Here is a 1002986-nt window from a genome sequence, read left to right on the forward strand (position 1 = left end):
GACGCATGGTCCAAAGCGGCATCGTCATCATCTTCAGACTTATGGGCTCCGTTGACCTTATCATCGTGGTCCTCTGCAGGGACCTCGGTGGGAGCTTCAGGGACCTCAACATCGTCGTCGTGCTTGTTCTTGTCGAGAGCAGGTCGTTTGGCGTCGGGCTGATCACCAGCGCGTGAGGGCGAAGAAGCTTCTTCCAAAGGGCGTTTGGCCGACTGGGTTGGTTGTGTTGGGGAAGCAGACATATTGGAATCGTTATTGTTCACGCGAGTTTAATCTTTCTGACAATCGACAATTTGAAAACGTCTCGTTCTTTCTATTGTTCGTCTTATATACACTCAGGGGTTTTCGAAGGAAAACGTGCTGGTGTAGTGACTCTCGCTGGGTGTGCTTCGGTGAAATACTCGTGAAGTGACTTATGTCGCGTAAAGACGATGCGTGTTGCGGGCTGAATGGAAGGAAGAGGGATTCGAGATTCGGGCTCAAGGGCGGGTTCCAGAACTCTTTCAGCGGGCGTCGAGTAATTACCCGGGAAGATCTCCTAGATATAGGCGGGAGAGGAAGGGCGGAATGATTGTCTTGTGATGCAAATGTTGAATGGTGGTGAGGATAGGTGAAGCGATCGATACTGGGACGGACTTCTTAAAAAGCAAAAAGAGGCAGTGCTCAGCTCAAACCTTCTGACCCGGACTCGAGGTTTATTGATCGCAAAAGTCGCCAGAGTTCTGAGCTCAAGCGCAGAATCTGGAGCACGAAGTATCTCGTCGCGAAGCGTCGGAGGATGAGAAGCTGAGACGAGAGAAGCAGGTTCTCAAATGGATCGGCGCGCGGTGTTTTAGAACTTTCGCTGTCGCAATGGATCCCAATACCAGGGAAGGACCAATCCAAATCAATCAGAAGAAAGAAAAAGAAAAACAGAAAATCTCAGAAACGATTACGAGGAATCGCTGAGAATGGAAAAGCGAGGATCTCACGAGAGCAATGGCAGGTGAAAAAGGGGGAGAATGAATATGACACGACAAAAGGTCGATGGTTTGGGGTGAGGAGATGGGAGAAAGCCGGAGAAGTAGCCCTGCGAGAATCCATCCTGGGTAAGGTAGGTGCTAGGCATGGAGCGCTGTGAGATGTCACGTGCACCACCTCAATCTGGACTTGAAGCTTGGGCCACAAGAGCTCAGGCGCTCCACCCGCCTGGCGATGATACTACCTTAGTAAAGGTAGGTAGTAGACAATCACAACCCACGATATAACTAGTACCTACCTCTGGCACTGGAACCTTCTTTTTGATAGCCGAACAAATTTCAAATATCTCATAGATACAAGTGCGATGACTACGCTTGTCTCGCTATATTTGAAGACCTCCGATTAGTTGCATTTGAACAACAATCGCCTGTCTTGAACAGCTCCTTGGAAGGCGCGAAGTGACATATCTTGATCACCCAAATCCGTACATACGTTGGGTCCCTCCATCCTCACAATTCTCAATTCTCAATTCTGCCCATGCTCCAGCAAAGTCAAAACCCTTGCCCATTACTTGAGCCAGTTGCGTGAACTTTACGACAATGGACTACAGGTCGCAACCTACAGCAAAAGAGGAGTACACAGCCAATGTTGATCAGACATTAAGAGAACTTCAAGAGAGAGTCCAACAACATGAAAATGAGCTGGAGAAGGTATGCACGCGCCAAAAACCAACATTATACCAATGGCTAATTTCTTGCAGCTTCGTTCGGAGCAAAGCCAACCCCCAGAGTCAGCGGCTGGACAGGCGCGTCTCATACAGGTGGCTCTCAAAGAGGTGACAGAGTCGGATCCCTTTCTCCCCTCGCCAGGGTCGCTGTTACCGACGCTGTTGGCGTTCCGCAAGACTCACCAGACCATTCAAGAGTCCAAATCCTATCTTGCCTCTCAGCGTGTAAGCCATGAACAACTGTCGCGTCAGCTTGAGGCGGATGAAGCGCGTCTCAAAGATCAAAAGCTCCTTGGCGATGCTCTGACTGCACGTATCTTGTCGCTACGCGATGAAGTGGATGCGGGTACTCACGTCACCCCAGGAGAAGGGGCAGAGGAACTATTGCAAGAACTCAGAGCTAAGAAGAAGTCTTATGACAGAGAGACGTCGAAACTTATGAAGGTTCTCCTTCGATTCATCGATAATCATCTGGCGCCCATGCTTGCGGCAGAAGAGCTAGGAGGGCCTGTGGTTGGGGATCTTATAGGTATTGATGGAGACGATTTGGCCGCCGGATTTAATGCACAAGGGAAACTAAGGAAACCAAAGGACAGCGATGATAAAGAAGATAAACGGCAACGCAGAATCGATGAGATTTGGGGACAGGCTACTAATGGAGGCACGGGGCGCCAGGACGAGATTGCAGCTGCAGCTGCAGAGATGAAGCAACTCACAGAGGAGCTTCTCAACACGCTTGCTGAAGCACAAGGTAATAACTCAGCATCATATGTGCAATTGTCGCGTGAATCTGCGGCTGCACGGTTTTTGGTGAGATCTAAGGTTGCACAATTCCATCCTAGAGATGCAACAAGGCTCAGACTGGTGGATTTCGGACGAGATCTGGAACCCTGAGTAATAATAGATATAATGAAAGCCTCGAGAACAACCCCATATGTCTTATAGTTATGTTTCTGTAAAGTCACACAAGTGAATATTCCCACCATTGACAGAAGTTAATATCCCGATGGTGATTGTAGAGTTTGGAGTACATTATAATAATTCAGGATAGCTCATCATGAATTATAATTGTATACAAACATAGGCCTAAGACTTCCGCAATGATATCTGCGCGGAATAAGGTCCGGCGCAGCATACAAGCAACCTCTTAAAAATAGGTTCTGCTGATTGGTCAATTCTGTAAGTGATTAACGCGCTAGATATGGAACGCCAGAAACAGCAGAGATGCTGGATTATCTCTCTGATATACAAAAAAAGTAGGTGTCTTGACACTTGTAATGAATTATAATTATGATCTTAAGCTTAAGAATACCGTGGCAACATTGTTATTAGCTAAGGAAGACTACTACAAACCCCAGGCTATGTTAACATGATGGGAGAGAATCGATATTCCTCGTGTTCTTGAAGTCCAAGGAGCGTTACCCACCCAACCGCGTCGCGTCTGTCGTGGCCCAAGCTGGCTGGCCCTTAAACTCCAGCTTCGAATGCAGTATCCACGACAATTGCTTCTCCATTCTCCCTCCTCATATTCAACAATGACCTCTGAAACTCTCGTCCCTGATAACTCTGCCGTTTCTTCACCTCCCGCCAAACGTGCCAAGACCGCCGCTACAATGGAAGGTCCCCCACCACTGCAGATTAAGAAGCTTTCCGACAAGGGTCGTTTGCCCACTCGTGGGAGTGCCTTTGCTGCCGGCTACGATATCTACGCTGCTCGCGACACAACAATTCCCGCTCGTGGCAAGGCGCTAGTTGACACTGATATCAGCATGGCTGTGCCTGCCGGAACCTGTAAGTACATAGCCAGTTGAAGCCCTGATCAACCAGCTTAAGGCCAGCTACCTGACAAAATGATGAATACAGATGGACGCATTGCTCCTCGATCGGGTCTCGCTTCCAAGCATTTCATTGACACAGGCGCTGGTGTCATCGATGCCGATTACCGCGGCCAGGTCAAGGTCCTGCTCTTCAACCATAACGAATCCGACTTTGAGGTGAAGGAGGGCGACCGCATTGCTCAGCTTGTTCTGGAGCGCATCTACACTCCCGAGGTTGTCGAGGTCCAAGAACTCGAGGAGAGTGTCCGAGGCGCTGGTGGCTTCGGCAGCACTGGTTAGATCGTCGTGGAGGATATGCCGACTTCTCTTCTGCCGAGTTTCATGAATTAATGAATTGGGTTTTGGGCCAATGCAATAGACCTACTGTACACAGTTAAAGAAGGTTGATTATGGAAGAGAAGCTATCCGAGTGATTATTTAACCCTGGACGATAGATGTGAAAACCTTGAATGGATTCATGATCAGGCGTCTATTCCACAACCTTTCTACCCATTTCTATTTAATCTTTGCTGGTTTCTACTATAGTGGTCATTGTAACCTTGGACAATCCCCCTCCCCTTAGATCTAAATGGCCTTCGCAAGGTATTGCGTCGCGGGGGAGCGTAGGCAGTCCAGATTCCTCACAAGTTGAAGCTCTGCCGCCTTGCTCTTTACGAGGTGCGCCTTAGTTTGGTCAATTCGATCCTCATCTTTCATGTCGTCCGTTGTTCGTTCAACCACCCCCTTCATGCCCTCGCAGGTCTTGGATAGAACCTCATGCATACTGCCTAGGACCTTTTCTGCAGCGCGCGCAAGGGGTAGCTCAACAGCCGATACCGAATCGTCGCTAAGCCAGCTGGCGGTATGCCGCAGCCGCTCGTCAGCATTGAAGACAGCCTCACGCATGCGGATTACCATAAGAGCGCCAAACATGTCGCCTGTACCACTGAAATAACAATCGATTGATGGGAAGACAATCTTGAAAAAGCGAGCTTTGCCAGTAGATGTCATGGTTGAACCAACAACAGAGAGATGCGAAGGCGGATGGTCTGGCGCCTCAAGGTTGACTGAAGTAATGACGACATGAGGAATCTTGTACTTGTCGTGGAGCACTTGGATAGCCTTTCGGAGACTGTCCATGTCATGGATTTTGACTTCCGAAAGCAGCCTTTTCGTAAGAATTATTAGTTGGAATCTCTAAAATCTCGACAAATGCTCTTAAACATACTCGGCCTCGAATTGGTTTGGAAGAATCAGATCCGCGTCGTGGATGAGCCTCTTGTATGCTGGCACCACTTCCTCGGAGACGTAGATCTTTCCATTGTCACCCATGACGGGATCGAGAGCCCAGAAGAACTTGCCAGGTGCTTTAATTGACTTTTCCTTAAGTTCCCGGCCTATCTTACCGACCGTATCGACGGCTTCAGCGCCTGGGATATATCCAGAAAGCATAACATCAAAATCATCCAGGTACGACTGTTTCAGTCCTTCCCAGAGATCCATGATCTCCTGTGCTGAGACTCTCGTTCCCTTCCATTGCTTATATCCGGTATGGTTGCCTTTACAGGTGAAGTCCGCGAGTTAGAAACCTGGTTTATTATTGCACTCCATCGATCGAGATGACATGAATACTCACTGAACTGTACAGTGTTGAGAGCTGCGACATCACATCCCAAAGACTGTAGCACAAAGACGGCAATCTTGTTACCGACATACCTAGTGCATGTAAGTCACTGCGACCCCGAGGGGGAAAAGATAGTTACCCAGAGACAACCTACAGCAACGACCTATCAGCCTCGGCTCAAGATGTTTGAAAGTGACAGGATATTTGATGGCATACATACATGGCTTGCCACAGCGAGAACCCGCGTATCGGGTATTGTTGGGGTGATGGACATGTTACCAAAAGCACCAGTTCAATTCCTCGATCTCTTCTTGATGTTCTGCAAGCGTTCTGAATAGAAGTCTACGCAAGCCTAGGCAACCCAGGATTTTGCTTGTGTGAGAGACGTCACTGAACAAAACCTCTCAGTCGGCGTCAGCGGACGATTCTGCGGTAGAATCCTAAGACACCGGAGCTTAGATGAAATGGGAAGCCTGAGCGTTATTTGTGAAGATCGAAGGAACAGAAGAGAAAATCCGTCGCTGACTCAAGGAAGTAAATCAGTTCTAGAACTCGGTTGCAGCGTCTTTTGAGCTGTATATCGCTCGATATTAGTCACGAGTTAACTTGAAGAAATCGGGTTAAGCCTGGAGCATCAACAAGCTACCTGTATGTACAAATGTTGGAAACACAAACTTCAGAATACCTACCTACTTGCCCAATATCGGTCTGAATAATGAAACGAGCAATTGGCTCAATTGCAGCGAGGATAGACAGTATTTTCTCTACCCTTTTGAGCTGATAGCGAAAGGCTACCAGTGACTTCCATTTGGTCGTGTGCCCCGCCAGCCTCTGCTACGATCCATTGTAATCATTGCCCCGCAGCAGGCTTCTTTCCTAGACCAATTAATAACTCTGGGTAATGAGTAGTAAGGAATGGCTTCAGGTATACAGTTGTTGTCCCTCCAGGAGCAAGAAAACTTCTAATCTTGAGGTATAGTGCCAAAAATAATTAGTCTGAGTTTACCTAAGTCTTGCCACTGAGGATAGAGACCCTAAGTTCTCTTGCCTCCCTTTGGCTGTAAATAAGATAGCTTCAACTTGCAACTTGGACTTGCTTCGAATATACGATACAACACCGTGCGAACTGACTAGCAACGTGGAACAATCAGGTTGCTTAGTATCGGAATGTGACGCTAGGTAACCTGGCGAATGGCACAGTAGAATCATGCAGGCATAATTTGTGCCAAGTCAATATCAACTTTGATAAACACGATCTCATATTATCATTTATCGTCATGGTCAACAAGGGACTAAAGCTCCTGACTTGGCATCCTTGTATTCCCTATCTAACCTGTTCGTTTACATTCCTTTCCCTTCGCACACGCCTTTGATGCCTAAAGTAAGGCTTCCAAGAAGCAGGCAAACTTCTTGGTATCCGTATTTTTTGCATTGCCCTCTTTGACATGTGCTCCGTCGGAATCGCTGGATGGTATCATTGCAACCGCAAGCGCCGAGCTTCTGCCATGTAGCAGGATGGTGTCGTATTGCATCATGGCACTCTTCTACTCCTCATCACCAATCTTAGGCGCAAGATAGAAACGCAGATGGCTTTGACCCTGAAGATCGTATTCAACCAAGAGGGGCACTTCATTAGAGAGCTTGATCTTGACCTGCTCGGAGAGGCCAGCAGCCTTGCAGAAGTTGACCAGGTACTTAAGGGAGAAGGTGAGGGCGACAGGCTCGGTCAACTCAATCGAGACACTTTGTTTGGGTTTCTCGACATCCTCATGGCTTCGAAGAGTCACTGAGCCGTTACCAATATCGCCATTGCATGCGAACTTGACACCGTCCTTGGAGGCCTCGATCATCACTGCCGAGTCAAGTGTTAGATAACAATCCAGTAGCCGAACATGACGCGAGCCTTGCAAGAACTAACCTGATTCTGACATAGCCATCAAGTCGGTACAGATGCGACGAAACTCGCCAGAAGGCATCGCAATTGTAGCAGCATACTCGGTGTCGGGAATGCCCAGGTGCTCCTGGTCAATGTCCATGAGCTTGAGGTCATACTCGCTGATGCGGTCGTTCTCAGGGCTCTCGAATTGCATATTCAGCACATCAGGGCCATCCTCAGCCTTGAGCGTGAGCACGTCGTTACTCTGAGCAGCGCGTAGGACCTTGGTCAGGGATGTGAGGTTGACACCGAGGGAGATGTTGCGGTCGCAGCGGAATGGCTCGAAGGATTCAGCAGTAAGCATCATGGAAACCAAGGCAACATGGGAGTTGTCCATGGCCTGCAGCTGAATGCCACTGTCATTGCAGTCGAAGTTGCAATCTTGGACCAGATCCTTGATTGCATCGACGACTTTCTTCAGAAGATCAGCTTGAGCGAGTCGTGCTTCCAACATATCTGTTTATCGGTTAGCATACCACTGATACATCTCCTCACGAGACGTGAAGCTGCCACGCATATATAAAAAGGGCGGGGTGTTCGTTGCTCGGGGTGACTGACTGATTGAAAGGTTTGTTGGCAAATTGTGGCTAGATACGGACAGGGAATATGAGCAAAGGATAAGTGAGCGGAATAGCTCGCAAAGTAAGGTGTGTTATGGCTATGGAAGGAGTATGGGAGGTTGTCTGGTGGATGAAATGCAAGATGCAGATAGCAATGTGCTTTTGTCGCGAAATTGCTAGGCTGCTTTACGCTAGCTGGCAGGTGGGGAGCCACTTAACGCGCGACCATCAAACAACCGACGCGTCGCGTTTTAGGCGGACGCTTGTCATCGGTAGAAAATTGGAAAGCACCACTATTCACTAACTCTATATAGTCTCAGGGAGAAAGAAAACTGAAAAATTATCCTGAGTGATGAGCAGCTTTAGGTGAATTTAGTGTAGACTAAGCAAGTCTTTAGACTAGGTAGGTAGGTAGTTATTCTAATCACTTATTCTAGAGATCCTAAGTTCCAATACCGAGATTATGTTTTCTATATCTCGATACGTATATATAAGATCATAGCTTGAGAGGGATATGTTATTCCAAAATATGGATGGATGCCCACCTTAGTACCTAACTGAGAGGTCCTCGATCCTTTGGTCCTCGATCCTTTGGCCCTCTATCCGACAGGTGCGAGTCGCAGAAGTGTCTTTGTACCCAGGTAGACTCTCAGGCTCTTTCCAGTTCTTCAAGCCACTAGGTACTTACCTACTAGGTGAGTAGGTACCGGTACCTAATTATTGTTACCTCAAGGCACCAATGACCGATAGAGAGAAATGGTGCCAAAGTTGTCCATAAGGATTGTCCAATGACCTGTTATGTGTACGGTAATTAAGTACCTACTTAGGTAGCTATCATACATATGTTACCAAGAATAAGTTCTCCCTTCATCATTTACATTGAACGAAATAGATCGGTAAACAAGACCGAATGATTTCCCAGAAGACCGGCTTGTAGCGCATATGTCTTGCGGCTATCTTCCATAAGGGCACATTGGTGTGTGATTCTATGTCGTCCAAAACCTGATCGCCTAGAATGATGATAGTGGGCAAATAATACAAAACCAAGATCCCCAACCCTGAACCTGAAACGCCGCAGCCATCCATGGCTTGTCTATAGAATAGTGTCGTTTATAGAGAATTGTGCGTGTCGTCGTGACGCTACCTGTGCTTGACATATTTATCTGTCTGTGGAGCTCGAATGTGAATTTTTCATAAGTCGATAGCAAGAATAAAAAAACGGTTCGGTGTCGATTCAGACGATTGTTTTGTACTTGGTGAAGGCGGGAGAAGGCGATTGAAAAGTGTTGAAGATAATGATCGTGATGTTTGTTTCATAAAACCGATATCCCTACATTGACACAATCCGACCTGCTGGTGCGCTGGCACGAGTTCGAGGTCGTAGGTTAATAACTGTCTCTAGCTCCCGAAGCATACCCTTGGTTGCATCAACGTGCTGTCGGGCAAGAGCCTTTTGTTCTCGTTCCTCCCGAACCTTGACTATTCTTTCTTCTCGAGTGAGCATGCTTCGTGGTCGCGGGAGAGCAACGGCTTCAAAAACTTCGGGTGCCTCCTGTTCCGTGGAACCAGCATACTCAGAACTAGGCGGAGACTCGCCTGTCAATGCTTTGAGAGCTGCAGCAGCCCCACCGTTCTCGTCTACAGTAGTAAGTCCACTAAGAGAACTAACAGGCGACAGCAGAGTACTCATGGATGAAAGCCTCTTCTCGTTTCTATCGATGCCGAGTGCCAAAGCAGCCCTGCCCTCTTCCCACGCGGCCATCAGGTCTTTCAGATCCATGCCGATGGACTCATATTGCGCCATTAGATTCGGTCCGAGCTCCGAGATGTCGTTCGAGTCGTTCAGAGTTCTGTCAGATTCTTCACGAAGCAGTTGCAGCTTCGCCTGTAGGCCCCTGATTCCGCTCGATAGTGAGTTAAGTTTCCGAAGTTGAGCTCTCCAGCGCTCCCGTCCAGGCGTAAGGGCATTCTTTGGCGTAGGGGAAGATGGAAAAGCTAGGGAAGCGTGAGCATGTGACTAATCGATGAGAACTTGCATCATATTCTTACTATCTTGCTCGCTGAGAATGCTCTGTAGCCTAGCATGAGCAGTTTGAGTTGAGCTGTTGACGCTCAAAAGAGACTCTACGGCCGTTGTCCAACGAAGCAAATCATTTGCATCACTGTTGGCATCCAGAGCAAGTAGGGCGCAAAGGAATAGTTTCCGTATGGTGGAGAATCGAGCAGCCAGAATTTTGAGGGTCCTCAAGGATTCAGGATCGTCCAAATCCTCATCGCTTAGTCCTTGACGGGCGTCTGACATGTCGAAGTCGGTAATGTCGTATATATCGTAATATTTTTCCAGGTCTGTTTGCTCCGCAAATCCGTTGACAACTGTACAAACCTGGTTGTAAGAATCAAGAACCTCTTGAAAAGAATGTCTCAGGGCTTTGCGCAGTCTGACACAACGCCGGGTTTGGGTACGGTCTTCTATACGGCTGATTGGTGGCAGGGGAGCGCTGCTGTAAATTGTTCAGTGCATGTGGTGGCAAGAAAATGAAAGACCTACAGTCTGTAACCTCGAGACACCAACTCGACTTCTTGTATGAGAGAGATAGCTGCACCTGACGCACTGTCAAAGTTGTGTGAGTTTTCGACGAAAGAAGTGATTTCAGACAGCGATTGCGATCTTCGATACCGGAGCCATTGTCGTTTCATGTAAACCTGGCCAAGCAGGACGGCCGCTGCGCAAAGCATGAGAAGAAAGACCAGCCTCTTCTTGGTAACACCACTGCCAAGAACCCAACTCAGAACAACCGCAACCGCAAGAGCGGCAAGAACTGATGCCAGAATTCCTTCCGTGGACAATAGGGATTCATCTTCGTTCATTGGCGGGCTAGGTCCCCTGTTATCTAGCTGCGACTGCCCCAGGCCCGAATGGCCACTTAAAAGCTGAGACGCAATGATGGTATATCGGAATTGTTCGAGAAATTTGGCGTTGTCAGCTCGGTCGATACTCGCTGCGACCGCGGCCTATGGCAAGTGGTTTTAGCAATCGTTGATAGGCTACACCAGTTCGAGGTGACGTACTGAATATTTCCTGCTAGCAGATCGCAATGAGGAGGGCTTCGGAACTTGTAAATGAAGCCCATTCGGAGCCTTATTCCGGAATCTTGGTTTAACCAAAGGTCGACCAGTGGGTGCGAAAGGGGATGGACTGGATGGTGGTGATGGGCTTGATCGACCAGCGGATGAATCGAGTTCGGGCGTTACTGCACCGGGCGCCCAGTCAGCCTGGGGCTCATCTCCCCCATCTTGGAGTATGTTAGTCCACATAAGGGAAGAGCGATATCGCGCGCAAGGGAGAATGATGCTCGCTCACCTCTGAGGTAGTCGGCGAACGGAGTCTCCTCATACACCACGGGCTCCATCTAGCTTCTCTGTGACGTCGTCGGGGTCGATAAGCAGTCACACAGAGCCATCGAGCGGTGCTGATCGATGCAGAGTGAAAGTGTCGTATGTGATATCTTGTTGCGATGTTGATTAAACCAGTACGAGTGTCGTGTTCAGGAGAAGGCGACAAACAGTATGGACGGATTACGGAGTATTAGACGAGCGCGAGCAGGGACAGGCTGGTTCGTTGATGTTGCCAATTTAGGGGAGCTCCACGCTCACCGTAGTGGCCAGCCGGAGCCGCGGCAGGGATCGTGTGGCTATCAAGGGCCTGTCAAAAGCGCCGCAACCTTGACGGAAAGTATACAGACCCCGGAAGCTTGAAGTTTAGCCTTGTTAGGTGTAATTTCGAGCCGAACTGATACTATTTATGCAGTCAACCGTGGAAGACGTAATAAGGTGCAGGGAGACGCAGGGACGAACCAAGACACAGCGTATCAGCATACAGCAAAAGGGGGCTCTGGAGCTTTTGAACACATGTTAGCCCCTAGAGGAAGTGAGAAAACCCCAAGGACCCAAGCCCTGAAGTGACAAAATTAGTTGGGTAAGTCGAAGATGAACTCTAGGTGCCTTTATCAGTTTATTTTTAGACGTCCCTGAGAGCAAGAAAACTTCAAACATTAAGCTAGAATCAAATATTCTGAAGGCCTGCTAAGATATGCTAAACTTATTTAAGTCTTTTTGTAACCTGCCTTAGAATAGAGATCCTTAGTTTTCTTGCCTCCTCTAGGCACCCTATTCAAAGTCTCGAGTCTTGTTGCTCCCCTCCCCTCGAGACTTTATGACAGAGGCAGGAGACGCTAGATGCCGCCAGGGACTCGTTTGTGGAGCATGGTAGATTATGATTGATAACGCCTGAGGCATTCACTTAGTTACCTTAGCTTATGGAACTCAAAGAACCTGGGGTAATATCATTTTTCTCATTGGCCACTTGTGTGTGGGCCAAATGCTCCAAATTGAAAGTTCTCTCACCCACCACCTTTTCCTACCAGTACCTAGGTGCCTTACCTTCCAAGAAACCAGCTCTAACGTGAATTTCGCGCAGAGCATAAGGTACCCACGATGCTGACATGAACCGAATTCCGATATTGTGTCCCGCGATTCGAGGAATTCCAATGCTTCGACGATGCACTATCCCTCACTGTACCGGCGCTCGGGTGTGTGCCCTGCCGCAAGCTCACCAAGTGGCATCTGGATCGCCAATACCCTATTAGCCCGAGCCATTCAGCGATTCCAACGCTTCGATCCGATTCCTAGCCGATGCTTGAGCTCATATGCCGGGCCTCTCGAGAGCCGACGTCGTTTGGGCAAGCGACATATGGTTGTCGTTGTTCCCAATTCTCATGCTTCACCCTTTCCTTGGAGGATCGAAGTGCCCGTTAATCTCGGCGAGTGGACCTGGGAGGCTCCTGTTGCACCGAATGACCGTCATAAAAAAAGGATTGGTCTGTTCGAGCGCTTTCTCAGGAACCTCGAGGACATGGGACACGAAAAAAATACCAACCTTGCAGCTGCTACACCACCACCGGTGGAGGCGGATCTGGTGCCCGCGGCAGTAACTCTCACATCAATAGAACAGGCCCGGGGTGATATGAACGAGCGACTCGCCAAATTTTACAAGTTCGAAGACGAAAAAGCACTGAAGAAGATATGCGAGCCTTATGTTCTTCAAATCTTGAAGATGGTCGAGGAAAGGACGATTTCCAACGACGACCTTATCCGGGCTCTCGATCCATTCGACGACCATCTCAGGCAACGAGCGCCGGCCAAAGTCCTTGATAATAGGGTTGCCAAACAATGGGTCTACATAATCCACGCTATGTATCGTACCCGGACCACCTCAACTGGAGATTTGTATGGGAGCCATATTTGGCACCAGTGCCTCAAAACAATATTGCAAATGGCACCCCAGCCCTCTACGTTCCATTGCCTTGAGGAGCTACTGAGATTGATTGCCCTATACGAAAAAATACAACTAGATACATGTGACTACCTCGACCTAATGCATAACCATAACCGACTGGAAATGGCACAGGGCGAACAATATCCTACACGACCTATATCATTCCGCCTCTTGCGCCGCAGTATGCAATTGACTCGATTAATTTCTGCCCGAGGTCTGACGCGAATGGAGACATTTGAAGCTTTGACCAAACATTGCTTCCAGTTCGTCGATGAGACCACAGACCAACGTACGTTAGCTTTTCAGCTATTGTTGAAATTGGCGGCAGTTCCAGGTCTCAAGGCAGATGAATTCTCTACCCTCGCAGGCAATGTTCACAACATGCAAGATTGGGCAGAATCAGAAGTTTGGCAATTCATGGCTATTCGTCTTATGAGCACGACGCAGGGAGGAATACGGCCTGAGCAATTATACAAATGGATTACCGGGCCTACACAGTTACACTGCTGGGCAGCAATGCTTCAGGACTCTCGTCATAGAGAAACCAAGAAACGCATAGCGAACTTGAGGGCGCTTACACATACCAGTGAAACCTTTGGACGCCTTGATACATTGATCAAGTCGATTCGACTGGTGAGCGATCATCATGGGATTATAAAAGATATGATGAAGATGGAGAAAGACCCGTATTGTGCCGTCATGCTTTGGGAATCATATAACGCAGGAGCGTCAGTTAAGCATAAATTCCCTTGGTACATGTGGGCACGACATGCAGAAGCCATAGTAACGCATCCGGACCTACCACCGGACCTCATCTGGCAGATCGCTGAATTTTGCTCATCAAAGACTGCTACCCGGCTGAAAGCCCCCATCGTACGGAATCTTGTGTTTATGATGGACTTCCTGGAAGAGATATGTCAGTTCTACATGAAGAAACCCGGCCTGACAACCCGACAGCGCCTAAGATATATCGAGACCGCAATCAATTGGGGCAAAAGGACTGGACAGCACATGTCACAGCCCGCGATACAAATTCTAGCTGAGATTCTGCTTCAAGATCTCGAGGAGGGTAAGATGGGCCGCAAGACACGGCTTCGATATTTGGTCAAAAAGATTAGGCATTTCTATGGAAAAGAGCAGGCAGCAAAGGTTGCCGTCTCACTTGATGGGTGGAGATGGACCAACAGGCGTAGAAGAGGGGAGATGCCACGAATGCCAGCGCCAACGAGGAAGGCGCATTTCAAATCAGAAGAACCGACCAAGGAGCTCCTAGAAGATTCAATGCAACTAACTCTGGAAGAGAGCCTGAAAAGACCCCTTCGACAAGCATGGGAGCAGACCCTGCCACCCATCGGACGAGTTAGGTACGACATCGAGAGCAAGGAAACACGAGAAGACGAGGACAACAGGGTGGAAGATGACCGTACTTTGGAATCTATCATGAAGGCTCAACGACGAAAGGCAGAGGCCAACTCCGCGATAGGTTCAAGCTTTTAGGTAATGCATGATGTGGTTCTTGTTAACATATAATACCCCAAGGAGAGAAGAAGAAAGAGTATTCCATCAATTTTGATGAGAAAAGTTTAAAAACGCTGAGCGCCTCGTGAACATAGGTCCATGTGGAACTTGGCAGAACCCATAGGCCCGAAGAATAAAGGAACGAATACGAACATAGAATCGCCTATGCGGCAGTAGACAGCTTTTGATACGCATGCCTGACAATCTTTTTAGGGATAATAGATAATTTGGATTGATGTGATGCAAGGCAACTTGCAAGAACAAATCAAAAGACGTATCAGACTATTGACGAAGAAATCATGAGACCGTGTCATTATCAAATCTAATTTACAGCTGGAATTCAATAGATACTGCAAATCTCCGGCGTCCATACATTAAATGTCATTACAGACACAAATAAATAGCACAAGAAAAGCAAGAAAATATCATAAGACGTGTGAAATCGAAGAAGATTGAACCGCCCTTGATCAACCCATACATGACGTGAAAAGGAGATAGGGAGAGCAAAACATAAAACATAAAACTGAGAACGTGAGACCCTTTCCCCTTTCATGCCCAGACCAGAAACAAACAAAGAAAATCCTCGCTAGTATTGCGTTTGTCCCCAGAATTCCAAAGCCCAAAACACCGCCTATATCCTTTTCCCAAGTGGTATCTTCCCATATCCTGTATCCCTTAATCTACATAATCTACCTCAGTTTGACCCATTGTCTCAGTCACAAGACTAATATGACTCCGAGCGCCGATAGAAGTGCTCCCACCATCACTTGCGCCACCGAACAGACCCTTGGAGCGGGGCACAAGAACCTGTGCAGGGCATACCACTATCTCTTCGTCGCCCTTGCCATTATCATCTCCCTTTTTGACGACAAGTGGGAAAAGCACAACCCGAACAATGGCACCTTGTGCCTCAAGGTCTTCATTTGAGGTTGTAATGCTGCCGCTTCGTTCGTTCATCATTGATGCGTTGAATTGAACTGTCGCGGTAAGTTCACCGTCCGCGTCGTATTCAGGGCGCAAAGGCGGCAGCATCATATATTCAGCTTTTTGCGTCCGCATCTCGATCGAGAGACCAACGGCCTCTCTCATGACACGTCGTAGCTGAGATTGAATTTGATCTTCCAAGTTCGACGGTGGTGGGAGGATCTTACACAGTGTTTGGAAGATGGCCTGAACAACAGCCTCTGTATCCAGATCACGTTGACGCTTGAAACTTTCGCGCTTCGCCAGTAAAGTCAAGGTAACGGCGCGCCATTGGCGTACCGCTTCGATAGGGCCGACTTCGGTCAGCAGCTTCTCCAGTGACTTAAGCTTCTGTCTCTGCTCTCTGTCCATGCCAAAAAGATAGCGAGTAAAGACAAATTCCCAAACCATGTTCATGGTCATGGACATGAAGATATCGCGTCTCTTCACACGGTCCCGGAGATAAACGTCGACGTCGGATCCATCAAGTACGGCGTTGTCGAGTCGATCAATTGTCTTCTCATCATTTATCTCGCTTGTTAAGCGGCAGGCGCGCATATCAGAGAATTTGGAGAACCGAAGCACCCATTGCTGAACATGGGAACAAAGTTGCTGGCAACGATGGTCGAAATGATCCTCATCGCGGATGTTGAGAAAATGGTCGTCGCCAGCCTTGGCTTCTAAAATCTGGCGCTGAAGGTCACGGATTTTCTCTTTGGCAGAATCAAGTTTGGCGCGAAGCTCGGCAATTTCTGCGTCCTTTGCTTCAAGAGACTGTTCAGTGTTGCCTTTCTCGCGTCGAGCTTCTTCTAGCTCACGCGCGACAGCGGCATTGCGACTCTCAAGATCAGTTACACGGCCATTGTCTTTGCTTGCAAGCTCGGCGTTGGCGCTTGCAAGACCGTCGTTAACTTCTGTAAGTCTAGAGACTTCGTTCTGAAGAAATTGTAATGACTGCTTGAGATTGTCGATTTCGACATCGCGATCGGCTAAACTGCTGGCAGCTCGTTGACTAAGGCTCGTCTCAGCCATAGCGCGGGCTTCTGTGAGCATTCGGTTCTCGGCCATTAGCTGCTCGACCTTATTCTCGAGTTCGAGAACCTGCATGCTTTGTCGGCGGCGCATGCTGTGTGGCCGGGTTGGTGATCGGGGTGAGCCGATGCGACCCTCACCGAAGCCATCCTTTGTTATTGTTAGTGCCATATTACATTAAGATAAAAATTGGTGATAGACTTACATAGACGTCGGCCATGTCCTTGGCACGGGCGCGACCCTCATTTGCGACAGGCGTGGAACTGATGGGTGCGGCGGCGGTGGTGTTTTGTTGACGTAGAGCCCGCAAATCACTGCTCATTCGCTTGTCAACACGGCGGAGCGGTGGTGTGGGGGTGCCTGACGAGCGGTTGATGCCTGGGCTATCAGGCCTCAACTTAAGCGGCTCCGGGGTCCGACGCCGAGAGAGGCTGGTGTTAGAGACAGTTCGACGTCCGGAACCCTCGAGACGAGGTGTTGACCGACGAGAAGGAGTGGCATTGTCTGAAGCGCTTCTCTGACCAGAAACTGATGATGAAATCGGGTTGGAATTCGTAGTCGGAATTGGAATTGGTGTTGAAGGCTCACGTCCTCGTAGGGCTGCCGCTAAGCCCGCACCCGCTGCAGCGGCGGCGACTGCCGTGCCAGCTGGAGTTAGAGCCCCATATTGTTTCTTCTTTTCTGGCTCCGGTGTTGGTCCAGGTACTGCAGGCTCTCGCAACACCGGTGTGCCTCGCGGAGATCGACGAAGTCTTCGCTCGCTCGGTGGATCGGGAGTTTGCAAGACCGCGCGGTCTGCAACTGGCTGTATCTGACTTTCCCTTTCAGCCCAGTCTTCGGTATGCACTCCACTGTCGCGTGAAGCCTCTTGACTAGCAGGTTTGCTTCGCCTTAGAGTTGCTACCTCCCCTCCAAATCCGCTGTCACGATGTGCCTCTTCACTCAAGCGTCTACTTCGTCTCTGGAAGCTCAATGCTTCACCAACAGGAGCGCTGTCGCGTTTGGCTTTTGGTGTTGAGAATGCATCCTTGGCTGGCTCAACTTCGGCCTCGGGAACCTCTGGGACTGGCTCCAAGAGTCTGCTTGGTGATCGTCGTAGATCACTAATGTCCGATTCCGATCCCACCTGTGGTGTAAATGTCTTGCTGTCCTCTCGTAACAGACCGCTTTTAGGCTCCTCAACGTCAGATCCACGACGAAGAAGAGGCTGGGGGGAGCTTCTCAACAGCTCCAACTCTCCTTTGCCAAGCACCGGACTTTCCATCGTGTCTGACGTTTCTGCATATAACTGCCGCGAAGTTGATTTGCGCTCTTTCTTCGGGTTTGTTGAAGAACCTTCAGATGTGCCACGAACTTCCGATGTTCCCCCGTAGCTCTCCGAGCGCCTACTCTTTCCTGGCGCATCGAACAACATCTCATGAACAGACGATGTGGCATTGTTTGTCTTTCTTGAAGCTTTTGGTTTTCTCTCTGCCAGTTCGCTTTTGTCTTTAGCATCTGTAACAGTGTCACGATGCCTTTCCTTGTGGTCAGCACTACCACTAGCGAAGTTTCTTTCTGGTTTCTTCCTCCTCGCATCCTGGACTTCTCGGTGCGTCGGGGTTTCTCCCTGTGTCCTTTTGTCAATATCTTTCGCAGTTAATTTGGTGTCATTTGAGCCTTTTGTTGCTGCTTCCACATCATTTTGCGGTTCCTTGTTCCTTTCTTCCACTGTCTCATCCCTGCTTTTGGGTTTCTTTTCTTCTTGTCTTGCGCCTTTACTCTTGTCGCCTTCTGTCCAGTCCCCGAACATGGCAGAGCTGAACGTTGCGGCAGTGGCTGCAATCATTCCAGCAAATGTCGATGTACTGGGCTTGCTGGATTTATGCAGGTCTGGTTCATCTTTCGAAACGTCCGAGGTGGCGACTGTAGCCTCTGGAGGCTGACCCGTAGGTTCTTTTACGGCTTGTGGGCTCGCATCAGGAGATCCTTTCGGAAATATGGAAGTCGACTCGGATTCTCTTAGGGTCCTCTTTCCCTCTTTTGCATCGAAGTTTTGTTGTGGTGATGATCTGTCAGTCTCTTTCAGCTGTGTTGCCTCATTTGCAAGTGAAAACTGAGCATCTCGATCAATGGCAGATGCATGTTCCGATGAGACTGATGGTCCAGAGGATCTCGCTTCCAAGCCTAACTTCCGGGCTTTCTTCATTTGTTTCTTCGACAACTTGTCAATAGATTTGATGTCACGCAGCTCTGTCGCTGTCGCAGTCAAACTTGATGGCCCATTGGAGTGACTGCTTCTCTCTTCAGAGGTCATGTCTCTAGAGCGTACATCTCCACTCGATTTTATCTCCTCCGACCAAGCCGTAATGGAATGACTCGTGGAAGCTGGCGTCATCTCCGTATCCTCGTCCACTGTATCATGTACAAGTGTAGTTGCGGGGATATGTCGCAGGGTGGGAGTTGCCACAGGGGATTCTGGGGCTATGTGACCATCTTTTGTCGGAGCGGGAGCGATATCACTTGTTCCAGGACCTGATGCAACTTGAACGGCTGTATCTGGCTGACTTTCGATTACCAATTCGGGCTGAAAAGGCTTGGCATGGATTAGGTCACCGTCCTGTGGCGGCTTGTCTGTTTCTTCTTTATTCCCAGGTTCCGTCTTGACCAGTATTGGCTGTAAATCATCTAACACTTCCGTTGTCGCAAGCTCTTTGGAAACTGGGGCATTCGGTTCTGAGAGAAGGTAGTTATTGACAGGATCGCCAGAAACAACTTGATTAGATAGCATTCCTTGATTCCTTTCTCTTGCTGCTTCGATAGATCCATGATCCGTTTGCTTCTGCTTCTTTTTCTTTTGGGCCAACTTTACGAGCGGATCTTCTGCGGCAGCAGGTGAAGGTTCAGTGAGCTGTCTTGGCGAGGGCCCAACAGATGCATTTGCCTCAACCTGCGCCAGCGACGGCCCGCCTTTGCTAAAAGCAGATGATTCGCCTGTCGATGTTGGGGGACTTTGTGCAGTTTTGACAGTGGAGTTTCCAGTACCAAAATCTTGAAGGAGGACATCCGCTTCTTCCTTCTCGGCGACAGTTAAATCAACAACAGGGTTGTCCCTGTACTTGTTTTCAAGGTGTTGCTTTCCTTCTGTGGCCTGATGCGGTGCCTGATCGGTCCCCGGGACCTCGGGCACAAGTGAGAGGTTTGGCATAACTTCCTGGGCCCTATCAAGTTTTGAATCATCCAGAGTCGACTTGCTGTCAGAAGCTCGGGGGAACTCGGTGCGCGTCCGGCTTGCTAGCTCTGGGGAAGCTTTCTCTTCTGTGGTTAACGTCTCAGAAGCGTAGCCCGTCTTTATGTTCTTGTCATTCTGGAAATGCGGTGTGGTTGAGTCTTCCATCTGAGCAGCTTCCTCAACTTGGTTTGATGGTACATTTGATTCGTCAGGCACAGCGGGGTGACAGTTACTCTCGATCTCAGTTGCGGCTGTCATAGGCTTTACCCCGTATGGTGGTTCTGGCTCCGGGAAGGCATCGCCCGACTTGGCTAGTGCTGCTCTGTTATCAATCCCAACCTGGTCAGTGGTTGGAAGTCCGGTTCCTGGCTGGGTTTCATGAGGATCGTTCAACATTGCATCAGCAGGCGTTGGCTGGTTTTGAATTTCCTGTTGTGTTTGGGCATCGTCCAAGACTGCACAGTTTTTGTTGACATCGCTTAGTACGAGAGGAGCAGTGTTTGAATTCGGCTTCGGCTGCTTCTTCTGTTCTTCCTTCTCTGGGAGTATGGCATTCTCATCGCCTGGCCTGATACCGACAAGATCTTCCTGGAACAGCTCAGCTTGTGCATCAAATGGAGAAACATCTAAGGTGTCGTTTCTTGAATCAGGGATATCTGTCGCTGATCGCGTTGTGGCATCGTGCCGAGGTTCTGTTGACTCAAACTCCAGGTCCTTCAAGGTTGTGAGTGTGCCTGTGTGCATAGATTCATCAGACTCTTTGACAGAAACGACTCGTAGGCCAGAGTTTCCTTCTGTGTCCAGATGGGACCTGGAAACCTCAACTGAGTTATCAGCGTTACTAAGTTCAGCCAAATCAAAGCTCATTGCTTGTTTGGGGGGTTCTTGTGGAACGTCAGGTGCTGGATGGTCGATCATGGTTGGGGAGTGATCTGTTGATGGAGCGAATGTAACCGCACTATACTTGTCCCAGGACCTGCCGTCTATTCGATGCTTTTGAACAAGCTCAGCAGAAAGAAGGCAAGCTTCGTGGTCCGTCTCAGCCCTAGTAGAATTGGCTGGCTCATCGCTGTAGACGAAACTCTCTGCTGGAACAAGGGCAGGCTCATCGTGTTCCCTGGTTTCCTTGGTCTCCTCTGGCAAAAAGTCAGATGCTAGAACTGGTGCCACTTCATCACTGGCTTCACGTGTTTCCTGTTGTGACAGCGTCTCTACGGCACATCTAGCGCTGACAAGACCCGCATCGATCTCTGGAATATCTTTGGACGAGTGCTCCAAATCTGGAGGTGTTTGGCTAGTGAGCTGCTCTGTTTTCACTTCTTGATTCGGCTTGCTCTGCGGCGGTGATTCCCATTTTGACGCGATAGTTGATGGAATTGGCACGCCATCGCTTCCCGGCTCCTGTTTGTTTGCATTCTCAGTCAGCAGAGAGCCATGAACGTCTTCCTGCATATTAGACGCGTGTTGATCCTTTCCAGAAAACACGGGTGTCTCTGCTATGATTTGTGTCTCGGTCAAAGCCTGAACTTCGTCGTCCGTCTTTGTGTCGCTGCTCGGTTCCCTCTTGGTTTGTTGCATCGGAGAAGGTCTAGTATCACCATCCAGCGGCTTTTGTTGATCTAGCTCAGTCTCGCGGATTGATCGTGTCTCAGGTGCAGGTGCTGCGTCTGCGAGAAAGCCCTTGTGGATGCCATCATTGCGAACCTCGAAGGTCGTTTTCTTCCCAACATTGTCTTTACTAGTAGATGTCCTTGGCGCCTCCAGATCTTGCGCAAGTTGTCCACCACTATTGTCACTAACTGATTCGATTTGAGATATAGGAGGGCTAGTTTCGGACACAAGTTCGGGCAGAGGTTTGCTAATTGAGTGAGTCGGTTCAAAAGAAGGCTGAATGATTGGGTCGAGACCCATCTTTCTTAACTTCTTTTTCATCTTCTTCCTGTCCTTAGAAGGAATGGCTGCCCACTCCTCGGCGGTAAACTCATTCTCAGCTTGCCGAGGGCCTGAGGAATGAGGATGCTCATCACCTGTAGTGTCCATCCGCTGGTTTGGAGAATCAGGCGAAATCGACCCTGGTATTTGTCGAGACCGTGGATTCGCCGTCGCGAGACCCTCGGCCACTTGGTTCTCATCGGCCTCATTGACTGGTTCGGAATCTTGGACGCCTACACTATCCAATGATTTGAGTTTGCGATGAGAAATAGCAAGCTCATGAGATGGTGCAGAAGAAGATTCTTCATGTTGAGATTCGGAAGAGGGTTTTGTTGTCCTCTCCTTCGTAAATTGATCTTGTTCCTCATTTTCTATGTCGACAGCAATCTGAAGAGGGATCATTGATTTGGATTCTGCGGCAGATACAGGGGAATCAGAGGCTCCCAAGCCTGCCCTTGGGTCAGACGTGGATGCAGCAGTAATTACGGAGTTTGCTGGAGGATTTGCAGGTGTCATCAATTCATGAACGACTGCGAGGTTTGGAGCGATGTCGACGTCAGCGGGTTTGCTTGGCTCCTCCACCTGATCGACATTTTCATTGAGAGCCTCCTGCTTGTTCTTATTCTTTTTCTTTTTCTTCAACTTCTTTTTCTCTGCTGGAGACAAACTTTCAAAGGCCTCAGTCATGCCGTGGTCAGGGTCTGCTGAATTCTCTAAAAAGAAAGAAGTAGCTGTAGGTGCTCTCTCTGGACTGGAAGCATCGGTAACCTTTTGAACGGTGAGCGGGATAGGTGGAGTATGCGACTGTTCATGAGCCTGTTGAGAGGTTGAGTTCGGCAACTTGGGCTGGGCGGGAATATCTGACGCTTGTTCAGTGGTGTCTGGCGGTGAAGGGTGGTCCTCGAAAGACTCTATGCCCAGGGGGGGTTGTTCAACTGCCTTCGTTGCAATCTGCTGTGGTGAGGAGGTGAAGACATCATAGGCAACGGTATCAGAAGCAGCTGTGTTTGTGACACTGGGTTCCCGGTTATGATCTGGTTTGCCTTCTTTGAGACCATGTAGAACATCAGTGTTTCCACTGACGGAGTCGAGCTCCGAATAGGGGTTTGCAGAAGCTCCAGAAAGCTGCGGAATAGACTCAATATTATCATCAGTCGCTTGTCCAGGGGCAATTTCATCCGCAGATCCGAGAGGTGCGCCTGTCGATATATTCTCATTTAACAAAGAAGACTCGAGCACCGTGGAAGCAGCAGCTTCCTCAGATAGGCTGACATATGTGCTGTCTGTCGTATCATTCTTTATTCCGAAAGAGAGCGAGGGATCTTGAATGAGCTCTTCCGTGAGATTTGGCTTGGCTGCGACATCGGCCTCTTTTCCCGCCTCAAATTTTGAGCCACAGACCTCAATCGTTTCAACATGTTCTTTGAGTGTCTGTCTTGGTAGAGCCCAAGATTCTAATGAAGCATCAATTTCCACCACGCTCTTCTGCTCAATTGCACTATTAGTAATTGGGCCTTTACCAAAATTAGCGACTTGATCCTCAGTATCAACCTCCGGCGCAGGAACAATGATATCCTGTCCAGGGGCTGTCTGTTGCTTAGACTCAAGGTGTGATCCCTGAATGCCGGCATCAGCTTCAGGCTTGGCAATAGCTTGTCCAGTCGGAGAGTGAATATTGGTGTTGTCCAGAGATTGAGTCTCATTTTTGGACTCAGATTCAGCTTCAATGACGGGCTCAATTATAGGTACAATCTCCTCAATCTCCGGGAGTCCTTCTTTCTCATTCTTAAAGTCAGGCTCTGGATCTGCCTCGGTAGAGCTTTGTGCAACAGGTTCGGATTGAACCTGGGGCTTTGGTTCAGATTCCAATCCAGTTTCAGCCGATGGTTCCGATGGTACCTCTTCAGAGGCTCCGGTTTCCTTGGGCGTCTGTGGTTTGGATGAGGAGTCCAAGGCAGCCAGAGCCTTGACTTTCTTCAACTTCTTGATCTGTTTTTTTGACAAGCCTGCAAATTCCTTATTGTCTTCTAGTTCCTGTCCCGGTTCCGATTCCGGCTCCAGCTTCGTCCCGGACCCGACAGAGGCTTCAAGATCGCCAGCTATGCTCGTGTCCTCCTTCCGTTTTGTACCCTCTGTAGATCCTTTGCTCTGGGCCTTATCCACGGCGGCGGCGGCGACGTCCTGCTTTTCCGGATCCGGAATCGTCTCCGGCTCCGTTGGACGGTTGGTCTCGGGGTCCTGCAGGATTTCAAAATCGTTGTCTTTAGCCTTCTTCTTTTGGTCGGTCTGGGATTGACTGAGGCTAAACCCACCCCGCTCGTCTTCAGGACCAGCTGGTTCTTCGCTTGGAAGCTCTCCGGAATTACCGGTATCTGGTACATTGATATGATCGGCTGAAGGAGTTATTTTATCCTCCAAAGGAACCGCTGTGTCAGATGTCTCGTTTTCATCGGTCTGCTTAGGGGTCTCATCGTGCGCGGCTTGAGGATTTTCGGCTGGGGCATTGATTCCAGTATCGACCGAAACGTCAGCATCCTGAGAAGAGGCAGCAAGGCCAGGCTCAGTTTCAGTTTCCTGGGTTTCTTCAAGAGCAGCCTTCTTCTTTTCGGCCTTCTTCTTCTTCTTCTTGTCCTTCTTTGACAGTTTCGCCGGTGAATCGGGTTCCTCGACTTTGGGAGGATTTTCGGAGGGAGGTTCATCGAGTGCTACAATATCAGGCCTGTCGGTGGCTGGTGTTGGTTCCTGGACAGAAGGGGTTTCTACGGTGGTCTTGGCATCAGCTGGCTGTGTCTGCTCATCATCTAATGGGGTAGTCTCGACAGTGTTTATCACTTTCGATTCCATGGGAGGCGACAGCTCATCTTGATGGACAGGCGTTTCTGTAGGCTCAATGCCACTTGACTCTGCAGTCTGGGCAACGTCGGACTCTGCTTCTTGCGAGGCAGAGTTCTTGGCTGTATCAGACTCAGGAGGTTCTTGGAGTGTGGATTCGGCTTCAGGCTGCTTCTCTGGCTCGTCAGAAGAGGCATTCTTCTTCTTTTTCTTCTTTTTCTTGCTCTTCTTATCGGATGAGGTCTCTGGCTCGGCCTCTTCCACAATAGCAGCCGAATTTGCTTCAGGGTGGCTTTCAATGGCCGTTCTCTCGTTTGCAGGCTCCAAGGGATGGCTCACAGCAGGGATGTCAGGCTGTTCGGCATCCTTTGGTGGCACTTCAATTGACGCCTCCTTGGCAACTGGTTCCGCAACCGGTACTTCGTTGACGCTGGCTGTAGACTCATCGAGACGCACGGGCTCGGATACTATAACAGGCGGTTCGCTGTTCTGTGTTGCTGCACCTTGAACTTCCTCGTTCTCAACAAGAGATACCGATTTCTTCTTCTTTTTCTTTGACTTCTTGCTGCTCGCCAGCTCTGAAGTTTCGCCTTCAGGAGCTTCTATAGCATCTTGAGGCTCGGCAGTCACAACCGTGTCAATAACATCAATGTTTTCCTCGGTCCCTTCTACAACCGGCAGGGACATTGCCGCCTCGGTGGTCTCGGTCGGTTGTCCAACATCATGAGTCTCACTTTCAGTCGAAACTTCATTGGCGCGGACTTCACTGACATCCGGAGGCCTGGCGGTAGGCACTTCCTCACTTGGGTGATGTTTGTCATTGTCTAGAGTGCCCTCGGCCTTCTTTGATGTGTCGATTGTTTCAGACTCCTGGGCGGGTCCTTCAGTATTGCTGAGGTCCATCGGTTTCTCAGAAACTTGCTCTTCGACTTCAGGGACAACTGGTGCCGCTAATCTTCGAGCGGCACTCTCTTCAAGGGCAGCAAGACGTATTTGATCCTTCTTCAAAAGACGCCCTTTTCTCCTCTCTCTCTTCTCCAGGAGAGCTTCGATCTCTGCCTTCTCGCTCTCTGCCTCAAAGCTCCCAACTGCGAGTGAGGGTTCTTCCTTGGCGGCTTCCACCTCTAGAGGATCAGCATCTGGTCTCTCTGGAGGCAGGGCTTCATCAAGAGCAAGTTGAGGGGAAACATCATCTGCGGCCGGTGGTAGCTCATCTAGTGAATGTTCGTTCACTGGCTTTTCGCTCTGTGCCTCGCCTCTTATTTCAGGCCCAGCTGACACGTCTGCTGTTTGTGATTCATCCCTGATATCAGGGACAGTTGAGTTGCCAAATGTGGGTGCCTGTTCTTCGGTATCGGGCCCCATTAGGAGATAGGTCTGCGAGCGTTCCTTAGACACAGCCTCGGACGATTCATCACCCATTTGGGGCTGTTCTTCAGCTCCAGGCTGAGATGACTGGCCATCGGCTTGAAGCTGTTCCTTCAGCTCAGATTTAGGTGGTTCGTCATTGATGTGCGCCAGTTCTTCGACCTTAGGCTTCACTGGCTCTTTTCCGATCCCAGATTGATCCGGAACGTGATGCTCCGCTGAGTGGTCATCAATCTGTGATCGTTCTTTGATTTCAGGTTCAGTCGGCTCAGCGTCACTCGGCAGCCGTTCCTTATGCCCATGCTCAGACACCTGATCATCAGTCTGCAACCGTTCACTGGTTTGCGGTGCCACTGAAGCAGTATCCAACGGTGACTGCTCTTGAGGTTCGTTCTCAACTGGCCTATCATCAGACGGTGGTTGGTCCTTGGCTTCTGGTTCGTCTAGTACGCCATGTGTCGACTCGTCATCAGGCTTCTGGTCGAGGAGAGCATTCTCAACAACAGAGTCAGAAGATTCAACCATGGGATCTGGCACCAGAATGTCAAGATTATTTCTGCCAGGCACTACTGCTGTTTCGGCACCTGATACGTCCTGGCTGATTTCAACGTGCGTAGTAGTATCTTTGGTCTCCTCCTCGGGAGCCTCATCCTGGCTAGGTTGGTTCTTCTTTTTCTTCTTGTTCTTCTTGGCCTTCTTCTTCAATCCCGTTGCGTCGGCTTCGTTATTTTCGCCAGTTGCTTCCACACTGGACTTCGCACTGTCTCCTCCAGTTGTCTTGCTGGCATCTTCTTTGGACACTTCTTCAGTGCTGGCTTCGACAGGCTTTGTGCTCAATTCTGAGCCTGCTTCAACAAGTCTCACGTCCTCATCCTCAACTGGATTAATAGGCTCTTCTTTGACAAGCTGGCCAAGATCAGCCTGAGCTGGTATTGTTGAGTCCTTGTACGTAGCCTCAGTGGATTCATGTGCCGGGGACTTATCATCAGCCGTAGTTATTGTCGAGGAGTCTTCTTGTTTGATTTCGTCGGACTTGACTTCAGTAGCCCCTGTTGCCTCCACCACGCTTGTTGCCGGATGACTTATGCCATTATCTTTTAACCTTTCGGCGGATTCCTCCTCAACAACCGAGATCGGGGCTGTCTCGGTGAGCTGTCTGTCCATGGTGGTAGTCACTTCATCCTCAGCAAGAATGTCGCGGTTAGCATCCCCTGTGGCTTTGACTGATTCGTCAACTTGAGAAGGTTCCAGTCCAAAAGAAGTTCCTTGAGATTCGTCTGCCGGCGCATCTCCTTGAGAGAAGAGTGGTTCCGAAATCTGGGCTTCTAATGTGGTGTGAGCCGCTTTGTTGGCATGCGTATCGGGAGCGGTCTCAGCAGCGGGAATGTCTGGCTCGATGTCGGCAACTTCTGGGTTTTCAGCGCTTACGCTAGTAGTCTCTTTATCCCTGGGAGCGTCACGATCGAGTTTCGGTGTAATAATATCAGACCTAGTGTCTGTTGCCGCTGACTTATCAGCACTTACTGCATCAGGCTGGGTCTGAGCATCAGGTTCAGGTTCGCCCGATTTATTTTGTGTCTGCGCTTGGTCCCGGAATCCCCACATCCTCTTGAAAGCGGAAATTCCAGCCGTGGCGGGGAGTGCACGAAGAGCAGATGGGAAGTATCCTTGGCTTTGTCTATCTTTTCGTGCATCTTTGGCGGAAGTGTGGGAATCACGAGCGGTCGGATGATAGTCGACATCATCTTTGGACTCAGGATCGTCAGGCTCGGGAGCCTCAACTGGAGAAGCCTTTTCACGATCAAGAACTTGATCATTATTTTTGGATAACAAAACAGGCTGTGAGTCCGGAGCCTCATCGTCTTGAGTAACATCGGCGGGCTCAGCTACCAGAACGGGCGGCTCTTCTATCAAGCTTTTGTTGGTATCCTTAATCGCTTCATTGTCTCCAGTGTCCTCAACTTGAAGAGGTTCCCCTATTTGAGGCATGTCTTGTTTCTCCACCACTGGCTCATCATCGGCTCTGGCGCCCTTCTTCTTCTTTTTCTTCTTCTTCGACTTGGGCGTAGCGGCGCTGTCACCCTGTGTTGATACAATCGGAGTTTCGGAAGCCGGGTCAGAAGTTTTCGTAGATTTATCCAGTGTCTTCTCTAGAGCATCTACGCTTTCAGCCATGGTATCTGGTTGGGCCCAGGCATCGAATGCATCTGCATCGACAGGCTCAACAGGGAACTCTGAGAGTGGTTCCACCATAGAACCTGAGTCACCATGAGCAACTGTTTCAGATGATTCAGCAGAAGGTTCAGTGGGCGCGACTGGCTCCGTCCAAGCATCAAACGCATCTTTTTCAGCTTTAGAAATTTCAGCTGGACCTGCGCCTTCAACCTCGGTGACTGTTGGCTCTACAGAAGTTGCTTCCTCTTCGGATGGCTGCTGCATCTTGCTCTTCTTCTTTTTCTTCTTACTCTTGGATGGAGACACCAGTTGCTCTTCAAGGGCCGTTTCTGCAATAGGCGAAGCAGTGATGGAGGTCGATTCCGCGGTAGCTTGAGCATTGACAGAAGATTCGATTACGGGTTCAGGCTCTATTAGTGGTACCACAGATTCGATGGCGTTGTCTAGCCCTCTTGGTGGCTCTTCCGCTTCCCGGTCCGCCAATAAGTTTGAATCAACTGGTTTGTTTTGCTCAACGACTTCCTGGGCCTCTTCAGACTGTGCGATCGTATGCTGTTCCTCATGCGAAGCCTCAGGCTCTTGGGGTTTCACGGCTTCAGTGGCGCATGGGTCGGTAGAAGGATCCTGAGAGGGTTGAGGTGTAGATTCGTGGGTGGGCTCGAGTTCAACCATAGCCGGCTTTGTTTCAGACGCTTCATTCACTGCGGCAGCCTCGTCGCCTGGGACGGCATGGTCATCCTTGCTAGCAGTGGGGACTAGAATGTTGAATGAGTCTTGAATGATCGGTTCAAGTCCCTTTTTCTTAAGCTTCTTCTTCATGTTTTTCCTATCCTTTGCGTTCATGGTTGACCACTCTTCGGTGGTAATCTCATTTTCTGCACGCTGGGCAACGGTGTCCTCAGGCTTTACGAACGGTGTTTGCGAGTCTTCAGTGGCAGGCTCAGTATGGGCAACAACAGCTGGTACGGATTGAGGCTTGGTAATAGGGCTGGTCATCCCGGTGTTGATGTCGCGAGCAGTATCGGTAGTTCGCTTTTCGTCCATAGGCTGGGCGGTGGACTTCGTCGTGGAATCGCTTACTGAAACTGCTTCAACAATGGGATCTGTGACAAATATGCTGTCCGGCGCGCTGGTGAATTCGGGATTTTCATAAGTAGTGTCGATAGCAGTTTTGGTGTTCTGGACATTGGAAGGCTCAACTATCTCAGAGCCTGTTTCCTCAACTGCTTGTGACGAAAGTTCTGGGGACAGTGCTGTGACATCCTCAACTGCGGACCCAACTGCGAGTCCTCGGGTGCTATCCTCTACCAAAAAGTCTGCAAGAATAGGCTCGAGGACTTCGTCAGTAGCACCAACAGCTTCATCTTCTTCGGAAGTTAAGGATTGCTTGAATGTGGTAACCTCTGCAGAAATTGTAGAAGAATTAGGTGCGGTCTCACTCGTGGCTTCGGTGACAGGCTCAACAGCGGGCTCAACAGCGGGCTCAGCAACGGGCTCAGTGGCAGGCTCAGTGGCAGGCTCAGTGGCAGGCTCAACAGCGGGCTCAACAGCGGATTCAGCAACGGGCTCAACAGCGGGCTCAGCAGTGGACTCAGTGACAGGCTCAGCAGTGGACTCAGTAACAGGCTCAGTGACAGACTTGAAAACAGCTTCTCCTGGTGACATCTGCTCTGAGTGACCCTCGAGAGCGTCCGAGAAATGCTCATCAGCAGATGTAAGGTCATCCGTTTTGTCTGCGGGTGAGTGAGTTCGTTGCTGGCCTTCCAAAAAAGCATGAGAAGCCAAGGCCACAGGAGCAGCCACAGCAGAAGCGTCAAAGGGCAACGGTGCAGCAGAGACGTCAGTTTCCATGTCCTTGCTGATGGCTTCCGCAGGTATCGGGAGAGAAGTTATCGGTTCCTTCTCATGCTCTCCGGCAGCGTCAGAGGGGAGAGGGCCTGGGAGCATGGGCATGAACTCCGCGCGAGGCGTTGTTTCCTGAGATCCTGCGACAGAGTCCTTAGGATGCTGCTCCGATAATTCGGTATCAACACGAAGATCAAGCCCGGTAAAGTCAAGTCCAGAGCCGAAATAATCGTCATTATGCTTGAGGAACTCGGATTCGGGTGAGTTCCTTGCAGAAGTCTCGCTAGGCTCACTAGGTGGGAGCGCAGGTAGCACTGAGCCAGTAGTTGGTTGTTGGTGTCGTGAGTGTTCAAGAAGATACAAAGGCATGATTTCTCGACTGTTGTCCCAGGATGTTGGTCGAGCTGCTCGCCTTGACATGACCACGGCATCCGAATGAGACGTTATAGGGGAACTAGCAGGGGACGCCTTGAAGCTAACAGGAGAGGCGGGGTTTGACCTATTACCCAAACGAAGGGCGATAGGAACAGCAGTTCGACTGGGTGATTTTGTGGGCGTGTCAAAAACGCTACGGCGTCGCTGATGAGTACGCGAATCTCGTCGAATAATACGCTCCTCTGGGGGTGTGTCAGGCCTGCTATCGGGAAGAGGGGGTAGTTCCTCCGGACCAGAAGAAGGGCTAGTTGGTTCGCTGGGAGGTAGCGGAAGGAGATCACCATATTGAGGGTCAATCGCTGGTTTGATAACACGGGGCACGACTTCGGGGTCAACCAGTTCGAAGCTGCGCGCACGAGGCCGGCCATCACGAGAGACAGAATTCTCGTGATCTGATGAGGTATCAGCGGCGTTGGAACGAGCAGCATCAGACGCGACAATGGCCGCTGCACTCGCTAAGCCGACACCCGCGCCAAGGGTGCCGGCATTATCTAAAAAAGAATCCTTCTTATCCTTACGCGATTTGAAGAGGCTAGAAAGAACACTACTGCTTGGTCGCTTCTCAGGGGTTCTGCGTTCTTTGTACTCCTTGTCCCGGCGAGATGAGCCAGGCATGGATGCAACTGATTTCACGTCGTCATCATCGTAACGCGAAGACTTGCGTCTATGTCCGCTCTCGCGCCGACGGTCATCTCCACGTGACTCAGATACGACAGAGCTAACATCTCGGTCGTCGATGAAGTCACGTCTTCGATCCGATGGGCTCTCTCTGTTGTCGTCGACATCTTCTTCGGCTCCACTCCTTCGTTTCGACCTCTTGCTTCTCTTGCTGCTTGAACTACCAACAGAGATTTCGGAGGCTGCTAATGACCGGGTTGGTGAGTCATTGCCGTAGGAGTGACGCTTCGATCTTTTTGGCCGCTCATCATCATCAGACCTTCTGTGATGAGATCGATCTCGGGATCGATCTCTTGTTCTATCCCGTGACCTGTCTCTGGACCTCTCTCTAGACCTATGATCTCTTGAACGATCTCTTGAACGATCTCGAGATGCTCCTCGTCTTGCAGACCGTCGATCAGTGGGGTCCAGTGTAGAAGAACCTCGGTATCTGGCATCATCGCGGGGATCGCGGTCCTTCCTATGCTTGCTTGAATGCCTGTGATCTTCTCGCTCATCGTCTGATCGAACGTCTCGGGAGGATATGTCTCGAGATGAATGGCGATGGTGCGAAGGCTTCACAGGGGCGGAGACGTGAGACCTGTCGTCGTCATAGTAGTAATCGTCGTCATTCCAATGCCTGTGCGACTTCCTGGGAACGTCTTGCTCGTCTTCAGAGCGAACGTCGCGAGAGGGTGTGTTTCTTGAACTTGAAGCGGCAAGCGCACCCAAAGCGAGGGCTGGCACAGCCACCTTGGCGATATCCGCGGTGTTGAAGCTCTGGCTGCGATCGTATTCTGCAAGGGTATTCTTCGATTCAAGATCATGATCAGATCTGGTGTCTCTGACTGGTGCGTCGCTTGCGTAGTGATCGGTAGAAGAGGTTCTCGGGCTCATGTCATCGGAATCGCGGCCCTTGCGATCCTTCTTCCCTCTCTTGCGAGTGGTATCTTCCCATACCTCTTCGCCGACCTCCCTTGAAGGTGACGGCTCCGCTTTGGTGTTCTCAATCTTTCCATCATCCTGAACAACGACAACGTTAGACTTGTCTCGCTTGCGCTGTTCTCGCTTGCTCAACTTTGTAGTGTCAGAACTGTCTTGGGGAAGTGGCACGTCTTCAGGCTTTGGCGAGTCGGGCTTGATGTCGCGTTCGCCTTCGTGGCGAATAGAGGGCGTTTCCTGAGGGGTCTCAACTTCTCCGAGAACAAACCCTTGCTCGGGAAGAAGTTTTGGAATGTTATCATTTCTAGGCTCGGGAATGACCTCGGCGTAAGGTCGCTTGTACCAGGAATTGCCATTTGTGCTGCCATGAGAGTCACCGTTTGCCTCTTGGACACCTGGAGGAGAGTCACGCCGACTGTAGGAGGGGTCATCAATGACAATGTCGGGGTTGAAGCCAGTATCCTTCAGGCCCGCAGCAAGAGTAGCAGCAAACTCAAAGTCATCTGCAAAGCCGCCAGGCATCTGTTGAGGATGTGGGCTTGGAGGTTTAGGCCCAGGAATTGGAGGTTCGTGCATCGTATCGTCACCGGAAACGTCTTCAACCCTATGAACAGAGATGTCCCTGCTTGCTTCTTCCGGAAAGCTTCTGGGGATATTTGAGTTTTTGGATGACACTACAAACTCAGGTTCGTTGTGTGGCTCGGCGCTGCTACCAGCCAGTGCCGCGGCAAGAATACCCCAGCGACTGGCCTTGTTTAGCTTCGGCCTAGGCTTGTCGGACGATTTATCAGTAGGAAAGTAATTGTCGGAATCGCTTCGGTTCTCTGGTGTGTCTACTTCAAAGCTCTTCGTCTCGTTCTCGCCCCAGCTGACAGATTTGGCAACAGACACGGGTTCGCTAGCAGAGATGATCTCACCCTTAGGTCCAATGCTGACATCGTCAGGCGTGGGTACTTCATCAACCGCCTGTCTTGCACCTTGTGCTTGAGGAGCTGGCGTGTGTTGGCGACTCGTGGCAGGAGTAGGATATATCAGATTGAGGACAGGACGCTCTCGCGAAGGCTCTCTTGACCTCAAGACAAGAGCAGAAGAATTGTCACCCAGGTTTCGGAAATGGCGTTCTTCCCGGGGGTATATCTTGTTATCAATCTTCACATCTGCATCTGGTCCATCAAACATGTTATTATCCGGGTGCTTGTCTTCCATGATCGGTGGTGTGACAATCGTGAATTGATCATTCTTATCTTCTTGCCACTTGTCGACGACAGATCGCTCAGGGGATGCACTTCGAGATCGTAGTTCGTCAGAAGCAATTTTTCGAGCGATGCAGGCCTCACGATAGAACCTGTCAGCTTCCTCCTGCACAGTATCCTTGCGACCTCTTGAGCTATCTTGAGATCTATTATTCGGGTAGCGACGGTGTCCATGCTCTTGAGAGTGCTCATGTTCGACTGCGACGGCGGATGCTATTGCGGCAGCTGCAACAGGAATTGTAGCATGTTTGGCCTCATCAAGAATAGATTTGGCCTTTCGCTCGTCCTCTTCGAACTCATGACCAGCTTGAGTATCGCGACGTTGTGATGAATCGTGAGTCTCCCGACGGTACTCGTCGACCATACGCTCAATCTCAAACGAGTCTCGTCGGCTTAACCGAGCGTCGGCTGCTGAAGAACTTGGCGGCGAGTCGTCGAAATTAGGCTCGCGCTCAATGGTGACAACATTAGGTGTAAGGGGGCGCCCAGGTGTGGTTCTTTGAGACACTGTGAACGCATCGTCCGCAACTTGGTACTGGAAGGGATCGATGGTCTCATGTGCAGATTGAGTTGAATCGCTTAGAGCGCGATGACCAGCACCGACAGGTAGAGGAAGGTCACGGCCATCTTGAGTCGCATCACGCTCGTTGTTGTCAGCTTGGACAACAGGTTCACGCAACACTTTGAACTCCGGTCCCGATTCAATACGGAATGCTTCAACTTCGCCCTGATCCCTTTGAGACACATCTACAACATCAACATTCTTCTTCTCCGTTCTATCCGTAGGGGTATCGTCATGATCATCATGTCGTCGTGAAGATTTTCGCTCGTCATTATACTTGGGAAAGATAGGCTCGGGATCCGATCCACGGTAGTCACGCTCCCATTTCACATTTCGTTCACGCTCGTCCTCCAATGTTTCCTGTCGCTGGGTGTGGTGGGCCAGGCGTCGTTCCCAGTCGAGCCTCTGACGTTCCGGATCTTGGGCTTTTTGCCGTTCTAACTCTTGGGCTTTTTGATGCTCGAGCTCTTTGAGTTTTTGCTCCTCTGCTTCTAGGGCTTTCTGGCGCTCTAGGTCGATGCGCTTTTTCTCACGGTGGTCTCGATCATCACGGTCATGCTTTCTCCCATCATGATTCTCGCGATTATCCTTTCGCGAGGATGCTGAAGATGCCATAACCGTACCGACCGCTGCTGCTGCGAGACCAGCCGTCGCAACTCCTGCCCAGCCCTTTTCATCGGGCTGTTCGGATTTGCGCTGCCGAGATCCCCTGCGGTTTATGTCATCAAGTTTTTCGGCATTATAAACTTTTGATGAAACCGCCTGCTTGGGAACCGGCTGTTGCAGGGGAACCGGCGCGGGTCGAGTCGACGAATCCTGGCGCCTGTCAGACATTGGGAATCGGCCTCTGTCAAATCGGTTGGGATCAGAGATGGGAACGGGATACACCTCTCGCATCTGAATTGGTCCACCAGTTTCTAGGCTAGCAGAATCGCGACGGTATGCGGCAGCCTGTTCTTCATCCCGGAAGCCACATGGAGTATTAATTGAGCCTCGAAGAGAGTTGTAGGGGCCAAAGAGGCGAGGGTCAACGATAGAACCCCGGTCTCCATATCGCCGAGAGTCAAACGCTGGGCTTTGACCTGAGGGTCTTCTGGAGCCAGCCATAGCGGTTGTGGCTACTGCAGTTCCTGCAGCCGCTGCAGCACTGGCTGCGGGCTTGATAGATTCGCCGACGATGCCATATGCAAGCTCTGAGTCGGCAGCTGAGCCAGCGTCATCACTACTAGAGGACTCATCATCAGAGGCATCCTCCCAGTCTGAGTCATCATCCGAAGTGTCGACGCGCTGCTTTGAGCTACCCAATCCCCGTGAGCCGTGTTTCTGCCGGCCATAACCAGATGCCATAGCTGCGCCGGCTGCAAGTCCCAGAGCAGCCGTCTTGCCCTTGCCTGATCCTCGGCTGGATAGGCGTTGCTCGTCTTCCTTGGACCGCCGCGCTAAGTCAGAGAGTTGCTGGCCAAGGGCCATTATCTCTTCATCGGCGGTCTTCTTCCGAGGCGTCGGTCGCGATGCGCGATCAGACCCCCCTGAGCTGCGCCGCCGATGTCCTTGACTCGGACCATGACCTGGAGAAAAGGCATAGCCTTGACCAGAGGCACGGCTTTGACTTCGGGGGCTCAGGGTACGGCTTTTTGGTTGCCGGACGTATCCCTGTCCGTAGGCTAGGTCAGAGTTCACAGAAGATGATGATGAGTTACCAAAGTAAAGCACGCGGCGCTTCTGCTTCTTCTTTCTGTGGAGACGCTGTTTGACACGGTCTGAAGGCGCCTTGAAAAATGTGCCAAAAACACCACCAAACTGTTTCGTGTCCTTGTATCGCGAGATATCTAATAGTGATGTCGATGTGTCACTTGAGGACGAGAAAACACTTGAAGGTGTCTGTGGTCGTTGTGAATTATGCTGCGGTTGATAAGGGTTATTATATCCCGGCACCGACTGAGGCGGCGCGCTGGAGTAGCGTTGCGATTGTTGATAATGCTGGGGAGGTGGTGGAAATTGCGGATACTGCGGTGACTGTTGATACATTGGGGACTGTTCATAACGTTGAGGGTCATATGCTCGTTGCTGAGAGTGCTGTTGATACATTTGCGGGACTGTTTGTTGGGGATATTGTGATTGTTGTTGTGATGGCAGCGATGATTGCTGACGCGAATCTCCCTGATCTCTCGGATCGCGGTCGCGAGACTCGTACCACCGGCGGCGAGAGCCCTCAGGGTCCCGAGAGCGATTGTCTCGCTGCATTGCGCCGGTTTACGGTCTACCAGCGTTGCGGAATTCGTCGAGGGGGGTTCTTGAGTGTGATGTTTTGATGGTGTTTTGTTTTCGGGAGCTCGTTGCCAGCTTTCATGGGGCCCGTCCGCCGCGGCCCGCAAAACAGGCGGTGGCTGGGGTCGCACGTCGTTGGTCAAGCTGAAATAGAATGGGGATCGTTGCGGGTCTTAGATTTGATCTGGCCTTCTGGGCTGGGCGATGAGCCATTTGCTATGGGAGGAGGCCTGGGCGCTAATTCTCAAATCTTGACTTGTACATACACTTGATGGTTAGGCGAGTGTTACCGTAGATCTAAATGGGCACGTTGTAAGAGACAACTTCTAGGTTTGTCAAGCTTGGCCTGATATCGTGGGCGTTTGGCTTTAATTAAAGTGCTACGACAGTCTGAATACCTCATTCAGGCCGCCACACATTGGCTAGCGCCGTCGTAATATCCACATCGAAGATCCATTGCCAGCTGGCAGTCATATGCAGTCACACATGCAGACGGTGTCGGTTCTTACAGGCTACGAGGTGGAGCCTACCCTGTACAGTATCGAAAAGTGAGGGTCTCTTTTGTCGATTGTCTCACAGTGCCGGCCTCGTTTTGCAACTCTACCTCATTGGATAAGAATGCCTATGTATGAGCAGGGTCTCATTTCTCATGAGCTGGGCAGAACTGATAAGAATTGTTAGGAATGTTCGTGGAATAGACCGGCGAGCCGTTCCATCATTACCCGTTAGCTAAGACAAGCTCCAACGTGAATGAACGGCTCGATAATTGCATCCACACACCCACCTCGCGAATCTTCCGACTTACACACACCATCTCACGCAATATCGCCTATGTAACATAATATCGTGTAAATGTAAATCAAGCTTTGTACTGCACACTGAATTTCTGACCCATAATCGCCAAACAAATAGACCCGTATTATATCAGTAGCCGCTCACTGTTTTGATATTGACATGCATACCTTTCGCGGGCCGGGCCGTTATACCGCCCCGAATTTCCACTTTCTTCTCATCCATCTCCTCAGGGTTCGCAAGGGTGAACTCAAAGCGACCAATCCATGCCGCTAGCAAACATGCGAACTCTGCTTTTGCGAAACTGGATCCAATGCAACTCCGTGGGCCATGCAAGAAAGTCAGGAACGCGTAGTTACTGCTCGCTCCACCACTCGCTGCTTTGCGGTCAGCGGAACCACTCTCTCCACCCGATGGGAGCCACCGCTCTGGCTTGAATTGACCCGCATCCTGGCCCCAGAGCTCAGTATCAAAATGAGTAGCCCACGGTACAATGACAACGCGTGTGCCGCGGGGGATTGAATGGCCGAGAATGGTGGTATCGTAGGCGGCATCGCGCATTGTTAATGGGACAGGGGCATAATATCGCAGAACCTCGCTGCACACTGCATTCAAGTATGGCATGCGGTCTATGTCGAGACTGGTGATATCGACGTCCGAATCCACAGACGGAAGATGTTCGCGTACTTCGTCCCGCAGCCTGCTCTGAATATCGGAATGTTTCGAGAGCATATATATTGCCCAGGTCATCGCTGATGCTGTTGTCTCATGCCCTGCAGCGAGGAATGTCATGAGCTGGTCAACCAAGTTTTCGTCAGTGAAACCACCGCTTTCAAGAGCGACCGATAGTATGTCAACATCGGCTTGCTCCTTATTGGCAATTTTTGCCTTCTTCTCACGGATGAGATCTCGACAGACTGCCCGGATATCGGTGGCTGCCTTAGCAATATCCTCGTTTCGACGGAAAGGTAGCTTGGTGATGAATTGCATGGGAATAATCATGCCAATAAAAGCGAGGACCTGAGCCTGGCGTGAAGGCTTGAATATCTGCTTGTATGTTTGAGCGAGAGTGTTTTGAGGGTCTTGAATGGCGCCAAAGTCCCGACCCATCCCAGCGAGACCAATAATATCGAGTGTGGCTCGTGATGCCCAACTAGATATTTCGACATGGACCTCTTCCTTCCCACCGAACTCTGCCATCATGGTGCGTGTCACTTCCCTAGCCTTGCTCCAGAAGACCGGGTATAAATTCTTTATGTGACGAAAGGCGAATGCAGGTGTCAAGCTGCGGCGCTGCATCTTGTGCTCCTCCCCCTCCGCAAGTAAGATGCCAATTCCAAGAATGCGACCAATGGACCATCGAAAATGAGAGGGCTTCGGGAAAGCATAACTGTTGGTACTAAGTACCTCAGCCAAGGCTTTCGGTGAGCAGACCATCACTCTCTCTTGATTGAAGAACCCGCGATAGCAGAGTAGGCCATCGTTGGGAATCGTAGAAGCCCTAAACGCAATTTGCGGATTAGTGGGTTTTCCATCATCTCGAATTCGACACAAGAAATACGCCCACGAACCATTCTCGCATTGGAACACCTGAGGGTTCGGCCATAATTTTCTTTGCCTGACCCATGAACCAATGGTTCCCGGAAGGCCCAGGAAGATGTCTCAGGGGAGACACAAATAAAGGATATATCCATACTGTCCAGACGCCCCAGATAGCGAGACTCGCAATCCAAAGCTCTGTAAAGTGTCCCAAGAGCTGTAGTCTTGCCCAATTGTTCTGTGCCCATGCGAGCGATAAGGTACCTATAGCAGCAGTGGCTGTGATACGCTCCCATCGTAGTCCCATGATATTCGAGTTAAGATAAAAATGCAGAGAGAGAGAGAAATTTCAAAAGGCCAGGTTATGAACCTTAGGTTGAACGTAGGAAAACACATGCAATGGCGACAGTTGCGCGTCTCAAGGGGTACAGCGACAGGGAATGGTCTTATAAGCGATTCGTCTATCTTCAGTGTAGTGGGGAGGCCTAGACATCCAAGGCTCTATGAGATACTCGAATCGTCAGAGATATAAACGGACGCACCACATGGTCCGAGTCGGTCATCAACATTGCACCGTTCCAACGGCATCATCGATGCAACAAAAGCTCCGACCGACCAACTCTTGATGCGGAGACATCAAGACGCTAGTTCCATTCTAGTATAAGTTGCGGAGCTGGACGCTTCAATGGAAATCCGATCGAGGAGATCAGCAGGTATTCTTGGCTCCATAAACTGAGCAAGGGTCTTTGGGAGTGTCAACCCTTACTATGTAAAGTATTTCATTCAATATTATCGCTAATTCCGCTACAGCGATAGGTCGCCTACCTATTGATTGCTGGATACGGAGTAGTGAACAATTCAGTCTCTTTGCATGTGCCCCTTCAAAACACTTCCCTTCCAATCATTGGTGGTATCAACCAGAAATATACCAAAAATCCCTTGATCTGGTGCGTTTTCAACCATGACCATACCATCATACTCAACGCCAACCCGTGCCAAAAGGCCTCTGACCTCATGTATTTTGCGAGTCCCGAATTCCCATGTCAAAGTCCACCTATCATGTTGCGACTGCGATCCCGTACCCCAAGGAGCCAGTAGCCTTTGCGCGGCTGACTAGGTTATCGCAAACGCATCTGTTCTCCGTCGTTCTTTGTTCCGCCACCTTTTCTTCCAATTCTTTCGGGAGATAAAGTCAAGATTGTGTCACAAAATGGCACATCACCAATTGCGGTTGCCGTGATATGTCATATCCGGCGCAGCTTCGTTGTTCCCCAAACCCTCAAATGGGGAACCCGTCTGTGTTTGCAATGGGTTCCGAAGAGTTCTGAAATTTGAGTGTTGAGCTTCATCCTCTTGTGCTGCATATAAAGGTGAGACTGGCAAGACTACTGGCGTCGCTCCAGTTGATGATTCTGTTTCAGCGTTGCGATCCCGGACCGTCATCGATCCGTCGTTTGCATTCTGCGTGGGTACACCCGTCCACTCTTGTATCTGTCTTTCCGTAAGGGGACGTTCCGTTTGCTGCGGTATGGCTGATAGACTAGAACCAGTCGTCACAGGCTGTGAAGATGTCGACGCTGCCTGGCTGCGATTTTCGGGCAAGGCAAAGTTGTCACGCGTGGATGAGCTGCCGTACCGCGTTCGAAGTCGACGGTGCTGGTGTTCAACACCTTCTCTAGGTGGTGGCCTTCCATCTCCAGGTACTTGTGCAGAATATCGAGGCGAGCCATTGTTCCGTGGATCTGCGGCTCCATACGTGGCCATAATTGCCCGTGCCAGAGCCTCATCATGTGGACCACTTGCTGCCATCCTATTGCCTACGTCAGTTGATTGATCAAGCGGACAAGGTATTCGTGTTCCTCCTTCTTTCATTTTTGACTCACACTGGATGGATGCTCGCGCCTCTATTTCTCATCAAGCTTAGGAATGCGGCGGCGGACGAATTTGTCTGTGCCTTAGGTTCTGAATGTAGTCTGTCTCGACAGTAAGGGCAACTATCCGAATCCTCCAACCACTTCTTGATGCAGTGGTTGCCAAAAACATGTCCACATTTTGGTAGACGAAGAGGAGCCTCTTTAATACCTTCTGGAGTATCAACGCCGTATTCGTTATAGCAAATTACACAACCTGAAACACGTTAGCTTCAATCAGTTTCGATGGGGAGGAAGTTCTTACTTCGGTCTGTCTCAGCTAAGTCCTCAAGCTTGACGCTCATGAGTGACTGGAGCGTTAGCTGGGAAGCCACCATCTTGGTCGTCAAAGAGCCTCTGACAAATTGCATCTGTCGGATTAAGGCCTCCTCCACCTCTGGTGATGACTCGGAACCATTCGGACTGTGGAGAACATGCTCATGATGGCCATGATACCCGTCATCCTCATTGTCGTCGTGTCCGGACTCTGTCGACATTATGCGCCTGCGTTGTCTGGGGTGAGATCGACGAAATCCAGATGACGAAGGAGGAGGTCCTAGAGTATGTAAGCATTGGCTTTTGGAAAGCTGCTCAGTCAACAATATCGCACGAAACAACAAATGATTCACAAATCCACTAGCCTGCGAGACTGGAAGGGTATGTCGAGAAGGGCGGCGCTAATAGGATAGACTTACTGTTAGGAGAGGGAAGATTACCGAATGACCTGGATGATGACGATGCAGCAGTGAAGTGGCTTCTTCTTGTCGATGTCGGGATGAAAGTTTGAGGGGGTAGCGGGGCTGGGAGAAACTGTGGAAAGTAACCAGTGTTGCTATGATTCATACCATTGGCGCTTGAGTCGCCATGGACATATGCCGAACGGTGTAGTGAATTAACTTCCTGGTGGCCGGCTCCGAGGGGAGGCATGCCTAGACCGAGTCCCTGTGGCTGAAAATCTGAAGGTCTGTTGGCAGGAATTTGGTTTGCGAACGCTGCATCGTGACTGTAGCTACCAGTGCCAGAAGGTATTGGAGCAACGGCAACCGGCATACTGTTGCGATAAGCATGAGCACGGCCATTTGGCCGTGGCGATGCTGGCCCAGGCATGCTACCTGCAAACGGGCCCGGAGACGGCATGCCTAACATTGGTGGTAACATAGCTGCATGATGCCCATACGGATCTGGAACAGAGCTGTGTGGCGGCATGGCATAGTGATGTGAGTAGAGGTGAGGTAAGCTTGGGTTTTGGGCGTGCCATGGATACGCAGGTGAGTTCTGTGTCTGAGAATGTGGTGCCCAATGGTTTGAGGCAGAATGCACAGGGTCATAATGGCCGGAAGCCCGGTGGTGGTGGTTGCTTGATAGCACGAAATCCATAGGATCCATTATGAGCAAATGGCTTGAAAATGGTATTGGCCCAATCTGGCTCACAAACCAACGGAGCTGCGCAGACGCAAGTCCAGCTGCAGCTCACTGGAACTCGATAAAGGCGAGCGCAATCGTGAAGGCAGCTCTAGGATTTCGAATAGCACGAAGCGGGTGGGAGGAACGTTGACGGATGCTGATTGCACGAGGGCTCCACGTAGAAGATGAGTGAATATGTGTATTCGTATTATATGTGCTGGACTAGGACTATCGGTAGCACGCTGCAGTCACAAACCGGTAATCGGGGAACGCAGATAGGTTGTGGTCATGGGTTCAAAGCTCTCCTGGCCCCGAGGCAGATGGGAGATGGAGAGCAGAGTAGAGCGTCAGAAGGGCAGACAAGCAGTCGTGGGGAGGTAGAGAGAGCAGCCACGGGCGAATATGAATAAGTATGATGATGAGGGGGAGTCGTTCGTTATCGGATATTTGCGATAACGCCGATGACGACGTAGTTTCAGCTCTAGCGGCGGCGTTCTGCGACGAGGATGAGGCGGGGTGTGAGCGGACGGCGTTGCGTCTACGAGAAGTCGATAGGAAGAGGGAGATGCAGAGAGAGGAATGGAAGAAAGAAGACTGAAGTGAAGGAGGGAGAGAGAGGAGGAGGACAAAACGGTGTGGGGGACAGAGACCAAGTGAGAGACAAGAGAAAGAAATGCAAAGAATAAAACGAATGCCACGGCTTGTACGAATGAGACCAGACCAGACTCCCTGGGACCAGGCGGCAGGCGGGTGGTGATGATGTTGTGGGTTGCAGGGACAGGCTGGCTGGGAGTGAAATCAACAGGTCGCAGAGCTACCTAGGCAAGCTACTAAATGGAAGGTACAATACGGAAGGGCGACAGTTAACGTTAAGTTGGAGTCTTTGTCGTCTCTTGCACGATCTGACTCCCACTGTCTGAGCTAGGCTCTCGCTCGTCTCGGTTCAAAGACTGGGCTGTTGGCTGGGCCTGTTTAGGACATGGGGTAGAGTCTTACGTTCGCGGTTAGATATGATAGTTTCATTGACATAAGAAAAGACCCTTCTCTCGTTTGTCTACCGCCTTGCTTGTAGAAGGGGCGCCGGTCGCGAAATCACCGGTGGATGTCGTGGATAGTGCAATGCAAGTTGGGCAATGTAAGTAAGATATTGGAAGTGAATGCTGACCTGAGGCTTGGCCTGGGTGAGCGCCAGTGGTCGCGGACTCCAATGGTGGAAGCGTACGAGGCGTTTGGGTAGTGTACCAGCGAATAAAATGAAGACGAACTATGCATAGGTCAGATCTAGATGACGGGGGGCGTGGAATGAAATGGTGGCCAAAGACCTTCAGAAGGGTCTGCAAGAGTGCCTTCTTTGTGTTGAACCAAGTCAATTGAGTTAAGCCAAGCTAGATGATACGGTGGACAAACAAAAGCGAGAATGGGCTGCTTGGGCGTGTTGTGTTCCTCTAACTCTGAGCAGGGGGAAACACCCTAGCGGATGGTCTGTACGAAATGTGTCATTCGAGTCAGAGTCGTTGCTACAGTCGCAGTCGCAATTGCATTTCATCAAGGACGGATATGATACTTGAATCCATCAATGAATGTGCCGGCCGGCCGTCCGTGTTCGGCAGCGGGTGGAGAGCAAGGTTGACCGTGACCATCAAGGAAGCTTCCGACCAGCGGACGCCCTTGGTCGTAGTGAGGTTATCAATACGGGACTGATTGACAGGTGGGTGAATGGCGGAATTTGCGTGGTTTATGATACGCGCACCGGGCGAAGAATGGATCATCGAGAGCCTCTTATCGACGATGCCAAAAGCGACAACAAAATTGGAGGTTTAGCACGGAAATGATATCGCAGTGCAAGAAGACAACGCTTCAACAGAGCACCAGACGTGGAAAACCAGCTCCTCATGCGGTCCTGGACAAACAAAGTCACACTCTGCGGCGTGCCAAACCACCCGACCATTGGTGCCTCCACTTCTAAAAACACAGTTCGCCAAAAGAGTCATGGTCATGGTCGTGGCCATGGTCATGCGTAGAGAAAGTCTAGTCATCAGCTGCATGCGCAGGGTAGGGAAGAATTCAAGCCCATCCATCAACAGCCAGCCAGCCCGCCCAAGCCCAAGCGGGCACAACCCATCATCGATCGGCCAGGGCACGGAAACTCTGATCAGGGAATTGCTAACATTTCATGGCCTTTTGGTTCGAGGGAAATGACATGTTGAAAGTGCGTATGATGCAGCGCATAGAATATATGAGACTTACATGAAAGACCTTCCTCCATGTTGGACTATTGACGAGGCCTGATATGCATGTTCACTGTCAACTTGATTAGGTTGGGGGCCACCACCTTGATTGCATGGGGTTATCAGGCCAGCTCCACCGTGAGCGACAAGTCCTGTAAATTCTTACATACCTAGGTAGGTAGTACTTACTACTCCGTAAGACAGAACCGACCCCTCCACTTGTATCCGATTCATCAACAGACTCAACCCATACATCACTTCATGCAACAGCGGAAACAACCAGTTTCAGCTGATCAGGGCCAAGTTATGGCTAGCAGAGGCGCCCTCTCCGAAGTAAAATAAACAAAAGTCCTGACAAGGGATTCGATCAGGCCTGTCTAAAATAACCACGTTTAGATAGCCAATGCACCTAGTAAGCTTCTCCTCTTGGGAAACCAATCATCTTGTATACTCTTAAAACTTTTGAGACTCGACATAAATCAGAAGACGATTCTTAATAAGGTGCATAATGGGAAGTGAGCAAACTCAACATGATTGAGCTATGACCGGTTACAAAGTATTAGCCAATGCATAATTGACTTGGTTTATCAGGTTCTGGTGATACACTATGAACGTCTTTGGTTGGTGCTGTGATGATTCAAGGCGTAAACATGATCCATCATGTGAGCCGTCGCCTCGCGTGCCTCGAGCCATTCATGATTCACAACACGGGCCCACGTCCATTTAGCCAAGACAAACAGGCGTTCGTTCATCAGCTAGAGAGACAGGGGCCTTTGAGCGAGGAGGGCCAAAAGCCCAAAACTCCCTCCATCATAGAGAGGGCCACTACTAGCCAGACTTGCCCCGGCGTCAACCTTGCGTTCATCTGACGTTGGCAGCGCTCGAGCAAAAGCCAAAACCTCCTACCTGAACTATTCAAGTCCGGCGACCGGATTCGTCACTTGGCGAACGAACGAGAACAAGGAAAGCTGCATAAGCATACGCGAATCTGCTAAAAGGGATTTGTCTGAATACAGACACGTCTTTCATGACATGGTCAGTATCGTTGCGTATGAGGATACTCACCATTATTCGGGTGCCGTTTGTCCTTCATAACCATTAAAGTTATTTCCTCTTGCGACTTCTCCTGCATCAACCACAAATATTGCCAGCCCAGCAGACTCGTCATCAACCAAAATGTACCAAAGGATACCGTTTCCCGACGGCACAGCCGAGCGGATACCTACTGTAATCACAAACACAACATAACATAATAAAAGTCGCACCACCTTATGCCGAGGCCTCTATAGTAATTCAGCCCATCGTTTACGTGAAGTGGTCATGTTTCAAACCGCCACTGTGTAAATCATCACAGCCAAGAGATCCCATCCACCGGAGACTTGCTTGTTGCACATTGCTCTTACCTACACATGTCTTACACGACTGTGTCATAAAGTCAAGGAAGCGAACATTTTCTATGGAAAATCGGATACGGCCACGGAAAGGGATTTCGAGGATGGGCTGGACCAAATACCGATATTCAATCTTTGTGGTGCATTGAAATCGCCGTGACTGAAATATGACATGGATCCATCATGCACTTTCCTTCCTGCCCATTGGAGCCGTTGACCGAGCTGTTAAGCACTTAAGGAAACCTTAAAAGCACTGCAAGATGCCCTTCAGCCTCACGTGTCTACACATCACCCTCATCGAAATTCTGAGGAGCCAATAGCTGCAACCACTTTAGCCCACGAAACGAAACGAAACATCAGCTGGTCCCTCGGTGTTTGGGAACCCGTAGGATCTACCCAGAACGTTGTTGGTGCCCTTGCCATTCCAGATCTGCACTAAGTCAACTCTGAAGATGGCAAAGAACACTCCCCGGTGTCCTTCAAAAGCAAACGCCTTATTCGCTATGTAAACTTCTTAAACCCTGGTGAAGATCACAAACACTCGGAGGGTCCGCTCATTTGAGGCAGCTTGATTCATATTTCCTATTCTGGCTGTTTGCCCGGCCTCGGCTGGAAGCTTGGAGCAACGCACAACAAAGTACATAAATAAATCCCCCCCAGGCACGACATAGGAGCAAGGATGATGTATCAAGGCTGTTGAGCTGAGCCGGTTATACATGTGACCCCTAGGCTCCGTCTTCTTGCTGCCACGTTTCGATGCAAAGCGAGGCCTCATTCATATACAAAACAACAGGAGGATGGAACAAGAATATATCCCTCTCCCTTCCGATACGGCAGCGGCAACCACGACATATTCGCCATCGAACAGTCGTCTCGGCTCGTCAATCTCTTGCTCGGTCCCGAGTGTTTGTGCTGTGGTGCAAGCATGCGCTGACGGGCTCCAGCGCCGTGTTGGTTTGTCGAGAGGGTGACACTGCAGCCAGTACTCACTTCGCTCGAACCCCATGATGCAGACATTCGACCCTCAACAACGCTCATGTTCGAGTAGCCTATTCTCATTTCTTCGGCAAGCGATACTTGCCGCCGGCTAGCTCTAATTTATTCTCCGCCACCTTTTCGGCCAAAAACTCCTGCAACTCCTCATTAGTCCAGGAACAGCCATCGGGAATCAGCATTTTCATCATCATTAGCATCTGTCCAAGTGGCATAGTTGGTGCTGAGTTTGTCAGCATGCCTACAATGAACTGCCAGTATACAGTTCGGCGCTCCTGCTCCTTGGGATCGATTTTAGGCTTGCGAGGAGACGAGCGGCTGTCATTGCCAAGTTCTTGAGCTTCACCAGGATCACCTGATTCACCTGCTTGTTCACCCTCATTCAAACGCTCCAAGACAACATAGGTTCGGCTGCCAACATCACGGAGCACTCTCCTGGAGATCCAGAATTTTAGAGCCAGGTCGAGAAGATCCTCGTCTATCATGAGCTGTTGCCATATCTCGTCGAAAGTTCGTTCTGTGGGGCCGGATTTGCCTTCAGTGCTGTCGTCCCGGAACGCGTATATCACAGCAGCCTCGTAAGTCTTGCATTCAAGCTCGACAGTGCGGTCCTCGAAGTCAAGTTTGACAGTTGCAGTACCTAACTGATCCAACCAAGTGAGTTTCCGAGAGGTCTTGAGTCGCTCAAACCCTTGTTCGTATCTGGCCCGCATCGCGGCAACGGGTGGCGGAACTGTGAAAGGGTCTTTAGGTAAGGTTGGCCAGAAGAGTCGGGAGAGGATCTTGGAGTGATATGCCAGTGCTCCTGAATCAAGCGACGGTTGACAAACATTCTTTCCGAGAACTGCATCGACTCTTTTTGAGTCTTGAATATCCTTCATCATGACATCGCAATTTTGTAAAGCATTGTCGCCGAACCGCTTTTTAAGCAGGCTCAGTACTTTGGTCTCTTGTATAAAGTTTCCCTGGTTAGAAAGCAATCGCTCCGCGATGATAAGTTGGAACTCCTTGATAAAAATCTCTTGAGAGCCAAGCGCGTTGATCAGAGTTCCGATGACGTCCTCGTTCTTAGGTCTCTTGTAGTTGACACCTGCGTCCACAGGATCGGGCACCCAGGTCATGTCGTTCCAGTCCAGATCCTCGTCGTCGACCTGGCGCCGTTGCTGTTGAGAAGCTGAGTTGAGCAACACTGCCAACTCCGCAAGCTTTGCCTTTCCCTCCTCCGTACTAGCCTCACTCGGGTTAGAGAGCAAGCCTGTGACCACGATCCTAATGGCATCGTCCCGCTGGCACAGGTACAGCTGTAGTGCGTGAACGACACGATCAAGGAGAACCTTTGAATGATCCAGGGCATGAAATGTCCTTATCATAGAAATGTACGTCTGAAGGATATCGGAGGTGGATCGTCCAGGGTGAAGGAGTCGCTTCTGAAGAGCGAGTGAGAATGTGTCGGTCAATTGAAGGCGACGTTGTGGCGTAGAAACGGCCAGACGAAGATCCTCGAGTCCGCCTCGGCTTTCGGGCCAGTTCAAGGCGATATCAAATAGTTCTTGGATTCGCAGAGTAGCAAGGCGACCTACCGCGATCTCCTTCCAGCATTCAACGTCGCTCCAAGCGATACGAGTTTCAAGACGACTGAAAACCTCAACAGCGAGGCGACCGTACTGGTTTTCAACCCAATCTGAAAGATGACCAAGGCACCCAGTCAAGGTACTTGAGCCTGGCGTTGACGACTGTTCAGACGCTTTCCAGAATCCTGAATAGGAGGTCTTGATAAATTCCTCCATGCTGGCATCCATGATTTCGGCGAAGAGCACTTGAAATCTCTCCCCTACAAGTCCAACATTCTTAAGTGACTCAAGAAGTCCCAGAAGCTCTTCCCGAACCGCCGAATCGCCACAGTTGTCTTGTGATTCTAATATTCCATCATAGCGTCTCCCTATACCAAGGCTAGAACGGATGAGCCGCTGTAAGACACTTGTCAGGGCATTCGTCAAGCCTTGGTTGAGAGAGTTACCAATGATGGTATGTAAATCACGACGAAACTTTGAAAAAGATGCGTTAGCAGAAGCGTCGTCCTCGTAGCCTTGGACTATGAGTGTCAAGCCCCAAAGATATTGCCTGTGAGCTGCTTCGAGAGTCGAGACACTTGAGGCCAAGACCTGTGTGTGATCACCCTGACTGGAACACGCAGACAACAGTGGCATAACATGGTGAATAAAGTGCTGGCGAACTTGGTGTGTGTGCCAAAGGAGGATATCTTCTGTATGGGCTGCCTGGGGCAAAGAGCGGCCAGGGTAGAGAAGTAGAGCTAGGGAATCACGGAAATCCAAGTCAACGTCTTGTGACTCTGGAGGCAAAGTGCCAAAGGAATCTTCAACCGCAACTGAAGTTGGTAGTTGGATCTTGGATGTGACAGCATGCCATGCTCGATCCCACCTCACCTGGTCATCGGCATGTTGGAGAGTCTCGTGAAAGAGAGGCGGTGGTGGTGGTGGTGGGGGAGCATGCTGAGGTGACGCGTGGGGACCTCCAAAGGCAGCACCTTGATCGGTGAAGGCTGCAACGGGAGTTGAACGGGGCGTGGGCGATGAGACATCCGTCTGGAAAACGGACCAGAAGACCTTTTGCTTGCGTGCCCGGTATCGCGACGCTGTTAGGACCATTGTGGCATTGTAGTGTGGTTTGAAATGGGGTGTGAGAATGTCAACAAAAGAGATGTTTTGGTTGTTGTTGGTACGTGCGGATACAGTTACTGGCAAGTGGATACTTTGAACATGCACAAGGTTTCTACCGTTTATGTCACAGTGGGGCGCAGGACGGGCCGCGCTCCTTCAACGGCACGTTGGACCCCCGTCGGAGGGCGGCCGACACTCAACATGGTAAGTCGTGTAAGTGATCATCGGGGGGTTTACAAAGACACAGGAAAGAGGTTCTTCTTTTTCGTAGCACGATTCTTGGAACCTAGTGTATCGCAGAATGAAGTAAGAAAAAAGGTCTGTAGACCCGGTGAGCGACTTGCAAACGAACTATATGGAGCCCTTGTAAATTGACTGTTTACTGATACCTACCACAGTTCATTTGGTAAGAAGACTCGTGTAAATCGACTATTTGGGCACGATGGGTAACAACTACGGAGTCAATTTGTTGATTTGACTCGGAGGGTTTTGTTGCACACACCCCTAACGACCCAGTAAACCTTAGACGAAAGCACGGATGCCATATGTACATACGTCTACTCCAGATGTTTACGGCGTTTCAGATAAGGTATGAGGCTCAATTTTGTTTTTCTGTAAGATGTTGTTTCGCCAGCAGACGTTTGGACCATCCCATCGCCATCTCCCGGAAACTCAGCCCAGCGGCCGGCTTGTCCAGCTTGGAGGATCGATTTGTTCGCAAACTAAGCTTACTATAGGGCGAGGCGAGGCGCACTGCACTAGCTAGATGTCAGATCTTGATGCCTGGCCCGTGGTGATTCGAGAAAGATTTTAAAATTGAACTGGGTGAGAAGGGGGTGGCAGAGTATCGCTTCGTTGCGAGTCAGCCAGCCAGGGTGACAGAGTTGGAACAGAGTCGGTGACGGCGTGCTATAGGGGAGTAAAAAATACGACGGACTCCGTAGCATGGAAAGAATCCTGGAGGATCACGATTTGAGTGAACTGTGAATTATCGCTAGGAGGAAAAGCATGAGCTAGGTAATAAACGAGACCATCAGGGGGCAGATTTTTGGGGCCAGCGAAGATCATCTCCGACTCGGCCGATACGCTACAAGTTCGGCTCCGGGGGCGGTATTTTGGTCAGTGGATCTTCAGTGGACGAAGAGCTCCCTTTGAAAGGTTGAACCGCCAAATAATTAGATTCAGGATACCGCATAGGAAGTAGGCACGACTCTTGTGCGTTTGCTCCATTGATACGTAGCTGCTCTCGACTCTATTTGCTTGGCGACGGCCAAAATTCTTAACTCCGATGCAGAAACCCGCCAAGGCACGGCTCAATCATCTCCGAAAACTAAAGCTCGACCTTGATCATCCTCTAATTAGAAGTAAGGTAGTCTAGTTGAAGGCGAGGCCTTTCGTCCAGGTTCAGGCCCGAGGAAAGGGTTAAATGTTACCCTACTCTGGTGTTGCTGTAGGTTTTGACGGTCGAGGCGTTTATCGGCCAATGATGCACCACAGTTCGCCGAATTGACTTCCAGCGTTCTTTAGATGCTTGTTTGTTTCGGTCGGCAGCCCCGGTTGATCGGGGAGGTAAAAAAAAAACCCCCAAAAAAACGAAAAGACAAGAAAGGTAGCGAAGAGTCTTATTGAAGGGTGCTATCGTCCAGTCTGCGATATGACATCCATTAGTCCCCAGAACTTGGAAAGCCCTTATGCTGGCACATTGTCATTTTGCAGCCTACCATCGACCTTGTGCCCTGCGAACCTGTGTTTCGGGTACCTTGCAGTTGCTGTAGAAGAAAACGGTAACAACTCCCTTCTTTCTTAGGTCAATTCAATCTTTTTCCCCACCTCCACGTTTATTTCGCCTTAACTGGACATAACATCCCGCTTTTCCCAGCCCTATCCAGAGTGCTTGTGCCTTACCATTGATCAACGTCGTATTGCGCAACGACCTCTTGTCTGGCCTCGAGATCCTTGATTCTCATGTTATGCTATGGATCGCTGGGGTGGCAGGGCTATTAATCAGTGAGCCTCAGCCTAGGAAAACTGGGTTCTCTTATGACAGCGCCTCCCGGGTGGCCAGGGTTCCTCCTTAATGCATCCGCGCCTTTCGTGAGCTATCCGAATAAGGAAGGAAAGCTGACACACAAAGGTCTCTCTTTTCACAAGTGAAAAGGCGACGATCTGATCCATTGTGACACTTGGCACTGGACCTCGCCATTCTCATGTCTAGGGGTTGATCTATCGCCGTGATGGATTTCGCTTGTCGAATCAATTACTATAAAGGAAAGACGGTCCCGTCGTTGTGGTCCATGGCGTCATGAACAGACAAGCATTTAAGATTTTCTTCCGGTTTTCCGGCTGTCAAAAGGTTATCTTAGGCTACAGTTGTACAGTACAGTACGCCTGTGCCGTATAGGTTTATGCTACCCTACCAGCTGCCTACCCAGGTTCCGTCACAGTCGATAAAATCTGATTCGCTAGCTCACATAAACGTAATTAGCTACGTAGCCCAGTAGACACGAATGCCGGTATCCAACGACTTACTGCAAGGACAACAGGAGTAAGTGACCCTTACACTCTAGCAAAAGAACCGGGAACCTGCCCGCTCGCGTCAGTTATCTCCACTCAGCAACCATCCCTCCGTCAGGATTGGCCAAGGTCAAGTCAGCAGATTCATACATATGTATACATACATTGATGCATTACTTTGGCCATGATATTCGTTTGTCAATACCCTATACTTCAGACTGTTGCTGGTTCAGCTTTCTGACAGAATCAGGCTTGATTGTTCCAGAAACCATGTGGCTGGCCCCCGTTTCATTAAACAAGATCAAATGCAATGCACATGCCATGTCGGTGAATTGGGGTGCATTTTCGATGACATCCTCTAGGTGTGAGCGTATCAGTCCTGACAGCATCCCCACGCAAGACTCAGGGGGTGATGAATGCAGCCCAGACCAGGGGGGTTCCAGTTCCTTTCACTTTGCGCCGCCTTGCTGGGCGTGGTGGTTACGCCGGCCGGCCGTTGGGACGACCACGATCCGACCGTCCATTCGCCAGCGATACCCCCGGACAAGTTGTCAATCTTCGGCCTTTTCGTCCAAGTCTGTTCTCCGGGGTGCCTTTGTTTTCGGGGCCGAGACGGGTTCGGACACGGATACGGAGTCGGGTAGCAGTTTAATGTCTCAGCCGGCGCACGAGGTTAAGGTTTGCTTATCATCTTGTCACGGTTTAAACCTTCAAAGTTAACGATCGATTTACTGCCGTAACCAATGTTTCCATTTGAACCACAAATCCTTCTCAGACTATGGAGCTATGCGTCCGCGTAAGGTGGCACTAAAACTCATCTAGAACTACTTATCCTCCTAATTATTATCCCTCATAAGCCAGGCACACCCGTTGAAGCCAACTTGTGTTCTTGGCCTGGTCCATGCTATTTGCGGCGCGGCTGTGTCCCCTGAACCTGGTCACTCAGCCAAGGGTGGGCTTGAGTGCCGCGACGATCATTTGCTTCGGACTCACATCCCCTTCCCAGTAGTCTGGGGCATCCCGTCCTCCCTGCACAGTTGGCTTGTTTCAAATCCGATGCCTCGTTCGATTCTTGCATACTACACTCCTCCATTTGCTCACTTCTGTCATCCATTCCAGCTTAGCCTGTACCAGTATACCTAAGTACCGCGCTTTTTGGCAGCCCCATCCAGTTTTGGCAGTGAGTTGCTAAGCTGCCAAATGCCTGAAACGGCATACACCAAATATTGCTGACTGTAGGTTCGTTTTCCAAAGCTTTGATATAACGTGTTGTACCTATATATCTATGGTGACCAGGCTTCAACCATCTCCATCATGAATCTGTGTTTAAAAACAAAGCGTTGTTATAGGCCTGCTTCCAAATGAAGGAGAATAGATACAGTATAGAAGTAAAAAGATAGTACGACTCCATCCATACCAGCCTCTTATACGGGGGTATTGGTGAAAAGAAAGAATACCAAGAATGGCTAAAAGTAGACTCCAATCCCAATATGCTCCGGAGGCAATCCAATAACAGTATGTCCTTGCCTCTTCAGACACCCCAAGTTATTTCATGATGCGAACCATATCTGATCGCTAATGACATATAAACAACGCCAGCCGACCCTTTAGCTTTAACAATTCAGACTGCAGGACCCGATCTTTTCGAGTTCTTGTAACTGCCAAAAATACGCCGTCTTTAAAAGCAAAACACCAATAATTGTGATGTTGGTAGACCGTAAGCCACTAACGCCAGATCCGTTTCAGTTCGAGGCTGAGCCACGAACGTTGCAGCAAGAATCGTATCCGACCTGCATACTCGTGTTGCTGATTTTATACAATTCGTTCATCTAAACGTATTCGTCTCATGAGTTTCGTCGACCCTTACACTTGTCGTGAAGTAGGTGTCCGTTTCGTGCAGTAGTTCTCGTAAACTCGGCTCCGCAGTTAGGGCAGGAAGCCTTTGCGGCTTGGCCAGATTTTTCGCGCTGATGTCGCAACAAATTACTGAAAGTTGAGAATTGTCGCCCGTTGCACCCGTGTTCCCAGCATCGCGGCTTTGGCCGACTTTGCACGACTCTGACATGTCCCGCTTCTTGTGTGTTTGCGCTTCCAGGGCCTAGGACAGTAGGTACCTGATACATAAAACCAGCGTCCTGGCCAACAGGTACAGGTGGTGATCGAGTACTGTCACGAACAGTTAGCGTTGCTCGCGAAAGATATGCACGCTGGCAAAATACCTATACTGACTGGATCCTGCATAAACTGCTGCATAATCCACGGGCATATTATAGTTTGCTTGTCTGATGGTTAGAGATTAGCATGGTCCGGGCGCCACCCTATATATGCAGGGGTCTTACAAGCTTTGTGGGTATGAGGTAGGATAAACGGGTGCGGATTGCGGTTGGTGGTCTTCGAGGGACGGGCTGTAAGATTGAAGATACGTCGAACTGCTCATTGTAGTCGGAGTATCGCTCATGAGAGTCACGGGAGCAGGCGCAGCTGTATAAGCTGAGATGTTCATAGCAGTTGTGGTAGCGGCAAGCCCCAAAGCCGAAGGCGAAGAATCGACGTAAGAGTTACTGTTGGCGCGGCGCATTCTGTTCACCAGCCTCGAGTCTCGACGTGCCCTATCTGACTGTCGTTTGACTTCTCGCTGGTCTGCCGAAAGAGACAGTCGTGGGGGGCTCGATGTCACGGATCTCGACTGTGGTGGGGGTGTGAGGCTACTTCCAGAAACATGTCCCATTGAAGGCAGTCCAGGACTTAGCAAGCTGCTTCCAGAGTTACTTGACTCAAGGGGGCCTGTAAAGATGTCAATTTAGACTGACATGGAGTAGGAGACATTGCAACATACCTGGCCATGTGAAGGCTGATCGAGGTCCCATAGTAAAGGCTGGATCAAATTGAATAGCAACAGTGCTTGAATGGCAACATTAGTACTTCGTGTAGAGTTCAAGACAAGAAGAAATAATACCTCATGCTGGTCGATCGTCCCGCCTGACGAGAGTTTGGTGCCAATTGATGCCTGTCCTCTTGTGGAAAGGAAATCAATGATCTTGTTCCTTCCTGAGCTTGATCTGGTTGACTCCAGGTTGAATCAATGCCTACTGAAGCCAAAGTTGGAAACTGAGAATATGATTGAGAGGCAGGCGTGGAGAGGTAAGTAGACTCGGGGGTTGGCGTGTTCAAGTAGGGTGTGGATGAGTAATGGTTTGGCGAGGGAACTGGAGGCTGAGGGGATATTTCGAGCGTATGAGTTTGCGGCGAGACACTTATGTTTGAGCCAAGTACGAACTCCCCACTAACAGAGACTTGACTACCAACAGTTGATCTGGTGGGAGGTGAGCTCGGGTTGTCACAGGTTCCATCTGTTGTGTTCGAGTCCATCTTGACTGAGGATGGAGGGGACAAGGGAAGGTATAGAGACTCGGATTGAGACATACGGAAAGTCAAAGAGCTATGAAGCCGATGATAGAGTGGTCTTGTTGTTGCGAGGTGCGATTAATAAGTAAGGGGATGAGGCTTATAATAATGCCTTATGAAGCTGGTTAGAGATGAAGACTCGAAAAGCTTGGTTTTAAAGCGGTGATCTATCTATGGACCATCTGAGCCCCAAACACGGCCAGGGACAGGATGCCGACTTATATGAAGAGGGCAGTACACAATCCCGTTGGACATGCATGACGAAGTAAAGGAACACTGACAGGAAACCTTCCTCGAAGAAGGCTTGAGTGACATGGAACCATGAGTACAGGGCAGTACCCGACAAGGGTCTGAATTGCAATGCTGTGTAGAATGCCCCATATAGCGTACGCTGAGCAATGAGAAAACATGCCGGTAACAAGGGTGAGTAATGATTGCGGGAGTGGCACCATTGGAAGGGAAACGGGGAAAAGAGCTTGGGTAATGAAGGGCTGGGGGGCGTGTTCAGAGAAAGAGATCCAGTAGCTATGGCCCAAGGGACCAGAAGTCATGGTGTTGGTATGTGGCGTAGCGGGGAAAGGACAAGCACCCATCGATTTGAAGTTGACCGGCAGCGTGTTTAGCACCCATGTCGATTGCCTTACCAGGCCAGCGAGGTACCCATGCGACGGCTAGAGCTGACATGGGGTCATGAGTGCGCGCGCACCCACCTTGTAAGGCTCCATCAAATGGGGGGGGCTCTCCTCCCACGTCGAAATCAAGCGGGTCATGGTAGCAGACCCCATCGCTCTACCCATAGTACCCAAGATGGACCGGCACAATGAGACGACAGCCGAAACGTTCTGAGATTGGACTGGGGCCGCAGCTGGCGGGTATTTGAAATACCAGACCAGTTTTGTCAAGCGATGAAAGGGTAGAGAGGCGCAACATGATCCATATGCCAGTTATATGCTGTGCTTCAGGCTGATTCACGGTTGCCAATGATCGCTTGTGCTGCGTATGCGTCTCGCGGTTCAAAGGCCGAAACCCTGCTGGCGTCGAGATTTGACGCCTGGCGCTAACGCGTCAATGCTGAACCTTGGACCTTGCTTGTGATGTTGGTTTGCATATTGGATATGGCACGCGATGGAACACGCGCAAACTGGGTGCTATGCTTTGCAGGCGGCAGTTGGCTGGCAACTACGAATCGATGTCTTTCGAATGTTTCCTTGGAAGGAGAGCTATGCTCAGAGGCGACAGAAGCGACAGAGACGGGAAGAGTCCAAAGAAAGCCGTGGGATTCGAATCCTTGCACTCGCTTCTCTCTGGGCTCAACGAGTGAGCGGTCGATGCAAACGAGAAGGAGCCGTCTCCTTGGCTGTGCAGAAACCGCAACTTGGTACTCGTGCCCTTCTGAGGCCCAATCCAATGGCATAATGTTCCAAGCGCGTCAATCCAATAGCACGAGTCAAAATGAGCGGGATACATAGCATGTTTTCCGTGCCGCCAAGAGCACGAGCGCAGATGCTAGGCGAGCTCATCGTTAGGGGCCACGCAGTCTCGTCAATCCTCGACCTAAACGGTACAGTCTAATTAGGCCCATCACTCTGGTCGTGGAGATAGGACGGTCTTAACGCATCTCGACAAAGGTTCAGCGATTTGATTTTTGCCAAGAGGGGTTCGTCGCGTAAATGCTAGCCGTCCAGGACAAGCACCCTGGAACAGGCAGCCAGTCCAATAGGCTTGTACACAGTAGACAGCGGGTCGACAGCAATCGAATCCAGGGCCAAGGTCGCGGGCTCATCGTTGAAAGGGCGGTCCACGGCGATCCATGGATCAGAAAAGACAGGACAATGGGTATAGGGATGGACAGAGGGGGAGGGTGTTAGGAAGCATCCCCATCCAATGCTACTGTACTATTCCCATCTACTGGGGGGTTCAAAGGCGCGCGGCGCCCGCTTGACATGCCGCTGAATTGACTGAGTGCCGGGCCGTGGAATAAGTCGGAATGGCTCCCTACTGCCGCAGACAGGTCGATTACAAAAGCACAACCGTTTCTCCCAGACCCAGGAAGCGGGTGCGAGCGAATGGTGACTAGTAGACGCCTTCCGCTTTTGGCGCGTGGTTGGTCTGAACAAGCGAAGCGGGAGGAGTTGGTGAGGTAGGGGTAAGTTAGGTAGGCGCCATTGACAGGCGCAACAAACTACGCTAGAAGGATGAATAATGCTTGCGACCATCCATTCTATTCCCCCGCTACCGCGCAAGTCGCTATCAACCCATTTCCCTCCCAGTTATGTTCCCTGTCAATTCGCTTCCACGAGCGGCCGACTCTTGGCTTTTAACGTTAATAACACCAGGTCAAGTTAGGTTGGTAAGGGCAGCTAGCCTAGCCCGGCAGTTTCCCACTTCACGGACTTTTTCTGACTGTCAGACCGCTGGGGGCACTCTCTTCCACACTCTCAGTGCATGCTCTATTTATCATCGTTGACTTCGAATCTCCCCCTCTCCCTATTGACAAGGTATCATCTATCATCGAAGATGCAACACAACATCCTGGATCATCAACGTGGCATGGGTGACTGACTATCATTGTCACGCACAGCCCCGTGATCGCTCCATTCCCTTATCCTCAGACCCCCAGGTTCGATTGCTCACTCATCCGCCCCCCATTGGTACCTTACCCTCCATTTCTCACATTCCAGACAGGCAGCAGGAATAGCCATGCACGAAAGCAACCACAAAGCTCTCATAGGTCGCTAAGCGCGAAATCTGCTTCGTATCGAGTCTATTTCCGTTTTAGGTAATCACCGGGAAACTGTATACCCCCCCTCCCCTCGCGTCGCTTGGTCGCTTGGTCAGAATAAGTTGTGCGTCATCATTCTCACAGTCCACCTGCACCATCACTGAGACCTTCATTAACCCTTTCAGCCAGTTACGCCTCAGACGAATTATAGGACAATGAACCCGAGTAGGTGTTTGGCGAGAATGACAGATCCAAAAAATCGGACTCTGGCTTGCATCGGTCCGATGCATCATGACAGCCTTGACCGATTGCAACACTGAACTCCACTTTATGGTGGCTTGGCCATGCTTGCAGCAGCTCGTAAAGACCCCAGGGCAAAACGGCTGCAGCGCTGACGGCGTCTAATAGAGCCAATCGATATGACGCTCCTATTCCACAGGCGCGCAATGAGCCAATGTCTAAGAGAGCGGGGATCGTCTAAGCCAAATGGCGCAGTGCGACAAAAGGACATTGACGTGGATCAGCAGCCTTAGCGTTTGGCCCCCGACTCCTAGGAAGCCAATCGGAAGAATTGGCAGGGTCATAGCTTAACCAAAAACAACACTAGATGTTTTCGCGATCCCAGTGCACAAACTTCAAGGTCTATGCTGGCAATCTTCATCACGCTGTGCTTGGCTTGCGGGCCAGCCCCTACGACTATAGAAACGCTGGAACACAACTCTCTGGCTCAAGCCTTATTACCGATGAATGGACCCAGAGCTTGAGCAGCCTAGCCCTTGTCTGTTGAGCTTATAAGAGTCATCCCTCAAGTACCACAGACACTTAAAATTTCATGATCTTATGTCCATTTGAAACATAGCACAGCCTCTTGTTATCACCCTATGTATGAAACAAAGCAGAGAATAACTCCACACCCAGATCCTTAGATGGTGCCTTACGCCTTGACAAAGGAATCTTACTTCACTGGTATAGTCCATACTTAGCGTTGTGAGCCGTCGTGTTGTTCGATAAGCTAGGTACGTGAGATTCTGATATGGACCACCCTCAGCACTCGGACGGTTTGAGGATACAAGATCAGTCAAAGACCAGAGTAACGTCGGGCTGGTACTGTAATTCAATGTCAGGCATTCTTGGCAATGTCGCTTCAAGGCTGCTTCTAGTCGATTTCGATTTTTGAGAATTTTCGATTGATTAGTTGACTCATTTGTTCTTTCGTGACATTTCCTTGAGTATTACTTTCGAAGGCTGCTTTTCTTGAATCGTCTACATCTTCCAGGTGCTTGAGCTGCTTTCAATTCGGAAGCGCTGAATACAAGATATTATTTAACTCACTAGAACAGCGCTTGAAATATAACTTCACCGTTTCGATCAATACTCGGGATGGCATGTTGGTCTGCAAATGGGTATCAGAATATGCCAGGCGCTTGCTGCATACTACCTAGACTGGACAGCACTAGCCATTTCAAGAGAGCTCAGCCCGTTGATATGCAAGTATGCGGCACTACTTTTAATCTATTACAGCAGGGTAATTGCAGCAAATCAAGTGGGAAATGGCATTGTGGTTCTGAACTTGAAGCCATTTGATCATCGGCATGAAGAAACAGTGTTCTCAAGGCAAGAACTGGGTCTCAGCTTTTGTGAAGCTATCTGGTAGTCACTCAAGCTAATTTACGCGCGCGGTATCCCCACCCTTCAGTTGAACACACTAAGTCCATTTGCAGGAAAGCTGAAAAAGCCAAGCCAACTCAAAGAGCCATCAAACATCAAAACACGCACGATTCATGGGCGCCACGCATGTTTCAGACACGCCACGGTTCCGTCCTCTTAAGAAGATCCCCAGAAATGACCCTAGGGATCAACGAAACGGCCATGATCCCTCCCTCTAGAGCACTGGAGATCACGCCGCGAAATGCTCCGGTCAAACCAGATTGCCTCCTAGTGATGAAACCACCTCCAGCTCGAGGGGCTCAGCTTCGATCGGCCTAGACTACTGCAATCCTCAGATTGGTTTATGTCGCTGCCTGGAGAGACGATCGATGCCATTTCGGTATTAAGGGCTTGTGCATGTTTGAGGGGTGTATTGGTCAAGCAGACACCAATTAAGCAGTGGGCAAGGCAGACTGGCAAGACTGGTCACTCATCGTCTAACTAAGCTGCGAGAAAGCCTGCAAGAATATGGTCACGGCATAGCGCCACTGCCGTCGTCATGCCCTGATCCAGTATTCGGTACCATCTCGAGCAAGTTTCAGCAGTCCATCCTCTAATACTAAGCAATAACGGAACCATTAGGATTGGCATAACAACACAGGCACATTCGCCTGGCCTGGCTCGGTGGGTTCTGTGCATCAAGCCTTGGCGAGCTTGCCTTGCTACAGTCGTCTCGGTAATAAAGGCTCAAGTCTCAAGCCGTGTGTTGAAGATCGACAAGCTCCATTAGTTAACATGACGTCCAGAACCTCTACCCGATCACTGGACGACAAGGGTCCCAGCCTGGTTCCATAGCCGATACAGTATCCATGTTATAGTGTACCTGAAGATACAAACCTCAGCAGCTGGTCGCTACATTTCCGACTCTCCTGGGAAGACTAGTGCCAGCGTATTTGTTTAAAAGAGAAACCTTCCGAGTAAGTAGCGTTCTCTGATCGGAAGCTATCATGAAATGTTCGTCACCGCCCGAGCACCGACTGCTAGCACAATCACCGTCACCGAGCGTGATGCAGATACAAAGATTTCATGTTTTACGATCGTAACCCAATGGGCTTTACCGCATTCTTCGGTCCCGAACTGTGCGATCTTTTAATCCCTGAATGTTGTGTTGCAGACTCATTATGACATGTAAAATATGGTGCTCAAGAGAACGATGGGGTCCGTCTACCTCTCATGATCTGACACATGAGGCAGTGTTGTTTAGTGAAACATTTTATGTATGAAACTTTTCCTGCACTTCCATGTAATTTGATTGATAGGAAGTTTAGCATCGAATGGATCTTCTAACTTCAAGATACTATGCGCCTTGCAGACCAAAGTCTATGAGATCCTCAAGGTATGCGAAGCTACGAAGTTGCAATACCCATAGCGACACAACATGTGTATCTCTTGACTTCCTTCGGGACTCGCCTCAATAGGACTGCAGCAGGGTAGTTCCCATTTGTACTATGATCTTGTTCAAACCTCTCTATATAGGCGTATATCCGTGTTCCACTATCAGTCAATACCCGCGGGAGCGTTCAGTGCCTCATGTACCCTGGACAACTAGCCTCCTTTTCACGGCCCAGATATCCGTGTAGCGTCAACTTGCACATACGGAACTGCACAACAACTTGCTCAACAAGCTCCGTCATCCCAAGAAATCGAAGGACCGGTTAAAAGGGTTGTTTTCACCTGTGCCGAAGGCGGTATCAGAGCTTCTGCTGTTGAGAATCCTGAACGATATCGAACAATTCTATTGCTTGCAAGGGCAGCTATGCAAACAAGTTGGATGGGGGCCATATCTCATGGAACTCTGGTGGTCAGGTCATAGTCAAAGAAACTGGTTGAAGTCTAATCAAGGAAGACAAGGTGGATCTGAAGAGTGGTAAATCAGATTGAACATGTGAAAAATGCCCAAGCTAGCCTACGTTCGGAGTTCGAAGGACCAAGGACAACTGGCACCAGAAATATTTTCCTTTCTTTGTAGGATTCCTTCACAGGGCTTCGCAGAGGAATATCAAGGTTTACTCTACGCCATGTTTTTTCTTTTCCCCCGAGTCTTGCGAGATGATATGCATGGACGGCGTCAAGGGTCATATGATCAACTGTGGCAGGCATCATACTAATGGCGGGATGAGGAGGAGGGAGTCTACATAGGTTCATCTGTTCGCTAGTTGTTGGGGATGCGGTACCTGAGCCCATCACTGCCGTACGAACCAAGGGGTGGGCCGAAAAGAACAACGAACCGAATCCTTCGGGTGAGATTTCTTCTAGCGGCCGCAACCTTCTTTCCAAGAGGCGCAAATACAGGGTCTTGATTCCCAACGGTCTCTCTTTTGTGACCGACAATGCATGAGTTGAGTGAAGTTGGAGATGATAGATGAAAGCTATGTAGTATCCGGAATAGGGTGAATACTGACCCGAGGATGCAGCTGAAGACCCTGGGCATGTGTCAACTCGTCTGGTGGAATCCTGGATGCTGATGAGACTACTAGCCAGGGGCACAGTTATATCACGGGGGTGGCTGTGGACTGTCCTGAGTCGCCTGTCCTCATGCCTCATGGCGCCCCTGGGGGGTCTTTGCCTTTCGAGGCTGTGCATGGGATCAGGGTTAGAAGTAAGATAGGATGGAGAATGTTGTCCATGCTCATATCAATCAAGTGGAGTAATCGGTTTTATTTTCTTTCCGCTTACATTAAAGTTTCTTGCTAGAATCGGTCATATGCGCTTCGGTCAGACTGTGTCGTGATTGGCTACGTCTCTTTACCTTGGCGTTGGTGATCTCTTCTAATCTCACTTCAAGCGGCAACGTCGGGCACTGCGGCTTTTCAGTGCGGCAAACTGTTGCATAGCTCTTACTTTGACATATAAACATCGCCGTTCATATAGGTTCTCCTTGAGAATAGGATGTGTTTGTGAAAACTACGTTTAGTTGTGTTATGTGAGTTGGCATGTTCTTGGCACTGACATAGAATAAATCCTGGCGAAACATATAAGTCGAAGGGATTGGATCATATTCTGTTCCAACTTGTTTCGATTTGATTATCCTTACATTTCAAGCTTAAGGGTTGGGTGCTAACATAACTGTCAGAGTTGGCAATTATGGTTCTATCAAACGGCGTGGTATAGGGTAGTCTACGTTATTGTTTGTCATTGGAACCTTGCATCGGTTATGTTAAGGAGGATAATGGAAAGTAATGAACTTTTGTGGTATTCCTATGGACTATCGCGTTTTCCCATCCTATCGTAATGATGGCATTGTTTATGTGTTGTTTATGGTAGCGGAGCTTAGCCTCATGTCGTAAAATCGTTAATGGTTTAAGAGACTAATGATATGAAGAAACAAACTACGAGGGATGCGGTTCTACACCCTAGGATCCATAAACCAAGAGAACATTCAAGGGAAAAAAGCCATCGAACTCAACTTACAACTAGAATAAGAATAAGCAACACAGACATGTTTGTATTGTTATTCTCATCACGGGGTCATGCTGAAAACAGTCTCAAAGGCGATGGCCCTTATGTAATCCAATAGAAGCCCAGCACGCGATCTGGGTCATTCACGGTCTAGGAACCAACCACCTGTCGTCATTGTAGGTACACTCTCTAGTAAGACACATCAGCCCGATATCCAACGAACAATCACAGTACTGCTTCAATACGGGCTATCCTCTTCTATTCACGGATAGATTCGCTTAACTGGGCCACAAAGAACACTCGTACAAAGCCGGTTGGTACAAGTTGCGCTATTAGCGAAATAGAGTGGTCGCCAGGCAGCGACCGCCTCTATCCTCGAGAAGAAGAAAACCTGCAACAACGAACTAAAATTACACCAGAAAGGCCTTTGTCTTCCCTCGTTATATACCGAATAGAGTCGCAACATCAACGCGATCAAGATATCAGCATACTCCCTCTCATAGCCCATTACTTCGAGCAACAAAACCCCCGCCAACAACGACCCCGCGATAGAGCATCAACCATGTCATCCTTCATCGTTAAGCTTTGGGAGGACATTTTTACCCCAGGCCCGACGCCCACCATCCTCAAGGCCGCGAATGCCTCCTTTGCCGCTCTCCAGACCGTCTTATTCTGTCTCCTGCTCGCTACATACAATATCCACTGCGTCATTCTTTCCATCCTCTGTGGTGGCTTGTGGTGGAGCGTCAACTGGTTTGCCGCCGAGCTTGCCATCGCCCAGCGAGAGCAGCGTGAAAAGGAGGAGAAAGAGAAGCAACAACAGAAAGAGGCGTCGGGCAACGATGGTGAAGACAGTGAGACGGAGGTCGAGACGACTGTCCCGAGCAAGCCGTCTCCCGTCGTCGCTACAACCTCTGACGTTGCTGTAGCTGCTGCCGGAGTCGAGCCTCTTCAGACAAAGGGGGAAGTGAAGCAACGTTCTGGGGCTGCGGGTACACAGTCAAGTGTCAGTACGGAGGACGAGTGGGAGAAGGTATCTGAAGCTGAGAATGAGAAAGACAAATAGAATCACTGTATACACGGGTCAGGGGACACGAATTCAGACCATGAGGTAGGATGGTATGGATGCGTTAGTGATTGCAGAGAAAGAGACGACTCTGGAGGAGGATACCCCTTGCGACATCTGTGATTTCTGGCGTGTATGTGGTTAGCGTAGTCACATCTTTCTATCTTAGATATCAATTAGAGCCGAACTATGGTGATGAACTCCACGTCACGTATGTCATGATCGTTGGCACGCTCTGCACTCAAACCATACTCCAAATACAGCTACGACTCACCACATGAGTCTTAAGCCTACGCTGGCAATGACCTCTGCGCCAATATATCGAAACAATATCCAACCCCAAGTCAGATGAGTCATAAACGAGAATTGCAACACCATAAGTAGCAAGAACACAAGTAGTACACGATAACTCCACAGAATTGTCCATCTTACATGACTTTTAGCTTCCGGGTCACATATGCTGCAACCAAACTGCTCATGGCTCCGATGAATAGGCACACCGCAATGGCGTTCGGACCATCTGGATCTGGTTGCTTCTTTTCATCACCCGCGAGCTCGGGACTCTTTCCAGGCTCGAGGACAGCGAACACGATGGTAGATATGAACGTACCAACAAACTGTGGCAACGTCGTATAAATGTTGAGGATGCCGAAGTAGATACCCGATAACTCGCCTGTAGAAGCTGTAGAAGGCAAGTCAACCTCTGAACCGTGATCAAGCTGCAAAGGTGCATCATCGTGACTGATCTCGGAGAGCTCAATGTCGGGCTCGTCCGAAATGCGACGATATGTGCCATCTGATCCGGCGCCACCGCCGAGCTTATTGACCTCGACGCCGAGGAAAGCACTCGGAGCCCACATAGCGAGAGTCCAAGGTCTAAACACCCATTAGCATCATACTTAGGGCGGAGAGCTGCTGTAAGACTTACATGCCGCATAGACACACCAGAACAGTCGCAAATCGAAAGCTGGTTGCAAATGGCGCCAAGGACATGGATGCAGCAAACATTATGTGCCCAAGCATCCAAGCTGTCAATAGATCAGGCTTCACCTTGTTAAACCGTGTCAAGAAGCCTGCGATTGCCTGAGGAGGCCGATGGGTAAAGGAGTTATCCTCAGGAGACTGGACAAACATGGGCAAAATCCAGGCACCTGCAAATGTGATTACGGAGTACATAACAAGCGCAGTGCTTCCTATGCGCCCAATGGCACCGAGGGTATCCTTGGATTTCCTCGCATCGGCGGGCACGTCGTAACGAAAGTATGTTTCACCAACCCATGTGGTACTATAGAAAAGAAAAGGGAACCAGCCGATCCAAGCCCAGAACTGTGCCCAGCAGATGGCTTGGATTCGAGGAGGTAGGTTTAGGAGTGTCGACCAAATTTGGCGAAAGACTTTGAAGCGACCTTCATGCTGGGTTGGTTTGGAGGCTACCAGTACCCGCTCTGTAACGGCCCAGCAAGTGAGTGACGTTGAACTCAGAAGAGCAATGGTTGAGATGACCGTGAGCTGTTTGAACTGAGTATCGCCAAGCGTGGTTCCAAAAAGCTTCAATAAATCTACAGCCCCGGCACCATACGCAATCATATGACCAATTGCAGACATACGGCTTGCTACAAAGAACGTTAATTCGACTCACATTAAAGCAACATATGTAAACTTACACCAAGCCGCCCCCGTCTGCTGTTTGTCGATTGGTAATGTATCAACAATGAGACTCTTAGAACATGACATAACTGAAAAACTCGTTAGTTTTGGGGGAGCTAAAGAGACGTTCGTGGCACCACACCAGCATTAATAGCGAAATCAACAACATAGATGGCCAATACAGCCAATACTATCGTAGGTCGCTTGGCAGCCTCATCATCGGTTACCACGAAACCGACAATCTCACGGGTAAAGCCTAACACTAGGAGGCTTATAGCAACAACAATAGAGCCAACGACCATCAACGGTCGCCGACGTCCCCATTTGGACTTACTCTCATCTGCAATGACGCCGACAACAGGCTGAACTATAAGACCGGACAACGGACCAGCAATCCATACCAGAGATGTGTTGCTTTTGGTTAAACCAAGATTAAGCAGATATGGCGTGCAGTCTAAACACTCTTCAGCAAGGTACACCATGAGATGATGAAATTGTAGACTTACATGTCATTTCGATACCCCATGTGAAACTAGATGAACCAATGTTAGGAAGCCAGCTCAAATTGGATTACTGTTGCTGCAGGTCGCAGGCTAAGTAAACGTACGTTATGCCAATGGTGACGAAACTCAATAAAATCATGCGCACAGCCTCAGAGTTGCCTCTGATAGCGGGCTGTCCCGACCAGCTGGCCATGTTGGCCGGATTGCGCCCTTGAGATTCAAAGTTAACGTTATCCTGGCTGTGTCTACCCGAGCTATTGCGATCGTATGAGTCTCGTTGTGGATGGCTGCCGTAAGCCTCGGTACCGATCGAAGAGGGAGTTGGTACTGGCGGCGAACAATCTCGAGGTGAATACAGAGCGTCGATAGATATGGCAGAAGCTGGGGGAGATATCGACGGTGTTGGAATAGGAGAAATTGAAGACGAGCGGGATGTTGAGCCGGCAGCACTCGGGATAGTGAGGTGAGTATTAGACTGAGGATACGAATGACGTAAATTTTGTTGAGAAGTTTGATGCTGCAAAGTTGACCGTGAGCTTTGATTCTGTTGACAATGAAGCCGAGACTGGAATTCAGCCACGTTGTGGTTATGCTGCAACGGTCCAAGTTCCTGATGAGGATGATGACGATGCCGCTGCGGGTACTCGCGATCGATCGCCTGCTCTTCCGACGAGCTTGTCGCGGGCATGTTGTGTAGTGTGGGTCATGAAACGGGGGAACCTTGAAAGAGTTAACAGTACCTTTTCGCGAAGCTTCTTGCTCTGCCAGGGGTTAAATTGAAGCGAAAGACTTGGCAAAGCTGTCGAGTAATGTAGGAAGGGCAAAGAAGAGATGCCAGACTTGCAGCTGATGGATCGTAGCAACAGAGCAGCTAAGATTGATTAAGGTAGTACTGCTCAAGGTACTGAAGTAGGTGCCTAGTAGGTACAGAGTACAGGTACACACAATACCTTACCTTAGTGCTCTAGCGCTGTGATTGGTAGTACGTTAACCCCCTTTCTCCTGCAAGGGCGGGGATTCGTATGTTTACCGCAGTTCCACTTTAGGATCTTTCTACAGGAAGTCTGGGGTTATTAGTTCCAAGTCACATGTCAGACAGAGTCATCATCTACATACGGCAGACGAGTATGATACATATCAAATGTTAACCATGTGTTAGTCGGTAGCCAGCCAACTAATGATTCTCAAGCTCAATAAGAGTGCCAAAAGACGCCATACAAAGATCTTGTCACCAAGATAACCATACAAGACCGCACATAATGATCCACGTAACCAAGTTTAACAATTCAAGTTTCATCATGCTTGGGCCACTGGAATCTCATTCCATAGTCAATACGATTCTTTACATTTCCTCCACTGCCACTTGATGCAACCGAACTTCATGGCCACGCAAGCACTACCCGCCTAAGTTGGTTCGGGTTCATCCCTCGTTATTCACACCTGAAATCTTACATACGTTGGTATTTTGCTCTGAACGCCTGGCTCCCCTGCTTTAAAAGTCAAGGCCCCAACCACGCCTCTCTTTCATCCCATGTTTTCTGCTTTCGCGTAGAGGACACTGAAGGCTTTTACCCAAATACAAGCCCAAACAAACAAATGAAAACTGAATCAAACGACACATTGTCGAACAGTGAGTTCAGCATAAATAGGAGCCGAAGGGCGAAAAAAAGGCAAGGATGAACTCATAAAAGACAAATGTTAGAAATGCCGATCAACATGGATGCGTCTTAGGACCGGGTAAATCTCTTGCTGCAGTTCCAAATCGTAATGTCCATGTAATAAACGCCCAAGCTCCTTCCTTGAATCCTAGTACAAATCTTGGATGTGTTGCGTAGTTGATAAGATAGCAGTTTGGCTTGACCTTGCCTGCTGAAGTTTCAGTCAGTCATGGGCCGTGGTCATGAATCAGCGAGCCTGGCAAAATGTTTTGACCAAATCCACCCAACGCGATCGTCTGGATCATCCTGGTTCTTTGCCAACCAGAGCTCTCCTTTTTCACCAAGGACGTCGAAGATCTAGACTAGCAGTTAGCACCCAAATCCAAGGTCATTTGTGGAGTGAGTCAACTTACTTCGCCGGCCTGATACACCAAGTACGGATAACCGGCTTCGTGTTTTGTCGTTGCGATATTGAACTCAAAGAGGGAAGCCGCTAGCCAAAGCACATTGTACCCGTCGTCTGTAGGTCCTCGCTCCCTTGAAGATGCCCGAGACGATCGAGCACTATCCTCAGGTCCGTCAGCTGGTGGTAGAGCTGAGTGGAAAAGCCCCGAAAACCGTCGACCCTCTTGAGATTGGTTCTGGGAACTGTAGGTCGTATGGGAGTCTCGGAGCTGTTGTGTAGCTGAGTCTGAGCTCTGTCGTGGAAGTCCCCCAGAGTCAAAACTTCTTCCTGTACTGGGTCTCGTAGAGGCGGCGAATGATCGCGTGCTACCAGGAAGGTCTGGAGAGAGAGGAGATGCCGTGCCCTGCTGGTGGTTACCGATACCCGAATAATAGTCACGATAATAATACTGATGCGGACTAGGGATGTTCCCTGCTGTGACACCTGTAGGTGACGCAGTATACGAACCGCTGTGGCGTTTTGTGAATTCGGGTGTAGGAACGCTTGGGGTCTGTTCACCGCTGATTGAGTGGCCCCGACCCCGCGAATCACTCTCAGACGGACGTGATCGCATCCTCAGGGATGATGATTCTTCGGTACTCCGTGTGGTTGACTGAGAAACTCGACCCCGATACATGGGATTGAGGATACCAATACTGGCTAGCTGCTCCTGTTGATAGGGGAAGTCGCGTTGGAAGGTTGCCACGACCTCCTTAAGATCTGGCATATCAGGACAGTCGCCCAAAACTAGTTTCATCTTGTCCTTCCATATCCCATACCATCTCGTTTGGATGTTGACAAAGTTACCCAGACAGATGTTGCCCACCTTTTCAGTTAAAGCAGACAGCTTGGGGAGCTCTTTCTTCAGCGTATCGTTCAGAGCATCGTACTGCTCAACAAGCTCGTTGAGTTTGGAGTCAATACTTTTGCCCGCACGCTTTAGCTGTTCGTATCGCTCGTAATCTACACGGCGCTTTTGGCGTTTTTTCATTGCCAAAGACGGGTTACCGTAGGCCTTGATAACATGTTCGAACGGCTCAATGACATGTTTTCGGACCTGCGATAACTGGTATCCGTCAGTACTCTTTTCCACAAGGGTCACTCAAGCAATCAACGTACATGCTCCTCAAGCGCAACCTTTTCAAGATCTCGCATCGAGATATTGAACTGAACCCACTTGCTTTCAAGCTCAGGATGGTTTCCTGGTTGTAGCCTCATCACCAACTCGATAGAAGACAGATACTGCAAAAATTCGTGTACATAGGCAGATACCTGCCTTGTATAGAATTCGACATCTCGGAGAACAACTTGTAGTCGCAGATAATCGTCGCCAAATTTCTCGTTCAATTTAGCATATTCGGAATCTTCACTCGTTCGGGTACCTGACGCTTGGAGCTTGTCGACTCTTTTGCCGAATGCGCGCGCGAATCCTGCCTTAACATCGGATTCCTTTCGCTTTCTGCCGACGATCTGGCCGACAAGTTCGAAATTCTTCTTGGTTTTGTTGATCTCGATGATGGCCGTCTCGAGGATCTCTTTAGCCTCGATTAGACCTTCTCGATCGGGATGATCCTGTGGGGTGTGCTGCAACAGCGTTATAATGAGATTGGGATACTTAGTGATGCGCTGCATTGGTTTAATTAAGAGTGAGTCCAGGTCCCATGCTGCAGTCAGGTCCTTCGCAACTTCGTTACATTCATTGAGCCAGACTTTCACCGTGGGATCCTGTTGTATCTGGATGAGCCGCTTGGCTGCCCCGTCACTGTTCCTCAAGAAGCCTTCATGAGCGAGCTTCATCTTCTCCATATTGGCTTTGAAAACAGGGCCGATCAAGACGGAACGATCTTTGGTATCATCAATGTCAGCAGGATTAAACTGCGAGGGCTCCGATATCAATGTGCCTTCCCTAGCAAGCGCAGACCGCCGGCTCTGCATCGTGTAAACAGCAAGAACTGCCTCTTTGATCTGCGCGAAGAAAGAGGTGTGGAATGCAATAATTTCATCAGTGTTCCGGAAGATGAGCTTGACAGTGTTGCCGTCAAGTTTTGGACAAGCCTCTGCTGTCCCTTTGTAGATCTCTTCAACAATATTCATGTCGCGCACGAACACAGCTTCAGTATCAACAAGCTCTTTTATAACGTTGCGTCGTTGAACAAGTCGTTGCTTTTCCTTTCCCGTTGGACCCTGTTTATCATATGTTTCGGAGTTTGCATCTCCGTTCAAAGTGGTTGCATCCGCAAAATACTGATTATGGGTTGACAGGGATGCGTTGTCCATCGATTGAGGCGTTGTCATCATGGGGATGTAATCTTGCGACCCTCTTTCAGAATTGACAAATGTGCTTCCACTTTGGGACTGCTCATAATAAACACCTGATGCTCGTTGCGAATTGCAAGCGGAGCCGGATGTTGAAGCGGGTATGGGAGGAGGTTCGTGATTAGGGGATGGGAAATACGAGAAGCTCTTGCTGGCTCTGTTGGAAAGATAAGGAATGGAAAACCCATCTCCAGTGTCTAGCTCTGGGAGTTGATGACTTAGATACGGCGATTGGGTCAAGTCTGTAGAAGGTCGGATCTCCGGTTGACTATTGCGAATTTCCAAAGGTCGCTCAACAGGTCGGCTATTTCGATGGATAGATGTTGTTTCAAAAATCGTGACATGGCCATGATCTCCAGTTTCGTTTTCGTCATCATCGGGAAACACTGGTGAGCGCCCCGCTGGAGACATGTCGCCACTGTTGATCGAAAAGTCAGTCCACGCTGACTGCTGACTTGTTCTATTAGTCGCAGACAAAGTCGGTACCATGAGATTTGTTGAAATCTCCGGCTGCTGCTGTTCAGAAGCATAATGAGGCTCGTTGTTAGTGTCTAGAGATTCACAAGTCGAGGCACGATGTGACGAGACTTGGTCGTCGGACGGCACCTCTGATCTACAGTCGTTTCTGCCGGCCTCTTCCACGTCCTCGGTACAGCTGTCAGTAATAGCACCATCGTCATGAGAGCGGCGATACTGCCTCGCTACTTCATCGTATTCCGAATCAGAATGACACTCTGATTCATAGTCGGGCTCAATTCGTGGAAATGGGACCGTTTCTTCAAGGCTCTCAGCCGCTCTTGGTTCGTCACTGGGTGGCAGAATGGTGATTGTAGTTTTGTAGGACTCAACACCGGGTTGGGGCTCGTCTGCTTTGGCCTCAATATCGAATGCACCAGGGATGAAAGGCAGAGTAACCTCATCGTGCTTCGACAATGCATGTTCAGCTACACCAACGGTATTGGATGCGGATTTTGGTCGAACTGGTGAATCAGGATCATCCTCGAATGGGTAATGATACTCAGCCTTCAGAGGAGATGCGGACTTCTGAGTCTGTGGACTGGGTGGCTTGATAATCGTGATGGGAACTTCAAGCGGCGTCTGTGAGGACCTTGGAGGGGTCATTTGAGGTTCGTTGTCGAACTCTGTTGTTTCTGATGTTACCGAAACGGCAGTTGGTGGTCGCTCTGATTCACCAACAGGAGGACTGAGGGCTGGAAAGCTGCCAGGAACACCCAAGGTGGGTGAATCAAAGTCTTGAGCTGATGGCTCGTCGGTAAGCGTTGCCTGCGAGGTCGCAGCTAGCATCAATGAAGCGGGTGGTAGTGCCATTGCGATATCAACCGGACTCATTGTTGGGTCATCCAGAAATGGTGAAGGCTGGTCTCGGCGTGGCTCTCCATCAGGCTGATCGTAAGACACCTCATGGCTACCTGGGAATGCAAGAGTATCTGAAAGGTCAACCACATTCAAGGTATTTTGCACTTCTGTGGCATTTGAAACCTCCGGGCTCAAACTTGGCCCACTACCAATCCTGAAATCTGACGATACTAAATGGCCATCTGGAAGGGGCGGAACTGGTGGAATATCGGCGAGGGTTGGCGACTCTGTGATACTTGGCTCTGGCGTAACGGATGGCGAATTCGAGTTTGAAGAAGCAGCGGCAGTAGCCTTCGCCCTGGCAGCAGCCTCCATTTCCCTCCGCCTTCTGTCTGCTGCCTTCTGCCGTGCCTCGAGCGCTTGGCTTTCTCGAATGGACTTCGTATAAGCTAGTCGGATATGTTCTCGTCGCTGTTCAAAATCAATCGGTCCTACAGAGATCTTCCGCCGGCGTGATGATGGTTCGGCGATCCTAGACTGTGGAATGGATGTAGGATTTGGTGATCTAGCCCTTTCCATTGCCCTCATCCGAGAGCTTGCCGTTGTAGCCACGGAAACGGGTTGACGAGGCCGAGAACTTCGGAGAGGAGGGGAGAGCTTCGGGGGAGGCGCTATGATATTTGCCTGAAGGCGATTATTGTTCGTTGGTGTGACCAGAGTTCGGGGTGCCGCTTTTCGAGTAGCGCCGCTCTGGGTTGGTGTCTTGGCCCTCGTTGGAGTTTTTGCCCTTGTCGTCGGAGTCCCTGCCCTTGATGTTCGGCCATTCACTTGCGGTCGTTTGAGAGTAGGCGAGTTCGAACGCGTCGAAGGTGTTGAATCACTGGGGCTATTCACTTTTCTCACAGAGCGTGGCAGTTTGGATGTAGATCCAGCACCCGAGGTATTAGTCGTCGGTGGCTTTCGAGAAGGGGTTTTACGAGAGACCGGAGGTACTGAAGGGGATTTCGGGATGTCGCTATGTGACCGTGTGTGGCCTTTTTGAGGGGCCTGGGTAGGTTGCCCGTTGTTATCGTCGCCGTTGAGGCTACGATACCAGATACTCGGGGACGAAGGCTCGGCGACATCTGGTGGATCAGATAGACTTCTTTGATGGCTAAAAGGATGGTGTAAGCTGGATTCAGATGTCCTTCTTGGGCGAACGCCCTCAATGCCATAACCAGCAGTGGGAAAACTGTGTTGCTCGGGAAGAATCTCGCCGAAAAGCAAGCCTTGGGAACGCGAAGGTGTGGGGGAGATAGAAGAAGTCGGTTGTTGTGGTGGAGACTCTGGTGCCAAGTTGGACGTGGGTTTGGAGGCATTTGAGTTTCCGCTAGTAGTACTTCGCGGTTTCCCTATACGACTTGCAAAAGACTGAGAATTATTCGAGACCTGGTCCTCGGCAACATATCTTGATCTCTGGGAGCGGGCTGACGAGGACACTGTTTGATTGCTGAACGAATTTGAACCATCACGTAATGTCGAGTAAGACGTTGCACCATTTCGCGGTTGTGGACTGACACCAACATCTTGCCTAATCTTAGCTGCAGCTCCCGTATGCGCCGGGGCACGGGGAATTGATGAAGGTGCAGCACCATTCTGGTCGAAGCGCCTTTTGAGATCCCTCACACTGGGGTGAGTTCCAGTGGGTTTATAGCCAGGAAGAGCAGGCCTGTTGTCGACAGGATTTGACGTGGAACGCATATTGATCTCTGTTTGCGATGTAATATGATGTTTTGGCGTTGAGCCATCACCGTTGGAGCGCAATGACGGACGCAATGCTGAGGCACCGATAAAAAGGGACTCTTGATTATTGTGGTATGTTCCCCGATAGCTTTTGTAGAAGTCGTCGGGGTTTACGGGGGCGAAGGCATGGTGGGCGCCCGTAGAAATCGAATCGTACTCGTCGGCGTGAGGCACAGAAGGATGGGAATAGGTGCTACGTTGGTCGAGATGAGATGCAGGAACGGCGGAAGGCGAAGAATCGGGGAGGTAATGGCGGCGGTCGTGAGATAGCTGATCGTTGAGATAGTCTTGTCTGAGGTCAGTGGTGTGGTCGATGCGACGATTGTGGTCGTTATCGTGATCGTAAGGGCGCTGATTCTTATTATGCTGGGAGAGGTGATGAAGGTCGTGGTGAGGCTCGAGATTGGGGTTTCGAAAGCCCGAGTCTACATCCTGTACGTCCGCTTGGAGGCCCGCGTGAAGGGCCATATCCATGTCGTAATCCATGGTGGCCTGAGCATCGGTCAGGCTCGTCGAGCGGAGCGACTGGTTGGGGGACTATAGACCCATGCAGAGAGCATCGATGCGTTGGCGTTTAAGCGTTGTGCGGGCGTTGGTGTGAGGCGCACTTGATAGGTGTGAGCATAAGTACTGTACTGTAGGTGCTGTAAAGGACAGTGGAACAGAGTTAACTGCAAATGGGCCTGAAGAGTGTAGCGACCAGGGGTATGAGAAAATCAATGGCCCTCACAAGCTCACAACTGCAGGATCCAGCTGTGGACAAGTGAACAGGAACAACAAGATGGGGGTACCAGTCCCTGGAAGTTGAACGACGTTAGGGATGGGAGAGTCGAAAATCGAAGTGGACACTCTTGGTGGATGCTGGTGCTGGAATCAGCCGTTCCAACTCGTCGTATGCAGGCCAACTTTCTGCTAGGGGCTTCGACGGTGGACGGGGATGCTGCCAGTCAAGCGCTTTATTGATGCATGTTAGCCTGAAGAGTGCTGTGGACGAAGTTGCGTGTGCGTGCATACGGCAATCACCTGTATCCAGGCCAGAGAGCTGAGGGTACGAACAGCACAGAGCAAGCGGGTCGTATGAGGCTCGAAGGTGGATGATCCCTGGGAAAGGGAGAAATAGGGGTCTAATAGGCGGGATCACTTCCTGAGATGGCCAAACAACACAATAAATGAGGAGGGCGAAAGCTCGGTAGAAGAGAGGCACGGAGACAAAACAACACCAAGATATTTTACGTGGAAGCAGTGGGATGGAAGACGCGATCTTATGAAGGGCAGGCGAATCTGAACGGAAAACTTACTATTATCCTTGTCGTCGGGTATGATATCAAGTAAAGTCAAGTGAAAGCACAGTTACAGTATCAACACCTAAACAGCGTTCAATTGGGATTTGGACTGGGGAGTGCCCGCAGATGGGGCAGTACCTTCCTCAGTGGAGCACATCCGTTGAAGCTACATAGAGAGCAAACAACGGCGACGCTTTTGGTTGGATGTTGAAACACATCAATCACATCAAGAGAATACTTCATAAACCGTGCACAACGGCAATCAACCTTAAGCAGCGTAGACAACACCTCCACATTTCATGAGCATGCATTTGGCATTTCCGTATCTACAGCCGCAGAACAGGTAGCTTCGAACAATGGACCGTCGACGGAGGGCCGCCTGTTGTGGCCAGCCTAAAAAAACTTTGTTAGGTCTACTGCAGGGCGAGGCACCAATAAAGGAACACAGGACACTTGAAGAACCTCATGGTCATCCATTCGACATATGGAAGCGAACAACATGCCCTGGAGACTACAGAGTAGAGCCTACTATCGCAGTCGAGTTACGTCTGTTAGACCAAGCTAAGACTCGGAGGTATCCCCTTACCTAGCATGGAAGGTAAAAATATGGTGCTTGGTTGACTTATGACGCCCCTAAGGTCCAGTGTTTCTTCCCCTGCATCAATTCCCGAGTCCTGCGATATCCTTACCCATGTCCCAAATTAGAGCTTTGGAACCATCTGTTTCCAGCGGATAGTTGCGACATTGGTCCTAGAACACGAGAATGACTAGCGAAGCATTTTAGAGTTTCTGCAACCATCAACATATCTCGAGAAAATCAAAGGCCCTGCCTGTCTTCCCCTTGAAGCGTCAGGGGTTCATTGCGATCCAATCCATGGCATTGTGACTGGTCTCGTAACCCACGAACCGTTTCGTGTGGCAGCCGATTCAGCAGCCTCAATTCCACCCGCTTGGACAAAGTCACCAAGTCAGTTCGTCAATGAATTCAGGCTTACCACCCCATTCATTTTTACATGAGCTGTGATGACCGTCGAAGCGTCGAAACTAGAAACATAGCAAGTTAAGCTTTCACACTGTAGCACATCGGGCGTATGTCTCATAGATCTATTGCACTTATTGCCATTCGTCTATGTCAAACCAGGGAACCCCGCTCGATCTGGTCGCGTTGACTCGATTATTACTGCGTTGGAGGAACAAATGGCGATTGCCTATTCACCCCAGGACTACTCAATTCCCCATCCAGTCTTTCGTCCCCTGACGTTATGCATTCCCTTTCTCGCCTCTGCCTCTCTTTCATTCCCTCCTGCATCTTAGTTGCACCTCGGATCCTCGTACCCAAGAGTTAGGTACCTAGATTGACCGTCCACAGGTGGAACTTTAGTCTTAGGTGGCTATTGGGTCGCTCTGTCCTAGGGACTGCCTTTTGAAGAACAAACATACTAAGAATGCGCGCTCCTACGCACAGTTGGCCTTGAGAAACACATGATAAGTCAAGCCACTTACATCTCATGCCATTTTCATTGCCTAATCTCGTTGTTGATGTAGTTGTTCTGTGCCAGCAACTTTCTGCCCTTGGCTTATTCATGCTTCTTGGACATTGAGTTCAAAGTGGCGTGGCTGTGGTTTTAATATGTGTTATGTTTAATAGCTTGTCCTAAGTACTTTCAAGGGATTGATGAGTCTACGATAACAATAAATCCTCTTCCTGGTCTCGTTGACCCCTGAGCTTGTGTTCTAGGGTCTTCGACTGATCGGGAGACATCGGTGCAACGCTTTGATATGGCTCTTGTGGGTTCTGCCAGTTCTTTGTCAGTGGAGGCTGAGAAAGAAAAGCATTTTATACATCGCCAGGAGTACACTTTGTTTGAAGTCACTTTCTATTTCCGAAGTCGTAATCCGAGACTACGATTCACCAAATCGTCTCCTTTTTCGTCTATTTGATTCCCAATATTCATCCTAGTGGCAGATCCGGGGCTCCATATCCATCAATTATCCGAGCTGACCACTTTTCAAGCCAGGTTATAGCCTTCTGGGTTACACAAAGAAGATTGCACAGACGCACAGGTTTCCTCCGTGCTCGCCGTTCCTGCGTTGTGATACTGTGTGTGATGGTATGCAGGACTGCTTACAACGCTTCTTTAGCGATCATGTCAATTTCATCTAGAATCCCAGCTTCCCCCCCCCCCCCCCCAAGGCACACCCCATCTACCACATCGAAAACACTATCTCCTGCAGCAAGTATAATTCTGTGCTGTGGTCGCTTCCGCGAATGTGTAAGCCTCGCGTTTCTTGCCTTCCTTGAGAAGCAGCAGATTGCTTTCATGTTACCTAACCCTCGCTGTGTCTGATGCTAACCACACTTCCTAGCCGAGATAAAAGCAAGCCCATAATCACAAGGCTCTAATAAGTAGTAGAATATGGGCTTTTCCTACGATTGCATCGAACAAAGTTCATCAACTGAATCTTTGTTAATGATCAGTGGCTAATTCTGTGATAACGCTCGGTTAAGCGGCTGGTTGCTTACCCCTGGAACCGGCCTCACACTAAATCCGCGCTAATCCTTCTAGGGATAAGCTCCCTCTCCCACGTCGGGTAAGGATCAGCCACATTGCATCAAATCAATGTCCGAAACTCTGTGGCTCATGGAATTCTACTCTAGCTCGAATAAATTACACAAGTGATCATCGGAAAACACAGCGGCTTGACAACCGTTAAATGGGAAAAGGATACAGAACAATTATGGAAAACCAGAGAAAGCGAAAGTCGGAGACTATTGTCGCGTCGGAACACCAAAAGCGAGCCAAACCACTCGGGGGAATATCCGTGAGGCGCGACCTCCTGGAACGTCATTACGGCAGGGTCACCTCGTTAAGAGAATATGTCCTCTCTCAGCTACCTCATGGATCTCGACTCCGACGGAAGAAAGTGGCATCCATCGGCGATGCAAATGATGCCGGAGAGATTGAGAAGACTTTATCACGACTCCTAGATACATCACTTGTTTGTTTTGTCCATCAGGAGGCCGACAACGATGACACGAGATGGGAGCAATGGCTAGCATTCTCACAGAGAGAGGACGAGTCTTATGTCAGTCTTTCCGATGGGATTGCCGGATCAATATTCTCCCAAAATGAGGTTAGTACAGCATCTTTATTTGTATGGAAAGCCGCTTATAATCATATAGATTGTAGATTTTGTTGTATGGCGTCTCTTCTCCAGAGATGCGCAAGTCGGACGACGACCCAAGCACCTATTGTGTGACGGGTTTAGAAAATCAGCCGGACCAGATGACCAAGGAACTACCACTATTCCTGGACTCTTCAGCCTCTTTCCGAACTCTAACGTTGAGGCGCTGAGGGAAAACCCTTGGCCACAATTATTGGCCCTTCTTGGCAGAGCTGGAGAGAAAATCATGATCAATCTCCTTGTCGACGCCTCTATATATCTAGAGGTTGAAGCAGGTTTCAACAATTATTATCAACTGACAGGTAAGACAGCAAAACACTAAAGTACAAATCTGACCATTCTAGGTGTACCACTTGCAGAGCTTGACCTTCATGGAGGTGGTCTGTCAATGACTAAAGGATCTAAAAGCGAAGCACGCAAGCCTATAGACATAACTCTAGTGAGAAGCAGAATATTCTATGCTAAGCCATCCCTCACGGCACAAGGACTTGTTCAGCCCGGCTATAAACACATTCGTAAGTATAGAAAGTACATACAATCAAACATATTATTAATATTTTTTTCAGACGTGTTGAATCGGTACACGAACGCTCCCATGTCTAACGACTTAGAGATCCAGCGCCAAGGTACGATCAATGTGATGATGTACATATTTCCTCGGCAATTCGGACTTCACAACGTCTTTACTTCTCAGGTCGATCCTACTATAACCTCGCAGAAGTTTCAAGACTATACGTTGAGAGAAGAAGAGATTGCTCCCTATTTTCGAACAAAAGCAGGAGATACCGGGTCGCGAATGCCAAAAATACCCAAGCGGCTTCGTGGATATACTGAGGAACTTGTGAAACGCCTGCAAGTTCTCCACGGCCGATGTTCATATATCGAGCTCTTGAAGCACCACTGCCCCTGCACTTTTGACAGGCCATCGCGAACTAGGAAGCCGAGGACCAAGAAGAGTCTCATATCGTCTCGAAAGCTTAGACCATCACAACACCCGAAGACGGTTTCCTACTATAAGTGTGCTCCATCCCAGAAGCATTCCGAGTTAGGGCTCTCGAGCACGCAAGCGCCAGCACTCCCATATCATAAATCCCTGGTAGAGCTAGCCACCCCATCATCTCAGGTCTCATCGTTCTGCCAAGCCGTCTTGTCCAAGATTATCCCCAGAGACTTCTGGGGGGATGATACCGTACAGAAACGCAACAAATCCACTATCATGCGAAGTGTCGATAGTTTCATCAGGCTCAGGCGTTTTGAAACCATGTCGCTACATGAAATAACACAAAATATGAAGGTTAGTGTCCGATAGTGCCAAAGCTTGACCATGGCTAATCATTTACCAGATCGCAAAAATCTCTTGGCTTCAGTCTCCAGTTCTGGGCGACCGAAAACCAAGCAAAACTGATACTGCAAAGCGCCTGGAGATTTTTAATGAATTTATTTATTTCGTTTTTGATTCTCTCTTGATGCCCCTGATCCGCAACACATTTTATGTTACCGAGTCTAACACCCATCGATACCAAGTTTTTTACTTTCGCCATGAAGTTTGGAGACAAATAGCAGAGCCAGCCATGATGGAACTTAGGGCAGACATGTTTGAGGAGGTCAAGTTGGATGACGCGCTGCAGGTACTGCGTTCTCGGAAGCTGGGCTTTAGCCAAGTTCGACTCCTTCCAAAAGGCAACAAACTTCGCCCCATCATGAATCTCCGGCGCAGGGCTATGACCAGGGGGCCTTCAAGCAAGCTTGGGCGTAGTATAAATACTATCTTAGGTCCCGTGCATTCGTTGCTGAAGCTAGAGAAGGTATGTGAGGCGACAAACATTCGGGGGCTGAAGCTGACTCGAAATTCAGAGGATCAACCCGTCCAAATTGGGTTCCACTATGTTCTCCGTCAGCGATATTTATACCCGACTGAAGCTATTCAAGCAATCTCTGGGCCCTGAATATGGTAAATTGTACTTTGTCAAGGCTGATGTCAAGGCTGCTTTCGATACCATCCCACAAGAGGCAGTTGTCAATCTGATGAAGTCCGTGCCAAGTCAGTCGAAATATACCATCATGAAACACGCAGAAGTGAAGCCTGGGGAACGGGCAGCGGTAGCTGACGACAAGACCTCGTCCAAAGCTATCCGTCGATGGCATGCAACAGCCTTGAGCGAGAAGGAAAACCCAGATTTCATCATACGGCTTGAGCAAAACCTGGCTCACAAGAAGAAAAATACTGTCTTTGTGGGCAGCGCTTTACGCAATACTCAAAACGTTGGAGAACTGATGCATCTTCTCAGGCAACATGTCGAGTATAATCTTGTCAAGATTGGAAAGAAATACTACAGACAGAAAACCGGAATCCCTCAAGGCTCTGTGTTGTCCTCATTCTTATGCAATTATTTCTATGCTGACCTTGAAGTTAAACATTTGGACTTCCTTCGTTCGCCAGACTGCCTACTCTTACGCCTCATTGACGATTTTCTTCTAATCACTCTAGACCAGGAAAAGGCGATCAAGTTTGTCAATGCTATGCATGTTGGGTTTCCTGGGTATGGCGTTGCGGTCAACCCGACCAAGACCATGGTCAACTTTGACATGCTATATGATGGTGAGCCCTTGCAGAAGTCTAATCATGAGAAAGGCTTCCCCTACTGCGGAACCACTATAAACTGCAAGACACTGGATATCACCAAGGATAGAGATAGAGATGCAAATATTGGTACGCTCAAGAGTCTTGCTTCTATTCCAATTCAAGACCAGTACTTACACCTAGAAAGATGTATCTGCTTCTCTCACCGTCGACTTCGGCCGCACACCTGGTCAGAACTTTCAACGAAAAGTTCTAAGTCAGTCCCCCGTACCGCATGAACCCAAAGAGTTGCTAACTAAGGCTCCTATGACCATTCAGACGCTTTCAAGATTCAATCTCATCTGATGTTTTATGACACGTCCCATAATGCAAACCGAACCGTTCTCAACTCGCTTCGAAGTACCTTTGTTGAGACTGCGAGCAAAATGTACGCTTACCTGCGTTGCCTCGGAAAGACACAGCAACCGAGTAGTGAAATGATACTCCGTAAGTCGCTCAAACTCATGATGTGGCTGATTTAATGTCTGATCTTCTCAAGGAACTATTGCTAAAGTGATCGACGTTGCCTTCCTGCTCTTGACTAGCAAATCTCGGGTGATGAGATATCCCCAATACATCTGTGACGTGCGAAAATCGCAAGTTGCTCTGTAAGTATTTCTCGCCGCGCCGTTCCTTGGCAGTATTCTAATAGTGATAGAAATGCGTGCCTTGCCTTTGAGAAGGTATTGGCAGCGAAGCAGAGCAACTATCAGCCTGTTGTGAAGTGGCTCCGTAATGAAGCTGATAGGCTTGCCTCGGGCCAAAAATACGAGCTTCTGCGAGTTTCATGAGCTAGGCGAATAGTAACTTCAGTTGAAATGGCTAAACAATTTATCTCTAGTAACTTTGTCTCTTCTATGCACGAGGACTAGTCTAGGATAAATATTATAATCGACTTACCCCTTGCTTTCCCAAACATGGCGCGTGTCCGATAAACATATTTTCTTTACATCTAGATGTTCCAGCCTCAAAGCTGTATACCACTTTTCCACCAGTACTTATCTGAATGCCAGATTGGGAACATATATCTCCTCCATCGCCACCAATGATCGTTTGGGTAACCGAAACCAAGCCAGCGCAGGGGGGAAATCGGCACAGGTTCCAGAAGCCAAATACCCGAAGATGAAATATCATCGGTAAAGAAAAATGCGGTCAGACAGAGCCAGCCCAGAGTGAATACCATATTGAATGCCTGCCGGAGTCTTTGAGGGAAGTCGGGGAAATGCTTGTCCAAAGTCTGCAGCAAAAGAAGCTGTAAGATAATGCCAGGAGGCTGCAGGGCAAAGAAGAGCGGACTTCTCCAGGGTTTTGTGGTTGGCATAGACGATAAACTTCCACCAGCGTGAAGTAAACCGGACTGTATGAAGGATAAGCACATGGTAACAATTTGAGCACGTAGTGTTCCTCTTCGAAGATAGCCATGGTCAACGAGGAACTTTGCGGGCGCAACAAACTGAAGACGAAAGGTTTGATGCCAGAACGCCCCCCACCAACCAGCAAGACCTCTATCAAGCACCTGCGAGATAGGACCGAAGATGTTGGTGTACTGCCATAACTCTCTTCGCATGGGGTAAAAGTAGGAGAAAACGTAGAACTGAAAAAGGTCATGCAAGCTAAAAATGGCATCGATGGCAGCATAGATACCAACAAGACAAAGGAGCTCGCGATAGATGAAGCGCAGCCACGGAGGAAACCGCCGGAGGAATAAAGGGAGCTCAAGTCCCTGATCGGGCCCATAGGCACAGTAGGGATCCTTGACCATCGCAACAGAGCAAAAGTCCAAAAGAAAAGTGAGGAGGAGGACTCTGCGAATACGGCTCCATACAAACTCCCTCTCGGTCAAGTTACGATAGTAGCCGCTCCTAGACACAATGAGCATGTTGTCGAAGGATACAGGATCCCCATCGCGAATATTGCTTGGGATATCTGGCCTTGGTACGGAAGAGATAGAACAGTTCCAGCCTGAAGAAAAAGCTTAGCCAGGAACCTCCTTGTAAGTGCTAGATAATCGTTCCAAACCTACCGATTTCCCTAAAGTTTGTAGCAAGGTCAAGTGTCCAGTTAAGCCGTTCACCGAACGATCCGTTTTCAGGAAATTTCTGCCAGGCGTAAACCACATCTTTGGAGCTCCCATTCTTGGCATGGGTTTCGGCGTCCCCTGAAAGTGCAATGGCTTCGTGGTAAGCCTTTCGCTGTCGAATTACGCTTTCTTGGTTTGATCCATTGACAACATCTATGGGCAGTTGTTTTGAAGATGCTTGCGACTTGTTGCCCTTGGGAATCTTGACAACTCTGGCATAGTCGAGTTGCGGATCGGACCAAACCAAAAGATTCAGAGTCGTCAAGATACCCCATCCGCCCATGAGACCTGACGCATATGCTGGAGCGACGTTGTAGCTAGACATATACTGAATCATATAAGCATCGAACGCAACGACAAAAGCGACGACAAGCCATCGTGCGTGGTAAAGCCATGGCCGATTTCGATGTGGGATTGCCAAATAGACAATAGGCAAAATGAAAGGACCGAAAAGGCAGAAAGGAAGAACAAGGGGTTCTCTAATCCCTTTGGCAACTTCTGTATCGAATAGCGCCTTGTACTCGGCGCGGGCGATATTGCCAAGATTGGCCACAGGAGTGACTGTCATTGCGCCGACAACTTCGGAGGGTTATGCAGGGGCAAATCTGATTGCTCTCAGTTGCAGAACTTTTCGGCAAGCTCGCTTCTCGTAGGGTTGTATTGGCGTCTACGACTCTATCATGAGGCAAGCTGGTTGACAATTTCTACGAGGCGGGAACAAAGTAGCAACAGGCAATAAATGCAGCAAAGAATTCGTGCTGAAAAAGTTCCTGGATGGGAAGAAAGAAACGAAGCCTGGCTTGTAATTGTACCTCGGTAGTTATGGCTTCTTCATGGTACAGAAACAGGTAACACAGATCAAAGGTTCATGGATTGTACCCAAATAGTATTTTGGCGGTGATGAAGCTGTGGGGAAGTCTTTTTTCTGGACCAAGTAAGAACTATCTCCATAGACCCGTGAACGGAGCCTCAAAAACTAGGTCATACTGTAGTAGTCGAGGAGCGCATGAGGATACAGAAGCCTGATGTGTGCAGCCACGTCTCTTTCAGCGGGCGAAGGAATTGCTTTTTGCTGAGTCGACGTGTCCTTGCTGACGTTAGACAGAGGCTCATGTTGCGACAGTCTCGAGAATCCCATGCCGAGAACACAAGAGACACTATAATCACTTACTTAAGCAGTAGCTTCTTAGGTATTATTGGTGATAGGGCTGAGTCGCTAATTGCTGTCATTATACCTAAGGTATGTTAACGTGCACTCACTAGTGGTGGTCATGGAGAGTCATCTGGTCACTAAGGTCTAGGGGGGTACTGAAGTGATCAATGATTAGAATCCAATTAGATATTCATTTATCAGCTCCAATGCTATGATACAACTGCTATTGAGATTTCGAGTATTATCTGGACTTGGCCCATATTCCATAGGCAACTATTTTTAAATCCAATAGAATTGTAAACGGTATTAGTTATGGATGTTTTCTGCAAGCTAAGGCCAGTACTTTCGTAAGTATAGGGACTCAAATTCCACGATAACCCACTTAACCACATGCATTGTCGATCTCTGGAGTGGGAGATCAAATTGGCGGATTGGGTAGTTTGTAGCTACCTAATGAGGGTGGTGTCTCAACATTAGTCAGATTCGTGGTATTGAGCCAAGACTCATGCTGACTGCGACATCTGAATGTTGTTCCATATCACAATCTGTTGCTGTATCATTTATTGTTGCATACAGTGAGACTCCGCTTAAATACGATATCCAAAATTGACCTTGGAAAGAAGAATGGCTCCAACTGCAGCTGCCGATGGGGTTACAAAGCATAGAGCGTGCGACGAATGCCGTGAGTGCCTCATCATGTGTCCGAATCGGAGACTTATCGGTTATTAGGATCCCGAAAACTCGCATGCTCCAAAGAACCCGAGGGCTGTTCTCGGTGTAAAAAGGAGGGAATAATATGCTACTATTCTCCGCAGAAGCAAATGGGCCGTCCCCGAAAGAGGCGGCATGTGGATGTGGGTGATGAGGCCATTCTGCCAGCACCGACCATTTCCCAGCCGCCAGAGGAAGCTCTACTTTTTCTCCAGCCAGATGATAATATCTCCTATGAGCACCTGAATCAAACGCAAACAACCGGAGATTATCTTCTGGATCTCAACTTCCTGGACGAGCCAGCTAATGCAAACGCCGATACATGGGGCTTGCAATCTAGTCATGCCACGTTTTCTTTCAACCCGCAGATCGTGGAACCCCAAGGCTTGCTCGTTGACAATGCTACATTACCTACATTGGATCTGAGTGGTGTCGACCTCCTTGGCAGTATCAATTTTGGCGAGACAGACGCTCCGCAAGAAACAATTTCGAAGGATCTCAGTAACACACTGCAGCAATACCTAGTAGATCAGATTGAATCCCCAAACCCAGGACTAAAACAGAACTCGGACACACCGACACCACCTGACTCCAGCGAAAATGGTGCCTCTGTTGAATCCACTGAGAATGTGATTAGAACACCGACTCCCTCTATGCGACCTGTACCTACAGTGTCTTGCGGCTGTTTGTCATCACTTTATTTAGCTCTCGAGTCTCTTGGAAATCTGCCAGCTGAGGTCATACCGGCCATGAAAGTCGCACGGAATGCATCCAAGGTCGCTCACGATGTTATCAGATGTACTGTCTGTTCTGCATCTTTGCTTGACGAACCCACTAAGCCTCCTCCCATACAATCCTTCCAGAACCTCATGCTTCTTGGCGCTCTGGTTCCATCTGCATGCAACGCCTACGCAAGAATTCTAGAAATGGTAGATGAAGAGACTACCCTCGCCAAGCTGCAAGGACGCACCTTTTGGTTCTCGTTCAAAGAAATTGGTGGCCTCTGGGGTTGCATTGGGGGTACGCCTAAGGGCTGTACGACTTATCAAAGCTACAACAACAAGAACATGCCTCCCGATATGTGGAGAATGACAATCAGGGGGCTTCTTCGCCTCGATGTCTACGGGTTGGATGAGAAGGACCAGGAGATCCCAGGCGCGATGACCTATCGACAACTTGGGCTCAAAGATGTGGTTGGGCAGCTTGAGGAGAGAAGCAAAAAGCGACATGATGCTCTTGACGCACTTCATGCTGCTGGGCACGCACATGAAGCGGCCCGTGGAGTTATTTACCCGACTAAGGCTTGTTCTCCAGCAGAGCGCAATTGTACCAAAGTCCTCGAGACAGCACGCATTGCACTGGAAAATCTAGTTATCGCGTAGGTAGAACATACGTAGAAAGGTTCAGAAGTTTGATTAGGGGCTGAGCTAGCCAAAAAAAAAAAGGTCCGGGAGGGGGGACTTATGAAAGACCTGGAAGATGAAGTTTTTGTAAGTTCAAGTGAGGGCTGGTGATTCGGAAGCTTATATCTGAGTTGTCAGCACGACCTAATGCAGCGTTTTCCCTGTTTGCGGAAACTTACTATTTTAATCGACGAACTGTTTCGGCATATGTTGACAATACGATCATGCCCTGTTCAGATCAAAGACCGTATATTATCGTGACATGCCTCGGGAGTGGCATATACGACGAACCGGGGGCTGTCGAGCTTATAAGGTGAACAGTCATCACCGACATCATCGCTATGCACAACAGACTTGGCCAGTTGGACCTTTCGCATTGAACCATTTACCATTCTCTCATAAGATACTGTCCAACCTATCCTCTATGTCCAAGTTCCGTCCAAGTTAAGTAAGAAGGCTGAAGGCCTTGTCAATGCTCAAGCTGCCGTCCAAATGCCCAACAACCAACGCCTTACATGCATGTTAAAAATACTGGGTAGAAAAAGATGCAAGACCCCGCCTGAAAAGGCTTTCCAATTTCTTTATGCGGAAATATGAAAATTTGTGGTGAAAAGGTGTTCCAGATCAGACTTGTTCTTGGGCCTCAACCATGCCAAGAATATCGAGCTCGGCACGAACAAGGCTCTCAAACTCCTGGCGATCAATACCTGAAGCACGCGAAAGCATGAACAGGCTTCGAATACTGCGCGATACATGCTGCTTGACACCAAACTCATTTTGTGTTTGTTTGCCGGCAGATGCCTCAAGCTTAGCAACTGTTTCCGAGCCGTTGGAACTGGCGCTTGAGGCTGGGCGTGGATGAAGGAGAGCGGCGTGGCGCTCGGTATCATCTCCGTTTTGTGTCGGGCTTGAATCACTCTTCTCGATCTCGGCCAATGTCCACGCGCCCTGTGTCTCATTAAACTCTGTGGCTTCGGCAGATTCTTGGGTACGTCCGAGTCCCAGTGGTGGAGCAATTTGCGCAGCAGCCTCTTCCTCATCCGGATCATGATTATCCATAGCAGGCTGAACACTGTCATATTGAGCAAAATATGCGTCCTCTGCCGAAGATGCACGAACACCACCGATTTGAGAAGTAGATTTCGAAGGAGGTGCAGGTGACTGTTTCTGCGCTGGTGTCCGGGATGGAGTTGCATCGTACCGTGCCCAGTAATCATCGTCGTCTTCTTCGTCTTCGTCGTGGCCACTATGAGGAATATGCAAGCTATTGCCATGGCCGTGGCCGTGGCCGTTGGCGTCCTTGGCTTGGTTGGTCACCTTCTTTGCCTGTGTTTCTCTGAATTGTCTCTCGGCCTCTGCGATGCTGGATGCTCCCCCAAATTGCAAGAAAGGTGAGGGTTTGTCTGCTATAGTGACCTCGCCAACCCTCCAGCCATCACCTCCGCCCTCAATATCCCCAACACAGTAGATCAACTGGAAGGCCAAACCCAGGGTGGAGAGCGCAACGAGAGCCTGCAGAGTCTCTTCATCGACCCGACGAAAACGTACCTCTGCATCATAATCCCAGTCGACCTCGACCTCACCCGATACCGGATGTGGCTCAAGACTACCGCCTTGGGCGATCTGAATCAGCTCAGGTATTTTTGCCTTGTCGTAACACAGAAGTCGAATCCATGGCTCGGTACTTGATGTAGATAGAAGCTTGACTCGCTGGCGAAGTATGGGGGACAAAAGTGGTAGAATACCGATCGCAGGTTCGGTAGAGATAGCAGATGGTGGGAGAGCAGGCAGAAACGGCGCAAGAAGCTGTGTTGTGTCTGGCGAAGGAAGCTGTGTGGTGGCCATTGTCAACGTCAGATTGAGCGCCGCGGGGCCGGACGAGGTGTCGTTATTGTGGTCGCGTTCTGCACAGTGACAGACGTATGCGAAATCGACCGAGTTGAGGGTATCGTGGGAGGACTGTGTAAAGGATGTAATTTTATGTATGACTGGAGTAGTCTCGTTGGTCGAAATCGAGGGCCCAGAGGGTGGATTGTCAAGACGGAAAGATGGAGAACAGGATTAAGCGCTATGAGACGAAGTATATTAAGAGAGTGTCTCTGAAAATCTGGTAGCACGGGAAGAAGTGAGATTAAAGTGGGAGGGTTGGTGAAATATAAGAGCCGGAGGAGCATGTGCATCCGGCAAGAGTTGTCGGCGGTGCGGCACGAGGTATCAAAGAGGCAAGTGACGTGCCATACCCATGCGTGCTTCCCTCCGAGAGAGGTCTCGGATGTCTCCAAGCTTTGTTCTGGTTGCAGTTTCAAATGGCCTTAGCCAATGACGGCATCGGAGTAGTAGCTTGAGGAGCAGGTTCTCGGCCGGAGCAATGGAGACTAGGCGCCCGGGATTCCTCGAGAGGCTCTTTTTGCCTGGGTAGCAGTTCGTGGTGTGGAGACGGAAACCCCACGTTTTACTCCGAGCTTAGTAGAATTAACGTTGTTGCAGTCATGATTGGTATTGACCTACTGGTCCTTGCAGCTCGTCTATGAACAACTTTGCGATTTCTTCAATGCTTATATCTCATCAAGTTAATGCTTTATGCGCTTTATATGGCCTGGAGCCTTATACATATATACCAGTATCAACACACGGAACTTCAGGGTGACATTGTTGAACTTCTGTTTGGTTGGTTCCAGCGGCCTGAGCTGTGGAACCTGGCCGAGACCCTTGAGGCTATCGTTCATTGTTCCGGGCAGATCGCCATCGGTTCGGTTGATAAATTCCTCGTCCATCGGTGTAAGAGACCCCGAGGCTGGTTGGTACTATTGTATAGTTTACTCACACAACCTCAGATTTATCTTCCACAAGGGGAATATCTCGTATCTCCCTCATCAGTGTCAGGAGCCATTGATCCAAGGATAGAATCCCGAGCAAAACGATGGCGTTGTCTCTACCGTTAACAACCGTCGCAAACCGCTGTCGACATTAGGAAATCATGCCGTCACACAAAAAATTCCATCGTGAGCTTGAAGGTGACCAAGGGTAAATTTTAGCCAATCTGAGCACGGATTTCATTTCCCATGATACCTAGAATGACCACTTGACCAATACGCTCCTCGAAGAAAGCTCTAGAGCACTTTCGATCCAAACAAGTTCCATTAGAATCTTCAAATGACACAATTGGCGACAATTTGCAAAAGCGCAGCCCATATTCATTTACTAATCCTGCCACGGGCATCTATCTCCGCCAACGTTGCATTATTTTACCTTATCAGCAAGTTGGCTCATCAACCTTGAACGACTTCGCTTTGCGCTCAACCGACACATCATTAACATCGTCGATTTCCGCATTCTCGACCAACAATCTCTTGGTTAGACTGTAGCAAAGTCCGTTCGAGATACAAAGCATCTCTTCTGCCCGTGGTCCTTCAGGGCTGTAGTTGAATGCATGTCGCACAAAGAAGGGCACCTCAAGGATGAGGTAAGGTGCTAATTCTCAAATACTTGGGAGCTGGCTGACAATGGGAACTAGGGCTCGAGGGTCCAAGTCGTAGCTGCGGGAGCAATAGCAGGTTTGGTTTCTAGGTAAGTTTCTTATCGCCAGCCCTCTTTGAACAATGGTAGTGAGTACTGATACTATCCGATCTCTAGATTCGTTGTTGCTCCCCTCGATGTCGTCAAGATCCGTCTCCAACTCCAGCCTCATTCTCTGTCCGATCCTGTAGCAGCTTTGCGCAACGCACCTGCTTATCGAGGGGCATTCGAGACCCTGAAACACATCCTCAAGCATGAAGGTTTGACAGGCCTGTGGAAGGGCAATGTTCCTGCAGAGCTTATGTATGTATGCTATGGTGCCGTACAGTTCACAACATACCGCTCGGCGACCCTTTTCCTCCGAACGGCATTTCCCACAAGGTTGCCCGATGCTGCCGAAAGTTTTATTGCTGGTGCTGCCTCTGGTGCTGCTGCCACCACCATCACATATCCTCTCGATTTATTAAGAACACGATTCGCAGCTCAGGGTCGACACCGTGTTTACCAGTCACTCCGCAGTGCCGTCTGGGATATAAAACGCGATGAGGGTTGGCGAGGCTTTTTTAGAGGCATTGGGCCTGGACTTGGCCAAATCATACCCTTTATGGGCATCTTTTTCGTCACTTATGAGTCCCTTAGAACGTCTCTAGAGGGATTACACATGCCATGGGGCAGCGGAGACGCTACTGCTGGCATGTGTGCCAGCATTTTATCCAAAACAGCTGTATTCCCTCTCGATCTTGTGCGAAAGCGTATTCAGGTGCAGGGACCAGCGCGACGGCAATACGTCTACCAAAACATTCCCGAGTACGCCACGGCACGGAGCGCACTTTTATCGATATTACGCACAGAAGGCTTCCGTGGTTTGTACAAGGGCCTGACTATCAGTCTTCTCAAATCGGCCCCTGCGAGCGCTGTCACTCTCTGGACATATGAACAGAGCTTGAATTTGATGCTTGATTGGGATTCGGGCAGTAAGGAGACCATCCCCGATGAAATATAGACTATAACAAGACTTGATAGATTCGTCATGACGCAGTATGTCGTCCAATTATCTAATCCTACATGCGCAGTTTTTATTCTACTATAGCCCCTTGACTCTTCCCTGAAAACTACTTCGCAAGCGCAAGCGCAGCATTTTTTGCGTCTGCTCGCTCAATGCACTCTTCGATAACCTGCCAGAATTTGGCAGTGTCGACTCCCCGAGGAATTCTAACACCTTGTTGACCTGGCGGAAGCAACTTGGCCAATGTGCGACCGGTCTGCTTGCCCTCCTTAGCCTCTTCGAATGTGCCCTCAGTTATGACTGTGACTTCGAAGCGTTCGTTATGCTCAGGGGGCTGGCTGTGCTTGGCGTCCCACTCGAAGAATGGAATCTCACTTTCGGTGCCGATAAGTACAGCAGCAACGGCAATAGGATCATGCAGAGGAGGACCAGCGGTAATACCGAAGGTATCACTAAATTGTTAGTCGAGAGGGCGCATGCCATTGTTTGTGTTGACTTACGCATATGTTTGAGCAAAGAAGTAGAGGAGCTCAACAAGCATGGTACGGAGGGTTGTCTTCCCCGGACCTGTTCGCTCAGCATCGGGGCCGTACAACAGCATCTCTCTCACCTCCGATGTCGCTAACACCTGATGGCTGAGATCGAGGGGCACAATCGTAGTTTTGGCAGCAATCTCTTTGGTATGGAACACCGTAGCAGCAGCTTCTGGGTCAACGAGGATGTTGAACTCAGCCCAAGGCGTGTAGTTTCCGATTCTGGGGCGACCATCAACTTCGCCGAGCGGTGCATCTGAGAAATTGTCGCCAATAGAGCCTCCCATAAGACTGACACCCTTTATGTGACTGACAAGCTCTGGATACGCACGGAGCAGGGCTCCAACGTTCGTCAGCGCACCCGTTGCAACAATCCACGCTGTACCAGGGGGTTGAGCACGCAGGGCCTCCGCCATCGCCTCAACAGCCGGGATGGTAGAGGGGGTTACAAGTGGCTCAGGAAGAAGGTCGGTGCCATCTAATCCAGAAACACCGTGGATATCCGTTGGTGCATGAAGGGCAGGACGTTCAAGAGCTTTACCCAGGCCGATATACAGAGGAATATCATGCATACCAATGGCGGTGAGGATGGAGGCAGCATTATGCGTAGTGTTTCTGAACAAATGTTAACAAACTGTTCTCGATGACATTGTCGTAAAGTCAAGATTGTTTTAAATAACATACTCAAGAGATGCATTGCCAAAGACCGTTGAGACACCGAGCAATCTGATCTGGGGATGATAAGCAGCCAGAAGAATGGCGAAAGCGTCCTATCAAGAAATTTAGTACTGCTGAGCGCTATTACGAGACGCGAAGAGGAAAGAAAACAACCAAATCATAAACATCACTCGAGTCCCGTAACAGAACTAAGAAGTTGTATGAGATCAAGGCTATAAGCACCGTTTTTGTTTATACGTACATCATGACCTGGATCACAGTCCAGCCAAACAGGAACCTGAGCTTCAGACATAATGGAACAGAAAGACAAAAGGCACGGTGTAAAGAAAAGACCAGGTTTCAGCCTCAATGCAAGGAAGGATAGAGTGACAGAATAGGGTGGGATGGGGATAATGTTCACTTGACCAACTGCGGGAAATACGATACTGTAGGTGAGTTGTTGAAGTTTTGACGTTTCCACAAACCGAGAGACTCTTTTACCAAGGTGGACGCTGAAACAGTTTGGCTTACCTTCGGTCCATTGTAGTGGGGTGTTTTCCCCTCACTTTGCTGGTTTAGATCGTTACCGAGCAAACCTGACCTAACTAACAACTTGGCGCGAGCTAACAATGTCAAGCAGCTTCCTCTTAAAGCAGGTGGTTATGACCCAGGAGGCAATTGATAGATCTTTTGCTTCCACGGTAAGTGTGACTTGAAAGGTTGAATAAGCATTATGTTAAGGTATACAATCCTAACTACAGCATGGGGTATCAAGCCTCGGCTTTGTGCCGAATTAAGATATGTTTCATGATAGGTATACTAACGGAGAACCTCCTGCCGCCCATCATGACTTCTTGCGCGCTTCCATAACCCGCAATACATCCGCAGCATTATTAGCATCACCCTTTCTCTTCTTTGGGCCTCGCTTTCGTTTTGATTGCCCTCCTTTTGATTGCCCCTCGCCATCGTCATCCTTGTCTCCCCAGGTTGAAAGCTTGACCCTACTGTCGTCAAAATCTTCTTCGTCGGCAAACCGACTAGTACCGAAGCCCATATCGAGATCTTCATCATCGCGATCCGCCATCTGTAGAAGCCTCCTTCTTTTTTCCTCCATCGCTTCCTTCTTCATTTCATCAGCTTGACCGTCGTCATCGTCGTCATCTTCTTCAGCATGATCCCTGGCCTTCTTGATAGGGTTGAGAGCCGCTGCTCGCTTGATCGCTGCCATGATGGCTGGATCTGACATGGAAGGCGCTTTGCTATGCTCCTCTGACACTAGACCCGTCTTCGCTCCCTGGAAGTAATTTCGAGGCGCTTGTGGTTTCGGCGGCGGTTGCATCGATGGGTCAGCAATATTCCCTTCATCCATTTTCTCTTGTTCCATCTTCTTCGAATCTTCATTCACACCAGAGTCTGAACCAGAGTCTGAACCTGAATCGTCTATCCCAGCCAGTGGATCGTAATTATCACCCACGCCGTCAAAGATGTCGATGTCTTCGTCCTCCTCGGGCTCCTCCTTTTTCCTATATTGTTCTGGAACCTCCATGCCAAGTGGCTTTGAATTCTTGTCCGGCATGAGAAGCCCGATCCGATCACCTTCATCAATTTCCTTAGCGCCAGGCTGAACTTTCCGAACCTTCCTCTTTTCATGTCCATCTTCATCCACAACGATTAAAACCTCTCGTCCTTTGCTGTCTCTCTCTATTCGCGATCCTGCCTTCTGTTTGACACCAACCTTCTTGAAACGGTCGCCAAGCACATTCCCTTGCTGTGCTTTGGCAGCTTCTCTTGCCGCCTTTAATTCTGCAAGAATTTGATCGCGTGTTCGTTTTTTTCCAGGTGCCAGTGACACTGTAGATAGTTGGCCTTTTTTTTTTGTCTCGGTCTTTTCTTTGGGCACTACCTGGACTTCCTGTTCTGCCAGCTGTTCAAATTCATCATCGACGTCAATCTCGGCGGCGGGCTCATCTGTGGGTTGTTGCTCGGCTCCGTCTTTCTTTTCTCCATATATATCTTCTCCACGCCGGATTCGTTGGAGGAGCTTAAAGTCAAGTCCTTTAACTAGATGCGTGCTACTTAAATCGCCTCCTGCAATCTCGAATCGACGGTTCTCAAATGTCTCCTGGTCGATCTCCTCGTTCTTGAGCTGTTCTTCGAGGTCTTTGAGTTGTTGTTCCCGATCATCCTTTATTTTCTCGTCACGTTCTTTCGATCGGTCGATGTAGCCCGACGCGAGTTTGACGCCTTTTGGATCGTAAGATTTGAACTTCTTTTGAGGTCGAACCGCGTTGTTTCGCTCAACCAGTTGTCGTGCAAAGTCCGCTTGAGCACCCCCTAGAGCGCGTCTGTATTGGTTTATTAGAGATTTCGTCCTTAGTAGTGCAGAAGTGCTTACGGTGTCATTGGGATGCTCGATCGTTGCCTCGAACCGAGCGCATTCCCGGTGCCTGTGGACGATGAGCCTGCAGGTGCACCATTTTGACTATCGGAGTTCTTCTTTGCATTCGCAGCCAACAGTTTGCGGAACTGTTCGTTATTCATCGCAGCGGCAATCACCCACAGAAGGACATAATCCGTAGATGAAAACTTAAATGGTATTGATCTGAGGATTCAGATGGAACTCCAGGACCCTGCTCGAGGTGGCTAGTGCATGTGGCTGTGCGCGCCTTATCACGGGTTATCGTGTTTATTCGCGTTTCGGCGCTCCACTTTACGCGCTCTTGACATCATTCAGGCTTCTTGATATTTGTGACAACTTCATCGCCACAACGCCAGTGTTGAAGCATTAGCGTTTCCAACAGTTGTGGTGAACCCTGCACTGCATGATGCTGTCCTCCCTTATCAAATTTCCGTCCGAGGCTGAATTGTGATGATCGAACTCTGTTAACTGGCGCATCACAACCGCCACTACCATTATCGTTAAGATTATCACATCGACGAGTTGATCGGGAAAACAACCAGAATGGGGAGTGTTCTCGAGAAAAACTCCTCGCAAGTGAGAAAGCGTATCGAAACGCACAAATTTGAAGACGAAGGAGGGGAGGAATACGAGGGTAGTGAATTCAATGGGTTCAACGACTATTTCAGGCGCAAGAAGATCAAGCTTCAAAACCTCGATGCTGAAATACGAGCCAACTCAGATAAACCTCAAATATTCAAAGGGATCGTTGCTCACGTTACTGGATATACCCAACCACCATTACATGTGTAGGCTTTTTTTTGTTCCTGGATAGGATTCTCTTGCTGACAAAACTTAGTCTTCATCGTGAGATTGTGCAGCATGGTGGTGGGTTTCTTCAATACCTAGATTCAAAAACAATGGCGACTCACATCGTTGCCTCGACGCTCCCCCCTAAGAAATCTGTCGACTTCAGCCGGTACCGGATCGTTAAACCGGCATGGATCATAGATTCTATCAAGGCCGGGCAAATTCTCCCGTGGTCTAACTATCGGGTTCTGGACGAAGGACCAAGGCAAAAAGTTCTCAAGTTCGACGGTGGTAGCGGTCTGTCGCCGTCAACCCCTCGTTCGAAACAAGGCTACCGTGAACAAACAGAGAACAGTTTCTACGCGAACCAGTTTAAGGCATCTTCTTTGCCTAGCCAGTCTCTGAGTCAAGTTGTTGAGAAGGCTCGGACCCCTGTTCGTCCTACAAATGGTGCAGACACGACACCTCTAATGGCAGATGTCAATAGTCTCTGCTTTAAGAAGCCAGCAACTCCCCCAGGTGTCTCTCCAAAGGATCAACTAGTTGTGGCTTCACTGGATTTAGAGGCAACTGATGGCGAAATGCTTGGACCTGAAACAGGAATTCTTCCTGTGCCTGTAGCACAATTCACACACCCAGACACCTCCAAACCAATGACATCCGAGGAGCATAATGCAATGCTATTGTCCGATCCCAGGCTAAGGAAGTCCTCAACGGCCAACCCGGATTTCCTTAGACAGTTTTATTCTGAAAGTCGACTACATCATCTCTCAACATGGAAAGCCGAGCTGAAATCGAAGATGCAACGGCTTGCTGCAGAAAAGGGTCAATCTTGTCAAAAAGCCAAGAAGCGACTTGGCGCGAGACGATACGTCATGCATGTTGACTTTGACAGCTTCTTCTGTGCGGTTTCATTGAAGAAAAACCCCGAGTATATCGATAAGCCAGCTGTTGTCGCGCACAGCACAGGGTCAGGGTCGGAAATTGCAAGCTGCAACTATCCTGCACGAGAATTTGGCGTCAAGAATGGGATGTGGATGAAATCGGCACTTGAAATGTGTCCCGAACTGAAGGTACTGCCCTATGATTTTCCTGCATACGAAGAAGCGAGCCGTCTATTTTATGAATCAATCCTAGACATTGGCGGCCTGGTGCAGAGTGTGAGTATTGATGAGGCTCTAGTCGACATAACGCCAATCGTTTTGACAAATTCCAACTCGGAGGGCACGGGCTCTGATGCCGAAAACACGGCTCGGGAGCATGACATGGCAGACAAGCTTGCAAAGGATCTTCGCGACAAGGTCAAATCTCTGACAGGTTGCCATGTTTCGGTCGGCATTGGAGCAAACATTTTACAAGCCAAAGTGGCGCTTCGGAAAGCGAAACCTGCAGGTCAATATCAACTGAAATCTGAAAATGTCTTGCACATAATGGGGGATCTCAAAGTTGATCAGCTTCCTGGAGTTGCCCGGAGTATCGGTGGGAAGCTTGAGGACATTGGTGTTACTCACGTTAAAGACCTGCGAGAAGTTTCGAAAGAGCGTCTCACGTCAATTCTTGGACCTAAAACAGGCGAGAAACTCCGGGAATATGCTCGTGGTATTGATCGCTCAGAAGTTGGAGAGCAACCACCTCGAAAATCCGTCTCGGCGGAAGTTAACTGGGGCATCCGATTCATCAGCCAGCCGGAAGCAGAAGAATTCGTCTGTAATTTGTGCAAGGAACTTGAGAAAAGACTCTCGAATGAAAATGTCAAAGGACGTCAGTTAACGATGAAGATCATGAGAAGAGCGATAGACGCTCCTCTGGACCCTCCAAAATCATTAGGACACGGCAAATGCGACACGTTCAACAAGAGCATTACCTTCGGGGTGGCCACCAATGATGGGCAAGCAATCAGCAAGGAGGCCGTCAATATACTACGGTCTTATAAATTCAGCCCTGGTGATTTGCGTGGGCTGGGAGTACAAATGACGAAGCTGGAACCTGTCAAAATCAACTTTGCGACCCCTGATGGTAGCCAGAAAAAGTTGGCTTTCGGGACTTTTACAAAACCGTCACCAGCCAGGGAAGCTTCCTCAACGGAGCAAATTGACGAAATCGGGAGCCCTGGAAAACAGAGGCAGACACCGAGCCGTGAAATTTGTCAGGATCCTATCGCTGATGATCCATTGACACCTCGAAAGCAAAAGATCCATCCTGCTATGGCATTGACCAAGGCCAGCGACGATGACGTGAGAGCAAAGACGCATCTCAATATTTCTGGAACCCAGTTCATCATTCCTAGTAACGCGGACGCCACCATCCTTGCAGAGCTTCCCAACACCATTCGCCGTAAACTGATGGCTCAGGGGTCACGAATGTCAGATATCCACGTCGAGTCTCCTATAACCGAATCAAGATCCCAGAGCCCCATGCCATCTGACGCATGCCCAACTCAAGTTGATCCGGAGGTCTTCAATGCGTTACCGGATGAAATGAAGACCGAGATCCTGGCCACTTATGGACGAAAAACCAGGCAAACGACACCTCTCAAGTCCCCACATAAGGATAGTGCAATGGAATCGAGGAAACCCCCTACTCCATCGAAACGCGGTCGACCACGGGGGTTGTTTGGCAAAGCTCAGCGGCAACGGGATGCCCAAGCTGGTCTTTTACAAACCAACTTCCGTTCGCTGAATCAAGTTGGCGACGCCTTCGAGGATGAAGATATCGAAGAGCTGGATCCAGAATTTCTCGCCGAGCTACCTGAAGAAATGCGAAAAGAGGTCATTGAGCAACATAGAAAGCGTCAAAGAGCCAGAGAGACAAGCCTGGAGACACCTTTGCGTAGGAACAGCACGCCCAATCCTGAAGGGTTATTGCCAGGTGGCCAGTGTAGAATCCAATTTCCTGTAGTGCCACGCAAGATCTCATTTTCTACCTCAGGAGTTACCTCAACGCGGGAGATTAAAGATATGATAGATGCTTGGCATTCAGAAACAAGAAGGTTGGGCCCGCACCGCCGGGACTTAGCGGTTCTGGAAGATTTTCTAGTGAAGGTCATCCAGGAAGAACGCGATTTGGAAAAAGCAACCAAGTTGGTCAAGTGGTTGGATGTGATAGTTGAGCAGGATGGTAGAAAAGGGCGAGGACAGGAGGTTTGGCGACGATCGGTGGAAGCTATTAAAGTGATTGTGCAAGATGCTGTAAAGCAACTAGGCATGGCTCCATTGAAACTCTGAAAACGTTGGTTGCACACAGGGAAACTATGACACCATAGATTATAATTATATACCCCCTTTTCATGATTTTCCATATTTTGCTCCTGGATTCTACTCAGTGTCAACATGTTTATATATCAGACCGATAAGAGAGACATTCCAGATATAATAGTCAACACAAACAAGCCCCTAGGTATTTGGTGGATGGCAACTCCATCGGGCGCATCCCCTCCCTTTGCAAGTTCGTACACGCTCAACCTCAACGGCCCGCCACAAACCTGAGACGAATTGCCTTCACACGAGTTCTCACAGTCTCCGTCGCCGAGCCGGACTGAAAGACTCGACAAATACGGCGCACACCAGCATTCCCTGTCCGTGAAATCTATTAGAAAGTTTCCGGAAAGCAGAACACTCAAAACATACCTTGACCATTCGAGCCCAGCGTACTGATATTGTGTACCATTCGAGGCACAGAACTCGAGACAAATGGGCACTGTCATCTTGCCTGCCATTACAAGGTGGGAGCCGCCGGTCAGAGCCCGCTCCTGCGCCGAATCCTGTATCTGCATGGTTTCATTGTAGCAGCCATGGTATTTGTACTGTCCAGACTCTCTATATATGCCCGGGACTGTTCCATTAGACGCAAGCATTTCTTGTGACTTGCAGAACGTGACAGTCGTCAGCAGTATCGCAGCTGTTCTGGAGACCTTGACCATATCTGACAATCAAGTTGTGCTTCATGAATCTCGGGTCCAGGTTGAGCTAAGACAGCAAGGAAGGGAAAATGACACGGTAAAACAGAATTCAAAGAATTCAAGGAGCAACCAAAAACCACTTCATTTAAAAACCACTTCCCATTTATGAGGAACGGTGGGGGGCGTCTTTGCGTGGTAATGCAACCACTGGAATGCACAGAGAAATTGACGGATTCCTCAACTCAGCGATAAGCACGGTCTAGCCCGGAGAGTACCGGCTTCATTCAAGTTATGCAAGTCTCTTACAGATGGCTAGTCGAGAAATTTCGGTGGCCATTAGCTAACACCATGGTTGCGTTCAGAGATGGTGGTAGGACCTTATATACCTACGAGATAGGTAGCTCAATCTACAATTGCCAAACCCATATTGTGAGAGACTTTCGGTTACGAAGCCGAGTAAGATATGAAGCACCCAAGACTGCATAGTTCTTGGGGCTACAGTGATCTTAATGAAGACAATGGGTAATGCGCTGCCTTAGGACTCCTGTTCCTTGGGTTAGCTCTGCCAGCAAAGAAGACACTCTGAGAGTGAAAGTATGACTTCAAAATAAAATTGTTTACTGTGCCATTTTAGAGCTTCCAGTTGTCTGATCCAGCATAAATGCTGAGTTACTGATACGGATATCTCTTAATTGTTTTCGGGACGCCATCTTCATGTGGAAAAAGAGATGAGTTCCGAGCATTGTATTTCATGGATAAGCTATGCAAATATTGAGAAGCAGTCTGATGATAAAACTGTTCGACTTAAAAGGAAGTCTATATATCGGATAGGATAAAACATTTGTTAGGCTTTAACTTACCTACCTATTTAGCAGCATCGACATATTGGAGCTTTGTAGGGGTGTCTTTAAGCAGCCTCCAGATTTCATTTAGCTTATCAATGTTAAGACTGCTTGGTCTATATAGAGAGCCCCGCCATAAGTATTAACAAACGCACAAAAGACCTCTATACTCTATCGGAGGTTTCATCAGAATGCGGGGAAAACACATTGAATCTGGGGTAGTTTTCGTTCATCGGAATCGGTATGTGGAGGAAATGCCGAACCGAAGCCTGGACCCTCAGTTATACCTTCAAGATTCTGCAAATCATCTCGGTGCATCTTCTGCCGACAACTAGTTCGATATGGAATGGCCATTGCTTCCCATGCATTACAAAAGGAGACGGTGAGAACGAGCACTTGAGGAGGAAGAGAAATGATGAACCAGCCACTTGTACTTCACCATCATGCTTGCTTTCAAGGCTATCCTTGTGGCGCTCTTACAAATTTCTTCTGCCTCGCTAGGTACATCAAGATCAACATCAAAACCATGTCGAAGCGTGGCTCCGTCATTTTGGCCAGATGGAATTGCTGTAGACACAAGTTACAAAGCCAAGACATCCAAGCTCAGCAGGTTCACCCTCAACTCAAGATCCCGCGTTGCCACAGTCGACTACGGGACTGAACGTGCTGGGTTACCCTTCTTTGAGGTCGTCGAGCTGGAGAAGCCAGTCCAAGTGGAGCTGAGGTTCAGTGAGGCTTTCATTTACCTCAAAGAGCCGTGGTCAGATGGGCCCTATCTTTTTAACACGGGTCAGGCAAACAGCTTTCGAGTCGAAACATTCAACATCACACAACCAGGTTGTTACAAATCAAGATTCGTTCAGGGAGGGCAACGATGGCAAGCCCTTCGACTCTTGACTGACAGTTCTGTAACTATGAGAAACGTGGGGCTTGAGTCGACCATCAACACAGTTGAAGTTCGAGACCTTCCCGGTGCCTTCTCCTGCAGTGATAACATTTTGAATGACATCTGGAAGCTTGGTGCTCGGGCAACGATTGATTCGTGTTTAGGAAAGTCCACGCAACCAGCAGTATGGCAGATTGATCCCAACAACGGTGCATATGTTGCCAATCAACGCCCAGCAATGACCATTGAAGGCCATTCTTTCACTAACTATACACTGGAGTTCGATGCTTTCATCGACCGAGGTGGATTCTGGTGGGCAGTGGTATGATACACAACTCTTGTCTCAATGCGATATTTCTGACTAACAAATCCCCAGGCGCAACCGTTGGCATTAGATGGCCTCCACATTCAGTTAACGGGAGAAATGCCTTCCAGGTCGTCCTTCGCCAACACCAACAACACTGTGACGCCCCCAAACACTCTGCTCCTAGCAAGTGGGTTTGGATTTGTCAACCAGACCACTTTGCCATCTTATATCTTGGCTTCGACCAAGATTCCATTCTCGGTGAAGGAAAAGACCTGGTACCGCATCAAGACAGTGCTTGGTGGAGAAGGAAAGCTAGAGATTTCAGTTGATGGACGAGAAGTTCTAAAAGTCAACTTGACAAATTATGCCCCTGGAGGAAAACCTGTATCTACAACTGGGCCTTTCGGCTTTGGTGCTTGGCAAGACCAAGCAGCATATTTCCGGAATGCCATTGCCTACGACACTGCGAACAAATCTGTGATATACAGGAACCCGTTGACCAGCCCAGAAACACTAGTTGAATATGGGACGCAAGAAAACCTGGGTACTGTTTGTCTTGATGGCCCGAAAAGAGATCGCCTTGTTTGGTTGGGCGATTTCTACCATACGTCTCGCATCATCGGGGCCAGTACGGGTGGATTCAATTATACCAGAGGTACTTTCGACTTTTTGCTGCAAACTCAAATCCGGAGTGGGCAAATAGCAATAGCCCCCTATCTTGGGTACGACCCTACCAAAACTGGGACTCTTTCGCTAGAAAGAGTCTACGGTCTGGACGATTATCAGCTTTTGGGCTTCCTTGCATTCGCCCACTACATCCGGCAGACGAACGACCTCCAATACGCGAGGAAGACTTGGTCCCAATGGGAAAAGCAGCTGTCGTGGCTCGCCAGCAACATCAATTCCACAAGCGGCCTTGCTGACTTCGGCTTTACCTTCCTCGGTGCTGCCCAGGGAGGGTCCTTGGGCTCTTGTGCCACAGTCGAGACCCTCAATGCTGCTGCAGACATCGCCGAAGCAATTGGCAAGAAAACGTCTCCAAAGTACCGTAAGTTGGCGACTGACTTGGCACGATCGGTTAACCAGAAACTATGGAACAAAGCCCTGGGGACCTATGGTTATGCTTTGGGAGACCTAAATACCTCCTCAGTAGCTGGTACTGCTTTCTGCCTCTCATCCGATGTTGCGTCAAAGGAACGAGCAGTGTCTGCTGTTGCAGCCCTTGACGAGTTACAGCTTGGCCTGGGGTACAAAGATCGTTCGACTCTCGATGATCACGGTATCGACACTAAGATCTCTCCTAACACTAACGGGCTTCTCCTCCAGGCCATTCTCGCCGGCGAGGACTGGGACAGGGCCGCCAAGCTGATATACAACGTCTGGGGTGCGATGTTGAAAAACCCTGAGACAAGGAGTGGCGCAAGTTGGGAGTATCTCACGCCTGCCGGTCAGCCAGGCCTGGGTGCTTTCACTAGCCTGGGTCACCCGTGGGGAGGCGCCGCAACCTACATCCTTACTGAATGGGTCGCTGGTTTGCGAAGTGCTGATGGTATTCAGGGCTTCGGGTACAAGAACTGGGTAGTGAACCCAGAGCTTGGAGCTCACATGGGTCTTTCTCATGCGAGTGCAAAGGTTCCTCTATATCCATCAGGAGAACTCGAAGTCAAGTGGTCTATTAAGTCAAAGAAAATGACCGTTCAGATAAAGGCACCTCCTGAGACAAAGGGTGTTTTCCGGATTGGCAAGACGAAGAAAACGTTGGAAAACGACTCAAGCTATCAATTCACCATTCAATTGTAGATGTTTGATTGTGGCGTTGATGGGGATACTAGCCTCCAAAGATCCTGAGTCTTCTATTCTAACATCTATCCTGGGGATTCGTCGGCAAGGGGAGGCACGCATTACATTAATAAGACGATTCTCTTTCGCTGGCCTCGAGTTTCTAGTGGCCAAGAGACAGGTCAGAACCTTGATATTATGGAAGTCAGAATGAGAACAATTATCCAAACTATAAGTACCTTGAATATGTAAAATGGACGATGTTTGCGGATTTGTTATCAAACATCAGTTGTGGCTCCGCACGCTACTCCGCAAATCTCCAGTCTACCACCGATTTGGAAGGTAGGTGACCTGCTAGCCTAGCTTGGTGGTACCCTTACTTTCGTCCCACCACCTCTCCTCTTCAGTTCTCTCCTCTCCTCCTCCACATCTATCTAACACGTCCATCGTCACTATCACCGAGTTTGATCTCGAGCGCACTGCGATATTGCTTATCTGGCTCAATTCTCGCGCATTGTCGTTGTCCAGCTATCACGGGACACCTCCTACGCAACTCCGCATTGTGCGACAAACCTTTTGCGCCTACTACAAAACCCCTCCAAATCAATCATCATGACCTCCTTCATCGATTATTCAAAGAACACCAGGTCGAAGAATTACCATGGATCCGGCTCATTTGCCACCTTTATGATCATCGCTCGTAAGTGGACCGTACGCGACCAATTTATCGCACTCGCGCTGATCCATGTCTCTAGCTGTGTGCTTCTTCCTGGGCATCCTTTTTGCCTCATTCCCTTACGACTTCCCTCTTCTATGGACCAAGGCTCCTGTGCCCGATAACTTCTTTGATCACCTCGAAACACATCTGAAGTTTGTACACCAGTCTCCGGCGCTCATTAGCCGTATCCTCCACATTGTCATCTCTATCGGCTTCATCGGTTTCTTTATTAAGCTCTTCCGCCCCAGTGAGGCCAACTTCCTGTTTGACGGCGCGTCCCTCATTCTCTACCTGATTGGTTTCGGTGTCTACGTCGCCAACATTGTCAAGGCTCTCCGAAGTGTTAGTGCCGAGATCTGGACCAACGACGGCTTCGATGGCAAGACTCACGAGGGTGAGAGCGGCGAGCTTATTCTTGGTCGTGAGGACAGCTTGAAGGTTCTTTCGGCCAGCAATACCATTCTTGCCCTTGTTCTTGTTGGCATTCTCGTTCTGCAAGTCGGCGAGTGGTATGCCGAGAAGAAGGAGGCTGATGACGCCGCCGCTGTCGATGCCAAGGAGGCCTCTGAAAAGAAGGAGGGTTCCCCTAGCAAGGCCTCCACCAAGAAGAAGCAGTAAAATGCTCTTTCAGTGTAGCATCGCAATGTCAGGGTTAACGACTTCTGGGTTCGGGTGGTTATCTGGATAAGTGCGTTGATTGCACACAAATGCACTAGTCACTGTATAACTTGTAAATTATTTAATCGACATCCCGTGCGCTTCCCCAGTTGTCACTCTGTTCTTCATTCCGATTTAACCCAACATCACCACCTTATAGAATGATAAGAAGCGATGGACTCTATCATTATGAGCTCTCGTACCAATCACTTCAGGAGGCATATACGAATATACAGATCCAGGAAGCAGTGTGCATGACAGTCGGGTTTCTGTACGAAGCAATATTCAATCTCAATAAGCATAAATGCACACGCGGGAGCCAACACGGCCCCTCGTTACTTAACTCTAACAACGCAGTCTATTTCGAGCTTTCGATGAATTATAGCACACCACATTATTACACGAATCATACAGACATTTTCATCGCAATTGTCTTATGAGGGTCGTAGCCCTTAATGGTGAAATCTTCCGCTCTCCATCCGTCAATACTTCCGCCCTTTTCTCGTGAAATTTCCAACTCGGGGAAGTTTCGTGGCTCACGCTCTAATTGAGTGTTGAGGGCGTCAACGTGGTCGAGGTACACATGAGCGTCACCCATGACATGAGTAAGGCTTCCAGGAACTAGTTCACAAACATGGGCAAGCATGTGAGTTAACAGCGCGTAGCTGGCAATGTTGAAGGGAACTCCCAAACCCATATCGCAAGACCTTTGATACAGCTGACAATGAAGATGGCCCTGAGGCTTAGCTTCTGAGTCGTCATCCTTGCTCCGAGGATAGGAGACGTAGAACTGCGCGAACATGTGGCAAGGTGGCAGAACCATCTTCTTCATATCGGCAGGGTTCCAGGCAGAAAGAACCAGGCGGCGGTCATAAGGGTTAGTTCGTAGTTTGTGGATGATCTCGGCAAGCTGGTCTACACCCTGACCTGTGTAATCCGTCTTGGCATCAATATATTCGGCACCAAAGTGTCGCCATTGGAAGCCATACACGGGGCCGAGATCGCCGATCTCACGATGATTGAGGCCGAGGTTGTCAAGAAATTCGCGAGATCCATTGCCATCCCAGATCTTGATGCCAGCTTCACTGAGGCTGTTAGAGGAAGTGTTGCCTTCGATGAACCACAAGAGCTCGGCAATGACTGCTCGGGTGAAGACACGCTTTGTAGTAAGGAGAGGAAGAATGGGAATTCCGTTCTTGTTCAGTGAGAATTTCAGGGGCCGAGGAGCGAAGATGGAGTATGTACCAGTGCCGGTGCTATGTGGATGATTAGAGTGTTGCCTGGTAATAGATGCTACCTTCTCTTACCGGTCCGGTCGACGCTCGCCGTTTTCAAGGATTTCTCGGACAAGATCAAGATATTGATGCTCTTCGTGGTTGATCGACTTTGAGCCGTTCGAAGGCTTTGAATCCACGATATTCTGTGTCATGGTCATACTGAGAGTGAGTATTGTTGGCTGCTGCTTGGGAATGATTGGGTCCAGATGTATTGAAATCCTAGGTAACCAGATTCCCGAGAGCGGATGAAATCAATTAAACTTGCAGTCGCGTCGTGTCGCGTAAACGCGACCACCCCGCTGCCCCACCATCGTTCTGGAGTTGGTGGAGAATACTTAAACCGAACCGAATATCAGGGTCCAAGGATGGGATACCTAAGGTAGGTACCTAGGGAACGTAAGTACGTACCTTATCCAGCTCATGAGAGGTGCTTTCTCAGGTACGAGGTCATACATGGCAAACCAACATACTAGAGCATTTACTGAGATTCAAATTGGCTTGAAATTTCTCTGGACTTCCGATACAATGATTGGGAGCGAGAAACGGCCCAAATTCTAGCATGGAAGTTGGAGAATACTGGACGTTTCTTGACCGAGCGACTTGGTGTTGTTTTCGACGCGGGTTAATATGGAAATAGTGCCTAAGATGGTTCTTTAGCAGACTGCAAAGGTTCTTGTTAAGGAGGGTTTCCACCTACGCAGAATTTTATCCTTGACTAGGTGCAACTGGGTTATGGTTGGCCTACACATCTCCTGGTCTTTGGTTGATGCACCGGTGTCGGAGTGGGTAATCTTATCAATCAGCGATCAAGGTGCAGGACGCTAGTCAGGAAACTTCCCCAAGGGGTCAAGGTCCGTTCCATATTGCAGGGGAATTCCAAGTGATCAGGGAGATCAACTTTGCAAATGGATCCGTTTGACCCGGAACACTACTCAGACAATATTGAGAAAAACCCCTCGTCCCCTGTTGAACCACAATTATACGAGACGAACGTAAAGGAACCCTTGAAACATCCAGCTCCAAGGTGTGCACGTTCGATCTGATAAAGAAAACTATAGTCTGATTGGTTGAATCTTTGTGAAAAGCGGGCGATCTGATGTCACATGCTGAAATGTAAAGAGAATTTTCTCTTTGGGGCCTGATGCCCGAAAACGACTCTCACAGCAAGCATCTCTCTGCGTGACGGTTCACCTTGCAAATTCGCAGCACAGGGCAGCGATTATATGTCACAGGCATTGCCCACAAAGTTGCGTTGCACCTTGACAGATCAGCTTGCCCTGTAGCTGCGAGGACATCATATCCTTCTAATCCTCGTTTACCGACTTTCGGCGGTTGTTCCACTGACTGCGACTGCGCTTCAGCGACACATAGCACAGCTATATCCGATGCATCCCGCACCCTAAACATCTCAAATTTGTCTACTTGTCAACCACCTGGGTAGCTTCTGGATACTGCTCGGCGATACATCGAATTTAAAGGCACCAAGTACCCCGAAACTGCAGCCTTAGTCTGTGTATCTACCTTGCCTTACCTTAACTACCTTACTGGACCCATCCTCCGATCGCTTATAATATCACTGGAGTGCCCCTCCTTCGAAGCTTTTTGACAATACTTACTAGGTAGCCACGACACCGCTTTCCAACACTTGCTGTCAACCCTAAATACGGTGCTCAACATTATACGTCGTTTCTCTTCGCCCGTACATTCTTCTCTCGAGATCGCATTTGATTAGCGCCATCGTTTCCATGGAGCCTAGCCCTGTATCTGTGGAGGTTGCTGGCCATGCGCCCAACTTCTCCCTCAAGGAAAAGACGGCGCTTGTGGAGGCATTTGAAGACGTACTATGCGGATCGGTATGTGTCTTCGTTTGAGCCAGTTCTTTGAATACTGACTTTTATCAGTTTGCTGGAGCTGTGGGCAAATACATCGAGTATCCGTTCGATACGGTCAAAGTGCGGTTACAGAGTCAGCCCGATCATCTCCCCTTAAGATATTCTGGTCCATTGGATTGCTTCCGGCAGTCTATCAAAAGTGATGGAGTTCTGGGGCTCTATCGTGGCATTACAGCTCCCCTAGTGGGTGCTGCAGCAGAAACAAGCAGTCTATTTCTATTCGAGAGTCTTGGTCGTGAATTACTGTTCACGAGCAGCCTAGTTTCCCGAGAACAAGGACTCTCACTGCCATATCTCTGGCTGACAGGTGCATTTTCTGGAGCTTTCACTTCGTTTGTCCTCACTCCAATTGAGCTTGTCAAGTGTAGGATTCAGGCTCCCATGTCGGCTGATGGATCTGCCAGCCCTCCTCTCCGCCCTATACCTGTCATCAAGCAGGTTTTCCGCCATGAAGGCCTTCGGGGCTTTTGGCATGGTCAGCTTGGTACACTGATTCGAGAGGCTGGTGGTGGTTCTGCTTGGTTTGGTGCCAAGGAGACAGTAACAAGCATGTTCTACCAGCTCAAGACGAAGACCGCGACATCAGCAACAGAGAAGCAGATGATTCTTGATACACCCTTACCGTTCTGGCAGCAAGCGATTGCTGGCGCATCAGCGGGTGTGTCATACAACTTCCTCTTCTTTCCTGCAGATACCATCAAATCACGCATGCAAACCTCGACTGTCAGCGACCTACGCCAACGACGAACATTCTGGAAAGAGGGAGCGATACTTTGGGAACAACATGGGATACGAGGCATGTACCGTGGCTGTGGTATTACATGCCTCCGGTCTGCGCCAAGCTCTGCCTTCATATTCATGGTTTATGATGGGATGAAGCGGCACTTTCCTTTTTGATGATAACGGAAAAGAAAACTGGTCGAGATGATGTGTGTGATAGATCGAGTTTCAATATCACTTGGAAAGGAAATTTTATCTACGGATAGCAGCGACTGGTCAAAGCATCTATGGCGTTCAAATTTTGGTTTGACATAATGTCGATTATTGAATTGGAGCATCAATAGAGGGTATCTCTCTGGGGTCGAAAGAAGATAGCAAGGACGATGCTTTTGATATTAAGGGGATAGAGCGAGTTTGGCTTTGAAATAACACAAGCGCAACAACATATAACAGTCCTTGTTGTAGACCAATACTCATGACTTATGCAGAGCTGCATTCATCATAAGATGGGCTTACTCGTCCTTTACCTCCTTGGTCTTCAAGTCCCAGTTGTTCAGATGACCAATGGTAGTGCATAGGTAGGTCGCAAAGCTGAGCCAGCCGAGGTAGGGAACTTGACTCCACGCAGCAACAGAATCAATGGAACTGTAGAGGTAAGTAAGGTAGCCGTTGACGCCGAGCAGGGTCACGATGTCAACCGACGCCTCGATTGGTCGATACAAGCCGAAGAAGAGGGGGGTCCAAATAAGGTTGAGGCCGAGTTGAATTGAGTAGAGCGTCATTGCACGTCGAGTGTTCACGATAGTCTCAGGGCTTGAGAAGGGAGAAAGACCAATGTCAGCAACTCGGTAGGCGGCATAACCCATGAGACTGAGAAGGGTTAGTTATGAACGTCAATGACTTAGCCTGGCGATCCTCACCCGTAGAGGACGGTCCAGACAGGGCCAAACAGCCATGGCGGAGGTTGAACCGAAGGTTTCTTGAGAGCAAGATAGGTCTTCTGAGTCTCTAGAGCCAGGGAATGAATTAGTCAATGGTGATCGATTGATATGGACGTGAAGGTCAACTCACGAGTGGCACTGAAGCCAACGGCTGTCCCAAGGCCAATGGGCAGCAAGACGGATAGGGCGGGCTTCAGGAAGACCGCGTCAGGCAGTGTGAGCGCGGGAATATATGTAGTCATGATGAGCACTTTACTGTCGGCGATCTTGTTGGCAGTAGATGAGGGATGAGCAGAGAAATTAATTTTAGAGGTATCACAGCTGCATAATAATATCCAACGACTGAAGGACAATGACGTAATCCATTTTTGGGGGAAGGTATCCAATGCCGAGGCCCGGAGTTGTCAGATCATTAATTAGGTGTAGAGTGGGCTGACAGATTCAAAACTCAGATGCAGAGCATAAAATGGCTCCATCACGATCGAATTAAATGCCATGAATCTATGCAGAGTAGACCTGTCAATGCTTCTCGGTAGCGAACTGGCTACTCAAATAAGACAAGGGGAAATTTCTTGTGACTCGGTCTCTAAGCAACGAATACGTACTCCTGTACTCTGTAGTACCCTCTCCACCGCAAATTGATATCCAATCCAATTATCACATTAGCGGACCAATGACCAGCCGCGATTCTCAGGGGTCTGGGGCTTGATTTACGCGTTAGAGTGGTGAATTGTGGCTGACTTAACCGCGTCTCAGTGCACTGACCACATGTTTAATTGATCGTGGCCCGCAGGTCGCGTTTCTACGCGACTTCAACACGTCTTATGCCATATCGTGGCGCGAAGCGCCCTGAGTAATGGGGCTCCATTCTTAATATTCGACGCAGGACATAACCTGCAGTTGCTTTCGGCAAGCACCCCTCTTGCAACTTCCAGACCTTCACAACCCTATACCACTGATTGTTGGAAAGTGCTCTCGGCTTACAACTCTGCATATCTACACAAGTTGGAAGGAACCATTATAGCCATGGCTCGAGCAACACTAGGAAAGAGAGCCCGCGGTATTGATGAAACTGGTGAGTCTCTTCTGGCGGAAGGAACAAGAGCCTTGCTTTACTAATATTATGATTTAAAGACATGCCCTGCCCAGTGGCTACTCCTACGAAACGAAGTCGCCGCCTTGCAAAGGCTGTTTCATACAACGACGAGAACCAAGATCCTGCATGCTCCCCGTTCGATGATGATGAAGAAAACGACATATTGGCCGAGCTACCTGCCCGGAACCGAAAGTCTCCCTCACAAGCGTCCACAAAGCAGAATCCTGTTACACCCTCGACACCTCGGCATCGAGATGCACTTTCAGTACCTCCTACTACGCCTCGGCATGCTGTCATGTCGGCAGGCAAACTCTTCAAGCGACTCACACCACAAACACCACTTTCACCAAGCACCATCCAAACCATTTACCATTCAGCACGACAATTGTTTGCCCGTGGAGCTGAGCCTGGCCAACTTATCGGCCGAGATGCAGAACGAAACCAGTTGATGGAATTCCTCGGACGATGCTCTTCGCCTACCCCTAACGGTTGCCTTTATGTGAGCGGTCCACCAGGCACGGGCAAAAGTGCCATGATTACCGAGATAACTCGACAGTTTGCCAACCGCAAAGGTGTCATGTCTGCATATGTCAACTGCATGAGTGTCAAGTCTTCTAAAGATCTCTACACCACACTTCTCGGCGCGCTTGGCCAAGGTTTCGACTCTTCCGAGGCAGATGCGATTTCGAGCTTGCAGGCTATGTTCGTGCCCAAGACACAGTCGGCAACCGTCTATCTTGTTACCCTGGACGAGATCGACCACATTTTGACGATGGGTCTGGAAAGTCTGTATCGCGTGTTTGAGTGGTCGCTACAAAAGAACTCATGCCTGGTTCTTGTCGGTATTGCCAACGCCCTGGACTTAACTGATCGTTTCCTTCCTCGACTCAAGGCCAAGAACCTGAAGCCTGATCTTCTGCCATTCCTGCCCTATACCGCAGCCCAGGTCAAGAACATTATCACCATGCGACTCAAGTCCCTGATGCCTGCTGATGGAAAGGAGGGTCACGTGCCATTCATTCACCCTGCTGCTATTGAACTCTGCTCCCGCAAGGTTTCGAGTCAGACTGGGGACCTTCGCAAAGCCTTCGAGATCTGTCGCCGTGCACTTGACTTGATTGAGACCGAAACGCGTCAGAAGTACGAGGAAGAAGCGAGGGAAGAACTTCTACAGATGACCCCTTCGAAACGACCTCTTGGGGAAAACATCAACGGCGCGTCCGGTGGTTCAAAGACCGTGTTTCAACTAATGGCGAATTCTTTGAAGGCTCTCACAGCAGAAACTGCACCCCGGGCATCGATCGGACATCTGAACAAAATCACAGCAGCAGCTTTCAGCAACGGAACGACACAACGACTCAAGGCACTTAACCTCCAGCAGAAGGCAGCACTCTGTGCCTTGATAGCTTATGAGAAACGAACTCGGGCTGCCGCTAAGATGGCCAACAACGGCGCCACACCTTCCAAAAAGAAGTTTTTGGCACCAACTATCAAGACTTTATTCGATGCTTACTGTCAGCTCTGTACTCGCGATTCGGTTTTGCACCCTTTATCGAGCTCTGAATTCCGCGAGGTTGCCGGCAGTCTCGAAACATTGGGGTTAGTCAACGCATCCGATGGAAAGACGGGAAGCCTTGCCGCACCACAAACACCCAGCAAGCGAGGTCGCAAGACTCTTGCCGCAAGTGGAGATGAGCGGAGAATCACGAGCTGTGTTGTAGAAAAAGAGATCGAATCTGTAGCCGACGGCGTTGGCGCAGGCATCCTAAAAAGTATTTTGAGTGGAGAAGCATTGGATTAGACTGCAAAAAGCATTCAACGGAAAGGTATCATGGCATAGCACTGTATGGCGTTTTGGCTTGAGTTATTAACGATGGGTTCTTTTCATTACTTTTCATCATTGTCTTGTATCATACTGCGCCAGGCGGTAGCATGGGTCTGGGCGGGATTCCAGAACTCTTTGCATGGATAATGATACCATGTACCTATGTAATTGTAGTTTGAGATTTGTTTGAGCCGCAGCATAGAATTGGTTGGGGGTGACGAACAGACTAGAAAGTTAAAAAGGCATGATAACATAGAACAAAAGAATACATTGGAAACCACCTCATTGAAATGGTTGAGTGCCATGGCTCCTTGTCGAATAGACCTTTCGTTACCTCATAGCTTTTTACACTCGCGGAAATTTCATAGAGTCTAGCAGAGTCGATAACAGTCGAGAACCCTGTCAGCCTACCTAGCCAGATGCAATGTGCCCTTGCATTATTTTGACGATATCAAAAGCATCTCTACATATATTGCAACCCAGGATTCGTCGGCCTCACCCCACGACAAGGTTCCACTAAGGAACGTGTCTGTCGCGTCATGGCCAGCAGTGGCGTCTGCACCGGATCCATCCGCGCCGCATGTTAGACTAATCCTATGGATGTGGTTGGCAAGGAACACTGCATCAGGTAGAGAATGCTGTGTTTCGCGTCCGTTCTGTATGATGGCGTTAAAGCTGACAGCCCGGAAACAGTCAGATACTCGGAGGAAGTAAAAGCACAGGGCAACGGTAGTCCAGCTGTGATTCTGGCAGCCTCGACGACAGAATGCACTCAGCTGGCCGTTTCCGCTAGTCGCCAGACCTGTCACTTTTTACCATCCATGACCCAGGCATTTGGCAGGAAATGTGAGCCAAGCTCGTCGAGACTTTAACCAAGCTTTTCTTGGCGGTGCGATGTTCTACAAAGCCTTGGCATCTGCAGGCTGACAATCTGGGTAGGGCAGATTCGAGATGCCGTACATGACTGTACTAATATGAGAGATCAAGTCATATGCCCAATTGACAGAAATTTCATCTTCAATCGGGGGATGTGCTTTGCATTGAGGATTTCATAGTCATGCCCACTTCGCATATTTTCGCCGCGCCTGAAAATGGTTGCTCTTATCCCAACAAGCTCCAACCGTTTCTCCATCTTGCTCGACACCGTTCGGGAGGCGCTAGGGACCACTACGGGGACCTCTGCAGCCGCTAGGAAGGTACCTTTCCAATTGGCTCTTTCACCCCCTCCCGTCCATCCCGCGATTGCAAACCTTCTATCATGCTGGCTTACAGGTACTAAGGCAGTGTGCTAGTTAGTGCCCAGTAGGTACTGAGTATCGTCCGTCACTTCTACTTGCTGCCGCTACCGCCGCCATCCATCTCCGCCTCCACGACCCAATATTCGTCATTCGCTCACTCAGGTCACATTTTCTGCCTCAACTCATCTATAGTGTATAGTATTTGTATTTCTGATTGGGCTTATTGTTTTTCATATTCTCGGCCGATTTCTTGGATGTCGATCTCGCACCCTCTCGTACCCCTCCTGCAGGCTTAGAACACGCAGCCGCAACCGCCGCCGACGCGCCCACAGATTGAAACGCCTCTGCTTCAACGTTCGTACCCGCCGCATACATATAATTCAACGGCTTCCCGATAAGACTTAAAAAATAATCCAGAGCAAGAGGCTGCGAGCTCTCGCTCCAAGGATTGCGACGTCGGTTTTCTGAGCTCGACGTCGCTCTCGACCTCGGATCCTGGTCCTTCTTATGCCTTTGGCACCACGTCTGGGAATGGGCCGCCGGTCGAGATCTTCTCCCTCGCTCTCCAATCCCACAGGAGCTCCTGGTCCTGCGAACCCTAACGTTCCAAATACGCCTACGAACCTCGAGATATCTTCTCCTGCTGAGTCTGCTGGCTCAGCGACCTCTCCCGCCCCGCGGGCTACCTCCCCCACCGCATCTACCACCTCTTCTACGCGCCCAAGATTTCTTTCGCGCCTGAGCCTCCCTCTCTCGCTCCCTTTGCGCAATCGGAATCGCAATATCACCGACTTTCATATTCGTGCTGAGGAACCACACCGTCGATACAGTGCTGGCGACAATGTCCGTGGTGCTGTCGTCATAGTCGTCGTAAAACCTGTTCGCATTACTCATTTAACCGTATCGTTACACGGATATGTCCGTGTCTTAAAAGATCCGACTTCGGTCGCAAAAGCGCAAGGAAGTATCGTACTACCGCAGAATGGGGACTCGGCGCGCCCACGATATCACGGCAATGGTCTCGCAAGCCTTTTCCAAGACGAGCAGGTATTAAGCGGCGAGGGGAGGCTGGAACCTGGCAGATACGAGTTTGGGTTCGACCTACTGTTTCCTGACAAAGGGCTTCCAAGCAGTATTGACGTAGGTTTACTGCTTTCCTCAATTATTCTCTCGTCACTAATTTACCGTGCAGTTCGAGCGAGGGACCGTTTCATATATGGTAACAGCCACGCTAACTCGACCAACATCGATTGCCCCAACATCATCATGCGAGCGAAAAGTTATGTTAGTAGAGGATGTGGATGTTGGACTGCTGCCTGTCCCTCGGCCGCGCACTATCTTCTTGGAACCGATATCGAAACGAAATCGTAGGAGAAAGTCTATGGTGATGGACAAATCAACTGCAGCTCCCTCCGAGATCAACGAATTCAATTCGGAGCAAGATCCTTTGGAAACACCAACGGAAGACCTTCGTGAGCAGGTGACGAATCCGAGAAGTCCAATACAGAGCGATATGCGAAGCGAAATCAGCGGCGAAAGTGGCGTCAGCAACAGCACAAGCTTGAGTAGGCCGGAAGCCGCGCTGTCCCAGGTCGGGACACTCACATCGGCTAAGCAACAGGCAGTTGATAAAAAGACGATTACCGCGACAGTTGAGCTGCTGAAGGGCGGTTGCTTGCCGGGTGATGCCGTCTCCGTGCGGGTCACGGTTCAACATACCAAAAGGGTGAAGAGCATGACTGGTGTGATTGTAACACTCCTCAGACAAGGCAAAATCGACAGCAACCCACCGAGTGCTCTGTTTGACGAGACTTTAAGTCGTGACGATGTGGCTCGCATTGATAAGGAGGATGTGTTTCCACGATCTCGGACCGGTTTGGGTGGTCTTTCGTTGACATCTTCGAGTTCTACAAGCATATTCCGTAAGGACCTTGACCAGAACATAGCACCACTAATCATCGACCCTAACACCATGCAAACGTCGGTCACCGTGACCGTTAAGCTACCTGACGACTCCTTTCCGACAATTAAAGGTGTGCCTGGAGAGATGATCAGCTTCAAGTATGTGGTTGAAGTAGTTGTTGACCTTGGTGGGAGACTGTCAAATCAAATGCAAACTGGCCCAGCCAGATTCGGTCCTTATGGCCATGGAAGTGCAGACAATCATACATACGGGCCAAGAAGAGGCGCTAATATTGCAGACACTTCTCAGATGCGCCATGAAAAGGGCGTTATCGCGGTATCGATGGAAACAGTCGTTGGCACAACTGATTCATCTCGCGGTAAGAAAAAGTCGAGAGCTTCGCCCACTTCGCGAAGCGTACAGATTCTTGAAAGCGACGAAGAAGAGGTCCTAGGCCAAGAACCAAATTACGCCGACGATCCTCCCCTTGAGCCATACTCGAACAGCACGCCACTCTCGCCTGGTGGTTATTTTCCATCACAGGCCAATGGGAGCCGACTTCCAACGATCCCTTCTCATCCTCCGCAGCCATATTCACAACTGGTTCCGGTGCAACACCCGTCGCTCCGGCCTCAAGACGTTGCTGGGTCAAATTTAAGCGGCCCTGTTCATTCTCCTGCCGCGCCTTCATACATCCCACCTCCGGAGATACTTAATCAGAACAATCTTTCCGAGAAGGAGAGGATTAGGCAAGCAGAAACACGACTTTTACCAAGCCAACCGCCGGAAGCGGGCCCATCAACAAGTCATGATGACGAAGATATATATGATGCAGAGGATACGCCCCGTGTTCCTGGTCTTGGTGGGGGCTTTGTTCCAAGTGCTCCCAACGCTCCAAGTGCCCCCGATGCGGGACCTTCGGCTCCTTCAGAAGACGATGTTGACTTGCCAACAGTGCTTCTCCCAGGGGTTGTTGAAGACAAGCAGGAACTCGAACGTCGAAGGCTTTTGAACGAAGCCAGTGCGCCGCCAGATGTTCCTGAGGACATGCAACGACGAGCGGACGAAGGCCCATCGAGGGAGGCGGAAGCTGATGCGGAAGCAAGCGCTCCAAGTGCCCCAGTGGTGGATGATTATGATGATTTTCCAGGTTACGGATCTAGTGCGGGACCTTCTGGGACTTCGAGGCATGTCGATGGAGAGCAGCTGCCAGCCTACCAAAGATAAGCTGGTGTACGTAGAGGCGTGTGTATTGCATAGGCGTATGAGTGTATGGGATATGATGGGTATGCTATATAATTTGCTGGCGCATAGGTGGGAACCCTAGCGTTTGGATATATGATGAAAGTCAAATCATGATAAAGTTGTTACTGCCTGTACCAACAAATAACAATAATTACTATTGAGGATGAAGATTAGCTTTGAGCTGAAGTTATTTCTTGTACGAAGTTCCCAGCCATTGATTTCAGTAGGAAATCAGGATCTACTATCTAACTCTGGAGATATTCATACAATGATATACAAAGAGGGTCACCAGTACCGTGAAGTCAGTGCCAGGCACCTCGTCTTCGAGGTCATCGGTCATCTCGAGGTTGCAGGACAAAGAAAAGTCCCAAACCCCTGCAACATGTTGCATATCTTCGATCTAAGATTGATGAACAGCAATCCACTCCCTAGTCGAATGCGAAAAACTTGCTTGACACATCACTCCAAGAGGAAGCTCCAGGCCTGAATCCACTCCCATTATAAGATGCTGTCGTCAATTAAAACCATGCGAGTATCTTCAAAGCAGCGCTCATGATACATCGGTCAAGTCTGGTCGCATATTTATCTTATCTATCATGTCAAGAGAACCTGGGTGGTACCCAAGCAATGCCACCAGGACTTTTTCGTTTCTGTCTATTTAATGCTGCAGCACAACATGATGGCCCCTCTCCCAGTTATCCAAACTTTCCTTGATATTGACCCAATAGCGCAGACGCACAGCCTCATGTTTCGCAGCCTCGATATCATCATGCTGAAACGCGCGCTCGAGTACCTGTTCACTCTCCGCAATGCGTGCATCGTTCGCGGCACGAGGTTCGTCTAGATCCTCCTCGTGCTCGGCATCCTCAATCTCCTCGCGCGCCTCAAGCACAAGCATTAATAGTTCTGGCTCTTCCACCTTGAGGGTCTCATCGTTGGCGACGTCGACACCTCGAAGAGAGAGTAGATATTGTGCTCGCAGAAGAGGGTTAGAAAGCGTCTTATAAGCCTCATTTATGAGCGCTGACATGGCCTCGGCACGAGCTTTGTCCTGAGCAGGATGCATATCCGGATGAGCCCGGGCTTGCAGACGGAGAAACTCACGGCGCAAAGCGCGAGTATCGATGGGAAAGTGTCCTGCCGGAGGAGGACCATCGGGAAGCGTCTCAGGGAAGAGGTCATAATGTGTCGAGGGTGGTGCACCGGACGAGGCCGGTTCTTGCTCGGCCTGCGCGGCACTAGATACGGCGCGGGCATGAGCTCTGTTCGTTGCTGGGCCCCGAACCGCCACTGCGAGAGCTACATGATGTCGTGTGGGCGTCGCTGCTACAGACGGTCGATGCGATGGCACAAGAGTTGAAGCTCGGCGAACTCGGAGTTGACACCGGACACAAAGCCGAGAAAGGTCGCGCACGGCGGGAGAAGTAATAGAGTGTCGCATGCTTTCAGGGCACTGAAGAACAAAGGTCCGGAGAAAGAAGGTATGTAGGAGTGCACTGAAATGAATGAATCCGAGACAGGAAATTTTACTGATAAAAAATAGATGGTCGTTCCTGGCAAGTATAGCTTTGGAAGGCATTTTCCCGATGGATGTCGTAATAAATCGTTAGCGCAAATTTGACCTCATCGGTTGTGGCGCGCAAACGGCTTGATTTGTGGCGTTGGGTTGTCATGATGGGCTCTGTACCTTTACCTCTAGCGGGGCTCTTACCAGTGAAACCAATGTGTTGGGCGCCCTATCATAAGTACCTGTACAGACTCAACACGCTGCTCCATGTTTTTTCGGCCAAGGTCGCCGGTCATGATCGGGATCCAGTCCGACCCAATGGCGGGCAGCGTAATTGTACACAGCCTTGTATTTCGTGCCATGATGAGACTGAACAATGGATATCTCCATGTAAATTGTATGAATCCTTGCTCATGAGAGCGTCCTTGTGATTCGAAGCCGCCTCATCAACTTCTCTTGGGCATTTAGCCACATTTCCGTATCAATTACATTCTCATAACATCTGCGTCCCACAAACCACCCCCAAGGAAACCCCCAATTCTGAGAACCCAATTGGAGGCGGGACAGTATCTGCCGAGTCTGTAGATCAGTCAAACTGGTCTTGACATCTTTAATAGACCATTTCGCGCCACATCTTTCCTCTTGCAACTCAATTGACTCGACTCTGCACATACACAGCATGGCCAAGGTTTTCGACGCGGCTGAAGGTATGAACAACGCTGATTGGAACTCAACAATGTTAACAGAGGGCGCAATAACTGACACACTCGCGATAGTGGCCAAACACAACACCCCGGAGAGCTGCTGGGTCATTCTCTATGGCAAAGTCTACGATGTGACTGAGTTTCTTCCATCGCACCCCGGTGGTAAGAAGATCATCCTGAAGCTGGCGGGAAAGGATGCCACCGATGAATATGATCCCGTTCACCCACCGGGAACCCTCGAGGAGAACCTCAAGCCCGAGAATATCCTCGGTGAAGTGAATCCCGAAACACTCACTGACTCCCAATCGACCGGCGAAAACACCACCACACAGTCCCGAGATAACCAGCCACCACCAATGGCATCACTCATGAATCTTGATGAGATCGAGGAGGAGGCTACCAAGCGCATTTCGAAAAAGGCTTGGGCATACTACTTTTCAGCCGCCGACGATCTATTTTCAAAAACGTACAACAACCATGTCTATAAAAATATACTTCTTAGGCCACGCGTATTTGTTGATTGTACAGCTTGCGATCTTTCAACCACATTGATTGGCAACAGAGTCGGGCTACCAATCTTTGTCGCCCCTGCTGCTATGGCCCGTCTAGCTCATCCCGATGGAGAACAAGGCATCGCCAAGGCATGCTCTCGATTCGGTGCCATGCAGATTGTGTCGAACAACGCGTCGATGACTCCTGAGCAAATCATCGAGGGCGCAAAGCCAGGCCAGACTTTCGGTTGGCAGCTCTACGTCCAGAACCAGCGAGAGAAAAGCGAGGCTATGCTCAAGCGCATCAACTCTATGCGAGAGTACTACAAATTTATCTGCCTGACCCTTGATGCGCCTGTTCCTGGTAAACGCGAGCTGGATGAGAAGCAAAACTTTGATTACTCTGAACCCAGTCCTGCCAGTGGTGAGAGCAAGCCCGGTGCTGGAGGTGTTGGTCAACAGCTGTTTTTCGGCACAGCGGCCGACTTGACTTGGAAGACAACTCTTCCCTGGCTAGCTGCTCACACAGATCTACCCATCGTTCTCAAGGGTCTGCAGACTCATGAGGATGCTTATCTCGCAGCCAAGTATGCTCCTCAAGTAAAGGCCATCATCTTATCGAACCACGGCGGTCGTGCTGCCGACACAGCCCCTCCAGCTATACACACACTTCTCGAAATCCGCAAATACTGCCCTGAGGTTCTGAGCAAGGTCCAAATATGGGTTGATGGAGGCATCAAGCGAGGAACAGATGTTGTAAAAGCATTGTGTCTGGGAGCCAGCGGAGTCGGTATTGGACGAGGTGCTCTCTTTGGACTTGGCGCTGGTGGCCAAGCCGGCGTTGAGAGAACACTCGAGAGTAAGTTGAGCCTGTGATTTTGAGAATGCCCGAACCCCGGCTAACACATGCAAAACAGTCCTCGAGGCAGAAACAGCAACATGTATGCGACTACTCGGAGCCAAGAGTATCTCGGAGCTCGGACCTAAATTCGTAAGATTTCCCCATCTTTTCCCCAGACTCTGCTCCCCGTGGTTGGCGATCTCGACTAACTCGCTTGGCAGGTCAATGCTCGACAGGTGGAACGAGATATCTACGATGGAGATTCAGGGCTGGACCGTCAGGGCTTGTGGACAAAGTCTAAGCTGTAAAGTATGAAGCAGCAGGCGGCGATATCTTCATATGCCAGATGCAGCCTCGGCTTGGATACTAGATCTCCTTCAGTCTCCACTGCAATTACCAGGGAGCCCTGTTTCCCTAATCGAAGCGGCAACAGCGGGAGCTCTCGGGGAAGACGGCTTTGGTAATATGGTGGGCTGGCCAACACCGTTGCCTCTGGGTAACATCGCGGGGATGGGGAAAAGTGAGGCATAAGAATCTCTCTGATGAAATCCTTCAACTTTTCCACCGTACTAATACATTTCGAAAACATTATTCCAAAGAATGAGTTTCTCTAAGAAATTGGGATGTTCTCACTGCAAGTAAAAAATTTACAATAGTAGTTCAGGATTAAAAAGCCAAACTTTTGATTTCACCACTATCTAACCTTGCAGGGGGAATCGTGGCCCGCTTCGGAGGCAAAAGCAATAAGATCTGAAAGCTGAAATTGAGTAATCGGGGAGGGGGAATAAGGAGAATGATACGATACTGTACGAAGGGCTGGCCGTAAATGTTAGCTGTGCCGAGGAGGCATCATGCGGCGCAGTTGGAATTGGTTTCTAGGGTTGCCTGGCGATGTGTGAACTAATGAAGTTTGGGTGTTTCAGGAAGAACACGTCATGAAAAAAAGACACGGAATTCTCTGTAGAGACAAGTACCGATCAGTTCTCTGTCAATCAATTTATCTTGCCCTGCCGTCATGGCGGAAATAATAAATAGATTCCACAAAGCCAAACTATGTAGTAGTGATTTGTGGTGACAATGCAGGGACAAGGGTTATCAAATCAAATCACACCCTGGGCTTAGAAAACTTGGAAACCAACCATACCATGTGAGGATGCCCGACCGAGATGGTGTGTCACAGCCGGCCCTCCCAGAGGGCACATGGATAACTGAGCTGAACCCTTCTGCGCCGCTTGCTTCTCTTGGAGCCACTCCGAAGCTCAGGTGCCGCTTTCTAACGTGGCGTGTCGTGTCATTCATGCCAATCAGAATAAATTGGTTGGTTGTCATGACAAGCCACTGAACAACTTTAAATATTTGGTGCAATGTAGGAAGAGGGGTGTTACGACTCATCAACGATATATGACAGACAATCCCAACCGTCAATGACGATGCATTTCCGTTGGACGAACATTCCAACTTCTGTTCGACCCGGTTGGGCTTAGTCTGCTTGCTGCTTGATGTTGATCGTCGAATTGAGAAAGGAGGGCGCAGGCTTCTGTGTTGGCCTAGCTGAAGGATGTTTCGTGATTCGTCGGTTTTAATTAGCAACCTCAATTCTATGCCTGTCGCGTGCAAAGTTCTCTTCTCTCCGTTCGGCACATTCTTTTCGTGGATATTTTGACTCTATGAGCTCATCTTTCAGTTGGCATGGTGTCTCAAAAAGACGACTCCGTTTGATGATTCCTCAACGTCAACAACCTCTGCCACGTAAATTTGCTTAGCCAATTAGGGACGGCTCAGGAACACTTGCTAATCAAAAGTATCCTATATAGACCTTGCCACCAGACAATTCAAAAATGCACTGTTTAAAGCGGCGGCAGGGTTCAAGGAGGCTTCGATTTGTATCCAATGTGTTGTATCATGTGCCATGTCAAATCGGCCCAGTTTATGCCCATGCTTTGCCCTCAATCTGAGGGGTCCTTTCACAAACAAGCTTTGTTAAACTAGGGAAAGAGAGCAAGGTTGTCTGAGCGATCCGCGATCCTGCGTGTATGCAGCAGAAGATGGAGGGCGTGCCGGGCATCGTCCGGGTTAATCAGCGCGGTTTGGCGACGTCGGACAATAGACATAGAGACTGCAAGAAGATACCCCATGTACATGTGGTGCTTCCAGGAGATTCACAAGCTGCCGAGGAACAATGGATATAACGGACCAGGAGCCTAAGAAGCAGGAGGGCTTGACCAGGGGCTTTCAATCGAAGGAAGCATCCCCTCTCCACCCCCAACCCATGCGGGGCAAACCTGGGGAATAGCGCCGTGTCGCTCATCGGACACTTGCCTGATTGGGCAGTCAATGCCCGGGTACAGATGCAAAGGGACTCGGATCATGGCGATCTAGTCCCGCCAAGGTTGAAGGCTGCATAGATTATTTGTGGGTGTCGTTACTTCCTTCTTGCTTCGCCGCAAGGTTTGCAGATTGCCAGTTCGACCGAGTAGGTGAACCCTGGTGGAAATACTTAAGTTCGGCCATTGTTCCCTCTTCATCGCCATTTGGTGTATGTTGAAGATTGGCTTGTTCTTCTTCACTTCCACGACGTCGGACCTGTCCTGTCTTGTTACAATACCCCTTTCACACCCCTAATTATCCTTTCTTTCCTATTATCAGGTCAACATGTCGGAAAAGAACGAGGTCACCCAGACCGAGAATGGGACTGTCCCCAGGTCCAAGAAGCGAACTTGCGCGAGACACTGCAAACGCTTCTGGTGGGTTTATCTCATTATTCTCTGCGTCATTGTTGTCATCGTGGTTCCTGTGATGTGAGTTGCAAGCCGCTGTTCTTTCAAGCGTCCATTGCAGAACTGACTTAACCCCTTAGAATTCTTGTCGCTGTCCCGAAGATTGCACAAAGTAAGATCAACGAAGCCAAGTTGGAAATCCAATCCGTTCGAATTCTTGACACCGAGAGTGACGCCTATCTCATGGAAATCGATTCTTCTATCACAACCGATGGCAAGATCCATGCCAAGGTTGATCCTTTTGAGGCTGATATGTATCTCGAGGATTGGCCAGCACATGTGGCGTTTGCTACCGTGAAGATGCCAGAGACCAACAGCAACAAACACCAGGTCGTCAATGTGAGCCAGCAGGTCACAATCACCGACATGGAGGAGTTCACTCGTTTCAACGTCTGGTTCCACAACAATGAGACAGTCCGTGTCACCGTATACGGAAAGACGAAAGTGAAGCCAAGCGGTCTATCGCGCAAGTACGGCGTCACCTTCAAGAAGACATTGGAACTCAAGGGTCTTAACCATTTCGCTGGCACTGAAGTCAACGACGGCCACATCGGCTTTGGTAGTGGTAAAGACGGGCCCAACTTCAACGGCACCACCACGATTCCAAACGCTTCCGTGTTCACACTGGATAATGTAAGCTATCGTTCACAGTCGATGCATTTGCCAAACTAATCGTGAATTCAGGGCAACGTCACCTTCACAAATTTTGTTGGAGATATTGAAGTCGGCACCCTGACGATTCCAAACTTGGTGCTCAAGCCAGGTGACAACGTCGTCAACATCACCGCCAGCATGAACCAGAGTATTATACTCAACGCCGTCCAGCAAGAGCCCTACTGCAAAACAGGCATCCTCCCCTTCAAGTTACTGGGCAAGTCGGTCATCAACCATGGTGAAAATCTTACCTATTTCGCCGCAGCACTGGCGAGTTCAAATCAAACAGTTGAAATCGACATTGGTGCCATTTTGAAGAAGGACCTCGACTATGAGGTCAAGTGCCAGAGCAAGAATGATTAATTGCAGGATTCATTGGGATTATGGGCTGCATGCCCTGTGTGCATGGAAGCAACAGAAAGGTCATGAATTATGCAATTCTGGTGGCGATGGATGATGTACGCCGTCGGGTCGATTAATGTAAAGCTATGAGGAGGTGGTGGTTTGACCAAAGGCGCGGGCGGTTATAATGATACCTTTGATGCGAGTCACCCTGTGTCCAACAGGTCTCTGAATAAAAACTTCCGGCTCTCCATCTCGTGAGTGTGATGTCTGCTGGTCATTTTCCTCGGCAAAGTGCTATCGCTGCGATCATATGTTGTGACCTGGCGCCTTCATTCTTAATTCCAACTACTTTTCCGTTTCTCGCCTCTTAAGAGTCCACTTCTCGCTGTTGTATCCTGGCCTGCCGATGTTGACGATGGGACAAATTCAACGGTCGTCCTGGTACCAGTGGTCTTCTCTGCTTCTTTCTCCTTCAGCACTTTGTCGTGGCTCTTCCGTAGCTTCTCCTTGAACGCCCATTCTGGAAACGCTGCAGGATTCCACAAATCCGTAGCTAATGTAGTTGAATACTGACTGTGCTCATCGACTTCGACAAATCTCATCAGTTTATCCATCAAACTGGGATTTTTGAGTGCAGTTGATTGCTCCAGTTTGGCATTGAAGTGTGTTCCCTTCTTCTTGAGCTCAAGGAATTTCTCAAATTTCTTGTTTGTGCCGGGCGGTGGTGATCCTGGGGGCGATGGGGGAATGTTTAGGTTAGGTGCTGATGGTAACGTCAGGTCACGAAGAAGAGCACGATTGCTCGAGTATGGTGAAGCAGATCTAGATGCTGGATCTTGATCATCTAGAACAGCTCCTTCCATGGGTGGTAGGAAAGGTCCCAAGGGCGCAGCATTTTGTTGAACTGGTCCGATGGGAACATCTTCCAGACTCTTATACTCAGACGCTACATAGTAGCAAGGTCAGAGATGGCTTGAAACGGAATCAGGTATGTGGAGAGTGCGAATGAGGAGGTCCTTACCCAATGTATTGGTCTTCTCCTTTACTTCTCGATCTTGCTGTTTGTCATCTGTAGTGTTCACTCTTTGCTGATGATAATTAGACAAAGTTGTTGCTATATGGTGGGGAACAGTCATGGGAAATTTCTTACCTTATTCTGAGATAGAGGAGGTTCGACCTCTTGTATTTCTTCCTCATCATCGCTGCTTGCATATCCGACGAGGCCGGCCATACTGTCACCTTGAACTTTGAGATGTTGGAGATGAGACTGACGCAGTCAATCAACATGAAACCGAGGTAGCTTGACCTAGAATCCGTTTGGGACTAGCGCGGCTCCTGTGTGTGGGTCTTTTTGTTGGATAAAGCCCGGATAATGAACCCCAGACTTTCAGCCCATCAGCCTTCCAATGAAGCTAAAGTTTCATTCTCACATCAACACAACGGCCTTCCCTATATTCATCCAGAGACAAACTGCGGCGCCTGATTACTCGGACAAGGCGCTTGAGGGAAGCTTACGGGCCTGTAAATTTGCGCCGCGAATATACGATCACGCGCTTGTGGCGCATTGCCTAGGCTTCGGCCTTCCGTTTCAAAGTACTACTCACCAACGAAGTGTCCTGCTGAGCCTGCGAGACCACCAATAATGGCTCGGCCGAGAGACTCGCGCTCACCAAGTCCTGCAGGCAGCACCCACAGCTCTCGCCGTCACCGCAATGATGATCGTCGAGCTAGGGATCGGCGTAACGATGGACGGGACCATCGGCGACGTAGCAGATCACGCAGTCCAGATGTGAGAAGGCAACCACCTAACTGTGGCCGGTTTTATTCTGACGATCTTATCCATGAACAGCCCAGAAACCGCGACCGCGAAAGAGATAGAGACCATGGGCGAGATCGAGATTATTATCGACGGAGAGACCGCTCTATAGACCGGCGCGACGACAATTATTACCGAGGTGGACGACGAGACCACCGCGAAAGAGATCGCAGGAGATCCCGAGAACGCTACGATGATCGCAATCGATCACCCGATAGGCGACACAACCGCAGCCGAGAAGGTGATCGGGATGTGAGAAGGCGAGACGACTCCCGCAACCGCACCCCTGGGCGCCGTGAGGGTACGGCTGACTCCCTTACTCGCAGCATTCGTGAAGATGGTAGAACACAGAAGATCTCACTTGGCGACAGTGGTAATCCCGATACTGAGGAGGTTCGATTGCAGTCTCTCTTTCATGAAAGTATTGCTAATGGATGTCGATTGCAGAAACCCAAGGCTGATTCTGGACAGCCGGAGGTCAACAAGAAGGCTGAACGATTAGCCAAACTTGAAGCGTGGAAGAAGAAGAAGGAGAATGCGAGCCAGAAACAAAAAGAAGTAAACCCTAGCCAGACAAGGAACCTCTTGGCTGAAATGGACAAGAAAGCGAGTGGGGCGTCCTCAAAAACAGTTTCTCCATCAGTTTCTGCGACTGCTTCGCCGGCTGCAACACCGACTGTTGCTTCACCTGTCGTCCCATACTCTGGCAAGTTTGACCCTAAGGCCATCGCAAAGAAATCGGCAGCTTCCCGGACACATGAAGGCGTAAAACCAGCCTTGGGCTCTCTGGGGGGGCAGCCCGAAAAGCTCCCGGTCCCTGCCAAGCCCCCAGTGCCTGTAAAACCGTCTACCAGCGGTAGGTTCTCATCCTCGGTTCTCCCTTCAAGCTCAACTGACAAACCTATCTTAGCATCGGCTCTCCCTGCGAATCGAACAAAAGCTAGTGGGTTTGGATTCGTGAAGAATAATGCAGAAACTGACAAGCTCCCCACTAAACGGAAGCTTGACTTGGATGAAGAAGACACTACTAAACGAAAACTTACTAAGCTTCCTGCCCTGCCCATCGAGGCTGACGACACTCCATATGCCGATCAGGATGATGATGAATCCGATGGGGACAACTTCGCGGAGACTGAAGAGGAGGCCGCCGCTGCTGCTCGTGCAGCTCACGAGAGACGGTTGCAGGCAGAGAATCAAATGGATACGGGTGAGGAAGAGTCAAAGACGACCGAAATCCAGATCAATGGAGATACCATGTCGAACAACAACGCCGCTCAACCCGACATCACCACACAGATGGAAGTTGACGAGGAGGAGGATGACGTCGACCCACTGGATGCATTCATGGCTGATCTCAGGCAGACAGACGTGAAACAACCGGCTAGGACATCCAAAGCACAAAAGATCCAGGAGCCGGAGGCTTACTTCAGCGACGATGAATATGATTTCAATAAGAAGGACACGGGTGACGCAAACGCCTTGCTAGCGATGACTGCGAAGCGAAAGAAGAAAGACATTCCGGCGATTGATTACAGCAAGATCGAAATTGAACCTATCCGCAAAAACTTCTGGGTCGAGCCAGCTGAACTCAGCCTACTCACAGAGGCCGAGGTAGCTGATCTTCGCCTAGAACTCGACGGCATCAAAGTCAACGGAAAGGATGTTCCCAAGCCTGTTCAGAAATGGGCGCAATGTGGTCTGACGCGACAAACACTCGACGTCATTGATAACTTAGGCTTTGAGAAACCTACTCCCATCCAGATGCAGGCTCTTCCTGCTCTCATGTCTGGCCGCGATGTCATCGGAGTGGCGAAGACTGGTTCAGGAAAGACAATGGCTTTCTTGCTTCCCATGTTCCGACACATCAAGGACCAGCCTCCATTGAAGGATACAGATGGGCCTATCGGATTGATTATGACTCCAACACGAGAACTTGCAGTCCAGATTCATCGAGACTGTAAACCTTTTCTCAAGATGATGGGTCTTCGATCTGTCTGTGCTTACGGTGGAGCGCCCATCCGAGATCAGATTGCTGAACTTAAGCGTGGCGCGGAGATCATTGTGTGTACACCTGGTCGAATGATCGATCTGCTAGCTGCGAACCAAGGGCGGGTTACTAATCTCAAGCGAGTTACATATGTTGTTCTTGATGAAGCTGATCGAATGTTCGATATGGGTTTCGAGCCTCAGGTCATGAAGATCTTCGCAAACATGCGACCTGACAGGCAGACTATCCTCTTCTCGGCTACGATGCCTCGCATCATCGACTCGCTGACCAAGAAGGTACTCAAGAATCCTATCGAGGTTACAGTGGGCGGTCGTAGTGTTGTGGCAAAGGAGATTGATCAGATCGTTGAAGTTCGAGATGAGCCATCCAAGTTCCTGCGTGTTCTCGAGCTGCTTGGAGAGCTCTACGACCGTGATGAAGATGCCCGCACCCTCATTTTCGTGGAACGTCAAGAAAAGGCCGACGATTTATTGAAAGAGCTTATGATCAAGGGTTACCCCTGCATGTCCATTCATGGAGGTAAAGATCAGATTGATCGTGATTCTACCATCTCAGACTTCAAGAAGGGTGTAGTGCCTATCTTGATCGCTACTTCGGTGGCAGCTCGTGGTCTTGATGTCAAGCAACTCAAGCTCGTTATTAACTACGATGCACCGAACCACTTGGAGGATTATGTTCATCGTGCTGGCCGAACTGGTCGTGCTGGCAATACTGGTGTCGCTGTCACATTCGTCACGCCAGAGCAGGAGAACTGCTCTGTCGGCATTGCCAAGGCTCTTGAACAGAGTGGGCAGCCGGTACCAGAAAGGCTCGACGAGATGAGGAAAGCTCATCGTGAAAAGGTCAAATCAGGCAAGGCCAAGGACACATCTGGCTTTGGCGGCAAGGGTCTCGATCGTCTTGATCAGGAACGTGAGGCTGCCCGTCTCCGCGAGCGCAAGACCCACAAGGCCGAGGGCGAGGAGGAGGAGGTCAAGGAAGATAAGAAGGAAGAGGAGGACGATAAGGCAGAGAAGGCTCTCAGTGCGATCCGCGCGGCAGCATCAGGCGTTCAAGCCCGCGAGTCAGCAAAGGCTGAAGGCGCAGAAGTGAAGCCTACCCAACAGGCAAACATTGCTGGGGGAGTAAAAGACAAGTCCAAAGACCCGCTCGACAAGGTCAGTTCAGCCGTCTCCGCCATCAACAGCCGCCTCGGAAAGGCTGGCCAACTTCGTGCTGGTCAGCCCATCGACAACAAGGGCCCAGATGCTGGTGCGTTCCATGCCACATTGGAAATCAACGATTTCCCTCAAAAGGCCAGATGGGCTGTCACCAACCGAACCAACGTAGCCAAGATCCTAGAGGCTACAGGTACATCGATCACAACGAAGGGCAACTTTTACCCACCGGGCAAAGAGGTTCCCGCAGGAGCCGAACCAAAACTGTATATTCTCATCGAAGGCGATACCGAGGTTGTTGTTGGATCCGCTCTCAGCGAACTCACACGCCTATTAAGAGAGGGAACAATAGCTGCTGCAGATGCCGACAGTCGAGCACCAGCCAGTGGACGATATACAATTACCTAGCCATATGAGGTCTTTCGCTGGAAGACGTCGGCCCGCTGCTTTCATTACACTTATATGGACTGGTTCGTTGATGGACGGCGTTGCAGAGGCTACGTGGAAGTTTGAAGAAGAAGAAAATGTATACAAATAGGAGTTAATCATGGCGTCGCATGCCTACTTCGGTGGAAAGCCCTGAGGGAACATTGGTTAACGCTGAGCCCACCGAGTTTTTGAACTTGTAACGTTTTCGAAATAAAACATCTATAATCTTGTTTGAAAATACTCTGAAATAAGAATCCAACTGAACATGGACGAAAATCTCGGAACTGCTAGGCGCCATTGGATGATCACAATGTGTAAACGCTGCATTCCAATCCGCATTCTCGTGGACCAGCTACTCTGCGCCATCTTCTGACGTGTCTGCTCTTGAGAAGTCAACACTGAATCATCATGCCCAATTTCGTGCTTCAGCTGCTTGATCGGCCTCACGCGCTCGCAGCTGCTCTTGGCTAGCGTCCTTGAGGGTTTCTGAACGTGTCTGTTTCTTCTGTGCTGCTAGTTGTGTCTGCAACTTTCCGCCTGGCTTTGAGGATGCTTTTGCGCGCGCCTGCAATGTTCAGTCAGTCGAGATAACAATAATGTTGAGATTCGGAACACCATGACAGTCACGCGGTAGGGGGCGATTTCACCTCTGCAGCTTCCGCGGCTTTCCTCCGGGCGTCATCCGTCTCTCCTGAAGCTTCCGCAGCTGGACCACTTCCCAAAGTCCTTGGCGGGCCTCCGACCTTTTTTGGAACCGGCGCTGTGCCAGCGGCTGGAGCGGGAGCGGAGCCCAAGACTCTGCCCGGCTGCGAAAAAGCCTCTGGCTCTGTCTTTCCGCAGATGTTGCCCATGGCTGCCGATGGTGTGGTGCGGTGGGTTTAATGTTTTCTGTTGGGCTACAATACAGGGGATAAGGCAAAGAAAAGACTGGGCGTGTGCTGAGATTACCAGATTGAAATTTGATGGATTGAATTAGAGCGTTGTGTGGCAGCGAGAGACGTGAGGCTGGAGTTTCTTTATGCCAAGATCCGAGGTCAGGAGGGGTTTCCATATAGGGAAACAGGGTCGGAAGCGTTAAGCTTTGTTTGCGATACCCCCAATCGAGTGTCGGTAAATGTCAGTGTATAAAGATATCTAGTGACGATCACTCAGTCGTGGTGAAGTCAGTTACTCCTTGTAGTCAACTCTGCGGTCATATAGAACTTGCAAAGGATGATCGTGATGGGCTGAGGGATGGAGCGCTGCGCCTCAGGAGGCATGTGAGCAACGTCGAGGTAAGGCGGGCGATGCAAACATCAGCTGTCAGGCCTATTAACTCAAAGAAACACTCTCAAAAACACACCTCAAGCAGTATACCAACTACCTATATAATAGCCTAAGATAAGCCTTTTAGCTTATTCTCTGATTACGTACCGTTAATCTAGCTGCATAGTGCGAGTCGCAACAGCAGGCAAATACAACTACTTCAATTTCATCGACCACATATCTTTGACAGATAATGATAGTAATCGCATTGGGTTTCGAGTGGCTTGCATTGGTATATCTCTCTCTATCTAAGAGGTCTTCATACCTAAGTTTTGAGTGACGAAGACGGAGAGCATTACGGAGTCAAGTGGGTCTACATCTGCCGTACCCGGAGCGGGGAGTTGCGGTACCGGGAAGACTGGACGGAGGTCGCTGCGAACATGGAATCAGCCATTCGTAAAGGCAAATTCTGAAGTTGTTCACAGTCTACATGTTACATATGGGCGTCAACTACATCCGTATGCGACTGTATCTAAAGTGGCTATCCATTATCTGTATCAATTCGAAGCCTATCTATCTAATGCAAGCTAGACGCCAGTCAAACATACAGCAGCCTCGACAAGTTTTATTTTACTTTCAGTACAGAAATTTCATAGCAGGTCTGAGTGGCTGGTGTCGTTGTCAATAGATAAGGTAAGGTAGATAGATAATACAATAAGATGCACAAGCATAGGGTAACCACCTAAAAACTTGAATTTATCACCTCAACTCTCTTTTCAATTAGCACATGTGGTTCACATGGTGGTAGGCTAGTCATTAGAAATATGTAATCTTTATTCCAGCTATACCTACCACTTGTTGGTAGAAAATCGTACGGGTTGGATATGATTACGTTGTCATGGGCATAGACGTGCATCAACACAAGCTGATACTGAATAATCGGAACAAATAGTCACAATAGCTATAACAGTGAACAACGAACAAACCAACTGAAAAAGAGACCCAATAACAAAGGCAAGACCAGAGCTTTAGCCATCCGGGGGTATCGATCCGCTGCAAGTCCCTGAGCCAGTTGTATGGGCCATATCGTCAGTGCTCTAGTCGGAAAAGTTACCGAGAAACATGCTGGAGCAATGAAGTGGATTAACTGCACACAAAGTACTATACAGAGACTATGAGATTCCATCGATGCAGAAATTGGGATGCCATAGTCATTGGCCATATCCATACATGCAGGCGATCAAGAGACATGAACCCCACGCGGAAGATGGAGCGATCGACTCGACTTTGAGGTATTGAACCAGTTCGGCTATGGATTTACAACAAACGAAGCATAAATATTGACCGAGATTGGCATCCCACGTCCTCAAACCCGCCCAGTTCCCCAGCTCAACTTTGGTGACTTGTCTTCCAGCTGACGGGACTGGCTCTTCACGGGTAAAGCAGGGTTGGAAGAAATCGTAAGCCCTCCACTTGCTGACTTATTCCCTCAGGTACATTATTACTTAGTGTTAAAAACTATCCGTTAGTTCAGGAAAGATGGAAGCGAACGAATGCCTACTGCCTCTGCGACCTGGTAGGTACTCAGCAACCATAGATTGCTCTTGTCTTGCTCTCCCAATCCCTCCATCCTCATTGGCCGAGCATAATTATTCCAGGAAAGCTGGTCCCACTAAAACGCACCATGACCCACTGGAGTTCACAAAGTGCCTTAGTGTCATACCCTGCCCCTCCACCTTCAACCCTTTGAGCCGCCTGGCCATCCGGGTTCTCACTCTCATCGATTCTCTTGGGCCGTTCGCAACATCCCACTAGGGCCGCCCAGGCCTTCGCATTATCATACTAATGCCGTCGATGAACACCTCAATCATAAATTTAACTCAGAAACATTCGCGCGCGAAAGGATAAAAAAAAGAGAGAAGCAATCGCCGTTATCAAACCGAGCGATTGCTGTTGTGATTCCATATATGAAATCATGGACCACTCAGCGCCTTTCGCTCATCATCACCAGCAGCAAAACCAGCCAACTTCTTTCGAATCCGAAAAAGTCGACTATGGATTTGACAGTTTGCTCGGTCACGATACCTGCCTGACACACGGTCTCGATTCTCTCGGTACCTGCAACAACACTGAGAACGCTTGTCTCGATCAACGCTGTTTTGACCACTATGGTAAAACTGCTGCCACCAAGAACGCTCTTGACATCGGCCTCGATCTTAAGCACGGTACTGATACGGTCTCCCAGCGTCATGACCAGGCCAACAACACCCGTTCCACGAGGGCAAAAAGCCGTACCCAATCAAACATATCCAGTTCTCCTGCAAGAACATTGTCCACTGCGGCAATGAGAGTCTCAGCGCACCGACAAAAGCGAAGGAGACAGTCTGAGCAGACGCATCAATATCATCACCAACTAGACTACCAGCAGTCGTCGCATGTGCACCAAATGCACTCTCCTCATAGCATTCAACAAGATCAGAATCTCCAGCATATCGACCCCACAGCCGTTCTTCAGACCGTCAACGAGAATTTGCAGCACAACTTCAACATGCCACTGTTAGACAGCCAACATACATCGTTTGGCGAATTCCAACACCAGAACCATGCGTTTTCAATGCCCAGTCTCTATGATCGTTGGCCACAAGCCGTTGCTCCCTCCTGGGCCAACATGATGGGCCAGGCCAACGTCGCTAATTGCATGCCAATGTCGTGGACACAACATATGGGATGCAACAACGCCGCCTCTGTTGACTGCACTTCTGCATGCGGCGATGCCAAATGCTGGAGTCAATGTGGCGATGGAGATCATGCGGACTGCTGCTTCGATGCTTCTTGTGACGAGTTTGACTTCTCCCATGCTGCCTGTTGTTTCGAACCCACTTGTGCTGCCCTCGAGCCATGCCTTGATGCCTCTTGCCAGGAGGCAGCAATCCCCTGCAACGATTCGCATTGCGTGAGCACCACCGTTTCCACTACTCCGGCATCTGTGTCTGTTACAACGCCCTCGGCAGAACCTGAACCCGTGGTCAATACCCTAATGAGCCCAGTCGAACCAGGCCAGGGTGTTCCTCTGGATATTGACTCCGCGATCGGTCATGACTTTGGCGATTTCTCTCATGAAATCGGACCTAGTTTTACTGAGGATCTCAACCAACACGTCGGGAATCTTGCAAGTCGTCCCAGTGGCCCAGGGCTGAGCCATAATGGCGCCTTTTCTATGCCTTCACAATCCCCCACACCGAAAACCGAGTTGGCTGAGAAGCAAGCCATAAAAGGAGAAGCCGATTTCACCTGCCAATGGCTTTGTGAAGGAGATGGCGTCCTCTGTTCCAAAAGGTTTGGAAGTAATAAAGAACTCCAGGACCACTGTAAGAATGAGCATGTCAAGACTCTGCAGAAGGGCGAAAATGGGTTCTGTTGCACATGGTACGCTTGTATAAGACCCGGTCCATTCTCGCAAAAGAGCAAATTGGAACGACATATGCAGACGCATACCGGATGTGAGTTGTACCATATGGTTGAATATCAGGCTCAATTTCGAAGAACGCACTAATTGGTCTGATAGACAAACCAGTTAAATGCGAGATTTGCGGCATAATGCTTTCAGCAAAGCAATCCCTGGAGCAGCACATGCGTACCCACTCAGGAGAGAAACCATGGAAGTGCGAACATCCGGGGTGTGAAGCGCGTTTCAAGCAACAGAGTGCTCTTAGTAAATATGTCAACTCCTGGCTCCATACCAAATGCTAACTCGCTCTTTAGCCATGCACATGCGCACGCATACAGGAGAAAAGCCTTTGCAGTGCGAAATCTGTGGGAAGCGGTTTGGTGAATCTTCCAATCTATCCAAGCACCGTCGCACGCACAATGTTCGTGGTAACCACGTTTGTGAGCACTGCGGCAAAGACTTTCATCGGCTGGATCAACTTCGTCGGCATCTGCAAACTCATCTGCAAGATGGCGGCCGCAAGAGTAGCAAAAGCTCATGAGATGAAGCTCTGAAACTTCCCAGAGTTGGGGATATCTCATTTTGAAAGCAAAAAAAAGGAAAGTGCTGTCGTTTTGGGATTTTGAGGTTGGTACTGGCGTTGAAGGTTCTCCTAATTAAGCTGTCTTGAAATTTGTGATGAAAACTGGCGTTCCTGGACCATGCTGCTCCGGACGAGCCACATGATATTTACGAAGTGAGCGGAAGACTTAGATAAAGGTAGATAGATACCCGATTCCATAATGGACACGAAAAAGATCAAGCTCTCGAGTTGATTGACCATGATCCAGAATGTTCGGCCGAGCGCGACAGGTACTGGTAGTTTAGAATTGGAGCATACTGTGTCCGATGTCGTGTAATGATATCGTTTTGGCAATGGGGGGAGGCCGGGAGGGGTATTTGAATCTTCATTGTCGCCTTCTGATAGTTGTTCATTCGTCCCGCATACCGTCCATTGAAAGTCCCGACTGAAGGCGTGAATCTCAGAAAACTGTACAACCAACTCTGCACTTGAGAATAGTTGGATGCCTATCATTGAGACCACCCCTTTCTTCCATTGAGACATAAGCGATGCACAATATATTGGTTAATCCGCGATCCTCTCGAATTCGATTCTTTAGCAGATCAAATTATCATTCACTGCCTTTGCGGGGTCCTCTTTTAAACGCTGATGCATTTGATACATTCGAGGGCCCAATTAATAAAAGCAATTTCAATGACTCATATATGAGATCAGTGAGGCAAAACGACCAACAGGTGTGTCCGGTTTGGTGAAGATGAAGGGAAATGAGGTGAAAATGAGAAGCTGGGTTTCCTCTATGTCTTTTACTTGTTGATGGAAAGATGTCGTTGGGGTTATGGTGGGGTGACGCGGGTTGGAGCGATCCGAGGCGCCTCAGAGACCAACCGAATGTGGCCGACCCGTACGAAAGAATTTTATCATATTATAGGTCCAAGAGAACCAGGTCAGTTTGAATCGAATTGATGAATTAACGTAAACTAACGCAAGATCTGGGGTATAGTCTCAGACGAAATATGGTAAATTGTCTATCTTTCAGGTTTCTGCCAAAGTCATAGGTCTTGATTGTCCAAGAGTCGATTGTCCAAGGCATACGACCTCCTCCTACATGGACGCAACCATCTTGTCACAACTATCACAAGGATGCACTCAGAACTTCTTGATCATGACCTCATTTTTGTTTTTAAAGACTGCCTGTCCAGGCAGTCCATTGTGGACATGCCGTCCCGAATCGAGGCCCCAAGCCGGGAAATAAGTACAAGTCAGACCGAGATTCCCTGAGCCATGCGATGCAAATTTCGAAGCCTTTAGTTCAAAGAAAAAGCACGCCACGCCCTCCATACCCCGTTTCCTTTCTACCCGTTGTCCTTGTCACGCCAGAAACTACAAGCATTTTAACTTAAGCCTGCAATTTGTCGTTAGTATTTTGGTTCTCTGAACAAGTGTCTTGCCATATATAGAGTTCTGAATCCTCCAAAGGCGTCGAATCATCGTACCTTGATGGCGAACTTGCGCTGAGGGAAGTGAACAGTGCGCTTCTTGGTCTTCTCGAGGACGCGAGACTTCTCCTCAGGTGATAGTCGGCGACGGATGGCACGAGTCTGCTTGGGTCGGAGGTCGAGAGGGGCGTACTTCTTGTTCTTGTAGAACAGGCGAAGCTGAGCCCTTTGCTTGGCGTTGATAACGGTCAGGACACGGGCGATCGACTTGCGGATGTCATGGCTGTTTGAAACGCATTAGCGATACGCCACTTTTGATTTTACGATCTCCTTCAACACCAATGTTGCAGAGAGAGAAATGCTCACATCCTGTTCAGCTTGGAGCCAGAAGAGGCGACCTTCTGGATGCGGAGTTGACCAAGCTCGGTCTTGAGCTCAGCGAGCTGCTTTGTCAAATCATCCTTGTTCTTGCCCCAGAGCGCACCAGCCTTGACCTTGCCCGACGACTGCAACCTGTCAGCGATTTGTCCTTCCCATATTCATGTTTTGTGTGTTGCTATATCGAAACAATGGCCGAGGCTCGAGGGTGGAAAAACGATCGTGAATGTGTTTTGTGTGTTTTGGTCGATGAAAAGTTCGAAGGATTTGACAGCCGCACAAAACGCCGACAAAACAAGCCGACAACTACCGTGACAGAGGGCGAGGATTATTCGTACTCACCATCTTGAATAGCTTCGAAGTGGTATGCGAAGTGGTGTCGACGAGGTGTTGGGAAGATATCTGCCTCAAGCTTTCAGTGTCGCGATATCGTTGCCGTGCGCAGGTTAGAAATTTAGGGCTTTGAGGCAGGCAGTGGGGCAGCCTCCTGCACAAAGAATTTTGATTTCGGAGTGGCACGTGATATTACACGTGACTGAATCCCGACGCTAGCGTAAGGCGGTGTGAGTACCGATTCTGCCATCCCTCGAACATGGGTCGTCAGGGTGTTGATGGGTGAGGTGGAAGGCTAGTTCAGGTTGACGATTATACGAATACATCACCATATTGTCACGAAGCCAGAATTTTAATATACAGAATGTCGACAACGAATGGAGTCGCCGGATGGGCCCAGCTTCGACAACAAGCTCGACAGTTGGAGACCCAGGTACATCAAACAATACCATGCGCCAGACTATTAGCTGACGTCGTCGTAACTTAGACGGAGACCTTGTTCCACACATATTCGCAGTTCTCGACAGCCTCTAACGTACCACCAAAGCCTACAGAAGAAGAGCGCGAAACAGAAAGAAAGTTGGAAGAATTGCTAGAGAAGGTATGCGCTGATTTTGTTCGCTGGCAAACTGCTATACGACATACTAACATCGCATCAGCGCGAAACAGTCAACGACCAGCTCACTCGACTTCTTGATTCCGAACCCAATCTCGCATCCTCCGCTTCAAAACAGAACAACCTGTCCCTCCTTCGAAGGAAGCTTACTGGCCATCAGAGAGATCTGGCGCGCCTGCGTTCAACGCTACAACAAGCGCGCGATCGGGCGAACCTTCTGACCAATGTCCGCTCGGATATCGATGAATACCGCCAGAACAACCCTGAAGCTGCCGAGGCTGATTACATGCTGGAAGAGCGCAATCGTATCGACAATAGCAACAATATGGCGGACAGTGTTCTCAGCCAAGCGTACGCAGTTAATGACAACTTTAATCTGCAGCGTGAAACCTTGGCGAGTATCAATCGGAGGATTACGCACGCGGCAAGCCAAGTACCTGGGATCAATACGCTGATCGGAAGGATATCGGCAAAGAAGAGGAGGGACGGGATTATTATGGGAAGCTTTGTTGCGTTCTGTTTTATTGTTTTCTTCCTCTTCTCGTAAAACTGACGAGCTTGCCTTTGTATAATGCACAGGTGTTCAGGGGTATCAGCGTGTTTGATATTGTACAATCATGGTGGGACCATGGATGTCTAGGATGTCTAAAGTTACAATCGTCTTCCTCTACTAGAAGGCGTCTAATTACAGCATTTTTGGAACCTCAAGATGGTGTTTGCCTGGATGTTGCTCCTTTGCAGTGGCGGGCAAGGTCGCTTCGTTCCTCATCTCATCGACTATTCGTGAGAGGCCCTTTGCCAAGCCCTCTGCTTCAACGGGATGAGCGGTTCCGCTGCCCGCCCACCGAACCCGGCAATACTGATCGACAAGAAAGACGTATCCGACCTTGCTGTTGAGTATACCGATGGATTCGCGAATGTCGTCGGTAACGCCTCGTCGCACAAGGAAGTATTTGTCCCAATCCTTCTCTGGGAACTGCTTTCGCAATGAACCCATGAAGAAACGCACCAACCATGCCTTGCCGGCATTATCTTCATAGTTGATGTGGACAATCTGTGTCGTACCCGGGTGTTTGTTTAGTACTTCATGAAGCCCGGGGTTTTCCACCTTAGATGTAAAGGTCGCAGCTTGCTGCTCGGCCCAGCGGCTGCTGAAGAAAGAGACGACTGTTGCCTTGCCAGTAAGGAGTGGTGTAGTATCGCGTGGGTTCTTATCCGTCTTCAATAGAGTTTCGCCGTAAAAGTTGGGGAAGAATAGTGACAACTCGGCCTTAAATAGGCGTGGGGGCGCGATGAAGGATTTACCCTCATGGTATTGAAGGTTGCCCCAATCTCGAAAGTACGGCCGTGAAATCTTTGCAGTTCTGTGTACAAAGAAGCGTTAGTGTGTGTGTTACCAGCCGGCCTTGATGGTCTTACAGCTCCTTGCGCCGTTGCAAGTGCTTGTCATAATTAACAAAATCCTCACGTCGCTGTCGCAGCGATCGACTATCAATTCCAGTGTTCTCTCCAGCTTTAGGCGGTAGGGGCATTCCGATCGGACGAGGAAGAGGTTTCGGTACGAAGTGCCCTTCTTGTCGCTTTCCATAACTTCGTGGAGCCTCAATTGGCTTAGCAACATTTTCTTGGGGATTTAACGATGCGCCAGATCCAGGCTTTTCAGTCCTCGCTAGTCGGATGGTCGAAGTGGTGAATGAGCGACGAGCCTCGCAAAGGAAACATGTTAGAGGTCGGCGAGCGAGGCCGGAGAGGCTCAGCTCGAGTCGTCGTGATGCCATCATGGCTGGCAGGGGAGGGGAGGGGACGGACTTTGCGGCTCTCCAAACCTGAGACCCGACGTTGGAAAATTCACTTGAGTTTCCATAGAGTCCCCACGTTTGACGGGAGCAGTGGAGCACAGGGCCATTGCCTGTATCGGCAGTGTGGGGGTGAGATAGAGCCGAAGATGCGGTTCGATCGGGCTTAGTATTCGTCAGTGCCGTCATTCCCCCGGATTGGCGGTTATCCACGGACGGGGCCGATGGAAGCCAGCCCTTCGGCTTAAACTGCCATGGATATTTACCATCTCCTCTCTCTTATGAGGATGACTCGGGCTCTTCTATTGACAATCTCTGAACATTCTTCTCCTCCTTACAGGCCCAATTGCTAGCAATCATGTTTCTTCAACGAGGATCCCGTGTGCTACAGAAGCAATGGCATGTTGCCAGAGGCATGGGCAGCATGGCAATGGGCTCTCGAGCTCCTATGATGGCCAAGACTCAAAGATGGTTCAGTGAATCCAGAAGATTAATGGCTATCAAACCTGTTGTTCTGGCTGACATTGGTGAAGGTAAGCCTGTGAACGCAAATTACCCCATGTCATCCGGTCTGACTAACACAAGCCAGGCATCGTTGAATGTGAAGTCATTCAATGGTTCGTGGAACCCGGTGCCCGCGTCGAAGAGTTCTCTCCGCTATGCGAAGTCCAAAGTGATAAGGCGTCTGTGGAGATTACAAGCCGCTTCTCAGGCGTGGTCAAGAAGCTGCACTACGAAGCCGGCGAAATGGCCAAAGTCGGCAAGCCCTTTGTTGACATCGATATTGAAGGCGAGGCAAAGGCCGAGGACGTTGACGCACTATCAAATCAACAAGCCGACAAGGAGGATGTCCCTCCGCCACCACCTACAGAAACCCAGGCCGGAACAGAGCAGCAAGCGAATCTTGAAGCGCCTGCCGAGACACCAGTCAAGGAGAAGGGCAAATGCGCCAGCATCGCTACTCCAGCTGTGCGACATCTTTCCAAGGAGCTCAATGTGAATATCGCAGATGTTGATGGCACTGGAAGAGATGGCAGGGTTCTCAAGGAAGATATCTACAGATTTATCAAGGATAGAGATGCCAAGGATAGTGCCCAGCAAGTATCACCAACTGCTGCGTCTTCCAAGCCCCAAGACACCTCGGTACAAGCCGAAACAGTTGTGCCTCTTTCTAACACACAACTGCAAATGTTCAAGACTATGACAAGGTCCTTGACTATCCCACACTTTCTCTACGCGGACGAGGTTGACTTCTCGAGTCTCGTGGAGCTTCGGAAGCGACTGAACCGCGTTATTGCTAAGGGTCCTACAGTCGAGGGACAACCTAGCAAGCTATCATATCTACCCTTTATAATTAAGGCTGTCTCATTAGCGTTGAACCAGTACCCAATGCTCAATGCCAGGGTGGATGTTGACCCCAAGACTAACAAGCCATGCCTCGTCCATCGATCACAACACAACATTGGTATCGCTATGGACACCACCGGGGGGCTTGTCGTGCCCGTGATCAAGAACGTCGCTTCTCTCAACATCCTATCCATTGCGGCAGAGCTCTCACGGCTTCAGGCATTGGCCAGCCAGGGTAAGCTTAAGCCAGCTGATTTCCAAGGGGGCACCATTACAGTGTCCAATATTGGAAACGTGGGTGGTACATACGTCAGTCCTGTCATTGTGGAACGTGAAGTGGCCATTCTGGGCATTGGACGCATGCGCACAGTACCTGCGTTTGACGAGAACGACAATGTTGTCAAGAAGCAGGTCACCAACTTCAGCTGGAGTGCTGATCACCGAGTTATTGATGGCGCTACCATGGCGCGAGCCGCTGAGGTAGTAAGACAAATAGTGGAAGAGCCGGATCTTATGGTAATGCATCTGAAATAGATAAGAGGGGCGTTAATGTATATAACCTAGATTACCAAAAAATTCATAAATTACGAACCCGAAACGGGATATACAAAGCTGGTGAGACGCTGCTGAGCCGTGATATTGCATTGTTCCTCGGCAATGGCTCCCGGTTTGGCTAAATCTTGAGGTCTCATTTTTGTTAATGGCCAAGCGAAGGGAGTGAGTGGCCGGAGAATCCAGACAATCTGAATCTGCATGAAGAATGATGATGATGTTGGCCCAAGCTATAAACCCTGATTCCGTTGCATTGATAACCTCGTGATGCAAATCGCTCAGGCCCCAAGATGCCGAATGGGTGTTACTGTGCATGATGACAACACACCGACCCGAAGCTTCCAATTACATTTCAAGTATTTGTATGAGCTATCACTCGTTCGCTTGTCGGTCAGAGGCATTTTCAATCAGACGCGCTGAGCCGCGGTCAAGTGTGTTGAGTTGTCATGATGCAGGAGACTTAATGTTCGTCGGAATAGCTGGAAGCCGATGCCGTGACGGATGTCTCCTCACAAGCAAAATTACAAGAAACCTCATAGGCTCATGGCAACGGACGGCATACATCGCATAGTACTGATGGGTTTAGTGCAAGAACATTTGTGTGTATTTCTGCCCTAATAAGTGAAGCAGATCATGGATCTTCTAAGATGAGTTGATAATATAGCAACCCTCAAAACTGACTTCGCATCTCGCTCAAATTTGGCTCTCATGCGCGCGTGGCGTAAAATCAGAACCCTGGGGATGAGGGAGTACCTTTCCTTCCCTTCTTTTTAGCCTATCCGTGTAAGCAAGCAGCCCCAGTTGTGCTCATGCGGTACAACGACTGCAACTCTGACACTTTGCGGGGGACTGCACCAAGCTAGCTAGTCTCCTTTTCCCTGGTCGCGCCTCATCGGAGAGCTGTCCGAGTGCGTAGGTGCTGGGCAATGACGAGACTTCTTGGTTCCAAACGCCTTTTAAATCTTGAACTCCAGAATCCTGAATGCATATATAACCATAACGCTGTGACTCCCTGCTTGATAATAAGACCTCGCCTAAAATTGTCCATAATGACTGTGTATGGCGGGTCGGCAGTGTATGATGAAGCCGGTAAATATGTACCAAATGATGTAAAGCGTATATAACGATGTTTTCCAACGCCGTCTAATGCTCATGGCTTGTCTTGAGATTTGGTGATTGTTTCCAACACGTTACTGAGCGCTTCTCGCTCCACCTCTTCTATGGGCCGGCTGACGTCGATGGTGATAACATCCTTTTCATCGGCCAAAGGCCGCTCAAGGGTCTCGAATTGGCTATGGACCATGTTGGCACCCATGTAATGGTTTTGTCGTTGGGCGACACGAGCGAGAAGAAGCTCCTCAGAAGCGTCGAGGAAAACGAAGTGGATCTGAATGCGGTGATCGTAGTATCCAGCAACGCGGATGACATCGCGATACTTGCGCTTGAGAGCCGAGCAAGTAAGGACGACTCCATTGGATCCGGAATTCAGTCTCTTGATGGATTCTTCCCGTAAAGCTGTGAGCCAATCCCATCGGTCGGCATCAGTTAGGGGAATACCATTTCGCATCTTATCAATATTGGCTGGAGGGTGGAACTAATGAGAAAACCGTGTTAGTGGTGACGCCGGGGCATTTTCATAACGTGGGGCGTTCTGCAAAAAGTTCTACATACCGAATCGCCCTCGATATAGGGCAGGCCTAATGATTGAGCCAAATATCCAGCGACTGTTGTCTTTCCACAGCCGGCAGGGCCCGTAACCAGCCAGATGTGTTGTTGTCCCTGGGCTTTGTGGCCATTGATGGAGGCAGAGTTGACGGATGGGGGCGCTACCGTCATTGGTGACGATGTGGTGGGCGGCAAAGTAATGGTAGTTGGTTTTGTGGGAGTCTTGATTGACATTGGTGTGGGTTCGTAGGAAAGCATTTTCGTATGAAGTAATTGAGAGAGCCGAAGCCGATCTTTTAGGAATATTTATAATGTTAAAGAAGCCCTTTCGCAAGATTGTTGTTGCCCCTAATGACGCCTGCCGCTTGGTGTATAACTGAAGGTCGAGGTGAGATTGGCAGTGATAATGGGAATGACAATGATAATGATAATGACGTAGTAACGGGACGGTCAAATGTCTATGAATCGGTTGAGTAAATCAAGATGTGAATAGGAAAAAGCCAAGAATTGCAAATCGGTGAAGCAGATTGACAGAGAGACACGGGGGCCAGAGGGATCTATATAAGGTTGATGACGGTACAAGTCATAGCTGATGTACCTAATTCAGGCTCAAGGAAAAGGGCCCGGAGAGAAGCCCGGGGTAGGCACGAAACTTCCAACATCCACTATTTCGCACAGCCCGACCTACATTTGCTTCCACAGGTGGCGTGGGGGCAGGGTGTAGTGAAATGGGCCCGGGGGTGACTGTCACCCGCTGGAAGGGATCCAACTCCACAACCCAGGCCAGGCTTTGGAGCCCGGTGCCAGCAGGGCATGCCGTCCGGGGGTGACTAGGGCTCTAGACCAATTGGTTGAGGACGGAAAAAGGTCACCAGAATCTGCTGTACCCAGGCATCTTTCTGTCTAGACTAGGCTGTCCAGTTACAATGGATCACATCCATTTGTGCTATGTATCTACGTAGCTGTGTGTTGGAGAGTAAAAGCATGGCAGTGGATATGTTACGGTGGAGCAGAATTTCGAGATGGACTGGCAATGTCGTTCAATCTGAGACTATCAGGGGAAAGGGAAAAAGATTGGTGAGGATCTGGCCCATGACGCTCTCTGTGGGACATGATGGTTCCTTGAACCCCAAATTCCATCCAACTCACATTACCCAGAACCAGCCCCTGTCACTCTCCCGCTCATATGTACATGGTATGTGAGGTCACGAGCCCACCGCACGTTTCTTTTCGTGTTCCAGTTCGGTTTATAAAACCACAACTCCGGCGGATTCTTATTTAAATTGTGTATCTCACTTGGCGCTATGCAACGATACATATATGGAGCGCAAACTATGAGCTTCGCATTGCCTGGATAGGAGGAGCTTGAATATAGCAGAACAGGGGCGAATCTATCATGCTCCCCGGAAAAAATCCTTGCGCGGAGTTTCCGCAGTTGGGTAATTCTGGAAACTCTGGCCGCCGAACCGAATGTGTGCCAGCTCGCACGATCAACGATACCAACGATATGCAACGTCACTTAATCTATATCATCTATGTCGTGGATTCTATTTGTCGCTCTGTTCCTTTCGAGTTCGATAATAATGTTGAACAAGCTAATTTATCCGGCAAAAGTCGAGTGTTGCTGAGGACCAGTCTCAAACACTTATCCGGCTGACATGAGCCGAAACTTGGCACATGGTTTCATGGTAAATCTTAACAGCAAATTCCAGTGACAGAGAAAGGAAGGATTTAAAACTTGATTGATGATCGGGCGTACCGATGTGCTGGTCCGAATTTCCCGACCAGAAAATTGGACACCCTCCCATGTCATTGTTCGTTGATAACACTCGTCCGTTGAGAGCCTCATTCTCAACATTCCCACTCCATGTATCATACTTTGAACATCCTCTTTCCTGAGTGGTCCAGGGGAGGCGAGAACACTTGAGACCTTTATCCTAAGCGACAAAAAGACTTAGGTAAGTTCATAATAGTTTAGTACGCCCATAGACCAGTTGATTTTGGCACTCTGGTTCAAAGTCAGGAGTGTTCTTGCTCCCTAGGGGTGGTTTACGAGTAACCTAACGGCCCCTATTATTACAAACATATTTGACCGAGGTCACTAAACTGAGTGCGCGGTCGTCGCTCATGCTATCCATAAATGCTGGTTTTAGACACCCTAGCTTTACCTAGGTATTGGTGGATAACTGGTCGCTCACCTCACCCACTGAAGGCCCGAGCAGAGCCTCCCAGTTGAATTCAAGATCCAACCAAAACCGAATCATAGCTTTTCTTCTACATGGGAATTCCCGCACGGCTTTGCTTTCTTTCGGCTGAGTATCACTTTTCAAGACCTCGACTCCTGATCCAATCACAAGTCACGGCTCGGGTGAGATTTACCCAAAACAGGGCAGGGCAAAGGGGAACGGAAAAGGCACAAGGAGAGAAACGCCAGTAGCGTTGAGTGTGGAGTAATAGCGTGGGGGTAGAAGGTCAGCTGGTGAACGTCAATTCAAAGCACATAGCCTTGAGCACTGTAACCAGAATCTTCCAGCTAGCAATTTTATTATTCGGTCACGAACAAAATGACAGAATATGAAACGTTCTTCCGATCGAGTATAGGAACACTATGCAAAACATCGGTTAGAGGTCATATCGCCCAATGAGCAAGACAGAGGATATATGCGAATGCCCTCATCGATCAACATATCTGTGAACACCACGAATGGGAACTCGGCATGATCAATCCTTCCCCATTTCCGCCGGCAAACATTGGCAATCAGTCACACATCAGTTGTTTGCTCCGGGAATCACATTGGCATCGTTCCAATTCGGGGGAACCACAAAAGCTTCCCCGGCTGGAGTTATTGTCGTAGACAGCCATCCATGTCACCCCAACCCTGGTGTCCCGCCCAGCTGGTCTGCTAGATTCCGAAGGGTTGGCTCGGTTGACAACGCCGGCTGATGTCGTTGATCGTACTAACGCTTGCTTGCAGGATGAGGCTTGGCCTAGCTTCACATCTCAATCCTCTGCCGAGTTGCGACCCTGTAACGCCACACCGCTTAAAATAGCTGAATGCTTAAATCCTCAGATAATTTTGGTATTATGCAACTGTTTGGCGGCACATGATATTTTATTGGCCCTTTGTTGGATGTATTTGGTGTGTTGTCATAGTCAGGCAGCCCGGGTTAATTGACCAGCATGGGGCAGCTCGCCCGATGGAAGCACCCCGGATTTGTTGACCATACAAGTCGGGACATTCATTAGTACATGCGCAACTTCGCTGTGTTGTGTGTCCTCCCATCAGTATCTCTGCAATAGTTAGACCAGAAGTAATAGATAGTCAGTGGGTTTTTCTTGGCCACAACACGTATATGTACCTATTTGATCGCAGTCCATGTAAACGAATATTTGTCTTGCCTCGCCTGTGCAGTATTGCTACCAAGAGGGTATGCATTTGATTCGGTTTTCGGAAAGCACTGTGTCGTTAAATGTTAGTGAAGCCTTTCATGGCATTGGACATCCGAGGAAGGGATTCTGCATAAAAACACAAGTAGGGTTCTAGTGCCCGCCCGTCTGGGGTGGCTAAGGTGGTAGAACTGAAATGCTCCTCGGCTTGATGCTTCGGTTCGGTTCGCTTCATCTTTCTTCAAATGTGTCGGCTACTATCCTGCTTCGCTTGAGAGGAACTAATTATCATACGTGGTCGAAAGAAGTGACCAGCGTCCACATCCCGAAAAGCACTACGTAATGAGGATAATACCTTTCAATTTCAAACATATCAATGCAAGAAAGGCTGGGCTTCATACTTACCAGCAAGTTGCACATCAGGAAAATAGTTGTGATGTGAGTTCATTGAACGGATCAACAAGTGCTTACTTACCCTAGGCCTCAGCACATTTCACGGTTTCTCGCTGGTTCCAATTTGTGGATGAATTGCGATATTTAGAATGGCAACCATATATGATAGGAACCAAACACGAGCTGTTACTGATTTCACCAGCGGTGGCTCATCAATACAAGATATTCATGCATGACGAGGTTATTTTGAAGTTTTGGCACCTGTGACAGAACTGGAGCCAATTGAAGGTTGAGATGGCCCCAGGGGATAGGACGTGTTGGCAACAGGGTGGCGGCATTGGCACAACTGTTGTGTAGAGCCGTCCAGTGAAAGCAACACCTCGTTCCTCAGTAGCATGGTCAATTCATCTGTATGTCTTCAAATTTATCCAACATCATGATACTAAAATATTCGTCGCAGAGCCCTCATTGGCTCTTATGCTGGGGCTCTGTGCACCGCCTTACTAGCTGCTATAGGTAATAAGCTCTGGCCTTTCTGTTTGCCGCCTTGACACGTTTAGGAAGCTGCGTTTGTCCCCAGATTAACAAAGATTCATTGGCCGACGTGACCTGAAAACGTCAGTCACAGCCATCGGGCATGCCTTCTCCCAACTTAATCTCACCGTCTCTCGTATTTCAGAGACTGCCTTCACTAAGAACAACAGCCTTAAAGTCAAACCTCCTGACGCGACGACCCGTTCCTCGCTTTACGAAGTCTTTCAACCACCAGAGCCTTCACAGGTTTTCAACCTCTGCCATCGTCATGAACCCAAACGAGCTGGTCCACTACCTCGCCGACAAGCCCCCTTCGGTGGTTAGGCTCGAGATTGAGAAGCACTTTGATGCCCTGAATGACAAGCAGAAGCGTTACGCTCACTTTATCAGCAAGTAAGTTTTGTTACCGATTGTGTATAAGTTGTTGTGAAGCTCGATCAAATTGGAATGAGGGGTAACAATGCTTATGAGGGAGGGGTCGTGTGGCTTATGTTAACACACCATCATAGAGCTGCTTTCGCTGGTACCAGAATTGTCCTTCGACAGATCTCCCCCGAGTCTGAGCCAATATTTGACTTGATTTTGACTCTCCACAAGTCTGCCAACGGCGATTGGACTGCCCTAGCAAAGAAGGCTGGCGTCGAAGAAGATGAGGTTACCCGCTTCCTCGAGTACGCTGCCATGTTCCTTGGCAACAATGGCAACTACAAGAGCTTCGGCGACTCCAAGTTCATTCCCCGGTGCTCGGAGAAGACCGTGGCTGCTCTCGCCTCCACTTCACCTGAGGCCAACAAGTTTTACGAGGCGACAAAGGGAGGCATCTTCAGCTCTAGTAACCCCGCCATGATGCACCTTGGCTATCCCGACGATGGCCACATGACTACTTACTACCCCGAATCTTCGCACATTACGAAGGGCGAAATCAAGGCTGTTTCTGACTGGATGGAGTCCAAGGGTCTTTTGCCCGAGAACAACCGACTTCGCAAGACCTCAGAGGGTAACTACGAGATCCTAATCGCTTCAGCTGTCAAAGAAATCCCCAGTGAAGGAGGTGACGTTGGCAAGCAGACCGAGTTTACCGTGGAGGATGGACCTCTCAAGAGCAAGACAATCAAGTTGGTCTACGGCGACTATGCTGAGGAGATGAAGAACATCACAGCTTTCATCAACGGTGCTGCCGAGAATGCGGAGAACGATACCCAGAAGAAGATGCATGAGGCTTACAGCAAGTCCTTTGAGTCCGGCTCACTGGAGGCCTTCAAGGATAGTCAAAGATACTGGATCAAGGACAAGGGTCCTATGGTTGAGTCCAACATTGGCTTCATCGAGACCTATCGAGACCCTGCTGGTATTCGTGGAGAATGGGAAGGCTTTGCCTCTAGTAAGCTTCTTATCAATATACGCCCTGGGCGGGGAATTACTGACTTTTTATATAGTGGTCAACCGTAAGATTTATTTAAGCCAAAGATTTGACCAATCACTGACCGTTGCCCAGTTGAGCGAACTCGCGCATTTGGAGAGCTTGTGAAGAACGCCCCCAAGCTCATTCCTCTGTTGCCTTGGGGCTCGGAGTTTGAGAAGGACAAGTTCCTGTCTCCCGACTTCACATCCCTCGAGGTTCTCACCTTTGCTGGTCAGTGACCTAGTGATACTAGATTCATCAAATCCAGACATGCTAACATTGAGTCTAGGTTCTGGTATTCCTGCTGGTATAAACATGTAGGTTCCCAGAACAAAACCGATATCAAGCGGAAAGTGGATTGTTGACATTGTTCGTAGCCCCAACTATGATGATATCCGCCAGACTGAGGGTTTCAAGAATGTGTCACTTGGAAATGTTCTCAGTGCCAAGGCACCTGATGAGAAGATTCCTTTCATTCGAGACGAAGATCTTGAGGTTTACAAGAAGCAGAGAGATGCTTCCTTTGAAGTTCAAGTTGGCCTCCACGAACTTACTGGTATGTAAACCTACCTCGAGTCTCTTGAATCTACTGCTCATATTCGTCAGGTCATGGTTGCGGTAAACTTCTCCAAGAGACATCCCCAGGCACCTACAACTTCGATAAGGAGAAACCTCCCGTCAGTCCTGTGGATAACAAGCCTATCACAACCTGGTACAAGCCCGGTCAGACTTGGGGTTCTGTCTTTGGTAGCATTGCTGCCTCGTACGAGGAGTGCCGTGCCGAGCTTGTTGCTATGCACCTAAGCTGCGAGTTCCCTGTTCTCAAGATTTTCGGATTTGGTGATGGTTCCGAGGATATCAATGGCGAAGCTGGTGATGTCCTTTTCGCCTCCTACCTATCCATGGCCCGAGCTGGACTTGCTTCCCTTGAGATGTGGGATCCTAAGAGCCAGAAATGGGGCCAGGCTCATAGCCAAGCTCGCTTCTCCATCCTCAAGTGCTTCCTTGAGGCCGAGGACGATTTCTGCAAGCTTGATTACAAAGAGGATGATCTTTCCGATTTGACCATCAAGTTGGATCGCTCCAAGATCCTTACGGCTGGTCGAGATGGTAAGATTTATCTCCAACGACTTGACATGAGCTAACAAATCCGCCAGCTGTTGCCAAGTATCTCCAGAAGCTGCACATCTACAAATCGACCGCCGATGTTAAGACTGGTACTGACTTTTACGTCCACATGACAACTGTTGACACTGAATTCTGGGGCAAGAAGGTCCGTGACATTGTTCTCAAAAACAAGCAGCCTCGCAAGGTCTTCGTTCAGGCCAATACGTCTCTGGATGAGTCATCTGGAAAGGTTTCGATCAAGCACTACGAAGCCTCGTTGACTGGCATGATTGAGAGCTGGGTAGAGCGCAACTTGTAAAATCAAAAATGGAACATCATGGCTGCGTTAACTGGATGGCAATCTTAGGATAAGTGAAGAGAAGAGATAGTACTCATATTGATGCTATGAATCTGAGTCTCAGTCACCCTTTGCCCCCCCGAGAGGATTGACATACCAGCAGACCGATGAACGCACGTAAAATTTGAAATCTTGTTAATCATTCATAAATCAATGTCCATTTTTGACCAGATCAGATCTGAGAACTCTTAAGATCGCTCACACCAGTTGTTTTTATAACTCAGGAGATGGGATATCCGAGTGAAGTTCATCATCATCGGCCTCTGACCGGAAGCCTCTAGAATTTTGTATGCTCGTTTGTTTTTTTGACTGTAAAACCTGATTACAGACGCCAAAATAGGACCGATGCCGTCGACTTCCAAATGCAATTGGCCAAACCAGCCCATTTCGGAGACCCTTGCCGTTCTACAACCCGTTGTGTCGCAACCCCGGTACTCCCATCACCCCGGCACAAGATTGCACATTTACCAGGCCATCTCGTGGGGCTTGTCACCCTTCCTCAAGCTGAAAGAGCTGGAGAGGTAAGAAGCCAGCATGTCAACCTTCTTGATGTTGGCAATCAGAGCCTTGTCGATGGCCTTCTGGTCGGCGGCACGGCTGCTGTTGACCTCCTTCTTCTGTAAACAGCTGTCAGTGACCTGATACTTCGCGAGTACTGTTCTGGACTTGTTGTATCGTACCTGGGGCTTCTCTCCCTGCTTGAAGAAAGCCTCCTCACCAGCCTTCTCCTTGGCCTTCTCAGCGGTGAAGTACTTGGGCTGAGAAACCTCCTCGATCTTCTTCTCGTCGAGACCGGAGATGTCGACCTTGTAAGAGGTAGCGATGACGTATCGGGAGTTAACTCGTCGCAGAGGAACACCGTTGATCTTGAAGGGGCCGGTGACGAGGAGGACACCCTGGTCGAGGGACTTCAGGAGAATGACACGCTTGCCACGGAAGCGGCCAGCGAGGAGGATGAGGACAGTGCCGGGCTGGAGGGACTTGCGAGGGGCCCAAGATCGGACAGCCTTGCGGACCTGTGGTTTTCAGCTGTTAGCAGGCTGGCACTTGGTTAAGCTGAATATTGCTGCAGGCAGTTGCTATATGTAGAGAAGGTGCAGTCGTCAATCGATATTTGTCGCAGGCTTTGCAGATCTGTGCGTTCGATATATATATGGCATTGAAATTCGAAGCCTTTCGTCGTTAAAAGTGTGTCCTTCTTGCGATGGCAGTCGGATTGCCATGGACCAAACTCATTCTCTCAACTCCTCGGTTCCCATATCCCAACCGCGCACTCCGAAACATAACGCAACTGCCTGCAAATGCATCGCAATCATCACCAAAAGACTCACCTTCTTGTTCTCGGCATCGTCGTCAGCGGGGTACCACTTCTTAGCCTTCTCCGAAGAGGCAGGAACCTCTCGGGTCGACTTTCCGAATGTCTTGCTCGTGGGCTTCGCCGACATTGTGACTCTCCTGGCTGGTTGACTTGGGGTTGGGTGAAAAGAGGAAGTGAAGTCGGTGGTGTTGAGGTGGTGTAGGCCCAAAATGTAAATTGTCTTTGTGGGCGAAGCCTAGAAAGTGTGGCGAACTGCCCAATCAAAATCGAGCCAAAGTCCCCACCGACAGAGTCACGTGGTAGATCTTCTTAGGGCAGAATGAGCCAGTTGTGGTTGTGGTTGCCAAAATTTTCTAGCGTGCACTTAATAACGAGATAGCCTTAGAAGTTGGTTAAGACCAACAATGTACAAGCATCACATGATTTAATTATGCCTGAATGGCAGAAGCATGAGAAAGAAGAACATACCAGAAGATTTGCGTTTGCAAATAACCGTGTTCCTGGTCTCCTTACCTTGCTTCTCACTAGACAAGCTGCCTCTTAGGTGACAGAATATATGCGTGAGGCCATCACGTAAGTTTTCTGTCTTGCGCAGTCAGTCACATGATTATCGGATACAGGTTGGCGCTACTTATCTTATCAGCTCTAGCGTCTCTCAATGACGGATGATCGAACTTGCGAGAATATGCTCCATTCGCCTTGAAGCGTGTAGCCGAGTTTCGTGTCGTAGATAATAAAAGGTCTCCCGCATGTCGAAGAAATCCACGATCTTGTCCTCGTTTTCTTTCCTTTAGACGTTCTTTACATGCCTTCTATCACAGTGCCCAACATGCAAGCACGCAAGCAAATAATCACATCAACACAGCGCATGGCTGCTAGTGCCCGGACCCGATCCGTCCAACCACTTACACGGGTGCTTGCCACCCAACCTTTGAGACCAACTTCTCTACGATTGATTCCAAGTCTTGCTATCAGGTCATATGCCAATGGCCGTCCACATCCTCCTGGTGGCACTCACCGGATGAATATGGGTGGCGAAGAAGAGAAGCCTGCTCTAGAACAATTTGGTATCGACTTGACTGCCCGAGCCAAGGATGGAAAGCTGGATCCAGTTATTGGAAGAGACGCAGAGATTCAGCGAACCATTCAAATCTTGTCAAGGCGAACCAAGAATAATCCAGTCCTGATCGGTAACGCAGGTACTGGAAAGACAGCAATTCTTGAGGGTCTTGCCCTCCGTATCGTCCGAGGTGACGTCCCTGAGAGTATCAAGAACAAGAGGGTCATCAGCCTTGACCTTGGCTCTCTCATTGCCGGCGCTAAGTTCAGAGGAGACTTTGAAGAGAGGTTAAAGAAGGTCTTGACAGAGGTGGAACAAGCTCAAGGAGAAGTTATTCTTTTTATTGATGAATTGCACACACTCCTCGGACTTGGGAAGGCTGAAGGGTCTATTGATGCATCAAATCTCCTGAAGCCTGCTTTGGCCCGTGGCGAACTTCAATGCTGTGGTGCAACAACTCTCAACGAATATCGTCAAATCGAGAAGGACGTTGCGCTGGCTCGACGATTCCAACCTATCATTGTTAGCGAGCCCTCTGTGGAGGATACAATCAGTATTCTCCGAGGTATCAAAGACAAGTACGAAGTTCACCATGGTGTCCGCATTACAGATGGCGCTTTGGTGGCTGCTGCTACATTGTCCAACCGCTACATTACCGATCGATTTTTACCAGATAAGGCTATTGACCTCATGGATGAAGCAGCCAGCCATCTCAAGCTGCAGCATGAGTCCAAGCCTGAGGATATAATGCGCCTTGACCACAAGATCATGACCATCCAGATTGAACTTGAGAGTTTGAGGAAGGAGTCAGATATCGCTAGCAAGGAGCGGCGTGAGAAACTTGAAAGTGACCTCAAGAAACTCAACGAGGAAATTTCTGAGCTCAATGCGCGCTGGGAGAAGGAGCGTGCTGAGATCGAATCAGTCAAGAAGATCCAAGAAGACCTTGACAAAGCCAAGTTCGAGCTTGAGCAGGCACAGAGAGAAGGGAACTTTGGTCGTGCCTCTGAGCTCAGGTTTGGTGTTATTCCCAACCTCGAGAAGAAGTTGCCCAAGGAAGGAGAGGCCAAAGAAGCAAAGTCCAGCGATACTCTGATCCACGACTCTGTCAGTCCCGACGATATCGCCAATGTCGTCTCCCGCATCACAGGCATCCCTGTGTCGAAGCTGACTTCCGGACACATAGAGAAATTGGTTCATATGGAAGATTCCCTCCGCGAAGCAGTCAAGGGCCAAGATGAAGCCATCAAGGCAGTTTCTAATGCCGTCCGTCTCCAACGAGCTGGCTTGAGTGGCGAGAACAAACCACTGGCTTCCTTCTTCTTCCTGGGCCCTACTGGTGTGGGTAAGACAGAGCTGTGCAAGAAATTGGCGGGTTTTCTGTTCTCGACTGAATCTGCTGTTGTTCGCTTTGACATGTCAGAATTCCAAGAAAAGCACACCATTTCTCGACTTATTGGTGCACCGTCCGGTTACGTCGGCTATGAGGACGCTGGCCAACTGACCGAAGCTGTCCGCCGTAAGCCATATGCTGTGCTTCTCTTTGACGAGTTTGAAAAGGCACACCGCGATATCTCCGCTCTCCTCCTCCAGGTCCTTGATGAGGGCTACCTCACCGATGCCCAAGGTCACAAGGTTGATTTCAAGAACACCATTATCGTTCTGACATCGAACTTGGGCGCTGATATCCTTGTTGGCCAAAACCACCTTCACCCCTATACTGAGACACCCGATGGCGAGATGGACCCATCAGTCCGTAAGGCTGTCATGGATGTTGTCGCCTCGGCTTACCCACCCGAATTCCTTAACCGTATCGACTCTTTCATTATCTTCAAGCGTCTCGCCCGCAGCGCTATCCGTGATATTGTCGACATTCGCCTTAAGGAGCTCCAGCAGCGTCTTGACGACCGCCGCATTATCCTTTCGGTTCCCGGCGATGTCAGAGACTGGCTTGCGGAGCGTGGTTACGACCCGAAGTTCGGTGCTCGCCCCCTGAACCGACTCATTACCAATGAGATTGGCAACGGCCTTGCAGACCAGATCATCAAAGGGCAGCTGAAAATGGGCGAGACTGCTGAGGTTAAGATCCGTGACGACAAGGAGGGCTTAGATATCATCATCAAGTCCAAGGATGCTTAAATGACCTGACTATGAAGGACTATCCGGGATTCTTTTAATGACTTAATGTGTTTCATGTCTAATTTGTACCGTTTGTATAACAAAAGCGTATATAGCATCATAGAATGTAACTAAACACCAAATAATGCATAACCACTCAATTGAGACCAACCCATATCAAAACGCACTGAAGAATGTCATGTTTCATACTGCTGGTGGAATTAATTCTGCTTGGAACATTGTGGCTTAAATCTTTGATGCAAAGCAGACTTGTGCGATCCTCTAGGAGGCAGGGTCTTGACTCGGGTCGGTGTCTCATGGATCCGTTCCCCATACGTTTGCCCTTCTAAAAGGTCTTCCGTTCAAGATTAAAGTCAGCATTCGAGACACAAGCCTCTGGTCCTCTTAGCCAAAAAAAACTAGAGACCGTGTGTCACTCAAATCAACTAAGCCTCGCGGTTTCACTAAAGATTTGGAATAAAACAGAGAATCTCTACAACAGGCCAATCTCGCGGTGGCCCAAATTCATCCCTCGTTTATAACCCTCGTTACTTGAGTTGCTCATCATGGTCATGTTCCCTAAGTGACATGGGAAAGAAAGAAATTAACAAACGATAGATATACCAGTGCGCCACGGTTTGCGAGAGTATTGTAAAATCAGCGAGGATGCATTCTTTTCAAAGAGCAAACAACACCCGATTGATGACTGTACAAATATCCCGGGGATCCCCATAAGACGCCTCCCATCATCACCCGACTTTTCCTCCAAGAAGAAAAAAAGAGAAAGTACGTTCTGTGGTCCTCAGGAAGCGAGCTGACGCTAGCGATGGCAAGCAGATGTTGACCAGAAGGCTCACAGTGAAGCACCATTGAGAGAGGAAGGAAGCGTTAAAAGAGGTTGCTTAAACAGAAAACGTGAATAGACGCGACTTTGGTTCAAGGATTTATCTTCGATTGGTTGACCGATAACTTTGCAAATTACAACCGAAACCTCGAGTCGAGACAAAGAGCCATTTGAGAGTATATGGCAGAGCAGGAGAGAAAAAGCGAGTTTTTATGGAGAGGCCTCTCGACATCTTTCTACTGGTGACCCGCCTTTCGGAGGGTGTTGGCGAGCCACTCAAGACCCTCATAGAGACCGTCACCGGAGGTGGCACAGGTGGACTGGATGTACTATTGACGGAAAAAGGCAAGAGGTCAGCGTGTGAACAAAGAGACGACATCTGGGGTCTGATATTGATTGTCCATTACTTACCCAGGCGCGTTGTCGCAGGCTGTGGAGGCCAAGCTTGTCTGTGATCTCGGCGGCGTTCATGGCGTTCTAATGGTAGCGTAGCGTTAGTATATGGTACCGCGGGTAAATGACACATTGAGGGGAGATATGGGAGAAAGTGTCGAGGTGGGGTCGTGACGTACGGGAAGATCCTGCTTGTTGGCGAAGACAAGAAGGATAGCATCGCGAAGCTCGTCCTCGTTGAGCATGCGCTGGAGCTCCTCTCGTGCCTCAACAATACGATCGCGATCGTTGGAGTCAACGACGAAGATAATACCCTGAGTGTTCTGGAAGTAGTGTCTCCACAGAGGACGAATCTTGTCCTGACCACCGACATCCCACACGGTGAATTGAATGTTCTTGTACTCTACAGTCTCGACATTGAAGCCTGGTAAGATGAGAAGGAAATCCCAATGTTAGCGGCATGAAGGTTTTGTCAGGTTCGAGGGCGTCTCATACCGATAGTGGGAATGGTGGTGACAATCTCACCAAGCTTAAGCTTGTAGAGGATGGTGGTTTTACCGGCGGCATCAAGACCAACCATCAGAATTCGCATCTCCTTCTTCCCCCACAGTCGGTCGAAAAGCTTTGAGAAGGCGAGACCCATGATTGCGGTTTACGGCTTCGAGGCCTGCGTGTCTAGGTATAGAAAAAGAGGTCCTAAAGGCGAAGGCGCAAGGTCAGCGATGCTGTGGATGGATGTTGAAAGAAGACGAAATGGCGAGGGGTAAAAGGGGGATGAGATAAAGAGGGAAGAGACAAAGGCCGCAGAGGCAGGCTGAGACAATATATGGGAGACGTCTAGCCAAGGGAGGAGCAGGAGGTTGGATGTTTTGGTGATGGTGGAGGCGGGACGGCTTTATGGAGTATCGCGAAAGGACACCTAAGGGAATGATCAAGGCAACGATCAAGAGCCCATCCAGCAACACAACTCCGTCGTCACCATCATCGAAGTCCTGGATAGTCCTTCAAGCTTGCAAGCACCCCCGTTCCAGGCTACCGCTATCACCCGTTATGACCAACTATGCTATGCTGTACGTCGATAGTTGATTCAGAGCCGTCACGAGGCGGATCAACGGGGGAATAGCATGACGGCGAATTTGGTGATCGGGCGGCGACAGCGTGAGACGGGAGCTTCTTGAAGAGACCATCGAGAGGAGGATCGGGAATATACAAGCAACAAACAGCGGGATCTAGAAAGACTCGAGCGAGAGACAGGAAGACGCTGAACTTACTGGATCGTGGGGCGGTCCTTGGAGTGGTGGTGCAGAAAAAACGACGAGCGGCGATGGATGGATGGATATGGATGGATTGGGGGTGGGCGCTGTCGTGTGGTTTGACTTGTCGGTGTGAGAAGACAATCACTCGGGGAGGGGTGAGAGACATTATCGCTCTCTTTTTGGGCTCCAGCTGCTAGGTTCTTATTTTTTCTGGCCTCGGGCTGTTTGTTACTGGGGCCGGGCTGGTGAGCGTGCCGTTAGAGGGGAAATTACTGGTTGATCGCCAGAAAACACTGGAGCCAAGGCCTATTTTCGACGACATCTCAGGGGACAGACAGGGAGGGCTGAGGGGCAGACAACGCAATTGCACCGCCACATGTGGTCACCTTGATCTCGGGTACTTGTTTCTAGGCGATTCAGGTACTTTGATAAGAGAAGTTGTGAATGGCGACACTTGTTGTGTCAGTCTCGTGTCAAGATATGCCATTCACATATTTCTATGCTTGAAACTTCTGAGTGCTGCAGTGCCACCTGGGAATGTATGTCGTCTCCAAAATTGCTTCTCAACGTCAGATAACACGAATTCAACGCCGCGCAATCGGTCCCGCCATGGTCCATCTCATCCCTTTTTGAAGTCGCAAGGACAGATAAACGACAAACCAAGGTAATCTCTACTAAGCCCTTGCTTGATCAAGCCACAGCAAGACTCCACCCGCCCACTTCCCCCCTTTAGGCTTGGGGACATGGGATTGGCTTGTGAATTTTGGCAAGCAGGCAAAGGTGCAAGCTGGCAGGAACTCAGATACAGGCTCGGCAAAACCGTGGCTTCTCAGACGAGAGCCGCAACAGGAGCAACCCCCGGCTCCTCCAATTAGCTGCGAAAAGGTGTCAATTCGTCGCGATCCAAACTCCATACTTGACTTAGTGGACACTGGTCAATAGCTCCAACACGGGGATTCAATGTTCATGATCAGAGTACTCTAGCATCGCAAACAACCACGACACTCCTTTGAAGTTATAGCGATCGATCGGATCGATACATACCCGATAATGTACTTCGTCTCTGCGGCCAAGGCCCTCGTGGCCGCTGCTGTCTTCTCAGCTGTCACTGCTCACAACATCGTCCTGCCTGCTCACGGCCGAGAATGCTTTCACGAGTCCCTACACAAGGACGACACTATGACTGTCACTTTCCAGGTTGGCGATCGTGAATTCGGTAGCGCAGGCAACCTTGATATCGACTTCTGGGTACGTGGCTTTGGGAGCTAGGCAAACAATCAAGATATTAACTTATAGCCAGATCACCAACCCTGCTGGTCAATACGAGACAAACGAGAAGAGTATCTCCAACGGCGATTATTCGTTCACAGCTAAGCATGATGGCAAATACATATACTGCTTCGGAAATGAGAACTGGGGTGCCAACACCAAGGAGGTCTCCTTCAACGTCCACGGAATCGTCTACGTGAGCGAGCACGAGATGCCTGCCGACCCCCTCGACCGTGAAGGTAAATGAGCATTCTCCCGTCTGGGAATGACCAAGTTAGCTTACAACATTCTGCAGTTCGGAAGCTGTCCGATCTTCTTGCCCAGGTCAAGGACGAACAAGAATACATCGTGATCCGTGAGCGCACCCACCGAAACACCGCCGAGAGCACAAACAGCCGAGTCAAGTGGTGGAACATGTTCGTCATTGGTGTTGTCATTGGTGAATCTCTCTTCCAGGTCTGGTGGCTGCGACGTTTCTTCGAGGTCAAGCGGGTGGTTTAAGGGGTAGACTTAGGTGCATGACGGCTTGATAAAAGATCAACTCATTGAAATACTCGGAAATGTTGTTTGTTTGACGAACCGCAAATGTGAAGAACGGATTGGCGCAGTATTATATTGGGAGCACTTCAGGGAGGATGAAACGATGATACAAAAGAGCAATTGGAAACCTACGCAAATGTGATGATAGGGAGAGCATGTAATATAACATTTTACGTTGAGAAGAGCCCCATGTCGCTTGCATCTGGATCAAGACAGGGCCCCAGGAAGTCTACGTGACTGCTTTGATGTTATTTTACAAATCGTCTTCGGTAGATGCACACAGTTTTGAAATTTCAAATTCATTATTCAACCCGAGCAAGTCTATGACCAATTATCCTGGAAAACATGTCTTGTATACTACAATGCCTTGTAGCTCAAATCAAGGTCATTCATCTCGTTGGCGTATTTCATCACTGACATGACACGATATGAACCCGCAAGAAAACCCCAGAAAAGCAAAACCAACGCCTTGTTTTGACTCTCAGAGCCATTGCATGCAAAAGGTAAGGAGATCATTTAGGCTCCAGGATCAGACTCAGGGGCCTTACCCGCCTCAGCATCAGCATCAGCCTCAGGGGCTTCAACAGGCAGCTCGACATCTTTGACGGGATGAAGCAGCATAGGAGGCAGACACATTCTGCCCTCGCCACCACGCATGTTGCCAACTCCCTTACCTTTTTTGCTCTTATCCTCGGTGCCTTCAAATTCCTCGCCGCCGTCATTGTTCACTCGAAGACCTAGCCAGCGACGATACATATTTGGTGCAAAGCCCGAATTGTAGAACCAGGAAAGGCCGTGCATGTTGTGTTCGCGATCACCAAAGATGCTGGTTCGAGAGCCTCCACTTGCGCCGTCACGGCCGTTATTGTAAACCTGTGCCATGTACGCTGTAGGCCAATTTCGATCAACATAGACAGGATGGGGCACAGCGACGGCCTTGTAGCCATGCTGCAGAGCGACAGTGGCAGGCCACATCTCAGGGAAGGCGAATTGCTTCTTGAAAGCCGTCATTTTGTGCATAGTTGTCAGAAGTCGCCGCGACATACGCGAAGTGGTGATGATGTTGGCCCGGCGGGGAGGGAGTCCCTCGGATCGGTTGTAGCCTGTGATGTCCTCCTTGAGACCCCAAGTCGTACCATCAGGGTTAAAGATCGGGTTAAGCGCAATGTAATCGGCCTCTTCTCCAACGCCCCATTTGTAGTGATCCTTCTCGTAGGAGGTGGGAGCAACAGGATCGTTGCCAGGCTCAAACCAGTCATCATCGTCCTTAGGACGAAGGGGTCCCCATACAGTGCGGTGGCCTTTGGTGTCAGAGTCAGGGGACTTGCCCTCAAGACCAGGAACTCCCTTCCAGACATTGTCAGCGCCTACGACACCCATCTGACTCTGAACCCGAGCCATCTGTGAGAAGTCTTCCCAGCTACCGTGAATACTGGGGAAATAGAAGCGAGAGTTGCGCTCCCAGAGACCCTTGCGAGGCTGTGATTTAGACCAGTTCTCAAGCTTGGTAAAGAGATCGTAATAGTGACCTGTGTAGCGCACATCCATTTCCCATTGCCAGAAGTAGTCGTATTCAGGATGCTTGTGGGCAAAGTACTGCATGGCCATGGACAGACCGCGGTACACGCCGTGAACGGGGAGATCAGGACCACGAGTGAAGTGGTCGTAGATACCCTGGTAAAGAGCGAGCATCTGTGTCTCGGACCACAGCGTAACCAAGCCTCTGAACTCTTCAGGAATGGCCTCCTCAATGCGCTCGTGGTAGATTCTTTCGTCCGCCCACACCGGATGAGCAGCTTCATTCTTGACCTGAACTAGGAGATGGATATCATAGCGACCACCAGATGTCACAGCGAGCTCAGTAATGAGAGATCGAAGGTTGGCAATATCATCTTCGCGCCAGTTGTACTCGTCCCAGCAGCGCACAACAACAGCAGTTCGTGGCACCCCGCTCCCAGCAGCCTTGGGCGACGCATTATTGAAATTCCCAGGCTTTTCTTCCTGGTTTTTCTCGTCCTCCTTGCTATCCTTAGATTCGGTCTCGTGGGGCTTTCCAGATTGCGACTCTTCTGCTTTTAATTCCTGAGGCTTTGACTCACTTGTTTGAGACACAGAAGCCTCGGTAGGCTCAGTCTTTGAGTCATCAACCTTTGAGTATGCGACCTGTGATGCCTCGGACTTGAATTGTTGAGTAATTTTTGGTTTTGACGTCTCAACCTGAGAGACAGCGGTCTCTTTGTCAGCCTTGAGCTTATCCTCCTTAGCACCGCGGCGCTCCAGAGTTGAAGTAGGAAGTGGCTTAGGCTTGGGTTCGTGCGCAAAGAAGCCATGAGGAGTCTGGATTTTGGAGGGAAGCTCCTTGAAGCGAGCCTGGTTGGCCTTGAAGCAACGGCGCTGGACATCAGCCCAGTCAATCTGTCGATAGTCCACGCGAGGAGTCTTCTCCCAGACAGCATCCGACCCTTCCTTTTGTCCATGTTCACCAACGCTAAGACCACCATTTCTTGAGGAATAGCCAAACCCATAGGGGCCATAGCGGCCATAACGGTCGAAACAAATGTTCTCGGGCAGGTTCAGGGTCTCGTAGGATCCGATGGCATGCTCAGGGAATCCTTGGGGGCGACCATTATAGTATCGGAGCTGGGGAACCCGTATTGTGCCGTCAGCATCTAGAAAACATTCTTTGCTTCCGGTTTCCTCACTTCGGTTCGCATAATCGCTCCAGTCGTTGCTTTTAGGGAGCTTCTTCTTGTTGACCTTGGAATCATCCTGGGGCTTGTTCTCCTTTTCCTCCGCGGCACCACCTTTTGTCTCGGCCTTAACGTCGTCCTCTGGCTTGACTTCGTCCCTCGCTTCCTTCTTGGTAGGATTTGCGCCTTGAGCTTGGGCTTCAATTTCTTCGGTAGCGGCCCTGTCGGTTTCGTCGGTATCCTTGTCGCTCTTAATTTCGTTTTGCTTGCTCCAGTCATTGCCTTCACTTAGCATCTCAGGCTCATCCTTCACATGAGGCCATTCCGGCTTTAGCTCCTCGAAAGTGACCAGGCTCTTGAGACCACCATAGTATCTTTCCAAGAAGGGGAACTTCTCCCAAGCAGGTGGCGGTGGCGGTGGGCGGTTATCAACCTTACCGTTGGCAACTTTCCAGTTCTCAACTTGGCTGGCTCGCACAAGACTCAACACCATAACGATAATGAATGTGATCACAGTGCAAAATAAGTAGCGAGTGACCTTGTTTGGCATTCGGTAGGGGTACACTTTGGCAATCCTTCGTCTAAGAGGGAGAGGTTTCTTTTGGTGACTGGGCAACATCAAAAGCCCACTGCTCGCAGATCCAGATGTATGCCTTGAAGAGCCAGCTGAAGAGCTCTCAGGGGAGTATGGCTCGTCTTCGTAGTCATCTTCATCCTCGGTTGAATAGTCGTCGTCAGAATATCGTTCCTTCGTTGGAGAGTTGACTTTTTGATATAGTGGGAGCTGAGGCTCGCGCGGCCGCAGTGGATTTGGCAGCAACCCCATAATGGGACTATTATATATCTCTGGGAAGGAATGTTAGCGATTGACGGAGGAATCTTAGGTCTCAGAACTACCCAGAGGGTACTGACCTTTTCGACCAGAGGGAACAATTTCTCAGCACTTTGTGACTCAATTGTCGAAGTTAGAGTGACTTGTTGATGCTAAAATAGCAACTTGCTTGAATGATATGAGCTCCTGAGTATTTCGAAAAAAAAATTGGCATATAAAGCATGGAGAGCTGGGAAAAGTTGTTATCTCGCTGCGATTTAGACCGCTCTTAGCTGTGGTTGACCCATGATGGGAGCTCCGTCATTCGCTGGTCTGTTTTGTTACGGATCCGGCTGTTGCTGAGCAACGCTCAGCTTGGGCTTAGATGCGACGTCAGCCCTTGATACGGCTTGTATCGCCAAGCATGACAATCAAATAGCCGCTGACAAGCCAAAGACTGTTTGGATGCATGGATATGAGGCCTTCCATGGATTGAGTTTCCCAGGGTCTTTCAACACTTCGTCTTGCATGTTTCCCAATGCCCGTGTGATTGTGTTGATCAGTGCAAGCTGGCTGTGCCTCAACTTTAGTTTCGAATCAAGGATAAGGAATGAGATGAACAGGGAAACATCCGAGTTACTCTGCTTCTTTCTTGTCGAATGCCATGTAACTGCTTAAAAACCTGGTCGCTTGGCGTTTAGATAGCGCGAAGATATTATTCTGACCACCATCACAGCGCTTTGTCCAGGGTAGCTTTGACGATCTTGTACCCACACACAGTCAAGCTTCATAGAACACTCAATCAAATCATTCTATGCCGTCTTACCTTATTAGCCTTTCTCTTTACGATCCAATACGCCGCTCACTAGTGACATAATATTGTCCTATCCGTCGGAAATTCCAGAGCCACAAGACTGTGTAGCTTCAATTCAACGTCATGCCCCGCAGACGGCTGCAGCGCATATCAATTCACTACTGTTTAACCAAACAGATTGATCAAATCCAAGGCTTGCTTTGCAGCTCGCTATGGTGGCTGCCAACACGCCTGTCGGAACGTCGGGGTTGGGTTGGCTAGTTGCGACGCTGGCTGAGCATCATATGACGATCCCCTCTTGTCGCTTCTTTCACCGTCTCCAATTCTTGACTTGACCTTGCCCTGTAAGACTCGGCTGTTGTCTCAGGCGATTTATTTAAATACTGCAGTGGTTCACTCTCCGATTTTATTTGGAAGAGGTCGACCGTTGCAAATCGTTCTATAAGTTGAAACACAGCTCACTTCAATATCACATCACACTTACACGGCTCTCCAACACCCCGCTCTCCAACCACATAGTGGCATTGTGGTCGCCAATTTGTCCCAAACAGGCACTCTTCATCTTCAAAGAAAGAGACTACTCTGCCTTTTTATCTTAAAATGTCATCAATTGCAATCGCTTCAGCCGAGACCTTGTCTTCTCCCCCTCCCGATCTCCAAGGCGAAGCTGAATTGGAACATCTCAAGATCTCCTATGCGCTTCGACAGCAGCCCGTTTCCGTAACTCTTGATGGTAAAACCATCTTCTTGTCGTCCCTTATCTTAGTTCTGCTTATTCACTTCCTTGATTCATGTCACGCCGAGGTAGTCATTGCTTCATTCCCAATAGTGCTGCTCGTCCACAACGACTACCAGAACTTCCTCAACCTTGGCCCTGGTGGCACGCCCTCCACTTTCAGCGGCTACCTGCGTATATCATGGTTCCGTCTTTGGGCTCTCAGCGACCCGTTTGCGGCCCCAGAGCCTGACCTTATGCGTCTCCCAACATCAGGTATCCTCCGACGCCAGCGTCTCCCATACCGCGCAGGTCCTCGACCTGTTGTTGCTGGCATAGCACCCCAAAGACAACTTGATCAGCACGGATCTCGAGTATGCTACCGAGCTCTCCGTTGGTCCATGGCCAAGTTAGCGAATAGGAGCCCTAAAAAGTTTGGCACTGAGAAGTCGTGCATAGAGAAGCATGGGTTGGCACTGTTTGCCAGGCATCCAGTACAAACGAATTGCCAGGGCGAGATCTGTCATGTTCACGACTCGGACCACTCCATGCATATGTGTTTACACCCGGACGATATCAAGGAGGTGTTAGAAAAAGGCTGGGGTCAGAGGCATCCACTCGCTTGGAGAAGTCGGTTCCTCAAGAGCCCCGTCTCCCCAGACTTTGTCATGATCTATGCACCACGAGGTGAGACTTGCTTCTAGGCAACTGGCAAGAAGTTGCGAACATAAACAATGGGCTGACGAGACTTTCATTAGATGACGAAGAATTGCAGGTCATCTGCAATATTATCGAAGCTGCTATATGGTACACTGTCGCCGAAGAACTCGAAATGGGGATATGTCCAAAATCCATGTAAACCTACATTGAGTTAGGCATATGGATGCGAATAGGGAAATGCTCATATTGTGAAAATGAATCATTGCCTAGGATGTGGCTTCTAGTATCAGAGCTAATGGGTATCTTACAATGCAATAAAATCTTCTTCCAATGTCAACATTGGATGTAGACCTTCTAATCTGAGTCTCCCTGGTTCGTATCGTCCTTCGATTGCTTGAACTTCTCTTTCCCTGTCGCTAGGAAAGCTTCCACTGTTCGACCATCAAAACTCCTTCCATGCATGAGGTTGATACATGCACGGGCTGAATCCGCATCTTTGAACTTGACTGAGACTATGCCTTCCGGTTCTTGGTCAAACAGGACAACATTTGTCACTGTACCCAGCTTGGCACATTCCTCTCGGATGTCCTCCTTGATCTCCAGCAGGGCAGCAGGGTCCTCCTCAAGCTCTTCCAGCGTAAACATATGCCGAAGAATCACAAGCTTGTCCCACTTGGTCGCTGTCTCCGGCTGGCCCGGGTAGGGCACGTCGTCATCCCAGTCTGCCAGCTTCGCATCGAGTTTCTGAGTCTTCTTGATGATCTTTTGCCTGTCGCGATCCTTGTTCTGTGGTTTACGCTCAGCTGTGACATTCCCCCCTTCGCCACCTGCGCCACCTTCCTGGTCGTATTTAACTTTCTTGTAACTCGAGTCTGCGGCCTGAACACGTATTCGTCCTTCACGCGTGCCACTGGGAGTGATTCTGAAGTCTGTATCATCAAGAAGCATAATGGCCATCTCCACGCTCTGGGGCTTGAAGAAGACAATCAGCGCGTCACCCTTGAATTTGCCCTCTGAGTCGGTGTATAGTTTGATTCGTGGTGCTCCGCTGTCAATTTCCTCTGCGATAACGCCGCCCTTTCGAGAGAAGAGGTCGTGGACTTCCTCAACTGTTGCATCAGCAGGTAAACCTGTGACATAGATGGCTGTATTCTGTTTAGGCTGTTGAGGTGCCTTTTGCTTCTTGTTTTGTCGTGAAGGTTTACTAGGTTCGGGAGTCTACTCAATAGTTAGCTTCAATAACCTTTCGGCAAACACGCATCGAGACAGTTTCGACAGCGAAGCGATGTTTGGACCTACTTCAGAACCATGACTCGATTCATTCTTGCGTTTTTTTGCTCCGCCATCTACAGTATCATGCGATACAGATTCTGCAAAGTCATTGAGTGCGCCAGCCGCTGGTGGTTCTAGTGCATTCTCATCTGCAAGCACCCATCGCTTGGAATCGGCGTCGAACTCGTACTCGTTGCCGTCATCGTGAACTGCAATGAACTTCTGGTCAAGTTTGGAAAATGATATGCGATCATCGCTGTCGAATTCACGAGGGTCCGTAGGAAATGAGACGTCCATCGCGACAATACCAGAGCGTCCAAGCACGTCAGGGGGGGTTTTGAATGAAGTAGCGACTGAAAAGAGCTTGAGGTGTAGGTTGGATTTTGGTTGTTGGTGAGCTAGCTTGAAATGTTACCCTGAGGAATAGTGCAGTACGTCAGTATGCGTCTCTCTAGGTATGCTATCCTCGTGGGGGCCAACGACGGGATCTCAGGCCCCACCTTGAGTAAACACCTAGGTGCCTAAGCTACTACCTACTAAGTTAATAAGTTAATACTAGAAAAAATTAGGATTTTTTGCCAACCCTCCGTACTACATATACCTTGGCAGCTTTGGTACTAACCCAACGGCACTTACCTGTACCTTAATTATAACTCTGGTATCGATAGCCCAATAGTATGAGTATTAAATTTATATTTCAACCCATCTTAAAATCATGGATCTATTTTACTTCTGAAATCACAAACAGAGATTGGGACAAGTGGTCTAATCTCTAAAACCCATTTGATGCTGCACGTTGCCTACCAGGTATTGACCTTCATCAATATATCTCAAGTATTGCTTCTTTCTTCGTGTCATTAGAGAACGCAAGCCCACAGTCGAGAATATACCTCGCGAGAATGCATCGCTATTTCATTTCTTCTCGTCCTCGACTGTCTTCTTAACGCCATTCACGAATGCTTCAATAGCTTGGCCACCACCCAAAGGCATGCCGCTGCCTCTTAGGTATCCTCCATCTTGGACCTTTACACCAAGAGCATCCGCAATGCTTGGCAAACCACCATCCCGTATGGCCATTGTGAGACTTGCCAGGGCTTGGTTGAACTGGGGACTTCTCAGAACCTTCTTCAACAGCGTCCGCTTGTCGTCCAGGGATAATGAGGCTTTGGCATCCTCCACAGCCGAAGCTGACGGCTCCAATTTCCCATCAACAGAATCTGTTGAGCCACTTGCAAGGACAATAACAGTAGGAGGGAGAAGGCTGATCAATGTGTCTGTGAACTCTTCGGGAGCCGAGTCAACCATAGGTATTGTGATGGAAGTGGGAAGTAGGTGGTTGAGATGAGGGTATGCCTTGTCGGTGGTTTGCTGCTGCTGTCCACCAGAGAGCCCTGACGGGCCTCGAAGGCTGTCCAAAAAGCTCTTCACAGCGGCAGCAGCATCGGCATCAGGGGCAGATGAAGAGGCCCTGGAACAAGGTCAGCACAGTCACATTTTAGAGTTGATGCCACAGATCCAGCGCCAGGACACTAGTTCCCAATTCTCCTCTCGCAGTGAAGAAATCTAGTTTTACACGGTTGACCTGTTGTCCCAGATCTGTGATCTACAAGCCAAGACCATCGCTCGCTAGCATACCATCCAATTTAACCATGCAAAGGGAATCACCTACGCTCTAGCACCATCAGCTCCGCCCTCTCGTGAGCCCTCGCCCTCCTCTCGAACATCTCCACCCGTAGCGTCAGGTCCTGCACCTCCGCTGCCGCTTCCTCGAGGTGCACGGTGGGTATCGGCGTCTTCCATGGTCTCATCCTCGTCGTCGGGTTGGTTATCGTTGTTACGGAGAGCTGACAATTCCTCAGCGACATCCACCTCCTCACCCTGTAGTAGTTGATGGACTATTTCGCCAATCTTGCGATCACGGGGGCTGTAGTAGGCAGGATCTCCGTCTTCGCCCTGAGGCTTCGACTGAAGCCAGAAGAGATATCGTTGGGATGAAGAAGTAAACTTGAGGACGAAGATACGGCCGTTGGTCTTGGAGGTGGGCTCGGAAGACGATGTGTATTCGTGAGGAGTGAAGCTGCCATCGCCAGGGACCATGATCAGGTCAAGTTCGGGGTTGTCGAGGGGTTCGCTTCGCTTGCGCCAGCAGAAATGCACGAGATCTGTTCTGTCATTAGCCATGCAGCAATAACAAGGGCGACCTTGAAAACTCACCATCTTCAGAGTATAGGTAGATATAGCCCGGCTCAGGCTGCGGCTTCACCTTGTAAGGCTTGGAGGAGGCCTGGAGACAAGTGAAGTTAGTGTATGCTCCTACTAATTCCTGGGCACTGGATGAGACGTACATCAACCTCGCACTGGCCCGCTTTGAAGGTGATAATTGGTGAGATTGGCATGTTCGGAAATTTTGGATATGTGCCGGAAGAGAGAAAACTGTGGTGTGTTGGGAAAAGGTTATACAACGACTTGATTCACAAGGCGGCAGAAGCTCTTACGTCGTCCAGCTGTGATATATAGAATGGAGTTACCTAAGATAGGAAGCTCGGACCCACCTGCACCTTAGCTCAATGACGCTCGTAGACCGGCTAGCGGAGAGAATTAATCCGTCACTTTTTCCGCCCCTCACTTAGCATTTAGTAGTGAGCCCCAGTCAAAGCAGATTAGGTGAAAAATCTCATAAACCCCACCTGGACATCGACCAGACAACCCATTTTCCTTCTCACATCTCTCCCAGCTCTACAAATACCCGACCTTTCTCTTCTTTCCGACTTGACTTTTCACATCCTTCAAAATGGGCTTCACCGATCTCGTTTCCGATGCTGGGCTTACCGGTATGTCCCTGGCCTCATAGTTTTCTTGTGCCTCTCTTTTCCGCACCATGGACACTGACACCTGAAATCAGTGCTCAACAGCTGGTTGAGCACCCGCTCTTACATTGTTGGGTATGTATTGAACTGTTTTAAACCTCACCTACTCTTTCTCCCTTTTCAAACTTCTATGATGAGACAAATTGGTCCGTGTTTCGGAGGCGGACTCAAGACCCGCCGTTTGACGAAACAACAAGCACTTGTGCACCTCTGAGTAGTTTTCAAAACATCCGATGTTTTATTCTTGAATAACGAGTTGAGAATATGTGCTAATACATCCTCTCAGCCAATCAGCCTCTCAGGCTGATGTCGCTACCTTCAAGGCTCTCTCTAGCGCTCCTGACGCTGAGAAGTACCCCCACGCCGCTCGATGGTACAAGCACATTGCTAGCTACGAGAGCCAGTTCGCCACCCTCCCTGGTGATGCTGCTGCTCCCTACACCACCTACGGCCCTGAGACCGCGGAGGTGACCATCAACCCCGCCCAGGCTCCTGAGAAGGCCGAGGGAGGTGATGACGACGATGTCGACCTGTTCGGCAGCGACGACGAGGAGGAGGATGAGGAGGCTGCCCGCGTCCGTGAGGAGCGTCTTGCTGAGTACAAGAAGAAGAAGGAGGCCAAGCCTAAGACCATCGCCAAGTCCGTCGTCACTCTTGACGTCAAGCCTTGGGGTATGTTTTTCCCTTTCGTTCTTTCAAAAATTCCCATGCTAACGATGCTTAGATGATGAGACCGATATGGTTGCCCTCGAGGCTGCCGTCCGTGCTATTGAGAAGGACGGCCTCGTCTGGGGTGCTTCCAAGCTCGTCCCCGTTGGCTTCGGTGTCAAGAAGCTCCAGATCAACATGGTTGTTGAGGACGAGAAGATTTCCGTTGCCGACCTTGAGGAGGAGATCCAGGAGCTTGAGGATTACGTCCAGTCCACTGACGTCGCTGCCATGCAGAAGCTATAAAAAGCCTGCGGAAAACTACGTCAAACTTATGATGAGGCACGACGGCGAGGACTTATGACCAATGGGATCTTATGACTTCGAATGAGCTACGTACAGGTGGAAAAGTCATGAATCCTACCCCTTCGTACCGACCATAGATTATGAAAACAAAAATAAATATGACTGAGTATAATATTCGTTACCAGTAGCTTTCAGGATGTTTCACCCCGCAAGTTGGAGCCACTCGTATGTGATAAAGCATCCACGTTGATGGGAAAGAAAAAGAAAAAAAAGGTCCTACCCCACTATTATCACACCCCTCTGACTCAGGTCCCTATCTAATGGGAATGTGAGGGGTCTCAATGGAAGGTGCAACTACCTACCTAGGTACTGAATCGTATCGCTTTAAGCCATATTATGGCGGGGTAAAATTCGACTTGTCGCGCGTGTCCATGCAGTTCGCTAGTCGCGGTCAACTGTCCCTACGTTACCAACGCGACATAACATTTCTTCTATTCAAAACAAAAGTGAAGATGTCATTGCCTGGAACATAGTTCGGTCTGGCAGTCCTCGATCATCCTCCATCACTTCCCTTACTTGATTAATGCGAAGGACACGAGAACAGCTTAACAGGATACCCGACACGCTCATAGACCTGGACCAGCTGCATCATGTATGGAGATTTGGGCAACAAGCTGGTATTCTTTTTGTCAATATACTCCTGACATAGATCTGACATATAGACGACAGGTCCAACACGCCAAAAGAACCCAAAATCTGACCCATCTACCACCTTACCAGACCGAAATTGTCCGAGCGGTGGCACGAGAAGTGAGAGACCTGGACAAAGATGTAGCAGAACTTCTTGAGCCGTTTCAAGGCTCATTTGATCCAAGCGCCGACCAAGATGTTGCTTGCACTCTGCTAGTAAATCACCTTTCGATGCGAAGGAACAAGCGTTGCTTGCTCGCGTACCACCGGACACGGACAGACAAGCTTGAAGAATTGGTATGGAATGGATCAGACGTGGTAGATCTGTCTGGGCAACAAGTACGGGATCCTGCGAGTGCTTCCGGTGCGGGCGGTAGTGATGCATCAAAGAGTAGTCTAAGCCCCCAAGAGGAGGAATATGTCAGACAGTACAGCGACCTGTTGGCAGCCTACAAGGGGCAATGGACAGACATCGACCTTACGGGGAGCCTAGAGCCGCCACGAGACCTGTTCATTGATGTGCGAGTTCTCAAGGATGCAGGTGAAATCCAAACAGAGTACGGGTGAGTTGCGCAATATCACCATCACTTGCGCCTCATGCGATGAACTGACCATGGAATCAGGGCTATAACATTGACCAAGAACAGTCAGTTTTATGTACGCCAAGGGGACGTCGAGAGACTCATTGCACAGGGATATTTGTATAAGCTCGGATGAGAGAAAGCGGGGTCTGAACAAGTGATAGGGAGCTTGATGGTCGCATATTATTTCTAGTATTATACCCTGCGTCATGAATATTGATAAGATCGCATGTCAATTTATCGCGTTTATTCATGCTCTTTTCCCGTAAACATCAATTCGTTAACTCGTAGCTTAATGTAGTACGTAAGCTACAGAGGGCATCGACTTTCCAATGCATTGGTCCAGGCTAGTTCATCGCTTGTCAATGGATAATCTCTTCCGCAATGCTTGCCCCTCAAAGTTGTAGTGATGGTGGAACCTCAAGACATCATATGTTTGGTGAGGAGATACACACAACCTCAGGACAACCAAATGTGATACGTCCTAAGATCTACTTGATTCCATGGAAAAGAGGCAGTTGGCCCAATGCCTTAAGTTTCTTCTTGTTGATAATGCTCAAGCAAAGTATTGGTATTATAAAATAGATGCATGACATGACTTGGTGTCTCAGAACAACATGAGATGTAGATAACCCTGCAAACTCTTGATCATGACTAGATAATAGACAGACGCACAGATAGGAATAGATCCTCATTGACAAGAGGATACTCACGTAAACACGAAACCTGTTACCTAACCATTGGCGTCTTATCATTTCTCTCCTCAACATCCCCTTGCGCTAACCAACTCGGCCCGTCCGGCGAGTCTCGGCGGCCGTTACGACCAAGTTTGACATGTTTTTAGGCCGTGGCGATTGTTAGTGGGTTCTCGGTCAGTCTTAGCGGATCTTCCGCCCATGCAGAAAAAAAAAGCTGCAGGACATGCAGTTCATGGCTCATGACAAGGATTCCAGAACACATACTGCTGCTGTATGCGAAGATCAAGTCTGATCCTAGTAGTATCAGAGCATCACTATAATGAGAGATTAAGAAAAATCTGTCATATTTAAGCCGCTAATTTGTTGGCCGGTGACAGCAAAGCTGAGCTTTTACGTGTTTTTCATGTATTTGTTGCCCTCGGATAGCCCATAAACTGACTGGTTGTGAAAACTCAATGCGGGCGTATGAGCCTAGGTTTGATAGTGTCATGATACGACCCACATGGCTTTGATCGCCCTGGCCATTCAGTTGCGCTACGCTGCGTTGCGTCGGGTTGCAGTTGGCATTCGTCACTCCATTCCCTACCAAATCCTCGCCATCTCTCTTTATCGTGAAAGCTTCACCTGGAATGTTTATTGTCTCGCTCATTATTGCCTGAGTTTCCCTTGTTTTTGGACTCCGGAGGGGAAGCAGAAAAGAAAAGAAACATTGAAAGATAATCGACCGTCGACCTTGTGTATCGCTCATGCGACAGCGTTGAAGTGAGCTGCAACCCGCGCTCATAAGTGCCTTTGCGGCCGCCTAAAATCGATACGATGTCGTCGCCGCTCAATTTTACACCGTGGAGGAGAAGAGCTTTGAGTGCTGCTTCACAATCGGAAAGCGAGCAAGCTCAATTGCAACGCGACGAGCTTTCAACTTCTCCCGTTCAGCACGGCCATAGTCCCCATGTCCCAATTGCTGCAAGACCGTCCTCTAGCTCTGCAGCTCATAGAGAACCTATCAGATCTTTCATCCATGGTTCTGTGCGAGACGGCTTAGGTATGTGACATTCCATTCTTTCGTCTGCCCGCATTTTCGGCTGATTCCTCCATCTACAACAGCACCAATTGATAGTGTTCAGAACGCTTTATCTGTTCGGCAGGATACTGCAGAGCTTGCGAATTATTTGCTCTCCGACCCGAAGACACAGCAGAGCTCGACCGTTCTCCAACGTGCAAGGGTTTCTTACCAGGACTCAATTGACTCGGAGGCTATCGACGACTCATCTACGGCCGACAACACCCGCTCCTCCAAAACAATCCTTGAAGTTTCCGAGCCGCCGTCTCCAGATGATCGCGATGACGATACTGACGCGGATGCGGGACCGTCCGTACTGGCAAACCTCCTGAAGCGATCTCCTCCCCAGTCGATTGCGCCAAACCAACCACAAGTCGAGGATGAGGAGCCAAACGGTGACGCATGTCGACCGGAGGGGGAGCAACCTCGAGTTGCACACGCAGAGGATGCTACAGAGCAGACCCCTCTACTCACTCAGATAACATCCGCTGGCCGAAGGTCCTACTCTGACCTCGAGGGTCAAAAGCCTCAGACTAAACGACCATGGTTTAGTGGTCTTGTGGAAGTCGGCAATAAGATGGAAGAAAGGGTTTCCCAAGGAGTGGCCATCGCCATCAACCCCAAGAAGTGGGATCGTCATGCGCTTTGGAATAATGCGGTCCTGACGCCAACTTCATGTTTACCTGCCGTTGCTGTTGGTCTGCTGCTCAATATCCTGGATGCTCTATCATATGGTATGTTTTGTAGTTCGACGTCCACGCATGACATCTAACAAGCCTAGGAATGATCCTCTTCCCTTTAGGAAAGCCAATTTTTTCTCACCTGGGATCCGCTGGAATTTCTGTTTTCTATGTTAGCACTATTGTTTCGCAAATAACATTCTCATCTGGTAGTATCTTTAAGGGTGCCGTTGGTTCAGAGCTGGTCAGTCGCACCCCTAAGTCAACTAATGCCTGCTAACCATCCTAGATTGAAGTGGTTCCGTTCTTTCATAATATGGCTGCAAAGATCACTGATATTGTTGGGGAAGATAATCCTGATGCCGTGATCGCCACCACAATTGTGTCATTTTCCGCCAGCGCCATGATGACAGGTCTCGTCTTCTATTTGATGGGACGATTTAAAGTCGGTTACATGGTGGGATTTATTCCCAGGCATATTCTCATTGGCTGTATTGGAGGTGTCGGTTGGTTCCTGATCGCAACTGGGTTCGAGGTTTCTGCTCGACTAGATGGCAGCCTCCAGTACAACCTCGACACTCTCAAACAGCTCTCAGACCCGGCCACCGTCCCTCTCTGGGTTGTCCCCTTAGTTCTCGCCATTGTTCTCTTTTATGGCCAGTCTAAGATCACATCCAAATTCTTCCTCCCCCTATTTATTCTCGCGATCCCCCTCATCTTCTATTTCTTTGTCCTTGCCTTGGATTCTTTGGACGTTGATGTACTACGCGACCATGGCTGGATCTTTGAGGGACCTCCCTCTGGGGAGCCATGGTGGTACTTCTACACCCTTTACAGTGAGTCCAATGCCTCCTCCCCTGTTTTCACTACCAGGCTAACCATTTGTTTCAGAGTTCAAACTTGTACGCTGGGATGCAGTCATCGAATGTGTGCCTGCTATGCTTGCATTGACATTCTTTGGCATTTTGCATGTCCCGATCAACGTCCCTGCCTTAGCCCTAAACTGCGGCGAGGATCATGCTGATCTTGATAAGGAGTTAAGGTTGCATGGCTACTCCAACTTCTTGTCCGGTTGTTTTGGTAGTATTCAAAATTACTTGGTCTATGCAAACACAGTTTTCTTTATGCGGTCTGGAGGTAATAGCCGGCTTGCAGGTTATATGCTGGCCGCAGCAACGTTTGGTGTCATGGTCATTGGTCCATCACTCATTGGTTTCATCCCAGTTATGATGGTGGGCACTCTGATCTATGATCTAGGGTTCGAGCTGCTGCTTGAAGCTCTTTGGCTTCCACGAAAGAAACTCAAGCTGGCAGAGTATCTGACTGTTGTGGTAATTGTTCTTGTCATGGGCATTCATGACTTTGTCGTTGGCATCGGAGTTGGCATACTATTGGCATTTGTTTCCTTGGTCCTACAGACCTCTCGTGTGTCGGCCATTCGTGGAAACTACTCTGGAGATATTGTTTCCTCCACTGTGCGACGCAATCCTTCTCAGCATCATTACTTGCATGAGGTCGGCCGACAGATTTATATCATAAAGCTTACAGGCTATCTCTTCTTTGGGACCATCGTCAGCGTTGAGGCAAAGATTCGGGGCCTCTTGGAGGACAGCACATTCACTAAGCAGCCCATCAAGTTCCTGATTCTTGACATGTGGCACGTTACTGGACTCGACTATTCCGCCGGTGAGGCTTTCAACACCATCAGCCGCTTACTTGATAACAAGGATGTCGTCCTCGTTTTGAGTGGCGTGGACTCAGAAACTCAACTTGGTCGCAACCTACGAGCTGTCGGACTTGGAAACGATGGTATCGAGGTCATGATGTTGCCAAATCTGAACTCTGCTCTTGAGAGCTGCGAAAATGAACTCCTGAAAACTCTGTACGCCAGACAGGAAGAGATGAACTCCCTGAGACGTATATCGGCACACTCAGCGAAGAATCTGGACGTGCCTTCCAACAAATCATCTGGTTTCTCCTCCTTCGATCCACCTTTCAATTCACCGCGTCGTACTCACCTTGCTGAGGCCGCTCGCGATGCTTTGAGCAGCGTGGAAGTACAACGTCCGAAGAAGTGGCAAAGTTTCAAGGAGCCCCTCCGTCTTATGCTCCAGGTCTTCCAGGGCTTGAGCGACAAGAACGAGGACTTTTGGTTTCCAGCAGCCTCTTACTTCTCTCGGCGTGAGATAACTGCTGGAACTGTTCTGTTCCGACGTGGAGAGCCAGCCAATGGGTTCTACCTCGTGGAACGTGGTATTGTACGTGCTGAGTATGATCTTCCTCAGGGCTGGCTTTGCGAGAGTATCGTGGCTGGAACAACCCTCGGCGAGCTGCCTTTCTTCTCCGAAACAGATCGAACTGCAACTGCTGTCGTGGAGCGTGACTGTGTGGTTTGGCTGATGGATCGAGACCAGTGGGACAGAATCCAGAAGAAGGAACCAGAAATTGGAAGAGAGCTGCTAAAGATATCACTGAAGCTGACAAGCGAGAGGATGAGTGCTATCACTTCATACATACTGACAACAGCGGGTTGAGTTCAGGTGGCCCATAATATGTATAAATTAATAGCTATTGGTTTCTTGCATGAAGTCTGACAAAACGGGAGTGAAAAGATCACCATGCACGAAACTTGAAGCGTTAGTCAGCCACCTCGGTGTAGGGTATTTTTTTTATTTTTTGTTCAGCAGTTGGATAGGCATCAATTTGATTTGCACATTGAAACTCTCACAGTCTTTGAGTTTTCTTGTCTCATGACTGTCTAGAATTTTGTTTCGATGGGTCCCTGATCCTTCCTTTCAAATGAACCTTTCGCCAGAGTGCGAGAGTCGAGTCTTCAAGTTCTCCACCAATTCGCCACCCGAATCAAAGGGCGTATGACATTGAACAAGAATTACTTGTTCAGATATTATATTTGACAACATCTCTGCCATCAACACCTAGTCCACCAACATGCCACAAACCATAAGGTCTATACTCGGCAAGTCAGGTCGAATTACCAAACCTCTAAAGACATCACCGCCCTCTCGTAAACGTTCTGACACAACCCCGCGAAGACCGACCCTCAAGTCCAAGCATCAAGACGAAGATCTATTCCATGATAAACTCGACGACATAGGCCTGACAAAGGTTTTGGAGGAAGAACTTACATTACGAGATGTCGTCCAAGCGATGCGATACATCCGTGCTCGGATGTACAGTCCCGTGCCTCAAACAGGTTTCAGCTCAACACGAACTACTGAGATTCTTAACTACCGCGCGACCACGGCACCTCTCGTTACTGTAGGCCATCTCAATGCTATTCTTAGTTCACCAGGAAAAGTTGAACGGGAACTTGCAGAATTGGCGACAAATGGCATAGTGCGGAGAGTGAGAGTTGAGAGACGTGGTGGAGGAGGTGAAGCCTTGATAGAGATGACGGACTACAATGAGATGCTAGACAAAGCATCACTACATGAGGAGACGAGGAAATCATTCAGGGCATTTCTGAAAGAGAACCCAACTACGCAGATATTATATAAGGGTGCACTGGAAAACACACAGGCCGACGAACTTGTTCGTGCAGGCTTTCTTACAAGCTCAACACCTTCAACACCAGAAAGTACTCTCGATATTCGGCCAGAAAACCGAACGACGCTGACATCGATTCACCATGTCTCACGCTTTGCATCAGGCACAGCCTCTGCCGTGGGCGGCCATAATGCCATTCATCTTGCTGGCGGCGGTGGAGGCGCCCCAACACTTACACGCTCATCCTCAACACCATCTGGCCTCCGAATATCAGTCCCAGGTCATGGCCGACATTTGAAGCTGGCGACCGCTACCGTGGACTGGGTGCGAGACTCCCTACGGCGAACGCGTTGGGGGGAAGGGCCAGAGAGCTGGTTAAAGGAGCGCTTCGAAGGTGGTGGACTCTATGGACCGCGGTGGAAGGAGTTCTGGGGAGTTGAATGGTCCTGGGCCTTAGGAGAAGCCGTAGGGCTAGGCGTTGTGGAAGTCTTTGAGACGGGAAGCGTAGGAAGAGGAGTGAGAGCATTGGGAGGTTGACACGAAGCGTCAAAGAGTACACGGCATTGTTTTTCGATTTTCAGTTTGTTGGCGCATGAGACTATGGTGTTACTCGTGGAAAGCTTATTCTGAGACTCATTTGTACCTATGCTTCAAGCAAAGATGACAACGAACTTCTGTGATGCATCAAAGGGGGGAGACACACTCTGTTTTAATAGATCTAGACTCAAGTCATAAACATAGGCTTTCCAATCGAATCACCTACCAACAGCAACGAGGCCGACTGAATATGCACTGCAATGTGCGACCCGCAATAGTACATATAAGTCTTCTACAGTTGTTGCTGGCGCCTTAATATGAGCAGGGTACTTATACGACCATGCATGAAGCCCGCTCACATTGAGACATCCGATTGGAGTGGAAAGGCTTCCAAGTGTGACAGTTGTGATTGAATTGTGATCCGACTGTGATAGGGAACGCTTGACAGGCATTGAATCTAATACTGACACTCTGCCTAGGCGAGTGCAAGGGTAGGTGTTCGTCAAACAGTGTTCGGGGTTTTGGACTCTTCGTCTGCTCATACTTTATGATAGAATACATACTAAGAACGATTTCTGCTTTCGCGATGCGTCAAACAACATAAGCTCCTGCCGTCGTTCGAAGCGCAACTCCGTCGGATTTTCGGCTATTTTTATATATGTTTTCAAGGAAGGAGGATAAGAAAGCGACGAGTTCGCGATCAAGCCGGCCAGCATATGCATATTCATCTGAACCCCGGAATGTATACACACTTTGCTCTCCGTACCTGAGAGCTCGTTCGTTGGAAGAGAAAGCTTGGTGTCTTCATGTCTTTTCTAGGATTGATTCCAAAGCTTAAAGTCATCAGGCATGAGCTGCCCATTCGTTATCGAGCTTTGAACTGGGGTTGTCATATGGGAATATCGAGACAAGCGAGGGGATTTCACCTGATGTGGCTTAGGCATGAAAGACAAAAGCAAGACAATGTCAGATCAGACCAGGCCAGACTTTTAACGAGAAAGAAAAGGGAAGAGTCTGCATATGCAATGTTGATCTTGAGTGGACACGATCACTAGCGAGTCTGACGCAGTCATCCAGACTGGCATGTTCATGGAGTAGCAAGTTGTAGATGGGCTGGGTCTAGCCAATTCTGTCTCGACAACCATCTGAGGTGGTGGCATTAGGTATTAGCACATTATCATCGATGTTTACTTATTGTCCATTGGTAATAAATCATCATGCATATGCAGTTGATCAAAATCGCAGGAGCTCAGATGTCAGCTTTTAGAGAGCATATTGCGAAGTACTAGGAAATTATCTCCACAGAACAGACCAATGCGATGTTCAACCGGGGATTAAAGTGATAATCCACGTTCCATCGAGATTTTATGATAGGCGGAGAAGACCCTCGTGGTACCAGGAGCGAGATGAGCCTTAAGTGAGCGATTCGTTACAACGGGTGCAACGGCCGTCAAAGAACCGTTGATGGTGGAACCCTGAAAGCAAGTGGACGAGGCTGTCACATCGGAAGGATAGGTAAAGCGAGAATACCCTTGCAAGTGTGCATGTTTTTATCCTATGGACAGGCTTGACAACATGTTAGTCGGGCATATGTAGTAAGTCCGTGAGAATCGCATTTTCAGCTGATCGGCAGGACTATCACTATCCACCATTGATGTTCAAGCAACATGCTACCAATGTGACAAGTATGTGCAGCTAGAAATGGTTTGTAATTCTGTGATAAAGTTTAGTCCTATCTATAGGTCTACGACGATTTACCAAAAGCTTGTGGCTCAACCACAACCGCGCTATCAGTTATGGAGCATTGGGGCCCCGGTGAACCGTGAAAGGGGCACAGACAGGGTCCCTTGAAGCCTATTGATGAGCCATGCAAACTGGAAGACCACAGGCCAGGGGTTTATAAATTGCATTTCATGGTATCTGATATTCAGACCAATAATGGGTGAGCCCGTCGAAATGCCATAGAGTTTGCTTCCACAACATCGGGACAGGGCAAAAGCTGAAGACTGCTGACGGAATGCGCCATCCCAGTGAGAATGTTTCTTCACACCGTTATTTTGTTTGAGTATGATTTGGAACCCTCCCATCTGGTATCCGAGTTTGGGACTGTTGCGATCTGATGTAGCATCTAGTCTCGTGTTGTTCGATGAGACCTGCGCGCAAGGGGCTGTATTCATGATCAACGCTTTTGAGCTGTTAACCATTGACCAACACCCATAAGTTTCCTTGTCTATAGGATAGGTTATAAGCTGGGCAGTGGGGGCATTCTCGGCAAGGGTCTCATTATTGAGACACTCCGCTCCATGGAATTTGCAAATCTTGAATGAAGGGTCCCGCTGTGGGAGGCGTATGCAGGTACTCTGTACAGTACTACAGTATGTACTGTACTCCGCTGTACGTGAGGATCATTGGATCTCCTCGTGGACAATCCAAGACTGAACGGATCTCCCCAATGCATGCTTTGCATGAGTAATAATAAAACACTACAGGAGACGAGTCGAGAAAGACGACACTCATCACCGTCTGATGTGGGATCTGCCACATCCGAGGATGCCTTTCTTGGTAGGTGTCATTGTCGTTGATACGATCGAATTTCGAGGCAGCTGGTAATAGCGCTCCGCCAACAAGGAGCAAAAAATATTGCAAAGGGTCCAATCCTTACACGGAAAGGGGCGACCGGCTGTTATGACCAACTTGAGGCTAAGCTGCCGCGCTGGGTTGGGAGCAGGTCAATGATGCCCTTGAAGGTTGGCAGGGGAGCAAGTCGAGCTGCAAGGAGTCGACGCTCATTGAGAAGTTGAGACAACGACGCTTGGGCAATCTACTATGTACGCAGTACCTTAGATTAGTACTTAGATATCCATATAGTTACGGATACATATGCATATATATGCAAAGGAGGGAGCATTGCTGTGCGCCGTGTTAAGACAACACCAAGGAAAAGGCTTGGAATTCTAAGTGATGGAGAATTTTCAGCTCAAGAGCAAGGAGCTGGATATGAAACATGAAAGTTTACTGATCAACATCAGTGCTCGTGAGCCAAACACCCTTGGGCAAGATGCCAAGCTAGGTGCAATTGCTGCGTTCATTAGGCTATAAACTCGGTACCTAGTACCTAGCTCCACTACCTACTAACATAGAGTATGATGATGTTCGAAACAAACCTCCATTTCTGGGCCAAGTTTTGCTATTCTAACCAGGCACAAGCGGTAGTACCTGCGTTAGCTGTTTGAGGTTGCTCGGGTGCCGGGAGCTAAATCACAGGTGCCGTAGCTTCCTCGCAAGGACCCAATGGAGGGGGAAGTGGGTGATTTCAGAAGCTCCCTTCAGGCTACAGCTCGGTCGGTACATGACTGTCGGCGCGATCGACGACGCAGTTACCCGACGAACTTGTGGGTTGTTCTTTTGTTAATAAGGGCAACTTCCGGGCCGTCCTTTAGTATCTTACTTGGCGCATGCTATTGCATTAGTAGAAGTATCTTATGTGAGGGAAAAGGTTCAGATTCGAGTCCATGTATAACAATTGGATGGACCTTCTTTTGACGGGAAGAGGGGAGCCAGGGATATCAGTTCTGAGACTGAACCGTGTTCCCTGGATTTTTACAGTCTTCACAGCAGCATTATGATAGTCAGCCTGCTGGATGGTACAATGATATTTTCTTTTCTGTCTTCCAGTCTAACCACAATGGTCGTAGGTTACAAGACCAGCCGGGGAAGATATCCTCAAGCGTCCAGGCAAGACACTCTGGTTGGCTCGTCCCATAAAGTTGAGCTCATTATCTTGACTGGGGGACTTTTTAGACCGTGCACCCCGGGCCAATCGAGTTTTTAGCATGCAATGTTACTCGACGACGTGACCTGGGCTTGCATATCGTAATTACAGTCCTTGTTCTAGTATTGCAGCGGTATCCTCGAAGCCCTTGCGGTAACAGGATGCATGCTCACATCCAATCTTGATGCATTCAGAGGCCTCGGAAGACACCATGTCTGGGATCTCATCCGCGATAAACATTTACTGATTACAGAGTATTCAAACAAACATTGCTGGCCATAGATCCATAGGCTCTAAGGTTTACTGAACACCCCCATGCTAGTGCTGTCGGCGCTTCAGTTGGAACGCATCGGTCCTCAACTTAGTGCACCAGTCCTCTAAGATCCCAAGTGCTTCAGGTGCTTAAGCGGGCCGTTTTCAGCCCAGGCACATTGAGGTAGGCTTCTCATCAATCCACCTTTCTACCGCGTTCATCATTTTCTGGATCGGGCTCTCTTTCACTCTCTTCATTTCCATTCTGTGGGAGTTATATGTCTCTTTTCTTATTGCTCTTGTCTGATAACCTTTTCCCAAGACTCTCCCTTGTCTCTATTCTATACGTCACGCCACTCATACCCTCACTTTCTTGTGCTTGTGCCGCGCTTGTGGTGGGACTGCATTAGAACCTCCATCCCAGTTGTCTAGCCATTTACCTCCACCCCAAACTCGACTGACCTCGACGGCTTCTTTCCATTCTTTTCTCCCCACATCAACACTGGTCTGGGCAAGGCAAAGACGGCACCTCACGCGGTAATCTCAGCTGTATATGTGTCTGTGTCATGCATACACGATATCACTGAAACCGATCCTCCTTTTGCCCTTGTTCTTCTCAGCTGCGAACATCGACGCCAGACTCCATTTATCACTCGCTTCTGCGCCAATACTGTCTGCTAGCTCTTGAATCAAGACTCGGTCCACGATCTCCAGTTCGCAGTCGACTGCCCGCTTTGTCCCGGTCTTGGTCTGTGTCTTTTTCCGGTCTCGATTGTTGCAACCCAAGAGGTCAGAAGCTGGCATCGTCACCGTGCTCAACCAAGGCTACCCGCCGCGCTAGTCGAGGTACACTAACGTTAGCCTTGCTTGTCCTTGTTCTCTGTGGTTTGCTTTTTATCAAGGGTAAGGGTTCACTTCCTCTCCTGTTGCGTTGCTACTTCGAAGACAGCACCTGGAACACTCACTCATATGCCACCCCCCTTTCCATTTCAACCCTCCCCTCAAAGAACTCAACGGCCGAGTTCGTTGCTGGCGGTTTTATTCTACTTTGAAAATTGCTTCTTTCCAATATCGATCCCTTTCTTTCATTGTGCTGGCTAGAGCTAGAATCTCTACACTATTATGCACTATTGCGTCGTCCCTTCTCAGGTCACTGACAATACACAGCCAAGTCGATACCACTTTTGAGAGACATACATCCGATTCCGCGCAGCTTCCCGCGTTCCACCGATCTATTACTCCCTTGATCAACCAAACTAGACCATCCTTACGAAGGATTAGAATCCACACGTTTTGCGACATTCTTCTGATATTACATTCGACGCTCAAACCTTCGAGGGTGACATTAATCGAGCGAAGCCGTCCGACCTTGACTTCCAGTTTACTTTGTTAATGGACCGACCGGCCTTTCAGGACGCCTAAAAAGCCACTGCACCAGGCCTCCGATTTCGAGCCTGCGCGCATTCGAATCCTTGTATTGCTTTTTTTTTTTTTTGCACATTCGATTTCAAGTTACAATGACGACAACGTTGCCACGCCCGTCTCGGCCTTCAGTTGGGCCTCCCAATATGGCACTGCCGGCCCTACCAGTGAGCAAGACGCGCAAGAGTACAGGAAATATCCCTTCGCCTACAGCCTCGATCAGATCAGCCCCAGGCACCCCCAGATCCGGTCTTCGAACGCCATCGACAATGAGCCTGGCCCCCCCAGGCCCAGCACCGTCAGCCGCACTCCCACAGCCAAGGACTGGCTCAGGTGTTAATGGTCCCGGAAAGACTCTCCGCAAGAGTGTCAGCATCAACTCTTTCCCACAACCACCCAGAGGAGACACACGTTCAAGCAGCGGCGTTCCGCCTAGTCCAAGGGCCGTAGACAAACCCCGATCGACAAGGAAGCCCTCAAAAGCCGCGAAGGAATCCATGTACAGCACGATTAATTCGAGCACACCAAGCTTCCTTAATGGTAGCGGGGAAGGAAAGTCAATTACGAGTGTACGCATGTCAGACGGCTTGATCAGTGTTGCGTCACCACCTCAAAGCCGTAGTTCTTCAGCACAAGATTCATACTCGACATCAGCTACGACATATGATGACCCCGCGGAAGGATCGGGCCAGAAATCCGATGCCTCAACTGACAAGCGAGCATCCAAACATGATGGCAAGGGGAATGTCGTTGTAAGTGTCAGGGTTCGGCCAGACGCTAACGGAAACAACGGGAGCCCTGAGGGTGAGTGGATGGTCGATGGGCGCAAGTCGCTCATCTCATTCAGAGGGAAGGATGGTGGTGACCATTACTACGGTATGCACTCAAGCAAATGAAGTCCTGCCTAGACTGACATTTTAGACAATGTTTTCACGACACATGACAATAACTCTAGAGTATACGACCATATTGCAAAACGGCTAGTCCGACGGGTTATGGAGGGTTACCATGGTACTGTCTTTGCGTACGGTATGACCGGTACCGGAAAGACATTTTCTATGCAAGGAACCGCTTCATCACCAGGCGTGATTCCCCTTGCTATCACCGATATCTTTTCATACATCCGAGAAACGCCATCCCGGGAATTTTTGCTGCGAGTCAGCTACCTGGAGATTTACAATGAAAAAATCCATGATTTATTAAGTATGCCCATTGCGAATGGCGTTGGAGGGGGTGCACAGCAAGAAGAGATTAAGCTCCGTGAAGACAGCAAGCGCGGTGTGTATGCTACCCCGCTGAAGGAGGAGATCGTTCAGAGCCCTACACAGCTGCTGCGAGTCATTGCACGAGGTGACCAAGCTCGAAGAACCGCTAGCACCCAGTTCAACGCTCGGAGTTCACGAAGCCACGCAGTCGTTCAAATCGTCGTGGAGTCTCGGGAGAGAATACCAGGTGTTTCAGTTGCGGGCGACGGTAAGCGGTCTGGCCTTTTGCCTGGTGGCGTGCGAGTGTCAACACTCAGCTTAATCGACCTTGCTGGCTCCGAGAAGGCTGCTGAATCTAAAGAGCGTAGACAAGAAGGTGCTCATATTAACAAGAGTCTGCTCACCCTGGGCACAGTTATTTCAAAGCTTTCAGAGTGGAAGGAGAAAGAAGCAAAGGGTACAGATAAGGAAGGGAAGCATCTTCCATATCGCGATAGCAAACTCACTCGGCTGCTGCAGGGAGCTTTATCTGGGAATTCTCTAGTGAGTATTCTTTGCACGATTCAGATCGGAGCCGGGAATAGCGCGGCCTTGGCCAACAATCACACCCTGGAAACGATCAATACCCTCAAATTTGCCTCGAGAGCCAAGAATAATATCGTCAGCCATGCAAAGAAGGCCGAGGAAGCCCTTGGAGCTGGTGGCGAAGGCGGAGCTCGAGTTCTGCTTGAGCGTTATCGCATGGAAATCTCGGAATTGCGCCAGCAACTTGAGTCGCAGGCAAAAAAGAACAAGGGGGAAGTGGTGGAGGAAGAAAAGATACACAACGAAGAGGAAGAAAAGGCCAGAGAAGCTGAGGCTGCAGAGCGACATGAGGAGCAAATTCTTGAGATGCAACTCGCCCGGACAGCCCTGAAGGAACGAATCGACCATCTGAACCGCCTCATTCTCAGCTCAAAGTCCATCGGTGTCAATTCGAATGGGTCAATAAGCTCTCTCGGTCAATATGCCCGGTTTTCTCAGTTCTCGCAGATATCTTTGCCAGCATCAATTCGCTCGTCAGTTGCTACTTCTGTGGGTGGCAAACCACTGATGGAACGCACATCATCTATGACATCGGCATCTTCGACCATTGGCCGTCGCTCTAGTGGTGGACAGAAGATCGGAGATGAAGTTGCAGATGTTGAAGATGATAGTGCAGGCGAATTTGGTGACGGTACAGCATCCTTGACGGCTCAGAATCGTGCCCTACAAGCCGATCTTGCAGACAAGAATCGATATATTGCGACATTAGAAAAGCGTCTTCTTCAAGCACGTCGCGCGAGCTCTAGTCGGGCATCCGTGGGTTTTGCGGCCCCAAACAAAGCTATTATGGTCGGAGAAGATCACAGCGTATCTGCTGCCTTGAGGGAAAAAGACTCCGAGATAGCAGATCTTCGAGCAAGACTCGACGATAAGGACAGAATGTTGGCCGCTTTGAGAAGTGCAGCACGGTCACGCGACACAGCCGAAGCAACTGTTGAGCCTCGTTCTCCGCCTCCTCAACAAGAGGCGCACCTCGACGTAGCTAGCGGCGCGAAGCCAGTGGAGGTAGAAAAGAAGCGAACCCGAGGTGTTGACGAGATGAATAATCTTTTGGACGAGATGCTGCAAGATCGGGTTGAGAGAGGCCAGGTGGTACGTGGTAAGCGAGGTAGCGTACGCCTGGCGGGTGGACAGAAGATGGACTCCTTAGCAGAACCCAACTTTGAGCCTTTACGACGAACTCCCACACCAAATCCCCCTGAGGAGCGGAAAGATTTGTCGGCAGAGGCATAGAAGATGATACAAAGTCGAGGAATTCATTATATCGCCCCCTTTCTGGAGTAAACTGGGTCGGAGACTTATTGAGCATACAGGCGTTTAAGGAAATTGGCATTGTTTCTTGCGGGAAAAGGGGGTTTATTTGCGTTATACCCGATTATACTTTCTTTTATCGCTGGGCGAGAGAAAAGGGAAACGGAAGGATCAAGAAGACATTCCGCCCTTGGCTCATGCAAGCGGCCGCATTTTATGTTTGTTTCAGGGACTTGGTGAGAAACAGCGAACCTTAGAGCCCGTTTGTGTTTTGCGAACAATTTTCTTTGTGCCAGGAAGCGGGCGACAACCTTTTTGACAGGACATTGTTACCTTCGTTTTACTTTATTCTTTGGGGAAGAGAGCTTAGTTATGTACTTATACCATGATGAGTTGAGAGTGGGAGATTTGACAGCAACATCAGGATGCAGCACTTGGCTGCTGCAGTGAGTTAATGATGGGGAACGAGAAAACATGAGACAGAGAGATAAGAATGAAGGAATTCTGAGATTCGGGCTTCAATAACGATGAGAGATGTATGTGACATGTAAGTTAATGTGTAAGGTTTGTGTGTGATCAGAGCCCTCCAAGATACCAACTTAGTTGTGATATGCTTTAAAGATGCATTGAAACACCGGCTTCCAGAGCCATGAGGTCACTAGAACAACAAAGCAACCTGATAAGGCACATCGCATTAAATCTTTTATTGCCCAAGGCTTCATAGTGGTGGCATGACTATCGAGTCAGACAACCTCACACAATCCTCGTGCTGGGACCCGAGATTGTTTCTCATACAAACATAAAACATGAGGAGAAGGAAGCTTCCGGTAGCTTGCACGGCATATCGTTTCTATCAACTTCCGTTCCCAATTTGTCATGATCGGTTTACTCAGCCCCATGAAGGATGTGTCTTCGAAACATCGGGGAGCTTCTTTGTTTCTTGTTGTATGATTGAAACATGAAGCCCAAGATATTCGATTAGTTCTTGTCTTTGGTGTGGCCCTTTAGATTATCACCAGCAGGAAGTTGAATGGGTCTGAGAATAACTCTTTCTTATTGGCTTTGGCCGTTTGAAAGCTCCTTAATCTGAAACAGGTCTGAAATTAGCGAAAACCCGAGAAGCCCCGGCATTTTTTGCTTTGCCTCCTCTACCCCTGTCAAGACGGGCAAGGGGCTGTACCTTGCAGAAGCGCGGACTAGGGTGGGAGGCTCTCGGACCTCGTAAGAGCTGCTTAGCTGGTGACAATGTTTGTCAAGGACCGAAGAATCCGCGAATGAAAAGGCTAAAGCTGCTTTGAGCTCAAGTGTCGCGTAGGAAGAGTAGCATAACCGCTTCGGCTGTTAACCACCACATCCCGTTGACAGCTTTTGTCTGGCGATTGATGGGCCGCCAGCAAGCCCATCGCCATTTCATCCCCTCAATGCTTGCGTGAAGCGCCGCCACATAGTTGGCTGTCTCCCAAGCATCTGTAACAGCTCCCAGCTTAAACGGCGCAAGATCTGTCGGCCCATGTGATGATCGTCGGCAACCGGAACACGATATGTTTCCTGTTGATTTTATGATGACATGGCGGAAAGCACTTTTGTGCACAGCATATTGTTCCCCTGCCTGCGTAATCAGTCTGAGGCAAATCATCGTCAAACCCTGGCGTTCCTTCGTTCGCTGTCTTTGAAGAACCCCACGCAGTGTGACACGACTGTCGGACTAAGCTTAGCTTGCGATGCTTCCTCTTTCAACGGTCTGAGGAACGGGATGCTATACAGTTTGATGAGTATGGAGGTGGTAAGATTTGAAGGAACATTTACCAAACCATACCACACCTTATCCTTCTGCTTACATTTTGACTTCAAGGAAAGTGTAAAGCTCCCTTCTGTTGAAACATGTACATAGTACTTAGCATAAGGTAAGGTACCTTAGGTAAGGTAGCCATGCTTTTGTACATTGCCTACCTTATGCCTCCCTAATCTGATGTTTTATCCGTGCTCAAAGTATCCCGCAGCAGGTGTTGCTTCGGAGTTGCTTCCCATCCAGGGTACTCCCTGTCGTGGGCCGAGCCCCATCCGGTCTTCGTCTTCTTTTCAAGTCCATGATCCGAAGGATTTCATATCCTCAACGTCTGAAATCTAGAACTCTTGTTTCCCTTTCTTTGTGCCCCACGGGGATCTTTCTTCTTCTCTTGTTCTTTGCAGTGCAGGTCGATGGCTTGATGTCTATCGCAACTTGAGCTCTTATTCGATTCGTTACACATTCCTTACCTTGCATTCTATTTTTGTCTTATTCTGAACATTTGGCCGCTCGCCCATTCAGGTTTCGATTCTACTACTTATCTTCGGATATATATCACTGCCTTGTGCGTGTAACTGGAAGGACGACTTCAACGGCTGGCTTCCCTATAGGTCTACCAAAGCCAGATGAAGAACTTCCACTGAGACGTCCGTTTGTTTATAGGGATCGAAAACGTCCCGTTTGAGAGCACTTGCGATTACCATTAAAGAAATACGGGTGGTTTTTTTTCTTGTGCTACACAAACAGGCAAAGCAAAGCAAACTGTCATAGGCCTTCCTTTCAACCCAATCCGCTCTGTTCGACCTGGTTTGTCGTCCACCGGATCCTTCGTCGTTACATTCGCAGTTCCAGAGTAACAGTTTTGCGTTCTCGACTGGCAACTCTATTTTCATATTGCTTGATTCTCCTGCATTACGTTCATTTTCATACAATTCCATGATGTCTGGTCCAACTCAATCAAAGATGCTGGTCGTGCCGCCAGCACTGAACTTGCGCCGAGCTAGCTCTTACAACGCCCAAGATCGTGGGCCTATTTCATCAACTTCGTCCCGTTTCAATTTCAACCACCTATTCTTTTCACCGCCTGCTTCCCCAGCACTTCCAGCTCTGGTACCTCGACCTCCAAAGAGGACCTCGAGCCAGATCTTGGTCGCTCGACCGAGCCGAGTCTTTCGACGACTTTTCCTTCTCGGTATCTTGCTCTCAATCACATACCTTGTGGCATTGGCTTTTCAGAATCCAGATGCCATCCCAGCGGCAGTCTGGCCTTATTTTGGACAAGAGGAGTTTGAGATGGTCGGCCAAGATGCCTTTCCAGACTTCCCCACGCCCATTCTTATCAACGACAACAAGGGTCGCTCGAAGTGGACCGTCTTTATACCACCAAACGGGGACTTCCCCTTGACTATGGACCAATATGCAGAGATGGGCAGCCAGTGTCGGGAGGTTTCGTCCCGGGCAAGAGATATTCATCACAAGGCCCCAATCACCGAAAAGGCCATCATCAACTATGATGCTAGAGATGAATACTATATCGACGTGTATGATGCTGAGAGATCAGGCCTTCTAGCACCCTACAAAGGCATTCGTGCCAAAAATAAGGGCAAATTTGTTGGGGTGGATAAGAAGCACTTGAAGCATAAGCCGGTGTGCGAAAGCACCATGACTTTTGTTTTGGAATCCTCAGATGCTGGCCTTGGGAACACACTCATGATGCTGTGGACCTTTTACGGACTAGCAAAGCAACTCGACCGTGAGTTCTTCGTTGTGGATAAACGTTGGGCCTACGGACCCTGGACCGAGATTTTCGAAGCTCCTCCTGTCCCTGACTGTCGTCCTCCTCCTCGACACCACATGGTTCCTTGTCCTTTCCAAGCTCGCCACTTGGTCGTTTCCTCCGCGACAGCTAAGGAGGTATTCCCGGCGTTGCTGGCCCAAAACCATCGAGTTGCAGGAACCGAGGATGGATTGCGGGATCTCTTCGAACTGGCTCGTATTGGATATGAGGATCTATTTATCTTGAGTGATGAGGATCAGGCTTATGTCGATGAGCGTGTGACTGCAATTCAAGCAAAAGCCAACACTGAGGGCAGTCTCATGACGCATATACCTATCATTGGGCTTCACGTTCGTCATGGTGACCAGCATCCACTCGAATTTCAATATCGCGATACCTACATCCCGGCTGATGTCTACCTTAAACAAGTCATCCGCTATGTGGACGAATACTACAACATGACAGGAACGGAAGATAACACACAACGCCGACATATCACTCTCCTGGCTTCGGACGACCCCACAGTTCATGAGGAGCCTGAGTTTTCTCATACCATTCTTTCCCAAGATCGAATTCGTTTAGCTTCAAAAGGTGCGATTGCCCGCGCAAGTGGCAATCATCATTCGCTAAATAACTTTGTTGAGAATACGTTTGGTTGGGAGGGCGGTTTCTTTGCTCCCCTTTTCTGGAATCTTGGTGTTGAAAGCAAGAATAATGCGGCTGAAGCACCAGCAGGAGTGAATGTCGATGGCGTGAATGAAGAAGCCAGACATATGGCACCGCCTTCTGAAGAAACGCTCCGACTCCGTAGTCTCGTCGGTCGAGCGTATATGATGGATCTAGCCGTTCTCTCGGAGTCATGCGATAAGATTGTTTGCACCGTGAGTGCTTCAGGGTGCCGCCTACTGGCCGTGATGATGGGATGGGAGGATAGCATGGAAAATGGGGGCTGGCATAACGTTGATGGAACCTATGGTTGGGCAGGGATCGACTGGTGAGGTAAAGGCAAAATTTCTCTCTTTCATTGAATGATTTCTCTTGTGTGGAAATAGGTCCCAAGGGGCATGAGGACAACTGTAAGACGTACTTGATGTCACAAACATAGGACGGTGTTGGTTGGCGTTGATTCTGGATAGCGAATGAGAACCAATCTTTCCTCTTTTACTCAATGAAAATGTGTTACAAAGATGGTGTTCAAACGTGTTTGGGCTCTATCTTTATCCTGGTGTATAAGTATAATGTTTCACATCAGCGAGCAAGCACGCAACGGAGACAACTTGTGAGGTATGAAAGCTTTACTAGCAGTTGGTTGAGCAATAGTAAATGTGGTATTTTGGGGTCCAAATCCAGAATCAAATCATCGCTTGCCCAGATCTTGGGCTACACCTTAACGCCGTCTACCTACCATACACTCAGCTGCCTTCCCAGCAACTGATATACACCGTGCACCGATTTCTACTCCCTCATCAGTCATCTGTCTCGATACCGATAGACGAGTTCTTGAGTTCAATCTCTGCCCTGAGCTGCTTGATGGTCTGCTCAATACGAGTCCGGAGGAGCTTGTTTGTATTACGGGCCAGTTCTTCTTGCTTGCTGGCAAGCTGGTTCTTCAGGTCGTTGATGAAAGACTTGACACCCTTTTCCTCGTCGCGCTGGGCTCGAGCATCCTCGTCCAGGTCCTCATCGTCGTCGTCGTCATCATCATCCGAAACTTCCTCGGACTCATCCGACTCAATGCTATCTTGGAGTGGCGCGGGGGTATTGGCCTGTGTAGTCGTCATTGGCGTTGGAGCATCCATACCGGTAGCGGGAGTTTCATCGCCCATTTCCCCGAAAGCGGCCTCCAGATCGGCTGCAAGGTCATCGTCGCCATCTCCGAATACATCTTGGCTCTGGAAGTAGTCCATACCATCATCGTCATCATCCATATCGCCTTCGGCATCCTCATCTCCGCCTTCCTCGTCGTCGTCTTTGCTCTCGTCGACCCATTCCCAGCGCGTAGAGCCGGCTTTAGCATCCTCGGCGAGCAGGCGTTCGACTTCTGCTTCCTTATCCTCAATCTCCTTTCGACTAATGGTCTTGGCGAATCGCCGGTTCACACAATCGTGCATGGGCGGTGTTAGGCCGTGTGGCCATTTGAAGTGTTGGTCGATCATGCTTGGTAGAGGTGTTTGTCTTGCTTCAGCTTCGGTGGAAACTTTCTGGTAAACCAGAAGCATTTGGCAGATGTCTGCAGACTTGAGAAATGATTTGCGATCCCATGTCTTCATCGCTTCTGTAACTGTAGGCAGGTCCACCATAACAGCGGCAAACGGTTGACCTTTGACTGACACGACCGCCCTTCGAGAATCCTCTTCAAAGAATTTGAGTTGAATGTCTGCTCCTCCCTGGCTCCGAGGAATGCCCATCTTGCCATTCTCCATGCACCAGCGCACATAGTCACAGTGCTCTCCTGGTAGCATCCTCAGGACAAATTGTTCCTCTATCGATGGATCCTTCTCCCGATCACTCGCCTCTGAGTCATAACCATCTCCTGGCGGATGTACTGGTGCGCGTCCCTTTGGCTTCACCACGACCGTTGGAGTGAGCCCTGATTTCGTTGGCTTAAGTTTTATTTTTGTTGTTGGATGCGCCGAGCCTAGCTCATCATCCAGTTCATCGTGTGCGCGCTTCTTGCTCTCAACGAGTTTCTGTGTGGGCTTAGGTTGTCGGCCAGCTTTCGTCTTCACTGGTGGTTGTTCCGCAGGCGTTGAGGGCTGCGATTTTCCGATCTTGAGCTTCACTTTGCGGCTACCTTCCGTCGGAGTTGGAGTCGGAGCAGCTGGGCCAGCCGGGGCCGAGACTGAAGGTGTCGCATTCGCATCAGCGACGAAAGAGGAAGACCGGCTGACGTTAATCTTTAGACGAGGTTTTGCGGGTGGTTGGCCATCTTTTGGTATCGGTGTCGACATGTTGCAAATGGAGAGCTTGCAGCGCTTAAGATGTTCACAATGCTCAATTCAAGCGAGGATAAACCGAGTATGGCATTCGTTCCTCGTGACTCTGACGTAGGGGGAAACAAGGGTGAAAAACCGCACTGATAAAATCGATGCTTGGAAATGATGCGAAATGTCCTTTTATTAAAGTTGAGGTAGGTATGGTGATGAAATTGAAATGGAGGAACCGCGCAGCGCGCATATCATGGACCAGGCCCACTTTTATCCGCTGGCCATATATCAATCATTGTTGGAAATCATGAACAGCCTTCTATCTTTTTCTCCTCCTTGACAGTGATTCGCTAAGCTCCAGTCAAAACACACCAATGTTCCATATAATCTGTCCACCCCTGGTTCAAGCTTGCTTCAGAAATTGGAGGGTCTGTGTTTTGTTGACCACAAAAACTTCTGTTGCTGAGTCTATAACATCTTGCCACGATGTATTGCGGCAAGTTTCCTCGAGACTTGGTAGTTTCTTTGCTTTGCTAGTTCTTGTCTTTGTGTTGGATGCGCGCTCGCGAATCGCCTGAAGCAATACCTTGGCGAGTACCGGGTCTCGTTGCCCTTGCTTCTTGAGGTAGCTAATGATGAACTGATCCTCTCTCATTTTTGTGGTCTTGTGTTCGCGGTTCCAGCGTTTTGTCGAGTTGATTGCATCGTTGATGCGTGACTCTAGAGTCGACGAGCTCGGAGAGGCTTCGTCATAAGTTAGTGCTTGAGAATCTTATGGTCCTGGGCCATAACGACTTACTCTGCTGCTGGTGGGCACTTGAGATGATATCCGTTTTTGCCTTTCGCATTGCTCGTGTTTCTATTCCAACCAGAGATGGGCTTGTCTGAGGCTCATTGCCCCTGACACCTGCATGCCGCGAAACGTTAATCATTCGACCTGATATCTCATCTATCTTTGTCCTTGCGTCCTCCAGTTGGTTGTTCCACTCCATTGTGGTATCACTCATGGCTTGCTGTAACCTCTCGATGTCCGCTCGTGTGGCAGGCTCATGATTATGTCCCATGCGAGCCATGTAAGCCTTGACTGTTTGGACCTCAATCATCATCTTCGTCATTCGTTCTTCATTCTGGCGTCTGAATTCTTGGTCATCAGCGGTGCGGAAAACGAGCTGCTGGACTTCTTTTTCAAGTCGACTGGCAAGCGAGAAGACAGTATGGAGGTTGAGTTCAAAATGCATATTCGCGAGCGCCTCTGCTTGTTTTAAGAGCTGGTTGTCTTCGCTCTTTGGGCTGATTGGAGTTGTCTGGGTGGACGAATACGCGACATCAGGGAAGGGTTTCGATGCAGTCAACGCTGGAGCAAAGTTGGCCGAGGGTTGACTTGAAGGGGGCGACAGAGGTGCACCAGTTCCCTTAGGAACTGATCGGTGGCGGTTCTGGCTCATGTTGAAAGCAAATTTGGTTTCTTTATTTGAGAAGAGAAGCGAGACAGGTATCGCTGAAGGTTGCTCATCAGAACATGAATGGCCCGGTGGTGATGTAGAAGGGAAAAGAGGGGAGGAGACATGACGCCTCCGTGAGGTTCCAATTATTAGGTTGTTTGGCTTTCCCATCTACCTTCCCTGGGTAGGTATAAAAAGGTGCCAGATACCTATTGAGTGTTTCCTTCTAAGTGAAAGTGCTCCAAATTTGTTATCGAAGAGTGAAGGAAGGAAGGGGCTAGGTTTAGAGTAGGTTTAGAGAAGGGAACAGGAGGCAAGAGAAGCTTCTGAATCACGAACAACACGTAACTACCTATCTTAGAGATTCGCCCTAAGGTAGGTACCTATACAGCTCGAAGTCTACACCATCTTCCACCTCATCTGATAAGTAATAAGGTTTACTTAGCATCGCATACTATAATGTTGAGGTGTGCTTCTGGCAAATGGGACTCCGTAGCCCAGCGAAACTATTGCATGTATCCGACCTTGACTCGAACAATCTGCAATTTGAGCGTATGAAAATCCTGTACATCGAATAGCTCGTTTCTTGCTATAATAATGTATGCACTCGCGCCTGCAAGACCGACATCTGTATTACCCAAGGGCCTTCGCACCATGGCCTTCATTACTCCAGGTCACCAATAACTTCAGCATCTTTCCCCTTCAATCTCTCCCTACCAATCCAGTCCATAAACATACCGACATCCTTAGCTATCGCCCCAGAAAGACCTAGCTTCTGTGCCCACATAGGCACCAAGCCTTTCGCATCAGATGCTGTCCCCATCACCCATTCCAAGCTTCCATCACCCAATTCTCTTACCCTCTCAACACTTGTGTAAGCCGCCCGAATTGGGCCATCGTGCTTAGCCATGTTTGTTGCATCGTCACCGGCCCGGATCGCGATTTGAACGACAAGGAACTCCTTGCGTCCACGAACAGCAGCTGTGGCTTGTAGAACAGGAAAGACACGCTTTGACAACGGCCCGGGAAGGTCATGGACAGACTCTTCATGACGCAGTGTCCAGTCAATCCAAGTTTCGCCGTTCAGCTGAATCTCAATGCCTGAGCAATCCCATTCCTGTAGTCGCTTGAAGCTCACCACGCTTGGCGTAAAGGTCTTCTCCGCTTCACCATGCTTCTCCTTGAAACATCTCAGAAACTCATCCCAATCTGCCGTGCCCTTCTCTTTCTTTGCTTCGTGAGTACTCCGTCGAAGCGCCCAAAGCTCTGACTGCGCTTTATCAGATGGTATCCCAAGCCCAGGGTTCTTCTGAGCGACAACCCCAAGAGTCTCAGCATCAACAGTACGCTCGAATACATGGACAGAAGCGGCAGATCCGTCGTATGTTTTGACTGTCTTGTGTTTCCAGAGCTCACTTGTGGACCGGAGTTCAGTAGCAGGCTCCACGGAAGGGATCTCGGAAGGGACGGAGTTTAGAAAAGGCAAGGCTTCGAGAATAATTGAGGAGAGAAGAACCTTGAGCTCTTCTGGTTGTGCCCCTGCAGCTGGAAGTTTAGAAGAACGTATGCCCCATAGGCGGACAAGAGGGCCATATGACTCGCTCATGATGTCTGGACGAGGTGCTGGTCCCTGGCTTTGGTTAAGGGTACTGATGTAAGTGGTATTGATAAACAGTTGCTTGCTAACTGAACAGGTCGAATCCTCCTAATTATAAAGAATTCAAGAGCAGAAACAGAGCTGGTGATAATGCTGGTGAAAGACGTGTTGCCAGTCTCCTCGCAGAATAACAAAGCTTCCTCTCAGACTCAGACTGGTATGAATGCAGCACAGTCGTCATGGATGGCGCTCGGCTTGGTGGGGTCCAAATGCCAACTTCCAACTTGACCTCGCCATAGCGGGAATGCCCCCATGAGATCGGCTCACTTAGCCATCAGATCATTACAGTCAGGGGAAAGCATGCAGAAAATTGTGTTGATGATTCATAATTTGATCGTTGCTTATTAAAAATGTATAGATTCTATCGCCAGATCTTTGCTGGCATGGCATGACAATTGACTTCTTTTTGGAAAAACCAGCCCAGCCATTACAAAACACTCAACTCCCCAGCATGCCCATTGCATTTGCCGCATATATACAACTTATTTCGTGTTGTCTCATCATTGCTTTCGAGCCAAATTCTACTGCTGGCGTCTCTCCCAGTGAATGTTGGCGGGCTCCAAGGGTCGCGAGAAAAGCGAGGCGTAGTCGGTGTCGATTAGAGTGTTGCCGCCATCCACATTGCGGAACTTGAACTCACGCACAACCTCAGCAACAATTGTCTGAAGCTGGGCGTTGGCAAAGTGCTCACCAATGCATCGGTGACGACCAGCACCAAAGGGCAGATAAGGAGAGGCGGAACCCTTGCTGACAAGGCCGTAGCCATAGTCGATCTTCTCTTCGTCATCGCCACGGGTAGCCATTCTGGGGAAGTTGGGAGAGTCGGCCTCCCATCGGTGGGGATCCCACTCATCGGGGTTGGGGAAGTAGGCCGAGTCAGTAGCGCTGACACCGGGGGCGGCGAGAAGAGTGTGCGAGGTCGGGATGGTATACTTGGTTCCAGGGACAGGCATGGGAGACTTGACGGCGCGCATGATAGAGTGGATAGGGGCGTGAAGGCGGAGAGTCTCCTTGATAATGGCCTGGTTGAGGGGCAGCTTGGCAAGGTTGTCGTAAGTCAGGGGAGGCAAATCAGCACCGAGTTCTCTGACCTGCTCTTGGTACAGCTCCTCCATGATGTGAGGGTACTGAGCGAGACGGAGCATGATCCAAGAGCTGGTAGAAGAAGAAGAGTGCTGGCCAGCCATGAGGAGAGCAATCATCATGTGGGCGACCTCATGATCAGGGACAGGGGTGCCGTTCTTGTAAGTAGAGTTCATGAGATGCTTCATCATATCGTGCTCGGTGTCATCGTTGTCCTTAGCGCGTCGCTCCTTAATGGTGTCCATATAGATCTTGGCAACAGTGCGCTGGGCGTGGTCACGCTTGCGGTTCCAGGGGAGAGGAGCCCAGTGAAGCATGAAGTTGATGGGAGTGAAACCCATGTCGAGATCGTGGTAGAGAGCGGCCAGAGACTCGTCAAACTTGTTACGAATGACGCTGCCCTGAAGGGCATGTGAAGCAGTGAAGATGGTGATCTCGGCCATTTTCTTGGGAATATCGACAATACCGGACTTGCCCTTGAAATCAGGGCTCTTCTTGAAGTAATCGCGAACCTCGGCGGAGATAATAGGCACGTATGATCGGAAGGCTTCGGTCGTGAGGGCGATTTTCATGAACTAGAGGCATTTCTATCAGCATGTTTGCTACGCAAGGATCTGACTGTCGTTTCTAACCTTCTTCTGCTCCATGAGTTTGGCATTAGGGCAATCGTACACGACATCCTTGCCAAAGACAGGAGTAGTGAGAACAGTATAAATCTCCTCGGCAGAGACATCCTTGAGCTTTCCGTTGAGGATGAAGTCGTTTCCAGTGGGGCCAACGGCGACAGTGGTTTTCTTTCCAAGGAGGACAAAGGTGAAGACATCACCATGCTAGCGCAAAGTCAGCTTTTCGTCATGCATTGTTTTCTAGCATGAGAGCCCTGGTGTTCTGGCGCCTTGTGCGCCCAAGACTGGCCTCCAATCCTAGATTTTTGGGCTTGTTAAACGTACCTTGGCGCGGTTCTCCTTGAAGAACTTAGGGGGGTCCATTCCGTATGTGATAGTGCTTCCAACGAAAGGGAACCAGTGGAAGACTAGGGGGGGTTCATTGCGGTTCTTGAAGAGTAGCTGGTTGAGCACATTCAGAACGACAGAGAGAATTATGAATGCTCCGAAGCCAATTCCAATCTGCTGGCCCAGGGGAAGCTCCTGATATTGTTGTGCGAGCGGGTGGCTCGCAAGTTCTTGGAGGAGACCCATGGTTGGGTTTTGTAAGGAGGATATTAGGGTTTTCGTTCCGTTTCGAAGGATGAATTACTGCAGAGAAGTAAAGAAGAAGAAAGTATCGTCCTCGGCGCCAGGAAGCACAAGAATTCCCAATGGCGAGTCTGTAGAAAGTAGAGACTGACAGGAAAATAAAAGGGAACGATGGCGAAGGAGATTAACTGATATGTAATTGCGACAGACCCCGACGTCTTTTTTTCGGACCGGGGTGTCTTAGCTGGTAGAAGAGACTCCACAGACCTGCCGAGCAAAAACAGCCAACAGCACGGTACACCGCCTGCGCTCTGTCGAGATTAAGCCCGTAGAACTGCCTCGCCCCCTGTGTGGTTCACAGTCTACAGCACTCCTGCTGCCCTGTAAAACGGAACCCGATGTAGCCCATGGACGGTTCCTGGAAATAATGGGGCTCCATGCCGTCCCGTCGCGAAAGGGTGTGATATGATTGGCTCAGAGTTGCGGATTCGTATTCGCATATACTTTGTGGTGCCAGATCTTGAGCCCCTCCATCCCTCCTTTTTCGCATTCTTATCTGCCCGCCAATAGAATTATTTATTTGTTTGCATTGATTGCTTACGTAGTACCTACTCTGTATGTACCTTTACATTCTGTAGATACCCTACCTAGGTACGCAGGCTTTGCCAAGTATGATGGAACTTTGACCAGACCAGAGGTTAGGTAAGTTCAGCCCCCAAACTGTATTTTTATCCTCCTTCGACAATAGAGCTCAAACACAACGGTCAAACACCTTTGTCATGTGAGGTTTCGATGAAGAAAATGCTATTTTCTCCCTTGTGTTAATACTCCACCGATCACTTCGCGGCCCTTCCTTCTCTGCCCCTTGTGCTGAACAACTGAACTCTTAAAATGGTCCGATGATTTGGCTCACAGAGTTCCTGATTGGCTTCATTGCTATGGTCCGAATAAGAACCCGACTCTTGATCAGCCGTGAACCACCCGGCTATTTAATGTGACGATTCTCGAATCATTTCCAGGGTCCTCGATGAATAAGACCATATTGGTTATTGGTCAATGGCTTTTGACGTGTCCAGGATGAGAAAATACGGATCAAGAAAAGTATCAGTATTCACATGTCGATCTGCTACCTAATGGCTGATGGAATTCTTGTGATAGTAGAATACGATTCAAACTTTGGAAGAGCTCACAAAATTCTGTGGTGTTCTATGGCCTCAATTGGAAGTACAGATGACCATTGATTTGAAAAAGTTGCTCAAATGTCAAGGGCCACTTCTATTACTGTTACGATAGTAAATGTTTGTTCGACAAATTTCGAGGCTACGATACCACCGGAAATGCTACCAAATACTCAGAAGCTACCCCTGAAGTCGCCGCAATTAACAATGAAAACATATCATGTTTGTTCCCAGCCCCGGATCACCCCGATCACAGAAACCACCTCGCCTATAAAGCCCCGCTTAATATGGGCTGACACTCGCGGGGCTCATCTTGTATGAAGAAGTAAAACGTCGCCCGACTCACTTCCGTATTCGTGAGACGGAAGGGTCAAGAACAATCCCAATCACCGGGGCCTATCCGTCCCGGCCGGCGCCGAACTGGCGTGACGGCCCGGACGAGGGCTGTGGGAAGGGTCGGCATCTGAGGATAGGCACCGGGTTTGAGATTTTTCTGCAATTTTTCTCTGCCGATGGCTCTACAGACTACACGGCATGCCCCGGTGCCAGTTGCGAAACCACAAGTCTCATGAGTGTCAAAAGACGTTCATGCAATTCAAGAGACTTGAAATGACTGCCATGTCAGGGTATTGTCAGTACAATAGTGAACTATCAGTTTGATAGGGTTTGTTGCTCCTTGAGGCCAACCTTGTCTGTCACTGTGCCTGTTCTTATCTTCGTAGAAGAAGTCCATGAGACGCCCGTCCATGTTTCTATTATCGTGAAATCTTTGAAACTGCCCACGGCGCCAACAAGACGGCGGCGTTGACCGACATATTCTGACTATATGGTGGTTAGCAATACTGTGCCGTATAAAATCGAAGCTCTTCCTAGGAACTCCGGGTGATAATGACTCAAAAAAGCATGTATAACTATTTTTTTTTATTCCTGTGCCCTAAACTATGAATCGTGAAAATCATGAGGGGAATATTACCGACGCCTGTAATCAGAGTATCTACCAAGAGTAAACACATACTCGCCAGGCAATGAAATATGTGAGTGAGTAAAAGGCATGCCAAATTCTTCATGTATCCCCATAAATGCACGCAAATTGCATCAATGCTCGAAATCCGCCTATACATAGTGAGCCGTCAGGTAAGATAAACGCGAACGTTATCTTGTTAGGTCCGCTGCGTTACTTATGTCGCAACCATAACCGCCAAAGTCGTCTTACAAACTCCAACTCCCAACAAATCTCTCAACCCTCGTGAGATATCGTCTGCGCTTATCATCGAAACGACAGAAGACATTTAGAGAATCATATCTTCTAAGCAACGATGCTCTTTCCGACAGCACCCCATCGAAGTTTACGAAGTCCACTGCCCGAAGACCGAATTACCTCCTGGCCGCAGGATGCTGTTTCGTTGACGCTTCCAACGCTGGCAGCCAGCGCCTCTTGCTTGCCAACCTCACGACCGATAACATAACCAGCACCAAACCCCACCACAGATACAAGCACGACAACTCCGGCGCTGACAACCCATGTGAGAAGGGTTGGTGAGATGCTGGTTGGCTCTTCCATCTGGGCTACCTTCTTTTTCTTGGTAGCCCGTGGAGCCGTTGGCGATCCGGAGCCGTGCTTGCCTCTTTCAGAGGTTCGTGAAGGGGATCTTGCGGGAGAGCCCCGTTTACGGGGTGGAGATGGGCCCGCAGGTCGTTGGGCTCGTCTCGGCTCCGTTGACAGCTCCGACTCCGGTACGAATCGGAGTTCCATGGGTTGACTGCTGGGACCTACACCTGCGTTGGCGGTCCTCTGGGCCTCTGCTTCCTCCTTTGACTTGGGCAGACCTCTAGCAGCATGCGCGCAGGAAAGAAGAGTAGTGAGGGATGCACGAAGGGCCGCATCGTTCTCTTCACGGACAGCTGGGGACATAAAGCTTGGACCCGCACGGTGGGGCCGCGTCTGCGATCGTTGGGTGAAGGATGGCCGTGTAAGACCATTATGAGGATGAGGAGGAGGAGGAGCACTTGGGATGGCTGGAGCCGAGTCTCTTCGTTGCGTGGATGGATGAGTGAAGGCGTTTGGCTGAGGTCGAAAGACAGGCTCGGTAGGTTGATCAGACACACGTCCGAGCGCGGTGACGTTATCACCATCCGACTCGGCCTCTGAATCCATATCCGCCTCCTCCTCGGACCGCTGAGCGTTCTCGGTCGAGCTGGTAAGCAGGCGATCGTCCTCGCTATCGCTCTCGTCGTATTCCTCCTGGCTACTCAAATCGGCCGCGTTCACATTATGAATAGCAGTCTGCTGTTGAGGGAGTGATCGTGCTGATTGCTGTAATCGTCGTCGGCGCACATATGGATTTCCGACGCGCAGGCCGGTAGTAACAATCTCATCGCCGATACTGGACAGGGAGGAAGACGAGGGCTGTGATGCTACTTCTACCCAAGATTCTAGAAAAGTTAACATACAAGTTTTGACAGTTTGACCTACGGTATGAGACTTACCATCGTGACGTCTCTGTGAGGGAAGCCCAGGACTCGATCTCGCTCCATTTGGAGACATCCTATTTCCTTGCCAACTTTGGTTTGCTTCTCCGTCCATTTTTTTTCTCCTCTTCGCGCAGATAAGATCGAAGTTTGTTGAAAGTTGAGTTGTTGGGACACACGGTATTCAAGTTCCGAGGCGGAGTACAAGAAGGCACGGGGCTCAGTATGCTAGATCAGCAGTGCAACTTCGCTTATCTCTTAGCTATGGGGTGATGCTTGCTATTCAGGAGCCTGCCGAAAAGTTGAAAGATAGCGAAGCAGAAGAAAGACAGATCAAGTACAAAGTGAGGGTATAAAAAAAATAGAGAGTAAGTAGCGAATTCTTGTCCAGCGAAGTCGGGGCTGGGGAAACCGTTGGTAAAGTAAAGTGTGGACGATTGCTTCTTTGTTACAGGCACGAGAGCACGTCTCGCTGCCCAGTGATAACGACGAAGTAGCAGTACTTATGGTGCGGGTGGGGAGACAGTGCGGGCGCATGGCGCATACTAGCTATGGAGCACCCACATGCCAGGCATGTTACCCATTTGGTGTAACCGCACTGATGCTGTAACGATGACGTTCTTCTTGTTGCACACTGTATATCTGTGGTCGCGAGAGCGGTGAAGCAGCTTTCTATGAGTATCGGTACATCAGCCCCCGCCTTACCTCTGAGCACGCAGCACGAACACTGCGGTCATGAGTACAAGGCGGGGTTTAGATCACCCAAACAAGCTCGCAGCCGACCTCCTAAAAGAAATTCCAGCACCGTAAAGAGATTTGCAGGTAGATGGAAGAGGAAAGGGGGCTGGCTGAGGCTGCTGACGTTATCCTCCAGCCCATGCTGTTAAATGTAAGGTAGTATTTACTCTGTCCAGCTTGACCATGTTTCAATAGGTAAGGAGGTCTTTCGATGCCTCTTATGATCTCCTTTGCCAACGTGGATTAAACAAAGACCCTTTATTAAGCTCTGGGCTCATAGACCTGTCGACTTTCATGGATCTGCATAATGCGCGAAACAAAGAATCATGAAACAATACACTGGACCATTTATTCCCTGTGGGCCTTGAAAGTTATGGCGCAACGATCATCCAGCCAGCACCTCAATACAACACGGCACCCCAGTCCAGTAAAACCCGAACTTGTTAACTATCACAATGCCTTATGGGTTTGCGTCATCTGTAGACTTTGAACAATATCGGAACTGGAGGTTAACACGTATCGTATATCAACTAGTTAGTGTATCAACTAGGTACTGTAGCTTGACACCTCACCGAACCATACATAGCAGCTGACTCTCAAGACTGACCTCCTTGATATTCTTTTCGTCCTTCCCAACAGATTCACCTCGAGTATCAGTGTTCAACCATCATGTTGACTTGCTCACGCGTAAGTAGTATCTCTCGAGATTGGTCACTCCGTCCCCACCGTCCGTCTGATTCGCGGCTTATATGACACAGCCATCACACGCTGCACATATCAATCCCCGGACTGCACGTTTTGATAGGCTACAGCTGCGTCCTAATTCTGCGACAGTACAGTGGGCTGTATGTTACGAATGAACTTTCTACCCCTGTGCTATCCCATAATTTAAGCGTTTTGTCCAAAGTATCATATGTAAAGAACAAATGATCTCGACAACAATATCATCCCACTGCAAAAGACTCACTAAGTTGCCTTATACTGTAGATACATTCACTCATGAAAAGACCCTCGTGATGTCATTGAGAGAAACATAATTGAACTTTTATTGCGCCCCTATAATCGAGATGTGGACTATCCCGTTGCTACATAAATCGAAAGAATAACGGCAGTGGTATACTCACCAACATCAAACGATAAAACATTGTACATGGTATAAGAAATCAAGATGGTTTAGTCTTAAAAGGCAGGAAATCGTCGTCAACTGGTTCTGAGGTTAGGCATAGGCATGGTCGTATCGTTTCGAAAGCCCCCAGGACCCTCAAGAGCATTCGCGAGAACCGACTTGGTCCACTCCACAATGTCTGGAAGACAGAGGGAGCCTCTTCCCAAAGAGTGGTCAACAAATCCCTCAGAAGCCCACGTGGTGTCTGCCTTGAAGACAGGCTTGATCAAAAAGCCAAAGACACCAGGAAGGTGCTTTATGAAGATGCCACGAGCCCACGGTCCCTCAAGTGTAATAGCCCCCAGGTCTATAACTGCTTTACGCGTGTGATGCGTATTCTCAAAGCCCACTACTCCATGACGGAGTTTTGTCTTGTGTTGAATCGACAGCCCACAAAAGCCCACTTATTGGTAAACCCGCCAGAAGCCCTCAGTTCGCAACTGTTGTGCATCAACCCACGCTTAATCGAAAGAAATCTTGGAGCCAGAGAAAGTGGTGGGAGTGCGGTTAGCACCAGTGCCGAAGCTACCACCACGACCACCACCGCGGCCACGACCACCACCACCACCGCGACCACCTCCACGGCCTCCGAAGCCACCACGGCCGCCACCGCGACCACCTCCACGACCACCACCAAAGCCGCCGCCACCGCCCTGTTGAGGCCTGCTGCTGGCATAGTCCAGGCGGACGCTGCGGGACATACGTCCGTTGCCAATAGGGGCACCATTCTTGGCCTCGAAGACCTGCTTGGCATCCTCAACCGAGTTGAAGCTGACATAACCGAAGCCCTTGAGGTTACCGCTATCACTGTTGAGAGTTAGTAACAGGAACGCGGAGTCAGAGTGAACATTGCTACTTACGGATCGGTAGGGAGGCGAACGCTGGCAACTTCAGCGACCTCGCTGAAGAACTCACGGACGGTGTCCTGGTCGACATCGAAAGGAAGGTTACCGACGAAGAGGGTATCGCTCTCAGGGCTGACAGTGTCACCATGACGCTGGGCACGATCGGCAGCGCGAGACTGGGGGTTGGCATCAGCAGGACGAGCGTTGGCATAGTCGAGGTTGATGGCACGGCCCTCGAGTTCAACACCCTGCATGGTCTCGTAGGCCTTGGTGCAAGAGGCAGCATCGTTGAAGTCGACATAACCGAAGCCACGGCTGCGACCAGTACCCTTCTCAGTCATGACACGGGCGTTGGCAAGACCCTCAATATGCTTGAAAGCCTCGTAAAGGGCATTGTCGTCGATGGACCAGCTTAGGCTGCCGGCGAAGAGGGTAGTGGGCTCGTCAGTCTTTGTCTTCTTGGCATCCGCATCGCCATCATCCTCAGCCTTGCGCTTCTTGGAAGGAGCCTCCTCGGTCTTCTCAATTTTGGCGCCAGCCTCCTCATCAGAATCGCTGCTGTCACTGTCATCGGAGTCATCCTCAGAATCGTCGGAGTCGGAGTCGTCAGAAGAATCGGCCTTCTATGTATGTGGTTAGTAAGAAGTAGCTTCAGTAGATAGAGTTTGAGTGTACGAACCTTCTCGGCAGCCTTCTCGGTAGCCTTGGCCTTGGGCTTCTCCTCCTCGCTCTCGTCATCGGAGTCAGAGTCAGAGTCGGAGCCGGAGCCAGACTCAGAGTCGGATGAGTCAGAAGACTCAGCCTTCTTGGCGGGAGCGGCAGCCTTAGCAGTACCGTTGACCTTGGCAGCCTTAGCCTTGGGCTTCTCCTCCTCAGACTCGCTGTCGGAGTCGGAGTCTGAGCCGGAGTCGGACTCGGATTCAGATGAAGACTCAGCAGCCTTGGCCTTGGTGGCGGTCTTCTTAGTAACCTTCTTCTCCTCCTCAGAGGAAGAAGAGTCGGAATCGGAGTCGGAAGCCTCAGACTCGCTCTCAGACTCAGACTCGGAAGAAGACTCGGGCTCGGCCTTCTTCTTGCTCTTCTTGGTGTCCTTCTCCTTGGTGACCTTCTTGGCGGCAGCCTTAGCAAGCTCCTTGGATTTGGACTTGGAGGACTTGGAAGGCTTGGTGATGCCTCCGGCCTTGACGGTGCTGAGAGGCTCAGCGACCTTGGCCTTGCTCTCCTTTGTCTTTGTCTTAGCCATTGTGATTATGTATTAAGGTAGAAGGGGGTAAGAGATGGTAGGGAAAGGGTGAATGTCTAGTCGGGGAGAATGAACAGGAAGAAAAATGGGAAGAGGGCGGATGTAGAAATCAGACTTTTAAGCTGGTGGTTGGACTCTTCCTTTTTTTTTCTCACTTTTTTTTTTTCCTGCCGTCAGAATGGTGGGGCTACTGAGGGCGGTGAGGACTTTTCGACTGACAGGGAAGGTGGTCTTGGTGGGCTTGTGGGTCTGAACTTGCCTGAGAATTCAGGTCGCCTATTATTGGACATTCAATCCACCTAGGTTGAGCTTCAAGCTACTCGGACATACCAAGTTGCCGATATCGACTGAGTCCCATTGTCAGCCTTGCGCGCTGTCCTTCGCTACAATTCGATAATCTACTCAAAAGCCAAAAAGGCACACTCAGATTCACCATGCCTACTCCCGAGTCCGAGCAGTTTAAGGCTCAGAAGCCCACCGTTCCTCCTACCTTCAATGGCGTCGATTACGATGATACTAAAGCCTTCAAGGCTGCCGAGGATGCCCTCATCCGAGAGCAATGGGTTGGAGCTATGATGACCCGTCTTGTTGGAGAGGAGCTCAACAAGTGCTACGTTCGAGAGGGTGTCAACCACCTGGAGAACTGCGGCCACCTTCGAGGTTAGTTTGTTTGGACATGGAGCTTTTCCCGAGGGCTGCCGAGAGTAGGCGTTGAACGTTTACTGACTTTGGAGACTAGAGAGATATTTGCAATTGTTGAAGACGAACAAGATCAAGGGCACCAAGTTCCTGCAACAAAACTATGTTGACCAGAAGGATCAAGAGCTTGATCTCGCTGCCGGAGTTCACACTAGCGACAAGATTGCCAAGCTCAACCACGGCCGATTCTCCTCGTAAGCCTTTAATTAAACCAGAATCTGAGTTGGGAAGGGATTGCATGGATGTGATGTTTAGATGAGAGGGAATTATGGTCTAGATATCATGATTTGAGTTTCTCGGCTCACCAAAAAGGGTGACGCCATCATCTGACCTTGTATGAATTGTATATATCAGGAAGAAACGAATCAAAAGAAACTATAAGGAAACAGCACAGTTGCATCTGTGAGAGCCAATACATAATCGTAGTTCAACATTTCAGAGGTTTCCAATTGGGCGCGAGGCTGACATTATTACATCTTCCATCACCTCTCATTGGCTCTCCACCAAATGGACCTCCAAAATTTCTCCAGAACTTCGAGCCTCGTCACACTTCATCTCCCACCAACCCACCACCAGCAATTATAATGTTCTGCACTCGGTGTCTGCGCGCCACCTCCTTGCGGCGCGCGCAGCCGATTCTTCGACAATTTTCGACAACGACGAATTTCCGTTCCGCCGAACCTCAACTTTCGACTCCCGTTACAGCGCCCGGCGAGGCACAGAAGGATGTCCCTGCTGCACGATCATCATGTGCACCTGGAACTGTTCTCAATGGCCTGAACTATACCAAGGGTGGACAGGACCCTGTCGCAAAGAACGATGATGAATACCCAGAATGGTTGTGGTCTTGCTTGGAAGTCCTGAAGAAGGGTGCCGATTCGGCGGATGCGGATGCTGGTGACGAATTCTGTATGTTTTATACCTGATATCGTACCACAAGGCAAGACATCACTAACGACACTAAAGCCAAGTCGAAGAAGCAAAGAAAACTGGCAGCCAAGCGTCAAAAGGCCCTCGAGGCCAAGCTGTTGGCTGAGGGTAATCTGGAGGCTCTGGCTCCTAAGATTCCTCTTCAACGCCAGTCTATTAATATCCTCGGAGAGGAGAATCGAGGAGTCGAGCACAACATTGAGGCCGCACAAAAGCGAGAGGAACTTAAGAAGGCGATGCGCAAGGAGAGAAGGGCCAAGATCAAGGAAACCAACTACCTCAAGTCTATGTAAATTTGAGATGGCTATCTATATATGTACACCACTTAAGAGTATGTAACTCGACTGTACCATACTGCGGCATGAAGAAAATGATTCAATAGATTCAACTCATGACCAGCATTATTTCACGATAAACACCAAATCTCCTCGACTACTTCATACTGCGTGATATGTTGAGTCGTATTTATCTCGAATATCCTATCTGTTTAACAATCGCATGATGCTCATCTCATCATGAATGGCATAGCTTGATCATCAAACTGTTTGAGAGCACAGCTCTATGGGCCTAAGGTGTATGATACTCACAGAACACTCAAATCCAGTGGCACACTGCTACCTCTTCCCGCCCTATATTTTCTTGTTCCACCTACAAAGTCCCTGGGTTTCGGGAACAAACCTTCGTCCTTGAACTGCCACCTAGAGTCGTTGATCACAATACGTGCCCCACCACTAACACCGGGGGTTTGCGCTGGTGAGTGCTTCGGGCTTGGGGATTTTGCTCCATTGGCTGTCAAGGTGAACATACTTGGATCCAACATGGACTGACGAAGTGATGAACCTCGAGAACGTGTCGTTGGTGGTGGGGGCGAAGGTGCGCTTGGAGGTGCTGGTACTGACCCAGAAGGCGGAGGTGGGGGAGGAGGCGGTGCCGCGCTTGGAGATGCTTGACCAGCGGCGCGAATGGCAGCTACTGCAGCAAGAGATGGTGTCGAATGAGATGCTGCAGGCGGTGGAGGCGGAGGAGGCGGTACTGAAGATCGTGAGGCCGGCGACTGACTCGGCAGAGGAGGTGCCGCAGAAGGTGGTGGAGGAGGAGGAGCGGCAGGAGCTGATGCACTGTTTGATGGGGGTGGAGGAGGTGGTGGAGCAGGGGGCGCTGAGGATGGTGAGGGCGCGGATGGTGGCAGAGACATTGACGAAGGCTTTCGTGACGTCGGCAGGGGAGGTGGCTTCTTTCCTATAGGAGGAGGGGGAGGTTTGGATCCCACCGGTGTCGTCTTTCTCAAGTTTGCTGCTCCTCCCGGAGGCGGTACTGGAGGTCCTCGCCCGGGGATTGCTGGCGCAGCTGCTGAAGGAGGCCTTGGTGCGGATCCGACTGGAGGTTTGGGTGCTGAGGTAGTAGATTCAGGATCCGATCGATATGAAGAATCAGCATTTGCGCCTGTGTCAATGCCGCCCCTGCTCTTTTTCAACTTGGGCATTCCACCAGCGAAAAGGCCACCCAACTGTGGCGCGGCATCCATGCCTGTCGTCGAATCGCGAGATCCTTGATCACTATTACTCCTCGCTCGTCCTCCTGGGACCGGTGGTGCTAGGCCCCCTGGGGGCTTAGGAGCACCACCCATGCCGGGGACAGGAGGCGCGCCGCCAACAGGAGGACCTGCCGACGAATTTGATGTATTTCCAACTTGAGGTGCTGAACGGTCATTGGTAACAGCTTTCTTGAGGGCTTTGCCTTTGTGGATATCTGATAGAAGTGCGCCCTGGAGAATTGTCAGATTCTGGTCAAGCTATGGCGACGAATGAAGGTATTTGCAATAAATGAACATACTCTGTTGCCTACCCCAGCAGGCGGACGGGCAGGAAGACCTCCTGGAGGAGGTGGAGGCGGCGGAGGAGGGCCGCCCATGGCACCAGGCGGCGGCGGCGGAGGGGGAGGAGGTGGAGGAGGCATCACGGAGTCGTTCTATGTCCTGAACTGCGTGGGATGGGGTGGTTGAGGTTGTTTTGCGGATGAATAAGAGATAGTCGGGGTCTTCGGACTTGGACAGTGGGGTCCCGACCTTGAGTTTCTATACAAGTCCTACGACACGGCCTGGGGAGGCAGCAGTGAATGTGAAGACCAGCCAAGGAGCGGTTATATAAAGGTCAAGGTTGAGCTCAAGGTACTGGATTAGTTCGGATACCTCAAGGCGAGAGCCACCTCATGTTTCGTCATGGCCAATGGCACGCTTACGCCGCATGGAAAGAATGGAAGGCAGCACCGCTACTTACAGTGGACACGCTGGGCATGGATGGTCTGGGCTGCGCCCCGCTTTCTTGTAACCTAAAGTTCCTGAAGATATCTTGGGTTTCTTTTGTTTAGAGCTTTACTAATGCGACCATGACAATATACGCCAGAAATAAAGCGATTTATTTCACTGTAATTAGGACGACTAGAATTATACGTGAGAGATATGAGCAGTCTTGCAAGCACAGCACCTGGTCCTGTCTATTCAACGGGCGATATGACTTATAAGGTTGGCTTCCACTAGAATTTGCTTGGAAGTGAGCAGCCTATCACAATTGTCAATCACTAACAGGTGGGGCTTCCCGCTCGCGTATCATGGCTGCGAAATTCAGAGTCGGTTTCTGAATAGTATCAACGACAAACAAGGCAGGAAGAGTTTTACTCAAGAAGGACGCGGGCAATTGGGGATAGAGAAACGACTGGGGCTTCTAGAAACCAAAATCGGCCATTGTACCTTGGACACACAATCATGTCACGAGTCGGTACCCGACACATTGGCAATATCTGCCATCGATGCGCTTTTACACCAGCACCGACAGTCGCAAACCAAGCCTTCGTTAGCGGAACACTCCTAGCTGCCATTCGCCATGGGAGAAAGACAACAATAAAGGGCCCGCGCGCACGATGGGCTGCGACCGCATCAACATACCCAGACCTCAATATCCAGCCGGCCGATGCCGATAAAGTTCCTCGACAATTGACTGATCCGACACAGCTGGCAAATATCGTCGAGAGCACAAAGGAGAAGTTCCTGGCGACAGATGGAATTCCGGCGAAGCAACTGACGACTGCGGCCCTCGAGACGTGCCTCAAGGCTGCTCAAGCCCTCCAGCCTCAAATTCACAGGGCTGAGGCTCAGTCACGGACGTCCACATCAAAGCTCATGGAGTTGGGAGCAGAGCGAACTGGCCAAAGACCAAATTCTATGGACCCCCAGCTTGCCGATAGCGTCAAAAAGATCTCGTACTCGGCCTATGCAATCATTTCGCAACCCAATGTCGAGATAACACCCGCCCTCCTTGAACTCTACGTTGCTATTCAGGCTTCACTAGGCCGGCCTGAGTCGCTTCCTGCCGTGTTCGAGATGTTTGCGACCAAGAAGAAGCCGGTCGTCAAGAATGGAGTGGTCCAATACGTGGCTTCAAACCCCAACGCTGCAGTCAAAGCAATTGAGAAAGGCGTCGCGGATATGGCTTTGCAGACAGCTATTGACGCCAAGAATCTAGATTCAGCACTGGGCGTTGTTGAGGCCTCCTTTAGTCTTCCCGCATTCAAACGTCAGAAGCTTATCAAGCACTCCACTACCCCTGCTCTCGCCCTTGGTTCTCTTCCCTTTGGCATCTTTGGTCTTGCTTCAGCATATGCTGCCTACTGGCAGAACACCATGGATATATCCACAGCAACAGGCCTCGGTGTTGCTGGTATCTCTGGATATTTCTTGGTTGTGGGATCAATGGGTATGATTGCCAAATTAAGTAACAAGGATCAGATGAAGCGTGTGACTTGGGCGCCTGGCACACCACTGCGTCTCAGGTGGCTGAGGGAAGAGGAACGAGCTGCTATGGACAAGATTGCGTGTGCCTGGGGCTTCAAGGAGCCCTGGAGGCATGGAGAGGAGTCAGGCCCTGAGTGGGAGGGTCTGAAGGAGTACATGGGTTACCGTCAGATGATTCTCGATCGCGTTGAGTTTATGGAGGGCATGAGTTAGTTTCTCCGCTGTTCCCCCAGTGTATATCATATCTGTAAAGAAGAAACATGGAAGAAATATTTTATGCTCTCCCCGAGAAAGCTACACCCCATAATATGAGGTTAGATGGTGGGCAAAATGAGAATAAAGAGAAGAACAACATGCATAGACCTGAAAGTTTGCTATATAGCCCTTGCCCCAGACTAGGGGTTGGCCTCTGGGTTAGTCTCATATGTAACCCCATACTCAACAGTCTTCCTTATCACACCAGCAGCACTTGCCAATGTGGACGGCGTATCAGTTCTTTCTAAAGAGCCCAATATGACTTCCTCACTTGCTTCATCGTTTGGAAGTACGACACTTCGTGTAAGGCCTTGTACACTTCTGGGCCTAACGTAAGGATTCCCAGCTCCAGTCTGACCTCGAGATCCATCGATGCATTGAGAAACACTGTGTGATGATTTCTTTGAACTAGAGAAACATTATGGGAGGATAATAGCGATGGGGATGCGGCACATAGGGAGACATAGTCCACATTGTGGAGCTAATATCGACTAGAACACTGTCAGAAAGATCAACTTTGTATTCTTATGCAAGGCACGTACATGTATGTATCAAGAGTTTTGGTTGCCAGATCGAGGGTTGTCATGCGCACGATGGATGTCACTATAACACTAAGTAGAATGAGTTCACCTGGTACTTGTCTGGCCGGATTTTACTTACACACCGCCACCCATGGTAAGAACCATCATGAGTGCACGTTTGTGCGCGACGGGTAGTTGACTTATCCATATAGGCTGCATTTGTAACATCAATATCAAGGGCATCGGTGCCGATGGAAAACCCAGCATTCGCGTGCCAGTTCTTGTTGAGGCTAATGCAAGTTGACTGGATAGACTTGTCCCAGGCGCCTCTGAGTGGATGGCACTGCCAGATTGATAAGGCTGAGGCTATAGACATATAACAGACAATGGTGCCTATGAGGGTATAGCAGCACCTGCGGAGCCATTTTTGGACAAATATGCGGAGATATAGTAGGAGTATGGATATTTTGGCGAGATTCACAGTGAGTTTGTATAATATCTGAGCGACATAGAACAACTAAAGGCGTTAGGGTTATCATCAAGTGACTTGTTGTAGAAGCTATGTAGTAGATGCTACTCACCTTGAGCGCCATCAATTTGTCATCTGTGGTCAAGGTTTCAATATGGCGACCAAATCCGTAGCTGCAGGAGACTACCATAACAGTTTGTACAGTCAAGGCAGATGACTATTTCGTTAGTGTCAGCCCTTTGTGAGTACTAGTATTAGGCATAACTTACAAAGGATATAATGATGGTTGTATCATCCCAACCCAGACTCGATCTCCTAGCTACATGGCTCCAAATGCGGAAAAGGATAAAGATAGGCGTCACAATGAAGAAAGTAACGCTTGGGGCGTAAATCAGCACTGCGTTGCTCTCGCTTGGGATATCCTCCGAGATCATCATGGACAATTGAAGACGTGAGGCATGTGCTCAGTGCTACGGTAACACTGAGACGCCAGCACCATGGGAAAAACTGATCCGAAGAGGGATGCTTTATATTGAAAAACTTGGCCCTTTCTGAGTCTCTTGACTTGGCTTCGGTTTCGACCGGGAGCACTAGAAACAAGAATCTGCATGCTTGTTGCTTCTGTGCAGGAGGTTAATGGTATGTAATAGATTAATAACACGAAAGACCTCCAATTATAGCCCATAACATCTAGAGAATTAATCTTGGAATAATTTATCTCAGCCGTCAAAGTAATGACGGCTTGTTTGAGGCCATCCATTTGTGAAGTGGTCAGTTACATCACTCCGAGCTATATCAGCAACTTGTTACTCAGGGACGCCCAGCCACTACGGGATTTTCCATCGTAATTTTATGATATGAGATGAGAACTAGAGTTCCTTTTTCAAAATCTCCGATATTGGCTTCATCTGATTTTTGCAACTGGAAGAGATTGCGTTATTTTGTAGGCTTCTATGGTGTTGGTCTACACTTTGCTTTTCTTCCCTGCAAGTGACTCTTTGCAACAAGTGGAAACAGAACGCTCCATTTATCCTGGACGAAAAGTTCAAACATCGATAAATCCTGGCGAATGACGACTTGCGGTCTGCTTTCCTTCTGCTTCACTTGGTTCCATCACGTTGATTCTTGAAGGTGAATTCAAGGGTAATCCAGGAACAGCAGAAAAAGCAATGACTCCAGGACGGAATTGAATAAATAAATAAAGGTTCAAATCTAGATTTGAATTACATCTTATGCTTATAGTTGCTTTCATATTAATAGTACATTATCTTGGTATTTATATTACGGTTTCCTAGGAGAAAAGACGGTTTATTTCTTCTCCATGCCACATACAAAGATTTTACAAGACTGATCTAAACTCTCGGAACACTATATAAGACAATATGAGATGTATGATCAAAAACATAAAAGCCTGTAAAAGCCTTGATTCTTTTGGTTCATTTTTATATCATTTTATAGAAAATCTTTTACAATTTCACATAAGAATGGCCGTTTCTGCTGTCACCCAAAATATGCTTCAAAGCAACCAGAGCACGAGGTAATCATGAAACATTTCGCTCGAGTTGCTGTTTTTAGACGTGGATGATACCCTGTAGCTCCGATCGATACGGAGAAGGAGACCGAGCAAGCCCACATTTCCCGGCGGTGTACCCCCGGGGGCACCGAGGCCTTGTCCAAGATATCTTTGTGAGAACTGACAACGATCAGCGAGGGAAACTTGGCTTATCCCCACTGGTGAGTGTTATATCGACTTTAGCCTCCGCCCCGCCAAACTTACGTGACTACTGATAAACGTCGCTTTGCTTGGTGGTGAGTGAGGAAAAGAACAATCCAGTTTGATTAGTGTCAACCCAAACGTGATCATTTGAGTAAGCAGGCTGCAAAAAGTCTTTTTAGATGTTTGGAATCTTTCATATTAGACCCAAAGCAAGAGGTGCTATTGTGTAGACTGAGCTTATTGGTGGTGGGAGGGAAGGCACTTTTGGCACTGTTGGCACTGCTTCGCACATCTGCCATTTGCTTTAGACTATAACTATCAAACAATCAGGAGCGGATCATTTAACTAGGACTCTGTATCCTCCATATGCATAATCTTCACAGACGGAGAAAAGAGGAAGGTTCTCCAAGTCCGCGGTCTGCGTAGGGTGGTAAGTCTCCGAAGTATATGATAACCAACATCACTAACCTCACAAGAAGCCAAGGGATCGATAAATGGCGGAAAACCCATCAGAGGTAGCCGGGAAGGCACGCACCGTAATGTTCGAGTCTATCAGTGGGCGAGGTCCTCAGGGCGAGCCTCATCTTCTCGGAATAGACATCGAGCAGAAACCCTTCTACTCAATGTCACGTTGCGTCCTCGCCGAAACTCTCATCAAAGATATCTCAAAGACAGTCCACCGTATATTCTTCTACAACGATGTCGATGCCGCTGATTGGAATGAACTTCCCCCGGTTAGAAGACCCATGTGGTCTTCTGGAATCCAGAACCTTTTCTTCCCTCACAACAGCACGGATGCGTATGCCTGGAACCATCACCACGCCGTTATTGGCATGGGTATACCTCTGAGACACCAGCGCTCCTATACCGGAGTTGAAGTTCGAATGGGTTCTGGAGGACCCATCGGAGAGTGGCACCCCGAAGGTATCTACCATTGCAGAGGCATGGAACTTTACCCTGATCTCAAATCTTATCTTCGAGTTCCCTTTGGCAGCGCAACATGCATCAAACTTACCTTCGAAATCGATTACGAGGACGATAATGGCATGATGATGATGATTTCGGGCGTGGAGAATGTGGTCCCTGAACGACCTATCTCGCCGCTGGACTGGCATGATTCCGTCCGTGTTGATATCGCGCAGGAAGGGCATCCACACATAATCTCGCTCAACATGCGCTTCGTTGAGTCGCAGCATCCAGACCCTGACGTTCCTCACATGACTCGTGTTGCGGTCTTCAGCATCAAAGAAATTGCCTTGCTGGATACTGATAATACCACGATTAATGGGAGAAGAGTGCACAACTATCACTATCACATCAAATTGAGGCACTATCAGGGTTGGGACTCAAAGGAAAAGAGTTGAAAGTGTCAGACATCTACGATTAGAGTTGAATCACGGCTAATAGATATAACTGTGCCCTGTATGACAGAATCCTAGACGAAATAAAGAGTGACCCGTTGCACAACCTTGAGATTGCTTCCATTGACTGACAGCCACTGAGCGACATGAATCACGCACACGTTTAGTCCGGCCTTGTCACTCTTTGTTACCGTGATATAACTTTTACCTCCCCCTCTTACAACGGATCTGGGCGCCTGTTCGTGCTCCTGCCCACCAAAGCTTGATGTCTCCTCGCGGCGTACAAGAGAACAAGCATCTCCATTCAGCACACTATATGTTCAGCGAAACAATGCTATCAACCGACGAATCGAACAGTCAAAGGCCCCGCTAGCATCGGTTGAATGTTGGTATATAAATAAACCCTCCCGCTCAGGTCAGACTCTAAGCCACACGCAAACACTATTAAGAAGTTCTGTTGGAACACTCCCGACGGTAACGTAACCTGTACGACAGGATAGCTTCTCGTGATCAATTGTTTTAGTATCTGCTCTGCAACTACCGAGCACATTGCACAAGAAGCAAGAACCAAAGCATAACGATCATAAAAAGACCAAGGTATGTTTTTCCAAGCCCCGATCGAGAGAACTAACAGAGAGAGATAGGTCTGAGGAGCGAATATGTCTCATCGACGCTCTGTGAGTGCGTCGCATGCCCAAACCGTACAATCTGGATACCGTAAGGTCGATTATGGCCATGTTGAGCCTCGCAGATATGCATCGTCCACAAGTGGAATCACTCATGCGCATTGCTCAGGGGACTTTTCTGCAGCAGATGAAGGAGATTTCACAGACGAAGAGTCCTACTGCATAGAAGGACCAAGTCCCCACGGAACATATTATACCACGGCAAATCCTCGAATCAACGCCTCGCGTCCTAGGCCTATTCCTCAAAGCCAAAGCAGTATTCACCCTCAGGCTACTGGGTATCGCACAAGGGGCTACCGCTCTGGAAACGACCAACCAAGAAGCATCCCTTGCTCTGAATATGGGTTACCCAGAGGTTCTTATTCTGGAAACTTCAGCCAACCAGGTCGATATGCCACAAGCTATCAGAATCGTAGGGCATATTCTGCCTCCCATGGAGGTCGCAATCTTCGACAAACCTACCCCTCAGACCACTACGATGAAGCAGGGAACTATGTTGGTCCTCCTGCAGTCGACTCCTACTCTAACGACCTGGTTTCGTTCCCGCGGCTTCCCGAGTCGGATCACTCTTCACCGGAGCTCGATCATGGAAACCAGGGAGGTTCGCGGCCAAACTCTACTTCAGAAACACCTAATAAACGATCTTTCTCGGAACAGCTGGTCGACGGCGTACGTGGGCTTTTGGCTACGGAATCAAAGGAGGACGAGGTTCCTCCACAGCCGCCTCGTACAGGTGTCTATCTCTTTTGCCGTCATTATCTAATCGAGGAGTGTGCTTGCATCACCCCTCTTGAAGATGGTGGGCCGGGTGATTACTGCCAGAGGTGCTGGGAGGGGCGTTGTGATGGACCGCGGCCTCCTGGGTCGGTGGTGAGAAGGTCATTATGGTAAGAAGCAGAGTATCAGGATAAGCCAGGAGTTAAGTATGGGTAGCTTCGGCCACAGTTGAAATGGCGCCGCAGCAGAAGTTTGGAGTCTGCAAATGGTTAATTACTAAATAATAGTCATTTGGTCTGTGCTATTAGCTATTAGTATTACAGAAGAAAAAAATATTTGCATGTCCTACCAGAACACGTTTTAAAGGAACATGATGTGAATTGTATACATTGTCAAGTGACAGTGGTCTATTTGTCCGTTGTAGTTGGTCTCTCGAACCATCAAAGAATTTGTGCCTGTATGATTGACAACCAGAACCACGGACATGTGGCTCCAAGAAATAAAAAGAATCGAAAACAAATAAGCCCAACTCCATCCGCTATGCATATCTTCTCAACGCCTTGCCTATACATCAGAGATACAATCTCTCGAACCCACAGGCAAAAACGTTATCACTAGCATTAACTCTTTATGATGTGACGCGTCTGACCCAGAGAGATGAGGGTTCAAAAGCCGCCTCTCTTTCAAGACGTTTATTCGCTCGGTAGAGCTTCAAGCCCAAGTCGTGCTCCTCCCTTTGAATCTCCGCCAGCTCCTCCTTGAGCCCTTCCACTTTCTTCTTCTCAATCTCACGCTTGCGAATAACGTCTGTATTAGACAGAAGCCTGTCGGTAGGCATCAACTCTGTCATCTGCTTAATACTCTTGTTGATGTTATTGCGACGGTGCGCCAGACTGTCAAGTCTAGCCGTGAGATATGCCACACGATCGTTTGCCGACTGCATCTCTGGCGGCGCCGGGGGAAGTGCCTTATCTGTGGAAATGATAGATGCCGGGCGATCATTAGATGGCGAAGCTGATTTCATCGATATGATGATTGGTACATTCGAGGCTCTCCTGAAGTTATCTCCGCCTGGAACTGGTCTCCTACGATCCATTACTGACGGTTGCTGCTTCGGTGTGTCTGGCGGAGAAGCTTGACCTTCATTGTCAGATAAACGAGGTGTTTCAGCAGCAGCAGCAGTGTTGCATGTCGTGACACTGAAGCGAGAAGTTGGCTGTACCCAAGGGTCTTCTGGTGTCGACTGACTTCCTGGCTCTATGGAGTTAATGACCGGTTTGTTGCCAAGGAGTGTATCTTCGGTCATTGCGGAATAAACGGAACTTGACCACGACGTATGTGGGTTATGACTCGATGGCGATGGTTTCCTTTTGACTGCCTTGAGTTGGTCAGGGACCATGTTAGGATTGAGCATGGGTGCAGCGGCAGCATGCGTGATCGTGGGCTGAGAGGGAGGAGAGCCAGTATTAGGCGGACTGGGATATGAGTGGGAAATGAGTTCAGGAGATGGTGTCTTATAAGCCTCATTCAGGTTCTGGGTGGACCGTGATGGCAGGAGTCGTCGAGATGTTCCAGCATTGCCGCTAGGTGTTTCAGGAGACGGGCCACGACCAAGCCCAACACGCTTGCTGACCCTACGCTGCAAGCTCAATGGTGTAACAGTTAGATCGTCCCGAACTGGATCGACCATAGGCGCACGGCCACTTGCCCCATTCCATGGTGGCCTGGTGTTAACAGGCTCTGGCTTTGCTCTAGCAAACTTGCGAATTCGCTGTCCTAGTGAAGGAGAAGGATTACCGGAAGTGGTACGCTGCGGTCCAGTGACGACTGTTGTGAGTCCAAATGTTTGCTGGGGCATGTCGGATGAGCCAGCTGGTGGCTCCATAGCTTCCCATGGAGTGGTGATATCTGCAAGTTGATCGGTTGACCTAGTCGTGCGAAGTGGTGAAGGTTGACCAGGGCTTGTAGGCTTATCGCGACGCATAGTTGGTATTTGGCTACGAAGCTGTGTTTGTGATTGTCTGGGGGTGAGGCGGCGTTCCCCTAGAAGATCCAGCTGAGATAAATTTGGGCTGTCATCGATTGGTGAAACATCTTGAGAGTTCGGTCTGCAAGCAAAGCATCGTATTAGTGATTGTACATTGATTCGGAAAGATCGCATTTTGAGGACAGCACGCAGAATGCCAACAAATTCCAAAAAGAATCAATAAGTCACGACAAGAATGCCCAAGAAACCTGCAACAAAAAGGATTCAGAACCAAGATTACTCACTCGTAACGTGCAGCATCAAACTCGGGGGAGCTTGGAGGGGAGATTTCGATAGAACGCCCGTACATGTCTTTGGCAGGCGCCTTGGAGCGAGATAATCGATGGTGTAAGTGACGAGAGTGGCGCTTGCTCGAGTCGAATTCGTCGTCGGGATAAACGGACGAGGCAGGTCTCCAAGGAGAGTCGTCCTCGCCTTTTCGAGGGTTTCGGGGAGGAGCGTTCGCTCGGATGTCGTCTGAGCCGAGAGCAGGGGAGCTGAGAGAAGATAATGTGTTAGTCAGGAACAGATATACGGTCGTTATTGCCAAGTCGCATCAGGCGCATGAGAAGCATTAAAGGTGCCCTCAGGGAAGAAGCAAGAAAATTTGAGACCTCAATCCTGAGTGACCAAAATATTAGGTAGATTTAGTAAAGAAGACAGTAGGTCGTTAGAGTAATCATTTTTGTGACTGTAGAATAAAAAGTCCAAAGTTTTGCACATGTCTGCAGGCTTGTCGATCTTTGAGCGTACGTACTATATGACGACGAACGACTCCAGCAATTGCCGATGCCCAACTGGCTAGAAGAGACTGATGAGCCTTCATCGCTTTGTTGTACCCTGCACGTGCTGAAAATGAGGCGTGCGCATGTAGGGAACCCTGCTGCGCCAGCTCGTCTCATGTTCATCATGCGTTCTAACAAAGCTCTTGATGGGCCCTTTGTCATGATGGGCTGTGTTGGGTTGCATCCTTTCGGCGCAGCAGTTCCGAATCGTTTTTGGTGTAGTGTATGGAATAGAAGTATAGAACAAAAGAAAGTAGCACTTACAGACGAGGTGGGCCTGCGCTGTATGGTTGTCGAACTGTTTTACCACGTCGAATTTCGTATCTGAAAGGACCGTTTTGAATTCCGAGACCGTTGAGACGGTTTTCGAAGTCGTCCTGGAGATATGTTTGGTTGTCGTAGTTGCTGTCGCGTGACTTGTTCGAATTTCTACCGTTGCTGCTATTGACGCTCGTGGTGGACCTATTCTGTGGCAGTGCCTGTGATGAACTTGTACTCTGGGTCTGGCGGAGAAAGGGTCGGTTCTTGAGCTCTCGAGGTGGTTGCTGATGAAAGCTGGGGCCAGTGCCAGTTTTGAAGCTGTCCCACATGGCAGGCATCTCTATTGTCAGCTGCCAGTCAGTGACAGTGACTGTTGGAAGATTGTAGGGATCGCTGGGCTGAAAGTGCCTCGTGCTGCCGCTACTGTATTCAGGTTGTTATTTTTGGGCGTGAATCCTTCAGCTTCACCTCGATACGGCGATGTAAGTGACTGTGCAGTGCTGACGGCAGCAATAGCTCAAGCGTCGGCGGGACCTGAGTGTGGCGGAGGCCTTCTAGAAGCTAGGACTGGAATGAGTTTGCTCAAAACTGTAACAATGGATGACCCAAGTCTGGAAGGATTCGGAGTAGACAAGCATAAGGGAAAAAGCAATTGAATCGCCGTCGTATACTGTAGGCACGAGTCCAGCTCCAAGCCTGGATTCAAGTGTAATGAATGTGGGTTAGAGTGAAGAAGAGCGAAAAAAAAGAAAAAGAGCAAGAGACAGACAAACACACAAACAAGAGAGAGAAGACTCGAGCAAAGCAGGGAAATGATTCCTTGTTGACGGCATGGAACCTGGGGGTTCTTTAATCAAAACCTTTTCAAAATTAGGTGCAACGGTCGTTGGCTGTTGGCTAGTCAGTCTCCTGGAGCCCACTGGAGCCGTGGTGCATTAATTTAAGGCCTGGTGCTTGCAACCAGCGCCAACCGATTACCTTGTTCCCCGGCTCTCGAGGCTGTTGGCGCCTCTTGTTTAAATGAGGCAGGGATACGACAATACGACGGCAAAGGACGATGGGTATCTACCGTAAAATTGTGGCTCTTGATAGCCAACCGACCGAGAGTAGCGCCAGTGCTTTGGTGGAGTGTTTAGCCCGTGGGTCTTGTTTTGATATCATGATGTATGGACGGACAGCAATTGTGTTGGATATACAGGCGCCAAAGTATAGTGTTCCCAAGCGCCGTCGCCGTGTTGTGGCATCTAAAGACTGGAGATGCAGTTTGACTGGCTTGAACGAGCCGCCATTAGTCGCTCTGGCGCTAGGTTCCGTCAAGACGTACCAGAGAAAAGCGGTGGCATATCCTCCAGTAATTGCTAACGAGAACTGTTGTCAAGAAGCTTATTTTAACTCAAAACTGCAGTAAAAAGGAGAGAGTTCGGATGAACAGTGACTCTTCACCTGCTAGAACCAGGAGTGATCATCCCCGTCATCACAAGCTTTCACAAGCCGAACAACACCAGAAGGTAAAGATTGACACTCTAGAAAAAGTATCTTTGATCGATCGTCCGGACCATGAAAGAGATCTTTCCATTTTTGGGCCTGTGCCTGTCAATTCCGCAGGGGGCCTAAGCGGACTTGTTTCAGATTGCTCAGGGGCTATGATTTGAAACTTGGGGCATCATCTTCCGTGAACTCAAAGCTGACGACCAAGTGGAACCACCGACAGGAAAAAGAAACAACAACTCATTTACATGAATGCGAACCTTTCCTAGCCCTTTCCCGCTCAGTCCACACAGAGCTAGACGTTGGCGGATCATCACCCTAAAACACCAAACCTTGCGACAGCTGTTGAAGCTAAGCTCTCTCTGTATTTCTCCGTCGGGGATATCATCTACTTTTCTTGCTGAGCCTTACGAAGGACCCTGATCCCAGCTACCTATTTCACAGCATCCCCTGTTGTCTTTTGCCGGAAGACCCGTTTGTTACCGCTGTTGCCGTTCACTTCTTATGGCATGGCATGTCAGGAGATTTCGAGCTGTCACTTTTCTTAATGGTCCCTGGACCATTGAAGACCGACAGATAACGAGCAGCTCTACTCAAACGACTTAATCGCCTTCTTATCGGATATCAGTTGCCCGATCGCCAACTTAAGCGACACCGTCCCCAAGATCCAAGCAGCAATCCATGATCTTATTAAAGAGAGCAAGAGGCAATATGCCGAACATGGTAAGGACTGTCGAGGATCTGTCTCTGTTCGATCAGATATAGTCCAAGCAAGGCCTTGGAATTGACAAACCGTCACTCGTCATCAGCCACTAATACAAAACCGACTTTAATCATCAAACACGACAAAGCGAACTTCAGAATCATCCCAAGTCACTGCCATCCGTTCAAAACTGTATCATCCTGTTGAATCCCTGTCGCCTTCAGACCATAGCTCCACAAGGCTCCCCGCTTGGCGCTATCTCTTGCTTCCCTCCCGGTCTCAAGTTCGTCTGTACCATTCAGATACAGCAGCTCACCCGTCGGAGCCTCAGTTTCAAAGGCGAGCCGAACTGCATCTTCAGCACTCTTCCACAGTGGACGGAACTCTCCATTTGGTTTGAACCTGGCCTGAAGAGATATGACTGGGGCTAGGATCTTGAGGAAGTGAGACATGACAAAACTGCCCCGTCGATGTAGGTCTGAGCCCATGGCACCGGGATCAAGACCAACCACAGTGATATTGGATAGTTGTGGATCCTGGACGAGACGGCTAGCGAGTTCATGCCTGCAGTCGTCAGATGCTAACTCAGTCAAAAGGCTTGGTGGACTTACATGAGCATCACCGCACATAGCTTGCTTGCCCCATATCGTCGATATCCCGTTAGCCATCCTCCGCCAGAATCTGGTCTGCTCCATCTTCCCTTGGCGAGCTCCTCTGGGCCGGGGAAGAGACTATCGTACCCCATGTAACACTTGATATTTGTGTTGTTTCGCTCATCGTTGATACTACGGACATTATCAGCGAATATTATTTTGCTTGTATGCCACGGCTTACTCATGAGACCAGCTTCCTATCAGAAGGATCCTACCATTTTCTTTATCCATGCTCTGAAGCAGGAGAAGAGTCAGTAGTTGATTGGCCAAGAAATTAACTTGCCAAGTCATCTCGTATCCATCATCTGACATGTTCTGTTTTTGATGAGTATAAGGCACCTTTGACCGTTAGGGTCGAACTCACAATCTCTTCATGGTCTTGATATCCAGCGTTGAGGATGAGTGCTCTGATGGGAGGCAAGTCTCCAGCAGCAACCCTACGGTTGATCCCGGTTGCCATCGTTCTGACACTCGCCAATGAGCTGAGGTCCAAGTCAACGACATCATGCCTATGAGCTTCTGGGGCTGACTTCAAAACCTGTTGAAGTCGAGTTGCCGCTGCTGCTCTTCTGACAGTATAGACACCGGTGTAGTTGCTGGCCAGTTCTGGTTTGCCCAGGATATTGGTCACAATGGCTGACCCAAGCCCTCCATTGGTCCCAGTGATCAGAATAGTACCTTGAGAAGACGACATCTTCAAAAAAGTTCTGAATGCGAATGTAAAACAAATACAGATTTTGATTTATCTGTCTTTGTTGCGCGGACTTGTTGCCCTTATACAACTGACCCTCGGAGTTAGCCCTCGTACTCCTAGAGTATGTGTGACCCCATTTTTATTAGTGAATACTGACATTTTAGGTGCTTTCTTCACCAAAGATTGAGACTTGTCTTAACACGCCTGGCTGATATAAGCCAGCTTGTAGCAGTTGGTTACTGGAGGAACTTCAACTAAGTCCGCCTGGTTATGTCATATGTTATTAGATGCCCTTGACCGCTAGCTACCACATATCTTTCGACATTGGTACGGTAATCGTAGACTACAGCCGTCGTAATTGGGTTTGAGATGGCATATCTTAGAAAACTGATAATGGATCATACATATTGCTTGGTATCCCCACCGGGCATGTATGACTGTCTTTTGAATCTGTACTGGCCGCATGTTCAGTTGAGCCTTCGAGATATAATATTTAACATCAAGGGATTGATTGTTATGTAATTGTTCTCTCATTACTAATATGTACATTGGAAAACTATGATTGACCAGGTGCCTTGAGCATCTCGTTGTGCTGAACTTGGTCTGTTTAGTGAAACAACTCGACGGCGTCAAAGATGAAGTTGGGGCTTAGGAAGTCAGCACCAGAGCTACCAGAGATGACCTCGATAGTAATGGTATTGGTGCCAGCCTTGAGGGTGCCTGCAGGAATAACAGCATCGTATACCTCACCGAATCCACGGTAAGCTCCCCGCGTAACACCCCGAGAGTCGATCTTGACGGGAGCATCGAAGGCCTTCTTGAAGCTACCGATGGTGACCTGAGGGCGACCACTTGCAAATGCAAGAGTGGTACCGATACGGAGAGTGGCCTCGGTAGAGATGGCAGAAGGGAGGTTAAACTTGATAGTAACTGGGTTGTTGACAGCCTTGAAGATAGCCATGGGAAAGTCACCAACAGAGCTGGAGCCTACAGTGTAGGTGAGAGGACCCCAGCTGGCCATGCGCTTGTCACTAGGATGCATGCGTAGCTGGTTGGCAGCGTTGCGGAAACCCTTGGGTTGGCCATCCCAATCGCCAATACGAAAGACAGAGGTGTGCTCTCCTGTGGTAATGTCGGAGTTGGCGGCGATAGAAGAAGAAGCAGTACTGCCAGCAGAGACGCTCACGCTCTTCGAGGCAACCTTGAGCTCACCCTGGTAGAGAACTTGAGTGTAAGTTCCCGGTACCATGAATGGAGAGGTGAAAGCGCCGTTGGAAGAGGTGTAGGCCCAGTACTGGAAGTCTTTGTTGAACCAATGCACAACACCCTGGAAGCCAGACTGAACACCAGTGGCGGTGCCACTCACTCGGCCGCGGGAGGAGTCGGCGGTATAGTTAGGAATAGAAAGATCCTTGAAGAAGGACATGTCAATATCCTGAGCCTTTGGAACACCAGATCGTGAGAAGGACAAAGCGTAAGGGCCGTGGAAGCCCTGGCGGAACTCCTCAGTCTTGGCATGACCGGAGTTCATATAGAAGGTAAGGGCACTGAAGTCACCGTTGTTGTTGCTGTTAATGTCACGGAAGAAGGGACCGCCTGAGCTTTTCTCGTAGGAGCGCGAGGCGTGAGTGACCATGCATGCGTGCACATCCTTGGCGCTACTCTGGAAGCACCAGACATCGTTGTCGATGAAGCGCTGGGACGAGTAGAACTTGGAACGAGTCTCGCCGTTGACATTGAAGACATCAGAGCCCTCAACCGCAGAACCGCCTGAGGTATTGGAGGCCTCGCCAAAAGGTATCTCGTTGGGCAGTTGAGAGCGATCGAGGCGAGTAATGTAGCGAAGCTCGCCAATAGCAGGTTGTGACTTTGTGTCAGTGGCCATGTAGACCACGCTCTGGCCATTCTGGACGACATAGTAGTGAGTTAGATCAAAGTCTCCGGACTTAGTGGTACATGTGATCTTAATATATTTGTCTACGCCCGAGTCAGCATGTTACAGCGTTTGATACACGCTCTATACTCACTGTTGAGAACAGTGGATTGGACAGTGGACGATCCCAGACCAGACGCAATGTGAGAAGTCTGAGACTTATACTGGTACTCAGCTCCGCGGTACTTGATCGAATTAATGGAGCAGTCACTCTTGCTGACGGTGACGGAGAAACCGTTGGAGTTGCCAGAGTCAACAACGAGATTGTTACCACTGGTGGTGACGCCAAAGGCTGCCAGAGCCGGGGCAGCACTCGCAAGAGCACCGAGATACTTGAAGCTGACCATATTTACGATTACCAGATCGCCAAGTAAGGGCAGTATAAAAAAAATGAAGAGAAGATTTAGCGAAAAGAATGTCTTCGAATGTAACGAGAGGCTTGAAAACGATTCAAAGAAGCAAAAGGGAAACCGTGTGAAGTTTACAACGGCATAAGATGAGTATATATCCACCCATTGCATGCTTGGCGGAGTGCTCCTTACAACCCTAGAGATATGATGATACAGGGAAGCTAATTGGAGGAGAAACTATAAACATCGTAATGTGGGAAGAATGCTGAAACAAACGCTAGTTTTCCGAGCAATGTAGCGATGCCCGTGCTTCTAAGACCAAGGTCAGGGTAGGGATGGCAGCTCCTAGCGGACGTTCTAATTTTTTAAGTGAACGAACTCCTCTTGGTGATGATTTGCAAGGAATGCCGAAACTGCCGCCTTATGTTGACCTAATTTGGGGGGAGTTGCAACGAAATCTCTCCAAAGTTTACGTGATTTCCGTTTATGGTATCTTGATGGAATGGTATTGGTGGGGAATTGTCCACTTCAACAGAACCCTTGACATGCCATTTCATATCCTAGCAATCTGTATCATTATATCACAGTATGTCGCAAGAGCTAGTTGTCAGGATGTGACGATTGGTTTCCGTACAATATTTCCTGTATTTAGTTAAACCTCCTCAATCAGATGCCCAGATCGCAACAATCTTATCCCAAAACGCCAGTGGTCATGATAAAGTCCTGAGCCTAGCAGAGACTTCCCAGAGCAATCCACAAACAAGAAATAACCACGATAGTAATCCCGCTTGCCGAAGCTCTTGATCCCAAGTTAGATCCTCTACTGCTCTGTCCTTCAGCACGCCCATCACCATTCCCTTGTCCATCATGCTCAATTCGAAAATTGTAGTCATCAGTGTATCCCGCTGGCTCACATTTTGTCCCTTCAGCCATAGCCATCTTGATCGACCAGTGTCCACCTGCGCATCTCTGAAATGAATTGGTCATACAGTGCCATTGGCCCTCTGTACTGCACCCTGAGCCTGCTTCCTCGTCGCGTTGAAATAACGTGTTGCGGGCATCTTTTGAGTCTGATGAGGCCAGAACGAGGCATGAGAAGAATAGAAGAAGTACCGCTAACGTTGCTGGTAGCTGATAAATTGAGGTGGGACGCATTTTGATGTAATTGGGCACTCCGGATTCCGGATGAGATCGGCGGTTTCGGAGGCGGAGCCGGCGTTATGTGGGGTTAGTGGACCAAGGCAAAGAAACAAATGACTTCTAGAAATTGTAGATCTTTGTTTCAACTTCAACGTTCCAAAACCGCAGAGACCGGAGGTTTAAATACTTGTCCCCTCAAACCCCGATATTTGATCTCATTTCCTATTCACATACCGCCTCACATCGCCTCGCCTTGGCTTGTATGAACTGTTGCTGCCCAGCGTGGGTCATGTACTGGACGTGGATCGGTCTCATTGGAGAACTCGAGAAGGAAGACAAGCGACAATGGGGAGATGGCTTTTTGGCAGCGAGGCTCGAGGCCTGTCACACTGTGCGATCTCATGTGGATATGGAGTCTTAGCTGTGATGAGTCTTGCATGGGGTTCAGGTAAGTTGGGCTTGAAGTGTGATTTGATGCTGCAGTTGTGAGTGAGGGCTTGTGGCAGCCCATGAGCCAATCAAGGATAAGGCGAGCATCCTGGAACGACGTTGAATAATTCTGTACCTGGCAGGAAGTAACTGACCAATTCCGAAAGTCCTGAACTTATTCTTTGACCAGGAAATTATGCAAACTTATGTGCGACCAGAAATAGTTTCATTCACAGCAGCTTTAGAAGAACAATCAGGCACCCTGTAAACTGAAGGGCCGCAACCAAAATTGTAAATTGAGATAGAAATGAATGAGTGTAGATTCAAATAGTCCCGACTCCCTTGCTTAAGAAATGAATGCTGCGTGTTGTTTTTCAGACATTCAGACCCTTATGTCTCTCGACTTCCACCTTCAATTACCTCCACCAACATCCTGTTCGGACCATCACCTTATGATAGACAATGCCCTGACTTCCCACATTGCTGAATCAGACATACTCAGAGGCGCTGACAGTTTTGGTCGCGGCCTGCTGGTCCTTAATCTTTCGAGACCGCTCCTTGAAGAACATGCAAGCCACTCCAACGATGGCGACGAAGAAAACAGAGCCGATCATGGCTCCTCCGATGATGACCGCCTCATCGTGACTGCCGGCCTTGTCGACAATGTACTTGGCGGAACTATCGTTGCCATTGGTGCTGAAGGGACCCATAGAAGAATCCATGATTGTTGTAAAGTGTGAAGTCAAGAATTTTGAAGTCTGATATTTGCGGTGTTCCTAGACTTGTTGGTTAGTGCCCCTTGTCCAAGGCGGCAGAGAGTGACGAACAGTTTTGTATATGTTGGGTGTCGGCAAAAGATCGTGGATCAAAGAACGGCAACTTGAGTAAAATTGATTAACTGCTTGCACCAGGCTCGCAGTGTGTGAGAACGAATGAAATGATTGAGTTAGGCATTGCTCTCTTGTGGGTTTGCCCAATATTTGTACAAATTCGAAAAAATGGTAGGAATGATGAGTCGTTTTCTTGTTAGTATTGTTCTCGGATAATGTGGATTTCTGCCTCTCCTGAATGTTTCGGCCCTTTATTTATGTCTGTATCTAACATGCGGTCAAACTTGCCAGGCCCGTATGCGCCGTGACTTCTAGAAGCTCTGAGATGATATATCATTCTTCTGACCACAGCCAACACGCTAGTACGCCGTCAGATTATATTCAACAGCTATAGTGTACACTCTAGCAGGGTTCAGCTAATTTCGTTACACAAGACATGACTTTCATGCTTTGCTCTGCACCTTTGTTTACAGAAGATTGGTGTTGATTGGTATTATTCATTACATGCGGCAAAACGTCCCAGCGCTTGGTCCGCTTGCCTCCTTTCGCTGGGTCTATTATAAACTGTGCCCAATATTACAAGGAAACCATTATGCTATGCCAGTTATCCTCCCTGTTCGCCATGCTGCTTACCTTTTTGTCTATATCCTCCGTTGAATGCATGCTGAACTCGCAGCTGAGTGATGCTTTTAACTTTTCACAAATACCCCGAAATCAGATCGCCAGTACTGTTCCATTCCAGGCTGGGTAGGAGGTGTGCCATGCGCCATTATCGTGTGTCTTTGAGGCAGAGCTTGGCTCAAGGGTGCTAGTTTCGGTGATTGAAGTGGTAGTGGTAGTCAATTTGATCAAAGTCGTTGGCGCTACAGGGGGCTCATAAGGTACGGCGGCAGTAGACCAGGACTGATCCTGAGTCGCATGGCTTTCAGCAAAGGTACCCTGTGAAGGAATAGGCGCCACTGGAGCGTCCGGTGTAGGACGTTCAGTTTGTTCTGGAGCTCCAGCACTCTCGCTTGTCTGGGTAAGGAGGGTAGTTGGTTCCGAAACCGGGGCTGGGCTTTCGATAGTGGGAGGAGGCTGAGCAACTGTCTCAACAGGTGGAGGATAGTCAGTGATGCAGGTGACTGACGATGATTCAGTAGTCTGAGGCGACTCAACGCTGGTAGGTGATTCGGGCTCAGGCTCAGGTTGGGGTATGGGCTGAGGTTGAGATGTCACGCCTGGGGCGGCAGCCGAGCTTAGATCAGTTGTACCTTGGACAATCGGCTCTCGCTCGTCGGTAGTAGTACCGGGCTCTTGTGTGGTTGTCGGCTTTTCCGGTGCTTTGGGCTTTGAGCTGGGGTGAGGGACAGTGACCGTCTCAGTGACTGGCTCATCGTCCATGTTGATAACCGAGACGGTAGTAGGGACTGCCTTGGTGACAGTCTTTCCGGGAGCAGTGACGATACTGGGCTTTTCGGTTTGTGTGACAATTTTTGTGACTGGCTTTCGTGTCACTGTTCGGATAACTGTCACGACGCCATCTCCGTCGTTGTCACTACTACCGCCACCGCTCCCATTACTGCTGCCCCCATTCCCATGCCCATCTCCATTTCCTCCACCAAGGTCACCTGAGGCGGGGTCATCGTCGCCAGGTTCTAAAGGAACGACTGAGTATTTGGGTTTGGCTGTAGCATCGCGGTGCACGATTCTAGGCTGGGGAAGTGCAGTGACGGTGGTATAAGAAGCAGAAAGAGCCAGAAGAAGGGGGATGAACCCGCGCATCTTGACGAGGCTATTTCGCTGAATGCGTTTGTTGTTTGCAGGTAGTGAGTTTGGTGTTATTTGGTGAAGAAATAGGAAATGGACTCGCGGTGGTGCTTCAAGGTGCTTGCGGATGCTGGCACTGGCAGCTAACAAGAGACCATCAAGAGCGAGTGAATGCCATGAGCGATTCACAACTGAGTGAAGGATAATCACAGTCTGAAAATGAGAGACAAATGTTGAATCTTATGTGAAACTAGGAAGACAAGACAAGAGAAAATGGCACAAACCTGGCATGTCCTAGGAATAGTTTTATTCATTGCAATTGAGATGGCTGGTGAAAGCTGCTATCCCTAGCAGGTGTTGAGACGTGAATTCATGGAGGTTGGAGTGACACCAAAAACGCGCTAGCATCTTCTGGTCAGGAACAATCGGGGGATTCTATGGGCGTTGGTCCTAGCGAGCGATTCACCAACCACCTATAAACGCAACCTAGAGATTTGATTGGTTGAATTGTGAGCCAACGTTATCTCGAATGCATCGTTCAGCTGCATAGCATCGGTGGGGTTATCCGAAAAATGCAAATTAACAAGTTCAATCCCTTATTTGGCCATCTCACATGGTCTAATCTATTCTTTAGCTTTCCAGACCCTCTTTGTTGACTCTGCTCTGGAACTATGATGAAGTTAAGTTGCGCGTTTGTGGCGGTGGAGTGGCGCTTGTGTCATTGAAGTGGCTGGAGGACATCTCCGAATCCGGCAAGCCCAATTATCAAGACTGCCTGTCTGAGTCGTTTAATTAGCAGAGAGCCAGAACCCATGATCATGGCAGTTGAGAGTCCGAACAGGTCATGCGATGACGACTCACGCGAGCTTGGCAGCGAGCCCTTATTCCTCGCGCATCCGTCAACACACCCACTCAGCCTCGAATGGGACCTCGAATGGTGGCCATTTTGCCGGGAAAAGGTGACAAAAATCGTCTCCGCATCCTCATCAAAAGACTGGGTTTCCCATGCTGAGGAAGCGGGTCAGGCATCCTTTGACATTCATTTCTTGCATCTGCCCAAGATATTTCGAGCTCTTGCTGCATGTTATCCGAGTCTCGGCTGCATTGACCAGATGCTTAAATCAAGATGCCCCTGCCAAAGTTCTCGAATGAGGGGCAAAATCATGTCAACAAGACGTTCTGTTTGGTGAAAATGACGTTCCATCCGATCCTAAGTTTAGTATCTTGGCTGTTGGCTTGCTCCGCCTCTGGGTAACCCACATGGATCGCCATTATTGAGATAGCGCCTCAAGGCTGAGCAGCATATGCGCGTCTCTCTTCAGCCCAAGGCAACTCAGGTACCATAAGTAGTTTGGGTTTTAAATAAGAGACCGAGGTGCCACTGTCCATTTCCATTCCGCCAGCACTTCCGTACATACTCCGTTTGTACAAAACCCATCATTTCCCCTCCGTCACCCCGCAATATCCATACAAATTTAACATCACGTCACCATAGTCATACGCACCATGTCTTACCAAGGTTACGGTGCTCCCTACGGCCGTAAGTAAACTGTCCATATCTATGATACGACAGGCAAGGCAATCTGACTGGATTAACATGTAGAACCGCCGCCTCCACAAGGTTATGGTCAATATCCCCCACCACAGCAGCCGTATGGTGGTTATCAACAGCCTCCTCCTGGACAATATCCTCCTCAGCAAGGCGGGTATCAGCAACCTCACGGCCACTATCCTCCTCCCGGAGGTCCTCCCCAATCTCAGCAACCTTACGGCGGATACCAGCAGCAACCTCCTCCTCCACAACATTACGGCGCACCTCCAGGACCTCCACAGGGCCATTATGGCGCGCCTCCTCCTCACCAGCAACATCATCAACCCTACGGCCAACCTTCACCTGCGCCGCCCAGTCAGTACGGCGCGCCTCCGCCTCAACAATATGGTGCGCCGCCAGTCCAACCGACTCCACCCTCGCTTGGCTACGGACCGCCTCAGATCATCCAATGGAATGGCGGCCCCGACGCTGACGCTTTGCGCAAAGCGATGAAGGGCTTTGGTACTGATGAGAAAGCATTGATCGCCATTTTGGCCAATAAGGACCCTCTGCAAGTTGATACGATCCGCGCTGCTTACGAGCGCAACCATCGTCGCAAACTAGTCTCTGATATTCAGAGTGAGACAAGTTCATGGTTCCAGAAGGCTTTGGTCTCACTGGCCCGCGGCCCGCTCCTGTCTGACGTGCATGCCTTGCATGACGCCATGTCTGGACCTGGAACTAAAGAGGTTGTTCTCAACGATGTTCTGCTTGGTCGATCAAATGCAGATCTCAAGGCAATCAAGAGCGCGTACTATCAAACCTTCCACGACAAGCTCGAGGATGTAGTGAAGGGCGATTTGAGCATGAAGACTGAGCGACACTTCATGATTGTTCTCGGCGCTACGAGAGCTGAGGACGCTGCGCCGGTCGACCCTCGACAGGTTGATGACGATGTCATGCAGATCTATAAGGCTACCGAGGGCAAGATGGGCACCGACGAGATTCTAGTATGCAGCATTCTCAGCACAAGGAACGATAATCAGATTCGCGCCATTGCGCACACCTACAAGCAGAAGTTTAACAAGGACCTTGAAAAGGTTATCAAGAGCGTGAGTACATTTGACACTACAACATGAAACAACTTACTAATGTGACCTAGGAATTTTCTGGCCACATGGAGGATGCTCTCCTTTTCCAGCTACGCAATGCCACAGACAAGTACATGCATGCAGCCAAGCTTCTTGAGGATTCAATGGCTGGTATGGGAACAAAGGATCATCTCCTGGTTTCAAGAACAATCCGCTACCATTGGGATCGAAACACGCTCAACAACGTCAAGGGTGCATACCAACAAAGATACGGTAAGAGTCTCGGCAAACGGATTTACGGCGAGACATCGGGTGACTATCGAAAAACACTGCTCGCAGCAATTGGTGAGCCTTATTAAGAGGTGGAGTAGACGAAAAGACAAATGAGAGGGCAGATTTCGCGATTAGAAGGATATGATATGGATTCGAGTCGGGCTTCACAGCCTCTCACGGCCGATGCTCAATGTAATGAGGGGCGTTTGCTATGACGATGCGTTGTCTTGAAATTGTATGGCTACAGGACCTGTAGAGAATGAGATTAAGATACCAGGTATGAATTAAGACTTATATTCACTGTTAATGCGTTTAGAAAGTAAATCATATAACCTTAGGTGTCAATATTAAAGCATATTTCTAATTAATACGATACTAGTAATATATAAGCTATATAAAAGTACTTACAACTTATAAGTTATAATTAATAAGCTTTTATAAGATTTATTATTAATTTCATTTTAATATATACTTAAGTACTTATGCATAAACTGTCACGTGACCCTTCTCCACTTTGAGAAGCTATTTCTGAATCACGCTAGCGCTATTAACGCACTAAGTAACTTTTATAAGGCTAAAGGCTCCCCTTTAAGCAATAACCCTCCCTGACTTTTTCCACACCCTTGGCGCATACGGAACCCCTGCTAACTTTTATACCCCTTAGCGCGCAAGCAAGTGCGAACGCGTCTTGAAGGCATTTGGCATTTGGGCACAGAAGAAGGCACGACGATATTCATCCGTTGGTGAAGGCTCACAGTCAGTCAGTCCTGTTCGCTGTTTGCTCTCTTGCTTTCATCATACTCTTTACTCTGTTTCTTGTTTTCAACCTCATTCATTATAAGGCCATATTTCGATGATAACCGAGTAGTCCCCAGCAACTCTAGACACGCTCCTCTCAAGTTTCTGGGGTTCTGAGATAGCCGCTGAGAGCGAGGAGAAGCGCGACACTTCTCTCTGGAGTGTTCGGGGACGGAGGATGGCAACACAAGCTACATCTCCGCCAGCTGGCGTACCATTGCAGAATGGTATAAATGGTGCAAAGAGTCCTAATCCAACCATCGCTCATCCATACGGCCAAACACCAGTACCTCTGCCAAGCTATGCTCCTACTTCGCGATCTGCGTCAGTCGCCTCTGCTCCTACTGCGCAAAAGCCAAGCGCTTCGCCCGCACCAACAACTCCTTTTCTCCCACCAGGACATCACCAATCACCGTCAATGCAGACAAATCATTTGAACCAGACAATTTCACAGCACTCTCAGACGCAGATACTCAACACCCCATCGCAGGCACAAGGTCTGATGTCGCCAACACTGAATCAGCTGCCGCACTCCGTCGAGTCATCAAATCACTACCATGAGTTGACTGCTTTAGTCGAGAAAACGCCGGCTGATGTTGTTCGCCAAGTTGTTCGAGACAAATGGGAAAAGTCTCTTGCGGGCTCACAGTATCACATTGCTTTCTTGGTAAGCTTCTCATGCGCTGCATTTTGGTTCAAGTCTACCTCGAGTATCCTCCTCTGAGCGCGTTGGTTTCATCACAGCTCCCACACTTTCTACTCTTGCCTCCTATGACTTGCTAACTCTTTCATAGTTGAATGCGACTATGCACCAAGCATCTCCCGAGACTATTGCTAAGGCCGTCCAGGAGTTCGGTGCAAGCCTGGTACAAAAGTCTAAGCGCGAGTTATTGGGTCACCTTAACGCCAGTGACTTTGACGAGCTCGCCGACTTGATACTCCCTCGGGTTAGTACACAGTTTCTGGACAGGGCCCTTGCAAGGCGTCTGGAGACGATACCAGCCCGTCAGCTTGTCAACGCGTTGGCGCGTGCAGAACGGCTGGGCTACGATGTCAAGGATATCGTCCAAGAGCATAATGAGCATGTCATCCCTTCTTTGCACTCATTGCCAGTGCAGCCACAGCCGCAGCCCATGGGGCCTCTAACAAACACGGCACTCAGTGCGAGGCAATACCATACTCCCCCCGTCGCTTCGCAAACTCCCCCACCGCCAATGCAATATGTTAATGAACCAGCGACTCAAACTCCGACGAAGTACCCGTCAGAACTTCCAGGGCTCGTTTGGTGCAAGTGTGGTTGGCCATGTGCTTCGCAAGCGGCACTCGACTATGTAAGTTGCCAATTCAAACAAGTCAATTGGATTTGTCTAACAGCGAATAGCACCACAAGAAGAGCGCCTGCAACAGAATCCAAGCAAATGACGTAGCTGGGAGAGATATCTGCCTCTTTTGCGGTTGTAGATTCGGCAGTGGCGGTGGTTTACTCTACCATGAGAAGTCTAACGTCTGCGGAAACCACGCTCGCGTCACTGCTGAAATGATGCGGAAGTTGCTTCTCGCTCTTCGTCCTGAAAATCCGCAGCCTCCTGTGCCAGACCCCTCTTCTCAAATTACACGCATCCCTTATACCCAAGTGCCTTTACCGCCGATTCAGCCCCAAACGACCTGGGCCCACTCAACGACATCATATCCTACTGGGACTCCAAGTCGTGATTCGGGTCGCGATCCATACGCCCACCTCAGCCCGGAAGATTTGAAGAGGTTCAATGATATCATGAAGAGTGCAGAAGCAAAATACGGAGGTCTAATGAAAGATGCTATGCTTCTCAACGAGCCAGAGAGATCGAAACGATTGGCAAGTCTAAAAAACTCATATAACACAAAGCAAAGCACCACTCGCAAGAAATTTGGTATCCGACTTCGCGAGAGGCGAACCCGAGGAGAGATTGAAGCTGAGGAGGCTCGACTGATGGGGACTCCAAGTGGCACCGCGACTCCACCGGCTACAGCCGCATCTGACGGCGATATTCGCTCAAGGAAGAGGGCACGAACCGACGATGACCAGTCGCCGTCATCGAGCGCGACTAACAGGACTCAAGAAAGTCCCCAGAAGAGGGTCCCTGTGTCAGAGATGGGCGGACTCTCGGGGTCATCAGCAACCGCAGAACTCACAGATCCTACGGCATACTTGAACCCAACTCAGCCCCGTTATGCGCCACCAAAAACAGCCGCCCTCGGTGGCCAGTCTAGGGTGTTTGGTTCTGCAGAGCGAACCAGACCGTCGATGGGAGGGACCCTCGATGATCCCATGTCAATTCACGACGACGACAATTCGGAAACAGACAGTGATAGCGATAGTGATAGCGAGGGCGACATTCCGGCTACTATCTCCTAATTCTACAGATTCGCAAGCATGAGCATGGCGTTTGGGATTACACGATTTGATACCCCTGACATCAGGAAGTGAACGCACAGGAAAGTCAGGATTGGGGTGCATTGGGGACGAAGTTAAATAAGCATTTTGACGGACGCCGGTTAACATACACAATGACGCTGCGCCAAATCAACAAAAAGACCAATGGGATTCTTGGGAGGGCAAGACATCAGAGTTGCTTCCAGGACAACTGGGTCTTGGCTGCGAGCACTGGTTTCTAAATGATCTTTGGTCGAAACAGGCGTCGAAAAAATATCCTTAAGGGTATATATGAGCGTGTACATATTGCACTAGGGGATCTCGACGCGAAAACAGTTTTGGAGTCAATAGGTATCATCAAAACGCTGTACATTATTAATACAATATGTTAAGATGCTAACGACTCCTGGTGAAGTCTGTAAACAATGTTGCAATGGTGTGCACAATCACAAAGGCAACGTCTTTGAATATTCAAGTATTTTACTTGAAGCCGTAGATGTTTCGCAGCAAGGAGAATTAACATCACCAACAAGAATTGATGGGCCCACGCATGACTCGGTATAACTTCAAGTCACGAGAGGTTTTAGTTCTTGAGAAGGCCGCGACAGGCGATGGGCGTTTCAGCCAAGAGGAAAGGATAGGGGCGATAGAATCGAGACCGTGCCTTGGACAGCCGCCCAGCTAACGTGGGCGGAAGGTTCCTCCCGTTTAAGGTCTGTTGTGAAAGTTCACAGACAAGGGCATGCTCAGTGGAGCGCCTGCGCAAACACTGAAGAGACAAAGCCTTGTTCGAAACCAAAGAAACGTCTCATTTAAAGAGTAACTTTGAGCTTATTCTGGTTAGCGGAGTAATTTTGCTCTGTTCTAAATCTGGTCATTATCACTTTCAATGGCGTTGTGTTACTTCGCGATAGCATTCATCCCTCGTCGGCTGTTATGCATCCATAGGTGCGTCTGAAGAACCTCGGTTTCATGTCATGGCAAAATAGACCCCTGATGCCCGATACGAGTTGACGCAGGAACAAAAGATTAACTTACCGAATGTCCACACAGAATCGTTGCAAGAAAAGAATGATGCGCGTGGTGAAGCTGAGCATCAATCTCCTCTGACATCCCTATCGCGATATTCAACTGGCTGGCCAGGCGCCAGCGCGTGGCCGAAGGCTACATGGTTCGACCTATGATAGCCTGAAGCGCTGTGCGGCGCAGATGCATCTGCATCTGCATTGCGCAGGTCAAGTGTGACGGACATGGAAGCTGATGCAAGGGTCCTCACGCTGACTGGACGGAATATCCGCACGAGGGGCCCGTTTTGGATCCGACCTTTTGAAACGCCCAAAGCCTCTGGATCAATAGGCTTCTCTGCTCGCTGTATCGCCACGAGGATGCCCAGAACGCTAGCTGCCTTCAAGGCTAGAACATGCCCAAAATGATCGCCTTGAAACCCACTAGCGACCGCCTTTGGTGCTGATGATGTACATGGATGGCGCTACGATTGGCCGATTATCGAAGCTCCTTGTCGTCCTGGCAAGGGGCTCAAGCGAGCTCTGTCTGAGGACTTCTTTTTCTCTCCCCAGATACTTGATAATCCTGCCATGAGCCACTCCTGGTGACGGCTCTTCTGTTTCGAATTCTCCTCTTGTTTTGTTTTGCTATCAACTGGCCGGCCCAGCACTTTCCTTCTACATACAGACTGATTTGGTTTTATATTTGTTTCTTACCCCCCTCAACACCCTATTCCTTCTGTTTCCTTTCGGGTCTCGTCCTTCACTGAAACTCACAAAAACACTCTTGCCAACTGCCCCAAGAGACATATACGACGATCATGGTTCCTCTGTTTAGCCCCTCTGGCTTTGGCCGTTTCAAGGATAGCCATAGCCGTTTGACCGCAAGCGCTTCACAAAAGTCAGTGCCTTCGCCAATGCCTTCGCCTTCGCAACCTTCGCCTGAACCAATGGCGACTGTACTTATTGGCCCCAAGCAACAGCGCTTCAAGGTCAACAAGCGACTGTTATGTGCAACTTCGCCCTTCTTTGCCGACCGTTTTGGTGATCCTTCGAGTTCCAAGTCAATCTCGTTATGGCTACCTCGCGAATCATCCTCCATGTTCGGTTTGTTTGTTGACTGGGTTCACCTCGGTCTTCGGTTTCGTCCACATCTTGATGAGATGATTTCTAATGCATACGATGCCGGCCTTGAAGCTTCTCAAAACATCCACTGGTCTCTCATCCGCTTGCACCTCTTTGCATCGCGTCTTGGACTCTATCGACTTCAGGACCTCGCCATGGACTCCATCCAGGACCTCTACCTTCGCTGCGATTGGGACGTTCCCTCTGGTCTCATCACTTTCCTCTACACAGAATGCGAGGATCTCGCTGCTATTCGACTTCGAAGATGGGCTGTCGCCATGGTCGCCTTCTCCTTTACCGGCGGGCCCCGTCTCACCTTCCACCCTCAGCAATCTGCTACTTCGGAACCCACCCGCTTCAGTGATCTACTAGAAGAGCTACCGGAATTTGCAAGTGACTATGACATACATATGGAAAAGATGCGGCTCTCAGGTCTCGATATTCGCTTCAAGAACCCACAGCTGCGCATTCCAGCCAACCGCCTCCGCAATGATGAGCGCGCATTTGGGTTCCGCCAATGTTCCTTCCACTCACATCGCTCAAGCGTTGGCGAGCGACGATGCCCTCACGAATCAGGCTCAACAAAGCACCGCCGTGTTTACCAATCATCGGTGAAGGAATCAGGGCCAGAATCCACAGGTTTAAGCGCCCCAACCCGGAGATATCGCGATGTCGTGCCCAGACCACTCTTTTCCGGACCGATGGACTCAGATATCGGCGAGGACGACGATGACGAAATTTCAAAAGCGATAAAGCATGTAAGATCTATTTCAAGTACACTCAAGACTTGAAGGGAGACAATCATTGCTGAAGAGAGTGGCTGATGAGAATGAATCCGGCAAAGGGGGCTGGGCGTGAAACTCTGATCTGCTTGATCGCCATCATGACCCCATTATTCTCTAACAGCCCCAAGACAACTCAAAGAACTTGACTTGAAATTTGATCATCAAGATCAAACAGGACGACAACTGGACCAGCCCACTGTTCTCGAGCACGTCCAGAAAGTTACATCGCTGTCTCTCGGTTAGGAAGCTCGGGGGGCTTTAAATATATCGCCTCATGTCTGTGACATGGGCCTTCGTCATACGACGATACTGGTTGTTCCACCAGTTTTTTTCCTTTCTTTTTATACGCAACCTAGTCAGGTCTCCCGGAGAGAGATGGCCAATGTTCAAGCGAGTCTTAAGAACAAGATAATATTCTTTGTAAAATAGTATTTAATGTACATAACGACAAGACATCCTATCATAACAAGAGAATAATCAAACATCATGGACTCTTCAACTATCTCATTCCATTTTACTCAAGAATAACATCTATGTTCACTTTCGATGGACGGTTTATTTATGAAAAGTATTTTTTTGACATCATTCAGATCGTTGCTCGTTCTATGGATATTAAGTTCCATTGCATCATTCGTCCAAGCTTGATACATCTTCATGGTTCGGGCCCACAAGGAGCTCAATCGTGTCTCTCGTCACAACATCCCCATGTATGGGGATGTCTGTTTTACTCAATTGCAAGGGTAAAAAATAACACGGCAAACGTAAGGCTCTGTTTGGCCTGCATGCTGTTCGTTCCATCATATCATCATGAATTGTTGAAAAATCATCCCGTCTGGGGAAGAATTGAAAGGAAATTGACAAGTTATGTCGTTGGGCGATTGTCGAGGTAGAAAACGCGGTGAGCAGAGACGCTCGCCTGCGTGCTGGGGAATCCCAGCGTATAGAAAGGTGAAGCAAAGTGTAGAAGCAGAAGGAAACCAGAAAATGAAGGCTATCGTCAGATAGACTGCTGCTGTCTAGATGCATATGCAAATGTTGAGTCGCGGTCCCAATAAGATTTGATCGATGGGTGTGTCGGTATCCATGAACTCATAAAACTCGTCAGGTGACATAACCTTGTGGAATGTATAAAGAAAAGTAAAAAACACAAATGAGGTGTGTTAAAGCGGTGACTCGGAACGTCGACGTGGTTGGTCTCGACGACGGAAATCCTTAAGTCTTTCGTCGATATAAGCCAGTCGGCTTGCTAGCGATGATCGGGTAACTCCGTGGTTGCCTTCGCTAGATTGTTGGACGGTTGCGAACGGCCGGCGAAGAGCGTCGGGGTCGTTGGCAGCTCCATGTGACAGGCGACTCGGGAAGGAAAAACTAGGTCCTCCAAGAGCGAAAGGTGAGCCTAGTCGAGGGGGCACGTCTCCAACTGGAGGGGCCAGCGTTTGCTGCTGAGCAGCTAGTGGCTGCGACGCTTCGAACAGCTGTTGGAGATTCTTGCGTGGGACAACGACGTCAGAGTCTATCTCAGGTTCAGTCTGAGGCGTTGCGAACTGGTCATTGGTGGCTGATAAGTCAACGATTGAGGCTGGGTCAACCCAAAGATCGGAGCCGAGACTGGGTCGCTTAATCTTCCGAGCCTCTAGATGGTTGGACCGGCGCTTGTGGGTTGATCGGCTACGTGTAAGTCGGACCGGAGACATGAGAGCGCGGCGCGGGCCGCCTGTGTGAGTTTGTCTCTGCAACTTAGAATCCACAACGAAGTTTGGGGGTAGCGAGCTTGATGAGCTAGGGCCGTAGCTTCGCGCTCCAAAGGGAGACGCAAGTTGTGCGTACTTTATTTCAACTGGCTCCAACGTCTCGTGACTTGGTGGAGGCAGCGAAAGTTCGTCGATTTGAGGCTCAGGTTGCGAGTTTGTCAATTGAGCCAGAGGACCTTGCAGTTGCATAGAATCAGAAGTGCTAACCGCCAATGACATTGCCATATCTTGACCTGAGAAGACCGAGGGGGAGCGACCGAGGACTGTTCGACGATTCCAATAACGAACTGCGGATTTGTTATATGGAGAAGGGCTGGGAGCTAAATATTGTGAACCCCGCGCCTTAGACCTGGCGTTCATCTTGCAAAGCTCCCGCAGTTGGGCGCGAGTGGCGGCACAAGTATGAGGCCACTGAACATATGGACCAGCAGCTCCTTGGGTGGGTGTGATGCTCCCACTACTGAGATCAATATTTGTCTGAGCCTTTGACCCCTTCCAACTCCTCCTCGCCTCTCGAGCCACACGCAAGCAGACTCCATGAGGAGGGATGCCGCTCTTCCCGATACGGAAGGGCGTGACCTTGGGGTCTTGCAAGTACATCATATAGGTAGACCATAGGTGCTGGTTCATAGGTTTCGTCCAGGGTGCTCTTCGAATGGTATCTCGAGGAACCTCCGTTTTGGCAGGCTTGAGAGTTTTACTATTGTCGTCGGCATTTGATAGCTCGTTCGCAAGATCTGCGTGCTCATTATCTGGGCTGATGCATTGACTCAAATCCTCAGAGCTGATAGAAAAGTAGCTCAGCAGGGAAGCACTCGTGTGTGTCGAATGAGCTGTTGAAGGCCGGCTGGACTCATAATCGGGACTAGATTCGAGGCTACTGAGAGTAGAATCGATAGACCAGTTTGGATATTGTTTGGTGGTCAAAGTTGGTAATAGGTCTGGAGCAGGAGTTTTTGGAGGCGAAAACATGCGCTCTGAACCACCGTGGGGTGTGAAGGGTATATCGTCCATGTTGTTGAAATGTGACATCGGGTATAGTGTCTCTGCCATCTCCTCGTCAAGTACACGAGGCTCCTCGATACTGGGAATAGGGATGTCTGCAGCGGCAACCGACGCGAGAAACTGCTCTGTGGGCGCATTGAGATTTGATGCATTCCTCCTCTTGACTCGGAATCGGGGTCGCGGTGGGGATGGTGGTTGAGTCTCGCCATTTAGAGCAGGCTCGGGCGTTCTAGGGAGGTCCTCACGGCGCGCGCTTCTCGGCCAAGGGGCCGCGAGAGATTGGAAGTGCGACATGGCGGGTCACAAGGAACGCGAATGCGCTCCAGAGTCGCGTGAACTCCGAAATGGTGGTATAAGTATTCGAGGGAGAGCAGCGATAAGCGGGGCGGTTTGAGCACAGAACGAGTCGAGGCGAATGTTTCGGGATGCGACAGCGCTGTCTTAGATCTCGTCAAGATGTCGCACAGCAACTTAAACGATACTGAGCTCGAAGTTATCGACAAGGTTTTCGGCGATGTGCTTTCAGGCGCCGGATGAGTTGCAAAGTATAAGATCGAGCCGAAGGTTTAAGCGCGACAGGATGCGACAGACTGTTTATTTGTGCGCGCGCCAATACTTTCCAGGGAAATAGACGAAAATACAAGAAAGCGTGTTGATTGTTCGATCGCCTGTCGTCGAGTTTGGTATGTGATAGACGGTAATAAAACAAGGAAAGTATGTCTTAGACGAGAGTCGTTGTCGTGGTTATGGTTATGGTCGTCATAAATGGCGATGGCCGTTTATTGTTGTCACCGCCGCGGGATTTGTGGAGGTCTCCCAGTCGCAAATAAACAACAGCGGGTGGCGGTCTCGATTCGACGCGCCGTCGCAGTTGAGAGTCCCGTAGACAAGCAGTGAACAAGCTGAGCTCGCGCGACCGACAGTCGGCGCAATGTACGGGAGCACGAGAGATGAAGGGAGTATTGGGCGCAAACGAGAGACTGGAATGGACAAACGGTGAGTGGTAAGAGAAAGGAAAGTAGACCGGGACTATGTGGGTGTGGTGGGCGGGAGTGTGCGCTATGTATGAATGGGCAAGCCAAATGCTCAACGAGAGGTGAGTGGAGAGCAGGGCCAGCTGGGAATGGACGGGCGGCTCGTTAAGCACAGTACGTCTTCTCTTCCTTGTCTCTCGACCCAACCAGGGTAGAGAAAAACTTGAAGCACACTGGTCAAGGCCGTGGATGTGGGCCAACAGCGAACAGCGGGTGGCGCGAACGCTGCAGTCCAAGTAGGTACAGTACCTGGCAGACGAGCTGTGCAATGCTTGTTGGCTAGATACTGGCTCGATACTGGCTCGCAAGATGCCGGTCGGTCCCAACGGTGCTGTGCTTCTCCAACACTATGTTCCAACCGAGGACAAAGCAGAGGACAGGACTCGTTCCACGACAGGACGCGATATTGATGTTATATTATATGATGCGCTGCGCTGCACTTTGCAATCGTGTCTTGACCTCTACGGTATCTGGCGATCCAGTGGTGAGTCCCTTGACGGTGCTGGTGAGGACGGCAGTAAGCCCCCAACAGGGTGCGTGCTAGCGCAAAGCCCTTGTCAAGTCAACCCCGGCAGCGTCCGTGACAAGGAAGAGCTCAAGCAGCGGTCAGTGGGTGATGAGGGCACGTTGTGCCAGCTTGAGCGATAATCCTGGATGGTAGAGCAACCGTGATAGGTCTGATGAAGAGGTTGATGATCCTCAAGGTGATCGAGACCATGTGATGGAATGGAGACAAAAGGACAACCGGCTGAGACCCTGCGTGCCTTGTTGCGTTGCAAGCGTACAGTACCGTACAGTATCCAGGAAGATCTCGGTATGGTTGACCTAGATTTGTGTTTATTTGTTTGATGTGAGCTTTGCTTCCCCGTTATCGTTGCAGACGTGATGATGAGTCCAGGATTGGCAGTTTTTGCATTCAAGTACCATTCGCCGGTCTTTGTTCCTCTGATCTGGTTCTGGAGCGGTCAACTCTCGGCGGCCGGCCGTAGATGTTGACTTAGACTCGCTCGGGACCTCGCAGAAAGATGCGGCGTGTGGCCAGTCTCTTGGGCTTGGGAGCGGCTGCAGAAAGGCAAATGTGAATAATGGCCGAGAATCTGTCACACATGGAGCAATCAAAAATATATTTTTTGTTATGAAAGAGTTCAAGTTTCTCGAATATGAGCGTTTGCTGGATGACATTCTGGAAACAACACTGAAGACGCGATCAAACTCATGTTTGTTTGTTATGATCTGAGAGCCTCAGATGAGACAACAGTAACCCAGGTTTTCCACGCTCCCCGTTGGCTAGCCTTGAAGTCGGGTACCACTTATTGGTGACCTGACGCACCCAGCATGTGCGTCTGCAGAGAGTGAGTTGACGATAGAATTGCTTGGTTGAGAGCAAAGGGCGAGGGGAAATGCGTCGAGAGCTAGCAAATAGCAGTATAATGTGACGATCCAACGAGAAGGCAGATTGCCTCTATCATTTAGACAAGTCTCAGCGCCAGCATGTTTCGACCCCTGCCCAAGCATCCAGACTGAGCTGCACGTCGGCGGCAAGAATGAAAGACAGCGCAGGGAATGGACGCACAGCACAGCTATCGCCCGCACTTACATGCATGCATTTGCTCTAAATGAATGACCTTTTGGGGGTTGATGGGGTTGTTTGTTTGAATAGGTTTAAATGTGTGGATGTCGTCTGAGGGTGAGGGGTTGATAAACGAAACAGAGAAATGGGTCAATATGACGCTGCATGTAAACAACTCAACCCCTGGGAAATACCTTGGGGATCTTCCTTTCTATCGATCCTGCCTTCCATTGATGAGGAAGCATAGACTTCCTCACCTCCAACTAACCTGGCGCACTTAACTCACTCAAGAAAGCAACTACTACGTAGAAATAGTACACCATAAAAACTTGGAACAAAGGTGGCTGGGGATTAACGCGAAAACCGAACGCGTCGACGCGTCACTCCCGACGAGCCAATGAGAAAGCACCTTGGTTTGTCAGTCACACGAACTAGATCATTGCTGTAGCTTGAGCAGACCAACTACGAATCTGAGCATTCAATTGATCTTGATGCAATTCTTCCACAGCTACATGATGAGCTTCTTTACCATCCTTGTCCATAAAGCACAGTAAGTATCTCATTTCCATTTGGACAAGCTTGCAGCACACCTTTCGGTACTGCTCCATTCTTGTTATCACAAGAATTCTATCCAGAATCAAAGGATGTCTAGGGTGGCAGTGGCGGTGGTGCCCTACCCCTCTCAGCTAGGTGGTAGCTTCACACAGGCCGGGATTGGCTCTTAAGCGACCGTCAAATCAGAGGCCAAGGTGTGATAGAGAACGGCCTAGAAGGGAAGTGGATGGAACACTGTGTTTTTCTACGATGTGCTGATCTCATCTGAGCTGAGACTGGTAGGTAGTAGCCACTAACAAAAACACGAGTGCAGCACCACGCTAGACTCATCACAACCTGGATGATAAAGCCTGGATCATTAGGAGGGCGCTATAGTCCAAGTTTACAGCTAACACTGATGTCATGTGTATCTAGAGATGGACATCCAATCAACAAGACCAACATAACAGTGACGGACAGAAAAACACACAAAAATGAAGTATGGCATGACGTACTATTGTATAGATCTAATCGAGCTGGTGAGTTCATATCTTGAGACATAAAGTTTGCAAATGCCATTGCGGGTATCACCATCTTAGCTGGTATAAGTTGAATCATACGACGGCGTGGGAGTTGATAAAGATATAGTGCAGGCAGGAGGGAGATAAAACCCTGTCTTGCTGCAGCTTTTTGTCCAGAAAGTTGACTGATTGTGACCATTGTAAAGGAGTCACTCGAGTCCTACATAAAACAGACGTGTCTCATATTAAGATATTGGACTGCTGTTCAATTGCAGATACTCCCCATTAACGTACCTGAATCGTATGTATGCAAAAAAAGAAAATGAGAGCAGTAACTCTGACGATGTGCTCAAAGGTGGACTCGAGGGTGCCATGGTTCGTATGCCAGACGGATATGTTCGAGGTTATTGAACCGTTGCAAACAAATTCTTCAATACGAGAATGAGGAACCTCTCGTACACCCTCAAAAGTCAGTACCAGTTGGGAAGAGGGCCATGGGCCGCCAGTTCTATTACAACTTTTCTCTTGATAAGGGTGGTAGCGTGACACCTATTTACGCAGTCTACTCATATTGGAGAGAACCTTGGTTGTGATCAAAATCACTCACGATAATGGATAGGAATACTCACCAATACCGGGCCAGGATTGCAAGAAGTCTGGGTCATGTATCTAACGCTCTTGCACCCTTGAGGTGTCTCGTAAGGTGATATTCCCTGTAAATGTTCTTTCGACAACAACCAACAGTGGAGGGATGGCGAGTCTATCCACCGGGTTGACGATTGATACTCAGGTTCATCTGGAAATGGCCATTGACTCTATTCGACGCACTATCTTCTATCCAAATGTTCGAGATTATAAGACGTGTGGACCGATCTTCAGTAAGGAACTGAGTCCACCATCAAGGCCGAGGTCAGTCTAGGCATCGACACATAATAGCCCTGCCACTATTTGAAAGCCACAATTAAATGAATATTCGAATCCTATAGTCGTGTAACGTGCACCTAGACCTCATGTCAACGTTGGCCCAGAAGGCAAAGATGTAGAGTATATGTTTTATTACATAAACATACCAGAGACGGAGCAACGAGCGAAGGGTGCAAATGTGGCTGGAAGATATCGTACATTGGGTTCAAAGGGGGTTTCTCACTAATCCTTCTGGCAATCGCGGCCCTCGACGATGTGGTGCATCGCTATGTAGGACAAGATGTTCTTACACAAGCCCCCGAGAATACGACAGCATGCTAAATACTTAAGAGCAACATAAAGCCCATGACAAAGATGATGAATACCGAGAAGCGGTCCGCAGACATATGAGTCGCCACTTCAAACCCATAAGCCCATACGTAGGGGCAGCCTTCAACGCAGAAAGCAAGTCGAGGAGGCGGATTCTGACATCACCATCAGCAAGACTGATATAACTTGAGCATTTAAACTCTGCCGTTGCTCGACTGAATGATAGCTTATAGCTGTATCAATCGAAGGTTTGTTTGGAGTAGGTACGGTGATAGGGTTTGGGCAGAAACCAGACGGCGCATTTTCCCTTAAAGAATATTTCTAAAAAGAATTAAGAAGGAAGAAAAGTTGCAAGAAACAGAACTAGTCGAGCTCTTTGCATTGGAATCTAGGCCCTTGCTGATGTTGGACGGTCCAATTGCGCAACTGAGTTGATGGGATAGATATCAAATGGCGCTCATCCAGGGACGGCCAATCACTTCACATACGCATTCCTGAGTACAGGCCAAGGAGAGAGCACAGGGGGGTGGCTGCTGTTTCTCACGTATTCAGTCATAATGAAATGAGGATAGAAACTCGTGAATGCTCGGGGACAATGAACTGTGACACTGATGATAAAATAAAAGAGAGCTGAGTATGCGATAAAGAAGCTACAAGAACGCCTGGATATAGAGACCAATCTGAAGAATAGACTGGTATTAAGAGCCATATATATACAAGATGTCATGGTATAAGCAATTTCTCCATAGTCTGGGTTATTGGTTATTCTATGAGTATATATATATATATGAGATAGGGATGCGCTTGTTAGTATATCTGCTATTAGTCTAAGAACCGAGTAAATAATGCAAAAATAAGAGATCTTAATTTAGGCATATGATATTGTTATATTTGATATCTTCTTCAGTTATTAATTAAACTTTCACTAGAAACTCTTATATCTGTCGTAAGAAGCGTATGGATAGCATGCTTTCACGTTGTGTAGTGAAATTAGCTAGGAAATTTAAAATATTATATCAGACAACGTGGGTCCCAATGCCTACCTTATGATACTCAAGCGATACAATTAGTAAATTCTTAATAAATCAAGAACGATAAAGATAACAGTATGAGAGATCAATTTGTTGTCTCCTGAGTTGCTTGGCCAAGAGCAGAGTCGCTCCGGATAATACGGCGCCGTCACGGGGCTTGGGACGGCAACCCCGCAATCATGACGCCCCACATCCCCCGCCAACCTCAAACTTGCACTGAACCAACTTTTGCTCTCTGTTGGAGTCATCTCAGCCTCGCCGACACTAGCACCAACAGCAAGCGCATGCTGTATCCTTTGCGCCCAAGATTATTCATAGACTATAGAAACGTCTCTCTTTGTAAATTTCGTCTCGATTGGATTAAACCGCCGTCAAGGTTAATCATGACCTCACATGCTCCCGATATCGTCACTCTCGACAATCTGTCGCAGACTATTACACCCTGGAACCCTCATGGGGAAAGTCAACTATATGCCATAGTTGATATGGGAAGGTATAAATAGTTCTAAATAAGTCAAACAATCCTCATATCTGACATATAACCCAGTAATGGCATTCGATTCTCCATCACATCACTAGCGCCTCCATTTACACGCCTCCTTCGTCCCATCTACTCAACTCGCGCTGCCATCTCACTATTTGATGCACTCAAGAACACACCCCAAGGTCTAGTATTTCTTCCGGAAACCATTGCTGCCGTATCCAAGACACTGGAGCGATTTCATCAACTTGCTGTGCGTCATGGAGTGCCAGCGAGGCACATCACCATCCTCGCTACTGAGGCCATGCGCCGGGCTGACAATGCTTCTGAAATGCTCGAGGCAATTTCATCCGTGACTAATGGCCTCAAAGTGAGCATACTTGAGCCCGCTGTCGAGACCCTCTTTGGCGCTGTCATGGGCTCTCGCAGTGGTCTCGTTGGCGTTGAAGGTGGCGCTCTGTTCCTGGACCTCGGGGGCGGGAGCGTGCAGATTACGTGGGTGGACACCAGCAAGCCAAACTACGAGGTAGATGCTGCCAGAGCTGGAGTGAGTCTGCCCTTTGGAGCTGCGAGATTAATTCGCGTGCTGCAAGAGCAGCCAGCCGATGTTCAGGTTTCTGAGATATCAAAGCTTCAAATCGGCATGCAACAGGCATACGCCAACCTCTGCTCCAAGTTCCCTGCACTTAACGCTCTGAAGGCCTCTCATGACAAGGCTTCTCGCGTGAACGTCTTCATGTGTGGAGGTGGCTTTCGCGGTTATGGCAGCATGCTCATGCAACAAGATCCTGTGAGCCCGTACCCTATTCCCTATACGAACGGTTATACGGCTCCAGGCACACTCTTTTCCAAGGTTGAGCACATGCGTCGCGTCAACGAGGAACACGACAGTAGAATTTTCGGACTTTCAAAGCGTCGTCGTAAGCAATTCCCTGCAATCGCTACCGTCATTGATGCATTGCTCGCTACGGTACCCAATATCGGCAACGTGACATTCTGTGGCGGTTCGAATCGTCAAGGTGCACTTATGATGAAACTTCCGTTCGAAATCCGCGAGTGTAACCCCCTCAATATTCTTGCGGGAGTCACACCAGATGAGAAACCCGTATTTGATGCTGTGTTGAACACGTTGAGAAGTGCTCTTCCTGCAGAGGTCGACTTCTCATCCTTGCCCAACGTTTTGACTCCTGGGCTGGACTCTCTTTTTGTGCGGGATATTTGGACTCGTCAAGGCCACGATTCGGATAACAACTCCTCGTTTGTACTGCATCATGCAATTACCCGAGATGCGGAGGTCCCTGGACTCTCACACACCGGAAGGGCCCTACTGGCGCTTTCAGCCTCAGCTCGATGGGGAGGCAATCTAGGGCCCTTGGACTCACAGCTCCAGCAGAGTCTATCGGCACTTCTTGAGAGCCAGCATCTTGACGCACCATTTTGGGCTTCGTATATTGGTGCTGTAGCCGGGCTTATAGCCATGGTTGTACCAATCATCCCGACGACTGCAGAGGAGGTGAAAAATGCTATCAGGTTAGTGTCATTCTTCAGAAGTATGCCAAGTCTTGTTGTCTAACGAACACAGCATAAAAACACATCTCAAGAAGGCAGAGGATAAGAAAGAGAGAATTGGATTAACGATCAGAGTCGCCTCCGCCAACATAGCGGGTGTCAGTCTAGAAGATCTCGCCGACAGAGTTGAGAAAACCGCCAAAAAGAATGGAGGAAAGAAGCCAAGGTACAAGATAACTGCCCAAGTGAGCCTATTGCCGTGACACATTTCGTCATCAACATAAACCAACCCAATACACACATTTTTTTCCTTCGATCCACATTGCTTAAGCCCATATGCAGCGAACGTCGTTGTATTCGTTATAAATCATAAAAGAACCATCATATCATGCTTTTTTGTTCGTATTTTGTCTTTTCCATATGTTTTTTTTTCTTCCTGTTTTGCCTTTTCGTTCGCAAATCATTTTCTGTAATGACTGGACATGATTTGTGCAATTATTACGCAATATCACGCGAGCTTCCCTTACTCTTGGTACTGCTTCGAGGGCGTCTCTTGGATGAGATCTTCTTAAGCTCATGGTTAACAACCAAGGCGCTTAGTCGCTCGTCAACCTTGTACGACGAACGCTGAATTCTCTCGTCTGGTGAAAGGTCAGTGGCACGTCCCACATAATAAGGTGTTGTGGCCTTACAGAATTCCTTTCTGGTGTCCATCATATCCTGCGAGAACTGGCGAATTTTGCTGCTATGACGAGCATGAGAAGGATAATCCTTGAGCCAGTCCATTGACATCTCCATTCTCTTGGGAGTCTTGAATTGGCAGTGATAGAATATGGCTATCAAAGGGAAGAATCCATTGTAAAGGTTCTCAAAAGCCCCAACTGCATATTATCAGCAATGGTGTTTGACCTTCGAGTCAAATTGTCTTACCAATATTCTGATCTCTCTGGGCACTTGGGTTTCGGGCGAAATATCCATCATGTGCAAGGACCAAGTCTCTGTACATGATCATGAGTTGCCACAAGCTGGCCCAGACTGCCATCTTCTCTTGAGCTTTGAGAGACTCTTGTTGCGCCAAGCAGTCTTCGAGGAGCTTGAGGATATCGTGCTCATGGGACACAAGTGCGTTCCATGCAATGCGTCTAAGCTCGGCTTGAACAGTAAAGGGGACCTGAGAGAGCTTGTTGGACGAGCTGCAGCAGGTGAAGCGCGGAGCTTTCCAGATTCTGAAGAAACAATTCATTGTGTGGACCTTGGAGACGAGGTTGTGCTACAATAACAGTTAGTTCTACTGGATACTGCAAGGATCATTAAGAGTGGGTTGCGGGTGTTACCTTTGGAAGTCCCTGGCCGTCCTCATAATATGAGAGCAAAAAGTTTTGCACCATATGCTCAAATCTAGGGCTGCGTTCTCTTCGGATCTGTGCCTCAACCCAGCGCTGGAGTTCACCATAAGTGGGAAATCTATCCCGCTCAAAAGCAGCGTTTCTTGGATTCTCATCGGTTCCATTCTGAGAATGGTATGCTTGGACGGATGCCCGAAGAAAAGGGGATTCGGCATCGCGGGTGAAGAAGATGACAATATCTCTGGGTTTGGCAGTGGGAAAACGAGGCTCATGATCAACGACACGCCTCTCTTCCGCAGGGTCGGGTGACCAGACGTCTAAATATGATATGTCTCAGTGTACATGTCTCACTTTGAGGCTGGGGGCCAGGGGGGTTGTTCGACATACCGACGATGTGACGAATCACAGGCGGAGCAACCGCAGGGGTCCTACGGGTACAGACTAGGTGTGAGTGGTCTGGGAAGGCCTTACGGCAATAGGGACAGACGCCACAGTCTTGACACTGGGTAATGGCTCAGTTCAGTGTTTGTTTCAGAGGGGCAATGGCCTTGTATAGGCATTGTATTGGATTGGTTTTCTTACGCGGGTCTTGGAGATACGGCACGGAAGACAGGCTCCACTCTTGCGGACATCGGCTGTCTGGTCTGGATCAGAGAGCTGTCTTGACCTCTTCTCCACAGAACGCTGACGCTTGACACCAGAGGTTGAGTTTGAGGAGGGTGAGTATGAGTATGTCTTGGTGTGGCTTGAGCGGCGGGACGAGGACTCGTGTACCTGGATCTGATGTGGGTAGCCATACCCCCGGGGGGCGTGCTTGCTAGGTACGGCCTGGGGGTACGTCCACTTATCATCCTGGGCCTGAACCTCTTGGAGGCTGACTCGAGGACGTCGACGGACATCGTCTACGCCATCGAAGAAGACGGAGCCAGAGTGAGACGAAGGAGAGGTACTACCACCTCTAACGAGTTCTGGTGGGGTCTGACCCATGGACTCGGATGTGGTAATCCCTCCATCGTCCGGGCTCAGGCCAGGGGTCATCCTTAGGTATTCGGCCTCGCTCCTGTCAAGAGAAAGATGATCAAGAAAGGAAGGGATATCAGTGATGAGCGAGGGAAGGTCCCTGTAGCTTAGGCGAGGGGAGCTAGAAGCTCCTGGGTAGTCCTGAGACCTGGTCGAGTCACAGTAGAGATCCCAGTCAAAGACAGACCTGAAGAGCTCATCATAGTCCAGGCCCGGGGAGGTGGGAACACGCGGGTTTTCTTGACCTATCTGGGACAAGTCCCTGGACGCAAAGACAGCAGCGGAAGCACCTCCTTTATCCATATTGACGACCTGCCTGCCCTGCAATGTAATGTACTGTTTCCGGTGTAAGTCACGAGGAGCTATCTTGGTGGAACCTCGATGTCTGCGCTGGGCGAATTGAAGCACGCAGCAAATACTTGTCAGAAGACGATAAGGTGAAAAGTTCCAATGTGCCTGATGCTTGCGTGCAAGATTGAGCGATTCAGAGACACGTCCTGGCACCAGAGAGTTATAATTCGGCCTTCCTCGACACTCGTGGTGGACTTGTTCACTTACACCATCCTCCTCTTCACTTCTCGGTGTAAGACAGGGGTTGTATTGGCTAGATCTCACCAATTTCCACTGTAATTGACCAATAAAACAACCTTGTCTTACCGGTTTTCGACTCGAGTTCAGTCCGAGAGAACGCTACGAGTTGCTAGTAGACCTAGATCACGGGAATAGTGTATATGACTATTGTTGGGATGGAGGAGAGGCGAAACTTTATCGATGGTAAACTAGACGGCTAGAATTATCTAGTGTTGCTGGCGCAATTGCCTGTTGAGGCTATCAAACCTCCGTGATGTGCTGTTGGTGTTGATATCTGGATGACCAGACAAGACAATGATATTCAAGTAAGTGCTGCCAATTACTTCCTGGGATCAATTGCATTTGCGAAACTGTCAACTAAAATCGCAATTGTCAGTAATGGAACTAGTTCCCTGTGTTATCCTCCGCACGGGCGGTCTGTTAGCCTTGGTGTCGTGTAGTAGAGCAATGGAGTATATCTGTGATATATGGGTTATCAACTCAAACCGAAACACTCAATTGGTCAAACCAAAACTAGATACATATCAGAACCCATCATAAAAACCAGAGGAAACTTGCGATTGACTTCTTTTGGGCTTTTCTTCCCAGTGTCAGCACTTAGCTTGGTGGTGTTGCTAGTTCATTGACATCCCAAAGTGGGATCGTGCGGTTGTATAGACAGGGATGTCACCTCCAAGAACTCACGACTCCAAGAAAGACTCGCCGCGTCCATCATCAAAATATCATCATTTATAAGTTATTGAAATTCGATCTGTTCAATTTGAATGGTACTAAGTCGAGTGGTTCTAGACACAGTAAATGCAAATATGTTTGCATAATACTGACAATTTCTTAGCTATCGCAACTACACAGTTTTTATATCCGACAGCGGGCTCAAATTTAAGTCAATTTAATTTTAATCACTCATTGAAAACTTAGATGTCGTCTATCAAATTTAGGATTTAATTTCTCGTCCGGCCTTAATTTAAGCACATGGCGCCCCGTCCCGGCAATGCGGGGCCGACAACGGCTCCGGCCGTGGTCAAATTTAACCTCAGCGCCACCGGAGCTCCGCGTCGGTAAAATTGGAAGCGAGACCCACGCTGGTTGCCTTATCGAGCAAGACAAGATGAGTTGCATGAGACATCAGTCATGTGCCCAGATTTTCTCAAAGCAATGCAGCGCGACTGTCCTACTTGCTTTTTATTTCATTGAAGACGTGACTCGAAACAAAATTGACTGCTTATCTCTCTGGTCAAGACTTTGATGAGGCCTAGGATAACTTTAGTCTAAAGTTCTGTAAAATAAAATCATGAAGTGAGCCTAAAGTCATCATAAATTGCGGATATAAAATGCCTTTTTCGTATAGCTTTCCGAAACGCCAGTTGTAAGGTAAAACCCATTGATTCGCCACTCGATTCGCTCAACGATGCCTTCTGCTTCCTTCACCGATGGGAATGTTATGATGGGGTTTTCTGAGGCCGGCGAGAGAGTACTTAGGATTGGGAGACACATATCCTCCGGTGCTCCCAACCTTTGCCCACTCCATGATCCGTAGTCAGGCCAGCGCAATGACGAGCTCGAGAATAAAATTTCGAGCTCTATCCTTCTGGCAATCATTATAGTTATCCAAACCTCAGGTTTGGCGGCCTCATGGTCGGCCACATCGGGTTTAAGCTCCTAAAGAGGTTCTAGAGCGATCCTAAAGAGATCTAGATCTTAGGCCTTATCATTCTAAGTTAGTTATTTTCAGGCCAGCCTGAAGATATAACGTCATAAAAAGGCACTTGTCCCTATAATCCTCCGAATGGGACGAGCATACACGCCACGAATTCCCGTCACGGTCAGAGATCGCAGCAGCGGGCTTCTAAGGATCCCGTCATACCTGACAGGAAGATCAACGATGCGCATAATTGAAGCCGGGACGCTTACTCACACTCTCCCCCTCACCAAAGAGCAAATCGCTAAGGGCATTACTACTTAAAAGCCTGAACGACGCATCGGAGCGACGGTGTATTTCGGACTGACCCTCAACTACGGAACCGGATCTATCCTCTAGACTTGGAGGGGACTTCCTCTGCGGAGGAAGACCCACCGACTCTTTCAAAATCTTCGATGGGATGACAGATGTTGAGATGAGAGCGGAAGCGATTCGAAACTACGATGATCATGAGAGAGAACGCATCAATAAGTTCAATAAGGAGTACGTTAGAGCCAACGCACGTCGGGCCATCGAGAAATGGTCACGAGAAGGGTCTCGCCCGCAGCCTACCATCGACATAGAAGACAGTGCGCTTCACATCGCCAAAATGCACCTTGCATCTTCGTGCGTTCGTTCGGAAGCTGAGCGAATGGTTAAAGTTGCCGAGGAAATCGAGGCCAGTCCCCCAGCGAACGGTCCAGTCTTCCCATAAGAAGCGGACAAATTTTTGAGTGAAGGAACAATCGAAGTGGGGTGTGTGGGAAGGAGGATGAGGCTGTAACTAGTGTTTATCCCCCTCCCCAGGGATTTAGCCTCATAATAAATCCATTATCAACAACTTTTTGATATGCATCAACGTGAAGCCCCTTCTGTAGAAAGCTTGGTATCAAGTGACGGCCAATGGATCAAAAGCAAGGTAAGCGTGTCATTGAACCTAGTATCTTTTATCTCATTTCATTCTGAACCTGTCCCGATTTTGTTCCTAAGCCATCTCCTTTTTTTGGTCTAATAAATGGGCGTGGAAGTCGGGAAGGCTTAGGCCTTCCTGAACCTCTCGCACCAACCTATATGAACCATTGCTGCAGAGGAATGCTCGATCACCATGGATTCTGTTTGTTTTATGACAGGTTCCAAAGTAAAATATCAGCAACCCTTCGAAGAACACTGGAAGCCATCGTTTGACGTCCTGGTTTGAAGTCTAGCCGTTGAGCAGGGCAGGATTCCGCCACAACCCTACCACGCGGAAGTTGGATGCGACACTGTCCTTCCTGCAGAAGGTATAGTGCTTAGCATTTGCGGCAGTTGCGGTTGTGTTGTGGATCTCTTTCTCGTGTATTGCGATTCGTCGGAATCCTCCTTCCTTGCTGATTGTTGAATCTGTATAGACTTTTGTCGGCATTGAGTTGTCGCATGGTAACTGTTGATGTCTTCACCGGTGGTTTGCCATATATACTTAACTCTTTCGTGGCGATGTTATCGGCACCAACTTGAACCACCACGTTTAGGTAGACAAGACGCTGGGTACAGTTTCTTGGTACATTTGGTAGATCGAAGAGGTCCCCAGGGTTCAAATTGACTCTTACTAGTACCTCTTGCGTCTTCATTGGAGTATGGTGTATTGAGTTATCTGCAAGCTGGCCAGGGTCCAGGTTGGCCAGCATTACCCTGAATTCAACTGTCGTTTCTCGATCACTTCGACTAAGCTTTTGGCTAGGAGCTATAGTCTCCAGCGATGTCAGATTTCGCGCCCATCGCGATAGCTTATGAACCAGTGTCGTGATTCTTGACTGGTATCTGGCTGCATTCGGATGCCCATTCTCGACAGGGAATGCTTCATTCAAGCTTCTTGAGTCTGCCTCAATGGTCTTTCCAGTTCGTAAGGCAGGTGCATCTGACTCTTCGTCTTCATACAGTAGAATGGGTCGTCGTCGTCGTCGTCCCAATCGAATTCTTCGTCCGGGGTAAATGTATCCCCTCCCTCCTGATCTTCTGGGACTTCGTCTGTTTCAGGCAGGACCTCTTTACCAAGTCTGTCTCCGGACTCCTTTCCTTGCGGCGTTCTGGTTTTCGTATTGTTGGATAGCTCCGCAAGTGCCTTCCTCTTGGTGGATGGCATGCTTCCGGGTGTGGTATGAGAGTAATTAAAGAAGGCCTGCGAACTTACCACTGGTCAGAAATATATAAAGGAGAGTCTTATCTTGAAGGTAACCGTACTTGGTCTGCTGTTGTCGATAGATCGATGACTTAGGGAGTGTTTGACATGCTTCAAGTCGCATTGGTATGCCCCTTCAGTTGCCTCCACCCTTGCCTACAGCAAGTACACCCTATCAGGGAGCAAGAATGCTTCTGACCTCAAGGTGTAATGCCAACAATAACTGGTACTTAAGTAGGTAGCCTACCTACCTAAGCTTTGCTAATTCTACACTAAATTTACCTAAGTCTTGCCCATCACTTAGGATATAGATCCTTAGTTTTCTTGTCTTCCTTGACCCGAACCACCTCCTTCCATTTGGTCAGATCTGCCGTCTACTGGACCTCTGGTGTACTTTGAGAATGAATGGATAGCATCAATGAAACATTCACCATTTTGTGTACGAGTTGCTATCTTCTTCTCTGATACACTGCATTATGGCCTTTCTGGTGTGTGAACACTTGCTACTCCTTGTGGTCTTCTCGAAGTTAGTGCGAGATATTACGACGAGGTCAACTGAACTCAGTTATTAGCTTGAGATGTTGGTTTTGAATGGCTTCCATAGACGGAGATTCCACAAACCCCCTTCCCTTCCTAAGGCGGGTGGTATAGAACCTCAAAGCTTTTGGTCTCTATTTCTGCGTTTAATGTTCCTAGTTTCAATGGTCTTTTGACCGATATCATAGTAATACTCTAATGATATGATGCAAGTAATAGTGAGTCCTTGTTGCGGCGGGCGAGTCTGACGGATAGATATCTATACACAGCGCATATAACTATATGTTAGTCTGCAAACTATAAATGATAATCAACAGAAGAAGATGGTAACTCTTCTAACTAACAGGGATTTCACTCATGAGCAGATTGTGTAAGGTTTATTGAATATACTGCTTGTCTAGACGGTTGCTTGCTGACTTGGATGTTATGGTAACCATTCGGGTTGCCTATGAAACGTAATATCATTCGTACGGTTTGATGTTAACAATACCTAAGCCTACACAACCAATTGAACAAAAACACTTGAGCAACAGGAACAATCACTTTATGTTTAGTTGTTTTGGTTTCAGCCCCGCTTCTCGATCCAGTATCATTCTGCGCAGCAATTGATCGTGTGATGCTGACATGGACATGGACTCTCTTTCTAAGAAACAGTCAGCTCTTGTTCCACAAATAAAATTAAAGCCACTAACGGAAATAGAAGCTTTCAGTGCGTAAGCTCATGAAGGCTTCGATGAGAGACTCGTCATCGTTGAGAAGCTTGCGTGTTGCAGCTACCCGGAAGTCGGCATAGAGCGGACTAGTTACGCGGAATAGGGCTGCGTAGATAGATACGAGATAGTGATAAAAATGCGTCCCGACTTCTAACTTGCACTCTGGAAATCCGCTGTAATCTTCAGGCACATGGCAAGGAAATTCTTGGAAGGCCATATACGTGTGGACCAGTTTCCGATACATCAGTATCAGACACCAGAGGCTAGCCCAGAGGGCGATTGAGTTATCAGGCCCAATACCTACTGTACCGAAGACAACCTTCTCGAGCTCAAGAAGAACCTCTTTCTCTATTGGTTGGGAGGCCGCTTTTGAGATCTGGCCAAACTGGGTATGCAACGCACAAGATGGCGGAGTCATACTCCCCTCCCTTTCCACGCAAAGAATGAGACCCAAGCGGATTTTGGTCAGGCAATTGAGCCTGTGCACTTTGCGGACAAACGCGCACTATGTCGTGTAAATGGGCTGAGCAAGGCGTCAAGATGAGATTTTGCTTACCATAGGCAGGGATGCTTCCGATTGACTGTACCTCAAGATGAATGAATCCACGGTTTGCTGAAAGCCTATACAGCGGGTATCCTGGTGAACAATCATTCTTTCGACCCAGTCAATCAGTTGGCTTGGTGGAAGAAGCTGCGGTAAGGCATAGCGGGCGCTTTCTTGGCGGTATGATTCGACTTGCTCGCCGACTTGGTCTGTCACGACCCAGCAACAGAACCATGGTGGTGTTGTGTTTCCATAATAATCCTGAACTTCAACCTCTAGAGCTGGATTGTCAAGGTAGTCCATGGACAAGGAGACTTTTCGATGTGGTCCAAGATGAGTTGTGCCTGCGATAAGCTCCTGGTTCAGCAACCTCGCAGTATAATCGATATAGTGAAGATCTGTAACTATTAGCTGACTTAAAATAAATGCCGGCCAGATACAGGCTTACCTCCTGAGCTGAATCTCATTTTCGTCAACTTCTCACGGATACATAACTGAGTTCCAAGAATACCAGCCGCTTTTTCACATGCTTGACATGGAGCCCCTACGCCACACTAAAAGGTCAACTTCTGTATGTACGTGTCTGGGCAAACGCAGTGAGACATACAGATATTCTTCGAACTTTGCATCTGAAGCAAGCACCGGTTTTCCGGACTCGAGCAACTTCAAGCCTCCTTTTTTCATCAAAGTCCTTTCTCTTCTTCTTGATACCATCGGGCTTGGTGGGGTTAGAGGGGAAACATATGACGGAATATTCAGGGACTGAGACAGTTGAACGAATTCCTTTGCGCCTTGGCTGATTAAATGATAGATTCCTCTCATAGCCACGTTGTGTATCATCTTGTCTCTTCTTTTCGGAACATTGCTGTTTGCTAGTGGCAGCAGGGATAGGGATCTCGTTTAAAGGTGTAAGAGGTTGGGCTGATTTTGAGGGTGTTGAAGTTCCCTCACAGAGACGCTCAATGTCGAGGAACTCTTCAAGATCAATGACTCCAGGAGAGTATGGCTCAAAGCGTCCTTCTTGGAGGATTATTGGTTCCATTTTCAAGAACTTATAAGTTGGTAGTAGATCAAGATCAGCGAGACATCCTGTTCTTTGCACTTGTGATATCCTTTCGTCAGTCATTAGGATAATGAGAAAGATGGGGCACCGGCCTCTACTGTCCTATCAGATCATAGCATTAACAGCTCCTCGGTGAGCTTAGATGAGCCATAATAGGAAAGTTTACGTCACGTGAAGTTACTGCATGCACTGAGAGGCGAATAGCAATGCTTCCCTTTTTGACAGATGCCTTGAGTCAAGGACAAACATAAACTTTGACTGAAACGAGCTTGACTGCGGATGGCTGAAGATAAGCATCGCATTGGAATGCATATCGGGGTCTAGACCGCCCTCTTTAGCATCTTACGTATAAGCACTTGCCTTTGGGGTTTCTTAAATTAAGCCGACATTCACAACGTTGATACCACGGAGCATTGGTCAAACCCGCCTCAGTAACAAGATTCGGATGTAGGCAATATGCATATTTCCTGCAACTCTATAACTGTATCTCTGTCTACACCTGAAGTGTTACAATGGTTCAGTGGGTCTAGAACACAAGTACGAGAGTTCATCCGACAGTCCGTCTCAGACAAAGTGCACAAAATGTTGGTCAGCGCAATAACAACACAGCACAGGCGCCGAGCTGAGTCTCGTCCAGTAGGGATAAAGATCCACACGGCCGTTTTTGGCGTATTCCTTGGGGCGAACAGACACCAGGCTAGGTTACAAGGGTGGGACGATTTTCCGGAATGTTCTATAAAAAGGTACCAGACGCGGAGCAGCACAGCCATGCAGACACAGCAGAGACGAGCATGCACCCGAGAACTGGATCCCACGACGGAGCCAAGACTTTGAAGGAGCCATTAGAATCTCGACAACTTCTCACGATCCTTCGTCTTTTCCTGGGCAAAATGGATTCTCTCCCTTTTCTGTCTGATGTGCAGAGCCAATCTCGGCTACCGCTAAGCCCCTCAAAAACGACCGATGGAGCACCCAAGCCAGGGGTCTAAAGTATGACGCAGCTGGTCTGGAGATCTGATGTACCCTTATGGTGTAGTGTGCGGCAATTGGGGGTTAATTTTTTACTGCCCAGATCATCTCCATAATCAACTCCCAGCCTGATGGTCTGGATTGTGAAGCGCAACATGAGGCGTACCGCCATGCGCCTTTCTGACAGGCATTTGTGTACACATACACACATAAATTTATTACTGCGGCGTCAATTATTGAGCTCGGTCTCCGGGGTGGCACGCACTTGATGACAGGTAAGTTGTAACTCGTCGATGAAATCCCTGAGGTTTGTCTGGGTCGAGGAGCATGAGTTAGAGGCGATGATCATGGACCGTAAGCCCCCTGTTTTACAGACACTTTCCCCTAAGGCGCAATTGGTGACTCGTGTAACTAACTGCTGGCGCTGCTGGGCATCACACATGAGTCGGCCGAGAGAAATCTGGAGAACACAGAGTACGAGTCGGGTACCGAAGTCTAAAATCGTCCAAGACTTTACTGATGGGGATCTGTCTTGAGTATACGATATTTTACCCATCATGTGCTGTCGAGTCGGTCTGAAATACGAGAAGCGAAACATCGTAACCGGGTAGATTTCCCCAGTTTATTGGATTCCTGCTGCAACCTCTGCGCCAGACGGTCCATTCTGTTGAGAGCGGCCAACCACGGCTGGGCGTTGTATTTTTGTGAGTTGGTTTTTGCAGATCTTACGAGGGCGAGAACCAGCCACAGACGGGTGAAATGGGAATAAGATAATTCCGATGTGAAGGAATAGGGGGCCTAGGGGGCCAATGCAGGAGTTTGAAGCAGGGCGAGACTTATTGGAGTTTCTCAATTTCTGACTGCGATGACGAGTTTTGTTTTGACCTCCAATGGGAATGACGATGGGAGAAGCTTACACATGATGGTGGTGAAAAGAAGTGAGGACTTTTCATGATTCGACGAGGTGCCGATGCCGATAAATGTAACCGGTTTGGGCGTCGTCGACGGCAGAAGGCAGCCACAAGATCAATACCAAGACCAACCATCAGGAACATGACTGTTTCGGGATGTGGCTGATTCCCGGGAGTCCCAAAAAGTTTGCTTCATGCAGATCACAGTTTGCAGTCGAAGACAAAACAACAGCGAAAAGATTAGACTGGATATGGGGAAATTGAGCGATCGAGTTGTACGTAACTGATAATCTTAGACCAGAAACCCACCATCTCAATCTGTTAACTGGTATTCAATGTGAGGCAACCGTTCGGGGGAACGCCCAGAAGGAAACGCTGAAACTTCGAAACGGCCAAGCACTGTGAGCGACAGGGAGACCGTGGGGTTGACGGTTGGCTCTCGCTGATCCATCCTGCTTCTCCGATCCCTGGCATAATAATAGTGCTGGTACTGGCCAAGTAATGAAGCATCAAGGAGGTGTATGTAATTCCAATCTCTAAGCCAATCCAACCGTACTGTTGCATTACTGTCAACACCAATTCAGCCTGGCTGAGGATCATCATAAACAATCTGAGCATCAGATATCTAAAGTCACTCTCAGGTACTTGCAGGTACCACACGCAGGGTCCATTTGTATCGTGTCAGTGTGTTTACTCTATGTACGTAGGCCCTTGAGGCTCAATCCCACTCTGTCTACCACAGTTGCATCTTTGGACTCGCCATAGCGGCAGCTAATTGCACCAGATGGACACCACTAACTAATAATTATGTTGCACACTGATTTTTCTCGGCCTTTTCTCAACGCCCCGGACTTCCTTGTCGTCGGCGACCCCATGCACTTTGGCGCTCGCAACAGAGAAAAGCACCTCACCTCACCCTTGAGGAGAAATCTGCGCACCGTTGGCCAAAGCACACCCTGAGCTGAGCATTGGGCAACGAAGATTCGCAATGCTTGCTCTAGAAGGCTTACTTTCGGTATTCACAGCCATGCCTCAGCTGTTGATGGTGAGGGGGGGCCTCAGGTGCGTTTTATGCTGGTGCAATAGAAGGAATCTAGGGACTCAAAGAGATTTACAGAGGTTTGTAGATCAAACATTGAAATACGAGGAACCCCAGGCACATGTTTCGAAATGGCAGGGTCGTGACTATTGTCCAATGTGGTATTTATTCATTCAACTCCCAAACAATAAGTGGCATCATCGTACTATAGACAGCTAGCTTACCAGGGAAGCTATGTTGAAGCTTCAAAATACAGGATCATTTACTTCACAACCGAGCGTCTTTCAAACAGACTAACAATATGAATTGATTACTCGCTTCCCTGCCGACATTAGATGATGTCTCTCTTTCTCTCCCTTTCAAGTCTCAGTCTTGGCTTTTGTGGTGAATCAAATGTCTTCTCCACTTGTCATCAGTCTGAAATCACTCCGCAGACCAGTCAAGAGATGGATGAGCCGCCCAGACCAGAAAAGACCCGCTACTATGAAAAAGGATTCAAGGATTCGAATTGGATGCCTCGTTTCCATTGTCACGGATCCGTAATGGTATTGGTAGCGGCGTAGCTAAGCTACAGCACCTGCGACACGACGCGGCACAACACGAGTAACAAGGCGATGAACATGAATAGAGCACAAGCACGAGCCTGTCTGGGGCTGGAGAAAAGAGAGACATGACATCCCATCGTAAGAGGGTGAATACAGATGCATGGATGTGGATGTGAATAGCGCACTGTTTTAGACACGGTATATCCGGTTTCCGCAGTTGACAAGTCAACTGAATCAGCGGGGGTTTTGGTGATTCAAATGTCTTTGACTGACAGCTCCCGTTCAGCCCGTCGCCCGTCTTTCTGGGCTTCTTTTTTTCCTCTTCAGTTCAGGAGAAGCCAATCCCCTCTAAGCACCACTCGCACTCAAGCAGCCAACGTCATTGCGTATCCACCAAGTCCCGAGCCCCCGAACCCGGACCCGACCCCGTTGATCCAGAGACACACCCAAAAGTAGCAGCAAAATCACCCAAGTACCAGGCGAGTACCTGAAGTACCTGCTAATTAACCAGCCAGCGTCAAGCTCTGCCAGGCCTTTTATGGGCCTTGAGTCTCCATCTCTTGGGGGGGCTTGTCCCGGCGCAGGGAAGACCCGTCCTAGATCTGACACGCAGCCACAGACTAAAATACTGTGTGCCCTGCGTATTCCCTCCCTTAGTATCTAGCGGGAAAGGGCTTTTGCCTGACTTTTTTCTCTTAGTTGACGCTTGCTGCCGTCTCTTCCACTCCAGTCTGAAGTCAAGTTCTCCGTTGAGCTCTCCTCAGTTGCAGTTTCTTTTTTTTCTTCTTTCTTTTGTTGCTGGCAGTCCCCTGACAATAAAGAATTGCCCATCCGCCGGTCCCCTTTTACACACCTTTTTTTTTTTTTTAACCAGGTTTCTTACTTACTGCCTTGCCTGACCAAGCTTGCATAGCTTAGCTCACCTTGCTTGCCTCGCCTTGCATTGCCTTGTTCTCTTTGAACTGTCACTCGTTTTGCCACAAGTACCCTCTGCTGCCATTCTTAGCATAGGTACTCTACCTTTCCTGTTCCTCTGCTTTGCTGCATGTAACGCTGGCGTCTAGACGATCTGGTCACCTCTTGCATTTACTTGCTAGGACGAACGAATTGCCCTGCCCGTCATGACGTCGAGCAGGTCCTTCCGGGCTTCTATAATGCCCTCTATGCTGCGGTCAAACACAGATCCTGATTCTTCATCTTCTACTCGCAAGAGCGTAAAAAAGTCAAACACTTCCGATCTCGCTCACCTGCGTGGTTCAAACATTGGGTCGTCAAAGTCCACCACAAACTTGCCTCACATGGGCTCCAACTCGCAGCAAGACCAAGACGCTGTACAACACAACCGTCCACGTTCCGCCGAGCAAAAGACTATTCGTAAACGCAACGACTCTACTCAAAAAGTGTCCTTGCCCAAATCCCAGTCGACGACAAACCTTTCTCCTACCAAGGGTTCAACTCGCTGGAGAAATCGACTTTCATCTTTCCTTCCATCGCTCGTTCTGCCATCTGAGCCTACGCCAAAATCTGTACCAACACCTCCGGTACCTGCGGCGCCCTCCGCTTCCGCTTCCGCTGTTTCTCCTGCACCCACCAAATCTTCTTCTCCCACGGATACCTCGACCACCACTAACACCGCTGCAACCCCTCCTACAACCGTTGACGATAGCGCCTCGTCTACTACTCCCAGCATCATCGACCCCACCGTCCGGATGACGAGCGATTACCACGACGCCCTCACCCACCAGGCACATGGCCAATACCAACCAGGCCATGCCGGTTCCCCGCCTAGTCCGGACTCGATCCCAACCCGCGGCAGCGACAGCCTCGATGGCTCATTAAACCCTCAGCCTCAGATCATGGCGCCGATTCCTCCATCCCCAGAGGTCCAGAGAGCCACCATGAGCCCCCAGGAACCCAACATGCCACCTCCTCCGATTCCTACTTCTCCTTCAGATAATGTCAGCAGTGGTGGTGGAAAGTTGCGAAAGGAAAACCCCGCCGCTCGATCACGAAGTGGCTCTCTCCAGCACACATCCAGCAACTCCAATGGTGACTCCATCCAGGCTCTCAAGACTCGACAAACTTCTCCAGTTCCTGATCGTGGTCGCCGCGCATCTTCAGTCCAGTCTCCTAACAGCCGCAATGACAACACCAAGAGCCGCGTAGTTTCCACACCCCTCGCCATCAGACCAGGTTCATCAAAGGGTGATGCGAGCCAGAGCCCAACGCGGGGTCGTCTCCGAAGAAGTTGGTTGCCTGGTGGAAGATCGCGATCAAACTCGATGGACGTCTCCAACACAAATACCTCAACCGCGTGGGTACTGTCCGACGATACACAAGCTGAGTACAATGCTTCGTTTCTCAAGAACGGAGAAAAGGTAAGTGACGTTGCTCTACCGTCAAACCCTGGTTTCAGAGTTAATATTTGCGCTCGATTAGGTTCCGGAACTATGGAACGAAAGCGGAGCTGTGCTTGTCTACCTTTACCCCAAGGGCAGTGGCTTCGGGCCGTCGTTCAAGGTTCAAGAATTCACAATCAGTTCGTCCTGGGTTTTCAATGAACTTATTCAGCGAGAGCGAGAGATGCCTATGGGTAGGGACCGAACTAGGAGTTTCAGCGGCCGCGACAGCCTGACGGCCGAAGATGCGAACCGATTCATCTCCCCACCAAACTCGCCTCCTGCTCCGGATGATGGATATGATGACTGCCTCCACCTGTATCTTCCCAATGGAACTCCCGGCCAAGAAACACCACCCGAGATGGATCGCTTGATTGCTATCCGCAACCTGTTCGCCTTCTTGACCGGACAGCCTCTCGTTGCGACCAAGGCTCGCCCTACCAACTTCCATGCTTTCCTAGAGATTTCAAAGCTTTTGGAAGAGTATGGCTTCACAAGTTATGATGGAACCACTTTTGGAGACGCTGTTGATCTTAGTTTCGGGTTTTACATGGACCAGCATGCTCTTGCAGACTGCCGGAACAGCCGGGAGAAGACTCTCGAGGCATTGATTCTGGGCGAGCGCATGCGATCAGCCGATCTCTACAATGAAGCATTTGCCCATGCTGCGGGCAAGCTTCCAGCTATCCAAGATCTGAAGCTTCCTCTCTGGAACCAGGTTTCGGAAAAGACACGCACGAACTTGGAACGTGCCAGTACCGATCTGAACAACCGCCAGCATAACGCCAATATGCACCTGGAGCAATTTGAATTCCCTGCACTTTTCTCAGGTATTGCAAACTCAACTTCCATGTCAGAGCTTAGAAGCGTCCGCTTTAAGGTGTGGAAGCAGTCATTCACCAAGATGCGTAATTTCGCTCTGAGCTACTACAAGACAGCATTCGGCAACTGGCCACCCAAAGCCAGCAGCAAGAAGAACCCATTCTCCGAGAGCGGCCTCAACAGACTTGTCCTCAAGGTTTTGTATTCTGACATGTGTGCTCTTTATGACTTGCTCGTCGACCGCACCAACCGAACTTCGAGAATCATGGATGCTGTTCCTGAACTTTCTAACGATCCCGATAAGATGATCATGTCTGCACTGCGAAACATCATGTCCGAATTCGATCGCTCGAAGCCGCCTGTTCTTCCTCCCATTCCTTACGATTGTCCGCAATTGCCTACTGCGACATCTATCCTGGAAACTTACGATACGCTGTCGCCAAAGAAACAGGCAAAATTCGACAAGAGCATCAAGGAACATGAACTCATGCTCATGTTAAATAAGGCTTACAATTATGATACTAATGCCACCAAGGTTCCTTTCTTGGACAAGTTTAAGGAGTTTGAGCTTCGTGAGGCTCGAGGCAAGACGCCTCAAGATTTTGCTGACCAGCGCATTGGTTACTGGCTGTTCCTTTACGTTGTCATCCAGTCACTTCCTGTCTTGGTTGTGGATGCTCCAGGCATGCAGTTCACTGAAGGTGTTGAGTACTTCCTCTGTGAGCCTCCTCTAGGTAACCCTCCTTGGGTTCCGGATCAGCAAGTCAAGAAGATGTGGTATGAGGTGGCCGGCACAGGTGGCTTGGTCGAGCTCTCTCAAGATGCTGTTCTTTTCAGCGTGGAAGCCACTTACCACCGAAGTCACTGCTGGCTTGCTGCTACCCAGTGGGAGAGCGGCGCTTCAGGACTTCAAGCCCAGGCACCAACGGAACCTTCGCTGTCACCTTTGCAGCCCCCGCGGTCCATGTTCCTGGATGAGGACTTTATGCCCACACCACCACCATCTTTCGGCAACGGTTACAACACTCCTCCATCCCCTATTGGCAGCCCTTCGGGCTCTCTTCGCCCTCGAACTCACTCGCCAGGCGGAAGCCGAGCCAATCAAGCTTGGCGATCCAGTATCGCCCTGGGATTGGAGCCTGTACCTCTCCAGCCCCCAAGCCCATTCGGAGAACGTAGTAGTTCTCTTGGTGGACGTCCTCCCAGTCTTATGATGGGTTCGCGGAACTCATCTGTGGGTAACCTGGCAGCCTTTGGCCACCAGGGCTTCCCTCAAACAGAGTCACCTCCTCCCGAGCAGACTGGCGCAACCTTCGACGATATCTTGCGCAGCGATGCCATGAAGAAAGAAAAGAAGAAGAGCCGCTTTTTCTAATTACTGTCGGTTTCCTTGGTCAGAACTTGCCCAGCGTCATTCGAAGGGCTCTGGAGCTCAATCCTTGTACAGCTAGTTGCCATGTTCCCTGTATGCGTGCACGACTTTCCGCCGGCTTTGGCGTGCTTTTATCTAATCACAGCAACCTTAATATGGCGACGACCTCCTCAGCCGAAGGTTCATTGCAAGTACCTTTTGACTACTTTGCGGGCTGTTACTATTTCTCCTTTTCCTTGCCTTGACTTTCTCATCTACTTCATCATATACGCAACATCACATACTTTTTGGAAAGGAGGTCAGGCAGAACAAGAACCTAGCCCTTTTACTATTTAACGACATTTAGCATGAGAAGAACAAAATCAAAAATCTACACAGATATGTAGTCGGGACGGGATCATAACTATCTAGTTTTAACCTAGACATGGTTGATAGAAACGATGTCTTTAATTGGCCGGAAGAAAAAAATGTTTAATTGTTTACTTTTTGCATATGAGGCTTTGGCGTACAGCAAATTTATCGATATTGCAAGATAGAGCACAAAGGCGTTTATTCGGTGGCATTGGTAGGTTTAATTACTTGAGCTAAATACATGGGTTCATTCCACATACGTTTCGTTTATTTTATTATTATTATTATTTGGTTGAGCCAAGATGGAGTGCTGATACTACATTTTTGCACGCACATTATGTCTTTGAAGTATGTGAATTTTGCACAATGGCTGAATGTCATTTGGCATTCTCTTTTTTTTATTCATATGTTTTTGATATGTGCCTATATTATGAGCCCAGTCTTGTTTACCAATCTAAGCGAGAACGCCATGTAATGATATCCCTGAACCTTGGGACTTTCCAGATATACATCGTGCCATGCCGTTCCAGTTCCATATACGTGCCGGCCGTAAATCGTAACCATACTATTATCTCCCCAAGAATTATGGTATATTTTCAGGTGAGAACCCTCAGAGAGTGACTTTGGTCCACCGACCTCTCTCTGTATGCCACCATCTTTCTTTCTCCTTCTTATCCGCCACGATGCCATCACGCATATTCCAGCGTCCAGTGCATCCTTCCCTCCCACCGATGAGACTCTCACCAGCATCGCTATCTAAATCTCTCACATCAATAAGACCGCCTTTTTCGTCTGTAGTACCCCGGTCAGGAAGAAGGTGGTACTTGATAGGGCTTCCAGCCGTACCAATGAATCCAGCCATGGAGAAAGTCTCAGTGATAGTTCCGTCCTCATCTACTACATTAACGGTGAATTTTGGCCGGGAACGTGCTGCTTCGAGACGGGTTTGGGCGGCAAGCCGTGCGGTATGAAGGCTTGTGTAAGGGCGGCGTGTGTCGCCAAATGGAGATATCGGGGTCCGTGGAGAAGCGAGAGGTGAGTTGTTAGATTTGAACAGGCGTGTGGGAGACATAGGGCTTGCCGAGCTCGGAGGAAATGCAAAAGGTGATGAGCTCTCTGGTTGCTCAGAGGTTCGGAATCGATCAGAAGGAAGATCAATTCTCTCGACGGGGTAGCACAGATCCTGAAAGATGCCGTCTGGGTCGTTAAGTGCTCGAAGTGTCTTCAAAGCTGGAAATCCTCCTGCAGAGATACTGCGAGCGAGAATATCATCCGCTGCATTGACGCAGGTAGCATGGCTGGTGATATCCCAGTGGAGACACTGCACACTGTTGTTTGCAAGATATGGCATCATCCAGAGTGCGAAGCTATCGTTTTCCGGCATGACGGGTGGGAAAGTCTGAACCAGAGAAAAGTTGAGCAAGTTTCTCAAATTAGACAAGATGCGCGCTAGAGCAGCGAGAGACGTGAGAGGTGTGTGTCGAAGAGTAAGCCTACGCAGAGGAAGGCTGGAGGACTGCGTTGCGAATGATGATAGCCCGCTCGAGGTTATACCGCTGATGTGAGACAACGTCAAGGAGTGTAGAGGCGGCAAAGCGAGGAGAGTTGAGTCGTCGAAGCTATTGGGCGGTAGGTTACAGAGATGAAGATGTTTGAGGTTCGGAAGACGCTTGAGTGTTGATGTGAGAAGGTTCTCGGGCGTGACGGTAGCTCCTGGGAGACAATGCACAGTAAAGGTTTCCAGGCGAGACCAATTATCATGATATGCCAAAAAGGCAGCTTCCTGGAAGGGCTTGAGCTCTCCAGGCATTACCAAACCAAGCTGCTGAGTACTCGATTGGATTCTCTGTTGTCTCTGATGGGGTGAAGCTTGTACAAGCCAGTTCATTTCTCTTAACATAGGTCTTGTTGATAACGCATGGAAGATCTTCTTGAAGGAGTGGTCGTACGGAACCGACAAACCAGTGAGACTCTCGAGATTGGGGCACGCCATGACGAGCGTCGCAACAAGATCCTCATACTCGGCAGTTCCGGAGCCTTTGGCGACAAATTCAGGGGCCGGAACTTTAAGTGCGCGGACGATTCCGGCGATGTGAGGATTAGAGCGGAGTATGCGCCGAAGCATCAGGACACGGACGCCCTGTGTCATCTTGAATTTCTTCTTGAGAGTTGCTGAGTCTGGACCCACGAGTTGGATATTTTGGTATCTGATACCAGTTAGCTTTTCCTCATGTGTGGTTGGAAGAGATGTGCCTACAGTGCTATTTGAGCGGGCCTGTACCACTTGCGGCAAGCCACTGCGATGTTACAAGCATCTCGCATCCAACAAGTTGCACAGCTCCCGCTTTTATCCTCCAGGTGAATGTCTCTTAATTGCTCCAGGATATTTGAGAGGATCTCTGAGGGCAATCTGGCAAAGAGCTCATTCGGTTGAAGGGGAGCTCGTGAAGAAGCCAGTTTCTTGATGGGCATTGGCCGTTGATACATATACTCAGGTCGCCATTGAGATGTCGATTCGTTCGTTTCCATACTCGTTCTACTTCCCCAAGAAGGGGTCCGTCTTGCTGAGATGATGCTTTCTCGAGATTGAAAGGACGATGCAGTCGTAACTGAGTTGTTGGAAAGTTTTCGAGGACGGTTAAGGGCGGCATTTGGCCTCGCACTTGTAGGATCTGCCAGGGGAGTTTCGAGAACAGCATATGTAGGTCGAGGATACGCTGTTGGAGCAAAGTTGTCTTGTTTGCTCCTTGGAGACTCAGTGTTTGCAAGGAAAGCGTTGATAGCGTTTTCTTGAACTGAAGACAGATCTTTTGGTGAGCCAAAAGACGACGGGTGAACTGGCCGGACAGTAATCGTAGGGTCCTTCATAGTTGCAGGAGTGTCAAGCTTGAGCTGGTTCTTGTGCTGCTTGCCATTGGGCTTTGTTACTGGCGGTGATCCAGCATATGCGGAAGCTCTCTTGGATCTCAGTTTGTTTGAACCAGGACGGCTATACCAGGAATTAAGTTATTAGTATTAGAAAAACATGTGTTCGAAAGCAACGACCAACAACCTCCGCGAGTCAACGGAAACCGCAAGTATATGATTCAACATGGGTGCTAAGGAAGGGAAAAAAAAGTCCTAGAATCACACCACTTCCCCATGGTACACGCAAATGCCTAGACTAGGCATAATTGGCCTCTTAGGATAAAGATCTGACGTAGGCAGAAAGACGTTTTCGGCTGTGCCTTTGCGGTAGACAGGGAGCTTGAAGCGCCACGCAGGGGAAAATGTGGACATGTAATTTAAAAAAAACATCGAGATGTGAGAGCCTCGTTGGAGCTGAATGCGCTAGAGCGGGAGTCGCATGCGGCCAACACCAAGACCAAGACACTAGGACGCCAGGTTTAGGGGTTGGACGAGATGAGGCGTTCTTGTTCTTTTCTCCGGATGTCTTCCATGGGCTTGACTTTGGAACTTTCCAAGGGGTGAAGAGAGGGAGAAGAATACAAAAGAAGGGGCTTATAAAACAGACAATGCATTATGTTGTTGCGTGGTATAGGAATGGGATGTTGAGTATAGCTGACTGTAAAACAGGTGACGAATAATAATAAAAGAAACTCTTTTACTCACACAAGGTCAATCGATTGGCGGTTCTTCTTCGTCTTCCCACTCCCCGCCAATGGATCCTCATCAATCATAGTAACCGCCCAGACATGTCTCCTAAACTCTTCTGCCCTCCTGTCCTCAATGGCAGACATTGAGCTTCGACCATGGTGAAAGAAGCGCTTGAACTCTTGTCCGTGGTGGTTATGTTGAACCTCGAACATGGTCGCTGATGTGGAGTTTCGAGATGATCGACGGAGGCTATTTATTGTGACAGGGTGTTATTATTTTTTTTTGTCTATCGATATTCGTTTATGTTGCACCAGATTGTCGTGATAATGTTCCGATGTTGACTGCCGGACCAATAGAGTCGAGAATATCGTAACCGAAGAAATAATATGAATGTTGAAGTATAGGACAAGGAAGAAGCGGCTCAGGGGGACATGAGGACTTAAAAGGCAGACGATAAGTTTGATCAGGGAGGGAGGCTTGTCCTATAATCATGCCATTCATTGGATGCTATCCAATGCAAAATACACGGTCAAGTCAAACGCCTCTGCATCGTTTGGCGTAAGGCTATCTCAGACATGCAGCCCCCTTCGTCAGCAGAGTCGATATACTTTTTGGTTGACCAGGTGAGAAGTACAGCATTGATTAGTTAGTCAGTAGGAAGAAGACCCAAGACTTTGGTAAACTCCCGAAACGGGCTTGCGTCAACCTTAAGTAACTCATGGATTGTGCACAGTCGCTCAAGTAACGCACGCAGCTCCCGATCGATCTCACAAAACAAAATCCATTCAAGCAAAGCCACAGGGAAAACCCAAGATTCAGGTTCGATGGTGCGGAGCCAATAGAGATCCGTAGCTTGGGTGGTCGAGAACGAGAACCCTGCTTTGTCCCCTGCTTGCTTGTGTTTTGGATTTGCTGGGGTTGTACTGTAAATCTTGAAGACGTAAACCTGGGGTTTGACCAGGAGAGAACTGTATAACAGTAAACATTTGAGATATAAATGCTTTCAGAGCTTAAATATTAATATGATGATATTCCAGTGCTTAAAATCATCTATGTACTTGAGCAGTATGTCGCCTCTTCGGAGTACTTGGAGTCCCAACCGCCAGTTCAAAAATAGCATCGCGTCAGGAACACAGCTCATCCCTGTTTTTTCTGCTTGTAACACCCAATTTTCTATGCCTTGCAGAACCTCCATACCAATACCAAGCAAAGCACAGCCAACGCAGCGGGGTGTCTCATGACCTCAACATCAACTCAATCCTTCAACAACTTGGACAGTTCTTTTCCGAATCCTTAGGTTGGCTGCAGAGTAATTCAGTGGCTGGCAATACGTACCAAGTACTTTTCGGGACTGGATCCCGGGTCAATAACCGTTCGATCCGTTCGGCATGTGCAGATTGACAGGACCTCAGTACTCAATAACCACGTATTTGTGCAACAAGGGGACCCCCCTTAGGCTACTCGCCTCCGATCAGAGCAGGGAACGTTTTCCATCATGGAAAAGAAAAACACACAGACATTTCGATAGCATAAAATCTCGGAGATTTGTACGGGTACCCACGCTATATCGACTAGCCATCCCTCCACACAAATAGCGCATTTCACAATTATCGCCAAGTCTTGAAAGCTTCGGTTAAAACTACGGTGATGCGAATCCTCCTGACGGTTCACCGTACTGCGTACCCATATGTACAGTGCATGCGTGCATCTTGCGTGTGTTGGCATTTGCTGTGGGGGGGACTCGTCATGAGAACCGACATATCCGCAGGTGTGTAGCTCTCGTTATGGTTGAAAGATTGGGATACAACTGGACAGTCATGGCATCATTCTTATTCATCTAGTGGTTTGTGCTCCCTCTGAACAATGAGTTATCGAACCCTTGACTTACCATTCTATACCGCTTCTTCTCAATTGCTGAGCCTCAATACAGTACCTAGGTATACAGGGATACCTTGCCATGAAGTAACCGCTGCTAACATAAGGGTCATTCTGTTCTCAACATCAAAGATGTCATTTTCCCATCACTCTTTCGCTGCATCGCTTACAGAAGCTAATAAACAGCCCCATCATCTGTCCAAGTTTTAAGGCTCTTGGTAACCAGGAACACCAAGCTAGGTTCATTTTTGTTGCTGATTTTCCAGGTGGCTGGTCTCAAACTTGCAGGTACATTTGATCGGTGGCTCTGTGCGACACTCCATACACCTTAGCTTCTTCCCTTAGTTCCTCTTAATTAGCAACCGAACTCTTCTTCCATGACGCCAAACTCCAAACTCTTCTACGTGCATCAGCATCTTTCAGCTGGCACCTGCAATGTTTACCAACTTCTGACTTGGTTCTGAAACTTAGCTTCCCACTCGCCACACCTCAGTGCGGGGATGTGGCCGTGCGTGGCGCAGTACTGCACATCCAGTAAGTAGGTGGGATGCTTCTTCACCCTTCACCCGAACCGCACTCTCTTCGATGGCCGCGCGGCGAGATCGCTTGTGTTGGATGACGAGTCTATGTGTTGACTCTGATCTCGAACAACTGTGGTCGCATCAAACTGTGTTGTTCGTTTCTTCTCATTCGCCATCTCGAGAGGCCTCAGCACTCTCCCATCAGACCTTGGAGTCTCGTCCAGTACCAAGCCTTCATCAGGGTGCATAGTCCTCCCAAATCCTCGTCTGAACACGTATTGCGGTGTATCCAGAGGTGACATCTGGTCCTCTTTACTGAACTCGCCTCCCGGCAATGGCGTGATCCGGGCATTCTTGACCCATTCGTAAATTGGGCCATCATCTAGAATGGATTGAACTCGGCGGTGTTCAGCCTGCGTCATGTGTTCTTTCCGTTCTAAGATAACCTCGTCTATACTATTTTTCAGTACTAGAGTCTCGACAAAGACTGGTTTTTGCTGGCTGATCCTTCGCGCACGGCCAATTGCCTGCGCTTCAACTTGAGGGTTTAGGACTGGGCTGATAAAGTAGATCCGTGACGCAACTCTCATATCTAGGCCGAAAGCTGCCTGTGAGATGTCCATAAGCAGAACTCTTCGTCCTTGTTAGCCCATGGCATCAAGAGCGGTTCAGAAACTCACCTGAAATCATCATTGTGATTGAAAGTGTTGACGTATTGTGATCTTCTCTGTACGGTCAGTCCTTTGGCATAGATTAGATGTTGTACTTGGAGCTGTTTGAAGTTAGTATTGGGTTTGATAACAGGCATATCCTTCCTTACAACTTCCAGCACACCGGCTAGATACCATGCGATATTGTCGTTTTCATAGAAGATAAGTATCTTCTCATTTTCCTGATACCTGAGAACGCTATCAATCAGGTATGAAAGTTTGGCTGATACCGTGGATGTGATCTGAACTGTTTCCAACGACCCAAGTGCACCATCAGCGGTAGCTTCGACTACCGCTTTCACATCACTAATGCCATGAGCATTAGTGATTCGGTGTTTGTCATCTCCCAGTTTCGTATTACCGGCCAAGGTTTGGGAGCTGTTTGTTGTCTCATCTGATGTGAGCATGCGCATTCTTGAATCGACACCTTCTTGAATCAATCGGCCATTCAATAGAGAATTCAGCTCCTCGGGTTTTGATGCCGATTTATAGATGAGTTTCTGAAGTGTCACCAACATGGTTGACGAGCTGCATATGTGGTCCCCAGCTTCTTGGTCGAGTGACCAAGATGCGCTGACATTGTGCGGTAAACCGTGGACGCTGAGCGGCATCTCGTGAAACGTATTGCTAAGAGCCTTGACCTTGTTGGCAGAAACAACATGCCCAAACTCAATCGCTTGCTCAAGGAGTTCTCGATCTTGGTCACTGGTGGGTACTTTTTTCTCGGCAAGGAAATCTTCAGCGGTCTCGACAGCTTTTTCAATATCTTGCTGAGAATAGAACGATCCTCCAAAGAAGCTCGCCTGCTTCAAGTTGTGCACAATCTGAAGAAGAGCCTTTCGCTGTTTGTTGTGAAAAAAGTAATCCATATCGGTTCGCTGGGATTGGACTGAGTTGAAGATGATCATCATGGAGAAGATGTTGAGCGACATCTGGTCCTGGTACGAACCTTCCAATACAACGAGCTTCTCGTTGACAGGTGGGAAGAGACTATTGACCTCTGCGATCTGATGCCTGATGATGAGAGAGTTGAGAGTTGCTCTCAAGCAGTCCCAGCGGCCTCCACTATTCTTTTTGTGTTTCGGAAGTAGCAAGTAAGTAGCCCAGTCCGCCATAGTGTCACCAACGTCCAGAGTTGTGTTCGCCCATGGCCGTGCTCTCAGATATAGCGCTGCCATAGTACCAATCCTTTCCAGATCCCTTCTCTCCATTTCCAGAATAGAGTTTCTGGATGTGTTGCAAGTCGCCACTGAACCACCCTCTTCAGGTTGTGCTACAGATTGCGGTGTTTTTGTTTGCATGTCGACTCCATACAAGCCTTGAGATGGAGTCCCTGTCACAATCCATCGCGCAGAGAAATGCAAAGCATCCAGAACGAGGAGCATATTGCTCTTGCTACTCATCCTCGAATGCCCAAGCTTGTGTCCTTCATCGACAATGCATCGCTTGAAATGGACCTTGGACAGTGGAGATTGTTCAAGTCCACCCTCTTGTCGAAGTAGGTTTTCCAACCTTGTCTGAGTGAAGAGGATGAGATCGAATTTCGATAAGTCTTCTGGTTTCGGTAGTGGCTGATCTCGCGTCACAACGAGAACCTCCAGGCCATCGGTATGCTTGCTGATCTCCTGCTTCCACTGCACCAATAAGTTAGGGGGCACAACCACAATACTCCCATTACTAAGGTAGAGCCGCTTCTTTTTTGACTGAATTCCGGTACAGAATCTCGTAGTTCGTCGCTGTTCAGATGACTGGATAAAGTAGTACCCTGGGTTTCTTTCTAGTGCTGCAATGCATCTCTCATACTCGTCCCCTAACTTTATCTTGTAAAGGTCGAAATAGGGACGCCAGGGGACTGCATTCCTTGTGGCACAAGACGCAGCCATTTCAGCCAAAGGAGCCAGACGCTTCCTGATTGGGGCTTTCTCAGCACAAACATACTCGGGCGGTTGAGTGGGCAGTCCTTTTGTTGCAAGAATGAGCGCGAGACAGATGATAGTCTTTCCAGCGCCCATCTCTTCAGCAAGGATGCCGCCAGAGACCCCATCATAGTGTCGTGGCTCCCTTAGCACTGTACCAGCCACAGTATCAATGTACCATGATCCTCCTTCTTGGTCTTTGACGTGAAGTAGACGCGGGTCAAGCACTTGCTCGGGTTGAACCTCTTTTTGTAGCATCATGGCCGACGACCTTCGCTGATACGGGTACAGCTCCGACTTCAGTCCTGGAACTTGGCCATCCAAAATATCGCACATGGCAGACTTTGAGTAAGTTTCCTCGATGCTGCTGATTCTAGGCGTAGGTGATGGGATTTTGTTGAAAAGTTGCAACAGAGACATGCCTTCGTTTAGATGTTCGTTCTGGACAATAGCTTCGTGGAGGAGTGGCTTATCCAACCATATTGCGTTTGGATTTCCAGCCCAGGCTTCCTGTGAGTAGTTCAATTGTCCAAGCACAGCGTTTCTTGCCTTCAATAGAGACTGGTTGGAGCGGTCCACCATGCTACGGAGGACATCATCGGGCAGAAGATAGACCCTAAGAAGGCCATTATCGGAATCGTTGTTCTGAATGCTGAATTGAAGTTTTGCCCAGGATGCCCGGAAAAGTTTGATACATGGTCGGAGTGTCCCTATACGAGTCAAAGCAATTTCCAGGTTATCTGGGAGGAAGGGTTCGTCATCTTCTAAGTCTGTTTCGCCGATTTCTTTTGATAACGAGCCGAAGGTTCTCCATTCCCGAAGTTCATCTAAGAACCATTCCGAATCTAGTTTGATTTCCGTTCTCTTGACCGGTATACACCCAGTGGGTATGAAAGCTGTTATTTTTGGTGGCATCGTGATCTGAGTAAGGCTGCTACGAGGCATGAGCAGACGCTAGTTCAAGAAGGGCGAATATTAATTCGCATCACAAAGTGAAGTCCGCAGTGGCAAGCCCATGTACTCATTAGGGTTTATCGAAAATCTGATATGAGATCTCACTTGGGTTTGGCCCATGCGAGGGGGATGTTTGGTCAGAGGAAGAGAAAACAGGTGGCTGCCTACAGGGTGGGCGATATGGACAGCTTCATCGCACAGTGTTTTCGGCCATTTTACGGTAGCTCTTACAGTTTTACACACTGTAGAGGAATATTCACCGACGCCTGGCAACGGGGCTCGATGATATCTGCCAATCTACCTAATACCTAAATGACGGATGGGTTTTAAGGAATTTATTCTAATGAAACCATGAGATTTGATATTCAAAGTCAAGATATATTGATTATCTATCATCTAGACGCAGGTTCCCATCTCTCAAGCAGTCCCACTTGCCACTCCTTGAAAGTCCTTTCTTGAACGGGTAGTAATTCACTGCTCCATAACAAGCAATTATCTGCTGCTTTGATAGCCTCCTCGGGCAGACTTATCTCCTGGACATCTGAGGTCATGGACGTGATAAGCTTCTCACTCTCTACTGGATCGATATACTTGTAGAGTATCTTTATCGCCGTCTTGCGGTCAGCGGTAGAGGACGCCGTGTATACGACATTGGGGTTCAACACCCAGAGATGAATATTCTTTTGAGAAACTGCTTCGGATTTTGCAATCTCAGAAGTATGCGGCGTGATAATAGACTTGGATGACCCCGACCTCGAAATCGTAGCCAGCAGAGTTGCTGCAAGACACTCGGAACTGCTTGGGCTAGGATCTGCGGTTTTGGTTTGGCAAGTGATTTTCCATTTGAACAGTGTGACAGACAATGCCGCGATATTGTACAAGCCTACTTCTGTCGTGCATTCCCGGCAAAATATGTGTAAAAACTTCTTGCTCTCGTCGTCATTGAGCGCCAACGAAGATAGATCGAACCCAGCATCCGGTGTTGAGGAAGAATACTGTAGTGTGTAAGTAAACTGCCAATGATCAAAAACTTCATGCAACTTCTTGAGCAATATGCCTCTCGGTAATCTCTAAACACCCATATCTATGGGAGGTTAGATGAAAAAGAGAGGCCGCGTCTTCAGATTACCTTAGGATCCCGTTCTGTGAAGAAGGTTTCCAGAAAGCTGGCTGCCCATCGGGGTGGGGACGACAAGTGCATTCATATTGGGGAGTTGTATCGATGGCCAGATCACTGAAAGGTTTTGGATACCGACATGGACATCTTCTTTCTCCCCGTAGATTGATTGCTTGAGGTTTGGCCAAGCGTAGTCAAGGACAAATCAGTGCTGCAGGATTGATACTTACTTGCAGGCCTCGGCAGTCGGACTCCGAGAATAGGAATGATGTCAAGTCGACAAAGCCAACTCCCTGTTGGGCGGATATAGCATGATTGGCACCGTAGCCTTTGGTGGCCAAAGACTCAGGATCCTGGTGGTCATGGTCATGGTCATGAGGTTTATGGCAATGCCAAAATTCCATCATTTCCGCCCAGTTCTCACTCGGCAAGTCTTTCCATGTATTGATGATACTTTGCGCGACGAACTCGCTTCCACAGCTGCGGCAGGCTACCGATGATCCAGTTGTGATATCGACTGATGTCCATGGCAACGCTTGGCTTTCTAAAGAGAAACGAGAGGGCCTCGCTTCTGTTGGTGAGACTGGAAGCCTCCATGATAGACTTGAACGACCAATCTGGGCTACAGGTAATGAGCCTATGGCAGATGTTTGTGTCGGCAAAGTGACGTGCTCTGTGTGGCCGTGGTGTGTTACGCTGAGTTGCCGGCCATCCGGTGAGATTTCTGCTTTTGTTGAAGAATCGACTGATGTTAATAGCGATGCAGTAACAGAAATTTGTCTGATATTCGACAGAAGTTCTGCATATATCGTGGAAGTTTGAGAAGTCATCCTCAAGAAATCTTGTTGAAGTGAGTGGCTTGCTTGGTTTAAAGATTCTGGAACGAGACGCGCAACTTGAAGATTGATAATTGTGTGGCCCGTGCACGCGTCATTGGGGAACCTCTGTGTTACAGTGTCACCCCTGCCCCCAAAGAAAAGGTTTGCCCCGCTATGATTTATTAGTGCCCGCTGGAAGCCCCAACGGAAGATTGATTTCATTGTTCGATTCAACGTCATGAGCCTTTGACAATCTCTCATCATAATAACCTGAAATCAGTCAACATCTCCTCATATTGCGGTCCTACAATGTCCGGGATTCTTGCTCAAGTTCCTGTGGTTAACAAACTACTGGGACTTGATGGTAACCGCCAAGCCATCAACATCCCCTCGGTTGAGATTCATCACATTGAGACAGACCCGAGCAAACGGGCAAGATGTCTGAAGCACCTCTTAAAAGCAAATCATGCTAACTACTCAATCGTCTACAACAACCTTCAATACGATAATCACAATGCTCATATCCTCAGCTCAGCATACCTCTTGGGAGCAAGTGTTCCTCAACTAAATGACATCTACGACAGAGAAATCCGCGAGCTGGAGGCATGGGTACCGTCGCCCGCTGAGATCGGAGACGATGACTGGCAAGAGCTTCGGGGCGATGCGAGGTACCAGCGGGCTTTTGTGGACTTCTTTGAAGACAAGCTCGTTATGCGATTCCATTATGACTGGCACCAAGAAATGGAGCATTATCTGTTCACTGGCGATGAGCCTCTCATCAATGGTCTGATCGGCGGTCGTATGTCTACAATTCCACATGAATAAAACATGCCGTTGCTAACACTCACAGTCGGACACCCGTTGATCCATCTAGGCTATGCCTTTGAGATGGATTGTAAGGAACTTGCCATGGAAGCCCTTGGACTTGCTTGTGTTCAGCATGACTTTCTCCATAAGTACCTCGACAACAAGTCGTACACCAGAAAGGCGCCTTTCGCCTCGGCCTCCCCAATGGATCTTCTCACCAAACTATCGAAGGACGATCGATTTGATGACGTCAGATCCGGCCGGTATGACCTGGAAGAGCTCTTCAGCAAGTATGAGGATATCATCCTGGAGTACTGGAACGCATGGGAAATCACGGATCCTGTGAAGCAGTTCGAACTGTCCCAAGAAGCTGCAGCTGCTTTGCTAGTTGCCACAGTCAAGCCAGGCACCCATGCATTCAACTTCATGCTCGTGCATATACTAACAACCAGTCATGCCGTCCGAGTTCTTCTTCCTTTCATTCCCGAGAAATATCATATTCCTCTTGTCCGGCAATGGTGGCTTCTGGCCTTGGGCATCTTTATCGTGAAACGCCGGCCACTCCCAGATCCGGATAACGTGGACAGCGACACCAAACAACGAGGCTGGAATTACGTTGAGGACAAGGCAGTGAACTCTGACTGGGCTACAGATGCTCATTACGTCAAAGGTAAGGCCATTTCTCCAGTTGCTACATCCCCGTCCACTAACCCTGTGAAAGCAATCCGGGTGTTGAAGGAGGCTTCAAAGACATGGGGCGACGTTCACGATCGATACCTTCTGGCAGCCCTGACTTTCGTCGACAACTTCAAGGGGTGGACATACTGAGATGGGAAGCGTGTAGTATAAGGATATGAATTGCCTGGGATGGGAGTCTGGGAAAACGATGCAACAGCGCACCCTGGATACGGATCAGTTATATACTTTCTTGTAAAATCACCTTCAGATTGATAGCATTGCGAAATGACCACTACGGCGCAATGCGAAAACGAGCTTATGAAACTGTCCCATCAAGATCTGTTAAAACAAATCCTCGATTTGGGAGTCTATTTAAGCAGGGGTTAAATGTCTATGTACTGTAACGTGCTTCCGTGGGCCATACACTGTACTGCGGGTCTCAATGCACGATAACGCTCCATCAAAGCTATCAGATAGTCAACAGCATCATCACCATCTCCCCACGGCATGCGAAAATCTCCAACACGCACCCTCCAACTCGATCGCGTACCCATTCAGAACGTTATGCTGTTGCTGCAAATGCACCCTCTGCGCTGATGGCTCCGCCCGCGAAGCGCCGCCGGCGGAATGTCGTTGACGCTTCGGACGATGAAGACGAACCGCCCCGTGCAAACACCCTGACCAAGTTTCTGATTACTTCACCAAGCTCCTCTACGAAAAGCCGCGTCACTACAGCTTCACCGAGCCCGACAAAACCTAAGATCGTTGACAACAAGCCAACCAAGAATGGCTCACTTCGGCTGCCTCGTCGAGCGCAAGCGAAGAGCAATAGCACGAGTCCAAGCGCGAAGCGTACCAAGGATGTTGGCAAAGCAGCAGATACGGGAAAGACAGCTGATTTGAAGACGCTCTTTTCGAACCAGGCACAAAGGGCTGCGCGGTCGAGTGCTGGAGATAGGCGATCCGTTCCTCATGAAGATATCATCAGTGATCCTATCTCAGAGGATGATGAGATTTCGGAACATAAGGCAAGCTCTGCAAGCTTAGTTGGACAGCATGCTAAGAAGAGATTGCGAAACGACTCGCAATCGTCGTTGTCTAGTGCACCCAGCGCCAGCCAAAAGTTCATCAAACCACCTAAGCCAGTACCTATAGCTAGGCCAAATGACGACGCACGCCCTTGGTCAGAACGATTTGGACCTCGAAATCTGGAGGAATTAGCAGTTCACAAGAAAAAAGTCTCCGATGTGAGGCGGTGGTTGGAGGATGTGATAGCTGGGCGCATGCGCCAGCGTCTGCTTATTCTCAAAGGCACTGCTGGGTCCGGAAAGACAACGACTATGCGACTTCTGGCAAACGACATGGGTAGTGAGCTTCTTGAATGGCGAAATCCTGCGGGAAGCTCTGGACTGGGTTTCGTTTCAGCATCTGCGCAATTTCAAGAGTTTCTTGGGCGTGGTGGTAAATTTGGAGCATTAGAGACCGATACTTCAGTGTCATCGACCCAGAACAGCTCTCAGACCACCCGAAAGGATGATTCGAAACGAGTTATCCTCATCGAGGAGTTTCCTAACACATTTTCAAGATCTTCAACGGCTTTAACATCCTTCCGGAACACCGTTTTACAGTACCTTGCTAATAGTACACCCTCTTTATCCATGTTTGCGACGCCCTCGCAGCATGAGCCCATAACGCCAGTGGTCATGATCATTTCAGAAACTCATCTGACTACAACTTCTGCATCGGCGGACAGTTTTACTGCCCATCGACTTTTGGGGCCCGAAATCTTGCAACATCCAGGGGTTGGTATGATTGAGTTCAATGCCATCGCCCCGTCGTTACTCCTGAAGGCACTCGAGCTCGTTGTTCAGAAAGAGGCCAGAAAATCTGGTCGCAGGAAAACACCAGGCCCTCAAGTTCTAAAACGCCTTGGTGAAATTGGAGACATCAGAAACGCCGTGTCATCTCTCGAGTTCCTGTGTCTGAAAGGTGACCAGCAAGGAGATTGGGGCAACAAAGTCGTGCTCACAAAGCAGACCAAGGGCGCGAAAGATGCTATCAAGCTCACACAAGGCGAAGAGGAGAGTCTGGAACAAGTATCTCAACGTGAAGCGAGTCTAGGTATTTTCCATGCTGTTGGAAAGGTTGTCTACAACAAACGAGACGAACTTCCTCCACGAGGAGGTGACAATGTCGAGAATCTTCCAAGCTTCCTTTCGCATTTCTCGAGACCGAAACGCTCACAAGTGTCTGTTGACACGCTTATCGATGAGACGGGTACAGATACACATACTTTTGTTTCGGCATTACATGAAAACTACGTTCTATCCTGTGAGAGCACAGATCCTATGGACTTGTCAACACCAATGGACTACGTTAATGACTGTATCGAGTATCTGTCACAAGCAGATCTCCTCTCACCATCAAGAGATATCTTCTTCGGCGGCAGAGGTGGCTTTTCAGGCCCAGACTCTGGCAGCCATGTGCTACGACAGGACGAAATAACTTTCCAGGTAGCTGTCAGGGGCATGTTATTCTCACTTCCTAACCCTGTTAAGCGCAAATCATCAACCATGTCCAAGGGCAGCGACGCCTTCAAGATGTTCTACCCAACGAGTCTGAAACTCTGGCGAGCCAAGGAAGAGTTAGAAGGGTTTGTGGATATGTGGTCTACAAAACTACTTAAAGGCGATGACGGAGCAACGAAAAATCTCACCGATGGAGCCACAGCGTTTCGTCGTCCTCAGCAATCCTCTGGCGAGACTTCCTGGATGCAGCGTAAGCAACTAAATCGTCAAGCTATGGTAAAGCAGCAGCAGCAAGAAGACGATCCTGATAGTCCGCCGCTTCTCTCACTTGGCAGTGCAGCCCGGCGCGAGATGCTCCTTGAGCGTCTCCCATATATGGCGCACATAGCTCGTGCTCGAAAGACACCAAGCTTCCGTTTGCGCGAACTTGAGAAGGTGGTTGCATTTAAAGGCATTAATGCTGCCGATGAAGAGTCTGACGCAGATGACGACATGCAGCCGGGAGAAGCTTGGGCAACAGATAAGCCATCAGAGGAAATGAGTCCCCGGAAGAGAAGTGCGGGTATAAAGGAAGGAAATGTGTCGGGGCTTCTCGCTCAGAAATTGGTGCTGAGTGATGATGATATTGAGGATTAAGGGCATAAATGGTTAATACGGAATGGGTGCATGGAAGCAATACGATTTGAGGTTCATCTGGTTTTTATTTGCGCTTGGTGTCAAGATCATGACAACAATGAAACGGAGCAAAGGGGATAGATAATTTGGGCTGGGTTCACGGTCTCGCGTAAACCGACTTTTGAGCGAGAGGGGAGAAATGGACAGGGACGGAAAGCTTTTACAAATGGTTTAAATCATCATCACGTTGAAGTGAGCGTCTGGGCGCGGCGTTAAGTCTATCATATATACAATATCGCAATCGTACAGATCACAATCTCTGGGAATCCTTCTTTTCCAGGCCAAAACTTTCAGCCCTTTTTTACTTTTCCAATTCCATTTCCATATCAAATTGCAAAAAAAAAAAAAAAAAAACTGAAAAAAACTTTGGATGAGGTATCACTTAGTGGTGGAACAGACGAATGTTCTGCTCAACAAAGGTAATGCCCAGCTTCTCAGCGGTATCGAATACGGCGGCATCATTTTGGCTACCGCCAGGAGCGGCAACATACTTGGCCCCTGACTGAGCAACGCGGAAGACATTGTCAATGAAGGGGAACTATCATGCATGTTAGTAAAATTCAATTGGCCAATGGATATACTACTTACGAAAGCGTCGCTGGAAACGCAAACATCCTTGAGCTGCTTCATCCAAGCCTCACGTTCCTCAGGGGTGAAGGCAGCTGGGACCTCCTCGAAGACACCCTCAAAAGCTTCGCGCTCAGGACCGTCCTTAGGGAGCTGGCCACTGACGAGCAGGTCGATGGCGTTGCTCTTGTCAGGTCGCTTGGTACCCTTCTTCCACTTGATGCCGAGAACACGCTCATGGAAGCGCATCCACCAGTTGTCGGCCTTATCACCGGCAAGTCGAGTGCAATGAATTCGGGACTGTTGGCCAGCACCGAGACCAACAACCTGGCCATTGTATGCGTAGCACACCGAGTTGCTTTGGGTGTACTTAAGAGTAATGGTGGCAATGGTCAGATCGCGAGCGGCGCTCTCTGGGAGAGAAGCAGTGTCCTTCGGAGTGATGATTGTGCTGAAGTGTTTGGGGGTGATCTCGACATCGTTGCGGTGCTGCTGGAGGTTGATGCCGTAGACGGTGCGGGTCTCGGTAGCAGGAGGGTTGTATTCGGGGTCGATTTGAAGAACAAGGTATCGTCCACCCTTCTTCTTCTTGAGGATCTCAAGAGCGGCATCCTCGTAGCCAGGAGCAATAACACCATCGGAGACCTCCTTGGAGATGATGCGCGCAGTAGGAACGTCAACAACATCGCTGAGAGCGATCATATCGCCAAAGCTGCTCATGCGATCGGCTCCTCGGGCACGAGCATAGGCCTGGGCGAGGCTAGACTCATCAATACCCTCGATGTCATGGACAAAGTAGACCTTCTTCTCGTCCTCGGTAAGGGGCAGGCCGATGGCAGCACCAGCGGGAGAGACGTGCTTGAAGCTGGCAGCAGCAGGCTTACCAAGAGCCTTCTTGAGTTCCTTGACCAGAGGCCAGGCGTTAAGGGAGTCGAGGAGGTTGATATAGCCGGGTGAGCCGCACAGAACCTTGAAGGGCAGGTTGCCCTCGGAAACATAGGCGGCGGCAGGCTTCTGGTGAGGGTTGGCGCCATATCGAAGGGCGCTGTACTGTTCGCCGTTGCCGGCGTACTCCTTGCGGAAGAACTGGGAGATAGCAGCATCGTAGTCGGCAGTGTGCTCAAAAGCCTTGAGGGCATAGCGGTTACGGCTGGCCTCAGTGATCTCGCCCTTCTCGAGCTCCTTGAGGAAGCCAGCGTAGTCGTTAGGGTCGCTGAGGATAGTGACGCGCTTGTGGTTCTTGGCGGCAGCACGGATAAGAGTAACACCACCAATGTCAATCTCCTCAACGGCCTCAGGGATGCTGACGTTGATCTTGGCGACGGTATCCTTGAAGGGGTAGAGGTTGCAGATGACATAATCGACCTTGTTTATGTTCTGCTCGGCGAGGTCCTTCTCGTCGGAGGCGAGATCACGGGCCAAGATACCTGCATGGACGGCAGGGTGAAGCGTCTTGACGCGACCGGCAAGCATCTCGGGGGCCTTGGTGATGGCAGAGACGTCCCTGCAGAAGTCATTTAGCTCTAGTATCAAGCAATTGAGCGCTTGTATTGACTCACTCGACAGGGAATCCCGACTCTCGGATCATCTTGGAGGTGCCTCCAGAAGCGAGAATTCGAACATTCTGTTGGACAAGGCCCTTAGCCAGGTCCAGAAGACCGGTCTTGTCGTAGACTGAGACGATGGCGATCTTCTGCTGGGAGGACATCTTGGAAGCTAGAAAAGAGAACCTTTTGGGAGAGAAAACGGGGAGAAGACGAAAGACAGAAGGGGACGATGAAGAAGAAAAATAAGAAAAGATGTAAGTGGGAAGAGGGCGTCTCATTCAGGTTTGGATTGGGCTCTCGGGCGAGTAAGGAAAGGCCAAAAGGAAAAAAAGTTTGGCGGGGTAGTAGCGATTGCGGAAGAGCAATGGAGGGGGCGGGGCAGTCGCAGAAAAAACAGCAACAAGCGTGGGCCGTGTTGCTGTGAATTGCTACAATTATAAATATTTTGCAGGGGAATCAGCCTTAAATACTTGGTCAAAGCTTGAGATATGACGAACAAATGCGGAGGTTGAAGGTCGTCCGTAGTGGAATTATTTGGAGGGATGCGAGCTCTTTTATCAGTAATGACAATAGCTATAAATTGAGTTTAAGCCTAGGAAGCCTGAAAAGATTGGAGCTTAAGCTTTTTACGATGATGTCGTGGGAAAACTCCGTCATCGCACGAGCGGCAAAAAGGGACCTGGCTCACTTGATAGATAGGAACAATAACCAATATATAAAAAAAGAAGATCTGATGAGACTGGGACTCGAACCCAGGAGGATTGCTCCACCAGGAAATTGGTGTTAAGGTTAACCTTAACCTGGCGCCATAACCAACTCGGCCATCTCACCGATGCCATATTACTTAAATGCTTCTTATTTAAATAATTGCCTATATACTTCTTTTCAACTTCTATCCATGTAAGAAACCGCTTATTTAATTAATTTATTCTTAAATTTTAAGATAAAATTACAAGTTATTTACTTTATATAATATACTTTTAGTAAAGATATTATAATATTAAGCTTTTTTTATTACTTATATATAAATAAGGGCTTTTTTTTTGGTATTTAGAATCTCTTTACTAGTAAGTGCTATACCTAGTTACTGAATTAATTATTTTAGTAGTTATAAGATGTGTTGCCCGCTGGCTTCTAATTTGTTTATAAATTATATATCTATAGTAAAGTTTATAAAGCAGAATTAACCATTCAGCGAATCTCTGACAATAATTCCAAAGCCCAAATAAACGCGGAGCTATTCAGGTATATTGTGATAGAATTCAATGAGCCACCCAGGAGTTTACAAACACATAAAAGCACATACGCTTGAACCTTCTCGCACAACCTCCATTGCTGCAGCCTGCTTACACCAACCGACCTACCTACGCAATCACCTTTCATACCACCCCGCCTCGCTATCACTCACCCACCATTTACGCAACCACTAAAACACAAGACATCGTCACCATGCCTCGCAAGACGCTTCGTATACTATGCTTTGGAGACTCCCTAACCTCGGGATATTTCTGCCATGGCATGGACTCACATCCATACGCTCTCAAGCTGGAAGACCGGCTCACCGGGACGTTTCCCGAAGTGGACTTTGAGATCGTGCTGAATGCTGTGCCAGGCGATGTTGCTTCTTTCAAGCGCTTCAAAGATAGAATGGATGCTGCTTGTATGTGAATCTCATTATATGGTGTTCATTCAAGTCTTCTGTGGCGTTTAACCGGCTAACAAGGAGGTATAGGGGAGGATAAATCTTACGACTGGACAATTATCCTCGGCGGTACGAAGTGAGTTATACAAACCCTTTCTGCCAGATACAAATATGCTGATATGCGCCTATAGCGATATAGCGTACGGTGTCCCGCCTGAAAATATCTTTTCCGCCCTTAAGGATATATACGATGTCCCTCTGAGCCGAGAATCCAAGGTCCTCGCTCTAACGGTCCCTGAGTGCCAGTCAAAAGGCAAGAGAGGCACGTCGTCAAGAAACGAGCTCAACCAGAGCATCCTCAAGAACAAGGACACGGGATAGTAAGTTTAACGACGTTACAAAAATTTTTACATGATTTTTTTACTATTAAATGGCTGTCTATGCTGTCAGTTGATGCTGACTTTTGACAGTTATGCCTTTGACCTTCATTCCAAGATACCCTACCATTCGCTCTCAGAACGGGATCGCGAAAGGTACTGGGATGACGGTCTCCATCTTCGAGACGAGGGCTACGACTGGATGGGTAATCACATCGCCGACGCCCTTATAGACATCCTCTGGAGCGAAGGCACATTTGAAGAGCCCTCCAACTCCAAACCCTCAGAAGTCTTGGCACTGGAGGATGAACTCCAGTTCGATGAAGAGGATGGCAACCCTCGGAATATCAATGAAGGATACGTGGTGGTCCGCAAGAAAGACTTGGACTAAAGCTTTTGGCTTATTGAAATTGCCAGTCTAGAACCAAAGGGATTCATATGCTATGCATTGGACATAAACAGCCCTTGGTCATCCCAACCCCTAAACGCCATATCCACTACAAGGTTCTAATCCGTCCCTTTCTCATACAACAAGGGTTGCGGCAACAAATTCCTATTAAATAGAGTCAGTACGAGATTAACCAAAGCCATGATCAATAACTGGAGCACTTACGGGAAACTCCTTTTGCAGCGCGTTGGTGACATTCTCCACCTCCTCAGCCAAACTCTCAACGTTAGCATCCCAATTTCGCATTTCCTTGCCAACAATAATTTCTGCTCGCCCACTCCCCTTCTCTCCCGATGCCTCGCCACCCTCAAAGTACACAATGCCATCAATCTGGTCCATACGTCCTACTAAACGGCCCTGCTCAATCATGCGTGCAGTGGTCTCTTCAGCCTTATCAGCATCCAGGCCCAGTAGTGTTCCCAGGGCCTCGAATCTAATATTGCTGTAAAGCCTGGATGCACTGAGAAGATTGTGCTCGACGACAGCCTTGGCAAGTACCGTGGAGCCATCTGATGTAGTTGCCAGCTGATGTGGCTGGAGCCCCTCTGCAAACTTGTCAACCTCCTCAGGTGACAACAGCCGGTCAAGGAACATCTTTTCCAGGATACCAAATTCCTCAAGTTGCGATGAACGTTCATCTTTGTAGAGGCGACTCAATGTTCGGTTTCTCATGGGACCAGCGGGCGCCAGAACAGCACATTTCACCGCCATGCTGAGTGTATGTAGGCGTTCCTCTTCGTCGATCGCAGGCGAGAAGCTGATCTCGTGATATCGTTGAGATGCGGATAAAAAGTCGCGCTGAGCGTCCAGAATACGGGCTTGTGAGAGCTTGAAGTGCAAGTTTAGTTCTTGATCAGATACGGTATGCATGATGTTCTTGAGCTTGTTGATATACATCTCGGCGGCCGTAGAGTCGTCGACTTCGAGGTAGTTTCGAACAATGCGAATCCATGTGCGAGCTTTCTCCTCATCGGTGATCTTGCGCTGAGAACTATCAAGGGGAATATCGGCCAGAGTCTTTGCAGCATCAAGGAAGTCACCGTTGCTTTCGTGGGCCGTTGCAATGAGCTCACGGATAGTGGCGATAGCATCAACGAAGGAAGAAGATGATGGCTGAGCCGCGATGGTGTTTAGCGTACGATTCCCGACCTCGATCCACATATCCTCGTTCTTTAGTTCTCGGAGTGTCGCAATAAAAGACGCGAGGACGGTTCGCGTAGCCACGACGCCGAGCGCCTGGTTAAAGAAGGAGTCGATGATAGCATTTAGGTCGTCGGTAGCGGTGGACGGGGATGAAATGTTCTTAATTTCGGAGAGAAGTTGCTCGTAGAGAGGTCCCTTCTCTCCAGAATAAGACTCGGCGTTCGAGATCGCCTCCGCGACTTTGGAATTTGGTGCCATGGTCGTCGGTTGGTAGGAATCTGTTAGACGCAAAGATGATGGACTGAGGTGGAGGTATAGCTGCCTGGGGGTAAAGTTGAGGCTCACTACGGGCGTCAGTGTGGAGGGGCAAGCAGGGGTCAGCTCTAGCGGGGTAGGTTGCCGGATTAGCGCGATCTGGCTGAGGCAGCTATTAAAGCTGGACTTTTAATAAGTTCTCATACCGTCCATCTTGATGACAAAAGTTGTAATTGACAAGACGCTTAACTCATAAGTAAGCTTACAAGACGTGCTAATCAAACCTGCTTAAGAATACCGGGGTGCCACGACGACCACTAGGGAATGTTACCTTGGCTTCAAAAATGACTGAAAATCTTTCTTAATGGCCGAATCAATCGCAATTTGATTGTTGAAATCATCTAAAGTTTTAGCGCGACGATATAAGTTTTGGTTAAACTTCTTTATGACGGCATAGAGTCTATGGTATGACATTGAGAATTTGCATCAAAATATTCCCAACCTACAAGTAGGACAGATTCACCTCTATCATATTGGTTTTCATGTATCCATGTCTACTCATGCTTCCTAAAAACCCAAGGTCCCAGCCTATAATGACTGCAATGCTAAAACAATGAATCCCGATATGCAAAATTATCGAGCATCTCTCACGCCCAACGCCAAACCAACTAACCGACAGAAAGAATCATCGTCTATTTGTTATGCCAAAGCAAATTCCGGAGCGAGTCAAAGTCATTGCAGTCCTTATAAATGTACGTCATACTGCTTCTCAAGCTCGACTGCAGCTCCTCGGGATGGTATCGGAAGATCAACATCACCATAGCCCACGAGAGCGACGCGAACGCAGGCCAGGCATATTGATTAATGATTCCATGGAGAGGTTCGGACGACACGAATGGGAATCCGTGGCCTGGCTTCACAGCGATACGGGCGAGTGCGAGCATCACTCGCGCAAAGACGTAGATGACGATCTGCTGGTTGACCGATGAGATTTTCCCCGTACGCTTGGAACGACCGCCGAAGACGAAATATCCGCCCACAAGACCACCAACGAAGGAGTCGTATGTTCCTATTCATAGTCAGAATTCTGGGTAACATGCTGAGGTTAAGTTTCGGTGACGATGACGTACCCTCCTTTCCAGGCTCTGCGCCAAAGTATTTGAGCGCAAGCATGGTCAGCTTATAAATAAGGGCAAAGCGCGCCAAGTTGGTTGCATGATGTCTTGTCGCTCGAAGGACTAGGTTTACTTTCTGTGGGAATCTGTTGTTGCACGTCAGCGTTGTTGCCGGTCGGGTGTCATGACAGGTCGAACGTACGTTCCAGAGCGGAAGAGAAACACCATCCTGTTCATGTTTGTCAGTATTGAGGTTGCCAAGAGAGTACATGTGACTTACACCAGCGCATGCGGAAACCGCACCTTGGTTCCGTAGATAATACCATTGCGCGCCGTCTTGACTAAGGACAAGAGATCATGGTATCGCGGGTCCTTGACAATCTCCTCCAACGTGTTCTACCCAAAACCCGTCAGCGCAAACTCTATCGTGTCGCAAGTCGATAAGAGCGGTACCTTTAGCACTTCCAGCGAAGATGACATGGCCATCTTGTCCCCAAGCCTCGGCAAAAGAACGTAAAGAGAGGGTCGGTCGCAGGGTCAAGAGAGGATGTTGATCGGAAATCGCTTAAGTCTCAAGGCATCGAATGTCGTCGCGTGATTTTGTAGGTCAGATTCCACGTGCGGAAGAGTCGTATAGGAGCATGGATGGATTCAGAGGTATCGATAAAGTTGGTAGGTTCATGGGTTTTGAGGGCGCCCCGGATTATGGATACGTGCTATGTCACCTGTCTGCTGAGCCTCGGATGTTTGGGCTTTGCGCTCGGCTTGTGTTGCGGAGAATGGCACCGGCAATAATATGCCCCCACTGGGAGAATACACTACAGTGCCTAGTCGACTATGACGCAGCGGGAGCTGTCCACTGAAAGGTGCTGAGGTTTGGAGAGGAGAATGGATCTAAGGAATTTCACATGTGAATGACGGTTCGACGGAGGTTCCAGCTGCATTAGCCAAGATCTGGGGAAATCTCACATCAGTCAGATTCATATGGGACGACTAGGTACGTATAGTCTATATCTCATTTTCATGCCTTCATAGAATGCTTCGAAATCGATCTTATGCGTATGGACCTCATCTCCATTTTCGGACCCCTAAACTCCACGCTATTCAGGTACCCTTGGTTCATCCCGAAAATCCTCCACTTTGACCTCGGCAGACCAAAAATGAAACCGTGAGGCTCTGTTATGTTTTGAGACGCCTCCGCTGTTATACCTTACTGAACGAATTGACCGCCGTCCATCCAGCGAAGAATGATCAAGAAAATTTTGGGTATAATCCCTCTACTAATCACTGGTTGGATCCTCAACACCACCGCTCATGAGGCTCTCTCCACTTGACCCCCAGAATATCAAAGATCTTTCTTTCATTTCGTCCCTCAACTAGCTCTCCCTCCGTGAGCTTGACCCGTTGCGGGCCTCGCATCACATCCTTGTATAAACCCCGTTGGTTCAGTCGCATTCCCTTCTTGGAAGCCAATAGTCGCATGCTGCGATTAAAGATGTCATTGCCAGTGAAATAGATCAGGGCCGCACCCATCTCTGATTCAGGAACCAGGAGAAAGTCAATGCGGCGCCATACGGGTCTGTAATACTCCTTGTTGAAGCCACTGATCTTAGGGAGTACACAGCATCCATGCCATTTACTTCCGTCGCTGGCAGATCGTGATGACGCGAGCCGTGCCACAAGGAAGTCTTCAGCTTCGAGGCGTTGGACAAGACTATCAAGGAAAGGCCTAAGTTCAGCCGATGACTCGGTATTCGACTTGGTGATGATGAAATCGATATCACCTGACGTTTCTGCTCCTCTTCGATAACTCCCCCCAATGATCAACTCAACCTGAGGATCGACACGCTGAGCACCTCTTCTCACAATAGCACCCAAGGCCTCAATCTCACGACGCGGAATCCTAGTATTGAGATCATCATAGTGCTCGATGCCTACGAGCTGGTTTGGTGAGAGTTTCGCATTCGTTTTCAAGTCTTCCAACGTCCGGAATCCTTGAGCCAACCATTGCTGGGCCTGACTGTTTCCAACACCATAAATTCCAAGGAACAATTGGAGTGCCTCCTCCATCGGCTCTTTCTGGGCGTACTCAAGTTGCTGGAGCCTATCTGTAGTGACGATTTCCTCAACCTTCTGCGCCAGACGCGGTCCCACACTAGGTAGTCTTTGTGCCTCCTCGGCTGTCGTGATTTTCGTCTCTTGACGCTTTAGGGTGCTGATGACTTTTCGATAGGCGGTTGTTCGCCAGTGATCGTTCACCCGGGTATAGTAATCAGCCATGGATTGGAGAACCTCGATTGTGCGCGAATTTGGATTCCCCGCCTTGGCATCTTTCACCCCGGCGGAGTTGCATGAGAATCGATCTTCGAAAGCAATGTCTTTGCGACCAGATCTAGTCTTTCTTCGTGACCTTCGTTTGTTGGCCCGTTCATCTTCTGAGCCTGAAAGGGATTGTTCTTCGGATTCCAGGTCTCCCATTTCCGTAACCGTCTGGACATCATCATCATCCGCATCTAACGGGAGGTCCTTATACTCCGACATTATCTTGATGTACTCGGATAGCTCGTCCTTATGGCGATCTTCATCTGGGCGCTGCATTGAGCCACTAGGTTCTTGAACAAATATCGGGGAATTTTGTCGGGAAATCGTAGGTCTTTCACTAGCCGTATGATGAGATGAGGCCATCCCCTGAAGATCAAGCACAACTGGCTGAGAATCAATCAGGATAGGAGTCTCGGCAACTTGACTGTGATGAGGAGACTCTTCGCTCCTTTCAGGTGTTCCTGTGAGAGGAACAAAATCCCACTTCTTCGAATTCCCATGATGCGGTTTCACTTGCAAAGACTCATTAGACTCCCCGGAGCTTGACGGGACAGATGGTGAGTTATCCTCTTCCTGGACTATCGGTTGGCCTGTAAGCCGATACTTCTTTTGGCTGCATTGAAGCAGCGCTTTGAATTGGATGCAGTCAATGGGATATTCTTCGTTGACGACTCTAGGCGGGAGGTTTCTGTTCGTATTCTTCAATACGCTCTCGATATCCTTGTACTGTATGTGTTTCTCAACAACAATATGAGTAGCAATGCGCGGAGTCCGTACCCATGTTGCACCAAACTCGCGCGCCTTTGCGATACGTAATCGACGAGCTGGTGCAACATCGTCATCAGGAACGTAATGGAAAGTGAGTCCTTTGAATATCTGTTCGCTCTCTGGCCTGAGTTTGATCGTACTTTCACGCTTTCGCTTTTTCATTGCCAAGCTTGGGGAAGGCGAGTCGCCCACCATTTGTCCAAGATTTCGTCCCGACGGGAACAAAGGTGTAGACCCGCTCCTAGGGAGTGTTCTCTGTGTCTGCCTTGTAGAGTCAGGGATAGGTGTATCATCGACTAGAATAGCCCCAGCGCTGCGTTGATTCATGAGCGTGCCGAGCCTGGTCTTTTGGCCGATTGCAGTCATTGGAGTGCCTTTGATGATCTTTGTTCTATCAGCAGGTGCTGGCGTTGGGAGTGAAGTGACCCTTCTAGGTGTCACTCTCGACTTTTGAGCTTCACCGTTAGTTAGGTCAAGCACGACAGATTCCTTCGCTGGTGGTTTGGGGCGTGTTTTGACGGCGAAGAACCTCCGAGAGCGCATCCTTTCTTTTTGTTGGTCCGTGTCAAGCTCATCATCGCTATAGAGCGGCTTTAGCTGATCGAAGAAAGCTGTCTTCTCTTGCAGGGAAGTCATGGTGAGGTTCCGGAGTTTGTTTATGCCTGGGAGACTTGCGCAATGAAACGCAACTTAAAAGGCAGAGTTTCGATCATACCCCAAAATTCCTGACTGATGCCTGCCGTGAGATATCGCTAGTCATGTGAGCCTATGTGTTATAGTAGTGTACAGATTTAGATGTTCAGACTGCTATAAGTCCAAGAGGAGATGTTCAATGTTCATGGTGCATTCAAGACTCAAGAGGTTGCCAAGTTCAAAGACAATTGTTTCGCCTGATTGGCCAGTCTCGTGCATGAGCCGCTAAAAACCGCCAGGCTTCAGTGCTGAATCACGGTCCGACCCGCTAATTGACAAGGATAATCGTGAATGGAAAAGTCCCATTGTCATGGTGCATCGCGGAGACTAAAGGGATCTGTGGATGGAAAAATATGCCTTTTGTTTTTTATACTGAAGTGTCTACCCAGGCTGATACAACAATGAAACCATGTACTATACAACTAAATCATCCAATAAAATCGGTTCAAGAACCGGGGTATCTATAACTCAACAATTCCAAACCCATGGCGCCGTTCGATGCGTACAATTTGACTCAATACATATAGCCGTCCCGCCTGTCATAAGCAACCTCACTGTGGAAACGTCACAGGGGCATGCGCGGGCTGGCCACCAAACATGCGAGCATCAATCATAGGGATGTGGTTTTTTTCATAATGGTGGAAAGCCGTAGGATCAGCCGAGTATCGGCTTCCGGACTCGTTGTCGATATCGCTGACGACTTCGCGAGTAAGCTCAACGTAGTCGTATGCGAACTCTCCAATCTCGGCATCGTCAATACCCTGAACTTCGGCATCCGAATCGACTCGAAGACGCAGACCGGGAATGAGGTTCATGAGGAATAGGATGATGCAAGTGACGACGAATGAGTATAGGCCTCCACAGATAGAATCGGCCAGTTGATAACCCATCTGCGCCCAGTGACGTTCGACCCAACCGCCCTTGATGCGAGAGTAGCCGTCGAGAGCAGCGATGCTTGGGGTGGCGAAGAAGGCGGTGCAGATGTTGCCGATCAAACCACCAATGCCGTGGACGGCGAAGATATCGAGTGCATCATCAATTCCAAGGAGAAACTTCACCTTGGTAGCATAGTTAGAGCCAGCAGCGCCGACAACACCAAAGATGACAGCAGCCCATGGGGGGACGTAACCTAGACTGATGTTAGCTCACGTCGGTTTTGAAAGATTATGACCTGCTCACCAGAGCCAGGAGTGATGCAGACGAGACCGGCAACAACACCAGAGCAAAAGCCGACAGTGGAGAACTTCCTCTCCAGACGATAGTCCAAGAGACACCAGGTCATGCCACCGACACAAGCAGCAAGGTTAGTTACGACGGCGGCCATTACGCCACGAAGGTTAGCAGAGAGGGCAGAGCCGGCGTTGAAGCCAAACCATCCAACCCAAAGGAAGACCGTTCCGGTTACGATATGAGTAGCATTGTGAGGGCGATAGTTGAGCTCATGCGTTCCATGGCCACTACGCTTGCCCAGCATCATGGAATAAGCCAGAGCAGCGCTTCCAGAAGCGATGTGCACAGGGGTACCTCCAGCAAAATCGAGGCCGCCCATCTTGTTGGACCAGCCATTGGGGTTCCAGGTCCAGCAGGCGATGGGGTCGTACACGACAGTGGCCCACACGAAGATGAAGATAATACAGGGGAGCATGCGGCCACGCTCGGCGACGGCACCGGTAGCGAGAGCGACAGTTAGGGCGGAGAACATGCCCTGGTAAACGGCGAAGAGCATATCGGGGAGATGTGCGGAACCAACCGAGGGCCGGGCCAGGACATCGCGGAAGCCAAAGTTGGCAAGGTCACCGATAAACGGGCCGGCCGTATGCGAGAACGTGAGAGAGAAGCCCCAGAAGAACCATTGGAAAGTTGTCACTGCGGCGCTCATTACTGAGAGCCATATAAGCGAAAGAGCCGATTTGCGACGGGCGAGACCTGAATAGAAGAAGCTTTGGACACAAACATCAGCAAATGAGATCACTAATCCAATTGAACAGCGCCAAAAAAAGACTTACCCAACGCCAGGAATCATTAACAGCACTAGAGCTGTGGCCGAGAGCATCCAGGCGATATCACCAGGCTGCGGGCGCAAAATGTCAGCTTGCGGGCGTTCAAGATATTGGAGGGGCCACTATTCAACATGACCCACTGCCTGTCTCAAAGGACTTTCTCAGACTCTTTTTTTTTTTGAGTGAGAAAGGTGAGAAGACTGAGAGATCAAGAGAAATAGAAAGTGAACAGAGTGAGGACCAAAGATGAGAGAATGACCGACGGAGATAGACAACTCACCTCGTACCAGATATTGACATCCATATTGAGCGGATTAGCACCTGTTGCGCCTGTACCGTTATACTTGAGCTGCGTTGCTCCTCGAGCATCACCATCGCCTCCCATAGCCATGACGCCGGTTCTGACTTGGGAGGAGTGATATAGAAATAGAAATGCCAACGTCGATAAAGAGGGATGATGTGACAAGGTCAAGGAGGTTGCACTGCGTGACAGCGGACGTGATAGTGACATTCTGGGCCAACAGTAAAGTAGGAAGAAGGGAGGAAGAGACTCAAAAGATAAGAGATCCAGGCAGGGGGTGCAATTGGTGTTGAGAGTGTGGACGGCTGAGATTGAGAATGTGAGAGAAAAAGGGCGCGATTCCGGTTCAGGCGGGAGAGAGATAAGAGATCCCTGGAGGTGAGCTTGGCTGTGCAACCCCTGGGACGACGTAATATACCGAGTTAGAGTATCTGGTCTGACTCCGTGGGCTTTTGGTTAAGAGGGAAAATATGGAGGAGGAGACGACGACGCGAAAAGGGTCTCGAGACTACCGGTACCGCCGTGACGTTTTTTCGGGGCGAGGCAATTCAACTCTGACCTAGAGTGGGAGGTGACGAAATAAATTGAGTAGTCACACATATTAATCTGGCGGTTCGAGACTGAATTATTCTGTCAACTACTATACAGTGGGGGTCACCCCAGGCCAGACGATCCAGTACAGCGGGCGCTTGTTGACTTGCGGAAGAGTTATCCTTAGTTAAGCCTCGCCACTCACTTCTCACCCTCACACTACCTATCTTCATCGCCAGCCTTCATCTCAATTGTATTCTGAATGAGCATCCAGATGAATTGCCCGCAGACGAAGGTATCAAGTATTACTACGGGCGCACTTTCACTGCAACTTAATTCATAAGCTCACTTAGAGTTTCCCCTTATACTCAGTTCCCTTCTGTAGCCCTTCCAATCCTCTTCGACCACGCCATGCCGCCTTGTAAGGAATTCATCGCAAACTTATCCGGTTCTAGCCCTGACAAGGCTTCGATATGCAGGAACACATATCAGTCCTCCATTGTAGTGGCATCAGACTTCTCTCGCTGCTACGATATCTCGCTTCACTTTCCCAAAAGCTCATGTAAAACGCACGACAAATGGCAAAGAGTGCCTATATCAGTCGCTATAAAACCCCAGATCTTCCTTCTGATAAGACATCCCCAGACCCCAGCCTGCCCCTGACTGCTTACATGTAATGTTGATCTATTTGCCTCTGGTTCCCTCCGGAGATGCAGATTGATGCTCTACAAGGAAGTTATACATAACTCTACACTCAAGGTTATCTTTTCACAACTATCCACTCACCCGGCGTATAAACGACAGGGCTCGACCTTCCTCTCCTTAAAAAAAAAAGCAAAGAAATCGTCAGCTTGAGTCAAACCGTCACACCTGACGAAACTTCCTCTTAGCCACTGAGCTGAAGCTCACCCATGGTCTCTGATAAGCACTTTCACCTTGATTGGTCCAGACAAGGTGTGGGGGTCTCATCTTGAACGCCCAGCTTCAATAGACCTCTCCGGTGAGCGAACACAGACGTCAAAGCTCAGAGTTCGTCATGTCACATCTCGAGTCTGTCGACAGTCTTTGGAAGGTGGCTTGAATCATGATGTTCACGTTTCTTATTGTGATGTGATATTTGATATGTCTTGTTTCATCATCATGCTCTGTCTTTCAGTTCTGTCTGTTGGCCACACGGGCTCCGCCAAGTTAGATGGTGAATCCTTGTGAGCATCTCCTCGGACTTTAAGACGAGATAAAGCATATGAACATGGATGGGATTGTAAATATGCTAATTATGATATCTGACTCTGCACTGCCCCTCAGAAGATGATATTGGCATGTCAAGAATCAGCGGCACTGGGAAGTTCTGGATGAGATGAAACTCAGCAAGATATGGATAATGAGAATAATATTAGTAAAATCTAAAATAAATTCCTGTTGGATCTTATCACAGGTCATAATCCATGCTGTCGAACTCTCATTACTTGCCCCTGCTCACATGCAAAGAGCTGTTTGAACCTGAATCGTAACCAGGTGAGATGCATATGCATAGTTATGCAGGCCTCGCTGTGTCAGAATTATTAAGACTCTGGATCAAAAGGCCAAAAAACAACTACTCAAAGAGCTCGCCAAAATAGTCCTGGGATATCCTAGACTTATCTTGGATTTCTTTTGGTCACTCTAAGATCGAAGTTGTCTGAGAGCTTCTTCCTTTCCCCAGGCTGTCGCAAGATATTACAACAACATTGACGTTTCTCTTGTGCCTCAAGTTGAGTGGCCTGTCTCTACCAATAATGTGTGGCTTAGGATACGGCGTTTTGTTTCAGCCAGTGCGTTTACACGGCGAGCATGCCTAATTACGGACATTCGGGCATTGGAGCATGTACCTATCAGTTCCTATTCTGCTTAATCTGTGCAAAACAGAGCTGCATACGCTGTATAGAGACTAGGTCTTTGTAACGAGACCACGCTTCCTGATTCCTCGTAGTTATGATCGCTTTCAACGTTTCCACTAGCTGGTTCAGCCATCGTTAGGACACATCGCGGTTTCTTAGGAGACTCTTAGCATTCTCGCAAGTCGGACCATCCCCTGTCTGCATCGACTCGATAGGTGTCGCCGTGTCAATGAAGGTATCTCCATTGTTCTGCTTCAAAAATAGGGGCTGCCAGAAAGCCGTCCGAATTACAGTAAAAAGAAGCCAGGCGACTACCATGACAAAGATCTTATGCCCAACCCTCGTGTACTAAAGGGGTCTTTTCATAAGCTCAAGTCTCTTTTTATACCATTCTGCGCGGATGTTGGAAGCAATAGCGTACAGTACCTGATTTTGCATTAGTTTATACTCTCAGAACGTCTCGGAAACCTACAGTCTCGGCAATATCAATGAGTGGCACCAGTAACCAAACACGAATGAAAATATCGGGACCACTGAGGCTATCAGCGAACCAGGCACCAGACCACCAAGGCCAATACTGCAGCTTTATATAAAAGGAACACTCCACAAGGATTCCCATGACCAACAAGCCACAAATTCCCATCAATGTCGAGGTCCAAGGCCCAGGCCCTTCGTTGCATAATACACAACAGTAGGAGAACATCCCCAGGCCAGACACTTCGATGTCCCAGCGCTAAAAACAACTCATTAGCAAACAAGCGAGGTTGAACGACATAACAACTACTCACATTCTGTCTGATTGGTTCCAGAGTGCCTATGACTAGAAAGCTCACAAGTACTCGACCAACTGACTGGAGGTGATCGTTTCCTACACACTCACCAAACCCAAGTAGAGGCTCTGTATGAGTGAACAGAATCCCTAGAGACATATAATACAGAACATCAAGGTACTTCCAGGCCAAGTTGAAGAAGGATTGCTGGGTGGTAGTGTATCGACCAGTAGATTTCTTCCGGAGTCGTTGTGCCGCCGCTATGTTCTGAAGAGCTCTATTCCCGTTGGATAGCTTCGCATTCCCATTTTGGATTGACTCCTTCTGAAAATGAACTGCTCGAGGCTTGCCATTGGCACCTTTGGCGGGTTTCTTCCGGCCCTTGTTGGGCTTTGTTCCTTTCGCATTGCCGTTTCTGGGTTCAACTTCTTTCGTGATGCTATTCTCCTCGACGGGCTTTTCGAGAGCAGCCGCCTTGATGAGACCACTGCACTTGGTCACGCCAACTTCTACTTCTCGATGAAAGTCTTGAAGTCCGTCTAACACAGGGCGTACAACAAAATACATTGAGAGGCACATAGTCGCAAATTCGATCTCGTCAATAGAGCCCATAAAGAGTTCATGGCCGAAGAGAAGCTTCCGGATGCTGGTAAGAGGAACTGTCAAGAGTGACAAGACCCAGTAAAGGGCGTGATGTTTGAACGAAAGCATTGCGTTCAGTCAAGCTTGAGGACAGTATTTATGACTCGGGGATCGGGGTTAAAGGATAGTGAAAATGCTTTGGCCTGAAATGTTATGGTATACATAATACAACAAGTTGAAAGAAATGAGTCTGGTTAGAAATCGTTATATCCTGCAGGGCCCGAAAGTAATGAATAATGTAACAATGTGTGTGGCAGCTTCCAAGTCAGTTTGTAAGTGGGCTCAACAGCAATCGCGACCACGATGGCATAGAGCGACTTCCAATCACGTTGGGAGACAAGGTAGCTCTGGCAGAAATCGTCCCTACCACAGAACCAATGTAGAGGAGCAAACACCAGAATCTTGGGAGCGTGAAGTTTTATACACTGAAATTACACAAGGAACTATTGAACAGCATGCACAAACGCAAGGCAATCATCCGTCACAGATTTGATGTACTTGAATATGCGTTATAATTAAACTCGACTGATATACAATGGTTAACTTGATCGGCTGGTTATTCATTCCAATATCTTACAAACCAACAGGTTGCAAGCACCCCGACAAACCCATAGTCAAACGAGAATACAAAACATTATATATACTCAATAATACATGTCCTTCTGCGGTCTGTGTTCGATGAAAACAAGTATCAAATATTCGACACAAATGTTGCCCCAGTGCTCCTTTTCCAATGCACGCCTCTGTGAGCGCGATGATAGGTACCCAATAAAGTACTCCAAGACTATTCAAAGTCCGTGTAGAATGCGTGCCCAAGTCTTTGTTTCCTGGTCGCTGAGAACCATTACCAAATAATGATGATGGTGAAATCAGATAACTCCGTCTCGCTAAATGCAACATGGGCACCAACCGTGAAAGGTGCTCCCATCATGATACTCCAACCCATGTGGTCTTAATTATTCGCATTCCTTCTCTTTCAGGCGCTGCCACTAAGCGTCTTAAATCTATCCTCAAAGGATTTCATCTGCTCCTGCTCCAGAAGCTTCTGTAGGCGTCGTGTTTCGCGGACAGCGGCCTCTCGCTCATCTTGCAGGTTGAGCACCTCGATTTGAGCAGTGCTCATCCTAGCCACGACGTCCTGCATCTCTTGCTCAGCGTCCTCAAGTGCCTTCTCCAACTCAGCAATGCGGTTGCGAAGCACCTCCATCTGGGCGGCGTCCTCAAAAGACTTCTCAGGCAGACGAGGGGAGCGTAGAGCGCCGGGGAATCGTGGTGATAGGGGGCTGAGGAGCGAAGGCTTGCGGTTCGCCTGAAAGTTAGGGGATCGAGGGCCGCTGAGTCCGGTGTTGTTGCTCATGCGCTGAAGCTGGGCATTATGCGCCTCGCGGATAGCAGCAATCTCCTCCTCGTGACGGTTGACACGATCTTCAGATGCTGACTGAGCAGCGATGAGTTGCTCTTCCATAGACTTGAGGCGGACTTGTAGGTCAGCGATCCGATCTGAGTTAGCCTTGCGATCGTTGTCGCCTCGTACGACAGCGTTAGAGAGACGCTCTCGGAGTTGAGCATTTGCAGCGAGTTGTTGTTGAACCTGGGTTGCAAGCTCTCCAACCCGACGAGCAGAGTCGTTAAGCTCGTCAGCAAGAGCGCGCTCACTTTCGATTGTCTTGACCTCATATTCGCTCATTGTGTCATACTGATTTTTTAGATTTTCAACCTCGTGTTGGGCGGCATCGCGTTCAGAAACTGCAATGGACAGAGTGCGCTCTAATCGCTCGACAGCGAGCTGAGTCTTCTCATCACCAACTGTCTCATGCTCGAGCTGCTTGATTCTCTCGAGTGATTCAGCATAAGCAGCCTTGAGCTCATTGTAGGCCTTAGCAAGCGACTCAGATGTAACCGGCGTACTCAGGTTACCAAACGAGCTGCTTGCGTTGCTGGAGCCACTTGAGCGTGCGAATGACTCGGGAATAAGGATGTCCTTCTCCTTGAGCAGGTTGCGAAGCAAAGAAATCTCCTCTTCGGCCTTGTCCAAATCCATCTTCAGTCCGCCCAGGCCGCTTTCAACCTGCCACTTCTGCTCAAGCGCATCTTCAGCTCGGCGACGAAGAACATTGATCTCTGTGCGCAGGTTTGAGATTTCTCTTTCAAATCCAGCCTTCCTTGGAGATGCTGAGAGGAGCCTCTCTCGTTCGTTCTGTAGCATCCTGATCTTCTTTTCGTTTTCGCGGTTCTGAAACTCTTGGCGGTCAAGTAGATTTTTCAGTGCCTTATGGAGGGCGTCTCTCTGGGCCTCGACATCTTTTAGACGCTCAGAGAGGGCCTCTCTAGACTCGTTCTGTAGGTTCTTAACACTGTTAGACCGTGATAGGCCAGAGGGTCGTTGGCCACGGAACGAGCCTGTCGCAACCGAGTTTGATCGGGCAAGGCCGCCACCGAAACCGCCAGACATAGCGCGAGACATGCGGTTCATTGAAGGCGTCGGAGACCCGGACCTCGATGAGCCTCGCAAGTTGTCATATTCTTTCCTGAGCATATGAAGCTCTTGCTGCATTTTGGAGGACTCATAGGTCAAGTTCGAGTATTCAGCAGCCTCTATCTCGAGGCCCTCGACACGCGCCCTGAGTTGAGGAACAACTTCGTCTCGAAGGTTATCTCGCTCACTGGTCGCTTCGTGGAGCTCTCCCCTGATGGCGTTGATGAGGTCCTCAAAGTTGTTCTTAACAACACGCTCCTCAGATAGTCGCCTCCTGAGATCGCCGCAAGTAGTCTCGAGATCCTTAAGTCGACCACTGGCATCCTGACTGTTTAATTGCGCCAGGTCGATTTGCGATGCTTTTTCGGCAAGCTCTTTGATCTGGTGGTCGAGCGCTTTTCGTTTCCCCCTTTCGTCCTGAAGCTTATTTGTGAGCTCTAATCTTATGGAAGCCTTCTCTTGTTCGGCCCTCCTTTGAATCTTCTCAAGCTCCTCTCGACTCGGTTCGGCTTCACTCATCTTTGCCGAGCTATAACCCGAGTCAGAGTAATAATCGCTTGACCTCTTACCGGGAGCTTGAGGGTTGTTGACTTGTTCCTGGAGTCGATCTACTAGGTCTTCCAGATCCATCTCGCGCCGGATTGAGCTTGCCAGCTCGGCGCTGATGGCCTTTAACTCATCTTCCATTTCGTCGATTTGCGCGTAAGTAGGGGACTGTAAAACCGATGAGTATGAGTTACGAGAGCTCGAGATATCCGTCACGCTTGAGGAATCTTCGCGAATATAGTAAGGGTTGCTAACCGTAGAATAGGGGGTATCATTGGCCACGCCGCGTTTCGAAGGGGAGATTGGCGATGATGTGGACGAAAATTCCGTCGCAGAGGGAGATGGTGATGGTGCTGCCCAGTGGAAGAGAGAAGCAAATGGTGAATTCTGGCTCGGCGACTTGGGTAATGGCTTGTTTAGCTGTGGTGTTCCTTGGCCTGAGGGGGAATTTGGTTCATCCGGTGATGTGTCGTAGTTCGCAACGTCAATTGTGACCTTGTCGAGTTTGAGATGTGGTGGTGTTGGCTTCGGAACAAACATGGGGGCGGGAGCGAGAGTCTGGGCTGATATAGTATCGTCAGATGCAGGTGATCGAGTTCCTTGAACCTCTGTTTCAGAGCGATCGGTTGGCTCGGCGGTTTTAGGAACAATGACAGTTTCTTTGTCGATTGAATGAATCTTCTGACCCTTGTCGTCGTCGCTATCGCTCCCATCAAGGATGGTCTCAGAGGTAATGTCTGGTGCAGAATCTGATTTTGAGTCTGATATCAGATCATCATACCCATCCAGGACGTCAGAGAAGTCTGAACTTGAAATGGTAGGGCTGTGTCCTGGAATGTTTTGTGATCCAGGGGTTGTCGCGGCAAGGGACGCCAGGTTGGCGTCGGGAGCTCTACCAGAAGAATTCCAGTTAGCCACAGATTCTGTGAGGGAAATGAGGGGTTGTCCAGTTGGATGTGTAAGACATGGAGACAAAGGGACAAAGAATCAAGCTGAAAAGAGGACTCACGGGGCAGCTGGTGGTGCGGCGCGTTGCGCAGGAGAGAATTCGTAGAGGGTCGGACTGTCGACTGAACAAGGTCTCGCGAATCTCTGGCTCGGCTTTCCAAGATCCAGAGGTGACGGCAAGGGAGATCCCGACGCAGAGTATCGCAATGCCAATGCTGATGCTGATGATGACAGAGGTTTGCGCTTAATTGGACCTCCGATGGGAGACTGGACGGAACTGGAAGGCGACGCAATAGACCCGGAGACCGAGGACGAGCCGGGTAGGACGTCTACTGTCTGAGATCGAGCGTGTGCGGGAGAGGATTTCGGAGAAGGTGGATGCGACTCTTTTTCGATTTGAAGCGGGTGGGCTGATGGTGAGGATAATGGAATAGAGTTATCGGCAGGGACAGAAGAGGCTGTAGCAGATGTTGCAGATGGGACGTCGACAGGAGGTGTCTTGGTATCAGAACGAGTATCAGAAGTCGCAGAAGGCTCCGTTACTCCAGACCCCGGAGCGGAGGCCAGGGCGGGTTCCATATTGGGAAGATATACCGGTCCTCGCTACGAGCCACCCAAAGGTACCGTACTATACGGTTCGTGAGGTCCTGGGTAGCAGAACCGCGGCGGTAAGAGAGTGAAGCTGGTGTGTGTGCGCGATAGGAGGTGTGAAAGAGAGGAAGGAGTGGGGGTGTGTGACAAGTGAGGCGACGACCTATCGACGGCTGACCCAGGGGCCACCAGCAAGCGATAGTGAGGTTCAGGTAGTAGAGTACAGTAGTAGCAGCAATACTAATGTCTTATCACCGGAATAAGGCCTCGATCACCAACGTGTGAGGGAGGAAGAAGTGAAATTTGGCCCCTGGGATGAAGCGAAGGGAGTAAGAATGGATGGAAAACAAGCCCAGCAACCAAAGAGAGGAGAATTGTGACGATGGCTGGGGACCATGCACAATAGTCCAAGCTAAGGTCAGGGGTCCGATAATTACAGCTCTATTAGCTTGACCTCTCACCAGCCAAAAGGGAGCTAACCCCTGATCCGCAAGCGTGAACTCCCCACAAGGCTTTGTGTTTGGCCAAAAGCTATTGAACTGGTTGGTCTGCTGATCTCTTATGCGAGGGGCGAATTGGATCTCGGAAGAGGGACAAGAGGAATGATGAGGCTTGAAAGAAGAGCCGACCCAGGCCCTTTGATGTCTTTGTTCGCATTGGATCGCAATCAATGAAGGTGTGACCAGTCAAAGACCTTTGCGCAAAGAAACAATCTGTGCCTGAAGAACGTGAGCGGGCTAATCAACCAATGGCAATTAAACGACCAGGGGTTATTTGTGGTGAAGGTGGTGACAAAGGCAGAGATGGTAGAGTACCTGCGCTAGCGCCATAACCTGGGCGCTACCATGACCAAAACGTTCAGGGGTATTAAGGTGATGGACCAGATTCGATTGATTGCGCCGCGCAAAGAGCGGCATGTTCAGACCAATTCGGACCATCCAAACTCTTGGAGTGGATGTTAGTGATGTTACCTTCCAGATATCAACTGTCGATCGCTTTAAATGGACAATCCTTTGTCTCGGAGTGGTGCGGAGTACAGTTTCCACTGACGATATTTCATCTTGCGCTTATAGAAGGAGAACCAGCTCAGGTCCCCTATTCTCCATCTTATAAACATCATCTCACCTGCTTGCCTATTATCTATTGACTAAAAAGAACGAGAGCGATCTATCATCGACTAATCTGTGGTCAATGCCTCAGGTAACGGTTGGACAAGGCTAAAACAGGGTTAATAAACATAGAAGTTCAGGGATCATCTGTCCTTGGCCGCGTTCTTTCAAAAAGCATTGTTCCACGACAGCGCGTAATTGTGTTACCGTTATATCATGGTGGCGGCTATCGAAACATTCTATGATTCTATGCATATGCAAATAGCCACTTGTCAACAGGTGAAACTCTTTTCTCTTTCTTTTCTTCTTCTATGGATGAAAACGTTCATACTTGCAGGCGCACCCGTTGCTGCAATTGTTAAACAATTCGCTTGTGTAATATCAAGACAACCTTGATGATTCCCAGTTATTGCTTCAGCTCTACCGCCTCATGGCCCAGGGGTCGTGAGTTACCCCTTGTCTAGCGCTTCACGTGCTTGACAGGGAGCCTAATAAGCTGTTGGACAAAAATAAGAGAAGGCGCCTAACCCACAGGAAACATCCACGAACCAACGTAGAGAGCCTCGATATCCTCCGTTGGCGTTTATTTTATTTTACGAAAATTACTTCTACCCCGGTATAGCGCAGGAAACAAGCGGTGAAGATTGTCGACGCGAACTAAATTCTTGGTGTTTGATCGGGACATTTGACTCTCGTTCCGTTGATAACTTGTAATAGTACTCCGTAAAGGCACTTGTAGATAGTTGCATGAACTCAACAACTACAGGGTGTTTCCCTGCTGTGTTCCCGTATTGAAATGGCATCTTCTTTTTCAGGGTCTTTTTATTTCCTTTGTTCCTGTCTATTGCCGACTGAAAACTCTATTGTACATGGAAAGCCAATGCTCGGCAGTCAACCTGGGAAATATAATCGAACGATGTTGAATTTACACTATAAGCAGTCCATAGAATAGTTTCTTATCGTGCTCTCGTCTGGACACTCCGTAGTATTCAAGCCAGAAGTTCCTTGAGTCATGACAAGTCCACATGTTGGCTGTTGCATGAACCACTCCATCTCACGCTAAGAAGTCTGTCGTGCAGCAGCACAAACTTCTCCAGCCACAAGCTGATATGCACATTCATGTAAGTTGTACTTTGTAACTTCAGATTACCATTATAAACGGAGAGTTTCTTGTTGTCAAACACTCGCATCCAGCAGATACCAGGGCAAACTGCCGATCCTTACACCACAACACGAAGCTTCCGCTATCATGCAAGGATACATCGGAAGGCTACCAAAATCGACAGCAAAATGCAACTACCGACCTTGGTTTGTCTATCAAAAACCCTGATGATCATTCTTTCCCCCCACTGACTCGAAATTAGGTGGCGCTCTGAGCGGCTCGTGGTCTAATGTTGATCGATCTGCTGGTCATGGTATCACGCTCCTCCAATGCGACCTGAAGCGTTAGAATCGTAGCGGCACTATCGTTGCCGTTTCGGCGACGTTAATTCTGGGGGTCATCACATCGTAATCTCCCCTTGGGTATTGGGATAGGCTACCTCTCCGAGCTTGGTGTCGAGGCGATGAGTATAGGGTATGTGTATTGCTCCATCGCAGAGCTGTTGGTGAGAGTCTTGAAATTACGTAGCGAGCCACCAACAATGCTTGATGCAGTGCCAGTTTCACAATTGGCTTCTCTTCAGGCACCGTCCAAAGATTGAGTCCAGCCTTGAGTTGCAAGCCTTTGGTAGATTCTTATGGCTCGATGATGAAGCATGTTGACCGACCCCTTAGTGAGACATCATAATCCAGATAAACGAGTTCAAAAATTCGCCGAGACCTTCGAACAGTCTAGCCAGGACTGAACTTGCACTAATATGTGGCCAGTGACAGTACCAATAACCCGGGAGGTGGGAGAATCTCCGTGTTGAAAGGCTATGATGGCAGCTGGAAATATTCTACCTCGGGAGTTGTACCGAGAATGTATTGGGATGAACGTATAGATACACGAAAGGTCACAAACTTCAAGAGCATTGCTAGATGGGAAAATACGATTATTGTATTTACTTGTTGTAACACTACTAGTAACTTATTATGCCACTTCAATCCCATGCATTTAATCCCATGACCCAAATATACGCCTCCCAAACTTCAAGATCTCACGCAACGTGTCCCTTGGGAAGCAAAGTCCATTGCCCTCCACACGAGCACTTACGTTGTTGACCCAGAACAAATGTAAACCCAGAACGACTCCCAAACACATCCTCCATAACCGCAGTACATCTCGAGCACCGTCTCCACTGCTTATTCGGGGAGGGTCTGATCTGCATGCGCTTGAACACATCCACATACACCATGCCCCGTGCCTTCTTCGCCGCCAAGCTATGTTCGTCATCCTCGACTTCGAGAAGATCGTAATTTGCAAAGAACAACCGACCTGGATCTACAGTGTTCCGAAACGCGGGCAAGTCTGTGTTGAAGAACTTCTTGATGATCTGGAGAAATGGTGCAGGGGGCGCAGCTGAAAGGAGAATGGAGAGCTCCATCTGAACGCGGGCTGCCTTCATCGTCATATCCAGCTGCTTCCCCTGCGACTGGTTATTTTGGCTTTTGGCGAGGGATGGAAGGAAGATTTGATAGGCTTGTCGGATCTCGTTACTCAGACCTGTGAGAAGAGTCTCGACCTCAGACACTTTGACGAGAGCTGAAGAGGTAACTTGTTGCATTGCCTGGTATGCTTGTTGTAGTTGAGGGGCTGCTCGACCGCCGGCCACACCCTCGACAACAGCCGATTGCTTTCGATAGAACTCGATAGCCCTGCCGCTTAGGGCCTCAAGGTGCGCCAGTCTGCGGCAAATGGCCGAGAGAAATCCTCGACTAGAGGAGCTCATCAAGAAATGGAAAGCGACATTGTTCTTCTCGTGAAGATAAGGAGCGAGTTCATGGAAACGTTCACGAGTCAAGAGCTCTTGGAAATGATTGTCATTCATAAGCTCGAAAAGACAATCCATGAGCCAAGCGATCAGATCCAGCGCCCACCTTGCACAGCCGACAAGTGTCTCAATGACTTCTGTATTGATGTGAGTAGCTATAAACAAACCAAAGGAGTAGGCAGCATGACTTACCAGGATCATCAAGGGGGCTCAGCTTTTCCCTGACAGTAACTGGTGTATTACTGGCAATTGTGACGAGGACGACTACGTTCCGCACATTCAGAAATAGCATCGAGAATTTGCCCTGGAAAGATCGGGGGTGAAAGTCTCCACGGAATCCGAGTGCGTTCATTATACTGAGGCAGTACTGCAGAGATCCATTTCTGACAAGTGAGTCATGATGGATCTCTTCAGAGTAATCGATCTGGATCTTCAGAATTCTGATAAGTTCGGTCACCAAATCTTGGACGAATCCTATTCCGTGTGAGCAGGCGTATGGGAGACATCAAGAGGTGGACATACTCTTCTTGGTAGTATATGGTCGTACAATAGCAAGTAGATCATCATAGTTGTTCTGGTAGAACATTGACGGTGCTGCGGTCACGGTCAAGGCCGCAATGCTGCCACAGTATTGAGCTGCACACGGTTAGTAACTCGCCAATCCTCTCATCGTTAACATACCATCGTGCATAGAATTTCCGATATCGCCCATAGGGTAATGTAATTTGTTCCACTTGATCTTTCCATCTTCGCCCATTTGCACCATGGAGCAAAAAGTAGGGGAGAATGCAACTTGCTGGCCTACAACTATTGTTAGACAAGAGCAACACTCTGGAATACGGATACTTACATGGCCCTTCATCTGTGAAAGTCCAGCCTATTTGTCGAAGGTTCTGCACCTTATTCAACTCCTGAGTTGTATATAGTTCCTCGAACGTCAGTCGGTCACGGTATTCTACAGTGCCATCTGCGAAAGCCAGTACTAGGATTTTGCCAAAACTGGTAGTTTGGAACGCAACCACAACTTTATTGGCCGTGACGGGAGCAACCTTCTGCAGCTGTGTCACCGCGGGTAGCTCTGAAGAGATGCTGTTTCGTCGACCTCCAAGCTGCTCATAGGCTGATGGCAGATTCTGCTTTTGCTCGATAGCTTCCCATCGATCAACAACACTCTGACTCCCCTGATACGAGCTCTCAGTAGGAGTGCGTGACCGTGCCGTGACAACCATGGGTGGTGTGGTGTTTTTACCCGTGCTATCAACCACAGAAGGAAGAACTTCCAAGTGAGAGAGCTCGATCATGGATATGTCGAGGCTCGAATCACCAGGGCCACCTTGAAGCCAGTTTGTGGTGGCCAGATGTTTCTCAACCAGGGAAGGGCTCAGGTTTCCTGCGGGTCGGCCAGTCGCCTTGTCCGCTTGTGATGCCTGGCCCCATTGAATCTCGATTTTGATTAGTTTCAGCTGCTTTGAGGTTGTAGCAACCGCAAGAAGGAGATGTTCTACCGGCTGTTAGTGATACACGCAAAGCAATACGATAGTTCAGATGCCTACTCTTTTCGGATGCAAACGATGCATGTGTAATGAGCTCATCAGAAGCACTTATACTTTCAAGTTCCATGGTGGTCTCCTCAAGTCGATTGGTATTCTGTGACCAAAACATCCTAATGACACCATGCGTTGTGATAGTAAGCAGAGCACTCTTGGCAGGGCTGGGATGGGTTGGTCCTCCAGCATGAACGAATGAGCTTTCATAAGTATACCCATTGCCATGTTTTGTAGCTGGTCCATACATGACATTGTATGATGCCTGCTAAAAGTCAGAAACATTGAGAAACCTCTTCAAGCAACACATACCTGCTGATTTGGAGGAGAAACATTAAGCCAGTAAGCACCGACGACAGTGTGCACATCGTCAGTGGGGTCAGCGTCCCATTTCCGTTGAGGGAACGGGTGATTTAGTGAGATAGAGAAGCTGACGATAGAGACGCGACCAACGGCATCTATTACCGCTAGATCTGGGCTGCTGGTACCAGCCCATACCAAGTGAACGATGGGAATGGTTGGGAGCCCCTTGACAAAGGGGCACGTGGTGGGTTCACTGAGGTCCCAGGAGCCATCTTCTGGGGAGCGTCGCAGAAAGCGAAGTTCAAGGTTCTGACCATCAGGTGTGATGTTGGCGATCGTTCCTGTCCTTGACCACGCCACAGTTCTATCCAGGGTTAGAAAAACGTGCATGAGTGTCTGCAAGCTGGGCCTTCTTACTGGCAACATCCGCGAATCCTGACATCGTCCATTCTTTGTTGAAGCTGTTTACTCTGCGCCCTCGCGGGCAAAGACAGACCAACGCCATCGCCAAAAAGGTCATCTACGTCGTTGAGTTCCACTGGCATCGGGTTATCCAGGATAAGCGGCATCTTTTCCGATGTCATCGGCGGTAGTACGGGGTATCAAGAAAGAATACTCCAAAAAAAACAACAGTTGGAAGTGAAGTTTTTACATCAGAATAAGAAGCACGATGAGTCAATATATATAATGATTCAGTTATAGTTTTTACCTGGTCCGCAAAATGGCCCAAAGTTTAAGTGAAAAGGCTGAAAATGAAGTTAAATGTTGACTGAGGTAAGAAAGGCTGAGGTTGTCTCGAGGCTGAAGCCAAATGTGTCGTCCTGTAAGCTCTATCATTGGCTCAGAGAAGTTAATGAGTGGATGCCAATGACCGTGTTTCAACCAATGAACGACACGACGCGTCTTGTCAGTTTGATCAAGCACGTGTCTCGACGATAACATATAGTAGGTATGTGACTTTCACACCTTTAATAGGTATATTGCCAATAAGAATGTCATTATATCGGTGAATAATATACTGTCGATTGGTCCTATTAACTCTTTCACCAATGAGCTTATGGTTAGATAGACCTGAGAACATGACTTTGAACCAGTTTCTTTTTGACAGACGCTGACTTCAGCCAAGACGACGTTCGAATGCACCTCGAGCAGCGCCCTTTTCCAGATTCAAGTTCCATGATTCTTGTGCTACCATACTGGTCCGTGAGTTCAGGCATACGAGTAAAACTCGAAAGTATACAAGATTCATTGGCCAATGCTGACTCCGACCTCCTCGATAAAACAACGAAGCATCCTCCACCATCTCGCCTGATTCCTTCTGAGAGTCTCCTTTGCCTCCTCAACACGCCATCTAGTTCAGAAGCTGGACCTTGCTTTCTATCTGACACAGCGGGAACACCCTGTTTAACTCTGCGATAGGACTTCGTCGGGCACTGGTGCATCTCGTAAACAGCCATAGTTGGTCCTTTCATCGGAAGATGGAGCTATTCTTCCATTACAGACCTCCCAAGGCACGTGTATGATGGATCTCATACTGTATGCACGACAGAATCAGACCGCATGTTGTGGCGCTGAGAAGCCAAGCCTGAAGCTTGCATCGCATCGTCTGTGCTTCGCACGCCGTGATCCACACTCCGCCAAACAGTTTCAGGTCGATGTAGCACAACTAGACTACACTATTTCCCTCGACGATAGAAACATACTCCATAATTCCCTACACCGCATCATGTTTCTAGTACCTATGCGGTGTTTGACCCGTGATCGAAACTTTGAGCTTGTTATCTTCTTGTATGGCGAATCCCACAAGCCGCACAACCCGAGGACAAACTAGGCAGAGTCCTCCTGAGATCTTGAAAGAGTCTCAACTGTGGGGGAAACACATTCCACGGACCTACACGGATGCCGATAGTGCATTGACTCCGATATGACATCTACCTAGTTATATCTGAGATTTGTAGGTGGTAACTGCCGACAGGTCCAGGACCTCTACAAGATCCATGCCTCCCAGATCAGGTACGAAACTCGAGATCAAGATGGAAAATCCCCGAAACTTAAAGAAGTATTCGATACATGAGGGACAAGGAAACTACCAATGCGGCAATGCTTGCACTCTCAAACAGCTGTACTTCGTATAAGGGCTCTGTGTCTGTTGCACCGGCCATGGGTTGAAACAGCATCTCCGTGAACACACTTTGAGCAACCCAGGGCAAAGTCAACCCCAAAAGTATGCGTGATAACGTGTACTCGTGTCACCGGCATCATTGGTAGCAGGAGTTTAGGATTCGTAGGATCCAGATCCGTAACTGCCGAACCCCTTTAACAGAGCCAACAATACCGCTTCTACGGAGCTTCCGAATGCTACCAGGGGCAGCGGACTGCCAAAAGCCAGCGCCGTGATAGCTGGTTTGAACCAAAATCAGGGTTGAATGCGGCACAGCAAATGTATGTTCCAGGGGCTTGTTTCTGAGCTGAGTTGGTTGAGCAAGATATCATCCAAAAGCAGCCTGTCATAGTGTTGAACTACGCTACTCGGCGGGCTCTCCGAGAGATCTTCAGAACAAATGCTACAAACTCGGGTCAGATTCCCAAAGCGATATGGCTGGTTGGTGGGATTAAAGTCAATCTGGCGGAGCGCTTCAAGGGTCTTACTGTGAAGTGAGTTGGCTTGTGGCGGGTGGTATTAGGTGTCGCTTAAACATATTGAACAGCGAAGTACCCTGCTTGTCAGATATCAGCCCTGACACGCCGTAGTATGATAGCGTCGCATGGGAATCTGTCACTTGTATGAGCTAAGAAATGTCTGGAAGTGATGAGCACTATCAATGTCTTAAGCAGGCAGGTGATTACGATCATTAACTTGGTCCCTTGTGGGGGTGATGAATTTAAAAGCTGGAAATAAGGTGGATAGACCAACGAGTTATATTGATCGGTACCAAGGAGCCCATGTCTACCCAGATTGCTACGCGGGGACACCTAAAATAAACAATCACTGGGTTTCATAAACTCTTATCATATGTAGAGTTGAGGTGGTAAGGTTGCCCTGGCACACCAGTGAGTTGTACACCAGTTAGTTATGCTGACTATTATGGTCATTATTCGCTGCCGATATAATAACAAGACATGATATGATGTGTGGTGCGTGTCGGAAACTTAGCTGAACACGTCTATATCATAATGGAACCAAGAAACGTGGATCTGCAGATGTTTGCTTTTTTAGGTCGCTTCAGGTGTGACCCTCCCGTCGACCTTCGTCTTGCTTCCTCCAACTGTGGAGGCGATGGAAGAAGTCCGATGAATTGCGGTCTTCAAGTCATAACCTTCAGTGCCCCAGAAATGAACTAAACCAACTCAGGGGTAGAATAGCGGCTTCACCCTCAATCACTCGATTGTGACCCCCGGACTGAAGTCCCACTCCAGTACGAATTATCTTGACTTAAGCCTTGGTGATACCTAATGTTAGAACTGCTAGACTATTCGAGACAGTCCGGTCACGGCGCCTGAATGAATGTCAGCATAAACACACCAAGTCAGGTACCGTGCAGATTGTAGCTGCACTTGTCCCAATAGAGGTTGGCTTATCGACATCTGTGCCCGGAAACTTGGGACTCCGCTGCACTGCTAGACCCAAAGGCTAAGCAGATTGGCTTTTGGGTTGGGTCTTGGGAGGCGGGTTCACCGTTCATGAACCCACCTCGTCAACTGTTGTGGTGTTGCCAGGGAGTTGGGTCCAGTTCCTACAGCACAGCGTTAAGCCAAGCTACAGGGATCGAGGTTGATGGTGATGGGACGGGCATCGACATATTCTGAAGCACCGCCGTGATTTCTGAGCAGAAAGCGGTCGTATCCATCCATGCCTGCTCGCTAGGGACTCGTTCCATACGAATCTGGCCTCGATGCCGGAGCTGACGCCCATTAAGACGACACAGCAGCACACGACACCACGACGCACGGCACGGAACGGCGCGACATTTGGACTGAGGTTTGGTTGACTCTTCGGAGTATTATTACTTAGAATTTGTGTTATGTATGGACTAGGTATCCGTAGATGACCGAACTTCTTTTCCTTCTTTTTTCCCTCTCTTTCTTCCATCTCCGATTGTATGATGTGTACACTTCATTAGGTACGACAACGCATTTTGACGCCAACCCACCAACCTTTGACGCCAAAGTCACATCGTTGATTTCTCTATTGCCTCGGACACCTTCCCACCCCTAACGTTCTCTCACCGTTGCTGAGAGCTAATTCGAGTTGGCCCTCGAGCAATTGGCAAATTCCGTATCTGCCACTACCGTGCTGTACCTTACTTTTTAGTTGAGGCTTGGCTCTTGTACCCGCTTAACCAAAATTGAAGCCGTGCTTGCCCTTTTTGATCTCTATTTACGGCACTTTTACAACGAGTCCTCGGGAATTGCATTCGCTTATGACGATATGCTTTGACCGTTGAAGCATATCGACGAGGCACGAGCAATAATAGCATCTTCCACAATTTCCGATCTGCCCCTCGTATCGACTCTTCCCGAATCGATACTTTGCTTACTGCAACTCTCCTCCTTGCAAACCTTCGACCTCGATCGGCTCTCGTCTACCGGTAAGACACTGTCAGCCGAGCGTCAATCACATCCCAAGGTAAGGGACGAGGAGTCTAGGAACGGTGCCTGCGGGGGGCCAACTTGACAGCAGTGGACCTTGCATCGCCGTTCCTTTCCGATTGCCTCATGATCAGCAGTCACTAGGTCGCTATTCGGCCTCATCACCACTCCCTGTCGCCAAATCTCGACAACCCTGCTGCGCAGCTCTAGCACGAGCCGAACTATCAACTCGACTTCGTCATGAGCCAGGGTGATGGAATTGCAGCGTCGGATTCGACCCTGGGATGGAACGAGGATCAATGGCCAGATCGAGCTGAAGCAGTGGTGGCTATCGACAGCAATAGCATGAATGCAAGAGATAGCGGCAGCGTTAATAGCCAGGGCCCAGGCCGTCCCGATGATATTATGAGCTTCTTCGACAACGAGACTCTCTCCTCGGGTTCTGCAAGTTTATCTCAACCTCTTTATCCTAGACCTCTGCACCACTACACGAATCAAACGAGTCACATCAACAAGAGCCGCATACATGCACAACCCTCGCATGTGTATGCACCCATTTTCGAAACCATGCATTCTCTACAGCGCCCAAAGCCACCACTGCAGCCGCAACGCCAACGCCGTGTTCCCACAAGGCTCGACACTGACGATTCTACGGATACCAGCGCCATCGATCAAAGCCAAGGCCTTGGTGATCACAGCTTTTTGCTGCCTTCTCGACCTATGAGCATTGCAACTACAGATGTGACGACCACAAAGGATGATCCAACATGCAGTAACAGCTTGTATCGCGCTTGGGCAGAAGAGGAGCAGATCGAGCTGCGAATACATTCAGAGACGAATCCTGATACCGATAATCTGCGACACAACTCGCAATATCATGACTTGCTTAGCGAAATCGATACAGAGTGCCTCTTCCCTGACGATAGTCTCACTACAGATCACCGTCCATCATCTTCCCGCAGTCACCTACTTCAGTGGCGACGTAGTCCAAACGCCGCTGCGTCCACTTCTTCAAAACACCAGAGGGTATCTTCTGATGTCCAGCCTCCTACCACAGAAAATCGACCATCAGCAACCATTACGAGACAAGAATTCGAGGCTCTTCCACCAACGATTCAACGAAAAGTAAGTTCGTGGCTTTCATTGTTTTGCGGATCCTTTGCCGTGTGTCCCATATTTTGTTTCTCACGGTCTGTTTCGGTACTACCATAAGGGAGTCGAAGCAGGCAAAGGTTAAAGGCCCCTAGTGATGATCAATCGATTTCTCATGCCACGGCAATCCTCATCACCATTTGCTTTTTCAAACGAAACAAGGTTTCACATTTCGACAAGCGTCTCTGCCCACCTCGTATGCGTTAGTTTATGGGTTTTGGCTGTACGAAATCAATGTGACTTGGCGAGGTTGAGTCTACTCTATGTACCTGCCTGCATATGGGTCATCTTGCAGGTGCAGGGGGCTAGTCGCCGCCTAATCGTCAAATTGAGGAACCCCAGGGACCTCGAGAGGAACGGGGAACCATCAGGAATCGCCAAAAGAAGCCACTGTCCAATACCCATGTCTTGTCCTTGCCCTGTCTGGTTTGGCTCGCGGTGGCCGTTTGGGCGGCTCCACGCACTTCGTCCGCTCAGTGCCTAGCCATTGGCCGATCCTCCCATGTCTTGTCTACGCAACCCCTGATACAGAGCACACAGGAGCAAGAAAGTGCTCTCTTTCGCTCAGCAATCACATCCCCCCAACCTAAGGCGTTGTGACGACGCCCGAGACGTGCAGTTCCTGGATGATCCATGCCACCCGGTGCACCAACGTGCTTGTGTACCAGCAATCACCAGGCGTCATACACCCAAGACATTCGAGTCGTGCCCCACGAGCCTTTTAGTGGACGACTCTCTGCATTAGCTCTGTCGTTTCGTTCCTGAATTGAGACATAACCATTCCCGCCCCTCTCCTGTACCTTAAGAATCAGGGTTTCCCCTTCATGACTTATCTACATTTTTATGTTTGCTCTATTTAATTGCTATATTGGCTATATTTATTTGGTGTCTCGTACTGACCATTTCTCCTTGACAGTACTTCTCAACTATCGAGCGATCACAACTAGCTCAATCACCCGACCTAGGACACTGTCAACGGGCCGGTAGCGTCGGACAAGATCAACTTCTCTCCCCTTGGTCATCACTACCCAAACCTAGAGGGAGCTACGAGCACCAAGAAAGGCCTATTACTTCGGATGATTCTATCCTGCGCACAGATCGTTCGCGAATTGCTAAAACGGACCAAAATTTCTACGCCAACCTTCCTGAAAAGATAAAACGCCGCCACCTCACAGAGGAAGAGCTCCAGTTGGCGTATAAGTCACAAAACACTTTCACCAACGCGCCAGAAGCAGTATCAAATAAAGTCGATATCCCATCTCAAGAGGTCAAAATGCCGTCGCCACTCCCAAGTCCTGAATTGTCTGAAGGAACATCGCCATTCTCGGGTATGCTGTCTAGGCAAAATGACAGAGCCATGACAAGCTCAGACATCAAGCGTTCGGATTCCTTCTATGATAGTTTCCGATGGCTTGACGATGAAGAGGGGTTGGATCTACGTTTATATCTCGATGACTATCACATCAACCTGCGAGAGGAGGTACCGGTTCCAAACAAGAGCCGAAGACCATCGTTTCGCCGTCACTTATCAATTAATAAGCTACCCTTTGGAAAACCCTCTGTCAATGGACTAGGAGAAGGCCCTGCTTCCCCCACCGCTCTACCGCCGTCTGCCTCACACAGCTCCAGTGTTGGCTCATCTGGCCATGTGCGGAAGAAGTCTCGTGCTCGCGCGCTGTCGTTGATATCTGCCAACAGACAAACACCCTTGGCGTCTCCCTCTCCTTTGACCCCACCCCTCGACCCTTCTGCCGCTCATTATCGAGACCCTGAGGCTCGAAAGAAGCTTCGAGCTTATCTCGCTTCACCTCAGAAATTTGATGAGGCCATTGAGTTTGGATTCTGTTCCAAAGACGGACCCCGACCACACACGGGATTTAACAAGGCCTCCGCATGCGAGCCGGATAGATTGCGAAGCTTCCTAGAAGATGATCGATCATCAAGATACAGCGACGATGCTTCTGCAGCTGAACCTGATTCTCCAAAAACTCCTCAATTGTTCGACAAGACACCGCATATTCGATCTCTACGAAGTAGCATCGAGCACTCGTCATACTCAAGAGGAGAGAAATCTATATACGACCCAGCAGCGAGTCGAGAAATGACACTTCGTATGACCTTGACACGACCAGATCTTCGCCAAAGCGAGGATCAGATCTATGGCTGGAAACAGGCTGGTAGTCGAGTGAGCTCAAGTCGTGGAGAACACACACCTAGTCCAGCCTTGTACGCTCGTGAAGGAAACCCCAAACAGAGCATTGAAAGACAGCTCGCTGCTTTAGACCAGTGGGAAGATCCTGTCGATCATGATAACCGCACCGTGAAAAGATTCTGGAATCGAGTCAAGCGGTCATAGTCCGAGCCATAGCGCCACAGCGCAGCCACCTGCAATGGTGCAACCAGCACCTAGGCGTCCCAGCCTATATAAAAAATCATGTATTGGTTATCAATTTTTGAGCAGCAAGCATTGTCTTGTACATTCTTTTGTTTTTCCTTACTATCAAATACCCCAAATCGTTTAGTTGCTATCTCAGACCTGTCGTTACATCGCATTTGCTATGTTCCGGTTTATATACAAGCATTACATGAGCAAAACAGTCTCGGTTACTCATTGGAAGGAGTTGAAGGAGTTGGTATAATATTTTGGCGTGTTCGTTGTGTTGAGAAATAATCTTGATCGCAATGGCATTGGACACATGAATAGAGCAAAGTCTTCTTTACAGACTGCATCATAGCAAGCATGGCGCAAAAAGGATTGGAATTACAAAAATAAATCAAATATGATGGACATATAGCTCCGAGCTGCATGGGTCTGTCTGTACAATACCACTTAGTGACATGAACTACAATTCAATAGTGCCTTTGTGACTTGTCATAGTTGTCGAAATCCTTCAATTACACTATTCGTGCAATATCTCGAGAGCCTTATCCCAGTCCTCTAGACGTTATAACATGATGCGTTATCACCCAAGCAATTAAATTCTTTGTCATGCAGCCAGCACGGATGTATCACACGGCAAGTGTGATACCCGTGCATCTATCACCAAACCATGGGTTTTTCGCACAAGAAATGACCGGAACGAATATCCACTTCCGGTCACTACCTCCTTGTCTCTGCCTCAGATAGTTCATGCAAGTCTTAGCTGGCATGTCGGAGCTGAATGATGACTGTCAGCATGATCTTCACAGGATTGGAGCTGGTGTGTGATGAGTAAGATCATACCCTCTGCGACGATAAGTGTGTCTCATTCTTATGCGTGAAGTGAGTTACGGAGTCGTAGCACATTTGAAGTGATGATTATACCATGATGTCTGTCTGTCTGCCTTTCTGTTCTATTTCTCCTGCTATACTAGTCCTATCTTCTTACCAAAACGCTCGTATCATTCCATCGCATTCATCTTTTCGGCAAATAAAAAAGTTCTCCCAATAAGACACCATATCATAGTACAGTCCTGGTTCACGTCGTAGCTCGTACATTCTTCTTGCTCAAACCTCTTCGTCGCTCTCCTCACCGAGTAGCTCGCCCTCGTCGTCATCGACCATGGAATAGTCACCCCGTCCTCGGGCGAAGCTATCGCGTGTGGTATATCGTCTTGACCAGTTGCCTCCTCTGCTTCGGTTTGACACGCGCTCGTAGACTCCAGTGGCGGATCGCCATATGGAGGTCAGGACAAGTGGTAGCGCAGCAACAACAGCTGCCAGCGCTGAAATGGCAATGACGGGATACTTGATCCAAGGTTGCTCGCTGTCAAAGGTTGCACTGTTATCACCCAGTCGGATCTGTCCAAATTTGCCGCTCCAGTTGCGCCAAGCATACCAGCCAAAGGCGGCTGCCAGTCCGATGGGGATGATGATAGCAAAGAAAATAGCCCAGCCTGAAGCGCCACGCTTGCGTGAAAAATCCTCCTCGTGTCCTGCACAAGCGTGCTCTGTGGAGGTCTTATCCAGCTCTTGGCCACCTTCGCAGGTGGTTAAAGGGATGCGGCGATAACCTGTAGGGTCGAAGTACGATGTCTCGTTGGGATGTTGCTTACACCACTCCTCGCCCGAGATGGCATCATGATCCGGAACCAGAGTGCATTGTCCATGATTGTCTAGTTCGAAATTATACGCACTGCGACTTATTAGTTTATTTTCTCGGGGACGTTCAATTGCCATATACTTACCATTCGAAATCTCGCCGGGTACACTCGCAGTTTTCGTATCCCCGCAATCGTGACATGCTTGCTTGATTGTAGCACTTGCGGTCCGTCTTCTTTCGCAGATACTTGGCCTTATGTCCGAAAAGGCAGTCATCCTTTTGAAGGGGATGCTTAGGAGACCAGAGATCGTAATCTGAAGAAGAATCATCTGAGTACTTGCAGGGCTGATTTGTGAGTCCTGTAAAATCGAGGTTGGCAGCGAAGAGTTTCTTGTCATCTGTCTGGTACCATACCAAGAAGTTTCGGGAAGTTCCACTATGGACAGATGTCAAGTCTTGAATAGTTACTTCCTTGTCGGTGAACTTGTAGTCAGTCCAAGTATTGCCCTCGTCTGTTGAGTATGAGACAATATTTGACTTGACCTTGTTCACGTGGGTAGCACGCTGTGCGAGCACAATGATCGAGCCCTGGTCACCATATTGCCACGTCCATACACCCTTCTTAACGCTCTTCCAGTTGATTCCGCCATCAGCTGACATGAATGTATCGGCATCCTTGACATCTCCAAGGCTTGGTCCAACGTTTCCATAGCCAAAGATCAGGCCAACAGCGGTGCTTGCTGAGAAAGTTCTGCCCTTATTCTCTCGCTCTGTGTAGTGGTGTAGATGGAGAGCACATTTGCTATCACCAGAGGAGCTGCATGAATAAGACTTGCCATCGGCACCCTTTGATGGAGGGGGAAGGAAACCCCATTCGGCACCGTCGTTGTGCGAAATCTTTGTCTGAATCACCTTCTTTCCGTTCTTGTCAACAGGGTTTGAAACAGAATTAATAAGCGTGACGCCCTCAAGACCCGCGACCTTTTCAAAGTCCACGTAACCCAGTTCGTCAGAGTTGACGTTGGATGCGCTGAGGACATATGTTGTACCGTTAGAATTACTCTTGATTATTGAGCCGCGGCGCCGGCCTTCGGAAAGATCAGTGGCGACAAATAGGTTGACAGCATGGTTAGAGCTGTCAAGAACGGTGTACAACGACGAGTGAGAATCGTGAAAGTTGCGCGGAAATTGGGCTGCTTCGAAATGCTTTCCGTCCATACTAGCAATGGCTTGCAGGCCGGCGCTCTCCTTGCCATCTTCAATAACCTCATCCGTGGCGAGGATAAACTCATTCATAGTTGCAAACGCTGCAACCGTGCCGTTGTGAATAATCTTGTCGTCGGCAGAAAAGTCCTCAATTGTGACAATGGTTTTGTCGTTGTCAATGTTCTCGTCCTTGTGAACAAGACAGACGATTTGATTCTGAGCGCGGAACTTGAAGGCAGAGTTTCCTGTGAACTCGCACTTGGTCGCGTAGCGTTGCAAAGTCTTCCAGTTGTCACCACGATCAGTGGAGATTGAGGCTTCAGGGTAACAATTGTTACTACCCGCAACATCACCACAGCGCTGTCCGATCCAGATCATCCAGTCCTTCTTGTCTGGATGGAAACTCATTGCGGCACTAGGATCAGAAAATGGTGTCTTAAAGCTGTGAAAGCTATGACCGCGGTCAATGGTATAGATGACCTTTTCAGAATCTGTATGGAAGAAGACGACTTCCCTGAAGTAGGTATGAGGAATCAGTGCCAAGATATTCTCCTTTTCAAGAATGCGCTTCCAAGTTTTGCCGTGATCAGCTGTGATCCATAGCTTGTTTTCCACTTCGACTCTACCGTCAGGTAGCTTCTCACCAATGGGTCGAGCAATAACAACTTCGCTGGTAGGACTCTCAGATTCGACACCCATGAGGTAAAATTTCTGCATGTCCTGGCCTTTGATGTCCGTGAACTCATTGATCTTGAGCGAAATTTCACCACTGGCCGGAGTACCAGGTGTCGAACCGCCACCGGAACTGCCGCCATCGGAGCACTTGCGTTCAACTGGGTCATCCTTCTGAGCGCCACTCTTTCGAATACATGTATTTCCTGGAATAAGGCGCCACCCAGACGATCCCTTGAAAGTCTCATCTTTGCCCTTACAAGAGCCCTCTGGAATAGGAACTGGCCCAACCTTCTTACAGACCTTGTTGTCATCGGGGTCCCTCTGAAAGTTATAGTCGCATTCAAAGTCGGCATCGGCACACTCGCAGTTCTCGATGACGGGTTCAGGATCACGGAAGTCGGCCTTGAGAAAGCAATCCGCCGATTTCTTGCGGCGGTTGTATGTTTGCTTGTGACCCATGATGCAAGTTGCCGCTCCCTTGTCGTCAACACGTGCATACCATGACTCCATGTCCTTGCTCTCGCAAGTGCGCTTCTCCATCCCCTCAAAATTGATGGCAATCATGTGAAAAGTTCTGTCCTTCTCACCAACAAGCAGAAACTTGAGGCTCGTCGAGTCCTGGGTAGTTGTCAGGATAACAGGCCTAACCTTCAGGCCATCAGGGAGCGGGGCGGACTCCCAGTTTTCTCCATAGTCCAGGGAGAAGGAAATCTTATCGACGTCCTCCTTGAGAGAATCTCTGACAGCGACCAAGATACCGCCTGTGTCACCAAACTCATATTTGTGAGGGCCTTCGAGCGCCTTTTTCCATGACACGCCAGCGTTGTCAGAAACGTAAAGATTGGAACTCTCGAACTCGCCGAGCGCGGCGCCCGTGTTTCCATTGCCCATAACGAGACCAGGGGCCGGGCTCGAGAAGATACGCCCGATATTGTCAATGTCTGTCATTGAATGTAGGTGAATGCGGTCTTGTCCAGCTTTGACTGGCTCAAAGGTTCTTCCATCGTCAAATGTGATTTGTGTCACCACAACTTTCCTTGCGTTCTTTGCATCAACATCCTTGCCGTTTTCGACGGTATTGACCAGGAAGATACCTTGGATTCCGCTGATTTTCTCGAAGTCGACGTGGCCCTTGACATTGCGGTTGGTGTACGGGATGTTCTCTGTGAAGTATGTACCGTTCGAGTTGCTGGTGAAGATGACACCCATAGGGGTAGACGGGTGAGAAGTCATGACGTCGACTTGAATGCTGTAGTTGGTGCTTTCGAGCACCGTGTAAGCTTCTTGGTTGATCTTGTGGGAATGATCATGGCTGTCGTCTGTAGGGAACATGGCTCGGTGCCAGAACTGAGCATCACTGGTAACGAAGAGAGTCATCTCATCACTGCCAGCGGATGACGAGGCAAGAAGAATAAAACTCTTGACAGCTGCAATGTTAACAACACCGGTTACATCACGTTGACCATCCAAACTTGGCTCGAATTCGTCGAATTTTCCACCACTGCCCTTGGCAAAGAAGTTATCCGAAACGCATAACTTCTGGCTTGTTTTGAAGAGACTCAGGGGGTCGGTAACGATGCAAAGGATTCTGGTCTTGTCCAGCTCGGCATCGCCAGTTGTGAACTCTCGGTTTGCCTTGGCCCACCAGCAACCCGATGTGCTGGGACGCAGCTGCTGTACAGTCTTGAAACCATCAATTGTATATGTTGTTTCCTCGTCGCAAAAAATTCCATCGCAGTTCATGCCGTTGAAAATGATGCGCTTTGGGTCGCCTGCGTGGAAGACAAGAGTATCGGGTTGGAAAGCACTAGGCATTGTGCCGCTGTTAAATTCACTCCAGCTTTTGCCACGGTCTTCGGTTTTGTAGTGCTTCCGATCTTTCGTGAGAACAAAAGCAGAATTGGAGTCGAAGGGGTGAAGGTACAAGAAGGTTGCGCTTCGGTCGGGGATGTCAGGGACTTGCGCCCATGTTTTGCCTGCATCTTCGGACCTCCAGATGTTTCTCTCCTCGATATCTTGAAAGACAACGACGTCACTGTCCTCAAAGTAATTCAGGTTGAGAGGAGGATGCTTCGCGACGGAAGCGTCGACCGTCGGCTTGTCCTGTTTTGCTGCCACAGCTGTCCATAGCAGCGAGAATATGAGGGCGCGCCATGAGAGTGCGGCCCAGGCTGAGGACCTCATCATTGCGGCGGAACTTGCAGTAAATATATCATGAAGAAGCAAACACAGCCGGAAGATGCGAGGATCTCGCAATTTCGATAAGGTTCGTGCAACAGAGAAGTGGCTGGCTCTGAAGTATCGTTTTGAAGTCGTGTTTGAGACGTGTTGATGGAGTTTACCACAGGTAGGACACTTTGCTCCTTACGAGTTAAGTTACGAGGCACGTCAGCAATGAGGCGGCAGCTGTTTCGCCCGGTTGGTGTGGCGTCGAGCTTCGCCACACAACGTTATTTGCTCCTTACACGTCAGTCTTTTGGTGAAGCGCTGATACTCTGATAAGGAAAAGATTAAGTGCTGTAGGAAAATGATTCACTATTACAATTTGCTGATAGCCATCCTGGAATTACCTGCCTATGTAGCCAATATCATTCGTTCCTTCTTTTCTTTCACTTTAACAGTGCTGGAATGCATGAAGTGGCGCCATCAGCAGTTATCAGTAACTCGGGTAGTCTAAATACCATGGTTGTTGGAAGATCGCATTCTTGGCATCGATGATCAGTGAATAATCTTGAACTAGAACAAACCAAGCATTCAAATGGAGACTTCACGAACATGGAATTCCAGTGATTTATGCATATTGTGCAATTGCGAACACGCAGAGATCGAATAATCATGTTTGTTGTGAAGGCGAAACTCTCGGCATCACACATGAAGCATTACTTTGTGCCTTTTATTGAATTGCATTATGAATCCATGAGGATCAGGCATTATAGCATATACCAGACTCTAGATTTATCTACTTAGCCCATGATGCTCTCAAGAACATACAATGAGAGCTCATACAACTATTTATGGATAGGTGCAGGCTCAAGAAGGTGCACATTTAACAGCAGCATCCAATCCGTGACGTCCGTAGGGCTGAGTTATGACGATATTTACTGGTAAGTGCCACATGCAAATCATATCTTTCACGTCATAGATTCCATGACTGATGATTTTGTGATAAACATTATACCGTTAGAGGGAACCATCTTTACCACCAGCCATAGCCTTTGATAACAATGCTCAGATATTCCTAGATAGGAAAGGTGCATCAAAAGAGCTGAAACGCTGTGGAGTAGCGAGGTGATGGGGCCCCTGGTTCGGTCTGGGGCTCCGTATTTCTCAGGTACGGTACATTAGTCTCACATGAAAAAGCCATGCCCGTTTGAGATGTAGACTCAAGTCGAAGCACAGACGGGTACAAGTATAATAAGCATACATTATCGATGCATTGATGTAAAGTCAACTAAGTGATACCTTGCCACTGAACCGTAATGAGAGATGTCATCTGCATATAGTGGCACTGGCTTGAGAGTTCTTGAAATTTGTGATAAGAGCCAATCTGACCTTGATATTCATCCCGTCGACAAGTGGGACTCGAGAGCAAACGGGTCCATGTTATTAGTGCCATTCACGACATCTAGGCAACCGAAACTTAGCAAACATAGACAAATTTGTAAAGATGACGGGGAGCCTATAGTTATGTGTTCTGCTGGAGCGATTTAGACCAACTTGGCAAATTTGCTTGAATGTCGCGAACCTCGATTTAAAGTTCTACCGGTGGAAGTAATTCCTCTATGAGTGAGTACCTACCTAGGTAGTGGTGAATCGATTATCAATTTCCTTCAGGGACTACTCACAATAGCGTTCCTGAAGCCACAGCGAAACTCAATCCTTAGGTTTTCTCTATCAGCAAACAACGAATTGCGACTAGGTACTAATCTGTTACTCTAACAAACATAACTTTGGTGTATTATTAGTGCATATACAATTGGATGAAGAGTGGCGGCCTATGGCTGGCAGGAACAAACAGGCGTCGTGTAAGTGCATCATTTCTGGCCAGGGCTATCATCCCTTTCATTTCAACTTTCCCCTCAGATCCAACCAAGATTAGAAACGTTAGCTCCTTGACTGCGCCATCATAAGAAGATCCTAGAATTCATCATGCTTGGCTAGGGAGATGAGGGGAACTAAAGTCCAAGGTAGGGGGCCGTTAGTCCCAGCACCAATAGGCAGGTCCCTTTGGACCCCTGACTCTCCCACTAAGATCCCAATCCCACCTTCACTTCCAACTTGTTTTGAATCCGTGTTTTCCATCCTCCCTTGATTTTCATTCTCCTTCTCCCCAACTCAAAGCTTTCGCAACTTGTTTCTTGCATCATCGTTGTCTTCGCCGTCGTGTTCTTCTGCCTCGGTCACATCAAGCCGCGGCTCTTTGTGTTTACTTATTCTGCCGCCAACTCACTTGAGACATCAACAACGCTCCTTACCCTGCATAAGTCGCAACTTCGTCATCAACATGGCGGCCACTTACAAGCAGTTCCTTGCTGCGCCCAGCTCGTCTCTGCTGGCCGATACGGCTGCACTGCACTACGTTACCACGACTACGACTTTTTCTGGTCCTACTGAGATCATCAAACATCTGAATGCGCTTCAGAAGCAGGTCGCAAAGAAGAAGGAGGAAGTGTTCAATATTGTTGATGGGCAAAACGTCATTGTCTTAGAAGTTGACACAGGTCTCGGCTTTCAAACTGGAGGCGGTCCTTATCTCCCAGGCCTTGATGACAATTTTTTGTCTGCCCGTGATGTTTACCTCCCCATTGTACGTTGCTTATCTGCTTTGAGTGCTCTTTTCTGCCTCGCGCCAACACGAACTATGTATTAACTGCTCCCCACAGACTCACTTTGTGACCTTCGATGAAGCTGGCAAAATTCTTCAGATTCGACTCCAATGGGACCAGGGCTCGCTTCTCAAGCAAGTTGAAGTGATTGGAAAGTCTGGCCGCAACTGGCCCATTAGAGATAGCCGAGAGCAGATCGCATTTATCCAGTCTTGCATCAGAACGGCTGGCACTGGTGCCCCTGTCGCCCCCAGCCACAACGAGACCGTTGCGCGAAACCGAACTAATTCCACTAATGCCCTCCGCGACCCCCATGCATCCTTGAGGCTGTTTGGTCCTCGAGATGAAATTGAAGCGGAGCCCGCCAGTGTTGTATCTCCTTACGCTGGTACTAGCCGCCCTCGACAGCGGTCTTTCACCGAGATTTTGGGTGACGAACCCACTTCACCCAGCTCTGGCCGTCGAAATATGTCGCCTTCGAAGCGTGGCCAGGGTAAGAACTTCCAGCCTTCGCGAATTTTCGATGGTCAAGAGCATGTCGAGCAACCGGAGGAGCAGCCTCAGCCCAAGAACAAGCGATATATCCGCCCTAACCCAAAGAAGTTCTCTCATTTCGACTTTGCCGATGGTAGTGACCCCCAGGACGCCCCCCAGCCGGGCCAATCCTTTGATGAAAGACCAAAGTCTAAGCACGACAGCCAATGGTCTTTCCAGGATTTCGTGACGCCACAGAAAGTGAAGCCCTCCAGAACTATGCGCACCCAGGATGTTCGCCATTGGGACACTGACAAGGATGTTGTGGATGAGACACCAGGCCACCCGGCTGCCAAGCCTAGACGCGATGCCGACGCACACTTCGAGCTACTTGACGACGGTGAGAGAGTGCCCCAGCAACCGCGCCCCGGTTCCCATCCCCCGGGCTATGCTCATAACGAGGGCCTAGGGCTTTATAAGAATCAATTGTTTGACAAGGAGGACGTAGGACAAAACGAACGCGCTTTAGGCAACATCACCAACGTGAAAGACCGTGGAAAAGATTTTGACCACCACTTCGATATCAGTGACGAGTCACCAGCCCACCCCCAAGATCGTGTCCCTGAAGGCCACCAGAAAGCTGTCCAAATGATGCAACACAACTGGGACACATACGACAGGTCTCCTGCCGCTCAGAAGGAAAACCGACCAATCGAGAATACCGATAGCCACAAGATCAACATCGCCGGTGATGGTATGGGAGGGCGAAAGGGCACCAACCGGGACTGGCTCTATGGAGAGACTCAAGATGTCCCTCAGTCGATTCCCACCCGCAAGCAACCCAATGTTGTTGCTTCGGGCGTTCCCTTGACCAAGAGTGCCAAGATTCACATTGCAGGCGACGGCATGGGCGGCAAGAAGGGTACTGAGCGAGACTGGCTCTACAATGAGACTAGCGAGACAGCTGGTGACTCAAAGACCACCAAACCGATCCCTACAAGAACACCAGGATCCAACGCCGCACCTGCTAGTGAAATCAAGGAGAATACCGACAAGCACAAGATCAACATTGCAGGTGATGGTATGGGCGGTAAGAAGGGTACCGAGCGTGACTGGCTCTACAATGAGACGAGCGAGACATCTGGCGGTCAAGCAACAGCCACCAAATCGATCCCTACCCGAACACCAGGATCTAGCACCGCGCCCACCAACGAAGTCAGAGAGAACACAGATAAGCACAAGATCAACATTGCAGGCGATGGCATGGGTGGTCGAAAGGGTACCAACCGAGACTGGCTCTACGGTGAACTGGACGAGCAGCCTCTTCCCACACGGCAGAACGCATCCTCCAAGAAGGACTTCTGGGACTTTTAGAGAAGAGTGCTTTGCTAGGGAGAACACTCGGACTTAAATAGATCTCAATGTGCGCCCTGTTATATTGCTACAGTCTTCAGTTATGTTGTGTGCATATCTGCATGCAAACGCACGAGTTATGATTCATGAGGGTTCATCAGCATTACTTTCCGCCTTGGAAACCCCGCTTGAAAAAGCATCATAGCCCTCGGGTCTTCGTCTTTTATCTTTTTTTGCCTTTATTTTGCTCTTTCTTATTTGCTTATTTCACGGCCTCGCTGACGTAGTAGGCTGCTGAAGACAAATTATTTGGCAGGAAGCGGACGATCAGCCTAGTTGATATGCGGGCATGTTCTCAAGACGACGTATTAACATATGGGGGACTCGAATTAGATACCATTGCTATCACATTTTCTGAAACTTCATCACAAGGGGCACAAGAGTGCCTTTCAGTGATTAATATTAATTGATGCCGTGGCATGGTATTGTATGACGCTCAGCACACCTCCGCAGCTGTATGGAATTGACTCGAAACGGTGTGCATAAACATGGCGTTATTACAAGTGCAGATACAAAAGGTAGTATAGTGGGTGATCATAAGTAACGAATCCCGCGCTCTGAGCGCATCCAATTCAACTCCATGCTAACCTGGGTAATAACCAAATCCACAATGAGATACATATCCAACGCCTCTTATTATTTCGTCATAATTCTCATGGCTCAGCACATGAACTTATAATATCTCTTCCATCGGGGCCAACCTTCTCGTTCCTCTCGTTCTTGAGCGACAAGGATAGGGACGTTAAAGTCCCGACGTCCAGTGTCGACGTCCATATCTCGTATTCTCACAAACGTAGTTCGGAAATAAAGCTTGTGGAATATATAAAAAGCCAAAACGCAGGGTGCGCCAACCCATTTATGGAAGAAATTCTGCGCGACCTGGGCGCTTGTTAATTCTTGCCAGCCGATGGGAAAGGCGCCGACCCAGAATTGCGCGATGATGACAAGAACGTTCAGTGTGATACCAACCCAAGAACCCACAACGCCAACCTGGGATTGGAAGGGTAACTCGGAGACAGAGCGGCCTCGGGCAGCCCACGCACGGCGGAAACGGATATGACACACGCAAATAGAGCCCCATGTAAAGATGGTTGATAAGCCTGAGATGGCCATGAGCCAGTCAAGGACAGCTCCTTGTTCGGGCAGATCTGCGAGGAAAGCGATGAGGCCGAACGCGCTTGCGATCGCAATAGCGACGAGTGGGCGGCCTTTGCGGTCGACGTAACCGACGATCTTGGGGGCCTGCCGAAGGTTTGCAAGAGCGGCAAGGGTACGCGAGGAACCGAAGACGGCAGAGTTACCGACGGACAGGACGGCAGTAAGGATGACCGCGTTCATGACAGACGGTAGGACCTGAATGCCGGCTTCTTCAATGGCTATGACAAAAGGTGAGGCTGATGCATCCGCATCGCTGTTACCGCCCACGAGTCGAGGGTCATTGTGTGGAACAAGCAGTCCTACTAAGGTCAAAGCAACGATATAGAAAAGCGTGATCCTCCAAAACACCTGCTTCAAAGCCGTTGGCAGCGATTTTCGCGGATTAGCTGTTTCGGCGGCAGCAAGGCCAATAAGCTCAGTGCCAGCAAAGGAGAAAGCAGCTGTAACAAACACATTGCACATTCCTTTAAAGCCGTTGTTAAAAGCACCAGGGTTTTGCCAATAGCGGCCGCCGATGTACCCGCTATCTGGCGTTCCGCCACAGTTGAGAACGATGCCGAGAAGGCTGAGTGGAATGTTAATTCTGCAACGCTTGAGGACATGTAGTTGAAAGCACTCACATGAAGCCTATAACAGCAATGACCTTGATAATGGAAAAGATGAATTCGGCTTCACCGTAGCCTTTGACGCCAAACATATTGATGACTATGATGACGACTAGGAATACAGAAACGAAAATGGCGCGTGTGAGACTCTCGTCCCAGTAAGAGAGGGTTAGGGATGCGGCGATGATCTCGAGCGGTAACACGATGAGCCATTGCATCGCGTAGCTGTGTAAGTCAGTATATAAGGCCAGGCCAGCAGCAAAAGAGGAACACTCACTTCCACCCCATTGCGAATCCCCAAGACGGATCGATGAACCGAGTCGCCCATGATGAGAACGATCCAGCAATTGGGAAAATGACTGCAAGCTCACCCAGCGCTTGACACGTACAAAAGAGCATGGCACCCACGATTGTAAAAGCCAGCAAAATCGATGCTGGACCTCCATCTGCCAAAGCTCTTCCCGATGCGACAAAAAGCCCAGTACCTATGTCTATGTCTTAGTTTTCTCCATCAAGGCATGCTGTAACCACCATGAATAAACTCACCGATGGAGCCTCCAATTGCAATCATTTGCAAATGTCTTCCTTTCAACTCTCTCGCAAGGCCCGAATTCGCCGTCTCCAACATCGCACTCTGGATATCGTAGTAATGCGCTCCATCATGCACCCTCCCGGATCCCTCGTGCTGCCCCAACGGATCATTCGTAAACAAACTCGATCTCTGATCACGTCTAAACCCATCGACAAACCGGTCCCAGTACGAAGGCGGGGAAATATCACCGTACTCGGGCTCGCGCATACTAAAAGAACTCCCGGGGGCGAGCGACTCCTCCTTCATCTTGCTAATGCTCCCGCGCTCGACATCGTGAGGCGCCATTCTTGCGCTTGAGCCTGCGCGCTGGGCGCGGGCCGAGCTCACGCTTGGTCGATCCCGAACGGTGGGATGACTGGAGCTGGCCCTCCGCTGGGGATTGTTGTCGGAGTTGTAAGCGTAGGCGTATGCGGATGTGGGAGGTGAGTGGGAGGTATATGTTGTGAGTAAGCGGTTTGTGGGCGGAGGACGCTGGTTCGTGGGGTTCGTCAGGGTCACAGTGCTTTAGCGAACGACTCAAGGTGTGAGAAAAGGTGGTTGTATTTGATGCAATGTATTGGTTTGCTGATATCGTGATCGTCTCGATAGTCGTAGTGAGACGGTCGGCATATCGCCACCAAGAAGGTAGTGGAGTTAGAAAGAGCAGTGATGTAGCTGTCGCAAAGAGTGGATATGTGTTAATATATAAGTCGACATGCGATGTTTAAGTTTAGAGCTGAAAATGGGGGCAGTCAAGTTTAATGGACTGCATGTGCGCAATAATCAATTAATCAAAGCAACAGAAAGAGAAACAAGGTAGTAGATAACGTCAAGGTCGTGTGAGAAGGGGCTGGAGGTGGGCTTATCATTCTAGACTCAGAGGGAGTAATACAGTCGGTGACAGTTGCTTGGCGTTGAACGACCCCCAATGGGCAAAGGGATCCTTGGTATCAGATCAAATCATCTTCTGACCACTTACAGCAAATGCTAATCCGAAGTCAACTAAGACGCCACTGAGATCGAGCTGTCAAACGCCCCGAGCGTTGAGGAATAACCACGGGCATTGGTGGAGAGGGACCGAGGTGACGCTATCGCAGTGGAGGTGGGGAGCTTTAGAACGTCTAGAGTGAGTCGTTGTAACGCTGTAACGCCTTTTGGCTGGACCCCCCCGCACGCTGAAGTTACCGCCTGGACCATGCTGCCGGGTTCTGTCTGTCTGTGCATCCGATCAGTCTTGAAAGAATACGTAAAGAATTGAAGATGTGGATTCACTACTCGGTATTGAAAATGGTGGATTCTATCTTAGATCTCCGAGAGACAAAACACTAGATTTTGGTCAGTATACATACACCATGACCCAATGCAATATCGAAAATAAATCACAAGCTAAGGTAATCCTTCAAAACCAACAGCAGCAACCCCTGTCTTCCCAAGCAACCCACCTAAACCATCTCCAGCAGGTGCATTCATCACTAAGTTTGACTATCACACTCCCGTCCCTCCCTCTTCCATTTCAATTCAGCCCTGATACGAGGACCCTTCCATCCATCGGCTAACTGCGTCTCCCCTCTTCTCGGTCCCGACAAAAGGAAATCCCCTTGTTCTACCTCACGTTCTAGCCCTCACGAGTCCCGATTCATAGATACGATAATCCAGGGCCTATCGCAAATACAATCACATGCCAAGAGCAAAAACACGGGGAAGCGGATCCTTTCCTATCTGTCTCCTTGTTCTTGCTCGTCAAATAGACAAGCACAAGCCCGTAAGCCATCGAACCATATTTTTCGAGATCGTCACAACCCTGCCTTCCTTGAAGCTTGGACCAGAAAGGCAGCTGCAAAGCCACGAAAAGAGTATCGGTCTTGACCAGAAGGGACATTTGAGACAAGAAACTCAGTACCAAGGCTTCAGGCTTCTATTCAAGTCTTTGCCCATGCTCAAACAGTATGATATATCAAATAAATGCTACATACGCTCAACGCAACTTCGCCACCCTGCATCACTTAAGCTTATTCACGGCATCCAATCACCGCACCCACGGTATCAGCTGCTCTAATTCACCTTCTTGGCGTCCTGCATAACGGCCTCCTTCTCTTTACTCTCTACCTTGACGGCCGTAGCGATGATCTTACCATTGGCGTCTCTTGGCTTTCTCTTCCATCCTGTAGAGAATAACTGTCCCATGTCAAAGCGAGGCAGTGGGTGTCCTTCGGTGTTGATAACGACTTTGTCCAGAGGTAGGAGATCAGGAGGTGAGAACAGGAGGTAAAAGTATTTGAGTGTTTCAGCCTGTGTGGCTATGTTAGCATCTTGACCGGCTGCTTGCTCACATCTTTACCACTTACCAGCCAGAAGCTCTCCATGTTGTCCCGCACTTTAGGCGGGACAACATTGGCATTGCGCAGACTCGTAAAGCCTCCTCCATTTCTCACAGCTGTGTGGTTCATGAAAGACTTGAACATCTCCCAACCCCATTCGCGGTATCGGTTGTCGTTGGTGATCCTCCACATGTAGAACAGACTCTCGACCGTCTCGGGTCGCTGGAGATTGTGAACATCGCCAGATTTGACAGTAAAGTCCTTGCGCCACTCCGCGTCCGGACTTGTGTCGAAATTAACTGGACCATTTCGAGGATTACCGTAAGCCGTTGGCGGGTTGTCAATCTCAAAGTAGGTGATTTCGGCCGATAGCCCTGTTGCCATGTACTTGTACATTCTCCAGCATGTCTCCATGACTTCTCGCGCCAGCTGCATATCCTCCTCGTTCTTCTTCGACCACGTCGGCAGTTTGCGTGCCTGAGCCTCAGTAAGGCCTTCTGTGGCCGCTAAAGCTATTGTACCGGGCATGAAGCACACAAGGTGGTCCATCTTCGGGCTAAGTGGCATCTCTAATCCATTCGGTCGCTCTCCGATGATGGTGAACTTCGAGTTCGAAGTATATGTGACGAGGTGTTTGCGAACGCCTTGAAGCGCCTCGTACCACATATCTTGATAAATAGGCTCCTGCTTATTCGTCTGAAGATATTGCTTGATAAGATACTCATAGTATGAGTCGCCGCGGCTTCCCAGACGAATGTTTTCACCCCTGAACTCGCCCGAGGTTGCATAGATAAAGATGGGGACCAAGCCATCTTGAGCTCCCTGATTGTCGACAAGTTTCATGACATTTTCCACACGGTCCCAAAAGTCTTTTTCTCCTGTGAGCTTTGCGAGGTACTTGAATTCAAGCTGGAGAGTTGTGGCCTCCGCCGTCGACGACGCTCCCATGTCTGCGTGTGAGGGGATGCCCTCGAACTTAGCAAGGTTGACACTCGCATATGGGATGCCAGATGGGGAGTCAAATGCGCTCATGAGACGATCAGCCAGGTCTTTAGCTTTCTCAAGATACAAATCTTCGCCGGCTGCCCCCTCGTCATCCTCGGCCAGTGGCGCAAGCCCCGGAAACTCGGTGGATAAGTAGTGTGCACTTAGAAGCCCACCCAGCATTCGAATTGTCGTCTCGAAGGTGTTGACATCCTGATCCTGATCCCATGTCAAGGAGTCCGAGATCCAATGACGAGCGTCTTGGACACGAGATGTAAGGTTCATGAGAATCATAGTATCCAAAGAGTCGATTATGATCCAGCCGAGTCCCTTTGGTGCCATATTTTCACCTGTCTTGCTAATTGGGTGGTATTCATCGAATCCTGTCGAGTTCTTCGGTCAGCCAATTTGAATCGCCCGTCCAGATATTCGGCCGAACGTACCCCAGGCATATCGCTTGTAGGCATCCCAGCTCAGCTCGAATGCCTCGACCACACGATCTCTCCTGTGATCCCAGTTCGCCTTTCTATCATCCTTGGACAAGCCTGTGTAGCTCCAATCGGTTGTTACAGTTCGCTTCGGCGAGGGTTTCTTCGAGGATCCAGTCCAATATATTAATGTCAAAACAACGAAGGCAATAATAGCCATCCACTTCTTGCGCTTCCAAAAGGGTCTGTATTCATCGTCGTAAGGCGACGCATAAGGTTTGTCTTTGTACATTGGGAGTCGATCCGACTTGTTGGATCTCTGGCCAGAACCCCAGAATCGATCCTCAAGCTCTCGTTGACGACTATCAAAGGACGGAACGGTTCGGGGCATAGAGAAGGCCATAGCTACTTCATCGGCCTCGGCCTGCGACGGCGCAGGAATGTTTCGAGATTGCGGGCGTCCAAAGGTGCTTGTGGTTCGGTGGATGTTGAACGGATCTCGAATCATTGACTTGGTGTTTTCATTTCTAGGTGGGACTAGCCAGTAGAGTGAGAGCAAATGACTCGAAAAGACGCTAGAATTCACAGTGCAAGACAGGACAAGAACTAGTATGTACAGGTCGCAAGCAAGGAAGCAGTTGACAAAGAACGTGGCAAGAAAAGTCTCAAGCTTGAGACGAAACAACCAGAGCCAATAAAGGACAGAAATACAGACAGAACCGAAATCAGGAGCTTGGGGTAGCTTTTACTTTACGGCACGCGACCAGGGTTATACAAAAGGTGTCGTTTGCGATTGCGACACCAACTCTCAGTCAAGTTTAGCGCCCTGGCCCGAGCAGTCGGACCTAGCAATTCCGTTTCCCTTTTATATTGCGAAACCAAATCGTTACAACTTGAATCACTACCTACTGTATGACTTATTTGAAGTCATTGTAATGGCAGAAGCAGACTTGACTAATGATGTCATTGCATGAGCTGCCATCAGTCGAATCTTATGTTATTTATGAGTTGCAGTGGGAGAGCAAAGTAATCGTGGTTGATGATGTGAAAGTGTTTCCTTTTTTTATGTGACATCAAGTACAACTCTAACCTTTTGACTCCTTACCGGTACCGTCGGTAGTCCCTAGAAACAAATAAATAGGTACCTTAACAAATCAAAGCTTACATGAATGTTACACCCAACCAAATATAGTCCTGTCAAACAATCATGCTGTGCTAGATCTAAGCACTAAAATTACCACCAGCTTAGGTACGTGGACCCTTCGCACCTAAAATGACGGCACGTGGAAGTGATACCCAACTCAATCACAAACTTCACCTCTGGTATCAAAACTCTCCAGACCTCGACCACAATAATCCAGTCGGAATGGCTATTGAAAACTTCCCTTCTCTTACCGTAGAAGAGTTCTCAGAAGCATGCCATCACCTTGACAGACAATACTGCCAAGCGTCTTTGGGCCCCCAACGAGCACGGTGGAAGCTGAGGCTCTGCAATGCTCTTTGCACAGACTTCGCCTATGGTGGGGGTTTCACAACATATATCCAAATAAGGCGGCCTCTTGAGTTTAATCTAGATCATGGAGATCTTTCACTAGATTTGGATGGATTCTCCTTCTCAGACGACAAAACGCATATACCAATAGGTGGGGATAAGGATATGTTAGATGCTGAAGAAGCAGACGAGGTAACTTATCTTCAATATAATATCTTTCAAATGTTGAATTTCGTCTTACAGATTATGACAGGCCGCTCTAATCAGACAACGAACTCGCCCAGAAGTTGCCATGGTGGAGTATGAAATTCACCTTCACCCCACGTATCGTGTGCCATGTCTATGGTTCAATCTACGCAACCTACCTGCCGATGAGCCAGCATTCAACATTGACACTGTCTTTCGCCGCCTTGTACCAGACGAGTACAAGGCCGGGCTTCGGGCACTGGGCAATGTAGGCGGTATTTCGGCCGATGTACGTTTTCTGGGGAGAGCTGTTTGCACAAGTCAATTCCAAGATTCTGGGTATCGTCAAGATTGGTCGGCCTAACTAACATCTTGCTCACAGCACCACCCTATCACGGGCGTCCCATCCTTCTTTGTCCACCCCTGCTTGCTGGGAGACGCAATTTCCAAATTCGAGTGCGACAGGACGAACTATCTCATGATATGGCTCGGACTTGTAGGAGGTTGCGTAGGGCTATGGGTCCCTAAAGAAATGGCAATGCAGTAGCGTATCGATTGCGTCTCTCAGAAATGTCGCCGACCTTCATGGGTTCATTCTTGCTCATCAATCATCATCACTGTCCTCCTCCATGGCAACATCCGAATCACTATCCTCATCGTCACGGGTTCGCTTCTGTCCTCGGCCACCTGGTGTATCGGCGTCTTCCATAACGTGGTCCGCGTTCACAGCAGGCTTCGCAGGAAGACCAGAGCCGGGCGTCGGTGCCGGCGCTGAACCGGGAGGGGGAGCGTTGAAGATGCTCTGTTGCAGTTCAGTCTGCTCGACGTTGGTGGCACCTGCGACATTAGGGATCTTGAAAGTGCCGTCGAGTTTAGCCACAAAGTTGGACTTGGACTTCGCATATTGTATTTTCTGGCGAACGAGTTAGGCTGATTCCACCACCACGGAAAGGCTCCACTGACCAAGTCGCGACCGAGGAATGTTTGTCCCTCAAGAGATCTCATAGCTTGTGTAGCAGACTGAACGTCCCGAAATACGATATGGGCCTGACCGCGCATCTTCATTGTCTTAAGAGCGACAACGTCGAGGACAGGTCCGTATGTGGAGAAGAGTAGGTAGAGGGCGGTTCGCAGGTCGGCTTTCTGGATTTTCGAGGAGGGGAGATTCGTTACGTAGAGACTGAGGAGTCAGCACGACTTGAGAAGGTGCAGGGCAGTGCAGGGCAGTAAAAGACTCACGTTTGATTAGGAGGAATAGGTTGAACCTTGGCTGGTAAAGATGCGTTTGGTTGAAGACCACGAGGCGCGGTTGTTACAGCGGCCATTGTGGTAGTTGAACAGACGTCGGTGGTTCTATGTTGATAATCGATGTGTCGCAATCGAAAGTTCGGCACTTTTCCGGTACTGGTTATACCAAGACTGTGGTATTGATAATGGGCGCAATTGGATTCCAAGATATCGATATTCGGCGGTGTTGATGAATTGGAGATTTTTCGCCGAGCCTAGAATTGCCAGCCTCGCACTACAAGACAAGCACAGCCGCTGTGGCCCAAGCTTACCTACCCTACCATCCACTGGCTGGAGCTTCAGCACTACGTAACCCCCCACCCCCACCGCCAACTTGGAGCCTAGACATAGATCGTCAGCACCCAATTCAACACGGCCTTTCTTACTCCTATACTCTCAATCAGCTTCAAAGCGATAGTAGAGAGCTACTCCTATCGCGAATAACATCAGTATGGCCGCCCCCGAAGTCCACCACCTCTTCCACCACCCCATCGCCGATCACTCCTTCTCGGCCGATCACTCCGTCCTCGCTGTCGCTCGAGACACTGCAGTCGAGCTCTATGACAAGGTTGGCAATGCCTTCAAGCTAAAAGACGAGCTCAAGGGCCACGACAAGACGGTCACTAGTGTCGATATTGCTCCCAACAGTGGACGTATCGTTACTTGCTCTCAAGGTTAGTCTCCGTGGAGTTACCCCTATGTAGTGTCTCGTTCAGTACCTTACATGATAACCAGATCGTAACGCTCTGGTCTGGGAGCCATCCCCGACAGGTTATAAGCCTACTTTGGTCCTTCTTCGAATCAGCCGGGCTGCTACCTTTGTCCGATGGTCTCCCTCTGAGAACAAGTTCGCCGTGGGATCCGGCGATCGCGTCATTGCCGTCTGCTACTTCGAAGAGGAGAACGACTGGTGGGTGTCTAAGCACCTGAAGAAGCCCATCCGCAGCACCATTACCAGCGTTGCTTGGCACCCCAACTCTGTTCTCCTGGCTGCTGGATCCACTGATGCTCACGCCAGAGTCTTCTCCGCCTTCATCAAGGGTATGGACTCCCGTCCTCCTCCTGGAGTCTGGGGCGAGCGACTCCCTTTCAACACCGTTTGTGGGGAGTTCTTGAACAACTCGGCTGGATGGGTGCACTCTGTCTCTTTTTCTCCAAGCGGAGACAGTCTTGCATTCGCGGCGCATGATAGTAGCATCACTGTCGTCTACCCGTCCGGCCCTGAGCAGCCTCCTCGTGCAGTTGTCACCGTCTCCACTCAGCAGCTTCCTTTCAAGAGTCTGATCTGGACCAGCGAAGATGAGATTATTGCTGCCGGTTACGACTGCGAGGCTTTCCGCTTCCAAGGTGGTGAGGCAGGTTGGCAGCTAGCTGGTGCTATTGAGCAGAAGGGCCGTCCTGGTCTGGGCGAGCACCGTGAGGAATCTGCTTTGAACATGTTCAGACAAATGGATCTCAAGGGCAAGGCTAAGGATGACACTCAACTTAAGACTATCCACCAAAATACCATCAGTACCGTCAGGCCTTTCGAAACCTCTGGTGACCGCGTCACCAAGTTCAGCAGTAAGTACAAAGTCGTACCTATGAGTTGCGTAAACTGACACAGATTGTAGCAAGCGGCGTCGATGGCAGAGTTGTGGTATGGAGCACTTAGATAGTTTGAATAACAATATATACTGCTGCTAGAAAGCGGGCAGATTACATGGTAACTTGCCATTGGTCTACAAACTTCATACCTCCCACAGACACCACTGGCTTTGATTTATATCGGGCGTTTGCAGTACTTTATGTACCTTGTGTACTCAGAAGGAAGTCTCTTTGTAAAGCCTTGATGTACTTCTCGATCCTTACCCCCCGTAAGGTAGATCTTAACTTACTACTTATCCAACAACTCAGGCATTTACGAGGCCTCACAAGACGCACCGTCTGTTTGCTCCAGAACTTCCAACCTCAGTAATACCAAGCTACCTATAATGATCATTTCTCATGGTACGTATCTCTGATGCAAGTCAAGTGGCTAGCAATAAACTTTCTTCGCTTTAATATCCGTCAAAATTCGGCAGCACCGTCCCTCTACGGAGACTGTTTTGATGGTTTTGTGGCAATAGGACCACTTTATCCCCAAAGACTCACAATTCTCACGGATTCCGAAGTAATGCAGAATTGTTTTCATCAAGTTCTATTTTGTCGCGGGCCTTGGCTTTGCTTAGATTTTGCCTCTATGGAAGAGCAATGACCTCGATCTCCACATCAACGTTCTTGGGAAGAGTCTTGACAGCCACACAGCTGCGGGCAGGCTTGTGCGAAAACCACTTCTCATACTCGGTGTTGATTTCCTAGAAGCTGTCAGTAACTGAATGGAAGATTGGCCCCGCTGAGGCACTGACAGCAAAGTAGGACATGTCAGAGATGAAGACTGTAGTCTTGACCACCTTGGAAATAGACGAGCCTGCCGCCTCGACAACAGCCTGGACATTCTTGCAGGCCTGGCGGGTCTGCTCGGTGATACCTTGGACCATCTCACCCTCGGGCGTAAGAGGAATCTGGCCAGAGCAGTAGATCATGTTGGGGGTCTTGATGGCTTGAGACTGGTTTGAAATATCATGAGTGTTGGTTTTGTCAGTGAGGGGTAGCTTAACATACGTAAGGGCCAAGGGCTTCGATACTGTCAGTAAAGGTTTACCAGAAATTGAATCCATACAACTTACCCGCAGGGGCGTCCTTGGTGAAAACGATCTGCTGGTCGGAAGACATTGTCGATTGGTGTCTGGTTGAACGTGTGAACTTGGCTGACGCTACGATATGCTGGCGGGGGATTGTCCGGATGGAAGAGGTGATAAAGCGTGAAGCTCTGCGCGCAATGGGAGAAAATGACATGGCAGGAAAAGGCTGAAAATTGTGATTATCGACGTACCTAGAGTAAGGAGAATGATCAAATTGGAGTCTCAGAGCTGAGGTTGTGTTGAGTTAGTTTCCAAGGGGTTCAAGTAAGCTTTGGTTGCCGTGTTTTGAACGAGAGCTCCGGAGGTTCGGTGAGTACTCGGAGGGGTAAACCGAAGCTAGCCAGTGGAAAGCACCTTGAGAGAATGGATTGGACTTGGTTGTATCTGGTCAATTGCTACAGGTACATAAAATCAGTTAATTTACTGCTGCTGAGCTCCGTTGATCGGCTAACTTGTGGTAGGTCTGGCGACCTCTCCGGGCCGCCCCGCATTGCGCCCTCCGGAGACGGCGGCCGAGGAGCGTTTGGAAGAGCTCTGAACATGAGTTTTCTCTTGGGAGCTCTATTATTATTATAGCTATTGCAGTATGTAATTTAAGAGGTAAAGTCAGAGGACGGCATGGTGCTGTCTCATCTTTGTTGTTTGGTTATTGACATGAAGCCACGGCGTCTGGATGTTGGACGTGTTGCATATATCGCAGTGTTTGTTCAGGAGCTCGATGGAAATGCTTTGACAAACAGACTTATAGTACAGGTTTGAACAAAAGGGGTCTCTATTTATGCTCTATTCAACACCAGAAGAAGGATAGTTAGTTGTCTGTTGCAAGTGCAGCTTCACTTGTCTCTTTGTGCTTTGCCACCAACTCAAGTGTCAACGTGACAAACGACGACGGCAATCAAACAGTCTACGAGAAAGTTTGTCCTCCACTTGTGAAAAATCCACGATGTTCGAAGCATTTGTGTTCAATTGAAAATCGGGATTGGCGGTCAAGCAGTAATCACAATCCAATGGACCACCGTATGCTGTCAGCCCTGTTGCTGAGCATCTCCAAAACCGGCATCATCAGCAAAGCTTGGCCGAAGTCAGAGACAGTGAATTCCCACTGAAGCTAAAACACGCCGGGACCCAATTGGTTCCCATAGCTCCTACTCACTCCCCTTGAGAACATCCAACTGTTAGCAGCTTCAGCTGTCAAGTGGCTGAGAGCTAACACAAGTGGGGTCTTACCCCTGCGTCCATCCCATCTAGCCCAGACTCCTCCAGTGACAGGGGTAAAAAAAGGCAAGCTGGCCAGGTTGTCCTCGACGCCAGAAGCATCAACTTGATCCCATAACTTCGACCACAGGGAGGTTTCTCTTTTCAATCAATCGCCCCTTTTTCTTTCCTTTCTTTTTATTTTGTAAAACTTCTCGATTGAGGTGGTAATTGCTTCTGGCAGCTACCTCTACTTGCTCTTCTATCGTTCCTTTGTTCACCTATTTCTTCTTCTCTTCTACAAATCACTTGGTGTAACCAGGGCACTACCATCTAACCCCTGAGGTAAGCCTGAGACCTACGGTTCCTCTGAATCGTTTGTGAGACGTGGTTGTTTCTCTGCATATTTCATGTCGTTTTCTTTTCTTATATATACGTCTATAAGGTCTTTTACTGATTGTCGTATCTGTAGCTTACGGCCACCTTCAATCATGGCTCGAAGCTCCACGCCGCAGGGCAGCCTGCGACAGAGGGGCGCACCATCAAAGAAGCCCTCCGAAGAAGACTCTTTCGATCCTAATATCGAGCTTGACAAGCTTGCCAAGGCTGGCGCTCAACGAGCCGCTGCCCAGAGCGAGACCGAGTACAAGATTGGCCTTTTCCTCATCACTATCTTGTCCTTTGTTACTCGATTCTGGGGCATCAGCCATCCGAACGAGGTTGTCTTTGACGAGGTGCACTTTGGAAAGGTAAGCACGACTGGACTCACTAGTATTCGATGCTATAGCTAACCGCTGCTTGATAGTTCGCCTCATACTACCTCGAGCGAACCTACTTTTTCGATGTCCACCCTCCCTTCGGCAAGCTTCTCTTCGCCTTTGTCGGCTGGCTCGTTGGCTACGATGGTAACTTCCACTTCGAGAACATCGGCGACTCCTACATTGCGAATAAAGTTCCTTATGTCGCGTACCGAGCTCTCCCCGCTACTCTAGGTGCTTTGACTGTCTCGGTCACATATCTCATCATGTGGGAATCTGGCTACAGCCTTCCCGCTTGCATCCTCGCCGCTGGTCTTGTCCTCCTCGATAATGCCCACATCGGCCAGACCCGACTCATCCTCCTAGATGCTACTTTGGTCCTCGCCATGGCCTGCAGTCTCCTCTTCTACATCAAGTGGTACAAGCTCCGACATGAGCCCTTCTCCCGAAAGTGGTGGAAGTGGCTCATCCTTACCGGATTTGCTCTGTCTTGCGATATCTCGGTCAAGTACGTTGGTGTATTTGCCTTCGTTACCATTGGCTCTGCCGTTGTTATTGACCTCTGGGACCTCCTTAACATTAACCGACCTGGTGGTGCCATCAGCCTGCAGGAATTTACCAAGCACTTTGCCGCTCGGGCTTTTGGTCTGATCATCATGCCTTTCTTGTTCTACCTCTTCTGGTTCCAGGTTCACTTCGCCGTTCTCTACCGATCCGGTCCTGGTGATGATTTCATGACTCCTGAATTCCAGGAGACCCTGAGCGACAACGTTATGCTGGCCAATTCGATCGACATTCAGTACTATGACCAGATCACAATTCGACACAAGGAGACCAAGACATACCTTCACAGTCATGAGGACCGTTACCCTCTCCGATACGATGATGGCCGTGTTTCGTCCCAGGGCCAGCAGATCACTGGTTACCCTTACAACGACACCAACAACTACTGGGAGATCCTGCCCGCCAATAACGATAAGCAGATTGGCCGCATTGTCAAGAACCACGAACTGGTTCGCCTTCGCCATGTTGGAACCGACAAGATTTTACTCTCCCACGATGTCGCTTCTCCTTACTACCCCACCAACCAGGAATTCACTGCTGTTACTCCCGAGGAGGCTTTCGGCAAGCGTGAGAAGGACACTCTTTTCGAGGTCCGAATCGAGCACGGCAAGAAGAACCAGAACTTCAAGACTGTCGCTGGCCACTTCAAGCTCATTCACAACCCAAGCAAGGTTGCCATGTGGACTCATACTAAGCCTCTCCCTGAGTGGGGTTACAAGCAGCAGGAGATCAACGGAAACAAGCAGATTGCGCCCAGCTCCAACGTCTGGATCGCTGAGGACATTCCCTCTCTGCCTGCTGACCACCCTCGTCGTCAGAAGCCTGAGCGCAAGGTTAAGTCTCTGCCCTTCCTCCAGAAGTGGTTCGAGCTCCAGCGCGCCATGTTCTACCATAACAGCAAGCTTACCAGCAGCCACCCTTATGCTAGCCACCCTTATCAGTGGCCTTTCCTGCTCCGTGGTGTGAGCTTCTGGACTCAGAGCGAGACGCGCCAACAGATCTACTTCTTGGGCAACCCGATTGGCTGGTGGCTCGCTAGCAGCCTTCTCGCTGTTTATGCCGGTATTCTTCTCGCTGATCAGGTGTCTCTGCGCCGTGGTGTTGATGCTCTCGACCGCCGTAAGTCTTGTCGAAATACATCTTAAGAATTGATTTAGTAACGAAATTTTAGGAACTCGATCGCGCCTGTATAACTCTACCGGTTTCTTCTTCCTTGCTTGGGCTACTCATTACTTCCCGTTCTTCCTCATGGGACGACAACTTTTCTTGCATCATTACCTTCCAGCTCATCTTGCTTCTTGTCTTGTTGCTGGCGCTCTTCTTGAGTTCATCTTCAACTCTGAAGCTCCTGAGGAGGTCACTATCAAGGACAAGAAGGGACCTGTTAGCCCCAGGCATCACGTCACCGCTCGTGAGCGCTTCGCCGGCCAGAGCATGCTCGGTGCTTGGATTGCCTGTGGTGTTATTCTGTCTCTGATCATTGCTGGCTGGTACTTCTTCCTGCCTCTCACCTATGGTTACCCTGGTCTCTCCGTCGATGCCATTCTCCGAAGGAAGTGGCTAGGATATGACCTTCACTTTGCGAAATAGACGGTGATGGGGTGATTTGACCAATCTTGAGTTTGAAGATTCTTGGGCCGTCGAATTTCAAGTGGACATACCACTGGCATTTTTTCCAAGAGACTCGGGTCGAGTTAATGAAGGCGTCATGACACTGATCATGACAAGATTAGTTATGGGATATACCAGGTCGACGGAGGTTGGACCATAAGTGCCAGACAAAACCAATCTCCTGTTATCTCTATATGATAAAATACGTGAAGGAAAATGTGTAACCTATTGAAAGCATAGAGAAGCTAATCTGATATTTGATTGAACATTTGGACGCAATGCTCATCCATGAGTTGCATTTCCTAAGAGCTAAAGTGTTCGTAAGCTCAGTGGGCTTTGGCAGGGGACCCCTGTGATGTGCTGAGACCTAGCCCCCAAATCGACGGGCAACCATGATGAACGACGGGAGTTGTTGGGTGTCCGATCAAAGTGTTTCGATGCTGTTATAGAAAAGATTAGATTTTACCTCACACTACGCCATCACGCCCTCCAAGGATCCCTTTCGCCTGCGCCTCAATGACACTATCCTTGGTAGCCAGCAGCTCCCTACCTCGTCGAGGTGGCCACGGCAGGAAGCGGCTAATATTTTCCCTACTAATGCCCTCCCCAGCACTCTCATCAATACCTATCCATCGATCTAGATCAGTCCTGAGGACAGTCATAACATTACAGTCATCAAGCTCTGGCGCACAAGTGATTGGAGGTAGGTCATTTGTTGCCATATTGAAATGAGGCATCAGCGCGTTCTCTCATCCTTCTGGATAGGTTGATGGTAGGATCAGGAAGCCCCATGGCGGTAGATATAGGAAGATTCGAGAGTGAGAATACGCCTAGTAGAGAACGTGTCCTTGGAAAATACCTAGTTTAGGCTGACATCTTGAAAGAGTCATGTCTGGCAAGGAGAGTAGAACACAAGGACGTGCGGGCTCGAATTATAAATGACCTCACAGAAGATATGTCGTTGAGACAGAATTCTGCCGCACGTCGATCTTCGGGGGAGAGCTAACTTTTCCCCTTATAGTAGGCGGTCACTAGGTTAGCTCAAGGTAGCAACCACTTAAGTTAGATGGCCAGACTTGTCGGGTGTGACTATAGGTACTAGGTCGGCATGAGCCAAGCAAGGGATGGATCCAATGTCAATTGTGCAGTTAACATCGTAATCAACGATGATTTTTCTTCTCGGATGATATCCCATGCTCTTGCCCGCTAAATTGCGCAGAGGTTGCACCAATCTTACTAATTCCACTCTCTATGATGCTTTGCTGTCCTCATAACCACGCATAAGGAATCATGGTCTCGCATACGAACCGCCTCTACCTGCGTCGCCTCCTACGCTCACGCTTCCCCAAGATAGTCTTCATCCTCGTCGTCATAATCAACGTTCTCGATGTCCTTCGAATTCATAGAAACCTCCTCGATGCCGATCGCACTCCAGCCCCGAAGCTCTCGCAGCCTCCCGGGCGCATCTATATCGCAAGCATGCACTTCAACAACGAGCGCGTAATTAGAGACCACTGGGGTCCTGCGGTGATAGAACTTTCAAAGCTTTTCGGGCGAGAGAATGTCTTTGTTAGCGTGTATGAGAGCGGGAGCTGGGACAAGACTAAAAGGGAGCTGCACCACATGGATCAGGAGCTCGAGAGACTGGGAGTTCCCCATCGTGTGGAGTTGTCGGATGTCACGCATAAAGATGAGATTGAGAATCCGAATAAGGGAGAAGGCTGGATCGACACACCTAGGGGGAAGCGTGAGTTGAGAAGGATACCGTTTCTCGCAAAGCTGAGAAACAGGACGTTACAGGACTTGATAGACCTATCCAAGAAAGGAGAGCATTTCGATAAGGTTCTCTTTCTCAACGATGTCGTCTTCACGGTACGTCTACTACTATGCCAGGGTGGTCAGCATCTCACAAAGTTTGCAGACAGACGATGTGCTCAAGCTCCTTGGCACGAATGGCGGCGACTACGCTGCAGCTTGCTCGCTTGATTTCTCGAAACCGCCGCAGTACTATGATACATTTGCACTGAGGGATACAAATGGACAGGCGCATGCGATGCCTACCTGGCCGTATTTCAAAGGCAGTGTTTCGAGGAATGCTCTTGTTAATCACTTAGATGCTGTGCCTGTTGCGAGCTGCTGGAATGGAATTGGTTTGTTTTCTTACGATTAAAGACGAGTGCTTCCTCGCTGACTGCCCTCATTAGTTGCCATGCCCGTAGAGCCTTTTACTTCATCGTCGAAGCTGCGCTTCCGAGGTATTCCAGACTCTTTAGCTGAACACCACCTCGAAGGCTGCGAATGCTGCCTTATCCACGCCGACAATCCCCTCTCCAAAACTAGAGGTGTATACCTCAATCCTCATGTCCGCGTAGGCTATAACCTACGCGCTTACCAAGCCGTGCATCCCGAACAAGGCGCATGGGTGTCGACATGGCAGATCTTCTCCGGTCTCTGGACCAACCGCATAATGCGATGGGTATCATCACCGTTTGACGCATGGGTGGTTAGGAGACGTGTTGCGGAGTGGGAGAAATTAGGGGGGAGAGAATCTGGCGAGTTTTGCCTGATTAACGAGATGCAGGTTCTTGTTGAAAGAGGTTGGGCACATGTTTAGATATTTGGTAGCGAGAAGGAAAGGAATTGGTGGTAAGATACCCATATTGTCAATCTGAAAGATTGTCTATTCTAAGTGTGAAGAGTTCTAGGGCATGCAGAAAGATACTCTGATCTTAAAGAAACGCCCAATGATATTATGCAACATGGTTCCGGCATACTATCTTCCGTATCTGAATGCCAGATCAAATAGCCAGCGACTTTTCTCCTAACATCTACATCTGGGATCAACCCTCTCCTCTCTCAAGTCGTTTCCTTCCCATTGTCTCTTTTGCTGAGATCAACTCGACCAGGCACGTCTTTCAATCACGTTACCAATCGGACTGGGGAGAACCTAGAACTCGATGTCCTGGGCTTATTTGCGGTCGAGCAGGTAGGTGGATCAAAGTTGGTCGACCAACTGGAGACAATAGTACCGATCGCACAGCGGTAGACCTTGCCTCTTCCTTCTAGTCTTCGTCTTCCTCATCTTCACCCTCACACCTGTCTTCGGTGGTCTCGACTATAGATACAACACCAAATGCAAGAGATAAAGCGTTTAAGGAACTCTCAGAGTCTGAAGAGAAGTCCTCTATAGGAGAGGGACTAGCAAGTGACGCGTGAGGCTACAAAGCTTCACAAAAACCGCCAGCTACAATCGGAAGGACTCTGCGAGGGTTTTTGAAACCCTGGCCATTAAGGCCACAGCTCTTATTCTCCCATGTAATTTTTCATCTGAATTATCATTGGGCTCAGAAGAAGATGGCAGAAGGAACCCGGGCAGCTTAGCTATGGAGGTCACAGCTTTCATCCCCATGCCTGATTCGTCGTCTGGTTCCTCATCGGACTCAGAAGATGACGATAGGAAGGGCCAGCGAACCATATCTACAGTAAGGGGAGTAGCCTCATCTGGGCTTAGGTAAACTGGGGTGCTTAACATAGGACTACTAGAGAGGATAGGAGCGTTGTCGTCAAAATGACTTATGGGCGGGATGGAATACCCGTTCTCAACCTATCCAAAACTCGAGAAGTCGAAACTCCTTGCTGTTGGGGGGGGGGGGGGGGCCAAGAGGCTGGCCATGAGACTCCCGGATCATACCCTGATCACGCATTCTAGCCAAGTGGTAGCGGTTTGTACGAAGTGGTATCCGTGCAACCAGAACTTCACTAGGAAGGTTTTCCATCGAGTAAGCCCATCTTTCCCAGGTTGATCTGCTTTCAGGGATGCTCCAGTCAACCAACAAATAAGTCTCGTTATACACTGACGTGGCCAAATGAGATACGATATGACTTTTTCCCACCCTCCTCGTGCTCGGGGGCATTGATCTTGCTGTCGACCAGCGACGGAGGAATTTCGAGTCCGTTCATGGAAAGGCATTTTGTTGGAGTGGTTTGGCCAGGTTGTAGAAGAGAAAGGTCTTTGGCAAAAGAGATTGAATGTTGACGGCGTTCTTATTGTACCTAGTATTTTACCGGAAAAGAGAAAGTGTTCCATTTATTCAATAGAATAGAGGCAGGAGTTTAGATGTACCTAGACTTCAGACTTGCTCATTGATATGAACATAGAACATTACATATCCTTGTTTCTGTCGCAATTGCATGATCGTCTTAACATCTGGAACGACGCTGAACAAGAATATGACCAAACTCCTTGTTCAGCTGACTCACGTATTCGACAGTTGTTCACCATTAGGACAGAGACACAGCCTCATGTTTCAAACAATAGCGATCGAGTATATATAGTAATCGTGGCGGCCTGTTTATTATTTAACAAATTTGTACCACAATCTTAACAAACTCCCCTTTGAAACGCAGACCATCATCAAGCCTACCTCTTTAACCTCCAACGGCGCCATTTCTGCGCCAATATTATAAAGCAAAGTACTTGTTATCCTCACATACTAGCACAATGTGTCGAGATATCTACTACGATTACCAGCAGTGCCGGCATCATAAGTTTATCAGAACTGAAGCTTGCTGGCAAGATCGTTGGGAGGTGTTTTGTCCCTGTTTGTCCTTCCCTGGGGTATTCCCCTACAAGGGCACGCACGCCAGTACTGAGATTCGTCATGTTCAACTAGGATTGTGTTCTAACTGTGAGGGATCGAAAAAGAAGAAGGCAAGGAGGGATTATGGGGGGTTTACTGCTCAGGAAACCCATGGTGTTGGAGCCTCCCATGGGACGAGACAGGCGCAGACACCACAGTCAACCAGAGGTCATCAGGAGGTGAGAGCACCTGAAAGAGCCCACCAACACTGGGCATATAGAGAGGAGCCTCATATGAGCATGGCATCCCAACCAACGCCCCAATCAGCTTCAGATCGGCTATACACCAGCCCCCCAGGCGTATACGCCCAGAACTTCTCTCCGGCACCAAGCCAAGGTGCAAAACAGGTAGGTTCGTCACCTCGGGGAATTGAGCTCACTAATCTGCAGCCACGAAGACAATCTAATGATCCTTACGCAAACTTCTCCAAGCGCGAACGTACCGTTCGCGGTCAACGAGTAGGAAACAAGGTAATCGTGGACAAACGTGTTCCTCTCCCCCCTCAAGGACAGTACAAGGCGGCAGATCCCAGCAGATCTAGGAGTGTACGACATAGTCCTAGAAGAGCTGGCAGTGTGCAGGATCGTATTGATCGGTCCTATACCGTTTCTCCTCTTACAGAGGATGAAAGGAACGTTCCTCATGTGGACATCCCATCGCATGACGAGTATGCCCGTTGGATATAAGATTGTGATATTACCTTGAGATCGTCATCTGGTTTGATTTGGCGTTGGCATTGGAAATAAGGATAGACAGAGGTTCAAGTGAATCATCCGAGTTATGAGAATTCGATATCCTGTTTCGTTCTTCGATTTTTATATATTTAACTTAGTACTTATGCGATTGTACTATAAGAAATGATTCATGGCAAGTTGATACTGGACTAGTCATCCGCTCATATCTTCATCATAAAGATTGTACACCAAAGATTTTAGGGTTTCAGGAGACTTCTCATATTTCCCTGCAGAACTTCTACCGTTTCATCGCACGCTTCTAAGACATTCAGCTATACGGGAGCTCGTCATATCGAAAATAGGAACATATCTAAATGAGTCTCGGAGTCTGGGGCCACAGGTAGACAACGCAAGGAGACCCATACCAGGAAAGGAAAATCTAGATTGTATTGATACTGATCACCACTAGGATCTTGTAATCACAACATGGATCATTGACTCTACCTAGATATGTCATTGTCGAATCAAAAGTCCCAATTCGCAAGTGCCTTGATCACGAGCTCCCCCATTAAGCTTGCCAAGAAGTTATTCTGGTTTGCGCCATAAGACCCCGAGACTAGCAGTATCGTCAACAATCATACAGGGGCGACACGATAACATGTTCATGTCAAAAACGAATTACAATACTGGCTGATTCCCAGAAACGGCGCAAATGCATACGTATCCCCCTGCGAACCAGAAATACGGATGCCTTGAGAATGGGGTTCACCACTCGAGGCATCCAGATTTGTCCCTGGACACAAGAGGGTCTTTGGTAGGCTGCTTGATAAAATTGACTCTGATTGGCTTATGGTAGGGACGTGTTTAGAAATGGCTGATAGCATAGGACTTGATAACATCGTACAAGACAAAAGGTTCTTGGAATAAATGAACGAATTGCAACTAGGGCCGAAATGAAACACCGGGCTTGCGTGTATATTTACGTATTTGGTGGTTGTTTCTATTGAAAGGGCGTATGCATATTGCGTACGTGTATCTCGGTTGGTTGTGAGCAGGAATACGGTGACAAGATACCTAAACTTGGCAAACTATACCAACTGATTACGATGCCTTCATGCTGTTGCAAAAGGACCCTCGTGCATTCGTGCTATCCTTAAAAAGATATGCCAAGGCGCGAGAATCTACAAACGCGTGATTATTGACGCAGATTCAAAGAGCGGGCGTCAGCGATGACTCGACTTGTCTTGATCAATTGATGAGAATCATTCTGGTGGCGGCTACGGGTTCCGGCTGGTAAATCTAGGACAAGCGGCCTCAATATGGGACGCATGCTTCAGGGCAGAAGCTCTGAAAGGTTAGCAGTGCGATGAAATGCAATGTAACAGCTTGGGAAAAGATGGGGGTCCACGCTCGTAACCAAAAAGGGAAATCGCCGGTCATTGAGTCAACGGTGACATGACCTTTGTTTCGACCAACCCCTGCGGAGAGCAGCAGCCCTATGCGTGGAGTAAATGCAGTATCGGTCCATTGGCTGTGGGCCGATGCTACGGGAAAGGAGGCGTTGGCGGTGGAGAGTCCATGGAGACAGGAACAGGAACAGGAACCAGTTGAAGGAGAATACTTGAGGTTGGTGTGTCTTGTGTTCGATCTAGATGCAGCCAAGATGAGGTATTGGTGATGTTTGATAACGCGTGTGAGTCGTCGTGTCCTCTTCAATGAAGGTTGTCAGTCGATCATATCCTGTTTCATCTGCTCAAAGGTCCAGCAACGACAATGCATGTTTCGGTGAGTCTCCCTCCTAACGAGCTACAAAACATTCCTGGTACGATCAATCAAAACAGTTCAAGATTTCCAAAGTCCCTATCAAATCAATGCACATAAAATATGCAGAGAGGCTGCGCATCGCCATCGATTGCAAGGCACAGCCGTCAAAGAGGGCTGAGGTGGAGGGTGGAAATGCAATGCATCGACTGCAACACCAATGCATCTCGTCAATCAGAGACCACCGACGAATAGAATAGCGACTAGTTTATGCCACATTAGCGTGGTCAATGCCAATGAGCTACCGGATGAGTATCTGTAGGATGTCAGAATGGCCACACGAGGATCATTCGGAAAAGAGGCCGGCATTGACTGAACACCAAACGAGGGCGTGTAGTCTGCCAGGATAATAGAAGATAGGTCTCTGAAAGAACAGTTCTCCCATAATTTTATACGAATATCAAGGTCATCATTCTTAGACGCTTGAAATATTAATCTTGGTATCCATACCAGAAGAATTCCGAGTTCTTTCCCGGCTGCTAAACCGAAGTCACTCTATTGCTGACAGTCAACGGTCACGGACCACCAAAAGATGCGCCCGGTGTCGATCCCTGCAGACTCTCCGCAAGGCGTTTTCCATAGGTTCACAACAGTGACAATGGTTGCCAAACCACCACGATCCGACGTCATCTGTAAGTAAATTATTAGCACAATTCGTAGACAACACCATTTCCTCTTCTCCCCTTGCGTTTGGTTTGTGATCGTGACCCCCCAAGATTAGAATTGGTTTCATCTAAAACACGAGCTTATTTGAAACCGGAATGAAAACAAACACCGTCATTTCGCGGAGAAGCAGAGGGCCACGACAGTCGATACGCAATGGTGCTATTTCTGGCCCCCAAATCCATCGTCAACTGCTCCTTGGCTTTTCCCTCAGATCAATAACAAGCTTGGAAATTCTTCTGCCTCATGCGCCTCTCGAGACGGACAGACAGAACTGGATGATGCGCAGTGAACCACAAAGGTTCTAAGGGTGCGGGAGAGAGGAGCGGTCGGATCTGGCGGAGTTTGTGGGGATACAGAAAAGGTCGCTTGTCATAGTCGAGGTACTCCAAGTCGTAACTCCGAGTCTGAGACCGTTGAGGCTCTGCGAGGGAATTGGTGTGAGTCTTGGTGTCAAATGCCAGGGAATTGGGAAGTCGAAGGGAGTTGGACTTTCAACTCTGTTAGTGATTGGGGTACTACCTCGGGGAGGAAGCTATCGCACTCAACCTTGCGCAGGGGGGATCCTGCGCCTCAGCCCGTACCATGCTCAAAGAGGATTTAGCGCCCAGGATTTTAGGCAACAGTGGCCATGGGCTGAGAGATTGCGGAGCCCATTTCGAGTCGGTTTCTAAGCATAACCTCGCTCATCCGTTGACGCTTCCCATTTCGCCCTCTTCCTCTCTCTAACCTCTCTCTCAATCCCACTCTCACCTCACCAATTTCCTCTTTATCCTGAGGCCGCCGCCAGCTTCAGCTTCTCAACCACCCCGGCCTCTTTCCGTTTAGAACTTTAGATTTTACACACCCTGCGGGTCCCGACATTGTACACCCTTTCGGTCAACCCTCATATACCCTTTTCCGCCCGTCCTCTTCCTTCCTCCAGTTCCACCCGCCTTTCGCATCGCCAACATTCAGCGCTGTGTCTGTTTCATTCATCGATATCTCACGCGTTTGTCACTCGACGTCTCGTCTCGCTTAGCATCTTTCTTCGAGTCTCGCCGAGTCGTCTTACCGTCTGAGCAATATATTATTCAGTTCATCGCTCGCCTTCCCTGTCGTTCTATCCTTTTGCGCCACCTCCACCGCATTGGTTCCTCGACATCAAGGCTGATTATCTGCATACATCTGCATACATCTTCAGTCTCTGACCTGGTACGGTTCATATTTTATATCGTCTTGACATCTCAGTCTCGTCTTTTTACTGCGACTTTGTCGTGTTTTCGACCTTCCCCGGTATCACTTTCAACTCGTTGTATCGGTCAATCATCCCGTGTCCCAATCTGGCCTTGATCAACGTCTAGGCCTTTGTGTCCTGGGTGTGGGATTCAAGAATCTCGACTGTGACTCACTTCCCCGTCCTTCACTACCAAGCACTTGCTTGCATCAAAGGTCGCGCTCTTGAACTAACGGGACTCCCCGGCTTAGCTTCAGGACTTCTGTGGCCATCAGTCGACTGTCTCTTTATCTCATACCCACCTTGAATCTAAGCCATGTCCTTCTCCCACCCTCGTCGAAGGACTCCGGTGACTCGCCCGGACAGCGACACCGACAATGCCCTGTCCCTTAAGAACAGCTCTACCCTCCGTAAGGGTGCGACATTTCACTCTCCTACTTCATCATCTTCGACTCTAGACAACACATTTGTCCCTCCCACGCTGCCTCGAGCTCAGTCTCACTTGGACGATGTCGTCGATGCCAACCGCCGACGTGTGGCCCTGGCTCTGAACGACATTGACGAGGCTCTGTCCTTGGATCAGCTCTCTCTGTCGCCAAAGTCTAAGATCAAGACGCTTCGAGACACCAGTCTCCCCATCCCTCGCGGCTTCCTCGAGGGACCTATCGTCGACCCCAAGATGACAAAAGAAGAGGAGAGGCGCGTTCTGCGCCCTCGCTCTGTTCGCCATTCACGGCACCATGAGTCTGATAGCGGTTTGGGTACATCGGTGGCTTCCACAAACGAGAAGCGGGGTGCAGTCACTTCGGCAAAGAAGGAGACAAAGGTGCAAACACGATCCGCCATCACAAGATCCGTTGCCGCAGCATCGGAAAAGCTTCCCTCTCTGGGGCCCAAGGCTATCAACCGCATTCACGAGCACACTTTGCGCCCTTTGTTGGCAAAGCCGACTCTCAAGGAGTTTGAGCCCATTGTCCTTGACATCCCGCGACGAATTCGATCAAAGGAAATTATTTGCTTGCGAGATCTTGAGAAAACATTGATCTTTATGGCACCGGTAAGTCAGCTTCTGACTGGTTTTGGCGTTTGGGAAAATACTTATCGGAATTTGTGTTTGAAGGAGAAGACCAAGTCAGCAACTTTGTACCTGGATTTCTGCCTTACGTCCGTGCAATGCATTCAAGCGACCGTCGAATATCTCAGCGACCGCGAACAAATTCGACCTGCTGACCGGCCTTACACTAACGGATACTTCCTCGACCTGAAGGACCAGATTCTACAATACGGAAAACAACTTGCCGCAAAGAACAGCGGTGACGATATGGATATCGACGCGTATGTACCCAGCTTCGTTCCCTTGGACTATCCAACTAACTCTCGCCGAAGATCTGACGAGATCAAACTCATCGGTGGTCTCCACGAAGGTCGCCCCGTCGAGCTCGTCCGTGTCCGCAAGGACGGCACATACATCTCTCTGGACACTGGTAAGCCTGTTGAGGTTGACAGCGACTCGCCAATGCAAGTAAAGCGATCCCTGAGCCAGCAGCTCGAGGACGAGGAGGAGATTCAACGATCCATGGCTCGCCGCAAGAAGAATGCTTCACCCGAGGAGCTAGCTCCCAAGAAGTGCCGCGAGCCCGGCTGTAACAAGGAGTTCAAGCGTCCTTGCGATCTTACCAAGCACGAAAAGACTCACTCTCGCCCTTGGAAGTGCCCTGTCCCGACTTGCAAGTATCACACCTATGGATGGCCTACTGAGAAGGAAATGGACCGTCACCACAACGACAAGCACTCTGCTGCCCCTGCCATGTATGAGTGCATGTTCAAGCCTTGCCCTTATAAGTCGAAACGTGAATCCAACTGCAAGCAGCATATGGAGAAAGCCCATGGCTGGACCTACGTTCGAACCAAGACCAACGGAAAGAAGCTACCATCAGTTGCTGGCAGCGTTCAGCAACAGACTCCGCCTCTGGGTAACATGTCAACGCCTTCTTCTACTGAATACAACGGTGTGCCCACTCCTCCTCAGAACGACGTGACGCAGTTCGTTGGCGATTTCCCTCTCTACCCCAATGACTCGGACTGGATGTCAATCAACAACATTCCCACCGAGACACTTCACCTGGATCTGGCTATGGATTCCACTTCGCCTGCTTCGGCTAGTTCCTACGAGCAGTATGCCCCTTACCAGAACGGCTCGGCCTTCATCCTCGATAACGAGGACCTCTATGCTGCTCATATGCAGCTTCCAGCTCAGCTACCCACACCTGAGCAACCTGTCATGTATAACCCCAACCTCAAGATGATGCAACAGCAATTGCCTATGTATCAGCAACCCCAGCAGCAGATTCCCATCCAGACTGTTGCTCCTCACTTTTCGCCAACTGGCCAGGAAACAGCCATGCTTTATACTCCAAATTCATTACGGGATGTTGATGAAGGTTTTGACGACTCCTTTGCAGGAGACGGCATGGATTTTCCTCTCTTCCCTAATGACAATGGCAATGGCATGACCAAGACCAATGATTATCAGTCACTGTTTGGTGAAATCCCCAGCGCCAATCTGGGCTTCTCCCAGAACTCTCAGGACATCTTTCAGATGATGGACTGGTCAAACGTTGATTTGCAGCAGAACCTCGGAGAATAGGGATCCGATCTTCTGCCGTGGAACTACTCGAATATTGGGTAAAGGGGCACTTACTCAAAATTGTATAATGTTCCCCAACAAAATTGCCAAACAGTCTTTTTGGTTTGATGAGACACGACACTTTCATAGGCCACCCAGTGCGGGATAGGGCTTCTTCATGTATTTCAGATGTTTGTTAACTCCTTGAGCTTATGATTTGCCTCAGGTTGAGATTCGGATGGAGGAATGGGCCATTGGGGCTCAGGACAATGGTTTTTGTTTTTTCCTCGGAGGATATTATTAGCAGTCAGATTGGGCATTTGAGTGAAACGCCATCTTACATCACCGCTTCGCAGTGCATTTCGATTCGGCAAAGAATTGGTTTTAGCTGGTATAGAGATCGCCTCTCTTTCCTGTTGTCTGGGATAGAAATACACACCCATGTCAAGTATAGAATTCTTCTCACAAAGTGACCACAAGATGCCATTCCATAACTGACAGCATCTTTGGAATACCCGACAGCGGTCCTCCAGGACACAAAGTAAGTTTAGTCATGTGGTTATGTCAGTCTCTGGTGCTTTTTGCAACATACTCTTAAGACTGGTCACCATACATGACTCACGCAATATCTATTTGTGCAAGCTCAAACTTAAAACGCAACAATTTATCATGATTTTCTTAAAAAGTAATTCCGTATCAAGGATTAAGCAACGGCTCAACTACCTTCATGTGCACATTTTTGGTATAGGGTAAATTTGCTCCGGGGTGGATCTGCAATATTTCGCTTGCAGTAATTAATCAATTTCAACCACACCAACAAGCTTGCAATTCTTCCAACCGCGTCTTCGCCCTTTCAGCAACGCGCAAAAATGTGCGGAATCCATGCTATTATATCCCCAAGCCCCGAACAAACACTCTCATCCGTGTCAGAGCGATGTTTGGTAAATAGAGGACCAGATCATACAGGGACTGTCAGGATGCAGCTTGATGATCTATTCCTGACTTTTACATCAACCGTGTTATCACTGCGAGGTGATCACGTTGCAAAGCAGCCGCTTGTGGATCATGTGACTGAATCTATTCTATGCTGGAATGGAGAGGCCTGGGGTATTCAAGGGGAATCTGTACAGGGTAACGATGGTGAAGCTATTCTTACCCTCCTGGCCGAGGCAAGTCGTGGTGCAGGAGATGTCCTGGACATCTTACGGGCCATCGAAGGGCCTTTCGCGTTTATTTACCTAGATAAACCTGCCAAGCGGCTTTACTATGGACGAGATCGACTAGGCCGCCGATCGTTGCTGGTCAGAGATGGCTCTCCATTTGTTCTGTCAAGTATCGCCGAGACGCCAGTCGATGGATGGACCGAGGTCGAGGCTGATGGATGCTATACTTTGGATCTCTCCAAGGGCGACTCGCTTGAAGGATTAGTGCCAGGCCGGCACGATTGGACTGCCGATACTACTTTGGTAAGTTCAGCGTGAGTATGACCCCGAAAAGCCTGCTACTTACGTCCTCAGATATCGAGCATCGGTAGCTTTAACGAAGATCTCCCACGGAAGAATTTCGCCCTTGGACAAGATTCAAGATCCGTGCAAGAGCTGCGTTCTCGCTTAGTCGAATCTCTTCGACTGCGAGTTCTAGACGTGCCACTACCTCCAAAAGCCAAACCTACGGATGCGAGAGTTGCAGTGCTATTTTCAGGTGGCCTTGACTGTACTGTGCTTGCGAGGCTGTCTCATGACATGATTCCTGCGGATCAGTGTATTGACCTGATCAATGTCGCGTTTGAGAACCCCAGAATTGCAGGGCAATTTAAGGACCTGTCCCGAGAGGAGCTTTATGAGAAGTGTCCGGATCGAATGACAGGGAGAAATGCGTTTGCAGAGCTTAGCCGTGTCTGTCCTGGCAGGGCATGGCGGTTCGTGGCGGTATGTGGACCTGGACTCGCTTCGGGATAGATGACTGACAGGAGGTAGGTGGACGTGCCGTATGCTGAGAATCTCGAGCACAGAGCTGAAGTCATTCGTCTTATCTATCCTCATAACACAGAGATGGATCTGTCCATTGCGTGTGCTTTATACTTTGCTGCAAGAGGACAAGGACTTGGCGAAACAACCGCCGACTCAAATCCACAGCCTTATAGCACGACAGCGCGAGTATTGCTTTCCGGTCTGGGTGCCGATGAGCTGTTTGGTGGATATGGTCGGCACGGCGTGGCTTACACGCATCGTGGCTACGGCGGAGTTGTACAGGAGCTGAAGCTCGACGTCAGTCGGCTTGGAAAGAGAAATCTTGGCCGAGATGACCGTGTTATGGCACACTGGGGTCGAGAAGTGAGATTTCCCTATCTGGATGAGCGTTTTGTCAAGTGGGCAATCGAGTCTCCTGTGTGGGAGAAGTGCGATTTCGAAACACCTGGTGGCGAAGGGAATCTCGACGCCGAGAAACGAGTGTTGCGGCTGGTGGCTCAATCACTTGGCATGAGCTCTGTTTCAAAGGAGAAGAAGCGAGCTGTAAGTGACAACTTGGTTCCGACAACTCTTTACTAATGAGCCATAATAGATACAATTCGGGGCGAGAACTGCCAAGATGGAGAGTGGAAAGGTTAAAGGGACGACAGTGCTTTCAACATGAGATTCGAGTCGAGTGACTTAGATACGACGGGAACAACTCGGCAGTGATGATTCTTCAGATACTTCTGAGACATATGCAACCATGGGCCAAACACTGAGTGGAAGTTGTGTGTTTGCAGTTTGTCGACTGCTAACCCTCCTTTTGGCGTGTTTTATGCATGGATCATGTCATTGAAGTCGTAAAGGCAAGTCTGAGCTGAGGTAATCGGAATTGGATTAAAGCAGAGGGTGATGGATAGATAGATAAGTTATGGCATGAAGACGGTGATCCTTGAACAATGATGCAAGATAACGATAACGCTTGGACCCTGCGGCGTAGCGAAGGTCAGAAGCTGTAGCATGTGGTAGCATCTAAGCCAGGAGGCAGCCCAAAGCAGTCAAAGCCCATGTCTTCAATCGCCAAAAGATTCGACATCAATCGACATGAAACAAGCGCGGAACCCAATCACGTCTCGCCAAGAAGAAATGCTATCATTCGATACCGAGAGAGCCGGCGGGATACACCAAAATTAGAATGGCGTTCCACTGTTTTCAGTTGGCCACCGTCTAACCGCCGCAGAAAACAGTGGTTGTGGTGCGACGTGCCCCTGCAGATGAACGCATCTTAGGCCCGCGTTTAGGCCTTTAAGCGGAAGATTGATACGATACGAGGAGAAAAAAACCCCCTTGCGCTGTGGATGGAATGGGAACTGGCGCGCGCCAAAGGGAGAGGTCGAGACAAGACAAGAAAGCATCGATTGAATTCGTTCTTTTTCTTCTTCTTTTATTATTTCAATTGTTCCTCATTGTTTTCGGTCTTTCGTTATTCTTGATCAATTTATTCTATTCTTTCGTTTTCCACTGTTTTAGTATTCGTTCTTTATCTCTTTTTGCTCTTTCTCTCACTACAAATACAACACCATCGAGGCTTCCGATTAAATCGCCATCTCATTCATTTATTATACCTCATTGACCTCATTGTACTTCTTCATGCTTAACAAGTTCATCGACGTAAGGGACCGGGATTCCTACTCAACCTTCACATCAGCAACTGGCATCAGCATTCTCACATCATTCCTCACCGAAGAAACCGACGACATGCGCAAGGGAACTCGACCACCGCCTCTGAACCTCAGCATCGTCACAAGGCCGAGATCTCTCCCGCGGCTATCCACTACACCAATCGCAAGGGAGCTTACGCCTCTACTTACGCCTCTACCTGAAGAAGTTGAGGAGCCGACAGGCGCTGCTATCAGAGCCGTTAGGGTCGCGGTGGATTTTATGCAGATTGTTTCATGTCTACTTGTCATTTTGATGCTGGCCATCTTTCTTATTTCGTACTCTGGAGCTGCAGTTTCCAGCCATGGGTATGCGTCACATCTCTGGATACTATATAAGAGCCAAAGACTGACTAATATTTGTAGCATCAAGGCGTTTATTCTCATCGCGGCTCTGACCTGTGATGTAGGCCTTGGCATGTGGTCTATCGTGCACCACGACAGACCCTGGACCGGTCCCGCAGTCCTGCTCCGGACACTCACAGCGTCAGTGCTCCTCGGCAGTCTAGTATCTTTCCTTGCCGTGGAGAGGGTCTTCCCGTCAGACTACACGTACTGGGGCCTGCCTCTTTCACAAACTGGTGCACCTGTACTGGGTCTCGTCTCTGCTACCTTGTAAGTGCCCTTCAACATACAACGAGTGATATGAACTAATTGGTCGTAGGGGATGGGATCTTGTTCATGTCGTTCTGTCTCGACGAACTGTCGAGTGCTGGGCCCGTATGTGCTCCTGGGGACACCGACAGATGCTTCGACGTCGATGGCTATCAAGCAGGGGACACAGAAGGGGACGAAGCGGACCCTGGTGGTTTAACTCGAGGCAGTCAGCTTTGGAAAAGCGAGGCTGGACCTGTGTTTCGGTCTCATGAATTATGACTTTCATTATTGTCTGAAGGGAGAGAATGAAAGAATAACCTGGGGGGGGGGGGATTTGTTGAACCACATATCCCATTTATTGCATCTGAAGTCTCCACACATGCTGGAATATAAACGCAGGGGTAATGTTGCCTTTAGTATTACAAGGCAGGCAAGGAGAGCAAGTAAGAGAATATATGTGTGGCAAAGACCACAACTTATCAATAAAATTCTGGATTAACCATATTTAACCTATTTCTGTTACATCAAATATGAATCCATGACAAGTTTGACATATGAGTTCTTCGTGCTATTATGTGATGACTGGAAATATCAGGCATCCCTGGCTCTTGTCGATCAGTCAGTAATGGCTCTGATCATGGGAAATCGTTCATCTGGTAGTCGGGAAATCTGGCATTAGAAGGAGGCCATTTCAGCATCGATGCGATGTCATGATATTATGCATAACTTTTTATATGGGCAGATGAAAGACTTTATGCTCTTTCATGTATGTTCAACCAAGTGCTAGGTGATCGAGTATAGGGTATGCGTCTGGAAGTTCAACGAACTGACATCTTGTCAAATGAACACATTGCTTTGCTCTCTTGGATGACTAGCAATAGTAATCTTCGTATTTATATCTGCCACTGTTGTGTAATTTGATTACTGATGTAAGTTGCGCCTGTTTTGTCGAGCATTCTGCATTCATAGTTGTATGACATCGAAGCCATCACTTGAAAATCGATGACGCAGTTTCCCCTTGAACGGAATCACCGAGAAATAGTGTCACGGGTGGAAATAGGCGCAAATAAGGTGTAATTGGAATTCTGGTGGATGCCAATAGCTCATTGTCCAAGATGGAGTCACGAGACCCATTCAAGAGTCATGACTTACACTCAAAGCCATCAGTACAGCCAACAACGGAAATACAGGAGCATGGCCTCACAAACCCTTCAGGTCAATAACCTTGACCTCTCGGCCGACGGTACGTGCTAAAGAAACCTTAAAGCATTGACATATAGAAACAAAACAATGCAGAACATGATTGTCAACAAGGATGGTCCATGTGGATATGTACTAAAACGAACCCAGCTCCTATGTCAGAAACGATAGCTAAAGCCACCACCGCTGCCACCAACAATGAACCGTGCGAGAGCCGCTATTCAGCTATGGGCTACCAGAGCCTGAAACCTCGGAGCTGCAGGTGAATATTTTCTTCTGAGAGAAAGGCTGCACCTAGAACGGTAGCTATTCTTTGACGATCCACTACCAAGACTATGCGTGCGGTTTGGCTGGTGCAGCTGAATGATGCGCCTTGGAGAATTGCCCAGTGGGTTGAGTTTGAAAGAGTTCTCACAGCATGAGGTTCAAATAATACCATCAAGGTTGGACGTGCTGAAGAGCATCAACGTCATGATGTTACATTACCAAGCTGCTGCTATGATAACACTGAGTCTACTATAGCACTATATCGGATGCGCCCGAACAGACCTCAGCTTGACAGATCACGACAGGGAAAGAAAACATCAACAAGGAAGAAAACACTGTCGATCTGCCGAAGGCCAAAGCATCCCAGCAATTGTTTCAACTCCACAACCCCAAAACCCTCCCCTCCTCCATTAGCCTCCGATATGATTGTATCACATAAATCACATCCCCACACATCTTAAAAATAGAGACACATAAACAACTCACTCTTGCAGTTTTCCCCAAGGCCAGTCCTTGATATCTTTCTTCGGGACAAAAAAATCAGCTGAACTGTGCAGTGCAGCTTTCTCAGGCCTGAAACATGCTGTTGGTTTAATTAAAGAAACGCCTCGTCGTGATGGCTTTGCCTCTTTGGGTAAGTGGTGAGCTGATTTCTTGGATGGACCAAGTGCGGCCCGAGAAATGAAACATTTTAACTGTGACTATGCTATGCAGGTAAACCTCCTTTTTGGTGGAATCTAATTTAATAAGCCGACTTCCGATCGGAGTTTACTTGTGGGCAGAACGTCGAACGGTCATGATCGTTGTTTCAACGGGGATAATCAATGGAGGACCAAGTTATGCTTATCGAGTGAGGATTGAGGTTGGAACTTAGCTGTTGCTGTAATGCTGTAATATCTTGCTTGACGCGAAGACTCAATGAGTTCTGTCCCAATGACGAATATGAGAGATATCGAGTGAAGACGACAGAACTTCTTCTCAATATAATATCACCCAAAACCCTACAATAGCCACCTCGTCTCGAGAACAATTCAGACTCGACCAACAGCCCGTATCCAAGTGTCTGCATAACTCGTCAACAAGGTGCACATCGAATATCAAGCCAACCAAGCTCAGTCCGCGAACTCACACCAGCCTACTCCTGGTTAGCCCCTCGCAAGCACCTCCATCTATCAGCTTGACCTTGGCCGAAAAACATCCAGACTCAGCTTGTGCTTGGACCTCTTGACACTATCACCGGCATCGCCTGACTAGCAGGGAGAAACCGAGTCTGTAATCTAACACGGAGGACTGAGCCGTCTCTGAAGACTTCGCAGTGACCATGTGATAAAAATATCCTCGGCCTCATAGAGAGAACTCATGATGGCTATATAAACACTCTTGATATCCCGTACAATCAACTCTTTCTCATCAGCATCTCTCTCTTCTATCAACTTCTTCAACTTACATTCGCTTCAACAAAGCCTCAAAGGCATATTTAACATTCTTTCACTTCTTCCATCCATTTCAAACAAACAACCACTCTCTATCTTACTACCAAATCTCCTACTACATCATCAAAATGTACTTCTCAAACTTCCTCGTCACTCTGGCCTCGATGGCCTCTATGGCTTCCGCCATCCCCGCCCCAGATGCCCTCCTCGACACCACCTCCAACATCTCCCCCAGCGACTTCACCATCCGTTCCGATTCCAACAACCTTGAGGCTCGCACCACCTTCTCCTGCCCCGGTGCCATGTCCTACTGCCCCTGGACCAAGGCCTGCTCATGCCCCCCCGGCCAGTCCTGGGATGGCAAGGCCAAGAAGTGCGCTGGCAAGAAGGCTTCCGGCTGCTGGCCCAAGCCCAGTGCCAGTGTCTACGCTGGCGCCGGTGTTGACGTCAAGCTCGGTACTTACTGTGCTGCTTCTCCCTACAAGATCGTCAAGTACGATACTAAGCACGCCTACTGCCAGGCCAGCCTCAAGAACACTGTCTTCCTTGCTCCTCTTTCTATTGGCGCCGAGGTTGCTCTCTATGGCGGTGCCGCCATCAACGTCAAGGGTCAGCTGAGCGCCAGCCTCAAGACCGTCTGTGGTGGTCTTGCTGGTCTCTACCTCGAGAGCAGCGCTGATGCCGTCGCCCTCTTCAACACCAACAAGTACGGATATGCCGTCCGCCCCGGTAGCGTAACTGGCGGCCTCGTCTACGCTGTTGTTGACTTCGTTAAGAGCATTACCTGCTTCCTCGGTCTCGGCAACTGCCAGGTCTATGACTGTGTCTCTTACTGCTCCAAGGGCTGCAAGAACTATGTCGATGTCCGTGGCAGCATCGGTGGCTATGTCAACGGACTCGTTGGTTTCTGCATTGTCAAGGACACTGTTCTCTTTGTCAACAAGGTCGGAGCTTGTGCTTCTGTCAAGATCCAGGGCCTCATCCGCATCGTTGCTAGCATCCACGTCAGCCTCAAGGGTATCTTCGGATGCAACTGCTAAGTGGTTAAAAATGATTATGGACGAATAGTTGGGTACTCACGGTCTAATATGTAATGGATGGAGGATGACTTGGAACTGGAATGTTTTTCTTTGATGGGGATTACCGGATAATCCCACTCGTCTGCCGATGTCTTCTGTGTCTTATCACAAATCAAATAATTCATATGATAACGCTAAAACCTGGAATCGAATCATGTTTTCTCGGCCTCGAGCTTGTGTTTAGTGATAATTATTAACGAATGAGCTTCCACAGTGGCTGATTGGCCTGAAGCTGAGATTTCCCTTGAACAACTCCTATGCCTAGACTGACTCCGAATCTTTTCCCGAATTAGCTGAAAGAGGACCACCAAAAAGACACAAGCGCCTGCTCTTTTCCCCATTAAGCACCCACAGGTTCCATGATCTGACGCCCAGCTCCATCGACCAAAAAGTGACTGAACGATTCTTCGTCATTCTCATCCATGAGAAGTGACCTGTCTTCTGTATCAGGCAGTAACTGTGAGTATAACCCCTGGCCAGCCTTTGCCCAAGTTGGCGGCAGAATATCGACATTATCTTCCTCTGGCGCACTTGTAATGACTTCTATGACCCGAGTGCGTTTGAGTATCTTCTTCGTAGTCTTTTGCTTCGGTTTTGCTGCTCTGTTGACAAGGACATGGCCATGTCGAGGCTTCTCGTCATGCTTTGTTTTAGGAGGGCGAGAGGTGTTTAACAATTGACTATCCCAGTCTGGCGAATCGAATATGGGCATTTCAGGATGCCGTTTTGAGATAGATACAAGTACATCAACAAGAAGGTTTGGTTTCAGTTGATCGCACAATGATAGAATGTTAAGGAGGTCCGTCTTCGGCATCGATTCAAAGTATTGTGCTCGCTATCGTCATGTGAGCCATGATATCCTTCTCAAGTGTCGTAGAACTTACGGAAACATCCGAAGCCCGGCCGGGACCAAACCCCACGAGGTGAGGTTTTGCAGGGACAACACCCTTGGGGAGAGCAGACAGACGTTTCTGTCGAAGCCGCTCGATTTCGTGCTGCCGCTGCTGGCTAACTCTACCCCTGAGTCTGACGGTCTGTTCTCTGCCCGCAATGCACTCCGCACAAGTGAAGCTTGCAGAAGTCATGTCCTCGCCCCTGATCAAAGGAGGATGGCATTTTTGGTGCCAAGATACAAGACATCTGATGCATGTGACTAAGGGGGAAACTTGAGCAGAACCGTCACACATTGAACATCGGGTTTCCTCTCTGGTATGCTGAGCCTCGATAGTAGTTTGTTGAATTTGAGAGTGGACTTTCCACGGGAAGGGGACAGTGCTTTGAGTCAGATCAATCTTTTCCGACGGCTCTCCTCGTTTTCGTTTCACACCTGCATTGAGAGAGTATGATAGTGAGGATTGACCTTTGGCTTTGGTAGGTGTCGGCATAGTCAACGTGTCTTTCAAGTCTGCGAAATGTTTCTCTCTGGCATTCTCGTTGCCCTCAGTTTGGGAATCATTCTTGAGACGGCTCAAGATGACTGAGCTCTCTGATGGGAACTGGGGTGTATATGAGAGTTTTGGTGCCGGTGTAATTGAAATGACATCTTTGGCAGACATATCCTCCATCGTGACATCTAGTTCAATGGTTTTCGGGGATTCGACGCGTAATTGCTGTGTGTCTTGGTCCATCATGTATATTCTCGTCCTCTTGAGATGGTTTGTTAGTGATCATTTGTAGGCTGCTGTCAAAGTCTGTAACTGTCGCGAAATATCCGACATCCAAAACTGTAAGAAAGACTGCAAAATGAGAGGAAGGCCCCGTTCCAGGGTTGATTGGTATGTGGACTAAGTATTATTTGAGAATGGGACTGCAAGGCCAACTATTGTTGAGATTGGAAACAATGGATTTACATGGCAAAGTGAGATGTTCAGTTCAATCAGTGACACGTGTGGTCACGTGGAGTACTTTGATTGTGCAAAGCAGGAACCACCCTGGGTGCTCAGTTTAGTCCCTGCCGTTGTTCATAACCACTAAAACAGACAGCAGGAGTCCTAGAAGTCGAGATACTCAAATGTTTTTTCTTTCTTTCTTTTTTCTTTCGCGCTTCATGGTCTATTCTATACGTGTTCTATCCGACAATACCCTTTTCCCTCAATGCAGTAATATCAGTTTCATTCAGCCCAAGATGCTCTTGTAGCACTTCATTGGTATGCTGACCCAACATAGGCGGCGCGCTGCGAATCGTTGGAGGAGTCTCCGACAACTTTATAGGCGTGTTGACCATTTTTAGAGGGCCGCACTCATCGTGTTCCATCTCGACAACCATGTTACGGGCCTTTGTATGCTCGTGGTTGAGCGTCCCCTGGACGTCATTGATGGCAGCGTAGGGCATACCCTTGCCCTCGAAGATCTCAAGCCATTCTTGGGTTGTCTTAAGTTTTGTGATTGCCTCAATCTTGGCCTCTAGATCGTTTCGATGTTCGACTCTATCAGCGTTGGTTTTGTATCGCGCGTCGTCCTTCCACTGTGGTTGACCTAAACCATCGCAGAGAACACCAAACAGCCGATCATTGCCTCCACCAAACAGAATACCTCCATCTTTGGTCTCGAAAGACTTATATGGAACAATGGAAGCTTCTGAGTTAGCATTGAAATTCTTATTCAGACAGTCAAACTTACGATGAGCTGTGCCCCAGCGGCCGGAATCCTTCTTTCCACTCACCAAACAGCTGCTGGCGATGTTGGCTAATGTCGCTGTTTGGCAATCACTCAGTGCGACATCGATATGTTGACCTTTTCCTGACTTAGCCCGTCCCAAAAGCGCCGCCATAACGCTGTTGCTGGTGTAGAGACCAGTCGTCAGGTCAGTTACCGCGACACCAACCTTGACTGGAGGTCCATCTCGCTCTCCAGTAATATGCATCAGACCAAATTCAGCTTCAACCATGACGTCGTAGCCAGCGCGGTTGGAATACGGCCCTGTTTGGCCGTAGCCCGTAATAGAGGCATATATCAGACCTGGGTTAATCTTGCGCAAGGTCTCATAGTCCATGGAATACTTCTTCAGAGTCCCGGGGAGGTAGTTCTCGACCAAGACGTCGCATTTTGTAGCTAGTTTATGAAGAACCTCGACTCCTTCTTTGTGCTGGAAGGACAAGCCCAACGACTTTTTGTTCCGATTTGCCTGCAGACATTGTGAGACAAGTTCAGTGTAGGTAAGGCATAAACTTACCCCTAAGAAGTAGGCAGACTCTCCAGGGCCTTTGGCAGACGACCCATCCTTGTATTTTGCATATGGAGGTCCCCAAGCTCTGGTATCATCGCCGCGAACAGGGTGCTCGATCTTGATCACCTCAGCGCTGCGCATTCGGCCATGTTAAAACGGCCAGGGTCATTGATGACATGAGTAAACTTACCCAAGATCGCCCAAAATCTGAGTACAATAAGGCTATGAAGGTCAGCATTTGTCAACCATGTTCATGCAAAAGCCCGACTTACACCCGCCAAAACCCGGGTCATGTCCAGCACCCGAATGCCCTCAAGTGGGAGTCCGGTTTTCACGGCACTTGAGTACCGGCGCACTCCATGCGCACAGCCATTGACGGGCTTAGACCTCAAGGATCGAGCAGCAAGGAACAAGCTCATCCTCAGCAGACTGTCAGCTTGGCAGTGCTAAATATGAACCAAGTTGAGCAACTCAATTGCGAGACTTAAGATCTTGTGCAACGGTATGTAGATATGTATATAGATTGATGCTTGAGATGTTGACACCGGTCATCGGAACCGGATGGGTAGCTACGGGAGTTCGGAATTGTGCGTTGAGCTTGTAGGTGGTCTAATTGAGCTTGAACAAAGAGCTCCATGCGGGGATTGCACCTCGGCTTTTGGGGAAGATGGCCAATCACTACGAGTTCGGTGCCGAGTGACATTTTGCCGTTGCTGGAGCTTCTCGGCTCCGACGATTAACGATGATTTCCATGGGGTAATTGATCACGATGTGAATAGTTTGATTGATGGCTGACAAGATGTATTCGCATCATCGGCAACGTTGTAGTTTCGCCGTCTAAGCGATGGTAAGCTAATCACCAATGAAGAAGCTATAAAGACCTTTCCATATGGTTGGTTGAGAAGGTGTGTAACATGCTATATTCAGCAGCCAATGCTATGAGTAATTATGTCCTGGGGCTGGATTCAAATGTTAGTCTGCTTGGATTTGATCGGTACCCAAGAGTCTTGAAGTCGCGATAGCTGTTTGAAAAATATGATCAGTGCTTAGTGATCACAGTCCTTTCCAGAGGACTGAGCCTGTGAGATTGCGACAGTGTCATACGTCTCATTCGGGCGCAGCATTGCCGATCAATAGCTTAGTAGCAAACTGGTGATGCTTCAGCCACACTCACCTTTCAGCGAAAAGTGAACCCTCCCGAAAAGCTTCTTTCTTAACTTAAACTCACAAGATATCATTGTTATCAGTTGGGCTTGTAAAGATTCTGTTGTACCATCATTATGTAATAGATTTTTCTCATGCTGTGTCTCCCACAAAACTCCAATCGCTAGCTGCATCACATTCAAAGTCTTGTCCATGTCAATATCTCGTCTGATTATAGGCTCAACATAGCCACCACCGGCTCGTATTGGTGCTTGGGGGTTGCTCCCATTCCGGATAGCTGGGCTTGTGGTTTGGTCTTGGCTGCTGAGTTTTGCATTCTGAAATAGCTATGGGATTTGAATCCTTGCTTACCGTCTCATGCTTCTATTTTCTGTCGCGATTTGATGCATCGATGGAAGTCTAGAAGCGAATTTCGGAAGAGATCTACTCCAAAGATAGACCTGAAACATGCCGTGACCTGAAGTAACCATTTTACCAATCCCATCAACCAGAATGAAGCGTCTTTGCTCGTGGAGAGAGCTTGCCTTGGGCCCAGAAAGAAACATATATCAATCTCTCGACCCCGGCTCGCTCCCATTTATAGAACCGCGCCTCAAGTGTGCGAGCCGTAGTGCGCCCTTGACCACACCAGACAGATCAGTCCAGCCAAGGCAAAGATCAACTAATCTTTGGCCTACGGATAACAGAGGTTCTGCCATAAACTAACATATCATAACCATCCCCGTAGTTACGTGGCCTTGCACGGCACGTAACCGTTTACCCGTTCCTAGGATCATCCATTCATAACTTGTGGCTCCCCAGGATATCCCCGCCCATTCACGGAAGGCTTGAAATCTTATTGTAATTACCGATATCTGCTGTCAAGATACTAAAGTAGGCATCTGGCAGGTTATCGATCTCTTGCTCGTCCTTTCATTCGTTCTCTTTCTTTCGTTTTCCTCTCCTATCATCATGCCTATCCTAAGTTATTTATACTCGTGGGTCAAACCACGCCAATGTCAACGTGAAGACCGATCTCCTTCTTTCTCTCTTGGCAAGAAGAAGCGCACAAAGTCAGGGCTAGATAAGAACGAAAAGGAAGATTTTCAGCGATCCAAAATAATTCGAAAGTCATTACAAAGTCGCGCCTCTTCACGAGCAACTGTGCGACAGGAAGATGAAAACGACACTGAAGAGGAGGATAGAAATACAAGTCTCAGGACAGACTGGAAAGCATACGAAGCTGATATTCAGCGAAATAAATCAACGCTGATGCGAAGGCACCCGGGAGTCGATCGCTCGAGAATACAAACTCACGCAGGATCCTCCTCATCCCGACCTCAACCACAATCTTTCTCATCAAGTTCAACCAACCCCTACTCTCCGCTGTCACCAACGACATCAACTTCAACAACAAGCCCAGCTTCGCCAGAAATAGGAAGAGCGTTTTAATACCACAGGCTTGAAGCATGAAGTATGGACCATGAAACAAAACCCACAATCACGACATATACCAACATATCTCTACATAACTTTTAGACAAGAACTGGAATTATTTATACCATGGGAGCAGTGGCGTTGAGACGACGGGAACGGCCTTTGACATGTCAGAGGTGTAATGAGAATGAAGCCTTTATGTATGATAACATTTTCAATCGTAATAACGTGTTCCTATCTCTTAAGCGCCGATTTCATTTGTGACCTTGACAAATTTTTCCCACTGTCTCCAGGCCTCGCCGCTCTGGAGGGCCCAGCGAGCTCTTCGGATACCCTCTTTCCAGCGCTGCCCACCAGGGCCGCGCTCAGTGATGACCTTGCCGTCATCCCCCTCACCCATGTTGCTGGTATCAGACTCACAGATACCTGATGTGACGAGCAAAGCCGCAGTGTTGAGGAGAACAAACTCAAGAATCGGGTCATCGTCAGGCAACTCATTGTGCAGAATTCGAGACAAGATCTCTGCATTCTCGGAGGGTTCTTTACCAGATGACACTGTATCCAGGGGATGGGTGCTCAGACCAAAGTCGCTCGGGTGCACGGTGAAGTGCTCAACCTCGAGCCTTCCAGCACTGGTCTCGTTGACCCTCCAGCACAGGGTGTTGCCAGCGCAGCTGACTTCATCAAGTTCTTCCTCGCCGCAGATGATGAGAGCCTTTTTGAAACCAGCCATGCACAGCGCCTCGGCGAAGGCCGGACCAAGATCCCTTCGGCCAACACCAATGACACGGGCTTCAAGCACATCTTCAACAGGGTTGGCCAAGGGGCCGAGATTGTTGAAAACTGTCCTCCAGGGCAGTTGCTTGCGGATGGGTGCGACGTAGCGCATACCAGTGTGGAACACCGGGGCAAACAGAAAAGTGTAGTTAGTCTCAGAGTAAGCCTTGACCAAAGTGTCAGGGCGGATGGCGCTGATGATAGGAGGCTGAGGCTTCATACAAGCGACCAAGTCAGCACTGCCAGACTTTGAGGTGCTGGCTTTGTTACCGTGCTTGGAAACCATGAGCAAGGCTGAGGCCAGGATGGATGAGGTGGTGCTGATGTTGAAGGTATCATGGCCATCACCTCCAGTTCCAACAATGTCACACTGAGATCATGTTAACAGTTGCTCATTGATCAAGTAGATTTGGTCCGATTACTTACCAATCCACCGTTGTAATCCCCCTCCTTTCGCCCTCTTCGTTCAATAACTTCCTTCAGCTCCTCTACAGGAATAGATGCAGCGGCCTCTCGCATGACACGGGCGCACTCAGCCAAAACATCAGCTCTGAAGTCAAGCTTTGTGAAATGCAATGCCATGAGAAGAGAAGCTGTTTGAGCCTCAGTGACCTGATTTGTGAAAAAGTGAGAGATCGCCTCGGCAATCTCCTGAGGAGAGACAGCAGACTCGTTAGGCCAGAGCTTGGTCAGAAGAGGCTTGATATTGACAGGTGGGAGAGCATTTTGCCCATCATCTTGGAATTGAGATGCCATCTTGGTACTTTGCTAGAACGACCAGGAGGCTTGGATAGAGAGTGATGATGGAGAGAATCGACCAAGCACGGTTGGTGAGTTGATCGGGGTATCGCTCTTCTTTGTTCAATATTGAGATGTTTGTTCTATTGACTCAACTTGTGAATGAGTCGAAAGTACGTACTGCGGAGTGGTCCTTCGGCACTTGGTGATTGGCCGACCTCGGACAATGGAAACTCTAACGCATCGTTGATGGAGGAGGACAAAATAAAGAGACATTTCATGATGGGCCTGATCATGCAACATCATGAGATCTAACATAGAGAGATGAATTCTTACCTTGACGTGCTAAAATACAAACCAAGGCTTGTGCTGGTATTACCAATGACTAATCTCGGCCATTCTATAAGATGAATTATCTGAAATGCCCTCTGAAAAACAGCTTGAAGGAATGACGTCGAAGGGAGAGCTTAGAGTAGTTTAGTGTTCGTAATGTCTTGGCAGGGAACAGTCCCGCTGTGGCTGGAACAATACTGAATTCGCAATGACTACGTTTGGTTGGGACCACAGAGAGATTCGTGGTGAAAGGAATAGGGAATATCAATCACCCTGGAAAACGGAAATACATATCCAGAACTCAGAGTCTGTTGTAACTATCATAGTTGCGTTGGCCAGGCTCATGACAAAGCATCGACAGGTCAGGCTTGACGCCCAAGACTTGTGATTTGTTGGGAGTTAGTATTTAGGCTAGATACCTAGGTACCTAGGTGGACGAAGAAGGATTACGGAGTAGGTAATCAAGTCAAGCCTACAAGAACAAAACAAGCAGACTTGCCAAAGCTTTATTTGTTCAAGGTTTCTTTGTTGGTAATGTGTAAACTTTCCCCAAGGTTCTGCAGAATCTGTCAGCAAGAACAAAGAGATCACGTGCTCATGTATAGTTCTAGATATCTACCACCTGTTCTCCAGTGCGCTTTTATGAACTCTAGCAGTGAATGTCGATCTTATTTATTTAATTGCAAGCGCAACCTGAACAACTGTCCTTGATATTCTCCTTTTGTGATTCATTCAGAAGCTGTGCCAGGTAAGGTATTTAATCAGGCTGCCTACCCAGAGGTCTGGAGCCTAAACGCCATCGCAGTCAGAGCTCGCTTAGTCATTCTTATCATACAATCCATTGGACAAAGCGCCCTTCCTCACCTAACTTCGCCGCATCTCATTTTCGAACGAAACATCCTCTTCAACCTAAACGGCAGAACGCGCCGCCTCGAATGATGCCCCCCAACGGCAGCGATGCGCCTGCTTTTGAGGAAGACCTCAGTAACATCCTAGTATGCCCTGAGTGCAACATCAGCCCGCCCCACCTAGTCGAGGAGTTCTCCAGCGGTGATACAGTATGCGAAGACTGCGGCATGGTAGTCGGCTCAAGAATCATTGATACGAGATCAGAATGGCGAACTTTTGCAAATGACGACCAAGGAGGCGACGACCCCAGCCGTGTTGGTGGACCGCAGGATGAGTTTGTCGAAGGCCAGCAACTCGCGACGACTGTAGCCTTTTCCGAAACCAAGGCACACAAGGCTCTGTCCAGGACTCAAAACAACACCAACCAAGACAAGTCACAGAAGGGTCTCATGCAAGCTTATAAGGAGATTGTTTCCTACTGCGAAGCTATCAACATGGGCACGAACGTATCCAACGCTGCAAAGCACATCTTCAAGCTCGTGGATAAGCACAAGTTCCTCAAAGGAAAGCCCCAAGAGGCCGTCATTGCAGGCTGCATCTTCATCGCGTGCCGGCAGAACAACGTGCCTCGAACCTTCCGTGAAATCTTCAACCTGACTAGCGTGAGCAAGAAGGAAGTCGGTCGAGTTTTCAAGCAACTTCAGAGCTTTCTGCAGAAGCTGCAGGACCAAGACGGCGAAGCCACAGGTCTCAACACAGTCACCAACTACGAGAACACATCAGTGGGTGCCGAGGATCTATGCGGCCGTTATGTGTCTCAGCTTGGCTTCACGAAACAGAACAAAATCTCGAAGATCTCTCGCTCCTTGGCAGAGCGGGCCAACAATATTTCGGCACTCGCAGGACGATCGCCTCTATCCGTTGCCGCAGCATGCATCTACATGGCGTGCCAGATCGTCGGAGAATCGCGCAGCTCACTACCTATAGCCAAGCAGGCGGGTGTCAGCGATGGTACAGTCAAGACTGCTTACAAGCACTTGTACGCTGCCCGCGAGCAGCTCATCACGAAGGAGTGGTTCGAGGGAGGGGCTAGCATGGAGAAGCTTACACCGGCTACTGCGGCATAGGAGCGCCCATGTGCTATTAGGGCTTCATGTGCTATCATGGTATAGAATGACGTTATTCCGGCATTAAAGGATGTTATAAAGAAATTGCCGCCTTGTATTTTTTTGTTCTTATTCTTTTTCTAAACATAGCGAAGTCCCGGGGTGGACCGCAAGCAGCGTATTGAATTTACACAAAGATTGAAACCAAGGAAGTCTGTGAAGATATAATGATGTTCAGCCATGAAACCTTAAAGTAGTCTCAGTGAAACTCAAGACTTTTTATTTTCATTCTTGCAATCCCTTGGCAACTAGTTGGCATTGCCTCTTCTGGGTGCCGGCATGAGTTGTCGTCAACAGTGGGAATAGATGGGGCGGGAATGCCGTGAAACCGCGGGAGGGACCTTGAATCCGCTGCCTGTCATTCTTCAAGGAAAAAGAAAGAAAAAATTCTACTCTAGATCGTTCTTGGAAGGCTAGGATGTGCTACTAATGCAGACCCGCTGTTGATGTTTCTTCGACGGGGCAGATAAGTCTCCTCTACTCTACATAAGGAATAACATACCCGGCCGGGTTTATTAAGCAGGAGCCAGGCTTGATTTCTGCCGTGGGGGGCCTGTTCGTTCTTTATGATCTGAGGACCCTTTGATAGTAGTCTTGGCATTGCACGGGTTGGCGATGCAGGCTGCAGGCTGTTTCCCTGTGTGCCACTACGTATGTACGTGCATATGGGTATGCAACAGCTGAAGCTGAAGAAAGCACCTGATGTCTCGCTGCTATTCCCGTCTGTATGTGTGACGTGAGGAACCAGCCCTTCAAAAGGTTCTAGCTACCTATGAACAGACTCGGGTACATAGCTGATGAGGTGCGTGTCAGCAACATCATGTGAATTGTAAGATGGTGTTGCGCCATCGTACTCGAGTGGTGTGAACGAATCCGGAATTCAAGCAAAAGACAAACTGGTGCAAAGACTCGGGCCAGGAGCACCGAATTGAGAAGCGCAGCTGGAGAGAAAGACCGGATGGATCAAGATGATGCTGGCATATACAATGCTAATGCGCCGCCGGAATAAAGTGGCATGTGTTGTAAGCCAGGCTAAGGCAAGATGCTGTTTCGGTATGGATATGGATGTTTAGAATTGCCTCAGACGGCATCTCTAATGGGTCTACGGGGCATCGGATGAGGAGCCAGGTTAGGAAGCCCCACAGGTGGAAGAAGAATTGGGAATGAAAACCCTGCTGTTGCTGTCCTGTACAGCATGTGCAGTGCATGTGTGTCTTGCATCTTGTGCAAAGTAACCTTGGCGTTGCAGTGTCGTGTCTGCTTTGGGCTGTGTTTGATAGGTAATAAAATGTGATAACCATGTTTTTATTCTTGGATTTTGACTCTCTTGACTCAGAAGATACATGAAAAGACAACCTAGGAAAAGAGACGCTGATAGCATAACGTACCTACCTATATTGTGCATGTCATGCCACGAGTCAATATAACAATTATCCATTGTTGTTTGCTACGCACGTCTACTCTAGTTGCATGCCCGCTTAGCTGAAGCCAACAACACATCTATCACAACGCAACGCAACGCAACGCAACGCAACGCAACGTTGATAAAACCATGAACCTAAACCCGTAAGCGTGGATGTGGACTGGATCGGATAATCGTGCAGTTGTCAAGAGGGTATTCATTAGTTATCGAACATCCTTGAGCACACCAAAGTGCCAGTGGCACCCTTGTCGGAGCCGAGTTGACCAGGCTGTCATTGTCTTGGCTTGAGCAAAAAGACAGAATGAATAGCTGCATACAGGGTGATTCACTTACTCACGATACGCCAGCGGATACTTAAGGTATTTTCATACATAAGCACCAAAGTATGACCTCGTAATAGGCAAGGCATCTACATATTTCCTGCAGCCATCGTCATTCTCTCGGCTGCTATTCAGTCATTTCCCCTACTGCACATCACATCCGTCCATCCACTACTGTATTTATCACCACCACATGCACACACCCACTCACTACAACTCCCACTCACACTGATCCATCATATTCCGTCTGCTTTGCCTGCCCCCATGCTCATGCTCTTCTCCATAGCCGTTGGCTGCCCCATAACAACATGGGACCCCTCCGCTCCCCCCATGTTTAGTGGAAGAGAACCCTGGGCTAATGGCGCAAAATGCAATCACCACGAGGGCCTTGCCGAGGGACGAGGTGCAAAGTTCATCAATTGTTAGCTGCTGCAGAACCAGAAAAATGCGTGAAATGCAACCATGTCAGACCACGCCCATACCCTGCTCAGTGAGTGTCAGGGGTCGTAAGATAGACTGCGATTCGTCTGACGGGCCGATGCACCGTGCTCAGAAGCAGAAGCTCGAGGTTGGAGAAATTGACTAATATTTGTACTGTACTGTAAACAGACAATCGAATGCAAATGGGTTAAGTTAGCCATACGCGCAGTACAAGAATGGGACATTTCGCTGCTGGGTTCATAGTTTATCTAAATCTCCCTCTCTCACTTTCCTCAGAGGCTGGACCTTGGCTGGCGAGAAAGAAGGACAAGCGTCCTACGGTATTATACTGGATGTCTAAACTAAAGACTCAAGAATCACAAATCATGATGCCCAGCTTTAAACGGCTTCACGGCCGCGCCTTGGTTGCTACTGCTCCAGTTTACTGCTCTGGACCAGCTGCTTCGTCGACCATCAAGATGGCCCCTTCATCGGCTTCTTGGACAACTTGCCTGTGGCGAATCATCCTGAGTGTGTTGGCCCCTTCAACGGCGCTGCTCCAGTTTGGTTCATGGGCCGCTTCAGTCTTCGGCCCTCCTGTTCATGAGCTGTATCTTCAACCACACTTCTCCGCACTGCAAAAAGCGCCAATACAGACAGGCATCCCGTTTGAAATCTCAACCACCCCTGAGTTCAACTGCTTCAGTCCGAATCTTCCAAATATCACCATCTATGCGACAGGGGGCACTATCGCTGGATCTGCTAGTTCGGCTGACCAAACGACGGGATATCAATCAGCTGCGCTGAGTGTCCAATCCCTCATTGATGCGGTGCCACAGCTGTGCAATGTTGCCAACGTGAGAGGCGTTCAATTCGCCAACACAGACAGTATAGACATGAGTTCAGACATGTTACAGGCGTTGGCGGAGCAAATCCAGGCTGATCTCAACAGTCCATCTACACAAGGCGCTGTTGTGACGCACGGAACCGACACTCTGGATGAGTCGGCTTTTTTCCTTGATCTCACGATCCAGAGCGATAAACCCGTGGTTGTAACGGGTTCTATGCGTCCTGCAACGGCTATAAGCGCTGATGGACCCATGAATTTGCTGTCTTCAGTGACTCTGGCTGCTAGTCAGAACGCCAGAGGCAGGGGAGTCATGATTGCCATCAACGACCGCATCGGATCTGCTCGCTTCACGACAAAGGTGAACGCCAACCATCTCGATGCTTTTCAAGCTCCTGATAGCGGCTTGTTGGGAACATTTGTCAATATCCAGCCTGTCTTCTTTTACCCGCCATCACGGCCTCTGGGCCACCACCATTTTAAATTACAATCCAGACCTCCATCGTCAGCGCTGCCTCAAGTGGACATCCTCTACGCTTACCAGGAGCTCAGCGTTGGCATGTTCAAGGCGGCTGTTGATCTCGGCGCACGAGGCATCGTCCTCGCAGGCCTTGGTGCTGGGTTCTGGACTTCCAAGGGCACTGAGGAGATCCGACGCATAGTCCGTGAAACCAAGATTCCCGTGATAGTGAGCCGTCGACCAGAAGGCGGTTTCGTGGGACCCTGTCAGGCAGGAATCGGAGCTGGTTTCCTTAACCCCCAAAAAGCGAGGATCCAGCTCCAACTCGCGCTTGAGGCCGAGATGGACAACGACGCCATCCGGGCCCTTTTTGAGCACGCGGGAGTGCACTAAAGGGGCAAAAGATCAAAGGTTCAGACCACAGCAGCATGATACATATTACCAACAGGACCGGTACCTTTTTAGAGGAATTTCCAAAAAGATCACGATCAAATAGGGAAACTCGATACAATTCGGAGGCTTACGCATGCATCAGAAAACGGTTTGGATCTTCAGGGCGCATTTTCTTGTCTTTTCAGCGAATGTCAAAAATTGGGTGTGGCTATCTGCTCTTTGTTTTGTTTTTGTTTTTGCAAAGATCATTTTTCGTTGTTTCATCTGGGAGGCATCTTGAATCGGAGTGGCAAAATGGTTAATAGAACCAAACAATCATGGAGGGAGGCTATCTGCTTTTCGTTGTTCTGCATTGTTGTGCTTATAAAAGTTGATGCGAAGGGATTGATAAAGCTAGTCCAGCAGTCTGTTTCACAGGTGCTTGACATGCAGGAGTATAATAAAGTTAATTGTATTCAACATATATACTCAAATTACACCTTAACATGGTTCTCAAAGCAACTTATGAGCAAATGCCTAAAGCCAAGATACTCAAGCTGTGGACTTGTCGATAACCCTTGCTCATCAACACGCTCGTGGTGTGCCACGGGTAGCTGCACAAGTGACAGCGGAAGAAGCAAAAAAAAGTCACAACCGAAACTGCACGAAAGCAGGCAATAGCGGTCCAACAAGGGGGTCTGGAGAGGGAGCCAGGGCTCGCTACAACTGAAGATCCTTGATGTGTGGTTGACAGGGGAGTTGGACATGGAGGGTCGTTAAAAGCCCGAGTTGATGCCTCGGGGTTCAAGAAAGATCCGGAAGTATATCCATACCTATTCCTTTCGCGAGATTGCATCATATAATTGTGATAAGTGAATGTCAAATGAAGAATTGGGGTTTGGTGTTTCCCATGATGTGATTTATGGATTTTCTCCCAAAACCATGAAATGGTGGTAAAGATATAGATAGCAATTTCTCAACCTGTCAAAAGAGCATGTGTAATTGAGTTTAGAGAACATATAGTAATCATAGAATGATAGAATGATAGAATCCTAAGCTGGTTGGCGGATGATGAGATTGATAATTGCTGATGTTCGTCTCGGTACGTAGACCACAGGTGGTTTTACGATCCACTACGACGGCCGAGCCGGAGAGAGAACCTGGATTGCGGCTGACTATAAATCGGAGAAGGAGATTTCAGTTCCAATTTTCTAATCAAACCCTCTAGAGGTTCCAATCAATTTGTAAAGTAAACATTTGCTTAGGAACGCATGGGTGTAATTGCAAAAGTTTATCAGATTAAAATCGTCATGCACTCTATTAATGACCTCCCCAAGATTGAGACATAGAGGAGGAGCCTCCCGTTCGGCCTCAACGCTCCACGCGTACTCCCCATATTTTATCCCTTTACTTGTAAAGCTTGTCATAACATCAATACACCCATCCAAATAGCCTTCTCGAATCATGATAAACTAAACTCATATCTAAATTCATATTCGTTTATTCCCGCTACAACGCGTCAGCCACCTCGTATAAGCTTATCCTTATTATTATCTAGCCGACTACCATCGGACAAAACAACCCTGACACAGACACGCCACCACCGAATCAAGGCAGGCCAAAATTCCTACTCCAGATCGAGATCAACCACCTTTTCATCCCTTCCATTCTCACTCATGATTTGATTTGCTCAACCGTCCTTCTCTCCCCTGGGCAGAGACCGTTACCCCATGGTTGAACAGTTGGGGTCAGGGCAGGAAATACAGTAACAACAGTCACTCGTTTCAAGTTAATCGGCCGATCACGCCCAATCGATTCATTGCGACGTCAGCGAACATCCCGCATGTCGGCCGAGATAACCTCAATACACTCGTTTTACCCCCTCGCCAAGTCATCATGTTCCAAGATCGTTCTGGGGCCGAGGTGCCATCAGGCCCTGAATCACCGAAAGCCAGTTCAAAGGTCAATGTTCGTCGTCGCAACAGTGGTGCCGGTCGTTCCGCGCCATTGGTCAATCGCATAAAGGATGTTGCTGCAGATGTATATCAGAAGACCGTTGTTGAGCTTATTCTGCGTCGCAAACATGTTACTGTGTCGACTGATGGGCGGCGTATACCTCTCGAACTCGAACACGAAACCCCTTTAATCGATACTCGTCGTGGTCTTGCATATGTCTCGAACAGCATCCGAACGTCAAGATATACAGTATGGGACTTTATACCCAAGCAGCTTTTCTTTCAGTTCTCTCGCGTTGGAAACTTTTATTTCCTTTGCGTTGGTATACCGCAGATGGTGTGTATGAGCGGAACCTTGAAGATGGATTTGTTGCTAACAGCTACACCAGGTCCCAGGCCTTTCGACGACCGGGTCCTACACTACTATTCTACCGCTTTTATTCTTTGTGATGTTGACAATTGTCAAAGAAGGTTACGATGACTATCGAAGGTATCGCCTGGACAAAATCGAGAACGCTGGCTTCGCGACTGTGCTTGGACGAGAAGATAAATACACGGGAAAGCTACAACCAGTTAATAAGTGGACAAAGCTTAACCCGTTTTTGACCCATTCGACCGCTGAACCGTATCCCGTACCGGAGGAGGAATTCAACGGATTGCGTTGGGTTCCTGTGAGATGGAGCGAGATCAAGGTCGGAGATGTCATCAGACTTTGCAGAGACGAGCCTATTCCCGCAGACCTTGTCTTGCTACACAGTGACGGGGAGAACAAGCTGGCGTACATCGAAACCATGGCTCTCGATGGAGAGACCAATCTCAAGAGCAAGCAGGTCACGCCCGCTTTGGAAGGCTGCGACACGATCGAGGGGATTTCCAAGTGCAAGGCGGATTTTGTCGTTGAGAACCCAAACCCTGACCTCTACAACTTTGACGGTCGCGTGACAGTCAGCGGAAAGACTGTGCCCTTGACTTCAAATGAGGTTATTTATCGCGGAAGTGTTGTTCGCAACACCAATACAGCAATTGGGCTTGTAATCAACACTGGCGAGGACTGCAAGATTCGCATGAACGCCAACAAGCACCCAAAAGCCAAAAAGCCAGCCCTAGAGCGAGTTGTAAGCAAAATCGTCGTTACTCTTGCCACTTATGTTGTGGTCCTATCTGTTGGGGTGTCTATGGGCTATGTCAAATGGCAAAAGAGCACAGAAAGGCATTCATGGTATCTGGAACAAGCCAAGGTGCCTTTCTACCAGATCATCATTGCATTCATTATTATGTTCAATAACGTTGTACCCCTGTCGCTTTATATCAGCCTCGAAATCGTCAAAATCGGCCAGTTGCTGATGCTGAACTCGGATGTTGAAATGTATGATGAAGAGACAGATACCCCTGCCCGATGCAATACGAATACTATCCTTGAGAATCTGGGTCAGGTGGGATATGTCTTCTCAGACAAGACGGGAACCTTGACGGACAATATCATGAAATTTCGAAAGATCAGCGTTGCAGGAACTGTTTGGTTGCATGAGATGGACCTGGAACCAAAGGTCGATGAAGCTGAGGCTTTTAAGCTCGATGAAGAGTCAGAGCCAAGTGAGCCCTCAGTTTACAAGACAGACCCCGTCACGGTCGTTATCAGAGAGGAACAGGCTGAGGCGTCGAATGAACCATCCACACCACTAGCTCTCGCCTCGCCATCTCGACCCTCCATGTCTCATCGCCCATCTATGGCACCCTCGAGACCTTCAATGGCGCCTTCGCGCAATTCATTTGGAAGTCGTAGGTCTTCGTCCCAATGGCGCTCAACGGGACGACCGGATCATATTCAGCCCGACGTTACCACGAATGATCTTATTGAATACCTACGCCTCCGCCCTAACTCAGGTTTTGCTAGAAAGGCGAAGCAGTACATTCTCGCCGTAGCTCTGTGCCATACCTGTTTGCCTGAATATAAGGAGAACGGAGAGTTAGTGTTTCAAGCAGCATCTCCCGACGAGCTAGCTCTCGTCAGGGCTGCTCAGGAACTTGGTTACCTTGTCGTTAACCGAACGACGCAAACCATCACTCTTCGGGTCACTCAGCCTGACGGCCACGAGGAGGAGCTCAAGTACGAGGTCCTGGACGTGATTGAATTTACCAGTGCAAGGAAAAAGATGTCGATCGTTGTTCGTTTCCCAGACGGTCGTGTATCGGTCATTTGTAAAGGTGCCGACTCTGCTATCTTACCTCGTCTGAAGATGTCGCAGATCGCCAAGCAGAAAGCTAGTGAGGTTCGCAAGAGCGCTGAGCTTGAGCGCGAGATGCACCGACGCAGCGAGCAGCAAGAGCCACGCAACAGTTTTGGTGGTAGGCCTAGTCTCACCATCCGACGAAACCCAGGCGTGTCGAGGGATCGGAGTACAAGCAGACGACCCAATGTGGATAGAAGCAAGTCGTTCGAATTTGGCCGACTTTCTAGACGCTCGGAGGATAAGCCCCGTCTGTCCATTGCGACTCGCGGTGTGTCAATCGATCTCCCTCGAGGCCAGTATTTGAGCACTCCCGTTCATTACCAGCAACCAGTTCCCGAACACCTGGCCTTCCTCGAGGATCCAGCTCTGCTTGACGACTCTGAGACATTTGCCAAGTGCTTTAAGCATCTGGATGACTTTGCCACCGAAGGTCTTCGGACGCTACTCTTTGCGCAAAAGTTCATCACGGAACAAGAGTATCAGGCCTGGAAAAAGACTTGGGACGAGGCTACGACTAGCCTCAGTGATCGTCAACAGCGCATTGAGGATGCCGGCGATATGATCGAGCAGTCGTTTGATCTTGTTGGTGCAACTGCCATCGAGGATAAGCTACAGAAGGGCGTCCCTGAGACAATTGAGAGGTTGCGAAAGGCCAATATCAAGATCTGGATGCTTACAGGTGATAAGCGAGAGACCGCTATCAACATCGCTCACTCCGCCAGAATTTGCCGGCCCGGTTCAGATCTCTATATTCTCGACATTTCCAAGGGAAGTCTTGACTCGCAGTTGATTGCCCTGCAAGAGGATCTTTCAACTGGCTCAGTCCATAGTGTGGTTGTTATTGATGGCCAAACGCTTGCGGCTGTTGAAAAATCGCCAGAATTATCTGCTACATTCTTTAAGGTGATGTTGCAAGTCAACTCGGTCATTTGCTGCCGTGCCTCTCCAGCGCAGAAAGCACTACTTGTAAGCACCGTCCGGTCTCGCCTCAAGAAATACCATGGTAGGAAACGTCGAGGCCTAACCCTGGCCATCGGCGATGGTGCAAATGACTTGGCCATGATCTCAGCCAGCCACGTGGGCATTGGTATATCTGGAAAGGAAGGCCTGCAAGCAGCTCGCGTGGCAGACTATGCCATTGCTCAATTCCGGTTCCTGCAGAGAATGCTGCTTGTCCATGGACGATGGAATTACGTCCGTACCGCCAAGTTCATTCTTTACACATTCTGGAAGGAAATGTTCTTTTACCTGCCAACAGCGCAGTATCAAAGATACACTGGCTATAGCGGCACGTCTCTGTATGAAGCTACCAGTCTGACGGTTTTCAACACACTTTTCACGAGTCTCTGCGTTATCTGCATGGGAATTTGGGAGCAAGACCTCAGCGCCGAGACACTGTTGGCCGTTCCCGAGCTTTATGTCTATGGACAGCGCAACCAGGGCCTCAACATCTGGAAGTTTGGTCGATGGATGCTTCTTGGTGCCATTGAGGGTGTGGTCTGTTGGTATGGCGTCTGGGCTGGCTATGGTTGGATCACACCGGCAGCGCGCGACCAAGGCTTGTATGCCCTGGGGACGCTCGCATTTTCAGTTGGAGTTCTCTGGATCAACTGGAAACTTTTGTAAGTGACTACCTCGCTTTGGTACCGTTTCGTGACTAACGTAATTAGCATTTTCGAAACCCATTACAAATCTACCATTGTAATGGCATCTTTCTTTATTACTACTGTCGGCTGGTTCGCTTGGCTGTGCTTCCTCGACGCAGCCTTTGCGGGCCGCCCGTCTGGGCCATACGCTATTCGAAATAGTTTCACGGAAGCATTCGGGGCCGACGCAGTATGGTGGGCAACATTATTCATCGTACTCGGGCTCCTGGGTCTGTTCGAGATCGTGCTCAAATGCGTGAAGCGTCTTCTCCTAATTGCTGGACTTTGGGATTGGCCGCCCTGGGGAAAGAGTCGTCGCGGTGAGAACATCGAAGAATGGGACGTTGAGCTATGGCAGGAGTTAGAGCAGGATCCGGCGTTACGAGAGCGCTTAAAGCGACTTGCTCGTGATGAGCAGGTGGAAGAGGAGGATGAATTCGAGAACGGCATTGAGGAAGGGATCCGGGGACGTTGACGTGAGTGATTATGGCGTTTTGATACCCTATAGATAATCAGTACTTTCATGTCATTGGGATTGAGTTGCTCGTTGCATAGATTTGGACATGAAACACGACATAGCAAGGAATCTTCTTTCACACACGGTCAAATTGTTCGCTCAGTACCTCAACGTCTATCTCGACACCTGCCTCTGGCTGCTTTAGCCTCGCTACAAACTCCTCACCCAGTGTTGCGGGTGTCAAAATACCTCCACGTCTGTGAGCAGGTATAATTCCTTGCAGAAGGACCAATGCCGCTTGGGTCAGGGCCACGCCTGTGAACACATACGGATCACCACCATATGCGAACTTGACTTCAACTTTCGGAACAGGCTCAGCTCCTTTGTTATCTGCTATAGCCAGAGTGCGATACTTGAAATAGTGGCTTCTACGCGCTTCCTCAGACGGACCTGTTCCTGGTGGGAACATTTGGACCGCCAAGTAGCGTATAGGAGGTATTTTTGTGATTGCATTTGTGAGAAGGGAGAGGCTTGTTCGAAACATCAATGCTGATAAAGCATTAGAACATCTCATTCGTGACGAGAAGAAGAAATCCTCTCCGTAGCCTTCTGGGCTCGGGAAGTCTGATCCATGACCAGCGTATAAGCCCCAACTTCGGCCGACGAGAGTCTTTTCAATCTGTGCATGGGTGCTTTCCACTAGAACACCCAGTTCATCAACAATTTGGACGTCAAGAGCGTTGGGGGGCGGGAGAACCCCGTTTTTGGCCACCTGTTGTTCAGTCCTTGGCACAGGAGATAGATCAAAAGGGGCGATGTTGACGGGTTCGAGGCTACACAGTGAGTTGAGGCTTCCACCGCTGAAAGAACCGCGGACGTCTTCAAGACAGACCAGGACTTCACGAGTAGGAAGGGAAAAGTGACGTTGAAGTTTTAGAGCGGCGAGATAGACGGATAGATCTGCGGGAACGGCAGCCCAGCCTGCGGTCATGATAATCTAGCAGCGTCAGACAAATATCGGAAAAGTAGACAGCTTAATGATCATACTCTCGAACCTGAGTTACAGGCTGTCGTGTCGTACTGGGCGATAATATCTCGCATCCAGGCGGGCTCTCCGCTACTTTGTTGGTGTAAGTCGGAGTGTGACCTACACGCTGTGAGATGGTGTATGCTTACCAATCCACATAATCGGTGCCGTTCTCAGCGCAGGCTCTGATCACAGCCGTTCCACATGTGGTAGCATAAGGACCAATAGTATTTATAACCACACGGGATGTCTTGACGAGTTCGGAGATGGCTTCGTCGGAGGCGAGGTCAAGAGCGTACACAGTGCCTATAGGCTTTTAATAAGTGGATATAATACGGGGGGTACAACAGACATTTTGGCTCTTCAAGTTGAAGCTCTCTGTGTAAGACTTGGAGTTTGCTCTTGTTGCGACCTGCGATGGCCCACGATACATTCCCCGGGACGACTTGTGCCATGTATGATGCACACAGGCGGCCTGTGTAGCCCGTTGCACCTAGGAGGACAATGTCGATCATTATGTTGACGTGGACGTTGGGGCTATCTAGAAATGAGACATCAAGATACATAAATATACTTGTCCATCTCCCTTATAAGCTGGACTGTGTGTCCTTCCAACGGCTGCTCCGGCTTAGACGGCCCCACGCATCGGTCTGACTGATGGCCCGGCCGGAGAGATATAAAGGCACGGAATAGGATAACGGCGCAATAGAGGAACCGGCCCTGACATGTATATCACCAAATCAGGAGCAAATAGAAATATCGGATATTTGTTCTTACTTTGCTTGTTAGATTTGTCACGTTGTAGCCTCATCATCCTCGTCTCTCAACGTCTGTATCCTCCTGGTTAACCACACCCTCGGATCTTTCCGGGCGATCTGGGATCTTTCCGATGATTTCCATACTCCTAAAAGTGTATACAACGAGTGCGAGTGCAACGAAAAGGATGCCAAAGTTTGTCCAAGCTCCAGCGCGAAGACCCTTTAGAGACGGTGCATCCCATTCCTTGACTGATCCAACATCTTGAACACTTACACCTCTTTCCTTAGCCATGACAGATGACTGTATCGAAGTGGCAATAGCCAGTGCGATTGCACGACCGATCATACCAGAAGAGTTGATAAGTGCACCGCCAACAGCTTGATCCTCTTTGGGGAGGGAATGTGAAGTAAAGAGCGTGAGGCAAGGCCAGGCCGTGTCGGCTCCAACAACAGAGAGAATCATAGCCCAGAATCCCCATGCAAAGTATGATGTCGTCGGGGGGATTGGCACGGCGTATAAAACAGCAGCAATGCAAACAGCCACATGTCCGAACGCCAGGATAAAGAAAGTCGGAACCCGTGAAAGGAAGTACGCCGTGAAAAAAGCAACCACGAAGCCGCTCACACCAGTAGGGATGAATCGCAACATTGTCTGTAGCGGTGAGAGACCTTGGTAATCCTGGAAGTAGTACGTTGCGTAAATGAGGTAGTTGTTGAATCCACCAAAGAAAAAGCCCATGATGATCATGACGGCTGTGAATCGCCAGTTGTTGAAGATTGACACTTTGACAAGGGGTGGTCGATTCGTCTTCTGCTCAAGATATCGCTGCCAAAAGAAGAATGCAACGATGACTCCAAACGAAACAACGATGAGCACGGGGATCCAAGGTGCAGTCCAGCCAACAACGTTTCCCTCTGTCAAAGCAAACATAAGTGCAAGGAGTCCACATGTGATAAGAGTAGCGCCAATCCAGTCCACAGCCGCCGTCTTGGACCGCATGTTGTTATGCTCGGGTCGGAGTTCCGGGGGCGGAGGGGGGATGCAGAAGACACCGGCAACGGCGATCATGCCCGCCATGATGGCTAGGGCACCAAAGACCCATTTCCAACTGGCCCATTCCGCGATGAGACCGGAGACGAGATTGCCGCAGACGCTACCGAGGGGGGCACCGGCAGCTGGCGCTGTTAGCAAGCTCCTGATGAAGTATGTGGAGAAACACACCGTATGCACTGAAAGCGTAGTTCTTTGCCTTGCCCGGAGGAAACGTAGTCCCGAGGATACCAATCGCCGTGGGAACATTAGCAGCAGCGCCCTGAACATATCAGCCGTGTCCTGTGTTATAGTAGGATGTAAATTACCAGCCCGTGAAGGCCACGGAATAGATCGAATGCAATCTCAGTAGGTATGAAAGCATTGACAACACAGCAGATAGTAACCCAAAATGACCCCAGGATGAAAATCAGTCTCTTGCCGTAGATATCTGCGATTCGACCCCAGAGTAACAGGAAGCAGCCAAATGTCAAGACGTAGGATGACACTACCCATTGAAGTCTCGTATCAGGAACATCGAGGGCCCGGCCAATCTGAGGAAGGATGATGACGACGCTTTGGCTGGCAAGAGTCTATCATTGTTAGTATGTGTTCGATACTTGTTTGTTATAGACTCACGTTGAGAAAAGAAGCTCCTGTGACGGTGCAGACGAGAGCTATACAACGCGCCTTCGATAATCTCAACTCATCCTTCGAATCTACCGATTCTGCATCACCGCTCCCGTCATCGTTGGAAGAAATATTCTCTTCAGGCCGATTGTCGGAGCTGAGAGGGTGAGAAGACTTTCCGTTATCGATCACATCTCCAGGCACAATCTTTTCCTGCCCTGAGGAGGTTAGAGCAGTATTTTGGGAAGCAGAGTCGATGACAAGGTCTGGTCTCTTCTCATTGGAATGGTCAGCCATTATCTCAACTCTGTTTTCTCGCTTGAAGGAGCAAGAATGAAGAACGAGAGAGTCTCAAAAGTCATCACCTCGGAAACAATGGGGAAATGCCCAGGGTAATATATATTACATTGACCCAAACCCTTGAGAGCCAAGCCTAAACCCCCAATGGATGACTTGAGGGGTGACAGAAAGCTTAGGACTTCAGTTCTGGGTGATAAAATTACTTGTACATGTTCAGGATATTTTGGAATGTCCTTGGCAAGCTCTTTGATTAGGTTATTTTCGCACCCTCATCCAAAGGCCTGGAGGCTCCGTATCAATCAGTCAATTGACTGGGGTAGACTGTGGGGGATGGGGTCTAGCCGGATGGCGAATTCCTTTTCATTTGACGAGGATAATATTATTCCCGGAACTGCAACACTTGGTCACATTGACAGGCAAACAAGCTTCAGTAGATAACTCTTTACGAAGGTGATCATCGCTACAACAACCTTGTCTCAATGGCACGATGGGTCACCTACACGATGAAACAGACACTCTATTCCCTCTTTGCAAGAAGAACCACTGGATAACTAAGGTATTCTCGCATGGTAGATCTTCTTCCCATCTTCAACCCCACCCATCCCCAACTCACATGCCGGGTTCCGCTGCCGGAGAAAGCCATCCAGCACCAACAGCACAATCTAGTCCATCTATGTATTGCCTAATTCTAGAGCAGGAGGTTATTTATCCCGTCATTCTCTCCCTTTCTCCTCTTTTGATCATAGCTCCCCGCTTGAGCTGGTGACTAATCTTCTCTATAGCCGAGTTTCACGGTTAACGACTTGGTAGTCATACATACGAAGCGGCCAGCTTTTTCTCCTCACGCAAAGTCCTGCGCTGCTATCTACGTGGTACACATGTCATAACCTCGATGGCATCTTTACTTACAAATCAGGTCGGAGTCTATCTCCTGTTGGGGGTGCTTGCATAAGTAAGATTTATATCCCCCAACAGGCCTCGCTACAATCAACACCCTCAATCTACACAATATGCACATACCCAGTCACTCATGTACTCACTCATCACGTCATGCTCGACAACTATGCCTCTCCAATAAGTTTTCTCATTTTCATCGATATCATTGGATCAAAGCCCGTTTAAGGGAGCTTCTCAATCTCATGCCTGACCAAACCAATTCATTCAATTCCTTTCCATTGCCTTCTCCCATGCACGCCTTGCCTTTTCCCTTTCCTCATCGCCCTACGGTTCAAGTCAAGAAAGAATACATTGTTAAACGAACACGCGTTCAACCCCGTCTCCTAAAAGTTTGTTTGTTGTCGTAAATAAGAAACCAGCCGTTGCAGTTGAGCCCTCCCCCCGACAAACAACCCAAAAATACCATCAAAGCAAGCAAATCCTGATCCAGGGAAAGAAAATGACACGCACGCAATCTCGTTACTTGGCTCCAGGTGTTTCACAAGAAGAAATACCAGGTAAAGTGAGAATGACAGTGAGGGATAGAGAGTGAAAGAGAAAAAAGACCATGGCGAAACGCCTTGCCCTTCCATTCCGTTCCGTTTCCTTTGATTTGTTTTGCCATATGCCACCCTGATCTTTTCTTAAGGCGATGCTCGAGAGAAAGAAAAAAAGAAACAATCGTACACGTACACGTAGACACATTTGAGGTGTGAGAGTGAATATTCGTCCGGCTCCATGAAAGCCATATGCATCATGCTGATTATAACCCCCCGACTCCTTGATCATAGTTCACCTCTCGTCCCCTCTCATCCCCTAAGATATTCCGCAAGGCATTACGTCGGCTATCGCCAAGCCAGTCGGCAGGCATCGGCCTCGTCTGTCGCTACGCTCCTGCTGGGCATCTGATCTCTAATGATAGTTGCCTCCCCAGCCGCCCCGCTGCTGTTGTTGCTGCTGCTGCTGGTTGCCACTGTAGTAGCCGCTGGCGCTGAAACCCTGTCCGTATGACCCGTAGGGACTATTTCCGTGCTGGTTGGTACCGGCGTTACCGCCCATGCCATATGCGTTGCTACCATGGAGGCCATGGCCTTGGAGATGGCTAGGATAACCACCATACGCGCCAACATTCTGGGGTGGCGGGAGACCGCTCTGAGCAGGCGGGGCGTTGGTAGCGGAACCAGGTCGAGCTCCGCCCAGAGAGGGAGAAGGGCCAGAAGCGGCCTTGGGCTCGCCAAATGGCTTCAGGTCATCAGCCGCGGCATTGCCGGGCTGGGCTGGGCTGTTGAACGACTGACCTTGAGACGGGAAAGCGGAGCCTCCACGATTGAAGGTATCATGGACGCTGTTGAAAGTGCTCCCACCAAGGCCGGGCTGACTGCCAGCCTGGGTTGTAGCGGCACGACCATAATCACCAAGACCAGAGCCCAGACCACTGTCTCGATGGAGTGAAGACTGAGCAAATCCAGCAGGGGATGAGCTGTGATCATAGGGGGCATTGGGGGAGATGCCGTAGGGCTGGCCATACATGCCGCCCTTACCGTATGGGCCGAATCCGCCCTGGCCATATCCAGAGTAGTATTGATGATAGTACGGGTTGCTGTAGTAGGGGTGGTTGTAGCCGGGATACTGCTGGCCGTGTGACTGAGGCTGAGATCCCTGGCCTGGCTGCTGCTGTTGCTGCTGGCCGGGCTGTTGAGGTTGCTGCTGCTGAGCCTGTGTCGTAGGGTTGGGAGTGCTGTTCCCGCTGTTCTGAGCATCCACGGCACTTCCGCCAAATCGGGGTTGGTTGTGCAGACCACTCTGGGGGTATTGGCTAAGGTTATCCACCTGAGATGCCCCATACCCACCGAAAGGTCGCTGCTGAGACGCAGTGCCATCCTGCTGGCCCTGTCCTCCTTGCTGGCCGAACTGCTGGCCGTAGTAGTTGTAGGGATTTCGATCGGATTGGTTCGCGGTGTAGTAGGAGGAGTAATCGCTAGGTGCGGAGCTGAAAGCGCCACCAGGCTGTTGCGCTTGGGAAGTCTGAGCAGCGAAGTTGTCGAAGGGAGGCTGAGTAGAGGGAGTGCTCTGTTGGTTGAAGGGGTCCAGTGGCTTCTGGGGGGTTCCGACCGTCTCCTGGACACCAGCCTGGCCAAATCGACCGTATTGCTGAGCACTAGCAGGACCTTGGCCAGGAATCTGAGCCTGCGCCTGCGCAGCTGGAGCTGTGAAATGTCAGCGTTTAAACAGCAAACTTGAAAGCAATGGATGGCATACCGGTAGGAGCCGCAATAGGGGCAACTGTAGAAGTGGGCTTCTGTGCGAATGAATCGGGGACAGCCGCTTGAGTAGCAGGAGGAAGCGAGGTCCGAGGATGAGTGATAGGCGAGTCGGCAGGAGGTTGAGCTCTAGTCTCGGGCTCCTCTCGGTCGCCGTCAATGTCTTCATCGCCATTCAGGCTGAAGGCTCCGAATTGGACAGCAGCTCGGTCAACCTCTCGGTTGCCAGGCATACGCACAGCTTCTTCCTGATCGAGGACACGGCGCTGATGATGATGATGGCTGGGAGTACGGGCGGTTCGCTCGGCTGTAGCTTTAGCAGCGGTGGCAGCGAATCCGCTGGGAGGGGCGGCATGCTGCTGCTGAGCAGCGGAGATGGGTGTAGCAGTAACACTGGCAGGGTTCTGTCGAGGGTCCCAAGAGTCAGCGGCGGTGCTTGCTACAGTACCAGTCGGAGGCGGTTTGGATTCGTCAACAACCTGTTCAAGATTTGATTCGGTGAGCTCGTCCTTGGAGGGGGGGAGAGCCACCTCGGGCTCTACATTAACGTGAGGAACTTCGGTGGGAGTAGCGGTATCGACAACGGGTGTAGTTTCATCAGCTTCGTCGACGGCGGGGGCAGGTACGTTTTCGGACTCGGGCTCGGGCACGACCTCAGCCTCGGGTTCGACAGGTTCGGGGGCAGATTCAGTTTCAGTGTGTTCGGCAGCTGGCTGAGGAGTAGCAGGAGCTTCTTTTGGCTTGGGCGGGGCCTTGGGAGGAGCGGACTGACGGAGCATGCTTGCCCAGGTCTTCACTGCAGGAGCAGCAGGCTTGGGTGCCTCTGTTGTCGCAGATGGGGCAGGTTGATCAGCAATGGGCTGGTTCTCCTCTGAGGTATCCTTCTTAGGTTCCTTAGTGCCCCAAGCAGATGACTCCTCTGTGGGAACAGACAAGGCTGAGCTGTCCTTGGTTCCAGCGCCGTTAGTGGGAACAACAGAGGATCGGCCACGTGTGCTACGGCCTCCTCGATCTGTAGCTCGGCCTCGGCCACGACCTCCCTCAGATACAGCTCGGCCACCACGAGTGGCTCGGGGTCCAGTAGACGTCGCGTCGTTCGAAGATGCGGGAGCTTGGTCCTTAACCTTAGCTCGGGAAGCCTTCTTGGGCTTTGAGACCTCGCCCCATTGAGAGATTGTTCCTGGAAGAGAGAATGTGTTAGCAGCAGAAACAGGCGGCGTGAGGTCACAAGGGTAGTGGGGAGTTGATGCGCAGCTATCTCGAACAGATTATACGTGTATAGCGTGGGCGCGAAGGGTGGACTGAGGTTGAGGTGGGTAAAGAGCGTAACATACCCTCAGCAATGCGGGTGACAGCTTCGTTCTCGTCGCCGTTTGTTTCCTGAAGAGCAAAAAGGACATCGGCCTCAGACCAGTCGGGGAACATCTCGCGAATCACCGAAGTCTTGTCGCCATATTGCTTTCGAAGCTCGCCAAAGTCTCCTTCATCTTCGAATGCACCTTGGGAATCAGTGGTGCTGTGGTCGGGCTTGTCGCCATTGGTTCGTCGGCCGCCGCGACCGGCGAAACCTCCTCTACCGCCGCGGCCAGAGCCTCTGCCGCGCGAGGCGGACGTCCGTGAAGTCACTTCGGACATTAGATGGGTTGTGATTGATTATGTGTTGGATGTGTGTGCGTGCGTGTTGTGCGGGAGGAGAGCTATGGAGGCTCAAACTCAAAGTGTGGAGAGGAAATCAATGGAAGAAAAAAGGAAGCGGCCTGTCAGCTGTCCTCTGCGGGAACAACAGGCAGGTTGAAGGACAGAGTCGACCGTGAATCCGTGGTCGACAGTTGAAGGCGTCGATGATGGATGGAGACGAGAGGAAAGAGTTTATTGTGTTTTGGTTGGTGCTAGTCAAAGGGAGAGGAGGAGGAGACGGGACGAGGTTTTCCCCAGAAGCAAAGCAGAAGAAATGGAGCCTTGGGCTTGCGGTTCACCTTCAGGGCACTCAGCACCCGCTCCGTCAGTCAGTGGCAGTGGAGGAGGTGGAGGTTACGATGGTTTTGCCTCTAGCGGCTGGTCACCACTATGAGAACGTCCCTTCTTCAGGCCTCTTTTGGCCCCCTTGACAGACACGTCTGCGCTATATCTCAGCCCTCTTACAGTGGCTCAATAGGTGTTCCCACGCTGCGCTGAACACCCTAACAAAAGCGTCCAAGGATCTAAAACATTCAATTCGTCCAATTGAAAACGTCCGACGTCGACACTTTGCCCTGGCCGGAAGCAGATCGACCTAACTATTGGAGACTGTTTGCCAGGTGGCGTCAGTACCTTAACGGCATGGCCGCAAGTACAGCTACTTGCTCGACGTATAGCTGTCCTTTGCCGTCTCTGTGTCACTCGGTACCTCGAGAGTCAGAGCCTTGACCTTCCCTTGGTCGCTTAGCCCCAAGTTCAGCCAAGGATCTTGGAGTTTGGAGCTCGCCGTGTTCGGGCCCCTGCGAGAAGCCCACACGAGCACGTAGCAAATAATCGGACTTGGGCTTGAAATGTTGGAGAAGGACGTCACATTCGCATTTCAGGGATAGGGACTTGCCTATCAGATGCTTCATGCGGAAAATCAAGCATAACGACAATACATGTCCCTAGAGGTGCGTTTTTCCATCACCGCTCTTTTCTCAGGCGTGCCGAGTCTCAGTGAGACGCAATTGGTGGTTACACGCCGGTCAGATAATCAAGCGCCATGTCCTCAATACACTGCAAATGGTGGTTTGAGAATGCGGCACCTGAATATTCGGCTGTCAGCACTCACCCGTAAGCTGTGAGGCTCCTGTCAGGTACCCTTCGAATATCATGTACCGGTACTTTTCGAATGGCCGCATCTAGCGCTCAAAAGGAATGAGCTAGATCATCATCGAAGTCTCGATACACCAGACAAAGACCAATTTTCAGGCCAGGGGCTCCTGCAACACAAGCACGCTTAGCGCAGTCAGGCTGTGTCCACTCAAGCTCCCTCCACTCCTTGCTTTGCATGTCCATCCGCAATTCATACTCACGTTTTTGTGTCCATACTACGTATTATGTATTTCGCCCTCTATCGGAGGTAAAGAGTACCAGTAGCTTTCTGTAACAGACCACTCAAACCCAGAGATTAACGGAGATCGGTACTGCAAAGGTATTATGAGAAAGGTATAGCATGACGAGTAAGAGATGAGCAGGGATGTTTGTTATGGTGCCTCTTGAAAGCCAAAGGAGCAGTGGTGGCTTTCCCCATGTTTAGGATTGAGCCACCCAAGGCTGGAAGCCCCTTGCATCACATGATGCGTCTCAGCGGCCCGCTTTGTGGCGTAACTCGTTCGACGATGGCATCATGCTAGATTCAACTTCAGAACGCATGACCGAAACCCATCAACACCAACCCCACTTCACACTGCCTTCCCGACGACTCGTTGCATCCCTACATCCCTCTGGCGTTCTCGAGGGTAGGGTTTGCCAGTAATACAACCGCCTACCAGACTCACTCTCTCTAGCCCGCCATGTTCACAACAAAGTCGGTTCAGTCACTCAAGAATCTGTTCGCATCCTATCACGAACCCCTACCCTTGTCGAAACAGCAATCTCAAAAGCTTCTTGACGGTCTCAAGACTTCCTTTCGAAAACAGCTCGATCGCGAATATGGAGAGAGCCCCAATAGTCTATCACCGGCTGCCGCGAAACCTGTAGATGTTGATCCTGCCCGACTATCTGCTACAAACCGCCATTTGAAAGATATCCTGTCGAACCCGCTGTTCAGCTACAACAAAGATGTCACATCGACGTTCCCTTCAAGCCTAGCATCCCCTTCTTTGGTTGCACCAACGCGTGATCCTATAGAGGTTTTCGACCATGCTGTAGCTCGAGGATTGATGACACCCAAGGCCGCCATCGGTGTGATGGTCGCCAAAGCAAAGCAACTGCAAGCGAATGAGCCAGGCCTTGGGAGTCTCGCTACATCGGGTATGTCAGGGCGTATCATAAGATGGCTACGAGCTTGTGGTGCTGAGCAGGATCTACGATTTATGGACAATTATACTTTTATCAGAGCGTTGTCTCCGTTCCTGGTGGCAGAAGGCATGGAGGAGATTGCTTGGGAATGGCTTGTGCGGACAATCAACAACACCTCTGGAGACCTGTCAAATGAAAAGCGTCTCAGGAGAGCATCCAACTTACTCGGAGAACTCGTCAAGACAAAGTGTCAGCCTCAATATGGCAACCTTGATTCAGGCATCTCTACCATGTTGCAAGCACAGCAACTTTTCCGGACCAGCCCGCTACTATCGGATCTTCTAGTCTCGTCATGGAGGTCAGTTTCATGGCTCTCGACCGTCGAGTCCTACAGTCGACCAGCTCCATCTGAAGAACTCTTTGATGCTCATATTGCCACGGCCGATCGTCTGCCACAACCTTTTCTTCTGGAACGTGCTCATTTGCACCTTTACCACCCCACACATCCCGATCACCTTCCTGCTCTGAACTTCTTCCAAGACAAGCAAAGACTACGAAAGCTAGTTAATACTGTTGAGCCCAAGAAGTCGAAGCCAGATAAGCTAAGCACCGTATCATGGCTCGCCTTCTTAGGCCACGACACAGTCAACCACTTGACCCAATCTGGAAGAACTCAAGAAGCGCAGGGAGTTACGGAGCTATTGCAGGCAGAAGTGGCTAGCCTTTTCAACCACAAATCCGAACCCGCTCTCGGGTCGTGAGGAGCGAAAGAGTAAAGGCAAGTATGGATCAGGTTTTTGGGACATTCAATATTTATCATGCACATATAACGGAATCACAGCGGTACATAGGGAGTTGGTTATAATGATACCACGATGGAGTTTCATACAGACTATCACGCGAAAGCGTGTCAATTTGCATCAATAAGGCTATTTAAAAAAAAATCATTATCAAACAGACTTTCAATCATTGCCATGCTTTTTTGTCCTGGTATCTATTGTTGCAATAAAATGCAAGTATCAATCTCTATTTTCATATCGCTCTTATTCAGAGTCGCTCTCAGCTGCATCAGGTGAAAAGCCTTGGAACTCCTCCTCCTCGTCATCGTCTGGCGCAGCTCCTTCGCCAGCGTCTTCATCATCGTCCTCCTCCTCGATCTCAAAGGCACCAGAGATATCCCATCGGTCACCCTTGGCGCTCTTGCTGACGTATTTGACGAACTTAAGAGCGCCGCTATCGCGCATAACAATAGTCATCTTATTCCATGACGCAGCTTGGAAGAAGAGAATGTTGTCGTCGTCATCGCCTGTCTTATATACAGCTGCATCTTCATCGGCATCATCATCACCAGACATGAAGATTTCTTGGCCGCCGACTTCAGGTGTTTCCTCCTCCACCTTCTTCTTTTTCTCGACAGCCTTGGCTGTGCCTTTGCCTTTACTCTTTACATCCTCGCCGTTCTGGTTTTCAGCTTCTTCCTCGGGGTCCTCTTCCTCATCATCGCCCCAGCCAGATGTAGGTGTGAATCCGAGGTTAATCTCTACGCGCGCCTTGCCCTCGTGGCCAGTGGCGAGAGTGTAGTCGAGACCGCGGCGGAAACGACGCGCGAGGAGATCGGCACTTTCGATGGTGGTTTTGGTGGCCATCTGGAGCCATTGGCGGAACTGACGGCTGGGCAGAAAGATGTCGAGAAGTTCAGTGATGGGAGATTCCTCCTGTGAGGTGCGAAGCTGATCAGGTCCGCTGGGTTGTTGGTAGAGATATCGCGCCTTGTGTGGAGGCTTGGCTACACGCCATGAAGCCGTCTTTTCTATCGTAGCAGTATCTTGTGCGGGTTTCTTCTCCTCAGCCTCAACGTAGTCCCTGAGGCGCTGGGCAAACTTCTTGCCCAAAATATCTGGCAAGGTGATTTCAAACATCTCGTTGAAGGTCTCGGAGATCTCTTCCAAGGCATCAGGAACTAGGTATGCAGGCGAGATGTACTTGAGCAGAAACTCAAGATCAGCTTCGTCGAAGCCCTCCTGGCTGGCCTTGTCAACCTTCATAACCTGAGGCTGAGGCATATCGTACTGAGCAGGATTGCCCTGAAGTTGCATTAAGCCGCTGTTCTTGGCGTTTCTCTCCTCTTCTCCCTTGATGTAGCCCTCCTCTCCAATCTGGGGAATATGGAACCATCCACTGATAGCCATACGAATGCGGCCACCGTCCCTCTCTAGCTGCTCCTTGGTTTCGGCGCGATAGACCTCCTCAACGTCGTGGAAACTCTCTCCAGGCTGGACAGCGAAGAAGCTCAGCTGGTTCCACGCAGGTGGAATGATCTTTGTAACGTCAGGAAGCGGTGTCTTTGCGATCTCGCCCTCCTTGTCCTTGAGCTCCTGTACGGGGAACAGACGGAGCGCGCCACCCCATTCGGGCTTCCAGGGCGTGTCGGGGTCAACGAGGTAGAGGATATAGCTAACGCGCCGGCTGCCAATGACGTCGTCATGGCAAAGGAGGTAGCAGCCAGGAGTGTAGATGTTGATAGCCATGTCAGTCTTGCGACCGCTCAACGGACCGCAATTGGTAATGTGAGAGACATAGTTGCGGAAGGCTTCGGAGTATATAGCATCGCGCAGCTTGAGCAGCGAAGGCAGCTTAGCTAGAGACTCGTCGTCTAGACCGTCGAGGTTGGCCAGGTCGCCTGACTGGTGGATCTTGTAGATATCGGTCTCCTTGGGGGTGAACTCGACGTTGGCCTTGATCTCGCTGCGAACCGATCGAAGAAGGGAATCGTCAACAAGGCCGTTGATGACGGCATGCTTGTAAGGTTCTGACTGAGCATATTGATCCGTATACGAATTGAGGACCTTCTTGTCGAAAAGACCAGCACGAAACCGCTTCTGAGCTTCCTCTGCGCTCAAGGCTGAAAAAGTCTGGTGAGTGGAAGGTCGCGAAAGAACGATTGGCAGTGCTTACAAGGCTTGGACTTTTTCTTGTCGGTCTTGGAGGTTCCAACAGCTGCTTCCGCTTTTCTCTTCATAATGGCCAGCGCAATTGGTTTAATTTCCAGAAGCTGTGCGAAGTGGGAGGGCTTTTGTTGTAGATAAATTGAGGACGTGAGGTAGGTAGCGAAAGTTGTGCGAAGTCGCAGCGCAAAGAATGGGCTGACGTCGCCAATCTTTAAAATTTTGGCTCCGAAAATCGACCCATGCCAGGAAGCGTACGAGCTGCTATGTACGTTCGATACTGCAGGGCCGAGACTTAGAGCAACAGGCCACAGAGTTTATTTAATGTCAATCGTATATACTTCAGGTAGTCTGAGTATTTCAGTTTCTTTCAGTCGAATCTAAAATTATCTATCATATTTCAATTGTAGTTAATCCTGCCGTTTATTGACCAGCTCTTCCTTATGAACCAGCCATGGGCGCTAAGGAGAGCAGCCATGATGATGGGCCGATGGTGGACCTTATCTGATTACTGGCTGGAGCCAGCATGATGCATAAAGGTTATGCAGGGCTATGCATGTACGCGCCTGTTCAGCCCTCATCGAGTAAGAATTTCTGAGGATGTTCAGCATGGGATACTATTTCGCGACCCAAGACATTAGCAAGGGTCGTATTGGTCAATGCCTGAACACCTCATACGCCGTGGGTTGCAGCATCACCTTGCCCGAGAATCCCATGAGACATCCATTATACCTTCTACAAAATCAGAGTATGCGAGGGAACTCGAGGGACATGTGGCAAGATAGCAAATTCTTGACTTGTGGTGCTCTCAAACTATACTTGACGTCTCTGAATAGTCTTGGGAGTTCCACATAATCACCATCATGGCCAGTCAAAGTAAGGAAGAAGGGCGGAGAAAAGCACTGAAGCAAGTCAGAAACTCAACAATAAAGGGATTTTATTCTAGAAGCTCCCTCGACTTTTACATGTTCTTTCATCTCTCGTCATATCATCACTAAACTCCTGTCTATACCTATGTCCACACGCATAGTACATCTCAGACTTACTTTGCACTTCGGGCGTCAACGGCCTGTCGCAACTGGGCGATAACCTCGGAGGGGTCCTTGGCCCCAAAGACAGCACTGCCTGCAACAATAACGTTGGCACCAGCGTCGGCAGCCTCGTCGATTGTCTTGGGTCCAAGGCCACCGTCGACTTCGATATTGAGCTCGGGATACTTTTCTCGGAGGGCCTGGACCTTGGGTAATTCTGATGCCATGAACTTTTGGCCGCCAAAGCCAGGGTATACGGTCATGACGAGGACCATCTGTAGCTATATGTCAACTTGGCATTCTTTATGGATACATTAGCGAGACTTACATCAGGTCTCTCCTTCTCATCGCTGTTCTCCAGAATCTCCCACAACACATCGACAGAAGTATCAGGCTTAATAGCAATACCAGCCAACAATCCCTGATCGTGAATATATCGGATAAGAGCCTTGGGGTTAGTCTTCTCGTCGGTCTGTTGCTCTGGGCTCTCGGCGGCACTGGAGAAGGCGGCCTCATAGTGGAAGCAGTAGAGGTTGCAGCCAGCTTTCTTGAACTCCTTGACCCATTTCTTGGGCTGGCATCCCGGTGTAAGCTAGACGTTGTGTATTCGCATTCGGAAAGATATTCCTACCTCTGCAATCATCATATGACAATCAAAGGTGCCCCGGCCATGGGCCTCTGTGGGCTCATCCACGTGTCCTCGGATGGATGCGACGACAGGAGGACCGAACGTAATGTTGGGAACAAAGTGGCCATCCCTACGATGTCAGTATAGCTCTCTTGGCTTTACTACTCGCGACCTACATGATATCGACATGAAGCCAGTCTGCGCCTTGCTCCATAGTACGGGCACAGTCATGGCCGAGCTGAGCAAAGTCAGCTGACAGAATGGAGGGAGCAATGATGGTCTTGGGAGCCATTGTTGGGAGTATACACGATCAAAGGAGGGCCGTTCAAGAGTCACGTATGATGGTGGAGAGAGAATTGGTCTATCTTTTGGAACTCGTCGATGGTGGGGTTATTTCCAATACCCATCTCGCCCAGTGACGTACGGTTTTGGTGGGGTCATGCCAATGGAAGTTGATGCCCTTGAGGCTTGTGGGGGGCCAGGGGCCTTCAAAGGTCATTGGAGGTTGTCAACAGAACCCGGTTCAGATTGACATGTTGGTTGCCTGTCGTGGGTTTTATGTAGAGCTGTTGGTCTGTTCGCTATTAAGAGGTGCATCAAACAACCAGTATGCAATTGATCTCCAATTGTGGTGCTCGTGTAAGCGCTCTGTGTTGACTCATGGAACGACGAAGATGTTACGCCTAACATGGAACCAGGATAGAAGGATGTTCCGGGTCAAGCATGGGCAGTATGGAATGTGTCTTAAGCAAGACCGAATTTCAATTGATATAAATTTATAAACCATCACCAACAATAGCAGTCTTGTGGCGACCACATAGCAGTGTATGGCTTCAAACTCCATAAATTTGCATGCATAGAACAGAAAATCCCAATTTCTTTACTTATTCCCAATTATATCCCTCCTCTTGATGATGATGATGAAACAACTTGAAACGAAATACATAGTATAACTATTGTCCCTTACAGGGCAAAGAGCATAGCCATGACAACACCCAAGACACCAGCGGCGCCCTCACGCGCAGCAGCATTGCCGCTATCGCCACCAGCGCTGCCAGTCGCCGGCGAGGTCTGGCTGCTACCAGCACTGGAAGTGGGAGTGGTAGCACCAGTTGCGCTGCCCGAGGCGGCGTTCTTGTCGCATGTAACCTGGTCGGGAAGGTCGGTCACTCCGGCGGTCGAGCAGATCTGCTTGGCGTACTTGACGGCGGTATCCCTACCGGCGGCATCGCACTTGTCCTCGAGACAACATGCGATGCCAGAGAGGAAGTTCTTGTTGCTGCAGATGCACTTGACGTCGAGCTGTCCGCATCCCGCGACGCCGCCACCGGTGGTGTACTGGTCAACACATGGTTGCTATATAGACAGGAGAGATTAGCATCGTCGAATTGCGAGCGGTAACGAATCAAGTCGGAATAATCGGCCGATGAGGGAGGCTCTGCGACGTACAGCGCATTTTGGTAACTTCTCTTGCTGAGCGGCAACAAGGCCAGCCAGGAGGACGGATGTGAATACAGACAGCTTCATGATGAACACTCGACAGTAAAGATAATGAAAGGATAATTGAAATTGAAACTGAATGAATGTCAAGAAGAGAGAGTTATCCGGTTTCACGTACGCGCGTCGTAGATTTAAAAAAAGACTCCTTAAGTGAGACAAGACAGTTTTACCCAGCTCTCACCAACGGCAACAAGCTTACCCAGGAGCTACGCCCATTATGTACTTTTGGGCACCCTGACCTTAGTTGTAACCATGCTAGCGGGCATTTTCCTTCGTAATAAACGCTCACGGTCCCAGAAGCGGCAAAATGTGTGAACCGTATCCGTAATTCCCCCAACTCTAATGATATGCAGATCACCAGCCAATCGCCGCATTTCCACGTGTTCTAGTCTAGACCATTTCGGCAGATTGGACGCCGCGACCGGTACGTATAGCTATAGAACCGCCTTATAATCGGGTGAAACGGCCCCGTGGGGACGATGATCAATCAATACCAAAACATCTGCAATAATTTCAATTAAATTCAAACTTGAACAGGATGTATCGTTCTTGTTGTACTGTATGTTACATACACAACATGGGAGATGTCATCAACAAGGGTAGCAAGGTAGCTTGGTTTCAGAAAATGTGTCTCAATACAAGCCACTTCATATCAATAGAACTTAGTCTCTTCCTGATCGTCCTGGCGCTTTTAGAGCGTACCAACCTTGGTGCAATTACACCGAAAGGGGAAATTCATCATCAGGTACCTAAGAAATATGAAGGTTATGGAACGTAAGAACGTCTCGATCTTCTGGGAATGGTTGGCAATCACTATTGATCCTTTAGCGCCTCAATTCATGCTTCTATCTTTGGGGTCCAGCCCGGTTATTCATAGGAAGTCTATCTCTGCTCAATAGACGCCTCCGCCAATAGTTCCTTTGCTAGCCACAGCCATCAGAACTACTATCATATCCTCTCCTACGAGCTGTAAGATGCTCGGAAGGAGCCTGGAGTGGCAGGTTGCATATTTGCACCTTGCATGACTGTCATGTTCACCTACCCACTTTCAATGTGATCTTGAAAGTATAACCCGGCTCTTGGGCCACCGCTCGTTGGGTCGGCATCAAACAAGGTTTGATGAAGCCAACGTCATGAGTAACACGTTAGACCTTGTCAATTTAGTCTTTCTCATACTCTTTTGCCCTGTTTGAGAAGATCCGAAACCTTGGGAGGAAGTACGAGAGCACTCCTGTCGTTTCTGCGAAAAAAGTCGACCAGCGAAACGGCTGTCTTCTCCGGCAAATCTTCGTGGATGAAGTGACCGGCCTCAGGGAACACTTGCAAGGCATATTTCCCTATCGGTCAATCAGTACACAATGTTCAGAAAGCGGCATTAGTCCAACGGTTAACTAACCTTGCATTTGACCGATGGTCAACTCGGTGTCCAGTCTGTCAGTACCAGCGAGCAGTAGGAGTTTTCCTCCCTTCGCTCCCAAGAACTTCTTGCTCAACCCTATAAACCAACCTTCCCAGTAAGGCTGTGTTGCGCCCAAGTTGGTCCGCCATCGCCACGGCCTTGTCGGGTCGTCGTTCTCGTTAAAGACGAGTAGCGCAGGAACAGATGTCCGAGCAGAAATGGAGTTTCGTATCGTCCGAGATCGAATGTGCCATTCGATACCTGCTTGCAGAGTTGCAAAGCCCAGTGGTCTCGTAGACAAGTAGGTGTGCATGCTTTGTAGAGCATCAATAGCGGAGCCTTCCACAACATCCAGCACAGCATACCCTAAAACTGACGTTCCTAGCCTACCGGACTTGGCCAGGTCAGTAACAATTGCTCCGCCCAAGGAGTGTCCCACGAGCACTATCGGGGGCATCTCTGACCAGGCCATCTCATTCTTTGTGAGCTGCACCATACTGAACAGATCCGAAGATAGAGTGTCCAGTCTCATGTCCAGTGCCTTGTCGCCTGGTGCATTTGTGGACCCGTGACCTCTACAGTCAATGGCCAGGATACCTGCTGTTGACAACCGCTTCTTTATTTCGGAAGCAACAACAGCGAACGACAACCCTGATGATCCTGCACCATGATGCATCACAAACAGTGGGCCTTTCCCGACCGGTGAAGTGAGGTAGGCATGATAGACTACTTCCGGTTCCTGCTCTGACTTCAGAGACAATTCGCGCTCAAAATAGGTTGTCCAGGGGATCTGCTCCAGGGTCCTGCCGCGGGCGACTCTGTAGCCTGTCAGTCCCGCCATGTTTCACTTGAGCAAAGTGCTGATTGGAAAGTACCCTTGAGGTCGAGCGAACAGCTTCTGGTTGGGCGATGGTATGATGGTTCCTGTCGAGGAGACGGACGAGGCGGACGAGGCTGAGGAAGAGTCATCGTCGACAGGCTCCGGCAACTCAGGGAGTACATCATTCTCGTGCTCCTCGTCGACCTCGTCAAATGTATCGTTAGATAATCTGTACTTGGCCTTGGCCCATGCTCGCTGCAGGTCGCTCATGATAGATACGGTGTGTAGATGGCGTAGGTTCCATTCGCACTGCCAATATGCCAAAACAGATGCGAACGGCACGAGGCGCTCCTGGTGCTGACACTCGTGGTAGCCTCTAGCTTTCTACGAGCGACGTCGCTTTCGATTAGCACAGTATGGGAGCCGCAGTAGTGTCCTCTGATGTCTTTAGCAACTGGTGATGATGGTCGGGCGATACCCACGTCAGCCAACCAGCACAATCCAAATCAATTTGCCTTTGCAAACACTGGGGCATAGTGTGTGTGCTTCATGTGCACACTGTATCTATACGGAAATCGACAGCAAATCTACAGTGCGGATATTTTCTTCATGTGGTTTCTATCCACTCTTTTATTTTCCTAATAAACCTCGTCATTAAGTTGGTAGGTTGTCTCGTAACAATACTGTTCTTTTACTTACCTGAGAACGGCTTCTTTGTGAACGCAGACACGTCTTTTACTAAGGAAAGCCGTTTCGACTGGTCAGTACTTAGTTGAGTCTCGAACAACAAGTTGACTATATTTTATATGCAACCTCGGCTATTCCTAGTATGTCGTTTAATTCGATAACAACTGATCGAGGTGTCATCAAAGCCCAAGCATCAATATTCCCACATCTCCATGTCCGATCAAGCCACTGTGAATTGACATGGCTATCTCGTCGAAAGGTTAAGCTTCTGGCCACACTGTTCTCTGATAGGGCCACAAAGTTCTGGCTCGGCGCCTCGCCTAGATCTTAGGCTCAACGCATCTTGACTATAGCATCATAGTTTCATTCTTTAGATGTTGAAAGGTCTGTCTGACACCCACCCATGCAGTAGCTCACTTCTTCGACAGCCTGAGGAGCGACGGCTGCTTGACCCTCGTGGGGAGGGGAGGGAAAGTGGAAAATCTTATCACGATGTCAATATAGTATAACTGCATAGGTACTTTCCACGGCTATTTGCCGCCCCTTTCTTTTTGACCTAGGGAAGAATCAAGGGTAGTTTATTGGCAACCAAGAACAAGTATTCACGTTGAACAATTCGTCTACCCTGTAGCCGATGTATAGACAATTTGGATCACCACCAACACAAATGCCTCGGAATTTTCTGAACCCCTTCTGCTGCACGAGACACTCGGCCGAGCAAGAAACATCGCCTGCCCGAACCCCTGTCGGCAAAAGAAACAGGAACCTTGTTCGACGCCGAATCAACCTGAACAGGTTTAGCAGCCCACCGTTCACCGTTCGAGTGCCTAATCTTGCTCAAGCGACTTCGCTGGCGCTCAGCTAGCGGCTCTAAGATTCCATGTTCCTGCATCCTGGTCCGATATTGTGGTGCTGGCAAACGAGAACTCAATATGAAAATTGCCCTCCAGTATCTGTTGACTGCAGAGAGGAATGGAGAACAAGCTAAATAAAGCAGCAAAGTGGCACAGGAGGAGACAGAAAGAAAGCTAGAAAACCAGTGACAAATATTAAGGTCAAAGAAAGCACGTCACGCAGTTGTCATTCGCATTTGTGATCGACATGACCTTAACTCTCATTGGTTGCAGCGCGAGTGTATCTGTCCTCGGATATCGCAACCTCACCGATGTGGCCGGGATCACACAGATACTCACAACTCTTGAGCAGCTGTTGGCTGCACAACCCAGGACGTTCACGTAGAAAATAGAATAATAGAATCTATGACCTTTACAACTTTTTAGTGCGCTGCCTTGATCTGTACACTGGCGGAGACGTACGAATAGACATCAGAAGAGCGGTGGTGCAAGAAATTATGGTGTGAATTACCCACAAACTAAAGAGTCGCTCCCTTTAGAGCATTTTCTTGATGCTTGTCAAGCTGCTTGAATCACTCGTAAAAGGTAGACAGGCCTGGGCGATTTGAGTAATGTCATGGTATCCGCGTAGTAGTGGAATGGCTGTGAATAAGAACCGCTACCGGCATGAACTCGTAAACTGTGCAATCCCAGGGTGACGACTCCTGGCTCCATTTCTTTTTCTTTTCGAAAGACTTCAACATGCAAATCCTTGACAAGGACACGAACGACATGACCTCAGTGGCCTGTATATGTGGGAGATACAATTCAGAAGGCTGGGATCTCCGACTTCATGGATTTCAGGTCACAGGTCTTCTCCTCACAGACCATGATGGGACAAAGTGTCTCTCGGATATTTTTGTAATAGTTCCAAGGGCAAGATCTGAGACTTGAGAGAGCCATCTCACGGTGGCGCCGCCTCCAACAGCCTGGCGTAAAGATCTAGTGATCGTCAAATAAGATCTTTCGGGGGGTCCGAGAGACAGAATGCTTCAGTTGATATTTCCCCGAACTCTCGCCAACTTGACGGATTCAAATGGTGGGGGTGGCTTTTGAAAGTGAATGAGTATGCCCCGACAATATGGATAACCTTCAAGTTAGCGGCGTAACTATTGAGAGCCTTGAGAGCCCGCGACGAATTAGCTCAGAGCCGCTGCAATCATTGCTATGTTTTCGCATCTGGATAATGTCTGAGAAGGTCCTGACATCTATCCCTAGAACTGGGCATTGTGTAACACTTGCGGTTGGCATGGGGCACGGAAAATTGTTGGCCAATAACTATGTCAGCCAGTTGCTGCAAGGGCTTGTGTTGTGATACAGGGACTCGCAACCTAGTCTCATTCTGATAACGAATTTCTTTCCACGCTGGGTGTCTGTGTGGAGTGTTGAATGACAACTCATTCAGATATTTGGAAATGAAACCACAGTTGAAATGTGACACGCTTGGTCGATGGACGGTTTTCCCCTGGAGTTCTCCTTGGTTAGAATAATTCTCACCCTCCCAAGACGCTGGATCTCAGCGCGCGGGCTCAAGCCACATTTCAAATTGAATTCCTGGAAGTTGGTAGGTTGGCCATCTGCGAGGATCCAGGGACAGAAGCCTCCCCCACCAGATCGACATACAGTCAGACCCTGATGAATTTGGGGTTGTTTTTCCTGTCCAGCCTGTCTATTCAATGGCATGGGTGTAGCGTAAATGATGTGATTATGAGGGGCGGTTTTGCTTTGCAAAGTTCGGCATTGCCAACATGTTGTAAGATGTCTAATGTAAGGCCATTATTGGCGATGGGCCAATAGGGGTACTCGGACCTGAGACGTACATAACTCCTCGTTATCTGAATGGTCAGTGTATAGGAGCTACGATGATCCAGCTGATGGCCGCTTCACGTAAATTGCTCAATAAGAAGACTTTGCTATCCAGCGCCAAAGACTCAGAGCATTGGGCTTCTGGAGAAGGTGTCTCAGTTGCAAAGATACCGTACAAACGGAATAAATTGAGTAGTGCCTATGGGTCCGCGCTAGGCCTTTTCAATCAGCCGATTTGCTGACTGATGCATAAAGATCTGACGTTTTGCTAAAAAGCACCATTGGTCAAATGAACGCAGTAGCTCAGACCCACAGGCACTACTCAATTTAATCAGTTTATACGGTAGAGGCGGAGGCCATCTCTGACATATTACCTGCCTCAGCTTTTTCGTCAGGTCTGTCCGCCAGCCAGTCAAGTAATAGAACCATGTCGACGGACTAAAACTTCCATTCTTACCAAACACACTTCAAGAGGCTTGTCGCGGCACATGACCCGGAGGCCGTGTACCTGTACGGGCCGCGCAAAAGAATGTGCGAATGTCAAGGAGATATTGCGTAGATCTGATCTGCTATTGGCGAGCCGGCACTTGACAAGGTTGGTGGAGAAAAAAAGCAGCTGAAGTGGGGAGACTAAGGTGTAGCACAGGTAAGATGGGCTCTCAAAGGGATCTGTGCACCCAAGGCAACCCCAGATAGGAAGTTCAGTGCACGTGCGGGATGCTCGATTCCCGTCAATCAGTGGGTGGGCAGCCCCCTCCCATGCCAAGCTGGGTTTGGCTCTCACAGTCTCACAGGAGATGGAGGCAGGTTAGGCAGGTCTTCTCCGCTGTAGGAGAAGCCTTAGCTAGGTCTTAGATATTTGGTCCTCAAGTCGCAGCTTCTTGGAAACACCCAATCCCAAGTCAACGTCGCTCATCTCCCCTCAAGCCGTTGCTCTCTGGTGCTTCTTAGCTTCGTGTCTATTGGCACTAATATTTCCGCAGACTTCGCCCCGACGCCCGTCCATTTAGCGCCGGGAGTATCCTCAGATCGACGTGAAGCCTCTGTCGGGAAGATCTTGAACTCTTTAGCCATCCCGAATTCATGATGCCCCGGACACGGCATCACTTCTTCTATTTATCTGGAAGCAGACGTGCTCACCAATATCCTTTTGGCTCGTGTCTGCGTAAGCTTGCGCCCAGTCAACTCCCTTCCTTCCAGCACTGCTGAAAAGGAGTGGTCATCTCGCACCAAGACACCATTGGCATGGAACCTACCAAAACATCAGCTAGGTGGCGTCTATAAACACCGCTGCATGTCTTTAGTTGCAGACGCATTCTCAGGTTGATGTTGTGTGAAGGGTCAGGCTCGTATTGGTCTGTGGTGTTCTCAGACCTCGTTGCCAACTTGAAGGAGGGGGCACTGCTGGGTACAGGGGCTTTGCAATCAATTTGCGACAGGCTCTCGCTCATTGAAACTCGGTCGCTGAAATCCTTATATGTGCCGGGATTTTGGAGCTGCTGGGTCTGATGCCAGAGTACCAATACAGTCATCGTGCTCACCTGGCGACATCCACAAAAATTTGAACGTCAAGAGATCGGCAAATGGATACCTGCAGCGCTTACGGCGATAGACATTTGCCAAGCGAGGTTTCTTGTGATAATCTCGCGTGTGTGCGAATCTGCAGAGCTGTCAGAGCACAGAGGGAAGCGCACAGACATACGACATCAACTTCTCTGAATAAGGAGGGTATTATACCCGAGTTGAGAACTGACCTGGCTCACATAACGCACACTGAGTGGTTTTGCGTTCTGGCTGAACCTTGTTTTCCGACCCCTTTGCCGCATTGGGACTACCTTGCGGACTGATCAACAACTTTGCTTACCCACAAATTGGTCGATGCCAGGTTCAGCTGGGATGTTAATGGGTTTGTGTTATAATTTTTTGGACTTTGCAGTTGGAGCGTCAAGGCCCCTAGGACACACCCAGTCGAGCCCCGCCTTTGAGATTCCCAAAATCGAACAGGAATATGAAAATCTGACTGATGATCTGCGCCTTGTCCGATTCTCAGGGCCATTTGTTCCTCAATTGGGTCAGGATATATACCGACAAAACCCGTTGGCCTTTTGTAGGCGACTTAATCTTTGCTTTTTTTTTTCTTCTTCGCCAAATGTGGCCGACCCGCCCTGGACGTCAATGAGCAAATAGATATCAGTACATGCACATATCAATCAGTGGAGAGAAGGGGTAACATCAACGAGCTGAGACGCACGTACTGTATTTGTAACGCGCCAATTCGACTTCTCGGGTACGACTATGATTAATGGTACTTCAGGAACCATCGACAACTCACAGGTGGCAGCTCTAATTATTTCCAAGGGTAAAAAAATAGGATGTCTATGGTTGCCCTGGAAGCTTTGCTTCAAATTGTCATATTGCCCCTTATCTGTAAATTATTGGCTGACCAGATATGCTTCTATCATCCTTATAGAGCCTACTGAATCAGAGTTTGGTACTTACGATGCCGCACTGTCAATGGTTCACTAATCAAGCCAGCTCTTTATGTCTACTGGGACTGATGCAGGAGAATGGTTATCGCTCACGTCAACATCAATGCCCCGTGCTCATGCACCGCAACTCATGGGCCATCAAGTCTATGGCATCGGGGCCCCGGCTTTCTTGCCCTGGTGCCCCGGTCCCGGCATTCGTATCCTGACAGGGGTGACGGCCTCGTACTGTAAGCCTCACAAGCAAGAGTGCTTGTTGTGCTGTTGGCTAGGTTCCTCCGCAAACCGCCATCACCGAACGCAGCTCAGTGGAGGTTGGAGCCACTATACTCTATGGCCCAGCGTACGACCTAAACTTCATAGGATCTTAGGTCGGGGAGCACCTCTCGATAGTTGATAACCATTGATGAGCTCACATTTCTTTCTGATTCTGGTTGTGAGGCCCCGTGTTATGATTTAGCCGCTCCTGTGTTGGGAAGCATCGAGACACTTAAATTGACACTACTGAACCACCGCGCTTGTTGAAGAATCACTTGGGAAATCAACTGTGTGATATTGTCCATATCATCCTTGTTGCCTCCAAGGATCTTCAGGTTTACTTTTGATCTTGCATCCCAGTTGGCACTTATGCTGGCAGGCCCATCTTCCGCGGCCCTGGGCCAGGAATGTCTTGGCCGCTTGTCATCAACAAACTTACGTGCTGTTACTTTAGCGGTAGTGCTAGCCCACCACCGCCGGGGCAAGTCGAGAAAAGAAAAGACATCCAGGCAGTGAAATATACTAGGGAAAGTATTGAACATCATCGACCTCTGACCTGTCGATAACCGCTTAGGTAGCCCATGTTGCACCCAGCTTGCTCTGGGCCAATATATCATCACGGTGGCGCTCCAACTACTTCGTTGTCACCACCCTTTTTATTATCCACCATTTTAGTCGTCGGTACTCATCAGTGCTAAATCCACAAGAGACTGCATACTAGACCACCTTGGTCGGTTTAGCCTCCGACTCGATCTGAATCCCTCACCCCCCCAGACCCCCCCTTTCCTGGTCCATGGTTTAGTTGCCGCTAGATACATTATCTTTAAGAGCAAAGACCCTTGTCTGCGTTGACCCTAGAAGTCGATCGTCTTCGGGACCAGAGGTCAAATACATGCCAGGGACCACATTTTGATCTGGTCAGAAACCTGATCCTATTATTGTTACCATCTTTGAGCTTGCTCTTCCCTCACAACGTACCTTTACCTGCTGCCGCGCTGGGAGCATCTTCTTCGTTGCTTTCTCTTTGTGACAGATTCAGAAAGCCCTGCTGGTCAAAGTATACTTCGTTCCCATCAAAAACGGTATCACCATTGCGACCCAGGTTCTTCAGTAACGTCTCCAAGGACGTTCTCTATTATACGGCTTCGTCTTGTGTACCGATACTGTAAGGTATCGGTACTTCTATCCAAGTGTGTCGTCCCCGACATACCACCTCTGCAAAATTTCTAGCTCCAGTTACAGCTTGCACAAGCTCTCGACTCAATTCGATCCGATTGTTCATTCTTTTCAAGCAGGCAAATTTGTCTCATGCTTTCGAATGCTGAAAGAGTGCCCAGCTAAACTCATTGCCGACAACTTCAATCACAACCACTGCACTGCACTGCACACTGTCCATGGCCATCGCGATAACGTCGCAGGACTGCTCGAAACTTTATTCGTTGGGAGCTGGTAATTCGTGGGAGAGTACATCATCCGAGCTTCCCATGATTGGCGTTATGTCTTACCACTATCCACCACTCTCCCCTGCCGACAATGAGATGGGTATGCCGCCCCAAGGCTTCATGCCTTCCTATACGCTTCCTTCTCAACAACTCTGTTCTATGACGATGGCCGACTCTCATGCCCCATCACTAGGTCAAGATCATGGTCTGGATATGAAGGGGTCCTACTCAGCACCGAACAATGCTGCCTTACTGGCTTCTGAGGCAGAAGAACAACAGCAAAACGGGAACTTGGGCGAGAAGAAAAGAAACAAGCTGGGTTACCATCGTACTTCGGTGGCTTGTGGTAGGTCTAGGTCTGCCAATACATGAGTGTACTCGTCTTAACTTGTTTTCACAAGGTCACTGCCGGCGCCGAAAGATCAGATGCATCACGTCGCCTAATGATACCCAAGGACGCTGTATCAACTGCATTCGTTTGAAGAAAGATTGCAGTTTCTTCCCTGTAGACCAAGCATCGATTGACGATTCACGAAGCAAGCAAACATCGAAATCTTCTACAGGTCCAAAAGGGAGCTCGGCAACATCGTCTCCAGCAACTCCGATCAGCAATCCAGTTGAGCAGCCGAAGAAGACAAAGCCACCGTTTGTGCCATCTTCAAAAAGACCTGGACCAATTACAGTTCCCAAAATTACAGAAGCTGAAGGAGTCAAAGGGTTTCCACCTCAAACAAAAGGTTCATCTATGATCATCAACCTTTTATCATTCTAAACTAATTGAGAGTTGCAGCTTCAGGGATTTCACCTACAAGTATGACCCCTCCGGAAGCGGGAAACCAACATCCTACCAGCTGGATAATTACAGCACCCGAGCACAGCCCAACTTCGTCCTCGAATTTGAGTACTCCATGGCATACATATGCCACAGGATCTCCAATGAGTGCGCAATTTTCTCCATTTACCTCAGTGAACCACTCCCCATCTGGCTGGCCCCCTGTGAACTCGGAGCCAGTACCCCAGGGTGACATGGACATGGCTTGGGGTCAGTTTGCACCACCAACACGGTCCATGTCGTACGGAGGAGAGCCTCTGTCCAGCGGCCATCCTTCTCAGTACTCTTTGATGGCCCCAGGTCGACAATTCGAGCGAAGGCCATCCGCTTTGTCCGATGCATATACGACTTCTATGAGCGGTATGGTCCCTGGGTTCGATGACTCCAGCATGAACACAGTGGTTCCGTTCCCACCAAACGCGGTGCCTGCGACCAACTACGCAGCATGGAACCAAACACAGGCATATCCTGGATACACATATGTGAAGAATCAAGAGACCTACGGTGATGATTGGTCTCACGAAAGGAGGGGGCAAGACCAGCAACTTCAGGGGGACTCTGGTCAACAGGTCATAAATAACGCGACCATGAATGCATATCAAACCCAAAGATAATGGTATACAGCACAGAAGATATCTTGGGCTTGTAATAAGACGAGAACGGTTCATGGTGGGGGCGTTGATGACTTGCTCAGTCCGTCAAGTGATCTGGGTAAGACTTATAATGATATATATATCCGATTTTGGTGTTACTCTGCTGTGTTACTGTGAACTGACGAACAGTCTGCAGCCTTTTGAATCTCACCTTGCCTTAAATCTAGTTATTGATTAAGCCCACTTGTGCAGTTACTTCAGAAGGCCAAGGTGCAGCAAATGTGGTGTTATACCAACATCGATGGGAAGAAAGCAATCCTGAACGTGAAACATCACAACTGACTATGTGTTTCATTAAGTTTGAACATGTGACTTTACTGTATAGCTCTGACCCGGCTGATGTGGGCATGAACTGAAAATTCATATTTGGGTTTGGACTTTCCCCGAGGTAGCCTTGTGGACTAAGACTGGCTTTTAATCCTTTTTTCATATAACGAAAACTCGTCTTTTTCCCATCCTTTCACGGCATTGATTGGATTCTGAATCCGCCTGTCTCTGTAAACGTCGAATCAAAAGTCTTGCCTTTGTTCCGACAACCACATATAGCTCGACATCTGTGTATATCCTGGGGCAATGGAGAAACTACCACATTGAGTGTATAAGTCATTTTTGCCATGCATAGCAGTGAACAATCCACCCTATCTTGGCATCAGGTTCTTGAAGTTGTTCTTTTTTCCTAGTATCAAGCTTCCGTCATATCTCAATACTACTAGACAAGGATTCCCAAATACCTGTGCTAATATGTAAGTAGAAGAAGGTTTCAGGTATCAAAAACTAAGATACAGCCTCATGTCTTGTTCGTGGCTCATAGGCGGTGGCAGTCTCCCTATCCGTTCTAGGTAGCTTTCCCATCCTCATTTATCTAGCCCGGAAGATAACCAGACGAGACAGAGAGCACATAATTGAACAACCCATCGAATAGAAAAGGCCTTGGTCTTAACGAGGTGTCATCATCTGTCCAAAAAACCAGGAGAGCAAGAGCTGAGATGAACCAAGAGAAGCTTAGGGTCACACCGACCAAACACATGGCGTGGTCTGCCATTCCAGTGTCTTTTTCACTTCCAGGGGATACAAAGGGCAGCAATTTTGATTTCATTTGAAATTTGCGACCGAGTGTACTATCGGGCGGCTGAAGTTATCGAGGATGAGCTTTTGGCTGAGGCAGAGATACTAGGCCGGGCAACCTGTCGTGCAGATTTCGTCTACCATACTACCAGACACTCCTCCATAATTTATCTCGGGAATTTGACATTGATACATGGTGTTTTAGTGTTATAGGATTATTCGGGTTTTTTTTTCGTGCAGGTGGGAGGAGTCCCCCCCCCCCAAAGAATCTCCAGGAGCTCAACGGTTGAGATGTAAATTGTTGAAGCAAGTACATATAAGCCCATGAATGATGAGCCAACTCATTATTTTACTTACCTTCAAGTACTGGATAGTTAGGTGATCAGAAATTTCCTGGAAGGTTTGAATTATTTATGAGTTTGTAGTAAAGTCAAACTTTGTGATAAATGAACGACCATTCCCTATAGAAAAATCAGGTAGTTATTAGCATAGTTATTGAGAGTATTTGTGGGATAAAGGCAAATATTCATTCTAACTAAGAGTGTGTGTAAGATAAAGTGTTCTTTTTAGTATGTCGCCTTGTTCTATCACTGGGATATTAATAAGATTTACATAAACTTGATGTCTGCACTTGAGATCTACTAAATGTGTCTTGATAAGAGCCATGCTCAGTAGTAACAAATTTCGAGTGTTTCCAGTTATTATATCTACAGCAACAGTTGGGGTGATGGTCTGTTATCATATATTCTCAGGATCGTTCAGAGCTAATCTCTCTTTATCTTCCCTATGAAAAGTAAGGACCTAGGCGCAATGGAGAGGAATGAGTCGCAAGCAGCACAGAAGGGGAGAATATTAATCTGCTTCAAATGTGCAAGGTATTACTATCCTGTAGAGATCCGATGATATCTTAAGATATCCAGGTGCTGTGTTGCATGAGAACTGGCGTTTCCTGACACGACAGTGCAAAAAGTGACTTTATGAAACTAGACGCCACGTCAAAACCATCAAAGTTATATACGCACTCAAGCTCAGTATGGTCAGCAACAATACACTATTCCCGCTCGTCCTGAACTTCCGCTTCAGTGACCCGTCCGCGGATTCAGAAGTAAAGAACTGGTTCTGGCCTTCATATCGGCGGTATATGGCTACGAGCATTACTGCAACCCCGTACACAGCAAAAAGGGCGCCGATGGCATAGAACTCTTCGGTGAATACTTTGAGGATAATAAGGGCGAATGAGAACTGGCCGAGAGCTGTGCGGACATAGGCACCTTCGAAGGTACGCTGAGCTGCTCTGACCTCAACGAGCCTGTACATGTCAGTAAGGTGCATCGTTTTCATCTCGTGTCTTCCAGACTGCGGACAATAACATGTCTTCGTCCTCATACGACATCGAATGTGGATTGTTGTCTAGGGTGAATCCTGTCTCAGTGGTACTGAACTTACTCTTGTGTCGTCAATACAACTGAACGTGCTCTGTGAAGGCGGAGGTGGAATTGATCACCGGGGTGAGGCTGCGTTCAAGAAACATTCTCAGCATCCATCCAATACTATATAAACCTCAAATTCGGCTACCAACCTGGAACATGGTAAGCGTATTGCCTCCTGAGAGCGTGCGAGCAACAATCCCGCAGATGATTGTGTGTGAGTCTCTAAGCTTTGTGTATAGCGAGACGTAGGTAAGTGACTGGGCGGTTATAGTCCTGAGTTTCACGAAGATGCAATCCAGTCTTGTTCTTGCGTGAAGATGAAAGAGCTGAGGTTGAGGAGACCAATTCCGGTTTAGCGGCTGGGAAATGTCATGGGTGCCGGTCATCCCATGTAGTGGTCACGGGTAGGCACACTCCTTGAGCACTAGACCAGTTCATTCTCGACTTTATCATTATTGAGATGATATTCCGCTGAATGCTTTCCGTCAGGGCCGGTGGATGGAGAGCGCACTTAAGGAGGTTAGCTATGTCATGTCTATTACACGTTAACACAGTAGTCTAGGTTGTTGTCATATTCACGTTGTACGATGGAACCATCACGTTAATCGTGTGTCACGTGTAGTTTTAAATATTCGGCCATGGGAATAAATCTAACCTTTAGGTGTTATTTATAAATCAAGAGAAACTAAATCTGACAAGGATAATAGTGCCCTTCGTTGCGACTCTGTCATAGAAGAGCTGAAACCTTCATCGTTCGTTTTTGAATGCACTGCCACATAGTCCATCCACAACCTCACATCCTTTAGACAGGAATCAAACAAGCTTTTGGGCTCTGACACCTTTTTAACATGACACTGCACAGCCTCAAGCTTAGGCTCGGGATTTAATTGCTTGGCCTCGGTCATGCAGTTCATCGACTTGGCCCCCCATCCAATCCATCGCGATTTCGACCTCTTCAAGTTGCGCAATGGTTGCCCAATCAGGAACGCAACACAACATATGACAGGACCGCGCAGATAAAAATGGAGAACACTGAAGGGACAATTATGTTTCCAAGACTCTAACGTCACATCTGGGTCATTGTCTATCGACGGGTTTGGTCTAGGCTGTCGCTTTCAGCCTTGAAGGGTCGCCCGGCCCATGCGATCCACCAAGACGACGAGACTATTGATAATGTCACAATGTTGGTCAGGCGAAACGGTCGCATTTAAACTCTGCCGGTCCGTTTATCGGGCGCGCAACAATACAACCTCACGTGGTGTCGAGTATGCTTCTACGGAATCGAGGGTAAATAAAGCGGAATTAACTGTGAGACAAACTGGTGCGATCTAACAACCAACCATATGCAATGCATCGACTGTGATCTGTGATCTCCAACATTTGTCAGGCCCTGACAGGCTCATGCATGCACAGCACAGGGGAGGCTGTGTTTTGTAGCGACTTTTAGTCTCAGCCTTGAGACAAAGTGGAAAAACCCAACAACATCGTACAGGAAGAACTGAAGCATGCCAGATCAATTTTTTCAACAGGATGCCTGGAATCTAGGAGGGTCGGGCAACAAGCAATGCTGTTTATACGGAAACCTGTGCCTTGCCACTGAGACAAGTCTCAGATCGTCAGTGACATCAAGGAAACCCTACAGGGCTGGTGGGAGCCTTTGGTGCAACACGACATATAGAGACTGTTTGCAATCAGGTTAACAGCCTGCCTCCTCGAAGTCGAACAACCACCGTCAGCGCCGCAGCACCATCGCACACAATTTACTCGAACTGCAAAGTCGGAGAATGCCTTGAGACTTGTCTTCAAGTTCTTGAATGGCCAAGCGACGGACGAGCTGGAACAGGGGTTCATGATGGGGCGTGGGGCTTGGTGAATGCGCCTCGGCAACAGAGCCCCCATTGAGAATGCCTCGTCGAGATGGATGGTCATGCACAGCACGATAGAGGAATACCAGTATCCTGTGCTGTATGCCAGTGCTGGGTTCAAGTATCGCAGCATCGGTTAATACCAAATCTCATAGACATCAAACAACCGTTTCCCCGACGGCCCGCCTATTGGCAAACGAGTCTCCATCCACAACCCTGCAGCTGGGCGCTCCTCCACTCCCCATCCTCCTCCAACAAATGCATCACACAAGCGCCAGATTAAAGAGACTGGGGACTAGGAACCAGGTCCAGGCTGTACTGTATGTCACGCCTGCGCCTAAAACGCCCCTCGTTCTGTTCTCGACCCTACATGTATCTACTGTACCAACTACCGCACGATCTTACCGCCTTCGTCTGGATTTCTCTTAATCAAGACGCCGGCTCTGACTGATCAAGCCTCACTTCTGTTTGGTTCTGCCACAATCTCTTCTTGTCTGCCCTCCGGTCTGCCTTTTGGCTGCACTTTGACTTGTACCTGGACGGCCGCCAATTTGCCTGTACCATTTTGTCCCCATTTCAATCGCGAGCCCCTCTCGCCATCATATCACAACCAACAGCTTACAGTAACACACCTTGTACACCTTGCATCTAATCAGCAAAGTGCGAAGCTGCCCCGTCGCTCGTGTCCTGGACAGTTCACCACTTCAGTCCTGCTTGGATGTGCACACCACAATCCCGCGCCGATCTTAAATCTTTCGCATTTGATACCTGAGCTCTGGAGCTGTTGCTCGTCGGATTCGATATCCTGGGCAACTATAGCATCTGGCATAGGTACCGTGCCTTTCTAGCTGCGGTACTAAGCAGGGGCACCCCTAAGCGCTCTCTGATCCGCTTTCGCGCGCAACGCCGCGTTCCAACTTCAGCCCTCTCCCCCTCCTCTCTCTTCTCTTTCACATTTCTTGAACAAGGGATACTACACTGCAATCCTTCGCTTGTTGTTCTCAAATCTCCCGGTAGACTCTGCTTTCCCTGTTCATGAGGCGTAACGGCCCGTGGGATCTCAACGGCATTTCTTCTGCAGCTCCAATAGTTCCTCTGCACTTGAGCCGATCCACTTCACTTCTCTACGGTATCACCTTGAAGGCTATGTTCCCTAGCCTGTGATCTGACTCCGGGAGCTCGCCCAGTCAAGGTCCACCTGTTGCATATATACTTCAGCTCCTCCCTGCACTTGATCGCAACCATGGCTTCGACATTTGATGTACCACCTGCCAGTCTTCATGACAAGGATAACCAACCCTTCCCTACCTCGAACCAGCAAGCACCAACCTCAGCCTTCAACTCGAATCAACTGCCTACCACACTGTCGCGTGTGGATAGCGACTCACTCTCCCCGATCAACTACCTCGAGACACCAGATTCCACCTCAAGCTTGAGTCACTACCAAGCCAGTGACTTCAGCGATTTAGACGACGACCCTTTCTTTGGTGCCGACTTCAACGCTGATGGAGGTGCTCCCAACTTCCTGGAACAGGACTTGAACGGACTGGACCAGTCCTTTACTCCAGGCCTTATGCCAGATAAGGACGTGGACTCTGGCACATATCCATTGACGCCTGAGCAGACGGCATCTGTTCATGCTACACCACCTCAGGGTGATCTGTCATACGCTATCAAAGGATCTGCACCATCGGAACTCCCCAACTGTATCTCACCCCAAGAGATTCAAAAACGATTCAACCCTCACCCAATTAACACACAAACGTCTGAGTTGACACCAAGTCACAGTAGCAGCTGCCGATCTAGCGAGGACGGCCTTGCACCAGGTGTCGCTACCATGACGAGCCCTCGTGTTACTGTCTCCATGTGGGGCAATCATGATGAGACTCCTGTTCACACCTCTGTTGAGCGCAGTTTTGAAGACAGCCCCACCACAGTCCGCGGAGGTTTTGAGTCTGCTGGAGATTTGATATCTTCCGGAGACAACTCATCTGCCCGTGACTCTACTGGCAGATGGCAGCAGAATCCATTAACAGGCCAATCTGGCCTTGACCCCAACAACCGCCCCTCTAACGAAGTGCCGAGCATCAATGAGCTCGCAACTCGTCGAGATGATGATGAACGTAAAGAACTCGTGGGTGATTGGCTGGCCGACAAGATGAACGACCTTTCAGTGAGGCCAGACGACAACTCACGAGACCAAATTAACGAACTGGACAGCCAACGAGACGATCCACATGAACATATGATTCCCTTTGGCCGGGAGACTGAGAATAAGTTCATTCCCGGTCAGACCTACTACCGTGACCAGGGCGAAATGAGCCAACAAGACCGCGACATCATCGCTGCTAACCGTAACTGGGCGGACGCACCTATGTTCCCTTCTATCAGCCGTGGAGTGCCGGGAAGAAACCAACCCGAGTCATCAGCCGCTGCCATGGAGAGATTTGAGAGGATGTATCGTGATACTGATTCCATTCTGTCGAGAGCAGCAACATGGGGAACCCGCCGGCGAAGTCTCCCTAGTGTCTTCGATCTTGATATGGCCGACGGCACCAGTGGTGGTATCCTGAAGAAGCTCTCAAGCAGTCGAGAGAGCAGGTCAAGCAAGCCGGGGAGTCTCCTAAGAGATCTTCGAGGACTGGTGCGGCGACCTAGCGCGTCTCGTCTCAAGCGTACTCTCAGCAGCGGTAACGACGAGGAGAGCTTACCAAGCAGTGAGGGTAGAGGGAGCCAAGACTCGAAGCGCGACAGTATTTCCAAGCGAGGAGACAGTGTCTCTCACCTTGCACCACCAAACCGCATAGGTAGCTGGGGCAAGAAACCCATGCCTTCTATCAACACGGCGATTGCTTCCATGGGGAGCAATATTGCATCCATTGGAACTACGCATGCTCGAAGCGGCTCTGTGAGTGGCAGCGCCACCCCCGGCGGTTCCATCACATCACCAAAGAGTCCCTTTAGTGGTCTTTCCGTGAAAAAGTCGATACGCCGCCCCCGAAGCAAATCCGAACTTCCTAAACCTACCCCAGCTGGCATGCAGACAGAAAGCCATCCTACTCTCGTATCGATGTGGAAGCGTGAGACGGGAGGCCCACCTGTAGCAGCCCTAGCCAAAACCAAACATGCCGACTTGGATGATGATGACGACGATGACGACGATTTCAGCGATGAAGCTGATATGAGAACAAACCCCAACGTCATTGACAACATCACCCCCAATCTCGAAGGGTTCCAGCAACACATCATTGACCTGAACCCTGGCCTGGCGACTACCAACACCTTTCTGGTCGACCGCATCGCATACCACCAGGTTCAACGATACAAATACTTACTGAAAAACAAGGTTGCTCATATCGGCCTTGGTGCTGCATGCAACTCTGGAATAATGTGCGTTTCTAGAGGCGGCTCTGCTACCTTGTTGGACCAGAATAAGAACGTACGAGAGCTGGATCCTCTTTCGTCCCCAAACGATGAGGATGATGGATCTCCAGTTGAAGGTGCTATCAATACCGAGAGCTTCCCTCAAGATATTCCAATGCCTCCAACTTCTCACCTTCCAGCTGAGTTTGAGTGCCGACTTTGCTTCGCTGCCAAGAAGTTCATGAAACCATCTGACTGGACTAAGCACGTCCATGAAGATGTTCAACCATTCACTTGCACCTGGGACAAATGTCCTGGGCCAAAGATGTTCAAGCGCAAAGCCGATTGGGTCCGACACGAAAACGAAGGACATCGGCAGCTTGAGTGGTGGACTTGCGATGTTGAAGCCTGTCATCACCAGTGTTATCGTCGTGATAATTTCCTTCAGCATCTTGTTCGAGAGCACAAGTACCCTGAGCCAAAGGTCAAGAGCAAAGCTGCTGTCAAGAAGGCGGGCGGCTCTGAGCCGACGTGGCAAAAGGTTGAACAGTGTCACCACGAGACTACGAAGAAGCCACACGATGAGCCGTGCCGTTTCTGTGGAAAGACATTCCCGACATGGAAGAAATTGACGGTCCATCTGGCCAAGCATATGGAGCAAATATCATTGCCCGTACTTCGACTGGTAGATGCAAAAGCCAGTGAGCTCAGCGCAGACACTGTTATTAGCCCAGTACAGGACCCTCCTCCACGCAACATATTGACCACGCCTATTCAGACCAATATGCCGATGCAATATCCCGTGGGAGGACAACACCAACAGATTCCACAGGCAACTCCACAGATCTATCAGAACCACAACCAGAACCAAATGGCGTACCCTATGATGCCAACGGAGCCCTACCACCAACAGCAGCAGCAGCAAGGGTTCTACACTGACCAGTATACCAACGCCAGCAACGCCACCCACAACTTTCCGTCGGCACATGCAGAGATGGGAATGCATCCGATGAACCACCAGAGCTTTAATGCTGCACCCATGCAGGAAATGACTGCGAGCAGTGCTGGCTACCAGCAAAATGCAAATGCGTTTATGATGCCCAGTAATGGGCTAGAGACATATAACCAGATGAACCCCCTGGGGCTTCAAAGCCATGGAATGCCCATGGGACAAATGGGACCGATGGTGTATGACGGGATTACAGACCCTTCGAGTGGAAATGGGAGTCCTTTCAGTGGACAAGGATCCATGTCTCCTTACTCTCACTCTCCAAACCTGAATGCCAACACTGGTAACGGTATGTGGGGTGATAGACGCATGGCTGGATACCAGTAAGAATGGCCACTGTACCGGCAGTTCGGATATCTATTCCTGTTCATGAAGGCGCTTTGTGTTCTTGAAACCACACACACGACATAATATCTTGTCCAATTATGAATGAAAAAGGGGAGGATGAGAAAAATGTGTTTTTGGATACCATGATGATTCTTACGGCAACGAATTTGTTTTACAGGCGATAGCCTTGTTTCTTTTTTTGTTCTTCCGGAATGAATAGACTAGGTAGGGCTTGCTGTTTGGTCCACGGGGTGCGTTGAAGGATGATGGGATGGATATCCTGAAGTGGGGCGACCAATATTGGAGTATTATGAGATGAAGAAGAGAAGGAAGGGATTGGAACAGGATACGGCGTCTGGATACCGCACTTATGAATGCAAATAGTCTTTCTAGACTCTCTGATCTGCAACTTGGCATTTCTAAATATACCAGATATATGCATCTTTCTTGGTCAAGATGGAGGCTCAGCGGAGGCCGCCCTTCGCGTGAGCAAAGTGCTTACGAGTCCCTGGGTCTGGTAGTCCGCATCTAGCAAGGGAAAAGATGGAGCGAGTGCAAAGCTAAGCTTTTGGATTCAAAAGGAGTGCAGGGTGCCAAAGAACGTGGCTTGGAGGATCAAGGGCCAACACACGCAGTGGGGAATCTTGAATAATAGTCGAGCACGGTAAGGATATCGTGTATTATAATGCACTAAGTGTTTGAGATTGATGGCGTTAAAATCAAGATGCTTCTCATTTCCACGACAATGGGGCAAGGAGGATTTGAGAATCCAATTTACCGCTCCTGACTGTTCCTTCATGAGCTTGATTCTCTTATCTTTTGTTTCTCTCCTAATTTAATTTCTTGCGCCGCTTCATGGGAAGCAATTGCCATTGTCAGGGATTCAATGCCAGTAGCTGGGATACTCGGATTACCGAGATTTGCAATGGCCTGGTCGCGTGAACGTTCTTGGCTCGGCAGGAAAGCGATGAGTTAGGCTTGTTAGATTATGGGAGGTTGTTTCTATCTATGGTATAGAAATATAATAACTTGGCGGTGATTGCGCTGGGGAGGCTATATTGGCGGTTCATCAAAGTTCCATGGAGTGGCAGATTGAGGTCAATGCTTCTGGCTAAAAGTCACCGTTTTTGAACTTGTGAATTAGTGACGACGATCATGAATTCAAGGTTGTGTAACCTTTCTTATTTGTGTGACCTGAGTTAGTGGTGACATTTTATGAGACGATTGAGTTTTGGGTCGTGTGTTAGTCGACACATCAAACGTAGGGTCCCTTAGCCACGGGACACTCTGGGACGTGATTTGTGTAGAAAGTCACACCTGCAGAATTGAGCGGATGAAGGGTGAAGCGATGGATTGTTAACGTTCGTAGAGCACAGGCTATCCCTTGCACTTTGTACGCACTTGTGCATAGTGAGGACATGAAGCTTGGACAGCCATGATGTGAGGTGGTTCACCACAAACCCTGGCCAGAAGAATCAAAGGTTCCACTGTGATTGTTGGTTATGCAAATATTGGCTCGAGACCAGACTGGTAAATGATCGATCTTCGTCTGCTGAGTAGCGAGACAGTGGGAGATTTTTATCGATCAATAGTAGTATTTGTGTTAATGTATCCGTAGTGTGTTTGTGTATGTGTATAAGAGGCTGACAACGGTGGAGATAGTCAGTCAGTATCTCTATTATTAGTTCTCAGCTCCCAACCTCAGTAATTCAGTCCACCAACTGCCCAAAGAGCCGTGAAAAACTCTTCATTACACGATTTGCTTCCAGACACACGATGAATGCATATTCATACGCATTTTCGTACACAAACCAAACTGTACCGAACCAGTTCTCGTCCAAGTTTTTCGACCTCGACTGGCTGGTTTCAGAAGAAGCTGGGGTTGACGTTAGCTTGGCCCGAGACTGGTCAGCCACCCGCGAGTGAAACCCCTGCAGCAACAAGCTTGGCCTCGGTTAATTGTCCGTGATTGGATGGTGAGCACCACTGGAAGAGACCGCATCCACTAAGCTGCCAACGAACCACTAAAATACCCCTGGCCCCTGGCATAGACGGGTCTGGGATCTTGGATGGGCAGTCTCAGGGGTTCAACTTCTTCTTGTTGTGTGGTTCGATGGAAGAGGAAGTGGATGGGATCCGTCTCATGGATGATTCAAATTGCCCACTGAGAATTGTGATTTGGGGACTTTGGAGGGGACCCTGGACGCTAAAGAGTTGGAGAGACTCCTGGCGTGAGGCTCTGTAGAGCACTTTCTCCCCCAATACCATTTGGAAGCTGTGGTCCAGGGCGTCGCTTCAACCTCGTCACCCCCTTCTTGTCCACTCCAAACCTTGCGTCTCCTTGGCTTCCTTGCTCGTCTCGTCCATCCTTTCTCCTCTTGGGGCTTTCTCCTCTTTTTCTGCTCGCATCTTTGCCTTTTACTGTACTCGTCTCCCTGTTGACTTTGATCTATTCCTTCCCTCTTCTCCCTCTTCCTACTCTCATCGTCTCATATCTCTTTATTTGTTGCATTATAATCTTGAATAAACAAGAAGCGTCTCTGTTTTTCTTTCCAGCTCTCTCACACTCTCTGTTGTTTTGTCAACTATCTGATTTTGCCGTCCGTACAAGGACATGCTGCTTCCTTTGCGGCATTGTCGACTACTAGCCTCTCATTTCAGCGTCACATAGACAGAAAACACCAAACCAACTACACACAGCCACCAAAATTAGACTCGACGACGACCTCATCACGTCTCCCAAAAAGACTCTGGTCTCGCGATACGAAACACCCTCGAACGACTTTAACGCCGGCACGTTGGACATTCACGGGTTTTCAGGCAATTCGTTGCCCCTTATCTTCTCTTCTTTCCAGGTTGATCCTCGGCCTACTTCTGTGCGCGTGCTTGCACTGCTTTGCCGACACCTTTGAGATATCTTTTTGATCTCGGACATTCATTGCTCTCTTTCCAAATTGTTTTTCTATCCTCATATTTCATTCATCGTCTCTTGATACCATTCCTTAGTCTTCTTCCGTCAAACGAATTCCAACTATTCCTCGATCTTTCCTACTCTATATCCCATCCTTTGGATATATCGACATACCTATCACGACAGAAACTTCCTCAAGCCATTTCCTCGGTCAGTTCCGAACGAGCCACGAATTTCCCGTATTTCTGTAGTATCATCTTGCACGACATACACTCAATATGACCCGAGTTCACTCTAACTGGAGTGCCTGGAAGGTGGCTGTAACGGCCGCGACCCTCGTCACCGGGGTTCTTGGTGACAACATTCTCAAGACATCTGGTGTTGCTGATTGCGGTTCAGAGCCCGGTATCAGCATTGACAAGTTGGACATCAGTTACGACAACGACAAACAAACTGTCACTTTCGATGTTGCGGGTACCAGTGACAAGCAGCGAAATGTCTCTGCCATCCTCGAAGTCAACGCATATGGCCGCAAGGTCTACGAGAATTCAATCAACCCCTGCAGTAAAGACACTCCCATCCCCCAGCTCTGCCCTCTCCCCAACAAGCATTTCGCTGCCGCTGGAAATCAAAAGATAGACTCGGAGTGGGCCAACAAAGTTCCTTCTATTGCTTTCCAGGTCCCTGATATCTCAGCTCAAGCAACTCTCCGACTCGTGTCAGTCGACAATCCCGAAGAGCAGGTTGCGTGTTTCCAGGCTCAAGTCGGCAATGGAAAGACTGCCTCCGTTCCCGCTGTCACTTATCTCTCTGTCGGTGTTGTTGGTGCTGCCCTTCTCGTCTCGGGTGCATCCGCAGCTTCATCCGCCCTTAGTGGTACTGCAGGCGCTGGACATGGTGGTGCTCCTAGTCCAAGCTTTGCCGAGACTCTCGGATGGTTCCAGGGCATGGCCATGAACGGCATGCTTTCGGTCGACTACCCCCCTGTGTACCGCAGCTTTGCCAAGAACTTCGGCTTCTCAGCCGGTATCATCCCATGGGAGTCTTTGCAGAAGTCTATCGATAACTTCCGTAACATGACCGGAGGTGATCTTACCAACGACAGCTTCGAGGTGCTCAGAAATGCTACCCTGGTCTTCTCCGATAACTCTACCAGCTCTCCCGAGGACCACTCGTATAAAGTTAAGCGTGCTTTCAACACCTTCGAGTCCTTGGCCAACCTCGCCATCCGTGGCGTTGAGACTTCAGTGGGCGATACGTCAGAGAGTGAAGGTGGGCAAAGCCTCAAGAACCAGACCCTCTCAGTTTCTGGAATCTCGGCCTACATTCAGCAGTATAGTGTTCCCAAGTCCAACACTTTCATGATGGTTCTGCTCGTTGTCGCCATCATCATCGCGACCATCATTGTCAGCATTCTTCTCGTCAAGGCTATCCTCGAATTCTGGGCTCTGTTTGGCAGCTTTCCGCAATCTTTGGCTGGTTTCCGTGAACATTACTGGGGGTCCATTGCCCGTACCATCACCCATCTAATCCTCGTCCTCTACGGTATCTGGGTATTGTATTGTGTGTTCCAGTTTACAGTGGGCGACTCGTGGGCCGCACAGCTATTAGCTGGTGTCACGCTCGCAATCTTTACAGCCATTCTTGGTTGGTTCACGTGGAAAATCTTCAGCACAGTCAGGAAACTGAAGAGCACTGAGGGCAACGCTGATGCCTTGTACAACGACAAGGAAATTTGGGTCAAGTACTCTCTTTTCTATGAATCCTATAAGAAAGATTACTGGTGGATCTTCATCCCCACCATTGTCTATCTCTTTGCCAAGGGGTGCACTCTCGCTGTCGGCGATGGTAATGGCATGGCTCAGACCATTGCCCAGCTTGTTGTTGAGTCCATTTTCCTGTGCCTCCTCGTCTGGACTCGACCCTTCGAGCGAAAATCCAGCAACATCATTGGTATCGCCATTCAGACTGTTCGAGTCCTGTCTGTTGCTCTCATTCTTGTCTTTGTTCATGAGCTCAAGATCCCCCAGGACAGCAAGACAATCGCTGGTGTAGTCCTCATTGCAGTCCAGTCTGCTTTGACTGGTCTCTTGGTTATCCTCATCATTTGGAACGCGATCAACGTTCTCGTCAAGGAGAACCCACACCGCAAGCGAAGAAAGGAGATGGGTAAGTTGATTTGAAAACCATGAACTGAAACATATACTGACAGATCTTGCAGAGAAAGCCAAGCGTGATATGGACACTCTCACCCCTCTGGATGCCCGCAACTCTCTGCTCCTTGATCGCAAGGACAACAACAACATCTCCATGTTCGCCATGCCTGCTCCTCAAGAAAAGGGCTCGGGCCGATCTATGTCCCCTGACCAATACAGGGACGCTGAGTCAGGATATCAACAACCACCACCAAACTACCTGTCTTCGAGCCCCCCAATGCAACGAAACCTTACCAACATGGAGCACAACAACGACTCTCAGTATCTGATGGACAACGCCGCACCTGTAGCGTGGACCAACCGAGACCCAAGTCCAGTGGGCATGGGAAGATACGACTCTGGGGATACCGGCTACAGCCCTCTCAACAAGCAACAAACATATGGGTATGGAAATGGAGGCGGTTATAGAGGGTTTTGAGGAACAGCTGGCAACAGTTGAGTCTCACTGTCCATAATGCGATTTACCTAGCATATTTGGATATGCTTGTACAGCTAACGCCATCTGGCTCTTATCTATTCGATACGATTTTTGGCTGCTTGTACCAAAAAAAGATTATCAAAGTCTGGGTATCTCTCACTTACATTTTGGAGACGGAGTACGGAAGTACTCGAGGTTTACAGCGAAAGACTTTGTTTACTACGGAAGCGCATCAAATCATTCATTTTTGTCAATAGAACCTTTTAACTATGCAAACAACACTCTCAATTGTATCTTTCGTAAATTTGATGCAACATAACACGGCTTTCCCCTACATCCTTCACTACTCTCCATGCGTGAGCAGGTAAGAGTTGGATATCGCCTTGAAGCTGAACTGCCCATCCTCGCGCTTGAACACAATCCCCTCCCTCTTCCGCCCATTGATTCCCCTTCCTTCCGCTCGATTAACTAGATCTGTGACCTGCGAACCCATCTCATTCAAAGGCCGGTATCCATGTACAGGCACGTGCTTAACGCCCAGTAGTGGTGCCCAGGTCTCGTACACCTCCCTTGGTGGTAGGTATCGCTGCCCATCAATGTCATACACTGCAAAGAGGAAAAAGGAATGCGTTCCCTTGGCAAATCCTTCAAAATTACTCTGTATGCTCGACCCGCAAAGTTCACCCTGAAGAGCTATGTTACGCCCGATCTTGGGCAACGTCTCGTGGAGGTTGAGTGCTCGTGCGGTAGCGTAAAAGAGAGGCGGGCTTCGTGGATGATTCTCTACCAGAATACGATTCCGCGAGCAAACTGCCACGCCGTTATGTCTCGTCTCGCTAGGGACTGTGCTAGCGAGAGGATTGGCGTCGTTGAGGTAAAAAACTGTCATGGATGAGCCGTCCATCTTGGTCGACTCCTCGAACATCTCAGTACCATGCTCAGCGAATACATCTGTGAGGTTCTGCACGCGCTCCTGGTTTGTTCGTGGTATGAAGTCAGGATATTCAGGCAAAGGTGCGTCTGATGTCGAAGTATGTTGAAGTGGCATGGCAGGCTTCTCAAATTTTCCCACGTTGAGGATGTCCTCAAATCCGACGTCCCGTAGCTTATCTGATGGAATGCCATCCAGTTGAGCAACTATTTCCGGGAAATCGGCCAATGGCAATAGAAGCCCCTGCGACAACACGCCCCGGATCTGAATAGTCTGAACCCGGATATCCGGTGCGGAAGTGGGGCCGTCTGGCCCGATGATCTTCGGCGCCAGAGGAGCAAATCGCGGGTCCGTGGCCGGTAGAAGCGAGTCTATTTCAAAGTATACGGCGCGATCCCCCACTTCAAAGACGTTGACGGGAACGACGCATGTCCAACCGCCGACAGTGGCAGCCGCAATACGGTCTGCCCGCGGGATGGCTGTTATGGCCGAGACGTGGCGGACTGTTACGAGCTTTCGAGGCATGATTGATGAAGTTTGTCCTAGATAGTCGATTCCCAAAGAAGAGCTTGAGAGGGTTTGAGGAGGATTCTCTTCTTTTAAGCGCTGGAGGGTCAGTGAATCGATGATATGACTCAAATGCAAGGATCACCTAAGTTGTACGTGAGAAAGTTGAAACGGTCTGAGTCAATGTTGTTAATATTAGGCCGTGCTTTCTGCCCTACTGGGATGAAGAATCGTTCGAACTAAAGAGGAGCAGGCATTTGAGCCTATAAGATAATGAGCTGCATGCACAAGCAATTGTTTCATAGAATGTACTCAACAAGCTCAAAAATAACTTATTGGTCAGGCCTTTTCGAAATGTAAACGAGGTGAAGGCTTGAATTAGGTAGCTTAGCTCTGGTACAGGAACTGTCGATGCCGATCTTATAGGCACAGAAATTCTGCCAGGAATATTGAGTTTGCCGGATGCTTGGAAATGTGATCTACGAGATCTGAGATAAGGTGTCACTGCGGCTGCAACGTGGTATGCATAACGGTTGGTGCTGATCCCTTTTAAGCTCAGCGAGATTATCAACATCTGTAACAGCACGCGGTGGGACACCAGGTCTCATTGAAACAAAAGATAATGGTATTTCTGTTCTATCCTGCTGCCAGTGGAAACCACGGCGGTTGTCATAATCTGAAATCGCACCGCGATGCTTCCAGACCAATTAAAAGGAGCGCAGAGGCAGCTTCTTGGCTCCAACAATTATCTGCTCCCCAGTTGCATTATGTTGAAAGAGCGAGACACGCATCAACAGCCAGGCCGACCCTATAGAAACATGTCAGCTCCGGCCCAAAAGACGTCGATTTGAGGACCACTTACCTGCCCTCCTTCTCGTAAACCACATCACTTATAACATCCTTGTCCAAGTCAGGGAACATGCCTGCTAATGTTTCGACGACATTTGCATGCTCTGCACGGGAAAGTCGCTGAGCCTCGGCTGCTTCAGCGCTCGCCTGCCGTGCGGCAGCCTCTTCAGCAGATAATGCATGCTTTGAAGGTGCTTGCTGATGTTCGCGAGGCTCCTCACGGCTGTGACGCTCCGGAGGCGCTGGTGTCCGAGGCGCACTGCTAGGCCCGGGATCCATGGAAGGGCCAGGATCGTCAGAGAACATTCTCCCAATGCTGGAAAGAGGTTTTTGTATAGTTTTGAGAAGACCAGTGATGGCAGCTTTCTCTTCGCCCGTATACTCGTCATTCGAAGTTGAAGTGCGTGGTCCGTCAAGAGAAGGACGAGCAGAAGTTTCTCCAGGAAGAGGTCCAGACTTCTCGTTGAATACTGGCTGTTGGGTGACTGGCGGTGATTGAGCATGCTTTTCAGCAATTGCTGAGACGGCCTCTTCCACATGCTTCTCAAACTCCTCATCAGTAATTGTTAGAGTAGTTCTATCCATGTTTTCAATGAACTGAACAGCACCCATCTATAATGTGTTAGATTGTGACTACTTCCAGAGCAAACTAACATACCAACGAGGACAAGTAGTAGCCTGCTTCACCCCCAAGCTTTTCCTGGTTCCTGAAGCGCAAGATGTATTGCACATTAGACACTAGGTGCTCTGGATTTGATTGCAGTACAACATAAATAAGCAGGGGCATGAAGGAGTCAGCTGAGGAATCAGACTTGTTATGTTTTAATAAACCTGTCAGTCGTTAATATGATTATGCAACTGTAACCTTTCAGCTGTCTTACCAAAGATCACCTTGCAGCAGTTCAACACACAAATGATCTTGTCTCGCGGTGCCCTGTAGGATTTTATTTTTAGCAGCTCTGGATCAAGTTAGTAAATACCGACAGTCTGTAACCTTGAACTGACCTTGCTGGGCTAGTTTCAAAAACCGACGTCCACTGTCGCCGACTGGCGGAATGTCCAAATGTTCTTCCCTCACCCAGCCGTAAATGCTCATCTTCTGCCTAACAATATCATCTCTCTCAACATCCTCTTGGTGTTGGCCTCGCCTGCCGGGGCCAAGAGGAATATCACCGCCCTTGCGCTTCGGCTTCGCCCCAGGAATCGGTTTGGGCGCTTGGATTGCAGGCGAAAATGTCTGAGTATACAGTCTGTTCATGACCAGCTTTTCCATCCCCTCACGAGCGTTATCGAACTCCGCGTCAGATACATCCCTCCAGACCTCGCATTGCGCCATCTTGTTGGCAATAAAGGCCAGAAAATCCCCTATAATCTTGACTTGCTCATGCACCATCCATTGTCGTTTGCCAAACTCAGAGAGGAAAGACTTGAGGTACCTTGCCACAGGATCTGCCTTCTTGTTTCGCAATTGCTCGAGAAACCGGTGGAAATCAAAGGGTTGAGTAGGCTCTGGCTCTGGCTCAGGAGGAGGAGGCCGGTGTGACTGCGCTGGCGAGCTTGGAGAAGCAACGCTCATGTTCCGCTCTATCTTAGGACGCGGAGGTGTTCCATGAACACCATCCTTGGGTGGAACAGGTGGCCCCAGATCCTCAACACCAGTGTTGTTTGGGGTCTCAGCTGGAGGGGAACTCGTAGAGATGTGTAGGCCCTGCATCTGACCAGAGAGCGTAGGCACAAGAGGTTCCAGACTAGACTTTCGAGGAGGATGTTGAACGGGATGACCTAGCATCGGCGAGGCAATCTCCAGTCTGGGACTCATGACTTCTTCTTCGCCAGGACCACCACCAAACTCGCTAAACTGCTCCATGATGCTTTGAATTTCGGACTGTGAACCGCCTTCGTGCTCATCTTCACTTATATATCGTCTCTCGTCAAATTCTGCGTCTGATTTAGGGGGAGTAGAATCTCCAGAGACATGAGAACGCGCAGCATTTGAAGGGGTCCGCGAAGGCGGCTGAGAGGTTATCGGGGTCGCAGGCGTAGGGTCAACATAAGTGGATGGTTCGGCGGTGAGGTATTGGGTGGTAGCATCGTTCGACGAGGGTAATGCAATAGGTTTAATTTTGGCTGCTGTTGAGGCGTGAGTGTTCAAGTAACCGCTGGGAGCTTGATAATCATCGGCAGCTTGCTTTTCCTTGACCATTTCTGAGGGACCTTCCTCAGCAGCATCAGCCTTGTGTTCGTGTGCTGCAACGTCAGCTGCCTGATCACCAAAGTCGATCAAATTGTCCTCCTTTCCAGTATTGTCCCTGGAGTCCGATCCATGGCTATGATGATCTATGGTTTCAGGCGTCCCTGCCGCAGGGTCCTGAGCAGACATCAACTCGACATTGGGTTTGTTAGACAGCGTCTCGTCTAAGACCGGCTGGCTAGATGAAGTTGTGGATTGCTCTGGCGGAGACATGCAAAGCTTCTGAAGGTTCGACGGCGAGGTAGCTGTTTTGGAGAATCGGGCTCAAGGCGAAAGGTTGACTTGTGTAAGACAAGATAGTGCCCATTCACCGTCCTACGAGGCTGAAGGTAAAGCTGTATCGTGGGTCTTCAGTGAGCGGTTGTCGTCGACGACGATAAGGTCAATAAAGTTCAGGGCTTGTTGATAACGAATCGCTTCGCAGGTGATCAACAACTACCACAAAATGATTGTCGTTTGGCGATGTTGTCGGGTCAGCGTCTTCGGATTCTTGGAGTTCAGCAATGGATGCCTCTAGTTAGAGCCCAGGCGTAACTACAGCAAGCTGGATGGAGCGCATGGCAGGACCCCTCATTCTCCATCTTCCAAGCTAGGCTTCCTTCCAGCAACCACTGCCTCAGCTTTTGGTCAGGCGCACACTTATTTGGAGCTCCATGAAGTGGGGCAATTGGTACTTCTGTGGGGAGCTTGGTTACAGTATGTTTACAGGGGGGCGTACCTGTGACGTCGCGATAGTTACAGGGGATATGCTGCAGTGTAAGTTCCAAATCCTTCGGACAAGCTGCGATCCGACGATATTGTCCAGAACTTCCTAGGCTGCAGTCTCAACAAGAATGAAAAAGACAAGGACAGAATTAGAGGCAGAAGGGTTAGATGTACTCCTGGGAGTAAAAAAGAGCAAAAGCGAATTTGCTGGAAGGGAGGTTTGAACTCCCGCCTCTTTCGAGAGTGGTGTTAAATAGATTAACTTAAAACCACCGCCTTAGACCACTCGGCCATTCCAGCTATGAAGAATGTAATAGCAAAATCAATCACTACAACCAACTATATTGTTTGGAGTCTGCTTGTGTCAATCAGCTGAAAGCTCAGCCACCACCAATCCTTTCACCGAAAGAGTCACCAGACTAAAGGCGTTGGTGCAGACAGTATGTTATAGATATAAAGCCAGGGGCTTTTAATTCTTGGAATGGCCACCATAGAATGTCTTACCATCCTTGAACAGACATCATCGACCTTGATCGATTTCTCCATAATGCCAACAGCACCTTCAACCGCCCCCTACCGCCAAGTTCGTGCCTGTTGCAATGACACCACTATAATAGTGTACCAAGCCTACAAAGAATCCATTGCTAAAGCTGCTGTAGATGCGCAGAAGCTCAATGCATCCCCGGATTTCAAATCAGGTCGAATGACATGGATCAAGCCCAGTTGGGCATGGATGATGTACCGCGCCGGGTACTCTTACAAAGACCCTGGCCAATCCCGCATCTTGGCTTTGCGAATGAAACACGAGCACTTCATCACCCTCCTTGAGCGAGGTGTGCTATCAAGTCACGCTCATAAGCTCAGCCCCGGCGAGAAGCGTGAGACGACGGTTGATGTGAGAATTCAGTGGGACCCTGAGCGGACAGCAAAGCTGGAGGTATTGCCATATAGAAGTATTCAAATCGGCATTCCAGGAGCCCTAAGTGAGCAGTGGGCGAATGAATGGATTGTTGAGATTGAGGATGTCACGGATAAGGCACGTGAGCTGAAGAGAGTGATCGATGAGCGGCCAGGTATCACCGACGAAGAACTGCTGAGTATGGGTCTGATATTCGAGGAGAGGCCGTTCGAGGTGCCAGAAGCAGTTCATACCAAGCTGGAAATGACAGATGTTCCTGTATAATAGTAACAAGCGAAATCCCGAACCAAGTCTGTCTCTGTCCTCAAAACCAGGTATTGACTTTCCGGCTATTCTCAATCTCCAAAGTCAAACTGTAGAATAAACTCGAATACCTGCTCTCAATTCCAAGTTTCGCCGTCACGATATCTGGAACTCTCCACTCCAGCCTTCGCTGTGTTTTGTCCAGAACTCTTGAAAAGTCCTGCTTTGCAATCCAAGTCTGTTCTTCAAATGCGTACCACGGTAAGAAGTAAAGAGGCATCGTTTGAAAAGGGTTTGGAGGCAAGGGCTCTAATCCCATGACCAAGCACTGCATGGAATCTGAGCTGCCTAGGTCAAGTTCCAACACTCCCAGAACTATGGATGCTTGTAATGATCCAAGTGAAGGACCAGGTGCTAGGTCAAAGTTAATCTCATATGATTCTGGCGTGGTCGAGGGACCACTTCGAGCATCGACAAAATATTGCCATGTTGGTGATCGTGAACGCACTCTGACAACCATCCTACTCTCCTTTGCAAGGCCCTTCATCTCCGGGCGAAATATCACACCCTTCAAATATCGTAGGTCCGGGGTGTTATGTGGTACGAAGATCTGTCGTGGAATGGCCTCCTGCAAAACATCTTTTTGACCACTTCGTATCATGTTCAAGAGTTCATCGGGAAGAATGATGCTGTTCATCATGGACAACGCTAATATGTCTGGTCGAATTCGCACAAAATGTGAGTTTCTGTCCCACGCTGCCCTCTGAAGGAGGATAGCCGGGTTGATAGATGTCTGGCCTCTTCGAAACTCGCAGTTCAAGAAGGCCAAGAAAATGGTCCCTGACGTATCGATTGGGAACGGCGTTAATGGAAGCTCTAAATCCAGTCCGCGGTTTGTCATAGACATTGAACTTCCTGACCTAAGTGATAGGTATTTAGATCTCTTAGGTACCAGGCCATTGAGATCTTTTGAGGTCTGGCCGAGATCGAAAGCTGAAGGGCTGTTTGCAAGAAGGCTCCAATACGTTTTTCCTTCGACCCGATATCGAGGCTGCCGCCAAGCAAAAATTGACTCATCATCGGTAGATTTAAGAATCTCTTCTTGTAACCGCTTGAAAGCTTTGACTTGACCTTCCCCATAGAGCAAAGGCATGTTAATATCGAATATACCCAGCAAGCAATAAGCGATGTCTTCTGGCCTCGTTGTTTCGCGCCCAGCAGCCCAGAACATCTTCTGGGCGACTGAAAACTCACCAAGCTGACTTTGCCTGATCTCCGCCATATGATGTGTTGCGTCGAGAAGCTCATAATCAATCCCAGTGACACTCTTTATATCTTCTCTGAGCTCAGATCTGCTACCCAGTCGCTGCCAGCCTCGTCCGTAGAAAATGACCTTTCCCGGTGCGATGAGCTCTTGAAGTGTCCAGCCTCTGGTAAACCAACGACTGGTTGCAAATGTCTTTCTCTGCTCCTCTTCAGACTCTGAGGAGGGAACGTCTTCAAGAAAGGCGATACAGATGGTCGATTCAGCATACCAACGAAACATCGAGTTGATAGCTTCCGAAAGCTCGGCGCTGCTGCTTTTATCGATACAGCAAGTATCTATCCATAAATAGTCCAACTTCAAAGAGCGTGCCATTCTACAGCTCTCGCGCAGCTTGCTATAGCGTTCAAGATGAAGCGCTTCCTCAGGATCACCTGAAGCAACATCTTGAAAAGTGACCTCATCGTCACCCCAGACATGGGATAGGATGGCATATCGACGCGATCCGCCAGGATAAAACTCAAGTTGAAAAGTATGTGTGTTTATGAGTCTCATGTCGAGCTGTATCTTGGAAATGAACTGGTGATTGTCTTGAGTTGCTCATCTCATGTCAGCTCTTGAGCTTGAAGGCTCACAGGTTGTTCAGAGTGGTGAGGGGACAAGTGGGAATAACCCCGAACAAACTCTCTGAAATAAGATATGAGAGTTTAAGAGGAGTACGACGAAGCTGAAATTTGAAGAATATTCATTGTCAGAGGGTCATTCACAAGGTGGAATTGGGATTGATGAGGGAAGTCGTCGCAAAGGGACTAGATACAGTGTAATTTTATCAAGACACCGCACTGTACACTTAAATGCCTTTCGGGGTGATGGAACCAAGGTGCAGTATTTATTCTTAGATTAATGTTTCATCAATGTCATTACTCGGTCATTCTGCTTTCTCCCAATTTTAACCATTGACAATGGTACCGCCATTGCAGTGGATGGTCTGTCCACTAACACACGAGCTGTCACTCGACGCCAGGAAGACCACGCACGTAGCAATCTCTGATGGCTGAGCAGGTCGTCCCATGGGGCTTGTGAACTGCTTCTGCGCTTCGTCGTCCATTGTGGCGGGAATGAGAGGTGTCCAAACTATGCATTGTTAGTTGTATCATACATTGGTGAGATCGGCTTAACATACCGGGTCCAGGAGCGACAGCATTAACACGAATACCCTTGCCGACATATTGATTGCTGAGACCGCGTGTGAATGAAACAATCGCACCCTTTGTGGATGTGTAATCGAGGAGATCAGGGCGACCGATGTAGGCGTTGATGGAAGCATTGTTAATAATAGTAGCTCCTGTCTTCATGTGAGGGAGGGCGTATTTAGAGATATAGAAGAAGGAGTGGATGTTGATGTTGAAGGTGTGAATCCATTGCTCCTCGGGGAGGTCTTTGATATCCTGGACCATCATCTGGTCTAGATCGATTGTCAGATATGGTCGATATGGTCGATACTGTCAGATAAACCTACAAGCTGCATTGTTGAATAGAATGTCAATCCCGTTCATTTTCTCCACGGCAAAGTCAACAAGTTTCTTGCAATTCTCTTGTTTCGAGAGGTCAAGAGAGATAAGATGGACCTTGGCACCCTCGTTCTCAACCTGCTTTTTGGTGTCCTGGGCATCCTTCTCTTCTTCTGGTAGATAAGCAATGACAATATCCGAAACGCCCTCCCGGCCGAACAGAAGAGCAGAAGCAGCACCAATGCCACTGTCGCCTCCAGTGATCAGTGCCTTCTTGCCTTTGAGCTTTCCAGAGCCTTGATATGTCCTCGAATTGCCGCCGGCCTCAGGTAGTTCGTCACGGGTGGCTTTGGGGTTAGGCATCTCCCTCTCAGTACCAGGGAAGTCCTGGTGAGAGACGGGGATATCCTTCTCTAATGCTTGGTCAGTTGCTGTGTCGTTGAATTGTAGAGAGTGGCGAGGGAGAACCCACCATTCTTGAAGTTCTGGGTCGTCATTTTAGTGGCTGGATTATAGTCAATTGTGCAATTAACTTCTCAGGCTGGAGGGAATTGAAAGTTCTTTCCAAGTTGCTCGGAAGAGCCTCCTCTTTTTAATACTCATCGTATAAGAACACACGGAGCATTCAATCCGAATTCTGATGAAGATCGATCGATGACGACACTACAGTCAGGGTTGAACATTTCTTTGTCACATTAACGGGGCCAGCCAAGCAAAAATGAGCATCCATGCTGACAACTCTTTCTCTAATCTGGCGTCTGGCTTTCCATGATGTGGGAGCTCCTCTATCAGTTTATAGAGAGATCGAGCTATCGACCAATCGTCATGGTCGTACGCTGGCTTATGACGGCAGGAACTGGCAAGATATTTATGACCTTTTCGCTATCTTCACGCGAACATGACGATCTTGTTGTTGAAAAGAGGGGCGCACATGTGCGGTACTTTGTTCAAAAGCCCAATGCCGATGAGATTGCTGTGACGTAGAAAGTTGCAAACAATGGAACTTTCGGACGGCCACCGATGGCTTTCATCCGCTCGGCACCATCCGGACCGGCCCCACTGTGACGGCCCGTCGCCTAATCGTGGTGTCCGGCCGATGCTCCTGACCAGAAAATCCCATTGTTGTACGGAGTACGGATACATCGCGAGGCATCCGTTTCCCCTCCCACCTGCGCACTTACGGTTGGACAGTTTTAGTTGAGATACCGAAACGGTGGTCATTCGAAAACAGCTTTAGTACAGCCAACCAAGCTTGAACACACGTAGCGCTGGCCGGGTCATTCAACATAGTAATATTATTTGAGCCACACAAGACAGTATGTTACATTGCAGGATGAATAGTAGGAAGCAAAACTTAATAAACCGTCTAAGCCAAAGAATATTCTGTACATCGCGTGCCTTTGGACAGTATACGCGTCGTCTTGATCATCATCCCATGCTGATCTTCTCTTTTGCCCACGCAACTATAATGCTCGTCTTTCAAATACAATGCCATTCCAAACTCAAATCAATAAAAATCCCCAGAACGCCAGGTTCCGTGTCGTGCTCTGCTCGCTGATCGATAGTATTGTTACAGAGCGATCGCGCCTCGACGGCTTTCTCGGGTATGGAGGAACCCTTGGAAGCCACAAAAGACGAAGAAAGCCTATTGCTGTCAGCAAGATGCAAGATTGGGTTCGGGTTGCGGATGGCCAATCCGTTTGATCGTGGAAGGACGTACAACGTAGACGAGGACGGCGATGAAGATGGTGTCTGAAACTGCCTTGCCATCTTCGGGATCATCTACGCCACCCGTGAATTCTTCATGGTTGCTTCGATAGAGACCTGCGAGAGCGCTGAGAATAACAATGGCGAAAACGGAGAGAACGGTGCTGGAAGTTTCATGTTAGCATCATCATGATCAAACCAAAGCAGTTCAAAGGAATTGGCGAACCATGACCACGCATTGAAGGCGCTGACGACGGGCTTCATGATGGGCGTATCTGGAAAGAGCTCAAGTATGGCTGGCCAATCGATGTATCGCTATGAGTGTGGTGGTGATGGATTGTTGTTTGCGACGTTGATACTAGGTAACTATAGCTCCGTTGCTGGTGGTGGTAATGCGTCAATGTGTCGCCGTTTAGCTCCTTTCCTGCCTCAGCAACAAGGCTGGGAATGAGCCACAAGCACCGCCACATGTTGGATGCGCCACTCTATCACCAGAAACCCAGCTAGATCTTGACCAGGCAGGGACGGCTAGGTACGCCATGAAATTTTTCGGTGTGTATTACCTTAGACTATCAGTGCAAGATGCATGTCTCCGTGTTTGTTCAGCTTTGTGTTCCCCCTAATTTGGTCTGATGCTGGCTACGCAGTTGAGCAGACAGTGCTAACCAAAATCTCCACAAATCAATGTTTAGATGCTGACTTACACGGATGGTCTAGGATGTGAACCTTGTGAAATCCAAAAGAATAGTTGACTGATCTTCCTCAAGCCGGAATCCGGGCTCGGAGAAGTGTCACATTGAAATTGAGATATTATCTTGGCTGACGAGAGGCAACCAGAATCATGGCGTGCAGTTGGAATATTCTGAAACCCGAGATACAACCAACCAGGTGTATGGTCTAGCCATGACCACTAAAACTGCGTAACTATTTCTCTGATTGTTCTTGATCACAGAGGTTAACTGAACTACTAATCTCGTGGTAATGTAGTTACGTAGTATATTAAATGGTGACTACATTGGAGCCTACCAAAAAGGTTGAGCCTCTAACTAGAATAACAGAAATGTATTGGTGTCTTAAGCGACCTTGGCATTTGAGCTCTGTGCTTCACGCTCCAATAGCTCCAGGCACACCTCTGCCCAGAGCTCAACACGAAACGAAACGAAACGAAACAAGACAAAACATGCAAGCGCCATGCTTGTGATCGCCAAACTGATGATCAAGAGAGTTACCACGGAGGGTTCCATTCCGTCAGATGACGGCCTTGTCAGAGACTTTAGATAAGTGGCCCTAATGAGGCAATACCAAGGCTCGGAAGTTGAGAGCATCTCATCAAAAGGAAATTTGTGATGCCATCATTACGCACTCGTTTTGCTTGTTGTGCAACAGCGACACAAACAGCAAGATCTCAAGCCAGGGCTTAGTAAAATGGATGTTGCTTTTAGACGCCGTGTGAGTTTACGCAACCCTCCCTTGTTGCTTGTTGGCCGTCTGTCGCCTGTCAGCGATGCACCGACCCCAGCACCCTCCTGGCAAACACGGGGTTCCGTGTGCCGAAGAGCTTTCAAAGGGGCTTAAGCTGTCCGCTGGTGCCCCATGCTGTGCTTGGCCGTCATAGCCGTTGAATCAAAAGGTGAACAAACGCATGGCGTCGTGTCCGTTGAAACAAGCAAAGCCTAAGCCACGTCGCTCGTGAATACGGGCTGTCCCCTGTGACCACCAATCGTTGGACAGATCTCTCGGCACAGGGAGACTATTGCTTGCTACCGGGCCTAGAATGGATCGTCTCTCCCCCACGTTATTTGCTAGGCAATTCATTCATTGGGAGTGGAGGTGAAGAGCCTCTTTTTGGTTGCTGCTTGCTGCACAAATTCATACCAGGCTTTGCCCAACACGGATTGGGGACTTTAGCATTTCCTCGTTTATGCGGCTTGTACTGAGAGCTGCTTACGTTTTGACCAATCCATGTTCATTTATCCTCTAGGATTATCACCTAGTGATGGCGCTCTTGGCAAGCTTCAGCGCCCACGCTATATATAGCTTCGGCTGCCACTGCCACTGTCAATTTCACTGCCGTTCATCATCTCATCTCAACCTAAGACTGGATCCGTTGATTCACTTTTGAGCCAGTCTCAGCACCTAAATAATTCTGTCGGGCCCTAGTGGTCATTTCACTCGCTCGTATACTTTTAATATCGAGATCCTGCTTCGCCTCGACGGTCTTTAGTCGCACCTGCTTGCCTTAAACACAGCATTGCCTACATATATTGCACAGCTTTACCATCTCACTCAAGATGCGCACTCAAGCTATCGTGGCCGTCTTATTCTCGGCGCTTGCCGGACAGGTTATTGGCCAGGATGACTCTCACGATGCTCCCAGAGTCAACGACAACCCTATTGGTGTCAAATACAAGGCTACCCTTCCCAAGGAGCCTTTCTTCAAAGATGCCGCAATCGACGGCAATGTCAAGGGGTTTATCCAGGCTGAAGCTCCGAGTGATGGACACGGCGTCCAGTTCAAGGTCCAGTTCAGCAACCTTCCCAAGGAGGGGGGTCCCTTCAGTAATTATTCGACTATCGCTCAACCAGACTGTAGCTGACTTTGCCACAGCATACCACATCCACGTTGAACCTGTTCCCGATAATGGCAACTGTACCGCCACTCTCGCCCATCTCGACCCTTTCGCTCGTGGCGAGGAGCCTCCCTGTGACCCTGAGAAACCTGCCTCTTGTCAGGTTGGAGACAACAGTGGAAAGCATGGAAAGATCACCAGCGACCCCTTCACAGCTGACTACATCGACTACTACGCCTCGACCAAGGAAGGTATCGGGGCCTACTTTGGCAACCGGTCCTTTGTTCTTCATTACGCCAACAAGACCCGTCTGACATGCGCCAACTTTGTTAACTTGAACCCGGGTGTTATCGACTCGAATTTCACTGCCCCAGCTTACCTCCCTACTCCGACTGAGACTGTCAACCCTGAGACGAACACTCCTACTCCATCAGGCACTGGCACTGGCGGCAAACCTATTTCTACTGAGACTAGTGTTGTTAGTCCCAACGGTGCCTCGTCTGCTACGCTCCCAATCAACCTTGCTCTGGCTGGTGTCTTTGCTCTCATTCTTGCGATGTGAGGGGGGTGAATGATGAAACTGGATTTGATGCGAGGGGCGATTTCAGTTCGTTGAGAATATTGAAAATTCTTGTCTGGAGGCAGATTGCTGTTCCCTTTAACAAAGCTTGCTTGATACGAGCTGCAGGGTGTTCTAGTTTGTTGACAAATAGACATAATAAAAGAATCCTATTTGAAACCTATCTTTATGGCTGTGGCGCATGTCCAAGTGAATATTAATGCAAATCGGCGGTTATGGGTAACGGGTTGGTGGCCAGTATTGTGCGGCGCAGATGTGCTGGTTGTCACTGACCTATGAACTACCTAGGTATGTAGGCATCTTATGGTAGCCAGTTGATAAATATCAAGGTACGTATAAGAAAATGCTGATCTAATTCTTGAATGGAAATCTCGGAAGCTCTCATTTCATTCACTTGAGTAGTTTGATGGAGACCTTTGTAAAAACTCCTTGACCTTTTGATTTAAGCTGCTCTAACTGTTATAAGCTGAATTCCTTGTGAGGAAGCTTGACACACTCGCGGGTAGCTGTACTTTTCCACCGAAGTTATCAATTTATGCGTCCAGGGCTTTCAAGAATCAACGACGAACCACTCTTCATGAGAAAGATGCGATAAGTGAGGCATTAATATCAATCTTAAGCACTGTTTCTTGTAGCTTCGTTGAGTAGCGCAATCAGTCGATTGCTATAGAAGATTCCGGATTCTATTACCCCCCTGCTCGCATCAAGACTGGGATTGCGCGCAACGTTTGGAGTGGATGCTGAGCAACCATGGATCTCCTGCATCTATTTTAGTGCACTTCTGCCCCCAAATCATCGTTCTCGAGGCCCGGCCCTAGCGCACGTAAGAATCACTAGAGCTGACCAGCCAAGCATAAGGATTTTAGCTGCATCCATCTCTTCTTTCAGCTGAAACCCAGGCTGCTCAGCTCATCAACATGGAAAGCATCAGTCAACATTCAAACAGGTTCAAGGTTCTCAACCTTTGAGAAGTCAGGCAACCCTTGGCTAAAGTCTCATCAAAACCTTGTTACTGCAATCAGCATTGCTTCCTTGATTTGGCCTTGGGGTAGCTGACTAGTATTCACTTCGGGAATGTTCTATCACATGGAAAGGGTCAAAAAGAGAAACTGCCCTAGCTTGGACGTGCAGATACAGATGCAGGCCAAGCCGAGGAACCGGGCTGGTCTGATCAGAGTTGTGTCATATATTGATTCTGGTTGGTGAGCGGCTGTGACCCAGGTGGTGATTTATCCCCGGATATCCCTTGACCATGGTTCCTTGCTTGCAAAGTCAATTAAAGTACTTGTTAACCGATCTCGATGGTCCTTATCGTTGAAGATTTGTTTATCTTCCGAGACTGTCTCATCTTCCGTCAATACTCGGGGAAGTCTTTCTCCCTTCCCAAACACAGCTGCTTGTCCATCAACTGCCTACATGTCCCCCTCAGTCATGGTACGTCAGCTTTGTAATCCAGAGCCACCAATCTGTCTATCTTGAAAGGAGACTGACTACGTGTTCAGGTAGACACAAATACAGCGCTCGAACAGCGTTCAGAGCGAGATATACGTTCCCTAGACATGGAATACAACTTATCGGTCGAGGATTTTCGAGAATACGAGTATCCTAACATGGCACAAGGTGTGCCAGTCTCACTCCTTGGTTCTTCATCCCCAGATCCGCTGACGCTTGCTTACAGGGGCTTATCTTGATCATGGAGGAGCTACCATATATGCGCGATCACTTATAACCGGCTTCTCCCAAGCAATGATTGGTAACCTCTGGGGTAATCCGCACTCAGAGAATCTCCCGGCAAAGTTGTCGGGTGATATGATTGATAATATCCGTGCAAAAGCTCTTGATTTCCTTGGTGCTGATCCAAAGTATTTCGACCTGGTCTTCGTCGCCAATGCTACGGCTGCTATCAAGCTCGTTGCTGACGCGTTTCGGGACATCGGAGAGAAGACCCCTACCAAGGGTTTCTGGTATGGATGTCACAAAGAAGCCCACACGAGTATTATCGGGGTTCGCGCACTCACGTCAGGAGACTATCATTGTTTCGAAGATGATGAGAGTGTTGAAGAATGGATCTCGCGGCCTTTCAGCTGCCAGTCCAGAAGAGGAAAATCGACCAGTCTGGGCTTATTCGCATATCCAGGCCAGTCCAATCTTAGTGGACGCCGGTTACCACAGGACTGGTCGAAAAGAATACGGCAACACCCTCAACTTCGAAATGTCTATACCCTTTTCGATGCTGCGGCTCTCGCTATGACTAGCTCCCTCAGCTCCCTTTTCCACGATCCGATGGATGCACCCGACTTCACTTGCCTTTCGTTTTACAAGATATTTGGCTTCCCTGATTTGGGAGCATTGGTTGTCAGGCGGGCATCCGGACATATACTGAACCTGAGGAGATACTTTGGCGGAGGAACAATTGCTCAGTTATCCCCCTCAAAAGACTCCCGGGTTATGAAGAAAGTTCCCGGGCTGGGGGATCTGCACAAAATATGGGATATACATGAAGGTGTCGAGGATGGCACACTGCCATTTCACAGTATCTTGGCGCTTGGAGTCGCCATCGATACACACCTAAGGCTTTATGGCTCAATGGTGAGTTGTCATGACACTTTAAATTTGGGATTAACTGACGGTTGGTCGCAGGATATGATATCTCGTCATTGCTGTTATCTCGCTCGCTACCTATATGAACGTCTTGTGGATCTGAAGCACCGAAACGGATCTCCATTGATCGAGCTATATGTTGATAGCCCATTCATGTATGGCGATCCTTCACTTCAAGGGCCAACTTTTGCCTTCAACATTATGAAAGAGGATGGTTCATATATCCCCTGGACGGAGGTAGAGAGGCTTGCCAATAGCGCTGGAGTATACATACGAGCAGGAGGTAAGGACATCATCTGGATTCATGTTAACACTGCTGACGATTATGCTTTAGGCGTTTGCTGCCCTGGTGGTGTCGCTAAAGCCTTGGACTATGAGGACTGGGAATGGGACAGAATCTTCTCAAGCGGACACGCCTGTGGTTCTAGTGAGATGGCAGTCATACATAATAAGCCAACAGGGTATGTTTCATCATAATCATCAAATTCATCGACTGACAGGAGCAGAATCGTTCGCGCGAGTCTCGGTCCCATGACGACGAAGCGAGATATACAGGCCTTCATATCATTTCTTTCCAACGAGTTCAGCACAAAAAGCGCACCAATACCACGATTGTTTGAAACAGCAAAGGATTTACCGCTACGAGAGAAGTTACCCTATCTTACATCCGAAAAGGAGTTTAGTGAGCGCGACCTTGTTTATGAGCATTGACATATGTGTTGGAAGAGCTTGATGTTTATTTGAATTTATATGAGGAGTGAACTGAAGAGTTCGGTGTGCATCAAAGGAGCTTTGTGTGACACTGGGGTGGTTTTTGTGTCTTTGTCGACATAAGCCGCTGGGGATAGGTCTCATATGGGAATATCTATACTCACCTACACCTTCATCACTTCCTAATCTACCTAAGTTAATGCTTTTATATTTCCTTGAGATAATAAAAAAAAACGTATCTCGGGTCATGCTGAGTCAATTATCCAACAGTCACAGAATTGCAGAGACGTTCCGTCTTTACATGCTTCGAATTCTGTCTTCATCTTCTCGCCGGGGACAATACATTCGCGGAACAAGGGCTTTTAAAGAAAAGACGATCAGACAAGACCTAAAAGATCTCTGAGCATGACCTTTCGTGACAAAGACAGCCCAACGATGACATTTAAGTACTGGTACACTTGTAAGAGATATCAGATCCATATTTCAATTTGACAAACACCTTACCAAGGAAAGGTAGCTTCCATTCCAGGTTGTTGCTGGTTACCTTACCCTTCGCTTATCGTTGAAAAGCACCTTCCTCAGCAACTTCGCAGCACTCTGCCTTCACGTGATTTGCATCATATCCAAACCACCTTACTTTACTACAGAAAAAGACGACGATTGCCTGCGTTCGAGCACAATAGCAGTCCGACGATTTTATTGTTTTTGGACCACAAAATTCTTAGGAGCTCTCTCTCTCTCCCAGCCAGCATCAATATAGTCGAAATTTCTTAGCTTTTTCATCTCGTCCCTCATGCAATCGTCACAACTAGATTCTTTACACTTACCCCACGTCTTCGATACCAGAATACACCCTTTATCGATCTACGCATTGCGGTCTGCGATCAAGCCGGTTCGGGGGTCTCCAGATTTTATACCAGCGCACAAGGCATCTGCTCGCACTTTTCGCCTACGCCGCTATTTCAGTACAAAAAATGGCAAAGAAAAAAGGCAACCAGACTCCTGGTGGTGAGGGGCAGAATGCGACCCTGGACAACGCTTCGCAAACGCATCCACAAACCTCAAATACTATGGATACAAACGGAGGGAGTCAAAAGAAGAAACCAAAGACGTCGAAAGAAGGTTCTTCTTCCTCGTCTTCGTCTTTCCAGACACTTAACATTTGCCGGAACAAGTAGGTTTGGTTATGCGCCGCTGATTTTCTTGCAAAGTGGCCATTTGCGATCCATTCGATTACGGCGTTGACGCTCTACCTTAGGCATTGGCGATACATATCCTCTTTCCACGGTCCTTGGCTCCAAATGCCTATCGAAATCCTCGAAACAATTGCCAACATCAACTACAATACCCCCCGGCCGTGTCCTATTGACCCTGCCGTCCTCTATGACCTACTGAAGATTCGCCGTCTCGTCGACGAAGCCACCAATCTCGCCGTGAGAGCTGCTAGTGACATTGCCTCACCCGTGTTGACTAACGTGCACGGTGGACTACCCGGCGCATCTTCTATGTCTGTGTTGGGAATGACAGGGCCAGGACATGGGACAAGATTGAGCCGCGAGCGCAAGTTTCGGATGAGGGAGCAGGCAAGCCAGAAGCTTAGCCGTGCATACCATCTAGATGAAATTGCTTGCAGCGTTGCAACAATGCAGGGTGCTTCACCGATTGATGAGATTGGGGCGCTGGTGCTGTTGCGTAACCCACAGGATCAAGATGCCAAATATGTACATTTCTTCCATGAGAAAATACCCTCCCGCCAGTTGGCAGAGTCTACTAGTCTTCAGCCCTTGACAGACATCATATCCGAGAGGCCCAGCGAGGGTGAAGCTCTCCGAACGCGTGCAATCGTCAAAACTTTCAAGGAGGATTTCGAAGGTGCGGCTCATGACTTGACGGTCGCTCTCACAGTGTGTCGAATACATCAGCAACCCCATCGACTCAGTGGCAACGAACTCGAGTCCCAGTATTCACATCGAGGCAGACGATGGCGTCAGGACATCACCCCATCTGAGAAAGATCAACCGAGTAGTTTAGAATCTCAGCTGTTATTCCTTCGTGGCGCGGCGTATCTATCACTGGCATGTCAGTATGTCGAAGATGGCATCCCAACAAGTCAGAGCCAGAGTGGGCATGCCGATTCGCACAACCCAGACGAGGCCTTTAATCCAGAAGTCAGTGGCCGCAAGTCGCCAGAGATTGAAGAAAAGTCTCTCCGTGAACAGACCGAAGCGCGGAAGCTTGTCAAGAAGTACGCAAAGTGGGCGCTTCGAGACCTCCTCACCTTTATGTCACATTTCGAGTACGCGCCCAATTTACCATCCTCCATCGCAAAGGACTTTAATGATCGAGTTAATTCCTCCGCAAAAGGCACCCGCCATCCTCGCCCTTCTGAGGCCACATACTCTCTCGAGCCACATACCACTTACGCCATTTCGGAACTCTTCGCCGCCGTCCCCCCTTCAGACCTCCCTCCATATCCTAACCAGGAGGTGAAAAACTCCAATGGGAAAACACAGCCATCCGATATGCCCCAGACATGCGAATGGTCGACGTACCACCCCCTTATGGCCGACGCCCTTCACTCCCTCCTCCTTTGTCACTGCCTCACCCAAACTTCGGCCAAGGAGCTTCAACGCCACACCTACATGGCGGCAAGACTGATCCGTCTCGCCGATGGCTATCCGGTCTTCCAACCTAGTCGCTCTGCTGCTCGGTCTGACTGGGTTGAAATTCTCCGCCGCGCCGACGATAACTGGCTACAGCTCAGCGCCTCTTGGGAGACCTTATGCATACCTGCGCCCCTCCCGTTCTTATACGATACCCTCCCCCAGGATGTCTCAAAGATGCACATCGGTGCTTCTCGTAAGGAAGCTGCCGCCGCCGCCGCATCTCTAATCAATGGTGGATCCGACAACGCTAGACCAGCCGTACTGAGTCCGGCAGACAAGCGTCGACAGCGCAAGCGGGAACACGACCAGCGAGTCTACGAAGCCCTTAATGATGAACGAGTCTGTGATGATGCCACCTTCCGTGCATCCATTGAGGCTAGAGAGAAGCGCGATGAGAAAGAACGTGCTGCAACTGCCGCTGCTGCCAACGGCTCTTCATCCAATGCCACATCTACTAACAATTCAGGTCTCAAGGGATGGTCTGACGACGATAGCAAGGACTACCCCCTTTGCAGTGTGAGGGCTAGCCTTATCGCACAGTGGGTGCAGAAAGCACCCATCGTCACAGGTACCACGCGACGCAAGAAGCGTACCAAGAAGACTGTCAGCAGGGCAGCATCACTGGCTGGCCTTCCAGAGAAGAGGAACCTTGAAGATGGAAAATAAACTATGCCGCCATAACGACCATTTGCTAACCCCGTATTTCTTGGTTGCCATTTTTGGCCACTCAGTTGGTGTGTCGCCTGCCCCCATTTGCGGGAACCTTATATGATGAAGAGTAAGCTTGATATCCGAAAGATAATATTTCGTGGACTTCACTAAGTGGTCTCGGGACGGGACTTTTCATGACAAATGCGTTTCATACAGTATAAATCAAGACTTGAAACAAGTGCAGGTCTATCATTCAAGCGTCCTTCCGCAGACAATGTCTAATGCTTTATAACCAAGAAACGCCGTCCATGCTTACATATCCTGTGAAACCAATCCATTACCTCAATTCATTCTATCCTATCTCATATTTAGCAATAATCTTAATACCACCTGTTGTTAGATATGTTTCCCCCGTTGAGGAACGCATCAATGTCTCCCATACCCTCGGTTTCAAGCACATTCATCAACTCAAGCTGCTGTGACTGTGTAAGGCTACCTTGCCGAGCAAAACCATAGTCAAACTGAGGAGGAGGGGCATTCCCGCCTTGAATGTTCTGCAACCCAAGACCAGAGACTGACATATCGCCATAGTTTCCAGGATTCGCCATGGAATCGTTGAAAAAACTGTTGCTCATGTTGTTAAAAGCGTACGGGGAAATAAATGGTGCAGGAGGCGAAAACCAATCGCCAATACCGCTTGGGGTTGGTAGAGGCCTTTGGGTAGGTGCAGCCTGTGGGTTTTGGGGTACAACAAACGTGGGCCCACGTTGAGATTGTTCAATCTTGATAGGAGGGGACATGTTTGTCTGCACGGGCACCAGGGGAACCCCGGCTGGCGAGGCATGCTGCATAATAGGTGTAGGATGGGCTGTCAGGGTGTTTGAGGGCGATAAAGTATTACTAGGGGTTGGTGTTGCCATATTGCCGGTCGGGATGCTATCAGGAGGAGTTGGCAATTGCTCTGACATGTGATCCGGAGGCGATGTTATATGTTGCTCAGGGGTTGTGGTGGCTGGCGGTGTTGGGTCATCCATCATGTTCTCGCCGGGCTGCATAAAGTCGGGTGGGAAGTATGAGAATCTTCGCCCCGTAGGTTCATTGCTCGCAGGGTTGAAGAAGATGGAGTTAGACCTGAAGCTCGGCTGAGGTGGAGGAAAGTTGGGATCGAAGGCGTAAGCATTCATGGCCTCTGGTGGTGAGTTGAATACATGATTGAACTGAGGTGGGTTCTGATAAGGGGCTTGGACTTGTTGAAGGTTCTGGAAGGCTTCGGGCGAGTTAGGGTCCGCGAAGGAAGGGGGCGTGGTGAAGAAGCCGGCTGCCTGTCCCGTCATTGGGCGTTCATCATAGCCTTGTAAACAAGCTTTCGAGAAGATGGAGTAAAGTTGTGAGGCGGATGCAGTCCCCGGCCATCTTTCCGTACAACGATCCAAAACCTCCATAGAAGTCTGAACGAGGGTTTCAACCTCATGACGGGGATGCGCTCGGCGCACCTCTGGATACGAAACAGTCCATAAGAGTGTGTTGAGGGACATGTTCACGGTCAGAAGGAAAACCCATGTGAGATCTGCGCCACTTCCCATCTGCTTAGCATTGAGCTGGATGATATACGCTGCGCTCTCATAACAAATCGCAGCGGCGCGAGGTGATGGCTTTGGAATCTGCGGAGAAGGTCTATACATGAATATCCTCATCTGATGATACCTGCCGGTGAACCTATCGAATCGCATTAGACATGAGAGCAATAGCATGGAGGGGGACATACCAAGGCTTGCACCAATCGGGGCTTGTAGGCGATGCATCTAGCCATTCTTTGTTCATCTTCTCAATTCTTGCAAACCAAGGGTGCGAGTCGTTCTTTGGTTCTTCCTTCTTCTTCTCATACAAAGCCCTTCGGATCTCGGCCTGGCACATTCTCATTCTGTAGAAATGAATAGCAACAAGTTTACGCTCACTGGGAGGGCCAGGCTGGATGCCCTGGTCAGTGATATTGTCGTCGTCGACTGCTGCGAAGAATTCGACGTCTAGTCGGTCGTCGCCTGTCGCAAAACTGTTGGGCCTACCCATACTGTGCGCCAAGCCATATTCCATCGCGGCCACAGTCCAGATAATCCGCCTCCTCATATCGATTGTTTTGGCATCCAAGTTGTACCCTGTAGAAATAGTCTTTTCGCTGGCTAGTCCTTCTTGCTGGCATATTCTAGCGGCCAGGCCGATCACATAGTAGATCGGCGTCCTTGTAGGGGTGAGAAGCGAATATTCTCCGAGAAGCACAAGGCATTGCAATGTCTTGAGATCCTTGGGGCGGACGACGTCTTCGAATAATTGCATTGCTGCCAAGTAGTAGCTGTCTGCCAAACCAGCATATTGCGTGTCAAGCTTTTGTAAGCTGATGGCTACAAGCATTCTGACAATAAAAAGCCGATAGGGATCAGTGTCGCCATTGTAGACCGCATCTAGATCCTGTAGAAGATCTTTTTCGTGCAGAACAGGCCAGAAGAGTTGAGCTTTTATAAGTTAGCATTCCCAATGGAGTAGTCCAAAATAGGATTGAGATTTACCTTTCTGGTTAAAGATCTCCAGTAACTTATCTGCAACAGCTCTTGTGGGCAAACTTTCGGCTGGATGCTGGCTAATCATGGGGTAACTCTTTCTCCTTGCCGAAGGCCCCGTCATTTGTATAGACTGCATACGAGCTTGTCTGGCGCGGACACTGGGGATGAGATCGGAGATGCGTTTGGAATCAGTGTATCTTTTCGCTTGCTCCATAAGAAGACGTGTCATTGCGATACCGCTACTGGGTCCTAGGTATCGAGGGGTCTCATCGCCACCATTCAGCCGAACCATTCCGCCGGGCCGTACCATATCTTCATTACTTGTAGGGTACTCATTTTCGTCGTCGGTATATTGGCTAAGCTCCGCCTCGAGTTGCCTGACTTTGTCCTGTAGCCTAATAACATAATGCCTGTTGATCTTGCGACCTTTGGCTGCATCAAGGTATTCGCAAGTCGATCCGGATCTTTCACATGGCAAACAGCGGGGCAAAGTTGGATCGCATCGAGTTTTCCTCTACATAGAATACATTAGCATGTAGCTCAGATTATCGAGTTGCACCAAGAGGATAAGTACCTGTCGGCAACGGCAGCAAGCTGTCAGAGTGTGGGCAATGCGGTGACTCGAGCCGTCGCCATCCGAAGTTTCGTCAGTCTGCTGTACAGGTTTCCTGAAAGCCGGCGGAGGTGGCGGCTGCTGCTGGAACTGGACCATGTGGTGTTGAGGGTGACCCATGAAGACGGGATTCTGGCGGGGAGCAACTTGGCCGAAGCCTTGCCGGAAGATGTCTGCCGGGTCCATTGGATGTATCGGCGCAATTACCTATGAGGTAGGTTGAACTTGGTCGCGCGCAGGCATCCGATGCCGAGATTATCGATATCGAGAGGCCGATGCGCTGAGAGGCACGGTTACGCACGCACACGGGGAAAAGAAACAAAGCAAACAGGGCGCAGGGACGGGCCGGGGCCTTGAACCAAAACGATGACGATAAATTCTAGCTCCAGGGTCAGAGCAGGCGTTTATGGATAATCCGTGATGGTAAGGGATGTATACGCTGATGGCAACATCACCGCTGGTTGACTGGATAATATTGGTCAGACGATTGTGTTGTGGGAGTGTTTGGTAGAGGACACAGGCAAAGTGATTGTGTACCTAGGTATGGATGTACGCCAAAGCAGGTCAGTTCTTGGACGACGCAGAAACGAGGGGCAAGGCAACAGGTCGATGGGCAAGTTAGTTGTTGTTGATTGGCTGCTTGACGCTCGCGACGCCCAAGCATCCAGGGCAAACGAGGTTGCAATAGCGGGGAAACTGTTCGAGGTCGATGCTCGCTAACAAGACCCTGAGAAATTTGAAGCCTCCACTGGGAGTTGAAAGTGGCACAGAAGGCTGGGCGGGTCAGGTATGTCAACGCATCACCAATGCCTTAGTAAGTTGACCTAGAAAATTAGGGCCTTTGGTGAAAATTAAGAGATAATAGCTAGCTAGAATAGACATCAACACCAATCTTTTGCTGGTCTAGACCGTAGGACCATAGTTTATTTGCTTGGATCCGCTAGAAGGATAAGGTTTGCAGGTTTCTTGATGAGTACCAGAAGTCACGAGCTGTTTGACAGCTGGCGCAACATATTGGCTGAGTGATGAATGTTTCAGCATTCAGGAAACCTGCCCCAGATAAGGTGGACGAAAATTGACTTTACCTCGACAGGACTAGTCTTAGCTTCTATTAGTGCAGATCCTTGAATGACAGGTGCTGAACTGTGATGAATTTTATTGTTCGGTCAGCCCGCTCTGGGTCCTTCAACGTTGATTCCAGGACATGCATTTCGCGTGGATCATGTGGCCGAGACGCCATATACGACATTCGATGGCGCGCGTGTCAGCAATGACATGTCGCGCAAATATGTTCAGGAAGTCCCTCACAACACAGCACGTAAAGGACCCATATACGATTCCCTGTTATAGATTCAGGCATCTGCCGTAATTTGATAGAGCCCACTCCAGCTTTGTCCAACCATCGTGCTACATCGTGTTATTTTATGGGTCGCGGAACTTGAGCTCGATACCCAAGTACCGTGCGGAATTGATTCTTCTCCAGCCGGACGTGCAACCGGGCGAATAGTTATGCATGCATGGTTTCTTCTGTTTTCATCTGCCATGGACGTCTTGCTCACGAGACCCGCTACTACAGGTATCTTACTTAGCCTCGAAGTCTGTTCGCGCCTCTATCGGTTGATAAATAAGCTACAAAACCTTGCCATCCTGCCATCCCACGTTCAATATCTGATACTCTGTTTTGTGTCGATATAAAACTCAACCTTACCCGCTACTCAGTCGCGTTTACAGACTGTAACTCAGTCGTCAATGTTATAGTATTTACTTGTCGCCAGTCCAAGCATGAGAGTTTCAATCGAAGTAGAGAAACTTATAGCTCTAAAAACAACAGACGTTGGCATGTCATGGTGAGGTCGAAGGGAGCTACGATTGCACAGTATTCTGCAGGTCAAGTACGTACACAGACATATTGAATATTCGGCAGGTATTTAAAGTATAGCATTGAACTGACGTGCATCGGGGAAATGAATCTGGTCAGTCCGTCTGAGATTCGTCGTATCCTAAATTCGCCCTGGTTCTATAACTCTGCATTTCGGTGGCTCAACACGGCATAAGACAGCATATGATAGAGTTCGGAACTTTTGTACACAGGGAAGTTTGTTAGCGGGAATTGGCATATTAGATATTGAAGCTTCGGGGAGTCATTGATCACCGACCCTCAATTTTGTTCTGAGGTTGATGAATAGAGTTTACAATCATGAACCGAGGTGGTTGTTCTACTGACGCCCGCCTGGGATGAGCTCACCTGCCAATAACAACTGAACTGTCCGTACTGTCATGGAGGCTCGCCTGATCTTTTTTCTTCCTTACACTCATGTCGCTGACATTCTTGATACACAATGACAACAACCATTATCACCGTCAGAAATAGCAACGCTCTTCAATACTAAAACTGCCCATCACAGACCATATAATAGTACCTGTACCTCTTGCTAATCGTCATTTGTGCCGCTGTATAACCGCACTACGCCATCTATCCACCCACATTTGTTGCCCCGCCCCGCTCGACAACTCGAGGGACACGAGTCGACTTGATGAGACAACAGCACTTTATTATCTTTATTGTCGCCAAAACTACATTGCCATGTTTTGCGGTTGAGATGCCACTTCCCTCCCGTCATCATCTCAGCCTGTCCTTTTCAGAAACTTAGAGAGAGGTCTGAAACCCCAATACAACGCGTTATCGACGCATCGAATTCTTTAAGTCCATTCCTGGATGATTGTCCCGCAACCGTCCACTCAGAAGAACTAGCCAACGACGCCACGGAACAGTGGATTGACTGCCTGCACAAGACCGCGCCCATTTCCCACGCCCCTTTCTGATTGCGCTTCACGTTGTGGTCAGGCTCCTTGAGATTCTCCAAGGTCAACTACAATCCCTTCGTATTACCGGAGTCAACGGCTTAGATCACAGGTCAATCCACTGGCTCTTGTCCACTGACTTCTGGAACCAACCTGGTCCTCGTGGTCTTAATTGTCCCGCTTCCGAGTGGAGAAATTTGACGACACTCGAACGAACTGTTACCCCAGACCTCACCCCTCAACTACTATCTCCAGTCAAGCTCTATTCGTTACGCTTATTGTAGTTGGTTGCACGGACACTCCGCAATATCAGTCCTTCAGGACTTTTCTCGTCGATACCTTGTGCTAGGTCGGCATCTACAGGCTTAACAAAATGCCACGTCCGAGTTTCTCTCACAACCCGCTTTTGAGGGTGTCAAGGCCAGTGTCCGCTTGCTCTCGGTGTAAGTAGTGAGACTATATTCGAGGGGCCATGTTTGCTGACTGACTTCATGTATAAGGCCGCGCTGCCAAGGTCAAGGTAAAAACAACTAGCTTGCCGCTCATATGTTGCGGACAGAGGCTGATATCATATAGTGTGATGGCAAACTGCCAGCTTGTACAGCCTGCGAAAAGGCTGGTCGTTCAAATGAGTGTTCTGCGGCAAACGACCAGTTCGCTCGAGGCAAGGAGAGAAGGTTGGTCGATAACTTGGTCGTTGAGAGTGCGAGCCGATCTAATTCTTGTGCTCAGTTACGTGGCGGCTTTGGAATTACGCATAGAAAAGCTTGAAAAACGGCTTCAGTTTGCAAAATCACGCAAGGCATCCGTTGCGCTCCATGATACGGATGCATCGGCCTTTAATGTGCAACAGATGGACCGTAGAGACTCTCTTGCGCTCATCCGCGCCGCTATACATCGCAAAGCGGCGCAAAAGCGGGAGACTTCTGATGTCAACTCTCTTGTATCCGACTTTGGCTTTCTGTAAGTACTCAACAGCAAGTTAAGTCCTTGATTTTGGTGCTAATATGCCTCGATAGTTCTGTCAATGCAACAACGCGAGACTTTGAACCTATATCAACAAACATGACGTTTGCTAGACTAGTCTTGGCGGCAACAACGAACGATGCCCTTCCAGAGTCTGACCAAGCCCGCTTACCTCCGAGACAAACTGCCCATGTGCTGGTCCAGCATTACATGGACAACGTCTATTCGTTGTTCCCCTGCTTTTCGGAAACCTCACTTTTAACCGCTCTTGACGACATATATCAAGAAGATACCCGGACTATCAAAGACTCGGACTATTGGATGGTGTACATGGTCCTTGCCATTGGCTCTACAGTCCAAAGCAAACGTAGCCAAGATACACACTATCTTACTGGCCTCGAGTATGCGTCAAGAGCTATGAATCATGCTGATGGTGCTCTCACTCCTGGATACGTAACACAAATCCAGTCGCTTCTTCTTTTGACGCAATATGCCATGTTGGACCCTGCCCACTTCGATAGCTGGCATTTGATAGGTTTCACAGCTCGTGCGATAGTTGACCTAGGTTTTCACCAAGACCCTCCTTTGTCTTCTGTCCCTGACAAAGCTTCTCTGGACATGCGACGCAAAATCTTTTACTGCGTCTATGCTCTTGATCGGCAAGTCTCTATAACCCTTTCTTTGTGAACAAGCCCGCACCTGCTAACCTACACTTTAGTGCCATCAGTATGGTCCATGCGCGAACATTTTCGTTTACTGATGATACTGTTAATGTCGCCTTTCCTCAGGCGTCTAATAACGGGAGAAAGAGTTCTGTGTCAGGTCCCATCACCGGTCCCCAACCCGCAGACCCTGCTCTGCTGCTCTTTCAACTCCGGCGAGCGCAATCCCATTGGTATCAGGAGTTGTATCAATCAGGTTCGGTCCCTCTGCAGGATCCAATCTCCTATATTTGGAAAATGTGTCTTGATATGCGCGAATGGCAAGACACTCTGCCGACAAATCTGGCCCCTGAAATCCGACAATTGTTCGACCAGGAGCTGAGGTATAGCTACGTCTACTGTATTGCGCCCTCGGCCAGGGCACCCAGCATCACCGACTATAACCGTATTCTGATTTTTGAGCACTCGATGGCCTATCTTGACACTGTCCATGAGATAGCACATGGTGCACAAAATTCCGGATTCTATACATACCATGATGTGTTGAGGGTCTATTTTATGGCGAATCAGTTCCTCGCGGTTCTAAGGGATGCGGAAGATATGCTTCTTTCGGGAATGCCGGTTCCGATTCCAATTTCTCGCCCGGGTGCTGCACCTGCCCCTCCTCTCCCAAGACGATTGCAACCCCAAGGAATGAATGGAGAGGATAACCTTGATCGCAGCTTGAGGTGTCTCGATAAGGTCTCACAGACATTAGATACCTACGGAGACCGTTGGGCAGATGCCTCGACCTGGAGAGAAAGTTTTAGTATGATATCCCAGGAAATGGTGGACCGACTTTCGAGGCGAAAGCAAATACGTGATACTGCTAGAGAACAATATCAATTACAGTATCAGGGCAGAGGTATACCACCCCAAACTCAGGCTGGTTTTTAAATACAAAGCTCACAGCAATTCAAGGAGATGCCATGGGGAGGAGTTGATATTACACAAATGTTCCACGGTGGCAACTCCTGATAATATATCCCAGAATCGGGCTTTGGAAGATGATGGAAGAAACATTCGTCATGCTTAACTCCAAGCACGCTCTAGGGCCAAGGCTCTTAGGTTAGGTTTAGGGTAGAGTTAAAGCCTAACTTACTGGTGCTCCGAGATGCAGTGTATTATATCTGGTTCAATGTGTAAATGAGGAGCTGGAGTCTGCAATTTCACTGATGTAGGTTGACCAAACCGCATTAGCACTTGACTCGAAGTTATAAAGAAGGAAGTTGGGTATAGGCATACTCATGAACATTAAGGTTCAAACAATTCCAAAGTGACACATAATCCCAATCCTTATTTATGTCTTTGTAAGGCTATGCAATAGGTTAGACCGGAGGTTCCGACTTTGTAATACTCTCGGTGTCCGTTGGGCAGCCGTGTACAGGGTGAAACCTATCGCTGGCATGAATCCAGACTCAATTGCTATGAAGATGATATCAAATCAGGATGATTCATGGTATGTGAGTTTCATTGACAGGATTGAATAGGTGGTCTACCTATTTTAGAAAGGCAATGCCTTCTGTGACTCTACGACTAGGACCTAACAATCAGACCATCGACTAGACCCTCGACTAGACCCCCGTGAAGCAACCTATTGGCTAAAGTTAGGGAAGTATGATGAACACCACTGCATCGATTCGAATTTAGCCGAAAGCAATTGTGCATTGTTTAGTGTATGAATGATGGGGATAGGCGCAAAGTTTGGGGGTGACAATGCTGTAATTCGGAGTTGGAATGATGAAGTTGAGACAGAAATATAGTAATCTCTATCAGTTAGCAATCGACCGACCCCGCCGAACATAGGAGTAGCGTGATTTGGTTTTATGTTGAATGTACTTCCGCGAGAGAGTCAGTTAGCGTTAACTGTGCTGCTGTCAAGGAGAGGGAAACTGTGAAGAATAGCTACTAGGTACTCTACAAAAGGCTAAACACTTGCGAGGTAGAATACTACGTTGTCGTTACACAAAGGAAGCATCGGTCTGTTGTCAGTGGCGCTTGGGACCCTGGGTTAATCGTACTTGGCATTGAGATTCATGGTGTGGTGTGTTGTTGTCGTCTAAGCGGTATGGTCAAGATGCAATATGACAACTTGTAAGAGGGTGTAAGATCGGGCTGAATAAGGGGTCGATATCTTGGCAAGAGCTGGAGCTGGAGCTGGAGCTGGAGCTATGTGGTTCAGTTTTGGAGTCAATCAAGTCATGCCGCGCCTTGACCAGGTCTACTACATCCATGAGGTCGCTGTCAAGTTGGAGGACCCTTGAGTCTTACGTTTTGGGGTTACCTTGCTCTCTATGCTGTTCAGAAAGACTCAACTGTCAAAGATATAGATGATGTGGCGCCATCAGACTCAGTTACTAATTGCAACATATCGCAGCATAGATAGAATACCAACGATCACGGAGTAATCACTTCCCAATAGCCGCTTATCTTTGTTTGTTTTCTCCCCGAGATTCTTCTCCATATCCAAGGTAAATCCAATGCGGGGAAGAGATCCAGGAAAACGAGAAGCGGTCTACTCCGCACGGGTGAATCGTGGAGGTGGAGGCATGGAGCTTGGCTTAGAACGGGTCTAGCACGGGCAGAGTTAAATTTTGACTATCTTGACGGAGGAATTATTTCCTTAGATATTCCACCAATCGTAGCTTTTGATGCCCTGCCATCTGGCCACGCGATACGGCCACCATCAGCCGCAAAAAGACATTCCCCCATTCTCCACTCCCCCAAGGAAGCCAGTTCCAAAGAGAGTCGAGGTCTAAGAGAAAGCCAGGAAGAAATTGCTCCAACAGGCGTCAAGCATGCCACCCAAAACTGACAGAGGCGCCGAGCCGGTGGAGGGCATGACAGGGGTTAGCGACCTGGGCAGACGGAACTCGGCACGGCACAGTAGCATCACAAGTCTAATTAAGGGAGTCTTCTTTTGATACATTGGACTGAATTCTATTCTTTAGACTCATGGTAAATGAATCGTGGGGGAATAGGATGCAACTTTGGGGGTTCCGATCTTGAGCTAAGTCGTTCAATAGTTGCGGGGGTTTGAACTTTGAAGGCTCAACGATGGGATGATGGGATCCGACTCGGTGCTAGAAAAGTGGAAACAACAATAATTAAGCGAATTCTCAACGTTCGATAAGAGGGATGGATACATACATGGAATCGATATACATGCTCGACTGCCTTATCGTCAAGTACCAGGGGTCGAGTTACGAGCGTGAATGGTGGGTGTAAATGCTGTCTCTTCTACTGAATAGTCAAGTTAAAATTTCAGGAGACAGCAAGAACAACAGAAAGAAAGTCAGGCCATTCAAATTGAGACATCAGATTTAACACACAATTAGAGGCTTATGGATGGTGGGGAAGGTGCGTCCGTCCGTAAACCATCCATAGGTAGCCGCAACGCAAACCGCAACCGCATCCTGGGGTTGGGTCTGGGGTTAACCTAGGAAAGACATAGTCTGGGGTCTGGGGGCAAGAAAGACGGCTCTAGCCTCTGGGGGTCCCTTCCTCGTCTCGAAGATAAAAAGATAGCAAGGGAAGCATCATCTTCACTCCTTCTCTCCTCTGTTCTTCGTCCCACTATCCTCATTCTCTTCTCTGCCTCTTTTTGAGATCGACCTTTCTCATTCTTGAGTCATATAATCGGCAACTCTAGATAAAAGACACCCGAAAAAAAGAAAGGCTCAGGGCCAAACACCGCCAACATGCCCAGCAAGACCAGAGTCTACAACTGGTTCATTGCCATGGTAGCTGCGTCTTGTATGACGCTCTACGGCTTTGACTCCAGTGTTTTCAACGCTCTCCAGGCCTCGGAGAACTGGCTGAACTGGTTCAATCTCGATCTCAAGAATGACAGTTACACTGTCGGTCTCATCAACACATGCTACACCATCGGTGCCATCGTTAGTGGTTTCTTCATCGGTGGCCCCCTGGCTGATTGGCTCGGTCGACGTGCCGGTATGGGTATTGGTTGCTTCATCACCATCATCGCCGCTATCATCCAGGCTTTTGCCCCTAAGGGAAAGCTTGGTGTCTTCATTCTCGGCCGTGTCCTCATCGGTATGGGTCAGGGCACCGCTCTCAGTAAGTTATATACTTTCACCAGCTCCTGTGACTGGTCACTGACTTCCTTCAGCTGCTGGCCCTGTTTACATCGGTGAAGTCTCCCCCCCTGAGATTCGAGGTCAGGTTATGACCTTCTGGCAACTCTTCTACTCGGTCGGTGCCTTTATTGCCTACTGGATCAACTTCGCCTGTGGCAAGAACCGAGAGAAGCTCGGCGAGTGGGATTGGCGCATGGTTGTTATCTTCCAGGTCCTCGTTCCCATCTTGGTCATCATCCTGCTCCCATTCCAGCCAGAGTCTCCCCGTTTCCTTATCAAGAAGGGCAAGATCGACGATGCCCGGTCCGCCCTTCGAAGTATCCGTGACACTGAGGAGGAGGTTGAGGATGAGGTCCTGGCTATCCAGGCTGCTATCGAGTACGAGAAGGAGGCCATCAGCCCTGGATACCGTGCCCTTTTCAAGGACCCCTCTATCAGGAAGCGCTTCGGTATTGCAGTTGTCCTCAACGTCGGCCAGCAGCTCACCGGCCAGGGTACCCTCAACACCTATTCCACTTCCATTTACAAGCAAGTCTGGACCTCGACTGAAAAGATCAACCTCATCAACGCTTTGTGGGCCACCATGGGTATTCTATTCACTTTGAACGCTGTATGGACCGCCGATCGCTTTGGTCGCCGATGGCTCTTTATGGTCGGTGCCGCGGGTATGGCCCTCTGCATGTTGATTGTTCCCGTCATTGGCCTCGCTACTCCCACCCCCAAGACCGAGCCCACTGCTATTGGCATTGTTGTCATGCTCTACCTCTTCATGTGAGTTTTCTTGGTTCTTCGCCTTTCTTGAACGCACACTAACATATACCTACAGCTTCTTCTACAAGCCTTCATGGGGTGCCGGTGTCTGGATGTGGACCAGTGAGGTCTTCTCCGCCAACGTCCGAACCCAGGCCGTCGGTATGGCCTCTCAGTGCCAGAATGTGGCCAACACCATTTTCCAACAGTTCTTCCCAACATTCCTCGCCAAGACCGGCCTCAAGTGCCTCTTCTTCTTCTTTGCCGTCAATATCCTGCTCTGCGTTTTCGTGTTTTTCTTTGTCCCTGAAACCAAGGGTATCTCCCTTGAGCACATGGATACTGTTTTCGGTGGTGCCGATCACACTGAGAAGGGTGCCCAGATGCTCGGCGTTGACGCTGCTCAGCATCAGACCCAGGAGTTCAAGGACGGGGCTGAGATTCAGCAGAGCGAGAAGAAGCGCGAGTCTGTTTAAATCTACTGTAATTGATGGGGGATTTGAGTTAGGATAATTCTGCATCTCGGAATTCGAGATGCGGGAGGTAATCGTTTTAGCCGTGTATCTACCTAGACATACGTGTTGATATAAGGATACATTGAAATATGGAGACATTATTGTGATCCCCAGGAAAAGTCCAGTACCCAGAAAGTGGCACGTCCAATCCAGATCGTGTAGTGGGATATTAGGTGACAGACATCATATCATGAAGTTGACACTGGGGAGCTTTGTCCTCGCATTGGGCTCGAAGCTTCTTTTAACTCAACAGCCTTATCCATACCTTAGAGTCGGTGTTCGCAACACCGATATTATCTCCAAGATCTTGGTCTCCTATGTTGTTCCCACATCATCTTGACGACAGGATTGGCATGCCTTTCTTGGCCACATCGTTTCTTGTCAAGAACTGGATGCAAATGGGCGTTCCAGAAAGCCATAGATTATCTTGGAGAGATATTCGGTAGAACAGCTACTTATACAGAAATTTCAAAGCGAGTCGATTAAGAGATAGGTTGATAACGACAGTTGTAACTATTTTCTACCGATGTATATAATAATAGGGGCAAAGGTCGCTTTTTATTGCGCGAGACAAACGAAGGGCAAAAGAAGAGCACAGAGTACTCGGAAAACTGAAAGCCAACCCCTGTCCTCCCACATCAAGTTCATCTCATCCACACACTTCTCCTTGATCGTCCACTCATCACATCGTTTCTCAATCTCATGCTAGATAGCTCGGCAGCCCCTTTACTGGCACTGGGAGTAGAAGTCGTTGATCTTCTTGCAGGTGAAAGGAGACTTGCAGGTCGTGGGGCCGCTGTAGTTCTGGCCACCGCACTGTCCCCATTGGTCGACGCTGCCGGCAGGGGGGTTGGTGGGAGTGGAAGAACCAGTGGTGCTGCTGCTGGCAGGGGGGTTGGGGGTGGTGCCGTCGCTCTTGTAGGTGCTTCCGATGGGACCGAACTTGATGTTGGAGAAGGAAACCTTAGAGTTGGGAACATCTCGCTCAAGGTCGGAGGGCTTGCCAGAGGTGATAGCGCAAGAACCTCGTTGAGATCCAACCTTGGTAGAGTCGGTTGGGTAGGTAGAGTCGAGCCAGAGCATGTTGGAGTGGTGCTGTAGAGAAAAGTCAGTATGTGGTATTCCTATTTCAGGTATGAATGGGGGGGGTTGCGTTAGACTTACGTCGTGCCAGAGAGACATAACAAGAACCATGGGGGCAGAGAGAGCATCGCTCATGCCGTTCCAGCCACCCTTCTTAGTGAAGTCATCGATATCGCCAAAGACGCTCTTCTGCTTGGAGCAGAAGTCAGAGGTGAGAGAGCTACCGGGGTTGCCTGCAATCTTGGACTCAGAGTTGGCAATGACCTTGCCGTTCTGGACGTACAGACGGGTGATCTCAGAAAGACGTCCGTTGCTACCCTTGTGGAACTGAGTGACAACAGTCATCTTCTTGGTGGTGTCGATGTTGAAGTTGGATCCAGGACCGTAGAAGGTCTTGTTGCCCTGGCGGTAGGCGTTGAAATCACAACCGTCGGCATCGCAAGTACCGCCATATCGGTCACTAGAGTAGGTTCCACCACAAGAGTCGCCAGTGCAAGAGTGCTGTGTGAGCTTGGTGCAAGGATGAGGAGTGAAGGCGGTGGAGATGGAGTTGGCCTCCCAGATATCCATCTCGGGGCAGCAGGTGCCCAGATTACCAACACCAGCGTTGACATCACTGTCAGAGGGCTTCCAGCCTTCAGAGTTGGCCTTAAATACTGGTTAGCGTCTGTCTCAAACCTGCAATCGTACTCTAGGTTAATACTTACAACTCCGTTGATGAACTTGACATCACGAGGGCACTGGGCATCACAGTAGCCAGTTCCGTACTTGGCTCCGGCCTTGTTTCCGGAGTACTTGGCCTTGCCACCATCCTCGTCCATGCTGACGAAGTAGAGGGCACCGTTCAGACCGCAGCCGATACCAGAGACATCGACATCAAAGGTGAACTCGTTGCCCAGAAGCTGGAACATCTGGTAGGTGTTCTCGTTCTCCATGAGGTAGGTTCGGCTGCCGATGTTCTTGCTGTAGGGACCGTTGGTGACGAATCCAAGACTGAGCTGGTTGCCGCTGGAGGTGATTCCGTAGGTACCAGCATAGTCGGCGCCATCAAGACAGCACTTGTCGGCGCAGGTCTTGCCATCGGGGCAGATGGAGGTGTCCCACTTGTTTCCGGTGTAACAGTTGGTAGACCCAGAAGTCTGGTGAGTCCATCGCCAGTTGGCATCAATAACAACGGAGCCCTTGACATCGCTGCAGCCGCTGGATGTACACTTGGACCAGGTCAAGGCAGGCTTGGTCTCGGTGTTCAAAGAGCAGACCTGTTGAGCCCGAGCAGCGGCAATAAGAGCCGAGGCGGTTGCGACGATGCGATACATTGTGAAGTGAAGCTAGACCGTTGGATAGATGAGACTGAGTTGACTGAAGAAGTTGTGATGAGTGATGAGTGGTGAGTTTGATTTGGATTGGGAAACCGAGCTTGTTATATACTCGTCAACAAGAAGATCTGGAACTTAGAAGATCGTCCCCTTCACCCATGTCCAAATTTGAAAGAAAGGAGTGATCAACATCAAGAGAAGCCGCCATACCGATGAGGCTCCATCTTCATAGCCTCAGGAGAGAGTCGGGTCGCGGGCCGCATGCCCTTAGACAGTATGAAGGTAAGAAGAACCTTGCTGAGCCAGTGATGTCTCGCTTGGTGATAACAGGCAAAGCATGGCATGCCTCCAGAGCGGAGACTTGTCGAGTAGAGCCACAACGAGGTACGGTGACTGCAGGGGGCAGTTCCTGAGCCGATCTCCGTGATAGCCTCCGGTGGCGTACGGTAAGTGCCCGATGAATACCTACAATAGCAAAGAGAACGAGTAGGCCGGTCCGCAGTTCCCGAAGGAGAGCAATGTTTGGTCTCCGAAGAGGCTGCACTCACGATCTTCGCTCATTGGAGGAACCTTGTAACTTAGACTAACAAGGCCGTGTAAGAATAAGAGCAAGTTTCCGAATTACTGTTCTCACAGGCCTCTAAAGGATAGGAACATCGTTCGTTTTTCGGGCCGTCGCTTCCATCATCTTTTTGCCGTGGACTAATGAGACCCGTGATATAATCCATAGAATGATCGTGAGGTAGTCTAGTTACCAGTCCCGGAAAGGCAACTATGAGTGAACGGTCACCTTTCAGTCACCCTGCGATCTTAACCATATGGATCTCCGCCCAGGGTTGATTCTACTTAGCCGTACCTCTAGTGAGGAGGCTGACCCCACAACCTGTTGGTTCTCTCAAGGACCCAAAGTTTTGGCCCGTTTGCCACTATTCGAGCATGGCGTTTACCAATTATGCGGTGCCGTCACATCTTCGTCTGGATTCAATATGGAGAAGCCTGTCTTCGAGATCCACAGGTGCCTTGCACCACGGGCACAATGCTCCTCAGTAGATATCGCCTCCATGGGCCGTAGCTCCGGTAAAGATTATATATTCCGTTTGGAGACAATTTATGCATACTGATCTGTTAAGGGAAGTGAAGGGCACCTTTACATCACACTGTCTGTCGAGCATCCGTTTCCAGCTGATCGGTCTTTGGTAGCGCTGATGTTCCTTTTCCCATCTGTAAACCGTAACTCGAAACATTGGCGATGTATATTTGACTTCAAGTTTCAAAGCTCATATGCTCTTGATGGTGGAACAATTACAGCCGTAGAACCTAAGATGAGTTGTCCTGGTAGAGGGGATCTCGCGGTACTTCGGGATTCAATCCGTCCGCTTAAAAGAAGTCTCAAGACGGCAACTGCAGGTATCGTGGAAGAATTTCCGTCAAATTTAGTTTGTTCATGTGTTCGTTGTGTGCCCATGCCCATCACGAAAACAGCTGTTGTTGGTCAGCTGCCGGGCAATGCGGAGGTGGCAGAAGTTAAACCCCTGACATAGCGCATGGAGGTAAGGGTTTGGAGAGCTTTCTCGTCCAAATTCAGCAGTTTCGGATACATCATGACCGAGATAGTGGCTATAACCCCGGCATATTGTTGACTATAGACCAGGATTCTCCTGCCGGTCATGTGTAAAGGCCTTGCCAGGCGAGTAGGCAGGCAACCAGGTCTTGTCTGTGACTGGTAGTCCCATGTGATGGCTGGTGAATGTGCAGCGCACAATCGACACGAATGTTACGGTGATTCAATTGTTCCGCCGGGCCTTGACTGACTGCACTTGGTTTATGAGCACTGTCCAGGAGTGTTATTTGTTTTTCGCCGCCTCAGTTCTGAGAGGTGTTACCTTCTGTTCTTTAATATTCGAAGCACTCGCAACGACAATACAGATTCCTCAGACTGCCGAGGCTCTCGAACGGAATGCCTTTTCCAGACACGGAAGACGGCTAACGAGGGGCATCAAAGTCACCAACCCTGCATGAATCGGCAGCATCTTCTCGGCTCGAACCGCCTTGGGGGCGTCTCCAAGTCGTCCAGTACCCCAGTGGGACGTGATATCCACTGTTTCGGAAGATACAGAATAGCCCATTTCAGAAGTGCGGGGTGTGAGTTAATCGTTCCTTAGGCTGTGATGTGGTGCATTGGAGTGGACGGATTGGATCGTGGAGGAGGTTCTTCCGGATTACCCCAAAGCGTGGTGCGGCTTTGTCTGGGTGGTTCGACAGCCAATGTAATGCTATGCAATAGCAAGGGTCCAGAGGTGACTTGCATATTTGGGTAGTACGCATGATTCTCTGTTGAAGTTATGTATTTTGCCTAACGGGGCCATGTTAAGGATAGAATGAGGTTGTTGTGGTCAGGTTTAGGAAATATGGAGGTCGGGTCAAGCTGGCACACGTGATGACCGCATATCAGCTACAGTGCCTTTCTCTATGAACCATCTACACATGTCTAGACAATGTGAAAATCACATCTTTAGGTAGACCACCTCACACTGCGTTGCTCTTCATACAAACATAATTCTGAGTTAAGCTCAACCCATCTATAATTCAAGATGCTAGAGTGTCAATGGACGCATCACAAACACCCCTTGTAAACCACCGGGCATCAATATAATCTACAAGGATGCGTACTTCGTAATACTGCATCTCATGTCCTTCCCGCAATTACCAACGTTCCAAAGATAGGGGGGAAGTATCATCCACATGAGGAACCCTAAATCCTCCCGAGACGCCGTATAATCATCCCTTCCAATTTCCACCTCCAAAAAGCTTTTGCTCGCAAAAACAAACACCACCATCACCGGCTGTCAGGGTGACGTGTTGCCAGTACTATTCGCCATTCCCCATGAACAAGTGGATGCCGTTCAATTGCCTCGATATTCAGAACTAAAGCATCGAATGACATTTGCCCGGCTCTCCTGCTTTCTTGCGCGGTTTGCAGGAGAAGCCGAGTGCAGCCAGATGTCTTCTCCTTGTCAAAACCGGACTGGTGGGACTTCTATCCACGGATATCTGATATATGGATGTTTTTACTTTGACGGGGCAGTCTCTGGTCACGCTCGTAGAGATAACCACAGTTGGCACATAGAGTCTGAGTAATGTTAGCAATGAAAACGGAGCCGCCAACCCTCGAACTTACTCTTGGACCTGCTGGTCCATCTCTCACAGCCCAGACGCTTGTGCCCCATATCCTGCAGTGCATGCACCTCCATTGATATCTCTCTTGGTCTGTCAAAGCTCCGCCACCTCCGTATCCCCCAACGTCTGGTGTCCCTCGCCCTCCCGGTGTACCACCTCGGCCAAGCGGACTCAGGCTTCGGAAACGCCGCTTCTTTTTGGACCGTTCGCCTCGCCCCATTCTCTCCTCCTCGACTTCCATCGGCGCACCAAAGGGCGTGCCTCCGAGCATTCCTGTGGTAGAGCTGAACCGTGCCGTCTCACGGCGTAATCGACGAACCTCACGTTCTCGGTCGCCTTCTCTCTTCTCAATCTCTTCCTTGCTCAGGAATTCTACCTTCGGCTCCCAGTCATCTCCAAGGTGCTCCGGGTCGTACCTCCAGCCAGCTTCAGAGCCGTGGGCAGCATCGTTTGGTAATTCCTGCTGCATTCCACCCCATCCAGCAACGAGGCCGCCAGCCTCGCAGGCTTCCTTTTTCAGCCGCAGAACCGCTTCGTAGATGGCATGCGTCATTGCCGGTATCCACTCTCCTGTCAGCCCAAGATCTGTACAAGTGACCTTGGCGAACGCTTCAGCGGTTCCGGGCGGATGCAATAGAGACCATTCAAACTTATCAGTGTAGAGCATTGATGCCAGATTAAGGTTCAAGTTGATGATGCATCGATAGGTATCGTCAGGGTTGTAGTCGTCAGACTCAGGAAGAATCGGCGTCGCCTCTGCGGTGACATCGGGAACTTGGGATCGCGAAGGAGTGGCCGCGCCTCCTGTCTGCGCCGGAGTGTCAGGCCGGGAGGCCCCTCGGATGGCGGAGACTGGAGAGTCATCCCGAGACTTCAGCGCGAAGCTTGGCCGCGGTGTCAGTGCAGCAGTCGTGGGCTGTGGAACAGAGAGGGCCTGCGGGTCACTATGAAATAGTGGGTGAAGGGCAACGCCCGAGTATTCTTCAAGTTGCGTCCGGATTTGCTTGCTGATATCAGCAATGACTACCTGCCGGTTTGGCAGATCAAGGTCCTGCACTAGAGTTTGGGCAAACTGATCGGTAGAGATAAGGGTCTCATGCAGATTCCAGCAAAAGATGTCCCGAAGTTTATACGGCACTGTCGCCTCCTGTTGACGATACTGGGGAAGTGAGGTGTCCACTGTACTTGAATTATGCGGCATGGGATATGGAGCTGGTGGGATGAATGCGGGAACATCCACATCGATTCGAATCGGAATCAGGGTGAGAGGCAATGTTGCTTGAACGGCATTCTGCTGGTCGCTCCTCAGCAGCCTGTGTTTGGCGATCCAATCGCGCCAGACGCCCTGCACCTCGACAGGCTCTTTGGTGTCTTTGCCAATCTTGTCGGCGAGGTCTTGTCTGCTGACCGAGTCCTCCTTTCGCAAGCTCCTCAAGCCTGTCGGCCGTCGTCTAGGATCGTCGCTATCATCTTCCAGGTCATCATAACCATCTTCAGCATAATTTATGATCGTCGTCCCTCGCTTTGTGGTTCTCGAAGCCGGTCCGGCGGGCGCGCTGCTTGGTAGAACGGGCGTGAGGAGAGAGTTGTTGTAGGCGCGCAGTCGCGGCGCGTAGCTTGTCAAGAAAGCCTGGGGCTTTGATCGTTCCATTGTGTGTGCTATGAGGTTTCGATGGTCATCTCATGCTGCGGAAAGGGAGCTTCACCAACACGCGAAGAGTCTCTTCTCACTATCGCCGGATGCTGGAACTGATACAAGTGATTCAGATGCCAAAATTTACCCGATGATGATAGCACTATCGATGTGGACTAAAGATGTCGAGATATGTGGAGTTTTCTCTCTGTCGTGATGGCTTCAACGTTCAATGCTTGATGGAGTCGCGCGAACGGGGACCTTTTTCTCAATCGCGTCGCTCGTTGTTCCACCAGGCTGCAGGGCAGAGTGCACGGGCCAATCGACCGACCATGATTATATAAGCCGGTTGCCTACCCTGTAGACATCGTCACATAATTGAAGGACGAGATGGATACCGTGAAGAAAGGTTCTGATTTATCACTACTAGCAAAGCAAACTCTTGATTTCACCGCCTATTTCATGATATAATACCGGATGTTACCGTTCCCTCATCGCATTCTTTGTGATGGCAACCATAAGGGCAGAGGTCACCTCATGCATTCACACTACACAAACCGTCAGTATTTCTTTTTAACTTGATCTCTGAGGATAACATACCAATCTCTGTGGGAAGAGAACATACAAACTGTGTAAAAAACGCAGTGGTTTTCATGATCATATGACTGACCACATCCGACTCGACCTGCCTCAGGACCCATGCATTCACCTCAGCCATTAGGATGTGAATATTTTGACGGAGCGTAGAAATCACTTACGGTAGTTATAGTAGTCCTCTGATACACGGTTGGGCCTGTAATTGGCAGTGAGCCAGAAGTTCGCAGCAGTCTCGAAAGTACGCCTATGTGGTTGACCCGCGCATGTGGCCGAGATCTCTTTGTATACAGCGGTTCTCTCTGGCTTGCCAGGTGCCACGGCGCCACAGCCCAATTGGATGGCATAGTCTTGCGCATTGGAGGCAAGGGCAGGGTCCCAAATCAAAGGACGGTACCCATTTGCATTACGTGCTGAATTGAGCCTGAGTAGGCCATGGACGATGTCTTGCGACTCTATAACCGAATCTCCGGGACGGAAGTCCATGCAACACAACGAGGCACCGAGAGCTGTGAGTCGCATGACAAGAAAACTGAGGACCTATTTTCTAAGTAATGAAAAGACTTAGGTAAGTTTAGTATATCTTAGCAAGCCTTTAGACTAGTGTACTTCAATACCTAGATTTAATGTCAGAAGTTTTCTTTCTCCCTGAGGGGTACCTAATGTACAGCTATGAATCGTACTTGTGAATCTGCTGGTTGATATTCTACTGGGTTAAGCTCTGACTGACCTTTGAGTGGAAGTGCGATGGATGAATTCGGCGTGATATGCTACCAGGGTCGATTGAAGATCCTTTGGGTTGAAGGAAGAATGTTGGCCTAGGTGCTGAGAAGAAGAAGAAAAAAAAGAGAAAAAAAAAGAGGTAACTGGTACTAGCACTGCCTGGTTAAGGCAGAAATTTCGTCATTGAGGTAGATGAACCTTATTAGGTTTTGACTTCTGTGAAAGTCGGCAAGAAGAAGTCTTCACTTCATAGGAGGAAGGGAGGATGGAGATGTGAGGTAGCTACTACCTAAGCTACCTACCTAGGTAGGTACCTTGTGTAAGGTAGGATTTAGTGACGAGGGACTCGCGGTACAATTGCTTAAAGACTGTTATAAGGTAGAGAAGGAGAGTACTTGCTGATCCATCACTCTTCGATACACTCTATATTTATAAAGACATAATCGGAAAGCTGAAAGATAAGTATTATTATTAAGTTCATGCTTAACCTTAGCTTAGAAGATCATCAGCTAATCGTATAAAAGAGATACGTAGCTCTACTTCGCTTCCGGATATCCAAGTCAGGGAAGATAATCAAGGCAAAGACGGCATCTATCTTTCTCCTGTAGCAGTGAAAGATGTGTAAGTGATAGGAACGATATGATTCGCTGACCTTCCACCATCTTTCCTAACATGGGTAGCCCCACAAATGACGTCTCAAGACCAAGATCTTTCTTCTTCTAATGAAAACATCTCCCCGACCTTCACCTTCCAAGTCAATCAAATTTCGCAAAATGGCCTCACGGGCGCCTTCCTTCGCCTCCAAAGTCCTGCGCCAGCTGCCAAAGCAACCGCAGCGCTCCTTGCCGTTCCTGCGCGCTTCTTTTATTCGTCCTGCCACTACAAACCTCCAGTCTTTCCGCGCAGCGCATAACATTCCACGACCACCTACCCAAACATACGCCAAACCGAAATCTGAGCAGGCGCAAACTGGCGAGCCGCCAAAAAGCGAAGGAGAAAGGCCCGAGATCAAGGCGTCACACTACCAGTTATCATTTACGTGCATTCCATGTGGCCATCGCTCTCACCACAATGTCTCTAAGCAGGGCTACCATTATGGCTCTACGCTCATCACATGTCCTGAGTGCAGGAACAGACACGTCATCAGCGACCACTTGAACATCTTTGGCGACAGAAAAGTCACCATCGAAGACCTTATGAGGGAAAAGGGTCGTCTTGTTAAGAGGGGAAGTTTAGGCGAAGACGGCGATATTGAGTTTTGGCCAGAGGAATCTCTTCCAGGAGACATTCAAGCTGGTAATAACGAGAGCTCATGATAGCATGTGACTAGAGGGATGTAACAGTAGAGTGAAAAATGTGAGGTTTGTCAAATGCCTAGGTTGGGCAAAAGCATTGGGTGGCGTTGATGGGATACCCTCCACTGAGGGCCCGGGACTGAAAACATAGACCTGGAATTAAAACAAGCTTATTCTCTTCTATCTTAAGCTTTGCGTATTCTTGAATGATAATATTGTACTCTTATACATCAGGGTTATTCTAAATTTACATATTGTGTTATGTTAAAAAACCACCTTATTTTGTTATCTTGCTTGCTTGCCTTCGGCTTCACCTTATTTGTTGCTAGATTGGCATTTCGATAATGAAATTATAAATCTACACTTAAGTTTGCTTGTAGAGGAGAACTGGACGTCTACCTGCTGGGTCTGGTTGGTCGGAAACACTTCTCTTGCTTAGGCTTTCATCACTATTGCTCGCTGAGCATCATCTTAAATCCCTGGAGGCTGCATGCAGGTCCATGAGCCTATCAATACAAAACAAATCAGTACTACCTTATGATTTACAAACTTCATGTCATGTTCACCATGGTTCAGAGTCCAGTCACACGCCCCAGAGGTGAAGGGAGGTGAAGCCCAAAATGATATTCAGCTATGGCCGTCTTGTGCTGCTTACACATGGACGTTGGATTGGGAATAATAGTGTTTCCGCTTCTCTATGCTCTAGCCTGTTTCAAGTAAAAACAATATGCCTGAAACTTAAACCCAGCGTCGATCTGCCGAAGAATCCGCAGTCGGAATTCCGTACATACATAACTAATGCTCGCTGATCGTGGGGAAGTTGTCCCAGCCCCCGACCCAGAATTCATAAGTCAACCGTTCGGGCAATACGGCGGCCCTTGTCAAACTGCCTCCAGCAGTTTCAGAGGAGTCAATCATGCATATGACAAGTCGCATGAAAGCCTGTGCTCGTTGCAGGCGACAGAAGGTTCAAGACTTCCTTGGGCCCAGGACAACTGAGATCTGCTAATTCATGGCTTGCAGTTGAGGTGCGACTTGTATCAGCACCCCGGACAGCCATGTTCACGTTGCAAACGCATGCACATAGAATGCAACAATATAGTGGAAGCTCCAGAGGCTACTGTGGACGCTTCGCCAGCTCGGTCTGATCGCACGGCTGTAGGAACTTCAAGCAGTGCCTTGATCTATACCGCTGCGGAGCCATCACTTGAAGGAGGTAAACTGCGAATCGTACTTGAAAGAGTCTTCCCTCCTGTTTTGGACAATAATTGCCACAGGCTCCAGGCACTTGGAGCATGCCACGAAGCTGCACCGGATAGCTGTTCAACACATCAGAGGCGGAACATTCCAGCCCCTTTTACACATTACGAACCCTATTACAATTATTAAAATCTCCCTGATTCTGTGTCTCTGGCCTCTACCAGTGGACACAATGTGGAAAGACCCTTCACATGTGTATACAGGCACAGCCCATTCTCTCGCTGTTCAGAATGGGCTTTTCGTCAACGGTCACGAGCAAGACTTTGCAAGGACGCATACTTCTTTGTCCAAAGAGATCAGAGATATTAGGGCTCATCTCTGGCTCAACTGTTGTTTAGTATTTCAAGCCTAAGTTCTCTTGTCTGTAGAATTATGGTACTCGCTCAACGTGAACAGTACTAGCCTGTGCGATGGCCTCCCATATCTTTCCATCTCCGAATCCAAGCCCTACCAGAGGAAAACTAGGCTCGAGGAGATTGTGGACGCCTCATTCCATTGCCGCATCAAGTGCCACGACATCTTAATTGATGCCACTAGAGCATTTGGCGACATCATAGACGAGCAGGGCGAGGGCAGTAAGTCGTTGCTACCACTAATCAGGATCTTCAGTGAACAAGTGGAAATCGTCCCACTTCCTCTCTGTGATGACTTATGTATGTGTGAGCCAACTTTAAGTAAAGTGTCATTGGACTGAATTTAATTGACTTACCAGGCTACCTTACCCGGTGCTGCACCCGTCTCGCAATATCAGCCTACTACTTCTTCCTACAGAGTCATGACTTTAAGAGACCAGGCCTGATTACAACCTTTTCAATAGCCACAGAAGTTCTTGATGCCGTGTCTCGCTTAGATGCCATGCAGGACTTCGCGTTATATGCTTCAAACTACTATACGCGCATGGCCTTGCTAGCGGCGTTTTGCATCCTACGACTAGTCAGGAGCCAGCTGAAAGAGCACATTGACCTACGTGATGCTCAACAGTCGTTATTCAAGGCGATATCATTCGTCAAAAGGCGTTCCATGCAACACGGCGACCTTGATGAGAGGTATGGGACGATCCTCTCGCAGTTGTGGTCAAATAGCGATTCGATGGATACTACTACAGCTAATGGGCTGGATCTGAGGATCCGTAGTCGTTTGGTACGTGCAAGAGAAGATGCCCCCAGGTCTACTCACCTAACTACCATAGTTTATGAGCGTGGCATTTGACTCTCTTTGGTGGTGACGAGTCGAATACAACGGGCAAGGCAGTCCATACGACATGAACAGGACTGCGCCAGAATCTGTCCAGACGGGTGCCACAGATGCCAGCACGTATTGGAACTCGACAGCTGCGCCTGTAGGCGACAGCTTCGGATCATCCAACTTCCCCGAGGTGTACATGGACTGGAACTTCCCTCTGGATCTTGACTATATTGGATAGAGAGAGCATGGATACTTCAAGGAGCTACATACAGCGTCTTCTAAGCAAAACGTTTTGATAGCCAGCCTCGAGCGTAGCATGGCATCCTAGGACGTATCAGTCCACGCCACCTTCAAAGTTGGAAGCTCCAGCCTCCTCATCAATTTTCATCGACTCATCGAGCCCGCATACTCGGAATAGGTCATATTATTGCAGTATTAGATTACTGGATTCTGGGGCGGATATTTGTATCTTCACCTGTGGTGTAAGCTCGGTATCTGCTAAACCTGTTTCCTTCAGCTTTTGCAGACCAGCCTCGATTGCAGTATAAGCCGGAGCCAGCGTGGCCAGCGGCACAATCATCATGCTGAACCCCAAGCCTTTTGCTTCTTTAGCTGAGATTTTCGGCGTGACGCTATTCTCCACCATATTCAGCAACGCTGGCCATGGTGCGAGATCTGCGATCATCCGCCGCGCTTCTTCGACCGATCGAAGACCCTCAGGGAAAGCAGCATCAGCTCCAGCATCGCGTGCAGCACGGAGCCGTGCCAGTGCTTCTTCATATCCATGCTTCTGGATGGAATCTGTTCGTGCAATGATGACTATATCGCTTCCAATCCTTCGGCGTGCTTGCACGGCAGCCCGTATACAGGCCAAATACTCTTTCAAGTCCACCAGGACCTTTCCAGCGAGATGAACGCATCGCTTGGTCTGCACCTGGTCTTCGATATGTAGCGCCCCGACACCTGAGCGCGAATACTGTTCAACCGCACGTGCCACCATGATTGGTCCGCCGTATCTGGTGTCCGCGTCGGCAATGACAGGCGTAAATGGTGACAAACTGGCGATCATTTCTGCGCTCCGCCGCATGTCGTTCAGTGTTGCGATCCCTAGGTCAGCACATCCGTGAACGGATGCCGTGACTCCTGCCACAGTCTATACTCGTCAGTCCAAGTTTTGATAGCAAAGCATAGCAGACTAACCATGTACAGGACATCAAATCCAACCTCGAGCGCAATGCGCGCAGAGAATCCATCGTGTACACCCGGAGCAAGGATGAAACCACCCGCTTCTATCCTTTGGCGTAACAACTTCCCCGCAGTGATAGTTGTACAGACATCCTCTCCTTGTGAGCTCATGATTGAGTTGTATGGTGTAGGGGAATGCTGTTCTGATGAGTTTTGAGCCTTGTCTAGGTAGACCTATGTTGCATTGCGATTTATTTGATTCGGAATCAATCCGTTGTCAAGCCCCTTTTCGTGTATTTGTTCAAGATGGGTTGGAGTGGGACTTGGGAGTTCCTAACTATGACGAGCTTCAGCGATGCTGAACGCTCGGAATTCCGAATGTCTGGTCCAACTCAAGCATGCTGATGAACACAGGTCGTGGTATCAGCACAAGACGTCATTTCGTGTAAAGATTCCATACCACAGTTCCCGGGCGTCGGATGGAGACTGGTGTGCTGATGGCTGGCGCAGAGGCCGATATCCGATTCTTGGATTGGATTGGATTGGAAGCCCCAAGAAAGATACGAGTCCAGCTCATGCAGGACTGGTTTATCAGAATTATATTGTTCCAACTGATAGGTAGCCCTCGCGTGGAGAGATAGTGGAATAAGTTGCAACTGGTAATGGCTGAATTTTCCTTTCGTCTTCTTCTACAAATGACTTTTACTATATGTCCAGATCATGACGCCGAGAAACAATCTACCTAATGACAAGAATCCCTAACGCCAGTTGATGCAACGTCGTTCATCGTCCTCACCACCGCTTGAAAGACTGTCGCATGACCTTCTGCTCCTTTGATCGAGTCTTCTTGCGCTCCTTATTCTTCTCAAACTTCTTTCTCTTATCTCGTCCATACTTCTCCGGTTGTGCCAGTGCCTCAATCTTTCTCTTGCTTGAACGCTGTTCTCTCTTGGCCCTCACCTCCTCTCGAATAGCAAGAAGTTGCTTCGAGTACTCAGCCGTACCAAATTTCTTTTGCAGGGAATCCATGAGGATCTGCGCTCTTGTCTTGAGGGCCTCGTGTTTCGTCTTGAAGAGTTCATCGTTGGAGAAAGGGGGTGCAATGGAGGGGTCAGTAAGATTGTGAAGGGGTACGAGGATAGTCTTGAAAGATGGTCGCAGGCGATCGGCTGAAGATCTCCGGCAAATTGTTTCAAGAAGCTCCATCGCAGCCACCTTTGGTGTGATGGCAACAGCCCTAGGGGGGATCTCTCGTCGAATGATATGAGAGATCTTCCAGAACAGATGTTGAAGATCAGTCTTTCGTTGTGTCCCCTCAGCCTGCTCTTCTTCCTCTTCCTCGTCCTCGTCCTCTTCCTCCTCATTCTGCTGCTCTTGCTCGACATCATCGTCAGACCTCTCCCCTTCAGTTACAGGTCGAAGAGGGAGGCGAGGAGCCAAGAAAGCAAGGACCTGGACAGCTTCCGCTCCGAGCTTCTCGTCAATGTCTCGAGTCGCCAAGACACCCAAACCAAGTCTCACCAGATTTTGGACCTTCGGCAAATCAAGTGTAAGACCATGGCTGCCGACCACTGCTTCGCCAACCGCTACGTCACTGGCTTGCTGAGCAAAATCAGCCAGGTATGAGCTTGTCAGTCCAATAGATGACAATTTGACCGAAGTCGATTGATGTGACAGGCATCTCAAGATGCTGGACCACATCTTCTCGCTGCTGCTTGACAGAATCTTGTCAGGGAACACAGACAACGAGACCCGGATGACTTCAAGTGCCGCGTCTAAGAGTTCTCCATCGGCCTCTCGAATATCCTCCGCCTCAATGACGCTGCTGATCTTTCCTAGAACGAGCTTGAAATCCTTCTTGTTCTTGGATGCATTTTCGTCGGACTCTAGATAGAAGCCGAAAACCTGGAAGGCAAGCTTGAGAACTGCCTCATTTCCGTCTTGATCTAGCCATGTTCGCACAAGTCCGAGGAAAGTTTGAGTCCTCTCTTTGTCAGCCTTGCGGAATATCTCCTTTAGTAGTCCAGCAGCTGCAACTTGACACTTCTCGCTGTCATCATTGGCAAGGACAAAGAATAGCGGAAGGAAACATGTGGAGGAGATCTCTTGCACAAAGTCATCTGATGATTTCATAAGAAGCAGGTGAACAATCTCCATGACAGATAGCCGGCCACCCTCTCGCTCGTATTTGAGATTGGCAACAATGAAGTTCAGTTGTTTAGCCCATCTGGCCTTCTTCTGGGGATATTCACGAATGAATTGGAAAAAGGCACCTCGAGCAAGGTCACGAGTGTCCTTATCATCATTGGTGATCATAACTGTGCCAACATAGTCCAGAGTGTCGTAAACGGCGGCGGTTTCCAGATGTCGGTCCAGAACCGACCGCAGAAAGTTGAATGTGACATGGCGGTAAAGGGGTTCAGTGAGATCGTCCTTCAACTTGGCAAGGAGCATATCAACCGCCGCATCCTTCACGACAACATCACGACGCTCTCGAAGGACAACCGCTAGCATTTTGAGAGCTGCTTGAGATAGGTCGGTTGTGGTAGAGACTGCCATGGAGATGCTCTTGGTTGCTTCCTTCACTGCAACCTTGTACAACTTGGATCCCTCATCGTCAAGGAATGGCACTTTGACAATGACAGCGAGTAGTCGGAACGCTGAGATCTTCACTTCGTCCTCTCCACCAACCATAGCATCGCCAAGAATGGGAATGAATCCGGAAATGTTGGTAGGGGTTCGCAAGCTATCGTGCTTCTTCAGTATTGCTCTCAGAATGTCCACCGCGAAGCGGATTAGCTTGTATGTGTGCTTAGTCGTTTTGCCTCGATCGCCGCTCTTCTTCGCACCCTTTTGGACAAGGTATTTCTTAACTCGAGGGTCCAGCTTCTCTTCAACTTCAGGCTTTTGAGAGTTGTAGACGTCCTGAATGACCTCATAGCAGAAAACAAGGGTATCGCGGCTTTCGGCGGCAGGGTTTTGCAGAAGTCCGGCCGTAATACGCGCCATCAGGGTATCAAGCTTACGAACCATCTTGAGATCAACCTTTTGCATCAGAAGCGCGCGTAGTGGCTTGACCAGTTCGATAAGCCGACTGATCGAAGCGTTCTTGGCTATAAGCTCCATCGAGTCTTGACTCTTGCTGCTCTTGATCTCCTTGGTCTGGGTGGTATAGCCCTCAGCGTCCTTCTCTTGGCCGATGACACCGAAAATATCATCCATGATGACCGTTACGACAAAGGTAAGGCAATAGTCCAAATCACCAGGAGAGCAGATAGGGATGATTGCAACCAGAATGGAGTGCATGGTGTATGAAAGCACATGGAGCTGGTAACCTCTGGTCAGAGCTCCTCGCAACTCCTTCAGGATGAAGCCAAAGTACGAGGAGCCGAGGATAACAGCAATCTTGACTAATGTGTCTCGAGCCATATCACGAGCTTCGACAGACTTGCTGCGAAGAATGTGACTAATATCAGTCAAGACACCAGCCAGTTTCTGGTCCATTTGGTCCGAGGGCAGCAACTTCAGAAGTCTGACAATGATCACGCCAACGGGGACACGGTAGCTGACTTCCGACTCGTCTTTTTCGTGGAGATGCTTGACAAGCGTGGGCAGGAAGGAATTAGTAACCTCGATGCTCAATTTCTCCGCCGTCGGAATAGTGAGGGGGAGTCTGGTGGTGGCTGATGACGATGCATCAACCTCATCAATCTCCATGCGCTCCTGCGGCTCATTTTCAGCTGCGTCGACAAGTGCATCAGCGACCTTGCTTAAAAGTCGAATTGTTAGCTTCTGTTGTTCGGGCTTGGCTTCAACATAGCCGATGTATCTTTGGAGAGTGGTGCGGTAGTGTTTCCAGTGCAGAGAGCTTGCAAGATTACCGATGGTGATAATTGCTTGAGCACCAAGCCCATGGTCATCAACTCCATCAGCGCGACCAAATATGAAGTGCTCAAGGAGTGGGATAAAGAACTGGGCCAGGTTCTGGCTTCCCATCTCCTTCTGCTTGTTGGCTGCTTCTAAAATATGCAGAGCCTCTAACTGTCTTGCGGTTGCAGGACTTAAGATATTAAAGAAGAAGGTTAGTTCAGCGCTGTCCTCGGTCCGATCATTCAACAATGCGCTGAGGTCAGCTACAGGTTCCCATTCGGGCATTGTTGATAGGAGATGACCCATAACTCGAAGATACTCTCGTCGAGCTGTGTCGGATGGCTCCCGGGCTCCGGCGTAAAGAGCAGGCAAGATGACACCTCTCAAATGAATGTCAAATCTCCCCCTCGAAATTTCAGAAGAGCATGTCGCTGCATCCATAATGAACCGCCGAAGTCCATCGGCCGAGTTGGACGAAAGAATACCGAACTCAGCATCGTCTCGAATGTGATAAGTCAAGTTATGAAGCAAAGGTAGCCACTGCTTTGGAGTCAATGGAGTCTCCCGATCGCCCGAGATTGCACTGTAAGCGGCCAGGCGTCTGTCATAATCCGGCTCATCGATTCGTCCCTCTTTGAAAGAATTGAGAGCTGCACAGAGACCAGCAACTTCCTGGAGGCTGTTATCCTTCCCAGCAATAGCCAGCATGGCCCTTGAAAGAGATTGTCTGTTTTCGCGATCTTTGAAGTAACTGAAAAGAGACGATATAGTGTCATAAACATTGTCGAGAAGTGCTTGGTTCTCAAAAGCAGTGGAACGAGTGACATACTGCTCAACGATGAGCAGGATTCTGCCCTTGAGCTTGGGGCTGACTTTCCGTGGAGGTTGGTTCAGAAGGAAGATGGAGATCTCAATCACGGCTTGAATGTCCTCGGTATCCTGAACAATAGGAGCCATAGTCAGGATTGTCTCAACACAGGCCTCCATTAAGTCATTACTAATCCCGGACATATCCAGAACAGTAGAGATCTGTGACAAGATTGTTTTCGAGTTGGTGTCGAGAAGGTCTGCTTTGATAACCTCATTGAACTCGGACTCCTGTGCAGGCGCAGTAGCAAGTTTGATCAAGTTTCGAATTATAGTAAGAACATGAATTTTGACTTCATCCTTACCCTTCTCAATTGAAAGACATTCAATAACTTTGGGAAGAATACCCTCAGGAACCTTGCTATGTGGTGCAAGGAATAGTGCAATTCTGGGGAGAACAGACCAAGTAGCAAAAAGTTGCAGCATGCCGGAAACCCCCTGTGTTGTCTCGCTGGGCAAATTTTCTAACCTTGGGGCCACAACATCCTCAAGAATGATATCCTGGTATGGTGCCCATTGGAAAGATTGAGCGTTTTGGAAAAGAGCGATCAAACATTTTAACCCAGTTGATCGAATGACCCTGAGAAGCGACTGCGTGCTGGCCTTCTCTTCCTCCTCTTCGCTCTCTGGGCCCATACCCTGTGCGCTGAGTTGACGGCAGGCAAAAACAAGACAGTACAAAACCGCATTGAGGAGTGTATCCAAATAGGGCGTGGCGTTGGTGCCAAGCTCTGAGATGACGGAGGAAATCATATTGAGAAAACCAACTTGCTTCCTGATGGGAAGGATAGGCTCCTCGAAGATCGTCTTTGAGGCGCCGACAACCTTGACATCTTTCAGCTTACCCGTGGCAATGTCCAAAAAGCTCCCCATGTCTTCGATGCTGAGGTTCCGAAGGACTGCCAGCCGAGTGGCCTGCAAGCCATGCCTACCGCTTGCTGCACCCTTCTTGGAAATTGTACGACCGTAAAGCAATCTAAGGAGAACAGGCATCAAATCAGCCCTGTGCTCTGGCTTGATTGCGTTCTCATCTTGAAGGAAGACTGTGAGCTCGTTTTTGAAACGAGCTTCATCTAGAAGGAACTCCAGGTTTTCTTGATAGGTCTTGATCGCCTCCTGTTTCCAGGCGAGAATGGCCTTGAGGGTAACCTTCTGGACCTCAACATCACCATTCTCCATCAATTGCATGAGTGCGGTATAAACCTCTTCATGTTGGTACAAGACCCGGGGGTTGATGAACTGTGAAAAGACACTGAGCATAGCCTTGCGATCGGCGAGAGACCAAGTGGCACCCTCGGAAACATCTTGATCGTTTGCTGAATCAGGGGTTCGGTCTTCACTCGCCCAAGCCAAGAAATGCGGCACAAGGAGCCGCGATCTCCTCTCTGCAATTGAGGGAATCGCGTTAAACACTTTCAGCGCACGAGACCTAGAGTTTCCAGCGGCTGTTTCCGCAGTTTGCTGCTTGTCGTCGAAATTCTGCAGCATCAACTCATCAGGGCGATCAATAATATTCTCCACCTCGGCTGCGACTTCTTCAAGTCGACGCACGTTGGTGCATTCAAAGTCGGAAATGAATGCGGGACGCGAGCTTTGGGTTTCAGGTTGTGAGGGACCCCAGCGAGCTGAGGGAATCTTCAGCCAGCGGAAAGCAACCTCGCAGATTGCCTCTTCTCCGGCCTTGGTCTGTGTGATCTGCTTCATAGTCTCCACCGAATCATCCCACACAGGCGACAGCTTGACTGTCAGCATACCAAACAAGAAAGCAGGCACAGCTCGTTGCAGCCAAGAGCCCTCCTCAAACGAAGCGTAATTCTGACCTAGCTTGCGAAGATGCATGGCGATTGTCCTTGTATGCGCAAGACTTAACGGAGTCTCCTCGGTCTCTATCATAGTCTCGACAGCGTTCCAGTTGTCTGGCGTCGGGCTAAGTGCCTTCAGCAAATTCAAGGACGCCAGCCTCAGATCGTGGGATGGAGAACTCAGGTTTTCAATCAATGATGAAGTCACCGGATCCTCCTCACTGGATGAGCTATCGCTACTGGTACTGTCTTGTCTCCGTGCAATCTCCTTACTTTGCAGGATCTCTTCGTACGCGAGATAGGCATGCAGAAAGCTTACTGACTGGGAGAAACGTGGAACTGCAGCTCGGAGCAGGGGGCTCAGGGTAATGTCGACGGAGCCGGCGGCCTTGCTCATACGAAGGTAAGCATGGAATCCTTGACCAACAATGAAATGAACTTCATCGGATGCCAGGGTAGATGAGGGGCGAAGGGCGAGCTTGAGTTTCCGGAGCAGGAGTTCGGCGATACGAGCATTTGTTGATGGGTGAACAGTCGTCAACTCAAGTATCTGAAGAAGAGCCGAGTATTTTGGCAAGCATCTATCCCGCCAAACTTGAGGATCTTTGTTGTAAGGCCCCCTTTCAGGAAATGGCGAGATTTCTAGGCGCTCGAACTTGGAGACAATCTGATCCTGCCAGCCTTGTGGCATTCTGCAACTGTCTTTTTCACCAGCTGGTGGAAAAGCACGGGTTTCAATCATCTTTGGTAACAGAATGCAAATCATGTCCTCATTAGGTTCCTCAGACCAGTGGTTCGCAATAAATCTAACACAGTCAGCAAATATTCAAAAGCCTCTCTCATCTCAAAATGCTCACCTTTGAAAATCGTTACGGAAGAGGCTTCCAAAGCGCTGGGCATCCAGCTCGCAGAAATAAGAGCAAAAGGGGATGAACCACTTCATGAAGGGCTCCCTGCTCAGTGATTGAGTAAGAGGAACGATATGGGGTATCAATGCATCAATAGGTGCATGGTGCCAGACAATGGCAATATTGACGATAACAAATTTCCAAACAGCACTTGCGGCATCATGTGGTACTTCCAGACCAGCTTTAGTAACCTCAGATAACAGTTCGACAAAGTTCTTGATAAGTGGTGCCCAGTCCGTAAGGCGATTTCCTTTCCGAACACCAGCCATGGTGCCGTATATCCGGAAGAGAGGAACTGCTTGCCACTGGCGATCAGCAGGAGACACACGCTCCATGTTGGCTCGAATGGTCTCATGGACTCCGGTAGCGAAATCTCCAAAAGTATCAGCAGTCGCGTGGTGGATAACACTGGTGAGAACGCCACAGACGACATCGGTCCAAGTGGTGTCTTCGGTGAGAGTTCGCTCCTCCTCGGGAATTGCATCAACGAGAGCGGCGAAAACAGCCGGGCCAGTTGAGTGGATGATATTATCAGTACCCTTGATTGCCTCAGCAAACATATTCATCAATCCGTCCTTGTACAAGGTAAACTGGCGGTCATCCTTGATACTCAAAAGATCATCTCGCGCGCGTTCGACCAGGCGCTTCAAAGCTGTCTCGCGGTGTGAGGGGGCTGCTGCTTTCTTGACCAAGAAGCTGAGGGCTTCAGCCGCAAATCGAGCAATATGGGGAGGGTGTCGTGACTTTCCGAGAAGGGGCGCCATGACATTGAAGGTTGGTCGTAAGTCTGGTACAAGAAGCTTTGACAGGTACTTGAACAAAAAGGCGAGGGCGCCAAACGTCCACTCTATAACATCGACATCCTGGGGCTTCGCAGCAATAGCCACAATCAAATCCAAACTCCTGCCATAATGTTTCTCAAATCGAACTCCCAGATCATGCGAGAAGGCGGTGAGAAGGTCCAAAAGGGGCTCCAGAGCTTCCTTATCCTGTCCTGCTATGAAATCGGCCAACAAGTCCATTATCCTCTGTTCGAAATGGAGGAGTTGCGGGAGGCTCTCGCATAGCGGCCAGACCTTGGTCTTGAACGCAGAAAAAGGTTTCGAGACATTGAGTTCTCCCCATTTCTGAAGCCCGGTCTGGAAATAGGACGTTGTGGTGGAAAGGTCTTCGGTATCGAGGTCATGGCGGCGAACCTTTCGCAATGGTTGGAGCGAGTTGAATTTGGATATTTTCGTAGTAAAAGACTCCCATCGGTGGTTCTTTTGATGGGGTGTTGTATTTTTGTTCTTCCGCGCCTTGGTGATGCGCCCTGATGAGTTGGACGGCATCTTGGCGGTATGACTTTGTGGAAGGACAAAATTCTCAGACTTGAAGATCCAGATCTTGGTGCGAAAAAGAGCTTCACATACCGCGAAAATGCGTCCCTCCAAAACTTTTTTGCCGGCTGATAGGCGGTAAAACCGATAAGGCGGCGCTAATGCAGGAAGCCCCACTATGACCAATCATAGGCGCGCCGCATCCTCTTATCTTTCTTAAGCTCAACGCGCTTCTGTATGCACTTTCATCATAGCTTCTTCATCCATTGCTTGAGAGAGAAGTTATCGTGATAACCTCACTATACCACAACCACAACCAAGATGGCTGCACCAAAAATGTAGGTTACGATGCCAACTCACTACTCACTTGTACGGACTGACAATTCTCATGAAGTATTGTCTTGGGCAGCCTCAATGGCCAGCTTGAACCGGCGTTCAAGAAGCTAGCGACATTACACACCAAAAACAGCTTCTCCATGGCCATCCTCACTGGCGATGTCTTCAGCGCAACCCAAGACGATGACTCTGTGAATGCGCTTCTAGATGGGGCCATTGAAGTCCCTCTACCAACCTATTTCACCATTGGAACCCACCCACTCCCACCTCGTATTGCTGCTAAGGTTGAAGCCGAGGAGGAGATCTGCGAGAACCTACATTTCCTAGGCAAGCGCAGCATTACCAAGACATCTGATGGTGTGAGGATTGTCGTCTTGGGTGGCCAATTGGATGCCAACCTTATTGCAGGACTATCTAAGGAACAGCACCTCCCATTCCACACAGCGGATGACGCAAAGAGCCTGCGCGGCGCGAACAACGCTGATATTCTCCTGACGTCAATATGGCCAGCAAGTGTCTGGACTGGCTCTCAGGTTGCGCTCGGTCCCACAAGCCAAGCGTCACTCACCGTTTCGGACAACATTGCAGAACTATGTGCAGCGCTCAAACCGCGCTATCACTTAACAGCTTCACCAGAAGCCTTCTTCTACGAACGAGAGGCTTTCGTTCACCCCACCGAGAAGGAAACGGATGATACCTGCATCACTCGCTTCATTTCAATGGCCCCTTTCGGCAATGACGCCAAAGCAAAGTCTTTGTACGCTTTTAGTCTCAACAAAGGAGATGCTTCAGTACCCCCCGGCGCGACAGCCTCGCCGTTCAACCCTAAGACTAAGAAGCGTGCACCCAAGGATGATTCTTACAGCCGATACGGGGGCGATGATAACAACAGAGGTCATAGAGGCCGACGCCAGAAGCAGCGCCATCGGTCGCCACCTCCGGGTCCTGATCGATGTTACTTCTGTCTCTCCAATCCCAACCTATCGGCCCACATGTGCTGTAGTATCGGCGACGACGCCTACATCTCCACGGCCAAAGGTCCTTTGCCAACCTCGAACACATTTGCAGAGCAAGGCCTTGCCTTTCCAGGCCACTTGATCATCATTCCGCTACCACACAACCCTACAATACCTAGCATCGGTCCTGTCACTGATCCAGCAGGAGAAGCCGCAAAAACCTACAACGAAATGACACGATTCCGAGAAGCTGTTCAGGCTATGATTGCCTCCAAGAGCTCACACAAGCTCGGCGTCGTGACGTGGGAGATCAGCCGAGAGCGCAATGTTCACCTTATCTGGCAACTAATGCCTCTCGCAGCCGATCTCGTTCGCAAAGGCGTTGCGGAAGCCGCTTTCAAGGTCGAGGCGGAGAATCAGTCTCTTCCAGCATTCACCGCTCGGGAGCTCACGCTCGAACAGCAGGCCGAGTCAGGGGGTGACTTCTTCCGCGTATGGCTCTGGGCGGACGATGGCGAGGACCGTGTTAAGGGCAAAGCCCTCGTCATGCCTCTGCCCTCAGACATGCGCTTCGATCTTCAATTCGGACGTCGTGTGTTAGCTAAGCTTCTTGGTCTTGAAAGTCGCCTGGTATGGAAGGATTGTGAACAGACCGTTGAGGAGGAGACGAAAGACGTCGAGGCTTTTCGGGCGGCGTTCAAGGAATGGGATTTCACACTTCAAGAGGGTGAAGAAGCTGCCACTTGAGTTCTTCGGTTTTGTATACTATATCAGATGCATGGGCGGCGTTTAAAAGAAATGGGTTTTGGGTGAAATTTCTTCATTTAAGGGGCCGTTGTTTTTTCCCATCTGGTCTGAGAGGCTCTGAATAGCGATGCGTAATAGATGCCCGTCTTAGACGACTACGCAATACTGTATCGAGAAATTGACTCTTTGATCAAATAATACGGTGTGTCTGACTGACTAGAAGCCCTCGCAGCCATATGAACCAGCATTTGATGTCATGCCCTCTCGCGAAATCGCGACAAAACTCAATCACGTCAAGAAGCAGCACGTTAACTTTTAACTGTTTTGTCCCTCAATTTTCAGGTATCTAGCCAGGGGTACTCCTCAATGTCAAGTGATGCACAACTAGCAAAACCACTTTTCGCCAGCCATGTGCATCTTGCTGCTCCGCCAGCTAGATTTACAGAAAGTATCGCAGTATCAATCTTTCATGATACTGCGACATTGCGGCCTGTGCCTATTACGGACAGAACATAAATACATTCCAGGCCTGAGGGTGATATGTAATTCCCATCTTCCCAACATTTCTCTTGCGGGAAGGGTTTGTTTGAATATGTAGTGAAGAACAAAAAAAAAAGAGGTGAACCATTCCCGTTTTGTAAGGTCAGGGGGTATAGGTGCGACAATATGCGCAGATGGGATGTTATAGGTAGGTATCCATGATTCTAGGATACTGGTATCAAAAAGACTGTCGAATAGGGTACCGAGTGACAGATGCGAGTCAAGCTGTGCCTGGCCACGGTATGGCTTCTGTAAAAAGGGGTATTCTGTGTCCCCTAGGGTGAAGCCACTGAGAGGCCGAGACATCTGGTATCGAAATGTCTATTGCGAACAGCGCCACAGTCGTCGGGGAAAGCTTGTTCCCGAGACATGTTTTAGAAGCCAAAAATGCAAGTCCGGAAATCGCCAAAGCAGATGCAGTTGAGTGAAAAGAAAGGAAAGAATAATGCGCGCCCTAATGCAGAATGGGAGTAAGTTGGCTCCTTGGTGAATGAGGTTCCATCGTTGGACCATGTAAAGCGTGAAAAGTTGAAAACCATGAATGGGTCTGTCTGCTGATGCGTAAAACGTAGAAAAAGGAAAATAAGTCGATGAGTGAGAACTCGTGTCAGTGATCTAAAAGCGAAGAAGTCGTTGCGGTCGTGGTGGTGCTATGAGCATGAGAATGATTAATCGTAGTGAAGATTAGTTGAAAGGACAAGTTGTCGAAGCAGACCAAAGCATGTATTACTGGCTTTTGAAGCGCCGCGGTCGGATTGGCCGTTGGATTCATCAAAGTGGATGGGGTAGAATGAAGGGTCCCCTTGACAACATTGTTGGGAGGAGACGGTAGAGAGGAATGACCATAGACCAGAAGTAGCAGACAAGGTGAAACCAGCACCGATAGAGTCCAACTCTACCACGTGCAAAACAGACCAAGTCGTAAAGATCAAAACGTCTAATAAGAGGCCATACGGCGAGCATGTGATCGGTCGCCAATCATGGGGGAGGCACCAAGGAGGGAGATTGGTGCATGAAGATTTCGTGACTGAGGCCTGCTGGGAGCAGTTGGTGACTCGTCCACACAAGGCTCACGTTGGCCAAAAGCAAAAGTCGCGGCACGGCTGAGACCTTTACGAGATTTTAATCGGCCCATCTCGCGTTCGCAAGTGCGCTGGTGAGCCTCATCGGACATCTCAACGTATTCTTGAGGATAGCAACGGCCCCGGTGTTCAGTGAAGAAGCCCGAATATCCACCGTCTAGAATGTAGACTTCGGGATATGTAAGTTTGGGGTAGAATTCAGCATTCACAGTGCGGTCCTCAGATCGAACATGACGAGCCATCAGGGGGGCACGGTGGGCTGAGTACTCGCAGTGGAAGATGAGAAGCGTCCGTCCATCCATAGGAGTCTGGAAGAGCTGATTTGTGAGCAGGTCCTTATCATTGTAGTTGACAGCACCGTCAATGTGGCCACCCTCATACTCATACTCAAACCGGCAGTCGATCACAATCTTTTGGTCGAAGTGGGAGCTGTACTTGCCATCCAAGACGTCGACGAGTGTCTCTCGAGTGATGCGAGGAATGGTATCGGTGGGGTCTTCCAAGAGGAAATGGGGGAGGACGGGCTCTTGAGCCTCCTCCACATCCATAACCGATTGAAGCGCGGAGGAGGTGGTCTCCTCTCCCTCTGAATTGCTCTTCATTACGTCAGCGGGATGCTCGAACATGCTTAATGACCGACGGAACTGCTTTCGATTTCTGAGAAAGGGATTGGACTGTCGCCGGGAATGTGAGTTCATGGAAGGAGAGCCATTGCTGCGAGAGCATGCATTGAAGTTGAGGAATTGGGGTCTAGTGCGGCCGATAGAAAGACCAGGGCATGGGCTGTTGGCAGATGCGGGTCTGCGCTCCTGAGGTGGTGATGTCGACTCGAAACATTCGCTGAGAGACAGGTTGGAGCTGGTATGGTTCAGGCGAGAGCCAGCACCGAAGCGGAACGGAGGCAGCTCCGTGTCAGCCTGGCGACTCGGTACCGCCGTGGTACTGAAACCCTTCATCCGGGTTAGGGATGGTCTTCGTGGGACAGCTATTCTACGGTTTCTAAAAGACGTCAGTTGGAGTTCCAGGAGGAATGTGGGAATATGAGACTGACTCAGCCATGATGGGCTTGGGAGGTTCCAAGGAAGACTGCCGAGAGATAGGAGCCGGTGAATCAAGAACCATTTCATCGTCAGCGGCTGGTGTAGTCCCCGGAGTTGGAGAAGTTATCTCGAACTGGGTGAAGAAAGGTGTCTTGTGAGGCAGAGGTGATACCTCCATCAACTCCTTGAGCTCGGCCAGTGGGGCGGGCGACGAGGATGGCAATGGGGGAGTCGTGACTGAATCTGTAGGAGCATGCCAATTAGCCACGAGGTTCTGTGTTCTAGACCTTGTTGGTCTTGCTCACCGCGACCTTCCAAGCTGCCCATCATGCCAGCAGTGAAGAGTGCTCTTCTGGGAGTGGGGAACTGAGGACTGGGAGTATGTTAGCCAAGACACTGTAAACCGATTACCAGGCGCAGCAACAAACCTCGAATCGCTGTCAAGTCGGAAGTTCTGGGAAAGATCAGCAGCCAAACTCGCAGCGGGCGAGGAGCCTCGTACGTCCTTGACGTTGAAATAGTCTCCAGAATGCTTGTGCATTTGCTCGCGTAGACTCATGCTTGCAGATGTGACAGATGATGTAGAGTAATGAGGGTGCCCGCGAAAGACATCTCGACTACCCCAACTAGGGAGCATGGACGGGCGGTGTAACGCCGCCAGAGGTGAAGAGGCTTCCATTGTGAATGATGGTAATGAAGCAGCGGGACGATTCGAGGGAACCCGGGTTTAATCGAGTTCTGTCGAAGCACGTCAGCTACTAAGAGCTACTCGATATCGAAGACACGGCGATGGAGGACTGGAGAGGTAGTTCTGCAGTAAGTCAATGCTGCAGTAACACCTCTATAACGGTATCGAACGAGCGTCTGGGCAAATGCCTTGAAGCCAAGGTTTGTACAGATTGAATTGTATTAAAATCGACTCGTGGGCGAACCAAGTATTAGATGAATGATGGGAGATTAGCTCGTGGCGGGGTTTCGACGATAGCGTGTGACGGTCGTTATAATCGTTCGAATGACATTTGAAGGAGGGGCGAACAAGACTCGATAGAGACGTAATCGTGAATGCGTCCGACGACAGGGAGAGTCGTCGCCTTTACGATTATGAGGCGAAGAGTCAAGTTGAGTCGAGAAGACGTCGAGGTCTTGGTCTATCTCGAGAGGGATCGAGATGGTTAAGCTGAGCCAGACCAAGTGCCAAATTGACCAGGGGTGGGCGTTGCTGGGCGGATGGCAGAGGACTAGAGGACCAAATCGCACAGGTCTCAAATACGCACAGTACAGTACAGGCAATGCTAGTACCAAGGAAAAGATAAGGTTACTGAGTACCGTAATGCTAAAACTAGCACACCGAGACAGACAGAAAGCCTTTTTCCAAGAACGAGAATTGTATTTCCCCCGTGTTTCTTGTCTTTCAATGCTTTCCCCTTTTTTTTTTTTCTTTATATCGACCACTGGTGAGAACCTGTTCGATATCCGAGGGTGGGCTTCGAGTTCAAGCTAGTTAGTGCTGCTGTTGGCTGGATCGAAGAAGGACTGATATGGGGTCCAATTGATTGGAAGAACGAGCGGTTGTCTAAGTTGGATATAAAGATGGCTAGCCGTAACCGTATTTGCCTTCTGGAGAGACTGTCGGACGGGATGGGTGGGAAAGGGGAGCAAAGTGAAGATGTGAATGCGGGAGCTGAAGCCTTTTGAATGGATTCAACCAAGCCCAGTCCAGGCAAAGGCTTGTCTGGTTGGAGTTTTTTCCCAGGCGATTCCCACCAAGGTTGTTAGGGGTGATTTGGGAGCGTGCTGGGGCCTTGGGGTCGCTGGGGAGCACCGACTTACAGTGGAGTTTAGTGGACGAAAGCTGCACGCCCAGTGCAGTGAAGGGAGAGGTGTGAGGGTGTGAAAGGGGCGTGTCGAGCCAAGTCCACCAAGATCCCACATTGGATAGATGCCGTGCCTTCGGTGGGCACCTCACTTTCTCACTTGCACCTTCAGGGCCTCAAGGCAAGGCACAAGGTACCGGGCAGCACAACAGAGCTCCCGTAAGTCGTTTTGCGTCCTGCAGCAAAGGCCTGCACTGCTGAAGCAAATCACATCTCTCTCCAGTCCCCTCCCCAGCCGGTCTACTGCCCACTTACCAGGTATCTTTCGATTCTGAATGGACGTCGCCCCGGAGGACAGCGCGCGGTTGCTCAGCGGAGGTGGGGATGTCACCTTGGACCTTTGGGGCCATCCTTGTCCTGGATTCGTCTGGCGCTTAACAGAACAAGACCAGGGCATTATAGGCACTTTACGTAGTATGGTAAGGTCAAGAAGCACCTCAGTTAAGGTACCGTGCGGGAGCTTGTCCTTGGCCAAGGCAGGGCAGGGCAGAGCTATGCTATGCTTGTGAAGCTGTGCCTTGAATTGGATGATATGCAGTTGAATTTGGATGTTTTGCATCAAACTTGGTTCTGTCAGACTTTGCTAGATTGGCAGACGAGATAATCTTGTTTACTTTCCTTGAATAACCTTTGATAGCGTCTTGGGTAAGGTAAGGCATCCTGATTGACATTTGTGTCTTTCGACTCTGTCATGTGCATTCCCGGCTTCTAGAGCTTCCATTTACCATTATGGATCCATTGCACAGACATAAACGTCAGGGCAGTTCCAGTTCGCATAAAGAATACCACCCATAGAGTCATGATAAATTAAACAGTTGCCGATGAATACTCGACAAACTTCCATGACAGCGATAAACGCCATCTACTTGCTGGTATTGTCTCAAACTCATATCGCAAGAGATTCGACTCTTGGCTATTGATAGACTATCTCATCGTCTTTGTTCATCTCGATTTAGCACAGATATATCGACAAACTTGATCCCATTGCGTGAATGATCGACCGTTTATTTTCGACACCCATTCCCCTGGTCAGCCTTGACGCACGCAACACATCCAATCGATGGATATCTTACACAATTGCTCAATGCGTTTCTCTATGCCATCAGCCATGCACCGACCAACCGGGTTACATCATCCCCCTAGGATAAGAAGCGGTGAGGGCATCGACATGTGTAATAAAGTATACTTACACCCATGCGTCCTCCCGACCCGCGACGCTGGATATGTTAATTCAACAGCTGGATCCATGACCATGCGTCGTCCCAGTAACATGAATGAGAAGACAAGACAGGAGATGAGTTATCACGAGAATGGCGACAAGAAAAGGAGAATCAAATATTCCCAAAGCATGGATACCGCTGCCTGCATAAACGTTGAACAAAGAAACTCACCCTGCAGCTGAGACTTTGTTGAAGCCATATTGATGGGCAGTCTCAAAGAGATCAACCTCGAAAACAATCCACAATAAGCCACTACCTAAAAGGGTTCAAAGATAAAGTGGAGGTACATAGTATACTTCTCTGTTTCCGTAACAAAATGCCTGTTGCTCAATTAATCGAACGACGATATACAGTCAAACGCAGTGTTATCTATGGTAGATATCCGTTCTCTGGCTCTGAGCCAAACAGGTCTTTACACCAATCAAGACCCAGAAACACCACTTCTCAATCCGGAGCCTTTCCCAAGCCTCATGATGAAAGACTGAGCACTTAACTGTGATCAATCGAGCCTGTATTGCTGTGGCTTGTTGCAGCTTCTATGTCCTAGTGTCGTGCCAAAAATCACCGTCGCTTCGGGATTGGATAAACAACCTCGAGTTTGGACAACAATAAGTCAAGTCACGTCAGCTCTTTATCAGTTGTCGCTCCGCCAGAAACAGCGGCTCCAGTAGCGTGAGGAGCCTGATATAACTCAGACAAAGGAACCGTGAACGCCTCTTGTCTGAGAATCTCGATGCTCGTTGGCCACCAGGACCTCGGAACTACGACGTGCCTCCGCGACTCGGTTGAGACAGCGACAACGACAGTGACACTGGCGGTAGAGATTTAATATGGATGTGTAAGATGTGTCAGGTCGGAACGTAGAAACGAGTCAGATGAATAGAGTGATTTGTGAGTCGACTGTCCTACGGCTATGGGTACAGCTTCATTCTCACCGTGAGCTATCTCTCCCTGCGTAGGTAAATCTCCCTCCCTTAGGCAAGACCGCTGTCAAGTCCATAATAATTTCCATATTTCGTAACCAAACGTTCAATTCAGCATCTTTGTAATCACACTATCATGTCTGTGTCTCGGATGAAAAAAGTAAAAGGCCCCAACGTCTCCATTCTGTTGCTCCAATTCAAATGTCAAAATGTCGCCTCCCTTTCTTTGGTGCCGGATCTTTATTCTGTGCTAGGAATAGCACACAGCTTTGGCACCTTGGGCAGGCATTTCCCATACCGAAACTCGCACAATTGACAACCGTGCTGCTGGTCTTTATTCCGGGGATCTAGCATTGGAGCTCCAGCCGTACGTGCGTGCCTTGAGTGCCCTGAGGCATGACGTTAACCGCCCACTGGGATCTTGGTCCAAGTTACGTCCAACCGCCAAAACCGGTTCTTGTTGTTTTGAAAAACTGCCTCAACTGTAACAGAGCCGTTCTTCGACCCCTGGTCGACCTCGACTCTGCACTGGACATCTTGATATCCGTCCTTGTCATCTTTACAGCCCTGTCCGCTTGCCTCGTGTGCGCTGTTGTTTCAATACCTGGTCTATGCTTATGCTAAATGGGATGCTATGTTCACTTATGCTCAATGTGTTCATCATCGTGCCCCAGGAACTTAGCAGCCTCGGCGTCTCTCGGTTGCCTGGGCCCCCTGTCGTCAACTGGGGGTTGTTCCCTGTACTGGGTTCCTCAACTCTGAAGCCGCCGGCGCCCGTTGAACGCTCTTGAGAATGGTGCCTCTCGAGGCCTCGACCGTCTTTACTGAAGAGCATGTCCTTGTAGAGAATACTCCGCTAAGACCAGTGGCTACCGCTCAGGTTCAGGGCAAGAGTCAATCAAAGCGGCTCCGTGGACATGGAAAGAGGATGGAGCCATCTGTCTCTGTGAAAATTCAGGGTCCTTTTCTTCCTGTGAGACAGTCACACTTCGACTAGGGCCCTTGTTTAGAAACACAGAGGTTCCACAGCGAGCACGACGAATGACAATGGTGAATTGGCGCTTCAGAAGACTCAAAGCGATTCCCTATTCAGCCTGATTTGTCCTCTATTTGGTGAAAAGGGCAAATTCAAGCCATCGAGGCCCAGTGCAATTATCATGCGGAATCCTCCGAGAGACATATCCACATTCTCAGCATAATATGAATCGCGATGATTGACTCGACTGGACTGGGCTGAGTATTACATGACATGATGGTTCCTGAGTGAATGCAATGCAAGGCATTGTGAGTTGTGCAAGGTTACGATCAATTAACGCAGCGTTGTTGGGTCAGAAGCAAGATCCAACCCTTGTCTAGCCCGATGCTAGTGTCCAGATAGAGAAGTTGGAGACAAGCTACAGAGTGGATGAACAAGCGAGGTGGGGGTGAATAGAGAAGAGCCCAAAAAGGGCAGTTCATGCTTGCAATTGCAACTCAGCCTTCGTGTCGCCAACTTACATACATCCTCCATACATACGACTGACTTGCAGCAGGAATCAGGTACCCGAACTTCTCATCACTGAACAAGTCAGATATCCAATGCCTTGTAGCTTGCGGATAGGATCGGTACTGCATGAGCATTGCTCTGTTGCAAATTATCCAAGATTTAAATGCGGTTCGCAGATCAGTCCAACCCTGTCCTTGATTTTGCTGCAGATGCATACCTACCTATCGGACTTGATACCATCCAAAGATGATCGCAGTGCCTTTTCCGAAATATGCCCAGCTTCTGCAGAATGACAAGGGCTTCCAGACTTTCCATCGCAGGTATTTGACTTTACTCAATGTTGGTCCCCCACGTGTGCATGACAGCGCGAGGAATGCAGACAGTTGGGCGACAGCTATCATGTGAAACCTTCTGAAGACTCGATACTCGTATAGATTTTGAAAGGCTGGCCAAGGGACCGGACCCTTGAATTCCTTCGGGAGGCGTTTCGTTCCCGGGCTCTGAGTGCTGAGTCCAGTTTTGTGTGGACATCGGCTGATGGACAGCATTCTCCGACAATAGTCCCCGAGCAACTTGCATTGCTCTCTTCCAAGATGGGAACCAACACAGCCAGAACAGGTTATTTCGAGGTGGTATATTCAGAGCTATCGATGGCGACAGCACCTTAGCAGGTGTTATTTGCGCGGGGTCTCCGACGCCAAGGTCAGAAATCCTCTTACACCTAAAGTCAGACTGCTCACTACCAACACCAAGTCGTCCAATAGCAAGGCTGGAGCGCCATATGACGAACGAACCTGTTTGCTGATCGTGGCTCCTTCGCTTCACACCCTTGTTCAGTTTACAGCCTTGTGTTTCTGTATGAGTGCTCGTAGTTGGTATCAGGATGCGATCCATCTCTGCGTCTTGTCCTCGGCATTCAAAGGTCCGAAGCCTGTGGCCCCAGCGGGACGATCGCGGATCTTTGTTTCTTCGAGACGCTCGAGTCCATTGAGATGGTTTCTTTCTCTGGTTTCTTTGTAGTCTTTGTTGGTGTGCTAAAACTTTCACCCCACTAAAGATATGTTGATCGTTTAGACAATAAGAATTGACTTTAACCGATACGATTTTCAGCCATGCGCCATGATTGCTCAATTGACTCAAAGAAAAGGCTGAAAATTTTGCTTCTGATCGCTAAAGATGTAGAATACTAATTGCCGGTAGCCGCTGCCCCCTCCTCTCGAAACAAAGCTCTCAGTCAAACCATCACTATTGTCGTTAGCTCACATGGGCGTCACCTTTACTCTCACCAAGCACAGCCTCCGCTGCCAAGCTGATGCTATCGCTGACACTGCAGCAACCCTCCCTGTTCTTCACAAGGTTTACCAGGGTCCTTCCCTGCCGCCATGAAAGAATCATGTGAGGGGAAGCTGGAGTTGATGACATTCGGCGCAGTCTATGAGAAGCGCAACAGCATCAGCTGCGATTCACAGATGCCATTTTTGAAAGCCTTCCGAACAATCATAACAGATGGAGAAGTCTGACCCATAGTCATTGAATATGTATGAATAATCTCATATCTTCCAATGGAAAATTAACATCAACATCTTGAGACCGCGTCTTGACGCGATCAAAGAGAAGAAAAAAAAGCCAATTGTTTACTTCGAACCGCTTTTGGCATCAAGCTGTCTGTGTCCAACCCACACCATCCAGTTCTTCGGTTACATTGCATTGCATTGCATTGTTCGTACCTGGAAGATGTAGCTTTTTGAGTGCGCGGCTCCGACCTTGTGACTGAGGGCAACACGATATCCAGCGGCTCAGCTTTGAGAATTCAGCAATGGCCCTTGTCAATGTTGTATCGACACAACATCATCAGTTGATATCAGAATCAGAAACACAGCTTCAGCCTGGGTTATACACGAATCTTCAAGTTTCATAGTAACAGGCTCGACCCATTGGTCTCTCTGTACATGGCCTATGCTTGCTCGTTTCTTAGCTTCCATATATCAAACCACCTAAGGATGGAGACTCCATTCTTTCAGGTCAGTTCCCACCAGAAGTACAGTAACCGTTACGAATCTCCATCATGTTTGGTGGAGTTATGTCAATCGCTATATTTCTGCCTCTGTTCCCTGAACCTCACCAAGATTCAAAACTCGGCGGTCAATGCAGAATAATTCCCTCTTGCTTGATCGAAGCCTTCCCGACAGCGCGGGCTTGTTGGATCTTGTTCTCCGAGGGTACCACACTTGAAGTTTTTTTTTAGACTGTTACGAAGGTTCAATGGTGTCGCTGTTGAGTCAAAATCAATGGCGTGTTTTTAGTGACATGCGATGACGAGACACTGCCTGGGCTATTCTTCAGCCATCCTCATCAGCCTCGATCTGCCTTAGCGGTACCAAAACAAGCTGTGGCAGGTTTCTTAATCAATTCAAGATCGCCAATCTCGATTTCAGTCCCGACAAGACTGTCTCAATCAAGTCATCGCTCGACTTCATGGGCGGGGGATATTCCTGTTTAGTGGTGTCTAAAAGCCTCTCGAGGGATTATCAATGGCCAAAGCAAACAATAACACAGCTGAAAACCAGGTTTATCCTTTCATGCTATAACGAATTCGAGCAGACCTACATTAACCTCTGTCGCAGTATCGGGTCGACTTTTGACAGATTGACGGGCCGTTTGCACTCAATATGCCAATGCCTGCCAAATCAGTAAGTGCCCAGAGTTCGGATATTCTGGGACCTTGAACTTGGACAACCCGGCCAGGAAGACATGGCCCAAGTGCGCTGTACAATATCTTTATCGTCGATCCACGACCTTAATTCCCGATCCTCCCTCCTGGCACCGTCTCAAGATTCAACGTCATTCTTGGCCGTGACCGTCTTTCTCTTATTAAAACATCGTCATCGCACTGGAGTCGAGTTGGTATACGGATAGTGGTCAGAATAATTAACTGCGCAATCGGGTATTAACCGTCCCTTTAGGCCCAGTTTACGGTACGCACACTGCCGCTTGTCGAAGCCGAGCCTCATCGTAGGCCATTGCGCATGCCCAATGAAGATGGCTATCGAAGAACTTGCATTCCCTTGCATTGCGGCCCGTGGGTAAGCAGACTCGGAAGAGCCAAGAGCAGTGGCTTCGCAAGCTTTGAGTTCTCTCAATAGTCCACCTCTAGCTGCCACTTACCAGCCATCAAAGGCCGAGATGCCACGGCGTAGGCTAGTAGCTATACGGATACCTCACAGTATCATCTCGCCTTAGCTTTTATTGTTTACTTGATTGACATCTCCCCAGAGACGAATGACACTGCAGAAGCCGGGTTCCACGTTGTGGTGAGCTGCAGCCAAAACCCCATAATTTAGCAGAGACGCCCCCAGCGACCCAATCGCTTCGCATCAGTCGGTTAGTCCGCTGCTCGTCAGCTCTCCAGCTCGTCTGAGGATCCATTACCACCTCCTAATGTGGGATGGACTCACGGCTTAGACTCCACCACGTCACCCCTCCTCAAAGCCCTCCCGACGCTACCAGAGGCTCACCATCCCTGAGCCTTACCAGACTTCAACGCGAAAGCGTCTCCTGACCGTCGAATGAGGGGTAATCGCGACGATAAGTTCCCTCACCAATGTGATGGTGTGATGGCGCGTGCAGAATTCTGTTAGAGAATTGACATGGGCACAGAGAGTCGCGAGTGCTCGCTACGGCGCAGTTGCAATTACCATGCTCCCAGTTCCAACGTCGTGGGGTAATAAAGGATGATAATTGGCACCCGCTTTCCAAAGTAAACAAATAGGAAACGTGTCGCGTCTTCTTTTTCTTCTTTTTCTATGGGTCTAACGCGCCGTCACGTGTATTTTTGCTAGCAACTCTACTTCTGGCTTTCTTTCGCTTCATGAACGGACAGATGAGGTGGACATCCGATACTCCCGACCACTTTGTAGATTCCCCCAGATCTTGCTAACAATCTAGACAACCCAACTTACTCCTCAGCTTTGAATCGTTCCTAGCTTCGAAATGGCCTCACCATTGACGGACGCCAAACTTAGCCAATCTCTCCAATCTATTGTTGATAAGGATGAGATTCGTCTGTAATCTACAAATTTGTTCGTGACGCAGATCACAAGATCCGCCATCTGGTCCAATCTGTTTATCACCCAGATGCTATCGGCAATCATGGCTCGTTTAAGGGACCTGCGAAGGACTTCTACGATATAATGACTGCTGCTGATTCGACACGTGCTGTGCATCATCAGATCGGCCAGTCTTTGATCGAACTTGGACCAGATGGCACAACTGCAAGTGCTGAGACATACTGCACCGCCACAACAGTCAACGAGGCCGATGGCCAAGAGACCTCGATTACTTTCTTGGTCCGATACGTAGACCAATTCGAGAAGAGGGACGGATCATGGAAGATCTCGCACCGTTTTGTTGCCTTTGATGCCGTCTCAGACAAGGCTATTATGCAATACTTGCCGAAAGCCAACCTAGGCACTCGAGATGAGGAAGACTATTCTAGGAAGGTATTAAAAGACTGATGTGATCTGAGAGATCAAACTGCAGCTATTGCCATTAAGCCGGTAGACATAGACACCCTTCTTAGGTAGACACATTCATTCATCACAGTCACCATAGTAGTATCGTATTATGTTTCCTTCCTTTTCGTGCTCCTCTCTGCTTTAGTGGACCGACCCACACTCCTAGAATTTTGAAGCGCCAAGAGAGACCCTAGCGCAAACATCAAATCTACGATCCATATCTTAATTTGTTTTATTTTTTCTTTGTCGGCGACGACATGTCACAATAAGAAAAGGTGGCTTACCATATTCTGACGCCTCTTCTCCCTTTGTCACAATTTCTTTCTTTTTTTGGGGCCTCGACTAAGATATTCTGACTTTCTTCGTCTTTCAAGACTCCCTCTCTGGCCTGTCCCAGTCATTTTGTCTTCAAGCTGTCCCCAGCTTTGATCCTTGAATTGTTGCCCAGGCGATCTACGCTTGAGCTACGGTTGCTAGTACGAGCATCGACCAACATTCATTTTGGCACCTTCTAGTCCCTTTCTACGAGTCAACAGACTCATTTCCCGGTCCAGGAAGTTCATCAAGCCGGTTCTTGAAGTGAGGCTGTAGACTAAGACTTCGACTTCGACTTAGACATTGCATTACATTATATGTCTTGCTATGTCAGTGTTCCGCATACCATAGCTTCCAAGTTCCTGGCCCGTTATCCGAGCTTTACACACGTCACTACGTAGCATACAATGACATCTCCGTGTTTGCATTTATATGCTGAATTGGAATCTATAATATTATTAGTTCTGTCGTAAAATGCCGAAAGACCTAGCACCATGTCACTATGCTCAAGAGTGGGAGCCTCGATCTCCTGGTTCATGCCTTTGTCTTCTTCGTCAACGAATCCCAGTCAGACTTATACATGATTATTCATGCTTGGCATAGACAATTTGCACTATCACGGTTGTACACAGTCTTCTTATAAACCCCCTGCGTTAAGTGTCTCCATCTCTAGGTCTAGCTGTGGGTGAACACGTTCGCAGCTTGCCTTCCCAGAAGCACGGACACGACGGAAAGGCGGAAATGAAAAACAAGTCCAAGCTTTCCAACTTGGACTGAGACTGATGAGACTTCACTCCTCAGGATAAGGGAGTATACAGACAAGGTTTTATTTCTGAGGCGTTTACGAAAATTGCCATCTCCGGCCTGCCGCGACTCCTGAGAATTCGGAAGTCATTCTCATCATCCCGACCCATGACAGTGGTGAGTAGTTAGTGGATTAATCCATTTTTCTGCTGAAAAAGATCCAAGCGTTGGCGAAGTCATCTTGAACAAAGTTCCAAATACAGGGTAGCTCAGGGTCAAGATATTCAGGGTCCAGATGTTAGCTTCATCTTGAATAGCCAGAAGCGCAGACAATTTTTTTCATACGATGTGGGCTTAGCAATGTGCCCAATGGGCATGATCTTCAGCTACCCAGCGTAGTTGCCCGTAGCACAGCATGAGATATATCTATAGGCAGTGAGGTGGTCAGTCGTTGTACGAATGCAGACACCACATGGGTCGTTGCCTCATGTTGTTTGAGCACAGGGCAAACCTAACACAACGATATTGAGCTTCATGCTTCCATCCTGCAATGACCACGTGAAATAAGTGCCTCTACGAATCAGAATAAGCATCCACATGTTTCCCTACATTCAAGGGCACATCCTGTCAGCAAACGTTGTCCACTTGGAGTACAACGTGGTGCTCATCGATTTTAGATAATCCAGGCAAGAGGTCGTGGGCAAACAACTTCTAGCTCAGGAACACACGGCCTAGGTAATATCCGCTACTCAATGGATATAGAACAGGCATCTAAAGTTACTGAAGCTTAGTATTGAATTGATAAAAGCACATCTGTGTTAGACAGCATTTGCGAACATGCAAGGGTTGGATACACAACGGATGATATTGGACGAGCTTCGATTGAAGCCTGCATATACGTACTGTAGTCACGACAGTAACTCAGCAACCTATCAGTGAAACGCGACCTTGTTTCCACAACTGCGGCTGGAGCATGGATGCTGACTCTCGATATTTTGCGTCAACTCGGTAACCGTTGCTTTATACCTGGTTCTGCCCCTTCTACCGGGGCTGCGTTTTGACATTTGAAGACGCTCGCTTCTCGGTTGATATACCAGGTTCCATCAAGCTCCACAGCAAATGTCCGAATAGCGGAAATTGTACAGCAGAGCTTTCCAAGAAGCCACAATAGGAGTATACTTTTCCTCATAAAACGTGTATATACTTGAGTCTATCTGAGTATTCCAAGCTCCTATCCACGGATGATATTAGAGTCTTTCCAAACATAACCGCAGTTACGGAACATAAACTGATTATTATCATCCCTCCCAATGAATACATAAGAGATATGTCATTGATTTTCCATATACGTGTACTATAATTGATGAAAACTCACATCATTTTGTTATATCACTTTATTTTGTTATACCACTTACTTGTTCACTCTGATAATGAAATTCTACGAGATCTGTTCCAGCTCACAATTGACCCAAGGACTCTTGCTTCTCCTTTTCTCTATATCAGTTTATTGCACCCTTTATATGTACTATGTCTTCGGTTATGCTGTAGACACAATGTTGCCTCGACGGAACAGCTAGCGGAAAAGTATTGGCGCCCGATACTCAAGTATTTTACCTACGACTTCAAAAACATCTAAAAGAAGAAAAAGAAAAGAAAAAAAAAAAACTTTATAAATTTAGTAGTAAGATAGAAGATTGATAATAAATTTAGTATAATAAGAACAAGGCTGAGGGTAAAGTTTTTATGAAATTTCCTAAGATTATCATAATCTTTATCAAATCTGACACTATCAACGTGGGGTCGCGGGGACTTTTTGGCGGTCGCATCCGGCAGAACTGTCAAGTCCTGTAATTTTTCTTGCCCAGGTATCGCCAACAGGATCGCGATAGGTAAGGAATCTAGCAACAAATCTCCGAATCCCACGCGCGGCAAATCATGGGCAGCAAAAGGAAGCGCGGAGCCAAAGAAGGCACAAATGGCGCACAGAAAGCCCCCAAGCGCACAAAGAGCGACAACGAATCCGTCAGACCAAGCTCGAAGCCGGCATTCGATAAATCACCCTTCGTCGAGGCGCCAATTGGCGACGAGCGGAAACGAGAGGCTGGGCTTTATGATCTACTAGGGAGTGAGGATCCCGACGAGCGAATCGAGGCCGCCGATTGTATCGTTCCCAGCTTGCTTGCAGAGGGCGTTTCCGAGACTGTACTGCAACGGCACCTGGATCGTCGCCTATTCCGTGGACTTGCAAGTGGTCGCAATGCCTCGCGCCTTGGTTTCAGCCTCGTACTCACAGAAGTGCTCGGACAACTCTTCGGAGAGAAAAACCTTGCCGAGTCGAGATATCAGGGACTCACCTTTGAGAAGATCCTGGAAATATTGATTGAGAATACACAAGCCATCGGCAATCTCCCTGGGCAGGAGGAGAGGGACTTCGTTTTCGGGCGGCTTTTCGGAATTTTCGCTTTCGTTAGATCTGGGATCCTGTTCAGCGACATATCCCGATGGAACGCGGTCCTTGATCTCATTCTAGACCTTTCAAGCAGGAAGGTGTGGCTTCGACCACAATGCGGTTGGGTTATCGTCCAGTCCATCGAGCAGCTGAACAAGAAGCAAGCTGAGACTACACTGGAGAAGGTCGCTGAGGCCAATTTGGCCAAGACACCCGAAGGAGTAGCAATCTGGATCGCTGCCCAGACTCGATTCCCTGGTCTCAGGATCAAGCCTTGGCCGGTGCCTCTCCACAAGAACACTTTTGGCGATCTCGCTGCAATTCTGCGAGAAAGTTTCAAGGATTCTTTTGCTGATCAGTCAGAGCCTGGCCAGCAGATTAACTTCCCAGGCTGGTCTCCTCAATTGCACTACGTGTGGAGTATCCTCTTGGAACACTTTCTCGAGAAGGGAGAAGCTGGACTTGAGGATTTTAAGCAGTTCTGGACTCGTGTAGTAGATGGTGAGTTTTATGAAACCCTTGAAATAATCGTCACTGACATTTGCTAGACTCCCTTTTCTCTAAACGTGCCACAGAAGGCCAGAAATTCAGGGGATTTATGGTATTTCGAAAGATGCTCGAGGGCCTGTTTGAACTTCCTGCCCATATCGAGGTTCTCTTCAGCAAGAATCTCACCCTCTGCCTCATGAATCAAGCTTCCAAAGAGGATAGATATCTTCACCGAGCAGCGAACAAGGCCCTCAAAGCAATTGAGGCAACGACCTCGGCGCATCCGGCGACACTTGTTCCCATTCTCAAGGGTCTACTAGGCGAGAACGGAGCTTATAACTTTGACCAAAGAACAAATACCAAAACTGTCGACCAAATCTTGCAGAATATATCAGGAGAGACTGGCGAAGAGATACTGAAGATCATCCGAACCCCCCTCAGCACGATTGCTAAACAAGACACAAAGAAGGCTTCATCAACACTCCGAGTTTACGTGGACTATCTTTCAAAAATTCTCAATGCTTCGGCCTCGCCTACATCGGGAGAGTTCCAACAGACTGTATTCTCAGCTGCCCTACAAGAACTCTCTCAGCTGGCATACTCTCAACCCAAGAACATACCGGTAGATACGCTCACAGAAGGTGTTCGAGAGCTCTGCCGAACTCGTCTTGAGTCGTCATTCGCCAAGGTCAGCCGAAGAACAGAGGATTACGGCTCACTATGTCTTGCTGTGTCATCCATTGATCCCAACTCGGTGGCAATGACCGAAGAGATCAAGACAGCTGTCCAGGAGGCGTTGTCGAGGATGCAAAAGCTACTCAGGCGCAAGGCGGGAGACGACAGCGAGAAAAATCTTTTTCAGAGTATCGCGATGTTGCACGCCGTGTCTATCTTCCGACTCTACAACGAAGACCCAGATGCTATGGAGGTTCTCAACGACCTTGCCCAATGTTCCGACCGCCTTGAAAAGGGCAAGTCCGCAGAGAGCGAGGCCGGCACATCAGAGATTATCCTTGAGATCTTGTTGTCAATGGTTGTACGGCCTTCATCTCTCATGAGACAAGTTACGCAGCAAGTATTTGGTGCCTTCACACCACAGATCTCAGCTGCAGGTTTGGAGCTCTTGACCGGTCCCCTCACATCTGGCGAGAATACCAAAGGCCAGAAGGAATTGTTCAGCACCGGGGAGGATGAGATGGAGGTCGACGAGGATGAGGACGAAGAAGGAACAGATGCTGATGAGGAGGATAACTCGGATATCGAGATTGATTCTGATGTCGAGTTCATTGATATCAAGGAGACGAACGATGAAAGCGGAGAAGACGAAGAAGACGAAGAAGACGAAGAAGACGATGAGGACGAAGATGGAGAAAAAAGCAAAGGCGAATTCGACAGACCTGAGGACTTGGACAATGAACTCGAGAAGATCCTCAACAGCCATCGACTCGACAAGGACGTTAATGCCGAGTCATCAGACTCCGAGGGTGATATGTCTGACTCTGAAATGTTTGCCATCGACGAGCAGCTCGCAGCAGCTATCAAGCCACGCATTCAAGACCGCTCGAACGACTCCAAGAAGCAAAAGAAGGAGGCCAAGCAGTCAGTCCTCAATTTCAAGAACCGGATTCTTGATTTTATCGACATCTACGTTCGCAACGAGTCTCGCAGCCCTCTTTCGTTTACTCTTCTCTTACCCCTACTCGATCTGATGCGCACAACCAGCACAAAACCCCTTGCTGCCCGTGCGAGCAAGATTATTTCTAACTACCAAAAGGGCCTGAAGAAGGCCCGCAGTAACCGCCAAGAGGTCCAGATTCTTGAACCTGATGACATGCTAGACTTATTGCGTGAGATTCATAAGGCTGCCGGTCAGGATGACTCGCATGCATACGCAAAAGCGGCCAGTGCGGCGAGTCTAATCGTTGTGTCGGCCCTCGTCGCTGCGGACAAGAGCAAAATGGAGGATATTCTTGCTGTGTATAGCAAGACACAAGCGAGCTGCTTCTCTGGTGAGGTGAAGTTGCAGTCGTCCTTCATTGGTGACTGGCAAAACTGGTACCGAAATGCAATGCAGCAAGTTCGGAACTGATACCCTAATAGACATAATTCTCCCAGACAGATAGGATGAATCGAAACCAGTCACCCTGGGAGTAATTCGAATGCCTGCAGATGAACCATTAAATTCTAAGAGCTCGTCATCGTGATAGTACAGGTGCCTTGATTTTTCTTGACACAACTCGTCTAGTCCTCCATCTTATCATCCTTTGCACCCTCATCTTCGTCGTCGTCGTCGTCATCATCATCCTCGTCCTCAGCCTTTGCTAATCGCTCAGCCTCTTCCCGTAGCTCCTTTGGCACCTCAACGTGTCGTCCCTTGGTAGGGCCGTCAGGCCCACTGATCCAGGTCATCTCCAGCTCAAAATCCTTATCCTTGTTATCCTTCTGCGCAATGTAGATGATGCGCGCAGCCTGCTTCACAGCTTCCTCCAGAGTAATGTTACCAGCGGGTAGGTCAAGCTTCTCCAACTCAGCCTTGGCAGCCTGTCGACCCTTGCCTGTAGCCGCTCCGTAGTAACCCCAGTACATACCGCTGGGCTCGATCATGTAAAGGAAAGGACCGCCGTGCTTGCCCTCGATCTTGCCACCAGCGCCAACCTTGGGTCCTGAGCCAACCTCTCCATCGACGGGGGTCTCCTCGGGAGTGTCGTAGCCGCCCACGATGGCGGTGATGCCAAATGGTCGAACTGATCCGTACATGGTGTAGGCCTGGAGGTAGCCACCCATGCGGCTGGCAAGATCGGATGTGGGGATGGGGGTCTTGAAGTTCTGTCGCCAGCTCTGGGCCTCGTCGCGAGCGCGATCAACGAAGTGACGTCCATCAGGAACCATACCAGAAGATACCTGGTGAGATTAGTACGAGCTCATGCTAGCCATTGCAGGTAGGTCAACGTACAGCTCCGACATGGCTATCGATAGTTGCAATGCGCTTGTTGGCACCGGGTTTTAGGAGCTTGGATGAAACGACCTTCTCGATAGCTAGGACAACACCATCCTTAGCTCGAATACCGATCGAGGTACCGCCATTCTCTACTGCCTTGACTGCGTATTCGACCTGAAAGTTGCGTCCATCAGGGGAGAAGATGGAGTTGAGCAAATCGTAACCCGTGCCTATCGATGTCTATAGCGTGAAAGACAAGCTAGGTCAGCACTTGAAGCTGTCCCTCGATGACGACAATCAGGGTTGAGCGAGTGTAGAGGTTAGCTTACCATGATGTCTGAATTCTCTGATCAAGTGAAGTAGCGTGATCCGAAAGGCAAGAGAAGATGGGGTGAGAATTGGTGACGTGGAGGGGAACTGTGTTGTCGAGATGTTTGCGACGGCGTTGACTTGGAGCTTCCTTCACCTAGGCAGCCTGGAGCTGCGTGTTGCAGTTGAGGTAGGTAGGTACCTGCAAGGCTAGAGAATTGATGCCTGAGGTGTAAAAGGTATGTGCCACAACTAAGCGCCACGCTTCGCACGCCACATTTCAGCTCAGCCTTGAGAGGAGTGGCACACACGTGGCTGTGAAAGCGGGAGTGGCGGATCCCTCTAGCTCTTCCCGTGTAAATCGATCTCCCCTGCAGGAGGAGACCTTCATGGATTTGGGGTCTAGAACTGCACATCAAACATCCATGGATCGCATGCAGTGGACCAGTGGACTGAATCGACATAACATGATACTTTATTATAGCATGATATTTCTTTCACGAGATTTCTCTAATAGCCAGCCATATACACCACTCGTGGATACTTTTTAATACCTCATATCGTTTCTGTCCCCCGCAACTTTGACGCTTTGAAAGACTAAAGTAAAGTAGAAAGTGAGACCAGGCTAATATCGAGACCCAAGTCAAGCACGCCGTCAAGTTCGCATGTCTCTTGCCAAGGCAGGTAAGAGCTCATAGCGTCAACAGTTGAGGACCACAAAATACCACTATAAAACCTTAGGTACCTAGGCATGACTGTTTTGTTGCTGGCGGTGAGTCTCATGTGTGTTGGAGCCTAAGGGGAGCTGGTTAGGGCAGTGAATGATCCTGAGATTTCCATCTCATACTGCCTGTATTTTGATTCACATAATGACATGCACGGCCCAGAATGATTGAGAACGTGGCGAAACTGAGGAAACCACGTCAAAGGAGATGATTCGGAAACGGAATGCAACAGACGACCATCTCGGCGTTAGGCTAGAGCATAGGACAGCAATTAGTGTGTTATGGTCGCCTTGTGGCACAGGCTTATTGGGTCGCACAAGGTCAATAAGACCAGGGTTTGAAGCTCTTGGAGTTGGAAGAGTGTAAATCCTTCTGTGAAGGCGTGAATGAGGCCAGTGAATGAAGTATCGGTACCTCGACATAGTATAGACATCTGAGAGCAATATTGCCTGGGAGCGAAGATCAATACACAAATAATGCACGAAAAAAAGCGTCAAGTTTAGTGCTGGTGGTGAATGGAAGTGGATGTTGTCATAAAGCCCATCATGTGCCTCTGTTAGTTGTGTCTTTACTGCGTCATGACCTGAGAAGGGTACCCCTCCATGTATTTTTTTTGTATAGAAATATCCCCCGCGCTTCACTCTTGATTCTTCACATTAACAACGCTCGCCTTGATTTCGACCTAAAGAAACATCATAGAGCGCCTCTGCGCTTCCAAAGTCTCATTATCTCACTTGAAAACTGCATAAAGAACCTCCAAAAGATCGTCTCAGGCGTTCTTGTCTCCCCACTCACAACTCACTTCCCTTCCCCGTGCGGTCCCTGCAACTCGACCCAACGGTCCACCGCTCTTAGACAAGCCCCTCAAAGTCAAGGCCTAATCAAGGGCCTTTTGAGCCAAAGAACAAGAGACGAACCTCTCTTTCTTGACTCAACCTTTTGTTATACATATCTCTCTTTCTTTCTTTCTCTATTGACCTTGTCTGCTTTCCTTTGACTACTTGTCAAAAAGCTTAGCTTAGCTTCCAAATATAACAAAGAACAAGGGTATCCTCCTGTTCCTTTCTTCATCTGCATTGCGCATGACCCCGAAACACCTCCGTATATCGCTTCATTTCGAATTCGTTGCTATCTCAACCAGGCTTTCTCAAAAGGCATCGAATTGAAATAGGCAGACGACCCAAAGAGCTACAGTTATCGTCTCTATATTCTGATATCAAACCATAAAGCAACAACTTCTCGTGCTCTTCCTGCTGATACATATAACCGCACCACAGTTGGTACTCAGCAACTACCCTTGAGCTCAATATTATGCATCAACTGCTGACAACTCTCAGAAACAATAGAACCAACCATGTCATTTTCTCCGTCCACCATGCAACAGGATGAGCTTGCTGCTCTCCTGGCCCGTAACCTCAGCTTCAACCCAATTCCCGAGCCTGCCCCTGCACCGCAACAAGAGCCCAAGGCCGATCATGCTGAGCCCATCATCTATACTTCAGTCCACTACACCCACTCTGCACACATAGCTCAAGCAGCTCAACACCAAGACGTCCCTCGTCGTGCTTCAGAGCCACCCCAGACGCAAGGACCCAGTGTTGAAGCTATACTGCAACACCATGGCGTCAATCCAGCTACTCTGACGCCTTCACAACTCCAGCTGTTCAAAGTTGCCGAACCTTCTCAGCAGGAGAGACTTATTGAACTTTGGAACATTTGCCCTCCCGGAAACGGCGGCGATATCCCAGCTCTCGCCTGGAGTAGCACTACTGTGGAACATGAGGAGCAACTTGCCCGCTTGCGTTACGAACGACTGAACCAGCAGCAACAAGTCATGAGTCTGGATGGTACCCAAGTTCAGGCAGTTGATGGCAGGTGGGTTCGCAACTCAGAGCCTGAGGTCGAACCATACATGACTTCTGGCTACGAGGAGCTGATGCGAAGAGAGCGTGAAAGAGAGGCCCGGGACAGCCAGCCCAGGAGCACCTACGGCCTCTACTCACACGCCACAGACCCTGTCTACATGGGTCCGGACTACGCTCGTGAACAGCAGTTGCTGGAGATGGCAACTCAGTACGGTGCTTACCAAGGATTCCGAGCACCGGAGGTGGACACTATGGATGTTATGTAAATAAACATCGTCTGTCCAAACCGAGCAGCAGAATAGTATGACCAGATGTTCGACGGTCAATCTACATAGAAGCTCGGGAGGGAGATAGGATATCATCTAAGGTGGACAAGTTATACGCCAATGTGCGTACAGGAAAGGGATTTGTTGATAGAGCCATGGGCTGTTAGTCATTGTTTGGGTTTTGTTGCTTAGTATGTTTATCAGGTTGCTGGATGAGTTTATCATGAGAAACTGGCTTCCAAAGGGGAGTGGATAGGGTGGCGTTGGTGGAACTTTCATTTTTTGCAAATCATTTTGCTCCCTCTTCCAGTATCGCCCTCGTCAAGTACTTGCAGTGTATGCTAACAATTAGTTTTACCTAGAGAAAGTATGTGCAAGGGCAGCAGTTTTGTTCGCCACAGGTACGTCGTCCCTTTCAACACCTGCCTTTGGGGGCTGCAACTCACTCTATGTGCTCCCGGACTGTGATATTTAATATATGCTTCCTAGCAGTATATCTAAGCCAGGCTCTCACCCACTATGTATCCATCTAGAATCAATAAAAAAGCTTTTTGATAAACACAGCATTTTTCGACTTCCTGAAACTCATGGTTTATGCGTAACAAGTCACGTCCATATCTTTATTGTTGGTTGTCCAAGTCATTGTAAAAGGGGTATCAAATTCCATTCACGCCTTGTGAAGTGAATGGTCATCATCATGCAGTTCATCTATATCTATGTTTAAATTCCAGTCTTCTCGAGCTTCTTTGCCAACTCATCCACCTCCTTGTCCTTGACAGGAATAACAGGTTCCTCTTGAGCCTCCTCGGCCTCCTTGATCAACTTCTCGGCTCGGTCCTCAGGCTCAATCTCCTCTTCCTCCTCTTCCTCTTCCTCCGCGTCACTGTCTGGCTCCTCGAGGTCCTCCAGCTCGTCAACACCCCAATCATCCTCGTTGACGATATCACCACCGAACTTCTCCTTGCGCTTCTCGAGAAGCTCCTGAAGGACGGGAATCGACTCGTCGTCCTCTGTGAGAATGTTGCCGTTGATTTCAATTCGCTTCAAAGCAGGAAGACCATCCTTGGCAGCAGTGGCGAAGGCCTTGATACCCTTGGAGGTGATTTCGTTATATTGCAGGCGCAAGGTCTCGAGTTTAGCATTCTTGCCCTTAGCCAGAGCAGCTGCCACGAGGACACCACCCTTGGCACCAAGCAGGGAGTCACCAACTCCCAACTCCTGGAGTGAGGTCCAGTTGGCAACAACCTTTGACAGAGCTCGGGCCCCAGTGACGGTGAAAGTGTTGTCCTGCAGGTCGAGGACCTCGAGTTTGGAAGCGTGACGGAGACCTTCGGCGAGAAGGTGGGAGATACCTTCTTGTCGAATACCGTTCTGGACCATCTTGATCACTTTGATCTTGTTGTGCAGCTTGTAGGCCTTTGCCCACGCCGTCATACTTCCATTCTCCAATCGGTTTCGGCCGCAAATAACAGTCTCGAGATCGGGAACTTCCTTTCCTTCCTTTCGCGCAGCCTCCTTCTTGGAGTGAAGCTCGGAGAGCGCATCAGCGATGAGGATACCAGCGTGAGGGCCCATGCCGTTGTTGTTCAGGTAAAGGTGCTGCAGTGGCACGTGGGCGGCTAGGAAGGCCACGAGAGGCGCTTGGACATTCAATCCAAAGGCATTGTCGTTCAAGTTGATAGTGTTGAGCTTGGGAAGGTTGAGGACGGAGGTGAGCAGCGAAGATATAGCGTCAGGGATCTCACTCAGGAGTCGGCCGGTGAAGATATCGGCGAAGTTTGCGACCTGGAGAGAAATGTGTTGGCAAGTTATAGCAGCCAGGGAAAGGTGATGTTTGACGTACTCTCAGGTTCTTCTTGGTCGCAAGAACCTCACCAAGAAGCTTACAGGCGCCAACACCCAGAGTGTTACCCAAAATACGAACTTCTTCGACGTCTGCGGATCGAAGAGGGGCAATATGAGGCTCGAGATCCTCAGCAGTGTCGAGCTTGAGGCCCTTTCCCTCGAGGGAAAAGATCTTATCGGAAGAAGCCATTCTATAGTAAATCGAGAAAAGAGGAATTCGCTCAGAATTAAACAGCAAAGATGGTGACGACCAAGTCTAAAAGGAAAAGTCGGTTTAATAAAATCAAAAGAATGTCGCCGCTGTTTGGTGTGAAGATGAATCGAGTCAAGGTGGGGGTGGGGCAGCAGACAGAATTAGGCAGTAGTTAGGCTTCTTGATCAGGCTTAGAGCATTTCCTGACTGTTTTATGTAATTTCCCATTGCCATGGGCAGCAGAGCTGGGTTGCTCGGAGCGGCTCGTCAATGAGCGAGTGTGAGTGACTATGAACAGACAGGAATACATAGGTATCACTCATCTCATTCGACCATTTGAAGATGGCTTGATGAATTGAAACATCATACAAATGGTCATGACTCGCTTCCGTAGGGTCTCGTAGTTACAATAGTCGTACCTGTAAGAACTGCCTTATTACATATGATTGTTTCTACTGTCCTATGCAAATATCTAGTAGGTTGTTAGTATCCATGGACCAAAAAGAACCCGGCTTCAACCCGGAAGTCGGAAAAATTTGGAACACTCACTCATCGGAAGTCACCTGGCCGCTCAGCCGAGCAAGGCGAGAGTGGTCAAACACGTGACATTGATCCGACCCGCATCCAATCAGAGCCGGCTTATTGGAACGCTCGATAGGATTTTGTCTGATGCTGTTAATGATCTCTGCTTGAGCCCTTTTGTCCTCCGACTCCGAGAACGACATCCCCATCTCGCCGTCTCATATTCGATCGCTCCAGCGACGGTATAGCTCGCCCACAATGCTTGCCAGGTCGTGTTTGCGCTCGACGCGCACCTTCAATGGCCTCCGGAACGGCCCTTCTGCTGTCACCAAGGTATGGCACGATCCTACCACCTCTGCCAGGAGCTTCCCGTTTGCCGAGAGATCATAACCACGAACCTCGACACGCCGCAACCACGCCAATCGCAACAGAATGCGCCTCAATTGCATGTACACGATTGCTGACCCCATTTTCTTCCCAGCGTGCCGCTTCCTCGAGCTCCAGCGCCGCCAGCGATGCCTCTGCCACTCGATTGAACCTGGCTGCCGCCGCCTCGACTACCCTCGCCCTCGGCTCCATGGCCTGGTACTATCACCTTTATGGACCTGTCGCCTTTGCTATGACTCCCGCTGAAGAGGGGTACGTGATACTTTCGGTTCTTGATTGTTGTGTTTCTACATCATCTCAGTTTGGGTGATGAGGCATAAATGCTGGCTATCGATGATCCGCACTGTTATTGCATCACCAATTGCTAACAGTGCCCATATAGACTTCACGCTACCAAGTACCCTTGGGTTCACAACAAGTGGTTCAAGACCTTCGACCACCAGGCGTAAGATGCCACCGATCCTGTTGAATACGCCGTGCCGAATTACTGACCCCCTCGTAGTCTCCGCCGTGGTTTCCAGGTTTATCAGGAGGTCTGCCAGTCCTGCCACTCCCTCAGCCGAATCCCCTACCGAACTCTCGTTGGTTCCGTCTTGACCGTTGACGAGGCCAAGGCCCTTGCCGAGGAGAACGAGTACCCCGGTGAGCCCGATGAGCAGGGCGAGATCCAGATGCGCCCCGGAAAGCTGGCCGATTACATGCTTCCTCCTTACAAGAACGAGGAGGCTGCTCGATTTGCCAACAATGGTGCTCTTCCCCCGGATCTGTCTCTTATCATCAAGGCCCGTCACGGTGGCTGTGACTACATCTTCAGCTTGCTCACCGGGTACCCTGAAGAGCCCCCTGCTGGTGTTCAGGTCGCTCCCGGCATGAACTTCAACCCTTACTTCCCCGGTACCGGTATCGCCATGGCTCGTGTCCTTTACGACGGTCTCGTCGAGTACGAGGATGGTACTCCCGCCACCACCTCTCAGATGGCCAAGGATGTTGTCGAGTTCCTCAACTGGGCTGCCGAGCCCGAGATGGACGACCGAAAGCGAATGGGTATGAAGGTCCTTGTCGTCTCTGCCTCTCTGTGGGCCGTCAGTGTCTGGGTGAAGCGATACAAGTGGGCTTGGTTGAAGTCTCGAAAGATCGCCTACGACCCCCCTAAGGAGGTCAAGGTCCGCCGCTGAAGGGGCAACATCTCAAAGTCTCATTTGTATACTAGTCGCCCCTAGAGCAGCTCCTTTGTCGGCGGTGGCGGGTAGAAAAGAAGCTTGGTCGTCGAAGGAAAGGTGGATGTTAGAGTGTAAATCAGATGAATCGTTTTCAATACCTTATTCGACAAACTACACTGGGAAATATGCAGGGGTGATTGGTGGTAAAAATGTGAAAGCTTTCTGTACTCATGGCCGCCACTTTGGCCAACTTTAATGCTTGATATGATTCTCATGTCCTGATCTGAATAACCCGAGTTCATTGGATTATCATCAAAAGCCTTGGTTAAGTTTACTATGTCACCTTTCAACCCCACCCCCAGACCTATATCTCATACTTTTCATGCAGAACGGATTCTATCAAGACAACCGACTAATATATTGTTATCAATACACAACAAATGACGAGTGATATCTGGGAGGTCTTGTCTCGGGCTCATCAGGATACCTTGAAATGCCTCTCAGCGAGGGACTTTAAGTTTGTGTTATTGGCTTGAGATATATAACTATTACATAAGTACCTAGGCTATCCTTGATTGTAGCCTTACTAGATTCTATGCTTGAACTTGGCAAGCATTTATGACAAGTCGTGGAGATGAAAATCCAATATGCTGCCATCCATATCAAACCGTAAAATGCGTGAATGGTTCCAGTGGTTTGTTCACTTAACGTCTGAGGTTGGTGCAGGCCTCCTCCCATGTCATTGGACGATAATCAGCTAGTAACATTCAACCTCCACTCCATTATCCAAACAGGAACCACTTTTCACTAGGTTACAGCAGGTGCCTTCTTTAGGTACCTTAGTTGACCAGTCACTGTTACTCCTCTTAACCACTCCCCTTCAATCCTATTTGGTTCTCAATCTCCTCCTCTCACCTCCACGCCCTCATACTCGATTGCTGTCTTATTCGCCTTCCTTCTAGCGCCGCTGGGATACTTCAATAGCGTTTTGTTCCGTGTCGAATCTTGACTACACTAGTTTCGCTGCCATACTCAATTTTGCCTCGCCGTGCGTGCCTCACAAGTACTGGCAAGGACCACGCCACAATGCCCTTCGTTGGAGAAGACGCCCACGCAGGACGTAAGCGACGATGGAGCGATGACAATGAGCAGCCCAGATTGTCTCTATACCCTTCAGAGGAAGCCAAGGACTATTACATCCTTGACCAACGGCCGGAGTTAGCCTTACGAAAGGTCCTTCCAGTTTCGAAGCGAACCCGTATTACCGGCGACGATATTCACGTTACAGACGGTCTCAACGCTTCCAGTTTCTCTTTCAATACGCCCCACCGCCGACGGCGCTCATCGCAACTTAAGATGCTGCCGGTGCAGCCCGCCTTTGCCAAATCTCGAGTGACAGGCGCTCTGCTTGTTCCCTGTAACATCTGCCACCGCAAACCAACCAAGAAATCTGATCTCGACTCCTTTGCAGATTGTCAGGGATGTGGCGAGCGCACTTGCTTCATTTGTATTAGAGAATGCCATGGTTGGAACCTGGACGGTGGCTCTGGTGTCTCGGAGCAAGAAGTACTTTCAAGGTCGTTCCATATGGATGATGTTGATGACAGACAGCAACAAGAACAGAACGATACGAAGAACGGAACACGGCAAGCGGACAAGGGATGGAACGCTGTTGGACACCGGGCTGTTGTGTGCAGTCTGTGCAGTATTGAGCGTGGAGCAGAAGGAGACGTCGCATGCTTGGGTTGCTTCTCCCGGATGGAAGGCTCATGAGTCGGAACATGCATGGCATTATAGGAATTTGTGGACGAATAATGATGGTTTTCTCGGGCTTAAGCTGGGCGCACACATCTGCCTTAGGTAAGGTAGTTCTGCAGGGTATTTTGAGCGATGGATCTGCTCTTTTGGATGGTACGGAAATGGACTCATATTGCACGTTAGCGTTTATGGGCATATCACGGGAACGGTGTTTCGGGTTTTTAGGACCTTGATGGTCTTGTTTAGTGGCATTCGGATTGCAAATGAACCACGGGAGTAATTTCACAGTAGATAGATTCTGCAGATATCAATATGGCATCGGGAGCATCACAAACTAAGTCATTAATGTAATTCACTATTGGGCATGTTCATAGAAGCAATTTTTTCATTGTGACGTCTATATTCCCGCCATCCAATTGCCCTGTATTCATACACCGCATTAAAATACACCTTGCCTTATGGTGAGTATGTCTAGTTGTACTGCATATACGTCGCCGTCGAGTTGAACTTAAGGTTACCCTTGATGACTTTGTCAACTGCACTGAGGAAGTCCTTCTCGGATGCAACCTTTCTCCTTGCGCGAATGGCATACATGCCGGCCTCAGTGCAAACACTACGCAGCTCAGCACCCGTTGCGTTGGGGCAGAGACGAGAGATGAGCTCCCACCGGATGTCCCGCTCAACCGACATGGATTTAGCGTGGATGCGCAAAATGTTAGCACGGCCCTCAAGATCGGGCAGTGAGAACTCGATCTTTCGATCGATACGACCGGGTCGCATGAGGGCAGGATCCAATGTAGAGGGCCTGTTGGTGGCGAACATGACCTTGATGTTTCCACGAGCATCGAAACCGTCAAGCTGCGTAATAAGCTCCAGCATAGTTCGCTGAACCTCGTTGTCTCCACCAGCACCATCGTCAAATCGAGCACCACCGATGGCGTCGATCTCGTCGAAGAAAATGATGCATGCCTTCTTTGTACGGGCCATCTCGAACAGCTCTCGAACCATCCTTGCGCCCTCGCCGACATATTTCTGAACCAGCTCACTACCAATAACTCGGATAAAGGTGGCGTCTGTTCGGTTGGCAACAGCTCGGGCACAGAGGGTCTTTCCGGTACCAGGAGGACCGTAGAGCAGGGCCCCCTTGGGAGGATCAATACCGAGGTTGACGAAGCGCTCAGGAGACAGTAGAGGCATTTCGACAACTTCCCGTAGCTTCTCAACCTGCTCCTTACAACCACCAACATCGCCGTAGGTGACATCGGGCTTCTCCTCCACCGTCATCATCGTAACGCTCGCATCGATTTTGGGCGGTAGGGGAAGCATAATTTGGTACTTGTTCCTGTCGACACCCACGCGCATACCTTCTTCGATGTCGGTAGGACTGACGCGCTCTCCAAGCTGGACAACGAATTTTGCGATTTGCTTGACGTTGATCACATATTTGCTCTTGGCCTCGTCACCCTTCTCGTCAGCTATGATTTTCGTGCAACGTGCCACCTGGAAAGGTTGCTCTTCAGACATTCGCTGACGGTCGGCGGCGACATCCCATAGATGGGGGGGCGCGAGTCCTGTGTCGGATTCCTATTGATGTTAGAAGTCTGTCATACATCCGCAGGATTCCCGCCCAACCTTGACGCCGATCTTCTCATCGACACTCTGTTGCTTCTCCTTGATCTGCTTCTCGAGCTTCTTGATAGATGTACCATAAGGCGCGGCACCGTACGTCTTGAGAACCTGAATATCCCTGGCGCTGGTGTTAGCGGACTAATCGCACTCTCATTTCCAGAAGGACATTCGCACTCGTCTGTTAGAGGTGTAATCTTCTTCTCCTCTATCTCATCGTCGGCAAAGTTCTTCTGGTACTTTTCCCAGTTGGAGCCGGTTGCGGAAGGCTGTTGCTGGCTGTCAGTATGGGATAGGACACAACTAAGCTTGTATGCCTGCAATGAGACTGACCATGATGAGGACCGCAGCTCTCCAATCGTATAATAGTGTTGCGGGGATTTGATATGAGAGTTCTGTAATTACGAAGGTACTGGTGGATAATCTATGATCAAAGAGAGTGGAATCGTTGCTGCTGTGGTCGTGATTGTTTGGGGTTGGAGGTGTCACCGAATGCCTTCCGTAATCTGTGAGTTGCCTTGAGCGAGCTTGGAGCACGGACCTATGTAATAGTGCCGCTGGAGCCAAAAGCACGCTAGGACGTTCAGAGTTAGCTCAAGGAACCTCTCGGAGCTGGATGATCTCTACCCCCGATCCAAAATTTCTAGGTTGGCAATTCCATGGCGGAGTAGGGCAGCCTAGGGGGGTGGGACATCTCCAAGAAGTCCAGTCGTATTCCTACAAAGCCCCGCCATCAACATCACTTCTTTACTTTGAGGATCTAGGGACCGCCAAATTATTATCAAAATATGTCTGCCCCGGTCGCAGCTCCAGCCCCTGCAGCGGGAGGCTCTAGCAATGCTACTTTCCGAGTATGAAGAGCTCCAGACAGGCTTTTGAGCTTCACCCCGCTGACTTTGGACAGGATAAGGAGAAGCCTATGGCGGTGCGCTCCTCGAACATTGTCGCCGCTAGAGGTAAGGCGCCTTTGGTGCAGCAACAAGCTTCTCAAATATTAACGGTTGAACAGCTGTCGCGGACGCTATCCGAACCTCTCTCGGTCCCCGAGGAATGGACAAGATGATTCGAGGTGGAAAGGGCGAGACCATTATCACAAACGATGGAAATACTATGCTCAAGAGCATGTCTGTCATGCATCCCACAGCAAAGATGCTTGTCAACCTTTCTGGTGCCCAGGATGTTGAAGCTGGTGATGGTACAACATCTGTTGTCGTCATCTGCGGAAGTCTTCTCGGTGCTGCCGACCGACTTCTCTCCAAGGGCATCCACCCTTCCGTCATCTCCGAGTCCTTCCAACGAGCTGCCGCTGCTGCCGTCGAGGTCCTACACGATATGTCCCTCCCAATCACTCTGAGCGATACTTCCTCGTTACTGCAAGCTGCCAACACCTCTCTGTCGTCCAAGATTGTCTCCCAATATTCGAATTTGCTTGGACCCATGGCGGTGAACTCAGTGACTAAGACCATCGACCTAAAGACCGCCGATAACGTCGATCTTAAGAACATTCGAATTGTCAAGCGAGTTGGTGGAACGATTGAAGATAGTGAACTCGTTGATGGTCTCGTCCTTACCCAGCCTGTGCTCAAGAACGCAGGTGGTCCGGCCCGTATGGAGAAGGCTCGAATTGGTCTCATCCAATTCCAGCTGAGCCCCCCCAAGCCTGATGTATGTCCATTTCTGTCGTATGAGGAATATTTCTTACTTACAATCTATAGATGGAGAATACTATCCAGGTCAACGACTACCGACAAATGGACAAGATCGTTAAGGAGGAGCGATTATACCTCCTGAACATGGCCAAGAAGATTAAGAAGGCGAAATGCAACGTTCTGTTCATTCAGAAATCCATCTTGCGAGATGCTGTCAACGATCTATCGCTACACTTCCTGGCTAAGCTTGGTATCCTTGCTGTTAAGGACATCGAGCGCGATGAGGTCGAATTCATCTGCAAGTCAACTGGCTGTAAACCCATCGCTGATATTGATTCTTTCACCGAGGATAAGCTGGGCTATGCGGACCTGGTTGAGGAAGTTCAGTCTTCTGGATCGCGCATGGTCAAGGTTACCGGCACCAAGTCTGTCGGCAAGACCGTTTCCGTGGTTGTACGAGGCGCCAACTCTCTGATCCTTGAGGAGGCCGAGCGAAGTCTGCACGATGCTCTTTGTGTGGTACGATGCTTGGTCAAGAAGAAGGCTCTCATCGCCGGTGGTGGTGCCCCTGAGATTGAAATTGCTGCACAGCTGTCCAAGCAAGCGCGCAGCTTGACAGGCACCGAGGCCATCTGCTGGAAGGCCTTTGCGGATGCTCTTGAGGTGATTCCCACCACACTGGCCGAGAACGCCGGTCTCAACAGTATCAAGGTGGTGACGGAGCTACGACACCGACACGAGATGGGCGAGAAGAATGCAGGAGTCAGTATCAAGTCCGGAGGAGTCAACACCAACATTTCCAAGGAGAATGTGTTGCAGCCTCTTCTTGTTAGCACAAGCGCGATCGAGCTGGCGGCTGAGACAGTCAAGATGATTCTGAGGATAGACGACATTGCTTTGACCCGATAGAGTGAGATATCCCCCAGCAGCATCTGCCTTGGGTTGTATGAAAATACCAAAATGGGTTCTGGATCTGCCAAAAGCATTGCATTTTATAGAGTATGGTGAAACCCATAATTTATGCGTGGTGATTAATTGAGTTCTTCCATTGTCATTCATTGTGTTGTATGTGTAAGGTACTCACCAGTGCTTAATGTTGGAGAATTGGTGGTGGAAGGCAAGTTCGCTCCTTCCATCTGCTACCTTGCGATACAAGTTGACTCGAGGTACCTGAGGTACCAAGAAAGGTCTGTTCGTACAAAATTCCAGCAACTCCTTTGGTCCAACCGAAGAATTTCAGCTTTACGAGATTGATTCGTGCATTTACTTAGCTGCGATTTATCTCAGCCATGGCTTCAAGCAACAAATCCGATTATTCAAGCAATGAGGACGACAATCCCGATTTTGCTGCAAAAGCCCAGGGGCGCCTTTTACAGGTAAGATTCACAACGTTCTAACCTATAATCGGATTTTCTCTGACCCTTTCGATGGCAGTTGAAGAAGGGGCGAGATGAGCGTATGAATGCTATTGTTCAAGAGTCAGCTACAGGGATGGACAAGCTACGCACCAGCATCGCCAGGTTCCAACAAGATCGACGAACAAAAGAGTATGCATTTTAGCAGAGCCTTGAATGATTTCAAGGATTCAACTGACGATTGGTAGAGTCCGCGCCGTTGCCATTTCTGTGAGCAGGATTATTGAAGCAGTAGAGCGCAGGAAAGGCATTGAGCAGCAGATGGAAACACTCGTTTCTCGGCTAATCAACAAGACCCAGGAGGTTGAGAGCATGATGAAAACAGGCCTTCGAGGCAGGGAAGACGATGTGAAGAAGACTAAATGACTGGAACTCACGGCCATGTTTTCTTGTTGGGACATTTCATTCTTGGGGGTTTGAGGCAGGCCAGTGGAAACGAACCTGCGCATGAGCCTATGACGGACACTCACAATCAACGAACTCTCAAGCCTTTATGAGTTCTTCTCGCTACTCACATTGACCCGGCGGCCATCAAGGACAAGTCTTCAGGAATGCGCATCACTTACAAATTAAGAGGACATATCACGCCACTGCTGACCATCAATGTTTACGATATTCTCTGGAGGGGAACATGCATGGATTGCCCTTTATTCTACATTTATCGTATCTGTTATACATGGTCATATTCTATGGCCGAAGTCATTCCATCGTGTGAAGTTATGAATCTTTTACACCTGGTATCCAAATCCCGACATGCATGATCGGTACTGGTCGATTAGGGATTTGCAGTCGGCGGCAGGATCTTTTGCGTTAGAGAAGAGCATACACTCATCACGCTTGGCCTTCTCGTCCTTGCACACACAGCAGGGCTTGAAGGGGTGTTAGAATAGTAATTGAGAGCCGTTTTGATCAAGGAGAAGCTCACCTTGGGCTTGCTAGCAGCTGTGGTGGAAGGGGACGCAACATTTGCGGCGGCGCCCACGGGCGAAGCTATAGAGCCAGGTTAGTGTGAATTTAAGAGCAATTGAGTGTTTGGGAGACTATAACATACAGATTGTTGTTTGAGCTGCGTCCATCGTGTCTAATTGTAATTCGTGGTTGTGAATTAACAAAGTCAAGAAAATAGATCGTCGGCTAAGTTGACCTGAATTCGGCCATTCGTTTCCAATGGCGAAATGCGCCAGGGAGTCAGATTTCTAAGCTCTGCCTAGGCCGCTGACCAATCATTGCTTATGGCTCACGTGGAGTCGCGAGGACTTCGCGCTTCTCTTCTGACGTCATTTCTTTCCAGTCACGCAAATAATGCAGTGAGGTAGAGAGATCCATTGCGATGAGTGTTCCGATTTGGACTTGGATACAAACATATCCAGCTCGATATCGCGGTTCTAACACATCGGTCTTGACGTTTACGAAATTACCAATCTGGGGAATAGGTCCCTGTAATTTGGAGCCGGTGTCTTCCGGGGACTGGCATCGCGGGTCCACCCGCTCTCCGGGCCTCACGGGTTTACGCCGGCGACAAGGGCATATTCTCACTCGCCTAGTGAGATATCCTGCAACTTGAAGGCTGAAGGTGCAGCCGTATCCAATCATTTTACTGACCCTTTCCTCTGTTGGCTTACCACGGGCTAGTGAATCCATCCTGTGCTTTGCTCCAGCCCCCAATTACGTGGGTCAGCCGCAAGTCCCAGTGAATCTGAACTGTAAATCGCTTTGTCTTAATGTGAATCTTGAGAAATACCGAGCCTTCCTCTCAACAGATCATCAGCTGCAGTTCTAGCTATAAAGCCAAAGGCTTCCGGACCCAGAGCAAACTCGCCAGGCATAAAAATACGGTCTTCATTCTATGTATTCAGCAACCTAACCATGCTTAACATTGAGGAAATTCGTGCCCTCGGAAATGTCCATCCAGAATTTGAGCCTGTAAGTTGTCCAATACTCTTAGACATCACAAGTTATTCACAAACTTCAGATCATCAGAGCTCATAACCCAATGCTTAGCGGATGGGATATGAACACTGACCTGGAATCTTTTCGCGAAATGATGGCTCAGGTGAAACAGTATCGACCTAAACCTGACGCGGCCACACTTTCATATCAGACTAAAGACTTCAAGATTCCTCTGAGAGATGGCTTTGAAGTTGACGCCAGATCATACATGCCCGATGGTAATGTGCCGACTGACGGACTTCCTGGGCTTGTTGTCTTTCACGGTGGTGGCTTCATCACAGGTGATCTTGACACTGAAGCAGGACTATGTGCCGAGTTCACAAAGCTTGGAGGCATTGCTGTGAATATTGATTACCGCCATGCTCCCGAACATGTGTTCCCCCAAGCTATCAACGATGCCTTTGATGCTACTATTTGGGTGAGTGACCCTTCATTCAAGAGACGAATGTGGCAATGCTGAAACCAGACAGGTATCTCAAAATGTGGACAAGCTTGGAATCAAACCGTCCAAAGGCTTCATCATTGGTGGTACCAGCTCAGGCGCCGACATCTCTCTGACTATCTCCCATCTGTATAGAGAAGCCGAGACCTTGCACCCTCTAACGGGTGTTTATGCTCCAATCACTTCTGGCGTGAATGATCAGACGGTCCCTGAAAAGTACAAGGAGTACTTCATCAGCTACGAGCAAAATGCCAAGGTCCCCGTGTTTAACGCAGAGTCGATGAAATTCGTTCACTGTATGCCTGCAATTCTCCCACGCCTAGGCTGTACTGACAAGTTTCACAGCGAAATATAGACCTGACCCAAAGAGCCCTCTCGCATTTCCGGTTGCATTCCCCAGTCATGCAAACCTTCCCAAGACTTACTTCCAGGCCTGTGGAATGGACCCTGTCAGAGACTGCAGCATTGTGCTTGAGCAAGTCTACAAGGACGAGGGAGTACCTACAAAGATTGACATCTACCCGGGTCTGCCTCATGCGTTTTGGGCCATCTTTCCAGAACTTGAGATATCGCAGAAGCGTGAGCGAGATGCTGTTGAGGGTCTAAAGTGGTTGCTGGCTGGTTAAAGGCCCCCGACGATGTCTATGCCATAGACAGATTGTTATTGCTCAGTTTCAATGAGTCAGACAAGCATGTTAAAATGTCGAGTCAGCACTGGTAGTCGTGTGTTTCCACGCGTGCGAAATGGTTGACGGCACAGGTGACGTAAACCAGCCGTGTAAGTGGGCAAACTCAAGCAGCTGTGGCCCAAAGTGCGAATCTTTGGAGATCTTGGAAATAAAGCAGAATAAAAGAACGAGAGCATTTAGAAACCGTCTACTACTTTGAATATTTGCTAAATCAAAAAAATCTAAGTTTCCGGAGAACACCTCTCTGAGATGAGCGTGTTGAGACTGAATCTCAGGTTCAACTGTCTTTTAAAGGAAAACCATCTCTCACACAGCGCGCTTGACAAAGTGCTCAAGCAAATCTTGTTATTAATGTCAAGCTTAATCTCAGAGCCCAGTAGACAATCAATTAGAGGCCACGCGGCTGCTGGCAGACTGATTGATCTAATCTGATGTGGCGATGATGTGTACTATTGCTGAATGACTCAGCAGTCGGCTGAAATTAGGTAGCGCGTATTTTCTTCCCAACGAATCGTCGCTAATTAATTCTTTGAGTTGCTTTTGCCTTCGAATAAGCTCGGATAGCATTGTCTGCGAAAAGTCGCCATTCGCACATTACGATAGTGCGAAAACACAAACCGGCGCCGAGTTCACGGACTCGGAGTGTGGCCCAATTTATTCGCCCCCAGTGTTTTATTGGTCTCGGGACCGATCATGCTCCCTCATGCAACCCCAGACCTTATTCTCTGAAGGCGATTTCAAGGAGATGTGAGTGTGCGAGTGGCCGCGCGGCAACAAGAATGTCCCGAATCAGACGCATTTGCCTTCTCTGCTGATCCGAATGGTTCGACCAATTCATGTAAGTCTGGTACGTGTGTGTATTGTGCCTAGTCAAGGTTACGATGCGGGTTACGCATGTGTCTAGATCTCGCCTCCTAGCGGATGAGATGCCCCATCTGGCAGCCCGTCTCAATAGAGAATTTTTTTATATAAATCGCATGCTATGTCGACATGGTACGATATTTACCACCAGCTTCCTCTACATCACCTACTTTTATAAACACTCTTGACCTCTCCTCACTATCATCATTACTATAAACCTTACTTGATAAGTATACATTACACAAAATGAGTCGACAGCCACACCCATTCAACAATGCAAACTTCTGGGACTTTGTTCAGCACTTTGATCCCAATCAAGCAACTGGCCGGGGAGTAGATCACCAGACTGAGACTCCATTTCCCTCTTTCATGGCGGGTTTCCCCTTTGGTTCGCCAGCTGGCCCTCACCCTCCTCACCCTCCTCATCCCCATGGGCATGGACATGGTCCACGAGGACCTCCTCCACCCCCCGAGGCTGACGGCTTCGTCTGGGGTCCTTGGTTCTCTGGCGAAGGTGCTCCCGACAGTCGAACCCGCAATGAGCAACGCCAGCAGGCAAACGAGACTCAGCAAGCTACCAGCAGTGAAAGTCACGAGTCTGACGAGACCATGAATGTCCCTGACCCCGAAGAAGTTGCTCCTGAAGAGAATCAGTGCGGAGCTTGGCCTGAATGGGCTGGGCGAGGCCGTGGCCGTGGCCGTGGAGGCCCTCGATGCGGTCGAGGTCGAGGCCGCGGTGGCTTCCCCCACGGTCCTCACCATGGTTCTCATCACGGCCCTCATCCTCCCCCTCCCCCCTACGGTGGCCCCTTTGACCTTTCTGGTCTCTTCCGCGGATGGGGCAATCATCCTTTCTTTCGCAACATGCGCGAGCAGTTCCAAGAGAACCAGAACCAGGAGCAAAACACCAATGACTTATCCGACTCCTCCTTTAACCCACCTATCGACATCTTCAACACCGAGAAGTCATATGTCATTCACGTCGCCCTCCCCGGCGCAAAGAAGGAGGATATTGGTGTGAACTGGGATGCCGACCGCAACCTTCTTAAGATCGCAGGCGTCGTCCACCGCCCTGGCGATGAAGCCTTCCTCAGCACTCTCAGCTCTGGCGAGCGCAAGGTCGGCATGTTTGAACGCAACGTAGCTCTGCCGCCCACGGGAGCAGATGAGCGCGACGAGGTTGACGGTCTGGGTATCACCGCCAAGATGGAGGACGGTGTCTTGGCTATTACTGTGCCCAAGGCTGAGAAAGAGTGGACTGAGATCCACAAGATCGATATTGAGTAAGGATTGGAAAGGCTGAAAATGATATGTTATGATATCCACACTTGTAATGGAGTTTGGTAGCTGCTATGGCTTTTGGTCAGTTTCACGATAAGGTCGTTTTAGCTTCTGGTTTGAATTTGGGCTCTGTTGGAGCGAATACCTAAAGTAGGTACGATATATATATATTTATTCAGAGGCGGAAAAAGAAAAGAAAAATAAATGCATACATACATACATATATTAATTTATCAAAATCTTCATTTGTGGACGTGACCTTTCTGATCCAAGTTCATATGTCAGAGTAGAGAATCAAGGTGATAAGTATAGTGTATTTACGTTATTTATTCAGTCTAACAGCTTAAAGCTGAACATGTCTTCATCCGCGTTAAGCCTATGCAATGGGTATATGCTAGAATGTAGTGGGAGTTCTGTCTAAGAAGAAAAGGGCGTTGCCGGGCTCTCCAAGCCGGTGGTGTTTAAGAAGGTGAATATAAAATAACGTGCTTCAAAGTGCTTTCGTCATGCCGGCGGAACAAAAGAGGTCGGTATGCTCTTTGCGCAATATGCAATTTCCGATGATCTTTCCAGGGTAAAAAAGTGAAGGAATAACAAAGAAAATAAAAGTGAAAACCAGCAAAGTGAACTCCTGTGTAGTCCTCAACGTCCAATCATTAGGGTATTAGTGAATCGAGCTGGGCATGTCCCTCGTCACTTCAGAAACAAAAAAGAGTGTGTAAGATTCGCTTGCTATAACTCAAGCTCGCGAGTGATCTCCTCGCGCACATGGCGAGACCACTTGAGAATGGCGGTCTCAAAATCAACCCAGACCTGTGGAGATGTGTTGTACTGGACTCCGAGCACATCGACTTTCAACATGACCTCGAAGCGCAGTTCGGCAGCTTTGACCCAGTATCGTAAGTTATCAGCGCAACGATAGGGCTTCTGGGTATCGGTATGAAAGCTTCCAATGGCACCAAATCGTCTTCGTGATTTGTGCACAACGGCATTGTGAAGCTTAACCAGTCGCACACCATTCTGCATGGCTTCGAGGAAAGGGGTAGGCTTCGCATCTGCAGGCGACATTGACTTCCATTCTGGTAAAGGTTCAGAAGCCGTGTCCATGGACATGAGAAACGATCGTTCCCGCTCCAATTCGCGACCAGACCAGTCGCCCTTGAGCCATGTCCAGCCGACCCGTTCAGCCCTCTCCGCATCTTCGATCTCCTGTTCCTTTTTCAAGATGTCGAAGACACTCTCGACCCAGTCATTCATCGTTTTGATCTCCTCTTGCCTCATGCCTTCTTTGAAATTTCGGGTGGCCATCTGCCTTAATGTTTCCATGACAGCTAGCAGGTCTGCCCTGACTTGCTTCTCGGGTTTAATAGAGTCAAGACGGTCAGGCAGTTCGTGTGCTGTGTAGTAGATTTTTGCCGCGCGGATTGCCAGCGTAACAACATCGAGAATATGCATTCCTTGCAGCTCAAACCATCCTTGTGTGTTTTCTGCTGGCATGTTGGGGTAATCGGGGACAATGGCCGGTGCCTCGTAAGTACCGGTTCTTCGCGCCTCAACTTCATTCAGTGCCTTCTTGGCGTCGCCAAGCGTTTGCTCGAGTTCTGACTTGAGCTCCAGAATGGTAGGTGGCTTAGGGACCACCTTTTCACGGTGGTGATACGTACTCACAGTCGGTGGGAGCATATCACCACCAAGATCACTGAAGTTGTCCTCATAGTAATCATCCAGCTCCTCGATAGGAGACTCAACAAGGTCGGTGCCGAAGCCCTGGGAGCTGAAATCTGGGCTGCTGTCGGTAGAGGCGTATGACGAGTCAAAATCCGAGCCAACGATCTTGGGCAAAGCTTCGGCATTCGTGTCCAAGGAAGAGAGATCCAGGGTGGCGCGCTGCTGCTTCTTCCTGGCCAGTTGGCCACCCTTGCCGTCAAGTAGGCCTGTTCGAGCAAAATAGTACTGCAGATGCGCGATGCTGCCCAGGCTCATCACACTCTCGCGGGATCGGGCGCTGGCGGCAAAATCAGTTCCTTGCGGCCGCATATATCCCCGTCGGCGACTCCTGCCGTCAAAGTTATAACTGGAGTGACGAGAAATGGCCGAAATATCTGAATGGCGATTCTTCAGCGCGCTAGTGTCGAGGCTTCCGGTGGAATGACGGTTGAATTTCTCAATGCCCAGAGCATCCCGAGGATTGGCATCGTTACTGCCATGCGACCAAGAGGATGTCGTCGACAAGCAGCGAGAGAGCTCTGGGCATGCACCGATAGCTGGTGTTGGAAGAGCGTCTGGAGGCGGGGAGTCGCAGCGAAATGACGGTGTCTGATCGTTGGTGGCAGCCATCATGCTATGGATGCTATGCTGGTACCGTGCTAAACAAAAGAGCGTGCAGAGTGTGATAGAGCTTGAACTTGATTTATCGATGCGTAGCAGTACAGTAGTCGACCGACCCTCGCGAGATCAACCTTGTGACTTTTGACAGTGACGTTGTGTCTGTGAACAATGATCTGCACTTACACAGATTCACAAACACGAGAAATGAGGTCCCACACGATATCTCGGGGATAGCTTGGCCTGGAAATTGGGGCTTGATAATGGATCAGCCCGGGAACTGCGACTGGGTTGCGCTGCGGCTGAGGGACAATGATTGAGAGAGCGAATAACAGAAAAGGCGAGGTTCGAATATAAACAGTAATCGAGGGGCAGCAAAGACAGAAGACAGGACAGCAAGACAAGATGAGACCAGGTAAGGAGGGGGAGGAATTAGATTAATTAAAAAGTTGACGGCGACAAGACGGGAAGGGGAAATTCAATGGATGAATGATTTCCAGGGGGTTTCCAACGGCGATGGGGCGACCTGATGCCTGGATTCAGTCAGTGGTTGGCGGGACAGGCACGGGCAAAGCCAGGGTAAGATTACACATCCAGTTCTCCAATTCTCATGGATACCGACTGGACAGCGAAGGGCCAACGCGTGACAGGGATGATTAAACGACGATGGAGAAGCTAAGCTGCTGGTCGTAAACAGAGCAAGGATTGAAGAAAGATTTCGTGTTTTCCAGAAGCCGCGTGTCGTCAGGGTTTATCGGTAGAGCAGGAGCAGGAGCAGGAGCAGGAGCAGGAGGGAGGTAGAGGGAGAGTCGATACGTTTTCTAGGTATTCGTTTATCGTGATGGCGGTTTGAGATGTACCTAGAGTCGACAGAGAGCTACCAGATATTTATTATGGCTTGGGACAGAAGAGGATTAAGATCGGCATCACAGACGCCAAAGACAGGGAAAGAAGCTGCAATACACAGGTACAAATTGCAAGACCATCCAGTAAGCCCTACAAGTAATAAAGCTCGAATAAGAGGCCGTTGACTGGACACATCTGACCGCCCGTTCCTTGAGCTTGGAACAATTGGTATAGTAGGCGTGTATCAACACGACAAATTGCACGGTCAGATGTCAGGGATGAAGAAATAGATGGGGTTAAGGGAGGATCGAATATGGAGCAATAGCATCGGCATCATTAGCACAGCAGCGAAGCTCTTTTAATATCACAATTGTCGATAACCGACAGCACGCCAGTATCATATCCCCGGGCAACATGCAATTGTACAAGAACGGATCGTGGGTTTGCAGATTCAGAGGGCTAGACCTCTAGCACAGGCTTTATCGGACATACTAATCTCCTCCAGGTTGATTGGAATTCTTGCTTGCCTGCACTGGGCCCGTTGCTATGGGCATCAACAGTTACGAGTTTCAGACTTTCATTGGAACTCCATCCCGATGACGACAAGGAGCCGTTTACAAGAAAGCTCCGCGCTCAACAAAGGCCATTGGAACCCCGTGAAAGTCGAACCTGGGGCTCGGGACGGGCCCGATGGTTAATTCTTCCGTTATTGGGTTTATGCACTTGAAATGCAGACTTCCACTATCAGCCAGTTGTTACAGCTCAAGCTTTCTGAAATCTAACCGTAATTGGTGAATGAATACCTAGATTGATGTTGATACCTCTGTGCATATGCTATTGCATCTACCGTATTGCCACTGTTTATTTTCTTTTTCCTCTCCAAGGTTCATCAATAAATGATTCTGGTGAGACTGTAGCTTTCTGACGACTGCTGCCAATTGTGATCTAACAAATGGCATATTCTGCACATGCTCTATTGCAACGCATCTTCTCCAGAATGACTTCTCTTCGTGGCTCCGTACAGTTCAATGTCTGTTGATTCGAGACTGAATACATATGATATTCTGTTCCCAACCAACTAATTGTCCACTTTACAAGCTTCCTCACTTTAAGCAACCTCTGGATCGACAGCAGCCTATCCATGAACCGGTCGATATACGCTAATTCCGACCGGCTGCTGCTAGGCGAGATCATTGACCAGGGATGTACCTCTTCACACAATTCGCAAGCAAATCAGAGGCAACCTATGATCCAATCCCGGCAGTTATCCCAGGTCAGCGTGCATCAATCTAGCATACTACGTAGCATGTAATATTAACATCGTCCTTTCCTGCGTCCAAGTATTGTACAAAGAGACGAGACTACGAATAGGTGGGTATGGAATTCAAAATCCTCAACTGTACTCCTCCCTGCGGGCTTCTTGTCTCTTTGCAGAGTGCTGAGAGAAATGACTCCGTGTTCATCTGAGCTTGTACCCGTTGCTTTAACGACACCTCATAAACCTTCTTTATGCTGAGGTCTTTGACTTTTAGTGGCTTCCATCTTACCTCGTTTGGCCTTTCTCTTTGACTATCGTTCTGATTGCCGGATTGAGATTAACTTTTATTGTTCACTTTATTCTTTTCCCCACGGTTTTTTATACAAACAGAACTCCCATGTTATTTTCGCCGGCCTTGGCTACCAACCTTGTACCTGCCGAAACCTAGCCTATTCCATGCCTCTGGCCCTTCCATTTAGGTATCCTCATCTAATAAGTCACCAATCTTCAAGACCTTAAGTTGCCAGCAAGATTTTCTTTAACCTTTGACTACAAGCGTTTGACTACAAACTCATCTTTGTTGGTTTCTCTCTCCTGCCAACTACAACTCTACCTTTCTCCACTTACGACAGTCATTTCATCTTGGACACATCTTATTATTCTCTTTTCAAATACTCTGTCCGAAACTTTGGCCCCCTTTTGTCCCCGCCTGACACTCTCTGTCTCTATGTCCCCATCGGACGATAACCGTGTTGCTCTCGTTTAATGAGAGTTCAAATACTTCGGTCCCATCTGAACTTTCCTCCGCGACAACATTTGATCCGACTGTTCTTGTTGTACCCTTCACCAACGCACCTGTCCTGCCGATGTGCTTATCATTTGTCTACCTGTTTGAGCTAGGCGAGGTTATAGCTTGAGGCCGAGACGAAAGCTCCTAATCGACTCAAACGGCAGTGTATGAACGTTTGACTGTTCATTGCTGATCCACCAGGGAATTGGGCCTGCTTCTATTGTTGCAGTTACTTCTACACTCCTGCAGCAGTCTCTTGCGCTTCTTGTGCGCTGCCTTACCTCCAATCAGTGGCTGGCAGTCTGGTAATCTGTGCTACAGAGGACCCTCAAAACTTGGCCGCTAGCTCCACCTAAGCTATTCATTGACAGCAACCCTCAGCCCATCCATCACATCCTAGATGTGCATGTGCATGTGAGAGCGTTGTAATTCATTCGACCACTCTCCCTCCAACTTTCTGCCCCGACACTGTCATTGGGGTTCGTATTGGCCTCAGCGATCACGGCTACGCAATACCATGACAGCTGATAGCGCACGGTTGGGCCAGAGTGATTAGTGGCACTGAAAGGCAAGATATTTGTCTCAGAGAGATAGAGGGAGAGGCTCCGAGTGCATAAGGACACTCTGTGACAGTTACGCAGAAAAAGTTGGAGATTTCACGCCTCACCAACAATCATCCAATCTGTCCTGTCTTATTTTTTTTCCATCTGCGCATTGACGGGTTACAAAGAACATTTCGCTTCTGGATCTCGAGTGCCCAAACCCATCCAACAAATCCTGGCTTCTGGGACCTGGATCTGCACTTCATAACTTGGACTGGTACGGCCAATTTCTTACCAGGTTTCCAGCTGTCCCTCGCTTTTCGAGGGGCCAACTCCAACGATTAGATGAACACCGGCGATTTGAACGCGACGACCTCTGCCGTCAAAGATAACAACGACAGCGACTGGATGTCAAAGGCTGATCCCTTTTTATCAACGCCTGCTGCAAGCCCTGAAACTAACCGACCTACCGACGTGGGCGAGCTTACCAGCGGCAACTGCTACAGTGACCAGGACCATGATGTGCCCACGGACAGCCTGCTGAATTTCGCTGATGTCCCTGGTCAACTATCTCACCTGCCATTCAACCCTGGTTCAGCCAATCCCTCCTCCACCTACACCCCAGATCCTAATTCCAGCTTGCTCACTTTCTCATCTTCCATTATTGACACGACTCCGACTTCTTCTGCCTCGTCTGTCACCGATACGCCCACGACTAGCACGACTGTCGGTGCCTCAGCCGCGACAACCCCTGCCACGATAACAAAAATAACGTCAACGTCAACAAACGCTCTTCTCCCGTTTCCTACTCCAACGTCGCCCCTACCATCATCTGCTCTTCGCAAGACCTCACCAGGATTAGCTGCCCGACTAAAAGCTTTGGGATTTGGCGCCCAAAAATTCTCTACGCCCCCGATAACGCCTCAAAACGATCGCATCGGCCGTCTGAACGAGGATCAGCTTCGACAGCTCGACGAGAAGCACCAAGCGGGTTCGGTCAAATCGGTCATCGCCCGGCGCGGTCGCCCGTGGAAGGGCGCCGGCGCTTCTTCCTCACCAAAGCCCGTCGCCCACGACCCCAATCTTGAGCTACCGCCGTTCAAGATCGAGATTCCCGAGTCTACCGTGGCCTTGTTGCCCGAGATTCAGACCCCCGAACCCCTGGACATGGACACTCAAAAGTATCGTCTCCCTGACCACACCAACGGCAATGGGACAAAGGTCACCCTGGACACTCGTCGCGAACACATCGAGCGCACCACACGCCCTCCATCTCCTGATAGTGCAGGCCTACCTCCTCCTCCTCCACCCCCGAAGGATACACCACCGATCGCAACTTCTACGCCGGCTACGCCCCCAACCGATTACGTTCCTAGCCTCAACTCATATTTCACACCTGGCCATAACCGCCCCGGTTCTATATACACACTATCGCGCGCTTCTTTTGCCTCTCAGCTTGCTCAATTAACGTCACTGCAACTCCCAGATGCTGAATCGCTAGCGAGCCAGGTTACTGCTATTCCAACGGCTCAGGTGGCTGCCAAAGCCCTGATCAATGCTGCCGAGCAAATCAGGAGTTGGATATCCAAGGCATCGGAGGTTGTGGAAGGCCTGGATAGCGAAGATGATGTCGAGTGGGCTGCAGCTGGTGGTCGCGAGGGCCTGGCTGAAGTAGAAATGGCTATTACTCGCTTTGAGGAGCTTGTCAAAGCCTATGTTGGAGCTATCGAGCAGTTGCAAAACAGGAAAGATGTTGCCAATGTATCTGTGCAAGACCTGACCCAAGCTGTTTCGCAAATGGAGTCAGTCATTCATGAGTGGGAGAAAATCCGCAGGACGCTACATGTGGTAAGAGCTCAGGTGGAAATAGCTATGGAGTGGGAGGAACTTTGGAACAACGTTCTCGGAGATGTACAAGGGGAAATGGACGAACTCAGCAGATTGGTATTTGAGATGGAAGAACGACGCCACAAGAGCTTGATGGCTGCCAACGCTGACAGTGTTGACATTGGGGACCTTGAGACAATTGTGGAAGAGAACCCTATTCAGGCAGCTCGATTGCAGGCACCAAGTCGTTATAGCCTTCCGACCTTCCCAGTAACACCTAACTCACCAGGCACTCCCACCTTGTCGCAGGACGACTCGAGTTTACTGGCTCTGTTTGCTCGAATGCAGCCTTTGCGGGCATCTCTTGACTTCCTGCCGATGCGGCTGTCCATGTTTGAGGCGAGGGCCCAGCCATCGTTTCCCACAGCCTGTGAGGAGCTAAACATGCGTCGTGAAGGACTTGATGCTAGCTACAAGAAGCTAGAGAAGGATGCTGAGTCGCTGCGCAAGGAGTTAGGAGAGGATCGATGGGTTATTGTTTTCCGAGGTGCTGGTAGGCAAGCGCAGAAGATGCAAGAGTCTGTCGAGCGCTCTCTTCTCAAACTTAGAGAGGCTGCCGACTCCGGTATGCATCTGACTAACCAGCCTGCTATGATGAAGAAGTTGGAAAGCTACGAGGCGAAAAGAATGCATTACGGGCCAGCCATTGAGCGTGTCCTCTCAATCATCGACAAGGGTGTCAGTGAGCGGCTAACAGTTAATGGTGAGATTCTGCGTTTGCATAACGACATGCAAAATAGGTGGCAGGCTTTGAAACAGCAGATGAAAGATGCAGAGTCATTGATTGAGGAAATTCATGCAGATAAGGGTCAGCAGCTACGGGATTCCATCTCCAGTATGCTCTCAAACGATCGCTCAACCTTAGGTAGCGGACGTGAAACCCCCGGCAGCTCACCACCATCGTCAGTTATCATGTCGAGTTTGGGACTGGATCCTCATACGCCATTATCAAAAAACCCAAAAGTACGGGCTACGCCAGGTGCTGCCAACCGCCAAATTCCCTCGAACCGTCGACACTCTTCACTGCCAGCACCAACATCACAAACAAGCAGGAAATCGGGTTTCTCTCGCCTTTCCACTATCACCGGCTCTTCGTCTACTGCCAGTCTGCCGCCTAGCCAGATTAAACGACCAGATTCGAAGCTTGCACACCGCCCACGTTGGAACGCTTCGACAAATACGTCAGATGTCGATACTGGTCACAACTTTAAACCTCTTACGCTAACGACACCGAGTCCATATGCTAAGAAGAGCCCTGTCGCACATAAATCTGCTGGCTCAACTACACCAGGTTCTGGTACCTCAAAGCTACCGACATTGCGCAGCCCTCTAGCACGTGCCTCATCAGCGTCTCCCAGAGTCGACGAAACGCCCACTAGAGGCAGTCATTCAAACCTCTCATTCCGGGAGAGGCTTGCGTCCCCTGGTGCAAACTCTCAGCCATTGCCAAAGCCACGCCTGGCTTCTCATCAATCAACAACGGCCCTCTCCGGCAGACGCTCGTCTCTACAGGCCTCAAGATCTATCGGACCCGACGGAGACCGGCACAGCAGGCCTGCTAGCTCTCTTGCTATGTCTACAAGGAGGATTAGTCTTCTACCTCAGCCCACAGAAACCGGTCGGGCCAGCCCTGCCTCTGTCTCGAGTATTCGGTCTACAATGCGTAAACCTTCTCCTGCTGAGCCGAAAGATTCAAAGCCCAGATGGAGGCACTAAAAGCTATACACCTCTACTGCAGCATAGCGTGTTTAACAGCCTCACCCAGGAACGATGCTTTCCGTTCCAATGTAACATCACATTCCATCGATTTGACTTCGCTATACGAACCTCGTGGCCTCGCTATCGGCCTCAACATTATCAAAGAGCCTGGCGTACCATTTACGAAATAATTCTTTTCAGCAGCATGGCGTACCAGGTTAACATCAAGACGGTTGACGGAGTTTGGGACATAACTTAAGGGATGACACAGTCTTGCTCTCCCGTTTTCTTTGTCTGGACTCCGTAGTCCCCGGCCACGAGTCAAAACTCTTTCGCTCAACATTTTCTTTCTTTTTGTGCCAAATTGTGCACGATGTGCTGGAATTAGGACGGAGAAGAAGGAAGCTAAGTGGTAATCTAGGCTGGCACACTATTGCTGCATCGCAACATTCGCATCACATGCTTCCGCTCGACGAGCTGCCTGTCTAGATGTAGAAAGAACTCTAATCAAAGAAGTAAAGGGTTCTATGCCAACAGTTCCCAAAAGCAGAACGTTGCTGGTCCATAGTATGAATTCTCTTTCATTATTGTGTGCATGTTTGTGACAATCAGGCTTTATTTTCCTCGATGCCATGGCACAGGTGGCTTACTTAGCTACCTTAATGTATAAATGCAAGCCTAGACTAATGCAAAGCTCCTTGTTTATGCGTGCGTCCCAGAAACGCCGAGGGTTGTGTGGTGTATAAAATCGAAACAAGTTGAAGCCCCCAATCGCCGCCCATGCAGAAGAAACACCGTCAACTCCCGCCCGCTCAAAAATCACTGTCATCTACCTAATGTTTGGAGTCTCGATTTTTCAAAGCTTCGTGGAAAAGGGGTATGATCATAGAAGGGAGAAACAAGTGCCCATGCATGTCATTGAAATATTCATCATCCATCCTCCACTTCCTCCCTGCCAATTGTATCCGTATCCATATCTCCATGTTCTAATAGTGTCGGGTTCGTGAATCAAAAAGAAAGGTGCACTTGATCTCTGCTTTACATGGGCATCAACCCTATCCCGCTCTTCTTGGGCGTCTTTGGGGCGCTGCCGGAGGTTCTGCCTACTGTCGATGAGCCGCTAGCTTTACGGCCGGAGCTGGCACCAGTACTTCTGCGTTTTGTCACGCCACTTGTAGGCTTCTTGCTGGGGTATCTTTTCCCCCCCGTGTACCTCTTCGTGCCTCCGCTGCTCTTACTAGACGCTCGCGTCTTGGTCTGAGCTTGTGTGCTGCCTAGGGTCTGAAGCCTGCTGTGAAATGCCTGCACATCTGGCCTTGAGCTGCCGTTGAAGTAGTGCGAATCCTCGCCGTCTTCGTCCTCGAGGCCTTCATCATCCATCTCGACTTCCGAGCTGATAAGGTCCACCACGTCCTGATTTCGGCTACCACTCCGAGGATCCATGGCTTCTCGATAGTGATTGTAGTGTTTTTGCAAAATGCGGAGGATCCTAGGACCGTAATCGTTGACTTTGTCGGGGTCGATGCTTGGGATCCTGCGCATCTTCTCGAGGGAGGTAGTCCAATGAATAGCCATGAGTCGGAAGTCTTTGTCGGTAAACAAAGGCCTTCTCAAGCTTTTCTGGTTGCGAATCTTCTCCTCTGTTTGCTTTGCTTCCCTTACAAAACTTTCAACCATGTCTCGGTGTGTTTCATCCAGGCTTCCCAGGTCAGTATCGACCAATATCGGCGGCCCGGAAGTACGAGAGGGTGGCTTCGCGGGCCGATGTTGGGGGAGATTGTCAAAGGCGTCGTCGTAGTCATCATCATCGTCCACTACAAAACCTGCATCCTCCCACGAGTATGCTGTTTGCCCAGTGTTCCCGCGATCAGTCTCGGTCGTCCGCGACTTCTTTTTCTGCCGGCCCACAGGCGAAGAAACGTACGTTGAGGGCATATTCGAGGCTTCTTCCTCGGCCGATGCCTTGCCGCCTTTCTTGGAGCGAGACTTGGGGGTTTTCTTGGCTGCACCAGGCTCCGGCACCTGAATCGACAGCATCAACCTACGTTGACCCGAGAGGAACGATCGATATGTTGGTCCAAGACGTAGATATTGAATCGCCATGCCATGGCGACCAACCTGATTATCCTCATTGAAAGCCTTTTCGGCCGACAACTTGTCGATGACTCGGATCAGCTCATGTTTCTTAAGGCCCTTTGCCATGCCATGCCACTCGTCAGAAAGTTCTGCTTCATTCGCGGGGTACTTTTTCCCCAAGAGAATATCGGAGCATTGCACTGCCGTGATGCGGTTCTGGGCTTGGACAACTTTGATGGCAGCAACGGCATATTCAGAAAAGTCTTGTTGCTCGAAAGTCAACCCAGCCTTGCAGTTGTCGCAGCTTTTTCTGCATTGTGCTGCAGAAAAGTCTTCCCCAAAATAGCGAAGAATCTCAGTTCTTCGACAATCAGATTTGTTGTCACAAAAAGCCGTAACTCTATTCAGCATAGACATTTGGCGCTCTTTTTGATCGTGGCTACCATCTCCATCCGCAATCAGCTTCTTCAGGACTCTTATGTCCGCCTTTCCGTAGAAAAGAATGCAGTCAGAAGGATTGCCATCTCTGCCTGCGCGGCCAGTCTCCTGATAATAGCCTTCCAGGCTCTTTGGAAGACCATGGTGTATAACGAACCTCACATCAGGCTTGTCAATACCCATTCCAAATGCGATTGTAGCAACCACAACTTTAACATGTCCTCTCTGCCAGGAATTCTGAACCTCGACCTTTTCCTGGGGATCGCAACCTGCGTGATAAAACCTGGCCGTGATACCGTTACCCGAGAGGCTCTCAGCAACCTTTTCAGCGTTCTTTCGTGAGATAGTATAGACAATTCCACTCTGATTTGCATATCTGGAATGAATAAGAGAAGAAATTGCGTCCATAACCTTCTCGTTTGTTGTCTTCGGGCGGACTTCGTAGTACAGATTCGGGCGGTTGAAGCTTTGTGAGAAAATCTGGCAGTTGTCCATTCCCAGGTTGTGCCTGATATCGACAATGACGTTCTTGGTCGCGGTAGCTGTGAGGGCCATAACAGGCACTCCTGGGTACTTTTGGCGTACTTGACCAAGTATCTTGTAGTCTGGGCGGAAATCATGACCCCATTGACTGACACAGTGTGCCTCATCGATCACAAGACGTGCGAATTTTCCTTTACGATGAAGCGTTTCCAGCCCGCTGTTGAAATTGACATTTTTGCTCACCATCTCCGGGGTAACATATAATAGTTCCAGAAAGTGTTCCGGGCTTTTCTCATTGAAAGCACTCATGACTTGCCTCTTGTATTCAGCTGAGCACTCTCCATTGAACGCAACGGCCTGTATCCCCAAAGCTTTCATATGATCAACCTGGTCTTGCATCAGGCTGAGCAATGGCGACACAACAATTGTGACACCACGAGTTTTTCCAGTCTTGACAACAGCCGGCAGTTGGTAGCACAGTGACTTGCCGCCGCCCGTCGGCATTAGTACAAAGGCATCTTGGCCTCCAAGCGTAGCATTGATTGCCTCGAGCTGGTTGCAACGGAAACCCTTCATTCTGAACCGATCTTTAAGCATCCTCTGGACCTCGGATGACCATGGGTACTTCATCAGCTGGGCAGGGATCGCTTCAGAAGCCATCAAGGGTAGCGACTTTTTTGATATCGCTCGTAACTTTGCCGCTGCTGGCGCATTACCCGACGTCTCTGAAAAGATCTTTCTCTGGTCTTGCGATTCGGGTGCCAGAGATTGACGGGTCTCGTAGTCCTGTGCAAAAGCGAGCATCTCCTCATCGTCGCTGAAATCACTGAATTCATCGCACGCTCGGTGATGTGTCGCTTGCGGCGTCCGTCGGCTACTACTACTCAGATGTGGGAATATGTTTGGAGGCCGGGCCTGGGTACGAGACTGAATGTCTTCAGGATCCGACGGCTCTTCGTCACTGACATCAAACTCTGCATCCACAGGGATGAGACTTGCTGGCCTAGATTTAAGTATCCGTCCCTGTTGATAAGGCGCTCCTGACGCTCTTGTAGGATCTCTTGGGAATAGTGCAGAAGGGTCGTCATCCTCCTGTGAAAGAACGCTTAGCTCTTGCGATGCTTCAATTCTAGAGGCTGGGGGGTTCCAAGCGTTTGTTTTGGGTAACTGAGTCTGATGAACCACTTGTGTGCCCGTTTCGCTGGCTGGGATGGCATCTCGTGAAGCCATCGACATATTGACATTGTTTTGAAAGACGGGTTGAGTACCTAGTACGACAACTGGTGCAGGGGCTGGACCAAGATGTGAGGTCTTAGTGGTCGCAAGAAACCCGCCAACATCGAGCCTAGCATCCCGAATGCTTTTAAGGAGGCCATCTTCAACTTCTTGGATTTCATCAGTAAGATCATCTAACCGAACTTCGTCCTCGTCTGTATCGAGACTCTCCTCATAGGCTTGAGCGATCTGCTGGGCCAGCCTCTCTCGTTTCTCGCCGAGGATTCTGTATTCTTCGACTGGGCCAGCGAGTTCAGCGATAGCAGATCGTTGCCGTTTCAGACGCTCCTTCTCAGCCTTGACCTCTGCACGCTGCGGTTTCGACCATCTTTCGTTTATTGCCTGCGAAAACTTCTTTCCATTTTCTTGAATGAGTCTATCGAGAAACTCCGCCCAATTGGTCAAGGCATTTGAGTCGGAAGCCAATTGCTTGAGGAGAACCGGTTCTTGGCTGGAGGGAGGAAAGGCCCCGCCGCGTGACTCGTGAAGACTATCGCCAGCTATCGGTCTATTGGACTGTGAGCTGTTTGTTGTGCTTGTTGGCTCGCCAGTAATAGTTGAGCCAGACGAAATTTGACGTTGGGAGGTCGTATGGAGGTCAATTTTGACAGCCGATATAGGAGGCTTGAGCTCCGGCGACTCAACGCTGTCGCTTCCGACCGTGGAAGCCTTCAAAATAGTGAGAGAGTCATTATGAGACGGCGGTGTAAGAAACTCGTCATCAGAGTCGGGAATAACTAGCTCATCCCCTGTAGGTGTTGTATTTGGCGGTAGTGATGGTGCTCGAGGTAGTGATTTGGTATCTCCAGAGCTTGCGGGTGCCTTCAATGGGTTTGTAGAACCTTTCAGGTCCTGATTGGACTCATTTAAGTGGGCTGTTCTCTTTTCGCGGACAAACTGGTTGCGAACCCGAGTTGAAGGCGACAACATAACATGGTCTTCCTCACTAATTGATGGGATGTCGCGGATTTGACGAGCTCGAGTACTAGACAGTCCATTCTTGCGTCGAGCGGATCGTGTCGGGCTTGGAGGTGGAGGTTCGGTGCCTAGAAGTTCGTAGACGTCGGGTAGATCACCGAAATCGCTAAATTCCTCTTTGGAAATCTCATTGCTCTTCCTCTTCCTACCGCTTGACACGGCCGGCTCGGGTTCTGGTCGAGTCGCATAGTCTTCGCGCCATAGCTTCACGTCACTATCGAAAGACAATGAATCGGAAGAAGCAAAGGTATCGTCGGTCAAGTCCATATAATCGATACCGCCAGTCTTGAGATCTGGAAAGTCGGGACTACTCGTGGGCTGTCGGGCTGGAGCCGACACTGGAACTTGTGTTTTTTCGGGTGGCGACTCATTCGATCGTTTGACAATAACATCTCGCTGGGTTGAAATGTCCTGAGTGGCAGCTGAAGGCGTAGGGAATTGCTGTGGTTTGGAAACAAGGCTGGGTTTCTTGGCTTTCGAGCTGAGCACAAGGCGTCCCATGACGTCTTCCTCGTCGTCGAATATCACCTGGTCCGTCTGCCGCGATATTGGACCCAATCCAGCCCGTCCATTGGATGTACCCGACGCGTCGCTTCTCCCTCGAGTAACGACTTCGGGGCGGTCAGATGTAGTAGTCCGTATGTTTTGTCGTGCTTGGGAGCTTGAGTGTTGAGATTGAGGCAAGCTAATCTGAGAAGAGTCGCTACAGACTGGAAAAGATGGCGTTACAGGCTTGGAGCAGGCTTGATCATTCAACAGCCAGGACAGATGCTCGGCAAGGTTGTTGCGAGTCATGAAGCCGACACTATGATGTCGGAGCGTCTTTCAGCTGCCTTTGTCAGAAACATCGAGTAGTTGGTATATTGTGATATCTCGAGTCGTGGCAAAATGATTGAATTTGGAAAAGCTCTGCTTGTTATCATGGCCCAGGGTTCGAAGGTGGCTGTCCCGCTCTAGCGCGTCACGCGTTTGGTACTAAAGTGGGAGGTGCGAGAGCACGTGATTCACTGTTCTGCCTTAATTTACTGCCAACTTTGGAGTATGATTTCAAATTTAGAGACGTGCCATTCTAGCGGTAGGCATTCAGCCTCTGAATGGCTCTCTTTTTATTTGTTTCCATTGCATAAGGTACTAGGTAGCTTTCATTGTTACCACCAACTACCGAAGCATGTCATGGCGCAATTGCGGTTTTATACTTCATAACGTTGTTTGCAACTCAATCGTAGAGGTATATTCAAGCTACATGGACGAACAGAATAGAATGGTTACTTATCTAAATGAAGATAGCGGAAGACAACAGACGGATGTTTCATAATTTGGTATGGGTCTGCACCGAGATCGTATGTTATATTCAATCAATTGACCTGCACTACTAAAATAGTGTGTATTTAGTCAAGTTCTTGACTGATCAGTCAGTGTCGATTCGAGTGGAATTTAGGGGTTTTCTGCCTGACTAAAATCCCAAAGAGTCCATCGCCGACCATTTCACGACTTCTGGCGGGAAATAATTCCAATTCACGCTGTCTCACCGCAACCAGACCATTGAATGTGATAACGATCATCTCAATAAGTAGATGCTGCCTTCCAAGCCAGGCATCAGTGGGTCTCTTTGGTTAAGGTGTTGGCCAAGATCACGAGCTTTCGCGTGTTGGCTGCTCGCCATTTTAGGCAGCACATACCCCTGTACCCCAGGAAGCTGCCACTAACACGCGTTGTGGGACGCGGTCTAACCTCACTGACATTTAGCCGTAGGGTAGTGGGGTAGACTTCTATTGATGGCGGTAGGGATGGCTTCAGCTGGTCAGGTCAAAGAGGAGGGGTTGGCATTTGGGCAAGTTCCATTCATGTGTATATAAAACTGTTGAGAAATCCTCTCTTGCTCGGGTGTTCTTTCTCTGAGTACCTAAGTCGCTCTAATAGCTTGATATCATATTCGTTTGATTACTGCAACAAGATCACTTTGTGTCATCTGCATTGAACGAGCTCAGTACTTCGCATTTATACACGTTTTCTCTCCCCTACACACCCTCAGCCTCCTTGTTTTCTCTATTTCCCAGCCCATCCTTCGAGCTCTTTTCTTCTACGTCTAGAATTCCTGATCTCCCAACAAAAATGGCCAATCTCCCAAAGCTCCCTGCTCCTCATTCGGAGCTGGCGAAGTACATCTTTGACCACAAAGACATAAACATCACTGAAATCATGGAGCCATATCGCGAGTATGAAGCGAACTTGCGATCTATATATGCACAAGATCGCCAGAACCCAATCCTCGGTGACCCCTATCTCAATGTGGTTCCCCTCTTTACTGAGAATACCAATTTCATCACCACTCGCGCACGTAATCTGGACGCCGAGTCTGACGAGGAAAAGTCAAAGTACATAATGGCTCTTCCAGATGATAAGCGTCGTGCTCATGACTCCCCTGCGACGGTTGCGAACCTCGAAGAGTTCCAGAAGAACTTCAACATATTCTCAGAATCATCACTGGCTGACTTAGACTGGTCAAACGTTGTGGCTGCTGGTTCTTCAGTCGTCAACTGTCTTCTGCCTGTCCCTAAAGAGTTCAACACAACCAAAAGAAAACTCCGAGAGTATTACCACGAGAAGTTCTGCCCTGCTTCCGATGTTGATCTCTTTCTGTATGGGCTCAATCACGATCAGGCCATCGACAAGATCAAACAGATTGAACAGGCAATCAAAGATGCTCTTTTGAATGAGGTAACAGTCGTGAGAACAAAATATGCAATTACAATTGCTAGTCAATATCCTGTTCGGCACATTCAGGTACAGAAACCCACACTGCCTCACGTCTACCATAATGATCACTGATTGTATTCCAGATTGTTCTCCGCGTCTACAAATCTGTTAGTGAAATCCTCACTGGCTTTGACATTGACGCTGCAGGTGGAGCATATGATGGAGCTCAGGTAAGTCAGCATACGTCACGAGAACACATTGTCTTAGCAAGGGGGTCCGGAGTTTTTGGCTTGGTCTAACAGGACTCAGGTATACGTGACTCCCCGGGCTCTCGGAAGCTTCATCACGCAAATCAACCACATTGATCTTACTCGTCGAAGCCCTTCTTACGAGAATCGACTGTCAAAGTATTCACACAGAAACTTTGAGGTCTACTGGCCTGAACTCGATCGAAACCAGATCGATCCAACCATCTTCGAAAGAAGTTTCAGAAGAACTCTAGGCTTGGCTCGTCTCCTTGTTCTTGAACGACTTCCAACCACCACAGCTCGAGATACTTATCTCGACAAGAGACGTGAGGAGCGAGGCCGGCCCAGGGTTTATAGATCCCACCAGGTCCTCCACGGCAACATCAAGGACTATCATGAGGATGAAATTGCTGATTGGTTGTCTGAGGAGGACGTTAGTAACTATCATACCTTCACTGTACCTTATGGGCAGCACTTCAATGCCAAGCGGATCGAGAAACTCTGTTATACGCGCGATCTTCTTCTCAATGCAGAATGGAACCAGCCCGATGATCGAGAGGTTTACCTGCATCGCCACCCTGCATTCTTTGGGCGTGTAGAAGACGTGATTGAAGACTGCTGCGGTTGCTGCCCAGAGCCTGTTACGGACCAGGAAAAGGAAGTTGCAGAGAAGGAGGCTGAGATTTATATCAAAGGCAAAGTCTCCTTCTTGATCGACGACCCTGGCCGACAGCAAATTGGTTCTTTCAACCCTCTGACTGAGCAAGACTGGACTGATATGGCGTATGTGGGTAACGTTACCAGGCTTTGCCAGTCAATCGTCGATGGTGACGTTGACGACGTATCAAACTGGCTAAGCCAGGAAGATGCCGACCCTAACAAGAGAGACTACACTGGCAGAACCCCTCTCCACCTCGCCGTGATGACATCGACGCCAGAGGTCATCAAGTGTCTTGTTGAGCGCGGTGCACGGCTGACTGCACGACTGGCGGATGGCAAGAATGCCCTACACCTCGCTGCTTCACGAGGTGATGTGGAGATTATCAAAATTTTGATGGAGAAGTCAATCGAAAACGAAGAGGCTGAAGAGGAACGACAGGACAAGAAGCGCCGAGCAGCAAAGAAGCCCAGTTCTGACAATAATGACGGGGTCCGTAACGAGGGTGCTGCATCAGATCCCGATGGAGAATCAGATGGCGAGATTATTGATGACGAGACAACAGATGCCGATGCCGCATCTATGACTACTGGGTCTTTCGTCAAGATAAAGCAAGTTGAAGCAGAGAATGCTGAGGATCTTGTTCCCGAAGAGTCACAAGACGAGCCGGATTTCTTCAATGTTGACGCCTTAGCATGGGATCTCCAGTGTTCTCCTCTTCATCTTGCCATCGCAGAAGGCAACGAGGATGCTGTCAGGGTTCTTTGTGATGTAAGTGAAATCAATCTGACTCCCTAACCTAGATGTCAAGGAGTTTTTACTGACAAATACTACACAGTACGGGACCGATTCGATTCTGCCCGTCAAGTCTCTCGCGGAACATGGCGACAGTCGTGTGATTCTGACACTAGTTCTGGCCTTGACACTGCCTAATGACAAGGCCAAATCGATGGCAAATCTCCTCATGCGACTCGGTGCAACATCTGCCCAAGCTGATTCAAAAGGATGCACTGCTTTCCACAGATATGTTGAATCTGGAGAGGTGGAACTCATCGATACGCTCCTGGATAACGACAAGACGGGCATCAAGGCAGCTATCAATCACATGGTCTGCGATGGAAGTTATTGGAACGCAGAGACTATTGCTCCGATCAACACTGCGGTTCAGAGTGGTGATGTCGCTTTGGTATTGAAGCTGCTGACTGCTGGTGCTGCAGCTCACATCGACTTCGATAATTGGTTGAAGTCCGCCAAGGTCTCCGACATGTCTGGGCGCCTGGGCAATCTGGAGACCAACCAGAAGATGTATAAGGAGACTGTTGAACAGCCATTAATCACCGCCATCCGATCTGGTCGCACAGACGTTGCAATCAAGCTTCTTGAAGGCGGCGCCGACCCAAATTCACTGAATACAGAGACACATCGGCTAATCTTCAATGAGTATCAGAGAAACTGGAACAAGGGTCAATCAGCTTTAGACCTGGTCCAGAAGTCGCTGAAGCGTCTTCGTGGATTCACCGTTGAAACGAACGGACTTGTGAAACCAAGGGAGACCCCGGGGATGGATGAATTCCTGAGTCACTTCACTCCTGGAAGTTACTCTCATTGGGTTGTTTCAGAGCAAGTTGGGAGTCAAAAGAGGTCATTCGCGTCTCGTCTCAAGCGATATGAGGAGGATATCAAGAAGAATCCAGAGCCTAAAGGAGTTCCGGAAAAGCTGGAAGCAATCAAGGAGCTATCAGCAGGCTTCAAAGCCCTTGAAGAAGAACTCATAAGCCGAGGTGGTAAAATCTTCGATGAGTTGCATCCTGACATCAAGACGAATCTGAGGAACAATGCCTCAAGCACAAGTAGCCGAATCAAGGACGAGAAAAAGGCCATCAAGCCTTTCGAGTTTCACTTCTCATTCAACAATGACCGTGATATGACGGAAAAGAGAAGAGATGGCTACATTGAGCTGTAAGTACATCCAGATCGCTTTTCATTGTCTTATCTAATTGGAACAGAATGGAGGCTGCGTGGGCGGGAGACATTGAGAAGGTCAAGGAGCTCTCCCTTCAAGCCTGGGGTGCCGAAAAGGATCAACCACCGCTCAAGATCGCTGTCTCGGATAACATGGGCAACACTCCTTTCTCGGTAGCCTTCCTTCGAGGACACCATGACCTAGCAAGGGCTTTGCTTGAAATTGTAAAGGCACAATGGTCTCCACCCAAAAAGGATAAGGTCCGCTTCAGAATGGAGGCTGGCAACGAAGACGAGGAGTATGAGTCTGATTCCGATGACTCTGATAACTCCAGCGAGAACGAACCACGAATAGTGTCTGAGAAGGTGCAGGACAAGTTCACCATCGACGATATTGGGCATGTTTCTATGGAGGTGGAGTCTCATACCAAACCCCTCCAAATCATATGTGAATCGGTTCCAAGCTGGTTGATTGAGAAGGAGAAGGTTGAGTACCGATATCAGAAGAGAAGCTTATTCGTCCACACGTTCGACACCAACGATACTACTGGCCTCAAGCTCCTTTTGGACTTGGCACAACACTATTCAGGTCAGAAGTTTGAAGGCGATGACGCCGATCAAGAGGACGAAGGCTCGACCTGCAGCTTTACCTTCCCCCAGTCGGATTTCAAGTGGGCAATTGAGCACGGGAAGACTCAATTGCTCGCCCTAGTAATCAAACGGACTGGGGCAGGCATACCACTTGATCATCTCGTCAAGAAGAGTGGTGTCGAGCTGAAGCGAAAGCCGCGATATTACCAGGGACTGACCGTCTACGGCAGGAAAAGGTACGAAGTAACGTCCATCGTCTTATTTACTCACCACTGATTCATTTCACAGAAAGGATTGGGCAAATGCTGGACGTGGTATGGTTATCAAAAGCAGCGGACTGAGGACGCCGCCTCTTCTCCATGCTGCTCTGGGTGGTAGTGTGGAGAGCGTCGAACTCTTTCTTGGAGATGCCCCGCATAGGTTGTATGGCGAGTTTGCCAAGTCCAAGGCCTCCAAGGAGGACTCAAGATTCAAGCATTTGAAGGAGAGTCCTGGCGGATTCGACCGCGCAATCTCCAAGTGGCTTGGAGCTGATAGTAAGCACTTCAACCAAAATCTTTGCAAACAGTACTGACTCTGTTGACAGATGATCTCGTGATTCATTGCGCGGTTTTGGCGTATCCTGGAGACAATGCTAACGAGCTGCTTGATTATCTTGTTGAAACTTGCCCAGACTTCATCGAGAAGAAGAACTCTGAAGGTGATACACCGCTGATGGTAGCTTGCCGCCTTGGAAGAATCGACGCAGTCAAAATCTTGCTAGCAGCTAATGCGGATCAGTCGACTCGGAACCAAAGGGGTGAAAATATCCTCCATGCAGCAATCGAACGCAGCCCCAAGGCATATCAGCTTCGTGAGCTTCTGGACCTCTTGGACTCAGGCCTTCGCAGCCATCTTTTCCTCCAGCGAAAGAACCTCAACGAGAACGGCACCACCCCCGTACACGCTTGGATTTCTCAAGTTTCAGGAATGGCACTTGGTGCCGACAATCGCAACAATTACCGCAGATATAACGGCTCAGGGTATGCTAAGCCATACATTGGCCAAGAGAAGGAATTGGTCCTGATGCTCAAGCTCCTTCTCGAGTATTCCAAGGGCGAGGAACTCGAGATGCTCAACGGTGCAGGGGACACGTGCCTTCACACGGCGATTATGACTGGCATGATTGCCGCTGTTCGCGTCTTGGTAGAATTTAAGCCCAGCCTTGTCTACCGGGAGAACGCCGTCGGTCGGACTCCTGCTGAGCTCGCGCATGACAAACTCACTAGCCAGAAGTTTACCATGCCTGACAAGCCCAGCATCAAAGACCGAAATCGCGTCCACGATACCTTGCGAAAGAACTCGGAGGAGTTTATCCAGGAGGCCGCCATGGACGCTCATTCAACAGAGCAGAGGAGATCGCTCGAAAGTCTGGGGCTCAGTGACACCTACAAGCCACAGGAAGTTCCTCTGATTTTGGCTTCCATGGGTGTTGAGAAGAATCGTTCAAGCAAAAGGCTCGAATCCCGAAGCATCGATCTCGTTTTATGGGATCTCTGCCGCACCACAATGAAGCAGCATCCCGGGAAACGCCGGTTGGTAAGCTTGAATGAAGCCAATGATGTTGCTAAGAGATTGGGTGAGAAGTACTCAGCGTCAAGGTATTTCAGCGTTCAAGCTCGGGTTGACGACGAAGAAGTCGATCCCGATGAAAAGGAGTCCGGCACAACGATTGATTTTGCTGTCCAGGAGATGAAGTCTCGTCTGTCTCAAGCCTGGGAGACGAAGCGACGCCATGGCTCAAAAAACAGTTCGTCAGGCTCTGATTACGGTCGTTCTTCCAGTTCCGATGAAAGTTCCGATATTTATGAATCACTGTATTGAGTGGTGTCTATGCTGTGGCCATCAAGGCACAGGATTTGATTTTCTTCTCAAATATGCATCGAGTCTTCAACCGATACTCAACAAGCTTGCACTTGGGGACTTTGGGGTTTATTTACTTATTATACGGCTGTCATGTTTCTTTTTCCGTTTTCACATTTTGAGACGAAAATGAATTGTTGATATGAGATGGTCCTAACTAATCATGAAATATCATTCGTAAAAGAAAATGGGAACGCCATTGTGTTTAACTTATCTCTCTCAACTTGTAAAGTAAATCGCAAAATGTGTCAAACTCTCCTATGAGACATAGACAACTGCCTGAGGTGCACCATCACCCCAGATTCCAATAACTGCCATAGTGAAACCCAGAGCAGAGAAGGCTGTTCGTGCAATGTAGCTGTGGACAAGGCCCTCCACCTCCACTCTCACCCCCTCGCCGTTGATATCATCAATATCTTCCTCGCTGGCAGGCTCACTGTGAGCGTCGCCTAAAACCTCATAGCTAGCCTCCATTTTAGCTCTTGGGGATTGCCGAGGCGCCGATGATGCGACATGTCGGGGAGCAGGCGCGGGGATTAGAAGGGGAGCGACGAATGAGAGGGTGGCGAGGAGACCTGTATAGAGAAGGTAAGGGTGGCGAGAGGAGCGGGGAGCGAGAGCAAAGCTGATGAGGAAGGGCGCAGAGGCGAGAGAAGTGAGGGCGAGGATGGGTGTCTTGAGAGCAGCGTTTAGAGAGGCGAGACCGTGGGAAGCGGAGTTAGAAGAGGGAAGTCGGAGTAGGACAGGAAGGGCGAGAGAGGTGATAGAATAAGAGACACCCTAGAAGACAAATGTTAGCAAAGATTGGTAAGAACTCGATGGTATGCGAAGCAGCATGCGACGAGGCATGACAACATAACATGATTACACCAGGCCATAGACAAAGGCATATGCCATGTTCAGTTCTTTGCGAGCGTAGATGTGATAGAATTCTGTGACATCACTTGATACACAAGCTGCTAGGGTCAATGGTAGAATCCGAACGTACCGTCAGTAAGCCCAGCGAGACGGTGCCCACAAACTTGAGGAGCGAAACGCTCGTTCCTGTCGCAGTCATGGCTAATGACTTGCTTCTTTATCAATGGGTATTGTTATTCTCTCGGCGATGTTAATGGATAAGCAAGATATCCCTGGGTGGGGGATAGATTAGTAGCAAGTAATGATGTGATTAATGGGTTGGGATAGGTAAGGGGGGTGGCCAGCAGCCGCTCTAGCTGCAAGCTGTTTGCGTGAGTGGGGTCAGGAGGGGTAATAAGGCTAGGGGTGGTCAGAAAACGTCTGACGTGAAGATCTGATTTTGTATGGTGAATGCGGCTTCCCACGTCTGACGTATTTTGACACCCCGCGGCGTTTCTACAAACCACTGCAAGCCTCATATTATTATAAGTAAGTGGTTATCCCTGAAAAGGTCAGATCTTCACAAGTCTCTTCGGAGTTTCTTTTCTCCAGTCTAGGGGTGCCATTGTGGGCTAGAAAGCACGCGTTTGAAGTTGGCGCCTCCGCGTCTAAAGTGGACCACATCGCTTAAAGGATTGTTTCTCCACTGTAGGCGCAGAAAACTCCAGGTCGTGATTCTGCAATTTCTTCCTTTCTTCTGCTCTTAACAAAACGCACAACAGCCACATTTACACCTGTAAGTTACACCACACTTGTTTCCTGTATAATCTCGCATGATGAGCTCCTTTTTTCAAACCCTCCATTTCTCATAGGAAGAGCCGTCTGAGACTGCCCTCGGCATATGTATTTGCCAGCTAAGCTCCTGACAAGATGCTCTTCTCTTCGTCTCTGCTGTGCGCCGCTCTCGCGTGTGTTTGCACGCGGAGACAATCATGAGCGAGCGGGCGGTCGGTGAGCCTGGCAAATGCGTCGGGGGCGGTGGTGCTTATAAACTGGGTTTCTGAAGTTTCGAGATGTTGTCACCTTGTTATGTTCGATCATCATATATAGTCACACGGCTGACCAACACTAGCAGGATCTACACCAGTGAGTGATTCGTAAGGTATTGACACGGTCAGGATAAAGATATGAAACAATGACACCCTTACTGCGATTCGCCCATTCATCAATTGTTCTTTAAGATAGTCTATATAGCTTATGTACCATTTGTCATTACATCTTGATGCGTTTCTTCTAGTGACTTCTCTCGTTGCCAATTACCGAAAATTTTTCTGCAGGCCATCGTACGAATCAATCACTGTCGCTCTCATCCACAACAACTCGCCGTCCACGTGCTGTGCGTCTTACAATAACATCGTTATCGGAAAACTCCTGGCCTCGTTGCTTCCCGGTCATCTTCAGAACTTCTCCGAGGTCTGGAATATCATCACTTTCCTGCGTGCCTGGGAATTGGGTCGGCACATAAAAAGGTTTTGTTGTTTTATCATGGGCACACTCAGGAGTGGATGTTGATGAAGCGGATGAGAAACTTGTTCGTAGAGAAACGGGCTCCCTCCCACTCGACATCGGGTGATTATCAGAAACGATGAAGTCCAGAAGATCTTCGCCATTGTCGGATCCATCAGTCTCAATCATATCGCTGTCGCGTTCACAATCATCACCGACCTCGTCGCTGTTAAGCCCGCCTTTCTTCTGCCGAGGCTTTCGTTTCACTTTCGATTTAGGCTTGCTGCCTCGTTTTGGTCGCCCACGACCTCTAGGTATGACCTCGTCCTCTTCATCATCCTCTTCATCATCCTCTTCAGAAAGGCCCTCATCCACCGTGGAGCCAACAGCAAATGTTTGCAGTGCTAAATCGGATGACAATCTCCTTCGTTTCGCACGAGGTTGTGCCTTTGAAGGTGGCTTTCTATTTTGTTTCTTCTTGACTGACGCTGTTGCTCCAATTCCTTTCGCTTTCGTTGTTGGTGTTTCGTCTGTTGGTTCGGTTTCTGATTCAGATCCAGCAAATACGTGTACTGGTATCTCCAGGTAGTTGCTCCTATCTTGGTATCGACACGGCAAAACCAAGCTTTCTGGATCATGTGCCATCTTGTGCCACATTTTGACAAAGCGTTTGGTGCGTGTCCCATGCTTTAGCTTAAATACTGGTCTGAGCTGCCTCTGCAGTTCTGGGTGCGCTGTCATATCAGGCATATCTGTCTCCTCAATTATGCTATGATTGAACGGCAAGTTGCGGTATGCCCTGTTGAGCTCCTTAAGCTCTTCTTCATCGAGTAATACCTTGCTGAGTTCAGGCACTGTGGCGAGGTCACCCAGCTCCGGGTTGCGTTTGTTGTGTTGTTGTTTTGCTCTCCCACCAATTTTTAACATGCTCGCCACACTCTGAAATCCCGTCTCAACTCCGTCAGGCATATGAAACTTTTTCGGTGGCTTCTTCTTTCCTGCTGGTGCTCGACGCTTCTTCGGCTCCGGCAATGACTGGTCCTGTGTGTTTTCGACGGGAATGTCAACGTGTCGTTTGTCCACTTCGGGTACAACGCCTCTCGGAACGATTCGTGTCGAGAGATCAAATCGAAAATTGAACCGACTTCCCTCGCAAATCAATGTTTGCATCTTTTCGTAGTTGTCCTTGGATTTGGCAAATTGATCCTCTTCCTTGCCACGCATAAGTAGCAGCACGATGTTACCCGCTCGTTTTCGGCCGGTTCTTCCCATTCGTTGCAGCATTCGAATTGGGGATGCCGAAGAATCATAGCATACGATTAGATCGACCTGTCCGATGTCCAGTCCTTCTTCTCCGATTGAGGTAGCAACGAGCACGTTAAAATCACCCTTCTTGAACCTATTGATTGCCTCAATTTGCTGTGTTTGCTTCATGCCTTCTCCTCTCTTGCCGTCAGCCTGTCCAACGAAGACACTAGCTTTGATAAGAGGTTGATGTTTATTCAGCATGCGCACAATATCTTCAGCAGAATCTCGGTATTCACTGAACACGATTACACGAGTCGCCGAATTATCACTCTGGTCCATGAAGTGATTCAACACAGTGTCGGCCAAGGCTGTGAGTTTGGGATGTCCCACAAACCCTTCCGTACGAAGCCATTTGGAAATTTTATCCATCATCTCCTGAAAATTTGAATCCTGAATCAGTTGGCGCTTGTACTTGGAACCCTTTTCTCCTCTGCCTTCCTGTTCGCTACGCAAGTCGACAAGATTGTCATAGAATGGCTTAATACCGTGGAAGTTTAGCAATTTTATCGAGTGTGCGATGCTGGTAAGAACGCTGAAGACAGCTCGCATCATGTGTTGCACGCCCTGGTTCGCATGCCTCCCTCGAGAAGCGAACCATTCTCTTTGGGATTGCATCAATCCGTATGCTGTGATAGCCATCGGGCTTCGTCCAAACCAGATATTTTGCGAGCTCAGTTTATCCGTCATCGGTTTCAGGGCCTTGGTGAAAAGTTCGCTAACTAGGACCATTTCGTCGGACGGATCAAGGACAACCTGTTCGATATTCCTCTGATGAACATACTGACGAATGTCTATTGAGTCTTCTGTGCGTATTTCGCAATGAGATATGCCCAGGTTGTCAATGACTTCTTGTACTGTCTCGATTTTTGAGCCAGGTGTGGCAGTCAATGCTAGTACTCGGAAGCTCTTGGAGAATCGTCGGATGAGTTTTGTGACCTTGGCATATGCATACTCTCCAACAGCGCGATGAGCCTCATCGATGACCAACAGAGCTATAGATTTCGGATCGGCATATCCGTGTGATATATCATTTAGTAGCGTCTGGGGAGTCATGAAAAAGACTCGACGTGACTCCCACTCATCAACACGGAGAGCTGGAGGGATATCGCCTGTCAACAGTGTTGTTTCAGACCGGGGGATACCCGCAATATTGTAGCAAGCATCGACTTGTTGTGCCACAAGGGGCTTTGTTGGAGCGACGAATACTAGCTTGGCTTTCTTGGTCCATCGATAGAAGTTGAGCATGACGGTTGCAGCAATAAAAGTTTTCCCAAGACCAGTTGGCAATGCTACTAGGGTATTGTTAAACAAACTGTTTTTGACGATACTGAATTGGTAATTTCGAATAGCGCCTAAGTTGGTGGGATAAACCCATGTCTGCATAGCCTCAGTGTCGACTTCATGGTGTGTTGGTTCTTCTCGAGGAAGATCGGCGCGGAACACTCTTGTCGCTGCTGGCTGGGAAAGGCGCGGGCCATCGCTTGATAGCGAGCCACCAAAAAGGGTCGTCTGACGCCAGTTTCCGGAACTTGTTCGATTGAACCCTGCTCGAGGGGCTGGACCAGCTGGGGCTGCTACAGACACATTCGATCTCGACTGTGGCTCTGGGGATGAGAATGCATCTGAGGGGAGATCCTCCAACTCCAAAGCTGCCACAGCTGCAGAGTTTGGCCTGTTTGAGGGTTGCGATACTACTGCATGTAAAGCTTTTGTGTTGCCTTGTCCGTTCATAGAAGACGAGACTTGATCAAGAGCGGTAATGAAATCCTCATCAGCGATGTCATCGTCGAACTCATCACTGTCCATGGTGGCGAATAAGTTTAGTGACGCGCGGCTTCTCAGTATGCAGTGATTTGAATCAATAATTAAAACATTCTGGACGATGATGTTGTTTTTCCCCTTGTGATAGTGGTTCCCTGACAAAAACCAGGCACATGCAGATGATTGATTTAGCTAAGGAAGGCAAGGGCGCGTTGCCCATGTCCGGGTCGCGCTGGATTAAAACGCGATATCACGTGATCGCGAGACATATCTGAGGCAGGTACGAAGTAAGGTAGGTATAGCTTAGGTAGGATCTTCCCAGCTTTGACAATGTCTAACTCAGGTCCAACATTGAACTTAGGTACCTGGTAGGTTGGCTACCTTAGCTGAGAAATACATCATCAGGCCATCAATGCGCAGTGTTTGGAAAACCTAAGGTAAGGTAGGTGTACCTTAGGTACGCAAAGTCTTTCTCGTACTTCCTTTGGAAGCACTCACTTTTCGCTCTTTACATGTGAAGCAAAGTAGATACTAGGTACCTTTGTAGGGTAATCGATCCTTGTTTTCCATTCAGGTTCCGATTTTACGCCGTTTGGCTTTCTGGTAAGTTAACCGCTAATTTGGCCAAATCAGGTAGTGAGGCTGCCTGGTCGAGTGCCTTTTATGCTCGCCAGGGTTAGTGGGGCCTTTGTAAAACGTCACAGCTTGCTTCGCGAAGAGAACTTCTTTGTCTTCGACAACATTTTACCTTCTTCCTCACGTATTGCTTCGTCTCCGCACCACAAACGTCGCGGAGCTTGCGCAAATCTTTGTCATCAATCTTCGGCTCTCGCTCTCACGTCGACAGAGATAACGCCACCGAATCGTCGCGTCTTATTCATTTCAATTCACTACGCTACACAGTCGCACGAATCTCGACCGACCTACACACACTTGTCCCTGCATTGGTGTATACCATCTTCAGGCTGCGATCGCCATCTGAAGGAATCGCGCTTGGCGGCTCGAGGCTTGGATTATCATCTGCTGCATCTCTGACTAGCTCTGGTCACCTTCCTCAACCACGAACTCGATCACGTTCAGCATTTGAGGTTGTGAGATCACCACACGGCTCCCACAAATTCACAAGTGCAATCACCTGCGCTTCTGATACCACGCTATAAAGAAAAACTACATACAGGAAAGGGAAGGAGAAAAAACCAGAAAAACTACAGGCAAGACTACCAAAAAAAAGTGAAGGGAAAAAAACACTACTATCACTATCTCGAACCATCACCTACTACTATGGCGCCTCGAGGTCGTCAGAATACCAGCGGGCGCGAGACGCGGAATGCGCGCAAACCAGCTACCACCTCCAGAGGTGGAATTCAGAAGCGCAAGGCTGGTCGTGTTGATGGCGATGGCGATTTGGATATGGACAGTGCCGGTCGACGTGCTAAGAAGGCTACCACTGCTGATATCAAACCTACTCGGTCCAGTACTCGAACTTCAACACGTGGCGGCCCCTCCAAAAATGCTCAAAATGTGCTGAAGCATTTGAGCAACGGCACCGCTGCATCCCTTGCCTCTCGCATTTCAAGTGCTTCCTCTGGCAAGGGTCCCAAGACTCGATCTCAAGACATGACAGGCCTGACGGTTCTACGAGTTGGTGGTTTGAAAGAAAGCAAAGCAGCCAGCAATGCTGGAGGAGGTGTCAACGACCTCCTTGGCTTTATGGAGAGAAAAGCTGGTTCATTCCGAACTGGATCGAAGCGAAAAGTCGCCATCAAAAAGGTATGTATCGTCATTGACAGGGCTTCAGGTGCGGAATATTCGACTCGGCTATGCGAGATTCGGAGAACTATTTATCGATCTACCATGCATCCTGCTATATAATTATACACCCCCGCACCTTAGCTGATGCTATTCAACAACGCCTGCTAACTCACTGTAGCACCATACAGTCGGTGACTACGTCTACATAGGAGCGAGTGGGGAGGATGCTTCCGAATTAATCAAGCTCAACACATTCACGTTTGCTGGTGCGCCTTTGGAGGTCATCGAAGTGGACGAAGTCCCGGATAGGGGCACGGCAATCGAGTCCAAGTCTACTCTAGAGCTCCGTACCAAACTTCAGGAAATTCTAAGTTCTCGGTACCTTGGCACCAACAAGCTTCTCAATTTGGATGCCCTTGCTTCAGACGCAAACCTCGTCACTTTGGGCATGTTTGAGAGTCGAGAACGTGCTCTGAAGACATTCAGGGGACTCATGGCTGTCTGCGAGAGTCTTTTCAAGACGGATAAGGAGAAGCAAGATGCAATCGAGAGCATCAGTCTGGCAAACAATAATATCGATGATGTTGGTCAAGTGGAAGTCGTTGCTACAACTTTTCCTCGTTTGAAAAATCTCGACATGAGTGGCAACCAGGTGGCTTCAATGCAAGCACTCCAACCATGGAAGGGCAAGTTCAAGTACCTCGAAACCCTATTCATGACAGGGAATCCCATTGAAACCACAGATCCGAGCTACCCATCAACCCTTCTGGAATGGTTTCCCAGGTTGCAGAACATCAACGGTACCCAACTACGCACCCCGGAGCAGATTGCTGAGCAGGAGGCTGCCCTTAGGCCCAAGCCAATTCCCCAGAACGGCCCTGATTTCAGGGATGTCGGTGGTATTGGCGAAAACTTCCTCTTGGAATTTTTTGCGGCATATGACAGCGACCGACCTGGCCTTGCGTCGAGGTTATACGACGAAGACAGTCGATTTTCTATATCGGTTGACACACGAGCTGCTCCGGATCCCAACGCTGCTGCACCTATGTCTTGGGCTTCGTATATCAAACTATCGCGGAATTTGACAAAAATCACCATGCCGAACCCTCGCATCCAACGACTCTTCCGTGGCACTGCTAGCATTCAGGATGCTTGGAAGACCCTTCCCCTTACTCGACACCCCGACATCAAAGTGGAAATCAACAAGTACATCATGGATTGCCATCCTTTGCAGGGACTTGTCGACCCCAGCGGCCAGAGCTCCGGAGGCGTCGATGGCTTGATAATTGCGGTGCACGGTGAGTTCGAGGAGCAGGACCCCAATACCAATGCTACGGGAAAGCGAAGCTTCTCCCGTACGTTCGTCCTTGGACCCGCAAAGCCAGGGCAGGGGGTCATCCGAGTCGTTAGCGACATGCTGTCGCTTCGAACATACAGTCTACTCCCCAACGTGTTCGCAGCGCCTGCCTCAATTCCTACTACGGCACCAGCCGATCAACACCAAGCAATGATCGCCGAGTTATGCAAGCAAACGGGCATGACACCCCAATACTCCGAGATGTGTCTTACCCAAGTGAATTGGGAATTCGACCAGGCTTTGGTGATATTTAACGAGAAGAAGGTATGGGTCTCATTTATCATGAAAGCGGGTACGGAGGACTAACAAATTCCAGTCACAACTTCCAGCTGAGGCTTTTGCTACGATGATTGGCTCATAGGATGGCTGGCCTAGCATCGAGGCTGTGGACCCAACTACGACAGGACGATACGGAAACATGCAGTGTGTTTAGGGTTCTCACAAGGTTGGGGGAAGAATGGACAATTATATCAAAAGGAGTGGGTAGAAATTAGATTAACAGCGATGGTTTGCAGCACTGTTGGAGTTTATTGGTCCATGCGGATATTTGCATCATAAGTGGTTATAGGCGATACTATTTGAGATTCGGATCCAGGAAGACTTCGGTTTGGTGAGAAAGGCAGGCAGTTTGCATAAATTATAATGAAATACCGTCACAGAATGAAGACGCTGTATCTATATGTTCTCCTTGGTCTAAGCCCTCTACTATATCGGGAATGGGTTATAACCCGTTCGTAATTGTATTATAGGTCAGGTTTCGGCTGCAGTCGTTTTCTGGTACCTGACAGGGTCGCTCATACTCGCGTTTATACGTATGGAGGGAGTATCGCGAGGAATTGAACGTACAGACCTGGCCAAGCAACTAACAATTGTAATGTACACTGTGTATACCCAAATCCCATTGGATGACCATCATTCTTCATTTGTTTCGACTGGTTAGGCTTGCTCCATAACCCAAATAGAACACAGACGATACACTTTCTACATTGGTAATAAACTGACAACTACCTGAGTTTTGTTTTTGTTTTCCCATAGGGCAGTATAGGGTAACATCGATCCATCTGTATGCCAATAGTTACATGAGTATTGGTTTTAGGCGACTATTATTCAATCATGTGATATCTGAATTAATCGTCTCTTGCTAACCTACTCAATGCAAAGAGGAACCGCCACCGGTGAGTGGTCTCCCGGCCTACGATTCGTTCATTAGTATAATCCGTGGCTATACCTTCAGATTTAACGGTTTCGTTGCGATGATCTACTGAATGCCCTTGATGAATTTCGCCCCACCGGAATACTAAACACGTTCACTGCTACAAAATATCTAGTAGTTACAGGCGACGATCCATTTCGTGATATAGTATGCACATATTCGAATAGGAAGTTATTGCTGGCCACTAAACTTATGGAAAGAGAGTGCATCGATGGAACGTTATTCACCTTCGCCTCCAACTGAGGTACTTGGCTTTCTTACCTTAAATGTATTGGTTGACCCGCACTATAGGTGCAGAACGACTCTACCAATAGGTAGGTTAGTAACACGAGAAAATCAATTAGGAGTAATAATGGCATCATCCAGAGAAAAAAACATCAGAGACAGAACTCGCGTGGCTGTATATTTTGACCATTGAACATGTATACAACGTCATGCCGCTGATAAGCCAACCGCTGCATCACACCATCTTGCGAATATCCGAGAAAGTAGGCCTGCCATTTGCTCCATTGGTTTATTTCATGACTAGGTAAACAATCAATACCTAGGTAGGTAGCGAGGAGGTTAGTAGAAGTTGACCGGTGTTAGCGAGCACAAGACGTGTGTATGTTTTTAATGTCCAAGATACCTAGACAATTGGCTCAATCCAATGACATACAGGTCCATCCCTTGAAGATGAACCAAGATCATAATACGGAGTATCGCCAGGGTATATGCATATTAGAAGAAATCGTCGTCTGAAAGGACAATGAGCATTAACAAGTAATTCATGAGGTACTCGCCGATTTGGGTGTCCCAATTCAATCAACATGTTCACACGCGGCTTTTGTCAAGACCGTTCTTGCTGAAAATCGTACACGAGAGAAAATACCTATGCAGGTTCATGCGAGCAATTCGAGAAGGGCAGGTGAAAAGAATCCAAGCTCTTATTAGCCTCGATAGGGGACTAGGGTCCTTAGGTTGGGTGCGCAATGGCGCGTTTCATATCGAGACTTGTGGATTTAGCCAAGGACCCCAGCTAGGGGAGGCAAGAAAGCTTAGGACCTTGACCCTAAACGACAAAAATGTTTAGGGAATTTAGCCCAAGCTTAGGGGACTCTTTACTGAGTTTATTTTGGCATCCTCTTCTAAAGTCTCAAGTTTTCTTGCTCCCTGAGGCCCAGCGAGCACTTACTGCAACAATTGGCGGGATACTAGATCGAAGTGTCGAAGACATGGCCAATTAATGGGAGGGCTTGTCCGAGTTAGAGAGAGCCAGGTCAGGCTGGCCATGGACATCATTATCACTGATAATCTCTGACTCTCAACAGCAGATACCCTGGTCCATGTAGCCCAACGAGTGTGGTATTGTGTGAGAAAGGAACGAAGCGAAACACAAACGTGTACATAGCCCAAGCACCATTCAACACGAAGTTCAATTCTCGTATTTGCTCATCTCTGCTGGTGCCCTATAATGTTCGGCTCGCCGGGTTTGCTACGGGTGCGAATTCTCAAGAGTGTGGTCTAACATTGTACTTACGCAGATAATTGCCTACCCTACCAAAAGTGTGTGAGATATCCATTGCATTACTGCCATGCATGTCTTATGAAAGCCTGCAGGTTCTTATGAAGATGTGATACCTGGAATACCATGCCAACAACGTTTCTTCCATAGTGGCATTGATATTGATAACTCAGTACGGAGTACTTAACGTTTATATAACATCCCGAACCTATAACGTCGTCGCTTGACTGACAAAAGTGACGAACTTGTGAGCTTCTAGTGGTTGCCCCTATTTTAATCTCTTCAAGCCCAGGGTGGATGCACGGGCCGCGCGCCTCTTTTAGAACAGACCTCGTAAGTACCCCTGATTCGAGTGGAGGTGTTATTGCTGCCCTGTAACATTTCACAATGCCCCGACGTCTCTGAAATGGGCATTCCATGCCACCAATGATATGTTGCATTGGCTGTGAGGAGCCCCTGCCACTGGGCGTCAGGAAGCGTTTGGTAAGAGTAGCACCAACCAATAAGAGACCTTAACCCCTGGGCGGGAAGACCAGCCTCTTGTGGAGGGAGCGAGGGACCCACTGTACCTGCAGTTACTGGATTTTGTATGGATCGTCGCTGGCTGCTGAACTCTGTTGGCACTGGCGTCTCACTTCTGGTCTCAACTCCGCCACTGCCCAAGCTCACGATAGAAAGAGAATCGCAACAAATCACAACTTGGGATCAGCAATTGCCGAATCACAGACGGACAGCACGCCCTAGAAGTGCGCCGAGCTATCGTCATAATACCACGTTAAGTCCTAGCAAGATTGCTCATGGCTCGTGTGGTGCGATGCGGCGCACTCAGTGGTTGCTTGCAGGACCACGAGCGTCAGACCCCTGCTCATTTGTGTCTGTCAACTCATATCCATGACATTTTTGCCTGTCTCTAAGACTCCGCCTTGGACAAGGTCACCCCAGTCACGACTCTCCACTACGAGCTCGTGTCATGCGTCTCGTCCCCCCAGCGCTGTATTTGCTCTCTTCTCTCTCTTTTCTCCTGGATCATCTGCTTTGCTTTGCTTTTGTCTGCTCCTTTTCCCGCGCTTGTCTCTGCTACACCCATTCCAGGCCTCGCAACACCGTCTGGTACGATAACGTCGAGGTTTACTGCCAATCGTCGGACTCCCTCCTTTTACCTATAGCGCCAAATTGCACGCTTGACTTGCATTCCCGTCGTTTGGCTTGAGAGCGATATCGAACAAGCGTACGACAGACATCTACCCTCCCGAACCGAACAGCTCATCTTTCGCCTTCGAATACGACTGCCACTTCGATTTTTGAAGTAGATCACAGCGATTTCCTCTACGTCGGCGTCTTCCTTTGTCACTCTCGCACCTGTGGTGTTGAGAACTCAGCCACCTTTCCACTCCTTTCGACACCAACACTCTCTTGCTGCATCCGGCCAGCTCTCCCCAGGCATCGGGTTCATCAGATCGTCGCCACATCCGTTAGCTTCAACTCTGTCTGCTTGCGAATAACTTGATTCATTCCTTACCCGTGACGACTTGTCTTTCAGCGACGTGTGTATTCTCTTGGCCTTCCAACAATTGAACTTCCTTTCCGACAGTCTTGACCACTGCTGGCTTCTGACTTGGCCTTCGATTCGATTTGCGACGCGAACACCAACTGACGAACTTTCGAACCCGTCATGCCATCGAAATCATATTAATTTGTTCTCAAGATTGTGATTGACTGGGAACCTTTGCCGCGATGAGTTTACCTGAGCCGCCGTCCTCGTTGGACAATGGTTGCTCTGTTGTCCACGACAACACCCTTTATGTTTTTACGCCAACTGCTTTCTTGTCGCTACCGCTTGAGGAGGGTGCAGAATGGAAGAAGTTGAAGATGGGAGAACAAGTTACCGGAGGAGCCTGTGTGGGAACTGATGCAGCGCTATTCATCATCGGAGGTAGTGGTGGTCAAGCTGACTACAATGGTCTGCAAAAATACGTTTTCGCCGACAAGAAGTGGGAGACGCTGCTTATTGATGACACAGCCTTCCGAAATTTACAACACCACGGTGCTGCCTATATTAAGAATACCGACCAGATAGTCGTCTCTGGCGGTAGTCAGGACGGTAGAGAAACACCTTCGGATACCTCACGATACTTCGCCGCCTCAGGACCATATATCCTCCAGAGCGCAGCGGGATCTGCCGCGTCTGTCAATCCCATTCTTCTGGCCTGGTCCGATGCCGAAGTCTGCCTGCTTGGTGGTAGTGACTGGAACACGCAAGTTTTACTCTTCAACGCCGCAACAAGTTGGAGAACAACGGGCATCACGCTGTCCACGCCCGTCGCGGCTTCCAGCAAAGCCATGCTTGTTCAGGGCGACGATGGCTCCAAGAGTCTTTATGTTTTCGATCTCTCAGTCAGTCCCAACAAAGTTCACCGCTATGTTGTTTGGGGTGACAACAATGCACCTGGCCAAAATGCTGCGGATCAAAACGTGAAGCGCGACCTGTCCCTGAATGACTGGCCTGAGTATAACTCGACACTAGCCCCTACGACAGCACGCTCCGATTACTCGATGGCACAGGACTCAAATGGCAGAGTTGTGTTTGTTGGTGGCAACAAAGATGAGCCTCTCGCCTTCTTTGACATGAAGGAGAACTCCTGGCTTGATGCCTCTGGAATTGTAGGTGACGAGCCACAGAAAATTCTCTCAGCGGAATCTACCACTGGAACCAAGACCAGAACCAGCACTACCAAGACATCATCGACTGAATCATCCACAAAAACCAAGTCTGTCAGCAGCGATTTGTCATCGACATTAGTGAAGTCGACTACCTCAGCAACAGCCACCGACGATTCATTCTCATCGGCAACCATCTCTGATTCTAGCTCTGCTACCAACAGTGACATCGCACCGGTTGGCGGTGCCAGTAGTGATGACAAATCTGGCCTTAGTTCCAATGCCATATTGGGTATCACACTAGGCACGATCTTGGGCTTCATTGCTGTGCTCATCGTCATTCTGTTGCTCTTGCGCCGCCGTAAGAAGACCCGTCAACCATCGCCTGAGAACACGCAGCCGAGACACGATTTCCCCTCTGATGAGAAGGATCCCATGGGGCTTGGTGGCGGCCCTGTGTCACCCTTCCGCGGTCACCACTCCAACATGTCACAAGAATCATTCTCATCTATGGCGATTCTGATGGGCCGTGCTGGCAAGAACAAGCCCGGTATTTCTCGCAAGCCGAGCAACGGCACCAACCGTAGTTCCGTCAGCACTGAACACAAGCAACTTAAATCTACCATTGGTAAACCAGTCCTGCAGGAAATGCAACACCCTGTATTACAAGGGCAAGACACCCGCGGAGTGGCTTTTGATCCAACTGTTGCCGAGCCTCGACCTCGGAATGGACCTCTCGAGACACAGGACGGTTTGCGAAGGAGCTCAGGCTGGAACCGATACTGGTCAGGCGGTAGTGCTCTTCAGATCTTAGGATTCGGCTCTTCTAAGAGAAACACTGTCGGCTCTGATAGCGACTCGCACTACTCAGATGCGATCCCGCATCGAAACCCTCGTGTTACGCAAGATTCAGCAACTGTGCCCCCTCTGAACTTCGAATTCCGCCCTGAGATGAACCGAGTCAATTCTGGAAGCCCTGTCGTCGCCGAGTATAATAAGAACATTCCTTTCAGAGACGGTGTCGCTGGCAAAATCGAGCGCCCTATTTCAAAGGCATCCTCTGGCTACTCCAGCGGCATTCCCGAGAGCGTGAACGAGACATGGGACCCTGATCATAAAGACAAACCTTGGGGCACAGACCGAGCGACTAGCAGCATCTATAACCCAAGCTTTTACTTCGGTGCACCTTTGTCTCCACGGGTCCCACCACCTCAGACACCCCCATCTGGAGTAAGCACGCAGCCTCAGCTCGCAATGGCCTCACAGTCATCAGATATGAGCTGGTTGAACCTCGGTGACCGCTCTCGTCAGTAGAGCAGCCGCAGTTTTTTATGAACTGATGACGTCTTTGAGTTCTGCATCCACATTGTGAGCTACTAAGATACCCCCATCGTGCTTGGCACACGTACCCCTTACAAGCGAATTGTCGTTTCAGGTTAAACCCATGGCTTTGAGCATACATAATGCTCTATCACTCTCATTCACTATCTACATCTCGGTGCATGTACATATCGGCACACGCACTCACTCACACTCACTACTCCTCTCAGACCTAGTGTCCTTCCGAGAGAACCTATTTTCTTTTCTTCTTTTTGATAAAGTATCGCATGAACCGGCATCGGCGTGTGTACCCGCCGGCTTAATCTTGCTCGTATTCATTTGTGTCTTTTTCTTGGCGCCGCTTTCATCCTGTACATTCTAGACGTGGACCCGGGATTGGTCGTTATTTCCCGTCCTTTTTGTTTCGATCGTTGTTGTTGTTGTTTCTAATGATACCACCATCTCCTGACGTATGTAATTGGCTAGTGTAGCAAGAAAAGGGGACCTGGAGGGGATGATCAAGATGATGGAGATATTGGATGGGGCCAAAAGAGATGCTGGGTTGATTTGAGGTTTGATGATGAGGTGAAGGGGACGTGACTGCTGGCCGAGGTTGAGCGGCGGTAGTCAGTTTTGTTATCTCTTGAGTCATATCTGGATGTGAAGGGAAGCTGGAGGAAGCCAGGGCTGTAAAGCCGAAATTCCTCGAAACCAAAATATTTGCACGATCTTCTACATTCTGTACCTTTATACATGTGACCTGTGTGATGTTTCATTTCAAACACGACTTGGCTGAAGTATGAACTGGACATCCAGTTATGTTGTTGAATCTTCTTCCACGGCGAACTCTGGTGTGGCTAGCTAGAGTAAGGATGCTGTTGTGTGATATAATATAATTCTCCATTTTATTCTCGCGGTCACCGAACACCTCCCCGCCTTGAAGATTGGCTGTCATCAACACCTTTGTCATGTTCAGAACCCGACTGATGGGGAATCCATAGTCATCTCTACACACCATTACCAGCATCAGAGTTTTCGCAAGCGGCGGGCCGAGCCTTGTCTTTGTTATTATGATCACGTGCTTCATCAAGCAATTGAAGCTTATTAGTGTATCCTGAATGATGTAACTCGATTCAGAACATGGCTTGATGGAAGATGCGAAACGTAGCTCGCGCTTGTTCTGGAAGTGCTGCCCCTTGGAAAGAAGCTCATGACACGAAAGTTGGTCACGAATCATTCCTAGGCACTCATACAGCTACCTCTCGAACGAAAACCCAATTACCATTGCGCACAGGGACTCATCTACGAAGTGCGCAATTGTGTAGTTTTCTGCAACTTGAAGCGGTATGTCTTGAGACGTGTCTCCATGTATTGTTGAGCCTCACCCCCAGGTTCACGTGGGGGCATGTTAAGCGAGGAGCTCGGTGAGTGTTTCTGGTAAGTTGCCTCGCGGTGGGCAAGGGAATAAAGATCTTTGTCCAGTATCATGACATTATGACAAGTGGAATCAAGGGTCTACGAAGTTCGTAGATGAATAGATCTAGATCCGAGGAGTTTTGCTCATCATGAATCGATGAACGGAAGATGTAGACTATGTGTTGTGTTTGAAACAGTGGATGAAATGGCTGAGCAACACCCATAAGTTCTCATGCCTTGCAGTTAGTCTAATAACGGCATGAAAAACATAACGATAATTTCTTTTCTGGCCTTTTCCTACATATGAAGCGCCTGAGACTGCTGGTAGCCTGGTAGTATCTCGTACAGAGTTGCACCAGTTACCCAGTTGTTGGACGAGCCAGAACGTCCCAGGAAAGTGAGAAATCTCCGGAGGCAGTCGCCTGTAGTAACCGTCTTGGTTGTCACTAACTTTTCGTCCAGTGGGCCCTAGAGCCAAGCGAAGGATAATGGCGTTTTCAGGGTCTTGTTGGCATCCTGGTTAGTGATGATCAAGCGGCTCTTTGAGTTTGAGAGATTTTCTCAGCCGCTTAGCTGGTGGCCGTGTTTCTTTGGGATGAGGGTTCAACATGACTGTAGGGACTGGACGATTATGAGCCAAAAACTAGGAAAGGAATCACGTTTGAACCTAGCCTCGGATGCTAATCCTTCTGCAATGCAATGCAAGGCACAGATGATAAAGCTTTCTGCAGATTTCTCCGTACCTATCCCCCAGGAGGCAAGAAAACCTCTGACGTTGAACCAAGGTGTCAAAAATAACTAATCTAAGCTCCCCTAAATCTATAGGTACTAAATTATACTAGAGTTTACTCAAGTCTTTTTGTTAATTAGGATAGAGGTCCTAAGTTTTCTTGCCTCCCCTTGCTATCCTACGGAAGATGTTGCCGGGGGTGAAGGGTGACCCTGATCGTCGGAGGAGGGTAGTCGGATTGGGAGGGAATCATCCGGAGTAATGTTGAATGTGGAATATGAATATGAGTGGATGAAGTTCGATGGAGAGGCTCAACAAGCTTCTTTGCATTCGGGGAATGATATTGAAGAAGAGTTGGAGAAGCTAAGGTCCACTGAAACACGAATTAGAGCCGTACAGCCCCGGAGAGAATAACAATGCGAGGAAATATATAGCTATATTCGTTCTCAAAAGTGATGATCAGTAATGCCTGAAGCTACCGACCATACAGGCAAGTCCCTAAAGAAGTTGGCTCTAGGCATTGCAAAAATTCATAGCCACCTCGTGTGAGATGCATTCTAGGTAAGTACCTACTAAGGTACAAAGGTACATCCTTTGTCCACTGATCTGTAAGAAGACAGAGCCCTGAACACATCGGTCGCCCAAACAGAAGCTCAAACATGTCCAGAAACTCGGGGAAGGATGGACCTGACATGGCCCCCATGCAGCACGGCCAAATTCCAATTCTGGTAGGCGAGCCATAGCCCAGCGATGAGTTTTACAGGGCCTATTACGGAGGAGAGAGTCTGGTCTCTGAAGCTAACCCGAGCAGTTAAACTAAACACCCAACCTTACGCATAGACCAGGCGGATATCCACCACTTAGAATTGTCCGCGGGTACCGTGCGTTCCCCCTCAACGAAGGAAAAGATGAAGTTGCGTTGATGTGATCCCTGGGTTAGTAGGTAGGTAGGTAATGTAAAAGTCCTGAATTCCTAGTAAAACTTCTAAGACAAGTGTCAGTAGGCCAGATCGTTCTTCGTGTACTCAAGGTACTACACATCCATCCTTGGACATGTATCAAGAAACTCCTTACCACTAGGTAGGTACCGAAGTATCCCGATTTTCTTCCTTGGAGCCTCTAGTGTGAGAGACCACTGCAGAAGAGTCTCGGAACAAGGGACATCCCACGCTGGCAGCAGCCGCAGGTGTCACAGAGTCTGGTCACATGAATAAGAGCGTGTAAAACTGTAAAATAGAACAGAGGTCAAGATGGAAATCATCATGTGAGGGAAGAAAGACAGTCAGCAATGCAACTTCAACCCAGCTCTAGTCCATTATCCTCGAGCTCAGTAGTTAGTATCTCGGACAGAAAACCCACCCCGTGAGCCATGCTCGTGAAGGTTCTTCTGGCGTCTGGCCCTGGATGACACCAAAGAAATGAACTTCTACACCAACCAGATACGGGCATTGACCCCTGCCATGGAATGACCCTCCCACCATCTCCCTTGACGATATCCTCTAATTGGGGATCCCCAGCTGACAATGTCCTGCAGGAGATGGATGAATGATGGAGGGGACATCCCACTCCCCAAGTACTGGTACTTATTGGGTCCCTGCTCTTTAACAAGTCGCTCGATGGATTTCCCTGGCGGGATTGACAACTGCTTCCATCATGGTGGCAGACAAGAAAGTGAAACGAAAGCTACAGTTTGGCTCCTCAGGCTCCTCCCCCGCCTGCCCTCCTCCAGTTCACATTAAGCATAGGGCAAGAGAATGGTGACTGGCTATTCTCCACCAAAACGGAGCGTACGAGAACCCCACTCTCACCTACGGGCAATAGGTAAACTCCACTCTGTCGACAAAAAGTCTCTCTACATTCAGCGTCTGGAAAGAAAGCAACTGCCCGTCGCCCGCCCACTTTAGATGAACCTACCTAAGGTAGTTGTGCTAAGGTTGCCACTATACGACCAACCACCTTTGGTTTGGACTCTTCGATTTAATTGACCAAGAGTTGAATCAGTCCGAGTTAACATCGGCTTGTCTCGTCTTTCGTCCGCGTCCACGCTTGCGTCTTCGTTTTTTTGGGTTCCTCTCCCACAGTTCATTGGCATCTACACCTACATCGCCTCCAGAACAGTTGACGGTCTCCCTGGTCCTCTCATCACCTTCTACTGTCTCTCAGGTCAAATCGTCATCGTGGCCTCTGCTTCCAATCTCGGCCCCATCACAACTCTTTTGCGGCATCGCAAGCTTTCTCGTCTCTGCGCCATTGTCAGATATTTCCATTGCATGTATCTCCGCCGATCGGCTAGTTACTCACCGACCAAGTCCGACTGGAACGCATCTTGATACTGCATATCGACTGTTTCTATTCTGTAAATATCTCTCGTCACCTTCGCTTGGTGTCAACTTTCTCCGCTTTTAGTGCTGCTTCAACGACTAGTTCCATCCTGTGCAGCCTTGACTGGCGCAATTCACGACTCGCCCGGCTGATCAGATAAACTCACTTGTAATTGCCTCTATTCGATCAACACCCGCCGCAACCCGGCCATGATGAGTTCGACGGCATGGAACGGGCAGGACCAGACAATGGCCTCGACTGGTGAGGACGACTTTCATCAATTTCTCGACATGAGCAGCATGGGAAGTTTGGGCGATGGCATGCACTTCGACTTCCAATCTTTCCAAGATGGCTCTGCTCAGGGTCTGATGAGCCAAGCGCGAGATGCCCCCGACACAATAATGACCGACAGCGACAATCCAGGTCTAATGTCTACACCAAACACGATGCCCATGTCAACATCTACGGTTCAATCAACCATTCCCGCGCACATGATGACGCCCGCAAGCGATCCGATTTCTAATATCGACGCCCAGATTCAATATCTTCAACAACAAAAGTTCCAACAGCAGCAGCGCCAGATGCAAGAGCAGCAGGTGGCTTTCTTCCATAATCACAACCACTCAGTGCCCCCTACACCACAAAGTCTTGAGATGCCCAACAGTGGACAGTTCTATTCACAGGCTGAGCAAATTCCAACATCAGGTGCCTACGACAGAAATTATCACCAGCGCATGAAAGAGCAAGATGTAAGACTCCAGTCCATCACCAACGCCCGCCTCTACATGTCCTGTTGCTAACTTGGTTCTAGATGGCATTCACACCTCTCGTTTCCCCCGCAGTTACCCCTTTGGATCCCAACTTCTCCATGGACAGTGGCTATACTATTCCCAGCGCCTATTTTAGTCCTCTGACTTCACCAGCTCTCCACGCGCAGAACGACCCCTCTACAGTCTACGATCCGCGCCTTACGAACACCAATAATTCACCAATCGATATAGATCTCGACAGATCGGCTGCTCCCGTTACCTCCGTTTTGGACTTGCCCAAGAAGGCTACAAGGAAAAAGACCGCGACCAAGACACGGGCAAAGGCTAGCATCCGAAGTTCTCCCATTGTCAAGCCTCAGCGTCGGAAAACAGGTCCCAGTCCGGCCATCGTCTCACATGTACTCAGTGAGGTTGAAGAGAACAATGGTGCCTTTCTTCCTATGCCTGCGACCTCTACCGAGACCTCGGCAGAGGAGAACTCATCGGTATCCCCTGAGGCCCTCTCGGAGATGCCCCCGCCGCCAATCCCCAATAGGAGATCGACCAGCAAATCGCCATACATCCAAGCGCAGTCGAGCAACCAGCAGACGCCTGTCTCTGGCCCTGTTGATTCACGTCCAGCTCCAGCTACTCCCGCATCGCTCATGAAACTCCCGGCATCCAGGGCAAGCAAGCAGGCAAATGGGCCTCAAGAACCGGTTGTGTCTGAACACATTGAATCGCTTGAGTTGCCCGAGTCGGTATCTGGCAAGACCATGACCCCGGTCATCTCGCGCTCTTCTGTGCAGTCTCCTTCTGTGGAACCTATGTCTCGACGAGGATCGAGCTTTCAGCCATTGCCATCACCAGTATTCCCCAAGGCTTCGGGACCTGCATCAGCAAGTGCGAGCCCCCAATTAGCTCCCGGTTCGGCAGGCCCATCCGCACGGAAAACTCCTCAGCTCGCGCCTCGGTCGAACAGGAAAAGGTCAACAGGCTCAGTACATGTTTCGCCTGCACTGTTGCCTAGAATATCCCCTAGCATCAAGCCTCTTCTACCCGGCACACCGGGTATGACACCAGCGGAGAGTGCTGCATCGCAATTGCTCATGTCGAAATCCAACTACCAAAATATCCTCGAGGGCAACAAGGTGCCAGGAATTTCATATCCGAGCGAACTTTCAACAAATCTCACATCAAAGCGAACGTCGCACAAAATTGCAGAGCAGGGGCGCCGTAACCGAATTAACTCGGCCTTACAGGTCATGGCTGGATTATTGCCTGGTGGAGACAAGACGAATCTTGCGGATGAAGGTGACAAGAAGGATGGGAAGCAAGCGAACGCGCAAAACAGCAAGGCCAGTGTTGTCGAAAACGCCATTGTGCACATGAAGAGCCTCGAGAAAGAAAACGGCGATCTGAAGAAAGAGGTCGAGGAACTTAAAAGACGACTGGAAGGGCTGCAAGGGTCAACAGACGATAAAGAAAAGGCATGACAAAGAGGATCTGGGTGCATCTAGCTCACCACATGATACACACAGGCGCTGAACAGGCGGGAACTTCCCTGGTACATAATTGGATAGGTCTGGTACGTGATGGGGTCAACTCTCTTCGTAATATCCTCAAGGGCGGCAGCGATTCTTGTTTCGGCGTTTTGCTTGGGGTGTTGAACAGGGCGGGATACTAGACGGGTGCCTCTGGGCCTAGATGGGCTTGTTGTAGAGTGTATTTGTTGAAATCGCTAGAAGAGGCAATGGATAACCTAGCAAACGAGGGATTGACGGCCTCATAAGAGTTGTGGAGCATGGAAATACCAGAACTAAATAATAAAGGTCACGTTAACAAGCACAGTGAAGCGAGACATGGGTCCAAGCTCTGAGATGTCGAGGAGTGACATGAATTAAAGGATGAATGTGGTGAAGTAGTTTGGCTAGGGGTCTAGAGCATTGTTTATTGTTATGTGATATGGATGGCTGTTATTGTTGATGATCAAGAACGTCGGTATCTAACTGCTCCATAACCTCCACCACAAGTTTCAAGCTCTCCATGAAGCCGTTGACAGCGACTCGGAGCATTCGATTGGTTGTGGCCCTGTACTGAACCTCAAGAAGCCGGACATCTGCATCGCCGCCAGACGGAGAACCCTGCGTTGACGTCGGCGCTGGGACAACGGTGAGCTGTCGCCTGACGAGTGGGGAGAGTTCAGGGTCCACCTGAATGGCCTTGAGGGCGGTTGTGGCCAGTCGAACGGTGGGAAAGGGGACGTTGAGGACACTGAGAACCAGGGTAGGGGTCAGCAAAGAGAACGAGAATAACAACAATAACAACAACAGCCAGCCTTGGCCTTAGTAGCCTCAGACTTGGGGTCGTCATCGTCACAAGACAGGGGGGTGGCTTGCATCGAGCAGGGAAATTCGGGATCGGGAATGGCGGTCATGGTTGTGACTGTGGCGGAAGTGGTCACTGCTTTGGTAGCGATGCTCTAATCTCTCTTGCTTGTTGTGATCGATCTATTCGTTTCCCGATGCTTAAATATTCTGGTTGTGCGGTAGTTTTATAATGACGATGCTAGCATTGGCCTTTGCCGTGACAAGGAATGGAGATCTAGGCCCGAAATCGAAAGGACAGGAACGTCAACCCCTGGGAATTTTTGCGTTTTGATTCGATAGTGAAGAGGGCCTCTTTTGAGATAGTTGAGTTAGAAGTGAGTATAAGTGAGAGGATATGTATTTGAATGTGAGTGAGGTGAGTTGTGTGCGACTCTGATCCTGAAAAAGATTGGAGGTTTCTGATAGATGCGTGGGGATGAGATTGATTGGCCGTGGGGGAATCTATTACAGGAACCGGGCGGTAAATTCTAGACCATTGACGTTGTAGATTTGTGACACAGCCACAGAAAAAGCCACAGCCGGGGACGGTTCAATCATAACAATAACTACCATAGTAGAATCTAATCACTTGAATACCCTTGGAATCTGTTGCATTTGCTCCATTTAGGAAACAAGCCTTGCAGTTTTAATTGCGGATACTCCTGATGTAGCACTAGTTCCTTAAATTCCCTAAGATGTAAGCGTTTATGCTGAGCTATAGCCGTGTAGTCTGATATCATAACAAAGTCTATCAAAACAGAATTGATTATTTAGGGTACTTAGGACATCAAATAGAGGCAGTTGGGGAAACAAAGATACCTACCTTATGTTAGAACGGCTTTTATTACCGCGAATAGCAGTCGCGTGAGGAACAACTGGAAGTGCTGGTTGCTTAATACCACCAAGACCAACGTCGCATGGGACTTACAGCTGGAGCTGGGCTGGAGCTGGAGCGGAGTGGTATGTTGTGGTCCAGGGCCCGGGCCAAGTTAAAAACTCACTGTTGCTATGGCAATAGCACCAAGGAGCAACCTGTTTCGGGCAGGGGCCAAAAAACAACGACAATCGCCCATACAAAAGAATCGTTAGCCCAGTGTCCAATCTTACATCAACATCGTCAACCAAGAACTTCAATTCTTTTCCCTTCCCCAGCTTTGCCTTCTGGCTTTTGGTGCTTTCTCTTGTCCGCGCTGGAGCTGGACTTGAAGAACCCCCTTCTTTAACCTGTTAACGCCAGCCTACCTCACCTACCTTACCTTACCTATTTAGCTCACTCAGCGCTGCAGCTTCCCGTTGAACTGTCAAAGGCAATTCATCCCCGGTCACCGCCTGCTCTGGTCATTTGTCGCTCGTCACATTGAGACATCGCCGCTGCTTCAATTCATTGACTGTGTATATCTTGCTATAATCTGATATCTTCCGACTGCATTCGAAAGCCCCTGCCCTTTTTTTTTTTTTGTTCAACAACAGCCTCTGGACGGTCCCACCGCCAGCCTCCCTGAAGCGCAAGTCAATATCAACAACATAACAACAACATGGCTCCTTCTACCAGGCAATCGCAAAACATGGCGCAGATAGTCGAGTACATACCAGGTAAATCTTTACTCTCTACAACACATCATTCATACGATGGCTGCTTGGCTTTTCAGGGCCATGTCGCATTGTTATCCTTTTCAGTTTTCGCCGCTGCTCAAGGCTCCACCTTGCTTCATCGACATCAATGTTCACAACATGCTTCTGCCAACATCGTGGCTAAACTATATTTCAGACCGGCTTTACCTTGCCTCCTACATCCATCCTCCCACACCAGACACCCCGTTCCCTTACCCCGAGGAGCCTCAGCCAGCTTCTCCCAAGAAGCGAAGCCAACGAGCTGCTGCGGGTGCGACCCCGCTCGCCGCCAAGTCGAACCGACCGCAGCCATGCTATTTCACCGTCGACGATACTCTTCTGTACAACGCTTTCCACCATGATTTTGGCCCTCTGCACATCGGCCACCTCTACCGATTCGCCATCCAATTCCATGATATCCTAGGCGCAAAGCAAAACAAGGACCGCCCCATTGTTTTCTGGAGCGCTGCTGACCCTAGAAGTGAGCCTTTCCGTGTAATCTGTACGAAGCGCAAGGAAACTAACATCAAGTCAAGGTCGCGCGAACGCCGCTTGTATGCTCGCATGCTACATGGTCCTCATACAGAACTGGCCTCCCCATCTGGCCCTTGCCCCGATTGCGCAGGTCGATCCTCCTCTGATGCCATTCCGAGACGCGGGTTACAGTCAAGCCGATTATGGCATTAGCGTTCAAGATGTTGTCTATGGTGTGTGGAAGGCCAAGGAAGAAAAGTGCTGCGATCTAGACAACTTCGATCTTGACGAATACGAGCGTTTCGAGAGAGTCGAACATGGTGATTTCAACTGGATCACTCCCCATTTCCTGGCATTTGCTTCTCCCCAGCACGCGCCGGTCCAGAAAATCACAGAGGGATCCGATCTGTACCCATTGCTTCCACGGACGCTAGCCGCCGTGGATGCCCATCCCAAGTTGCCAAAGCCCTTCAAGAATGTGCTGAAGCACTTTTCCGAGAAGAACATTGGCCTGGTGGTCCGACTTAACTCTCAACTCTACTCCCCCTCGTACTTTGAGGCGCTGGGTATTCAGCACCTGGACATGATCTTTGACGACGGCACATGTCCCTCGCTCTTGACTGTCCGTAAGTTCATCAGACTCGCTCACGAGACCATCACTGTCCGTAAGCAGGGAATTGCTGTTCATTGCAAGGCTGGCCTCGGCCGCACAGGTTGTTTGATTGGTGCCTATCTCATTTACCGACACGGTTTCACCGCCAATGAAGTTATCTCATTCATGCGCTTCATGCGACCTGGCATGGTTGTTGGCCCTCAACAGCACTGGCTCCATTTGAACCAGGGCACATTCCGCGAATGGTGGGTTGAGGAGAGAATTGAGCGCAGACTCAGGAGGGAGATGGCTGCTGCCAACCCTATTCCCAGCACCCCCATTCGTGCCATGCAAAAGACAACACTTCGAAACGGCCAGGCTTCGACACCCCCCAATCGAAGCCCCTCAAACCGTACTCCGCTGAGTGAAGTCGACCACGACCGCAATAATATTGGCGTCCAGGAAGACTATTTACCAGCTCCTACACCGGGCCAACCGCGAAAGACTGCCAGGGATCGTCATCACCCTTACCAGCGCTCAACTTCCAACGGGCTCGCTGTTGAAGAGCAGCGCACTATTGAGCAAGAAGCTGAGTACATTGCGACGCACAGCCAGGCTCACGGCGGAGAGTCTGACGAGGAGTTGCATTTGCGCATGCGCCGTCATCGTAAGGCGACCTCCCAATCACCGGCTCGCAGTGAAAAGACACGCTCGGTTAGCCAGACGGCAGCTATCTACACGATTGACAACGATGCATCACACGACGCTGAGAACATTGGCTCTGTGCGGACCAAGCACGTCGAACGAGTTGCTAGTACCCCTGGCGTTCTGACAAAGGTTCGCGGCAGCAAGCGCCAGGGAGAGTCTCCCCTTCGGGCAAAGGAGTCTGCTGGCATTCGAAAGACCAGCGGCAGAGTAGGCAGCGCCAATCATGGAGCGTCAGTGACGGCAGCTTCGACGGCCCGTAAAGTTTCTGGAGCTTAGAAAGCACCAGCACAGCGAGTCCAGCCGCTTCAGCGTTCTAACGCGAAGCGTAACAGACACTTGTACGATTCCACGTCACGATCATGATTCACGTACGTCACGGGCAATGTTAACGTCTCTCATGCATTGGCGTTTCTGGCTCAGAAGAGGATGACGAGCGGTTTATGTTTGAATGTTAATGATTCTTCTCCCATGCATGATTGCTTACCGAGAAGTGTTTGGCTTTCAGTTAATGTCATTTGAAACTTGCAAGATAGTTCAGTTTCTGCAGCATACAAGGATCATTACGGCTACGACTTCGATGGAGTTTGTCGTGGTCAAGGAGAGGGCAACTAGAGAGACGTGAATAATGCATACTATCTCGGATGAGGGAAAGACTGAAGGCATACCGGAGTTCAAATTTGCGATGGCGTACAGGCAGGCAAGGTTGAAATTATTATTGTGGACTTATTTGGTTTGGCATTGCACTGGGTTTTGTTGTTTCTTGATGATAGTCAAAGAGGGGGCAATGAAGAAGAGACGGTAGCGGGTTTTTACGACGGTTATATAAGTTTCCAAGAGCTGAAATACATACATCTCTTATACTGTTCATTCTTTGTGGATTTCTGTCTGGCGACCGACGGTCTAAGCTTCCCATATTGATAATCTATCTATATTGCTTCGTATCCAGTTCATATGAAGTTCACTGTCAGGTCCGGATGGCTTCGAGAGCTGTGACAACATCTTCTATTACCTTGCCAGCCTCAGCACTTGTCATTTCTTCACTCACAGCCAAACACTTGTCCACAACATCGCGATATCGACTACCGACCTTGCTACCCAGACCGGGAACGAGAGCCGCACGCAGGACCTTGTCGCGCCATCGACCCGTGGAGTAGTGTGGTTTATGGTATGTTTGGAGAACCTTCCAGAGACCTATTTCGAGCAGCACCAAACCCAGACTATAGATATCCATGGGCTTGCAGTGAGGAAAGCCTCGCAAGGAAGCTGGGTGTCGGTGTAGCGTAAGGATAGAAGGATTACGGGGCGCGACAGAGAGCGCGGTATCAAGGTCTGGTCTTGAAGCATCGAAACCCGTCAGATAAGGGCACTGTATATCTGGTACAAGTGCCCCAGCAGCAGTTGACGAGTGAGCCGATGCTGAAAAGGCTGAAGGGAAGAAGAGAATGTTTGAGCTGCAGAGGCTTTTATGAAGCCAGTCAAGTGAGTGCAGAGACCATAAGGCGACGGCGAGCGTATGTGCCAAACGGACTCGATCATCGAGGTTAGGGGTCTTGAGGTCCGAGCTGGCGATGAGTTCATGGAGCGTCGAGAAAGACGGCGAGGGCGCTTTGTATACGAGCCCGTATCTGCACCGTGAAGTATCGTCAACATAGCCTACGCAGTCGATGCTATGAAGGTCAGGATGGCAATCGGAAGCGGAGTGCATCATGCGAGCAAGATCGTCAAGACGACGCACATGAGCTACACGCTCATCCACATCATCGCGATCATAGTCAACCCACTCAATCACAACATCACCCGCGCTCTCATGCCGTCCTGTACTTCTCCCGCCATCGCCACCATCCCCACTGAGATCAAGTGCAGCACGGGGAACCTTGAGAGCGAACGTCGGTTTGAATGAGGCCTGGGGCTTGGCGTCTAGGTTGATTCGGAGCTTCTTGAGGTTGGCCGAAGTGGTGAGCTTGGGGTAGACACCGTCTGAGGCTATTTCAAGGAGAGTAAGTTGAGTAACGTCACGCTGTGCAGACTCGAGGAGCTGATTTGTCCAAGCCCGTTGAAACGATGGGAGATGGGAGGTTGGAAAAAGGCGTTCGAGGCCATCGTTGAAGTCTAGAGTCGAGGTTTTAGCTTTTTTTTTTTGAACTGTTGATCCAGGAGGGGACATATAACCTCGCAAGTCCCTTAGCAGGTTTATGAATTTGTCTTTATCTACGAGCGATCAGTTCTGTTTTGATGGATATGACAGATGGACTCGGGGACTCACCTGCTATAACCCATCTTGCTCTTAAACCCATCTCCTTCCCCCAATTCCTTTCACTTGCTACCCTTGAAGCACCATTCAAGCCGCGACTCTCATCATCTTTTGATCTCTTTCTTGAAGGCGAAGGCGAAGGCGACTTCCTTGGCTTCGATCCAGTGACTTCCAAGCTGGCTCTCCCCTCATCAACTAGCCCGTATCTGTTCTTCAGCTTCTTGAAGTCTGTGACTGCGCTATGCAACTCCTCGAGGATTTGAAGTGCCAAACTCCTCAGCTGGGGATTCCTTGTGCTCTCAAGATGAGCTTCAAGCCTCCCCTCCGCAACACCCCAATCCCGGCCCCAGACGACCAGGCGCATCTCCTCAATGCGTACTTTACATAGAAGTCTCTGGCTATCTGTGTCAAGGTTAGCTGCTGCGGTGAAGAGGCTGTAGGCTCTAACGCAGCCGTCGAAGAGTTGGCCGAGAACGCCTACTACCGCGAGGGCAGTTCCCACGGCTTCAGCCATTGGGTTAGAGTGTGGGGTCGAGGTAGGAAGCGACGGGATGAGGCCTGTGGGACGTTAAAGGCTTTGACATGAGGTGATTAATTATATGCATATACTGGTTATGATATGTAATTTGTGAGCTCCAGGCAAATGCCAGCTAGAGTTGGATTAGGTAGATTAGGGATTGGCGCTTAATCAGCCCTAGAATCTAAGGCCATCAGAGGCCTATCGCGATTCGAACGGCAAACGTCCAATCGTCGCATACATGTTTCGAGTTGATGTGGATTCAACCATGACGATACGCTGCTTGGGAGTTACACACTTGCAACTAAACCTATCAATAAAAAAATTATTCTGATGAAGTACATACACAAATTATAACATCTAATTTATACATGCCAAGTCACATTATGTCTTTTCATCGACTGACCCTTCATTGCAACATCTGCTGCATGGCATTCAGTCTGTAGCTTTCCCTCCGCTCCATTAGTTGAGAATGCCGCCCACTGTCAATAATTTGTCCATTTTCAACGATGAAAATGATGTCGGCTTTCTGCACAGTATGCAGCCGATGAGTGATAGCCAATACCGTCGTGCCCCTTGATGCTCTCTCGAGACCCTCTTGAAGAGCTGCTTCGCTGGCGGCGTCAAGCGCGCTGGTACTCTCATCTAGGAGCAGTAGCCGGGGACGACGAACAAGAGCACGGGCGATTGCGAGGCGCTGTCTTTGACCGCCTGATAGACGAGAAGCTGAGGGGCCGCATTCAGTATCGTAGCCATCAGGAAGGGCCGCAATAACATCATGTATATTCGCTAAACGGCAAGCTTCCTTAATTTCATCATCTGTGGCTTCGTGACCGGGAGGTGCTCCCAAGCCAACATTGAAACGTACACTACCATCAAAGAGGGCAGGATCTTGAGGGACTAGAGCAATTGTATCTCGAAATGACGCTGGAAGCTTGCTGATGTCATTATCATCGATGAGCACGCTGCCAGATGTGGGCTCGTACAGACGCTGAACCAGGTTCATGATGGTCGATTTGCCCGCTCCTGAAGGGCCAACAAGACCACAAAACTGGTTAGGTGAGAGCGCGAAGGAGACATTGTCGAGTATAGTGGCATCAGGTCGGCTAGGATAAGCAAAGGAAACGCCCTTGAACGTCACCTTTGCACCTCCCCGACTATGGTTATCCGCTGGGCTGAGAGACTTTTCTCCACCGGATGCTTCAATATCCCTCCCAGTCTTAGAAGGATCCTGTCCAGGTTTTCCTGCGTGTGTGCTACTTCCCATGTTGACCACCGTCATGACGCGAGACAGGGCCAGGCGAGCACGAGAGAATTCCGGAGCAAGTGAGAACATGCCACTCCAAAGCTGGGCACTCGTCAACATGGCGACCAATATAATAAGGAAGTCCTTCTGAGTATACTCTCCCTTCATGATGAGCTGTGAGCCCCACCAATACGCGAGAGCGTTGATAAAGGTACCGGTTGTGTATGAAATGGCCAGCCAGATGTTAGTTGTGACTGAGGCGCGTACAACCTGCTCCCTTGGAGGCTTCAATAACCGGGCGAAACCTTCCATGTACTCATTCTCAAGGGACAGGACTGCCACTGTACGGATGGACTGGATAGCCTCAGTTGCAAGTGCGGTGGCAGTAGAGAAGGCCTCGCGGTGTCGCTCTTCATAACGCGCCAGCATGCGCAGCTGCATGAAGCCTGAGCCAAGCAATATGGGAAGCGTCACAAGACACACCAAGGCAATCTTCCAAGCAAAGATATGGGAGATAATGACCGCGATGAGAACATTGATGAGGATGGCAAACACGGTACCGAAAGTTGAACCACTGAAGGCACCTACAGACATGCTATCTTTGGTAATGATGCCAAGAAGGCTGGTCGGCGTTCGTCCTTCAGACTGATGCCAGTGGATGCCCTGCTCCAGCAAGGATCGGAACGACAGAACCCGCAGGTTGTAGAGAAGCCTTTCAGCGACAATGCCGAAGCCCAGCCAAGCAAGAAAGTTAGCTATAAGCTCCACGCCTGCGAGCATGAAGAACAAGCCTGCGAACATGTTGCCCATGGATCTTATGTGGTCAAGGGTATTTGCGCAAGGGTTGAGCGCTCCAACAGTGAAGCCAAATATTATTCCGGAACCAGAAAATGTAGCCCCAACGAAGACAGCAGCGATCATGGCGAGGGTGAACCAGCCCAGAGATGGTCGAATCAACCAGACAAGACCCTTGATGACAGAGCTGAAAGGTTTCACATCGTCCAGCTCATGATCATCTGATGCTATTTCTTCTTTTTTCTTGGTCTCTTCCTTCTCCCGGCCCAGTATCTGGGAATCTAGTGACTGTTTCGCCCCAGAAACCTCGGTCTTTTCGTTCGGCTGCGTATCATTTCGGAGAGTTGAAGCGCCGATCGACTCGCCGTCCACAGATCCTGTGTCACTCTTATTGCCGACTGTCTGCAGTTTTGCCATGTGCGCAAATTCGCCATCCTCTTTGGCCATAAGATCATCATAAGTTCCTTGCTCAACGACTCGGCCAGCCTTCATGACGACAATATTGTCGGCGTTACGTATAGTGGATAAACGATGCGCAATAGAGATGATGGTTCTTTTCTCAGCAGCAGCCCTCTCGACAGCGAGCTGGATTCTCTTCTCACTGGCAGAATCGAGAGCTGCTGTTGCTTCGTCCAGGACAAGGATTTCAGGATCACGGATCAAAGCCCGAGCAAGTGCAATGCGTTGTCTCTGACCACCACTCACAAGCGACCCCTTGGGGCCAGCAGTCGTACCATAGCCTAATTCAAGACGTTCAATGAAGCTGGCCGCATTGGCTTGCTCAGTGGCGTGACGGATCAAATTGGCAATTTCGACGAACTCGGGTCCGAGAGATGCAGCCGAATCTAGTGCGTCCTTGCCCTTGGCAGCCATCTTCGCAAGCTCGGGGCCCTTGAGCAATGGTTTGAGGTGTTGGTGGGACTCCTTTGGAGAGTTCACCAGACCTAGTGCGATATTTTCAAGAATGGACCTGTCGAGAAGCGAGGGTTCTTGCTGAACGAAGCTAATAAAACTTCGGAGAGACTTGACGTTGAGTTCTCGCAAGTCGTGTCCTTCCAGTTCGACCGTGCCCTTGGTGGGATCATGCAGACGTGCTATCAGTGATGCGATAGTACTTTTGCCGCTCCCTGAAAGCCCAACAATCGCCGTATATTTTCCCGCAGGGAAGTCAAGGTTGACGTTCTCAAGGACAGGCTGGCCTCGCCGAGAGGCATACTCGAATGACACATCGCGGAACGTCAGGGTCTTTGCCGCACTTGGAGGAAGTACAACCCCCTCTCGTGAAGTGCCGTCGATGGATGAAGGAGCATCAATATCTTCCTTGAGCCGCTGGAATGCACCCACGGCTGCTCCTAAAAATGGAAGAGTAGGTGCCATTCCGCCCAGCATGACGCAAGCGTCTACGAGAAGATAGACAATGGCATAAATCTCACCAACAGTCGTGCTCCCGTCGTTGCGTGCCACGGATTCAACGATCTTTTTACTGCCTTGCCAGAAAGCTAGGGCATTGCCGGAGTAAGCGATGAAGTACAGCAAACCGGTCTGGATAGCGGCAATGGAAGATTTAGCTATAGCGTACTTGCGAGAACGGGCCATGTGCTCTGCAAACTTCTCTTCAAGGCGGGGAGCGGCACCGAAAGCTTGAACGACTGCAACGTGCGACAGAGCCTCGGAAGCAATGGAAGAGGCTGCAGCGGATGCTTCCGTTTGTTTGACCACAAATTTGCCCAGGTATCTTCCTCCTAGTATTCCGGAAAGAAGAAAGGCAGGGAGCATACAAATGAGGATACCGGCGAGTCTTGGCTGTTTTGTGAAGGCAATAATAAAGACAGTGACGAAGAAGCTCATGGTTGTGATGATGTTGCCAACCTTCTCTGATGTACCGGCCTGTACAGCTGTGATATCACCTTGGAGTCGGCTTGAGACTTGCCCAGATGCTCCACGAGTGTCGAAGAATTCTGGAGGCTGGCGCAGAAGTGCGGAAACATAGCGAGTCCGTAACCGCTGAGCAAGACGCTGGCTGATGATGTTCCAACAGGTCAGATGGCCATAGATCAGGACAAGTGCAATAGCGCCAATCCATGCTGTCTTTATGACCTTGTCGTTGATAGCATTCTCATAGTCAAGAGGATCAGATGCTGCATCGCTCGCTCCGGAGCCACTACCACCGGCGGCGCAAGTGGCTCCGTTGAAGTTATCGATGAGCTGGCCGAATAGGACGCCCATAAGAGGGAAGGGAACACCAGCTCCAACGGCGCAGAGAGTACCCAACGCGATGAGGAAGTAATCGATCCATGTTGGACCCGCAGCGAACAAGAGTTCGAGGTAGATGAAACAGGTTTTGAGAGACTGACAAGCGTATCAGTATCGTTTGCTTACAGCATTCATCTGGGGCCTGGAGATGGTGTTGACCTACCGAGAGAAAGCTCCTTTTCGGCTTCTCTGTGCCCGACTGATCAAGTGTGACGGCCATGGCTGTCGCTGTCGATCGAGGGGTAAAGCGAAGGTTTCTTAGAAGAGCACATCCAATGACTGACTGCCAGTTGAGTAACGAGACTGTCACCAACAGAGCCCGTCAAAAATTCAGCGATGCCTTAGTAACCCACGAAAAGGCTCTCGCGTCGTTCAAAGGAAGTACAATTACTTGACAGTAGAGGACAGAGCAATCTCGGCAATCAATGCGACACGTCAGTAGTCGTTCAGAAAGCCGATTCAGGAGCCCTGAGCCAAGAAGACCCTGTCATGCGAGTATCATTTACTATGAGTATGAAAGTGTGGTCGGTCTGGGCATCTAACCATGCGCTGATGGATACAATGGCCCTGCATTGCACTCTGCGCTTTGGCACAGTCCATGATGACATGGACTTGATGGGTCTCTCAGAAGAGGTAGGATCATCGTAGGGGGCCGAGAGTGAGGATTTCGACCAACATTTTGCTCAGCAGCCTCAGCTCAGAGAACCCTTGTACTAGATGGTGGAGTCGATGCGAGAGTATATTGGCGACAGGTAAAACGTTTATCCTCCCAGAACTCTATTGTATCTGGTCAACGTACGCGTGTACATATGCGGCCAGGGTTGAGGATCAGATAAGCCAGGATGATTAGGTAGTATTAGTCTAGTGAGTCGGAGAAGAGTGTGGGATACGCCAATTGTGTTGGCGGGCTAAAAATGAGCCAGCAACACCAAGAAACCCTGGGCCAAAGAGAATGTGATGGTGATCAGATAAGATGGTGTGATTGATATGATAAGATGCAATGTGACATGGCGCCAAGGCCGAAACGACAAGAAGTGGAGTAAACCGCCGAGCATCGGAGGCGATCGTCAACTGTTTTTACCGTATTTGCGACCCAATGCATCGTCTTGGCTGCCGGGGGGAGGGCAGCTCTAAGCAACTTTTTGCTCGAGAAAGATCATTTTGAGACGGTTCAGAAACAGTTGAGAAGAGAGCTGGATGGAATTAGATGATCCATTTGTCATGACAAGGATGACGAACTTAGCGTGAGCAATCCTTGATAAAGCCGCAGGCGTGGGGAAATGGTGGAGAGGCGTCGGAATGACTGCCTCCTATCGGAGTAAAGGAACCGCTGTTTGGCCACTAAATTTGCCTAGCTGGAGGTCAATGTCCCGAGAGGCGTTTTTATGCTTATTCCATCGTCAATTCAATTCAGCGGGAACGGAGATTGAGTGTGGTCAGAAGATGCTGGTGTCGACAAATGGCTTGATTTCTCCCGGTGGATTTGTCCTCTGACTCAGGCAGGTATCGGGAAGTGGGAGGAATGCACATGGTCCAAAAAAGAACTCATCTGTGGGCCGATCTTGGGTAGTAGATCCTTCACATGAATTGCTTCATCGGGTTTGATACCTGATTTAGAATCAAGAAACAAGCATGCATGATTGGGCAAGCGATTAGAGTTGCATTTAGGTATGAGAAAAGTGGGAAGGTTAATACTATGCTTAAATCACCCACTTATCAGATCCATTGGATTTCACAAGATCTTGGCAGCTCACCCACCAGAGAGCATAACTCACGCTTGCTGTCTACGGCAGTTGATCTGACACTCTGGATAGTGCTGTTCGTGCTGAGCTCTGCTACTCTACACAGAGGAGAGCGTCCAGGAACCTCCTCTCTGCACAGAGCCAATACCTGCCAAGATGCTGATCTTGTCAAGTTTCAGAAGGCAGCATCTTAGCAGGATCACAGCCCTGCTCTTGAATCTATTGGTGTTACATATATAAGAGGGGACGAGGCACGATGGTGTTTGAGAAAAGGTCTTGTCTGTAGATATCTAGATCAGCCCCCGTTCTATGCAACTCGTTGGAGAGAAGAATCACTCGTGCCATCTTACACATCAGCTTCTTACCTAAAACCGCCACCAATATCACGACCAACACAATGAGCCAAGCAACCCTTCGCACCAGTCGTCTCGAACTACGGCCTCTCGGGCACGAGCACGGAGATCATATTTATCTGCTCGACTCGAATCCGGAAGTCATGAAGTACATCGGATACGGCAAGCCACTCACGGCCGATGAGTCGACGATTGTGCACAAACTGCTCCTCGAGACAGCATCATTTGGGTCTGGCCTTGGATGCTGGGCTGGATTTGCTGGGGACGATTTTGTGGGCTGGTGGGTGCTGGCGCCCAGTCAAAGCAACGACGATCCGCCTCAGGTGAACAAGAAGCGAGTCGAGTTCGGCCTAAGGATCCTTCCCAAGTTTTGGGGTCAGGGGTTCGCCAAAGAGGGTTCTCGAGCGCTGGTCAAGCATGGTCTCGAGGACCTCGGCGTGGAAGAGGTCTTTGGTGAAACCATGGCCGTGAACCAAGGGTCCCGAGCTATCATGGCAAAAATTGGACTCAAGCATGTTCGAACGTTCCACAACAAGTACGACAATCCTCCTCCGGGAATCGAGGAGGGTGAGGTGGAATATCGAGTCACGAGGGGTGAATGGTCATCACAACAAGCATGTGCTGCGTAGTCGATGGTGTTGTAGTAGCGTTAGACATCATCTCCAATAACTGCTTGAGCGTTTTCTGATTTAAAATCTTGTTTATTTATATGCATTGTGACATGAATTTCAAAATAACGGCAGCCTTGTGTCTTGATAAGTGTTGGTAAGATTCCTTTTCACTCCTCACTTGAGGAATTAGACCAACACAAAAAGACAAAAAAAAAAAAAGACCTGGAAGAACAGAAGGGGTGTTGCTTTGGCTCTGATCCACCCATCTTCTGGAGTTTCTTTGGCTTCCTGCATCAGGTGGTGGCAACAACTCCATCTAATGCCGGAGGTGAGGATGATAATGGAACATGTGGGCTATATCGCGCATCGTTCTTGGTCTTGGCCACGCGGCCCGTCTAAAAAGGAACATTCGGCAAACTCCGCTTCGTGGAATGAAACAAAAGCTGCTCTGTACAAGGGATTGATCTAAGAACAGTCTTGGATTATCGCTCGGTTGAACTATGGCTTGGCACCGTAGGTCCCTGGTAAACCGGTGAACCGAGAGCCAGCGTGTAGTTACTAGTATCAGTCATTCGGGATTAATCGCTTGAGTGAGGAAATTCAAGACCGAAAATATACTAGCCAGGTTTCATTCCGTGGGGGGGCCATTCAACTCTTGTTATTGGGCCTGGTCATATAGTTTCTGGCGAGGTAGCCTACCGGCCCTTGTAAACAACATCGTCTTGTCTGGAGATAGGAAATTGATCCATAAGCTACCTACAAGGCACAAAATAGCACGACGAACCTGAACTGTACGTTGATTATTGCATTCCCGAGTCGATAGGTATCCACAAAGCGTAGGGATTTTCCATGCGTCCTTTGCTAGTTGCAGTGGGCTCAGACGATCCCAAGCTTATGCCAAGCCACTTGATGCGACCAGGGTCCATGGGCAGCTTTTTTCGGCATCGTAAATTGTTCAGTTTCCCATCATTTTTAGGTCTAGCATTATGTTATTGGTCCGTTCAGTTATTTAGCGTTGTGGTGTTGTTGGTTCTTGTTCGGTATGTCGAGTTATTTCCAAGACTGCCATGCCACTAACACGACACTCCCTTTGCCCCCTTGAAAGGATGAAGCTGCTGACGATTGGATCTTATCCATCAATCAGATTAGATAAAAATTTTCACATGATCCATGTTCCGATCTCGGGTCAGTTCCCCCACTCGCTTGCCACTTGCAATCTGATCCCGTCTGTTGACCAGCTGCGGACCTCGTCCTATTGGGGAAAAGGCCAACTGAGAGCATCCCGTCAGCCCAGAGCCCGATGTTTTGATAGCTCCTTGGCCTAAAGCCTCGCTGGTCTCCGAGGCAAGTTACAATGGACTGTTGCAGGGGGAGTGTACCGCGTGGAGAGAGAGTTCCGGTGCAGAACCAACACATGGGAATATGTAAACAACTGATAATCGTCCAACTCTTGTCCTTTGCATATGCCCATGTCAGTGTTACATTGCACTACATAAAGAATGCAATAGCTCCCCCTCTTATCCTCACTCTTTACATCACAGTTCCAGTGTGTTGCAGCTTCGATCGTAATTCCACTGCACTATCAATTAGTGTTGAGCTCAACAGCAACAATGTCAGCCCTGGCAAAGATCCGCGAGGGCCTCGCTCGCGAGGATAATACTGCCGTCGCACATACTCTGGCTCCCCACGAGAAGGAGATCGAAGAGACCCCCGAGATCATCACCGAGACTGGTCCTGGCCACGACAAGGAGGCCACTGCTGGTGCTCTCCCTCCTGATGATAAGGGCAACGATTCTGATGTGCCCAGTGAAGATGTACAGACTGGAGTCAAGGAGATTCAGGCCATTACCCTCACTTGGGGTAAGGGATCTCTGGCTGCTCTTTTGTGTCTGTAAGTTGTACTCCCGAAACCGACTCTTGGTATTTGTCTAACCAGACTTCAATAGCATCTGGACACTCTTCCTTATAAGTGGATTCCGTGGTTCCTTCTACCTCGTCTTGGTGCCTTACGTTACCAGTGAGTGGCAGGCCCATTCCCTCATGACCACCATCCCCATCGTATCAGACGCCATGACTGCAGCCTGCTACATCCCCATGGCCAAGGCTCTCGACGTCTGGGGACGCGCTGAGGGGTTCTTGCTCATGAGTGGCTTTGCAACTCTTGGTCTTATCCTCATGGCTGTTTCTCAGAACCTCGCCACCTTCTGTGCTGCACAAGTCTTCTACTCTGTCGGATGGGGAGGCATGATTTATGCTGTTGGCGTCCTCGCTGCCGATGCATCTAATCTCAGGAACCGAGGTTTAGCTTTTGCCTTTACTTCCTCACCATACATGATTACGGCTTTTGCCGGTTCCAAGGCTGCCGCTGCTTTTGTTCTTGATGTCAAGAACTGGCGGTGGGGTTTCGGCTGGATAGCCATTGTTCTGCCGTGTGTCACTATTCCTCTGTTCCTTGTCTTGAAGGTCAATCTTCACAAGGCTTTCAAGAAGGGTACAGTCACCAAGACTCATAGAAGCCGCGGCTTCTTTGGTAGCATCTGGTGGGTCTTCAACGAGTTTGACGGTCAGTAACTCTTATCAACTTCTTGCAGCGACTCATACTGACAATCACAGTTATCGGTATCTTCCTCTTCGGCGGCGGTCTCGTCGTCTTTCTCCTCCCCTTCAACCTAGCTGCGCACGCGCCTGACGGCTGGTCCACCGGCTACATCATCGCTATGATCGTGGTTGGCTTCTGCACTCTCGTCTTCTTTGGTGTCTGGGAGTATTGGCTCGCCCCTGTTCCTTTCTTGCAGGGCCGCTTCCTCCTCGATAGGTCTGTCGTTGCCGCTTGCATGATTGATCTTACCTACCAGATCTCTTACTATACTTGGAACTACTTCTTTACTTCATTCTTGCAGGTCGTTGTCAACCTCGGCCCTGCTGAAGCTGGCTACGTCAACTCTACTTTCCAGGTCGTCTCAGGCGTTCTTCTCTTCATCGTCGGCTTCCTCATCCGAAAGACTGGCTTCTACAAATGGACCTTTTACTTTGCTGTACCCATCTACATCTTTGCGCTTGGTCTCATGATCCACTTCCGCGCTCCTAACCAGTATGTCGGATACATCATCATGTGCGAGATCTTTATCTCCATCGGTGGAGCTGTCTTCATCTTGGTTATGCAGCTTGCTGTCCTTGCTGCCGTTGCCCATCAATATGTCGCTGCTGCGCTCGCTACTTTATATGTCGCTGGAGGAGTTGGTGGTGCGGTTGGAGGAGCTATCTCCGGTGCCATCTGGACGAATACCTTCATCCCTCAGCTTATGAAGAACCTTCCAGAGTCCGAGCTGGCCAATGCACCACTCATTGCTGGAAACATTGTCAATCAGCTGGCCTACCCCGTCAACAGCCCTGCACGACTTGCCATTCAGGAGTCCTATGGCTTTGCGCAAGTCAGAATGCTTGCTGCCGGTGTTGGCATCGCGTCCTTATTCTTCATCTGGGTGCCCATGTTGAGGAACATCAACGTCAAGAAGCTGAAGCAGACCAAGGGTCTTGTCCTATAGAAAACTTGACCATTTCATAGATCCCAAGTTGTGGATTTGGAATACAGCACCGCATCGTTGTTGGACAAAGCCAAAACTTGGGGAACTCCTTGCCTAAGGCATGGTCTTGGTATACGACGGACTAATGATCGTCAAGTAGTTAGTATGGTGCGATCTATGATGAACGAGTTATTAATGAGGAAGAGGCGACTTGGCGAAAAGTAATGGTGTAAATTGATTTTGATTTGGTTTATTTTTCATTCCAAACGAGACATGTTGCCATGCTACATGATCGTAATTTGACATCCGCGAAGAGGACGAGATTGTGGTGGACATGCCGAGGAGAACTGGCCGGCGCTAAACTCCTTCGACTGAGTTAAGAATCCCACAGATCTATTATACCAAGTCAGAAAGGTTTGAAGCATCCTATAGTATGGAGTTGTCGAAAATAAAATAAAAATGCTGAAAGGCTTTCGTAAAGGTGAGGCCAGGACTTCACTATATGTGACAGTTGTATATAACCTATGACATGTATAGATCTGACAGGATTAATGGTCCCCTGTTTTCATTGTTCGTGAGGCAAAGCATTCCGAACTTTTTAGCTTGTTGAGGTTATCACCGCTTTTAGTAGTTCAGGTATAGAGATGTGATAGAAAGGCAGCCCTCAACCCTGAGCTGCACAGACTTAACTCAGGCACTCAGTCTATTTTGCAGTAGGACCATGAAGACCTTATTTATTCAGTACCTGCCTAGATAGGCCTGATGATTCTCGTCGTTCGTCATAGGTAAATCTTGAACATATCACTATCACATACGACCATACCTACTAGAGAACTCGGGATCCCGTCTGATCTCCCATAGATAAACTAATAAGGGGCGGATTAGTAGTTGGGTCGGTGACGACCAGCGAATCCCCGCTGTTGTATGTCTTTTTGCCCTACTATTATCTGTGATGCCGTTTTCGTGACCTGGTGAAGGGGCGTGAATGGGTGATCGGGACATATCGGTAAGTAAGCTACTCTGGGTTACAGTGAAACTGGCAACGCGGAGGATTATAGCAGGAGATGAAAGCGCAGTACGTGATGAGAAAAACAAAACTATGACATGATTGTTTTACCTCTCCTTTCCTTGCAGTTCGAGACTTGGTTGCCCGTTTTGATACCACACCCATGATCACATGCAGTCCAACATTTGTTCAAACAGGTATTGATTTCGTTTCCATTCAATGTTGATGTTGATATAAGGAGATACAAACAGAAGCCCACTGTTCGGCAAATCACCTGGGATAATTGTTCCCTAGGGCTGTCTCAAATCCACGACAACCGGTCAAGCAAAACAAATCTAGACGCCAGCCATTCCAACCTATCTGCGAAATGAACATCAACCAAAGTAAAGATCATCCATGTATTCATTTCGTCTGATATGCTGTAACGGCAGATATATAATCTCCATATATCGTACCAAAACTGGTGCCACTCCACTATCACCACATCACGCGCCCGGCCATCATGCAGATGATCGCACCTTTTTCTTATCAATTTCCTTCTCAATGTAGTAAATAGGAAATGCCCTGCCAACGCCGGATACCTTGGCGCCCACTGTACTGGACGTAGCTTGCTGTCCTGGTTCTGGTCCCGAACTTAGTAGACCTTCTTCTTCTCATCGATGCTGAACTGGCCTGGGCCGCTGTTGACGAGAAGCAGGAGACCACCGACGATAGATAGAATCTGGAAAAAGTCGTACTTGGCAAAGTCCTTGTGGGGGTGGTGTTCGTGGAGCTATGGGACTTATTAGCATTTTATGTGCAGTCGGCACACGCCGCAAGTTACTCACTGTCCAAAAGTTGTTGACCAAGAGGTTAAAAATGCTCAGGATGACAACAAGAAGAGTGGCGCTGTACTTGGCTTTGAATCCAACAACGACCATGACGCAGGAAATTCCTCCAAGTGAGGAGACAATGACGCGCCAGAGAGACCACTCTCCGCTGAAGACAAATCCGATGAAGAGGAAGATGAGCAGAACGCGACCAGCGAGCTGGAAGTACATCTTGCGGTCCTTCTCATCGATCTGGGGAAGACCAGCAAAGACCTGCGTCTTGCGAACCCAAGAGTCTGACAGGACCATGACAAGGCCACCAATGACAGAAAGGTTTCGGAGGAAGAAGTTGAGATCGAAGATGAGACCATAGCCTAGAGCCTGTGTGACAACAACGCCCATAAGGCCGGCGACGGCATAGTCGGAATGCTTTCGGATGATGACAAGAGTAGAGCAAGAGAACATGGCGATAATGTTAACGAGCAGGAAGAGATGAGTGATACCGGAAGGAACTGTCATATGTCAGTACTGCCGACGGTGTCATCTGGGATAAGAGACGCAATGCGCATCTTACTATGACGATAGTCCTTCAGGTAAAGCAGCTGATCGGACCATTGGGTGACAATGCGAAGGGCATCTTCGAAGAAAGTGACGACGATTAGGAAACGGCCAATGGCAGGAAGGTAGCTGTCAAAGAGGGCAAATGGTCAGCTCTCGGAGCTCCAAAGGCATTTATAAAGGACGTCGCTCGACTCACGGCTTGATAGGCTCGCTAATGGTGTCGAGCGCATCCTCAATCTTGCTAGTATAGGGACGAATCTGCTCAAGAAAGCCCTCACCCTGCTGAGGATCAGCAGCCTGGGAGCCGCCGTAAGGCGCGGGGCCACCGAGGCCATAGCCTGAGTTGAATCGCTGGGACATTGCTTTATGTAGAGGTTCGTGTCGGGTGGAAGCTTGTTTCACGTGCAGACCTGCTGACGGGCGAGACGAAACAGGGCGAGGCTTCCCAGGAGTGGAAGTCGGTGATCGTCGTGAAGCGGAAGAGAAGGAGACTTGGGGCAGCTGGTGAAGCCTGGTGGAATTAGATTGAGGGCGTTTGATTCGACCAGAGACAATAGCAGATGAATTGCAAATGGGGGGATTGTTTGAGAAGCTCGACAAACAAAATTTAGGTACGTAAAGTAAAAAGAGTGAGAAATAGGGCAAGGAGAGGCAAGACAACAGGAACGAGACGAGGCGAGCTGTCCTTTGTGAATCAATTGCAGGCGATGACCTCAGCTCAGACGAGACGAGTCGAATAGAGAAAAAGAGCAGTATGGTAGTATCGGATTGGCTTAGATTAGGGTCGGGTCTGATTGTACAACGGTGTCCTTTAGAGATCCGGTGATGGAGCCCATTGCCGTCCCACTTTTAAGCTCCCTTCCCTTCCATTCTATTTGTGCTTCCACTGAGACCTTGCATGACTTGGAGCTACTGCCGAACAGAGGGGAAATCAAAGGTACCGACTACCTAACTCTGCAGGTGCTCTCGGACCTCCCCTCGTCTTCTTCTCTCGTACAGGTCAGGAAGGGCAGCTAAACAGTGCCTTGCCTTAGCAAGGGACCCAGCCACTCCCCATCACCACTTTGGTTAGAGCCGGGAGCTAAATGGTCCAAGAATGGAAACATCCCCAATCGATGCTACCTCAGTGGCGTATCACGATATAGTACCACGGAAGACCAAACAGACAGACTCGACAGCTAAAATACCTGGATACGGGTACCTAGGTATAATCTGTGGTAGGTGGATGGACTTTTTGTCTTTGAATCTGTTTAGCCTTTACTTTAGTGTTTACTCAACAGCTACCTACGAAGTATATACTCGTACGAGTAACCAACGCAGCAGGACAAGGTTGATCAGTCAACAATGACTTTCCTTTAGCTCTCAGCCATCAATTCTTCCTCCCCTAATGTCAAGGCGTTTGCTGAATAGGCCAGATTGTGAATCTTCAACCCACCCTTCTCATCATACACAACTCTCCCTTCATTGACAGCATTTCGCAACTCTTCGCACAGCACTGTACGCTCACCTGTGTCTGGGTTCCATTCCCAGCCCTCCTTCATCCACATCCATCTCAAATATGCCCTTAATTCTTTATCATCTGGACGAACCCTCATCCATTCAGGCTGAAGTTTAGGATCTCTGTCCTCGCCGTTCCAGCCCGTCGCTCGCCCAAGTAGCTCATCCCGACAGAAGATGCGCCAGCTGTCTAGAGCATACTTGCCTTGTGTAAGGTGTCCAATCTCCCAGGCCTCTAAAAGATCTTGCCCATATGAGTCTTTGTCCACCAACAGTGCACTACTTCCTTTATGTTGATAGAGGCTCAGTGGGTCAATGTCCCTATGGTCATACTTCTTCACCCTGTGATAGATGCCAGCAACTGGAGGCTGGTCCAAGAAGCCCCGAGCATACTTCTTCATCAAACTTACACGGTGCTCCGCAAGGCCAAGATGGCGTATCATCTCGACGAGCGGTTCGGTGTTTCCTTCACTTGCAATGTGTGTTGGCGTAGGAAATCGTTCTTTTACCTTATAAAATGTAGGGATTGCTTGCGTGCCCTTAGTCCGGATCAGGAACGTCACCACAGTGAGGAGCCAGAATGGTTCGTGGGCAAACTTTTCTTGGATAAGACCAAACTCCTGCGATGTGAGAGGCGCGAAGGGGACTGAAGGAACAGTTCCCCGCAATGGTCGCTTTCGCGCCAGTGCAATGGCTTGGCCAGCCTCGTCCGATGCTGAAGTGGCTACAAAGTATGGTGAAATTGAACTTTGAGGCTTGAGAATCAGGGTCATGTCGCACAGAGCGACTTCTTGCGGGGAACCCTGCCCACCAGCAGGCTTATCAACACTCAGAGTTTGATAAGTCTCATTGTCGGGTGTTTGTGAATGTAGTATTGCAGAGACGCGAGCTTGTGAGGAAGCTAGAGGGAGGCATGCTCGATCTTTCCATTTCGCAAGGTTGTTACTCCCTTCTGGGCGCCTCCCATGAGGCTGGTCAGACCAATAAGGGGATGTTGTGAGACATGTCGTTGTCTTTGGGAAAACCTTTGATCCAAGCCACTGTTGTCGGTGATTTTCGATTTGCTCGGTGATATGTGGTGGTCGGATTTTGGGGTCAACGTCGAGCTGTTTAGTCCGAGCAATAAGCCTGTCGGTTAATTCCCATGGCTCCTCACCAGGTGGAGGATCCTGCCCGCTCAGTGCGTACCATACGTCTGCAAGGACGTCTTGCGCTTGCAAGCTGTTTCTATCTTCTGGGCGAGCTCTTCGCATGGACTTAGCACATTCGATCAGATAATGCCAATCTGCAGCGCGTGCTAGCAGGCTCTCTTGGAAAAGCTCTTCGGTCTCTTCTGGTGCTCGACTGGACTCGATGACGTCGGCGAGGAAATCTCGGGCGTTTGAAGGAACGTCGAATACGGAGAGGACATCGTAGCCGAAACGAGGCGTTGTGGAGCCACTCATGTCGATCAACTCTTTGGTGCAAGATGGAGATGTGTTGGAGCAGCTTGTCCGCTGCGAAGAGGCAAGACCTGTGCCTTGCTTTGATCAGAGCTGATTTTCAGGGATAAACCAATAGCTTCAAACCCGAATAATACATTTAAAATGTTTTATTCAAATAACTTATTTTGCGAGAGAGAGCGGATGGGAGGTGAAGTGATGTGAAATTAAGTTAATGAAATGAAGTAAATGAGGATGGCTGGACTGAGTTAGGTTGCTGATGAAGTGAACTGAGCCAGTACTTGGCACCTCAGGTGAATGAACGAGGTAAATCCGTCTCCATAGTAAGATGTCTCTCTCCTTCCGTACAGCATAGTCCCAGGCAGCCTGAGGGCTGCTGTTGCTCTCGAACTTTTGCGTACTCATTCGTCTTTTTATCACCATGAATCCTTTGACATCATACGCTCTATCAAGTAGTGCTGACCAACAGCGAGGAAGTGAACCACATTTGCTAGTGGAGAATCATAAATCGGCCCACGGTAATAGTCATTTCTTGTGTTTGAGCAACCGAGATTTAAATAATAAATATTTTCTTTGATGGATGATAAAACTTAGTATATATGACAGGATAAAATACTGATGAGCTGAACAAAGTTGCCCTTCCTCAATTAGTAAATCAAGCTTTTTATTCGGCTTGCGAGCACGTTGTGGTAGTCTTTGAACTGAGAGCTAACCTGGACCGACTTATCGACTGACGTTGGTTGTTGACTGATCAATGATCCCTGAAAACAAGTCCTCCACGTGTCCAGGTGACCGGGTTACTCACAGCTGCAGTGATACCTGAGCACGCAAAGGCGCTAGTAGCCAGTCATTGCAGGGCCCCTTTGCCTGCACCTCGGCTTAGAAGTGCCGCCCAAATCTCTATCAGCGGGTACGCAATTCCATGTCGTGGTGCACTTGCACGGTACCTGGCCTTATCTGCCTTGGCCGCTTGGCCACACGTTTGTCTCGGTAAGCCTCAAGTAGCGACAGGTCACCCATCTAGCCTGACCTGAGTATGAATAGATGCGGTGACTTGATACTGACATCTGGTAGGGTCGCGTGACGAATGTCGGAGCAGTTTGCCTGGACAGACAGTTGTGAAAAGGTGAGAAAGGAAACATAAGAAGTAGATGTTTGACAGGAGCAACTGGGATAAATTATATGTCTTCCCATTATCATATCTCTCCTCACCTTTAGAGTTCCTTAGCATCAAGTGACGAGGTTGCTACGCTAAACGTTCGTGATTCGTCAAAAGCCGCTCCGCCCGTGCTGTCGCCCGATTAGTAGGTCACGTGCATAGATCTTGCCTTCCGTCGCCCGTCCTCCCATTCTCCGCTCCGCTCAAATCCCTTCTTCTCGTCCCGTTAAACCACCGCGCCCTCTCCGTTCCTACAGAACCTGTATCATCACCATCAAACCATCATCCAAGAGATGAGTAGTCGCGGCGGTAAATTAGCCCCAGAAGTCAATCGGTAAGTCGCTGCTCCTGTTACGTCTGGCACAGACCAAAAATCGTCATTCGAATTCTTGCGCCTCATTCATCACATCGCATTCTCGACCTCGATCGACCTCGGCGATACGTACCTGCATTGTCTGACATTCGCTAACTGATTTCTAGAGCTCTGTTCGTAAAGAACTTGAGGTATGATAGGAACCGCGATGATAACCTCCCGGCCGAATAACGACTAATCGATATCGACTCACAGTTACAACGTCACTCCGGAAGAGTTGTTCGACCTTTTCGGAAAATTTGGCCCAATTCGGTATGCACAGACCCTGTTACTCGACACGCGACAATTGTCATCGAAGACAACCTTCTTGTCACTCCGAGACGATGTGCGCTTTGCGATTTAATACTGACAGCCATTGTAGCCAGGTTCGACAGGGTATCGCCAACAACACCAAGGGTACTGCCTTCGTTGTCTATGAAGACGTAGCCGACGCCAAGCAAGCCTGCGACAAGCTCAACGGCTTCAATTTTCAAAACCGATACCTCGTTGGTGCGTCCACCTCGTCACCCTTGCGTCACAATGGTTCATTTTTCGATGACTGCGTTGGACGTATGTACTGGGGCAATTGAATACTGACCGAGATCACAGTTCTATACCACCAGCCCGACAAGATGGCCAAGTCAAAAGAGGACCTCGAAGCCCGCCGGGAATCTTTAGCTCAGCTCAAGCAACAGCATGGCATCGATTGACAATCCGACCGGTCTGTGGATAGCCTGCCTAGGAACTCAAAATCCTCGTCTGCAGGCCGGTCTTCGTCTTCTCCCAAATCTCCTTCGCCGGATCCGAAGACGATCCTCCGAAAAGGCAGGACCCCAACCAAAGCAACCGCCAAGAGCCACGCATCCTCCCGAGTCGTCCGTTTCGATGACGGACTTCGACCTGCACTGACCTGTGCATGATGCATCTTTATCGCTTTTTGGAGGGGCTCTATAACAGGAGCCCAAATACGCATCACCTCTGAGGTGGTTTTACTATTGGTTCGGACTTCGCTTGACACGCAAACACCTCTCCTTTACGGTTCTGGGAATTAGGTGCACTGGGGAAATTCAAGGTTGATTCAGCAAGTGGCGATACGACCAGTCACAAACTGCTCTTTTAAACATGGCCTGGGATAGGAAAGGCCTTGATGATGTTGTTGCCTGTGTATAGCTTTTGTTGCATTTCGCGTCTCTTTGTTCCTTTTATTTTTATTCGATCTGGAAGCCTTGGCCATGAGAAGCCAATACCCCCTCGTTCACAGTTATGATCTGCCTGATGGACTAGCGACCATACAGACGTGTGACGTACAAATGGCCTTGACTCTCCATCTCCCCGCTGGGGGTTTTACGTCGCGCATTTTACGAAATTTGAGATCAGCAATGGGGAAAGAAACGGATAAACACCAGTAAACTAGATTGAAGTCAGTTTGTTTTGATAATGAGAGAATCAGTCCTTCTCATCCTTCAAGATCGAAGGTCCCCTGTGCAAGGACCGAGCCCTGTGAAGAGTCTTGCCAGAGCTATGACATGCGAACTAGTTCGAGAGATGAAACATAACTCTGCCTGGACACTGCTCACTGAGCGTCATCTCCTGGTAGATGATCTAACCTCACAAGCCATAGTTTGCAATTGTATTTACGCCTTGCCATAGTCCGCACCAAAAGGAACCAATACAAAAATGCTTGAGTCTGTCCACGACGATATTAGGCTACTGCATATATTTTGTCCACTAAGAGAGTCGAGATCCTGGTTGTAATAACAAACACTACCAAGAGACACATGGAATCAATGACAACATGCCTGCGTGTGACAGTATCGAATGCCACGATTGGATGACCTTGTTGATCCATGGGCGCTCTCGTGAGGTTTAGCTGTCTTCAGACTTAATCGTTGGTTCGCACTAACGTAGAATTGTAGGTCGAGAAAGGGGATTTGCTGAAAATTCAGTTGATCGCCCCTCGAGAAGATGGATGTCTCTGGTAATGACGAAGCTTGCGATGATTTCACTCTACCTTTCAGGTTATTTTTGGGCGCTATGTCTTTTGCAAAAATATTCTTGTGATAAGTGAGGCTATTCGGGAAGAATATGAGAAAATATCGATGCCATCATATCACACCACAGAAACGATATACATAACCCAAAAGGCCCTAGAAATCCGTATTAGATAGAAACATACCATGTCTCATTGGTCACTCAGCTGGCTTGCAATCTGCTCAGCAAGCCGTGGACAAGCTGTCTGCCAGCTCTCGGGGCTGTCAATTGAAAAATGCCTTGCCAGACAGAAGATTGGCTTTGCAAACGGTATGTTTCCCCGGTCGCATCGGGCTTGGCCTGCACTGCGGATAAGTTGCAAGTCTATCGATTCACCAGCTGGGCCGCCGATGAGGTCGCGATATCAGCCGTGGAGAGCTGTGAGTGGTTCTTTAGCCGCCAGACAGTGGGCTTGTGGCTGAGTGTGGGAGGCTTTGAATAAAGTAAACCAACGTCGATTGCAACGTAGGTATCAGTTTGAGGTGGTATTGAATATGATTGATTTTAATTGATTTATCGAGTTGACAGTATTAAGTGTTGAGTCATCTGTAATACACCTGTTGATTCGATGAATGACAGCTTCATGTGCATGCTTTAATCTACTTGAGTCAAGAATCCAAGTATACTCAAGCCTGTATAAACCAATCATCAACCAACAAAGCTACCAACAACAGCTGCCTGAACTTCACTCATCTACCGAAGGAATCATTCCTTCGATCATGAGTGGGTATCTCACTACCTGCACCCATTGCCATAGAACCCACTACCGGGACTCCACAGCCACAGCTGGAACCTCTAGCTCTCTACCTATTGCGAGCGTTGAACAGTGGTCTACACTTATTCGATCCCGTCTCAAGGCTACAATTTCTGTTCTATATTGGTCATGATGCCTTGGGCCCCTCATGTGTCCTTGTGCCCGGCCATGAGGCTTATAACCAACCACCAATGGCCGCAACTGGGGTCTCTCGATATAAGTCGCTGCCAGCTGCAGCCTTGTTGGGTCGACATGCGATATAAAGCCATAGAATAACCACTCTGTATTCTCATAAACGCTACCACGGCACTGAACATTTGTCTAAGCCGATGTATCCTCCCTCATCTCGTTTTAGTCGACTATCTCTCGAGAGCATGTCTCCAGAAACCCGCTCTCGCACCAGGGCTCAATCCCTAGGCCGGAAAACCGAGCAATCTCACCACGATGAATCATCTTCAGACTCTGATACAAGCTCAGATAGCTCTGGCTATGTAGATTACAGTTCAGAATTGGACGATGATGATGAGCCCTCTGCTATCCGATCCCCAACCAAACTCACATATCTCGTCGGCCATCTCCCTGAGGAGACCCAGTCAATCGTCCGCGATACCTTCAAAGAGCCCCCAAAGATCGCCCTAGAAAAGTGCCGTCGCATAGACGATACATATGCGTTCCAAATGACAGAGCTTGTCACGCGCTCTGTGCGGATCCGCGCGCCACAAGACGGCACTTCCAATCTCAGCTGCTCATGTCGAGATGACGGACAGCCTTGCCAGCACCTCCTTTGGCTATTAGATCAGATCGTCAAACAAACTCTGTACGAAACTGATCTCAGCAAGCCTCTCAGGATGAACCCAGTAGGCTATGCTGAGGAGATGGGCGAAGTTTTCCAAAATATATCTAATTTTCGTCTCGATGTACTGGCGGAGGGACTTCACTGCCATCTCGTCACCCCGGACTCAGAATACAACAACGAGCCTGACGCTTTCCGCGCCCAGGAAGCTCGAGAAATGCTTTCCTCTGTCTATAAAATGGACCCAGGGGACTTTCGACCAGATATCTTTGAAAAGGTTTCTCATAGCAGGAAGATCATCAAACGCAACGACCTGGAACAAACCATATCTCGTATGCTTCTAGATAACCATCACTTCTTTCACTATTTCCGCTCTCTATCTCGCCCACAAGACCCTATAAAGGACGTATTCTACAAACTTACTCAGCGCATTAACCGCGTTGTTCGAGATCTCGACACCCCAGGCCAAACTTCAGACCCTGATCCCCCCCGAGATGTCATATGGGCAGCTTCACATATTCTAGGCTGCGTTCGTCGGATGCGCCACGATATTTATTCCCGCGAAAGCCCTATTTCAGCAAGAGAAGCCCTATCAGCAGCTCGTAGCCTTGTGCACATTCTGGACTTGGTGGTATCTCGCAATACAGACCATGGTCCAATAGATGCACCCCGCATCGACCGAAACCTCTACCTACGGCTAATTGGAGATCGAGATCAAGACTTCATTCTTAACGTCCTTAATCTGATCCCCGAAGCTGCGAGCCAGTTCCTACATAACCTCGAGGAAGTTCTCGGCAAGATTGAGATTTATGGAGCGCCAGCTGGCTATGTACAACGATTTAGGGCAATGCTGGGAAGACTGAGAACATCGAGTACAGGATCTGGATTGAAGAGGTCTGTTCAGGGGCAAACGGGTGGTCGTAAGACAAGGAGAACCAGATGAGACATGGAGACTTGGGTGACTGGTGACAATGTACATCGAAAATAAGCATCGTTTATTGATATGAATAGCTTTACAAGCTGAATACCAAATATCGAGATTTGTGTAATATAAAAACTAACTAGGCCATACTTATGAAATAGAATTCAGTGTATCAAACTCTGTTGCTTCTTATTGAATAACTCGCTTGCTGTTTGCTATGCTTTTGAGTGGAGAGTGAGACATGTCCGGATTGTACGATTGTCGCCGGCCCAAGTCAGAACTTGAATCCCCTTTCATCGCGAAAGGCCTCAAGGTCCGCAAGAACATCCTTCAGACTAGGCCGATCGTAATAGTTCTCTTTCCAATCACCCCTCTTCATACCTTCGATCCTTCGCCTGAGCCACCTCTCCGATGCATCGATTTCTCTCGACCACCACTCCTTGGCCGTTCGTTGCACCCCATCTGGGGTGGAGAGCCCTGTTTTCTCGAGCTCTCGGAGCACGAGCTGGTTCCTCTCCCTCACAATCAGCCTACTAAGGCCATTCTGCCTTCCGCGCGTGCAACGATCAATTAATTTCTGCATGGCTCCAGGAGTCTTTGTGTATCCTGGAAATTCGACAAGAGGCTCCCATCGATATGAAAGCCAGACCGCGGCTCTTTGGGGAGCGCTATTCCCTTCAAAGATGCACCACAATACACGACCAAGCATATACACCTCGCATGCCTCCTGCTCTTTTGGTGTGAGACATGCCCATGGGACATTATAGCCTTTGCATGGCCACTTATACTCCTCGCTCTCACCCATCGCCTCCCAATGCGGAAGCATCTCTGTCAAGAGTTTCGAATACTTTTCGCTGACTTCTGCGGGTATTTCTTCATCGATAGCAAGAAGCCTCACGTACTCCAGAGCATTGACTTCAGGAGCGGCGAACTCACACCAGACCCCACGCTGCTCAAAATCAACCATAACAGCATCTCGACTAGCTGAAAGAACGATGTTGTCTAACCTGAGATCCGGATAGAAGATACTGGAAGTTGTACGAAGATGCACCAATGCTGACGCTAGTTGTATAGCCCATTTTGTCTCGTCGGCCAGGGACACCATGTTGTGAAGCTTGAGAAAAGGAATCAGATCACGCAGGCTACCGTGGATATGGTACTCGAGAGTAAATCCGACAACAGCCACTTTACTCCCAAAACTGCATTTCTTTGTAACCAGGTGCACAGGACGGGAGACAATGTTGGGATGTGGTGGGATGATGAGCAGCTGCCTTAGCTCGTGATAAAGGTACTTGGTGTAACTGGTAAGTGCCTTGAAAATCCATATTTTGCCTCCAATTCTGACGAGGCAGACGCTGTCGTGTAGCTGTGAGACGTATACCACGTCACCAAGATCGACAGTCGGCGGTAACTCAACGTCGCTTCCCCAAGCATTCTCAAGAGAAGCCACAGACAGAAGTTGGCGTTCGAGATAGTGAGTTGGAGCGATGGTGACCTCCGCGTCAGCAACTTTCATGGGCATGTTCCTAAGCACAATCCTAGAACCAAAAGGTATGTTACTGAAGATTTGCAGAGGCTCCTGCTGCCGAGCTGTCCAGTGTTGCAGGATGCGGAGCACATGTTGAGTGATTCCGAGACGCGAAATGCGCATTGCACTCGTGGTATGAAATGCCACATCAACATCGAGTGCAAGTCGAAGCTCTGGTGAGAGCTTCGAGGGCTCAGGAATAAAAACATCCATTCGAATAGGAGACATCGAGTCGATGAATAAAGGAACAGCATAGAACTGGCTCCCGAAAGCAGTGCAGCCATCGATGCGCCAGAGAGGACGATCCAGTGGGTTGAGGCTATCAATGCGGTTCTTTGGGTTCAGCGATGAGTTTTGCCAGTCAGCAACATGGCTATCCTGAACTGCCGAGCCCAGCTGGGTGGTTGATGGAGGACTCGAGAAGGCTGCAGTAGGGTGGATAACATCGTGAATAGATTCCTGACTCAACTCCATGGCATGGGCTGATGAATACTCTGGACGCCGAAAGCTACTAGAAGACGGCTCAAGTCAGCAGAGCGCAGCGTTCCACGGCAAATCATCAAGTACCTGCACAAATGTCTTAGATGCTGCCCAACACAAACAGTCGGCTGTAGGTGAGGGGTTCAAGTCTCGGATGCAAGGCGACCAGAGGCTGAATAGTTGGCGAGGAGTTGTTGAATCGTCAGCAGCGTAGAGTGACCGATATCAATCCAGGAAGAGAAATGACTCGGTTCGACTCGAGAGCAAGATTTACTGGACAAGGCCGAGCGTGCCACTGGTCAGCATCAAGCTCAGGGAAAAGAATATGCGTTGTCGTGCGACGGTACCAAAGATGGATGACACAGCCGAATTGGGTCACTTTGGGTGGTTGGCTTCGATGCTCAGTACGCGGTTCTTTTTGGTCATGCTGTCTGATCACATGATCGAAGGAAGCCTGTTGGTTCTTGTGAAACCGAGAGTGACTGATCACAACTTGTTCTTGCTGGGTGAGAAAGAGCGAACAAATATGGCAAGCAGTCGTCCGCGATGGAGATTGCCTCAAACATCGAGACTTGAACGACAAGATCCAGTTTCCAACTAAGTTTCACGTTTGACGCAAGTACCCTAAGGCTCCACCTGCGGAGAGGCATGTTGCCTGGCAAACGAATATTTTTCGTTCCCAGGCATTAACAAATCATCCATGCTTTCCATGCAGAGGGATCAAGGTAGGTATCCGTTGCCTCCTGAAAACACGGGATCAGACCCGGTCACATTATCTGCTTGGATAGTTGTTTTTATTCCAAAGGTTGTTGTGGCACGTCCCGTAAAATTTAGCTTCTCAATACCCGTGAATGCAGCGAGATACACCAAGCCAAGGCCATTTGTATTGGGCTTCGCGGGAGTACAGGCGCTGTGATGGCTCAACGAGTCGTTGGTGGTTTGTTTGCGTCGCTAGTCGTGGTAAACGAACGCGCAAGCTGGTGAGAAGCCAGAATCGACATGGTTCGCTAACGGTTTTGTAAGTTGGACGCCGTCCAGGGAAACAAGGATTGACATTTAAAAGGGATGTTGACGAAATGCTCTTTGAATAAGCTAGAGTCAATATGAAGAAACGGCCTTGCATGAGAGATCAGCTGCAAAACTTGTGTACAAGCAGAAAAAAGAGTTAAGTGATGGACCTGGCAACGGAGGATTGACTGAAGGCAGTCAGATTCCTGTGGTAGAGGGCACTATTGCAGTGACAGCTTCAGGGGAAGTTCGAACTGGGTGGCATGAGGAGTCTCTGGTGAGACAAGTCAAGGTCTTGGTCATGACTCTCGGACAGTGTTACATACGGGAGTTGGCATATTAATCAGTTCGAAAACTGAATGACCTGACCCAGCTTAAGAAATCGGGAGCTTTAAGCGAGATGGGCCAGGTATACTCCGTGAAGCATCAGGCCACGAGTGAGGTTAACCAATGTCAAGACGAGACAACCTCATCTAAGCGCTCGGTAGGGCTCGTCCAGGGCCGATCAATAGAACCATCTCCATCAAAAACAGCATACGACTTCCATAATAAGTACCGTACCTGGCTTGGACAGGTAAATGCCGGCATCTGCCCCTCAAGTATCAACGTGGGGGAATACCAAGTTTCTGGGAACAAGGGCTCCTGGCAAACCGGTGAGCAGTCACATTTCTCATTCCCGAGATACCGACCATTTGGGATCTTGTGTATAGGCAACGTCATTCGCGCTGAATGGCATGCCCTGAAGCAAGCTGCATTCCGATATTTGATTTCTGATAACAAGTGCCAGCCGACACCGAAGCGGGAGAGGCGCACCGGAGAACCATTATCACCCATGGATCACCCAATGGGGTTTTGACCATAGCTTTCTTTCTTTCCCGGCCGGGCGGGGAGGCTTGGACAGTGCGCAAAGCCAGCATTGTAATGTCCGTGGGCAAAGCTCGCGGAGCTCCCGAGTGGCTGCACTGACTCGCTCTGTTGCTGCTGCGTTACCATATCGTGGAAGCTGGATAATAGACAGTGTCCATTGATGCTGGCGAATATGGAGCAGGGGTGATTGGAACGATAACTGGCCGATGGCTGCTTACATGGCTGAAGAGAATACGGGCTTAGACGGATGGTGTCTTGTGACTGCAAGCAAAGCAAGGGATGCGACTTCATATGTATAACCATCCCTTACCTGCATCCTGTACGTCTAGGTAGCACAGAATTGACAGAACGAGTTGTAGCTACAGGTAGGACTGGTAGGCATAACCAGGAGAAAGCTCCAACGATTTCTATTTGAGGAACAGTTCGATTCGTCCCATCTAGAACGCCCCATCTAGAACGCGGGAAGACCCGTTGGTGGATAGAGACTAACGATATTAGTCCTTCCATGTGGCATCCATGCTCTTTTGTAGATCAACGAAAGAGTTCCTCATCGGCGCTTAGGTAGGGACAAGGTACTGGATCCGGTGAAGATTTGGATTCCTCGGTCTGGAGCTCAGAAGGCACTAACTTTGGATATGAAACTCATGGGTGTTCAATTACTTCCCAGTGTGGAAATCCGGTGAACGGTAACGGACCTTTCTTCCGTCAGACCGTTGCGCGGTTTGTACTAACGCAAAGCAAAATTTCTAACGTCCATCGTAATAAGGTACTTTACTAACTTGACTTGGACCTTCCTTCCTCGAGGGAAAGCGCAAGCGCCACTTAATTAACTTCCAATCATAGCAAGACACCTCTTGTGGTCCCAGAAAAAGCCTAGTGATTATTTCTGCAACCTGCATAGTTTGCCATCCCATCCATCCGACGTCACAGGCTGGCTGATATCGCCAGGAACCCATTCTCGCATCGAAAACCACTACAATTTGGCGAGAGAAGAGACAATATCGTCAAGCCAAGAGACGCGGACGCAGCCACGCATAACCCACTTGCATTTTGATGCAATATAACCCAGAAAGATGCAACCATATTCACGCAGAATCTGTGGCTGGGCCACGCCTTGCTGGCGGCTGCTCAGGGACATGAGTTGCATCGTGCCGTTCGTTAGTGCGCCCGGCTCGAACATCAGCTAGCAGGTTCTGTCGTAAGAAGCTCGCAATGATAACGTACACAACCGGATATCGATCGGACCGATCTTTTAGTTCTAATTCTCGGCCAAGAGTGAAAGTAATTGCTGTTCTCACCGGTTGCTGCCCCTGCCTCCTCCTCGTACCAACCAGAGCCTTTGCGTGACGACAGCACACGTTCGTCTTATCACATGGACAGAAGGCAGGCTTCTGGCAATGATCCAGGTCACTGGTCTCAACATTCTGTGAGATGTTGGCTGTTAACACTCGTCAGCCTTGGTCAAGTTGAGATTGGTGAAAGGGGAGCTGAAAGGGCCTGAAACAACGCTCAGGTACTTGTTCGTTTACGATACACCACTGCATCCGAGTGCATTTGGCAAACGGAATTTCCTCCTGGTTAGAAACTTGACTGCTCATCCAGTACTTGTCGAGGTATCTTTGCCTTTTCTCGGACTTGTATGCGTTACTCTCGAGAATGGCCCTCCAACGCCAGGCCTACATCGACGATAGGATAAAAGCGATCTTTCTTCTGAACTGCTTGGCGATTCAAGTACCTTTGAGAACCTTTGCTACGTTGCGGAGTTGACGATGTACAGTACTTTTTCCATTCCCTGGTGTGAGATACCCGGGCGGGTTGGCGTTGCGAGACCCTGTGAGTGAAAAAAAGCAATTTGAGAATGGTACATCCAATCCCAGCTGAGCGGCTGTGCAGCCATGACCGACATTGGTCAGCCCCATGTCAATCACATGGCCATTTTAATGCACGAATTAACCGTTGGCATGGCTAGGCTCCGTGGCTATGGAACAATGACCCGATCCGAAGATTCGATTGCCAAAGGATTGAGCTGCATTATTGTCTAGGGATCTACGACCACGCACGATTCAAATCACCCTCATTGTTCAGTAGCCAAGCTCCTAAGCCATGAACAAAGCCTTTATTCTAATTCTCTTTTTCTAATTGCCCCGCCGGGACGGCTCCTAATAACATATTTCACTACCTAACATTAGATCAAGAACTTCAGGCGCACTGAACCGGCAGAGCGGGTAATATCCCAAAATCCTTTACCTGACAAGCCTGAGCACTACAATCAGAAGGCCCCCTGCCACTCCCATGGTACCCCTCAGACCGGTCAAAAACTACTCAGCACGAGGCCATGTCAACGCCGTCCTCACCGAGTCCACTTTCCTCTCTCACAGACTCGTTCATCATCACCTTTCCCAGCAGACCGTCAAGCCGTTGCTTGAAGCGCTCAACGCCGAGTCACTACAACCACCACACCGCCAGCCGCATACTTTCTCAGCCCGCAGCCCGCATCAGCCGTCATCCATACGATCGCGGCCGCAGGCATATTGTGCTGATATCGCTCAACGGTGCAAACACCAGTACCAGCACCACCGGCTACTTACTCCACGTTCTGTCGCCAGTACCACGACAGCTCAGCCCGCCTTGTTGCTAAAGCAGTGGACGGGGTGGACAAGGCTCCACGTCCTGTCCTAATCGTACTCAGGCTCGAGGTTCTCAGGTTGGCGGCTGCGAGCAGCACACCAACATCTCATCGACCTTCCATCTGTTGGCAAGGAGCCTCAACGACCTGATTGGGTTTGCACTAACATACCTACTTATCGCCTTTCCGCCTAGCTTCCCCGGATTCTTCGCCTCCCTTATCACAGTATTTTCTATTCCCGACCGTCTGGTATCCTTCTCTCGGCCGTCGTTTTGACTTCGGCCATCGCTGGTGCTCCACTCGGCGCAATACGGGGGGTTTCAACGTCAAGTGCCTGGTGATGGCTTTCGTGGCACCTTAGCCTCCCACCACACTCCCCCTCTTCTCACCCCGGCGTCGCTCGATTTTTGACCACCGCTTCTGAGAGACAAACCGGGCAAGCTAGCTCTTCTTTGTCATTAACTGTATTTCGTCGAGTTTGATTCCGCGTGGTGGTACCTTGACCTTCGTCTTTCTGTTCTTACTCCTACTGCTAGGCAGTGTTTGTTCCACACCCCGTCCTGTCTCACTGCAGCCATTATGGTAAGAGTTTCTCTCCCCGGTTGGCGGCAAGCTGCATGGAGTTATATCATCGATCCCCCATCCCATCGTCCAATTTGTATGACCCCTGCGGCTGTTGCCAATCACCACCGTTTCCTCTTCTCGCAGCCCCGTCGTGGCTCTGTGCCATGACTCTCGGACAAGCATCTTCTCCCTTTTCTTTGCCCTAGGCCCCTCCCCATGAGACCCAAATGTGCGGTGAATTGATTTTTTTCTATAGAATCCACATTATCCTTCCAAAGTTAAGAGGCCTCTCCTCCAACCGGGAGTTGAAGATCCGGGCTCTTCGTCAATATCTTTCACCCCTCCCGTGAATGACAACTTCACCTTTATACCATTTGAGATCCAAGACAATCTTGAGCAACTGGCACAATTCTATGGAATAGCCTCTGGTTCTCAATTACATCAACTGATTGAACAAGAGCATTGTAGGAAGAGGAGAAGGCTTGAACCATCGGTCCCAATGACACCTGAGCAAGGACCGGCTTCGTCCCAGGGACCTCTGATAAAACTCCCATTATCAGGACCTTACAGTCAACGCGATGAGCACTATGGGGCATCTTCAAGCTGGGACGACTGTGGCCAGAACTCAATGCCATCTTCTACTTCCCCATTAGCCAGGCGTATGGCGGATCTGACCTTATTCTTCTGCCCATGTTGTGGCTGGGACCCAAGACATCAAGATGGTAAGCGACTGACTCTCTTAACCTTGCCGGATCGACCGACGTACACCTGAGATCCTCGCTGACATCACCCTGAAAGGCTATCAACAGCTACCGAGCTCTGCACCAGCAGTTTCTGGTCCAGATGCTCCTTACATGGCAGAAAAACAACCATCTATGACAATGCCATCATCTGAACCGTATGATAACACGACTCTGAGCTCTGGTCAACAACCGGATTACAGCTTTCAGCAACCTAACTTGAATGTTGCGCCCCTTGTCAACTTTCCTCTCATCTCTGATCAGACGGCATTAGCGGAGCCTGTGATGAGTGGTCCTGGGCCAACTCATCAACCTAATCTTTCAGCGAGAGACTTTTACGTCGCCCAAGCTTTCAAAGAGGAACCACAGCTGGAGAATCAAGTAATGATGCCCAGTCAACAGCTTGTCACCAAGGCACTTCCACAGGTCGGCTACAGTTCCGACCCCAACCTTACTGATACAAATGCTATTACTCACCAGAGCTTGGCTCCACCCGACAGCGTTTCCCAATATGGTATGCTAATCAATACTCAACTTGGCGAAGATACTGCGCAGAACGGGTGGTCTCTAATGGATCAACAAGCCAATTTTGAAATCATGCTCCCTAACCAAAGAGGAGGAAAGAGAGGTCCGTTCAAGGACCCAAATCTCCGTGAACAAACTGCCCAAACCCGAAAGATTGGTTCCTGCATCAGGTGCAGAATGCAAAGAATTCGTGTAAGTAACACTGTCCGGTTCTGTTACATAAGATGATGTCTTACTTGTAATGAGCTTTTTGGCTGGTGCGCAAAGGCCACTAACCAGTGATGCAGTGCGAAAACAACCCTGAAGAAGAGGGAGGGGCCTGTTTGACATGCAAAAAAGTCTCCAATTCGAGGGCAGGGCGCTTTCCTTGCCTCAGATACAAGATAACGGATATCCGACTTTTCAAGCCGGGCCAAGTTCCCGGTTATGAATGGACACGACGATGGACCAACAACATTTCGGATCCGATACAGAGCTGGGCTACGACTGAAGAGCCCAGAACCATCTATCTTTCCGAGGGGCTATCGAATAAGTTTGTTAAGGTGAAGGTTCAACGATTCATTCCTCAGGCTGGTGACAAGCTGGAACGTACTTGGGATTACAAGGGTGTCAAGAAATCAGTGAAGATTCCTCCGTATGCGATGGTCAACCTCGAGGAGGCGAAGAAAGAGTACCTGGACCACATTGAGAATAGCATGCAGGATGCTTTTACCAAGTTGCTTGGCCCACCTGAAGGCCTGCTATTCCGGACGTACTTACGTGCTTGGAAAATCTTCAAAGACCCTTCCACTACGCCAGAGTGCGTGGAACTTATTCATCATACACTCTTGTTGTGGATGTCGATTCGTCTGACAACGCGGTCGAGCTTCATTGTTGGAGAAGAGACCTTGGGGATGAAGCAAAATATCCTGGACGAAACGAACCCGAACCATGGCAAGATCCCTCTTCCGCCTGTACTTGGCGCTCAGATGGATCTTATCCTGATTCACCACATACAGACCAAGCTGCGAAGAGAGCTTCTGGACAAACTCCAGAAGATGATGTCAAAGAACAAGCAGAGCACTTGGCTAGTAACGTATCTTGTTATCTTCATTCTTTTGCATAACACAGCTCTCATCACAGCTCATGATGCTGGCTACGCAAAGAAGCACGGCATGAAGGTAAGATAGCCCTGAAAGTCGATAGTGGCCCGTAACGTTTGCTGATTATCGATGTACTTGCAGCGACGCTTTGCGCGTGAGGAGAAGGTCAAAGAATACCACCTAGGTGAGTCACACAACCACCCCGGTCCATCCTGCACGGAAGCGCTTGCTGACTGGGGATTGAACAGGCGCAAACATCTTGCTCGCACACTTCCACTACTGTAACAAGGGCATCTACCCTTTCTCGGAAGATTGTAAAGACCAAGACTTGCGAACACTGGCAGGCTTGGATGAAGAAAAGATCAAGTTTGTCCATCATACTAGCAACCTGGCTAGACGATATGGTAAGTCGACCCTCGGGGATGTAGAACCATACAAGCTGGGACCATGGCTCTCTGATTTGATGCTAACTTGAACTCTGTGGTTTCAGCGTTGCAATGGGAGGAAATCCGGAACAAGGCCGTGTACGAGCATGATTACTTTTTTGTCAGCCAGTTGTTCGAGACCAACTGGCAACCTCGAACAACAATATGATCGGGTTTGGTTGGCCAACAACATCTTTAGTTGTCTTCTGTGGTAGTAGGGAGGCAATGGGTGACCTGGAACCAAATGGGTAGGCGCAGAGTTTGAGAAGATGCTGTACTCACAGCGGAGATGCAGGAACTGAGACTGTATAGGAAGCGAATGAAGGGCGGTGAATGCGGATGACGGCGGCAACAGTAACGGCCATAATGACGATGACGATGATAACGATAATGAAACCATTTTAAAATGCCAGGGTAGTTTTTGTTACGAAAAGGCGGTCAAGAGCAGGTGAAGTACAGAGAAAGAGCCGAACTGGTGTGATGGTTTGAAGAGAAATGACATAAACAGCTGAATTGGGTGTGGAGGGCCGGATGAAGAAGCTATAGCCCAAGAGATTGATCGTTCTTGTTCAGTTCCGACAAACCGCCACATGGACCAGTTCACGATACGGGACACGGCAAAGCGGCGGGGAGGAGGGTCGTAGGCGAAACAATGTAACAGGACGAAACGGAGCGCACGCCAACAAATTGTGATGCGATGGAAGAAAAGGGATGACGGTGAGAGGAGAGGGACAGGTGCACCGAGAGTGTGTGCGGCCACCTACAGAAAGAGGCGAGAATTTGCTCACCGAGTGTCGATGGGAGACGGGCTGCTACGTTTTTGACGGGTTGCGCATTGTTGCACAGAAACACGAGGCGGATCAAAGGTTTATATGTACCAAGCTCGCTGGGGGTTGGCTCGCGGAGGGATGCCGGACGGGCCGGGCCTGGTTGTGCGGCGCTTGACAAACCCCGGGCCATTCATACCGCAGCTATGCTCTGACTTGACTTGGCTTGGCTTGGCTTAACTATGTAGACTTGGTCTGATAGTGTGGATAATGCAGCACTGTGCACTACATAGTATATGTGCTTTCTACGGAGTATATGCTGTGTGGTTTATTAGTACGTCAATTATTCAGGTTGTGTATCCCTCGGGAAGAGCGGAGAGATGGCAATGGGACGAACGGGGGAGAAGTATGAAATGAGACGCGCCTATTTGCATATCCCTTGCCTTTGCTTTGCTTTGACTGTCGATTGTTGACCGTCCGAGATGTCCGCGTCGCCTAGGCACCATTCTTTGGCGTTGGTTTGACGGGGAACCAGTAATTAGGGCCCGAGAAACGAACCAAACCTAAGCTAAGGGGGTGGCAACGGATAGTAATCCGTCAACCAATGAAGTTGTATAACACCTCAGTAAAGTTTAACCATTGCCAAAGGATCAATATCGACTGCCGTGTTTTGGGGGACCCTTGTCGAGTTTGTTGAACAGACACAATACTACCTATAGTAGCACAGCTACGGAGTACTGCTAGTAGTTACTGTAAAGGTGACGCCAGCCAGCCACAGATAGATAAGTGAGAAACCAACAAGGTGCACATACTATGGAGTAAGCCAATGGTGAACCACTTTTAAAACACACTTAAAATTGGGAAAGAAAAGCTGCGAGGTAGCTACTGGGGGATCAACACGAAGGATCATCCTTACCATGCTACTCCAGCTCGGTTAAACTAGGATTGGGCTCTCAGCTGAGCTTGAGTCTGAGCCTCTCCTAGTCTTAGCTCATGTTCATTCTTAGCCTTTGGTGTTTTGCTTTTCTCAACTAACTACAGCTTGGAACCATACACATCAATCAACCCTTGCTGGGCTAGGCTTGGTACTTCTATCAATTTTCCTTCTCCTTTCTTCTTTTTTTCTTTTTCTTCCTACTCTAGTCGAGGGCCCGGACCGTTTCCCCAAGGAATGTTACAGTGCTCTCTCGTCTCGTTTCCTCCTCCCTTGCAATAAGAGGCGACCCAGAGTTTATGTTGCTACCCAGGACTTTTGAGCAACCCACTGGTGACATGGAAGCGAGGAACCGCGAATGAAGTACAGGATCAACGGCAAGGCACTTACTCACCTCCAATTGATACCTCAGAGTTCGTCTGTTCCTTCCGTTTCCCGCCCTGAGATACCGGTACCTGACCAGGCACTTTAATTGTTCAAGGCGTTAGCCCTGGAATATGGCAGGAAGTTCAGCGAATACCCGCGTTGCTGGGTTCTGTTGCAGCTTCCTGCCGCCGCGTATCTGCGACCTGCCACGAGCACGGCTACGCAAGTACCCGATCTACGTATACCCTGTCTCTAACCCTGCCAACTTGGAAGTGCCAACCCGATGCTATCTCAAAAATCCTTGTGTAAGTGGTGTAAGGTAGCTACCCAGGTCCTAAGGTAGAGGTACTGGAAATTGGATGGATGTGGAAGCCACGGAACGAAAAGCAGATCTACCTTTAGTGAAATTTTTCATTATACCTGCCTTCTCTCTCATCGAATCCGAGAAAACGGGGACGAAGGAAGCATGGAAGAACGTTACACAACTTCAACATCCTTCCAAGAGCCGCATATCCAAGGAGCTTCACCTTCATCTCTAAATTTGAACAGGGCTACCACCGATTTCTAAACATCTTGGAAAAGCTATAATAATACCTTACTAGCCTCCTACTTAGTCTGAACGTTCTTTTGATATTCCTCATCAATCTCAATCTCGCTCGTCAAGAACTGTTCGTCTGTGCTGCAATTTGCATGCCATCCATCGTTATTGCCGTATCTTTAACACCTTGCACCTCCGTCTTTTCCTCTTTCCTCGGCCGCTGCTACTCTTGATCTCGACTGTAAGTTGCGCCTTCTGTTCATGTTACTCTTCACAGAATTTTGAAATTGGAGGCGCCTCCAACGTCACTATACCTTGCCCGAAGGCACTTGCCACGATAGTATCAAACGTTCCTTTTCTCTTCTGTTTTGATCTCCGCCTTTCATTAAGCAAACACATTTAAGTAGACGCCTCGCACCACCAGAGGTCCCATTCCTTTCCTTCCATCTTGTTCATCTCTCTTTTAACGCCCCAGCACACCTTCAACTCACATATCATCTTTCATATTCGATCTCTTCCTGATCCACTTGGTCTCCACGCAGATCCTGACTTATACCAGCAGTCATCAGACAACGGCCCGTTGCGTTTTGTAACGTAGGTTCTTAACAAAACTTACACATCCCTTTTCTCATGTAGGAGGCTGGCTGACAGAGTACCTCAGTATCAAGACACCCCCACCAAGCCACCAGCGGAACCTCTCCCTCAGGAACCATTACCATGGTATCTTCCCTAGCTGGGCCCATCATTGGCCCGAGCCCGGCCGTTGAACTAGCTCCTGCGGCCGCCGGCTGTGTCAGTCGCGTGGCAGATGGACCGGCTGGGGTCCCCGAAGGGTGGCCCAAGTTTCTCGACGAGCCTATGGCTTGGGTTGGTCCTCAATTCACGGATGAATCGGAATACATCCACACTCTGAGCGAATCCGATCTACAGGAAGCTGAGAATGCTTTGCTGGTCTTTAAAGGTACGTCTCTTTTCCTGAGACGACGCTTCCATGGCGTTCATCATGTGGCTAACACCAGCCAGCCTTGGGGCTTGACGGGGATTGCGTCTCCCGAGACAACTTCCCTCTTCCCACTCTGGGACCAAGACTGGATCGTATCCGCCGAGACGTGCACCAAGGCAAGGGCTTTGGTGTCATTCGTGGCCTCGATCCTCAAAAGTACTCAGTCGAGGACTTGACTGTGCTGTATCTTGGCATTCAGTCTTACATTGCCAATCGTCATGGGCGTCAAGATCGAAAAGGCAATATGCTAGGTTGGCTCGATTGACCCCAATACCTTGTTTCTTTCTCATTGACATATTTGTAGTCCATATCGTCGCCGACAACTCATCCAAGCTCAAGGCTGGTCACCATCGACACTCCACCTCCCCCATCGTATGCTAATCTTTCTTTATAATTCCTGGAAGGAATAGTCAACCAGGCTAACTTCTACTCTAGACTTTCCACAACGAGGAAGCTGGTGATATAGTCAGCTGGCTCACACGTAGCACCGCTGTCTCGGGAGGCAAATGCATTATCGCCTCAGCCTACACTGTCTACAATGTTCTTGCTACTAGCCGTCCGGACATGGTCCGCACTCTTGCTCGCTCTGACTGGCCATTCGCCCTGTAAGTTCAGGCACTTGATTATCTACATCCTCTTTATTTGTTCTTCTCATCACAGCGATTAGCAAGGAGTGCATCAACTGACGCGCTATACTGTGATAGACCCCGTTTCCAGTGCCGACCAGTCCTCTTTCATCATGAGGGGAGAGTGTTGATCAACTTTGGGCGTGTGGCACTCACAGGGAATGCAATTCACCCACGCCCTACCAACCTTCCCGCCGTTACGCCACGACAGATGGAGGCATTGGACTCCATTGAGAACATTGCCAAGGCAACTCAGCTGGAGATCAGCACACATGCAGGTGATATGCATTTCATTAACAACCTCACAATCTTGCATCGCCGAGAAGGCTTCGTCAACGGTGAGGCTGCCCGGGAACGTCGACACTTGGTACGCATGAGACTCCGCGATGACGAGCTGGGATGGAAGCTCCCTGCAGACCTGAGTCAAGAGTGGTCCGCTGCTTTCAACAAGGAAGCACCCAAGATCTGGCACATTGAGCCCATGCCAGACGGCTTCTTCCCCCTCAGGTCTCAGGCCAACTAAAACTGTGCTTCTAGCGCTTAGAGCAACCTCAGTTGTGGGGTGAACTCGCATGCATTCATGCATGCTCTCGAGACATGATGAGATAATGGGGTGCTTATCAACTTTGGAACCGAGGCGCATAAAAAGGGCAATGGGGAATCTGAGGGTAACGGGGGAGAAATTAAAAGTTATGAATAAGGTCCTGCACTCGAGTTTGAGTATGCTTTTTTAGGTTCTTTTATTTCTTTTTTTTTTTTTTTTTGTTGGGGTGTCACGGTCGCGGAAAAGTAACAAGAATGGTTTATCATGTCTCAGGCGAACCTGTCTATCGGTGCAGTGTGGTATCTGACTTTATGGGCATGGCAGGATGGGCATTGGTTGAAAAAGAGAAATCAAGGATTAATACGTGTGTTTGAGGCTCATACAGTATTAGCACCTACTAGGGACAGCCGAATACAAGGAATCGCATGCATAACTTAGATCGAGATGCTCAGGCACAGAAGACTACAAAAGTGATATATGATAGTGTGACAAGTCTAATTCGTATGTGTACCAAACTACAAGAAATGTTTCGTTTAGGTTGGGAATAAGCCGGGCGTCTCACGGCAGAACGCTGTGTACTCTCCCATTGGCAACAGTAAGGGGAGAAGTCGAGAGTGTCAGGGGTGCTCTATAAGCATGCAAATCCCTTGTTCTGGAGTTCTTCAGGCTTGGAGAATGCTGGCATAATATATCCGTAGAGCCACACGAAACGAACACATACCCATAAGCTGCGACCAGGTAAGACGAGACAACGAGGCTTGAAGGCTGGCGGAAAGCCGGCATAATACTTAATACCATGGGGGTTGTGACTATGGTGGTGACCAGGGATGGAACGCCTCAGTGGGGGGACTTGTCCAATGTAAGAAGATACCAAGGAAGAAATGTGGCTGTTTCTTAACGAGAGTTGCGTGCTGAGACAAGAAGTAAGATGAGATGGTGGTCTCAGATTTGGCACAGAATCTGGATGGAATGGCTGACACATGAATGACTTGCTTTCGATAGTTGGTCAAGATGTGCTTAGTTTCCGATGATTGGTTGCGTTGGCATGGTGAGGCAGCAGAGACAAATCCGGTATTGGATGAAAGGCGAGAACGTAGCTCTCATGGTCTCGGATTTTTGTCTGGTCTGCTTCTGTTAGAGCGAAAATAACTGAATGGGCCTTTTGCTTTTTGCTTGGGCTGAAGCCACCAAGGGTTAGGTTCGGGGAACTTGCTTTGTATTCCATCGTCATCCCAGCGTTGTCTCTATACCGATCCGCCTTGCATTGGATTCTGTGTCACGAGGAGGCTTTCTCCCCTTCCTCGAAATGACCTTTGGTCATGGATTGATTAATGGCGGTCAAGGATGCCTAGCTAGGATCGATGACGAAGTGGTTGACTTTCAGAGCAGATCGAAGGGAGGAAGACGATAACTTTCAGATGACCCACAGGCAGATATGCTTCTGTGCCTGATGAATGATGGTTTTGGTACCACGATAGGGTAGCTAGCAGCTTGTTTCAAGACCTGAGTAGCCAACGAAATATATTCCATGGAGGAACCCCGGGTTTATCTTGCACTTTGTGCCTTGAAACAATGATGACTGGTCTGCACATGATCGCAAAGATTGGGACATGTTGCAACTCATCATGATGGTCTTCGAGACAACAACGAATGTCGCTAATCCTTGACGAGATTGGCAAGAGAGGACGGGCCTCGATATGCGACTAGAATGACGCGTTGCCATGCAAAACAAGCCATATGCATCAGGATTATGGATGAGGCGTTGAGAGAAGAGGCAACGAAGACTACGACTAGGTTTACATTACATTCTCAAAATTGACTCGAGATCTGATAAATGAGGTGGAAACGACGGTGAGATCCCATAAGATGAGATCCATAGTCACGGGGTCGGCGATCCTGGCGCTTGTTTCTGGTGTGGATATCAAGCGACCCGGCAATATCAGTACAGTGTCTATGACAGTATCAATTCAATTGTTGTCGCCCTGTAGGAACGCTAGAAACTGCCCCTCAGTGTTACTGACAGCCGAAGATCGGATTCCTTCCCCTGTCTAACAGGGCTTGAAGAGGATCCATGATACATAACCCAACACAGTGCATGGCTGACTATCCAATTGGCCACTTTCCCCTTGCACAAGGCGGGCTACTCCTAACGCGCAGGGGCAATCAATTCGACGCCTCAACCAATCTTCAAAGAAGCAACATCATCAACATCATTAAGCAAATCGAACTCAGCACCATCGAATTCTAGCGCTTGTCGTCTCAGAGCGACACCCCCGTCCGTTTCTCCTCTCCTCTCCTCTCCTCTCTTTCCTCCACCAGTTTTCTAGGGCGTAGATTGAACGGATTGTTTCATCGACTATCCACTGTCATTGAGATTACTTCTCCGAGGCACAGCCCCGTGCCAAAGGGGTACAACCTACAGCCCAATCTTCGCCTATGCTGGTCATAGAGAGTGGTTGTTGAGACAGCATAGTTATCGCGCATCAACCTACAGTCTACCCATCAACATCGAACCAGCCCTGTATCAATATGGCTCCAGCTTCAGGAATTCTCAAGTCAAAAGCAGCCCCGGGTGCTTCGGGCTATCAGCCAGTGCATCAAGATGAGGGTGATGGTCACGATGATGGCCCTAGGGAGCCTCCCGCTCAACCAATCATACCGCGTGGTCCAATTCGCTCATACAGGAACACCATAATGCTTCTCTCGAGCCTTGTCGTTATTCTTATGGCCATAAACCTCTATCTTAGTCTTCCACTTGCCTTCTCCGGCTCCGGCTCCGGCTCCGGCTCATGTCCGGGTGACCCACCCCGAGTTCCCCAGTATTTTCAGACCTCGCCGCAACTATGGCCCGGCGTTACTAAAACTGGAAAGCCGGCTTTCATGGCACAAACCCATGTCTTTGAGCCTACTGCCACCTTTGTCCCCAATGATCCGTTGCAGACATCTATCCCTATCGAAGGCATGAAGGAGGGTAACCGAAGCATCTTCCAGATGATGGGTTACCTGAGTCCTTATTCTCCATCTACAGGCTTCGGCGTGGACGAGTATCCAATCCCTCCAGGTGCTGAGATCGTTCAGGTCCAGATGCTTTCTCGTCATGGTGCTCGATATCCAACCCCAGGTTCGAACGTCGCAACCCTTGGCGAGCGACTTGCCAATGCTTCGGCTGGCCTCAAGACCAGTGGCGCCCTTGAGTTTTTGATGGACTGGAAATACGAACTCGGAAAGGCTATCCTAGTCCCAAGGGGCCGACAGGAGCTCTTCGAGTCTGGTAAGAGTTTATCTGTTCAGAACTATAAACTTAAAACTGATAACGAGTTCAGGTGTCTTGCATAGTTACATGTATGGTAGCTTATACAACCCTCAAAGCAAACTCATCGTCCGAACTACAGTATGTGAACCTCGTTCATATACCACCCTGGGCTCAAGATACTGACAGTGTATAGACTCAGGATCGCATGCTGAAATCTGCAGAAAACTGGATGGCTGGCTTTTTTGGCCTCGAGTGGTAAGCGTGATTCGTCCAAGGTGTTTACTGCAGTATTCTGACAGCAGCAGGACCAATAATGCCACTATCGAAGTGATCATCGAGGCCCCTGGTTTCAACAACTCCCTTGCTGGAGGGCTGAACTGCCCCAACTCTGACAAGGCGGACTATGTGACTCCTGTAGCCGCATGGTATGAGAAGTACCTCAAAGACGGTATGTCTCTCCGTCAGATATGCAGACCAACAACTAAAAAGTCACATAGCAACTGCCCGATTCAATAATGTGACAAAGGGTTTCACGTGGACACCAGCAGACGTCTGGGCTGCACAAAACATGTGTCCCTATGAAACTGTTGCATACGGCTTTAGTAGATTCTGTGATCTCTTTACATACGAGGAATGGGAACACTTTGGCTACTCTATCGACCTTGGATTCTCTTCGGGGGCTGGGTTCCAAAGCCCAGTAGGCGTAAGTTGACTTCTCTGGCAACCCCAACCCTGCTAACGAGAGACGCAGCGAGCTACTGGCCTTGGCTACCAGCAAGAGGTCATGGCAAGGCTCAAGAATCATACCCTCGGTTACTCTGGCTCCCAGATTAACACGACACTGGATAGCATGAAGGAGACATTTCCTCTGAACCAAAGTCTTTACTTTGACTTTTCTCACGACACCAACATTATCTCTATCCTGACAGCCTTTGGCCTTCGCCAGTTTTCTGAGGAGCTTCCCACTGACAAATATCCCGGTGAACATGAGTTCGTTGTTTCTAAACTGACTCCTTTCGGTGCGCGTTTAGACATCGAAATCATTAAGGCGCCCAGCCCTGTCTCACCAAAGAGAGACGGCTACCTTGATGGCAAAGAGACCAAGTACATCCACTTCGTACTTAACCAACGGACTGTGCCTTTGGGCAGGAGTTTTCCGGAATGTGACGTCAGCCGTAAGGACGGCTGGTGTGACCTGGATACGTTCATCGAGGTTCAGGACAAGATGGCAGAAAAGGCACAGTTCGACTACTCTTGCTTCGGAGATTACTCGTCATTACCATATGGTAAGGTAACAGACGGTGTGCCGCCTTCTTGAGAAAGTGTGGCCTGGCATATAAAGATATAATTCGTGTGTAAATATGAGATGCCACCTAGATTTAGCAAAACGACAAGTGCCGTTTAGTCCTTAATTATAGTTAGCAATTAGAATTGGCGCAGCATGTACCTTTGAATAAATGGAAGCAAGACTGCAGCAGGCATTTGGATGGGGTTTCAACCAATTCGAAAAGACCAAAGCAGCTTGAAGTCCCTTCACTGGTGCTTGATCGAGACATGTATAAATATAATATATAGTGATCTGATTTTGTAACTGTCTAAAAGACCACATGGCACAAAATTATATACGTGTCCAATGACCTGCATCGCTTTTCCAAAGCCATCCACATCTACCAAGCGGGTATTTAAAACAATCCAAGGCAGATACGTCGAAAAGATGGTAAATCCGTAACGCCTTTGCCTGCTACTCCCAGCATCCCACAAGTTAATAAAAAGAAATTCTGGCAATAAAATAACCCCTCTATATCAAACAAGGCTAATATGACTCGCAAAGATAACATTGCCGTAAGCAAGTTTAAGCATGCTTCTCGGTAATCACCGCGTCGGGTGCAACAACATCGGGTGTGTTAAGAGAAGGAGTCTTGCGGACGTCATCGGATTCGCTTGGGTTCATCATAGACTGGTGCTCCTGGATGCCATGGGTAGGCTCAAGTACATCACCATCCTCAGCGGGCTCACCACGGTGAGGGCTCCAAGCAAGGAAGTCTCGGCGGACCTCGACGTAGTCGTAAGAGAACTCGCCGTGCTGATCGTCATCCATACCAAGGAGCTCAGCCTCTTCAGAGGCACGGAGCTTCAGTCCAGGAATGAAGTCGATGATCTTAGCAATGATGGCAGACATGACGAAGGCATAAGCGGAGGCAGCGACAATGGCAGCGATTTGCCAGCCAATAATGACGTAGTTTCCATCCATGAAGCCACCTGTAGCACCGGTGTTGACGCCGTCGAGGCCAATGATGGAGCCACGGGCGAAAAAAGCATTGAAGATGAGGCCAACGATACCACCGACACCGTGCTCGGCAAAGACATCGAGAGAGTCGTCAATTCGAACAAGGAACTTGACTGCGTGTGAGGTCAGCGACTGTGTGTAAAAAGAAATGATAAGACAACTTACTCTTGGTGGCAAAGTTACAAGCGACACCAGCGACAACACCCAGGATGATGCTAGCCCAAGGGTCGAGGAAACCGGAAGCAGGAGTAGCAGCAACAAGACCAGAGATAGTGCCAGAGCACCAGCCGACCATGGACCACTTGCGAGCCAGGCGGAAATCGAGAATGCACCAAGTCATAGCAGCAAACATGGCAGTGAGGCAGGAGTTCCAGCAAGCCATAACAGCACGGAGGTTAGCACCGAAAGAAGAGCCACCATTGAAGCCGAGCCAACCAAACCAGAGGAACATGGTACCGAGAGTGATGAGAGAGATGTTGTGAGGACGGAAGTTCATCATCATCTTCTCATTGCGGCGGCCCAGAACCCAAGAGTAGGCGAACGCGGACATGCCAGAGCCGATCTCGACGGGAACACCACCAGCGTAGTCGAGAACGCCGTTAACGAAGCCCCAACCATTGGGGTTCCAGACCCAGTACGCGAGAGGGCAGTAGACAAGAGTAGCCCAGAAGAAGATGAAGACCATGCTCGGCACAACGCGGCCTCGCTCGGCGACAGCACCGACTGTAAGAGCGCCAGTGACGGCGCAGAACATCATCTGATAGAAAGAGTAAAGCAGAGCAGGGACAAGAGGAGATCCGACTGAGGGAGCACCCCAAACCTTCATAAGACCGAAATGCTTGAGATCACCGATGAAGGGGTTGTTGGAAGTTGTAGAGAAGGCGAGAGAGAAGCCCCAGAAATACCACTGGAAGACAATGACGGAGAAGGACATCATAACAACCCAGAGCATGGAGAGGGCTGACTTTCTTCGGGCAAGACCAGAGTACAGGAAGGCGATGCCAGGGACCATGAGAAGGACGAGACAGGCGGAGAGGATGATGAAGGCCTGGTCACCGGATTGGTACCATTGGTTGAGGTTCTCGGTAGCTGGAGAAGAATCGTGTTAGTATTGGATTGTGATGATGATGATGATGAGTATTCGCGTTGTCGACGACGGAAAAACATACTGGAATCACCACCAAGCTCTTGGTTGGTGCCATTGAAGGCAGTCGGGGGTCCAGGGATAACATAAGACATGTTGAATTATTGTGTATAAAGTCTCGTGGGATCTCGTTTCGTATGTTCGTCGGGTTCAGGTTGTCGAAATATGGAAGAGGTGAGATTCGATGAAGCTGAGCAGATCCCTCTCACGTTAAATGACGAGCAAGGTGAAGTAAGTGACGAGTGAGTCCTAGGAAGAGCAAGAGGAAGGAAAGCTCCACCGGTTATAGGAAGTTATGGAAACAACCTAGTGGGATAAAAACGGAAGGGAATATGGAGAAGAGAAACAGGAAATGCAGGTGATGGGGCAAGACTTTAATATAATTGTTTGACATGCCTACATGCCTCACTGTACAGTACTGCTCTATCTTAGACTCAACCCAACGCCAAATCCATATCCATATCCATACCCATACCCATGCCGGCCGCGGGTCTGTCTCCATGAGCCAAAAAACGCCATGGATGTCCTGGGCGTGGGACAATTTGTTGCAGATCTCCTGGTATGGTACGGGCATAGATAGAGGCGCGACACACAATGAGAGACAAGAGATAGAGATAGCAGCAGAGCTGAGCTGGGGGCACCAGAGATAGAGCCCAGGGCAGAGATAGCGAGTCTAAGGGTACGTACCAGCATGGCTCAGCCTTTCACAGGGCTGTACGAGCACCCGTTAGTCGCTGTGATACCGCCATAGATTGATCTGATACAGCGTAGTAACCAGTTGGACACATACAAAAACCACAAACCACAAACCATCTCATGGATGTTTATCGGTACGTACCCTCCCAATTGATAGAGATAAAGATAGCGGCGCCTGCATGCTCTGTCCAGGTACCGACCCTAGCGTCAACGCGCTTACACGTCTTTGGTAAGGCGTCTACTATGTCGACTCCTCTTTGCGCCGTTCTCGGCTGGTTCCTGGGTTTTCGAGATCGAAGAAACACCCCTGTCTTTGTCGTCTCGTCCCGGACAGAGTCCGCATCGCTTCTTGACACGCCCTCCGAGACGCCCGATCTTGACTTGAACTTGCTTTGGCGCTGAGAGGCTTCGCATTAACAATGCACTGCCCAAAAGGAAGAAGGAAGCTTACCGTGCGTGGAAGTCCTCACATTGCTCGACACGCATGGCTAGAAATAAAGCGTCATACAAGTCATTTCTTATTTATAAATAAAAGAATCATGCTTCGTGTAACCTAGAAACTGGGTGTAAGACCCTGTGCCACCAGTCACAAATGGGGGCTGTCATCTTGGGCATCAGCCGTCCAAAATCTATGCACGAAACCTGGAATCTCATATCTCATTGGACCGTTCGAAGCTGGGGAGAGAGCCAGAAAAAAGGACGGGAAAATCCTCCAACCTCAAGGGATCCCCTGGGGTCTGGAGTTTGGGGGGCGCCGTTGACGTGTGATATCTCTGAACGAAGCGTGGGGTTTTCTGTGTCAGAGACCTCCGTTGACAGATTGCTCCATGTTTGAGAATCAAGATCATGGGGGAAGCTGGCAAAAAGAAAGGAACAATCTTAAATATTGCCTGGGCATGGATGAGAAGACTCGGCTGATATCCGTAGATAGATGTCGAGCCGAAATTTGAGCAAAGCTGAAGTTAATCTGCTCAGCTGGCAAGTGTAGGTATGTACTGTCGATACAGGCTTGATGTGATGTTAGGCCTCGCCGTTGTCGGTTCAAACTACGTAGCCATCCCATATGTTTGTCCATTCCGTGATGATGATGAATTCTTGACTGAGGCCTTGCAACTTGTGGATCGAGGCGAAAAACGGGCATCTTGATCGGAGACTAGAAACTCCTTGGCTCGCTGATCGTCGTGCGTAAATGCGGAGAGGGAACCAAGAGGGAGGGTTGGTCCGATTTACTAGGCCAGAAAGGATTATTCCATTACGGTGAACGATGTGTAAAGCCGTTTGATTACATTACTACCGCAAAACCTCAACTTGTGTCAATCACGTAGGTAATATCTGGGGTACGTGAGGTACGGCTGAGGCACCGGCTACTGCTACAGCTCTTTTTGTCCCTGACTTCTTGGCTCTTGGGAAGTCGCCCGATAATCGTATTGAAGACCGATAGAGCAATCTCTCGGTCTTGTCTGGTGTGATAAGTGAGATTGCCATCTTGGTTGATGCCAAAGAATTGCAACGCATTTCTGTAACAGGCTTGGTATACATGGTGAGACTGGCTATCACTCGCTTCATCTCCAACGTCACCGCACACTTGAGCATGGTTTCGTTTAAGCAAAATAACCTTCTTTTGCCTGCGTCTTACACGTGAACCAAGCTACCAAGATATTGTACGCACCATCCCGTTGCTAAATCGCTGGCGTCACTCAGATAAGAGAGATGTTTTGCCTGCAATTGGTCCCCAAGTATCGGAAGCCGTCCAAAACGACCATCTCATTTGGCGCCCCTCACGTGTAAAGAGCAATTGTGCATGGCTCTATTTTTCTTATCAGACGCACAAGTAAAGAAGGTGGTTGTTGTTAGTTTTTTTGTGGGGGGAGGCTTGGTCGGTACTTGGGTACTTTGCCAATTCATGTGAGTAAAAAAGTTGTTTAATGAGAACAAGGGTAGATTGCTAAATTCATGGACACATCGTAACTCGTCGACCAATCACAAGCCTGACGCCATATTCCCCGGGGACATTCTCTCCAACTCGAGTTTTTGGAAGTTTGCCCTTGCTAAGAAAAGCATTTCATCAATTTATTACTTTTATTTATATGGTATGCCACTCATATCCAGTGACGCACTCGTGGTTGCAAATCTATCAATCTCCCCATGCTTTCTTGCTTTTATTTTCCGGACATCGAAATCCGATCTGGCGGAACTCCATCGCTTGGCTACAGACAAACCTTGGCGGGCTGCCCTGCATTTCAAGCTGACGGGGATAAAGGCTTGGCCCTTGTACTCCGGGGCATCCCGGCAGAGCGGCAGCCGGATGCTCACTTCCGTACCGTTGCTTCGGGGGCATTTTGGGTCCGCTCCGAGTTTTGGTGCCGGCACTCTACAGCACTTCAGTTCTTCAACTCAAGTCTCAGCACACATTTGATCATTTCGGTGAGACCGCACAGGAAAACAGGGATCTCGCTGAAAGTTAGTCACTTTCACTGAAGCATACGAAACCCATTCGTTCATCTTGGTATGCAAGATACCTGATGACTGACTGACCGTAGTTCCCTCCCTGTATATGTATACTTGAATGACGTGCCACGAATCCCAACTCCAACTCCAACTCCGGGCAAAACATAACATCATCCCCAGATTTTGCCCGTCCAATCAGACACCCTCTATCACAAGCTGATCAGAAATGATGTCCTCTTTCTTATCTTCCCTAGCATCACCTCCACCAATCAAGACTCTCCAGACCATCAAATCAATACAAATTACACTTGGTCATGTCCGTCAGAAACAAGGTTTGTGCACCCCTCCTCTACCGCTATCTCTGTTATCCTCACTCCTATCCTCTTTCTATTCTAGAAGGCATTGCCCTTGTCCCCGGGTCGGTTTGCGGGGTGGCTGTCTCGTCCCGCCGACCCGGAACCCCGAGATACGGAGGCATAGTTAAAATAATTCATAATTGTCACCACTCCCGAGGTAAGCTAGGTTGATTTCACCTCCGGCCTCCGTTCCGATTTATACTCTTGACCTACGAACCTGATTCTCCCGAAAAACGATGATCTCAGTAGCGGTTCTCTGTGATTTGTAACATGGTACCTATTCGAGCATTGAACCTCATCTGAGTTTATTTTGCTACACACTAAGCAAATTCAGGAACAATACATTATGCTGAATGCAACGCCTCCGATTCCATAGCACATTCGAGCATTGACGAGACTGTGTCGAAATCGCGCCTGATATCAAATGGTCCCCCATCAAGATCGGCACCAGCGGTCATCGCCAAGAGATAGCACAAAAATATTCTTATAGAAAACCCCAAAGAGTAAACTACCTACGCCTCTAAGGTCCAAAACTCCATTATCCCTAACCTAGCAGTGAATGATGAAAGCGTCCACCGGGTATCAATAAGCCAGTAGACTCCCAGCGAAGAAACAGTATGCAGGATATAGTTCAGAGATGGAAATGAAACGCCCCTGGGTCAGAAAATACATAGCTTTCCCGATTGTTCCTCTCGTGTCAGCTCATATGACAATATGTCGTGGTTTCGATAGTGCAGCATCAGCCGATATCGCCGGGGCATCGCTGGCCCTACACCTCCGACCTTACCTCCGATCTCGTCTCCCACCTGGACTGGCCCCATGGCCATTCCATGCATAGGTCGCAACGTCTTGCGATGTTCCGTCTCGTCGGATCCTGTCGGCAGCACCCACTCTACTCGAAATCCGTGCTCCCATGTTCCATCATCGCGCTCCGCAGGGACAGCCTTCCGAGTCAATGTCATCAGCACGACGCGCCCGGTTGGTGACCCGATAGCCATAAGTGAGAGCTCAGGGGCCAGCGCAATCATGTTGAGTCTACTGGTTGCATGGAAATGCCGCCTCAACCCAGGGTCGCGAAATCGTCCAAATTTGAGCGCGTCCGAGCAGATAACTCCAAACTCCGTCGGCAAGGCCCTGTTCGGGATCGGAGAGAATGAGCGCAGCTCTATATCCTTCTCGTAGGTCCGTAACAGAAACAGCCTTTTTCCGAGATCTGCCAGATACGCTTCTGGCAACTGTGGATGTCGATTGTACTCAGGAGGTCTCCTCCAATAAGCCATCATCATTTCTGCTTTTCGGGGTGTTCGATAGACCGTGTTGCTGTGAGGAAAATATGTCATGTCGAGCTTATGGGCAGCCGTTGCGTTCCCATTCATAGCATGCCCCAGGTCTTCCTTGTTCTCTCCCTGACCCTCAGAGTCCTGCTGCTTGAATGTCGCATCCCAAGCATAAAGATTATCAGGAGAACTGCCAGGTGACTTGTAAGTGCTCAGACCTTGCGCCAATTCGTGGGCTTGGAAATAAAAGGAGCTCCAATCTGTGCCCGCGACGATAGCATCCTCCTCCGAATCGACTTCTGAGCCGTCTTCCGAGTCGCCTCCTTCATCGTGTTCCTCATCGGTCTCATCTTCGGTGTCCTCGAATTCTTCCTCGCCAACATCGCTTCCCAAAAGATCTTCAGCCTGTACAACAAAACCTAGCTGAGGCATATCAGGTTCCCAAGCAAGAGGAATCATCGGGCCAGGCTGGCTTAGTGGCCTCAGCATGTTGTGTGGATTATCAGGAATATTAGCCACAGCGTTCCTGACGTTCACCAATGGTTGTTGACAGCCACTGCCTGCTGGGATAACTTCTAGTCGATTGGTGGGCACGCCAAACAGCTCCTCAGTAGTCTTGACCTTGAGAAAATCCCTCTCATCCAGAGCAAATATTCCCCATCCTCTGGATGGAGCAGGGTGGAACTCCTCACTTTTCAGTAGATTTGAACATAGTGGTGGAATGACTATTAGACCTCTGTTGCCTTGCCAAATATCTGCTAACCATGCAGTGCCCTTGATGTCGATTGCGCAAATTCGCTGCGCGTGGCCTTGACAATCGTCCACAAAACAAACGTTTGGGATATTGTCTGCACTAGGAGCCATCCGTATTACGACCCGCCAGTTCCGGGTTCGTGTTGGGATATCTAGGCGTGTCGTGCGGGACAAGCCTGCCCTGCGACTCAGGGGGTCTTGTGTGAGAGCCAGAGCAAAGACGACAACCTCATGCCTATTTGAGCTGACGGCGATCAAGCGAGACTTTCGATGGACAGCCAAGCCCCAAGCTGATATGCCAACATTTTCATGGAAGAATTGTTTCGGAACAGATTTGTGTGACCTGTCGCTTGTGGCACGGCATTCTTTGGCTTGTTTCTCAATTTCCTTGGTGTAATATGCCACCACATCTCCGTCGTCGTAGCACGCGAGGACTATTTCTTCGTCGCCAAGGAACCCTGTGATCATATGGTTGACTGTGTGTGGCCGAGACTCGTCAAGTTGTCCGCCGACTAACTGGGCGGCAGTACTTGCTTTAGGCTTCAGTTGTAGATCAGGTTGGCTCGGAAGTGCCTGGCTCGGGGCGGCACGGGGTCTGTAGACGAATATTCGGCCTTGGTAAGCAGAGAAGTAGAGCTGGAATGTGTCGTCAGCATTGCGACTATTAAAGGGGATTGGTATGGTCGCACATTGTACACTTGAGAAAGAGCAGTCAGGTTGCTCCGAAATTTCTGCATAGATGGTATCAAGCGGTATATTGAAGGCCCGGCATTTCTCTCGTCGTCTGAGTCGTTCCCGGGCCAGGTAAAGGGAAGCTCGGCGCTCTGGGGGTGCATGCCCAAAGTCACCCGCTCGCGATCACGGACTGCGGCTTTGGCGCCATCGCCAAACTGAATGGTCGCGAATAAAGCATCAGCGAAAAGAATATCCTACGCACACGAGCAATACTCACCCGGTCAGTAGCTGTTTGCGCATAGCATTTCCCCACGGATATTGGCTGGAAGTTGCGCTTGTAAGGTTGTTGACTTTCCATCAGCTCTCACACAACTCATGCGCGGGGAGGTGAGATGGCCTTTGCCGAGGTGTTGCAGCTTAGCAATTGCATCCAGGTGGCGGATGTATGGATGGGATTGGGCAATACCCTGCGCGCGTACGGCGACTGATTCGCTTGATTTTCGAGGATGCAATGTGATGTGATATGGTTGTTCTTCTCATGCAGAAGGCTGAATACCGGTGCTGTTACTGGGGGGAGCTGCGTGATGATGCACAAAACAGCACAGCACAGCACTTCCAGCTCGAACCTCGATCGTCGGTTTGCTTCTCGAAGAAGATGCAAGTGACCAAATCGAGAGTCGCGGGGTGCGGCACGTCAGTCCCTTGTTATCGATAAGGAGCCGGCGAAACCTCCACTGTAAGCTGAGATGCCGGTATGGAGTAAGGAGACGGAATCCTAGTAGTTCAGCCCAGCTCTTATAATTCCAAGTATATTCCTTGTAAGATAGGTAGCTAACAATTTTAGAATTAGGTTGAGTGATTGCGCTAGGATTTTTGTGACGTTGGTACAGAGCTGACTATGTGGGTTGCCTTGTGTTGCTAACAGTGGGTTTTTAACTGTCGACGATGATGTCAACTGGAAATCAGAGTGGAACAGCCTTTTATAGTTGAGTCTAGCAATCGACGTACCAAAGCAATGAATCACTAGGTACTATACCTTAAGGTACCTTGACAAATACGGTTAATCTTTGTATCTACACAAAGAACTTGAAATAGGGATGCACCTGTTTCATGGGAATTTCCAACACCTGACTGCTGATACATTCTGTGCCGATAGGACACAATCCCTGAAAATGCCATGCTGTCTATCTCTTTTGAAGAAGAAGACATAGGTTCTGATACCATGAGTGTCTTAGTTCGGTAGGGTTAAGAACTTATTAACAAGAAATTGGCTTGTTACAATTGTCACTCATCGATACGCACACAAACGTCCTAACAAGATTCCATTTCGCTGACAAAAGGTATATCCTCCAAATCCACATTTAAATCCAAACCAGAAATACATTCTCATTTCATCCATAGTCGTAAGGTATATCATCACGCTCAAGCCGACATGAGCTCAAGCATATCCTTCATCCGGTAATCAAGCACTGGAGTCTTCCAATCATCTTGTAGTAGTCCATATCTCTCCGTTGCATTCCCCTTCGGCTTCCGGGCATTCAGCGCCCAGTATCCAAAATCAGAATCTTTCTCCTGGAGGAAACGAACTAAGTGCTGCCAGTAATTGGCGTCACCAACAGACGGCTGCACAGGCGCCCCGATCTCGCCAACCCACACAGGAGCAATCTGCTTATCGACGATGTATCCCCAGTTATGGTGCATCGTCTTCGCGAATGAGTCGTAGTCTCGCTGAAGGAAACGGCCCTCCCAGCTTCCCCAACCAGACCAAGCGTACACGTGTGCTGAGTATACTAGTCGGTGTGTAACATCCAACAGGACAGGACGTTTACACACTTTGGACAGATCGTTGGAAGACTCGGTGCCCTCGACTATAACAAGCCAGTCCCTATTCATCTGAAGAAGTCGGTTGCCGCATCTTTCAGCAGCTGGCGCCCACTTCGACCACGGCATGGTTCCCCAAAGGCCGCGGATCTCATTCCTGAGATCAACACCAATGACAAGCGGGTTGTTGATGTGTGGAAGCATGATAGTCTCCCAGTGCTGGATCCATTCGTCCTCGGTCTGCCGCACGCGACAGACGGGGCCCAAATGATCATTCGACCAGCCAGCATCACAAGGATCAGCACCGCAACACCAGGTTGCGCTGGTTATGTGGTTGTTCACAATGACAGCGATGCCCGATTTAGTCAGCGTCTGAACAACAATATGGAAGATGTCCAGTGCCCTCAGACCGACCAAATCGGGGTTTGCGCGAAGGTGTTTTTCTTCGACAACTGGATTCTTGATGACCAACTCATCAGCATAAGGTAGCCTCACACTATTGAAGCCGAGCTTCTTGATAGTCTTTGCAATATCGTCGCGATGTTGGATATCCAAACCTCCGGCGACAAAAAACTCATCACTGGCACCATACCAGTTCACCGAGGCCAACTTGAAACGACGGCCGTTGACATCTACAATATCTCGTCCTCTCGTCCGTAAAGGGAGTGTATAGTTGGTGATTTGAAGATGCTCTGGAGGCGGAGGCAACGGGTTCTGGCTAAATCGTTCGCTGGCAGCATCGGGGATCCAGCTCCGATGCAATGCGGTCTCGACCTTCCAGCGATATACGTATCCGACTCCAAGACATAGTAATAAAGCAGCGAAGAGAATTGCGCTACTTGGACTACGTAGACAACTACATCTCCGTGTTCGTGTCCGGATCCAGGGTCGTCTTTGATTTGTTGGCTTCTCGAAGTCAGCGAATCGAACACGCCGTCTGGTTTTTTTCGTCGGTCCTAAGTCTTGATCCAATTCTTCATCCTCGTTTTGACGCTCATTCCCTTCCTTCATGATACGATTCTGCTCGATATCCGTCCAGTCGCCCAGTAAGTGGTTCCGTTGTTGGGGGTCGTCCACCGTCGGAGTCGGAGTCGGAGAGCGGGGCCGTGTCCCGCCAAGGAAATGCGGCACGCGAAGACCTGACCACATTCTTCCACTTTGAGGCTGAAGTCACGTTTCTGAGCCTTATCGTATTCGGTTATGTATTTGAGAGCTTCAACTGAGGGTATCGATATGTTGAGCTCGATAGAGACAGAAAAATCTTTATCTCTGGTTGGTAGGCCGTCTTGAGGGCCTTCCACGGGCTGATATAATCTGTGATGGTAATATCTGTGTATGAATGGGCTTAAAACAAAACTTCAATGGTAATGTTTAAGAGGATGTCAATCATGTATGACCTTAGGAACAAGGCGGAATCAGAGACAACAAGTCACACTGAGAGGGCTGTCTCGGAGCTATTTATCATGCCTTGAGCCATCAAGTACCCATGGAGCTCTTTGACATACCAGTCCGATCGCCAAGTTATACTCAGGCCCTCCTCTTCCGGCTCATCCGGAAGAGTATGCAGGGCGTTGTGACTAATAGAGCGTGGTTGATGGAGAGTGGCCATGACACCACGCGACACGGCATTGGGCAGAGACCTCAATTTCGTCATTGGTGAGCTTAAGCTTACTTATTTGACTAATCGGGCTCGCTTCATCATTCATTCACGTACGGACATAGCGGGTTTTCTCATCTTTGTAGCTTGACATTATTAAGTAATTGACACCTTGTATCCCGCATCACCTCTATGAAAATGTCATGATCAGGCGCATGTCAAACAACCCAGATCAGGGAAGATCGCATGGCGGTGCTTGGCATCTCAATAAAAGCCCGTATCGCCGAACTCGAACACGATGATTCGTTCTCGGTGCCCGCATAACTCCATTGCAGTGTTCCTGAATCCGCAGCTTCCGGTACTTGCCCTGCTTGGCTCCTCCATGATTCAGATCAGCTTTTGTCTTTGCCATTCCCAGCTTTTGCCCAGCCAATGTTGGAAACTCGGGGTCGCACTGATTTGCAACACTGGCATCATGAATCAGCTGGCACGAGACATAGTCGTCTTATCTCCGCCCATCCGTGCATATTCCCGCGGAAGGACGAATGTCTGAGACAATACCATTCTATATATGGAGTCACAGACTCACCATTACATTTCCCCTTCTTCCTTTGCCTTGCGTCACGAGTCTGGTCGGCTGATTCGTCACATCGACATTTCCTCAATTGCTGTTCCTCCTTTATTTTCCCGTGTCGAATTGCAAAAGCGCAAACACCTCGCTGTCGCATTGATGGACATTCCCATTTCAAGATTGCTTAACAAAGTAAATGCAGTCGTTGGTGTCAATCTCCTAAACCTGATATGGATAGGAATTGCGGCGGACGGTCTTCATCGCTCTGCGGCCATCATCATTTTGGGTATCATCCGAGCCAGCGTGCGATTTGCCGTTTCCGGGGGTATATATAGATTATATGTAAGTACATTCATGCATTAGTAGTCTCCTCTGAACTCTTTCGTATGTGCGGTCAGCCCTCATCATGTTCGGTTCATGGCAAGGGGGTTCATCTCTTTGCTATAAGTCGGCATCGGATATGAATCTCCCGTCTCCCGCCCAGTAGGCGGAGGCCTGGGGCTCGAAAACGAACGCACTGGCGCATGATAGCGTGCAGTCGAACCGAAGTAATCAGGAGTTCTGCGTCCACTCTCTGGGGACTTTACTGGAGTAATGGGTGTTACTGCCGCGCTCGAATCTCTTGAGAGCATCTCGTACGAACGTGGATGGTTCTTTACGTCGACACGTGCGTCGACCGACACAAATTCCTTCTTGTTCCGAGTAAATGGCTTCTTGATCAAGTCAATCCAGCCTTGAACCATGGACCATCTTCCGAGGAAGAGGATCAGCCAGAGACCATTCAGCTATAGTTGTCAGCAAACATTTCAACATCGTAATACTGATACAGGACACTTACCGCCAAGAGAAGGAGAACAGCCGTGACAGTCGCTTCGTTGATGACCAGCGAGGATGCCTCGTCTAGACAAGGTTCCTTTTTGCCCTTTTCTTTGAAGAGACATTTGACGAAAGCGCCTGCCTTGGTGGGATCGTCGGCAACAGATTGAACCACGTTGTCTTGGAAGACAAAAACGACAGAGAAAAAGATGACATCAGCAATGATGATGAGCACTATGGCAATACCACGCCATTGGAGTGCGATAACTCGACGAACTCGACGGTAGACCTGCCTTGGGTTCATGGTCTTGATGCTTTGTGTATAAGTGGGCAAGCTAGAGCCCTCGGAGGATGCGCCGTTGTCAGACAATGATGCCAAGTAGACCTTGATACAGTAACCAAAGGTGGCAAAAGTAATAATAACGGTCAGTCCAGCGAACAGGAGAAGCGGGATCCAAAAGTCGGCCAGACTGTTCTCATGATTGATATGGCATGTAGCACCAAAGCGGAACGAAACGCCGCTAAAGACGAGAGCCAGGATTATACCCAGGATAGGAACGCCCCATCCAGCTGCCTGAGCAAAGATCATGAAGTTCTTGCCAACGAGAACTTGCCAGCATATCTGTAGGTGAAGCGATACCGACCTAAGAAATACCCACATGATACCTGCCCAACCACCAAGAAGGAGAAAGGTACCAGAGGCGCCACAGACCTTGCTAGTCTGCATGCTATGCGGAGTGATCGTGTTGTAACATTGCTCTGGTTGTGCTGCAAGAGGAATCACGAAACCCATCTACAATCCAAAAATGTCAGCGACTTCAAGAGACTAGATATGAGAAGTCATTGTGCTGTCACCTACATTCATAAGCAAAATGGCGACTGTAAGACAGATGCTCAGGTAATGGCGGTTGGTCTTTTCTACAGGCAAGAATGCCCATGATAAAAGAAGGAAGATACAACATATCTGGCTGAAGAGCGAAACCCAGTTCGCAATCGCCGTCAAGGTGTCGAAGCGATCAGGGTAGACCCAATCCGTCATTGGACAAGGCAGACAACACTGGATAGTTGCTACTGTTTGGCAGAGGCGCCCATCGATAACTAGACGTCTGTCAGAGGGATCATTCAAGGTTTCCAATTCGCAGCTCGCTTACATCCGCCCTCAGAAGGGAATAACGCGGCATCCCAAAACGGCGGAGGGCAAAGGTTGACCCCCGATGTGTTGTTGGCCATGTTGAAATGAGTAGGAGAAGCCGTTACAATGTCGTGAATGGGTATGCGGTGCCGGTCCTTCACAGGTCGTATTATGCCGTTAATAGATACTCCAAGACCAAGAACAGTGAATTAGAGACTATCCAACGTCGCTCTTTTCCGTTTAGTTCCAAGGAGAGCGAGGTCGAGGTCGAGGTCAAGGTTGAATTGATTAAGCGTTGTTACAACATAGCAAACGTTTCGCTAATAGTTCGAAGCTGTATGACCGGATGGCAGCACCGAGATGGTCTCGAGGGGATGCACTGATATCGCGTGCGGGACAAAAGGTAGCACAGAAAGGAATGATACAAGAGGATGGCGAGAAGATTACACAAGAGTTGTTAAGACAGCCGGCATAACAACACCAACAGTGCGATTGGCACATAGACTCATGAGACGACCAGCGAAGACGGAGTCACTCGCGTGAGGAGGGAGGGCACACGGGTCATATAAGTTAGAAGGAGAGGGAGATCTGTATGCAAGTGTATTTGGCCACAACCACTACCGACCTCAAAAGCACTGGCAATGGGGAATCGAGAACAAGACTTGAGGCGAGGGTGGAGGCAACAGGGTCTGCTGCTTCTCACCATCCCTGCCAGACTGGAGAACGAAAAGGCTGCAGGAGACTTTCTTTCTGTGCATCTGCATCTCTACCACCCATTCAGAGCATCCTGGATCAGTGATGGCATGGCAGACCAGGACCAGGGTGGTGGAAAGGGGCCAATTAGAAAGTCCTGGGAACTGTACTGTTGAATATACAGGCGCTGTAGACTGCTGAACACCAAAATTCGAAGTATCATTGGGGGACGTGGTCTGTGATGACGAGCGGGCACCCATTGGGAAGGGCCTGGCGGAGGCGGGCGACGAGGGAACAAGTGAGGTTACAGGGGTTGCTAAACTTGGGAATGACCCACTCCCGTGCATCGCAGCCATCGTGAGGCACAAGAGACAGAGAGGTGAAGTTCCTGAACCTAGGGACTTTTGGGCGTGGTGCAGCAGAGTCTAAGTCGGGTAAGTTCACCAAGATACCAAAACGGGCATATTTTGGAACCAAGTCTGCAAGTCCACAGGGGGCAGAGGCGAGGTTTAACTGAGCCGGAGGTTTCCAAGTGGAGCAACAGCTTCTTGGACGATACCCTGACGCCCTGCGGTGCCTGGCCCCGGAGGCCTGGAGGTGGAGGGGCGGGGACTCAGGGGTCATCGATGCATGTCTTGGCCGTCACGACACTCCCCGGTCTTGTTTGACTGAATCTGACTGACGCGACAGACCGACTGACGACAGGGACGTCTGAAATCTTGCCTAAGAATGGGTTTTGAGCGATGAGTGATCCGACTAAATGAGAACGGCGCAGTGGCAGTTTAATCTTAACAGTAGACTGGTGCACATACCTGACTACATACGTATGTGTCAGGTTGGCCGTTGTTAGGTCTGGTCCGTGTGCTTAGCTCGCCGAGATCGACAGCAGTCAGTTATCAACAGTCGTATCCAGGACCCAGGTCCTACAGTACCAGTAGGATCTCTCGGGTTGTTGGGTGCCATTGGTAGTTTCTCAACCAAACAACATGTTTGACTCGAAGTAGCCGTATGCATGCGAAATGGCGAGTCTTCCGAGCAGGCCAACCGCCAATGTTTTATGCTCCCATCTCTCATAAGTGGTATGTTGGGCCAACTGCCAACGCTCAACCTTGATTGGCTGGTCAAGAACGGCGTCAGAGTGTAGACAAGTACAGTAATCGGAAACGCTGGCAGCCTATTATGCTGACAAGAAAATACAAAAAGGAAAGGCTTTGCCAAGAGTCGTTGCACATCATAGCAAGAAGCAAAGAAAATAACGGCTTGCGGAGAACGTTTGGCACTTGTATTGCAGGCTTATTACGGGTGCAGCCGGTCGACGTCGAGGGCTCCGGCGATCTTTCTTTGTTGTGTGAATTCGAGTCAGTACGTGGCCCAAGTGATCAAATACTAACCTCTATGCTTTTAGAGATACGCAGGACGAACTCCAGCAAACTGATCCGTGGATAGAGCCAAATTACGTAGGTCCCATAGCCACTCTATTAGCAGCTCACCACCGCAGACCGTTGTTTACTAGAGACAATTCTCAGGGCATCTCATCAACCGTGCTTGATTTGAAACTTTAGCCAATGCACAGATGAATCGCTCCGCTGGACAGTGGAGCTGATCTGAGCTGAATTGAACTCAGTGCAACAGTCCCCAAGTCCTTGGAATACAAGACGTGGTAACCAATCAGTGCAATGCCGACATCTCTGATGTACGTCCAAAGAGTGGATGTGACATTGTCATCCAACAAATGATAGTGGTCGACAGGAAAGGCTGTTGATGCATTATGTTGTCCTGAATGAATCAAATTGAGTATTTGACTTTCCAAGTGATGGAAGAAGGGAGCTACGCAGGGATTGGGATTTGACGGACAGGCATCGATCTGTGGGACTGCTCTTTCCCCCGGACATACGGTTCACCCACAAATTGTTTCCTTCCACGGGGGCCACAAGGCAGACCCAGTGGAGTCTCGGGCTGCCGTTGAAGACGACCTTAACTACAGAACATAACACTTACAAAGTCATTATCACCGTTTTTAATCTTAGTAACTTCATACTAAGAGTCTTGTCTGGGATCCAGTGTCTTTTCTAGTACCAATTGTTCGCTGTTCCCTACACACTCACCCGACGCTGATGTGTCTATCCCAGTCGTTACAATCAAAAGTCCAGTCTGCGTCCATCGATATTATCATGAGGGGCATGCCTGGGCTGAGCAGGTTAAGAGCTAACATTCGCGTAAATGCTCCAATACGCATCGACGTCTTTTCACGGCTCGTCATTCGACATGTTATGGTGCGCCACCAGCAGAGGATCAAAAGCCTGCGCGGCAGGCTTAGCCACTAAAAGTCTCTCTGGATGCTTCAATCACTAGCATCGCCATCTTGGCACTTGAGAACATCTGTCTGGTAACTTTGACTGGCTTCTCGGCCCTTCTGACACCCTTGTCGACCCCTGGTCAGTCACTGTCGCTCCGCTGAGCGGCTCCCCTGTCACTCCCGCCATGCAACACCCATGCTGATTGATCCTCTTCTTGCTGGCCGGCTTTTGGTTCTGGTTGGCTTGGTGGTCTTTGCCACTCAGGAACCTCGTCACTTTGTCTTGTCTTTCAACATGGCAACTCAGCGTCTGATTCGCATCTTGAATTTTTCGCTCACCAACGAGCCCACTATCATCAAATATGCTGGGTCCAATCGCTGTTGGAAGATGACGTTCTCAGCCATAATGTATTCAATCCTTACGGCGAAGCATGACATTTTTCGCAAATCAACTAGCATATGCGTATTTATTATCTATTATTTGTTATAGGCATGGACTCAACGATATAGATCTCAGAACACTCCTTTCACTTCAACCGCCTGAAGTTTTACCACCTCTCGGATAAAAATATTTCACCCGGAAATCTCAAGGAGATGTTTTTTGTGACATATCCGTTCGAGCGCCATTTCCTTTGGTCGACTCTAAATGCAAGCAACCTCTTGTGGTGAGCTGACGTCGTCTATCACACACATCACACCGAACCATGCTTTTCTACATCACAAACAATGTCTGAAATGTTGATCTAACGCATCTCCGCATAGACAACCGTCAGCGTCATTGTTGGAGATTTGTGGAAGATGCCACTCTCTGGACAAAGACAAATAAGGGTTCCACTGTCTGATCAACACAACGACTGTATCTATCTGGTGGTGCCGTGCCTTGCTGGTACATTGGATGCAGGTACGGATAATAACTATCGACGTATCCCATGCTCAGGGCATATCAGCCACTTCCGCTGAAGTCTGCAGGACCTGCAAAGCTGATGGTGTGGCATCTTTCCTTTTACAGCCACTCTTCGGTCCGTTGGTGCGATGTCTTCAATGTTGACAATGACGCCATGTGAAAGCTTGCAGCCACCGATCTAGGAGCCTAACAGGCCGACGGCATCCTCAACCCGCTCTCCTAGATGAGATATTACGGAGGGATTCATAAATGGTTGAGGAGAATCGCATGCTTGAACATGTCGTAATGGGCCTCCACTTGTTGCAAAGTCAACAGCATGTAAGAAAAACACACACTGTCAGCAATTGACTTGTATTTCTTTCAAATGTGGAACTGGCTTTCCATGTTGATGGCTATCTTCCCCGCAATCTCCGCCCCAGACAACTCAATCTTCCTCTTGCCCATTTACCTCGTTAGCTCGTGTCCGTGGAGAAGGGATACCTAACTATGTAGCATGTGAGCCCTAAGGATCCCGACTATCTGCACTGCAGCGAAACCACATCTGAATGGGAAGTTCTTTTGGATACGATAGTCACTAAGCTATCAAAGGAACGGCTTGCATTGAGATATCCCTGGAAAAAGGGGGAGGTTCTTCGAGACTTGAATTGGGCCCGGCTCAGATTCCTATTGCAGATATATGGCGCAATTTTCACTCACTTCCCATTAATTGTCAAATTTCCAGGATAAAATCGCTCGGAATTATTTAAAATCTGACAGTTCTTGCAAGGGTCGAAGTAAATAGCCGTCTGCCTACTCCGTCACAAGGCTAAGTCTACCCTTGGCATCTGTCAAAGACGTGGCGCTCCGGATATATCTCTTTGGTAATGCTATGGACTGGGGCGTCTTATTACAATCAGTGATCTGATTCATTGTCTAGTGAAGAGTTTGTCGACTTTGATGTGCCTCACGCCTGCATCTATGCAAAGCTTCCACTCCGAACCTTGTATGTATTCCTCCCGTCTGTACAATTTGTGGGTGCAGTGTCGAATTCGGTATGTTATTCAAGGATCTGACCATTACGAGGCTCGCGGGAATCTTCCCCGGTCTAACAATACATAATTATATGCATGACACCGACTTCGGCAACTGGCAAACGTAATAGTCGAACCAAAATACGTATAGGTCTCAAGGCTTGGTCAGATATAAGTAACATACATTCAGTCGGAGGTGCATTCCCTGTCAAACGAAGCTCTCTTGGCAGCTATGTTGGTGTATTATCTCCGGTTTAATACCAGCATAAGCAATATGCTGCATTCGACGCCATCCACTGTAGCAACACCGTTTCGATTTGAAACCGTCATATTGCTTAAAGTTGTTGCCAAATGTCGGATGTAGTAACACAGTCATCTTTTGTGAATTGCGGCACAGCAACTGAACTTCCCCCGTGAAGGAGGGCAAGACATTCAGATCTGCAGCAACTCAAGCTAACATAGATCGGGATGCTCAAGATTTGAGACGGTGCATGTCCACGTCTGCGAGCTGCCGTCAGCTTGAAATGCAATCTCCGAAACAGGCCTCTTTAGAGTGTTTATTATCAAGTCCTCCGCGTTCTAGTAGCTTTAGAACAACTAGAAAAAGTCAAAAACGTTGTGTGGAACCCGGCATTTAATGCTTCCGACCATGAGAAGAAAAGGGCAGTTAGTGGTTTTTATCAAAAGCTGAAACGACGGGTAAGAGTTGAAACCGAGACTGACAACGAAGCCTATGACACGGTCGTCAAACCCACCCCAAAGTTGACTTTCCTTCTTGGCTATGTTAGTCGATGATCCGAGCCCTGCATCCGGTTGCAGTGGATATGAGAAGCCCCTTGTGTCTGTGCAGGAGGCTAACTCCATCTGGCCGTAACTCCGAAGGATCATTAACATCAACCGTCTAGGATTCTTCTTCTAGTCTTGCACAGACATCGAACAAGAAACTCCTCAATTTCTGATGTTCCGATCATGTCGTCGAAGAGCTATTCTGCCCTATTGAATGAGCCAAGCTCAGACTTTGTACTAGTCCAATGCATATGAGTTTTGGGGACAACGATACCGAATGTCACATCATGCCTTTGACCCTCGTCGATGAACCCGGGTAGTACTGGAAATCCTCGGATATCATTACAAAGGGCTGTACCGAAGCTATTCGGCCAATATTTGCAGTCTAGGATTAGGATGTCGGGCCACATAACCGCAGCAATATGATCTTCACTATGGATCCGTTGTGGTTGCTTTGCTCGAATGTGACCCAGGAACCAGAGACTGGGAGGGTGACCATGTGCCAGAATACCAGTCGGAAGTTTGAGAATCATGTCACAACCTTCTAGCCACGCATTCTAGACGTTCGACATTGGTCCGGATTGCTGATGCCTGTCAGGTTGTGAACCTAATTTTGGGTATTGATGTTCCTTCTCTTCAGCACGTCTAGACGGTAAGGGCCATGGCTGAGATGGCAGTCGCCTAACTGTTGCGTTTCATGATTTTTCCATAGGGTTGTTAGTGCAACCTCATTGCTCCGCCATAGGGCCGTCTATGTTTCAATCGCCTACGTTAGCGACTCCAGGCTGGGTAACCGAGAGCGATCCGCACACAGCGGACGATATCCAGATGCGTGGGTATTGCACGGGTTCAACACGATAATATCGTGGGTTAAGACCAGAGACCCTGATGATCAGTCACAAAACCCTTCAGTCAGCCTTTACGGGAAGGTCTTGCCAAAAGGAAACAAGAGCCCGATGTGAGCCCGATGTTCTGGAACCGAACAAACAATTCTTAAAACCCCATTGAAATGCAACTTAAGCACTCGTTAAGGAGCCTGCAGGAAGTGGGAAAACCACATGAGCTTCCTCTTACGACCACTTGGACCGAGCGTGAGACGAATCCTTGTGGACAGAAGAGGAACAATGCTCGCTCAATCCAGGTCCAAGCACTGCAGAAGACGTCTGAGACCCCTGTCCCTGGCTCTGGGACCAAGCGGCGGAAACACGATCACTCGAACCACTGTGATGGGTGACAGGATTATGGCTTTGAGGTACAGCTATAACGTCCGTCACCCAAAGACTGGCCACCCCCACAGACCGGCCACCCCGACCAAAACACCAAGAACCGGATATCATGATCAATTAACTAATTATCTCAACACCACATTTTTTATATTAAATAAAAATTTAGTCAGTGAATATTTAGATGAAACTGAGTACAAAGGTCCTCAAGTTTTAATTTCTTAACCCTATTTGCCGTTCTTTCTGGCTGCAAAGTCCTCCACATCTGTTCACGAGCCTTCTTGATCGCTGGAATCTTTGCGAACTCAGCATTTGGGTTATAGATAACTTTTTTACGCCTTTTTGGTCGATTTTCTTCATTTTCCCGCTGTAGAACACTTATTTGTCTATTTTGCTGCTCAATATTGAAGTTATGACGGTCCAATTGACTGCCAATCTTCCTGAACAGCAGCCTGATAGTCGGATCTTGAGTTGCAGAAGCTGGGACTAGGTCTAGAGCTCGCCGAAGCTGTACAGACGACTGGGGAGTCTTCAGGAGACTGGAATGCTGCTCTTTAGCCGGCAAATTCGCTGTGACAGCGGGAGAAGGTGTCTCTGTGACCATCGGGTTCATCAGGACCTTCGCCAGATTGACAGGCCACAGTCCAGTGGCTTTGAAGCCGGCAATCGCGTTGGACTTCGTGATAGCTTCTCTCCGAGCCTTGTCGTAAGTGTATAGAAATGTAATCTTGCCGACGTGACTGTCATCAGCGACAGAAACAAGATCTAAAAGAAGTCGACGATATGCCCTCTTTAGGGGACCAAAAACAGCAACATCTAGTGGCTGAAGGACATGGGAAGCGTGAGCAGGAAGAAATAACAGATATATATTGTTATCATAGCATTCCCAAAGGAACTCTTCTGTAACATGACTTCCGTGGCCGTCAAGAATAAGAAGACGGGGTTCTTTTGGATTCTCGGGCTGCGTCGATGGAATAAAGACTTTTCTCAACCAAACCAATGCCAATTTATTACTCGTCCAGCCCTTATCACTACAGGCGAATTCCCAGTCATCTAGGAAGTCTAAATCCTCAGGGAAATGTTGTTGTTGGACTGTTTTCCCCTTGAAAATGACTGTAGGTCTCAGGACTTTCCCGGTTGCTGAGATACACTCGAGAATTGTAATCCAGGCACGAGAACCAGGCTGACGAATAAGTACTGACTTCTTCGACTGATGACCAAGGAATAGACCGTTCATTCCTATTCCTTCCATCATTCCAACTTCGTCGACGTTGTATCTGTTCCCCTGCTTGACTAGGCGTATCGCCGGCATCATCAGGAGCATAAAGAATGCCTTTATCAGTTCAGAAGAAGCTCCCTGATATCGATCAGAGTCAATTTTCTTGCCTTTTAAAGTCCTGATATCAGGATTTCGTCCTAAAAAGCCCTGTAACCAGTTCTTTCCGACGCCTTCTGGGAAGCCGTTGCGGACGGCAATCTTGCTGGCGAACTCTCTGACTTGCTGATGTGATACAGGGCATCCTAAATCAGCCTGAATAATAATCCAGTCTCGCAGATGCTTTTCCTGAATATCAGAGAGCTTTTGGCGAGGTTTTTGGGCTTCTCTTGGTGTTGTACTTCCTTTGATCCGACCTTGGAGCGTTGAACGGTTGATGCCATTAGCTTCGGCTGCTTTATTCACTGACATACCCTCTGCAACCATCTGGAGAGCGGCGCTCATATCTTTTTCAGTAAAAGAAGGCATTCTGAATTGATTGGCGTTAGTTTGAAATTAATTGGAATTAAATTGGTAGAGTTGTGACTGTTTAAAGTATATATAAATTGGGTGGCTGGGTTAAAAGTGAGGTGGCCGGTCTGTGGGGGTGGCCAGTCTTTGGGTGACGGACGTTACGGGAAGGATCACGGCTGATTGTGATATGGTATGGAGGTAATATATCGGCGACAAAACCTTAAAGCATTATAATATATAGTGTTAAAGTTCCATCTTGAATATATGTATCCGCATATCTGCGGACTGTTGAGTCTCGGCGCGCTTATGTTGAGCTGTTGTCTCTTTGGTTTCTGAGCTTAGACAGCGTTATCATCTTCATGGTGGTTCATGAGACCACTTCGAAGAAAAGCACATACAGCTCAGACACGGATCAGATTAGAGCCGAGTAACATATAACAAGACGCGTCAGCGTCTGATAGAGCCGGATGTTTTGTTATTCCTAAGTTGATACAAGATTGCAATACCTTTTCCATAAAATGACGAAGAAAATAGGGTATCTATATCTCATTCGAAACTCAGTCATGGAAGAACACGTGACTGTAGGTGTTTGACGAGAGTTGAGAGAGAAGTTATGAGTTTCGCCGTTATGCTTCTTCTTTGATGAAGTTTAGGTATATCGAGATTTAAATGCAATTATTTAGTTATTCAAATGATACATGACCCTCAATCAATAGCTCGTGTCACCAGAATACGAAAAATATCTGATGCTGACTCAGTATCAGAAGTCACTCACGCACGGAAATGGTTTATGGACTCAGCAGATAGTGATAGTAGGAAGGGTGTATTAAATAACAATTCAAAAGTGCCGCATATACAGATTTGTAACAAATCTCATAGGAGCAGCTTCTTGTGTTGCCAATTCTCGGGCTGGGATGAACACTGTTTTTTTCGTTTTATTTTTTTTTTGGCTGTTGATCTGCCCCGCCGGTGTTGTTTGTCATTCTAGCTTCACAGAGTCACACAAGTGACATAACTCGTGACCAACAACAGTGTACATCAATCAAGCTCTAGAACCATCGTCAAATCATCGTGCCGTTGTACTACGCTAGCTACAGCTACTATACATGGTATAGTCTCGTATTGGATTCAAAATAGCGAATTGCCTCAACCGGATTGAGTCACGCAAATCATATCACTCAACGTCAGCGATGGGCAAAGAGACTCCCCTTGTGTCATCTCGACGTCTCTCCAACGCCGAAGGCGATCCTGTCGCTGTTGTCCGCGTTCGAAATCTCCAAACGACTATCCAAGGACCCAAAGATGCCTGGGGTCGAGGTTCTAAGCAGCAGCCTCTTCTGATATCCGCCGAGGTGTCACTGACGCATGCGTTCCCCTCATCGTCGTCAGACGACAAGGTCGCTTCCGATACCGTTCACTATGGGCTCCTTAGCAAATCTATCCTCAGCACACTGGAGAAGTTGCCCAGGTCAGCTTTGTCGTTGAGCGATGTGCTCAACAGGCTCTGGGTTGACCTTACTGGTTTCCAGTACACTGGCGTGAAGGAGCCTTCCGCACAAAACAGAAAGGCTTTCCTCGATATGAGCCTTATCCGAAGGCTTTCAGTCTCGCTCGTTCTGCCCAAGGCCTCGTTGATGGGAAGTGCAATCCGACTCTCGGGATCGTGTCTCTTCGCCGACTCAGCCATCACCGCGCGAAGTCTGGAGCTGGGTCTGGAAGGGATCAGAGTGCCAACACTCATCGGTGTCAACAGCAATGAGCGAAACGCTAAGCAAGTCGTCATCACAAACATCCGCATCGATGAATACCAAACCGCACACGATGACTATGCTGTAATTGAGAGTACCATTGTTGATGTAAGTAGACTATGAAAGGCTTAGTGGACAAATATGCTAATCATCACAAAGGCCATGTCAGAATCGTCATTTGAAACTCTGGAGGCTTTGGCAGCAAGTCTGGCTTTCCATATTGCCCGGGAACTCAGGACCAAGCGTGACGATTTCTACGGACAAATCATTCGCATTGGACTCGAGAAGCCAACAGCCGTGCCTCTGGCCGAGGCTGCCTGTGTTGAGCTCACGGTCAGAACCGAAGATGTCAAGATCGAGGTCTCTAAGACGAAAGATGTTAGGTTTGATGATACTAGAAACCAGATTGCGCACTCGAATGACAGGAAGTCGTAGTGCACTTGGGCTTAGGTAGAAGTGTGATACGGGGAGTAAAAAGTCGGTCGCATGTGCCTATATGGCTTCTTGGATGTATTATTCCTTTTTCAACTGCTCAAGTTCGCTTTCGACAGCCTGCATATTCTGTACATGACGCAGTAGGTAGTATTGATCAACGTATATGGCGTTATCAACACCAATGCTTCAGCATATCCAGCTTACTCCAACAAAGACGAACCGCCGTAAGTGATACCTGTTTAGTAACTCTCAACACTCACTTGTGAACCCCCATTCCTGCCCGCGGAACGTCTCCCTTCGTGACCTTCCGTACAAAGTCGGGATCGGGGTTGAAGAGCATGACGTGAAAGTGCTGCACGGTATTGACTGATTGCAAAGAATGCCAGTTCCTAAACCAAAGAACCTATGCACATGAGCCTCACAAATGAATCACCTGTAGTGACAGGAAAGACTCACATTCTCCTCTGGGATATGCGCTCGAAAGGTCTTTGTCACAAAATCATCAATCTCTTTTCTTGCCTTGTCCGTCAAATCTCCCGTGGCGGGATCTTCTACGAGGTCGAACTTTGTCCACACGACAAGGTGCGCTATTCTCGGATCTATTCCGTAAGGAGCATCATTCCATAGGATCTTATAATCGTCCTCGAACTCAAACGGTGCTCCGCGCGGCGTCAGTGGAGTACTCCATCCAAGACGATGTTCATGAATGAAGTTGGCGATACTGCCGTACTTCTGTTTCAGATAGAACGTAAAGGCTTTGTAGCGTCTAAGCTCTGAGGGAACACGCTTGAACTTCTCTAAGCGGTTTGTTTGGATGATGTCGTGGACTTCGGCCCAAGAGAAGATGTGGTACTCTTGGTCTGGGGTGGAGAGAATGCCTTGATCTTTCTTGTGGAGGCCTTGGAGAAAGTCAGGACACTCTTCGGTTCTCTGGTCCTTGGGAATGTTCATGTTCCAGAAAGGAACAGTTTCTGTGCTCCCCATGGTTTCTAATGTTGAGTGAGATGAAGTTACGGTGAGACGGACTCTTCGTATTATTGGTGATTATGTGAAGAAATCGAGATGCAATTAGACCGGATGTTGCCCGTGAAGGAACCAGTTTCAGTGTTACTTAAAGTTGATTGTCTCTTTGCCAAATATCTGGTCATGGGACGCGTTCTTGTGAGGTAGAAGTTCCATGGAGGGTTGGATTGATATGGCTGCGTCTCCACAGAGGGACGCGCCACAGATAGAAGGGTGACAATGCAGAGAAGCACGCAAAACATGTCCAGTTACAATATGTCTAGTCTATTGGTTACCCAGATTGTTTAATTCATACAAACTATGAGTCAGGCATCGTGATCGGGCCATTTATGATAAACAAGTGTTGTTTTTTTGTGGTAGATCCAGGCCAAGTTTCTCAATTGTTACTTCAGAGGACGTGTCCCAACGGGCCACTCTCAGGACAACTCCACTATAACGGCAGCTGAAGGGGGGAGTTAGAGGTCCGGTGAGCCACTGTGATGCATATGATTGTCGTCTAGCTTCCGTGATTGTGGAGGAGCTGTCAAGAAGCTCAGAGAAACAAGTGACGTTGAACTGATACCTACAGTACTCACTACCTATGTATCTGTGCCAGGAAAAATGGTGGTGAATCTAGGGTAGCAAAATGAAAATAACTGGGTAGGTTCTCACCCAGCCTCTTATCCAATGCCAAGGCCACGTGGAGAGATATAAGCCCGATGTAATACGGCAGGTCGAAGCTTGCATTTGACAGGAGTCTCTAAGTCAGCTATCTTTTGGTCTCCATTCACCCATTGGCCACGGAACGGAACGGAACGGGAGAGGCGTATGTGAGCTGGGCCCCAAGTGTTCCAAACACTCTTGGAAATGTCAATGGTTACCTATGCCTACGATATTACTCCCGGTCTTCTGATACGTAACAATCACAACGCTTACACTCTCCTCAACCTTGTAAGCAAGAATATGCATCTTACAGGGAGATCGACCGATGTAAAGATAGCGTCAAGACTAGCCATGATCAACCTCGTTGCATCCACTTCTGCTCATTTCGACTGGGCCCAAGCCTGCGAGGATCCAATAATACAGCCAATTACAGAGCCGAGATACTTGCTGTGTCTGGGCGCGAGCTTTGGGAGCTTTGGCCCGTTCCTCGTCTTCAACTCTGGTTCACCAGTAAAAGGAGCTTTGGGGCATAAGCAATATCACCTTGTTGAACCAAGGCAAATGGATGGTCCGAAAGAAGTAGAAATTCACTCAGAGTAAGGTGTAATGAGCGGTTTGTTTGCACTCGGGAGGCAAAACAGTAGCATATTAATGAGGGATATCATGATGGTGGCGGCACACCAAGAAAATCCAACCATGATACCACCCAATCTCAATCAAGGTTGCCTGCTTCCCTTATTCTTATTCTCGGCTACTCTGTCTCGTCTGTGCATTGTGCATACCTACGTACTCAACCTGACTGCAACATTATATCTGCAAAGGACCGATCTCGAACATCCAGTCCTCAGGGAGCAAGAAAACTTGAGACATAAGAGGAGGATGTTAAAATAAACTCAGTAAAGAGCCCCCCAAGTTTAGGCTAGAGTTATCTGAATATTTTCATCATCTAGGATAGAGGTCCTACGTTTTCTTGCCTCCCCTAGCCAGTCTCACCAACTTCCCACCTCGAGTGCTAATAATATCAGCGGTAAATGGATACCTCGAGAAGAAATGGGAAACAATATACCGGGGATCCTGGCTGGTTGGCCCGCCGCAAGCCTACAAGGTGAGAGATCGCTGGTGCAAGTGGTGAAGTGGTGGGGTTTAATCCCAGTGGTATGGGTATCGTGAAGGTGAGCAGAAATGAACAATTACGACAACTCGATGATACGAGATGTGATAATAAACAACAATAGGGGAGACGAAGGCACTATTGAGCCTCATCTCATCTCCTCCCCGCAAGCCATCATAACTGGTTGGTAAGGATGAACAGGGACGGGTACCAGAGCATGGGAACAAGCCTCCATTCCCCAACGGCCAGGGAAAAAAACAAAACACATGGGAGCTGAGATGACCTAGACCAGGTAGGTGCAGTATCTCCAGTATCACCGAGTTAGTAGACGGTCTGCTCGACCATTGCGAGCTGGGTTGTCACCGCAAGTCTACGAATCTCGCCTCCTATGTTACCCAACCTTTACTAAATCTGCACCAACAAAAAGAGAGGCAATTGCTGGAAAAGGACAAGAAGCAGAATCAGTTGAGAGTGCAAGACAGGGAAAGAAAAAAAAAATCCATCAAAATCGACTCGACGTCACTGTTACAACTTGTCACCCAATAGATCGCAGAAAAAGTGTCAATAGTTCTAAACTACTGTCGTTGTTCGGCTTCTTTTGTCCGCCTAGGAAAAAGCTCCCTCGCCACCCCCACCAAGTTTACAAGCAACAGCTGCAAGCCCGGCATCACCGCCCCGCATCTAACTCTGGCGCTGGTGCTGGCCTCCCCTTTCCCTCTCGCTCCCGTTCGTTTATTAGCTGCTTGACCTGCTTGACCTGGTTACCTTAATTCATTCCTCTCCTCTCGCTGACTCTCTCTCTCTCTCTCTCTCTCTCTCCGGTAACAACTTCTTGATCCTTCTCCTCTTTCTTCATCCCCCCAAAGGCTATCTGCTACTCCCGTTGGCTTCCATCGTGTTACTCTAATTCCACCTTATTAATATTCTCCACGACTCGACCGACTCCCTTCACAATGGCCAGTGCTATCAAGAGTGCGCTGCCTACCCACCTCAAGCCCAACAGCGGCGATGAGCAGGGCAATGAGCGTCGTCATGGCAAGACGCGCAGTCACATGGTGAGTTGATGTGAATCAAGATACTGCTTCACCTCCCCATCGTCACATGCCACATTATACAAAACAGATGCGATTGCCTACCTTTGGTCGCTCACGGCGAAGCTTCACTGTATCAAAAGCTTAATCGTGACGCTCATTGCACCCTCAATTACAATCATATGGATGTCCAGGCACTTGACATGGCTGCAAACAGGCTCGCGTTTCCACATCTGTCAGATGGACTTGGTTACGGGCCGCGCATTCACTCGAAGCTTGATGGCTTTAAAGTGCCTCGATGAGGGTGCGAAGCTTCGTCTTCGTCTTCCTCTCCCCACCACTAACTGAACGACGGACCTTAACAAACATCCCGTATCATATTTTCATCATAAACCATACTAACCCAGTATGCTCCAGGCTTTCGAGAACACCTCCACCAACGTCGCTGCTGCTCAGATGCGAAATGCTCTGACCAACCTCGCCGAGACCGTCAAGGATCCCGAACAGAAGAAGGCAAGTCCTTTAACCCGAAACATGTGATTCCTGAATCAGTCAAGACTAACCAGACGACAGTTGTTCGAGACTGAGATGGACAACTTCTTCGCCCTTTTCCGACGATACCTCAACGACAAGGCCAAGGGCAACGCCGTGTATGCCTCCCTTCCGACCAGATATATGCCATAATACGACAGTTGCTAACTATACTTTAGAGACTGGGATCGCATTGCTCCTCCCGCTCAGGGTCAGGTTGTCGATTACGAGGATCTTGCCAACACCGAGTCTGTCCAGTTCCTCAACAAGCTGGCTGTTCTCAAGCTCAATGGTGGTCTGGGAACCTCAATGGGTTGTGTCGGCCCCAAGTCCGTTATTGAAGTCCGTGACGGCATGTCCTTCCTCGATCTTTCCGTCCGACAGATCGAGTACCTGAACCGTACCTACGACGTTAACGTCCCTTTCATTCTCATGAACTCCTTCAACACAAATGACGACACTGCCGCCATCATCAAGAAGTACGAGGGCCACAACGTCGATATCCTTACCTTCAACCAGTCTCGATACCCCAGAGTATACAAGGACTCTCTCCTCCCCGTCCCCAAGCATAACGACTCTCCCATCAACGAGTGGTACCCCCCTGGCCACGGTGACGTTTTCGAGTCTCTCTACAACTCTGGCATTCTCGACAAGCTTCTCGAGCGAGGCATCGAGATTATCTTTCTTTCCAACGTCGACAACCTGGGCGCCGTGGTCGACCTTCGCATTCTCCAGCACATGATGGAGACAAACGCTGAGTACATCATGGAGCTGACCAACAAGACCAAGGCCGACGTCAAGGGTGGTACAATCATCGACTATGAGGGCTCAGTCCGCCTGCTCGAAATTGCCCAGGTACCCAAGGAGCATGTCAACGAGTTCAAGTCTATCAAGAAGTTCAAGTACTTCAACACCAACAACATCTGGCTCAACCTCAAGGCCATTAAGCGTGTGGTAGAGAACGACGAACTCGAGATGGAGATTATCCCCAACGGCAAAACCATTCCTGGTGACAAGAAGGGCGAGTCCGATATCTCTATCATCCAGCTCGAGACCGCTGTCGGTGCTGCTATCCGTCATTTCAACAACGCTCACGGTGTCAACGTTCCCCGTCGACGATTCTTGCCCGTCAAGACCTGTTCCGATCTGATGCTCGTCAAGTCTGATCTCTACACATTGAAGCACGGCCAGCTTCAAATGAGTGCCGCTCGCTTCGGTGACGCACCCCTGATCAAGCTTGGTGGTGACTTCAAGAAGGTCTCAGACTTCCAGAAGCGAATCCCCTCCATTCCTAAGGTGCTGGAGCTGGATCACCTCACCATCACCGGTGCCGTCAACCTTGGCCGCGGCGTAACGCTCAAGGGCACTGTTATCATTGTCGCGACAGAGGGCAGCACCATCGACATTCCCCCTGGATCGATCCTTGAGAACGTGGTTGTCCAGGGTAGCTTGCGCCTGCTCGAGCATTAAATTGGGAGCTTGTTGGATGTTGTACGGTTCTGTGGCAGACTGTCTTAGGGTTTTAACTTGTCATGGCCTTTCGAGGTGCATCAGATGGATAAGGCATGGGCAGACATGTCATGAGGCTTGAGGATTGGAATGTTTATCCTATGGTATGGAAGAAGAGAAGCAACGTCTCCGAATCGGTAGACATGAGAGCCTGATTCAAGCGTCACATTGAACGCTTGCTGGGAGGATAAGGTACACTTTGAGTATGTACGTACTTGGCAAAACAGCATTAGCTTGATACCTATACATAGGTACAGCACATTTTTAATTGAAAAGGGCAAATGACAATTTCTCGAGAAATGAAGGGTCTCAAGGAAATGTGCCGGACAACGTCGTCGACTCATGTTGGGACACGCCACATCATCTAACTTCTTAGCACTGTCAATTCATCGACAAAGCTAGCCTTTGTATTAGCGGTGTTTCCTTGTAAATGGGGCTGATGGAGCCGATAAGCCCGTAGCCGGCAGGCCTATCCTCATTTCGGACCAGATCTTAACCTTAAATCTTGTAGGTTTGCAATTACGGTTTACCAGCCCCTTTGGCTTGTTCAAGCTTCAGGCGGACCAACGTCGTCGTTCATCGGACGCATGACGACGACGACGTTGAGGATTGTATGCTTCTGTGCTAAGTCTTTGTGAGGCACAGTCGTATTGGAAAAGTCTATCCATTCTCGGGTGGCAGAGTGGCTCACCCGTACTGCCGAACGTGTTGCATGCGGTCTGAGAGCAGGATGATGGTGTCCAAACACCAGTTTGTTTGAAAGTGAGACGCGGGGCGAAGGGTCTGTTTCGACCCAGGAGGCTGGAGGATCATAGCACAAGACCGTTTACCTTTTGCCTGTTTGCTACCTCGATTTGACGCCTATGGCCTATCACAAACGCTGGCAAAGTGAAATCAAAGGACTTAGATCGGCACCCATGACGTTCCACATCAATGAGGCATTTCCTTCGATCTTGAGTACCGAACCAGGGTCGTGGAAAGCTTCAACGCACTTCGCACTAAAAACAGCTACCCAACTCCGTAAGGTTTGAATCCTACCCTGAGTGAGGAGTCATGATCCGAGCCGATGGAACTCTCCAAGGTGAGGACATTTTTAGCACGTTTGGTATGATATTCCCAACCGAATGCCCAGCCGGAAAATCCGGGCCTAGAGGAGTCCGTGAGATTGATATAGGAGATAGGGGATGGTAAAGACATCCCATGATAATATCGTGAGCTTGGCGAGAACAAGCATCCTCGATCAACCAAGGCTATGAGCCTGTGGCTATCCGACTTCTCGAATCAGTCTAGTTCGGAGAGGGTGGCCCCGTCGTTCCATTCCATCGAGCGGCAATGCACGTTTGCATATTGTTTGTGGGGTTGAGGGAGATTGTGTGAAGAAGGGGAGCGCGCTGCTGGTTAATGCGAAGTCCGGACTAGCCTAAGCAAGGCCAAAAGTCGGGGACCCCAGCCTGATTACCTCCTGGGCCATCTGTGATAATGCCTGCAGTTGCAATTCATGGCTCATTGACCAGGAAGTACCTTTGATCCTGGAAGAACTTCTGAGTTATCATGCACTGTTCTCATGTCTTGACAGACTTGACTTCCACCGCAGGGAACTCGGCCGGCGTTTCTGAGGGTCAATAGTACGGGGGAAGGCGAGACAACAAACAGAGAAAAGTCTTGCCTCAGCCTACAAGGCTGCGTGCCCAGACCCTCTGGATCGTCGTGGGAGAGACGCTCCTGGGTCACATTACGGCGATGCTCGGTAAGACTAACGGTTGCAAAACAATAGCCGCTGATGGCCAGCTGTTGAGCCGTGGTGTGGCGGAGGCCATCTACGACTGGTTGAAGTGCAGTATTCATGCACCATTAATGCTGTCGCTCACTCTTGTGCTCCCCAGCCTTTCTCTTGAGCAATGATGAGGGGATGTGTCTGTATCGATCCCGATGAGCTTAGCATGAAGCTTTTGCGACCGTCCATCGAGTTCAAGCCACAAAAGCAACGTCAACAATAAACATGTCCGCCTAGAAACCGCTGCCATGATCGACGAACCATATCGGTTTGTATTACCATTGCAGAAGGCTGGGGAGACGCTATCCCCAGCCCACCTACAGCGTTGGATCGGCTTGGTGGAAAGAATGCATGGTACGTACGCTATTGCGTATTTTGTTGACTTACGTAGTCATCAATGTTAGGAAGCCCGCCAAGGTTTGGGGAATGTATCCCATGGCGTTCTCTTACCTTCCTGTGTGTAAGTCATGCCATCACATTCAACGCTGGTATTCCCTTACAGGAATATGCCAACGCTTGGTGATCCATTAGTGACGTGTAGTTGAGCAAGTGAATAATTTGCATGATGGCGTCTGTTTGTTGTCTCTGCTGCCCAACATTCAGCTGTAGCAACGCAGCCACGGCGGGCGCCATCAACGGGTAATGATTCACACTAATTTACAGCTACCTAGACACACACACACATTAGCGAATGTAATAACACTTGATGAGACGCTATAGGCGCTGAGATGGCGACTTCTAATTGTAGTCTACTATCGCGGAGAATTTGATTCGAAGGTTGGTCAATGCCGAGAACGCCGCTTGATCAATATTTCCAAGAAACTTGCAAGAGTCATGGCAAAACTCTCAAGTGCTTGCAGGGAAGGTTTTCAATTGAAGCTCGTCATTGGGACTATTGACAAGCTGGGGGGGCAAAGTCATTAAAGTACTTCCCAATGCGGTAAGGTGACCACGCCAGGGATACCAAGTTTCCAATAGCGGCAAGCATCCAGACCGCCGATGAAGGAGCAACAACTGCAGCAGCCGACATGCTGAGATTTTCCGGATGTTGTCCAGAATCGTTAAGGACAAGGGTATTGCTGTATGCTCCACGGTTGTGATTCGTAAGGGTTCGGAGATTTTGGTTGCATGTGCTGTGAAATGAATGGGAGGATACTGAGAGAGATCATGTCATGCTAAAAGACTGTGTCGTTGTTTGCTGATATGTTCAATCAGACACGGCCCATCTCATGAAACCAATACATAACTGAACAAAGACACAGCTGCCTTGGCTGAGTTGCATTACATCGGCGAGCTTACGACAGCATGTTTGACAGTGGTAACCTAAATCATGGCGGCTATCGCTGCTAAAAGGATAGGGTAGCTGGCCTCGCCCTCCGAGAGTTGGTCTGTAGTGCAGCAGCTCCGGTATACGCCGGGGAGGCGCGGTTAAAAAGTGTGCTGCCGTGACCACTGCCAGACTAAGGCAAGGCTGACAGGAAACCCTTGATAAGGCCTAGAACGAGTCGAATTGGGGACTTGGCCAGAGGGAAAAGGATTTGCATAGATCAAATCTCGACTCATGACTGGATTAGAATATTAATTCCATTACAAGGTGATCGCTAAAGACCAGCGATATGAGTGAATTGAGGTCGTCAGGGGGCAAGGCTCGGTGCAAATAGAGCCTGGAAGTCAAATTGTGATGGATCGAGGTCTCATGTCGCTAATGATGCTTGCTTGGCTTGGTGGGCGCGTGCCCGCTCTGGCTGCCAGGCACAGCAATCCTAGAGGTTGTTCGTCGGTCTTGCAGGTGGAGCTGGCGCATCCCCGTAGCCTGAAGGGCGAATCCACAGAAAGCTTGGAGTGTAAGCCACAAAGGGCATAGCGCTGGCATGCTTAGAGGACGCTAGGACATGGCTAATTTGCGTGGCAGGGATCTGATAGGGTCCGTTCTGATTCGGGAATTGGAAGGCCGTGGCTGGCCTGCCAGTGGATGGAATGTGATGATGTAGCGAGATAGGCCAAGAAAGAATGGCATGGGTTGAGAGAGGAAAATGCATTATCAGACCAAGGCAAGCTAATGACAGGGAAGTGGGGGACGAGGTTCTTTGGGTGAAAGTGGAAAGAACCTGGAAGGGGAAAGGGAAATGGAAAGCGAAAGGAGGAAGGAGCTTGAGGAGGAAAGGACAAAGCTCACAATTGAATTCAGTTGAACCTGCGGAAGGCATGTCCAGCAACCGCTACCTGCGCTACACCTCACTCAACCGCTCGCCCACCCCTCCACCCCCTCTGTTCTGCACCTACACCCCGGCCCTTAGTTCGGTGGGATGGGATAGAGTAGTTGGTACCATGGTCTCGTGGGATTAGGTTGGATTGGATTGCCATCGGTAGCGTCTGAATGTATCCCCTTTATTGCTCTCAATATTGTCACTAGCTCTGCGTTCCCTTCATTATAATAAGCCTCCCTCCTTCTCTCGAATCTCCCTCCTTCCTTCTTCTCTATCAACGCCTCAGTCAATTCGCTACTTCGTTGTGCCTATTTCCCACTACCTAATGTAAGTTCATACCTTCTTCAGCCTTTCCTTGTATGGACAACATCCACATCGAACTTCGTGCCTGGGATACCTAGGAAGAAGGATGCATTCAAGTGCAATGCAGATCGGTTGGGCAACAGCGACAGCAATGGATGGAAGTCAATCACGCTGGCACCAACTGCCTGTGGCTTGTTTACTCGACTATTCATCAAGCCTCGTGCACCCAACTCGAACACCACAGCATCATCACAAACGCCATTACTCAGTCTCGCTACCATTTACGCTTTATCGTTTCAGTATTTCTGAAATAATAACTAACCCGGCCGATAGTAATACTCAGTCATTCTTTCAACCACAAACCAAACCTCACCAACCTTCAATATGAAGTACACTCTCGCTACCATTGCTGCCCTCGCCTCCGTGGCCCTGGCTAAGCCTGCTTTCCTCAACACCGAGTTTGATCTCACCGAGGGCAAGCCTTACACCATCCGCTACTCTGGCTGTGACGATGGCTGCACCATTGTCCTCCAGAACGGCCCCTCCGATGATCTCTCTGACTACAAGACCCTGACCAGTATGTCTTACCATTATTGACTATTGAATATCTTGCTGACCCACGATAGGCTCCGCTACTGGTGACTCTTTCACTTTCACCCCCTCTGAGCTTCCCTCCGACACCTACAACTTCAAGATCACCGACAAGGCTGGTGAGGTCAACTACAGCGCTCAGTTCCCCTACAAGGGATCATACGCCGCTCCCTCTGTCACCAAGTCTGCCACCGCTACCGCTGAGACCACTGCCGTCGTTTCCACCAAGGAGGCCACCACCCTCGCCAGCGTCACCAAGTCTGCTGAGGAGACCACCACTGTTGCTAAGCCCATCATTCCTACTCATGCTCCTTCCAAGAACGCCACCACTCCCACTGCTGCTCACCCCACTCCTTCCAAGACTGGCAGTGCCGGCGGCGAGACCAGTGTCCCCAGTGTCCCTGAGAGCGGTGCTGCTCGCATGACATCCTCGCTGGCTCTTATTGCCGGTGCTGTTATGGCCATGGTTTACCTCAACTAAGTTATGGACATAATGTTTTATGCGCATACATGGCATGAAGAAAGAGCGGTTTGATGAGACTCCAGTTTCGGGTGTATAATTCTACTTTAATGATGGCCTTTGTTTTATTCTTTTCCGGTTACCCCATGAGGCGTCGCGGCCGGCTATATCCACCGATGAACCCTGCTTTGGCTTGTCTGGGAGGAAGAGAGCCTGGTATTTAGAAATCAATTAGACTCAATGTTAGTCTGTCTTTAAACAATTGTTTGATCTTGTGATGTATGTCGCATACTTGAAATTTGTAGGCCATGGTGCATCTCATGACATTGGTTGTCGGACTAGAAGCAAAAACAGTATTTCATTGGATGTGTATTCAACTCACCTGTCACCGTCCAAGAAGCCTCTGTTCTCTGGTTTAAGCTTCCTGTGTGGAGAATAAACAACGTTTGCAGCATGTCTTCGCTCTGATTCCGAGTTCCGTCGTCCGAATTTCCCTTTCGTCTTGTGTTGGGTTACTCTCTCCACACCTCCAACATCCTTACATGCAGGTTCCCGGTCTGATCTGCCATCCCTTTCTGCGGCCCAATTGCTGTTTCAAAGTAACAATTCAACGGGACGAATGCCAAATCGATCCCTGGACCGACGGGTATGCAACATTACCAGGGGCACCCTGCTATAACGGCGCATGATATCAGTGGACATTTTACAATCTGCGCCTCTCTGTGATGCGTCTTCAATGAGACAGCCTGGACAGCATCAAAGAATTGCCGCACTTTTATGGTTCCAATCTGACCTTCCGTCTGATGCCGAGATATGCTTCGTTATCTTGATACAAGAAGGTTCCCCATAGTGGGTATTATGTGCATCCTTATTACACAACGGATCATCATCCACAGTACACAACACTTCCCAGTATTTGCCCAAAATTCGTCGCACACCGGTAATTAAATGACATGTACAGGGTCTTTCAAGAACTCGGAAGCTGCGTGAGACGGGGTGCGGAGTACTGTAAGCCTTCATTCATGCGGTGTGTCATAGGTACTCTATGCAGCAAACATCACATGGCTCGAATTGCTCAATGACGATCGTGTGCTTGCAAGTTGTGGAGGGCTTGTGTTACATCTCACAATTTAACCGTGGAGATCATGACCAGGTTTCCAGTTCAAATGTAATGAATTCTTTTCGATGTAACCGATCTAGTCTGACTTAGATGATCTGATTGCATGCCCGTTGCGTCAGTGAGCATTCCTGTTGTTTGTGGCTGTGGCGGCCCTGTCTTTCTTCATTGAATCCATTTCGAAACATAGCTACTGCTGAGGTTTTTTTGCAGAACAAAGTAACAGATACAACAAAAGCACGAGTGGAGAATTTCGTAAGAGCATAGACAATGAATGCATCATCGTACATGAGTTCAGATGAAAAGCAAAATCAAAAGATACTGTAGATACTGTATATGAAACGCGGAACCGTTCGGCGCGTGGCAGCCCAAAGGTGATAGACAAACTGCCGGCCGGAAACAGACAAGGAATCCATGCCCCAAGACATTCCTTGGTTTGAAACTCAAAAATGAAAATATTTTTCTGCTAGAATTATCATTGTCGTGGAGTGATTCGCCTCTTCTTGGCGACGAAAGAACTTGTCGTAATATCGGCCCACGCTCCGATTCCACAGAGTCCTTGATCATCTTGGACAGAGGTGTAGCTGTAGCTGAATAGGCTATCGCTACCGACGGACATTTCAGAAGCACGGTCGCGCACCACGTGCGAGCCGGGACTGGCAAGCGAGCCTGAAGGCCGGGTATCCTGGAGTTCCAGGCGGAGCAGCTCGGACGCCGTGAGATCGACGACGGAGGCGGACACGGACGCCGGAGCGTGGCATGTGGTTTCGGAGGCGGCGGATGATGTGCCAACAATGGTCCAGCCACTCATCGAGAAGTCGTCGGCTTCGGAAGGGGATGATCTGATTGCCGTGGTGCGCTCGAGAACCATGGATGTAGACATATCTATGGTGGGAGGAGAAGGGTGTTGATAATCATCCATGTCCATGACTTGGCCGTAAAAGTCGAAGATGGAAGAACTGCGGTCTTCCAGAAGTATGGACGACGAGAGGGAAATGGAAGAATCCGAGTTGCTTTCATGCTTATCAGAAAGAGTCATGCTGACCATGTTGATGAGCCCAAGAATCTAGTTGGGGGATGCACAATGCGTAAGAACCCCTCTCAGGCATACGTCAAATGTGGTGTAATGTTGCTCCAAATCAAGCGACAAGATAGACGTCGTGATACTCAGTAATGCTTAGCTATGTTAGCGTATCCGCCCAAGGCGAAGTGCCGGGCAGCACGAGCGTTGACTGTATTTCGATGACTTGGTTGTCTCGCTATGAAATATTCTAGAAACAAGATACTGACCCGAGGAGGTGGGTGAGGCCAGAGCTTTTGAACCCAGGAACCCCTTAGCCCAACACCATGAACCATTAACTGCATAAGCCTATGATCCAGCCCTTTCCATTCGTCAATCGTGCCGAACGCCATGAATGATGCGTTGGCAGTGCCCCTTGCTTGGTGCACATCTGACGCGGTCTCGATCAGACAGCCTCAAGAATACGGTACGCGGGGAACAAGTGCTATTCGCAGAGTGGCATATACCAAAATCCATGTATCTTTGGTATCGTCATCTCTTGAAAGTGGTGTCATTGCTGCATGGCAGAGCCTCCTCTAACCCCTTTCGCATTAGACATGAACTACTGCTTACCTGTCAAAGCCAACCGCCTCATTCTCTTTTGACGCCCTGCTAGAGAGGAGGTCCATTTTGGGGAAAGAGGAATTTGCTCCTTTATGTCTGACCCTATGACCATGCAGAGATATATCTAGAGCCCAGTGTGGCTGGCATTGGCACAGGTTCTACTCCGATTATGTTAATGATTAAACGACAGCTGTTTTTTGAGTTCTCCAAGTCTCTCTCGTTTAACTGGTGACTGGTGCATTGGTCTCATCAAAGTCTGGATGTGATTCTTGTTCTCCCTGGCATGACTGTATAAGATGATTGGCTGATCAAGAGAATGTTCCTGGAGGCTCTTAAAAACTCATTTCTAACTACAAATCACTCTCTGACTCTCTCTCACATATAATACTTCCTGCGATTTCGCTCTGTTCCTGTTTCGAGTTTCCGGAGGCAGGTGGCTCTTCGTTGGTGGCATCAAGCCCACAGCTTAAAAGCACCAGTGTCTCTGAACTGTATAGCATAAGTCTGAAACTCGGTATCCCGCCATGCGTAACAGTCTGGATATTGTAAATATTGATAGACCCCCAATAGACTCAAGTCTGGGAGTCTGAGCCACTGGACTGACTGAAGTGTCTTGCCAACTCTGCGGCATTAGTACCTGAGTTACCATCCCCCCTTATGTTCATATTCGTATTCAGAAAATCGTCTTTTCATTGTATTTCGTCGGTTCTATAAATGGAGACTGCCTGGACGTAGACTTGCGCTTAATTCTGCATACTGATGAGTGTTTAAGAGAGTTGCTTTGCAGCCACGAAATTGGGTTGCATCCTGCCAATTGCGAGTTCTTGCATGGGATCTATTAATTCGCTGTGATCGCTAAAGGCCAACTTGTATGACTTGAGTGATCGTGCGGCACGGTTTTTGTGACTGCTTCCTGCTGATGCTTGTCTTGAGGCTGTCGAATATCGAGTAATGGTGATCGATGTGGGAAAAGCGAATGCGTGATATGACAGGAAGAAAGATGAAAATTGATATAATAGGTAAAACCAAGACAGTTCTTAGACACAGCAAGCTCCTCCCGTGAGTAAGAACGCAGGCAATGATACCCAAGTAGGTACATATGCTTCCGTGCTAAGGTAAGTACCCCTTTGCTGTTTGTGAACGGTATCAATAAGAAGGGCTAGTATTTACACATGCTACCGATGTCCCAACAACTTTGGATGAAGTATTCAAGTCGCGCTAATATCCGTAACGGCTGAGCCAAACTGACCATTACGCTCTCTTCTCTCAGCCTCCAGTGTAGCGGCCATGCTCCCCTTTCGTCGTAAGCCGGGGGCTTTAAACTTCCTGACCACCTGATATGACCTGTCGAGCTCATTCTCGACAGCACACCTAATTCTTAGGGCGGCTACGGCAGGCCACACGCTCCTCTCGCCTCTGAGAACCCAGTAGTTGAGGGTCTCTCGTGTCGGAGTTTCTAGTAATCGCACAAAGTCCCCTGCTGTCACTTCGGGCACGAGAACCATGGAAGCAGCCGGGACTTGTTCATCAACCAGGAAGCGACGGATACCGGTTGGCAGGAGATTTAGTGTGTCCAGCTGACTGAGGCGGTGCCTTATCTCCAACCCAACCATGCGTACGAGAAAGGCAGATATCTGTGTTGTCTTGCTCCGTGACTCTACTAAAGATGGACCATGCATATCAGACTGAATAAAGGGAATGAGATACGGTCGAGCTTGGCTGACAATGAAATGATTGACGTTGAATAACTCAGCAATGCGTCGTAAAGGTGAGTCTCGATCGGAGTAGGATGTATGAGTCCAATGTCGAAAGTCAATTGTGTTAGCTGGTGCCCACGGTACAATGCTGCCGTGGGCGTCTTTGCAGAGCATAGTCGTCTTGCGGTGGCCATAGAGAGAAGGCGATGAGGCATTCGACGCTACAGCAGCGGTCCAGATCAACTAAGACGGGTCAGCAGGCTTCGTGAATAGTCAATGTTTCAAGAACATACCACATTAGGCGCAGTCAGATAGTTGAGGAGCGTCGGTACACCCCCCTGGCCCTCCGTCGCAACAGTTATGTTCAGCACCCTCTTGCTCCGGTTATAGGCCTCCTCGAAAGTCAAATCGCCAACATTGGCCCTCACACACTCCTCCAAAACAGTCACGTCAAGAAAGTACCCCTCTTTGGAGAAACGTCTAATCCTCCGCAACAGAGTTTCCCACCGCGACCTGAAGGTCTGAGCTGTTGATGTTTCCCCGTTCTCATGACCATTCTTGGACGCAAATGCCGAGAGATCGATACCATCGCCACTCAAAACAGCCGGTAGCTCATCTTCTGTATGAATAGCGACCAGAGCCGCGATCAAGGCGCCTGTAGCCGTTCCCGTAATAATGCGCGGAAGTAAACCACGCAGAAAGAGAGCCTTCACAACGCCCAAATGGCACATGCCAAATATGGCACCACCTTGAAGGACGAGTGTACTCCTCCCAAAAGCCTGTCTTGTGTCATGGATACAGTCCAATTTCATCTGCGTCGTCAACGATGGCCCCGTGCCATGTATAGCCGATGGAGTTGTAGGCAGGGCGCGAATATCTTCCACTGCCTCGGCAATCTGTGTGATGTACTCTTCTATAAGGTACTTGGTTCCGGCAAATGATCGATTGTAGAGTTTGGGTGAGGTAATGTTCCCGAGGTTTCGAACAAGGCCGGATCTTAACAGGTTGACGAGCTGCTGAAAGTTTCCATCTTCCCGCGCGGTCGCGAGAGAGTCTAGGCGTTCTGCAATGAGTCTCCAGTCGTAATACTTAGAAGCTGGATTGTTCCTCCTGTGAACTTGTTAGCGTAACGCATCTAAGTAGACATGACATTTTGTAAGCAGACTTGCCATAGATCAAGGCCCAGGAGGTTATCCAGGTGTAGCGCGGCCTCCTCCCAGTCCTCAAAGGCCTCGGCGGTTCTCAATAGATCCAGCCATAGTTCAACGGGGCTTTTGCGCGCGTACCAGCTCCGCAGCTTCTGCAACGACATAGTTAGGAACGACAACGTCGCGTATCACGGATAGGAGGAACAGAGAGTTTACCCTCTGCCAGAAGCTGGCCACATCCACGACGACACCCCATACGGTGATTACCACCCCCATTGCGCGTTACCGAGGGCCGATCACAAGCACAAGCACCATTTGCGAAGTGTCGTGTTTTGCGAGCGTTTAGCGACGAGATCACACGCACCCAGTGTACCTTGGGACTATGTCATAAACGCTAGATACCGCATGCAGAACCGGTGAGGGGGGGCTTCTTAGGGTATTTAGGTTCGTCTATCAGAAAATCGAGATATTATTTTATAGGATGTGCAAGATAGGTTGGTGTTGTTGAGTTTCGTAGAGCTCCCCGCAGCTGTTCAACAAAGTACCTCCTTGAGCAAGGTAAGGTAATGCTTGACGCTAAATCGGCATGTGATTGCCAATGAGATCACCAGTTTTTGAGACATGGAATCTCGGAGATTGAGCCACACTCACATGCACATATATGGCTAGTATTCATCATCAGAGTCGCGTGAACGATTTTTTTTGTGATAAAGTGTGGTTTGTTTATTATGTTGCGGCTTATTGTATCGGCGAAGGTTTCACACAAGGGATTCAGTAAAGATGTAGCCTTGCTGTTATTGCCCCCAAAAGTCTAAAATATAATACAAAAACCACCAATTTCTGCGATACTGTCTCGGAGACAGTTTGATATAATCATATTATGCAGCAATGACCTCCTTTGCTCGCCATGCAAATATCCATCCCATTGTCTCTGAAACTCCAAAGATGTCCGTTTTAATCGTCATCATCATCGATGACATTTCTCCGGCGGGATCTTCCTGCCACTTGTTCGACTTCGCTGAGATCATCTTCGTCCTCACTGCGATCCCTTGTCCTCTGACGTTTGGAGCGAGGCTTCTCCTCTTCGTCGTCATCGGGAAAATCATCTTCGTCATCATCATCGCCTCCGCTTTCCACTTCTTCGTCGTCACTATTGACGATGAAGCCATCGTCGAGGGAGTAGCCTTCATGCCGACCAACAGCATGCTCAAGCTCCTCGTCTGATTCCTCATCTCTTCGCCTTCTAGGCTTGCCCGAACCAGGTGCGCCGCGCTTGCGAGAGCCTCCCGCGCCTCGGCGCCCACCTTCAAGGTCCCCAATAGACAGTCCTCCTCGTGATCGGCCATACCCACCATCCATCTTGGCAGCAGCATTCTCGCGTCGCCTCTGTGCCTTCATTCTTTCCTTCTCAGCCAATTCGGCCTGCTTCTTCTGGAGTTCGGGGTCGACAGTAGTTTGGATGATCATGTCAGTTGCATTCGCAGGCTTACTGGCGACAGCCATCCTCTCAGCTAGGAGAGTCAGCGCGTCGTCTCCAACAGCTTTGTTGGGTCGAACATTGTATTGCTCTGTGATATGCCCAACCGTCATGAGGATGTTGCTGTGCAACTCGGCGGCAGCAGCGTAGTAGTGACCATCGTTAACCTCGTTGTAGGGCTTGTCTGGTGGTGGGGCGAGCGCCTTTCTCTGGATCTCATAGTGCTCTCCGCCAACGGAGATGGTCACTGACCCGTCACTCCAGTGAAAGATGTTTGTGTTACTCTTGAATTCGCCGGTGCTGTGATCTTTTCGTACTCGAGCGACATGCTTAGGATGTTCAGCTTTAGCATTTGCCAGGTCGAATTCTGTCGGTTCAAACGTCTCGGGATCGTACACTTCAGGCATTATCTTCATGAACTTGGGGATCCGTAGAATTCGAAGCTATATCGTCAAAGTCAGCGCCATGAGGCTTCTGCAGAGCAAGTAAAAATGCATACCGCGCCATCTTTAGGCTTCGGAATTCGATGTCGATAGGTTTCGACGTTTTGGATAGCTCGTTCTTTTGTCTGGACTTGAGCCTGGTCGTCGTCATCGTTGCGATACCGCGCGTAGCTGTCCCCTTCTGGATCTGAAGCAAGTTCATCATCCTCATTGACAGGCTCCTTGGTAGGTACAACATCATCGTCGCCATCATCACCGAAGAGGTCGTCGCCGCCCTCGTCGACTGATTCAATTGGGTCTTCTATGTCGGACATGTTGTAGGTTCTTTGTGGTGACGGAGACTGAATTAAAACAGTGGAAGGGAACAGTGAAAGAAGCGGTTGGTTTGCGCGCAAAGTGAGCTTGCAGTCGCGCCTTACTTTCCGTGACCGCGGATCCGTTTAGCTGATTGTGGCTCTAGGCCTGAGGTTGGGAGGTAGGTGCACCAGCCACTGCAATATCCGTTTTGTCGATATTCACAGCCACAACCTGTGCCACACATAAACAGATGGCAACCTAAAGTTCCTCTGCCTCAAGTTAGTGGAGACGAGAACGAAGGAACAAGTGTGCTGCAGCGTCAGGAGGTTTGAGAGGAGGAAAAAAGTGGCGGAGAAGTGGCAGGAGTGTCAAGATGCTCCCCTTCGAATGCTCTGAAACAGGCATGGCGCGCTTCAGGTGACAAAACAGAGCCAGTCGCATGAGACGAGTAGGGAGGCTTCTGGAGACGGGATGCGATGCGATGCACTAGCGTGAGGCCCCGTTGTGGCGCTCATCCGCTAAAGTTACGGGGTACTTAGCCGCTATTCATCAACCTGGAAGCCCAAGCCCCGACACCGACACCTCAAAAACCCCCTTTCTCAAACCGACTCCAGCTGCTGATATCGGATTTGATCTGATATTGATCCTGACAACAACACGCAGTCTCAGTCAGGCGGAAGACAATACCAACGACCGCTCAAGTCACCGAACATACCCCAATACCGACTCGAGCGCGTTCTCCCTCTATTTGGGAAGCCCTCGTGGAATCCTTCTCAGGCGCCTTTGCTCACGATTTCACCCCGCCTTTCTGTCAACCATGTCGAACCTCTTTTCTGGCATGTGAGTATATATTTTCATTCTTCAGTATCATCTCAGTTTGTCTTTTCTCGTCATTGGATCTTCATTGTCAGCATCACCTCTGTGTGGCTTGTCTCCGGGTTCTGCCACTGTTCTTGTCATGTCTCCATCATGAATCCTGGAAGAGCCGCCGCCTCTTGTAGAGGTAAAATATCTATGTCCACCAGCCACGACCCTCTACTCCTATGCGAGTGCAACATTGCAAATTCTTCATTTCGGATACCCTCGAACCTGGAGCCAATACCCTTGCGCACTCCTTGTCGCAGTGCAGGACAACTACCGAGAGACTGAGGGTCAACTGTACACAATCAGACTCTCACCATGTGGTCCCCTGGTACACTAGTACTTCGTCCAAGACATGCCCCAAAGCTTCATGAGCTGGAAACATTCATTTTCGAGCCTCTGAAGACGTTGCTTTAGGATTCCTTAGGAGAAACTGATCACTCGTAAAACCCTCGTCATGATGGGCATTCTCTGGTAGTGCCTATTGGACATCATGGATAGTTCCTCACTCATATATCATCCCTACCTACTTACCTTTCCTATCATCATTCCTCTCCCTTGCAAGGGCGCCACGCATGGCGCTTTTCTGCGGCTGCCATGGGCAGACCTGTCAGTGTTTCAACCATCTGTGCCATTTCAAGCATAGCGTGCTGTCACATCTATGGCTAGGTGCTCTCCTACCTACCTGTACCTGTGCTGACTTGAAGTGACTTTTTTGTTCCTTCCTCACCTTGGTCCTATTTCGATAGCATCCATTTCATTACGCTTGCTAACATAACATCACCAGTAACGCTCGATTCCGAGGTGGCTCAGCTAAGCCTTCTTCTGGCCCTCAAAAGAGCCCAACTGGTTCTACTGCCAGTCAGCCTCCACCGCCAGAGCTGCCTACTCAAGGGAGCCAATCTTCCTCAGCTAGCTTAGCTCCCAAGGTCCCCCCTCTGCCTAACTCTCCTTCACTCGCTCAGACCATTGGCATGGATGACTCTAGCGGCGTCATGAGCGGCGACGAACTAATTTCTTCCTATCATCTTCCTCGACCTCTCCCTCTGTGGCTCAATGCCCAATATGCTAAGCACATAGTAAAGGGTAATTTCATGACACTGAGCGCCCGACCCAAGACGGTCGAGCAAGGCGAGTGGATTGCACACCAGGGTGAGAATGAAACTCTGATATCACAATGAGTCCTTACAGGTGCTAACGCCGTTCAGTTGTTGAGCATTACCGCAACCTGTGGAATTTTGTTAGGGTTCTCCACGAAAAGGAGGATGATGGTACATCCATCTGCAACTCTACCAGCTGCCCTCGCATGTCTGCTGGAGCGTGAGTAATCAACACTCTTATCGGACCATACATTCACTTACGCTCGCTAGTAACCACTCTTTTACCTGGCTCAACCGTAACAGGGAGCCTGTTGAGCTTCCCGCCTATGAGTACATGACTCTTATGCAGCGATGGATTTCTGGTAAAATCGACGACACCAACATCTTCCCAACGGACCCTTCTGGTGTCTCGTACGCCCACAACCCCTCCATCACCACCACACCTTTGTCCCAACTCTCGAACCCTGGCGAGCCCGAGTACATCGGAAAGCGATCAGGCTTCCCTGATAAGTTCGTCGATATCTGCCAGATGATTTTCCGACAAATGTTCCGAGTCTATGCTCATCTCTACTGGGCTCATTTCACCGAGCCATTTTACCATCTCAACCTGGAGAAGCAGCTCAACAGTTGTTTCTCACACTTCGTCCTGACGGCTACGGCTCTGGATATGCTCAAGCCCGCTGAGCTGGAGCCCATGCAGCCTCTGATCGATCTTTGGGCCGCCAACGGAACTTTTCCTCCCGAGTCCAAGGCATATGAGTATGCCAACATCCGCGCCGGCGAGCGTCTTCTGCAGCTTTCCAATGTCCCCCAATAAGCATGGACTAGTACCGGTGTAGCGTAACACGAGAGGCGGAGAAGTTGGGGTATCGATCCTGTGGATCGACTCCCATGTACACAATCTGGAGGGCCTGTATCCAGCCTGGAGTCGGAGGGTTGATAAACCAGGCAGGTTAAATGGGACCGCATGATAAAGCATATTCTTGCAGTAGCAAAAGAGCTGCAGACTGGAGTTCGGGGGCCACGACTTAGTGCTTCGAGGGGGGCTTGACTATGAAGGGGACACACGACTGGTGGTAGACATACGAACTAGGAACTTTGACGTATCGATGTGAGGCTTGTTTCTAGGTCCCCAAACACAAATAGATCTCGAAAACTGAAGCAACGTAGTGTAGAAAATCACGAACGTGACCCATCTTGTCAAACGATAGATTCCTGCTCTCAGATTACTCAATCCATACCCGGGCTAATCGATATCTCGTCCCGTCATGCCTTTCAGTCATTCTTCGATCCCTTGTTGCACTGCGCGCTTACCTCGCTGATTTTGTATTCCACAATGACTGGTCGATCTTCCTCGATAACGAATCTGCCCGAGCCAACATACAACTTGTCCTGCAGAAGTTTCAACCCAGGAGCGTCAGTCTCGAACCTAATCTGCACAACTGACATCGTCAGTATCAAGTCCAGAATTGTCTCACAACAGCTCAAAACAATGTGGACAGGATGGCAGCTCAGCGTGAGGTCGACAACCATGTCATGGAATGCGGTAACTCACATGCATTTCCAAAGCCAGTCGTCGTGGCATTCGTATCTCCTCGAATCACTTTCCCCTCATCCCCCGCCATGTTGACGACACCATTGTAGCTAAAACGCAACAGGGAGCCAGAAGTATCACGCGCAACACTTGTTACTTCAAGCTTGACCCATTGACCATCAGGATCACGCCGAATGAAGTCGCTGCCATGGATGAACGTCGCCTCTAGAGGAGGCTCATATCCCGGCTCAGAGAGGAGAGTACCCGCCTTGGGGAGAAAGGGGATGTTGAGGAGGTTAGAGGTGATGACAAGAGGATCATTTATGGCGATCTGTCATCCAAAGAATTAGTGATACGTGAATCCATTCTGAATGGGAGCAAATCGCTGGGCAGAGAAACACGGTGCTTGTAGGGTTTGAAGGCACAGGCTTTAGGCTGGAGACAAAGCCACAGTAATATATACAAAAGGCGGAGAAAACTACAGTCCCAACATACTTGAGCTGTGAAGGCAGGAATGAGTGTAGGGAAGTTCGTCAACTTCATGTCGAAAGATGTTCGACTGAATGTCGAGTCTCATTCTTGTTCTAAAAAAAAAAACAGGCTAAGCAGCTGCTAATAGGCTTTTCTATCTCACTGCTTCGGATACAGTCTTGAAAACAAGAATGGGCGCAAATGCATACGACTTAGTGTGTTGAGCAAATGCATCCCCATCTCGTATTATATTTGCATTCTCCGAGACCACAACAGAGGAGTTTGCACGCAACGGCGATACACTGGGCGAAGTGTGTGCGAGCATCAGCATCTGAACCATGACACACATTGTGCTATTGTTGCCCTTGTGATAGGAGCATCTACCGAAGCGGATTTGCTAATCAATTACGAGATCTCTTGTTGTGTGACTGGTGAACAGAGCTGATATGGGTGCCCACAAGGGGCGACGATTTCGAGTGACGCAGACCGTCCCAGACTCTGGAGGTCCTTGGGAGACCAAGGCACAGAGATCTGATGATAGGGGTACATATATGAACTGGGAGCCATTTTCTTGACAGGCAGAGATACATAAACCCATTCTCAATAGTGTAAGATCAGGACCTATCGCCAATGACGAAGCACAAGGCCCCGTGGTATCAAAAGCGATTCGTGGGAACAAAACTGATAACATGGCGCAGAATGCCCGCAGATAATTTGGCTGACGATAATTTGAAAAGCCACCAACAAGGGTGATGTGTGTTCAAGGCACCAGTTACCAGTGTAACGACGTTCACGACACAATGACACCGCGAGCCCATCTGTTAGGTACGGTCAGGCTGCTTTCACAATGAACTCGCCAGAACCTAACATCAGACAGATTCAGCTAAGGACTGAACTATCGATGTAATTCCGGTTCATGATGGCGGCGTGGTGCTGTGTTTGTGCATGGGATATCTACACCAGAAGTTCTCGATACCGCCGGCCTGAATGCATCTCCGCCAACTCCTATTAGCCATATGTACCACCAGGTTCGTATGAAAAAGAAGATCGAGGTGCATTACCCGCCAGTTATGTTAAACACGGAGCATTGCGAAGGCTATCAGTGTATTTGAGGTCCTGGTGGCGCAATCCGTTTATGCATTCTGGAACCGATGTCCCTTTTGCCCGGATACTCCGGTGTTGTCCATTGATTTCCGTAACCGCGTATTCCAGACTGCATGCATGGTCATAAGGAAAGATACTGTCGTAGAGAGCTGTTGGATATTGGGACTGTCATCCGTTTCAACCCGTCATGGCCCAGCTGCCCGGGTACCCCCCGCTTCCTTCTGTCAAAACCTTGTAGGCCCAGCATTTTGTCTAAGCCACTTGTTTCAGAAACACATCCGCTCGTGAGATCAAGTGGCTAACAGGTCCTTTCTCAGCTGTCAGGGTCGTGTCCCAGATGCGGCAAAGGGCACAAGGTTTCTCTCTGCCATATTCACCGTTGGACCTTCTCTACATAGGAAGAAGAAACGATTATCCCATTGCGGATCATCGTCGTCGTACCTGGAGCCAAGGTCAAGTACACTTACGCTCAAGTCCTGGTATTTCTTTGTCCTCGTGCGCCTGACGATGTTCCAGGTATCACATCTTCGTTAGTTGACCAGGCAGAATGTCCGACGTGATGACCATGATGCCCAGAAGGCACAGCTATCAAGTACTCTTGAAGATACTTGAATAACTCCTAATAGCGATGGTGATCTACTGGCCGACCCCAGTGTCAGACGTTAAAAGTAGTCGACAATCGCTATACAAGATGTGTGACTTTATCTAAAACAACAAGTGGATGATATCATGGGTCGCAGTTTTACGAACTTGGCTCCCATGTTTGACTAATGCATACTGCGGTGTTTGAGAAGTAAGGTTCCATAGATAGCTTGGAGACCAGTTGCTATCAATGCCTTCACTTCAAAGTATTCGGTATGTTGATATGCAAAGGATACCCCAGCTTCGCAAAATACACTTGATTGGGGTCCAAATTGCACTTGCAAAACAATACTAGTCCATATAAAGACAATTCGGTCTGTTTCGTCCCCCAGAAGGCAACGTGAGATTTCCTTGTTCCAAGATGTTGTGAGCGTCATCGCAGCTTGTCGGCTGCGACATACCTGTCCCACGTTAACATTTCTGGGTTACCAAGTTGTATTGTCGGCGAATCTTTATCCTGGGATGCCGCATGTGCCAACTTTTAATCCCTTGGGTGAGATTGTGGCGTGGACAATTTCATCATGTTGATGTCCGTGAGTGTTTCAGAAATCGAATACTAAGGCGCGGGGGTTATAGACACAGGGCACCTCTGTCTCCGGGATTGCCAGCCGCAGCCTCGTGATATGACATGATACTTGCCGAGGCTGATGCTGTCAAGAGCCTGAAATCCTTGCTCAGACACAGCAAAATCCAGAACGGTGGATCGTTATGCTGGAAATCTCTTCGCATACGATGAACGTGGGCCCAAACTCGGACAGGGATCCAGACCGCATGTTCGGGAGATACCCTACGCCACTTGATAAATGAAAGAGAGGTAACCAGTTAGTGTTCCAAGCTCTTCTGCTGCGTGCTGGTGGAATACCAGTAGTCAATCCATATATGATTCTTTGAGTGCGCAAAATGACTCTAGGCCGTAGTAAAGTTATCAGCGCAATCGGGCCACACTCGGTCAGAATGAGTCCTGGATGATGATATGTGAAGGTGGAACGGAGGGAGACACAAAGGACAACGCGATATCAAAGATTGGAGTCTAGTACTAGCAAGACCTGCGTTGTTGTTCCTGTTCTAGGAAGAATGTCATATGGAAGGCTGCGTCACGAATAATACCCAGGAGATCTCCCGGTTGTCTTTCATGCCGGATATAGAATGAATATGATCCAGTACTGGAATCAATATTGCGTTAGATCAGGGGAACCGAAAAGCATGTGCATCTGAAACCGAAATGACTGAATTAGAGAGGTTCTGCGTTGTCGTGGGGGCTAGAGTGAGTGTCCGATAATCGCAGCCTCTCTTCGAGTCATAATGGCGGTATCCCTTTGCTCACCAATGGGATATGCTGAGGCAGTTGGGCAACGACTTTGGGCGGCCTTCATATCGGATTCACATCGGCATTGGTGAGTAATGCCGCTGATGCGGCGATGAGGAGGCCATTCAGAGTCGTAGCAGGCCCTGTCTCATTGAACCCGTTTGTCTCGAAAGGTGATGAGGCTCTCGATATGACCAAAGCGTACGTCTCGGTAGCCATGCATGGCGTTCAAAGTTCTGAATTGTCAAGGATACGCTGCATAGCCCACTTGGGTTATTGATGACCAGAACTGGCTAAACTGCATGCACGAAGCGGAAGCCTGATTGCCTGGACAAGCAGTTTAGGAATGGAGCAGGCCGAGCAGGTCTGCCTTCTGGGCGAATGAAGCACCAAAACCGCTCGCCCTATTTAAATGATTGGGTGTCGTGACAGATTGGGCAGTTTTGAATAGCGCTGGCCGTTTACCCAACTTGACCCTCCCGGAACAAGATCCGGAAATCCATCGTAGCAGCAAAAATGCTCGTACACTTGATCACCAAGCGATAAGACTATGCTTGGACAAGCAGATGGGACTTGAAATGACATTTCTATGCCTTTTTCATCAGCGTAAAACACAAGCCTGTGTTCACAATGCATTCATCGAGATTCGGGAAGCATTCCAGATGGACAGTCTTTCGTTTTAGGGTCCAGTGTGTGATATGACATTTTCCGTTACGTGAGAAGGGTCCTCGGATTTGAAGCATGGGCCCAGGTGCACACCAAGCACGAGGTGTTTGGGCCAAAGATCAGTCGAAGCCATGACGCTAGACCATCTGGTATCTGTCAAAGAGCAAGTCAGCAGGGTATGGGAAAGCAAGGTGCCTAACATTTTCCTGGTCGGCTAGGGAGAGGACGCGCACGCGTAACACACCGACAAAACAAAGTGCTCAAAAGAGAAGCACCACGAGCGGCCCATTATGCGACCGCGAAGCACAGTGGATCCATGATATCAGGTGTATGAGCCTAGTGGTTAGAATTAGGGTTGTAGAGGGCGTGCAGTAGGAGCGTGTGGGAGCTGAGTCGCAGCCGTCTTCCCCAGCCACCCACAGTGACGGAAGCATCGAAGTCTCAGTGCATGATCAAGAGAAGCATCTCTTGGCTGATGAGCTATTGGAGATTCCGCAGGTGAATCGGACGACAACAGAGGCTTGAGGCGTGATATCGATGGTGTTCTTGCAGTCAAGAATGGGATTTGTGGCGATTGTGTGGGATGGTCTGTAAACGGCACTCATTGGGACTTCAAGTTCCGAGAACTGGTGTCTCAAAGGCAAAAATACCTTATCTTGGGAGGATGATGGAAAACTCTTGCCTGGGGCATCTATTATTCAGAGCTGTCCCGTGATCCTCCGCTCGGTTTCTTCATTGGAAAGGCGCTGTGCTGAACTAAGCCGAGACCTGCTCTATTACCGCGTGTTGCTGCTTCCGCTGGTCGAGAATAACTAGGGTTCAATCAGAATGGTTTCCCTGAAAATTGAGGATTTTCACAGAGTGGACAAACACGCGCCAGGATGAAGCCAGTTGAGATATCCATTGTGAGGCGACTCCATTATGCCATGGCGTGTAGTTTTCCACAATTTTAGGACGGCTCAGTGTTCCTCGCTAGAACTAAAAAAGAATAGAGTATCCGAAGTCCCTGAAGACGGGGCCGAAGACGCGGTGTCGGACGCGCTGCTCGCGTTTCATATTGTGTTGTCTCCTCTAGTTGCCTTGTGAAATAAAGACTGTCGCGAGCTATTCGTTGAAGACGAACAGGCCATGGGCAGCTGTCCATGGCCTTCCAATCCCATCAGCCATCGGTACTTGGGAGTGTACGTCGACACGTTCTTACCCCACGGCCCAGCAGACTGGTCAATAGGAAGGCAGCCATTAGTGTTAGTGGCTCTCGGCTGATGCAGAAATAAAGCCCAAAGCTCTGAGCACTAGCGTCCGTTTTGGTGCCCAACGTCTTGGAATTTTCCATTGTTAGGTTTGCTGGGCTTTTGTAAACAACCTAAAGTGGCCGGGCCGGCCCAGCAGCGCCCGAAGCTAGACCCAATGAGACATTTTGGAGTCGAACTTAGAAGTCGACGCTCCTAATGAGAGGCTATGATGTCGCAGGTCTGAGTAAGAGTTTCTTACCGTCTTGAAATACGGTACGATGCTCCCTTGTTAGAGGTGCCGATATCAGCCTGGGGAGTATCAAATTTAGCACATGGCTTCCCGCCATTAGACCCAGTCCTATCCGCTGCCTGTCTACAGGGTTGGGATCGCTTTACAGACTCCCTGGCATAATGGCCTTATTGCTTTTTCCTTCAGCGGTTCGAAAGCATGTTCTCTGTGTTCCTTTACTGCTTATTGTCGCTCCCGGCAGTACATAAACATATTCCCCCATGTTTGTTAATCCTTGTAAGATCATAGTCAGCCTTCAGCCATGACACCACTCAGGTGTAGCTACTGGCTCTCAAGAAGCGTGGGGTTGCTGGGATGGTGGCAAGGTTTCCAGTCTAGACATTTGAAGAACAAGAAGATCACAAAGCATGCATAGAAAAGTCCGAGACGATGGCCTCATCACTCGCGAGAATCGCTCACGATGTGAATTGGTAGCGGCCCAAGGGGAAACAGGGCCAAGGCTTGTGTACTGTATGTTACAAAACAGAGCAGCGGTCAAGTGACGATGGCCCATTTCTGAAGCTAACAGCAACATACGCCGCTGCTAATTGTTCACACGGGCTCCATGGCTGACAAGTAAGAACGAATAGCATCCATGGTAATCTTCCTCTTGGGCCAGGCTTGGATGACACATGAGGAAAATCCCCTGCCTGGTGTGCTAAACTAAGCTCATTTTGTATTGAGAAACGGGAAGTCGGTTCACATCTGGAGATCTGATTGACATCGTGGTGTAGCTGTCACAATCTCTCTCCTTTGCGGAGTTCTATCCTCCATTCGCATACTGTTACGTATCGTTGGTTTCCACCGCAACGATAATAGATAATGGAGTCGTTGTTACAGATTTGGCTGGGCACATTGAAACCCATCACCGCTACTATGACTGATAGCTGATGGCGGTGATATCGATATTGGCAATGGAAGAGATCCGATGAGGGAAGAAACATCGGCATCACCAGTTCCCTACCTACCTTAGTCTATCGCGGCCTGGTCCCGTCTCATCTGGTCTTCTGGCTCTTGCCGATGAAAGCATCTTCAGCCTGGTTGGACCCCAAGTTTGCCTGGTCGATTGAGGCCCCCCAACCCTGACTTGCGCCTCCACACCCAGATAGATCGTCTGCTACGCTGAGTTCTTATTCCCATATCATATTGGATACGGCTTAGACGGCTAAATCGACGAGACGCGTGCTTCTCAGGAAGCTCATTCACTGGCTCATTCAATCATTAATTCATACACTTTCTCTCTCTGATTGATCTGATTTCTTATTCTCCATCACCGTGGTCATGCCCTAGTAAAGCGCTTATGAGATCTGTTAGCTAAGGGAGCTCTTATTCGAGCAGATCATTGAACCTAGACATCTCCAACTGTGCCGAGGAAGAGGGGCCAATACAAGGCCCCGGTCTCTGGTGGGTCATGCCCATCCATGATCCTCCGTCTCGCAGAGGTACCCTGCCAAACTCGACAAGACCTGTCCATGCTCTGCCGTGACCGCGTTGCTTCAAGTCTGGCATCGCCGGCGTGGTCCAAGATGCGAATGGATGCTTCAGTGTCTGCTCCACAAGAGTAATTGCCGGCTACTTGCCCCGTCCAAGTACATAATCGAAGATTGTCCTCGCCTTGATCCCAAAGTAGAAGTCTGTTTTCTTCATACATACCTAGTAACTCATCAACTCTGTTCATCGTCCTATCTCGTTTGTTAGGATTGCAGACTATATCAAGGTCTCAATTGCACCATCCACCACACAAAGCTTTATAGTGCACACTCCACACATATTACCTCAAAAACGGCACCATCAAAGTCAATCCTGGACATCATCAGCACCACAAAACGCCTAGCCCACACCATCCCAAAGCCTCTGGACATATTGTTGCACTTGGGGACGCGCCGGTCTCTCGCTATTGTAAGTGCTCCTTATTTGGTCATTGTCTATTGCGCCGTGCTAGGCTTCTGCACTGCATTATACTACATTGCAGATACAGAGAGCGTCCAGTCGCGCCCTTGATTTCCTGTTTCCTTCGGCTTGTCATTGTTGGTTATATTCTAGTGAATAGGCCATTACGCTTGTTGCCATTCCCGCCCTTTCCCGTCCTCGCCGGCTTCCCGCCCGCACATTCCACTATCTATTATCCCATCTATCGCCAGCCTCTTTTTCACTTCCTTACGTCCTAGATTCTTCAGAAATTCTTCCCATTTTCCTATCTTGGTACATACCAGGATTCCAAATTTAGTTTACCATTTTATCCCTGGAGGCCGATTTCGAGCCACTTGTGCACAAACAATACTCTACGGGAGAGGCTTCGTCTTTAATTTTTTGCTGCGCCTGAGCTTCAGCGTTGCGAGAGAAAAGACAAGAGCTTCCAAGACCATCTCATCGATTATCACCCGTTCCATTCAATTATCTTGGCCACAAACTGGAGTACCAAAGTACTCGAGAGGTACGAGCCATCCCCCCGATTCTCCCGCCGAGCACTGAGTCACACTCTCTGTACCCTTTTCGCATCGGCCTGGCCTGGCACTTAACCCCACCCAAGTACGGAGGGTCGGGCTTTCTGGCTTCCTTCCAGGTTCTCAAAGCCCACCTCACCTCACTTTACACGCCCCTGCCCTGTCCTACCATTGCTTCCTTCCCTTCAAGTGAGGTGAGCTGCTGGATGCTGGGTGGGTGAAAACTTGGCAGGCTGCCAAAAATACACACCCGTACCCGTTTCGTCCTTCACCGCTGCCCGCACTACGGTTCGGCCTTGCCCACCAAACATTGTTTGAGTCTCCCGCGCGCAAAGAAAAAAATGATGATACCTTGGGTACTCCAGTACTTTATTATTTCGCGCCCCTCCCTCAAATCCCAACCTCTTTTCGCTTCCCTCTGTGCCTCTGTGCTCTTCACCTTGATATTGATATTGATTCTGAATCTGGGTTTCCTTCTTCAGATTCCACCCTTCCCTTCTTGGCTCCTCTTTCTCTTTGCAGCCTTGCTTCCTTCTTCCACTGTTTCTTTTAAACTTCCCCACCCAACTCTCTGCTCTCTTACATATACCCACGCAAAACCTCACTTAACACACACTCTCTCACTCAATCTCACAACACTACAATGACTTCAACATTTCAAATGCAACAACCCTTTTATCGTCCAGCCTCTCTAACCGTGGATACACAACACGCACAGAAGTACTTCGAAGACGAAGACAACAGTGTATTAGACGACAACATTCTTGAACACAACACAATCGATTCGGGATTAGAACTATCGCCCCCCATGGCTGACAGTCGTCGAGAATCCTTTGCTGTCGGCCCCCCTCTCTTCTCACCAAAACAAGAGGACTGGCAATCCGTCGAAATGCAGTCGGTTTCCTCCAACAACCCTTTCTTTGATCAGCATAGCAACAACCCTTTTATGCGCCCTGATCACACTCAGAACAATGGCTTCGCTGCCACTGCCAATTGGTTCGGAAACACCTCCGGCACTTGCACTCCTCTGAACCCCTTCGATGGTGTTCCTGCTGAATATGACGCCAACGCATCTCTCTTCCACCGACCCATGGCCGGCCCAACACCCTTCACAAACCCTGGGAACATGTTCCCGTCACTTCCCGTCGGCTCCCAGTCTATCCCCACATCTCCCCAGAAAGAGTGGATGACCCCTCAGCAGCCCATTAACAAGAACAAAATGCGCCCTAGCAGCCCCGGTCTCCGCTCTCACAACGAGATGCGCCGTGGCGACGGTATTCGGAAGAAGAATGCTCGCTTTGATATTCCAGCAGAGCGGAACCTCAGCAACATCGACCATCTTATTTCTCAGTCCACTGATGAACAAGAGATTAAGGAGCTCAAGCAGCAGAAGCGACTGCTCCGTAACCGACAAGCAGCGTAAGTTCCGTCCCACTAAATAAACATAAGCGATTTACTTTTCAAGATTTGATACTAACTCTCGTCAGCCTCGACTCGAGACAACGCAAGAAGCAGCATACTGAGCGTCTAGAGGATGAGAAGAAGCAATATACCGCTCTCATGACTGACATGGAGGAAGAGCTGAAGATGCTTCATGCTAGGGTTGAACAACTGGCCCTCGAAAAGCAGGAATGCATCAAGTTCATCGAGACCCAGCGGCTGGACAAAGAGGAGATGATCCGTGTTCACACCAATGAGACTGGTGAACTGAGGAAGAAGATCAGCGTTCTCACCGACCATGTTCAGCGACTCGATAGCGCCGTTCCCGCCACCGGAGACAATGGCTTCTCAAACGGCTTCGATGCAATGGACGCTATGGATGGCTTGGGCATGCCTGGTGCATGGGATGCTTCGAACTTCCTTCACGATTACCCAGAGCCTGAAGTCAAGCAGGAGATGGCTATTGTTCCCGCCAAGAAGAACGACAACCCCTTCGCCGAGAGCGAGAAGCCTGCCGCCCAGGGTGGCCTCCTCTTCATGCTCTTCCTCGTCGGTGCCTTCGTCCTCTCGAGCCGCTCGACCCCTGCTATTCCTCGCGTTTCTGAGGATGTCAGGGCCGCCTCGGCCACCATTCTCGACAACGTTCTCAAGGACGCTGGGGTCAACTCTCAGTCGGCCAGCCTGCAAGCTGCCCCCCAACCATCCGGCGCTGCTAATTGGGGTAATACCATCTCCATGAACGACATGGCAATGGATGGTGTTGCACCTTCGATGCTTGGTGAGCTTGGTGACCAGCTGACTCAGCCGACTCAGGAGCAGACCAATGAGCAAATCTTCTCTCTATCGGCTGCTCAGTATAATGGTGTCAACTCCCAAGACTTCCTCCAGAACGCTCCCGAGAGATCATCACCCAGTCAAGGTCGCCGAAATCTTGCCGAAGCACTCGCGACGATGCGGATTCCAAACAAACAAAACGATGCAGCCGAAGTGTACACGCGCTCCCTTCTGTGGGACCAGATTCCCAACGATGTTGTGCGAAACTTCGCGAAAATGGTGTCAGAATGCAACAGCGCACAAAATGAGCAGCAATGCAACGAATTAAGGACATGAACGAAGACACGAATCAAGAATATAAAAAAAGTCACGATGACGAATTCACGGCTTAGCCTCGAACGGTTTTGAATCACTTGTTCTCATTTTTCTCTATTTCCTTTCTCTTTTGTCACTTTTCCTTGTAAGTCGGCTATTTTCCTTCCTCGTTACGGGGGATGAGCTGCCATATACTCGATGTCGCTCTCGCGCACTCCAGACATGTTGCTCACGCACCCAAATGGATGGTTTCTTGTCTTCCTTTTGTCGTTTCTTGTGGATTTCCTATTTCGGGGTCTTTCTGATTTCCTATGGATCGAGCAAGCGAGCGTGCATTGATTTGTTTTTTTGAGTGATTTTCCCAGCGTGGCATCGGTTTTCCTATCTCGAAATTGGATACCTCTCTTTTGGTAACGGCGAACGGGATGTGGTCGACGTGGACGGATGTGAGTCAGATTGGGTGTCGACACTAGCGGCGAAACAGCAGCCAGCAGGAAGGAGCAGGCAGACTCTATGAGGGCCCAGTCCATGAAGAGTCTTGATACTATCGCGGTGCATGGAAAGGATTTGGAGGCTAAGGATATGGATGGAGATGGAAATTGACATATGTCTGAAGACGACAATGACTGAAATGGTCAATGATGACGATGATACGAGCTCGTCGATGATCCATTTACTTGTTTGTTTGGAATTAGTTCGATTCTTTAAAACAACCTCCGGTTCCAGGTGATCCGGTCAGTTGTACAATATTTTATGGCATGGATAATTATCTGGAATTAGTTTTCACGCAGCGAGCATCAAACAAAGAATATCCATCCCAATAGTTACATTCAGTATTTGTGACGATCATGATGCCGATGTTACCTCGTGAACAGTTGTGTCATATCATCGGATATCTGCTTAGGCAGACTTTTATACACTTGGAACGTACCAGGTCCCAAAAGAGGAAGGAGAGCGGGTGTTAGTTTTGAAACAAGAATTGATAAAAGATACCTACCAGGTGAGACATATGCTAGACCGGTCGATAATAGGCTAGAAGATGCAAGTGGTGGGTGTCAGTGCGAGAGGGTGGTTTGTCTGAGACAATGTCTTGCCAATGCGTGGCGCTGGGACGGCACGCGATGCGCACATCAGCTAGACGAGCATGTACAGTACTGACGAGTTGACTTGATTTGACGCCCAAATAAAAATAATAATCAGGTCTTCTAACGAGAGGCTAAGTGGTAGGCCTCATGCTTATGCTGATAGTCTAAACAAATATATATCGAATCACCGGTTTTGCGCCACTATGGCTTGCTCTTTCATATGGGGAATCCTTGACGTTGCATCTCGTCTGGGAGTTGCCGGGCGTGGCTACATTGTATGGCATTGCATTGCAGGGCGTTGAGCTGAAAGGATAGCTTTAGTTGGGGGTCTTATGATTCTTTTCTTCGTCTCTCGACGCAAGGAACAAATGGGCTTGAATCACAAACCTATCATTGGCCATGCATGAGATAAAAATGCGATGGTCTTAGAGTCTGAGGAGACGAATGAACCAAGTTCAAACGCTGATATTTCAACCACTAATTACAGGCAGCAATATAGCATTTTCAAATCTATTCACTATTGCTAAGCTCCCTTCTCAATATGATATCTCCGCCTGAAGATAGACGAGATCACTTTGATCCTATAACAAGCCCGCTATAGCGATGAACCGTGACAGCCTCCGTGCACCCCTCGTCATGTAGACCTCGACCGGGCCGCGTTAACAGGCCGCATGACCAAGACGTCCAATAATAATATGATGTCTTTTAGGCTATCGACGTTGGGCATCAATAATAAACGCCTTGTGGGATTGGTAGGGTTTTGTCACGAAGTCCAAAGTGAGAGAAGGGGGAACATCCATCGCGAGATGGTGACGATGGGACGATATACGGCTGCTACACCAATGGTCTTAACCCTAATGATATGTAGAGAACCACTCAGATAATGTGTTGCGATATGTACAACAAGACACAAGGTGGAAACACCCTGTACTCTATCTATATACTTAAGAATAGTAAGATATCGAGACACAAGCACACACAAACCTCCACAGTCTTATCCACCCAACCGCATCTGGCAAGTATACATATATGTTGATGTGAGCAAGACACCCCTAAATCAGTTGCATCAATACGGGATAAAAATTGGCTGGTCACCCAAGGAGCGAATCAAAACTATGTGGTCGACTGTCCCATCAACTCCTCCTCCTCCTTCTCCTCTTGATTGACTTATACGGCATATATGTCGTGGAGATACACCTCTCAGTCACAGTGGCACATAGCTACAGTTGCGCTACTTGCGGTTGCCGTCGCCCGGAGGGTCGTACTTTTCCTTCCAGATCCTAATGCACGATGTTTGAATCAGCGGTTGTCCGTCGAATCGTATGATGCATGATGGGGGATCAAGACCAATCGATAGAACGCCCTCCGTGGCACCAGGTCCTGTGGCTCCCGAGCAAGGCGGAGTCGACGGAGCCTATCGAAATACAGACCGCCACAATAACGCTGGAAGACGATGTGCAGACGGAGGTTCTGGCCTGTGGACTTACCAAGAGTTCCCTAGTGTCTTATTACCGGCCTTCTCAGCCAGTCGATAATACCGAGCTGCCGCGAACTGTACAGGATATCAGCCTCATGCGATGAATCAAGCATCATTAAACGTATAGAAACGGTTAGAGTCGATTGAAGATTCTGACAGAATGAGTTGGGCAGTGAGTTGGGAGCCAGTATCTCGACGAATCAAGTGACCTAGGCTCACCGAGAACATCTCTGCAGCCATGGCTTCGATACAACTCATGGTACAGGTTGCTCTTGAACCGACCAGGCAGGCAGTCATGAGTAGATGGCTTCTGGTGTAACATACCTTGTCTTTCTTACACCCGAAGCCTTCGACGTAGCACCAGGCAATCTCGTTCATGGCATCTATCAAATAGTGTCAGACCTTGTCCTCAGCTCGTGTATGTACGACTTACCAGTATCTCCTAGATTCGCCGCAGTCTCATAATACTGTGTTGAAGTCAATGGTCAGCAATTGATGTCACTCCCACGAGAGTCAGAGTCAACGTACCTGCTTGGCGGCGTAGGCATCCTTTTCGATGCCCCAACCATGCCTGAAGCAGTTCGCCAGCTCGAAAATGGCGAGAACAAGCTCTCCCTTTGCAGCTCCACCCTTCTTCATGCCCGCCTGGAGAGCCATCTGCTCAATCGACGCAGAATTGGATGCTGCAGCTGAAAGATACTTGACGGCACCCTCTGGATCTGGAGCGCAACCCCATCCGTGTCTGTACAACACGAGTCATGTTAGCGTTCGAGACATGTAAACCAACTCATTTCGATAGATCACAAGGTTGGCACAAGGTTTCGGGTATCGCTCAACGTAAATATCAAGGTTTGAAGTCTCAACCGTCTCCAGAGCTTCAAACTCTATCAAGCTTTACCTGAAGTGCTCTACCCGAGACATTGATATCCTGTCCAGTGTTCTCACCTTAAAGCAAGGCCGTACAACACTTGGCTGAGCGGGTTGTTGGCACCTTGAGGATCAGCCAGCCGCCCAAATATGCGCGTCGACAACTCCAGTTTCCCTTCTTCGTGCAGGCGAATGGCTTCTTGAATATCCTGATCAATCTGCTGCGACGAAACCGCACGCTCTTCGCCTCTACTGCTGTCCGAGGGCGTGCCTGGCCTGCTGTTGCTCCTGGCGCGGTTATTCTGACCCGCCAGCATAGTCGCGCGCTTCTCCCACTGCGCCTCATCTGATGTAACAATGTCGGGCAGGTTCTCGGGGACGTTCTCGGACGAGGGAGGTGCCCGGCTCAGGTGCAGTCGCTGAGACAGACGACGGGCGCCGCTCTCTTTCTTTGTCTGGCTCGACTCTGAGGCAGAGCGTGATCGACCGGAGCGGAAGACATCGAGGGATCGTCGGGGCTTGTCTTTTTCTTTGGGTTCTTGGACTGCGAGATGTAGATTGTCGACGGACTTCATGGACGGCGGGTAGATGCGCTCTTGGGTTGAGGTGTCTGAGCGGATGATGGTAAATTCGGGGGCTGCCAGATGATCGATGGTGCCTTTCTCAGGCGGTTGGCCTGTCGAGAGGTCGTCCTTTTTCTTGAGGATATCGCGTATGCCCATTTTCGCTAACTGTAATGGTAATCTGTACTGAAGAGAGGTTTGCAGGGTTGTAATCAGTATATTGATGACAGGAGGCGGAAGGGTCCGTTCACAAGGATCTACACAGCGATTCGCGAAAGCAAACAACCCAATCGAGAACGAGACGGGATCAACGAAATAAGCTAAAGATCAGGTTAATATCGTCGAGTAAGAATGGCATGTTTATTAAGATACTGGCGCTTTACTCATTCCTTCGAGGCACCGCAAACAGACACAGGCAAGGGCACAGGCAGATGCATGGATTGAGGCTGAGTCGAGGCTTTGCAGCTTCTTGTACCAGAACTGTCATTGAACACGATGTGACTGGTGTTTCTCAGATCTCTGGTCTAAGCGCCAACAAAGATCAGTAACCCCTGGTTCGTTTCGAAGAGTACCTAGAGCTATTGTGGTGTTCATACGTCGGGACAAAGATGTTTCCGACTTGGGGATGTCATAGCATTCCGGGTTTTCATTTGATACTGGGACCGTAAGCCAATCTCTTAAGCTTCCTTCCAATGAGGTATGAAGCTGTTTGCTCCCATGTCGAATAAGCAGAGTCAAAAGTTCAAGGCACCTGTTACTAATATTAGGTTCATTGAAGCTAACAATGCCCCTCATCCTTGATGACATCCAATGCCACCTTGTCTTGCCCGCGTCTAAGGTACCTATCTACCTACTAGGTTAGTAGTCATGGCATAAACCGTCCCCGACAGCTACAGCCAGGAGGGCATCCAGGATCTTCAACCCATTGTAATCATCTAGGTAATCACCAATACTGCCTCATGGTCGTACACAGTATCAGAATCTTTCATTCAATACATATCTACTATCTTCGGTATTCTTTTGAACACAGATGTGTTCATTTTGATAACCGCGTGCTTTTGCTCATCTTTAGTTTCTTTTCCTTTGTTTCGTGATATGCTGGTGGCATTTCATAGCCAAAACCCTTACAGGCGCCGATAAGTCATGGGTATCTTGAAATCATTTACCAGAATCCCGTCCCAGTCTCCAGACGCCAGGAAAGAACAACAAGTTGGAATCCGAGGTTGCCTGCTTCTACTTGCTAGAAACAGACATGACGAATTGATCTAGATCGATAGGAAGTCCTTCTGTTCTTCAAAATCGGAAAGGTCTGAGTCTGCATCAATGAACTCGGCAACTTCATCTGAATCAACATCGTCGGAATCAGCAGCTTCGTCATCACTTGAAATGTCTCCAAGAGGCTCGCCGGCGGCATTGGTTTTGTTTCGAAGGACGCTTGCCCTCTCACGGTGTGGGAGCTTACATCCCTTGACCTTACAGCGGCCGGTATTGCTAAAGTCAGGGCACTCAAAAACGTGACGGTCAGTACACTCTGCTCCCATCTCGCAGTACCCGTTGAAACCAAAATTGCGACAAACTGGGGCGGCTGGGGACGCTTTAGAGTGAGTATAAGGACAGTCAGCCTTGGCACAGTGGCCTTTGGCATAATGCAAACAGTTGGGAGTGCGCTCAGGAGTCATGTCATGGGAGAGGTCACAAGACTCGCCGTTGACACATTGCCCATCTTTCAGTATATCTTTACAGAGTGCCACTTTGTTCGGGTCGTGAATGTAGCGGCACCGAGGGCCTTTGGTGCATGAACCTATGTGCAAAGTACTCGTCAGTTTCGCCCCATGGCCACTGGGCCGGTCTAGGTAAAGGAGATGTGTAGCACTCCAGCCTGGGGAAGAGAAATTACCAGTCGTTGAGAAGATTTTACAGGGTTGATTTATCTTCTTGACCGCGCCGGTTCGCCTTAACCCTGTTAGCAACTTCGTCTCACTAAAAAGAACTTCATACCGTTGGTCGTTAACGAATCTGTTCGCAACGAGGTTTCCTGTCTTTGTTCGGTAAAACTTGACCCCAGCAACAGTGGCGAACTTTGGAGTTCGTGAGGAGGAGTTGAGGGCATCTGCAGCGGGTAAGGCACAAGCGTCAGAGTCGCACCGAAGTTTGCACGCACCAGGAATTTTAACAAGCTTCTTGCCACCGTCCATAACGCGGAATTGGGCACCTTCGATGGTGAGCACGTTGCGGTCTGCGGGGTTAGTCTGCGCGCTCGAAGCGGTAGCTTGATGCTTCAGGAACTCGTTAAACTGAGCCTTCTCGCGCTGCCGACGTCCGCTGATCTTTCTCTGGCGTGTTTGTTCGATGGCCTTGGCTCGGTTTTGGGTTTCTTTTTCGTAAACGTTGGCGTTGATAAGTTGACGGTGGCGATCAGTTCTGGAAACCCAGCCAGGGGGTGTTTCAGCACCACTACTGGCAGACCGAGAAGCAGTTGAGTTGTCGCCATTCAAGTGAAGGGTCCGGTGGTGGTGCGCTGTAGGGTGGCGGCCAATTCTATTATGACGAGTTGGGTACGGGGAACTCGCATGTCGATAGGAGTTTTCTGAGCATATCAGTAGTGATCTCCCCTCAAGGCAAGTTTCCACATACGACGATGATGAGCAGGATGATGGCTTGGAGATCCCCGAGAGCCCGCTTGCTGGTTCTTATGTCGGTTGATCTGGCCTAGGATTTATCAGCAAATTGAATTTACCATGATGCGCGAGGGGCACAAACCCGCAACTTGACTGATACGAGCCAGAAGTTCTCGTTCTTCTTCTGACATGTTGTTAATGACTTTATGCGATCGGGATTAACTGTGCCTTTGTAAAGGGCGCAGTGGTTTTAGGGATAAAATTAGGAGTGTTTGGGATGGATTATTGCAGGTTGTAAATACGGCGAAGGCGTTGAGCAGTGGGAGACGGGCGGCAGGATGCATCATCAAAGTGGCAATCTTAGTCATCCTCACTACGACGCATCATTGGTTCGCTGCTTTCGCATCTTCAATGCTATCACAAGGCTGAGCTTTGTTGTCAATCACCTTTCAACTTCCTCAAAATCTATTTATGCAAGGCTTAATCAAATAATTTTTTTTAACGATTGGGACGCGTCGCGACCGACATACTATCTTCTTCGTCTTTTCTGCGGACCCATATCCCCACGTAGAAACTACACAAACATTCTCATCCGATCGCGACTCGACCGCAAACCATGGCATCCACATGGGATCTCTTGGATCCTGAGGAAGAGGCTGAGCTTCATAAGACTCGCCTCCTCAACGTGGAGGAGAAGCCTTTCAAGCGTCTCACCAAACGAATCAATACCATATCACAGCTCTTACTACCATTCAATCCTGCCATAAATGGAGCCAATACGTCTGAAGATATCAGGTCCAAACTCAAGCAGCTCAAGGAGGACATGAACCTTGACTTCGATGCTTTTGGCAGCAGTATCACGCGCATGCAGTTCCTCCACAACGCAAATTCCCAAGAACGTGAGCGCTACAGAGTCGACCAAGATCGTATCCTCGCCGATTGCCAATCAGTACGACAAAACAATATCCAACTTCGAGAGCAGCTCGAGGCCGCACAAGCCACCCTCGCACAGCGCAAACAGTTCGATGAGCTAGCGGAAAAAATCACATCGAACCGCCTTCTTCGACCACGGGAAGACCAAATTGCCAACCTCGCTAAACTCGAGGAAGAGTGTCGAGAGCTAGAGCGAGAGAGCGAAACCTACAGCGAAACCTGGAGAGAACGGCGAGAACAATTCAATAGAATCATGGAAGAAGGGATGCTCTTGCGGCGACAGATTAGAGATGAAAAGGAGGAGGTCGATCGTCGAGAGGGTATGAATGAGGATGCTGAGGATGATGCCGAAGTGGACAAGGTCGGCCAGACACCCAGAAACGAACCGAGCGGTAACGCGACACCTCATCCCGACGGGGATAGCCAGATGAAGGCAGATGGGGACGCAGGTACACCAAACCCAGAAGCTCTCAATGGAGGAACAACACCAATGAGGGATACACCAGCTCCAGACACGCTCAAGCCACCTTCTGGCCATACTGAGTCTCAAAGCCGGGGAGATAGTCAGGCCCCCAGTCGGGATGTTTCGCCTATGCCACCACACGACGAGCGTAAGGCAGAATCGGGAGAGGATGTTGACATGGAGGAGCCTGAGTTCAGTCGAGCCCATGATGACGGAGGAATGACACCCCAGGTGACAGTTGAGCCACCTGAAAATAATGATGATAAGATGGAAGTAGACAATTAGGGCTTCCCACTTGGCTGTTTGTACTATCGACTATGTCTTAAGATACCCTCATAAATGAAGGTCCAGAAGCGTTTCCGTTTTTTTTTATCAAGTGTCTTCTAAGTGGTATCGTAAAGTATCCTTCCCTTGTCCTGTTTTATGATTCGATTAAGCATCGGCTTGGGTAGCTTTGGCTTTTACCAGCGCCTCCTTGGCCTGCACCACCTGGTCCTCCGGAGCGTTCAGCTCTTCGCTCACAGAGAGTTGCTCCTCCAGCTTCTCGACAGCGACAGCGATCTTTTGTCGCAGGGGTTCGAATACGGCCTTTGTCTGCTCAAGGGCAGTTTGCTAAGTTGTTTTAGATCGACTTTCTTGGCCGAATACCAAGGTGATGGCTTTCGGACTGACCTGCTGTTTGAGCATGAACGAAGCATTCTCATCCTCGTTTGCACCGCTATCAATCTTTTCCTTCAGAGCTTTGACCTTGGCTTCCTCCTCCTCAACCTCTTTGTGGTATGAAGCCTCCTCTTTGAGGAGTCGGTTGACAGAGCCTGTTGCGATGGCGAGTTGAGAAGGCGGCGGCATGGTGGATTGGTTCGGGAGCACTTAACGATCGACTAAATGTTTGGCGAGTTGCGGTGTTTTTATGTACAAGCCTGGTTCCTGGTTAATGAAAAAGGAGCTTTTGTTATTTGGGTGCCTGCTCAGTGTCTGATGCCTGGAGAACAAATGGAGAAGCAAATGAGATCATATTGGACGTGGGGTTTAAATGGCGGGGCTCTTCGCATCTACTTTCTACGCGCTTCACCGCGTTGAATGCAGCTGTGAAAGGATTTGACTATGGCATCACCAAGGTACTGAGAAGATCTTTAAAGGTCGAGATACAAGTGACCGTTCTTTACTATTGTACTCAACTACTAATGCAATGTCCAACAGAACTCGTTCATAAAAGAAACTGCTGCACCTCGACCTCTGCCGTTTTCCCAAAGAGCTACGACCAATCCAACCAAGTACCGCAAGCCGTGGTATCTCCCGAAACGCCGACAACACCATCTGGGCGACCCCTGAGTGACTGCCCTAGAATGCTGGAATTCAATAGTTTATATAACCTGACACGCCGCCCATCCAAGTTTTCGTTAAGATGCAATAAGCAAAAACACCTGACCTGTCAGATTATGCTGAAACAGCAACTGCGGTTGAAGCAACTGCAGCACGTTCGGGCTCATTCAGGGCGTCATTGTCTTGAGACATCTCACCACCAGCTTCTCTTTCCGCCCAGGCTCCCCAGAGTCCACGCTTCGCCCTTATCCGGATGTCGTCTCCTAGACCAGGACCCTGCTCGACTTTGATGGCATCCTTGGTCGCGAGAACCAGACACTCAAAGAACATTTTGGTAGCATCGGCCTTGGTGGTCTGTTGTCTAGGGCAGAGGTTCTGGAGGAGAACTGCTCTCTGAGTTCGCTTGCTGGGGCTGTCAGCAGCATCGTCACCAAATCGCTCTCGCAATTGGTGCACTACGTGTTTCGTGACTTGAGAAACAGGACCGCTCTCAGCGGGATGGACCAGAGCAACAGTCGTATCTTCAAAGCCAGGCATCATGGTTCCTGCCTCTTCGTCCCCCATCTCATCGTCGGCGGGGATTTCATGGCGGCTTTCCTCTGGGGGGATGCTCATTTCGCCGAAAGCGCCCTCGAAACCAAGTCCAGTGTCTGAACCGACATCGAGCATACGTGGTGACTTGGAAGCGCCGTGGTCACTTTCGACGTCAGCAATACCACTGTCACGCTTGCGCTTGAGCTCGTTCATGCCACGAGCAGTGTCTAATGTGAGCATATTGCGAAGTTCTGGAGCCCAAGCTGAGCTTCGGCCTTCCCCCATGATTGATGACACGAACCCTCCACTCTTTTGCATATCCATTAAAGCCAGGAGAAAGGGGTCACGGGGAAGGAATCCACCCTCCTTTATGATATTGTCACGGTTGGCTTGTTGTTGCTTGATGTGGTTACTTGAGAGAGCAATTTCTTCATCAGGTGTGAGTATCTTCTGTTTCTTGGCGCGCTGTGCTGGTCGTCGAACGATCTGATCTTCCTCGTGGTCGGGTTCATAAAGGTCTGCCATCTGGTATCTCGAGTGATCCTGTTCTAGCTGTGCAGCCCGGTCTTCGTCGATGTCGGAAAGCGGCGACTCTGAAATTCGAGGAGGAGGGTAAGCTGCGATATCAGGTACTTGGGAGACATCGTCAGGGTTGAAGTCAATTGCCATCAGGTCGGGATCCTCGCCGTCATGAATCTGAACGCGCTCGTCGGGCAGATCTAAAGTCATCGCTCGATCGTCGTCCTTTTGGGGAAAATCAAGCTCTGAATCGTCAATCTGGGGACCAGCCGTCGTGCGATCCTCCCTTCGGCCACCTTCGGGCTCAAGACCTGTCCCTTCAAGGCCAAGATCATCAAGACCAAAATCCAATTCCAGATCAATGTTCCCCAGCGGTGCAATCATGTCATCTTCCATTCCCATGCCATCGTTGAGAAACTGGCTGTTATCGTAATCTTCTTGAAGGTTGATGTCACGCTGACTAGCGCGTCCTTTGCGGCCAATTGGAGCAGCAGTCACATCCTCCACTTGAGACAAAAGCCAGTTCGCGTCTGGTGGAGGAGGTAGTTCGAAATTATCGTATGGGGTGATTCTGTCAGGAAGGGTCAGGGCTTCCCGGTTGGGGATTTGTAGGTTGACGGCCATGTCGTTGTTACCCGAAGACCGAAATGCCTAAAAGAGTTAGTGTACTCGGTCATGCAGCGCGTCATGGGAAGGGCTTACCATTTTGATCTTCATCATAGCTTCATTGCAATCATCCAAAAGATAACGCGTCTTTCTTTGGTAGATTCGAACCACACCCAAAAGCAGCTGACTGCTTAGTCGCAAGGCCATCGGCGCCTGGTTAGGCGTGATGATGGCCTCCACACTGTCTGTAACATTGGATTGGAGGATGTGATTCTTTGATAGCTTGCGCTCGAGGTTGGCAGAAAGCCAGACGCGGGCGAGCGGCCCGCTCTTGTTGAGCAAAGTCTCTGAGTAGAACATGATGCACTCGCGTAATTACGCGGTATGAAGGTGAGAAGAGGCAATTACCCACGCGACAAAAGGTTGGACTCGAATATTGAGGGGTTCTTTCAGGTAATGGTGGTAGTGATGGTTAGTGGGAGAACGAGGCTAAGTTGATGAACACCAAGACTGGGGGCGCGTCGGGTAAACAAGCTCTTGGTGGAAGGATAGCTCTACGCGCAAAAGCAAAGTCGCGCGTACCCCAAAAACTCGAGGCAATGCGAAAAGGTCGACGAAAATAATGAGAATGTTATAGCGACCAAAATTCTGGCGATAGCGACGGTGTCGGGAGTGCAGTAAAGTGACAAGGCGTGTGCGCGGGCGGGATTATCGCGATGTAAGGCAGTCAAGGTATTTTATCAGAAGGGAAAATGGGACCTGGACCTTGAAGAGGGGGGATGCTCTGGTCGTTGTCCAACGGTAAATGGCGTGGCTGGGGGCACGTCAGGCCTGTGGCAGGAGCAGGCACCTATTGCGGTGTACGGAGACAGGTTTATCCGTAGAGCGATGTGTTTTAATTGGTCAGCTACGATCGTCGGCTAGCAAGGTCCCCCAACCAACACTGCCAAAATTTGTGGATGACGGCTCGTGTAATTGAGTGCTTGGATCCGTCGACTTTTCTGAAACTGAGGTCATCACCTCATATGAGGCAACATCTTCTGCCCCCTGGGTCCTTTAGAATGATGATAGTTGTAGTAAGTCTATGATGGCCTTCTTCCTTTTCGAAGACATGAGCGTTGAACATGAAAAGCGATCGTCACTACCAATATCCATTGGATCACTTCCATGGATGTCATGGGTTCATGAGGTCCTATAGGTAGGTAGGTACCCGTACATTCTATACTTGATCAATTATTAATTATCAACGCGAGACCTAGTGACCCCAAACTTTCGGTCTTGACTGTTTCTTTAAATCAATTTTCCCAACCCAAATAGTCCGCCATTGTGGCTTAACCTGCAGCAAAAGCATCATTGGCTTGGCATTGCGCAGCTGGGCGGGAATCATTTAACGTTACCTTAAATACAGAACCAATCTTGACTCGTCCCCTCAGCCAGATTTCGTCTTTCAGGTGATGCTACTGGCTGATGAGCTTCTAGAGTCGATATGCAAGCCCCTGGCAGCCTTGCCGAGCCTTGAAAGGTACTAGCTCCGACCCGCTCATCGAAGGACAAGACACATAGACATCTTAGGACAACCTTAAGTTCCGTTTAGGTCTCCCAACACATCCTCAAGTCTACTTTTGTTCTTGCTGGCCTCTTCCTCTTCTCACTTTTCCGTTCACCCATGACTGAATCTCTTCTTTAACGGGGCTGAAGCGAGCCGTTTCGTTTGGTTGACTTCGAACTGTCCAGTTTTGGGATAACTAACTTTCTCGTGGCAACTTTGCTCCATGTCCTGACATTCACTTTCCAACATCGACGGGCCTTTTTCTCCTCCTCATGACTTTGCGCATTTGATCTTGAACTAACTCAAACACCCATGCATTCGACGGATTTTGCTCTACAATTGTAATACAACCACTTGCGCGTCCTTCTGTCGATATGCAACTGCCATGGGGCGGCCGCGACGGTCCGGGAAATGACACCTTGCTACCGACATCCAACATCCCTTCCATCACCGGGCATGCTGCAGATGGCATTGATTCCAAAGATAGCGATCGTCCACAGCGCCCAAGTCGCCACGTCCGAACCACGTCTTCTGATGCACGGGTTAGTCTCAACATGCGCATCCTCTGTAACATACTCGATTTCCATGGACCCAAACTAACAACTCCACCAGAACGTTGCCGATCATTTCTCCTATATGACCCCGAGCGAAGCCGCAGCGAATTTACGGACATCACTCACCCTTGGCCTTACTCCAACCGAAGCTCTGACCAGACTCGGCGAATATGGTCCGAATGAAATTCCTCACGATCCCCCAGAGCCATTATGGCTACGATTCGTTAAGCAATTCCAGGAGCCCCTTATTCTGCTGCTTCTGGTTTCGGCCGGTACATCGCTCCTCTTGGGAAACATGGATGACGCTATCAGCATCACAGTCGCTGTGACAATTGTCGTGTCCGTCGGATTCATACAAGAGTATCGTTCTGAAAAGTCTATCGAGGCTCTTAACCACCTTGTGCCGAATCATGCCCATCTGGTCCGTGGTCAGAGCAAGACATCGCCGTTGGGGAAGACTACTACCTGGCCACCACGCACAGATGATGCCGATTCAGCCTTGACCCCCGGCTCTGTCACTCCAGTTAGCGATATTCTGGATGCGACCTCTTCCAAGGTCATGGCTTCTCAACTGGTTCCTGGCGATCTCGTTCTGTTTACCACCGGTGATCGCATTCCTGCCGACATCCGTGTTACCAAAGCCGCAGACTTGACGATTGATGCGTCAAACCTCACTGGAGAGACGGAGCCTGTCAGAGTGACGGCTGAGGCACGTAGCCGTGGATTTGGCTCATATGGTCTCGACAAATCACAATTGCCTCGACCCAACTCTCTTGCCCCCTCTGAGCATGGAGATTCTCACGGAGACGGTATTCATAATATTGCATATATGGGAACATTGGTGAAGTCGGGCCATGGTCAGGGTATTGTCTTTGCGACTGGAGGCCATACACACTTTGGAACTATTGCTGTCAGCGTTTCTGGTACCGAGAGTCCGAGATCACCGCTTCAGTTATCCATGGATGACCTCGGCTCACAGCTCAGTAAAGCTTCATTTATTGTAATTGGCCTCATCTCAGTTGTCGGCTGGCTCCAGGGGAAGAAACTTCTTGAGATCTTCACTATTTCGATATCACTTGCCGTTGCCGCCATCCCCGAAGGTCTGCCTATTATTGTAACTGTCACATTGGCTCTGGGAGTTCATCGCATGGCTAGGCATAATGCGATCGTCCGAAGGATGCCCAAGGTCGAGACTCTGGGCTCCGTGAATGTAGTTTGCACTGATAAAACAGGTATGAAAACTGGGCGTCACGCGCGGAGATGAGCTAACAAGAGCGTTCAAGGTACCCTTACTACGAACCACATGACAACTACTCGAATGTGGTATTTTGGAGCTCAAGAACCTGTCCCGGTGGAGTCTGATCACGATGATGCTGAAACGAATCCAGACCTTAACCAGGCCACCCTTCGAGTGCTTCGTATAGGCAACATTGCGAATGATGCACGACTTGCCCAAAAGTATACAGAGCATGGCCAAGCCGCAACAGCTGTACTTTCGTCGACCCTAGGACGTGGTCAGGTTTCCACATATACCCGCTGGGTTGGACAACCTACTGACGTTGCCATGCTGGACCTCCTTGATCGCTTCAAGGAGCACGATGTTAGAGAATCTATCGGCCCTCGAGTGAGCGAGACACCTTTCAGCTCTGAACGAAAGTGGATGGGTGTCACAATTGGATCCGAAACAAAGGGTGACAAGGAATTCGCTTACATGAAGGGCTCTATCGAAAAGGTTCTGGCAGCCTGTGACACTTATCTCGAAAAGGATGGAAGGGAAATTGTACTTGACTCTGCACGTCGTCAGGAGGCCCTTCAAGCCGCCGAAGCCATGGCTGTCCAAGGTCTACGGGTATTGGCATTTGCCAGCGGTTCCGTCACGCGCCCCTTGAGAAGCAAATCCGCCGCGCGCAGCACCCCTGGTTTTGACCGAAGCGAGAGTCCATTTTCTCACAGCCCAGAAGACATTTACAAAAACCTCACCTTTGCGGGTCTTGTTGGTATGCGTGATCCTCCGCGACCCGGAGTTGGACGTTCAATCAGGCGCTTGATGCGAGGTGGGGTCAAGGTCATCATGATTACCGGCGATGCAGAGACGACAGCGCTTGCGATAGGAAAGCAACTGGGCATGAACATTGCAGTCCCTAGTGGACATGCAGGCGGCCAGAACACCGTAAGGCCTGTGCTGCGTGGTGACGAGGTTGACAGGATGTCGGAGGAAGATCTGGCACAGGCCATGCAACACACAACCATATTTGCACGAACGAATCCAGACCACAAGCTTAAGATCATTCGAGCCCTCCAGTCAAGAGGCGATATTGTCGCCATGACTGGTGATGGTGTCAATGATGCGCCAGCTTTAAAGAAGGCAGACATTGGTATCTCTATGGGCCGCCATGGAACTGATGTTGCGAAGGAGGCAGCAGACATGATTTTGACGGACGATGACTTTTCTACAATTCTCAGAGCCATCGAAGAGGGCAAGGGTATCTTCAACAACATCCAGAATTTCCTGACCTTCCAACTCAGCACAAGTGCTGCCAGTTTGGCACTTGTTTTTATTTGCACCTGCTTTGGCTTCAAATCCCCTTTGAACGCCATGCAGATTCTTTGGATTAGTAAGTGCAACAGCTGATGTGCAGCCTCACCCAAGCTAACCGTCATGCTATAGACATTATCATGGATGGTCCTCCAGCTCAGTCTTTGGGTGTTGAAAGGGTAGACCCTGATGTTATGACCAAGCCCCCACGACGACGAGGAGATCCAGTACTTACCAAGTCGCTTGTTACACGCGTTCTCACATCGGCGGCCATTATTACTATTGGAACAATGCTCATCTACCGTCGTGAGATGATGGCTGATGCACAAGTAACCCGACGTGACACGACGATGACATTCACCTGCTTCGTCTTCTTCGACATGTTCAATGCTTTGAGCTGCCGGTCAGAGTCTAAGTCGGTGCTTCAGGGCGAAGTTGGACTCTTTTCTAACAACTTGTTCAACTGGGCTGTCTCTCTCAGCATTGCTGGACAGTTGCTTGTCATCTATTTTCCTTGGCTCCAGGAGACTTTCCAGACAGAAGCTCTTGGGTTTTTTGACCTCGTACGACTCGTTCTGTTGTGTAGCACGGTATTCTGGGCGGACGAGCTGCGAAAATATCTCAAGTATAAGAAAAGGCGTTTTGGAAACGGTTATAGCCAGGCGGTGTAATAGCAGGTACCATTTCTTACTGAGAGGGGCTAGGGGGGTTCATTTAAAAGGGACATATTGTAGCATAAAGATATAAACCTTGTACAAAGTATTGCATAGCGAATGCACCGAAGCTGTATATTATAAAGGTCCAGAAACAGACCTGTATCGACCGAAATTCTATTAAACTATCTTGTTAATACTTCTTTGCTGTGTCTTTTTTCCAGCAAGGGATTGTTGGCCATGGGCATGTCATTCTGTCTCGGGGTGCAGGGTATGCCTCCATAACGAAAATTGCGGGGGAGCTCTCCCAGTGAGAGAGGCTGCGTGGCACCAACAAAGCAACGCCTCCAGCTGCGACAAGTAAGTCCCCTTTGCGCTGTAAACCCCACGTCTCTTCTTCATTCGCCCTGAACGTAGAGAAAACGAAGCAGAAGGCAGAAATGCGCCGCCGGAATAGGACATCTTAATGACAATGTCAAGCCTTCAAAACGGCATTTCCCACAGCGAACACCCTGTCGTCGAAACACCAGCCGCTGTCTCTACTTCGTCCCTTGACAATGCCAACACCGAGTCCGAGATTCGTGAAGCGCTCGCCTCCCTGCATGCCCACGAGGTTTCTATAACGTCCCGCCTCGATGCTCTCGTGGCTTCACAGGCTGATTTATCCCGCGACCTTGGGCGGCTGGATCTGCTGCGGGCTGGACTGGGAGCGCAGGTCATCGCCGCACGTTCAATTGGAAATGACATGCTAGCAACGGCAGCAGATACGGCTGGTCGACTGAGTGACAGGGTCAAGGAGCTGGACCTCGAAAAGAGTCGAGTCGAAGAAACGCTGGGTGTGGTGGAACAGGTCGCGGAGCTCAAGGCTTGTGTCAATGGCGTGGTGGGTTCCATGGGAGCGCCCCAAGACTGGGAGGCTGCTGCTGGATACATATCAAGAGCAAGCAAGATACCAGAAGAGATCACAAAAGGTTCATTCGCTGTTGGCATAGTACCCAGCGTCGAAGTCCCCGACCCGCCATGGGTGACATTGGAAGAAGCCAAGGAGAGTTTATGCGGCCTCTTCTTGAGAGAGTTTGAAAAGGCGGCAGAGGAGAGTGATGGCACGAAAGTTACTAGATTTTTCAAGCTCTTCCCCTTGATAGGAAGAGCTGAGGTCGGATTAGATGTCTACGGAAGATATGTGTGCCAGGGAGTCGCTGGAACCGCTCGAGCGACACTCAAAGACGCCCTGAATGGACAGCGTAGGGAAGGCTTCTTTTATGCCAACGCCTTGACGAAGTTGTTTGAGCACATCGCCCAGATTGTCGAAGGCCACGGCGGGCTTGTAGAGCGTCATTATGGCTCTGGAAAAATGGTTCGTGTTATTGAACGTTTACAGATGGAAGCGGATGTCCAGGGTGGTATCATTGTCGACACCTGGAGCGACGAAAGAGGAATCGATAGAAAACTCACCGACGTCAGGAGTTATCCATTCTCGTTTCTAGTCCAGAGCTTCTTACCCCAGCCCCCTCGTGGTGGCACACCGAGGGTGAACTCGCCAGCCATAGGGGTAGGCAACAATCCCCGAGAAAGTGAGGATGAGGGTGTCAATATGAGAGAAGTTGACGGCCTCCTGAGCGAGATTGCGGTGATGCTTGGACGCTGGTCATTGTACACCCGATTCCTCGCCGGCAAATGCAAGGTATGTTTGGCTATTCAAGCTCGAGATAAACTGAAACTTATACGTCGCAGAATCCCGACACACCAGATGAGGCGCCTCTTGTCATACCAGACGTACTTGTCAAGTCAAATCTGTACCGAAAAGTATCTACCAAGCTCACATCCCCTTATAACGTCATGACTACTTTCTTCTTCCGTCGTTCTGTCGAAAAAGCGTTCCAGCTGGACGAATATCCTACCGGTCTGTCATTAAGCTTGAGCAGGCAGATCGAGGGCAACGCCCCATACATTATATTAGCGGTGGACGATGTCATGTACATTGTGAATGCGGTCATTCAGAAATCTATTTCAACATCACAAAGAGATGTCATTGCTTCTGTCGTCCCGACAGTTGGCCGAGTGCTTGGCTCCGACTTTGTTGGTATGATCCAGCGCAAGATGAGAGATGAATCGTATCCTAGACCGGTCGTCCAGGGAGGCTTCCCACCTGAGGACAAGATCATCCAGTTCATCGTTCTTATCAGTAGTCTGGACATGGCCAACGAGTATTTGACTCGAATTATCACGGGACGGATAGGGGAATCGAGTCACCTGCCAAACGGTGATGCCCAAAACGGGCCCCTCAAGGATTCGTTCCCATTTGAGCGAGATGTTATCTTTGTTGCAAACGCGCTACACACCCTTCAAACTTCGTTCATCGGAAAAACGACCGAGCTGCTCAACGAGGGAATCCAGGTACTCTTCAACCAGGTTGTCAAGCTCCGTTTAAGGCCGGTCCTGACAGATACATTCCGTGATGCGGACTACACCTTGTCGGAGGACGATATTGCAGATATAGCGCAGCAGAATGACGAAGACGAGGATGAACTCCTGGAACAAGTACCCCGACTGTTCGAGCATGGTTGGGATCAACTCATGAAGCCAATTGCACGTTTGATGACACCTGGGACATACACCACTCTCCTTGACACCACAGCACGCTACCTCTCCAAGATATGGGAGAAGAAGATCATGGGCTATGCGGGCCGCACAAATGCTCTTGGTGCAATCAGACTGGAGCGTGATTTTATCGCGTTAGTAGACATCGTATCTCGTGGGGACTACGCCGTGAGAGAGGTCTTCGCCAAGGTCCTGCAAATACTCATGGTCGCCAACATGGAAGATGACGAGTGGGATGAGGTTATGGCCCAAGATGGAGAAGACGATGCCATCGAATGGGTTTTGACTGAGGAGGAGAGGAGGCGGGCGAGAAGTTTGGTTAGAGGATGATCTGGCAGTTAAAGATATTCAAGGACATCAAGAGACAGCGTTGATTATAGAAAAAAAAAAGAGTCTAAAGAGATGTAAGAGTAGAGTCGATGCAAGTGAGTATTTCGTAGTTTACGGTTGGTGAGACGTTGATAACCACTACTGATGCAAGTTTCTCTCTCTGATCATCTAGAATCTGACGGGCTGTAATTGAAGCTACCTTAAATTAGATCAATCAAGAGCACCAGGATTAGCCAAACAAAATAAAATGCGATTATTGGTGTCAAAACTTGCAACAAACTGCGTTCTTTAGACAATCATTTTTTGTACATGCCTTCCTAGTCTCCACTGATATTGTTCGTTTTAGGACTACCTATACCTAGGTCTGAGCTTTCAGTGGCCTTTCGCCCTAACGTGCCACTGAATAGACGTTAGTGGCACCAGACCTCAGGCACTCCCAAAGCCGAACTTGGTACCTAAGTCCAGCAGTTTTCGATTGGGCATTGCCTTCAGCTCTGAGTCACTCTCAACCATCAAAGTCCAGCCAGAGGCTCCATTTTAGCTCGCCATGATGAGTGAGCATGAGGCCCAGTGTGATGAAATTTTCTATCGCCCAACTATCACGAACCCCGAGCCACAGACCTCAATATCATAGTTTCCGAAGATATTTGCTAACGCTTACACTTTCGGAAAACACCCTCTTCTATTTTCCAAAGCGAGATTTACAAAAAACCACCTACCCCTCCCCGATATTGAGAACACCACTTACATCACAAACCTTTGGCTCTCAGGCTGCGCCCGCAATGGAGACAAGGATAGTGAAAGTCCCGAGCAAGGGCTCTCTAGGCCAGTTTCGACCTGGCGATGGTCTCGCAAAATTGAATCACTGGGAAGTTCAATGCGAAAATAAACTCGCTCTTGAGGCTCTGCAAGATGCTGCTCACCTGCTACGGACCAAGGACACGCCTGTCGCATTCCCGACAGAGACTGTATATGGCCTTGGTGCAGATGCTACTCGGACTCCCTCAGTTAAAGGAATCTATTCGGCAAAGGGACGACCTTCAGATAACCCTCTCATTTCACATGTTTGCGACCTGGAAATGCTGCGACAGTATATCGGCCACACTGATGAAACTGATCCTATACCCCAACGATACAGGGCTTTGATAGAGCGTTTCTGGCCTGGACCTCTGACTATTCTTCTACCTAACCCGGTACCGTCGAAACTAGCGCCTGAGGTGACTGCAGGTCTCAAGACCTTTGGCGTGCGAATGCCATCTTCAACCCTCGCCTTGTCTCTTATCAAGCTAGCTGGTGTACCCCTGGCAGCACCATCAGCCAACGCTTCCACCAAACCTTCACCCACAGCGGCACAACATGTGATGGACGACCTCAACGGAAAGATCGAGCTCATTTTGGACGGTGGACACTGTCAAGTAGGTGTGGAGAGCACTGTTGTGGATGGACTATGTGACCCCCCCGTCGTCCTTCGCCCAGGAGGTATCGGAATAGATGAGCTACGAAGCTGCCCCGGTTGGGAGAATGTATCAATAGCTTATCAAGACAAGAGCGAAGAGGGAAAAGCTGCACCTCGGGCTCCAGGGATGAAGTACAAGCACTACAGTCCAAAGGCTACAGTAGTGCTTTATGAGTCGAGTTTCGGAGAAGGGGGCAATGGAATAGCTTCTCTCGACTTGAAGGCGGCCAATGGGACAGTCAATGGCCATGCTAGCAACGGCGAGCGGAAGGGCAGGGTTATTGGGGTTATTCGCACCCAGCGATGGAAGTCAGGGGCTGGTCTGCGATGCGCCAGCTTTCAGCATCTCACCGACGTACAAGGACCCGATGAGGATGACTCGCCATTCCAAGTATACGAGGGCGATCTGTTGGATGAAAAGGAGCAGCCAATAGGAAAGATCTTGGATATCGATCTGGGCAGAGGCACTGAAGGAATTGCGAGAGGTCTTTTTGCAGCGCTCCGGGAGTTTGATCGACGAGGCGCAGACACCATTTTTGTTGATGGTATAGAAGATAGAAGCGATATCGCAGCGGCGGTCATGAACCGGCTCCGTAAAGCGGCTTCAGAGACTAGAGCATGAATGATCATATCAATTAGAACACCAGCACACCTGTATAAAAAAACCCTCTGTTTCTTGACCCTGTGTCAGCCAGACCAGACCAGACCAGACCAGACCACTGGCGCGGCGTCTTCCTCTTTTGATTTTGGTTTTGCATGCGGCGCTGAATAACGGCAAAACTCCCGACTCTCCACACATAAACCTGTTCCCATCTCTACAGACCCTGACGGAGCCAGTCCGCCAGTTTCGACTTTCCTAGCTGCGCCAAGTTGTTGACACCCTGTTCGCTAAGGTCGATGCGGCCAACGGGCATGTCTTGAGTGGGTGCTCGACTAACGCGCTGGGTGATGATAGTGGGATCAGTCTCAAGAATGATGCCATCGTCGACAATCTCATCAATAGCTAGCGAAACAAGGTCGTAGTTCTCGACAATTGTCCTCTTGTCAACGGATTGCCTATAGTACTGTGTTAGCGGTGCTTCAATGGTTTGCGCGGGCTCGAAAAGAAAGAAACTAACTTGAAGAGGATGTGGAGAGAGTCCCGTAGAGCGAGAATGGTGTTGTAGAGCAGAATCTCGTTCTCGTCGACACTGCCAACAACATACATCATGACATCTGACTCCATCTTGTACAGCACAATTCGGTTATCGTAAAGAATGATATCGCCGTTCTGCTTGGCAGTCTTGTCGATAAGACCCTTCTCAAAAGCCTTTTGCGATTTCACATCGGAGTAGGGGTTGGCTGACGAGCTTGTGGGAGCTGTTCGTAACAGTTGTCAGCTGTCGTTGCGCTCACTGGTAGCATAGTGAGGGAAGCTCAGGGGAGGATGAATGTACCATTAGGTGCTGAATGAGGTGGCTGGAAGTACTTTGCGAATATCCGAGAGCCATCTTCAGTGCTGAGGATCAGGATGGCCTGAACCGAGAAAAGCGACATCCCAGGGGCCATGATTGCAATCTGTTGTAGTGTTTGTTGGCTTGTAAGTGCTCTACTTCAATGGTGGCTCCTCCAGATGCCAACAATGCCACACTGTTAGGGATACCCGGGACCAACGTTTGACCGCTCCGTATGGCCAACCGTCTTATCTTATCAAAAGCTCCCTGCATGACGGGTTAATTGGCAAGCCCCCCGCCCTCGCGTCAAGCACTTTACGCGTCTGAAAAAGGAGACGCGACCCGTCACCCAGCCAATCCCTGCGCGGCCCCTCATCTTCACCACCAATTTCCCAACATCAACAGTAGCAAAAGACAAGGGTCACGCCAAGTCACTTCTTCTACCTTCTCTGGCATAAACATACAGATAACCCAAAACGAAAATGTCGTCGCCTACGAAAAGGTCGACACGCAGCTCAGCGACCCCTCGTCGTGCTGCTGGCAATTCAGAGACGCCCCGTCAAGGAAACTCTCAGCTCGATGCCCCTTCGAGTCCCCTCCACTATCAGTCTTCGTCACCAGGACCAAGCAATCAGAATAATCTCCCCGGAGATGTGTCTTCGCCATTTGGGCATATGACGAACAGCCAGAGCGATGTCCCTAGCCCTCCCCTGCGACAGATGACAGATACTCAAAGCGACCTGGATCCTGAAAGAACACCTCGAGCAAACCCAACCACACCGGCCTATCATGGAGGTGAGAACTGGCTTAATCAACCTTACCTTCACTTAACTGACCACCATAGGATCTTCACCTATCCACTATGAACCTAGCTCCAGCCCTGGCAGATCACTGCGACAACAGTCTGAGCTTCGAAGTGAGAGCAGCGGCTTGTTCTTGGGTTCTCAACTCGGCACGCCGGCACCTCACCGCAGAGGCGATATCAACTCCGATGCGACTCGAACACCCCGTGCTTCTCGGCGAGTGATTCTCGACGATGCTGGCCGTGTAGTTCGTGAGGGCCCCGCTGATGGATCCGATGCCGCCTCTTTCGCGAACAGGGACCCCAATACGTCAGAGGCTGATGTTCTTGGTGGACAAGGACAAAGTCTTATTTGGGGCACGACTGTCTCTATCGACGATACCTTCGCATCATTCAAGGAATTCCTTCGCAACTTTACACAGAAGTATCGGATGTACCGCGATGGTGCGTCAGATGAAGATGTTCAGAACGCTCCTGATGCAGAGTCAAAGCCATATTGGGAGGCTCTGGAGAACATGTTGCTCTTGGGAACAACACGACTTTATCTTGATATCTCTGACCTGAACCTATATCCACCAACCCGAAAGCTATGGCATCAAATTCAAGCCTACCCCCAGGAAATCGTGCCAGTCATGGATCAGTCCGTTCATGACATGATGGTTGAGATTGCACGGGCAGAGACTTTGAGAAACCGTCAATCGCAGAGCAGCGCTGGCCACCAAGCCTCCCAACAGAGCACTCAGAGCTCAGAACCTGTATTTCTCAGCTCGGATAGGCCCGAAGAGGCGCCCACACCCCGGACACAACCAGATCAACAGCAGCAAGCTTCGCTGGAGGATCAAGTAGCTTCATCTATTTATGTGGTTCGACCATTTGGTCTGGACAAGACCACCAACCTGAGAGATCTGAATCCTTCTGGTAAGTTATACTCTACTATAAGTATCCCTTCCTTCGACTAACATAGACCAGATATGGACCGCTTGATCAGCATCAAGGGTCTCGTTATCCGCACAACCCCCGTTATTCCTGATATGAAAGATGCCTTCTTTCGTTGCAATGTTTGCAACCACTCTGTCAATGTTGGCTTAGATCGTGGTAAAATTCGCGAGCCCACCGAGTGTCCTCGTGAGATTTGCAAGTCCAAGAACTCCATGTTGATCGTGCACAACAGATGTTCCTTCGAGGACAAGCAGGTCATCAAGCTTCAGGAGACACCCGATGCTGTGCCTGCTGGTCAGACGCCTCATTCAGTGTCGGTCTGCGTTTACAACGAGCTGGTCGACTTTTGCAAGGCTGGTGACCGTGTTGAGTTGACAGGTATCTTCCGCGTCAGCCCTGTTCGTGTCAACCCCCGCCAGCGTGCCCTCAAGAGCGTGCACAAGACATATGTTGATGTTCTTCACATTCAAAAGGTCGATAAGAAGCGCATGGGCGCTGACCCTTCTACGCTCGGTGTCACTGGTGAGGAGGAAGCTGAAGCCGGAGAGAACGGCATCGAAGAGACACGAAAGATCACGATTGAGGACGAAGAGAAGATCCGGGAGACAGCCGCCCGTGATGATATCTACGAGCTTCTTGCTCGTTCCCTAGCTCCCTCTATCTACGAAATGGACGACGTCAAGAAGGGCATCCTGCTGCAACTCTTTGGGGGCACCAACAAGACTTTCCAAAAGGGTGGTAGTCCCAAATATCGAGGTGACATTAATGTCCTCCTCTGTGGTGACCCGTCGACAGCCAAATCGCAGATGCTTTCGTACGTTCACAAGATTGCCCCCCGCGGCGTTTACACGAGTGGCAAGGGATCCTCAGCTGTCGGTTTAACTGCGTACGTTACTCGCGACCCAGAAACAAGACAGCTTGTCCTCGAATCTGGAGCCCTGGTCTTATCAGACGGTGGTGTCTGCTGTATCGATGAGTTTGATAAGATGTCTGATGCTACGCGCTCCGTACTCCACGAAGTGATGGAGCAGCAGACCGTCTCAGTCGCCAAAGCCGGTATTATCACCACTCTCAATGCGCGAACTAGTATCCTCGCCTCGGCAAACCCTATCGGCAGTCGGTACAACCCCGATCTTCCTGTTCCTCAAAATATTGACCTCCCTCCTACCCTCCTCTCGCGATTTGATCTCGTGTACCTCATCCTGGACAATGCCGATGAGAAGAACGATCGACGCTTGGCCAAGCATCTTTTATCGCTTTACCTTGAGGACAAGCCCCAATCCGCTCCCAACAAGAATGATATTCTGCCAGTCGAGTTCCTCACTCTCTATATTTCCTATGCGAGATCCAAGATTCAACCTACTATCTCACAAGAAGCGGCTCAGGAGCTGGTCGACTGCTATGTTGCCATGCGCTCCCTTGGACAAGATGTCCGCGCCGCTGATAAGCGTATCACTGCCACCACCCGTCAGCTTGAGAGTATGATTCGTCTCTCCGAAGCTCACGCCAAGATGCGCCTTTCTGAGATTGTCACACGTGACGATGTTCGCGAGGCCAATCGTCTCATTCAGAGCGCCCTCAAGACCGCCGCCACAGATGCTCAGGGACGTATCGACATGAGTCTCCTCACTGAGGGAACAAGTGCTGCTGATCGCAAGCGTCGCGATGAGCTACGTACCGCTCTCCTACGCCTCTTGGATGACATGACAGCTGGTGGCAACACCGTGCGTTGGACTGATGTTGCTCGCCGACTGAGTGAGGGCGCCAGCATTCCTGTCGAACAGTCCGAATTCAACGACGTGATGAGGGCTCTTGAGGCGGAGAGCGCCATCATGATCACAGGCGAAGGAGCAAGAAGGACCATCCGCAGAGTGACCTCTGTTGCATAGAAATGATAAGTACGGAGCTCACTCGACGTTGAATGATATACCATGTAGATGAGTTGATGAGGTTTACTAGATCAAAGGTTGTACGATGATGAACCTCCTGGCTGGGTCAGGCGTTGGGCATATTTGTGGGGGATAGATAGACGTGGACATGTTTAATTTGATTAATGCTATGATCATTCTACCAGCCTTGAAACCTGTACCGGGGGACTAATGTCCGGTTTCGAGCCCTTTCTTGACTTTAGTAGCAACTTCCAGAGCATCTCTAAGAGTGTCGATCAAGTCTTCTTCGTTTTCTAGACCAGCCGAGATTCGCACACTTGCTTCCCTGACTCCCAGTTCATGCATATACGCCTTCTCGTCGGGTTTCTTACCAAAGACGACCATGTTGTACGCAAACATGATTGTGACATGTCCGCCAAGGTGAGGGCTCGGATAGAAGCCTGCCCTGTCGTAGAACGCAATCGCAGCTTCAACAGTTGAGAATTCAACTGTCAGGAGGCAGCCGTATCCAGGCTCTGGCAGTTCTGGTGTTGCTCGCCTTAGAATTGCATCGTAGTTTGACTTGCTGCCAAGTTGACTGGGATATTGCACATTGACCACAGGAGAGTCTGGGATTGAGATGGCTTTGTGGAGAAAGTTCGCCATGGCGAGAGCGTTCCGGTTAAGAATCTTGGTACGCTCAAGGAAGTCCTTTGAATTGGAGAGTAAGACTTTCGCATCGGAAGCAAAGAGCTCATTATGATGAGACTCTTTGAAATGAGACCGAAGATTATGATAATGGGGAGAAGTGGGATTTAGGACGATGGAACCGCCCATGACATTGGCATAGCCACTGAAGGACTTGGTGAGAGATGAAAGGAGGACGTCTGAGTTGGATAGGACGTCTACATTGGCGAAACCACTGATTGTGTCGTCGATGATGAGAAAGAATCCATACTCTTCAGACTATTGAGTGTCAGCGAGTCCGCAGTAGGGCAGGGCAATATGAGATCCGCTTACTAGTTCCTTCAAACGTTTCGTATCGACAGTTTCCAAGGTTGGATTTCCAGGAACCTCCACAAATGCATGGCTAACAGGTCTTCCCTCTTCTTTCTCATGCTTTAGCCAGTCTTCAAAGACCGAAAGACCTTCTTTATCAACCTTTCCAAAATGTTTCATTCCTTGCGGGCATTCTTCTATAAGATGGTGGTATGTGTTGTGGAAGATGATACCCAGGACGACAATAGTGCCAGGTCGGTGCTTTGTCAACAGAACGCTGGAGTGGAAGATAGCAGCCATGCCCGTCGGGTATAGAAACACATCGCTTGGTGTACACTTCACCTTGTCTGCATCAACCGGTGCACGATGGAGAAGCTCGACGATCCTCGTCCGGAGATCACCATGGGCTTCGCTCTCGGGAGTCCAAGTCGGAGATGGGATAGGGCCTTTTTCGGCTTCAAAGGGAACTTCCTTGATAGTGTCTATGCTTTTGAGAAGATCCTCAGCTCCACGAATAGAGATTCCGAGTCCTGGATTCTGCCAAGTGAGCACGACAGCAGGCATCGCCGTTGGACTAACGAGGATAAGATATACTCTATGGCCTGCTATATCGACGCATTTGAGAGTGGCATCCTGGACTGTCAAGCGTTTGTCTCCACGGTTCTCGTGGGTGACATGATGAAGAGTATATGGCCATACCGCAGGGTTAAGATAAACCAACGCAGCCTTGTCGGTATGGCCAAGACGTTTTGCAATCTCATGTCCAAGCTAAAGCCAGCGTCGTCAGTACGTTATTCTCACATATATATGGACTTACTTGAGCAGAATAGTGCGTGGGCATGAAGCGAGGATATATGTGAACCAGCTTCTTCATAGGAGCAGGATCGCCTTCTCGAATGGCCCTCGCCACATCCCATCCCGGAAGATTAGTGATAACACTGTAGGGAGCTTGAGGAGGAGGAGCGTGTCCAACTTCGGACTGGGTCTTTAGTACGACCATGATGATTGAGTATATAAATGAAATAGTCAGGTCCAGAACAGTGAGCAGGGTTGTGCGATACGGTTCGAGAAACACCGTCGTGGCCTAATTCACCATCAAGTCTTTATATACCTGCTGCATCGCAGACTAGTGCACCAATCGTTCGAATCCTCATGGATTTAGTTGCTTCCGTGTACAGTGGCCTCGACCTGTTAATCATGCACTAGTTAGACCAAAAGTGACCTTTAGAGTAAAGCCTCCAGGTTGGACTAGTGCCACTTTCCTCCCAGGGCGTTGGTTCGACATAGAGACCGTGGCCTAGAATCAGATATAACTTGGATGTTGACAGCCTTGGCGCTGATACTATGTGTATCGCCAATCATGGATACCACCATATGATGGACTACAAGCTATGAGCTACAGTGGCGGTTACTAGTGGGAATAAGGTTACGCGGCTCCGTACTGCCGCGGAGGTAGCTGAGGGTTATGGACCCAAATCCATTAGGTCAGGATACTCTCGATGAAATGGAAGTCGAAGAGATTGCAAGGAGGATTGGGGAAAGCGGCTGACCTGTTGAGATTATCATGGCCATCCTCAACATCTGACAGAAATCGACAACACCAAGACTGATGATAGAGTCAATCGTCATTCAGGAAATGTAGTGACCAATACTGCTCCTTCTGTGTGCTTTTTAACTTTGCTGAGCTCACTAACTGCATTACTCGACTTTCCAAACTAGCCACTTGACCTATCGCTTCCACCTCTTCAACTGAGGAACTCATATTACACAAAAGGGGACCGATCCAAGCCTAGTACAACACCCCCATCAAGACTATGTCTCAAACACCGCTACAAAAATGCATGCAACAAAGCCTACCAAGACCAAGACTCCTTGTTCCTACCAGATGCCTCTCTCCTTACCCTCAAACCCAAAGTTCGCGGCTACGCCTACGAACAGAGCTATGCAGAGAATACTTGGACCCCAACGGTCGTAGAACCCAATAGCCTTACGTTCTCGGATGCCTTTACTTCGGTAGAGATACGTAAACACAGAGTAGGCGAGGCTTGCAATAGCCAACGCAGTAAAGAGGCCAGAAATCCAGAAGTGGGTAGGTGTGGGATGGCTACCGAAATTGAGTAGCGTGACAGCAATTGTGCCGATGTAGATAGAAAACTCGAGCTATCAAACGAAGCGTATTAGTAAACGAACACGTACTTGACATCAAAGTACTTACCCATCCCAAAAATGTTCTTTCAGCCGCAAAATAGACCTTGGGTTCCACGCGTACAGGCACGTAGATCTTCTTGCCAGGGGGCGCCTTAAACTTCTTATTCTGAATAGGATCGTGCCCAAACAAGGCTTGCAGCCGGTCACTGCGTTCAACCTGCGTGCTTCTAGGCGCAGGAATAGCAAGCTTGAGCGCAGAAATCACGTGTTTTCCAAAATGTTGTCTGAGATGTCGAGTCTTGGCAGAAAGCAAAGTCGAGTAGTAGCGCCATCCTCCGCTTCTCTTGGCTTGCGCCAGCTCGTATCTTTCATCATACTCATCATCGGAGTTGTATATCGCATAGTCTTCATCGGCCGCGGGAAGGTCTGTCATCTGGCCCTCCATGTCAATAGGGGGGAGCTCGCGGAGACCACGAGCGCCCTGTGCGCTCGACTCGCCGTTAGTGCCGTTGCGGCCAGAAGCCTGTAATTCCTCGTCATCCGAGTCAAGTTCTTCGTCATCATCAGATGTATTGGTAGTACCTGACAACCCGGGTCGTCGAATACCAAAGTCATGAGTAACGGGTTTGCGGATGTCTACGTCCATCTGAGGCATCCAGAAAGGCAGGAGGTTGATTCTATCAGGAAACAACGTCGCCGTACCGTGGATGAACTTCGAGAATTTGGGCACAGCCTCCACCAGGTGAGATGAGATGAGCTGGCGAACCCACTCAGGTGGTTTCTGACCGGACTGCGTCTGGAGCTTGACCTCCAGAACGGCATAAGGGAACCGCTCAATGTCTTCGGCAGGCAATTGCGAAAAGGGATAGTCAACACCGATGTCCATACGGCGCCAGTTATCTCCAGAGCGGACACGGCCATCAAGATTGTCTTCTCGTACCATTGTGAGCTCCGTATCCAGCGAAATTCGGACACGGGCATCGGCGGGCAGCTGGAACGCAGTGCGGTTATAGAAAGATCGGCAAACGGGCTTGTAGCCCTTTTTAATAACCGAATATTGGATCTCAGAGGCCAATCGCTCGTCCTCAGCAATGGCCTTCTCAGACTTCTTGCCCTCTTTGCGTGCCTTCTCAAAGATGGCGGCTGGGAGCAGTTCTCCCTTCATGTACGCGTTGACGTTTTTCTCCTTCATGGCAAATCGAGCCTTGACGGACTTCTCACCCGTCCAATCTTCGCGATGAGTCTTGCGCTCGACGAAGATCGTCTCTGTCTTCATGCCTCCATACCATCGAAGTCGAATCGCCTCGGCACCTTCAGTTTTCTTCAGTCGACCTTCGTACAGGTCCCATGTGTCGGGATTGTCGTAGTAAATCGATGTGATGGCTGAATCTTCCGGGTCGAAGTCCTTGTTGGCATTGAAGACGAGAACAGGCAAGTGCTTCAGGATAATAAGCTTCAGTTCCGTGACATTGTCGGGGTGCACCCAATATTTAGTCGTTTGTCGGATGAAGTTGGCTTGGCCTCCACCCGCAGCACTGTCGCCCTTGACGGGATTTCCGCGAGTTCGGACGAGGTCGTAAAGCTTCGACAGCTTGATGACAGCCGCGTCGTAGTTTTCCTTGTAAAAGGGCTTGGCTTTGAGCCGGCTATCGAAAACGGGCTTCAGGTGCCATCCGGTCGTTTTCTGGAACTTTCGTTAGGCAACCGCTGCGTTGTTTCCAATGGTTTAAGTCTTACATCGTGCTTCTTAATGATCTTGTAAAACCCAGTATAGTTGAGCTGCACAAACTTGGCGAGGTCATGGACATCGGCTATAATGTCGCTGAGATCCTCTTCGAGAAGCATGAACTCTTCTTCGCTAGGGCCATTCTCGCCAAGGCCACGCTCATTCAGGCGGTTAACAACATCCTTGACTTCGCGTTCGCTCACAGCAATTCGACGGGAAATCTCCATTGCCTTGACCTTCTGCTTTGTGTGAACCTTGTCGAGCTCTGACTCGAGCCTTTCGACGAAGCGCGTCTCGTCATCCTCAGTCCATTCTGGGCCCTTGCCGGCCTTCAAAGGACCGGTAGGTCCCTTGAGCTCATTTTTCAAACCATCGTAATCGATATAGTACCACTGATACTCCTGAATAACGCTGGAGCGTAACTGCTCTCCGAACTTCATGACGACGACGCCGGGTCGGACAGAAAGATTTTTGCCGTCGCGGGTGCTGAGCCAGGTTCTGGAACGTGTCTTGAGGTCCTGAACGATCAGCATGTGCGCATTGAAGAAGCTGGATACGACATCCAAGGAATTGAGCTCGAATAGTAAAGGCTGATGATGGATGAAGAAATATGAGACGCTTGACCACAATGCAGCCGAGGAAGTCAATCGACGGATGCTGATGATACAGTTCTTTTGCTGGCTTACCTGGTGACGATAATAAAAGAAGAGGAGGTCGAGAGAGACAATGTTTTTGGTGTCGCCGAAAGTTACGAGATGACCGAGGCGTAACAAAACAGGTCAGGGCTTCCGAGTCGGCAGGTACGGACGGACTATTTTAACGAATATGCAAGGTAACCGTAGCACTGTAAGTCAATTACAGTGCGGCAGGTACGAGAAGAGTTCCAGGTTTCCTTGCCTTGACCTGATCTGAACTCTTTCGTCGCTTCGCTCTGTCTTGTTATCGTTGGCGTTGAGCAACTGACTTTAGGTCGGGCGTTATGTGGAGCAACAGGCCGACATTGGTTTAGTTGGCGTTGTCACGGTCGAGAGCTCTGTTCGAGACAAGCTCTGAACCTGAGACGATTGGCGAATCACGTTGGTGGCTACAGGAACGTGCACGTCACTGAAGGAAACTTAATAGCGAGGCTACGAGACGAGGGAGGGACAGGGGAGTCCGAGAAGAAAAACTGGTGCTGGTGAAGCGAGGGTCCGCTGTATTTCTTAGCGGCCGTTCTTCCATACCTATTTGGGGCTTCTCGTCCAAGGTGCTGTGCAATGCAGGCATGCGCCGGCGTCATTTTACATGGGATACAAACTGGAGCTGAAAGTGCATGGACTACCTAACAAGTGTCCTATTCGCCAATTGAGCCCGTCAGCACCCAAGCTTGTCAGAAAACATCTTCCATGCACGTGTAAATGCATATTGGCGGCATTGCACTACAATCCCCGGCTGCCCAGTTGCGAGGGTGGATCGATTCAGCCATGGAGACTCTCTAACACAAGGTGGGGAAATGCGTTGAGGCTCGGTGTCGAATTCGATACCTTGGAGGATATAAAAAATTATAAAAAAAAGTGAAGGGTTTGTATACCTAGGTAGGTGTCTATACTTTCAAACTGCGAGGTAATGTTTATACCTCTGTCCATTGATGACTTTGATGAGACCATTATTTAATAACTGGTATGGAACTATGAGACACTTCGTTGAAAGCGATAGACCCTTGCTGTAACTAATGCAAGACTTATATCCTGGCTTCTTTGTACCGTACAGACGGCCCAGTTTTCTTTTTGGTCAGGATGCTTCACCATCGAACTCCAGACCTGTATACTACGTAGTAGATCCAACCCTAGCACAAACTTGGCCTTGATTCTTTTTTACAGCCTCAACTCGAAAAATCGGCTTCAACCTTACCATATGTGTAGATAGACAGTCACGCCCGCTGCTCAACCCTTGCCCGTGTATTGTCCACCCATCTCCAAACTTCCGTGCCCCTCAAAATCGAAGTCGACCCCGCGACACAATTTTTATTTCATGCCCCTCATCATGGCTCCCAAAATCGATGATTCTATGCCGGCGCGCATCTCCTCCGATTGCCCAGACGAGATTCGAGAAGTCTTGTACCATGCCTGGGGCCATGATAGAAGTGGTCTGCAGAAACTGCTAAAAACCACCGGCAAGGCAAATGCTCAGGACCCCAAGACTGGGGAGACACCCTTACATGCAGCTATACGTGCCTGCGGGCCTGCTTCTGGGGACGATGACGATCAGGAAGAGGATGGCTCCGTTGAGGAGGCCAAAGAGATAGTTCACGATCTCTTCCTGAGAGGTGCAATTTGGAACGATGTCGATAGCAACAATGAGACACCAGGGTGCCTTGCCCTTAGGCTTGGCCGTAAGCCTCTATACAACCTTTGTGTGGAGGCTGGAGTGCGAGCTGAACTCCTGTTCGCTCTTATGGGGGATTATGAAGCACTATCATCTGGTTCAGATGATGGTGACGAAGAGATGGAAGCTGAACAAGATGACGAAGAGGCTCCTCAACTGGTATCCGCTGAAGACACCGCCCCTCCTCCAGAAGAACCCAAGTTCATTCCTCCCGATGCTCAAGAGAAGCAAGTCACAAGCGAGGAATATCTAAATTCGAAACTTGTATATGATGATGCCAAGCTTGTCGACTCTGACCTCAACGGTGTCATGATGGCCTGGGAGACCGATATCATGCGCCGGTCTGTTGCCGCTCTGATTCCCGACTCAGCCCCTGGTAAACGTATCCTGAACATTGGTTTCGGCATGGGTATCGTCGATGGTATGTTCGCTGATTTGAAACCCTCACGCCATCATATCATCGAGGCACACCCAAGCGTTCTTGAGCACCTCTCCAAGGACGAATCCAAATTTGGCCCTAGTTGGGAGAACAGCAGCCCTGAAGAGGGAGCCTTTAAGGTGCACAAGGGCAAGTGGCAAGATATTGTACCAAAACTACTGGAGGATGGTGAGGTTTATGATGCCATTTACTTCGACACCTTTGGCGAAGACTACTCTCAGCTACGTCACTTCTTCTCTGAGTGCATCATTGGCATTATGGACCAGGACGGCAAGTTTAGCTTTTTCAATGGCCTTGGAGCTGACAGAAAGATCTGCTACGACGTATACACCAAGGTGGTCGAGATGCAGTGCGCCGATGCAGGGCTCGATGTCGAGTGGGAGGAGAGTGATGTAGACATGTCTGGTCTAGAGAAGGCTGGCGAGGGAGAGTGGGAGGGCGTACGGAGACGATACTGGACCCTAGACAGTAAGATATACCATATATATTTTACGTCACTATCAAGCTAACTTTATTTCGCAGAATACCGGTTGCCTATTTGCACATTCATGGGCTAGACGAATGGATCCATCAAAAGAATTCCAGGCCTGTCAGTGGCACGCGCTCTTGATAGTCTTTAAGAAACCCTTCGTCTCTATTCGTGCTTTCCATTCAAGTCCACGTCTATCTTCGTTTTCCGACCAACCCTAATATTAACCTTTGATACCCATCACGCGCCTTTCATCAATCGGCCCCCGCTCATGCCTATTTGAAGTTCTCGGGATGAAGGATACCCGCCATGTTGCCCTCATTGATTCGCTTAAGGGTCAGGGCGGCAATCAGGGCGGCGCCGACACCACTGCCGTCCTCGGCAGTAAGAACCTCAATAGGGTCCTCGGCCTTCTTGTCGGTCTTCGCAGGCCAGTCGAGAATCTCTCGCAGAGCCTGAGCTCCTCGCTCCTTGAAGTAGGGGTACTTGTTGAACACGGAGCCATCAGCACCGACGTGGCAAGATTCGTAACCCTTCTTCTTGCAGATAGCAGCGACACCACAAGCCGAAAGGCGAGCAGCACGTGTGCCGATGAGCTCGGCGGTCCTTCGAACGAGCTCCAGTTCGGGACGTGTGGGCTTCAGATTCAGCTTCTTGACGAAGAGATCATACGTCTCAGTCAGGTTCTCCCAGGGGTCCCTAAAGCAGACAATTAGCAGTGTGCGTAGCCCCAGCAAAACAAAAACGTACTCTTCAATAGCAGACAGGAAGGAAGCATCGAGGGAGTAAGGCTTGCGTAGCAGAGCAATGTCCTGGTTCTCAAAGATATGGATGGCCTTGTTATCGTGAAGGTCGACGAGGATGAGTCGGAAAATCTCGCCGAGGTAGAGACCAGCAATCATCTTTTCGAAGGCCTGTTGTCCAGGGCGAGGAGACTCCTTATCGATAGTCACATCGTAGGCAGTTCGGGGAAGGACCTTGTGCTCGTTGTCAAAAGCTCCCCACTCGCAGTTGATGGCCATGGGCAGATCGGCGGGCAAATTTAGGTCGGCAATCTTGGGAATGGAACCACAGTCTTCCATGTAAGCAGCATTGCATCCCGTACCGAAGATGCAGCCGATCTTCATGGCGGTATCAGTGTAGGCTGAAGCGATCAATGTGCCAGTAGTATCATTAATGATAGCCGCAAGCTTGATGGGGACGCCCTATTCACATGATTAGCAGCGATTATTGGGGTTTTAGAGTGATGTTCAGCATACGCGAGCCTTCAGGGCCTCCTCAAACATGGGCACGATGTTCTTGCCCTCCACACCATCAATGTCGAAGCCCTTGGTCCATCGCTGTAGAATACCCTCATCGATGTAGTTCTGGGTGGCAGGATATGAGAATGTGAAACCCAGAGGGATTTTCTCCAGCTTGCTGCAGTCTCCGTGGTGAGTCTCGAGGAATTGGTAAAGACACTCGGCAATGTATTCCCAAAGCTCTTCAGATGTACCAGACTTGAGCTCCTCGGGCATGCGGTACTTGGACTGGAGGATATCGAACTCGGATTTCTCTTCGGTCAGGGTGATCTGGCAGACTCGCAGGTTTGTTCCGCCCATATCCAGGGCCAGGTAAGTTCCGGTTTCATAGCCATCGGGGTATGACATGACCCAGGTAGGATTCATAGGCTATGGACTTGGTTAGAAGCAGGATTGGAGGTGTCTGTTTCGAACTCACGATGCTACCCCCCTCAACACTGAGGCCTATTGAAAGTCAGATAGTCGTCCCTGTAGTCTACAGAACAGTAGGGCTCACCTTTGGCCAATTCGGAGACAAAGTGGTCGGTAATCTCCTTGAGCTTAGCGGGCTCTACCGTAAAGAGCTTCTCGAGCTTGTGAATCTCATCGGCGAGATCCTTAGGGACATCGGCCATTGATCCTGACATGATTTATCGTTAGCAACGGATATTTGAGCTGGCTGATATTATTTTGCATCATGTAGTTGGAAAGACAAGAAACTCTGAGGAGGGAAAGGTTAACAGAAGGGCAGCGCATTTGACTTCGGTGCTGCATGGTCACTGCACAAGCACTGCATCTACACCTTGACAGTAGGACAGTGATTGCCAGCTGGCAAACCCAATAGCATTCAGTAACCACGAAGTACGAGCTCACGTAATACACCTCATCTGCAAATTCGTTGTTTCCCCGAAACTTGAGGTCATAGTTGCATGCACAGTCGATTATCATTGTTGTCGCCGATTCTTGGCCGAGCCCCAAGAGCCAACCGGGATGGCTCTCGATTTCGCACGACGGCTTTTTGCTCTGTCGTGACTCTAGAAGACGACTTCGTCTTGTCTCCAAGGTTCGTCACCAGGAATGTTGGAGAGGATGGAGAAACATCGTCATCGCAGCGCATTTTTGCTGGTTCTGCCCCACCGAGCAAGCTTCCTCTCCGTGAACAAGCAACAGCTCGTGGCCAGCAGCAATTGATGCTCCCAAATAACGAGATGTAGGGTTTCTCGGTCGCGGGGACGTCATAACACGATATGTGATAGCATTTGAGTATACGTACCCTTTCGGGAGGGAGGACGTCGAGGACCGAGACCGACCATTTTGATGAGGGAGTGTTGACTTTTGGCGGGGTTCGGATTTGGCGGGGTAGTGTCTTGTTGAAGCTTCGTAGCGCGTAGGTCACCGTGGAAACTTTTGTAGGGAGCAAGACGTATTCACGAAAGGAAAGAAACACAATTTAGAATAGGTTGAGGAGTATAAGGAGGATGGTGTAGGTAGGGGGATACAGGGTTTTTAAAGCAGCCCAGATATGGATGGGATGGGATGGAAGGGAGGTGGAGTAGAAAGCACCTTATGTAGGTAAGGTAGGTAGGTGCTAGCAGGTCCTGACGGGACTGGACTGAAGTAAATTGAGGTGAGTCGAGGTCAGGACAAGCCGTTGAGCGGGAGATTTGCAGGGAGTTAACTTATTAGTTGTCTTCTCATGTCATCAATCGGCCAGAAGCAAAGTACATCTACCTGCAAATAAAGGTTGACATGTACTTTATCTTCTATCTTGTGACCAATTGGCAACAGCCAGATCGTCCCAAGTCTCCGCTGTCTTGACACTCAACTACATACTATGTAAGTATCCGAAATACATAGATTTGCACCTGGTTTCTACTTAATACTTGTGTCTGCTCCCCTTCGATAGGTACCCGAGCTATCTCTGTACCCTTCCTGCCTTCATAGTTTGGTTGATTGACCGCTTCGTTGCAAAAGGAAGTAAGCAAACAAGAGACATCTCTCCTCAAAAATGATACTAGCCCGAACAAGAACTCAGGCGCCTCACGCTTAGACATTCGTGGTCTGAGATGCGTGTGGGTTGAGGTGTCTCTTCTCCTCAATTCCAACTGGAGCCCTGGTGTTGAGCTCTCATCTTGTCGGGCCGTTGATGGAGGGGGCCATTGGTATTAGTGGTTACTTTAACTGAAAGTCGCACAACACATTAGAGTTCCAATTGCGTTTTTTTAGTTGCTTCTCTTTTTTAATGCTGTCTCTTCGAACTCACAATTAGGAAGAAAGTCATGATACCCCGACTATGCACATGTTTCACTGCTCTCAACCTTCATGAGCTGGGTAACATGGGGGTCGGCCGCGTCCAGTCTGGGCAGTTTAAGCTCCAGCTTGGTAACATGATGTCAGGTCCCAGTAAGCCACCTTCGTGGGGGGGGGGTCTCCAAGGCAAGGTACTTGGTTCTTCTGCCGTTCAGGTATCTCACAGTGGCTCCCAGTGCTCAGGCCAACGCACTTTTAGTTAAGGTACCGGGGGTCCGGGTCCGGCGCTACGATTCTCCCGAGCTGCAAGATCTAGCCACGTTTTCATTGGTTAGGCATGCTAGCTATGGAACCTACCCTGAAGCTCCCGCTGACGCGCCAAATGGGCAACGTATGCTTTTTGGGGAGCTGTCTCAGGAGGGTCTAGAAGTTGAGGTGTCTTGAGAGTTGCGAGCTTGCATTAATCAAACTTTAACCACAATTACCTTGCGGTACACGGCCACAACAAATTTTCATTTTTGATAGCTTCGGATCTCTCAATCAATGAGTGCATCCCTATCTAAGCCGTCATCATGAAGCCTTTCGCCATCACCACGGCGCTCTTTAGCTTCGTCTCCTTCGCACTCGCTGGCGCAACTACAGACCCCAAGACATCAAAGGTCATCCTGCCCGTCGATTTTAAACCTCCACAGGTTTTCAAGAACGCCAATTTGGTGCACGTCATCTCTCTAGAGAAGACCTACGTAAAGGAACAGATCAATGTCCTCGTCGAGAACGTTGCAAAGGAGCCGCAGACAGAGTACTATGTGCCATTTACTGCCGAACAGCTTCCTCGTATAGGAGGTTTCGAGGTTAAGGATCGTAAGGATGCGAACGCCGGACCGTTCGTGGCCGAGACTGTCGAGTACGATTCTCTCAGGTATGTGTCTTCAAGCTTGACTATGTCGCAATTTAATACTAATGGGTGCAATATAGTGATGTTCAGTACTATCGTATCCGACTGCCCACGCCGCTCAAGCCTGGTGCTCAACAAACACTCGGAATCACCTATTATTACCTGAAAGCCTACACTCCTCTCCCCGCGGCTGTTTCTCAGGACGATGACCAATACCTGAGCTTCAACTTTTCCGTTTATGCACCATCTGCCTACATCACGAAGAAGCAGAAGACCGAGCTTAAGGCTGCTTCGGCCGATGTCCCCGATTATACAAAGCTTCCAGGCAGTGGCGAGGTCAAGGAGTTTCCCGTCAAGCAGGGCACCAAGCTCATCTATGGTCCCTTCGATGAAAAGCCCGCCGGTGCTGTCTCCCCTGCAAACGTTCGCTTTCAGTTTACCAAACCGGTTATTCATGTCAAGGAGCTCGACCGTTTGATTGAAGTCAGCCACTGGGGCGGCAACATCGCTTTCGAGGAGCACTACGAGATGTATCACGGGGGTGCCAACCTTTCTGACAACTTCGATCGAATCAAATATTCTCAGCATTCGTTGTACCGTCAGCATGGGGTTGCAGGAGTTCGTCCTTCGCACTACCTCGACCAGCTGCGAATTCCTCTTCCGGGCGGAAGCGTGGACGCCTACTATACAGATGTGATCGGCAACGTCACGACGTCTACTTGGCGAACCGACAACCGAGACGCTCTTCTTGTTCTAAAGCCGCGATACCCTCTTTTTGGTGGATGGAGGTACCCTTTCACTATTGGATGGAACTCTGATGCTTCTAACTTCCTGCGAAAGACTGCTACTGGTAGTTTCGTACTCCGAATTCCTTTCATTGAGGGCCCCAAGCAGCCAGAAGGCGTTGAATATGAGCACATCAATGTCAATGTTCTCCTTCCAGAGGGCGCGGAGTAAGCCAACAGTCCAAGCACTATCTGTGCCTTTGCTAACTTTGATACAGGAACGTCAAGTTCCACACCAACATTCCCGAATCATCCATCTTATCTACCTCGGTTGATCTGACCAGAACCTACCTCGATACTGTCGGTAGAACAGCTGTCAGCATCAAGGCGCGAAACCTGGTCGACGAGTTCCGAGACCGCCAACTTATCATCTCTTACGATGCGCCTCTCTCGAGCGCTCTTCGAAAACCTTTGGTCATCTTTGCCAGTGCCATGGTAGTATTTGTCACTACTTGGGCGTTGGGCCAGGTGCAGGTGGGATTTAAGCCCAAGAAATAGACGCTTTAATAGGAACGGAACGTGTCTTTTGATAGAGGGGTCTTCACCTTTACATGATGAGGAGCCTGGAAGCAGCTGCTGGAAAAGATGTAAAAGTGTAAAATAGAGGGATCTCATATTAGTAAATGGATCAGGTTTCCTGTTTACAAGACGCAAGAAACATCAAATGACAGTCAAATACTCGCTTGGCTTTGGTCATGTTCTGACAAAGACAGCAAAGCCACCACTAAGGATAGGGTCCAAGCCATTATCCGTAGAGGCGGGCAACTCCGTAAGCCAGGTAGGCCCAGCCTCTTTTAATAGCTTCTTGGACTTTGCCGGGCTCTCAACACGGACTTTGGTACCACACGAAAGTTGTGTGGAGGGACTGTGTCTCCCAGTTAAGCCTGAGATGGGTGGGCGAGACAGGCTCCGAATGGTCACCCTGGTTAAGGACCCTCTCCTTGTCTGCGCCAGGTTCTGACAGCATGGGTTAGTCAAAAGAAACCGGGCAAAAGAAACCAGGGCACTGGTATAAGATTGAACATGAGAACCCTCCTCAAAGCCTCACACATTCTTTTGCATTTATAATTCAACAACCAATATCTCAAGTTGAGGCTGATCAATCAGGCTCTCACTTTACAGTCGTTTTAACTATCTCATTCGACTAATCCCGTCCTATCACAGCTACGACCAATCTTACCCTCGCCGAACAAACCCTCAAACAACTACCAGGATGTGTTTCGGCAGTGAACCCAAGCCCAGGACCAAGTACTACTATCACGAAGAGATTACGCCTTCTAGACGATACACAGGTCATCATCACCATCACCACCATCACCACCATCACTCACGCTCTCCCCGAGCAAGCTACACCAGTGTCTCTAGACGGTCCTACAGCCACAGCCCACGAAACAGTGGCACTGTTGTCTATGAGCGCTATTGATCGTCTGAAGGCACCAACGCTGAATTGTGGGTGTAATTAGAGACGATGACGTTGTACAGAGCATGCGCTACTTGGCGGGCTGTGTTTAGCGGCATTGGCAATATGTTTTATGTATTGATAAGGAACGTATGACTATTTGGGCAAGGTTTGGGGGAAACTGTCTTGTTAAAGATATTGGATACAGGGTGGGCGTTAATACTGCACAGGAATAGGCGATATAGCGCAATGAAATAAGATGGAGGTTTTTTTTTGTTTTGGCTCAATGCGCTGTGGATCATAAGTTGTCACAGTAGAAAAGGTCAACTTAAGAATCTCAAGATGCTATTCGACCAATGTCTCTTACATGAGAGGCTGAGCCTCGTGCTTTTTTTCTCGGGAGCCACGGATCTTCGTCATTTGGAGCTGTTACTCTGTGACCCTTTGGAAAGCCTGTTCACGTATCGTTTGGGCGGGGTGCGGAGTGTCCCGCAAGGCTGGATCGTCGCTAGAAGAGCTCATGACATCACACTGCATTCCGCCACCGAACATCCAAAGGCTCTCTAAGACAGATACAGGGAGTTACTCCAAATGTGAGCGTAGGTGCAGCTGAAAACATGTACTTGTGCTACCGAAAGCAGGGCAGATCAAGATGTGTTGGTGTCGTCAACGTCAGTTCAAAAGGCTCTTCTGCTTGTTTAAAGCCTGCACAACCCCTGCCTTTGTATCGGCAGCTTTAACCTCTGGAGACCTTTTACATCCATCCCCCTTGCAACAGACCTGACCCGGACCCAGACGATTTGCACTGATTTACCACCCAAAGCGGCTCTGCAGCTGAATTCTTGAATCGCCTTATTCCACTGTAAGCTATCACCTGTTTGTGTGAGGAGACGTTGGGCTTTGTCTGTTCCATAGGTGGCGGGGAAGGCAAGAGTGTTCTGTGATGTGAAAGCTGACTATATGAAAGAAGGTGCATTCTGGACGAGTCGCAGTCACTCTTGAGCGATACCTGATTCACCTGCCTAGGTACCTTGGCTCTCTAGGTATCCTTCCTCAAGCCTTCAACATGTAAGCTCCCGTCAGTATCTACAACAATTGTCAAACTTCATATGTTGTCGCGCCTTAACCAACCTTACTGTATATCAAAATACAATGTCACGCTTCAGTTTTGATGCCTCTACTTCACGCCATGAACCAATATGTTTGGAAAGCCCGATTGACGTGAGACCCTTTTCTAGGAATCGCGCACTCTCCATTCGATCCAACAAATCCAAGGGCAACTCTGGTGCTGGTGCCGGAGCCAAGCGGGGTTTCTCCTTCAACTCACTCCGCGGCCAGGTCCAACCTGAGCTGTCCCGTAAGCTCTTCCGCCTCATCAAATCGGAGAATAACCTCATTGGCGCCCATGAGACCGCCGGCCGTGAGCGGGTTTCCATCGCGACTCAGTTATCTGAATGGGGTGAGCACACCGGAGATGACAGTATTAGTGATATCTCGGATAAGGTGGGAGTTGTCCTAAGTGAAATGGGCGAGCAGGAGGACGCATATGCTCATGCTCTTGACGATTCTCGCGCCTATCTCAAGGCTATTCGAAACACCGAGAAGAGCGTACAGCCCAGCCGCGAGAACAAGGATAAGATTGCCGACGAGATCCAGAAGTTGAAGTTGAAGGAGCCTGGTAGCACAAGATTGCCTGTCCTCGAGCAGGAATTGGTGAGAGCTGAGGCTGAGAACCTTGTGGCGGAGGCTCAATTGACCAACATCGTGAGTTGCGACTTGCATCGCGTCATCAACCATTTGAGCAAGACTGACCGATCATGCAGACCCGACAAAAGCTCAAAGAAGCCTATGCTGCCGAGTTCGCTGCCACCATCGAACGTGCCGAAAAGCAGATCATACTAGCCAAACATGGCCGCCGTCTGTTGGAGCTTCTCGACGATTCGCCTGTGGTCCCTGGTGATACACGAGTGCCTTATCAACACTCCTCCCAGGCACGTCAAATCCTCAACGATGCTGAGGATGACCTTCGAGACTGGCGACCCGAGGCCGAGGGCTTTTCTACTCCAGTTCAAAGCCGATCGCCAACCCTTGAGGGAAAGGGAAAGGAGCCTCTGGCTTCGGGAGACAATTTGTCTCCTGTCCAGTCTGAGGCAGCTACAGTTGAATCCGAGACTTCTCCTTTGGAGCAACGGGGTACCAAGTCCTCTGTCTATGCTGAGGTCGCTGGCTAAGTGGGCAATTACAGGATAGTGAATAAGGATGCCGATTCTGGTATGGGCTTTTGTTTCGATAAGCTTCGTTTTCTTGAGCAGGCGAGAAAGTTCACTTGCTGTCATCGCAGTCTGTCTGGGTATCATCGAGGGATCAGTCCCTAAGTTTAATATGTCTGGGGTACCGAGAGGGGTTCTTGAAGTGCTGTTTGTTTATATCCTTTGATTATTGCTTGGTTAGTCTCGTTAGTTGAATCAGAATGGGCGTGTCTATCAAAAGTTTAAAACAGTGTCATTTTGAGGTTCGTAGTGTATGTAGCACCTTGGGTGCAAGAACGACGTTGAACCGGCTCATGGCACAAACCATGGGCTTAGGCTCATATCCAATTGATTGTTGAATCACTCAGCACCAATCGATATGAGGTGATCAGTATCGTGGGTCCTGGTGCATCGTTTGGGGCTCTGGTTTTTCAAACGGTGTGGATGGATGGGGTCTGCGTCTTGGTGTTGCACCTAATAATAAGACGGTTTATGTTCCGGTTACGGAGATGGGAGAATTTTCATGACAGGCTTGAGTGCAGAGCAAAAGGAAATATTTAATAGTCTCCGCAGTGAATATCTTGAATTGACTACACGAGGGAAGTGGAAGAAGGACCTGAGCCTAGACATTGCTCCAACCCATTTAGCTGCAGGTGTAATGAAATAGGCTCATCGGGCCATGACTTGTCTCCGGGCTGTCGGCCGCGTTGTGTGGATATGACACGGCATGGAGATGAGGACCGATTTAGCACAACCGAGACCCATCATGATATCCAGATCCAGTTAGCTTCTGGTCCGTATCGTCCGTCCGAAAACCAACTCCCGTGCCCGCGAAAAAGACGACCTCGGTCTCTCTTGAAGCCCTGCGCTACAGCCGACGACCGCGGTGTAAGGCCTAGGCATAAGGTTTCTTCTCACCGTATACTCTTGATATAACCTCCCAATCTCTTTCCTCTCTCCCTTTTGCACCCTTCTCCCCGGGGCTGCTCCACTTCAAGCCGCCCCCTAAAGACCAGCTTAGTATTGATGTTACAGCCGCAAAGTTCCCGGCTTCTGCTGCTCCAGAGGTCGTTACGCACTACAGTCACAGGCAGAAGCAGAGGCACAGGCACCACAGCCACTGGGACACTGCTGTACAGTCCCTCCGCAGCGCCGTCGCTGTCGCCATACCGAGTACCTGGCCGGGCCAATTACATGGCATCGCTGGCAGCACGCAGCCCTGCCGCTGCAGGCCCCGGCGGGAGCAATAGTGCCGTTACCAGTGGTGCCCCGCCCCCTCCATCCTCTTCTTATTCTCACTCTGCTGCTACGTCAACCTCCAAAATTTCTTCCCGTCGAACAGCTCAGATTGCTCGACACTTTTCCTCCTCATCCTCACCAACAGGTCCCGTTTCAAAGCAGAAGCCCGACATGGCCTCCAACTACACCGTCCGCAAGGTTGCGGCTCCCAACACCCTCGAGCACCGAGTCTACATCGAGAAGGATGGCCAGCCCGTTTCTCCTTTCCATGATATTCCTCTCTATGCCAACCAGGAGCAGACCATCCTGAACATGGTTGTCGAGATTCCTCGATGGACCAATGCCAAGCTCGAGGTATGTTCTGGTCAACATCAATTGCGGTCTTGTTACCTGCTCGGCACGCTTTGCTTTATTTACAGCTGTCGTGTGCTCCAATATTACCCCTCCCCCTCCTTGCGCAATCATTGCCCAGACCGACAAAACGCAAAACATGAATACTGACAAAAATCTCACTCTAGATCTCCAAGGAGGAGCTCCTCAACCCCATCAAGCAGGATATCAAGAAGGGCAAGCTTCGATACGTCCGAAACTGCTTCCCCCACAAGGGTTACCTCTGGAACTACGGTGCCTTCCCCCAGGTATGCTCATATTTATCCCAATCTGACATGGTCATCCCTAACTCGATCACCAGACTTGGGAGGATCCCAACTCCGTTCACCCTGAGACCAAGGCTAAGGGTGACAACGACCCTCTCGATGTTTGCGAGATCGGTGAGCTCGTTGGTTACACTGGCCAGGTCAAGCAGGTCAAGGTCCTCGGTGTCATGGCTCTCCTCGACGAGGAGGAGACTGACTGGAAGGTCATTGTCATTGATATCAACGACCCTCTCGCCTCCAAGCTGAACGACGTCGAGGATGTCGAGCGACACCTTCCTGGTCTCCTCCGTGCCACCAACGAGTGGTTCCGTATCTACAAGATTCCTGATGGCAAGCCCGAGAACCAGTTTGCCTTCACTGGCGAGTGCAAGAACAAGAGGTGAGTTCTCAAACTCCGGCTTAGTGAGCCCAAGACTAACGACTTTAAGCTACGCTCTTGACGTCGTCCGCGAGTGTGCTGAGGCCTGGGAGCGTCTCATCACTGGCAAGACCCCTGCTGGCGGTGTCTCCACGTAAGTCTCTGAGCTGTCTTCCCAACACAGTTGATATTAATGTTTGCATAGCACCAACGTCACTGTCCAGAACTCTCCTTCTCGCGTCTCCCCTGACCAGCTCCCCCCTCTGCCTCCCAACGAGGATGTCCCCGCCGAGAAGATCGATGCTTCCATCGACAAGTGGTTCTTCATCAGCGGTGCCTCTGCTTAAGTGTTCATAGACCAACCATCTTGCATAAAAGGAAGAAGTATGGCAGACATGTAGTCTTCACAAAAGTTGAGCACAGAGATACTCAAGAACAATATATAAAAATGATGCCAATTGTCGTAATATTATACAAGACCCTCAATCCCTGCTATGCCATGTTGGGGTTCGTAAATGTACATGAGTCGTTTCCTAAACGCCATTTGTGCAGAGTGTTACAGTATAGCGTTGTTTTTCACATATTTTAATCGGTCAAGTCGGCTGCCTTCTGCAGTTGACGCGAATGTCGGTCTACTTCCTCGACCAGTCCTTTAATGTTGATCTTTTGGCAGTCGAAGTTGAGCTCCTTGCCATCCTCTGCATCTCGTTAGCCATTGGACCCCCATGGAGACTATAGCCTTCTAGTATTACGTACTAAATTTCACTCGTAGGGAGCTGGGCTCTTTTGAAGTTCGGGGCAGGATGGTTGATGTGATTGTTGTTCCATTCGCTCGGGCATTCGGAGGCAGAAATGTGAGAAACAGACGAGCTGGCTTTGCGCAGGCAGAGAACGGGTTGAATTTGGCCGAAACCTCAGTCATAAACTTGGTGATCATCTTGATGGTGAGGAGAAGGCGAAGCTCGTGAAATACTAAGAGAAATTGGCTTTGGCAAGGGAGTCGAACGTGGTCGTTAACACACTCAAGAGCTATAGGCGGGTAGTTTGGCGATGCTGAAATTTCGAGGTTCGATAACGTCTCAGTACATGCATATCGCCCTAAAGGGGCAGCACCCAGCTAACTGCAACGTCATGTTAATGACGGACCACGTTTCGAGATCGACTTGCACGGTATACACCTGATAGTTCTTCTTCACCAGCATAATATCGCAAGCTCAACAAGCTGAAAATGTCCTTCGAGGGTCTGCAGGAGCGTCTGACGGCTCTGCAAGAGACTACAACACAGCTCAAAGAGCTTATCGATCGACTCGCAACACTTAAATTCCAACCTGGCTCTGTGCCCCTGACCACCGATGAGGAGAGCAGCGAAAGCGGCGAACTCAGCGCAGAAATTACGAGTACTCTACGGGACGGAGAAGAGGAGCATGAGCTTCTGCAGGAAGAAGTGGAGTTTCTGCGTGGCGCAGAGCATGACAAAGACCGATTGAAAGAGAGTGTCGAAAAGATTGGAAAGGAGCTTGAAAGGTATGGTTTGTACTGAAAGGAAAATGGTATTTATGTCTAAACGTACTCTAGCTGCCGTCTCTCTTTTCGAAAAGCACGACTGTCGGCAAAGCATAGCCTCGCACAGGCACAAAGACGAGAGCGCGAGATCCTCCTTACATCATTTTCACAGCCTACCTCCGAGACCAACTCTCTTTACCCTGACGATGAAAAGACTGCTCGTCCTACACGCCATCAGCAGCATGTTCAGAAGCAGCAATCGAGCCTCACTGAAGAGGATCAACAGAACGTTGGTGCGAGTGCTAATGTGACCAACGCCCTGCGACGAACACATGATTTGATCCAGGCGGAGTTGGCTCGCAGCGAGTTTGCACATGAGACTCTGACGGAATCTTCTGCTGCTTTGAAGCAACTGAACGAGTCGTATGGTTCTCTGGACACAATGCTGGCGAGCTCCAAGGACTTATTAGGCACATTGCTGCGCTCGCAGAAAAGCGATACGTGGTACCTTCAGACGACGTTTTATATGCTAGCTTGTACACTCGGCTGGCTGTTGTTCAGAAGACTGCTGTATGGACCGATGTGGTGGATTGTTTGGCTACCGCTGAGGTTGACGTTCGGATTGGGAACATCGGCAGGCAGTGCGGTAATGCAAGCGGGTTCTGGGCAGGGCCAGGTGAAAGAGGCTGGACAAGCGAGCAAAGGAGTTCCGGTGGAGGGCTTGCCGGACGATGAATTGCCTACCGTCAAGGTTGGCACTGAGCAGCAGGCCGAGGTTTTGGAGGAGGTGGATAATATCGTGAACGTTGTGAGAGAGGCAGATGAGCTGGGGAATATCCCAGAGGGTGATGAAGACAATATCGGCAATCCCAAGAAGAGGATGTGGGAGGAGCCCGATGTTGTTGAGCAGCAACGCCCCAGAGATGAGCTATAAGTTGGATAATTATTAATTTTATAGCAACAGGGTCCTGAATATGTTGAGCGTTATGTGCATAATCATGAATCAAGTCTTGTCAGCAATTTGTTCGAAGTTCATGGCTTCGCGGGCTGAACTGTAAACCAATTTTGGAAGATATGATGCCCATCAAAAAACTCGCCAAGAGAATGATCCGTAATGGTGGCATGCTCTATTCTCCGGGTGAGATTTTTCGTACCTTGGTCATTATCATGTTATCGACCACATTCATCTATCGACTACCCTCGAATTTTCTTTCAGCCATCATCTCACATAACGCCTTGCCTCCTTTTTGGTTTTCAAACTAACTACCTGGTAAGCAACCCCGTTCGCTAGGAGCACAAACTAAGGTGCCGGGATTTGTAGTCACACTCTTACTGCTTCTCCGACTATGTTCGCTGGGGAGCAATCTGCTCGACTTCGCTGACCCAAGGAAGGCCGAGCTTCTTCATCTCAACGGCAAGCTGGAACAGATAATCGAGGCTACATCATATTAGCATAATCATTCGCAGATCACGAGTGAGCTTGTGATATCTTCCTTACCTCTCACATTGAGTCTTGGCCTTATGAACGTTATCACCCCAGACGTAGACACCGTGACGACGGACGAGAACAGCGTATGTGTCGGGATACTTATCCATCGCTTCCTCAAGATACTCGGTTAAGTCCTCCTCATGAGGAGTATTCTCGATGACTGGAATGCGAAGGGTGTCATGATAACCCAGGTTGCCTGTCTTGTTCATGCCACGGCCAAAGCCCTTGATCTGCTCAATGTTGTTGATCTCGAAAACTCGGTCCTTTCCGGGGCCTTGTGATTCTAACAGGAGGGTGACCAGAACAGCCCATTGAGAGTGAGTATGTATACAACAGCCAGCTCCTCGGCGGGTGAAAGCAGCAAGGAACAAGGGGGTGCACTGAGAAGGCTTGTAGCAGGGAGGAGATCGCAGATAAGTGCGCTGGTTGAGCTTGTTGTGGTTAGGATCTTGCTCAGAAAGAGCCATGACATAGATGTCGGTGTTCTTCATGAGTTCTTTTTGAACGCCTGAGGGCGCAATGTATACGAGATCACTGCGATCATGGTGTAAGTTAGAGAAACTTTTGCTCCCTATTTTGATAGCAAATACTCAGGAGAAGGTTCAAATGATTTCCCATTCACTTGAGGAGGATATATACCGGTATCATGAGTCTTGTAATAAATAAATTTGCCTTCTCCAACTCGTCATGGCGGGGTCGCGGGGTAAAAAATGATGAAATTTCAAACACGAGCAAGGTAAACATACTCATCTCGAATAGAGCAACCGCCTCCTGTTCCCGTAACCCAGCCCAGAGTCCAGAACTTTGCGCATAGCGAAGGGATCAGGTTAGCAGGGTGGTTCGGGTCCTCGGAAGTAATGAGGGCATCGCCAGTTGGGCGTTGCTCAGTTGACATTTTGTCTTTGGAGGAAGATCTAGAGATGCGGAGCGCTTTAAATCGTGTCTTTGCAGCGGGTTTCTGATTCGGATCGTAGCAGCCGGGGCAAGACAGAGATCCAGCGGAGGATCGAGGTTTGGGAAATGAGATAGCAGCACGGTCAATGTGATGCAGCTGAAGCTGATGTTGGTGGTGGATAGTTTCTTGTCTAATGTTAAGCCAATGCCGCACCTGTCTATGCTGTGGTTTCAGAGCCTCTGAGTGGCTGAGGAAGATAGATCGGGCATTAGGTGCTCTGTGCTGTCAAAATCCATCCCATGATGACAAGAGTACTCGTGGGAGAACTACCTACTGTACGCTAGCCAATTAACAACCAGAAGACATTCTCCAAGTCCAACACCTTTCTGTGGAGAATGAGGTCGTAACTGATGAGCGCAATGGCCTAAACAATCAGAAACAATGGCTTGGGAACGTTGGGCGGTTACTAGTCTTGACTGGGCAGGCCGTATTTCTCCTGGTCCACTGGCTCTCCAAAATCTACACCAAGCCAAGTCTCTGTCTCAAGAATCTTGGCCATGTGATGAAATTTTCTTTTGTCCGGAATATTCTATCTTGTATCCCGATCCTATGCAATGCGTGCGACCTCGGTTTTCAAAGGGCATTGGCCTCAGTCTGATCTGAGGGCTGTATTGCGTCTATGGTGGCAAGCGAGTGAGCTATGAATAGGAACGGAGACGGAACAGCCGAGAATGGTCCAAAAGATACGGAGTACAGCTGGTGATGGAGTTTCTCTTCCGTCAAGATTCATCGATGCAAGTTTGAAATGGGCCAGATAGCCATCTGATACATGTCTTTGCATGAACTCATGTGTTCATGTTATCTGAATGACTCAGAGTTTTGAATATGTGATAATAACCAGCATCAGATGGAGAATCTTCCCGAATTGAAGACGAATAGACGAATGCCTTGGAACAGACCTGGCCTGTGTTTTAACATTTTCAAGGATGGTGCCTCAATCACAAGCCTTCACAGGTGGGTAATAATACTCGTTTAATGAGTGCGAGAATCCATCAACAGGCTCTGAGCATCATGTCTTGTCTTGATGTTGACCCTTGTCCCTGCTTATATGTAATAAATGACCTTTTTCAGCTCTCAGCGCCGGTGCCGGGACGACAACAACCTGGTCCTGGTAGAGCTGCACTGTAGCAGTAGCAGTAGCAGTAGCAGTAGCAGTAGCACAGATACCCCTAATAACAAAGTGGCATATGGGGGAAACGGGGAGCACCGCCGGGGCTTTTCTCCGGCATACCTCGTATTCATGGATTAGGATGGAAGAGGTTGAGCCGACGGCTTTTGCAGGTGACAACGCGGCATAGAGCATCCGCTAGAGGTCCTAGGCGCCGTTTGCCTGTCCCTTTGAGGGAAGAGGAGAGTTTGAGTTTGTTGAGTTCTTGAGCATGTAGTCTATTTTAACCTAGTGACAGTGCATTGAGATGACGCTGGTGTTAGCCAAACAAAATGTATTCATGTACGCCAATGAAAATAGGCCGTTTTAATTACTCTGGCCAAGCCCTCCAAAGCGGCCTCGACTCCCTGAGCCGGTCGGTATGGTGCGGACTTATTACAGTAGTAAACCATGGCTTTCCAGTCTGTTCTTTATTCACTCATACTGTGAAGAAGAAAACAAATCGTCAAGTGTGTTATTGTTTACATTGTATTGGCTGGATTGCAAACACTTTGCAAATAACACTCACTGGCCCAGTCTGGCTGATGGTTTACAAAGTCTCGTCTCGGACACACTTCCGCCCACCCCTTGTCCCAAAATGGAGGCCTGGTCTATTATTGTCTAGCCCCAAGGGTCACCCCCTGAGACAACGTCGAATCCAATCGACTTGGAGAGATCCGATGCTAGTGCAGTAATCTAGGCGCGCTGAGAAGAACAGCCGTGTCCCCGTCACCTTTGAAGGTGCAAATTAGGGGGGCTCATCAGTGGTGGTGGAAAGCAGAAAACACCACACATGTAAGAAAGGACGGCAGATGGTGGTCATGTCGCCTGGCAACACGAGCTGTTGGAGGCGAAGCTCCCCCGTGATGGATGGATGGATGGATGAGCAAGTGGAGGATCATCCATCGAATATGTGTGGGTCGCTTGTGTTTTTATCTCCCAACGTCTTTTTCCATCCATCATAAGTTTTGTTAGTTACGGTCGCTGGCGAGTCCACTCACAACATGACCGTCCTCAATCATCTGAGCCGAAAAAGAATTGTTAAACGAAGGGAGAGATGTAAGATCTGCGCTGAGCCGGAATTACAGGAACATCCCCCAGCTCAACTGGCAAATGGTCGTTTCTTCCCCTAGTCAACGCAGGACAGGGACGGCAAATTAGTGGCAGCCTCTTGGATCATGGCTTGCAAATTTAAAATTGATGTCGGCGGGCTTCCCCAGACCAGAAAGTAAACGAACATCGATCGACATCACATCACATCAGTCGTCTACGGAGCAGGTACCGCATGCCTACCTCCTCAGGCTCCTCTTCTTCGCTCGCTACAGTCCGACCCGACTGCAACTCACTCTAATTTTGTGCTTGTGCTTGTGCTTGTCCTTTCTTTGTTGTTGTCCAACTGCATGTACTGTGCCCAAGCCTGTGTCACAACGTGGACGTGGACTTGTGTGAGGGGGTTTGCGTGGCATATCCAAAAATCCCCCTCATCCTTTTTCTGTTGTGTTATTATGATACCAACGGAACCCCGAATGTGCATCATGCGTACTCTGTGTCTACGGCCGACAGCAATAGCATCCCCGAGAAGGTGATGGATACTTCGTTTCTCTCCTCCCCCGTCTCTTGCACTTCCTGATCAGACAAAATGGATCCTCAATGGCTCCAATCCTAATCCTAGCGCCATGATGGGTCCTCTCTTCCCTCACCCCATGTCCATGTCCGTCCATGCTCCTCCATGTCCCACCTCGAGCCATTGACAAGCAAAATGTGAAGGTCCTGATGGGTCCCCTATCTCCCGATGAGCCGGGGGCTAGCTTGGCGCGGTTTGCCTGCACCTCAGGTCAGTCTTGTTGACTTGTGCCTGTGCCTGCACCTGTGAGCCTGTGACTTTCACGGCTTCCCCTAGCCTGGCCTGGGGGTCTGAGACTTTGCTTTGCCTTGTCTAGGCTTGCTTGGGCTTAAGCGGTGGTGGTATGGTCATTGGCTTGATGGTGTGGATGCCCCTTTGCAAACCGTCCACGTCCAAGTCCAGTTGAGGACTCGACTCATAAAAGGACCTGGCTACCCCGTCGCGTGCTCTTGTTTCCCTTCCTCTTCACCCTCGTTGTCATCCGTCCGTCGTTCGTTAAGACAAGAATTCTACTTCAGACTTTCGCTTTGAGATCTATCTCGATTACTTTACACTACTAATTCTAATATCAACAAACTCGAAATCCATCAACATGCGTTTCACCTCCATCTTCGTTGCCGGCGCTTTCGCCACCATGGCCGCTGCCCAGAGCAAGACTGCTTCTGTCTCTCCCGCTCAACAGTCTCAGCTTGACTGCCTTGACGCCTGTGATGCTGGTGATGTCAAGTGCCAGTCTTACTGCATCACTGTAAGTACGCCATTTCTCGTGGACAGAAAAACACAGGTCTGACGATGATTCCACAGGTCCCCTCTCCCGATGAGAAGAACATCAACGCCACCACCGAGTGTGTTGCCGCCTGCCCCAAGGGCAAGGGTTCTGCCTCCGATACTGAGAAGTACTCTGTCTGCCTCCAGGACTGTATCGCCAACAACTACTGGAAGACCATCGACGGTACTCCCCAGGAGACCGGCGCTGCTGGTTCCAAGGACAAGGCCTCTTCCGCTGCCGAGTCTGCTGCTTCCAAGGCCACCGGGACTGCCTCCGATGAGGGCACCGCCACCGCTTCTGCCTCTGAGTCTGATGCCACCGCTACCGACGCCTCTGAGACCGCCTCTGGATCTGCCTCCGGCACTGCTTCCGGGTCCGCTGCTCAGTCTTCCGAGACTGGCAATGCTGCTACCGCCCTCGTTGGTGGTGTCTCTCTCCTCGGTCTCGTCGCCGCTGTCTTCGCTCTGTAAATTGGATCGCCTCTTTTGGACATCTGGTTGATAGAATGGAAGGATTTTGATGGGTTTGCTCTAGAGCGGTAATGATTGGAGTTTGATTTCAAATGTGATACATGTTGGGCATCATGACGAAGGCCTCTTTAGGCCGGATCGACTTTTCATGGACAAATTATTGGGACACCTTGCGCGTTCACATACGGCTCGACACGAGCATCAATACAATACCTCTTTGTTTGCGCTCTGCGTAACCTTATCTTGATGTGCATTTGCCAATTAACCTGAAGTCAGAACAGAACAAAATACAACACAACACACAACACGACCACAGAGGTTGTGTTGGTTGTGGGGTGTCGTTCTGTGATTGGTTCCAGTTTCCCAATCGGGTGCTTGAGGGTTTAGCTTGTAAACAAGCGAAATGATTGTCTTACGATGAAGTCAAAGCCCGAGTCCAATTCAATCGTTTTATCATAATTTTTTCAATCCCGAGATAGTTATATTTCGAAGGGATCTCCTCGAGTGTTGTTTGCATACCGAGCAGTTTTCCTGTGTCGCTAATATTTGTATAGATGCGTCATGACAGAAGAATTGGCTTCAAATACAGTTTGATTGCAGTAATACCCTTGACGCCACAGTGTTCCATGTGTGCTTGATCTTGTTGCTGTCTTGTCAGGACCTTTTCGAGACACTAGTTCGGTGCTGGGAGCCGCCCCCGAACCCTTTTCAAGCTTCCGCTCCGTGTCAGTCATCAGTCCATAGGGTAGCTGTTAAACAACCCGTGGACAGATTTCTTACCACTGACTGATGTCACTTATGATTAAGGTAATGTGGAGAAGGATAATCTCTATCGATAAATCCAAAGCTCATCGTCCACATACTTTGCGTTGACCAATGTAAAGACTAGCAAGCCACTGTAGACACCTCCTTGTTTCGTTCAGAAGCATAAGGTACTGAAGACTCCGAACTTTACTATTGGTCGAGCAGTTGCTTTTGCACTGAAGCCCAAAGAACGATCCAACTAAGGCTTTGTGCACTCTTGTAAACACGGTTATGCCTCTTGGACTTGCTTGGACGATTTTTTTTTTTTTTAATTTTTTATTAAAGTTGAGGCCTATTACGCTTGTGAAATTAACCAATCATCCCGCCAATTGTTCCATGGACAGCTGTCTTCTTCTCGAGCCTTCTGTGGGACGTGACCTATTCTGTAACTACAAGGCCGAGGCTGTGAGGCTTCCGTCGATTCCCGCCCCAGTTCTATGGGATGGGAGTACCTGACAGTCGGCATCCGCACCTTCCTTCTTCCAACCTTAGTGGCTCCGGGCCACGACCCCCGCTCTGCACCTGTTCGTGATCCCTGAAATTTAGGCGGCTCTGAGCTTCTTCGTTCTACGTGTCCTCAACACTAAGACAGAGCTCTCCACTCATTGTTAAGACGCCACCTTTCGCTTCTTCACTCTCCCCATTCTACATTCCACCTCACTCTTGGACCTCTTATCTCCTCGAGCGCTGGGAATACCCTCACCGAGCATACACTTTTTCTCAGTCACACGTCTTTTTTTGATTGTGTTCCTGCTCCTCCTCTTGCGCAGCCTCTGGTGACGTCCTTAATTCTCTGCTCAAGTTACTCCGTCACTTCCTTCATCATGAAGCTCAACGCTGTTGCAGCGGCCATGTCGGCTGCCATGCTTACGGGCAACGTCCACGCCGAGGGCATCAAGGAGGCTTCCCCTTCTGTTCCCGACAAGCTCCCTACATTCACCGTGAGTTTTTTTAATGAGCAATCGAGCTCATGTATGGGGCTATGTAGCTCCTCATGAGCTCTTGTCCCAGTCAATTGATAGCTAACCCACCCTTACAGCCGACCGTTATCAAGGCCGACTTCCTCGAGCAGTTCACCGACGACTGGGACCAGCGATGGAAGCCCTCTCACGCGAAGAAGGACACATCTGGCTCCGAGGAGGAATGGGCTTATGTTGGCGAGTGGGCCGTTGAAGAGCCCGTACAGTACAAGGGCATCGAGGGCGATAAAGGTCTTGTTGTCAAGAACCCTGCGGCGCACCATGCTATTTCCGCCAAGTTCCCTAAGAAGATTGACAACAAGGACAACACCCTCGTCGTCCAGTATGAGGTGAAGCTGCAAAGTAAGCATGACTCTGGAATCCCACTCAGTGATCGCGCATGCTGACATTTTTGCTCCCAGATGGCCTCGAGTGTGGTGGTGCTTACATGAAGCTCCTTCGCGACAACAAGGCTCTCCATCAGGAAGAGTTCGCAAACACAACCCCATACGTGATCATGTTCGGTCCCGACAAGTGTGGCCACACCAACAAAGTCCACTTCATTTTCAACCACAAGAACCCCAAGACTGGCGAGTATGAGGAGAAGCATCTCGATTCTCCCCCCACCGCCAAGATTACAAAGACCACCGAGCTTTACACCTTGATCGTTCATCCCAACAACACGTACGTCATCAAGCAGAATAATGAGGAGGTCAAGACCGGCAGCCTCTTGGAGGATTTCACCCCCGCTGTCAACCCCCCGGCCGAGATTGATGATGCAAACGATAAGAAGCCTGAGGACTGGGTTGACCAAGCACGCATTCCCGATCCCGAGGCCAAGAAGCCTGAGGATTGGGACGAGGAAGCCCCCTACGAGATTGTCGACGAGGAAGCTGAGAAACCCGAGGACTGGCTCGAGAACGAGCCCGTCACCATCCCCGACCCTGAGGCCGAGAAGCCAGATGATTGGGATGACGAGGAGGACGGCGACTGGATCGCCCCTACCGTCCCCAACCCCAAGTGTGCCGACGCCTCTGGTTGCGGCCCGTGGACCAAGCCAATGAAGCGCAACCCCGACTACAAGGGTAAGTGGACTGCACCTTACATCGAGAACCCCGCATACAAGGGAACTTGGGCTCCCCGCAAGATCAAGAACCCCGACTACTTTGAGGACAAGAACCCTGCCAACTTCGAGCCCATGGGAGCCATTGGTTTCGAGATCTGGACTATGCAGAATGATATTCTCTTTGACAACATCTACATTGGTCACTCCATCGAGGATGCCAACAAGCTCGCTGAGGAGACCTTTGGTGTCAAGCACCCCATCGAGAAGGCCCTCTTTGATGCCGACAAGCCTAAGCAGGAGGACAAGCCTAAGTCCCCCAGCGACCTCAAGTTCCTCGATGACCCTGTTCACTACATCACCGAGAAGGTCGAGCTCTTCAAGGCCATTGCCGCTCAGGACCCCATCGAGGCCATCAAGTTCGTCCCCGAGGTTGCTGGAGCTTTTGCCGCCATTATCATTGGTGCCGCTGGCCTCATCGCTGTTCTGTTCAACCTTGGCAAGTCACCCGCTGTTCAGCAGACTGCTGAAAAGGCATCCGACAAGGCCAAGCAGGTCAAGGATAAGGCTGCTGAGGCCACCGCTACCGGCGCTGAGCAGGTCAAGGGCGCTGTTAACAAGCGCACTACCCGCAGCCAGTCATAAGAAAAAAGAGAAAATAATCTCAGATGGTCAGCTGTATCGGATGGAGTGATATTCAAAAGCGGACGGAGAACCTGTGGAGGTAAGAAGAGAAGCAAGTTTGGAAGGAAATGTACACAATTCTCACGATTGATTGATTGATTGATTGATTTGGCGCATCAGAGCAGCGATAGGGATATCGAACAATTGATAGCTTTTCAGGCTGACCTCACTCTTCATCGGTTCATGACTCGTCGTGGTGTTCCATATGTCTAGACCACTCAAGAGGTACTGTGAAGCAAGGCGTTGGCATTATTATTTCGGTTTGTTTAAGGTAGTTTCGTATTTACAGTAGGTCAACTCGACAAGTATTAAATCTGGTTTTTTTCTCTTTCACCGAAATCGGCGTGCATTTACATAAGGGTGTCCAGTATCAGCCTAGATCGATATTGAGAAGACGAACGCCCTCCATAAACATCCATTTACGTTTGAGAATCATGGAAGGTGACCCCGACGTCCGATAGATAAAGGTCAAAGGAATCGAAGTGGCAGGTGACTTGAGATAGATATGTTTCCCAATTAGGCAGGCGAAAGGAGACGAACAAATACAGTGAGAGATCTAGTTTCTGGCCGGCAATCTCAACCAGTAGGAGACTAGAATTGGGAGACAAACCTCAGACCGTGGTATCCATCGGCATTGACGGTAACCAGCGGACAAGCCGGAGCTCACTCGGCAATTACCCCACACTTTCCAGAAATGTCAGCCCAGCTCTTGGGGGAAGTTGCTAGCTTATCATGAGTTGCTCTTGCCGCCCCGCACTGACTCGCCTTTGGTGCTTGCAAGTGGTGGTGACCTTCTCAGATGAACGCCCCTCCAATTGCCTCCGCACCGTTGACATAGCCGGGACAGTATCTCAGTATAAAAGTCTAGAGAACCCATGACCTCCTGAATTCTGTCCTGTTTGTTGCTTCATTGGAAGTTATCGAGGTCAATTGCTCTCCCTCTCTTAGCTCTTTCCCCTCTCACTTACACACAACGTATTTGAGCCTCATACTGTCATCTTCATTATCACCATCATGCGTCGCGCAATCTCTCGCGGCCTGGGTGCTTCCAGCCGATCTACTCCCGCCCTTTCTCGATCCTCTCTCCTCGCCTCATCTAACATCACAAGCGGCTCGTCCCATGTCGCTGCCAGGCGCATTCATGCGACAAGCAAGCAGCTTCAGCCTGTGACGGCTGCCCTGGCCTCAACCGCCAGCAGTTATCCTACCACTCACGCAAAGGTCGAGGCGGTCGATACTCCCTACTTCATTGACAACAAGTTTGTTTCGTCTTCGACCGATAAGTACATCGACTTGCACGATCCCGCTACCAACGAGCTCGTTACTCGCGTCCCTCAGATGACCGACGCTGAGATGAAGGCTGCCGTTGCAAGCGCCGAGAAGGCCTTCAAGTCATGGAAGAACACTACTGTCATCTCTCGACAGCAGATCATGTTCCGATTTGTCCAGCTTATTCGTGAGAATTGGGACCGCCTCGCTGCCAGCATTACTCTCGAGCAAGGCAAGACCTTTGCTGATGCCAAGGGTGATGTCCTTCGTGGTCTTCAGGTCGCTGAGGCTGCTATTGCCGCCCCAGAGCTTCTCAAGGGTGAGGTCCTTGAAGTCTCCAAGGACATGGAGACCCGAACCTACCGTGAGCCCCTGGGTGTCACCGCTGCTATCTGCCCCTTCAGTGAGTAATCGGCGACTCCCTAGCAACATCCCTTAGCTAATTAATGTGTAGACTTCCCTGCCATGATTCCCCTTTGGTGCATCCCTATTGCCACCATCACTGGAAACACCCTCATACTCAAGCCTTCTGAGCGTGACCCCGGTGCTGCCATGATCATTGCCGAGCTTGTCCAGAAGGCTGGCTTCCCCGAGGGTGTTGTCAACATCATTCACGGTGCCCACCGCACCGTCGACTTCATCCTCGATGAGCCCGCTATCAAAGCAATCAGCTTCGTTGGTGGTAACAAGGCCGGCGAATACATCTTCAGCCGTGGTTCCGCCAATGGCAAGCGTGTTCAGGCCAACCTGGGCGCCAAGAACCACGCTGTCGTCTCTCCTGATGCCAACAAGAACCAGTTCATCAACTCCATTACCGGTGCCGCTTTCGGTGCTGCCGGTCAGCGCTGCATGGCTTTGAGCACTCTTGTTATGGTTGGCGAGACCAAGGAGTGGCTCAACGAGGTCGCCGAGCAAGCCAAGCATCTCAACGTCAATGGTGGCTTCGAGGAGGGCGCCGATCTCGGTCCCGTGATCTCCCCGCAGAGCAAGGAGCGTATCGAGAAGCTCATTGAGTCTGCCGAGAAGGAGGGCGCTACTATTCTTCTCGATGGCCGTGGCTACAAGCCCAGTAAGTACCCTAACGGTAACTGGGTTGGCCCTACCATCATCACCAATGTCACACCTGACATGACCTGTTACAAGGAGGAGGTCTTCGGCCCGGTCCTTGTCTGCCTCAACGCAGAGTCCATTGATGACGCTATCGACCTTGTTAACAAGAACGAGTATGGTAATGGTACTGCTATCTTCACCAGGTCTGGTGCTACTGCCGAGACCTTCCGCAAGAACATTGAGGCTGGTCAGGTGGGCATCAATGTCCCTATCCCTGTCCCTCTGCCCATGTTCTCTTTCACTGGTAACAAGAAGTCTATTGCTGGTGGCGGTGCCAGCACATTCTACGGAAAGCCTGGCATCAACTTCTACACTCAGCTCAAGACTGTCACAGCTCTATGGCAGAGTGCTGATGCCGTTGCTAAAAAGGCTGATGTTTCCATGCCTACCCAACAATAATCAGGCAACAACTCAGATGGTGGATTTGTTTTAAAAGGAAAAGCGAGCAAGCAAGAACGGGAGACGGAAAACGGGATATTGATGTAGAATGCATATCTGCTAGCATAATAAGGGCAATAGTCAGGCTGTTGGGCTCAGCCGAGTGTCATGAAATTTCAAAAACATCGGAAACTTCATTCTATTTCGCTATATGTGTCTTACTCATTTTGCAATCTCTTTTCGTCGTTTTGACTATGCCACACGTGAGATATATGTTCTTGGCACTCTCAAAATATTTTTGAGTGCCAGATGTAGAACAGTCATCCCACCCAGCCCCTATGAAGAGGCGCAGGATTGGAAGAACGACTAATAGATGACTAGAGAGATGCGTGGTGAAGAAAAACGGCTGGTAAGAGAGGACCCCAGATGAACCAGTGTGATTTAGGGACTTTAGAAAGCAGCTCTGGATAGAGACATCTGAGCACAGACTCTGGCTTACATTATCTTCATGTATTCAGAGCTGATAAGAAAGAGAACATGTGGGATCGTATGTATGGCGGTAAAACATCATAATAATAATGAATAATGATAATGAACAATGATGCAGGTTGATAAATAAAATAGATTCCATGATATGAGTAGTGACTAACTACCAAGCGTGTCGTGATATGAGCAAGATTACGCCCATCTGGCGATCGATCTTACTGTGTTGGTGGCCCTCTTCTATTGCCCATAATAACGTCCGTCTCTAAATATGCCTTCCTGGTCCCTCCTCCTTCTGTGAGTGGTGGTTGATCGGGCGACATTGGCCCATCCTGCTTAGTTCTCTTCAATGATGATGCAGGTCCAAGCTGGGCACTGTAGGAGTTTGCATCAAGGATGATAAAATATTGTCAACAACTCCGTACTCCTGGATATAAGAATTCGAAAATGCCAATGTGTATGGGGATCTCTTGTCCCTTAGATGGCTCTCGAAGAATTTCAGATAGAGTACGGGCGAGTCTAAGGGTTGCGTGGGCTTTGGCTGGTCCTCTATATTAACTCATGATCCCCTCCGAGCTTACTGCGTTGGAATTTTCATGAATCCGTCATAATATTCATCGAGCCATCGAGCTGCCTGAACACCAGACTCATCGAGGCTTGAGTCCCAGCGACCTATCGAGCCGACATAACCATCGGGACGAACATTGACGATGGCTACCTCGCCAGGTCCCAGGCTGCCGAGCCATTTGTTAGTGCACAGGGAGCCACGGGTGTCCTGATCGGGAATGTCGTCGAGGTAGAAGGTCCAACGGCTGTCTTGCAGAAGAGGTGGGAGATCTGAGATTTCAATTTCCGTCTTGGGCATGGTGGCTGATTGACTTGTTAGCAAGCGATCTCCAAGTACAAGATGCGAAGGAACTTACTGATAAGACCAAAAGTGAAGAGGTGGCTGACAACGGTGTATCGCTCAGGTCGGGAATAAACATCCTCAGGAGCTGGTGCTCGGGGTTGAGAAGCATAAGAAGCGCTAGCTGCAGCAGATAGACGGCTAATAAAGGAGTCTGTACCTGCAATAGCATGGCAGAAAGTCTGCAGAAACGGTGCTGATTGTTGAACATCCCACATAAGAAGGTAGATTCGGAACTGGCCGAGCATAGGAATGTCAAGCTGGATATCCACAGGGTTGGAGTCGATATATCGAGTCACCTTGGCGGGAGGCAGAAGGCAACCTGGCTTGGCGTCTCCCATTACAAAATGGTTGTTTCCAATTCCTGGTCTGTTGATGGCATTCTCACCATATTCAGCACCAATTCCGGAAATGAAACGGACGTTGGTCCTGAAGTTCTCAGCGAGTGCAATGGCGTCGCCACCAGCAATTTGGTTCGCATGCTCATAGTCAAAGTTAACCAAGTCCAGGGCAATCTTGCGTCGCTCTTCCTCGTAACTCTCGAGAAGATTTGGCTTGGCCAAGCCTCGAACCGCAAGGTTCAACTTCCACGACAAATTCCACGAGTCGTGCATTGAGGTGTTCATACCCTGTGCTGACTTGGGAGAGTGGGTGTGGCTGGCATCACCAGCCAGGAACGCCCTCAGGTGGCCATCAGTGAAGCGACTAGCAACCCTCTGACCAACCTGATACCGGCCGAACCACTCAACGTACTTCCAGTCCAAGCGGAACGGCGCCATAATCTTCTTCGCGCGCTTCATCATGAACTCCTGACCCAGATCGCGGCGATCAAATTTGGCACCAGCCTTCAGCTCAATATAGAAACGAGTCATATTCCTCTCTCGAGGAATGATGAGAATGGAACCGTGCTCTTGTGAGTAGACGAGCGTCTTGGACCAAATATCGGGGAAGTCGGTAATCAGTTCGCCATCGAGAACGCCCCAAATGGCAGCCTGAGACATGCCGACAGCCTTGACATCGGGGATACTCTTGCGAACTTTGGAGTGTGCACCGTCACCTAAGTAGTAATGTCAGTTTCTGAGCGTATGATAAGTGTGAGGGTTTACCACTCACATCCAATCAGGTATTGAGTCAGAACCGAACGCTTGTCTTGATTGACATTGGCACGGCAGTTGACTTGGAGGGGACCAGTCTTGTTGTCGGGGACGCTGTACGACTCAAAAGCCATGTTTCGACGGACCTCCTTGCCACGCTTTTTCATATCCTCAAGAAACAGCCCTTCGACCATACCTTGATGGACTAGAAGAATATAGGGGTCGAGAACATCGATAATAGGGGGATAATGGACTTCGCGACCAAGTCGACGAAGAGGTTCGTCCGCGGTGCTACGCCAGAATGCGATATCGAAGACACGAACACCTTGTTTTAGTAAAGTATCTGATAGTCGCATTTGTCGGAAGGTTTCGATCGTCTTTGGCTGAAGGCCATCGGCTCTATTTTCGAGGTCAATTGGGTTGTTTCAGTGGTACAATTGAATCGTGGTGATAAGCTTACCTTCCCACGGGCGTCTGATCGGCTCGATCATCGATTACCTCAACGTTGATGCCAAATCTGGTCAGGTTTGCGGCCAACATTAGACCGGCAGGTCCTGCGCCAACAACACATACTTGACATTCCAGCGGAGGCTCAGGAAGACTGCGAAGAAGAGCCAGAGGATCTTGAAAGGGAGGAGGAGAGCCTTCCTGGCGCTCACGATGTGCTGGAAAGGGGATTTCCATTTGATCCATGTCGTCAGATTGGACAATGCTAGGCACCATGTTACAGTGGAAGTCTTTGGGAGATCACAAGATCATGGACGACCTCTGTCGGTTCAAATTGTTGACAGAGTGTCGTCCGGCAGTAGTTGCGAGAGGTAAAGGCGGCGGAAGCTTCTGAGTCAAGGTAGAAGATGCCGCAAACGATCAGGCTGGCGACAAACGACGAGGTGTGTGGGAAGCAAAAGATATTCGGTAAGGTGATATTCTCTGAGGAAGTCCGTCCACTCAGTTATCGAGTGCCGTGCGTATCACACCCGGGGTGTTATGTGAACTCCCCGATATCGCCGGATGAGAAGAGGTCGTCAAGATCGAAGTCGCAAAATTGGATATGTCGTAAGATGTTTTGGAGATTTCGAGTAGGTCGCGTAGTAGTATTAATTGGATATGTATGATAGAACAGATCGATCGGTAAGTGTATGGGGTTTTCGAGGTCGCGGGGCAGAATGGCCGAGTAACTATTGGACAGGCTGAATCTGACTGACAAGCTACAACTGAGACGACAAGGGTTTGTGCAGATATGCAGACTACGATGAGAATGGCGAACAAGGTGGACGAGACGGCCGCAGTGATGGCAGAAACGAAGATACAGACGATGGACGACGGAGCACGAAGAGGGACACCGAGGTGAAGAGAGGATAAGAGAGGGGCTAAGTATGAAGCTATTCCGAGCCTCAAGGTCAGATATAGGAAATACAGCACCCACGGACGGGCAGGTACCGGATTTCGGGTGTTGATGGCAAGCGACGACCGGGGTGCTACGATGCCCTGACCTACATGGATCAAAAAGAGAGACAGAGAATGGATGGGAAGGACCGGCGCAGGGTCGAGGGCAACAAGGGCAAGTGAGATGGGGTCACAATTGCCTGGAGCAGAAAAAATGGCATGACACGATTATCGACAGCAGGCGGAGGCAGGCGACGCCAGACCTGACGAGGAGACAAGAAATGGGCTGATTTCGCGGGAGATTTTGCTGGTTCGCTGCCACACGGTCCACTCAGAACACGGTTGACACGTTCAACTGGGTCTAACTTCCAGGGCCCTTCCTCAAATGCTTCCGCCAAGCTCGTTCACTCTTTTTCAATGGGTCCTTCCTGTTGGAATGCAACTTGAAGGGATCCACATGCTGTCTCTGGACCTGTCCCCGCTTGACGATATAGCATGTGATTGGACGATAATTGATGAATTGAATGCTTTTATGAACCCCAAAGCCAAAGCACCGGAAGTTTTGAAGAAAAAAATAGGTGAAACAGCCCGGTTGGCATCATCACTTTTAACCAGATCCGAGCACAAACATTTATATCAAAGTGTAGATATCTCTGAAACAAATAGTGACAAATCAATGGCAGAAAATAACACTGCTAGAAAGAAGGTCTAGAAGGCTAGACCACGGACCAGGTCATGCACCAAGACCTAGACCAATCCTCAACACCACCACCTTCTCCTCCTTTACTGTACAATGACACTTTGGACCAAGACAAAAAAGACGTTGAACCCGTGCCACACGCTCGCACTGTTTCGTCAAAGAATCCACTTCTGCGGCTACTAGTCTCCGATGAAAACGTGGTGTGTCTGGCACCAGATTGTGTGTTTACTGCTCTGACAGCAGCAAGGATCATGCACTTGTTATGTACGTAGATGGGCTTCTCGTACAATATTCAATCCGCATCTGCTAACCTGTTATACCCTTTTCAGCTTTGGTCCAGTGATTTGGCTGCGGTCAGGACATGAACGATGGAGTATCAGGGTCTGACATCGCATGTTATTAAGTTCCTTTTGCCTCTTCTCCAATACGCCGACAGGAACTCAGGGTCTCTGAACCAGGATGAGGCCGTTCTCGGGCGGTGTCATTATCAAGCACCGCGAGCGGATGCGATCCATCCATCTGACACCGGTTTCCCCGGCCTTTGTCTGAAGTTTTGTAAGTCAATGACAGATCTGGTTAAGTCCTGTAGGTTATCAGCTGAAGTTGTCTAAAGTCGGGGAATTGACAATATCCAGCAAAGCCACACCGTAAGTTGTGTTATATATAGGAACCGTTTCATTGACTCAGATGGGATGGATCTGCTGGCAGTAACACACAGATTCAAACTGATACATGCAGGTATTAGCTCAGTGCTCAGCTTATGTACCTGATATCGTCCTGTGCAACAGAAGACGCAAGCATGATGCTGAATTAGGGACTAGCATGCAGATTCAACGCAACCTGCCAGTGTTGCAATTTTCTCAACGCCGTTTGGTTACTCAAACGGACAGCCACATAGTTTTCTCAAATTCTCAAATTCTCATAGTCTGCCATCTCCTGTCCAGGATGAACCCTGGGTACAGTCTGCAAAGACCCATGCCCTACATGTTACGCTGCCACATTTCAGGCAGTTGAGCTGACGATGGAGCCCTTCACCACGACATGCAGCGAACGATGATCATCTCATGATATACAATTGAGCAAGGTATCTGGCAGAACGGTCCCCCTTTTCACCTCGATTGCATATGCAAGCTGTCAAACTCATCACAAATATTGTATATGTATCAACATCGGAGCTGATCCTTTTGCGCAGTGCAGCGTAAGCGACGTCTCTCATCTCATCTTGTCTGTAGGTGCCTTGCCGCCAGCTCACCCATTGGGAGTATTCCGCATTGGAGCCAACCCAAGTCCTGGATGCCAATCTGTTGACTCATTTATCGCATCATTATATCGGCTCATGCCTGGCTATCACTCGAGTTATGCCGCGCGTTATATGCATCCTACTAGAGCGGCATGTCTGAGTGCTCTCAAATCAGTCAGTTGGCACCACCAACATGACATAACATCCGGGCTGGGACATCACCAACACAATGGTACTCTATTACATGGATGACCTATAACGCACAGGCTGGTTCGGACTTAGGTATCTGGGCAGCCCGAGCTCCCACGCACGCCCTTTTCAATCGGACGTTGGGTCTTGTAGTGAGGAGTGACACTTTGAATTGGCTCGAGAATGAGTTTATCAAGTATCTCTGTTGGAAACTCATGGGCCCTACCTCAGTAGACACGTATGAAAACTGCATAGTATTGCAGAGAACAATGATTCACAATGTCTTCAATGTTCTAGTGTTACATTCATTGGCCACCATATGCTGGGATTACATTCCTTGATAGTGAGAATCAATGATATCACGACCAGTTCTGTGTGACTTACCACAATTAGTCACATACAATGTGATAACGTATACGCGGTACAATATGGCAAAATGAAGCAATAGCAACCACAATTCATCCGCAACATTCTAGTAACAAGGCAGTCTTAATCAGGACACCAAAACCGTACTGGCGGTTGCGTTCCCGTCAGCTTCCTTCTCCTCACCATCGTTCTCAATGGCTGTATCCACATCCTCAATGACTTGACGACCACTGAAGTTCTTCATATATGCCTCTGCCTTGGCTCTTACTGGAATTGCATACCAGTCAGGTTGCATACGTAAAGCAGCCAGAATGGTACCCGTGCCAGGAATCACAACATGCCCACTACGCCCTGTGAGAACCTGCCTAACCACTGCATCGGCCACTGACTCGGGTGCAAGTGGTGGCATCAAGAAGTCAGTGTTTTGGTAGTATCCCTTGAAAAGAGCAGTGTTGGTGGGGCCTGGATGGACGATAACAGTCCTGACCTTGGGCGCATTATATCTGGTAGTCAACTCAGCGGTCAAGCCTTCGTGGAAAGCTAAAGCAGCTGCTTTTGAAGCACCATAGTCTACCAGGTTAGGAATTGTCAACCAGCTCGCATAAGATGTCAGGGTTACAACCATGCCGTGGTTTTTAGCGACCATATCAGGAACAAATGTCTTTGCTATCCAAAAGGGCGCAAAGGTATTGACGTCAAAGGTGAAGCGGATATCGCTTGGCTGAGAATCCAAGATAGTCTTGCCCCTGACAACTCCAGCCACGTTGATAACGACGGTCGGATGTCCCACCTCAGCCCTAATCTTTTCAGCGACGGCCTCGACGTTTTCGGGCGATCGTAGGTCGCATCGAAAGTGGTGCACGTTGGCCGCTATTGGGTACGAAGTCAGCCTCCTCCTGCTATTCTGAGCTTGATCTGGGGTCAGATATAAAAAGACAACATACAAACTTCGAAAGACATGGGCTGAACATCAAGAACGACAACTTTGACGCCCATTTCCTCAAAAAGCTTCACAATTCGCCCTCCAATACCTCCTGCGCCACCTGTTACGAGAACAACTTCGCGCTTCCAGTCATATTTGTCGTCAACCCAGTTATTTCTGGTCTTATCGGACCACCATCCGCTGGCCCATCGCGCCAGAGCAACGTAGAATAGTGTTTTGAGGTGACCGGAGGCGCTAGGATGAAGAATGGATAGGTCTTGGCCCTTCTTGGTGAGGCGAGCGAACAGCACGAGTGGAAGTAGGAGAGCTGGGTTGAGAGCAGTCTGACGAATGAGTCGTAGTACAACGTCAGCGCAAAAGCCTTCTCGTGGGATGAGTCCTTGATGCATCGGCATGATGGCGTTTGAGTCTGGTGTAAGCCAATATTTTGTGGTCAGATTACACCGAGATACGATTACTTTTCCACATGAAAAACAAGCAGTGCACAGGTCCAAGAGAGCAGCTCAAGTACTCGAACAACGCACTTTACGCCTCGGATGCGCATAGGCATCTCTTATGGAGGGGGAATGGGCTTGATGCATGGTTCTCATGATGGAGCATGCAAACCGAGGTCCTTTTCCACGAACAGCTACCAACTCGCTGCTCGCTGCAGTAGTTCGCAGGGATGACAAATCTGGGGTAATAGTCAATAACCTATTCGTCAGGGTTCTCGTAGCAGCTCCTACCGAACAACATCTTTGCTTGCGCCAAGCCGGACTATCATGAGTTAAAGATTGTTGTGGATTGTTCCTCGGCGTCATGGTGACCCCGCAATTCGATCGCCTTACAGCTATACTGAACGGGGATGATTCCTTAATTGGCATGGCAGATGATGGTTGACATGGCGATTTGGTAACCTGCATTGGTTAGTGGAATTTGAAGATGTGTGGCAATCTAAGACGAGCTGTTTCAACTTTCACGCTCAGACTTTGGGACTGTGAATTACTATGGCTCGAGAGCATTTGAACGATGAATGGATTCCTGAAACAAGTTTGCTGGAATGCAATATACTATGTAAAAGAGCTTGCGCTTCTTAAGTTAGGGGGTATCAGAATGTCAAGAGGCTAATCAGGATCTTTACAATTAAATCGCCATGAACAAGCTCACCAATCCAGCATATACCGCTAGTTTCGAATCAAGGGCAGATCCCTTCGAATCCTCACCACTGGCATCAAGCTCGGTCGAGTCACCTGGCGCAAACAAAACGCCCACTTTATTAGCTGCCTCTGCGTCAATTTCCTCGGGCGAGAGTATCTCATTCGATAGCTCATCGCAAGACGGCCGATCATCATCCTCAGGAATCGAATTGGTGACGTTGATTGGAACGTCGAAGATGGTATAGTGGTCATCGCCGTTGAGCCTAAAGTTTTGTCGGATGGAAATCTGTGTATATTGTCAGAACATCTTCTAGCAAGGGTACACAAGTATGGCTCACGTTGTAAACACCGCGATCACTGTCTCCTTCAGGATTTCCATCGCCAACAAGACAGTCAGGCCACACCCAGTTAATGTGCTTGACCGTACTGCCTGGTTCTTGGGCCATGATCTCCCCAAGACTTGCGTTATTAGCGGTCGCCGTCCCATTAGAGATGGTCAAGTTGCGACCTGTCATGTAACTGTAGAGGAACATCTCGATACTGAAGATCTGGTTGTCGTCACCTTCGTCATGCGGCGGCAACGGCAGCTTGCCGTTGGCGGTCACATCTATAGCGACGTGCAACGTATCTTGTATCAACAATGTTAGTCTGTCGAAGCTATCGTCGACGGCGTAATGTCAACTTACCCCCTCCAAGGGGCGTGTTCGGTTGAGGGGCATCCAGCACCACAAAACCAGGTGTAAAGATCTGGCCGTTAGAAATCGTAAAGTTCAGTCCCAGCGCGCGCCCAGCCAGGAGCAGCACGGCTGTCAGTTGTTGCTTTGATGATAACATTGCCCTAGTATCAAGTGCTATACAAGTCCTGGCAAAAATGAGGTGTGAGAAAATGGTACCGCAACAACAAATTCATCATCGCGGGAAATACGGCACAGGATTCAAAATGACTACATCTACTTTTTGAAACCGGAAATTGGGCTTGGCCGAGTATCCAATACAGCTGCAAAATCCTTGGGAGGTGTTTGAGAATGGGGGCTTGGTCCTTGATAAAAGTGAGATTACAAGGGTATTTTACCGGTGGATAAGGCTAAGAACATAGAGAATGAGGATGAATGATTGTTTCTATGCCTTTTATCTTGAACTGATGGCATTCCAAGTTCGGGTTTAAGACTTACTTGGTAATAAATAGCTTTGATTCATGAACACCAGACTTACATAGTATAATCGTTAAACCATGCTCATATTATAGTGTTGCAGCGCATTATGAGCATCAACCATGGTTCAGAATCAACTTGACAAGGATTCAATCATCATCTGAACTAAAATGCAGGGTCCTAGCTACGTAAGTACTTCCCCGGCTGAAGAAGAGAGTTAGAGCTGAAAATAACAAGAATGCAAAATGTACGTTTTGGCTCTTCAATGGAGATCATTAATTTCTCCATCTCCAACTGGTAGCGGAATTACTTCCCCCAGTACCACTTGAGAGCCAATGAATCCTCAGAGGGGCATTTACCGGCGGAGCCCCCAATAGCCAAGAGCTAAGAACCACCAACACCGCCTGCTCAGAGCAAAAGATCCTCTACCAAATTGGCGGCTGTGGAGCTCTTTTCTTTTATCGTGACAGAAGATATCTCACGATAGGGGAATCATTGGCTTCTAAAAGTGATCGCTAATAATTGTGATCCGAGGCTCTTCTCATTGCCCGGCTCTAGCGCTAACTCAGGTTGTCAGGTCAGTTCCTCCAACCCCTCCTCTCAGTAAAGGTAATCGACTTCAACAACATCAAATCTTGATTCAAACACGTCGTTCTTCAATCTGAAGCTCAGGGACTTCAACCGGCCTTGTTCATTGGCGTGTACTGCTGCATTTCACTCAGTACAGCAACTCCATTACAGTACAGCAAATCCAACATGCGGCTGTCAAGTCTCATCGCCCGGCACGGCTCCGTCCTTCGGCGCTGTTCCGGAGCCGGAACTCGGCCGGTCTACTCTCATTCTCAACGCCGCCTCATGAGCTCCTCCTTGGCTGGTGTCAAGGACTTGCTCAAGGTCTCGGACGAAATCACAGACGCTGTTGCCACTAACAAACCCATCGTTGCCCTTGAGTCAACTATCTACACTCACGGAGCCCTGGGCAATGAACTCGCCCTCCAACATTCAAATCTTGTCCGCAGCAATGGAGGTATTCCCGCCATCATCGCCATTGTTGATGGCGTTCCTACTGTTGGAGCAACAGCATCTGATATCATTCGTATGATTGAGAGTGGAAACGCTGTCAAGGCGTCCAGGAGAGATATTGCCTACCTCGCGGGAATGGTAAGTCAACCTAGGTACTGATGTTGGTCATGCCTCTCATGTGTGCAACAACGCATTCACAGTCAACACCTTTGATATACAAAGGCTACAAGGCTGACTGAGATTTGCTTCAGGGCTTGACAGGACAGAAGATTCATGGCGGCACCACCATATCAGGAACTATGTTGCTCGCCAGGCTTGCGGGCATTCGAGTATTCGGCACTGGTGGTCTCGGCGGCGTCCACCGCGGAGGTCATGACTCAATGGATGTTTCTGCTGATCTCACTGAACTTGGCCGAACCCGAGTCGCTGTCATCAGCAGCGGTTGCAAGGGCTTCCTCGATATTCCCAGGACACTGGAGTTCCTCGAGACCCAGGGTGCCCATGTTTCGACCTTTTCAGACGGACGATCTGGAAAGATTGATTTCCCTGCTTTTTGGGCTCGTGATAGCGGCATCAAGAGTCCTTCTGTTGTCCATACCGAGAAGGAGGCTGCTGCTATCATTCTGGCCCAGGAGAAGCTTGGTATTGAGTCAGGCTTGCTCTTCGCCAACCCAATCCCGGAGGAATTTGGCATTCCTGCGCCTGAGATGCAGGCTTATATCGAACAGGCTGTCAGGGAAGCCAATGAGAAGGGCTTCACTGGCAGCGCTAACACTCCGTATATCCTGGGTAGACTCAAGGAGCTCACAGGAGAGAAGGCCGTTATCGCCAACAAGGCGCTGGTAACGTCCAATATCACCCGGGCCACCAACATCGCTGTCGAACTCTCAAAATTGTTGTCTTCTGGTTCTGAGCCAGTCAAGACTTTGTAAGTGCAGCGATGAATGGTCTCGGACGTGAATCTAATTGTAGCTATAGCAATTCATACTCTGCCGCTTCATCTGCACCTGCATCTCCTGCTCCTACTGAGCTCAAGGGGCCAGAAGTAACGTCCGACAGTAAGGCCGATATCCTTGTCGCTGGTTCCGTTGCTGTTGATCTAAGCTGTGACTATGCCCCAAGGTCGGGTGACGCTTCACCCGTCCTCCACACCTCGAATCCATCTAGTATCAGCCAGTCAATTGGAGGCGTCGGCCATAATGTAGCTCTCGCTGCCCACTCTGTAAGCAAACATGCTCGAGTACGGCTCTGTAGCATGGTTGGTGATGACGTGTAAGCGTCCTCTCGTATTGAGATCTGGCCCTTGCTGACGTGCTGCAGTGCTGGCAAGACCATTCTTAATGGACTCGAAGCCTCCGGCCTTGACACTACCTACATTCGACAATTAGGCCATGAATACCACGGCTCTAATAGAACGGCTCAGTACGTTGCTGTCAATGATGCAAACAAGAATCTAGTCATGGCTATGGCCGATATGGGCATCTTCACAAACCACTCTTTTCCCGAATATTGGAAGTCTGCCGTCCGGGGAACCAAGCCCAAGTGGTTGGTAGTGGATGGTAATTGGAGCGAGAAAGATATTCGAGCATGGCTCAAGGCTGGCCAAGACCAGGACTGCAAGATTGCCTTCGAACCAGTATCGACAGCCAAGTCTATGAACCTTTTCTGTCCTCAGAAAGGACACCCGAAACTTCGAGTCTTCCCCAAGCCCACAGTAGACATCGCTTCTCCCAACAGCTACGAGCTGGCAGCCATGTACTCTGCAGCTCGTGATAACGGATACTTTGAGGCCCCAGAGTGGTTCGATATCATCGACGCCTTTGGCATGCGAGGTGCCCGAGATCGGTTTGTTAAGATGACTTCAGCCGAGCTGACTGACGCTGGTGTTCCTGTTCAGTCTGTTCAACTACTTCCTTATATTCCGACTATTGTGACGAAACTTGGTCCTCAAGGTGTTCTCCTGACCGCCATCCTCGAAAAAGATGATCCCCGTCTGAAGGACCCTGATTCCGAGGAGTACATCCTTGCTCGCTCAATGAGCGACCACCCCAGCGTTGGTGGGCTCTATATGAGACTCTTCTCTGCAGCTGAAAAGGTTCAGAACATTGTATCTGTTAATGGGGTTGGAGACACGTTCTTCGGTGTTTTGATCTCTGGATTGGCCCAGGGTGGCAAAGTCGAAAACCTCATTGATGTTGCACAAGCTGGCTCATGTTTGACACTAAAGTCTCCTGAGTCAGTGAGTCCTGATCTACACAGACTCGAAAGTGTGTTGGCACAGGCAGCAGCAGAATAGTGGGAGAAGGACATTTAAATACCCGAAATTGGTTTTTTCTTTCTTTTCTTTTAGGCTTTCTTGTAATTCCTAGCATCCTAGACTCTCACATCTGCGTATACTTCCATCATCCTACCTAAGGTATACTTAGGCTAGACACCAAATCCGAAGTTATGGGAGCCTGTGAAGGCCACTGTGGGCTCGCCAAGCTCACTCAGGCTCATTCTTGAGTAATCTTATCAGTTTCGACTTCTACACTGCTTGCAAATTACAATGCTTCATTTCCAGGTTTGATTGGTTCTACGAATAGTCTTGCTTCTCTTATATGGATGCAATATCAGCCTCGTTCAATCTCTCTTGTGATTGGTCACGACCCCACTAGTATTGAAATGGAAGAACCTATCATAGAGAATCGCGTGCGCAAGGCTGCCTGGACCCTCTAAAAAAATTCCATGGCTATAAACATTTCCAACCAGAAACTGCAAAACTTACTCCAGCGAGACAAAGGACAACAATGGCGCCACCACAAGACGAAGAGATGTTAGATCCCTCATCTTCCTCCTCCTCGGAGAACGAGTCTCAATTTGACTCAGAAGATGAGGTTCCTCAAAAGAAGCCAACCATTGCGCTCTACGATAAAGATTCGGACGAGGAAGAGTTGGAGCGACTTGTTCTAGGTAACAAGGCAGGCTTCCGGGCGCAATTGTTCAAAGACGATGGGATTTTTGATAGCAGCTGGGGTGCGGAGGGTAGGGACCTTCAGCTTGTCGAGCAAGATCCTGGACTGGAGGAAATCGACGATGCGGACCTGTTCATGTTCGACACCGGTACTGGACCAGGCGCTGCAGAGGTCACAAAGGCAGCAAAGCCCACCGATGGAAACGCTCCTGTATGGGAGGATAGCGACGACGATAGACTGGCCATTTCCCTGGCTGGAGCCGCTCGGTTACGAAAGCTGCGAAAGACGGAAGCCGAGGATCTTGTGAGCGGAACTGAGTACAGCAGAAGGTTGCGACAACAGTATCTCCGACTTAATCCCCTCCCGTCGTGGGCGCGCGAAGCAGATGGGCGACCTAGCAAGCGAAGGCGATCATCCGCTGCGTCTGACTCTTCAGCAGACAGCGATTCCGACTCTGAGATTTCTGCCCAGCCTCTTGAGAAGTTCCTTCGCGACGTCAACAGTCTGGCCGGAGCTGGATCAACCAAGAAGAGGCGCTTACGACCCGAAGTCATTGACATCCAACGCACACGAGAGATCCCAGACAAGCACAAGGCCCCTATCGCCAACCTTTCCTTCCACCCCGAGTTCCCGGTCCTCCTCTCCTCCAGCACCGCTTCTGTCCTCTACCTCCACCACATCGCTCCCGCCGCTCATCCTACACCCAATCCTCAGTTGACTTCAGTGCAAGTCAAGCAAGTCGATGTTCGAAGGGCCGAGTTCTTATACCCTCGGGGCGACAAGGTGTTCTTCGCTGGTCGACGAAAATACTTCCACCACTGGGATCTCAAATCAGGAACAGTGCAAAAGACAACGCAGATCCTCGGCCACAGGCTCGAGCACAAGACTATGGAGCGATTTAAGCTCAGCCCGTGCGGTCGATACATGGCTATTGTTGCATCTACCAGAAAGGGAGGCGGTATCATTAACGTTCTGAACACGACATCTATGCAGTGGATTTCGGCTGCCAGACTTGCTAGTCAGAATGGCATTGCAGACTTTGCTTGGTGGAGCACTGGAAACGGTATGACTATCCTTGGTCGAGATGGCCAGGTTGGCGAGTACAGTATGGAGAGCCGCTCATTCTTGGGAATATGGCATGATGAGGGTTGTGTTGGTGGTATTGTTCTCGGTCTTGGCGGTCATCAGGGTCCAACTTTACTGGGTGACGATCGATGGGTCGCTGTAGGTTCTAACAGCGGCATCACCAACATCTACGATCGCAACGAGCTTGTCATACTCAAGTCGGAGGATGTATCTATTAAGGAGCGTCCAACACCTACAAGAGTCTTCGAGCAGCTTGTCACGCCCATTACACACATTGCTTTCTCACCAGATGGTCAGCTCATGGCTTTCGGAAGCCAACATAAGAAGGACGCTTTGCGCCTTGTGCATCTACCTACTTGCACAGTGTACCGTAACTGGCCTACGGAACAGACACCTCTTGGAAGAATCACAGCAGTCGCGTTTGGAAATCAGAGTGACTTGTTGGCGGTTGGTAATGACACAGGGAAGATCAGGCTTTGGGAGATCAGGAGTTAGATATTTAATGGACACAAAACGGCGCATGATTATCTACAACCAATATCCTCTGTCACCCCATGGGTGGTCTACTCAATATCCAATGTAACATCCCGTGTCTGATCCTTCTCCGAGGCATTGTTCAGTTGAACATATGCTTCAACAGCGTCCGAAGTGGACTGTCCTTGGGCAGCTGGCGTCGGGGGAAGAAAGCTTTCCTCTTGCGCGTCCAAACAATAAGTTCCTTTCTATTCTTGAAGAGCTCGACATCATCGGGCTTGGTCTCACATTGCAGGAACTGCTTAATGTTGACGTTGATGCTCTTGAGCGCCTGTAGTAAATCAGCATCTGGAAGTTATCATGGGTATCTGAAAACTTACGTCTCGGCATTTAGTCTTGCTAGGAAGGTCACTCGGGAGGCCTAGATCGGCACAAAGTCTTTGGAAGTCCTGTAGGGTGCCTTTCTTGAAGTAATCGTTCCACTGATCCATGAGGGTCACATGCTTGTTACTAGATTCGGACGAGTTGGAGGGAGCGAGGACGATGACACCGGAGCGGTCAACTCTATCACCGTCTGAATCTTCATCAAGGGGTCGAGCCATGACTGAGATGGGAATATTGTGTTCAGGTTGAGAGTAAAGTGGTTATGCTGACTTCTTGATGACTTCTGGGTCAGATCTTACGAAGAAGAGTATGAAGGGAAGGATGGGTTTATGTTCGTGGGATTACATGTAAGGCCTCCAGCAATATTTACCAGACCGAAGTGACAGTGTGACCAGTCCAGTGACGAAGATGTGAATAGCCTGGCAACGTTCACTTATGTTACTTGAAAGAGTTAACTGCAGGCTGCCGTCCGCCCATGATGCAGTTATCCGCTACGGATGGTCTTCACTATTCCTCCTTTCCTTGTTCACTTTCCTAGCAAGCTTCTGAGTTATATCTGATTCATATACATATACATCAAGAGAGGAGTAATGCCGAAGCCACACATAAAGCAACACGAGCTGTTTTCTAAATACAACCACAATATAAGGCGTCATACACTACGCCTAAAAACACAATAACCTTGTTATCAAGTCAACAGATCATACAGCTGCTGATACACATACATATATAGATATGAATCAGTGCGAGCATTACAGTTATTATTGGCACAAAGGCAACAAACACTGGATCTCGGTTGCTTTTCAAGCTCCATATTTGTTGCGATGTTGGGCATCTCTTTGATCCAGGCTCTTTGTCTTTATGAACAACATATTCGTATGTCAAGAAATTCTTCATGCTCATGAGAGCTTTGTGGCCACGCATTGTCATAATTTGATATATTGCAAATGCCCGCGAATCTTCAACAACAAGCAACAGCTGATCGGCTTCCATAGCTCAGTTGGTTAGAGCGTCGTACTAATACTTCAAACCGAGTATCCGGTGATGCGAAGGTCTCAGGTTCAAGCCCTGGTGGGAGCAAGTCTCCATTGCCTATCAGCTGTTATTTTTTGGCCGTTTGCAGTCTTAGTCATCGATGATTCTATCTGTGACTTGAGTCTTTTCGTATTATATTCGAGATTTCAATGGTATTGGTATTGCACTGCCTAAACAGGTAATTCGCACACGGGAGCACCCGAGCAAGGAAGGAAGAAAGAAGCCATAAGCGCTTGCCTTTTGGATTAAGGTTTACTTAAACTTCCTTTACTATTGATATTTATATATATATAAATATGAGCTTGGTATTCGTAACTTATGATACATCGAGCTTGTTTCCCTGCTTGAAACATCCCGACTATGCTTTGTTGGCAAATGTCAAGTAGGTAGGTGGCTGCTTAAGCTCACTGCACGAACGCCTTATTGCGGTTATGTAGAGATATTAGTGGGAAACTCATTTTCCCGGTCGAAAACCGAGCATATGTTTCGATTCACAGATCCATCCATGGGAACATCAAGTAGGTGGGCAAGTGTATATACGTATGTACATACACTAAGGCTGGAGCCGGCCGTTGTGGTGAAAGGCCCCCAAGCTCGTAGCCAAGCAATTGAAATGGCATACATGTCCAGCCAACATCATAAGATTTATTTAGTGTACATACATACTTGTGAGGTGTGATCGGATCGCTGTAGGGTATGGCAGCCAAAGCTGATCTGAGATCACGGAGAAAATCGGGTGAAGGAAAGACAAGGATGAATGATAATGTCATGATGTTAAATGCAGTTTGCTTTTTGTGATGAATGCAGAGGCCCTCCAACAAGTGAGCGTTTGTAATATTTGCGGTTGAAGATGGGCGATGTTGGCAACGCGCTGTGTTGCTGCACATTGACATAGATGGCTAATTTGTTGCTAATTGGCTGAAATTGAAATATAACTTGGAATGGCCTCGAGACGGGCCTCATTTGAGAACGAGGCAACTCTAAATCGGGTTTAATACTACAGTCCTGCAATGCACGCACTGCGCTATGCAATGCAGAGTATGTACTGTACATAAATGCCGCCGGGGAAGCCTGGCATGCCTGCGCAAGCGTGGTCTGACCTCTGCGTGTTGGATGGCAGCAGATCCAGGGTCATTGGTGAACGGAATCCTGAGTGGCCAGATCGTGACGCAGAATTTCGGCAGAAGTCGCTCGCGCGATAGGCATTTGAAAGCGAGGTCGAACTGTTGGATACAAGCTTCAGTCCAGCTGGCAAATCAATTCACAGACAGACAGAACGGAACGCGGCACGGGCTGCATGGTATCGATCGATGATTCATTCATCCATAGAAGTGCCTAGTGTCTACGCCTGCCACGCTCTTCAGTGGCTGCTGAATGCTCAGGGAATCGATACTTTTCAAGGCGTTCATTCAGCTGCTTGATATTGATTGTGGCGACCTGAAGAGGAATGATGTGGTGTGCTGGTAAGGATCCAGAGTGTTGAGGCTTGAGCCGTGGTTGGTCAGTTTCCTCTTTGTCATCCTCAGACTACAACTCCCACAGGATGTGGCCGAAACAGAACAGACACAGATGCCTAACGAGGATCGCGATGTCGAAAATAGGAAAATTAAGGGGACATCAGTTGACCTAAATGCAATACACAGCCAACCACTCTGCCGGAATCAGAACAAAGAAACTCTGACGGTTGACCTGGCTGGCTGAACCCGGAACTGCCTGACAACCCGTCATATGCTCAGGCCTCATCCCATGAGCTGTGGTACTTGGAGGATTATTATGGAAACTCCCCCGTACAGCACGTCAGCTGTCTGTGATTGTCCAGAGCTGACTTTCAAGTTCATGTCGAATGCGCCTGTAACCGAGAGCAAGGATTCAACTTATGTATGGGTCCTACAAAACCTTCTTTCCTTGCTTTGTTTGTACAAGGCTGGATATGCACATATTCATCACAGCCCTCACTTTGCACCCTCATCCTTGACAGTACCCTAACTTATCTATAGCCGAGAAAAGCTGAACACACAAAGACGGGGCAGAGACGTCTGTCTTACTGCAGGTCATAAAATTGATCTGAGGTGATGTATGTACCTAGCCAGGACCCAAGCTCGAGCCCAGATCTGAGCCTGGCTTCGTTTACATCCTGGAAAATTTCCATTCACAAACCTCACTTATCGAATGATAAAAAGATTAGAGAACCAGGATTAAATGGTTGATTTTGCAGTGGAGGTTTTCTGATGCAGGTATCCACTGAGGCGCCATAAGCTCGGACCCAGCCTCCAGCTTCCAGGGGATGTAAGGTCGTTAACCCGCACTAAGATCCATACCTGGTGGAGGTACATAATGACTTGCACGAAAATGCAGGAGGCAGGTGCTTGTTATCGGATCTTGGTAGCCGTTTACAAATGTCGATTTTGGTGGGGGTGGAGGAAGGAAGCAATTTGGAAAGAAAAATGGAAAGAAACCGAATAGTACATACCTAATTCGTAGATGAACAAGTTCCAAATGAATCTAATAACTTCATTTTAACAGCGTAACCAAGAATTTCCAGAAGCTGATTGATCGTCAATTAAATAAACGAAAACATCACGCCATCGCTATCATCAAGATGCCCATGCCCACCAAACCGTTACTTTAAACGGCAAGGAGCAGGGTCTCTGCTCTCCCTCCATCTCAGCGGGCAGAATCCAGCATCTAGCCAAGCATGGACACACCCAAGCCCAGGGCCGTGGCATGATCCCAGCCTTTGCCTACGAGGAACATACGGGGTCCAAGAAGAGCCAACACCGGGGGACCCCTCCAGCCCGGCGTGTCCCGGTACAGAAGTGTTGGATCATGACAAGATGACAGTCCACTTTGCCAGAGACACCACCGTATGCGCCGGGTGCTGGGCACTCTGACCTGGGGAGAATCGATCCATGGGCCAACTCCAAGAGCATCGTCCATGGAAGCCGGAAGCACGTATGGATGGAGAGCAACACCAAGCCAGAGCTTTAAAAAGACCCGCCGTGCTTCATGCGCCGTGGCAGGCGGTTCCCCTCCCACCTTATAGTCACCAGTGAAAACCCATCTTTTGCTATTCGCGATCCTCACAAGCATTAGTGCTTCTACTACTTAGCTTGACCAGCCACAGCTTTTCTCTTTCCTTACACGGCTACCATAGGATAGGATCTTTGCCCGTATACGGACACAGTTGATGTTCCATTCAACTTGCGCCAACGCACGCACATCCTTGGAAACGCCCTGCCGCTCATTGATCCATTCCGTTGACTTGCCGTCTGAGTCTGACTTACCGAACAAGTATCCAAGACTTTTGGACTCCGCCTGCGCCTGCGGTTTAGTCGATCACTCCCAGGTTGCAATCAGTGACCCCGCCGCCGAGTTCCTTGCCGTGGCCTTTGCTTTTCGTTGCGCCCGACCTCACGGCTTCAATCTTTTCCTTCCTCGACATCTTTCCCTGTTGCTTCTCCTGTTGCCAATCGACAGTATCTGTGGACGATCTCACTGCCTCAAGACGCCAATATACAACAGCGCGGTTCCCAATGGACCCTTTGTGCCATTGAGCACCAAAAATCTCGACTTATACGCCCTCTTGAACGGCAGACGAAAATTTAGGGAAACGGTTCTCAACGACATCGGCCAAACATGCCTCTCAGAAGGTCAAGCAACTCGGCCGACGGCCATTCTGTCACATCTTCACCTTCTTTCTCCCTCTCAAGTACCAAGCGCCGATTCCCCCTCTTAAGCAGGAGAAGGAACCGACACTCAGATGTGTCGCAGTCCTCAATTCCTCCCTTGCCATCACCATCACCGCCAGCATCCCCTTCACCTTCTCAGAAAGTTGCTAAACCTGGGCTTCGGGTGCATGTCCAGGTCAGATTCGAGTCTCCTCATGGTTCTGAGCATGTTCGCGACTATGAAGCCTCCCCCCAGCTGAAAGCTACCGATCGCATTTGCCAAGCTTTGCTTTCGCGCCTGCAGCATTGCTCTTCTGAGCTTATCACACGCCACGATAGTAACGCTCTCGACCCGCTTCGCAAGCCACATCGTGACGTTAAGCCATTGCGTTATCGTATCACGTACCGTGTTGAGCGTGATGGCCTTATTCTCGTAGAAAAGTCATTGCGTTCTTTCCAAGAGTATGAGTTGACACATGACGATGCTCGCGAGGTTGTCGCCGCTACCGACCGGATCATTGGTCTCTTTTTAGTGCGGCACGACCCCGGATTCCAATGGTCCGAGTCCGTTGAGTCTGAAGCTACCAGTCCCGAGTCCGAGACCTTCCGGCCGTGCACCGGCCGGCCTCAATCCATGGCATGCATCCCCCGATCTCATTTTGTTAGCGACACGCAAAAATTCGAGTTTGTATCTGGGTATTCGATTGAGCTTTTCTTGCGCAGCCGTTGCGCTACCCGTTATCCAGAGAACCGGAATGCTTCTATCAAGATTGACAGTCGTCAGCCCTCACCTCTACCCCTCCTGCTCGGTGAAGAACTGACTACTCGTGTCTCAAATCTAATCATCGATCCAGTTGACGCCTGGAAGCGCAAGTTTGACAAGCGTCACAAGTCTTGCGCTGGCCTGGAGGGCAGCGGTGGCTGCACTCATATCGAGGATGGAGCTGTTGATATCATGGTCAAGGTCCGTAACCACATTGGCCCTGACTATACCTACTTCTCCCATCGTATCCAGACAAGCAAGGTTCTTTTCAATGGCCACGATGGTCGTGACTTTGACGACTTCGCCAACCAAGTCAAAGCGAAGCTAGAGAAAGCTCGTGATATGACAGACAAATCTCTGCGGTCCTTGGATGATTTCACTCTCACCATCCGAGAGCTCCGCGGCAAGAACTGGTCTGTTCACGAGCCTCTCATCGTCCGACTCGACCCCACAGTTACATACTGTCGCCAAACCATGGAAGCCGTCATGGAACGTCTCCAGACTGGCATCAGTAACGTTCTTGAACATCATGAGGATGCTCTTGCTACCATGACCATTCACAAGCGCGGGCACCTCATCTTTGACGGTTTCCTTGACGGTGCTGGTGGCGATGACAGTGTGCATCACGAGAAATTTGCGACACCTGATCTGGAGCGAAAAGCCCTCGAAGCCCACTTAAAGGAACGCATTCGTTCAGATATTACGATGCTCTGCAGAGACACATGTGCCATCGACTGTCCTGATACACTGCCAAACTTGCGTCTGAAGACAAGCGGAACAGCTGCATCTTCCATTGGAGCAACCCAATTGATGAGGCCTCCTTTGTCCACAGCTGGTTCATCATCTGCTGCGCCTACCACGCCTTCGCTTGCTGCCTCGCCTCTTCCTCGTCAGCCTTCTGAGACGTCCTTCCATGGATCCATGGCCAGCACTCGTTCTGACAAGTCTCTTGCCAAGAAGATTGCGAAGCAAAATCTGAGGGATTCCGTTGAATGCCCTTCGACACCAGCAACCCCGTCACCCGACCTGCGCCGAGTACCTTCGGGTGTTGAAATGGCCAAGAAGCATGGATATATGTCTGACTTCATGGCAGACGACGAGAACCAGTCCGAACCCCCGTCTACTCCAAGTCTGGTGGATACTGATAGCCTCAGCCCTCGAGACAGTGTCGTTGCAACCCCCTCGCGGGCCATGACCCATGATCAGTCCAACGAGGGACTTCGTATCATAGATGATGGACGAAGAATCATCTATCAAGAGCAGTCTGATATGGATGCCATCGCAAGTGGAATGATGCAATTCCACCGCCCGATCACCGACGATGACGAACCTATTCAGCTTGTCAAAGAGAAGCCAGCTGAAAATTCCGATAAGAAAGCGGCTCGCCGATCCCTGGACACCCGTATGCCAGACCTTTCTGGAAACACAGACCAACTTTCTGAGGCAAAGAAACATGAGCTAGCCATAACTCAACAAGAGTCACAACCTCATGCCACCACGACACCTGAGCTTCAGAAGGCAAAGGTGGCTGAAGAGCCCTCAACTGAGAGTGTCGCAGAACAAGTACCCCGGTCAGAGGTGTCTGTACCTGGACAGACAAAGGCTGAAGCCATCGCTGAGATGGGCACTGGCGAGACCCACCGGGCTTCCCAAGAGGAGCAGTGGGAGACGGCTGAGACCAGAGACACACCTCGCGAGAATCCAACAGGAATCGAGGTCAACTCAAAATCTGAGACGAGCTTTGGAACTACACTTGAAGCCAGCATTCGTGGGGATGCCGAGATAAAGGACACTTCTATCCCTGTTGTTGCTGTGACCGCTACCGCTGAAGAACAGCCTTCTAAAGAGCAGCAAATAGAGGCTCAACTGTCCAATGACTCTGAAGTGCAAACGCCTAAGGCTGAGCCTGTCGTTGCTGAGAAACTTCACGTTCCACCCGCTGATGCCGCGCAGAAGACACTTGAGGCGTCTGTACTTGGAGAATTCCCTAAGCCATCTTCCATTCACTCCCACACTGACGAGGCTAGTCATGACGATCAGCAGGAAGAGCATGGCCAGGAAATCCCAATTCAGACCTCGACTTCTGCCTTGAGGCAAGCGGAGGAGGATCCAGAAGTGAGCACGTCTCTGGCGCCTAAGGGAGCACCTACTTCAAGCGATTCTGGCATTTCTATGGAGGGTGATGCCAAAGACCGCGAGGCTCAATCGCCAGCTGTAACAAAGCTTGTTGAGAACACATCTCTCCCTTCCAAGAAGACAGACGATCAGTCTTCCGTTAAGGCTGACGTCGTGGACAAGGAAGAGCAGCATACTCCGCACTCGGATGTGACCGATGAGCATTTCCCCGAGATGGTAACTCACTTTCTTCAGACTGTTCCTGAGGATACTCTTCTTGAACCCACTGAAGTAGTAGCTGAAGATGTCGAGATTGTCACATCCGACTCACCCAAGACGCCAGAGGAGCCCACACCTCTCGAGGAACGTCCTCTTATGCCCACCATTGCCTCTGCCCCTCCGGAGAGTCTACTGACCCTGAAGAATTTCTTCTCTTCTTCGTCAGAAGAGAATGAGAAGGGACAAGAGTCCCCTCGAAAGCCATTCGATACCTCGGATTTCGCCGACGCCCTGGCTCGACCTCGAACCCGACCTCGAACTGCCACACTGCCCGAGCGCCGTTACTCGACAGCTTTGACTCTTGAGATCAACATCAATGCCCACAGCGACCCTGATCAAGAACACTCACCCATCGAGGATGCTCCCAAGAGCGCTAGTGGTGCGTGGCGGCCAGACGGCCTCCATCGCCGACAGCCGTCAGCTGGCTTCATCGGCTTGCCAGACCAGCGCCGGCTTCATTCTGTTGGTCTTCGCAGTGCTGTGTTGCCATACCGTTGGCAGCAGATGCGTCGTGAGCAGGCGCTCTGGGAAGGCCGCCCAGGCACTTCTCATAGCGAGGCCTGAACTTGGAGATCACCTAGCTCCATTTAATGATGATGATGACTTGCACTATGTCTATTGTTCAGTTTCATTTATACTTAAAAAAGAAATAAGAACCAAAAAGATACTATTAGGTTAGGGCGGCAGACGCGAAGGATGGGAAGAAAAGGAAAGGCAACTGGCCAATAAGTCCATAAATGGTATGGCTTGGCAAGGGCGTTGGTTAAATTTGATTTTCATCTGCATGCAAAGCATTTAGACTTGGAGCATGACATAATGCAGAGGATACCATTTCAGAGAGTTTATATAACACCTGCGTATTCCGAGAGAACTGCTTCTTCTTCTACTGTGGCCATTGTCGATGTGTCCTGGGACCTGAAGATGCTGCTTCGCCTTCTCACCATGGGATAATCCTCTTATCGTCCTTGAATGTACCAGTCTCCCCATCAGGCCCCAGAGTGGCGGCTTTCACAGAGCTTATCGCACCCAGATCAACAGGCTCGGTTCCCGCGAATCCATTCAAGGCGGTCCGGGAGTTGTGCCCCGGGCATGCAATATTGATCTTCCACTGCGAATCATTCTCATACCTGGTGGCGTAGTGGAGCGCGATCATGTTGAGAGCCGACTTGCTATGCGTATAAACACCGAAATCAAAGCTATGCATTGGATTCGTAGGATCGGCCTTCAGTGTCAGACTGCTCAAGGCAGTAGAGACAAAGACAATGCGGCGGATCTTGGTAGAGCGCTCGAGGAGGGGGATAAAAGAGTCAGTGACGAGGGCGGTACCGATGCAATTGGTGTTATAGACGGCCATCATAAGTTCTCGCGGAGACACGGCCATGCCGTAGCCTGAGATAGCGCTGTTGTTGACAAGGATGTCAAGGCGCCCAAATTTATCCCCGATAGCCTCGACTGCGGCGGAGATGCTATCATCTGATGTGATGTCCAGTATGAGAGGTGAGACATTGAGCCCCTGAGCTTGAAGCAAGGAGCTTGCCTCTTGTACCGCTTGTAAACGGCGGCCAGAGACAATGACGTGGTAGTCATTATTTTCGCTGGCAAGCTTCTTAGCGATTTCGAAGCCGATACCCTGATTGGCACCAGTGACGAGGGCGATAGTAGTATTGCGGGTGATGGTGGGGAGAGACATGATCGTGTCTTTTTCGGTTATGTGAGTGGTGATAGTCATATCCCGTTGAGTATGGTGGTGATCTGAGCAAAACATTTCTTCGCAGCACTTCTTGCTCTTTTATATCCAGGATAGATTCTGGTGAGACACAGAAACATGTAGCTGTCGTCATGTTGGTGACTCTAATCTCTATCTCCGATATGGGTTGTCGTTGAATCCTAAATCCGTGATTGGACCAGGAGCTCGAGGCCACTCTGAGATTGATTACCCTTTTGGGAATGAGATTGAGTCAGTGAGATGACAGGTTTTGCCAGTTTTGAGGATGCCAAGCAGAGGCTGAGAATTTTAGGGTTCACTTAACAAATGCTCCAGTCAGATAGCATTGGGGCATGGTGCTTATGCGTAAGAAATGAATGCGAATGCCAACAACTCGATGCTTGTTCGCTGCAAACCAGGAAGGTTATGAGTGTACACAAAGCTGAACTGTCTTGGATGTACAGAATACGCATGACATATCGTCGCTTGCCTGGTTCAAGCTTGGCCCCAGCAAGCACATCAGACAAGTTCAGCATCACCAACATCAACCATGTGCTTCGCACTTGACCATCTTAATATGAGCACATCGCCATTCTTGGCAGGGAGAGTGATATCGTCGTCGGTCCCTTTGCCATAAACGTCCTTGTCTCTTAGCATGCGGACAAAGACAGCCGTATCTAGATCCGGCGAATCGATCATGCTGATGTTGCCTGCAGTGTCATTGAGGTTCTGCAGTTGCTGCGGAAATGATGCCAGGAAGGATGAGAGATAGTGATTGTGCAGAAGAGCCTGATGCCTTGTCGCATAGGCTGCTTCTGTTGGAGACATCCTGCCTCTCAGCTCTTGGGTTGAGAGGTAGTGTAAGGTGTGTTTATCGATCTAAGGACAGTCAATTTTCTGTAGTTTAATGAGTTTAATGACACTTACCTTTGCCATACGAGCGCGAAGAAAACTTCGAACGAGGAACTTGTACCTCTCAAGCTCAGTCTGAATAACGATGAGGGCAAAGTTTGTCTTTGGATCCATATCGCCCGTCATATCCTCAACCTTTTCGATCTGGGATTTGATGCGTGCATTGACGCGCTCGAACAAGCCATCTGTTGGCCATCTATATAGATATTGTGAGTATTAGAAGACAGGAAGAAGAGCAGTGAAGTCTTACTCAAGAAGCTCAGGTGCTGAACGCTCAGCAACCCAGAGACGCGTCAAAGCTTGCAGGTCGCGTGTTTCGCTGGGGATTCTGTGAGACGTGGGGTCAACTTGGCGAAGAATGTCGTCGATATCCATTTTGCAGAACAAACAGTTCTTATTTTATGAGGCAGAGGGATTATAGAAAGTTCGGCGGCACAATTGGCTTATGTTCTTCTGCTGTACGGTTTGATCGTCAAAATTGAGGAACTTTGGTGGGGTGTGTTTGTGAGGTTGAAGGGAATGGATGTTTCTGTGAGAGCGGGGCCACACTGTAATACTAACTGGCGACCTCGCTATTTGACACCCAAGACTTGACATTCTTTTCAGCAATTATTCATAAATTTTGACTGTAAAAGAAGGATACTTATGTCGATTTCTCCGGTGTATATTCTTCCCACATATGTACAAGGCTTGTTGCCCTTCTATGTTTCAGTGGTTGACACCACACCACAGCAAACAAGGCCTATTGCCTCTATTCTTCAAGCCATCGCCCCTATACCTACACATCTGTATACTATGTATTTTCCTTACCCTTATTTAGATGATTATTGAACCTTCTTGAGAGGCTTATGTGCCTCCCTTTCTGCTTTTTCGTAGCCATTGACTCGGCCATACACCCACTTGAGGAACGAGGAAGAGACTGTAACTAGCCCAGCTGAAAATGTGAACAGCATTACTCGCTGGGTCGTAGAAAGAAGTTCGAAGAGGGGATATGGGTACCTATAGAAGTTAGTATTCTGCTGACTTGCCGAGAAGTCAAGAACAACATACCATCCATTGTGGCTAAAGCAGAGCTCAACCCAATACCAATAGGCAAAGGCAATGACAGTGCTGATTGCCATAACACCGTAAGCTGGGGTGGCCCAAGGAGGGCTAAGAAGAACGAGATCCAGACTCAGCAGTACGGCAGGCGCAAGATGAAATCCCATATCAGGGATTATGTGCAGATAGAAGTCATCAGGCATGAGAAGCTTGGGGTCAATGAGCCTCAGACCCCAATACAGGATTGAGATGACAACTTCCAAAGGCGTAGCAAGAACAGCAACCGCATTCTTTGCCTGAAAGAAAGTTGGGCTCAGGGTAATATCGGCCAATGCTCCGAGTACAAAGGCAATGAGTGATGCTGAAAGGCCAATAATGGTAAGGAACTGCATATGCCATCCGTAAGACCTGGCTATGGGCGTATCCCAGACTGTGAGAAAGTGAAAGTTGTAACTGAAAGAGGCTATTCCGATGATATGAAGCAATAGCGAAACATCTCGTGAGGGCGACGTAAGTCGTTGAAGGGGGTGACGAGGTGCCATGATGGTCCTGGTTCAGAGAGGTTATTCAGGTGGGATGTACAAGCCGCAGGCGAGAGGAAGAATTCTACGATATGGGACGGAGAATAGAAAAGAAGGGTTAGAAACGTTTGAATTCAATGTACTATTTCACATGATATAAAGCAAGGAAACGAACTTGATTTGACCTGTCTTCGGAGCCGGGGTCTCGGGCCTCATGGGATCCCGTTTAGGTACGTTCAATAGATGCCATGACCTCAATGTGGACCTGATGGCATTGTAGTGAGTGGGGCATAGAGAAGCCACAATTCGAGGTCGTGCCACATGAGGCTGAAATTGCCTTGACAACAATCTGGGATTGTCGCAAAGTGTAAATCAACGAAAATTACATCTTGGTCGCAACACCATAGGAACAACGGATTTACGCTTCTGGAGCAGGCCGATAACCAAGATGGCCTCAGATGATGACAATCGCTCACAGAAGCGTAACCATTCAGAGTTTCGTGACGATGCGTCTGGTACAGCATTTCCTATCGTGTGACGGTTAATGATGCTAACAAATCGTCTAGACAGCTCCTCTGACGATGATATGGGCCCTCAACTACCCTCGCAAGCCCCCAAGAAGAAGCGGCGAGTCCTGCCCCACGAAAAGCTTTACGTCGCGGCTTTGCCAAAGTCGCCCCGTTACTCAAAGTCCCTGATGCACAAGGAACAGATCCTCTTTGCGACGTGGACTCCCCTGACTGAATTCCTTATCACCTCCTCGATTGATGGTGTCGTCAAGTTCTGGAAGAAGATTGCTCAAGGCATTGAGTTTGTCAAGGAGTTCAAGGCCCACAATGGCGAGATTAAGTCGGTTTCCGTGAGCAAGGATGGACGAAGCTTCGCGACTGCCGGTGTGGACGAAACAGTCAAGATATTCGACGTTATCACATTCGACCTATTGTCCATGATCTCTCTTAACTACGCTCCCAACTGCGTATGCTGGGTTCATAGCAAGGGCGCCTCGCTGCCGCTCCTGGCTGTATCCGAGGAAACGAAGCCCCTGATTCATATCTACGACGGACGAGGCGAGAAGGAGGAGGCTATCCACACTATCAAGGGCTTACATAGGAAGCCTGTGCATCTGATGGCGTTCAACGAGGCATATGAATGTGTGGTGTCCGCTGATGAGGGTGGTATGCTCGAATATTGGCGGCCGAGCGGCGACTACGAAAAGCCAGATGGAGTTTTTGAGTACAAGAGTTCAACCAACCTTTTCGACTTCAAAAAGGCCAAGTCGGTGCCGTCATGTCTTTCTGTCTCTCCCAATGGCAAGAGCTTCGTAGCCTTTTCTTTACCGGATAGGAAAATACGCATCTTTGACTTTGCAACAGCCAAACTACATCGCGAGTATGACGAATCTTTGCAGGTTGCTGAAGAGATGCACCGTTCAGGGGCGGGAGCTGCTAAACTTGACAATGTCGAGTTTGGACGTAGGGCAGCTCACGAGAGAGACATCGAATCGCAGACGCTCAAGTACAAGTCCAATGTTATCTTCGACGAGTCAGGGAACTTTATTATCTACGGCTCCATGCTGGGGATCAAGGTCCTTAACACATATACCAATCAAGTGGTCAAGGTGTATGGCAAGGATGAGAACTTCCGCGCTGTCAATATCGCCATATACCAAGGAGCGCCCCAGAAGAAGGGAGTGACGACAGTCGAGATGGGTGCTTCCAGCAATCCCCTTTTACAGGAAGCGGAGACTCGAGATCCGATTCTGGTTGCTACTGGTGTTGGTAAGGTGCGGTTTTACATGTTTTCAAACGAGGAAGACATCTCCAAGTCGACACGAGACGTACAGAACGAGAAACCGATGATGCTGGGCAACAAGAAGGACGCACAAACGAAGAAGACCGAGACGGGTACCGGAGCCGTTATTCACACTACGTATGGAGACATTCACATCCGCCTTTTCCCTGACGCAGCACCAAAGACCGTTGAGAACTTTGTCACACATTCTAAGAACGGCTACTACAACAACACAATCTTCCACCGTGTAATCCGCAAGTTCATGATCCAGGGTGGAGACCCTCTCGGCGATGGTACTGGCGGTGAGAGTATTTGGGGGCGTGAGTTTGAAGACGAGTTCAGCAGTCTCAAGCACGATAAGCCATATACGGTCAGCATGGCCAACGCAGGACCTAACACGAACGCCAGTCAGTTCTTTATCACAACAGAGAAGACGGTGAGTTCATTTCCTGTTATTCATGATGAGCATGTACTGATGTTCAACAGCCATGGCTAGACGGAAAGCACACCATTTTTGGTCGTGCTACCCAGGGATTTGACATCATCCACAAAATTGAGAATGTGCGGACGCACAAGGAGAAGCCTGAGGAGGATATCAAGGTGCTTAACATTGATATCATATAGTAATACTTCTGACTGAGCACGAGCCTGCAACGTCGGAACCGTCCACAACGCCATATTGATATGACTAGCTCACTTTTGACATGCTGAGCCCGTGAGGGCATATAGACACCAAGAGCCCTCTCCGTGACGTCGAACTCCGCTACACTGGCCGAACACAGCCAAAGTCGTCTTCCGTAGAGTTTCTGTCTTCTGTCCATTGTCTCGACCTCTGTCTCCGAAATTGGAGGTTTAACGGGCTATACAGAGTAAGAATACTGGACTTTCATCTTAACATTGCTGACTGTGGCTGGTAGTTACGCTGCGCACGATCCTGATACACCTAGACTTTGACGAATGGAATATTATTAGAACTTTCACAACCCGGTCAGCTCATCCAGGCGGAGGTTGACGCCAGTAAGACGAAGATTACAAATCTATCTCTATCTTCACCGAATATCTGGTAACCTCAGGTTGGGCTGAGTCAAAATGGGATAAGGCAAGTGCCTAGTTAGTAGGCACCGAGGCCAATACAATCCTACCTGGGTAGGCAGATCTGAGCAGAAGCGTTCTTTGGGCCTTACATGAATCGCACGTTCCTACTTAAGGTAGTAGACGTTGGAGTGACAGCAGAAAAGAGCCAAGGAGGGCATATGTCCCCTCTGCTCTATTCATTGCTATAGCTTTACCAATCGTCAGTGTTGCCATCACCACCCGAGTTTCCTTTAACGCGCTGTTGACTGTGGAGGAAGGAAGAAAAGGAGAAAGCGGAATATGACTTGTTCCCCAAAGTATGTGAAGTACTAGATACCTAAGGTAGATAAAGAAAATTTGGTTTTTTTCCTCTTCTTCTTTTTTCTTTTTCATTAATTTTCGATATCTTTCCCTCCCAGCTGATTTGTGCAAAGTATATGCGATTAAGGTTAATAATTACGTCGCCAGAGTCATTATTTTAGCACACACCTCGATTTTGAGCTGGCGTTCGAGCAAGAGCTGTGGCGAAGGATGCTATGGCTGCCTGCCTTACCTAGGATAACGACGATAGGCGATGGTGTAATGAGTAGTGTTGTCTTTCCCTCTGCTGAAGAGGTCACGATTGCCACGATTTGCAAAGTGAAGTGAAAGTGAAAGGACTTGAGGGGGGAAGGAGTCGGCAAGTTGTGGTTACTTTAGAGGAAGGTGGGAAGACCGGAACGCAGTTCAAGGCTCTGAGTTGCTCTGTAGTTGCAAAACTGGCTTAGGATCTCATCTATGAACGAGGCCAGGATAACTGTCGTCGGACGATTCCATCCCGCAGGAGTTAGATAAGCTAATAGATAGGACCAGATACTGTGTTGTAGACCATTCTTACCAAGTATTTAAGAGAACCAGCAAACGGGATGGGAGTCCGGTAGTCAAGATAGCAGGAGGAAAGACGAAATCACCAACCTACCTCATCTCTTTCCACTAAGAGCTCTACTTCCTATCTCGTTAACCAGAGCCATCCTCCGGGCAAGAACCACTCTCCATCGTGAGAAGACACAGAAAGTGCAATCCCTACTGAGCTCGACAATATATCCCCTTCCAGCTCCGGTTTCATCTTCTTCATCTCCTCAACTTCTCGACCCGTCCCCAAGACACCAGCCACCTTCCTCTCCCCCTACTGCTATTCCCTTCGCTCTTCACAGCATCCTTCAGCTCTATCTTCCCAGCCTGCTCCGCCATATCGATCATCTTCCCTTCCTTGCCGTTCTACCTATGCTCTGCCATCCCATCTTGTCGGCATCATCTCAGAAGACTATACGCTGTTGCTTCGTCGCCAAGCCCCAGCTCGGTTCGACATATACAGCTGTATCTCATCGCTGATGAGCTTGACGCCTTGAGTAAGAGCTTCCTCAGTAAACCGAGTAGATCTTCACTGAAGATACCATTAATCTACCGAGCGGATGCACATTTTCTTCTCTTTGTGCACCGCCATGTTGACGACCGTCATCCTTCTGAGAGGTGAGGCTTTGGGGAGAGGGAGCCAGGTACTTTTTTATTTCCCCTTTGAGTTTTCCTTGTCTGCTCAGCCCTCCCAAGGTTGGTTGCCCTGTAGATAAACCATACAATTAATGGCGTAATTATTGAGAGTATATATTGGCTACAGGAAAACAGAGTCTATTCTACCTAGAGGCAATGTGTCATTTTTGCGGTGTTGCCTAGATCTATCTGGCCGAGATATCGATAGGGCTTACCAAACTGAACTGAATCAGGACTCCGACCAGAGTCTATACAAAAGATGATGCAACCGAAATTCAAGAGTACGGTCCCCATCAACGACGACGTGTCTCAGATCCTCCAAGAGCTCATCCAGCTGCAAACCCGACTATTCAAATAGCGTCGCAATTTTTGAGGATGGCGCGAAATAGCGACTCTGAAGCGCCAAGCAAGAAGAGCAATGCCGACCGTAAGGCTATGTTTCTCGCTAGCGGCATGTCCGAAGACAAGAAAACGGAGGACGGGGGCGAGAAGAAAGAGAAAGAGCCTGAGTCCTGAGCAAGGAGTTTGAATGCAACATCATAAAGCATAGTGTAATTTATTCACAATACATATCTAGGGGGTCAAGGATGGGAAAGGGTGGGGTGAAACTGTACCGAGTACAGCTATTGATAAATATAAATGATTTTATCTATTTAGAAAGAAAAAGGAGAAGAAAAAAAAAACAGGTATTCTATTATAATTGTGTTATTCGATTCGATATGATTTTCACTTTTCGATTAACTGTAGCTCGTTTTTATAACGGTGATAGTCGCTCCGGAGCGTTGTCATACACGCCTGGAATGATGGGCAGGGTGAGCCAACTACAACAGAGCTCACCTAGTTCTGCTGAGTCGTGCGAATAGCTGTATGACGAGAAGAAAATTCGCCTCGTAGGAGCTGCCACTCTTTAAGGTAGGCCATTGGTTCTCCTATGGCCTATTCAGGTTATCTCAGTCTCAGCTCTCCTTCTGCAGAAAACTTCTCTCCTGCCCAGGGAGCTGGATCAGATACACCTGCCGACTTCAGTACTGAAATACGGCGGTGCTTTGATGGGCCCCCTACGGGAACAACAATAAAAAGCTAACAGCCACGAATGACATATAACCAATGAGAATGAAAGGTTAATTGCGTGCACGAAAGCTCTGTCGATAGTGGTGTAGGAGGGAGCACACAGAAGTCATATTAAGCAGGGTATGTACGGTGTTGCAAAGCTCAACTCCAGACCATGAATACCTAAGGTAGGTATTCTGAAATAATTCGCCTCAACAACATGAAAGTCTCAGCCCAACAGCTGCCCCTACCTAATAAAACGGCTGGCTTTAATTAGTGCAAAAACCCACCAGCCAAAGTGGCAACCAGTGGCCACTTTCATCTCTTCGCTCAAGGTGAGTCAAGCTAAAAATCTGGAGCTTCCTTCCCGTTTACTTACTGTAGTAGACAATGGCAGAAATGGGTGCTTTGATCCTCCGCCAGGATTGCACGTTTCCGCCCTGTATCTCTTGTGATCGCTGCTAAACCGGCCAGCTAGAGTGCGGGGCAAAGTTCATTTCATCCAATCAGCAGCGGGATAATCGAACCTGAAAACCGTGGAGTGACTCTCTTGAGTGTGACACACCGAGGCCGGCGCAAAGGGAACGGGCAGGAAGAAAGGGACAGGTCAGGGTCTGGAAACCACATAAACTATAATTTATTTGGCCCTTGTTGAGACGACTTTTTTTATGTTATTCTTTCCTTTTCCACACTCGACTCCTATCATCATATTCCTCCTTCTGTGGTACTCTCAGATTCGCGCAATTGAATCTCTCTCTTCTCTTTACACCCCACTCTGACTTGTATCCCCTCTAACCCCACCATCGCCGTCACCATGTCTTCTGTAAGTCCATCTCTTTGAGCTCTCTGCTCTTAATGTGAGGGGTGACTCACGATAATGTCAGTTCTTCATTCCCAACAAGAATGTTGGCAATCAAGCCGACTCGGAAGATTGGAGAAGTAAGCAAACATCTGCCATAAGCTCTGGCTTACAAAATTTGTCCCTCCAACAGATGTGTTAATTCTTCTTAGTTCGCGGTTACAACCCTCTGACTCCCCCCGATCTCCTTCAACACGAAATCTCCCAAACCCCCGAGTCCAAGAAGACCGTTCTACAAGGCCGTAATGAGACTGTGGCCATTGTTAACGGCACTGACGAGAAGAACCGATTGCTTGTCGTCATTGGTCCTTGTTCCATCCACGACCCTGCTGCCGCCCTGGCCTACTGCGACCTCCTCTTGAAGGAGAAGGAGAAGCACAAGGACGAGCTTCTCATCGTCATGCGATCTTACCTAGAGAAGCCCCGCACAACTGTTGGCTGGAAGGGTCTGATCAACGACCCTGATATTGATGGTAGCTTCCAGATCAACAAGGGTCTGCGAATCTCTCGCCAACTCTTTGTCGACCTTACTGCCAAGGGTATGCCCATTGCCAGTGAAATGCTGGACACTATCTCTCCCCAGTTCCTCGCCGATCTGCTCTCAGTGGGTGCCATTGGCGCCCGTACAACCGAGAGCCAGCTTCACCGTGAGCTTGCCAGTGGTCTGAGTTTCCCTGTGGGCTTCAAGAACGGAACTGATGGTTCTTTGAACGTCGCCATTGATGCCATTGGTGCAGCCCAGCACCCCCACCACTTCCTCTCCGTTACCAAGCCTGGCGTTGTCGCCATTGTTGGTACCGAGGGCAACAATGATTGCTTCGTCATCCTTCGCGGTGGCTCGAAGGGTACCAACTTCGATGCTGAGAGCATTGCCGCTGCTAAGGAGGCACTCAAGAAGAAGGGCGTGCGACAGCGAGTTATGGTCGACTGCAGTCACGGTAACTCTTCTAAAGACCACAAGAACCAGCCCAAGGTTGCTGCCGATATTGCCGGCCAGATCTCCAAGGGAGAGGAGGGTATCATGGGAGTCATGATTGAGAGTAACATCAATGAGGGTAAGTCATGGGCCACATCTTCCAACAGAATCAGCATCAGCTAACTCGTCAAAGGTAACCAAAAGGTTCCCCCTGAGGGCAAGTCGGGACTCAAGTATGGTGTAAGCATCACCGATGCTTGTATCAGCTGGGAAGACACTGTCTCGACACTCGATACTCTTGCGCAGGCCGTGAAGGCCCGCCGAGAACTCTCAAACGGAGCCTAAAGTCTGATTTCTACCACATCATGGGCATGTAATACGTTTAGCGCTCGATCCAAAACAAATTTTCTTGGGATTGGGGTTGCATATTGTTGCAAAAGCTCGCATATTTGATTCAAGGCTTGGAGTTTAATGGATTCTTGATTCAAAGGATAGATAAAAAAGCATAAGGCAAAAGGGCGAAATCTGGAAAGCAACAGACAATAAGAAGATATGAGATTATTTAACATGAAATAGCTGGGATTTCATTGCGTAAATCAGACATTTCCTTACTGGAGCGTATCACATACTGTCCCTGGCAAACGCGCACACTGTGATGGCCAAGTCGTTATGGTGCGGCGTTGTTGCTCCTGGTATCGTCTTATTGACACTGTGCTGCTAAGCTTCTAACTGGCGTTTTTTGAATAACGAGCAACCCAGGATCTCACATCCTAAATAATCACCAATCCGCTTACCAAAGATACTCGCAGTCCTTCCCGCATCTCAATCATCAACCAGCAGCTCGTTAGATTTCTCCGCTATTCAAATATCATCAATATCAATTAACCCCGCGCAATTCCCCTCAGCTTCATCGATAAGGAGACGCGCCTGAGCGTCCAGGTCGCGAATAATGGTACGCGACTACTCACCACCTGAGTCGCCGCTCTCATCGGTGGACGAGTCAGACCAATACGAAGAGGACGGCCATGAGTACGATGAATCAACACTGCGACCCTCGAAGCGCCAGCGACTCGAAGCCGGTTCAACTACATCTTCTGCTGTAGTTCCTGATGTCGAAGCCGAAGCGGTGCCTGAACCCGATCCCCTCGAGGGCATGTCCGATGTGTCATCGGATACCTCAGGCGATATCCCCAGTTCCCCGATCAATGCGCGCCTCGACGAAGAAGACTTCCAGGAACAAGTCACGAAATGCGACTGGGATGGTTGTCCAGCGGGCGACCAGGGCAACATGGACAAGCTGGTTGAACACATCCATAACTCGCATATTGAGAACCGACAGAAGAAGTATACCTGCGAATGGATGAGCTGTACTCGAAAGGGCCTACCGCATGCTAGTGGTTATGCTCTCAAGGCACACATGCGCAGCCATACAAGGGAGAAGCCTTTTTACTGCTACTTACCTGGTATAATCACCTCTGCGGATTTTTTTTTTGCGTAACATGCTAACTCGCTGCAGAATGCGACCGGTCTTTTACGCGAAGCGATGCACTGGCCAAACATATGCGTACGGTTCACGAGACAGAAGCACTCCGTCCATCTGACCCTGTTCCCAAGTCGATGCAAGCTGGGCCTCAGGGCAAGGGAGGCAAGATAAAAATCATCATGAAGACCAACCAACAATCGCAAGGCCCCCATGACGACATGGACGATGCTGCCAATGGCGATGAGTCCAACGCCGAGTACTTTACGCCATTGACACCAGATCTCTTCGCCCCTGATGAGCTTAAGCTTCCTGTTGACAAGCTGTACCGAAAGTGCCATTGGGAGAGTAAGTGGGCCGAGGAGATTGGAGATTCTCTTACGAAAGAGTGCAAGGAGTGGGAGGAAATCTACTACAAGGAGTGGCTCGAGAAGGAGGTGTTGCTTTCGCAGGTCATTAAGAGCGAGGTTAATTGGCATGAGCGACGACAGGCTATCCTTACGGGGGTTGTCGATGTTCACGTTCCTGGTGCTGTAGAGAGCGTCGAAGGCGAGAGAACAAACGGTGCGAACGCTGAAAGTGAAGGAGTTGCCAACGGGACAAAAGTGGCAGAGCTCACTGCGTAGGGAGATCTTTCACCAAGGAGCACCGATATCTTGACACCTCGGCGAAATCCACCCAGACATCGTCGGATACCTTGACCATGGCAGGTATAATTGCACGCTTTGCACCATAAAACTTTGCACCATAAAATATTTCACGGGAAGGGAGTTGAGGGAGTTGGGTTATGAGGAAATTGGGAGCTTACAATACACGGGTTCTGATTCCCAATACAGCTGACTAAATCATGATTTAATTATAAACGATACACATACTTGCCCCCGTAGCATGTTCTTACAAAGCCTTCTTCTTGGCCCGATACGATTGAGAGTTCTTGAAAGGGAATCCGCTTGTGCTCTGGTCAAACTTGTGGTACCGGCTCGTCATGGCTGTATCACCAGCAAACAACACACAGTACAATCCAAAGGTCGCAAAGACAGCACTTCCTACACAGCCCAGTAGAAACCCCGTTTCTCCAGTCCAGGAATAGCGACCGTAGCAGTAAAAGGCGCTCGAAGCGTGGTGGAGGGTGGATATGAGGACCGCAGCGGAAGCGTAGGGAGACGGCGCGCCTTCGGGGGCTTCTGTCATCGGGAGTTAGACAATGCGACTCTAAAAAGAGAGGAGTTTGCCACCTTTGGAAGAAGAATCGAGAGGAAGAACGCCTGAGAGAACCACTACGGTAAGGCCGAGCGCAAGAAGAGCGAGTCCTAAAGAGCGGCCAAAGTACGTTTCCAAAGCTTGAGAGTTGTTAGCCGATACGATAGCGAGCAGCTGTAGGAGAGCCCAACTGGTAGATGTCTCATTGCCAGGCCGAAGAAGAGACCCGACAAAGGAGGGCCAGGCAATAAGAGGAAGAGCTTGAGTGCTCAACCAGAGAAAGTTACCATAGGTGTATGAAGCGATGGCCTGGAAATTGTCAGTTGGTGAATTGAGAGCATGATAGTGAAAGCGCATACGCTCATTGTTCGAAGTGTGTATAAGTATAGTTTGAATGAAGATAAGCGAAAGGCGAAGTTACGACTTGGTCAAGGTGAAGCTATAATTGAAGATGCAGGTTGAAGCTGAAGCTGAAGCTCTAGAGCTGATCAATGTCTAGAGATCAGAGGCTTAGACCAAGCATCGACGTCACCATTAACAAGGTATGTGCCCCATCGCATCCGGCTGGCCTTCCATCATGGAACCCCACACCCCCGAACCGAGAGGCTAGACCAGTCTGTTAGTTGTACAATGGTTCGCCACCAAAATTTATAGAGCCGCTTCTGTCTGGTCCGATCTCGCTTGTCCACCGTCCCGCGGAGAGGCCCAGACTGTGGAGGCATTGCGAATCACAACGTTTTTATTGCCTATCTATTACTTTGGCACGGCCTGATACGCCGTCTTCGCCGTGTCCAGTCCTCCGAGGAGTTATACAAAACCAGGCCCATGTGTAAGCCAACCTGGGATTAAGTGACTCTCAGAAACATTTCATACCTTATCTCTGGGTTGAATTTGAGACCTTTTTGTTCTGATATCAGTATTTCTTCTCTTTAATCTTCCATTACTGCAAATCTTCAGGAAAAGACTGCAGGTTTATTTGTCAGCTAGTTTGCTCCAGTCACAATTACGTCCAAGTCTCCAGTTAAAAATTCCCGAGAGGCAACTTCCACTCCGACAAGAATATCCTACCATCGACAAGCTCTCACGCTTCCAACAAGGGCCTCCTCCTCTACCTCATACAATATCTCCCCAGAACAACCGGCGCTATGAGTGCCATTCTCTCTGCCGACGACCTCAACGACTTCATCTCTCCTGGCGTCGCTTGCATCAAACCCGTCGAGACTCTCCCCGCTGCCCCGCCCCCGCAACCACAATCTCTCGAGACCGAAGTTATACTTGACGGCCAACAGCCCGCTACGAATCCGAATGCGCCCGCTCAGATCTCCCTCACAGACTGTCTAGCCTGCTCTGGATGTGTTACATCTGCCGAGGCTGTCTTAGTGAGCCTCCAGAGCCATGCCGAAGTCCTCACAACCCTTGATTCGGCCCCAGCCTTGAAGTTGGTGACAGACGATAGTGGCAAGTTCAGAGTGGAAGGTCTAGAGGAGGAGAACGCAAAGCTCTTTGTTGTCAGCGTGAGCCCTCAAACAAGGGCCAACTTAGCGGCAGCATGTGGCGGAGGCGTGTCAGAGGGCGATGCAGGGCACATGTTGGACAACCTCTTCCGTGGTCCCTCGGGAATCGCCAGTGGCGGCAAATATCATAACGAGTTCACATGGGTGGTTGATACCAATACTGCAAGAGAGGCAACCCTCGTTCTTGGAGCAGATGAAGTTCTCGGCACCTCTCAGACCGAAACCGCAACCCCAGCCAAACCCATATTGGCCTCGTCCTGCCCCGGTTGGGTGTGCTATGCGGAAAAGACACATCCCCACGTTCTACCCCATATTTCAAAGGTGAAGTCGCCACAGGCCTTAATGGGCACATTACTAAAGACGACACTGAGCCGAACGCTGGGTATTGCACCTGGCCGTATCTGGCATCTGGCTGTTATGCCCTGCTTTGACAAGAAACTGGAGGCAAGTAGAGAGGAGTTGACCGAGGAGGTTTGGGCTGAAGGGGAGACCCGGGGACGAGGAGTTCGCGACGTTGACTGTGTCATCACAAGCAAGGAGATTCTCATGCTCGCCGAGTCAAGAGGTCTCAGCTTCTTCAATATCCCCAAGACACCACTGCAAAGCAAAAGTCTAACCCCATTCCCTGATCCAAAGCTCCACGAGTTTCTTTTCCCTCGTATGTGGACCGGAAATGCACCTCGCGAAGCCGGCACTTCAGGGGGTCTTCTATATCATATACTCAAGAGCCGGGCGGCGCAGACCCCTGGCGCAGAGATTGTGCATACACGTGGCCGCAACGTTGATGTTGCTGAGTACTCAATATTGGTGAATGGCGAGCCAGTCTTCCGTGCTGCCCGATATTATGGCTTCAGAAATATTCAAAATCTCGTTCGAAGACTAAAACCGGCCAGGCCGTCTCGAATGCCTGGTGGCAAGCCTTTTGGAAGTGCTCGAAAGCCTGCAGGCAAGGCCGCCTCTCTCGAGTATAGTTATGTTGAAGTCATGGCATGCCCTGGCGGCTGTACAAATGGCGGCGGCCAAATAAAAGTTGATGACCCTGTTGTCATGGAAAGAAAGAATTACTCCGGAAATCCAGGCCCTCAAGAGCAAAAGCTGTGGTTGTCAGAGGTCGACGAGGCATATTTCTCTGGAGACGAGGCGGGGACTGAAGTTTCCGTTGTTGAGACTGCCGAGACTATTGGTGGCATTTCCCACTCATATATAAATGATACCCTGGCGCATTGGGCGGAAGTTACAGGTATTGGCTTAGATAGACTGGCGTTTACGACATATCGTGAGGTTATTAGCAATGTTGGAAAGGATACAACGACGGATGAGACGGTGGTGCAGCTGGCCGGAAAGATTGGGGGTGGATGGTAGAAGCAAAGCATGTCGATAGAAATAATCAACTGCCCCTGTTGCCTCGATGAGCAAAGCCGAATCCTCCCCGGCCACTTCCGTCTGGTCCTTTTGGTGATCGAATTGGTGCCCGTGGTTGCAATTGCTGTTGCTGCTCATCTCGAGGAGTTACGCTCCTACCAGCGGATGAATAATCTGGCTGTCGTCTTTGAGGAGGCTGTTCAGGTTTTGAGCTGAAGTTGGGGTCAAATAGTTCGCGCCCTGAGCCTGACATGTTCTGCATTCTTCGTGGGGCATCAAATGCACGATTTTCAGGTTGACGGTTATCGATCTGTCGCGTGTCGTTGTTCCTGTATCCACCCCTTCCTCGGCCACGGCCGCGACCAGCGTATCCATCTACCTTCGGCGGGGTAACTGTGCCAGGTGATGAGGCTCCTGAAGATGGATTTGATTCTCCGAAGATCTTGGCTCTGGCTTCTTCGTATCGACGTTGCTTTTCTTCTCTGTCTCGCTTCTGCTTTGCTCGCACTTCTTCTGGACTCATCGGCACCTCCTTCTTTGTTTCATTATCGTCATCTAATGAGAGGCCAGACATCCCTGCTGTAGCATCGCGCTTAGCGATGATGGGTTTTCGGCTGAGCACTTTGACTTGTGGTTTGAACGGGGTTGTAAGAGGAACTCCCGAGTTTGAACCAGCCTCGACGTAGTGGAAGGTTTGTGGTGCGTCGCTGTTGTATACGACCCTCATGTTAGTGACACCCGGACATATTGCTGAGGTGGGAGGGCTTACGCAGATTCCCACAACTTGCGATTCTGCTCAGCATGCTGCGCCAGGCGCTCCGATTTGGATAAAGGCACTGGCTGTGTCGGCTGTTCAGGTTCACTGGCCATCTTGTCTGCCTGAGTCTCCCAATCGTCCTCCCAGGCGTCAGGGATCACTGTGGTATTCTTGCCCATGATGAAGAGCTTTTTCTTGTGCAAGGACCAATCTTGCTTATTGTGTATATGTCAACGCCGTCGTCTTCGTCGAGGGAAAAGATGCTTGACAGTGTTGTTGGAAATCGTGAAGTTGAGCATGGAGTTGAGGTTCAGCCAACAGTTGATGTTTGTTCAGTTGGGTAGGTTGGAAAAGAAAGAATGGGACAGGCTGATTGCTGGTGGGTTTTTGGTCAAGTTAGGCCCAAAAGCTGAGCTGAGCTGGCTTGAAATGGATTCACGACGTCAGGCACATGCATTCTTTCCTTATTTAGGTGTTTCTGCTTAAGGCCCTGAATCTAGGTAGGTAATAGAACTTGAAGCAGAAATGCTAAGACGAACAGAGAAATAAATAAAAATTGTATGTATGTACATTTTGTTATACAAGTGCCAAACCTCGTTTCTCTTCACAACTGTTTAAAGCTTGTGGTCTTGGAAAGATTGCGGGGTGGCTTGTCATCTTGGTGGGGTAATAACAGGTATAGGCTGGGCTGGACTGGTTTTGGCTGTTAATCTTGAAGTGCTGTTGTATCTGATCTGTTGTCGGTATATACGTAACACTGAAAACCAAGTTCTTGTCTTGTAATCATTTCCCCAAATACATTCCTACTTGGAACCGTTGTTAGAGGCCTTCCTTTCTAGCCCTTTACTGGCCTTTGATAGCCTTGATTTTGTGACCAAGACTCATTCTTATCCATTAGATATCTCCCCTATTGACCGCTTCAATGGCTGGCGGATTACGTTCATCACCCATTCCTCAACAAGAGATGGCCGACCGAGCCGCCAACACAAGCTCGAGGAGAAATGCAGAAGAAACCGAGACGTTGCGCTCAAAGCTAGTTGATCAGCATATCAGCATGCGTAAGCTTTTCGGCTCAAGAATCGTTTCTGGTGTAGTCATTGACAAGTCCTCTAGTAAACTATCCAGATCCCTTGAAGCCTCGAGCACCGCTTCAGGTTTACCCCCAAGGCATTACTCCAGAGATGGAAGCGAGGTGGCTTCAGATGTTGAAAAAGAACGGTGTATGAGTTTCTGAATGCCTGCTTGAGGGGGGTGGTCTCCCACAGCGGTATGTTCAGAGCAATCTATGAGTGAACGTATTGGGAAAGAAAATTCCCTCTTTCAACCACTGATGCTTAGTGTAACAATATATTATTCTGCTCCTCCTTATGATAGTAAATTATCTTTTAGTATTGAGTGACTTGTGATATTATTTCAACCCGCCCTTGAGACCCTTTATGCTGGGCACTTCCAATTTCTTTTGGCCATTTGCACTTACGAGTCTTGTTGGTTTGTTTGTATGATAATTTGAGTAATTGATCATCATAGGACATGCCCTGGCAGGATAATCAGTTACGTCAGGCACACAACCTATATCAGGCCTGAGCTAAAATATATCTACTAGTAGTTGACCGACTGAATAGGTTGTGAAGAGTCTCTCAGGAGTGTTTCACCATTTATATTCATAGTTGCCGTTTATTTACAATGCAGTAAAGAGAGCTCCCTTGAGGCGATGTGGTATCTTCCAAGTGCCTTGCCGTTTTCATTGTCACCAAAAGTGTATGTGATACATACTGGTTGAGCTTCATGGCCATCCAATACACAATATCGTCATTTATCATTCTCTGCTATGGAAATGTCAGGGATACACCAATCAATAGGATCTATTATGAAAACTCTGGAATACGGTCGGTGATATGCCGCGTAAATGTGATCAGCTCAGCCTGGATATAATAAGCTGATATTATGGCAGTGTCCCGGGCATGAGGCGCCATGCATTTCGGCTTACGGAACTAGTCATGCTTCATTGTGAACCCCTGGCATGCTTTACCAGTTCACTCGAGGCTAATGTTACTATGTTTCTCTGAAATTGTCACTAGCAAGTCGATGTGTCTGGTTTGAGGTGTCACAATCGGGATATTGCCCAATAGGGCAGGGGGTTGTAACACAACAGCCACATGGGAAGGTTGCAGCAAGAGCTGGAAGTCGATCAATCATCATACTAGGATCAGGCTTGTGATGACTTAGTTGGTCGATACAATAATGCAGACGAGAACACCAGACCCTGGTGAAGTCTCAGTTGTAAGTCAATCCGACGGCGGATGAGTTGAAGCATGCAACGCATCACAATTCCAGAGAAGCCATGGACAATAAACTAGGACCCATATTTTGCCCTATCAGATTCTGATATTGATTGAGAATAGATCATAATGGACGCGAACTTATGTCATCGAGGCAGGAGAATAAGGTCTCTTGTAGTACATGAGTATGCGCATCAAATCTAGGTTGAAAGACGTGAAACACGGCGCATATTGTCCTGAGTATACTGTGCTGTATGGAATTGGCACAAATGTAGTCTTGTATCTGAAACAAAATTTCAGTCAAGGCACTCAGATGACTCAAGCAGCAGATCAAAAGTCAATGTACCCTTGTTCAAGATAGTGGCAATAAAGTCATGTTGCAGTCGCTTACTTTGCTCCGGGCGTAACTATCTCACCTACTGACCACATGCAAATGCTGGGACTCCGTATCCGTATTGTCGGTTCACCAAAGATCCGGTGTAACACATTGTAGGCAACCAGATTAATGACCAATGATTGATGCTGAGGCCGATGTTGATGCAGCGAGGCTGAAAAGCAGGGTGAACCAGAGTACACGATGACCATGACTTGTGTTATCGGTCGGTTACCCTGGCAGGCCTGGGTTCTCGGGTTCTCTGGTTAGCTGGACTAGTACCTGATTAGTGTTGAGCAATCACAGAAAAGATCATGCATGCCATGGGCACGGCTGGGTCCTCTTAGGCCTCACGGGACGAGGAAGTCGCCCCGAGCCGAAAGGGACCATAAGCTTATGGGTTGCAAGGCAGTTCTTGGTACTCTGTGAAGATGTACTGGAATACCTTGACCCATCACGAGATGTTCATATTCCACTGATCAGCTGCAGCAGTGCTGGAGTTGAATAAGACCTTGTTAAGTTCTGGGCTTCTTGTGTTGTCTTGTGGTGGGGCTAAGGTCAACTCGGGATATGTTCCTTCGAAATGCGTGTTATTGGGTTATTATGATCAAAACCAGATATCATAAGGCTTCACCCGAAACCTCCACGGATCTCAGTGGCTCACTCTAGACTTATGACTGGTCATACTATTGAAACAGACACCGTACAATTCATGGTTGGCAAAGCGGTTAACAAATCGAGATATCAGACTATCAGCCAAGCCAATGCAGCACGCATGTTTCGCCAAGCCTTAGGTACCGCCGGTTGCTGATGTTGATGATGTGTAATATAAGAGGAGCATGCAATCATCTTGTTGAACCCCCGCCAGAAGTGAAAAGCCCCACCAGTCTGTGAGCGAGTGGTTGGAAGTTTGTTTCCTGTCGTCTCAGAAGACGGGAATTGCGATTGCAGATTTGCAAAGGGATCATCTCCTCCACTTGCCGGCCTATTGTTAGGTAGCCCTTCTGGTGTAAGTCGCAGCTCGATTCGAAATACGCACTCGCACTGTGGAGTGTCTATTGTAATCTGTGGATACGCCTCGGTAGGGTGTGTATCATGATTCAGTTGAAACCCGAACAACCTACCTTAACCAAACCAACTGGGAGTTTTGCATCTTCTAGAAGACACCGCTGTTTTGTCAGCAGCCAGAAGGTAACTTACGGTATCATGCCTGAATTCGCTGCCTTTTCAGGTTGTTGTCAAAGCCAAGTCGACAATATTGGCATGGTCCCATCAGCTCGTTTCCAGCAGCGCTGATGTCATGGACATTTCTTAATGCATCCACCTTCAGCTCCCTAGACCTATCTCCAATGCAGGCTTGACTGCAAACGTATCTTCAAACCCGTTATCGGTTCATCAAGAGGCGGGGTTATTTTCTCTGCAAGAACTAAGAGCCAAGAAGCCCGAACCTTTGGGCGGATGGCGCCGAGCCAACTTCAACAGGTCAGTGTCCAACTCAGTTCGTCCTGGTGGACGTTTGGGTTGTAAAGCCGAATACCGAAACACCAATGTATTCAGCCTCGCAGAGAAGACAGCAGAGGTCGCAACTGTAACACAAAGTCTAACGTAAGTTGCTGCTATTCGGATTTGAGCATTGAGTTTAAATCCAGAATAGTAGGTGATGTAAGCATTAAGGTACTTGAGGCTGCCTCTGATGACATGAACCGTAATCAAGTACCTGAATAATGAATAATCTTGCAACCTCTCTCTCCATACAAGTACTTCAGAGCTCTACAGCATCTCTTAACGACTACCGAGCCCTCTCAGGGGCTAAATTGTCTACTTTTGACTTGTTTGAATCTAGGTATCAATACTTGAATTTCAAGTTGAAAAGAAAACATAAGCTGCTGCGGCTTGTGAAGTACTCCAATCTCCCCTCCATCTTGCGCACTGTACTAACTTCAACACCCCCAAAGCCAGCGCCAGGTCACCCACGCCCACCTCACCTTGACCTTGCCCCAAAAAGACGTCTAATTATCATCTCCATCGCTTCTTTTGCTCGCGCCATCTCAATCTTTCCCCTCTCCCTTTTCTCAACAATAACCATCATATTTTCCGTCGGCTGCGCTTGAGTATCGTCTCTTATCGCGACTTCATCCTACCATCGACTCGAGCAACAATCCTTGGGCCACTGACGCCCAATCCGACAACGTTATACGATTCATCTCACGCAATATACCCGCTTCGCCCCTCTCTTCCTCCGCCGCAACAATTCGGCCCTGTTTTTAAGCCGCGGCAGCTTTAATAAAGCTCCTCGCCGCCAGCCATGACGGGCACTGAGACTTCCAATGCGGGAGGAGGTTTTGATCTGCTACGAAGAGCAACTCAAGCAATGATGTCTAGGTTCGTCAATGGTTTCTTCTTCTGTCATCTTTGAAGCTACTGTTTTGCCTTGCTTTTACTCTCTTCTGCGTGTTATTGCTATTACCATTTGGTGCCCTTTTCATCCTGTTTTTGGTGGGGACTCGAGATGGATATCCTGACCTCCAGCGATGTGGTGCTGCCATGCCCCTCACCAGGCGCAGTCAGTCGGTGGTGGCGACGATGACGGACTTGCAGCACTCGAGCTCAGTAGCTTCAGCGACGCCTGTTCCAGCCAGAGCTGCCATTGGATCCCTTGTTCTACGACACCGCCCATGGGAACCCACATCACCTCACACGGAAATGGAACCGCTGCTGGCACTTACAGCTGTTCACGCAGGACTGCATCCCACTATTGGGCCTTGTTGGGCTCTATCTAGTGGACAGCAGCCCTGTAACCGCACTGCAGGACGACGTCTCGCCTTTGCGTTGGCAGCCAGAGCATGGATTCCCCATAACAGCGGTCGAGCCTTTGCCCTGGTATTGTTGGCAAAGCCCGGCAACCATGGAAAACTCGACATTATAACAGAAGCTCGCAAATACCAATCAAGGCGTCGCCGTTCATTCGACTTCAGTTCGCCATCGCAGTGGAACCGAGCATTCGCCGCCGCCGTCTCGAAATCATCTTGCAGCCTTTAAAATTGGATACAGCCTGTTCCAAACGAGCAAAGAAGCACATGAGCAATCAATGGCTGCTGTGGCATTCGCATTCCCCTATGCAAGAGACAGGTCGTCTTTTAGTTACTTCTCTTTTTTTCCCCCTCTCATTACAAGGACCATGTTGCAACTTTGCAAGCTCAGGTCTGACTCGCTTCAACTGTGATTGGGCCCAATCCAAAGGCTGCCCAGCCTCGGAGTCAGTCCCTGCGTTCGGCCCCGCTATCAGCTTCAGTTTTCCACGTTTTGCTCCTGGTCCAAACAATTTTGGGCAAAAGCCCTCAGGCAAAAGGAAGCTTTTTGGACAAGCCTGACCCCGGCCGCAAAGCGAAGTTTTACTCGCGGGAAAGAATTGATCTCGTCATCGTCCTTTTTATTACATTCAAGTATTGAGCCTCCACTTGGTCCCTTCATAGTCCGTCTTACACGGCCGCTCTCGGCAAGGCCTCGCATCCCATCCTAATCTCTACTGCTCGCTCGCTGGTCCTGGCGCTTCTTCCGCATCCACACCGGCGCGAACACACCACTGGCTACCAAGAGTTCCAAAGTCCTTCCCATTCCGTGTTTTTCTCGTCATAGTCGCATCGTCAGAGTCCACCTCTTCTGTTATTGCCCATCTTCTCTGGTGGTCCCTCTCGGCCTTTGCCCTGTTTACCCTCTAGTTGACGCGCTTGGCAACCGTCATGAACTAGTGTTCCCACTTTGTTTTTTTTCCCCGCGCCGCTGCTTCGGCGTAGAAGCATTTATTCACTCACTGGAAATCTTTTACAAAAATGCATGGGGTTATTAACAAAAACGTCAGGTCTGCGGCAGACGAGGATGGCGCCGATCACATTGGTCTCGAAACTCCTCGATCCGGTGTAGCTACACCTCAACCCGATCTACAGGACAAACGCTTGCCAGGAATCATGAGCTACTTCGGCCAGGTTCGTAAATACCCTTCTACGCCTTCGTCAGATCCCAATTCGTCACAGAGTGATACCACTCTAGACCGAATTTCAGTTGTGCCCACTCCACCAGCCGGCCTGCAGTTGCAGGCACACACCGAAGGCTCTCCTCGCGGCTGTGAGTCCTCGGCTTTGGATCGTTCGCTTCTTCAACATGAGCGTCCTGGTTCCATGCCAAGTACCACTGAGCGGGATGAGCATAACCTTTCGGACCCCTACCCAACCCCACCCACTTCTCAGCCCTCGTCTTCGGGGGGTTCTATCTCCCAGGACATGATTTCTGCAGACTCAGGGGCGCATGGCAGGGCTACGGTCGAGCAAAAGTCTCTTACACAGCAGTCACAATTCAAGAAACCCACAGCCTCACCATTCACCACCACCCACTTTCAAACTTCCAATGACCCATCACTACCTGAACTTGACTCCTCCAAAAACACAGCACCTACCAAAGACTCCATTATTCCTTCGCATCCTGAGCCCAGTACAAGTTCAGGCGCCTGTTCAGCTGCTGCCCCCGGCAAGTGGCATTTTCTTAATGGACTCAAGGAGCTAACTCGTATGACGTTCAAGAGCGGCAACTCGACTCCTACTCGAGCAATGTCGGCTGCTCGACCATCTGGCTCCGATAGAGCCCCTTCCTCCGGGAGGACCAGTCATGACGGTGCTGAAGTCAGCGGTACTCAGACTCCAAGGAGTTCTGCCGGTGCCCAGGCGCCTGCCGCCAAGGGAAAGCTAACAATCAAGATCAATGAGGCTCGTGGGCTTAGGAAGAGTCGGGACCCTTATGTTGTTGTGGTTTTTCAGCGTAGTGAGCTCATTTCTGGGGGTCCTCACCACATCGATGAGGACGATAACCTCAGTGTCGAGCCACCTCCGGCAGCTGGTGGCATCCCTATCCAGCGATCAGGCAGTGACTCTGGGCGTCCCTTGGCTATTCCCATGAGGAGCAGGCAAAGCAGCAACACCAGCATTAATGACTACGGCTCGTTCCGTAACCGATCCGGAGGTCAGCTTACATTCACCAACCCAAAATGGGATGCCGAAGCCGAGTTGTAAGTTACCTTCTGTGGACAGTTGTGTCTGAGACTCACTACTGACACTGAGCAGCGACGTTGTGGACTATGATATGCTGGTCGATGTCTCAGTTTATGATCATGGAGCAACAGGCGATGAATTTCTCGGCCATGTTGATTTTCAGGCTAGCAAGGATCCTGGTGCCACCGTCCAGGGCTGGTTCCAGCTGCAGGGACATGCTGATACCATGGCAGAAAATGCGCCAACCGGTGAGATCTTCCTCGAGGCCATCTACCACAGAGCAGAGAGGAAGCAATTTGGCCCCACTGATTTCGAAATTCTTAAACTCATCGGCAAGGGCACTTTTGGTCAGGTGTATCAAGTGCGAAAAAAGGATACTCAGCGCATTTACGCTATGAAGGTTCTGCAGAAGAAGGTTATTGTGCAAAAGAAGGAAGTTGCCCATACCGTGGGAGAACGAAATATTCTGGTTCGGACCGCCATGTCCGACTCACCTTTCATCGTTGGTCTCAAGTTCTCTTTCCAGACACCATCAGAACTTTATCTCGTTACCGATTATATGTCTGGAGGTGAGCTATTTTGGCATCTACAGAAAGAGGGTCGGTTTGATGAGAAGCGAGCCAAGTTCTACATCGCCGAACTGATCTTGGCCATTCAGCACCTTCATAATAACGACATTGTATACCGGGACCTGAAGCCTGAGAACATCCTCTTGGATGCTAACGGACATATCGCCCTTTGTGACTTTGGTCTCTCCAAGGCCAATCTTACGAAGAACGACACTACCAACACTTTCTGTGGAACAACCGAATACCTTGCGCCTGAGGTTTTGCTAGACGAATCTGGCTACACCAAGATGGTGGACTTCTGGTCGCTTGGGGTTTTGGTCTTTGAGATGTGCTGCGGCTGGAGCCCATTCTATGCCGAAGATACGCAGCAAATGTATAAGAATATTGCCTTCGGCAAGGTGAGGTTTCCTCGAGATACCCTCTCTCAGGAAGGAAGGAATTTCGTCAAGGGACTCCTCAATAGAAACCCCAAGCACAGACTAGGTGCGACTGATGACGCCGAAGAACTGAAGAGACACCCCTTCTTTGCCGATGTGGATTGGACTCTTCTCTCCAAGAAGCTTATCACTCCACCTTTCAAACCCAAATTGAAGTCTGAGACAGACGTCTCATACTTCGATCCGGAATTCACGACCGCGTTGGATCAGAATGGCTCTCTGAACGAACGTGCTGCTGCGTTGGCCCGAGGCTATGCCGCTTCGACTCCTCTTTCTCCTTCTGTTCAGGCCAACTTCCAAGGCTTCACGTTTGTTGACGAAAGCGCATTAGATGATCATATGCGAGACCGAGCAGGACTCGTTGATGAAGATATGGATGATGGACAAAATCACAGGAACCGCGATAACGACGATTGGGACAATCTCGACGACATTGACCTCAGGAAGGCAAACCGGATGAGCGGGATCGTGAAGACTGGACATGATGAGCACATGGTGGGGGGTTCTCACTTTGACGTATAATGCGGCAACTCCTTTTTCCCGCACAGTATTATTCAAGTCAAGCTCCACGGCGTTTCAACCATGCTGGAGATTGATCTATCTCTACGTGTCATACAGAAAGCAAAAAGTAATATTTCGCAAAACCAAAAAACTCACCTCTTCCCCAGTTTTGCATGTGGGTTACGGATGTCTAATTTGTGGAATTATATGCATCGAGGTCGGCTGGTATTGCATTGCATTGGTCGTCGAGCTGTACGGGACTGATGGCGTTTTATGGTTGTGGAAAATGAGAAGAGAGAGAGAGAACGAGAAACAAAAAATAGGAGGATCAAGTCTATTTTGGTCGATCCCTCCGTTGGGGGCCATTTTCCTTATTTTGATTCCCAGCAATAACAGGAGGGCTATATGAGTAATGAAACGAGAATGCCACAGCTATTCTTGAAAGCTCCCTGAAGGGAAATCGGTCTCTTTCGTTTTATTCTAGACTTGTCCTTGTTGGATATAGTAGCCTATGGAAGAGTTCGAGCCCAGCCTGCCAGCCTTCTCCGTCTTGTGGTTGTCGATGACGTTGATTGCCACCTGACGTCGATAACCAAGAGCTAGTGCAGCATAGCTTAGAGGATGAATGATGTATGACATTGGATTATATGAGAGTATTCGGGGGAAGTTGAAGTCATATGGATACATCATTGATGTCAGAGGGCACACGAGGCTGATCGGCATAGGCCCTGCGACGTCAGGTCGGCAGCTTGAGAGGTAGACGCACGGTTAGTCAGATATCACCAGGAGATAGACATATTGTTTCGAGGTTTTACATGCAACGAAATATATATAGTCACTTGGAAATGATCGTTGTAACAAGTTGCGTGTGCTTCATTTGACGTTTGCATTTCGCAATTAGTTCCTACGGGCAACCGAAAAAAAGGCTGAATTTTAGGAAAATGTACACAGGATTCTTATCCCCAATCCACTTGCTTCTGCTTCTGCTTTCTCCTTGATCGCTCCGGCTGCTCTTCTCGGGGGTGAGTTGGTGTCAGCCTCCCTCTTTTTGCTATTCCCATGAAACGGCGGCTGGGCGGTGAGAAATGACCCCCAAAATGCGCTGCAGTCAGGATAGTCTATGTGTTCCCAAAGGTAATAAAAACGCTTTAGTGGTGAGCCTCATCCTCCTCCTCAGCCTCAAGCCAGTCGGCAACCTCGGGGGTACCGGACTGGGCAGAGCTGTCCTGGCCCTCAATCTCAACGGCCATGCTCTCGTACTCCTTCAGGTTGCCGGCGAGGTCGGTCTCCTCGGGGGAGGCAGGTGTCTTGGGGACGTTGAATGTCTGGACGTTGCCCTCAGCATCGGACTCCTTGACGGCGGGGATCTTGTAGGCCTTGAGCTCCTTCAGATAAAGCTCCTGGACGAAGTCGGCTGCGAAGGTATGATGTCAGCAATTGAACGTTGATTCGGTCAAATCATATTTAAGTTGATCGTATAACGGCTTGTCAATTTTTATGAGAGATGCGAGATTATATAGCCAAAAGTAATTCGAACCCTGATTGATATCTCGTTTTTGATGCTGGTTGTTTGGCGACGTCGGAGCTTAGGTGGAGTGCAGATTCGGGTATAGAAGGACAGGTCCGACCGGGAGAAATGGGCAATCGAGATGATGTATTCGCGACATCCAAAGGGATTGACCGAGAAGCATGGAGCAGCGTAGACAGAGTCTTACCTTTCCGGGAGACAGTGGGAGCAATGAAGCCCCTCACCTGAACGGCATTGGGTCTGGCGACACGAGAAACAGCCGCAACAGCGGAGCGAGCGCGCTATAAAACCATGAGTATTTTTATCGTCTAGGCCTGATTTTTGTTCTCACCGAAGCCCTGGAGAGTTGAATGAGCATTTTGAATGGCTGGTGGTGGCTCAATTGAGGGGATAACTCCGGGGGAGATGAGCGAGAGCGAGATCGAGGGCGAGGACGATTGAGGGTTTTGGGGGAAAAATCGTGAGAGGTTGCACTGGACCATGCGTCTTCGCCCCCGGTTAGAGCGGTTCGGCCTTGCTATCGTGGAGTTAATGCCTCAGGTTTGAGTAGGAAACTGGGTGGCTGCCGGAGCATCACGGAGCTGTCGCACGTGACCTTTGGGAGGTGTGATTGGCCAGGATTGATATATCTTGCATTGGACCCTCTCTGCTCCGGGTCTATTCACTTACACGGAGATCAGCCAGCATGGATTTTAATGCTCAATTTGTTCGAAAGAAAATATCCAACTACTGTAAACTGGTAGAGTCTTGCTTATTACCACACTCCTGTCGACAGCTCTTTCCAGTTGTCGCAGTTTTCTATATTCGAATATCAATTAAGCAACAGCTTCCAAAGCCTTATGCTAACCAGGTTGCACAACACAATGCTCACCAAAAATGTTTGATCTAATGATTTCATCCAGTCTATTGGTATGGTATATGCTAAGTCAAAAAATTTCAAGGTAACAAAAAAGAAGAAGAGAACGATTGACATCGCAGTTAAAACATCTTGCCGATTATCAGATCCAGTCCCAATGGACTGAAGATCTATGGTATCACAATTCACGAGTCCCGATATCCGAAACACCTTCTAAGCATTACAGCCCCACCATATTACTCCTCTTTTAGGTTGACGAGACAGTTTATCGTGCCTCCTCCTGAGACATCTGCGGAGAGATTTGCTTAGCACGAGAAGCGTTCCTTCGCCTCTCACCAATAAAGGCAGCAGCCAGGTAGAGGATGGCAGCGATACCGGCAATGACGGAGTATGCGATGATGTACGCAGTGGATGAGTTGGCAAGCTGAAGACCAAGGCCTCCGTTGACGATACCGATGATGATGAGAGCTCGGCCGAACCAGACGTGAACATGGCTGACAACTCCTCGCTTGCGGTGGCTCACAAAGTACCGGTGGTGCATGTAACCGAGGACAGGCTGCAGGGTCATCAAGGCACAAACAGCAGTGCCCATTCTTGTGTGAGCTTGTTTTCCCCACTAGATTCGCACGTTAGTACTGATAGACAGGTTCCGACGCGAGCGCATCTCAGGGAAGAACTTACGTAGCCACCATCACGAGCATATACGTATCCAAGGCCGAATCCAGCCCACATGAGGAGCAACATGACAACTTGCCAGCCCGCGTGGATGAGCCACTTTCCAAGCATGGGCATAAGGATGGCGCCCAGAGGATATCCAGCAATGAAGACAATCGACATGATGATGCCGTGAGCGCGCAGAACAGTTTTGCTGGGGCTGCCACTTCCGTTCTGTGTCACAGCACCGCCAGAGCTAGAACCAGAGTTTGAGTTGGTGTTTTCATTGCTGCCGGTGAATGGGTTGCTGTCAGAGCTCATCGTGGCTTTGGAAAAGTCAACGCTGAAGTCGGCATGGGTGTCGTGCTCAGAGATGCGCTCCTCCATGCTTGTCGAGTCCAGGGAATTTCCATTCTTCCAAGCTGCGATCCACGAGCTCGTGCCCTTGAGACTAAGGTCAACACAGTTGTTGCATCGAATGTTGGCGATCATCTGGTTGTCCTTGATTCCGGAACCGTCGAGGAGCTCGAGTCCGCTTCGCTTCGTGTACTGGGGCATGACCTCGCCGACACCTCTCCTTGGGCTCAGGGTGACATTGCCGTTGCCGTCTTGGTAAATGATGAACATGTTGGATCCAGCCATTTGGGATCCAGTGCCTAGTCCTGCCCATTGTGCGGATGTTGGTGCCTTGATCTGGAAGTAAAAGCTGCCAGATCCCGCGCTTGCAGAAGCCTCGGGGATACCCCAACGGAAACAGACGTTGCCATTGTCCGGGCAGAAAGAGGATGTGACAGCGAGTGCACTGCTGGCAGCAGCTGAAGGAGGACTGTTAGTTGGATGGGAGAGATGCGTTGAGTTGACGGGGACGACTTACAAAGCACCGCTAATGATGCGCTGAAAGTTGACTTCATGGTATTATTTGGAATGAAACAGAGACAGGTGAAGTGAAGAGAAGGGAATTATTTTTTACTGCGAGTGAGGAGATAGAAATCTTACATGAGGGGACAATGAAAGCACTAAATATAATAAGCACAAACAAAGCACAGCTGGAGATAGACCAGGGGGGCATTCCTATATTGAGACGATCGTCCACTGGGCTACAGACGCTACGCGCCGCAAAGCCACGGCAGTGCTGTGGGATACAAAGCCTGGTGCCGGTGGTACGGGGCGATTTACAAAGTCGAATACTACCAAGGAGACCCGGCAGATGACATTACAAGTGCCGCCATTAGTTAGCCTGGCTCAAAGGGACGGATCCCTTGAGCCCAAGGCTTGGACCCAAGGGAAGGGATCGATGTTGTCGTCAGCTCTTTTGTCGGATCCGCCCTGGTTAATCCTTGTCAAGCATGAGATGAAGGTATTAACTTAAGGTTTCGCTCACACTGCCACAGCCCAGACAGTTATCCATGCTATCCACGCCAGTGAATAGACTTAAGCCATCGAGGGTTTCAGTGCCGAGATGGCGGCAGTTTGCCCGCTTAGAGGCTTCAGGGCACAATCACGACGCCGGAACGATTGGTTAACGACACATTTCTTTCAGTCGAGGCATCATGATGTTGAAACTGTCGCCGTTGGGAAGGTGTGTGTTCGTGTGCCTTTCTATCCGTTGTCCGAATAAGAGGGGGAGGCCTCCTCTGTTTCAGTAAACCTCTTGGTGTTCGAACACGCGCTCAATTGCTCGATATGATGCATGCCCAGCCTGCCAGTGCATATGTACAGCAAGGACTCAATCACTGAAAAAGGCTGTGATAACACGCTTGCAAGGACTGGAAGAAATGGCGGCCGACCCCTACAGGGATATCTCTGCAGGTGAGATCTGGGCTGTCGGGAAGACTCTCTTCTTTGACTAGGCGCCCAAATCAGGCAAAAGATCTGATTATGCTTCTCTCTCAGGTAGATTGGTCAATCCGACAACAGACAGCCATCCCACGGCAGCAGCGTTATCCCACGTGGAGTACCGAGGTTTCAACGCGTGAATAGCCTCAGAGGTCCACGTCAGAGTCTACCATTGGCAGTATCGTATTTTGTTTGATGAGGTCACATCAACAGTTCTCTCCTCTCCCATTCCCCCAGGCCCACGGCTACCCCCAAAACGGGTACTATAACCAAGCTTCAGCCCAATGACATTATCCCAATTTGCAACACGACGCTACAAGGGTCTGGAACTCTCCTCCAAGTCTGATCAGTACTTCTTTCTTAGCCTCATGAATACGTCAGCTCTTTCAACCCAAAGCTTATTCTCTACTCTAATTCTCTCCGAATAAGGCTATGGACCTTAATCTTTTCGTACTAGGGTTCTTGGAGGTTTGATTATTCGATCATCACAAAGCAGCTTCATCGATGATGCCAAGAAACGCAGATGCAGTCTGATAGTATCGTCTCAGTCGATGGCATGCAATAGTCTACGCCTCGTACATGATGATTGCGCGGCCCCATTTCATGTTGCAGTTGCACTCTGGACGATCAGACTAAGTCAGGACTCAACTCTACAAAGCCTATTCATGCAGTCTGTCACTGTTATCGTGGCCTGACGTGATGATCGAGCCGATCTTCAGTCTGTGACGCATTCGTTTAATCTTGTAGATATTGGTGTTGTAGTTGTCACCCATCGATGCAACTTATTCCTGCGATAAGCTCAGTCTTCAAAGCCGGCACGGCGACTATTCCTAGTTGAAGACGCGTAAGGCGCCAATATAGCAACTCAGACAAACCCGCTCAAGTGTCTCATTCTCACCCTTCTGCATGTTATTCCCGATTATGTGAGATCATGTTCTTCCGTCGTCAATTTCCCCGTGTCTTTGACTGACAACCTAATCATCACAACTGCATTACTCGCCCAAATACGAAGTCACGGTCATGCTCTTACAACCCAACAAACACCAGCCTGACGGCTAAGCCCCCGGCTAATCATAGCCCCAATCCGTTATTTGTCACTTGCCCCGGCTGTTTGCACGTTTCGGGCAGTTATTAACACCCTAGTCGATGGCAAGGATCAAGTATAGAAACGAAAACTCTATTGAAATCTACAATTCGAACGGTACTACCAGACTGACTTAACAGATACTACAGTACCTTCCAACGGCCATTGAGGCCCTGTCTTTGTTGTAGCTGCTCTTTCTGTAGGTAACGCAAAACCGCACCAATCAATACGCAAGCATCTTGAATAACACCAATGCCTCTCAATCAACTCCCCTTCCCCTGTCTTTATAGTCTATAGTCACCATTTCTCTCCTCCCGACAGTAAACGATCAGGTCTGGGCAAAAGCCGCGAATCGATCTTCATTCAACAGGCTTGAAGATGCAACAAAACTAAATCCTCCAAAGAGCTCATCCTTAGGGAGACTTCGAGGCCATGCCTCCTTGTTTGGTAGCACCGGGCTGATGGACAGCTCTGTAAACTCTGGGGCGAAGTTCTCGGCTAGCTCAGGGTCCGTGATCATGGGCTGAATCGGTGGCTCAAGCTCGCGCTCCGCCAGCTTCTTCCAGTCAATCTTGCGGAAGAACCGGTGTTTCTTCATCGTCGCCAGATCCTTGGGCATCACGGCACCGAGACGCTTGCTGGGGTCCTTGCGAAGAAGTCGGGTGAGTAGGTCTTTAGCATCAGGGCTCAGGAAGTAAGGAAGAACCAGCTTCTGCTTGACGATGTTGTCTTGGATCTTGGCGTGATTTTGGCCACGGAAAGGTGGGTTTCCGGTCATCAGGTCGTATCCGAGGGCTCCAAACGACCACCAGTCGACTGCCTTTCCATACTTCTTTCCAAGGACCACCTCGGGCGCCATGTACTCGACAGTTCCCAGCATCGAGTTGCAGCTCTCATTCTGGTCGACCGAGACCTTGGAAAGACCAAAGTCAGTCAGGAGGAGATGGCCTTCAGCGTCTAGAAGGCAGTTCTCCGGCTTGAGATCGCGGTAGACCACGCCGAGATCGTTGTGAAGGTGAGAGATGGCTAGAAGCATCTCCGCCATGTAGAATGCGGCCACATCCTCCGAGAACATCTTCTCGGTGTTGAGATGGGTGAAGAGCTCACCGCCCTGTCCGTATTCAAGAATGAGGTATAGTTGCTCTTGGTCTTGGAAGGCGTAGAACAGCTTGACAACAAATGGATGTCTGTTGACGGACTCGAGAATCTGTCGCTCAGTCTTGGTCTGCTCAACGAGCTTCTTGTGGACGACAAGCGAGGCCTTCTTGAATTGTTTCTGGGCGTAGAGTCTTCCAGTCGCGCGTTGCTTGACGAGTAATACAGTGCCATAGGTACCCTTGCCAAGACATCGCAGCTGTTCAAAGTCCTCCGACGTCATCTTACGGTTTGGCGCAAGGCCGCCCTCTAGGGTTTCGAGATATCCACTACGCTCTCGAACACTCTCACTAGCAAAATCGTGCTCGAGGTTAACCTCGTAACTAATAGAGCTGTCTGAAATCTCGCTACCAGCCTCGCTGCGAACATCCTCTCGACTCTGCGTACGGCTGATCATTTGCTTTCGAAACTCAAGCGCCAGTCCTTGTTGACTTCCAGCACGACTCATGGAGTGGCATGGGGACCCTCCATCGAGGCTCAGAGGCTCCATCTGCATGCGCAGTTTGGCGATGCCCGACATGGCGGGCGAGGGATGGGCGCGGAAGGTAGGGCTGCAGTTGGCACTCACGACATCGTTGATGATGAGGTTTCGGCCGGGAGTCTTGCGCCGCGGAGTAGGGGCCTCGCTGTGTCCGTGGTCGGAGTCCTCGTCGCCCGAAGTAGCAGGTGTAGTCTGGAATCCGCGGACGGTGGTGACCGCGGCAGGTGCCTGGCTTATCATGGTGGGCGGTATTTAAAGTGGTAGTCTGAGTTTCGGGGGTTAAGGAACGGCACGATTATGCTCTGATAACTACACCACGCAGCACTCGCCCAGCTCAGACAGTGGACAAGTGCAGATAGTCGTGCTATTCAAGGGAATCCTCGTCGGCGCTCCGGATCTGCGCGGGGCTGTGATTCGAAGTGACGCTCGATCTCGTAGAAGTTCGCGACACGCATCTGGTATCGGAAGAAAGAAGTACGGAAGACGGCAGGCTTTGCTATATGCATTTGGCAGCGGATAGGTGTCGTGGGTATGTCGAACTGGTGTTCACCAAGTGTGGTGTGAGGGAAAGAAGAGAGAGGGAAAGGACAAAGAACGGGTCCTTCCAGTATTAAATCAAGTAAGAAAAATAAAACAAGGATTTTTTGGTGGCCATAGCCCTGCGCCCATTTCAGCAGGTGCGCTGTAACTCCGCGATTTTTTAGGCTTTTTTTAGGCGGTTTTGCATTGGCTGCATATGATTCAGCCCGCCTTGGTATCGGCTGGGCCGTCGCCTTCAATGAAACCCCCTGTCCTCATAGCCCGAGCGTCCACTTGGAACGCGGGGAGGAATTAAAGGCTCGGGGGGCCTAGTCAGCGGGTGTTGCAAACCACCACTCAAGTTTGGGTATTATACATAAGATAAACCCCTGAGACTAACACAACACATGACAGGTCAGGGGATGCACTGCATCAAGACTGTCGAACCTGGCTGCTGGAATCCGGAATTCATTAGTTCGAGTCGAAGCCTAAGACATGGACCGTGAGACTTGAGAGTAACAAACATTGTCGCATTAACCATAATTATATTTGCCCCTTTTTGTTTAATTTGTGGCTGTAGAGCATAGACTTGTTGCTCCCTTGACTGGTTCTGTGCTATCCACAGGAGCCAGCGAACAAACCTCGAACGTGACCCTTTCTCATTCGTCTGCCAGATTCTGTTCTTCATGTCAGCATCACAAGGCATGAAAGGTGACCGAGAGTCTTGAGACACTGACATCACCAATAACCTGACAGGCCTGGGCCATGCGGTGATCGATCCCGCAAAAAGCGAATGGTTGGTCTTCGTTAAACTTTTAGCTTGTGATTCTTGACGGCCCATTAAACATTGGATCCTAACACCTCGCCAAGACCAGGGTGAGAAATACATAGGACTCAGGTAAGTTTTTAACCTAACCTCCCAACTATCTTTAAAAGTAGAATAACATAGAAGAAAAATGAATTATGTATTATAAGAATTAGTGCCTTTTTCATTCGTTCATTCGTTGGTTCTTTTAATAGTGATATTCTTCTTTTTTCTTTTCTTTTCTTTTTTAAAATACATTTTTGTCATAAATTACTCCCAGGCTGATCTCCTGTCTCTTAGGCCTGGGCCATAGTCGGCCACCGGCGAAATAAACTGCCGACACAATACGAGAGCTTCAAGGTCGCGTCTGGGAAATTTCACGTCTACCAATCCAAGAGCGCGCGCAAAACGGCAAGGCTGCAACTACCATAGCATCAGCCCTCGACTGACAAAATTCGATATCTCCCTTTTCAACTGTTGAAAAAGAAAAGAAAGACCCCTGTACAACGACAACCATTGTCAAACTCTTCACTGCTTGTGCACAAGCGAAGCTATCATTTACCCACGTTTGGTCATCTCCAGCCAAGATGATGCACCCATCGCGGCAGGCGTACGTCGAGGACGCCGAGCCTCAAGGAATCGCATTGGAAGATGTCCCCGATGACCATGACTACGATATTCCAATGGGCGGAACAGGTGTTCCATCTGAAAAAGCTTCCGCCATCCTCAGCCAATTCAATCGCAAACGCCTAGCAGCAACGATAGCAGTCCCTACCGATGATACTCGAGTCCGCGCAAAGCTTCGAGAGATGGGTGAACCAGTCACTCTATTCGGAGAGGCACTTGTGGATCGTCGGGATCGATTACGGGAACTTCTTACCATCCAGGCGGAGATGACAGGGTTGGAAAATGGTGATATCACGATGGAGGACGCTGGAGACCAGGATCAAGAGGAGGAGCAGGAGGAGGAGTTCTACTCAAGAGGTGGGCCTGAACTTCTACAGGCGCGGTTAAAGCTTGCTGAATACTCTCTGCCGCGAGCCAAGAAGAGAGTTCAATTTCAAAAAGCTGAATCCACGATCCCTCTACGCACCCAAGTCAAGTTTCGCAAACAAGTCAAGGAGAGATTACAGGCATTCGAGCTCCAGGGCAGTCAGACGGTTGGCGAACGTCATGTCAGCATGACTCGCATATCTCCCAACGGCGAGTTGGTCGCTGTAGGCAACTGGGGTGGGCAAGTCAAGCTGGTCGAAATACCAAGCTTGAACCAAAAGACAACCTTCCGCGGTCACACCAACAAGATTAGCGGCTTATCTTGGTTTCCTGGATCTACCCTACCAGAACACAATGTTTCGCCTGGCACCGTTAACCTGGCGTCAGGCGGTGCCGAGGGCTCGATTCATTTATGGTCCCTGAACCAAGATACTCCCCTGTCCACACTCGAAGGACATTCACAGCGAGTGTGTCGTATCGAGTTCCATCCCTCTGGACGTTATCTGGCCTCTGCTTCTGAGGATACTTCATGGCGTCTCTGGGATGTTGAAACAACTGCAGAGGTTCTCCTTCAAGAAGGTCACTCAAGAGGTGTCTACGCTGTCAGTTTTAACACTGACGGATCCTTACTCGCGAGTGCTGGTCTGGACAGCATAGGTAGAATCTGGGACTTGCGTTCCGGACGTACCGTCATGATCCTGGATGGGCATCTTGACGGACACATAAAGCCCATCCATGCGCTGGACTGGAGTTCTGATGGACACAGGGTACTATCTGGCTCAGCTGATGGTTGGATCAAGTGTTGGGATGTTCGAAAGGTGCAAAGGACAGGCGGTATTGGTGCGCACACCAGTGCTGTCTCTGATATGCGTTGGTTCAAAGGTCTCGACGATCCTCTCACTGGTGTTCCACCTGGTGTTGATGATAAGGGCGCACAGCTACCTAAAAAGTCGGGCACCTTCTTCGTATCAAGCGGCTTTGACAGAAATGTCAAGATCTTCTCGGCAGACGACTGGACACTGGTGCAGACGCTCAGCGGCCATACAGGCCCAGTTGCCAGCGTCGACTATAGCAGGGACGGCAAGTGGATTGTCAGTGGAGGCCACGATCGCACAGTCAAACTATGGGGTCGCAACGATGGCGAGGGAGTCTAACGTTAGGGTATTGCTGACGAAGAATAGATCTGGGTAGAATGAGACAAACAAAAGCTACTATGAGATACCCCAAAAAATTCATAATAATAGGTAGCCCGAATAAATAAAAAACGAAGAATGAACAATCAAGCAAGCGCCAATAGTCAACAATCATCCAAAACGGGCCTTTTCCTATTCATCCAAAGTGGGGGGTTCCTATTGTTTCATCCGTTGAATTGAGTGTTACAATCACCCATTGGAGGATCATGTGCCCACCCTCCTGTGATTAGATAACGCTACCCAAATTCGGTTCTAGTTTGTTGCCCCTGCTGTCAAACGCCAACTTCCTTAGATCAGGTTCCTTGCAGTGCCGGCTAACTTGGACTTCGCATCACTTTCAACTTCGCAGCTACGTGCGTTGATCATTGGCACCGCCACCTTTCAGACCGACGCAATCCTCTCCTAGGAGCCATTTCCTTATCAGCGCTTCAAGTATCGTTATCCCGATTTAAGACCACCGGCCATGGCGAGTATCGATCGCTACAGGCCTCCCAGGGAAGGGTATCAGCCCCCGAACCTACCCGCAAACCCACGACCTGAACGGGATTCGAGATCACGATCTCCCCGGCGTCGCGATGCCGTTCCTCCAGCAGTTCCAACTCCTCCGCAGCACTCAACACGAACATCTCCCCCCCGACCACAAGCCCGACAACCCCAAGAATCACCGGCCCGATCTGGTGCGCAAACTCCAGTAGCTAGTCTCAACCAATGGAACTTTACGTCGGACGAAGTGCGAAGCACACCTAGCATAGTCGAGGGTCTTTCGCTGGCGGAAGAGAGGATGCGCAGGGCCAAGGGCGTCAACTTCATCTACCAGGCGGGCGTCATGTTGGATCTCCCTCAGATTACGCTGTGGGTAGCTGGAGTATTCTTCCATCGCTTTTTCATGCGCTGCCACATGGTGCAAGAAAAGGGTGGAATTCATCATTACGTGAGTTCTCCCGCTTGATCTTACAATTCCAACATCTCTCTGGAGCAGTGGAAGACTGCTCTTAACTGAGCAGCATGCAATTCTTTTCTATATGCTAACCTCTGCAATCAAGAACATCGCAGCAACAGCCCTCTTTCTAGCCAACAAGACCGAAGAGAACTGCCGCAAGACAAAGGACATCATTATCGCCGTAGCCAAAGTTGCACAAAAGAACGCGAAGCTCATTATTGACGAGCAGAGCAAAGAGTACTGGAGATGGCGAGACAGTATTCTCACATACGAAGAGGTCATGCTAGAACAACTCACTTTTGATCTGATGGTCGACAACCCCTACCACCACTTATTCAAGTTACTCGATCAGCTTGGAATAGTTCATAACAAGAATCTACGGCAAGCGGCCTGGGCTTTTTGCAACGATGCTTGCCTCACGTCGATCCCTCTGTTGATAGGACCTCGAGACGTTGCCATCAGCGCCATCTTCTTTGCGAGCATATATGCGAACCAACAAATCGAGGACATCAATGGCGAGCCCTGGTGGAAGCTCCTCAAGGGTGACGAAGTCCTTTGTTCTCAGGCTATCGAGGTGATGCGCCAGTTTTACACGGAGAATCCGCTTAGAAAGCAGAACCCGTCGCTGCCATCACCAGCATTCCATCTCGAGAACACCAGAAAACGTGGTGATACTCTGTTGAGCCAACCAGACACATTGTCGTCAACGACCGGTACCCCCTTTGAAGTTGACCGGGCGAGTCGCAGCCCTGGTGTAAGCTCTAAAGTCAACGGCGCTGCTCAGGATGGTGAAGGGCGATACCCAGAGAGAGATGAGGGTTCTCAGCCTCGGCATGACGAGAACGGAAGACCCCCCAGGTCACCACTCAAGCGAAGAGAGCCTGACGATGGCGAGGAACAGAGCGACAGAGCGGAGAAACGAGCTAAACTCTCAGAAGATGAAGAGGGAGAACTAGTTGAAGATTGATACCAAGGTTGCGGTTCGTATGCAACACAACACAACAATACAATATTTGTAGAGTACGGGACAAAGAGGCGTTATAGGTTTCCTTGAGTTCGTGAGTGACACCCGCTCGCGTGAGAAGGTTGATAGGTATTTACGCATGGCAAAGGCTGGATCTGGTCGAGCAGGTAAGCGTTCGGGAGGATGCTCCCAGGATACGGCGTTTGGATGTAGGTAGTAGACGTGCTCTGCTACTGTACTTAGTTTTAGCTCATGATCGAGGATATATTTCGGAGGAAGTTGTTAGATAGCGGCAGACGACGCCAATTCAAGTACAGAATCGAAAAGAAACCATGCATATTTCCTCGTATTTGTGACTAAGAACAGCACTTGTATCTCCTGTATATTTAATGTGTGCCCTCGTAGGTATCCTAGGGATCGAGAACCACGAGTGGTCGCGGTTGGTGTTGGTAGATTGAATTGGTCCATAACTTCCTTTTTCCCACTTAATCAGGAATTTGTCGATTTTCCAGATCCAACATATTATCTGGTTCATTCCCAGCCCCTTTCTCCTTCTTTTCTATTATTATTATAAAAGTAAATATAAAGTAAGACTCCTTTAGGACATTTTGTACTACACCTTTCGGATATGCCGACGAGAACTCTTGAGTGGTAGGACCTTGACGAGCTTCTGATATCTGCCAGTTCTCTTCCTTTGAACCCATTGTTTCAAGATTCTCTCAACCTTCCCGTGCACGTAGCTGCCTCAGTCATTCCTCGTCCCCGACCCAAGTGCTCGCTTGCTGCCTGCGCTGCACTGAACTGAACTGAACGCAGCGGAACCTCAGGCTTCCCCAGAAATTCTGCCAATCAGCTCCACTCACCGCCTTTAGGCTCCTCTATAAAATCTCGTCGCGTCCCGTTCAAGCTTCGCTTTCTTCTTTTCCTTTTCTCCTTAGCTCTCTTTGCCTTTTGGCTTAGATCAAGTGTAGTATCTGTTCTTTTCAGTTTAATCTCTGAAAGATGTCTAAGGACATCAATCGTGATTATTCCTATTTTTGGCTTTCGGGCAGTTTCCTCTGTGCTTGCACATGATTCTGCCCACAGTGTCCCTGGTATTACACTGCCTCCAGGTGACGCGAACACTACATGGGCTCGGTTTTTCATTGCTTGCTCGGGCTTGTCCTGGGTAGTGAAGAAGACATTTTTCTGAATGACGCTGCAATGGATGAGACATCGCTGTGTGATGTTTCAGGTCCTTGTGCATACTGGGGTGAAGGGCTGTCGGAAGAGATGATGTTCAATCACGATCTTTTGGCTACGCTCGTAAGGAGTGCCTCCACTGCTGAACGATGTTCCCGTGCTCCTCTATCCATCTTGCTTATATGGAAGCAGTACTCAACTGCTGGAGGCCATCATCTGCAGGTTTCATTTAGGGTAGATTTTCTCGTTTGTGGCGTTCGTGATGCGAGCAAATGTAGCAGGCGGTAGTTCAATATTTAGTATGTTTCCCGCTACTAAATACACCCGTCGTTGACCTGTGATCTTGCTTGTGCTGCGGTTTCCTACGACTTCTGTATTCGTTGCTTTCTGCATGGCTTCCCACATACCTAGGATAGAGGTTGGTACTCCCACCATGAAATCCAAAGTGTGTTTGTTCCTCGGAAGTAAAGCGGTGCTTAAATCGACCAAGTTTGAATGATTGGATAGTAATATAGAGACGCAAAACCCAACATCAAGCATTGAAAACCATAACAAACATCACATATCCGCCGCCAATATCCGGCATCACAACTTTGTCGTGTGCTTTGGTCGTAGAAGTAGTCCCGATTAGGTCTAGTGCCTATGCTCTGAAAGCTCGTCCCAAAAGTCCACCACAGACACCCACATTGACTGTCGAAACAGCTTCAACTGATACCCACTGAACGAGTCCAGTAATTCCCTTCAGCGCACTTCGACCTCTATAACTAGCCAATATCCTTTAATACCACATCCAGAATCCAAGCACGATATCGCTGAGGAGATTCAGACGTCATGGCTACACTCGGTGGATATCTCAACAGTAAGACACCCCTCCCGAGATCTACTACCTACCTCACCAGCTTGCTAATACAGACCACAGAGAAAGTCCTGATTGTTACAGCCGATTCGCGTATTCTTGTCGGAACTCTGGCAGCATGCGACCAAACAACTAATCTGGTGAGTACCCTCCTACTTATCTTGACCATACAAACGCTCACGGCATGTGCCCAGGTCTTGAACAACGCCGTGGAACGAATCATCCGAACGCCCGACGATCTTGAGCCTTCCGCTCAGGTACCTTTGGGTCTATACCTCGTCCGTGGCGACAACGTATGCTCGATTGGTCTCGTAGATGAGGCGCTCGACGACAGCATCAACTGGACAGAAGTCAAGGGTTCAGCAATCGGCGGTATAAAACATGTATAGACTACACACTCGAAACATCGGAAAGCGGTCCGTACTGCGACATTTTCTCTCGTATTATTCTGTTTGGGGTACAGCATCCACGGCTGGAGGTTCGGGAATCTCTTTTCCCGCGGCATCGATAGGATCACAAGGCGTTCGAGTTCAGGGAGTTTAGACAATTCATCTTGGCCTTCGCCACGGTATAGGCTTTCAACAATTGGAGATAATTTATTTGACTATTTAAGCTGACGCAAGATCGACAACCTGGACTCTATCCAAAGATGCGCTGCATGAGCACTTCCTTGAAGATGTCATGTCCGGGAGAGTCGATCACACGGTTGAGACGGTTACCCTTGAGAACACTCAGCCAACCGTGGTCGTCACCAGGGACCTCATCGAGAGTCAAGATATGGGGGTCCTCATTAGGGTTTTCTGAGAGGGCGACTGCGGCTTCGGCAGGCTTCTTTCTGAATCTGCGATCAACAACATGCATTCCATGTGTCCATTGACCGCTGGTCTCTACACGGATGTCCTCCAGTTTCTCGGGTGTCTTCCACTTAGGATCATCTCGAGTCAGCATATACCATACCGTCAGAGGGTCGTGCAACGAAAGACCGGGCTCGTTTTCATCCCCCTCCATATCCTCGATCTTGCTGAAGGATTTAGTGACAAAGTGTGACACCCACCGAGCAAGTGGGCTGCCAGCTTCGACGTGAGCCTGGATGTTCTCCTTGAAGTAATTCTTGCCAATCAAGTGAGGGGTAGTAATATCGAGGGGGCAAAGTGTGAGCTTAAGCTGGCGGGAAAGTTTGGTTGGGTACGCTTTCAAAGTTGAAAGCTCCTGGGGAATAGTCGGCATCGTGGAGCTCGGCTTAGGGGAGGTGAGTGCGTAAACCCGAGCAGCAGCGACAGCATCGGCGTAGCAGTTGAATTCAGCCACGGGAGTACAGTTTCCCTCAACATTTACCGCACCGCCCATGACGACAAGCTCCTTCACACGAAGGAAAGTCTCGGGATCTTCTGCGGCTGCTAAGGCAACATTGGTAAGAGGACCAACTGCAAGGATGGAGACGGTGTCCATGGGGTTCTCTTTGAGGATCCGGAGAATCTCATGGTGAGAAGGCGCCTTGGATGGCGTAAAGAAAGGAGAATAGTCTCCGGCTTCGTTGGCGCCATCACTAAAGATGCCTTTCCAGGTTTCAGCGGGAGACAAATCAGGATGAGCTTCATGAACATTATGCAAGCCATCTATGCCGTCTACAGAAATCCAGGTATTAGTAAAGGGAACGGATTATCAAAGCAGCTACTGAACTTACGGAAGTAATCCGCCATCAGCTCTTCGTCGCAAAGGGGATGGTCAGGGCCAACAGCCACGATAGGCTTGTTTGCCTTCATGGCTCCAAAGCCTTCGGGCTTGCCAGTGGACTTCCTCCACTCAAGTTCTTTCCCAAGCACGTGGAAGAGAGAAACAACGTTTCGGAGACAGCTGAGAAGGTTCTTAGTGTTGGTTCATGGTAGTGAATAGAATTCAAATATATATTTACCTTTGGAGGGGGACATTGCCGTATGTGACGGACACCATAAGAACCTCAAGTTCCTCCGGTTTGGCACTGAGTGCAAGAAGCAGAGCCAGGATATCATCGACGCCTTGATATATTAGAATTCAGGTGTTCCAGCCTCAAAGCGCATGACAGTTACCTGGATCGGTATCGATAATGATCTTCTGCTTGGGAGCCATTCTCGAATTTGGAGGATATGTTCAGAAAAACCAGTGGCGACTTAGATGAGGAGGTCAAGCTTGTTCAACAAGTTTAAGAAAGTATAAATGCAGATGAATCTAATCAACCTTGAATTTATTCTCACAGTTCCGTAGCCCAGGAATCGAATTCTTTACTTGCAGCTCAAAATTGAAACGTTGCAGGTTGAAAACAGGAGGATCAAAGTTCTTGTTCACACATGTTATGCCGATGAGCGTTTCCCCTCCTTCGGTTTTGGGCAGGTGGGCAGGTGGGGTGTTAGTTGCTGAGATAAGCTTTTCACAAGAGCTATTGGTTGTTCAATTGAGCGAGATATGAATGGGCATTGCTTCTATTGGGCTCCTGTCGCATTTGTACGATAATACATGAACTCGCCGTTCTTACACGGATGTCAGAGTTGGAATACTTGCGAGATCCGAGCCCGACGCAGGGTAGTGCAGTTTGAGTTGCAGATGGCATGAAGTATGTGCAACCTCAAAAATCACTCCGACAACCAATCAAATAACTCCAACGCAAGAGTTCAGGGCTTCAGGAATAACACAAAGAAAGTTCGATGTACCCTCCAAGCAATTATCAGTGACTCATCTCACGATTAACTTGTCCTCCCAGCCACGTATGCCAGACAAATGAAAATGATGTGCTTTGCTTAATTAATCATATGGTTCCCTTGATCTTTGAAGAGCAGTCTCCCAGAGCATATGATACACACGTGACCAACGAGATGCATATTCGAAGCTGGTACAGCGACTTCAACAAGGACCTTCGCACGTATTTGAATTGTAGTATACTAGGAAAAGGACATGTTGTAATTTCCTGTTTATCATTTAGCAAAGTTCATGCCTCGTGATAAAACCTCTCACTGGAGTTGAGGATCGATGCAGGCCTTCAGTGGTAATTTTGAAGGCTTCCAGGTTCGTGATATCTGTCCACTCCCTGAACAAACAGCTGCGATGAGCCAATCCCAGGCCTAACATCCATTGGATGACTCGAAGACACTGGAACCCCTGGTTTAAGTTGTAATGGGTGGCCCCGCTGTTATATCCATGAATAGTCTTCGTCTCATCAACCTCATCCAGCCCAAGCAGGAAGTTGGTTGGAAGGAGCGAATTTCAAGCTCTGCTGGATCCAATGTATAGACTTCCAGCCCATTCTCCTTTTCAACACCTTACGACGTCTCCTCTCCGACTGCTTCCTCCCAAGAAACCTCGACGGATAATCACAAACGTCCCAAGAATATAACCAGCTCCCGTTTATTTCGTGTAACACGGGCAGTTGCTGACTATCGAAAGCCTCTCCGTAAAAGTACAGTGGCTGCATCAGTTTCGATCCAAATCTCTCCAGCTAAAGTACCTCCTCACCATAATCCGCCCACGGGCTACCTTTTCTCCCCACTCCGAAACCCCAAGCTCCCCACTGCCTTGGCGTCGGGTGCTTTCTGTCCAAACATTGCTCTACCTCCCCTGCAGTCGGAACCAATTCAGTCAATCCCGCGACCCTTCCTCGCCTCAGGTAGCCCAAAACCGACTGGTTGACTTGACTTCAAGCCACCTGGTGTCTTCTCCTTCTGTGTGATTTGCGCCAGACTCATCAATCTTCTTCTGAACCGGCTTCCGTCATTTCTCACCCCTTTCCTCACCTATTCCATCATCAACCTTTCCTTTTCCCTTTCTTTTATCCCCCTAACTCTTCGTCTACGACTATCGACGCTCTCGCGGCTCAGCGATTGGCTCATTGCTTAGGACAATCTGGCCTTATAATTGCGACAGCTTAGCTGCCCCTACTTGGCTCGACCTCACAGTCACGCTTCGTCCACAACTTATTTTTGTACACAGCCGTTGCTTCCACCCGCCTTGGTTCGTTAGACCAAGAGGCCAATTGTCGTTAACCGATAGACGTGCTCGAGTTCCCACGCCTGTTTCGCTTAACTTCGGATCGAACCACGATCTTCATCTCGAAGCTCGAAACGAAGCTCGAGGCAACTTCGCTCAGCTTTGCACCTCTTACAAGTACAATACAATACACCATATCACGGCGGACAACATGGGCTACCTCTACACCATTGCAGGCTACGCCCTGCTCTTTTCCGTTGCCTACGCCCTCTACCGATTATCTCAAGGCCAGAAAGCTGGAAATCAACCACGGGCTCAAATCAAGCCGGCCAAGAGCTCGCAGGCGGAGACTCGTAAAGAGGACCGCAAGAAGAAGCAGCGCCAGGAGGCCTTCGCATCAGAGGCACAGGAGGCTTCCAAGAAACCCAAGGCTGAATCAGAGACCAGTGCTTGGACAAGTAGTGCGAAGGACAAAGACGACAATGTCGACAATCGCGAATTTGCCCGACAATTGGCAAAGGCCAAGGAAGGCACCAAGTTTGCTGCCAAATCTGATGCTGGTAAGCAGCGAGAGAAGTCTGTCAAGCAATCTCGCGCCAACAAGGTGGCCAGTGCCGCCGAGGAGAAGGAGTCGGCTCCGTCATCTACCACTGGTGCCGACGCCGATGATGACCAGTCTCCTGTAACCTCACCTGAGGTCGGTCCCGCAGTCGCAGTCGCAGGCGATGTTTCCGACATGCTCGAAACCGCTCCCGCTCGCCCAACAGTTCTTCGTCTGACCGACACGGAGCCCAAAAAGCAGAATAAGAAGACTCCCAAGGCTGAGGCTCCTGTTGAGACCAAGAAGCAGCGCCAGAACCGTAAGAAGGCCGAGGCGGCCAAGGCTGCTCGTGAGGAATCTGAGAAGGAGCGAAAGCTTCTCGAGGAGAAGCAACGCCGCGCCGCTCGCATTGCCGAGGGACGTGCTGCTAAGGACGGCTCCCAGTTCACTGCTGCCCAGAGCAAGTCATCTGCTTGGAAGGAGGGAGCTCCCAAGGCCCCCAAAGCTGCCCAGACGAATGGCTTTCATCAGCCCCTCGACACATATGAGGAAGCCCCCGCTTCTGCAGTCAATGCCCCCAAGAGCACCGACCGCAAGTGGATTGAGTCTCTACCTTCTGAAGAGGAGCAGATCCAGCTCCTCCAGAACGATGATGACTGGAGCACTGTCAAGACCAAGTCTAAGAAGGGTGCTAAGAATGCTACTTCAGCTGGATCTGGCGACGAGGCTGCGGCCCGCCCCGCCGTCCAGCCCAAGCAACCTACCGGGCCTAACAAGGCTTCTCAGCCTTCTCAGTCATTTGGATCTTTCTCGGCATTGACTACTAAGGGCGACGCTGCTGAGGAAGAGGAGGAGGAAGAATGGGATGTTTAAGAAGAGCAGGTCCCAGATGGATACATTGGGTGTCTTTGAGGCATGCTATTACACTTTCCTTGTCACCTGTCTGTAACTTGACTATTTCTTTTTCCATCAACGAATTTCTGCCACAATTTGGATCAAGAGGCAGTCTGCCGTCCGAACACGTGCCAAGACGTTGGTGGAGTGCGAGAGCTGAAGCGTTTGCGGTTGGGAGTTCAGGGTTTATGGTCAAATTTTCGACGAGGCAAGGCTGGCCATTCCAAAGGTAGCCATCGAGAGAAAACGCCGACGGACACAGTTCACATATATGGACAAAAAGCAAGGGTTCATGTTGGCCGTGGAATGAAAGAAAAGCCCGCGGTTAATGACTGCATTGGTGAATAATGCAAGGCCAGTATTTGGAAGAAAATAGGGAAGTGTATTGATAGTCGATTCGATTGTTTGCAACAGTTTGTCGGCCCAAATAAGAAGCAAATGAAGCATAATTAGCCACGGCTGAAGTATTTGAAATGGTGTCTATAGATTGTGTCAAATTCACGTGTTCCCTTGAACTCTTCATGATCTCTAGTAGAACTTGATAAACCTTTGGTGTATCCCTTGTTGGAAGTTGAGATAAGGGAAATTAGTTTAGCAAGTTTGGGAATGCACTGAGCTGTAGCATAAGATTGAGAGATAAAGCATGTGTTGAAACGTATGTCACAACATGTGTAGTATAGAGTAGTCGTGACCAGAGGAATGTAGAATGCAAGGCGCTTCTTGAACAAGAAAAGGTCAAGGTAAGGGATCAAGTCTAGATTTGATAGCTTGTATCAAGTCCAGCTTAGTCAATGGCAGTGAGAATGACATCCCCTTCAACGCAAACATGTCTTTTTTCTGATTTCACGAATGCTATTATATTGTTCACCGCTTCATGCGGCCCATGATACATTACACATGTTGCGGCGTGCAGCGTGCAGCGTGCAGCGTGCAGATTGAAGACTGCATAGTGCATTGTCGGATGGTTTTGGGCATGGATGCAAGAACGGGATTGGATAGCCGTAGATGTGCATTGGAATGACCAGGGACTAACCTGTTTACTGGTATCGACTTAATGGGCACTCCAGACCCGGGCCGTCGCATCTTATGTTAGCAGATAGTATGTACTATGTAGTATCGGTAAGCGAGCATCTTTCTTTATGTTATGGTGTTCAGTGTGGTGAGAGAATTGGGTGTGAATCGACTCGTGTCGTGATAGGTCTGGTATGATCGTGTTCGGAGATGCCAAGCCGGGTGGAGAGGGAAAAACGCAAGAATTGGGCCGAAGAACGAGGAAGAGAATGAGGGGGCCGAGCCGGAAGACGGAAGCGGGATGCGGGGCATGAGGTGCAGTTGCGGGATGAGGAAGTAAGGTATCCATGACGAAAGACAAGAGAATACGCTGGAAGAACCGGCAACTTTGGGGACATTTTGAGTTATTTACGTGGCAGACACTTACCTTACTTAATATCAGGCGTTTCCTTACATGGCGGGATCGGGCAACGTGAGGAAGGCAGTTAATTACATTTCGTTTAATTATTATCGAACTAGGTAGTTGTTACTGTAACAAAGACGTCGTATAGTTCTGCGGTTAGTTTAGTGCAGTACCTAGGTATTGACATGGATAACCGAGTCTCCAGTGAGAGAGCCGTTATCTGAGAGTGGACCAGTCACAGAGAACTGGCCTCGAGAATGATGTGAATTCGCGGTGAAGAACTAAAGACGTCACGAATTAATTTAGTTAAGCTCTATGAACCTACTACGTATGTTACGTTGCTCGGCGTAAAAGTTAGAACATGGCGTAGTTTGTTTTTATCGTGCAACGGCGGCTTGGCTGGCGGTTGAGAGTTTCGTGCATTGCTTCAAGTTATCAGCTAAAACAAACAAATGGGAGATCCCGTCTGAGACCGGATGTTACATTGGGACATTTATAGACTGATTATGATAGACAATGACGGCATCAAAGGTAGCATCGGCAAGAGATTGATTGGGCTTGTGGTAAAACAATTCTGCTCAGTCTGCTGGACCTGGTGTCATGATTCGGCCCTCAACTTGATAGACATTCCCCGTCCAAGCCATTGATGCTGATGCCGAGAACAACTCCTCTCTGAATTCCCCAATCATTTCAACAGCCCAACCCCCTGCACTGAAGAAGTCTCAGATGGTCCAGGCCGCTGCACCCGCTCGCTCGATCCATGCCCATGTCCATACTTGTACCCATGCCCAGCCATTAGCACCCCACCCAGCTCCGACCAAGCGGGGGATTAACAGTGGAGGACCTCGACTCTTGGTACCTGGATCATTGGTGGACTTGTGCACATGTTGGAGGTCCCTTGTGCCTTTGCCCCCTGCACGTTCGGTGGTGATCCATGTGGTATTTGATGAGATGGGTGCGCCTCTTTTTTTGATGCAGAAACAGAAACAACTGGAAATTTAATACGGTAAATGGGTTTACCGCGAAGACTTTGATCAATGCATTGAGCTTATTGTGCATGGCATTGTTCTTCTGATCTTGGTTGAGTTGCATATGTTGTCGTCTTGGCTCGGCTGACTCTGCCAATACAACTGCTCTCCATTTCCCCTGGATCTTTAATTAACAGCCTGCCCCCCATTATCGTCGACTAAAGCCTTGACTTTTACCGCAAAGAACTGTAGCGTGCTGCAGCTGTGGCCTTCTGCAGCTAATCCAGGCTACCTACCTACCTCATCTATTCATCAGCATACGACCAACCTGCGCCATTTCCAGCTGCCGTCAACGCTGTATCCGTCCGTATTATCGTACCTCGTTTGTAGTCGGTCTAGGACTTGGTTACTATAGCACCTCTTTAGCCCATCACCGCCGCCACCCAAAAAGAACCCTTGTCTCCTGTCCTCCCACCAACCTACTCATTATCCGATCCCGTACGGACCTGACCTGACGGGCCGCGACAGCAGCAGTCGTCATAAACCCTGCATTACCCACAAATATATGAGATTGGGAATCTTCCTTCCTAGCTCTGGCTCCCTCAGACCGTATCTCACTCTCTGGTCGTTCATATCTCGTTATCTCGTTACACGGTCGACCCATTCCGTTTTCCATCTCAGCCTCTCTACTAACCCGCACTATAATCTCTGCCCTGCCCATTGAGTGCCCTGTGCAAACCCCTAGACAAAAACCCAGTGACCACCCCGTTTTATCTACAGTGTCTAGTGCCCGCCGCACCTCTCTGTGAAACGTCGTCTCGCGCCCCCTTTATCACCCACGATACCCTTGGTGGTTTGGTCGATCACAAAGGAAAAGGGATCGAATCCCAGGGCTAGCTGTCACTTGTCTTGGTTGACAGAATTGCATTCTCATTCTCACATTCCTGTCCTTTAACTTCAGGACCAAAGGGGTCCTTTCCAAGGGGGGACTCGTTAGCCAAGTTTACGTCTCTCACTCACTGGGATCGGCAGAGCACCAGAGCAATAAGCCCCAAACAGCCAACGTCTCCGGTCGCTCAGGAACGCCTCTTACGAACCTAACCTCCAACGACCGGCCCCTTCGGTTTCAGCTTTACGGCCACCTTCAAGCAAAGACGAAGCGTTTCTACTTTTACATACCTACATTCTTTACCATTTGGCCATTGCGTTGCGCTACGTTGCGCTCTATTCCCCTTTGCGGACCGTTCTGGCCACTGCTGGCGTTGGCCTAGTCAGTACAGGCGCAGCGCCTCTTTCGCCCAAAAGAAACGACCACCATCTCGTCAGGTCCAATCTCATTTACACCGCAGTCCTCACCCTCATCAATTCTTGCGTTTAGCCTTGCTCGTTTTCCTTCTCAATTCAGCTGTCACCCCTTCGGCATTGGCATCCTCTTTAACTTCGACTATCAATCTGCTCATTCTTGGGCTGGACCCCTTTCTCTCCGTTCCCTTGCCTTATGTCTCTGTGTCTTTTGGTGTAGCAATTGTCTTCCTCTGTCCATTATTCCCTTCATATAATCGTGCTCGTCGTTTCATACGCATCATCTCAATTGAAAGCCGGCCAAGCGAAGCGACTCTTATGCCCGGTACACTGTATACAAAGCGACGACCACCAACATGTCTCTTCCCGTCGCAATTCAATCCGCTGTCTTCTATATTCTTGCCTGCACACCATGCGCCCAAGTTCGACATCGACAAAAGGTTCGCGAGCAGTCTCGGAGGGAGCGCGAGGAGAAGGCCAAGGTAGTGGGCGAGCAACCGGATGTATACCAACATCCCTCACCGTTTAACACAAACCCGTATTGGCAAGAGGAGATTAGCATGGGACCATCTTTACCACAAAAGAAATCTGCCAGCAAGAATTCTAGTCAGCGTGGCCTCACAAGTCAGGGCGGAGAGAGCAGTGCATTCAGCGTATCTGAGCAGACACATCAAGGCGGGAGCCGCATCAACTTTGGCGCTAGCAATTCCGTCATTGCCGAAGACGACAATCTCTCCGACGATTGGAACCGGCGACATGGATATCAGCGAGAGGACGAGGAGCTATGGGGTCAATGGGGCGGCCAAAAGTTCAAGGACGCCATATCAAAAGCACGAGGTTCCGCCGGACGATTAATCGAGTCTACACTAGGACTCGAGAAGGAGGTGACAGAACAGCAACGGCACGACTTTTACTTTCCGAAGAATCCTCCCATCAACGAGTACCACCCTCCTGTCGTCAGCAGCAAGATTCCTTCGCGAAACGCCCACCAATGGATGCTGCAGCCTCCGCCACCAGCCAAGGTCATGGAAGGCAAGGTGCCTGTTAGCCGGGCTGGAAGCTCAGGGAGCAAATCGAGCGGCAGGACATTGGTTGGAGACGATATGCAACTTGGCCGACTTGTTCACGAGAAGCTTGTCATGGAGAAGCTGAAGAAGGAAAACAGCAATCCTACCGAAACCGAACTCATCGAATCCCTCTTCCTCAACCGCACTAGCCAGTCTCTCTCTGTCCACCGAACTCGAAGCCTTTCATTCGACACATCAGACGACTCGCTCGATAGTGGCTTCGCCAAGCGAAAGACACGCCTGCGACCGGTTGCCGCACCGCCAGGATACGATTCTTCTGATGATTCAGATTCTGACACGCCCATTCCATTCTCGCAAAGTGCCATGAACCTGGGAACCCGCCGAACACCCTCGAGTGCGGGACATGCCGCGCAACGACCAAAGCTTGAGACCATCATGAGCACAAGGTCGGCCACTGCCATCCGAATGTCCTCGAAGCGATCCAAGCGACAAAAGTCCACTCGATCGAAGAGGCTTTCAGGTGCTGCCTCCCCTGTTGGTGACGACACTGACTGAGTCGGATTCGCGTGTAACAAACGCTCAAGCCACAGCGCATAAGATACGGCAACCCCCACGTCCTCATTACCTCTACGAGACCGTTTCACCCTGCCACCCAACTCATTGCGGTCTTGTCTCTTCCCTGTTTCACATGTCTTGATCTCTTTTAGCATCGTTATCTTCACCGTCTTCTCTAGTACATTGTTTCAGCTCGGGTTTCTCTTGTTTATAAGCATTTATATGGGACCGGTTTTGGTTTAGCATTGGGCGGCATAGCACTTGGGCGTTGGAGCAGGTTACATGATTTATCTTTTCTTTGTCTTGGTTTTTGAAGCACCAAAAGGCCGGCAATGCGTGCTTTCAAACTGTCGAATGACGTATAAATAACACTGTGGCTTCACTACGCAGCCTTGAAAGCAGAAGTCCTCAGCAAGACACTAGCTGAGATCGAAAAATAGCAAAATTGGTTAAAAAAAAAAAAAAAAACCCTCCTCCCTTGTCTGTGAACTGTGACCTAGTGTAGGCTGAACCGATTTGACCATTTCGTGTGATTGAACGATTATGCACAACGGTATACTATTGGGTATCATGCCGTCATCTCTTTCCATCTCCCGAACGCCGGCTATGCTGTATTTTTTTCATGTTTCTTTCGCCTCCCGATCTCATAGGTGCATGCCTCCTTCATCATCGTCTGTGCCTAGGTCTCGCATTCGCTCCTCTAGTGCCCTGCGAAGCTGCTCATCGCTCAAACTTCCACCTTCTGGTCGACCGGCCTGACGATCCACCTGTACCTCGCCGTTTCGAATTGTCCCCGTTTGAAAAGTCCCATCGTTCCATGCATTGTGTCGATTCTCGTTGTCCGATGCCGCGGTGCTAGCTTGAGTATCTCCATTGACAGCAGCCGCGTCTTCATCGTTCTTACTTGTTGTCTCATTCCGGTTCTGGAATTCCGTCCAGCTGAGTCCACGCTCTTCCACCTCTGCACGGATCAGAGCTATGCGCTCAGCCATACGATCAATGACTTGTTCGTTCTCGCGAATAGCATCGATGCAGTCCTGGTCGGGCTCCGAAGCTTCGCCGGACGGTGTGGTCTCTGTACCCTCTGCAAATGGCTTGAGTTGGTCGTTGGAGTACTGTAGATGGGCGATCGAGTTCCGGATTTCAAGGACTTTGAGGTGCAACATGCCCACCGAGAGGTCCTTGAGGGCGGCGGCGAACCGCGCGGGGGCGATGGGTGTGGTGTCGGCGGATGTGGACGTGGAAGACATGATCAAATATGACGAGAACCGTGTGAAGAGGTGTAGTTGGAGATATGATATGTAATAGGGAGCTTCGAGAAGACCGCGGGGCAGTTGAATGCAATGGTGGGGTCCAGGCTGCTAGACGTCCTGCGTAGTTGGCGGTACGTACCTCATTGTTGATGATCCTTGACATGCTGTGTCCAAAATTATCGGCCTCATGCGTCGAAGATTAATTCATGCACTAAGAGGCACCATCATACCATCGACTGTTCCCCTCGCCGTGGCTGCTGTGGTTTTATTCGAGCCGGTGGCTCTCTAGGGCGCATCTTGCGCATTCAATCGTTCATTCACAATGAGTCTATTCGCCTGCCCCAATTCTTCAAGGGTGCTGCTGAGGTCTGCTCTTCAAAGAGCAGTGTCAAAGGCATCAGCCTCTGCGGCCCAGCCGTTTACGCCAACCCGATGGATTTCAAGCTGTGCGTCAAGGAATCGAAGCGGCCTTCTACCGTCGTCCACCAATTGTCGAAGTACCATTTTTAGGAACAACAATACCTCATACGAGACCCGACGAACGATATTCTTCGATAAGACGATCCGAAACTATGAGGACTTGCCGAGAGACTACCGAGACCAGGTCGGTCTTCGATTCAGAAGCAAGGACTTAACCGATGCAGAGGTTGTGGAAGCGTTCGGAAAGGGCATCAATCCAAAGAGAGCGAATCAACTGTTGCGGATCCTCCACGGACGTCGGGTTGCTGGCACTCTCGACGATCCAGCCTTTGCGGTCCATACATCTTCATACACCAAGAGTCAGATTGCCAAGGGTCTCGAGTACCTACGAAAGTCAGTGAAGGTTGATGAAGTGCTGAACGCGGGCCTCCGAGCTGAGGATGAGCTTGCGCAACTTGAAGCGGAGAAGGAAGCAGCAAAGAAGCCGAAGCAAGCTTCCAAGAAGAACAAGAACGAGGCCGAAACCAAACCCGAAGAACAACCCGCTCCAGTTTATAAACCAGACCCCGTCTATGGCCATAGCAAACTTGACGAACTCCGAGCTCAGAATGTCGCTAAGCGGAAGGCGAAGGAAGCCCTTGAGGCAGAAGCACGAAAGGCGGCCGAGGCGAAAGGGGAAGTAAATTCTGGCACTCTGGCTAATCTCGACCACAAGGCGGAGAGACAGATTGCTAACCCCAAGATTGCTGAATACTATAAGAAGGCACAGTCTGATCTGGAAGCTCCTGTAGAACTCAAGACCTGGGAGCGGGTTCTTCCCTCCGCTACTCTCGTCGCTCTCGTCATTGGCTTCCTAGCTGCTGTAAGCACTGTTTATGAAGAGCCTGCTCCCCGGTACCGTGTCTTTCCCGATATCTCTACTGCTCATGCGACGCTGGGAGCCATTGTTGCTGTCAATGTGCTTGTCTGGGCAGCATGGAAGGCCCCTCCTTTGTGGAGGTTACTCAACCGCTACATGATCATCGCTGTCGGTGCTGTCAAGCCTGTTTCCATGTTCACTGCACCCTTCTCTCACCAGTATTTTAGCCACTTGCTCATGAACATGGTTCCCCTCTTTCTTGTTGGATCCGCACTACATGAGGATATTGGCCGAGCCAATTTACTGACCCTCTATGTGGGCTGCGGTGCGGTTGGCTTTGTGGGCAGTGTGGCTACATATGCTATGCGAGGTATGCTAGGCGTTACCACTCTGGGTGCCTCAGCAGCAACGCTGGGTGTTTGCGCCGCATACTTCTGGGAGCATCGTCTTGATGGCTACAGATTCTTTGGGCTACCTCAGGACGGTGTGCCGGGCATCATTTTCCTGGCGCTCATATGCGTGCCTCAACTTGCTGCCTTTGGTAAGACGGTCAAGCTGAAGATTGACATCGCATCGCACTTGTGCGGTATTTTGAGCGGTATTTTCGGCATGGAGCTGATTAACCGAACAAGAAGTGAACGGGAAAAAAAGACGATCGATGTGGCTGGTACTCCCGTCCGAGCTGCACGATTGCCTCGACCTGATGAGTCGGTTGAGAGATCTAACTAAGACGAGATGAATTGTACATTTATTTACTATATTATTTTTGCTTATTTGACACTGGACTGAATCTATGCTTATAAGATTTGGCATTGATGTGGAATGCCTTGTTGTGTCACTTCGTGATCTGAGATACCTAGGTCGTCGATTTATACGCGCTAAGTTAAAACAAGGATATGGCGCTTATCGCGCCTAGTAATTCTGCACGGAAACGTGCCATCCCCACTTGTGGAAGGTTCAGGGCCCAAGCCAAGTGGACTGTCTCTCTAGCAACCGACGAAGGATTGAATTGTCTAGGGGAGGCAATAAAACTCAGGACCTCAATCCTGAATGACAAAAGGATTTAGGTAAGGTTGCCTAAGTTTGGGGGCCTATTTAATTAATTTATTTTGGCATCTTCTGTTGTGAATTGATTTGGAGTGCGTTGGAAGCACCAATGAATGCTCTAGAACAAATACATTTACTGTTTGCTTTCGTCGCTTGTATTGGATGCATGTTGCCCTCCATTTGGTCAGCTACACGCGATTTAGGCAAACTGGGTTACCTGATGACACTCATATCGAAACCATTTATTATACACACTCTCCCCCCAGCTTAGGCCCAGAAGAATTAATCCTTTATAAATGAACCACGAGGTACAAGATACCCGACCTGTTTATGACTGGCTTATACGGAGAGTGTACAGTATATTTCGTTGGATAGCATAACACCATGACCGAAAACCCCAGGAACTAACCTGAGGCATTATGATGGAGAAACACATAGATTTTACCTTCATACACTTACAGTCAGAGACATTGGTGAATACAGCAGTCGAAACAGCTCCGTCAGAAAGTCGCTATTTGCGTCACAAATAGTCGGACTTGCACATGGCGGTCGATTTCGACATGAGTGGCAGGCAGTGGCGCAAATTACATGCATAAAGAGAAACGCTTTAGCCGATTTCGGAAATCACTCTAAAACCGAAACAATTGAACTCGCGTAGGAGTTAAAGAGGTATATGTATAAGGAGTACAGAGAAGCAGTGCCAGCAAATTCATGGTCAGTGCTATGATGTGTTGGATGCCAGCTGGAGCGAGAAAATGAGTGACCCAATGGCGAGTTGGAGCTGCTCATTGGGCATTACTTAGCTCCCACACTCACTGCATGCAGTCCAAAATAAGCTAAAAGTGAATCATCATACCAGCCCCTCGGTAAGAGCAATGTCAGGATAGGGGTGGTATCATATTTTGGTGTGTGAACTGAGTCTGCCGGACTCAATAAATATATATAATACCTCAGTATTTGAAAATGTTTCCTGACCGTAGAAACCCGGAACTCTCGAGGTATAAACTAACATTCGTTTCTCGGCAGTTATCCATTGGCTCTAACACACTGCCTTTCATGCAGGTTGCGTGTGCCTGCAGAATACTCCAGCCTATCACGACCCACACACCACCTGGCACCTTCAAGGGTCAGCGTTGAATGGCAACAGACAAGACAGGGCAGGGCATATGATCACAGCCTGAGCTGATGTCACCGCTCTTCAAACCCATGAACATAATTGCTCTTGACTGTTCAGTAGAGTAAACATCAACAAACCAACCTCGAACACACCACAAGTTCTTATATACTTGGCCCACCTTGAGGTTAATAAAGGTCGACTTCTTCAAAGTTTCTCTTGACTCCATTTATCGATCAAAAACCAGGATCACCTGCCACGCTCCGTCTGTCATCCAATCTGGCTGTGCGGGTGCGCACTTTTCCCATATGCTTCTGATATTAGTACAGCATTAGTGGTGGCTGTGGCTTAAACACTAGTCGAGGGCCCTGGCTTAGAAACAGTACGGGAGTAGGTGCAGTACTTTGTGTTGTGCTGCTCCTCCTGCATCTGTAGTAGAAACTAAGAGACAAGGGCATTGCAGACGCTGCTACACGCTAAGTCGGTACTCCCTTCCCCCCCGAAACCCGCTTTCTGGGTCTGAGGTGCATTCTGCAACTACAACTCTTCCGTCATTTCCCCCGGTTTAGGCTTTGATTTGCTTTGCCTTGTTCTGTTTTGCCTCTCTCAACTCAAACCTAGGTACTCAAATCACACTCAACATTGAACATTTTCTCTCGCTTTTGCTCTTTCCCTGGTTCACTTGTGTTTTCCTACCTGGACCAGCTGCGTTTCTTTTCTTCCAGAAACTGAGTATCGACTGCTTGGACTTACATCTGCACCTTCCCTGCGCTCTTTCATCCCGACTCGACTACAAAGACAAGCAACCGGCTACTTCTCTTTCTATCTTTTGCGCGATGAGGTAGAATTGGAGCAAGCACACGCCTTTCCCGCCCTTCCTTCCGGAAAACTCCACCCTTCCTCTGGAGGTGCTCCTCGACTCTTACCGCACGATAGATACCCAACAAGAGGAGCAAAATGAGTCCCTCGAGCCCTCTATCTTTCGTCCCTGACGGAGAAACTTCAACACTCTCGTCGCCACTCTCCAATCTCTCCAGAACACCATCATTGCCTTCGTCACCTGACATGCCCGACCCCACGAAGCGCTATCCATCTCCATCAACAACTGCATCGGGCCCGCACTCTCCAGATAAGACGTGTGACCTTCCATCCGAAGATGAAATTGTCGCCAAACCACTCGATGATTCCACTTCAGGTCCCCCGCCAGCCAAAAAGCGTCGTATATCTCCCCCGAAAGAACGTACCACCGAGTACCTAGATCTGATGAAGCCCGAAGATGAACTCACTGCAGAAGACCGTGGCCAGTTGAAAAGGCTCATTGACACATTGCGCAAGAAAAAGAAGATTGTTGTCATTGCTGGTGCTGGAATTTCGGTTTCGGCAGGAATTCCCGACTTCCGCTCATCCACTGGCTTATTTGCGACCGTCAAAACCCAGCATAACCTCAAAGGCTCTGGTAAACATCTGTTTGATGCTTCAGTTTACAAACACGATTCCACAACTCAATCTTTCCATGCAATGGTCAGAGAAATGGCCACAATGACGAAAGCTGCTAAACCTACACCATTTCACGAACTATTAGCATCCCTGGCTCAAGAAGGCCGCTTATTACGCCTTTATTCGCAAAATATCGACTGCCTTGACACCCAGCTAAAGCCTCTGGCCACTGAGGTTCCCCTCAACCCCAAAGGCCCCTGGCCTGTTACAATCCAGCTGCACGGCGGTCTCCAGAAAATGGTCTGCACCAAATGCAACAATATCCGGGAATTCAACGGCGAGGTTTTTGACGGCCCAGAGGCCCCACTTTGTCCAACATGTAAAGATCTCGACGAAGTTCGGACCGCCTATGCTGGGAAGCGAAGCCATGGCATCGGCAGACTACGACCACGATTTGTGCTCTACAATGAGTACAACCCAGACGAGGACGCCATCGGAAATGTTTCAAGCGCTGATCTTAAGGCCCGCCCTGATGCTGTATTGGTAGTTGGAACGACACTCAAGGTTCCTGGAACTCGCAGACTAGTGAGGGAGATGTGCCAAGTCACACGAGGACGAAAGAATGGTACGGCTATTTGGATCAACGTGGACGACGAACCCAAAGGCGTCGATCTGAAAAATTGCTGGGATATTGTAGTACGGTCAAAGTGCGATGACGTGGCTCGATCTGCGGCACTTCCTCCCTGGAATATCACCATTGGGCAGGATTATGAGGTGTCCGAGGAAGACTTCTCCAAGAGCCAAGAGGATCGCAAACACTTCAATTTCTTTGTTGAAATTCCGGTCAATTCTGTCTCCACGCACTCTCATACTGAAGGCCAGGGCGCAGCCAAATCGAAGCAGGTCAAGCAGGTGCAGGGCATACCAACACCTCATGCAAGCCCCAAGATATCAGCGATCAAAAACCCGGCGAAGACGATGCAGACCACGATATCTTTCGATGGCAAGGTTACGACAGGCCAGCCTTCACAACTCTCCAAACAACGCGGGTCCTCTAAACAAAGCGGGCGCAAGAGAAAGGCCCCAGGTGGACATAAGGAGGCGCAACTTAAAAGTTTCAAGGCAACTAAAAATATTATCGGCCAAGAGAAGGCCGACGGATCTGCATCAGCTACTCAGACGAAGCGGAACGTAACTGGCAGAGGGAAAAATCGCCATCCTCTGCCCTCTCAACGTCCCACGAATGCGCCGCATAAGGAGACGTTGACTGACACCAAGGACCTAGACGAGAAGGTCCGTCAACGGGGAACTGGTTATCCTTCAACTCCGACCACAAAAATGAATGGTACCATTTCTCCACGATCGTACCCTAACAATACGCGACATCTGATCGATTAAGAGCAGAATCAGCACGATAGTATTTAGAGGGAACAGAAAACCTGCAGATAGCCCATGTTATTATCTGTATTCTTTAGCATTCATGGAGTATGGGGTTGGCTGATACCAGATACTACAAATCAAGCTGCGGTCTCTGGGACCGACAACACAGGCAGCGAATGATGTATACTACTATCCAGGGGCAGACTTGTATTATTTCGGACCAAGGTTTTGTTAACGCCGAGGCAGCGGGTGCCCGGTCCGGCTTGGTTGAATAGAGGCGTTATAGGGAAGAGCCTTGCAGCTGGACAGCCAAGGTCAATTACATAGAGGCGGCAAGAGATGCGCCAGATTCAAATATTAATCTGATTATTGAAGCGAAACAAATGAGTAACGAAAGAGCAACGTCAATTGCGTGGTGAAATCGTCATAGCTAAGTCTCAAAAGGGGTTTCCCTGGGTATCATGTCATATCCTTCAGCGCCGTCGTCCACCTCCACCTGCAACAACCTATCATGCCAAAAAAATCGTGCTACGACTGAGCTCGCTTTAATCAATATGCACTTCGATTGTGTCTTGAGCCTCGATCTCGGCATCCTTCATCTCCACGTGCTCCTCGAGCCGCTCGCCATCCCACCAAAGAGATACCTGCTTGTCTGAGCCAACATTACGCTGTTGACGGAAGTAGGAGATGAGCGTTTCCACAGTCGTCTCGGGGAGGATCTTGCAAGCCAGCGGTTCAACATCCCGTCCTTTGAGCATGATCACGAACCTGATTCTCTCGGCCGGCTTCTCCTCTTCCTCGTCAGAAAGTTCACCGGCGTCGCGCTTCCGCTGGAGTTCCTGCTCCTGCTCCATCTTCTGAAAGAGTTCCGGATTCCAGGCTTGCACGTTCATCGAAGTCATGTTCTCTCTGAAGCCTGCGGAACCTTGGCTGTCGCTCACAGCACGTCCATTGCCGATTGGGCGAATGCCCAGGCCAATTAGGGTGGAAGTGTTGTATACTTTCTTGTTGTTCCAGGTGAGAGTCACATCGTCTGCTTGTATGGAAACACCTTTATTCATTTGGTGTTTGACCCACGCATCTCGAACTATGCGAAGGGGTTTGTTAAATGAAAACCTCACTTGCAGGGGTACAGTATGAGGAATCGTGCTGGTGATAAAAATGTTAAAGGCCTCCTTGGACTGCTCCTCAGACTTGTTAGCTTGAAGAGCCTGTTGGCGGGCGCGCTTCTCTTCGGCTTTGCGAATGTACTCTGCGAACTCATCCTCCTCCACTGGTGGTGGGCTTGGTTCCTTAGAAGGCTTCAAGGTCCGCTCCGCAAGTTCGATACTGCTACTTCTCGGCCTCGATGACAAGTCGGTCTTGGGCTTGGGAGGTTCTGAGTCGGATTCCGGATCCGAGTCAATCGTTATAGGATCTGTACTTGGTTTGGCCTGTGGTTTGAATCCTTCTGTCTTCAGATTTCGACTTGGAGTAGGGGGGTTACGAATCGGCCCCAATCTCCGAGTTGGCGAGGCATCTGGGAAAGGGTCTTCGTCTATGTCGAGTTGCGAACTAAGTATAGGCTTCTGGGCCGAGCTTGAGTCAAGCCTTGACCGTTTTGACGAAGGAGGAGTGACAAGTTCACTAAAGGAATCAGAACACGATGTTAGGCGATCTGGTTAGCAAGCATACCTAGTACGATCCGCTCCGTCTTGTGTCAGTGGCTGATCGGTAACAGGAGTCCCCTCTGCCCGTCCAGGCAAGGAAGGTAGGCCGTCGCTGACCTTGGGGCCAGGGTCCTTGTTGGTGAGCCCATCACTATCTGGGGAGTCTTCTCGCGGTCGTTTCTCCCCAATGGCCTCAAGTCGTTTGCGCTCAGCTTCCTGCTCAGCTTCTCTATGTCTCCTCCAACGCCTTTGCTGATCAGCTGCCATGATAGGCGCCATCTCCTTTGAGCGGCGGAACAGAGAAAGGCCATCGTCGTCGCTGTCCTTGGAATCCTCGGACTCTGTTGGTTTTGGTTTTGGCGCAGCCTTGCGCAGCGCGGTTGGTTTAAAGGGGAGTTTCTTCATATTGGCGAAGAACCTCTGATTAGCTTGCACGAAATTTTGATGATAGCAAAGCGTCAGTTGTTCGCTCAGTTTTGTAGAGTAGTAAAGTGACAGGCGCGCACAAAGCGATACAGGACAATCCGTTGGGTCTAAAAGTAATCAAGAACAATGAAGCTGGGGGTTGGACGGGTCTTTCATTGAAAGGCTCGAACCGCACTTTACACTTTACGCGCCTGGAGGTGGTGGGATGGAGGTTGCCTGGGCAGGAAATAGAGACCTGGCCCGCTAAAAATACATCCGCTACGTGCCGCTGTAACGGGACGTTAGGCGACTTCACAGCAGGCGTGATGCCCCACAGTGCGAAAAGACTCCAGCCTTAACAGCACGGCAAGGCATCAATCTTTCAGGCTAGACCCAAACAACTCCACAAGCTCTATCCAAGATCCATTATCATAAACCACCAACGACACCCTGAACCTCTCAAACCGCCAACCTCCAAACACCACCCCAGTCTTCACGATGGAGAACGGCGCTATCTCTCAGGGTGAGGGAAAAGACCCTTCAAGCTTCCTCAGTGACATCATCGGCAACCCTGTTACTGTCAAGCTCAACTCTGGCGTTGTCTACAAGGGTGAGTCTTGACCTCTTCGCTCATCGATTTGACGATGCAGCTGAGCGCCTCATATGCGACGATACAGCGGATAGGATGGAGCTAATACTCATAGGCGAACTTCAATCTGTGGATGGCTACATGAACATTGCCCTGGAAAAGACAGCCGAGTATGTCAATGGCCAGAAGCGTAGGGAATACGGTGACGCCTTTGTGAGAGGAAACAATGGTGAGTGTCGCTTTGTTATGGGGAGATATCTTGCTAATTGAAGTTGAAAGTCATGTATATTTCAGCAGACTCATGATTGTTCATGAACAATGAGAAACGGCTCGGTCTCGACATGTAGATTTATGATGAAACTAATCTCTACATCCTCTTCACTCTGGGCCATCCAAACGTGACGTCCAGACAAAGAAAGTGCACCCATGAAGCTCAACCTCACCGTTCTCATTGAACGTGGCATCGCCCTCCTTGATGATCTTGTCGAACTTCTCTCTAAACAGTCGACGCTCCTCCCCTTGCCGAAGCTTGTTCCAGCTAAGTGTATCGAATCTGTCCCACAAAGCATCAGGGGTCAACCAAATCGACCATGTGATTTTTTCGGTCTCGATGGGCGTGGAGAAGAATGGCTTCTCAGCCTCGGCTTGACGTTCGAGGACTTTCTTCCACAGCAAGTGTCGGAAGCGAGGCTCATTGTCCGCCTTTTCGTTGAAGTTGAGCTCGCTGAGCTCCTGCTCCCACTTTGTAGAGGCTGGCCAGCTCTCGGGGCGATTATCTTGAGGCTATAGTCAGTCACTCTGGATGCGACAAAAGGCAACTGGGACGTAATTACATTCTTCGGCATTCCAAATCAATCCCAGTTTAGCCCCAGGTTTGAGCACCCGATGTATCTCCTTGAGGGACTCCTCTCTGGCAAACCTTGGACTTGGTTAGGGCCTATTGTTAGTCCTTTGAGGAGCGACTTACCAGTGAAATGCCTTCAAATGTCAGTCTGATTTCTAGCTAACTAGTGCTCTCTCCAGACAAGGCATCTAGCTTACCTGAGCCACAATGCATCCATCTGCCCATCCATCTCCCACGTCCTTCATTTCAGCTGCCGTACCTGGGCGAACGTCCACTTTGGAGAGTTTCTTGGCAGTAAGAGTGTTTCTCATCGAGTCCAACGGCTCTACGGCAATAATTTCGTACCCTTCCGGCCTGGCAGACAGAAGCTCAGTGAACTTGCCAGTACCAGCTGCCAGGTCTAAGATATGGCGGCCAGATTGACCCTCGAGACCGAGATGCCCCAGAAGGCTGGCAACAGCAGCAGGGGGATAAGAGGGCCGGTGTGCGTCATAAGACAGGGCGTCATCAAAGCCTTTCGTTGCAATATCATGAATAGTCTGAGATGCCATTTTGTGTCACTCTTGAACAGCTCGAGGTGTCTGGACAATCTGTCGTTGGTCTTCAAGTATCTTCAATGAGACAAGCAGCTAATTTTGAGGGAGTAAAAGAATCAATAGGTGTCAGAGATATCTTGGAAACCTTTTATAAAATTACCCAATGATCTTCCCCGCGTTTCTAGATCCTTGGGTACTGGTCCTCCAGAGTTCAATGATGTGATGGCACTTAGATCTGGCTACCGATGTCGTTCCAAGACCCCAGATCCCGCGGGAACGAGCCGACGGATTTACGGCGGAGCCCCGACAGATTTAAAGCAACAACTGGATAACACTTCAATGGCAATCAAAGCAATTGGGTACTTGCAAGAATTCGTGATGATTTGCTAACTGCTCGACGATTCCGATATCAATCGCCTTTTCTCTGATCTGAGGACTCTGGGGTGCCCGCTTGGCATTGCCACGCTTCCCGCCGACGGCTTTCTCACGCGTGGCAAGGCATTTAGCTGCTCTATATTGAAGATGGTGTCTGATACTGAGTGTCCTTTCCCCTTGTCGAAAGCTTCTGTCTGGCTTATGGTAGATCCCGGTGGTGTTTGTTCTGGCGTGATGAAGTCGTCGTTGCAACTGCTGGATGATCTAGAACCGGTGTGGTTGCAGTTTATCTGTGAATTCCGTCGTACACTCGAGTCAACTTGGGTCTTCGTCAATGAACTAGCTGAATCGACATGTTTTTGCTGGCTCTGGATGCCCTCTGTCGAAATAATGCCATCCTGCTGAGATGTCTTTGTAGATGGTGGGTAACTTGGCGTCGTTTCGGAGTCGAGTGTGTCTGATAGACATTCTGATGACCCTATGTCTATCATTTTCCCCTTTCCCTTGGATATTCTAATGCGCCGACCAACTTGAGTTGCTACTGGTGTGAGTTGGCATGGCCCAGGCGAATTCGGCCTTGAGATCCAGATGCCCTCCACCTCGACGCCGCTCAGAATAGCACGAACACCGAAAGGAATCCCGGGAGCTCGCATGTTTTCGATGCCGCAGCGTGACATGAGGGATATTCGTGCGCGCTTCTCCTCGTCGATAATCTCAAGACGGCGTATGGCTCGGTTAGACCACCATAGTTTCACAAGCCCCATGGCGAAAACAAGAACGATGCAGCACCCAAGGACCTATGACTTGCCGTTAGTCTTTGAAACGACACTTTGCAGGTGTCCCTGAAGAAGAATATGAAGTCAAATTATCCATGCATAGATATACGTACGAAAGTCATCTCTTGCCAGAGATCCCAATCAACAAAGAAGGCAGTCATGATGGGACTTGATACTATGAAGACGAACAGAGCTCCAAGGAAAGAGAGTACAGAATATGCTTCAACTTTACAAAAACATTCGGACGATTTGGATGTTTGAAAGGCTCCAAAATTGTAACATGACAATCCAGGTTCCAAAAATGAGAGTGAGCGGGTGATGCGTGGGCAAGGAAGCAACAAGAAAACCAAGCTCTAAACGAGCCTCGTGAGTGCCATCGCCGGATTAGCACGTGTCATTGTTGATCGAGACTGTTGGAAGTGCAAGTGCGATGAATGGTTTGGAAGTTACCAATATTCACTGACATCCGTAGGCAGGTGCGGATAGGCAGTGGCCAGTGTCACTCGGAGAATGAACCAGCAGCTCTGTGCCATTCGGTAAACACCTTAACTGGTACTATCTAACCCAAATGGAACACAATATGAGTGTTAAAAAGACTTTTACTGAGGGTTAGAGGACATGTCCTACTCAAAGAAGATACCAATCAATACCAGATGGGCGCGCGAGCCTGCATGAGGCGTCGAAGCTTTTCTCGAATACACATGGTCAGGCTGAGTTGGGCAGAGTAGATAGAATAGAATCAAGGTAACCGATTGCAAGATACTGAAGGCTGTTTGTCCAGTTGTTTGGTATCGATAGGACGATGAGCCAAGGATATAGTATCAGGTGTCCAATCAGAAGCAAAACCGCAACAGACAAACCAAACACTCCATCAACCGTCGTTGGCATGCTGGTAAGCGTCACCCTAGTCTGATCTGGTCTTTGGAGCATTGAAACATGTTTCGGGTAGCTACAGATTCCAGCCTAGTTGACATAAGTTACCATATTCCACGGGAAAACGTGAGGGGAGAGACATATGTCTTCTGAAGCAGCATAAGGTAGGCACTTTGAGGTTAGTCTAATAGGATGCTAAAACTTATTATCCCATACATGATTTCGTCAATGCTCTTTAAAGAGGCACTTCGTGATAGATACCTAGGTAAGCCCCGGGAAGCAAGAAAGTTTGAGACTTTAGAAGAGGATGCCAAAATAAACTCATCAAAGAGTCATACAAGTCAAGGCTAACTTACCTAAATATTTCTATCGCTTAGGATTAAGCGCCTAAGCTTTCTGGCCTCCCTGAGGTAAGGTAAGTATGCATGCTGGGTGTTGACTGCAATGAGATAAGCTATGGTGTTGTCTCGCTTGAGTCATGGGAACAATTTTTACATTAGTATCTAACCCGTCTCTTCGAAAAGAATGCCATGACAGTAAGCTGAGAAAAAGCTTAAAGATGTTAGCCTGCCCAATTACAATTGCTCGAATCATGTCACCATCGGCGTCGGGTGCAATCAAAGCCCGGGACTTGAAATCGGCCGGGTGTTAGTGGGTCACTGGCAACACCGATTGAAGGCCGGATCGGCGTTTCGGGTCCTCTCGAGGGAGAAGGCATGTTCTGAGGATCGATCCACCATTTCGGATATCCCGGACATTGGCTCTGAACCACTAGAGATTATCACCACAAGTCTGGTGTTGTCTGCATGTATGGGGAGATGGCCAATTAAAGAGAAGGTCAAAATGAGTCCTGACATCAAGACCTGACGTTAGCGAACACCAACTTGGAATCAATGAGCCCTTGAAACAGAGTCTTGGCGTTTTTGGTCCTGAATCAGGGAACCATCACCAAGTCGTCATAGGGACCGGACCATCAAACCTCCAACATCTAACTTTCACCATCCCAAACAGGATCAGGCACGTTATCTTGGAACCGAAACGGAACAGGGTGCCGCAACGTTGCCAAATTCGGGACAGATGCCGCGCCGGGTTAATTGCAGACATGATTCCCATCTCTTCTGGGAGTCTGCCTTGGTTGGTGAGGTGTCGATCAGGATGCCGTCCGTCTGCTGTAAGCCTTGATTTAGGTGATCTACTTACTGTATCGTGCCGCCAGCATCGCTATCTGAACACAGTGTGTCGTATTGGAGATTATCGGCGGCCCGGATCTTGCTTGTTGCGATTCCTGGTGTGTGAGCTGTTGTTGTGCCATGCCAATAGGATCGTTGTTGGACGATGGACCCGATGACGGTTTAACCCTTCCAGTCTTGGCAATTGTTGGTGTCAATCAAATCCCTGAACTCCGGGGGGGGGGCCAACTTGGGACCTGACCCTAGTGCTGCTGTGCTGATCTGCTGGCGATGCTCGGCTGACATGCAGTTTGTGAGATGGCTGTGTACATACGATACGCAGCAATGCCCAGCCAAGCAAAGCAGTACACGGGTGCGTATTCCAAATCAAATGGCAAGCAATGCTTAGCTGTTTAGTGCAAATAGTTGATGCTTGTTTTTGCCAGGCGGTAATTATGTTTCGAAAACACTGAATGATATTACAGACCAAATTGTAAACTAGATGCTGAGGCCCTCCTCAACCACCTCAGACTCAACATCGCCCTTACAGATTGTGGACTCTCTCAATCGGTCCATTCTCAACTCTCACTTCAGTCCCTAATCTCATGTTTCACACCCTCTTCGAAGGCGAGGATTTGACCCGACTCGGTGGTGCCACGCACACACGTATTCGTTTATCCACACGTACATACAACCACAATTCTCACTCTACTAATCGCCAAGTCTCACACATCTCACCCACTTACAGAGTTCATAGCATCGATCCACAGGCCGTTTCTATGTTTCAATTTTTCCTATTCGTCCTCTAACTGGGCAAGCACGAGTCCCATTTTCATTCCCCCTTCCCATTTCCAATACCTTGTATCCATTCCCATCTTGGAGTTCCGCCTTCCCCGTCGTCGTCCCCGGCTCTAAAAGTCAATTAACTTAAACATCGGCTGCCCCCAAAGCCCGTCCCCCGTTCCGCCTTCCTTCCTTTCTTCGATGTCATATTTCCCTTCCTTCCATCTCGTTTTTGCTCTGCGCCTGTAAGACATCGTGGTACATATCTCACATTTCCGAACTTTGGCTGCTTCTCTCAACAACACCATCTTCTGATATACCAAACAATCAAATATTCCATCAACAGCGTCCACCGCTTTTCTTTCGCAATGCCTATTCGCAACCCTTTCGCTCGTCGCCCTGGCAGTGTTATCGTTCAAGATGAGAACCAGCGCCCTGATTCTACCCCTGGCTTCGAGAAAGTCGACACTGTCGGCTCCAAGTCCACCCCTGTTTTAAGCATTCGAAGTCAAGGTCGCGACAATGGCGAATACAAGATGAGCGGTATGTCAACCGGCCCTGGTCGCTTCCCGTCTCTCATGGCCTCCCCCTCTACCTCCGTAGTGGGGGGGCAAGTCATGAAGAGGCGCATTTGGCATCTTGTCACAAGACCAGAGGGACTTGGCTAATTTGTCTTTACGCAACAGTTGTCAACGACAGTGGCGTCTATCTTCCTGTAAGTCGATTTAGCCCAACGTGCATAATGCCAGATTTGAAGCTAACGGTCGCAAAGCCATCACCTACTGAGGAAAAGGGCCAGTGGCCTCGAAAGTACCTCTCGACCCGCAACTCGACAGATACTCGAAGCAGTTCTGGCGACATTGAACATTTCTCTATTTCCCGCGAGTCCTTTGATTCCTACCGCCGATCTTTCGTATGTATTTCCTATCATCTGCTTTTTCAAACAACCATCCGTCAAATCAGATATGCTTCGCATTTGCTCAGCGCACGACTAACATGAGCAACAGGACATTTCTGCACGATCGCCAATGCCCAACAGCGATTTCCCAACGCGCCAGAGCCTTGACTCAGCACGTCTTCCCCGACTACCTAGATCTGCGGTCGAGCGATCATTCGAGCAGCCGCCAACCGCCGAGGAGCGTTTTGAAGACGTTGGACTGGACGATCATAAGCAGCAACAACAGCAGCTGGCTCCCCAGGCACAGCCTCAGAAGCGGGGATTTTTCTCGAAATTCTCCGACAAGGACAGCTCGAGCAATCCTACTGTATCCCGTTTCCTCATGCATGGTCGCAAAAGAGCCCAGAGCGGCCAAGGTTCGGAGCTCACTCCCATGGACAACGCATCGCCCAAGGTGACTGTCTCAACCGATGGTCAAGAAATGCAATGATATGCACGATCAAAGTTTTGTTCTTCTACATTGTATTAGAGATACCTGGAGTTTTCGTTTACATTCTCGGCGTTTTCGGTTGGCTAGGTCGGGATAATGCTAGAATCGCATTCGCTATGAGACTATCCTGGGTATACCTTGATGGTGAATCAAGGGTTGGATGAATTGTGCAAAGAGCATTTGTGGGCTGAACGTTGAGTTGTAATGCCCAGACGGACAAGCAACATGTGCTCTGGGCCGTGTCCCTCGAAGAGGATCGAATATGAGCTACATAATGATAATGAGAAGAGACATATGTTTCAGTGTACCTGTATAATGGCTTCGAGTGGTCGCTGGTCATCAGGGTGAGGACATTACAACCATAAGCTATAAACTCTCGGCCTCGGTTACAGAAGTATAAACTGAGTGGATGCTTGAGTTTAACGAGCAACCGATCCAGCGTTACATTGTCGAAGCTGATGCGATATTAATTGGATAATTATGTTTCAGCTTATATTCAGCATAACAGGATCTTGCCATAGGGCGTGGTAATATAGCCGATGACGGAGACAGTCCAGTAAAAGAAACCGTAGAATTGTTCCTGCGGCTGCATCCACTTGTAATTGCGTGCTTGTCATTGCTAGATTCCCTAGAGGCCCCGCTCTATTACTCGGAGGGCGCCAGACATGAACAGATATAGAAACAGACGAAGCCGAGTTTAACTTCTGTCTCTCTCTGGTTTTCTGGCAACCTGTTCTCTATGAGTCAACAGCATTGAGGACGTGCCAATTGGGCTAACTCCCCAGTCTTTATTCGTATCAAAGATTGCCCCTCACCTGGACTACTATATCAACTTTACAAATTTCCATCAAATTCTCAAAACAACTGAAAAGACAAAGACGGAGATCATGGCCTCTGACGAAGTTCCTACCAACCTCAAGGACGTCTCCTCGGCACCGGACGGTACAGCCGGGGCCCGGACCGGACTTGATAGCTCCCTCGCCGGGCTGTCACTGGCATCCCGCGCTGTTCATGCCGATGAGGGTATCCAGTCACACAGAGCCGTTGCGCCGGCTATGCATGTCAGCACGACTTTCAGGTACAGCGATGACCCTGACGCGCTGAAGGCCTGGGATAATACTGATGTAAGTGTGCATCTTTCCTCGTCTTGATTTGCTGCAGGTATCTCCACAAGAGACTCTCAGATGGCCGGGAATATTATGACCGGAGTCGATCCAAGACCATCATGAAACTCTCTGACAGCTTTCTGACTTCTCATGACGACTCTTTGCTAACTTGTGTAGCCCCATAACCCTCTAGACTCTCATGTCTACTCTCGAGCAACTGGTCCTAACACCACTCGTCTCGAGGCAATTCTCACATCCGTCATTGGCGCTCCAACGATTACTTACTCTTCTGGTCTGTCTGCTTTCCACGCCATGTTGGTCCATCTGAACCCTAAGCGTATTGCAATTGGAGATGGCTACCACGGCTGCCACGGGGTGATCAGCATTCTCTCTCGTCTGACAGGTCTCAAGCAACTGCCTTTGGACTGTGCTGTTGAGGACCTCGAGCCTGGCGATGTCATCCATGTCGAGACGCCCCTTAACCCTACTGGCGAGGCACGCGATCTTGCAGCATATGCAGAAAAGGCCAAGAAAGCTGGTGCTTACCTGACTGTTGATGCGACATTTGCACCACCTCCGCTGCAGGATCCTTTCAAGTATGATGTTGATGTTGTCATGCATAGCGGTACAAAGTACTTTGGTGGTCACTCTGATATGCTCTGCGGTACGCTATCTGTCAACCGCAAGCACAGAGACTGGGAGAGCGCTCTCCTCAACGATCGCCTTCTTCTTGGTTCTGTTATGGGTAGCTTGGAGGGGTGGCTGGGTATCCGCTCCCTGCGAACTCTCGAGCTCCGCGTCCAGCGCCAGAGTGCTACAGCTACTGCACTTGTTGCCTGGTTGGCTGAGCAGCAGCGCGATCCTTCATCTGCGATTGGCGCCCTCGTCGAGCGTGTCCAGCACGCCAGTCTCCAGCCCGAAGCATCAGTCGAGGGTAGCTGGTTGCAGAAGCAGATGCCTAATGGCTATGGCCCTGTTTTCTCAGTGTATCTTCGCGATGGAGATGTCGCCAAGCGACTGCCATCCAAGTTGGAGTTGTTCCACCATGCCACTAGCTTGGGTGGTGTTGAGAGTTTGATTGAGTGGCGTGCGATGACTGATCCTAAGATTGATAAGAGACTTTTACGAGTGAGCATCGGTGTTGAAGGTCTTGAAGATCTCAAGAACGATTTGCTCCAAGGCCTGGAGGCTTTAAGAAAGGAAAAGGAAAAGGGGGTCAGTGAATGAAGGGGATAAAGAATTAGAACAGACAGTCATTTTTTGATAGAGAAGGAAGGAAAAACAGAAACGTTTTGTTTATAGAGAAAATGAAAAATGCATCATGGAAATGAATATCCCTACAATGGCTTGCATTGGTTAAATGGCTCGTCCATGAGACAGAGAATGTTGTGATATATCAGATATACACAGACCATGATGAAAAGAGAGAGAGGATTTGTATGAAAAGATCACAACACTGGTCTAGCACAATCAAAGGAATGTGACTGTCCGATCTAAGAAGAGATGCCATACAAAATGGGGGAAACATGTAAACCCAACATAAGCCATGTATGTAAGTCAGGCTGTGTTAGAGAGAGGAGAGACAGAGAAATCTGGAAAGAAAAGGAGGTAAGAAGAGAGGAAAACAAGAAATAAAATGAAAGAAATCGAGACGCAATGAAGAGTACTATGCTCCTCTAGATGCCTTTTCTCCAAAAGTTGTGTCTGCGCACTTGGAATCGTTGTTTAGCATTGAAGTTGAAGTGGTGTCGAATCTTAGGCGTTGATGTGGCGAAGCTCATTCTTGAGGGGGTAACCAGAGGCCAAACCAATTGCTGAGTGGTTTGTACTTGACTTCCCGGCTACGGAGATATATGTTAGTGGATTTTCCCTGTTATTGGTGAGTTATAGACGTACCGTGAGCGATCATTGTCGGCAAATGAGCCAACTCCTCGAAGATCTTGCTCCGCTGACCTGGGCTCCATGTGTCGATAGTCCACGGATCTGTTGTCAAGGCGGTAAGATGTAGAGCCTCGAGAGGAAGCTGGGGGAGCATTGTGATAGTGGCCATCATGCGGTCGGTGGGGGATAGAAGTCCTCAAAGGCGGCGCGAGAAAGTCATTGGCTACAGCATGTGTCTGATATGGAGGTGCTTCCTGAGTTCGAGAGGGAAATGTGGGAGAGTCGCTAAAGGCGGGAGATGTCGTGGGAGTTGTGAGATCAGAAACAGCATCCATTACATTCGAGGGATCGTGGCTGTACTGTTGGCCGAGCCATTGGTTAACCATCGTCTGGCGTCTGTCGTAGGCTTGGGGGCTTGGTCGCCTCCAGGCCTGGGACTGGTCTCTTGGTGATGTGTTGGCTGATGTTGTTCTCTGGTAGTTGGAATCCCAGCTGCCTCTGACAGCTTCCTCGCTCCAGTTCCTAGAGCTCTCTGTGTTGTAGATTTGGCCGTAGTGGCGCTGGTGGTGGTCTTGTCGACGACTCATGGTTGCTTGAGAGTGAGGTCGTTGATGATTGGTTGATTGCGTGTAAGTGGTTAAGTGGGTGTTGTTTGAAGGCAAGGCAGTGGAGAGTTAGTAGCGATGGTCAAATAGAACTGGGTACCTATGGACTGAATTGTTTGATGAAGTGGATAGATTAACTCGAGTCTGAATGCATCTTTTTTAACCATGATGTATTGAATTTTCCTCGACATATGTCACTTCCCATTGTTTGGATGCCTCTACTCAAGCATGCTTCAACTGAGTTGCGGTCGTGGCTGAAGCTTCCCTATTCGCGGGGACGCCGGGAGGCCGCAGCTTTCGGCCAATAAGAAACGCCCGCTCCTCGGAACCCCAGCGATAGTTGATCGTGGCCGTGCAGAGGAACTCTCTCCAAGGGCCTGGGTTTGGCCCTGGGACCCCCTGGAGCCGTCAGCAAGCTTACTGGAAGCAGGCTAGAGTCAGAACGTTATGCAGGGAATTGGAAACAAAGACGTCAGTCTTCGCAGGCCGCCGAAGTTGCTAGCCTTATTCCGGTATCAAAATTAGATGGCTTTCCTAGGATGGATACAGGCCCTGGGTTGTTATTATGAGGCTCAGCCAATGACGGGGACGAATTGGCTATGGAAAGTGAAGTCACCAACGTCACGCGATGTATTCTTGATCAAAAGTTGTCTTGTCAAAGATTTTTGAGGGAGCCTGTCGATGCATCGTGAGGTTTTTCATAATGCAAGGAGCGTTGGTCGGGCAGATTGTGCCAATAGCTCTGGCGTAGAAGTACCTGGATTGCTATGGAACAGCTTTGAATATGAAAATATTCCAGAGACAACATTTGACAACACAGAGCATACTTTGGGATCACAATTGTCCCAGATACAAATGCCCAGGAATTATTCACACCTTCAGTCATCACAAGTCTCTCACAGCTCGTATCATGACTCTCGGGGGCCACCAAAACCAGGCTTCATGAAAACCCAGTAGCAACAAAACTTGACGCAGTCACTAATACTCAGTACTCTCGGCAAGAGCGCCTCCCGATCGGTTCCATGTGAACTGGCCAACTAATTCAGCCATCCCGTGAACCAATGCAGCCACATGCTGCATCATTAAACCTCCGAAACAATCGCTTAGAGGCCCTGGGAGCTGTTCAAGCGCGATAGGGCTGAGCAACTAACCAGAATCGCGCTTGAATGCTCAAATTAGGATCAGAAACAGGGTTTAAGCGCTTGATAACCTTCGCCAATCTTGGAGCTGGTTGCTGGAAGCGTAACTGATGTGCTTGGCTTGCTGCGCTTCCAGAAACGATCAGCTGTGCCACTGGGCTGTGTAGGTGTCAGCCCTGTGCACGTCCCCCTCATGATGTTTCTCTGTGCCGCGTCAAGCGCAGGGGTTTGGCACCAGGCTCGCCTTTCATTGGTCGAAACAGACGCTGCAGAAGCGCGAGCGGGTCCCGTCTTGCATGAGGCGCCATGACCATGATGCTCGTCCCCTTTTCGCTGCCTCCTGGCCTCTTTGTATCCAATCTCTACAACACCACCACACAACCATCACCAACCTCCTCCCTCCCTCTTGAGAAGAGGGAGCATGTGCAGGCTACAGAGTCTCGTTTCTGGGACTTGCGGCCGCAGTTGACCACCTAGTCAATGCTCCAATGGCCCGATTCCCCCTTTTCCGCCTGCCTACCAAGCTGCGGCGCAGGGTCAGGCGTAATCGCATGGCTACCCTTATAGCCCTCGTCGTCCTCGTTGGCCTCCTAATCTTTCCCTTCTACTCGGCCTATTGCGTCTACAAACCTCCGAGATACCTCATCAATTGGCTGCGGAGGAAGTACCCAGACGTCCTGTTCGAAGAGCCCACCGACCAGAAGATCATCGCCCTATCTATCGACGATGCGCCGTCCGCCCACACCGATGATATCATGCAAGTCCTGGAGGAGAATGAGGCCCACGCTACCTTTTTTGTCATAGGATCTCAGGTTGAGGGTCGCAAGGATAAGCTCGTCAAATTGGTTGCAAAGGGGCATGAGCTGGGAAACCATGCCATGCATGATGAGCCCTCCAAGTCACTCAGCAACGAAAAGCTGCTGGAGGAAGTCCACCTCGTCAAGGACATGCTGACGGAGGCATACGCCGCCAACGGTCAGATCCTCCCCAACAATTACTTCCGTCCAGGATCTGGAATATTCAACAGACGGATGCGAGATGTGTTGGGAAACCAGGGTTTTCGCATCACTCTGGGCAGTGTGTATCCTCACGACCCCCAAATACCATATCCTGATACCAACGCGAAGCATATACTGAGCATGGCTCACCCGGGAGCTATCATTATCTGTCACGACAGGAGATCATGGACTGTGCCCATGTTGCGCACTGTTCTTCCTGAACTCAAACGGCAGGGGTATCGGATTGTTACCATCACAGACCTTGTGAAGGCGGTGTCGTCTCAAAACCAACGGCAACAACATCTTTGAACTCTTGTGAGCGTTTCTTTTGCCTATGCATGCATTGATCCGGGGATTACTAGAATGTTTGGATATGGTCTAGGGTATAGATTGGTTTGTCAATCAGGTAACATTAGAGTGTAATTTTTAACGACCCGTCTTCTTCTATGAGTTTGTGTATGTTGTATCTGGGTGATGTTAATCTGTGACAAGTCAGCTTTGTTCTTGACGGAGAGAGAAAGTATTCATACGTGAATCTAAGTGTGCCTGTGACGATGGAACGGCACCCATCAACGTATCTCTTCACGATAGCATGTGTTTGTTCTTGAAACTCAGTCTTCCGAAGCAACATATTCGCTGCATCATCGAAGTTGTTGACTGCCATTTTCATCCTTTCTTCCAGCTTAGCAACCACAGCATCCAAGCTCATGCCAGGCTCCATGATGGCTGCAACGGCATTGATGACACAATCGGTCCGCAACTCCTTCTTCAGCGACAGCATATCATTCATCAAGCTCTGGAGAATGCTCACTTGTGTCCATAAATGAACGATCTCTGGAGCTGACAATAACGCTCCTGGAAGCCTCTCGTCGGTTGCATATGGTACAAGACTGCAGAGCATTCTCCCACCGACAGTGCCGATCCTCATCTTCATGTACGGCTCATAATCAGGTATGCGACTGGCCAGACGGAGTTCCTGCTCAGCTGCGCAGCTGTTGATGAAGAATTGGATCTCATCGTGTAAGAGGCGCCGTTGATCCCTCGGCGCCGTCTGACAGAATCGCGCACCGAACTCTCTAAACACGCCATTGATGGGGTCGTCATCCGCTTCACTCGTATTCCTTTCGTCAACGGCCAATGCCTCACGCACCATGCGCATAGTCTGCCCCCTCCAACGCTCTGCGCGCATAAAGTCACCCGCCAGATCGCCCTCGTTAGCATCAACAGCATCATCCCAGCAAACAAGCCACGTCGTATAGAGAGTCAAAGCTTCGATCTGCCGCCTACGAGCTTGGGGATATAGTGAACAAGCCAGAGAAGCAATGTTGTCCTTTTTTCGAAAGGCGATCAACGGATATGCCATAGCCATGCGCTCAACCGCTCGATTGACGATTGGCGTAACGTGCTCATGATGGCGGTTGAGTTGACCTTGAGGATTAGGCCAAACCCGGAAGAAATTATGAAGATTAGGAATTGGTAGTGTTTGGCCGCGAAGGGCATCTACTATTGCGGCTTGGTTCAGATGTGAGTATTTCATGAGCAAGACATTGATCAGTATCAGCAGCGAAATATTTCGGGTTTGAAGATCTGGAAGCCCCGGGCTAGAGAAGTGGTCTAGGTTAAGCCTAAATCATCAGCTATTCATTCCATTGACATAAAACGGCGTAACGATGACCCAAAACCCCGGGTTCGATCAAATGGCTGAAACTAAAATAGATTCCAGAACATGTGTGCATTTGCGTGATTGAAATAATACAACAGGAGTGCATCGTAAGACATTTAGTTGCTGAAGCTGTTTTTTGTGAGTGTTCATGTTTAAGGTATTAGATAATTTCTAGTACGCAAAGCTCAACTATCATGTACAGCCTCAACAAACAGCAATTCTGCCCCTACTATGGCAGCCCAGGTCACCACCACCTTAGTCGGGAATAAGATGGAAGCATAAATTGGATTGGTTGCCATCCGGTAGTTTATCTCTCACACCCTCAACAAAGAAAGTTCAAAAGCCAGACGCGTCACATAGAAAAACGCAGACGCCACAACAATGAGAAGCTGCCCAAAACTCAAAACCTCAACGGGCACACATGAAAGAAGAAAGAAAAAGATAGAAAAGTCAACACCAAGGGCTACGTCAAATCATTGCCCAAACTTGGATATCCTTACGCAGTCTTTTGAGCTCCTACTCTAATAATACCAAATTGCCGTTTGAGTTAGAGTAAGGCGTGTTTCCGATCCTGCAGCGGCCCTTGTACCTTGTACAATTGCCGGGGTCCAAGGGAGACAGTCCAAGCAAAAGTCAAAAAAGCAACGAGCACCGCATGAAAATGCTCGTTGCTAATTGATGAGAAGTTTCACAATGTCTCATTCTGCTGCACATGTATTTTAACATTCAGACTGTTGCAACGGTTGAAGATCAGCAGTTTCAACTTAACTCAAATCAGTAGCACCAAGATCATCCCTCTCGAAACGGAAATCGGAGTATGAAAAGGAAAAATTGCCGTTTATGGCGAGTGTGTAGGTAGGTAGCATGACCAAGTATCCATCTAGATACAACATCATGAAACAGAATCATCCAGCAAAAGAAAAAAGGTATCCATCCATCCATTCATCCATCCAGTCCTTATTCCACCCTGGTCCTATCAAACGCCCCATTGGAACCTGTGTCCGGTCAAACACTCTTGAGCATGTGAGCATCAGACACGGTCCTTTCATCCAAAGTAACCCAAACCAAACCAAAAGAGACGTGATCAAAGAGAAAAATCTTCAACGAGTGAATAGATGCCGCTTCGTAGAGCAACCAGTAACTATGTACCTTTTTAGTCATGTCTGCCATTGTCCAACTGAGGACCCCCTTCTCATGGTCGTAAGATGTCTATTAAATATATACTGCCGAATCAAGAAACCGGAGTGCCGGTGTAGAGTGCGCCTTTGGATCAAATCCACTGTGGTGTCGTAGGCTTGGCGTGTGACACCTCAGGGAAGAAGCTGAGGATGAGGCTCTGAACGTCGCTGAGATACTCCTCGGGGGAGAACTTGTTCAGACCTCTGGACTTCATGTATCGGTGGTCCTCCTCATCCTCCTTGGTCGTCGGCTTGGTGCTGTACTCTTCGGCGAGCTCGGTGACTTGTGCAAGCTCGTGACCAAATGGGTGTGAATCCTTGAGAGCTCGCTGCTGGAAAGATGGCGGGGGGACTGGAGCGACTGCGGGGACTGCTGGAACAGGCATTGGGGGAGCCTTTTGGGCCTGGCTTGCAGAGACATATGAAGCTGATGACGCCCTAGTAGAAGTTGACGATGATCGCGAAAAGGTGAAGCTGGCCTTGGTTGATACTGAGTGCTCTGAGTCCCTGGACATCTGCGAGGTGGATCGTTGACGGGCGAGCGCTTCGTAGGAGTTCTGCTTAGTGTGCGAAGGCGAACGCTTAGGAATCGCAGGAGCCTCGGAGATCTTTGGCAGGACAGCTGGCTTGTCCGAGACACTGAAATAGGTTGACAGATGGTTCGGCTTAGGACCTGGGCACTCTTCGACAGGAGATACATCCGGGCTCGTAGGTGGAGTTGACTCAGTAGTTGAAGGAGCCTCGGATTCTTCGCCAACGGAACGCAGAGACGACTTGCTGCGGAGAGCAGCATGCGGGATATCGGGAGCGTTATAGGAGAGCATGTTGGTTGTGTGAACAAGCTGAAGTGGAGCAGAAATCTGGTGTCGTAGAATAGGATGCTGTCTATCGCGGGCCGAGTTACTACGGTGCGGCACTTGAACTTGTTGCTCTCCCATCTCGGTCTGGCCAGCCATTTTGGCCTTTCTAGTTGTGAAAGCGCGTGAGAGCGACATGGTTGAAGATTTGGGAATTTGGATTTTCTGAGTTACGTCTTTTCTCGAAAAGCTTGTTGGTTTTTGGCCGGGTTCTAAGTGAGTTTGTGGGGTGACGAGGAGTTGCTGCTAGTGAACAACAACGTCTTGTGATAAGAGGGATCGTCGAAAGGGTCGTGCCACTGACTCTTGACACCGATTTACTTTTTGAGGCAAGTTTTGCTTGGAACTATTGCCAGACAAGGAGCAAAGAATGTTGGTGTGAGGTGATTTCGGTTGACGTTGAATGCGTAGTGAGACAAGGAGTCCAGTCCTTTTGAGTTTGTGGATAAAGTGTCCGTGTGAGATCCGACTTCTGGAGCGGAAGATCAACGTCTGGCGTGATTCGATGTGAATGTGTCGGTTCTTCGAGAAAGACAGTGATTTACGTTGACCAGCCTTGCAGTGACAACGTGAGAATGTGCTGGTTGTAAAGGAACGTTCAACGTCGAAAATAGGTGTATCGGTCGGTATCCGTGAGGTTGTTTGATCGATCCTGCGACGAAGGGATACAAGAAAAGAGTAAGAGTGTAAATGAAGGAAGATAAAGAGGTTCTGGCAGAGGCAGAGAGATATAGAGTTAAATCAATGCACACTGAGAAGCAAACACGATCGAGAGAGCGATGGATCGTGATACTTCGTATTTTCGAGAAGAATTGAAGATACAGGCCTTTTCCGACGTATGCAATGCAAGTTTGTCGAAGGACAGAGGCAGAGGCAAAGGAGAGAAAGTCAAGCGAGCAAGCACTTGAGAATAGATGGAGAGAATCGAACTGAACGGCAGGCGTGGGGACGGGGGGATGAAACAAAAGATATGGGGACCCAAGCCCTGCTAACAACTGCCTGATTAGAGAGCTGAAGCCGAACCTTCGGGCAGTGAACAGTACTCAGCGGAGGTGGGCACCGGCCTTTCACTGTAAGTTTAGCGCACACCTGGCCACGAAGCCCGTGAATTGGAGGGCAGCTAGACTCAGGCTAACCCAGGCTAACTCAGGTTCACTTCAGGCTTTGACTTTTGGCCTTTGCAACGGCCCGGCCATCCCCCCCTTGTGGCTATCCCTAGACAAAGACCCATGTCCCTGCAATTAAGCCCTCGTTGGCCGACTCCCCTGGCTAGAAGAACACTTGAAGCAAAGAATCCTGGTCTCGCGTCAATAGGGTCAGCCAATCGCGTGTATTCTCTCTCTTCCTCTACCCCTTGTCACTTTATGTGATCGGTCCACTGATTTGGTTTTTCCTCTCTTGTCTGCATGGGAAAACCCGCGACCAGCGCCAACAGGAAGGGCGAGAAAAGAAAGAAGAAAAAAACCAGCTGATGTCTGCAGATCCGTGGCTCAGGTGTCGTGCAGATTCTTCTACGGAATTGCGTGTTTGTTGTTCCCTTGTCTTGGAACTCGCTATCGCTATCAGAAAGTATAGAACAATAATGGTGTACACGATCAAGCCCAAGAACGCCAATGGTGATACACGATCGATGATACACGCGTACCTACAGTACCCTAATTGTTTCTTTTTCGTCTCTTAATTCGTTACAGCTTAGAAACAAACATCTTTGCTTTGTTTCTTTCCCCTTCTGCCTTGATTTCTAAGTACACCGGAACCAAATGGTGAGGCCTTTGTTTCTCAGCTAGCATATGCACGTCTATGTTGGCTTCCCACCAACATGGAGCTCTCTCTTGGGCCATTCACCATCAATCTTGACCCTCCATCCTCAACATATCCCACCATTCATGGCGGCGACGTGACCCGCGCGCTACAGCAAAGCAAACCAAAGCAGAGCAAGGAGGACCCATTTGAGTGATGAACGGGGCCGACATGGAAAAAATTCTATTCTATCAATCGGGTTACACCGATCGCCAGGGGATGGATGCAAGCACTCAACTCCAGTGCAGTGCAGACGCCCAATTCTTCTTTGACAGCTTGGCTGGCTGGATGCAGAATATGCGTTCGTATGTGATGTGTTGTTATTGCATGACCAGCTCATACACAGGTAAATTGAAGATCATCACCAGGAACTGACTAAATGGGCTGAATTGTACATCAACACTCGAAAGCCACACCGTCCACGTCTCGTCTCAATTTCCTGACAAAAAGTACCTTCACGTAGTAATTGAGTCGTGGCCATGGCCTTTCGGAAATGACTGGAGCTTCCTCAGGCACATCAGGGAACAAGCCTTCAGACTCTGGTTGACCATTCTCCCTCAATCAACTCGTCTCTAAGCCTCAAGAAGTCCTTAATTGGGTCAACGGCTTCAGCGACATTACCGTTTTCTCCTGTTTCAGGCCCTTGTGCCTGCGCAAGCGGATCCAACTAGAGCCCTGAACTGTGATGTGATGGCGTCTAAGTCCGTAGAAACTACGAGATGCCTTACTGGACAGGCAGAAAAAACAGCATGACCCTCCCTGTTCCTGCTTAATGCCGTGTGTTTTGGGGGCTGGTAGATCCTCCGCTTTCGATAAACGAAATGTTGAACATGGCATGGTCACAGCTTTTGTCTTCTCCGCTGTGAGAGGATTACTCCGTCGGTTGCAAGGTACCTTGAATACGTAAATTGCTGCATCATGAGAATTCCCGTAAATACATGATGTTGAGTAAGTATTTAATGTCTGTCCTCAGAAACCTCTCTTTCATGTAATACCCACCGTTTAACTAGTATATTCTCGTGGATGTTCTGCAGTGACGTGATCTGCTCTTCAACCGACTCCTAGCTATGGGCCCAGCGCACAGAGGTCTCATTTCGCAATGTCCACCCTCACGTTCGTCTTGTCTTGGACTGTCTGAGATTGGTCCTTGACAATGCATTCGCGCGACTCAGTGCCACCGCCCTATTTTCGGCGCCTGTGACGTGTGAACGTCTGTTCTCAGACAACCTAAAGATGACGGCTTGGTTCGTGAGCCATCTCAGACCATCTAAGAGGACCCTTGATTTTCCCTTTCCACCAGCTATCTTGTCATGCTCACATATTGTTTCTATGCTCATCTCGTTCCGCCGCTCACTAAAAAAAGAACCCAAGATTGTTTGAAGATCAGATCCAACTTTTCCATTCCTGTTCAGAAACCTCGTCTATCTAGTCAATTTGTAAACCCCCCAATATCCATCCCGCTGTGAAACAGTTCCTGTGCGCCAGTGTGCTTCATTCATGCAGAGTACTCTTTTTCTCAGGAGTCGACCTCCAGAGCGGGCAAGACATGATCTTCGCTACAATCGACCATTGCCAATGCTCTCTAGGGGTCGCCGCGCCATTGTCCACTGAGACAATGATCTCATCCAGCCTCAACCTAGGCCGTAGATCTGTCCAAAATCTTGATTCGAAACGTTTTCAATAAATCAGAGATTCGTCTAGTCCTCATCCATCGAATCATCATCGTCCTGCTTGTCATCTTCCTCATCGTCATCGTCGGAGCTGTCATCGTTGTTAACGCCCACGAGGCGATCTTCACCCTTCCCGCGCTGCTCGGGCACCCGCTGAGCAAAGGCCTTGCGCACCGACGCGTTGGTGCTGGTGTCCCACACGTGCATTGTTCCCTTGCTGCCGGCGACGGCGAGGCGGAAGGCAACCTCCGGGTCGGGCGCGAACGTGGTGGAGAAGACCTTTCCGACGTCGAGGTTGCGCGAAACCACCACCGAGGGCCCTGTGGGCTGGATGTTCCACAGCTTGACCGTCTTGTCGGTCGAGCCGGTCACCATGTAACCGGGGACCACGGGGTTGATGTCGAACGAAGACACAGACTCATCGTGAGCCTGGAGCGTCCAGACAGCCTTGGTGCCCGTAGGGTCGGACGGCGCATTGCGGACGTCGTGGTAGTGGATGACACCGTTCTCCGTCGACACGAAGAAGAAGTTCGGGTCGTGAGGATCCCACCGCACATTCTCGACGTCGCTCTCGACGCCCCATCGGGGAGGCTTCGCATCTGGCGCACGCATATCGGCAGCCACCACAGTTCGGTCGTAAGAACCGCTAAGCAGAACGGTAGGCTCGTTCGCGTGCCACGCAAGTGAGCACACTTTGTCGGTGTGATAAGTATACGACTTGGCGCACTTTGCCGTGTTGAGATCCCACAGCTTGACCGTCTTGTCGGCAGAGGCTGAAGCCATCAGGTTGCGATGCTTGCGGTTCGCAGCCAACGACAGGACAGCGTCAACGTGGTACTCATCGTTGGACTTCTTGGACTTCTTCTTCTTCTTCTTTGACTTCTTCTCCTCCTCGTTGCCTCCCTGGCCGAGGATCGCATTGGGGTACATGCAGTCGATGGTGTCCAGATCCCACACCTCAATATCGGGGTCCATTGTGCCAACGGCGACGAAGTTACCCGTCGAGTCCTTCTCTGCACCGGGCTTGTTGACGGGCATGTCGATCCACTCGACACACAGAGGGATGGCCGGGAGCATGATGTCGTGGTGGACGTAAAGGTTATCAGCCTCATCCTCGTAAACGAAAACCTCGAGGTGCGCCATCTCGTCTTCCACCTTGGCAGCCACGATAAGGTTGTCCGTCGCAAGAATCTGGAGCTCTTCCCGGTCCTCATCCTCCTGTTCCTTGTCGGCATCAATTGTGATGTAGGGGTCGTCCTTATTCGACTCGTAGTAGGCCAGCGACTTGATGTTACCAAACATGCCCATGCCCTCGCCGTTTCCAGGCTCATCCTCACCGTCGTCGTTGTCGTAGTTTTCCAAATCATATTCTTTTAGGTCATCATCATTAAGGTTGATCCTGAGGCCTTCAGTCAGCCTCTGTCCTCCACTTCTCAGATATTTGTTAGTTACGTACTCTGTCTTCTCGGTTGGCTTGTCTTCATCAATCTTCATCTCTGAGTCCTCTTCATTGTCCTCGGTCTCGTTAGCCTTTGCGCCCTTCTGCGCAGCTTCAGCTTCCTCAAGATCCCCTTGGGCGTCGTCCAGTTGGAGCTTGGCAAGCTCCGCTATCCGCTCAAACTCTGCCTCGTCTAGGGTATACTTCTGAGGGAAAGGCGCAGCGAAGCCCCTAGGGACCCACTGCGCGGCTGTAATCATGGAAGACATGGTGATTGTCTGGGTATCCTAAAATGGTGTTGTGAAAGTCCAGCTTGCATCGGTAGGTGGGCACCCAGATAAATTTCTCCCAAAATTTCTAGTGGGGTTTATCGATAAGAGGCCAACCCACTAGGGGACCTTGGCTAAGGTGCCTAAGGTAGGGGGGGGCGAGAAATCTTAGGACTTCGATCCTATACCGATAAGAAGATTTAGGTTAGTTGGCATAAGCTTAAGGGTCTCTTTAATGGGCTTGTTCTGGCATCCGGTCTTAGGGTCTGAAGTTTTCTTGCTCCAGGAGCTTGTCCTGAGAGTGCAAGAAACTATCACTTATTAGTATCAATATGGCTTGTCAAGATGTTATTACAATATTACTACCTTTATATCATAATATTAAGAAGTAAGGCAAGTGAGAACTATTTTATGATTTAGTAAGATATGGCCATGTGCCTAAAATGGCTTGCTAAATAGAGCTGCAAGTAACCAAGCTTAGGCTAGAATACTAGAAACTCATCCAAGGCGCCGCTTAAAACCCCCTACCGCGTCTCTTTATGACGGGCTTTTTGACTGCACCTTGTGTTACAAACTTCTTACCGTCTGCCCCTATCTTCTTGCTCTTCTTTTGAGTCCGTTCTTCTTCCATCTGTTTCCTTTCTTCATCCTTCCGCTTGTCATCAGCCATCTTGGCTTCAATCTCCATCTTTCGGTTGAATTCTGTTTCAGTGATTCGTTTATCTCGAACCGAATAGCCCTTTTCCTTGACTGAGTAGAAGACACCACCGAGATCTGCAAGCCAGTGGGGGTCCACGGCTGTCACTGTCGAAACATAGACCTTCGAGGTGAGGATCAACTCGTGGTAAACGATATAATCCGGTGGGTGCCCTGCATATAATGCGCTTGTTGGGTGCAGCTGTACACCAAGGTTGGTACGCAGGTTGATATACTCGCCTGAGCCTTTGTATTTGGCTGCTTGGTGGTAGTATCCCGAGCAAATGCACTTGCGGACAATGTCCCAGTCCATTCCACAGCTTGTCAATTCCATCTTTTGCATACGAACAATATCCAAAAGCTGTTCACGAATTTCTTTGGCTCGCCTCAAAGATTTTGGGTGTAGAAAGTGCTTAACACACCAACCGTCGGAGTAACCGTTGGCCTTCCAGTTTGTGTAAACCTGGAGGTATGTCAAATGATCTGACTCATGCACCCAGAATTTCTCGCGGGCAGCATCGGCTTCTTCTTGTCTCTCCTTTGGTCGGTAAAAAACGTTTGGCACGGACAGCATAGAAACAATGGTAATCATCTCTTCACTGCAGCCGTATTCTTCTGCTGTAATGAGAAGCTTAGCCAGCGAGGGGTCCATGGGGAAAGCACTCATTTTCCTTCCAAGATCAGTAAGTTCACCGAGATTGTCAAGTGCACCAAGAGCCCATAAATCAAACATTGACGTCGTAATAGTGTCTTGTGGAGGAGGGTCCATAAAGTCAAAGTCCAAAAGGTCCTTGACGCCGAGAGATTTCAACATCAGGACAGTGTTAGCAAGATTCGTGCGCTGGATTTCAGGAATAGTCTGCAAGTATAGATCTTCCTTAAACTCTTTTTCTGAGTACAGTCGAAAGGCCTTTCCAGGCCCGGTTCGACCGGCTCGTCCTGAACGTTGCGAAGCGTTGGCCTGCGAGATGGGTGTGATCTGAAGCGTGTCCATGCCGATTTTCGGATTGTAGACCTTCATCTTGGAGTAACCAGCATCCACGACGTATTTAATACCATCGACCGTCAGACTGGTTTCAGCAATATTGGTGGCAACAATGCATTTTCGTACACCAGGGGCAGCCTTGTCAAAAATCTTTGCTTGCAGATCTGCGGGCATTTGACTGTATATAGGTAAGATACTCAGCTTTGGGGGGTCGTTGAGGGCATCAAGTCGTTTTTGGATAAGCTCGCAAGTGATCTCGATGTCTTCTTGGCCTGTCATGAACACCAGAATATCGCCAGGGCCCATTGAAACATGGATTGACAACACTTGATGCACTGCCTGGTCCACATAATCCTCGACGGGAGACCGATGGAACATAACGTCAACTGGGAAAGTTCGTCCAGGAATGATGAACTCGGGTGCACCACCAAAGAAGTCTGAGAAGCGTTTCGAGTTCATGGTGGCCGATGTGACAATGAGCTTCAGGTCGCGACGCCTCTGTAATATCTTCTTGAACAAACCCATCAGAATATCTGTGTTCAAGGCACGCTCGTGGGCCTCGTCCATGATGACACATGAATATCGATCCAGATCAGGCTCGTTGAGGGATTCTCGCAAGAGAACACCATCAGTCATGTATTTGATGACTGTCTCTTTGCTGGTGCAGTCTTCAAAGCGAATCGCATAACCGACTGTGCTTCCTAACTCAACCTCCATCTCTTCAGCAACACGCTTAGCTACACTCATTGCAGCCACGCGTCGCGGTTGTGTACATCCAATCATGCCGGTCTTTCCATATCCGTCCTCTTGCAGGAACTGTGTCAGCTGTGTCGTCTTGCCAGAACCTGTCTCGCCAACACAGATGACAACTTGGTTTTCTCTAATGACACTGAGAAGGTCTTCACGTACTGCAAACGCGGGCAGATACTCCCGTTGCTCCCGTAGGGTCTTGCTCTGGCTGAAGTTACTCGCGCCATCGGCCTTCTTCATATGTGCGCTGAATTTATTACCCTTGCGCTCACTCGGTTCGGCGTTATCCTCAGCAGGCACTGGTAGTGCAGAATCGCCGTCTTCCTCTTTTACACCCATAATATTTCCAAGAGTCGTTCCGGTCATGCTTGTGGCTTCCTTGGCCTGCCGTTGACGTTCTCTCTGCTGCCTTGCTTCCTTCACAACTTTACTACCCTTGCGACTGAAAACCGCCATATGACTCTGAGGATCTTTGACGGCTGGAATTGGTTCTAGTTGCTTTGTGAAAATAGTCCGTCCGTCCAGAAAGGGTGGGCGTAGATCGTGTACCAGAAGATGAACTCTGGTCGACTCGTCATCGTCAACAAAGTCGGATGCCATATCCCGTCTTTGCGCGACGCCTGATTGCAGCATTCGGTTCGTTTCCCAAGCGTCATTCTCTCGGTTCCTCTGGTCTCGTCGCGCGTCGAAACGACTAGTCATCTTTTCGTGTCGGGCGGTTTCCTGTTGCTGTCCTTCCCAGGTGTCATAGGAGGCGAATGGGTTATGGGCTTCATCTCCAAAACTGTGGCCACCAAATTCATCACCTCCGTACCAGTCTCGGTCTAACGCCTTCGAATCCTCCTCGGTCGGTCCTATATTTCGGGGGGGTGGTGTGGAAGCATAACGCGATTGTGCCCTGTGGGGAGTTGAGGCGCGCGAATCATTCTGAAATCTTTGTCGAGGTGTATCAAGTCGTCTCCTCTTTGGATTTGGGTTATACCCATCGTACTCTCGATCCTCCGCCATTGTGTTGACTTGTAAGTTATCCGTCGATGGTTGGACTTTTTATTGCGACAGGAAACTTAGGCTCAGATAAGGAAGCCGATAATGGTCACGTGGATACTGTGGTTTGAATGATGTAAGTAGGATAACTTGGAGTAATTAAAATACACGAAGTTATCTTACAAAGAATTCAAAAATATTATATATTTCCCTGAGCAGTCTTTTAGCATAACGTGAAATGTATTATAGGATAGGATATTTAGTTTCAATTATGAATGTCAGTACTTAGACAATCAAGGCATGGTAACATGTGATGTTCGTCTTGATGAAACCCCTTTCTGTCCACGCTCTGATCGTATATACGAGTAGATGATATTCCGGCATTCCTATCTGGAAACACAGGTTATAGAAGAACAAACTGATTCAAGTATTGGACGTTTATCATGATTTTGTTACATAGGTTTTGTATCATGTCTCGTTACTACCAATTCTCAACGAGTAACAACAAAGTCATTCTCGTCCTCGATAATTTGCCGGTCTTCTTGGGAAACTCTAACCACGCGAGCAGACCTTGGGCCATTGTCTACATCCTTGAAGAATTTGGATAGAATTTCTTCACTGGCTTGAGCCTCGCCCTCGACCTATGAAAGCTCTATATTAGCCAATGTCATCTTGCTGGGGGCTTATATGCACTTTTTCATCCTTCGTGTTTCGACACCATCCCGTCACTCCGTACTCTTGGGCCTTCTTTTGAGTAAAATACCTGCTATGCATTAGATGCGATGCCTCGGGGTTTGTTATCTTAGAGAACCATACCGGAAACCAACACCTGGATGACGTCAGTTCGAGTGAATACTACATAGTATGATAGAGATAAGACATACCTTGGACACGTCCTTCAACGGCAAAATAGACCTTTGAAAAGGTTAGATCTGGCTTTATAATCATTGTGGAAGATGGCTCACACGTTTCGACATATTGGCGAGTCACAGTTTAATAGGTGATAGATACTAAGGTTATTGTAGAATAAAAGTTAAGCTTGAAGCTTGGAAAGGGTTGGAGAAGAGCTAGGGCTTATTAGCAATCAGTAATAAATATGGAAACACGATGATTTCCATCGCCTGCGAGATATGATCTAACCTTTATGTCAACTGCTTGCCATCTAGCGGATAAGTTGGCTTCTATAGGTGGCTTACAAGGTGGAAGGAAGGTGCCCGGGCGCTGAGTTTAGGTTAATGTTGATAAGATAAGCTCTGGACCTCCACTGATGTCACTTATCAACTTCGTGCGTATCTCCACTGACTAAATCAACACCTTCATCCCTTGTTTGCGACGCGAAGATATCATATGTTACAGAGCCCGCGCGCAGACTCATCGAATTATTTATGGAAGCCCACTCCTCGGAGCCGACTACAGAGCCGGTCCGATTCCGCGCTGGCAAAAAACGAAAGGCCTATCGCCAACGCGTCCAGGAAGATGACGCCGCTGTCGCAGAAACAATACAATCGCCTCCTACTGCGTCTGCATCAGAACCCAGTGATGAGTTCGCCCGAAAGGCTTCATCAGATCGCGCCCAAGATGAAGGAGAATCTGTTGCTGCTGCGCTCAAGTTGCGCAACGCGCGAAGAGCTCGGCTTGGAGGTGTCGCATTTCGAAATACAAACCGCCCAGACGATGATATGAACAACGAGCGTGCTCTTATTCCACACGACGCAGATTATACTTCGAATAACGAACCCATTATGAAAGGAGTTGCAGATCGATTTACTCACCAGACGGGTAGACTGACAGATCTTAATGACAAGCATATGTACGTAGAGGACCACCGTCTTCGTCATTCCTTTCTCACCATGCAATAACTAATCATTCAAGGATGGATTACATAGAATCCCGACTATATAATCGTGCGGGCGGAAATAGCTCACAGAACACTTTACCAGCGACTACATCAGACCCGGCTCGGCAACCTTCTGCAACAACAACAAACCACGAGAGTGGACGGGCAGTAATGCAGGGCCAGTTGATGGAGATCAATCTCGATGACCACTCTGCTCGAAGTGAGAACGCTGTTCAGGCAGATAGTGCTACAGACGGCGGACCAAGAGCCAAGAAGCCTAGACTTAGAAGGGATGGCAAGCCATGGCGTCCGCGAAACCGTCGAGATAGTGACGCCCTCAAACGAGATCAGATCGTTGACGAGATCCTTCATGAAACAAGACGTATGTCCATGATGTCCATGTTCCTCAAATCAGCTACTAAATCATATTTCCTAGTCGACTTATACGAACCGACTCCAGAACAAAACAGCCGCACTGTAGTTGCCGATCAGGATGGCGCCGCTGATGCGCGGCTCGCCGAAGAGTTTCGGCAGCAATTCCTTGAGGATGTAGCAGAACGACAGCTTCGCAAAAAGAAGGCAACGAACCAAACAGCGCGCGCCGGTACCGAGGAAGTACTCAAAGGCCCCAAACTTGGTGGCAGCCGTAACGCTAGAGCTCAGATGAGAGATCTATTATTGAAGAAAGAGAAGGAAGGGAAGAAGTAGTATGGACCGTTGAACTATGTATGACCTTTTTTTTTTTTTATCTGTGGCGTTGGATGGTTCTGGTTTTGCAGCTCCTTTGTACCAGTTAAGGATTCGCACACATCGCATCACCTTATGATGAAAGATAATCAATTATAAACGACATCTTAATCTTGTAAGTGTAACCATAACAATTCCGTTGAACACTTGCATTCATATTCATATTGACTACTTAGTCTGTAACGATCGATAGTGGTGGGGGCATTTTGATCCAGTGATCTGACCATGTAGAAGAAAACAGTCCTAAAAAGAAAACCTCACTGATAAGCTCCCGACATCCAATTCTGTGTAGTCGCAAGAAGATAAACAATGAAATAAGAAAAACCACTTAGCAAAAACTCCTTTACCCAAGTCCCATATATAGCAATTTTCCCAAGTGTGCAGGGCAAGGTCCAACGTTGAAATGAATGAACATTCAGTCGCTTGGCACAATAGGTATCGATCCCGTGCCGTAATTCGCCTTCCGTCTTGCTCATGTGCAAGATCATTTGACTTCCGTCATATGCCAGAACGCCAAACCCAATGTAATGTTAACCGTCAGAGAACCCCATGCGTTAAATCTTGATCGATGTAATGGAATGTGAGTTCCGGAAAACCCTTTATCTAATGTCGAGCTGGAAAGGCTTGAACCGCCCGCCAATTGTAGCACAGCGGGGACACTTCCTTCTTGCTCCATGCTCTGTCATGAGAACCTCCACACAAGTTGGGCACAGGCCACAGATACATTCGGTACATGCATACGAATCCTTGAGTAGAGAGAATCCTTGACAAGCAGCGCAGTATATCTGAATATTCTGGGCCGAATATGTTGGTGACGAATCAGAAAGCCCCCGGGTTCCCATGTGAAAGTTGTCGCCGCTTTCGCCACTCTCCACGGATGGAAATGGCTCTACAGCATCCTGGCCATATGATGGAGGCGTGAGTGCCTGCTGGAGAGGCGAAGCTTGATAACTGGCCGGCTGGAATTGAGGCTGGTGGGAAAAGGGCGGTAACGATGATCTATGCATTGAAACAGGAGACTGAGGGACCTGAGAGCCTGTTAGTCAATTCAACAGTGCAAAGGTGAATATCATCAACATATGCACATACAGGAGTACGGTCTTCGTCAATATCACCAGCAGCAGAAGCGGCTTGATCAGCTGCATCGATAAGATCTTCCCACCGCTTCCCGAAGTCTGCCGATGGTTCTGCTGACAAAGCCTTCCGATCATTACCTGGTCTATATCGTTCTTCATTTTGAATTCGGCGTAGCCAGTCAGTTGCAGAACCTTTAGAGTTCTTCTTTTTGTGGTGAGGCTCTCTTCCTCGCTTTGTAACAGACTGCTTGCGAGGCCGATTAGGCCCCACAGAACGCTGAAGAGGTGGGAGCGTTGAGGATCTTCCAGGTGGTGAGTTTGCCAGAATGGAAGGGAGAAAGTCGCGCTGTCTATTAGATTTGGCAGATGAATAAGGGTCGCTAGTAATATCATGATTGGAAAGATTGAGAGGCGGCAGTTCGATGGATGTCCGTGGCCTACGTCGAACATCCATGTCTGAGTAATAATCCTACGTATCATTAGCCCTGGATGGCGATGATTTGAATTCTTTAAGGGCATTTCACTCACACCGTCCAAATCCATGTCGCGTTCACTCTTGACGCCATGAAGTTCGGCTAGGGCAGCAGCGGCACTGGCTGTGCCAAGCATTGGGCCAGAAACCGGCCCGCCATTACTGAAATCATCTAGAAGGCGCGGAGTGCCTGGATTACTCGGTTCGTCGCGATGATAGTTGTGTCGCTCGTGAAAGCCTTGAAGGTGGTCAATGGGCGGGGGCAGGCTGGAGTGAGAGTGGGACAAACCCTGAGCATTTGGAGCTGAGGTCTGATCTAAAGGGCGTCGCTCCGATGGTGGAGTGTTAATCATTAACAAGAAGCTCTCTTCTGTAGCTGGAAGCTTCGAGATGTAGTGCTCGGGGTGTGCGCGGCGGATATGCTCCTGCATGGAACGATATCTTTTTTCCTGCAATTGGACATTTAGAATCGAATGGGTACCGTTGCATGGTGTTACAGGAACGTGCTTCCTCAGTTGGGGAACAAGTGCGGTAAGTGGTAAGACATGACGATGTAAGGTGGGTGGGTGCAGCGATGGTAATTCAAGACCAGCTGCAGGGCAAGACAGGGCAGAACAGCTAACGAAGGCAATACCCAAGGACTTACACCAATGCATCTCTTGCGACAGCTGGAGCCATCCTGGTTGCGAAGAGGGCAGACTACCTCATTGTTGGAGTCTGTAATAGAGAAGGACGACGTCAAAGATGATCGAGGCGGCATCTTGACCCCACCATACGTGATGGCTTGCTGGCGGGGGGTACTATAGCGATAAGAGACTGAGAAGCGAGATAAGAGATGATAGCGATGAAGCTGAGCTTTCAACGAGACGATCAATTGGTGACAATGAAGCTATGCAAAAACCGTAACATTTCAAAGTGCAGCTCATGGACAATGGAATGAGCTGCCTTTGAGCATGGGCAAGCTTTGCTACAGGAACCGTTTCGAATTGGGCCAATTATGCGACAGTGGTTGCGTACACGATTGGGGCGTCGATTGAGGTGGTGATGGAGGTAGTTACTGGGAGAGCGATGAATCCAATCTCTGGTTGAGAATATCGATAACCGTATGTTGAAGAGTCTAAGTTGGATGAGAGGCGAACAGAAATATTCGATCAGAAGGTCGCTTCTTTGGAGAAAAGGTGGGTTGCAAAGAAGGATGTATGGAGGGAAGGAGGGTGAGTGGGAGGAAGAAAGTAGAGGCAGGTAGGTGCAGGTAAGTAAAGATGACAGGAGCTTGCGAGGTCGAAAAAAAGAAGAGACGGAAGAAGGTGGGAGGCAAAGATGCCTTTTGGGTAAAGCGTGTGAGTGAGTAATAAGAGCAACAACGCAATAGCGAAGAAAGTAACGGCCAGAGAGAGGCAAGAGGAGGGTGTGAGTCGTTGAGTGTGTGGTGTGCGGTGCTGCCGAGGGAAGCTGAGCTCGAAGACCTGGATGAGAGCTTTCGCCGACCTTGGACCTAGATATGTAGGTAGGTATTCAATATACTTTGCTCACATATCACCAACACCAGCATCCAGATATTTGCGACAACTGCACAAATATCTAATATTACAAAGAAGCTCACAAAAAGGTAAGCGCAAGGAAAATATCAGAGGGCATGAAAAAATTACCAATAACTACCTAAAGGCAAAAAACTCTGGCGGGAGAGGGCGTGTGGGCAACAGAATCAAGGCCAGTAGCGAAAGATTCCGCACAAACAAGACTCTGTCTGGTTTAATGTCCATTCATTGCTCACTTGACAAGGGACCACAGACTGAGCTCTGGGCTCCTCCTCCGACTGCCATGCCATTGCTTGCAAAGCCATGCCTTGCGCTTCGCCTCCACTGTTGGAGATCTCAGCTGCCTCGAACGACTTGATCTCCGGGGCCAATAGTATTGACGCACAGCTTTGGGGGTGCGGCTACAAGAAGCTGTCCAACAGTCTTCTAGGCCCATCAGAGAAGCAGCAAAAAACCTTCTCCAGCTTCCATTCCATCTTTCCATGAGCTCTGTATGGCCACAGTACGATATGGTTAAGGTCCTGTGGCTCCTTGAGCAAGCTGGCGAAGCTTCGATCTTGCAGACTTTCAAACCCTGTAGCGACACAGTCATTCCCAAAAAAAGATTCTCCAAGCGTCTGCAACATCCAGTAGCGAAGCACAGCTTCCAAGCACAGAAGCATCAGCAGCTCAACCAGAGAATGGCCCAAGCGCTGCGCGAACAAATCAACTGGCTACCATTGCAATGACTCGAGAGGGGCTACAGGGGTGAAGGCAGTAGAAGAGTGGGGTGGCCGGCGTGGAGCTCTTCTCTGGACGGATGGAGGTCAAGAACCAGGCCCTTGACCCAAAGAATGCCGCCTGTAAAAGTTGCAGAAGCTCCCTAGAACGTGCAGGGGAAGCTCCAATAGTGGAACTGGTCCCTTGCTCAGGTTTGTTGAAGATCTTTTCTTTTTACTGATATGGTAGTGCTGATAAAGTTGTTAGATTATAGCATGAATACATACAGAGGTTCTCATTTCTCTGCAACATGTCCTTCTCATCATTACCAATCATATTCTCTTTCTCGAGCTTCTGTTTGTTTTTATCAGCTTCAGCAATTATCCGGCTGCGACAGATCCTAATCAATGTCGCAAGAAAAAGGCCGGCGTCTGAAGGGTTGGCCATGTCAAACATGACCAGGGTCGGCGGGGCCGAAGCCTATGGCCAACTGCCACTCACAGGTACCGTTCCTAAGCCAACTCCGGACGTGGTTATCACATGTACATGATAGGTACCTCTGCATGACTCTCGCCACGGCTATGGCCACGGGACCTCGACTACACAGAACGGTCGTCACTACCAGCTGGAGCTCAAGCCTTCACTTACGCCGGCTACTAATCCAGAGCTGGAACCGCGAATGTTGATGTGGCGTTTGAGATTCGGCGATACGCAGGTGTGGACGTCAACAGAGTCAGCATTGGAGTCGTCGATTGGAGTCGTCGACGCCAACCAAAATTTCAAACCTCGCTTTGGCTTCAGGGGTATCCCATCTACGCCTCAAGGAGCATATTGTCTTTTCAAGAACAGTTGGTAACTGACAAAATTGGGTTGAGAGAATGCGGGCTGCAAAGGACCCAGTGATATACGGACAATTGAGAGCTGACCTTTGACTCAGCTTCAGAGACGATGGAGAATTAAACGCCTGCAAGCCCTGTCACCACACTCCCGGGTCTTTTGAGACGGTGACATCACCAGCCAGGGGATACCGCCTGTCGCCCTACAGCACGGAACCGGCGGGCGTGCGCAGCCAGTCCGTTAAAGGGTCTTCCACCTCGACCGAATTGTTCGACTCAGAGTAACGCACGCTATGTCATTCACATCTACTTGGAAGGCGGTGAATTTTGATGTCTGAAACGCCCAAGCTTTGTCACGTTGCGGCGAAAACGGAAGAAGGGGCAGGTTGTAGCTCTCATCTGCAGGACCAGCTGAAGGTGCATGAACAGACTCGAAATACGCCTACTCCGTAGACAAAGCAAGACAGCGTCGCGAGGGCTCGATACGATAGCCCATACAACCAACCAGCGTTGCAGGAATCGAGGTCGATAAGTCCGGTTTTATTTTCCAGACCCTGTGAAGGCGGTGACCCCGCGCCATAACAGGGTCACTGCGAATCTTACCCCAGCAGCAATCGTTAACAGAACCTTCAAATGTTCAGTTGCACTGATCGAATACAGAAAAGGGCCTAGCTCAGGCCTTTTGTTAACCTAATAACAGTAGTTGCTTGGATGGCGGAATTGAATTGATATCTTACACCACAGTTTCCAAGTCGACAGCTCCGTGGGTTTGGGACAGGTCGAGAGTTTGTAGCTCTAGCTCTGTCAAGGGGTGAGCATATCCATGTGGGGGCCGACTTCTTAAGCAGACCATCATATCGCTGCTTCTTTTAGGTAGCTGCTCGACCTGCGAGAGCGATTGAGCTTTCAATTATATGCATGCTATAAGTGGTAACACAAAGATCCAAGGCACACCGGGTACTTTGACCATGGCACTGGAATCTTCTTTGCAGTACACGGTCTAACTTTTTACTCAGGTCAGCCCCAAAACACGAGCTGTGACGGCCAAGAGCTGTAAACAATGCATTCCTTGTTAGGTTGCAACCCTTGAGTGTAAGCTTGGATCAAGTCAGGCTGGTCCCATGACTGTCAAAAAGAGCAACAACCTTGGAACAGGTATATATATCCATGTCAACAGAGTCAACAAAAGACTCGAGGGAGCTTGCGGTTATCGGCTAAAAACTTCACCTGATGGGTGTACTGGACAAATATAATTACCACGGTAGCCACAGCCTGTTCCTGGCTCTACCAGTATGCGAACTGGTTTGGCTGATGTTTACGGTTTACCGACCCTTTTGTATGTCTAATCCAATACACTCAGGTCTACACACTTCAAAGCTTGCCAGCATCTGGTCTCAACAACAAAGGACACCTTCGCCTTGCTTACCGTTCTTGTTCGCTTAACTTTATCCCGATAATCGAGGCTTCGCCAGTAGCATCGCCTTGATATATCTAGTTGATTTGGAATAGAAACACGTTCTCGGACACGGTTTTTACTCTACTTGAGCGATCGCACTTTAATAGCTGAGAATATTCAAGTCGCATTTGCAATGGCTAGGAGCGGTTTCATCATACCATACAACTCGCTTGTTGTCATAGGATGGTACTAGTGACATGACGCATGTCATGTAACTCTACTGGCATGAGAACAAGGACAGCTGAGTGAGGAAAACTAACAACGTAATAGACAATATAAGGCGTATCTGAAAATTCGGTAACCATAACTGTTTCTGAGCCAGTCTTGAACTCAAGGTGATAGTTTTTAACATTCTCCCAGTCTTCCCGATGGCGAAGCCAGATGACGATCAATGACTTGGGCAGTATTATGGAAGTAAGGTGTGGGTGCTCATAGTTAAACTCTGGTATTTGCAAACATTTAGAGCTCAATTGTCTCTGACGACTCGTGATGACTCGCCAGCTCATTTGCTATGTCATTCTGGTTGAAACATCTGAAATGTCGTATGGAATACTTGGAAGAACTACTCCGTACATAAAGCTATTGTGGATTCACCTCTGCTAATTATATCTAAGCAACAAAAAGAACAACTTCTTTGCTAGGGCAAGCCTTCAGCGTCAACGAGCGTCACTTAGCGCTCGTCATACCCAAGTCGAAGCATTTGGGTTTGTTCTTGGTTGAGCTGGGTTTAAGCTACTGAGAAGCCGAGGCTGCGCCAACCTTGTGCTTTGAGACATCGTGTCGAATGAAATCGCAATGGTCATAAAAAAACATGCTAAGCAATATTATTCAAGTTTGATGTCAAGGTAAGTTTCGGTCTCTAAGCCAGGATCCGGAGACTCGACCTAGGGTATCTTTGGTTCATGCTATCACATCTTAACACCTCCCCAACCGCCCAGTCTGGGCTGTATCTGTCGTAAATTCCACTCCAACATATATGCATGGCCTTTCCCTTCCCTTAGGATGCAAAAATCAAATCCACATGACAACTAGAGATCCCAATGTTTAGTTTAGCTTCGGTGCTGGCTTCCGACGTATAGTCTTTCAGCCTTCGCGTTTTTATGTCGCCTACTTGAGCTGCTTAAGGATTTCCGTTAAGAAATCCTCAAAGCTCAAGGTGATGTAGCCGTCGCGATCGTCGTCATACTTCTTGAACACGTCTGTCATGCGTTTCAGAGAGATACAGCTTTGAACAAAGAGATCGAAACTCATGACACCCTCATTCCTCTTATCATAGGTGTTGAAGAGTAACTCAACAAACTGGGGGCTTAGTCGGTATCGGAAAGCGACAAGTGCGTTGTTGAATTCGGATAGAGAGATGTTGCCGCTGCGGTCGGCGTCGAATCGGTCGAATAGAGTCCTCCATGAAGCCAGGAAGGACCACAGCCCGCAAAACTCCTCGAAACCAATGGTGCCACTTCGATCGGAGTCAAACATTCGAATCATCATGCGGACGGTATGAGGGTCAAAGGCGGTCCAGTCTCCGTTGACAAGGGCGGCAGAAAGTTCCCTCTCGGAAAGGTGGCCGGTACCTAACCGGGGAGTAGTCAGCAACTGCTATGAACGTGGTCGATGTGCCGTGCACGTTTATGATTTATTCTTGAATCGGAAGAACCTACCATCTTTGTCTACAGCGCGGAAAAGGGGCAAAAGTGAAGGGTCTGAACCACTGCCATCGATACCAGGCGAGGGAGGAGGTCGTGAGTTGGGAGCAGGGCGGTTATGAGCCTGTGGTCTGGCACCACCAGGGTTTGGAGGCGGCGACATATGGCCGTAAGCACCTTGACCTAGGGAATGGGATCGCGCATCTCGTTGGGTAGGTAGAGGCTTGTCGTATCGAGGCTGTTGGTGGTGATACTGCTGTTGAGGGGCATATTGCTGCTGCTGGTGCTGCTGCTGAGGAGGAGGGTGTTGCTGCGGGGCAGGTGTCCTAGACTGTCCTGGTTTCTGAAAGGCGCAGTGTCAGTTTAAGCTGCTCGACGTTGTGATAACGTTAACGGTGCGTGTATTTCAAACATACAGGCTCTGGCTCAGCGAACCTGTGTAAGTTACATGGTCAGCTTTGTGTTGCATCGTGACGTGTGTCAACCCATAGCTTCAAGCCGCAATCGCAGAGCCGCAATGGACAAATGCGCGGGGAGACGAGGGGCAGTTTGACTGAAGCATGGGACATACCTAGGGAGAGCATCCTCGTCGTAGGGGCGGTTATAGGCCATGATGAATGCGGGATTTGGGTATTCTTTTCCCGGTTCCAACTCAGAAGAAAAGGGAGGCTTATGAAGAAGTAAGGATAGAGAAAGGGGATGTTGCGTGTGAAGGGGGTTTCGAAGGTTGGGCTGAGTTGGTTTGGTGCGCGGCTGAAGAAGTAACTGGAAGGCCACACAGTTAATTAGTAGTTGTCCTACCTGGCCTACGTACCTTATGTGACTGCACTACCTACAGTGATTGACCCCAGGCCAGGGGAATCTCCAGCGCGGGGCAGTGTCGTTCGGTTGGTGGAGCGCAGGGTGAGAACAGAGCACAAGAGCGTGGCTGAGTTGGTCTTGATAGTGGGAATGTTTGGGTAAGACAAGATTCGGAGTTTTTGTCCTCACTTCTTATGACTCAATCAAGTACAATTGACTGATATGTCAATGGAATGATTGTTCACTTGTACAGCAAGCACTGGTTTTAGAGTTCAGCCTAGCTGAAGAAGAGGTCATTGACAATGATGAAAAGACTCAGTATACACTCGATACATATCATCCCTCGTTATCGGGTATAAAATGCCGTGACCTTATCTGATATGGGACAGGGAAGATAGCTATGAGACTAGTGCTGGGATTAAAAAGCCTGACTTGCTCCTTGTCCTGCCGCGCCAAGGCGTCGGGACCCTTTATTTCTAGGGAATTTTTCAGTCCGCGTATACTAGGTACGTACGGATAGTCAATTCACTACTATACATGAATCGCAAATAGTCCTGGAGGCTTTAACAGAGACAGGAGGTATGCTCACTGGAGAGCTAAAATTAGATATCAGTATCGAAGATCATAGGGCCTCACTTTCATTTTCGGGGTCTGATAGACAGTCCAGATGAAGAAAGGACCCTTGGGTAAGGTTCTCGGACACGGCAACAGCGGTCCCGTCCGTTATGTGGGTCACCAGATCCAATGACGTCGATGCGAAAAAGAGAGTAATCAGCCACTTTGAACCCGAGAAAAGCCTCAGCCACTAGAAATGAGCATCTCAGTGGAGGCGCGGAGTTGATGGGTGTCGTCTTGGAGGGGAGGAGAAGGAGAAATTTGTTCCATTATTGTTCTATGGTTTTCTCTGACCCCTGCTTACAAGCCTCCTCTCATTCTTAGTGGTCATCACCTCATCAGTGAGACAAGACACGATATACCTCCACTAGGTGTACTATACCTAGGTCGACGTTGGATCTTGATCCTCCAGACACTCAGCAAGAGTCATTCCTTTGTGAGAGTCACTTCGTCAATATCAATTAGCAGCCGGATCATCTCGTATACTCTCAAGCCCAGTCATCCGATTTAGACAGTTGCCGAGTAAGTGGGCGTCTACACAGATAAAACGGCATTATTAATGTTCCCAACTTATAGTCCTTTTCACAATGCCCGATCAAGACTCGTCACAACCCTCCGAATTCTGGTTATATGGATACGGGTATGCCGAGACCTTCCTGGCAGCAGATTCTTATTCCGTGATTAATGCCATCTACAGAAGCTTGATATGGAAGCCTCCGCCACACTTCGGTAAATCACCAGTGCCCGTCTTACACGATCAACGGCCTTTCCGCTGACACTTGATCTTACTTGTTAGACCGCAGAATTCCTGGATGGGTAGATGGCTATGTTCGTCGTTTCTGGCAGGTAAAACAACTTTTTGCCCATATCGTAAATACTTCGCTAACATGCCTTCCAGGCTAGGTATGCCTTCAAACAACCGAAGTGAAACTCTAACTAAAATCGATCACAGTGAGGACCATAGAGGCACTCCTGAGGCCCCCGGGCGTGTCGTCACTCTAATCGAGAGATCTTACTGGGAACAGCTAACTGATAGTCACGACTCTGCTCCAGAGCGAGTTTGGGGGGTTGCATACCGTATCATTCCTGAGAAAGTAGCCGAAGTCAAGGAGTATCTCGATATTCGCGAGATCAACGGCTACACCATTCACTACGCTCCATTCCATCCTGCCGATGGCTCCCCCCCTATTCGCACTCTGGTCTACATCGGCACTCCAGATAATGAGCAATTTGTCGGCCCCCAGGAGCCCCAGGAGCTCGCCGAGCACATCTTCCGCAGTCAAGGGCCCAGTGGCCTGAACAAAGACTACCTGTTGAGTCTCGATACCGCCCTCAGCGAGCTTGCTCCCGATAGTGGCGATCATCACATCCATGATCTGGCCCGCCGTGTCAGGGAACTTGAGAAGAATTGTGAGGATGAAACTAAACTCCTCAACCCAACGACTTCAGTCCATCAACAAAAGCACAGTACTGAAGAAGCCGAGGAGATCGAAGAGCCACATCACTAAGAAACGGACAATGCATCAAATACACAGACATCTCAGCAAGCGCATATAAATAGACGATAGATCCTCATGATGAGTAGCATACTTATAATGAGCAGTTAGATGCCAATCCTCATGCTTCGTGCCATCGCTCCACAACTTTCACCAAGTTCAGTCTCGGTTAGCCAGCGGTATTCACGTATCAAAGCACACGTAATCAAAAGGAACAGGTCGCATGCAGCGCCATTTCGCATTTTTGTTCTTGCCCTATCGAGGCAATCCCTCATCATTTTTTCGCACAAGGTTCATTCGTAAAACGGCCGTGTCAAGATGGCAAACCATACCAGCCCAAATGCCATGCCATGCCCCCTAAAAATCACGCCTCAACCGAAGTGCCTGGGTATAATTCTGCGTTTCAATATGCTCACCAATGCCTGACCTTATCATCCAGTCGTACAAAGAATCCGCAAGCCCAGGAGTCCGAAGTCATCGAAGTCAACCGCCATTGAAATTCCAATCCTCAAGGCCCCATCGATAACGTTTCGAGCGCAATGTGACGCACTCCACTCCGGCCTCAAGTTACGTCAACTAATATCCCCTTCCACCCTGAGGGTGTTGTTGCTGGGGAGGCATTTGAGAAGGATCAGGGTACCCAAACTGCTGCTGAGGCATGAATCCTATATGTAATTTAGCATTGTTATGAATTGCCTCCGTGCCTCATTCTCAGCGTACCTTGGGGGGGAGCGCCGTAGGCTTGCTGGGGAGGAGGGTATCCCCGGCCATAAGGCATAGGCGCATACATGTTCGGAGCAGGGACTTGGTAGCCGTGTCCAGGCGGAGCCATTCCGTACGGAGCTGGTCCCCCAAAGCCTCGCCCGTACCCACCTCCTCTGCCGAAGCCGCCTCGGGGGCCATTGTCGGATGCCTTGTCAACTCGAATGGTTCGTCCGTCAAACCTGGATATGATTAGATTCTGTATTAGAATGAGATAGCAGATCCGCCATGAAACAAGGAACAAAAGTGACTCGTACTCGACATTGTTCATGGTTGCGATGGCCTTCTGAGCATCGCCCTCCTGGGTGTATCGCACAAATCCAAAGCCACGGCTGCGGCCGGTATCACGGTCCTTAACCACCACCTTTCCATATCCATCGTTAGAAGTGATCTTATGGTCCAACAAACACCCGCATCAGAGCCACAGATATGCAGAACTAAGAGCGCTTTGCTTGAAGGAAAGAAAGGAACAGAGTTACCTACAGCTTCTTCGACAGGGCCGAACTCCTCAAACTTCTGACGCAGAGTAGCTTCCTCTGTGTGCCATGCTAGGCCACTTGAATGGAATTAGCAGATGAGACAGCCGCAAGAGAGGCTTGAGACGAACCCAATGAAAAGCTTAGACATATTGGATCGTGGGTTCTAGCTCAGACGTCAGCTTCTGTTCACGATAGATCACTAAAACAAAGATTGTCATAATGGTTGTAGATGCGCCGCAGAGGAACAGGCTTGCACAGGATCGTATCCACAGAGGGTAAACAGAGTCCTCGATAACCTCCCCGGCATCAGGGTCACTATTCTCTGTGATCAAGATGCCGCGCGTCGTTGCGTAGAAAGGCGCGCGCTTATAGGCAACGCTTATGCAGAGAGAGGAGGGCAAGAGGGGCACCATGAGATAAAGAGCGCACCTTTATTGCAACAAATGCCTTCGGTATCGGTGACTGCGTCTTCTACAGACCTGATCTTGTTCTTCAAGAAACTGAGCGCTTGCGCTAATTATCAAAGACAACCAGTTGACAAGTGGTTGAGCTGAGGTGCAGGGAGAGAGATGAGGGTGGAGCTTCAAAACGGGAAGAGGTTGCGGATGTAATGAAGTTAAAACAGCAGAGAAAGCCGGGTAACAAACAGGTAAGGTAGCTTTAGCTTAGCTTATATTCACTAGACGGCGTGGTCCAAGGCCCAAGGATGGATGAGAGGGGTCCTGAGCATGTAATGTAATAAAATGCGGGCGGAGCGTGACTGTTGATGTTATGTATGTATCTATATGTATGCACCCTGCAGCTGCAGCACAATGCAGTGAGCTGGAGGCACGGCAGGCACGTTGTTTCTGTAGTCTATCGGCAGCGGCGTTGAATGACGATGCTTGCCAGGGGTGTTTTAGAATATCTCGTCTGGCCAATGTCTGGCGAGGGGCCTTGGATCGGTTGATGCCATGTTTCGCTACTCAAGACTCTCTTTTCGACAAGATGAGCCAGAAGTCTATCGCCATCACACGAGTTGATGGCGCTTGCTTCATTTCCACCATCATTCATAATTCAAAGCCAAGCTCCCTCTTCGCGTCGATCCCAGGTCCCCGGTGGGCGCATCCGTGGAGGCAGTGCTGATGAACTGCACCTTACCGTACCGTCACCGCGACAGACGAACCAGGGTGTCTGGTCAGGACGTTTCGGACTCGGGTCTGGCAGGGGGAGCTTTCTCCAAACAAGCTTTGGGCGGCAGAAGCAAACACAGGGGGAGCCCAAGGTGCACTACCTAACCCACCACCCTCACCGTGGCCATGGGGGTTTTTGGCGGCATCCATCAGCTTCATTCAAGCTCGTGCGGGCCTGTGATGACGACGGTCCTCCACATCCTGTCCAAACTTCTCCCCACAACCATCAAAGCCAAGCACCGCGCCTAGGCTTAAACCGCACTCTGCCCCTAGGTCAAGCATAACTGTCTGACGATCTTCCCCCTTCTCATCATACTGCCACTCTTCAATTCGCCGCTTGCATAGCCCCCTTCAATCCACTTGAGCCAATATCCTAGTCCTCCTCCGTTAACTTTAGGTTGGTTCCTGTTATTTTATATATCAGACTGCTTGTTGCAGAACATTTGGCATCCAACGTTGTGGTCTATAACGGGACATTTCCCGCTTCGACAGTATATGCACAATACCTACGCTTTTTTAAGGTAGCGTTCCATGCTCTTGGCGATGGTGCTGCTCCTTTCAGGGTGTTATACTCAAGCCCCGCCTCACCAAACACCTGTTCCAGACACGTGCTGCCCCTCTTTCTCACTGAGGTGGAGGGTTGATTCAGGGGCCAAGCGAGCATGCCAGCATGGTAGGCTTGCAAGACGTTGTGACATTGAAGAATTCATGCGCAGTTTATTTATTTCCTGGTTTGATTATAGAATAAATGAAGATCTGATGTCTGTGTATGTATTAGCCGGCCTTGCCAACTTTTGAATCATTTATCTTCTTTTTTCTTCCTCCTTTATGGCTTGATGACTTACACAAAATGAAGTTCCGGGTTCTTGAATTCCTCCGAAGAGTACTCCGTATGCAGCATGGATTTGAATCTGTGTAAGACAGACACTAATCCCAGACCGTGAAACGTGCAGCGTATCGAGATTCCGTGTCTTCGTAACGACGAGTATGAAACAAGCCAGTAAAGGTATGCCGGAGTTTCTCCTGCTCGCATCACCACTCGCTTGAATGTTTCAACAAGGAGATACGGGAAATAGGTAACCCTGTTAAGCCAGCCATGACAGCGGCTGCCTTGACAGATATGCAGTAGCGTAGTGAAACGCTAGATTAAGCATCAATGCGATGCTACCTTGGCAGCGGCTTAGTCGATTGAGGCACCAATGCCAAGAAGTACACTTCGTAAACAAGATCAGGGACCATCACTTAGATCTGACAGGTAATTCGCATAATAGCTCTTGATTAGGAATCAGAAGCCGCATGATGGATGTTCCTATAGCAGAGATTGGTGGAAGCGAGCTTATAAAAGACGCTCAAAGAGGTGGCATCCAAGGGAATAGATTGGCTTCAGCGAACTCGAAGAACTACCAGTAACGAGAGTAGATCAACGTTTTCTTAGAACGTGAGAAGAAAAGTCATGTAGATACTTACTTAGGGATAGTACTTAGATAAAGAAGAGGAACGAGAGATGAAACGCCCTTTCTTTTACCCATGACTTAAAAGTTTGGGGCAGGCACCAACCATAAGGTACCTACCTTTTTCAATATCCAGACTCGTTGCGCGGAAGGCGCTGAGCTCGTATCATGTTTATCTTTGGGCTACAAATTAACACCATGTCAATGATGTCCTCCCCTCAACGCTTGATCACCTGCAAATGCATTTCAGCGACTCACAAGAGACTTGCAGGTTGTGCTCTCCGAAGCTTGGCCTAGATGACACCTCGTCGCAATCGCCATCATTCGAATGGCCAACATGAGATCCGGCACAGGGTCTCGGCAACTCCAAAATTTTACTCCCTAGATGTCGAATCGAACAGACTTGACACAGTTCAGGCTTGGCTGAGCCAGGTTCATGATTATGCAAGTCACAAAGATTCAGAACCGCATTTCACGCAAGACATGGACGACGATTACACACCAAACTGGAAGCCTCACAATATCTCTGTTGTACCGATATCTCGAAATTATCACCAGTTTCGTCACTCTGGAAACCGAGCCTTGGATCAACGACTCACTTCCCCAAAATCTGGTTTACTCGAAAACGACACATACTCAGAATTGCAACAGGAGCCTTCTCTTGACATAGGGTCTAACAAAGAGAATGGAAAGAGATCTCGTTCACGTTTTACGCAGGATTCTCATGAAGACAGATCCAACAAAAGGTTGTTCGAGAGACAACCAAGAAGGAAAACACGCCCAGACCGGTATACTTCCAAAGACGCGGGGGTAAAGAGGGATCCCACGACCGAGAGCGAAGAAAAGAGGGATCCCACGACCGAGAGCGAAGAAAAGAGGCCAAGAAAAAAGTCACGCTCAAAAAAGCAAGAGATTAGAGCGAGTCGAGATATTATGAACAATTTTGCATCTGGTGCCATCCCAAACACCAGAGTGACGGTAAGCGGTGAAGCAAAATCGAGCGGATCTTCCCTATCGAGTAAACTAATACTCGTGTATTTTGTCAGATGAGGCCTAATCTTACTGCTGGACTCTTCCTGAACGGTCGATCCTCAACATACGGACGGGGTATGCTACTTCTCGGGCTCGATTTAGTCTTTTCTCATCATAACATAGGGGCTGACATTACATTCAACGATATGACGCTTATTGAAACATGCGGTGAAAAAGGAAAAGCAGACAAGATTCCTCAACATAGTACAAGTGAGAATTCTAGCGGCCAAGATGATGTTTCAAATAGCGGCCATATTTCGCGGAGCGCCACGGAACTCCCCAGAACCACAACAAATGATGAAGAGGGAGAAGTACAAAGCCTTGTGGATGATGGTTCCCAAGAGAATCAACAGAATAATATTCAAAAGGAGGGGTCTGAGGCTCATAGTGGCTCTGTATCATCGACAGAAACCACTCAAGCATCTGGCTATGAGACCCCTGAAGCGATGCTGAAGAGACTTATCGAGACAGGCATCTTCGATGGCACAGGTATTTTTAAAACAACTTCCCATAGGACTATGGAGCCAAATATTGAATATCACGATTGCCTCGGCATGAATGGTACAGAACAATCAAGCAAGAATCCGACATATCAGGATAAGGGGGTAATGGCCGACCGCAGCAGGCAGTCAACTCTCGGACCAAACATACAAGCTGTCACAAACAATACACAATTCGATCTTAATGTTGGCGCAAAAGATGCACCAGTGCCAACTAAAGCACCGCGCTCCCAATATGAACAGGAATTGCTAGTTCCGATTTGCAGCACCTCTACACAAGTTCGACCTCCAAATCTGCCAACGTCGGTAATTGAAAATAATACACACAATATTCCTGAGGAACCATGCGTTAAACAACCCCAAGGTACGAAGAGTACCTCTACTACTAATAGTCGGGGTCACCCGCTATCTCGAATCTCAGAAAGAGGCCACCGTTATACCGAGCAAAATGATCGGCCAGGGCTTATGTTTCCAAACCTCATAGCGGAGGATTTCAATGTTGAGCACTTATACCACCAAGACTCCACAGAAAACAACGAATCTCAGTCGAAGGGTTTGTTCGTTCGCCGAGGACTGCAGTCCCATGATAACATGATACCAATTTCAGGGTCTCCAGGCTTTCAACATGCATGCCGGCCACTTAATGGGCATATTAGCAGTGCAGGACTCGATTCGGCCGTCTTCCCAACAGTGCACTCAGAGACCTACTCGGACCACCGAGAGATACAGCATGATAACAGGCAACTTACACAGCCAGGCTACTGCGAGGACGGTGAGACAATTCACGAATTCATCAAACGGATCGAAGGCGAGGTAAGTATGAAATGGGACAACTCGCAGCAGTCTGTTGGTGTTGGCTGCATTAACGATATAGAGGAATGTGCCAAAAGCGAGTCGTTCGAAATGGACAACAACGAGGATTTATCGCAATGCAGCGATATAGAGCATGATGCAGCAATCCAGTCGAGCTTACACGGCATATTCTCGAGCTCTGATCAAGGGTCTGTATCGGCGAACCAAGCTATGGCAGAAGATTGGGAACACTCAGGTTATGAACAAAGTCGATACTGGACAGGAAAATATTACGATGAGCATGGAGTCTCAGATGCGAAAATGGTTGGTTTCTGGAGGCCTAATCACTTTTAGGATGATGTACTCCAGTCTTTAATCTTTGGTATAGCGGTAGGTAGCTAGGTTAGGATTCATTACTCGGGTTCTTGGTCCTTCCATTTGTTTCTTAAGGACTGAACATCAATACCACACTGTTCTGCTTTGACAATGACAGCACCAGCTTTGCCAACAACGGGAGCATCAATCATTTTACCATCTAGGGTCCAGGCGCCTCGACCGGACGCCGAAGCCTTCTCATCAGCGATGGAGACCCTGATAGCCCATTCAACTTCGTTCTGATCCGGAGCGAACATGCGCTGGACGACTTCGACCTGGCTTGGATGTATGCATTGCTTTCCGTTGAAGCCAATGGATTTCCCTCCGGCACACTCCTCCTCGAGAGTTTTCAGCCCCTGCTCTCCCTTATAGGAGGTGCAAACCAGATCAATTGCACTTGGCAATCCGGCTGCTCGGGCTGCGGTGACTATAGCAGATCTTGCGTAGAGAAACTCAGTCAGAGACGGGGTTCTTGTCAGCGAGAGATCAAGGGCGAAATCCTCAGCTGCGAAGATGAAGCCACTCAAGTAGGGAGATGCCCTTGATATCTGAGCCAAGTCCATAATGGAACGAGCTGACTCGATAAGAGCTATTATCTTTATTGGGTTATCTGCCTCAACTGTGTGCCGTTCTGGAGCGACATGTCGGAGAACATCAGTAACGAAGGTCAGGTCAGCCGCAGAATTGACTTTGGGAACCACGACAGCGTCAACATGAGACAATGGCGCGAGTGTGGTCAGGTCTGAGAGAGCAAAGGGGGTAGAAACAGCGTTGATGCGAACAGCCAGCTCAGAAATGCCAGAAGGCCGAGCTTTGAGGTTGGAGATGTGCTCACGCAGTTGATTGCGGGCTGTATCTTTGAGAGAGGGTGTAACGGAGTCTTCCAAGTCATAAGTTACGTTGTCTGATTTGAGACCGAGAGACTTGGTGAGCATCTTTTGCGATGAGCCTGGCACTGAGGGGGGGTCAGTCTCGGCATTCGATCAAGAGTGAGGAGTCCTGCTTTACCATAGAGCAAAGAGCGGCGGATAATGGATGGAGACCGGGCAGCCATTTCGTGGGATTTTACTGTTTATCAGATACGAGCACAGATATTTGTGAATTGCGCATATAAGCTGCGCTTGTAGATGATATATCCTGAAAGACCGAGGTACCTTAGGCTATCGCGACTTATACGCCCAGAGTCGGGGCCCACCCACGGCAGCTCAAGCTCATGACGTCCCACCGTATAAAACAAGATCTGCCATTGTCCACCGCCTGCCTAAACCGGCGACAGGGGTTTTTGCTGTCGCGGATCATGCTCCATCCCTTGCGCGGCTTGATAGAAGGCCAGCTTACACAGTGATTCTGAGAGTGACAGGTAGCTTCAAAGCTCAACGTTTTGTTACCTTGTCACCTACGACCCCTTCACCAACTGCGACACTCTTTCTCAACGAGTCGAATACGGACAGTCACTGAACGAAAAGTATAAATACTACGACCTACCTACTTTCCAATACGTCGACTTATTGGCTATCATGGATGCCACGCAACCACAGCCCGCGCCGGGCAGTCTTAGCTGGCGCCTCAGCGCGCATCCCATTACGCTGCTCACGTTTCTGGGATTCCGGATATGTGCGCCTCTCACGGTATTCTCTTGGAGCGCAATTGCTAATGTCCTGCAGCAAGTGTCCTGATCTACTTTCTCGGTCTGTGGATCATAAAAAGCATGTGCGTATCCTCCCTCGGACCTCTTCAGCCGCGCAGAGCACTAATTTTCTTGGTAGGATCATGATCTTCATCATTACGATTCTTCTCCTCGCCGCCGACTTCTACTACATCAAGAACATTGCCGGTCGTCGCCTTGTAGGTCTGCGCTGGTGGAACGAGGTCGATCCCCAAACGGGAGAGTCGCAGTGGGTATTTGAGAGCAGCGAGCCAGGTACCAAGACTGTCAACCCGACTGACAGCCGCTTTTTCTGGCTCGCTCTGTATATCCAACCTATGTTGTGGGTTCTCATGGCTATTCTTGCTCTTGTGCGACTGCAGTTCTTATGGCTGCCCCTCGTCGGTACGTTTGATAAAATACCCCTGGAGTCTGTGATTCAAAGACAAAGAGCACGCTTTGTACCTGTGCCGGATTCAATGCCACTAACACTTGGTACTAGTTATCGCTCTTGTCCTCACCATCATGAACACTCTAGCCTTCTCGCGATGTGACAAGTTCAGCAACGCTTCCAGCATCGCTGGTAGCGCTTTTGGGACTGGCAACCTGGCCGGAAGCCTCGCAAGCAACATGGTCAGCAACTGGTTTTCTCGCAGCTAAAAAAAAAAAGAACAAAAGAGTGGACTTCGAATGGATGAAGCCGAGCGAATTTTCACTCCGTCACTTCGCTTGACTGGACGAAAAAGGGGAACTTGGCCTGCGTTTTGTGTTAGGACTTTGCAAGGAAGGCATTGATGCCGGTATGAGTCGTTGACGTTGTAAAGTAAAATTACAGGGTTTCTTAATCACTGGGTGCGAGTTTGCGATAAAGATTTGCAGTTTCACAGCACCTGTGGGCTGGAAATGTATGAATAATAGCTTGATCAGTTACCGCTCTGGTGTCAATTATTCACGATATAACTAAAACGCTCTCGCTACAAGGACTGCGCCACGCCATCAACGTTTTCCCGCTAATTGTGTTTATGATAGCACCAAATTCCATGTTTTTATAATCGCTGCAACAAGCAAACGTCACGCAAGATATCGTGAAAAGTTTGGGGCCTTTGCCAATCTGGCAAAAGAAATCTGTGGCATCTCTCTGGGTAGGCCTGCATCTGATCAATAACGGACTAGCTATGCCGTCAACAAGCCAAGAATACACAGCACCGTTACGATGAACAAAACTAAGCAGGCTACGTAGGCGACCCAAGAAGTGACCGTAAGAACAAGATATGTCATAATCCAAAACTCCAAACCCCATAACACACCCGCACCAGGAGTCAATGCCTCCCGTGGGGCCCGGATTTCTCTGGTCTACAGATGGCTTTCGCCCATGCGAGGCGGCACTATCGTCTCGCGGCACGCTCAATTTCATCATCCAGTTGCCGCTCCTCTTCCTCTAATCTTCGAATCTCATCGACTGTCATACCATCTTCGACCAAGTGAGCCACGTTGGATGACATGCCCTGAGGTGTCTGAGCGCCGCTGTGTGCTGCACGATCATGGGAACCGATGGATGAACGAGGCACGCCGCCGGGTGGGGGAGTTGGAGCGACACCACGATCACGATCGAGGCTACCGAGAGCAACAGGTTGCATATGGTTTTCATCTGAGTAGGGCGAGTTGGGTGAATCGGTAGCACGGCCATGAGTTTCCTTGTCCACTGCGTATGTTTGCTGTGTGACATACTCATCACCAGCCTGCTTGCTGCGTCGATGCCTGCGAAGAAAGAACCATGCCAGTGCACTGATGATGAGAAGACCACCAATAACGGCACCAACGGCAATGCCAGCAGTTGCGCCGGTTGAGAGCCCGCCGCCGCCGTCACCACCACCGGAGTTCTCTTCAGCCCCTGAAGTCGACGAAGGCGAAAGGGTGGCTGTTGCTGATGAGGATGAGGAAGTGGTAGATTCTAAGGTCTCCTGTTGACTTTGATCCTTCTTGAGTTGGTTATTTAGTTCAGTGAGCTCGGTGGTGTTGTCGGTATTGGTGACAGTGAAGAGTTCTGTTTTGGTGTAGCCTGAAGCTCCATCCTTCTTCCAGTCAATCTGAATGTACATCTCTTTTCCGTAATACTTCGAGGTTTCGCCTTCAAAGTTGAGCGTCACAGAATTGTTGTCAACTGCGTTAGATAATGAATCAGTAACTTGAAGATATTACAAGGGCGTTTCGCATTCCGAGCAAAGCATACCATCTATGAGTTGTCTATCGGGCTTCGCATCGCTGAATTCGGCATCACCCAAAGGCTCAATGTTGTCGCCGCTGATGACCTGCCATTGGACCACATCGAGCGTGGTTTTGGAGTCGGTCTTGGAAAAGCCGATTATCTTTTTGTTCTGGTCACTATCCTTGAGCTGAAAGACATGACCGTCTGCGAAGTTTGTGGAATTAAAGACAATGACTTTGGTCTGTGAACTCGAACCTCCCACGCCTGTGTTGCTGTTGCCTGAGCCGTCAACAACACCCTCGGAGTCGCCTTTACTGGAAGGCGAGGCAAAATTGATATTGGTGGAAGATGGTGCATTTTGCATGTCCTTCACAATATCGCCCGTATCGTCCCGATCAATTTGGTTGGCTATTCGTTCCATTTTGGGGTGTTGACTTGTCTTGTCTAGCTAAATCAGCAGTTATGTGTTGGCGATTGGTGGGATGCCCGAATCAAATAGGTTCTCTTAGACCTCTCGTCCGCTTCTGGAGGCCAGCACGTTGGAGTTGAAAATAGTTTGAAGACCGGTCCTTTGTCGTGAATCGTTCGATTTCGTTTATACTCGTTTGTCGAATGTGGTCAGGCCAGGTCAGGTCAGATTCTATTCCAAACCGCCAAATGGTATCTTGGGACAATAAGTCCCTGAGGACAGAGAAACGAAGTAAAACGCAACACAAGCAAGAAAGCAAAAGCGAGGTGGTTTTATTAGAGGGTGAATTTCAATATCTTACTAGATGGTAAGACGGGAAAAGAGGTGACAGAAGCGGAGGGAACAAAGAAAACAGGTCCAACGGGAGTGAGAAACGGCCTGCTTGTCTTTCCTTCCTCTTCCCTGGTCATATTGCTGCGGCAAGCCAAAGCGTGGTTCAGCCCTGGCCTGACTGGCTTGTCTTGACTTGTTCTGGATGGTTGCAAATGCAGCCCTGGGCGTACTCAGCCTGGCCAGCTAGGACTTCGTATAGAGAGGGAGGGTACTTTGAGGGTACAGCACAGTGTTTGTCCAGAAGGGGCAAGCTTGACGATGGACGGCTCCACTGCATCCCCTCCCTAGGAACAAGGTTGTTTCTACTGGGCTGAACAGCTGTGTTGAGTGTGTGTTCCATTGTTTTGTGGTAACCGTAGGACTCCATTCGCTGACATGAGGTCTGAAACGTTTGCTAAATGCACACATGTCAGTTACCGCTCATCCCGTACATGATGTGTCTAGAGATACAGTCAAGTTCTCTAATGCAGCCAATCCATTTTGATCATCATCGCAATCCTTTTGCATACTGGACTGTCTGAGAGTTCACAGACCATCCATCAGCCCAACGTACGGATTCTCTCTCAGCTGAACTGTTAGAACAAAGGGAATGCTCCAATCCTTACCTCTTCTGGCTTGGGCTGGACTGGGGTACTGCCCAGACCCCTGAAACCTCTCGTCCCTACTGGAGACCCTTGATCCACGCCATCACAAAGACCCGAGGCTCTGATGGAGTGCTTCTGTAAGCACTAAGGTATCGAATTGGAGAGGCCGAACCGTTCAAAAGGGTTGAGATTCTCAGTGAGCAAGTGTCGGGGTGATGTCTGCTCCCTTTTGTGTTCCTTGAAATATGTGATTACCATTAACTCTCTGGCTACGCTCTGCTCTACCCTCAAGACATCCAATGTACATCGATTTTGTCGTAAAACAGTGGAGAGGTGGTGCAGCCCGCTAACTGCCTGCCGCTACTCCAAACGTTGACTCTGCCCTATAAAACGTTGGCATCAAAGCACCCACTCTTTGACGACGTTTCTCCAATTGGACAAGTCTACTGCGGCTGACAGGATGCCCAGGATCTGCTCAAGACAGACACTGCGAGGTACAAACTGTAGACTTGTCGACCCACTAGAAGTTTGGTTCGGCGCATCGTCTTACACTTATTGGTGCTGAGCCCCGTCAGCCCCAAGATTACCTCCATCCATCGTTTCTAAGGTGGACTTAGGACTGCTGTCAGACAATAACGGACGAGAGAAAGACTCTGTTTCTGAGGATTTGTCGAACAAGAAAGAATCCCCAAAAGACGTTATGCCTATAACTTGTCTTGTCTGTCAACTATTGCTTGTTGTCGTGGTAGAGCAACTCACTTATACGCGCCGACCAACTAACCTCAAGCGTAATATCGTACCACCGCAGGATTTAAAGGATGAGAGTACCTTGCCTCGACCTCTTCTGCCATTCTGGTACCAACCCAACGACGATCTCGCCTATCCTCACACTTTTGAGACATATAGGTATAAATGTATGTACTTATCCTGGCCACAGGGTCAAACTAACGGCCAACGTTCACCCCTCTCAAGGTCAAGGACTGAGAGAGTGTGAGTGCTTTTGGCCGACACGGGAAATACCTTCGTCTCACTGCAAGATTACCCAACTGAAATTCAGCATACCTACACTTCAGCCGCTCTCTAGCAATGCCTCCCACTCAATGTTTATTAGCACAAGCCTCGACCAACACCGCCACCCATCCTACCCTGGAGACGACAAGATGTCCTGTTTCTTTGACAATTTCCATCCCGCATAGCCAGGAGGCGTGTGCAATATGGCATTCCAGGGCTGCAAAACACGTGTATCGTGTGACCTGTTGTGTAGCAAATCTGTGTATAGTGGCTAAAATGGGCAGTACATTCACAAAAATCATCGCCCAACAGTGACATCCACCCTTTCATGCTTGTTCTGTTTATAGAACTGACCATCAAAAGCCAACCGCTCTTTTGGTGGCACACGGACCAATAATGCAACAATGCAAAGCACCAACATTCGAATTAATGCTCCTCCTCTTTGAGTCTCGTCTTTGTCATTGCTCATACTTACTTCGCAAAGTGTTCTAGATGGTACTAACTACTATGTCTTATGTGTATTTGATGCTCCAGCCGATTTTGATTACTCCTTCATGAATGCAATAACATCCAAAAACCATCAAGCCTTGTTTGCGCCGGAAAAGTCAAACTCAAAGTCAACGGTAGAGTCAGAGCAGAGTCCAGACCAAGAGACTGAGCCCCTCCAATCGCTCGCCTGATCCGAAACGCCAGCAACTCAAAAAGGCAACCCCAAATTACCAACTCAAGCGAATGTCATTGAAATCTCCTTCTCTTTGCCAAAATCATCATCATCTGAATCCCCCCACGGTTCATGCAATGTCATCGTCGGCAATGTCTGTGCCGTCTTCACCTGTGGCCTAGTTGCTGCCGTCTCAGTAGGTGCTACCGTTGCTGATCGCGGATGATCGTCAAACGAGGTATCGAATGTCATCTGAATGTCATCCTCGTCATGTCGGCCCGAGCCGTATGCGTCACCATGTCCTGACCCAAACCCTCCGCCGTACGGTGAGCTGTACCCAGGTGGTGATGCTTGTCTGGTGTAGCTTGGTGTGTAACTGTGAGACCTCTCTTGGGACACACGAGTATCGTGCGAGTCTCGTGCGCCGGTCAGATCCGTCCGAGACCCTGCCCTAGAGCCATTGGCCACCGCCGAAGGAGAAGCAGGAAGCGAGGACACATCCAGCTTCATTGGAGGCAGAGTCGATTTGATTTCCTTGACTTGCAGGTCCTCCGGACTGGCGTAGTGATCTCGGGCATCCTTGGCAATTTCTGCACGGATTGCATCAATGTCGAAAAGGACACCAGTGTTGTTGTCGGCTTGTTCCCCCTCCTTTGCCTTCTCTTTGCCTTCTCCCTTGTTCTTTGAGTCTTCGTAGATTTCCCAGTCCTGTTTCTCCGCGTTCTTTCGACGACCGAAGAAGCTGAATCGACCACTCTTCTTGGCCTTGCCCTCTTTCTCGAGGTTCTTGCGTGCCTCTTCGATCTCATTGATCAGCTCTCTCTGGCGTTCATTATGGTTGTCCGGGTCTGGATCTTCGATTTCAACGAACTCTTCACTCTCAACAGACCATCCACATCTTATCAACAATACCGGCATCTTTTGACGATAGTCCATGTGACCATTCACGAGATCCGTTACGTCCATGTTCTCAACAAAGGGACAATCCTCCACCGGAGCTAGACCTGCTACCCGGCGGATACCTCCACTCGTGAGTCGGAACAAGTAGCCTAGAATCCAGTCGTTGCGGTTGTACGCATTCAGGAATCGCCCAGAAACCACAGTCTTAGCCTTGATGTACTCCTCCTTCTTTACCACGATAGGTGAACCAAACATGTAGACATTTTGCACAATACCGACCGCCCCCTTCTTACTGAGCTCCTGGAGGCAAGAGAAAACGACTCGTGCTCCGATCGAGAACCCAACCAGTGTAATGGGTCGTGTTCCTAGGTTGCGTTCTAGCAGGGAATCTGCTAGAATCTTTCCAGCGGAGGTGGCTCTGTCCAGCGAGACAGCCCAAGGGTTGTCAATAAGATAGGCAAGCTTGGTAAGAATTATCGGCAGCTGCAGAGCTGACATGAGAGCAGCTAGTATGGTTGTACCCAGAATTTGCTGGATACTTTGTGTAAGAGCCTTTGTGATCGTTAGTCTGATAATCTCTATTGGAACAGGGTGTAAATTTTCTGACCTCAGTAGCTAAAATGTTGATGGTGTCACCCATACTCCGAAGCATCTCAGGCTCGAAGAGCACTGAGTAAAGGTCACCCATGACAGGGTCTACCGTACTGAATGGCAGTCGTACGTCATCGACCTTACCTGTCAGCCACCCCGAGATAGTGACAATGAGGTTGACTCGCTTGTTGTTGTGAAGGGGACGATATTCGAACGTCCTAACCGCGCCAGTTCTTCGGTCCGCAGCCCTGCCTCCGATGATACTGCCTGACGCCGCTGCGCCCGAGGTGATGATGGCTGCGCCTCCTACACCACCGAGGAAACTTCCCGTGCCAGTCACTCCGATGGCTGTTAATCCGGTAGCCAGGCCCGCACCGATGACAGGAGCAAGCAAACCTGCCGAAAGACCAATGACCAACCCACCACCTACGGTGGCCAATCCCATCATCACATATCGCCGGGTCAATGCGTTCTTCCTGCGAGTTTCCGTGTGCTCCTCCTCGTTCCAGTTCTCTTTCTCGGCAGCTTGCTGCATCTCCAGAGCCTCTGTGACCTTCTTCTCGAAACGGCAGATATCAACCCACGTAATATCAAGACTCTCACCAACTCGCTCCAAGAGAACCCTCGAGCGGGAATCGTAAATAGAATCTGCGATCAAGAGGAGGAAGAGGTCGCAAAGTACAGTCCACCGAAGATCAATATCGATCTTTGCGGTGGTGGGGAGCTGTGATGGTGTCTTCACGTCAGAGAGCTCCTCCCCGTCAAGCGCCTCATATGGCGGCGGCGCCTCTGCAGGCTTCTCGTCCAGTGATGGGGTGCTTGGCATCGATGACTCGCCATCTGCCATGGGATTTGATACTCGAGCATTAGTATTGAGCGCGGGTGCCAAGTCCTGCGGCATAACTCCATGTTCTGCCAACTGTTCAATCATAATCTGCTCAGCTTCATTGATCTCCATGTGAGCGTACAGTCGAAGCATCATTTTTTGACCCCACATCAGCATGGATTCAACTGATATACCAACCTCCTTCTTCGTCTTCTTGAACGATTTCATTTTTTCCGCCTCTTTCACAAGTCTGACGATTTCGAGACGGACCAATCCAACGTATGCAACTCTTTGGCCTTCGGTCAAGAGATCTTTGGTAGCCTGCATCTGACCAATAGCATCTCGTCCTTCATCATCGTCGACCATACTGGTTCCGGCTGCACTCTTGAAGAGATATTTCGTATTGTCGTCCATGCTTGTTGCCGACTCGGCATCATCGTCCAAGGTTACCCGAGTGTAGCCCTTGCCAGCACCACCAAGTCCTCCATATTCGTATGATTCATCCTGTTCCGGATCGTATTCCCTTGCAACTAGCTTGTCGTCGTCGTTGTACATATCGTATCGCGCATAAGAAGGCATTTCTTGCCAGTCATCATCGTCCACCCCCTTTTGAGGTTCTTCTGGCTTGGTAGAGATCTTTTGGTGGGAAAACTCAGAAACATCCTTTCGATTGGCCTGCGTAGGCGATACAGGGGTCGGCGTGACTTTGTCGGGCTGAGGGGGCTCTTCCTTACTGACAGCTACTTCATCACCTGTAGACTTTTTGACAGGATCTGCTGCCTCTGGTTGTGTTTCCACTGGGCCCTTGTTCGTCGGATCGTCTGGCTTGGGAGTCTCTTGCTTCTTGATAGCGACATCGACATCTGTAGGCTCTTTGGGAGCCTCTGGCGTTTCTGACCGTGTCTTTCTAAAATCTTTTGGCTCTGGATCGTTGATACTTTCGGGCTCGGCAGGCTCGATCTTTGCTGGAGTTTTGCTAAAAGTTGGTGGGGGGGTTTCGTGCGTGACAACAGGCGGGTTCGAAGCATCTTTGCTGGGATTTGACTGTTCAGATCGAGCATCTTCAAACGTTTCGCTCTTGTCGTCATCCTTAACAGGTTCGACGGCGGGGGGTGTTGTCTGATCGCTGGACTTATCGTTCTTCGTCTCGGACGCTCTCGGTTGCTCACCGCTCAAGGCATCTGCTACTGGACTTGCAGCAGGCTTCCCATCTTTGGGTATCTCGGTAGGCTCATCGTTCTTCGGAGTCGGAAAGCGCCTGATGGGCAGACCAAAATCGTCAACCTCGGCAGGTGTAGTCATGATGTCAAATAATGGCGAATTGTGGTTTGTCTGGGTCTCCCGTTCAACGGGTTCGACGGAAAGAATTGCTTCTGCGACAGAAAGAGAAAGCAAAGAGAAAGATGGTTCGGCTACGTGTAATGCGCCTTGAAAGAATGGATCGAAAGGGCCGAAGATCTGTAGATGACATTCGACCCAAGTAGAAGTGCTGCGAGTGGACGAATCCTTCTGGCTCCTGGATTAGGTTGAGGCCGTCAAAGGATAACTCTATGGTGAGATGATGTAAGTGGTTGTTCGACGTGAAATGTCACACCCGTATCAATGGTCTAGAAGCTGAGGTGAGTTGGTGAAAGGAGCGGGCTTATTGTTCCCCTCGTCCCTCTCAAACTAAAAGGAACAAACTCCTATAATTATTGATGGATAGAATCCAACTTGACATTGCTTTGGGTGGGGGTCGACCCATCCCATCTGAAAAGATGGCTGAGTCCGTCGGAAGCGGTTGGTGGCCCTCCACTAGCAGACAGCGGATGGCGGGACTCTCAGTGGTTCCTTTTAGTGGAAGGGCATTGTGCCTGAGGGTCCATAGTACAGGGCACCCTTGTAACTCAGGGATGTGTCTCGTCATTCAATATATGGTTGTTCTCAAATCAATTTCTCCTTCATACCTCACGCGACCCCTGATTTATCTACATAGGCATACCTTTCTTTGATTTGAGATTAGCTTCAGCAATTGATACAGTTTATTGTCATTGCAAGATAAAGAGTTGGTTACGGCTGAGTGAATCATGATCTGATTAAATTGTTAACATTGTTGACGCTCAAACACTATTCCTTTCATGCGCCCCTGGACTCCCTCAATCTATACTATCTTCTCGGGTATCGCTAACGGCGCACACTCCTTTTGATATCCCCTGCCTTCATTAGCACATATTCCAGATCAAGCACGTGGTGATCTTAGCATTACTGTCTCAACCCTGGAGACTGCCGCCCGCTTTGCTTGCTAGCTTTCTCATGTCTCTGCCATGGTCACTTCCGCGGCTGCAGTGTCCGTTTCGCCGTCGTCTGCCGTGCCTACAGTAGCCTTGTTCCTCCTCCGTCTCTTTCGCTTGCCGGCACCTTCTTGTGGCGCGTCCTTCGCATCAGTGGATTCTTGCTTTCGTGGTTGTTGTCCTTCTGACTTTGCCTTCTTGGGCTTCTGGACCGCCAAAGGATTAGGCCCCTTGGGTCCGTGTCCTTTCTTCTTCTTCTTCTTTTGTTCTTCAGAGTTGCCATCGGCCTTGTCGGCCTTCTCGTCGTCGTCTGCATCATCTCGCTTTCGCTTGCCCAATTGGTTCTTGATCTCTGCTCGAAATTTGCTTCTCTCCTCCTTTGCTCGCACCTGAACGCTCTCATCCGCCATTGGCTCGAGAATCATAACACTCCTCTTGATATAGATGAGGGGGACTCCTTTGATGCCTCGCAGCATCCTTCGTACCTCCTGGTCTTGGCTGGCCACAACGTAGCGATGCTTGTTTTGAAGTGTAGCCTTCGGGTCGACAACTGATCGAAGACACTCTTGAGTGCTCAATGGCTCGGGATAATCGTCGGGATGGTGACCGCATCGTCTTCGCTCCAGGGTCTTGGCTAGGTCAATGGCCTCATGTACACCTGGCTCGTTTCGCGCTGCGTAAAGTTTGCGAATTTCGCATTGAGTAATCACTATTCCGGTTAGAAGATCGACCACGACAAAGTTTGTCATGGAAACATACTGGGCTTGACCTTGCCATGAACTGTCCTCGACAGAGCGGGCTCGAGGTCCATCTTGAACCGGGAAGAATCTCTCACCATTTCGGCATCGACTGCATCTTGTAAGCTTTGTCTATCTGGCTCAAGTTTGCGACAACTTACCCAGAACCTGATAGGGCTCACGAAAGCCGAAAGTCTGGGAGAACTGCTCCATGAGCTTCCGATATTGTTTTGACCGCTTTCCTCTCATTTTGAATAATTTGTTGTCGAAGTATGTACCAAGCTAATTGTTTAGACGTGCTAGGACTGGATGCGACGAAAGTCAAGGCTGGCAGAAAATAAATTTCCTTATCGCGGCACGTGCGATAAGCTATAACCGACCCGCTGCCATGCGCCATGGCTGTAATGCCCCGCCATCCCACTTCCTTCACTTCCATTGTCATGGCCATCTTCAGGGCTGAAAACAAGTGAAGTGCTATTACTTTATCATGGGGGTTCCATATCTGAATTTTGTCTAGGCAGATTGTCTCTATGTAATGCATGATGACCCGTTATATGAGAGCCATATGTTCCCCTCTCCACCATTAAATCGTGTAATTAGGTATCTTATGCTTCGAAGGGTTGATCCGGCAAGTCTACTGTAAGCCGTTCAGATGTCTCAGTTGTCCAGCAAAGAGACTACTATCATCCCTCATTCTTCACGCAGAGGGCTGCGACAACACTGATATCGTCAAGTTTACCTGCTACTGTTAGCTTTGCTTTCTCTCTTGGAAACCTGTCGCTATTGCTTACCACCCTCGCTCGCCAAACCCTCCTCGATCGCATGCTCCATGAATGGACTCTCAGCGAAAGGATCTACGGCGATTTCCCGGGCTGCCTCCATCAGATCTTGAGCCGCAACTCTCATTCCACCGTTGCGGCCACCTGTGCGATCACCCTTGTGAGCTTCTGCATGTGTCCCAGATTCCCACTCTTTAATACTTTTGAGTATTCTTGCAACGATCTCATGCTCCCAAAGATTATCGATAACTCCGTCACTCATCGCGAGCACAATATCTCCGACTTCCAAATCGACCTTGTCCATAACTGCATTATCAGTGGGTGTGTCAGGGCTGTTAGTCCCAAGCTGTCGTGGGCAATCAAACCAGTGCCACTGCTCCACAGTCTTATAAATGACTTTTTCAGTACTGGGTCGGAGTACCATGACCTGGCAGTCGCCCACATTAGTCACATACAAGACAGGCGATGCCTGTGTTTTATTCTCAGTACAAGTCTTGTAATGTAATTGCGCGCCACAGGCTGTTGTTGTTCCTAAACAGTCATGCGACATAGTCGCCTCAAGAGTCTGTTCATATGCACTTTGTAGGCTGGCGATGGGGTTCGGTTCTTGCGACTTTGGTAATCTAACAAGCTCTTCCTCGATCGCAGAAGACCAGAAATGCCCAATCAATCTTGACCAGAGTCTACAGTCAAAGTCAGTAACGATGGTAAAAGAGATTCGGAAGTTGCCCGGCAACTTACCCGGCATGCCCTCTCGGTCTTGTGGCCCACGCTCCCACGCCGTCGTTGGCACAAATGAAATAATCACTCGCGTAGACAGCATCATCGCCGTTTGTTTTCCCTCTGATAAGCTGTCCGTTGACAAAAGCACGACGGTCACGGCTTTGGTGATGTGTACTTAAAGGATCGGTAAAGGATGTAGACGGAGGAGAGAGGAAAGGCGGAGGGAATGGGCGGGGAGGTCGTTTCGCAAAGAGTCCAATGCCTGTTTCGAATCGAAAAGGCAAGATAGGAACATCATGTAAAAGGCGAGTCGTCGTCGAAGCGAATCGTCTCTTGCGACACGGGCGCCATGTTGTGCATGTCAGGCGTCGAACCGGGAGCGATGGTAAGAAGGATGTCGGGACGGCCGCCAGAATCGAAGATGGTTGACTGGGCATTCCAGCTGCACAAGCCTGGAGCTGCCCCTTTTCAGTTGCCTGCCTGGCCGCAACCTGTAGTTAGATTGCTAATGTGCTCTCCGAGAGAGAGATGTGATCCCCAGGAGAGAGCAGAGCACCGTAATCACGCTCGGACAGTTGGGGAATTACAGACAGCTGCCCAGACACGTGATAAGCCCGATACCGCCAAAAAAGGGCGTCATCCAGAACAGGCAGTTTTTGTGTCAAAGCGACCAATGATTTACAAACACTATTCTTCTCCCGCAGGAACCCGAGCTCATTGTTGACCCCAACGGTAGGAGAGCTGACTAGGCTGAGCTAGCATTGGAGGCAGAACGAGAAGAATCACCCTATTCACCCCCTTAGGACGATTCAGTTTGTGCGGTTGGCCTGCTTCTTTTGTAAAAACTTGCCTTGAAATAGGGATGTGCTTCGGCGATCTTCCGTGAGAGAGTGGCCGAGGCCCAATTGTAGCAATGCATGGCGTTTGATAAGTCAGCCAATACCTCATCCGTAAATAGGCTATATCTAGAGAAACTCTGAGTAAATTTGATAACTGAAAGGCATATATACATATAGAGGGTCCATAGTAAGGGACCTCAGTCAATTATAAATTTGGTGAATTGTGTTAGTCTGAAAGACACGAATAGCAATGGTGGATACTTTGGAGAGAAAGATGAGGAAAGATGAGGGACCAATGCATAACATATCTTAGGTAAGGCTACCAGGTTACCAACGGGAAACTGACAGCACTTTAAGAAAATTCTTGGAGACAAGATTGACCAGATGACACTGCAACACTGAGGCTGTAGTCGCTGGAGCTGTCTAAGGTACCCACGTGTTGGTGCCATGGAGAGACAGGCATCTTCACACGTCATGAAACGAAACAAAGCTAACTTGACAAAATAAAAGTGTGTCCAATCTCATGGTTGCCGCACCTTGTTCCAACCGATCTGGAGATTCAACCCAATCATGAATGCCAAGAAGGGTTGGCAACCTGCAAGCTGCCAAAAGGGAGCCGGATCCTCCACTAGCTGGAGATATCGTCAACATTCGTTCAGGAAAGGCATTTATGATAAGATGAGGGCTGTAGGATGACGCATTTTATTGAGACACTGCTCATGATATGCTCTGATTTCTCCACGCAAAGATCAGCTGGACTGGAAATAGTGCCTCATCACGATCTGATCCAAACTTATCACCGCAAGATTGGACTCATGACGTAAGGGATGGGGATGAATCGATTCTCAATCAAAGCCCATTTCCCCATTAGGGGTCAGCTTGAACCTCTTGCGGACGCTATTATGCGGACTGCGAAAATAGCGTCCAGAACATGATTCTAACGACATGCGTGTAGCTGGCATGACGATCTGCGGCTCTTTAGATGAGTCGTCGGCTTTTCAAATGCCTGACGATCAAACAGGTGGACCTGGACGATCGTATGGGGGTCTTGTATCCGGATGTAAAAGGCTGTGCTAATCGCAGCAATCTCGTGCAGTTGGAACTTTGAAGTGAGACGTCTCATGTTAATCACAATCGTGATTGACACGGCTAGTACTTCAATCCCCATCTTGACACGCAATCCTTCTTGACCGTATAGAGACAAAGGCATTAGTTAGCCGCCTTTGCAAAATAACAAACCCCATTCTGGTTGTAACCTTCGAGCGTATTTCTGGCGGCTGAGTGAGCATGGATAGTGCAAGGCTAAGGGGAAGCCGGTGTAGCCGGTTGAGCTAGGAGCTTCATAAGATTTTGCCCTGAATTTAGCTACGTCTTCTCAAACAATAATACGTTGTGACTAATGGGACTTGGTGATAGTCACAAACACCAAGAGCTTGGCAGCATAGCCATCACGATTTGGAGTCCAAGCACAAGCTGCAAGGTCTTGTTCAAAGTACTTTTCCATTCGGAGTTTGACAGTCCAGGTAGTCTTCTCCAGGTTTTTGAAAACCCCAAACCATCCTGATCCTTGTCCGGCTGAATTAGGGCTCGGATGCCTCACTCAAGACTTACCTACTACAGCATGTGCAAAGCTCAGAGGTAATGGATATCTGTGTAGAAGATAATGGCATTATGCATGAATTCGCTACAGATATTGTATGTGCGCATTCGGCAATTGCAGTAAAGCAATTTGCATAATACGAACCCGAAGCCGATAGTCTACCCACTCTATCCGTATCTGAGATGGGTATCAACATTTGAGGCCTCAAAGTGCCAAGCTTTTTCTGACCCCAGAAAACTACTGAGCGAAGCCCGCTTATACATACTCCGAACAGATTCTGTTCAAATCCCAGCGGCTGGACGCTTACGTATCCATGAAGGAGAATGGTGGAGTCGAACCAACACAGTCTAGATACCATGTTGAGGCTTGGCGAAATACTATTGAAGCAATACGAGGCCTGGCTTGCTGACTTAGCTCGCTCGCTGGTATGGTGTAATTTCGCTGGTACGAGACGGTATTCCATCAGTGAAGGAAGCTGACGGGATGGGACGATGCCCGCAACATGACGAAACAAGAGAATCGCGATCAGAGTGGCTGGCTGCAGGGCTTCAGGCGCTGAGACGCATTCAATGGATCCCACGAGAAATCATTGATGGAGACAGCGGCAACAAGAAGCCTTGAATTGGAAGATGGCGTTAGTTAGTGACGAATCTGTTTTGCCGGGATATGCCTCTATCCACTCCGTCCGTATCCCGCCCGTCGTTTAACGCCGCTCTACGGGCTCCGAAGCGGGAGAATCCCAGCCACTGTCTACCGAATATTCTTTTATAGGCTCACATTGGCCTGTAGCTTTGGGTAGTGGATCGGCGGTAAATACTGCAGGTACCCAAGCAGCCAAGCTACTAACCCAAGTTACCTCTTTTGTAAGTCGTGAAGCGTTTGGACAAGATTTGTTGCAATCTTGCCTTGAGCTCTGCTGCGCCGCGAGTTCCAAGTCTTGCTGTTTGTGCAATTTGCATCAGATGCCAGGTTGCGTGCTCAGATACCAAATCAAAGTCGTCTCAGACAAAGGCATGATACTGGTGATAGCCGGCGCCAAGCGACCAAAGCCCAGATGCGCGTGGCCTCTTCTCACGTTGCACCACGCATGTCTCCGGATCTTGGCTGGGTCATAGACAACTGATCCGGCGTCAGAATGATTGGATGACATGTTTCTCCAACATGGCTCTCCAGACGTCCAACTGTCTATTCATCATCTTTCCAGTTAGTGAAAGGCATGTTGCGAAACAAAGGCCTGCCGCGCGAAGGCTCCGATTGATTCTCTGTCATTCTTTGAATTCTATTTTGGTCTCCAAGTTGAGTCGTCAACTTGAAACTTGGCTTCCTGTCAAGTATATAGAAATACGATACCCTGCCATTATTGTATGCATGTTGTATTCTTCCTTGCTTCTCACAGCATCCAACCTCTGTTCGATTCCCTGATTCACTTTTTATATTTTTACTTCCGTTTTAATTCTCTTGGCTCACCGACTTTGCTTTCATTACTCGGTGTGCAGTACATTAGAGGTGCTAAGAGGGTCCTCTTAGTGAATTGAGGGTGTCGGTTCTAGACTTAGACTTCTCGCCCAGACCACCGCTGGCTGCTAGTGACGTATGCCATCGACCAGGTCCATCACCACTCAATTCGTTCATCGCGAATCGTTCATCAAAGGCCCGGACCATACTGTACGGGTACGGGGGTACGCGGCGGCAAGCAAAGAAGAGCAAAGCACATTTTCGTATGCAGGCAAGCAGGCAAGCAAGCAAACAGGATCGCCTAAGCCCGGATCCTCTTGTTACCAGCTCCGGAGACAACTCTAGCTGAAAGTTGCTCAACTCGTGGGACTTATCAGTAAAAGGGACCCCCGCGCTGGCTGGAGATCGCACCATTGGACCAGGCTTGAAGCTTGTTGGAGGTCCTCTTTTTTCCAAGAAAACCTGCTCTTGACGTTGCGATTTCTGGGTCCCTACCAGCCTCTGACAGATTTATTAAACAACGAAAGCCCGCAGGTCGAAACCCTGGAAAAGGTGTACGTTCTGAAGGACGCATCTCCATTTAAAGCTCAACGCACGCAACACAGGGCGAGCAGCTACAGCGCTGCACCGACCACTAACAAAGTGCCGTTGACATTGACATTGGCATCCAATTGCCATCGCCGCCGACCGCCGAGTGACAATCTTTCTCAAGCCCGCCGACGCCGGCTTCCGCGTATTAACGTACCTATACTGAAATCACGAAATCACGAAATCACGGCCACGGCTTATAAGAAATTACCGACCACCCCCATATTTAGAGCCAAGACTTGCATCGTCTAGGTTCTCGTCACTTTCACTTGCCGCTCGCTCAGTTGCTGCAATTCCTTTTACGGTAGTTCACCACAGTTTTGACCTTGACCAGCTGTACCAGGGCTGGTCATCCTTGGCCGGTTAATAAGTACTGACTGACATGTCAGTCGCCCGAAGCATCCGTATCTGCATCCGCAATCTGCCTTCGCACCCGCCGCAGCACCACCTTTGAATGGATACAGTCCGGCGTCGAGTTCTAAAGGGAGTCTAGAGTCTAATAAAGTCGCACATACAAGAAGCGCCCACTTCACCTACATCTGAATCGTCCCGCACGCAAGGGCCTGTTTTCTTCTTCTTTCCTCCTCACTCCTGGACCTTGGATTCGCCCTGATCTTGGATGCCCAGCGATAATCAAGCTTGTCTGGAAATTACGGTACCAGACTGTCGTCAGTATTGTGGCTGACGCACCTCACACCTCTCAAGACATCCCTTGCGCAGTTGATCTGGTCAACTACTGACCTAACAGCTCTCTCCCTTTTGCTGTTTGTTGTTTCTGGGCACCAATTGGCCTGATTTTTCTTCTTCTTGATATTTTGTCTCAGAAATTTCCTCATTTGCAGGCCGAGCATTGTGGACAAAATGGGTCGAAATCGAGGTGCGTACCATCAAATATTGTGCATTCGTGATTCTCATTCCAGCTCTGGACTTGTCTTTGATCGTCCGCCGCGTACGTTGCGTTGCGTCGCTTCACAACCCGACAAGACAGAAGACGGCGCTAGTGATTCGCTGGTCCTTGCCCTGGCGTTGGCCCAGTCTAAGTCTAGGCGGGCTTGCCCATGTCATGATGGATGCCCACTGCACGGTGGCAGCTCTACGCCTGTAACCACAGCCAGGGGGGGCTGCTTATGGGTACCTCTCGGAACGGCGGCGGGGGCTTTGACATCCACTATGCGTTGACGTGTGGTGGCCCAAAATGCCCTTGGCTAGTTCATCTAGGGGTCCGTTTCTTTTGGTTCAAGGGACTGAGCGACGGGCTCTCTACCTCCAGGGGCTGCATGCCATTCTGTTCATAACATCTCACCTCATCCCGTCCCTGTCGTACTAACTCGTTGGTGCCAATACTTTAGTCCTCTCTTTTATGTCCCAGTTCTCTGCGGGCACAAAGACACCGCCGCCCTCAACTTCTCCTCCGTCAAATTCACCTCACAGACCGGGGCATCGCAAGACGAACTCTGTTACAGAACCCTTTCCCGACCACCGAGTCAGTACCGACATTTCTCGGCCAAACACACCGCCTTCGCGGCCAGATTATGGCACTCCCATAAACGGCGGCTCTCCAATTGAACCTTCTGCTCGCCGAAGACGCAGTTCATCTGCTGCATCATCACGACCCCCGTCCATGGTCCTGGCTCATCAACCACCCACCATGGATATCACTGAGGATACAATCCCCGAACTTCAGCCTATCTTTTCATTCCTCAACAGCCATTCCAACAAGCTGTACCAAGAGGGCTATTTTCTCAAACTCGATGACCAGAATACACGTACGCTCGATCTAGCTTCCATTGCCGCTTGTTCCCCTCCACACTTGCACCCCTGTGGCGCCAAGTTTACTCCACACTCAACTATTTACACATGTGCTGCAAGGATGTTCAGCTAACAAAGTTGTTTACAGAGGGCAAACCCAACCCTGATAGAACCTGGACAGAGTGTTTTGCCCAGCTTGTGGGAACCGTCTTGTCACTATGGGATGCCGCGGAACTAGATGCAGCTGGCGAGGATGGCGAAGTCTTGCCCAAGTTTATCAACTTGACAGATGCCTCGATCAAAATGGTGAATAACCCGCTCGCGTGCCAAGTATGTCTTCACACTCGACTAACACAATTTCGTCACAGATCGAGTCGCTGCCTACAAGATCTTCAGACGAGCAACCGCTACAGAACATCCTGAGCATCTCAACGGCTGGAAGAAACAGATATCTCCTCCATTTCAACTCGCGACACTCGCTGCTGCAATGGACTGCCGGCATTCGACTAGCTATTTTCGAGCACTCCTCTCTGCAGGAGGCCTATACTGGCGCTCTAATTGCCGGCAAGGGCAAATCGCTCAACAACATTGGTGTCATCATGGAGAGGGCACGATTCCCCACCGAAGAATGGGTTAGAGTCCGATTCGGCGCTGGTGTACCTTGGAGACGATGCTGGTGTGTTATCACCCCTCCTGACGAAAAGCAGTATGCAAAGCTCCAGAAGGAGCTCAAGAAGAGATCTCCTTACGATCGATCGCCTGTTCCCACACTAAAGGGAGACATCAAGTTCTACGACCAGCGAAAGGATGGCAAGAAGCAGAAGAAGATGCAGCCAATTGCTACCATCACCGACGCCTACTCTGCCTATGCCATCTATCCTCAGTCCAAGTCATTGATTGACGCGTCGACCTTGCTCAAGGTTGAGGGTAACATTGCTATTCACACTGATCCTCCCTCGTCTACTGAAGGTTTCGTCTTCATCATGCCTGAGACACACCCTGCTGTCAGCGGATTCGAGATGTTGCTGCGTTTCCTCTTTCCTACCTGGGATACCTTTGGTCTTTACGGCCGACCTGGGAGACTTGTTGCCAGCACACTTGACTCCAGATCTCTCATGTTTGCTATGCCTAAGAGCCGCCGCTACGGTTATCTTGAGAATTTGGATGTTTCCAACCTGATTCTCGAGGATGGTAGCTCTGGATGGGGCGAGAGAGATTGGAGAAAGAAGCTCAAGGAATGCACCGGAACTCGCATGAATGCTGTGGATGATGCACCCACGACACGTTCTCGAAGCAACAGTCGAAAGAGTGTTCGACTAAGCTTTGGTGATGGACCTCCAAAACCTAAGGCCGGGTTTTCGGATGAACAAGTCCCAACCAGATCCTCGCGATCCTTCTCTCTTACTGAGCGCACTCGAACAGACTCAGCTCCCGCAGATCCTGCGAGGGTTGCCTTCGGAGGACACGGTCGTAACTCATCCGACCCCAACCAATTGGGAGGCCCTCCTTTCCGTCCTGGTACCAACGGTAATAGCCCTTACTCAGGCTCGCCACAACGTGGACAGACTCCCGTTGGCGCTCCCCGCTATAACCAAGCTTCTCGTGATGAGAGTCCCGCTTACCAGAATGAACGAGCTCCCTCTGGCTCTCCTCCCCTGAAAGACTTGGATGGAATGCGTCAGATGCATACTCCTGAACCAGTCTCACGACCCCCAGCCTTCAGCCACGGGTCCCAGGCTCGCCCCGTCAGCAGAGCCTATCATTCCCCTGAGCTTAGACGGGCTAATAGTAGGCTTTCCGTCACAACTCTGGCCCAGCTTGCCACAGCTGGAGGATTGGGTGAACCGAACGATTCGAATCCTTCTCCACGAGGAGATGAGGTGGACGCTGCAAGATCTGGACCATCGGTACTGCCACCACACGCCAACTCCGTAGGGATATCTGCTAACGACAACCGCTCGCGTGAAGCTTTAAGCCCACCGAATCAGGATCCCTCTTCCAACAGTCTTCCTCCTCCGGCCAACTTGTCCCAACAACGATCACGATCGCCACTGGCCCAGCCCCCGCTTGGGCCTCCTAATACTTACGGCCGCGGGCCCAACTCACGTCCTGGAACTTCAGAAGGACGGCGATCTCCGATGCCTCCCGGCATGCCAGCTCAACAACGACCTCCCCACCCTCAAAATACCAACCGTCGGCCTGACGTGGGTCCTGATGGCCGCCGACCGTCTGACCCTCGACGACCTGGCCCTGATGGACGCAGACCATCGGATCCTCGGGGTCCTGGCTTTGATGGACGTAGACCTTCGGACCCCCGAGGTCGTGGCAATGGTCCTCCTCCTGGCCATATGCCTCCGCCACCCGGTCCCCATGGTAATTATCGCCCCGGACCGGGGCGTCCCGGACCTCCTGGGCCTCCGGGTTATCGCCCTAACGGACCTCCTCATGGACCGCCAAATGGACCGCCGGGACCAATGGGTCCCCGAAAGCCTGTGCCAGGCGGACCTCCCCCACCTGCTCCTTTTGAAAATTCTAAGGGAAACACCATGTCGGGTAGCAGTGGGATCACCACGAATGAGATAATTGACCATTATGCGTTCGACCAAGGCCGCCAGACACCTCGGCAAGGCACCCCGAACTCAGAGAGGCGACCAGGACCCCCAGGCAGGCAAGGAAGTCACACGAGCAACCAAAGCAGTCATTATGAGGATAACTCTCCCACTAGCAGCCTCAAGAACTTTGTAGACACATACCAATACAGCGAACCAAAGCCCCGAGCTGGTGTCCTGAAGACTGTCGGTGGCGCTGAGGAGCCTGATCCTCGAAATCCTGGCTTCGATATACCAGATATCAATTTCGGCCCAACCATTAATTACGCAGCCACCAAGGACCGCAGTAAAACCCCCGGCGCTCTCACTCCTGGCGGCTCAACACAGAGACCGCATACACCCGGGGGCCAAGGACCAACGCCCCCACCTCATAAATCTTCGGGTTCTCAGGGATCTCTTGGACGTAAGGAATCCCCAGACCCAAAGCGCACTATGGCATGGCAGGCCGGCGCATCAACTCCCCCGAGCAATGCACACGGGTTAAGCCCCGAAGAATTTGTGCAGCAAAGGGCGGCTCATGCTCGGAGTGCATCCAGCAACACTTTGGGCGGCTCACCCAGCCCAGGCATGAAACGAACTAGTTCCTCTGACATGCTACAAGCTATCCAGAACGGTCGCCACTCTCGTAGCAGCTCTGCTGATCTGCTTGCACGACCTGGATCGCGGGGTGCTAGTTCGACCTTGAACTTTGCAAGCTCTGGGGAGACATCTAGCCACCTCAGTGCTCGGGAGCAGGAGCATGTTGCCCGCCTCACAGGCCAACCATTGATCAGCATGCCAGGACACCAGAGACAGGGTTCCCAGGGTAGCTTCGTGCCTGGCCATCAGAGGCAAGCTTCCTCTGGATCAGGTTTAGTCGGTGCTATCGAGGCCCGGGAACGAGAAAAGCAACAGATGAAGCAAGGAGTCAACAGCCAGGCAGTCCAGCATGCGATCAGCCAGCGACAGCAGCAACAGGCTGCCATGGCGTACCAGCAGCAGATGGCGCAGCAACAAATGGCTCAGCAGCAAATGATGCAACAGCAAATGGCCCAACAGCAACAGATTGCGTACCAGCAGCAGGCTCAGCAACAACAGAACTACCAGCAAGGATATCAACAGCCAATGATGGGTGCTGGTAACATTCCCCCATACAGCCCCATGGGCCAACCAGCTGGTCAGTACACTCCCGGTGGATCGCCGTACGGACCGGCACCTCAGCAGATGGGAGGACATGGACAGCCGAACAGTTTCTCACGACCACTCCGGGCTGCGCAGCAGGTTGACCCTCGCTTCGTACCACCTCAGGGTCAATACGGCCCATCGCCTGGAGCTCAGCAGACCACTCGAAACGTTCATCCCCAGTATCAAGGACAAGCGTTTTAGTAACGAAGAGGGAAGGGTCTAGCTATACCACTGCTTGACTGAGATTATGGATATTTGGATGATTGAAGCGATTTGGAGCAAACATGATGGGGCTGCATATATCACATGGCGTTCAGGAAATGGCAAGACATGCTTATTTGGGGGCAGCGGGTTGAAAACCAATTGCATAGTTATACTCTTGGGCATACAAAGAAAGGACTACATTATCTTTGGAAAGGGTAGCATACTTGGTTATAGATGCATTTTGAATCTAGCTAAAATACATTTCTTTCTCCTCTAAGAATTATAGTGTCTTGAATTGACATTTCGCGTACATGAGGTGCAAATAAGCTTCTATGATGGATGGCACGTAAAACAAGGTACTAATAGCTGGGGATAATATAATTCTTTCGTGCTTGGTAAACAAAAAACTCAATTGTAATTCTGTCTAATATCATGACGTAAATAGCAAAAGTTGAGAAGAAAGCCATCTATTGGTTCATGATGCTGCGTGAACTAAGCTGAGACCTTTGGCAGGCGTTGCTGTCCAGTGACTTTGCTCGACCCGCTCGGTTCTGGAGGCGAGTCTCGAGGGCAAAGCATTGTTGGTAGGCGCCTGATGAGCTGACGTAGATTCTTGTACTTGTAGGCTGTGATTGTTAGTGAAGTGACAAAGCGCATGACTTGAACGCGCCCCGAGTACCATTTTCACGCGCCCGTGTTACAAGAACAGAAACGTGATGTGACCTTGTTTTGCTGAATCAGATGAGCTTGACTTTTTTTTAACCCTCCCTGGTTGCTGAGGCATCCGAGACGTACAGAACTGATGGTTTCCACTCTGTCAGTGGAGGTAAGGGGTCGCCGCCCCGTTGGTGATCATGAACGGCACTCAAACGGCTTCTCCCCGCTGCGACTTTGCTCTCTTGGGGATTTATCAGCCTAGAAGCGGTCACTAGAGGGTGCCTAATACCTTGTTAGATTCCAATCTGATAGGTCAGCCAGCGTCGTTAACCCAGATTCCGATTGATATCAGCCAACCAGCGTCAGTAGCGACCTGACCCTCGAGGAAACTGTCGGTCGTGACGTCCCTGCCGTCCCATCCAATACTTGAACCTCAAAGTCCCTTGTCGTTTCTTTTTCCATCCCGTCCCCCTCTCTTGGGCTCTTGATACTCTTCACTTGTCTGTCTCTCGCCTCTTTTTTGTTTGCTTTCTCACCTTTCAACATACGCAATTTCTTTATACAAGACTCGCACAACTACTGTCTCGACTCGACCGCGCCGAGACATACAAACTTTTGGCTGGTTGTTACCCCAACTATACCTGCGCCTAGGACTTCCAAACCTCTTGCTAGATGCGCCCGTGATCGCCTTGACTTTTTAGCACAACCTCACGATTTGCCTCAACTTGGCCCCATTGAAATTTTCTACGACAGTCTTGCATTGCTTCGCAGCGTAGGCTGCTCGGGTCCCTCCAATGGACGGCGACGAGCCCACGCAAGGTACGCCCGCCCATCTTCCCAATGCTCCCTCTTCTTCGAGCTGACCTCCCTCTGGAAGCGACGCAGAATGTTCTGGATCCGCGCCGTGTCGGGAAGCAGAACTCAGGCTTCTCAGACGAAGATATCTCCGACATAATATGCGTCCTCTACCCACACTCTGATTCTGCCCGTGTCGAACTCGAACGTCTGGTCGGCGAAAACTCCCCACACATCATTGGAAAGGACGAAGCGGATGGCGTCGAACCCGACTATGCCTTGGAAGACCAGGCAGCCCGTTTTCTCGCCAATCCAACCGGCACCGGCACCCATGCCATCATCCTACGTCTGTCGTCGCACCTCAAGAACCCGAAGGCCGGCTTTGTCTTTGGTCGAAATCCTGTGCGATGCGACGTCGTTTTTGTCAACGATCCCTTGAAAAGAATCAGTAACATTCATTTCCGGATTTACGTCAACGAATATGGCACTGTCATGGTTGAGGACCAATCGACCAACGGTACCATTGTGGATGATCATCTTTTGACTTCCCACCCTCAAGCCAAGGGAAGAAGTGACCCTCCCATTAGCAAGTGGGTTTTGAGTTCTGGCTCCATCATCAAGATCTATCTCCATAAGGAGGCCCGGGACTTGACTTTCCGAGTCCGTATACCAAGGCGTGATAACGAGTATGACCAAGCATATACCGATAAAGTCGACGATTTCTTCACACGTCATGGGCTACCGCGCCAGAATGAGACCATCACGCCTGGACCAGGCGGCCACGTTGATCTCTTCAAGCAACCTGCCCAGACAAATCTTAGGAGAGAAGAGACCAATGAGATAACGCAGCGTACTCCTCAGACGTTGTCTAAAAGAAGAGACGCGCCACGGGAATGGACGGGGTCCGGAAAATATAACAGAACCGGCTCCATCGGAAAGGGTGCCTTCGCAGTTGTCCACAGGGTCACCTCAAAGTATGACGGATTGCCATATGCTGCTAAAGAGATCGAAAAGCGTCGCTTTATCAAGAACGGTGTCCTTGACCAGAAGGTAGAGAATGAGATGAAGATCATGCAGCGAGTTAAGCATGTGAGTCTTGCGCCTTGTTACCCGCTTCCGTCGCTAACATAACTTAACAGCCCCATATTGTTCGCTACATGGAGCACTTTGAATGGGATGACCGATTGCTAATCATCATTATGGAATTTGTGCCCGGCGGTGATTTGGGAAAACTCATCTCAGACCAAAAGGCTCTGAGGGAGGATGTTGTCCGAACCATGTCAGGGCAGCTCTTGGGTGCCTTGGGATATCTACACTCCAACAACATCACTCATCGCGACGTCAAACCAGACAACATCCTAATAAACTCACTCAATCCAATTGATCTCAAGCTCACCGACTTTGGTTTGTCTAAAATGGTCGACAGCGAACAGACCTTCCTGCGAACGTTTTGTGGCACCTTGCTTTATTGCGCCCCTGAGGTGTATACAGAATATGCCGAGTATGATGACGACGGTGTACGTAGTCGAGGAAAGAAGATGAGACGTCCACCGGGCCAGAGATACAACCACGCCGTTGACATCTGGTCTCTAGGTGGGGTCTTGTTTTATGCTCTGACTGCGTCACCTCCTTATCCTGTCAAGAGTGGCATTAGCTACTCTGAGCTGTTACACAAGATTATGACTACCCGGCTGAATATCGCACCACTGCAGAGGAATGATGTGTCAGAGCAAGCTATTGACTTCCTCTGCAGAATGCTCCAGCGCCGGCCAGAAAACCGAGCAACCGTGGCAGAACTCGAAAGCCACCCATGGTCTTCCGGCGAAGACTCTATCATCAACGCTTCACAATCCTTTGACGAGATTTCGGATGACGACATGTTTGACAACTTTTCCCAGTTGCAACCTAGACACTACGAAGAAGATAGGGTCAGTGACTCTATGGGCGAAGAGTCAGAAAAAGAAACCCCGACGGTACCACTAGAATCGAACCAGCCCAGACTATTCGGAGAAGTTGGTGTCTCAGCGATTGGTAGCTCAGGAGTTATCCCGGAAGATCATCTCAACCTCGAGAACAGTAGCAACCCTAGCGCAGACGAGACTGAAATCCTCCGCAAGGATGAAGACGAAGCATATCAATCGGATGAGTTGGTTACGCCCAGGAACAGGAATCGTCGAACATATCGCCAGAATAACATTTCAATGGCACAGAATCAGTCTGAGGACCAACTTCAGAGTCTGGTTGAGGACGTGGCGTCGCAGAGCCTCGGCGGGAATGAGCCAAGCCTGCAAGGCCCTGGACAATCGCGTTATTCTCTGCAATCGGCAGAATTCAATACTAGTAAACGAAAACCCCCGTCATATGATACAAGCGATGAGTTCGACAACACACCCCAAGGAAAACCTACAATGAAAAGACTTAAGTCGGAAGGTAATATTGAAGATCTAGCAAATGACGTACTTGAGGAGTACAAACTGCTGGTGCAAGTACCATCTGCCGAGAAGCAGGCTTCAGGGCGTCAAATCGACAAGCCTTACAACAAGACGTGTTTCTGGGAGCAAGACAAGACAACCTGGCACTTCGACTATCCGGAGCTCACACATTTGCAACACAAAGCTTTCGAGCGGGGTGCGGCAGCAAGGAATGAAAAATTTGAGCCCGGAAAATCGCCGTTATGGGATCTTGCGATGAAGTATTTCTCTCCCGTCTCCAAAGCCGGGTCACAAATCAACCAAGCTCGACGAAGCTCGCGGACACCTCAGGACACAGCGGCTGATGAGCCCCTGGAATTTCCTCCGACTGCCGCCCCGCTTGAGAACTCTCCGATTCCCGACACTTTGCCTACGCACACGCAGATAATCGTCCCTGTCCAGGAAGATGAGTCCAATAGACGTGCCATTGGCGTGCTTGAGTCTCATCATGATTCGTGTGTCCCTGGGATTAGCATTCCCATCAAAGATACTTTGGTCTCATTCGGCCGTGGCCCGGCAAATACTGTGGTCTTCAGAGACATACAAGAATCTCGAGTGCCGAAGTATGCGTTTAAACTGCTGCTTTGGAAAGAAGATGGCACCTTTGACCCTTCAAAGGATCCTGACAAAGTCCCTCCTCCTTGGCTTCGAGATGCCGGAGATCCGAACGAGTACGGGTTTTACATCTCGACCAAAGCATCCGTTGGTATCAGCATCAATGGTTACCAACTTGCTTCTTCTGATGCCAAAAACCACAGCGGCCCCTCACACCATTGGGCTCGAATTTGGAACGGCGACACAGTGATGATATGGGGCGATAGAAAGAGCACGCAGACAAAACTCGTATTTCAGTGTTTCTGGGGTGCCTCGTCACAGGCGCGTGAGGAGAACCAAGGCCTACAACTCGCATCTCCATCACTCTCCCAGAGGCTTGACGCTGCGTGTCAGAAGGCGGAGAAGCGGATCAAGGAGGTCATCGAGAAGAAGAAGATTAAGGATGCAATCAACGCTGATCTACGGGAACGTACAGAAAACATTGAAAGAGAACAAGAACGAAGTCGCGCTTTCGAGAAGAAGCGAAAAGAGGCCATCGCTTATCTTGACTCTAGACAAACCCCTTTGTCGCGAATGGCTTCGCCGGCAAGCGCACCAGGAACGAGTAACTATCGTGAACCTCTGATGTTTCGCATGAGCTCTGACAACAACCTCTCGATCCAGTGACGAAGCGCAACATACATATACGATTTGCTAGAGGAGCGTGTGTATTTACTTAAGTCTTCGGTCCTTGAACTGTTGCCACGGACACGGAGTTATGATTTCTTTTCTTTTTCCTTGGCATTTCTGGCGGGCATATGGGCTAAGCACGAGAATTGGCTGGTACTATAGGAAACTATGAGGATGACGAACGCTACTTACAGCTAGATTCGTGATTCTTCTCGGCGAAAGGGGCTTATCTGGATGGAGATAGATCCTGCTATCATGGCATCTTGGAGGAGTATATGTGGGAAAATGCAGAACATACTACATAGAAAATGATATATCTTGTAATTGAAGACTTTGCGCATCTCTCCTATCATACGACTGATATACCTTAGCTGTGACGGAAAATGATTGATATTCTACACGTCGAATAAGTTTGTCCGTATCTCACCATGTAAAGACATGTGGAGAGGTCGGTTCATAATACATCAGGCATTAAGTCATTCTATTTCTAATAATACAATAGCAAGTTTTACCAAAAGAGCGCTTGTCATACAATCATAATCCTCCTTCATACAAATCATGATCATTTCTCGTAACCGAGCTTATTTCAACTTCTCATCACCCGGACCCAGCCGTCCAGGGGTCGATGCACATGCATCCAACGTTCATACATTTTGTTCCCAAAAGGTTCATTTCCACAAATCTTCTCATTCAGGATCTTAATCACTAGGCTCAAGTGAAAGTGTGGTGATGCCTTGTGTAAGCATGCTGGTGATTATCAAGTTTTAGACAGCGATGCCGTCTATGAGAGGCTGAATGGGCAGTGTATCATGAAAAGAATTGTTCCGGATAGTTTCATCAAACTCATTGAAATCTTGACCAGAAGATACTTCGTCATCTTCCTCGCCGACTGAAGAAGCGGCCTCTACGATAAGTTTATACTCTGTGAGGCTCGAGCGTTAGTCGATAAGATTGACAGCTTTGGTTTTGGTCAAGACTCACCAATATGGTCAGATGCAGTCTCATGGGAGTCATCAGCAGTGCTCGCCTCCTCAACTGTTGGGATAGGATCAAATGCATTCTTCCAGACAGACGTGTCCGACTGGGCAGGTGAGCATTGCTTACACGCGTGCTCTTTCTTTGGCGAATTATCAGATCTAACAGAAGAAGTGCAGTAGGCAAATTCTGGAAAGCTGTGCTGGCGAGGTGTATAATAAGGGTTGCCGCTGGCTTGACCCTCAGTCTTGTCAAAAGTTGAATCCCTGTCCATGAAACTGCACGAGTCAGGATCCGTGAGTGAGGTAGTAAAAATGTTTGACGAGCACCTAGATTGCTGGGGACATGGAGTTGTCTGGCTGTCAGTGAAACTGCGAGGGCCAAATCGTTCCTAATTGTCTCTGGCAGTCTCGTTAAAGTTGTGACTTGGAGGGTATGAGCCTGCTCGATCGCCTGGGGGAACGGAAGATGACTTGTTCTTTTTCTTCTTAAAGAAGGATGAAAACACGCTTCCTGAAGACATACGGGATGGGAGAGATGCAGTGGACTCCATATACTGATCATGGTAGCTGTAGTCATGAAACTTGGGAGTTGGCGCCTGGAATCCTTCGTCTGTCTCATGGCGTTCATGCAAGGGGCCGTCATCTGCATACTGCTCTACGTAGGAGTACGCAGGACTTCGGAAGGAATCCCAGTCTCCACCGTTATCAAAATCTTTGCTGAAAGCACCCTGAGAGTAGCCCTTCGAAGGTGCTCCGGGCCGAAAGTCGTCTGGTGTACGCAAGTTCTCGCGGTTGGGTACCGAACTATTCCTTGAAGATTGGCCATAGTGAGGATGGAGGTTCTTGTCTGTGACCTTTCTTTCAGGCGAATAGCTGTTGTAATACGATGGCTTCTTGCGTGAGATGAGAGGGGATCCTGGGAGCCTCATTCTGATGGGAGACTCAGGCTCCGAGAACTCAGTACCGCCCTCGTGGGCCAAGGGAGTACGAACATCAATAGACTTCTTGAATCTCACAGTCTTACTACCGGAAGACTTGGAGGAGCTTGGGTCAGACCGTTCAGAGTCAAGAGACTTCTCGCGCGGTCGATGTGGTCCCTTTTCTGTTGCATCTTGGGCTTTTCCGGAGCCGTCCGAAGATGACCGATCACTGGCCATTGCGGACTTGAGAACAAAGTCACGCGGAAGAGTTTTCCATGGCTCGTAAACCTTGTTTGTGAACTTCTGACCAGTCATTTCACCTTCATGGCTATCAATGTGAGTGTCTCCTTTGGAGTGAGCCGTCGAAACCGAGTCTTCAACATATGGTGCCTGGTAATTCCGAGGACGCTTTTCGCTCTCCTTATGAGGAGGAGGAGGATCAGTGTTGGTATCTCCCAATGACTTCCGCTCTGCTCGGCGGTTGGAAGACCCCGTATTTCTCGAGGGACAGTAAGAAGACTCTGGTGAAACGACGGTGGTCTCTGGGGAAACGACAGTGTCTCTGGGCTCTCGTGGTTCAGGAAGCCTTCCGCGGACCTTCCCAATCGTAGGAGCCTGTTTCTTGTACTCAATGGCCTCGTCCTGGTCAAGGGAGGCTTTTGGTTCTCCTTTACTACGATTGCGATGGCGATTGACAGTCAGAGAATCCATGTCGTCTTCCTTTTGAATGGCAGCTCGTCTGGCTATGTGGTCCTTCAGTCTGGGGGCCTGTTACTGCATGTTAGCTGTCATCTGATGTTCACGATATTCTGTCAACATACCAGCCCAATCACAGAGTCGTCTGGCAGACTTCCATTGTAGTGGAACTCCAGGACACAGGCATCGCAATAGTTTGTGAAGATTGGCTCTCCTGGAAAGACTGGGTGCTGGGCATGAAATGTCTTGGACCTCGCGCTTCCACAATTGGAACAGAAGTGGTATTGGCGAACGACACCTCGTTTGTATTCCATCTCTCGGCAGCTCTCGCAGAGATTGATCTTAGTGGATGGTCCTGGGCCAACAGGAAACTTCTTGTGGTAGAGCGCTGAACGCATGTTTCCACACTCTGTGCAAATGTGATGGCGTTCGATGCGCTGAGGACTCACATCTCGTTGGCCAAATTGCTCTCGCTTCCGGCTCTGCTGAAAGTCTTTTTCTTGTGCAGTCTTTTCATCATGGGCTGGTTGAGAGAAGCCGCTGAAAGTGGAGTTTGATACTTGTCTTGCGTGAGGCTTTTTGCTTGCTGTGATAGCCTTATTCAGGGCAAAATTAAGTCTGTCTTGAAGGCGGCGGAGGTCGCGACGCAAGATTCTGCTGTTGGGCTCCTCGGCCAAGTCAGCCATCTTGGCTTCAATATGTTTCTGTAGACGTTGCACTTGGTTTGTCAACGGGCCGGAAACCTTGGCGTCTCCCTGATTGCCAGGCTTTTTGTGGCGGTCACCCCCTTCCCCTGCTGAATTCAAGGTGTTTTTGAATGCCGCTGGAGGCATGGAGACTGTTGGTGCCTGATCAGATGCAGGAGTTCGTGCTGCGACAGGTTGGGGAACAGGCGCAATATACTGAGCTGGATGAGCTTGCATCAAGGTAGATGTACGGTGCGGAACGTAGTTGATCTGGTGATGATAGCACACTGGTTGCTGAGGGAAAGGTTGACACACTGGGACTCTGAGAGGCTGGCTCAAAGAAGGAATAGGAAATGGTGAAGATTGTACAATATTACAATGTTGCTTCGACAAAGGAATAGGAAATTGAGGGGGAAATGTCGCAGAAGGCCGTACATGAGAAACAGGCTGTTGCTGACTATTCATGATCTCGACGGTCGATCTTCGAGAACTCGAGCGAGAACCCTGTCGACGAGACGATTTCCGAGGACTTGAGCGAGGTGATGACTTGGCGAGCTGTCGACGGTGGTGTTTCTTTCTGTTGGGGGATCTTTTGGAAGGATGAGGAGACGAATGAGGAAGTGGACGGGACGTAGAGACTCTTTCGGGTGTATCATAGCCACGTTGTTGACGCCCTCGATCATCCTCAGAAGACGAAGAAAACGCACCCTCGGAGCCGTCTTCACTGCCATCGCCACATTCGGAATCAGGTTCAGATTCAGATACGTAGTCGAGTGCTACACGGCGAGCGCTGTTGTTCCCAGGTCCATTAACATGCAGAAATGGGAGGCCGAAGGCAGCACTCAATAGGTCGACATCATAGCCAGACCGATGGCGGCGGCGGCGAATAGCTTTGTTAAAGATATCCATTACGCTGCATCCAGGAGAAGTCTCCTGAGAGAGAGAAAGGCAGTGTCCTTGATATTCGTATACAGAAGGCGATTCGGTGGTGGCATAGAGAGTGTTTGTGGGAGGGTAGATGGGAAGGAGAGTGGACGGTTATGGTAGAAGAAGCAAGAGAGGTAAGAAGAAGAGGAAGAAAATGGTTTCCTTGAGGTCCTCGAATAATAAACACAGAAAATTCTTCGTTTGCTCGAGTTTTCCTATCTCCTTTGAAATTGTGGGCGCCTCTGGAAACGTTGAATAGAGGTAGTTGTTGTGACGGCCGTCGGCAGCTGGCAAGAACTGTCACTTGTTTCTACAAGTAGCAGGTCAGAGACCATCAAAATAGGACTGACAGTGCCCAGAGCTCGCAGATCCTAGACTGAGTCTTTGGTTATAGCAACCAAAAGTCTTATTTCTAAAGGGAGATAGTGAAAGAAAAGATCAGCTTGATGCTCCTGTCTGATATTTGACCGACGAAGGAACTTACTGGCTCCCGTCACAAAGGGCTCTTCCGATGATTTTGATCTAGAAGACTATGCTGACACTCGTGATTTCTGCTCAAGGCCTACAAGGCACAAGGGATGTTGCTCCTGTACGGTTATCTTCGAGGCAGTTCCTAAAATGTGAAGACAGCAGCGTAAGCACCAGAGAAATAACAGATATCTGTCAAGGAGAAGAGGAAGATGACAATGAGTATGAAGAAGGGAGAAAATAAGAAGAAGGAGAAGACATCCCCCTCTCTTGTATGCGACTTTCTGTTCGGGCATGCCGATAAGGTCACTAACTTCGTTCCCAACATTAGCAATCAATCTTGTCGTTGTATTCAGGCGTTTTCAAGCTGGCAAACGACAGTGCCCTTATTTCCCCTCTTCTCTTTCCTTAGCTTTATCAAGCAAACATGCCAAAGTCTCTCATGCCACTCTTCGTTGCCGCTGATAGACCATTGACATGACATATGGCAGCAAACACACTGAACATCCACGAGTTGCTTCAACGCTACTTAAATGAGACAGAGAAATCTCTTTTCCAACCAAATCTTACACTGATATACATATTTAATTCAATTTTGTCTAAATGCGAGCTAAACCGGGAACCTTTATCCTTTCTTCCTAGGCTCCAGCACCAAAAGCTCGTTCTCCATCTAATCCACACGGAGAACACGGGCACCTCGCTTTTGAACCGCCTTCTTCTTCTTCTGCCCACGGCTAAAGGCACCCGCTTCAAAATGATCACGGCCAACGTTGTCAAGATCCTTGACCTTGTAAATACGGATGAGCCAATTCTCACTGGTGAAGGCTTCCTCCAATACATCGAGTGTGGGGCTTGTATCGGGCATTTTAACACCCCGGACTCGATCAACGATCTTTCCAGGGGAGTTCGTCTTGTTGAAGTTGTGGTAAGACATCTTGTACCTGAAAGCAGCCTGTTAGCGTGGTGACCAATCGCTGTGCAGAAGTTTACTTACATCAAGCTGTTCTTCATGGTCTCGGTAGCACCGGCATCAACTCTGTATTCGCCGCGTTCAGTGAAGAAGTTGCGCTCTTTAACCTCATCGGGCCAGATGCCCTCCGCAATGCGAACCATCCAGAGGAACTTGTTGATATCATCTCCGGAGTAGCCAAGAACGCCACCAAAGACGACGAGGACATAGTCAACCTCGTGCTGGCGCATGATGGGATAGCTGACCTCTTCACGAGAACTCATGGCCTTGCCAACAGTAGCGATGTGAGTGTTGTTCCAGGTGTTGTTGTCAACAAGCGTTGGTCGGTCAGCCATACCGCCAATCTGATAACCATAGTCCCACCATGACATGATCTTGGCGTCTTTGCCGGTGTTCTGTCGGAGCCACTGATAGGCCTCCCGATAGTCATCAATGATGACCGGGCTGCCATCCATGCGTCGGCTGGACAGGACAACAGAGGGTGCTGAGTAGGCGTTGGAGGTGACCCATGTGCAGTGAGTAACAAACATGACCAGGTAGATGACCATGCCGGCAACAACCGTAATCTTGGACAAGGTAGTGTAAATACCGACGTCGGGCTTTGCGGTCGCTCGGAGGGCACCCTTGGCCTTCTTGGATCCATCAACAGCCTCTCCTTGTGCAGCCTGGGTGGGCTCAGGCTGATTGACCCGCAGATAGGTGTCGAGGAGCTGCGAGGCAGCCATGGCAGCGGCAACACACACAACAGGTGTCAGTGTGAGCATCAGACGGACCATAACACCAGCAAAGTAGCTTGCAAACAGAGCATAGACAACAATGAATACATGCTCATCCGCGAGGTTCTGGAAACACATATAAACACCGGCAGGGAAGAGCCAGATGAGGAAGTTAAGATCAAAGAAAAATGAGGGCCATGCGGTAGGCTGATGCTCAGAGACTGAAGCAATGATGGGAATGTGAATCTTGGCATAGCCGGTGTCGAATAATGAATAGAATCGACCGCCCCAGGGCGCGATGTATCCAAATGAGGTCAAAAGAATGAGGCCAGCGAGACCGACGAAGAAAGTCGCGACACCAGCAGCAACTACGATGGTTGTGATTTGTCGTCCAGGGATAACAGACTTGACGTAAACAATGAATGCAATCACCTGAAGGAGGCCAAAAACACCTACACGATAATGTTAGTATCATGGGTCACATTGAATGTTTGTGTATACACACCAAGCGCGGGCATGTGCTCATTGGTCTTGACACAAAGGAAGCCGACGAAAGGCACCTGGAAACTAGCCATGGTACCAATAGCGTACCACGTCGTGTAGCTGACATAGAGGCGATCGCTGTATCGACCCATGCAGATGAGAACGAAGGCATGGACGGGCAGTAGACATGTAATGAAAGCATATCCACCCCACGACGCAACCATGTAGGCGTACGATAGCGCGCAAAGGGCACCCCACAGCATCGAGCCCAGCTTCAAAGCCTTGACCCAGAGGTAGAATGTGAGAACAAGAAGGAAAATAGCGATGGCCTCGTTATCGTAGCTACCGGCCACGGATCGAGAGATGTAACCCGGTGCAATGCCCATGAATACTGCGGCAAGAAGACCAGCGGATGAAGATGTAGTCATCTCATTGGTAAGTAGGTAGGCAGCATAGGCTGTCAGTCCAGAGAAGGCTGGGGCGAGAAGGACACAAATGTTTCGAATATCGACGGGAACCGTAAGGGCGCGGAGAGCGTGGTATATGACGCCGCTTGTCACCATCAGACCAGGATAGAGGGTGCCTCCGGTAACCCGCCCAAGAGGATGCCATGTCCTGTCATCGAACCAATCCCAAAACTTGTAAAATCCATTGGCGACGAGGTATTTTGTCGCGCGGAAGTTGAACCACGGATCGACTGTCTTAAAGGTTAGCTCGCCATGATGGAGCAATCTGTTAGTATGAGCAAGACTGACATTCGTGAATAATACTTTCGAAGCCTACGCCGGACGAGTTAGCAAAAGATGCATTCCTAATAGAAGATGACCCTCTGTACTCTGCAGACAGAAAAGCCAGAGCAAGAATTGAGGGCATTCACCCATCATAGGAAGAAAGCACTTACGTATCACAGAAAAAAGGCGACTGGACACAGCTGCGCCAGCGATCAAGAGAAGAATGATGACTCTTAGTAGAGTCCTAGTGTTTTGTCCGTTCACTCCGGCGAGGACGTCTTCGGTTTTTGCCGTCTTTACCGCCATGATGGGTTGCGATTGTCGACGATGTTTGACCCTGGAGTTGATGCAACTTGCAGAAGCCGAAACCCAAGATGATATTCAACTCCGCCAGAAGGACAGCTTGGAGCTTTACTACTGAGACGGGGGAGCTACAGGAGGTAAATGTGGGACCCACCCCGAGGTACGTATCCTTTACGCGGCCGTGCATCCACTCAAAACTTAGCTCATTCTTCAGGTTGTGGCCGTGAGGTGCTGAGCCACAGTTTATCCGGCGAAGCTCTGGCGTATCAAGAAGACGATGATGATCAGGTCATTCTACGTCAATTTCGATGAATTGACCAGGATAGCATGCAATATAGGTGAACGGCTTGCCAAATCTCATCTACATGTCGCTTCACTGATCACAGAAACTGCCTCAAGCATCAGAATCGCTTATCGTCGTCAACTTGCTTTTTGCTGTAAAACTAAACATACATCCATCCGTACCTGATACACATCATCATATAAGCCCGCAGAGATAAACTTACTAGCTTTCCCGCTCAAAGTCTCCCATTACATGCCCAAGTGTTACAAGCCCTAGCCAAAACCATTGACGTTTTTTTTTGTCGTCTAAAGTAGATATATTGTACACCTGTACACAGAGTTAAACAGGGACCTAAGGAAACATCTATGCAGGGCCGCCATGTATATCCTCAATCATACACCGAGTCTGGTTCGAGGCTCGGATTATGCCTCGGCAGGACCTGTTTCCCTACGGTTGGTCAACCTTTTCGCCGAAACCTCCCATTGTTTCCATCCTCTCCCTTCTCATATCTTGCGTTGCGTTTCCCCGCGCCGGTATTACATATTTAAGGGCTCTCCTTCTGCACCTTCAACAGCAGCTTCTCGAGATCAAACTTGGGGTCTGAGGGGTCGGTGATAACTGTATGCATGATTAGTTTGAGGTCTCGACAGGTTGTGTGTCTCGCATGTGCAATATGCCGCGGCCAATTGCTAGGAGTGCTTTTAGAGCGAAACTGGGTCTGACGTACCAGAGTCGCCAGATGTTGGGTTGTTCTTCTTAGCAAACTCGGCCTTGGCTTGCTGGATAAGCTTCTCCTTCTTCTCGTACTCGTGCTGCGCATGCTCGGCCTTTTGCGAGGCAGTAATCGCTCGCTGGTGGGTGAAACCGTAAAAGATACCCAGGCCAAGGGCGGACCACCGCAAAACCTATAAATGACTCAATTAGTCCTCGGGTCCATAAACTATCCAATTCTGCCGCTCGAATGATCGCATTCCCTGACGTAGTCGAATGCTCTGGGTTGGGACACGGTCGAGCGGCCGAATCGGGGAGGATAACACGCACGTTCACTCCGGTCGAAGCCATTGGAAATTAGATTCGCAAAAAAGGGCGAACGGGACGAAGAGCGAAAGGATCGGTATTGACGATAGTCGGCGGTCGACAATGGCTTGTCAATGGACCCAGTCGGAGTGGCTCGAGGGGATTAGATGCGTCGGCTTGAGGTGAAGAATTGAAAAGTCGTCGGGAAAAGTCGCAGTTTTTCCATTCGCTGCCAAAGAGAGCCAACCGCTGGCGGCTGGGAGCTCGGACAAGCTGGAGCCAGTAGCCAGTGAGCCGGCCAATGTGATCACGTGCTCGACCTCATCTCCCAGATCAATTCACTGTGGAGTTGAGCAGCGATACGTACCGCCTTCAATTCCACTTAGCATTCTTCAGATTTCAGGCTTGTGCAGGGGGTTTATGGGGGTTGCAAGTGCCTGAGTCGCTCGCGCATGGATGGATTCAATTGGACCCCATCACAAGCTCATACCTTGCAGCATTTCATAACTTGATCACTACAAACAAACAACGAAGAAACTTACATACAGCCACCACATTTTGTCGCGAAGGACGACTTTTCATTTCTTGCGGTTTTCTCGTTGTTGGTTTGCTTTGCGAGACTTTATTTATCATCATTCATCGTGTTGTCGATTCATACCCTCCCAAACCCAGTATCATAGCTCTCAACATATTGTTCAGTCTCGCAATGCGACTGTGGAACGTCCACAATGCAACAACGTCGAGATGAAATCCTAGCGAAAAAGGCGAAGCTTGCTGAGCTCAAGCGCCAGAGAGAGCTTCGGGCAAGCCAAGCAACAGCAAGTCGCTCCAACATAGGAACCTCTAGCGACGTTGGTCCCCTGATACCCTACCGCCTTTAAGCCCATCGTTGACGTTTCTCAACCATAGTTGATATCGCCAACTCCTGGAAGAGCAGATAACCGCCGCGAGATCGAAACTCTGATAAACAGTCTCGTCGGTGATAGTAGGCCCGGCTCGACTGTCACGGGAGGACCTGGCTCTCCCGCTCCTCGTGGTAGCCGTCCAAACAGTGTCCTCAGCGCCGGCGAATTCAGCAACGAACCCTCCGAAGTCACGACCACTAGTCACGTTCAAGTTCCCGCGCAACCGCCACCTAGTCTTAGCACTGCTCCCCTCCTGACCGTTTTCGAATGCCCGCCGTCTCCGGTAAAGGAGGTCTTCTCATACAGCAAAGGTGTCCAGACAACAGAAGAATGGACAACACCTACCAGAACCAGGGCTCAGTCTCTCATATCTGAAGCCGAAGATGTTCCCGCCGTAACTTCAACGCCCAGCAAGAGGCTGAGCAGGAGAGAGCGAGATCGAGAAGAGGAACTCCGACAAAAGATTAGAGAAGAGGTGGAGGAAGAATTGAGGGCGACAAAGGAGTTTCTGAGCGACGGTGTGCTTCCTTCCGGCTCGGGTTTGAACTATCCTTCCAGGAATCTTACCGCTGAAGAGCTGGACGCTGTCGCCCACTCAGATGAATTCGTTGACTTCCTGGATAAGTCGACAAAGGTGATCGAGAGAGCTCTCGACCAAGAGACATATGACATTCTCACAGACTACGCTTTACAAGGCCAGGATAACGATGATGAAGATGAAGATAGTGGTAATACAGGTGGTAAGGGGCGACACAGGATAAAAGAAGTTGTCCAGTTCTTCGACGAGCGGTGGTCTAAGAAGCGCATGATCAGCGGGATTGATTTCTCGCCAAAGTTCAGCGAGCTTGTCCTCGCGTCATACACCAAAAATCCGACAGCTCCCCATGAACCTGACGGGCTGGTTCAGGTCTGGAACATGCACATGCAAGATCGCCCTGAATACGTTTTCACCGCGCAGTCAGATGTCTTGACTGCTAAGTTTTCTCCTTACCACAATAACTTGATTATCGGTGGTTCATATAGCGGTCAGGTGTTGCTGTGGGACACGAGAGCAAAGGCGGCTCCGGTTCAAAAGACTCCCCTTACGGGCTATGGTCATGCCCACCCTATCTACTCTGTTGATATTGTTGGTACCCAGAACGCCAACAACATTATTTCTTGCTCCACTGATGGTGTGGTCTGTGGCTGGACAATGGACGTCTTCGCTCAACCTCAAGAACTTCTTGAACTCAAGAACCCTAGTCAGGCCAAGGTGGCTGTCGAAGACGTGAGCCCAACGTGCCTTTCTTTCCCAGCTACAGATCCTACATTCTTCCTCGTTGGCAGTGAGGAGGGCACCATCTTCCCTTGCCACCGATATGACCGTGCCGGTGCCAAGGCTGGTGTTGATAAGAAGATCAGCTACAAGGGACATACCGCCCCTGTCATGTCTGTGGATTTCCATCCTGCTAGAGGGCCGGTGGACTTGGGCGATCTGGTCATATCGTCGTCGCTCGATTGGAGTGTTAAGCTTTGGAAGGTTCGAGCACCTGCGGCGACATCTACGATCGGCTCTGGCGATGGCACCATCTCGCCCCTAATTGACTTTGTGCGTGAGGATGTCGTCTACGACGCTAAGTGGTCGCCCGTCAAACCCAACATTTTTGCATTGGTCGATGGTGCTGGATGGCTGGAGCTTTGGGACATTGCAGTCGAGACGGAAGAGCCTGTGTCCAAGATTTCGCCCAGCTCTCGAAAGGATGGCAGAACTATGCTTTCGAAGAGTCTGAACAAGGTTGCATGGGAGCCCAATGATGGAAAGCGTCTTGCGACTGGCGGCATCGATGGCTCTCTCACAGTATTCGAGGTTGCCAGTGGTCTTGGTGGCAAGGATGGCCCAAAGAACGAGGACTGGGCGAATGTGAAGAAGCTTGTGAACCGACTGGAGGCAGTTGGTTCAAATGGTGCATTGATAGTTTAGTGATCTCCATTGGATGGAGTATTGGCAGCATAGTGGCGTATGTTCTTGTGTTGCGAGGTAGTTAAGAGATGAATTTACTGATATACCCAAGGCTTTTTTCGGTTTCTGTCTTTCTTTTCGCCAATACCTCACTTTAATCTATTGATCTCTACGCATCACACTCCTGAGTTTCAGGCCCTTGCTGTTATCTTTAAGAAACCGAACCCAGGAGGATACAGTGTCACGTGTTGTCTCCACATCAACAATATCTTCATTTTATTGTGGAGCAAAAGCTCAACCTCAGCTTTCAACAATCTCAGCTTTCGAGTTGAGACTCTGCGCAACGATGAGCAGTCATCTGAAGACTTTCTCTTCCTTCTAGTAGCCAATCACTACAACCAGGTGCTATGAAAGACGATAGATACAGTATGGTAAGTCACAGTCCTTTTGAAACACCCATTCAATCTTTCATGATGGCATTCATTTTTATGAATTCTGCAATTCCGAATGCCCTTTTGGTTTTGGGCAACACGTGGACACTTCACAGCTGAACAGCAACCTTGTTACTCATTGTTTCTCATTTCTATCTTGAAACCGTGTTCTAACTCAACCACAGACTTTGTCTCACAGTTAGGCCTCCATTGGCACGCCTTCAGGATACCGCCCGCCAGAAACCTCAAATACGTAGGCTATATCCTCGAGAGTCTCCATCTCTTCCTCCGAAAGCGGGAAGTACTGGGCATTCTCCTCGACTCGAGCTGTTGTGGTCGCGCCAGGGGTGGGAATGATGGTAGGCATTCCCTCGCGGCCGTTTAGTCCTCTAACCCAGTTGATGGCAAGCTGTGCAGGTGTGATTCCCTTCCTTTCTGCTACTGCCTTGACTTGATCAACGAGCTTGAGGTTGTGCTGGAAGGATTCTGGCTGGAAACGCGGGAATCCGCTGGCAATGCCCTGGCCCTGGAATTGAGAGCTGTCGGCAAAGCGGCCCGTCAACATCTGTAGTGACTGTTAGATCTATGTAGTCTGGAGTTGAATAGGCGAACTTACGCCACGTCCAATAGGCGCGTAGGCCATGATAGGAATATTGTGCTTAGCACACGCAGCAGCAACGCCATTCTTGAGGATGTCGGGGCTGAACAGACTGCATTCGACCTCGACGAGAGCGACCTTGACATGCTTCACGGCTTCTTCGATAGTCTCGGCACTGCATTCTGACAGGGCAATGCCACCGACCTTGCCGCTATCAACATATTCCTTCTGAATGACGTTGAGTGTTTCTTCAAAGGGAACGTTGTGGTCTCGTCTTGAGGGTGCGAAGATATCAAGCTTCTTGACACCGCCCAGTTGATTGAGCACATTGTCAATAGACCTGCGCACATTCTCGGGAGACCCATCAAGTTGAAACGTATCAGGGTTGTAAGTGCCCTTCATGGCGATGGTGATCTTTTCAGCATCTTCTGGAAATTTTGTGAAGTATGCCTTGATGAGAGTCATGCTGTTATACTCTGGAGGTCCGTAGAACTCAGCGCCGCTCCAGAGATTGCAGCCATTGGCGAAGGCTGTGTGCATAGCTTCAAGAGCCTGATCTAAAGGTGTTGGTTTGGGACGCCAAGTGAAGCCTTCAAGTTATCAGTCTGGTTGTGTTAAGTAAGTGGAACGACTAAACATACCCATAAGGCCGTAGCCAAGAGCGCCGACATGGTTTCCCAGAATTTCAGGCATATTGGTGTTTATGGATATGTGTTTTAATATTTAATCCAAGCTATGAACTATGTGGGTTGGACTTGGTGATATCGAGTTGAGAGAGGGGCTGTGAGACTCAGCAATCAATGAGGAAAGATGTGAAGATACTTATACATCAGAAGGATTGAATGATTGCATTTAATTTCAAGCTCTATGCAACTATCTCGGTTGATTATTCACCCTCTATCTGACCCATAATGGTGTTGTTCGCCACACCCGTTCATCGGGATTGCAGCTTCAAAATGCTACATAAATCCGAAAATGGATCTGACTAAACTTAAGTCCAGCTCGTATCCCGTAACGCGACGCCACGCGAGAGAGCCCGAAGCCAACAGACCGGAGCTTGCGCTTTACGGAATTGTGTGCCGCCGAGTAGACCCTTATGGAGATAGGATATTGGATAGTGCTGTCAATCCGATTTGATGCGAAGCAGGTCAGGTAGGTAGTTATCTGGAGGAACCAAGTATACGCAGCAAGGTATCTCCTAGTGCTGATGCCATCGATATGGTGGTCATCATTCCCGTTAATCAAGGTCAATCAATATTCCCTCTTCTCCTCCTCTCTTCGGCTCAGGTTTAACCACTTCCTCCCCGACGTCTTCTTCATCTTCATACTCATCCTCAGCTTCGGATCCCTCTTCAAGGTTTCTGAAGTGCACATCTCGACGCTGAGCAAGAATTCGGGCTCGCTGCTTTCTTCTGAGGAGATTCCCAATCTTCCTCGCAGTTCGTCGACCATTCGGTGCATCCGCTGCACGAAGGGCTTGGGGGGGCATAGGCATCAATCCCCGCGCTTGAAGCCACCAATCAGGGAATCCAGTCAGACCAACTTCTCCCAGGCCTTCTGCAGTGACGGGCATTATATGTTCATAGTGACAGTCTCGGCCCCATTTGCAGACGCCGTGGTGACACCAGTGTCGACAGAGTGAGGGCAATTGAGATGATGGTGCCGTAGTGTTGGTTGGAATTTGTGGTGTCTCTTTGTGGGAAGTAGGACTGAGATGGGCTGGCTGCTGCTGGTTGGCAGGATTGTGGCGGCTAGATGAGAGGCCTTGTGCTGGCTTTAGCTTGGACTTGGGAGTATTAAGCTGAGTTGTAGTTGTAGTTGGCTTCGGTTTCTCATAGTAGTTGTGAGATGATGATGCACCCTCTGCGCAAGGACCAGGCCGGAATCCAGGGGCCCGCTCCTCTGAAGTGTCCGATTCATCACTAGTTGAAGCTCCATCCCCAGTAATGGGAGCGAATCGAAGCTTGTAAGTATCCAGCTCAGCATGAATAACCCCCAAATTCCCCATGTCTCTAGTCTCATCTGGGGATAAACTTCGAGGGGCGCCGATGACTTCGATCCACTCTGGCAGAAGGTCTGCCGGGATAAGAGGGACAGCAGTTGCAGGCTGAGAAAGAACTTGGCCGTTGGGTGTGATTTGCTCTGCCCCTGGTCTGACCAGAAAGAACTGAGGTTTGATTCCCATGGTGGCTGGTGAGTGTTGTGATGTCAAGGAACAGGAGGGAAGTGTAGAAGCAAGTTGTGGAATGTGAAATGTGAAATGTGAGAAGCAAGATTTTGAAGACCAGGTCCTGAGGAGCTCTCTTTATGTAATTTACGCGTACAGTTTGTCAGCTGCCTGTTGTCTCATGGACCTCCGTTTGCTGTGACACAGGTGAGGACAAAGACTCAGATGCAAACTAAGAAGGCTTTGTCACACCCAGGGGAGGCAACGAAACTTTGGACCTATATCCTAAGTGACAAAAAGACCTAGATAAGTTTAGTATAACTTAGTGATCCTTTATACTAGTCATTTTTGACACCATGATTTGATATCAGAGGTTTTCTTGCCCCTTGAAGCACACTTATCGAGCCTCCACACGAATCTTGACATCCACACCATCTACGCAGTAACCCAGTTGTCTAGGTCCATCTTTGAGTTCCACTTCTCTTTTGACCCATCGTCCAGGTTTTCCTGCGGTATCCTCCTCAGCAGCATGTGTGTCAATCCCTTTGCGTTCCCTCTCCTCTTCGGCATCCTCCTCGTCGCTGCTATCGCCCTCTTGATCGTCAAAGCCAGCTACAGGATCCCATTCTCCTGTTTCCCAGATAAGCCCCAGTTTGAGGGGCGACAAGCCAAACAGTTTTCCAGCAATGCCTTTGACGGCATAGATATCGTACGATTTGGGGATCTTTTTCACTCTTTCCTCGCCATCTTGAAGATGAAAACCAACAGTAACTAGACGTGCCTCCAGGAAAGCAGGGTTTACCTCCAACCTACGAACAATATTTGGCTCGCCGTAGATTTTGCAAAGGTCGGCATAGCGAGGGTGATTTGCCAGGACTTCTTGTTCGGCGTCCTCTGGTGCAGCCGCGAGCTGTTTTGCAATCCGCGAAAGATAGAACATCTCGGCGTTACTTCTATCGGCCGGTGTGATCTGGCTGAAATTGAGGGACTTCAGTGAGCCGAGACGGGCGACGGTAAACATGTGCGACTCCTCCGAAGAGGATGCTTTAGCATCAGCGTCTGCAGCATCATAGAAGGGGTTGTGGCCAATTCGTAAACCAACTAGACCAGGGAAATGTTTGGGAAGCTGGTTCACAAATTCCCAGGATTGAATGTTGTTATAGGAGATGTCGAGGTATTGGACAGTATCTGAGAATATCGGCCCTTCTATACCTTCAGGGGCAATTGTCGAAATGTTGTTCCCCTTGAGGTGAATGTTGCGCAGTGATCTGAGTGTTGCAAGGGTGCTGATGTCCACAAACGTAGTGAATTCGTTGATTTCGAGGTTGATTGATGTCAAAGTGGACGAAAGATTGCCATAGTCTAATGCAGGGAGAGACTGAAATTGGTTTGATCCAGCATCAAGAGCAGCCAAAGATGGAGACTTTGTTGCAATGTGGCAGACTTCCTCCCAGCTCAGCAAGGTTTCCTCGAGCGACAGCTCTTTGACGTTGTTTACAGCATCGTTTGCTTGATCGCCTAAAACATTTTGAAATCGATTCCCACTATAACTAGGTCAGCGACTTGTTTGCCTATGGCCAGAGGGACATACTTGAGGGTCAGGTGCTGGAGATTTGGTAGCTCACGACAAATTTCAAACACGGGGTCAAGCCGCTCAAACAAATTGCGACTGAGATCCAACTGCGTAATCTTGGGACACGTCTTTGCAATGATACCCTCGCTCTCATCGTCTGCTCTCGCACTGGAAACCTGGAGATCCTCGAGAATTACCACAGTGAGCTCACCGATATTGGCTTGCTTACGGCGAATCTTCTCAAACCCCACCTCCTCAGCACGCTTCCCGAAAAACACAATCTCTTCTGCAGCCCTTCTACCATCTGGAAGCGTGTATTCAGAGGCATATTTGTGGTTGACGGCTGCTAGAAAGTGACGCGGCGCGTCAGCTGGCCGTGAAGGGCGCACAAATGAGGCAGCAGTGGGGAATTTAGATTTGCCTTGAGAGAGTCAGTCAGTTATCAATTACACACAGGCAGATAGACACATGTAGCAGATGATGTGTCTGGTCTGGTCTTACAGGTAAAGTAACGAATGCCTTTGTGACATCCGTCGTGTTTACCACGGGCTGAGTCGTCCCATTCTACGCCGAGCCATGTGCCTGTTGTGCCTGAGACTTCGCCAACGAATCTCACCGTGCAGAGAGCGCCATCGTATGAGATGCGTTGGCCAACGTGGTGCGTCGTTGTCATTATTTTTCGTTTCAGGGGGTTTCTCGGTATATCACAAAGATAGGCTTCCGTTGTTCATATTGAGGAGGTTGAAGATGGGAACTACTAGTATGAGAGGATCCTTAAGGCAGCAGAATTTTGAGGGTAGCGATACAATAGCTGCAGCCTCAAACAGCACCAAAATACTAAAATTGAGTAAAGATTTTCAAGTATGATCAAAACATCATTAGACTTGTTGCTAAGAGGATTTTATGTTATCGGGTAAGTTAAATTAATTGTAGATATTCGATGCATTACTGATGATTCTCTGCCTCCACGTGAGCTTGAATTATAACTGAGTGAATCAAGCGCATGATGCTCGTTCTAACTTATAACACACTAGCCGTACAGTTTCAAATGATTAAGAGGATATGTATGTGATAATCGCTCCTCATAAAAGTGTTCTATTTAATCGTGTGATTGTCACAAGCTACCTAGGTAAGTACCTAGGTAGTATTCATGACATTTTGCATATAGGATATCTCGCCACAGGGTAACTTCATCAACACCTTACCCGTCCATTTTTTAATGTCTCCTCATCTCACCGCTAGCACCAACCCTCATCGTGAACCAATAGTTTACAATGTCGTCTTCTTCCATGGAATGCCAGCATCGCTGTGCCCAAATGTTCTCAATGGCAATGTTTCTACAAGATATATCTACTCGCACCAATCTTCTCGACCCGCAACGTCCAGCTAAACAACCTCAACCGTCTCGGAAAGTCTCGCCTTCTACACCAAGCCAACCATCTGATCCCTCGATACAACAAATGAGCCAGCTACCAGACAGAACCATCTGAGAAGAGCCAACGAACCGCATGCAATCGGGGTCTATAGGCATTTCACAAAAACTGGTGAGATTACAACTCAGCAACATAACATTGCCAGCCAATTTGTTTATCACGAATATCACGCATTTGTTCAATAGAGTCCATAGGCTAATTGTTTACTCAAGGAAATCAATTGGTAACAAGCTAGTTACAGTTTCAGACTAAATCCAGCCTTTGCTGGTCATGCAGGTGTAGAGAGTGTCGGTCATCAAATTCAATGCCCAATCATTTTCATGTGGCATTCTGGTATCGTTTCGCTCAAAATCAATTCGCTCGGCCAATTCTTCCCTTGGCCTGGTCACATTCCTCTAAAAATCGGTAGATACCTTCAAGGCCTTCGTAGTCTTCCGATGGTCCAGCTATTGAAGAGCTGTCCGGAGGCGACATCGTCTCGTATCCCTCGGTCTCAGCCAACCACGGACTATTTATTATTTCGTCCAGATATGACTGCTGAACAAAGTATTCCTCGTCCAGAGTCGAGATTTCGTCAGTTTCGTATCCCTCGAGGGATCGGACTGATACGCTGGGGGTAAAGGCGGACTTCATGCCATCGGGAGCGAATGGGAATCGGAGGGCAACCGGAACACCGACTGTATTGTCAAAGTCGGCATCTTGGCCCACCACACCGCGCTGAATACCAATGTCATCGCAAAGTCGCTCAATGGTCTCAGCGTCAACGCCTGGAAAGCGGACTCGAAGAACGTTATGCTTCTCTAACAAGACTGGGAGGTCACCCAACACTGCAAGCCTGCGGAGGTCGGCATTGATGGCTGTGAGGTCTTGCAATGCTCGTCCAAAGTCAGAGGACAAAACATCGAGGAAACCCTCGGTGTTGAGGGAAGCACCACCAGCAGCGGCCTCAGCCTTGAAACCAGAGGTCTCGGAGGCAAAGGGAATAGCCGCGGCGAGAGGGCTCAGAGCTGTGACGGTAGGGCTGAGCTGGAAGTCGATGAAAGAGCCGGGAGTGGAGTGGGAGAAGGCGGAGAGCTTGTGCATCGCCTGGTCTTCGACTGGTGACACAGCACGATACTGTCGCTCGCCTCGAGGCCCAAGACCATCGTAACGGAGCTTTTGGCCAGAGAGGAAGAACGCTCTCATGGCTTGGGAGACATTCTGCACAACCTGGGCCGGAGCTGCCGGAGTATGCGAGAAGTACCGAGCACTACCTCCGAGGCTGTATCCGCCAGCACTGCGAGGAAAAGCACCACCGGTCAGATTCGGTCGAAGAGCATTGGCAAAAGGAGCTCGGCCGGAGAACTGCGCAACACGTCGAGATGTGTTCGAAGTCGGGATCTTGGATCGATCAAACCGGGCAGCCTTGGGCTCGGAGCTAACGAATCTCCTAATGACTCGGTTGACATTCTGAGCTGCGGAGCTCGAGAACCATCTAGTATGGCGCTTCTGCTGTCGAAGCACAGCAACGGGGTGAATTGGTTGACGAGCAACTCTGGCGGTTCTGAGTGTAAGTTGGGATTGCAGGGGCCGCGTCATGAAGACGAGCTTGGTCCGAACCACATTTGTGGTTTTGGCCGCAGCGACTTTGAGAAGCCGTCGGGCCATCGGACCCAACAGCGCCTCTAAAGACGCCATAGTGAAGTTTTGTGTCGTTTCCAATCCAACGGTGTTGGAAAGTGAGGTGCGTAAGCTGAAGTACAACGCATTGAGCTCGGGCGGTATGAGAAGGTCCTTTATGGCGGTGATAATTCGCCACAGCATGCGCCACACGGAAGGCACCGGTTGGCGGATTGCGGGGTTCATCTAGCACGAAACAAGGTTAGTGCGAATGTACAGTCAGCAATTGCGACCTCCACCAACAATAAATTTTCTTGTCTTCGTTTTTCCTTCGCTCAAACATCTCCCTCTTGATTCCTCAAGGTCTGGCTCGCGCACACGATGCAAAGGTGTTGTCAATTTTGCGCGACCATGACCTTGGATTTCTTCTAGGTAAGAATTCTTCCCTCTCCCTGCTTTATTTTCTGCTTCACATGATGAATATCATACACGAACAATCCAAATCAGACCAGCACAATGGTGATTTAGCAATCTCTAGAATTACACTGAGAAAGCTTTGGACCTCAGAACCGGCAGGATGTTTTTGTCGCAAACCTCTTACTGACCAGTCACTAGTTTTGTTTGTTCACCTGTTGTTAGCCATACAATGGACGCGTCTCCCGGTTGAGCGCGTCATCTCTTGCTATAAACTGAAAAGGTTGGTACATATTTTCCTTTGTTTCTTCAAACCCTCTCCGAGTGATGATCAAAACGACACCTTAGGGATTCCTCATTCTTAATATACTATGTGGATACTGTTGTTATAAGTTTCAGCCTTGTCTGACAGGAGATCACAACGCCTCTTTGCTTGCACCGTTCTCTACTGATGCAATTGCTAACTCGCGCTTGTCTATAGGTAAATCTCTTCTTCCTCTCAAGCGCTCCCAGCCACTTTATGATGAAGATTTGAACGAACGGGCGGACATAAATGAGTACTGCTGCCTCCCGCCCTAGAAAAGCAAGGACGTACAAATCCTTGTGGTGGGTGTGTAGTGGGACCTCTTGTTGATACTTCGTCACCTGATCGTGGCTCCTGTGGAAATGGATTCTTGTCGATATCTGGTTAAGGAACCGGTGGCTGACTGTTGAGGATCTAGGTACCTAAACAAAGAATTCTTACTCTTGCATATACATCCATTACGTGATGAGTTGTTTTTTTAGTATTCACACTGTTTGACTCTTGGTCTTCGGACCTTGGGATATGAACACAACATCAACATCTGATTGATTGGTATGCTTCCAATGACCTAACTACACGCGATTCCATGGCTAACCTATCTAGATTTGATCTTGCGCTTTTGTTGCCGAATTCCATGACGCTGGACGCTAACTCCGTCGTAGGTATACAATAGACGTTCTTGTGTCATGAGTGGTAAGACAACATTTCTTTGCACATATCTACACACCCCTGCCATATGATGACTCTGCTATTATTAGCTCTATCCGAGTTCATCGTGACGAACAACCTATTCACCTTGGAGAACTGATATGGTTTCCTCCACACATGGTTTTTTTTTGCAACATTGCGAAGATGTCATAGCTAACCAGCTTTATTAGATTTAACGATCAATGACCGCGAATCTATTGGCCTTTCAAGAAATATGTAACTTTGAAATATATAATTTACCAAGCCATGCTACGCCTTTCATTTTGTGAATATGTGTGATTCTTGTAGAGGTTTCCTACCTGGGAATGGGATAGCTATAGATATCTATTTTTTACGCCCGTCGTGTTCTCGTTCACTCTATGGCATATACTAAACTTATTTCTTGAGCTGCAGCCTCGCGTTCATTCCAACAATACAGCGGATCAAATCCCAATCATCCTTGTGGCCTACCCAGTCGGTAACGACGACTCCTGTACCTGCAGAACCGATCTTGAGCTTGTTTGGCCCCTTGCCATCCTCGCCGTGGCACATGCAGAGGTACTCGATAACAGAGGGGTTGACCTTGGCGGCAATACGCTCTGGCCAGCAGGTTGCGTTGAAGAAGTTGCTTGCTGTGAGGAAGTTGACGAACAAGGGGGGTAAACTAGTACCCTCCTTATGACCATCCATCCCGGCGAGAGCAAAGGTCTGCTCAGCAGCGCGTTCGAGTTGCCGACGGCAGTACTCAATCTTCTTCTCAATGTTCTGGCTCTCGGTAATTTCGTAAAAGTCTTGGACACGGATGATACCTCCTGGCACCTTGCCGTCCTCACAGTTATCGGGCCAGGCGCCTGCATCAATACCCCAACCTCGACCATCCCAGCATGTCTTCTTCATCTCGCCGTCCAAGTTGAAGCGGCGGACGATGACAATGCGACCACGGGCACCACCCAGAGTTGGAATCTTGGGCTCAGTCCACCATCGACTTCGTCTTTTATCGGCGTAGCTGTGCTTCAGATATTTTCCGAGTTGTTCGTCGTTGCCCTTTCCAGTACCTTCGCGCTTGATACTCATGATGACAGTCTCACTGCTGTTCTCGTCGAGGAACTTGTAGATATCCTCGAGCATGTCTTTGAAGTACTTGGTGCCAGTCAAGGAAATGGGAAACACGCTGTGGACAAGAGCAAGTTCATCATCGTCAGGACTCACGGACACTCGAACGTCGAGGAACCGAACACCATTTTTGAGTTGCTCCAAGACGTCAACTGCTTGACATCGAACAGAAGGAAGCGCAGTATAGCATGTAGGAGAATTGTGCGTGCCAGGAATCGAAAGCAGAGTGAGTGGCCAGTCGTCGTGAAGCTCGTGCATCCAGCGATGCAGCTGGGCAGAAGAGAAGATGGCAAGGAAGGCACCGTTGGGGGTATAAACGACAGTGAGATCCTGTTTACCTCCGTCCAGGTTCTTCATGACAGAAGATTTGTTGGAGGGGCTGGGGATGTCGACTTGATACTTGTGATCCTCATATTTGAAGGTAAGACGGACCACCTCCTTATTCTTGTCGGCGGCTCGGATTCCAGAATCCTTGGTCTTGAAGGGCTCAACTTTGACAGAGGCCTTTTCCTTGTGGATGGGATCGCCCTTGGCCTGGGTTTGACGAGAGCTGAAGTCAGTAGCCTTGATGAAGCCACTGATATGGCTTGTCATATTTGAGAGAACATTGCCAGTTCTCACAGTTTGGCCCTCGAACCTCTCGATTTCAATGAGCTCGATTGGGTTAATAGTAAGATTGCGAATGGTGAGGTGAGCCATGGCTGTGGTTGTCGCAAATAGAGTGGTCACTAATTGAATGGAATGATGGCGCTTATTGCGAGACCTCGTGGAAAGTGGATGAAGCTATCCAGGAAGAGGTTTGTTGGAGGTGGAATAAAAAAAGACAGCTAAGCTTAAAGCCAAGCAGGAAAGGCCGGAGGGAAGCTCCTTACGCGTACATAAACCAAGAGAATCGAAGCCAAGATCTGAATCTGAATCTGAATCTGAATCTGAATGTGGTGGGGGAGGTTAGGAAGCTGGGAGCTTCTGAAGCTCACCTTATCGAGCTATCCGAGCTAATTGAAGCAGGCCTAGTTCGGCATGCGCGGGGCCAGTTTTCATGTCAATTGGACCCCCTCGAATAAAGTAGCGGGGACATGGAAGCACCCAAAAGACGGTAAAAGCCTAAGAGAGCAGGGGAGCTGAGAGAATGGTTGTTGTAGATAAGTTGTAAGCTACTGTATCATGGGAGCTGAAGTCATCTCGGCTTGCGTCGTCCTTCGTCATCATTGCCAAGGGAGACTCCCTGCACCAAGTCAGACTTTTCATCTTGGGTGTTTCATCTGGCGCCAACACACCTTCTTGGATGGTTTGAAAGTGAGCTTACTACAGCTAACAGACTGGCTGGCATATAAGCCTTCGAAGCCCTCCTCAAGCAAAGGGAAGAACTGTAAAAGGCCCAACACAAAACGGTTCAGTGTTGGCGTTCCGACTTGGCTGATGAACAATTCCGTCGGGGAACCAACAATAGAACACACAAAGTAAGGCTGAAGCTGCACATTGAGTTGGATGGGTGTCAATAGGTAATCTACCCCCATGGTTGCCAGACTAATTGCACCAGCTCGACTTGGCTGATCCCCATCCTCTGAACTGGGACGGGCCAAATAATGGATAGTGTGTATCCTAAAAGGGACCGAGGGACAGGATGACCGTGCACCAGCTGCTCAAGCGACCGAGCTACAGTACCATTCCATCGGAAAGGGGGGTTTGCCTCTTATTTCCTGGTTTTCCCTGCGTGACGATTGAAACGTTGACGCCTTAGCGTTGGGGGAATGCGATCACAGCGGGAATGGCGTTGGAAGGATGCGATTATTGAGAATTGAGAGCGCTAAGAACGAAGCAAGTCTCTTATTGATTATTCCCAAGTGATTGATTTCCTTGTTGAGAGTAGCTTGAAGATTGGTCGAGGTCAAGAGACGCGTGAAGGTAAAGGTGAAGAATGGCACGGTCATGTTGAAGGTGGCAGGTGAGTGACGTGTAACACAACACAATAAGGAATTCCAACAAAGAGGGCCCAATGTTACAGCATGTAAGAAAGAGACGGAAATAATAAACCATAGAAAACTCCAATTGTATTTGTATATCACTTCATATCACAAGTTAGGAGTATCTTCTGTCGATTATTCGCATCCCAAGAATACTCTCTCACACATACAGGCGGCACTGTAGATATTCGCCTGACAGAAAGATCCCAAAGATCCCAAAGATCCCGTAAACAATAAGTCACCTTTTTTTGGTAACACAGTTAATTAATTATCATTTCATCTGTGGCTGAGACAAAGCAATGGTTCTCTTCTTAAATCAGTAATTAATTCCGCTGTGTTACATGAATATCACCAACCTTCAGGTTCCGGCTGGCCAAGGAAGAAAGAAAAGAATGAATAAACTCCTAAACCCCATGCCTTTCATCTCTAATCATAAAAAGGCCGTTCATCTCCTTCTCAGCATTGCTGTTCTCAATTCGACATCCCACGAGAGAAGTCTAAGTAAAATAGACCTCAGGGAACGCTTAAATACACCTTCACCAGGATCGTTGGAAATGTTTTCCCGTGATTACCCAGCAACCTCCGAATTCAACCCTTTCCAGAGATGTGACATGGTATTCTCCATTTAATGACTTGTTCGCCGTCTCTTAGTAGGGGCCAAGTCTTCCTCATCATCCAGGTCAAGTCGAAGTGAAGATCCAGCACGTTTCTGGATGAGACCTCCAAGAACATCTCGACTTCCAATGACATTACCTGTTCCCTCAACATTCAGGCCCGCATCGACCTGGATACTCAAGGGTCGAGGGCAGCCGGACTCGTCAATCATTGGAATGCCGCAACGGCCAGAGCTTCCCTCGTGTAAAGCTTGCACGACGGCTTTGGCGATGGCATTGGCCTGTTCCGCAGGAGTGGCTGTCAGGCACACGATGTTGTTGTTTCGTGACACATTGACAGATGTGTCAATTTTGAGGCTGATGGGTGAGCTTCCCTCGGATGTCTCGTCTTGGTCATCATCCACAGTATCAGAAAGCAGGGAAGTGCAGGTGGTTTGTTGGGGCTGAGGGCGTGGGTTATTTCCACCCATGTTAGGGAGAGCATCCCGCCTCTCTTGAATGATTCTGGCCATCATGGCAGTGAAATCAGTGACAGGAACTCTTCGTGGTGTGTAGGCTGGAGGAGGACTGTTCTCCTTAGGGACATCGACTTGGGGGTCCTGAGATTGAGAAGTGTTGTTGGGAGCGTCCATGGTTTTTTTTGTAAGGGAAGATGTATTTGTGTGCTTAGTATCGATGCTCTCTGAAGAAAAGGAGAGCAGAGTCAGGTGGTGTTACTGGACAAGATGTCTGTGTTGATGCAGAAGAGGAAGTCCAGTGCGACAGGTCAGTCATATATAAAGGTTTCTCGACTATAAAATTGCCGTTAATAACGGGAAAGACAAGATCTTGTCCTCGACACAATAGGTAAGACCAGGGGGCGAGGTGGTGGCCGAGAGCTATGCGCCACGTGTGATAGTGCTGTCTCTGGCTTGTTAGGGTTGAGGTGACGCGAGGATGAAGTGATTTCTGGATAGAGTTAAGAGGTTCAGAGAAAGGTTTTCTGGAAAGGAAGCGGGAACGGTATCCAGACATAGTTGGGCTGAAGAGAGAACAAGAAAAAGGGGAAATGAGCAAGTTTCCTCCTGTTGTGGTCTTGGAGTGCTGGACAATACAACACTAATCACAGAGAATAGAACCTATTCAACACCTGATTGACTGTCTACGTGGAGCCACGTTGGGATATCTGCAGTGAGGGAGAAGTACATGAAATTCACAGCAAACAAGATTTGTAGAAGAATCCCATCTACCCGCACGGGAGAAGGGGGTGTAGGGGGAAATGATGTGCATGGACTTCAGGCCGAGACTTTGTAAGCCATCATTTCATCTGCAACTACAATAGGGCACAATAATAGGCACTTAAGAACGGGAGGATGAATGGATCCTATAGCGCTCAGGTAGAACTCCCATCATGCTGATTCAGTCCAAAACACAAGCCACCAACATAAACACAACACGATATGTCACAAGCACAAGAGGTTGGCTAACATAATGTCGTGTGCCATGGCGTGGCCAAGCTAAGAAAAAGGACTTTGCAGCCTCAGCCGAAACTAACATCCGTCAGGCTGGGTTCAATGTCTGCATTGTACTGTGCACAGGATATGCTCTCGTGAAGGATTTCGGACTTATCCAAACGGGTATTGTTGATCTCTCTCATCAGACTCTACGCCCCCTCCACATCCGCAGAAAAAGGCTGAAACCAACGCGATGACCACCTACCACCACTGAATACCATCACCGTGGAATGGGATGGGTTCTAGCACCGGATAGGGCAAAGTTGTCACGTCAAAGCCTGTATCAGGGTACAATGCGTGCATTATCATGTCTTGCCTGTTCTTGCTGGCGGATCTTGTTGCCTATTGAAGCAGTTGGATGGTTACATATTCATTTCGTTCTCGGTGCTTCTGGGATTATCACCTGCATGAGTCCAAACGGTAATATGCAGGTATCAAAATTTGACTAACAAAATCAAGAGAACTTTTGAGACAAAATCCAGCCTTTGTCATATATGGTATTGGTGAGTTTCAACGCAAAGGTTTCGGAGATCAACAATAGCCACAGCATGAATAGTCCAACAAGAGAAGCATTGAATGAAGAAACCATCAGGGTTGTAACTTTCCTAGGTACTTACTTACTCATTAACTGATGATCGTTTATTGTATCACTTTTCTTCATGATCAGCACATTCTAGAGACAAAGTCATCACTACCAACCTCAGTGCAGTAAGGCGCTGACTCTAACATTGGACATCAGTCAGTCACGGCCGACAGTGGAAAAGCGAACCTTTTAGCAGGACGTGGTTGGCCGATACGAAAGCGGAAGGCGTGAAGGTGGCTTTCGGGGCGCGGCTTGGCGGCTTGTTGCTTCCTATTGTCCCCAGACGCGCTTGGTATTGTTGTCGAATGGCCCCCCGTAAAACCCACCTGTCAGCCCATAGTCCCGACCGAATGGGCACCGACCACGGGCGACACCTGCCGCCTATTCGCTTCCTATTGAGGCTCACTTCGGGTTTAGCGCCCGTGGCCCAGGTCCACATTTACGGACTCCTGCCGCCTTCCGCAACCTCCACAGTCTCATTCTCCCTCCAACTTTCGCACACTCACACTTGGTTCTGTACACCTCAGCCAACACAAATGTACCCATCATAGTCGGCAATAGAAAATAGATACGTCCTCCTTACGAGCTTCCTTTCTTGGGCTGACAAATGCATGTTCCAAACGGTCACAACCATCCATCATCCCTGCCGTGATGCATCTCGGGGACTTACACCGTTCAGACAGTCTCGGGCGAAACCACACCACACCACCTCCTTACCGACAAACAATATCATATTGTCCACTCGCACTCTGTATAATTCGCCGAAGGAAACCTTGCCCGTTCAATTTCCCAACAAACAAACAAAGGTCCATGCACTGGTCACCAACGCCTACCAGGTCCGCGGCGTCATATCTTGCGTCCGCACCTCCTGCAGAACCATAACCAGTTTAAGCGAAGCAGCCTTTTGACTGCCAAACCATCTCCTCGGTTCCGCTGTCTATTCAAGCTTGGGCCCCCGGCCCCCAATTTTCACTTTCTGTGCGGCCTTAACCTTCAGCGTCCAAGCCCAGAATACCAGCAGAGTGACTACGCTATAATGGCGTACCCGGGACGATCCTCTTCTCATCCGGCCTGCTGGTTCTCGACACACTGTGATGCAGAGTATACTAGCGATTCTGGACTTCGTTACATTTCACTCGATATTCACAGGTGGCTATTGATGTTGTGAGTATAAGCCTGTGGTGCAGTGACTACAATGTTTACATCTAAAACAACTAAAGGGACTGAGGAAAGGTCGTTTCACCTGTGAAAATTCTTGATCCTAGAAGTCCAGTTGGCTGGGTATCTCACTCCTGTTACTCCTGGTCCGACGTCGGCTTCAGCATAGCCTTTCGTCAAGAAGTGCTGACATCGTTGGCTGATCGGATTGCTTCCACCGTACAGTCTTATTCGCACAATCGATGTCTCAAAGAAACAAAGATCTGCAGATGATGAGATGAGAATCTACTCCTCCTACACTCACAGTTGTGACATACCGTCAGCTTCTGATAGTACACACTTTGCAAAAGAACAATGCCTACGGTCTGTTGGTAGTCCCTCCCACGTTTATTCATACCACACGGGATGATGAAGACTACACGCCCCTCCAATTGAAGCAGTTTGAGCAAGTCTTCCAGCTCAGGAAACGGAATGCCCTAAACTTGCTCAACAGCACATCTGGGTTTTCGAGCCGAAGGACTGGGCCTGTAAGCCACCAAACAAACAACTCGAGGCTTTTTGAATATGTCTCAAAGTCATGTCATGTTCTTCACCTCGCTGTATGCTCCTTTTCGCTCTTGAGGTGGTTCAATCCTATCACCTCAGGCCGAGTTGGAAAGCTTATGGCAAGCCGTGTGTTCCTCCTCATTGACCTGGGTATAAGCCATGATCATAAATGAGATGGAGCATGAGCCAGGGGGCTTCTGAATGCAGGGTAAGGCTTCTCAATGGACGGGACAAGTTTGTTCTTTCAATTGCCTGTTCTGAAGCACTCTTCATATCTTCATGTGCATAGGTAAACTTGCTGGTACTCGTTGAGCGGCCATGGAACGTAGATCCTCTGAATACCCCCTTTTCACGGATATTAGTTGCAGCCTCTGTGGTCTAATCGGTACCAATGAGTCCTGTACACCACTTCAAGTACACACATCCATATTCACTGCGCCATCTTTGAGGAGGCGAGTTGTCTTGTTTCTCGTCGAGAATGCTTTTACAGGAGTTATCTTCGACCTTGCTTCGTTTCTCAATACCCATTTGTACGTACTCTTCCTCGTCGAATCAAGAATGACTCTGCTGATGTTTTCATCACAAGACCAGCATGTGCATAGACTCCCCTTGTGTCCCAGTACAACGCTGGATCTTAAATTGAGGGGCTCCAAGGATGATATGAGGTTTAATAAAGCAGGGATATCTGAAAGGCAAATAGGCTACTTCATATTTTACTCCTATGTCAGAAGATTTGACAGTTCCCACCCCATGTCAAACACGATTACACAATGAGTTGGAGAGGTGCCGTTCAACTTTGAGAATTCTTGGCAAAAGAATCAGCTGTAGGCTCGAATGGCTCAAAACGATGATTGCCACATGAAGACGCTTTTCAGATTTCGAGGATCTGAGACACGCCTTTTCTCGTGGACAGCTGGGTCTTTCTCGTTTCCGTTTGTGGTGAACTCCTTTGGAAGGTAACCCCTGACGCACTACATGTTCACTGGACTCAAGTTCATGGTACCAGTTGTCTGTTTTACTCTTCAGACTTCAAGTCCAGACATCTATTCTTCAAATTTACTGATATGCTGCTGTTGGAATGAGCGCAGCGCAGCTTCAAGCAGCACACTCAACGTTGTCCAAACGAGTCTAAGGGGTCCAGACTTGGCAACACTTTTTGCGGCACGGGGCATCGGCCTTCGCCCAGTTCGATTTTCGATGCAACCGGATGGTGGAGGCTGGGAGCCTTGAGCACCTATGTTGCCATGGTGGGTTTTCACCTGTAGACCGTCGTTGGTTCTGGGAGGGCTCATCACATTGGATGGCACATAATCTTCTACAAGACTCCTTTCTGTTGAGAGGTCTGTGACCGAGTACCTGAGAAAGTCACAGGTACGGTCGGTAATATGGCGGATTCCAAGCGCTCTTTCCCCTGGGGCTCTCGGACCTCGCATGGCGCAGTGAGCTTTTCATTAGACACTGTTCTTGCTGGGCTGATGAGTTGCCTCACCGCACTTTACCCACAAACGGTTATCTCGACTTCAAAGCCCGCAGGCTCTGTAGATCGTCCGTAGTAGTATTCTTTTCGAATGAAGGGTGACATCACTTCGAGCAACTCCACAATATCGAACAGAAAGAAGTTATTGTGTCTAGGGACCTCTTACTGTTGCCAAGACCTTTCAGAACCTAGCGGTTACACCAGTTCAATTACGGGAGATTTAATATTGGAATAAACCAAGCGATATTAGGACGTTATATATGGTACCAGCTCATGCATAGTTCAATGGGTTGTCATGATGATGGAGTTCTTCGTGGCGTTACCCCAGTACCATGACCTACCGAGGGACTACATATGGGTATGAGAGTTTCGGGTTTCCGTTTGTGGCCAAGACCATCATGACACCTATTCAACAGCAACGCAACGCAACCAACCTATTTGTGTCTTCGGCAGAAGACTTCAGACTTCGCAGCAAACACATGTTGGACGAGTATTCCCTTGACGTGATTTCTTTCTTGGTCTAGCTGCTGTCTCAGTTCGCAGCGACAGGGCATATCTATCACTATCCCTTCACTTCAGATGCTTCTCTCCAAGATTGACATTCTTGCCAATGATCCATCCAACTTCCACCGCGTCATGGTCTCGCCCGCCTACTGCATCAGCTCGGCTAGAGATCCAGGAAAGAAAAAGATGTTGAAGTTCTTTTGTTTCCTCGTCAAAACGCCGCTCACACGAACGCGTCGTCTTTTGTCATTCCCTTGTCGTGGTATCGTTAAAATGCAAGTCTCTTTTTGACTTTTTTTTGCTTCGCCTCACAAATGCAGGTTTGCCCTAATATGTCTTTGTTGAAAGACGCCCACTCCGTGCCTGGTATATATCGCAAAAGAATCCCCACTACCGTATAACCGAAATGGCTTTTTGGATAGAAATTATAAACAAAATAAAAGCCGGAAACCGACCGTCCTCCCTTCCGGTGGGAGATACACAGGTTTCGTTGAGAACCGTACGCCGCCTATATTTGCTAAATCAAATGAACTGATTAAACATCTTCACGATGCATGCAGAGAGCTGTTGAATACTCTTTTGGTGACTTGATACAATGTCAATGGTCAACTTAGAACTTGAGTTCCTTGGGCTGCTCCCAGCTGAAGGACTGGTTGGTACCGAAGTGGCCGTTCTTGGCAGTCTGGAGGTAAATAGGGTGGTCCAGGTTGAGCTCACGGACAATGACACCAGGTCGGAGGTCGAAATTGTCTCGGATGATCTGGACAAGCTCCTCGGAGGTCTTCTCGGAGGTACCGTAGGAGTCGACGTAGATGGAGAGAGGCTCAGCGACACCAATGGCGTAGGAGAGCTGGACAAGAGCACGTCGGCAGAGCTTGGCGTTGACGAGGGACTTGGCAATCCATCGGCCGACGTAGGCAGCAGATCGATCGACCTTGGAGAAATCCTTACCGGAGAAAGCACCACCGCCGTGGGCACCCCAGCCACCGTAGGTGTCGACGATGATCTTTCGGCCGGTCAGACCAGCGTCACCCTGGGGACCACCAATGATGAAGAGGCCAGAGGGTTGGATCTGAAGGGAGAGTTAGCACTTTCGCTTGCTGCTTGCTGTGTTTTGACAAACTTACGTGGTAGATGGTCTCGTCGCTGAGGTACTTGGCGGGGATGACCTTCTTGATGATCTTCTCCTTGATCTCCTTGCGGAGCTCCTCAGTGGAGATATCGGGAGAGTGCTGAGCAGAGACAACAACGGTGTGGACGCGCTGAGGGACAACGGCACCGTTGTCGTGCTTGTACTCAATGGTGACCTGGGTCTTGGTGTCGGGTCGGAGCCAGGGCAGAGAACCGTCGCGGCGAGCAGCGGACATGGCAGCGTTCAGCTTGTGGGCGAAGAGGAGAGTGAGGGGGAAGAGCTCGGGTGTCTCGTCAGTGGCATAACCGAACATGATACCCTGGTCACCAGCACCGAGCTGCTCGAGAGCCTTCTCGTAGTGAAGACCCTGAGCGATATCGGGAGACTGCTGCTCAATGGCGACGAGCAAGTTGCAGGTCTTGTAGTCAAAACCCTTGGCAGAGTCATCATAGCCGATGTCCTTGATGGCGTCACGGACGACCTTCTGGTAGTCGAGCTTGGCTTGGGTGGTGATCTCACCGAAGACCATGATCATACCGGTCTTGGTGGCAGTCTCGCAAGCAACCTTGGAGAGGGGATCCTCCCTGAGGCAAGCATCGAGGATGGCGTCGGAAACCTGATCAGCGATCTTGTCGGGGTGGCCCTCACCGACGGACTCGGACTGGTTGGTTGTCAGTGACTGGACTGCGGGATAATAAGACCTCGGTACTAGGTCACATTGATAGATCCGATAAGGGATCGCTCAGATGTGAGCTGCGCAATGGGGGGGCCGGGAGGGACCTACGGTGAAGAGGAAAGAACCCTCGTTGTAGTGCTTCCATGAGGAGAGCTCGGCGTGAACGCCGTTGGTGCCGTTGGTAGCAGACATTGTGAGGATTAGGTGAAGAAGGAGAAGGATGTGAGAGAAAGAGGTAACGGTTAAAGCTGGGCAGACCCGGACAAGTCTGTTTATTTGGTGACGATGGAGTTGAGGTCACTGAAGCGACTGAGTGTTAGAATGAACCGACAATGGAGAGCAATTGGAACAAGGACATACCAAAGAAAGAAGGCGCTGAAGAAGGGAGGAAGTAGGAAGAGGATGAAGAAGGGAAAAGCAGAAAAAGATTCGAAGCGGGAGCGGGAGGTAGTAGTACCTTAAAGAAAAAGGCGGGAAGGAGGGGGATGTGCGAATACGTTGTTGCAGGCTTTATTATGAGCGAAGTGGGGGGTGGGAATTTTCCTTACCAAAAGGTCGGAGAGATTTATGTAGGTACCTTGGCTCGGGCAGTTTTTTCTTTCGTCCTTTCTTCCAGATTTCGTAGACAATTGCCAGGATGAGCTTACTCGCGACTTGTGCAATGACTCGGTTTACGCCCATATGACTACAATCTCAATGTACCCGTCGAACATTGCCCAATGCTACAGTACAATGGCTTCTCAATGAAAAGGTGGGGATCGACAAAAAAATAGTGCCTGCTCGTTTTTTTCTGTTGAACGGCCCTCGGTCGCGATTGTCCAAATCTACAGGGTCCGAAGTCATAAGAGGGTACCTGTATTAGTATGGGGAAATAGCGTGAAGCACAGGTACACTGCTTATCGCAGAGGGTAGGCTTTCGGTGGCCGCTACCCTTGGCGATAGAGGGGTAAATGACACTTGGAAAGAGAGAAAAGGCACGTTCTTCGGAAGCCGAAATTTGCGGCAGTATTGCGCCATCGCACCTGCCGTCAGTTGCAGACAGTGCCTGCCAGTGTTCGGAATACAGGAAAACATACGTCCTTCTCAAGTGTTGACATTGTGGAACATCCTCTTTCTTTTACGAATACCTAACTTATGAAATGTATTCCTAAGCTTCAATTACTAAGGTAGTCCTAAGTCTGAGCATAGGGTTCTCATAGATTGAGTTGTTGAGGTCTTAACTCTACATGTTAATCTCGCTTTTCTTGCACCCTCTCGCTAACTAACCCGAGCTCATCAATGCAGTTGCAATCCGTCCTCACTCGTACTCGTCTCCCCGCTTCCCGTCAATCCCCTCATCTAAGTTAGGATATCCGGTTGTAGGAACAATGGGCCATGAGTTGCCGAACCTATCAGCCGCAATCCTTCCAAGAATAATCCTTGACCAATTCCCTGACTGATTTTCATACACGTGCGCCAGCATCCGGAGAAGATAGTCGAGTGGATGTCAATGAAAAGGTGTCTCTACTAACGTAAAAAAGTTATCATGATGGCCCCGAGTCTCGGCATGATAACCTAGTACATGTACAGTAATGGCGGGGCAGATAGCTTCACACGAGAGGCCAAAAGAGAAAAAGAGGCTGAGAAACGACTTTTTTTTTTTATGGCGCCGGAGCAGGAGGGGCAAAAACGGCGAGGAAAAGAAGGTGTGAAAAAATCCGAACTTTTACCCCACCATTCAGGTTCCCTTCCAGAACATGTCAAAAATTCACTACCTCTTACAAGCTCGTCACCATCACCACATCGAGAAGTGTAATCCTCATCGATATCCAAACAACGAGATATAACCGACGTTGAACCTTGGCTATACGGTGCAGAGCTATCACTTTCTGTCATACTCTTCTGCTAGATCGGCCCCCCTCTATCTCAAGCAAGCGGGGCTGCTTAGAATCTGTAGCTACCTAGTAGCTTCGACCCTGGAGCTATCAAATCGGATCTTGGCCCTTGTTCTTGACAACCAAAACAAACAACGTACAACATCTTAGTATCTTCAACATGAGCAAGTTCGGTGCCATGATCATGGGCCCTGCGGGCGCGGGCAAGGTACGTGGGATTGCCCTTTGCTTTAGCTTCTGTTCTGCGATACCGCCTCTTGTTGCATCATCGTTCTCACCATGCTGTCCTGGATCGCGTGCTGGTCTTTTTGTTCCCAACATTCATCAATGCGCCCCAACTAACTTTGCATTCTGTCGCGTCTAGTCAACTTTCTGCGCCGCCCTAATCACTCATCTTAATCTTAATCGCCGTTCTGCCTTTTACATCAACCTTGACCCTGCCGCCGAATCATTTGAGCATGAACCAGATCTTGACATCAAAGAACTTATTTCTCTCAAAGATGCTATGGAGGAGGTTGGCCTCGGACCTAACGGTGGCCTGATCTATTGCTTTGAGTTCCTCATGGAGAACCTCGACTGGTTGACCGAAGCTCTCGACAGTCTGACCGAGGAATATCTCATTATCTTCGACATGCCTGGTCAGATCGAGTTATACACACATGTCCCTATTCTACCGGCTCTGGTCAAATTTCTGTCCCAGCCGGGCTCTCTTGACATCCGCATGGCCGCTGTCTATCTCCTCGAAGCCACATTCGTTGTCGATCGAGCAAAGTTTTTCTCTGGTACCCTTAGTGCCATGAGTGCCATGCTCATGCTCGAGGTGCCACACATCAACATCCTGTCCAAGATGGATCTCGTTAAGGGTCAAGTGAAGAAGAAGGATCTCAAGCGCTTCCTCACACCTGACGTGGGTCTGCTCGACGATGACCCCATCGAGCGTGCGCGTCGTGTTACAGAGGGTCCTGAAGCCGAAGATGACGAGTCAAAGGCACCTGACGAGAAGGAACAAGTAATGAAGGGTGCTAGTTTCCGACGACTGAACCGAGCTGTGGCTGGCTTGATCGAGAGCTTCAGTATGATCAACTATCTCAGGCTAGACGTGACCAACGAGGACAGCGTCGGTGCTATTCTGAGCTACATTGACGACTGCATACAGTTCCACGAAGCTCAGGATCCCAAAGAGCCCCATGATGAGGAATTTGAGGATCATGACGACTAGTGTGGATATAATGGCAAAGGGAGAACCTGAGAAAAGAGAAATCTGTGGTATCTTGATAGTAGTATTGCATAGCGCCGGCGTTACTGATTGCTTCTCATGGTCTGAGATTGAATTGAGCTTGGACGTGATGTGTCACAGTCTCGCTCTTTTTCCTAACCTGCCCCTTTCCACCTCTTTCGTGATAATCGTAAGAATGATGCTGATGGGTGTGTTATGTTGTATGGTCATGATATATCCATGCTTTGTTTCTGGTGCTTCCCTTGATGTTCCGTCTTCTGGGGGTATTCAAAAGTGTCGGGTCGTATGCAAAACAGCCATTGCTGTATATTCGCCGTCCACATAGATTCGTTCTGTATGGACGTCGCTTATCTCGATCGTCGTCCAGAAGCCGTGCCTCTGGTTCCGGTCATGCCCTGTTGCGCCTCGTAGCGATCATACTCCTGCAGCCAAACATTCTTGATAACGGCCAGGTATCCCACGATCTTGCCGCCCATGACAGCCATATCCCTTGCACTCTCAAAGACACCACGCTCCCAGATCCACGCTGCAAGAGCAAGTAGAAAAGCCCAAGTCGCGATGCGCATAGCCATGCGCGTCCACCACATGAGCAGACGACGAATCCAATTGAGAATTATTACAAGAGTGGCGAGTACAACCAGCGATGCAATCACGCCGACGAGGCCTTGGTTTTCTGCTAGTACGATCATGACGCGATCAAATAGCGGCTCGAGAAGAGGCGCAGCCGTGTCGAGAAGATTCTGCGCTTGGTCGAGGACGTTGCGCGCGATGATTTGGACGGGCGAGCGTGGGTGCAGGATGTGCTTTTGGATAGAATCGGCGAGCTCTGGGGGGAGCAGCGCTGTAAGGAGGTGCGTTGCCAGCGTTGGGGGTTCCACGGAGGGCATTTCGGCGATAATTTGTGATGGGAATCCTGTCGGTGTAAGGTTTGAGTTTGAGTTTGTTGATGCTGGTGGGGGAAATGTTGTTTCGTGGCTTTTCTGTGCGAGCGTCCAGGGTAGTTGTGAAGGGAAAGTTGCGGTCTAAGATACCTAGCTCAGGTAAGCATTAACTACTACTTGCCCCTTTGTTTACTGGAACGTGACTTGATATATGAAGTGGCCTGAGATTTACTTAAGTTCTGATAGAAATATCATTGCAATGTGAATATTTATTAGACTACTCTTCACAGGGTGACTCGATTTCATCTTATGTTGACTAGGGTATTTATGCTCTGGAGGTATGATTTCAGAATATATCAGCATGAGTGTTCAAAGACGGTTGTAAGGTACCGGTACGATGACGGGTACTATGATATAATAGTATAGTTTAAGCGAATGGAAATGGAGATCTATTAACCATAACACAACAATCAACAGTCTGCACTCGATCACATTCACTGCCTTACCTAACATTTTTTGAACATATCTGAGTCTATCACATGTAAAATGGTGCAATCTTAACTAAGGGTCTAAAGGGTCAAGATCACAGCACGGACCAACATGCGCAAACAGCACACGAGCATGCCATAGACAGTCTGAGTGCCATGAATTGATAAGTGAAATATGTCGTGATTGAAGATATAAAAAGTCCTGTAAAGGTCATGATTTTAAGAATAAATAAGGAAGCAAATCGCTAGACTTGAAGGGTATCGAAAATAACCTGGTCTCATCCAAGACAGGTCTCAACTCCGTCTGCTCAAAACCAGAGCATCATCATGTGTGATAATATCCCTATCCACCTCCATGTAAAGCGCCATGCAAGAAAAATACCACCTCTTCGAAATACTTGGCCTGGTAAAAGTACTCGGGCAACTATACTCACTCTTCAAGCCCCTCAAGAATGCGTCGCGCAGCATCAATTCTCCTACGGTACATGCGTGCCTCTGTACCAGCTCTCGATGACTCTGTCAATCCTAGGACACACTTCCCAAGACTGGCCACAAGTCTCTCGACCAAGATCTGACTTTCTTTGTCAAGCCCTTGTACAGCGGAAGTATTACCGTTCTTTTGTCCACCTTCAATACCGCCCAACCCAGCTGCTTCATTAAGGAGACTTTCGGATATCTGCCTGAGCTCCGAGTCGGGTGATCCCCCGGGGGTACCTGTCGGTGTCAAGATCCCGTTGGTTCCCTTAGACTTGTCTACGAGAGGGAAGCTTCGGTTTGTCCCTGTCGACCCGAAAGATGACATCGAAGGCCGATGGCGTGCGTAGGTAGCTGCGCTGCTACTAGGTCGACGAACCACGGTGTTGCGCCGGGGATGGCTTTGGTGATAATCGACAGAGCCGTTTCTCGAAGGGGCTCCTGATCGAGGGAACTTGAAGTTACCAAATGTTGCCCGTTTCGAGCTCAGGGGCGCGTCCGAATCTCCTGGCATGATGACGATGGTCTCTGTGGCATCCTCAAATTCCGAGTTGCGGCTCAAACGGCCTTCGGTGGCTGTGGCAAAACTGTTAAAGGACGACATAGTATCAACGCTCGGTCTCCTTTCGTGATCAGAATCAGAATCAGGTGCAGAAGCGGGGGCGACGATAGGGCCGCGAGTTGTCTCAACAGAATCACCAGAGCTCACACTGCTCCAGCTCTCTCGTCGATGCTGGCTCATTGTTCCCATTGCTGAGTGAAGAAAAAAGTGCTCGTAATCGAAGGCATCCTCACGATCCTCGTGAGACACGGGGGTTTGAAAGGCATCATGGTATGATGACTCGCCACTCTCGCTCTCAAAATCCACAAACTCGTCGTCGTCATCATCCTCGACATCGTCATTGTACTCTCCATTCTGTAGTCCGTAACCATTTCCCTCCTGCTTAACATCTTCCTCCTCTTGTTCCAGATCTCCTTCCCACGTTTCGCCGTCATCATTCATGTCGTCATTTTCTTGCACTTGCGTTTGCACTTGAATGTCATCTCCAAGATCGGGTTCCGCTTCAAATTGAGGCGAACCGCTCTGCTCTTGAGCCACAACTACGCCCGGCGCGTCAGAAGCGCGAGGGCCATGTTCAGCTCCAGCATCTAACGTTTTCGCTGATTCTTCAGAGGGTTCCTTCGAGCCCTCCTTAGGCGACATTTGACCATTTACATTGTCCTTAGGCGATCCCTGGTTCCAGGGCGCTTGCCAGGCGGGAGTTTCCGGAGTAGTCTCTTGTGATGTTCGAGACTCTGGAAGTCCTTGATCCCATCTCGCGTGAGTAAACGGGCTGGGTGTCCTGAGGCTCTGCAGACTACGGCGTTTCAAGCTGTCAGCCCGTGCTTGCTCTTTGAGACTGGAAATCTTTCCTCTCAGATCCTTCATCTGATGCTTCAAGTCACGAACCTGAGCTACAGATGCGGACCGAGGCATATCTGTATCCGTCATGGAACCGAACGTGGGGCTCAACTGATTATAGAGATGAGAGCTGCGTCGGCTGTCTCCATTTGCACCGCCTTCATCTTCACTCAAAGTTTCCAGCATGGGATCGAGAGTCGTGGGACTCCTGTGAGAGGTGGCGCCGTATCCAATCCCGAGAGCATCGGCACTTCTGGATGAAGTCAATGGCTGCCGATAACCCCCAGCAGCACCCAAGGCGCTAGCAGAGCGTTGGGGGAAGCCGGGGCTGGCAAGGCCGTTTTGTGAACTAGTTTCGCTAAGATTTCTAGAGTGCCCTTGACTCGAACTCAAAGGGATGGTAGACTCTCTCAAGGACGTTGCAGGTCGAACAATTGGCGGAGAAGGGGTTGACCCATCGGACATCGGAGTAAATAAAGAGCTTCTTGCCCTTGACAGGTTGCCCTCCATCGTCTGCAGTCTTGTTAGCATTGCGCACTCATTATTTAGCTGGACAATGTGAAGCCCACCGTTAATCTTTGCTTCGCATTTGCCAGAATCTGTTCTGCCCTATCACTAAGAGAACTGGTTGAATAGCGCTGCTCGGTGGCTTCCTGAGTACGAGCTATGCGCGGAACCCTGGGTTCTCGTACAGCTGTACCCTCAACATATGAAGATGCCATGCTCTCCTCATCGTCGCCCTGGAAGTTGACGTCGTCGACGCTGACTGAATCGTCAAAATCCCCGAAAGGCGCAGCGCGGCCTTGCGAAGTAATTGTACTGTTGGAGTCGATCGAAGATTTCCTCTCCCGCTGCAGAATTTGCGATCGCGACTTGATGCGGGTTACCCCCGTTGTTGGGGATGAGCCCAATACGTGATCATCATTGCTGTAAACGGACAAATGCGCCGAACCGCGGCGTCCTCCTTTTCCTACCACGCTTTCAACTTCTGTCACCTCACCAATGTCTGATAGCATAGTTCCATTTCCATATATGATGGGCGTTGAGGGGGCAATTGGTCCAGCGATAAATTGGTTTTGCGAAGAAGGGAGGTGGAAGCGCATGTCACTGGTCTGAGCATTATTCCACATCCTTATGGGTGACTGTGAACGCTCATCAAGGGAAACATCGCAATCGTAGTCGGGCAAGATCATGTCGGGATTCGTCAGTGTCGGTGAACCAGGGACTGGCCCGTAGTTCAGTGAAGAACCCGAGCCAGACTTGCCATGGCGGACATCGCGACTATAGTTGGGGAAGGTCTGCGCTGCCATGATTTCTATACCAGGGTTGGCTGATACCAGAGGCGAGGCAGTCGAGTTACTCGGGATGTAGAGTGTTCAGTCGGCAGTATTATGTCTCGTCTCGCAGCACGCCTAAGAAGCTACCGGCTGATTTTTAGGACACGGTACTTGGACAGGCCCTTACGTATCGGTCTCAGCTCGGTTGCGCACGCGAGTGGGCTTGTAGGAGGCTTTGTTGTGTTTCTTGTTTATGTGAGTGTGCGCAGTCCGTGATTCGGTAGAATTAGAGACAATGTCTCGAGGGTTGAGAGTTTGCCAGTCGAAAAGAAGAGTAGCGTGGCGCAAAAAATTAGGTAGAGATGCCGATCAGACAAAGAAAAGACGTAGTCGAGCGAGTAAGGAGCGAATGAATGAGCGTGTCGTTGATTTAGTAGGTAGAGCCGAGCAAAGCGAAGAACAAGGTTCTATTCGCAAAGGGCGCAGTCAGCCAGAAACCTAACTAGGCATGAGAAATGAGTGAGGAGAGCATCCAAAAGTTGGGATGTGGAAAAAAGCAATGGATGGACGGAAAGAGCGACTGATAGGTGGTGATGGATGTTGGGGTTCCGTCCATACCTAAATTGAATGAACCGTAATCGAGTGAGGTACGTACCCTTTTAATTGAACCTGCAGATGCCCGGACCTCTTAGGACTTCTATGAACTCCACAGCTTAACAATGGATGGGTGCTTATAATGAACAATAACGGAATTACAAAGATCAAGCACGATGATGCTTGCTCATGAGGACTTTATGGAGAGGCTGTTGACTTCAGGTGATCAACAGAAACCCAATTGCGCAGTTTATCACTTCAACAATGACGAACAAAACCTTGGAATGCACTCTTCAATCTTTGGCGTCGGCTCCCAGTTTTAGATGCAGTGAACCGCTGCTAAATCAAGGGACTGACCCGAAAAAAATGACCACTAGGCCGTTGAGCAAAACGGGAAATATGGGGGAACCCGCCTTGTTTTGCTGCTTGTTTGAGGCGTTTAGTTTTGCTCTAGTCCCATCCTGAGACCTTGATTGGTGGTAGCCAAAATGCAGTAAACCAAAGATTGAAACAATGGTTCGTGACGCCGCGCGTAGAGAAAAGACCAACAATGAACAATAAAAGGTTCAAAGGTGTCGCGTAGTACAGAGATCTGCAGTGAAAGCCTAAATACCATACGCAAGACACAACTACCTCTGCACGCCGTCCTCCTGAAAAGAAAGGGATACGAGAATACCTGCAATAGTACATGACGATATGTGGCCTATCCTCCAATTAGGTTGTATACTCCGGTACTATGGATAAACTAAGTTGATCAATATGTTGCACCAAGTAATTTCCATTCCCGTTATAGACCGGGATTAAGGATCAAGAAATCTGGAAGACGCAAGGACTCATTGAAGATAGGGGCGCCAGCTCAACCCACCGCTTCAGCTGTGATGTGCCTAATTAGGAAAGTTTCCAGAACATGTAGCGAACATCCTAATTAAACTTTGCTACCCCAGGATAAAAAGCCACCTGTTTCATTCATGACAGCAGGCCGACAAAACACCAAGTACTCTAGTCAATAGTAAACAAAGCAACAAGAATTAGCGTTTTGGAGCGGTGTTTTCCCCCGAGCGGAGTCTCAAGGGGGAATCTGTGTAGATGCAGTGACGTCGTACACTCCATGCGTTACGAAAAGATGGACCAACTATTTCTCGATATCAACATCAAGGACCATGGCGCCGCCCAGAACTGCACTTCTTCAATAACCGACGCGCCAGAAAGCCTATGCAGATGAGCGACACTTACATTGCCCAGATAATGACACAGGAATACCAAAAATAGATCATATGATGAACTGTAAAACCATCAGCTGTCCATGTTTCAATGTTTTACATTCGTGACACAACGCCACACACGCTCATGACATTCACGCAAGGGTTTATGTTGAACATGTCTTTCCAATCATGCCGTCATCCCAGCTTTTTGATATATCCCATCTATGACAACTCCTATAAAAATGCATTTCCTGTTACAGGACGACCAGCCCCGTCGTGTTTCGTTTTCCATAGTCTAGTTCAAAGCAATCGTAACCTTCTTTTAAAACGTCTTTTCTTTTGCGTTTGAAAGCATTTAGTCGTCAGCGAAAGCCTCAGCTCGGGCCTCGACGCTCTTCTGCGACTCATCCTTGGAGGGTCGGTTGGCAATGAGGCGCTGACTGGTCAGTACCACAAACTTTGTCATATGGTGGAGGGCACTTACAACCAAGTTTCTCAAGAGGATAGCAATGGTAACCTTGCCGACGGATGGCACGTAGATGGAGGCCTTCTCCTTAATGGCGGGACCATCAAAGTTTCTGTACGAGGAGAAGTTGATGCAGACAGCACCGTCGCGGATGAGCTCGGTGGGTACCTTGAAAGACTCGACGGGAACTCCTCCAATGACAACGTCACTGAGAGGAAGGCAGTCCTCGAGTTTCCAACCCTCCTTGTCCTCGACCTGGTGGCGGGCCTTCTTGATGCCCTCTCCTCGGGTGAAGATCTGGACACCAGTGACGTCGACGGAGTAAACGGTGGCGCCATCGTTGGCGAGGAGGGCAGCAAGAGGTCGGCCGTTGACCTCGGATCTGTTGATGACAGTGATAGTCTTTCCGAAAAGTCGGTTCCCGGAAGCCAGGATGGGGTTGTAGATCTGCAAGTACTCAAGGATCTTGACAACAGCGAGAGGAGTGCATGGAAGGATGGACTTCTTGCGGTTCTCAGGAGGGTCAATGAAGCGAATGTTGTGGTACATGTTGTGGATGTGCTTGTGTCGAAGACCCTCAACGTCCTTTCCAAGGTCAACAGACTCCTGGATGTACTTGTCGTGAGAAGGGTTGTTGGGGAAGATAGGGTAGTAGACAATCATGCCGTCGACATTGTCGTCGTCATTGGCCTTCATGATCTCCTCCTCGAGAAGCTCCTTGTCCACAGTTCGGAGGTCAAAGTTGAATCCGCTATGTTTTACATTAGCGCCAGGTCGAGGGGCAAGCATCACCCGATAGACTGGGCGATATTCAAGCCACGCAGAGGAATATCTCACTTCTCTTCACAAGTCTTCTTGGACCACTCAGCATACTTTACGGCAGCGGGATCACCGTTGGCGAGGAAAGCAGCCAGTGTGGGAGTGCAAGGGTTCTCGCCTTGGATCTTGGCCAGTGTGTCCTTGACCTCACTGAGGTAACCCTTGGCGATAGTCTCAGCAGTGATGACCTTGCAGGTCTTGGGGACAGTTGAGGTAGCCATTGCAAAGGTTCTCAGACTGCGGAAGCAGGTTATTATCTGAGATCTCATAGTCAGTCACATGTATTGCTTCTCAATCTTGTATCTTCTCTTTTGTTCTCTTCTCATGTGAAGTCTATCCCAGGTGAACAAACACACCGAGAAGATCCCCACACTAATCTGGCTCTGAGCCGTACTACCAGAATTTTTTGGGGGGAGGGGGGGAAGAAGCATGATGCCGTCACAGGAACCGTTGGCACGTGATGAAGTGCCCAAGACATCCCAGAAAGGTCACATACCTTAAGGAAAATGGGTTGATTCAACTTTGGCCAGAAGCTGGAAGTTTGAGGAGAAAGAAGAACAAATAATCACAAGCAATTGTCCCCCCACCAAAGAAAACAAAACTCCGAGTGACCATGGAGGGGCATCTTGAAGGAAAAATGTTTGCGCAAAAAAATTCAGACCCTTCTGCCATCCAGTCAGAGTCGAGCATTTACAGTGCCCCTCTTACTGCATAAGGCTTAGCGGGATAATGTTCCAGCAGTGAGAATTACAGAGGAATGCTCTAGAGATTCAAGATTTTCGAGGTTAACTTAATACTCAGAGAATCAAAACTGATCGAAAGACTACCGAGCCTCAGTCGAGGGGCAGAGTAAAACGTGCTGCATTGAATCTATTGGAAGTGTGCCGCGGAAAATAAGTAATTATTCATATTCGAGTTGAAGATTCCAGCTTCTACCTCCGCCGATCTCGGCGCTTGTTTTAACGCTCAAGTAGTTCCACTTACAACATCGACATTTCACAATGGGAACCAATTATCGCCGTGCTAACATTGACAGCTTAATATCCATTGCTTCCAGAAAGAAGAACAAGAATCGACGACGGAAACCTGCTAAGAAATGTGTTGGTTTTTGTACGTCCAAGCGGACGGCACAGAAGGTCGCAAGGCTCAGATCCCTGAACCCAATGTCGCTTTCCAGCGCTTTTAGTGGTCGCGCAGAGACGCCCGGTGGCTGTATGGCTTTCGATAGTCGCTGAGTTACTCAGGATTTGGGAAGTTCGAGGTCTTTTTGTACTGCGCTGAGCATTCCACAGAGATTTAGAGAACCTGATGAACGGACGCAGAAGCAAGTGCTTATGTACCTTTTGCAGGCTCTTATGATCATTGAGAAGCATGGTAATAGTCACCAGTTATTATATCCTGTTATCAGCGATGGGGCCATGGAACAGCCTATCCATGAAGATTCGGGGAGATTAAAAAGTCTTCTGAGCCATTCAAAAGCCTTCAAAAGGTCATTTCTCATGAACTGTCCCTGGTGTTGTACTGCCCAGTACCGACGATCCGGAGCCCCCAAATCTTGACACGACACCACCGCATCAGAACGCCCGCGAAAAGATAGGATAATTCCCTAGCGCCTTGCCGTATCTGGTACAATCCTTTGAGTTTTGGCCCAGGAATCAGGTCGTTTCCGAGTCCGAACCACTTTCTTATCTCCGTTGGTTCCTAAGCCTGTTCTCCCTCTATCGCTAAGACTCCAATCTATGCTATATATATGGCACTACCCCGCCACCCTTTCGCTCCGCGGAGATTCACATTTCAACGCTCCAAATACCACCACGGCCTTATCTCTCAACCGACTGGGTGCTAGTCAATGCCCCTGGACAAAAGCCACCCTACAGCGGCTCGGGGATCGCAGTAGCCTTGTCCCTTATCGCGGCTCTTGTCTGATCGCCCTGCCGCAGCCCGTCACACCTGGCACACCTGGCGCCCCTGACCAATGGCATGTTGGATATTTGACCACGGACGATCAGCTTATCGTAGGTGAGCAGCTTGGCTTGCAGATAGGAGCTGCCCAGGCTAGTACAGTCGTAGTAGCTTCGGTACATGGCCGTCAGTCTGAATGCCTGATGATGCTGCAGGCCTTATCTCGCCATGCCATACCATGCCCACGCGAGGACGAGTCTTGTCTTCCGACATGCATTCTTTGAGACAGGATATGGAACCCCAAGCCAAAAAGCACATGCAAATACCTACCATTCGTCTGAATCGTTATCTCTGCCGGTTAATTCAGTTCCGAAAATTGGCTGCCCTTTCTCGCTCGCTTGACTGATTACGCCTCGACACTTCAGGTTATCTATCCAGGAACTGTCAGGGGCTCATGGCATGTTTTCCTAAAACACCAAAATATTTCTTGGATACTTGACAAAAAAACCTCTGAATCTATAATTGCAGAGCAAGTGTTCCGCCAAGAACGATCGTTACCGTTGAGAGGCTACCACGTTATCAACTTATCGGCCACTGAGACTCTGTAACACTGCATTTCAACGGGCCGCTCTTAGCCCCCGTCATCAGCCCAGTTCTTATCGGATTAACGAGGAATCGTTTGCAGAAATCTGGTTTGAGCATCTCCGGCCTTCCGGACTATTGCTGGCTTGTTCACTCACCACAGTCTCATTGAGACAGCACAGCCAGATAGACCTCTTATCGACTCGAATTCCCACAAAAAAGATCTAGGAAATCCGGAGATACAGTTTTCGATATTCTTGTCAATCTGGGGTCGTGGAGTATACGATATTCTTATTCTATATATCTTCCAAGCATTGTCCATTTCCAAAAAAGATATTCACCAAGCTCAACATCGACAAGCAACTCAGAGACAAACGGAAACCTCTTAGCTCTCACGAATTCTTTCATCCGTTTTCAAGAGAGCCAAATTAGTTGTCTTGACATTTCCCAATCTCATCGATTAGCTTGTTCAAGATGGGTTTTCAAATCGCCCACCTGTGGAAGGCCCCTGAGGTCAACCCCATCAGCCGAAAAGCACGAAGTGTGCCTATGCTCAACCCTATCGACATCTATGGTCGAGTATTCTCTTTCTCATGGCTCGGTTTCATGCTTGCTTTCTGGGCATGGTGAGTCTCAAAAATCCAAATGTTGGTGATGTGATAATCTGACTGAGATTTCAGGTACACCTTCCCACCCCTATTGACGGTCACTATCAAAGAAGATCTTCATCTCACACCGGCTCAAATCGCAAACTCCAACATCGTTTCTCTATCTGCTACTTTCTTCCTTCGATTCTTGACCGGCCCTCTTTGTGATCTGTATGGACCTCGACGTGTATTTGCCTACTTGATTCTCCTCGGCTGCTTCCCCATTGGCCTCGCACCACTTGTCAACAGCGCCACTGGCCTATATATCTCTCGATTCTTCATTGGTATTCTCGGTGCAACTTTTGTCCCTTGCCAGGTTTGGTGCACTGGTTTCTTCGATAAGAATGTTGTCGGCACTGCCAATGCCCTTGCCGGTGGCTGGGGTAATGCAGGTGGTGGAATGTAAGTGAACATCCTCTCATGACACTCAAAGCCTTTCGATATATAGGAATTGTTAAAGAAAGAGTCTAACTTACTGAATAGCACTTACTTCATCATGCCTGCCGTCTTCGACTCACTAGTCGCTCACCAGGGCATGTCCCCTTCCAAGGCGTGGAGGGTTACCTTCATTGTCCCCTTGATCTGCCTGATCGTCTGCGGTCTCGGCATGCTGTTCCTTTGCCCTGACAGCCCTATGGGATCGTGGGAGGATCAGGCTATGCTCGTCCGAAAGAACATGGAGGCTCATGGAATGTCTAGCTCTGGTGACGTTACTCCCGTCGGTACACCTGACCGCTGCGGTTCAGATGAGGAGAAGAACCCCGGTGAGGAGAGGGATGTCAAGGTTGGCGACCACGAGCACCCTATCTCGCGCAACGAGGCCATGGAGTTCGCTCGAGGTGAGGTCATTGTCAAGCCAACTCTTCGTGATGCCCTCCATGTCTGCTACTCTCCCCAGACCATCTTCCACGTGGCGACCTATGCATGCTCCTTCGGTGGCGAGCTTGCTATCAACGCCATTCTGAGCTCCTACTTCAAGAAGAACTTCCCCCACCTCGATCAGACCAAGGCCAGCAACTACGCCGCTATCTTTGGTTTCCTCAACTTCCTCAACCGTCCTCTTGGTGGAGTTATTGCCGACATCATCTACAACAAGTGCGGACGCAACCTCTGGCTCAAGAAGGTCTGGATCGTCGCTTGCGGTGTGCTGACCGGAGCTCTTCTCATTGTCATCGGAAAGGTCAACCCCTCTGAAGCCAATGGCGGTGATATTGGTACTTTGGTTGGCCTCGTCGTGGTCATGGCCATCTTCATCGAGGCTGGCAACGGTGCCAACTTTGCTCTTGTACCTCACGTTCACCCCTCTGCCAACGGTATCCTTTCAGGCCTGACCGGTGGTGGTGGTAACATTGGTGGTATCATGTTTGCTGTTGTCTTCCGCTTCATGCACGGCGGTAACGACTACGCCATGGGTCTCTGGGTCATTGGCATTATTACCATCGCGTTGAACTTGGCGGTTTGCTGGATTCCTCCTCTGCCCAAGGGCCAGGTTGGTGGCCACTAAGTGCAGAGTTGCAGTATTGGAAAAGGGAAAAATACGAATGGGATAGACGAGTGTTTTATGAACTTGTTAACTGGTTTAAACGGCGAGCGGGCGCGCACTGGAATTGGTCACGATTTGCGAATGGTTAAACCATTGTTGGGATAGAAGGAATTGGTACGGAGTAGCTAGGATATCCCGCCGCATCAGGCTCGATGCGAGATTCATTTCATGAATATTATTGGATCATAATTAACCAAATGTCTTCGAAGTAGTGTGTTTTCGACGTGATTCTTATCGTGCTTAGAGCGAAGTGGCACATACATAATGAGCTCAACCTCTCTCATTATTCTCATCAAGTTGTACAGCGACATTCATCATGATCATTACTAGGTATGATGGTCTTTGTATCACCTGCGACCAACATTTGACAGCCGCTAATCAATTGCCCTTCACTTTAACCAAGACCAAATGACGTGCGCAATGAAACATTTGATGGCCCTGTCGATCAGAAGCCACAAACGCCGCGCCCGTTTGACAGAAAGACAAGAAGCGCGCTACAGTTGCACAGGGTGGGAAACGGGCTTTTTATGTCTCTCGATTGAGAAGTTGTGAGACGGGACACGAATATGAGACCTGCGTACGCAATCAACTACACGACAAGTTTTTTTCATGTCGCTGTTACTGGATCAACTTGACAACGAGACTTGGCATGTGTTTCTTATAAATAGGTCTCCATTCACATGATTCTCATACGATTGAAATGTCTTGTCGTGCTTGGAAGTGGGAAATATCATCAAATGGCCTTTTATATCGACACAGCTTTAGTTATATGGCAACAAACCCGTAGCCCTTGCACCAATTCGCAGCAAGGGTCCCATCCCAAGCATTTGATCAACAGGGAGGCTTAACAACAAAATAACCACCATGAACCTATCTTTAGTCACCCTCTCACAGCATATGCATTCCAGTCCGAGGCCGGTGGGATGAGGCTTCAAGCTCATGCCAAGGCCGCCACTCCCGGTAACGGTTGAAACGGACAATGACGGCTTTGCAATGTCTAAACATTCCTGTCAGCTGTAGGGCCTCATTAATAGATGGGTGTGTAGATAACACATTATTGAGACGAGACGACGTCAGGGAACTGATGGGTCAACTCATCTCAACTTTCTGTAAGATGAGAAGGGAACCTGGTATGACAAGGACATGTAGACAAGCAAGTCCAAAACAGAGCAGAATAAACAGATGAATTGTTTCCTCTGTACGTACAAAGAACCTGATCTGCAATATAGGTTAGATTAACCAAGTACCGCCCTAAAAGCATATGCAAGCAGGGTTACATCCTGGTAGTTTCATCCTACGAAAATCTTCATGTCGATACGAACAAACTAGCGATAAAATCACTCAGAATTCAATGCCAAGTATAGTTCAGTGTTAAAAAGAAATGGGTATTGTAGCAATAACACTAGTTGACAGGAATCTCTTGGGAAAACAAAAGCTGGGTCATATGTCTATTAGACGTAGCGGCGAAGGAACACATGGCAGCTACATCAGGGGAACTTGATCGAGACAAATAACCCAAGTGGGTTTTATAGTTTTTCCTCAATACATTAACAATCCAGAAAACCTTCCAACTCGTAGATACCAACAAAAGAAGCAACGTATGTGCGCCAAGGCCTGATATACCCAGACTGCTCCATACCTGAAGAAACGAGAAACCCTCTAAAAATGCAGTCATGAAGTCATGACGCCACGCAGGAACCAAAGATTAAATTGGTGCGCGGCCTCGCTTACAGAGCGAAAGCGGCCATGACGAGACCAGCAACAACGGCAATGGGAGCGCCGAAGCGGGCAGCACCAGAGACGGGGACGGGAGTAGGGGTGGGCTGGCCGTAGACGGGAGGCTGACCAGCAGGCTGAGTGGGAACAACAGGAGGCTGAGCAGGGTGGGTGTAGACGGGAGGGTTGGGAGCAGTGCCGTTGTTGGCAGGGGGAGCAGGAGGAGCAGGGTAGTGGGTCTTGACAACGGGGACGAAAGTGGTGGGAGAACCAGCAGTGTTGTTGCAAGGGACGGTGACGGTCTCGGAAACAGCAACGACGGTGGTCTCAGGGACGGGGTAAGCGGGCTTGGTGGGCTTAGGGGCGACGGAGGAGGGGACCTCGTAGTCGTTCTTGGTCTGAGAGGGCTTGTCCTCGGACTTCTTGGCACCCTCAATCTTGAAGGGGAAAGAGTACTGGAAAACCTCGGGGTTGCTCTCGAGCTTGAGGACGAGACCGTAGACGTTCTCGGTTCCGAGGGTGGAGTCAATGGCCCAGCTGTAGGAAGCAGCGTCGTTGTCAATGCCAGCTGAGAGGCTTGTTAGCAAAACTGATCGAATGTCCTGCCGTCTTCGTCTCTACTCACTGGCGATGGTCTTGATGGGGACCTGGGTGTTCTGGGTAGCACCACCGATCAGAGAGATGGAGATCTTCTCGCCGGAGTACTTGGGCTTAGCTTGCCAGGTGATCTCGAGGGTCTTGCCAGCGGAGACCTCCTCCCAGTTGGTTGGAGTGAGAACGGGGTCGAAGTCGGCGACCTGGGCGAGGGCCTTGGCGGCGAAGGCCATGAGGGCAGCGGCGGAGATGGTGAACTGCATCTTGAAGGCTGGATTTAGGAATTACGGTATATAGTAATTGTATCGAAGGAAAAGAGGGACGGGGTTGGATGATAAGAAGCTGTAAAGCAACCTAAAATTATTAAGTATAAAAAAGAGTGTGGTAGGCTGAAAGCCGAAAAGAGTGACTGGTATGAGGGTGGTGGTGAAGAGAGAGAGAAAAAACGAGAAGAAGCAGAGGATCAAGCTGGGGTTTTGTGATAAATGCCAGAGGGGGACTGGGTGTGCCATCAGAGCAGGACAGGGGTGGGGATTCGCGGTACGTACCCCCAAGACACCTTCCAGAGTTCCCAGGTTGGGCCAACCCCTGCGGGACCATTGAGCGCCGAGGGGGACGCTAGTGCAGGTACCATGCTGGCCCTCCACTGGGATGACCTTTGTGTGCCTGAGATATCCACCACACCTTCCAGCCCAGCCCGTGCCTTACAGGACTTAGCTTCACCTGGCTGTTCCTGCGTCGGCGCTTGTAGCGTTGCACGGCGTTGACAACTCAGGACACACAGAAGGCAACCAAAAGCACAGCCAATATTTGGGGGCCTCCCCACAAAACACTGTTGGTCGGTGAAGGCGCGTGTTCAACGGCTAGAAGAACTAGTCCAGGGGCAGGCTCTAAAGTCGGCGCGACAGGGCATTGAATCTTAAGACTCACAGACAATGCGGCTCGCTAATTGGCAGTGTTTGTCAATGCACCCCTGAACAGCCCTTCCTACTGCGCACCAGTCACAGAAACTGCACTGAAATCCTTTGGAAGCGAATCTCGAGGATCCTTCTCCCACAGGTCTCTGGGCAATCCGGTCCAGACCGATCACGGTTAGCAGTTCATCTACCACAAGAATTAGTCAGGGGAATCCTCCAATGGATTGCCACAATGATACGCCATCGAGTTGTCCCATGAACACCCATATCAGAATGTCCGTGGTTTATTTCCTCTGGTGACCGATTGCGAATCTGGATCTGGAGCAATCTCTGCTAACATGTCTCTGGCCATGCCATGCCATGTCTTGTCCGTTCCGTCTTCCCGTCTCAATCGCTAATTGGTATGCGGATCTTTAGATGGCCCTGCTGTGGACTGTCTGAACAGATCGGACCATGAGGCCGAGATAATACCTGGGATCAGCATTGCTGCATTTGCTGTACTGCAGCAAATACACCCGCGCACTTGTTCCTGTAGGCAAACATCCCCTTGTCAGTATTCGTCTGAAAAGATGGGATGTAATTAAACTCGAGTGGGTGAGGTTCTGTCGATTGGCTACAGGCTGGGGCGTACATGTCGGCGATTCGGAGACCCCTGCTTGGCATTGGATTAGGCCGCCTGTTGGTTCTCTTCCAACTCCTTTCCTGTCGCTGACGGACACTGACTGATCTTTTTTGCCGACTCATGACCCATGTTCAATACTCATCGAGACCTCTTCCTAACAAGATTACCTAGGATTTCCAACTCCAGGGTCTCAGGGATGCTAAGCCGGTTTCCGGGCCTGATCGCCGTGCCCCGAGATGATATGGCTATTCTTGTCTCTAGTTATCGTCGCTTGCAGGCGTGGCAATCGAGACTCTTTTCAGTGCATTCGCTTGCTGTCTTTCTTGACTTGTTGTCTTGCATTCCAGCTCTTGGCAGGTTTGGAACGGCATCTGTGCTTTTTCCCTGCTTTTTCTTGTGCGACATTTTACCTCAGCGTCAAAACCGTCTTGCAACGTCGGAAGCAGAACAGGGCAAACAATTGAATCTGACAGGGCAAGGACAAGATCCTATCCGAAACAGGCGTTCTGTCTTCGGATAATACTGCTGCTGGAAATTCTATGGAATCTCTTGGCCCTGGTATAGAGTTGCAGATGAAACGCCCCAGCTAAACTCTGAGCCGGGTTGACAACTCCCTCATAAATCGCATTGTATTGGCTATAAACAAGGCTCTGTTTCCACAGCCTGCTATACTGGACTACTTACCGAATGGGGGAGTCCCCGAACATGTTCAGCGGATGAGTTAGAGTTCCGTATAAGCTCCTATGTGAAACTCTACTCTAGTATTCATCAAGCTTGATGCTGGTTGATATCTCAATGCAGCTTGCCTAGCTAAGTGTTGATCAGCGAACAATTTCCCATAGGCTTACAGTAAGATTTGAATAGTCTGCCACACCAAATAGTTTGCATGCCGTTTCTTTCAATGAACTGGGCTTGCTGAAGAAGCAATTGTCTCCAGGCCCTGTGTAGCCGCTGTGGCTCTCGTAGGGCTGCTTGTTCCTGTGCTGGCTTGGCATGGACCTCTTGATAGGTATCAAATAGGCGAGTTCGGCGCACACCGGCTCCAGTGACTAACAAGAGCCTGCTGGTATACCTAAACCCTCGATACTAGGTGGTATGTGCTGCTTGACGATCGTTTGTGACGTTGAAGTCAAAGGAAATTGAACCGTTGAAACGATCACGGGGCATTATGGCACCATTTCCGATCTGCCGGCATTGTTGTTGGCGATGGTTCACGGAGTAATTTAGCTGCTCGGCTCGAGCACACGACCAAGTACCAACAGGTCTCTGCATGAGAAACAAACATGCCCTAAAGACAGGATGATTAATTCATCTATGCGAGATCGCTTCGGTGAGAGTTCCATAGCCGAGTCACAACTCCCAGCACAACACTCCGATGCAACTCTCTCATCCAGTGATTTCAGTCACTCCAGCCGCTTCAAGCTCAATAATCCCCTCATGGCCAATGCGTTCCTAGCCCCATGAAGAATATGGGTCAACTCATCTGCTGGCCCCTTGTGCAAGGACCCTCGCCCACTCCGCTTCGATAATGCGCTGACGCCAGAACCTTTTGACTGCTGGCTGCTGACTCCATCCACCAATGGAACCGATAGCTACGCCGCATCTAATCTGCGATACTCCTGGAAGCTTTGCCTCGAAAATGGACGGTGAGTCCCAATTCAGCAGGCACGAGAATGACGTGCTGTAAGAGGTGTGTGCTAAAGAGCACCTTGTGGAAGCCTTACAGGCTGCAGGCCTAGGTAAGTTCCAATAGTCTGTTGCAGTTGAAGAACAAATTAGAGGGCCAAAGAGATCACCCCGATCTTTTAGAACGTCCCTGAATCACCTATCAACATCTCAACACACAATGTCAACTAAATGCAATTAAATCAAGCAATTTTCAACGAATCAAATGCAGACGCCAGAACCACACTTGGTCAAACGGTTGGCAGAACGGCGTTGACTCCAAACAGCCACAGCTGAGCAGTAGCGCTGGCGACAACCATAGCGTCACCTCCACTCCATGTCACTACAGACGGTATGCTTAACGCTTAATAGCAGCTCCCTATCTTGGCTAACGGAGGTTACTTACGCCACATTGCACTATTATTACTAAATTGCACCAGCAGTTTGGGTAACTTTACTGGCACGTTTCCAGAAATTGTTCCGACTGGTGGCCAAGACCTAAGATTGCTTAGATCGCGATGCCCAGAGCGCCTCTGTGCGATCAGATCGATGTTTTCGATATTGAAGAAGCCTTCACGTGAGAATGAAAAACTCGAAATAGACGGAATGGTCGAATTATGCCACCGGAATGTTGGCAAGTCTATGAGTAACTGTCTCACAGCCATGTCGGTCGCGGAATGTCTGATAGCTTGGCTGCTTGGCATGGATTTGCACTCAGGTTACGAAACTGACACACAAGGGATGACTTCAACAGAGACAACACTGGGAATAAGCAAAAAACCTACGATAGTCCCCAATCGCTAGTTTCAGCCGCGACAATAAATTAGTACTGAATCAGTTTGAATGTAATTCATGCCGCAGACAGAGTAGCCCACTATTGTAAGACCAGATCCTTCTATTTCCAAGACTGAGTCAAAACAAACAAAAGGGGACACTTCAGAGACGCCACGGGTTGTTTTTTTCATGGTAAACGGCGCGGCACGCGATCAATGGCCTAAATTGAACCGAAAGTAGTGGCTGCAGGTTCAATATGCCCCTTTCACAGAAACCAAGATCTGACCAATGCATCTCGACATCGAGACTCTTGACCGCTTCCAATAGCATGTAAAAAGTTAGATCCTGGCGCTCTTATTGCCTATACAGTCACCGGCAGCTGCAGCTGAACCGGTCTAGACACTGCGCTCCATGGTAAAGGGGTTCAGCACTCGATTCAGCACGGCACAATGGAAAATACACAATGCACCGAAATGTCGCAGATTGGACGCCTTGGCTGAACTACCGGACGCCCTCTCGCCCCGGTCTCAAAGACAACGATACCGAAAGCTTCTTTCTAACCGTACCAACGAGGTTATCATCTCTTACTGTATCGCCAGGGTTAAAACTCAAGGTTCTGTCAGACAATCAGGGTCTACCTGACATGCTAGGGGAGGCAATAAAACTCAAGACTTTAGTTCTGGATAAAAAACGATTTTGGTAAGATTTAGGTAAGTTGGCTTAAATTTAGGGGTCTCTCGACTCTCTTTGATGAGTTTATCTTGGCAACCTCCTCTGCAGTCTGAAGTTTTATTGCTCCCTCGAGGCTTGTTACAGCTTAGGGCGATATGGGCATCCTGAAGCATCCACTGTCAGCGCCCCAACTGCTAAACTTTACCCCCAAACTTGAGTCTTGAACCATCGATTGCCTCAATGACATCAACTGCCGAAAACATGCCTCTTTGTGATTGGGTTCCCCGGAGATGAGAACCTCAGGATTGCCCAAGTTGGAAGTTGATTGCTTCACTCCACAAACCAAATGATTTTCCTCCCCCCATTTCCCCAAACTATGGTAGTTTCCGGATCTTCAGGAGTGGCTTTTCGAGCTGACCAATAACAGCGTGTCAGTTAGTTGCACTCCTCGAATCACTGACGGTATAATTTTAGGAAGTGCAATTTCATGCAATGCTACCTTCAAAGTTTGATCAGTGTTCATTTTATGCGCCGACTCATGTAAGATTAGTCCCTATTTTTAGTTGCATTAATCTTATGTTCTTTGTTCTGTTCTTTGTCACATTTGTTTGTGCATTCATTGGGTGACGTCTTTCAGCCTCGTGCCCCACCTCCAAGCATTCAATCTCCCCTCGAGCGCCAAACTCGTCAGCCTTGTCCCGACTACCTTCCACCCTTGACCTAGCATCATCGAAGAATCAGCCGCATTTTCACGTTGCAATGGCCTCTGAAGACGATCGCCCCAGTGATTCGCCCCGGAATAAGCGTCGCAAAACAAGCGGCGACTCTTCCCCTCCTTACGCGCCGCAACGCGACGCCGAAGACAACGATCGATCGCCTAGACAGTCTCGCCAACTATCGATACGAGACAATCGCCGTAATAGCAGGACTATTAGCCCAAGTCCTGGTGAAGATGGTGCTGGAAACAAATATTACGAAAGCCGTCGTACATCACGATCGAGATCACGGTTGAGGTCACGGTCTCTCTCTAGTATAGATTCCCGTAGACGCTCGCGCTCGCGATCCCGATTAACAACACGGTCACAATCACCCCGCTCTTCACGGTCACGGTCACGATCGCAACTCTCTTTTCGTCGCTCCCGAACAGACTCCCTCTCCGCGCGGGGGGCTGAACCAACTCCTCCTCCAGAACCTTTCAAGCCCAACTACCGTGCCCGTCTCGTTCTTCATGGTCACACCAAGCCTGTCTCTCAGGTCCGAATATCACCTAATGGAAAATTCATCGCATCTGCATCGGCAGATGCTACTATCAAGATATGGGACGCTACAACGGGCGAACACATGGATACGCTCGTTGGACACATGGCAGGCGTGAGCTGTCTTGCTTGGACACCTGATAGCAACACCATCGCAAGTGGCTCAGACGACAAGGCTATTCGTTTATGGGATCGCGTTACAGGCCGGCCAAAGACCACAACTCGAAAATCGGTAGCCGGTCAAGAAATGGGGCCGTTGAAGGGTCATCATAACTACATCCACTGTTTGGCATTCTCGCCAAAGGGCAACATCCTTGCAAGTGGTTCATACGATGAAGCTGTGTTTCTGTGGGACGTAAGAGCGGGCAGGCAGATGCGAAGTTTACCTGCGCATAGTGATCCCGTCAGTGGGATTGACTTTTCTCGAGATGGCACGCTGGTCGTCAGTTGCTCGACAGATGGTTTGATGTATGGACTCTTGGAGCTTCAACTGGTTCATTTTGCTAACAAGTACATAGTCGTATTTGGGATACATCAACAGGCCAGTGCTTACGCACCCTTGTTCATGAAGACAATCCGGCTGTCGCCAATGTTTGCTTCTCCCCCAACGGACGCTTCGTCCTGGCTTTCAACCTAGACAACTGCATTCGCCTATGGGATTATGTTTCTGGTACCGTCAAAAAGACATATCAAGGCCACATCAACGAGAAGTTCGCTGTGGGTGGCTGTTTCGGAGTTCTGGACGGAGCTCCTTTTATCGCATCTGCTAGCGAGGATGGCAGCATCGTCATGTGGGACGTAGTATCAAAGACGGTATTGCAAAGAGTGGAAGGCCACAAGGGCGTGTGTTTCTGGGTGGATGTCCATGGAGAGACGATGGTGACCGGAGGGCAGGACAACACAGTCAAGGTATATCGACATTTCAGAGATGCAAACAAGGTGAACGGTGATACCGAAAAGGTGGGCAAGGAGCCACAAGCTGAGGGGTCACTGGCGCAACAAGACGTGGCCATGGAAGGGATATGAATGATACCATGGAACAGCGTGAGCGCAGGTCGTTACATATACCGTGAAAGTAGTATAAGCTATTCTGAGGATTTAGAATTTTGAGACACGTTTTAGATCAATTCCTCTGAATTGGTTCTACACTGAGTTCACCTAAAACCCCAGAGCAAGCAAGATTTAACTTGCACGAAGCGCCTAAAATCTTTCACTCACAATTCTTGGATGTCTAGCCATCCTTCATATCTCCATATCAAGAATTCCCAGAACCCAGCCGCCCTAACGAAACTGGACATCGACGTTGTGAGCACCGACGCGTTTGCCCTTGTAATAAACAGTAAAGTCTACGATCCCATACTCGCAGGTCATCTCGATTGCATAGCTGAGTTTCTGATAGACCTTTCCCAGAGGGTTGGTCCATGTTGGAAGAGATTCAAGGCTGATGTTGCGTGTCCAGCGGATTTCACATAGTTCCTCCACGGCCTATCCGGAAGACTTGGGGGGAGGGAACTCAGAACAGATGTAGATGGTCTCAGAGACATGTCCAATGCGTTGAGAGTACAGTCGGTGGTAGTTATGTCGGACTGGCTTCTTAGTCAACATATTGTCGCCCTATCACTAAAGTCAGAATGTCATTCTATCAAGTGACACCACGTTACTTACCTCCCGCAGAAACTATTGCATCTGGTTGCTGGCACGCCATTTCTGATGTTCTTCCGACCAATATTTGTCGCTTAGTCGGTGCTTCTGCGGATCAAAGCCGGTATGGAACATCACTCCATAGCTGTTTCGAGCTACCCGTGCGCCTACTGTCACACCTAGAGTTGCTGAGAGGCCGTGGTTTGTAATGCCGTGAACTACAGCACCACGGCAGATAGCTGACCATCTATTCTCACTGGTTAAAAAAATTCCGCAAACTTTTTGAAATTTCTTACGGCTTGTTCCCGCGCGACTGTAGAACTGTGCTCTCAAAAAAGGCAGACTGAAGCTTGCTGTACAGATAGGAGCTACGACCGAAGCCACCGACAAGAATGATGTACTATTTATGTCAGCCTGCTGTAGTTCTGCCTGGATTATCTTTGTTTTGTTACCTTTGCTGACTTCCCAAGCTTTGACTTAACAGCCTGGGTTTGTCGGCGTATAAGGGCCTCGATCTTGTCGACGATGGGGGTGTATGCAGACAGAATGTCGCTTCTGTAAGGAGTGAGGAAATATTCAAAACAAACACTTGGCGCTGATGTAACTTACGAGCTAAGTTCAAGCGTCTTTCGTCGTTTGAGCTTTCTGCCGGAGCTCGCGACATCGCAACTATCAGGAAGGTCGACAATCCAGTCCCTGTTCTGGTTAGAGAATTGAGGCTTAATTCCATGCTCCCAACACTCGTTCAAGAACTTCTTCTCCTCGGCCGAGGTGACGTTATCCCATGACCCAGGTGCGAGCTTTCGTTTGATGAGTTTCAGAAACTGTTCGTCGAGAAACACGCCTCCGCAGAGTCCCCCTAAGAGGTGAGTTGGTGTCTGTTCATTCCCCTTGATGAGAACCTACCGTCGCCCTTGACACACTCCTTTACCACAAATGGGGAGATTGATTCGATTTGATAGCTGATGAGATCCTGCAGCATGTTAGGGTCCTGGGCAGCGTAGGACAAGTCAATTCGAGCTTACCACGGTTCCACCTCCAGCATCGCAAATGACCATAGCATCCCCAACCTGTCTATAGTCAGCTCGGTCTCTTATTAATTCTTCTTTGCGAGTTTACCTTTATTGTCGACCTTTTGGAGAGATCCTTGATTGTAGCTAGGGCTGCTGCCTCCGGCTCTGAGATGAAACGTAGTTTTGTCTCGCCACATGATCGAGCATCAAGAATGCCTGAGGTTTTGGCCGCCTGCTTCATGCGCTGTTGGGCGTAGGGGGGCCAGATTGCAGGCAGCGTAATCACAACATGAAATGGTGACTTTTGCAACAGTTCAGCCCCAACAGTTCGTTGGATAGAGTCAATTGCATGATTCCAGATTTTTCGCAAATAGCATGCGATGACCTCCACTGGGTCCTTCCTCATCTTATCCAGAAGTTTCTGGGCACAACGCATCTGGGAGGACTTTGAAACCATGATGGGAACATCGTCGCTATCAAGCAATAGAAGCTTGAACCACTTCAGGGCATCCTCACTGGCGGGGATAGAGTATCCCCAGGACGTGCCTTTCTTGTCGTCGTAGAGCAACTGAGTTGGGGCTTTCTCAACGTCGGAACAGTTGTTAAACTCAGAGTCCCAGCTTGTGACAAGTTCGATCTCTTCCGGTTCTCGGGAATACGCCCAAGCAATCCCCGAGTACCTAGAGGATTTTTCTTGTTAGCGATGCCAGTTGCTTGAACCGGCTCATCAGTGGCAGGGGACACTTGTGAGAGGAGAGCAGGCAGAACTCACGTTGTCCCAAAGTCGAGGCCAATGATGATGAAATCATCGACTGGCTCGTTACCCGTCATCTCGGGTGATTCTCAGCAATAGAGAAGTGTCTCAAGCTCTGTACTGTTGAGGGCGGTGTTGCGATCGGCGGTTGGCAAGCAAATATGTTATCAGAGATGAGCCGTCAGCTTCTCGACCTAGAGATGAAAGGAGGAAGAAGTAGAGAAGTAAAATTAGAGAGCCAAGGAATAAATAGAGCCATTGCTTCTCCGAAATTCTGAAAGTCAAACAGCAGGGCTTCGGGCAGAGTGATTCACCGTGGCTGCGATGCCAATCACACGCACTTGGTGATTCTCGTCCTTGCTAACAGGTTTCTGACAACGTAATAAAAACACCTCCTGTGAGCTCGCATGTTTCCTTCTCTTTTTCTTTTCTCTTACTCCACCTCCTGGCATATTTATCTGCTCTCTTGGATCCGGGGCATGAGTGTCTTCCTTCCACTGACAGACTTTACATGATCAGGGATCTTCGAACCAGATCATCTCAAGTCCTTCACTCCCCAGATAACTTTATTCCTCAACTCGATCATTCGTCGTCGCCTATTACTCCCAAGATACTCTCGTTAGTTATTGATCCATGGGCAATGCTTTCCTGGACATACCCTATCCTCCCGCTTTCCTAGACACGGTATATACTTACTACTAAGGTATTCTAGATATTGACTGCAAAGGTACCTCACGGGTTCTCCTTCTTACTTATACACCAGCTACGAATCATGGAGGCTCAGGGCCCGAGCCAAAAGCCAGGGTTCCCTCTTAATCTCGAAACTGAAGTGTCTGGACCTCTTAACACCATCATGGACCAGAGTACTCCTCTTACAAAACTTGAGGAAGATTATAATGATCTCTTGGGCAGGATCCCGAAGTTTCCTGCTTTTTCTGATCTCCCAATTGGCTCTGAATTCCAAGACAAACCTCAAAACCACCCAGTTCCCATGCAGTCCAACACTACACCAGAAGACTGGACTCTAGGGGAGATCTTCGGGGCTCAGCAAGAGAATTATAATGCGTTCCTTGACAATTATCGTGTTGTTTCTTCGGAAGAAAGATCAAACCTAGCTCAAGTGGTACAGACTGAGGTACAGAACGGTATGGATCGGGTATTCAACTACGTCAAGAGCTTCATTCCTCAGCCAGCTCAGGCTTCAACTACCTCGACAACCACAGAACTTCGCGCTCAGCTGAAGAAGGAGAAAAATTACGTACAGAAGCTCTCTGGTGATTACAATAACCTACTTCAGCACTCCCATAAACAAAAGCAAGATCTCGAGAAAGTAAACGCCAGACTTGATGGTGTCCTTCGTGAGAGAGACCAGCTACGCCAGCTTCTGGAGGGCGGTTCTCTGGCAAACTCTGACAAAGCAACCGATGATTCAATTCGAGGCAAATGGAAGGAGCTCGCTTACAATATTCGCTGTCTGGCTCGCCACCTGGCCCACGATCCGCCTCGGCAGCAACTTGACGACATCGCTAGAGAACGGCTACGATTTATCGCCGGAGACTGTTACACACTTCTCAAAGATGAAGATTACCGGGAGCTTATTATTATGAGCTACCTATGGGTCACTGTCCAAGACGACGTGTTCGACGCCAGACAGATCATTTGGGGTGGGCCTGATTTGAAGTCATTCAAGGCTGTTCGTGATCGCATTATCTGTGAGTATATGCTATGTACTTTCCTTTATGGCATCGCTAACCCGCAAAGCTCGTGTTGGAGGTGGGATTAATATTCCCAACTGTGATGACCCCATCGCTCATGCTGCACGGTGGTTGGCCCAAGGCTCGGTAATGATGTGCAACCTTTGGGAGAGAGATGATCGCGGCATCAGACGTCTCGTACTCGCAGAAGCCAAGCGTCTAAAGCCATTTCATCCAACTCACCAGTCAACGGCAGACAGATGTGATAGGAAGGTTGTTGATCAACTAAGAGAGATTCTGGGCTCAGCAATCGAACTTGACCAGATGATGATGCGCTCCAAAGCAATTTTTCAAATTCACTGGCGAGATGAATCCCAGAGTCCGAGTACTGCTGAGATGTGGAATGAAGATGTCATGGATTCAGAAGCCTCTACGAAGATCTTGTCCCCTAAAAGTCGTGTCATATTCTTCATCTCACCAATTGTCTACAAGGCTGGCACCGCTGATGGACAAAGGTACAATTCTCGGATGGTGTTGGCCAAGGCTTCTGTCGTCTGCAACTGACCCTGCGTCGTTACTTACTCGCAACAAGTGAGAAAATATTCGGATGGCTACTTGCGTTATGGGAGAAAAGCAGTGAGAAGAAGAACAGTAAGGAAGGAAAGGGAGCAGCAATGAATCCATTGCGGATGATATTTACACCTTCCATGTTGTCTACCCCTTTTGGTACAGGATTCGGAGAGCTTTGTCGTGCCCTAATCACTTCTAACAATTCGTTCAGATCATCACAGACAGGTACAGATAACAGATTGAGAAATTGCAACTTGCACGTTTTTACAATACATATTGAGTTTCCAAATTTTGGCGTATGAATGAATAGGAGTTGAAGGGAAATACAAGCGTAAGGTCATATTAGAGCATCACGACGAAGAGTAACAGTATCGAATCTTTTCATAACATCTTAGACTTTTAACTCGAACAAATAGAAGCGAAGTACATAAAAGAAGTATCATCCATCATACTCCCTCCCTCTAGATTAACAGTATTGACCACTGTCCCGTATCCTAGCCATTCCATGTATACATTTATGTCACACTCTTCCGAAACCCCAATTAGGTATTAAATAAAATCCACTAACTCCAAATCCAAAAATGCTGTCTGTACAAAGGAGCTATGTCGTCGAAGTATTATCGTTGCTGACTCAAGCGCTGAGTCCCAGCCCAATCTTGACAGCCGCACCTAATCCGCCTTGTCGTGGTTGCTCGTAGTCGGCTCCAGTTGGTGTGGGATAGGGCGTCTCAGTAGCACTCGTCGTGGGAGTCTCGGTCTCAGTCTCGTAGATGGTTGTATCCAGGGTACTGGTAATGTCCTCAGATGCTGGGTAAGTTGGGATCACAGGGGGAACCTCTGAGCTGCTGATCGTGCTCTCAGCAGTGGAAAGAACGGTGGTATCCTGATATGTTGTCGAGATCACAGGAGGGATTGTGGAGTTGGTTGGGATGGAAACGGTAGAGTACTCAGAAGACTCGCTGCTGACAGCGGGGTCAGTGTAGACAGGCGGTGTGTAGACGGGGCTATCATCAGAGCTGGCGGAAGTTGGGATGATAGGGTCAACGGTTGAGGAATTTCCAGGGACCGAGTATGCGGGCTTGGTGTAGACTGGTGGGGTATAGACGGCCTCGTCACTAGTTGTCGGGATGACTGGTGGCACAACGGTTGACGAGTTGCTGGGCTGAGAGTAGACCGGCTTAGTGTAAACAGGAGGCGTGTACGTAGGGGTCTCTACAGGCTTCGTGTAGACAGGAGGATCAACGGTGGATGAATTGCCAGGGATGATAGGCTGAGAGTACGCTGGCTTGGTATAGACCGGAGGCGTGTAGACGGGGCTATCGACGGGCTTGGTATAAGTGGGAGTATCATAAGTCGAAGAGTTGCCAGGCAAGATGGGCTTGGTGTAGACAGGAGCAGAGTAGCTGGGAGTCTCAACAGGCTTTGTGTACACAGGAGGGTCAACAACCGAGGAGTTGCCAGGAAGAACAGGCTTCGTGTAAACAGGAGCCGAGTAGGTCGGTGTGTCCACAGGCTTGGTGTACACAGGGACTGATCCGTTACCAGAAGCAACCGAATAGGCAGGCTTGGTATACACAGGAGGGACATAGCCTGATTGTGTGCCAGTGGAGTTACCATAAGTAGGGTCCGAGTACACAGGCTTGGTATAGACCGGCTTAGTGTAAACAGGAGGAGAGACGTAGCCATCGGCAGTGCTGTAGACTGCACTCTGGCCCGGAGTTTGGTAACCGGTGTGCGTAGAGGCAGAGTATCCAATAGTGGAGTTCATGTAAGGATAGTCGTTCTTGGTCTGAGAAGGCGTCGCATAGGTTGAGTTGGCAGGGTAGGGAGATCCAGTGTTCTGCTCGCCGTATGGCATGGTAGAAGCATACTTGCTAGGAGGCACGTAGATGGTGTTGCTGATAGTCAAGGTCTTGGTGCAGTCATGGCAGACAGCAGTGGTGTAGTAAGATCCATTGGAAGAAGCAGTGACGGTGACAGTGACATCGACAGTCTTGGTAGAGACAAACACGTAGTTAGAAGGACATTGGATGCTTGGCTCAAGAGTTGTCGAGTGAGTTGTCGGTGTAGTTGTGTTCTTGGTGGCCGTGTAAGTGTTGGCAGGAGTGTATGTGTTCACGGGTGTATAGCTGGGAGGATCGTAGGCGTTTCCGTTGGGAAATCGAGCAACTCGACGCTGCTGGAACTGTGAACGGTTAGATTTATGTTTACTACCGTAAGTGATGGAGCTCGTACAGAACTGAACCAAGAACCTCGGGGAGCAGCTTCAACCACCGTGCCCAGAAGGCCAACGGCACCAACAATTGCAGGCAGACGCATCTTTTAGATCGAAACTCGATGAGTATTGAAGACAACAATGAGAGCAGCCAAGAGAACGTGAGGCTGTTTGTGAGAGTGGAAGCGATGCTGAGTCTGGTGGTGAGATATTCATTTCTGGGACGCATCCCATCATCCTTAAGTACGGCTTCATTTTCCCAAGGGTTTTTCTGAAGGAGTTGCGTATAAGTCAAAGGGTAGAAATATTGAAGCTGAATATTGAACAAATTGATGTCAGAAAGGGTGCTATATTGAAAGAGGGATGTTTGCTGAATACAGAAGGGCGGCGTTTTTGGTGGTGAAGCGGGGACACTTTATCGATTCAAGGGAGTTCGCACCAACCAAACAGCCTCGATCTTGACGGGACAATAGGGACAAAGGGCGGAAGAAGCAATTGATTTGTCGAGAAGGCCAGGGAATCAAAGACATTTATGAGTATTTCATTGCCGATCATGCCCCTAGAGCGCAACAGCGACAACCTTATTGCTCGACAACTTGACATGAGACAAATTCAAGGCAAACGTGGGATTGATAGTAATAGTAATAATTCATTGTTCATATGTCGTCGGTTCGATAAAGGGCGATTTATTCATCTCGCGCGCATTTGACTCTTCACAAGTTGCAGAACCACGTTGCCAATCAATAAGTTAAACAGCCATAAGACAACAAGTGAGTCCAATCAAGATAACAGAAAGTGCACGCGATTCGCCTCATGGTAAAGTACAAGTGTGCCCTTCACAGCCAACTCAACTGGCGTGATCTGTGGGTATAGTATCATTGTGTGTCAATCATAGTGTGTGTGTGTGCGTGGTTCTTCCTGTCGAACAGTCCATACGTGCAGGAATGGGTATCAAGAGGGCCACGCAATCGCCGTCGTGCCCTTTGTAAAAAGCTAACAAGAAACCAACAATAAAAAACCATATGCTTATGCCGCAAAAATCATCAATAACCTGCCGCCCCGCGATGCAATCATGTAAAATCGAGCATTGTCCCAGGCTAGCTCGAGTCAGGTCCGTCATACGCCGTGGCCCCTCTTGAGATATTTCATGTCAATCGTTCATCTGGTTCTGGCTCTGCCTCGGCATTGCGCCGATCAGTCCTCCCAGATGGTCTCAAGATCGAGATCTCCTCTTCGCTCAGCACCGCACACACTCCAACGCTTTCGCTTGTCTCTAGAGCCGAAGCCCATCGTACGCCCTCGTGTCTGCCCATCCTTCCCTTTCAGGTCGGAGGATTCATTTCCCTCTGCAGCATCTGCGTCGGCCTTGAGCTGGGCAATTCTTTCAGCTTCCAGCGCTGCTTCTTCGGCATCAGGCGTGTCAGGAATTGTTTCCAAGCTGGAGATGCTGGGACTTCGGGACCTGGTCGACGTTGGCGTGGAGGGGACCGACGAATAAGTTGTGCCATAGCTTCCGGAAAGGGCATCGTAGCTTCGATAAGAGGATGTTGACGAAATTGAAGAGGATGGTGTTGATGGAAATGTGCCTAGAGAACCAGTGCTCGAAGATGTGAATGTTCGAAGAGGAGAAGATGGCCGTCGTAGTCGGGCGGGGGTGCTTGTGGAAACCCCCATGATGGGAGAGGTGCTTCGTCGCTCATGCATTTGCTCAGGTTCGAGAACTGAGGTTCGAACTGGAGAGATTGGCGGGAAAGCTTCATCGGCAGGCTTTCGTGGAATTCGGACTCTGCTAGGTGAACCAGAGGGGCTTCCAGGGCGGTGCTGAGGCGAAAAAAGAATATGGCCTGATCCATTGACGCCAGGCATGGATTGAGTACGAGACATTGGGGGCGCAAGACTCGTTGTAGAACGAGACCTAGAATGAGCGCCCGAGAGCGGAGAAGTGGTGCGTGGTCGATACGGAATGAAGGGTGTCGCAGACCAAGATGGTGAAGCTGGCGATGTCGGACTGGGGTCGGTGCTTCGTCTCAGGTTTGGCGGCTTTCGAGGCAATTCGATGCTGAGGTTGGAAAAGGCGCTGGGGTTCTGAAGTCGCAGCGATGGATATCCTGGAGAGAGGGAGGGTGACGCAGACAAAGATGAGGAAGCAGAGGCAGAGGCAGATACGGGTGCGGGAGCAGGTGTAGGAGTAGGACGGAACTCCTCCATACGCTCTGTCTCGGGAACTGGCTCCATTTCGAAATTGGTAATCGAGGGTGGAGGCAGGATACGATACGATACAATGTGATACAGTACGGCACGGCACGGATGGAAGTTGAGACCAACCGGTTTCGTCAGAAGATAAACGGTGGCATGTGGTGCCCGAAACTTGAACGAGCCTTGGCCGACGAGCAATGGCGTGGATTTCTGGGGGATTTATTCGACCCGGTAGTAATGATCGTCAGCGGCGGTCCTACGAAGCTCTGCCGGCGGCTGCAAGTTCGGGTTGCTTTTGACAAGAGGCGCAGCAATAGGGCGTGAAGCAATCACAAGCTGGCGACAGAGTGCGGTATTGAATTCAGCGCGGCAGAAAGGCGGGGGTGGATCAAGATTTGAGATAGATCCGAGGTGATATGGACGGCTTTTTGTTGTAGGTGGAGAGGCTATACTTTGTAGCTGTCGTAGCTCGAGGTGTGGTGGTGTAGGTGAGGTAGGTAGCTTGGAGTTGGGGTTGAGAGGAGAAGGGCGGAGGGACCTATACCTCGAACTCAGCTCTCGGAGGCGGTGTCGCGGTAGCTCAGCTGGAAGGGAGGTGACAACGCGAAAAAGAAGAGAAAGGCAGCCCTCGTAGGAAAAGAAGAGGGAGAATGAGGGAAAAGGACTTAAAGATGAGGAAACGTGGAGGCGTTTGAAAGAGAAGATGAAAAGTGATTTGAGAGGCGAGTCAAGTCGAGCGAGCATGTACCTTAGTAAAGAGATGGATGGAAGCGAGACCAGCGGCTTTAAAGGGAGACCGAAGTGACACTGGGCGCGTGGTTCCGACGGTCAGGGCATCCACCAGTACCAGCTCCAGCTCCAGCTCCAGCTCCAGCAACCTCCGCTAGGTAGTGGGGGGGTTACCTGGGCTTCTGGGGCCCAGGGCCTGGGGAGGAACGTGCGATGAATCCACCAGGGGCTCTTAGCGGGGACTTGAGCCTGGGTGATGAGTTCAGGGTATGTGACGGTCAAGAATTGTTGAAAGTTTGGAGTTTGGATGAAAGAAAATGAACAAAGAGAGTAGTAACGGTTTTATTTACAATGGGATGTTTGTATTTTGCATTATCGTATAGCTGCAGATTTAGAAAGGGGAAAAAGCTTATTAACTGGCACTGCAATACCTGCAACGTTAACAAATCGGTAGTCATCTCTAGTCGTCTCTGCACACAAGGATCTCTTTGAATCTAAAACAAAACAACATCCGCCAACGCCACCGCTTCCCATTGACATACCTGACACTGCCATGTTTCCTACCAAGGAATCAGAACAGATATAATAACAGCCATATTAATGGATGAGATGGAATGGCCCGAGACCATTCAACGTCATGCGATGCAGTGCGACGCGCGGGGTGTGTTATGTATGCGCATTGTTCAACGACAATCACAGCCTTCAGGATGCTCCCTTCAAGTCACATCACATTCCGTTTCCACATCAACAGCATGCTCACGCAGATGGCAACGCAACCAATCCTTCTTAATAAGCATCATCAACCATTCGGAACCGTGGAACCTATCCGAACTTGTCGCTTGAGTTGCCTCGCTTGTCTTGGTACAGTGGACGAGACGAGACGACGACTCGCCGAGTATCTCAATGAGACGATCCATAGATCGGCCCAAACTAGCGGTCCTCAACGCTTGACACCGCCCTTCCAGAACGTGGCACCAGCATTAATTACAGCCAGATCTCGAATAAGATGAGCACTCTGCCACTTTCAGTACTGGGTTCCCTAATCCGGTAGACCGTTCAAACCGCTCATCTTCAACCGTCAGCCACTCACGGTACGCGCCTCCAAAAGAGACGCCGCCTCTCATGGAAACTATTCACTGAAGCCTCGACGCCCGGGTTTCAGGAGCCGGGGGCCCTTATGCTTCGTGGAGCCTTTACGGGGGAGACCGAAGGCCCGGGCCCCATGCTGGGCTCTGCGGGTGAGAAGCCGGAGGCCTTTTGTACATAAACAACTGGGGACCTACGGGAGTCGAGGGAATAATAAAAACCCTCAAATGGTCTCAGGGAGCAAGAAAACCCGAGACCAAATAGAAGATGCCAAAATAAGCTCATCAAGTAGGCCTCTAAGTTTAGGATGATTTCCCCCCTCCCAAGTCTTTTTGTCACTTGGGATAAAGATACTAGATTTTCTTTCCTCCCTCAACATGGCTCAAGCATAAACATGGCGTGGAGCATGCATGATAGCGTGCTGCCCGCCGCACCGTCAATTGCAAGTCGGTCTGTCTGTACCTGGGAGGCTTAGATAAAGTTGACCAATCCCATTCCTGTCCACGCATTATTCTTTCACTGAGCTACCGTGGCAAACGAGCATTGCATTGCATCTCCTTGTGCTTAGCGCTGCTCAACTCGCTACTGATGGTCGTTCGTCCTGAATCGGAAAGCCAATAGCCACTCAATTTGTTCTCAAAGGTACCGAGTCAGTCAAGAGTCCAATGACCATTAGCCAACCAGCACTCACTCACATCAACCGCTTGACGCCTGAACCTGAACTCTGACTGGTGAGCGCGCCCTTACGCCTTGATCCTGGTGAGACCCTTGCACAGGGATGGTGAGTGATGGCTCAGGGCTGAGGGATGGCCATAACGAGGATGGGCCCAGCTCATTGGGTGTAATATCATAGCCTGGGCGCTATCTCTGGAGGAATGTCGGCCCTGGTCGCCATGACGTCGTGTCTAGAGAGTTGCCCAATGCGAAGTGATGATCTGTGAATGCAGTAAAGAGATACTATTCACGCTCAAGGTTGAACCAGCAACCATCAGTTGACAGTCCCCAATTCACAATATGTTTTGACTCTCTTGACTCGGATAAAATACCACTCCTCAGCAAACCCTCACTGCTCCCGACCCCAGATTCCTCATCTTTTGGTCCTAATCTCAGGGACCTTGCGCTACTGCATGACAGTTCCATATTTAGCTCCCGCCAACAGAATGCTCCGATGCCGTTGGCCATGCTTTTCTCGTATCAGCGTTCGCTGACCTGAAGCAGTAGAGCATTTTCGTACCTTCATTCGTCGTTGTCTTATTAAGCTGAAAGGTGGCTCATCGTATAAAAATAAAGAAGCAAAAGGAGGTCTCTGGCTGTATGCATAACTAGATAGGTACTAATTAACTATGCATTACTCGGCATTATGCTGATTGTCTTGGTTTACAAAGAAATACCGCTCAAAACTCGGCTTCCGTGGGATTTAGTTTATAACGCAATCGCTTACAAGCGGGATGTTCTGTGAGAGGGTTGCAACTTGTGAGTGACAAGGGACAGGTCATCCGTCAGGACGATCACATGTACATCATTTCTTTCACGACTCGATCAGACACAGTATGACATGTCCTACGACGTGGTTCTCATTTGCAACACTGTTGGTTCACCATCATGTATGTATTGTAAGGGCTCTCATATCTCGCGTCTCGTTACCAACAGCCACAGATGGCCCTGAAATGAATCATCCAATATCAGCCGCATACATACGATTCAAGGAACGCCCGTCAATGCAGCCCAGTCTATCGACCATTGATACACATACAGATGCAGGCTAAGAGAAGATGTAGTATCCTAAGTTCCTGGCGCGCTCGCAAGGATCAGATGCTCTCACACGATATCGCCATGATTCCTTTCATATCCAACAATATGCAAGACACTCATAAGTCTCAATATTCCCCTATCTTGTTCCTGGTGCTCCCGGAGGTGGAAGTTGGTCAGGTCCAAAAGACATTGGCAAAAGCTACATAGCGTCAACCCTCAGCTCAAGAACAAAGGGACCAGAGCTCAACTACTAACCTGTCGCAGCTTTGCAATCACAAAATCCTCATTCTTATCGAACATGATAACGGGTGTATCCAGTGTGCAAAACTCGCGAATACTACATCACCGAGAACACACAACTCACCTGTTAGTCAAATCCATCATCTTCGTCTACTCTCTCAAAGACATCCCCAGTAACAAACTCACAACTGTCTACACATTCCACATGGACTCGCCGGTGGCGCAATATCAGTTGCGACAGCGATGGCTCGGAACCCACGATGACCGCTTGTCACAGCTGTACCAAGGGCCACGCGCTCTGCACATGTTCCCACAGGATACGACGCGTTTTCCACATTTGCGCCGCTCGTGAGCTCACCCTCGCTTGAGAGAACCGTTGCTCCGACGCGGAACTGGCTGTACGGGCAGTACGCTGTGGCCTTGGCTGCAACTGCACGCTCACGGAGCTCTGAGAACTCTTTCGGCGTAATGCCGTGTGCTGAACAGACTTCAGCCGTCTTGGCTGTGTCGCCTCTTGAGATAGTCTCTGGGGTCTCCATCATGTGACTTGAAGGGGGGGGAAAGGGGGCAGAAAAGGGGGAAAGGGAAGGGAAAGAAGAAGAGAGGAAAGGGCTTGTGGCAATGGGTGATTGATGTTTATATCCTATTCCGTGTCACTCGTCACTCGTTACACGGGCGGGCCCTTTATCGTGGGTGTCTCCGCATCGGGCGCCTCCGTAATGCGGGGCTGAGCGCCGAAATGACGGACCCTTCGGCTGGTTCCTATGATACCACATTGCTTATCATTTCTTTCCTTCAATAATAGGTAGGTATCGTTTCTAACGTGCAAGGGTATATAGACTAGGTATATAGACTATCTATGTAGGTTGTGTCCAAATATGTATTATCAGATGCTGTCAGCATCTTCTTATCTTCATGGTCTAATATTACTGTCATGACCATCATGCACCTTTTCCTTACATTGCTGCCATCCATTCTCATTACAAATACGTACATATGACACAGAGCAGCACAAAACTCCAAACTCATCGCTCATGCATACTGCTCGGCGAGCTGTTGTAGACTGGTGCTCGAACGAACCCGACGAATTCGTTTCCGTATCCTTTGTCCCCAACTTGCGTTTCTTGTAGGTCTTCTCTTTCATTTCATCTGGATTCCGGCATCTAGTAAAACCCATCAGATCCTCCAAGCCTACTTGAGGTCGAGCTGACTGTTGGCGTCGACTGTGCCGAGCTTGTGTCGCTTGGCGTTGCCGGTTCCACGACCTGACTTCGGATCGACGTGATCCATTCGTGCTGCAATAACTCAACTGCTGACGATCGGTTACGAGGGTCTCTTGTGAAACATTTCTTCAAGAAGTCGATTCCCTGAGGGCTGAGCTGATCTGTAGGTGGCAGCTGGGGCGGGTTCCCTTGCGCGATGTTGTACATGATCGCCCACTCGTTGTCGAGCTGTGCCCATGGCCTTCTTCCGGTAGCCATTTCCAGAATAACACAGCCCAGAGACCAGATGTCGACGGCCCCAGGTTTACCAGGGTTCTCGCCCTTGATCACCTCAGGTGACATATACATCGGCGTTCCTGTCATGGATCGGTTTGGCATTGTTGCTTGCTTCTCGCCAGCAAGTGTGCGGCCCTGCCGAGCAATTACCTTGGCGGCGCCAAAGTCCACATACTTGATGATTCCATTATGGTCGAGCAGAATATCTGCAACATTGTTAGTTTCAGCACATCTGGGGGTACAATATACACCACTTACTTTCGGGCTTGATGTCTCGGTGGGCAATGCCGCTCTCATGCAAATAGACAAGACCCTCGAGCAGTTGAAGCGCATATACCATGATGACCTGCTCGTCTTCGATTCGACCATGTTCCAAGAGACTGGCCAAAGATCCTCCCGAACAAAACTCCATGAAAATGTACACTCGGTCTCGATGCACTTCGATGCCATAGTATGATACCACATTGGGATGATCCAACACTTCCAGTACACCCATCTCCTCTCTAATTTGCTCGGCGATCTGTGGGATAAGTTTGGGATCCTGCAGTCGAATTTCCTTGACGGCCATCAGATGGCCCGTGTCAAGGTTCATTGCTGCATAGACGTTGCCAAATGTGCCGCCTCCCACGAATTGGCCTTGCTGCCAGCGCATCGTAACATTGGTGGCTGATGATGAAAGGTACGCCAACGATCGGTCAACTTCATTATTACCTTCCAGTACTCTTCCAACTCCCTGTCTCTCTGCAACCTTTTCACGTCGATACTCATCTACCCTTTCGAGCTCCTCCATGCGCTGTTCGGTGATGAATCGTGAAGCCTCTTCGTCGTTCAACATTCGGTTCTTGTCAAGCCTGCGGAACTGTCCCACCAAGGCTTCGATTCGTTCTTTCTCGGCCTGTGCCGCAAGGTTCGATCTGGCGCCCATGATATCAAAGTGAGAAATGAGAAGAGACATACACCCTGCGACCTTGGAACGAAGCTTGGCATACTCATCCTCGCCTAGTGCAAGAATGTGGCGGCCTCGTGTCATGCCCATGGCCAACTCTAGCGCGAGTACGGCCCATCGAAAGGTCTTTCGGTCAGATGCAACGCAGTCGTCGCAAATGAAGCTTACCCAATCAAGGGCAAGTTTGGTCAATTTGAGATTGTTCATCTGTCGCCTGTTGCTATCCATATAGAGTAACGAACGTTGGCCAAACTCCGTGGCGAAAACGAAGCATGTTTGAATAAGTTCTTGGCAGTCCTTTCCCCGAGCCTGTTTCCTGATGATTTCCACACTGTCCATGAAAGTATTGGAAAGCTTATATGCCACCCGCCTCGTTTCTGTCAATCTTGAGTTGACTTTGTGGATGTTGGACCTCGATTCCTGCACAAGGTCAACATGCATATCGACAGCGTCAAGGAACGCCCTCCTCGCGTTGTGTAGGGTCTGGGGACTAGAAGCGCAGAGGCGTATGTGTCCTCGCTTTAGGTCGAGGTTCAGGTCGCGTAAGGGTACTTCGATTACTTCGCCAAACCAATTGATGGGATCCTCTGGTCGGAGAATAAGGACATATTGCTCGCCGAGCTCGTCGGGAAACTGGTCCTTGGAAGTAATAGCCATCATAACGGGTATATCTTCCAGCCTCTCCCGTAACTCGGGCGATGCGATAACATATGTATTGTCTTGCTCAAGCAAACGAGTGTCGACTTGAAAGTGACCCGAAGCCACCAATTGGTCGTAGAACTTTTGCATGGTCTCTGGTGGGAAGGATATGCTGTAGTCGGATGCGTGCTCGTAGTTGTCGTTCAGCATTCGAGTGAATCGCTGAAGCATCCGCTGGCGGACTCGTACGGAGTCGAGACAAGCCTTATAACGCTTACTCATCTCCGATGCGGTTTCCTTAGGCTTTGCTTGCAACTCCTTTTCGAAAGTCTGGCTGAGTCTGTTGAGAGCCTTGAATGTGAGTGAGCTAAACTGCTCCGCAACTTCAATGTGACCTCGCTGCAGATGGCTACCGATTTCGTTGGCAAAATCCCATTCTTGAAACAAAAGTTCTGCTTCCTTGAAAGTATTCTTGTTTCCACTCAGCTTCCAGTTTAGCATCTTGAAGTAATACTTCAACGCTTCCAGTACAACTTGGTCGAAAGATTCATCGATGCAAGGTGGTAGATCCCAGCCTGGTTCCGGGTGCGCAATGGATGTGCACTCAATCTTGATTCGAATTGCAAATTTGAGCAGAAGCTGAAATTGGGAGATCATTTGATCCTGCATGAGAGGGTTTTGCTGGGCAGATTCCTTAACTCTCCTAGCATAAGCGAGACGTGTGCGGGTGATCTCTTCGATGAGACGCGAAGGGAAGCTGATAAGAGTAAGAAGCTCTTCGAGATATGGTGGTAGGTGGCGTTTGCGGAACGGCTCGGAATTCCTAATAAGAGTGTCCTTCGCCTTGCTAATGACGGTGGATATGGGTGCAAGCATTCCCTTTTCTAGGTTCCCATTGTCGTCGTTGTAAAGGGATTGAAGTCCGTCTTCTTTCATTAGCCGGTCAAGGAAGGATGTTTCGTCGCTGCTAATACCGCTTACAGCTGGGGATCGCTGTTTGGTCCGTGTAAAGTCGAGCTCATCGTTCCCAACCCACTTCCTCAGGATGTTCAGTTCCGTGTTTATCATTTCGTTGGTGTTGTACCACGATATAATAGCATCATGGGCTTCTTTGAATGTGGCGGAGTCTGCTGCCTTGTGTTCTGCTGCGAGTGAGGCCCAAGAAGGGTATAGGTTCTCACACATCTCAATCTTGGCCACCATGTCTTTGACTTGTTCGTATGGTGGTTTTCCTGCTTCGCTCTCACCCTTCACTTGGAAGTTGATGATCTCGTCGAGGGTACGGTCAAGAGTAGATCGAGATTCCTCCAACATGCGTCTCTGGACAGGGATATGTCTTCCACAAACCTTGGATCGGATGCCCAGCCACAATTCGGTCTTGTGAGCGCTCTTGCCCGCCTGTTGATCCGCCGATCCAATCAGTCGTTTTTTCTCTTGCCGTACGACATCTCCGGTAAGAACGGCCTCGAGCATACCGTGCCACTCAAGCCTTTCGCGGTTCTCTGGGTCTTTCAAATCCTCGTCCGTGGGCTGAAGGTTGTCGTTGCCGTAAAACATAATGGTCTCCTGGTCGAAGCGATCGTCATATGGACCCTCCGACGAGGGGGTTTCGCCTTCTGAGTCCGAATCGTTTCCATTCAAATTCGAGTAAGACGAAAAGTACCCTCCACTATAGTCCTGCCGAAGTTTCTGTACGTATGCTCGCTCCTGTGCTCGGAACCTGCTCTCACTCTGCCGTGGGCGCGTCTTAGACGATGATCGGATTGATTCTGTGAAAGATGGTGTCACTGGCGGATGAGCTGGTTTCCTGGAGGTGGCAGGATTGTAGGTGTTCGAGGGTGTCCGCGCCGGACCCAATGGTCGCTGCGGCCAGGAGCCATTGGGTGTATAGGTCGTGCCATCGTCACCAGCAGCAACTCTCTGTGACTTTGGGGCACCGTTAATGACCGTCCCAGGAAGCAGAGAAGTCAATGACCCTGTGTGGCCCGATGTCTCATATCGGGATAGATTACCCAGCTCGTCCTGACGTTCTGTCGCATGAGGATCGCCGTTGGTTTCGATCGGAGTTTCGTGTCGGTGACTCCTGTTCTTATCGATGCGGCCATCTTCTTCGGTACCTGAAAAACGAACCGCTCGGGGCGATGACTCGGTCATCCTAATGGGTGTGTCTGGGCTGGCACCCAGGTGGAGTTGGAAGTATGAGCGCCCCTCAGCGTCACGTCGAGTTGTCGTGAGTAATACGAAGATATAGTTGTGATTGTGGAAAAAGCCAGTTTAAACGGGTTTCTGTCGGTGCTCGAGTTATGGTCGAAGAGTTTACGATGGATCGAAGATGGCCATGGAGAGGGGGTTGAGCTTGGGGAGCTCCTGATGCAAGCAGATCGAGATGGATCGCATGGAGGAGTGGCAACCAAGAAGCGCGTGCAATTTCATAGCCAATCATCGCGCTTCAAGCTTCTAGTGGCGCATCAACTGTGGCTCGTGTGTAGCAACACTATGGGGTCGGGCCTATCATGAAGACGTTGGGAAGGCGAATCATGACTACTAATCTGCCAACCTTGGAAAAAAATCAGCTCTGTCAATCTTCTTGTACCACACCGGCTTAGGTCAAAGTCTCGTAGAGCCTTATTTGTCTTTATAGCATGTTGCTGTCATGACGATACGTATTCTTACCGCTGATGTTATAGAGAATGTATTATATAGTGTTGGATCTCTTTTATTTTACTATAATGTTCCACTACTATCATTATATTATTAAGTCAACAATACTTGATTCACTGAAAGGTCTCAAATTCATGACACGTCCCGATTGATGTAGGCATGTGAAAATGGTGACTGATCAAGGGAAAGAAGACTAAGACGTCAAGTATGCCTTGCAATACCACGGCGCTGTGTGGGATAGGACATGGCATATAATGCAGGAAAGTTTCATTCTTGCAACATACCGCAAATCACATCTACATATGAAAACCGATGCTGAGACATTAGCTGAGAATGATTGCTATCGATCCTCGAGACCAATAAACACAAAATGACTACTACCCTAGACCTGATCAAACCTGCCCCAGCACAGCCAACGCGAACGGACGAGGACCAATTTATTACATTCGCAACAATATTCGTATAGGGGTTAGCACGATGGCATTTTAACGATAGCGATTGCTACAATGAATTGATGCAACATATACCCTACACACAAGCCCGAGCGTCATGTTACAGTGCGCTGATTTGACTGTCAAGGAATGGCATAGAGAGTGCCAAGTCGTGGGAAATGATTGCACAGACTACGATTCATGCATAGAATTTTACTGATTTTATTGAAGAGAAAGTAAAGGAAAGCTGCTTTCGATCTCCGACACGTATACGAATTACTCCATATGTTCCTTGAGAAAAGTTGCGAACATAAGCATGGCACAACTTGATTCACCAGGTCGGTTACGAGCCGAGCTGTACGGAGTACATACACCGGAATTCAATATCAGTCGGCCGAAGCAACTGGTGAACAAGACGATGCCAGCTTTGACGGCTCGGTTAGGCATACTGAAGAGGTTAGCAATCCTTTAAATGGCATGCAGACGGAACCACTAATAAATGGTGAAACTCTGGGACGACGCTTTGACATCAAGGTCCTGATCTAATAATTTACCAATGTGGCCAAGGAAAAGAAGGATAGAGAACAGACAGTAGCCTAGAAGTACGCTAAGTTGATTGTGGTATGTCGACATAAAAAATCCTTCTCATTTTCGTTCGATTGACAAGGGTTGCGAAATGTTTGATCAGGTCAGAATCTTCAATAGCCTCAAACAGGACACTCCATCCCTGTTGCGAGGGAGGAGGTTCCGTGTAAGACGACAACAACAAACTCTAACCCACGTCAAAAACCACATGGGTGTGGGTTTGAACCACGGCGGCTCCGTCTCGAAGGTTGAGGTGCATTGGCCAATGAGCAGGAATTCGAGGTAGCAAAAGCCGGTCCGTGTCCAGGTCTGACATGCGGTAACAAGGCCAGCTTCCACAGAGTCACCGCCGTTGATACTAATGACACTAGATCGGTGGCTAGGTAGGCGATAAGTTCTTGGCGATAGACCTATTGCTGAGTCATTAATCTCAGGTAAATCGACAGATCAAAAGCTTAGCGTCATAACTTACATCTGGCATGACAACTCCATATCACGATCTCAGGCATATGGCCATATTCAATACAGCCCCACTCTTCACAACAGAACTTGCCATATCCGCTGTTAGTGGTAGGCGCGTTGTGTAACATAGGTTTCTACAGCGGCATGAGATAGTCTTTTGCGGATGCCGGCACCACGTTTCGTTCATAGTAGTATCTGGATACCACCCGAACCCGGATCGACATGTCGCTGTCTACGCAAATCGACTTCCATGAAAGGACATTCTTTCCTAAGGCTAAGCCATGCGTTGGCTCTGGAAATCGCTTGGTGGTTGTCAATCACATCAAGATGTCATCAAATCAACCGGGGTCAAACACCAACATCCTGGTCAGGTCAGCGCGGGTATTTGCGCAGCATTAGCGCATGAGCATGGAGTCCGTTGCGGCCAAGGCAGGTATAATAGTCGGTCATTACAAAGTCCTTGTGGTCTCGGTCTTCTCTTTTGAAAGAATGAAGAAGCCATAGCGTATGTCAAGGCCATCCAAGTCTGCTCAACAGTCAAGCGTCGCTTTCGCCACCTCTTGTGGTATGGCCTGATGCATTGATAACATGTCCAAGAACTAGATCCACATATTCGAATTACATACAAGCTTGTGTGAACCATCCCACGCGCGGTCGCACTGAGGGTGTGAAAGCTTTCCTGCGCATGTATCCAGATTAGGAACATCTCGGTATATCATCAAACAAACTTTTCGTCCCATCGTGGCCGAGTAACCTTGCTGGTGGCTCTTGAAAGTCGGGACGACATGTCATGTTTGACAGTGAAAATTAAGTTTGAAGCTGCATGGTCTCGTAGTCAGGTCGGTGGTTGCAACGGCCACAAGGAACAGAAATTCTCCTGGCCATCATCTCTGTTGAAGACTCAACTCAGAAGCCGAGCCTTGGCGTCGCGTGGGGTCCGGAAACCTAAAGATCCCTACTAGGGCTGACCAGGGCTGCACGAAATGAGAGCGCTCCTGTAGGTACCCGACGGTTGGCCTGGTTAGCTGTCACAGCTTGGTGGAGAGAAACCTCTCACCCCGGATTCGAGCTGATGGATGACTTGGGACTTGGAAGGCTCGCCTCATGATACTGTTGATGTCTGGCTATGCTGTGTTGGGCTTCGAACCGGCTGCGTTGAATCATGAGGGCCAATGGGAATGTCATATCTCACCAAGAGGCCGCTGATGGCCTGTGAGATGATCAGATTGTTGATCGGCGTGCTCGGATCGTAACTTGATACCAACGCCAACCGATGTCAAACATGAGCACGAGGCGGGAAATTGTGGGTTACAGGGTGAGCGAGGCGGCGACAGTTGGGCTTCGAGACATGGATGCCGCATTGCAGGAGACTCGCCCTGATTGTAATGCAAAGATCTGCTAAAAAGTAAAAAAGAAAAGTCTTTGGATGGATAACACAGCTGAATGTTTAGTTTGTTTCCACTGTAACTGTAAAAATTGCGCAGTGGAGATGGGGGACAAGAATGGCCGCCAACTTGCTTTGATTGCATCATGGCCATGCTTCTTATCACTTTCCTTAGAAGAATCCGAGAGCAAGAAGACACGGGTGGTCCATGCTGCCTTTCTATACTCAAAGGTTGCATAAATAATACAGATGATAGTAGTTGAGATGAAGCTCAGTAAGTGTAGGAAGTGTAGGTAAGCTACTGCAACTAGCCCTGCCCCAGGTGGCTATGGCTCTTCCCGCATACCGTCAACCGTGCACAGATCTTGTTCAAAGACAGGTACCTTATGGAAGGTACCTTAGGTACGGATGAATCAGGTAGGTACATACCTTACCGCTCTAATCGATCAGACAATGAGACGAAAATTTGAAACGTGCTGATCACGAAACGCTCCGGGAAGAAGGAACGCACCTCTGCTCCACCCGTCTCACTCATTCTCATCCCTCGACTGTCACCACCCAAGCCCTGCAATTTGCCATTAGCATACACAAAATCCTGCTACCGTATTGGTGCCCAGAGACGAGCTTCCATCTGCTGCACGATTCAATGGATGATACGATCGGTTACACCTTGGAACGAAAGTTTCGTATCATTCATGAATATGAGCCGAGTCAGTTGTCGTTGCGACCTCAACGTTGCACTGACATCCGACTTACACTGACACATGGCTGTCTACATCACGAAGGCACCGAACCAACTCATCAGGGTTGCTCCGTGGCGTTGACGCCGCTGAATGGGAATTAGGGAGAAGGTGACATCGCAACCCTTCAGGATGCGGGAAGGGATTTTCTCCCATCCACTTGACAAAGTTTAACCAGATAAACGCTCACTGTTGATGCCCATGAGACGCCACCCATCGAGGGAAGGCATTCGTGAATTACTCCAGGCCCACCTGGGTATTTAATGTACCTATGGCGGACCGATCATAGATCATCGTCTAAGGCTCTAAGCCATGTCTTATCCTGCAGCAGTGAGGCTGAATATTAATCGTGGAATGCTTCAGGCACCAAGCAGATCCGCCCCCTTCAGGATCGGTAGCGAAATCAAGAGGTAGAACAACGCTCGTTTAGTGGCATTACTTACGGATTGCCCAATCGCAGTCACAATTTACAAGGGTCCAACTAACACAAGGTTCCAGTGATGGGTGCGTGCCCAGGCGTGTGCTGAATCGCCTTCTGTCTAAACTTCAAACTTGCAACCATCCTCAGAAAATTTGCCCCCCTCCCAAGGCCTGTCTCAAGCAGGACTCACGCCGCTTCACTTGGATGGTCACCTTTTTGACCAAGGATATCTTGAACTGCCCTGGACTGCTTTCTCCCCGATCGGGGCACGTCGGCTCCTCGTACCAGCCTATGTACATTACATTGTAAACTGGTCTGTGAGCACCACTTTACCTGCTCAGGGCTCACTAATGCATCCCGTCGTTCGAGGTTTTGGACCGTTGGACACGCGGGCTTAGTTACCCCACTAGCTAACTAACTTACAAACCCACTCCACTCGCCGTCACAGACCCGGACCTGGCTTGAACTCGACACGACAGACCAGACCCTGGGCTAGGTAAAATGTCTCTAGCTTGTTTGCTTTCGGATCCTCGTCCTGCTGAAGCAAACGCTTCCGAGACAGAAACGGGGATTGCCATGGTCATGGCCTCATCGGCGCCGTGTCCAGGGGATCCTTGATATCTGTCCCGGTCCCATCTATAACCACCATAAGATCGCCCTCATATTACGTTTGAGATACCATCCTCTTCTGGACTACTTCGTGCCTCTACTCAACATTCTTTTAGATCCAGTGGATCGGCGTTTCGCCTTGTTTAAACCTTAGGAGCCCACCACTACAGCCATCACCTCCACGCACAAAATTCAAGGCCTATTATAGACGCCGCCACTTCGCCTACCTTATCTGTGCATCCGATCTGTTACCACCGATTGAACGCCGTAAATTGTCACGCCGCCGACTTTTATAACTGTTAGTGGTGGTAGCATTGGACTTCGTTCAAGCACCCTTCAGGTAGCTCTCTGAATCGACACAGTTCGTCCCCTGGCAGACAAGATCAACTCACAATTGTTTCACCAAATAGAATATTGAGTGAGTACGATCATAAAGTATGTTCTCAAAATTCGAGTTAATCTCTTTTCTCAGACCATTCTGTTTCCGACGCCTTGCCAACATGTGCGACTTCACCAAAAACTATTACATCTACACTTCTTGCACAGATCCTGGGACACATTTCTGCAAAACTTCTATAGATGGAAGTCGCGAACATGCCTGTCCCAAGGGTCCTCACGAACGCTATATCGTTCTCCCGGAAAGCTGCCCATTGTGTTGTGGGTGAAACCAAAAACTGCGGCTGATGTTAGACTCGACACGATCAGAAAGAGCACTACAGAAACAACCTGGCCGTACTCACCATGGCCAACAAATTTCATATTCTCCATTGATATGGAATTGCAAAAATGACAGCCTAGTTTAAAGCTTGTATGGAATCCAAGGCACCAAGATGATGTTTCTTTCCATTCAATCGAAGCAGAGCTTCGAATTCGAGAGTACAAGAGCAGGATCTTGGGCCTCCCGTAGGGGTTTGAACGAGAAGAATAAGTAGCAGGTATGCTATCGATGAGGCAAGGGAAGTAGCATACGATTTTATCGGCAGCATTCATGAAAAGCGGCAGAGGCAAGCGAATCAGAAACATTATCCAGCGACAGATTTGAAAGTTGAACCTCGAGCTAGACCCCTAGAGGCTCGTCTGTACTAGTACACGGGAATTATACACTAACTTGGCGTTATGGAAACAATTAAAAAGAAATCTATGGTCACTGAATGCGAATTTCTATGTGTGGTAGACGCTGCCTCAGCCTCTTAGCTATTGATTGTTGAGCGAGCGGAACCCACGCCGTTGAACGGTACTATGATTGACATGAAATGTGTATCGCTACATAATTTACCACTCTTGGGCTTGTGTCGGTTCATATTTGGCGCTAGAAAGATGAAGGACTCTTATTATGGCTATTATAGAGCTACTGTTTTCAGCTGGTTCTGTAGGCTGCCGTTAGCATATATTATGCCTGATATGCCTAACCAAGCATGGCTTACCTCGCAGACTCGGAAGATGCAGCACTCCGGTTATCGCCAAACAAGCAGGGATGCCGTCGGTGTTTTCACTGCGTGGTTACATTGCCGTTGGCATCAGGACTGTCACGACGGGTGACGGAATACGCTATGCTATGCTAGTGAGACGCAGGTTGCCATCCCACCATCTTTGGGCTCTGACAGCTCGCTTACGGCAATCGAGTCCCTTAACCCCACTGATCTTGGTCAACATACAAGAGACAATATGCAAGTAAAGGGCAAAGATCAGAGTTAATATGGAGTTTGGCCGGGTATAAAGCTGATGCTGCGGGGAATGAGGGGGAATAAGCGCGCCTGTGCGAGCCTTTGAGGCGCATGCCGCGCGGGATGTACCGGTAACCGTTTGACAGTCTGGTGAGGCGGAATATTATGGCCAATGACCTAAGATTGAGGAGAAGAGAGACAACAGGGCCCGTACGATGCAGCTGAGAATAAGCGAGATCTGCCACGTTCATCCCTGTTGGTTGAAGAGTGCCATCTCACTCCCCGCGCTTAGACCTGAGACGAAACCATGGCTGTTAGGACATTTTGATGCCAAGATCCAGGTGTTTAAAGAAGGACAAGTCGGTAGCTTTACGCAGTCCCAGGTGAATGCTGCTTACGCGTATATACCTTAAAGGTTCGCTATCAGTGGATGTTTCAGTTGGCCCCTGACTATTCCACTTTGACATTGGTTTGCGAGGCGTTATGGGTCGACTGTGGATTGGGACGTCCTTCGGATAGCCACAAATCACACTAATAGCTTCCGCTCTTGAGGCCTTTGGGCTTTCGTCACGGTCAGGACAATCTCATTACAAATTCTCCAGATTCTCCTAAAAATAAAGGTGATTAGGGAGCATGGATGTGGGGGCCATGCACAAACCTGGCTCTGTTCGTTTTGTGGGCGGCAATGCAGTCCGCGGGAACTAGGCATGAAGCTTAAATTACGAGGAGCCAAGTGCATAGCAGTGCAAGCTGTCTTCCCAGTTTCATGCCATTTATGTGCAGAGTGGCACAGAAGAGTCTATGATACCTCTTCTACAGCTCCTAACCCCATGTCCTTTGCGCAGACAACGCGAGTGACGTGCGTATCCTGCCTGGCATTGACAAAATCATACCACTGGGATGTTGGATTGGGCCTGTTTCTCTTTGAAACAAAAGGTCTTCATCCGATTTCACATGCTGAGTTTCATGCTGTCTAGTATGACATCCCTTTTATCGTCGTAAGTACCGAACCGAGGTATTGCCATACCTTTGATAGATATGTTGAATGAACGATAACACCAAGCAACTTGTTTAATTTATGCAGAGATAGTGAATCCGTTGATATGATGACCATATTTCTCATGCCATGTGGCAAACGGCCCGGGCCTTTAGATCATTGCACAACTCGGCCGAGAGCGGTCGGAGGATTAGTGGAGATCAACCCCAGATTCCATGTGGCTGTTTTGCTGATAGTGACCCACTCCAAGCCGAGGCACGACGGCCCGGCACCTGAACCTTATTTGCTTCAGCCGAACAGCCATCCATTTAATCACTTCTCCAGATTACATTAATCATACAATTGACTCCCTTCGACATCACCTTATTGGAAACTGGTAGTGAGCTAGTATATGCGTCACCTGAAGTACCCTTGAGCCACGTGTCGACCTCAATCGAATCACAATGCCCGTTCCTGAGTCTGAGTATCTCAGCCCCGTCTGGCGAGATGGGATCTTCAGTCAGTCTCAAGACGATCTCATCTATTCTTGGTAGAGATTTGCTAACATGTGAAACCGTCTAGATGGTCGCGTTGTCTTCGTGACTGGCGGTGCAGGAAGCATCTGCAGCATGCAGACGCGAGCATTAGTTCGTCTGGGTGCAAACGCATGCATCATTGGCCGAAGTGTCGAGAAGACAGAGCTTGCGGCTAAAGACATCGCGAGTGTAAGAGAGGGAGCCAAAGTGATAGGAATCGGAGGATGTGATGTTCGAAAGGTATGACGCGTGTCGTCTATTGACGACGGTTATGATGATACTGACTGTGCGTAGATCGACAGTCTTCAGGCTGCGGCTGAGCGATGCGTGAAAGAGCTTGGAGGGATCGACTTTGTCATGTAAGGCTTCAATTTGACCATGCCTGGATATAACATACTAATGCATATCATAGCGCTGGTGCAGCTGGCAACTTTGTCGCTCCCATTGAAGGCCTCAGCTCCAATGCGTTCAAGTCAGTAATGGACATCGATGTCTTGGGAACATTCAACACAATTAAGGCGACAATGCCCTATCTCCTGAAGAGCTCAACCCCTCGTATCATCTACGTCTCTGCCACTTTCCATTACACCGGCATGCCTCTCCAGGCACACGTCTCTGCAGCTAAGGCATCTATCGACTCACTCATGGCGTCCGTTGCCCTGGAGTATGGACCAAGAGGGGTGACAAGCAATGTAATTGCCCCAGGAGGTATCGATGGCACTGAGGGTCTGGCCAGATTGGGGAGCGATGCAGAAAGTGAGAAGAAGAGATACGCCAAGGGAATCCCGCTGGGCCGCGCTGGAACTGTACGAGATATCGCAGATGCGACAGTCTTTTTGTTCAGCGAAGCCGGAAGCTATGTCAGTGGACAAGTCCTGGCTGTCGATGGCGCTGCATGGAGACGCCAGGGAGCCATCAGCGTGGGAACCGAGGCTGGCATGGAGTATCCGGATTATATTCTCAACGGAGAGTTCTCAAAGAACCTGCGAGATCCAAGAAAGAACGGAAAGGCCAAGTTGTAAGGATACTGGTTGCTGTACGATGTAGATCAAGCTCCAAGATTACCATTTGACGAGGCAGGTATGGAGGACCATGAGGCGATATTATATAAACTAAGCCACAATGTTTCAATATCAGATCAAGTGTTAGCTAGAATCAGGTTATCTTATCAGCTGGACCAGAGCCCCAGGGATCGGAGGATCGGAAGTGACGGAGATACTTGTTCTGGGATGATAGATAACATCCAATTGGGGATCCGCCTTGGCGTTGACATCTCCGGAAGTGGATGGTCTGACGGAGTCGATCTTAGCTTCCATGATAATATTTTGTTAGATATCTGACAAGAATAAGTGCACCCCAAATACAATAGACCGATTACTTGATCAAGACCAGACTTGCTGGTTTTACGCCCTTTGATCTCCCTGCATGGGACATTATATGCTTATTCTTTACAGCAACGTTACTTGGCAAGGAAATGCTCCGTGAACCCCATATTCTCCATTCCGAAAAAGAGCCCGAAACCGATACGAAATACCACATGCCATTTCTCGATTCGATCCATGAACGAAGAGCCGGAGATAGTACGGCATAATCGACCCGTTAGAGCCGCGACCCGGCCGACATCCAATCAAATTGCCTCCGATGGCCGTTGTGAGTCTTTCCCTTCTCTCCCACTCTTGGGCAAAAGTGCCTGGCAAGCCTGGAAACTTAATGAAAAAGCCAATTGTGGCTGTTTATCTGATTACAGAGACTGGTTGATAAGTTGGTGTGGGCTTGCATTAGTGCCCGCTAGGGCAAGGCCAGTCAAGGAGGGGTCACTTTTGAGCTCCCATGGGCTTTTCGTTCACGAATGATATTACCTAATCGTGCAGTTGACAGGTGAGGCAGAGTGATATGATCCGTATCCGGCGGCAATCATCAATTTCTCGGACATAGGTATCTAAATCTCGCGTTGTCTTTGAAGTCGACACTCTTAGCACAAAACATTCGAGAATCAAGCTCCAGAAATAAGGTAGGTCTGCAAAATCATCATGATTATGGTGTGAAGAGAGTTTCCTATCTAGGTATGACTATCCAGAAATAAAGAGGGTCCAGAGGATTCAATTAGCTGAACTAGAGAATCAACCTTGACCCGGAGAGATCCATTGTGTGGGAACCTTGCAGCTACACGGCACGCTCAGAGCCGAACAGGGCGGGGGGGATTACATACGATCCCATATCTTTTGACTCTCCTAAGAACGTACGTTATCTTGTTGTAATAGGTAATGATGAGAAATATATATATTTTATCCACTCCTCGCTCTCTCTTGACTGTCTCTCTTCTCTTCCTTTCCCCTTTGTCGTCAACAGTGGCTACGAGTAAGTGTGTATAGCTTCATTCAACGTCCCACACACCCAAAATGCACGCCAAGCCCCTCTCCCTCCTCTTTCTATCTTCCCTCCCCTCCTTGACTGCTGCCGAAGATGTCCTTGGCCTTTACGTCTTCCACCGTCACGGTGATCGCACTGCCAAGGCTTGGAAGCCCGTAAACTTCACAGCTCTCGGAGCCGACGAGGTTCACTCTTCCGGTTCTTGGTATCGCGATACTTATGTGAGCAAGGATGCTTCACGGAAGATCACCGGCCTCAGCCCCGAGTCAGCCGTCTTGTCTCAGCTAGATGTTACTTCTCCCGCCGACGCTGTGCTCCAGAACTCTGCTCTTGTATTCTTGCAGGGACTTTACCCTCCTACCAAGCAGTTTGAGACTCTTGCCAATGGATCCAAGGTCGAGGCTCCGTTCAGCGGATATCAATATATCCCCATTGCTGCAGTCTCTACTGCAGCTAGCGACAAGAACTCTGAGAACAGTGCTTGGCTTCAGGGCAACAGTGGTTGCACCAACGCTGAGGCTAGCTCGAATGATTACTTCTCCTCCCCCGAGTACGCTGGAGTATACAAGGACTCTGAAAGCTTTTATCAGGGCCTTCTCCCTGTCATCAATGGGACCTACGGCAAGGATGAGGCCAACTTCCAGAATGCCTATACCAGTAAGTTCATGGATAAATCTCAAGCACATAGGCCCCCACTAACTCGCATAGTCTTTGATCTCATCAATGTTGCTCGCATTCACAATTCTAGCATCTCTTCTGACGATCTGCTCGATGACTCCACCCTGGAAAAGCTCTACAACCTCGCTTCTATCCATGAGTGGAACCTCGCCTACAACAGCAGCGAGCCTGTCCGTGCCATTTCTGGCTCTGTGCTCGCTGGCCAGATCATCGAGGCTCTTGAGCCCCTTGCAGAGGGTAAGAAGGGACCCAAGGTCAACATTCAGTTCGGTGCCTACGCCGCCTTCATGTCTTTCTTCGGTCTTGCTGGCCTCGACAAGGTTAGCTCTGACTTCAAGGGAGTCGTCGACTACGCCTCATCTATGGTTTTTGAGCTCGTAACCAACGCCACCAACCCTACTGCCGACGACGTCAGTGTCCGCTTCTACTTTGCCAACGGCACTGCTGCCGAACACACCCCGAAGATGTTCCCTCTCTTCGGCAAGGATGAGACCACCATCTCCTGGAAGGACTTCAAGACTGGCATGTCTGATTTCGCCATCGAGGACACCAAGCACTGGTGCAAGCTTTGCGGAAACCACGACGGCAACTGTGCTAGTAACTCGGATGATGACTCTACTTCGTCTCAATCAAGCTCTGGCGGCTCTGGCAACGGTATTTCGAAGCCGGTTGCTGGCGTCATTGGCGCCCTTGTTACTCTCGTTGTCATTTTGGGTGTCCAGGCTGCCTTTATTTTGCTTGGCGGCCTGCGTCTTGTCAAGAAGTCGACGCTTGCAGCTGCTGGCGCGTCCCAGGCCGGAGCGGTCAAGGCGTGAATATGAGACGATAGGTAGTGGGAAAGTAAATATTTCTTGGCCAGAATATACATGACCCATGCGATGTTATGATTTTCGCTTTCAGATACCAGAATAGCCATTACGCAATGAATTGATGTGTCATATTGTATCAAAGACAATATCGCCGAACTCTCATGGCTATGATCCAACAATAATATCCAAGAATCGTGTCATGCTCCCTTATGAAGTCTAACAGGAAATAAACATTAAAAATAGCCCAACCCTGGGTACTCTAGAAACGCATCTGTTGCTTTTACCCAACTCATGATATATCGAGCATCTTAATTCCTCGAAACTGTTTAAACAGCTAGCGAAGGCCAGTCATATCAAGCAAATCATGGCGATAGTAGAATGCTCGCACCCGCTTACCGTAGATATCTATAGCAAGTCAGCATGAAAACCAACGTGCGATCGAAACCGACTTACACATAGGGATGCTGAGAAGGCATACCACCACTTGAATCGAGGCGATCGCCAGCATTGTTCGTTCGATACCACCGTCATTAATCCAATTGTAGGCAAAGAAAGTCAAGATGAAACTGAAAAAGTTCTTGAATATGATCATGATGGTGAAGCCCTCAATGGCCAAATCTCCTGCCATGATGTTAGTGACAGCTGTTTATACGACGAGAGAAACATACGATAGGCATCAACAATGTAAAGTGAGCTGGCCACAGCACCAATGACCATTCCTGCGACTTCAAATCCGAAAAAGATCAAAGGTACGACATATGAGTATTCCTTTTTTACCACACCAGGTGCCGTTAAGGCGAACCCATATAATCCGATTCCTCCAATGATCATCATGGGGATCACAAGAAGAATGCGAAACTCTGGTTCGTATATGCCTCTGTTGAGCTTGGTCATGTACTTGACACTTGTGTCAGCGAGCAGACCTGCCAAGACAAAACCTAGGACGGCACCGATGAATGGGCCCGTGTAAGTGTAGCCGGCATCAACCTCGTCCCAGTAGTAAGGAGACCCTATGAAAATGGCGGCGACAATAACTCCGATAAATACTGTCCAGCCGATCATGGCTCCCTGGATCAGGCAGCCCCAGATAAATGCTGGATGAGTGAGGAGGGGAAACGGTCGCAGCAAAAGGACCCAGTATCGCTCATCCGTCTTCCGGCCATCAAACAGAGAAATCGACTGAAGAAAGGTCTTCTTAGGTGTATTAGAATGGCCGATGGGTTGAAGAGCATTGGACTTAGGCAAGAAGGTGAAACCAGCGGAGTGCTGGGTAGGTTCCGGAGAACGAGAAGATCCGGACTCTGCCTGTGGTGACGGCGCTTGACGTTTATCCTTGGTAGTCAATTCTATTCCTAGCTCACCGGTAGTGTCAGTGTTCAGACTGGCTTCTCGTCGATATGCCGTCTCGGGGCAGAAGAAGAAAATGGCCGGAAGCGTAGCAGCAAGAAAGATGGCAACGAAGTAGAACGTCCACTTCCATCCCATGGAATCAGTGATTTTGCCCACCAAGATGGGAGTGAAGAAGGCACCGCCGAAGACCGCCAGGTTCGTAAAGGCCATTCTCACTCCTCGCTGGTGGACAAAGTAGAGGTCACCCACAGCTGCATTGAGTAAGCTCTCATAGGGTGCGCAACCAACGCCTTGAACAATTCTGGCTCCAATGAAACTTCCATAATTGGTTCCTACAGACCCGGCCCACGCGCTGGAAGCGATAAGAATGAGGATACCTATGAGGAACAAGTGTCGCTTTCCCCAGATGCGGCCGGACGGAACGAAGAAAATAGCGCCAGCACCGCAACCCAGTAAGAAATATCCCGTCAACAGGGCAACCTTTGTGAAGTCCTTCGAGAAGAGCAGAGAGATTGTGATCGTATTGGCAGCGAGGATAGGGCCGAGTGCGGTAGCGAGAATACCCGCGAAGCAGAGTAGAAAGGTGATCAGGTCGCGTCGCAAAAGTGACCAGTTCAACGGATCGTTTGGGTCATCAGAAGGCTGAGGGATCTGAGGTTCGTGCCAACGTCAGCGTACGCGCAACAAGCCCCAAGGCAGACAATACATACGAGGATAATGGTTTCGGTCCCAACTTGTACGCGCTTGAGGTTCCCATGATGCTCGCCAGCTACCTGGGGCCGAGACGGATCGTCAAAGTACTGCGTTGTGCCTATGGGATTGGGCGATCTGTCAATTCGTCATGTCCTGAAAAGTGTGTGTTCTGCTATCGGCGATGGAAGGCCATGTCCTCCATATTGGTATGGAGGTGACGTTAAGTACGCACCAGGAACATGCTCGATCCCCTTTGCTTCGAGGATCCCCAGAGGCATCTTGAAGAGATGGAGTACCGATCAGGGGAGTGAGCTTGGCTGAGGGACAGCACAGTGGAGCGGCGACAGCACCCACCCTCTGGTTCTGGTGGAGGTCACAAACACTCGCGATTCAATCGTGAAGGGCGGCGAGGAGGTATGGACAAAAACGCACAGTGAGAAATTCTTCTCCTCGGGAACAAATCGACGGGTTTGACTGGATCGGCTTCTTCCAAAATGGTATCGTCAAGTCGTCGACATTTTTGCAGACTATCAGCACGAGCAACCAGAAGTGGACGCATTCGTGTAAATATGGGGGTGGAGATGGACCGAGGGTTCCGCTTGTTTCTCCAATTGCCGTGATTGAATTACCGGGGTACAGTGAGCTCAAGGTTTGGTTTGTGGAGCTCATCACCCTATGCTCTGCACCGCGACAGTGAAAGAAGCTTCAACTGCCGATCAGAAGCAGTTTCTTGGCGGAATCTAAGATTCTGGTCACGTTGCACCTTCTGTAGACTCCTCATTTGCTACCTGCAATTTAGACAAGGCAATCGTGTTCGTCCGAAAGGTCATCACAAACACAGTATTAGAGCACTGTGAGCTTGTGGAAATAGTGAACGATGATCAGGCTGATCTCTTGCTGCTGCACGCCAATATCACCCCAGTTGGAACCTTGTGTTGTGGGTGTCACTTTGAGGTCTTCAGCTCTTGTCCAATGAAACAGGTGAGCTCCTGGCAATGGGTCAAAGAGTCTGGTCTGTTCAAATCAAAGGATCCTTGAAAACACGTAGGTTAAGCCAAGTTTCCAAATCACTGCCACAATCTATGGGACCATTTCAAAGTACAAACTACCTACCTTACAGGAAAGTAGTGACTTGCCGGTTCATGCTATGTAACTTCTTCGTATTACATTCATTTCATAGAAGGTTCTTTCAGAGCAACCCCCGAGCTGCTTACGTAGGTGGCAGGTTCAACGGCCGCTCAAATGCTAATTGCCCGTTGTAAATTCTTTTGATGCTCCTGTGGGTCTGGCAGGTACGACCAAGACATTGGATCGATCGTAGGTTTCCTCACTGTTCTTTTACACAGTTCAGCCTGAATACGACTTCTGACTTGTTCTCTTTTCAACCCGCAAGCGTCAAAGAGATCATCAACTCAAGCCAAGACTTTACAAGGACCTGCTTCAGCATAATGACGAATATGATGATCTCTTACACTTGGTAACCCGGATTGCTCTCTCTATCTTATCATTTTCGCTCTTGTTAATCAGTAGCCAGACACCAGCAGCCATGTCTGCCAGGTTCAAGACTAGCTCGCCGTTGCGGGGATCACTGGACATGCATTGCATGGGTGGCACCACCCTTGTCTCGGGCAGCCCACAGACAGCCCCATGGATCATCCCTTGCTGAATCTTGAGATCCGTCGTTTATTCGGAGACTTCTTCAGCCATGTCTCGACCTCTCCGATCGGAATCCAGCTCGACAGCATTTTACTCGCCTGCAGAATCTCGGATGCGAAACAGAGCAGCTACGCATGGTAGCTAAATGTCTCGCCGTCTCCGTACCTGCATTAATCATAATTTACTTGATAAGGAGCAAACTTACTGGATTGACTTCAGGAACACTGAACTGCTAAGTTGATCGATGTGCTTGTTTAACTCCACACCCTCTTTCAGTATGACCTAACGTTGTCACCAAAGGACTAATTTGCCAAGGTTGGCTGTGGATTGCTTCGTCCTGTTGTGGAATGGTTACTTCTTGACATTCATTCATTTTATAAGCCATAGCAATATCTCGGCGAGATAGATCAAAGCAACACAGCAAAAATATCACATTAGTCTTTTCTTGCTCCAGGCAGAAGTTACTTCTTAGCAGTTTGCGAATATTCAAGCAAGGGTGCCTGCAGGTAAATCCATCATAAGTCGTTTCGGTTCAGCAGTCTCCAAACCTCTGCCCTCAGGGACGTCGAGTTGATTACCTAGGTATTGGAAGCCAGCAACGACCGGCGCAATTGGATGATCAATAGTTCATTGGTCGCTCATGCTAGAAGCTGGGCTATGATAAGACAAGTTGCAACATTTTGCTGCCATCTTGAATTGGATGAATGACCAGCCAAAACTAGCTGTTTGCTCATAATACCTTGCTCAGCTGAGGAGAGGTCGATAATCGATATTAAGCCCTCTTTACAACATCATGGTTGGTTCAGCGTTGGCTTTGGGTTCCGATCCCCTGCATATTGCGGCTCTGATCCCGTTTAATCACAAGACAGATCTTGCGAGTCTTTGCTTCTGTCATTTCAGCAGGCATGAGCCTGTCGATCATAGCCAACCCAGGACGCTGCAGGAGCTCAGCCTTATTGTACCGGCATAAGTGCCTAGAGAAGGACCTGCTCCGAATGTCCTTGATATTCGTGATGAATGAAACAATTTCACTGTGATAATTCTGGGCATACGGCCGCGGCTAGTTTTCGACTACGAGCTGGGATAGCTCACATTTACGGCAAGCCACAAAGGCTATTTCCCAACCTAGCACAACCCCTACGGCCCCTCCACAACACAGCATCGGACTTGGGGAATGCCCATAGATGTCAGATGCTAATTCGGAATGGCTCTTTGACGAATTGCCATCAACGAATGAGCTCTGATGACTGGGATTGTGGCACATTGCCATATCCCAAGGGCAGCTAAGGTTTTGCTGCGGCGTCACCACATGAATCATTCCTATCGTGAGGGTGTTGAGATCCAGCTCAGGGTTGTTGCTGTCTCAAAGGTACCAAGTAGGAACAATTAAGGTATGCATTCATCGGCTTAACGCGACACAAAATGACGCCCTAATGGACCCTTCATTCAGGCGTCATAGCCAAGCCAGGCCAGGTCAGGCACAAGACACGCACATGGCTGTGAAGAATAAGATATTCATTTGCTGCGAAATGTACCTCTTTTCTTTTGGCGCATAGGGTACGCTAAACAGGGCTGGAAAGATGATGGCCGATCACAAGCCAGCTCAACCAGTCATGGCAGTAATCGCAACTGCTGAAGGGATGAGGTCGACGGCCAAGCACTACTCCACGCAAAAGGTCTCCCAGGAGAGTGGTCGCTTAGTTCCCAGCTCCGGACGGTCGGTACAGATTATGGACGATCACGTTCTAACTACCCGCACCAGCAGTGGCGACGGCGGCGTGACGCCAAACCAAAGGGAGCGTGCCTTTAGAAAACCAGGGCTTCTAACGCTGTTCGTCGCAGGTTTGGTCGATTTAGATGTCTGGTGTGTGTGTGCACGCATCGATCGGGTGTGTGTGGGCTCTGGATCTGGAAAGCTGTCATGAGAGAACCAACGCCGGAGAGAGGAGCTCGATCCCCCGGCCCGTTAAGAGATCCGGCAATGACGTCCGCCAGCATGGATGCAGACACAGGGTCGTCAAGAAGGGAACCTCATCGGGCGGCTCAAGCTTCATTCATCCATCCATGGTGGGCTGCTGAGCTCGGACGGTGTGGTGCAATTAACGGTTCGGTACGGCCTCGAGGAGTGAATGGTACCGTGCATCAGCCGCGTGGTGCTAGGCTCCTCATAAACATGGTGAGACGGGACAGGACGTTGGATTATCTTGATGCCCTCCATTTTTCTTACCTCGCACCACCCAATGGCTGTTCAAATGGGCGCTTTTTGGCCGCACTGACGGATTTCCAACTGCTTCTGGCACCGAAACCTGACGAGCTTCGACTTCACTCAAGTCAAGGTCTTGTATCTGTTCCCCTCGTCTCTTGTCGGAGCCGGGCTTGGCTCCGGTCGAGTTCTGTTCACATCCTGCCAGTCCCATTTTGAGAATCTTTTCCGCGCCCTTGCTCCTCTCGTGCGCTCTCAAAAACTCTCTCTTAAAGATATGTCTTCTCAAATTCCAACTACAAGGCGGCCTCTCCTCTAGCTTCCCCGTTGTTATTAAAGTCCATATCCCCCTGCACATTGGATTGAGACACATCTTGATCTGAACTTCGTCACTGCATCTCAGGAACGGTCATCACGTACCCAATTTAATCCCCAGTCTTCCCTCACCGTCGCCCACATCAGTTCCCTTGTGTGTGCATTCTAATTGTCCTGCCCCTCATTATTTTATTCCCACCCACGCCAGGTAGCTCACGAAATCGTCGCGACATTGTTCGCTTCCCAATTACAGACAGCCACCGATACCCCAACGCTCTACCAACTTTCATCTCGAGGGGCATTCTACTCAATGGAGCCGACCGATTACACCTGGGAACTCAGTTTACTTTAGCCAGCTTTTTAGAGCTGCTGTTTCCCAAACACTGCTTCCTCAAAGTCACATGGGGGTATACGGCCACTTCTAGTTATGGATCCAGGACTATCCTCATCCAGCAACGTCTCTCCAGGACCTGGGCCGCAAAGTAATCGAAAAGAGCGCGGTGCCATTGCAGCTCAGGTATGTTGGGCTTGATTACCGTGCCATTGAATCAGGGGTCCAATGCCTTAGCCTGTCGTTCCCTCACATCTTTCGCTTTCATTTCGACGTCTTCTGTCAGTATCAATCTCGGATTCCATTCGTAGCTTCCAGTTGCTTTGGATATCTGTGTTATTGATATATTTCCTGTTTTCTCCTCAATTCATGCTATCAATTCGAGTGTTCCACTGCCGAACCAAGTGACTAACAAATACCCAGGCTTGTGAGACGTGCCGCAACCGAAAACAAAGATGTGATGAACAAAGGCCAAAGTGCGGTACATGCCAGAGATTCAAGCTCGAATGTCGATACCGAGAACCTCAACCAACAAAGTATGTTACTACGGGAGCCTGATGAAGCGGCGAGGATGCAGAGCTTGACCTGAATATGGCGTGGCTGTCGTCGTTGCCTGGGCCGCTCTCTTAACACAACTGCAATTTGCTAAACTCCGCCCACAGGAAGGATAAAACCCTGGTTGAGATTCTAGACCGACTCAAGACTGTCGAAAGTAAGATTGACAACCTGGGTCAACGGGAAAATACGACTCCTCCCCTCTTCACTACTCCTCAACCTCCAGCCGTTTATTCCACCAACACGCCGCTACTAGTGGATCCCGACTCCCACGATCCTCTTCCAGGCACATCCTTACCCAACCATCCTACAAGTCCAACGCCCAACCGTGACACAGGCGGCTATCGCTATGACTCGTCTGTGTCCAAGATGTCAGAATGGCCCGTTGTACGCCAGATGTTCGAAAGCCTTGGCCAGAAGGCTCCATCCGCCTTGGGTGAGATTCCTGCACTTCCGAGAGGACTTCGTGCCTCAAACGTTACTCTGCCATCCGATGGACTCCAGCCGGTAGGAATACCAAGCAACAGCACTCTGCAGATACCCCTGCACCTCTCAGGCTCTACCTCGACTCTCAATCTTAGCCCCCCAAGTGTGGACTGGGAGACCATGCAAAGACTTAGTAAGGCTTATTTCGATGTCATTAACATGCTTCATCCTGTCTTGGATAGACAGTGGTTCAACTCGAACGTACTGAGTTCAATCATCAACAATGGATTCCAAGAAGGAGCACTTTCATCCCTTGTACTACTTGTCTTTGCCCTTGGGGAGGTGGCGCTCACCACATCAGAAGTGCCAATCTCGGCTTACAAGCAGCGACCATCTGGAATCAAGGGAGGTACTATCGATCGGCCACCTGGTCTTGCTTTATTCAACGAGGCACGGAAAAGGATGGGATTTGCTATGAGTGAAGTCAGCCTGGAAAATGTGCAGATGTTGGCACTTGCTTCGCTCTACTACTCAAGCTGCGGACAAGCTCTAGTCGGTACCTCTACCTAGACCCCCAATACCCCTTTCTAACTGATCTGGCAGGAATGTTGGAGGATGAATGTGTATGCGTCCTTGGCCTGCCAGGGTCTAATAACGAGGTGGGAGGCTCAGTCGTTATGAGTCAACGCAGCCTAATTCTAATATTATATTTATAGCAAACCTGACGAATTACACGGCCCCCGAACAGATCTGGTCAAGCGAGTCTTCTGGCACTGTTCAATCATGGAAACGTAGGTTATTGATAACAACATGAGAAGGCATATTAACAACAAGGACAGGTGCTTCCACATGGAGTTTGGACTACCCCTGACTGGGCTAGAAAAGCTGGAAGAAACGATCGGTCTCCCTGACTTTAGTGGACCGATGACTGACGAGGACTATATCGTCAATCAACAAACACACTTTCATGAGCATTTCGCTTCTCAAATCGTTCTCCGAAGGCTCTCGGCCAATTTCCATTCTGTTCTCAACAAGAGTACGTCAAAAGAACTATGCACTGGCAGTCTTAGCAACCGCACACTAATAATGCCTTAAAGCCTTTGGCACAGATGCCTCTCTACCCGTTGCGGGGTTCGCTCCCTTCAACATCTCTTCGAGTCCCGGGACCGCAGCTGTTATGAAGCAACTCGACGCACAGCTAGACCAGTGGAGGGGCATGCTACCCAGCCATCTAAGATGGCAGGATAACCAGGATGTGGCCTTCGCGGATCCTTCACATAATGCCTTTGGTGACGTATATACGGAAGAATCACTCCAGAGCAATTACATGTTTACACCGGATCTTGATACTCCACCAGCCACGTATCCGTTCGCGGCCGACATACAAACTGCACTTCTCCGAACACGATACAGCTACAACAAATACCTTATACACAGGCCCTGCATTTTCAAGGCTCTTCATCACCCTGAGAGCATGACGCGAGAAGATGCTGAAGGTGCGGCCGAATGTCTCAAAGCCTCGGTTAAGTGGCCCATTGCCCTATCACCCCCATGTACCAACAAACGACTTGTGCCGATTACTTTCTTCTGGTCGCAGAATCTGCTGGGTGTTCTAATTCTGTTACATTTATCGCAGCAGCACCCCATGTTGAGTCGGATCCGGTCGTCGCTTTGCGGGCAACGCTTCGATGTGGAAGCCTCCCAAACTGTTACAGTATATTTAGACTGGCTACGCGATATGAAAAAGATAGACTCGACGGCGAACTGGTGCTGGAATATCGCTCGCTTGGTCTACCAATTGGATGATTAGACGAAACGAGGGAAGATGTTGACATACCTCCCCTTATGACTACAACCATGGGAGCGGGGCTGGGGGGGATAGACTTTGGCGATACGGCTGCGAAACGAAGCATGACATGAATACTTTGACGCCAGGAGTTGAGCGAATTTCCCCATGGTCCGAACGAATTGATTATGCAAGCCCATACTAGAAGACTATAGAGAAGCTCACGGGAATTGTGTTGATCACATTCAAGGAGGAGTTGGGGAGGAATTTAGTATTTAATCGAAGCGAAACGAACATCCACCGTCGTCCTGTGTTTGATTTTAACAACCTCACCGCATATCGCACATACCGTCTAGCTGACTTTCTAAGACGGCCTGATTTTACTCATGGCGGCCTGAATCAGCTTTGAGAGCCCACGACATTCAATGAGCCTCTCAACGCTGATATATTGCATGGTCGAGCAGCCCACTAGTGCATAGATCCGCAACCCTACAAACTTGGCCCTTACAAGAAGAGGCTTTCTGCTATAGATTCCATCGATCATGAGGAAGATGATAGTGCCCTACGTCCATGCTCATGGGTCAGCAACCCATTGCAACGATGCAAACGGCGTCAACAGGGGCATATACCATTATGACGTAAGTCGCAAGTCATTCATTCCTTCCTAATTCTAGCTCTCGCACTGCTACATAGTAGCTCGGTTTCCATAACCGAATCCGAACCGCTACTGGACTGCATCGCGTATAGACATTAGTCATGATATGGTCATGGGGAGTTGTTGACCTGTACGAAGAGGAGGGTGCATAGTCATTGGGAGGTTCGCACTTGATCAAACATGGTCAATGACGGCTCCAACAATCGTGATTGCCTAATTGCCAACAAGATCTCCAAATGGGTCAAGATTTCTGACATCAATGATTCAAGCTCACCATCGAGTAAGCTCATGCTAGCATTAAGATATTTAAGTGCGCAGCGCAAAAGTCTACGTCCATACCACCGTTACTATTCGTACCCATACACACAATGAAAGAGCCGACCTACCCTAGGCCCAAGAGTTAAGAGCTTAGTAATTTGGCTTTTATCTACATGAAACTATCAGTTCGACGACATTAGAGTTCTCCAGCTGAAAAACCACGAGATCCCTCGTGTAGATCGGAATCGCGGCCCGAGCCGAGCGGGGGGCCCGAAATCACATCTTTCTTTTTTGGCGTCGCACATGGTTTTACTCATGGAAAATTTCTTTCCAAGTTCCAGAGTAGGTAGTCATCCAATACAAAAGCAAAACATGGCAGTGTATATCTTTTCCTAGACAAGGACTTGTAAATGCGAGTTTCTATGAGGCAGATCAAAGTGCAAAAAAGAAGCTCGAGGTATCAACGCCAATAAGATTTCTTACCGAAAGTTTATATGAACGTCGATTCGCAAGTTCTAGGTCCGTGTTAGTTAAAGCCTTTATTATGAGGCTCCTGTAGGCTTTAGTAATTGAAACAACACGGAATGCCATCATGTATGTAGCCGCACGGTAGAAGCGTCTCAGTAATCATGTTGGCTGGTCACGAATTTAGAGGCTGGCATAGCTTGCTAAAATTTGTTTCAGTCAGGGATACAGTGGTGACGTAATTGAGGCATAGGAATCATGTAAATTGCCATCGCGATCTTATAATAGCTCAAAGTTTTGACAAAAGGCGTTCAGTAACTCCGATATCTATCCATTTTTATCTCCATCACACTTCGTACTTCAATCCATGTCTTCCATCTTCGCGTGTTGAATCAAACATCGTCCTGCAGCGTTTCACCAAAAGTATTTCCCTTTCTGCCGGTCTTTTGAATCCTGAGCAGCACTGTACGATTGTCGATCAGTGCGAGGGCCTTGTCCGTTGGAGTTCGAATCGCCGACATGGTCCATCTGGCTGACCATTTGCAGTGCAGGCTCAGAGATGGCTCTGAAAACGCCCTGGTGCTGTAGGGTTTCAGGCGTCCAATGTGTTTTATCGCCAAACTCTAGACCCATGTTCTCTTGGAATATCTCTTCTGCTCGTGTGGACGAAATGCTTGTTTCGAACCACTGACCAGGCCGTCCGTTTCCAGGGGGTGTTACTGGAACTGACTGACCCCGATAAGTTCCTTTGGGAATACCAGGAAGTTTCTCAACCCTCCGTATCATAGTAACCTTGAGACAGCTAGGCCCCTTCCCTCCATTTCGGTATCGGGCTTCGTGACATATTCTAACCTTATCAACGCCCAAATTCGAGGTGCTCTTTGGCTCGGTACTGATCACGAGCTCTCCCATCTCATTCGTTCTAAGAAATTAGTTTGACACCATACCAAATGATTAAGCTGAGTGACTTACTCGATACTCATGGAGCGCACCAATGATGCAGCAAACTCTTCCATATCATCGGCCATCCCCTCCATATACATGCGGGAGACAGAAAATTTGACATCCCATGCACGTCGAGTGCAATGAACGAAAGCCTTTGAGACTTCAGTCGCTGGGGGGAAGTATTGGTGCTGGAAGGTATCGGCATCAACTTCCACGACAGCCTCAAGCGTCTTCTCGGCGACGCAGTGGAATTCGTAGTAAACTCGCTTCTCCGTCAATAGCCATGGAGATCTGCCACCAAACATTTGAGGGATCGTGTTTGCTTCTGCCCCGCTTGTTGTGAGGATGGGATAAAACCCCATATGCGGATTTTCAGTGTTTAGAGCCTCAACGGTTTTATTAACAGCCCATGATGGCGCTTGACCGTCATAGACCAAAGCAGGAAATGTGTCTTTGCGGCACAGCCGCCCGAATTGAGCTTGAATGCTCACTTTCCCGGGGACTATTTGTAGAACTTCAACCAACTTACTGAGCTTGTTCTCAGCCTGTGACACGATCTCGCTATACTCCACCTGGTCCATCGATGGCATGTCCATTCCTGGAACAATTTGGAAGGTCTGTGGGATTGGGTCAGGCTTGGGTTTCTCAGTTGAATTTGACTTGTCCTTGGCATGCTCCTCTTTCTGCTTGGCCAGGACATGGCTGAAGCTGGCAATAACCTCGGATGTTGGCGTTGCTGAAATCGGAGTTGCAGAACGATTGTCAGGGACAAATGTGACAGGCACGTTCAGCCCGAAGGTGGGCTTATCGTCTCGCTTCTCTTCTTTCTTCTTTGAGGCTACGTTGGCCCAGCTTAGCCCAGAGGCAGCTCTCTGTCTCATGGTATCAAACAGTCTTTTCTCCTGATGGTTTCTCTTGCCGAATGTGACTTCAGAATGAACACCTTGGTCCTCTGATGCAGTCTGAAGTCTGCTACCACGTTCGTGCAAAGGGATATTATCCATAAGCGCAGGAGTTGTGATGGGGCCATCATCAATGTCCATCAAATCCCTTGTAGCATTAGACTGCGGACCGGAAGGATTGGGAAGATTGAGGAGCTTGAGACTGTTTTCTGGTAAGTCCAAGCCCAATAAAAGCTGGCTTGAAGAAGCCTGGTAATCTGATTCTGGCATCTGATGTTTGACCTTGGCCTCCAGAAGAGGGACGTCTTTGGTGTTGACAAGCCGAGGTCCCCTTGGTTCGTCAATACTTCGGGATGTCTCGGAACATGAGCCACATGGTGAGTCTGTTGATATTCCCTGGCCCTGCTCTCCATTGTCCTCTATCAGAAATGAGGGTGGCTTCAGATGGTCACCGTCTCCGCTGGACTCGATGCTGTAGAGCCAATTAGTGATTTTCTTGTGATTTCGAGCGTGGTACCTGGGAGCTTCTAAGCACTTTCGAACTTGTGGTAAGTCTGTAGTGCTGATATGTTTGAGATTGCGGTTTCGCTCAGGGCTGGTGATCTTGTCGATACTATCCGATTCTTGATGCTGGATCTTCTGTCGGGGTCTTTTGTTCTCACTAACAGCTATGGTACCAGACCGCTTGTTTCCATATGAATACCCAGAGAAGGGGTGGAACTCTGGTTGCCAAGTTGCCAAGTTGCCGGGCTCTGGAATTGGATATTTGACGCGATCGGGTACAGGCTGCCGGTACCTATTAACAGATTCAATTCTCAAGGATACTGCACTGGCGATCGAGGCGTACTCCTGGTCCTCGCTCTGATAGTTGCCGGCGGAATCAACATAAGTCAATCTGGATAGTCCAGTATGTGTCATGTATCGGTAGCAGAGTGTAACCAAGCTCGAAGTTTCAGTAAGAACCATGTGAGCGGTAGGGGGCAAGGGGGAATCCTAAGCTTATTAGAAGAAGGACACAACTTGATCGTAGGAAATACCATAAAGTTCGCAAGAGTGTCGAGTTTTCGTTTTGCAACGCTTAGTGCTTGTTCGCTTTCACTGCTGCCGATGTATAGTAAGGAACCCTGGAAATTATATGTAATGACACATTTCGTAAGTGCTTGAAGGCTATCGATGCTTGGGCCCAAAGGCGAAACAGATCCCAGGGACTCGTAATTCGAGAGAATCTGCATGATAGTGACTCCAGATGATTCTGGAACTCGCCAGACTGTTTTGTAAGACAAGGTCTTGATAGTGTCGGGATACCGGAACGTGTCATATTGATTGAGGATGTCTTTCGGGATTGTTTGGAGAGAAGGAAAGGCAATAATGTGTGGTTCCTCGACCAGTACCTCAATATCAGGTTGGATGGCAGATGTACTGAGGTCATCTTCGTCTTCGTCTTGTATAACAGCGTCGGCTTCTGATTCTATTAGCTCCTCTAGTTGAGAGTGCATCCAATCTGAGACTTCGCGTTGAGAAGCCCTTGGGGCAATGAGCTTAAACCAAGGGATCTCAGGTTCGTAGAGGATCTCAAGGATTCCCTAAATGGAAATTAAAAAAAAAAAAAGACGTGTTAGTAGAATTCTTGGAGAGGCTTTCAATACTTACAAGGTCATCTTTTCTTTCCTCGACACTCGCAAATATCAGCGCCACCCCTTTAGGGAGTAACGGAGGGTTACAAGATACGTAGAACTCTACAATATCCATGGTTGTGACACGAAGGTGCTGAGACGACTAGTGAATAAACGATTTTGTATCTGTGCTGATATGTATACTCACGTAACAAGGCGTGGTTGAGGAATTGAGGAAGATTGCTAAACGCCTCAGCGTAGATGGTAACGCTGACACATTAGCCGGACGATACAGAACAGAGTGGTATTTTGGCTCAAATAACTAACAGAATAGTGATAGAGCATGTGTAAATAAAGGAAACCGTCGTTTTCAAGGACGCACTGGCATGGGCTGTGGCCTTGAGAAAGTAAGGAGAAAAGGAGGAAGGTTGATGCGAAAGACAATGCCAAGGTGAAAAATTAGAAGGGAGGTGGAGGGAAGAAGACGAAGAAGAAGAAGAAGAAGAAGAAGAAGAAGAAGAGAGAGAGAAGAGAGAAACTTGGAGATTGGGAGATGTGCTTGATGTAGGCAGGTACAAACAGAAATAAAAGGAGGAAACTGCCACCGCTGCAGTCTCCCACTACCTACGCGGCAAGCGGCAGCTTCCACTGGCAAAGCCAGGTGCCAACAGTGCCACTGCCTTTCTTTTGCCTCGCCAAGGAGAAAAGCGCTCCGTGATTCACTGCCATGAAATACGCCCCTCCCTGCCGGGTGGTGAGAGTCAAAATGAATGACTGACACTGCGAGCACTGCATCATGAAGGTAATGTGCCCCGCAAGTGTGAAGGATTAAAGCCTGCAATTCATGAGCAACAGGGAAGTTGGTTATATATACGTACACCTTTAACATCTCTGACTTCTTCTTAGAGATGGCTCAAAAGGGGGCTGTCAAGTAAGATAATTACATTTGTTGAAAGTGAGGAAGGAAGGATGAAGTATGAGATCTTCCAGCAACATCGTAGCTTGATGCACCGCCAACTTCAGTAAACGAAATATTCAGATAAGTGTGATTGTCTCGTAACTAACCAGGCACTCTATAGAGATCCCAATTATATTCCGGTTTGTTTTCTTCTCCCTGCCCACAGGTTGTTTTACCTGGTATGACGACATATCTATATCCGAATATATCACTATTTCTTGATTGTGAGGCATCAAGCCTCGGCACAGCACAAAAAGAACCCCAAACACCTATAACACCTCGGCACGTCCCTTTCCAGTGTTATGTAAGTAACCGAGACGGGTTACAGAAACAAATTCAAATCCAGCGTAAATTTCCAGGCCATGTAATGTGTCTAAAGAGCAGAAGAGCAGAGTATACAAGGAGTGGTATCGAGGTAGCGATGGTCATCAAGTATTCGTAGACGTAAAGTCAAGAAGCTGTTTGGAGCTTCGGGAAAGAAACTGGGCCCAGCGAGTCGACTCGTCGAAGAGAGGTAAATGAATCGATCAAATCGCACATGCAGGGAGATGTAGCTCGCCAGGTAAGTGAGTTGCGGACACCACAACTCGTTTGACGGATGGTAGCGCAACAAGATTGGCTATTCTTATTGCGCGCCTTTGACGTTTTCTTTAACATTCAGCGCCCATCTCAGCTTGTTGAGAGTTTCCCTAGAAGCTTCTAGCAGAGCTTCTTGCTCATCTTCTCGCTTTCTGGCGTTGGTCTTGATATCTTTGAGGCCTTGTTCTTGGCTCTGTTTGTATTCCTCAAACATACGAGCAATCTCCTCCTTTTCGTGTCGAAGTTGCTTGATGTTGCTATCTTGCTGGTCGCACAGATCTCTTAGTGTTTGGATTTTGTCGTCGTCTGCTCGTCGCTCCTCATTGAGTTGGTCGATCTCGGATTTCATCTTGGAGACGGCTCGTTTGACTTCTTCTCCTTGGTCCTGCCAGTGGGACGAGATGGCATTATAGCGGCCCTCCATCAACTGCGCATAGCTAGTTGCTTCTTCGACTTGGGTCGTTGCATCTTTTCTCGTCTTCTCCATCTCCTCCCTCCAGCTCTTTTCGCGTTGGAGAGCATCTATAGCCTTCTTCTTCTCTAGTTCGACGGTTGTTTGCAAGGTCTCCACCTGGCGTTCTTTTCGAGCCAGCAGTGTCTTAGTAACATTGGCCTCGAGTAGTCGGCTCTCATAATCGTTGACCATACGTTCGAGCTTGTCCTCAACCAACTTGGCCGCTTGCTTGGCCTCGTCTGCTTTTAGGCGCTCAATCTTTATGTCGCGCTTCAGAGCCTCGTTGTCGCTGACAAGTTTGTTTATCACGCGACCGGTCTTTCCCAGACCGGCTTTGCCTATTGTCGAGTCCCATTGACTGTCTGGCGCTTCAACGTTTTCTGACATGGCGGAATTATCTGGATCTGGAGTAGGCTCAACCACGCGCGCAGCACCAGTGCTCCAGCGCGACGGTGTCGCTGTATGTGTGTCGTGTTCGGTCTTGGATTTGAGGTGTGTCTGGTTGTGGAAGTTGGAATCGGAGTTGGAGTTGGACAGGGCGCTTGTGGTACTGTTCATACTACTGGAGAAATTGCTGTATTTGCTTTCGGGGCTAGACTCGGAGCCCTCAAAGCTCCGAACGCTTCTAATTGTGCTGGACCTGGCGACGGCCGGTTTATAGGAGGTAGGGCTCCGGGCTTTCATGCTGTTGATGGCGCCGGTAGAGGCGGGAGTCAAGGTCTTTTCCTCGTCCAAAGGAGGAGCATGTGGTTCGGTGGATTTACTTGCAACTGTGGCGGCGGCTGAATAAGAATAGGTTGGCGTTAGCGAGTAGCTGCTTCACAGAAGTGGTAATGCAGTGAAGAGAGAAAACGAAATAGAAAAAGTCGCTAGTGTGCAAAAGAGAACAAGGCTGACGTGAGGAGCCCAGTCACGTCAGGTCAAATCAAGCCAGACGGACAGACCAGACGAGACGAGCAGGAGATAGCATGGGACGGGACGAGAATTGTACAGTTGCGCCCCAGTTGAAGGTGTGGGGAGCTGTTTCAAGTGGATAATGAGGCATTGACGGGTGGTAGTTGTCGAAAGTAATAAGGATATCTAACAAAGCATGGACAGACCAATCTCAGCTCAAACTCTGAACATACCGTTGACTGTGTCTTTGTGAATCGAGAAATCCTTTTTATGAAGACGATTTCGCATTGCAACGACTGACAGAATTGACTTTAGTTCATGTATCTGAAGCAGTATGGTCCTTTTGTGTTGAAGTATTGGTTGGTTGGTCAATGCTACAAATAAAAAGGAGTAACTTATCAGCAGCAAGGCAACAGAACAAATATAAGGCAGTGTGAAAGAAAGCAGAGGAGAAAATGAGGCAAAGCTCTTGCTGCAATGTTGAGAACAAATGACTGGATACGCAATGTAAACACAGACATAAATTAACCCACACTAATAATAACGGGGGACAAGGGTCCCTTTCTTTGTTTTTGTTCTCAAGGGAAGAACTTGCTGGGGTTTTCTGATCTTCAGCAGTACGTACCTCGTGATAGTGTTGGCTCCCGCTGGCTCCCGTCTGGTCCCCGTTTGTGCCGTTACAGTAAGGTGCCTACCGTTGAGATGGTTGGAGGGAGGGAAAGGGTAAATATTGGCATGCGCCGATCTAATTGCAAAGAAGCCTCTGTGTCGATCAGTATCGTGAGAGAAGTAATAAACAAAACAAAAAGCGATCCATACACATCTGAAGGAGGATTTGAGAGAATACCAGCGTCACGGGTCTCCAATTAAAGACCATGACTGTTATAGTACGTACTATACCCCAACAACCATGTTCTCCTGATGGCACAGCAACATCATAGCACAAAACACGCAATCCAGTGTTTACATTTCTTCCCCTAGCTCAGCAATGACGCCTATGGCCGTTTCTCTCAGGGCCAAAGGCCCATCTTTAAATGCAGGGATCTCGAAGTTCGCGGCTCTGGGTCTTTATCCTCAAAATGATACTTGACACAATATTACTATGTCTTGCCATAGACAAATCAAGACAAGTCTGCCATCGAGACGTCGTATTTTCTTCCCAAAACCATGCATGGCTGTGTGTAACGATAGATGCGCGCCTCATAAATTGTTTTACAGCTTTATAACGGTCAACTCAAACAGACAATGCCGTTCCCTCCCCATCATCGACTGGTATTTCAATCCTGTATCTACCCTTTAACGCCGTTGAATGCCTTATTTCGTGATTTAGTTTTTCTGTCATCCTGAGACAGTTGTCCACTCCAGGCCTTCTGTTTCTGTAACTAGTGTGCCTGAAAAGTAACGTCAAGCCATTCCTTTGCTAGCCGGGTTTCGTGGCTAGAGCAACTCCACCCATCATCTTAACGATTTACATCTTTTGATACAACCAGATAAAGTGACAATCGCGTATCGTTGCACTTTCCATTAAGCGATCCATTATGACTTCGGTGCTAAAACTAGCAGCCCGCTTCAAGCGGTAATAGCAGGCGATGCAGACTGTCCAGATTCACTGGCAGCATTTCGTGCAGACTCCATGAAAGTTGGCCGATATTTGGTCAAATACTTGCCTGCCATAGGTCTTGATTCTTCAACTAGGGACGTGTCAGCAACTATCATGAGACGAGGCTCCAGTTCGACTTACATTCGGTCCAGATATCTTGCACTGTGTCCAGTGCAATCTCTTTGACAGGTGGCCGCATCATGACCAAGTATAGAAGACTTGTCAAAGCTAGCTGAACAACGCTGGGGTCGCGACACATGTGCTTCACGCGCGACAGGAGGTTCTTGTTTAGCTCGGGTATTTCACTCAAGAAACGTGTCAACACTTTGTCCTGAGGGTGCAGATATGGCAAAAATCCATCAATCAAACGCAAGCAGCACTTTTCGTAGTACAAGGGTCGATCGCCGCCTTTTTTCTGTTGTAGTTTGTCGTTGTACCACTCTTCACAGAGCCATGAGACCGCCACATCAATATGCTTTCGGAAGTCCTCCATCACATAGGAATATAAAACGTCGCGAATATTGTTGCTGAGAGACTGGGGTGCTGATGAGCTACCCTCCTCTTTGATAGAGGTTTCCTCGAGACCGGCCACAGAGCGCGTTGCTAGTCGTGCCAGTATTGTCATCCAAGAATCCCGATTTCCAGAACTAGCTGCTAATCTGCTGAAGCCAGCCTTACTCTTCTTGGCTGGGTCTTCTAGTGACTTCATCATCTCAATTACCCGGGTAACTGTTCCGTTGCCTGCTGTCAATGCCGTTTCTGGGGTTAGAGCGCTAGGCTGATGAAGATGGAATGACTTCAGTGCAAGGCCATCGTCCAATACTGGTGCATCATGCATGGGTGAGCTATCTAGCTTGTTGAGAATCTGTTCTGTGTCCTCAGCCTGGTAGAAATCAGGCTCATAGTCATCATCGTCTTCCTCTACACCCAACGGGGCGGTGTTGGGATTTAACTCAGGAGCCGGAGCATTGGCTAGGGCGTCGAGACGGCCACGAATACCATCGACTGCTTTAGATAATACTTGGGGGTCAAGTCTCGACAGTGTGGTGACAGCGATCCTGGCGACTAAAGGAGCGGGAACTTGCGAGATATCGAAGTTTTTGAGAGCAGTATTGTCGATGAGTGTGAAAACGTCTGCTAGGCTGTGAGGGCCAGGGCCCAGCGGTGGTATTTGAATTTGTGCTGGGGATAATCGCTGTCGTTTGGCGTCGTAGGCGTCTTGTGGTGCTGGCTCGAGGGGGCGTTTCCGTCCAGAATCGTCAAAAAATTCTGCCATGGTACGCATCATGCGTTCTACGTGCTGCTGTATCCTAGGAGTCATTGGATTGTTGGGATCTCGCTTCACAAGATGGATGAGCAACATTCGAGTTGTTTTCTCCATAGATCTAATCATGACGCGGGTCTTGGGGGTTAGAGGAGAGTTTGCGAGCTTGAGGGGGTTGAAGTTGAGAAGAGCATTGATGACCCGGTTCGAGGTTCCTGGTCGTGTCCTCACGAGGATAGACATGCAGTTTAACGTTGCGTCTACGAGCAGAGCATCACTGCAGTTTCGCGTAGAGTTAGTTACTTGGGCATTTATAGTCAAAAGCGATCCTCTTACCTGCTCTCCTGCAGAGTTGCCAACATTCGGTCCAGGAGTCCGGACGCTTCAGCCTCCAAGTTCCGAGGATCAAGTGACTGGTGATTTGGGGGGACTTTATCCAGCGAGACATCTAGAGTACCACCATACTGTTTCCATACGTTAGCGACATCCCCATTTATCTAGATCACTGACTCATACTCGTAGCTCAGAACCCGTCGCCGCTGTCTGTGCCAGAACTACACGTTGCGCGAACTTGATGCAACAGATTCTCACGGTAGGGCTAGCATTGTCCCATATCCTTAGAACCTTTTGTTTCACAGCTACCATTCTTTCCCAAGTGATTGTGTCGTATCCGTTGTTGATGCTGCATAGTCACATTAGCTAAATCTTGCATCTCGCAGGGCAGTCTCATCATACATCCATCTCATCGCCAAGGGATAGATACTGGCAACGCATTGGATCACACTTCGCAGAACTTGAGGATCTTCACGCTCATTCTCGAGCATAGACTCCAATGTTGGTAAAACATAAGGTTGCATGGTCTCCTTTTCTCCATTTGGTAGAGCGGGCGTCGAAAAAGCTTCAGCCAGAAATTCGGCTCCCCATCTTCGCAGCTCGAGCGCTGCACTTGGTCCGATGATGGGCAGTATTCCCTTGACAACACTGGGATAATATTTGACATCTCCCAAAACCAACTTTCGTGCATCATCAAGCTGCCGGATCTGGTCCGACACTGAAAGATTCGCTGCCATAATTTATTGGTCGATTTCTCGGTCGCGGCGGTAGGTGTCGGCGAATAATAAACTTATAAGCTGCCTGTGAGTGCGCGATGAAGTGGTTTTCGTAGATAAAGATGCCAATGCGGCTCTTGAACCGTGGTCGCGCGACTAGGCTAAGCTTTGTAGCTGTGCATGCTTTGCATCAACCGCTCAGCTTCATCAAATGATCGGAAGTCGCGCGTGCCGTGGCGTCGTAATACACGTCCGGGATTCGTTCCACGCTGTCGTTGTTCGTTGTCGCTGTTAGGGTTGGTATATCTCAGACCTGAATCTTTGGACTGGCGACGCGAAAGCAAAGAATATGGGACGTGGAAACGGAAACAGACCCTTGCAATTAAGCTCCACAAAGAACCTGGAACTACCTAAGGAAAGTTCAATAGACGTCACGGTCATCCTCCATCCGGCCGATGTTTAGCCGCAAATAATCTTCTTACCTCAGTACAGAGGCGTATCGACATTCACTAAGAGTACATTCGAGGTAGAACCATATCTCGCAACATTTAAGCAATTGGCCCTCCTCAATTGCATCGCGATCTGGTTAAGGATAACTCTCATAATAATTAACAACTCGACAATCCAAAATGCCTACCAGGTTTGTTTATTCAATAACAGTCTTCACTCAAGTGGACTGATCATGACTCCGAAACAGCCCGCACTCAACATACTACGATCGCCGCCTGCGACAGGGCCCTGCGCTTGTACGAGCACGACGGCCCTATCTTGTCAAGAATGCCGTGACAGGCCTTGGTCTCTTGGCTGTTGTTGGAAGCATCTGTATGCAGAGAGAGAGAGCTCTTGTGTGATTGTCATCCTCCGCTAACGTGGTCTAGATTGGTATACGCTTAACGCCGTTGGTCAAGACAATTTCGAAGATGTCAAGGTCCCAGATGCGCCCGCGAAGCCATCTGCCCCCAAGTAGACAGTTCACATAAGTGGCCCGGCCACATGTACGATTAAGCGCTGGAATTTCGATACGGGTGCAAGTTGAATAAGAGGGCAAAAGGCAGCATTGCTATTCATGAGACCTACAACGCAAAATGCCCAGAAAACTCCTCATCCTTTCATGTATAACAGGTTTGCCAGCTATTCTGTGCAGGGTGTGTATAAGTATATGAAGACCTTTGTACAGCGACTCTCAAGCAACCGGCTATCCACTACCTACAAAGTAGATGCCTTCCCCTCGACTGATGGCAGTAGACAGATATATACTATCTGCCGAAGACAATGCAATATTCTAATGTCGCTCAAGTCCAAATAAAAAGAAAAAGACAGCCCGGTCCGCCGCGGCCTGAAACGATCATCTCCCCTGGGTATCACAAAATCCGAGTACAAAAGCAAGATGCCCTATAATTTTACCAATTCAGTCCTATCCGAGGGATATGTTCAACCACA

The 1002986-nt window shown here is 49.3% G+C and overlaps 352 protein-coding genes and 4 non-coding genes across 642 annotated transcripts in view; 161 read left to right on the forward strand and 195 right to left on the reverse strand.

Annotated features, from left to right (window-relative positions):
- The window catches only part of FOIG_00823 (uncharacterized protein), a 4212-nt gene extending 3165 nt beyond the window's left edge, over positions 1–1047 (forward strand). For both annotated transcript variants that reach the window (XM_031197256.1, XM_031197254.1), the window contains one exon: positions 1–1047. This exon is cut by the window's left edge. The gene's annotated coding sequence lies outside the window, so the exon portion shown is untranslated.
- Positions 1–1064, reverse strand: part of FOIG_00824 (uncharacterized protein) — a 2931-nt gene extending 1867 nt beyond the window's left edge. For all 3 annotated transcript variants that reach the window (XM_031197259.1, XM_031197258.1, XM_031197257.1), the window contains exon 1: positions 1–1064. This exon is cut by the window's left edge and continues 265 nt beyond it. In XM_031197259.1, coding sequence (XP_031073026.1) covers positions 1–242 — 242 coding nt within the window. In that variant the 5' untranslated portion in view covers positions 243–1064.
- Positions 1065–1200: 136 nt separating this feature from the next.
- On the forward strand, positions 1201–2725 carry FOIG_00825 (uncharacterized protein). The gene is made up of 2 exons (XM_031197260.1): positions 1201–1670; positions 1721–2725. The coding sequence occupies exons 1-2, from the start codon at positions 1560–1562 to the stop codon at positions 2579–2581; spliced, it is 972 nt and encodes a 323-aa protein (XP_031073027.1). The 5' UTR covers positions 1201–1559; the 3' UTR covers positions 2582–2725.
- A 212-nt stretch (positions 2726–2937) lies between these two features.
- FOIG_00826 (dUTP pyrophosphatase) lies at positions 2938–4247 on the forward strand. The gene is made up of 2 exons (XM_031197261.1): positions 2938–3478; positions 3551–4247. The coding sequence occupies exons 1-2, from the start codon at positions 3172–3174 to the stop codon at positions 3802–3804; spliced, it is 561 nt and encodes a 186-aa protein (XP_031073028.1). The 5' UTR covers positions 2938–3171; the 3' UTR covers positions 3805–4247.
- Positions 3867–5941, reverse strand: FOIG_00827 (pyridoxine kinase). 8 transcript variants are annotated; one of them, XM_031197263.1, is made up of 6 exons: positions 5818–5930; positions 5349–5701; positions 5268–5278; positions 5141–5220; positions 4733–5063; positions 3892–4672 (listed from the first exon to the last, which is right to left on the reverse strand). In XM_031197263.1, exons 2-6 carry the CDS (start codon positions 5400–5402, stop codon positions 4090–4092), a joined length of 1059 nt encoding a protein of 352 aa, XP_031073030.1. In that variant the 5' UTR covers positions 5403–5701; positions 5818–5930; the 3' UTR covers positions 3892–4089. The 8 variants fall into 8 exon arrangements, with proteins under 8 accessions (XP_031073029.1, XP_031073035.1, XP_031073030.1 ...); XM_031197264.1 differs by having other exon boundaries at positions 3916–4672; positions 5349–5649; positions 5818–5913; XM_031197262.1 differs by having other exon boundaries at positions 3867–4672; positions 5349–5941.
- Positions 5942–6317: 376 nt separating this feature from the next.
- On the reverse strand, positions 6318–7844 carry FOIG_00828 (proliferating cell nuclear antigen). 2 transcript variants are annotated; one of them, XM_031197270.1, is made up of 3 exons: positions 7623–7844; positions 7047–7520; positions 6318–6980 (listed from the first exon to the last, which is right to left on the reverse strand). In XM_031197270.1, exons 2-3 carry the CDS (start codon positions 7516–7518, stop codon positions 6673–6675), a joined length of 780 nt encoding a protein of 259 aa, XP_031073037.1. In that variant the 5' UTR covers positions 7519–7520; positions 7623–7844; the 3' UTR covers positions 6318–6672. The 2 variants fall into 2 exon arrangements, with proteins under 2 accessions (XP_031073037.1, XP_031073038.1); XM_031197271.1 differs by lacking the exon at positions 7623–7844 and having other exon boundaries at positions 7047–7575.
- A 469-nt stretch (positions 7845–8313) lies between these two features.
- On the reverse strand, positions 8314–11456 carry FOIG_00829 (uncharacterized protein). The gene is made up of 5 exons (XM_031197272.1): positions 10986–11456; positions 10694–10917; positions 10173–10636; positions 9674–10125; positions 8314–9619 (listed from the first exon to the last, which is right to left on the reverse strand). Exons 1-5 carry the CDS (start codon positions 11032–11034, stop codon positions 8955–8957), a joined length of 1854 nt encoding a protein of 617 aa, XP_031073039.1. The 5' UTR covers positions 11035–11456; the 3' UTR covers positions 8314–8954.
- A 500-nt stretch (positions 11457–11956) lies between these two features.
- Positions 11957–14810, forward strand: FOIG_00830 (uncharacterized protein). Its single transcript, XM_031197273.1, has one exon. It carries the CDS (start codon positions 12183–12185, stop codon positions 14454–14456), a length of 2274 nt encoding a protein of 757 aa, XP_031073040.1. The 5' UTR covers positions 11957–12182; the 3' UTR covers positions 14457–14810.
- On the reverse strand, positions 11994–29520 carry FOIG_00831 (uncharacterized protein). Its single transcript, XM_031197274.1, has 2 exons — positions 16678–29520; positions 11994–16622 (listed from the first exon to the last, which is right to left on the reverse strand). The coding sequence occupies exons 1-2, from the start codon at positions 29032–29034 to the stop codon at positions 15153–15155; spliced, it is 13827 nt and encodes a 4608-aa protein (XP_031073041.1). The 5' UTR covers positions 29035–29520; the 3' UTR covers positions 11994–15152.
- FOIG_00832 (uncharacterized protein) lies at positions 16821–36282 on the forward strand. Of its 4 annotated transcripts, none has more exons than XM_031197275.1 (2): positions 16821–29519; positions 29592–36282. In XM_031197275.1, exon 2 carries the CDS (start codon positions 35463–35465, stop codon positions 35994–35996), a length of 534 nt encoding a protein of 177 aa, XP_031073042.1. In that variant the 5' UTR covers positions 16821–29519; positions 29592–35462; the 3' UTR covers positions 35997–36282. The 4 variants fall into 4 exon arrangements, with proteins under 4 accessions (XP_031073042.1, XP_031073043.1, XP_031073044.1 ...); XM_031197276.1 differs by having other exon boundaries at positions 29616–36282; XM_031197277.1 differs by having other exon boundaries at positions 16821–29507; positions 29616–36282.
- Positions 36283–36492: 210 nt separating this feature from the next.
- On the reverse strand, positions 36493–38844 carry FOIG_00833 (uncharacterized protein). The gene is made up of 2 exons (XM_031197279.1): positions 38316–38844; positions 36493–38245 (listed from the first exon to the last, which is right to left on the reverse strand). Exons 1-2 carry the CDS (start codon positions 38588–38590, stop codon positions 36877–36879), a joined length of 1644 nt encoding a protein of 547 aa, XP_031073046.1. The 5' UTR covers positions 38591–38844; the 3' UTR covers positions 36493–36876.
- Positions 38845–39501: 657 nt separating this feature from the next.
- On the reverse strand, positions 39502–40155 carry FOIG_00834 (uncharacterized protein; the record flags this gene model as incomplete). Its single annotated transcript, XM_031197280.1, has 1 exon — positions 39502–40155. The coding sequence occupies one exon, from the start codon at positions 40153–40155 to the stop codon at positions 39502–39504; it is 654 nt and encodes a 217-aa protein (XP_031073047.1).
- Positions 40156–40426: 271 nt separating this feature from the next.
- FOIG_00835 (uncharacterized protein) lies at positions 40427–41579 on the reverse strand (the record flags this gene model as incomplete). Its single annotated transcript, XM_031197281.1, has 2 exons — positions 40427–40749; positions 40889–41579. The coding sequence occupies 2 exons, from the start codon at positions 41577–41579 to the stop codon at positions 40427–40429; spliced, it is 1014 nt and encodes a 337-aa protein (XP_031073048.1).
- Positions 41580–45279: 3700 nt separating this feature from the next.
- FOIG_00836 (anaphase-promoting complex subunit 2) lies at positions 45280–48927 on the reverse strand. The gene has a single exon (XM_031197282.1). It carries the CDS (start codon positions 48873–48875, stop codon positions 46272–46274), a length of 2604 nt encoding a protein of 867 aa, XP_031073049.1. The 5' UTR covers positions 48876–48927; the 3' UTR covers positions 45280–46271.
- A 3714-nt stretch (positions 48928–52641) lies between these two features.
- FOIG_00837 (uncharacterized protein) lies at positions 52642–55548 on the reverse strand. 3 transcript variants are annotated; one of them, XM_031197283.1, is made up of 5 exons: positions 54358–55548; positions 54238–54302; positions 53741–54185; positions 53621–53683; positions 52642–53567 (listed from the first exon to the last, which is right to left on the reverse strand). In XM_031197283.1, exons 1-5 carry the CDS (start codon positions 54822–54824, stop codon positions 53246–53248), a joined length of 1362 nt encoding a protein of 453 aa, XP_031073050.1. In that variant the 5' UTR covers positions 54825–55548; the 3' UTR covers positions 52642–53245. The 3 variants fall into 3 exon arrangements, with proteins under 3 accessions (XP_031073050.1, XP_031073051.1, XP_031073052.1); XM_031197284.1 differs by having other exon boundaries at positions 52642–53683; XM_031197285.1 differs by having other exon boundaries at positions 53621–54185.
- A 315-nt stretch (positions 55549–55863) lies between these two features.
- Positions 55864–56220, reverse strand: FOIG_00838 (uncharacterized protein; the record flags this gene model as incomplete). The annotated part of the gene is made up of 1 exon (XM_031197286.1): positions 55864–56220. The coding sequence occupies one exon, from the start codon at positions 56218–56220 to the stop codon at positions 55864–55866; it is 357 nt and encodes a 118-aa protein (XP_031073053.1).
- A 6513-nt stretch (positions 56221–62733) lies between these two features.
- FOIG_00839 (uncharacterized protein) lies at positions 62734–64037 on the forward strand. The gene has a single exon (XM_031197287.1). The coding sequence runs from the start codon at positions 63197–63199 to the stop codon at positions 63698–63700; it is 504 nt and encodes a 167-aa protein (XP_031073054.1). The 5' UTR covers positions 62734–63196; the 3' UTR covers positions 63701–64037.
- On the reverse strand, positions 62796–66875 carry FOIG_00840 (uncharacterized protein). Of its 6 annotated transcripts, XM_031197290.1 has the most exons (7): positions 66591–66875; positions 65955–66367; positions 65854–65879; positions 65490–65801; positions 65365–65436; positions 64629–65313; positions 62796–64576 (listed from the first exon to the last, which is right to left on the reverse strand). In XM_031197290.1, exons 2-7 carry the CDS (start codon positions 66041–66043, stop codon positions 64129–64131), a joined length of 1632 nt encoding a protein of 543 aa, XP_031073057.1. In that variant the 5' UTR covers positions 66044–66367; positions 66591–66875; the 3' UTR covers positions 62796–64128. The 6 variants fall into 6 exon arrangements, with proteins under 6 accessions (XP_031073057.1, XP_031073055.1, XP_031073056.1 ...); XM_031197288.1 differs by having other exon boundaries at positions 65955–66875; XM_031197289.1 differs by having other exon boundaries at positions 65682–65801; positions 65955–66865.
- Positions 66876–66965: 90 nt separating this feature from the next.
- Positions 66966–74411, reverse strand: FOIG_00841 (uncharacterized protein). Of its 3 annotated transcripts, XM_031197294.1 has the most exons (4): positions 74383–74411; positions 69073–74322; positions 67922–69019; positions 66966–67865 (listed from the first exon to the last, which is right to left on the reverse strand). In XM_031197294.1, the coding sequence occupies exons 2-4, from the start codon at positions 73852–73854 to the stop codon at positions 67749–67751; spliced, it is 5997 nt and encodes a 1998-aa protein (XP_031073061.1). In that variant the 5' UTR covers positions 73855–74322; positions 74383–74411; the 3' UTR covers positions 66966–67748. The 3 variants fall into 3 exon arrangements, with proteins under 3 accessions (XP_031073061.1, XP_031073063.1, XP_031073062.1); XM_031197296.1 differs by having other exon boundaries at positions 67922–74322; XM_031197295.1 differs by lacking the exon at positions 66966–67865 and having other exon boundaries at positions 67866–69019.
- Positions 74412–81272: 6861 nt separating this feature from the next.
- On the reverse strand, positions 81273–83491 carry FOIG_00842 (uncharacterized protein). The gene is made up of 2 exons (XM_031197297.1): positions 82481–83491; positions 81273–82419 (listed from the first exon to the last, which is right to left on the reverse strand). The coding sequence occupies exons 1-2, from the start codon at positions 83103–83105 to the stop codon at positions 81425–81427; spliced, it is 1620 nt and encodes a 539-aa protein (XP_031073064.1). The 5' UTR covers positions 83106–83491; the 3' UTR covers positions 81273–81424.
- Positions 83492–84156: 665 nt separating this feature from the next.
- On the forward strand, positions 84157–88163 carry FOIG_00843 (uncharacterized protein). 2 transcript variants are annotated; one of them, XM_031197299.1, is made up of 3 exons: positions 84157–84372; positions 84420–87441; positions 87499–88163. In XM_031197299.1, exons 1-2 carry the CDS (start codon positions 84315–84317, stop codon positions 85781–85783), a joined length of 1422 nt encoding a protein of 473 aa, XP_031073066.1. In that variant the 5' UTR covers positions 84157–84314; the 3' UTR covers positions 85784–87441; positions 87499–88163. The 2 variants fall into 2 exon arrangements, with proteins under 2 accessions (XP_031073066.1, XP_031073065.1); XM_031197298.1 differs by having other exon boundaries at positions 84420–88163.
- FOIG_00844 (uncharacterized protein) lies at positions 86429–87649 on the reverse strand (the record flags this gene model as incomplete). The annotated part of the gene is made up of 1 exon (XM_031197300.1): positions 86429–87649. One exon carries the CDS (start codon positions 87647–87649, stop codon positions 86429–86431), a length of 1221 nt encoding a protein of 406 aa, XP_031073067.1.
- Positions 88019–88578, reverse strand: FOIG_00845 (uncharacterized protein; the record flags this gene model as incomplete). The annotated part of the gene is made up of 2 exons (XM_031197301.1): positions 88019–88215; positions 88437–88578. The coding sequence occupies 2 exons, from the start codon at positions 88576–88578 to the stop codon at positions 88019–88021; spliced, it is 339 nt and encodes a 112-aa protein (XP_031073068.1).
- Positions 88318–91562, forward strand: FOIG_00846 (uncharacterized protein). 3 transcript variants are annotated; one of them, XM_031197304.1, is made up of 5 exons: positions 88318–88582; positions 88639–89267; positions 89319–89371; positions 89438–90294; positions 90344–91562. In XM_031197304.1, exons 2-5 carry the CDS (start codon positions 89235–89237, stop codon positions 90352–90354), a joined length of 954 nt encoding a protein of 317 aa, XP_031073071.1. In that variant the 5' UTR covers positions 88318–88582; positions 88639–89234; the 3' UTR covers positions 90355–91562. The 3 variants fall into 3 exon arrangements, with proteins under 3 accessions (XP_031073071.1, XP_031073069.1, XP_031073070.1); XM_031197303.1 differs by having other exon boundaries at positions 88538–88582; positions 90360–91562; XM_031197302.1 differs by having other exon boundaries at positions 89438–91562.
- Positions 89494–92111, reverse strand: FOIG_00847 (DNA glycosylase). Of its 4 annotated transcripts, none has more exons than XM_031197305.1 (4): positions 91779–92111; positions 91544–91629; positions 90827–91474; positions 89494–90778 (listed from the first exon to the last, which is right to left on the reverse strand). In XM_031197305.1, exons 1-4 carry the CDS (start codon positions 91827–91829, stop codon positions 90433–90435), a joined length of 1131 nt encoding a protein of 376 aa, XP_031073072.1. In that variant the 5' UTR covers positions 91830–92111; the 3' UTR covers positions 89494–90432. The 4 variants fall into 4 exon arrangements, with proteins under 4 accessions (XP_031073072.1, XP_031073074.1, XP_031073075.1 ...); XM_031197307.1 differs by having other exon boundaries at positions 91544–91725; XM_031197308.1 differs by having other exon boundaries at positions 89494–91474.
- Positions 92112–92208: 97 nt separating this feature from the next.
- FOIG_00848 (uncharacterized protein) lies at positions 92209–94103 on the reverse strand. The gene is made up of 2 exons (XM_031197309.1): positions 93912–94103; positions 92209–93861 (listed from the first exon to the last, which is right to left on the reverse strand). Exons 1-2 carry the CDS (start codon positions 94055–94057, stop codon positions 92361–92363), a joined length of 1647 nt encoding a protein of 548 aa, XP_031073076.1. The 5' UTR covers positions 94058–94103; the 3' UTR covers positions 92209–92360.
- Positions 94104–94237: 134 nt separating this feature from the next.
- FOIG_00849 (DNA repair protein REV1) lies at positions 94238–98195 on the forward strand. Its single transcript, XM_031197310.1, has 2 exons — positions 94238–94723; positions 94774–98195. The coding sequence occupies exons 1-2, from the start codon at positions 94479–94481 to the stop codon at positions 97946–97948; spliced, it is 3420 nt and encodes a 1139-aa protein (XP_031073077.1). The 5' UTR covers positions 94238–94478; the 3' UTR covers positions 97949–98195.
- On the reverse strand, positions 97996–98726 carry FOIG_00850 (uncharacterized protein). The gene is made up of 2 exons (XM_031197311.1): positions 98351–98726; positions 97996–98296 (listed from the first exon to the last, which is right to left on the reverse strand). The coding sequence occupies exons 1-2, from the start codon at positions 98641–98643 to the stop codon at positions 98065–98067; spliced, it is 525 nt and encodes a 174-aa protein (XP_031073078.1). The 5' UTR covers positions 98644–98726; the 3' UTR covers positions 97996–98064.
- Positions 98727–99751: 1025 nt separating this feature from the next.
- Positions 99752–102665, forward strand: FOIG_00851 (uncharacterized protein). The gene is made up of 2 exons (XM_031197312.1): positions 99752–100672; positions 100727–102665. Exons 1-2 carry the CDS (start codon positions 99908–99910, stop codon positions 102455–102457), a joined length of 2496 nt encoding a protein of 831 aa, XP_031073079.1. The 5' UTR covers positions 99752–99907; the 3' UTR covers positions 102458–102665.
- A 159-nt stretch (positions 102666–102824) lies between these two features.
- Positions 102825–104283, forward strand: FOIG_00852 (ER membrane protein SH3). The gene is made up of 2 exons (XM_031197313.1): positions 102825–103136; positions 103192–104283. The coding sequence occupies exons 1-2, from the start codon at positions 103049–103051 to the stop codon at positions 103770–103772; spliced, it is 669 nt and encodes a 222-aa protein (XP_031073080.1). The 5' UTR covers positions 102825–103048; the 3' UTR covers positions 103773–104283.
- FOIG_00853 (thymidylate synthase) lies at positions 104063–105778 on the reverse strand. 2 transcript variants are annotated; one of them, XM_031197314.1, is made up of 3 exons: positions 105497–105778; positions 105119–105247; positions 104063–105067 (listed from the first exon to the last, which is right to left on the reverse strand). In XM_031197314.1, the coding sequence occupies exons 1-3, from the start codon at positions 105541–105543 to the stop codon at positions 104218–104220; spliced, it is 1026 nt and encodes a 341-aa protein (XP_031073081.1). In that variant the 5' UTR covers positions 105544–105778; the 3' UTR covers positions 104063–104217. The 2 variants fall into 2 exon arrangements, with proteins under 2 accessions (XP_031073081.1, XP_031073082.1); XM_031197315.1 differs by having other exon boundaries at positions 105119–105778.
- A 240-nt stretch (positions 105779–106018) lies between these two features.
- On the forward strand, positions 106019–108643 carry FOIG_00854 (amino-acid transporter Arg-13). The gene is made up of 2 exons (XM_031197316.1): positions 106019–106941; positions 106990–108643. The coding sequence occupies exons 1-2, from the start codon at positions 106834–106836 to the stop codon at positions 107875–107877; spliced, it is 996 nt and encodes a 331-aa protein (XP_031073083.1). The 5' UTR covers positions 106019–106833; the 3' UTR covers positions 107878–108643.
- On the reverse strand, positions 106168–109215 carry FOIG_00855 (benzodiazapine receptor). The gene is made up of 3 exons (XM_031197317.1): positions 108772–109215; positions 108621–108708; positions 106168–108570 (listed from the first exon to the last, which is right to left on the reverse strand). Exons 1-3 carry the CDS (start codon positions 108881–108883, stop codon positions 108213–108215), a joined length of 558 nt encoding a protein of 185 aa, XP_031073084.1. The 5' UTR covers positions 108884–109215; the 3' UTR covers positions 106168–108212.
- On the forward strand, positions 109152–111947 carry FOIG_00856 (cell division control protein 6). Of its 2 annotated transcripts, XM_031197319.1 has the most exons (3): positions 109152–109260; positions 109398–109716; positions 109776–111947. In XM_031197319.1, the coding sequence occupies exons 2-3, from the start codon at positions 109668–109670 to the stop codon at positions 111536–111538; spliced, it is 1812 nt and encodes a 603-aa protein (XP_031073086.1). In that variant the 5' UTR covers positions 109152–109260; positions 109398–109667; the 3' UTR covers positions 111539–111947. The 2 variants fall into 2 exon arrangements, with proteins under 2 accessions (XP_031073086.1, XP_031073085.1); XM_031197318.1 differs by having other exon boundaries at positions 109162–109716.
- Positions 111948–112735: 788 nt separating this feature from the next.
- Positions 112736–116282, forward strand: FOIG_00857 (uncharacterized protein). Its single transcript, XM_031197320.1, has 3 exons — positions 112736–112758; positions 112859–113940; positions 113993–116282. Exons 2-3 carry the CDS (start codon positions 113308–113310, stop codon positions 115928–115930), a joined length of 2571 nt encoding a protein of 856 aa, XP_031073087.1. The 5' UTR covers positions 112736–112758; positions 112859–113307; the 3' UTR covers positions 115931–116282.
- FOIG_00858 (molecular chaperone HscB) lies at positions 116154–117556 on the reverse strand. The gene has a single exon (XM_031197321.1). The coding sequence runs from the start codon at positions 117525–117527 to the stop codon at positions 116607–116609; it is 921 nt and encodes a 306-aa protein (XP_031073088.1). The 5' UTR covers positions 117528–117556; the 3' UTR covers positions 116154–116606.
- Positions 117557–117796: 240 nt separating this feature from the next.
- Positions 117797–120491, forward strand: FOIG_00859 (L-lactate dehydrogenase (cytochrome)). Of its 4 annotated transcripts, XM_031197323.1 has the most exons (4): positions 117797–118162; positions 118232–119509; positions 119568–119641; positions 119713–120491. In XM_031197323.1, exons 1-4 carry the CDS (start codon positions 118135–118137, stop codon positions 119797–119799), a joined length of 1467 nt encoding a protein of 488 aa, XP_031073090.1. In that variant the 5' UTR covers positions 117797–118134; the 3' UTR covers positions 119800–120491. The 4 variants fall into 4 exon arrangements, with proteins under 4 accessions (XP_031073090.1, XP_031073092.1, XP_031073091.1 ...); XM_031197325.1 differs by having other exon boundaries at positions 118232–119641; XM_031197322.1 differs by having other exon boundaries at positions 117811–118162; positions 119568–120491.
- FOIG_00860 (uncharacterized protein) lies at positions 118204–124664 on the reverse strand. Of its 3 annotated transcripts, XM_031197328.1 has the most exons (5): positions 124418–124534; positions 124289–124355; positions 122964–124213; positions 122846–122892; positions 118204–122791 (listed from the first exon to the last, which is right to left on the reverse strand). In XM_031197328.1, exons 1-3 carry the CDS (start codon positions 124496–124498, stop codon positions 123603–123605), a joined length of 759 nt encoding a protein of 252 aa, XP_031073095.1. In that variant the 5' UTR covers positions 124499–124534; the 3' UTR covers positions 118204–122791; positions 122846–122892; positions 122964–123602. The 3 variants fall into 3 exon arrangements, with proteins under 3 accessions (XP_031073095.1, XP_031073093.1, XP_031073094.1); XM_031197326.1 differs by having other exon boundaries at positions 118204–122892; positions 124418–124664; XM_031197327.1 differs by having other exon boundaries at positions 118204–124213.
- Positions 120496–124240, forward strand: FOIG_00861 (uncharacterized protein). The gene is made up of 3 exons (XM_031197329.1): positions 120496–122289; positions 122349–122901; positions 122953–124240. The coding sequence occupies exons 1-3, from the start codon at positions 122144–122146 to the stop codon at positions 123283–123285; spliced, it is 1032 nt and encodes a 343-aa protein (XP_031073096.1). The 5' UTR covers positions 120496–122143; the 3' UTR covers positions 123286–124240.
- Positions 124664–128985, forward strand: FOIG_00862 (pre-mRNA-processing ATP-dependent RNA helicase PRP5). Of its 3 annotated transcripts, XM_031197330.1 has the most exons (5): positions 124664–124860; positions 124950–125056; positions 125117–125476; positions 125531–125939; positions 125994–128985. In XM_031197330.1, the coding sequence occupies exons 1-5, from the start codon at positions 124674–124676 to the stop codon at positions 128654–128656; spliced, it is 3726 nt and encodes a 1241-aa protein (XP_031073097.1). In that variant the 5' UTR covers positions 124664–124673; the 3' UTR covers positions 128657–128985. The 3 variants fall into 3 exon arrangements, with proteins under 3 accessions (XP_031073097.1, XP_031073099.1, XP_031073098.1); XM_031197332.1 differs by having other exon boundaries at positions 124664–125056; XM_031197331.1 differs by having other exon boundaries at positions 124664–125476.
- A 98-nt stretch (positions 128986–129083) lies between these two features.
- Positions 129084–129528, reverse strand: FOIG_00863 (uncharacterized protein; the record flags this gene model as incomplete). Its single annotated transcript, XM_031197333.1, has 2 exons — positions 129084–129242; positions 129325–129528. 2 exons carry the CDS (start codon positions 129526–129528, stop codon positions 129084–129086), a joined length of 363 nt encoding a protein of 120 aa, XP_031073100.1.
- Positions 129529–131326: 1798 nt separating this feature from the next.
- On the forward strand, positions 131327–134726 carry FOIG_00864 (uncharacterized protein). Of its 3 annotated transcripts, XM_031197334.1 has the most exons (3): positions 131327–133422; positions 133488–133634; positions 133685–134726. In XM_031197334.1, the coding sequence occupies exons 1-3, from the start codon at positions 131898–131900 to the stop codon at positions 133909–133911; spliced, it is 1899 nt and encodes a 632-aa protein (XP_031073101.1). In that variant the 5' UTR covers positions 131327–131897; the 3' UTR covers positions 133912–134726. The 3 variants fall into 3 exon arrangements, with proteins under 3 accessions (XP_031073101.1, XP_031073103.1, XP_031073102.1); XM_031197336.1 differs by having other exon boundaries at positions 131390–133634; XM_031197335.1 differs by having other exon boundaries at positions 131390–133422; positions 133488–134726.
- FOIG_00865 (uncharacterized protein) lies at positions 133499–134600 on the reverse strand. The gene has a single exon (XM_031197337.1). It carries the CDS (start codon positions 134473–134475, stop codon positions 134023–134025), a length of 453 nt encoding a protein of 150 aa, XP_031073104.1. The 5' UTR covers positions 134476–134600; the 3' UTR covers positions 133499–134022.
- A 134-nt stretch (positions 134727–134860) lies between the features above and the next one.
- Positions 134861–136283, reverse strand: FOIG_00866 (60S ribosomal protein L35). Its single transcript, XM_031197338.1, has 4 exons — positions 136089–136283; positions 135735–135874; positions 135426–135651; positions 134861–135334 (listed from the first exon to the last, which is right to left on the reverse strand). The coding sequence occupies exons 1-4, from the start codon at positions 136089–136091 to the stop codon at positions 135329–135331; spliced, it is 375 nt and encodes a 124-aa protein (XP_031073105.1). The 5' UTR covers positions 136092–136283; the 3' UTR covers positions 134861–135328.
- Positions 135305–138545, forward strand: FOIG_00867 (uncharacterized protein). The gene is made up of 3 exons (XM_031197339.1): positions 135305–136512; positions 136567–136680; positions 136739–138545. The coding sequence occupies exons 1-3, from the start codon at positions 136444–136446 to the stop codon at positions 137240–137242; spliced, it is 687 nt and encodes a 228-aa protein (XP_031073106.1). The 5' UTR covers positions 135305–136443; the 3' UTR covers positions 137243–138545.
- FOIG_00868 (uncharacterized protein) lies at positions 137226–138607 on the reverse strand. Its single transcript, XM_031197340.1, has 2 exons — positions 138115–138607; positions 137226–138059 (listed from the first exon to the last, which is right to left on the reverse strand). Exons 1-2 carry the CDS (start codon positions 138474–138476, stop codon positions 137381–137383), a joined length of 1041 nt encoding a protein of 346 aa, XP_031073107.1. The 5' UTR covers positions 138477–138607; the 3' UTR covers positions 137226–137380.
- Positions 138608–138720: 113 nt separating this feature from the next.
- Positions 138721–140714, forward strand: FOIG_00869 (2-oxoisovalerate dehydrogenase E2 component (dihydrolipoyl transacylase)). The gene is made up of 2 exons (XM_031197341.1): positions 138721–139024; positions 139081–140714. The coding sequence occupies exons 1-2, from the start codon at positions 138850–138852 to the stop codon at positions 140370–140372; spliced, it is 1467 nt and encodes a 488-aa protein (XP_031073108.1). The 5' UTR covers positions 138721–138849; the 3' UTR covers positions 140373–140714.
- A 41-nt stretch (positions 140715–140755) lies between these two features.
- FOIG_00870 (gluconokinase) lies at positions 140756–142643 on the reverse strand. The gene is made up of 2 exons (XM_031197342.1): positions 142062–142643; positions 140756–141984 (listed from the first exon to the last, which is right to left on the reverse strand). The coding sequence occupies exons 1-2, from the start codon at positions 142311–142313 to the stop codon at positions 141541–141543; spliced, it is 696 nt and encodes a 231-aa protein (XP_031073109.1). The 5' UTR covers positions 142314–142643; the 3' UTR covers positions 140756–141540.
- Positions 142644–146201: 3558 nt separating this feature from the next.
- On the forward strand, positions 146202–149409 carry FOIG_00871 (dipeptidyl-peptidase III). 2 transcript variants are annotated; one of them, XM_031197344.1, is made up of 9 exons: positions 146225–146246; positions 146297–146763; positions 146880–147751; positions 147807–147815; positions 147866–148003; positions 148062–148089; positions 148150–148328; positions 148379–148882; positions 148930–149409. In XM_031197344.1, exons 2-9 carry the CDS (start codon positions 146474–146476, stop codon positions 149196–149198), a joined length of 2289 nt encoding a protein of 762 aa, XP_031073111.1. In that variant the 5' UTR covers positions 146225–146246; positions 146297–146473; the 3' UTR covers positions 149199–149409. The 2 variants fall into 2 exon arrangements, with proteins under 2 accessions (XP_031073110.1, XP_031073111.1); XM_031197343.1 differs by having other exon boundaries at positions 146202–146763.
- FOIG_00872 (50S ribosomal protein L6e) lies at positions 148588–151093 on the reverse strand. 3 transcript variants are annotated; one of them, XM_031197346.1, is made up of 4 exons: positions 151024–151093; positions 150569–150935; positions 149918–150253; positions 149117–149854 (listed from the first exon to the last, which is right to left on the reverse strand). In XM_031197346.1, exons 2-4 carry the CDS (start codon positions 150680–150682, stop codon positions 149702–149704), a joined length of 603 nt encoding a protein of 200 aa, XP_031073113.1. In that variant the 5' UTR covers positions 150683–150935; positions 151024–151093; the 3' UTR covers positions 149117–149701. The 3 variants fall into 3 exon arrangements, with proteins under 3 accessions (XP_031073112.1, XP_031073113.1, XP_031073114.1); XM_031197347.1 differs by having other exon boundaries at positions 150569–150908; positions 151024–151091; XM_031197345.1 differs by having other exon boundaries at positions 148588–149854; positions 150569–151091.
- FOIG_00873 (heat shock protein 78, mitochondrial) lies at positions 150938–153923 on the forward strand. The gene has a single exon (XM_031197348.1). The coding sequence runs from the start codon at positions 151361–151363 to the stop codon at positions 153752–153754; it is 2394 nt and encodes a 797-aa protein (XP_031073115.1). The 5' UTR covers positions 150938–151360; the 3' UTR covers positions 153755–153923.
- On the reverse strand, positions 153679–156533 carry FOIG_00874 (ADP-ribosylation factor; the record flags this gene model as incomplete). 3 transcript variants are annotated; one of them, XM_031197350.1, is made up of 5 exons in its annotated part: positions 153679–154906; positions 154989–155054; positions 155150–155394; positions 155466–155666; positions 156242–156533. In XM_031197350.1, the coding sequence occupies 4 exons, from the start codon at positions 155611–155613 to the stop codon at positions 154814–154816; spliced, it is 552 nt and encodes a 183-aa protein (XP_031073117.1). In that variant the 3' UTR covers positions 153679–154813. The 3 variants fall into 3 exon arrangements, with proteins under 3 accessions (XP_031073117.1, XP_031073116.1, XP_031073118.1); XM_031197349.1 differs by having other exon boundaries at positions 155466–156533; XM_031197351.1 differs by lacking the exon at positions 156242–156533 and having other exon boundaries at positions 154858–154906; positions 154989–155394; positions 155466–155613.
- Positions 156534–156606: 73 nt separating this feature from the next.
- On the forward strand, positions 156607–161557 carry FOIG_00875 (uncharacterized protein). Its single transcript, XM_031197352.1, has 3 exons — positions 156607–157474; positions 157527–157734; positions 157791–161557. The coding sequence occupies exons 1-3, from the start codon at positions 157277–157279 to the stop codon at positions 157994–157996; spliced, it is 612 nt and encodes a 203-aa protein (XP_031073119.1). The 5' UTR covers positions 156607–157276; the 3' UTR covers positions 157997–161557.
- FOIG_00876 (uncharacterized protein) lies at positions 158314–161850 on the reverse strand. Its single transcript, XM_031197353.1, has 2 exons — positions 161638–161850; positions 158314–161571 (listed from the first exon to the last, which is right to left on the reverse strand). Exon 2 carries the CDS (start codon positions 161549–161551, stop codon positions 158552–158554), a length of 3000 nt encoding a protein of 999 aa, XP_031073120.1. The 5' UTR covers positions 161552–161571; positions 161638–161850; the 3' UTR covers positions 158314–158551.
- A 588-nt stretch (positions 161851–162438) lies between these two features.
- On the forward strand, positions 162439–164105 carry FOIG_00877 (uncharacterized protein). Its single transcript, XM_031197354.1, has 2 exons — positions 162439–163752; positions 163824–164105. The coding sequence occupies exons 1-2, from the start codon at positions 162951–162953 to the stop codon at positions 163922–163924; spliced, it is 903 nt and encodes a 300-aa protein (XP_031073121.1). The 5' UTR covers positions 162439–162950; the 3' UTR covers positions 163925–164105.
- Positions 162734–165443, reverse strand: FOIG_00878 (uncharacterized protein). 2 transcript variants are annotated; one of them, XM_031197356.1, is made up of 3 exons: positions 165025–165430; positions 164034–164943; positions 162734–163926 (listed from the first exon to the last, which is right to left on the reverse strand). In XM_031197356.1, the coding sequence occupies exons 1-2, from the start codon at positions 165292–165294 to the stop codon at positions 164080–164082; spliced, it is 1134 nt and encodes a 377-aa protein (XP_031073123.1). In that variant the 5' UTR covers positions 165295–165430; the 3' UTR covers positions 162734–163926; positions 164034–164079. The 2 variants fall into 2 exon arrangements, with proteins under 2 accessions (XP_031073123.1, XP_031073122.1); XM_031197355.1 differs by having other exon boundaries at positions 162734–164943; positions 165025–165443.
- Positions 165444–165662: 219 nt separating this feature from the next.
- Positions 165663–168069, reverse strand: FOIG_00879 (uncharacterized protein). The gene is made up of 4 exons (XM_031197357.1): positions 167343–168069; positions 167212–167281; positions 166667–167159; positions 165663–166465 (listed from the first exon to the last, which is right to left on the reverse strand). Exons 1-4 carry the CDS (start codon positions 167391–167393, stop codon positions 165910–165912), a joined length of 1170 nt encoding a protein of 389 aa, XP_031073124.1. The 5' UTR covers positions 167394–168069; the 3' UTR covers positions 165663–165909.
- Positions 167615–169128, forward strand: FOIG_00880 (elongation factor 1-beta). Its single transcript, XM_031197358.1, has 4 exons — positions 167615–167828; positions 167900–167939; positions 168151–168536; positions 168589–169128. Exons 1-4 carry the CDS (start codon positions 167789–167791, stop codon positions 168816–168818), a joined length of 696 nt encoding a protein of 231 aa, XP_031073125.1. The 5' UTR covers positions 167615–167788; the 3' UTR covers positions 168819–169128.
- Positions 169129–169199: 71 nt separating this feature from the next.
- FOIG_00881 (DNA replication complex GINS protein PSF1) lies at positions 169200–170380 on the forward strand. Of its 3 annotated transcripts, XM_031197360.1 has the most exons (3): positions 169200–169495; positions 169548–170071; positions 170132–170380. In XM_031197360.1, the coding sequence occupies exons 1-3, from the start codon at positions 169469–169471 to the stop codon at positions 170223–170225; spliced, it is 645 nt and encodes a 214-aa protein (XP_031073127.1). In that variant the 5' UTR covers positions 169200–169468; the 3' UTR covers positions 170226–170380. The 3 variants fall into 3 exon arrangements, with proteins under 3 accessions (XP_031073127.1, XP_031073128.1, XP_031073126.1); XM_031197361.1 differs by having other exon boundaries at positions 169548–170380; XM_031197359.1 differs by having other exon boundaries at positions 169255–170071.
- A 1223-nt stretch (positions 170381–171603) lies between these two features.
- FOIG_00882 (uncharacterized protein) lies at positions 171604–175061 on the forward strand (the record flags this gene model as incomplete). The annotated part of the gene is made up of 5 exons (XM_031197362.1): positions 171604–171829; positions 171892–172581; positions 172629–172771; positions 172817–173363; positions 173419–175061. 5 exons carry the CDS (start codon positions 171604–171606, stop codon positions 175059–175061), a joined length of 3249 nt encoding a protein of 1082 aa, XP_031073129.1.
- A 415-nt stretch (positions 175062–175476) lies between these two features.
- FOIG_00883 (uncharacterized protein) lies at positions 175477–176571 on the forward strand (the record flags this gene model as incomplete). Its single annotated transcript, XM_031197363.1, has 1 exon — positions 175477–176571. One exon carries the CDS (start codon positions 175477–175479, stop codon positions 176569–176571), a length of 1095 nt encoding a protein of 364 aa, XP_031073130.1.
- A 3377-nt stretch (positions 176572–179948) lies between these two features.
- FOIG_00884 (uncharacterized protein) lies at positions 179949–181399 on the reverse strand (the record flags this gene model as incomplete). Its single annotated transcript, XM_031197364.1, has 3 exons — positions 179949–180029; positions 180959–181097; positions 181170–181399. The coding sequence occupies 3 exons, from the start codon at positions 181397–181399 to the stop codon at positions 179949–179951; spliced, it is 450 nt and encodes a 149-aa protein (XP_031073131.1).
- On the forward strand, positions 180798–185697 carry FOIG_00885 (centromeric protein E). Of its 3 annotated transcripts, none has more exons than XM_031197366.1 (3): positions 180798–181498; positions 181763–182893; positions 182939–185697. In XM_031197366.1, the coding sequence occupies exons 2-3, from the start codon at positions 182113–182115 to the stop codon at positions 185038–185040; spliced, it is 2883 nt and encodes a 960-aa protein (XP_031073133.1). In that variant the 5' UTR covers positions 180798–181498; positions 181763–182112; the 3' UTR covers positions 185041–185697. The 3 variants fall into 3 exon arrangements, with proteins under 3 accessions (XP_031073133.1, XP_031073132.1, XP_031073134.1); XM_031197365.1 differs by having other exon boundaries at positions 180973–181498; positions 181545–182893; positions 182939–185695; XM_031197367.1 differs by lacking the exon at positions 180798–181498 and having other exon boundaries at positions 181510–182893.
- Positions 185698–187150: 1453 nt separating this feature from the next.
- On the forward strand, positions 187151–189885 carry FOIG_00886 (uncharacterized protein). Its single transcript, XM_031197368.1, has one exon. The coding sequence runs from the start codon at positions 187781–187783 to the stop codon at positions 189617–189619; it is 1839 nt and encodes a 612-aa protein (XP_031073135.1). The 5' UTR covers positions 187151–187780; the 3' UTR covers positions 189620–189885.
- FOIG_00887 (transcription initiation factor TFIID subunit 7) lies at positions 189775–191772 on the reverse strand. The gene has a single exon (XM_031197369.1). It carries the CDS (start codon positions 191570–191572, stop codon positions 190088–190090), a length of 1485 nt encoding a protein of 494 aa, XP_031073136.1. The 5' UTR covers positions 191573–191772; the 3' UTR covers positions 189775–190087.
- A 111-nt stretch (positions 191773–191883) lies between these two features.
- On the reverse strand, positions 191884–192993 carry FOIG_00888 (uncharacterized protein; the record flags this gene model as incomplete). The annotated part of the gene is made up of 2 exons (XM_031197370.1): positions 191884–192292; positions 192348–192993. 2 exons carry the CDS (start codon positions 192991–192993, stop codon positions 191952–191954), a joined length of 987 nt encoding a protein of 328 aa, XP_031073137.1. The 3' UTR covers positions 191884–191951.
- A 661-nt stretch (positions 192994–193654) lies between these two features.
- On the reverse strand, positions 193655–194596 carry FOIG_00889 (uncharacterized protein; the record flags this gene model as incomplete). The annotated part of the gene is made up of 1 exon (XM_031197371.1): positions 193655–194596. One exon carries the CDS (start codon positions 194594–194596, stop codon positions 193655–193657), a length of 942 nt encoding a protein of 313 aa, XP_031073138.1.
- Positions 194597–195168: 572 nt separating this feature from the next.
- FOIG_00890 (eburicol 14-alpha-demethylase) lies at positions 195169–196929 on the reverse strand (the record flags this gene model as incomplete). Its single annotated transcript, XM_031197372.1, has 3 exons — positions 195169–196305; positions 196363–196560; positions 196681–196929. The coding sequence occupies 3 exons, from the start codon at positions 196927–196929 to the stop codon at positions 195169–195171; spliced, it is 1584 nt and encodes a 527-aa protein (XP_031073139.1).
- Positions 196930–199000: 2071 nt separating this feature from the next.
- On the reverse strand, positions 199001–202101 carry FOIG_00891 (uncharacterized protein). The gene is made up of 2 exons (XM_031197373.1): positions 200592–202101; positions 199001–200537 (listed from the first exon to the last, which is right to left on the reverse strand). Exons 1-2 carry the CDS (start codon positions 200686–200688, stop codon positions 199411–199413), a joined length of 1224 nt encoding a protein of 407 aa, XP_031073140.1. The 5' UTR covers positions 200689–202101; the 3' UTR covers positions 199001–199410.
- A 90-nt stretch (positions 202102–202191) lies between these two features.
- On the reverse strand, positions 202192–204745 carry FOIG_00892 (nucleolin). 5 transcript variants are annotated; one of them, XM_031197376.1, is made up of 3 exons: positions 204013–204691; positions 203337–203941; positions 202192–203283 (listed from the first exon to the last, which is right to left on the reverse strand). In XM_031197376.1, exons 1-3 carry the CDS (start codon positions 204562–204564, stop codon positions 202938–202940), a joined length of 1503 nt encoding a protein of 500 aa, XP_031073143.1. In that variant the 5' UTR covers positions 204565–204691; the 3' UTR covers positions 202192–202937. The 5 variants fall into 5 exon arrangements, with proteins under 5 accessions (XP_031073143.1, XP_031073141.1, XP_031073142.1 ...); XM_031197374.1 differs by having other exon boundaries at positions 203337–203944; positions 204001–204691; XM_031197375.1 differs by having other exon boundaries at positions 202258–203283; positions 203337–203944; positions 204013–204745.
- Positions 204746–204998: 253 nt separating this feature from the next.
- FOIG_00893 (NADH dehydrogenase) lies at positions 204999–205461 on the forward strand (the record flags this gene model as incomplete). Its single annotated transcript, XM_031197379.1, has 2 exons — positions 204999–205224; positions 205304–205461. 2 exons carry the CDS (start codon positions 204999–205001, stop codon positions 205459–205461), a joined length of 384 nt encoding a protein of 127 aa, XP_031073146.1.
- Positions 205462–205847: 386 nt separating this feature from the next.
- FOIG_00894 (uncharacterized protein) lies at positions 205848–206486 on the forward strand (the record flags this gene model as incomplete). The annotated part of the gene is made up of 2 exons (XM_031197380.1): positions 205848–206172; positions 206230–206486. The coding sequence occupies 2 exons, from the start codon at positions 205848–205850 to the stop codon at positions 206484–206486; spliced, it is 582 nt and encodes a 193-aa protein (XP_031073147.1).
- Positions 206418–208461, reverse strand: FOIG_00895 (uncharacterized protein). The gene is made up of 2 exons (XM_031197381.1): positions 208027–208461; positions 206418–207958 (listed from the first exon to the last, which is right to left on the reverse strand). The coding sequence occupies exons 1-2, from the start codon at positions 208147–208149 to the stop codon at positions 206777–206779; spliced, it is 1305 nt and encodes a 434-aa protein (XP_031073148.1). The 5' UTR covers positions 208150–208461; the 3' UTR covers positions 206418–206776.
- A 335-nt stretch (positions 208462–208796) lies between these two features.
- On the forward strand, positions 208797–210431 carry FOIG_00896 (uncharacterized protein). The gene has a single exon (XM_031197382.1). It carries the CDS (start codon positions 208955–208957, stop codon positions 210191–210193), a length of 1239 nt encoding a protein of 412 aa, XP_031073149.1. The 5' UTR covers positions 208797–208954; the 3' UTR covers positions 210194–210431.
- A 2605-nt stretch (positions 210432–213036) lies between these two features.
- On the forward strand, positions 213037–214409 carry FOIG_00897 (uncharacterized protein). Its single transcript, XM_031197383.1, has 2 exons — positions 213037–213372; positions 213422–214409. Exon 2 carries the CDS (start codon positions 213437–213439, stop codon positions 214304–214306), a length of 870 nt encoding a protein of 289 aa, XP_031073150.1. The 5' UTR covers positions 213037–213372; positions 213422–213436; the 3' UTR covers positions 214307–214409.
- A 553-nt stretch (positions 214410–214962) lies between these two features.
- FOIG_00898 (uncharacterized protein) lies at positions 214963–215880 on the forward strand (the record flags this gene model as incomplete). Its single annotated transcript, XM_031197384.1, has 1 exon — positions 214963–215880. The coding sequence occupies one exon, from the start codon at positions 214963–214965 to the stop codon at positions 215878–215880; it is 918 nt and encodes a 305-aa protein (XP_031073151.1).
- Positions 215876–219717, reverse strand: FOIG_00899 (uncharacterized protein). Of its 5 annotated transcripts, XM_031197386.1 has the most exons (4): positions 218782–219667; positions 217978–218229; positions 216056–217814; positions 215876–216007 (listed from the first exon to the last, which is right to left on the reverse strand). In XM_031197386.1, the coding sequence occupies exons 1-3, from the start codon at positions 219114–219116 to the stop codon at positions 216335–216337; spliced, it is 2067 nt and encodes a 688-aa protein (XP_031073153.1). In that variant the 5' UTR covers positions 219117–219667; the 3' UTR covers positions 215876–216007; positions 216056–216334. The 5 variants fall into 5 exon arrangements, with proteins under 5 accessions (XP_031073153.1, XP_031073152.1, XP_031073155.1 ...); XM_031197385.1 differs by having other exon boundaries at positions 215876–217814; positions 218782–219717; XM_031197388.1 differs by having other exon boundaries at positions 215876–217814; positions 218347–219667.
- A 1422-nt stretch (positions 219718–221139) lies between these two features.
- Positions 221140–222316, reverse strand: FOIG_00900 (uncharacterized protein; the record flags this gene model as incomplete). Its single annotated transcript, XM_031197390.1, has 4 exons — positions 221140–221533; positions 221581–221754; positions 221804–221937; positions 221987–222316. The coding sequence occupies 4 exons, from the start codon at positions 222314–222316 to the stop codon at positions 221140–221142; spliced, it is 1032 nt and encodes a 343-aa protein (XP_031073157.1).
- A 458-nt stretch (positions 222317–222774) lies between these two features.
- On the reverse strand, positions 222775–224750 carry FOIG_00901 (uncharacterized protein). The gene is made up of 2 exons (XM_031197391.1): positions 224344–224750; positions 222775–224293 (listed from the first exon to the last, which is right to left on the reverse strand). Exons 1-2 carry the CDS (start codon positions 224594–224596, stop codon positions 222924–222926), a joined length of 1623 nt encoding a protein of 540 aa, XP_031073158.1. The 5' UTR covers positions 224597–224750; the 3' UTR covers positions 222775–222923.
- A 346-nt stretch (positions 224751–225096) lies between these two features.
- FOIG_00902 (uncharacterized protein) lies at positions 225097–225893 on the reverse strand. Its single transcript, XM_031197392.1, has one exon. The coding sequence runs from the start codon at positions 225752–225754 to the stop codon at positions 225329–225331; it is 426 nt and encodes a 141-aa protein (XP_031073159.1). The 5' UTR covers positions 225755–225893; the 3' UTR covers positions 225097–225328.
- Positions 225894–226423: 530 nt separating this feature from the next.
- FOIG_00903 (uncharacterized protein) lies at positions 226424–227106 on the reverse strand. The gene is made up of 2 exons (XM_031197393.1): positions 226996–227106; positions 226424–226944 (listed from the first exon to the last, which is right to left on the reverse strand). The coding sequence occupies exon 2, from the start codon at positions 226888–226890 to the stop codon at positions 226657–226659; it is 234 nt and encodes a 77-aa protein (XP_031073160.1). The 5' UTR covers positions 226891–226944; positions 226996–227106; the 3' UTR covers positions 226424–226656.
- A 254-nt stretch (positions 227107–227360) lies between these two features.
- FOIG_00904 (uncharacterized protein) lies at positions 227361–229463 on the reverse strand. Of its 2 annotated transcripts, XM_031197395.1 has the most exons (2): positions 229032–229463; positions 227404–228635 (listed from the first exon to the last, which is right to left on the reverse strand). In XM_031197395.1, exons 1-2 carry the CDS (start codon positions 229036–229038, stop codon positions 227713–227715), a joined length of 930 nt encoding a protein of 309 aa, XP_031073162.1. In that variant the 5' UTR covers positions 229039–229463; the 3' UTR covers positions 227404–227712. The 2 variants fall into 2 exon arrangements, with proteins under 2 accessions (XP_031073161.1, XP_031073162.1); XM_031197394.1 differs by having other exon boundaries at positions 227361–229463.
- A 110-nt stretch (positions 229464–229573) lies between these two features.
- FOIG_00905 (uncharacterized protein) lies at positions 229574–232043 on the forward strand. The gene is made up of 3 exons (XM_031197396.1): positions 229574–230287; positions 230351–231390; positions 231441–232043. Exons 1-3 carry the CDS (start codon positions 230254–230256, stop codon positions 231726–231728), a joined length of 1362 nt encoding a protein of 453 aa, XP_031073163.1. The 5' UTR covers positions 229574–230253; the 3' UTR covers positions 231729–232043.
- A 192-nt stretch (positions 232044–232235) lies between these two features.
- FOIG_00906 (uncharacterized protein) lies at positions 232236–235260 on the forward strand. 2 transcript variants are annotated; one of them, XM_031197397.1, is made up of 3 exons: positions 232236–233107; positions 233235–233771; positions 233822–235260. In XM_031197397.1, exons 1-3 carry the CDS (start codon positions 232619–232621, stop codon positions 234833–234835), a joined length of 2040 nt encoding a protein of 679 aa, XP_031073164.1. In that variant the 5' UTR covers positions 232236–232618; the 3' UTR covers positions 234836–235260. The 2 variants fall into 2 exon arrangements, with proteins under 2 accessions (XP_031073164.1, XP_031073165.1); XM_031197398.1 differs by having other exon boundaries at positions 232236–233771.
- Positions 235261–236410: 1150 nt separating this feature from the next.
- On the forward strand, positions 236411–238346 carry FOIG_00907 (uncharacterized protein). The gene has a single exon (XM_031197399.1). It carries the CDS (start codon positions 236679–236681, stop codon positions 237771–237773), a length of 1095 nt encoding a protein of 364 aa, XP_031073166.1. The 5' UTR covers positions 236411–236678; the 3' UTR covers positions 237774–238346.
- On the reverse strand, positions 238159–241758 carry FOIG_00908 (uncharacterized protein). The gene has a single exon (XM_031197400.1). The coding sequence runs from the start codon at positions 240815–240817 to the stop codon at positions 238928–238930; it is 1890 nt and encodes a 629-aa protein (XP_031073167.1). The 5' UTR covers positions 240818–241758; the 3' UTR covers positions 238159–238927.
- A 108-nt stretch (positions 241759–241866) lies between these two features.
- On the forward strand, positions 241867–242205 carry FOIG_00909 (uncharacterized protein; the record flags this gene model as incomplete). Its single annotated transcript, XM_031197401.1, has 1 exon — positions 241867–242205. One exon carries the CDS (start codon positions 241867–241869, stop codon positions 242203–242205), a length of 339 nt encoding a protein of 112 aa, XP_031073168.1.
- FOIG_00910 (uncharacterized protein) lies at positions 241911–243411 on the reverse strand. Its single transcript, XM_031197402.1, has one exon. The coding sequence runs from the start codon at positions 242737–242739 to the stop codon at positions 242395–242397; it is 345 nt and encodes a 114-aa protein (XP_031073169.1). The 5' UTR covers positions 242740–243411; the 3' UTR covers positions 241911–242394.
- Positions 243412–246666: 3255 nt separating this feature from the next.
- Positions 246667–251659, forward strand: FOIG_00911 (retrograde regulation protein 2). Its single transcript, XM_031197403.1, has 3 exons — positions 246667–246939; positions 246994–248457; positions 248510–251659. Exons 1-3 carry the CDS (start codon positions 246731–246733, stop codon positions 248697–248699), a joined length of 1863 nt encoding a protein of 620 aa, XP_031073170.1. The 5' UTR covers positions 246667–246730; the 3' UTR covers positions 248700–251659.
- Positions 248457–252204, reverse strand: FOIG_00912 (uncharacterized protein). Its single transcript, XM_031197404.1, has 9 exons — positions 251959–252204; positions 251640–251906; positions 251361–251589; positions 250365–251299; positions 250170–250284; positions 249771–250099; positions 249367–249706; positions 249129–249317; positions 248457–249077 (listed from the first exon to the last, which is right to left on the reverse strand). Exons 4-9 carry the CDS (start codon positions 251103–251105, stop codon positions 248935–248937), a joined length of 1857 nt encoding a protein of 618 aa, XP_031073171.1. The 5' UTR covers positions 251106–251299; positions 251361–251589; positions 251640–251906; positions 251959–252204; the 3' UTR covers positions 248457–248934.
- A 161-nt stretch (positions 252205–252365) lies between these two features.
- On the forward strand, positions 252366–253786 carry FOIG_00913 (uncharacterized protein; the record flags this gene model as incomplete). Its single annotated transcript, XM_031197405.1, has 2 exons — positions 252366–252451; positions 253432–253786. 2 exons carry the CDS (start codon positions 252366–252368, stop codon positions 253784–253786), a joined length of 441 nt encoding a protein of 146 aa, XP_031073172.1.
- Positions 253787–254272: 486 nt separating this feature from the next.
- FOIG_00914 (uncharacterized protein) lies at positions 254273–254486 on the reverse strand (the record flags this gene model as incomplete). The annotated part of the gene is given in 2 exon segments (XM_031197406.1): positions 254273–254451; positions 254462–254486. The coding sequence occupies 2 exon segments, from the start codon at positions 254484–254486 to the stop codon at positions 254273–254275; spliced, it is 204 nt and encodes a 67-aa protein (XP_031073173.1).
- Positions 254487–256034: 1548 nt separating this feature from the next.
- FOIG_00915 (uncharacterized protein) lies at positions 256035–258149 on the reverse strand. Its single transcript, XM_031197407.1, has 5 exons — positions 257628–258149; positions 257469–257574; positions 257033–257418; positions 256456–256981; positions 256035–256406 (listed from the first exon to the last, which is right to left on the reverse strand). Exons 1-5 carry the CDS (start codon positions 258144–258146, stop codon positions 256303–256305), a joined length of 1641 nt encoding a protein of 546 aa, XP_031073174.1. The 5' UTR covers positions 258147–258149; the 3' UTR covers positions 256035–256302.
- Positions 258150–258621: 472 nt separating this feature from the next.
- FOIG_00916 (uncharacterized protein) lies at positions 258622–259905 on the reverse strand. The gene is made up of 2 exons (XM_031197408.1): positions 259318–259905; positions 258622–259273 (listed from the first exon to the last, which is right to left on the reverse strand). The coding sequence occupies exons 1-2, from the start codon at positions 259648–259650 to the stop codon at positions 259271–259273; spliced, it is 336 nt and encodes a 111-aa protein (XP_031073175.1). The 5' UTR covers positions 259651–259905; the 3' UTR covers positions 258622–259270.
- Positions 259906–261826: 1921 nt separating this feature from the next.
- FOIG_00917 (uncharacterized protein) lies at positions 261827–266883 on the forward strand. Its single transcript, XM_031197409.1, has 2 exons — positions 261827–263925; positions 263987–266883. The coding sequence occupies exons 1-2, from the start codon at positions 262669–262671 to the stop codon at positions 266141–266143; spliced, it is 3414 nt and encodes a 1137-aa protein (XP_031073176.1). The 5' UTR covers positions 261827–262668; the 3' UTR covers positions 266144–266883.
- FOIG_00918 (uncharacterized protein) lies at positions 266841–270813 on the reverse strand. 2 transcript variants are annotated; one of them, XM_031197410.1, is made up of 3 exons: positions 270104–270813; positions 268749–269480; positions 266841–268698 (listed from the first exon to the last, which is right to left on the reverse strand). In XM_031197410.1, exons 1-3 carry the CDS (start codon positions 270298–270300, stop codon positions 267102–267104), a joined length of 2526 nt encoding a protein of 841 aa, XP_031073177.1. In that variant the 5' UTR covers positions 270301–270813; the 3' UTR covers positions 266841–267101. The 2 variants fall into 2 exon arrangements, with proteins under 2 accessions (XP_031073177.1, XP_031073178.1); XM_031197411.1 differs by having other exon boundaries at positions 268749–270813.
- Positions 270814–271904: 1091 nt separating this feature from the next.
- Positions 271905–276191, reverse strand: FOIG_00919 (uncharacterized protein). 3 transcript variants are annotated; one of them, XM_031197413.1, is made up of 3 exons: positions 273305–276191; positions 273165–273256; positions 271905–273117 (listed from the first exon to the last, which is right to left on the reverse strand). In XM_031197413.1, the coding sequence occupies exons 1-3, from the start codon at positions 276053–276055 to the stop codon at positions 272526–272528; spliced, it is 3435 nt and encodes a 1144-aa protein (XP_031073180.1). In that variant the 5' UTR covers positions 276056–276191; the 3' UTR covers positions 271905–272525. The 3 variants fall into 3 exon arrangements, with proteins under 3 accessions (XP_031073180.1, XP_031073181.1, XP_031073179.1); XM_031197414.1 differs by having other exon boundaries at positions 271905–273256; XM_031197412.1 differs by having other exon boundaries at positions 271919–273117; positions 273165–276189.
- A 139-nt stretch (positions 276192–276330) lies between these two features.
- Positions 276331–278075, reverse strand: FOIG_00920 (uncharacterized protein). Its single transcript, XM_031197415.1, has 2 exons — positions 277412–278075; positions 276331–277059 (listed from the first exon to the last, which is right to left on the reverse strand). The coding sequence occupies exons 1-2, from the start codon at positions 278009–278011 to the stop codon at positions 276457–276459; spliced, it is 1203 nt and encodes a 400-aa protein (XP_031073182.1). The 5' UTR covers positions 278012–278075; the 3' UTR covers positions 276331–276456.
- Positions 278076–278213: 138 nt separating this feature from the next.
- On the forward strand, positions 278214–279822 carry FOIG_00921 (uncharacterized protein). Its single transcript, XM_031197416.1, has 3 exons — positions 278214–278798; positions 278850–279476; positions 279528–279822. The coding sequence occupies exons 1-3, from the start codon at positions 278309–278311 to the stop codon at positions 279632–279634; spliced, it is 1224 nt and encodes a 407-aa protein (XP_031073183.1). The 5' UTR covers positions 278214–278308; the 3' UTR covers positions 279635–279822.
- A 105-nt stretch (positions 279823–279927) lies between these two features.
- On the reverse strand, positions 279928–285463 carry FOIG_00922 (bifunctional purine biosynthesis protein ADE17). Its single transcript, XM_031197417.1, has 3 exons — positions 284814–285463; positions 283276–284758; positions 279928–283225 (listed from the first exon to the last, which is right to left on the reverse strand). The coding sequence occupies exons 1-3, from the start codon at positions 285077–285079 to the stop codon at positions 283070–283072; spliced, it is 1905 nt and encodes a 634-aa protein (XP_031073184.1). The 5' UTR covers positions 285080–285463; the 3' UTR covers positions 279928–283069.
- On the forward strand, positions 280081–282648 carry FOIG_00923 (cell cycle checkpoint protein; the record flags this gene model as incomplete). The annotated part of the gene is made up of 1 exon (XM_031197418.1): positions 280081–282648. The coding sequence occupies one exon, from the start codon at positions 280081–280083 to the stop codon at positions 282646–282648; it is 2568 nt and encodes an 855-aa protein (XP_031073185.1).
- Positions 285464–285532: 69 nt separating the features above from the next.
- On the reverse strand, positions 285533–285632 carry FOIG_00924. Its single transcript has one exon. It is a non-coding gene; the product is annotated as a tRNA-Leu (tRNA).
- A 333-nt stretch (positions 285633–285965) lies between these two features.
- On the forward strand, positions 285966–287541 carry FOIG_00925 (uncharacterized protein). The gene is made up of 4 exons (XM_031197419.1): positions 285966–286461; positions 286534–286579; positions 286635–286823; positions 286914–287541. The coding sequence occupies exons 1-4, from the start codon at positions 286251–286253 to the stop codon at positions 287209–287211; spliced, it is 744 nt and encodes a 247-aa protein (XP_031073186.1). The 5' UTR covers positions 285966–286250; the 3' UTR covers positions 287212–287541.
- Positions 286814–288840, reverse strand: FOIG_00926 (uncharacterized protein). The gene is made up of 2 exons (XM_031197420.1): positions 287434–288840; positions 286814–287373 (listed from the first exon to the last, which is right to left on the reverse strand). The coding sequence occupies exons 1-2, from the start codon at positions 288667–288669 to the stop codon at positions 287344–287346; spliced, it is 1266 nt and encodes a 421-aa protein (XP_031073187.1). The 5' UTR covers positions 288670–288840; the 3' UTR covers positions 286814–287343.
- A 158-nt stretch (positions 288841–288998) lies between these two features.
- On the reverse strand, positions 288999–290604 carry FOIG_00927 (uncharacterized protein). 2 transcript variants are annotated; one of them, XM_031197421.1, is made up of 5 exons: positions 290235–290604; positions 290062–290177; positions 289984–290010; positions 289797–289927; positions 288999–289735 (listed from the first exon to the last, which is right to left on the reverse strand). In XM_031197421.1, the coding sequence occupies exons 1-5, from the start codon at positions 290265–290267 to the stop codon at positions 289359–289361; spliced, it is 684 nt and encodes a 227-aa protein (XP_031073188.1). In that variant the 5' UTR covers positions 290268–290604; the 3' UTR covers positions 288999–289358. The 2 variants fall into 2 exon arrangements, with proteins under 2 accessions (XP_031073188.1, XP_031073189.1); XM_031197422.1 differs by having other exon boundaries at positions 290062–290604.
- A 130-nt stretch (positions 290605–290734) lies between these two features.
- Positions 290735–293725, reverse strand: FOIG_00928 (DNA polymerase IV). The gene has a single exon (XM_031197423.1). It carries the CDS (start codon positions 293505–293507, stop codon positions 291081–291083), a length of 2427 nt encoding a protein of 808 aa, XP_031073190.1. The 5' UTR covers positions 293508–293725; the 3' UTR covers positions 290735–291080.
- Positions 293726–293850: 125 nt separating this feature from the next.
- FOIG_00929 (uncharacterized protein) lies at positions 293851–296404 on the reverse strand. 4 transcript variants are annotated; one of them, XM_031197424.1, is made up of 4 exons: positions 295845–296404; positions 295571–295635; positions 294744–295504; positions 293851–294693 (listed from the first exon to the last, which is right to left on the reverse strand). In XM_031197424.1, the coding sequence occupies exons 1-4, from the start codon at positions 296073–296075 to the stop codon at positions 294116–294118; spliced, it is 1635 nt and encodes a 544-aa protein (XP_031073191.1). In that variant the 5' UTR covers positions 296076–296404; the 3' UTR covers positions 293851–294115. The 4 variants fall into 4 exon arrangements, with proteins under 4 accessions (XP_031073191.1, XP_031073194.1, XP_031073192.1 ...); XM_031197427.1 differs by having other exon boundaries at positions 294744–295635; XM_031197425.1 differs by having other exon boundaries at positions 295571–296404.
- A 1528-nt stretch (positions 296405–297932) lies between these two features.
- On the reverse strand, positions 297933–299834 carry FOIG_00930 (uncharacterized protein). Of its 2 annotated transcripts, XM_031197428.1 has the most exons (3): positions 299062–299807; positions 298746–299006; positions 298218–298699 (listed from the first exon to the last, which is right to left on the reverse strand). In XM_031197428.1, exons 1-3 carry the CDS (start codon positions 299752–299754, stop codon positions 298622–298624), a joined length of 1032 nt encoding a protein of 343 aa, XP_031073195.1. In that variant the 5' UTR covers positions 299755–299807; the 3' UTR covers positions 298218–298621. The 2 variants fall into 2 exon arrangements, with proteins under 2 accessions (XP_031073196.1, XP_031073195.1); XM_031197429.1 differs by having other exon boundaries at positions 297933–298699; positions 298746–299834.
- Positions 299835–300165: 331 nt separating this feature from the next.
- Positions 300166–304604, reverse strand: FOIG_00931 (uncharacterized protein). Of its 2 annotated transcripts, XM_031197431.1 has the most exons (3): positions 303717–304604; positions 302963–303599; positions 300166–302875 (listed from the first exon to the last, which is right to left on the reverse strand). In XM_031197431.1, exons 1-3 carry the CDS (start codon positions 304232–304234, stop codon positions 300662–300664), a joined length of 3369 nt encoding a protein of 1122 aa, XP_031073198.1. In that variant the 5' UTR covers positions 304235–304604; the 3' UTR covers positions 300166–300661. The 2 variants fall into 2 exon arrangements, with proteins under 2 accessions (XP_031073198.1, XP_031073197.1); XM_031197430.1 differs by having other exon boundaries at positions 300166–303599; positions 303717–304599.
- Positions 304605–307377: 2773 nt separating this feature from the next.
- FOIG_00932 (uncharacterized protein) lies at positions 307378–310930 on the reverse strand. Its single transcript, XM_031197432.1, has 8 exons — positions 310535–310930; positions 310127–310481; positions 309824–310079; positions 309121–309771; positions 308952–309071; positions 308793–308906; positions 308463–308744; positions 307378–308407 (listed from the first exon to the last, which is right to left on the reverse strand). Exons 1-8 carry the CDS (start codon positions 310699–310701, stop codon positions 307497–307499), a joined length of 2856 nt encoding a protein of 951 aa, XP_031073199.1. The 5' UTR covers positions 310702–310930; the 3' UTR covers positions 307378–307496.
- Positions 310931–314103: 3173 nt separating this feature from the next.
- FOIG_00933 (uncharacterized protein) lies at positions 314104–318726 on the forward strand. Its single transcript, XM_031197433.1, has 2 exons — positions 314104–315832; positions 316776–318726. Exons 1-2 carry the CDS (start codon positions 314948–314950, stop codon positions 318213–318215), a joined length of 2325 nt encoding a protein of 774 aa, XP_031073200.1. The 5' UTR covers positions 314104–314947; the 3' UTR covers positions 318216–318726.
- A 361-nt stretch (positions 318727–319087) lies between these two features.
- Positions 319088–324294, reverse strand: FOIG_00934 (uncharacterized protein). Its single transcript, XM_031197434.1, has 2 exons — positions 320027–324294; positions 319088–319974 (listed from the first exon to the last, which is right to left on the reverse strand). Exons 1-2 carry the CDS (start codon positions 323947–323949, stop codon positions 319347–319349), a joined length of 4551 nt encoding a protein of 1516 aa, XP_031073201.1. The 5' UTR covers positions 323950–324294; the 3' UTR covers positions 319088–319346.
- Positions 324295–326028: 1734 nt separating this feature from the next.
- Positions 326029–330252, forward strand: FOIG_00935 (uncharacterized protein). Of its 5 annotated transcripts, XM_031197439.1 has the most exons (4): positions 326040–326569; positions 326646–327462; positions 327571–327984; positions 328041–328956. In XM_031197439.1, the coding sequence occupies exons 1-4, from the start codon at positions 326267–326269 to the stop codon at positions 328091–328093; spliced, it is 1587 nt and encodes a 528-aa protein (XP_031073206.1). In that variant the 5' UTR covers positions 326040–326266; the 3' UTR covers positions 328094–328956. The 5 variants fall into 5 exon arrangements, with proteins under 5 accessions (XP_031073204.1, XP_031073202.1, XP_031073206.1 ...); XM_031197437.1 differs by having other exon boundaries at positions 326029–326569; positions 327571–330252; XM_031197436.1 differs by having other exon boundaries at positions 327532–328958.
- On the reverse strand, positions 326677–332326 carry FOIG_00936 (AAT family amino acid transporter). The gene is made up of 4 exons (XM_031197440.1): positions 330785–332326; positions 330516–330723; positions 330254–330463; positions 326677–330198 (listed from the first exon to the last, which is right to left on the reverse strand). The coding sequence occupies exons 1-4, from the start codon at positions 331113–331115 to the stop codon at positions 329136–329138; spliced, it is 1812 nt and encodes a 603-aa protein (XP_031073207.1). The 5' UTR covers positions 331116–332326; the 3' UTR covers positions 326677–329135.
- Positions 332327–332770: 444 nt separating this feature from the next.
- FOIG_00937 (mannosyl-oligosaccharide alpha-1,2-mannosidase) lies at positions 332771–335294 on the reverse strand. Of its 2 annotated transcripts, XM_031197441.1 has the most exons (3): positions 334555–335294; positions 333155–334494; positions 332771–333098 (listed from the first exon to the last, which is right to left on the reverse strand). In XM_031197441.1, the coding sequence occupies exons 1-3, from the start codon at positions 335045–335047 to the stop codon at positions 332862–332864; spliced, it is 2070 nt and encodes a 689-aa protein (XP_031073208.1). In that variant the 5' UTR covers positions 335048–335294; the 3' UTR covers positions 332771–332861. The 2 variants fall into 2 exon arrangements, with proteins under 2 accessions (XP_031073208.1, XP_031073209.1); XM_031197442.1 differs by having other exon boundaries at positions 333155–335294.
- A 348-nt stretch (positions 335295–335642) lies between these two features.
- Positions 335643–337713, reverse strand: FOIG_00938 (U2 small nuclear ribonucleoprotein B''). 4 transcript variants are annotated; one of them, XM_031197444.1, is made up of 4 exons: positions 337457–337713; positions 337181–337397; positions 336587–337130; positions 335643–336525 (listed from the first exon to the last, which is right to left on the reverse strand). In XM_031197444.1, the coding sequence occupies exons 1-3, from the start codon at positions 337540–337542 to the stop codon at positions 336822–336824; spliced, it is 612 nt and encodes a 203-aa protein (XP_031073211.1). In that variant the 5' UTR covers positions 337543–337713; the 3' UTR covers positions 335643–336525; positions 336587–336821. The 4 variants fall into 4 exon arrangements, with proteins under 4 accessions (XP_031073211.1, XP_031073210.1, XP_031073213.1 ...); XM_031197443.1 differs by having other exon boundaries at positions 335643–337130; XM_031197446.1 differs by having other exon boundaries at positions 336587–337397.
- On the forward strand, positions 335813–337657 carry FOIG_00939 (uncharacterized protein; the record flags this gene model as incomplete). Of its 2 annotated transcripts, XM_031197447.1 has the most annotated exons (3): positions 335813–336223; positions 336285–336506; positions 336600–337657. In XM_031197447.1, the coding sequence occupies 3 exons, from the start codon at positions 335813–335815 to the stop codon at positions 336762–336764; spliced, it is 798 nt and encodes a 265-aa protein (XP_031073214.1). In that variant the 3' UTR covers positions 336765–337657. The 2 variants fall into 2 exon arrangements, with proteins under 2 accessions (XP_031073214.1, XP_031073215.1); XM_031197448.1 differs by lacking the exon at positions 336285–336506 and having other exon boundaries at positions 336600–337221.
- An 86-nt stretch (positions 337714–337799) lies between the features above and the next one.
- FOIG_00940 (actin like protein 2/3 complex, subunit 1A/1B) lies at positions 337800–339454 on the forward strand. The gene is made up of 3 exons (XM_031197449.1): positions 337800–338178; positions 338240–339067; positions 339118–339454. The coding sequence occupies exons 1-3, from the start codon at positions 337956–337958 to the stop codon at positions 339156–339158; spliced, it is 1092 nt and encodes a 363-aa protein (XP_031073216.1). The 5' UTR covers positions 337800–337955; the 3' UTR covers positions 339159–339454.
- FOIG_00941 (TdcF protein) lies at positions 339106–341256 on the reverse strand. 5 transcript variants are annotated; one of them, XM_031197452.1, is made up of 5 exons: positions 340419–341090; positions 340213–340271; positions 340148–340161; positions 339892–340092; positions 339106–339840 (listed from the first exon to the last, which is right to left on the reverse strand). In XM_031197452.1, exons 2-5 carry the CDS (start codon positions 340256–340258, stop codon positions 339724–339726), a joined length of 378 nt encoding a protein of 125 aa, XP_031073219.1. In that variant the 5' UTR covers positions 340259–340271; positions 340419–341090; the 3' UTR covers positions 339106–339723. The 5 variants fall into 5 exon arrangements, with proteins under 5 accessions (XP_031073219.1, XP_031073218.1, XP_031073217.1 ...); XM_031197451.1 differs by having other exon boundaries at positions 340213–340622; positions 340680–340732; XM_031197450.1 differs by having other exon boundaries at positions 340213–341256.
- Positions 341257–341484: 228 nt separating this feature from the next.
- Positions 341485–344996, forward strand: FOIG_00942 (dolichyl-phosphate-mannose-protein mannosyltransferase). 2 transcript variants are annotated; one of them, XM_031197455.1, is made up of 4 exons: positions 341485–341766; positions 341894–342170; positions 342227–343862; positions 343915–344996. In XM_031197455.1, exons 2-4 carry the CDS (start codon positions 341913–341915, stop codon positions 344331–344333), a joined length of 2313 nt encoding a protein of 770 aa, XP_031073222.1. In that variant the 5' UTR covers positions 341485–341766; positions 341894–341912; the 3' UTR covers positions 344334–344996. The 2 variants fall into 2 exon arrangements, with proteins under 2 accessions (XP_031073222.1, XP_031073223.1); XM_031197456.1 differs by having other exon boundaries at positions 342227–344923.
- Positions 344997–345445: 449 nt separating this feature from the next.
- On the forward strand, positions 345446–348466 carry FOIG_00943 (uncharacterized protein). Its single transcript, XM_031197457.1, has 4 exons — positions 345446–346226; positions 346276–346504; positions 346559–347000; positions 347054–348466. Exons 1-3 carry the CDS (start codon positions 345645–345647, stop codon positions 346966–346968), a joined length of 1221 nt encoding a protein of 406 aa, XP_031073224.1. The 5' UTR covers positions 345446–345644; the 3' UTR covers positions 346969–347000; positions 347054–348466.
- Positions 347417–348314, reverse strand: FOIG_00944 (uncharacterized protein; the record flags this gene model as incomplete). Its single annotated transcript, XM_031197458.1, has 2 exons — positions 347417–347469; positions 348248–348314. 2 exons carry the CDS (start codon positions 348312–348314, stop codon positions 347417–347419), a joined length of 120 nt encoding a protein of 39 aa, XP_031073225.1.
- A 761-nt stretch (positions 348467–349227) lies between the features above and the next one.
- Positions 349228–349680, forward strand: FOIG_00945 (uncharacterized protein; the record flags this gene model as incomplete). The annotated part of the gene is made up of 2 exons (XM_031197459.1): positions 349228–349341; positions 349384–349680. 2 exons carry the CDS (start codon positions 349228–349230, stop codon positions 349678–349680), a joined length of 411 nt encoding a protein of 136 aa, XP_031073226.1.
- Positions 349681–353684: 4004 nt separating this feature from the next.
- FOIG_00946 (zinc finger transcription factor ace1) lies at positions 353685–356015 on the forward strand (the record flags this gene model as incomplete). Its single annotated transcript, XM_031197460.1, has 3 exons — positions 353685–354425; positions 354489–354703; positions 354755–356015. 3 exons carry the CDS (start codon positions 353685–353687, stop codon positions 356013–356015), a joined length of 2217 nt encoding a protein of 738 aa, XP_031073227.1.
- Positions 356016–356863: 848 nt separating this feature from the next.
- Positions 356864–358628, forward strand: FOIG_00947 (uncharacterized protein; the record flags this gene model as incomplete). Its single annotated transcript, XM_031197461.1, has 4 exons — positions 356864–357460; positions 357512–357922; positions 357971–358507; positions 358557–358628. 4 exons carry the CDS (start codon positions 356864–356866, stop codon positions 358626–358628), a joined length of 1617 nt encoding a protein of 538 aa, XP_031073228.1.
- Positions 358629–359596: 968 nt separating this feature from the next.
- Positions 359597–360533, forward strand: FOIG_00948 (uncharacterized protein; the record flags this gene model as incomplete). Its single annotated transcript, XM_031197462.1, has 3 exons — positions 359597–359973; positions 360031–360279; positions 360329–360533. The coding sequence occupies 3 exons, from the start codon at positions 359597–359599 to the stop codon at positions 360531–360533; spliced, it is 831 nt and encodes a 276-aa protein (XP_031073229.1).
- A 2283-nt stretch (positions 360534–362816) lies between these two features.
- FOIG_00949 (uncharacterized protein) lies at positions 362817–364490 on the forward strand. Its single transcript, XM_031197463.1, has one exon. The coding sequence runs from the start codon at positions 363290–363292 to the stop codon at positions 364199–364201; it is 912 nt and encodes a 303-aa protein (XP_031073230.1). The 5' UTR covers positions 362817–363289; the 3' UTR covers positions 364202–364490.
- On the reverse strand, positions 363080–366065 carry FOIG_00950 (uncharacterized protein). Its single transcript, XM_031197464.1, has 3 exons — positions 365125–366065; positions 364242–365075; positions 363080–364194 (listed from the first exon to the last, which is right to left on the reverse strand). The coding sequence occupies exons 1-2, from the start codon at positions 365869–365871 to the stop codon at positions 364581–364583; spliced, it is 1242 nt and encodes a 413-aa protein (XP_031073231.1). The 5' UTR covers positions 365872–366065; the 3' UTR covers positions 363080–364194; positions 364242–364580.
- A 138-nt stretch (positions 366066–366203) lies between these two features.
- FOIG_00951 (uncharacterized protein) lies at positions 366204–368606 on the reverse strand. 4 transcript variants are annotated; one of them, XM_031197466.1, is made up of 5 exons: positions 367679–368451; positions 367597–367628; positions 367413–367539; positions 366860–367364; positions 366204–366814 (listed from the first exon to the last, which is right to left on the reverse strand). In XM_031197466.1, the coding sequence occupies exons 1-5, from the start codon at positions 367823–367825 to the stop codon at positions 366309–366311; spliced, it is 1317 nt and encodes a 438-aa protein (XP_031073233.1). In that variant the 5' UTR covers positions 367826–368451; the 3' UTR covers positions 366204–366308. The 4 variants fall into 4 exon arrangements, with proteins under 4 accessions (XP_031073233.1, XP_031073235.1, XP_031073232.1 ...); XM_031197468.1 differs by having other exon boundaries at positions 367413–367628; positions 367679–368606; XM_031197465.1 differs by having other exon boundaries at positions 366204–367364.
- A 538-nt stretch (positions 368607–369144) lies between these two features.
- On the reverse strand, positions 369145–371666 carry FOIG_00952 (anthranilate phosphoribosyltransferase). Its single transcript, XM_031197469.1, has 2 exons — positions 371190–371666; positions 369145–371133 (listed from the first exon to the last, which is right to left on the reverse strand). Exons 1-2 carry the CDS (start codon positions 371517–371519, stop codon positions 370228–370230), a joined length of 1236 nt encoding a protein of 411 aa, XP_031073236.1. The 5' UTR covers positions 371520–371666; the 3' UTR covers positions 369145–370227.
- FOIG_00953 (uncharacterized protein) lies at positions 369522–370001 on the forward strand (the record flags this gene model as incomplete). Its single annotated transcript, XM_031197470.1, has 1 exon — positions 369522–370001. The coding sequence occupies one exon, from the start codon at positions 369522–369524 to the stop codon at positions 369999–370001; it is 480 nt and encodes a 159-aa protein (XP_031073237.1).
- Positions 371667–372501: 835 nt separating the features above from the next.
- Positions 372502–374010, forward strand: FOIG_00954 (transcription initiation factor TFIIB). Its single transcript, XM_031197471.1, has one exon. It carries the CDS (start codon positions 372770–372772, stop codon positions 373808–373810), a length of 1041 nt encoding a protein of 346 aa, XP_031073238.1. The 5' UTR covers positions 372502–372769; the 3' UTR covers positions 373811–374010.
- A 1266-nt stretch (positions 374011–375276) lies between these two features.
- Positions 375277–378239, forward strand: FOIG_00955 (L-asparaginase). Its single transcript, XM_031197472.1, has one exon. The coding sequence runs from the start codon at positions 376249–376251 to the stop codon at positions 377710–377712; it is 1464 nt and encodes a 487-aa protein (XP_031073239.1). The 5' UTR covers positions 375277–376248; the 3' UTR covers positions 377713–378239.
- On the reverse strand, positions 378177–378788 carry FOIG_00956 (uncharacterized protein). Its single transcript, XM_031197473.1, has one exon. It carries the CDS (start codon positions 378548–378550, stop codon positions 378215–378217), a length of 336 nt encoding a protein of 111 aa, XP_031073240.1. The 5' UTR covers positions 378551–378788; the 3' UTR covers positions 378177–378214.
- Positions 378789–379003: 215 nt separating this feature from the next.
- On the forward strand, positions 379004–385270 carry FOIG_00957 (uncharacterized protein). 2 transcript variants are annotated; one of them, XM_031197475.1, is made up of 4 exons: positions 379065–379983; positions 380036–383499; positions 383548–384495; positions 384545–385270. In XM_031197475.1, exons 1-3 carry the CDS (start codon positions 379588–379590, stop codon positions 383996–383998), a joined length of 4311 nt encoding a protein of 1436 aa, XP_031073242.1. In that variant the 5' UTR covers positions 379065–379587; the 3' UTR covers positions 383999–384495; positions 384545–385270. The 2 variants fall into 2 exon arrangements, with proteins under 2 accessions (XP_031073241.1, XP_031073242.1); XM_031197474.1 differs by having other exon boundaries at positions 379004–379983; positions 383548–385270.
- Positions 384117–385522, reverse strand: FOIG_00958 (uncharacterized protein; the record flags this gene model as incomplete). The annotated part of the gene is made up of 4 exons (XM_031197476.1): positions 384117–384977; positions 385028–385100; positions 385157–385313; positions 385360–385522. 4 exons carry the CDS (start codon positions 385520–385522, stop codon positions 384117–384119), a joined length of 1254 nt encoding a protein of 417 aa, XP_031073243.1.
- A 295-nt stretch (positions 385523–385817) lies between these two features.
- On the reverse strand, positions 385818–387722 carry FOIG_00959 (uncharacterized protein; the record flags this gene model as incomplete). The annotated part of the gene is made up of 4 exons (XM_031197477.1): positions 385818–386941; positions 386988–387078; positions 387125–387388; positions 387435–387722. 4 exons carry the CDS (start codon positions 387720–387722, stop codon positions 385818–385820), a joined length of 1767 nt encoding a protein of 588 aa, XP_031073244.1.
- Positions 387723–388118: 396 nt separating this feature from the next.
- FOIG_00960 (uncharacterized protein) lies at positions 388119–389130 on the forward strand. The gene is made up of 2 exons (XM_031197478.1): positions 388119–388425; positions 388508–389130. Exons 1-2 carry the CDS (start codon positions 388213–388215, stop codon positions 388610–388612), a joined length of 318 nt encoding a protein of 105 aa, XP_031073245.1. The 5' UTR covers positions 388119–388212; the 3' UTR covers positions 388613–389130.
- FOIG_00961 (uncharacterized protein) lies at positions 388421–393018 on the reverse strand. Of its 4 annotated transcripts, XM_031197480.1 has the most exons (4): positions 392257–393018; positions 391402–392102; positions 390921–391326; positions 388421–390868 (listed from the first exon to the last, which is right to left on the reverse strand). In XM_031197480.1, the coding sequence occupies exons 1-4, from the start codon at positions 392555–392557 to the stop codon at positions 389574–389576; spliced, it is 2703 nt and encodes a 900-aa protein (XP_031073247.1). In that variant the 5' UTR covers positions 392558–393018; the 3' UTR covers positions 388421–389573. The 4 variants fall into 4 exon arrangements, with proteins under 4 accessions (XP_031073247.1, XP_031073246.1, XP_031073249.1 ...); XM_031197479.1 differs by having other exon boundaries at positions 390921–392102; XM_031197482.1 differs by lacking the exon at positions 392257–393018 and having other exon boundaries at positions 391402–392155.
- A 1240-nt stretch (positions 393019–394258) lies between these two features.
- On the reverse strand, positions 394259–398136 carry FOIG_00962 (uncharacterized protein). The gene is made up of 2 exons (XM_031197483.1): positions 397841–398136; positions 394259–397787 (listed from the first exon to the last, which is right to left on the reverse strand). Exons 1-2 carry the CDS (start codon positions 397902–397904, stop codon positions 395929–395931), a joined length of 1923 nt encoding a protein of 640 aa, XP_031073250.1. The 5' UTR covers positions 397905–398136; the 3' UTR covers positions 394259–395928.
- FOIG_00963 (uncharacterized protein) lies at positions 394262–397777 on the forward strand. Its single transcript, XM_031197484.1, has one exon. It carries the CDS (start codon positions 394438–394440, stop codon positions 395644–395646), a length of 1209 nt encoding a protein of 402 aa, XP_031073251.1. The 5' UTR covers positions 394262–394437; the 3' UTR covers positions 395647–397777.
- A 736-nt stretch (positions 398137–398872) lies between the features above and the next one.
- On the reverse strand, positions 398873–399781 carry FOIG_00964 (ribulose-phosphate 3-epimerase; the record flags this gene model as incomplete). The annotated part of the gene is made up of 4 exons (XM_031197485.1): positions 398873–399136; positions 399190–399435; positions 399493–399619; positions 399666–399781. The coding sequence occupies 4 exons, from the start codon at positions 399779–399781 to the stop codon at positions 398873–398875; spliced, it is 753 nt and encodes a 250-aa protein (XP_031073252.1).
- A 671-nt stretch (positions 399782–400452) lies between these two features.
- FOIG_00965 (uncharacterized protein) lies at positions 400453–401016 on the reverse strand (the record flags this gene model as incomplete). Its single annotated transcript, XM_031197486.1, has 2 exons — positions 400453–400845; positions 400939–401016. The coding sequence occupies 2 exons, from the start codon at positions 401014–401016 to the stop codon at positions 400453–400455; spliced, it is 471 nt and encodes a 156-aa protein (XP_031073253.1).
- Positions 401017–401791: 775 nt separating this feature from the next.
- Positions 401792–403751, reverse strand: FOIG_00966 (protein phosphatase methylesterase 1). The gene is made up of 2 exons (XM_031197487.1): positions 403264–403751; positions 401792–403206 (listed from the first exon to the last, which is right to left on the reverse strand). Exons 1-2 carry the CDS (start codon positions 403476–403478, stop codon positions 402381–402383), a joined length of 1041 nt encoding a protein of 346 aa, XP_031073254.1. The 5' UTR covers positions 403479–403751; the 3' UTR covers positions 401792–402380.
- Positions 403752–407240: 3489 nt separating this feature from the next.
- On the reverse strand, positions 407241–408300 carry FOIG_00967 (uncharacterized protein). The gene has a single exon (XM_031197488.1). The coding sequence runs from the start codon at positions 408124–408126 to the stop codon at positions 407776–407778; it is 351 nt and encodes a 116-aa protein (XP_031073255.1). The 5' UTR covers positions 408127–408300; the 3' UTR covers positions 407241–407775.
- On the forward strand, positions 407408–409451 carry FOIG_00968 (uncharacterized protein). Its single transcript, XM_031197489.1, has 2 exons — positions 407408–409085; positions 409130–409451. Exon 1 carries the CDS (start codon positions 408473–408475, stop codon positions 408779–408781), a length of 309 nt encoding a protein of 102 aa, XP_031073256.1. The 5' UTR covers positions 407408–408472; the 3' UTR covers positions 408782–409085; positions 409130–409451.
- Positions 409452–410168: 717 nt separating this feature from the next.
- On the forward strand, positions 410169–412467 carry FOIG_00969 (uncharacterized protein). 2 transcript variants are annotated; one of them, XM_031197490.1, is made up of 3 exons: positions 410169–411126; positions 411182–411517; positions 411571–412467. In XM_031197490.1, exons 1-3 carry the CDS (start codon positions 410733–410735, stop codon positions 412224–412226), a joined length of 1386 nt encoding a protein of 461 aa, XP_031073257.1. In that variant the 5' UTR covers positions 410169–410732; the 3' UTR covers positions 412227–412467. The 2 variants fall into 2 exon arrangements, with proteins under 2 accessions (XP_031073257.1, XP_031073258.1); XM_031197491.1 differs by having other exon boundaries at positions 410177–411517; positions 411571–412401.
- A 1342-nt stretch (positions 412468–413809) lies between these two features.
- On the reverse strand, positions 413810–416257 carry FOIG_00970 (uncharacterized protein). 2 transcript variants are annotated; one of them, XM_031197492.1, is made up of 3 exons: positions 414910–416257; positions 414777–414844; positions 413810–414639 (listed from the first exon to the last, which is right to left on the reverse strand). In XM_031197492.1, exons 1-3 carry the CDS (start codon positions 415144–415146, stop codon positions 414306–414308), a joined length of 639 nt encoding a protein of 212 aa, XP_031073259.1. In that variant the 5' UTR covers positions 415147–416257; the 3' UTR covers positions 413810–414305. The 2 variants fall into 2 exon arrangements, with proteins under 2 accessions (XP_031073259.1, XP_031073260.1); XM_031197493.1 differs by having other exon boundaries at positions 413810–414844.
- FOIG_00971 (uncharacterized protein) lies at positions 415494–422505 on the forward strand. Its single transcript, XM_031197494.1, has one exon. The coding sequence runs from the start codon at positions 417869–417871 to the stop codon at positions 421322–421324; it is 3456 nt and encodes a 1151-aa protein (XP_031073261.1). The 5' UTR covers positions 415494–417868; the 3' UTR covers positions 421325–422505.
- A 1025-nt stretch (positions 422506–423530) lies between these two features.
- On the forward strand, positions 423531–427269 carry FOIG_00972 (uncharacterized protein). Its single transcript, XM_031197495.1, has 2 exons — positions 423531–426404; positions 426457–427269. Exons 1-2 carry the CDS (start codon positions 424514–424516, stop codon positions 426867–426869), a joined length of 2304 nt encoding a protein of 767 aa, XP_031073262.1. The 5' UTR covers positions 423531–424513; the 3' UTR covers positions 426870–427269.
- Positions 427213–428510, reverse strand: FOIG_00973 (DRB0094 family RNA ligase; the record flags this gene model as incomplete). Its single annotated transcript, XM_031197496.1, has 1 exon — positions 427213–428510. Exon 1 carries the CDS (start codon positions 428323–428325, stop codon positions 427213–427215), a length of 1113 nt encoding a protein of 370 aa, XP_031073263.1. The 5' UTR covers positions 428326–428510.
- A 356-nt stretch (positions 428511–428866) lies between these two features.
- FOIG_00974 (uncharacterized protein) lies at positions 428867–431942 on the reverse strand. The gene is made up of 5 exons (XM_031197497.1): positions 430162–431942; positions 430038–430115; positions 429815–429987; positions 429170–429768; positions 428867–429115 (listed from the first exon to the last, which is right to left on the reverse strand). Exons 1-5 carry the CDS (start codon positions 431618–431620, stop codon positions 429073–429075), a joined length of 2352 nt encoding a protein of 783 aa, XP_031073264.1. The 5' UTR covers positions 431621–431942; the 3' UTR covers positions 428867–429072.
- Positions 431943–432317: 375 nt separating this feature from the next.
- On the reverse strand, positions 432318–432412 carry FOIG_00975. The gene has a single exon. It is a non-coding gene; the product is annotated as a tRNA-Leu (tRNA).
- A 114-nt stretch (positions 432413–432526) lies between these two features.
- FOIG_00976 (uncharacterized protein) lies at positions 432527–433497 on the forward strand. The gene has a single exon (XM_031197498.1). It carries the CDS (start codon positions 432594–432596, stop codon positions 433293–433295), a length of 702 nt encoding a protein of 233 aa, XP_031073265.1. The 5' UTR covers positions 432527–432593; the 3' UTR covers positions 433296–433497.
- FOIG_00977 (uncharacterized protein) lies at positions 432568–435131 on the reverse strand. Its single transcript, XM_031197499.1, has 2 exons — positions 433783–435131; positions 432568–433688 (listed from the first exon to the last, which is right to left on the reverse strand). The coding sequence occupies exons 1-2, from the start codon at positions 435091–435093 to the stop codon at positions 433650–433652; spliced, it is 1350 nt and encodes a 449-aa protein (XP_031073266.1). The 5' UTR covers positions 435094–435131; the 3' UTR covers positions 432568–433649.
- Positions 435132–435294: 163 nt separating this feature from the next.
- FOIG_00978 (oxidoreductase) lies at positions 435295–436743 on the reverse strand. Of its 2 annotated transcripts, XM_031197500.1 has the most exons (4): positions 436522–436743; positions 436058–436462; positions 435722–436003; positions 435295–435672 (listed from the first exon to the last, which is right to left on the reverse strand). In XM_031197500.1, exons 1-4 carry the CDS (start codon positions 436544–436546, stop codon positions 435488–435490), a joined length of 897 nt encoding a protein of 298 aa, XP_031073267.1. In that variant the 5' UTR covers positions 436547–436743; the 3' UTR covers positions 435295–435487. The 2 variants fall into 2 exon arrangements, with proteins under 2 accessions (XP_031073267.1, XP_031073268.1); XM_031197501.1 differs by having other exon boundaries at positions 435465–436003.
- Positions 436744–436802: 59 nt separating this feature from the next.
- On the forward strand, positions 436803–437033 carry FOIG_00979 (uncharacterized protein; the record flags this gene model as incomplete). The annotated part of the gene is made up of 1 exon (XM_031197502.1): positions 436803–437033. The coding sequence occupies exon 1, from the start codon at positions 436818–436820 to the stop codon at positions 437031–437033; it is 216 nt and encodes a 71-aa protein (XP_031073269.1). The 5' UTR covers positions 436803–436817.
- Positions 437034–437285: 252 nt separating this feature from the next.
- On the reverse strand, positions 437286–438507 carry FOIG_00980 (uncharacterized protein). Of its 2 annotated transcripts, XM_031197503.1 has the most exons (3): positions 437983–438507; positions 437770–437920; positions 437286–437694 (listed from the first exon to the last, which is right to left on the reverse strand). In XM_031197503.1, the coding sequence occupies exons 1-3, from the start codon at positions 438018–438020 to the stop codon at positions 437620–437622; spliced, it is 264 nt and encodes an 87-aa protein (XP_031073270.1). In that variant the 5' UTR covers positions 438021–438507; the 3' UTR covers positions 437286–437619. The 2 variants fall into 2 exon arrangements, with proteins under 2 accessions (XP_031073270.1, XP_031073271.1); XM_031197504.1 differs by lacking the exon at positions 437286–437694 and having other exon boundaries at positions 437695–437920; positions 437983–438462.
- A 1088-nt stretch (positions 438508–439595) lies between these two features.
- FOIG_00981 (uncharacterized protein) lies at positions 439596–441280 on the forward strand. Its single transcript, XM_031197505.1, has 2 exons — positions 439596–440315; positions 440365–441280. Exons 1-2 carry the CDS (start codon positions 440048–440050, stop codon positions 440886–440888), a joined length of 792 nt encoding a protein of 263 aa, XP_031073272.1. The 5' UTR covers positions 439596–440047; the 3' UTR covers positions 440889–441280.
- A 708-nt stretch (positions 441281–441988) lies between these two features.
- Positions 441989–444488, forward strand: FOIG_00982 (uncharacterized protein). Its single transcript, XM_031197506.1, has 6 exons — positions 441989–442340; positions 442409–442526; positions 442585–443495; positions 443547–443790; positions 443842–443968; positions 444014–444488. The coding sequence occupies exons 1-6, from the start codon at positions 442323–442325 to the stop codon at positions 444216–444218; spliced, it is 1623 nt and encodes a 540-aa protein (XP_031073273.1). The 5' UTR covers positions 441989–442322; the 3' UTR covers positions 444219–444488.
- A 344-nt stretch (positions 444489–444832) lies between these two features.
- FOIG_00983 (uncharacterized protein) lies at positions 444833–449068 on the forward strand. Its single transcript, XM_031197507.1, has 2 exons — positions 444833–445392; positions 445477–449068. Exons 1-2 carry the CDS (start codon positions 445193–445195, stop codon positions 447548–447550), a joined length of 2274 nt encoding a protein of 757 aa, XP_031073274.1. The 5' UTR covers positions 444833–445192; the 3' UTR covers positions 447551–449068.
- On the reverse strand, positions 444833–451327 carry FOIG_00984 (uncharacterized protein). 2 transcript variants are annotated; one of them, XM_031197509.1, is made up of 5 exons: positions 451241–451327; positions 450665–451168; positions 450097–450604; positions 449301–450042; positions 447714–449251 (listed from the first exon to the last, which is right to left on the reverse strand). In XM_031197509.1, exons 2-5 carry the CDS (start codon positions 450887–450889, stop codon positions 447916–447918), a joined length of 2811 nt encoding a protein of 936 aa, XP_031073276.1. In that variant the 5' UTR covers positions 450890–451168; positions 451241–451327; the 3' UTR covers positions 447714–447915. The 2 variants fall into 2 exon arrangements, with proteins under 2 accessions (XP_031073275.1, XP_031073276.1); XM_031197508.1 differs by having other exon boundaries at positions 444833–449251; positions 450665–451327.
- A 934-nt stretch (positions 451328–452261) lies between these two features.
- On the forward strand, positions 452262–456510 carry FOIG_00985 (uncharacterized protein). 5 transcript variants are annotated; one of them, XM_031197512.1, is made up of 8 exons: positions 452262–452595; positions 452682–453948; positions 454006–454025; positions 454082–454182; positions 454238–454468; positions 454525–455130; positions 455190–456037; positions 456094–456510. In XM_031197512.1, exons 2-8 carry the CDS (start codon positions 453879–453881, stop codon positions 456114–456116), a joined length of 1899 nt encoding a protein of 632 aa, XP_031073279.1. In that variant the 5' UTR covers positions 452262–452595; positions 452682–453878; the 3' UTR covers positions 456117–456510. The 5 variants fall into 5 exon arrangements, with proteins under 5 accessions (XP_031073279.1, XP_031073278.1, XP_031073277.1 ...); XM_031197511.1 differs by having other exon boundaries at positions 452262–453948; XM_031197510.1 differs by having other exon boundaries at positions 452262–453948; positions 455190–456510.
- Positions 456511–458364: 1854 nt separating this feature from the next.
- On the forward strand, positions 458365–460960 carry FOIG_00986 (uncharacterized protein). Its single transcript, XM_031197515.1, has 3 exons — positions 458365–459252; positions 459305–460043; positions 460099–460960. Exons 1-3 carry the CDS (start codon positions 458874–458876, stop codon positions 460496–460498), a joined length of 1518 nt encoding a protein of 505 aa, XP_031073282.1. The 5' UTR covers positions 458365–458873; the 3' UTR covers positions 460499–460960.
- FOIG_00987 (exoglucanase type C) lies at positions 460942–465323 on the reverse strand. Of its 4 annotated transcripts, none has more exons than XM_031197517.1 (4): positions 464820–465323; positions 462328–464767; positions 461702–462268; positions 460942–461632 (listed from the first exon to the last, which is right to left on the reverse strand). In XM_031197517.1, exons 2-4 carry the CDS (start codon positions 462934–462936, stop codon positions 461264–461266), a joined length of 1545 nt encoding a protein of 514 aa, XP_031073284.1. In that variant the 5' UTR covers positions 462937–464767; positions 464820–465323; the 3' UTR covers positions 460942–461263. The 4 variants fall into 4 exon arrangements, with proteins under 4 accessions (XP_031073284.1, XP_031073286.1, XP_031073285.1 ...); XM_031197519.1 differs by having other exon boundaries at positions 462328–464747; positions 464820–465306; XM_031197518.1 differs by having other exon boundaries at positions 462328–463738; positions 463793–465306.
- Positions 463755–464057, forward strand: FOIG_00988 (uncharacterized protein; the record flags this gene model as incomplete). The annotated part of the gene is made up of 1 exon (XM_031197520.1): positions 463755–464057. The coding sequence occupies one exon, from the start codon at positions 463755–463757 to the stop codon at positions 464055–464057; it is 303 nt and encodes a 100-aa protein (XP_031073287.1).
- Positions 465324–465421: 98 nt separating the features above from the next.
- Positions 465422–468030, reverse strand: FOIG_00989 (uncharacterized protein). Its single transcript, XM_031197521.1, has 2 exons — positions 466115–468030; positions 465422–466066 (listed from the first exon to the last, which is right to left on the reverse strand). Exons 1-2 carry the CDS (start codon positions 467762–467764, stop codon positions 465974–465976), a joined length of 1743 nt encoding a protein of 580 aa, XP_031073288.1. The 5' UTR covers positions 467765–468030; the 3' UTR covers positions 465422–465973.
- A 125-nt stretch (positions 468031–468155) lies between these two features.
- On the reverse strand, positions 468156–468941 carry FOIG_00990 (uncharacterized protein). The gene is made up of 3 exons (XM_031197522.1): positions 468505–468941; positions 468347–468455; positions 468156–468294 (listed from the first exon to the last, which is right to left on the reverse strand). Exons 1-3 carry the CDS (start codon positions 468860–468862, stop codon positions 468282–468284), a joined length of 480 nt encoding a protein of 159 aa, XP_031073289.1. The 5' UTR covers positions 468863–468941; the 3' UTR covers positions 468156–468281.
- Positions 468942–469755: 814 nt separating this feature from the next.
- On the forward strand, positions 469756–470657 carry FOIG_00991 (uncharacterized protein). The gene has a single exon (XM_031197523.1). It carries the CDS (start codon positions 469786–469788, stop codon positions 470377–470379), a length of 594 nt encoding a protein of 197 aa, XP_031073290.1. The 5' UTR covers positions 469756–469785; the 3' UTR covers positions 470380–470657.
- Positions 470658–471202: 545 nt separating this feature from the next.
- Positions 471203–472843, forward strand: FOIG_00992 (uncharacterized protein; the record flags this gene model as incomplete). Its single annotated transcript, XM_031197524.1, has 4 exons — positions 471203–471574; positions 471987–472193; positions 472331–472758; positions 472808–472843. Exons 1-4 carry the CDS (start codon positions 471436–471438, stop codon positions 472841–472843), a joined length of 810 nt encoding a protein of 269 aa, XP_031073291.1. The 5' UTR covers positions 471203–471435.
- Positions 472844–472879: 36 nt separating this feature from the next.
- On the forward strand, positions 472880–473041 carry FOIG_00993 (uncharacterized protein; the record flags this gene model as incomplete). Its single annotated transcript, XM_031197525.1, has 1 exon — positions 472880–473041. One exon carries the CDS (start codon positions 472880–472882, stop codon positions 473039–473041), a length of 162 nt encoding a protein of 53 aa, XP_031073292.1.
- Positions 473042–473227: 186 nt separating this feature from the next.
- FOIG_00994 (methylisocitrate lyase) lies at positions 473228–474159 on the reverse strand (the record flags this gene model as incomplete). Its single annotated transcript, XM_031197526.1, has 2 exons — positions 473228–473956; positions 474004–474159. The coding sequence occupies 2 exons, from the start codon at positions 474157–474159 to the stop codon at positions 473228–473230; spliced, it is 885 nt and encodes a 294-aa protein (XP_031073293.1).
- Positions 474160–474596: 437 nt separating this feature from the next.
- FOIG_00995 (uncharacterized protein) lies at positions 474597–482853 on the reverse strand. The gene is made up of 2 exons (XM_031197527.1): positions 481385–482853; positions 474597–481333 (listed from the first exon to the last, which is right to left on the reverse strand). Exons 1-2 carry the CDS (start codon positions 482764–482766, stop codon positions 474781–474783), a joined length of 7935 nt encoding a protein of 2644 aa, XP_031073294.1. The 5' UTR covers positions 482767–482853; the 3' UTR covers positions 474597–474780.
- Positions 482854–483011: 158 nt separating this feature from the next.
- On the forward strand, positions 483012–485027 carry FOIG_00996 (uncharacterized protein). The gene is made up of 2 exons (XM_031197528.1): positions 483012–483092; positions 483149–485027. Exons 1-2 carry the CDS (start codon positions 483076–483078, stop codon positions 484791–484793), a joined length of 1662 nt encoding a protein of 553 aa, XP_031073295.1. The 5' UTR covers positions 483012–483075; the 3' UTR covers positions 484794–485027.
- FOIG_00997 (uncharacterized protein) lies at positions 483142–489211 on the reverse strand. Of its 4 annotated transcripts, XM_031197532.1 has the most exons (6): positions 487958–489211; positions 487884–487909; positions 487761–487828; positions 487467–487698; positions 484700–487414; positions 483450–484622 (listed from the first exon to the last, which is right to left on the reverse strand). In XM_031197532.1, exons 1-5 carry the CDS (start codon positions 488132–488134, stop codon positions 486271–486273), a joined length of 1647 nt encoding a protein of 548 aa, XP_031073299.1. In that variant the 5' UTR covers positions 488135–489211; the 3' UTR covers positions 483450–484622; positions 484700–486270. The 4 variants fall into 4 exon arrangements, with proteins under 4 accessions (XP_031073298.1, XP_031073296.1, XP_031073299.1 ...); XM_031197531.1 differs by having other exon boundaries at positions 483142–487414; XM_031197530.1 differs by having other exon boundaries at positions 487884–489211.
- Positions 489212–495323: 6112 nt separating this feature from the next.
- FOIG_00998 (uncharacterized protein) lies at positions 495324–497472 on the forward strand (the record flags this gene model as incomplete). 2 transcript variants are annotated; one of them, XM_031197534.1, is made up of 3 exons in its annotated part: positions 495324–496181; positions 496232–497018; positions 497051–497472. In XM_031197534.1, the coding sequence occupies exons 2-3, from the start codon at positions 496949–496951 to the stop codon at positions 497470–497472; spliced, it is 492 nt and encodes a 163-aa protein (XP_031073301.1). In that variant the 5' UTR covers positions 495324–496181; positions 496232–496948. The 2 variants fall into 2 exon arrangements, with proteins under 2 accessions (XP_031073301.1, XP_031073300.1); XM_031197533.1 differs by having other exon boundaries at positions 495324–497018.
- Positions 497473–500395: 2923 nt separating this feature from the next.
- On the forward strand, positions 500396–503646 carry FOIG_00999 (uncharacterized protein). The gene is made up of 2 exons (XM_031197535.1): positions 500396–501481; positions 501529–503646. The coding sequence occupies exons 1-2, from the start codon at positions 500467–500469 to the stop codon at positions 503556–503558; spliced, it is 3045 nt and encodes a 1014-aa protein (XP_031073302.1). The 5' UTR covers positions 500396–500466; the 3' UTR covers positions 503559–503646.
- FOIG_01000 (20S proteasome subunit alpha 7) lies at positions 501621–504962 on the reverse strand. Its single transcript, XM_031197536.1, has 3 exons — positions 504737–504962; positions 504423–504647; positions 501621–504370 (listed from the first exon to the last, which is right to left on the reverse strand). The coding sequence occupies exons 1-3, from the start codon at positions 504737–504739 to the stop codon at positions 503711–503713; spliced, it is 888 nt and encodes a 295-aa protein (XP_031073303.1). The 5' UTR covers positions 504740–504962; the 3' UTR covers positions 501621–503710.
- A 1072-nt stretch (positions 504963–506034) lies between these two features.
- FOIG_01001 (uncharacterized protein) lies at positions 506035–508138 on the forward strand. Of its 2 annotated transcripts, none has more exons than XM_031197537.1 (2): positions 506035–506721; positions 506779–508138. In XM_031197537.1, the coding sequence occupies exon 2, from the start codon at positions 506796–506798 to the stop codon at positions 507570–507572; it is 777 nt and encodes a 258-aa protein (XP_031073304.1). In that variant the 5' UTR covers positions 506035–506721; positions 506779–506795; the 3' UTR covers positions 507573–508138. The 2 variants fall into 2 exon arrangements, with proteins under 2 accessions (XP_031073304.1, XP_031073305.1); XM_031197538.1 differs by having other exon boundaries at positions 506035–506488.
- An 8-nt stretch (positions 508139–508146) lies between these two features.
- FOIG_01002 (uncharacterized protein) lies at positions 508147–509849 on the reverse strand. Its single transcript, XM_031197539.1, has 2 exons — positions 509416–509849; positions 508147–509357 (listed from the first exon to the last, which is right to left on the reverse strand). The coding sequence occupies exons 1-2, from the start codon at positions 509605–509607 to the stop codon at positions 508293–508295; spliced, it is 1257 nt and encodes a 418-aa protein (XP_031073306.1). The 5' UTR covers positions 509608–509849; the 3' UTR covers positions 508147–508292.
- A 233-nt stretch (positions 509850–510082) lies between these two features.
- FOIG_01003 (cytochrome c1, heme protein, mitochondrial) lies at positions 510083–512377 on the forward strand. 2 transcript variants are annotated; one of them, XM_031197541.1, is made up of 4 exons: positions 510083–510465; positions 510614–510771; positions 510902–510964; positions 511022–512377. In XM_031197541.1, exons 1-4 carry the CDS (start codon positions 510391–510393, stop codon positions 511692–511694), a joined length of 969 nt encoding a protein of 322 aa, XP_031073308.1. In that variant the 5' UTR covers positions 510083–510390; the 3' UTR covers positions 511695–512377. The 2 variants fall into 2 exon arrangements, with proteins under 2 accessions (XP_031073308.1, XP_031073307.1); XM_031197540.1 differs by having other exon boundaries at positions 510275–510771.
- A 94-nt stretch (positions 512378–512471) lies between these two features.
- On the reverse strand, positions 512472–515655 carry FOIG_01004 (26S protease regulatory subunit 7). 2 transcript variants are annotated; one of them, XM_031197542.1, is made up of 4 exons: positions 515397–515655; positions 515241–515332; positions 515070–515184; positions 512472–515021 (listed from the first exon to the last, which is right to left on the reverse strand). In XM_031197542.1, the coding sequence occupies exons 1-4, from the start codon at positions 515397–515399 to the stop codon at positions 513909–513911; spliced, it is 1323 nt and encodes a 440-aa protein (XP_031073309.1). In that variant the 5' UTR covers positions 515400–515655; the 3' UTR covers positions 512472–513908. The 2 variants fall into 2 exon arrangements, with proteins under 2 accessions (XP_031073309.1, XP_031073310.1); XM_031197543.1 differs by having other exon boundaries at positions 515070–515332.
- On the forward strand, positions 512766–513452 carry FOIG_01005 (uncharacterized protein; the record flags this gene model as incomplete). The annotated part of the gene is made up of 1 exon (XM_031197544.1): positions 512766–513452. The coding sequence occupies one exon, from the start codon at positions 512766–512768 to the stop codon at positions 513450–513452; it is 687 nt and encodes a 228-aa protein (XP_031073311.1).
- An 88-nt stretch (positions 515656–515743) lies between the features above and the next one.
- Positions 515744–517770, forward strand: FOIG_01006 (T-complex protein 1 subunit delta). Its single transcript, XM_031197545.1, has 4 exons — positions 515744–515914; positions 515968–516019; positions 516073–516728; positions 516779–517770. Exons 1-4 carry the CDS (start codon positions 515852–515854, stop codon positions 517619–517621), a joined length of 1614 nt encoding a protein of 537 aa, XP_031073312.1. The 5' UTR covers positions 515744–515851; the 3' UTR covers positions 517622–517770.
- A 106-nt stretch (positions 517771–517876) lies between these two features.
- On the forward strand, positions 517877–518778 carry FOIG_01007 (uncharacterized protein). Its single transcript, XM_031197546.1, has 3 exons — positions 517877–518088; positions 518147–518259; positions 518316–518778. Exons 1-3 carry the CDS (start codon positions 518002–518004, stop codon positions 518491–518493), a joined length of 378 nt encoding a protein of 125 aa, XP_031073313.1. The 5' UTR covers positions 517877–518001; the 3' UTR covers positions 518494–518778.
- FOIG_01008 (cytochrome c oxidase assembly protein subunit 17) lies at positions 518649–519583 on the reverse strand. Its single transcript, XM_031197547.1, has 3 exons — positions 519179–519583; positions 519053–519117; positions 518649–518996 (listed from the first exon to the last, which is right to left on the reverse strand). The coding sequence occupies exons 1-3, from the start codon at positions 519201–519203 to the stop codon at positions 518856–518858; spliced, it is 231 nt and encodes a 76-aa protein (XP_031073314.1). The 5' UTR covers positions 519204–519583; the 3' UTR covers positions 518649–518855.
- FOIG_01009 (uncharacterized protein) lies at positions 519444–521446 on the forward strand. 2 transcript variants are annotated; one of them, XM_031197548.1, is made up of 4 exons: positions 519444–520050; positions 520100–520495; positions 520548–520815; positions 520865–521446. In XM_031197548.1, exons 1-4 carry the CDS (start codon positions 519994–519996, stop codon positions 521143–521145), a joined length of 1002 nt encoding a protein of 333 aa, XP_031073315.1. In that variant the 5' UTR covers positions 519444–519993; the 3' UTR covers positions 521146–521446. The 2 variants fall into 2 exon arrangements, with proteins under 2 accessions (XP_031073315.1, XP_031073316.1); XM_031197549.1 differs by having other exon boundaries at positions 519687–520050; positions 520548–521443.
- Positions 521447–521645: 199 nt separating this feature from the next.
- Positions 521646–523604, forward strand: FOIG_01010 (uncharacterized protein). The gene is made up of 2 exons (XM_031197550.1): positions 521646–521693; positions 521743–523604. Exon 2 carries the CDS (start codon positions 522316–522318, stop codon positions 523354–523356), a length of 1041 nt encoding a protein of 346 aa, XP_031073317.1. The 5' UTR covers positions 521646–521693; positions 521743–522315; the 3' UTR covers positions 523357–523604.
- Positions 523605–523608: 4 nt separating this feature from the next.
- On the reverse strand, positions 523609–526288 carry FOIG_01011 (uncharacterized protein). Its single transcript, XM_031197551.1, has 2 exons — positions 526265–526288; positions 523609–526208 (listed from the first exon to the last, which is right to left on the reverse strand). Exon 2 carries the CDS (start codon positions 525688–525690, stop codon positions 524083–524085), a length of 1608 nt encoding a protein of 535 aa, XP_031073318.1. The 5' UTR covers positions 525691–526208; positions 526265–526288; the 3' UTR covers positions 523609–524082.
- A 1991-nt stretch (positions 526289–528279) lies between these two features.
- FOIG_01012 (uncharacterized protein) lies at positions 528280–533395 on the forward strand. The gene has a single exon (XM_031197552.1). It carries the CDS (start codon positions 529457–529459, stop codon positions 532712–532714), a length of 3258 nt encoding a protein of 1085 aa, XP_031073319.1. The 5' UTR covers positions 528280–529456; the 3' UTR covers positions 532715–533395.
- On the reverse strand, positions 533198–538869 carry FOIG_01013 (bloom syndrome protein). The gene has a single exon (XM_031197553.1). It carries the CDS (start codon positions 538739–538741, stop codon positions 533735–533737), a length of 5007 nt encoding a protein of 1668 aa, XP_031073320.1. The 5' UTR covers positions 538742–538869; the 3' UTR covers positions 533198–533734.
- A 139-nt stretch (positions 538870–539008) lies between these two features.
- On the forward strand, positions 539009–546461 carry FOIG_01014 (uncharacterized protein). 5 transcript variants are annotated; one of them, XM_031197554.1, is made up of 9 exons: positions 539009–539174; positions 539230–539286; positions 539339–540730; positions 540787–540873; positions 540953–542320; positions 542388–543508; positions 543556–544338; positions 544391–544638; positions 544689–546461. In XM_031197554.1, the coding sequence occupies exons 3-9, from the start codon at positions 540059–540061 to the stop codon at positions 545963–545965; spliced, it is 5556 nt and encodes a 1851-aa protein (XP_031073321.1). In that variant the 5' UTR covers positions 539009–539174; positions 539230–539286; positions 539339–540058; the 3' UTR covers positions 545966–546461. The 5 variants fall into 5 exon arrangements, with proteins under 5 accessions (XP_031073321.1, XP_031073325.1, XP_031073323.1 ...); XM_031197558.1 differs by having other exon boundaries at positions 543556–544638; positions 544689–546081; XM_031197556.1 differs by having other exon boundaries at positions 539009–539286; positions 540787–542320.
- On the reverse strand, positions 539825–547192 carry FOIG_01015 (uncharacterized protein). Of its 2 annotated transcripts, XM_031197560.1 has the most exons (3): positions 546993–547192; positions 546082–546784; positions 539825–546029 (listed from the first exon to the last, which is right to left on the reverse strand). In XM_031197560.1, the coding sequence occupies exons 1-2, from the start codon at positions 547059–547061 to the stop codon at positions 546263–546265; spliced, it is 591 nt and encodes a 196-aa protein (XP_031073327.1). In that variant the 5' UTR covers positions 547062–547192; the 3' UTR covers positions 539825–546029; positions 546082–546262. The 2 variants fall into 2 exon arrangements, with proteins under 2 accessions (XP_031073327.1, XP_031073326.1); XM_031197559.1 differs by having other exon boundaries at positions 539825–546784.
- A 138-nt stretch (positions 547193–547330) lies between these two features.
- Positions 547331–551608, reverse strand: FOIG_01016 (fanconi anemia group M protein). The gene has a single exon (XM_031197561.1). The coding sequence runs from the start codon at positions 551459–551461 to the stop codon at positions 548192–548194; it is 3270 nt and encodes a 1089-aa protein (XP_031073328.1). The 5' UTR covers positions 551462–551608; the 3' UTR covers positions 547331–548191.
- Positions 551609–552096: 488 nt separating this feature from the next.
- Positions 552097–555224, forward strand: FOIG_01017 (uncharacterized protein). 2 transcript variants are annotated; one of them, XM_031197562.1, is made up of 3 exons: positions 552097–553186; positions 553347–554789; positions 554842–555224. In XM_031197562.1, the coding sequence occupies exons 1-3, from the start codon at positions 552698–552700 to the stop codon at positions 554884–554886; spliced, it is 1977 nt and encodes a 658-aa protein (XP_031073329.1). In that variant the 5' UTR covers positions 552097–552697; the 3' UTR covers positions 554887–555224. The 2 variants fall into 2 exon arrangements, with proteins under 2 accessions (XP_031073329.1, XP_031073330.1); XM_031197563.1 differs by having other exon boundaries at positions 553347–555224.
- Positions 555225–557898: 2674 nt separating this feature from the next.
- FOIG_01018 (uncharacterized protein) lies at positions 557899–562036 on the forward strand. Its single transcript, XM_031197564.1, has one exon. It carries the CDS (start codon positions 558977–558979, stop codon positions 561212–561214), a length of 2238 nt encoding a protein of 745 aa, XP_031073331.1. The 5' UTR covers positions 557899–558976; the 3' UTR covers positions 561215–562036.
- A 3161-nt stretch (positions 562037–565197) lies between these two features.
- Positions 565198–569228, forward strand: FOIG_01019 (uncharacterized protein). Its single transcript, XM_031197565.1, has 2 exons — positions 565198–566437; positions 566500–569228. The coding sequence occupies exons 1-2, from the start codon at positions 565898–565900 to the stop codon at positions 567931–567933; spliced, it is 1974 nt and encodes a 657-aa protein (XP_031073332.1). The 5' UTR covers positions 565198–565897; the 3' UTR covers positions 567934–569228.
- On the reverse strand, positions 568325–569296 carry FOIG_01020 (uncharacterized protein). Its single transcript, XM_031197566.1, has 2 exons — positions 568837–569296; positions 568325–568711 (listed from the first exon to the last, which is right to left on the reverse strand). Exons 1-2 carry the CDS (start codon positions 568872–568874, stop codon positions 568414–568416), a joined length of 336 nt encoding a protein of 111 aa, XP_031073333.1. The 5' UTR covers positions 568875–569296; the 3' UTR covers positions 568325–568413.
- A 551-nt stretch (positions 569297–569847) lies between these two features.
- Positions 569848–574284, forward strand: FOIG_01021 (cell division cycle 14). The gene is made up of 3 exons (XM_031197567.1): positions 569848–570399; positions 570575–570898; positions 570954–574284. Exons 1-3 carry the CDS (start codon positions 570342–570344, stop codon positions 572465–572467), a joined length of 1896 nt encoding a protein of 631 aa, XP_031073334.1. The 5' UTR covers positions 569848–570341; the 3' UTR covers positions 572468–574284.
- Positions 570952–575118, reverse strand: FOIG_01022 (uncharacterized protein). 3 transcript variants are annotated; one of them, XM_031197570.1, is made up of 4 exons: positions 574891–575118; positions 574455–574844; positions 574361–574399; positions 572991–574300 (listed from the first exon to the last, which is right to left on the reverse strand). In XM_031197570.1, the coding sequence occupies exons 2-4, from the start codon at positions 574804–574806 to the stop codon at positions 573156–573158; spliced, it is 1536 nt and encodes a 511-aa protein (XP_031073337.1). In that variant the 5' UTR covers positions 574807–574844; positions 574891–575118; the 3' UTR covers positions 572991–573155. The 3 variants fall into 3 exon arrangements, with proteins under 3 accessions (XP_031073335.1, XP_031073337.1, XP_031073336.1); XM_031197568.1 differs by having other exon boundaries at positions 570952–574300; positions 574455–575118; XM_031197569.1 differs by having other exon boundaries at positions 574361–574393; positions 574455–575102.
- Positions 575119–575225: 107 nt separating this feature from the next.
- Positions 575226–580197, reverse strand: FOIG_01023 (uncharacterized protein). Its single transcript, XM_031197571.1, has 2 exons — positions 579417–580197; positions 575226–579349 (listed from the first exon to the last, which is right to left on the reverse strand). Exons 1-2 carry the CDS (start codon positions 579471–579473, stop codon positions 575369–575371), a joined length of 4038 nt encoding a protein of 1345 aa, XP_031073338.1. The 5' UTR covers positions 579474–580197; the 3' UTR covers positions 575226–575368.
- A 791-nt stretch (positions 580198–580988) lies between these two features.
- FOIG_01024 (uncharacterized protein) lies at positions 580989–582089 on the forward strand. Its single transcript, XM_031197572.1, has one exon. It carries the CDS (start codon positions 581393–581395, stop codon positions 581975–581977), a length of 585 nt encoding a protein of 194 aa, XP_031073339.1. The 5' UTR covers positions 580989–581392; the 3' UTR covers positions 581978–582089.
- A 1105-nt stretch (positions 582090–583194) lies between these two features.
- FOIG_01025 (uncharacterized protein) lies at positions 583195–586046 on the forward strand. The gene is made up of 3 exons (XM_031197573.1): positions 583195–583850; positions 583906–584522; positions 584573–586046. Exons 1-3 carry the CDS (start codon positions 583570–583572, stop codon positions 585502–585504), a joined length of 1830 nt encoding a protein of 609 aa, XP_031073340.1. The 5' UTR covers positions 583195–583569; the 3' UTR covers positions 585505–586046.
- Positions 586047–586296: 250 nt separating this feature from the next.
- Positions 586297–586412, forward strand: FOIG_01026. Its single transcript, XR_004093412.1, has one exon. It is a non-coding gene; the product is annotated as a 5S ribosomal RNA (ribosomal RNA).
- Positions 586388–589022, reverse strand: FOIG_01027 (uncharacterized protein). Of its 3 annotated transcripts, XM_031197574.1 has the most exons (4): positions 588056–589022; positions 587873–587985; positions 587317–587810; positions 586388–587261 (listed from the first exon to the last, which is right to left on the reverse strand). In XM_031197574.1, exons 1-4 carry the CDS (start codon positions 588217–588219, stop codon positions 587124–587126), a joined length of 909 nt encoding a protein of 302 aa, XP_031073341.1. In that variant the 5' UTR covers positions 588220–589022; the 3' UTR covers positions 586388–587123. The 3 variants fall into 3 exon arrangements, with proteins under 3 accessions (XP_031073341.1, XP_031073343.1, XP_031073342.1); XM_031197576.1 differs by having other exon boundaries at positions 587317–587985; XM_031197575.1 differs by having other exon boundaries at positions 587317–589022.
- A 29-nt stretch (positions 589023–589051) lies between these two features.
- FOIG_01028 (uncharacterized protein) lies at positions 589052–591959 on the reverse strand. Its single transcript, XM_031197577.1, has one exon. The coding sequence runs from the start codon at positions 590799–590801 to the stop codon at positions 589215–589217; it is 1587 nt and encodes a 528-aa protein (XP_031073344.1). The 5' UTR covers positions 590802–591959; the 3' UTR covers positions 589052–589214.
- On the forward strand, positions 591714–594104 carry FOIG_01029 (uncharacterized protein). Of its 2 annotated transcripts, XM_031197578.1 has the most exons (6): positions 591714–591788; positions 591873–592291; positions 592438–592461; positions 592526–592582; positions 592692–592819; positions 592919–594104. In XM_031197578.1, exons 2-6 carry the CDS (start codon positions 592251–592253, stop codon positions 593017–593019), a joined length of 351 nt encoding a protein of 116 aa, XP_031073345.1. In that variant the 5' UTR covers positions 591714–591788; positions 591873–592250; the 3' UTR covers positions 593020–594104. The 2 variants fall into 2 exon arrangements, with proteins under 2 accessions (XP_031073345.1, XP_031073346.1); XM_031197579.1 differs by lacking the exon at positions 591714–591788 and having other exon boundaries at positions 592160–592291; positions 592692–594004.
- Positions 594105–595295: 1191 nt separating this feature from the next.
- Positions 595296–596983, forward strand: FOIG_01030 (uncharacterized protein). Its single transcript, XM_031197580.1, has one exon. The coding sequence runs from the start codon at positions 595424–595426 to the stop codon at positions 596828–596830; it is 1407 nt and encodes a 468-aa protein (XP_031073347.1). The 5' UTR covers positions 595296–595423; the 3' UTR covers positions 596831–596983.
- FOIG_01031 (uncharacterized protein) lies at positions 596845–600509 on the reverse strand. Its single transcript, XM_031197581.1, has 2 exons — positions 598905–600509; positions 596845–598848 (listed from the first exon to the last, which is right to left on the reverse strand). Exon 2 carries the CDS (start codon positions 598809–598811, stop codon positions 597084–597086), a length of 1728 nt encoding a protein of 575 aa, XP_031073348.1. The 5' UTR covers positions 598812–598848; positions 598905–600509; the 3' UTR covers positions 596845–597083.
- FOIG_01032 (uncharacterized protein) lies at positions 599170–600831 on the forward strand (the record flags this gene model as incomplete). Its single annotated transcript, XM_031197582.1, has 3 exons — positions 599170–599221; positions 599951–600102; positions 600199–600831. 3 exons carry the CDS (start codon positions 599170–599172, stop codon positions 600679–600681), a joined length of 687 nt encoding a protein of 228 aa, XP_031073349.1. The 3' UTR covers positions 600682–600831.
- A 1738-nt stretch (positions 600832–602569) lies between these two features.
- Positions 602570–607860, forward strand: FOIG_01033 (uncharacterized protein). 22 transcript variants are annotated; one of them, XM_031197602.1, is made up of 7 exons: positions 602680–603900; positions 604139–604604; positions 604681–606307; positions 606371–606413; positions 606478–606633; positions 606720–606902; positions 606967–607716. In XM_031197602.1, the coding sequence occupies exons 3-6, from the start codon at positions 605429–605431 to the stop codon at positions 606821–606823; spliced, it is 1182 nt and encodes a 393-aa protein (XP_031073357.1). In that variant the 5' UTR covers positions 602680–603900; positions 604139–604604; positions 604681–605428; the 3' UTR covers positions 606824–606902; positions 606967–607716. The 22 variants fall into 22 exon arrangements, with proteins under 22 accessions (XP_031073353.1, XP_031073354.1, XP_031073351.1 ...); XM_031197598.1 differs by having other exon boundaries at positions 602570–604604; positions 606967–607860; XM_031197599.1 differs by having other exon boundaries at positions 602570–604604; positions 604681–605136; positions 605206–606307; positions 606720–607860.
- Positions 603760–604065, reverse strand: FOIG_01034 (uncharacterized protein; the record flags this gene model as incomplete). The annotated part of the gene is made up of 1 exon (XM_031197605.1): positions 603760–604065. One exon carries the CDS (start codon positions 604063–604065, stop codon positions 603760–603762), a length of 306 nt encoding a protein of 101 aa, XP_031073372.1.
- FOIG_01035 (uncharacterized protein) lies at positions 607255–607614 on the reverse strand (the record flags this gene model as incomplete). Its single annotated transcript, XM_031197606.1, has 1 exon — positions 607255–607614. The coding sequence occupies one exon, from the start codon at positions 607612–607614 to the stop codon at positions 607255–607257; it is 360 nt and encodes a 119-aa protein (XP_031073373.1).
- A 525-nt stretch (positions 607861–608385) lies between the features above and the next one.
- Positions 608386–611877, forward strand: FOIG_01036 (uncharacterized protein). 4 transcript variants are annotated; one of them, XM_031197609.1, is made up of 8 exons: positions 608420–609500; positions 609819–609853; positions 609921–610220; positions 610283–610513; positions 610567–610634; positions 610698–610867; positions 610967–611608; positions 611757–611877. In XM_031197609.1, the coding sequence occupies exons 3-7, from the start codon at positions 609977–609979 to the stop codon at positions 611409–611411; spliced, it is 1158 nt and encodes a 385-aa protein (XP_031073376.1). In that variant the 5' UTR covers positions 608420–609500; positions 609819–609853; positions 609921–609976; the 3' UTR covers positions 611412–611608; positions 611757–611877. The 4 variants fall into 4 exon arrangements, with proteins under 4 accessions (XP_031073374.1, XP_031073376.1, XP_031073375.1 ...); XM_031197607.1 differs by having other exon boundaries at positions 608386–609500; positions 610967–611877; XM_031197608.1 differs by lacking the exon at positions 609819–609853 and having other exon boundaries at positions 608420–608768; positions 608837–609500; positions 610967–611877.
- A 1707-nt stretch (positions 611878–613584) lies between these two features.
- FOIG_01037 (uncharacterized protein) lies at positions 613585–619174 on the forward strand. The gene is made up of 6 exons (XM_031197611.1): positions 613585–614703; positions 614756–614823; positions 614879–614940; positions 614991–615133; positions 615183–615388; positions 615437–619174. The coding sequence occupies exons 1-6, from the start codon at positions 613962–613964 to the stop codon at positions 616001–616003; spliced, it is 1788 nt and encodes a 595-aa protein (XP_031073378.1). The 5' UTR covers positions 613585–613961; the 3' UTR covers positions 616004–619174.
- On the reverse strand, positions 616538–618211 carry FOIG_01038 (uncharacterized protein; the record flags this gene model as incomplete). Its single annotated transcript, XM_031197612.1, has 3 exons — positions 616538–617085; positions 617138–618061; positions 618142–618211. The coding sequence occupies 3 exons, from the start codon at positions 618209–618211 to the stop codon at positions 616538–616540; spliced, it is 1542 nt and encodes a 513-aa protein (XP_031073379.1).
- On the reverse strand, positions 618551–620297 carry FOIG_01039 (uncharacterized protein; the record flags this gene model as incomplete). The annotated part of the gene is made up of 3 exons (XM_031197613.1): positions 618551–618789; positions 618955–619210; positions 620154–620297. 3 exons carry the CDS (start codon positions 620295–620297, stop codon positions 618551–618553), a joined length of 639 nt encoding a protein of 212 aa, XP_031073380.1.
- A 1978-nt stretch (positions 620298–622275) lies between these two features.
- On the reverse strand, positions 622276–624679 carry FOIG_01040 (uncharacterized protein; the record flags this gene model as incomplete). The annotated part of the gene is made up of 3 exons (XM_031197614.1): positions 622276–624282; positions 624336–624536; positions 624599–624679. The coding sequence occupies 3 exons, from the start codon at positions 624677–624679 to the stop codon at positions 622276–622278; spliced, it is 2289 nt and encodes a 762-aa protein (XP_031073381.1).
- A 1064-nt stretch (positions 624680–625743) lies between these two features.
- On the reverse strand, positions 625744–627291 carry FOIG_01041 (uncharacterized protein; the record flags this gene model as incomplete). The annotated part of the gene is made up of 1 exon (XM_031197615.1): positions 625744–627291. One exon carries the CDS (start codon positions 627289–627291, stop codon positions 625744–625746), a length of 1548 nt encoding a protein of 515 aa, XP_031073382.1.
- Positions 627292–627868: 577 nt separating this feature from the next.
- Positions 627869–631522, reverse strand: FOIG_01042 (uncharacterized protein). Of its 4 annotated transcripts, XM_031197616.1 has the most exons (4): positions 630278–630935; positions 629986–630224; positions 629149–629919; positions 627869–629095 (listed from the first exon to the last, which is right to left on the reverse strand). In XM_031197616.1, the coding sequence occupies exons 1-4, from the start codon at positions 630354–630356 to the stop codon at positions 628715–628717; spliced, it is 1470 nt and encodes a 489-aa protein (XP_031073383.1). In that variant the 5' UTR covers positions 630357–630935; the 3' UTR covers positions 627869–628714. The 4 variants fall into 4 exon arrangements, with proteins under 4 accessions (XP_031073383.1, XP_031073384.1, XP_031073385.1 ...); XM_031197617.1 differs by having other exon boundaries at positions 629986–631522; XM_031197618.1 differs by having other exon boundaries at positions 627936–629919.
- An 8303-nt stretch (positions 631523–639825) lies between these two features.
- Positions 639826–641542, forward strand: FOIG_01043 (uncharacterized protein). The gene is made up of 2 exons (XM_031197620.1): positions 639826–640755; positions 640807–641542. Exons 1-2 carry the CDS (start codon positions 640090–640092, stop codon positions 641080–641082), a joined length of 942 nt encoding a protein of 313 aa, XP_031073387.1. The 5' UTR covers positions 639826–640089; the 3' UTR covers positions 641083–641542.
- Positions 640979–642286, reverse strand: FOIG_01044 (uncharacterized protein). Of its 2 annotated transcripts, none has more exons than XM_031197622.1 (2): positions 641539–642286; positions 640979–641485 (listed from the first exon to the last, which is right to left on the reverse strand). In XM_031197622.1, the coding sequence occupies exons 1-2, from the start codon at positions 642064–642066 to the stop codon at positions 641339–641341; spliced, it is 675 nt and encodes a 224-aa protein (XP_031073389.1). In that variant the 5' UTR covers positions 642067–642286; the 3' UTR covers positions 640979–641338. The 2 variants fall into 2 exon arrangements, with proteins under 2 accessions (XP_031073389.1, XP_031073388.1); XM_031197621.1 differs by having other exon boundaries at positions 641111–641471; positions 641539–642265.
- A 573-nt stretch (positions 642287–642859) lies between these two features.
- FOIG_01045 (UTP-glucose-1-phosphate uridylyltransferase) lies at positions 642860–647431 on the forward strand. 8 transcript variants are annotated; one of them, XM_031197625.1, is made up of 5 exons: positions 642860–643919; positions 643983–644913; positions 645107–645402; positions 645463–645539; positions 645600–647431. In XM_031197625.1, exons 3-5 carry the CDS (start codon positions 645298–645300, stop codon positions 646888–646890), a joined length of 1473 nt encoding a protein of 490 aa, XP_031073392.1. In that variant the 5' UTR covers positions 642860–643919; positions 643983–644913; positions 645107–645297; the 3' UTR covers positions 646891–647431. The 8 variants fall into 8 exon arrangements, with proteins under 8 accessions (XP_031073392.1, XP_031073390.1, XP_031073394.1 ...); XM_031197623.1 differs by having other exon boundaries at positions 645307–645402; XM_031197627.1 differs by having other exon boundaries at positions 645107–645539.
- On the reverse strand, positions 647300–648943 carry FOIG_01046 (uncharacterized protein). Its single transcript, XM_031197631.1, has one exon. The coding sequence runs from the start codon at positions 648772–648774 to the stop codon at positions 648433–648435; it is 342 nt and encodes a 113-aa protein (XP_031073398.1). The 5' UTR covers positions 648775–648943; the 3' UTR covers positions 647300–648432.
- Positions 648944–650613: 1670 nt separating this feature from the next.
- FOIG_01047 (uncharacterized protein) lies at positions 650614–651118 on the forward strand. The gene has a single exon (XM_031197632.1). The coding sequence runs from the start codon at positions 650714–650716 to the stop codon at positions 651047–651049; it is 336 nt and encodes a 111-aa protein (XP_031073399.1). The 5' UTR covers positions 650614–650713; the 3' UTR covers positions 651050–651118.
- Positions 651119–651196: 78 nt separating this feature from the next.
- On the forward strand, positions 651197–652285 carry FOIG_01048 (uncharacterized protein; the record flags this gene model as incomplete). The annotated part of the gene is made up of 3 exons (XM_031197633.1): positions 651197–651237; positions 651547–651790; positions 651840–652285. The coding sequence occupies exons 2-3, from the start codon at positions 651598–651600 to the stop codon at positions 652283–652285; spliced, it is 639 nt and encodes a 212-aa protein (XP_031073400.1). The 5' UTR covers positions 651197–651237; positions 651547–651597.
- FOIG_01049 (uncharacterized protein) lies at positions 651507–654515 on the reverse strand. Its single transcript, XM_031197634.1, has 2 exons — positions 654493–654515; positions 651507–654421 (listed from the first exon to the last, which is right to left on the reverse strand). Exon 2 carries the CDS (start codon positions 654418–654420, stop codon positions 653857–653859), a length of 564 nt encoding a protein of 187 aa, XP_031073401.1. The 5' UTR covers position 654421; positions 654493–654515; the 3' UTR covers positions 651507–653856.
- A 645-nt stretch (positions 654516–655160) lies between these two features.
- FOIG_01050 (uncharacterized protein) lies at positions 655161–658413 on the reverse strand. Of its 2 annotated transcripts, XM_031197635.1 has the most exons (4): positions 658067–658413; positions 657872–658002; positions 656996–657812; positions 655167–656945 (listed from the first exon to the last, which is right to left on the reverse strand). In XM_031197635.1, the coding sequence occupies exons 1-4, from the start codon at positions 658124–658126 to the stop codon at positions 656214–656216; spliced, it is 1740 nt and encodes a 579-aa protein (XP_031073402.1). In that variant the 5' UTR covers positions 658127–658413; the 3' UTR covers positions 655167–656213. The 2 variants fall into 2 exon arrangements, with proteins under 2 accessions (XP_031073403.1, XP_031073402.1); XM_031197636.1 differs by having other exon boundaries at positions 655161–656945; positions 657872–658413.
- Positions 658414–658554: 141 nt separating this feature from the next.
- On the reverse strand, positions 658555–660489 carry FOIG_01051 (uncharacterized protein). Its single transcript, XM_031197637.1, has 2 exons — positions 659827–660489; positions 658555–659770 (listed from the first exon to the last, which is right to left on the reverse strand). Exons 1-2 carry the CDS (start codon positions 660082–660084, stop codon positions 658805–658807), a joined length of 1224 nt encoding a protein of 407 aa, XP_031073404.1. The 5' UTR covers positions 660085–660489; the 3' UTR covers positions 658555–658804.
- Positions 660490–660584: 95 nt separating this feature from the next.
- Positions 660585–663371, forward strand: FOIG_01052 (uncharacterized protein). Of its 2 annotated transcripts, XM_031197638.1 has the most exons (4): positions 660585–660907; positions 661716–662080; positions 662137–662248; positions 662299–663371. In XM_031197638.1, the coding sequence occupies exons 1-4, from the start codon at positions 660885–660887 to the stop codon at positions 662843–662845; spliced, it is 1047 nt and encodes a 348-aa protein (XP_031073405.1). In that variant the 5' UTR covers positions 660585–660884; the 3' UTR covers positions 662846–663371. The 2 variants fall into 2 exon arrangements, with proteins under 2 accessions (XP_031073405.1, XP_031073406.1); XM_031197639.1 differs by lacking the exon at positions 660585–660907 and having other exon boundaries at positions 661150–662080; positions 662299–663322.
- FOIG_01053 (uncharacterized protein) lies at positions 661625–668821 on the reverse strand. 5 transcript variants are annotated; one of them, XM_031197643.1, is made up of 5 exons: positions 667985–668821; positions 666642–667904; positions 664058–666574; positions 663584–663893; positions 663062–663470 (listed from the first exon to the last, which is right to left on the reverse strand). In XM_031197643.1, exons 3-5 carry the CDS (start codon positions 664103–664105, stop codon positions 663304–663306), a joined length of 525 nt encoding a protein of 174 aa, XP_031073410.1. In that variant the 5' UTR covers positions 664106–666574; positions 666642–667904; positions 667985–668821; the 3' UTR covers positions 663062–663303. The 5 variants fall into 5 exon arrangements, with proteins under 5 accessions (XP_031073407.1, XP_031073410.1, XP_031073409.1 ...); XM_031197642.1 differs by having other exon boundaries at positions 664058–667904; XM_031197641.1 differs by having other exon boundaries at positions 666642–668821.
- A 1616-nt stretch (positions 668822–670437) lies between these two features.
- Positions 670438–671298, reverse strand: FOIG_01054 (uncharacterized protein). Its single transcript, XM_031197645.1, has one exon. The coding sequence runs from the start codon at positions 670948–670950 to the stop codon at positions 670621–670623; it is 330 nt and encodes a 109-aa protein (XP_031073412.1). The 5' UTR covers positions 670951–671298; the 3' UTR covers positions 670438–670620.
- Positions 670871–675132, forward strand: FOIG_01055 (uncharacterized protein). 2 transcript variants are annotated; one of them, XM_031197647.1, is made up of 3 exons: positions 670871–671706; positions 672435–673135; positions 673204–675132. In XM_031197647.1, the coding sequence occupies exons 2-3, from the start codon at positions 672525–672527 to the stop codon at positions 674264–674266; spliced, it is 1674 nt and encodes a 557-aa protein (XP_031073414.1). In that variant the 5' UTR covers positions 670871–671706; positions 672435–672524; the 3' UTR covers positions 674267–675132. The 2 variants fall into 2 exon arrangements, with proteins under 2 accessions (XP_031073414.1, XP_031073413.1); XM_031197646.1 differs by having other exon boundaries at positions 670917–673135.
- A 956-nt stretch (positions 675133–676088) lies between these two features.
- FOIG_01056 (uncharacterized protein) lies at positions 676089–678925 on the reverse strand. 5 transcript variants are annotated; one of them, XM_031197650.1, is made up of 6 exons: positions 677753–678925; positions 677336–677549; positions 677241–677274; positions 677132–677190; positions 676818–676882; positions 676107–676610 (listed from the first exon to the last, which is right to left on the reverse strand). In XM_031197650.1, the coding sequence occupies exons 1-6, from the start codon at positions 678394–678396 to the stop codon at positions 676562–676564; spliced, it is 1065 nt and encodes a 354-aa protein (XP_031073417.1). In that variant the 5' UTR covers positions 678397–678925; the 3' UTR covers positions 676107–676561. The 5 variants fall into 5 exon arrangements, with proteins under 5 accessions (XP_031073416.1, XP_031073417.1, XP_031073418.1 ...); XM_031197649.1 differs by having other exon boundaries at positions 676089–676610; positions 676818–677190; XM_031197651.1 differs by having other exon boundaries at positions 676107–676882.
- A 246-nt stretch (positions 678926–679171) lies between these two features.
- Positions 679172–681180, reverse strand: FOIG_01057 (uncharacterized protein). 8 transcript variants are annotated; one of them, XM_031197660.1, is made up of 6 exons: positions 680998–681180; positions 680872–680946; positions 680399–680824; positions 680236–680347; positions 680135–680190; positions 679173–680038 (listed from the first exon to the last, which is right to left on the reverse strand). In XM_031197660.1, the coding sequence occupies exons 1-6, from the start codon at positions 681044–681046 to the stop codon at positions 679503–679505; spliced, it is 1254 nt and encodes a 417-aa protein (XP_031073427.1). In that variant the 5' UTR covers positions 681047–681180; the 3' UTR covers positions 679173–679502. The 8 variants fall into 8 exon arrangements, with proteins under 8 accessions (XP_031073423.1, XP_031073421.1, XP_031073427.1 ...); XM_031197656.1 differs by having other exon boundaries at positions 679172–680190; XM_031197658.1 differs by having other exon boundaries at positions 680236–680824.
- An 84-nt stretch (positions 681181–681264) lies between these two features.
- On the forward strand, positions 681265–682746 carry FOIG_01058 (uncharacterized protein). Its single transcript, XM_031197661.1, has one exon. The coding sequence runs from the start codon at positions 681472–681474 to the stop codon at positions 682534–682536; it is 1065 nt and encodes a 354-aa protein (XP_031073428.1). The 5' UTR covers positions 681265–681471; the 3' UTR covers positions 682537–682746.
- FOIG_01059 (tubulin binding cofactor A) lies at positions 682367–683327 on the reverse strand. Its single transcript, XM_031197662.1, has 2 exons — positions 682924–683327; positions 682367–682863 (listed from the first exon to the last, which is right to left on the reverse strand). Exons 1-2 carry the CDS (start codon positions 683098–683100, stop codon positions 682684–682686), a joined length of 357 nt encoding a protein of 118 aa, XP_031073429.1. The 5' UTR covers positions 683101–683327; the 3' UTR covers positions 682367–682683.
- Positions 683328–683334: 7 nt separating this feature from the next.
- On the reverse strand, positions 683335–686031 carry FOIG_01060 (cohesin complex subunit SCC1). The gene is made up of 2 exons (XM_031197663.1): positions 685330–686031; positions 683335–685278 (listed from the first exon to the last, which is right to left on the reverse strand). Exons 1-2 carry the CDS (start codon positions 685591–685593, stop codon positions 683689–683691), a joined length of 1854 nt encoding a protein of 617 aa, XP_031073430.1. The 5' UTR covers positions 685594–686031; the 3' UTR covers positions 683335–683688.
- A 193-nt stretch (positions 686032–686224) lies between these two features.
- Positions 686225–690715, forward strand: FOIG_01061 (Ca2+-transporting ATPase). Of its 3 annotated transcripts, XM_031197665.1 has the most exons (6): positions 686225–686309; positions 686366–686431; positions 686493–687324; positions 687395–688568; positions 688620–689951; positions 690005–690715. In XM_031197665.1, exons 3-6 carry the CDS (start codon positions 687157–687159, stop codon positions 690541–690543), a joined length of 3213 nt encoding a protein of 1070 aa, XP_031073432.1. In that variant the 5' UTR covers positions 686225–686309; positions 686366–686431; positions 686493–687156; the 3' UTR covers positions 690544–690715. The 3 variants fall into 3 exon arrangements, with proteins under 3 accessions (XP_031073432.1, XP_031073431.1, XP_031073433.1); XM_031197664.1 differs by having other exon boundaries at positions 686253–686435; positions 690005–690711; XM_031197666.1 differs by having other exon boundaries at positions 686254–686309; positions 688620–690711.
- Positions 690716–690753: 38 nt separating this feature from the next.
- Positions 690754–693718, forward strand: FOIG_01062 (uncharacterized protein). Its single transcript, XM_031197667.1, has 2 exons — positions 690754–692209; positions 692260–693718. Exons 1-2 carry the CDS (start codon positions 690992–690994, stop codon positions 693454–693456), a joined length of 2415 nt encoding a protein of 804 aa, XP_031073434.1. The 5' UTR covers positions 690754–690991; the 3' UTR covers positions 693457–693718.
- A 138-nt stretch (positions 693719–693856) lies between these two features.
- Positions 693857–696553, reverse strand: FOIG_01063 (uncharacterized protein). Its single transcript, XM_031197668.1, has 3 exons — positions 696349–696553; positions 696031–696271; positions 693857–695968 (listed from the first exon to the last, which is right to left on the reverse strand). The coding sequence occupies exons 1-3, from the start codon at positions 696458–696460 to the stop codon at positions 695728–695730; spliced, it is 594 nt and encodes a 197-aa protein (XP_031073435.1). The 5' UTR covers positions 696461–696553; the 3' UTR covers positions 693857–695727.
- On the forward strand, positions 693952–695608 carry FOIG_01064 (tRNA threonylcarbamoyladenosine biosynthesis protein). Its single transcript, XM_031197669.1, has one exon. It carries the CDS (start codon positions 694017–694019, stop codon positions 695532–695534), a length of 1518 nt encoding a protein of 505 aa, XP_031073436.1. The 5' UTR covers positions 693952–694016; the 3' UTR covers positions 695535–695608.
- A 113-nt stretch (positions 696554–696666) lies between the features above and the next one.
- On the forward strand, positions 696667–700852 carry FOIG_01065 (minichromosome maintenance protein 4 (cell division control protein 54)). The gene is made up of 3 exons (XM_031197670.1): positions 696667–697140; positions 697190–698065; positions 698117–700852. The coding sequence occupies exons 1-3, from the start codon at positions 696828–696830 to the stop codon at positions 699973–699975; spliced, it is 3048 nt and encodes a 1015-aa protein (XP_031073437.1). The 5' UTR covers positions 696667–696827; the 3' UTR covers positions 699976–700852.
- FOIG_01066 (uncharacterized protein) lies at positions 698407–702183 on the reverse strand. Of its 2 annotated transcripts, XM_031197671.1 has the most exons (3): positions 701771–702183; positions 700975–701721; positions 698407–700920 (listed from the first exon to the last, which is right to left on the reverse strand). In XM_031197671.1, the coding sequence occupies exons 1-3, from the start codon at positions 701951–701953 to the stop codon at positions 700183–700185; spliced, it is 1668 nt and encodes a 555-aa protein (XP_031073438.1). In that variant the 5' UTR covers positions 701954–702183; the 3' UTR covers positions 698407–700182. The 2 variants fall into 2 exon arrangements, with proteins under 2 accessions (XP_031073438.1, XP_031073439.1); XM_031197672.1 differs by having other exon boundaries at positions 700975–702183.
- Positions 702184–702464: 281 nt separating this feature from the next.
- FOIG_01067 (uncharacterized protein) lies at positions 702465–705986 on the reverse strand. Of its 4 annotated transcripts, none has more exons than XM_031197676.1 (4): positions 705514–705928; positions 704839–705345; positions 703169–704785; positions 702465–703113 (listed from the first exon to the last, which is right to left on the reverse strand). In XM_031197676.1, exons 2-4 carry the CDS (start codon positions 705265–705267, stop codon positions 702832–702834), a joined length of 2328 nt encoding a protein of 775 aa, XP_031073443.1. In that variant the 5' UTR covers positions 705268–705345; positions 705514–705928; the 3' UTR covers positions 702465–702831. The 4 variants fall into 4 exon arrangements, with proteins under 4 accessions (XP_031073443.1, XP_031073440.1, XP_031073442.1 ...); XM_031197675.1 differs by having other exon boundaries at positions 702486–703113; positions 704839–705336; positions 705514–705986; XM_031197674.1 differs by having other exon boundaries at positions 702488–703113; positions 704839–705445; positions 705514–705536.
- Positions 705987–706600: 614 nt separating this feature from the next.
- FOIG_01068 (arginine N-methyltransferase 2) lies at positions 706601–709357 on the forward strand. Its single transcript, XM_031197677.1, has 2 exons — positions 706601–708098; positions 708153–709357. Exons 1-2 carry the CDS (start codon positions 706838–706840, stop codon positions 708185–708187), a joined length of 1296 nt encoding a protein of 431 aa, XP_031073444.1. The 5' UTR covers positions 706601–706837; the 3' UTR covers positions 708188–709357.
- FOIG_01069 (hexokinase) lies at positions 706627–711133 on the reverse strand. Of its 7 annotated transcripts, XM_031197680.1 has the most exons (6): positions 710653–711133; positions 709897–710019; positions 709819–709844; positions 709359–709769; positions 708850–709304; positions 706627–708798 (listed from the first exon to the last, which is right to left on the reverse strand). In XM_031197680.1, the coding sequence occupies exons 1-6, from the start codon at positions 710690–710692 to the stop codon at positions 708375–708377; spliced, it is 1479 nt and encodes a 492-aa protein (XP_031073447.1). In that variant the 5' UTR covers positions 710693–711133; the 3' UTR covers positions 706627–708374. The 7 variants fall into 7 exon arrangements, with proteins under 7 accessions (XP_031073447.1, XP_031073445.1, XP_031073451.1 ...); XM_031197678.1 differs by having other exon boundaries at positions 706627–709304; positions 710653–711041; XM_031197684.1 differs by having other exon boundaries at positions 709359–709844; positions 710653–711041.
- A 900-nt stretch (positions 711134–712033) lies between these two features.
- On the forward strand, positions 712034–713889 carry FOIG_01070 (oligosaccharyl transferase complex subunit OST4). The gene is made up of 3 exons (XM_031197685.1): positions 712034–712548; positions 712605–713477; positions 713528–713889. Exons 1-3 carry the CDS (start codon positions 712202–712204, stop codon positions 713805–713807), a joined length of 1500 nt encoding a protein of 499 aa, XP_031073452.1. The 5' UTR covers positions 712034–712201; the 3' UTR covers positions 713808–713889.
- A 1364-nt stretch (positions 713890–715253) lies between these two features.
- On the forward strand, positions 715254–717639 carry FOIG_01071 (uncharacterized protein). Of its 10 annotated transcripts, XM_031197692.1 has the most exons (5): positions 715284–715570; positions 715676–715776; positions 715947–716472; positions 716532–716901; positions 716954–717639. In XM_031197692.1, coding segments are annotated over exons 2-5 (903 nt in total). In that variant the 5' UTR covers positions 715284–715570; positions 715676–715774; the 3' UTR covers positions 716959–717639. The 10 variants fall into 10 exon arrangements, with proteins under 10 accessions (XP_031073457.1, XP_031073459.1, XP_031073456.1 ...); XM_031197690.1 differs by having other exon boundaries at positions 715254–715570; positions 716532–717639; XM_031197689.1 differs by having other exon boundaries at positions 715286–715570; positions 715676–716472; positions 716954–717236.
- Positions 717640–717759: 120 nt separating this feature from the next.
- Positions 717760–719858, forward strand: FOIG_01072 (inorganic pyrophosphatase). Its single transcript, XM_031197696.1, has 5 exons — positions 717760–718550; positions 718715–718834; positions 718888–719231; positions 719281–719364; positions 719416–719858. The coding sequence occupies exons 1-5, from the start codon at positions 717984–717986 to the stop codon at positions 719555–719557; spliced, it is 1257 nt and encodes a 418-aa protein (XP_031073463.1). The 5' UTR covers positions 717760–717983; the 3' UTR covers positions 719558–719858.
- Positions 719377–720274, reverse strand: FOIG_01073 (uncharacterized protein). The gene is made up of 2 exons (XM_031197697.1): positions 719967–720274; positions 719377–719908 (listed from the first exon to the last, which is right to left on the reverse strand). The coding sequence occupies exons 1-2, from the start codon at positions 720145–720147 to the stop codon at positions 719796–719798; spliced, it is 294 nt and encodes a 97-aa protein (XP_031073464.1). The 5' UTR covers positions 720148–720274; the 3' UTR covers positions 719377–719795.
- An 84-nt stretch (positions 720275–720358) lies between these two features.
- On the forward strand, positions 720359–721786 carry FOIG_01074 (uncharacterized protein). The gene is made up of 2 exons (XM_031197698.1): positions 720359–720734; positions 720786–721786. Exons 1-2 carry the CDS (start codon positions 720439–720441, stop codon positions 721645–721647), a joined length of 1158 nt encoding a protein of 385 aa, XP_031073465.1. The 5' UTR covers positions 720359–720438; the 3' UTR covers positions 721648–721786.
- FOIG_01075 (methylthioribulose-1-phosphate dehydratase) lies at positions 721529–723881 on the reverse strand. Of its 6 annotated transcripts, XM_031197703.1 has the most exons (5): positions 723432–723688; positions 722949–723374; positions 722212–722736; positions 722047–722151; positions 721648–721972 (listed from the first exon to the last, which is right to left on the reverse strand). In XM_031197703.1, exons 2-4 carry the CDS (start codon positions 723095–723097, stop codon positions 722058–722060), a joined length of 768 nt encoding a protein of 255 aa, XP_031073470.1. In that variant the 5' UTR covers positions 723098–723374; positions 723432–723688; the 3' UTR covers positions 721648–721972; positions 722047–722057. The 6 variants fall into 6 exon arrangements, with proteins under 6 accessions (XP_031073467.1, XP_031073469.1, XP_031073466.1 ...); XM_031197700.1 differs by having other exon boundaries at positions 721529–722151; positions 723428–723881; XM_031197702.1 differs by having other exon boundaries at positions 721529–722151.
- A 285-nt stretch (positions 723882–724166) lies between these two features.
- On the reverse strand, positions 724167–726035 carry FOIG_01076 (uncharacterized protein; the record flags this gene model as incomplete). The annotated part of the gene is made up of 3 exons (XM_031197705.1): positions 724167–724326; positions 725651–725930; positions 726005–726035. The coding sequence occupies 3 exons, from the start codon at positions 726033–726035 to the stop codon at positions 724167–724169; spliced, it is 471 nt and encodes a 156-aa protein (XP_031073472.1).
- On the forward strand, positions 724801–727870 carry FOIG_01077 (uncharacterized protein). The gene is made up of 2 exons (XM_031197706.1): positions 724801–726676; positions 726733–727870. The coding sequence occupies exons 1-2, from the start codon at positions 726521–726523 to the stop codon at positions 727165–727167; spliced, it is 591 nt and encodes a 196-aa protein (XP_031073473.1). The 5' UTR covers positions 724801–726520; the 3' UTR covers positions 727168–727870.
- Positions 727871–728463: 593 nt separating this feature from the next.
- FOIG_01078 (calnexin) lies at positions 728464–731034 on the forward strand. Its single transcript, XM_031197707.1, has 3 exons — positions 728464–728912; positions 729011–729293; positions 729353–731034. The coding sequence occupies exons 1-3, from the start codon at positions 728796–728798 to the stop codon at positions 730636–730638; spliced, it is 1686 nt and encodes a 561-aa protein (XP_031073474.1). The 5' UTR covers positions 728464–728795; the 3' UTR covers positions 730639–731034.
- A 387-nt stretch (positions 731035–731421) lies between these two features.
- FOIG_01079 (methylmalonate-semialdehyde dehydrogenase (acylating)) lies at positions 731422–733687 on the forward strand. Its single transcript, XM_031197708.1, has 2 exons — positions 731422–732349; positions 732401–733687. Exons 1-2 carry the CDS (start codon positions 731692–731694, stop codon positions 733453–733455), a joined length of 1713 nt encoding a protein of 570 aa, XP_031073475.1. The 5' UTR covers positions 731422–731691; the 3' UTR covers positions 733456–733687.
- On the reverse strand, positions 731496–737629 carry FOIG_01080 (uncharacterized protein). Of its 4 annotated transcripts, XM_031197709.1 has the most exons (4): positions 736379–737629; positions 735938–736317; positions 734841–735881; positions 731496–734787 (listed from the first exon to the last, which is right to left on the reverse strand). In XM_031197709.1, exons 1-4 carry the CDS (start codon positions 736639–736641, stop codon positions 734495–734497), a joined length of 1977 nt encoding a protein of 658 aa, XP_031073476.1. In that variant the 5' UTR covers positions 736642–737629; the 3' UTR covers positions 731496–734494. The 4 variants fall into 4 exon arrangements, with proteins under 4 accessions (XP_031073476.1, XP_031073477.1, XP_031073478.1 ...); XM_031197710.1 differs by having other exon boundaries at positions 731496–735881; XM_031197711.1 differs by having other exon boundaries at positions 735938–737629.
- FOIG_01081 (uncharacterized protein) lies at positions 737416–738749 on the forward strand (the record flags this gene model as incomplete). Its single annotated transcript, XM_031197713.1, has 3 exons — positions 737416–737483; positions 738245–738268; positions 738743–738749. The coding sequence occupies 3 exons, from the start codon at positions 737416–737418 to the stop codon at positions 738747–738749; spliced, it is 99 nt and encodes a 32-aa protein (XP_031073480.1).
- Positions 737650–741497, reverse strand: FOIG_01082 (uncharacterized protein). Its single transcript, XM_031197714.1, has 3 exons — positions 741468–741497; positions 740744–741415; positions 737650–740669 (listed from the first exon to the last, which is right to left on the reverse strand). The coding sequence occupies exons 2-3, from the start codon at positions 741135–741137 to the stop codon at positions 739927–739929; spliced, it is 1137 nt and encodes a 378-aa protein (XP_031073481.1). The 5' UTR covers positions 741138–741415; positions 741468–741497; the 3' UTR covers positions 737650–739926.
- Positions 741498–741687: 190 nt separating this feature from the next.
- Positions 741688–742988, reverse strand: FOIG_01083 (uncharacterized protein). 2 transcript variants are annotated; one of them, XM_031197716.1, is made up of 4 exons: positions 742565–742912; positions 742217–742506; positions 741863–742164; positions 741746–741810 (listed from the first exon to the last, which is right to left on the reverse strand). In XM_031197716.1, the coding sequence occupies exons 1-3, from the start codon at positions 742710–742712 to the stop codon at positions 741865–741867; spliced, it is 738 nt and encodes a 245-aa protein (XP_031073483.1). In that variant the 5' UTR covers positions 742713–742912; the 3' UTR covers positions 741746–741810; positions 741863–741864. The 2 variants fall into 2 exon arrangements, with proteins under 2 accessions (XP_031073482.1, XP_031073483.1); XM_031197715.1 differs by having other exon boundaries at positions 741688–742164; positions 742565–742988.
- A 425-nt stretch (positions 742989–743413) lies between these two features.
- Positions 743414–746674, forward strand: FOIG_01084 (uncharacterized protein). 2 transcript variants are annotated; one of them, XM_031197717.1, is made up of 4 exons: positions 743414–744190; positions 744304–744980; positions 745031–745324; positions 745373–746674. In XM_031197717.1, the coding sequence occupies exons 1-4, from the start codon at positions 743786–743788 to the stop codon at positions 746346–746348; spliced, it is 2352 nt and encodes a 783-aa protein (XP_031073484.1). In that variant the 5' UTR covers positions 743414–743785; the 3' UTR covers positions 746349–746674. The 2 variants fall into 2 exon arrangements, with proteins under 2 accessions (XP_031073484.1, XP_031073485.1); XM_031197718.1 differs by having other exon boundaries at positions 743414–744980.
- A 134-nt stretch (positions 746675–746808) lies between these two features.
- Positions 746809–748810, forward strand: FOIG_01085 (uncharacterized protein). Its single transcript, XM_031197719.1, has one exon. The coding sequence runs from the start codon at positions 746842–746844 to the stop codon at positions 748585–748587; it is 1746 nt and encodes a 581-aa protein (XP_031073486.1). The 5' UTR covers positions 746809–746841; the 3' UTR covers positions 748588–748810.
- FOIG_01086 (uncharacterized protein) lies at positions 748563–749325 on the reverse strand. The gene is made up of 2 exons (XM_031197720.1): positions 748947–749325; positions 748563–748897 (listed from the first exon to the last, which is right to left on the reverse strand). Exons 1-2 carry the CDS (start codon positions 749166–749168, stop codon positions 748709–748711), a joined length of 411 nt encoding a protein of 136 aa, XP_031073487.1. The 5' UTR covers positions 749169–749325; the 3' UTR covers positions 748563–748708.
- Positions 749326–749935: 610 nt separating this feature from the next.
- FOIG_01087 lies at positions 749936–750030 on the forward strand. The gene has a single exon. It is a non-coding gene; the product is annotated as a tRNA-Ile (tRNA).
- A 55-nt stretch (positions 750031–750085) lies between these two features.
- FOIG_01088 (uncharacterized protein) lies at positions 750086–752518 on the reverse strand. 5 transcript variants are annotated; one of them, XM_031197725.1, is made up of 3 exons: positions 752456–752499; positions 751037–752146; positions 750086–750965 (listed from the first exon to the last, which is right to left on the reverse strand). In XM_031197725.1, exon 3 carries the CDS (start codon positions 750876–750878, stop codon positions 750477–750479), a length of 402 nt encoding a protein of 133 aa, XP_031073492.1. In that variant the 5' UTR covers positions 750879–750965; positions 751037–752146; positions 752456–752499; the 3' UTR covers positions 750086–750476. The 5 variants fall into 5 exon arrangements, with proteins under 5 accessions (XP_031073492.1, XP_031073491.1, XP_031073490.1 ...); XM_031197724.1 differs by having other exon boundaries at positions 751037–752226; XM_031197723.1 differs by having other exon boundaries at positions 751037–752350.
- A 3-nt stretch (positions 752519–752521) lies between these two features.
- On the reverse strand, positions 752522–754803 carry FOIG_01089 (uncharacterized protein). The gene has a single exon (XM_031197726.1). It carries the CDS (start codon positions 753073–753075, stop codon positions 752671–752673), a length of 405 nt encoding a protein of 134 aa, XP_031073493.1. The 5' UTR covers positions 753076–754803; the 3' UTR covers positions 752522–752670.
- FOIG_01090 (uncharacterized protein) lies at positions 752555–759450 on the forward strand. 2 transcript variants are annotated; one of them, XM_031197728.1, is made up of 2 exons: positions 752555–755522; positions 755571–759450. In XM_031197728.1, the coding sequence occupies exons 1-2, from the start codon at positions 753622–753624 to the stop codon at positions 757372–757374; spliced, it is 3705 nt and encodes a 1234-aa protein (XP_031073495.1). In that variant the 5' UTR covers positions 752555–753621; the 3' UTR covers positions 757375–759450. The 2 variants fall into 2 exon arrangements, with proteins under 2 accessions (XP_031073495.1, XP_031073494.1); XM_031197727.1 differs by having other exon boundaries at positions 752555–759450.
- FOIG_01091 (uncharacterized protein) lies at positions 757748–758575 on the reverse strand (the record flags this gene model as incomplete). Its single annotated transcript, XM_031197729.1, has 1 exon — positions 757748–758575. The coding sequence occupies one exon, from the start codon at positions 758573–758575 to the stop codon at positions 757748–757750; it is 828 nt and encodes a 275-aa protein (XP_031073496.1).
- FOIG_01092 (DNA replication complex GINS protein SLD5) lies at positions 759035–759802 on the reverse strand (the record flags this gene model as incomplete). Its single annotated transcript, XM_031197730.1, has 3 exons — positions 759035–759394; positions 759443–759623; positions 759678–759802. 3 exons carry the CDS (start codon positions 759800–759802, stop codon positions 759035–759037), a joined length of 666 nt encoding a protein of 221 aa, XP_031073497.1.
- Positions 759803–760251: 449 nt separating this feature from the next.
- FOIG_01093 (uncharacterized protein) lies at positions 760252–761010 on the reverse strand (the record flags this gene model as incomplete). Its single annotated transcript, XM_031197731.1, has 2 exons — positions 760252–760426; positions 760478–761010. 2 exons carry the CDS (start codon positions 761008–761010, stop codon positions 760252–760254), a joined length of 708 nt encoding a protein of 235 aa, XP_031073498.1.
- A 498-nt stretch (positions 761011–761508) lies between these two features.
- FOIG_01094 (peptidylprolyl isomerase) lies at positions 761509–764216 on the forward strand. Its single transcript, XM_031197732.1, has 3 exons — positions 761509–763216; positions 763267–763649; positions 763698–764216. Exons 1-2 carry the CDS (start codon positions 761534–761536, stop codon positions 763402–763404), a joined length of 1821 nt encoding a protein of 606 aa, XP_031073499.1. The 5' UTR covers positions 761509–761533; the 3' UTR covers positions 763405–763649; positions 763698–764216.
- A 2850-nt stretch (positions 764217–767066) lies between these two features.
- Positions 767067–768846, forward strand: FOIG_01095 (phospho-2-dehydro-3-deoxyheptonate aldolase, phenylalanine-inhibited). Of its 3 annotated transcripts, XM_031197733.1 has the most exons (4): positions 767067–767254; positions 767316–767370; positions 767443–768345; positions 768400–768846. In XM_031197733.1, exons 1-4 carry the CDS (start codon positions 767246–767248, stop codon positions 768549–768551), a joined length of 1119 nt encoding a protein of 372 aa, XP_031073500.1. In that variant the 5' UTR covers positions 767067–767245; the 3' UTR covers positions 768552–768846. The 3 variants fall into 3 exon arrangements, with proteins under 3 accessions (XP_031073500.1, XP_031073502.1, XP_031073501.1); XM_031197735.1 differs by having other exon boundaries at positions 767067–767370; XM_031197734.1 differs by having other exon boundaries at positions 767316–768345.
- Positions 768847–768927: 81 nt separating this feature from the next.
- On the forward strand, positions 768928–770944 carry FOIG_01096 (uncharacterized protein). Its single transcript, XM_031197736.1, has 2 exons — positions 768928–769669; positions 769723–770944. The coding sequence occupies exons 1-2, from the start codon at positions 769156–769158 to the stop codon at positions 770310–770312; spliced, it is 1104 nt and encodes a 367-aa protein (XP_031073503.1). The 5' UTR covers positions 768928–769155; the 3' UTR covers positions 770313–770944.
- On the reverse strand, positions 768944–771494 carry FOIG_01097 (uncharacterized protein; the record flags this gene model as incomplete). 4 transcript variants are annotated; one of them, XM_031197739.1, is made up of 4 exons in its annotated part: positions 771246–771494; positions 771078–771195; positions 770922–771026; positions 768944–770870 (listed from the first exon to the last, which is right to left on the reverse strand). In XM_031197739.1, the coding sequence occupies exons 1-4, from the start codon at positions 771249–771251 to the stop codon at positions 770581–770583; spliced, it is 519 nt and encodes a 172-aa protein (XP_031073506.1). In that variant the 5' UTR covers positions 771252–771494. The 4 variants fall into 4 exon arrangements, with proteins under 4 accessions (XP_031073506.1, XP_031073504.1, XP_031073505.1 ...); XM_031197737.1 differs by having other exon boundaries at positions 769689–770870; positions 770922–771195; positions 771246–771493; XM_031197738.1 differs by having other exon boundaries at positions 770469–770870; positions 771078–771257.
- Positions 771495–771593: 99 nt separating this feature from the next.
- Positions 771594–775063, forward strand: FOIG_01098 (cytosolic Fe-S cluster assembly factor NAR1). The gene has a single exon (XM_031197741.1). It carries the CDS (start codon positions 772032–772034, stop codon positions 773760–773762), a length of 1731 nt encoding a protein of 576 aa, XP_031073508.1. The 5' UTR covers positions 771594–772031; the 3' UTR covers positions 773763–775063.
- Positions 771602–774905, reverse strand: FOIG_01099 (uncharacterized protein). The gene is made up of 2 exons (XM_031197742.1): positions 774532–774905; positions 771602–774469 (listed from the first exon to the last, which is right to left on the reverse strand). The coding sequence occupies exons 1-2, from the start codon at positions 774696–774698 to the stop codon at positions 773788–773790; spliced, it is 849 nt and encodes a 282-aa protein (XP_031073509.1). The 5' UTR covers positions 774699–774905; the 3' UTR covers positions 771602–773787.
- A 161-nt stretch (positions 775064–775224) lies between the features above and the next one.
- On the forward strand, positions 775225–775938 carry FOIG_01100 (uncharacterized protein). The gene is made up of 2 exons (XM_031197743.1): positions 775225–775577; positions 775633–775938. Exons 1-2 carry the CDS (start codon positions 775442–775444, stop codon positions 775743–775745), a joined length of 249 nt encoding a protein of 82 aa, XP_031073510.1. The 5' UTR covers positions 775225–775441; the 3' UTR covers positions 775746–775938.
- A 3126-nt stretch (positions 775939–779064) lies between these two features.
- FOIG_01101 (AGC/AKT protein kinase) lies at positions 779065–785052 on the forward strand (the record flags this gene model as incomplete). Of its 5 annotated transcripts, none has more annotated exons than XM_031197747.1 (4): positions 779065–779553; positions 781031–781154; positions 781746–782227; positions 782283–785052. In XM_031197747.1, 4 exons carry the CDS (start codon positions 779477–779479, stop codon positions 783736–783738), a joined length of 2139 nt encoding a protein of 712 aa, XP_031073514.1. In that variant the 3' UTR covers positions 783739–785052. The 5 variants fall into 5 exon arrangements, with proteins under 5 accessions (XP_031073514.1, XP_031073515.1, XP_031073511.1 ...); XM_031197746.1 differs by having other exon boundaries at positions 779477–779553; positions 781203–782227; positions 782283–784691; XM_031197748.1 differs by having other exon boundaries at positions 779065–781154.
- On the reverse strand, positions 779073–785864 carry FOIG_01102 (F-type H+-transporting ATPase subunit H). Its single transcript, XM_031197749.1, has 3 exons — positions 785577–785864; positions 785433–785526; positions 779073–785131 (listed from the first exon to the last, which is right to left on the reverse strand). Exons 1-3 carry the CDS (start codon positions 785601–785603, stop codon positions 784866–784868), a joined length of 387 nt encoding a protein of 128 aa, XP_031073516.1. The 5' UTR covers positions 785604–785864; the 3' UTR covers positions 779073–784865.
- Positions 785865–785922: 58 nt separating this feature from the next.
- FOIG_01103 (uncharacterized protein) lies at positions 785923–788905 on the reverse strand. Of its 3 annotated transcripts, XM_031197750.1 has the most exons (3): positions 787630–788905; positions 786783–787570; positions 785923–786717 (listed from the first exon to the last, which is right to left on the reverse strand). In XM_031197750.1, exons 1-3 carry the CDS (start codon positions 787664–787666, stop codon positions 786367–786369), a joined length of 1176 nt encoding a protein of 391 aa, XP_031073517.1. In that variant the 5' UTR covers positions 787667–788905; the 3' UTR covers positions 785923–786366. The 3 variants fall into 3 exon arrangements, with proteins under 3 accessions (XP_031073517.1, XP_031073518.1, XP_031073519.1); XM_031197751.1 differs by having other exon boundaries at positions 786783–788905; XM_031197752.1 differs by having other exon boundaries at positions 786018–787570.
- Positions 788906–789686: 781 nt separating this feature from the next.
- On the reverse strand, positions 789687–792392 carry FOIG_01104 (AGC/RSK/RSKP70 protein kinase). Its single transcript, XM_031197753.1, has one exon. The coding sequence runs from the start codon at positions 791549–791551 to the stop codon at positions 790004–790006; it is 1548 nt and encodes a 515-aa protein (XP_031073520.1). The 5' UTR covers positions 791552–792392; the 3' UTR covers positions 789687–790003.
- A 396-nt stretch (positions 792393–792788) lies between these two features.
- On the forward strand, positions 792789–794963 carry FOIG_01105 (serine/threonine-protein kinase PRP4). The gene has a single exon (XM_031197754.1). It carries the CDS (start codon positions 793223–793225, stop codon positions 794780–794782), a length of 1560 nt encoding a protein of 519 aa, XP_031073521.1. The 5' UTR covers positions 792789–793222; the 3' UTR covers positions 794783–794963.
- Positions 794964–795092: 129 nt separating this feature from the next.
- Positions 795093–797085, forward strand: FOIG_01106 (uncharacterized protein). The gene is made up of 2 exons (XM_031197755.1): positions 795093–795752; positions 795865–797085. Exons 1-2 carry the CDS (start codon positions 795285–795287, stop codon positions 796726–796728), a joined length of 1332 nt encoding a protein of 443 aa, XP_031073522.1. The 5' UTR covers positions 795093–795284; the 3' UTR covers positions 796729–797085.
- A 515-nt stretch (positions 797086–797600) lies between these two features.
- On the forward strand, positions 797601–798310 carry FOIG_01107 (uncharacterized protein). The gene has a single exon (XM_031197756.1). It carries the CDS (start codon positions 797854–797856, stop codon positions 798193–798195), a length of 342 nt encoding a protein of 113 aa, XP_031073523.1. The 5' UTR covers positions 797601–797853; the 3' UTR covers positions 798196–798310.
- A 210-nt stretch (positions 798311–798520) lies between these two features.
- On the forward strand, positions 798521–800712 carry FOIG_01108 (uncharacterized protein). The gene is made up of 3 exons (XM_031197757.1): positions 798521–798766; positions 798827–798903; positions 798958–800712. Exons 1-3 carry the CDS (start codon positions 798739–798741, stop codon positions 799150–799152), a joined length of 300 nt encoding a protein of 99 aa, XP_031073524.1. The 5' UTR covers positions 798521–798738; the 3' UTR covers positions 799153–800712.
- FOIG_01109 (uncharacterized protein) lies at positions 799297–800955 on the reverse strand. The gene is made up of 4 exons (XM_031197758.1): positions 800830–800955; positions 800676–800778; positions 800448–800617; positions 799297–800388 (listed from the first exon to the last, which is right to left on the reverse strand). Exons 1-4 carry the CDS (start codon positions 800867–800869, stop codon positions 799403–799405), a joined length of 1299 nt encoding a protein of 432 aa, XP_031073525.1. The 5' UTR covers positions 800870–800955; the 3' UTR covers positions 799297–799402.
- A 1181-nt stretch (positions 800956–802136) lies between these two features.
- Positions 802137–804807, forward strand: FOIG_01110 (uncharacterized protein). The gene has a single exon (XM_031197759.1). The coding sequence runs from the start codon at positions 802929–802931 to the stop codon at positions 804129–804131; it is 1203 nt and encodes a 400-aa protein (XP_031073526.1). The 5' UTR covers positions 802137–802928; the 3' UTR covers positions 804132–804807.
- A 1764-nt stretch (positions 804808–806571) lies between these two features.
- Positions 806572–809887, forward strand: FOIG_01111 (uncharacterized protein). The gene has a single exon (XM_031197760.1). It carries the CDS (start codon positions 808193–808195, stop codon positions 809417–809419), a length of 1227 nt encoding a protein of 408 aa, XP_031073527.1. The 5' UTR covers positions 806572–808192; the 3' UTR covers positions 809420–809887.
- Positions 809694–810738, reverse strand: FOIG_01112 (uncharacterized protein). Its single transcript, XM_031197761.1, has one exon. The coding sequence runs from the start codon at positions 810667–810669 to the stop codon at positions 810064–810066; it is 606 nt and encodes a 201-aa protein (XP_031073528.1). The 5' UTR covers positions 810670–810738; the 3' UTR covers positions 809694–810063.
- Positions 810739–810767: 29 nt separating this feature from the next.
- FOIG_01113 (rhomboid-like protein) lies at positions 810768–812774 on the forward strand. Its single transcript, XM_031197762.1, has one exon. It carries the CDS (start codon positions 810995–810997, stop codon positions 812678–812680), a length of 1686 nt encoding a protein of 561 aa, XP_031073529.1. The 5' UTR covers positions 810768–810994; the 3' UTR covers positions 812681–812774.
- A 1494-nt stretch (positions 812775–814268) lies between these two features.
- FOIG_01114 (uncharacterized protein) lies at positions 814269–817329 on the forward strand. The gene has a single exon (XM_031197763.1). The coding sequence runs from the start codon at positions 815070–815072 to the stop codon at positions 816945–816947; it is 1878 nt and encodes a 625-aa protein (XP_031073530.1). The 5' UTR covers positions 814269–815069; the 3' UTR covers positions 816948–817329.
- On the reverse strand, positions 814421–819212 carry FOIG_01115 (uncharacterized protein). The gene is made up of 2 exons (XM_031197764.1): positions 818604–819212; positions 814421–818555 (listed from the first exon to the last, which is right to left on the reverse strand). The coding sequence occupies exons 1-2, from the start codon at positions 818981–818983 to the stop codon at positions 817475–817477; spliced, it is 1461 nt and encodes a 486-aa protein (XP_031073531.1). The 5' UTR covers positions 818984–819212; the 3' UTR covers positions 814421–817474.
- Positions 819213–819481: 269 nt separating this feature from the next.
- Positions 819482–819877, forward strand: FOIG_01116 (U6 snRNA-associated Sm-like protein LSm6; the record flags this gene model as incomplete). Its single annotated transcript, XM_031197765.1, has 3 exons — positions 819482–819593; positions 819688–819801; positions 819852–819877. The coding sequence occupies 3 exons, from the start codon at positions 819482–819484 to the stop codon at positions 819875–819877; spliced, it is 252 nt and encodes an 83-aa protein (XP_031073532.1).
- A 54-nt stretch (positions 819878–819931) lies between these two features.
- Positions 819932–821138, reverse strand: FOIG_01117 (uncharacterized protein). The gene is made up of 4 exons (XM_031197766.1): positions 820614–821138; positions 820540–820550; positions 820406–820491; positions 819932–820348 (listed from the first exon to the last, which is right to left on the reverse strand). The coding sequence occupies exons 1-4, from the start codon at positions 820965–820967 to the stop codon at positions 819951–819953; spliced, it is 849 nt and encodes a 282-aa protein (XP_031073533.1). The 5' UTR covers positions 820968–821138; the 3' UTR covers positions 819932–819950.
- A 200-nt stretch (positions 821139–821338) lies between these two features.
- On the reverse strand, positions 821339–823369 carry FOIG_01118 (uncharacterized protein; the record flags this gene model as incomplete). 2 transcript variants are annotated; one of them, XM_031197768.1, is made up of 3 exons in its annotated part: positions 822754–822834; positions 822217–822699; positions 821339–822124 (listed from the first exon to the last, which is right to left on the reverse strand). In XM_031197768.1, the coding sequence occupies exons 2-3, from the start codon at positions 822262–822264 to the stop codon at positions 821339–821341; spliced, it is 834 nt and encodes a 277-aa protein (XP_031073535.1). In that variant the 5' UTR covers positions 822265–822699; positions 822754–822834. The 2 variants fall into 2 exon arrangements, with proteins under 2 accessions (XP_031073535.1, XP_031073534.1); XM_031197767.1 differs by having other exon boundaries at positions 822217–823369.
- A 1237-nt stretch (positions 823370–824606) lies between these two features.
- FOIG_01119 (uncharacterized protein) lies at positions 824607–826903 on the forward strand. 2 transcript variants are annotated; one of them, XM_031197769.1, is made up of 4 exons: positions 824607–825471; positions 825615–825643; positions 825701–825841; positions 825936–826903. In XM_031197769.1, exons 1-4 carry the CDS (start codon positions 825297–825299, stop codon positions 826314–826316), a joined length of 726 nt encoding a protein of 241 aa, XP_031073536.1. In that variant the 5' UTR covers positions 824607–825296; the 3' UTR covers positions 826317–826903. The 2 variants fall into 2 exon arrangements, with proteins under 2 accessions (XP_031073536.1, XP_031073537.1); XM_031197770.1 differs by having other exon boundaries at positions 824607–825841.
- Positions 826904–826973: 70 nt separating this feature from the next.
- On the forward strand, positions 826974–828878 carry FOIG_01120 (cystathionine beta-lyase). Its single transcript, XM_031197771.1, has 2 exons — positions 826974–827440; positions 827600–828878. The coding sequence occupies exons 1-2, from the start codon at positions 827204–827206 to the stop codon at positions 828647–828649; spliced, it is 1287 nt and encodes a 428-aa protein (XP_031073538.1). The 5' UTR covers positions 826974–827203; the 3' UTR covers positions 828650–828878.
- FOIG_01121 (uncharacterized protein) lies at positions 826974–830098 on the reverse strand. Of its 2 annotated transcripts, XM_031197773.1 has the most exons (3): positions 829319–830098; positions 827969–829263; positions 827029–827787 (listed from the first exon to the last, which is right to left on the reverse strand). In XM_031197773.1, the coding sequence occupies exons 1-2, from the start codon at positions 829888–829890 to the stop codon at positions 829200–829202; spliced, it is 636 nt and encodes a 211-aa protein (XP_031073540.1). In that variant the 5' UTR covers positions 829891–830098; the 3' UTR covers positions 827029–827787; positions 827969–829199. The 2 variants fall into 2 exon arrangements, with proteins under 2 accessions (XP_031073539.1, XP_031073540.1); XM_031197772.1 differs by having other exon boundaries at positions 826974–829263.
- A 1231-nt stretch (positions 830099–831329) lies between these two features.
- FOIG_01122 (uncharacterized protein) lies at positions 831330–832580 on the forward strand. The gene has a single exon (XM_031197774.1). The coding sequence runs from the start codon at positions 831536–831538 to the stop codon at positions 832352–832354; it is 819 nt and encodes a 272-aa protein (XP_031073541.1). The 5' UTR covers positions 831330–831535; the 3' UTR covers positions 832355–832580.
- Positions 831356–833681, reverse strand: FOIG_01123 (uncharacterized protein). The gene is made up of 2 exons (XM_031197775.1): positions 832576–833681; positions 831356–832527 (listed from the first exon to the last, which is right to left on the reverse strand). Exons 1-2 carry the CDS (start codon positions 833580–833582, stop codon positions 832458–832460), a joined length of 1077 nt encoding a protein of 358 aa, XP_031073542.1. The 5' UTR covers positions 833583–833681; the 3' UTR covers positions 831356–832457.
- Positions 833682–834013: 332 nt separating this feature from the next.
- FOIG_01124 (uncharacterized protein) lies at positions 834014–836852 on the reverse strand. The gene has a single exon (XM_031197776.1). The coding sequence runs from the start codon at positions 835879–835881 to the stop codon at positions 834979–834981; it is 903 nt and encodes a 300-aa protein (XP_031073543.1). The 5' UTR covers positions 835882–836852; the 3' UTR covers positions 834014–834978.
- A 676-nt stretch (positions 836853–837528) lies between these two features.
- FOIG_01125 (uncharacterized protein) lies at positions 837529–837757 on the forward strand. The gene has a single exon (XM_031197777.1). The coding sequence runs from the start codon at positions 837563–837565 to the stop codon at positions 837698–837700; it is 138 nt and encodes a 45-aa protein (XP_031073544.1). The 5' UTR covers positions 837529–837562; the 3' UTR covers positions 837701–837757.
- A 678-nt stretch (positions 837758–838435) lies between these two features.
- FOIG_01126 (uncharacterized protein) lies at positions 838436–840979 on the reverse strand. Its single transcript, XM_031197778.1, has 2 exons — positions 840670–840979; positions 838436–840612 (listed from the first exon to the last, which is right to left on the reverse strand). Exons 1-2 carry the CDS (start codon positions 840918–840920, stop codon positions 839241–839243), a joined length of 1623 nt encoding a protein of 540 aa, XP_031073545.1. The 5' UTR covers positions 840921–840979; the 3' UTR covers positions 838436–839240.
- A 335-nt stretch (positions 840980–841314) lies between these two features.
- FOIG_01127 (adenosinetriphosphatase) lies at positions 841315–844436 on the reverse strand. The gene has a single exon (XM_031197779.1). The coding sequence runs from the start codon at positions 844357–844359 to the stop codon at positions 841435–841437; it is 2925 nt and encodes a 974-aa protein (XP_031073546.1). The 5' UTR covers positions 844360–844436; the 3' UTR covers positions 841315–841434.
- A 186-nt stretch (positions 844437–844622) lies between these two features.
- Positions 844623–845533, reverse strand: FOIG_01128 (acylphosphatase). Of its 2 annotated transcripts, XM_031197781.1 has the most exons (6): positions 845476–845533; positions 845301–845402; positions 845220–845250; positions 845152–845164; positions 845029–845098; positions 844623–844976 (listed from the first exon to the last, which is right to left on the reverse strand). In XM_031197781.1, exons 2-6 carry the CDS (start codon positions 845310–845312, stop codon positions 844827–844829), a joined length of 276 nt encoding a protein of 91 aa, XP_031073548.1. In that variant the 5' UTR covers positions 845313–845402; positions 845476–845533; the 3' UTR covers positions 844623–844826. The 2 variants fall into 2 exon arrangements, with proteins under 2 accessions (XP_031073548.1, XP_031073547.1); XM_031197780.1 differs by having other exon boundaries at positions 845301–845533.
- A 24-nt stretch (positions 845534–845557) lies between these two features.
- On the forward strand, positions 845558–847293 carry FOIG_01129 (uncharacterized protein). Its single transcript, XM_031197782.1, has 4 exons — positions 845558–846145; positions 846208–846554; positions 846609–847034; positions 847096–847293. Exons 1-3 carry the CDS (start codon positions 845721–845723, stop codon positions 846878–846880), a joined length of 1044 nt encoding a protein of 347 aa, XP_031073549.1. The 5' UTR covers positions 845558–845720; the 3' UTR covers positions 846881–847034; positions 847096–847293.
- Positions 846069–850319, reverse strand: FOIG_01130 (uncharacterized protein). Of its 4 annotated transcripts, XM_031197786.1 has the most exons (5): positions 849114–850319; positions 848757–848916; positions 848524–848705; positions 848009–848464; positions 846069–847947 (listed from the first exon to the last, which is right to left on the reverse strand). In XM_031197786.1, exons 1-5 carry the CDS (start codon positions 849225–849227, stop codon positions 847519–847521), a joined length of 1341 nt encoding a protein of 446 aa, XP_031073553.1. In that variant the 5' UTR covers positions 849228–850319; the 3' UTR covers positions 846069–847518. The 4 variants fall into 4 exon arrangements, with proteins under 4 accessions (XP_031073553.1, XP_031073552.1, XP_031073551.1 ...); XM_031197785.1 differs by having other exon boundaries at positions 848524–848916; XM_031197784.1 differs by having other exon boundaries at positions 846671–847947; positions 848757–850319.
- Positions 850320–853461: 3142 nt separating this feature from the next.
- Positions 853462–855806, reverse strand: FOIG_01131 (uncharacterized protein). 8 transcript variants are annotated; one of them, XM_031197789.1, is made up of 5 exons: positions 855476–855806; positions 855211–855404; positions 855056–855074; positions 854655–854982; positions 853462–854567 (listed from the first exon to the last, which is right to left on the reverse strand). In XM_031197789.1, exons 2-5 carry the CDS (start codon positions 855249–855251, stop codon positions 854104–854106), a joined length of 852 nt encoding a protein of 283 aa, XP_031073556.1. In that variant the 5' UTR covers positions 855252–855404; positions 855476–855806; the 3' UTR covers positions 853462–854103. The 8 variants fall into 8 exon arrangements, with proteins under 8 accessions (XP_031073556.1, XP_031073555.1, XP_031073559.1 ...); XM_031197788.1 differs by having other exon boundaries at positions 855472–855806; XM_031197792.1 differs by having other exon boundaries at positions 854655–855074.
- A 324-nt stretch (positions 855807–856130) lies between these two features.
- On the forward strand, positions 856131–857792 carry FOIG_01132 (cation transporter ChaC). Of its 3 annotated transcripts, XM_031197795.1 has the most exons (6): positions 856131–856577; positions 856632–856695; positions 856753–856784; positions 856852–856901; positions 856954–856958; positions 857008–857792. In XM_031197795.1, exons 2-6 carry the CDS (start codon positions 856643–856645, stop codon positions 857561–857563), a joined length of 696 nt encoding a protein of 231 aa, XP_031073562.1. In that variant the 5' UTR covers positions 856131–856577; positions 856632–856642; the 3' UTR covers positions 857564–857792. The 3 variants fall into 3 exon arrangements, with proteins under 3 accessions (XP_031073562.1, XP_031073563.1, XP_031073564.1); XM_031197797.1 differs by having other exon boundaries at positions 856458–856577; positions 856954–857773; XM_031197796.1 differs by having other exon boundaries at positions 856753–856901; positions 856954–857792.
- Positions 857128–859835, reverse strand: FOIG_01133 (uncharacterized protein). 30 transcript variants are annotated; one of them, XM_031197825.1, is made up of 6 exons: positions 859222–859835; positions 858921–858955; positions 858797–858869; positions 858571–858677; positions 858272–858495; positions 857128–858216 (listed from the first exon to the last, which is right to left on the reverse strand). In XM_031197825.1, the coding sequence occupies exons 2-6, from the start codon at positions 858938–858940 to the stop codon at positions 858128–858130; spliced, it is 513 nt and encodes a 170-aa protein (XP_031073572.1). In that variant the 5' UTR covers positions 858941–858955; positions 859222–859835; the 3' UTR covers positions 857128–858127. The 30 variants fall into 30 exon arrangements, with proteins under 30 accessions (XP_031073572.1, XP_031073566.1, XP_031073590.1 ...); XM_031197826.1 differs by having other exon boundaries at positions 857586–858216; positions 859440–859835; XM_031197799.1 differs by having other exon boundaries at positions 858272–858677.
- A 1263-nt stretch (positions 859836–861098) lies between these two features.
- Positions 861099–864093, forward strand: FOIG_01134 (uncharacterized protein; the record flags this gene model as incomplete). The annotated part of the gene is made up of 3 exons (XM_031197828.1): positions 861099–862393; positions 862462–862522; positions 862571–864093. The coding sequence occupies exons 1-3, from the start codon at positions 861713–861715 to the stop codon at positions 864091–864093; spliced, it is 2265 nt and encodes a 754-aa protein (XP_031073595.1). The 5' UTR covers positions 861099–861712.
- On the reverse strand, positions 864004–865304 carry FOIG_01135 (citrate lyase subunit beta-like protein). The gene is made up of 2 exons (XM_031197829.1): positions 865123–865304; positions 864004–865069 (listed from the first exon to the last, which is right to left on the reverse strand). The coding sequence occupies exons 1-2, from the start codon at positions 865166–865168 to the stop codon at positions 864153–864155; spliced, it is 963 nt and encodes a 320-aa protein (XP_031073596.1). The 5' UTR covers positions 865169–865304; the 3' UTR covers positions 864004–864152.
- Positions 865305–865437: 133 nt separating this feature from the next.
- Positions 865438–868819, forward strand: FOIG_01136 (golgi apparatus membrane protein TVP23). Of its 2 annotated transcripts, XM_031197830.1 has the most exons (4): positions 865438–865728; positions 865779–865824; positions 865881–866164; positions 866262–868819. In XM_031197830.1, exons 1-4 carry the CDS (start codon positions 865632–865634, stop codon positions 866417–866419), a joined length of 585 nt encoding a protein of 194 aa, XP_031073597.1. In that variant the 5' UTR covers positions 865438–865631; the 3' UTR covers positions 866420–868819. The 2 variants fall into 2 exon arrangements, with proteins under 2 accessions (XP_031073597.1, XP_031073598.1); XM_031197831.1 differs by having other exon boundaries at positions 865438–865824.
- FOIG_01137 (uncharacterized protein) lies at positions 866498–868920 on the reverse strand. Its single transcript, XM_031197832.1, has 2 exons — positions 867990–868920; positions 866498–867920 (listed from the first exon to the last, which is right to left on the reverse strand). Exons 1-2 carry the CDS (start codon positions 868384–868386, stop codon positions 867145–867147), a joined length of 1173 nt encoding a protein of 390 aa, XP_031073599.1. The 5' UTR covers positions 868387–868920; the 3' UTR covers positions 866498–867144.
- A 1372-nt stretch (positions 868921–870292) lies between these two features.
- FOIG_01138 (uncharacterized protein) lies at positions 870293–875123 on the reverse strand. Its single transcript, XM_031197833.1, has 2 exons — positions 872531–875123; positions 870293–872475 (listed from the first exon to the last, which is right to left on the reverse strand). The coding sequence occupies exons 1-2, from the start codon at positions 874640–874642 to the stop codon at positions 871087–871089; spliced, it is 3501 nt and encodes a 1166-aa protein (XP_031073600.1). The 5' UTR covers positions 874643–875123; the 3' UTR covers positions 870293–871086.
- A 507-nt stretch (positions 875124–875630) lies between these two features.
- Positions 875631–876596, reverse strand: FOIG_01139 (uncharacterized protein; the record flags this gene model as incomplete). Its single annotated transcript, XM_031197834.1, has 3 exons — positions 875631–876319; positions 876370–876459; positions 876509–876596. The coding sequence occupies 3 exons, from the start codon at positions 876594–876596 to the stop codon at positions 875631–875633; spliced, it is 867 nt and encodes a 288-aa protein (XP_031073601.1).
- A 434-nt stretch (positions 876597–877030) lies between these two features.
- On the reverse strand, positions 877031–878286 carry FOIG_01140 (uncharacterized protein; the record flags this gene model as incomplete). Its single annotated transcript, XM_031197835.1, has 3 exons — positions 877031–877086; positions 877139–877809; positions 877868–878286. 3 exons carry the CDS (start codon positions 878284–878286, stop codon positions 877031–877033), a joined length of 1146 nt encoding a protein of 381 aa, XP_031073602.1.
- Positions 878287–881670: 3384 nt separating this feature from the next.
- On the forward strand, positions 881671–888337 carry FOIG_01141 (uncharacterized protein). 4 transcript variants are annotated; one of them, XM_031197836.1, is made up of 5 exons: positions 881687–882635; positions 882721–883208; positions 883681–884097; positions 884229–884386; positions 884449–888337. In XM_031197836.1, exons 2-5 carry the CDS (start codon positions 883193–883195, stop codon positions 888052–888054), a joined length of 4197 nt encoding a protein of 1398 aa, XP_031073603.1. In that variant the 5' UTR covers positions 881687–882635; positions 882721–883192; the 3' UTR covers positions 888055–888337. The 4 variants fall into 4 exon arrangements, with proteins under 4 accessions (XP_031073606.1, XP_031073605.1, XP_031073603.1 ...); XM_031197839.1 differs by having other exon boundaries at positions 881671–882635; positions 883681–884386; XM_031197837.1 differs by having other exon boundaries at positions 882721–884097.
- A 416-nt stretch (positions 888338–888753) lies between these two features.
- FOIG_01142 (serine/threonine protein kinase) lies at positions 888754–893553 on the forward strand. Of its 2 annotated transcripts, XM_031197841.1 has the most exons (4): positions 889082–889533; positions 889592–890598; positions 890649–892201; positions 892272–893544. In XM_031197841.1, exons 1-4 carry the CDS (start codon positions 889509–889511, stop codon positions 892366–892368), a joined length of 2682 nt encoding a protein of 893 aa, XP_031073608.1. In that variant the 5' UTR covers positions 889082–889508; the 3' UTR covers positions 892369–893544. The 2 variants fall into 2 exon arrangements, with proteins under 2 accessions (XP_031073607.1, XP_031073608.1); XM_031197840.1 differs by having other exon boundaries at positions 888754–889533; positions 890649–893553.
- A 116-nt stretch (positions 893554–893669) lies between these two features.
- On the reverse strand, positions 893670–894453 carry FOIG_01143 (uncharacterized protein; the record flags this gene model as incomplete). Its single annotated transcript, XM_031197842.1, has 2 exons — positions 893670–894126; positions 894186–894453. 2 exons carry the CDS (start codon positions 894451–894453, stop codon positions 893969–893971), a joined length of 426 nt encoding a protein of 141 aa, XP_031073609.1. The 3' UTR covers positions 893670–893968.
- A 117-nt stretch (positions 894454–894570) lies between these two features.
- On the reverse strand, positions 894571–897392 carry FOIG_01144 (uncharacterized protein; the record flags this gene model as incomplete). The annotated part of the gene is made up of 2 exons (XM_031197843.1): positions 894571–895869; positions 895923–897392. 2 exons carry the CDS (start codon positions 897390–897392, stop codon positions 894571–894573), a joined length of 2769 nt encoding a protein of 922 aa, XP_031073610.1.
- A 748-nt stretch (positions 897393–898140) lies between these two features.
- Positions 898141–901187, reverse strand: FOIG_01145 (dolichyl-diphosphooligosaccharide-protein glycosyltransferase). The gene is made up of 5 exons (XM_031197844.1): positions 900949–901187; positions 900803–900826; positions 900070–900744; positions 898873–900016; positions 898141–898819 (listed from the first exon to the last, which is right to left on the reverse strand). The coding sequence occupies exons 1-5, from the start codon at positions 901082–901084 to the stop codon at positions 898549–898551; spliced, it is 2250 nt and encodes a 749-aa protein (XP_031073611.1). The 5' UTR covers positions 901085–901187; the 3' UTR covers positions 898141–898548.
- A 250-nt stretch (positions 901188–901437) lies between these two features.
- Positions 901438–902635, reverse strand: FOIG_01146 (uncharacterized protein). The gene is made up of 3 exons (XM_031197845.1): positions 902406–902635; positions 902092–902269; positions 901438–901982 (listed from the first exon to the last, which is right to left on the reverse strand). The coding sequence occupies exons 1-3, from the start codon at positions 902424–902426 to the stop codon at positions 901909–901911; spliced, it is 273 nt and encodes a 90-aa protein (XP_031073612.1). The 5' UTR covers positions 902427–902635; the 3' UTR covers positions 901438–901908.
- A 93-nt stretch (positions 902636–902728) lies between these two features.
- Positions 902729–905456, forward strand: FOIG_01147 (dynein intermediate chain, cytosolic). The gene is made up of 2 exons (XM_031197846.1): positions 902729–903232; positions 903291–905456. Exons 1-2 carry the CDS (start codon positions 903110–903112, stop codon positions 905244–905246), a joined length of 2079 nt encoding a protein of 692 aa, XP_031073613.1. The 5' UTR covers positions 902729–903109; the 3' UTR covers positions 905247–905456.
- A 335-nt stretch (positions 905457–905791) lies between these two features.
- On the reverse strand, positions 905792–906947 carry FOIG_01148 (uncharacterized protein; the record flags this gene model as incomplete). The annotated part of the gene is made up of 3 exons (XM_031197847.1): positions 905792–906221; positions 906273–906844; positions 906896–906947. 3 exons carry the CDS (start codon positions 906945–906947, stop codon positions 905856–905858), a joined length of 990 nt encoding a protein of 329 aa, XP_031073614.1. The 3' UTR covers positions 905792–905855.
- Positions 906948–907083: 136 nt separating this feature from the next.
- Positions 907084–908439, reverse strand: FOIG_01149 (uncharacterized protein; the record flags this gene model as incomplete). Its single annotated transcript, XM_031197848.1, has 1 exon — positions 907084–908439. The coding sequence occupies one exon, from the start codon at positions 908437–908439 to the stop codon at positions 907492–907494; it is 948 nt and encodes a 315-aa protein (XP_031073615.1). The 3' UTR covers positions 907084–907491.
- Positions 908440–908537: 98 nt separating this feature from the next.
- FOIG_01150 (uncharacterized protein) lies at positions 908538–910997 on the reverse strand. Its single transcript, XM_031197849.1, has 3 exons — positions 910496–910997; positions 910013–910415; positions 908538–909965 (listed from the first exon to the last, which is right to left on the reverse strand). The coding sequence occupies exons 1-3, from the start codon at positions 910665–910667 to the stop codon at positions 908819–908821; spliced, it is 1722 nt and encodes a 573-aa protein (XP_031073616.1). The 5' UTR covers positions 910668–910997; the 3' UTR covers positions 908538–908818.
- A 572-nt stretch (positions 910998–911569) lies between these two features.
- Positions 911570–913204, reverse strand: FOIG_01151 (uncharacterized protein). Its single transcript, XM_031197850.1, has one exon. The coding sequence runs from the start codon at positions 913102–913104 to the stop codon at positions 911779–911781; it is 1326 nt and encodes a 441-aa protein (XP_031073617.1). The 5' UTR covers positions 913105–913204; the 3' UTR covers positions 911570–911778.
- A 1435-nt stretch (positions 913205–914639) lies between these two features.
- FOIG_01152 (1-phosphatidylinositol phosphodiesterase) lies at positions 914640–916518 on the reverse strand. The gene has a single exon (XM_031197851.1). The coding sequence runs from the start codon at positions 916241–916243 to the stop codon at positions 914828–914830; it is 1416 nt and encodes a 471-aa protein (XP_031073618.1). The 5' UTR covers positions 916244–916518; the 3' UTR covers positions 914640–914827.
- A 1068-nt stretch (positions 916519–917586) lies between these two features.
- Positions 917587–919441, reverse strand: FOIG_01153 (uncharacterized protein). Its single transcript, XM_031197852.1, has 2 exons — positions 918043–919441; positions 917587–918020 (listed from the first exon to the last, which is right to left on the reverse strand). The coding sequence occupies exon 1, from the start codon at positions 918752–918754 to the stop codon at positions 918134–918136; it is 621 nt and encodes a 206-aa protein (XP_031073619.1). The 5' UTR covers positions 918755–919441; the 3' UTR covers positions 917587–918020; positions 918043–918133.
- A 4129-nt stretch (positions 919442–923570) lies between these two features.
- On the reverse strand, positions 923571–926342 carry FOIG_01154 (S-adenosylmethionine synthase). 3 transcript variants are annotated; one of them, XM_031197854.1, is made up of 4 exons: positions 926052–926265; positions 925800–925991; positions 925011–925676; positions 923571–924955 (listed from the first exon to the last, which is right to left on the reverse strand). In XM_031197854.1, exons 2-4 carry the CDS (start codon positions 925881–925883, stop codon positions 924494–924496), a joined length of 1212 nt encoding a protein of 403 aa, XP_031073621.1. In that variant the 5' UTR covers positions 925884–925991; positions 926052–926265; the 3' UTR covers positions 923571–924493. The 3 variants fall into 3 exon arrangements, with proteins under 3 accessions (XP_031073621.1, XP_031073620.1, XP_031073622.1); XM_031197853.1 differs by having other exon boundaries at positions 925800–926342; XM_031197855.1 differs by having other exon boundaries at positions 925011–925991.
- A 376-nt stretch (positions 926343–926718) lies between these two features.
- Positions 926719–929806, forward strand: FOIG_01155 (GPN-loop GTPase 3 like). 2 transcript variants are annotated; one of them, XM_031197857.1, is made up of 3 exons: positions 926719–926857; positions 926976–927773; positions 927930–929083. In XM_031197857.1, exons 2-3 carry the CDS (start codon positions 927726–927728, stop codon positions 928782–928784), a joined length of 903 nt encoding a protein of 300 aa, XP_031073624.1. In that variant the 5' UTR covers positions 926719–926857; positions 926976–927725; the 3' UTR covers positions 928785–929083. The 2 variants fall into 2 exon arrangements, with proteins under 2 accessions (XP_031073624.1, XP_031073623.1); XM_031197856.1 differs by lacking the exon at positions 926719–926857 and having other exon boundaries at positions 926875–927773; positions 927930–929806.
- Positions 927400–929827, reverse strand: FOIG_01156 (uncharacterized protein). The gene has a single exon (XM_031197858.1). It carries the CDS (start codon positions 929687–929689, stop codon positions 929150–929152), a length of 540 nt encoding a protein of 179 aa, XP_031073625.1. The 5' UTR covers positions 929690–929827; the 3' UTR covers positions 927400–929149.
- A 405-nt stretch (positions 929828–930232) lies between these two features.
- On the reverse strand, positions 930233–933933 carry FOIG_01157 (uncharacterized protein). The gene is made up of 2 exons (XM_031197859.1): positions 932617–933933; positions 930233–932560 (listed from the first exon to the last, which is right to left on the reverse strand). The coding sequence occupies exons 1-2, from the start codon at positions 933355–933357 to the stop codon at positions 930602–930604; spliced, it is 2700 nt and encodes an 899-aa protein (XP_031073626.1). The 5' UTR covers positions 933358–933933; the 3' UTR covers positions 930233–930601.
- Positions 933934–934983: 1050 nt separating this feature from the next.
- FOIG_01158 (methylenetetrahydrofolate dehydrogenase (NAD+)) lies at positions 934984–938203 on the reverse strand. Of its 4 annotated transcripts, XM_031197861.1 has the most exons (4): positions 936902–938203; positions 936424–936662; positions 935605–936337; positions 934984–935556 (listed from the first exon to the last, which is right to left on the reverse strand). In XM_031197861.1, exons 2-4 carry the CDS (start codon positions 936624–936626, stop codon positions 935476–935478), a joined length of 1017 nt encoding a protein of 338 aa, XP_031073628.1. In that variant the 5' UTR covers positions 936627–936662; positions 936902–938203; the 3' UTR covers positions 934984–935475. The 4 variants fall into 4 exon arrangements, with proteins under 4 accessions (XP_031073628.1, XP_031073630.1, XP_031073627.1 ...); XM_031197863.1 differs by having other exon boundaries at positions 935605–936662; XM_031197860.1 differs by having other exon boundaries at positions 935155–935556; positions 936424–938203.
- FOIG_01159 (MFS transporter, NNP family, nitrate/nitrite transporter) lies at positions 938167–941287 on the forward strand. The gene is made up of 3 exons (XM_031197864.1): positions 938167–939515; positions 939570–939938; positions 940020–941287. The coding sequence occupies exons 1-3, from the start codon at positions 939364–939366 to the stop codon at positions 941038–941040; spliced, it is 1542 nt and encodes a 513-aa protein (XP_031073631.1). The 5' UTR covers positions 938167–939363; the 3' UTR covers positions 941041–941287.
- On the reverse strand, positions 938277–938580 carry FOIG_01160 (uncharacterized protein; the record flags this gene model as incomplete). Its single annotated transcript, XM_031197865.1, is given in 2 exon segments — positions 938277–938460; positions 938468–938580. Coding segments are annotated over 2 exon segments (297 nt in total).
- Positions 941288–941790: 503 nt separating the features above from the next.
- FOIG_01161 (uncharacterized protein) lies at positions 941791–943910 on the reverse strand. The gene is made up of 2 exons (XM_031197866.1): positions 943421–943910; positions 941791–943363 (listed from the first exon to the last, which is right to left on the reverse strand). Exons 1-2 carry the CDS (start codon positions 943650–943652, stop codon positions 942807–942809), a joined length of 789 nt encoding a protein of 262 aa, XP_031073633.1. The 5' UTR covers positions 943653–943910; the 3' UTR covers positions 941791–942806.
- Positions 943911–948644: 4734 nt separating this feature from the next.
- On the forward strand, positions 948645–950556 carry FOIG_01162 (uncharacterized protein). The gene is made up of 2 exons (XM_031197867.1): positions 948645–949763; positions 949814–950556. Exons 1-2 carry the CDS (start codon positions 948799–948801, stop codon positions 950319–950321), a joined length of 1473 nt encoding a protein of 490 aa, XP_031073634.1. The 5' UTR covers positions 948645–948798; the 3' UTR covers positions 950322–950556.
- Positions 950557–950780: 224 nt separating this feature from the next.
- On the reverse strand, positions 950781–952780 carry FOIG_01163 (uncharacterized protein; the record flags this gene model as incomplete). The annotated part of the gene is made up of 9 exons (XM_031197868.1): positions 950781–950909; positions 951096–951183; positions 951233–951336; positions 951389–951491; positions 951546–951795; positions 951843–951909; positions 951962–952006; positions 952056–952629; positions 952722–952780. The coding sequence occupies 9 exons, from the start codon at positions 952778–952780 to the stop codon at positions 950781–950783; spliced, it is 1419 nt and encodes a 472-aa protein (XP_031073635.1).
- A 695-nt stretch (positions 952781–953475) lies between these two features.
- FOIG_01164 (uncharacterized protein) lies at positions 953476–954961 on the forward strand (the record flags this gene model as incomplete). The annotated part of the gene is made up of 2 exons (XM_031197869.1): positions 953476–954415; positions 954465–954961. 2 exons carry the CDS (start codon positions 953476–953478, stop codon positions 954959–954961), a joined length of 1437 nt encoding a protein of 478 aa, XP_031073636.1.
- A 377-nt stretch (positions 954962–955338) lies between these two features.
- On the reverse strand, positions 955339–957530 carry FOIG_01165 (uncharacterized protein). The gene is made up of 2 exons (XM_031197870.1): positions 957203–957530; positions 955339–957152 (listed from the first exon to the last, which is right to left on the reverse strand). Exons 1-2 carry the CDS (start codon positions 957284–957286, stop codon positions 955599–955601), a joined length of 1638 nt encoding a protein of 545 aa, XP_031073637.1. The 5' UTR covers positions 957287–957530; the 3' UTR covers positions 955339–955598.
- Positions 957531–957807: 277 nt separating this feature from the next.
- Positions 957808–960212, reverse strand: FOIG_01166 (uncharacterized protein). Its single transcript, XM_031197871.1, has one exon. The coding sequence runs from the start codon at positions 959415–959417 to the stop codon at positions 958377–958379; it is 1041 nt and encodes a 346-aa protein (XP_031073638.1). The 5' UTR covers positions 959418–960212; the 3' UTR covers positions 957808–958376.
- A 340-nt stretch (positions 960213–960552) lies between these two features.
- On the forward strand, positions 960553–961695 carry FOIG_01167 (uncharacterized protein). The gene has a single exon (XM_031197872.1). The coding sequence runs from the start codon at positions 960722–960724 to the stop codon at positions 961115–961117; it is 396 nt and encodes a 131-aa protein (XP_031073639.1). The 5' UTR covers positions 960553–960721; the 3' UTR covers positions 961118–961695.
- Positions 961696–962734: 1039 nt separating this feature from the next.
- FOIG_01168 (cytidine deaminase) lies at positions 962735–963836 on the reverse strand. Of its 2 annotated transcripts, XM_031197873.1 has the most exons (3): positions 963372–963824; positions 963201–963282; positions 962735–963144 (listed from the first exon to the last, which is right to left on the reverse strand). In XM_031197873.1, exons 1-3 carry the CDS (start codon positions 963725–963727, stop codon positions 963082–963084), a joined length of 501 nt encoding a protein of 166 aa, XP_031073640.1. In that variant the 5' UTR covers positions 963728–963824; the 3' UTR covers positions 962735–963081. The 2 variants fall into 2 exon arrangements, with proteins under 2 accessions (XP_031073640.1, XP_031073641.1); XM_031197874.1 differs by having other exon boundaries at positions 963201–963836.
- Positions 963837–963933: 97 nt separating this feature from the next.
- Positions 963934–968680, reverse strand: FOIG_01169 (STE/STE11/SSK protein kinase). The gene is made up of 2 exons (XM_031197875.1): positions 964943–968680; positions 963934–964890 (listed from the first exon to the last, which is right to left on the reverse strand). Exons 1-2 carry the CDS (start codon positions 968421–968423, stop codon positions 964349–964351), a joined length of 4023 nt encoding a protein of 1340 aa, XP_031073642.1. The 5' UTR covers positions 968424–968680; the 3' UTR covers positions 963934–964348.
- Positions 968681–976444: 7764 nt separating this feature from the next.
- On the forward strand, positions 976445–978126 carry FOIG_01170 (2,4-dienoyl-CoA reductase (NADPH2)). The gene is made up of 4 exons (XM_031197876.1): positions 976445–976721; positions 976785–976978; positions 977033–977097; positions 977151–978126. The coding sequence occupies exons 1-4, from the start codon at positions 976667–976669 to the stop codon at positions 977758–977760; spliced, it is 924 nt and encodes a 307-aa protein (XP_031073643.1). The 5' UTR covers positions 976445–976666; the 3' UTR covers positions 977761–978126.
- An 890-nt stretch (positions 978127–979016) lies between these two features.
- Positions 979017–981055, forward strand: FOIG_01171 (acid phosphatase). The gene is made up of 2 exons (XM_031197877.1): positions 979017–979765; positions 979817–981055. Exons 1-2 carry the CDS (start codon positions 979138–979140, stop codon positions 980599–980601), a joined length of 1413 nt encoding a protein of 470 aa, XP_031073644.1. The 5' UTR covers positions 979017–979137; the 3' UTR covers positions 980602–981055.
- On the reverse strand, positions 979743–983202 carry FOIG_01172 (uncharacterized protein). Of its 2 annotated transcripts, XM_031197878.1 has the most exons (5): positions 982871–983202; positions 982656–982756; positions 981264–982596; positions 981049–981216; positions 979743–981000 (listed from the first exon to the last, which is right to left on the reverse strand). In XM_031197878.1, exons 1-5 carry the CDS (start codon positions 982914–982916, stop codon positions 980930–980932), a joined length of 1719 nt encoding a protein of 572 aa, XP_031073645.1. In that variant the 5' UTR covers positions 982917–983202; the 3' UTR covers positions 979743–980929. The 2 variants fall into 2 exon arrangements, with proteins under 2 accessions (XP_031073645.1, XP_031073646.1); XM_031197879.1 differs by having other exon boundaries at positions 979743–981216.
- Positions 983203–986202: 3000 nt separating this feature from the next.
- Positions 986203–990327, forward strand: FOIG_01173 (uncharacterized protein). 4 transcript variants are annotated; one of them, XM_031197880.1, is made up of 7 exons: positions 986203–987329; positions 987567–987679; positions 987806–988676; positions 988728–988783; positions 988841–988915; positions 988964–989160; positions 989222–990327. In XM_031197880.1, the coding sequence occupies exons 1-7, from the start codon at positions 987240–987242 to the stop codon at positions 989932–989934; spliced, it is 2115 nt and encodes a 704-aa protein (XP_031073647.1). In that variant the 5' UTR covers positions 986203–987239; the 3' UTR covers positions 989935–990327. The 4 variants fall into 4 exon arrangements, with proteins under 4 accessions (XP_031073647.1, XP_031073649.1, XP_031073650.1 ...); XM_031197882.1 differs by having other exon boundaries at positions 986203–987679; XM_031197883.1 differs by having other exon boundaries at positions 987567–988676.
- Positions 990328–991541: 1214 nt separating this feature from the next.
- Positions 991542–994884, reverse strand: FOIG_01174 (uncharacterized protein; the record flags this gene model as incomplete). The annotated part of the gene is made up of 4 exons (XM_031197884.1): positions 991542–992210; positions 992261–994128; positions 994173–994718; positions 994786–994884. The coding sequence occupies 4 exons, from the start codon at positions 994882–994884 to the stop codon at positions 991703–991705; spliced, it is 3021 nt and encodes a 1006-aa protein (XP_031073651.1). The 3' UTR covers positions 991542–991702.
- A 697-nt stretch (positions 994885–995581) lies between these two features.
- FOIG_01175 (uncharacterized protein) lies at positions 995582–998506 on the reverse strand (the record flags this gene model as incomplete). Of its 3 annotated transcripts, XM_031197886.1 has the most annotated exons (3): positions 998259–998473; positions 997867–997929; positions 996332–997521 (listed from the first exon to the last, which is right to left on the reverse strand). In XM_031197886.1, exons 2-3 carry the CDS (start codon positions 997919–997921, stop codon positions 996332–996334), a joined length of 1245 nt encoding a protein of 414 aa, XP_031073653.1. In that variant the 5' UTR covers positions 997922–997929; positions 998259–998473. The 3 variants fall into 3 exon arrangements, with proteins under 3 accessions (XP_031073652.1, XP_031073654.1, XP_031073653.1); XM_031197885.1 differs by having other exon boundaries at positions 995582–997521; positions 997867–998473; XM_031197887.1 differs by having other exon boundaries at positions 995668–997521; positions 997840–998506.
- Positions 998507–998681: 175 nt separating this feature from the next.
- On the reverse strand, positions 998682–1001926 carry FOIG_01176 (uncharacterized protein). Of its 2 annotated transcripts, XM_031197888.1 has the most exons (5): positions 1001233–1001926; positions 1001014–1001179; positions 1000834–1000961; positions 999375–1000774; positions 998682–999324 (listed from the first exon to the last, which is right to left on the reverse strand). In XM_031197888.1, exons 1-5 carry the CDS (start codon positions 1001565–1001567, stop codon positions 999203–999205), a joined length of 2151 nt encoding a protein of 716 aa, XP_031073655.1. In that variant the 5' UTR covers positions 1001568–1001926; the 3' UTR covers positions 998682–999202. The 2 variants fall into 2 exon arrangements, with proteins under 2 accessions (XP_031073655.1, XP_031073656.1); XM_031197889.1 differs by having other exon boundaries at positions 1000834–1001179.
- A 249-nt stretch (positions 1001927–1002175) lies between these two features.
- Positions 1002176–1002513, forward strand: FOIG_01177 (uncharacterized protein; the record flags this gene model as incomplete). Its single annotated transcript, XM_031197890.1, has 3 exons — positions 1002176–1002186; positions 1002244–1002368; positions 1002425–1002513. 3 exons carry the CDS (start codon positions 1002176–1002178, stop codon positions 1002511–1002513), a joined length of 225 nt encoding a protein of 74 aa, XP_031073657.1.
- Positions 1002514–1002515: 2 nt separating this feature from the next.
- The window catches only part of FOIG_01178 (uncharacterized protein), a 5201-nt gene continuing 4730 nt past the window's right edge, over positions 1002516–1002986 (reverse strand). For both annotated transcript variants that reach the window (XM_031197891.1, XM_031197892.1), the window contains one exon: positions 1002516–1002986. This exon is cut by the window's right edge. The gene's annotated coding sequence lies outside the window, so the exon portion shown is untranslated.

Source organism: Fusarium odoratissimum, assembly GCF_000260195.1.
Source record: "Fusarium odoratissimum NRRL 54006 unplaced genomic scaffold supercont1.1, whole genome shotgun sequence".
In the NCBI taxonomy this organism is placed as follows: domain Eukaryota; kingdom Fungi; phylum Ascomycota; class Sordariomycetes; order Hypocreales; family Nectriaceae; genus Fusarium; species Fusarium odoratissimum.

Bases quoted from the DNA above. Each gene is read 5' to 3' on its own strand.
- FOIG_00825 (XM_031197260.1), top strand. From the start codon at position 1,560: ATGGACTACAGGTCGCAACCTACAGCAAAAGAGGAGTACACAGCCAAT. The intron at 1,671-1,720 runs GTATGCACGCGC...AATTTCTTGCAG, and splicing joins ATGAAAATGAGCTGGAGAAG to CTTCGTTCGGAGCAAAGCCA.
- FOIG_00826 (XM_031197261.1), top strand. From the start codon at position 3,172: ATGCAGTATCCACGACAATTGCTTCTCCATTCTCCCTCCTCATATTCA. The intron at 3,479-3,550 runs GTAAGTACATAG...TGATGAATACAG, and splicing joins GGCTGTGCCTGCCGGAACCT to ATGGACGCATTGCTCCTCGA.
- FOIG_00827 (XM_031197262.1), bottom strand. From the start codon at position 5,402: ATGTCCATCACCCCAACAATACCCGATACGCGGGTTCTCGCTGTGGCA. The intron at 5,064-5,140 runs GTGAGTATTCAT...TCACCTGTAAAG, and splicing joins TCTCAACACTGTACAGTTCA to GCAACCATACCGGATATAAG. The intron at 4,673-4,732 runs GTATGTTTAAGA...TCTTACGAAAAG, and splicing joins CCAAACCAATTCGAGGCCGA to GCTGCTTTCGGAAGTCAAAA.
- FOIG_00828 (XM_031197270.1), bottom strand. From the start codon at position 7,518: ATGTTGGAAGCACGACTCGCTCAAGCTGATCTTCTGAAGAAAGTCGTC. The intron at 6,981-7,046 runs GTTAGTTCTTGC...TTGACTCGGCAG, and splicing joins GATGGCTATGTCAGAATCAG to TGATGATCGAGGCCTCCAAG.
- FOIG_00829 (XM_031197272.1), bottom strand. From the start codon at position 11,034: ATGGAGCCCGTGGTGTATGAGGAGACTCCGTTCGCCGACTACCTCAGA. The intron at 10,918-10,985 runs GTGAGCGAGCAT...ACATACTCCAAG, and splicing joins GTTCGCCGACTACCTCAGAG to ATGGGGGAGATGAGCCCCAG. The intron at 9,620-9,673 runs GTAAGAATATGA...ACGCTTCCCTAG, and splicing joins CATTCTCAGCGAGCAAGATA to CTTTTCCATCTTCCCCTACG.
- FOIG_00830 (XM_031197273.1), top strand. From the start codon at position 12,183: ATGCACTATCCCTCACTGTACCGGCGCTCGGGTGTGTGCCCTGCCGCA.
- FOIG_00831 (XM_031197274.1), bottom strand. From the start codon at position 29,034: ATGGACGAAAAGCGAACTACCGATACTGCTCGCGACATCAACACCGGG. The intron at 16,623-16,677 runs GTAAGTCTATCA...ACAATAACAAAG, and splicing joins AGGACATGGCCGACGTCTAT to GATGGCTTCGGTGAGGGTCG.
- FOIG_00832 (XM_031197275.1), top strand. From the start codon at position 35,463: ATGTGCCAAAAACACCACCAAACTGTTTCGTGTCCTTGTATCGCGAGA.
- FOIG_00833 (XM_031197279.1), bottom strand. From the start codon at position 38,590: ATGGGACTACGATGGGAGCGTATCACAGCCACTGCTGCTATAGGTACC. The intron at 38,246-38,315 runs GTTCGTGGGCGT...AATTGCGTTTAG, and splicing joins GGTGTTCCAATGCGAGAATG to GGCTTCTACGATTCCCAACG.
- FOIG_00836 (XM_031197282.1), bottom strand. From the start codon at position 48,875: ATGGTCCTAACAGCGTCGCGATACCGGGCACGCAAGCAAAAGGTCTTC.
- FOIG_00837 (XM_031197283.1), bottom strand. From the start codon at position 54,824: ATGTCTCAATCCGAGTCTCTATACCTTCCCTTGTCCCCTCCATCCTCA. The intron at 54,186-54,237 runs GTATGTTGCAAT...ACATCTTTACAG, and splicing joins ATCAGCCTTCACATGGCCAG to GCCCCCTTGAGTCAAGTAAC. The intron at 53,684-53,740 runs GTAAGACCCCTG...TCTAACCATCAG, and splicing joins ACCTCATACCCACAAAGCTT to ACAAGCAAACTATAATATGC.
- FOIG_00839 (XM_031197287.1), top strand. From the start codon at position 63,197: ATGTCATCCTTCATCGTTAAGCTTTGGGAGGACATTTTTACCCCAGGC.
- FOIG_00840 (XM_031197288.1), bottom strand. From the start codon at position 66,538: ATGCCCGCGACAAGCTCGTCGGAAGAGCAGGCGATCGATCGCGAGTAC. The intron at 65,802-65,853 runs GTAAGTCTACAA...AAGAGTGTTTAG, and splicing joins ATGGGGTATCGAAATGACAT to ACTGCACGCCATATCTGCTT. The intron at 65,437-65,489 runs GTGTGGTGCCAC...CGAGTTTTTCAG, and splicing joins TGATTTCGCTATTAATGCTG to TTATGTCATGTTCTAAGAGT.
- FOIG_00841 (XM_031197294.1), bottom strand. From the start codon at position 73,854: ATGGATTACGACATGGATATGGCCCTTCACGCGGGCCTCCAAGCGGAC. The intron at 69,020-69,072 runs GTACGTTGATTG...GACGGATACCAG, and splicing joins AGGTTGCGCTTGAGGAGCAT to TTATCGCAGGTCCGAAAACA. The intron at 67,866-67,921 runs GTAAGTTGACTC...CTGCTAGTCTAG, and splicing joins TGGTGTATCAGGCCGGCGAA to ATCTTCGACGTCCTTGGTGA.
- FOIG_00842 (XM_031197297.1), bottom strand. From the start codon at position 83,105: ATGACAGTCACTCCTGTGGCCAATCTTGGCAATATCGCCCGCGCCGAG. The intron at 82,420-82,480 runs GTAGGTTTGGAA...CTTTTTCTTCAG, and splicing joins TACAAACTTTAGGGAAATCG to GCTGGAACTGTTCTATCTCT.
- FOIG_00843 (XM_031197298.1), top strand. From the start codon at position 84,315: ATGGCTCCAACTGCAGCTGCCGATGGGGTTACAAAGCATAGAGCGTGC. The intron at 84,373-84,419 runs GTGAGTGCCTCA...ATCGGTTATTAG, and splicing joins TAGAGCGTGCGACGAATGCC to GATCCCGAAAACTCGCATGC.
- FOIG_00846 (XM_031197302.1), top strand. From the start codon at position 89,235: ATGTCGCACAAAGAAGGGCACCTCAAGGATGAG. The intron at 89,268-89,318 runs GTAAGGTGCTAA...AATGGGAACTAG, and splicing joins AAGGGCACCTCAAGGATGAG to GGCTCGAGGGTCCAAGTCGT. The intron at 89,372-89,437 runs GTAAGTTTCTTA...TCCGATCTCTAG, and splicing joins ATAGCAGGTTTGGTTTCTAG to ATTCGTTGTTGCTCCCCTCG.
- FOIG_00847 (XM_031197305.1), bottom strand. From the start codon at position 91,829: ATGTCTGAAGCTCAGGTTCCTGTTTGGCTGGACTGTGATCCAGGTCAT. The intron at 91,630-91,778 runs GTACGTATAAAC...ATTTCTTGATAG, and splicing joins ACTGTGATCCAGGTCATGAT to GACGCTTTCGCCATTCTTCT. The intron at 90,779-90,826 runs GTAAGTCAACAC...CTAACAATTTAG, and splicing joins TTCTTTGCTCAAACATATGC to TGATACCTTCGGTATTACCG.
- FOIG_00848 (XM_031197309.1), bottom strand. From the start codon at position 94,057: ATGAATAACGAACAGTTCCGCAAACTGTTGGCTGCGAATGCAAAGAAG. The intron at 93,862-93,911 runs GTAAGCACTTCT...AAACCAATACAG, and splicing joins TCGAGCATCCCAATGACACC to ACGCGCTCTAGGGGGTGCTC.
- FOIG_00849 (XM_031197310.1), top strand. From the start codon at position 94,479: ATGGGGAGTGTTCTCGAGAAAAACTCCTCGCAAGTGAGAAAGCGTATC. The intron at 94,724-94,773 runs GTAGGCTTTTTT...GACAAAACTTAG, and splicing joins ACCCAACCACCATTACATGT to TCTTCATCGTGAGATTGTGC.
- FOIG_00850 (XM_031197311.1), bottom strand. From the start codon at position 98,643: ATGGTCAAGGTCTCCAGAACAGCTGCGATACTGCTGACGACTGTCACG. The intron at 98,297-98,350 runs GTATGTTTTGAG...TTTCACGGACAG, and splicing joins GCTGGGCTCGAATGGTCAAG to GGAATGCTGGTGTGCGCCGT.
- FOIG_00851 (XM_031197312.1), top strand. From the start codon at position 99,908: ATGCTTGCTTTCAAGGCTATCCTTGTGGCGCTCTTACAAATTTCTTCT. The intron at 100,673-100,726 runs GTATGATACACA...ACAAATCCCCAG, and splicing joins GTGGATTCTGGTGGGCAGTG to GCGCAACCGTTGGCATTAGA.
- FOIG_00852 (XM_031197313.1), top strand. From the start codon at position 103,049: ATGACCTCCTTCATCGATTATTCAAAGAACACCAGGTCGAAGAATTAC. The intron at 103,137-103,191 runs GTAAGTGGACCG...CCATGTCTCTAG, and splicing joins CACCTTTATGATCATCGCTC to CTGTGTGCTTCTTCCTGGGC.
- FOIG_00853 (XM_031197314.1), bottom strand. From the start codon at position 105,543: ATGTATGACCTCGTACCTGAGAAAGCACCTCTCATGAGCTGGATAAG. The intron at 105,248-105,496 runs GTACGTACTTAC...ACTCACTCTCAG, and splicing joins CCTCTCATGAGCTGGATAAG to TATGACCATGACACAGAATA. The intron at 105,068-105,118 runs GTAAGAGAAGGT...TCATCCACATAG, and splicing joins GGCGAGCGTCGACCGGACCG to CACCGGCACTGGTACATACT.
- FOIG_00854 (XM_031197316.1), top strand. From the start codon at position 106,834: ATGGAGCCTAGCCCTGTATCTGTGGAGGTTGCTGGCCATGCGCCCAAC. The intron at 106,942-106,989 runs GTATGTGTCTTC...GACTTTTATCAG, and splicing joins AAGACGTACTATGCGGATCG to TTTGCTGGAGCTGTGGGCAA.
- FOIG_00855 (XM_031197317.1), bottom strand. From the start codon at position 108,883: ATGACTACATATATTCCCGCGCTCACACTGCCTGACGCGGTCTTCCTG. The intron at 108,709-108,771 runs GTGAGTTGACCT...CCCTGGCTCTAG, and splicing joins CGTTGGCTTCAGTGCCACTC to AGACTCAGAAGACCTATCTT. The intron at 108,571-108,620 runs GTGAGGATCGCC...AACCCTTCTCAG, and splicing joins GTCTGGACCGTCCTCTACGG to TCTCATGGGTTATGCCGCCT.
- FOIG_00856 (XM_031197319.1), top strand. From the start codon at position 109,668: ATGGCTCGAGCAACACTAGGAAAGAGAGCCCGCGGTATTGATGAAACT. The intron at 109,717-109,775 runs GTGAGTCTCTTC...TATGATTTAAAG, and splicing joins CCGCGGTATTGATGAAACTG to ACATGCCCTGCCCAGTGGCT.
- FOIG_00857 (XM_031197320.1), top strand. From the start codon at position 113,308: ATGCCTTTGGCACCACGTCTGGGAATGGGCCGCCGGTCGAGATCTTCT. The intron at 113,941-113,992 runs GTAGGTTTACTG...TTTACCGTGCAG, and splicing joins GGCTTCCAAGCAGTATTGAC to TTCGAGCGAGGGACCGTTTC.
- FOIG_00858 (XM_031197321.1), bottom strand. From the start codon at position 117,527: ATGCCTTCCAAAGCTATACTTGCCAGGAACGACCATCTATTTTTTATC.
- FOIG_00859 (XM_031197322.1), top strand. From the start codon at position 118,135: ATGGCCAAGGTTTTCGACGCGGCTGAAG. The intron at 118,163-118,231 runs GTATGAACAACG...CACTCGCGATAG, and splicing joins GGTTTTCGACGCGGCTGAAG to TGGCCAAACACAACACCCCG. The intron at 119,510-119,567 runs GTAAGTTGAGCC...CATGCAAAACAG, and splicing joins CGTTGAGAGAACACTCGAGA to TCCTCGAGGCAGAAACAGCA.
- FOIG_00861 (XM_031197329.1), top strand. From the start codon at position 122,144: ATGTCGGAAAAGAACGAGGTCACCCAGACCGAGAATGGGACTGTCCCC. The intron at 122,290-122,348 runs GTGAGTTGCAAG...TTAACCCCTTAG, and splicing joins GTCATCGTGGTTCCTGTGAT to AATTCTTGTCGCTGTCCCGA. The intron at 122,902-122,952 runs GTAAGCTATCGT...TCGTGAATTCAG, and splicing joins CCGTGTTCACACTGGATAAT to GGCAACGTCACCTTCACAAA.
- FOIG_00860 (XM_031197326.1), bottom strand. From the start codon at position 124,498: ATGGCCGGCCTCGTCGGATATGCAAGCAGCGATGATGAGGAAGAAATA. The intron at 124,356-124,417 runs GTAAGAAATTTC...AATTATCATCAG, and splicing joins CTCCTCTATCTCAGAATAAG to CAAAGAGTGAACACTACAGA. The intron at 124,214-124,288 runs GTAAGGACCTCC...GCTACTATGTAG, and splicing joins GGAGAAGACCAATACATTGG to CGTCTGAGTATAAGAGTCTG.
- FOIG_00862 (XM_031197330.1), top strand. From the start codon at position 124,674: ATGAAGCTAAAGTTTCATTCTCACATCAACACAACGGCCTTCCCTATA. The intron at 124,861-124,949 runs GTACTACTCACC...CAAGTCCTGCAG, and splicing joins CTTCGGCCTTCCGTTTCAAA to GCAGCACCCACAGCTCTCGC. The intron at 125,940-125,993 runs GTAGGTTCTCAT...AACCTATCTTAG, and splicing joins TGTAAAACCGTCTACCAGCG to CATCGGCTCTCCCTGCGAAT.
- FOIG_00864 (XM_031197334.1), top strand. From the start codon at position 131,898: ATGGACCACTCAGCGCCTTTCGCTCATCATCACCAGCAGCAAAACCAG. The intron at 133,423-133,487 runs GTGAGTTGTACC...TTGGTCTGATAG, and splicing joins TATGCAGACGCATACCGGAT to ACAAACCAGTTAAATGCGAG. The intron at 133,635-133,684 runs GTAAATATGTCA...CTCGCTCTTTAG, and splicing joins CAAGCAACAGAGTGCTCTTA to CCATGCACATGCGCACGCAT.
- FOIG_00865 (XM_031197337.1), bottom strand. From the start codon at position 134,475: ATGTCTCAATGGAAGAAAGGGGTGGTCTCAATGATAGGCATCCAACTA.
- FOIG_00866 (XM_031197338.1), bottom strand. The intron at 135,652-135,734 runs GTGAGCATTTCT...CGTTTCAAACAG, and splicing joins GGCTCCAAGCTGAACAGGAT to CCATGACATCCGCAAGTCGA.
- FOIG_00867 (XM_031197339.1), top strand. From the start codon at position 136,444: ATGTCGACAACGAATGGAGTCGCCGGATGGGCCCAGCTTCGACAACAA. The intron at 136,513-136,566 runs GTACATCAAACA...GTCGTAACTTAG, and splicing joins CTCGACAGTTGGAGACCCAG to ACGGAGACCTTGTTCCACAC. The intron at 136,681-136,738 runs GTATGCGCTGAT...ACATCGCATCAG, and splicing joins TGGAAGAATTGCTAGAGAAG to CGCGAAACAGTCAACGACCA.
- FOIG_00868 (XM_031197340.1), bottom strand. From the start codon at position 138,476: ATGATGGCATCACGACGACTCGAGCTGAGCCTCTCCGGCCTCGCTCGC. The intron at 138,060-138,114 runs GTAAGACCATCA...CTTTGTACACAG, and splicing joins TTGCAACGGCGCAAGGAGCT to AACTGCAAAGATTTCACGGC.
- FOIG_00869 (XM_031197341.1), top strand. From the start codon at position 138,850: ATGTTTCTTCAACGAGGATCCCGTGTGCTACAGAAGCAATGGCATGTT. The intron at 139,025-139,080 runs GTAAGCCTGTGA...AACACAAGCCAG, and splicing joins TCTGGCTGACATTGGTGAAG to GCATCGTTGAATGTGAAGTC.
- FOIG_00870 (XM_031197342.1), bottom strand. From the start codon at position 142,313: ATGCTTTCCTACGAACCCACACCAATGTCAATCAAGACTCCCACAAAA. The intron at 141,985-142,061 runs GTATGTAGAACT...TTTTCTCATTAG, and splicing joins CCTATATCGAGGGCGATTCG to TTCCACCCTCCAGCCAATAT.
- FOIG_00871 (XM_031197343.1), top strand. From the start codon at position 146,474: ATGCCTTCTCCCAACTTAATCTCACCGTCTCTCGTATTTCAGAGACTG. The intron at 148,004-148,061 runs GTCAGTGACCTA...CATTGAGTCTAG, and splicing joins CGAGGTTCTCACCTTTGCTG to GTTCTGGTATTCCTGCTGGT. The intron at 148,329-148,378 runs GTATGTAAACCT...CATATTCGTCAG, and splicing joins TGGCCTCCACGAACTTACTG to GTCATGGTTGCGGTAAACTT.
- FOIG_00872 (XM_031197345.1), bottom strand. From the start codon at position 150,682: ATGTCGGCGAAGCCCACGAGCAAGACATTCGGAAAGTCGACCCGAGAG. The intron at 150,254-150,568 runs GTGAGTCTTTTG...TGAAAACCACAG, and splicing joins ACGATGCCGAGAACAAGAAG to GTCCGCAAGGCTGTCCGATC. The intron at 149,855-149,917 runs GTACGATACAAC...AGCTGTTTACAG, and splicing joins AGCAGGGAGAGAAGCCCCAG to AAGAAGGAGGTCAACAGCAG.
- FOIG_00873 (XM_031197348.1), top strand. From the start codon at position 151,361: ATGCCTTCTATCACAGTGCCCAACATGCAAGCACGCAAGCAAATAATC.
- FOIG_00875 (XM_031197352.1), top strand. From the start codon at position 157,277: ATGTACTTCGTCTCTGCGGCCAAGGCCCTCGTGGCCGCTGCTGTCTTC. The intron at 157,475-157,526 runs GTACGTGGCTTT...ACTTATAGCCAG, and splicing joins ACCTTGATATCGACTTCTGG to ATCACCAACCCTGCTGGTCA. The intron at 157,735-157,790 runs GTAAATGAGCAT...AACATTCTGCAG, and splicing joins CGACCCCCTCGACCGTGAAG to TTCGGAAGCTGTCCGATCTT.
- FOIG_00876 (XM_031197353.1), bottom strand. From the start codon at position 161,551: ATGGGGTTGCTGCCAAATCCACTGCGGCCGCGCGAGCCTCAGCTCCCA.
- FOIG_00877 (XM_031197354.1), top strand. From the start codon at position 162,951: ATGTCATCAATTGCAATCGCTTCAGCCGAGACCTTGTCTTCTCCCCCT. The intron at 163,753-163,823 runs GTGAGACTTGCT...GACTTTCATTAG, and splicing joins CATGATCTATGCACCACGAG to ATGACGAAGAATTGCAGGTC.
- FOIG_00878 (XM_031197355.1), bottom strand. From the start codon at position 165,294: ATGGACGTCTCATTTCCTACGGACCCTCGTGAATTCGACAGCGATGAT. The intron at 164,944-165,024 runs GTAGGTCCAAAC...ACTATTGAGTAG, and splicing joins AATCGAGTCATGGTTCTGAA to ACTCCCGAACCTAGTAAACC.
- FOIG_00879 (XM_031197357.1), bottom strand. From the start codon at position 167,393: ATGCCAATCTCACCAATTATCACCTTCAAAGCGGGCCAGTGCGAGGTT. The intron at 167,282-167,342 runs GTACGTCTCATC...ACTTGTCTCCAG, and splicing joins CGGGCCAGTGCGAGGTTGAT to GCCTCCTCCAAGCCTTACAA. The intron at 166,466-166,666 runs GTAGGTGATTCC...ACCTTGTTCCAG, and splicing joins GGAGCTGATGGTGCTAGAGC to GGCCTCTTCATCTGCCCCTG.
- FOIG_00880 (XM_031197358.1), top strand. From the start codon at position 167,789: ATGGGCTTCACCGATCTCGTTTCCGATGCTGGGCTTACCG. The intron at 167,940-168,150 runs GTATGTATTGAA...ACATCCTCTCAG, and splicing joins ACCCGCTCTTACATTGTTGG to CCAATCAGCCTCTCAGGCTG. The intron at 168,537-168,588 runs GTATGTTTTTCC...AACGATGCTTAG, and splicing joins TCTTGACGTCAAGCCTTGGG to ATGATGAGACCGATATGGTT.
- FOIG_00881 (XM_031197359.1), top strand. From the start codon at position 169,473: ATGGAGATTTGGGCAACAAGCTGGTATTCTTTTTGTCAATATACTCCT. The intron at 170,072-170,131 runs GTGAGTTGCGCA...CCATGGAATCAG, and splicing joins GAAATCCAAACAGAGTACGG to GGCTATAACATTGACCAAGA.
- FOIG_00885 (XM_031197366.1), top strand. From the start codon at position 182,113: ATGACGACAACGTTGCCACGCCCGTCTCGGCCTTCAGTTGGGCCTCCC. The intron at 182,894-182,938 runs GTATGCACTCAA...CTGACATTTTAG, and splicing joins TGGTGGTGACCATTACTACG to ACAATGTTTTCACGACACAT.
- FOIG_00886 (XM_031197368.1), top strand. From the start codon at position 187,781: ATGATGTCTGGTCCAACTCAATCAAAGATGCTGGTCGTGCCGCCAGCA.
- FOIG_00887 (XM_031197369.1), bottom strand. From the start codon at position 191,572: ATGTCGACACCGATACCAAAAGATGGCCAACCACCCGCAAAACCTCGT.
- FOIG_00891 (XM_031197373.1), bottom strand. From the start codon at position 200,688: ATGGACGGAGAAGCAAACCAAAGTTGGCAAGGAAATAGGATGTCTCCA. The intron at 200,538-200,591 runs GTAAGTCTCATA...TAACTTTTCTAG, and splicing joins CTCACAGAGACGTCACGATG to AATCTTGGGTAGAAGTAGCA.
- FOIG_00892 (XM_031197374.1), bottom strand. From the start codon at position 204,564: ATGGCTAAGACAAAGACAAAGGAGAGCAAGGCCAAGGTCGCTGAGCCT. The intron at 203,945-204,000 runs GTTCGTACACTC...CCACATACATAG, and splicing joins CCGAGAAGGCTGCCGAGAAG to AAGGCCGATTCTTCTGACGA. The intron at 203,284-203,336 runs GTAAGTAGCAAT...AACTCTCAACAG, and splicing joins GTTCGCCTCCCTACCGATCC to TGATAGCGGTAACCTCAAGG.
- FOIG_00895 (XM_031197381.1), bottom strand. From the start codon at position 208,149: ATGCCTCCTCCACCTCCTCCCCCTCCGCCGCCGCCGCCTGGTGCCATG. The intron at 207,959-208,026 runs GTATGTTCATTT...ACAATTCTCCAG, and splicing joins CTGCTGGGGTAGGCAACAGA to GGCGCACTTCTATCAGATAT.
- FOIG_00896 (XM_031197382.1), top strand. From the start codon at position 208,955: ATGTCACGAGTCGGTACCCGACACATTGGCAATATCTGCCATCGATGC.
- FOIG_00897 (XM_031197383.1), top strand. From the start codon at position 213,437: ATGGCGGAAAACCCATCAGAGGTAGCCGGGAAGGCACGCACCGTAATG.
- FOIG_00899 (XM_031197385.1), bottom strand. From the start codon at position 219,116: ATGCCTGCCATGTGGGACAGCTTCAAAACTGGCACTGGCCCCAGCTTT. The intron at 218,230-218,781 runs GTAAGTGCTACT...ATCTTCTCTCAG, and splicing joins AGCGCAGGCCCACCTCGTCT to CTCCCCTGCTCTCGGCTCAG. The intron at 217,815-217,977 runs GTGAGTAATCTT...CTTTGCTTGCAG, and splicing joins TTTGATGCTGCACGTTACGA to ACCGAACTCTCAAGATGTTT.
- FOIG_00901 (XM_031197391.1), bottom strand. From the start codon at position 224,596: ATGGTCAGCTTCAAGTATCTCGGTGCTCTTGCGAGTGCTGCCCCGGCT. The intron at 224,294-224,343 runs GTGAGTATAGAG...ACTCGGGCGTAG, and splicing joins CCAATCCACTGTTCTCAACA to ACAAATATATTAAGATCACA.
- FOIG_00902 (XM_031197392.1), bottom strand. From the start codon at position 225,754: ATGCGTCCCACCTCAATTTATCAGCTACCAGCAACGTTAGCGGTACTT.
- FOIG_00903 (XM_031197393.1), bottom strand. From the start codon at position 226,890: ATGGATTCTTCTATGGGTCCCTTCAGCACCAATGGCAACGATAGTTCC.
- FOIG_00904 (XM_031197394.1), bottom strand. From the start codon at position 228,762: ATGCGCGGGTTCATCCCCCTTCTTCTGGCTCTTTCTGCTTCTTATACC.
- FOIG_00905 (XM_031197396.1), top strand. From the start codon at position 230,254: ATGTCTTACCAAGGTTACGGTGCTCCCTACGGCC. The intron at 230,288-230,350 runs GTAAGTAAACTG...ATTAACATGTAG, and splicing joins TTACGGTGCTCCCTACGGCC to AACCGCCGCCTCCACAAGGT. The intron at 231,391-231,440 runs GTGAGTACATTT...AATGTGACCTAG, and splicing joins TTGAAAAGGTTATCAAGAGC to GAATTTTCTGGCCACATGGA.
- FOIG_00906 (XM_031197397.1), top strand. From the start codon at position 232,619: ATGGCAACACAAGCTACATCTCCGCCAGCTGGCGTACCATTGCAGAAT. The intron at 233,108-233,234 runs GTAAGCTTCTCA...ACTCTTTCATAG, and splicing joins AGTATCACATTGCTTTCTTG to TTGAATGCGACTATGCACCA. The intron at 233,772-233,821 runs GTAAGTTGCCAA...AACAGCGAATAG, and splicing joins CGCAAGCGGCACTCGACTAT to CACCACAAGAAGAGCGCCTG.
- FOIG_00907 (XM_031197399.1), top strand. From the start codon at position 236,679: ATGGTTCCTCTGTTTAGCCCCTCTGGCTTTGGCCGTTTCAAGGATAGC.
- FOIG_00908 (XM_031197400.1), bottom strand. From the start codon at position 240,817: ATGTCGCACTTCCAATCTCTCGCGGCCCCTTGGCCGAGAAGCGCGCGC.
- FOIG_00910 (XM_031197402.1), bottom strand. From the start codon at position 242,739: ATGTCATCCAGCAAACGCTCATATTCGAGAAACTTGAACTCTTTCATA.
- FOIG_00911 (XM_031197403.1), top strand. From the start codon at position 246,731: ATGCTGTATCCTTTGCGCCCAAGATTATTCATAGACTATAGAAACGTC. The intron at 246,940-246,993 runs GTATAAATAGTT...CATATAACCCAG, and splicing joins GCCATAGTTGATATGGGAAG to TAATGGCATTCGATTCTCCA. The intron at 248,458-248,509 runs GTTAGTGTCATT...TAACGAACACAG, and splicing joins GAGGTGAAAAATGCTATCAG to CATAAAAACACATCTCAAGA.
- FOIG_00912 (XM_031197404.1), bottom strand. From the start codon at position 251,105: ATGGATAAAGGAGGTGCTTCCGCTGCTGTCTTTGCGTCCAGGGACTTG. The intron at 250,100-250,169 runs GTATGTCGAACA...TATCATATTTAG, and splicing joins TGTGATTCGTCACATCGTCG to ACGTCTGGTCACCCGACCCT. The intron at 249,078-249,128 runs GTAAGGCCACAA...ACCTTTCACCAG, and splicing joins GGACACCAGAAAGGAATTCT to ACGAGAGAATTCAGCGTTCG.
- FOIG_00915 (XM_031197407.1), bottom strand. From the start codon at position 258,146: ATGACTGACGAAAGGATATCACAAGTGCAAAGAACAGGATGTCTCGCT. The intron at 257,575-257,627 runs GTATGTCTCACT...TTGACCTTTTAG, and splicing joins GCAAAGTTCGAAGAATATCT to TGTGGCGTAGGGGCTCCATG. The intron at 256,982-257,032 runs GTAAGCAAAATC...TACACGACATAG, and splicing joins CGGAAGCATCCCTGCCTATG to TGCGCGTTTGTCCGCAAAGT.
- FOIG_00916 (XM_031197408.1), bottom strand. From the start codon at position 259,650: ATGTTTCGCTTCTCGTATTTCAGACCGACTCGACAGCACATGATGGGT.
- FOIG_00917 (XM_031197409.1), top strand. From the start codon at position 262,669: ATGACGTCGAGCAGGTCCTTCCGGGCTTCTATAATGCCCTCTATGCTG. The intron at 263,926-263,986 runs GTAAGTGACGTT...GCGCTCGATTAG, and splicing joins TTCTCAAGAACGGAGAAAAG to GTTCCGGAACTATGGAACGA.
- FOIG_00918 (XM_031197410.1), bottom strand. From the start codon at position 270,300: ATGTTCGAGGTTCAACATAACCACCACGGACAAGAGTTCAAGCGCTTC. The intron at 269,481-270,103 runs GTGAGTAAAAGA...TTCCTGGTATAG, and splicing joins CGCCAATCGATTGACCTTGT to CCGTCCTGGTTCAAACAAAC. The intron at 268,699-268,748 runs GTAGGCACATCT...AACTGGTATCAG, and splicing joins AGGCCCGCTCAAATAGCACT to ATACCAAAATATCCAACTCG.
- FOIG_00919 (XM_031197412.1), bottom strand. From the start codon at position 276,055: ATGCCTCGTAGCAGCCTTACTCAGATCACGATGCCACCAAAAATAACA. The intron at 273,118-273,164 runs GTGAGTTTCTGA...ACAAGGACGAAG, and splicing joins AATCACAATGATGATTTCAG to AGTTCTGCTTATGGACATCT.
- FOIG_00920 (XM_031197415.1), bottom strand. From the start codon at position 278,011: ATGACTTCTCAAACTTCCACGATATATGCAGAACTTCTGTCGAATATC. The intron at 277,060-277,411 runs GTAAGTATCAAT...TACACACTACAG, and splicing joins CCGACTGCCGAGGCCTGCAA to TATTCTTCCTCAACACCGGA.
- FOIG_00921 (XM_031197416.1), top strand. From the start codon at position 278,309: ATGTCCGGGATTCTTGCTCAAGTTCCTGTGGTTAACAAACTACTGGGA. The intron at 278,799-278,849 runs GTATGTCTACAA...TAACACTCACAG, and splicing joins CAATGGTCTGATCGGCGGTC to TCGGACACCCGTTGATCCAT. The intron at 279,477-279,527 runs GTAAGGCCATTT...ACCCTGTGAAAG, and splicing joins AGATGCTCATTACGTCAAAG to CAATCCGGGTGTTGAAGGAG.
- FOIG_00922 (XM_031197417.1), bottom strand. From the start codon at position 285,079: ATGAGACGCCCTCTTCCCACTTACATCTTTTCTTATTTTTCTTCTTCA. The intron at 284,759-284,813 runs GTGAGTCAATAC...TGACTTCTGCAG, and splicing joins GAGTCGGGATTCCCTGTCGA to GGACGTCTCTGCCATCACCA. The intron at 283,226-283,275 runs GTAAGTAGTATA...CATGCATGATAG, and splicing joins GCGTTTCCAGCGACGCTTTC to TTCCCCTTCATTGACAATGT.
- FOIG_00925 (XM_031197419.1), top strand. From the start codon at position 286,251: ATGCCTCGCAAGACGCTTCGTATACTATGCTTTGGAGACTCCCTAACC. The intron at 286,580-286,634 runs GTGAGTTATACA...ATGCGCCTATAG, and splicing joins ATTATCCTCGGCGGTACGAA to CGATATAGCGTACGGTGTCC. The intron at 286,824-286,913 runs GTAAGTTTAACG...GACTTTTGACAG, and splicing joins AAGAACAAGGACACGGGATA to TTATGCCTTTGACCTTCATT.
- FOIG_00926 (XM_031197420.1), bottom strand. From the start codon at position 288,669: ATGGCACCAAATTCCAAAGTCGCGGAGGCGATCTCGAACGCCGAGTCT. The intron at 287,374-287,433 runs GTAAGTGCTCCA...TCTATTTAATAG, and splicing joins CGCTGCAAAAGGAGTTTCCC to GAATTTGTTGCCGCAACCCT.
- FOIG_00927 (XM_031197421.1), bottom strand. From the start codon at position 290,267: ATGGCCATGTCATCTTCGCTGGAAGTGCTAAAG. The intron at 290,178-290,234 runs GTACCGCTCTTA...GGTTTTGGGTAG, and splicing joins CTTCGCTGGAAGTGCTAAAG to AACACGTTGGAGGAGATTGT. The intron at 289,928-289,983 runs GTACGTTCGACC...GTGCAACAACAG, and splicing joins TTTCTCTTCCGCTCTGGAAC to ATTCCCACAGAAAGTAAACC.
- FOIG_00928 (XM_031197423.1), bottom strand. From the start codon at position 293,507: ATGACTTCCCTGCAAGAGAAGACAGCTTTCTTCGATCAGCTAAAGCCG.
- FOIG_00929 (XM_031197424.1), bottom strand. From the start codon at position 296,075: ATGTCACTATCACGTCCGCTGTCACGCAGTGCAACCTCCTTGACCTTG. The intron at 295,636-295,844 runs GTGAGTTGTCTA...TTGCGCCCGCAG, and splicing joins ATGTCAATATCTGGTACGAG to CCTGGTGATATCGCCTGGAT. The intron at 294,694-294,743 runs GTGAGCAGGTCA...ACATCAGTCTAG, and splicing joins CTGCATCACTCCTGGCTCTG to GTTACGTCCCCCCATGGGCT.
- FOIG_00930 (XM_031197428.1), bottom strand. From the start codon at position 299,754: ATGCTTTCGTTCAAACATCACGCCCTTTACTGGGTCTTGTCACTCTTG. The intron at 299,007-299,061 runs GTGAGTAGTTGT...AGTTGTTTTTAG, and splicing joins TGGAACCAATCAGACAGAAT to CGCTGGGACATCGAAGTGTC. The intron at 298,700-298,745 runs GTAGGTTTCCGA...ATGCAAAATCAG, and splicing joins TCATTGATATTGCCGAGACT to GTACTGTACGCTATTGCTTC.
- FOIG_00931 (XM_031197430.1), bottom strand. From the start codon at position 304,234: ATGGAACCCGCCCTGGCCTCCGCTCCGGGGTCTGGAGTAACGGAGCCT. The intron at 303,600-303,716 runs GTGAGTCCTCTT...TTCTTCTGGTAG, and splicing joins GCCGCACCACCAGCTGCCCC to AGCTCCCGACGCCAACCTGG.
- FOIG_00932 (XM_031197432.1), bottom strand. From the start codon at position 310,701: ATGACATCGGAAAAGATGCCGCTTATCCTGGATAACCCGATGCCAGTG. The intron at 310,080-310,126 runs GTATGTGTTGCT...GACTTTTAGCAG, and splicing joins TTTCTCCTCCAAATCAGCAG to GCATCATACAATGTCATGTA. The intron at 308,408-308,462 runs GTAAGTCATGCT...ACATCAATACAG, and splicing joins GAGCCCCCTTGATGATCCTG to AAGTCATTGAGACACTTGTC.
- FOIG_00933 (XM_031197433.1), top strand. From the start codon at position 314,948: ATGAGCCAGGGTGATGGAATTGCAGCGTCGGATTCGACCCTGGGATGG. The intron at 315,833-316,775 runs GTAAGTTCGTGG...TCTCCTTGACAG, and splicing joins CACCAACGATTCAACGAAAA to TACTTCTCAACTATCGAGCG.
- FOIG_00934 (XM_031197434.1), bottom strand. From the start codon at position 323,949: ATGATGAGGTCCTCAGCCTGGGCCGCACTCTCATGGCGCGCCCTCATA. The intron at 319,975-320,026 runs GTAAGTATATGG...AATAAGTCGCAG, and splicing joins ACCCGGCGAGATTTCGAATG to TGCGTATAATTTCGAACTAG.
- FOIG_00935 (XM_031197435.1), top strand. From the start codon at position 326,267: ATGGCGGCCACTTACAAGCAGTTCCTTGCTGCGCCCAGCTCGTCTCTG. The intron at 326,570-326,645 runs GTACGTTGCTTA...TGCTCCCCACAG, and splicing joins GTGATGTTTACCTCCCCATT to ACTCACTTTGTGACCTTCGA.
- FOIG_00936 (XM_031197440.1), bottom strand. From the start codon at position 331,115: ATGGCGCCTCACGATGTCGAGCGCGGGAGCATTAGCAAGATGAAGGAG. The intron at 330,724-330,784 runs GTGAGTTTATTC...ACATAGACATAG, and splicing joins TGCAATTGGAGGCTCCATCG to GTACTGGGCTTTTTGTCGCA. The intron at 330,199-330,253 runs GTGAGTGCTTTC...CATTCCACTCAG, and splicing joins ATTGCTGTTATAGGCTTCAT to CCTTCTCGGCATCGTTCTCA.
- FOIG_00937 (XM_031197441.1), bottom strand. From the start codon at position 335,047: ATGATTCGAGATCCGTTCAACATCCACCGAACCACAAGCACCTTTGGA. The intron at 334,495-334,554 runs GTACGTTCGGCC...AGAACTCGACAG, and splicing joins CTACAAGCGATATGCCTGGG to GATTCGATGAATACCACCCA. The intron at 333,099-333,154 runs GTAAGTGGTAAA...ATAGCCACACAG, and splicing joins ACATGGAGAGCTTCTGGCTG to GCTGAAACACTCAAATACTT.
- FOIG_00938 (XM_031197444.1), bottom strand. From the start codon at position 337,542: ATGGCCGCTGTAACAACCGCGCCTCGTGGTCTTCAACCAAACGCATCT. The intron at 337,398-337,456 runs GTGAGTCTTTTA...CTGACTCCTCAG, and splicing joins CCTATTCCTCCTAATCAAAC to TCTCTACGTAACGAATCTCC. The intron at 337,131-337,180 runs GTCAGTGGAGCC...CTCGTTCGCCAG, and splicing joins CATTCCTCGGTCGCGACTTG to AAAATACAATATGCGAAGTC.
- FOIG_00940 (XM_031197449.1), top strand. From the start codon at position 337,956: ATGGCCGCCCCCGAAGTCCACCACCTCTTCCACCACCCCATCGCCGAT. The intron at 338,179-338,239 runs GTTAGTCTCCGT...CATGATAACCAG, and splicing joins TATCGTTACTTGCTCTCAAG to ATCGTAACGCTCTGGTCTGG. The intron at 339,068-339,117 runs GTAAGTACAAAG...CACAGATTGTAG, and splicing joins CCGCGTCACCAAGTTCAGCA to CAAGCGGCGTCGATGGCAGA.
- FOIG_00941 (XM_031197450.1), bottom strand. From the start codon at position 340,381: ATGTCATTTTCTCCCATTGCGCGCAGAGCTTCACGCTTTATCACCTCT. The intron at 339,841-339,891 runs GTCAGTGCCTCA...GACAGCTTCTAG, and splicing joins CTGACATGTCCTACTTTGCT to GAAATCAACACCGAGTATGA.
- FOIG_00942 (XM_031197455.1), top strand. From the start codon at position 341,913: ATGGCTCGAAGCTCCACGCCGCAGGGCAGCCTGCGACAGAGGGGCGCA. The intron at 342,171-342,226 runs GTAAGCACGACT...GCTGCTTGATAG, and splicing joins ACGAGGTGCACTTTGGAAAG to TTCGCCTCATACTACCTCGA. The intron at 343,863-343,914 runs GTAAGTCTTGTC...ACGAAATTTTAG, and splicing joins TGTTGATGCTCTCGACCGCC to GAACTCGATCGCGCCTGTAT.
- FOIG_00943 (XM_031197457.1), top strand. From the start codon at position 345,645: ATGGTCTCGCATACGAACCGCCTCTACCTGCGTCGCCTCCTACGCTCA. The intron at 346,227-346,275 runs GTACGTCTACTA...CAAAGTTTGCAG, and splicing joins TCAACGATGTCGTCTTCACG to ACAGACGATGTGCTCAAGCT. The intron at 346,505-346,558 runs GTTTGTTTTCTT...TGCCCTCATTAG, and splicing joins GAGCTGCTGGAATGGAATTG to TTGCCATGCCCGTAGAGCCT.
- FOIG_00949 (XM_031197463.1), top strand. From the start codon at position 363,290: ATGTACTTCTCAAACTTCCTCGTCACTCTGGCCTCGATGGCCTCTATG.
- FOIG_00950 (XM_031197464.1), bottom strand. From the start codon at position 365,871: ATGATGGACCAAGACACACAGCAATTACGCGTCGAATCCCCGAAAACC. The intron at 365,076-365,124 runs GTAAGTTCTACG...ACATGACGATAG, and splicing joins GCCGGGCTTCGGATGTTTCC to CGAGCACAATACTTTGAATC.
- FOIG_00951 (XM_031197465.1), bottom strand. From the start codon at position 367,825: ATGAGCTTGTTCCTTGCTGCTCGATCCTTGAGGTCTAAGCCCGTCAAT. The intron at 367,629-367,678 runs GTAAGTCGGGCT...TGACCTTCATAG, and splicing joins TGACCCGGGTTTTGGCGGGT to CCTTATTGTACTCAGATTTT. The intron at 367,540-367,596 runs GTAAGTTTACTC...CCGAATGCGCAG, and splicing joins CAGATTTTGGGCGATCTTGG to CGCTGAGGTGATCAAGATCG.
- FOIG_00952 (XM_031197469.1), bottom strand. From the start codon at position 371,519: ATGGCATCTCAATTCCAAGATGATGGGCAAAATGCTCTCCCACCTGTC. The intron at 371,134-371,189 runs GTAAGTAATCGG...ACATGATCTCAG, and splicing joins GGGATTACAACGGTGGATTG to TGTGACATTGTTGGAACTGG.
- FOIG_00954 (XM_031197471.1), top strand. From the start codon at position 372,770: ATGATGCCCCCCAACGGCAGCGATGCGCCTGCTTTTGAGGAAGACCTC.
- FOIG_00955 (XM_031197472.1), top strand. From the start codon at position 376,249: ATGGGACATTTCGCTGCTGGGTTCATAGTTTATCTAAATCTCCCTCTC.
- FOIG_00956 (XM_031197473.1), bottom strand. From the start codon at position 378,550: ATGATGCAATCTCGCGAAAGGAATAGGTATGGATATACTTCCGGATCT.
- FOIG_00957 (XM_031197474.1), top strand. From the start codon at position 379,588: ATGTTCCAAGATCGTTCTGGGGCCGAGGTGCCATCAGGCCCTGAATCA. The intron at 379,984-380,035 runs GTGTGTATGAGC...CAGCTACACCAG, and splicing joins GCGTTGGTATACCGCAGATG to GTCCCAGGCCTTTCGACGAC. The intron at 383,500-383,547 runs GTAAGTGACTAC...TAACGTAATTAG, and splicing joins TGGATCAACTGGAAACTTTT to CATTTTCGAAACCCATTACA.
- FOIG_00960 (XM_031197478.1), top strand. From the start codon at position 388,213: ATGGGTCACCTACACGATGAAACAGACACTCTATTCCCTCTTTGCAAG. The intron at 388,426-388,507 runs GTTATTTATCCC...TCTTCTCTATAG, and splicing joins GCCTAATTCTAGAGCAGGAG to CCGAGTTTCACGGTTAACGA.
- FOIG_00961 (XM_031197479.1), bottom strand. From the start codon at position 392,557: ATGTCCGAAGTGACTTCACGGACGTCCGCCTCGCGCGGCAGAGGCTCT. The intron at 392,103-392,256 runs GTATGTTACGCT...TCTCTCTTCCAG, and splicing joins TGTCACCCGCATTGCTGAGG to GAACAATCTCTCAATGGGGC. The intron at 390,869-390,920 runs GTATGCCATCCA...GACATTTCACAG, and splicing joins CCCTATTGCGGCTCCTACCG to CTCCAGCTGCGCAGGCGCAG.
- FOIG_00963 (XM_031197484.1), top strand. From the start codon at position 394,438: ATGTTCACAACAAAGTCGGTTCAGTCACTCAAGAATCTGTTCGCATCC.
- FOIG_00962 (XM_031197483.1), bottom strand. From the start codon at position 397,904: ATGAAGAGAAAAGCGGAAGCAGCTGTTGGAACCTCCAAGACCGACAAG. The intron at 397,788-397,840 runs GTAAGCACTGCC...AGACTTTTTCAG, and splicing joins CAAGAAAAAGTCCAAGCCTT to CCTTGAGCGCAGAGGAAGCT.
- FOIG_00966 (XM_031197487.1), bottom strand. From the start codon at position 403,478: ATGAGCGACCTGCAGCGAGCATGGGCCAAGGCCAAGTACAGATTATCT. The intron at 403,207-403,263 runs GTACTTTCCAAT...GACAGGCTACAG, and splicing joins CTGTTCGCTCGACCTCAAGG to AGTCGCCCGCGGCAGGACCC.
- FOIG_00967 (XM_031197488.1), bottom strand. From the start codon at position 408,126: ATGACTGTATTGGTACTCTGGCATCAGACCCAGCAGCTCCAAAATCCC.
- FOIG_00968 (XM_031197489.1), top strand. From the start codon at position 408,473: ATGCCAGGTTCAGCTGGGATGTTAATGGGTTTGTGTTATAATTTTTTG.
- FOIG_00969 (XM_031197490.1), top strand. From the start codon at position 410,733: ATGGCCATCGCGATAACGTCGCAGGACTGCTCGAAACTTTATTCGTTG. The intron at 411,127-411,181 runs GTAGGTCTAGGT...TGTTTTCACAAG, and splicing joins TCGTACTTCGGTGGCTTGTG to GTCACTGCCGGCGCCGAAAG. The intron at 411,518-411,570 runs GTTCATCTATGA...TGAGAGTTGCAG, and splicing joins GTTTCCACCTCAAACAAAAG to CTTCAGGGATTTCACCTACA.
- FOIG_00970 (XM_031197492.1), bottom strand. From the start codon at position 415,146: ATGACCGGCACCCATGACATTTCCCAGCCGCTAAACCGGAATTGGTCT. The intron at 414,845-414,909 runs GTTGGTAGCCGA...TCTTGAACGCAG, and splicing joins ATACGCTTACCATGTTCCAG to CCTCACCCCGGTGATCAATT. The intron at 414,640-414,776 runs GTAAGTTCAGTA...TGACATGTACAG, and splicing joins GTTGTATTGACGACACAAGA to GCTCGTTGAGGTCAGAGCAG.
- FOIG_00971 (XM_031197494.1), top strand. From the start codon at position 417,869: ATGGCTTCGACATTTGATGTACCACCTGCCAGTCTTCATGACAAGGAT.
- FOIG_00972 (XM_031197495.1), top strand. From the start codon at position 424,514: ATGACCCGAGTTCACTCTAACTGGAGTGCCTGGAAGGTGGCTGTAACG. The intron at 426,405-426,456 runs GTAAGTTGATTT...CAGATCTTGCAG, and splicing joins CAAGCGAAGAAAGGAGATGG to AGAAAGCCAAGCGTGATATG.
- FOIG_00974 (XM_031197497.1), bottom strand. From the start codon at position 431,620: ATGTCTCCGCCAGAGCAATCCACAACTTCATCTAGCCAGCCGGTCTTA. The intron at 429,988-430,037 runs GTAAGACAGCTG...AACGACTGACAG, and splicing joins CTGCTGCAAGGTGATCTTTG to GTTTATTAAAACATAACAAG. The intron at 429,116-429,169 runs GTAAGTGGTCCT...ATGTTTCTATAG, and splicing joins GTTTACGAGAAGGAGGGCAG to GGTCGGCCTGGCTGTTGATG.
- FOIG_00976 (XM_031197498.1), top strand. From the start codon at position 432,594: ATGGCCACCATAGAATGTCTTACCATCCTTGAACAGACATCATCGACC.
- FOIG_00977 (XM_031197499.1), bottom strand. From the start codon at position 435,093: ATGAGACTCATAAACACACATACTTTTCAACTTGAGTTTTATCCTGGC. The intron at 433,689-433,782 runs GTGCGTTCACGA...ACTTTGACCTAG, and splicing joins AGAGTAGGATGGTTGTCAGA to CACCTGGTCCTTCACTTGGA.
- FOIG_00978 (XM_031197500.1), bottom strand. From the start codon at position 436,546: ATGACGACCCAGAACTTCAAGAATG. The intron at 436,463-436,521 runs GTGGGTTCTCCC...ACCAAGCATTAG, and splicing joins GACCCAGAACTTCAAGAATG to AGAAGGATATCCCCGTCTCT. The intron at 436,004-436,057 runs GTAGGTTTATCT...CAATCGATCTAG, and splicing joins TCTATTCAACAATGCAGCTT to ACCAGATGATGGTCCAGGAT.
- FOIG_00980 (XM_031197503.1), bottom strand. From the start codon at position 438,020: ATGAAGCCCGTCGTCAGCGCCTTCAATGCGTGGTCATG. The intron at 437,921-437,982 runs GTTCGCCAATTC...TGAAACTTCCAG, and splicing joins GCCTTCAATGCGTGGTCATG to CACCGTTCTCTCCGTTTTCG. The intron at 437,695-437,769 runs GTACGTCCTTCC...TGACAGCAATAG, and splicing joins TCGCCGTCCTCGTCTACGTT to GCTTTCTTCGTCTTTTGTGG.
- FOIG_00981 (XM_031197505.1), top strand. From the start codon at position 440,048: ATGCGCACTCAAGCTATCGTGGCCGTCTTATTCTCGGCGCTTGCCGGA. The intron at 440,316-440,364 runs GTAATTATTCGA...ACTTTGCCACAG, and splicing joins CAAGGAGGGGGGTCCCTTCA to CATACCACATCCACGTTGAA.
- FOIG_00982 (XM_031197506.1), top strand. The intron at 442,527-442,584 runs GTGTGCCAGTCT...GCTTGCTTACAG, and splicing joins GTATCCTAACATGGCACAAG to GGGCTTATCTTGATCATGGA. The intron at 443,969-444,013 runs GTATGTTTCATC...TGACAGGAGCAG, and splicing joins ATACATAATAAGCCAACAGG to AATCGTTCGCGCGAGTCTCG.
- FOIG_00983 (XM_031197507.1), top strand. From the start codon at position 445,193: ATGGCAAAGAAAAAAGGCAACCAGACTCCTGGTGGTGAGGGGCAGAAT. The intron at 445,393-445,476 runs GTAGGTTTGGTT...GCTCTACCTTAG, and splicing joins CTTAACATTTGCCGGAACAA to GCATTGGCGATACATATCCT.
- FOIG_00984 (XM_031197508.1), bottom strand. From the start codon at position 450,889: ATGGACCCGGCAGACATCTTCCGGCAAGGCTTCGGCCAAGTTGCTCCC. The intron at 450,043-450,096 runs GTAAATCTCAAT...AACTTATAAAAG, and splicing joins GGAGATCTTTAACCAGAAAG to CTCAACTCTTCTGGCCTGTT. The intron at 449,252-449,300 runs GTATGTCCCCCT...GCGATTCGATAG, and splicing joins CCCGATTGGTGCAAGCCTTG to GTTCACCGGCAGGTATCATC.
- FOIG_00985 (XM_031197510.1), top strand. From the start codon at position 453,879: ATGCCACGTCCGAGTTTCTCTCACAACCCGCTTTTGAGGGTGTCAAGG. The intron at 454,026-454,081 runs GTAAAAACAACT...GATATCATATAG, and splicing joins GCCGCGCTGCCAAGGTCAAG to TGTGATGGCAAACTGCCAGC. The intron at 454,469-454,524 runs GTAAGTACTCAA...ATGCCTCGATAG, and splicing joins GTATCCGACTTTGGCTTTCT to TTCTGTCAATGCAACAACGC.
- FOIG_00986 (XM_031197515.1), top strand. From the start codon at position 458,874: ATGCCCAGCAAGACCAGAGTCTACAACTGGTTCATTGCCATGGTAGCT. The intron at 459,253-459,304 runs GTAAGTTATATA...GACTTCCTTCAG, and splicing joins GGGTCAGGGCACCGCTCTCA to CTGCTGGCCCTGTTTACATC. The intron at 460,044-460,098 runs GTGAGTTTTCTT...ATATACCTACAG, and splicing joins GTCATGCTCTACCTCTTCAT to CTTCTTCTACAAGCCTTCAT.
- FOIG_00987 (XM_031197517.1), bottom strand. From the start codon at position 462,936: ATGTATCGCATCGTCGCAACCGCCTCGGCTCTTATTGCCGCTGCTCGG. The intron at 462,269-462,327 runs GTAAGTATTAAC...CCAGTATTTAAG, and splicing joins TCAAGTTCATCAACGGAGTT to GCCAACTCTGAAGGCTGGAA. The intron at 461,633-461,701 runs GTAAGTCTAACG...TTTTCTCTACAG, and splicing joins TTATGTCTCTCTGGCACGAC to CACCACTCCAACATGCTCTG.
- FOIG_00989 (XM_031197521.1), bottom strand. From the start codon at position 467,764: ATGGAACGATCAAAGCCCCAGGCTTTCTTGACAAGCTACGCGCCGCGA. The intron at 466,067-466,114 runs GTAAGTTCGAGG...AACATTACTCAG, and splicing joins ATGGACCAGCAGGTCCAAGA to ACTCTATGTGCCAACTGTGG.
- FOIG_00990 (XM_031197522.1), bottom strand. From the start codon at position 468,862: ATGCGACTCACAGCTCTCGGTGCCTCGTTGTGTTGCATGGACTTCCGT. The intron at 468,456-468,504 runs GTAAGTGATTTC...CTAATGGCTGAG, and splicing joins AGAGGACTACTATAACTACC to GTGAATGCATGGGTCCTGAG.
- FOIG_00991 (XM_031197523.1), top strand. From the start codon at position 469,786: ATGAAAACATCTCCCCGACCTTCACCTTCCAAGTCAATCAAATTTCGC.
- FOIG_00995 (XM_031197527.1), bottom strand. From the start codon at position 482,766: ATGCCGTCCAACTCATCAGGGCGCATCACCAAGGCGCGGAAGAACAAA. The intron at 481,334-481,384 runs GTGAGCATTTTG...TGACTGTGTTAG, and splicing joins TTCCGTAACGATTTTCAAAG to ATTTATTGCGAACCACTGGT.
- FOIG_00997 (XM_031197529.1), bottom strand. From the start codon at position 488,134: ATGGAAGCCTCTTCACCTCTGGCGGCGTTACACCGCCCGTCCATGCTC. The intron at 487,699-487,760 runs GTGAGCAAGACC...ATGCTCCTACAG, and splicing joins GGGCAGCTTGGAAGGTCGCG to ATTCAGTCACGACTCCCCCA. The intron at 487,415-487,466 runs GTCAGTCTCATA...GACGTCTTTTAG, and splicing joins CCCAAGCCCATCATGGCTGA to AAACCGTAGAATAGCTGTCC.
- FOIG_00999 (XM_031197535.1), top strand. From the start codon at position 500,467: ATGGGCAGCAAAAGGAAGCGCGGAGCCAAAGAAGGCACAAATGGCGCA. The intron at 501,482-501,528 runs GTGAGTTTTATG...GACATTTGCTAG, and splicing joins CTGGACTCGTGTAGTAGATG to ACTCCCTTTTCTCTAAACGT.
- FOIG_01000 (XM_031197536.1), bottom strand. The intron at 504,371-504,422 runs GTACGTTGACCT...TAATCTCACCAG, and splicing joins TCGATAGCCATGTCGGAGCT to GTATCTTCTGGTATGGTTCC.
- FOIG_01001 (XM_031197537.1), top strand. From the start codon at position 506,796: ATGTCATTTTCTCCGTCCACCATGCAACAGGATGAGCTTGCTGCTCTC.
- FOIG_01002 (XM_031197539.1), bottom strand. From the start codon at position 509,607: ATGGCTTCTTCCGATAAGATCTTTTCCCTCGAGGGAAAGGGCCTCAAG. The intron at 509,358-509,415 runs GTACGTCAAACA...ATTTCTCTCCAG, and splicing joins CGACCAAGAAGAACCTGAGA to GTCGCAAACTTCGCCGATAT.
- FOIG_01003 (XM_031197540.1), top strand. From the start codon at position 510,431: ATGGCCTCCGGAACGGCCCTTCTGCTGTCACCAAGGTATGGCACGATC. The intron at 510,772-510,901 runs GTACGTGATACT...GTGCCCATATAG, and splicing joins ATGACTCCCGCTGAAGAGGG to ACTTCACGCTACCAAGTACC. The intron at 510,965-511,021 runs GTAAGATGCCAC...ACCCCCTCGTAG, and splicing joins AAGACCTTCGACCACCAGGC to TCTCCGCCGTGGTTTCCAGG.
- FOIG_01004 (XM_031197542.1), bottom strand. The intron at 515,185-515,240 runs GTGCGAATGTCC...CACCAGCGCCAG, and splicing joins ATTACACCTCTAACAGACGA to GGATATTCAGGTTCTCAAGA. The intron at 515,022-515,069 runs GTTGGGCGGGAA...TAACATCAATAG, and splicing joins ATGAGAAGATCGGCGTCAAG to GAATCCGACACAGGACTCGC.
- FOIG_01006 (XM_031197545.1), top strand. From the start codon at position 515,852: ATGTCTGCCCCGGTCGCAGCTCCAGCCCCTGCAGCGGGAGGCTCTAGC. The intron at 516,020-516,072 runs GTAAGGCGCCTT...ACGGTTGAACAG, and splicing joins GAACATTGTCGCCGCTAGAG to CTGTCGCGGACGCTATCCGA. The intron at 516,729-516,778 runs GTATGTCCATTT...TACAATCTATAG, and splicing joins TGAGCCCCCCCAAGCCTGAT to ATGGAGAATACTATCCAGGT.
- FOIG_01007 (XM_031197546.1), top strand. From the start codon at position 518,002: ATGGCTTCAAGCAACAAATCCGATTATTCAAGCAATGAGGACGACAAT. The intron at 518,089-518,146 runs GTAAGATTCACA...TTTCGATGGCAG, and splicing joins CCCAGGGGCGCCTTTTACAG to TTGAAGAAGGGGCGAGATGA. The intron at 518,260-518,315 runs GTATGCATTTTA...GACGATTGGTAG, and splicing joins CAAGATCGACGAACAAAAGA to AGTCCGCGCCGTTGCCATTT.
- FOIG_01008 (XM_031197547.1), bottom strand. From the start codon at position 519,203: ATGGACGCAGCTCAAACAACAATCT. The intron at 519,118-519,178 runs GTATGTTATAGT...CTGGCTCTATAG, and splicing joins CGCAGCTCAAACAACAATCT to CTTCGCCCGTGGGCGCCGCC. The intron at 518,997-519,052 runs GTGAGCTTCTCC...CACCCCTTCAAG, and splicing joins CAGCTGCTAGCAAGCCCAAG to CCCTGCTGTGTGTGCAAGGA.
- FOIG_01009 (XM_031197548.1), top strand. From the start codon at position 519,994: ATGCTTAACATTGAGGAAATTCGTGCCCTCGGAAATGTCCATCCAGAA. The intron at 520,051-520,099 runs GTAAGTTGTCCA...CACAAACTTCAG, and splicing joins TCCATCCAGAATTTGAGCCT to ATCATCAGAGCTCATAACCC. The intron at 520,496-520,547 runs GTGAGTGACCCT...GAAACCAGACAG, and splicing joins CCTTTGATGCTACTATTTGG to GTATCTCAAAATGTGGACAA.
- FOIG_01010 (XM_031197550.1), top strand. From the start codon at position 522,316: ATGAGTCGACAGCCACACCCATTCAACAATGCAAACTTCTGGGACTTT.
- FOIG_01011 (XM_031197551.1), bottom strand. From the start codon at position 525,690: ATGATGGCTGCCACCAACGATCAGACACCGTCATTTCGCTGCGACTCC.
- FOIG_01012 (XM_031197552.1), top strand. From the start codon at position 529,457: ATGAACACCGGCGATTTGAACGCGACGACCTCTGCCGTCAAAGATAAC.
- FOIG_01013 (XM_031197553.1), bottom strand. From the start codon at position 538,741: ATGACTCGCAACAACCTTGCCGAGCATCTGTCCTGGCTGTTGAATGAT.
- FOIG_01014 (XM_031197554.1), top strand. From the start codon at position 540,059: ATGGCCAATCTCCCAAAGCTCCCTGCTCCTCATTCGGAGCTGGCGAAG. The intron at 543,509-543,555 runs GTAAGTACATCC...TAATTGGAACAG, and splicing joins AGAGATGGCTACATTGAGCT to AATGGAGGCTGCGTGGGCGG. The intron at 544,639-544,688 runs GTAAGCACTTCA...CTCTGTTGACAG, and splicing joins CAAGTGGCTTGGAGCTGATA to ATGATCTCGTGATTCATTGC.
- FOIG_01015 (XM_031197560.1), bottom strand. From the start codon at position 547,061: ATGACTGCGACAGGAACGAGCGTTTCGCTCCTCAAGTTTGTGGGCACC. The intron at 546,785-546,992 runs GTACGTTCGGAT...TTTGTCTTCTAG, and splicing joins TCTCGCTGGGCTTACTGACG to GGTGTCTCTTATTCTATCAC.
- FOIG_01016 (XM_031197561.1), bottom strand. From the start codon at position 551,461: ATGGACAGTGATGAGTTCGACGATGACATCGCTGATGAGGATTTCATT.
- FOIG_01017 (XM_031197562.1), top strand. From the start codon at position 552,698: ATGGCGCCTCGAGGTCGTCAGAATACCAGCGGGCGCGAGACGCGGAAT. The intron at 553,187-553,346 runs GTATGTATCGTC...AACTCACTGTAG, and splicing joins GAAAAGTCGCCATCAAAAAG to CACCATACAGTCGGTGACTA. The intron at 554,790-554,841 runs GTATGGGTCTCA...AACAAATTCCAG, and splicing joins TGATATTTAACGAGAAGAAG to TCACAACTTCCAGCTGAGGC.
- FOIG_01018 (XM_031197564.1), top strand. From the start codon at position 558,977: ATGAGTTTACCTGAGCCGCCGTCCTCGTTGGACAATGGTTGCTCTGTT.
- FOIG_01019 (XM_031197565.1), top strand. From the start codon at position 565,898: ATGATGAGTTCGACGGCATGGAACGGGCAGGACCAGACAATGGCCTCG. The intron at 566,438-566,499 runs GTAAGACTCCAG...ACTTGGTTCTAG, and splicing joins AGCGCATGAAAGAGCAAGAT to ATGGCATTCACACCTCTCGT.
- FOIG_01020 (XM_031197566.1), bottom strand. From the start codon at position 568,874: ATGACCGCCATTCCCGATCCCGAATTTCCCTGCTCGAT. The intron at 568,712-568,836 runs GCAAGCCACCCC...CCTGGTTCTCAG, and splicing joins CCCGAATTTCCCTGCTCGAT to TGTCCTCAACGTCCCCTTTC.
- FOIG_01021 (XM_031197567.1), top strand. From the start codon at position 570,342: ATGGCTCCTTCTACCAGGCAATCGCAAAACATGGCGCAGATAGTCGAG. The intron at 570,400-570,574 runs GTAAATCTTTAC...ACTATATTTCAG, and splicing joins GATAGTCGAGTACATACCAG to ACCGGCTTTACCTTGCCTCC. The intron at 570,899-570,953 runs GTGAGCCTTTCC...CATCAAGTCAAG, and splicing joins GAGCGCTGCTGACCCTAGAA to GTCGCGCGAACGCCGCTTGT.
- FOIG_01022 (XM_031197568.1), bottom strand. From the start codon at position 574,956: ATGGCTGAAGCCGTGGGAACTGCCCTCGCGGTAGTAGGCGTTCTCGGC. The intron at 574,400-574,454 runs GTGAGTCCCCGA...GATCGCTCGTAG, and splicing joins AGCAAGATGGGTTATAGCAG to ATAAAGACAAATTCATAAAC. The intron at 574,301-574,360 runs GTTATATGTCCC...CCTCGACTCTAG, and splicing joins CCTGCTAAGGGACTTGCGAG to ACTTCAACGATGGCCTCGAA.
- FOIG_01023 (XM_031197571.1), bottom strand. From the start codon at position 579,473: ATGGCCGTCACACTTGATCAGTCGGGCACAGAGAAGCCGAAAAGGAGC. The intron at 579,350-579,416 runs GTAGGTCAACAC...TACGCTTGTCAG, and splicing joins CGAAAAGGAGCTTTCTCTCG to TCTCTCAAAACCTGTTTCAT.
- FOIG_01024 (XM_031197572.1), top strand. From the start codon at position 581,393: ATGAGCCAAGCAACCCTTCGCACCAGTCGTCTCGAACTACGGCCTCTC.
- FOIG_01025 (XM_031197573.1), top strand. From the start codon at position 583,570: ATGTCAGCCCTGGCAAAGATCCGCGAGGGCCTCGCTCGCGAGGATAAT. The intron at 583,851-583,905 runs GTAAGTTGTACT...AGACTTCAATAG, and splicing joins CTGGCTGCTCTTTTGTGTCT to CATCTGGACACTCTTCCTTA. The intron at 584,523-584,572 runs GTCAGTAACTCT...TGACAATCACAG, and splicing joins GGTCTTCAACGAGTTTGACG to TTATCGGTATCTTCCTCTTC.
- FOIG_01027 (XM_031197574.1), bottom strand. From the start codon at position 588,219: ATGTCCCAGCGATTCAACTCAGGCTATGGCCTCGGTGGCCCCGCGCCT. The intron at 587,986-588,055 runs GTGAGTCGAGCG...CCTCTTTGACAG, and splicing joins ATTAGCGAGCCTATCAAGCC to CTACCTTCCTGCCATTGGCC. The intron at 587,262-587,316 runs GTGAGTAACTTG...TAAGTCCCATAG, and splicing joins TGGTCAACAACTTTTGGACA to CTCCACGAACACCACCCCCA.
- FOIG_01028 (XM_031197577.1), bottom strand. From the start codon at position 590,801: ATGAGTGGCTCCACAACGCCTCGTTTCGGCTACGATGTCCTCTCCGTA.
- FOIG_01029 (XM_031197578.1), top strand. From the start codon at position 592,251: ATGAGTAGTCGCGGCGGTAAATTAGCCCCAGAAGTCAATCG. The intron at 592,292-592,437 runs GTAAGTCGCTGC...ACTGATTTCTAG, and splicing joins TTAGCCCCAGAAGTCAATCG to AGCTCTGTTCGTAAAGAACT. The intron at 592,583-592,691 runs GTATGCACAGAC...CAGCCATTGTAG, and splicing joins GGAAAATTTGGCCCAATTCG to CCAGGTTCGACAGGGTATCG.
- FOIG_01030 (XM_031197580.1), top strand. From the start codon at position 595,424: ATGTATCCTCCCTCATCTCGTTTTAGTCGACTATCTCTCGAGAGCATG.
- FOIG_01031 (XM_031197581.1), bottom strand. From the start codon at position 598,811: ATGGAGTTGAGTCAGGAATCTATTCACGATGTTATCCACCCTACTGCA.
- FOIG_01033 (XM_031197583.1), top strand. From the start codon at position 605,429: ATGCAGTGCGAAAACAACCCTGAAGAAGAGGGAGGGGCCTGTTTGACA. The intron at 606,308-606,370 runs GTAAGATAGCCC...ATGTACTTGCAG, and splicing joins CAAAGAAGCACGGCATGAAG to CGACGCTTTGCGCGTGAGGA. The intron at 606,634-606,719 runs GTAAGTCGACCC...CTGTGGTTTCAG, and splicing joins CAACCTGGCTAGACGATATG to CGTTGCAATGGGAGGAAATC.
- FOIG_01036 (XM_031197607.1), top strand. From the start codon at position 609,977: ATGGTATCTTCCCTAGCTGGGCCCATCATTGGCCCGAGCCCGGCCGTT. The intron at 610,514-610,566 runs GTTGGCTCGATT...ACATATTTGTAG, and splicing joins TCGAAAAGGCAATATGCTAG to TCCATATCGTCGCCGACAAC. The intron at 610,868-610,966 runs GTAAGTTCAGGC...ATACTGTGATAG, and splicing joins TCTGACTGGCCATTCGCCCT to ACCCCGTTTCCAGTGCCGAC.
- FOIG_01037 (XM_031197611.1), top strand. From the start codon at position 613,962: ATGGCTCCAGCTTCAGGAATTCTCAAGTCAAAAGCAGCCCCGGGTGCT. The intron at 614,704-614,755 runs GTAAGAGTTTAT...TAACGAGTTCAG, and splicing joins ACAGGAGCTCTTCGAGTCTG to GTGTCTTGCATAGTTACATG. The intron at 615,134-615,182 runs GTATGTCTCTCC...AAAGTCACATAG, and splicing joins TGAGAAGTACCTCAAAGACG to CAACTGCCCGATTCAATAAT.
- FOIG_01042 (XM_031197616.1), bottom strand. From the start codon at position 630,356: ATGGCCAACAACACATCGGGGGTCAACCTTTGCCCTCCGCCGTTTTGG. The intron at 629,920-629,985 runs GTAGGTGACAGC...TTTGGATTGTAG, and splicing joins TCGCCATTTTGCTTATGAAT to ATGGGTTTCGTGATTCCTCT. The intron at 629,096-629,148 runs GTAAGTGTCCTG...TGACAACTATAG, and splicing joins CTGTTCTCCTTCTCTTGGCG to CTGAATGGTCTCTGGCTGAT.
- FOIG_01043 (XM_031197620.1), top strand. From the start codon at position 640,090: ATGGGCAAAGAGACTCCCCTTGTGTCATCTCGACGTCTCTCCAACGCC. The intron at 640,756-640,806 runs GTAAGTAGACTA...ATCATCACAAAG, and splicing joins TTGAGAGTACCATTGTTGAT to GCCATGTCAGAATCGTCATT.
- FOIG_01044 (XM_031197621.1), bottom strand. From the start codon at position 642,066: ATGGGGAGCACAGAAACTGTTCCTTTCTGGAACATGAACATTCCCAAG. The intron at 641,472-641,538 runs GTGAGTCTTTCC...TCTTTGGTTTAG, and splicing joins CGCATATCCCAGAGGAGAAT to GAACTGGCATTCTTTGCAAT.
- FOIG_01045 (XM_031197623.1), top strand. From the start codon at position 644,812: ATGGCCAGTGCTATCAAGAGTGCGCTGCCTACCCACCTCAAGCCCAAC. The intron at 644,914-645,306 runs GTGAGTTGATGT...AGTATGCTCCAG, and splicing joins GCAAGACGCGCAGTCACATG to GCTTTCGAGAACACCTCCAC. The intron at 645,403-645,462 runs GCAAGTCCTTTA...ACCAGACGACAG, and splicing joins AGGATCCCGAACAGAAGAAG to TTGTTCGAGACTGAGATGGA.
- FOIG_01046 (XM_031197631.1), bottom strand. From the start codon at position 648,774: ATGAATACTGCACTTCAACCAGTCGTAGATGGCCTCCGCCACACCACG.
- FOIG_01047 (XM_031197632.1), top strand. From the start codon at position 650,714: ATGGCATGGGTTGAGAGAGGAAAATGCATTATCAGACCAAGGCAAGCT.
- FOIG_01049 (XM_031197634.1), bottom strand. From the start codon at position 654,420: ATGACTCTTTCTGATAAGCATGAAAGCAACTCGGATTCTTCCATTTCC.
- FOIG_01050 (XM_031197635.1), bottom strand. From the start codon at position 658,126: ATGGGGGTGGTAATCACCGTATGGGGTGTCGTCGTGGATGTGGCCAGC. The intron at 658,003-658,066 runs GTAAACTCTCTG...ATGTCGTTGCAG, and splicing joins TGGCCAGCTTCTGGCAGAGG to AAGCTGCGGAGCTGGTACGC. The intron at 657,813-657,871 runs GCAAGTCTGCTT...ACAAGTTCACAG, and splicing joins CTCCTGGGCCTTGATCTATG to GAGGAACAATCCAGCTTCTA.
- FOIG_01051 (XM_031197637.1), bottom strand. From the start codon at position 660,084: ATGTCCGACATAGAAGACCCAATTGAATCAGTCGACGAGGGCGGCGAC. The intron at 659,771-659,826 runs GTATGCATTTTT...TTGACGATATAG, and splicing joins CGAAGCCTAAAGATGGCGCG to CTTCGAATTCTACGGATCCC.
- FOIG_01052 (XM_031197638.1), top strand. From the start codon at position 660,885: ATGTCGAACCTCTTTTCTGGCAT. The intron at 660,908-661,715 runs GTGAGTATATAT...TAACATCACCAG, and splicing joins TCGAACCTCTTTTCTGGCAT to TAACGCTCGATTCCGAGGTG. The intron at 662,081-662,136 runs GTGAGAATGAAA...AACGCCGTTCAG, and splicing joins CGAGTGGATTGCACACCAGG to TTGTTGAGCATTACCGCAAC.
- FOIG_01053 (XM_031197640.1), bottom strand. From the start codon at position 664,105: ATGAAGTTGACGAACTTCCCTACACTCATTCCTGCCTTCACAGCTCAA. The intron at 663,894-664,057 runs GTATGTTGGGAC...TTTGGATGACAG, and splicing joins TTCCTGCCTTCACAGCTCAA to ATCGCCATAAATGATCCTCT. The intron at 663,471-663,583 runs GTGAGTTACCGC...TGACGATGTCAG, and splicing joins GACTGGCTTTGGAAATGCAT to TTGTGCAGATTAGGTTCGAG.
- FOIG_01054 (XM_031197645.1), bottom strand. From the start codon at position 670,950: ATGAACAGAGTTGATGAGTTACTAGGTATGTATGAAGAAAACAGACTT.
- FOIG_01055 (XM_031197646.1), top strand. From the start codon at position 672,360: ATGACTTCAACATTTCAAATGCAACAACCCTTTTATCGTCCAGCCTCT. The intron at 673,136-673,203 runs GTAAGTTCCGTC...AACTCTCGTCAG, and splicing joins CTCCGTAACCGACAAGCAGC to CCTCGACTCGAGACAACGCA.
- FOIG_01056 (XM_031197649.1), bottom strand. From the start codon at position 678,396: ATGGGCATACGCGATATCCTCAAGAAAAAGGACGACCTCTCGACAGGC. The intron at 677,550-677,752 runs GTGAGAACACTG...CGTGTTGTACAG, and splicing joins TTGTACGGCCTTGCTTTAAG to ACACGGATGGGGTTGCGCTC. The intron at 677,275-677,335 runs GTACGTTGACTC...ACTTCAACACAG, and splicing joins ATGCCTACGCCGCCAAGCAG to TATTATGAGACTGCGGCGAA.
- FOIG_01057 (XM_031197653.1), bottom strand. From the start codon at position 681,046: ATGTCAGAAGAAGAACGAGAACTTCTGGCTCGTATCAGTCAAGTTGCG. The intron at 680,947-680,997 runs GTTTGTGCCCCT...GATAAATCCTAG, and splicing joins TCGTATCAGTCAAGTTGCGG to GCCAGATCAACCGACATAAG. The intron at 680,825-680,871 runs GTATGTGGAAAC...TGATATGCTCAG, and splicing joins TCATCCTGCTCATCATCGTC to AAAACTCCTATCGACATGCG.
- FOIG_01058 (XM_031197661.1), top strand. From the start codon at position 681,472: ATGGCATCCACATGGGATCTCTTGGATCCTGAGGAAGAGGCTGAGCTT.
- FOIG_01059 (XM_031197662.1), bottom strand. From the start codon at position 683,100: ATGCCGCCGCCTTCTCAACTCGCCATCGCAACAGGCTCTGTCAACCGA. The intron at 682,864-682,923 runs GTCAGTCCGAAA...AAAACAACTTAG, and splicing joins CGTTCATGCTCAAACAGCAG to CAAACTGCCCTTGAGCAGAC.
- FOIG_01060 (XM_031197663.1), bottom strand. From the start codon at position 685,593: ATGTTCTACTCAGAGACTTTGCTCAACAAGAGCGGGCCGCTCGCCCGC. The intron at 685,279-685,329 runs GTAAGCCCTTCC...TAACTCTTTTAG, and splicing joins CTATGATGAAGATCAAAATG to GCATTTCGGTCTTCGGGTAA.
- FOIG_01061 (XM_031197665.1), top strand. From the start codon at position 687,157: ATGCAACTGCCATGGGGCGGCCGCGACGGTCCGGGAAATGACACCTTG. The intron at 688,569-688,619 runs GTATGAAAACTG...AGAGCGTTCAAG, and splicing joins AGTTTGCACTGATAAAACAG to GTACCCTTACTACGAACCAC. The intron at 689,952-690,004 runs GTAAGTGCAACA...GTCATGCTATAG, and splicing joins CATGCAGATTCTTTGGATTA to ACATTATCATGGATGGTCCT.
- FOIG_01062 (XM_031197667.1), top strand. From the start codon at position 690,992: ATGACAATGTCAAGCCTTCAAAACGGCATTTCCCACAGCGAACACCCT. The intron at 692,210-692,259 runs GTATGTTTGGCT...TATACGTCGCAG, and splicing joins TCCTCGCCGGCAAATGCAAG to AATCCCGACACACCAGATGA.
- FOIG_01064 (XM_031197669.1), top strand. From the start codon at position 694,017: ATGAGGCCCAGTGTGATGAAATTTTCTATCGCCCAACTATCACGAACC.
- FOIG_01063 (XM_031197668.1), bottom strand. From the start codon at position 696,460: ATGGCCCCTGGGATGTCGCTTTTCTCGGTTCAGGCCATCCTGATCCTC. The intron at 696,272-696,348 runs GTACATTCATCC...TGTTACGAACAG, and splicing joins ACCTCATTCAGCACCTAATG to CTCCCACAAGCTCGTCAGCC. The intron at 695,969-696,030 runs GTTAGTTTCTTT...ACAGTACTATAG, and splicing joins TCTCTCCACATCCTCTTCAA to GCAATCCGTTGACAAGAGGA.
- FOIG_01065 (XM_031197670.1), top strand. From the start codon at position 696,828: ATGTCGTCGCCTACGAAAAGGTCGACACGCAGCTCAGCGACCCCTCGT. The intron at 697,141-697,189 runs GTGAGAACTGGC...TGACCACCATAG, and splicing joins CACACCGGCCTATCATGGAG to GATCTTCACCTATCCACTAT. The intron at 698,066-698,116 runs GTAAGTTATACT...AACATAGACCAG, and splicing joins GAGAGATCTGAATCCTTCTG to ATATGGACCGCTTGATCAGC.
- FOIG_01066 (XM_031197671.1), bottom strand. From the start codon at position 701,953: ATGGTCGTACTAAAGACCCAGTCCGAAGTTGGACACGCTCCTCCTCCT. The intron at 701,722-701,770 runs GTAAGTCCATAT...CGCTGGCTTTAG, and splicing joins CCACGCACTATTCTGCTCAA to CTTGGACATGAGATTGCAAA. The intron at 700,921-700,974 runs GTAAGCGGATCT...GACACTCAATAG, and splicing joins CGAAACGTTTGAAGGAACTA to TCTGAAGAGTATGGATTCTT.
- FOIG_01067 (XM_031197673.1), bottom strand. From the start codon at position 705,360: ATGCTGATCGTTCAGGACCTCAAGACACGTTCCAGAACCTGGCTCAGC. The intron at 704,786-704,838 runs GTAAGACTTAAA...CGAAAGTTCCAG, and splicing joins AGATCATTAAGAAGCACGAT to AAAACGACCGGATGGCACCT. The intron at 703,114-703,168 runs GTAAGTACTTTG...TTCGTTTGATAG, and splicing joins AAAGAACATTTTTGGGATGG to CTCGAGTTTTCTATCTACAT.
- FOIG_01068 (XM_031197677.1), top strand. From the start codon at position 706,838: ATGCCCCTCATCATGGCTCCCAAAATCGATGATTCTATGCCGGCGCGC. The intron at 708,099-708,152 runs GTAAGATATACC...TTTATTTCGCAG, and splicing joins ACGATACTGGACCCTAGACA to AATACCGGTTGCCTATTTGC.
- FOIG_01069 (XM_031197678.1), bottom strand. From the start codon at position 710,692: ATGGTCGGTCTCGGTCCTCGACGTCCTCCCTCCCGAAAGG. The intron at 710,020-710,652 runs GTACGTATACTC...AAATCATGTCAG, and splicing joins ACGTCCTCCCTCCCGAAAGG to GATCAATGGCCGATGTCCCT. The intron at 709,305-709,358 runs GTATGCTGAACA...TCATGTGAATAG, and splicing joins AGGAGGCCCTGAAGGCTCGC to GGCGTCCCCATCAAGCTTGC.
- FOIG_01070 (XM_031197685.1), top strand. From the start codon at position 712,202: ATGAAGCCTTTCGCCATCACCACGGCGCTCTTTAGCTTCGTCTCCTTC. The intron at 712,549-712,604 runs GTATGTGTCTTC...GGTGCAATATAG, and splicing joins GTCGAGTACGATTCTCTCAG to TGATGTTCAGTACTATCGTA. The intron at 713,478-713,527 runs GTAAGCCAACAG...ACTTTGATACAG, and splicing joins CTCCTTCCAGAGGGCGCGGA to GAACGTCAAGTTCCACACCA.
- FOIG_01071 (XM_031197686.1), top strand. From the start codon at position 715,861: ATGTCACGCTTCAGTTTTGATGCCTCTACTTCACGCCATGAACCAATA. The intron at 716,473-716,531 runs GTGAGTTGCGAC...CCGATCATGCAG, and splicing joins AGGCTCAATTGACCAACATC to ACCCGACAAAAGCTCAAAGA.
- FOIG_01072 (XM_031197696.1), top strand. From the start codon at position 717,984: ATGTTACAGCCGCAAAGTTCCCGGCTTCTGCTGCTCCAGAGGTCGTTA. The intron at 718,835-718,887 runs GTATGCTCATAT...CTCGATCACCAG, and splicing joins ACTACGGTGCCTTCCCCCAG to ACTTGGGAGGATCCCAACTC. The intron at 719,232-719,280 runs GTGAGTTCTCAA...AACGACTTTAAG, and splicing joins GGCGAGTGCAAGAACAAGAG to CTACGCTCTTGACGTCGTCC.
- FOIG_01073 (XM_031197697.1), bottom strand. From the start codon at position 720,147: ATGATCACCAAGTTTATGACTGAGGTTTCGGCCAAATTCAACCCGTTC. The intron at 719,909-719,966 runs GTACGTAATACT...AACGAGATGCAG, and splicing joins CTCCCTACGAGTGAAATTTA to AGGATGGCAAGGAGCTCAAC.
- FOIG_01074 (XM_031197698.1), top strand. From the start codon at position 720,439: ATGTCCTTCGAGGGTCTGCAGGAGCGTCTGACGGCTCTGCAAGAGACT. The intron at 720,735-720,785 runs GTATGGTTTGTA...AACGTACTCTAG, and splicing joins ATTGGAAAGGAGCTTGAAAG to CTGCCGTCTCTCTTTTCGAA.
- FOIG_01075 (XM_031197700.1), bottom strand. From the start codon at position 723,097: ATGTCAACTGAGCAACGCCCAACTGGCGATGCCCTCATTACTTCCGAG. The intron at 722,737-722,948 runs GTATGTTTACCT...CCATGATCGCAG, and splicing joins GGTTGCTCTATTCGAGATGA to TGATCTCGTATACATTGCGC. The intron at 722,152-722,211 runs GTAAGGAAGATA...AATATGATGTAG, and splicing joins GCCAAGACTCAATGTGAGAG to CCTCGATTATCTGTTCCAGC.
- FOIG_01077 (XM_031197706.1), top strand. From the start codon at position 726,521: ATGCGTTTCACCTCCATCTTCGTTGCCGGCGCTTTCGCCACCATGGCC. The intron at 726,677-726,732 runs GTAAGTACGCCA...ATGATTCCACAG, and splicing joins GCCAGTCTTACTGCATCACT to GTCCCCTCTCCCGATGAGAA.
- FOIG_01078 (XM_031197707.1), top strand. From the start codon at position 728,796: ATGAAGCTCAACGCTGTTGCAGCGGCCATGTCGGCTGCCATGCTTACG. The intron at 728,913-729,010 runs GTGAGTTTTTTT...CCACCCTTACAG, and splicing joins ACAAGCTCCCTACATTCACC to CCGACCGTTATCAAGGCCGA. The intron at 729,294-729,352 runs GTAAGCATGACT...TTTTGCTCCCAG, and splicing joins GTATGAGGTGAAGCTGCAAA to ATGGCCTCGAGTGTGGTGGT.
- FOIG_01079 (XM_031197708.1), top strand. From the start codon at position 731,692: ATGCGTCGCGCAATCTCTCGCGGCCTGGGTGCTTCCAGCCGATCTACT. The intron at 732,350-732,400 runs GTGAGTAATCGG...ATTAATGTGTAG, and splicing joins CGCTGCTATCTGCCCCTTCA to ACTTCCCTGCCATGATTCCC.
- FOIG_01080 (XM_031197709.1), bottom strand. From the start codon at position 736,641: ATGGTGCCTAGCATTGTCCAATCTGACGACATGGATCAAATGGAAATC. The intron at 736,318-736,378 runs GTAAGCTTATCA...CCTCGAAAATAG, and splicing joins GATCAGACGCCCGTGGGAAG to AGCCGATGGCCTTCAGCCAA. The intron at 734,788-734,840 runs GTAAGTTCCTTC...CAAGTCAATCAG, and splicing joins CTTCACTTTTGGTCTTATCA to CCACCATGCCCAAGACGGAA.
- FOIG_01082 (XM_031197714.1), bottom strand. From the start codon at position 741,137: ATGCCGATGCATCAAGGACTCATCCCACGAGAAGGCTTTTGCGCTGAC. The intron at 740,670-740,743 runs GTATGTTGTCTT...CGTACCCAATAG, and splicing joins GCCCATGTCTTTCGAAGTTT to CGGCCAACGTGCACCACTTT.
- FOIG_01083 (XM_031197715.1), bottom strand. From the start codon at position 742,712: ATGTTATCATCAAAGCAACAACTGACAGCCGTGCTGCTCCTGGCTGGG. The intron at 742,507-742,564 runs GTAAGTTGACAT...TGTTGATACAAG, and splicing joins GAACACGCCCCTTGGAGGGG to ATACGTTGCACGTCGCTATA. The intron at 742,165-742,216 runs GTGAGCCATACT...CAATATACACAG, and splicing joins GTGATCGCGGTGTTTACAAC to ATTTCCATCCGACAAAACTT.
- FOIG_01084 (XM_031197717.1), top strand. From the start codon at position 743,786: ATGCGGCTGTCAAGTCTCATCGCCCGGCACGGCTCCGTCCTTCGGCGC. The intron at 744,191-744,303 runs GTAAGTCAACCT...GATTTGCTTCAG, and splicing joins TTGCCTACCTCGCGGGAATG to GGCTTGACAGGACAGAAGAT. The intron at 744,981-745,030 runs GTAAGTGCAGCG...TTGTAGCTATAG, and splicing joins TCTGAGCCAGTCAAGACTTT to CAATTCATACTCTGCCGCTT.
- FOIG_01085 (XM_031197719.1), top strand. From the start codon at position 746,842: ATGGCGCCACCACAAGACGAAGAGATGTTAGATCCCTCATCTTCCTCC.
- FOIG_01086 (XM_031197720.1), bottom strand. From the start codon at position 749,168: ATGGCTCGACCCCTTGATGAAGATTCAGACGGTGATAGAGTTGACCGC. The intron at 748,898-748,946 runs GTAAGTTTTCAG...GATTTACTACAG, and splicing joins GCAAGACTAAATGCCGAGAC to GCGCTCAAGAGCATCAACGT.
- FOIG_01088 (XM_031197721.1), bottom strand. From the start codon at position 750,878: ATGTCAATGTGCAGCAACACAGCGCGTTGCCAACATCGCCCATCTTCA.
- FOIG_01089 (XM_031197726.1), bottom strand. From the start codon at position 753,075: ATGCTTGTGAGGATCGCGAATAGCAAAAGATGGGTTTTCACTGGTGAC.
- FOIG_01090 (XM_031197727.1), top strand. From the start codon at position 753,622: ATGCCTCTCAGAAGGTCAAGCAACTCGGCCGACGGCCATTCTGTCACA.
- FOIG_01094 (XM_031197732.1), top strand. From the start codon at position 761,534: ATGATGCTAACAAATCGTCTAGACAGCTCCTCTGACGATGATATGGGC. The intron at 763,217-763,266 runs GTGAGTTCATTT...GATGTTCAACAG, and splicing joins TTATCACAACAGAGAAGACG to CCATGGCTAGACGGAAAGCA.
- FOIG_01095 (XM_031197733.1), top strand. The intron at 767,371-767,442 runs GTAAGCAAACAT...AATTCTTCTTAG, and splicing joins CGACTCGGAAGATTGGAGAA to TTCGCGGTTACAACCCTCTG. The intron at 768,346-768,399 runs GTAAGTCATGGG...AACTCGTCAAAG, and splicing joins TGAGAGTAACATCAATGAGG to GTAACCAAAAGGTTCCCCCT.
- FOIG_01096 (XM_031197736.1), top strand. From the start codon at position 769,156: ATGGTACGCGACTACTCACCACCTGAGTCGCCGCTCTCATCGGTGGAC. The intron at 769,670-769,722 runs GTATAATCACCT...AACTCGCTGCAG, and splicing joins TTTTTACTGCTACTTACCTG to AATGCGACCGGTCTTTTACG.
- FOIG_01098 (XM_031197741.1), top strand. From the start codon at position 772,032: ATGAGTGCCATTCTCTCTGCCGACGACCTCAACGACTTCATCTCTCCT.
- FOIG_01099 (XM_031197742.1), bottom strand. From the start codon at position 774,698: ATGGGCAAGAATACCACAGTGATCCCTGACGCCTGGGAGGACGATTGG. The intron at 774,470-774,531 runs GTAAGCCCTCCC...CGTATACAACAG, and splicing joins CGCAAGTTGTGGGAATCTGC to CGACGCACCACAAACCTTCC.
- FOIG_01100 (XM_031197743.1), top strand. From the start codon at position 775,442: ATGGCTGGCGGATTACGTTCATCACCCATTCCTCAACAAGAGATGGCC. The intron at 775,578-775,632 runs GTAAGCTTTTCG...CAAGTCCTCTAG, and splicing joins TGATCAGCATATCAGCATGC to TAAACTATCCAGATCCCTTG.
- FOIG_01102 (XM_031197749.1), bottom strand. From the start codon at position 785,603: ATGCTCATTCAACTCTCCAGGGCTTCG. The intron at 785,527-785,576 runs GTGAGAACAAAA...ATGGTTTTATAG, and splicing joins TTCAACTCTCCAGGGCTTCG to CGCGCTCGCTCCGCTGTTGC. The intron at 785,132-785,432 runs GTAAGACTCTGT...ATACCTTCGCAG, and splicing joins TCCCACTGTCTCCCGGAAAG to CCGACTTCGTCCAGGAGCTT.
- FOIG_01103 (XM_031197750.1), bottom strand. From the start codon at position 787,666: ATGAAGTCAACTTTCAGCGCATCATTAGCGGTGCTTT. The intron at 787,571-787,629 runs GTAAGTCGTCCC...GTCCTCCTTCAG, and splicing joins CGCATCATTAGCGGTGCTTT to CTGCTGCCAGCAGTGCACTC. The intron at 786,718-786,782 runs GTAAGTTCTTCC...GTGCGAATCTAG, and splicing joins ATGCTCGTGATGGTGGCTAC to TGGGGAAAACAAGCTCACAC.
- FOIG_01104 (XM_031197753.1), bottom strand. From the start codon at position 791,551: ATGATAAGCCAGGCACCTGCCGCGGTCACCACCGTCCGCGGATTCCAG.
- FOIG_01105 (XM_031197754.1), top strand. From the start codon at position 793,223: ATGATGCACCCATCGCGGCAGGCGTACGTCGAGGACGCCGAGCCTCAA.
- FOIG_01106 (XM_031197755.1), top strand. From the start codon at position 795,285: ATGGCGAGTATCGATCGCTACAGGCCTCCCAGGGAAGGGTATCAGCCC. The intron at 795,753-795,864 runs GTGAGTTCTCCC...TCTGCAATCAAG, and splicing joins AGGGTGGAATTCATCATTAC to AACATCGCAGCAACAGCCCT.
- FOIG_01107 (XM_031197756.1), top strand. From the start codon at position 797,854: ATGGGCTCGGTTTTTCATTGCTTGCTCGGGCTTGTCCTGGGTAGTGAA.
- FOIG_01108 (XM_031197757.1), top strand. From the start codon at position 798,739: ATGGCTACACTCGGTGGATATCTCAACA. The intron at 798,767-798,826 runs GTAAGACACCCC...TACAGACCACAG, and splicing joins ACTCGGTGGATATCTCAACA to AGAAAGTCCTGATTGTTACA. The intron at 798,904-798,957 runs GTGAGTACCCTC...GCATGTGCCCAG, and splicing joins GCGACCAAACAACTAATCTG to GTCTTGAACAACGCCGTGGA.
- FOIG_01109 (XM_031197758.1), bottom strand. From the start codon at position 800,869: ATGGCTCCCAAGCAGAAGATCATTATCGATACCGATCCAG. The intron at 800,779-800,829 runs GTAACTGTCATG...TAATATATCAAG, and splicing joins CATTATCGATACCGATCCAG to GCGTCGATGATATCCTGGCT. The intron at 800,618-800,675 runs GTAAATATATAT...GAACCTTCTCAG, and splicing joins GGCAATGTCCCCCTCCAAAG to CTGTCTCCGAAACGTTGTTT.
- FOIG_01110 (XM_031197759.1), top strand. From the start codon at position 802,929: ATGGGCTACCTCTACACCATTGCAGGCTACGCCCTGCTCTTTTCCGTT.
- FOIG_01111 (XM_031197760.1), top strand. From the start codon at position 808,193: ATGTCTCTTCCCGTCGCAATTCAATCCGCTGTCTTCTATATTCTTGCC.
- FOIG_01112 (XM_031197761.1), bottom strand. From the start codon at position 810,669: ATGTCTTCCACGTCCACATCCGCCGACACCACACCCATCGCCCCCGCG.
- FOIG_01113 (XM_031197762.1), top strand. From the start codon at position 810,995: ATGAGTCTATTCGCCTGCCCCAATTCTTCAAGGGTGCTGCTGAGGTCT.
- FOIG_01114 (XM_031197763.1), top strand. From the start codon at position 815,070: ATGAGTCCCTCGAGCCCTCTATCTTTCGTCCCTGACGGAGAAACTTCA.
- FOIG_01115 (XM_031197764.1), bottom strand. From the start codon at position 818,983: ATGAAGAAACTCCCCTTTAAACCAACCGCGCTGCGCAAGGCTGCGCCA. The intron at 818,556-818,603 runs GTATGCTTGCTA...TGATTCCTTTAG, and splicing joins GACGGAGCGGATCGTACTAG to TGAACTTGTCACTCCTCCTT.
- FOIG_01117 (XM_031197766.1), bottom strand. From the start codon at position 820,967: ATGGCATCTCAGACTATTCATGATATTGCAACGAAAGGCTTTGATGAC. The intron at 820,349-820,405 runs GTAATTACGTCC...TATAGCCTCAAG, and splicing joins GATTTGGAATGCCGAAGAAT to ATAATCGCCCCGAGAGCTGG.
- FOIG_01119 (XM_031197769.1), top strand. From the start codon at position 825,297: ATGCCTATTCGCAACCCTTTCGCTCGTCGCCCTGGCAGTGTTATCGTT. The intron at 825,472-825,614 runs GTATGTCAACCG...TTTACGCAACAG, and splicing joins TGGCGAATACAAGATGAGCG to TTGTCAACGACAGTGGCGTC. The intron at 825,644-825,700 runs GTAAGTCGATTT...ACGGTCGCAAAG, and splicing joins ACAGTGGCGTCTATCTTCCT to CCATCACCTACTGAGGAAAA.
- FOIG_01120 (XM_031197771.1), top strand. From the start codon at position 827,204: ATGGCCTCTGACGAAGTTCCTACCAACCTCAAGGACGTCTCCTCGGCA. The intron at 827,441-827,599 runs GTAAGTGTGCAT...TAACTTGTGTAG, and splicing joins AGGCCTGGGATAATACTGAT to CCCCATAACCCTCTAGACTC.
- FOIG_01121 (XM_031197772.1), bottom strand. From the start codon at position 829,890: ATGAGTCGTCGACAAGACCACCACCAGCGCCACTACGGCCAAATCTAC. The intron at 829,264-829,318 runs GTACGTCTATAA...ATATCTCCGTAG, and splicing joins GCCGACAATGATCGCTCACG to CCGGGAAGTCAAGTACAAAC.
- FOIG_01122 (XM_031197774.1), top strand. From the start codon at position 831,536: ATGGCCCGATTCCCCCTTTTCCGCCTGCCTACCAAGCTGCGGCGCAGG.
- FOIG_01123 (XM_031197775.1), bottom strand. From the start codon at position 833,582: ATGAAATACTCACATCTGAACCAAGCCGCAATAGTAGATGCCCTTCGC. The intron at 832,528-832,575 runs GTATGAATACTT...GACTTGTCACAG, and splicing joins ACAGGCACACTTAGATTCAC to ATTAACATCACCCAGATACA.
- FOIG_01124 (XM_031197776.1), bottom strand. From the start codon at position 835,881: ATGTCGCTCTCACGCGCTTTCACAACTAGAAAGGCCAAAATGGCTGGC.
- FOIG_01125 (XM_031197777.1), top strand. From the start codon at position 837,563: ATGGAGCTCTCTCTTGGGCCATTCACCATCAATCTTGACCCTCCATCC.
- FOIG_01126 (XM_031197778.1), bottom strand. From the start codon at position 840,920: ATGTCTTCCATGATTACAGCCGCGCAGTGGGTCCCTAGGGGCTTCGCT. The intron at 840,613-840,669 runs GTACGTAACTAA...TGAAGGCCTCAG, and splicing joins AAGCCAACCGAGAAGACAGA to GATCAACCTTAATGATGATG.
- FOIG_01127 (XM_031197779.1), bottom strand. From the start codon at position 844,359: ATGGCGGAGGATCGAGAGTACGATGGGTATAACCCAAATCCAAAGAGG.
- FOIG_01128 (XM_031197781.1), bottom strand. The intron at 844,977-845,028 runs GTGCATATAAGC...GAGCTTTCATAG, and splicing joins GAAACACGAAGGATGAAAAA to GTCGAGGGCGAGGCTCAAGC.
- FOIG_01129 (XM_031197782.1), top strand. From the start codon at position 845,721: ATGGAAGCCCACTCCTCGGAGCCGACTACAGAGCCGGTCCGATTCCGC. The intron at 846,146-846,207 runs GTACGTAGAGGA...TAATCATTCAAG, and splicing joins GATCTTAATGACAAGCATAT to GATGGATTACATAGAATCCC. The intron at 846,555-846,608 runs GTATGTCCATGA...CATATTTCCTAG, and splicing joins GATCCTTCATGAAACAAGAC to TCGACTTATACGAACCGACT.
- FOIG_01130 (XM_031197783.1), bottom strand. From the start codon at position 849,123: ATGCATTGGTGTAAGTCCTTGGGTATTGCCTTCGTTAGCTGTTCTGCC. The intron at 848,465-848,523 runs GTGAGTGAAATG...AATGATACGTAG, and splicing joins GCGACATGGATTTGGACGGT to GATTATTACTCAGACATGGA. The intron at 847,948-848,008 runs GTATGTGCATAT...ACAGGCTCTCAG, and splicing joins TTGACGAAGACCGTACTCCT to GTCCCTCAGTCTCCTGTTTC.
- FOIG_01131 (XM_031197789.1), bottom strand. From the start codon at position 855,251: ATGGCCTATAACCGCCCCTACGACGAGGATGCTCTCCCTAG. The intron at 854,568-854,654 runs GTAGGTTCTTCC...CTCCCCGGTTAG, and splicing joins CCGCGCTGTAGACAAAGATG to GTACCGGCCACCTTTCCGAG.
- FOIG_01132 (XM_031197795.1), top strand. From the start codon at position 856,643: ATGCCCGATCAAGACTCGTCACAACCCTCCGAATTCTGGTTATATGGA. The intron at 856,696-856,752 runs GTATGCCGAGAC...TGCCATCTACAG, and splicing joins TTCTGGTTATATGGATACGG to AAGCTTGATATGGAAGCCTC. The intron at 856,785-856,851 runs GTAAATCACCAG...CTTACTTGTTAG, and splicing joins GAAGCCTCCGCCACACTTCG to ACCGCAGAATTCCTGGATGG.
- FOIG_01133 (XM_031197799.1), bottom strand. From the start codon at position 858,940: ATGTCTAAGCTTTTCATTGG. The intron at 858,870-858,920 runs GTTCGTCTCAAG...ATTCCATTCAAG, and splicing joins ATGTCTAAGCTTTTCATTGG to TGGCCTAGCATGGCACACAG. The intron at 858,678-858,796 runs GTAGGTAACTCT...GGATATGGAAAG, and splicing joins TCGGCCCTGTCGAAGAAGCT to GTGGTGGTTAAGGACCGTGA.
- FOIG_01135 (XM_031197829.1), bottom strand. From the start codon at position 865,168: ATGGCTGCCCGGTCTCCATCCATTATCCGCCGCTCTTTGCTCTATG. The intron at 865,070-865,122 runs GTAAAGCAGGAC...ACCCCCCCTCAG, and splicing joins CCGCCGCTCTTTGCTCTATG to TGCCAGGCTCATCGCAAAAG.
- FOIG_01136 (XM_031197830.1), top strand. From the start codon at position 865,632: ATGGATGCCACGCAACCACAGCCCGCGCCGGGCAGTCTTAGCTGGCGC. The intron at 865,729-865,778 runs GTGCGCCTCTCA...AATGTCCTGCAG, and splicing joins GTTTCTGGGATTCCGGATAT to CAAGTGTCCTGATCTACTTT. The intron at 865,825-865,880 runs GTGCGTATCCTC...TTTTCTTGGTAG, and splicing joins CTGTGGATCATAAAAAGCAT to GATCATGATCTTCATCATTA.
- FOIG_01137 (XM_031197832.1), bottom strand. From the start codon at position 868,386: ATGGAACGAATAGCCAACCAAATTGATCGGGACGATACGGGCGATATT. The intron at 867,921-867,989 runs GTATGCTTTGCT...TATCTAACGCAG, and splicing joins CGATAGACAACTCATAGATG to TTGACAACAATTCTGTGACG.
- FOIG_01138 (XM_031197833.1), bottom strand. From the start codon at position 874,642: ATGACTACACCTGCCGAGGTTGACGATTTTGGTCTGCCCATCAGGCGC. The intron at 872,476-872,530 runs GTCAGAAAATTT...ACGATCACAAAG, and splicing joins TCAACATTTTAGCTACTGAG to GCTCTTACACAAAGTATCCA.
- FOIG_01141 (XM_031197836.1), top strand. The intron at 884,098-884,228 runs GTACGCTCGATC...AGTTGTTTACAG, and splicing joins ACTCGATGACCAGAATACAC to AGGGCAAACCCAACCCTGAT. The intron at 884,387-884,448 runs GTGAATAACCCG...ATTTCGTCACAG, and splicing joins CAGATGCCTCGATCAAAATG to ATCGAGTCGCTGCCTACAAG.
- FOIG_01142 (XM_031197840.1), top strand. From the start codon at position 889,509: ATGGACGGCGACGAGCCCACGCAAG. The intron at 889,534-889,591 runs GTACGCCCGCCC...TCCCTCTGGAAG, and splicing joins CGGCGACGAGCCCACGCAAG to CGACGCAGAATGTTCTGGAT. The intron at 890,599-890,648 runs GTGAGTCTTGCG...ATAACTTAACAG, and splicing joins TCATGCAGCGAGTTAAGCAT to CCCCATATTGTTCGCTACAT.
- FOIG_01145 (XM_031197844.1), bottom strand. From the start codon at position 901,084: ATGGCGGTAAAGACGGCAAAAACCGAAGACGTCCTCGCCGGAGTGAAC. The intron at 900,827-900,948 runs GTAAGTGCTTTC...CGTCCGGCGTAG, and splicing joins TCGCCTTTTTTCTGTGATAC to GCTTCGAAAGTATTATTCAC. The intron at 900,017-900,069 runs GTGTGTATACAC...ATTATCGTGTAG, and splicing joins TGAGCACATGCCCGCGCTTG to GTGTTTTTGGCCTCCTTCAG.
- FOIG_01146 (XM_031197845.1), bottom strand. From the start codon at position 902,426: ATGGCTTCGACCGGAGTGAAC. The intron at 902,270-902,405 runs GTGCGTGTTATC...AGTCATTTATAG, and splicing joins TGGCTTCGACCGGAGTGAAC to GTTTTGCGGTGGTCCGCCCT. The intron at 901,983-902,091 runs GTACGTCAGACC...TCATGCATACAG, and splicing joins CCCAACATCTGGCGACTCTG to TTATCACCGACCCCTCAGAC.
- FOIG_01147 (XM_031197846.1), top strand. From the start codon at position 903,110: ATGCAACAACGTCGAGATGAAATCCTAGCGAAAAAGGCGAAGCTTGCT. The intron at 903,233-903,290 runs GTTGGTCCCCTG...TCTCAACCATAG, and splicing joins ACATAGGAACCTCTAGCGAC to TTGATATCGCCAACTCCTGG.
- FOIG_01150 (XM_031197849.1), bottom strand. From the start codon at position 910,667: ATGACAACGACGCACCACGTTGGCCAACGCATCTCATACGATGGCGCT. The intron at 910,416-910,495 runs GTAAGACCAGAC...GACTCTCTCAAG, and splicing joins AGGCATTCGTTACTTTACCT to GCAAATCTAAATTCCCCACT. The intron at 909,966-910,012 runs GTATGTCCCTCT...ACCTAGTTATAG, and splicing joins CTCCAGCACCTGACCCTCAA to TGGGAATCGATTTCAAAATG.
- FOIG_01151 (XM_031197850.1), bottom strand. From the start codon at position 913,104: ATGGCGTCTTTAGAGGCGCTGTTGGGTCCGATGGCCCGACGGCTTCTC.
- FOIG_01152 (XM_031197851.1), bottom strand. From the start codon at position 916,243: ATGGCTCACCTCACCATTCGCAATCTTACTATTAACCCAATCGAGCTC.
- FOIG_01153 (XM_031197852.1), bottom strand. From the start codon at position 918,754: ATGGACGCTCCCAACAACACTTCTCAATCTCAGGACCCCCAAGTCGAT.
- FOIG_01154 (XM_031197853.1), bottom strand. From the start codon at position 925,883: ATGTCTGCTACCAACGGCACCAACGGCGTTCACGCCGAGCTCTCCTCA. The intron at 925,677-925,799 runs GTAGGTCCCTCC...ACAACCAACCAG, and splicing joins AGGGTTCTTTCCTCTTCACC to TCCGAGTCCGTCGGTGAGGG. The intron at 924,956-925,010 runs GTAAGTTTGTCA...CTCTCCCTTCAG, and splicing joins GCGACGAGACCATCTACCAC to ATCCAACCCTCTGGCCTCTT.
- FOIG_01155 (XM_031197857.1), top strand. From the start codon at position 927,726: ATGAGCAAGTTCGGTGCCATGATCATGGGCCCTGCGGGCGCGGGCAAG. The intron at 927,774-927,929 runs GTACGTGGGATT...TGTCGCGTCTAG, and splicing joins GCCCTGCGGGCGCGGGCAAG to TCAACTTTCTGCGCCGCCCT.
- FOIG_01156 (XM_031197858.1), bottom strand. From the start codon at position 929,689: ATGCCCTCCGTGGAACCCCCAACGCTGGCAACGCACCTCCTTACAGCG.
- FOIG_01157 (XM_031197859.1), bottom strand. From the start codon at position 933,357: ATGGCAGCGCAGACCTTCCCCAACTATAGTCGCGATGTCCGCCATGGC. The intron at 932,561-932,616 runs GTGGGCTTCACA...ACAAGACTGCAG, and splicing joins ATGCGAAGCAAAGATTAACG to ACGATGGAGGGCAACCTGTC.
- FOIG_01158 (XM_031197860.1), bottom strand. From the start codon at position 936,674: ATGAGATCTCAGATAATAACCTGCTTCCGCAGTCTGAGAACCTTTGCA. The intron at 936,338-936,423 runs GTGAGATATTCC...TGTAAAACATAG, and splicing joins AAGAAGACTTGTGAAGAGAA to CGGATTCAACTTTGACCTCC. The intron at 935,557-935,604 runs GTAAGTGCCCTC...CTGACCAGTCAG, and splicing joins TCCTCTTGAGAAACTTGGTT to CGCCTCATTGCCAACCGACC.
- FOIG_01159 (XM_031197864.1), top strand. From the start codon at position 939,364: ATGGGTTTTCAAATCGCCCACCTGTGGAAGGCCCCTGAGGTCAACCCC. The intron at 939,516-939,569 runs GTGAGTCTCAAA...CTGAGATTTCAG, and splicing joins ATGCTTGCTTTCTGGGCATG to GTACACCTTCCCACCCCTAT. The intron at 939,939-940,019 runs GTAAGTGAACAT...CTTACTGAATAG, and splicing joins GGTAATGCAGGTGGTGGAAT to CACTTACTTCATCATGCCTG.
- FOIG_01161 (XM_031197866.1), bottom strand. From the start codon at position 943,652: ATGCAGTTCACCATCTCCGCCGCTGCCCTCATGGCCTTCGCCGCCAAG. The intron at 943,364-943,420 runs GTGAGTAGAGAC...CAAGCCTCTCAG, and splicing joins CCCCATCAAGACCATCGCCA to CTGGCATTGACAACGACGCT.
- FOIG_01162 (XM_031197867.1), top strand. From the start codon at position 948,799: ATGGCCTCTGAAGACGATCGCCCCAGTGATTCGCCCCGGAATAAGCGT. The intron at 949,764-949,813 runs GTATGGACTCTT...ACAAGTACATAG, and splicing joins TGCTCGACAGATGGTTTGAT to TCGTATTTGGGATACATCAA.
- FOIG_01165 (XM_031197870.1), bottom strand. From the start codon at position 957,286: ATGCGTCTGCCTGCAATTGTTGGTGCCGTTGGCCTTCTGGGCACGGTG. The intron at 957,153-957,202 runs GTACGAGCTCCA...AACCGTTCACAG, and splicing joins GAGGTTCTTGGTTCAGTTCT to TTCCAGCAGCGTCGAGTTGC.
- FOIG_01166 (XM_031197871.1), bottom strand. From the start codon at position 959,417: ATGGAGCCAGTTCCCGAGACAGAGCGTATGGAGGAGTTCCGTCCTACT.
- FOIG_01167 (XM_031197872.1), top strand. From the start codon at position 960,722: ATGGCCCGAGACCATTCAACGTCATGCGATGCAGTGCGACGCGCGGGG.
- FOIG_01168 (XM_031197873.1), bottom strand. From the start codon at position 963,727: ATGATGGAGACCCCAGAGACTATCTCAAGAGGCGACACAGCCAAGACG. The intron at 963,283-963,371 runs GTGAGTTTGTTA...TCGGTGATGTAG, and splicing joins TGTGGAATGTGTAGACAGTT to TATTCGCGAGTTTTGCACAC. The intron at 963,145-963,200 runs GTTAGTAGTTGA...GACGCTATGTAG, and splicing joins TGATTGCAAAGCTGCGACAG to CTTTTGCCAATGTCTTTTGG.
- FOIG_01169 (XM_031197875.1), bottom strand. From the start codon at position 968,423: ATGACCGAGTCATCGCCCCGAGCGGTTCGTTTTTCAGGTACCGAAGAA. The intron at 964,891-964,942 runs GTAAGTGGTGTA...ACAATGTTGCAG, and splicing joins CCGAGACATCAAGCCCGAAA to ATATTCTGCTCGACCATAAT.
- FOIG_01170 (XM_031197876.1), top strand. From the start codon at position 976,667: ATGCCCGTTCCTGAGTCTGAGTATCTCAGCCCCGTCTGGCGAGATGGG. The intron at 976,722-976,784 runs GTCAGTCTCAAG...GAAACCGTCTAG, and splicing joins CTGGCGAGATGGGATCTTCA to ATGGTCGCGTTGTCTTCGTG. The intron at 976,979-977,032 runs GTATGACGCGTG...GACTGTGCGTAG, and splicing joins GAGGATGTGATGTTCGAAAG to ATCGACAGTCTTCAGGCTGC.
- FOIG_01171 (XM_031197877.1), top strand. From the start codon at position 979,138: ATGCACGCCAAGCCCCTCTCCCTCCTCTTTCTATCTTCCCTCCCCTCC. The intron at 979,766-979,816 runs GTAAGTTCATGG...TAACTCGCATAG, and splicing joins CTTCCAGAATGCCTATACCA to TCTTTGATCTCATCAATGTT.
- FOIG_01172 (XM_031197878.1), bottom strand. From the start codon at position 982,916: ATGCCTCTGGGGATCCTCGAAGCAAAGGGGATCGAGCATGTTCCTG. The intron at 982,757-982,870 runs GTGCGTACTTAA...CCAATCCCATAG, and splicing joins GGGGATCGAGCATGTTCCTG to GCACAACGCAGTACTTTGAC. The intron at 981,001-981,048 runs GTAAGTCGGTTT...GACTTGCTATAG, and splicing joins CCTTCTCAGCATCCCTATGT to ATATCTACGGTAAGCGGGTG.
- FOIG_01173 (XM_031197880.1), top strand. From the start codon at position 987,240: ATGGATCCAGGACTATCCTCATCCAGCAACGTCTCTCCAGGACCTGGG. The intron at 987,330-987,566 runs GTATGTTGGGCT...ACAAATACCCAG, and splicing joins GCGGTGCCATTGCAGCTCAG to GCTTGTGAGACGTGCCGCAA. The intron at 987,680-987,805 runs GTATGTTACTAC...CTCCGCCCACAG, and splicing joins CGAGAACCTCAACCAACAAA to GAAGGATAAAACCCTGGTTG.
- FOIG_01176 (XM_031197888.1), bottom strand. From the start codon at position 1,001,567: ATGGCAGCGAATCTTTCAGTGTCGGACCAGATCCGGCAGCTTGATGAT. The intron at 1,001,180-1,001,232 runs GTATGATGAGAC...GTGACTATGCAG, and splicing joins CCCTTGGCGATGAGATGGAT to CATCAACAACGGATACGACA. The intron at 1,000,962-1,001,013 runs GTATGAGTCAGT...GTATGGAAACAG, and splicing joins CGACGGGTTCTGAGCTACGA to TATGGTGGTACTCTAGATGT.